Source organism: Hippopotamus amphibius, chromosome X, assembly GCF_030028045.1.
Source record: "Hippopotamus amphibius kiboko isolate mHipAmp2 chromosome X, mHipAmp2.hap2, whole genome shotgun sequence".
Lineage (NCBI taxonomy): Eukaryota > Metazoa > Chordata > Mammalia > Artiodactyla > Hippopotamidae > Hippopotamus > Hippopotamus amphibius.
The window spans coordinates 40,711,823-41,865,255 of record NC_080203.1 but is presented as its reverse complement, the minus strand read 5'-3'; the positions used below and the strand labels follow the sequence as shown (position 1 = coordinate 41,865,255).

Genomic DNA, 1,153,433 nt, shown 5'->3' with positions numbered 1-1,153,433 from the left:
TTCTTCCTCGCGTGACACAACCAGGACCCACCTGACTCAGAGGCAGAAAGTGGGGCATACCTCAATCCCGAAAGCCCTTGACACATCTTCACAGAGAAATGGCCTGGAAGGGGTGTTAGACTAGAGTGGGATCCTCGAGTAGGGTGATATTAAAAATATTATATCACCTATATGGCTGAGCAGGCAGAATAGAATGCTCAGCCCCCTACTGGGCCAGGCATTAACCCTTTAGTTGCTGGATCCGTTCGGGTGGGGACAGTTGGAGAGCATTCAGGGGTGCGAAAGGGAACGTATAGGGCCATACATCTAATTAGTGCCAGAGCTGGGATGAGCAGCAAGGTGTCCCCGCTCCCAGCCCTGGTGTATTTTCTAGGGTTTCCTTTGCTACTGTTTCAAGTCTTCATTATAGTCGAGGGAAAATGCCAGAATATCCTCAGGGCCAGCCTTACACATAGGTAAACATGAGGTGATCAAATATGTCTCCTCAATTGCCTGTCACTGTGCCTGAAATTTCACCATCGGTGATTCATTCCTTTGGATCTTGAAGCTTTCTGGTCTTTCAGGGGGATGTAGATGGGGATTTATTGACAATCACCTAGGAAAGGCTTTGCAAATTGGGCGCGGGTTATATAGCTGGGGGGAGAGCTGCGGCAGCTGGCCCAGGGAGGAAGATACAGGCTGAGGTAGGCCTGGGAGCTCAGGGTGAGACTCTAAATCCAGGGCCCAGGCCACCCTGAAGGGGCAAGGAAGGAGTATTTGATACACCCACGCCCAAAGCTTTCGTCACACCCCTGGCTTGGGCACTCAGGAAGCGTTTCCCCAGGAGACTATTGTGACCCGGGAGGCCTGAATCACTGCTGTGTGGCCCACGCTGGGGAGAAGGGTGGGAGAGTGAAGGATAACATCAGATTGTCTGGAGTGGCCGCAGGGGCACTTTATTAAGAGGAGCAGCCTGGGCAAGATGGATGTGACAAGGGAATCTGTGAAGGCATTGAGAGGCGCCTTGAGACTGCCAAAGGAGGCCGGGTGGGGAGTCTGCACCTCTCCCAGGGACCTGCTGACTGAAGGTGCCCTGGCCCAAGTCCGGGCTCCTTTCTGTCGCTGCCTCTGACTTCCATCCTGGTTTGGCTCCAGAGCTGTGCAGCGCAGCTCTGGGCTCGGCCGGCCGTGGTCCCCAGAGCCCTCCCTGTTCCGCATCAGTGCTGTATCTTTATGTGGAAGGGGCTTCGTGTTGACAGTCTGGTGGGAATGGGGAGAAGGAGGAAGGAAGGAGGCTAGCAGACTTGTCTGGAAACTGTTTGCCTGGTAAGACCCTGTATTTCCTTAGACTGTGTGTTTACTTGGGGTAGCTGGGGTATGGGAGAGTACTTCTTGGAAATTTGGGAATTTGCCTTGCAGCTGTGTTGCATACCAAGTGTAGTATTATAATTTAGACTATAGGTCTATTTGAGGTTGCTTGCAGGGGTGAACTGAGCAAACTGAAGACCCTCCCAGAGGCCCCACTAGTTCTGCTGAAGATCTCAGGCAGCTGGGCTGAACCCAGAACCCCTAGCTTCCAAAAATATACAGCATCCGCCCTCAAGGCCACCACTGCTGTCTGACATGAGCCCTATGCTTCCTGAAAGGGTGTCTCTGGTGGCCTCAAGTGGTTTCTACCCAGACACATCTGGTGGGCTCGATTTGGGGGGAGGATGCTACCGTTGCCAGGAGTTACAGACCCAGAGGCAAAACTGCCCCGCTGGTTCCACTCAAGTCCCCCAAACAATCTCCCTGGCTTAAGACCAGGTCATCACTAACCCTGGTGTCATGGGCACTGCTGACGGAAGACGATGTTTCACAGAGCAGAGACTCCTGCCTGAGTGCAGAATCAGTGATTCGGGGAAGATGGAATTCAGTGCAATCAATTTGGGAAAGTCAGCCAGGATTTCTCTTAAGCTTTACTTCCCAGCAGCCCCCTCCCACCTTGGAGACAGACTAATCCCTGACATTTGTCTAGTGGCTTTATACTTTTCAAAGCTCCTTCACATCCATGATCTCCATTGAGCCTCGAAACACCCCTGTGAAATAGGACGGGAAGGTGTTATTATCCCTGTTTGACCAACAAGAAAACTGAGGTCCCGAAAGGATACATGACTCATCCAGGGTCACACAGCTATTTAGTCAAAGAAGTAAGACTTAAAATGTGTTTCCTAACTGCCAGCCCTATGTGCCTTTCACCTCCCATGTAGACTCCCACACAGAACCATGGAGGTGCCCAGCACCTACCATGGTACCTGACGCAAAGCAGATGCTAATAAACATTTGCCAAATGAGTGACTGAGTGGATAAGCAGGGGCAAGGCAAGGAGGAATACAAGTTCTCAAACTGCTCTCTTTTTTTATGATCAGAATAGAAGGGCAGGAATACGGTGTTATTTCATCATTTTGACCAGGAAGGAAGGTGTAAGAGATCTTTCCCATTTCACAGATGTCATTGCCATGGCAGGGAGATTAGGGTAGCTCCCATAGAGAAGACATGGGGGTCAGTCTCCCAACAAGGCTGCCTTCCACTCATTCTTTAAAGAGGAGTGGGTGGTGTGGTCCCCGCCAGTGCTTCCCCAAGGTTCTTCTGTGGGTGTCTCAGGACACTCGCTACTTGCTCCTTTAGGGCCTCTGCACCTTTGACTCTTCTAGCATAACCCACACCTCACAGGCTCACTGCCTGTCTCCTGGATCACACCTGGACCAAGACTACCTCCTAGACCTTTTTGTCTTCCGCAAGGCTTGGAACCTAGCAGGTGAATTGTCTCAGGTAGAGAGGGATGACCACTTCCTGGCACTAGGCACTGCAGTCAGGATCCTACCTCCCAGGGTCCCTACCCCCACCGCCACCAGCAGACTGGCCTGGAGTTGCCACCTGTCCCTAGTCCTGTCAGGAAAATGGGGAAACAGGAGGTGGAGACACGGGTATGCAAACAGTTGCTTTGCAGTAGCCCGAAGTGGCTTTTGAGGCAGGCAGCGGCGAATTTGCGATCCCTCGGGTTTCCGATCGTGGCCAACTCACTTATTACCAGCTCCTGCATTTGGGTCTCTTTGCTTCGCTCCCCTGAGCCTCGGTTTTATTTTCTGTACAATGGGGAGGATGCTGAGATGAGAAAATGGGTGGAAAGCGCAGTGCCCGACGCTTAGTGAGTGCTCACCCAGCGGCAGCTGGATTTTCCGCACGTCACTGTACTTGGAGCCCCCCTCCCCGGCTCCCCCGCGGGGGCCTGTCCAGGGTGGAGCGTGAGTGGGGAGCCCCTCCGCGGCGGATTGCAGGCTGGCGGGAGGCAGCAGACGCCGTGTTTTCCAGCTGCCTCGCTAGTTCGCCACCCCAGCTCAGCCATGGCTCTGGGGCCGAGCCAGTCGCCTCCTTCTTTAAGATTCTGGTCACAGCAGGGGCTGGGTTTCTAAGGCAGGCGTGATCTTTCTCTTCCTACAGACGCCGCTGCCACTACCGTCGGCGCTGGGCACAGCCGGGGGCAGCGCGAGGGGGAGACGGCCGGAGGGTGGCCAGAGGGTTCCCCGGGCCGGGCAGCCGCCCAGCCTCTGCCCGCAGAGGGCCCCTACAGTAAGTACCGCACTCCGAGCAGCCGGGTTTGGGATCGCCTGGGAAAGGACCAGAAAGCGGGGCGCCCAGCTGATGAGGCCGGCGTCTGTGGGCTTGGGGGTGGGGTCGGGGTCGGCAGCCGGGTGCTGGGGTCCTCGCCGGCCCTACACACAGCGACTCCGGGCGGCGCTGGCATGGGTCGCAGGTCCTGGGTGCGCGCCCGCTGGGCTCCCGCAGTCGATGGACGATGGACAGAGTTGGCGCTTCGGGAGCCGACATCCCTCCTCCCCACCATCCGCCAGCCCCCCCACCCCGAGTCCCCAAGGAGCCGTTTGGGTCCACAGGCCACCCGCGTGCCCCTTCGCGGCACCACTCAGGAGGAAACTGGGAGACAGGATGCGCGGGGCTGAGGGTTTGGACGCCCGTGGAAAAGTAGCGGCGTGAGCGGGAAGTTTTCCGCTGGAAGTGGGGGTGGCAAGGGGGAGGGAGAGCTAGAAGCCGTGAGAGACACACGCCGGTGGGGGCAGGGGCGACCCCTGGGGGACTCGGGCCCCGCCCTCCCTGCGGGAGCCCTGTCCCGAAGCCCCGCCCCCGGGCGGGAGCTGGTGTCCGAAGTGCGGGGGGGCTTCTAGGCGCCCTCCCTGCAGCGCTTCGGCTTCCCGAGGGCCGGCGCACCCTGGCTGGCCTGCCTTCGCGTGGCCTCAGCGTTCACGAAGCATCGCGGGGCTGAGAAGCAAGACCGCCGGATGAGGTGATGCATTACTTGTAGAAAGCTTGGCAGGTGGTAATATGCAGGCGCGTATCTGTCACTTTCTTTTCTTGAGCTGTGTAAAATTCTAGGGGGGAGGGGTTGGGGGTGTCGGAGATCACAAAGGTGAGTTTATCCTAAGTCACAGTCCCATTCTTAGAGAAGACCCAGATCTCCCTTCTGCTCCTCACCACCCCTCCCAGATTCTCATCTGTACCGAAAGTGCTGATGATCATAGTAGCTACTGTGACTATGTGCCAGGCATTGTGCTGAGCTTTTTAGGTAGTAATGAGAATTCGTGTCCCGGGCACAGGTGTGCTAAGTGCTTCACATGTGTTTAATCTTCACAGCAACTCCATGAAGTTGAACCTGATATTTCCCCCATTTTACAGATGAGGAAATTGAGGTGGTGGAAACTGAGGGGTGGACAAGCCCAAGGTCCCACAGCTAGTGAGAAGCAGAGCTGGGCTTTTGACCCTCCCTGTTCCGCACCCCCACTTCTTACTTGCGCACCCCCACTGTTAACCACTAGAAATAGGATGAGAACCTGACTTTAATGAAATAATAATACAGGCTTTGTTTTCCCCACCGCAAAGCTTATTTATTCTGTAGATCTGAAGTCAGGGCCCAAGGTCCAAAGAAATTTGAACCAATATTCAAATCGTCCTCATTGCATTCTGTGGAGAGAGGCAAACCAAGTGCACCATAACAGGACAGCAGATCTTCTTAGTATCTGAACATAACAATGATAATAGTAACTGCTAATAGCCATTAGTGATTGAACACTTACTTTGTACATTTAATCTTCATGTAAGTACTTTGAAATAGGTACTATCATGAGCCCCATTTTATAGACGAGGGAACTGAGGCTCAAGAGGTTAAGTAACTTGCCACAGAGTTGGGGTTCCAGCCCAGATCCTCTGCCTCCGAAGTCCAGGTTGGAGCTGACCTTTGGCAGATTTGTGCCAGAATCCTCTGCAGCCAGTTGCCCAGAGCTCTGCACTGTTCCCTCCATTCCCCAGCCCCCTGTTTGCATTGAAGAAAGGATTGTACAGGTTGGTGGAGAAAGGGCTTCCTAAGGAACATGGAGCATTCTGCATGGATTTGGGTTTTGTTGTTGTACTAAGTGCTGTGCCTGTAACATCAATAAGTTGTTCTGCTTTATAAGTTTTATTAATTAGACAAGTGTCTGGTCTGCTGGCTTGGAGCTGTTAATCCAACATTATGGCTCTATCTGTGTACCTCTGTTAGGAATTATTATTTTCTGAAAAGTTTGTCGAACCTTATTTGCAGTGCTGGGCAAAGCCATCTTCCCCATCCTGGGGAGGGAGAGGGGGCTTCTTTTTCAGCCAGGACTTCAGTAGCAGAGACTGCAGCCAATGCCTGTGTAGAAGTCTTGCTATTCCCATTGATTTTTGTGCCTTCTTCCCCCAGGATGCCCCCTGTGAACTGAACAGAATGTGGCCAGGTTCCGAAGTGCTCTTCCTGAGGCACATCTGGCCCTGCAGTGGGGGTATTTGTCATTTCTCACCATTAGCCCTGAGCCATTCACAGCTGGCTTCCACAGACCCTCTTCAGTGTGGGCATAATGGTGTGTGGGCTTCGTGGCTTTGGTCTCCATTACTACGGCTGAATTTCAGTGCATCTGCTAGCAGTCCACCCCTCCTGCCTCCTCCCATGAGAGGGGGGTCTTCCACGTGTAACCTTTGGGTGATGCCTAGGATGTGTGGCCGGTAAGCCAGTGCTGGACTGTGTCTCTGGTTGTCTCTGGGGCCTCCCCTGAGTTCATTGCACCGTGTCAGAAAGCCACACAAAAGGGGCCACTGGGTAGCACTAGTCCTCTTCCCTCATTCCTGTAGCTAGACATTAAAGATTCACTTCAGTTTTGCCTGAATTTTTTCCATGACTTCTGTTAATGACACTGGCTTAAATACCTAGAGGTTTCCCTCTTTATTGGATCTTCTCTTTTCCTGGAATGCCCTTGTTTGGTGCTAACTCACGCTCTCTGAGATAGAAAATCAGCACCTACTCTTGCCCTTCGCTTTTATTCTTAGGTGGAGGGTTCACTAACCTTGCTCCCCCTTTTCTGATCCCAAAGGATCTTCCCTTTGCTTTAGGAAAGGCCTTCTAATTCCTTCCTCCCTCTCAGCAGGAAGACGCAATTAGGCAGAATAAAAGGCGCCTCATTGCCCCGAGGCTGTAGTTGGCATCTCTGGACACCTCCAGACAGGGTGATATGAGTTTTACCAGGCCTCTGCTCACATAACATCTTTTGTCGAGTTGCTTCTTGGCCTGGTTTCTGCCCTGCCCCCCTCCCCCCATGTACTGGATGGACAGAGCTTGGAGCCGGTGCACAGAGGGGAAGCCAGGGCTTGCTCTGGTTTGCTCCCTCATAAGAGGTTAGCCTGGGGCCTACTGGGCATTGGTGTCTGGGCTTCATATACCACCTGCATCATCTCAGGCACAGAGCGGGCAGATGGGCCACAGACAAAGCAACGGGAAGGATGTGCCTTTCTCTGTCCAGCTACAACTAGACTGGCTTGCCCCGAGGCAGCACTGGGGAGAGGACCTTATGCTCCAGCAGAGCCAGACGTGAGAGAAGGAGCAAGGAGATTACTCGCTGTCTCCCTGGGTCAGCTGCAGCTACTTGCTCCCCCAGCCCACCTCTCCCCAGCACCCCTCCCCTACTCGGGCTGTCCTCTTCGTGCCTGCAGCCCCCACCCCCCACCCCTTCTGTCACTGGGCCTGTTCTCAGTGCCCTCCCTCTCTATGGGCCCAAATCTGGCCCCTCCTGTAGTCCCCAGCTGCAGTCCTCCTCCAGAACGCCTGCCCCTGCTGCTTCTGGAAATGCGCAGAGAGTGGATAAGCACGGAAAAAAATAACTTCCCAGGTCCCTGGCAACTCTGAGATTCTCCAGCTGTTTGGCCCTTGTCAGGGGTTGGGGCCTCGCAGCCTGGCGGCCCAGGCCCTCGCTGCCTAGCAGCCTCGCAGGGAGGAGGGAGACGGCACAGCCAGCCAGCTGAGTAGGCCCTCATTTGGCTTCAGGAGGCTTTGCCTGGAACCCTGGTGCAGCCGGCGCCTGCCAAGCAGCCCCCAGAGGCCGCCGTTTGAGTCCCAGGTCTTTGGCTGCTAGAGGCAGGTACTTGCTGGGAAGTTCCCAGCAGCTCCTGTCCACACCTGCTCCCCCTATCTGGCCTCCAAGCCATGTTCACAGTTCAGCCCTGGGCCGACTAGAGGCTGGGATCCAAGAAGAGAGAAAGATCTGGGTGGCCAGGGACCCTGTTCTAGCTGAGCGTTCTGTGCCAGAGCTCTGCAGGCCAGCCTGGCCTCGGAGAGATGTGCTCACTGAGGGGAAGAATTCAGGCCTGCTGCCGCCTTCCCTGCCAGCTCCACTTTTCTCATCATGACCGTTCCCTCCCACCTTCTGGAATTCTCTCCCCTTGCTCTCTTCTCCTCTTGATCTCTTTCTCTTTCACAAGAAAAACACAGCCCCTGGTGGCTGGGGAATTGGCCCAGGTTTGGACGGTGTCCTGGGTTCTCTTCTTCAGGCTACTTCACATGTGCCCCTTGCTCGCCACGTCCCCACCTGTGAAATGGGGCGGGTGCCATCCTGCTGTCAGTGTGGCAGAAGAGCAGCGCCCTCCCCCAAAGAGCTTGATCGCCGGAAGTCCTACACCAGGAAGCTCTCATTACCGCGTGGCCCACTGCCGGAGCCTGAGGGCAGAGCCGGGGGCAGCTCAGGGGCATTTAGAGAGCAGGCCAGGCACAGGAGTGGCCGCCAAAAGCAAACAAGAGTCGACGGGCACAGTTTCTCTGCCAGGCTTGCCTTCTCCACGCCTGTCCTTTCTCCTTCACTGTCTCCAAGGCCCTCCCCTTGTCTCATTTCTCCACTTCTGTCTGGGTTTCCTCTGCTTCACCTCACCTCTCTCCTCCCTGCTGGCTCTGTCTGGCCCCTTCTCCTGCTCGGCTGTCTTCCCCTCCTCTCCTCACCTCTCCCCCTCTGGCTCGGTCAATCTCTGTCTCTGCCTCCCTTAGAGATGCTTGGTGTCGTACGTGGAGGGTGGGGGCTGGGGTGCCTGGAGCGCTTTGGAGTGACCTGACAACTCCTTCAAGCTCCCGTGAATATTTCATTGCTCTAGTTCCCCCTCACTGCCTCTGCCAGTGACAGGTGAGTGGGGGCTAAAATGCCAGGATCTCCGCACTAACTCTGCCACAGCTCAGTGGCTGCTGCTTCAGACCTTGTGACCCACAGTGCCATGTGGCATGAGCATCACATCTGGCACAGCCCTCACATCTGTCACCAGGCTGGCAGCCCCAGCAGGAAGGGTTTAGGAGCGTGTCTGGGCCTATTAGACAACATGTCTTGAGTCTACTGGATGTGTAGCCCCTGAGGGGGAGAAGTAGGGAGGGGAGGGGGCAGCTGCCCAGAGGGTTCTCTGCCGCATCCTCTCAGAAGCATCGTGGGGTCGGTCTTTTGTGAGGTGACTCCAGTCTCCCAGGTATTTGTGGAAGGACAAATGGCTTTGGTCTCTCTACTTGCTCGCCTGTGACCTGCTAGGACAGGTGACAGGTGTCTCCATTCCAGCCCTCTAGGGAAAAGCAACTGCTTGAACAACCAGAAAACGAATCCAGACACCAGCAGGTTTTCCAGAAGCTGCCTCTCCAGGCTCAGCTGAGGAGGAAGGTGCAGGGTCATGAAGACATGGAGGGAAAGCAGGAGGAAAGCCCTGGAGGCAGCCCTGGGAAAGTAACCAAATTGTCTACCCAGAGGCTCTCAGGAATGGAAAAGACTATCCAAAGTCATCCTGCCCACCCCCTGGGCCTCTGGCCATTCTGAAAGAGGAGTTGTTTGCTCTCTAAAGAAACATTCCTTCCCTGGGAAGGAACAGCCATTAGATGTCCCACCCTAGTACTCCTAAAAGGACCGGAGCCATCCTGGCTTCCAGTTCTTCTCAGATTGTAGACCTCCTTGTACTCTTCCTCGTACCCCATTCTCTCCCTATTTTTGTCTTTGGCCAGAGACGTTGAGGGGTTTCTACCATGGACCAGACTCCCCATCTAGAAACCTGTCTTTCACAGGCTGCAGCAGAACTAGTAGGCATTTGATGATGAAGTGCATGGAATGGCCAGAGGATTCTAATCCATATACCTCAAAATCACTCCTCTTGTTGCATCCATCAAGCCATTTAGAAAATATTGGACTTCCCTGGCAGTCCAGTGGTTAAGACTCTGTGCTTCCGTTGCAGGGGGCATGGGTTTGATCCCTGGTCTGGGAAGTTCCACATGCTGTGTGGTGTGGCCAAAATATATATATATATATTGGTTGATTCCTGGTCGGGGAACTAAGATCCTGCATGCTGTGCAGTGCAGCAAGGAAGGAAGGAAGGAAGAAAGAAAGAAAAAGAAAGAAAGAAAGAAAGAAAGAAAGAAAGAAAGAAAGAAAGAAAGAAAGAAAGAAAGAAAGAAAGAAAGAAAGAAAGAAAGAAAAAGAAAAAAGATATTTATTACAGCACTTATTATGTGTCAGATACATAGATACATACTAGGTGGCAGAGATACAGTGTTGAACAAAAGAGACATAGTCAATACTCTTATGGGTTTTACAGCCAAATAATCACAGGAATGAATCTTTAATTACAGATCCTGATGAGTCTCATGAAGGAAACAGATTGGGTTGCAGTGTTAGGAATATCAAGGGACAGAGTTCTCAGGGAAGACCTCTGTGAGGAGGTGATGTTTACATGGAGACCTGAAGGATGAAAGATCAGCCACGTGAGGACTGGGGAAAGAGCTTTCCAGGAAAAAGGAATATCAGGTGGGAAGGCCTCGAGGTAGCATAGAACTTGATGTGCTCAGAAACTGAAAGGAGGCCAGTGGGGCCAGATTGTTCTAGGCAAGTGTAAGCGTAGCGTTAGAGAGGTTTGGCAAGGAGGAGATCACAGCACGGCCTCGTAGGCATGGAAGAGTACTTTGGATGTTCTTTACTTGCAGTGGGAAGTGTCTACAGGGTGTTAGGCAGGGGAATGACAGGATCTGATTTTGGCTTTTGCACTATCTGTAGAGACCAGGCTTAAAAGGGGGCAGCAGTGGCTACGGGGAGACCAGGAAGGAGGCTACTGCAGCAATCCAGGGGAGAGACGATGGTGGCTTGAACTGGGTGACAGCCGTGGAGATGGAGAGAGTTCCTCAGATTCGGCAAGAACAGCTGCAAGGACTTACTGAAGGGTTAAAGGCGGGGGGTGAGGGAAAGGGAGAGACAGGACTCGAGAATGACTCTGAGGTTTCTGGCTTGAGTCACTGAAGAGATGATGGTGCCTTGTACTAAGATGAGGAGGGCTGAGGGAGGCCTAGGCTTGAGGGGAAAAAAAATCAAGGGTTCAGTGTGAGACGTGTTAAGTTTGCGATTCCTGTGAGACATGGCAGCAGAGATGTCAGAGTAGATTGCTGGAATGTAGGAGTTGGGAGCTCACAGAAGAGGTGTGGGTAGAATTGGAAATTTGGGAGTTGTCTGCACATAGATTGTATTTAAAGCCAGGGGACCGATGAGATCACCTGGGAAAGAGAGTAGAGAGAGAAGAGAAGGCCTGGGACCGAGTTAAGAAGAACTGCAGTATTCATCGATGAGGTGAAAGAGGAGAGGCCCACAAAGGAGACTAAGGAGAAGTGGACAGGCAGGTAGTTGGGCATCAGGAAACAGTCACAGAAGCCAAGGGACCAGAGTGTCCCAAGAAGGAGGGAGCGGTCAACTGTGTCCAAAGCTGGTTAGAGGCTGACTAAGGTGAGGAGTGAGAGATAACCATGAAGGCCATTGGTGACCTTAACAAGAGTGACTCGGTGGAGTTGAAAGATGTGGAAGCCAGAGTAGAGTGGATTGAGGAGCAAGTAGGAGATGAAGACACGGAGAAAATATATGTAGAAAACTCTTGAGCAATTTTGCCATGGAGGGGAGCAGGAAGTGGGGCAGTGTAAGGGGATTGTGGAGTGGAGCCAGGTGGTTTCTGTTAGTTTTCTTAAGGATGGATGGCTTCCATCAGTATGCTAGCATGATTCTGGAGAGGTGAAGAGATTGATGACTTAGGGAAGAGAGTGAATGCCCAAAGGAGCGAAATCCTTGAGAAGACGAGAGCCCCCTCTATGGTACCAGGGCATAGCTGAAGAGATCTGCCATTGATAGAAGAAAAGAAAGATCCTCCATTTTGTTCTATTTATTTATTTTTAAAGATCCTCCATGTTAGTAGGAGGGTAAAAGGAAACACGAGTATAGGTGCATACAGGGCTGTGTGTAGATTTCGTGGTAAAGATAAAGGAGCTCTCATTTGATGGCTTCTGTTTTCTCTATAACATGTGAGATAAGGTCATTAGCTGAGACTTGTTGGAACAAGTGGGGAGGTGGGGAAGATGGAAGAGAGGGGAGGAGCTATGAAATAGTCATCTTAGAGAGTGAGAAAGTGGTGGCCAGATAGCATTGAGAGCCCGTACCGAGTTTGAGACCATGGGTAGAAAGCGAAAGCCGTCTACCCAAGTGTGTGGTTTTTCTCCAGCTGCCTTTAGCTACTTGGATGCAGGCATGGAGAATGCATATGGTTGAGTTTACCGAGGAGTGGGGTTTGCAAGGCAAGAACACCAGAGGAAGAGGAAGTAAGGAAGTCGGAGGTTTTTGCAAGAGAATGATTATACTGATAGATCAGGAGCTCTGATGTGGACATGAAGGGAAGTGAGCTTGAAAAGAAGGAGCTTGAAAAAGAGTAGAAAGTGAATAGCTAGGGGCAAGTACTTAGGGAAGGCCTCTCTGAGGAGGTGACATTTAAGCTGAGGCCTGAAGAGGGAATAAAGAGTTGGCTCTGCAAAGAATGAAGGAAGAGATTTCCAGAGAGGGGAATAACAAGTGAATAGGTGATCTCGGTTAGTCCTGCAGTGGCAGTCCTCATGGAGGTACACTGACAGGCTAGATAGGAAATACAGAGTGGGATGTTGGCAAGGGAGATTGGGTAAGTGGTCGAGTATCTGATGACGACCCCAAATCTAGGTGTGATGATGGAGTGAGTGACTGAGTGAAGGAGGAGGAGGTAGTTTTTGGAGGCCTCTTCATCACACTGTGGATGTTGAATTCACCAATATGGTATCAAGAGTTGGAGTGCACACACCCATTATGGTGGCTATTATAAAAAATAAATACATAAATATCCAAAAAAATAGAAAATAACAAGTATTGTCAAAGATGTAGAGAAACTGGAATCCTTGTGCATTGCTGTTAAGAATGTAAAATGGTACAGTCACTGTGGAAAACAGTATGTCAATTCCTTAAAAAATTAAACATAGAATTGCCATATGATCCAGCAATTTCACTTCTGGGTATATACCCTAAAGAAGTGAAAACAGAGACTTGAACAGATGATTTGTACACCCGTGTTCACAGCAGCGTTATTCACAAGAGCCAGAAGTTGGAAACAACCCGTGTCCATTGACAGATGAATGAAATGTGGTACATACATACAATGGAATATTATTCAAACTTCAAAAGGAAGGGAATTCTGGCACATCTACAACATGCATGAACCTTGATGACACTAGGCTAAGTGAAATCAGCCAGTTAGAGAAGGACTAAATGTTACCTGGTCCCACTTATACAAGGTTTCTAGAGTAGTCAAGTTCATGGAGCTAGCAAGATAGAAAGGTGGTTGCCGGTGACTGTGGGGAGAGGGGAATGGGGCATCAGGGTTTAATGGGTACAGAATTTCAGTTTAGGAGGATGAAAAAGTTCCGGAGGTGGATTGTGGTGATGGTTGCACAACAATGTAAATCTATTTGATGCCACTGAACTGCAGGCTTCAAAAACTGATTAGAATGGTAAATTTGATGTTATGTAAATTTTCCCACATTAAAATTAAAGGTTAGGGAATTCCCTGGTGGTCCAGTGGGTAGGACTCAGTGCTTTCGCTGCCGGAGCTCGGATTCAGTCCCTGGTCGGGAACTGAGATCCCGCATGCTGCATGGTGCGGCCAAAAAAATAAAATAAAATACAAAATAAAAAGTTAGAGCAGAGGGGAAGAGCCCATGTGACTAGGAACTAAAGTCCTCAGTGAGGATGGAGCCAACCCACAGTGGTGAGGTGGGCGACAGGCATGTTCCTCAAGGGGGCAGGATTTCTGGCAGAGGAAGGAGGAGGGATGCCCTGGCAAGCAAGGAAGCACCTACACCCACCCCCGCCCCCCACAGGCCCTGAAGGCCTTGAGATTTGAGCGGGAAAATAAATCCAGCTTTTGCTTGAGAGGACTGGTGGGCCAGTGATGTCCTCAAGGAATAAACCAGGCTTCCATTGAGAAAGAAGGTGAAAGGGCACTTTCAGAGAGTAAACAAAAGATATAGAGGAGTCTGCTGTTGACCAAGAGGTCCCGAGGGCCCGGCCGAAGGGTTTGAAGGATCGAGAAGGGTAGCATCAGGGGATGAGCAGACCCCTGAAGGGATGAGGACCCCGGGGTTCTAAGGGATGACCAGAGTTGAGTGGATTTCTCCCTGGTGGTGACTGAAGTTAACAGGCATGTGAGGCCCACTGGGTTGAGTCTCTCATACGGGAGGATGGACTTAGAGGCAGGTAGGAAGTCAGTTCTGGGGCTGGAGTCTCCAGTAAGTCCCCTCTGCTGTGGTGGCTTCAAGGCAGGCTGCTCTGACAGACAGCACTGGCGTGGCTCTCCGTTCACTGACAGAGCAGCAGTCTGCCGACTCTCCCCCCACGTCTACTCATTGCCTGCTACTTAGGCCACAGGTTCTTGGCCAAAATCATGTGGGAAAATTGGCTCTGGAGTTGGAAGTTGGACCTGGGTTGAGCTTATAGCTCCACCACAGTGCATACAGGTGGGTGTCCCTGAGCAAGTTACTTAATCTCTCTTCCCAAATCTCAGTTTTCCACATCTGTAAAATGGCGATAATATCTCCTACTAGTAGGGTTGTTGTGAGGCTGGAGCAAGGCAATATGTGTACAGTATTTGGTGCATCGCAAGTCCTCAGCAAATGGCAGGTATTGTTTTCAGCACCGTCCTCTCTCAGCATCCTCCTCACCTTACTCCCAGATGTTGTGAGTCCTCAGGCTGTTCTTTTGCTCTCCAAACTCTTCAGTAGGCTAAACGGTGCCCCATCTCTCCAGATCTTTCTCTCCTTTCCCCTAATGCAACCCTACCTGTCTTATTTCATATCCTTTTAGAGCCCTCCCTATTCTCTTCTGGGGTAAACCTGATTCAGCCAGTGAGTCCTTTGTTTGCCTGGCTTTATGTATTCTTTCTCCAAGATAGCATTTGTGTTTTAACTGGGGCCTTCAATGCCATAACCCAACAGAATGAAAGCACCTTCTCCCTCCCACCCAATTGTGGCCCTGTCATTGTCTGAGAATAGTGTTCTAAAGTGTGGTCCGTGAACCAGCAGCCTGGGCGCCACCCTGGAATTTGCTAGAATCTTAGACCTAACTCCAGATCTATAGCATCAGAGTTATTCTAGCAATACCCCCAGGAGGTGCATATATACACTCAAGGCTGAGCTGCACTGCTAGAGTAAGGGGCCCAAGTGAGGGCTCCTTTAGCAGAAGAAGGGTTTGTGTTCAAGCTTCTTATAAGAGGATACCCAGAGCAGCTCATTCTCGGTCCTGGGGAAGGAGCTCCCATCCCTGCCACAAGGAGAAGATGGCATCTCCTGGGGTCCCAGCTGCCATGCGGCTGGAGCTTCCAGGAGAGTCAGACTCCTGTGATTGGAATCAGAGAGCTAATTGGCCCCATGTGGCTCCATGGCCTGCCAGTTGCGAGGGGAGTGACAAGACTCCCCAAGGAGCCAACCAAATGCAAAGAAAAAGGAGCCAAAGGCAAGGAGGGATGGGGAACTAAAAGCTGATGCCTGGGAGTTTAGCTGTTAGAACTGTAACAGCTTCCTGCCCAAAAGTGCAGGGGAGAGAGCAGCAGCTCAGAGTCAATCCATCTTCTTCTCAGTTCACCTGTCCTTCAGCCACATCCTGCCTAGCAACAGTTGTCAGCGTGAGCTCCAGCATGAGCTCTTTGAACAGTGATGGGGGGATCAATTTAGCCTACAGAGGAACTGGAGTCGGGGTGTGCACAGGGAGCCAGGTCGTCTGATAGTTGGGACAGGTGCCTGGAAAACAAGGGGGCAGAGCGCATCGTGGGGCTGCCACTTAGAGGCAAGGAGTTGATGGGGGAAGGGTCTGGGTTGTAGGAAGCGGGTGAAGTTTATCTTCAGCTCCCGTTCTCTGCTCCTCCGGCCTCGCTGAATGATGCTACCGGTAACATTGCCACCTCTACATCTACATGATATGTTTAACCTTCCAAAGATTGCTGTAACCATGATGTCATTTCATCCTCCCAGCAACGCTGAGTGAATGGGATCAGAGACAGATGAATTAAGATGTGGGCCAGCCGGTCAGACTCGGCCAGGATGTGGAGAGCTTTGGCAGCAGGGTTGGGCCAGCCCTGCGATGGAGACCGAATAGCCAGGAGGTCCAGGGCCCTGAGTGGGTGGGGGTGGGGGTGCTGGGATTGTGGGCCCTGTCTGAGAAATTTGGCTCTAGCTGAGGCCCTCGTTGGCCTCCACCTTGGAGTCTGGGCTGGAGGAGGAGCAGAGACCTAGCCTATTTGGCAGGACAGTTAGTGACTGTGAGGCGATAATGGATATGAAAGCACCTTTTTTTGGATGAGGTAATGAGTGTAAAAATGAAAAAAACCACATGGCTATAAAGTGTTGTTACCATTAGGCAGAAGAGAGGAGGCTAGACCTTTACCCGGGTCACTGACTAGCAAGGGCAAGCCTGGCATAGAGTGAAGGGACACCTTTGGGGGCCTTGGGTAGGAACGGGACAGATTGAAGGCACTGCGTGCTTTGGGGCAAACAGAAGAAAATAGCAGATCCCAGAAACAAAGCTGGGCGGAGGGTGGGGAGAGAGGACCATAAGCTTTGGCTGCTTCATAATTTTGTTCAGGGTTGCCCCGTTTGAAGGGATCAGAAGCCAGAAGCCAAACATCTTTCAAAGTCAAAGTGTGAATTTCCCCCAGGAGGGCAGTCACGTGACCCGTGGCCAGCTGCGCTCCTGTCATCCGTCACGCTTGCCTTCCGTGTCACTCCCAAGTCTCCAGGCACTTAGCAAATTTCAGAGGGACTGAGCCGCAGACACTGAAAGATGCAAACCCCAGGAGGGCAGGGACAGCTTCCATTTGCATTGCAAAATGGCCTTCTGGTCTGTAAAAGGAGGTGTTTCTTCCCTAACCACAGATGCTGGGAAGGCCCAGGCAGTGTGAAAAAAGGGCTGCTTGCAGAACTGGGGGAGGATCTAGTTAGGGACAGGTCGTCCAGCTCTGTTAGGAGCAACCCAGGGACGAATATGCTCCAGTCACACCTGGAGACATGCCTGTGGCTGTGGGAGAAATAGCTGGGTCCCTTGTGGGAAGATGGGGGCCATCCACGGACAGTGCTTAGCCTCTTGTCTCTCTTCCCATCACCGCTGCTTCCTGGCCATCCAGCACAGTTCCTGTCTCCTCCAGGGAGCCCTCTCCAGTCCTCCACCCTCTTCTCTGAACACACAATTTGGGCCTAAATTATGGACTTCATATACTGTTCTCAGTTGCCGGTCTAATTTTCTCATTCAGTGTACACTTGTCTCTCTGCCCTGGCCCCCACTGCCCCCCGCTAGACTGGAAGATCTTTGAAGGCAGAGATCTGTAGCTTCTTGTGCCCCCCAAAGCTCCAACAGTGTGAGTAGGCACTCGATAAATACTTGTTGATGGATTAATATAGTCAAAACAGGAAAGCAGAACACTTGGGTCACAAAAGGCTCTTAGCTTGTGTATTCCCCGGGCACCAGGAATGTCTCTTTTCATGAGGATGGGTGGTGCCTCAAGGCCCAGTGGAGACTGAAGGGTCCTCAGATTCGGAAAAAGAAAAAGGCTGCAAAACCGAGGCTGAGTGGCCAGGGAGCCCTGAGCGCAGGACAGAGTATCAAGCGCTTCCACAGGCGCCTGGATCTTCCTTGAGGTGTCCCTGCTCCCCACGCCACAGGCTGTGCAGCCCGACACGCTCTCATCATCCAGGCTGCCCTGGCTGGTGCCCATGGCGGAAATGAGCTGGTGTCATCCCGAGAAGAGGCCCCTTTAGTGCCAGTGAGATGAGGTCAGGTGACAGGAGGCAAAGGGCGCATTTGGGAAGCAGCCCTAGGGGTGAGGCAAGACGGCAGCTACAGGAAGATGTTCTCTGGCTCCATTCAAGGCCAAGTGCCTGCCTGCCACCAGGAGCAGAAATGAGAGAGGTGCCAGCCTGAGGCCACCCTCGCCGAGCCCCTGTCCTGGGAGGGTGCCTATCCAGAACACCAGCCAGCCATGTTCCAGCTTCTAAGTGACTTTCTGTTGAAGAGTGGTCATTTGTCTTACCAGCGTGAGAGGGAAGGAGCCAGTTTCTGAATTGGTCTTTAGGCGGCTTGACGTTATCCTAGCAGCTCCTTCCACCTCCCTAAGGGGCACCAGATAGAGCCCAAGCCAGCTTGGGTGCAGCCAGAGTTGATGTGGACAGATTCAAATCACCCACGGTCCGTCTTCCTTCCTGAGTTCTTCGATGAGAGAGACGAGCCCGGGACTATGAATTTCTCTTTTATACGATTACTCTAAATCTTCCCACCCTTCCCCCAGTAGTCCTAAAACTCCTCTCTAATTACCAAATGTGTGTCCTGATAAACATCCTAATTGCTTACAACCATTTGCTCCCGAGGAATTTGGTATTTTTCACTAGTCAACAATCACTCTCATAGTGTCAGAACCTTCCACTTCTTTTCCTAACCTTACACTAGTTTGATTAATTAGCTCCCGGCCCTCTGTATCTTGTTCAGAAGGACCCTGCCTGGAACCTTAATTTTTGAGAATATACACACCGAGACTCAACTCCATTTATTTGGCCAGAAAGCCTCTGCCAACTCAGGGGGCTGAGGCTCTGGGCCCCTTGGCTCTAGTCTGCTCTCTTCCACTTCCACCTGCCCTATCCTGCGCACTGGCCATTCATTCCCCTTTTTGCCTCTTTCCTTGCCCTTGCCCCCAGTGCCTTCACAAAGCCCAGGATCCGGGACTTCCCTGGTGGCACAGTGGTTAAGAATCCGCCTGCCAATGCAGGGGACATGGGTTCGATCCCTGGCCCGGAAAGAGCCCACATGCCACGAAGCAACTAAGCCCGTGCACCACAACTACTGAGCCTGCGCTCTAGAGCCCGTGAGCTACAGCTGTTGAGCCCACGAGCTGCAACTCCTGAAGCCCGCATACCTAGAGCTCATGCTCTGCAACAAGAGAAGCCACCGCAATGAGAAGTCAGTGCACCACAATGAAGTGTAACCCCCACTTGCCGTAACTAGAGAAAGCCTGCACGCGGCAACAAAGACCCAACACAGCCAATAAACAAATAAATAAATACATAAATTAATAAATAATAATAAAAAGCCCAGGGTCCCCCATGCGTTCACTCCTTAGGGCTCTTCATTCAGATACTGAGCTCAGACCCGTCCTTGCCTGCAGGATCCTTCACCCTGGCCCTTGCTTATAGACCCCCCTATAAAGTCCTAGGGTAATTTCTAAGCTTCAGTAGGGTGTGTTGTCAGCATCAGGAGTGCTGTCTACAATCTCTCCCCAGTATTGAGGCAACGATTTCTCCTCTCCCAGCTCATCTGGGTTTGGGTCTGCCGGCAGCCCCAGGAGGTAGCTCTCCTTCATGCCCACGGGAGCCGTTCTCCAGCTGTCCCATTAACTGAAATAAGCTGGCATTATGCACGGTTGTGTAAGGTGCTGGTCCTCCACACGAGCCCGTTTGTTTAGCTATGCCATCTCAATAGTTTATTTTTATATATCACCTAAGGGACATTAAAATTTAAAATTACACAGGGACTTTCGTGAAGGTGTTCCATATTCTGAAATGACTTCACATTCCTTCCCCACTTTCTTGCCTGTTTTATGGTCCCTTCCCTCAAGGTTTTGGTTTCTCTTAGGGAGTTAATAGCCACTTCAATGGGTGATAACCTTTTGAACTACCTGGCTATTAGTTCTTTTTAGGACTGACTCTCATGTCAGGCTCCATGACACCCATTTCCTCTGTTGGCCCTGGCCCTGTAGACAAGTGGCTTCTCCTTCCTAGACTCTTCTTTCCCCAGTCTGAAATATGAGGCAGTCATCACCTCTGCTGGTGCCAGAGGATGTAGGAAGCGATGTGCGTGAACTCCCGGGTGCCATGGCCAGCACCCTCATTGGCATCCCTCCCAGCTGCTCCTGAGGCTTAGTTGCCTTTGCGTCTTGTTTTGCTCCCATCTTCCCCTTCCCCTCAGTCATGTGATGCAGGAAGAGAGCGCAAATGATATGGAATGTGAGCAGCTGCCAGCAGAGACACTGCGACAAGTGACCATTCACCGGGACCCTATATATGGCTTTGGCTTCGTGGCCGGCAGTGAGAGGCCTGTGGTGGTGCGATCTGTGAGGCCAGGTAGGTGTCCCTCAGGGTGTCCCCATGGCCCTGGCTTCTACCCCCCAACTCCCACACATCGTCCCAAAGAGCAGAGCACCCGAGTGTTCTGTATTGCCAAGGAACTCATGAGAAGTGAGTGAAGACTTGCCAAGCAGGAACAGTGTGAGGGAGCTGGTCTTTTAAGACGTATCTACACACACCACTGAGGCTGCTTGGGCTCTAGACAGAGGCTGTAGTTGATGGTTTAGTACGGTCTGGGTTTCAATAAAACCTCCCTTTGCATAGAACCTTCATGGAAGAGCCATACTGCCTTGGATGAGAAATACCTGTCCAATTCAGTTCGACAAGTATGTATTGATTGCCTACTCTAAGGCCAGCAAGGTTATAGGGAAATACAAGACAGTTCCTGTCCCCAAGAATCTAACCATCAGGCTGTGGACACTAGTATAGGCTCATGACATAGGTCATCCATTAAAGACTGGAGTCAGGGTATAGGCCATAGCTGGGAGAGGAGAGTGAAATCTGAATGCCACAGTGGCAGTACAACACCTACCGTTGATGAAGCCCCCTACTGTGTGCCTTACATCATATTGTTCAATCCTTACAGCTGCGCCCACAAGGTAAGTAATACCATTCCCGTTTTACAGATGAGGAAACTGAGGCATAGAGGAAGAGAAATGACTTGTCCAGGGTCACTCTGCTAGGAAGCAGCAGAGCTAGGATTTGCACCTGAGCCTGTGTGATGCCACGCAGGGGAAGTAGGGCTTGAATGGGACCATGCGGGGTGGACCAAGCGAGATCCCCACCAGAACTGTGAAAGCCTGCTATCATGAATGAAATGGGAAAGGGCCTGAGCACTGTTTTGTTCCCAATCTTGCTAGGCATTGACAGAAAAAACAGACGGAAAGGAGCTCTATTCCTGACTTGCTGGGCCTGAGGCTTTAGATGTTTACAACAGTTTCTCGCTCAGTCAAGAGGAGCAGCCGGAGTACAAACTGGTCTAGCAGAAATTTGATGAATTTTGCAATCCTCCAAGGAAAAGAAAAAGATTTCTGTAAGCTCACTCTTCAACTAGAGGGCATAAAGTAAAAAAAAACAATTCAGTACAGGAGTGCGTGGCTGACCTCAGGCTCCCGACTCAGTCATGCAGTTTGGCGAAAGGTTTTTGAGTCTCTGATCCAAAATCAAATTTGTCCTGGGAGAGAGGGACCGGATAAAACTTAGTAGCAGACCACCAGGAGCCCCTCGTTTAACTTCAGAGGAGACAGAATTCATACGGTTGCTGCAGATGGTATGAGAATGTAGAAGAAGGGGTTGGAGGAGTGGCGAGAAGGAAAGCCACAGGGGAGACCACAGGAGGCCACGGGGCGGGCAGGCTGATGGCAGAGTTGCCTCCAGCCCAGGTGGCTCCCACATACAGAGAATTTGTTTTAGCGACAACAGGAAAAGATAAGATGCCTCCTGTAGAGGAACAGTTATAGTTGAACAAGCCAATAAGCCATTCTGTGAAAATAGTGGTAGACTGAGCTTACCACTGCCATCAGAGAGCCAAGGCCTGTGATGGAAATTGAATTCCATGAGGACCTCCTCCATTAAAAGGAAGGAAGGAGGAATGGATGAATGGAAGGGAGGGAGGGAATAGGTAGAGTGGCCTCTATCTAAAAGATTGGCATGTTTGGCAGAAATCGGAGGAATGAAATGAGTTGAAGAAATTGTCCCTTGGAGGATATAATAACTACCATTCATTGAATTCTTACCAACATCAATCAGCTGTTTTAAGTGCTATGCATTCATCATCCCATTTATCCTCCCAACATTCTTATGATGTTATTTTTCCATTTCACAGATGAGAAAAGAGAGATTCAGAGAGATTAAATGTCTCGTCCAAGGTCCCACAAGTAGTGAACTGCAGATATGAGGTTAGAGTCCGGGCCTGGCTGGCTGCAGAGAATGGACTCTTCACCACCATGCTCCCCATTTCTGAAGTCACTGTGCTGTCAGGAGACTGGGCCGAGTGGGTTGAGGGCCATCGCAGTTGGGGTGGTGAATCCTGCTGGCTGCGCCACCCTCAGCACACAGGCCCCACTCTCCAGAGCCACTGAGCTGCGCTCAAGTGACGTAGTGGCCTTGTTATTATTCATGGTTGTGGAATTTGCACAGCACACTTCTTGGTAGAGGGAGGAATAGTTGGGATCTGGCCCTCTCCAGTGGACCCCAACAAGAGCCCGGGCTGGTTTGAGAGTGACACATGTCATTAAACATCTCTTTCTGGTTTGAGTTAAGCTGGGTCCAACTTCTCATTCTCCCTGAATCTCTAAAAAGCTTTTCTCCAAGAAGATCTTTGCTAAACACCAGAGGCAGCATAGCCCGGGGCACCCCTCAAACCCACCCTTCAGCCCAACCAGGAAGGTGAAGGACAAGCCCTCAGGCGGCTCTGCCTTTAAACCTCGACAGTAGAGATGGGAAGGAGAGAAAGCAAATTTCCAATTGCCTGTGATTTATGGCCTGTGCCTTGTTCCCCGCATTTCTCAGAGAGTAGCAAGTCTCAGAGGTAAATGAAAACAAACCCTTTAGGTCTTTTAGTCCATCCCCCAGTCTCCAGGCCAGTGAATGCCAAATCCTTCCAGACCAGCAAATATGAATAATGTTCAAGTAAGACGATTCCTCGCCCCCTCCAGTAGTCTGGAAGCCATTCCTTGTGCCCAAGCAGATCCCTCCTGGTGAAACGGAAGTTCCTGCTCCTCTCTAGACCCAAGCCAGGCAGCACTCATTAACCTCCTCTGAGCACCAGACCACTCGCAGCCGAAGGAGGGCCACTCCATTCTCTTTCTCCAGTCCTCTACCCTCCATTCACCGCTGGCTGTAGCGGCCTGGGGCTCAAACAGCAGCCCTGCCACCGGCAGCACTAGGCCCGCGCCGTCTCCTGCAGGCCTCAGCGCCCACGTCAGCTCCCTCAGGCGCTGGCGACTCCCTCCCACCCAGGCCTGCACTTTCCCAACCCTCACGCCTCTCTCCTCTCCTCTGCAGGAGGCCCCTCTGAGGACAAGCTCCTGGCTGGTGACCAGATTGTGGCTATTAATGAGGAGGACGTGAGTGAAGCCCCCAGGGAGAGGTTCATAGAACTCATCAGGTAACGGGCCTCTTGGGTCTTGGCAAGAGCTGAGCACGGCCCTCTCCATCCTGCCAGTGGCGTAGCTTTGGCTGCCACAGATCTCCCTGGCCCTGAGAGAGGAGCCCTCCCAGGCAGGGCAGCCCGAGCCAGGGCTCCTGGCTTCCCAGGACTCCCGGGACCCAAGGGCCTTCACACACTCTGGCTTAGCCTCGTCCAGTGACGTGAGCAGACATCACTGCTCACGTCACAGGACAGCCTCCTGCCAGAGCTCCCCTCACCTCCCTCCACCCAACTACTCCCCTCACCCAAGTCCATTGGGTTTTGACTTACTGCGCAGTAAGTGACCAAGGAGAACAAATGAATGACCAATGAGACAGACCAAGTGAGCAATGAGAACCAGACAAGCCATTCAAAAGTCATTCTGAGATAAACACAGTGTGAGCAAGTCATTGTCTCCCATCCGCACTCCCCCCACCCCCACCCCCCCAAAAAAAAACACAAGGAGAAGAAAATCCAGATCCCCGGCCAGCAGGTTGAAGGAGGGAACCTGCCATTGCGAGTTTTGCTCACAATATGTGTGACCCCTTAGTGCCCTCCCCAGATGGGGGCAGGTGAGAGAGAGAAAGAAGTGTTAGGAGGACCACCCCTATCTGTCCGTGGAGTAATCACACTAACTTTTCCTCTCCCTTACATCTGTACACCACACACACACACACACACACACACACACTCACCACCCCCCAATGCCACCATGCACCACATACATACACACCATGCATACCGCATACCACACAATCCACGTGCACACCATACACACAGAGACACAAAACATGGCACCACGTGCCACACACACACACCACGCACCACACACACACACAATGTGCTACACATGCCTGCAGCCACACATGCCACATGCTCACACACATGCACACATGAACGATATACCCTCCCCCACCCCCACGCCCCCTTGCGGAGACGTGTTGATACGGAATGAGACGACAGCAGTGCCAGCTCTACATTCCATGGGCTAACCTCAGTTTGGAGGACCTGGGCTGTCTCCCCTCAAATGGAACCACGTGCTGGCTCTCTCACTCTCTCTCTGTGCCTGGTGTAGTCTCTCTCCCTGCCTCTGTTTCCTTCGACCCTTCTTGGTTTGAAGTGTTTTCATCCCACTTGTTTTTCTTGTTCTCCCAAAGCCCACCGGCGTCCAGATCCCTCCTTCCCCTTCAAAGGCAGAGGAGCAGCAGCCCCTCACCAGCTCTGGAGGGGTTTGCAATGCTCCCCCCTGAAGTCCAGAGCAAGTCTTCCTTGACATGCTCCCCCTCCGGCTTAATATCCTGGAATGTGTCTGGTCCCTAATGACCCTTAGTTCGTCTCTTTTCCAAGTTCATTTTATCCATTGCATTCCACCACTCTCTACCCTTCACCCTTCACTCCTCACACTCCACCACCACACGGTTATGGGGTGAGTTCTTTCAGTCCCTCGAGGACATGCTGGTGTTCTTTCAGGCCCACCCCTCGGAAGTCTTTGCTTTGCTTCTAGTGGATATCTTTGCACCCCTGAGCAAGGTAGCCCGATTTTGTGAGGGACCCCAGGGTACCTTCTGGCTCAAGACAGAGCTCACTCAGTTGATAACCTCAGGGGCTGGCAGACCATTCATTCATTCATTCATTCATTCACTGAATATTTATTATAGTGAGTGTCTGCTGTGCATCAGGCATCGTTCTAGGCACTGAACATGCAGCAGTGAATAAGAGAGATGAAAATCCTTGCCTGTTGGAGTTTACATTCTAGTGGAAGGAGACACACCATAAGCAATAAACGTGATAACTAAGTATTGCCCAGTGTACTAGAAGTTGATGGATGTTATTGGAGAATAGGAAGGGGATCAGGATAAAGAAGATCAGGAATGCTGGGCACACGAGTAAAGGGTGCAACTTGAAATAGCACAGCCAGTGCCGGCCTCAGTGAGGAGGTGACATGTGAAGAAAGACTTGGAGACTTCCTTGGTGGTCCAGTGGTTAGGACTCTGTGCTTCCACTGCAGGGGGCACAAATTCAGTCCCTGGTTGGAGAACTAAGATTCCACATGCTGCACAGCAAAGCCAAAAAAAAAAAAAAAGACTTGAAGGAAATGAGGATGTTAGAGAAAGCAAGAAGAGCCCAGTGTAAAGGCCCTAAGGCGGGAGTGTGTCTGCTGTGTTTGGGGAACAGGGGAGAATTCAGTGTGTGCAGTGGGGTAAGGATGGGGGAGAGTCGTGGCTGCAGCAGGGACTTTGGCTTGTTCTACATGAAATGGGGAGACGTGGCAGGGGATGGAGCACAGGAGTCACCTAATCCGATTTACACTAGGCACCTGCCCTGGTCAAGAGACAGGATTTTCTATGGTGTTTTCCCTGGAATACAACTCCTTCCTTCCCCTGTGAGCTTCCCAGACCCTGCAGATGATTCGTCCCTGGACTCTCCCTCATTGAATGTGGGAAATGGTCCAAGTCCTTGAGTTGGGGGGGCCTGGCCTTTCTTGAATACCCAGAATCAAGGGCATCTTGACTCTGCTTCCTGAACACCTTTGTTCCCAGAAGCATTTGAAAAAGGCCAGCAAAGAGAGGGGAAGCTCCTTCAAGGCAAACTCTTTCCACTCCTTTTAGTTCTTTTAAATGATTATGTATTCCTGGGAGAGAATTTTCATACCTCACAGCTTGTGGGATCATTGGCATAATTCTTGTCTGAAGAGTTTCTAATTCTTCATCCTTTTGAATATTCGCTATCTAGAGAGTCCTGCCTTCCATCTGTTGCTCCCTGGCTCTCATTTTTTTGGTCCTTCAATTAAAACAAATCTGCGGAGTATGAGTCATGATGACCAAATGACCTCCTTTGGGTTTTTCCTTTGAGTTTCTCCTCTTGCTTAAATACCAAATTGCCAGTAATCATGGTACACGGTTCCCAGGACTCTGACTGTGCTCCCTCTGAGTTCCATAATTTAAGTCTTTAGTTTTCCTTGAGAACTTTTTAGCCTAGAGATAAAATTGCTGCTAGGGTTTGAGGATTTCTACAGAGAGAATGGGAGAAGGAATATAAAAAAAAAAAAAGACCTGAAAAATGAGCACCCCAGAGATAATGGTAATGCCATCCTCAGATGCCTGTGTGACCCTATATGTATGGTGGTGTCAACTGCCACACATGATGGGAGGCGAGGCAGCCATGCAGATATTTAGATTGCCCTCTGTCCTAATCCATATACCTGAATGCAGCCCAGGGGAGAATTCTGGTCTTGCTCCTTGTGCTAGATGAATACCCAGTGCATGATCTCCTACTCTCCTGTTCCCTCTTCTCTCTGTAGGAGCGCTAAGGAATTCATCGTTCTTACAGTTCTGCACACTCAGCAGGTGAGTGAGCCTCTTTACCATCCGCCCTTCCTCCTGACTGAGACAAGAGCAGCCCCATGTTGGAAAGTGACAGTGATGGGAGAAGGGGAGGAGTGAGACTAGGACCAACATTGTTGGGAGCCAAGGATTTAGGAGTGAACTTAACAGCGTACCTTCTGAACATCTTGTCTACACTCACGTCCCAGACTTGAGGATTTTGAAAGGCTACACAGTGCTGTGTTCTGCCTCGTGCTCTCAGCTTTACCTCACTTAAGCTGCCCCACCACTGCCTCAGTTCCAGGCATATTTTCGACCTCTTTTTTGCTGTGCCCCATCGAAATTTAGCTTAAGTCCAATGTCCAATTGCCTTAATCCTTGCAGACGGTGGGCGCTCATCTTCTTCATTCATTCATACAGGTGTATACTAAATGACCCACAATGTATGAGACACAGCACTGTATTGGGGGATTTACTCTAAAGTTGCTGGGGAGGTATAGTTGGACAAACAGGTTCGTCTTTGTCCAGGTTCAGTCACTGACTGTCTCTGTGACCCTGGGTGAGTTAGTTCCCTTTTCTGAACCTGTTTCCTCATCTGTAAATGGAGGGATTTAGACTAGAACAGTGTTTCCCAAACTTGCCTGATCATAACAGTCACCAGGACTGTTTATTAAAAGTCAAAGTCCCCGGGCCCTTTTCCTCAAAAGTTAGAATCAGAAGACACCGTGTCCATTACTAGCTCACATCTTTATAGTAATCTTAACTCAAATTCACAAACCCAGGTGCAAAACTTCCACATTGCAATACTCAGAGCCCTCCTTCCAACCTCCCTTTTCGGTGTCCCCAACACTCCCCTGCACCCCAGCACTTATGTCCCACCCCCATCCCATAGCCACAGGGGGAGTCACATCTGTTGGGGATGGGAGATGTGAAATCAGGGGAGACTTCACAGAGCTGTACCTGAGCTCTACCTTGAAAGATGGGGCAGGATTTCCCAGGCACAGATGGAGGGAAAGATTATCCAGAGAGAGAGGACATTTCTGTGCAAAGCAAGGGGCAATGCATAGGTGCAAGGCATGGGCTCACGAGTCTGGAAGACGGGATTCAAATCAAACTCTGGCACTTACTTCCTCTCCCCACGGCCCCCAGCCCTCTTCTATGTAAGCGTGAAACACACACACACATACACACACACACACACACACACATGCGTGCGCGCTTCCTGGTATTTAGGCCTTTCTCAATTACAATTCTGTCTCTGGGCTTGCAAGCTCCGCCCCTCAATGGGTGTTACCAGTAGCCCCCTCCCTCCCCACCTTACTGCACATGATCAGTTGCGTAATGGGCAGTGGACAGTTAGTCCTCACTCCCTAATCACCTGCCATGAAAATGGCTGCCAGTTCCCCCCCCCCCCCGCCCTGCCCCCAAAATGATGCTTGTGGCGTGGTTGGAATTTACCTCTGATCAGAGACCCATTGTGGGTTACTTTGTTAGTGAGATCTCCTTAAATGTCACTTCCTTGTAGAAGCCTTTCTGGACTGTCCTTTCGAAGATAGAATCTACCTGCCACTATCTCCTGATACTGCTTAATTTTCCCAGCAGAGCTGAAATATTATATTTTTTAACTTTTTGTTTTGAAATCATTATAGATTCACAGGAAGTTGCAAAGCTAGTGTAGTGACATCCTTTTCCATGTTTCTCCCAGTGGTTACATGTTACATACCTACAGTACCATATCAGAACTGGGACACTGATATCAGTACAATGCGTGTGTAAGGTTCATTGTCACTCTGTCACATGTGTGACTTCATGTATCAACACAGTCAAGATACTGGACAGTTCTATCACTGAAAGGACCCCTCATGTTGCCCTTTTATGGCGCACCTACTCGCCACCCTCAATCCCTGTCAACCACTAGTCTGTTTTCCACTTCTGTAATTTCATCATTTCAAGAATATTATATAAATGGAAGCACAGAGTATGTAACCTTTGGTGATTGGCTTTTTTCACTCAGCACAATGCCCTTGAGATTCATCCAAGCCATTGCTTGGCTTAATAGTTTGCTCCTTTTTGTTGTTGGGTGGTATTCCGTGGTATGGATGTACCACCGTTTAGTCATCCACTCATCGAAGGACATCTGGGTTGCTTCCAGGCTTTGGCTAGCCCAATTAAAGCTGCTATAAACATTCATGTACAGGGTTTTTTGTGTGTGAGCATAAGTTTTCATTTCTTGGGACAAATGCCCAAAAGTGTGATTGTTCAGTCATATATTAAATGTATGTTTAGTTTATTAAGAAACTGCCAGACTGCTTTCCAGAGTGGCTGTACCATTTTACATTCCCATGAAATATTATACTTACAGGTGTTTATTGCCTCTCTCGCTCAATAGAATGTCAGCTCCACAAGGGTAAAGACTGTGGTTCACTACTATATCTCCAGCACCTGGAACAGCACCTGGCATGGAATAGGCACTCAATAAGTATTTGTTGGAGGAACGAAGGAAACCCAACTTGCAGGCATCACAGGAACCTAAAACTAAACTCAAGTGTTCAAACTTTGGTGCAGAATAAAGAGCCTAACACCCCCCCCCATCTCTGTTCTAACTTTCATCCCAGTGCCCCCAACACCCCTTTATCCCCCAGCCCTTAAGACCGCACTGCGCCATCCCGTGGCCTCTTTGCCATGGCCAGGCGGCTTTCCCTCTCTTCCTTGTACATTTCTTAGTACTCACCACCCTGCAGACTTCTCTCCTTGTCCTAGTCCACATCTCTTCTAACACATGGCTGTTTCCTTGAAGATCTGGCTCGAGACTCATGTCTTCCAAACACCTTTGCCTGACTATCCTCAATGAGAGTTTCTAGTTCATTCATTTGTTCATCAAACATTTACCGAATGCTTACTATTCTAGGTGCTCTTCCAGTCTGGGAATATAGCAGTGTACAGGATAGACATGGTTGCTACTCTCAGAGAGCTTACATTCTAGTTCTTGGCCTTGTGCTCTCTAAACCCTAGAAACGTAGAAAAGTGGGTGAGCATATATACACAGGAGCGATAGTCAAAACAATTAGCAACCTGTACAGGAGGGGACTTCCAATCAGAATGTAAGCCAGCAACAGGCACCGGAGCAGAGTCTTGCAGGCTGCCTAACTATGCCAGGTGTTCACCCTTCAGTTGATCTTTTATAAAGAGGTCCTGGGGGAGAGGTCAGATGGTGCCCAGGAAACTTAGGGCACTGACTACTTACCAATCAGTGGGAGAGAATCCCTCAACATTTTACAACAGGTATGGCCACACCAGTGCATCCCAACCAAATGTCAGCCTTGCATACACGGACACTCCATCTTCAGTATTTGCAGGTTCTGTATTTGCAAATTCGTCCACTCCCTAGAATTTATTTGTAACTCCAAAATCCATACTCAGTGGCACTTTCCTGGTCATTTGCTGACATGCGCAGAGAGTGAAAATGCTGTCTCCCGTTACACGTTCCCAACTGAGGTCAAACAAGACGATGCACTGTCTTCTTGTTTTAGCTGTTATGCAGAGCTGTCCGCAGGATGGAGATGGTAGGGGGCATTAGCTCAGTGTAGTGCAGGAAGCTCCGGCTCTGGGGACAGTTGGATGGGGTTTGAATGCCAACTCTGATACCTGTTAGTGGGGCAGCTTCAGGCAAGTCACTTAACACTTCAGAAAGTCATTTTCTCCTGGTGAAAGAAAGAAAATCGAATCTACCAGGATGAGTTGTTTTTAGAATGTAAGATTATAATCTATGTGAGATACACACACACATGCACACATGCACGCACGCACACACACACTTCCCCTAGGAACAACTGTTCAGTATTCATTAGTTCAATGTTCACACAACTGTGAATAACAGAAACCAACTGAGAGACTCTTCTTTCTCACGCTAAAGTGAAAGCTTTTTGAAGACCCCCCCCCCAGCACATGTTCACTGTTATAGCTCCTATATCACAGAAGATGGTAGCACTTGGCATCTCATGGGTGCGTGGAGACTGCTGCCTCTTACCAAACTCTCATGTTCAAGCTTGACAGTCTCCCAGAAGACAGTCTCCTGATAGGTCGAGGTGGTGGCCCAAGAATCTGTACTTTTAATAAGAGCCACAGGTCATTCTGATGCTGAGTAGAATTTGGGAAACATTGAACCAGACAATCTTTAAGGCTCCTGCCACCCCTACATTCTGTGGCTGGGAATCTCTAATACAGTGGTTCTCTACCCTGGCTATACATTAGAACCTCCTGAGAAGCTTTAAGCATATTGATCCTTGGGCTCTAGCCCTGACCAATTGAATTAGAAGCTCTGGGGATGGAGCTTTGATCTTTTGAAAAGGCTCCCCATATAATTCTGATATGGAGCCAAGGTACACGGTCTAATGTTTAGTCTCTTTCAGATGACATTTTCCTTTTAAAAGAGTGACTCTTACTGTGGCAGATCATTGGGGAGTGTTTTGGGCAGTCATAGGGACCTTTTCCCAGGCACCCTCAAACCATACTGTGTAGATAGCCACTTATTAAGTCTATATGTATTTAAGGGCATTCTTTAACCTTTGAGTGACCAACTATTTCCCGTGCTTGACTGGATATGTATTAATTTTGGTACCCTTAGACCTTGGCACATCGTATGTCCTCAATAAATATTCTAAAATAAAGCACAGGCTTATGACCTAGAATAGCCCTGGCAAAGCAAGCAGATAGTCCCTTCAAATGAAATCCTAGTTTTCTGGTTCTGAAAACTTAGCCTGTACCCAGAGAGTCTCAGTCCCCTCTACTGGGAACCACCTGTCCAGAAAAAAAAAAAAGGCAAAATAATGGGAACCACTGCAGAAGAATTCGTTTTCCACAGAGCTTCTTGAGTATATTGCTTGGCAGACAGTAGGTCCTCAAACTCTGCCTGCTGAATTGATGAACTCACTTGATATTAACCCTAGCAGTCAATTACTGTCTTCTATTCTGTGCCTACTCTGTACTTGATGCGAGGGGGAGACATGGGGATATAAAATGTCATCTCTTCTTTTACAAGCTGGTCGGGGAGATGGGCAATGGCGGTATGGATTCAAAAGGAGTACTACAGGAAATCCAGGGAGGAAAATGGTAAGGTTGGAGAAGGATTCAGGACCAAGGTAGAATTCTAGCTGGGTTTTAGAGGTGGCATTTAGCCGAGCCAAAGAGTCGCTGTGGGCCCTGAAGTTTGGGGATGGTGAAGAGACAGCATGAGGTAGGCACAGAAGCAGGAAGAAGCCCCGTGTGTCCAGGGAGCTGTGGACAGAACCACCCAGCTAAGCAATAGATGGGCAGTGAGGGTTATGTGTGGTTTGTGGGGGGCCTTGGAAGCCGGGGAGAGGACATGCTCCTCTCTAGGTAGTCCTGAGTGCAGGAAGGAAAGACTCCTAGGTCCTTTATCAGTGGGCCCCTGACACCAGGATGACCCTCCATTGTCCCAGGCTCCCACAGTGGTTGCTATGGGAATTGCTTACAAGTAGGCTCAGGTGTCAAAGAAAATGAGGCAGCAGAAAGGGATTTCAGGAGGCTGTCAAAGCTTCAGGAACCTGAGCTCCATGTTCTTAAAATCCTTTCACAGTTGTCATAGTGGGGCCCTCCCATACACTAAAACATTTGGTCATCTACCTGTTTTTGGCCAAGATATAAGTGAACACAACCCTGAAATCTGTACTAATAGAGCCACCGAATTAAAAAATGGTCAGAGAATCACCAGCTGCTGAATTCAGTCCTGAGGGAAAAGGCAGGCTCTCTCTTCTATTGCTTATTCCACCAAGCTGCTGGCTTCATATTTACTTCAAAGGGCTTGCGATGGCCCCAGAGGTACTTAGCAATTCTAGTCCCGTGTTTCAAGCCAAAATCCATTTTAGCCAGAAAGGGTGCCTGTTGCAAAATGAGACTCCCAGCTGCTTGGAGGGAAAATGGGGTCAGTCAAGAGCTCAGATGTCCCAGCTTTAAGGTACTCAATTAATCTATGCTTAGTGGGTTAGGACATTTTCAGCAATTCCTGGACCCTACCCTCTCAGAGATTCTGACTTTTGAAGTCTGGTGTAGGCTTAGAAATCTGTGTTTTAACAAGCATTTCCCGGTGATTCTTATCATCAGGTAAGTTTTGGAAATAGTGGGTGAGTGCATGCTAATGAGTTAGTGCAGGACTCTGTGAACTTCTTCTGTAAAAGGCCATATAGTAAATACTTTAGGCTTTGCGGGCCATATGTGGTAGCACAAAAGCACCCATAGGCAATGCGTAAATGAAGAGAATGGCTGTGTTCCAGTAAAGCTTTATTTACTAAAATAAGTGGTGGGCAGGAGCTGGCCCACACAGGCCCGTAGTCTGCTGGCCCCCGAAGTGGGTTCATTACTCCTTCCAGGTACCACATTTGAATGTTAACCAGGGCCTTCCCAATTCTCAATACTTTAATTCAAATAAGCGACTCTAGTATCAAGAACTTCAGGCCCCATAGTTGCTTTTGGAAGAGCTTGGGGACAGGGCAACCTTTGAGTCACACTGCAAGGCAGGCGTCACCTGTGTTGAAGCATAAAGCTAGACGTGACTCCGTGACATGTAGCAGAGACCAGCTGGCAATGAGTGAGTCACCGTCAGCGATCAAGGCTAAAGACTGAGAATAGGATGGAGGCTTGGAAACCAACAGGACAAGGGTCAGTGAGGAATGAGGCACAAACAAGCTGAAAATAGCTGTACAACAGACACTGGAAATGCCTATAATCCTTGAAAATACGGGCAATTCCACTTTGTCTTTCTTGATTTTGCGCCTATAAATACCTGAAATTTTTGTTGTGGTGGTGGTGTCTCTAGGACAGGATCTAATCCTGGACTTTTGGTAGGGATAGCAAGGAGGCTGTCTCCTCTCCATAGGTGAGTGCATAAGAGGGTACCAGTTAGGTTCTTCATTTGTTCAAATCCATTCACTAGGACCAAGGTAGAACCAGACCAGTGAACAAAAGACCAGGAATGGACTTGCAGCTTCAGTCCACTGTGGGGAATGAGGGCTAATTCAAGACTCAGAAAATCCGGGTTCTGGTTTTTGCTCCACTACTCAATTATTCTGATACTTTGAGTAAAGCATAACCTCTACCCGGCCTCCTTTTCTTATGCAAAAACGAAGGGTGGACTACATGGCCATTCAGGTCTCTAGAGATGCCTCATTCCACACTGTGCATGAGGGCATTGCATGACAGATGATCACAGAGAAAAGAGAGGGTGGCTGTCAGGTAGAACAAAGAGTTCACCTACCTTGTGTCTGGCACCTCCAGTGGAAATGTGACTACTGTGGAGACGGAGTCAAGCAGAGCTGCCTGAACAGAACTACAGATCTTTCTACCTTGCCTCTTCCCTTTGCTCCTGCCCAGGATTTGAGCACCAAGCTGTGCAACACAAAGGCATTTCTCGACTCTCATGAACAATCAATACTGTAATCACTTTCTGCAATGATCTCCAGCCCTGGATTTCCTTGTGCTATATTGTCTGCTGCCAACAAATTGTCCCTGTGGCTCAGGATGAGAAGTCTCAGGTTCCTTTAGCTCAGGGATTCCCAACCTTAGCTGAATTTCGAAACTGTCAGAAGCTTAAAAAGATACCAGTACCTGGGCCCCATCCCCAGGAATTTGACATCGTTGGTCTGGGGAGGGGACTGGGCATCAGGGTTTGTTTTAAAGCTCCTCCCTCAGGTGTTTCTGCCCTCTAGCCAGCTCTGAGGCCCACTGCCTGGCATTCTGCTGGATTTGGGTTGAACAGGTGGCTTTCTGCAATCTGCCCTCGGTGAGGCATGAGATTGTTGGCTTCGGAAGAGAACACAGCTGGGACCAGGGCCCAAGAGCTGATGAGGACCTTTGTTTCTGGTGTGTCTTTATCTTAGGGCCCTGCCCTACTGTGGCAGATCTGGTAAATGAATCTCGACCGCAGCGTTAATGGCAGAAAATAGCTTAATGTATTGCCTTCCCAGCTGGTGGGGACCCTTCAGGGCCTTAACACAAAGGACTGCTTGATTGTAGGGCTCACAGGCTCTATGGCAAGGCTGGTAGGGAAGGTGGTTTGAAGGAGCCACAAACCTGATTCCCCCTTCCTCATCTCAGGAAATGGCATCTCCATTCTTCCAGTTGACTCCTCTCTCTTTCTCACCTCCCACAACCAATCCGTCAACATAGCATCTTGGTTCTATCTTCAGAATCTACCCAGAATCCACTCACTTGTCATCATAGTGCCATTATTACCATCCTGGCCCAAGCCTCCATCATATTTTAATCATATTTTAACTGTATTACTGCAGTAGATTCCAAACTAGTCTCCCTCCTCTGGCTGCCACCCTCCTGTACTATTTTCCACACAGCAGACAGAGGCGTCCTTTTTTTTTTTTTTTCTTGAAGTATAGTTGACTTACAATGTTGTGTTAGTTTCTGGTGTACAGCAAAATGATTCAGTTACATATTCTTTTTCACATGAGGCGTCCTTTTTAAATGCAAGTGAGACCCTGTCTGCTCAAAACCTTTCGTCAGAGCTAAATCTGAAGTTCCTGCCATGGCTTACAAGGCGCTACGTGACCCAGCCCCCAGACTCCTCTCCAGCTGCCCACTCAGTCATTCCGTTGTGGCCACACTGGGCTTCCTGGCTGTTCCCCACACACCCCAATCCTCCTCCCACCTCAAAGACTTTCTTGTTCTTTCTGCCTGAAAGGCTCTTTTTCCAGATATCCTCATGGCTGTCTCTCCCTCACTTCCTTCAGGCCTCTGCCTCAGTGTCACCTCCTGGAAGAGGTCTTTTCCCTGACTGTCCCGTCTGAAATAACGGCCCCACCACTCCCACCCTCACGGCCTCAGTCTCCGCTGTAGTCCCTCCCTCTGCTCAATTTGTCCTCAGAGCCCTTATTTGCTACCTAAGAGATATTTCTGTGTTTATTGTCTGTCTGTCTGTCCCTGCTAGGATGGGCGCTCCTTGATGCCAGGGAATTTTGTCCATCTTGTTCACTGCTGGGCCCCTCATCTCCTAGAACAGTACTTGGCACAGAATGGGCCCTCCCTTAATTTGTCACACGAATGAATAAATGCCCCCAAAGACATGAGTGTGCCCTTCACCAGGACTCCTGCATTTCCTCGAATCCACGGCACACGCAGGGAAGAGAGTTCCCAGCATTCAACTATGCATCCTGCTGAATTTGTGGGGGTTTTCAAAAACTAGAGAGCCTCGCTGATTCTTTGAGCATCTCTTATAGAATTGGATGAGCAAAGTAGTGGAGAGCCCAGAACTAGGAAGCCAGGACACCTGGGTAAAATCCCTAATGTCTCTGCTCCCAGATAGTGTAGAAATTGTGGAGAAATCCTTTCGGAGTGCTAGGCGTCCTTTCTTCCACATCTGAAATAATATTTTCTATGAGCCTCCTTCCTAGGGCAGGGCGTATCTTTGAAATGAATAAGATTATTTCTGTAAATCCTTTGTGATGTTCACATTCAGATGTAATAAAAACCACCATTTAGGTATATCTCACATTAAGGGAACCAAATATATAAAACTTCAGTGCATGTCATTACAAAGAATTCTTGCAAACTCCCCTAGGCCTAGAGCATTAATAATGGGATTCAATTTACTCAAATTCAATTCGTGTCCAGCTTATTCAGAACATACCGGTCATCTAAGGAAGCACTTAGCACATTGCCTTACACCTAGTAGGGAATCGATACTTGTTTATTGGCTTATTGATCACCAAGGCAAAGGGTACCTGTGCTGAGACATCTTAACTCTCATGCAGCAAAGGTCAGGTTTTTCCCAGGGATGGAGAACTCACTAGCCCCCTCTGTTCTTTTTCCAGTCCCCCAAATCTGCCTTCATCAGTGCTGCGAAGAAGGCCAAGCTGAGGTCCAATCCCGTGAAGGTCCGATTTTCCGAGCAGGTGGCAGTTGGAGAAACAGAAGCAGTAAGTGCAGCCTCAGCCTCCTCCCCTCAGCCCTTGGCCAGAGTCGGCCTGGCCGTCAAGGTCTCGCTCTGGACCAGTTGCTCATCTGCTGCAGATACGAAGGGGTCGGAGTGGGGACCTCAGGACTCTGGGTGGGTATTGAGTGAGGGGTGTGTGGCATCCAGAGAAGCCCTAGGCATTGTGGGGAGAAGGAATATGTATCAATACACTCAGAATCCTCACGGTGCTTCAGGAAATTTCCATCTCTAGCACAGTGTTTCATAAACATCGTTTGGCTACTTGATAGAAGCAGGAAGTAGTGGTTTTCTGAAGTTGCAGTGAGATTGAGCTCTGTTCACGTTGAAGTGGTCCTGCAACTCCAGGTCTCAACTGGAGAAGACTGTGCAATGAAGGGTGAAGCAGCCTGGGGGAAATGATATAGACGCTCATTAAGTCACAGAGCTTTTATTAGGTACCAGCTGTGTTCCCAGTGTTACAAGGGATACAGAATAAATACCTGTTCCCTGCCTCTGTATACCTGTCAGTGATGTGGGGACAAGTGGCTCAGATTGAGACAACATAGAATCCACCGCAGGGCAGTATGGTTTCGAGGAGCAGGTGATGCTTGACCTCCCATGCCACACAGCAGCCAATCTGGGGGGTCATGGCCAGCCCACTGTCTTTCTCACTTGCTTTGTGGGGTTAACATGAACTGAGCTGTCTGCTCCAGAGAAGCAAATGAGAAGAGGTGGGTGGAGCGCAGAAAGATGTGTACTAAGCGGCCATGGATGATAAGTCCGAGTCCTCTAGGAATCCGCAGAAGTTGGTGATATCCCATGGGGGTGGAGGGGGGGGGCTGGGGAGGCCAGCTGGAGCTAACAGGCACCGTGTGCTTCTACAGGCTGTCCCAGGTTGGGCTCTCGGGAGACCCGTGGCATTTCTGTAGTGCGGCACAGCTGCAGCTGAGACAAGCTAGGAGGCCCAGCCTGAGTGGAGAAATCAGTGGGGGACCAGGCACCCCTATAGTTCTTTGAGGCAGAGTCACCCAGAGGAAGGGATGGATAGAGGAGAGAGGTGCCTTCCATCTCCGTTTCCCTGACTCTCATCCCCAAACTCCGCCTAGGCCCCCCTCCATCCCTGTTCAAGGAAGGCTGTGGAGCCGAAGGGACAACTGGGCCCCACTGGCTAAGCAGTCGGAATAATTGGTGGCTGGGCTCCATGTCAGTCACAGAAGAAGAAGTTGAAGAGAAGCCGGGGCCAGTGAACAGGGAGGAAAGGGAGCAGTGTGGAGTCCTTGTGGATCAGAGTAAAGCAGACTCTGAGGTCCAAGTCACTAAAGGGACATTTGTGTCCTGAGCCCTTGAACACCCAGAGGAAATGAGCCTCGAATTTGGAGAGTACGGATAGGTGCAGCCTATCCCATCTCAGCATCACAGAATAACCCACCAAGGCCAGGCCACCCAGTGAAGAATCCCTCCCCTCCTCCCCCTTCCCTTCTTTCCCTCCTCTTTTCTCCCCTCCTCTCCTCTCCCTTGCACTGTCTCTTCCCCACCCTCCCCTTCCTCCACCATGATTCCCCTCTCCACATGTGGCATCTAGCCACAGGCAGAAGCAAGCCCCCACTCCAGACCAATCTGAACATACATGCCCCAGAGTAGCTAGAAGCCACCCAGGGTTACTCTGTCACTCCTGGACAGGGCACCAGGCATGGTGGGAGGCTCTTGTCTGGGAGAGAGAGACACAGGCATCAACCTTTTCCCTCTAGCTGTGCTCAGGAAATGACCTGATGTCACAATACCCCCCCCCCCACCACCACTACCAGCGTCATCGGTATGGACCATAGCAGCCTCGCCATTGGTCAGGTCCTAGGAGAGTCCAGGCCCAAGTGACTCCAGACTTGGTGTTCCAGGGCTTTATTAAGCCGCTAGAGCAAAAATAAATCCTGTGGGCTTTCCTTGCCAACTCTGTTTTTAAGCAAAATCAATTAAGTAATTATCCGAGTCCAACCCAGTGTGCTAAATAAAACCAGCCACCCCTGAGCATCCTCGGCCTGGGAACCCGGGGCCTCTGGGCTTGGCGGGGGTGAGGCGTCTCAGGATCAGGGAGAGAACCGGGAGTCACTTTTTCAGCGTTAGATCCCATCACTCCCCACTGTGGCTTGACTGCATCAGGAAATGATCTGATGTCACAATAGCACCACCTCCTCCTACCTACCGCGACCCAGGAGGACTTGCTTCTGTTTTCGTGCTTTGTCTGTGACAGTCCCTAGATTTGGACTATTCTCGTCTGGGCTCTCTGATAGTCCACACCTGCCGTCTCCTTTAAAATCAAAATCCAGTTCACCTCATCTAGAAGACCTTAGCTATCTCCTCCCTGCCGGTTTGTTTTGGTTTTATTGTTGCTCTCTAGTGCATTTGTGTGTGTCTGTGCCAGATCACTGCTAGTGTAAGGCTAGACCGCGGCCCTCTGCATGTGCTGTAACCCCCATGGGCCTTCCTGTAGCGCTGGGCCTGTAGCAGAGGCTCAGTGAATTCAGGAAGCTGACCATCTTAGGCAGCTTTTCAGTTCCTGTAGAGCTGATGATGTTGGCCCAAGGAAATGGTTGGATTCTCCGAATGAGTCTAATCATTCAAGTAAGCACATACTAAGCACCTCCTGCTCCTATATTCAGCAGCCATTTATTGAGCACCAGCTGTATGCCAAGAACTCTGCTCAGTGTCGGGACTACAAAGATTGAACAGGACATAGTCGTTGTGCTCTGAGTTCACTGTTCAATTACGAGAGACAAACATTCTTCAAAAATATAAGCGCCCTTAGAAAGGGGTGTTTAAGTTGCTATAGGAACACGTGGGAACACCAGGTCCAAGTACCTGAGGATATAGGACAGGCTTTACAGAATTCATATTTAAGCCAGGTTTTGAAGTAGGAGTTTGCCAAGGAGCAAAAGAGGAAGGCAGAGGGAACGGTCTTTAATATTTATTGAGAACCTAACATGTACAACTCTGTAAATACAGAAATGCCTGGGCCAGGAAAGCTTTAAGGGGTTATTAGGTGTTCAAAAATGGGCTTTCGGGACTTCCCTGGTGGTCCAGTGGCTAGGACTCCACACTCCCAATGCAGGGGGCCCAGGTTCGAGCCCTGGTCAGGGAAGTAGATCCCATGTGCCACAACTAAAGATCCCACATGCCGCCTCTAAAGATCCCACATGCTGCAACTAAAGATCCCGCATGTGGCAGTGAGGATCCTGCATGCTGCAACCAAGACCCGGTGCAGCCAAATAAATAAATAAAATATTTAAACAAACAAACAAGAATGGGCTTTGCCAGTGGTTCTCAATCAGGGTCAGTCAGTACTGCCCACTCTCAGAAAGCTTTTGGGAACATCTGAGGGTGTTTGGGATCATCCCAACAATTTGGTGTGTTATCGGCATTTAATGTCTCAGAGTCAGAGATGCTAAATGTCCTGCAGGGAGTGAGGCAGCCCCTGAATGATGAGTTGTTAGAGGTGTGCAGGCGTGAAAGAGCATTGTGGGTACCAGAAATGGTAAGATATGACTCTGGAGAAGTAGGCAGGGGCCAGGTCACAGAAGACCTAGGATGCCTTGAGGGAGGGAGACTGGCAGAGCATAAGGCATGGACATGGAAGTGATCTCAATGTGTGACGGGCTCAGTGGAAAGGAAGGAGTCAGGAGATGGGAGCAGGTGAGTGAGGCGGGCTCCTAAGGCCTTCCATCAGCCCTTCAGAGTGCGGTGGTTTCTATGGGCCAAGCTCCCTCCGGGCTGTGGCACTCTGAGCCATCGCTTTGACTGTGGGTGTGCTGTGACATCGAATGAAGGGTGAGTTTTGGGTATGGCCCAGTGTCTTCTTGGAGAATTTGGTTCTGGTCTCCACGTAACATTACCATTGATCAATTCTTTCCTATGTCTCTCTGTCCTTCTATACCTTTGGCTCCCTGTCTCCTTCACTCACTCCTTTCTCTTCCTTTCCACGCCCCTCCTCTGGCTTCCGTCCTCCTTCTAAATGAGCCCCCCTCCTTCTCCTTTCCCTGCCCGTTCACAGGAAATGATGAAGAAAGAAGCTCTCCTCCTCATCCCCAACGTCCTGAAGGTTTTCTTAGAAAATGGGCAGATCAAGTCGTTCACGTTTGATGGCCGGACCACTGTTAAGGTATCCACAGAGCCTCCTCTCCCGGGTTGCTGTTGTCCTCTCTGGAGCCCACACACCTGCTGGTCCCCGGGTTCCTCTGAGTCTGCACAGAGCCACTCGCTGCCAGAGCAAGGTGGTCTTGGTCTTGGAACTCCTGCTGCTGGGAGCACCCGGTTGCAGAAACATACAGTCCTCAGACAATGGAAAGTTGCGCGCCCAGCTGTGTGCTAGTGGTGGTCAATGTGCGTGTGTGTGCACGCAAGCGTGTGTACACACATCTGCTAACAGACTGTCTCGTGTCTGTGTTACACTGCGTCCTTCCAGACTCTTAGGAGCTAAGGAGTGTGAAGATCATTAAACCATTTATAAAGCAAAAGTGATTTATGTTGATACAATAACACCTACGCAAGTTTACATACAGAAATCAACAAACCATCTCTCGGGAGATTAGCTTAGGCATGTCTTGCTCTTTAAATACCAACCAGCTCTTAAGCACTGAACCAGGATTTGAAAAGTCCACCAACGGTCCCTTTGGCTATTCCTTTCACAGGAAGAGCAGTTAATGAGCTCTGATTCTTAACAGTTCAGCTGGGCATCTAGAAGTTGCGCTTATTCCCTTAGTCCTGAGGAGGAGAAGCGATGTACCATTAACCCCTAGGTTCAGCTCTGCTCTGGGACAGAAATATCTCGTCCTGCCTCTCCTGGATTCTCTCCAGAAAGAGAATGCCATCCCCAGAATGAATGTTTCCATGCAATCAGTGCTCCTGAGACTGCTGGGCAGCCACAGTGCCTGCCTAGAAAACCCACCTTGCCCCATGGATGTCCTGAGATACCCCTGCTGGGGCCAAGACAGCGCTATAAGTAAAGAAAGCTCTATGCCAGGAAACTTTCCCTGAGAGGAGTTAACAGGTGTTCAGAATTGGCCTTGCTAGCGGTTCTCAGCCAGGGTTGGCACTGCCCCCTCCCAGGTAGTTTTGGGGAATGTCTGAGGGTATTTGGGGTCATCCCCATGGTTTGGCATGCTAGTGGTATCAGTCTCAGGGTCAGAAATGCTAAGTGTCCTGCAAGGAATGCGACCGTTCCCGAATGATGAATTGTCCTGTCTAAGGTGTCAGTAGTGTCCGAGTTGCAGAACCCTGGGCCTAACCCTTGTTGATTGAACAGAGAGTTTCTTTGCAAGGCTTAGGCCTGGATGGGTCCCCCAGGGGACCTAGGACCAAAACACACTCCTTCGGGCGCCCTGGGATGGCCTCTTGACTACTGAAGGCTTCCATCTACGGGAGGGACATTGAAACTAGGCCACCCAGGGGTGTCCAAGTGCCCCTCCTCCAGATGTGGGTACCTCCCTGTGGCAGAATCCTCCTTCGTGTTAAATCACGAACCCGTGTGTCCATTGTCGATCTGTCTCCACACTGGAGCATTTACTCCTCTCTTTCCCCTTGGAGGCTTCTCTGACCATCTCCCACCTCACAACATCACCGCCATTGGTGCTGCCAGGTAGCCCCAGCCTTCCAGGACAGCAGCGTCCCGTGGCTCGTGACCTTACCCTGACTTCAGGGAGGGTGCACTGGCTGTTCATTGGAACTTAGACAGGCTGCCAAGCCACTTGTCCCAGAGAGGTACCTGGGTGAATTGACAGTCTGGCACGGGCGCTGTTACACTTGTAACACCAGTTGGCAATCACCGGCTTGGCCATCCACAGTCCCAATGCAGCCGAACTGCAAAGAAAACCTCATTTGTCCCTGCCAGCACTCCAGCAACACTGGCGCCTCTGTGACTACTTGGATAATACAAAGAGATACTCTCAAGTACCCACCAATTTCCAGCCTAACATTTGAATAGCTAAACGGCTGTCAGTGTTCACTGAGGGGCTTGTTTGGCAACCCTGGCTGGAAGGGAGCTTCACATTCCCAAGCCTGCTTCTTTCCGGCCTTTTGGGGGCTGAGCGATGCCGATTCTACGAACACTCACGCTGGAGGCCAGTATATGCCGAAATCACAGCAAATAGATGGCAGAAGTCTCAAAACTGACATGTGGGCAGCCCCCACAGATCTGCTTCCAGACACCCTAGTATTAAAAGTAGGGCAGCAGAACAGACAGAGCGCAGAAGTAGTCAGATTCATGACTGTATCCAAAATACATGACATTGTTCCTCTGCGTGGACACGTTTTTCAAGTTGCTAAATTGATCGTCTCTAAAAGCCAGCTACAATCAAAGATGAACGTTTTGCCAGTAACTCCAGTCATTCGATTTAGCGTATGAATCCTGAAATCGTCCACTTTTTAATTACGTAATTGTGGCTTTGGCTTTTGTTAATTCCTAAGTAAAGAGTTGCTGGACAAACCAGAGTGAACATCCTGACTTATGTGAGAAGCTGAGGGAAGAACCAACACAGTGCCTGGCACTTAGGACACACTCAGGAGATCATTTGTTGAATGGAAGAAGAGAGAGAGAGAGCGAGGGCCATGACCTTTGGCCATATGCCTGGCCTGGCCAAGTTCAGAAATAGCTCCCTCCACCCCCTGCACCTTTGGTGTTCCCCAGGGCCCAGGCCTCTGGACAGCACTTCTGGGTCATCCTCATCCTGGAGAGCCGTGCCTGGGCTACCATGAAGGCCAGTGTCTCTGTCTGGCCCACTATCCCAGCCTCAGCCTTCTCCCCAGGACTACCTTTCTTGATGTTCAGTCCCCCTGTCCCATGTTGGGTGCTTAGAGTATCTTAGAGCTGGAACAGATCTCTTTCTCAAGGCTCTTTTGTCTTCCACAGGATGTGATGGTGACATTACAGGACCGGCTTTCCCTGAGGTACATTGAGCACTTTGCCCTTGTCCTTGAGTATGCCGGACCAGAACAGAACCACAAGTTCCTGCTTCTCCAAGACAAGCAGCCCCTGGCTTATGTAAGTAACTCCTTTGTCCTGGCCTGATAGCTTTGCAGGTAGCCTCTAGTAGAGAAGAGGCCACCACGCACTCTCTTTCTGGAAAATTAATCATGATATGCTCAGCCAGCTCCCAGAAATCCCAGTTCTCAGTCAAGGTCTATACTATCCACCTGCAGAGGCCTTTTAAAATATACCTTGGGAATTCTGTGGTGGACCAGCGGTTAGGACTCTGTGCTTTCACTGCCAAGGGCCCAGGTTCAATCCCTGGTGAGGGAACTAAGATCTTGCAAGCTGTGCAGTACGGCCAAAAAAAAAAAAAAATTCCTGAAAAATGTGTCTTGTGACCTAAAAAAGGCATGATGGTTGCTAGTCTTGGTGGTCGCTAGTGGGGAAAGCATGGGGTGGTGATTCACTGCATGGAAGACTGAGTTGAGCAGTGTTAACTCCACTCTCTCCTGGAGGCCCTGCCTGCTAGACTTTTCTGCCTCCGAGAGGAAACTTGACCTTCAGGGGAAGGCTGTAATATGGAAGGGTCAATGAGTGAAGTCTAGTGAGACCCCCTGAGGCTAGGACACATGGGCTGGGAATGGGCTGAGTGCGGCCAAGAATGGACAGCATGTCCCCCGTGTCAAGTTCCAAAACAGAGTAGGTGAAACTGTCTTATCTTCCCAGCCTATGGAAAAAGGCCAGAGAAATCCAGGATTGCTGGCTAGTGTTTCATCAGTGGTAATGCACCAGGAAGAGTAAGAGAGGCAACCAGGGCCAATCAATATTCCCAGGGAGTGGGGACTTCCCTGGAGGTGCATGGTTAAGACTCCATGCTTCCACTGCAGGGGGTGGGGGTTCAATCCCTGGTCGGGGGATCTAAGATCCCACATGCCGCAGCGCGACCAAATAAATAAATAATACTTTCTCAGTTTCTTAAAAAACATATTCCCAGGGAGGAAGGAAAGGAGTTGGAGAGGGACGGCTGGGAAGAAATGTCTAAAGGAAGTGAAACTAAAGCCAAGATCAGACACACAAAAATGAAGGGATTTAGCGAAGAAGGATTCTTCAAGTTTAGCTCTCAGCCAAATGCAGTCCAGAGACTCACAGGTTCCCACCTATGAAGGAAAGGTGGATGTCCTACCTGGAGAGAGGCCTAAGCGCCTCCCCACCCCTCAAGGGGCCTTGTGGATCCAATTGGTCTCGTGTTCCAAATGGGATAAAATTTTAAGCGTTTTTATTACCAAAAAGTCTCAGACATACACTAAAGTAGAAGGAATTGGATAATGAACCCTCATTACCCATCCCAGCTTCAGCACTGACTGGTATATTGCCAACTTGTTTTAGCTACACCTCCAAATGGGATTTGAAGTCTTTGATTTGGTTTCTCATCAGCAACTTCCTTTGCTTGAGGCTGAGCCCCTCTGCAAGGCACAGGCATTAGCCCCACAGCAAGAAGAGTCAGAGAAGTTGCCAGGAGCCCTTTCTTCCTACCGTGTGTCCTGGGCCTTAGATTGTTGATAAAGACCACATCATGGATAAGTGGTTCGAAAATCCTAGTCACTTTGGGTCAAAAGGGCAGAAAAGACCTGGCACCTTATCACTTTCCCTAAAGGTAGTTGGAGTCTGACAGGCAGAAGACAGAGTAGGAAACAGCACCCTAGCTCTGCCCCAGGCCCTGCCTTGAAGAGCTGCCGAGCTGGCTCCTGCCACCCAGCCATTGATCCCAGCTCTCTTTTCCTCCCACCCCTCACCCCTGGGAGGCAGGTAGTGCAGCGGACACACTATCATGGAATGAAATGCCTCTTCCGGATAAGCTTCTTTCCCAAAGACCCCGTGGACCTGCTGCGCCGGGATCCTGCTGCTTTCGAGTACCTGTACATCCAGGTAGAGTCTGGCTTGGGGATACACAGACAGACAGACCAATGGACAAACAAGCTGGCAGGCTGTTCTGCCATCACAATGAAGTCGCTATGTAAGTTTTTCAAACCTTCAGGTAGCTCTGAAGGCTCTTTCCTTTTCCACAACCATTGCAGGCCATGGTCAAGTTGGTTGGCCCGGCAACGTGAGCTGGCTCTGGCTCCAAGTCCTGTCTGTTTGTCTAGACAGATCTTATCAGTTTTCAGGAGGAAGCAACCCCAGTAACTCTGGCATCTTCACAGCATACCCTGGTTTAACAAGTGCATTTGAGTAACAGGCAGTCCCAATCCCCAATCCCTAGCTCCAGTAAGGAGATGGTCCCCCATTCAGTCCATCCAGAAACATTTGCTGGAAATCAAGGTGATCAAAGAAACTGTCCCAGATCGCTAGAGCTCAGAGACAGGTATGTGCACAAATAAATACAACACAGTGTGACAGGCATTATGAGAATGGCAGGGTACAATGTCAGTAGGGGCACTCAGGAAGCAATTTGCCAGCTTTCCCTGGGAGGGGCATAGGGAAGGCTTCACAGAGGGAGTGATACATGCACACTCTTAGCCTTGAAGGATGAGTGGATGTTTGCTGTGTGCAGAGATGGACGCTTGGTTCCAATATTTTGGAATTTGGTGACAAGACCTTGTCCACCCTCTCCGTCCCCTTTGTGATGATGTGTTCAGCTATATGCCTTGTTTGTGCTAAACAGTTTTAGTGAGGTCTGACACGTAGCAAACTGCACATATTTAAAATGACAATTTGATAAGTTTTGACAGATGTTTATATCCATGAAACCAACACCACAATCAAGATACTAAACACATCCAGCACCCCCAAAAGTCTCCTCAGTCTCCTTTGTAATTCGTACCCCCATCTCCAGGCAGCCACTGACCTGCTTTCTGTCACTGTAGATTAGTTTGCATTTTCTAGAGTTTTATACAAATGAAATCATGTAGTATGAACACTTATTTTGATCTCTCTGCTTTCACTCAGCATAAAGATTTTGAGGTCCACCCATGTTGTTGTGTGTATCAGGAGCTCATTCCTTTTTACTGTTGAGTAGTATTCTATGGTATGGATGTACAAACATTTGTTTACCAGTTCGCCTGCTGATGGACATGTGCGTTGTCTCCAGGTTTTGGCTACTACAAATAAAGCTTCTGTGAACATTCACGGACAAGTCTTTGTATGACATACGCTTTCTTTTCTCTTGGGTAAATACCTAAGGATGGAATGACTTGATCATATGGTAGATCTATCTTTCTTTAATTTCTTGAAGAAATTCCAATACTATTTTCCAAGGTGGCTGTACCATTTTATATCTGTACCAGCCATGAGTCCCAGTTTCTCCGCATCCTCATCAGCACTTGGTGTTGGCAGGATGTTTTAAATTTCCGTCCTTCTAATAGTGTGCAGGGTATCTCATTCTGGTTTTCATTTGCATTTCCCTAGTGACTGATGATGTTGAACCCCTTTTCATCTGCCTCCTTGTCATCACGCATCGTTTTTGGTGAAGTGTCTATTCAAATCTTTTGCCCACTTTTTAAATTGAGGTTGTTTACTTATTATTGAATTGTGAGAGTTATTTGTGTATTCTGGATACAAGTTATTTGTTGGGTATGTTATTTGCAATTATTTTCTCCCAGTCTCTAACTTTTTTTCAGTCCTAAACAGTGTTTTTCGCAGAGCAGAAGTTTGAATTTTGATGAAGTCCAGTTTGTCAGTTTGTTCTTTTGTAGATTGTGCTTGTGATGTCATATCTAAGAAGTCTTTGCCTAACCCAAGGACACAAAGATTTTGCTCTTATTTTTTTTCTAGAAGTGTTGTCATTTTAGGTTCTACCGTTAGGTCTGTGATCCATTTTGAGTTGACTTTTGTATGTGGTACAAGGTATTGATCACAGTTCTTTTTTTCCCACCTGGATATCCAATTGTTCCAGCATCATTTAATGAAAAGACCATCCTTTCTCCATTTAGTTGCCTTTGCGCCTTTGTGAAAAATCAGTTGTCTATATGTGTGTGGGTCATTTCTAAACTCTCCATTCTGTTCCATTGATCTACTTGTCTATCTTAATGCCAGCATCACACTCTTTTGATTACTGTAGCTTTATAAGTCTTAAAATCAGGTAGTGTTTGTCCTCCAACTTTGTTCTTTTCCCAAGTTGTTTTGGCCATTCTAGGTCTTTTGCATTTCTATGTGAATTTTAGAATTAGCTTGTTAATTTCTACCCAAAACCTGCTATGATTCTGATTGGAATTGTGTTGAATCTATACATTGGTTTGAGTCTTCCAACCCATGAACACAGTATATTTCTATATTTATTTAGGTCTTCTCTAATTTTTCTCAGCAGTGTTTTCTACTTTTCAGTGTACAGGTCTTTCCCATGTTTTGACAGATTTATCCTTACTTATTTCATTTTTTGATGCTATCATAAATGGTTTTGATTTTTAATTTTAATTTCTGATTGTTACAAGCATGTAGAAATACAGTTGGTTTTGTATATTGATCTTATACCCTGCAACCTTACTAACTCATCAGTTCTAGTAGGTTTTTTTTGTAGATTCCATTGGATTTTCTGCATAAATGATCATTGATGAAGCATTCTTTTTATACCCTCTCCTATGCTGTAGTGATACCACCGTGGCTTTCTAGTCTCTTGGCTCACCCTAGTTCTACCTCAACACAATGGGCAACTGGTCTAACCAAGGTTGAATCCTTGATAGCTGGGATTCTGACCTTCAGAGTTTGGGGGTTGTCACACTTTTGGCCAGTAGTTCCAGGAGACCCTTTTTAGGATAGCACAGGAAGACTGACTCATCACTGCTTTGATCTTCAGACCCCAAGGAGTAGAATATCTGCCCCATCCCTGCAATCCATCTCTCACTGTGGGCTTCTGGGCCAGAGCCCTATAGAGAATCCCTCCCAATGTCGCTCTTCCTTTGTTCCAATCTGAGCTGGTAGAGGAGCCTCTGATGGCTGGGGGTGGGGGGCGATGAGTATAGGCCCCAGAGAAAAGGCAGAAAGGTCTCTTCTAACAGGAGGAAAGAAAAGGAATGGTGCCATGTGTCACTTTTGCAGCGCCCTAGGTGTTCTCATTTGTGCCTTGCCATCGTGTGTACCTGTCACTGAGAAGGGGGCTGTCCAGTATCTGCTGAATGAAGCAGATAGTGTCTCTGAGACCTGAGGTTCCTCTGTTTCATCTTCCCCGAGGGCAGAACCTTCCTCTTTCCCTTGATCTAGGATGCTTACTTACACCACGATTTTTTTCTGGGATATGAGGGAGTCCGTGGGGGAAGGGGGGGAGGGAACGTCTCCTTTAACTGACGAGTTTGGACTGCCCTGTCTCACAGAGTCGAAATGATGTCATCCGAGAACGCTTTGGAATGGACCCCAAGCCGGAGATGCTCTTGGGCCTTGCTGCCCTCCACATCTATATCACTGTCTCAGCCACTCGACCTAGTCAGAAGATCTCGCTCAAGAATGTGGAGTGAGTTGTGCCCTCCAGGATAGGGGCAAATAGCTGTATAGGGAGAAGATGCAGTGGTTGAGCTGTGCTGTGCTTTTTAGGAATGTGGGCCCGGGATGGGAGTGGGAATTGGAATTCCTCACACCTAGACCAAGATGCCCTTGAGCTACAGCTCCTACTAGGGAACTGTGTCCCACGCTGCTTGCCTGCCTCCAGCCCCTCATCTCTCTCTCTCCTAATCTCCATTCCTCCATCTCGTCCAGGATTTCAGTTTCCACCTTGCCTTCTTCCTTTCTCTGTCTCACTTTGTCTCTCTAATTTCTCATTTTCTTCTGCTTTTAGGAAGGAGTGGGGCCTGGAACCCTTTCTTCCCCCCTCCCTCCTGCAGGGCATCAAAGAGAAGAACCTCCGAAAATCTCTCTCTCAGCAGCTGAAGGCCCACCAAACACATCCTTCCAGCGGCACCAAGGTATCCAGAGTCAGGCACCAGGCGCCCTGCTCGGGCACTAGTGGCCATGGGGGACTCCTGCGTGGTTTCCCAGCAGGTCTGGTCTTCTGGGGAGCCCTCTCCACTGTCTTTGACTTGGACACACATCCAGCTTGACCAGAAATGCCGGACAATAGTGGAGAGGGGTTTTCCCCAAGCCTGAGCTGCCCCCAGAGACCGCTCGGTGGCAAGTCACTGGGAGAGCCCAGGGTCCGGAAAGCAAAGGGACCAAGATGCAGGAGGAGAAAATTCTTGGGTCGTTTCACCCATTTAGTCAGTGCTGATGAAGCACCTGTCGTGTGGACAGCTCTAGACCCTGGGGGGACACGTTTCCCATGGGAACAACTGCTCTGTCCCTCGTTAGCTTTCTAATTCATCACTCCTGGCACAGGGCATTCTGAGAGATAAAAGCCCAGCCCTGTGGGACAAGGCCTGACCTGGAGAATGGGTCGTCACTGCTGTGCTCTCCTGCACTTTCTCAGGCCCCCTCTGAGGGACTCCCACTCCCTGCCTCCCCAGCTCCGCAGGCCCTTCTCGGGCTTGTAAGTCTCAGTCCACTTGCCTAGGAGGCAGGTGGTTAGAGGCACGAGAATCCACATGCTGCTGGAGACACAAGACAAGACACAGTTGCCCCCTTATATCCCACCCATTCCAGATTCCCAGCATTACCAACTAGCTTCTCTTTTAAGATGCACATTTCCCCAGAGAATTCAGCCATTCCTACCTCAAGCTGTGCATATTTAATCAGATGATTGTTTTCTTCCCAGTGGAGAGCTTCAGGGCTCCCAATCATCTCCTCAGCAAACCTTTTTTTTTTTGAGTTTCTGCACGCCGGCCCTAGGGCTGGAGATACAAAGATGAAGAAGGCTGGGTGGGGCTCTACCTTTGAGTAACGCACAGCCTGGTGGGGAAGCAAGAGGTAGTCACAAAACAGTGCGACTGGTGTGGGTGCTCTGGAAGCATGAAGGAGGAACAGCCAGCCCAGCCCAAAGGAGATGGAGAAGGCTAGGAATCCGTGCATTTGATGCCAGCGTTGGGTCTTAAAGGACAGATAGGAGTTTGTCTAGATGAGTTGCGGGGAGGAAGACGTTCCCAGGCAGGGAGATCCAAACAGTTCAGCATAAACCAGGGCAGAGGGTTCAAGGAACCTGCCTGAGTGGAGCCAGAGCAGGAGAGGAAGCCAGAGAGGTTGGCAGGAACCTATTCATGGAGGGCCTCATGTGTGATGGAAAGGGGTTATCCTTCATCCTGTACGCAGCGCGGAACCATTGAAGGGTTTAAGCGAGCAGGTGATGTGATTATGTTTTAGGCTGCCTCCTCTAACTGCAAATGTGGAGGAGTGAAGGGAAAGGAGTATTATACTGAAGGTAACCTGGCTGCCACCGTGATACAAGTGGGGGACGTCGAGGCAATGACCGTGGGGCTAGAGAAGAGGGATGGGTAGGGTGAAGAGGGAGTTAGGAGGTAGAATCAAGATGATTTGGTGACTGGTGGCCCTCAGGTGAGAGGCTTAGGGAGTCCAGTGTGACTCACGGGTTTCTGGCTCGAGTGCCCAGGGCATGAGAGTACCACTGATGGAGACTTTTCTGCCAGAGGAAGAGCAGGCTCGGGACTTAGAGGCGCTCAGGATGAAGATATTGAATACGACCCCCAGTTGGGGAGGGCAAGTATCTAGTGGCCATCAGGGATCTCAGGGGAGAGGTATAGGTGTTGTGGGGTGTCGGAGTTGGGGAAAGTTGTTGAAGTTAACCCAGAAACAAAATGAGTAAGCTGGATTCTTCAGGAATGAGGATCGGGGGTAAGAGGAGGGTTTAGCAAGGGAGATGGGATGCTAGAGTCTGGCAAGAGCTGTCCAAACTGGAACCTTCCTGCGGTTTTCCCAAGGGTCCCACAGTGGGGCTTGCTGACTGGTCTGACTAGTGCCTGTCCTAAGCTGTTGACTCTCCTTCCTGAGAACACGGGTTTGCTTTTCCTCCGTACCTCAGATTTCTCATATTTCTTGGTGGGTTGTTTCCACAGGGCTCTGCAATTCAGGCCAAACTCCAGTATCTTCGAATTCTGAATGAACTTCCGACGTTTACTGGCGTTTTGTTCAACACTGTGGGCCTGGTCAGTGAGGGCAGTGAGGGGAAGGGAGCCTTTCGGGGACGCTTGTCTTTGGCTGGGAGGACAGGAGGGGCTCCATTAGATCTTTTGGGTGACATTCTTTGTCAGCAAATATTTCTAAAGGCCTTCCCTCCTCTTCCTCCTTCTTCTCCCTCTTCCCTCCCATGGTGCTCTGGTCCCGCCTCTGGTAAAATGGTTAAAGTAGAAGGCAAAAAAATAAAATAAAATAAAATGTAAAAACTTTCAGGAATTCCCTGGCAGTCCAGTGGTTAGGACTCTGTGCTGTTACTGCCTGGGGCCAGGGTTCAATCCCTGGTTGGGGATCTAAGATCCCGCAAGCCACGCTGTGTGGACAAAAAAATAAATAAAATGTAAAGAAGGAGGCAATATTTGTTTTCCATATCCCCCTAGACTCTTCCATGCCCCCTTTTCTCAATTTCAAGGGCTGGCAAGCTTTTTTTTATAAAGGGCCATTTAAGTGAATAGTTTAGACTTGGCAGGCAGGCCATGAAGGTCCCTGTTACAACTACTCAGCCCTGCCATTGCAGCACAAAAGCAGAGATCAACAATGCTTAAAGAAATGGGTCTGGCTGTGTTCCAATATCTCTTTGTTTACAGACACTGCAATGTGAATTTCATGTGATTTTCACGTGTCACAAAATATGGTTCTTTTGAATTTTTTCCAATCATTTGAAAATGTACAAAACCATTCTTAGTTCATAGGCCGGACAAAAGCTGGCAGAGGGCTGGGCTTGGGCTGTGAGCCAGAGTTTGCTGACCCCTGCCCTATTTTGTTGCTTTTACCCATATACCCTCAATCTCCCAGCCCAGATGTTCCCCCCCCCACCCCCCGCCCAGGGCCTTCACTATAGCAACGCTTCTTTCAGGGAGGGGCTCAAGTGGTCCCCCTAAGACTGTGCCCAAGGCTAGTTTACCCTGGTGAGCCTCAGTGAAAGGAAATTCAGATCATCTTGCTGACTGGGTCCAGGTGCTTGTCATGCTCTGGGGAACACGCTGTCACGGGCGTGGGGCACACTGATGGAAAGCTGCTTATCAGTGTCTAGAGCAGATGGAAGAGGTTCCTCGGGGTGATGCTAATGCCAGGGAATGGGCCGGCAGAGAGCTCAGGCTTGATGGTGCCAAGGAACCTGTCAGGACCACTTAAGGGAATCCAGTCCATCAGGCGCAGAGGTGGCTATTTACATACTGGGACTTAAGGATCACGGAAAGCCCACTGCTGAAATTCTTATAGGTCATTCCTCTGGGGTAAGACTGCTGTAGTGCCTGTTAAAGGGCAGATATCTTCTTAGGGAGGGGGATCCCCCTCCAACCATTAAGCGCCCAGTCAACCTTTAACACCTTTAAGCAGAGTTACTTTGTCAGTTTAGCTTTTAGCACCAGGCGAGAAGTGCAAGTTCAAGTGGCTGTTGGTGGGGGAGGGTCAAGACCAAACACAGGATACCACCTGTTCAGACAGAGCACTGGGTGGGAGCATTGAGTGGCCGGAGGCAACAAATGGAAAATCCCTGGGGCTTGGTAGGAAGAGGGTGCTTCAAAGGCACCAAAATAAACCTCACCTAATTGACGGTTTTGCTAGAGCCAGCCCTGCTGCTGCCCACTTCCCTCTCCCTGCTGCTGAGGCTAAGGTGTCCATTTAGACCGATGATCTGGGGCCCTGTCCTGGGAACAGGGGCGTCCCAGGCCGTTTTCCCCTCGAGGTTGTCCTCTTGCCCTGGCACTGAGCTCCAGATGTTTCCAGACCTCCCAGCAGAACTGGTCCGACGCCTCTTTTCTATTTCCTCCTCCTGCCTCCTCTCCCCACTTCCTCTGCCATTCTTTCTGCGAATGCTGCCCGCCATGCTGGGACACCAGGATGAGAAGCAGTCGGCCACCACCCTCCTGGTGGGACCCCGTCACGGCATCAGCCATGTTATTGACCTCAAAACCAACCTCACCACTGTGCTGTCCGAGTTCAGCAAGATCAGCAAGATCCAGCTGTTCCGGGAGAACCAGGGCGTGGCCCGGGTGGAGACCAGCATCATGGATGCCAAGGTAAGCCCGGCTTCGAGGGGCTACTTCTTCCCTGAAGCTCTGCTCCCAAGGCCTGGAATCGGCCTTGGGAGCAGAGCTTCAGCCCGTTAGGTGAGCTTCAGTGATTCTGAAGTGGTTCAGACCCTGGGCCTTTGGGGGCTCATCTTTCTTTCTCTTCTCAACCCTCTGGGACACTGTCTTGACCCCATATTAAGGTCAGCCCATGTTAGAGAAGCCTAGAAAGTGTCTGATCAACGTGTGAGAGGTTTTTAGCAATGGGTAGGGAGATTGGGGTACTTGGAGCTACCGCCCAGGTCATTGCTTCCCAATCTTTCTTGTGTCAAAGTACACATAGAAAATTACATTCATGTGGGACACTGGGATAAATGGACCAGCCCCAGGGACTCTGGCTGCCCCCCAGGCTGAAGGGATGTGTGCACGCCAATTGGGGAGCCCCGCCTTAGGCGCACACACTTGGATTCATGGAGGAGGAGGTGTCTGAGTATGTGGACAGAACCAAGGGGGTCTGGGGAGACAGGGAGGAGGCAGAGCCTCGTCCGCATTTCATCTCCCAGAGTCCAGCTCTCCTAGAATCTTAGAATCTTTCCTATAGATCAGCTCCTTCAGACTGGCAGGCAGCTGTCGCCTGTGCAGTCTGGCAGCCATGGTCAGCCGCCCCCTCCATGGCTCTCCTGTTTGAACACCCAGGGACCAGTGTGGGTGGGGGGCAGGCCTGCCTGCCAGCTGGTGGAAGCTGTTAGAGGAGGTGCAAGTTTCCTTTCTTAAAGGATTTCCCAGGGGGAGATATTGTTAGCAGATTAAGAGGTGGAATGTTTGCTGTTTCTGAAGGAGCAAATTATTTATTTTTGTCTTTGTGAAACCCAGGAAGCTTTAATATGTTAATTTGTCCACCTGTGATTCACAGGCTTTCCATTGGTTTAGGAACCTGCCCAGAGCTGGTATTTAATTGGCTTGTGGCCACTTCCTCAACCAATGATTGCTGCCCTCCTCAGATGTTGTTGGGTAAAAAGCCAAACGGACAGGTAGGGAAGCAGGGGAGGAAAGACAAGACACGCTGGGGAGATATGGCTTCCTGAGAAATAAAAAGGGTTTAAAACTGAGAAACAGCTTTCCAACCAAGTCTCCTGTGTTCTGTGAGTGATTCTCAGTGTTGGCTACACAATAGAATTTCCTTGACAGCTTTTAAAAAATACAGATGACTGGACCCTGCTCCCAGAGATTGTGATTTAATTGGTCAGGATGCAGCCTAAGCGTCAGGGTTGATTTCTTTGTCAGTTCCCAGGTGATTCTGTAGTACAGCCGGGTTTGAGAACCACTGACCTCTGAATGCAAATCTCTGGGAGGAACCAGCCCAAGCAGGGTCCGTGCATGTTGCCTGAGTGAGGATCACTATTGTCATTTCTAGGAGTGGTCTGGCCACGGCTGTAAGCATGAATGCTGCCCAGGAAGGGTCACACTCTTACTGGGAGAGACTCACAAAGGCACATGACCTGCCTTAATCACACCACATCAGAACGTGTATGGAATTTTGGAATCAGACAGACCAGGTTCCAATCCTAGCTCTACCACTTCCTAGCTGTGTGGCCTTGAAAAGGTGTCTTAACTTCTCTGAACACTGATTTCCTCAACTGCAAAAAGGAATGCCTTCCTCCAAAGGTTGCCATTCAGGGTTAAATGAGAAAATGTAGGTAAAATGTCTTAGGACACTGCCTGACACAGAGTAGGCAGTCAACAAACGAGACCTGTTATGTTTGCCAAAGTGAAACAGCAGTGAGGGAAAGCTCATATGTAGAAAATTTTGTAGGTAAGTGCAGTGCGGAACATGGAACAAAAAAAAAGGAAGGGGTTAACCAGAACTGGCTCCCCAGAAGAGTGTTTGAAGCTGGATCTTGAAGTGATAGGCATGGATTAGCACGGAGAAGTGGGATGTGTTCACAGGCAGAGAGCAAGCACAGAAAAAAGTAAGGCATATGTGCAGGTCGATAAGCATAGTTGCTTGGCTGGAGAGGAGAATAATGAGACGAGATTGGAGAGAGATTGGGGGTGGGCAGAACAAGCTGGTGAAAAGCTTCGAAGGCCAGTCCGAGGAATTGAGATTGCATGTGACAGAATAGTGGGAATCCACCGTAGACCCTCGAACAAGGGAGTGACAGGATGAAAGCCGATTGGGACCACTGTACCAGATGGATGTTTGCAAGGCTAGTGCGAAGCCAGGGAGTCAGGGAGGGGATCACAGTGCTAGTGACAAGGGGAGGAGGTGACAAGGGCAGGGCCTGAGCTGGAGGGACAGCAGTGGTCATGGAAAAGAAAGCATGAAGGGGAAACATATAGAATCACTAAGAGTGTACATGCATACCCGCATACACATTCCTCTCTTGCACACGCAACGCACAAGTCTTATAGCTAACCCTACTGCCTGCTGCCTGTGTCCTGAGTGCACTGACCAACAGTGCTGTGCACACAGCACACGGACGGTCCACATCGTGGGTGGGTGAAGAGGTGACAGCCTCCATCACAGGATAAACAGGACATGGTGTCAGTGCATGGAGGGGGCTATGAGAAGGTCACGCTTTGCTGAGTGAGAAGCAGCGAATGGTTAGGCAGACGATACAACCATCAAGTGGTAGATGGTTCAGACACGCCCTACTTTAAGCCACTGATAAAATGCATTTGAGAAACCACAGGAGAATTCTCCATTTTATATTAGAATGTTTCTACTTTTGTAAAAAGGTTTGTCATGTGTGGTAAGCAGAATCACGCCCCCTCCAAAGATGCCCATGCCCTAACCCCAAGATCCTGTAAATATGCTATGTTCTGTGGCCAGGGGAATTATGGTTGCAGATGGAATTAATTGCTAATCAGCTAACCTTAAAATAGATTAGCGTGGATTATGCAGGTGGGGCCAGTGAATCATAAGGGTCCTTATAAGTGCGAGAGGGAGGCGGAAGAGAAGGTTGGAGTGATGCGATGTGAGAAGGACTCAGCTTGACCTGGCTGGCCTTGAAGATGGAGAAAGGGCCCATAAGCCAAAGAATGTGGGCATCCTCTATTAGCCAGAAAAGGCAAGGAAACCCATTCTCCCTTAGAGCCTCCAGAAGGTCGCCCTGCCTGCCTTGATTTTAGCCCAGTGAGACTTGTGTCAGACTTCTGATTTCCAGAACTGTAAGAGAATAGATGTTTATTGTTTAAGTCACTAAGTTTGTGTTAATTTGTTCCAGAAGCAACAGGAAACTGTTTCCTTCAAATAGGAAGCCCTCATTCACTCCATTAAAGTATAACTTGTTTGATAAACGTTCCGTCTGCAACCCAACTTCTGTGAACATAAAATCGGATGCCCCTATGATAGAAATGTCTGCTGTGTGCATCACTGTCTACAGATCAGTGTCCTATGAAATGGACAGGGCAGTATTTATCCTTTTCTCAGGTAAATTGGCAGAGGCAGGATCAATGAAATAGTGGAGGAAAAGAGGAAGATTGAGGGAGGAAAAAGAAAAAGGTTTCCATCAGACAGTCATTTACTATGAACTTACTGTTGCTAGGAAGGATGCTAAACTAATGAGAGCTACAAAGATGAAAAAAGCATGACTCCTAGCCCTCAAGAACCTTACTGTCTTGTAGGAAAGAAAGAAGTGCACATTATTTGCAGACCAAAGAGGTACCTTAGAAGAGATACCAAGAGCGTGTTAGGGTACAGAGGAGGATAAAATTAATGCTGGCTGGGGGATTAAGGAAGCTTCCTGGAGGCACTTTATATCAGCAGTATCTGTGGTTACTGAGCAGTGCCTCTCTCCATATATGTGCACAATGGGAAGCATTTGGGAGGACAGGGTCTGGGAAGCTCCACACTGAAGGATGGCTTCCCTGGGCCCAGTAGGAGTCTCTCCTTAGGGCCAGCGTCGTGCTGGAGCCAGCTCGCGCAGGCCCATAAGAGCTAATTGGGCTTATGTATCTCTCCCAGCTGCATTCAGTGACATCACGTTGATCACTTGAAAGCAGCCATGGTGGGAGAATGTACACCAGGGAAATTGGCAAGACATTACAAATCAGGACTACAGAGACTGCTCGTTAGACGTTTACCCGCACACCACGGCATGAGGCACACGGAGGAAAGACTGAATTTCCTGAACAAGGAACATGAAGTTAGAAACCAGACTTGGCCATTCTCCCCTAGGTATGCCATTCTGGTCTGGGAATATCCTGGAAGGGCCTGGTGCAACTAAGATTATTCACTTAAGGCAGTAGCGGTCAGCTCTGACTGCACATTCAAGTCATGTGTGGAGATTTAAAAACCACTGGATGCCCGGGCCCTTTTTCTCAAACCATTTAAACCAGGATGTCTGGGGGTGAGGCCAGGGGTACATAGGTTTTTAAAGCTTCCCAGGTGATTCTAATGTGTATCTGGCCTGAGAACCACTGCCTTAAAGTGATAGTCTGCCTTGCCCCCAGATCAGCTGCTTATGACCAATTAGCCTTTCCTAGTGCTGTAGAGACAAGAACTCAAAAGGACTCAAGGACCATCATCTTGTACACTTACTCCTCTGGGCCCCTGGATTCCAACCCTCCCCCCCTTTTTTCCCCTGTTTTCAGGGATGCTAGTGTGAGCTGAGGCTACCCCAAGGCCAGTCCCCTCCCTAGCTGGCATCCCAAAATGCTGGGTGTCTTCGAGCTCCCAGGGCACCCCAGGAAGGAGGTGGGGCTAGAGCAGGTCAAATTAATCCCTGCTGTACCTTCTCAGGGCTGGCCATGCCTCCAACTCCATTCTCCTTTTCTCCTTGTCTATTTGAAGACAGCCTGGGCATATTTAGTTACAGTTTTCACTCAGCTTACTTGCTCTTAGTGGGACAAACGTGAGGTAGTATGCAAATATCTTTCTCCAGGAGAGACAGCAGTCTGGGACTGAGACAGCACTGGGCCATTACCATATCCCATTACCACGGAAGCCCATAAGGGGGGAAAGGAAACCATCAAAGGAATGTCTCAAGGGATCTCTTGTGGCCCAGTGTGTCTTCTCTTCTCGTGTTTGAGCCTTATTGCTCTAGTGCTTTCTGTCAGGGCAAGCATTACATCAGACATCATGATCATTAAAATCCTATTTAAAATAAAATGTTTTTGAAGGTTTCTAAGAAAACCTACCCAATCTCTTTGCTTGCCTGCCTGTGATTTGATTTTTACCCCTGCTGGCAAAAATTGCCTCTGTGTCCGTTTTGTGAGCTGCATTTGGCCTGTGCTGGGGCCCAGTGGGCTGTGTGTGGATGCAGACGAGAGGCAGCTGATGTGCTGTGTTGAGCCAGCTCGGGCTGCGTTCGACCCTCTCTGGGCACAAGATTTTGCCTTCGTGCTTTTTTATTACCAATATTGGGCTGTATTTGAGGTAAAAGAGAAGAGGGGAAATTGAAGGCAGACAGTTAAGTCAGTCAGCCAATTAGGCACTCAGCCTTTGCTCTGTCCATCAGCCAGCTGACCAGCCAGCCAGGCAGCTAACCAGTCAGAATGTCAGGCTGTTAGGCATTCTGCCTGTCCTGCAGCCAGCTCGTCAGCCAGGGCATCAGTGAGTCAGACTGCTCTGCAGCCAGCTAGTCTGTCAGTCTGTCCATCAGTCAGTCAGCCAGTCAGCCTGTGCTTTGGTCCAGTGGTCTATCATTCTGTTTGTCAGCCAATGCCATTTCCTCAAAAAAGCTCCCTCCAGCTTCTGAAACCAAAGTACTATACACACACACATTCACATCCACCCATCCACCCACATACCAGTTCAGGACATTCTGTGTTCTGATAGGTCTCTCTGCTTTTCCTTCATAGTGCCTATCACACCTTGCAATCATATTCCTTTGTGTGATTATTTCATGTATGTCTTTTTTTTTTTGGCCACACCACGAGGCTTGTGGGATCTTAGTTCCCCGACCAGGGATTGAACCCAGGCCACCACAGTGAAAGCGCTGAGTCCTAACCACTGGACCGCCAGGAAATTCCCTTCATAGATGCCTTATGTTCTGATGGATTATAAAGTCCATGAGGGCAGGACCTGCACTGGCCCTGTTCTGGGATGAACGGCTGCATCTCTCAATGGGTCGTGTAGTCCATGAGCCATCAGGCCAGTGCGTAACAGTGCTGCGTGGACAGAGCAGGGTGCAGGAGCATTTCAGTCAGAGGGTACAACATAGGTTAAGGTAGGAGGGGGTAAAAGAACAAGGCCTTTCTAGCACCCTGTAAATGATGTGGTGTTGCTGGAGCATATGGTGAGGGACAGTGGTGGGAGGAGGACAGTTAGTGGGAAATGTGCTTGGAGCTATAGGTTGGGTCACAGGAGGCTTTGTGTGACGTTGGAAGGCAGTGGGTTTTAGGTGATGCGCTATTAAAGATTTTAAGTGAGAGCTGTGTTTTAGACACTCAGGCAGCAATATGGAGATGAAGTGGAGTGAAGTGGGTAGGGACTAGAAGCAGAAAGGCCAATCAGGAGGCTATTGAAGGTCCCGAGGTTAGTGTCTCCTCCTTTTCCATATCATGAAAATATCACAATTTGTATGATACACTGGAATAAACAGATGAGGCAGCTTGTGGCCAGAGGCAACAGGACCAAGAGGCTGAGGGGCTCAGGATCTCAGCACACTTGTGACCCATTCACATATACCTTGAGAAGTTTTGGTCTTGGAGGAAGGCGAAGAGGATCCAAAATAAAGCAGTGGCAGCAGGGACGGCCATGATGTCTGTGATTGCTCCGGAGGTCAGCCTAGCAGGTCTTGGGACCTCACGGTAATGGCGGTAAGCAGCTATCCACACCCAAACCTCTGTGTATCCTTCCGCCATTGGTGGTAGGGGGTGAGGCAGAAAGGAGGGGGATCTTATTCTCCCCCCACCCCATTCTATTTTCCTTCTGTCTCTACTTTGTTGTGCACAGAGTTGACCATTACTGTTGTGATTGAGAAGCATGCATTAACTGGGGATACAAACATCCCCTTGGCCCCTTCTAAGTAATGACCCAAAGGCAACATCTCATCCCTGGTCCCTCTCTCACTGGAGGAAGGAGCCATTGCTCTTCCAGGTACAGATGGTTCCTTTTTTTTTCCTGATGGTATTCAGTGAGTTCCATAGGAGTATCACTAACTCAGAATCCAAGTGCCTTGCCGTGACATGCTGTATCATTGGATGAACAATTACTATTAAACAACTCAAGATATGGTTCGATCCAGCACAAGATTGTGTGATATAGACCCAGCACTGTATGAGCTCTGAGATAGGAAAAGAGTTCAGGAGGGAAATAGACTAGAGATGGTGGCTTTGGGATCCGCAGCTCAAAAGTGAAAGTTGATGCCCTTGTGGAGAACTGAGGGCTGAGGGCTGAGCCTGGAATGTCAGGTGGGGAGGATGCACAATAAGAGACCCAGAGAGAGAGAGAGAGAGAGAGAGAGAGAGAGAGAGAGAGATGGAGGTGGTCAGAGATTATAGAACCAGAGCACAGTGTCATCTCTCAGAAACGGAAGCCTAGAGAAGAATTTCCAAAGGACAAGGCGATCACTGTTGACAAATGAAACAAGCTGAGAGGTGTGAAAATGAATACAGACAATTGTATTTAGCTGGAAAGAAGCTTTACTTCTAGATCAGGTGGCAAACTATGTAGCAAACCTAACCCACCACCACTTGTTTCTAGAAACAGTTTTCTTAGGACACCATCACACCCATTTGTTTAGCTCGCAGATTATCTGTGGCTTTTTTCACTTTATAATAGCAGAGTTGTTGCAACACAGCCTGTGTGGCCCACAGGCCTAAAATATTTACGATCTAACCCTTTGCAGAAAAAGTTTGCCAACCCACGGTCTATATGAACTGAAAATATTCAACTCAAGCTATGTGTCAGGATCCTGAGAGATAGCAAAGAAAACTGGTACAACTTTAGCTACAAGCTGAACTAGTTTGGATTCAGAATTGTTCCCAGTTGATGATCCAGCCAAAAAAGGCTGGTTTAGTTGGTGACCAAGTTCCATCAAGTCTTCATGATGTCCCTTTTTATGGCCGCTACCCTAGTTGGGGGCCCTAATCACCCAGACCATTGCAGTAGCCTCTTCACTAGTCAGAGAAAAGACTCATTCTCTGCTCTTAATTATTTTAGCTCTTAATGCCTGGTCCAGGGACCCTCAAAAGACGAGATGACACTTGGCCCCATGGCTCCCTCTTTAGCCAGTTTTCAGTGGTCTTTATCTGGAGGCCACTGCCCTATGGCAGGGAGAATACTCTTGTGGCTGACTTCAGTCTGACCCAAATTTATTTTCAAGTGATGCAGTGGTTAAGAATCTGCCTGCCAATGCAGGGGACACGGGTTCGATCTCTGGTCTGGGAAGATCCCACATGCCAAGGAGCAACTAAGCCTGTGTGCCGCAACTACTGAGCCTGCGCTCTAGAGCCCACGAGCCACAACTACTGAGCCCATGCTCCGCAACAAGAGAAGCCACCACAATGAGGAGCCTGCGCACCGCAACTAGAGAAAGCCCATGCACAGCAATGAAGACCCAATGCAGCCAATCCATCAATTATAAAATTTATTTATTAAAAAATAAAATTACAGTAGAGATATTGGAAAGGTTTCTTGAAAAGGTGCTGATTTTTTTGGTATATCATTGTTTTGGTATATCATTGCCAGGTCTCTGAATCAGTGAACTAGCTAACGCCAGGATTAATTTGACTGATTTAGAGTCAGAACAGAAGTCAGCAGAGTATGCTAGTATTTTCCAACGTAGGTTAAACAAAACAAAACCAAAAAAGCAACCCTACTGCCATGAGATGTTCTATGAAAATAGATTTTTTGATCAAATAATTGGGAAAAGTTGAAATACTAAAGCCCTCTTGAAATTTTGCAGTGCACATTAATATATTAAAGGATCTGAGAATTCCCATAAGTATAACTATATGCGTAGCTTTGTTTAACTCAGTGTTTCACACACATATTTGACCAAGGAACTCTTTTAAGAAGCTCCAGTTAACATCGTGAGGGCACTTTGGGAAATAGAGGCAGACGGGGGGGGGAAGCATGAAGGTCTGAGCAGGGCTGTAGAGCAGGAAGACTTTGTGCCCAGAAGACACAGTGAGGACCAGATTTCACAGAGTGTCCATGTCTGGGAGCTCTTCTGGGTATCATAGGGGGTTATAGAGATGAGCAAGAGATGATTTGTGTACTTGAGGAACTTCCTGTCAAGGATGTTCCCCAGCCTAGCCTAGACTCCCAGGTTCAGCCCTGCTCTCCCGGCAGGCCCGCACATCTGCTGAGCTCCGGCAGACCCAAACAGCCACACAGCAGTCATGTGATGTTATATAATTTTAGTCTTTTTCAGTAAAAGTGGTTCGTTAAATGTGTAATTAAAGGTTGATTTAGTTTTGATACCTGGGTAAGAGTTTACTATCAATAAATTCTCAAATCAGAAGAAATTGTCAGGCTATGTGCCTCAGTTTTGGGTTCAGAAAGTATGTTCTCATAACTATGCAAGTCATCTTGTCTTTGCTGTCGTTCGCCTGGACACGCACCTGCTCCCCTCCTTCCTGTGTCCTCACATTTCCTCCTATCTCTCCCCCAGCCTCTGGTGCTGTTGATGGAGTGGCCCGAAGCCACCAACTTTGCCTGCCTGATTGCGGGGTACTGCCGCCTCCTGCTGGATTCCAAAAAGATGATCTTCTCCAGGCCCGCTAGCCAGCCTCTTCTGCCTCCAATGATCAAGGCAGGTAGGGCTCAGCCTCGGTTTTCAGTGTATCAGACGCCCTTTGGACCCTGGAGACATGGAAGAATGCTCACCCCATTCTGCCAGTGCCTGGTTTAGCAGGGGCCCATGCTATACCACTGTGTCCTACCTGGCACAAGCCAGTGGGAAAGACAGCTGGCCTTCAGATGGGCCTGTCCCACAAAGGATGCCTGTGACAATACATTGTATCTGAGTTGGTCAATGAACATAAGGTAAAAATAGCAAACAAGCAATACATAGAATCAATTTGAGAATTGTATTGGCTCTAAGGCAAAGCTTTAGAGGTACAGTGACCTAGGAGAGAGGCACGTGTGTTCTGGCTTAGTTGAAAGTGGAGGTTAAAGATGAAGCTAAAACCTTTCTTTTGTTCATCAGGGCTGGCCTTGACAGAGCTGCCTGAAGTAAGAGGCCATGGAAGGCTGGGGTAGGAAAGGCTGTGCAGGCCCAGAGTACAGTCCAGCAGGAGGCTTGAAAATAGGAGGGAACGATGACTAATAACAAACAGGGTCAAGTGCAGCCCCCAAACAGAAGGCTTCCCAGTTAGGCAACCCAATGCAGCCACCCTTCAGAGCTGTCCTGGTGATGACACAAACGGGCCTCGGGACAAATCAGCCCAGCCCAGATGCTGCTGCCCCAAACCAGAGCAGGAAGAGAAGGAGGAGACCCAAAGAACAGGTACTCCACGTATTAGACCCGAGGCTTTCCCCATCCCAGCACCCAAACGTCACAGGAAGAAGCTGAGACTGAGCACCCAGTAGTTGCCCTCCTCACAGGCTCACGGCTCCATCCACTTGCTTTGCCACTTGACTCTTCTCTCTTCAAGGCTGTCTTCGGGTGCAGCATGGTCACGTGCTCTAGAGCGAGGCGTTTGAGAGTGGGAACATACACCTTTTTGGGGGGGGCACACTGCACAGCCTGCAGGATCTTAGTTCCCCAACCGGGGATCGAACCCGGGCCCCCCACAGTAGAAGCACGGAGTTCTAACCACTGGACCGCCAGGGAAGCCCCTAGAAACACACTCCTGATGGATGAGCCGTACCTCGTGGGCCATGTACCCACACCCACCCTCTGGCCTCGTGACCTCTCCCTCATGATCTCTTCATCACGAACATCGTGGCAAGCCCACATTTACACCTCATCACATTGTCCACAGGAATTAGAAGGCAGTCCACCAAACACAGATGTGGGAGAGGATAGGTGGCCTCAAGGCATGTGAAGGAGGCTCTACCTAGAGAAACAAAGGAACTGACTTAGAACAGAAGGAGTCCAGGGGCCGAGCTGCCGCATGGCTCCAGGGGAGTAGCTCTGAAGCCAGCGGCCATCTGTACTATCTCACCTCTGATGGCCAAAGGAAGGCAAGGCCAGTGTTAGCTTTGTCATTGTTGCCTGTGGTCTTCCTCTCTGTCATCACACCCAATGATATCTCTTATTGAGCACGATAGAGAGGGAGAAAGGGAAAAAGGAAGCCGGAAGGAAGAGTCTGGAGTCTAGCTGAGGACCAGGTGTGGAAGTGAGGGTTGTTTGGAGGATCCACTTTCAGAGGGCCCCGGGGGGGCCTTCTGCAGTCCCATCCTGCCTGCCAAAGGGTTTCTGTCATCCCACCCTAGCCATTGCTGTCCTCAGGTATTCCCCTTGCTGTGGGGATAGTGGCACCGAGTGAGGGACACGGGCTTCTTGTGTCCCAGCAGTCCCACTGAACACATTGTATGTTGCATCCCTGTTACTGTTCCAAAGGCAAATCGATTTCTCTTGGAGGTGTTGCAGCCTGGAAAGGAGGCTTCTAGAAATGCTGGACATGGCTTTAGAGCCCCTCCCTGATCCCTAAGAGCCCCCTTGGGCCTGCAGAGTGATGGGGGCTCAGGCTGCCTCTAGCACAAGAGCTCTCTGTTGATGCAGGAGCCCCATGGACCACGCTGGTGTCCCTGCTGTTTGTAGTGCTTCACCTCCCCAAGGCCCTGAGTCCACGCCGGGGCCCAGTTGTATGGCCTTTGGGACTGTTAGATGCTGGGTTCAGCAGCAGCCAACCAGTGCTCTTGGCCAGTGGGACAGGGTGAGCCTCACAGCTCTGCCTGTCGGGGGCTGGTATGCACATCTTATCCCATGGCCCCAAGGACAGGCAAGGGGGACAGCGAGTGGCACCACCAAGGAGACCTCTGCCCAGGTTACAGTGAGGGGCCATCAGACCCTGGTACGAAGTTGAGGTGGGTTTCCTCCATTGGCCGGCACTTTCATTTCAGAACAGAAGCCCCAGTGCTAACTGTTGTTTAGCAAAGGCCTACAGGGAACAGGAATCCTGCCAACCTCAGCTGGGCTTTTCCCTCGGGGGCCAAAACTCCAGCCCACTCAGGGCCTGGTCTCTCTGGCCGGCTCTCTATTCTTGTCCCTCGGCAGCTGCTGGCTGCCAGCTAGCCCAACTCATTGCTCAGCCGGCTGAGCCAAAAGGATGCTGTTAAATCCACAGTTGGAAAAGGGAAAGCATCACCTCTCCTCTGAGACGGAGAAAAAAAGGAAAATGGGGAAGTGGGAGGGAAGGGATTACCTCTTGGGCTTTTTCAGTAGTTTCCCCTCAGTAGGTATTTCATTTATTCACTCAGCTACTATTTCTCGAGTATTCATTATGTGCCAGGCACTGCGGATGGAGCCATGAGTAACAGACGTGGTCCTTGACCTCACCCAGTTTACAATCTAGTAGGGGAATACGGACAAACGATTAACTGGATAATGTCAATGCCGTAAGTGCATTTGCATTTATTTAGGGGAAATTGAGCTGACACAACAGAACAACACCTGGGCTTGAGAAAGGCTCAGACAAATGCCAGTTCTCCAGCTGTACCACTGGTGGGAAATCCAGAGGCAACTACCCTCTCTCTTCAGCCTTGAATTCCCTTGTATCCTGGGGAAATCCAGGAAAATAAGGGGGCCAGTTCAGGGGCCCCAACTGGGATCACAGTTGTAGGAACTCACTCTACATTTTCTCCCATGGCTAGAAAACAGTTTTGTGTAGTGAATCAAATATTCTGGTTAATGGCTACTACACAGCCAATGCACGGCTTACTGATTTTCATGAAGTTGAAACTCTACAACATGGACGGAGTGCTAAAGCTAGACTGAACATAACAGACTTTTTTTTTTGATGATGATGATTCAGAAAGAACATGAACTTATTCCAAAGCCTCTAGGTCATTATTGTAACCAGTAATGATCGTCAGACTGTAGAATACAACAAGGCCAAGTAGTAGAAAGCTGGTTAAGTCAACATCGTGCTGTGTGTTTGTGTGTGTGTGTGTGTGTGAGAGAGAGAGTGAGAGAGAGAGAATGAGAGAGAGAGATGGTGATCTTGTTGGATCACCGTCCTGTTTCTTTGCAAGCATTTCTTTTAAGTCAGCCTTCCGAGTGGCTGAGTACAGAGGGATAGACTAGGGCATCCCTCTTGGGGAAAGCTGATGAGCGATTACAGCAGATTCACAGTCTGAGAGGCACACTGTTCCAGCCATCAGCCTGCCGCACCTGGCTTTGCTGGCATTTCTAACCTTATGTACGGAGGAGCTTTGGGCTTTTCCAGGCACATTTTCTCCTCGGAACAGCCCCATGCTGCTCCTCGGATCTGCAAATCATAGTACCGAGTGGCGGGCTTTGCATCACCTGGCCTTGACAAGCTGGTGTTGGGAGATGCTTCCATCTTGCAGGGGAGGGAAGCCACCTTTGGACGTCCAGACCTTGTCGGAGAGAAGTCACCACCTGCTTATTGGACATGCCCCTGGGAGCCACCCCTGATGGCAGCTTATTGCCAGGCTGGCTACACTGATTGTTCAGCTGTGTCACAGGGCGTTAGCACCTGGTGCATGGCCAGGACCCATGGACAGAGCTCCTGAACTGATAGTTTGTGCTCCTGGCTCAGTGGTGCCCTAGAGCACTTTTTACCTAAGGCACAGAGATCATGACATACAATTCCCCCAGCTGACCCAGAGTTGCCTAGATGCAGCCACTAGGATCTAAACTGAACCCACTCATTGTAGTTACACTGACAGTATAGAGAGGCAACATGGTTTATGGAAAACAGCAGGGGTTGGGATGTGAAGTCAGAAAGACTTGGGTTCCAGTCCCTGCTCTGCCATATCCCAGCTGTGTGATCACAAGCAAGTTCCATAAACTGAGTCTCACTTTCGTCTTCTGCACCCTGAGGATAATAATAGTACCTACCTCGTGAGGGATTGACAGGATCATATGAGATAAACCCCATACGATCCTTTCAAGTACAGAGCACATTTTTGCTCTTTTTATAACGATTGAGAGTTCCTCATGTACCCAGGGCTATGCTTTTAAAAAAAAAAATAAACAACTTTATTTAGATATAATTTCTAAGCCATAAAATTCACCCATTTAAAGTTCACAACTCAATGTTTTTGAGTATATTTAATATATTCACGGCATTGTACAATCCTTGTCACACTTTAATTTTAGAATGTTTTCACCCTTCCTAAAACAAACTCTGTACCCATTAGCACTCATTCCCCATTCCTCCCCCAACCCCATCACCACCCAGCCCTAAGCAACCACTAGTTGACTTTTCTGTCTCTATAACTTTGCCTATTCTGGACATTTTGTATAAATGGAATCATATGATATATGGTCTTTTTGTCACTTGTTTTTTTCACTCAGCATAATGTTCTCAAGGGCCATCCATGTTGTAGCATGTATCAGTACTTCATTTCTTTTTATTGACTAATAATATTCCTTTCTTTGAATAGACCACATTTTGTTTATCCCTTCATCAGCTGATGGACATTTGGGTTGTTTCCACCTTTTGGCTATTATGAATAATGATGTTATAAACATGGATGTACAAGTTTTTATGGGGACACATTTTTTCATTCCTCTTGGGTATATATCTAGGAGTAAGATCGTTGTTCTGTGTTTAATGTTGAGAAACTGCCGAACTGTTTTCCAAAGTGATTGCACCATTACATTCCCATCAGAAATGGAAGGTTACAATTTCAGCATATCCTTGCCAACACTTGTTATTGTTCATCTTTTTTATTATATCCGTTGTAGCAGATGTGAAGCGGTATCTCACTGTAATTTTGATTTGCATATCCATAGTGATTAGTGACGTTGAGCATCTTTTCATGTGCTTGTCGGCCATTTGCATATCTTTTTTGGTGAAATATCTATTCAAATCCTTTGCCCATTTTTAAATTGGACTATTTGACCATAAAGGAGGGTTTATTTGTGGGCTCTCAATTCTGTTCCATATGATCTGTAATGTCTAAGCCTTATGCCAGTACCACAGTTTTGATTACCATTGTTTCTTAGTAAGTTTTAAAATCAGGAGGTATGAGTCCTCCTACTTTGTTCTTCTTTTTAAGATTGTTTTGGTTATTCTGGATCTCTTGTGATTCCATGTGAATTTTTGCATTAGCTTGTCAGTTTCTACAAAGTCAGCTGGGATTCTCATAGGGACTGTGTTGACTCTATAGATCAGTTTGGGAAGTATTGCCATCTTAGCAACAAGTCTTCCAGTCCATGAACATAGACTGTCTTTCCATTTATTTAAATCTTCTCTAATTTCTTTCACAAACGTTTTATAGTTTCCAGTATACAAGTCTTCTCCTTCTTTTTTTAAATTTATACCTAAGTATTTTATTCTTTTTGATGCTGTTGTTAATAGAATTGTTTCCTGATTTTATTATCAGATTGTTTATTGCTAGTGCATAAAAATACAATTGATTTTTATATAGGAAGCTTTTATCCTGTAACCTTGCTGAGATTGTTTATTAGTTCTGATAGCTTCTTAGTGGATTCCTTGGGGTTTTCTATATATAAGATCATGTCATCTACGAATAGAGATAGTTTTACTTCTTCCTTTCCAATCTGGATGACTGTATTTCATTTTACTGTCTAATTGTCCTGGCTAGAAATCCAAGTGTGATGTTGAATAGAAGTGGTGAAAATGGAAATCCTGGACTTTTTCCTTATTTTAGGGGGAAAGCTTTCAGTCTTTCACCTTCAAGTATGATGTTAGCTTTGGTTTTTTATAGTTAACCTTTATCATGTAGAGGAAGTTCCCTTTTATTTCCAGCTTGTTGAGTTTTGTCATGAAAGGTGTTGGATTTTGTCAAATGATTTTTCTGTGTCTATTGAGATGATCGTGTGGCTTTTGTCCTCTATTCTATTAACATGATGTATTACATTAATTGATTTTGGGATATTAAATCAACCTTGCATTCCTGCAATAAATCCCATTTGGTCATGGTGCATAATTCTTGGTGTATGTTTCTGGATTCAGATCGCTAGTATTTTGTTGAGAACTATATTATATTTTGCATCTAAATTCATAAGAAATATTGATCTGTAGTTTTCTTGTGATGTCTTTGTCTGGTTATGGTATCAAGGTAATATTGGCATCATAAAACGCGTTGAGAGGTATCCCTTCCTTTTCTATTTCTTGGAAGGGTTTGTGAAAAATTACTATAAAAGCTTCTTTGAGCATTTGACAGAACTCACCAGTGAAGCCATTTGGGCCTGGCCTGACTGACAGGCTGACTGACTGACATGATTGATTTGGGGAGAGTTAATTACTAATTCAATTTATCTTCCTGTTATTGGCCTATTCAGATTTTCTATCTTCTTACGTCAGTTTTGGTAATTTGTGTATTTCTAGGAATCTGTCCATTTTGTCTTAGTTTATCTAATTTGTAGGCATAAGCTTATTCAAAATCTTCACCTTATAGATGATTCCATACCTGTGGAGTCAGTAGTGATGTCCCTTCTCTCATTCCTGATTTTAGTCATTTGAATCTTCTCTCTTTTTTGCTTGGTCTGTATAGCTAAAGGTTTGTTAATATTATGGATCTTTTCAAAGAACCAACTTTTAGTTTCATTGATTTTTCTCTATTTTTCTATCCTCTATACTTTATTATTTTTTTCCTTCTCCTTGTTTTGGGTTTAGTTTGCTCTTTTTTTTTTTTTTTTTGTAGGATCTTAGTTCCCTGACCAGGGATTGAACCTAAGCCACAGCAGTGAAAGCGCCAAGTCCTAACCACTGGACCACCAAGGAATTCCCATAGTTTGCTCTTGTTTTTCAAGCTTTGTAAGGTGGAATGTCAGGTTATTGATGTGACATTTTTCTTTCTTTTTTAAATGTAGGTGTTTATAAGTTTCCCTCTAAACCCTACATTAGTTCAGTCTCATAAGATTTCATATATTGTATCTTCGTTTTCATTCATGTCAAAGTATTTTCCAATTTCCCTTATAATTTCTTTTTTGACCCATTGGGTATTTAGGAATGTTTTATTTAATTTCCATGTATATATGAATTTCCCAAACTTCCTTCTGTTATTAATTTCTAATTTAATTCTGTTGTGCTCCAAAAACATACTTTATATGATTTCATTCCTTTTAAATTCATTAAGGTTTATTTTACGACCTAACATATGGTCTGTCCTGGAGAATGTTCCAGGTATACTTAAGAAGAATGTATATTCTGCTACTGTTAGGTGACATATTCTGTAGATTTCTACTAGGTCTAGTTGGTTTATAGTGCTGGTCAGGCCCTCTCTTTCCTTGTTGATCTTCTGCCTAGTTGTTCTATCCACTATTGAAAGCACGGTATTGAAGTCTCCAGCTATTGCAGTTGAATTGTGTATTTCTCCTTCCAATTCAGTCGAGTTTTGTTTCATGTATTTTAGGGCTCCATTGTTAAGTGACAGCACTATGCTTTTGTGATGGCTGTAAGCTCTAGTAAAAAGCAACACTGACACATTGACCCTGTCAAACTGGAATTTGAAAGGCATTTGGAAGGTTTTTTCCCAGCATCTTGACAACCATGATGAACTATATAGGGTAATGGTTAAAAACGTGGGCTTTGTAGTCCCTCAAACCTGGGCTCCAATCCAGACTGCCAGGGTATTCCCTGGCAGTCCGGTGGTTAAGACTGCATGCTTTCACTGCCAAGGGCCCAGATTCAATCCCTGGTCAGGAAGCTAAGACCCCACAAGCCATGTGGCACAGCCGAAAGAATCCGGGACTGCCATTTTCAACTCATGTGACCTTGGGTTAAGTCCCAAAACAAATGGATCAGTTTCTTTCTCTGTCAAATGGGGATAATGATAGCACCTACCGCACTGGGCTGTTGTGAGGATTATTTGGGATCATGTGTATGACCTTAGCCTAAGGTAGTGCTTGCCATCTGTCTGCCTGTCTGCTGATAGCAAAGGGAATTGGGAAAGCAAGCATTTACTATGGATAATTCTCAAATACACACACTTACAGTTGTTAAAAACTGTTGACTAGAACGTTTTGCCACATGTATGTAGAGCAGGCAGGCGAGCCCTGTATGAATACAGAGAAGTGATACGATTTGAGGAATTGAAAAAATGCTCCCCCCCACCCTCCTCCCACATCGCAGCATATCTCTCATAAGCTTTACACATTCAGATGCCCTGAATTCTACTAGTAGAGCTCTATTCTTTTAGAAAATCCTCTTTGAAATACACACTCTTGGGATTGTGCTAGCCTGTTTTGCACGTTCTCACTAAAGCACTACTAACTTGTCAGATTCATTTCCTTCTGCTGGAAGAGATCCGGCATAACACAAGTGTAACAGAGCACTGGGGGTCGGACAGACTCTGAATAGAGTGGGGTTTGAGACAGGGACAGTTCAGGGGGCACATAAAACAAACCTCACCCTACAGCTGACTCTCAGACCAGACACAGCCATGTAAGTGTCACCCCCATCCCACCTCACCCCGTACCTTTTCCCGTTTCGGAGGTGATGGGGCTGTTAGCAGTCCAGGCCATTCGATTCTACTCACTCTACTTTCAGGGGCAGCAGCAGCATGGCTGCCCCTTCCTCTCATCTCTAGCATCCAGATAATGCTCTCTCCCAGTACCCACCACCCACCTGGCTACCAGAGACCCAGGCCCGAGACGCCAAGGGAACTCAGCCACACTCCTCAGCACCAGGGCTCATGTGTTGATTCTCTTTCTGGGTTTAGATTACATGCACAGCGCCCACCGCCCTGTCACTGGGGGCCACCTGGGGAAAAAGGAGAGTAGTTATGTGGGCAGCATGGGCACCAGCCCCAGGAAGTCGAGCCGCTGCACGCCCCCGCCTGCCGACTCTGAGCTTGTCAGCTTTTGCTACCTCCACATGCGGGAACAAAGGAAGGAGCAGGAAAGCCGCACGGATGTCAACGAGAACTTAATCTTCTTTGAGGAGACCAGGCCCCGGACCAAGTCCGACCCCACATCCAAGAGCTCTGGCCAAGGTTATGATGTGATCCCTGATGACTTTGATGCAGCTAGCCTAGACCACGAGCCTTGTGCCAGCAGGGCCCGGTCCTACACGTTGGACAATTCCCTTGGGGCTGAAGCCCTGAACTTCTACTGTGACTCTTGCAAAGCCAAACTCCAGGAGCAGCTGGGCCCTCGCAAAGGTGGGAGGTCTGGCTCCTCTCGTGACAATATGGTGGACTTGATGTCCCTCCCGCCCCCTGGGAGTGAGGAGGAGGAAGAGGAGGAAGATGAGAGCACTTCGCTGTTGCCTGCCATTGCTGCCCCACCTCCTGGTTTCCGAGACAACAGTTCTGATGAGGATGACCCCAAGCGCCGGGCCGTCCAGAGCCAGGAGCAAGGACGCCACCTGCATGGGCTCCTATACGATGAGATTCCAGTGACACTGATTGACAGCGTGCAGACCCGGACAGTCCGAGATCATGCCCAGGAGCTAGATGATGCCCTGGTGTCCACTCTGCAGGCTCTGGAAGCCCTGGCAGCCTCAGAGGATGGACCACATCCCCCACCCCCACAGACTGCAGGTAACAGCCCATTCCTCCTCCCTCCTGCCTCCCCTTCCTTCTCCTGGCCAGGCAGGGCCAGCAGGTGACATATCTTCTTCCCAAGGCAAGGGCAAAGTCAGCGTGGTGTCTCAGGGCAGTGGACGGGCCAGAGGCAGTTCAGATAGGGTCGGGGAAGCGCCGCTCAGCCCCCACTAGAGCACTGGCTCTCACCAATCCGTCGCTTTGGAAATGTCTTGCAGATGGACCCCAGGGACTGGGGCTGTGAAAGCTACGGAGCCAGGCCAGGATGGAGGATCAGAGCACAATTGTGAGAGATATAGAAGACAGGCAAAGAACATCCAGCATGCATGTGACTGGAAGAAAAACAAAATGACCAACTAACCACCTAGGGACCTGGGATCAGGGGAGCCAGGAGCCATCACTGCTCAGGTCTGAGGCCTTTATCCCGCCTAAGAGCATTGGCTCTCAGTCAGACGCATCCAAGTCCTGGCTTCTTCACCACTTTCAGTGTCACCTTTGCTTTGGCAAGGCATTTAACCCTCTCTGAGCCTCACTTTTATCATCTTAAAGGGATTTGAGACAATGGTCCTATCACATAGGGTTTTTGTGAGGATTAAATGAGATCATTTGTGCCAAGTACATAAGCACTTCCTAGCACATAGTAAGGACTCAGTAAGTAGTAGCTATTATTATTATTATTATTTATTATTATTATTATTATTATTCGGTGGGCAAACCGTACAACATGCATGCTATTCCCTGTGATAGACCCACATATGTCCATCTTGTAGACAGTCACGGATGTCAGACATGCACCCAGAGTCACACATACATCCTCCCATACACATACGCCTTCAAACAAAGAGGTCAGTTATACAGCGACAGGAAGGAAACAGGGAGGAATAAGGCATATGAGAAAGCACGTGAGGTGAGGGCAAGTGTGGACAGAGAGGGCGACGCGACTGGGGCCAGAGGGAGCCTCACTGACCAGGGCGAGTACCTGCCTTTTCTGTATGTGAGAGCATCCTTGGTGTCGGGCAGCCCCCATGTGTTCGGCCCCCAGGCCTGGCATTTCTCCTGGCTCAGAGTCTGGAGCTCCAAGCACTAGCTGCTCCCAAGCTAGAGGCCCATGTGGTAGCCAGAGAGAGGCCAAGCTCAGCTAAATGGCCTCAGCTGCAGGGACTGTAGACAGGCCTGGCCAGATGAGGAGGGTCAGAGAGAGAGGGGGCTCTCTTTGCCAGCTCCCTTCAGGACAATTAACAAAAATTTCCTAGCTGTTGAGTCTAAAAATAGCGATGATTAGCATGTTGTTTTGCCTGTGATTTGCATGTTAATTTGCCATCAAACTGCCCAGATCTTCTCTAGGCCTCTTTTGTTTCCCTTTCGGATGCCAGCCCTTCATCACCCCTCTCCCAGCTTGCCTTTCTTTTTCCCCTCCCCTCCCCTCCTCCCACCCTCAGCCCTGCAGGCCCCCCAGGCCTGACTGGTTTTTCCCAGCTTGAAATCCTGCTGACTAACCTTGACCCCCGTAGACTGTCTCTATATGGTTGGAAAGGACTTGACCCGAGTAAGTGCTGCAGACCCTATCCCTGTCCCTCCAGGTCTGATTGTGCTGGCCACCATCACCCCTGAATCGTCGCTGGACTCGGGCCATGAAACCAACTCTTCGGAGCTCACAGACATGTCGGAGATGATGTCGGCCATGAAGCAGCACCAGAATACCACCTACTTCCTGGCCCAGCACCTCAACAAGGACAGCCTCCTGGCCCGCAAGGACCTGCCCTTCCGGATCCAGAGCTGTGCAGCCCAGGCCGTTCTCACGGCCCCTTACTCTCTCGGGCGCCCGGATCCCAATCCGTCCCTCCAGCCAGCTGTCCCAGGCCAGAGTCCTGGCCCCCCTGGAGCTCGGAGGAAGCTGCCCCCATCAGAGGCCCAGCCACAGCGCGAGCGAACGTACGCCCTGACAGTGCATCCGGCACTGTCCCCACAGCTGAGTGAGCAGAAGAATCTGAGCCTGCTGTCCCCAGTTCCTGAGGACAAAGGGCCTGGCCACACTAGGGCGGGCCTAGAGATGTCACTGAGGGCAGCCACACCATCCCTCAGTGAAGAGCAGGTCTCTGAGCTAAGGGAGAACCTGCCCAAGGAGGTCAGGTTGAGCCCCAAGCTTATCCTGGACCCAAAGGGCAGTGTGACCCCAGCCATCATCTCGGCTGCCCTGCAGCAGGTGGTTCATACTAAGAGTCTCCCCGCCCCTGGCGGGGCCTTGGGGAACCCCCCCAACAGTGGGGAGAGAAGGCTGGAGGCCGGCATGGGGAGGTCAGAGGTCAGCATGGGAAGGCCAGAAGTTAGCATGATGAGCGGCAGTGCCAATAAGAATCTTAAGTTCAAAATGAGTCCCGGTGCTCCGGAGACCTCACGGAATTCCCAGCAGCAGCTGAACCGAGAGGACTCTTCTGGCTCCAGAGCACCCACAGGCAGCCGAGCTGAGAGCCTGCACCTCTCCTCACAAGAGGACAGGCTGCCTATTCAAAGTTTCCCTCCCAAAAACTATCTTTCTCGAGCGAGTCGAGAGTCAGTGGGCAAGCAAGGTACCGGGGAGGTGGCAGGCAAGGGCGCGCCCGAGGGTGCGAAGCCTTCACTGCACAAGCAGGGCACCATCTCTGGCCAGGGGGAGAAGAGGCAGCTGGAGAGCACCTCCCAAAGCAGCAAGCTTGAAGAGAACAGCCTGGTCCCCCGAGCCGGCTACCCCATGGTTCTGCAGAGCCCTAGCTGCCCATCGCGAGGCCACAGCCCCAGCTGCCAGCCCCGCAACCACAGCCCCAACAGCCCGTCCCAAGGCCAGAGCCCCAGCTGTCAGCAGCGAGGCCAGAGCCCACGGAGGCCTCAGGCTGCCGGCCGGCAGGTGAGCACCATGCCCTCCAGAAGGATCGAAACGACCCTGGATGGAGCCCACTCGGCCTCCGAAGGCCCCACCAAGCCCAAATCATCCCGGGGTCCTTTCCGGCTCCGCAGTTTATTCTCTGCCACCTTCCCAACCCGCCAGAAGAAGGAGACCGACGAGCGGCAGGCCCAGCTGCAGAAGGTAAAGCAGTACGAGCTGGAGTTCCTCGAGGAACTTCTCAAGCCACCGAGCCAGGGGGAGCTGCCAGGCACCGAGTACCTGCAGCCCCCGGCGCCAGGCCGCTGCAGCTGCCAGCTCCGCAGCAGCCCCGTGCAGCAGGGGCCCGGCATGTCCCGCGAGCAGCGGCGCAGCTGCGATTGCAAGCGCGTGTGCCGGGGGGCCCGGCCTCAGGCTCCCCAGACGCCGGTGCCCGGCCTCCAGGGGAGGGAGACGGACAGGGTCCCCCCTGCCCAGAGGCAGCCAGAGGCCAGCCCAGGCTTGAGCCTCAGCAGCCCCACCAGTGTCCGGCGCATCCGCTCCACCAGCCTGGAATCCCGAGAGTGCCGATCGGACCCTGAGAGCGGCGTTTCGTGCCTGACCACGTGTGCCTCGGGGGGCGAGTGTCTAGGAGCTCCCAACTACAGGAAGCTGATGCGCCGCTACAGCATCAGTGAGCTGGACCAGGGCGACAGGGCCTCGCTGACCTCAGACGTCTACCCACACCCACCCCTGGGTGTGCTGCCCAGGGAGGCCAAGGAGGTAGAGGCAGGCCTCCCCCTAGGCGTGGGTCCCAAAAGTAAGTCGCTGGAGTCCCCAACCCTGGGAGACCCCTCCTACGTCCACGTTGCCCCTGAGACCAAAGGCCCCGGACAGATGGCGGTGTTCTCACTGCCAGAAGAGGTGTACCGGAAGCCCGTGGAGCTGGACGAGGACAGTGAGAGCGGGAAGTGCTGCTCCATCCGCTACTGCTTCTACTACCGCAAGTGCGACATGGCGGACGACGCCAGTGACGGCAAGGATGAGCTCTCCTACTCCATCCCCATGAAGATCCTGCCCGGCATGAAGCTGGACGAGCAGGTGGTGCCCGTGGTGAGCAGGACCCTGCAGGTGCTGGATGCCGCCACCTGCAGCAGCAGCAGCCCCGAGGCCTCCCGCACCCAGGAGATCGATCTGCGGGTGTCCACCTTCGAGGGGAGCCTGGCCAAGATCAACGCCCTGCGGGCCCACGCCTATGGCCTGCCTGATGGCTTCCTGGCCGCCCGGCTGGACACCAACGAGCTGCTGACCGTCCTGCGGCAGTGCGTGGCCAGCCCTGAGGCCCGCGCCCCCAAGCCCTACGTCTCCCAGATCTCCGAGTATAAGCTCGAGCTGGCTCTCAAGTTCAAGGAGCTCCGGGCCTCCTGCCGCCGCGTAGCCAACGTGGACAAGAGCCCCACTCACATGCTGGCGGCCATCACGGGCAGCTTCCAGGTGCTGAGCAGCCTCATTGAGACCTTCGTGCGGCTGGTGTTCATCGTGCGCTCCGAGGCCCAGCGCCAAGAGCTGCTGGCCAAGGTGGAGGAGGTGGTGAGGAACTACACCTTCCTGCTGCGCGCCGCTGAGGAGTCCACCGCCCGGAACCTTAACCAGCAGCAGCAACAGCAACAGCAGGCGGCGGCAGCTGTGGGGACAGCCGCGGGGCACCCACCGGGCTCCCCAACTTCAGCGACTGTTATGAGCACATTCACCCGCTCCTTAAAAACCCTTATTAAGTAGGCCATCTGCCCAGGCCTGCCCCCCTTCCCCAACCTCGGCCCCAGGTTTGAGCTTTGTGGTCTTTGCATCTCGTGGTGAGTATATGTGTCCGCTGGGCCAGTCAGGGTCCCAGAGCCCTCAGTCTCCAGGGAGTGACAACTCCCTGGGTTGAGGCTGTCCCTGAGGGCTCCAGGCAGCTGCCACCCTGGGTATCCTCTCCCCTTCCCTGGCCTCTGGGCGTCACTGTGAGGGCCAAGGGCTCCCCCCCACCCCGTCACTACGCCCGCCGCAGAGCTGTATTTTCTCTCTTCTCTAGGGCTGAGACGTGACGTCAGGTCCACTTCCCGCTCCATCGCGGGAGCCGGAGGGAGGCGGGCCTGAAGCAGGAGGCCCGTGGGCCTTGAGCTCCTCTTGGCACCTGTTCCCCTCCAGGGAGCAGTGGCAGTAGCAGCAGGCCACGGCACCGAGCGAGCGGAGAGGAGAGGGCACTCGGCCCAGAAGTGCCCGCCCATCCCGGGCTCACACTCACTCGGCAGGAGCCACCCCGGAGGGCCAGTGCCCGGGTGGTGGGTCTGCAGAAAACAGCCAGCCCGACAGGCTGGCAGCCTCGGGAGCGCTCGACCCCAGGCCCAGTAGCTCCACACCAGCCACCCCCAAAGTGCCCTGCCCCTCGCTGACGGGCAGGGCGGCTCAGTACACTAGGGAGCAGGCATCTGGGATCACCCCACTCGTTCTGGGTAAGGTACCTGGTGAACACGTCTGCCCTGGGGAAACCCAGCGCAGGCCTCGGAGCCCGCCTGGCCCAGCCCGGCCCAGCGCAGGGGCTGTCGCTGCCGGCACACGGCTCCTCTCAACATCTCTCTACCAGACAGACTGTCCTTAGGAGTCGAACTTAGCTACAGATTGGGGGTGGGGGGGTGGGGGGTGGGGGGTAAGGGGGTCGGGGGTGGGGGGTGTTGATGACTATATCTTAAACTTCTGGAAGCTAGCGTGATATGTTAATCCTGAGTATATGCTTTTGGCTGTGTATTGACCCTGTGGATTTGTCTCTCTAAGAAAAGAAGCTGAGCGCCTTACCCGGTGCAGTCCTGCACCTCTCTCTCTCTCTCTCTCTCTGTGTGTGTGTGTCTCTGTCTCTCTCTCTCTGTCTCTCTCTTTGTCTCTCTGTCTCTCTCTGTTTCTCTCTCTCTGTCTCTCTGTCTGTCTCTTTGTCTCTGTCTCTCTGTCTCTCTGTCTCTCTCTGTCTCTGTCTCTCTCTCTCTGTCTCTCTGTCTCTCTCTCTCCTCCCCCGGAGTCATCTGGAAGGGAACTCACACTGTTTAGCATCCTCCTTGACACACATCTGCTGCCGTCACCGCGCCCCCACAGCGTTCCTGGGAGTGAAGACACGGAGTCCCTACTAATTGCCCATTGTAGGGAACAAAGAAAGCCAATGTTTCTTCTGTATAGATTGCTTCTCATCCACCTCTCCATACCCCCCATTTCCCACATGTTCGTGCCCGGTGTCTGCCTCTCTTTCATCATTCCATAAGAGGCTCGTGTGTAACCTCCCATTCTTACGTGAGTTTTATAAAGATGCACACTGTGCTTAACCCGCACCCATCCTTGGTACCCCCGAGTGCGACAAAGGACCCCCTGAGTGGCGATTTCCCCCAGCAAGGATTAGGGGAGCTCCTTCTGCAGAAGCCAGCCCCCCTCTTCCTTGCCTCTCCTCCCACAGGACCAAGTTGTTTAATGGGCCAGAGATGCAGCCAGTGGGGAACCCTTGCCCCTGCGACCACTGTGAGCCCACGTGCTGACGTGGTCTTCCCCTTCTCCCGACTTCTTGATCCTGCCCCTTCACCACTCAGGCCCCGCCTCTGTCATTCATTCCACCGCCATCCTTCGCCTCTCCCTCGGCCTCATGGAGAGGACACATTTTCTAATGTCTGTATATAGTATATATACTACATAAAATATATAAATTCTATATATATACTAATTTATGTCTTGTTTTTCAAACAAGAATGATTAAATCTATTCATCTTACTATCCCAATAAGTCTTTGCAGTGTCTCTGTGTGGGTGTCCTCGTGTCCTTGAATTGTTGGTTGCTGGCGGCCCTCTGGAATGCTGCCTCTGGGCCCCCGCATCCATCTACCTGGGCCCCTGTGGATAAGGAGAGCTGAGGACCCTGCTCCTCCCACCTCCCCTTTGCCCCTCTTCGAAGTCTCCTCTTGGTCACAGGAGTTGGATACTGTCTACTCCCTTCTCTTGACCCTGGGGCCTTTGGCTCACCTGACCACCATGGCTGTGACCTCAGAGCTGATGGGGTGGGCAGGGCACAGAATCACAATGTGCTCCTGAGCACAGGATGGCCTGGGAGTTGGGAGACAGGGATTCAGGTCAGCTCTCAAGTTGCTTTGGGAAATGGAGCCTCCCGCTCTGAAATGTGCCCAAGTCACTTCTGAATGTAGCCTGACTGCCTTGTAGCTCAGGCTAGTCAGTCCCCTGCAATGGCCTCTGGCGATTTCTTGGGAGAGGGGTGTTTCCATACAATAAAAGCAGAGCTGACTTCCCTGGCTTCTCAGAGAATTACGAAATGGTGGCCGATGATTCTATTTCTCCTGTTCTAGGTCCTTCTGATAGTCACAGGTCCCCCTAGCCTATGAGATGCCTTTGTGCCAACTAGAAAAAGAGTCTCCCTGCTGCACCCACCTGCCATGATGAATTAGGGGAAAAAAAGTCCTCTGGGTGATGCTAGCCCTGTGGGCACATGTCTTGGTAATTTCAGCCCCACTTACTTCATTGGTCGGGTGTACAAACTACATAACCATGTACAGTAGCCCTGATGAGTCGCTTCCTTCCAAAGCTTGGGCACAGATGCTTTTTCTCATGTTTGCAAAGGTCGTGGCTAAAGCGGCTTGGAAGCCAAACATGGAGGAGGAGCCAGAGACAGCACAGTCAGGCTGGGTGGCTCTGTGTGTGGGAGGCCACCGGGGGTGATAGGCCTAGGCCTTGTGACAGAACTCTTTTGGGAGCTGCTGCCCGCCAGGGATACTGTCCCACCACATCAAGGTTGGGACTCTGGAAGTCAGTGCCAGGGTAAAGTGAGGCCTGGCACCACTCAAAATGACCTGACTGGACAGTCCAGAAACTTGAGCTCCTGCACCACACTGGTAACTCCTTATAGTCAGAAAGCATTCTTATTCAGTTCTATACTCTGGGTACCCACCCACACAGTACCTTCCCAGCACATAGTAGGTCTTCAGTAAATATTTGTTGAATGAATGCATGTTGGATGAGATGACTGCCGTGAGAGAGTCCTCCTAGACCTCTGTACCTTATGAAAAGGACCCTCTCTCCTCTGGGAATTGCTAATCCAGGTCAGTGCAGTTGGACGAGGCCAGGCAGCCTGGCATCCTCCTATCAAAGATGAGGAGTCAGGTCCATCACCCAGCGTCCCACAGACTCAGCTGAGTTTCACCAACTACTTTCCAACTACTGCACAAACTCCCCTGAAGTGATCGATGGGCTCCTTTTCCATGGACCTAGGGCCGTTCTCTGCAGTAGCCGGGAGCCCTGGGTGGAGGGTGGCAGGGGCATCTTCCCACCAACATCTTCCTCACCATATGTGGACTGAGCCGGAGCCTGAAACTGATGTTCTCCTGCCATCCCATACCTGGCACAAGTCCCCAGAGCCTGACTCCTGCCTTTCCAACTTGAGTCCATCCAGGAAAATGGGTTCATGCTATTGGCGTGGGCTGGTACAGGATGCCCGTGGTGCTGGTACAGTCACATTTTTTCCAAGCTGTTGTCAAGGCACTGCAGATAATAGGCAATTTCATTAACAATGAACTGAAAGGACCTGCCTCAGCCAGAACTTTTACTGCCAAAGGGGCAGGGGAGGATCAGCTGCCAACACTGGGAAGGGGCATGAATTTATGTCTTAGGATCAAATTCCTCCAAACAAACAGCCACCAGGATGGGAGTAGTAACTCCATCCCATGCCCCATCCTGTAAAGCTGGAAGCCAGACTGTGGGTGTGCGTCTCATGGGAAATAACCTCTGAGGGTTCATTCTCGGGCCAGGGAAACATGTCCTAGATTCCAGGCGGGTTTCTTGGTTCCAGCATCCTGACCTGCTGGAAGCCACCATTAGGTGGAAACTATGGAGGCCTGCCTTCTCACAGGTACAGAACTGCTTGTTTCACTTCAGGTTTCTAGCAGCTGCTTCCCACCCTTGACCACATGCCCACATACCAAGTCCTCAGGTACCGCCTGCGCTCCCAGCATCACAGGCATGTCCTCTGGCGCCCCCGCTAATGTTTCCAGCTGCAAATTCTGGACCTACCACTTAGCAATGTGCTCAGTTTGAGCTTCCCTGCCCTCCCGTCTGTAATGTCCATCCTTCCCTCTGCGTCTTGACACCTCATTCCATGCTCACGGCTTTGGCTAAAAGGAATACGCATCTGAAGTAGGTTGGGAGCCTTCCACAACACAGAAAACTTGATCCCTGCCCTTAAATGTGCACAAACAACCGTGTATGAGCTCTTACTATAGGCCAGGCACTGTGTTAAGTACTTTACATGCATGATCTCATTTAATATTCCTAACAATCCTTTGAGAGATACTGTGAGCATATCCACTTTTCTTAGGAGAAAATTGAAGTCGAGAGAGGTTAAGTCACTATCCTCAGGTCACACAGCTGGTAAGCAAGGAAGCCAGTCAGTTTCCAAACTCAGCCCAAGTTTTCACCTGCTACCCTGCAGTACTCAGTCCAGCGCTACCTTTGAAGCCCTTCCCCTGAAAATAGAGGCGTGGGTGCAGCCACACTCATCAGAAGATGGCCTGTAACTGTTGCTCAGGGTACAGGCAGCGTGTGGGCAACTTGTTGCTAATGTTGGGGTGTGAGGTGTGGGATACTGCAAGCCGACCTGACCCTCTTCGCCAGGTGGCCCTAGTGCCACATGCCTCTCGGAACCAGGGGGTGGAGTGGTATCTGTGCATGAAAATTTGTAAATAGAGCAGCTGTATCCAAAAAGCCACCATCAAAATGAAGGGACCCCCCCCTTGTTTTCCTGAAATTGGGGTCTGAGCTCCCAAGGCTGTGACCCGTACTCCTTATGTATTTGCATTTTTGTCAAAGATTCTGGAGGGAAATATCACATGAATGAGATCTTCGATGTTTTTATGTAAAAATATGGAGAGGAATGCAGAAGTTGCATGCCCTGTAAAGAAAGCATATCATTTCAAAGACACTTGAGGCTCGTGCCTGATACTTCCGGCTTCGTTCCCACGTCCATCTTCCCAGCGTCCAGGTTCACTCTCCTCTACCCCTAGAGATGCTTTGGTGGAACTGCTGGACACGCACAGGGTCCATCAGATGAACTAACTAGTGGCGCAAGCCCCAAGGGAAGGACATCTAGGACTGGCCTATTTCTGACCCCCCAGGTGGGGGTCAGGCACTTCTTCAGGGATGAGAGACCTGGCATGACAGGGTGCCAGGAAGGAGATGGGGCAGTGGTATCAAAGCCTCCTTCTCAGCCCCAGTGTTGCCTCTTACACACTTTAGCACAGGATCAGCCCCGGGCATGGACTGAAGGGAGCCAGATTCCACGCCAGCCAAGATTTCCGCATCTGCAGTGAGCAAGCATAGCAGGGGCTATGGTGAGCAGTTCCCCCTAGAATCAAGGCTCGGTTCTATTTTCAGCCCAGCCGCTGATTTGCCATATGATGGGATACAAGTCATTTCACCTCTTTGGATCTCTTCTCTAAAATGAAGATGACTGAGCCTTCAGCCTCCCTCTGCAGCTCGGAGGATTAATGAGGTGGTGCTGATAAAAACAGCTATAAAAATCCCGAATCCTAGCTGTATGAGCTTAACAAGTGCAAATCGAACTGCCCCTTTTGCAGCTGGCCCACAGAAACTAATTAAGCTTGCACCAAGAGCCTGGCACTAGAAAAGTGGGTATCTGTTTCCTTCAAATATCCATTATTTTCCATCAAAGCCACCTTCCCCTCAAAAAGGCATATGTGAGGCCTCCTCCCTCTTGGACCTTTCTTTTCAAATTGGGAAGCCCACCTGCTACCTCAGTAGAGACCCACGTCCCGGGATGGACACAGTCAGGCGGACCCAAGGCTCTTCCTGGCCTTTGGCCAATATCCCAGCTTGTTTGCCTGACACCCTCTTGTCCTCTCTTCATTCCCATCCTCTTCACTAGAAGCAGCTATAATTCAAGGAAGCTTGAACTTCTCATTTTTTTTCAACATTTAGGCTTAGCTCACAGGAAACGGCTTTCAACTGCAAACTCTCAGCCAGCTTCCCAGTGACAGCTTCGAGTTCTAGCTACTGTGCCCAGTGTTTAGTTCCTGTGCATCTCACTCCCACCATAGCAGTTTGCCAACCTCTGGCAGCATGCCAAGGGCAACAGGCGAAATGATTTTTGAAGACCCATGGGGGCGGGGAGGCAGTTCAGCTCCCAGATCTTGGTAAGATGGCTTCGAAGGCAAAGCTGGCTTCGGTTCCCACCCCCTGGTTCCTTCCCTACCCCTGGTTCTTTCCAGGATATCCTGGGCCTTTAAGCATTCCTCTGGCTTCTCAATGGCCTACAGGGTAACGACCCTCTAGGCTTGTCCTCCCTTCAAAATGACCTCTTCCTCCTCTTCCTCTCCCCAAGTAAAAACTAGTTTTATGGGCATATGTTTGGTTTCAAGCCATCTGATTAACACACAAAGCAATTTATGCTGTGCCACAGGGCTTCCTACAAAGTTAGATTTAGTCATATCCAATGCACAATGCAATGAATCTATTTTAATTGGTATGCATGCCTGTGACCTTGGTAACATGGCTGTTGGAAATCCCTTCTCTCAGTTATGGGATTATGCCAGTGGGGAGAGTCTAAGCCATCAAGGTAAACAGTGTACTCTTTGCCTTCTCTAGAACCCTAATCACTGCAAACTCAGAAACCCGCCCGTCTCTCCCTACCTCATATAAAAAAATTGGGGGGGCCAACCCACAGGGCATAAGGAAACTTAGTTCCCCAACGAGGGATCATACCCATGCCCCCTGCAGTAGAAGTGCAGAGTCCTAATCACTGGACTGCCAGGAAATTCCCCTCATATAAATTTGAAGATAAATCTGCAGTATGGGCTAGCTGTTTGCAGTTTCTTGGAAGTAACTACAACTCCTGCTTCCTAGTAGGAATTTCCTGAGAGGAAAAAAGGAAAAAAAATGCTATATGGCAATGGCATGACTCTTGGCCCCCAAGGACAGGAATTGCTAGGAAAGTGAGGCAAGGACAAGCATTCCTATGCCTTTCCTAACCTGGCACAGCAGGAATGTACAATGCCTCCAAGGGACGTGGAAAAATTCAAAGAACCAAGTTGAAAACAGATAGATGTTCCCCCTGCTGAACAATGGAAGAGGCTTTGATCTGACTTGCTGTTTCTGCAGCCCTGAGCCCACGCTAGCCTGGCTCTGTAACAGAGCTGCACTAGGAGCCAGGAGATTTTGGTTCTACTTGCAGCTCTTCCAAGAACTAGCTGTGTGACCTTGGGCATTCACTTCCCTTCTCTGAGTATCAGTGTCTTGCTATATAAAAGTATCGGTGGGTTGAACTAGAGGGCCTATGAGCTTTAAAAAAAGCCCATTTGGGGGGACTTCCCTGGTGGCCCAGTGGCTAAGGCGCTCCTAATACAGGGGGCCTGGGTTCAATCTCCAGTCAGGGAACTAGATCCCGCATGCCACAACTAAAGATACTGTGTGCCGCATCTAAAGGGGCCCAGGGTTTGATCCCTGGTCAGGGAACTAGATCCCACATGCTGCAACTAAGAGTTTGTGTGCTGCAACTAAAGATCCCACATGCCGCAACTAAGACCCACTGCAGCCAAATAAATAAATAAATATTGAAAAAACACATTTTCTCTAAAATTCTGTGATTTAAGCATTTTTTAGACAAAGGCAAGTACTTCTAGCATCACCCAAACACTCCCCAGGTCAGTAATTAAACTGGGAGAATTCCCCAACTCATAAAAGTTAAGCACCAAAACAGACCACAGGGCCTGCTTGGCCCTGCTGCTTTCATCTAATCCCCTCTGTCAAGGGGGGCTGAAATCTCCCGTCTCGTAAATCCCCAAATCCCCAGATGATTCTAGCTCCCTGGGACAGTGACCTTGTACAAAAAAAGCCTACATTCACAGGAAACCAGCTCAAAGGAACCCTAGGAGAGCGAAATGCATCTAAAAGGTCCAGGCAAATCCTAAGGTAGAACAGCAAGCTTTGTTTTATGAGATAAATCTTCTAGAGCAGGGCTGGTTTTAAGATAGACTTTTGTTGGGAATTCCCTGGCGATCCAGTGGTTAGGACTCTGCGTCCTCACTGCCGAGGACCCCGTTCAGGGAACTAAAAAGCCCACAAGCTGTGCCACTCGGCACACACACACACAAAGATAGATGTTTGCTAATAAAACCATACTTTATATGTATACCCTTTGCTCTTGCAAAGGACTCTTAAAGTGAATCCTCTTGAAAAGCCATTAATACTCACCTCCTAATAGATCTTCAGTGTCAATCCAGATTTTCAGTTCAAATGTTTAAGAGCTTAAAATGCATCCAGAGACTTCCCTGCAGTCCAGTGGTTAAGACTTGGCCTTTCAATGCAGGGGGTGCAGGTTTGATCCCTGGTTAGGAAGCTAAGATTCCCACATGCTTCACGGCCAAAAAACCAAAATATAAAACAGAAGCAATATTGTAACGAATTTAATAAAGACTTTAAAAATGGTCCACATCCAAAAAATCTTTAAAAAAACACTTTTAAAAAATGAAATAAAATAAAATGCACCCACTCCAAGTGTCTGTGCTAGAGGCTATGGGATATGCATGGTCTCTGTCCTCAAAGAGCTTGCGTGATCGCTGAACGCAACAGAGAACATGAGTTTGGGAGTTCAGGGCCCAATGGAAGGGCTGACTCCTGAGAGCTGGTGTGCTCAGCACAGGCTGCAGCACACGGGGCTATCTCTATGGATGTGATGTGCTTTGTGGTGGCCTGAAAGCCCTCTGGTGTGCTTACAAAAGAGAGACACCCACCTGCCATCACTTTGGCACTAAATTAGGAACTGGCTGAAAAGGCGAAGGTGAGGATATGAACAATGACAGGCCACGCTGGCCTCAAGAGGGAAAACTCAGAACATAGGCAGGAGATAAAAAAGAGACAGGGACTTCCTAGGCGGCGCAGTGGTTAAGAATCCGTCTGCCGGAGATCAATTTGATGATGGGCGATGACTTAGAGGACCGGGATACGGAGGTTGGGAGGGAGTCGCGGGAAGGAGGGGATACGGGGATATATGTATAAATACAGCTGGTTCACTTTGTTGTACAGCAAAAACTGGCACAACAGTGTAAAGCGATTATATTCCAATAAAGAGAAAAATAAATAAATAAATAAATAAATAAATAAATAAATAAAATTTTTAAAAAAGAATCTGCCTGCCAATGCAGGGGACATGGGTTCGAGCCCTGCTCCAGGAAGATCCCACATGCCGTGGAGCAACTAAGCCTGTGCGCCACAACTATAGAGCCTGCGCTCTAGAGCCGGTGCACCACAACTACTAAAGCCCACATGCCTAGAGCCCGTGCTCCGCAACAAGAGAAGCCACGGCAATGAGAAGCCCGTGCACCACAACAAAGAGTAGCCTCTGCTCACCGCAACTAGAGAAAGCCTGTGTGCAGCAACGAAGACCCAACACAGCCAATAAATAAATTAATTAATTTAAAAAAAGAGAGAGTGACAATACCTTGAAAGAAATGCTAATACCCAGAAGGAGCAGGAAAGGTCACTTGAAGATGACAAGGAAGTCCAGCTAGTTAAAGCTGATGCTAAAAGGAGCCCTGTGTGGACTTTGCTGGTGGTCCAGTGCTTAAGACTCCACGCTTCCACCGCAGGGGGCGCCAATTCAGTCCCTGGTTGGGGAAGATCGCACAAACCCACGCAGCGTGGCTAAGGAAGAAAAAATAAGGCCCCACACTGGGACTGAAGTGGCAGGCCCAGGAAAGAGAGATTCAGCTGCAACTCTTTCCTTCTAGTCCTGCAGGGGAACTTCTTTCTCTCTGCCTGCTGTTAAAGTAGTCATTTACGGCAAGGAAAAGGTCATGTTTTATTCATTTCTGTAATCCAAAAAGGCTAAGCACTGTTATTTTGCCCCTAGTTTCTGCCCAAGAAGTACCTGCAGATGTGACTGATTAAATACATGGATGAATTTAGACCCTCCTGTAATGCCTGGAATCTCAGAAGGAAGTGAAACCAGACCTCCCCTATGGGGGGAGGGGGAGGGAGGGGACCCTGCCAAGGAAGTGGGTGTTTACAAAATTCTCCCAGTGGTCTGAGCTTTGGAGTTGGTTGGAAATATGAAATACGGGCAAGAGGGCATTCCTCAGCCTTCTCTGAAACAAAATAGTTTGGGCTCCTCCTCCTCCCTTTCTCTCTAGTTTGGGGATCAGGACTCCAGCCGTTTACCTTCAGCACCCCAAAAGTGGCATTCAAAGCCCTCCACAATCTGGTTTTGTATAGCTCAGGGTCAATCAGAGAAACAGACGCAGTGCGGGGGGGGGGGGGGGGGGGAGGTCGGGGGAGGGTGGCAGGTGTATATTACAGGATTTCTTCTAAGAAATTGGCTTATACAGTTGTGGGGGTTGGCTAGGCAAGTCTGAAATCTGTGGGCAGGCCATCAAGAAGGGTAGGCTGGAATTCCTTTTTCCTCAGAAAAACTGCAGTTCTGCTCTTAAGACCTTTCAACGGATTGAATCATACCCACCCAAATTGTCTAGGAAAATCTCCTCTACTTAAAGACAACCATGAGAAATATTAATCAAACCTACAAAATACCTTCACAGCAACCCAGATTAGTGTTGGATTCAGTAACTGGGACCACGGCCTACACAAGTTGATACATAGAATTGACCATCATAGGCTTCCAGTTGCCTTTCTTGCCTGAGCTCCCAGCACACCTTCCTCACCTCACCTCGCCCCACCTGTCCATTTACCTACCCCAAGGCCTTTGATAAACCTGAGGTGGGAAGGGGGCAGGGCACAACCTTTAAAAGAACTACATAGCCAGTTGAGAACACAACATAAACTGGTTAGAACCAACTAGGCCTAAGATGGTGGAAGGTTCGACTTCTACTAGAACTTGAACCTCATGACATGCTCACTGTAAATCCATCTCTTTCTTACACACTCTTCAGTCATTATATATTCTTATATTTTTAAAATTAAAATCTTTTGGTATAGGGATTTCCCTGGCAGTCCAGTGTCTAGGACTCTGCACTGCCATTGCAAGGGGCATGAGTTCGATCCCTGGTTCGGGAAGTAAGATCCTGAATGATTCCCGCATGCAGCACAAACAAAACAATACAAAAAAATTTAAAAAAGACACACCCACCAGCGCCATGACAGTTCCGAGGCCAACCATAAAAGACCAAAAAGTGGGCAAAATAGTTGGAATGATCTTCCCGCTCACGTTAGCCTATGAAATTACCCAGCCCATAAAAACTAACCATCCCATATTTTGGGGCCTCTCACCTTCTGAGATGGCCCACACTCTGTCTGTGAAGTATGTTTTTTCCCAAGGCCGCTCTTACTTTCTGAGACCGGCCACATTCTGTCAGCGGAATGTGTATCTCTCTAAATAAACCTGCTTTCATTTTACCATGGCTTGAATTCTTTCCTGCGCAAAGCCAAGAACCAACACTTGGCAGCTGGTCCCAGGGACTCACCTGAGACCTGGGACACCTGGGACGTGACCATCCTTTTGTGCCCCTTTTTTCCCTACAATAAACCTCTTCTCAAGGTTGCAATCCTTGGTCTTAAGAGGCCCATTTCCAACAAGACCCTTCCCCCATCCTCTCACTTTGATTGCATTTCTCATGCCCCACAGACTTAACCTTATTTATGTAAGTATCTGTCTTGCCTGCTAGGGGGAAAAGATTGTACATTCTGTATGCCCCCCCTCCAGAGGCCCTGGCATATAGAAGGATCTCAGCACATTTCTTTTGAATAATATCAAACGTACAGAACCCATCACCATTTACATATAACTCAGCACACTCTTTTCAAAACCTCACATCTCAGGACCCTTATGCCAGCCTCACACACATTGTTCCTATTCTGATGGCCTAATTTGTCCACGTTCATCCATCCCTAAAGGTCTGAGGACATTTTTTCCTAGGTGATTTTAACTCAAGTCTCCTTTAAACTCTCTCCTCAGGACTACCTTACCTTAGATATGAACTAAGACGCCCATCCCCCATGCCCTAACACTGTTTACCTTTCTAGGCAGACACAAAGGGAACAAAGATAACAGCATTTTTCCCACACAGATTTGTATTCTGGAATTCTCTGATTAGATTACTTAATTGTTGCCCTAATGGGATTATTAGTTGTAACCTAATGATCCCAGCGTTCTTTGATCATTTATCTGGAGAGACTGATCTCTCGTGTTCATAAAGTTCGCAAAGGGGTCCATAATCTCCAAAAGGTTGAGATTCACATCTCTCATCCCTCTTCTTAAACCCTACAGCTACTGGCCCAGTTAAGGACATTACTAACTCTCCCTATCCAACCTGATTTGCCTGCCTCCAGTCTCTTCTCTATTATTAACCCACACAGTTAAATTTACCAAAAGCACCATTCTGATCATGTCATTCTCTTATTCCAGAATAGTCCCTGGCTTCCCATCACCTGCAGAATAAAATCTCAACATGGTACCTGATACTGCAGCCAAAGCAGACTACTTCCCTTTCCTCAAAACCTCTTCTTCCTCACCTTTGCTTCCTGCCAGGGGAGAACTACCCCCTCCCAATCATTGCCTGTTGTCAAAAAAATCAATCGATCTAAGAAAGAAATGGAAAATTTTATTCCAGCCAACCTGAGGATTATAATGTGGGAGACAATTTTTCAGAAAGCTCTGAGGACTGTTTGGCCCGTTAGAGGTCAAAGCACAGTTATATAAGTTTTTGAGACATAGGGTTATACATCAAATCACGTATTGACAGTTTACATAATCCTGATCTGTGTGTACAAAGCAAGTAGTGGGTCATCATGACCCCTTACAAGATTGAGAAGGAAGGTTATCTCCTAGGGAGGTGTGGTTAGTGCAGATGCACAATACACATTAAAGGGGAGGGAGGAGGCCTAAACGGGAAGAGAAGAATTTTGTCTTGCCACAAAATACGAATTTTATTTCATCACTCTCAAAACCCTGCCCTATCCTTCAAGGCCTAGCTCATGTGCTTCCACTGCCAGAAATACCTCCCAGGCTATCCCAGGCAGAGGTGATATTTTTTACCTCTAAGTCTACATATCACTTTGTTTGGGTCTGATGTCTAGTTGTACCTCCAGAATCCCTTTTTCCTCTGCAGCCTGAGTACAGGGCCACCTAACAAGACATTTCTTAGTCTTTCCTGCAGGTAGGTGTGACTTACAACTATGCTCTTGCCCTGTGACTAAGCTCATTCCAAAGGGATGTGATGGAAAATGAAATGAACAAATTCCACCTGACTTGCTTAAAAAGAAATCCTTTGCCTCTTCTCTTTCCTCCTTCCCATGGGCTGGAACGTGGATGTGCTCATTACCTAGCATGGAGCAGAATGGTCCCATTGGCCTGGGAGCATGTTATGCAAGAGAGAAATAATCTCTGTTATTTGAGCCACTGTGTTTTAGGGTCTGTGTTACAGCAGCTTACCCTTTAGCCAAACACAGGCTTCTCTATGGTAGTTTATTTAACTGTACTATGTCTTATAAATATTTGTGTAAATGTCTCATCTTCTCTACTAGGAAGCCATCTCCTAATTGGTCTCTCTGCTGCTTATCTTGCTGCCTACACTCTATTCCTTTTAAGAGAGAAGTCAGATCATGTCGTTCTTTGCTAAAAACCCTTACTCAGTAATAGCAAAGATCATGAAAATGGCCTACACGGTCCTACACGGTTGGCATCCTCCAGCCAATCACTCTTATCTCACTGATCTTATTTTCTCTTACAGGTGTGTTCCACCCCCACGGTCCCAACACTCACTCTGTGCCAGACGCACCAACCTCCTTACTATTCCTTGAACAAGTTAGATGCACTCCTGCCCTAGGGTTTTTGCTGTGCCCTCTGCTTGTCCCAGATATCAACATGGCTCACTCCTTTATCTCCTTGAGATCTTTGCTCAAATGTCACCTTCCCAGATAGGCCTTCTCTGACTACCCTACTGAAATTTAGACTCCACCTCCCCTCCACCACCACCATGGCACATTTTCCCACTTCCTTGCCTGATCTTCCTCCACGTCGCTTATCATCACTTGATAGATTATACAATTTCTTCATTTATATGTTTATTACTTGAGAATGTAAACTCTATGGGAGCAGGGGTTTCTGATTGTTTACTGCTGTATTCTCAGTGCCCAGAACAGGGCCTGGTACATTAGAAATATTCAATAAATATTTCAATAAATATTGAATGAACAAATCCCTTGGAGGCAAATACTTTACAGTCCCCCCAATGCCTAGTGTACTGCCTTGTATGCAGTGAAGCACTCAGTAAATATCTGGGGAATGAAATATGATGGAAGACTACTAATATTCTGCCTTGCAGTCTACTTCCTTCTTTCAGTATTCCTATACACCCGGGCCTACATTAAATTTCCAAACTCGTAAAATTATGACAAAAGGTCAGAAGGAGAGGTCCTCCGTGGTCAATGCTGAAAATGGCAGGAAGGGAGAGCTAGGATGCTGCTTTAAATATTTTCTGCCTTTGCCACTTGGACAAATCCCTTCCCATCTCTGGTCTCAGTTTCAACTGCATGTAAAATGAAGCTAGTAGACTAGATGATTTTTGAAGTCCCTTCTATTTTTACAGCTTGTAGTTATGAGCATTATGGCACTCATAACTAAAATTGCACGATTCTAAAATGATTTTTCTCTTACTTCTAACCCATGGTTGGAATATGCTTAATGAAAAATGTGGTGACAAGAAAGGCTCTCTTTGGTCCAATTAGCCGGTATCATCATAAAAATAATAAAATAGTGGTGTAAAAGGACACAGTAGCAACACGCAGAATATGATTCTGAGGATAACATAAGGCAGATAGGACCAAAAACCAGGTTTTCTGATTCCTTCAGGGCTCTTTCTCTGAAGTCCCATAAGTATATTATATTTTCTCTCCTTTCCAAGGGTCGGATAAATCAGACCTTTATTGCCTAGATATTGTGGAAAACCCATACTCCATCACTTGTTTGAACATACTTGGTCCCAGAGCTAAAAACAAAATGAGACTTCTTGCAGTGTCCCTGCATGACTCAGGTAGCCTGCCCTCAGTCACTTTCCCCTTGGGACTTGTCTGCCAGGCAAAGGCAACACTGAAATTGCTTGTTTGCCCTTTGGATAAGCCTGTGCTATGCCGGTGATGCAAACGCGCTTTATTTCAGATCCATCCTTACAAAATAAAAATCATGTTCAGAAACATGTAGATTCATGTTCAGAAATCTCCCCTTCATTCAAACGAACTGTGGCTGCCATCCTGATAAATAGATATTTTTAAAAGAAACTGTAAACCAGAGCCAGCCTTACTTCCAGTTGCTGAATAAAAAAAAAAAAAGCGTTACTGATTTCCCGCTTGCGGGAAAGATCTGGCCCTATGCGTCACCAGCATCCCTCCACCCCCAGCCAAGCGCGCGTGCCTCGGCGCTCTTCAGCCAGTCCTCACGGACAGCCTCGCTACAGGGGGCGGGGCGATTCCTTAGCCTCGCCCCCTTCAGGGCCTCCAGTCAATCCCCGAGACAGGCGGCGGTAGGCGGAACTACCATGAGGACCCGCCCCTTGCTAGCGCTCAGCCATTCAGAGACGGCGGGGTGTAAACTTCCCCGCTGACTCCGCCCAGCCGGCGCTGGCAATTTAGAGCCGCGCGCCGGGCGGGAATGTAAGATGGCGGAGTAGCAACGCGAAGTGCTTAGTACTGAGACTCTGGGCCGACTCGGTTCGGGTCTCGGCAGCAGCAACGACCGATAAGGAAAGCGTGCCTAGGATAGTTGGCCAAGATGCCGAATATCAAAATCTTCAGCGGCAGCTCCCACCAGGACCTATCCCAGAAGATTGCCGACCGCCTGGGCCTGGAGCTGGGCAAGGTGGTGACTAAGAAATTCAGCAACCAGGAGACCTGGTGAGGATGAAGTTGGGACCCCGACCGGCCTCACCTGCCGGGGCGGCCAGGCGACACTTGGGCAGCAGAGGATAGGGGGATGGGGCCACCGCCTGAGTTCCGAAGGTCCGGGTTTTGGGGGAAGGGGCAACTCTGTGGTGAGCGTGCCCCACGGGCTGTTTCCGTTATTTTACCTCTCGCGGGAGGGTCACGCTCATTCTCACCGTGCCGTGGGGTGGAGTCAAGATGGAGCGGGAGGCAAAGCTACTGGGTTTGAAGGCAAGGGCTGGAGGACCCAGCGCGGGGATGGTGGCTGCCTAGAACGGCTAGAGGGGAAAGACGCCTAAGCTCGGCAGTGGGGACACGTGGCTTTGTCGCTTCGCTGTGGAGCCGTCCAGACCAGACTGGGTTCCCTTCAGCTCTTAGACTAGCATGCCTGGGAGATCCTACTGCGTATTGAGCCCTCGTGGTGTTTCTGCTTGAGTCTGAGAAGCAGTTTTTCAATTCGAAACGGTGTCGGTCGGATTTCCTGTTGAGAGAATTTGACATTATGTACTGAGGGCGCCAAAATTAATACTGAGGACTTCACTTAGATTGGCAAGCGTTGGCTTTTCACATCTTTAGACTCGGAGCCATACTTAAGTTAAATCTCGTCGCTCGGATAAAATGATGCATTAACTGCATCCTGATTGCCAGCATCTCGGTTTGAGCCATCCAGAAAATCTTAGGGAACCTTAATTCTGGAATCCTTGACCTTCCCAAGTGTAGCTACTGGTACAAACAATACAAAAGTATATTTTTCAGTACCAAAGTCTGTCCTCAACTTGCTCACTTCTAACGTGGTGTGGAGGGTTTAGGAAACAGTGTATCCCTGAATAGTAAGATAATCGAGGGAAGATGATGGAGTAGAAGACTGGGAATGCATAGTGCATTGCAGTGAATTTTTTTCATTGCTTTGCTAATTAAATTTGCTCCCTCCCCTGACTTCCACTGGGCTCCTTGCACTTTGGGGCCATCTTAGAGATAACTTGGTCACCTGATCCTTTCAATACCCCTTCCATCTGAACATAGCATCTTCTGGTTCTGATAGGTGTTTTTGTGTGTGTGTTTTGTTGTTACCCTGTTGATGAAATCAGAGCGGTGCCCACAGGTTTACAGATACAGTCAGTGCTCTATTAAGGGGAAAGTTTACACCAAACCTAATGAGTCAGTTAAATTATTGAGGATTGCTTTGAACATTTTTTCCTAAATGCTTCTGTTTCCTTTTCTCTTTCTTTAAACTGTTTACCAAAGTGTAACTCCCCCTATCCTTTGTAGACCCTGCTGATAAAAGCATTCATCTGTAGTGGACAGCTTCCTTCTGGATGCTTGATCATCATGCCATTGGTTGCGATGCAAATGATAGTGCAAACACAGATGCCATCTGTAACCAGGCAATACCTTAGTCGAAAGGCTAACCAAGCTGTTGTCTTTAGCTTTAACAACACCATTATGACTCATGGGCTGTAATAAAACAAAACAGGACCAGACTTTGCAAGTGGCAATATAGCTAAGGGACAAGAATGATTGTCATTTAGAGGTTCTTTTGGTTCCCCCTTAGAGAACTGTGACTATTAAGTCCTTTTCCTATGCTTCCAGGAAAAATATAAAGACTTTATTTTTCCTTGTGCACCTTCTGCCTAGTGCAACACATCAGAACCTGAGGCTGTATTGGGGGGGGGGGACGGGGGGACAATTTAGTGTTCTACTGATTGGTTTACCTAAATTATCAGAAGTCCCAATCTACTTCCCTGAGAGAAAAGGCTGATTTCATTTTTAAACAACTGGACAGTAACATGCTTGGAAACGTTGGATAAGGTTAAGCCCAATGTGGAAAATTGCTGACTGGTTAGATTGCCTTATTTCTGGCTTAATCATTAGCTTTTTGGTTCCTTAGATGTTCTGAAATCTTCATTGAACATAATTGAATATGTTGCCTATGGAGCTTCCCCTCACCTCCCTCCCCCAACCTTTGGCTTTTCTGCACTGCAGAAGTGGTAACTGCTGCCCTGTGTGACTCTTGGGATCTACAGGTCATGGACAGGGCAGCTCAGTGGTTGCTGTGGCTCATCAGATGGGGAACTGCAGAGCTCATCCTCAGATGAGACTGTTTTGCAGGAATTTGGCAGAATCTCAGGAGTTGATGCCCTCTTGAGTAGAGTAGCTTTCTTCTGAAGTCAGGATCATCCTTTGCTGTCCAGTTTTTGAGGAAACATACATACATATATGTGGGTGTATGACACACACAAATAGCCATGAGAGGTTAAAGGCTCAGGCTCTGAAATCAGAAGCTGGATTTGCATCCTAAGACTTTCTTTTGCTTCAGTAACCTCATCTGTAAAGTAGTATCTACCCAGAGTCTGTTGGGAGAATTCAACGAGATAGGAGTAAAGTTCTTAGAACATTGTCTAACAAATTCACAGTGTTGGTAAGGGATGGTGATGGTATTGCAGAAAATGTGGGAAATATAGAAGAGAACAAGGGGGAGAAAAGACATCCCAAATAATTCCACCACCCAAGATAAACTGTTCACATTTTGATTTATGACCTTCCAGATGTTTGTGTGTTTATGTACTTTTTCAAAAAAGTAAGACAGGTTGTTTATAGCTTTCTTCACTCAGCGATATATTTTGAATAGTTTCTCCTCTGAATATTTAATCTACATTTTTAAAAAAATTATTTATTTTTGGCTGTGTTGTGTCTTCGTTGCTGCACGCGGGCTTTCTCTAGTTGGGGTGAGCTTGGAAGCTACTCTTCATTGTGGTTCGTGGGCTTTTCATTGCGGTGGCTTCTCTTTTTGCAGAGCACAGGCTCTAGGTGCGAGGGCTTCAGTAGTTGCGGCTTGTGGCACTCGGGCTCTAGAGCGCTGGCTCAGTAGTTGTGATGCACGGGCTTAGTTGCTCCGAGGCATGTGGGATCTTCCCAGCCCAGGGCTTGAACATGTGTCCCCTGTATTGGTAGGCAGATTCTTCCCTGTGCCACCAGGGAAGTCCCAGTCTACATGGTTTTATTATTATTACTATTTTTTAAATAAATAAATTTATTTATTTATTGGCTACGTTGGGTCTTTGTGGGCTTTCTCTAGTTGCGGCAAGCAGGGGCTACTCTTTGTTGCTGTGCGTGGACTTCTCATTGTGGTGGCTTCTCTTGTTGTGGAGCAGGCTCTAAGCAAGGGCTTCAGTAGTTGTGTCGCACAGGCTCAGTAGTTGTCGCTCACAGGCTCTAGAGCGCAGGCTCAGTAGTTGTGGCTCACAGTCTTAGTTGCTCCGCGGCATGTGGGATCTTCCTGGACCAGGGCTCCAACCTGTAATTCTTTTACATGAAAACTCTTGAATATAAATCTTTTGACTGTTTCTGATTATTTCCGTAGGATAAATCTCTAGAAGGGGAATTACTAAGTTAAAGGGTATACATTACTTTTCAGGCTTTTTAATAATTATTGCCAATTTTGCTCTCTAGAAAAGTTGAATGAGTGCTGCTATCAACAGTGATGATATTAATAATGATAGTGAATGCTTAAAATGTGCTAGTTCCTATGCTAAGCACTTTATGCACCTCTCATATTTAATCCCCTCAAAACCGCTATGAGGGGTTACTCTTACTATCCCCATTTTATGGATGAAGGAACTAAGAGTCAGAGGTTAAGTCACTTGCCCAACTCTGAGTATTGTTCTTTAAATTTTTTGCTGATACAGTATTCATCTGGCTTTTGAAACTTCTGAATGTACTATTTTTTTTACTGAAGTATAGTTGATGAATAGTATATAAGTTTCAGGTGTACAACAAAGTGATTCATAATTTTTAAAGGTTATGTTCCATTTATAGTTATAAAATATTGGCTGTATTTCCTGTGCTGTACAGTATATCCTTATAGCTTATTTATTTCATACATAGTAGTTTGTACCTCTAAATCCCCTACCCGTATCTTCCCCTTTCCCCCTTCCCTATCACCACTGGTAACTGTTCTCTATATCTGTGAGTCTATTTCTTTCTTGTTATATGTACTGAATTTTTGGACTCAGTTCTCTCCAATATTGTTAAATAACTTTGGTTTATTTGGTTACTCTGGATAGGCTGAGAGGGGGATGACTTTAACCTTGGTTGCCAAGGATTTTCCTAAGAACTATAACCTTTGTTAGTTAATCCCATGTATTTTGCATGTGCCAACATCCATGTAAATTCTTGAGATTTTCTTAAGAATGCCGCCAATCAAAGGGCACTTTTAGATTCACTTTATTTCCTTTTTGTGTTTAACATTCTGTGCTCGTCAGACGCACTTATGTCTCATGCTAAAGGAAAGGGTAAAGGAAAAGCCGATTTTTCTCATTGGATGGACGTAGCCAGTCATTGGCCTCCCCAGAACAGCTGGGAGAATCATTATCCCACAGCCATTTGAAGGACATGCCATTAGCTAGAGGAAAAGAACCCAGGAGTGAGACCTTGTCAGTTGCTAAACCAGGTCTTTCCACCTGGTAGATGATATTAAGAGCAAACAGGTTTCAGGCACACCATCAATTCTTCTACCATCCATCACTGCCTGTCTTATCATCTCTTAAATTTAGAGGAAACCATAAGAATAATATTAAGGTTTTTTTGAGGATTCATTGAACTGTTTATTGACCGAGCTATATAATCTAAGTGTAGTTCATGGGCTTTTTAAAAGGCTTTATGAAAGTTTGTACATCATAGTACTAACTGAAGGGAAAGATTGGTCTTGATTAATGAGATTAGAATTATGTACAGTAAAATAAGGCAATGTCTTAGTTTATGTGTACCACTTTATTTTTAATATAATTAAATAACTTTTTCAAGTTATTAGATTCATGTCTGGTCATAACATCCTTCTAAGCTTGAGGGTAAGTGCTAGTCCTAAGTTGGGCTTTAGGAAACAGCTGGACTGTTGGTTGATTCTCGTTAGGTGATGTAATACAAACATGGTACTGGGGATTGTGTTAGGTGTTGAGCTGGTGATTTTTTTAATTACTTTTCAAACCTTATGTGATGTTAGAATGCACTTTTTAAAAAAAAATCACTTCTACTAAAGCTGTGTATTTAGCAAATGCTCTCTGATGTTTAAGTTGGCAGTGAACATTTAATTTTGTAATTAATACCTTACCTGCTTTCAAGAAGGGGCTTAAAGTGTTTCATGATAGTAACAGGTACAAAAAGTTTAAGTAGATACATCGGAAGCCTATTAGAACAAAGGACTATAGTAATTGTGCCAAGAATTTGGCATAAAGTGATTACTGAAGTTTACTTAGTGTTACTTTAACTGTATCCCTTGGCTTCCTGGCAGCCAAAGGGATAAAGGCATATGCAATGGATTGTGTAGTTTTCATTTTCATAAAACTCTTTAGATACTTCCAGGCACAAAATTCTAACAGTTGGGGGTGGGGGGCGGTGGGATGAATTGGGAGATCAGGCTTGACGTATATACACTATTGATATTACGTATAAAATAGATAACTAATGAGAATCTACTGTATAGCTCAGGGAGCTCTACTCAGTGCTCTGTGGTGACCTAAATGGGAAGGAAATCCAAAAAAAGAGGGGAGGGACTTCCCTGGTGGCACAGTGGTTAAGAATCTGCCTGCCAATGCAGGGGACACAGGTTCTATCCCTGGTCCAGGAAGATCTCACATGCCACGGAGCTGCTAAGCCCATGCGCCACAACTACTGAGCCTGCGCTCTAGAGCCCGTGAGCCACAACTACTGAAGCCCGCACGCCTAGAGCCCGTGCTGCGCAACAAGAGAAGCCACTGCACTGAGAGGCCCGCGCACCACAACGAAGAGTAGCCCCTGCTTGCCACAACTAGCAACAAAGACCCAACGCAGACAAATAAATAAAATTTAAAAAAAAGGGGATATATGTATACATATAGCTGATTCACTTTGCTGTACAGCAGAAACTAACACAACATTGAAAAGCAACTATAGTCCAATAAAAGTTAGTTTAAAAACGTGCATATAAAAATTCTACAGATTTTGTGGGTGGGATCCTTAAATAATGATACTGAGTAACATGAATAATGCAAGTAATTTTGTGAATATTTTTATATTGACTTTGATAGCTGAGGCATTTGTAAAAAGAGATAAGCCACCATGGTCTTAAGTATGTTGTTTTCTGGTCTTATTTGATAATAAGACAGCTTTAGAGTAGATAATTAGCCCGTCCTGTATACTGTCTTGGGTCAATTGTCAAACTACTCTTCCCTGGCTCCTAATCAAACAGTCTGACTGGTGAGTGAATGTCTGGAGCATAGATGATATTCTGTGTTCTTGACTGAAACGAGAGCCGTAGGCTTCCCATATCAGATGTAGAGGACACGATTGGCTTTTTATTGGCAATCAGTGTTCCTCACTTTCATTCTCCCCCAGGGGGCAGGATTAAAACATAGTTGAAAAATAAAGTTTCTTGAATTTTGAAGTTGCTGGATGTTTGAAATACTCGGTCAGGACCCTAGAGTTGTGCACCATAAAACATAGAGGGAACTCAGCCTGGAACCTCTCAAAGGGTGGGCAGTGTTAGTAAAGGAAGATCTGGAAGTCCCTTTACATTTCCGCAGTCTCTTGTTTGGGCCCACCACGATGAGGAACTTGCAGAGCAGGCTCACCTCCACAAGATGTTTAGTCCTGTGCATTTGAGTGGTTTTTAAAAAATTTTAACATATAATCAGTGTAAAAATCGATATATTTTTTATTTATACCCTCTTCACAGGTATGGTATTTTACACTTACTGTGCATCTCAGTTCACCTCCTCAGTCACCTGGCCACATTTCATCTGCTCAATAACCACGTGAGGCCAGTGACTCCCATACTGGACCGTGACACTCTAGGGCCTACACTTTGGACAGTATGCACGTTCCTCTTCCAAGAAGCCCTCCCTGGTGCCTCCTGCCTGTCCATTTGAATTTTTTTTATTGGGGTATAATTGTTTTACAATGTTGTGTTAGTTTCTACTGTACAGCAAGGTGAAATAGAGTTCCCTGTGCTATACAGCAGGTTCTCATTAGTTATCAATTTTATACATATTAGTGTATATATGTCAATCGTAATCTCTGAATTCATTCCACCCCGGCCCTTTCCCCCCTTGGTGTCCATATGTTTGTTCTCTACATGTTTGTCTCTATTTCTGCCTTGCAAACCAGTTCATCTGTACCATTTTTCTAGATTCTGTATATATGCATTAATATACGATATTTGTTTTTCTGACTTACTTCACCCTGTATGACAGTCTCTAGGTCCATCAATGTCTCTACAGATGACTCAGTTTCATTTCTTTTTATGGCTGAGTAATATTCCATTGTATATATGTACTGTATCTTTTTTATCAATTAATCTGTTGATGGACATTTAGGTGGCTTCCATGACCTGGCTATTGTAAGTAGTGCTGCAGTGAACATTGGGGTGCATGTGTCTTTTTGAATTATGGTTTTCTCTGGGTATATGCCCAGTAGTAAGATTGCTAGGTTATATGGTAATTCTATTTTTAGTTTTTTGAGGAACCTCCTTGCTGTTCTACATAGCAGCTGTATCAGTTTACATTCCCACCAACAGTGCAAGAGGGTTCCCTTTTCTCCACACCCTCTCCAGCTTTTATTGTTTGTAGATTGTTTTTGAATAATACTTTATTATTTATTTATTTAGGCTGTGTTGGGTCTTCATTGCTGCTCGCGGGCTTTTCTCTAGCTGTGGCAAGCAGGGGCTACTCTTCGTTGTGGTGCATGGGCTTCTCAGTGTGGTGGCTTCTCATTGCAGAGCACGGGCTCTAGTAGTTGCAGGATGAGCTTCAGTAGTTGCAGCAAGCAGGCTCAGTATTTGTGACACACAAGCCCTAGAGTTCGTGGGCTTCAGTAGTTGCACGGCATGGGCTCAGTAGTTGTGGCACATGGGCTCTAAGGCTCACGGGCTTCAGTAGTTGTAGCTTCTGGGCTCTAGAGCGCAGGGTTAGTAGTTGTGGTGCACTGGCTTAGTTGCTCCGTGGCATGTGGGATCTTCCTGGACCAGGGATCGAACCCATGCATTGGCAGGCGGATTCTTAACCACTGCACCACCAGGGAAGTCCCACCATTGGTAATTTGATAGGGATTGCATTGAATCTATAGATTGCTTTGGGTAATGTCCATTTGAATTTAGAACGATGTCTCCAGAAAGCAGTTTTGGCATTAGTGTAGTTGACATTGCTGACAGATTTAGTTGTTTCTTAAGGCTGATCTTGGTGATTAATAGATGTCTGTTCAGCTGTGTCTTGGGGTCCCCAGGGCTCGAACCTGTGTCCCCTGCATTGACAGGCGGATTCTTAACCACTGCACCACCAGGGAAGTCCCTCAAAACCTTTTGAAGAAACATGTTGGATCCACTTACCTCTAGTGTGAGGTGAGTTACTTTATGAGGGATGATAAACGTCATTCTTCTAAATTTTCACAATAGCAGGCCTGCAGAAGGTTCATAATTGAGCAGATGCAAGAGGCAGCCTAATCCTGAGTGGTATTCATTCATTCATTCATTCATTCTTCATGTTATTGGCACTGTCTGGCTGGGGATACAGATGCGCATGACAAATCTGGTCCCTTCCTTCACAGAGCTTGCATTCCAGTGGAGGAGCCAGACAAGTGCATAAAAAATAAGGTGATGAGAAATTGTGATAAGTGTTCTGAAAGGAATAACCAAGATAATGAGAGAATAACTGAGGAGGGTCGCTTTATGTGTTTAACTTAGTTACAGAGCATTTCAAATATATACAGAAGTAGAGAAAATAGTAAAACGATCTCCCTGCCGTGCACTTATCACCCAGTTCAGCAATTATCAATTCATGGCTAATCTTGTTTCATTTATTATTCCCCCTCTCCACACTCCCCCACAATTGGATTAATTTGAAGCAAACCTTGATATTATATCACCCATATACATTTCATTAGCCACAGTACCATTTTCTTGCCTAAAACAAATTAACAACAATCTCTTAATATCAAATAATTAGCCAGTATTCAAATTTGTCTCATAAATGTGGGGTTTTTTTTAACAATTTGCTTTAATTGGTATGCAAATAAGGTCCATACAGTGCAATTGGTTGATATTTTTAAAGTCATTTTTAATCTTATAGGTTCCTGGGGAAGTCACTTTTAATAAGATGGTGAGAAAAGATATTGTGATTGGAGACCTAAGAAATGAACAAGTTAGTTGCAGGAAGAGCATTCCTGGAAGTGGGAAAATGGTGCAAAGGCAGGAAAGCATATATTCAAGGAATATAAAGGAAGACAGTTTGATGCCCGGTAAATTAGGGAGAAAATATTTCTGGAAATGAGCTATTTCTCAAATTAGCTTCAAACCAGAGTTCTCCAAATTCCCTCACAGTGTTACGTAGTTTCTCAGAAAATACAACTGACTAGTTTCTTTTGGCTCATTACAGAAGTGCCTGCTTTGAGTTCTGCTTTGTGACCACGGCTTTCACTGAGGGCTGCAGTAATGGTTTACTCATGTATACACAGGGTATAATTATAATACACTTTTTTGTTAAAAGCAAATTTTGAAGTAATTGTAGATTAGCAGGAAATTGTAAGAAGTAATACAGAGAGATCTTGTGTACCCATTACCCAGTTTTCCCAAGGTTCCCAACCATAGTTTTTCCAAACTATAGTTTTCTTATAAAGCTATAGTATAATGCAACAACTAAGATACTGACATTCATGGAGTCAAGAAACAATCATTCTATCACCGTAAGGCTCTTTCCTGTTGCCCTGTTGTAACCATACCCATCTTTTTCTTCCTCCTCTGTAGTTTTCTTTTTTTATATTGCCTTTGTCTGGCATTGCTACCTGGGTAATACTGGCCTCATAAAATGAGTTGGAAAGGATTCTCTCATCTGTTTTCTGGAAAAGATTATGCAAAATTCATGTTAATTCTTTAAATATTTGGTAGACTTTTCTGGTAAAGGTATTTTAGATCAATCTTTCTAGAAGTTTATCAATTTTATTGAGTTCCCCTCCCCCCAAGAGCTAGCTTTTTGTTTCAGTGTGTTTTCTCTATTGTTTTACTGCCTTTAACCTCATTGGTTTTTGCTCTTATATGTATATTTGTTTTCCTTCTGCTTACTTTGGATTTATTTTGCCCATTTTTCATTACCTGAAGGTTTATCTCCAAATATCCTGAACTGATGTTTTCCTCTTTGTTCTGGCTACCAGGAATCTCAACTTCCCCATTCTAATTGGTTTCTAGTTTGATTTTTACCATTTGCTTTTATTTTTCTTGGTTTATAGTATAAGCTAACCCCATTTTTTAAAAAGTAGAATCCTGGAATTCTCTGGTGGTCCAGTGATTAGGACTTGGTGCTTTCACTGCCAAGAACTCGGGTTCAATCCCTGGTCAGCGAACTAAGATTCTGTAAGCCGTGGGTGGGGCGGGAAAAAAAAAAAGAGAGAAAAGTAGAATCCTTACAATTGTTACCTGGATTGGAAAGGAATAAATTTTGAATAATTATCTCATATCAGCTTCTGCCAATGGAATTATTCCCTATTGAAGAAGTTTTTCTCTTCATCAGTACAGGTTATCTACTGTTCTGGTCTACTTGTCTACACACGCTACACATGCATGTGTGCCCATGCACCCCACACCCCTCCCCCACCTCACCTAGAGAATTAATTGGAGAAATGGTATTGCTTTGAGGTGTCATTGAGGTTATTTTTTTTTAATAAGTTATTCTTGGTAAGGATCCAAGTATGAATATTAAAACTTTCATTTTTATGGTAAAATATAGCCTTACTCCATAATTAGAGTAACTTCCTAAAGAATTTTTAAAAATAAGACTTACTAATTGGACCAGAATACAGTTAGCATAGAATGAAGACAAGGACCACATCTGTTCTCCATCGTGTCCCTGGCACCTAGCAAAGTGACTGGTGTATGAACATTTAGTATTTATTCAGTGAACTGCCAATGTGGTAGATGTAGTACTATCTTTTGTAGAAGGCATCATTATAGAATGGTAGTGATTCATTCCTCACATGAGCTTTCCACTTCTTTTGTTATATATTTGGATTGTGACAGTCATAGACGCTGTATCAAATTTGCATTCACGTATATGAAATGAGATACAGCCCGCCTACTGAAATTATAGTCCAATTACTTCTAAGTGCCTTAGCCAATCTTTTTCATGTCATGTCACCTATAAAAACAGGTCATATCTGTATAGCACGCTGGAGTAAACTGAGGCAGTAAACTGTTTCTTTTACAGGGGCGTCTCCAGAGAATCTCCTAAAGTCTGAGGGGATCAAGTCCACGTGCACCTGTAACCCATTTGTAGCAAACTAGTGGGGAATCTGTGTTTTTTATTTTTTTGTTTTTTATTTTTAAAATTTTATTATTTTTAAAATATTTTATTTTCGGCTGCGTTGGGTCTTAGTTGCAGCACGTGGGATCTTCATTGCAGCATGCAGGATCCTCTGCTGTGGCACACGGGCTCCTCATTGTGGCTCACAGGCTCCAGAGCATGTGGGCTCTGTAGTTTGCAGCATGCAGGTTGTCTAGTTGTGGTTCCTGTGCTCAGTAGTTGCATTGCACGGGCTTAGTTGCCCTGAGGCATGTGGGATCTTAGTTCCCTGACCAGGATCGAACGAACCCACATCCCCTGCGTTGGAAGGCAGGGGGTTAACTACTGGACCACCAGGGAAAGTCCCAAATTTGTGTTTTTTAGATCTTACTGTCTGTAGATGTACAGTATAGTGCTTTAAAATCTATTCTTTTTGTTATCTTTCCTTTTCCTGTAGTGTGGAAATCGGCGAAAGTGTCCGTGGAGAGGATGTCTACATTGTTCAGAGTGGCTGCGGTGAAATCAATGACAATCTAATGGAACTTTTGATCATGATTAATGCCTGCAAGATTGCTTCGGCCAGTCGGGTTACTGCAGTCATCCCATGTTTCCCTTATGCCCGGCAGGATAAGAAGGATAAGGTAGCAGCAGAATCTCCTTTTTTTTTTTATAATTCTTTTTTTGTAAATCAGGGGAGGCAGGAGCACTTGCCCAAAGTAAAAAAAAAAAAAAAACACTTCCTTAATTATCAAATGTATATTTAGAGGATATTATTTTTTTTCTTAGGCATTACCTGATTTTCAAAACAATTGACGTGATTGGTTTGTATAAAACAACACATTTGCAGTCTGTCTGTTTTATTGCAATCATATGTATATGACTTTTGGCTAACTCACTGCTGTTTTTTCATTGTATAAGTAAGACTAAGCACCAGCTCCCATGGAGTAGAATATTTTTTTAAACTACGGTAGATCCTCTAGGACCCTCTTGGTTCTAATTGTGACCTCTTCATATAATTTGAAGTCTGTTACATGAATACTTGGTCTCATTACACACACACACACCCACACACACACACACACACACACACACACACACCCCTCACCTTATTTGGAGTATTAGAGGATAAAGTATATACATAAAACTTTGCAGGTCTGTTGTAATTGATGCCCAAATTTTATGTACAATGCCTGGGAGAAGGCCAGATATTTTTATTTCATTAGAAAACAGTGCTCCTACAGAGTAGAATAAAGGGCCTGGGCCTTGCTATTTTATGGTGCCCCAAGGTGTGTTTACCTGTTATTTAATGGGGTTGAGGTTATTGGAAGGTTGGCCTCCAGATGAGTAAGGGAGTGGTGTAATTTATAAAATAAAATTATAATTTCCATCCTGTGATGTGTCTGTAAATGTTGACACATTAGATGTTACACAGGTTTGAGTATGTATGTGTTAAAAAGAGATTTCAGTAAAATTCTTTCAAAAAAGATTTTTAAAGTCTACCTAATTTAAATAATAAAGCATTGGAAACACTTGAATAGGCCAAAAACATGTACATGAAGAAAATGAAAGGTAGGGAAGGTATTTTCTTTTCTGAAATACGTATCATGATTTAGAAAAATGATATTCCACTTCATATTTTTGTCAGATTGTGATCTACTCAAAGTCAGTGGCTATGTCACTTTTTATGAATTTCCTGATAGCACAGTGCCTTAAACACAGTAGATGCACAATAAATAAATGCTTCTTGAGCAAATGAATTGTTTCTCAAATTGACCTTTTTCTTTCCTCCCCTCCGTTTAGAGCCGGGCTCCAATCTCAGCCAAGCTTGTTGCAAATATGCTCTCTGTAGCAGGTGCTGATCACATTATCACCATGGACCTGCATGCTTCTCAAATTCAGGTATCAGTGGAAGCTAAATATTAGCTTAGGGATTATTAGGGATTAGACAGCAGGTAGGAGAGGACTAAATGCTGAAGACCGCATGGAAGCAAAAACTGCCCAAGTACAGCTCAAATAAACTAGACATTGATGACATTTTCAACATCCTCACCTCAAGCACAGGTCATGATCTTAGTCATGTGGGGTGGTTGGACAGGGAGGCAGTCTGGGATTCTGGGAACAGTGTAGGATTTGGCCTCATACTTAGTCTGAATAGTGGCTCTGACACTTACTAGCTTTGTAATCTTGGGCAAGTTATTTAACTTCTCCCAGCACACACTGCTTTGTTATTGTGAGTATCAAATAAGATATTAAATTCATAGTATAATGCCTGGTTCATGAAACATATGAAATAAATGGGAGCTGTTATTGCCATCATTAAATTTAGAGCTGTAGATATTGGAACCTACTTTCTAGCATAAACACAGAGTTAGGGGAGCAGAATACCACTTTATAGTTTATACTTTTTAAAGAGACTTTGAAATTATTTTCATTGGAGGCTTCTGGGAATTCAGTGAGATATAGGACAGGTGATTATACCCGTTTTATAGAAGAGGAACAGGTTAGTTGTGAAATACAACTAATCTGTAGCAACTAGTATTAGAACACAGATCTCCTGACTTCTAGTTACTGTGACCATTTATTATGAATATCTTCCACTAAGTTTATATACCATAGCGTCTCTAATTGGTTTACCAGTTAGTTTTTGGTTCTTAACAAACCAGCCCAACATTTAGTGGCATAAGGTAGTAAGCATTTATTACCTTGTCAGTCTGCATGTTGGCTGGGTAGTTCTGGTCTTGGCTGGACGTGGCTGTTTTTCCCAAGAGCTTGCTCATGTGCCTCTGGTCAGTTGTGGGTTAGCCAAGGGCTGGTTTTGCCCGTCGTGGCTGGACTCTTGCACAGCCCAGATTCGAGGAGGCTGTTTTTACAGTCTGCCACACCAGGCATGCCTTCTGATCAGTTTGTGTGTTGCGGTAAAGTATTCTTTGGGCAAGTTACTATTCTCTTTGTGTTCATTCTTTATAAATGGAAGAGAAGGAAAACAAGCAAAACTGACCCAGCTTCTTTCTTTCTACAGGGCTTTTTTGATATCCCAGTGGACAATTTGTATGCAGAGCCAGCTGTCCTCAAGTGGATAAGGGAGAATATCTCTGAGTGGAGGAACTGCACAATTGTCTCTCCCGATGCTGGAGGAGCTAAGAGGTATGGTTGAAAGTCATGTTATTCCCAACATACTGGGAAAAGCTTTCAAACAGTTGTGTCAGAAAGCGATGTTTTTCTATTGAAGTGAGTGTTTCTTTTCTTGAAGTATAGTTGATTTACAGTGTTGTATTAGCATCAGGTGTACAGCAGAGTGATCTGAAAAAGACTATCTGTATATAGTCTTTTTCAGATTCTTTTCCATTATGGGTTATTACAAGATACTGAGAAATGACAGTTTTTAAGTACTTGGGTATGCCGGTACCTGAAAGACAAGATAGCAGCAGAGGTGCATGGAATAGTCTGGCATTGTGGGCTTGACCATAACCCATCAGTGACCCAGCTCTGCAGGGCTAGCAGCAGCACTGTGACCCATCAGGAAGAGGAGGAATTTGGTTTTCTAATAAATGGCGCCTGCTATTGAAGCCTATGATAATAGTGAACAAGTAAGCTTTTATATACCTCTTAATGCTGTTGGTTAAACCGTTTTGATCCTTTGGATTAAAATATTAAGCAGGAAGGAAAAGAAAGTGTGGTGATTTTATTTAAGCCAAGCTCTGAGCATTCTAAACAAACTTATTGCCAGGGGTTGCCGGTTGCAGTGCTTCAGCTCACGTGGTGCAGACTAAGAGCTTTTCATTTCCTTAGCGGCTCACTCATTAGTAATACATTCGAAAGCGTGACACATGTTCTTCTTGTTGTGGAAATAGAATGAAGAGCTACAAAACACAGATGATTAGGAAACACGAATTCAGATCTTTGCAAAAGCCATTCAAATCTTCAATGACTGTTTCTCAACAACCTCTTTATTTCAGGAACTTCAACAGAACTGATAAGCTAAGAGCTTTGAGTTCTGTTCTCCAGCCAGATGTATGGCTTTGTGAGTCCCTTGTCGTCGCTAGTTACCATCTGTAATACTAGAGACAGAGCCTAAAACACATCCCCCTCATGGTGGTTTTCATACTTGTGAAAATCATTTTCCACACAGACTTAGAAAACAGTCACATTTGAAATAAGTCATCAAGCACGATTTTCTTTCCAAAGTTGGGTACAGAAAAACTGCCTTTAGTAGGTGGTTTATTGGTACATGATTTTGTTTGTAGTTTTCTTTTAGTGATGGAATATTTTCAAAGTGAGTAGCAATCACGTCTGTCTTGGCAGGGTTTTTGGAGTAGGTAGAGATTCCTGTGCGATTGTGACTTGCATGTAGTTCTCCCCTCAAGGATATAGGGAGTGACTTTTTTGAGCCCTTTACACTTTATTAGTCACTGAGTTTGTTGGCCATTGAGTATAGATGGTTTGGAATGCTTGAACTAAGTGATCATGCATTTGCCTCAGCTTAGTAATCGTTCCAAGCAGATTGGTAACTTTTTTTTTTTTTTTTGGCCACACTGTGCAGCATGTGGGATCCTAGTTCCCTGACCAGGGATCGAACCTGTGCTCCCCACTTTGGGTGCACAAAGTCTTAACTGGACCACTAGGGAAGTCCCAGATTGGTGACTCTTGATGTTATGTGCCCACACAGTAGAAATGGAGAGCACAGGGTATGGGTTGTTTAGATCAGGTGTAAGTGTTGCCTAGGTTGTGGTCCAAATCTTGTTTGTTCTTTATTATATGGTCACAGGTTCTCCCTTATTCAGCACAAGTTCAAGATACGTGACCATAGTCACAAGGGAAATAGAACATAATGCTCCAGTAGGATCAGTACTACATTAAAAAACAAATCCCAAAGCACGGGCCTCTTCACACATAAGAAGGATGGCATGGTGGAGCATGGCCAAACATGTCACTGGGGCACCACAGTCATAGACACTGAATGGATTACTGTTTGAGTGATTACATGGTACTTTGTCACCAGAAAGATTTGTCTTCTGTCCCACCTTCTAGTCTGATTTGTATTGCCTTATAATTTTTTTAAAAAGGAATTTTGTTTTGATTTGGAGATGCTTTGGGCTGTACAGCAAGATGCCCCATTTGCCCGGTTAATTTGTAAAACTTTCTTTCTAGCAGTCGTTAAAGGAACTCCCAAGGTTGGTGTCCAGGTACAGTTAACATTGGCAGTTGGTGAATCACTGAGGGGAGTGTGATGAGGGCACAGGCATTGGAACAGGCTGGGTACTGCTCCTCTCCCACCAGGTTCAGGTTCACTTCTCACCACATCCGCATGTCAAATTGGGATGATGTACACTCCTGGTATTAGTTAACCAAATCATCTCTCTCTCCCCTTCTGCTGCCAGTCCAGTAACCGAACGTGCCCTAGCATTCATTAAATTGCTTCCTAGGACTGGCAAGGGTGTCTGTCTATCCCCTTCTGTAACCGAGAATGCATTGTAATCTAAGTTTGACTGATACATTCAAACTACTCTCAGGATATGGAGGCATTAGTCTGAAAGCCAGTTTGTGATGCCAATCAATTACGGTTGCTTTCTGCCAGCCCTGGAAACTGTTGGGTTTCAAGAAGTATTCTTCCCCAGAAAGCAAGTCCATCCCTTAGTTCCTTTCTTTGTCCTAAGACACACACACACAAGCATGCACGCACGCACGCAGGCACATTTTAACTGTGAATACCCTGTGTTGCAGAGTGACCTCCATCGCAGACCGGTTGAATGTGGACTTTGCCTTGATTCACAAAGAACGGAAGAAGGCTAATGAAGTGGACCGCATGGTGCTAGTGGGAGATGTGAAGGACCGGGTGGCCATCCTCGTGGATGACATGGCTGACACTTGTGGTACAATCTGCCATGCAGCTGACAAGTGAGTGCCTAGTGGTGGGGCTAAGGGTTAGAAGTAAAAAGCTAACTGCTACTGAGTGCCCTAAGCCTGCGGATTCTCTTTGGAACTGAATTGAGGGGATGATAACTAGCTTTCTTATGTCACCTTAGGCTTGAATTGCAGTGCATGTAAATTGATAAGTATTCTTATTTTGTTCTCTAGATTTTCTTAGTTTTATTTTTCCTTGTTGATGTGCTAGACTTTATATAACATGAAATTTGCCATTTTAACCATTTTTTTTAAAGAATTCATTTTCATTGTTGTATTGTTTCAGACTTTTTTAGCTTCTTTGACAGCATCTTGAATTATTGGCACTTCTGAGTACTTTGTAAATTATATATAAAAATTAAAAGGGTTTCAGTCATTTTCATGTACATAGATCAAGTGTACTAAATTTTAGAGAAGTGTACTCCCCTTCATCTCTTCATAGTCTGTGGCTTCAAATTGCACAGTGTTGGTTGGACTGTGAATCCTAGTGTTTAAGAATTTTTTTAAGGTAAAATCTTGAGTCTCATACAGATATAAAATGAATGCAAGTTAAGGATTTTATTTAACTCTTTTTTTAAGCTCTTTGTTGGAATATAATTGCTTTATACTCTTGTACCAGCTTTTGAGGTACACCAAAGTGAATCAGCTGTATTTATACATATATTCCCATATCCCCTCCCTCCAGTGACTCCCTCCCACCCTCCCTGTCCCGGCCCTCTAAGGCATCATCCGTCATCGAGTTGATCTCTCTTTATTATACAGCAACTTCCCACTAGCTATCTGTTTTATAGTTGGTAGTGTATATATGTCTATGCTACTTTCTCACTTTGCCCCAGCTTCCCCTTCGCCTCCCCCCAACCCTGTGTCCATTCTCTGCATCTGCATCCTTATTCTTGCCCTGTCACTGGGTTCATCAGTACCATTTTAACCATTTTTAAGTGTGCAATTCAGTGGCATTCGTTGCATTCGCAATGTTGTGCAGCTGTCACCACTATATTTGCAAAATGATCTCATCACTCTGACTATTCCACTTTTGAGAGTTTTTAAAAACAAGTTAAGGTAAGAAATCCATATGCCTGAGCAGACAGAAATAAATTTTCATATTTATGTTTTGCCTAAGCTGGAAACCCTGGCCTTACCTCCTGACTGTTCATTTTCGCCATTACTACCTTCATTCGTATTGCTTCTCATCGTGTGCCTGCACTGTTCTGAATTTGAATTGCCTTCCCTCTCTTCTCTGCTGCCAGTCACCAGTCTCTTACCTCCCCAGTCTTTCACATTGTCGCCCCACTCGCTTATCTTCCTAAAACTAAGGCTAGATTTCCCTCATGCCTCCTTTAAAACCTTAAGTGGCTCCCCACTGCTTATAATCCAAGCCACTGTGGACAGCATTGTTTCTCATAATTTTTTAAAAGTCTCCAGATATCCGTGCCTTGCACAGTGCCTAGCATATATATATAATAGGTGCTAAAAAAAAAAAACAACTTGTGTGCTGAGTGATTTCCTGGTTTGGATCCTGGCGGCGTATACATTTATAAAACTCTTTTTATCATATTAGTAAGGTAATGCTAATTGATCTTAACAGATCAACTCCCTGAACACGGTAAAGTTTCTTTCTTGTTCATGGTATGCTCCAACGTGAGTATTCCCCTTTCAGTCTTGTGGCACTGCATCTTTAACATGTCCATTTTGGCCAGCCAAAAAAGGGAAAGGAGCATGGAGGATCATCCACGGGAGATTTTTATAAGAATCTGTTCACATTTAGATAGCCAAAAGTAAGTCACATGGCCACACCTCCAACTATGCAAGGGAGGCTGGGAAATGCCCAGCTGTGTGCTAGGAAGAAGAGACAGATTTTGTTGAGCATAGCAGTCTGTGCCACGGTCCTTTTACACTATTCCACTAATCTAAACCTATTCAGATAAGTTTATTAGTCTGTTTCTCTCTCCTTGCTATCAACTGAATTGTATCGCCCTAAAATTCAGCCCTAACCCCAGTGTGATGGTGTTTGGAGATGGGCCCTTTGGGAGGTTATTAGGCTTAGTGGAGGTCATGAGGGTGGTGCCCTCATGATGATATTGGTGCCCTTATAAGAAGAGACACCAGAGAGCTCCCTCCCAACCCCCGCCCCCCTCTCGGTCTGTGCACACAAAGAGGTCATGGAACCATATAGTGAGATGGTGGCCGCCAACAAACCAAGAGAAGAGGTCTCAGAACAAAACCTACCTCGCTGACAGCTTGATCTTTGACTTCCCAACCTTGAGAGACAAGTGAGAAATAAAATTCTGTTTAAGCCATCCAGTCTGTGGGATTTTGTTATGGCAGCCCAAGTTGATTAAGACATTCCTCTTCCCTACCTCGGATTTTATAGTGACAAGTAAGATTACTCCTAATCCACTCTGCTTTTTCCTCTAGACTTCTCTCAGCTGGAGCCACCAGGGTTTATGCTATCCTGACTCATGGGATCTTTTCTGGCCCAGCCATTTCTCGCATTAACAATGCATGCTTTGAAGCAGTAGTAGTCACCAATACCATACCTCAGGAGGATAAGATGAAGCATTGCTCCAAAATACAGGTGAGGCTGAGATTCTTGCAAAACAAGACTCCACTCAGTATTTAGGAGGCAGTGGCATGTGTTGAATTAGGTGTCTGGGTGGGCTCTAAAGATTTCCTCCTTTGCTCTCAAGGCTTAGTCATCAGGATCTGGCACCCAAAAGGAAAAAGACCACGTGTCTAAAAATTCAAACAGCTAGACCTCAGAATCTGGAGGATGGAGCCCAGGGTTCTGTATTTTAACAGGCTCTCCCAGTGATGGTGATGCACACTCCAGTTTCCAGGTCCATGCTTTACAGTGTGTGTGTGTCACTCTTACATGTTGGCCCCTACAAACATAATGTGAAACCTTTAAACCTTTAAAAGAACTTCAGTGTACTCTGGAAACCACCAAAGTTAATTACCTAGGGTTCTTGTTAAAATGCAGATTCCTTTGCTCCATCTAGTGCCTACAAAACCAGAAGTCATGGGACCGGGACTTTAATTTCCACAGGTAATTGTCAGACAGTAAAGTTTGAGTGCTGTTGCACTAAAAGAACAAGGCATTGCTTAATTAAAAATATGTACAGTAATCCATTCGCTTTCCCTTAGAAATATGGAAGTATAATCCATTAGAAATATGTGAAATTAGAGGGTTGATGTCGTGCTTAAGGATTTCCTTTTCAGCTTCAATATTCTTTTTTTCATTCCTAAGAATTTTTAAATGCCAACCCACCACCATCTTGGTGAGTCTGAGTCAGTTTTTCCTCCATTAGCATTTTGACTCTTTCCCAAGTGGTTGGTTATATTTAAAATGTGGGTACGAAGAGCATCTGGTTGTGAGCTCACTTGGGGAAACAGCACAGTGCAGGAGTCTTAGGAGGAAGGACCCCTCATCAGTGTCTGCAAACTGGCCAGTCATCTCTGTCTATGTGATACTAACTGGATGCTTTCCTTGCCCTCCTAGGTGATCGACATCTCTATGATCCTTGCAGAAGCCATCAGGAGAACTCACAATGGGGAGTCTGTCTCCTACCTGTTCAGCCATGTCCCTTTATAATAGAATAAGTTCTGAGGCTTTTAAAAAATAAAGTGAGCCCCGTCCCTTATTTTCCTTTGGTTTTTGATGAAAAAATCCAGCAGAAGACCCAGCTTGTTGCAGTGTAGCTTTCTGCATCCCACATCAGGTATATGTGTTTCTCCTACCTTAGAGAAAAACAGATTGAGATTAACTGCTGGGATTTCCTACCTGTATTGTCTCGTCCTGGCTTCTTTGATCTTGTGAGCCTTGCAGCTTTAACCTCAGCTCAGCTGCTACAAGATGTCACACTTTGGAAATAGTTGTGTGAAGGGTATCTGAATGTGTTTTGGGAAGCTCAGACTACTTTGCATGTGAATGCTTCAGCCCCCCCCCCCCCAAAGTATGACAAGTTCTCTAAAGTCTGTACTAAATTACAGCAAGAGCCTGGGGCCACCCGAACCCAGCTCTGGTTGCTGAGCCCCTCTAAGGCTGGAGCAGCTCTAGGGCAGGAGCCTGAGGGGAAGCAACCCACCATGCAGCAAATGCTTCTTGGGAGGAAAAAGCCTGATCCATCACCCTTTGCTTGGATTCTGTCGCTTGGATTCTCCTTTGTCCCTGTTCCTTTCCATTTGGCCTGACCTTTTTTTCCTGGCCAAATATCCACTTGGTCACAAGTGAACATTGTGCCATAGTCTTCTGGAAAGCAAACTCGCTTCCTACTATATAATCTATAACATTTACATGAGGTTATTTCGCTGTAGCTTAATTTTCCTTCGCCCGCTACCACTGCGGTAGTAGGTTTTAGGTGGTGTTGTAGTGCCTTTTGGTTAATTTAACTGTTTAATTGTCATATTTCTTCCTTGGATCTGTTTGACCTCTCAGATGACCTGAGATATCTGTTAAAAAGATTGATGTCACTGTCTCTTGTAGAAGAAACTAATAAAGTTTCTGTTTGATTGTGGGTCTGTATCTGTACTGGTTTCTCTGCTGAAGCTTTGGTGTAGGTGTCTCGGCTCCCCAGTGATAGCTCTTTCTTCTTTGTTTCTGAGCTATTAATTGCATTGAGTCGACACGGCAGCAGTTTTATTCAACCGTAAGACCTTAAGCTGTCTGGAGTTAACTGAGAACTAGATGTAGTGGAATTCTGTGCATTATGCCTGAATTACAGGCTGCATAATGCCTACTGGATCTCTGGTTCTTATTCCTGGTAGTAGGAATTAGGTATTTTCTTAGAGAAAGAAAGTAGTTTCTAGAATTTATTTATTTTGAGCCAATTTTGCCAAATGTGGCAAAACTTTCCTCCACCAGTAGACACACATTTAGCATTTAATTTCAGTCCTTCTAATTATAACACATTCCAAAATGTTAAGTGAGTTTCTTTGTCCATCATCAAATAAGCACACTGACTCTTTGGGATGCTAAATGCTCCTGGAGCTTTGTGAAGAGTGCTCCCTTGTCTTTGAAGCCTGGTTCTGCCTTATGGTGAATATTGGGATATTTACAATGATCTTTCGAAAAAAGTGAATTTGAAAAGGGACCGAATTGAGCTATGAAATGTGTTCCTTTGACCCTCTAGCCCTCTTTCACTTCTAGTCTTTGCTCTGGGGGAAGTTGGCATGGAGCACAGATGCTATAACTTGATTTCTGCTATTTCCTAAAATAGTGGGTCAGTTGATCAGGGCTTGCCATGTCCGAATATTTTGATATCAGACCTGTACTTTGGGCCCCTTGGGCAATCCAGTTCCTAGGATGAGGTTTTGAGGCCCTCAAGAAAGGCCCTCAGTCCCCATCTTTGATCCCTATGCCTGGGAGAAGGTCAAGATTCAATTCCCTGTGACACCCAGTAAAGTGCCCAAGTACCACCAAGGCCGTTCTTTTTTCTCTCCAGTGGAGGAGACCCAAGTGTCCTGGATGGCAAGCAATTCTTGACTGGGAACAGACCTGGAGGGGCCGTGGAGGAGGTACAAAAGCTGGAGTTGCAGGGAGAGCACAGTTGAAAGGAAATGGCTACATAATTGCTTCTGAGCAAAAGGCATCACCAGGTTCGATTTCACATGCCCTCACCTCCCCTTACCCTCAGAACCGGAGAAAAGGGGATTACTTGGACCAAGGCTGAGCTGGGCAACTCTCAAACCTAATGCCTTTACGAAGGGTTTATTTCATCTCCAGTTGGGCCTTTCCGCATTTGGAATAAAGCATTTTCTGCTGAAGAGTTTATTTAACTTGCCCATTAATAGCATGTAGCTCTTAACCTGAGGGTTATTAGAATCATGTAAAACTTGAAATTTTAGAAAAAGGAACATTTGTCTCTCCTATTGACTCACCCTCCTACCATCTCCCTCTACTGGCTCTTGGTGATGGGGGAGGGGGAAGAGCCCTCCAAAAAGGGGTCAGGTTGTTGGTGGCACCTCCCCAACAACTTTTAAGGTGAGGATGGGGGAAGAAAGCTCTGCACTGCCGCCTGGGGGCATGCCACTCGGACTGGAGACCACTGAGAGTATAAGTGCCCCATTTGCGAAAATAGCCATTACCTTCAGTCAGGAAATGGAGCCAGCCCCCTACCCTTGCTTTAGTCTGCACCTCCAGACTTGAGATGGATGCTTCTTCAGTTGATTGGCTCCTGCAGCCCTGAGCCCCAGTCTCTTCTGCTTCTGGTTTTCCCTTGCCCTGCCTTTGCCAGGGATTCACTTTCATTACTGTGATAAGGCCTTTTGCAACCAGTACATCATAGGACCAAAAGAGGTGATAGGAGGGCCCTGTGTCTTTGGAGTTCTCTAGGGATGCCAAAGCGCCCCCCTGATCACCAGGTAACTGAGGTCACCAGGGTCATCTGTGCTGCCCTCCTCTCGGAGGTACAAGTGGGAGAGGGGAGGATTGGAATTCACACTTCCATAGGGTGGGAACACACTGAAGTTAATTCACACCTCATTTCCAGGCTGAGGTTTGACCAATCATGTGCCTGTTAGTCATCTGCTGCCTTTTGCCAACAGCTGGCAACAGTAAGGCTGTTCTAAAAGGCTCAGCCTTTTGCAAAGGCTGATTATCCGAAAACACACTCAGTGGTGTCCCTCCCCTCAGAACCACTCATTGGCCCCTGGACACTGCTCCTTGAAACAGTTTCCATCTTGACGGTCATGGTTGAAAGGCAAATGGAGCTACAGCTGAAGACTCCCCCTGCTGCTTCATTCACCAGGTTTTGAGGCCTATTTTCTCTTGTAGATCTTTTTTTGGCAGGTCTCACACTCCTTGTTTAAGAATAAAGCAAATTCTCCAAATTATGACAGATAAGGCTTGATGGTCTGTAGAATCTTGCTTGGTTCAAGTATTTCTTCTAAATCACCTTTTCCAAAGTCTAGGTCTTGGCAGGACAGCTGCAGGGGAGCTAAGATGTTAACGGGCAGGTTAGGATCCATCAGGCCTTGCCGTTGGTCCTTGGGTTGCTCTTCTGGGAGGGACTTCCCTGGTGGCGCGGGATGTTTCTGCCAGCACAGGTGATGTCAGCTGCCTCTGAAGAAGACCTTTATGCTGTTAAGAAAAACCTGTGTTAGAAAAAATATTTCAGGGATAAGACTCAATGTGAGGCCAGATGTTAGTTGTCAAATCTCAAGGAAGTCCCAGTGTAAAGTCAGTTTCTGAGCGTTTGCCTTAAGTCTGATAACCAGGAGACTGAGACTGGCTTGTCACATTTGGCGCATTTGGATGGGGGTGGGCTCACTCTTTCTTTGAAGTGTGGGTTTTTTTGTTTTGTTTTGTTTCTGTTTTTTGGCCATGCCACCCGGCTTGCGACAGTTTAGTTCCCCAACGAGGAATTGAACCCAGGTCCCAGCAGTGAAACTGCCAAGTCCTAAGCACTGGACCACCAGGAATTCCCTTGAGTGTGTGTTAATGAGAAGAAATGAAACGGAAGGTGAGGAATACAGAGGGTGATACGAGGAATGGTTCTTTCCTTAAAGCTTTCAGGAAATTCAGTTGGCCCCAGAAGACCCGTGGTAATGATTGTTGAAGAGCTGCTCTACACAGCCTCTAAGATGGCAAAGGTAAAGGCCTTGTAGGGGCTGGGCAGGGCCCCACTGCCTCGCCCTTCCTGAGGCTGTTTTCCTGTCTCAGTATGGAGGCCTGGGCACCACCTTCCATTCCCCCTTCCCCCACTCCTGCCCGGATGCCCTTAGTCTCTGATGTTCCTAAGGACACTGATCTTGCCATGAAGTTCCTTAGGCCCTTTGTTCTTGAACATGTTCCCTTGGTTTTTAGCTTGCAGAGTGAAAGGGAAGGAGACACAGAGTGGCAGGGTAACTTTTTCCATCCCAACCCTTGGTAACCTTACCCGCCCCAGAGCCTCAGAAACCTGGCTGGCTCCTCTTCCAGCTGAGTCCGTGTGGTGTCTTTGCTGCTGACCTGTTATATGCCCCGTGGTGTCAGCTCACTGTCCCCACCCCATGTCCAGAGGGAGACCAAAGCCAGGCACCAGAGTCGGACTCTTCTCCATCTTTCCCTTTCCCCGAGCTCTTTTCCCCAGTACATTTCTCCGATAGCTGTGGCCAACTGTAAAATTAAAAACAGGGAGGGGAGGCCCCTTTTGAAGCAAAAATGTCTGAAGCCCTGTGGAGTGATAAGAGGCTTTTCTCCCATTCCTCTCCGTCCCACTTTTTTTCAGCTGGCTCAGTTCTGTATTCTCCAAATTCACCTCCACACTCAGTGTGTCCGCTCATCGCTGCAGCTGGGTCTTGTTGCTCCACCCATACAGTTGCCATGAGCTCACTCACATCTTGGGGTTTTGATTCAGGGTTTGAATATCCAGTAAGTCCCCTACATATGAACGAGTTCCATTTCGAGAGTGCATTCGTAAGTTCAATTTTTTTGTAAGTTCAACAAAGTTAGCCTAGGTACCCAACGAACACAATTTGCTGTATTGTACTGTACTGTAATAGGTTTATAATACTTTTCACACAAATAATACATAAAAAAACAAAAAACATTTTTAATCTTACAGTACAGCACCTTGAAAAGTACAGTAATACAGTACAACAGCTGGCACACAGGGGCTGGCATACAGGGGCTGGCATTGAGTGAACAGGCAAGAAGAGTTACTGACTGGAAGAGGGAGAGGAGGTGGGAGATGGTAGAGCTGACGGATCGTCAGCAATAGGAGATGGACGGACAGCTGCAATTTCACTCACACCTGACGATGGCACAGGTTCTGGTTCCTGGCTGGGTTCAGTTCTATCTACCCTCTTGAAAAAACATCCAGTGATGCCTGGGTAGTACTGTACCAGCTACATCACCACTGCTTTTATACTTGCTTCTGGACATCCTGGCTTGAAATAAAGATATCATAGTACTGTACTCTATACAGTAAAGTACACAAAAGCACAACCACTTGTAGAGGATGCATGCACGTGACAACGTACCCCAGATTCGTGAACTAACTTACATGATTGGACATGTGAACACATGTTCGCATCTTTGAAAGCTCTAAACTTGAAGGTTTCTATATAGGGAACTTACTGAAAAACGTAACAGGGCAGCCAGGCTTGTCCCATTTCACCCGGGCGATACATACAGCAGAGGTTCTCTATCTCCAATATGTAAGCCAGCCTGGAGTCTCTTCACCCAACTGTAGTCCTTATCCTCAAAGTTCTTAGGGTAGGGCCTCTGATGACACAGTGGGTGGGGACTTAGTGTACCGGAGGGACTGCAGTGAGGCAAGGGAGGGGCACCACGCGAGGAGGGCTGCTGCAGCCTGCCTGAGGATGCTTCCCCTTCCCATTGTTTCCCTGCTGCCACCACCAGGCCCACGGGGCCTGTCACTACTGCCCCGCTGCCACCAGGGGGAGCCAAGCAGGCTGGAGGGAAGGGAAACCTGCTCAGAGCTCTAAGCACCTGCCGGACCTCCAGGTCCCCTCTTCCCTTTTATATCCCCAGCAGTCAGGGTGACAACCCCGTGCCCAATTCCCACTCATTCAGCAGACAGGAAAGTGCACACAGTATAAGCGCATTCCCAGTGCTGTGCTAGATGCTAGGAACACAGAAAGGAAACTGACTCGGTTCTCTACCAGAGACACTCGTCTAGAGGGCGAAACAGGACAGCTTGGCGTGATAGGAACTATGATGAGGGAAGAGCAAAGTGTGGTGGGAGCACAGGAGGGGAACCTGAGCCAGTGGTGGAAGTCAGGGAAAGCTTCCTGAAGAAAATTATTTTCACTCAAAGCAGCTGATTACAAGTTGGCCAAAGGGGGATTGGGGAGAAGGATGTTTCAGGCGAACAGAATAGCATGTGCTTACTTGGACATCCAAAAGAATGCGGCTGGGGCGCGCGCGCATGCGTGTGTGTGTGTGTGTGTGTGTGTGTGTGTTTAGGAGTAAGATGGGGCGCTACGATGAGGAACAGGGCTGGTGAGACCAGACCATGAAGGATCTTGTAAGTAGAATGACCAGATGCCTACTGTCCCAGGGTACTTGTGAATAGCACCCCCCTTACACCCTGCCCTGGTTTGGATAACTGAGGCCTCTATCATATGGTACCCTACTTGTAAGACATGCTAAGGAGTGTGAACTTTATCCTAGGAACAGAGAGGAGCCACTGAAAGTTTTAAGCAGGGTACTCACAGGATAAGATCCACACAGTTGAAATAGACTGGCAGTACGTGAAGAATGGATTGGGTGCGGTAAGTGTGGAGGAAGGAGATCAGTTACAGAGTCATGCAGTTGTCCAAGGGAGAGATGCGGGCGGCCAGGGCAAGAGAAGTGCTGGTAGAGAGAAGATCAATTTGCAATATATTTGGCAGGAAAGTGCAACAGAATTTGGTGACGTTTTGATGCGTGGCTTGAGGGAGAAGGAGGGTGGTCCAGGAAAACTTCCATTTTTCTGGCCTGAGTGCCTGGTGGATGCTGGTACAGTGGAGGATGGGGCGTGATGCTGAAGTTCAGCTGAGGAACTACTAAGTTTAAGGTGCCTGGGGGACCGCACCAGGAGGACCCAATGGGCAGCCATTGCTGCCAGCAGAGAGGCTGTGGTCATCAATACATTTCTGCCCAAATGCCCTCTCCAGGTAGTCATGAGGTGGTGTGGCTGTAAACCAGGCCAGCCTTAAGTATCCTGGGTGTTGAATCCAAAGGATAAAGAAAAGTGGGGGGAGGTTGTGGAATGGGAGGAGAGCTAGGGAACAATGAAGAACGGTAAAAAGTGTTTTAAATGCACAAGATAAAAATCTGGGTTATAGCTTATCTAAAGGAGAACGATAAATAGAAGCCGACAATGAAAGCTCTAAAACAAACAAATGTGGATATTTAAAAAATTATAGACGGTTTACAGCAGCATTATAGACAATCAGGGAGACGTGTGTAAAAAGACTTAACCCGTAATCTGCCGCTCCATGACAGTGATGACTATTTTGGTGTATTTGGGAGGGACGCATGCGTGAAGCAAGAGCAGCAACAGCAGGTTAACTAAAGAAAATCTATCATAACAGTTTAACAAGGTCCAAGGCCAGATTTAGAAGGCTGCATCAGCAACCCAGCTAGGGAATGGCAATCAGAGACTCACTGAAAAGGGGAGCAAGGGCTTCAGAGCCTCGTGTCCACGCTGAATGGAATCCTTATGTTTTTCTTCTTAATTAAAATGTCTATTTTAGATAATTATATTCACATGCAGTTGTGAAAAATAATTCAAAGAGATCCCATATGCCCTTTACCCACTTTCTCCCAATAGTCACATCTTGCAGAAATGGAGTGTAATATACAACCAGAATCAATATATTGATGCAAGCAAGATACAAACAGGGCCATCACCAGCGGTAGCCCTCACAGCCACTTTCTTCCCACCCCTGCCCCCTCCTTAATCCCTGGCAACTACTAATCTGTTCTTCATTTCCATAACTATGTCATTTTAAGAATGTTATATAAATAGAATCATACAGAATGTCACCTTTTGGGATTGGCTTTTCTTTTTTTTAAACTCAGTCTAATTCTCTGGAGATTCATCCAAGTTGTGTGTTATCAATAGTTTGTTCCATGGTATGTATGTACAGTTTAACCATTCACCCATCGAAGGACATATGTGTTTCCAGTTTGGGGCTCTTAAGAATAAAACTTCTATGAACATTCATGTACAGGTTTTTGTGTGAACATAAATTTTTATTTCTTTGGGATAAATGCCCAGAAACACAGTTGCCGAGTCGTATGGTGGTTGCACGTTTGGTTTTTTTTTTAGAAACTGCCAAGCTGGTTTCCACAGTGGCTGCACCATTTCGCATTCCCAGCAGCCGTGTACGAATGGTCCAGTTTCTCCGCATCCTCGCCAGCCTTTGGTGATGTCACCATTTGGCTTTTTGGGTTTCGTTTAGCCATTCTGAGAGGGGTGTAGTGATGTCTCGTGGTTTTCATTTGCGTTTCCCTCATGGCTGATGATATTGAACATCTTTTCTTGTGCTTATTTGCCATCTTTAGATCCTCTTTGCTGTAGTGTCTGATTAAATCATTTTGGATCTCTTCTAAGCCTTCTGTCTCAGCTGCCTCCCTCTGACACGGCTCGGGCACAGGAAGAGAGGTGTTGGGATACCACCGCAGGACTGCCAGCTGGGGGTCGAAGTACAGGTCCCCACTCAGCCTCCACCGACAAGCAAGTAGGGAGCCTCCCAGTTACTGGTGGACAGGAGTGGGCGTTCTGGCCTCCACTAGGCCTCCACTGATACCTCCTGGCTGGGAGGGTAGAAGTCTCTCCTTACTGCTCCCCACATGACTTCCACTGACACCACAGGGTGGGAAGGGTGTGGCTTCATTACTGCTGGGTGACAGAGAAAGTCTTAGCTCTCTGCTAGAACTTCTGACACCACCCAGCCAGGAAGGGAAGGGTAGTCAGATTACCGCCTTGTGGGTGTGGAAGTCCTGACTCCCGACGTGGTCTCCAGGGATGCCTGAGGGGGGACCACATTATCACCCAGTGAGGATGAGAGTCCAGCTTCCTCCTCTGCCTCCTCTCGTACCCCACCTGGCAGGGGACGCGGGTGGGAGCTTGGGGGCCGGAAGTTGAGGTTTTTGCTCCCTGCTCAGGCTTTGCTGGTGGGGGTGGGGCCACAGGTTTTCCTGTGGTGTTTAAACACAGTAGAGAGATTCATATCTAAACTGTTCTGTCTTCCTAGACTGCCCCTTTCCTAGAGAGAGATGACTTTTGCTGAGGCTTTTTAATCTGCAGCCATTAGCTTTTCCAGGTTGTCAGCTTCTTCAGCTCAAAGTCTGGCAAAATGAGGCAAGAAGAAAACTCAGGGAACTCACCACCATGTCATTCCTTGAGTCCGAACACCCGTTCTCGGACTCCGTGCCTTCTCCACCTTTCAGAGTCTCCTGTGATTGTCTCATACATGCTATGCAGAGTTTCCAGTTGTACTTAGCAGAAGGAATCGGCAAAAGTACATCTATATCATCTTCCCGGACCCCCTTTTGCTTTTGAAAAAAAACACAACTTTGTATTGGCGAATAAAGTGGCAGTTCATAAGTTTACAGCTCAATGAATTTTCACACACTGAGCACACCTAGCGCCCAGATCAAAACAACAGAACACGAGCAGTGCCCCACAAGTCCCCTCAGGGCCCTTCTCAGCCACAGTTTCCACATGGGAGTAGCTGCTACCTCTGTGGCTCTTACCTGGCTGGCCCGGCAGAAGGGCAGCAACAGCTCGAGACCCACTCTGACTGGCGTGTAGCTCTCTCCTCTGTGTGTGTGTGTGTAGGCCCCCTCACGCGCAGGCTGGTGGGGTCTTGCACACAACTTCTATCCATCTGACCTCCTCGCCTAGGCACCTTACGTTTGCAAGTTCTTCACAGACCTGAGTTCAAATATGAGTTCCATCACTTACCGAAAGTTCAGTGTGGTGACTAAGAACATGGGCTGTGTGGTCTAGAAAAGGATAATAACAGCAGGCCCTTAGGTGGTGCTGTGAGGATTAAGTGAAACGACTCATGTAAAGTGTTTAGAACAGCACTTGACATGTAAGCCAACCCTGACACTCATGTTAGCTCTCCTCCTTTCTCCCTGCAGGGGAACCCTAAGGGGTCAGCACCTATTGTAATTTTGTTCTCATGGGTCAGAGGAAGAGAGGGAAGAGCTTCAGTGGGGTGAGTGGCTGTACTGTGCTCTCCTTCCCACGGCCTCCTGGGAATACGCGTCGGGGTCCCTTATGACAGATTGCCTTCCCCTGGTTGGGAGCAAGGTCAGGTCCCACTGCCTCCCTTCACGCCCCAATTCAGGACTCTTCTCAGCGAAGGCCTGGATGGAGCAGAAGGCAATGCTCGTGGGAAAGCCAGCCCCCTCTCCACAGGTCAAGGTCTGCCTGGCCCCCCAGCTCTGACACTCTTGTACTTCCTTCTTTTTTTTTTTTAAATTTTATTTATTTATTTATTTTTTGGGGGGGTACACCAAGTTCAATCATCTGTTTTTATACACGTATCCCCGTATTCGCTCCCTCCCTCGACTCCCCCCCACCCTCCCTCGAGTCCCCCCCACCCTCCCCCTCCCAGTCCTCTAAGGCATCTTCCATCCTCGAGTTGAACTCCCCTTGTTATACAACTTCCCACTGGCTATCTATTTTACAGTTGGTAGTATATATATGTCTGTGCTACTCTCCCGCTTCGTCTCATCTTCCCCTTGTACTTCCTTCTTAATATGGTGGAGTAAAGGCCCTGGAGGGTTCCCGGCCAGTACAACTCCATGTCCTAGCTTGGCCCCTGTGAGTCCTTTCCTTTCTCTGGCAAATGGTACTGGCCGCCATGCCCAGGCCTGTGTCAGTGAAGCCCCAAGGTGTCTCCCAGAACCCCAATTTGGGGGTTAAGGAGAAATCTTGTCAATAAATAACCAAGATGTAATCTGACATAACCTTCATTTTTAAACTATGTCACTACACAGTTCTGTGAGAAGGAAAAGTATCTTGAAGTGGAACAGAGCTGGGGCACTGCAACTCCCGAAAGTTTGGGGATCTGTGATAATTGAATGTAATTTATGAACTCCTGCTCTGCCCTGTTACAGTACAGAGAAATTTGCTGCAGCCTCTAGATTTATGGCATTGCCCTTCTCTGTGCAGACAGCAGAGGGCCTCATTAACACAAACTCAATGTCACTGACAAATATATGGGAAGGGATGTTTGCCAAGGTTCTAGAAGCACAGTAAAACTTGATTAACAGAAATGTGCAAGAAAGTTGGCTGTTCAGCTTAATTCCCCCCCAAAAAAAGGAGTTAATATTTCTGAGTTAACAGGGGTTAAGCAGAACCTTCTTATTGTTCCACTCCCTGTGATTGAAAATTCATCTGAAATTCACAAGTTGTCTTCACTGCCTCAGTGAGGAATAGGGATTCTTGGTAGGGTTGCCTGATTTAGAAAGTAAAAATACAGGCTGTCAAATAACAGCCCTTGACATTATGCATGTTTTTTTTTTTTAATAAGACTCTGAAAGATGGAGAGAGGAAGGCAGAGCAGCTAGGGAGCTCAGGACCTGAGGAAAAGCATAGTGGTGAGTTCCCTGGGTTTCCTTTTTGCCTCATATATCCTGGACTTGGTTCTGCAGAGGCAGGGAATCCAGAAGTGCCCATGGGACAGACAAAAGAAGCCCTTATAAAAATAATTAATTAATTTAAAAAACCTTATAAAATCCAGCTGTCCCTAGGCAAAGGAACGGGAAAGAGACAGCCTGACACAGAAGACTTTCAGATAAAAATTGCTGTACAGCAACCAAACACCATAAAGAAAGCTGGCCCTGCCTGCCCCATGCCAGAGGAGACTTAGTGAGATACCACAATTGCAGGCTGTAACGGAGGTGTCCCAACACCCCCCACCCAGGGTGGTTTCAGAAAAGGCCTAGCATGGGGCCGGGGCTTTCACTGCCACCAGACCATAACGAGGTCCTTCACCCCATGGTACCAATGGAGGTACACCCTCCCCTCCCAGTGGAGGCTTAGTGGGGAGCCTGACCCCCCACTCCTGCCTGGCTTCTGGATGTCAGTGGAGCCTGAGTGGGGACCTTGGACTTCTATCTCACATGGCTGTTATGAGACCATGTCCTCCTTCTCCCAGCAACATGGTGTCTGAGCAAGCTGGCTAAAACAGAAGGTTTAAATAAGATGCAGAATCTCATAATCCCCCAAATAGGCAAACTGCAATAAAAAATGACTCATCTTTTTAAGAGGCAGGAAGAGCTCCAACTGATTGAACAGTGACCATCAATAGATGCCAACACCAGGATGATGGCGATGTTAGAATTATCTGCTAAAGATGTTAAAGCAGTCATCATAAAAACACTTCTATGAGCAAATATGAACACGCTTGAAACAAATTAAAAAATAGTAAGTCTCAGCAAAGAAATAGAGATATAAAGAGACAACTGGAAATTTTAGAACTGAAACATTCCCAAAACTCAAAGGATAGGCTCAACAGCAGGGTGGAGGGGCCACAGGGGAAGTGTCAGCATACTCCAAGATGGAACAACAGACGTGACCCATTCTGAACATCAGAGAGAAAGTAGATGGGAATGGAAAAAAAGAACAGAACCTTAGGGGCTTGTGCAACTATAATAACAACAAAAATCTAACATTCATGACATGAGTTCTGGAAGGAAAGGAGAAAGAGGTGGGGCTAAAAAGGCACTAGAAGAAATAATGGCTGAAAACTTCCTAAATTTGGCAGAAAACACAAACTAAGAAGAAGCTGGGTGAATCCCACTCAGGATAAACCCCAATATAATCCACATCCAAACACATCATAATCACACTTCTAAAAACCAAAGCAAAGTCTTAAGAACAGGGAGGGAGAATTGGGATTGACATATATACACTACTATGTATAAAATAGATAACTAATGAGAACCTACTGTATAGCATAGGGAACTCTACTCAATGCTCTGTGCTGACCTAAATGGAAAGGAAATCCAAAAAAGAGGGGATATATGTATACGTATAAAAGTTAATTTAAAAAAAACATGGAGGGAACAACACCACTTTACCCATAGGGGAAAAACAATTCAAAGGGCAGCAGATTTCTCATCAGAAACCATGGGGACCAGGAGGAAGTGCTAAAAGAAAAGAAATGTCAATCCAGAATCCAGTGCAAATATCCTTCAGGAATCAAGGTGAAGAATCGAAAGACATTCTTAGATGAAGGAAAATTAAGGACCATTTGTCACCAGCAGGCCTACTCTGAAAGAATGAATGACTAAAGGAAGTTCTCTAAATAGAAAGGAATCAAAGAAGGAACCGAATCTTAGAACATCAGGAAAAAGAAACAACATGGTAAGCAAAAACATAGGTAAATACAATAGGCTTTCTTTCTCCTCTTGAGTTTTCTAAATTATGTTTGATGGTTGAAGCAAAACTTATAACCCTGTCTGATGTGGTTCTCAATGTATGTAGAAGTAACATGTAAGACAATTGGGGGGTGGGATGAATTGGGAGATGGGGATTGACATATATACACTATTGATATTGTGTATAAAATAGATAACTAATGAGAACCTACTGTATAGCACAAGGAACTCTACTCAATGATGTGTAGTGACTTAAATGAGAAAGAAATCCAAAAAAGAGGGGATGTATGTATACATATAGCTGATTCACTTTGCTGTACAGTAGAAACTACACAATATTATAAAGCAACTATACTCCAATTTTAAAAAATCCAACCAAAAAAACAACAAAAAGACAATTATATACTTATAGATTATACTTTAATAAAGCTAGAAAAAAATGTAAGAAAATAAGAAAACAGACCACTACATTATAAAGGACGGAGTGTAAAGGGAGATAAGATTTCTATACTTCACTCAAACTGGAAAAATGTCGACACCAGTAGGCTCTAATAAGTTATGTGCATATTATATAATGCTTAGAGCAACCACTAGAAAAGTCATGCAAAGAGATACACCCCAAAGTATTATAGATCATTAAAATAGAATTCTAAAAATGATACAAGTAACCCACAGGAAGTTAGGAAAAAGAAAACAAACAACCAAAAAACAGAACAAACAGAAAAATAAACCAATAAAATGGTGGTCTCGATCTCCAGAATATATAGCAAATAATCCTATTTGATGTATGTGGTTTAAATACACCAAATAAAAGTCTTAAGTTTACATAGTAGATAAAAAAACATGGGAAAAATACTGGATGGATTTTAACTTGATTTATTGTGGTGATCATTTGAAAATATACACATATAGCAAATCATATTGCACACTTAAAACTAATATAATGTTATCTGTTAATTATGTCTGCATTTTTTAAAAGTTAAAAAAAAATACCGGACGGCCAGCTAAATTTGAATTTCAGATAAAAATGTGTAATTTTTGTAGTGTGAGTATGTCCCATGCAACTGCTATTTTTAAGTTCCCCATAGCTGCTTGTTTTCTTCCCAATTTGCTCACCTCTCCTAAAAAAAATCAATAGTCCAAAGAAAAATAAGCAGTTTAACTCAGGTCTCTTCTCCAAGGAAACCAAGTTGATTGTCTATGAGGTAGATTTCTCTCACAGGATTATTGTGCGGATTAGGCGAGCTAATGGAAATGAAAGCCCTTAGCACTCAGGAGTTGCTCAATAAATATTAACTTTCCTCCTTTCCTTAAACATCAAGGAGAACTTCCCAACATCCTCGGCCTGTCTGTGGCTCAGAGATAAAACCCAGCTGACCCTCTGAACTCTGAATGTCATTATTATTTTAGTAACGAATGCTTTTATTGAAAAGATAAGACATGGTTAACAAAAATCCAGGCAGTACAAAATGGTATAGGATGAAAAGGAAGTCTCTCCTATCCCAGCCACAGTCCTCCACTTCCTCTCCCTAGAGGCAACCGCTGTTACCAATTTGTTCTTCCAGAGAAGCTCTATGCATATGTATGCCTATATATAACCCTCTTTTTTCCCACCAGTGTGAACATACTAGCTGCACTGTTCTGCACCTTCACACGCTATTTTTAGCATCTAATTGCCTGGCTGCAGTGGGATACAGGCGGCCGATCCTGAGGGTCCTTATGAAAAACAAGCCCTTTGAAACTTGTTGCTACCGCTGTTGTAAGGATGTCGTCAAGGATGTCGTTCATTGTATCCCACAGCATCCTCTCTGAGGACCCCCCGGGAGGAATTCCTGTCTGATCTGAGTACTGGGAACAGTTGCCCTTCTGAGCAACGAGTTTGTTTTTATCTTCTGGACATTGTGAATTGTGTAACAAGGTTTCCCCTTTCCTGTTGGCTGCTAGAAAGCTTAGAGTGAACTTTCGGGCCCACCCTTGGTGGGGGCAGAGGTTTTGATGGTATGCGTTCCTATCCTTATTCTTGGCTCCACGTTCTGCCCACTCTTGTTTTTCTTTCTATCTTTCATTTATGCCGCCTTGACTTATCTTGTGTACCTTTGTAAGCTACTGCAAATCTTTTCTGAGAAAAGGCGAAGTTGGAATAATTAAATAACCGCCTGGCTTTATTCACTCCCTCCCTCCAGTCCCCCCTCCCCCGCCTTAACCCCCATCATATCCTTTCAGCGGCTTCCAGCGCTCCCCTCTGGCCTGTTTGGCAATTACCCTCCCCTCCAACCTTTTATTTCAGCCGTCTTTCATTGCTCTTGGCCTTGGGGTGGGGGGCTCTGTTGCTTGTTATTGTCCCCCACACCCCCAGCCCTCACCATCGTCCCCACCTCCACATACGTTGTGGGCAGCCTTTCCACGCTTGATTTGATCATTCTAGGACTGAAGACTCAGGCGCCTGGCCACACAGCAGAACGATTCTCCATCCACTCCAGGTTCCAGCTTGTACCCCTGGCAGCTGGACCTGAGTTGGATAATGTCAGTGGTGCGCGCTACAAGAACAGAGCCGTCACAGGCTCAGGTTACATCTCTGGACCAATTTGGTCAAAGCTTCAAGGGAGAGTTCCATAGAGAAGATGAATTCATTTTGAAGGGAGCTGCATCCCAGGGTGCTAACTTTGCTTTCCAGGTAAAGAGTTTGCAGGGCCAGGAAGGCAGAGTGGTCTCTGGAAAAGACCACGAAGACTATCCAGAAAAATTAGGAGTCTCAAGTTCTGTTCCCAGATCTGCCACTGAGTGGCTAGGCAACGTCGGGCAAGTCCTGTCTCCTCCCTGGCCCCTGGTTTTTGAACTGATAAAGATAGAAAGATTAGATGATCTCTAAGGTCCCTTCCAGCTTTAACAGTTCATAGTTTCATGCTTCGTACTGCTCTTTTTAGAGCCTCTACACACTCCTCCTGCCCTGGGATGTTTCTGAGCCTCTGTTAGCCAGTCCACAGATCTAAGCAGCTTGGCTGGTTCTGCTCCCGCTGGAGGATGTGCTCACCTCTCTCGTCTGCTGCAGGTCTGCCTGTCCTGGCCTTGCTGCTGAGACACTCCTACTCCTTGGCCACAGAAAAGCATTCCGTCACTTGCCAATCTTCTAAACTGGCAGAGATGCTCCTATAGACTATAATAGCCCGAATTCAAATTGAAAAGCATAATAAGTTCAAGGGAAATGCAGCTGGAAGGTCTGTTGGATCCACCGCTTAGCTAGTTGTGTTTTGCTTTCGATGCCTCTGCAGTACTGTCTGTTTCACACTGCAGTGCTGCGGCGGGTAGATGGTCTGGATCATAATGAATGGTATTAACAAGCACAGTGATCATTCCCATCGGAGCTCAAAGTGCTCAGAAGTTAATCATTACTTTTTCCATGGAGTGGAAATACATATTTATTAAATTTAGAAATCCTTCAAACACAGAAAAATACAGAAACCATAATAGCTGATTTGAATAGTTCATACTTGAGTGCAGTAATATACCAGGCCTGTTCAAACTACTTTTGGTGGATTAACCCATCCTTCACAACAACCCAGGGAAGGTGGTACCGTTATAATAAACACCTGTGTAGCCACCAGCCCGATTTAACAAATGTTCACTTTTTGTCATCTTTACCTAAAATATTTTAATCAAGCAAATAAAAAAGAAATACAACATTGCAGAAACAACATTCTCCTTACCCTGTTTTTCTTCTGCCCTCCCCATTGATAGCCATTATTCTGAAGTTGGTGGTTGGTGAGGGAGCTTCTTTCCTAGTTATGTTTTATAGTTTTCATTTTGTTTTTTAAATGTATGTATGTATGTATTTTTGGCTGCACTGGGTCTTTGTTGCTGAGCGTGGGCTTTCTCTAGTTGCAGTGAGCGGGGGCTACTCTTGGTTGCGGTGCGCAGGCTTCTCATTGTGGTGCTTCTTTTGCTGCGGAGCACGGGCTCTAGGTGCACAGGCTCTAGGTGCACAGGCTTCAGTAGTTGTGGCACGAGGGCTCAGTAGTTGTGGCTTACGGGCTCTAGAGCACAGGCTTAATAGTTGTAGCACACGGGCTTAGTTGCTCCGCAGCATGTGGCACCTTCCCAGACTAGGGCTCGAACCCATGTCCCCTGCATTGGCAGGCGGATTCTTAACCACTGCGCCACCAGGGAAGTCCTGTTTTATAGTTTTACTACATGGTATATATCTATAAACATTCTGTAGTATTGATCTCTGTTTTGCTTTTTTTATGTTACATAGTGGTGTTATGATGTACATTTCCTTTTCAAACTTGAGTGGTTACTTTTGGATCTTGCTCTAGTGGATGGCCTCATTCAAGCAGTTTCCAGATCATAAAATGTCAAGAGTTAGGGCCCATCTAGACTCACCTTCACAGAGAGCTCCCAATTCCCTCATAGCCTTGGGCTTCACGAGGTCTTTCCATCTGCCTTCCATGGACCAGATTTATGTCCCTGCCAACAGAGCCAAGCTAACTATCTCCTGTCAGGCCGCCAGCCAGGAATTTCCTCAGCTTCCAAGCTGCCCCCCTGCCAAATCATCTGTATCTTTATTCACCACCTTAACTTTCTTCCTTCCAATTTCATCAATCCCCAGAGCTTCAGTGATTACCTACTGAATGACTGACTCACAAAACTGTATACAGTCCAGACTTTTCTCCCAGTTTCCAGGCCTATATCTACATCTGCTGAACTGGACACTCTCTCTGGATGTCTTAAAGGCACCTGCAATTCAACTTGCCTCAAGTTGAATTTATTTCCACCTTCCTCTCCAAAATAAAACACAACTCTTGAAAGAATTGTCTGCACACATGGTTTCAATGTCTCGCTTCCCATTCACTCTTCTTTTTTAATCCATTCATTCTTTTTCTCTTTTTTTTATAAACTTATTTATTTATTTATTGGCCATGTTGGGTCTTCGTTGCTGGACACGGGATTTCTCTAGTTGTGGCGAGCGGGGCTACTCTTTGTTGTGGTGCGCAGGATCCTCATGGCTGTGGCTTCTCTTGTTGCGGAGCACAGGCTCTAGGCACATGGGCTTCAGTAGTTGCACCACATGGGCTCAATAGTTGTGGCTCACGGGCTCTAAAGCGCAGGCTCAATAGTTGTGACGCACGGGCTTAGTTGCTCCGCGGCATGTGGGAATCTTCCTGGAGCAGGGATGGAACCCGTGTCCCCTGCATTGGCAGGTGGATTCTTAACCACTGCACCACCTAGGAAGCCCTAATCCATTCATTCTTCAACCCATTCCCATCTAGCTTCCGGCCCCACCACTTCACCAAAACCATTCTTTTCAAGGTCCCTGGTTCTCTCCAAGTTACCAACTCCAGTGATCAGTTGTCTGTCCTCAACTTCCTAGGCCTCTCAGCACCAGTTTTCCCACTGATCACTTACTCCTTCTTGATACTCTTTCTTCACTTCATTCTGGGGGCTCCTCCACACTCTCCTGGTTTCCCTACCTCACTGGTTGCTCCTTCTCCATCTGATCTGCAGGGCCCTTGTCATCTTTCTGCTCGATAAACATTGGAGCGCTCAGAGCTCAGCCCTCAGAGCCCTCCTCCTCTCTCACTGCTCTCAGTCTGATGGTGAGCTCATTCAGTCTTGTTACTGATGAACCCTGAATCTGCAGCCCCACTCCACACCTCCTCTCTGAACTCCAGACTCATACAGCCAAGCACTTACAAGGCATTTCCAGTTGGAGGCCTCACAGTCCTGACCAAGGTGGTCAAAACTGAGCTCAAGTCATGGCTCTAGTCAGACTTCCCCACTTCAGGAAATGGCCCTAAGCAGGAACCTAGAAGTCACACTTGACATCTTATTCCTGACCGCCCCCGCCCTATCCATTGCCAGGTCCTGCCAATTCCACCTCCTAAACCTAGCCCTACCCCACCACGTCTCACCACCTCTACAGCTTTCACCCCAGTCTGAGCCACCACATTCCCTTTCCTGGACTTACTGTTTTCTCTGCCTCCACTCTTGTCCTCCTATAATCCATTCTCTATACATATAGCAGATATAGCTATACCTATATCTCTATCGCTATCTATATAAATTATATTTAAAAACTGCTACTGGGGACAATGGGCAAATACTAAAAGATCTGGAGTGGACGAGTTGATATGCTTGACTTATATATATATATATATATTTGACTTATAACCTTTGATTTATCATATGTATGTGTATATATGTGAGAAAGCATATACATCAAGTCCCGTACTCCAAATCCTTTGACATCTGCCCATTGTCCTCCAATAGTTTGCAAACTTGTGTGTGAGTGGTGTTTTTTTTTTTTTTAACTGTATGTTTTTTAAAAAAAGGTTTTTATGGAAACAAATTAAAATTTGTAACGCAGGTCAAGGTGGAGATATTCTAGTTGGAAAGGGGCAAAGATCCTAGAGCCCCCTCCACCCCCTCCCCTCTGTGTCCACCTGGTGCCTTCCTCCCTCTCACCTCCCCCACCCCCGGGAGGCTCCCTGGAGGCTGCTCTGTGGAAGCTCAGCACTCCAGGAAACACAGTGGGGAAATCTGCAGGATAAAGTCCAAACTCTAACAAAACAAACAGCAACAGTAAGAAAGTACTCCTCCACACTCCGGAGCCCCCTCCCCTGCCCCTCAGCCTTTGGCAGGTACCCCCAGCAGTTTCAGCCCTTGGTGTGCAAACATCCTGTCCCCTGGGAGAGTCCCCCCCCCCCACCCTGCCTGTCTTGCCTCAGTCCAACAAGCTTCTCTTTCAAGAGTCAACGCAAAAGTCAGCACTGCCTCTGCAAAGTCTTGCCTCACTCTTCCAGGAGGACTTGAGGGGGGTGGCGGGGGCCTTCTTCCATCTCAGAGCTTCTGAGCCTTATACTTTCTTGGCCTGGGTCCCTCGAGGGCAGGCATCTTCCTCTGCTTATCTGTGTGTACCACGGCGCCTGGTTTGTAACAGGTGCCCAATCAGTGTTTGGAGAATGGCCGAGGAGACAGAAGTGATGGTCTTGACCCTATTAATAGACTCTATTAATATGTGGCTGTAACCCACAGGGCTACCTAGATAGGGCTATCTTTACCGATAAGAATGAACTCGCGGGAGCCTGGTTTCTTCTCTTCCAGCCTGGAAACCATAAACAGTGTATCCCCACTGTGGCAGGTTCCTGAGGAGGGAAGAGAGGTTTCATCAAGCCAGCTGCTCTTGGCAGCTTTCCTGAACCATATCTGCCAGTGTGGGAGCCCAACAGCAACTCCAGGTTAACGAGCACACAATGGCTACAACGTGCTTGCCTGCCGAGTGGAGAGAACAATCTCTCTAGTCTCTATATTGTTTACACTAACTTAACAAAAGCACTGAGTACAAGTGGGGGGGCCGCCAGCCTGAGAAGACGGTCAACACAGGGAAGGGGGTGGGGGATGGTAGAGAGTGGAATCTAAAAATTCAACATCAACCCTCCCCGGAAAACAGACTGGGGTGGCTTCCGCTATCTCCTGATGGCGTTTGTTGTTGCTGTTTGCTTTTGTTTTATTCTGGATTTTTTGTTTGTTTTTTTAATTTTGTCGTGTTTACATTACAGATGCAGTTCAATAGATTGGTTTTTTAAAGTAAATTTATTGGTTATTGATTATTTATTGTCTGTGTTGGGTCCTTTTGTTGCTACACACAGGCTTTCTCTAGTTGCGGTGAGTGGGGGCTACTCTTCATTGTGGTGCGTGGGCTTCTCATTGCGGTGGCTTCTCTTGTTGCGGAGCACAGGCTCTAGGTACAGGGCTTCAGTAGTTGCAGCAGGTGGGCTCAATAGTTGTGGCTCACGGGCTTAGTTGCTCTGCGGCATGTGGGATTTTCCTGGAGCAGGGATCGAACCCGTGTCCCCTGCATTGGCAGGCAGATTCTTAACCACTGCGCCACCTAGGAAGCCTGGATTTTTGTTTTTTTCAGTCAAGGAGGCACTGAGGGGGAGAAGGGGACTTAAAATAACAGCTCTCATTTATTTAGAGTATACTATGCACCAGACATGGCAACAATGGCTCTGTGTTTATTACATCATTTAATCCCTCATAACCCCTTGAGGTATAGACTATCCTTATTGTCCCCATTTTACAGATGGAGAAACTGAGGTGTGGCAAGGCCAAGCCGCTTGCCCCAAGTTACGCTAGGAGCAAGCCAGGATTCAAACCCCTGCCATCTGGCCCCAGAGCCCACGCCCTTTACCATGGCACCACACTGCCCCCCACTGGTTGCACAAAGGCCATGGTAGCTGTGGTCGTGGTCCTGGGGCGTTGACAAAGAGGGTGACTGAAACTGACATGGTCTTCAAAGGGAGCGAATATGACCATAAGTACACAGGGCAGAAATAGTAAATGAAGTCCAGAGAGGCTTACCAGTCAGAGCTGGTGTCAGGAATCTTTGGAAACAGCATGGCTGTAGGATGGAGTGAAGTGAGGAGATTTTCCTAGAGGTGCTGAAAGGTATGCTGAGACAAAGCAGAGTCAGGGCAGAAAGCTGTGACGGCAAGCGTCCTCCGAGGAGGGCCAGGCCACTAGCCTGCTGTGGGGAATGGGCTAATACCACAACATCCACCCCTAGGCAGATTTCCCAAAGTGAAAGCAGAGACTCAAACAGATTCTTGAACACCCATGTTCACAATAGCCCAAAGGTGGAAACCCAAAGGTCTATCAACAGATGAGTGGGTAAACAAAACGTGGTGTATACATACGGTGCAATATTGCTCAGCCTTGAAAACGAATGAAATGCCAGCACATGCTACAACTGGATGAACATTGATGATATTATGCTAAGTGAAGGAAGCCAGTCACGAAAGGACAAACTGTATGATTCCACTTATATGAGGTACCTAGAATAGTCAAATTCATAGAGACAAAAGTAGCATGGTGGTTGCTAGGGGCTGAGGAGAGGGAGGAGTGGGAAGTTATTTATTATTTCATGGGTACAGAGTTTCGGTTTGGGATGATGAAAAAGTCCAGAGGTGGATAGTGGTAATGGTTGTACAATATGTGAATGTACTTAATGCCACTGAATTGTACACATAAAATGGTTAAAAAAAGAAATAAAATGAAAACAAAATAGGCCCAGCAACGGCCTGGTCCACTGAGCTTGCAGCCCACAAGGAATGGTGATGGGTTCTGAGGTCCAGGGACAGAGCCTCAGATGGCAGAAGCTGGTCAGAGAGGAGCAGCAGTGCGTATGCATTTCCTGAAGAGGGTGCCAGAGAGCTCTGGGATGATGCGTTTTCTCAGCTACCTCCTTCCCCCACCCCACCCCATCTGCGCCTGTACACACACACACACACACACACACTTTCTCTCTCTCTCTCTCTCTCTCACCTACTCTCTCCAGAGAAGACACTGCCTGCCAGGCCAGCAGAAGCAGCGTTGGGTGTGGCCTGACGCCCAGGGAGTCCTGGGGAATCCCTATAACTAGGCAAAGGTCGTGCCTGCTTCTCCCAACTTCTCCAGGGAGTATGCCCTCCCCTCAGGGCCCCTAGCCAGTTTATGCTCCAGTGAAAAGATTGCCAGGAGGTGCTACCTGTCCAGTTCTCAGGATCATTCTGGGGGAAAAGGAGGCAGTCCAGTCCAAGCGGAAAGATCAGGGACTCAGACTTGGGTTCAAATCCTGATTCTGCCACTTGGTAGTGTGTGACCTTGGGCACAGTGTTTAACCTCTCTGTGCCTCAGGTTCCTTGTCTGTAAGATGTGATTGATAATAGTTCAGGGACTTCTCTTCAGCGGTTGTGAGGATTAAATGAGATATGTCAAGTGCTTACCACAGCGCCTGTGCATAGTGAGGAAAGCTATGGTTCGTGGCCTCTGGGGAAGCCAGTGAAAGCCAGTCCCCCAAGAGCACTGCCTTGCATCCCCCCTAGGTGGGTGCTGGGTGGCTCTCAGGATGCCATCCGAAAAGGCATGGGGGAGGGAAGCGAAGAACCAGCGGCAGAGAGCCGGTGACACTGCTGGGCTTCCACGCCTGGGATGCCTTCAGGGAAGGGGAAGGGGAAGGGGGCGGGTCCATCTCGGAGTCTCCAGGGCCCAGCTGTACAGTAACAGCCTCTGTTTCAATTCCTCCCCTCTTGGTGTCTAGGCTTGTTTTTGTGTCTGGAGAGGAAAGGCATGGGCGGGGCTCTGCTGCACAGCACCAAGAACCACGAACCCGCCCCCAGAGTGAGGGTACAGAATGTACCCAGACTGCAAACCACACCCTTGTGGCTTGGGGAGGCCCCTGGGGCAGGCTGTGAGCTGTCACACTACACTGTTTGAGAGCCCCGTGCCTAGCAACCGGCCTGGGGTTCCACAGCATTCAGACAATGGGATGTCCCAAGGGGGCCAGGACTGAGTTAAGGGTCCTCCTGCCAAAGGGTCTCCCGGGACCGAGGGTCCCTCTGATCTGAATAAGGGTCCACGGACCCCTGGCATCCTCCTGGGGCCAAACTAGGTCTGGAGCTGGCCTAGGAGAGCTTCCAGCCTAAGGCCACCACAAGGGAACATTCCCTGCCACAGCCGGACTCTCCTCACATCCCAACCCATTTAGGGGAACAGGTTCTGCCTCCCTCCACCTGTCTGCACCATCCCCAGGAGGCTTCACTAGGGTTCCCAGAGCAGTGAAAGGAGAGAGACAGATGGGGCATTTGGGGAGGGTGGAGGCAGTTTCCCAAAACCTGAAGTGACTTGAAAATGAAAGAAGATTGGGAGGAGGCCAAACCCACAGAAGATGAGGGAAGGACTTCTGGTCATGTGGGTTGGAGAAAGAAGGTCCTTCGAAACCAGATGAAATTCAGTGGGGACAAGTGCAAGGGCTCGTTAGCGACAAAACCTAACAACATAATTTGGCTCAACACAAATAAACAAGAAAACACCAAGTGAAGGAGGGAGTTGACCACAAGTTGAATATGAATCGGCCTCAAAACAGAGCATGGCTCACTCACGCTGGCTGCATTTTCCAAACCAAAGATCAGGATGCATGTTTGACAAGGGTAAATGTACTTAGAGGAAACAAGCTTCAGTGTTTGGAATTGAGACTCTCTCCCCAGCAAACCTAGGTCCTAGGCTTGCTGAGACCATGCTCTGTAACAGTCTAGTCTTCATCAGAGAGCTATGTCCAGAAGCTGGGGAAAAGGGAGTAGGTTCAGAAGAAGAAAAAGTTGAAAAATGGGACCTCTGGGGAAAAATTGGCAAAGGAGAGGCAGCGTGATGCGGTGGAAAGAACCCAGGCACCAAAGTTCAGGAGCTGGACACTTGGCTACTGTGCAACATCAGGGAAGTTACTTAACCTCTCTGAGCTGGTTTCCTTGTCTTTTAAAGAGGAATCATAGTATCTGCCATAAAGATTTTTGTGAAGATTTAAGTGATTCAAGAGATGTAAAGCACAAAACACATAGTTGGTCCGCAATAAATGCACAGCTGTCAGTTTGGAGAAGGGAAGAATAAGATACCAGAGGATTTTATGAGGAGGTTACGAAGTAGTTGTTCTCCCCACATCCATGAAACAAGGAGAAATGGACTGGAGTAGGAAGGACTTTGGTGGGCGTGGGTGGGTAAGAACCTGGTGACCATCAGAAGTTGCAAACTGGCAGCTGACAGGCTGAATCCAGCCCGCAGTCATGTTTTGTTTGGCTCAAACAGTGTTTTCCAAAAATTTGAATTAGTTGCCAACCTCTTAAAAAGTGGAAGATTTCACATAAAAACCCATATTTCTGGCTTGTCTTGAAAAAGCAGAAAATCCAGCCACTTTGGACCCACACCTCTGCATGACAGCGATTGCGGCAGGGGAGGGAGTGAGGGCTGCTTCTTGGTCTCTCACATCAGTGTGTCTCAAACTGTAATTCTCGGAGTAATCACCTGGGAGTTCTGTTGAAATGCACATGATAATACCCAGAATAAGCAAATCCATAGAGACAGAAAGTGTACTAGTGGCTGCCCATGGTTGGAGGGAGGAGGGAATGGCAGGGCGGGGTGATTGCTGATGAGTACCAGATTTCTTTTGGGGGTGATGAAAATTAAGCCAGATAAGAGGTGATGGTTGCACAAAATTGTGAATCTACTTCTAAAAAACTACTGAGTTGTCCTCTTTCAAAGGGTGAATTTTGTGGTATGTGAATTACATCTTAATAAAGCGGTTACTTTAAAAATGCAGATGCTGATTCAGTAGGGCCAGAGGTGGGGCTGGGAAATCGGCAGTTCAAACAAGCTCCCGGGCGTGGTCAGGGCTGCTAGTGTGGAGACCAGCTCTGCGCAGCTCTTTCCTCCGCCGGGTTTCCGCCTCTGCTGCACACTGGACCCACGTGGGGAGTTTAAAAAACTACTCACGCCCGGGTGCCACCCCCCAGGGATTCTGATAACTGTGGTCTGGGGTGAAGCCCGAGCATCAGGGTTTTTTAAAATACTCTCAGTCGATTCTACTTTGCAGCCAACTTTGAGAGCCGCTTATTTACCCCCCTGGCCGCTTTTCCCTTTCCCATTTCCTTCCTCGGGCGCGTCCTAAGGCATTTGACCCCAGCTTTGCTCCAAGCCCCTGGAGGCCATGCCAGGCCAGCCTGGCTCTGCGCACGGCCCTCCTCCCGCCGTAGTTCTGGGATTCTAAAGCCAAACATTTCCTCCCCCCCTCCTCCCAACTCCCTTTTTAGTGTAGGTTGTTCGGTTTTCTTGGGCAGCTGTGGGTGAGGACATCTGTTAGAGGCTTTTGGAACATCTCCGATCTCCCCAGGTGGCTCTGGTAGCTAAGCCGGGACCCAGGCAAGGCTCAGCGGCGGCCCGGCCTCCCCGCCCCGTCCTCGCCTGGCGGCCGCACGGCCCACACTCCCTCCCGCTTCCCGGTGGCGGCCGCCTGGGAAGCCTTGTGCTCAAAGGGGAGGGTGCGCGAGAGGCAAGGGATGCCGAGTAGCTTGGGATGCCGCCTGGGAACCAACCACAGCGACTCCTGCAGTGGGACGAGGACAGCGGGAGGGGAGGGGAGAGGGCGGGGGCGGGGGAGGAGACCGTCCACCGAGGTTTACTGGGTAATTCACGATTGCGTGAGAGCGTCTTAGAGCGGCCGCCCTGAGCAAGCTCCAGACATGGGCAAGTCATTCCAAGTGAAAAGAGCTTATAACCACAAAAAGACAGAACATTTCGTTCTGAGTGGGAGGAAGACAGCTGGGCAAAGCCAATGGAAAGGCTCCCCTAGCCAGCCTTGCTTTTACAGGACTGATACCATTTTCCTGATGTTTTAAGCATAACATCTGTATTTTTTTCCTCCACTGACTACTTATTTTCTCTGTGCTGTCGGCTTGAATACAGCTATTTGCGTCCTCTTTCTCTCAAGTGCTTGTCTCTTTTCCTAGAGATTGGGAAGGCTTCAATTAGATTCTACCTAGAAGGTGCAGTAAAAGCTGGGGAAAAGCTGGTGTTAAACCAAAGGCTAGATTGCTAAGGCGATCCTAATTGATTTAGCCCCCGGGCCATTTTCACACTTGCTCTTGATAACCCCTGGGAGGTGCAGGGACAAGGAGGTGCCTTTGGAGGCCTGGTGTACAGTTTGGCAAGCAAGCAAACACCTCTGGTGGCGGGTCACTGCCCGGCCCTCCAGGACCCCCTCTCTTTTCAAGACTAGCTTTGCCCTTTGGGATTTCGGTGTGTGGTGTGAATCCGGGCACATGGGTGCCTGCACTGCGAGATGATAGTTGAGGTGCCCCCGGAGGGCTGTGTAGGAGGTGATTTTTTGAGTCCTTTGAGCTCCTTGTTCCTTCCTTCTACCCAGGAGATGAGGGCCTGCTGGGGAGGGGGCTGTGCACCCCCCCACCCCCACGCACAACCCGGCTTTCGGCAAGAGCAGGGTTGGACATTCTCACAAAGCTCAGTCCTCGGGCGGCAGCTGCCTCCCTGCACTGAAAAAGTGCTCACCGGACAAACCCTTAGCATCTCCTGGGCCCCACCCGGTAGCCAGCTTGCCCTCTGCCCCTGACCTTTGCCCTGTGTCTCTGGCTTCTTCTCCAACAATGGCACAGGAGATAAAAGGCAAAAGGCTCAGCTACAGAGGCAAGTGGCTGTGATTTAAGATGAGAAGCCCCGGGGAAGACCACCATCTGTGGAGCAAGGACTGAGTTCCTCAGAGAAGGGTCCTTGAGGAGGGCTGTGGCCAGGCGATGGTGGCCTGAAGGGGACGCTTCTGAGCTGTGACCCTGGGGGAAAAAAATCTGACGAGGGGAGATGGGCATACAGTCAAAGAGGGGGGAGTTTCACTTCTTAAGATTTGTTGAATGCTTACTAAATGCCAGGTACAGGGCTAGACGCTTTACATGGATAATCTCATTTAATCCTCTCAACTACCCTAATTGCCACCATTGTATTGATACACATGGGTAGTAGCAATTCTGGCTCAGAGAGGTCACATAACTTGTCCAAGGTCCACAGCTAGTAAAGCAAGAGTGAGGCCTAGACCTCAGTTCCATCTGAGTTTGGAGCCATTGCCCTTAGCTAGACAGCCTCCTCACTTAGCTAATGGCCTCAGAGGATACCAAGGAAGGTGCTGGCAACTCCTGCCCAGGCCCTGAGGTACCACTGCGGCCCACAGGTCCTGGGGAAAGACAGTGGCGCTTGTGGGAAAAATCTCACCCCATCATCTGTGCCCAGCTTTGCAACCTGTGACAAGCCCCTCCTGGCTGTCAGCCATAGGTCCCTGCCCAAGCCCTTTGTGGATCCACGTGCCTGCCTCGGTGAGGATCACGGGATGGGGCGGGACCGGAGGGCGGTGCAAGTGTCTGGGCTAGTGCGAAACAGATCACGCAGAAGCAGGCTCTGATTTCTTGGTTCTTGCATCCCCAGGGAGTGCTAGGCTTGAGCTAAGAGAGTGTTCTAGATGTTCCTGGCCAGCAGGGCTCAGATGGGGCATCTCTTTCATCAGCTGTGCTAAAAATCGCCCCAGAAAAGGCCAGCACTGTTTAGACACCTGTTGTTTTTCTCGGTGTGAAACTTTCAGTAACGGTTTGCACCGGGGGCCCTTTGGAATGTTCTTCGGTATTGCCTGGTCCTTGTCCCAGCAGGCAGGCCCTTCTGGCCAGGGACAGTGAATCACCCAGAGCAGAATTCACGCATCTGCTTGGAAGAACGCTATGTGTTCTGGACCAGCGCCGGCGGCGCCGGAGCCGGAGGGGAAAGGGATGTGTGCAGGACCGAGCGGCCCCCCGAAGAAAGACTGGGAGGGGCTTCTGCTCTGGCAGCTGCTCAGGCTCCTCCCCCTAAGCTTCGCCCTCCCGCGGAGCCTCAACTCCCTCCCTTGAGTGGCAGGAGGTAGTGGGAGAAATCACCCAATACCCACACTTGGAGGCAGCTCCCTCACTGGCCCTGGGCATTGAGTCACAACCCCCATGATTTACTCTCCCAGTGTGTACTTAGCATTAATGTAGCATCATCTGATTTGAGCTGGGTTTTCCTGCACTTCACCCCTTCTCTATGCCCAGCATTTCTGCCATGACTCAGGCTTTGAGCATCTGTCTCCTGAATTACTGTCAAAGCCTCCAGCTACCACCACCGCTCCCTCAATCCATTCCCCTTGCCACTACCTGAACCATCGTTCTGAAATGTATCTGTCAGACCTGCGGTTAAAACCCTTCACTGGCTCCTCATCACACACCTCCTCCCCCCCACCCCAAGGGCACAGGGTAAACATTCTGGCGTGGCATTAAAGGTTTTGCAGGTTTGGCCCAATCATGCTCTCCACTGGCGTAAGGATGCCAGATGAAATGCAAGGGTGCTCAGGTAAATGTGAATTTCAAACACACAAAAAATAATTTTTGTTGTTTAAATATGTCCCTTGTGACGAAGTGAGAGAGTAGCATAGACATATATACACTACCAACTGAAAAATAGATAGCTAGTGGGAAGTTGCTATATAACAGAGGGAGATCAACTTGATGATGGGTGATGCCTTAGAGGGCCAGGACAGGGAGGGCAGGAGGGAGTTGCGGGAGGGAGGGGATATGGGGATATATGTATAAATACAGCTGATTCACTTTGGTGTACCTCAAAGCTGGTACAAGAGTGTAAAACAATTAAAAAACAAGAAAAAAAAAGTATGTCCCTTGCACTGTGTCCTGTATTTTTATTTGTTAAATCCGGAAACCCTAATCCAGCCTCATAGCCATTCCTATAGATATAGCTCTACTTCAGGAACTGGGCCTCACTCTCTTGGATGAAGTAGCCAGCATCCAAACTGATTCCTTCACCCCTGGGCTCTCCCTCTTCCAAATCATCCTTCTCTCCACCCCAAGATGTTTCTCAGGCCATTGTCTCGCTGTCATTGAAGAATGCTCTTTACATTTTCCCCCTCCTGTCCAAATCTTTCTCCACACTCGAGTTCTTCCTCCATTATGCTCTGTCAAAGGGTCCCAACAATGGTCACTCCACCCTCTTCTGGGCTCCTGACACACCTCACTGTCCCACCTAACATTTGGTTACGTCATGGTTTCCGTTACAACATGTTGATCTGTGAAGAGTGTATCTTCTCCACATCGCCACCATGGCCAGCATCATGTCTCATCCTTTTTATTCTCTCTCTCCTCCCACCATCGCATAGTGGGGCCTCAGTCACTGTAGGTTGGTGGATCAATGGTTTCTTTGCTCGCTTACAGGACTGTGAGCTCCTGAAGGGCGGTCTGTGGACTGAGTCCTCATGCAGTTCTATTTGGTTTAATAAATATTTCTTGAGTGTGTCTTCTGAGATGGGATCTGTTCCCAATGTGAGGATACAGAGATGGCATACAGGGGGCATAGGGGCTGCTGCCCTCTAGGAAGTCTGAGGAAGTCTGAGTTCCTCAAGGAACTCACGGTCTGTCTAGGGAGTTCTGATACCTATGGCTACTTACAAGGCAATGTGAGTTGTGCAATGAATAAAGCATATACAAGGTGTAAAGTGCTTACAGAGGTGGAAGTGATGAACAGAATTTGGGAAATGGGACATTGGAGACATTATAGCAGAGGTTGTGCCTCTTTTGGGGGAGGGTAAGGGCATTGTGGGCAAGGGAACTGCAGGCACAAAGGCGTGGAGGCAGGAAAGAGCATGATGTGTGTTAGGGAACCATAGGGTTAGGTATGAAGAACCTGAAACAGTAACATGAGGTGTTTCGATGGTTGATGGTGAGCAGCTGTTCAAGAGGTTTTTTTCCCCCAGCTTTATTGAGATATAATTGACATATAACATTGTATCAACTTAAGGTGTATGTGATGATTTAATTTACATTTATATTGGGAAATGATTCCCACAGTAAGGTTAGTTGACACATTCATCACCTGGTTATCATCTCATTCAAGGGTTTTAACTGAGCAGACTTGTGTATTAAGAGAGGCAATCAAAACTCAACCCAATGTGGAGAAAAGGGAACTCTCCTGCACTGCTGGTGGGAATGTAAGTTGGTACAGCCACTATGGAAAACAATTTGGAGGGTCCTTAAAAAACTAAAACTAGAACTACCATATGACCCGGTAATCCCACTACTGGGCATATACCCAGAGAAAGCCATGATCCAAAAAGAAACATGTACCACAATGTTCATTGTAGCACTATTTACAATAGCCAGGACATGGAAGCAACCTAAATGCCCAGCAACAGATGAATGGATAAAGAAGATGTGGCGCATATATACAATGGAATATTACTCAGCCATAAGAAGGAATGAGATGGAGCTGTATGTAATGAGGTGGATAGACCTAGAGTTTGTCATACAGAGTGAAGTAAGCCAGAAAGAGAAAGACAAATATGGTATGCTAACTCATATATATGGAATCCAAAAAAAACCCCAAAAAACAAAAAACGGTACTGATGAACCCAGTGACAGGGCAAGAGTAAGGATGCAGATGCAGAGAATGGACTGGAGGACACGGGGTTGGTGGGGTAGGGGGCGAAGGGGAAGCTGGGACGAAGTGAGAGAGTAGCATAGACATATATACACTACCAACTGTAAAATAGCTAGCTAGTGGGAAGTTGCTGTATAACAAAGGGAGATCAACTCGATGATGGGTGATGCCTTAGAGGGCCGGGACAGGGAGAGCAGGAGGGAGTCGCGGGAAGGAGGGGATATGGGGATATATGTCTAAATACAGCTGATTCACTTTGGTGTACCTCAAAAGCTGGTACAAGAGTGCAAAGCAATTATTTTCCAATAAAGAGCTTGGAACCCAAAAGACCATATATTGCATGATACCATTTATATGAAATGCCCAGAAAAGGCAAGTCCCTGGAGACAGAAAGTAGATTAGTGATTGCCTGATGCTGGGGGTGGGAACAGGAAGTGATTGCTAATGAGCACGAGGGACCATTTTGGGGTGATGGAAAGGCTCTAAAATTGGATTGTGGTGATGGTGACACGACTCTAAATATACAAAGATCACTGAATTGTACGATTAAAACAGGTGAATTGTATGGTATGTAAACTGTATCTCGATAAAGCTGTTTCAAAATAAGAGACCATCAGTGTGGACACAGTGTGGGAAACGGATCAGAGTGAGGCAAGCCTGGGTGTGGCGAGAGCAGTGAAGAAACTTCTGCAAAGGTCCAGGAAAGAGTTAGTGAGCTCAGGTGCTAAGGCAGCAGCAGAGGGGCTGGGGAAGGAAGGGTGGAGTCAACAGACATTTGGGAGGTGGAATCAGTGAAATTTGGTAAACAGATTGCTTGGGGGGTGGTGGATAAGTAAAAGAGATGGAAGGGTCTAGGATGACCCTCTGGTTTTTGGCTTTGATGGGTGGGCAGGTGGTGGCACCATCAAGCCCCACAGCACTTAGTACAGTGCCTGGCCCTCAGCGCAGGTCTGTGGAAAGAACAAATGATTGGATGAATGAATGAAGTGCATTCACATCATCTCCTCCTGCTCTACTGCTCCCTCTCACCCGTAGGCTAGGCCTTTGGACCCCGGTGTACTTGTTTCCATCACTGCCCGTTTGGAGGTATGGAGCAGCTTGGAGACTCCGCTGTTCCCAGTTCACCTCCAGGAAACCCGCCTCTTATTTCTTCCCTTCTGGCCCAGAAACCACCCGAGCACACAAGGGATCCCTGGTGTGGGGTGGGGGACACTTGGGAATGGATGGCCACCTTGGCCCTGAGGACACTGGTCATGAGCTCGGGACTCTTACACCCTTAACCCCCACCCTCACCTGGACTCTCTCCCTTATTCACCAACCCACACCCTCTCCCATCAATCAGCGATGCATCCCAAGTGCTCAGGAAGCACTGCAGTCCTAGACTTCCACTTAAGTTCCCACACGCATCAGTCACCTGCCAGACCAATGGACCAGTGCTCCTCTAAGTGTTCTGTGTGGACCACCTATCTCAAAATGATGTGGGGAGTGTTTATTAAACACACGGATAGCCGGACCCCACAGTTGACCCACTCTATCAGAATCTACAGGGCTACTTTGTTTTGGGACTTCCCTGGCAGTCCAGTGGTTAAGACTTTGTGCCTCCAGGGCAGGGGGCTCGGGTTCAATTCCTGGCTGGGTGACTAAGATCCCACATGCTACACGGTGTAACCAAAAAGATTAAAAAAAAAAAAAAGAATCTATAGGGCTGAGTAGGAGGAAGGAATGGGTTCTGCATATTTCTCCCTGTGTGGTTCTGAGACCCAATAATATGTCAGCATGGATTCGAGGTGCTTGTGGCCCTGCCACCCCAGCACACAGCTCCTGATGGCTACCTGATGGACAAAGAGTCCTCCCCAAATGCTTCTCCTGACAGGGCATCCTTCCCGGGGTGTTCACCTTTCCATCTGGAAAAGCACTCGTGCCCTGACACTAATCAGACCAGCTTCTTGCACAATCTTACGCCCCTCCTCCTTCCTCCACTAAATTTCCACAGGACAATCAGTGCTCAGTTGCTCTCTCCTCTGTACTCCTGTCACTCAGCTCAGGCTGCCATGCATGAGAATTGGCTGTTTACATGTGAGCTCTTGAAGAGCCCAGACCAAGTCTGGGAAGACATACATTTACACCAGCAGCTTCGAGGACAGGGCTGGGCATACAGTAGGTGCCCTATAGATACTAGAAGGGATTGAATCACTGAGGAAAGAGCAAGAGGACTGAATGATATAAACCAAAGTCCTTGGCATTTGGCTTTAGGAACAACCACATTTGCCTGTCAATGAGGTCAATTGGTCAACACCTCTGCGTTAGAGCCCCAGAGAGGGTGGGAACATAGTGACAAGGCTAAGGAGCTATGGGGGTGATGCTGTGGGCTACCCAGGTCCGCAAGGAATTTCATTCATTCATTCATTCATTGAACCAATTTTTAGTGAGCTCCTCCTGTGTGCCAGGCACTGCACAGGGTACCAAAGATAAAATAGGCAGCAGGACAGACAAGGCTCGTGCCCTCACAGAGCTTACAGTTTAGTGGGGAAGACAGTTGTAAGAGGGCTATGAAGGCAAAAAAACAGTGTCCAGTAAAAGCATATATGACAGGATAACTTGAATTAGCCTGTCGGGAGTGGAGGGGCAACACTGTTCAAGGAGGGTTTACCCAAGGAGGTGACCTTGAACCAAGATTGTAAGCAAGACGAGGAGGTAAATAGGCAAACCGCTGAGGAAGGGCATCTCGGGCAGAGGGTACAGCCACGTGAGGACCTGAGGCAGTTACAAGCTTGAGGTGTTTGTGGAACGTGCAGGAAGGCTGGTGCGGCTGGAACAGAGGGAATGAGGAGGCTGGGGGTGCAAGAGATGGGATTAGGCCAGATCACGTAGGGCCTTATGGGTCATGGTAAGGACTTCAAATTTTGCTTAAAGCGGGATGGGAGGGTTTGAAGATGGGAAGAGGTACAATCTAATTTGCAGTTTCCCCTGGCTGCTGTGTTGGTAATGGATTGAAGGGGGATGGGAGTGGAAGCAGAGAGACAAGTCAGGAGGTTATGAAGGTGACCTGGCCAGGGATGGTGGCTGTGGAGACCTCAGTGAAGAAGTTCAGCCTACACATTTTACAGATGAGGAAACTGAAACCCCGAGAAGGGGAATGACTCATCCACGGTCACCCGGCCCCCTGGTCCTATTTTCCCACAAGAGGGAGGTGGAGAACCAAGCAGAGAAGGGTAACTGGATTCTGATAGGATGAATTCATGGATGCCTCGTGGCACATCTGGGGTTCTGGAAGCCGATGCAGATGCTCAGAGTGGGAAGGAAAGGAAATGACTCTGGAATCCATTACTTGGGCACTCTGTAGTTCTACTGCCTGGGGGTGCAGAGAAGCCAGCACCAGCCCTCAGCTGCAATATCCCAACTCTGTTTAGGCTGGCTGTTGCCCAGCCAGGAGCTAAGTACTTACTGGCCAGTTCCTTCCTGCTTCCATAGTATAACGAAGTGCTGAGCTGGGCAGAACTCCCAGTGCTCCTGGGTCTGGGAGCTAGCAAGCAGCAACCTCATGCAAGGCCACGTGAGGTCAGGGGGCGGGGCCTGCACGCCTGAGCCTGCGTGGCATTGGCTGCTCGTTGACACACCACTTCCGTGGACGGCCAATCACAAGAGTCACAGCATTGTTGCTCTTTTTTTTTTTCCCCCTCTGCACTTGTCTTTGTGAAAACCACAGAACTTCCCACCACCAAATGAGCTGGGGAGAGAAGGCCCTTCCCTCTGCTGCCCCACCCTAGGCCCTAAAGGCCTTCAGGAGAGGCACCTTGCCAAGGAGGCACCAATGCCCAAGGAGGATGAATGCTTTGCTTCCCAAAGCGAAATGTTTCCTCTCTGGGGAGAACTCCGTTGAAGACCAATTAGGGAGAAATGACACCAGGTGGGTGGTCAACCAAGGCTTTGCTGAAACAGCCTTGGGTGTAGATAGTCACGAACCCTAGACAGGAAAATTCTCACAAGGCCTCACTTGCTAGTCAGCACTGGTGCCCACAAACACCGAACCAGCCAAAGTGGCATTTGACATCTCCCCTCCCTGGGCTCCAGCAGGTCAGACCTCTCCTCACTACCTACCCATCTGCTTTGGGAGTTCCTTTCCTTGGGCAAGAGAGGCGTTGAAAAAGTGGATTGAAAAGGGTCAGGGGGATCTTTTCTTTTTTTAATTGAATTAGAGTTGATTTACAATATTATGTAAGTTTCAGGTGTATAACATAGTGATTCAATATTTTTATAGATTATACTCTATTTAGAGTTATTATAAAATATTGATTATATTCCCTGTGCTGTACAATATATCCTTGTAGTTTATTTGTTTTATACATAATAGCTTGTACCTCTTAACCCTCTACCTCTATCTTGCCCCTCCCCCCCTCCCCACCGTAACCACTAGTTTATTCTCTATATCTGCGAGTCTGCTTCTGTTTAATCCTGGTTGTTTCATTAGCAGGTTAGATAACCTCTCCCTACGTCCATTTCCCCATGTAGAAAATAAGGGGTCCGAGTACTTGCTCTCCAAGTACCCTTGCAGTGGGGACATGTTAGGAGTCTAATAGCTGCTGTGCACCAGATACCAAGCCAAGCATTTTGCATTCCTCCTCTCGTTTAATCCCCACAATAACTCCTGTGACATAGATACTATTATGCCCCACCTCACCTGACTTTACAGATAAAGAAGATGAGGCTCAGAGAGGTGAAGTGACTTACCCAAGAACACACAGCTAGCAAAGGGCAGAGCCAAGATCTGAGTTCAGGTCTGCCTGATTCCATACCCCACCCTCATAACTGCTTCCTTAAGCCGTGACTTTACAGGCTGTACACCATCCAAACTGCCCTTGAAGCCCTGACAATCTGGGAAGGCCCAAGAGACAAAATGACCTTGCCTCCTCTTTTTACATTTTGTGTGCCAGCCTGACAGGTTGGTCGAAGCAAGTGGACACTTTGCTGCTATGAGCTGAGGGGTCAAGAGAAGGCCTCTTTCAATTACTTCTTGGCAATGGTGCGATGGTTGGGGGGTCCTGGGTGCCCAGGGAGAAGTAGGAGAGCACTGCCAGCTGGGAGAGTTGGCAGGAGGAATGCCTTATGAGGGCATCACCGGATTTATAGCTTCAGATCCCTCCCCTGGGTTCTGGGATGTCTGACAAATACTGGACAGGTTCTCAGGTCTATACCCTAATGGTATTAATGAGGGTAGGGGAGCCTAGTGAAAATTTAATAGACAAGTATAAAAAGTTTCACAGACTCTGTCTGAAGAAGTTCTTTTGAAGGTCTGCACAAAGCCGCAAGGGTTGCTTGGAACTCTTAGTCCAAGGAAATTATTAACCTTCCTCGTTTCTGGAGAACGATGCAGTCTGTTTATTAAATGCCTAAATTAAAGGGAGAGGATACAGTGCAGTTGGGGGTTTTCCATCCTAAGTCATCTGAGGCTCTCAGTCAGGGAAATTCGAGCCTGGGGCAGACTGGGCTTCCTGACCACTTCCTACTCCCAGGCTCCCTCCAACCCTGTGCCTCTAATAAGGTCAGGTTGCTGGGAGTTCAGCTCTCATTAACCCTTTGAAGTCTGGGTGGATAAATCACAATTAAAGTCCACGAACCACTTAATGTACATCAAAGATTGGCCAAGGCAATTGTTCCAGCATGGATGCTTCTATTGTAAGGATCGAATGAGATAATGTGTGTGTGAAAGTACTTTGTGATCCTCGAAGCACAATAAATTTTTATTATTATTTTTACTTTTATTATTATTTTTCCCAAGAAGATGGTTTATTTATTTACAAGATGCATGCCTGTCCTCATTAGGCGCTTATGAACAAACCAAATCAGTACTCCTTGAGCCTGGAAAAGGGCTAAACTTTCCTTGTACTTCCTCCTGTGTTCCTCAGGCGAATTGACACTTAAGAACGTTCTGATAGGCCTGGAGCCTTGTGCATGTGGGGCCAGTGTAATCTGCGGATTGTTTCTCCTTCACAAAGGATGCGAATAGCAGAAGACGCAGGAGCATTGCCAGCAATGCAGGGCGTGGGTTTGTCCATTGCTCCACCCAGGAGGTGAATTCTCAAAGGGCAGAATTGTGTGATGAGTGGCTGAGCGGCCTTCGTGGGCACTGAGATGGATCAGTGACAAAGACAAGGCAGCTAGGAAACGGAGCTGATGTCCTGAGGAAACCCTCTTCCAAAAATGCCTGAGGTGACTCTCATACATTACTGGTGGAAAAGAAAATGGATACAATCCTTTGGGGGAGTATTTGACAATATCTCACAAAATTGTAGATGCATTCACCTTTTGACTCACCAATCGCATTTCCAGGGATTTACCCTGACAATACACCTCCAACAATATGGAAATGCATATACACAAGGCTATTCATTACAGCATTGGTTTTGTTTTGTTTTGTTTTTTGTTTGTTTTATAAATTTATTTATTTATTGGCTGCATTGGTTCTTCATTGCTGTGTGCAGGCTTTCTCTAGTTGAGGCAAGCAGGGGCTACTCTTTGTTGCGATGTGTTGGTTTCTTATTGCAGTGGCTTCTCTTATTGCGGAGCACAGACTCTAGGCATGCAGGCTTCAGTAGTTGTGGCACTCAGGCTCAGTAGTTGTGGCTCGCGGGGTCTAGAGCACAGCCTCCGTAGTTGTAGCACACGGGCTTAGTAGCTCTGAGACATGTAGGGTCTTCCCAGACCAGGGATCAAACCCGTGTCCCCAGCATTGGCGGGCAGGTTCTTAACCACTGCGCCACCAGGGAAGTCCCTACAGCATTGTTTATAATTGCAAAATACTTGAAATTCCCTAAGTGTCCATACATAGGAGAGTGGTTGTATAGACTTTGGTACAGCCACAGAATGGAGTACCGAGCTGCTTTTAAAAAGGAGGAGGATGCTCTCTATGAACTGATAGGGAGTGATTTCTAGGATATGTTAGTAAGTGAAAAAGGCAAAAAGCAAACAAAAAAGAAGTTTCTGTGGTATGCTTCCTTTTGTGTAAAAAGAAGAGGAAGTAAGAAAATATAGATGCATCTGCTCATTTGTACAGAAACACAAGAAGCATAAGCCAGAAACTAATAGAATTTGTTACCTACCATGTGGGTGGGAACCGCACATAGTAGGTGCTTCATAGTAGACATTTCCTGATAATGACTGACAGGTGCTATAGAGGACACTGTGGAAGGAATGGTAGATTCAGCGTGGAGTATCAGGAAGGGTTTCTATTGCTGTCTTGAAACATGAGTATATGGTCACCTGATTGGCTGGCCATTATGGGAAATTTTTCCAGGCAGAGGGAAGAGCTATGAGCAAAGATCCAGAAAGGGGAGATATGGTATGGAAAGTGGCTGGGACATTGGGTGGGAAGCTGGATAGGGCAGGCAGCAACCAGAACGTGGACTTTCTTTTATGCAATTGTAGTGAGTTTGAATTTTATTCTACGTAACATGAGAATTTATTGGAATATTTTGAGCAGAGGAATGATATGGGTCAGTTTATGCTGCATCGATCCCTCTGGCTATAATGTGGGATGTGGACTGAAGCGGGAGAGAGTAGAAGCAGGGTGGCCAGTTTGGAGGCTACTGCAACCATCCAGGTGAGAGAGGACAGTGACTTGGACCAAGAAGGTAGTAGTAGAGGTGGAAAGGAGTGGTCATGTTCTGGATATATTTGAAGGTGCAGCTGCTGGGACAAATTGAAGGATTGGGTGCAGGGTAGGACGAAGGAGAAAGAGGAGTCTGGGGTAACTCCCAGATACCTGGCTTCAGTGACTGGGCATCTGATGGAGCCATTCAGCAAGATGGGGACCACAGTAAAAGGAGCAGAATTTGGGGGGGAAAGGTCAGGAGTCACCTTGGATGTGTCAAGTGTGAGGTGTCAGTGGATTGGGTCAGTTGGATGCGCGGGTCTGGGCTCAGGGGAGAGGTCTGGGCTGGGGCCATAGATGTGGGACCATATAGATGGAGGTTGAAAAGATGAAGCCAAAATGGGAGAGTGTATGTATTACAACGAGGAGAAGAGGTCCGAGGGCAGAGTCCTAGAGGACGCTAACAGGAAAGAGGGGCAGAAGATGAAGACCTCATGAAGGTGGCTAAAAAAAAAAAAAAATCGTAGTAGAAACCGCAGGAGGACCAGGAGAGAAGAGAGCCACAGAGGCCCAGGGGGAGGGAGTTGCAAGGGGAGGCTGCTCAGCAGCGCCCAGGGCTGCGGGGGGCTGGGGGCGGGGCAAGACAGGAGCTGCAAAGGGTCCATTGGGTCTGGCAGTCACTTCTGATATTTAAGAGATGGGGATGGGGGGCAAGTGAAGCCAAACTACAAGGACGGTGGAGTAAGCAGAAGTGCTCAGCGAGGGGGGCTCTTCTTCGAGGACACTTGACTGTGAAGGGAGGGAGTGAGGTGGGATGGCAGCTGGCGAAGGGGAGGGTGAAGGTTTGGAGGGGAGTCATTATTATAAGGAAGAAACAGGAGAGCTCATTTGAGCTCCAGAGTTAGTAGACACACAAGACCGAAAACCCAGAAGAGGAAGGAATTCGCCAGTGGAGTTTGGTGGGGGCCCAGATGGCACGGAGAGCCCAGAGATTGGCGTGAGGATTGGGTAGGAAAAGGCAGACCTCTCTCTGAAGAGTTGCTTCGCATGCTATCATTTTTAACACGAAGGAAGCAGTGAAGATCAAATTATCCATGCGTGACTTGGGGCTCTTTGCAAACTCGGAGAGTGCGGGCGTAGTCACGTGTCAGTTCAAATAAGACCGTGGGCCGTGGTCACAAGCATCTGCAGAGGACGCTGTTGACAGAGGCACTAGTCACCCGCTGGGAACTGCAGACAGTGCGCACTTCAGGTGCGTTTGTACAGACTCAAATACAGCTTCACTTACACTTGAGAGCCTAGGACATTAATCAAGGTCAAAAGTCTCCCTTAAACAAATTATGAGACTTTACAATGACTAAATAGGACCTAATGAATGGGATTGCCAATTGTTCTTTCCTGCTCTGGACTTTGGCCAGTAGCTGGAGGGCTGAGAACAGGGCAGAGGGAAAGGCCCCAGGCTCCCTTCCTGGCTCTTGCCTCTGGGGCCACCTCTAACCCTGAAGGTTCAGCAGAAGTGAGGCCTGGGTGCTGTGCTGATCTTTTGCGAAGCAGAGAGTTTGCTCTCCAAGGGTGAAGAACTAAGGGCTAAGACATTCTGTCCCTTTGCAGACAGTGGAGCTGGTAAACTAGTTCAGAGGTGCTCATGCAAATCACTGTCTAACAACAATGAAAGAAAAGCAATGTGCTCACCCTCGCCACATGGCGTGATATGTATTGGACAGAGAAGCAAAACATTTGGTTTTGGCCCAGGCTCCGCTATAAGCTTGCTGTGTGACTTTAGGCAAGTACCTTCTGCTCTCTGGACTTCAGCTGCTGCATCTGCCAAATTAGTAGAGTGGACAGATGATCTCTAAGGGAACTGCCATGCCAACATTCTGTTTGTTTTTTTTTTTTAATTAATAGACTTGATTTTTTAGAGCAGCTTTAGATTCACAGCACAACTGATTGGAAAGTACAGAGAGTTCCCATATAGCCCCTGTCCCCCCATATGCACAGCCTCCCCCACTATGGACATCCCCCACCAGAGGGGTACATTTATTACAATTGATAAACCTACACTGACATATCATTACCACTCAAAGTCCATGTTCGCGTTGCACATTTTATGTTTTGACAAATGTATCCACTATCATAGAATAGTTTCACTGCCCTAAAAAATCCTCTATACCCCAAGAATTTGTCCCTCCCTGCCCTCAATCCCTAGCAACCACTGACCTTTTTCCTATCTCCCTAGTTCTGCCTTTTCCAGAATAGCATATTATTGGAATCACACAGTATGTAGCTTTTTAAGATTGGCTTCTTTCACTTAGTAATAAGCATTGAAGATCCTTCCATGTCTTTTCTTGGCTGGATAGCTCATTTAGTTTTAGTGCTGAATAATATCCCATTGTCTGGATATACCCCAGTTTATTTATCCATTCACCTACTGAAGGACATCTTGGTTAATTCCCAGTTTTGCAAATTATGAATAAAGCTACTATAAATATCCATGTGCAGATTTTTGTGTCGACATAAGTTTTCAACTCATTTGGGTAAATACCAAGGAGCGTGATCGATGGATCATATGAAAGTGTACATTTAGTTTCATAAGATACTGCCAAACTGTCTTTCAGAGTGGCTGTCCTATTTTGCATTCCTACCAGCAAGGAATGAGAGTTCCTGTTTTCTCCACATTCTCTCCAGCACTTCATGTTGTCAGTGTTCTGGATTTTGGCCATTCTGATAGGCGTGTAGTGGTATCTCATTGCTGTTTTGATTTGCATTTCCCTAATAGTATATGATGTGGAACATCTTTTCATATGCTTACTTCCCATCTGTATGGTGTCTGTTCAGGTGAGATGTCTCGCCAGGTCTTTTGTCCATTTTTATTTTTTTATTTTTTAAAACTCTTTTGGCTGCACCACGTGGCTTCGGGGGATCCTAGTTCCTTGACTAGGGATTGAACCCAGGCCCTAGGCAGCAAAAGCGTAGAGTCCCAACCACTGGACTGCCAGGGAATTCCTGGTCTTTTGTCCATTTTTAAATAGGGCTGTTCATTTTCTTATTATCAAGTTTTGAGCTCTGTGTCTATTTTGGATATCATTCCTTTCTCAGATGTGTCTTTTGCAAATATTTTCTCCCAGTCTGTGGCTTGTCTTCTCATTCTCTTCACAGTATCTTCCACAGAGCAGAAGTTTTAATTTTAATGAAGTCTAGCGTATTGATGATTTCTTTCACGGATTGCGCCTTTGGTATTGTATCTAAAAAGTCATTGCTAAACCCAAGGTCATCTAGATTTTCTCATGTGTTACCTTCTAGAACTCAATATTGTCATAGTTTTACGTTTTACACTTACATGTAAAGTCAGAGCACTGACACTATCTGACTTGAAGACTTACTATGAAGCTACAATAATCAAGATCTGTGTCTAAGATTCATTTTCTTTTGTATGTGGGTGTCCAGTTGTTCGAGTACCATTTGTTGAAGAGACTACCTGCACTCTGATGAATTGCCTTTGCTCTTTTGTCAAAGATCAGTTGAGTATATTTATTTGGGTCTATTTATAGGGCTCTCTTTTCTGTTCCACTGATCTCTTTGTGTATTCTTTCACCAATACCATACTGCCTTGATTACTTTAGCTTTATATCAACAGTAAGTCTTAAAGTCAGATAGTGTCAGTCCTCTGACTTTGTTCTTCTTCCATCTTGAGTTGCCCTCGAGTTTGCAATATACGTTTACAACTAATCCAAGTCAACTTTCTGATAACACCATATCATCCCATGGTCAGTGCAGGTATTAGGTTGGCCAAAAAGTTCGTTTGGGCTTACAGAAAATTCCAAACGAACTTTTTGGCCAACCCAATGCCTATAATAACAAAATATCCTAATCCGCCCTCCTGTCCCTTGTAATATCACTATCAATAATTTTACTTATACATAAGCATACAGGATCAAATACATTATTGCTATTGTTATTTTGAAAAAAACTATTATTGTAAGATCAATTAAGAATAAGAAAAAAGTTTTCATTTTACCTTAATTTATTCATTCTCTGGCGCCCTTCCTTTCTTCATGCAGATCTGAGTTTCTGACCCGTATATTATTTTCCTTGTCACTGGAAAACTTCTTTTAATGTTTCTTGCAAAATAGGTCTACTGGCAACAAATTCCCTCAATTTTCATTTGTCTGAGAAAGTCTTTATTTCTCCTTCACTTTTGAAGGATAATTTTACAGGGTACAGAATTCTATGTTGGTGCCTTTTTTCTCTCAATACTTTAAATATTTCCCTCCATTCTCTTCTTGCATGCATGGTATCTGAGGAGAAGTCCGATGTAATCCTTATCTTTGCTCCTCTTTGGGTAAGGTGAGTTGTTTTTTTTTAATATTTTTGTTTTATTTATTTACTGACTTGGTTGCACTGGATCTTAATTGCAGCTGGTGGGCTCCTTAGTTGCGGCATGAGAACTCTTAGTTGTGGCACGCACGTGGGGTCTAGTTCCCTGACCAGGGACTGAACCCAGGTCCCCTGCATTGGGAGCTTGCAGTCTTAACCACTGTGCTACCAGGGAAGTCCCTAAGGTGTTTTTTCCTTCTGGCTTTTTTTCAAGATTTTTTCCTTTGTATTCAATTTTCTGCAGTTTGAATATGATATGTCCTCGTGTAGTTTCTTTAGCATTTGTCCACTTGGTGTTCTCTGAGCTTCCTGGATCTGTAGTTTGGTGTCAGACATTAATTATTGCTTCACACGTTTCTTCTTTTCTCTCTTTGTTTTCCTTCTGGTATTACCACTTCCTGTATGTCACACCTTTTGTAGTTGTCCCACAGTTCTTGGATATTCTGTTGTTTCTTTCACTCTTTCTTCTCTTTGCTTTTCACTTTTGGAAGTTTCTATTGTCATATCCTCAAGCTAATGAGCCCATCAAAGGCTTGCTTCATTTCTGTTACAGTGTGTTAGATCTCTAGTGTTTCTTTTGATTCTTTCTTAAACTTTCCATCCCTCCTCCCTCTGCTTGCATTATCCATCCATTCTTGCATGTTGTCTACTTTATCCATTAAAGCCCTTAGCATGTTATTCATAGTTTAAAAAAATTTCTGATCTGATAATTCCAACATTCCTGCCATATCTGGGTCTGGTTCTGATGCTTGTTCAATCTCTTCAAACTGTGTTTTTTGCCTTTTAAGATGTTTTGTATTTTGTTGTTGTTGTTGAAAGGGAGACATGATGCACTGGGTAAGGTTGGATGCACCTTACCCAGTGCAGGGTAAGGAACCAGGGTAAGTAGTCCTTTAGTGACGTGGTGGTAAGGCATGGGGGAGGGGAAGCATTCCATGGTCATGATTAGACCTCAGTCCTTCATGATGCTGTGTGCCTCGACTATGAATATCACCAGTGTGTCTCAGTTTTTTCCCCAACTTCAGTGGGACAGGATGGTGCGAGTCGGCTGGAGTTGAGTACTTCCTTCTCCCAGATCAGTTAGGCTCTGATAAAACTGCAGAACGTTAGGCACTGGTTAATTGCCTTCTCCGAAGGCGGATCTTTTTAAGAAGAGCAGAATGCTCTGGTGTATTTCAGAATGATTACTTTTCGCCTCCCCACTGCCTTAAGCTCAGGGAGTTTTTGTTTTGTAACCCCCTCCCCCCCAAAAAAAACATTCATTCTAAAGACCTGATTGAGCTCCTGGGGATAAAGTTTACAAAAGTATGATGGTCTCCCTATGACTGGGTTCCCTGGAGTTTTAAAATCTCAGGCTTGTCCACACTGAACCACCAGCAATTCATCAATTACACTTCAGGTTTCCCTACCCCAGTACTGGTTCCCACAGGGTTTCTGCTCTAAGTTGTGAGTCTGTATCTCCTTTTCTGTCTCTCCAGTTTGGGGGGCAGCATTTTACCCAGTGACCTGACTTCTCTTATGAATCTGACTTCTCTTATGAATCTAAGCTTTTTACTTGTTGTTGGGTGGAGTGGTGACTTAGCTCCTTACATACTGCACTAGAAACAGTAAGTCTCTACGGTTTTCTGTGTGTTTATGTATCATTTGTTTCCCTGAGTGTACTAGAGGCTCTGTAAGGACAGGAACATTGTCTGTCTTATATTATATCCTCAGTGCCTAGCACTGTGTCTGGTACATGGTAGGTACTCAATACTCAATGTATGTTCAATGTAAAAATAAGGGACCAGGAGTCAGAAGACATGGACTGTGTGATCTTGGGCAAGTCCCTTCCTCTCTTGCAACCCCAGCTTCCTCACTACCTGATGTTGCTCTTGTTTGTTTCTTTTCTTTCTTTCCTTTTTTTTTTTTTACTGTATTTGTTTGCTTGTTTGTTTATTCAGATGTTTGTTGGGGTATAGTTGCTTTAGAATGTTGTGCCAGTTTCTGCTGTACATCAAAGTGAATCAGCTGTATTTATACATATATCCCCATATCCCCTCCCTCCTGAGCCTCCCTCCCACCCTTCCTATCCCACCCCTCTAGGTCATCACCAAGCATCGAGCTGATCTCACTGTGCTATGCAGCAGCTTCCCACTAGCCATCCATTTTACATTTGGTAGTGTGTATATGTCAATGCTACTCTCTCACTTCATCCCAGCTTCCCCTTCCCCCGCTTGTGTCCTCAAGTCCATTCTCTACGTCTGCGTCTTTATTCCTGCCCTGCCATTAGGTTCATCAATACCCTTTTTGTTTTAGATTCCATATATATGCGTTAGCATACAGTATTTGTTTTTCTCTTTCTGGCTTACTTCACTCTGTATGACAGACTCTAGGTCTATCCACCTCATTACATACAGCTCCATCTCATTCCTTCTTATGGCCGAGTAATATTCCATTGTATATATGCGCCACATCTTCTTTATCCATTCATCTATTGCTGGGCATTTAGGTTGCTTCCATGTCCTGGCTATTGTAAATAGTGCTACAATTCTTGTTTGTTTCTTCATTGTTTGTCTCCCTCCACTAGAATGTAGGCTCCAGGAGATCAGGAACCCATCTGTCAGAGAGCCCGGCACACAACAGTTTCTCTATTAGTATTTATTGAACAAACAAATTGGTGACTGAATGACTGAATCTACAAAAGGAGGGGATTGGCTTCGGTAATTTGATGGCAGGGATTTCCGGGAACTTCCCCTTTCGCATACCCTAATGTTGTGCCTGTCTGGGCTAGTTTTATGTACTCCTAAGAGAGCTTAATGCCTCACTAGGAGAGGAACGGAAAAAGGTCACATGGGTTAAGATGATCAGAAGCATATGGAAAAACAACTTGCCAAAATTTGGAACTCAGCAGCTTCCCTTCGTGTCACCCAGGAGAACGCAGGCTGTGCCCTAACGTGTGTGTCTGACAACAACTTGAAGCCTGATGTTGAGCCCTTCTAAACCACACAGACTTAGATAATGTGACCCAATTCCTTGGTTTTGCAAGGAAGGCGGTGTACAACTGGGAGAAGAGAATGCAGTTATTTACCAGTTTCTTCCTAAGGGCAAAAAACAGAATGTTCAGCATTTGTGGGAGGGGCAGGAGTTTTGTTTTGCCTGAGGAATTCTTGCTTGCTGGATGGGCAGGGTCACGTGACAAACTTCCATAGCTCGGCCTGGCACCAGAATGGGCTCTGCCCAGAGGCAGGAAAAATATTTTCTTTAAGTCCTACTTTCCTCAGCATTCCCCAGCCATGCCCTGGTGTCCCATTTCATAGGCTTGATGGGGGAAATCAAGGTCATTAAGCTGTGGGACCATGAAAGGAAACTCTTGTAGAAGAATTCAATTGGTATCCCCAATGGCCAAAGTTCTAAAGAGTGCCTTGCTTTTTGCTAAAAGCAAAATAAACCCATCCCTTGACCCTTTGCAAGGCAGAAGCTGCCGAGATGATATGGATGCTTTTGCAGTGAGAAGGAGAAGGGAATTGAGGGAGTGGTCTGTATTTAGGGGACGCTGAATTGTCTATGTCATTCTCCATAAGGTTAGCAACTGCTCTTCAGCAAGTCTGAAGGCTGTTGAAACAGATCCTGTATTCCTAGGTTTGGGGAACTAGGTGTGATTGGGTAATTTTCAGCCACAAAATTCTTTTAGCTCTGTGAATAGCTACATTCCCATAGAAAATAATCCCCTCCAATGAACATCTCCACGCAGCCTGTCTGTCCTTTTTTTCGGCTGGGCCGCACAGCATGCGGAATCTTAGGTCCCTGACCAGGGCTAGAACCTGTGCCCCCCGCAGCGCCTCCACTGGACTGCCAGGGAATTTCGTGTCTTGAGTGTGAGGTTAGAGGGTGGAAGACAGTGATGACTGGTGGGATGAGGCCAAACTGGATAACTTGCATGGCCTCTTACAGCCCTAAGATCTGAAGATTCTGTGCTGACCTTTTTACATTCGCCCCAAACTAAGAGGCTCTTCTCTGGAATTCTGACTCTGGATACTGGAGTCCCAGATTTTGACCTGGGGCCGCCTATTTTAGGGATCACTGTCCTGTTTGCCTCCATAGAGACATTTAAGCGACTAGTCTCGGCACCCCGTTTCTGGAAGCTCTCTGAGGAGAGGCCTCTTGGGTCAGCTCCTAAGGCCCCTTTGGCTGGCAAATTCTGGGGAAACAGTTCTGCAGCAGCAGAGACACCCGCCCCCGCCCCCCACCGAAAAGGGTTACTCTGCTCACTCTGTTCCCAGGGCATAGACCACACCTGCCAGCCAGTTCCGCCCACTGGAGTAGGCACATCCCCTTATGCGGAAGTCGATAGCCACAGACCCTTTTATGATGCACTTTTTCTATGCTTTCTTCCTCTTTTCTTCTTCTCCCTCTTTCTCATCTCTCAATATATACAAACACCTGGAGAAGAAATGTCTACTTGTTTACTCCAGCATCTATCCTTCTCTTCCTTATACCAGTGGGAAGAGGGAAGGGAGGAGGGGCAAGATAGGGGTAGGGGATTAAGAGATACAAGCTACTATGTATAAAATAAATAAGCAGCAAGGGTATATTGTACAGCATAGGGAAATATAGCCATTATAATAACTTTAAATGGAGTATAATCTATAAAAATATTGAATCACTTTGTTTTATACCTGAAACAATATAATATTGTTACTCAACTATACTTCAATTAAAAAAAACCCACAAGGACTTCCCTGGCGGTATAGTGGTTAAGAATCCACCTGCCGGGCTTCCTAGGTGGCACAGTGGTTGAGAATCTGCCTGCCATTTCAGGGGACACGGGTTTGATCCCTGCTCCAGGAAGATACCACATGCCGTGGAGCAACTAAGCCCATGTGCCACAACTATTGAGCCTGCGCTTTAGAGCCTGTGAGCCACAACTATCGTGCCCATGTGCTGCAACTACTGACACATGCCTAGAGCCTGTGCTCCGCAACAAGAGAACAAGAGAAGCCACGGCAATGAGGAGCCCGCCCACCACAACAAAGTTGCCCCCACTCACCGCAACTAAAAAGAAAGCCCACGCACAGCAAAAAAAGACCCAACACAGCCAATAAAATTAATTAATTAAAAAAAAAAAAGAATCCACCTGCCAATGCAGGGGACACGAGTTCAATCCCTGCCCCAGGAAGATACCACATGCTGTGGAGCAACTAAGCCTGTGCTCCACAACTATTGAGCCCATGTGCTGTAACTACTGAAGCCCACACACCTAGAGCCTGTGCTCAGCAACGAGAAGCCACCACAATGAGGAGCCCATGCACCATGATGAAGAGTAGCCCCTGCTCTCTGCAACTAGAGAAAGCCCGTGTGCAGCAACAAAAACCCAGCACAGCCAATAAATAAATAAACTTATTAAAAAAAACAAAAATAAAAATAAATAATAAATAAAAAACCCCACAAAAATGCAAAAATATGTGCAAATTACACAGCAAAATAAATACACATTGGATCAAAAAATAAATCACAAGCAAAAATTTGAGATGAATGAAAAGAAACCACTATGTACCAAACTCATGGTATACAGCTTAAGTGGTGCTAAGAAGAAAATGTATAGCTGTAAACATCTATCTATATTTTAAATAAAGATTTCAAATCAATAACCTAATCTTTCATCTTAAGAACTAGAAAAGCAGCAAGTTAAATTCAAAGTAAGCAGAGAAAAAGAAAATTATAAAAGCAAACATGGAAATAAATAAAATGGAGAGTATAGAAAAATAGAAAAAAGTCAACGAAACCAAAAGCTGGTTCTAGGAAAAGATCAAGGCACATGAGTGAGCTTGGTTGAAAGGAATTGAGCCCAGTCCAAATCAGTTGAACCCTACACACTCATGAGCTAAATAAGTATTTATTGTTTTATGTTACTGATTCCAATGGTTGTTTGCAATGCAGTGTTATCGTGGCAATAGATAACTGATGCAGCTTTAAAAAAAAAACCTCACAAAACAGAAACTTAAATTTCTTTGGGGGTGGCCATGTACACAGTTAAGGAAAGCCTCCCTTAGGAGGAGTGGCCAGGCTAAGATCTGGCCAGTGAAAGGTAAGCAGAAGTGTTGTACAGTGTTTCTGGGAAGCTTCCTCAAAAGAAAGCAGTGATTTTTCTTCCTCTTCCTCCTTTTTGTTGTCTAGATTGTGGATTCAATGGCTGGAGCTTGAGCAGCCATTGTGGACAATGAGGCAACACACTATAAATCTGGTGGAGCAGCAACTTGGAAGAAATTTGGGTCTCTGGTGACTTTATAGAGTCACCCTATCAACCCTGGACTGCCTACCTTGAGATTTTTCTTATGGGAGAGATAGATGAACATCTATCCTTTTAAAGTAACTTTTTTTTTTTCTGTTATTGCAACCGTAGCTAATCCTAACTGATACTATACCCTCTCCCTAAAATGAGACTGGAGCTTGGTAAGTAGCTCCAGGTGAAGTTTTATAAGTTAAAACGTGGATGTGGAGAAAAGTGAGCATTTAGACTATCTTAAGGGATAACAGAGGAAATTTTCCTAGGCAAGAGGTATGAGATACTAGGCTGTGTGCAGTTTCCCTTCATAGTAAGTCCCATGAGAACCCACATCACACTCTCAGATTTGTCACAGTATCCTCAGTGCCTAGGCTGGTGCCTGACACATTGACAGGTTCAATTAAAAACTGTTGAAAGAATAGTTTGTTGCTTTCACAATTGACATAATCAACAGACAAATTTACTTGTGTGATTTGAAAGACTTTGGGAAAGCTCCCTCTTTGTCCCCATCCAAACATTTTCCCCTCACCTCCCATCACCTGCCACAACATCTGAAACTCCCATAAATTTCTTTTACTGATCAGCATGTGTCAGGTCCTGGGTTCAGCTCTGAGGATATAGTGGTGAGCAGAACAGGTGTGGGTCCTGCCCTCAGGGGGCTTCCAGTGCAGTGAGGCAGAAACAACAAACAAAAATATGTGAACTAGGGGACTTCCTTGGTGGTCCCGTGGTTAAAGCTCCAAGCTCCCAGTGCAGGGGGCATGGGTTTGATCCCTGGTTAGGTAACTAAGATCCCGCAGGCCACTCGGTGCGGCCAAAGAAAAAAAAAAAAAAGTAAAAAATATGTGAACTAGTCATTACCTTTTGGGATAAGTACAAGGAAAGAAACAATAATGGGGGGAGGGACTTCCCTGGTGGCGCAGGGGTTAAGAATCCACCTGCCAATGCAGGGGACAGGGGTTCGATCCCTGAGCTGGGAAGATCCCACATGCCTCGGAGCAACTAAGCCCGTATGCCACAACTATTGAGCTCATGTGCCGCAACTACTGAAGCCCGCACACCTAGAGCCTGTGCTCCACAACAAGAGAAGCCACCACAATAAAAAGTCCATGCACCACAACGAAGAGTAGCCGGGGCTCACCGTGAAAGCCCAGGTGCAACAACGAAGACCCAGGGCAGCCAATAAATAAATAAATAAATAAATAAATAAATAAATAAATGAATGAATAATTGGGGTATACTTCTGTAGACGAAGGACAGGAACAAATAGCTATGCAGAGTTGGGTGGCAGAGCTAGTGGGAACATCTGGACTGAGGGAACCACAAGCACAAAGGCTCCGAGGTGTGTTTCAGGATTGAAAGACACTTAGGCAGTTGGAGCTTGGTAAGAGCAGGGGAGTGACACATGTAGAGGCTGGAGAGGTCAGCAGAGGTCAGATCACGTAGGCATTTGTAGGCCATTGGAAGGAATTTGGACTTTATTCTAAGTGCAACGATAAGCCTCTGATAAGCTTAAAGTAAAGGAACACTAGGATCTAGTTTTGCATTAAGAAAGTCACTCTGGCTGCTGTGTGGAATTGGACAACGGCCAGTGTGCAAGTAGGGAGACCAATGCGTGAGGCTTTTGCCTCCATGTGAGAGATGAGGGTGGCTTAGACCAGGGAGTGGTGATGGGGCTGGAAAGAAGTAGAAGGATTTGGGGTGTGTTTTGGAGGTGGAGTAGCCCATGTGAGATGATGGATTAGATGTGGGAACTGAGGAGGAAGGCGGAGTCAAGCGTCTGGCTTGAGCAGCTGTGTAGATTGTGGTGCCTTACACTGAGGTCAGATACACCGGGGGAGGTGGGAGTCAAGACTTTGATTCTGATCATGTAGATAATTGATGTACTTGTGAAACATACACATGGGGCTGTCAAGGAGACAGTTGAATATTTGAGTCTGGAGCTCAGGGGAATGCTTAGGACTGCCAATATAAATTTGGGAGTCATTAGTGGGGGGATGTTACTTAGGACCTTGGGAGGATGGAACCAACCAGAGGGAGAGGGTAGGGGAGAGCCGAGCCCAGAGGCACTCCAACATTTAGAGGAGGAGAAGCCTGCAAAGGAGGATGAGAAGGGGCTGAAAGGTTATTTGTATACTGCTTGTCATCCCCAGCAGAATGTCTTAGAGTTTGAGGAGGCTGATAAATAGCATCTCTTTTCTTCCACCTGCAATCAGAATCAGTCAAGAGAGACACACATGTGAGTCAGACAGGAGATAAGAATATTGCCGTTATTAATCATAAAGCTGCCTGGAGAAAGAGTAGAGTTGCCTGTGAACAGGCCTGCTAATATGAGCAGCCTGTCTCATCTGCCTTCTCCACATGGAGACAGGAAACAAGCACCAGGATCACAGGGCCCGGGTCTGCCCTGGCCCGTGTCAAGATTGAAACCATCCTCACAGGTCATCCAGGAATCACCTGGGGAACTGACCAGTGCCGGTGTGCAGGTTACAATCCCATACTGATTTTATTAATATTTCTGGGGACGGAGTTCAAGGCATCCATATTCCATTAAACTCTTGCCAGGTGATTCCAATGTGCAGCCAAAGTTAATAACTATTGCTGTGGCCCAGTTCCTCATTTCATCAATGGGGACACTGAGGCCTAGAGCAAGAAGGTTATCTATAACTCATGGGCTCGTCCTGGCCCCGCTGCCTACTGTGCGAGTGGCTGTGACAAGCCTGTTTCTCTCTCTGGGTGTCCATGTCCTTCTTTGGGAAATGAGGAAGTTGGGACTGTTGCTCTCTAAGGCCCCATCCAGAGCTGACAGCGTATTACTCTATCCTCTGATCCCTGGTGTGGCTTAACTCACTGGGATATCACTTGTCCCTTGAGATGCTTTGGCACGACGGTTAGGTTAGTTTTACCCTTGAGATGTCTGGGTTCTTGATAGCAAAGGACAGCAAAGAAGAGATGTTTGCGACAGTTCAGGACCCACAGAGTCAGTCTTTGGTGGAGAATTTGTCCTGTTTGTTCTTAGGCAGTGGCAGCAGAAAGTTCACCAGTGGGACAGCAGAGGAGCCCCGCTGAGGACGGTCTAACAGGCTGGGGCTACCCTTTGGCCCACACTCCTCCTCTTCTAGTTCCTATCCTGCCCTGCCCACCCCCTCCGACATCACCTCTTTTTCATTCATTTCCTGCCCTCTCTATGTATCTGCACCAGTCACAAATGTTTCGAAGGCAAGCCTATTCCCTCTGCCTACCTGCGTGCAGCCTGCTCACCTCCCTCCCATGTGAGTTTGGTGACCCAGAGCTCATAAGTGTATTGTCACAATATAGGCAACCAGAAGTGATTCATGCAATGAGAAAGGCTGGGTAATAAGGCTGTAGGTGATTCCTTCCTCTGTAAAATCACATGGAGTGTTGGGGTGCTGAGTGATGTATTGGTCTTTTTTTAAAGATTTATTTGATTATTCATTTATTTTTGGCTGTGTTGGGTATTCATTGCAGCACATGGGCTTTCTCTAGTTGTGGAGAGTGGGGGCTACTCTTCGTTGTGGTGCATGGGCTTCTCAGTGCGGTGGCTTCTCTTGTTGCAGAGCACGGGCTCTAGGTGCACAGGCTCAGTAGTTGTGGCTGGCGGGCTTAGTTGCTCCGCGGCATGAGGGATCTTCCCGGACCAGGGCTTGAACCTGTGTTCCCTGCATTGGCAGACAGATTCTTAACCCCTGCACCACCAGGGAAGTCCCTATACTGGTCTTTAAAAGTGGCTGTTTCTTTAGCAACTTGATAAGAACTCAATATGAGTATGAATAGAAATCTGGAGGCTGGAAGGGAAACTGAGGCCTAGAGCCAGGAGGTAGCTGTACAAATCTCACGCCTAGAAGGCTCTTCCTGGCCCAGGTACTTCCTAGGCACCTGGCTGAGAATTGATCCTGGGTAGCTGCTTTGTTTTGTAGATTGGGAAGCTCAGGTCTGGCAAGGATGCCAGTGACTTGCCCAAGGTCCTACAGCTTGTTAGCCAAGGACTAACCGACTCCTCGTCCTAGAATATCTCAGCTGCCTCATCCTACCCCAAAATGACCTTTAAGGATTAGTTGAATTTTATAAGTGAGTGGGGCTTGTGCTAAGGACTCTGAAGAGGAAATGTCAAAAAGTATAGACAAAAAGATAAAGATGGGGAGATCACAAAACCTCAGTGTACCCTTGGGGCTTTTCTTATCTTTCTCTGGCACTTCCCAGCTGGCCCTTCCTCCTCCCTTGCCTGGCTTCACCGCGGGCGGCCTCCGAAGTGTGGCTCTGGGCTTTCTGCTCGGCCTCCTTTGCACCCACTTCCTGGGGCGCATGTCCACTCAAATCACTCCAGCCCCTGTGACACGCAGACACACCTGCATCTGGTGCTCCAGCCTCGGACTTCACATTTCTTTCCACAGCTGGTTCTGTGATATTTCCACATGTAAATATGCTTAGCTCAGCCGGAGATCAAAACCGGAATTCATCTTCCCTCTGCAAATCTGCAGCCTTTTCCTACACCCCGTCTCCTTCTCTCCTTCGGTGCTTCCATTGTTTCCCAATCCTCCCAATCTTCCGGATGTCAAACTTTCAGGTCACCTGAGGCTGGGGAGAGGGGGACATGGGGAGTTGGTGTTTAATGGGTCTAGAGTTTCAGTTTGGGAGGAGGAGAAAGTTCTGGAGATGGATGATGGCGATGGTTGCATAACCACGGGAATATACTTAATGCCACTGGACTGCCCACTTAAAAACGGCTGCAATGGCACATTTTATGCCATATGTATTTTATCACAGTGAAAAAGAAGAGAAAACATAAAACTTTCAAGTCATCCTTGACCTGTGGCTACTTTGCTTTCTCATCCCAACTCACTTTGTTACCCGGTCATGCTGATTTTTTCACTTAGTGGAGGTTCCTCAAACTTTCACATCCTCCAGCATGACCAGGGGAGCTTGTTAGAGTTATCAGTTCCCAAGCCCTGCCCGCCCCCCTCTTTAGTCTGGGGGGAGGGCCTGCAATCTGCATTTTAAACCAACTTCCCAACAAACCTGATGTGAGTGGACTGCAGACCACACTTGGAGAAACAATGCCCTTCGGTGCCTTTTGGCTTTGTCCCTCTATCTCCTTTCCACGACCCCCTCCCTGCCCCTGCTGGCCTTCGTCACCTCACACCTGGATTACTGCAGCAGCTGGCCTGCCTTCCGCTAGCCTTTCTCTGCTCCAGTCTCCCCAGCTGCTAGCACCCATCTTCTGCAAATATCTCTGGCATCACATCACTTCTCTGCTCAGAAGCTTACCATGGCTCCCTCAGACCTATTAGATCCTAGCTCGATTCAACTGGCTGGGAGCTAGCCAAGTTGGCCTCCCATTCTTCCTCTTCCCTCCTTTCCTATTCACTCCATCCAGCCACCTTCATTGGCCATTTTAAATCTTATGTTAGCCCCTCTGTTAGTTGGAGTGGTTTCCTTTCTACCTCCTCTGAGTCCACCCCCAGAACACCTCTGGTGACTTAGAGGGAATTATGAAAACTGTTGAGATTTCCCAGCCTGTTTCTCAATGCATCCATCTCCCCTCCCCCCATCACGGCTCAGCCATTCACTTGCTATAGGACTTCGGTCAAGTTACTTCACCTCTCTGTGCCTTAGTGTTCTCATTTTCTTATCTGTAAAATGGAGATCTTTTTTAAACGTTGAAAAAAATTTTTGGCCGCCTTGGGTCTTTGTTGTTGCACGCAGGCTTTCTCTACTTATGGCAAGTGGATTGCAGTGCGCGGGCCTCTTATTGAGGTGGCTTCTCTTGTTTCAGAGCACGGGCTCTAGATGTGTGGGCTTCAGTAGTTGCAGTGTGTGGGCTCAGTAGTTGTGGCACATAGGCTTAGTTGCTCCGTGGCATGTGGGATCTTCCTGGACCAGGGATTGAACCCATGTCCCCTGCATTGGCAGGCGGATTCTTAACCACGGTGCCACCAGGGAAGTCCGTAAAATGCAGATCTTTTTTTTTTTTTTGTAGCTCTTTATCGGAATATAATTGCTTTACACTCTTGTACCAGCTTTTGAGGTACAGCAAAGTGAATCAGCTGTATTCATACACATATCCCCATATTCCCTCCCTCCCACAATTCCCCCCCACCCTCCCCGTCCCAGCCCTCTAAGGCATCACCCATCATCGAGTTGATCTCCCTTTGTTGTACAGCAACTTCCCACTGGCTATCTATTTCACAGTTGGTAGTGTAAATATGTCTATGCTACTCTCTCACTTCATCCCAGCTTCCCCTTCACCCCCCGCCCCCCCAACTTCGTGTCCTCCAGTCCACTCTCTGCATCTGCATCCTTATTCTTGTCTTGTCACTGGGTTCATCAGTACCATGTAAAATGGAGATCTTAATGGTACATCCTTATAGGTTTGCGGAGAGGATTAAAAGAGGCAATAGCTGTAAAAGGGCCTAGAACATTGTCTGACACAAAGTAAGCGCCATGTAAGTGTTAGCTATTATTACTTAATTATTGTTATTATGGCTCCTTCGAGCGAGCTCTTTCCCGGAAACCACTTCTGCTTGGAATAGCTAACTGGTGGAGTTCTCTGTCAAACTTTGCCTGATCTAGCGGAGGTGGTTAACTGTTAAGTATGTGGGCTCCAATGAGCAGCTCTGCATGAGACAACCTGAGGAACTGGGCTGTCTAGAAAGCACTAAGTATGTCCATTAATTTCTAACCAACTAGGAGGAGAGGAGGTGAGATTTGAAATCAAGGTTTTTCCAGGATAGGTAGAATGATGTTAGGACACTTCAAAATACCCTAAGAGATAGTGGGTTGTACACATTATTTCCTATGGTCTTTCAAGAATCCTTTTCCCTACACCCCAGGTCCCAGTGGCCCTGCTTCCTCATCTGCTCACTCCCTGGGTTCCTTCTTGGAGCCTAACCAGAAGCACCTTCTTCTGTGGCGGTTCCCACCCTGGGAGTCCTGCACCTTGCGCCCCTGAGGTCTTTGTCTGTGAATAATCTACCACCCACATTTCCATTCTCCTTTTCAGATCCACCTCTATATTTTTGCAGCAAATACAGTTAAGTTCCTTTAAAAGCCCCACTGAATTCACAGTCACTGCTTATCATTAGGGGTTCTCTCTCTTTCTCAAAGAATACAGGCATACCTCAGAGACACTGCAAACTACAGTTCCAGACCATGGCCATAAAGTGCATATCATAATAAGGCGAGTCACATGGTTTTTTTGGTTTCCCAGCACATATCAAAGTTATGTTTACACTATACTGTAGTCTATTAAGTGTGCGATAGTGTTACGGCTTAAAAACCAGTGTACATACCTTAATTAAAAAACACTTTATTGCTGAAAAATGGTAACCATCATCAGAGCCTCCAGGGAGTCATGGTAACATCAAAGATCACTGATCACAGATCTCCATAACGAATATAACAATAGTGAAAAAGTTTAAAATATCGCGAGAATTCCCCAAATGTGACACGGGGACAGAAAGTGACCAAATGCTGTTGGAAAAATGGCACTGATAGATTTGTGCGATGCAGGGTGGCCAGGAAACTTTAATGTGTAAAAAAAAAATAAATTAAAAAAATTCAGTATCTGAGAAGCACAATGAAATGGGGTGTGACTATACTAAGAGTTCAACTACTCTCGGGTTGGGGGAGATCTGAGAAGAGTTTTGACATTTAAAAGGGGCCCTTGTTGACACAAAGGCTGGGAATCACTGCCCCATGGGATCAGTGGGAGCCGTGGCAGTAGCACCGAGCTCTCTGGCTCTCAGTTTTCTCATCTGTGAAATGGAGGTGAATCCTAAGTGCCTCTTTTTCTAAGGGCAGGAAACATGGATGTGTGGGGAGGGTGGGCGGCGTGAGGATCAGATGAGATGATAGATAGGAGGGTCCTGGGAGAGGGGGCATGTCCAAGCAGGGGAGCATTACGGCTGCTGCTCTTCTGGTTCTGGGGGTCCAGCTGGACCAGCTGAGCCTGGAACCCCAAAGCCCGTGAAGGTCTTTCCAGGAGCAGTGTGTTTCTTTTGCCTTTCCCCACCCCTACTTGGTTTTCTGTGGAACAACAACAACAAGGGCTGCTCCTCTATGTGACTAACAAACAGCCACAAAGTTCCTCTTATCTAGTCTACCAACCGCTGTGGCCTCAGAAGTTGCAGTGTTTGTCTCTGTTTAGTCACGGTTGCCTAGGAAACGAAGTTGTTCTCTCTTTCCCACTGTGTGACTGTGGGTATGTTTTTTCCCCTTTCTCATAGGGAAGGACTGGATGACCAGAGAGGGCTGTATGCTTGCTGGTTCATCTTCTGAGTTTCCTTTTTTCATCTGTTGGTTCTTGTTTGGCTGGAAATCAGGGCGTGGGAAGTCTGCAGATGAGCTCAAGAGCCGAAAAGTCCCTCAGTTCTTCTTGAGAGGGGGAGGGGATGGGAGTAAGTGGGAACTGGGGAGGGCCAGATTGGGGCAAGGGGTGGGGGGAGCTGGGGGAGTAGCTGCCTGATCCAAAGTTTGTGTCCACTCCAGCAGCTGTGAAATCTGCACAGTCCCGAAATCAATCCAATGGGCAGGTGTAGACAATGAACTTCTCAGGGTGAGTAGAGAGGTGAGGAGCAGGGACAGAAATTGGGATTTGAGAGCCCAGCAAGCAGGGGTTTGTAACATCCTGAAGAAGGGGCTTAGCGATTCAAAACGGACAGGTCAACATGTATGACCTTTACAGGGAAGGAAGCCTGACATTTGGAAGATATTTAGGCAGTGATGGGTGAAACAAAGGGAGCCAAGACCTCTTGGTCCTTGAGGGTTCTGGCTCAGGAAAATCAAGGTGTTCTTTTCAATTTCAAGTGACCAAGAGGGAGGTGCATATGCTATAGGAAGCTGAGATTGAATGGAGTCACTGACATATGGGGTGATAGCCTCTCCTGGGAACCCAGGGGGCTTGGAACACAGCTCGGGGCCCACAGTGGCTCCAGGTTAGGGTGTGGGGGAGGACACACTGAATGCCAGAATCCGAGAAATGGCGGGACTCCAGGTGCCAGAGGCATGGGGCCGGGGAAAGGATGATGGGTGAGGATGACCTGCAAAGAGAGGCAGAGGAGGGAAGTGGGACTCGGGATTCTTAGACTTGGCCATGCCCACGAGGCTGGTGGGTTTCGTGAGCGAACTTTCAGCAGCGACGAGTGGGGCAGCAAGGCTTGAAAGCATCTTTCTTTGGGGGAGAGGGATGGGGTTTGGGCCACTGCATACATTCCGTGTCCTTTCCTCACGAAGGCCCTCTTAGCTCCTCTGCCAATGTCAGGGGTCTCCTGCGGGTTGGTATTAAGGAGAATGCACGAAGTGGTCTGGATGACTGTTTCAGAAGAGGGAAGAGGCTCACTTGTGTTTATTCAGTTCCTGTCTTCTTGCTCCCTCACACGGACCCCCCTGTCCTTTTCTTCTGGCCCTTCTTGGGGTGTCCTTCCTCCGGAATCACCCCCTCGAGGTGAAGCTGTGTGTTAGTAGTCACCTCGCCAGTCACTCTGAAGCTGTCATATGAAAGCAGGAGCAGGAGAGAAGGATGTATGGAGGACTGGGTCTCAATTTGCCATAACAGCTGTGTGACTTTGGACAAGTCACTTAAACGGGCTGAGTCTCGGCCTCCTCACCATACAATGGGGGTATTTGTGACAGTTATGCAAGATCATGGCTGCAGTGAGTCAGAAGAAGTGTCCCTGACCACCTGCGGGGCCCTTACCACCCATTCTGTTTTAAACTCAGTCGGACACCAGGTTTATTTTTAGAAAAAAAAAAGAGCAAGGTTTATTGAAATTTCAAGCTACATTTGAAAAATCCAAATCCAAATCCTGGAGACATAACATCAGGATAAGGTGTCAGAAAGTGGAAAGTGTTCACTGCCACAGAACTCCCTAGAGACAAGCTCCCTGAGCACATCACCCAGGCACCGTCGGGTCAAAGCCATTCCCTTGTCCATCCCTTGTCCATCCCTTGTCCACAAGAGGACACCGGCAAGGTAATCATTCCGTTCACTTGAAAGTTTTCCACAAACGTAAAAAAACAAAAACAAAAACAAAACAACGTTTTCAAATGACAATGTGAAGTTCCAGCTGATCTTCTCTCAACCCCATTCTTTGTAGTCAGCACCAGTGAATGGTGGGTTTGGCATTCGAAAGAGGACCTCACATGTCTTCAGGGGACAGATGGGGCAAAGGTCGCAGCAGCAAGGCATTTGGAGGCTGGTCCCCCTCCCTGCCTTTACTCTTTAGTTTTACTTAACCTAAAGGACAAACTGGATCAACCTGGTAAATGAACACATTCAAAGAATTAGCCTTAAGAGATAAGGGACCAGTCAATACTCCCAAAGCTGGTTAGGCCCTTCAACACGTAGGTGTATGTGTACACGTATACATCGCTACACTAAGATACAGATCTAGCCCTACGGGTATATATACGCATGGATGGCTATATAGAAAAACTATGCCAATACTAACCAAACAGAACTTTGTAAGCGGTCATCCCAAAGCCGTAATCCCACACTGGGCTGTGCACAAAGCCATGCATTACACCATATCAACCAACAGAAGGCTGACTTGGCTCAATCTCTCCCAACTGTGGCCCTGCCTCGGTGAGGCAGGGGAGGAGAGAGAGGCTGCCTCTGCTTAAACCACAAGTGGTTTCTTCATAGGACAGTCGTCGTCAGGTGAAGCTGTTGAAGATGTCCATGGAAATGAAAAAACAGACCCCTTAGACTTTCTGGAGCAAACTGGCGGCCTGTCTCAAACTACCTTTCTCCTTTGCCAGTTGCAGCTAAGTTGCCCAGGCCCTAGGAGCCCCCGGGGCGCAGTGGCGTTAGAGGCTCGCTGGCTTGGGGTGACGAGGCCCCATGCAACTCAGCCTCCAGAGACCTGCTCTTTGTCAGGGGTCTGTCACTGGAGTGGACCCAGGTGGCCATGTCCTTGGGACATCTCTTGGCACCAGTTATGCTAGGTGTAAAGTTCTCCACGTGAGATGACGCTTGGGGAGCCAAAAAACAAACTGGAAAGAACTAGGTAGAACAAGTTTAGTGGCTCTGTCCACCCTGAGGACAGAGCCACTTACACCGCAGAACCACCGGGGGCCTCGGGTGCTTCTGGGGTTTTGGGAGCTGGCTCCTCGGGGCTCAGACGGGACTGGAACTTCTCCAGCTGCTCTGGGCTCGCCAGGGTCTTCAAGAGAGTGTTCTCACGCTCTAGCTGGGAGTTCTTCTCCACCAGCTCCCGGATCTGCTCCTTCAGGATCTCCACCTCCTCTCTCACAGCATACATCAGATGATTCTTCACCAGATCCTGTGCCAGAGGAGACCACGACAAAGCTCTCCGTTAGCCACGGCGGCCCCTCTGCAGCACTTTCTCCTGGCCGTCGGGGCACCTGCGCTGTCTCGCAGGCTGCCAACCTCCAGCCTTCCCTCAGCAGCCCCTCAGCATGCTGGCCCTGAGGCCCTGGTCCTCCTGCCCCTTTCTCCGAAGCACCTAAACCCTCGCTCAGGAGAGCTGCATGATTGGGGCCACGCCTGAGCTGGGAGCCCCGCTTTGAACTACATAGGATATCCCCCCTGTAAGTTTCTAATGACCTTCAAAGCCGGCCTCTTGGGAGCCTTTTGGGTGAGACTTCTGCTGTTGGCAGTGGTTTGCTATATATCCCCGTTTCCACATAAGGTCCCGCTGCTGGCCCAGATCCCAGGGAACACCTGCAATGCACCCCGTACTGTTTGTCTGCTTTACACATCTTTTCCAAGAGAATAAAATGGGCTACTTAGGAGTCCCCTCCTCTTCACATGACCCAGCATACTGAGCTGCAGCTGTCCTGCAGCCTGGCCCGACAGGACACTGGCCCTGGGGGAAGGACCGGGATGTCTGCATCCTCTCTGAACTCGGATGACTGCACTGGGGGCGGGGAACTGTGTCATTAGGCTCCGGGGCACAATAAAGTGGTTGCTAACTGCTGGGTGCCCCAACCCCCTGCAGCCATTTGGGTTGCTTGGTGGAGTATGACCTCTACCTGGTAAGGAGAGGGAGGAGGGGTGGGGTGCTTTGCTTCCTGTTTCCTCCCAACTCCTGACCCCAGCCCAGGCTCTGCAGAGGCACTGCAGTGCGGTTGCATCCAATGAGCTCTGGCCCCTGCCAACTGCGGGATGCAGACAAATGCAAGTGTGTGAGCTCCCTGCCCTGCCACGGGCCCAGGAGGGAGCCAGAGGCTGCTGCAAAGCCCTGGGAGGGGAGAAGGAGGAGGAAAGGAGAGGGCCCAGCAAGGGTGGACTAGAAATGCCCTAAAAGGTGCCACTCTGATGGGACTCTACTTAAGGCCTCCGAGGGGATAGGAGGCAGGCTGTCAGCTTCCTTAGGCTCTTGGCTTTTGCACCCACCCCCTCACTGCTACGCTGAGTTACATAAGCAGTAGCCGGGTCTGCGGATGGGAATGACGCAGGGATGGCACTCACCATGGCCTGCTCGATCTTGTTGTCTATGGCCACCACGCTGGCTCCGGAGGCACTGCCAAGACAAAAAGGAGCGAGACCACGTTACCCACTTGGTTCCAGTCTGAGTACCTGGCAGCGGTGGCCACAAATCCTCCATCTGCCCCAGCTCTTCCTCTCTACCGCCTCGCTGGCCCGGAGTTCCAGGGCACTTCGTCCCCAGGTCCCTCTCCGGCCCCCGAAGGAAGCTGCACCTCCCCACCCAGACCGGCTCCCCGCCGCCGCCGCCCAGGGCTCCGCGTGGAGCAGCGCGCGGGTCCGGGGACGCACGGGCCAGCGTGGCCTGCTCGGCTACATGCAAACAATGGGGGCGCGCGGCCCAGGGAGTCCCCGGCCGCCGGCCCATTCCGGCGCCGGCCCAGAAGGTCCCGGGCAAACCTACCGAGCCCCGAAGCTAGCTAGGAATTCCTCCTCTGTTCGGAAGCTTCCGGCCTGCTCCCCAGCGGCGCACGGCGCGCGGCCAGCCCCCTGCCCAGCCCTGCCCAGCCCGGCCCCGCCGCCCTTCTGCCTCTGCCTCCGGCTGCAGCAGCTTGTTCTTACGGCGCAGCGGCCGCAGGGACGCTCCGACGGCGGATTCCAGCGCGGCGGTGACCCCCCCCCCCGCCCCGCCGCGTCCCCTACCCCCGCCCCTTCCCAGGATGCTGCACCGCGGGGAACGGGGACCGGCGGCGCACGGCTCGCTCGGAGATCCCGCTCACAGCCCAGCCCCCGCCAGCGCCCGGGCTCGGGAGCTGTGGCCAGTGGTTACCTGTTATCCAGCTTAACGGAAACCACATCCCCTCCAAGCAGGGAAGAGAAGAAAGAGATGTTGAAATTGTGCAGCTGATAGACCGCCACCTCCATGGGGGTCTGATACATTTCGGTGTTCATGGCTTGGGCTGCCGGGGAGCTCTGGCCGGGCTGCGGGCTGGGCTGGGCTGGGCTGGGCGGCCGCCGGCTGCTGGCGCGCTGCACCGGGCTGGGCTCTGCGCGTTGAGCCCTGGGGCTAGGAGGGGGGCGAAAGCTGCCGAGCGGACCCAAAGCCGGTCGGGCGTTCCAGAGTTGAAGGGAAGTGACTCGAGGGGTGTCACCTAGTGTGTCACAAACTCCACGGCCGCCGGTCCAACCCAGACTCGGAGATATTTCGGCTCCTTCTTCTTTATATAGGAGGAGCCGGCTGCGTCACATGGCGTCAGGGCCATGCAAATGAGCCCTGTACCGGGCTTTGTGCCTCAGTTAAACCACATCCCCTCCCTGAACCTTAGGCTGGGACTCTAAACAGTTCAGCACTTTCCTGTGCCAACTGGCATCCCCAAAGAAGGCTCTGGAGATTGGTAAAAACCAAACTGGAGCTGATTTCTTAGAGAAATGAGAAGTACAAATGCCATTACAGGAGGTAGGAAGCGTTCAGTAGAGGGCGGCACTGGCTGTAAAAGCTCTTCTTCAGATGTCAGCCAGCACACTCCCATGGCTTTGCAGTGCTATCACAGGCCACTCTCACCATCAGAACCCTCACTCCTTCCTGCTGCCTGACTTAGCCTCTCTCCTGCACACAGACTTTGTCACCTGCCTGTCCCCTCACCCAGCCAGCTTGCCCCCATCCCCAGCACCTATCCATTCACCTCCTCCTACGGATGTACCTGTCCATGTACTGACACGCACAGATCTGTGGCATGCACGGACTAGCTAATCTGTACATGACGATGTGCATGTGTGGAGTAGAGCGTGAGGGTCCACGAACTCAGATGAGTGGGGGAACACGTACAAGGGAGCAGCTGGAGGCCAGGTGGGTGACAGAGGAGGTGGGGAGGAGATGGTAGGGGAGTGGGCCCTGCAGTGACCACAAGATGCCAGCCCTTTTCTCTTTGGTCTCAACACCCTATTCTGCAAAGAAAATACATTCAACCTCATCCAGGACCTCATGTCCCTATTTTAAAAAACAAGATTTTGTTACTTTCTTATAAACAGCAAATGACAACAAAACTACAAACCAAGGCTAAATATATAAAGAATCCCGGGAGAACACCTGCCCTGTGACGGGTCCAGCCATACACAGGGTTACAAGGTACTTCACAAACAGATTCCAAGTCACAAGGAAAGTGAGGTGGTTGTTGCCTAGTAAGAGTTACACATGTTCTCATCAAAATATATTTTCATTCTTTTTAGCCTCGAGCTTAAAAAAAAAAAAAAAGCCATCAGAGGCTTGAGGTCCTTTTATTCTGCTCTTTCCTGAGTGAGGCCACCTGGTGGACAGAAGCAGAATTGCAGCCAGATGGAGCAACCCAGAGCGAACAAGGAACAGGTGATGCAACTGGGAGTATTATGAGTATTATTTACACCAACTCAGGGCCCTACGGAGAACACTGGATTCCACCACATATATAATAGTTTCGATGAAGTTAGGGCCAGTACCCGTGAATCAGTTTGTGATTCAGGCTATGGTCCAAGGAAATACCCTAGTGCAATAACGCAATTGGAAAAGTACTGGGGCTTCTTATCAGCAAAGAAGGTGATTATTATTTGCTTCAGGATATTTCACCTAACCAGGTACCTGGCACAGACACCCTGGCCAAGGCCCCAGTTAAGCCCAGTCTGAAGGCCTTAATTTTCTTCAGGTTGCCAGTGCAGTTATGCCACGAAACAGCCAACACTTTTCACTATGATGTGGAGTTACCATTGGATCCCACTGGTGGTAACATGTGCACAAGGGCCATTTGATTTGCAAAGGACTGACAAACAGATCTCCCCAAGCAAACCTACTGCACTAGCCCAGGATGAGGATTAGCTTCACCCCAGTTTAGCTGGGAGACAATCCCATCTCAGCATATCCTGTTATCTTCAGGTCACAAACTGTCTGAACATGGTGTTCACGCTAAGCTGCGTGTAGTAGATGGAACAAAGTGCAGACTATATTTATAGGTCATCAAGAACGTTATCTGAGCAAAAGTAAAAAACAAACATTCTTAAATCCAGAGCTTGATTGATATTGGAATTCCCTGATATTAATCTGCCCTCTGCGTCACATAGAGATTTCTTGGTCCAGGAAGAGTCTGAGTTGACCTTTCATTGGCTTGTAAATCTTTCCTAAACTCACTATTGTTACCCAGCCCAACATTCCAAGGGAGATGATGAAAAGAAAAAAAAGAGAGATACATAAGCCCGGTCGGCAGGGAAAAAACACCACCAGGAAAACAGGGCATAGGACAGAAGAAAAACCGGCTCCTTCAATGGGGACTCCCTTACATGGAGACAGAGGCATAGAAATCCAGGTAGTTCTGGGAGGGAAAAGAAAACAGGTGAAGTTTGCTAGCAAGGCTGTGTTTGAATTGTACATTAATTTTACTTCAATTAGAAATAAGCTCAGTTCGAGACCCGCTGACAATAACAGCTACCATTAACTGAGCATTGGCTATGGGCCAGATGCTGTGTTGGCTGAGTCACAAAACCTGTGGTGTAGGTGCTGTCACCATCCTTTTACAGATGAAGAAACCGAGGGTCTGAGAGGCTACCTTGCCCAAGGTGGTGGCACAGCTAATAAATTATAGAGCTGGCGTCCCAGCTCCTGGTCTTCCTGACCTAGAGACCAAGTTTGTTCTTACCACACTTACTAGTGGGGCAGGGAGTAGGTGTGTTGAATGAGTCAAGGCGGTTGGGGGATGGGTTGGAGGAGCCAGGAAAGTGGTGAGGAGGAAGAAAAGGTGAGGGGCAGGGGAAGTACTCCTAGGACGCCAGCAGCATGGGGGACCGGAAGAATATCCAAAGTGTCGAAATGAGCTTTATAAGAGGGCTTTGCTCACTTGCATTATTTCAAAAGGCAGCCACGCAGTCCTCAAAGAAAGCCCTCTCTGTCTAGGAAATAGGAACTATGCATCCAACCAGGTGGCTCCCAGAATGGACTACACAGCGTTCCCAATTAGGTATGGAGTCTCAGAATAATAATCACAGTCCAGTCAAACCTCCAGTTTCTAACTGGAACCCTTAACTAACACTTCCTCACCCCCATTCCTGCTCTGCTCAGCTTTTAGGAGAATGAAACCAACAAGAAGAAAACAAGCTCATATCAGAGCTTGTTTCAAAAACAACTTTGAAAGGATTTCCCAGGTTCAGCCCACACTCAGCCAATCTCTCATCCCCTCTACACCTCTAGTTCCCCCACCAGTACTGAGCTCACCCTGAGACCTTATGATCCTCTATTTTCAAATAATGGCTGGATCCCTGGATCCCAGGGTTTACTGAAGGAAGACAACCAACCTAAATGTCCCTGTAGAAAGACTTTCAAGCAGCAGAGGTAGGGGAGATAGGGGCGGATAGCAGGGGGAGAGGGAGAAGTTAGAGGAACCCGAAAGGCTTTCTGCTTAACCCTTAGCACACTGGAAGATTCCTCTGCCCAGAACAGGTGCGCCAGACCTTGCAGTGAGTGGAAGCTTGTGCTGTATAGAGTGTCTATGATCTGATCTAACTTTTCTGAGTAAAGTCCTGATCCATGAGGCTCTCAGTATCCTTGTGTCTGTGGATGTGGGCCCCAGGCAGGAAACAGTGGCCTCAGGATTCAACAGCACAGCAACCCTAACATGTGTAAGTGTTTCCAAGTTCCCTTTCTTCCATCCCGTGAGTTACACGGTAGGCTGGACCCAGAGCCACCACGGTCACAGCACCCAGCTGACGAGCCAGGTCCTTTGCTGGCTCTGGGTTCTAGGCCTATAGCCATGGGATTCTGTGATTAACCAGACACAGCTGACCCTCCCTCTCTCAGGATGACCTTCTAGATAGAGGGTGGCACGAGGAGAATGAGGTCAACTCTTGCCATTTCAGGTGGCCCTGGAAGCCACCTTGCTCCCTTTGAACTGGAAGAAGTGTCTCAAACATTGTCACTGGTTTGTTCCACTTCAAAAGTCAGACTCTCCAGGGCAGGAGCCCTTCCTATTTTGGGTTCCCGTGGCACAGGAAGACAGAGACTGGGCAGTCTGGGCCACAGAGCCCGTGGGCAGGGTCTCAGCACGCTGCCGGGGGGTGGGGAGCAGACTTGGGGTGGGTGCGGTAGGTAGGGGGTGGCGGGGGGGGGGACATCTCACTTCCCTTTTTGTCACACTCAAAGCATTGTGTACCACGCAAGCCCAGAGGAAACTATTTATAGGCAAGTCTTCCTTATTTTCTACAGGGAATGTTCCACCCCCAAGATTCGGCACCGTTGCCAGCACAACACAGGGTCTTCTTGTGTCGGGAGAAGCGGAAAAAGAAACGATGCGAGGGGTACAGGACAAGCCACCAAGCAAACACTGAGTTAGGAGCTGGACAAGGAAATCCAAAAGGATATCGAGCACCCGAGCGTTAGCGCAGTTGTTGGGGCGGCTGCAAAACAACCCTCCCCGCTCACTCCTCCACCGCAGCCCCCTTCCGCCTGAAGCTCTGTCTACTTCCAATTACTTACTTGTCCCTTTTTCTGAAGAGGCTGGGGGAATAAGGAGGCTGAAATGCCATCATTTAATGTGTCTGGGCTTCACTCTTATCTTCTCTCTTCCCCTCGGGTTCCACTCCGGTGTGGGAGACTATAGACAGGAAGGACGCTGCCACTTACATCGTTACTTTGGCCTCATGGAAAATCCCCAAAGTCCAGAAGAAGGGAAGCACGAAGGGAAGACGGTGACAGACAAAGTGCCTTGTCCTCCGTGAGTCACGTGAACTGCCCCGCATGGCCAGGGCCCAGAACTCCAACTTCGGGGGGCAGGAAAACAGGGAGGAGGATGTGGACACAGATGCAGAAGGCGGTTGTGGGCGGCAGGGAGCCCAAGAGGAATTGTGGCAGGGAGGAACACTGTCTTGGGAAAGTGGCTCTAGCAACCGATTTGGGCCAAACCCTGGCACCCAATGATGGCAGGGGCAATGAATTGTGCCTTTCAGCTCCCTCCCGGACAGGATCCCACGTGAGCTTCACAAACAATGACACTGGGGATGACAGGCAGAACCAAACCCCATTTGGCCAAGGCATTCCACCCCACTCGCCCTCATTTAGAGAAGTCAGAAACCCCAACTTTGGTGGCTAACTATGGCGGGGAGGCAGTCTGTCCTGGCGTCTCAGCAAGACTGGAAGTATTGGCAACGTTATCCAGGAATGCAGTTTAGCTCAGTGGATCTTAAATTTCATGAACCTTGTGTCAATATTTATGCTTGTCTCCCTTCCCCTTATGCCTTGCAGCTGGGAAAATTTACCTCCATAATTCCTGTAAGCTCTCTGCTCATTTTCCACCACCCCCTTTACCCATCTACAAGTATGAAATAGATATTCCTGACAAAAAGAGAATGTCACATTAACCTTGATAAATGGAATCCCCTCCTGGTCCCCACACTAGCTGCCATTATCATGCAATTCAATTCAGTTCAACTCAACTCAATTCAGAGTTGGTTGACCGCCTGTTCAAAGTACAGGCACATTTCAGGAAAATTAAAAAGAAACAAACAAACAAACTGGTAGTGCAGGTCAACAACTGTGCTTCCTTGCAGAATATCCTGGGCCTGTGGTGAACTCTGAAGTCTCCTTACTGGTTAGATCTCAGTGAAATGTTTACTTCAGGAAAAAGCTTGGGGGTGCTCGGGAGGGTGGCCTGGGGTTTGGGAGGGCCACACCACCATCACCCCTGGGCATCACTTCATTCCTCAGAATGGGGTGTGCTTTTTTTCTCCATACCCTGTCATTTGGTCCGTGCCCATCTAGATGGGGATAACACAGCAGCCACGAAACTTGGAATTTCTGTGCAACCTAAGGCTCTTCTGACATGGTGGCCGACTGTGCCAGGGTCCCTCACTCTAATTCCCTTCCTTTGTAAACCAAGGGAACAGAGCACAGGTCCTTAAGGGTCTCTCAGTTGCCGGTCTCTTCCTTCTGAGAACTGGGTCTATGTTAACACCTCTATCTGCCAACCTCTTTGGCCTTCCCTCTTTGGCCAGCTGCTCACAGTCTTATCCTTGTTTTATATTGCCCTCCCAGACCAGTGAGCATCTTCAGGTGGGCAAATAAACCCGCTCATCAGGGCCCACCTTCCAGGAATCCTGGCCCTAGGCAGCCTTCCCAGGAGCTGGGAAAGGAAGCAGCAAGAATGTGGCCACTCTCCGTGTTTGTTCATCTGCACCAGCCCTCCACCAGCTTCTCTGGGCCAGGAAGACACTGGCAGGGCCTCGGCCCAGTCTTTCTGCTCTATGGAGCCGTCCCAAGAGCCGAAATTCCAAGCCATTTTTTTTTTCTGGCAGTTGCCAGGGTTACTCTGAGTGGTATGTGAAGGACTTGGGACTATTGGCAATGCTTGGAAGATGAGAACCAGGAGGATCTTGTTGGGGATGCTGAGCCAGCAGACGAGGGGCCTGTGAAGAGGCCAGGGGCTCTGAGGTGGAGCACCTGGCTCCACTGTGGGCCCCCGCTAGAGAATGGGTGACCTTTGAAGTGGTCCAGGTTCCCTGGGGAACAAAACGATGGTAATAATGCCGGCCTCTTCAGGCATGGGGGCTCCTGGGCCAGGATGGGCAAGCATTATGAGCCTGCCCAGGCTCTCACATTGTGCGCCTGAGGCCCTTGCTTAACTCACGGCGGAGCTATTCACCATGGGCTCACTTGAGGTAGCTCCTTGATCCTCTGTTGAGGGACTCGGTGACTTGCGAGGAGGGACTCTGCAAAGGGCCTCTGGCTCTCCAGCCCCCTCCCCCCTCCCTTGGGTTTCCTGGATGGAAAGAAGGCAGCCCAGCTGAGGGTGGGGGAGGCAGTGGCAGGAAGGGGCAGCCGACACACTACTCCCAGAACAGCAAGGAGAGAAACAAGGCAAGCTCCTCCCTAGATAGCCTGCCTCCCGCGCCCCCCCCCAGCCCCCCTCAGCCATGGGAACAGAGCTAGGGAGCTCAAAGGAGTGCTGCGAGGGGTTAAGGAAGGCCTCCCGCCTGGTTTGAGAATTGCTGACAAGGAATACACACACCTTATCAGGAAGAAAGAGCAGCACAGAAGCACACACACATATTTATGCCAACACCCTTTCAGCCTTTAACAAAGTCTAATTCACAGAGATAGGCAGGCAGAGGGCATCATTCAATATCTGTCTGTCTCTCTCTCAGCTGATGCCAGCTTCCCAGTGACCCCAAAGGGGTAGCAAAGCAACAGGACATGGCAAGGTGGCAAGGCAGGACACTAGACCCAGCCAGAGTCACAAGTCATAGCCTCTGCTCTCTCTGCATTCCAAAGCTGGCTGCGTGCTGTGCAGGGGTCACAGGTGATGGGCTCTTGGGGGGAGCTTGGAGTGGAAGTCAGGTGGGTATAGGGGGAACCAGCTTGATGTTTCACACACTGTACACCGGGCACAGGAAGTGCTGGTGCTGCCAGGTCCACAGTTTTCAAAGATGTCAATCATACATGCAAATGAAAGAGAAATAAAAACAAGCACCATGTGTGTACAATCAATCATGTGACTGCCTAAGAAATGATTCCCACAGGCTCCTCACGAGGACAGTTCTAAGGCGAGCCAGTCCTGGCATAGATGTCATATGTGACTGATGACCTGAGAAGTGTGATTTGAATGGCACTGAGCAAAAATTCTTCTCAGTCCAAGCTGTTTGCCTGAGCGGGCTACGGCAGTGCCTACAAACGTCACCCTCTGAATCATACCTTTGAGTTATAATGGAATTCTTTATGCTTTGAGGAATTAGGAAAGTTCTTTCTTCCAATGCAAAAACCCTGGGAGAGTGCCATATTCTGCCACCATCAGTTACAAATACTTAAACAAGGGTGAGCTAAGTTTTTGTATTACTTTCAACAGAGTAGTCAGTAACCGGTCAGCATCAGAAGATGACTAACCACACAGCAGGTGCGCCTTGCTGGTGGGCTGCGGAGGGAAAGAAATGGGTCCAGATGAGGAGAATACAGATGTCCTGGGCTCCAGCCCTAGAAAATCTAGTGGAATCCATCTGTGCCTTGGGAAAGGTACTTTCAGGAGAGATGGATGCAGCTTTTCTGGCCCCAGTCCGTGGAACTGCTTTTGGGAACCACTGGCCTATGGGTGAGAGCCAAGACAGGGTCTACCCGAAGAGTCCCCTAAGTCCCACGGTCACCACGGCCCACTTTGTATGACACACCATCACGGGGTTCAGCATATTCCGAGCCCAACATCTGTTCAGTCATCTCCTTCCCTACCTCTTTCCCTCTTGCTCCTGCAACTTTGATCAAAACGTGAATGAGAGCTGCTATTAGAAAGATAACCCAGGGACTTCCCTGGTTGCACAGTGGTTAAGAATCTGCCTGCTACACAGATGTAGAGAACAAACATATGGACACCAAGAGGGGAAAGCGGGGGGCGGGCTGGGGAGGGGTGTTGGGGTGGGATGAATTGGGACATTGGGATTGTCATATATACATTACTAATAAGAAAAAAAATATCAAATTGTACACTTTATATGTAGTTTATTGTGTCAATTGTATTTCAACAAAAGCTCTTAAAAAATAAATAAAAATACTGAATCAAAAAAAAAGAAAGAAAGAAAGAAAGAAAGAAAGAAAGAATCTGTCTGCTAATGCAGGGGACACGGGTTCGTTCCCTGGTCCGGGAAGATCCCACATGCCTCGGAGCAACTAAGCCTGTGTGCCACAACTACAGAGCCTGTGCTCTAGAGCCCGGGAGCCACAACTACTGAGCCCACGTGCTGCAACTATTGAAGCCCGCTTGCCTAGATCCCGTGCTCTGCAACAAGAGAAGCCACTGCAATGAAAATTTAAAAAAATAAAAATAATTTTAAAAAACAAAGAAAGATAACCCAAACCTGCTCTGATTTACAAATCAACCTTTGGCAAATTTGGATTCTTTGTCATGAGGAACAGATTGCTTCTAAGACACTTCACAGCTGTCCATGGGAACTCTTGACCTGGGAGCTTGGAGGCGTGGGGAATGGGCATCACAGGGCGGGAAGGGAGAAGAACCCAGAGAGAGGGAGAGAATGGGGAGGGGCTGATTTTTCTGCAACAGCACAGTCTGGTTAATTAACCAGCCATACCTCCCTTCAACAAAAGCCAGCTCTCCTCCAGCCCTGTGGCTGTCACTGCCCGGTCAAACATAGATCCATTCCGAGGCTGGCTGGAGGGTGATCCATTCCCCCATCAGGAGCTTGCTGAGGCTGGCTACCAAGCCTCGCCAGGATCTCTGCAAACATGCCCATCTCGACCCTGAGCCAAGCCTTGCGCTCCCCTGCTCCTACCATCCTCATCCCGTCCCATGGCATGCGAGCGCCTCCCTGGTAAGGAGGGTGTCCCTGTGGCTCACTGACTCCCCTCTCCCAAGGGAGAGCAGAAGGGGAATTCACTGCCCTCTGTGGTACACATCCGGCCTGTGTTTTGGTATTTCATTTTATTTTTATGTTTAATTTACACTGCCTGCTAGGTTTGGGGCTTAAATAAACAAAGGCTATGTTTCCCCCAAGGCCTGGACTTCCTGGTTGCCTGTCAGCAACAAAGTGACCCTTTTAACCTCTTTTCTTGCTCCTTAAGACAGGTAGTACTGGGGGTGGGGTTGGAAGAGAAAGACAGTTTGGGTCAAAAGACTGGAAATTCTTAGTGCCAGCCTGAAACATCATCTCCTTGTCCTTCTCCGTGTGAATGTTAAGTCTCGAAGCTGCCTTACCAAGTACAGACTTCGTGTAAAGTCCACTGCAAGACTGCAAGGGTAAAGCACAAAACCAGAAAATTCAAAGTATTTGCATTGATTTTTTGAAACATTTACTCACAGATGTCTTTGTACCACGAAGCAAAGACAGAAGGGCCCAGGTCTTGGTGGGCGGAGCCTTGGCAGTGAGCAGCCTTACAGACCTATAGACCGAGCAGAGAGTGCTGGGCCTGCCTGGGAAAGGCTTCCTGCCAAAGCTCATACACCTTAAAAAATAAGAGGAACACTGGCCCCTATGTCCTGGGATAGAGCTCTAATGGCAACGTAACGAATCCTGGTCAACAGTTCTGACATCCTGTTATTTGCTAAAACTAATAATACCGTGGCGTTTGTTGACAGAGTTGCAGAAGAGCTAAAGTAAACATGGAAACTGAGGAATGGCCAAGTATAGACAGTTACTAGCTCAGCAGTTGAGAAAAGGAAGTTTCACGGATACTCTTTGGACACCTTGGGGCAGCGAGGCCTGAACATAGTTGGGAGACAATCCAGAGGCATCTGTCGTGTCACTGGGTGGTTTCTCTCCAACAATAGGCTGCTGCTTGGCCCAGGGAGCTGAGTCCTCAGACAGAGAGTAATGACAAGGAGAATTGAGGGGGACTTTCCTAGTGCGTATGCTAGGGGAGGTGCTCCTGAGGAATGCAGCTCTAGCATCCATTCTAAATGAGCTCGGTCAAGTGGGAAGAAAATATGTCAGAAGGCCAGAGTTCCTTTTCTACCTCACCCACCAGGCCCCCAGGACTGCTTAGACGCCTTCTAAACCCCCTATGCTGCCAGCTCCTCGTTCATGAAATCGGAATGATGCCCCCTTGGTCCAACATATACAACACACAAGGGTACATGTGTATGGACACCCCAAAGTCTGGAAATGGAGCTAACGTATTTTTTTTGCAGACTGATGATGTCCTTGACGACAATCTATATATTTGCCTGTTTCCAGACGTGATGGCTAGCCTGTAGGCAGCATAGCTGAGTTCTTCCGGGAGTAAGAAGGGCCACGTGAATGTGATATGCGCCATGATGAGTAAGGGCCCTGGTCCCCAAACACTGTTGGCAAAATGGCTCTCCAAATGAGCAGTCCTCTCTCTGCTGTTTCAAAGTCTAGCATTTTGAGCTTCTTGTCCAGTTCCAATTTGTTGTTTCCATGGTTTCACAAGTCACAGATACTGCCTATGGGGAGGGGGATAATTTGAGGGACTGATGTTTAAATGGAATCAGCATCTAAAATTTCACCTCCTGGGGATATGTGTATAAAAACAGATGATTGAACTTGGTGTATCCCCCAAAAAATAATAAATAAATAAAATTAAAAAAAAAATAAAATAAAATTTCACCTCTTGAAGGTCTTAGCAATCCCTCCCTGCACAGAGGACTTGTAACTTGCATAAAGTTTTGGCTTTGAGAGCCTCTCCAACGGCACAGTCAGTAATCAGCGGGACTTTGAGCCTTTCAAGCAGGACCAGAGGCAGAGCCAGATAAGATCATGACCACCGGAAATGGACAGTGCACATGGTCTCAAGTGAGCAGTGACTGGCTTTCTAGACTAGAATACAAGCTCTTTGAGGGCAGGGGCTTATCTTATTCATCACGGAGCCTGGACCAGTGCCTCGCACACAGTCTCAATGCCATAAACATGTGCTTAATAAGTAAACAAAAGGTTTAGATAAGTATTAGAACTCGGCTAGCGGCCCCCACAGGGAAGGACTATAGGCAAACTCATGAATTTGCCTCCTGTTAATATTTAAATTTGGGGACAATCATTGTCAGAGAGTAACTCTGCAGTTAAAAACATGAAAGATGGGTGAAAATCAAACATGCTTGGGAAACCCAACCCAAACACAATTTAAGTGAGTAAGTGGCCACTAATGACCTGGAACCAAGGCCTGACCTCTTCAATAAAAGGGGTAATTCACCTGTGTGTGCGCTTCTGGTTCTGTACGAACGCTGGGACTTTGGTCAGTTTCCATCTTTAGCTGGAGGGGCTGGGTCAGTTGGGAACAGGGCACCCACGGGGAGCAGTAGAGGGTGATGAAGCCTGGGAGGAGGGCAGCCAAGTCTCAGCTGGCAGCAACATCAAAGAGGGATTTAAGGCTAGCAAGCCTGATTCTGAGTGAGTGACAGCCACATAACTGGAACGATGTGGGCAGGGGGTGGTGCAGACAAAAAACCCATCCTGACTAAAAGTACCCTGATGCCCAGCAACATAAAGGAAATTCTCACCATTCATGTCACTCCTGGGTTTGAAGTCTTGACGATCTCTGTTAAAATGAAAGGTCTTTCTCAGAAGGGGAACTGTTTAGTTTTTCTCAGGGAAGGGACATGATGACCTGCTCAGTGTGGTCCGAATAGTCGGGGGGCTTCTTGGAGAAATGACCCAGGCTAAGTATAGACTCGGGGGGGTGGGGGTAACTGCCTGGGGTGGGGCCTTATAGTGGGTCCTGGCTAACTGGTGGCCTTGGGCTTTCAGGGAACAGGCAAATGTGCCCAAATATTCCTGGACTCACTGTAAAGAAACCAAACTGCCTGAGCGGGCAGATATGAACAGCAGAGTTTGTGACAAAGCGGATTGTTTTCTCCTGCTCTTCTTGGTAAACACAAGCAAACTGTTCTGAAAAGGCCATGAGGAGCAGTCATATGTATGTCCAAGCCCTGCTGGGGATATTTATCTTCAGTGCTCCCTGTCCAGGGGACCTCGACTGCATGCTCATCAAAGCATCCTCCCTGGAAATCTCCTCCTCAAGTCCTACTGACTCACTGATAAATTGGCACAGGTGAGAAACTGACCCCCAGGAATGCTCTGTGACTGATAAGGGGTTGATGAGCTCCCCTTCCCCAGGGTAATTTCTTTTTACCAAGAGCCTTCTGTTAACCCAAAGGAATGAGTCCAGTGGGGGAAATGCCAGGCAGGAGGTCAGGTTGCCGGGGGAGCTTTCTTTGGCCATTTTCCGCCACTCTGTTGGCAGCTGCCTTCTCTGCCTGTGTAGCAGGCGGCCCTTGCCCCTCAGCACTCCTCCTTCTTGCCCTTATAAAACTGGCAAAATCTCAGCCCCAGAAGCCCACTCTAGCTTGACCAGGTGACGGCCAACTGTCTGATACCAAGCAGAGCTGTTCCGATGGACGGAGGCAGGGGAGTCGGGCTGGGCAGGCCCCACCCCCACCCCCCGTGGCTCTGTTGTGAGGTGCTGACAGCTGGGAGAGGACCTGAAACCAGTTAGCCTGGGGCTCCTAGCCAGCAGTGTATTTTCATCTTGTTTTGACTGGGACTGTCCTCCTCTGTGTAAACACGTCCATGTCAAGGGGAAGAAAATGTAGAACAGCTTAAAATAGGTGGGTGGAATGCATCCCACCCATGAATCACCAGCTCAGGGAATGCCCTGCAGGTGGGCCTTGCTTTAAGCAAATCTGATGTATGAAAACCTCAATTCAACAAGAGGCCAGGGATGCACAGCTGTTAGGTCTTGGCCTATCACTGGGAGATCTCAAAGCCACATCTGGTCCAAATAATAACTACAGTAGCTCCCACGTACTGACTGCTTAGCGGGCACTGTGCTATTATATTCATTAGCCTTTTGAACCTTGTCAATAGTTACTGATAGTTGATAGTAGGAACTGGGTATCGTATCATCCTTAGGTCCATTTTGTGGATGAGGAAACTGAGGCTCAGACAGGTTAAGTGCCTTGCTTAGGGTTACCCAGCTAGTAGTGGCAGAGGAGAGAGGTGACCCTCTGGCGTGTGATTCTAAAGCTCCGGGCTGTCTCTAGCTAAGCATTTCACTTTGTTTTGAGATTTCTAGGCAGGGCTGCATTCTAGGCATGAACGTCCACTCGTGCTGAACCCCCTTCATCACCGTTTGCAGGGAAAATATTAACAGGCCTTTATCAGGGTTAGGGTGGGGATGCCCCCCAGGTGGGGGCTGGTTCTTCCCACTGACTGAAGGATTCCCATGAGGGGGGCCCCCCTAGCATGCCAGGATGAGATGACTCTGCATTTAAAGGTCAGGCCTGGCAGACTGATTAAGGGCAACTGCTTGACCAGACACAGGGAAGACCCCTCCTCATTGCAAACAAGTACAAACTACTCTGACACCAGGCTGGGGTAGGGACAAAAGACTCAGTATCATCCAGTATGAGGAAAGACCAAGTGTAAACACGTATTTTGAAACAAAATGTCACCCATCACGGTGCTGGTGTTGGTGCAGGGCTGGCCCCCAGGCTAAGCTGTGAAGTAGGAGTCTGTCTTCAGGACCTTCCTGCTTCCTTTTCAGGTACCTCCTCCCCGCAGGTGACCTGTGCCCTCCTGCCGCCTAGGCTTCCATGGGGCCCTTCACTACCGTTTGGAGGCACCCTAACCTCCCTAGTCATGCCCACCCCCTTTAAGGGGGACTCTTAGTCTCCCTCCCCCAAATCATAAGCACCGGCTCATTCTAAAGGACAAATTGGGGAAATGTGTTCGTGTAGTGGTAGGTAATGCTTAACAGGCTTTCCCCAGATCATGGGGCTCTAACCCTTAGATGGCAGTCAGTGGTACAATTTTAGGCATGGGTGGGGGTGTGGGGGTGGGGAGGAACAAGATGGGGGGGCAACAGTGGGAGGGGAGACTGCTCATCAGTGATCTTCAAATCTTGCCAAGTAGGCCATGTGCTACTGTGACTATAGGTTAAGTCTGGGTCTGCATATCGGCATAAACACTCTGCCCTTACAGTCATGCTGTATTCTTTCCAGAGCACAGTGGACAGGGCACTGGGCTAATAGTCAGGAGACTGGAGTCTGGCCTGGTTTTGCCCCTGGCTACCGGAGCAAACTTGGAAAAGTCTCATAGCCACTCTGGGCCCCAGTTTCCCCTAAATGTAAAATGAGGATCGAGGCTGCACATGGAGAGTTATCTGGGTGGTTATTTGATGAAGGATACCCCCATTTAGACTGGGAGCTCTATGAAGCCATATGCCAAGGGCCTATGACAGTGTCTGGTACATAGTACGAGCTTAACAAATGGAATAACTGAATGAAGGAAGGAATGAATGGCAAAAGTGACTTCTCCGGTTGCTGCTGGTTCTAACAGTCCCAGCCCTGATGTCCTCAGATGCAGCTCTTTACAGCTGTGCCTTTGAGTGGAGAGGCCCAGGCCAAGGGGTGCCCCCAGGACCAGAGGGTACAGGGGCAGCCTGCACTACAGAGGGGCAGCCTCTGGGAGCAAAGGCAGCAGGCAAGAGCTTCTAGGAGGCCCAGGAGGCTTGCAGGATGCTGGGTTGGGGGGGAGGGGGAGGAATGTAGGAAGGGCAGGGTCGCTCAGGAGGAGTCAGGAGAGTAACTTTTACACAGTTTTCTGTAAAACGGGAAGCTGAGATAAGAGAGATTTGATGGGTGTCTGGGCTGAGGTAGGAAAAGTGCCGAGTTGCATGGTGACTCAAGGTCAGGAGCTGGAATGGGGCCCAGAGCTCTCAAGCCTCTGCTCACCCCCTTGGGACTGGCCCCTGGCACCTGGCCAGCTCCCTGAATAGCTCCCCCACCCCCACTCACCCCTCCACAATTCCAGCTTCTTACGCCAGTCTGCTTCCCTGCCGAGCCAGTGCCCTGGCTCTCCCCTCCCCCTCCCCCCGTGGCGACATGAAGTCCTCCCCCAACCTCCCTCGAGGACTCCGGTGCAGTCACCCATTAGACCTCTGGAGGCAGACTTGCCCCCCCTTCTCAGCATCGCCCGCATTCACACTCTGACGCAACTCCTCACCTTCTTACGCAAAAGGGGTATGTTTGCCAGACTGCCTCCCCTGCCCCCCCCTCCTATCATGCCCCCCTGCCCTCCCCTCCCCCACCCACTCCGTGGCCAGGGCCCTCTCCTAGGAATACTCCCAGGCATTATTCTAAGGCCCTGAGACATTCTCCCACGTCCCGGCTCTTTCCTCCAGCACCCTTTCACGTTTTAGCAGGAGCCACAGTTTCAATCCAGGAGAATGAATCTTTAAGAGTGAAATTTCACCTATTAATGAGTGGAGAGAGAGAGAGATTTACGGGGCAGGGGTCTTTCCTAGAATTTCTGACATAACGCTGTGCAGGTGGTTACCTCCATACTCTGGATGCTTGCTAGGCCAGTTCTGTCTTTTGCTGCCCTGGGAGTTGGGAGACCAAAGTCCTGGTCCCATCTCTGCCATTAATATTGTCTGTGTGACCTTGGGCAAGTCACTTAATCTCCCTGAGTCTTGGTTTCTTCATCTGTCAAATGGGAGTAATCACCCTTGCCCTACCCACCTTGATAGGGGTGCTTTGAAAATTGAAGGAGATTGGGGGGGGGGGGCGGGATAAGGAGAGGGGGGCGGGGAAGGAGAGAGCGCGCGCTAACTGCACGGCCTGGGACAAATATCAGGGATTATGTCTCCTCGCTGATGTGTTCGAAGGACTCATTCAGGTTACTTGGTAGAGCCTTCTTTACAAAAAGCCGGTGTGCCTTTGGCCTGCCCCTTTCCTCCATTTCTCCTCCAGCGCTTGGGCCTTAGCCAAATCTGCTCTCCTGTGCACCTCCGCCCAGCTGTAAGAACATCTCCCGCCCCGCCCCCATCCCCCTCACCACCCATCCTGTTGCCCTCGGGCCTTCCTTCACCATCCGAGGGCCTCTTGCCACACTCATTCCCTCTCTCGCCGCCCAGGGCCACCTGTGTGTAAGTGACCCTGCTCTCTCAGCCCTGACCTCAGCCCATCCCCATCAAAGCTTTGAAGGGGAAGGCCTCTGGGACAGGGGTGATGACCGAACTTGACGATTTGCTAGAGACCGAACACAATGCGGAACTCCAGCATGCGCTGCAGAAACACATGGCTGTTTGGTTGCGTGTGCTGAGGGAGACTTGAGGGTGGAGTCTGCTTTGGGGCCCCTGACATCACGCCAGATAGGCAGTTGCTCCACCTCTAGATCGGCCAGGCCCTGCCCGCCTGCTCTTTCCACCCATCTTCCCCTTCACCTCTCAACCCAGAGAATGGGCTGGGCTCTTTCATCTCCAGGGCCTGCATGCTAGAATGTGATTTTGGCCCTCCCTGGCCTAGTGCTACTGAGTTTCTCTGGGGACCCCACCTTTCCCCCAGGGACAAGAGGCTGAGAGCAGTTTGGGGCACCCCTGAATTTCCCAGCATAAGCAATCAGGTCTCTCTGAAGGCCGCAGCCAGGAGTCTTCTCGCCTGAGGAATTAGGGGCTCCCCTCTGCAGAATTAGGGGCTCCTGGGCTTCTCCTAGGGGCTGCAGAATGATGCCCACCCCAGCTCAGCATGGATCTAATAGCTCTGCTCCTATACTAGGCGACAGCAGTCCTCTTGGCTGGAATGTCTCTTCGTCTGGCAAATATTAGAGGAGGGTTTCTCTCAAACTGTGGGGGCAAAGCCCTTACTTTTATCCCCCAGGGCTTCATTTCAACCGTCCTCTCCCCAAAGGAGGAAATTAGAAGCAAAAGGTGACCTTGCTAGGCCTTGGCAGGGAACTGGTGACAGGGCAGCAACACATGGCCTTATTTTGTTGGCCCCTGCCACCTGTCTCCCTCCCTCTGCCCGCTGCTGGGGCCCCATGTTGGCAGGCAGGTCGAGAGGAGGTGGGACTCTTTGGAGAGGCCACCTGCGAAAGCTGGCCTCATGATGAGAGCCTCAGTCACCTGGAACTGGTGTTTCTTCACTCCATTTTTTCCCCTCAGAGGCTAACAATTCCAATTAGGGATTTAAGAGCATCCAATGAATGGAGCAAGGGTCACGCAAGAGTACTGGGCTCTGAATCAGGAGACAGAGAGCAACTTGTGCTCCTTGCCCTGCCATGACATTGTCATGTGACTCCAAGCTGGTTAAATCCCCTCTCAGGCCCTCGGTTTCCCCACCTGTCCAGACACGATCTCTGGTCCTGGGCAGGGATTAGTGATGTATAAAACGCGAGGGTGTCAAATACTTAGTGATGGGGTCCTGAACCCTCTGTCCTCTGTGGAAGAAGCCCTGCCAACCTGAAAGTGTTTCCACTCTCCACACTCCACTTGGAGCTTACCCTTTGGTGAGTCCACTGTAGCACTCACCACCCTTAACATCTGGTCCAGGACCCACTCAAGACCTCGGTGCCAGGCGGTGGCTCCTTCACCAGCATGCCCTCCAACCAAGCCCCATCTCACTGAACATGCATCCGTGTCCCTTCTAATCACTCCTTTGAGATGACCTCGCCCCGCCTCTTCCTTTCCCTTCTCCTTGCCGTCCTTTCCCCCCAGCTCACTATTGCTCTGGGAATACCGTCCTTCTTTTCTCCTGGCAAACACGTCTGATCCACCCTGGCTGGCTTCCTCCTTAAACACAATTCTCCCCTTTGGCCTACTTGGCATTGTCTGGCCTCTTTTTGTTGTGTTTTGCTTTCCCACATATTCAGAGAGATTGGAGGAACCTTGGGAATCAGCTGGTTCCAACCCCTCCTTTTATGGGCAAGGAAACTGAAATCTGAATACAGCAAATGACTTGCCCAGGGTCACATAGCCAGGTAGGGGCAAAGCCAATACCCCATCCAGGTCTACCTGATTCTGGGGCTTCTGCTCCTTTACTCTGTTCCCTTACCTTTCAGGTAAGGCCTTAGCTCACCAGCCACCATGCCCCTCTCCTTCTCCAAATGCATCTATTGCCATGTCACACCACTGAGCACTGATTCTATCCCCTAATTGTTTCCCATGTGCGTATCTAGGTTTCCCAACGAGAAAGTAGTCTGGGGGCGCCGGCGCATGTGCTAACTCATTCCTCCCACTTGAATGAGGTACCTAAGGTCATGCAGCTCTTCAGTGGTAGAATTGGGAACCGAATCTAGGTCTCTGAGTCTCCACTTGGGGCCTCTTCCCACTACACCATGATGCGGTGCACCTCTCTTTTTAGCCCATTTTCCCCCTTCTGTACTGTACTATATTGGGATGTTTCATTCTTGCTTCTCCTTTACAGTCTTATCCTCCTTCCTAACTTCTGCATTTTTCACAAACCTGCTGGATTTTAGAGCTGGACGTGACCTCAGGGATCATTAGTTTCACCTATCACTGCACAGATGAGAAAACTGAGACCGGGAGAGGGGAAGTCATTTGCTTGAAATCAGACAGTTAATTAGTGGCCCCGCTGGGACCCAAGTCCAAGTCACCAACTCTTAGTTCAGTGCTCTTTCAACCACCCTCTTCCTGTCTGCACTTTTTGTCTATAGTCCTTCTTGTTTGGAAAATCCACCCCCATCCCCTGCCGTCCAGGTCCTGCAAGATCTGAGAGTGCTTGAGTCCAGGATCATAGAGCGTCACTGGGGAAAGGTGGAAGGAGCAGAGGCCTGGAACTGCCTGTATCCTCCCACATCCCACCCTGGGAGGCCTCAGCCTGGCCTTGCCGAGAGTGGTGACTATCAAGTATGTGTTGAGATAAAGCCATAGCCTCTCGGATTCTCGGTTCATGGCCCAGACAGTGGCGTCAAAGCCTGAGCCGGCTGCAAAACGAGGTCAGTTCACTGTCCTCCCAATGGAAAAATCTTGTAAAATCAATAGCACTTATAACGTCAACAGACCCAGAGACCTTTCCTCTGTTTGTTTTTTCCTTCTGGGCCGCTCTTTCTCACCCACCCTGCTGTGAAGGCATAGACAACACAGGAATCTGGCAAGCGAAGCTGCAAAGGCCAGACCACAGCTCCCAGAGCCCCAGAACCAAATGGGGAGTAGGAGGGCATGTCAAGGTACGAGTGACTTGTGAAGACCCTGGCCAAGGCTCTCCTGGCTCCCTCGGGTCATGCTCATCGGATCTGAGGCCCTCCCCTCCCCGGTAACTGGCACCTGGTTGAGAATACTCAGAAGCTGTCCAGAGCTCCAGTAGTGATTCTGGAAGCTCAGCGCTACCCCAGTTTTGCCACACTGGGCCTTCACTAAGGAAGAGGATAACTAGAAAGCCAATGAGACAACACCATGGGGCCTTCCTGCACTGGGAAGTGTCTGAGGCCCTCAGACTGGAGTGGATGTTGGCCCTTTTCCCAGACATCCTTCCCCCAGCCCCAGTGGGTGTATCCTACCTTCCCTCCATGCACACAGAGGGTGGCTGCTCTCATGCTGTTATCTGCATGGTCACAAACAGGCTTCCTCCTCTTGCCCTGAAACTGGTTCTGAAACCAGACCACAGAGCCTGAGCCTGACATTTCTACTATTAAATGCTGTCCTTCATATGAAAGTATGGTGAATTTATTTCAATCTGGATTCATCTGATAAATATTTACTGAGCACCTACTCTGTACCAGACACTGGTAGCGTCTATCAACTGTGTTTTGTGCAATTGAAGACTGCTGTACCTCATGAGTGCCTACCGAGAATGTAGAGTCGTCAGATGAAATAGCAGATTTGTTGCTACCAGGCAGAGGAAGCTCGGGGATAAGCTATGAAGACAGGTCCTGAGAGTAAGCGGGTACCATAGTGTGGGTCTCTGCACATCGGGGATATTGAGGCATGGGTGCCTAGGGTGGTGAGCTGGGAGATGCCACTTCCACACAGACTCCTAGGACCAGGGACAAACCTCACACTCCAGAGAAGTTGTCCTGGGTAGCTGCGAGAGGCAGACGTGAGGACAATCGCAGGGCCTTCCACGGCTAAGGGGCAGCCGTGCCCTCTGTCCTCAGTCCTTGCCTCTTGGCCTCCTAAGCAAGGCAAAGGACAGGACATTTTGGAAGAAGTGGTGCTCTTTTCTGATATGTCCCCTGGGCCCTGAGACTGGTTCCTTTGCTGGTCAAGAGGTATCCAAGGCATTTAAAGGCGATTAGGTAGCTCTTCAGGGGAAAGTGTTCCCGGTTAAACCCCCACCCCCCCACCTCCCAAATGCATGAACTTGATTTTGCGGCTCATCTTCTCCTAGGCAAGGTCTTGGCCCTGTGCCTGGTCCCCCAACCTTGCCCTCTGGGTGATCTTGCTCAAGGATGCCAAGGGAGTTGGTGGCAGGGGCTGGGAGCAGAGCCCAGGTTTCCTGGATCCTGGCCTGGCACTCTGGCTACCCGATCCCACTGCCTGTCCCTCTCCTCTCTTGCTCTTCGTGCTCTGTCTGCGCCGTCTGGAGGCATGTGCCCTGCACCCCACTAGCTTTCACTGGGTGAGATATTTCTGTCCTACACCAGTCAGCGGTTCAGCCATATGGGGCATAGGGAGTCCGGCCGTTTGCGGCCCGTGGGGCAGGCCCAGGTGGGGGAGGGGCAGGGCAGGTCACTCTGCTGGGCTGGTATCTGCAGAGCTGGGTCCCTAATGCAGTCATTTTTTTTCACCAGGGGCCCTAAGTGTGGCCCCTAAGCTTGGTATCCCAGGGCTAGGGCCAGGTCGCCGTGGGCCCCCCCTCCCAGGCTTGTTGCTATGATACAGGCTTCTACAAGTGCTGAGCGGCATTGTCGGGGCCGGATGCAAACGGCACGCAGCAGGGTCTAGCTGTGAGCCAGTTGGCCAGCTGACATTTCAGGGTCCAAAGAGCTTGTGTGTACTGGACAAGCTGTTTATTGTGGTCTTGGCACTGCCCGGCTCTTCAGACAGCAACAAATGCTCCCAAACTGGGAAAGGAGAGGAAATAAGGAATCAGCCGTAGCCAAAGAAGACCTGGAATCTCTTTCCTCACACCATTTGCTCCCTGCAGCTGACGTGCTGCTGGTGCCAACCATCGGAAGTGCCCCTGTGAGGGAACCGGAGGGGGCAAGCCCCACAAACCTCCATTCGTGAAGACCTAGATTGCAAATCATGTACATGCCCATGTCAGCATCCCTCTGACTGCCCGGCTCGGAGAGGCCACTGCTGGGGGAAGGTTGAGCACTCAGAAAATACCAGGAATGAGAAATCTTGATGTCACAAAGTTTAAACACACAGAAGAACTGGTACCCCAAGGCTGCAGGTTCTAGACACACACACACACACACACACACACACACACACAATTATCTTCAGGGAGATGGTTGTCAACAGGCCATGACAGAAATGGTCGAGTCCTGGCTCGGTTTTTTCAGTTATACTCAGGGTTGACAACACGCTGGGGAAAAGGCAAGGGCATGTGTATTAGAGCCTAGGATGGGGTGGACAGGTGAGACATACGAGATCCTGAATAAGGGAAGCCGAGAAGCCAGAGTCCAGGGAAGTTGTAGGAAAGGTGGAGTTTCCCAGAAAACACTGAGCCTATCCACGCCTGGGAGTCTAGTCTGGCCTATGGCCTGAGGGGAAGCCATACTTGGGAGGAACGGAATCAGGGATAAGTGGTTGAACTGTGCCTCAGGCTCTTGACCTCCATACCTTGTTCCACCCAAGACTGTGGTTGCCAGGGCTGGACAAATAGAACTGCTAATGTGCCTTCTGAATGTCTTGGTCAGGGCCTCCAGTTTGCCTGTGGTTTAGCACACAGTCAGTCATATGAGCTCAGCTGTGATGATAGACGCCTTCTAAACACACACACACACACACACACACACACACACAGAGCAGCAGCAGCAGTAATGAACACCAGCAGTTAGCATTCATTGAGTGCCTACTTTGCACCAAACATAGTTCAAAACACTTCATATACGGTATGTATTTTATCTCAATTAACTCTCCCCAGTTTACAGACAGGGAACCTGAGGTCCAGGATTACTCAAATCCCACCAGGTAGAGTGGTTGAATAGGGATTCAACAGAGGTCTGTCTGGCTGCAAAGCCTGTGCTCCTTAAACTACAGGGCCCTTGTGTCTAAACATAGGAATGTGCCCATTTATAGAAAAAGCCTCAGGGAAGGAAGGAAGAGAGGGGTAAAAGGGAAGATTGGAGAGCTGGGTCTTGGGGGTAGAACCACAGTGGTGGAGGAGATGGTGGGCCGTGGTGTGAAAGAGGGAAGATGGGCAGCAGATGCCCAGCAGGTGCCAGAAGCTAAGATTATCTAAGTTTGCAGCCTCGCCGCTCTTGGGATCCCCCAAGGCCCCCCGTCATGGTGCCTGCCATCACACCAGCACTCACTCGGTAAAACTGCTAAGGAGCAACCTTGGGGAACACACACACACCAAGTTGCTGCCTCCCTCTTGGTGAGACTCAAGCTTTAAAGTGGTTTCCTCAGAGGCCAGGTTACCAGGCATTACTTAAGGCCCCAGCATGTGGCAGGCACTGGGGGAAAAGAGACAAACCCAACAGGGACCCTGCCCTTGAGATGTGGCCAGGCTGGCAGAGGAGATGTTAGATTGGCCTTGAGCCATCCCCAGGGGTTAACTGGGGTGAAGGGTGCAGGCTGTGCACGGTCAGGGAACAGAATGAAGCCCCGGGGCCTCCCCAGAGATGGGGTTACTGCCTTGAGCTCCACTCACAGAGCTCGGCAGCCCAGCTGGCACCATTTCCCACTGGGTTGCTCCTATAAATGCAGCTCGGAGCAGCCTTTCAGGGCTGTGCTGGCCACTTTAGCTGACACACCGGGATCCTTAAATGGGTGAGGGCTGGGAAAAGTGGTGAAGCCACAGGAGGTTACCCTCACCCTCTCTTTCCTTAGTGTCTGCCAGTGGGCCTCCCACCTCCAGGAAAGGGAGAACACTCTTCTTCAGAGCTCTCCCCCACCAGCGCATCGTCTCCTCCCTTCCTGGGAAGCCCAAAGCTTAGAGAAATGAGTCCAAGTAATTAACTAATTAATGAATATGGATGGCAAAGTTGCTGAGGTTGCTGGAAAACACCCTGTTGCCGCCAATACGCACAGCCCAGCCAGGCAGCCGCCTCCCACCGTGGGTGAAAAGGAAGCTCTGAGGGACTACTCAACTGTGTCTCCCCAAGGCTCCAGCTGCACCAGAAGCGCCCGCCACCAAGCACCCCCTTGCCTGATGCCAGGGGACCTGCTTCTGGATGGCACGTCCCCTTGGAAGGACAGCCATCCCCCCCACTCCAGCTGGGGCTACGATCTGCTCTGTTACTCAGCGTCAAGGGTACTCTCTGTGGTCCAAGGAAGTCTGTCTGCAGGCTCTCCCAATGCAAAGTGCAAGGCTGTAGGAGATGGATGGATGGAGATAGGAGAAGGGGAGAGAAAAGCAGAAGGAGCAACCAAGAGGCACACACAGCTGGCAGGAGCCCATCTCCAGCTGTTGGGCGGGCTGTTTCCTTTGATAAAGCACTTGGCAGTACTCCCAGTTCTGTAGTCTCTGGCCTGCGAAAGCACACCCGGAGCACGAGCCCGCCTGTGGGAGGACTTCAGCCTTGCTTTGTTTTCTTTCTTTCTTTTTTTCAAGCTTTAGAAAATGCCCCTCCCCCTTCCAAGGAACCTCATCCCTCCCCCACACCTGAGCAAAGTGAAGCTGTACCAACAGGTGATGTGGGCTGGGCCACCAGCTTGTTGTCATAGAAAGTCAGTGCCACAGAGGCACACGGGTGTGCAGTGAGGCCTCAGCGTGTGCGCGCACGCGCACGTACGTGTGTGTGTGTGTGTGTGTGTGTGTGTGTGTGTGTGTGTGTGAGAGAGAGAGAGAGAGAGAGAGAGAGAGTGTTTGTGCTTGCCTGAGAGGCTGCGCTTGTTTTCTGGGGCTGACACTGCCTTCTGTGTGGCACGTCGTCACTGTTCTCCCCACCTAGGCTCCTTCCAGCCCACCAATGTCTCCCCAGAAAGCACTGGGAAAGAGGGGAGTCCCAGGGTCACGTGATCACGCAGAACAACATGCCCTCCCTCAAACCCCTGGTCCTGTGGCTCTGAGGAAGCCTGTCTCCTCCATCCCGTGTGAAATGAGAGCCAGGCTTGAAGGCCTCCGGGGTCCCTTGGAGGCAGCAGAGCACGCAGCGTGGCGGAGCCCCTGCCCCTCCTTTCCCCCAGGCTCGTTTACAGCCTCACGACAAACCGCCCCCACGCCCCCACTTTGACCAGCCCCCACAGGGCCTCCCTCGGGCCTGACTGTCCCAGATTCCTGCGGGGAACTGGATCGCCCCCCACCCCCACCCCGGGAGGTCAGCACAGGCTCTTCACAGGGTCCCCAGACGTCCCCGCTCCTCGGGGGTCCCGAGCCCAGCACCCACTCCCACACCCTGCCCGGCCCCGGCGCCCGGCGGCCGGGTCTCCAACGGGACCTCTCAGGTCAGTCTGCAAGGCTGCCTCCGTGGTGGGGAGGCCCAGCCCGGCCCGGGGGAGATGGCGGTCCTGGCAGGAGACGCCGAACTTCCTCTGCGGCCAGAGGAGGAGGCCCGCGGCGGCCCTGAACCGGGGACCCACCGCTCCACCAAGTTCATGGCCCAAACCAAGCGGCCACCGGCACTCGGCGATGGGAGAAACCGGTCGGGAAGAAGCAGACACGGAAACAAACACAACCTGGGAACTTTGGACCAGCTTGCAAACTGAGAGTCCTCAAATATACCTTGTCCGGCCCCCTCACAAAAAAAGAAAAAAGCATTTACCTCATGAAAAAACTTAGGCACTTAGACTCCAGGATGGCAGAGCCAGAAGCACCTCAGGGATCATGTAGTCCAACCAGTTCATCTTACATATGGGGAAACTGAGGCCCAGAGTGAGGTGGAGACTTCTGCTGGTTAGCACAAGAGCTGGCATTAGAAGTCAGGGCACTAGCCCAAAGAGTTCTGGGTCCTGGCCATGGTTGGAAGACGAAGTACCAACCCAAGGCCCCGGCAAGAATTTTGGGAACCAGAAGCCGCGAGCTGACGTGGACATTGTAGCCAGGTGAGCTGAACGTGGCCATGAGGCTGGTGTGGGGCTGTGAGCACTTTAGATTCCTTTCCCCTGTCAAGAGATATGCCTATTGACATATGAGGCCAGGTGGGCATCACACCTGGGGCTCAATACCAAGTTGGAGTTGGGTTGGGGATCCCTGCTCTTCCCTGCTTTCACCCTTTCTAGAGTATTCTTCCTAGTAGGGCTCAAGCTCTGGAGGGGGAAGAAACTCAGCCATAGTTTTTTCCCACTGGTTGGGGAGGGCAGTGTGGGGGCAAACGTAGGTATGGGGCCTTTGCCACCCCTTTGGGACTCAGAGCCCACCTTGCTCCTTAACAGCCCAGGTATATTACTCCGACTGTGAGCAGGGAAGAAGTGGGTAGGCAGGAGTGCCTATCAGCTTCAAGAAGGGAAGAAGCCCTAGATAGCTTTCTTAACATTGAGCGAGCTCTGGGGTCAGACTGTAGGCAGATGGCAAGGCCCACAAGGCTGAGCCTGGCATGCTTACGTCAAAATTATATCGACAGGGTCTGTCTTCAAGCCATGGGCTGGGGCTGAAGCTGAGTTGACCCCACCCTCTCTGACACAGCCAACACTCCACTGCTAGATGCCGCTAACCCTTCACTGTGGCCAGTGTGGAAACAGGACATGCTGTTTTCTGTGACAGGGTGACCTGGATATCTGGAAGAAGCTCCATTAAAATGGAGCTCAGCATGGAAGACAACCATACCCCAAATTTTCAATACTTAAACACATGCTTTAGAACCTCCCCTAACCACTTCCACTCCCCTCGTTCTTGCTGAGGGCTGTGGTATTCAGGCGACAGTCAGAACAAGGTCCTTCTCGACCCCACTCATGAAGCTCTGCAATGAGATTTCAGACAGTGGCATTTGCCACTTAATTACAGCTATCATTTTATAGAGACTATCATTTTATAGGACATTTTGGTATGTGTTATTTTGTATCTGTGGGCTATCTTTACAGTTGTTCTGGAGTGATTTCTCTGCGTGTAGTCTATCTCTCCAACTTGGCCCAAAGCTCCTGAAGGGTGGGAAGGAGGCTTTTGGTGGCTTTTTCTCCCCTCCCCCCTCTCCCTGTGGCACTCAGGATAGTGGTGTGGCCAAGAGGATGGTCTCAATAGTGCTTGTTCAACTCAGTAACAACAATTGGGGAGGCCGGCATAATTTCTGAATTCATCGCAAGTGCATCCAGTGATGACGGAAATCTGCAGCTGGATGTATCTGTTGCAGCAAAGAAAGAGCTATTCTTGAAGGGAGGGTCACCCAAAGCCAGCATGTCAGTTGACTTAACCACCCCCTCCCTGTCCCATCTTGGTGAAACAACAAATAAGCTGTTGGGACAAGGGTGGGGTGCCTCACACCAAGCGGCCATTAAACTGAGGAGCTGGACGTTCCGTTTCCCAGAATCCTCTACTCTGTTTCACCCATCTCTTTGGCAACAGGGTGTTAGGCTGCTTTCTAGGTTCATCTCCACAAGTGTCGCTCTCCCTGCGTCTAGCTGTGGGACTACACTGGACCCAGAGTGAGTTACTGATAGCAAATGATTTTAAATTAGAGATCACGTTTGTTCATTAATGGTTATTAACATATATCTTGTTTATGGGTTTACCTATAGGGGAAGATGTAAGAGGACCGGCTTTGATGGTAGATACACATTTATGGATGGGAACCTTGAGTATTTAGAAATACTTTCCCCTAAAACACTCATTCCAATCAGAACTGTCTCTAGGTTTTCCTTCTCTCCTATTTCACAAGTGGCCTTACAGACTGAGTAGCTAGAAATCTTTCATTTCTAACAGGAAGAAGAATACAGAGGTAGCCTGGAGATCTATCTTATAGCTGAGATTGAGAATGTAGCTAGTAGCTCTAAAGAGTGAGCTACTTACTATTAACCGAGTCATTAATTAAGGTCATGTTTGCACTTCAATTGTCAGCCCCAAACATCTGTTTGTTTAAACTGAGGTCACTTTCGTTTATTACAGTTATAGCCACTGGTGAGATAATCTGCTTAGATTTCACAAGTATGTGTGAATTGCCTACCTCAGCCCTTATTTTCACAGAATAAGAGTTCTCTTGAAGGCACAGGGTCAGACTTAAGATAATAAATGATTTTCCTTCTAACAGAACTAAAAACAAGGCTTTAATTAAGTCACCCAAATTCTCAGATTGAATATCTATATTACATTTCTTAATGATGTTAATCTGTCCAAGGGTGACCCAGAGGATTCCCATTGATCCAAGAACAATCTTTAGGCAGACATTTCATTGGCTCAGAGATTGTTTCCCAATCATTGAGCACTGCCCTTCTCAATGGTGGAGTCACCCCCACTTTGTTGGTGGAGACTGCAGGTGGCCTGGGGGGGGCAGTGGGGAGGGATGATAGAGATCATGAAACAGAGAAAGGGGGGGAATGCACGGCAGAAACTATCTCCTGAAGGAGGAGGAAGCAGAGGCAGAGAACTTAAAGAGGTCTGTGAGTGGAGAAAAGGGAATAGGGGCCAAGATGATTGTCCCAGGGAAGCCTAAGACTTGAGGATAGTCCAGACATATACACCCTCACAAATCCTCACCACACACATACACACACACAAGCCTCTTTCACATACACCTTCCTCACCTTGACTCTCAAGTCCCAAATACAGGAATGGACTCAGATGGAGTTACACACATATGTCACACACACAAGAACACCAACCTTCCCAGATGCCACCTTTCCAGCTGCCCCTTCACAAACACAAGTATCCCCTCCCTAAAAAAAAAAAAAGAAAAAAAAAACCCACAAGTACCCCTCCCCATCCACACATAAATATATTTACCATACGTTTTCCATACCTTTTTTGCATATGATTTGAACATATTTTTATATACATCCACATTACTACCCAAACTCCCTCCACACAACCAAGTCCTCATATACGTACACAGCTACACAGCGACACGTGTACACACACTCATACACATCCTCCTTCCCAACAAAGGCCAAAAAAGTCTGTGTTCAATAAATTCTAGTGATTTCTTCCTTGGTGGATGGGATTTGAAGGAGTGACTGGATAGCTGGGTGAACTGGACAAGTACTTTTCCTAATGGTTCTTAGCATGGTGGAAAAGTCCATCAAGGACATTTGAAATCCCTCACAGAGTTCACTCCCTTGGCCTATAGACAAGACACCAGCGGTAACCTTTAGCGGCTGCCAAAAGTGTCTAAGACTCTCTTAGTCCTGCTATGCTAGCTGACCTTTGCAAGGAATCCTGGGTATTTTGAACTAAGAACATTTAGTATAAGAAACAAAACAAAACAAAACAAAACCAAAAATCTTTCCCTGACATTTAAGAACAATGCTAAAGTGTCTGTCCCAATTCACCTGGCAGGCTTGGCCTGTGGCAAGATGGTGAAGAAGGAAAAGTTGATTTTAAAGCCCACCAGCCCCGGATGTCCTCTTGGAGCCTGCCCCCATCCCCCTCACCATACATGCTCTGGGATCTCACTGGCCCCCACCAGGCTGCCTTTGTTCGGGCCAAAGAGGACTAGAACTGGGAAAAGGCTTTTGGATTCGACCAAAAGGAAGTCACAGGCAAGCTGAGAGGGTGCGGTTAGTCTATTAGATCTAAGAGCCAAGTGGTGGGCACTGTGATCTATGCAGTGCCACCTGCATAGGAAGTCTATGGTCCAGTTAGTTTCTATCCAAGTCCCACCAGCCTGCCCATTAAAAAGTTCAAATGTGGCTCGGCTGAAAAGCAATCAGATCTGTTATTGACACTGTTTCATTCTGAATGGCACAGAGGACTAAAGGCTTTCTTTACTTAGTTCATTAGTTAGCTAACAAGCATTTTCCAAGCACCTACTGTGCATGGAGCACTGTCCCAGACGCTCGCTCTTGCCGTTGCTGCTTCTGCTATTTAATTTCTGAATACAGGCTGTTGCCAGACATCCAATTTTCTGAGTGCTTGCTCTGACAGGGAACAATGACTAATGAACCAAACATCAGGGAGGGCCCTCTGATCTCCAGCACAGAACATGCCCATAAAGGCAGAGTCTAATTTGTTCAGCAAGCAGCTGCCAATTCTTCTGGGATCTTAATTACCTGGAGCAGTTTATATGGGTGAATCCCCTTGGGAGAGGAAACCCTGAACTCTGTCTTTCTCACACCCTATCATATGCCAGGCCCTACAAATGGCTTTAACCCCCAGCCATTGCACATGGGTACAAAGTCCAGGCCACGGTGGTTCACCAGACAGGCATTCGGGCACTGCACACAACCCTCCTTCACACCTCTACACACACACACACACACACACACACAATGGCAGCAATGGGTTATAGCAGAAAGCACTCTGGACTGCAAGTCAGGAGATCTTGGTATCAACCCAGCTCTGCCTCTGTTTCTCTGTGTGACCTTGGACAAGGCTTTTTCTGTCTTTGGGCTTCTGCTTCCTGTCCTGTAACGTTAGGGGTGGGACTAGATGATCTCCGTGGGCCTTTCTGGTTCTAGGGCTTGACATTATGCTTCCTGAGCCCCAAGAGAGCTGTGTGACCAGGTCAGGTTTGTAAAATGGGGATGAGACAAGATGGGGGCAGAGGTCGGCTCAAGCGGTCACCATCATGGAGAAGGGGAAATCTCTCTGCCTCCTCGGGTTGGCCCCTCCCAAAGTTCCATTCTATTTCTGAAAAGTTTCACAAACCAGGCTGGGGGATCCGGTGGCACTGTGGGCTCTGCTGTTCCCTTTGGCTTCATCTCCCTCTGCCATCATTTCTTTTATAACCCTTCTTCCAACTGTCGTTCATTTTAACCAGCCCTTCAGCTCATACTGACTAGTTCCCTTTAGCAAGCTCTTCAGAGAGACCAATGATTAAATGGTCTCGAGAGTCTCCTGAGTCTGTAAAATGTAAATAACAGCCCCTGCCCTGGCGGCCTTCACAGGCTTTCCAGAGGATCAAATAAGATAAAGTCTGTGAAAGTGCTTTGGAAATTGTCAAGTGCTATGCAAATGCGAGGGATTATTACTAATGATGGGTGGGGAGGCAGCCATGTGATGCAAGGGGGAGCAGAGTGTCAACTTGCCTGCTCTCCTCACCAGCTTCGCTGGGTGAAGGCCCTGGCATTGCCAGACAGCCTGTAGCCAGCTAGCACATCAGTAGGGGTGGTTCTTTGATTAGCGTTACCCCTCGTTGTTCCCTACTAGAGTTCAGAGCCAGAAGAAAGAGGACAAGGAAGGAGTAGGTTAATTTGGATATGGAGAGAGAAAGGCCTAGGGTAGTGATTTTTTCTTCAAAAAAGTGAACCCTTTCTTTCAAACATAGTCTCACATGGAAAACCCAATTTATAAAACGGCTGAAAGCAGAGCTACTCTAGTTGAAGTTGAGATGAGGCCCATGGAGTCCCACTGGCTGGGCTCTCTGCTTGCCCTCCAGATCACTGTGGTGGCTCCCTAGGGCTCCAAAGGAACACACTGGAAAACCGGCAGTGGAGAGCAGGAGCTCTTGCCTGGCACCCGGTGCTCCAGACATCCAGGGGGCGGCCACAGCCTGGGCACTGGAGCGATGGGGGTACAGGGCATGGGAGGGTGAGAGAATGCTATAGGAGGGCAGACAGAGTTGGGGGCAACACCTTCTGTTTGCTCAGCAGCTTTGTCTAGGGTCCCAGGCCTACATTCTCAGGTTACCCTAGAATGGGGTTGCAGTTTTGTGAACCATACTGGAAGGCCTACGGAAAAACGTAGGTCTAGAAGACAAAGGATGGGACCAAATGAACGTGAGTAGGGCTCCTGCTTTCTTACTTTGCTTTGAGGGGGAAGGAGTTGCTCCCCAGGGTGAGTCTGCTGAAGTAGCTCCTTCCAGCCTGTGGGCATCCCTGGCATGGGAGGAGGAAAAGGCCAGAAGGAACTGGCCAGACATCTTTAGATGGGCTCAGTGGTCAGGCATACAGAAATCTGCCACCAAGCTGGGGGCAGGGGGCCTGAGCAGAGGAGGAGCGGTGAACATGCGGGCAAGCACAACTGTGGAGCCGGCATTCTGAGCAGGGGGTGTTGGGCCTGGCTAGGATTGGAGTCCAGAAGCCTGAGACACAGAACAAGGAGACAGAACTGGGGAGTTGGGGGCAGGGGAAACAGAAGGCTCCCTCCTGGAGCGCTTGCTCCATCTTCCCACCCTTCCCACCCAAACAGGCTCAGCGACAGGGCACAGCTGACTGACTAGGCAGAAACCGATCAGATACTGCAGGTGCAACCTGAGGGTTCCAGGCCGGATAGGGGTATGAGTGCCCAAGACACTCACACAGCCAGGACATGGGTGGTTGCTGACTCCCGAAGGCAGATGGAACAGTGTCAGGGATTTCGTCTGAGTTGCTGTAACTGGGAGGATATATTAATAATAATAAAAAATCACCTTAGACTAAATGATGCTGGCATCCGAGAAACATCCGGTCCTGGTATTTCTATATTGTTCAGGCCCTTTGCAAAAGCCCAGCATCTTTCTCTAGGAGATTCTTATTCCACATGTGTCTTCCCCTGATTCCTTTTGCACATGTGGTGGCCTAGAGCTCCTTCTCAAATTACCCCGAGGTAGCTGCTACAGAGACACGTTTGCTGTGCCAGGGCTGAGCAGGAAATGGGTAACCCAGAGCAGAGGATCAGCAGCAAAAGCCATTTGCGCTCGAAGGAAACGAGAGCACTTGGAATTCCGGTGTGCTTGGGCGGAGGGGAAGAGGTGGTTACACCGGCCCAGACAGTCTTTGTCCCTGCTCTTCTGGAAAGGAGCAGTGGGACCATCTCGGAAAATGTGTTGGATGAGAGAATCACTTGGCTAGAGGTTACTTCCCCTGCATAAGCCTGTGTGAGCACAGACACCGGGAAGGAGGTGGAGGGGGGGCTCCTGAGGGGCCTGGGGAGAAACAGAACTCAAGGAGGAAAGAAGAGCAAATGAGCCAAAAATAGCTTTGCAACAGACCCCTTGGAAGGACTGTAACCCTTGCTCTGTAAGTGGTTAGAGCTCTTCCCTTCAAACGAGAATGGTTTTGCTATTACAAGTAATTGCCTCACTCTTGCTTTCTCAGATATTTAAAAAGTCAACTGAGTTAGGCGCGCGCGCACACACACACACACCACACACACACGCACACACATAGACACGCGCGTGCGTGAGCGCAGAGTTCCAGTTTCTTCCCAGCATCTTCCAAAAGTGCCTGCCTGGCTGGTGGGGTGAGGCAGAGGTCAAGGGTGAATTTAGGCTCAGCTGGAGCCTCACCCCTGTGTCTGGGCTTCTATGGGGGTGGGGGCAGGGCACAGCCAGGACTCTCCCAGTCCCCTCTGCTAAAGTCAATCGCCTCGCCAGGGATGGCTTTGCAACATAGATGGAAAGGGTATCTGGCTGCTTGGTATGATTTGAGGGGCTAAAGGTCAGAGGAACCTTGCCCCAAAACGTCAGCTCTGCGAGCCCCCAGCTGAGCCTGCAGTTCTCACTTTGCTTACTCTTGTCAAAGATTTAGGTCTAAACAGAGTTGTGAGGGGCAGGGGAAGCACATTCAGTTACTACCAGTTGTTTACACCTTGGCTGTATTCATTGTGTCATATTAGCAGTAGCAGAAAGCAAGCCTCCCCCAAGAGGATGGTTAAGAGGTGGGGTGATCCCTGTAGCTGAGAGCCCTGAGCAGCTGGGAGTAGTTTGAGGGAGCTTGTGCTAGAAAGGAGAATAGGGGAGAAAAGAGAGGGTCAAAACCAACTTCTACCCAGTTTGCCATTTTCTGTGGAATGTGCCTGCTTCCTCTATCCAGGCTGAGAATGTTTCAGATTTGGCAACTGAGTTTACAACAAGGGAGATAAAATCTCCTCTTCAGACAGAGGCATTTCCCCAGAATTCAGACTCATCGCCTTCCACTTAACATAGAGACCATGTGCTGGTGGGGAGGGACAAGACCTGGAGCCAGGGGTGTCATTCACCCTCCCTGCTAGGCTTCAAGGCCTCGCATGGCCCACCCCTTGCTTCCTGAGAAGAGGAGCATGACAAAAGTCACCAGTTCTTTTGTTTGTTTTTTGCTTATTTAGTTTTTTTGTTTGTTTGTTTCTTTAATTATATTTTATTTATTATTTTTTTGGGGGTACACCAAGTTCAATCATCTGTTTTTATACACATATCCTCGTATTCCCTCCCTTCCTTGACTCCCCCCCCTCAAGTCCCCCCCACTCTCCCCGCCCCAGTCCTCCAAGGTATCTTATTTAGTTCTTTTTAAACAAATTTTTATTGGAGTATAGCTGCTTCACAATATTGTGTTGGTTTCTACTGTACAGCAAAGTGAATCAGCTATACATAAACATATATCCTCCTTTTTTTGTATTTCCTTCCCATTTAGGTCACCGCAAAGCATTTAGTTCCCTGTGCTATACAGTAGGTTCTCATGAGTTATCTATATTATATATAGTATCAATAGTGTATATATGTCAATCCCTATCTCCCAATTCATCCCACCCCCACTTCCCCCCTTGGTATCCATAAGTTTGTTCTCTACATCTGTGTCTCTATTTCTGTTTTGTAAATAAGATTGTCTATACCAATTTTTTCAGATTCCATGTATATGCGTTAATATACGCTATTTGAGGAACTAATTCTTTGTCATGGCGGGGAACCTGCTCCCTTGGCCAAGCCCCTGCCCTAGAGACAAAGTATAGGAAAGGAACACACAAAGAGCTGCACCTGGAGGCCAGGAGTCTGTTTCCATCGGTGCCAGGAACAGACCTGAGTGGAGTGGGTGTTCCCAAAGGCACTGGGTTGGACTTTGCAGCTGGGGTCCCTTGGCATTGGAGAGGCTAGAAGTCATCTGGACAACTAGAGCCTGAAAGATGGAGCCCTGCCGCCCAGCTTATAGTCCCCAGAGACACCACAGGAGCCTAATGACGTTGCCAGGGGAGCGATCCTGGCAGCCACGGTGCAGGCGAAGGAACGTGGAGCAAAGACGCAGTCCCAGGCTCAACAGAGGGCCCATAGCCAAAATGCGCCCGGCAGGCAAAAATGCAAAAATCAATTCACAAAGACTGCAAAGAATTAAGTCTAGATAGAGCCAGACTGAGCGAGCCCCTCTGCATCTGTGGGCTGCGGGGACCGGAGGAACCCCATTCACCCAGGCTGCCACAGTGCCCATCATGGCGACAGGGCATCCACTGCAAGCTGCTATGACCGGCTGAAGGCTCTGGGGTCTGTCCCCTTGGCCTTTAACTACCAGGCAAAAAGCAGTAACAAGCCTCCCTCCTTCACCTAAGGCTTGGCCCCTGGTGGGATGCACCTGGCCAGCTCTGTTTTTTTAAGTCTGTGCAGAGCCAGAGAGGAGGGGGGGGGGGAAGGGAGCGAGGAGGGAGGATGGACTCAAGGCAGGGAGGAAGGGCCAGGAGCCTGGCCTCCTGAGGTAGCCCCGATTCCGATTCCGCATGAATACACTACTGACTGTGAAAGGTAGCAGTGCTGCCTCTTCCAATTCTAGCACTTCTGGGAGTCATTTCTCAGCTCACACTTCCCTCCTGTGACAGATACATAAATCCTTGGCTGAAGAGGCTGCCGTGCCCCTTCCTGTCTCAGACGTGATTTTCCTCAGATGAATTGCACCACCTCCTTCAGACTTGCACAGGTCAGGTGACCGGACCAGGCACAGTGCAACAGCCATGGCAAAGAGGGAGAAGGGAACTGTGATTTCCTGTCAACTCCCTGGCCCTGTGTCTCCCCAAGTCAAACGAGGTACCGGTAGGCAGGCCCCTTAGACCTTCCTGGACAAATCCATGGCTTAAACAACTATATGACACGTTCCAAAGACACACAGGGAAGATTTCTGAAAGCCAAGTCCCAAGTATTTCTAGGTGGCTTTTCCACTTGGTGAAATGTCTGTGGCAATGCTTGGTCTCAGCTTAGCTTCTTCCTATACCCAGGCTCTCCTCCTCATTTCTGTATACTCCAGGGATGCAAGCTCACTTTCATATTGGTCCAAATAATTATGAAGGCAGAACTACTGAAAAAAAAAAAAAAAAAAAACAACCAGACCCATAGTGCAATTTGAAAGCTAGCTATACATGATTTTTTTGTATAAATTTTATTTTGGGTTATTTGTGCCACAGGTCCAATGTTACCTCAGCCACGTGAAATTCAACTATGAATGGAATCCGTGTGTGAGCGGATAATTTATTTTTGCAAGAATCTTCTTTCTTTATGCTTGACTTGGACTGGTATCAAAGTGACCTTGCATGCCTGAGTACCCAGAGAGCAGCTTGAGGATGGAGGGTGGGCGGGGGGTGCTGGCAACCTGGGATTCAGTGACTGCTATGGATAATCCCCAAAGTGGGTAATGAATGAAAGAATAATCAAAATGTGACTCTACCCACATACACGCATGGGGCTCTGTGGGTAGGGCGGCTGAAGACAGAGGCTCCAATGACTTATAAGCACACAGTTCATTATTATTAAGGACCAAGCATGATCCTGGATGCTCTAAATAGGAAAGAACCATGAGGTCACCTTCCTTCTCTATTCCATAGCCAATCGGCCACTAACGAAACCCAACACTGTTCCAGTCTCCCACGGGACAGCCAGCTCAGGGGGTTAGGGCAGGTGATTGGGTCCTCCGAGGTCCAGTTCATCTTGCTCCTTTCCTAACTTGCAATGTTGCAAGTGTGTGTCACTGGTCAGAAGAGAGATTGGGGTGAGTGGCTAAAAGGCAGAGATGTCCTCTCAGCTGTTACGGAGGACAGAATGAAGTTTCTGGTGGAGAATTTGGAGACTGTCTAAGGGATGGAGAAATACAAGCTGGTTCAAAGTATTTTTTTTTAAAAATAGATTTTGCTAATTTGGAAAAGAGAGCTGACAAAGGATATAATAACTACCGTTTAAGCATATTAAGGGGTGTATCTGAAAGCAGGAGGACAGAACTTGGGAGGAGTAGTCTCAGAGAGCAGAGGTTGTTACACACTGGAGGGTACGACCAAAGGACATTGTGGTATTTCCTTTCTTAGAGGTGTTGGAAGCTCAGTTGTCTCTGCTTGAGCCTTGGGCTAAACACAGTTCCAGGGACAACATAGGAAAGATACACAAGGCTCCTGAGGTACAATCCAGGCGGAAGGCAGGAGACCAGACCCAAAACCTTTCTCACCTTTCCACTTCCTTCCTGGGCTCACCTCACAATCCACAAGGTGAGCCCTGGGAGGAAGCAGGACTGATACCCAAGTTCCCTATCGCAGGGCAACGAAGGGAGGAAGTGGCCCAAGCTTATTTACACAGAGCCCATCACAAATTCCCGGCAGAAGTGGGAACCCTCTTGTACAGTTTGATTTTATATCGATTTCCCACCGAATCGTGCCCGAATCTGACCGGAAATCGGCACTAGTTCGTGTGAAATGGCCGCAGTGACTTATTTCCTGTCCTTCTACTGTGGCTTTGTGCATTCAGAGAAAGATTGGAACCTCTTGGACTTGCTTCCCGGATATACTCCTTAGGTTGGAGCTGAATATGCCCGTGAACAATGCTGAGAAGAAATCAGTGGAAGCTGGTGAGGACAGCCCCACCACCTTCTCAGTGCTGTGTCCCCGTGTGTGCCGCAGCGTGGTAGAGACTGTGCCCTGTGTGGAGTCAGGGAAAGGTCTGCTGCTGATCTGGAGTGTTGAGTGTCACAGGGCAGAGCAGGACACCAGCGATATAAAAATAGCAGGGTGTTCTTACACTTGGAATCAGCCTGTCAGAGGGGGCCTTCAAGCTAGGTATACATGGACAAGACAATCTCAGATCATACTCTATGGCTCCCACTGCCTGCTCTGCTAACACAGTGTGGTAGGATAGTCCCAAATGCAATGATTTGCCTACCACTCTCAACATTCGGGCCATGTTTGAGGACCACCAGTATTCTTATTTATTTTACATTTTCTCGAAAATAACTTAAAGCAGATTCACTTTTTAAAAATGCCTCCACCTCAGAAATACTTCTGAAATCATACGGTGCATGTGTTAGACACATTCTTCCCCATACATGTTAAATAAATAAATAGCTATAAAAATAGGAAAACATAGTTAGTCCACATACCACCTACCATCATCTTGCACACCACCAGCGTATGTTTACTGCGCTTGGGGGAACAGTGCTCTCTGTATAGAGCACGCAGATGGTCTCCAGCGCCAACAAGCACGGCTTTATTTTCTCCTGCAACGTAAAGCCGGCACGGCTTTAGAGGGCCGAATGGCCGGGATGCCATCCTGAGCCGGCCTCCCTCATGCCTTCCTCTCAGAGCTAGGGCCCCGGCCCTTATTATTTTCCTCCTTTCAGGTGCCAGCCCCAGCCAAGGCTGGAGTTTGCAGCAGAACACAGGGCCCTTATTCTCGGTCAAGTGCTCCTTCCCTCGAGCTATTTCCCCTGCTGAGAATTCCTCACTAGACCTCACTTAACTCGGACAGTGCCCTCTGTGGAGTGGACTTCCTCAGCCTTGGCCCCAGGGGCTGCTTTGGCTGGAGTGCCCCAAGCCCACATCAGTAGCCTGCCTGTCCAGCCCGGCGCTCACATGGGCCCCAGCAACCTCCGGCTGGGAAGCTTGGAGCACGTGGTGCCCCTAGCTGGGAACACCGTCTTCCCTGGGAAGCCAGCAAACCCCCCTCCCCCGACCGAGCCTGCTCCCCGGGGGCTCAGGAGACAAAGGAGGCCTGCAGCAAGAACATGAGCGGTGGGGCCAAAGCATCCTGCAGGCCAGAAAGATTGTGCCAATGTTGGCTAAACACAAGGACTGTCTAACAATCAGGGCTGACCAACAAGGGAACCAGCTTGTGGGTAGATGCCTTCAAGCTGAAGCAGTATGTCTACCCCCTGGGGATGCTTTACAAGACATTCCTGTTTTGGCTGGAGAATCAAGACCCTTCAGTGGCCTACAGCCTTTTTTGCTGTTGTTAAACAGATAATCATTCCCCATCCCCATCTCCCCCAACCTAACCTGGTTGCTCTCAGGGTCTCTGGATACAAAGTCTTCAGAGGAGCAGAACTGCTCTGAGGGAGGCGGGGCTCAGGCAGGGAGCTCCGCCCACTTGGCTCCCCAGGCTCCCAGAGCCCGCTAACTTCCACCACCCAAGGGGAGATGCCTTGTAGTTCAGGGCAGCCCAGCTTGAAAATCCTCTGGTGAGGAAAATGAAGCCAGGTGAGGACCCAAACCCCTCCAACTTTAAAAGACGCATACAGATTCTTATTTGTGACCTTGTTTGTTTGGAGGTGTAACCTCTATTTGGTGAGCATGATGGCACAATCAACCTCCCGTCTTTCTTTCTGTCCTCCTCTAAACTCTCTCCTCTTCCTCTTTCCTCTCTCAAATTCACCTTCTCCCTGGCTTCTCCTCCCCTGCCCCCAACTCTCTCCTCCCTTTCTCCTTCCTTCTTTCCTTTCGGCAGCCCCTAAGGCACCAAGGAGGACCACAGGGCTCTATACGGTGCAGCACTATTTCCTGTAGGAATTCTAAGAACGCTTGCAACCATAGGAATCTATGACTAATTAACTGAGGGGCAAGAAATGATTGTTTAACAAACTGAACCAAGAAGAACGAGGGCCAGCAGTGAGGAAGGAGAGTGTTTGGCATTGAGGGAGAGGGCGCTGGTGCAGTGGACAGGTGTCTGGACAGGTTCCTGTTCTACTCACTCTCCCCCCACAGTCTCCCCAGCAGTGGAGAGCCTGGTGGGTACACGGTTGGCCGAGGACATTGGAGATGATCTACCATGTAGGGAGACCCGAGCTGTCAAGCCTCGCCTGGCAAGGAGCTCTCTGGTTAGTGAAATGTCACCTACTGCGGCTATGGACCCTCACCGTATAACCCAGGCAGAGGTGACCAAACATGAAGGAATCCAAACGCAGTGAAATGTACCAAACGCCAACACTCACCAAGCGGACTGGTTTCTGGTAGTTCAGCTGTGCATTAGTCGGGGGAGAGTAGCTATATATAGCAGCCGTCAAATTCTCAAAGGGCCCTTCATTGAGTCATGCAGCGGTGGTTCTGGTGAAAGTGGGGGTTTACCAAGAAACCAGGTTTCTAAGACAGGGGACCAATCTAGTCTTTCTTCTTAGGCAGTCTTTTAGATCTGGATGTAAACATCCAAGACCTGAAAATCCCCCTAATTCAAATGAGAATTTCCGCAAAGATACACATGAGCAACTCAAGAAACACATTCTGGGTTGAGGATCTGAGCTTTGGGGCTGAAGAGGCCACTGGGAGCCATTTGGTGGAGGGCTCATTAGCAGCTACACGTTGACCACACCCCCAAACACCCTGGTTCTCGTTACTAACTCATTCCAAGCCCATCATCCTTGAGTTTTGAAAATGGGCCCTAATGCTTTATTTAGCCTAGTCCCTCTCTTGGGTCACGACTCTACACATTTACCATCTTCTCCTTCCCTCTTCTCGCTCATATGAACCCCCTCTTCCTCACTCCCACCATTCTAATATTCAGGGTTCAATGATATATTTGCATCCCATCTACACACATCAAGATTTTAGAGTTATAGTCTTCCAGAATACCTGAACTGGAAGAAACCCTAGAGACCACCTTGTCTCTCCCCTCCCCCATTTTCTAAGGAGGGAAAGTAGCCCACAGAAGGGCAGGGAGTTACTTACTCAAGCTCAAGCATCAGATTGGTGGCAAAATCGGGATTCGAACCCAGATCTTCTGGATCCAAATCTGACCCACTTTCCACCACCTCAAGCTGTAGTTCCTCCAGGAACTGTGTCTCCTCCACGAGTTCAGGGTCCTCTACAAGCTGGGGCTCTTCTATGAGCTGGGGCTCCTCCAGCCTTTCCCCCTTCATCTCACTGCTGCCCAGGGAAACCTTGATTGCCTGGCTGGGATTGGCTCCTCTCTCTCTCTCTCTCTCTCTCTCTCTCTGCCTCCCTCTCGCTCTCTAGCTCTCCTTCTGTAGCTGCCGGGCTAGAGCGGGAGCAACTGGAAACTCTTTCCCAGGCTCAGAAGAAAAAGTGCTCAGGGAGCCTTGGGGCCAGCCTGGGATGGCTCAGTTGTGGAGGCGGGAGGAAGTTCCCGGCCCTGAGTGCCTTCGGGGGCTCCCAGGCTCCGAGGGAAGGCTGGAGCTCCTGGGGGCGAGTGCTGCCCTCTGGATCTTCTGCCGAGGCCGGGCCAGCTTCCTAAACTAACTCCCAGGCTAAAAGGGAGGGCCGGATCCTCCGGGGGAGCCCAGACGGCAGCTCTGCCAGCCAGCCCCTGTGGTTGGAACTTTCAAAAAGACCAATGTTTCAGCAACTGATTTCTTTTCCAACCTGAACAGCAGGCCTTTCTGTCCCCCTTGCATGACTGTGGCTGTGGCATGCAGCCCCAGCCTGGGCAGAAGCAAGATTCCAGGGCTGGGACTCCCTAACACCCAAGCCACTGGTCAATTCCATTAAATGAAATCAAATAAAAAAAACACCGTTTTTGGCATCAGGTAGACCCAAAGCTGGTCTCCTGGCATGGAGATGTTGTGTACCTACTGGGATGGGATGTGCACAGCCGTCTAGAGACGAGAAGTCATAAGACCATTGGATCAGAGAATCAGGAGACATGGTTTCTCTTTTCAGCTGGTCACTAATTGGCTGTTTGGTTTGTGGCAGGTACCACCCATCTCTGGGCCTCAGTTTCCTCATCTGTAAGGGATGGGGGTCAGACCAAATGCCTGCGGAAGCCCTACCAGTTCTGAGCCTCTGTGTCTCTGGCTAAGATGCATGTGGAGGCAGAAGGTGCCAGCCGCCAACTCTGGGTAGGGGGAGGCTCAAGGTCTTGAAGAGGCAGTCCCCAGCTCCACTGCCCTCTGAAATCCTTCTCCATTTGCCAGCAATGCCAGTAGAGTCCCCTGGTGTTTCTGTAGGTTTTGATCTCTGCTAAAAATTTCAAAGCTCCCAGCAGCTAGTCCCCGCAACAGGAGGGAAACCAGAAGCCTTCTCAGTCATTTACACTTGAGCGTGAATGAAGAAGGTTCAGAGAGCAAGCCTTGACGGGGTGAACGCTTGCCAGACTGGGTTGCAGGTGTTAGCTGGCTTTGGGCAGGACAGGGTGTGTGACTGATGGAGCTGGGGGGGGGGGGCGGTGAGGGGACAGGTGAGAGAGGGAGACGAGGCAAGTCTGAAAAGGTTTTGTTCCGGTTCCACATATGACTTGCCTGATGACAACGAAGGCTTCCCTCTACTGAGTGCTTCCTGGGAACATCCTCTCACTTAACCTTCCCAACCACACTTCCACCATTTTCTAGATGAGGAAACTGAGGTCCAGAGAAGTCACTTGCCAAGGTCACCGAGTCTGTCAATGGTAGTCTTATCAGATGCTGCAGGGACACACAGTGGCTAATGTCCTTCTCTACTCCTCAGTGGCCCCTCCAAGGTCTTTTGAGGGTGAAGAAGCCCACCCCAGCTCCCCACAAGGGCCAGAACCTCCCACTCCCCTGCGACAGGAATCAGGAGAAGCAGAGCACGGGCCCTGCCTCTCTAGGATCCCGGCTTCCCCAGGACTCTACAGCCCTGGGCACACCTTGCAGCTAATACTAGTAAATACCAGCAAAACCTCCGCCATGTGAATAGGAGACTGAAGACACAGCATTTTGGAGACATGGTCATTTTGGGGGGCCAGTGTTGAGTATAGTTTCAGTACGTTAGTCCTTTGTTCTCTTCACTGACCTTCACCCTGTTTATCTGGCAGGTGATGAGCTCTTTGAAGTCTTTCTGATCCTGATTTTCAGCTGACAGGCTATTATGGCCCTTAGAGAATCACTCTGCCTAAATCATGGCTGCTTGATCTTGGCAATGAGAAAATTTCCTTGGGGGTTTGCTCCTCTCTGAGGGCCCCAGTGAGCCAGAGGAACTTCAAAATCCACATCTTAGGGTATCAGCAGTGACTGGGTTCATTTTAACTTTCCTCACTACCAATTTGGAGCAAGAATCCCTCACAGAGGGACATAGGCAGTGCCCAAGGATTTAACAAGGTGACTTTTCGCAGGATTTCTAATCTTGGGGGAAGCCCCCTTAGCCTGTGTTCTCACAGCTTCCTGCATCTTTTCTTCATTACGATCAATTGTAATGATATGGTTATTTGTGTAATTATTATTTGATGTCTGTCTCCACCACTAGATTGTAAATTTCCTGCCGTGGGGATCCTGCCTGGCTTGTTGGCTGTCACTTTCTCCCGTGTCTGATTTTCATTTGTGTGTGGAAGGAGAAATCCTCCTTTTCCCCAAGCACCTGGGGTGAGCAGTCTTATCCCAATGGCCCCCACACTGACATGCTCCTCAAAATTGTTAGATGCTCCCCCAGATTGGAGGATAGGTCTCCCATTGAAGCTAATTTGGCCAGGAGATAAGAAGGAGGGGACCTAACAGCTCCTTAGTCTATTCTCCCACACGATTCCAGGCCTAGGAGAGTATATGCTAGCTTTCACAACTGATCTCCAATGGAAATTTCATACATATTTCTATTATGAAAGTATTTTCCTAAAAAAGCACTTTCATCTCGCACAAAGGCACTTTCCTTTTCTTTATAAGCACCTGCTTCTGACTCCTTTGCTACCCCCTCCCCACCCCGGGTCTGTCCCCTTCTGTCCATGGTCCTTATAACCAGCCCTCTCACACTTCTATCCAGTTCCTTATTGCTGTTACCACTTTCCCCATATTTGTAATATAACATCCCTTGGTAATTTTGCTTAGTTTCTCTGAATGCTGGTAGGCAGGAAGTTCTTTCTGCTATCTAATCGCAATTCTTCACGCTACAGTAGAGGCCTATTTCCTCTTGTTCTGTTCCTAGTGTGGTTTGGAAACAGCTAGTCACCATCTCTGAGTTGTCACTTTTCTTATATTTGAAGATCAACCTCTTTTCGTTCTCTTCACCACCCTCCAGCCCACCCTTGTATTCTTCTCCGATCAATCATCTTAGTTCCTTTAGCTTGGCCCCACAGTTCCCTGAAGTCCCAGGCTTTAGCCTGTTGGCTAAAGAAGACTCTCTTCCCTTCTGCATTCAGGCTGTTTTTCAGCCTGGACAAATTATCTGACATTTGCAGCCCAGAAAATTTACACCCCGGGCCCCAGAAAGGAGTGCAGCCTAAAGCTCTGTGCCCCACTGCCTCTGCACAATGGGAAGCATTCATAACTCAGAAGGAGGCCTGCAAAGGGCAAAGAAAACCCAGACGACCCTCCCCATTGTTTTTTTTTTTTCCTTTACAGTAAACAATTTACAAAAACAAATTTTCCTCCCTATAGGCTATACCCACTTTATCACTGGTCCCCAGGGCCAGCCTTTACGCATTTCCATACTGTCATGGACTATTTTTAGCGAAGGATGACGTTAAGTACTAGCTGCCCCGTGGGCTTCAAACTCATCTCTTCCTCTTGTCAGAATGTTGTCAGTCCTCCCCCTTTGGACCTGCTGGCTACTCATGGCCTAGAAGTATTGCCAAGAGTGTGAGCAGTTACCTAATGTTATTTATGACTTCAGGGGTTCCTGAGAAAGCCTCTGTCTAAACATGTCTCCTTTGGCTTGGGTCTGATGATTAGAATTTCAGCAATAGAGATTCATTTCTTTAGCTCAATATCACTTCCTCAGGAAGCCATGTCTGATCCTTTGTTATACTCTCTGAGACCAAGAGAAGCTTATTCCTTTTCCCTCTCGGCACTTATTTGTAATTATACACTCATTAGCACGGCTATTTTGGTTAATGTTCATCTCCCTCACTCTACTGACTATTCCATGATGGCTGTGGCCATACCTTCTGTGAGTTTCCCCACTCTACTCCCAGTGCCTAACAGTGAGCCTGTCACATGGAAGGCGTGCAAGAATTTGTTGCTGCAATATTTGTTGTTGACTGAATCTGTTCATGAACTTAAATGTGAATTCTCCAGAGCACTGATGGGGAAGGGTGTGGGCATGGATGCTCAAGACACTAGCTCGGGGACAGGGCCCCAGAAAGCGAGGTGCTGGCCATAAGCAGCCTCCTCCTTCCCCAGATGACCTGAGGCTGGTTCCTTTTCACTACTGCAGCTCCCTCTCCTCTCCTGTCAGCCTGAGGCTTCCCTCCTTCCCCAGCCCAACCCCAGGACCTTCAATTACAGGCCACTTGGAAAAGAAGGGTTTGACCGAGGTACAAACAAGGCTAAAATGACACCCTGTGGGGACTCCCAACAACTTTCTTCCAGAGAGATTTGGGCAAGAGGTATATATGTCCTCAGGGCAGCACCTTGACACACCCCTGGTTCTGTCACTCCCCCCCCCCCAAGAAGGGGCCTGGTGGAGCCAGGCCAGAGGTGCACAGATGTGAAGGCATACCCCCAGACTCCTCTGGTGCCCACCCTCGACTGCACTCCCAAGCTCAACCGTCCTGGTTGTGATGAGCTTTCTGCAGCCATCCAGCAGAGGTGCCTTCCTGCTCCTGGGCCCTGGGGGCCTCCGCCTACCCAAGTCTAGCTAGGTCTCTGAGGGGAGGCTACTAGGGGCCAGCTTGCCCCGAGCCAGAGAGGGGCCATGAGAGGAGGGCCAGCGTAGGCCTCTCATTCCTGAAGCTGGGTGACTCTGGGTTTCAGCCCAGGAAGAATGGAAAGTGTTGCTCGCTGTCCCCACCCTAGCCAGCTCCTTCTGACCCATGAGCCCCGCTGGACTGGCAAGCTTCCCCTCCCCCCTCCCGAACAGAGAGCTCCACAGCTCTTCCCACCGGGTCGGAGCCAACCCATTCTTTAAGGCCCTGCTGGAAGCCGCCGCCATAAAGAGACTCTCCCTTCCTAGTTTGCTTTGGCATCGCCTAAGCTCCGGACTTGCAGATGCAGGGGACGGTAGGCTTGAGGCCTTTCCCTCAAGGAGCAGCAGCGCCATCGCGGCCTGCGGTGGCTCCGGTGGAACTGCTTTGTTCCCCTCCGGCCTTGGGATGCAGCTATATCACTCCCAGCTCCCCTCAGCCCAGCCCGCGCCTCTGCCTCCTCCCTTCCGTGTCCTCTACAGTGCTTAGTGGGGTAGACATTCAATAAATCCGCAGTAGGCTCTGGATAAATAGCAGGCCCGCGGTCGATAAGTGATGGATTGATTAACTGAAGCGCTTGGTCGCTGAGTACAAGGCCTAACGAGGTGCTGCCTTCGTTCATTTCCCTGTGCACCTGGGGAGGCAGAGTATATTGCCTTAAGACTGGGCAGGGTTTTTCTTATTCTTTTTTCTTTGTTTCCTTTATTACTGCAACTGACTATGAACTGAAAGGGGTGGGGGGATAGGGAGAAGTGAGGGGCTCCAGGCCTGGGAGGGGCCTCAGGGAAGGGAAATTCTGCACCTCCACCTCAGCCCCTACCCCCAATTTTTACTGGATTCAGGGAACTTGGGGTCTCCAGCTCTCCTGAGCCCTGAGAGGGTGGTCTTGAGCTTGTCTGAGGCTTCATGAGTCTGAGATTTGGAATCAAGTCATACCTGCTGGTCATTCCCATGCCACCTTTTTGACTTTATCTCCCTGTTTCTTCCTCTTTTTCTCAGACAGGAGAGCAGTGTCCCCAGCTACCCTCAGCCTGTGAGCCACTTACCCACTGGCAACACAGTGTGACAGGCTGGGCAAAGACAAGGAAAGAGAAGAAAAGGATCTATTGGTTTAGTCACAAACTTCGAGCCAATGAACTATTAGATTGATGGAGCTATTCTGTGTTGTAGATATTCAAGTGAGCTTATCAGAGAAATACGTCATAGATTTCAGCAAGCCCCCGCTTCACTGGGGGCTCAGTTGCACCAAGCCAGTAATGCAATTTTCTGAACAGACTAGGAAGAGAGCTAAGTATCACTGTGAATTCAGGCCAGCCTGGGGACTTTGAGACTTTGTGGAGAATGGATTGGGAATTGGATTAGGCCTTCCTTTAAAAAGCTCCTCCAGCTTCCACTAAACCTTCTCCCTAAAGTCTCCGTAAAAGTACCTGAACCAACAAGCAGATACAAAAGGAAGAACTTCAGACACCTATTCTGGGGCCCCTCCAGGTGCACCAGGCTGACTCTTCAGCACTGTACCATCAGGTGATAGCAGGAGACGCCACCCCCCCCAAAAAAAAACCCCACCCCAAACCACACTAAGCCCACAGCAGCCCAACTGCCTGCTTACATTTGCTGCTGAGTGTAGGGGCTCAGGGGGGAATCCCCTTCACAGCCTGGCACTTGCCTCTGAGCGGACTGTTGGCCTGACACTAGGGAGAGCAGGCTTTTCCTTTGGAAGTGTAGTGAGCTCTACGTAGACCCCCAGCAGGCTTCTGAATGCCTGGCCCCAGGCAATCCTGCCACTGAGCAAGCAGAAGCTTGATGCCTCAGTAATCTGGCTCTGTTACATAAAGCGCTACGCGAGATATGAGTCAGGGACCTCAGGCTGGCCCAGGTCCAGCCTAGTCTGGGAGTGAGGCTAAAAGGGAGGTGTGTGTGTGTTGGGCAGGGGGGGGGGGTGTAAGCCAGGAAGGAGCCGCTGGAACCACTTCCCTTCCTCTCACTTCTCACCCCCTTCTTCCTCAGGGATAGCTGTAGCCAATCACTGGACTGGAAAGCTCGGAATGGGAATCCTGGCCAGACCCTAAGCTGTGAGCAGCTGCTCTCCATCTCCCCTGAAGAGAAGACAAGAGGAAGTAGGTTGAATACCCAAGGCTGTTTCGTGAGTAAATTGTTCCTTCGAGGAAGGATGGGGAAGGTCCCTGTGGGGTTTTGGCCACAGGCAGGGGCCTGATTTCAGGCTGGGTCTATTTGAGGAAAGTGGCTCCCAGGGGAGGAAGGCTGATAGCGTGCTTGGGGCATCACTGACCAAGCCTGCTTCTAGCTCTTGTTTCCCCCTGGGCTAACGTCTGCACAATGGGAAGCTTCCCAGTCAGTCTCCATGCTGGCTGGGATCTCACAACTCTTAAACTGTTTCCAAGAGAGCAATAGGTACTTTGGGGCAGGGATTTTCAGCTAGAAGGTACAAGTGAATTAGCCTTGCCTGTAGAGAAGATTCCCTCTTACCTGGATTAACACTGGAAAAAGCTTGTTTTCTATTCTCACAGACCCCATCTTATCCCCACTCTGACTCCTTAGCTAGACTGGATTTCATATGGTATATGGGGGCATCCATAAGCCATTTCCCTGCCCTGACTCCTCATCAAACCTGCGTTGAGACTGGGATCTAGCCTTTTGGCCTTCACAGAAATCCCATTAGCCCACAGGGTCCTGCTCTGCCAAAGCTGTGGCCCCACAGCGAAGCCCTAACCCTTGTCCCATTATTGCAGGCCCTGGGACAGCACGTCCTGCGCCATTACTGCCTTCTTCATCTAAAAGGAAACTTTCACCTTTTTTGACCCCTGTGGTTAAGGAATGCTCTCCCTTGAGAACACTGAACACACAGAGTGCCCCACCAAATGGGTCCAAGCCTCAGGCCCACTCAGCACGTTGGCTTCTCCAGGGCTAGAGACACTATTGCATGACACCAACCAATTTGTTATGTAAACCCAGCCAGCCATGGCACATTATGGCTTTGTAGTTATCTTGAGGGATGCCTTACATAAGAGGAGAAAGTTCAGGCAGGACCAGAATTGTGATGAGCAAACACTGTGCAATGGCTACCACCAGGTGCAGACACGGCTGACCTTATTCCTCTCAACCAGCCCACAAGGCACAGGCAAATGCTCTGCTGGGCTCCATCCCCCAGGGGATTTGGAGACCCTGGCAGCCGTGGCCAGACACATGCATCTCCATTTACCCAGACTTCCTGGCCTTCGGGACCTGTTATGGAAAGGAGCCAAAGCTCTACCTGGAATTGAGAGCTTGTTTAGTTTATCTGGAAGTGCAAATATAAGCAAGATTGTTAACCTTCTCTTCAGGCAGGGAGGGAAAATAAGGTCACCCTGGAAAGAGTTATTTTCTGAGGTGTGGGCTCACATAGGTCCATTTCTGACAAACCCAAGGAGGAGGTGAAATCTGTGTTCTGTTCTTGCCACCCTTCCTGAAGAGCATGAACCTTCCATCCAGACCTCTTGAGCTCCATGCTGCCCAGAGCCCCACACTGCAGCAGGCCTTTCAAGGACTCTAGCCCCGTCTCTCTGCTTCTCTTCTCCAAACTTGGCTTTCCCATGTTCCGTTCCCATAGAACACTACTCCCAGTGAGCTGTCACCCCAAAGAAAGTTCTGATAAACAAATCCACACAAAGCAGTCAATGATAAGTAAAGCTGTCACATGTTACTCTTTTAAAAGGGAAACCCCGGGCAGTAAACCCGAGTAGACCCTGGCCATTCATGAGAGAGACACACTCAAACTTTTGCCAGTCCCTAATTCATGAGCATCCTGAAAGCACATCATTTCCCTCAGAAAACTTCTTTTTCTGTTGTTTTGTTAAATTTCTTATCTTTCTTTTCATTGTAATCACTAGCACTAGCAGCTGACTCAGGGAGGGGGTGTTCTCCCCAAAGAAATAGACGTTCACTCATTTCATGGGCATTACTACACTTGAATGGAGTGACCAAGAGTAGAGGACCACAAAATTTGGTTGAAAAGTAGGTGCTGGGCAACTCCACTCCTAGGTAGAGACCTGAAGGAATTGAAAGAAGGGACTTAAAAGATACCTGTACACCAACATCCAAAGCAGCGTTCTTCACCAGAATCAACAGGCGGAAACAACCCAAGTGTCTGCGGGCAGATGAATGGATTAAACAAAATGTGGTGTGTCCATACAATGCAATATTATTCAGTCATAAAAAGGAATGAAGTACTGACACACGGATGGACCCTGAAAACATTATGCTAAGCGAATGAAGCCAGACACAAAAGCCTACATATTGTAGGATTCCACTTGTACAAAATATCTAGAATAGGCACATCCAATCTGTAGAGATAGAACATAGACTAAAGGTTACCAGGGACTGGGGGGAAGAGAGAATAGGGAGTTATTTAATAGGTACAGAGTTTCTGTTTGGCACGATGACTGAAGTTCTGCAAATGGATAATGGTGACGACTGCACCACTGTGACTATAGCTAATGCCACTGAATTATACACTTCAAAACGGTTAAAATGACAAATTTTATGTTATATATGTTTTACTGGTATATATGTATATGCTAATATATACATATACTTTATATATATATATAAAACACACACACATATGTAATATATATAGTAGGTGCTGATAGAGCAGTAGGGCTGCTCCCCACCTAAAGCCTCTTAGCACATGGAATTCACATCCGTGCCTCAGCAGAAAGACAATTTCTCACATATCAAGGTTCTCATGAGGCATACAAACCATGAATGTTAAGTTTGCAAATGCATTTGTGTTTTCAACAGAGAATGTGCCTTAATCCAACAGTGCCTATTCTTTGTCAGACCACTAGGCACTCAGGAAATAGTTATTTTAAATTACCTCAGGCTAGGGAAGGACTTTCAAAGCTTGATACCAAAAGCAAAAATCACAAAGGCAAAGAATGACAGACTTAACCACACAGAAACCCAAAACCTCTCTACAGCAAAGTAAGCCATCCTCAAAATCAAACAGCAAATTAGTTGACAAAGAGTTGCAATCTCTAAGTCAGGATTTCTCATGGTGTGGTCCAAATACCACTGCTCTATTGGATAGGAGTTTTAGATGGTACAAGACAGAAAACTGATCTTAGAGTGTGAATTTAGGCACTACAGCAGGCAGGTGGGAGAGTTTTGCCTCCCAAATCACACCATGTAAGTGGCTACGTCCTCAGAAATCAGGCCCAGGAATGTACATTTATGAAATAATTAGTTTGAAGATTCAGAGAAGCACAAAATTTTTACGCAAATTTTGTTGGAAGCCTGATCTCTGAATCTAGATATTTCCCTTTATACTGTATACCACATCAATAGGGAACATTAAATGAGTTAGCACACACGAAAATAATCAGAAATCTTTGCTCTTATTATTTTCTGAGTATCTAAGTGTGGGGACCAGTTGTTGCCAGCTCAGAAGCTTAAAGGGCTCTCAGAGCTGGAAGGGAACTCAGATTCAGAGTAGCTCAGATCCCACTGGCTGGTGTGCTTGGGGGCCAAAGGCAGAATAGAGCTGATTAAGTAGTTTTGGATAAAATCTTAGAAATAAATTTGAGGTTACAACAACAACGACAAAAAGAGAATATGGCAAAAGCTCCCCTTCTAGCTTGCTACACCTTACTGATTAGAGAATTAAGGTCCCTCAAATTTCTACTTTGCAAGTTTTTTAATAGGCTGCATTTCAATTGGAAATTTTAGCTGTTTGCTAAGCATATTCTATCTGCCTCTTAAGTTTTCCAATTTTAGAAGCATTTTCAAATGATACGGTATAGTCCCCTAATAATAGGGTGACCAACCATCCCAGTTTCCCTGGGACTGTCCCAGTTTGACCATTGAAACTCCTGTGTTGGTTGAAAGTCCTGGGATGGTTGGTCACCCGACCTAATAAGGACATTTTAACCATTTGGTTAGTTTCTGGGCTAATATTTACCTCTACTTAACAATTCGTCCTTCACAGACAATTCTTTAGTGTCTTACTGATCTTAGGTGGAGTCTTGCCTCTGCTCTTCATTGTAAAGCATCGGGCAAGTTACTTAATTTTCCCAAGCCTCAATTTCCTTCATTAAAAAATGAAGAATGGTGATAACAGCACCCATTTCATTGGGTTGGTGTAAATATTAAATAAAGTTATGCAGATACAGTGCTTAGTACATGCTGTAAACACTCAATAGATGTTAGCTATTAATCTATTACAGTTGTTAGTTACCTAACACAAGACTGAAGGGATGGTGTGTAAAACACATCTTCCCCCCAGTAGTTTAGAGGCACCATTTACCTACCAAAGGGGTACATGCCCATTACCACTGATTCACATGTATATACATAGCACTGTTCCTCAGGACTGTTACTAGGCTATTAGAGTTACTGCATGTGGTTCACACTGAAAAACAAATCATATTTAAACCTTAATAAGAATTTCCCAAGACTCGATTAAAGTTGTAAAATCTTTACATAGGACCACTCCAACAATTAAGCAGTCATCTAGCCCCCCCCAAAAAAGAAAAAACCCTTTACTGAGTACTGGCTGTATAACTAGAAGCCAAGGGAAAGCCAAGTAAGTGGAAAACATGCCCTACCCTCAAATTGCTTACACTCTTGTGTTCCGAGGAAACCAAGAGCTAAGCTGGGAGCCAGGGACAGGTCAAAGCAGACAAACCAGATAAAAATCAAGAATTTGCCCCACCCTTCCTCCCAAGAATATAGGAGCCCTTGTAGCACAGGAGTGGGCTGCAGGAGGAGGGGCAGGAAGAGTCCTTTCTCCAGAACAGACAGTCTTGAAGGTAGACAAATTAGAGGAAAAAGACACCTAGGCAAGAATCTGCAATATCAAATCATTAAATGGAACAGAAGTAAAAATGATGGCTGTGGCATGAAGATAGAAGACCAGGGAATAAATGAAGTAAAAAGAGGAAATTTTCACTCAGGAGAAGACTGTCCAGCTCAGATCTGACCAGCAGTAATGGTCTTCCACTTTGCTAATAAGCATGTCATTCGGGGGAAAACCTCAACCAAATTCAAAATCTCCAATCTCTATGGTCCCAGTTGTCAAGGCAAATGAGAGAATGCTTTCTCCTGCTATTGTCCTGCTAGAACTGTTAAGGCCCTCACCACAGGATACTGTCATTCTCCAGCCTCACGGAAGGCTGAGGGCTTGAGTTGCACTGTTCCCAGGAGGCAGGGTGCTCAGAGACAACTTCCCAATGATATGTCCTGCTCCTTCCACCAATGCCCTCCCTCCACCACCCCCTCCCCCCAACCTGGTAGCATTTCCAGGCTTTGCCAAGAAGCAAGAGTCAACAGACAAGGTGTCAATGGAGTAGGTGACAAAGGAGGTCTTTGCCACTCAAGAGCCCCAGACCACCAGAAAGCCTCCCAAGGTGTGGCACAAGCGAACACTTTGATTTCAGGCATTCAGTCTCACATTTAACTCACTTAGGTCTGACCACCGCCCCCACCCCCCAGGCCTCCTAACTAGGAACCAGAGCTGAGGAAGCGTCCCCTCTTATGTGTCATCAGGCCATTTCAGAGCAATTTCTCTCCCAGCTGAGAGAGTGAAAGTGCTTTGGGCACTCTTTCCAGGTATCTTGCTACCCTTCCCTCGATGCCTCCAAGCCCAGAGCCCAGCAAATTGTTAGAAGCCTGTTAGGGCTTTCGCTCAGCAGGGCTGCAGCAGCTGTGGTCTGAATACACTTGTAGTAATCTTATGAGGTCTCCCTCGAAACCTGTTCCATACACGGCCTGGTTTCTTGGAGACAGTGAGATAAATTGGTGCCTAAAGTGAAATAATAGATGAGAAAGGGCTTCGATGGCATTGGAAACGCCTGAATATACAACTTGTTATAATAATGCTAACGAAGTCGGCAGCCCTGCTTGTCCCCTCTTGGAACTTCTGGGGCTGAGGAGGCAAACCTGCGCTGAGCACTAAGTGAGGGGAGTTCTTGCCTAGCTGGATGGCTTTTAATATTTCCTATTTGTGCCTCACTGAAAAGCCATCCAATTATTCAAGTATTCTGTGGGAGCTCAAAATTTCTTATTACCTTGTCTGAGCGCATTACCTGCCCACAGCTTGGAATCTCAGAACTAGAAGGACCTTTAGAGACCAGAGAGGTCAGGCGACTTGCTCAGGCTCACACAGGGAAGTAGAACCATAACTGGTACTACAACCCAGGTCTCCCCCAGCGGGTTTCTCTTTCTCTTACATAATCTGCAATGTTGAGAAAGAAGAAAATTCACCCACACATGCACCAGTGCCCGGTCCCTATGGCTCTAAGAACACCAAACTCACAATTGGGTTTCCTGAAGTTGCCTCCCCTGCCTCAAAACTGTCAGTTGTCCCCTCAAGACTGGCTCTTATCAGAGTGTCTCAGACTGGAGGACTGCAGCCACCTTTGGTCTCCGCATTGTGTTTCTCTCCTCCCCTCTCCCTTCCATGGCCTTCAGCAGGATTTCTAGAAAGTCTGACCCGCACGCCGACACACACCTGTGATGACATGGGCTCATCCACCCTCTTGCCCTTAGGATGCTCTCTGGGGCTGCTTTGAGCCGTCATTGGAAATGGAAGGCTGTGATCCACGGAGGAGATGGGGCTCCCCCGCACCCCGCCCCTCCCCTCCCTGTCTGGAGCTTCACGAAATTCTCACAGGTCTCTAATTTTTCTTACCACCCCCCCCTCCCCCACCACCAGCACCAGCTTAATTTGTCTCGACATTTTGCTTGCCCTCGTTGTCGGTCGGAGCCACTCAGTAATTTAAAAGCCCTTGCAGTTTCCATCTGAGTTTGCATATTTAGAAATGGGCTTTTGATACGCGTGGGATTCAGATCCCAAGAACATCCCATGGCAGATTCTCTGAAGTGCCTGTAGAAAGGTAGGCATTTGTCGAGAAAGTGCCGCCAGCTACCCCCAAACCACTTAGGGCTCTGTCCACCTTCCGGGCTCCAGCATCTCCCTAAGAAAGCCTCTGCAGACACCTTCCAAAACAGGGCTCCCACCTGCCAGGCCTCCCCTCAGCCGCACAAGAATCCAGGTAGCCTCAGGGTCCGGTCGTGGCAGCCCGGGAGCCCCCCAGTTGCCCCTCTTGGCCATCCTGGTCGCCCCTTTGGTCGGAGGGGCGGGTCCCGCCGAGGCTGGTGCGAGCCGGGACCGTGTGCCCACCCGCGTGCCCCGCCACCCACCTGTGGAAGAAGAGCAGGATGGAGAGCATGGTCTGGTCGATGTTGCGGTTGCAGACACCCTCGTTGATCAGATAGCAGGGGTCCCGCAGCACGGGCTCTAGCGAATCCTGCCGCATTATGCTGTTGAGCTTGTCGGTGTTGAGGTTCTCGAGGACCAGCTTCTCCTGCAGCTGCCGAAAGTTGCTCACGGTGGGGCTGCCCGGGTTGTTGTTGTCCCCGCTGCTGTCGCGCTGGAGCCCACTCCGGTGGGCCAGGTCCAGGCAGCAGTTGCAGCAGTCGAGGCCGACAGGTGAGCGGCGGTCGGGCTTGGGCTGAGCCATCTCCTCCGCCTCGGGGGACGCCTTGGCCGCGAGGTCAGGGGCGGCCGGCAGGTGCGCGCCTGCCGGGCCAGCCCGAGGGGACTCCAGGGTGTCTGGGGAAGACAAGCTGGGAGGGGAAGAGTTGGAAATGAGCGCCGAGAGCCGGCCACCCTCGGCTCGGCCCCCTTCTGGCTGCGTCGCTCGGGGGTGCGAATAGAAACAGCTGGACAAACAGCTCTGAGCGGATCCTTCGGTCTCACTTCCTCCTCCTCTCCCCCCTCCCCCTCCTCCTCTCCGGGCCGGGGCCGCCCCCCCGAGGTGCCACACGCGGCCCCAGCGTCGTCCCAAGTTTCCCAAGTGTGAGCGGGGGCCCGGGGCGGACCTGTGGCAGCAGGAAGGGCGGGCGGCGGGGCAGAGGGAGAGCCGGGGCGCGCCCTCGCTCCCTCCCTCCCGGGCTCCCTCCCTCCCCGGCTGGCGGACTCGCCCGCTCTCGGGCTCCCCGGGGCCGCGCCGGCGGAGCGGTGGCAGGAGCCGAGCGCGAGGGAGCGAGCGAGCGGGCCAGGGAGCCGCGCGCCCGGGAGTCGGCGCGGGGCCGTGACAGCACGCAAATGACCCCCGGGGGGTCGGCGGAGCACGCGGGGCCGCCGCTTCCCCCGCACGCGTGCGCCCCGGAGCCGGCGCGGTCCTGCCCCCGCCCCCCGCCCCCCGCTCCCCGCACGGCCGCCCGCACCGTCGCCCGCGCTCCTGGGAGTCCGACCCGGCTCTCCCTCCCTCGGCGCGCCCGGCGGCGCCTCGGCTCGGGCTCTCTCGCCGCTTCTGGCGCATCTTCGGCCAGAAATCCCCGAGAGCCGCCGGCCGGGGCCGCCGCGCCACACCGGTCTCGAGCTCAGCGGGCGGGCCAGTGTGCCTGGTCCCGCCGCGGACGGGTCCCCCTACAGGAGAGACGCCGCCTTCGAGCAGCGGCGTGGGGGTGGGGTGGGGTGCCGAGGGCGCGGTGGCCCCTGCGGGGAGTCCGAGGGCGCCGGACACGCCTCGGGAGAACCCAGGACGGGCCTGGAACAAAACTCACAGAAGCACGCTCAACCGCTCCTCGGTTTCTGTCCCTTTCTTCTCCCTTGACTCATCTTCCCCTTTCCCCCCACTTGCTCTCTCCTGTCTTCCCTGAACCCCATCTGAGACGGTCTCTGTCCTGGCTTCCGGGAATGCCAGCCCCTTAGCGGGCTTCCCGTCGCCCCTGCTCCCTCTCTGGCTCAATTTGGGCCCCCTCACCCCGCCTTCCTTCTCTTTGCCCTTCTTCTCCCGTTCTTTCTCTTACGTTTCTTTTCCTTTTTTTCCTCTGCATTTACTCCTTTCTGTTCTATTCCTTTCTTTCTCGCCCCCCCCTTTTTATTCATTTTTTCCCCTTTTCTGTTAACTCCTCCTTTTCCCCTCCCCCCGCCATTCCTCTTTTTCTCCCCTCGGTTTCTGCCTTTCCTTCATTTTATTTCCCCCTCGCTTCCCTCACCTCCGCATCCCCTCTTTCTCAGTTTTGTCCCATCCTCCTCACTTCACTTAGCTTCCCCTATTTTTCCAAACTTGGTCTCCCCTCTCTTTTGTGATCTCCACCTGCCACTTTAGGTGATATCTGTCCTTGCCTTTTCAAGAGGTCCGTGGTGACTGGATGTTCATAGGCATTAGAGGGGCGGGGGTGTCCTGAAACTTTGGCCTTAGGTGTTCTTGGCTCTGAGGAGAAGGTGACTCTGGAACTGAGCTGAGGTGAAAGGGCAGATTTGTGGAGAGCATGGCAGGGTGATGACCTGGGTCAAACCCAACTTTGTGAGCTGTAGGGATGCTCCGGATGGGTAAGTGGTAGGGTTCTGGGGTGTCTCAGGACTTGGAGACTTGGAATACTTTGAATGCATAGGATTCAGTAATTATTGGTTCCTGAAAAAAAAAATTCAAAATATTCACCATGTTCAGTTTTCACTGAAAACTTAAATGGATTTCAGTTTCCGTCAGCACTCCCCAACCCCCCCTTCAGCTCGCTTCTTTCACGAGCCCGTGGCCCTCGCAGTAGAGCAGTATATACTGCCCTCTTGTGTTCAAGACGTCGAACATTTCCTGCCTGAGTCAGATCTTGCCGAGACACTAGAGGTGCCTCCTAGTGGAATTCATACTGCACTGGTCCTGAGAGCCTGGGGAAAGAGGAGGCAGACCCTCTACACTGAGGGCTCCATGGCCAGACTGACACCAGTGAGGGCAGAGCCACCCTCTTTCTAGCGGTGCTCCATTTGCCTGAGTCCCTGTAGACTGGGCTTTCATAGATTTGACATTCCCTCTGTGTGTCACAAGCATCACCCCTATGATTAGCAACAAAGGGCAGCCAACAAACTCCTGTTTCCAAGGCTCTGTGGGTCTTATAAGGGGCCAGGCAATTTTAGGAAATGGAGGGAGGGCAATACTTTCTCCGCTGTAGGGCTCAGAAAACCAAAACCAAGCTGTATCCCTGCCTTCTGACAGGATCCCAAGATAAGACATGAAAGAGGCGTTGGGTGGTCACTGACCAGTCCAGCAAAGCTGAGAGTATGCTCCCTGTGTTCTCACAGACTGCTGAAGGTTGTTTTTCTCTCAAAACCCAATTCTTTAGATGCGCTGATTTCCCCTTTTCTTCTTCTTCCCTGTCCTTTTTTTTTTTTTAATACGCTTTGGTAAAAGCCAGAGGAGGTAATAGAATATGAAATTTCATATGCATTGTGTAGACTTATAGCCTACTGCATTGTTTTTTAATTACAGTGTTTATGATTTTCCCTCTTGTTTATAATTATTTTATAAACATTATAACAAAATATATTAGCTCCATAAATGTTTATTTAAGTTGTGTTTTGAGAACTACTGAGGCCTTTTGCTTCTACACTTGCCTGTGTCCTCTTATCTTTGTGCATAACCTTGGGACAAGGCCCTGGTGGAAGTCGTTCCTTCTTGGCATTTGGCGCCATTAAACTCCAGATTTTGTCCCCTTGACATTTCCCTTGTTGTAGTCCTTGCTTGCAAGCAGTATTGTTAATAATTCAGTACAGATTTGCATACTATATCCAGGCTGATCAAGAGCAAATATCACTTAGAGGAAAATCTAGATAGTTCAGAGATAGAGTTCAGAAAGCTGTTGTGTGTTTGCATACAAGTCCAGCTGGTATTGACATATAGCATACCTCCTCAAGAAGGCCAACTGGGCAGGGCCCCCTTGGCTCCTCTCTGTGAAGCCTTGCTTTGCTCACATATATTGTATTGGATGGAGAGACTCCAAGTAGCAAAATGTTCTTACATAAACCCAGCGAGCAGAAGGGGCCCCCTCTTGCAGATAGAGCTGGTGGCTTTCTGGATGGACTAGAAAGCGGAAAAAAGGGACACATCCTTCTCAGATGAAGTCATCCAGTCACGTACTCTCCACCTGCTCCATGCCAAGTACGGGGTTAGGGGGGATTCAAAGGTGAAGAAGACACAGCCCAAGCCCCCAAAGAACTCATAGTCTAGTTGGCCAAACAGATATGTAAGCAGACAAAAACAGCACAAATGGGAAGTGACGATGGAGGCATGGTGTGGGGCGGAGGGCAGGGGGAGCACTGCTGTGGGAGTGTGGAGGAGGGCTCAGCTCTGGAAGGATGGAAGGGCAATCTACATGGAGAGAGGAAAGGACAGAGGCCTGGAGGTGAGAGCAGGGTGTATGCTGGGGGCTGGGTGGCTGGGGGGCTGGGTGTGGATTACAAAGAAAGTTGGTGTTACTGGAGAATAAGATGTGAGAGCTGAAACAATGAGAGTCAAGACTAGAAAGGGATTTCGGGACCAGGTCTCAAGGTGTGAAAAATTAAGGAAATCCTCCCGCTTCACAAGTTTGTCACACATTTAGCAATTATTAAGAAAAGGAATAGATACTACTTATTGAGGTCATGCTATGTGCTGGGCACTTTACATGTATCATCTCATTTAATACTCACAACAATCCTATGAAGTTGGTACTATGATTCCAGTGATGAGATGGGCTAAGGAAAGTTAAAGAAGCCCTCATATCACATGAGTAGTAAGCAGTGGCATTTGAATTTGAACACACCCCTTTCTGACTTCAAAGCTTATGCCTTTAACCATTAGGTGACTTTTTAGTGATGGTTTATCAAACATTTACAAAGCATGACATCTGTTTTAAGAAGATTGCATACTGCAAAAAAAGTGCAATCAATGATTTGCTAACTAATATATATATATTTATATAGAAGACCACAATCTTTTTTCAATTTTTAAAAAAATTTATACAATTTTAAAAGGTTACTTTGCATTTACAGTTTTTACAAAATATTGGCTCTATTCCCTGTGTTGTACAATACATCCTTGAGCCTATCTTGCACCCAGTACTTTGTACCTCACACCCCTCATCCCTATAGTGCCCCTTCCCCCCACTGGTAACCACTAGTTTGTTCTCTGTATCTGTGAGTCTGCTTCTTTTTTGTTATATTCACTAGTTTGTCGTATTTTTTAGAGTCCACAAATAGGCGATATCAAACAATATTTGCCTTTGTCTGTCTGACATTTCACTTAGCAAACCCCCTCCAAGTCCAACCATGTTGCTGCAAATGGCAAAATTTCTTTCTTTTTAATGGCTGAGTAGTGTGTGTGTGTGTGTGTGTGTGTGTGTTTACCACATCTTTATCCATTCACCTGTTGATGGACACTTTGTTTCCATATCTTGGCATTTGTAAATAACGCTGCTATGAACATTGGGGTACATATATCTTTTCGAATTATCGTTTTTGTTTTTTTTCAGATATATACCCAGGAGTGGAATTGCTGGATCACATGGTAGTTCTATTTTTAGTTTTTTGAGAAACCTCCATATTTTTCTCCACAGAGGCTGCGCCAATTTACATTCCCACGAACAGTGTACAAAGGTCCCCTTTTCTCCACATCCTTGTCAACATTTGTTATTTGTGTTCTTTTTGATAACAGCCGTTCTGACAAGTGTGAGGTGATCTCTCACTGTGGTTTTGATTTGCATTTCGCTGATGATTAGCGATGGTTAGCATCTTTTCATGTACCTGTTGGCCATCTGCATTTCCTCTTTGGAAAAATGTCTATACAGGTTTTCTGCCCTGACCCATATATTTAAAGACTTTTATTTGTACTGTGGAGAGCCAGGAAGGAAATTGATAAATCTGGTATAATAATTAATATTATAATAGCTGAATTTTTTTATTACTACCAGGTGCCAGGCACTGTGCCAGGTGCTTTACATGGCATTATCCAATTTAATTATCACAACAACCCTGTGAGATACTACTATCATCTCCACTTAAAAGATGAAGAAACCAAGGCACTGAGAGGTTATATAGCATATCTAGAGAATAGGAAGCTGCCGTTTAAGCACTTACAGTCTAATTAGGTTCAAGTTAAGGCATACAGTAGTTTTTAGGCAAGCCCATTTTCCTACCATCAATATTCAATTTTGTTAAACTTTCTTAACAGAAGAAAGCAGGTTATCTTTTCTGAAACTTTTCACAATTGTTCATAGATTTGTAAACTGCTATAGTTGGTAAGGGTTTAAAACCTTCTAGATCAGGGCTTATTAACCTTTTTGTGCCAAGGACCCCTTTGACAATATAATAAAGCCCATGGACCTCTTCTCAGAACAGTGTTTTTACATGCATAGAATACAATACATAGGATTACAAAGGAAATAAATTGGATTAAAATGTACTTATCAAAATATTAAAAATGGAAAATTGTCATATGGTTATATAAGTGCTTGTTATTAATGTAAATAACAAGATATGGATGCAGCTCTGATAACCATGGTAACTTCAAAGTAATGGTGAGTGGAAAAATAGACATCTGCAATAACAGTAATGTGACAAAACTGATTTCTACTGGTGACAAAGTCACAGGTACTGCTAATACTGCTGTGATCTGTTCTCTGCATTTATAATGGAAGGAAATCTAAATTTCAGTTAGAGGTTGGTGAAAATACAGATGTAATATTTTTCCCTTGAAGTTCATTTATCCCCTGATTTTTAAAGAGTTGCTGTTCTAGACCAACCACCTTATAATATTAATAACAGCTAACATGAATGAGCCTTTACTATATGCAAGACATGGTGCTAAGGGCTTTACAATCATTTTCCATTTATTCCTCATAGCAAGTCTATGAGGTAGCCTTGTTTTACAGCTTTCAGAGAGATGGAATTAATTTTCCAAGGTTACACAGTTAGCAAGCGGAAGAGAACAACAGAAAATTGTTTTCTCACAGTTCTGGAAACGAGAAGTCTGAAATCAAGTTGTTGGCAGGGTTGTTTTCTTCCGAGGCCTCTCTCCTTGCCTTGTAGATGGTCATCTTCTCCCTGTGTCTTCACATGGTCATCCCTCTGTACGTGTCTAAATCCAAAGGTCCTCCTTTTATAAGGACACCAGTCACATTGAGTTAGGGCTCACCATAATGACCTTGTTTTAACTTAATTACCTCTTTAAAGATCCCATCTCCAAATATAGTCACATTCTGAGGTATAGGGGGGATTAGGATTTCAACATGTGGATTTTGAGGGGGAACACAATATCCCATAACAGATCCCAATTACAAGGATTCGGATTCAGTTGGTTTGGGGTGAGGACCAGGGACCTATAATTTGAAAAGGTCCCCAGGTGATCAGGTGATTCTTTTTCTTTCTTTCTTTTTTTCTTCCTTGGCTGTGTTGGGTCTTCGTTGCTACTTGCCAGCTTTCTCTAGTTGTGAGTGGGGGCTACTTTTCATTGCGGTGCGTCCGCTTCTCGGTGCGGTGGCTTTTCTTGTTGTGGAGCACGGGCCCTGGAAGGTGTGGGCTTCAGTAGTTGTGCTGTATGGGCTCAGTAGTTGCGGCTCGCGGGCTCTAGAGCGCAGGCTCAGTAGTTGCGGCACACAGGCTTAATTGTTCCTCAGCATGTGGGATCTTCCTGGACCAGAGATCGAACCTGTGTCCCCTGTATTGGCAGGTGGATTCTTAACCACTGCGCCACCAGGGAAGTCCCCCCAGGTGATTCTTATAGACAGCCAGGTTTGGGTTCCCAGCCACAAACTTTGTTAGCACAGTGCTTGGACATGGTAGGTGCTCAATAAGTATTTGTTGATTGACTGACCAGGAGGAAATAAAATATGGAGATGAGCAAGTGGAGGAACTTTTAAAGTGCCCTTAGGGATCATCAGGTAGAAGTTAGTTAGTTAGAGGTCTCAAATACTGTAGACACCTCTGTTTGCAGATAGGGAGCTGGACCAGATGATCTCAATGCCCATCCCTTCTTACTTTTAGTTTTTTACATGCAAGATAACAATGTAAACGTTTATATGTTAGTATTAAGAGAGCATTAACTAAGAACTGATTTCAATGGGATAGAGTTAATAAGAAAACAAAAATGAGGGAATTCCCTGGTGGTCCAGTGGTTAGGACTCTGCACTGTCACTGTTGAGGACCAGGGTTCAATCTCTGGTCTGGGAACTAAGATTCCACAAGCTGCGCAGTGTGGCCAAAAAAAAAAAAAAAAAAAAAAAAAAAAGGGAAGAAAAAAAAGTGAGATTTTATATATGGGGGATGTTTGAGTTTTTGTGATTGGGATTATATTTCTGTATGGATATTGTGTGTGTATGTGTGTTTTGAAATAAAAGTTGTGATAGAAAGAAACACAGGGTAGTGATGGAAGGAATGCAGAGTGGGCGTACCCAACCCAGACCCAGATTGGGAGGGTCAAGGAAGGCTACCTGGAAGACGTGATGCCTGAACTTGAAGGATGAATTGGGAAGGCTGAGCCCATTTTCTAGTGCCTGGTTGAGATAGTGGATATACAATACTTAGCGCCTAGCACATAGGGAGAGCTCAATAAATGTTATATGTTATTTTACCTGGCCCTTTCAAACAAACTTGAATGACAGCTTGTGTTTGCTATGAGGCATAAATGAGATGATGCATGTCAAGTACTTAAGATAGTGCCTGGTACATAATAAATGCACAGGAAATGGTGGCAGTAGATAGTGTTGTTGCTGGTAGGTTTATTATTTTTAGGTTCTACTGGACTGAGGTGGAATCTTCTGCCTCTGATCTACTTTATTGTATGACTGCAGTTTGTCCTATTACATTATTTCATATATAATATCTCCAAGTGTGCTTATAACTTGGAGATTTCCCTTATAACAACCACTGGCCCAGCCACCACTACACCATCACCAGCCATGTGGTGTGCTCATGTTGTAATCTCCAAAAGCATATAGAAAATAGGGGAGCTGATAGTAGAAGAAGTGGAGCAGAATCCTGGTTGCCTCGGAAGATATTTTTGGGTATTACAGCAATAATCTCTGGTTTTCTGATCAGTACAGCCCCTGAAGACAGCTGGTAGAAGTGAATCAAAAGCTTTCCCCCTTTCTTGGGCACTTTTCACTGTCTGATAGAGTGTACATAGGCCGCAACTATGGTCCTCAGTGCAACCCAATCCCCCCACAAGAGCCACCTCTTCCTTCCCCACTAGCAGCTGAGGATCAGTTTCTCCCCAGCTTCCCTAACTAGCGCAACTCTTAGTGTCCTTGCAGAGCTTCATGGATATTGTAACGGGCATTTGTAAATGGTGGGTATCAGACATTGCTGCCCTATTAACCCAGAGTTTTCCTGGATATAATCAATCTTCTTGCTAAAGACTTCAGTGAGAAGGGACAAAAGTCCTTTGCTTTTTCCATGGTCCTTTGTTATTAGCTTTCCACCTCTCTCCATCCTGGGGATCCTGTTTTCACTAGTCTTCTCATTTTACCCCAAACAGTAGTCTTCTCCCTCTTTGTAAGGAAAAAGCGTGTTGTACTTTCCTGAAGCTTTGATCTCCTCTTGAAAGGAGGAGGTAAGGGCAGAAGGAAGCCAACTGAACCTGGGAGCTGGTGGTCAGGGTGTGGGGGTGAGAAGAATGGGGGTCGGGGTTGCTGTTTTCTGTCTTCTTCTCTGAACCGAGAATCCAGGCAAATTACAGAGAGCAAGGCAGGAGGAGGGTAACCACCTTGCAGAGTTCGTTGGAAGACCTCTATATTGTTTATAGATCCCAAGCTACTGATTAGGGGTCCCTGACCTAATATAGTCGAAAAATGCTTTGTGGTGGTGTTGCTGCTGTTTTTTAATATCCTTCCCGAGGTGTATCTCCCTTCCTGTATTAGCTTCCTAAATCTTGATACTGTGCACTCAGATCGATCTATTTACCCTACTTTCCACTCCTTGGAGCATTCTCATTTAGCTTTCAGCCACCTCTGGAATTCTGGACTCGGTTTATCTAGCCCTTTGTCACCACTCCATATATTGACATACAGGAGCCTCCAACTTGTACATAGACTGAGATCTCAAAGATCACTCTGAAGTCAATTGTTTGGAAGGTGACATGCATTTTTCCATAGGAGAAAAAAATTGTTACAAATGGTAGTTACATCTCCAGGCCAGCCCACAAAAGATACTTTTTTAGCTTTAAAGTACTAGAACTGTGGGCCATTTGTGATAAAAAAAAAAAAAAAAAAGTAGAAAATCTTACTAATTCAGCAAAAACAGGAAGATAGCCCAAGGGAATAAGAAATGCTTTAGACTGACTGCTGGCTGGTGCTTGAATCCAGGAGGTTGAATTGGATGAGGAGAATGGGGCTTTCTTGGAGGCTCTCAAGGGGACTTTCGGGGACTTTGGAAGGCTACACTAGTTCTTTATTATTTCCAACTTCACTTCGAAACTGATGGCTTTCAACAATAATGACTACTATAAGCTGAACACCTACTGTGTGTCAGGCCCTGTGCTAGACAGTTTACATACTTTCTCTTCATTTCACCCTCACAAAACACTATGAAGCAAATACTATAATGACCTTTATTTTACAGATGAGGGAACTGAAGCTCAGAAAGGTCCATAAGCTTGATGAAGGTTATTCACACAGTAAAATGGGAAACCAAGTCGGTGGTTTCCCACTCCCTACACTCATGCTTTACAGTATGTTACCTGGCAAATCTTTTCTTTTCTTTATCTGGGTATATCATGAGCACTACTTTTAGGGCTATTAGCCATAATTAGAGTTGTTTGTTCGCTTACAATGTAAACAAGGATCAGAGAAATCAAGAGGTGGAGGGAGGGAGAAAAGGAGGGAGGACGGGAGAGTTTTTTTTCTGTTGTCATGTCTAGTTAGTTTCTCTTTTTTTTCCTTTCAATCTTTATTGGAGTATAACAGCTTTACACTGCTGTGCCAGTTTCCACTGTACAACAAAGAGAATCAGCTGTATTTATACATATATCCCCATATCCCCTCCCTCTTAAGCCTCTCTCCCACCCTCCCAATCCCGCCCCTCTAGGTCATCACCCATCATCGAGTTGATCTCCTTGTGCTATGCAGCTGCTTCCCACTAGCTATCTATTTTACATTTGGTAGTGTATATATGTCAGTGCTATTCTCTCACTTTGTCCCACCTTCTCCTTCCCCCACTCTGAGAGAGAGAGAGTTTTGCTAGGTAAAAGTTCAACTAAGAAACCAGGCATAGCAGTGCTTCTCAAACTGTACGGTGCATACAAATCACCCGATGCTGCTTCTGTTGGTCCACAAGCAACACTTTGAATTGCAAGGCCATACAGTGCAGATGATAAACAAACAAAAATATTAAGCATCATTAATTCCTTGTTACTAATTTAATCAGAATCAGCTTCTATACTGAACAATCACTTATTATTCTCTTTTCTCCTGTAGGCTGTCCTAGGCCATTGTCTCTGCTTTGGGTTTGCCTGTCTGTTTCAGCTTATGCTCAACTGATTTTTAAAATGCAAGTGTTAAAGGCATATGAGCATCTTCTACTACTCTGAGCCCTAAGAGGCTCAATCAAGCATTACTTTCTCTTGGCACAAGCCAGATCTCTGGCCATGAGGTCCAGACCCCAACAGCTGCTCTCAGCTTTCTGTCTCCTACTAGGAACAGTCTTATAAAGGTGAGACATGTAACACTGCTGTCCCAGCTCTTTCTAATTTCCTTTCTCAGAGCCACTGCCTTCATCTGGAGCAGGAAACAGCCTGGCTTTTTTTTTTTTTTTTTTTTTTTTTCTTTTGGGCACACGGGCTTAGTTGCTCTGTGGCATGTGGGATCTTCCTGGAGCTGGGATCGAACCCGTGACCTTTGCATTGGCAGGCGGATTCTTAACCACTGCGCCACCTAGGAAGCCCCCAGCCTGGCTTTTTAAAGAGTCCAAATCTTTATTTCTTCCTCATAGTTGAAATAATACCAAGCATTAATGTAAGGCAGCCATTGAAAAGGTTCTTTGCAGAGTCCTCCTGCTAATTCCAGAAGGCCAGTAAAATTTGTTTCCTGGAAGGTTATTTGCTTTATCCTGCCACCTTCTCTCCTCCCTCCCCTCAGGATTTTCACTGTGATCATTTTGAGCCATTCTTCAAGTTTTTCTTCTATTTTTAGATGCTCTGACTCATTCTTCCCCAATAGCAAGAGCCAGGGAGGGCCTTCTATTCTAGTCAAGCTCTACTTTACAAAGTAGGAAATAGTCTCTCACAACGTCTACAAATCAACTTGATGATCTGTGGCCCGCAACGACTCCATCGGTTTTCCATCTTCTCTAACTGTGGCCTTTCTAACTCCCTTTTCAGGTAGGTATTCATCCAGCCTGCACTTGGATATACTTGGTAAGTTCACATTTCATCATTGGATAAATGAAAAAGTGTGCAGAAAAAGATTTGTAATCGTCTCCTTGTAACTTCTATCCATTAATCTTACTTTTACCATATGGAGTAGAAATAACCCTTCAAATGTATTATGACGCCTGTCCTATCCTCCTTTAAAGGTTAACTATCTCTTTGCTAGACTAAACATGCCCAATTCCTAATCAGTCCACCACAGTTTGTAAATGTTCACTTTAAAATAAGGCGCCTAGGAATGGACATACTGCTCCATGTGTGGTTTGACCAGAGCTCAGTACATAAGGACTGTTCCCTCTTGTGACCTCCTAATACGATTTTACTATTGTGTAGGCTTAAAAAAAGTCAATTCACATTTATTGAGCACCTCGTTTGGGTCAGATACTTAACATCTACTAAGCAACTTCTCCAAAGGTTCAGTGGTAGGGGTTCTCTATTCTCTCTTACCCCGTGGGGCCAGAAGATGATATAGCTACCCTCTTCCAATCCTTCTTACTGGTATCTACTGCCCTCCAGATCTCTCACTTGCTGAGGACCTCGGCACCTCACTTATAGTCTCCCCAACTCTGGCCCTTATCCTGAGTGACTTTAATGTCCTTGTAAATGACCCATCTACAAGTTTCATCCTTTCAATTTCCTGCCTTCACCCCACCTTGCCACAGAGCCGCATCCCTGCACGTCCTAACCTCCTTTCTTCTTGTCTTGCAGGACCTCCTTATGCTTTGGAGCCCATTCTCTCCCACCAGCTTGAGGACCTTTCTTCATCAATTATCCCCTCTCTCATCTGTATCTTCAGCCACTCTTTGTCTTCCACTGGCTGCTTCCCATCAGCATTTAGATATGCTCAACTTTCTCCTGCTAAAAAACAAGAAACAAACATGGACCTAGAGACTATCATACTCAGTGAAGTAAGTCAGACAAAGACAAATATCATATGACATCACTTATATATGGGATCTTAAAAATGATACAAATGAACTTATTTACAAAACAGAAACATACTCATAGACATAGAAAACAAACTTATGGGGACGTCCCTGGTTGCATAGTGGTTAAGAATCTGCCTGCCAATGCAGGGGACATGGGTTCAATCCCTAGTGCAGGAAGATCCCATATGCTGCAGAGTAACTAAGCCCGTGTGCCACAACTACTAAGCCTATGCTCTAGAGCCCACGCGCCACAACTACTGAGCCCATACAGCACAACTACTGAAGCCCACACCTTCTAGGGCCCATGCTCCACAACAACAGAAACCATCTCACTGAGGAGCCCGCGCACCGCAAAGAAGAGCAGCCCCCCATTCGCCACAACTAGAGAAAGCCCACATGCAGCAAGGAAGACCCAACGCAGCCAAAAAAAAAAAAAAAACCCAAAACAAAAACAAAAACAAAAACAAAAAACCAAAACCCCAAACTTATGGTTACCAAAGGAGAGGGCTAAACTAAGAGTTTGGGATTAACACATACAAACTACTATATATAAAATAAACAACAAGGTCCTACAGTATAGGACAGGGAACTATATTCAATATCTTGTAATAAACTATAATGGAAAAGAATTTGATAAAATATATACATATATATGAATTCACATATATATGAATCACTTTGCTGTATGTCAGAAACTAAACATTGTAATTGTAAATCAACTATACTTGAATTAAAAAAAGAGAGAAACAAACAAAATTCTCCTTTGACTCTGTCCCTAACTGATACTCTCCCTATTTCTTTCCTCCCACTATCATAGAAGCTTTTCAAAAGAGTAGTCTACACTCATTGTCTCCATTTCCTCACCTCCCATTCAAAAACCAGCCCCACCTGCCTCCACCCCCAGTCTGGCTTTTCTGACCCCAGAACACCACTGTTACTGCTCTTGTTAAGGAAACCAATGACATCCTGATTGCCAAATCCAACGAACAATTTTAAGTCTTTGTTTTACTGGACCTTTGTTTTCCTGGACGTCTTTCTGCTGCATTTAGCATCTCATTCTCGCTCCACTTCCGTCCTCATGCCTCTCTTGAAAGTGCCTACTCCTTGGCTTTGGTCATGCTGCTTCTCTTCTGATTCTCCTCATTCCTCTCTAGTTATTCCTTTATATGCTTCTTTGTGGACTCTTCCTCTGCCACCCCTTAAGTGCTGGTGTTTCCCAGGATTTTTCTCGTCCTATACCTTTCCCCTAGATCATCTCATCCATCCCATGGTTTTATTGACTGTGCCGTTGACTCTTTAATCTGCATCTATAGCCCCAGACCTCTCTTGTAAGCTTCAAGGCTGAATACTCAATTGCAACTAAACATGTGGGATGTATGTCCCACGGGTACCTCAAAACCAAACTCAGTGTGTCACAAATTCATCTTCCTTTGCATATCTGCTCCTCCTCCTCTTCCTACCCCATAACCACCATTTTGGTGACTCAGAACTTTACCCACAGTAGTCCAGGTCTGAATCTTGGGAGTCACCCTATACTCTTCTTTCAACTAGTTACCAAGACCTGTTAAGTCTATCTTCTAAGTATCTATCTGGTATGTCTTTTCTTTATGTTACTACATTGTATTAGTCCAGAGTCTCTATCATCTCTTTTTTTTTAACTACTAAAATAGTTTCTCAAATGGTCTCCCTGACTCTTGGCCTACTCCCCTTTAATCTGCTCTCCATATTGGTACTAGAATGAGTTCTCTGTAACGCAAATCAGATCATATCACTCCTCCGCTTCAAGCCCTAACATGGCTCTCCACTGCTTATCGGTAGAGTCCAAACTGTTCCCCATGCCTTACAAGGCCTTTCACAACCTGGCCCTGGCTACCCTTCTAGTCTTATCTTCTATGATCCTTTCCTTATCTTCCTGCTCAAATAGTATCACACTGAACACCCCACTATGCCTCCATGCCTTTGTTCTTTCTGCTTAGAATGACTGTTCTGTCTGCTTAGAATGACCCCCTGTTTTCCAGCCAGACCCTTATTCACCTTTTAGAATTGGACTTGGTGTGTGTCTAGGTAGATACACAAGAAACCAGTGACAGTGATTTGCCTCTGCAGAGAACGGGGTTGGAAGGCAGACTTACTCTGCCCATCTTTTTGTATGTTTTATATTTTGTACCCCAAACCTGAATCAGTTATTCAAAAACTAAATACAATGTGAGCATTTTTTAAAAGACTCAGGGATCATGTCCTCTAGAAAGTTCTCTCCCCCTCATATTCCCCCTCTGTAGTTTTCTCTCCCTTCTCTGTGCTACCTCTGGGCCTAGTATGTGTTCCTGTAAGTAGAATAAGCACATTGTGTTGTAATTTATCTTGTAAGTTCCCTATCTCCCCAGGTTGTGAGCTCCTTGAGGGCAGGGGTTGCATCTCATTTCTTGTTATTTCTCTAGAATCTAGCACAGTGCTCTGTAAATGTTTACTGAATAAATGAAGAAATGAGTGAAGAAATGAATGAACTATGCGATTATAAAATTATAAAACAGGAGCTAATCAATGAATTCGGTAAAGTTGCAGGATACAAAATTAACACACAGAAATCTCTGGCATTTCTACACACTAACAATGAAAGATCAGAAAGAGAAATTAAGGAAACAATCCCATTCACCATTGCAACAAAAAGAATAAAATACCTAGGAATAAACCTAACCAAGGATGTAAAAGACCTGTACTCAGAAAACTATAAGACACTAATGAAAGAAATCAAAGATGATACAAACAGATGGAGGGACATACCATGTTCTTGGATTGGAAGAATCAACATTGTGAAAATGACTATTCTACCCAAAGGAATTTACAGATTCAATGCAATCCCCATCAAATTACCAATGGCATTTTTCACAGAACTAGAACAAGAAATTTTACGATTGTATGGAAACACAAAAGACCCCGAATAGCCAAAGCAATCTTGAGAAGGAAAGACAGAGTTGGTGGAATTAGGCTTCCTGACTTCAGACTATATTACAAGGCTACAGTGATCATGACAGTATGGTACTGGCACAAAAACAGAAATATAGATCAATGGAACAGGATAGAAAGCCCAGAGATAAACTATGGTCAACTAATCTATGACAAAGGAGGCAAGGATATACAACGGAGAAAAGGCAGCCTCTTCAATAAGTGGTGCTGGGAAAACTGGACAGCTATATGTAAAAGAATGAGATTAGAACACTCCCTAACACCATACACAAAAATAAACTGCTAATGGATTAAAGACCTAAATGTAAGGCCGGATACTATAAAACTGCTAGAGGAAAACATAGGAAGAACACTCTTTGACGTATATAACAGCAAGATCTTTTTTGATCCACCCCCTAGAGTAATGGAAATAAAAACAAAAATAAATCAGTGGGACCTAATGAAACTTCAAAGCTTCTGCACAGCAAAGGAAACTATAAGCAAGACGAAAAAACCCTCAGAATGGGAGAAAATATTTGTAAATGAATCAACAGACAAAGGACTAATCTCCAAAATATATAAACAGTTCATCCAGCTCCATATCAAAAAAAAAACAAAAACAAGCAACCCAATCAAAAAATGGGCAGAAGACCTAAATAGGCATTTCTCCAAAGAAAACATACGGATGGCCAAGAGGCACATGAAAAGCTGCTCAACATCACTAATTATTAGAGAAATGCAAATCAAAACTACAATGAAGTATCACCTCACACCGGTCAGAATGGGCACCATCAGAAAATCTACAAACAGTAAATACTGGAGAGGGTGTGGAGAAAAGAGAACCCTCTTGCACTGTTGGTGGGAATGTAAATTGATACAGCCACTATGGAGAACAGTATGGAGGTTCCTTGCAAAACTAAAAATAGAGTTACCATATGACCCAGCAATCCCACTGTTGGGCATATACCCAGAGAAAACCGTTATTCAAAAAGACACATGCACTCCTATGTTCATTGCAGCACTATTTACAATAGCCAGGACATGGAAGCAACCTAAATGTCCATCAACAGATGAATGGATAAGGAAGGTGTGGTACATATATACAATGGAATATTACTCAGCTGTAAAAAGCAATGAAACTGGGACATTTCTAGAGATACGGATGGACTTGGAGACTGTCATACAGAGTGAAGTGAGTCAGAAAGAGAAAAACAAATACCGTGTATTAACACATATATGTGGAATATAGAAAAATGGTACAAATCAACCGGTTTGCAAGGCAGGAATAGAGACACAGATGTAGAGAACAAACATATAGACACCAAGTGAGGAAAGTGGGGGGGTTGGGGGGAATGAATTGGGAGATTGGGATACCAAATTGTACGCTCTAAATATATGCAGTTTATTGTATGTTAACTGTATCTCAGTAAAATTCTTAAAATAATTTAACCTGCACCCTTCAGTGATCCAGATGCAAGTGGTCCAAGGACCACACTTCTGAGAAACTCTTCTGAGGAAATGCATTCTCTTAACAAACTGTAATGAGCAATCTTTATTTGCCAGGCACTATGCTAAGTTCTATGAATGCAAAAATGAAAAAGATACGTGAAAGTATGATTTTCAGAAATTATTGTATCCACAGAACCTAGCATGAACAATGCCTTGCACACACAGTAGACATGCAGTAACTATCTGTTGAATGATAGAACACATGAGTTCAGCATTGACTGATGAAGCCAGACAAGTAATGCTATTTTAGCGATATACATGGGGAAAGGGAGAAGGAAACTAACATTTATTGGGTATCTATTTTGCAATGGATAATTCATGCACTTACCACTACATCACACAGGAGGAGAAACAATTACCCAGTTTGGAGGCACCAGAGAATGTGTCCAGAGGAAGGGCTGCGTGCACAGATTCTCAAACAACAAGGAGGGTGTCTCTGTGTGTGTGTGTGTGTGTGTGTGTGTGTGTGTTTGGGGGAGAGGATATAGAAATTTAAGGAAAGAGACAGACAGAGAAAACATGTGCAAGGGTACAACACAAAGGAAAATAAAAGCATAGAAAACTGAAATGAGAGCCTAAATAAAACCAGGTGCGAACAACAGTGCTATACAATTCAAAGCAATGAAAATGGGGCTTCCTGCATACTTAGATGTCTTTTCAAGAGCAGTAGGAAGCCCACTGCCCCAAAATCATCTTCCTGACAGCTTGTCAATGATGTCTGAAAGTCTGCTGCTGGAAACTCATTACTTTGAGTCATTGACAAATTGCCCCATTAAAAAACAAATATCCCTCCCAGAGTTCATTTCCGTTTTTTTTTTTTTTTTTTGATCTGGTTACTAGATTGGCAGATCATAGAATGTGATAACTATAGTGGATTTCATTTCATCCAGGCATTAGACAAAGTTTCCCATAATTTCCTTGTAGATGAGATGGCAAAATATAGGCTGGGTGCTCCAGCTGTTTGTTGAAATGAGTCTATAACTAGATGAACAAAAAAATGATTTGGTGTCAGACTAGAAGGGAAGTTCTAGGAGTGAGCCAAAAAGCTCTGTTCTTGGCTGTGTCTTGTTTAGCTCATTTATAATTTTGGCTTCCTACAAATAAGAGCTTTTAAAATGGTCAGAGCGGTCCAAAGATGGAATGGGCTGCCTTGGGGAGCAATGAGCGCTAGGCACCAAGGAGTTCAAGCCAAGCTTGGAGCACCCCTTGCCCGGAAGTCAGGCAGGGGAGACACCTCTTAACTGATGTAGAATTATGAATCAAGCAAAATTTTGAAGTCAAAAGACCTCAGTTCAAATCTCAGCTTTAGCACTTATTACCAATGTGACCCTAGGCAAAGTACTTAACCATACTGATTTCCATTTCCTCATCTGTAAACTGGAGATCAAAACACGTACCTTGAAGCAAATGCTGTGACAAATCATAGGTGAAAACAACACTAGCACAGTGCTTAACACACTGTAGGTGTTCAAAAAACAGCCGGTACTAGACAAATTATTCCAATCTTGTGATTCAGTGACCCAGAATAAGACATATAAATACATATCAAATCTGCCGATGACACAGAGCTAGGGGCGACTTTGAACAAATCCAGGCAGTCTTGGATGATTGAACTAAAACTGACAATGTAATGGATAATACTTAAGAATAAATGTGAAGTGTTACTTTTAGCTTCAACATATGGCAACAGGATAGAGTGAGGGAGATCTGGAAAGTGCACAGGCTTGAAAGTCCTGTTTTATAATTTTTTATTTTTTAGAACTTTTATTGAGATGCATTTAACATACAATAAACTGCATATATTTAGAGCGTACAATTTGGTATCCCAATCTCCCAATTCATTCCCCCCAACCCCCCCACTTTCCTCACTTGGTGTCTATATGTTTGTTCTCTACATCTGTGTCTCTATTCCTGCCTTGCAAACCGGTTGATTTGTACCATTTTTCTATATTCCACATATATGTGTTAATACACGGTATTTGTTTTTCTCTTTCTGACTCACTTCACTCTGTATGACAGTCTCCAAGTCCATCCGTATCTCTAGAAATGTCCCAGTTTCATTGCTTTTTACAGCTGAGTAATATTCCATTGTATATATGTACCACACCTTCCTTATCCATTCATCTGTTGATGGACATTTAGGTTGCTTCCATGTCCTGGCTATTGTAAATAGTGCTGCAATGAACATAGGAGTGCATGTGTCTTTTTGAATAACGGTTTTCTCTGGGTATATGCCCAACAGTGGGATTGCTGGGTCATATGGTAACTCTATTTTTAGTTTTGCAAGGAACCTCCATACTGTTCTCCATAGTGGCTGTATCAATTTACATTCCCACCAACAGTGCAAGAGGGTTCTCTTTTCTCCACACCCTCTCCTGCATTTACTGTTTGTAGATTTTCTGATGGTGCCCATTCTGACCGGTGTGAGGTGATACTTCATTGTAGTTTTGATTTGCATTTCTCTAATAATTAGTGATGTTGAGCAGCTTTTCATGTGCCTCTTGGCCATCCGTATGTTTTCTTTGGAGAAATGCCTATTTAGGTCTTCTGCCCATTTTTTGATTGGGTTGAGGTTAAATGTTAAATGTCACTTCCCAGATCTTGCTCTAGATCTACTGAGTCAGAATCTCTTAAGGGTGGGCTTCAAGAAGCTGCCTTTCAGTCTAGTTCTGCAGGTATTTATTTCTTTCACACTAAAATTTGGGGACCATTGCAAAGTAGGAGTGGGGGAGGGGGGAGTTAATGCATATTTTTGAAAAGTGTAGCTAAAACCTGTTGAATCATTTTTAATGCCTCCGACTACAGTAGGAAAATTTAGTAAAGGGGGAAGAGGGCATTTGTTAAAGTTATCTGGCAAGGTTTTTAAAATAGACTTGGAATATTAAAATAATTTAAGTTCTAAAGTCTAAGATGAGTGGAATTATTGCTAATAAAATGTAATCTTAATTTAGGTCAGATTTTTTATGCCAGAGAGTTTTCATTTTCATAGAGCTATTTGTATACTTGATAGTATGCAGGGATTCTGCCTAACCTAACAATACAATATATTGATTTCCATATTATAGACTTGCATCACAAATTTATTCTTTTAAATTATGAGAGACTATATCACAGCTGTATTTGTGCTTTGACCCTGATTATATATGTGTTTTATCTGATGCCTAGCCCTAGATCAGGAATGATAGTAGTGCCCATTCTCTATGAAAATTTGATCCATTTCACTGTTTTATGTCATATTTTCCTACAGCATACTGTTATTAAATGTGTTGTTTGGTAATAGATGAAGGATGTAAGATCCAAGTTAACCAAAGGCAGCATAACTTCCCTTTCAGGAAGACTTGCAGAATTGGATTTTATAATCATGTTCCTGGGGCTTGGAACTTCCCATTTTTGGTTTGCCTTGAAGTGAACCTCAGGGTCAAGAGCTGAGATGTCTATGCATCTGGGCACAAACCTCTTAAATATACACAGGTTTGTATTTCAGTTTCCCTCCTTGTAACTTTACTTTTTTAAAATTTAATTTAGGGTTTCTTTGGTGGTGATACTTCTGCTAAGCTGGATCGAGAACTGCTGCCCTCACAGCGCCCTCTGGGCACTCTGTCCAATGACCTGAGAATTCTGTGCAACGACTCCTCCCTGGAGCTGAGCGAGTACCGGGACCAGCACTTTAGTGGCGGCAACGATGAGCATGAAAAATTACTGATGGAAATCTCCACACTGTAAGTGGAGAATCTTTCCTTTTATACAAGCGAAGAGCAAATATTTGAGCTCTTTAGTAGATGTGGTGATGTCAAGAATGTTTTTATGGGCCTGGATAAAGTAAAGAAAACGGCCTGTGGTTTCTGTTTTGTAGAATACTATAACAGAGCTGGTGCTGAAACTGCCTTGCGGTTCCTAAATGGGACCCACCTAGATGACTGTATTATCCGCACAGATTGGGATCTAGGCTATAGAGAGGGCAGACAATATGGCCGCGGCCCATCTGGGGCCAGGTAAGAGATGAGTTTCGTGAAGACTTCGATATTGGTAGAGGAGGCTTTGGAAAACAGGCTCAGGTCCTTGGTAGGAGAGGAATCCACTAGAGAAAAACCTGCAACTCTAGCCTCTCAAATAGTCTTTTAAAGAACGATACGAGGTCAGCAAATAGCCCATTTCATAAAAAATTTAAATTATTTGCTGGGCAGAAACCCTTTTGATGTATTTTTCTCTCTGAAATGTTATTAAATGGTGCAAACAAAAATAGTTTCTTGTTCTTGTCTTAATTTTGAAGCTGGTTGTCAGATTACCAGTTTGATCATCAGGTGGTCTAGGTATGTGAGATATGAGTCATGAAAAGCCCAACTTTCCTTTCAGGAAGACTTCAGTTGGATTTTATGACCATGTTCCCAGGGCCTGAAATGATCATTTTTTAGACTTTGCATAAAATAAAGTCAAATAATTGGAAAATTTTAAAAAGTCATTAAAAGAATACAAGCACATTATTTTAAAATATTTAAAAAATCCAGAAGAGTCTATAATGGAAGCAAAAATCCTCCTGCCCCACCTCTCCTTACCCGAGGCTTATTCCCTGGGTAATAACTTTCGATTATTTTAGCAGGCTGTTTTGGTTTCTTTCCTGGTAGTTTCCTGCATATTTCTAAATAACATGACTGTTTATACTGTTTATTTTAATTTTAAAAGTCATCTACTGACTCCCTACCTTCACAGATAAGAATTTAGCTCACTTACACGCCCATTGACACTTGTCTTCTTTCAATCCTCTCAATATAGTTTACAACACTTACATTTTATATTGTTACATCATATAGGTTAGGTTATGCTGCAGTAACAAACAACCCCAAAAGCCTTAGTGGCTTAAAATCACTAAAGTCTGCTCCTCACACTGCATTTTCATTGTTGATGCCCTGGGGGCTCTGCTCCATGCCATGACCATGCTCCTTCTGGGGCCCAGAAGGCTTATCCACTATCAGTAGTGTGAATCAGTTATGGTAATTCCCTCTTTCTTGCTGGTGATTGGTTTAGGAATCCAGGCTTAAGCCAATCAGAGGTTTACAATCCTGTGAGATTAGTTTTTAATAAGGTGGAGATTAGTTTTTAATAAGGTGGACAACGACCAGTGGGGAGCCCAGTAAGACAGAAATGTAGGATTTTTAATTTATGTTTGAAAAAGTGGTTGTCTCCCTCCTTCCCGCTGGATGTGAATAAGTATGTGTACAGTGATTGCTACAAGCAGTCTTCTTACAACCACAAGAGAAACAAACCCTAGGGGAACTGAGCTCTTTAGATGGTGGGAAGAAGGACCAAAAAAACTGTCCCTCACGAAACTATCCAGCTGCTGAATCAACTAACCTTGTAGCACACACTATGTCCAGATTATGTAAGATAATACATTATTTTATCTTGTAAGCCAGCTTGTTGACATGCAGCTGAAAGTACTTTGATACCAATACTTTTTCTTAATTTCATTCTTGTATAAAGGGTTTAAATTGCACTCTCACGAGCCCAAATATAATTCTCCAGGATTCATGACCTTCCATCTGGAAAGTTAGATAAAATCTCCTTCTTACTCCTGACTCCTTCATCCTGTGACCTGAGGTTATTCTTTCCATTCGGTAACATTGTTTCCTGAGTAAGGGGGGAAAGGAATTGTCAATTTTTATGACTATTATGTGCTGGGCAATGTGCTAGAGGCTTTAAAACATAATTTCATTTACTCTTAGCAACGCTGTGCCCCTTACATAGATGAGAAAACTGAGGATCAGAGAGGTAAGGGCACCAACTAGTAAGTGGCAGAGCTGGGGTTCAAACCAAGGAGTCTATGTCAAAGGTGATGCCCTTAATCAGGGTACTCTATTATCTCTTTCCCTTATCTTCAGTCAGGCCAGGAGGTCCAAATCTCTCTTTGAGTTTCCTCTTTCTCAGGAAATTATCCCACTGACTACATCAAATCTGAGCTCTCTCTCCCTCAAGCAAGCTTCTCAAATGGATCGCCTTTCTGCCTTGACATCGAGGATCACTCAGACTCCACTGAGCCATATTTATCTTTACTCTCTGGGAGAAAGAAGAGCAGCCGACATGCACTTCTGGCCAATTTCGCTTACTCTGCATACAGCAATGGAGTTTACTAACTTTTTAGCATCCCCCTCTTTGTTACTTCCCTAAAATAGAAAAAGAGATTTTTCAAGTCATGGGATTAAAATTTTGTTTTTATCACAGGATATTTCTGGAGGAGTACCTTGGCATATCTCCCAACCACTCCTCCTAGTGGCTACCCACTTAGCCTGCTCCCAAGGATGTCTTTAAGCATTTAACATTGTCCCATGAAGCATACTGTTGGTAAAGTTAAAGAACTTTCATACTGTATGGCTAGAAGTCTCCTCTAGTAGTTCTTTTTTTTTTTTAATAAATTTACTTATTTATTTATTTATTTATTTATTTAATTGGCTGTGTTGGGTCTTTTTTGCTGTGCGCGGGCTTTCTTTAGTTGTGGTGAGTGGGGGCTACTCTTCGTTGTGGTGCACGGGCTCCTCATTGCCTTGGCTTCTCTTGTTGTGGAGCACAGGCTCTAGGCGCATGGGCTTCAGTAGTTGCAGCACATGGGCTCAATAGTTGTGGCTCATGGGCTCTAAAGCACAGGCTCAATAGTTGTGGCACTCGGGCTTAGTTGCTCCGCAGCATGTTGGATCTTCCTGGAGCAGGGATCAAACCCGTGTCCCCTGCGTTGGCAGGCGGATTCTTAACCACTGCGCCACCTAGGAAGCCCCAGTAGTTCTTATAATATAACATGTTCTTCAAAATCATGCTGAATAAATCAATAGAATAAAGGATAAAAATCACATGATCATCTCAATAGATGCAGAAAAAACATTTGAAAAAATTCAATACCCTTTTCATGATAAAAATGCTCAACAAAGTAGGAATAGAACAGGCCTTCCTCACTCTGATAAAGGGCATCTATGAAAACCCCACAGCTAACACACTCAATGGTGAAAGACTGAAAGATTTCCCCCTAAGATCAGGAACAATAGACTTTTATTCAATATTGTGCTGGAGGTTTTAAGCTAAGATAATTAGGCAAGAAAATGAAAAAAAAAAGACATTCATATTGAAAAGGAATGAGTAAATTATCTTAATTTGCAAGTTGCATGATCTTGTACAGAGAAAATCCTAAGGAGTCCACAAAAAAAGAGAACTACTAGAGCCAATAGTTCAGCAAAGTTGCAGGAGATAAAATCAATATACAAAAATCAATTGCATTTCTATGAACTAGCAATAAAAATTCCAAAATGAAATTAAGAAAGCAATTCCATTTAAAAGAGCACCAAAAAGAATAAAATACTTAGGAAAAATTTAACACAAGAAGTGCCAAATTTACACTCTTAAAACTACAAAATATTGTTGAAACAAATTGAAGGAGACTTAAATAAGTGGAAAAGTATATTCTATGTTCATGGGTTGGAAGACTTGTTAATATTGTTAAGAGGACAGCACCTCCCAAACTGATCAGTAGTTTCAGTGCAATTCCCATCAGAATCCCAGCTGGCTTTTTTTCTTTTTTTTTTTAGAAATTGACAGGCTGATCCAAGAGTTCATATGGAAATGTAATAGGATAGCCAAAACAATCTTGAAAGACAAGACCCAAATTGGAAGGCTCACACCTCTTGGTTTCAAAACATACTACAAAGCTATAGTAAGCAAGACAGTGTTGTACTGGCATAAGAATAGACATATAGATCAATGGAATAGAATTCAGAGTCCAGAAGTAAACCCTCACATTTACAGCCAAATTATTTTTGACAAGGGTACCAAGGCAATTCAGTGGGGAAAGAATAGTCTTTAAAGCAAATGGTACTGGGACAACTTTAAATGGATATCGATCCACATGCAAAAGAGTAAGGTTGGACACCTACCACGCACCACATACAAAAAGTAATTCAAAATGGATTAAATAATTAAAGATAAGAGCTAAAACTATAAAACGCAGAAGAAAACATAGACATAAATCTTTAAGACTTTGAGATAGGTGATGGTTTCTTAGATATGGCACCAAAAGCCAAATTAAAAATAGATAATTGGATATCATCGAAAATTTAAAACTTTTGTGTCTCAAAGGACACCACCAAGAAAGTAGAAAGACAATCCACAGAATGGGAGAAACATTTTGTAAATCATATATCTGATAAAGAACTTGTATCTGGAATACATAAAGAATTCTTACAATTAAACAACAACAACAAAAAAGGCAAACAACCCAAGTTAAAAATGGGCAAAGGATCTGAAAGAAGAAATAGTCATGGTCAATAAGCATGTGAAAAGATACTAAGTATCTTTAGCAATCAGAGAAATGCGAACCAAAACCACAATGAGATACTACTTCACAAACAGTAGGATGAATATAACCAAAAAGTCAGATTCTAATAATAAGTGCTGGTGACTATATAGAGAACCTGGAACCCTTATACATTGCTGTTGGGAATATAACTTGGTATGGCCGCTTTGGAAGTAGTCTGGCAGTTCCTTGAAATGTTAAACAAAGGGTTGCCAAATGACCCAGCAATTCTTCTCCTAGGTATATACCCAAGGGAAATGAAAACTTATGTCCACACAAAAACTTGTACACGAATGTTCATAGCACCATCATTTATTAGAGCCAAAAAGCGGAAGCAACTCAATCATCCATCTACTAATGAATGGATAAATAAATGTGGTATATTCATACAATGAAATATTATTTGGAAATGAAAATAAATGAAGTACTGATACATGCAATTATAAGGACGTACTTTGAAAACCTTATGTTGAGAGACACCAGTCAAAAGGACAACTTATATGAAATGTCCACAGTAGTAAAATCTATAGAAACAGAAAGCAGATTAATTGTTGCCAGGATCCAGGGAGGTGGGGGGGGATGATAACTATTGGGTATGAGATTTCTTTTGGGGGTAGTGAAAGTGTTCCAAATTGATTGTAGTGGTGGTTGCGCAACTCTGTGAATATACTAAAACCTTTAAGAAATGGATGAATTGTGTGGTATGTGACATATCTCAATAAAGCTGTTTAAAAACAATCACACTGAATAAAAAGTTTTTTGGATATGGGCAGACATAGAGGGAGGCAGGCTATTTTATCTATGTATATCCTGGTAATATGGAAGGCTTTTTCAATTAAAAATTTCTTATATAAGACTTGCCTTCCCTACAACCCTACTTTCACCCCCCAACTCATCTTTTAATTTTTGTTCCTTAATGGGTTTTTCTATGGTGCTAGTACCACCAACACTTTCCTTTGTGGGGAGGGGGGATGTATATTTAGTCAGATGTTTTGATTCGTTGCTGTATTCTCTTTGTCCTGGTAAGGATAGGGCACTGGAACCATTTCTGATCTCAATCCAGGGATAACTGGAAAGGATATATAACGCTACCTTTAAATCACCTCCTCCCTGAAAGACACTTTTCTCTGTCCTCTTGGTGCTTTTGGATTTTTTTTTTTTTGCAACTGGACAGTGAGATTTTCATCTTCTCCAATTTTCCAGAGTAAAAAATCCCCCCTTGGAACTTTAACTAGCTGTCCCCAGTGGGTGTAAATTGGGCATAAGGGACAAAATAATGAACTGAAAATGGCCTTGTAGCTTACCTCATAGGATCTCACATCTCATCTCATAGGATTCCCCCAAAACTCCCTTATTGAGATAATCCATGCTTTTCTCTAATAAAGCTCATTGTTTTTTTGTTTTGTTTTGTTTTGTTTTAATTTTTTAATTTTTTTATTTTTTGGGGGGTACACCAGGTTCAATCATCTGTTTTTATACACATATCCCCATATTCCCTCCCTTCCTTGACTCCCCCATTGTTTTATTATATATGCTCATTCGCTGGTGGGCAGATAAGACCTGCAGATAACAACTTACTCAAGGCTTACCAAGCAATCAGGGAAATGAAAAGGAGGGAAAACTAATGAGTTATAAATTCTTTAATATTCTTATAGTAGATATCTAAGTATTTCAAAATAATGTGGTTTCACTATGTTTTTTGGTTTTGCTACTTTTGAACTCATATTCATTAAATAAATAATTATTGAGTGCCTACTATATGCCAGCCACTCTGTAGGTTCTGGGAATATAGCAATGAACAAAATGGACAAAAATTCCTGCCTTCATGAGCCTGTATTCTAGAAGGAGGAGACAGATAATAAATACATACAATATATATGTTGGATGGTGATAAGTTCTGTAGTGTTAAAATAAAACACTAGGGAATGGGCAGGTGGGATTGCAACTTAATATAGAGTGGTCAGGAAAGGCCTCACTCGGAAAGTGTCACTTGAGCAAAAATCTTGAAGAGGTGAAGGAGTGAGCCATTTGGATATTTGAGTGCGGTAGATTGTATGACTGTAATAATCCCTCCCATGCAGCATGGCCTTTTTCTAATGTGACTTTGCCTCCTATCCAGAAGTGGAGTGTTCCCTCTTCTTGAACCTGGGCTGGTCCTGTGACTTGCTTTGACTAATAGAATGGGACAGGAATGATTTGTAAAACTGTCAATGCTAGGCCTTAAAGGAGGTTTTGCAACTTCTGTTTTTTACCCTCTTAGAACATGGCTGCTATTCAGAGAAGTCCAAGCTCTCCTGATGTAGAAACAGGCCACAAGGAGAATTAAAGTGCCCCAGTTGACAGCGAGCACTAAGGCTCCAGTCTTGTGAGTGGGGCCATATTGGATCCTCCAGACCTAGTCAAGCTGCCCCATCCAACACCATGTGGAGCAGAGATGAGCCACTCCCGCTGAACTCTGCCCAAAGAGGAGACAGACAGAAAAGGTAAATAAATAGAATAATTATAAATTATAGTAAGTTCTACAAAGGAAACAAACAAGAGGCTAAGAAGGAGAATAATAAAAGAGGCCTAATTTATTTAGAAGAATTGGCCAGGGAAGGCCTAAGGAGTTGGTATTTGAGTTCAGACATAAAGGATTATAATGGAATGGTGTTAAGAGTATACCAGGCAGAGGGAAGAGCAAGTGCAAAGACCCTGTCTCGAGAGAGAGCTTAGGTGTTTCAAGCACTTATTTATTTATTTATTTATTTTCGATCTTCACTGGAGTATAATAGCTTTACACTGTTGTGCCAGTTTCCGCTATGCAAGAAAGCGAATCAGCTGTGTGTATACAAATATCCCCATATCCCCTCCCTCTTGAGCCTCCCTCCCACCCTCCCTATGCCACCTCTCTAGGTCATCAGCTCAAGCACTTCTTAAAGAAGACGAGGGGGGCTAAAACAGGGAAGGTGATTCCAGGGAAACAGACAGAGATTTGATTATACAAGGTCCAACAGTTAATAAAGAATTTGTATTTTTCCCTAGGTGAACTGAAAGGTTCTAAGCTCTGTAGTGACATGATCTTTCATTTTAAAAGGGTCACTTTTGCTGCTGTGGGAGAATGGATTACAGGGGCCAAGAATGAAAGTGGAGAAATTAGGTCCTATTGCAATCCAGACTTGAGTTGAAAGTAGTCCCGTTAGAGTGACGACAGTGACGATGGAGAAGTGTGACTAGCTTTAAGATATGTTTCAAAGATACAGCCTGCTGAGGAGTGAGGACAGGATAAGGGAAAAGGAAGAATCAAAGATGACACACCGGTTTCTGGCTTAGGCAATAGGATTCATGGTGGTGCTCGCTACTGAAAGTAAGGAGGTAATTAGGGAACTCCAGAGTTCAGTTTTGAATATATAAAGTGTGATATATGTGTGAGATATCTCTATATAGATGTCAAGTGGAGAACCGGAACTCGGAGGAGAACTCTGATTGGGAGATTTAAATTTAGCAGGGTCATCAAAATAAAATACGGTATTTAAATCTATGGGAATGGCTAAGATCACCCAATGAGAGAACACAGAGTAAAAGCAGTAGAGGGTGTAAGACAGATCACTGAAGAATACCAATATTTAAAAATTAGCTAAAGCAGAAGCAGATAGCTAAGCAGAATGAGTAGTGGCTAAGCAGTTAGAAGGAAAACCATGGAAGAATGTTGTCAAGAAAGGGAAGAGAGAAGTGTATTTCCAATTGGAAGGAATGGTCAACAGTGCTGAATGCTGCTGAGAATGTGAGTAAAACGAGGACAGATAAGAGCCTATTAGATTTGGCAGCATCTCTGTCGTTGATGACAAGAGCTGTTTTGGTGGAGTGGTTGAGTGTTTTGAGGGTCTGACCGCAATGGACTGAGGACTGAACGGGAAGACAGGAAGTGGAGACAGCATATGTAGAAAGCTCTATATGTGAAAAGTTAGCTATAAAGGAAAATTGACAAATAGAATGGAAGTTAGAGGTGAATGTATGGTCAAGGGAGCGTGCCTATTTTTTAAGATCAGCAGTAGTAAAACATGCTTAAACTCTGATGGAAATGATCCAGAGGAGAGGAAGAGATCGCTATTGCAAAGGAGAAAGGCGATAACTAAAGGGAAAGAGTCCTTGAAGAAAAGAAAAGGGCACAATGAAGGGACTGAATACCCTCTTGAGGTTTTAGTTCATCAACTTAAAGTAAAACTAATCAGCTTGGTTGCGTGATACTCTCCTGCACTATTCAGCTGCTTGGTTGCAGGCTCCAAGAAGGCAGATGGCAGAATTCATTTGGCGTTGGAGTTTTGCCAGCAGGGTCAACAGAAACGGTCAAGGGAATTGAGCACATTTACAAGGATGAAACACAGATTTAGGACTGGTTAAGGAATGAAGTGAAGTCAGAATGGAGGCTAATGGATAACGAGAAGAGGGATGACCAGTGGATTGGAGGTCTTGGAGGTGTGTGTGTATGTGTGTGTGTGTGTGTGTGTACAGGCAATGAGGGTGGGGCCAGAGGAGTGGGATGTTTCAAATAAGAATGGTAGAGGTGATAGTATTTTTTTTAATGTTTTAAGAGTAATTACTTTATATATTTTATTTTATTTTATTTTATTTTATTTTATTTTATTTTATTTTATTTTATTTTATTTTATTTTATTTTAAAGCTCTTTATTGGAATATAATTGCTTTGCACTGTTGTGCCAGTTTCTGCTGTACAACAAAGTGAATCAGCCGTGTTTATACATGTATCCCCATATCCCCTCCCTCCCACGACTCCACTCCTTCCCACCTTCCCTATCCCAGCCCTCCAAGCAAGGTGATAGTATTTTTGTGATGATAAGGTTCAGGGTGTAACCATGGGAGTAGGTGGCCGAATTGGGTTGGAGGAAAAGATCATGGGAAATGTGCAAATCAAGGAACTGAGATCTGGTGGTCCATCTATGTGAATGCTGAAGTACTAACTTTGCAGAGTAGGAGGTAAAGTCATCTACGGAGTGTGAGTCAATCACTGTGTTTGCTTTTTGCAAAGAAGTCAGTTTTTGTGTTTGGATTTTAACTCCCCAAAACCTCAGCTGGGCCCTCAAAAATACTAGGTAACTCAACACTTCCCTGATTAGCTTCCTCTCCCATTCCTCAGAATAGCTATTTTGACTATACACTACGTACCCCTCTCCTCGCACTGCGTAGATGACTTTGCCTCCTACTCACAAAGAAAATAGGCCATCAGGAAGGAAATCTCTCTCACCAGCTCCTTATGTGCAAACTTACCTACATATGCACAGCCCCATGTTTTCTTCCTTCTAGAGTGGGAATCTATCCACTCTCCTATCTGAGTCTAATGCTCCATCAAAGCGGAGCTCCACCAGTTGTGCCCCATGCCAGCAATATCCCCTCTCTCCTGTATCTTTACCCTATGTCCACTTGATGTTTTCCCTGAGGCTATAAACCGGCAGGAATCTGTCCCATCTGCACAACAGTGGCAGTTGCAACCACTACCACCACTGTCCTCCTTCTGAACCTGCCTCCACAGGCAAACTTGTTGAAAGAAGTGGAAAGTAAAGTAAAACTATTGAGAAGAAGTTTCTGTCTCCACTTCTTTATCTCAGAATCACTTCTTTTTTTATTTTAGCTTTTTACTTTGACATAACTGCAGACACAGAAAACTTGCAATAAGAGTTTAAAAAAATCCCATTTTGCCCTTCACTCAGATTCCCCAAATGTTAACATTTTACCACATTTCTTCCTTCTCCTCTTCCCCTTCCTCCTCCTCCTTTTACTCATCTCCTCTTCCTCCTCCTTCTCATTCTTCTTCTACTCCTTCTCCCTCTGCTTCTCCTTCTCCCTCTCCCCATCTCACCTCCTCCTCCCGCTCTCCTCCTCCCGCTCTCCTCCTCCTCCTCCTTCTTCTTCTTCCCCTTTTCTCCCTCCCTCCCTCTCTCCCTGTCTCTCTCTCTCTCTTTCTCTTTCACACACACACACACTTTTCTTTTGGACCATTTGAGAGTAACTTGCAGACATGATGCCACCTACTCATATATTTCAGAGTGTTTTTCCTAATAATATTGTCGTACATAACTCAAGGACAATGAACAAAACCAGGAATTAACATTGACACAGTATTAATAAATCTACAGACCTAATTCCTAGTTCAGATTTCACTGACTACATTGTCCCAGATGTGTCCTCTGTAGCAGAAGAAAATCTTGGTTCGTGAGTAGCACTCAGCTTTTGTGTCTCCTTTAACCTGGAATAGTTCTACTGTCCTTGTGTTTCATGACATTGACAATTTTGAAGAGTACAGGCCAGCTGTTTTGTAGAATGTCCTTCAGTTTGAGTGTATCTGAGTTTTCCTCATGATTAGATTCAGATTATGTGCTTTTGGAGGGAGCATCACAGAAGGGCTGTGTCCTTGGTAGGCACATGATATTGATTGTCCCATTAGTGGCCATATTAACTTTGACCACTTGGTTCAGATTCTGTCTGCTGGGTTTCTCCACTGTAAAGTTACTATTTTTTCCCTCTTGAACTAATAGGGAGACACTTTGAGCCTATATGAATATCTTTTTTATTCAAACTTTCATCCACTAGTTTTATTTTTAAAATTTATTTATTTATTTATTGGCTGTATTGGGTCTTTGTTGCTGTGTGAGAGTTTTCTCTAGTTGCGGAGAGCAGGGACCACTCTTTGTTGCAGTGCACTGGCTTCTCATTGCAGTGGCTTCTCTTGTTGCAGAGCATGGGCTCTAGGGCATGCAGGCTTTAGTAGTTGTGGCACGTGGGCTCAATAGTTGTGGCTCTCGGGCTTTAGAGTGTAGGCTCAGTAGTTGTGGCACACCGGCTTAGCTGCTCCACAGCATGTGGGATCTTCCCGGACCAGGGCTTGAACCCGTGTGCCCTGCATTGGCAGGCAGATTCCCAACCACTGCGCCACTAGGGAAGTCCCCATCCACTAGATTCAGCATCCACTGATGAGTTTTTGTCAGAGGGAGGAAGGAGAGCAGTTAGAGAAGGTGATGTGACATCAGAGGCAGAGACAGTGAAGGATATGTGATAACATTACACTGCTGGCTTTGAAGATGAAGGAAGGGGCTGTGAGCCAAAGGAATGCAGGTGATCTCTAGTCCCAAGGCAAGCGAATGGATTATTCCCTAGAGCCTCCAGAAAGAACCAGTCCTGTTGACACCTTGTCTTTAGCTCAGTGAGACTGATTTTAGATTTCTGACCTCCAGAAGCATAAGAAACTAAATTTGTATTGTTCTAAGCCACTAAGCTTGTGGCACTTTGATAACAAATACAATAGAAATAGAAATACAATAGCAATAAAAAAAAAAACCACCTAATTAACTTAGCTCCTTCATACTGCACTGTCCTGCTTTTCCTACCTCTCTGGCTGCTCTTCTTCCTTCCTTCTAGGGGTCTCTTCCTCTGCCACTTCTTAAATAGTGATGATCCCCTAAAATCTGTCCTCAGCGCATCTCTCACCTTATTTTGCAGTCTCTTCCTAGGTGAACTTATCTGCTTTCATAATTCCAATGTGCACACTCATGATTTCCACATCTATGTATTGAGTCCTTAGCTCTCTTCCGAGCTCATCATCCACGTATCCATTTGTCCACTCAACAATTCCACCTAGTTATTCCCTAGACTCCTCACACTCATGTCCCAGACTGATCTCATTATCCTTCCCCCACATTTCTCCATCACTATTTCTCCCCAAAGTCTGCTTCTCCTTCTGCATTCCCTGTCCCAGATAGTGACACGACCGGCTCCAAGTACCCAACCAGAAACCTGACTCTCCTCCTTCACTTATTTTGTCACGAAGTTCTAAACCTCTTTCATTCATGTGCTCTCCTTGTTTTCTCTTACTTAACATATTTCAATGGTTTCCCAACAGCTCTTCTGCTTCACCCTCACCCCTTTGAATTACTTCAGCTACCTGAGTCATTTTTCTAAAATACAAATTTCATCATGGCATTCCTCTATCTAGGACCGTCCAAAGATTGCTCATAGCTTTTGGATAATGTCCATACTCCTTGGAATGTCACTTAGAGTCCTTCGTGATCTGTCTTTGGACTATCTCACCTGCCTCTTCTCTTCATTCTACTCCATACTCAACCTATGTGCCTACAATATTATTCATTTATTGAAGTCACTATGTTCCCTTTGGCCTCTGTGCTGCAGTGCCATCTTTCTGAAATGCTTTTCTTCCCCTAAACAACATCTACTCGGCTTTCGAAAGATAATATAGTGTTTTTTTTTAAAGTCTTTTTTTGAATTTGTTACAATATTGCTTCTGTTTTATGTTTTCGTCTTTTGGCCGGGAGGCAGGTAGGATCTTAGCTCCCCGACCAGGGATCAAACCAGCCCCTCCCTGCATTGGAAAGTGAAGTCTTAACCACTGCACCGCCAGGGAAGTACCTCTACTCTGCTTTTGAGACTCGTCTTCCCGTGGCTACCCTTCTGCCACTCCCACTGCTTAGTAAGATCTCATCCTTCATGCTCTGTAGCTGCTTGTATTTACCATATCTCAGTGCTGTATCACACTTTATTGTAATTGTCTGTTCACTTATCTTTCCCCTACTAGACTGTGGACTTTTGAGGACAGGGACTCGGCACACATTAAAAAAATTAACTCTAGTGTAATGAGTTTGATTTACACAAAGCACCAATGAAAATCAATCAAGTTGTTTTGTAGTCACAGGCTTTTATCTTATTTCATTTATCAATTACATATGTATGCATTGATCATTCCTTGAAATAAAATATAAGATTTATAGATTGTCATGTATTTTGATCTAGTTGTTAATTCTGTCATTCTGTCCATCTGGACTCCATTTTCACTCCTTAAAGCTTATATTTCCTTAGAAGAAAACGTAACGTCCCTTCTAAATGATTATCTTCAGTGAACAGGTAAGTAATTTCCCACAGTCTCACAGAACTGAATTCCTCATTTTCTCCCGCAAATTTATCAGGAGTTAGAGAATTGAAGAGTTGAAAAAGATCTTCATAGGTCTCATTTTCCAGTGCTTCCCAACCCTGATAGCTCATCTGAGGGAGCCTATAAATATACGGATTCCCATGCCCCACCCAAGAGGTACAATATAGTATAATCTGAGATCAGTATTTCTAAAATTTTGCTCAATTAGTTTGGATGAGCAACCAGAGTTTAGAACACTTGATTAGGTCTAATCATCCTGCCAGTGCTTAGCTACCCTGGATGGCATTATAGTATACACAGTTCTTCTCAAACTTTAAAGTGGAATTTCACTCAGCAGGTCTGGGTTGGGGGGCTTGAGATTATGTATTTCTAGGCAATTCTCCTGTGATATGATGCTGCTTGTCCTTAGGCCACACTTTGAATAGCAAGGGCATTAAAAGTACACAACAGTGGAGTCAGAGAAACGTGGGCTCAAATCTTACTTCTTCTTCTTAGTAGTCATGCAAACTTGGGCAACTTACTTCACTTTTCTGATCCTCAGTTTCTTCATTTATAAAATTGATATGATAATGCCTCACTGGGCTGTTGTGGAGTCTTTTTTAAGGAATACAAATTGACACAGATATATTCTTTTGAAAATTCAAGCAATTCAAACCAATCGAACTTTCTCTTCATCTTGATTATGCAGACACATCCAAAAAGAACATCTTTCAGTACTGTGCCTTCCTATACAGAAGGGTCACTTTTGTTTTGTCTTTATGTACCATGATTAAATTAAATGAGATAATGCTTTAAAAACACTTAGAGGACTTCCCTGGTGTGGTTAAGAATCCACCTGCCAATGCAGGGGACACAGGTTTGATTCCTGGTCCAGGAAGATCCCACATGCCGCAGAGCAACTAAGCCCGTGCAAAATGACTACTGAGCCTGTGCTCTAGAGCCTGCGAGCCACAACTACTGAGCCCGCGTGCTGCGACTACTGAAGCCCGCGCGCCTAGAGCCTGTGCCCCGCAACAAGAGAAGCCACTGCAATGAAAAGCCCGCGTATGGCAACAAAGAGTAGTCCCCGCCCACTGCAACTAGAGAAAGCCTGCACACAGCAATGAAGACCCAACGCAGCCAATAAATAAATAAAAAAACAAAACCAACCAAACAACCCCCTCCCCCCGAAAAAAAAAAAAACCACTTAGCGTGGTTCCCGGACATCTTCAGTGCTCAGAACATGGTAGCTGGTAGCTTTAAAAAAAAAATTGATTATGGAAAATTTCAAACACACACAGTGTAAAGAGGACAGTATAAGTGAATCTCCATGTATCCATCACGCAGTTTCAACAATTATCACCACTTGACCAATCATGTTTCATCTGTATACCAACTCATGTCTCCTTACTCTGGATTATTTTAAAGCAAATCCTAGACACCTATATCATTTGCTCAGTAAACACTTCAATGTGTATCTCTAAAAGTCCAATCCCCATCCCACCCCATCTCCCTCTCTCTCTCATTATAACCATTACCCTATTATTTTCATCTAAAAATTTAACACAAAAATCTTAATATGATCAAATATCCAATTAGCATTCAAGTATCTCCAATTATATCAAAAGCAGTTTTTTGAAGCTGCCTTGTTCAAATCCAGGTAAGAATGGAAGTTGTATTATTATTATTATCATTATTATTTCTATCACACAAATCTTCAGCCTTGACTCCAGTGGTGAGAAGCTTACCAGCTCTCAAAATAGCTCATTTTATTTTTCGATAGTGTGCCTACAGGGTTTCCATTCAACATAAAGAAGCATTGCTGTCTCCCTGTATCTTCCATCCATTGGGTCTTACATAGAACAAATCTGCTCCCTCTGCTCCTTGACAGCCTGTATTAGTTTCCCGTGGCTGCTGTAGCAAAGGGCCACAAACCAGTTGGTTTAAAACAACAGAAATTTATTGCCTCACAGTTCTGGAGACTGGGTGTCTGAAATCAAGGTGTTGACAGGGCTATGTTTCATTCAAAGGCTCTGGGGAGAATCCTTTCTTGCCCCTTCCAGCTTCTGAGGGCTCCTGTTCTTTGGCTTGTGACTGCATAATTCCAATCTGTGCCTCCTTCTTCACGTGGCCATCTTCCCTCTATGTCTGTGATGGAATTTCCTTCTCATAAGGACGCCAGTCATATTGGTTACGGGCCGACCCTATGCCACTATGCCTCATCTGAATGGATTACATCTGCAAAGACTCCATTCAAAAGTAAGGTCACATTCTGACGTTCCAGAGGTTAGGACTTCAACACATCTTGGGCGGGGGAGGGGGAGGTACACAATTCAATCCATAACACAGCTCTTCAAATATTTGAAGGAAATCATCAAATCCCTTATAGTCTTCTTTTATCCTGGTTAAATGTTCCATGTTCCTTCAACCATTCCTGAACTTTGGCTTTATTTTTTTCCAAACCACTGCCACTTACTGAATAATTCAACTGAGCCCACTGATTGAAATGTTGTTCAGGCATATTTGACCATGTGAATGGACCCGCGCTATCTCCTCCCTGGTTCCACATACTCTATTTATACCACTGCAGCTTAGGTTTGACGGACCATTTCCTCTGCCTCCCCTCATCTCAGGCTGAGTTGGGTGTCCCTCTTCTGTTCTTTTGTTTTACTTCTATCATTTCACTTACCACACTATGTACCAATTATTTGTGTGAAAAGAATTGTTATGTCAACCTAATGAGCCAACAGTATGTTGTGGCCACAAAATACTTCATTCATCAAATATTAACTGAATTCTTACTATGTGCCAAGCACTGTACATGGTGTGATGGATACAATTTTGAATAAAGCATAGTCCTTGCCCTCAGGAAGCTCACAGTCTAATGAGGGATACGGGCCTGTGAACAGGTGAGAAAAACATGGCTGGACAAGTGCTGGGATAGAAGTGGGATGCTTTGGAAGCACGGAAGAGGAAAATCTAATCCAGGCCAGGATGGGACATGTTGAAGAAGCCTTCTTGGAGGAGATGATCCCTGGGCTGAGTCTGAGAAGAAGTCTGCCAGGCAAAGGGGGAATGAGAAGCAGAGAGGGTGGGCATCGAAGCAGAGGCTGAAGCATGAGGAAAGTCATAGAAGTGTTTGGAGAATTGCAAGACGGCAAGCAGTTTGGTATTGTTGAGACAATAGCTGTGAGTGAGGCAGTAGCGTGGGAGATGAAGCTGACAAGTTTGAGGAGATTTGCACAGCCCTGATAGCTTGGACTCCATCTTGTAGGTAATGACGTGTTACAGGATCGCATTTGCAATTTAAAAAGCTAATTCTGGTGGCTGTGTGAAGAGTTGGCAGGGTCAAAACTGGAGGCAGGGAGATCAACTAAGAGTTTGTTGCAGTTACTAGGTGTGTGATGAGTTGTGAAATATTTGAGAAGGAAAATTATCAAGATTGGGTCAGGGTTTAGCTAGGGGGGAGTGAGGAGGCAAAACTGACTTTCATGTTTGTGGCGTGGGAGTGACTGGGTGATGCCATCAGTTGAGACAGAGAATATAAGAAAAGGAATAGATATGAGGAGGAGATACTGAGTTTGGTTTTGGACATGTTCAAGTCGAGGTATCTGCAGGATTTTTCAGAATTGGAGTACAGTTCTGGCCTGGAGATATAGATTTAGGTGTCATCAGAACAAAGGTAAAAATGAAAATAATAATAATGGATGGGACCATCTGGGAGAATTTGGAAAGTGGGAAGAACCAAGGACCAAGGATGAAATCCTGGTCAACACCTACGGGTTAATGGAGGAGGAGGATCACGTGAAAGAACAAGTAAGAATAGTCATAGAGGTGTGAAGGGAACAAGGAAAGTGTGGTGTCATGGAAACCACAAAAAAGAAAGAAATGTGCAGCAGTGTTAAATGACACTGAAAGGTCTAGTAAAATAAGGGTTCCAAGAAAGAACTTATTTAATGCTTTGCTAAAATCCAAAGAAATCCAAAATTCCATTTGCTTATTTTTCCTAACAATTAGCTTCATCAAAGAAGGAAATCAGGTTAATTTGACTTATTCTTGGTCAAAACGTCTCCCTTTAATAATCTGAGCATTCTAGAAGTTGTATTAAATGGACAAATATTTATTGAGCACTTAACTTACAGCAGGCGTTGCATTCGGCTCTGTTCTAGGCTCGTCATTAGTAAACCAGACAGAAAAAAATCCCTGCTCTAATGGAGCTTGTAATTGAGATACACTATAGTTATGGTTCTAACTTCAATTCCAATGAGTGTTGGGGTTTTTCCCCATACCAGCAAGCAATTCTCCCACACCAGCTGGCTGTCCTACAATTCAATTCAATGCTGACACTATCCACCTGGACATAAATGTCAGACCCCACAGGTTAAAGGCTCAGTCCTACAAGACTCCCCCCTCCCCCTTTAAATGCCAACCATAAGACCAGGTTGTTGCCTGTGCTTCTGACCCTCTGGCTATAGATTTGAGGTTCCAATGACCCCTTCCTTGAGTTCAGTTAATTTGCTAGTGTGGCTCACAGAACTCAGAGGAACATTTTACTTACTAAATTACCAGTTAGTTATTAAAAGATATGATTTTAGGAACAGCTAGGTAAAAGAGATGCATAGGGCAAGATATATGGGAAGGGACACCATATTTCCAAGCCCTTTCCAAGTGCCCAGTCTCCAAGCACCAACATGTGTTCACGAACCTGGTGGCTCTCCAAACCCTGTCCTTTTGGATTCTTATGGAGGCTTCATTACATAGGCATCATTGGTTAGATCATTGGCCATTGGCTATTGACTCAACCTCCAGCACTTCCCCTCCCTGGAGGTCCCCTGGCAACCAGCACCCTACCTTGGGTGTGGTCCAAAATTCACCTCATTAACATAACAAAAACACACTTTCTACTTTCATCACTTAGGAAATTCCAAGAGTTTTAGGAGCTCTGTGCCAGGAACAGGAACGAAAGCCAAATATGTATTTCTTATTATAAATCACAATATCACAATAGCATGATGTTTATGAGCCTGGGTCTAAATCCTGGAATCACCACCTGCTAAACTATACGACTCTGGATAAATTACTTAATCTCACAGCCCTAGTTTCTTCATCTATAAAATGGCGAGACTAAGGGTTATTGCCGGAAGGTTATTATTAACATTGAAAGAGCTAATACACACAAAATGCTTTTAACAGTGTTAGGCGCATAATACGAGCTCAATAAATGTTAGTTATTCTGTTGTGTGTGGGGGCGTGGGGACAAGCCAATAAATAGGAAAATATGCGTTAGTGCAATGGAAATAATTAACATCAAGAGATTTGAAAGCAAGTAAATGCTAGTTACTTTAGATTGGATGGTGTACTCTGAGACAAGGATGTTTGAGTTGAATTCTGAACAAAAAGGAATTAGCTATTTAACAATCCTGGCAGAGTGCACTCCAGGTAAACCAACTATGGCCCTTGGGCCAAATCTGGCCCACAGACTGTTTTTGTAAATAAAGTTTGATTCTTTACGCATTGTCTGTGGCTGCTTTTGCTCAGAGCTGAGTAGTTGCGACAGAGACCATATGGCCCAAAAGCCAAAAATATTTACTGTTTGGCTCGTTAGAGAAGAAGTTTGCCCACCCCTGCTCTATGCAGAAGGAATAGCAAATGCAAAGGCCCTAGGCAGGGATGAGCTTGGAGAGTTCAAGGAACAGAAAGAACTGAAATGGGTAAGAGGAATGAATGGTAATGAACCTTGCCTTGGATCCACAGTAAGTCCACACTGATCTGTAGTTTGCAGGATCCATCTTCTTTCCTCTTTTGAAAACCGTTCTTCTCCAGTCTTTGAGGATCACATGGTACTTCTCCCATATGTACAATTTCCCAAGGATCACTGACAGTGGTTCATTGATTGTTCTTGTAGGTTCTCATTGCCTAGGGAGTAATTCATCCGGGCCAGGAGATTTGAACTTATTTAGAGCAGCACTCTTAACATATCACAGGCCAGTCAATACTAAGAGAAATCACAATCTCCAACCACTGCTTTATTTTAAACTTGAATCCCATTCGACTTAATTTCACTGATATTTTTGAGTTGGAATTAATTGCTATGGATCTTAACTGATTAATATCCATTATATATATTTATAGACATACATATCTATATGTTTGTCTATACTTGTCTATATCTGTGATAATATTTCCCAAACTGTATTTTGAGAGATGCTAGTATCCTGTGAGATATCAATAAGTGAGTAGAACATGAAAGTTCCATGGTCAAATATATTTGGGAAATGCTAAGCAAAGCTAAAATAGGTTTTATTTCTGGCAGGACTTCTTAAAGCCTTAATATGCTAATGTGTGCTGTGAGTCTCTGAGAGAGAGATTCAGTATGCAACATTTCCTAAACTTACTTGATCAAATTCACTTTTCTCAGAACACCAGTTAGTACCCTGAGGGGCACCAGTGTTTCTTGGGTCAGTTTGAAAATGGCTGGCATTTAGGCAGTTGAGGCACTGAGAAATGTGTCTGGCCTCCCTGCCTGAATCTGCTATAAATTTCTGCCAAGGGATCCTTTCCATGTGATATTCTCATTGCAGATTGAAGATTGGGGTAAATCTGTATCAGTGTGATTAAAGTTATCTCTGGACTGCACTGTTCCCTGATTCTTGCCATCCACCCAGCAAATATTAGCACCTACTATGAGCTAGGTCCTGTTCTAGGTGTTGGAGATACACCAGTGATGGAGACAGACAAGGTTCTTGTTCTCATGGAATATATATGCGAGCGTGCAGGTGTGTGTGCATGGTGGGGAACACATAATAAACACATATGGTAATTTTAGCTAGTGATAAGTGCCCTGAAGGGTGTTATATTAGAGAGTAACGTAAAGGGGTTACTTTAGATGGGGTAGTCAGGGAAGGCTTCTGAGTAGGTGATGCATAACCTGAAAGAAGGAACTAGAACATCCGTGTAAAGAGTGGAAGGAAGAGCAGCACTCCAGCAGAGGGAGAGAACATGCAAAGTTTTGGGGGGTGGCCAAGAGCTTGTGGTTCAAGGCGTGTCAGAAGGTTAGTGTGTTTGGATTGTAGTGAGCAAGGGTGAGAGTGGAACAGGATGAAGTGGGAGAGGTAGACAGAGGCCATTTTGATGCCAAGTCTTATAGACCATGTCAAGAAAGTTGTGTTTTACTCTAATGGCCATGAGAGGAGAACGTAAAATGGTCAGATTTCCATTTTTGAAAGATCGCTTTGGCTGCAAGAGGGCAAAAGTAGAAGAGGGGAGACGAAAACAAGACTTGATGATGGATTGAACATTGGGTGTCGGGGAGAGGAGAGCATCAAGGATGGCATCCCAGTGTGTGGTTTAAACAATTGGGTGGTGCCATTTACTGAGATGGGAAGGAGCAGAAACTGAAGAGTCTCTTTTGGCCATGTTAAGTTAATGCTGTCTGTGAGGCATCCAGGTGGAGATGTGAAATAGTCAGGTGGATATGCAAGTCTAGACTCAGGGGAGAGGTCTGAGCAGGAGAGCTAAAGTGGGGATTGTACTTAAATCATGGGACTTGAAGAGGTCACCTAGGAAGTGAATGTAGGTGGAGAAGACAGCCAAGGACCGAGGCTTGGCTCTCACCAACCTTCAGAGGTTGAAGAGCAGGAGGAGGAAGAAACAGAGCCCGAGGAACAGGCAGTGAACTTGGAGAAAAACCTGGAGGATGTGGAGTCACAGAAACTAGACTCTAAGTGACCCTGTGCGCTGGTTAGGAAGTCATGGTGAGCTGGAAGTTTTAGGCTTGGGCCCGAAGACTAATTAAAGCTCTAGGAAAAATATTTACCAATGTAGTATAGATTTCAAACAGATGTGTTCATTGTAGCAAACACAATAATTCAGATAAATTACAGAATTAATAAAAGCAATACCAAAATATAGATCAAAGGTGAATGAGAAATACCAGGAACATGCCATTTCTCCACACTGGGAACGTATTTATTTTGAACATGGCCTGTTCACAACTGGTTTTAGAACAATGTCCTATTGATGAACCCATGCCAAAGTACTTTTCTTTTCACCATCCTGTTAAGAGCCCCCTGGTTAGAAAAGCCTTCAGTCAACCTCTGGATTTCAGGCAACTAGCTGCTTCTTTTGAGAGCTGTATGAAGGTTCCCTTCTGCAGAAGCAACAATGCTCTTGTGCAACAAAATCTCCCTTCTGTGATTTTTCCCCTCTGAAACAGACTGGGCTCTGTGCTTCTCTCTGTAGAAAGTATCTGGAGCGTTCCCTCGCCTACCCCGCCCCCCTATTTGTAGTTAGAAAAAAAGAGCCCATGAGCTGTCCCTTTCATACTCTCGGACTCTGGTGTCGTGAGTCTGCCTCAGATTAATTCAATTAAACACCTCAAGCTGAATCTGTCAAATGTCTTTTTTTCCCATGGGCCCGATTTATCTTGCTAATAGGATCAACACATGTTATATACAAAGGTAACCATTAAATAATTATAAACAAATAATTTCATCACATACTCCCAGCTGATTTTGCATCTCCTGCCAGATACAAAACATTTACTTTAATACATTTACAGCGATAATTTGCATAAAACCACTGAAAGTGGGGATATTTTCAAAGCAGCTGCTTATGTGATGCGATTAGCAAAATCTCCCACCCCCATCCCCACCCACCCACACTATTAGTCATTGCTTTGAGTTAATACATTGAAGGCCTCTGTTAAAATTAAAACATTATCTACAGAGACAAATGAAATTATTAACATTTAGTTCAAACGAGTTGATTGAAATCCTCCATCAGTAAGATCCTTTGTGAAAGGAGCCCAGAAGTAGTTTTAAGTTTTGAGGAGGGAAAAGGAAAGGTCCAGAATAGGGGCTGCTGCTTGGGGAGGGAAGATGGTGTCGGGATACTCTGTGTAGAGCTCTGGTAAGCCAGGGACTAGCTTGAAAGCACTGGAAGCTCAGGTGAAGGGGAGACTGCTGAAAAGTGAAGGAAAGAGTGGTTTCTAAAGGACAATAAAAGCCATTAAAAACAAGTCTCCTATAAGTGAGTTCTGCCAAGAGCCAGCTAACTTGGTTCCTGTGTGTCTGTGATGAAAGTGGTCATTTCTTCACATTTTAGAAAATTTTCCATCTCTCTGTAGGGGTCATATCGAGTGAGGTTAAAGAATTCTCAGGGATCAATTGACTTCTGACTCAACTTTGGATTTTTGGAGACATATCTTAAAACAATTTTTTTAATATTCAAACAGTTATAAAATATATAGAATCAAACCTGGGGACTTCCCTGGTGGTCTAGTGGCTAAGACTCTGCATTCCCAATGCAGGGGGCCCAGGTTCCATCCCTGGGCAGGGAACTAGATCCCACATGCCGCAACTAAGAGTTCACATGCTACAACTAAAGATCCTGCATGCCTCAACTAAGACCTGGCGCAGTCAAAGAAATGAATATTTTTTAAAAAACCTTAAAAAAACCTGAACGATCCCCTCAACATCCACCACAATTCTAGGCTCACACTATTTTACACTGTGCTTCCAGGTTTCTTTCTATGCATTTACTGGCATATGCATACATCTATTTTCTTACACAAATACAGTAATCTCTCTGTTCTGTATACCTCCTTGTTCTTTTTAAAATTTGTTTTATTGTGGTAAAATATACATAATGTAACATTTACCATTTTAACCATTTTTGAGTGTACAATTCAGTGGTATGAAGTACTTTCACAATGTTGTGGAACCATCACTGCTATTCAGTTCCAGAACTTTTCCCATCATCCCAAATAGAAACTGTGTAACCATTAAACAGTATCCCCCCCCCATTCTCCCCTCCCTTCAGTCCCTGGTAACCTCTGTTCTATTTTTTGTCTCTATCCTCCTAGTTCTTACAAAATTGTTTTTGAAAAGGTAATACACGAACATTATTAAAAAATTCAAACAATACAAAAGGGCAAATACGTTAAATACTTCTCCAATGCTTGACTCTCAGGGAACCAAGTAATCAGTTTCTTAGGTATCTTTACTGAAGAGTCTATACACATACAACCACACATAGACAGACATATTCCTACCCCCCTTTTCACATAGTAGTAGCAAACCATACACAGCTTGCTCTTCTCACTTAATATTTGCGATATATAAATATATATAATGCACATATATAATTCTTATACATACACTCTTCTGTTATGCTAGGATCATTTTATTTCTGACTCAATTTTTAAAAAATTAACTTTTTAAGTGTGGCAAGAAGCATAGAACATAAAATTCACCTTCCCAACAATTTCTAAGTGTACAATACAATACTGTCACCCACATGCACCTTGTCGTGCAACAGATTCCCCAGAACCCCTCACCCCAATCCTGCATGACTGAAACTCTAAGTCCACAAAACAACTCCTTCCCTCCCCCTCCCCCCAGTCCCTAACGTGCACCATTCTACTTTCTGTTTCTATGAGTTTGACTACTTTAGGTACCTTCTATAAGTGGCATCACACAATATTTGTCCTTCTGTGACTGCCTTATTTCACTTAGCATATTACCCTCAAGTTTTTCATCCATGTCATAGCATGTGGCAGGATTTCCCTCTTTCCTAAGGCTGAATGTATATGCCATATTCAGTGCATATACACTGAATGTATATGCCACATTTTCTTTGTACATTAACCTCTCCATGGATATTTAGGTTGCTTTCACTTCTCACTATTGTGAATAATGCTGCAATGAACATGGGGGTGCAAATATCTCTTTGAGGGTCTGCTTCCAATTCTTTCAGATATATTTCCAGAAGTGGGATTGCTGAATCATATGGTGGTTCTATTTTTAATTTTTTGAGGAACCTCCTTACTGTTTTCCATAGCAGTTGCACCATTTTACATTCCCACCAACTGTGTACAGTGTTCCAATTTCTCCACATCCTCATCAACACTATTTTCTGTTTTGTTGTTGTTGTTGTTTATTTTTTAATACCGGTCAGGCTAACAAGTGTGAGATAATATCTTATTGTGGTTTTGGTTTGCATTTCCCTTATGATTAGTGACATTGAGCATCTTTTCATATGCTTGTTGGCCATTTATATAGCTTCTTTGGAGAAACGTCTTTTCAAGTCCTTTGCCCTTTTTTTTTTTGCCCATTTTTTAATTGTGTTATTTATTTTGTTATTGGGTTGTAGGAGTCCTTTACATATTAACCTCTTATCAGATATATGGTTTGCAAATATTTTCCCTCCATTCTTGCCTTTTCACTGTTGATTCTTCTGCTGCACAGAAGTTTTTAAGTTCGATGTAGTCCCACTTGCCTATTTTTGCCTGTGCTTTTGGTGTGACTCATTAACTTTCACTTCTCTTAGGGCCAGACTTTCATCAGGATAGCCTGGTTGTGATTTTTGTCTTCCTTTCCACCTCAGTGCTCTCTAGCACATTGTTTACCAGGGGTGTTGGCTAATGACTATTGGTTCTCTGATGGGATACACCCAGAATTACCTTAATTTTTCTGGACTCATTCCCATGGAAGGTAATGGGAGGCCTATGTGAGAGGGGGCTGTTTCCTCCCATTTTCTCATTTCTTTCCCCTTCATCTCCCCTTTTTCTGCCCTTCATCTCCCCATGTTAGGTACAGAATCTCCTTTGGGGCCTCCTCCTCCTTCCCTCTCCCACCCTCCTCCTGAGGGGGGCGGTGGTCTCTGAGCCAATGACAGGTCAGCCCATGGGCTGACTCCAGGCCAATGAGCGCTTCTGGGTTCCAGATGGACCAATTAGCTTATTACGGGCACTGAATACCTGTATGGCTGGCATCGGTCCCATTGTCCTCTTATTAGTGACCCTCCTGTTTTGCCCATAAAGGATTTGAATGTGTAAATGGAGCCGTACTCTCTCCCCCCTCCTCCCCCTTTTTTTGGTTTTGTTTTTAAATTTTGGTGGCTTTAATCCATCCCCACAACTTCTGCTCAAAGCCAATAAAACACAGCCATTCTCCCTTTGTAAAAAGCAAGAGGGGTTGGGTTTCCTTCAATTGTCTGCCCTTTTCTGTCTCCTCCACTATTTTTGTTTTACTTTGTAGTTAACTTTGCATAGAGCAGCTTCGTCCGAGGACCTGTGCGGTGGACCTAGGCACTCTCTTCTCATTGCCAGCTGCAACGGCCTTTTCGTTGTTCTAACCTGGGGGGTTGTGGGACCGGGGGCTTGGCGGCTGGGAGAAGAGTTTGGCCAGAGCCTTCCTTCTGCATTTCACACACATTCTGCTCTCTCTCTCTCTTACACACACCACACACACACACACACTCGCTCACACGCCCGCTCGGGCCCCTCTGCGTGTGTCTTCCTTCAAGATGACAGGACGCTGGAGAAGAGGCTGCTGGAATCAGCTGGTAGGTACAGTAGTAACCCGAACCCCACCCACCCGCTGCCTTTGCTCGCTCAGGTTTCTCCGGTCACTCCTGCCCGGGGAGAAAACCTGTAAACGCGCCTCCAGAGGAGGGGCAGGGGGAGCTGGGAGCGGCGGGGGCGGCGGAAGGTGAGCCGGGGAAGGTGGCGGAGCACCCGTGCTGCCGGGCCCTTCCCAGCGCTCCCTCGGGGCGGCAGCCCCAGCCCGGTTCGCCCCCACCCCATCCCCCTTTTCGTCGGGATTGCCTCCCCCCCCCCCCCCGCCCGCTGCTGCGGCGGCGGAAATGACAGTGTGGTGCTGCCGCGGTGTCATGGTGCTGCCCCTGGACTGAGGAGCGAAAACTCTTAAGTTTGGCTCAGGAGACCCAGCTGCGGTGGCTTGGCGGCCGCCGTGCTGTCCCCGGCGGGGAGCGCGGGCGGGCGGATCCCGGCTGCTGCGCGGCGGCGGCGGCGAAGGCGGGCGGCGGCCTAGAGCGGCGGCAAGCAACGGCGGCGGCGGCGGCGGCGGCGGCCAGGGAGCTCGCGCCAGAGCCCGAGCCAGCTCGCGCGGGAGGCAGGCGAGCACCCGGCTCCCTCGGGCGCGCAGAGGACGTGGCCGGCAGCCGGGAATGCTCTGGGTAAAAGGCGCCCCCTCGCCGCGGCCCTGGGGGCCGAGCGCCACTGCCGGCGCAGGGCTCGGCCCCGGCTCGGGCCGTGTCTCAGGTGCGGCCGGGGCCCGGAGCCGGCCGAGGGCTGCTCCGGGGCTCGGCGGGGCGGGGTGACGGGGCCCGCGAGGCTCGAGGTGGCGGCGGCGGCGGCAGGCGCCCCGGCCCGGCCCTGGCTCCCCGTTGTGCCGCTGGGGCCCGGGCACCCATCGCTGCCTTCCCGGGACGGAGTTTGCACTCCGGGTGCGGGGCGGGGGCGGGTCCGAGGCCTCCCGCGCAGCCCGGCCCGGCCGGGCGCGGGCCCTGGAGCGGCTCTCCCGGAGCCTGGGCGCTAGTCTGGGAAAGGGCACCGCCGCCTTCCCACGCTCCCGCGGCCGGCAGCCTCCTTGGCCCGGGCGGCGCCCCTCGGCCGCCCGGCGGTGGCTGCTGCGGCAGCCGGAGATGCTACGGACAACCCTGCCCGCAGGGAGGCCCGGCGAAACTTAATCCCTTTGCTGCCGGAGGAGCGATCCTCGAGTCTCCGTCTGGGTGATTCCTTATTTCTGGCCTAGCTGTGAAACCAGCTCAGTGGAGGAGAGGGAAAACTTAGACTAGGTCCCCAGGACAGACTGCGACTGAACCCGGGAGAGGTGGGGTTTCTCCATTCCTGCTCGTAAGAATTAAGTAAATAACGGCGGAGTAGACTTACAGAAACCTTTTCGGTGTGATGGTAAGGTTTAGGTTACTTAGCATTTCGTATGCAGCGCATTTCTTGGAGGCGTTTCTTCTCAGAGCAGGAAATTGGGATCCTGGGGTCGCTGGGTTCTTCACTTTCTCTCTTCCACACTCCTTTACCCGCCTTCACGCTCACTCGCCTTCTTCCTACGTGGTCGTCACACACCTACCTGCCCACCTGAATCTCCCACCCGTCCCCTGGACTCCTCTCCATCAACCCGTGCCCTCTCGGCCTCCCAGCCGTGCCGCCTCTGGCTTCTGAACCAGTTTGCCTTTTTGAGGGTTTCTGAGTGTGGGGAGGGTGGACGGTGATCGTTGTTTGTCTCTGAAGAGGAGCCCTTGTAAAGGAATATATTAGAGGCTATGTAAATAGACAAGTGCTGTGTGTGGGTTGATTCTTATGATTCTCAAGTTGGGCCATAAGGGCTGCCTTGAACCCCATTCTGTTCCCTCCCAGTACTCTAATCAGTTCTCTGACAGTGTTCCAATAGAAGGGGAATGCTGAACAGGGAGAATCTCTCCCAACTTCTCAGCTCTACCCGGGCTGGTTACCCCTAACTCTCACATCCTCCTTTTCACTCCTCTCCACTGATCACTGCCCTGAGGGGGAAAGAGTCTTTGCTATTCTTACATATTCCTGTCCAATCACTTAACTTAATGCAGATATATAATGTGAATTAGATGTCTCCTGATGGTTCCTCACAACTTGATTGATGTGGTTGAAATACAAGTCTAGGAGCCAAGAAGATCAGAGAGCTCATCCCAAATCTGATGTTACATCGGCTTTGTGGCCTTAGGACATTCCTATGACCTTTCTTTCATAGTTGATGCACTTGTATGAAAGGCATCATATTGTATACTGGCTATTGTGAATCTTGGCTTAGTCCTTTGAAGATGAAAGCGTTCTATAAACCCTCAGCATTATATTTTTCAAAGAAAGTACTTCATTTACCTTTTATTGGGGTAATAGATTGGGTGTAAGTAGGAACCCTAGTTTACTGGGAACCCTAACTTGCCATTATTAACTCCCTTGGGAGCCAAATCTAGCACCCTACTTTGGTCCTAAGTCTTTTTTTTTTTTCTTTAGTGCACGTGCAACTGAATGAAAACATACAGAAAGCTAGGCATACAGAGTAATGGTGATTATTTTAAGCTAAGCCTTGAATCATATCTAATGTACTCTAACCTAACAATCTGAGTCAGACTCATTTGAAAACATAACCTCACTCATTTTTAGACCATATGGGGGCAGGTAGTTAATTTCTATTTGAAAACATAACCTCATTCATTTTTAGACCATATTGGGGGCAGGTAGTTAATTTCTACTGAAAAGTGGCATAAATAATTTTAGGCATGGCCATCTGAGCATGATTAGCATCTAGCAGTGGTGAGTCAACAATATTTATTAAAAGCACCTACAGTGTGCAGAATCCTCTGCCTACTGGGCTAGGGCCCCCCAGCCTTGGCCTTGTATTTTGGCCTCCTGCTCGTTTAAGGCCTGCCTTCTTACTTGCAGCTCCTGGATTAGGACAGGGAGGGGCTGTGCTGCACAGCGGTAGAGGCTGGAGACGTGAAGGAGCAACTGTTTGTCTCCCATTTCCTTTCATGACTACTAGACTCATCTAGCATGTTGTACCTTGCAAGGCCACCCTCGGGAAGGACTGCTGCAAATCAGAATGACTTGTTTGCTTCATGAACATATCATCTGAACAGTGCAAATTGATTTAGGTGAAATCGGTTTAGTTAATCCCTCCTCTAAGTGCAGGGCAACTTGCTCCAACTTGTAGATCCTAAAGCAGTGCCAGTGGAGTCTCATAATTGCGTCCAAAAAAGTGCTCTGGTAGTGAGCCTGTCCATCCCCTCATCTCTCCTCCCATAAAATCTGCTGACACCATGACAGCTGAGAAGGAAACTGCAGAAGGAGTATGTCTTTGCTACTTGGTGAAGAGGAGAGAAGGTCCTCCCTTCACTCTGTCCCTTAGCACTCAGGTTCTCTCTTTCCCAACAGGGACAGAGAGCCCTAAAAAGGAGGTGAAGACAGGGCGGAGGCACAGAATGTGTCTCAAATGGCTGTTCTCAGAGGTACCCGCTTGGCCGTGTGTGTGTGTGTGTGTGATTCAGTCTTTATGGCCCTAGCTGTTAGGCCATGGGCCTTGGCTGCTAGTGGAGGCCAGGGGGTGTTCCATTTCCAGTTAGCATTAAGTTTTTGTCTCCTCTTCTGTTCAAAAGGGGAAAATGTGGTACTGTGTTTGTGAAGCACCTCCTTACTTAGGCTGAGTGTCTTGACTTAGAGTATTGCATCACCAAAATATGACATGCAACATGTTGGTACTGTATATACCACAGTTCAGGAGAGTTCACAATTATTCACTTTTTGATGAATGAAATTTGAGTACCAAGGTGGTATTGTGCTAATGTCTGTATTTCACGTCTCTCAACAAACATTGTGTTCATCACTGAGCAGTGTAAAAAAAAAATAGACTAGAAAAGTGTTTCTCAACCTGTGTTGGATCATGCTAACAAGTGAGAAGACCAGATACAATGGTGTTGAGATAAGAAATCCCAACTCCACTGATCGCCCTGTGCAGGTTGCTAGTCTTCTTTTTATTTCCCCCCTCTTCCAAGGATCAATATATGTTTCTCCTTCCATTTTCATGAATTAAAACTCTGCTAAGAGTCTACTGTGGGCACTGGAGGTTTGTGGCTCTTTCTACAGTTTCTCTTTTTCCATCTTCCCCTTCTCCACGACCACAGACAGACATATTCTTTTTGGCAGTCAATCTCCCAGCTCCTGCTCTGCCTTTAGAAATCCTGTAAGCTGCTAAGACTACTAAATGGTTAAAATATGGGTGGTGGAGGGATTTTGAGTAATATGCCAACATCTCACCACTCCCTTCTCCATGTGGGGTTTACCTGAATATATAATAAAGGTGTTGGTTCTGCCTAAGTGGGTTAGCAGAGTATCCTTAGTAAGACTTGTCCTACTTGGATTCTTTTCTCCCTGCAGAGCTCTGACTGCCTGACCTTGGGCTTTCTCTCGGCTTCTTTCCTGCAGGTCAGACTCCTCTAGTTGATGAGCAGCATCCCCAGTCCCTGGATCTTCCTCTTACAGAGACCAAAAGATCCGATAACAAATTCATTATATGACTTAAAATCCTCCTGAAACAGAAAATGCCAGTATTTGCATTTTGCCCAGTTAGGGGTATAATCTATGGGCATGGTAGACGATGCTTATGCAGGACAGTGACGTGTCTGAATGTATACAGCCCAGAGATAGAAAAATGGTTTACGGCCCAGAATCCTCGATCGCTTTGTCTATTGCCCTTTGTTCAGTGTTGCTAAGATCCATGTGGTTCCCAGGGGAGTAGAAGCTTAATTGCAAATAGGCTTCTGTTCTCTGTCCCTTGTTTCTGACCTGAACTTGGGATCCTCTCAGCCTGACATTCAACAGCGTGCCCTACATACATATATTGCCAATTTTATTCTGTAGAAGTAGAGATGACTGACCATCCAGGTGTGCCACTGAACACTTAAAAATTGACATATATTTAATTGGGTAACAGAGATTGGGAAAAGCAGTCCTAGAATAGATGGAAAGCTGTGCTGGTAGCAGTAGGTAAATTAAGTTTGTTCTTCATTTGTTCTCCAGCCTCAAAACTGCCCGTGTGATTGGCATTAAGATAAAGGTGTTATGAATTGTACTTACGATTTCTGACAATTATCATGTGTTACCTAGGCAAATCTGTTTCTTGGTTACTTAGATTAATCTTTTGTGTTCATAGCAGATCTAGGACTTTTAGTTCTGCTATTGTGATATTTGTTTTAATGTCTATGATAACTGTATTGTAGAAAATAGCCAATGGTTGGATTTAGGAGCTAATTATTGTAAAGAAAAGATCATTAAGGGACTTCCCTGGTGGTGCAGTGGTTGAGACTTCTCCTTCCAATGCAGGGGTTCAGTCCCTGGTTGGGGACCTGGGATCCCACATGCCTTGGGACCAAAAGGCCAAGACATGGAACAGAAGCAATATTGTAACAAACTCAATAAAGACTTTAAAAATGGTCCACATCAAAAAAAGTCTTTAAAAAAAGTCTAGGTCTCAAGTCATTAAAAAAATCTTTAAATCCATGTACTGTAAAATATTAAGTAGTCTTTAATAACCTATTAGACAGGAACTGGTTCTGGTGCTGTCAGTTGGTAATCAACATCCAGTCCTGAGCTCTTCCTGTGCATGATAAAAGCTTAAGGAAAAAGAAGAGAGTTGTTTCCTTTGGGGGGATTCCAGTGTAACAGGGGAGAGATATGAGCATAATAAATGCCATAATCAGACCCATGGTCCTCCAGAAAACTTGTGGGGGAGTGTAATTGTCCTCCATTATGTCAACCATGCATTTGGGGTGAATTTCCAAACATGTGCTATTTCCTCAATAACTTGCTCTGTATCTGTCATCTGTGAATGTGTGTTGAGAATATCTGTATTTGTAAAGCAAGTTAATAATTTTATTTTATTCTCATCTGATCCTCGCAAGAGCCTGTGAGATGGGTAGGGCAGATATTTTTCATTCGACAGATGAGGAGGCTGCGGCCCAAATAGTTTAAATGTCTTACCTGGGATCACTCAGCTAATTCAGTTTAGAGCCAGGACTGCAACCAGGCTCTGTTGTGAGGATCAAATGAGATAATGCCTTTGGAACCATTTGAAAAATATAAGATTGGTACACAAATGTAAGGTGACTGTTACTATTTATTATGCTTACTGACCACTTAGCCTCTTTTTTCTGGGTTTCTATTTTCAGTCTTTATCTTTTTAGGGTGAGAGTTGTACGCATTGGTTGCCTTTTATGTTCCCAAATGATCAATTTTGAGCTTAAAGTGGTCCTTTCCTACCAATAGTATTCTAGGATTTGGTTCTTCCTTTTCTTCCAAAAGGTGTTGTCATTAGTTTGTACTCCCATAGGACTCCCCTCCCCTTTAGCTGTCCCCTGGAACACCCGTTATATCTTTGAGGTACAACAGGCAAAACCAGCCACTGTCCTTGAACACCTTGGCTCAGCCAGGGGTAAGTAATGCATTTTGTTTATTTCCAGTTCCTTTCATGATGATGCCCATCGCTTGTCAGCCTTTCCAGTCACACTAATAAATAAGATTTGTGTCTTGAGGAGCTGGTTTTCAATAATCCAAGGTGTCTTTCCTATGTGGTAACAGATAGCAAGAGCTCCGTAATAATAGGATGTCAGAGCTGGGACACATCTTAAAGAGATCGTCTGGTGATTCCAGTCCAACTTGAGTGACATTTTACAGTTAAGGGAACATCAGACTAAGCTGGGACTCATTTGCTCATCCTCCAAGGCAGAGGGACAGTTTCTAGTGTTTTAAGGAAGAGCTCATGGGACATAAATGTTAATATCCTAAATAATGTAAATCCTGCAGCCCAGCTCAATCCTCAGTCTACAGCCCAGGGTTCAGGTCGGATTTTACACGCATGGTTTTTCTTTGAAGAAAGGGAGACCATGGCTCCTCAGGGAGGTAATGAGAACCCAGAGCCATGCTCTGCAGACCTGGAAGATGAAAACTAGATGGAATATAAACTGTTGAAAAAAGTGGGCATTTAATTATGTTCAAATAACATTTGAAATAATAGCATTCTGCTAAGTGCAGATCACGGCTTCTCTCTCTGATTAGAGTTAACCAAATGTTGGATTTGAAGGGCAATGCTAAAATCAGTCTTTCATTTTGTTCGTGTAGAATGTATTATTTTTGTCCTAATCGCCTGCATTGAAACTCCTCCTTTGTACTTCTACCTACTCACACAGCCTTTTGATACCTTATTATAGTTTATTCTCATCAACTTTTTTTTCAGGAGTCTCAGCCTGAAGGGGTGGAGGGTGCAGGGTGACGATAAGCCATAGAGAAACAATTTTATACTGGAACAAGGGCAAATACATAAACATCCTTATTTGACTACACGGCGGTAACTAAATAATACGGAAGGGAACAAATCAGTGGATGTGGATGTGGGCATTTGTTTCTTAACATGGCAATTGGTCTGCTTGCCCAGGCATTTCATCAGTGCATTTTTGTGACAAACCATTGTGTTTTCTGGCAAAAGCTTCATGATTACCTGTAATTCAGTGGCACCCTATCAGGTTTACATCCTGTCTTTCTCCTTAGTATATTTTCTAATTCTGCATAGATTAGTGATTCACAAACTTTTTGAAGTTGCAGCACTGCTGTTGTTTTATTTTTTGGCATACCACTTCCTCCTATACTTCCTAAAGGTATTTTGTGATCTAGCAGTCAGATATTTTTTAGGAGCCTTATAATTTTTAAATGAATAAAAAATTGGGAGCTCATAATTCTCTGACACCCATTGATCATAAGAGATATCCCAGGTATTGCAAAACCTAGACAGTGAATCACTAACCTAGAAAAACAATTGAAAGGAGTAAGCAATTCAATACAGTTTAGAAATACTACATAATTACACAGTTGGCAGTATGGAATAGTGGTTAACTGTTCACACTCTGGATTGTGGGTTTGAATCTTTTTTTAAAAATTAAGGTAAAATTCACATACCATAATATTCACCACTTTAAAGTGTACAATTCCGTGGTTTTTAGTATATTCACAAAGTTGTGGAGTCATCACCACTAATTCCTAAACATTTTCATCATCCCCAAAAGAAAACCCATACACATTAGCAGTCACTCTTCATTCCCCTCCCCCATCCAGGCCCTTGACAAACACTAATCTAGTTTCTGTTCTTATGGGTTTGCCTGTTCTGGGCATTTCCTACAAAGGGAATCATATAATCTGTAACCTTTTGTGACTAGCTTCTTTCACTTAGCATAATGTTTTCAAAGATCATCCAGGTTGTAGCATGTAACGGTACTTCATTCCTTTTTCTTGCTGAATTATATTCCATTGTATGGATATACCACCTTTGTTTATCCATTCATAAGTTGAGGGACATTTGGGTTGTTTCCACCATTTGGTTATTGTGAATAATGCTGCTGTGAACATTTGTGTACAAGGTTTTGAGTGAGCATATCTTCAGTTCTTCTAGATCGTATGGTAACTCTACATTTAACATTTTGAGGAACTGCCAAACTGTTTCTCAAAGCAGCTGCATCAATTTACACTCCCATCAGCAATGTATGAGGGTCCCAATTTCTCTATATCCTGGCCGACATTTGCTTTGTTTTAAAATTATGGCCATCCTAGTGTGTGTGAGGTAATATTATAGGTATCCTGGTGAGTGTAAAGTGGGATCTCAGTGTGGTTTTGATTTGTATTTCCCTAATGGCTAACGATGTTGAGTACATTTTCATATGCTTACTGATCATTTGCATACTTCTTTGGAGAATTGTCTATTCAGATCCTTTGCCATTTAAAAAAATTTTGTCTTTTTATTGCTGAGTTGTAAGAGTTCTGTATATTTCTAGATACTTGACCTGTAGCATGTATATGATCTGCAAATATTTTTCCTATTCTGTGAGTTTTCTTTTCACTTTTTTGATGGTGTCTTTTATGGCACAGAAGTTTTAAATTTTGATGAAGTCCAATTTATCAGTTTTTTTCTTTAGTTACTTGTGCATTTGGTGTCATCTAAGAAACCCTTGCTCAACCTAAGTTCATGAAGATTTACACTTATGCTTCCTTCTAACAGTTTTATAGTTTCTGTGCTTACATTTAGATCATTGATCCATTTTGAGTAAATTTTTATGTATAATGTGGAGTCGGGCTGTAACTTCATCCTTTTGCATGTGAGCATCCGGTTGTCCCAGAACCACTTGTTGAAAAGATTACTATTTCCCTGTTGAATGGTTATGGAACCCTTATCAAAAGTCAGTTGACCATAAATATATGAGTTTATTTTTGGACTCTCAGTTTTATCTGGCTTTGAATCTTAGCTTTGCTACTTGCAAGCAAGAGTGACCCTGGACAAGTTACCTTTTTTGTTGTTGTAAAGTAGTACCCACCCTTTAGAGGGTTGTTGTGCCTGGCACATGGCAAATGCACAATAAATTTTAAGGGGAAGTGTGTTTAGGTAATCAGGGAAGTAGGGAAAATAGGAGATAGGTTGAAAGGATGCTGAAATATTAGGAGCGACCAGAACAAGGTGGCCTCATAAGTGAGAGATGAGATGAACAGACATTTGGAGAAGTTGAAAAAAGACTCAGTTCCCCCAAACTGTAAAATAAAACAGAATAGAAACAGTATAATAGAAAAAGTTATTTACCGTAAGCAACAGACTGTAACCATCTTGTATTATTCTTTATAGAGCTGAAATCAGTTAGGGTGATTATTTTGAAGCACTGATGTTTGACTTTTTATTCTGTCAAGGACACTTTTGAGAACATTTCGAATGCTATGGAAAACCCTCTCCCCATGAAAGTGTATATATGATATACATGCAGCATTCTTTAAACATTTCTGGAAAGTTCAGAAATCCCTGGTTAAAAATCCTATTTTGACCTTATCCAAAGAAATCCTGACCCATGGCATGCTTTCCTAAGCTTAATTTCATCGTGAGGTTCAAGTGTCACACTTAGGAACAACTTTTAGGGTTGCAGGAAAATTAGGAGAGCTTTTCCTCTGCCCAGAAGAATTAATATGGCATGCTCCAAAGATTTAGAAGAGTTGTGATACTCTAATTGTTTCTGTAAACACAGAGGCAGATCTATCCACAATGCTCTTGACCAACTATCATTTTGGCAGGAGGCCTTACGTGATTGTCCCAGGTAGCTTCCAACACAGACACTGAGGAATGCAGACCTGCAGTTCTGGAAGAGACAGTAATAGAAATGCAGAGTGAGGTAGAGATGGGCCTAGAAGAAAGAGATATGATTCAGAAAGGGACTAGGAGTGAGAGGCAGATTCGGAGAAACTCAGAGGGACACGGAGAGACACAAATAGAAGCGGAAGCATGCTGTCTAGAAACCCTATTGTAAATAGTCAAGATATTTGTCAAGTGAAGGAGGTGAGATGATGGAAATAAAGGTGTGGGGGAAAGAGCACAGGCATTGGCATTAGACTGTCCCAGTGCTCTGGGTACGTTTGTTCCTGGTTCATTTATGTAATAACGCTGAGCCCCAGTTTCCCAACCATAATATGCATATAGTGTTAGTACCTTTTGTACAGCCTTCCTGATAGAATTATTGAAATATCGTGTGTAAAGTCCTTAACATGGTACTCAGAATACAGGAGGTGCTCAATAAATGCTAGGTCCCTTCTTTAACTTCTTCTACTTTAAGGGATCCTTCATTTAACAATTTTTAAATACCCAGTGAGTGTGAGGCACTGTGCCATTAATAAAAATATAAAATAGTTGATGCCCTCAAGGAGCAAGGAGAGTTAGCTGGAGACACAGATATGTAAATAAAATAAATCAGAATGTTCTGGAAGCCACCAAGTGGTTGAAGTGATAAACATGTAAATGAGAGAACTCCTAGGTTTCTAGGCTTGGATGGTGATAGTCAACAGATAGGGAAAATTGGAAGAGGATCAGGTGTTTTATTTTGGGGAGCAGGGGAGAATAGCAAGTTCACCTATGGACATGTTGAATTTGAGCAGTGGAACTACCAAAGGCAATATTCCTGCCCTGAGTGGAAGTTGGAATCGCTCATCTCTGAAGTTTTTTCCAATTCTAAGATTTTATGATATATGTACATTTTAATTGTTTTACTTTTTCATCCCTATAGGTGAATGCTGATAGATGTTATAAGCTACAAAATACTAGCCAACAATTTTCAAGCTCCTGTAAATTGTAAAATAAGAATACCACACATCTCACTTTTTTAAAAAAGTGATTATACAGACGTCTAAACTTATCCAACCAACTTGAGAGTGACTATTTCACAAAAAGATTCTTACTCTTACTGTCCAGTTTCCTATAGATTTCTGTTAAAAAGCTAGTTAGTTCCGTGCACTTAAAAGGTTTGATTTAGAAACAGCTTTTAGGGATCCATCTACTGTATTTCTGCACAATGTGTGCTTGTACTCAGTATTTAAGTATCCTGTGAGAGGGCTATGCAGGTATCTCTGACATGACAAAATCTGAGCAAATACCAATGGCAGAGTCAAACTTTCAAGCACTGATGAGAGTCTTAGCGATAGTGAGATGATGAACAAAAGTCATTCAAAAGCAAAACATGCCTTTCTCTTCCCTATAAATAAGATGAACACTTTAAACCGACAAAATATATTTTATAATCTTTATATTTTAATACTTCTATTTGTTTCTAGTAACTCAGTTTACTAGAAACGGGATGGAACAGAAATTTCCATGTGTGGTAACAGGAAGTATTTCAAGTTCACACATCTGAAGAATGTATTATCCTGCACCGGGAATTTTCTAAAGCTCTCTCTCTCTCTCTTTTTTTTATGCAGGCTCTTAGAATGGAGTCATTTCAAGAACTAGAGAGTTAGTTTGAAATATGGCCTTGTTTTCCTTCCACTAGATGTGAAATAGGAGCAGCCTCTATATTTTAACTGGAAGTAAAATAGAGAACAGTATTGGAGAATGGAGATTGAGAATTTGGCAGGGCCTCGTAGTCCAGGACAAGAGATGTCAGTGGAGAGGGTATGTGAGAGACTGACCGGTGCTGGGGTGGTGAGCTGGAATAGGAATGTGAGTCAGTAAACCGGGATTCCGAGGCGGCCACTAGCTTCTATTTATCAGTGCAGGAAAATAAACCTAGGCATTTGTCAAAATCAAGGTTTAAAGGGAGAGAATGTCTTCTTGATTAATTCCCAACTCACTTCCCTATGGCTCCAGCATCCCTGGGGAATCCAGCCTGTAAAACCTCCATTGGTTAGTGTGTAATTATGCTGCAACCACGTTTCCTTTGGAAATGCTTAATGACTCTGGCTTTGTGTTCCTTGCAGGTGAAAGCCCAGCCTCTGCGGTTCTTGATGCCTCAGCAGGATTATTTTCACTAAAGATGGAAACACTGGAGTCTGAATTGACCTGTCCAATCTGCCTAGAGTTGTTTGAAGACCCCCTTCTGCTCCCTTGTGCTCACAGCCTCTGCTTCAGCTGTGCCCATCGCATCTTGGTCTCAAGCAGCAGCTCTGGTGAATCCATTGAACCCATTACTGCTTTCCAGTGTCCTACGTGCAGGTATGTTATCTCACTGAACCACCGGGGCCTGGATGGCCTCAAGAGGAATGTGACTCTGCAGAACATTATTGACCGCTTCCAGAAGGCTTCTGTCAGTGGACCCAATTCCCCAAGTGAGAGCCGCCGGGAGAGGACTTACAGGCCCAGCAGCGCCATGTCTAGTGAGCGAATTGCTTGCCAGTTCTGTGAGCAGGACCCACCAAGGGATGCAGTGAAAACATGCATCACCTGCGAGGTCTCCTACTGTGACCGTTGCCTGAGGGCCACGCACCCCAATAAGAAACCTTTCACCAGCCACCGCCTGGTGGAACCAGTGCCGGACACACATCTTCGAGGGATCACCTGCCTGGACCATGAGAATGAGAAAGTGAACATGTATTGTGTATCTGATGACCAATTGATCTGTGCCTTATGCAAACTGGTGGGGCGTCACCGAGACCATCAGGTCGCATCCCTGAATGATCGATTTGAGAAGCTCAAGGTAAGGGATCTGGGAGATACCCCTTACACAACTTTGTCTCTTTATACACAGTTATACAGTTAGCAAGTTCCCTAATAAAACAGGTCACTTTTTCTATACGACAAGTGAATTAACTCCAAGTTCTTCTCGTGACGAATAGCCTCCTCACCTGCAGGCTCTCACTGGAATCTGTTTCATCTGTTGCACAAACCTGCTTGCATTCATTCACCTCTGGCCAGTTCTGGGAGAATTAGCCTATGGCCCACACTGATAGTCCGTCCAGGGAAATAGCACCCTCTCTCCTCTGACAGTGACATACTGTACCCTATATATCTTTGCCATGATCTTTCCACCTCTCCTTTTAAGTATGTGAGTACTGTGTAGGTGTACTACAGTTAGCATATGTGCTGATTTGCATATGTATACGTATAGCAGTGGCAAGGTTGGGCGTGTCCCTGGTAGGTGTGGGTGGAGGTGTCTGAATGTATCTGCATTGGTGAGAGGTGTTTGTGGAGGACAGTAGCGCATGTGTCTGCACACTCAGTACACGAGGGAAACAAAGCTTTGGTACTGGCCGCTACAAATTGCAACCAAGGCCTTAACAGGGGGCTAAATCTAAATCTGCCTTAAAAAAAGAAAACAAAACAGACAGTCCAAAGGGACTTCAGGGTACCATGAAGTCAGAAGGGATGATCAAATACCTGAACTAAACATTTAAACTGAAGGCAATAAATATTTAACCCAGTATCCTATTTTGTGCCAGTGTTCATTTTGAAGTGCTTGTTTGCAGTCCCTGCCTGGGAAGTTCCTGTTCGGTGAACAAAGTTTTCTGACGTTGTTGTGCCCATATAATATTTTTATGCAAGTCAAAGTGCCCATTTTTTTTTTAAAGCACTACTACCTCACGTTGATGTTAACAACTGTCAGATCCAGCACGTTGTTTTATTGCCATTGCCTGTCTGCTTTGTGGCTTCATTTCTCTTAAGAAACTACTGCACAGAAATTCCAGAAAAATAAAATGTTTAACTGAATAATGAGATCACCACCCCAAAAGAGGGCCTGGATATATAAGTCAAGGTGAAAAGAAGACCCAGATAGGATGGATGGAGGGCAATAGGGAATGAAGATTTTCCTCTTGCCGTGCTATGGAAAAGTCATTGTAACTTATGTAAAAATTATGATGTTGTTGAGGGTAGTAATATTCAAAATAGGGTACATTTTCCCTTCTGTCATATTTTGAAATCAATATTGAGAGGCACACTGACAATGGTGTGTGCCTTTTTTGATTTTTATTTACATTTAATATTTATATATTTGTACAAAGTTTAATGTTTATCTGTTGATTTCACTCAAGGTGATATGCTCATTTATGTCAAGACTGCAGAGAGCAGTAATCTCATTGGCTTCAATTCTTAGAATGCTAAGATGGTAGGCCTTGCACTTGGTCTAGTTGAAGCCCTACGCTTTAAAGTGGTATAAATGGAGGCTTTGAGAGGTTAAGTGATTTGGTCAAAGTCACGGAATTGGAACTGGAACTCACATCTTGAGCTAAGTTGCGTTAAGTAACGTTTCTACTGTAGCCTGCTGCCACTGTGTTTTGGAGCGAAATTTTCCCTATGAAATGTGATTTGAAACTTACATTTATGCTCCAGCAACTGTACATTTCATGGGTCACAGATAAACGGTTAACAGCATCAAGGAAAAGACATATTGTATAACCTTACAGCCTTTTAATGGCAAGAGATGGGGGTGGGGTTGCAGGAAGAGTGGGGGATATGGAGAGGATAGAACAATCTCTGCCAAATATTTGCAGGTGGTGGAACTATAATAAGGCATTGGCCTTGAGAAATATTCCAAACAGAAAAATCTGTATCCATATGTACTGCTGAGATAACAAAAGACTGGATAGAATAAGCCTGTATCTACAGAGCACCAGCTTTTTGAAAACATCCGAAAACATGAAAACATTGGATGATTGATTAGATATTTGGCATCATGCAGCTATAGTACTTGTCTCCAGGGATGGATGGAACACAAAAGTATTTTACCAAAAGATACTTTACTCTGTAACTAATCAGTAATTTTTGGAGAAATAAAGGCCAGATTTTGAATCGTTCCCCTTTAAGTTTTTAGGAAATGGGCAGAAAATTCAGATTATAAATTAAGTGGAAAGTTTTTTGCTCATTTTTGGACAGCGAGTGGAAACATATGAATCATTCCCAACCGTGTGGTTTGTTATGTCGTCTGGAACATCTTGGACTTTGAGGAGGGAGAGGGAGGTGCTGCTTGTGTGAGAGGGGGATGGGGTGGGGTAGGGGTCACTTTGGTTTGGTGCCAAGTATAAAAGGATATTAGTTCTCCACATTAAGCAGAGAGGAAGTCTGACTTTGAGTGTCGCATATCCTCACTTATTTGAGTTAATTTTAATTTAGAAAAGCATTTAGGATTATCCCCTTAATCTGCTTGATTCCTCCCCATGGAGAAAGGAGAAAGCCAGCTGTCAGAAGCTATGGGGGAGATGGCCTTGAACGTACTCCCCTGGCCCTGGGGGGAGCACGGGAGTCCTACAGGAGAAGGGAAAGGGGTTTGACTTTCTGGCCAGTGACCGATACTGTGCTTATTTGTACTTTTTTGTTCTGGAGGTTCATTGTTGGTGTTTATAACTACCCTTTTTGTACTCACCTCCCTGATTAGGATTAGTGGTCTCTAATATTTATTTGTTCAATAAAGAACAAACAGATCATTACATTATAGATGAAAGGTCAGAATAACCAGAAGCCAGCCTGTCTTCTTAGCATGTACTCAAAATGGATTAGAGGGTTTGGAATACTTAGTATAGTTTATTATCCTTAGTTACTTGTCCAGTCCACCTAAACATCCTTCAGAAGCCTACCAGGTTCTTCAATTTGAAAGAATAATTGTGTTCATGAGAATTATTACAATTGTAAGGCCTATCAGAGTAACTATTTTCTCTATTACTTCTCTTTTCATTTACTACCCCCAGTATATATTTTAGTTCATGATCTGTGTTGCATTTCTATAAAAATGCTTCACATTTTAAAGATTTTCATTGTCACATGAGTTTCTCCCAGGACTTAGAAAAGATTGATATTATTGTATTAATAAATGTTGGCTTTATAAAAGAGATCAAATTTGGGTGACTCTATTGGTGACAGATCTCAACTCAATATTTCAAGTTCTGTACAACTTCGTTCTCATGCTTACCCACCTGTCTTTTCTTCCTGCCATTCTCAAACATGTTACCTTCACCTGTCCTGTCTAACCTCCTAACTGTGGGCTAAACATACTACTCTCTTTTCCGATTCGTAACTTTTACTCATACTGTTCTCTTGGCTTGCTTAGGAATACTACCTGTCCTTTAGTGCTCAGCTGAAATCCCACAAGGCCACTCCAATACACCCCAACTAGACCGTAAATTCTTTGGGGCCAGGCACAATGTCTTTTATTTCTCCAATGTTTTCCTTAGTGTCTAGCACACAAAGTATATGCTCAAGAAATCCAAATGAATTAAATCTTTGTCATGGATTTGCAGGAAGTGTACCAGCATCTATAGCTTGTTTCTGTACTCATAAGATATAAAACTGTCTTACCATGCTGAATCACCTTAGAAGTCTGGGGAAAAAAATCTCCTGTGAACTACTGATAATGTTAAAAACCAGTGTTAGCAAAAGTGTGACATGTCCTTAATTTTAGGTGCCTATCCATTTTGATTGCTGGATTTTCCAACTGCCTAACCCTATGGTGACATCTGTATAAATCAGATGTGATTATTATAATTCTCTTTGAGAGGGATGTCTTCCCATTTCCATGCCCACAGCCTGCCAAAAATATAGCTGATGAAAACCAGGGGGAATAGAGGAATTTCCTGAAAGGAATAAACAAGTACATTTTCTTTTTCTCATTACATTTCCACAAATTCATTACTACAAATAATTCTTAACTGCAGTTACATTTACCTATCAGGGATCTTGTTGTTATAAAATATTACCTGGCATTAGAGGAAGCTTTTTGTTATGGGAAAGTAAAATACACCCCCTCCCGACACACACGAAGAGAGACTGAGACAGAGAGAGCTAAAGATTGCCAGACAAAGAGAAGGGAGATATGAGACTTGGAGAATATTTGAAGGAAAACCGCAATGAGAGTTCAAAGGTTGGAAAATATGATATTCTAGAATCTTATCATAGTTGGTTACTTGTCCTTCTTCCTACACAGTCACTCTGTCATCTACCCACCCATTCTCACTCAGCCACCACCTTTTTCCAGTCATTTGTCTACTCACCCACTTGACACCCACTTCTGTCTGCCAAAACAGATACCCTCTCAACTTATCTACCAATGGACATTTGACTGTTTCTGAACCCGTATGAATATGAGTATAAAAGAAAGGAGAACTATCTTTATGAGAGACTGGGTTGAGAGAGGGCATATTTGCATACAGCTGTATGTGCCACTATATTCAAGTGTGTGTATTTCTGCATGGGTGAGTGGCCGAGAATTTACTCTGTGTGTGTCTATGTGTATCTACAAATGTGTCACTGTGTGTGAGGAGGAGAGAGTACCTGTGTTAATCTTCTGTGGGCTTATCTGTGGATAACTTGGGTAGGAGGGGGTCATGAGTGTAGGGCAAGTTTTCTGTGGTCACCCTAGGGAGAGTTAGGGCTTCAGGAGAACCAAACCTGAGACTAGGGATCTCCCTAATAGGTGAGCCTCGTGATGAGACAGATCTTCAGTGGAGGCCAGGGTGGGTTTACCATAGCTGGGGGAACAAAAAAAGCTGTTTCTCACTTTCACTCACTTAGGTACTGAATCACAGTAGCTAAATATTATAAGAGCAAAGCATTTGTGTCTAGATTTGCACTCTCTATGGTATGGTGGTGGACATGTGTGTTTGGGGTGGGCGTAATATCTGTCAGGGGTTTTTCAGCTAAACCAGCCTTCAACTCAACAATTGTAAAATCATTCTTGCTTGTAGATCTGGCTTCGCTGTGGTCTCTTAAGTGTCCGAGACTTGCTCCCTATTACTTATAATATGTATAAATCTGTACATGTTTTGTATGTGTGTGGGAGGGTAGAAAAATGCATTTTATTCCATTTCTACTCGAACATTTGAACCCCCTTCTTCCCGCCCCCCCCCAATAATTATATTGACTCTCTGGCTCTACTCTCACATAGTATTAACAGGGCTCTGTGTTGGAAGATGTTTTCTATTGTTTCTTAGGTTTGAGAGCAAGTTCAGCAAGTGGATATTCCAACTACCTGTGCTCTTATCTTTCTGTTTTCTTTTATTTCTTTTGTCCCAAGTATCCTCCTCATCAACATCTGAAAGAGCTGACAATCACCGGTCTGAGAACAGCTTCCAAAACGTTGACTCAGAGATTGTCCTTGGGTGGATGAAAATCCTGCCTGTTATTATTGGGCAAAAGAACATATTACAGAAATATAATATAGGCAAAGAAAGATTAAAGAAACAAGAATTATTGAACCCAAAGAAGTGAAGTTTAAAGGGGAAAATGTGATAATGACATTCAAGTTCATGAAGGGTTGATATGATGAGGTAATGTCTTGTTCCTTATCGCCCCGGAAGATGGACCAGACAAGAACTTAAACCGTAGGCCCAGGGATTTAGGCCAGGGGCTCATTCATTCATTTAAAAAACAATTAATGAAAAAAAAAAAACACAAAAAACAAACAAAAAAAACAATTAATGAACATGCATTTTGTTTATTAAACACTTAAATTGTTCAAGTCATTGTAGTAGGAGCTGGGGACACAGGAAATAAGGCACAGTGCCTGCCCCGAGGAGCTTTGAGCTCAGTAAGGGAGACAGATAAGGATGTCTTTGAATTCAGTATGGTGAGTGCCGTGACAGAGGTTTGCGCAGGGTTCTCTGAGGCACAGAGGAGAAGTCTGTGAAAGGAAGTCATTGAGCTCAAAGGCAGGGAATCATAAATGAATTTATTGGAGAAGAGGGCCAACTGGAGAGAGACTGTGAAGAAAGAATTGACAGGACTTGGAGAACGACTGTAGTGGTTATAAATGATGGAGAGAAAGAATTAGAAAATGATTTTTGAGGAGGAGGTGTCTTGAAGAATGGTGGTATCAGGCACAGAAGTAGAGAAATTAGGAAGGGACTAGCAGTTTTGGGGGATGACTTGACTTCAGATTTTAGTCTGAAGTTGCCAAACACTAGAAAAGGTGTTGGGATTCCAGTGATAAAGACAGCACAGTCCTGACCCTAGTGGAGCTCTCCACTTAGTGTGGGGAGGCAGACAAGCGAGGGCACAGTTACAAGACAGTGTGGTGAGTCCTGTGACAGCGGAGGTACGGGGGGTTGTGAGAGAGCATAGGAGGGGCATCAAAAGAGACTTCGGGTGGCGTTTTGGACCCCCAGTTGGGGGACAGGGATGGGGTTAGGAACAGGGAGTGTTCTAGTCCAGAGAAATAGCTTGTTCAACTATCTGGTGGAGATAGAGCATGGGCACTATCAGAACTGAAAGAACAAGTATTGCAGAAGGGGTTGAAATTCAGGCCTTTGTGGTGGCCGAAAGATCAGGGCCAGAGACATAGGTGTGAGGGTGTGTAGCGTGGAGGTAGAGCCATGAAGTAGTGAGCTGAATGAGGGCCGAGGAGGGAGCCTTGCAGCACACTCCTGCTCTAGAAGGTAGACAGAGCAAGGGCAAGTGAAGGAGAAAGGGGAGGATGTGTATGATTGGCAGGAACTGAAGAGGAATTGTGTAAGTAGAATACAACATGGAGACCTCCAGGAAAGTAGAGGGACTTCGGCTCAATATTATCAAACTAAATACTGGATTTAGGTTTTTAGTACAGATTTTCTTTTAGAAGGTCCAAATAATAATTTATACATTTAAGCTAGGGATTTAACCATGCTATACACCCGAAGAGAGGGTAAAGAAAAGAACGTGGGATTGTTTGTGTACCATTTCTGATAAGGGGACAAGGAGAGGGTGGGTCTTTGCTGGATGATTTCAGAACCTTCTGAGAAGAGGAGGGCTGGCCACCTGTTTCACCTGGCTTGGAGACTAGTCTGGTGATTCGCAAGCAGCCCTCAGGTAGAGCACACCTCATACCTCCAGTATGTCACCTGCCTCTCATTCTGGGACATGGTCCGTGTCTATACAACAGCAAATAAATGTTTGGGGAAGGAATAAACTCAGGCATAAGGGTGTGGGCTTCAGTTTGTGGACCAGATGGTGTGTTCTGCTGTTGAAAGGCCATATGTAATTGATACATAAAGTGACAGACTGCAGCAGAAGCAAAGTAAGTATTTTAAGACAAGCATTTAAAAAAAGAAGGCAGAATGTGACCCCAAAAGTGTGCTAAGATTTTGGCTACTGGCTTTTGGAAGAGCGGGGAACATTGGTGAATAGACAGGATGTCAAAAAAGAGCTTGTCAGAGAATAGTAACGGGGTCACTGGCTCCGAGTATTTTTAAAGATGAAGTTGTCTTCTGTCAATTGGGAAGGCTCAGGTTTGGCGTGGGTTGGCCTTTCTTCCCTTCATTTCTCTCCCCAACCTCCAAGGTTCAATTCCCACATCAAAACTGTCGGGATCTCGTCTAGGTTCAGGTAATGTTTGCCTTGTACCTTGTAGAAAGTAAGAGAGAATACAGGCATTCGATGGCAATAAAACATGCTTCAGTAGAACAAGCAGAAAGGCTCTGTCCCTTTTTAGGCTTTAAGACTTGCTGCGTCAGGTGGGTGTATGTAAGTGTGCTCATATATGTGTGAATACATGTGCCTTCCTGGAGCATGGCACGTGAAGATCACGGTCAAGTGTGGGCCACATGGGACTCTCTGGCTTTAATGAAGAGCTGGTGTTTGGACAGGTAGCTGTGTTTCTTGAGGGAGCCAATGAGAAACTTACCTGAAATAACCTGTATCTTAAAAAAGTGGAAAAAAAAAAACCCAGCAATTATTTGAGAGGGTTAGCGAAGCCATTTCTTTTTATGGAAAGCTGTCTAGAAGAAGAATAGCCTGTACCTGGCTTTCTCAGAAATAGCAAAACATTTTCCTCTTTGGGAAGGGTATAACAGAACACAAACAGGCCAAGTCTATATGACACAAATGAAGTGGAACTTGGGTAAAAATGGAATCAGTGTGGACTGCCAATTTAGCTAACTTGGGTCTTTTAAAAGCTCAATTATGCAAATCAGCCAAATCTTCCGCTCACTCTGTGCTGTTTAGACACATGTACAATTTTGTGAGAGCTCTAACAGTGTAGGCACCTGGAGGCGCAGAGGGTCTCACAGTTTCATAGCTGAAATGGCTTCTCTAACCCTCACACAGGGAAGCACAGAAGGTCCCAGAGGTAACCTCCTGCAGCAGGAAATGGGAGCTTCATCCTGCTCTCCCTGCCAACCTCCTGTGCAGTTTCCTCCCAGCAGATATCTCCATTCCAATCTCCCCTGCCACTTGGGCTCTCTCGTTGTCACGGTTCACATGTTCTGAGAAAGCTGCACTAATACGCTTGGGCAGAGGGAGCCTGGCCCAGTCACTAAGTGGACTGCATGAGAAAAGAGCACAAGAAACCAGTTCTTCACAGCCGAACGACAACAACAACACAACCACAAAGAGATGTATTTAGTTTTACATAAGGAGATTTTTACACACACACACATCATTTTTGTTTACTTAGCGTATAGACATGATAATTACTTGGCCAAATCAATGAAATCATTCAAACCTAGAGTGACCGAGAATTTCTAGTGCGAAATGAGTTGTCCGGGCTAGGCATGATAAGGAAGGGTGAGGAAATCAACTGCATAATTGCTTCAATTCTCTGCTTCCCTTTGCATATGTTCATTATTGAGAATCAATTCCAGCTTGAGAGGAGGCTTTAATTCCCGGTAAATGAATAGGAAGTGAGTAAGTAAATGTTCAGTGTTTCCCTCAAATTATGTCTCGTAATGTAAGAAAACAGTGGCAAAGAGCCATCAACAGATGGTGTTTTCATTAGCCAAAGATTTATTTTTCAAAGCATTTTCATATTAATGAAGTAAGGTTGAAATTAGAGTCATCTTGTCAGTTCTAGTTCTGGGTTGTTAAAATGTGCTGGCATTCTGCAAATTGCTAGGGGGCCAGAGCAAAATAACCATTTGCCATAATGTTGTGATGGTAACCCAAGGTCCATAGTCTAACCAGACCCCAAATTATGTGTTCAGCCCTAATTTTTGTTTTCAGTGGCTTTACGGAAGCTGTGAGTCTCAGTTGTGGGCCATAAATGAGGAACACACAGCAGGGATCTTTGTCCTGCTCTGCATTATGAATTATTTATAAGATATCAGTTTCATGACAAGTGTTGCAACAGGTTGCATGCACTTGTTAGAAAACATTCTCCCCTTGGAATCCCATGTTTGAAAGAAAACACATTGCAGTTGAAACACAGATTTCTAACATAGTATCTGCTCTGAGTTCATCAGTCTATACTATATTCACCTAATATGTCAATAAACTCATTTGTGATACGTGGAATTTCCATTGATCTAGGAATCTGGACCACTCTGTGGGAGGAAATCACAAACTGATTGGGTCCATTACCCATGCCCACTCTCTACCTTGAGCTGGACCTTTTCATCAACCTGCAGGTCCATCATATTCACCTTAAGGCCGAATTTTTGAAGACGAGTCCACACTTGTAGCCTCTACATCGTCACTATTGACATACTAAGCCTGTGCAGTTTGGCATTTGCTTCCAAAACTCCACTGAAACTCCTTTTTCAAAGGTCACCAGTGACCTCTAATTACCGAGTCCAGCTGCCTTTTATCAGGCCTCATATTTCCTGCACTCTCTGCATATTTGAGATGACAAATCCATTCTTGAAACACGTTTCTCTCAATTATCCTCTTAGCTTGGCCCAGATCTGCATTACCAACTGTTTTGCATATTGCAGTCTCCTCCTAACCAGTGCCCCTGCCCCCAGGCGCTCCTGTTTTAGTCTGCCCCACATGGGTTGGTCTCATAAATGCAGCCCTCATTATGTCATTAGCTTGCTCAAAAGCCTTTGGTAAGCCCCCACTGCTTTAAAAATTAGGTACAGTCTCCTCACCTAGACATTTAAGACCTTCATAACAGGGCCTCAACCTCCATTTCCAGCCTTGTGCCCCACTATTTTCTCGTACCCTCTCTTCTAGCCAAACTCAACTCTGCTCCCTGAACATGTCCTATACTTTATTCCCTTTTACTTTTTGTCAGGCTATTCCTTGTGCCTGGAACGGCCTGCCTGCCTCCTCCTCTGTCTATTAAAATCCTGCGTATACTTCAAGACCCATCTTAATTTTACTTCCTCTTTATCTCTGAAGTCAAAGCACCTTGAATAGAGTAGGTGCTCAATACCTTTCTTATTAAATACAAATGAAATACCTTTTGTATTAAATCTCTGAACTGCCATTTCTTTCCCACCCTCCTGACGTCTACTTACTTCAGAATTCACGGCCAAATTAACAATTGCGGCCCTTCGTTTTTCCTTTTTCTCTCCCTTTTTCCTTGCTAAGGAGAAGACCACAGATTGAGTTGGTGGTGGAGTTAAAGAAGGCCAGGGGAGACACAGTATCCAAGCCAAGAAAAATGGAATAAATGGTGAAAAATCACTCCCACGGGAATAAAGCCAAAGAAACCAAGAGAGATCTGGCAAGAAGCAGAGATTAAGCTGATTCTCATAATCCAGATTGAGAACAAGTGAGATCAGACTGCCTGTCCTAGAAATACGTATACCCATGGGAATCCTCCTCTGGGATAGATTCATGGGACAGTGCCAAGGATACTAAGGAGCCACAGCTACTTAGCAGAGAAGAAAGGGGGCACATGAGTCCTCTCTGCTTCTCCCCACTCTCCCTTGCCCCCTCTTCCCCCCACTGCCCAAAATGTGAACTTTGAACAGCTATAAACCACAGGAACCATGGAGACAGCAATGAAGCAATGAACATGACCAAGGGAAGGAATGCTATGCTAGCAGAGTAAGGGCCAGGAAGTTGGGGTATTACATTTGGAACAGACTTTGAGGGGATGTTGGGATGCTGAGTGAGAGAGGAGTGGATATTGGGACAAGTCCTGGAAGAGAAGCAGCCACCAGAGCTGAAGACTTGGAAATGAGGAGGAATAAAAAAGAGCTCATTATCTAAAGAGGCAGAAGTAGAGAACAGACTTGAGGATATGGGGTGGGAGGGGAAGGGGAGGCTGGGACGTAGTGAGAGAGTAGCATTGACATATATACACTACCAGTTGTAAAACAGATAGCTAGTGGGAAGCTGCTGCATAGCACAGGGAGATCAGCTTGGTGCTTTGTGACGACCTAGAGGGGTGGGATGGGAAGGGTGGGAGGGAGGCTCAACAGGGAGGGGATATGGGGATATATGTATAAATATAGCTGATTCACTGTGTTGCACAGCAGAAACTAACACAACATTGTAAAGCAGTTATATATATATATATATATATGTATTTCTTTTGAGAAAAAGCCTATTATCAATCTAGAGTGAATAACATTCTTTTTTCACATGAGGAATGGAAGAGAGTAGCTTGCTCAATTGAAAATATGCCAGGGAGTCTTAGTACTATTGTAACTACGTTATAATAAACAGATTTGCAAAGCACTTCTAATGTTTCCCTAAAAGGAGCTATGTCTCAGTAAACAGTAGTAAGCAATGGATGCCCTGTCTTGATACATACAGCCAGGCTTTGCGTTTCGAAGTCTGGCATTTCTGTAGACTGTTGCTTAGTGTCAAAGGAAGGAAGCTGTGAGATATAACACTAGATTTTGATGATACTTAAAATGCCACCTTTTTTTCTGAAGGAACTTACTGATAAATATAAAGTGTTATCAACAACGACAAAAAAAATCATGGAATACCGGGGCAAAGCTGTACCCGAAGACTAGAGACCTGGGTTCCAGTCCTAGCTTTGTCACTTGCTAATTATATGACCGTGCAGAACACTTTAATCCCACTCTTCAGCTCAGTTCTCTCATCTGTAGAAAGCTGACATCTCCTACTTCATAGCTGTCATGATTATTAAATTATATGTATGAAATTGCCTAGCATAGTGCCTGGCAAGTAGTAATTGTTCAATAAATTATAGTTTTCTTAGTCAACTCATCTGTAAAAAAGAGAGAATAAAACCTGTTCTCCCTATGTCACAGGAGAACAGGTTTTATTGTCACATTACTATGAGGGCAAAATGAGATATTAACTACGAAATGCTTTTAAAAGTTAAAAAACTATTATAGAAAACATAAAGTTGCTTTAATGTCATTAAATTCCTACATTCACAAAGTCATGAATGGCATCTTGTCCCCAGTAATGACAGTCTGGAGCAAATGTACAGCATGACTAATTGGCACCTAGAACAGTACTTGGCCCATGTGCAGTGAATCTTTGAAGTATTTGTTGACTGACTGACCTCCATATGGTACTGGGTCTCAAACTCATTGAACATTTCTTCTTTTTTCCCCCTCTTCCCTGTTTCCCTCTGGCTTCGTACTCTGCGATGGCAGCAAACTCTGGAGATGAACCTCACCAACCTGGTTAAGCGCAACAGTGAACTAGAAAATCAAATGGCCAAGCTAATACAGATCTGCCAGCAGGTTGAGGTATGTAATAGAAACGTCTGTCATTCTTTCCAAGAACCTGGATCAGGCGATCCTTTCGGGGGGACTTGTTTTGTCAGAGTATAGCTCGGCCATTTGGAGTGAAGGGCTGAATGATAATTTTAAGAAGTCTGATTCCTTTAGGATGCTTGTTCCAAGAAAAGTGGCAGAGAGCTATTGTTTAAAAAATAGTAATAAGTGGTGGTGGTGGGTTGGGGAGACATCAGTCGAAGGGGCAATCCCTTCTCCTTTTCCAATAGCGGGTGGTATGAGAATTCCAACATGAAGTGTGTTTCTTTCTTCATCAGACCGAACATCATAGCTCCTTAAGGAGATTGCTGGGGAGGAAGGGAAGCTGGGAACCCTGGGTCCTTGGGGCAGGGTGAAGTTTGTTCAATGCAATATTGTTTCTGTAAAAGTATTATTAGAACTGCTTCTCCTTTTCCTAGCCTCTCCTCCCTTCTTCCCCATGCACCTTACCTGGTCCTCACTTATCATCTTTCCACTTATTCTCGTCAGCAACACGGGATATCTATGTTAAAGCTATCTGTGAATCATCGAGTGTTATACAACATAAGGGTTCTGAAATTTGTTATCTCCGTCAAATCTCAGAGCAGAGTTTACAAGATTTGACCTCTTCATAAGTGGACATAATAAAACAAAGATGTTTTCTCTTGTTTGCAAGAGTGTGAAACTTCAGCCATAGCATTTGATTCTGTGTTGATTTTGTTGAAGAGGTGATGGTAGGGCTTAAACTGTAAACAGGGTTTGGCAAAATATTATATAGGACTCCTCATGGGCGGTGGTTGGATAAAAATGTTTCTATTTATAACCTGATAATCTAGTTCTAATCTTACTTGTATGACAGAAAATGTAATGGTTCAAGTTTATTTTATTGTAATCAATAATTTTGTTAAGATCTCATCTCTTAATCCCCTTGGGGAGTCCTATTTAAGAGAATGTGGAGAATCTTCTTGTAAGGTAAAGAATCTTCTTATGTAAGTAACCACTCCTAATTGTTTGGATGTCTTAAAGTATTGGGCTTCTTAAAGTAGGTGGTTCTTGTATGATGAGCGTACCATAGCAATTTAATCCCTGCTGGGCGCTCCATTTACGGAAGAGACTGGTGCTATATGTAGAGTACACAGGGTCCCACTTGAACTCGGGTGTGAGATTGTGGAATGGGGCAGGGACTTTAGGAAGAAGCATAAGGAATGGAAAGAAAGAATACTGGAATGTCAGTTGGAAAATTGGGTTCTAAACTTGACTCTGTCATTAACTGGTAGTATGAACTTGAATAAGTCATCTAGCCTCTCAACTTCAGTGTTCTTACCTATAAAATGAGGGATTGAACTGAATACATGACCTTCAGTGTCGCTTTCAGATTTCTCAAGTCGTGATTCTGTCAATGGTTACTTTCTTTCTTCTTTTCTTTTTCTCTTTAGTCTCATCCTTTCCAAGAGGGGAGAAGCAAAACAGAAGGCATTTTAGAGTGGTTTTCAGCTAATCAGAATCCCTTTATGTTCCACTCTATCAAAGCTTCTGATTATGCTGTTAGATTACAGTATAAGAAACCCACACTGGTGAAGAGACAAGGAAGTATTGTGAGCAGGAGACAAGATAAGGAATCCCTTGGTTTAGAATTTGCATGATTGAGGGTGGGGTAACAGCTCATAGTGAATAACACGTGGTTAGAAATTATAATCATCACTTCCTCATTCTCATCAAAGTCATTTAAGTAGAGAGCAAGTTGTAGTCAAAGTGGCAAAGTAGGCAGTTTATTTTCATTGCTTATTCACTTTAGCATCTTATCATCCCCCCCACCCCCCCACCGGGAAGCTTATCACGCTGGCCAGCCTCACCCAAACATAGCCCTGTTCCAACCTTTCCCAGCCCGTTGCACCAATCAAAGCTTTATAATTCAGGGCCTACTCTTTTCAAGTGGCAAGGAGCTAGTCTCATAAAACAGTGCATCATTGTGTTAGTGGAGGAGAACTCATTCTAACCCTCTAGGTTATAGGCGATGTTTTTCACACTGCCTTTCTGAAGTTAGTATTCCTGCTTGAGCCTTCAGGAGATGACAGTAGTGGTGCCAAATGTAAGCAGAGTAGGTGGGAAGAACAGCCCTGTGACAACCAGCAAAGGAGGGGTTTAAGAGGCTCCCTTAGGGATGCTTATTAAATCCTCGGCCACTGTCTGCTCTGGCACACAAAAGGTCACCTTTTATTAATACCTTCTTATGCATAGCACTGTACCAGGTACAAAGAAAACATCATAGACACAGTATTTACCCTCTGGAGGCTTCCATGTTACACAAATCCACCCTGATGTGGATACACATGTGCAAGAAATACAGACAATGGAATTAAAATGTTAACTGAGAATTGGGAAAGAATCTTGAGATACTGCATTACATATCAAGGGCAAGAGTGTATTTTGGGAGTTAGCTTCATGGTCTATTCAGTTTAGGATTCTGTCTTTGACAGGGGCCATACAGGATGGTTTATGGAAGGCCGTGGCTGTGCACTATGACATCATCCCTTCTGAAAGGTTAGGGATGTGCCCTAACTTCCCCATAATAACAGGGTGAATCCAGGGTACTTATTATGCTCATTCAGGACAGAGCCTGTGTGTCCAGAAGGCTTCAGGACAAGCCCCAGGTTTAGAAATGCAGTTAAAGAAGAGATGTGAGACTTCATAAATGCTTATAAATACTTTATAAAAGGAAATAAATAGTAGGATACTGTCTGTCATGAGAGCCAGACACCGAGGGATGATTTGAATTTTTTTCATTTTATCTAATCCAGATTTGTCTATCAGGAATGACTATATTCACAGTGTAAACTAGGCATTTCACATCGGGCGGGGGGGTGGGGGGGTGGAGGATACCAGCTAAGGCACTTCTGAGAAAACTGGAATAGGCTATTTTCCTGCCAGACCTGTTCCCCTTCCTGATTGTCTGCAAATGTTTTTGTCACAGATTGACTTTTCATAAAAGAGCCATAAATACTGCCTCCCTCTCCTGGTTCTTTCTCCCTGTTCTCTATTCTCCTCAGAAAGTAAACAAAGCTGCAGTCTTCCTATTATTACAGAAACAGAGATTAGGATCACCACAGATTTGTTAGCTGAATTCTTTGGTAACGCAGCCTGTTAGGGTCGCTGCCCAGCTTTCTGAATTCAGTGGATAGGCAGTTGGAAAATATTTTCTGTCGGGCCTGGAGAGCATGGGAAGGAGGGAGAGGCAGGCCCAAGACTCCTTTAATCTGGTTAAGGAAGGGCATGCTCTGACCTTGCTACTCTGGCCACTTGATCTCTATATATAGTTCTTTGTCCCCTCTCATCAGGCATCCTTTGTTTACATTTCCAAAGGAAATCTCTGTTTAATGCATAGCCAAAGGAAAATGTATACCAACAGATGAATATTTCCTCTTGGCTTCGAAGTCTGCACGGTTTTGAGAATAAATAAGCATTCCTGAAAATATTGAGGGGAAAGAAAAATGGTGAAATACCTAGTAATCAGGCAACAACATTTCTTGAGCAAACACGATGTACTTAGTGTGGTAGGTCATTTAGGGGCTACAAAAGAAACATATGTTGTTGATGACCTCCAGAAACTTTTAGTCTAGCTAGGGACAACCCAGTATCCAGTGAGAAAGAGGAGTCTTTATAAAACTGCATGTAGTACAGGGAGCATAGGTGAATGTAGCATAGCCAGAAGGTGCTTACTTATTTAGTCTTATTGTTAACTTTTAGGGCACTGACCATATTAAAGCACTTTCCTGGCTATTTTGTGTGCCATCTATTTTCCTCCCCTCCAGATAAGCTGCAGGACGATGGGTTGGTCCATCCCAGAAGCTCCATGGACAGATTTGATTTCTTTTTGGCTCTTCTCAAGCCTTTTAAGGAGCCGGGGGGCATGGCTCTTTAGTATTAAGAGAAAGAAAAAAAGAAAGGAGATGAGCTGGAAGAGAGGGAAAGGCTTCCCTTATTTTGGGGAATTTCAGCTTTTCGTCTTGCCACCAGGTCTTTGCTCCAATAACTTTCAGAAGTCTTTCTCTTAGAGTTCAAACTGTACGTGGCTCAGTGTTCTCCTGTTGCTCATTGAAACGGTATTTGGTTTGGGAAGAGCAAGAATCAATGTCTGACTACTTCTCCAAGCCTAAAAATAGGTGTCTTAACAGAAATTAATTTTGAAAATCACTGCTATGGATGATTTTAGCAGATGATCCTGAAATGTTTTAGAGTGGTCGAGCTAGAGAAATAATAGAATCTAAATCATTAAAGCACAAGTATGTTTGTTGGAGGACTCTTCTGCAAGCATGAAGGAGATGATAAAATGGAGTGATTAGACTGAAGTAAGTGTAATTAGGGAAAATTTAATGGATAAAATGCATTTTAGCCAAACATTGAAGGATGAAAAGTAAATTTTTCCCTCTGCCGAGACAGCAGAGGTATTAATGGAGGTGGAAAAGAGCGAATTGTATGGGCAAAAAACTATCAATAAAACAATGTAATAGTTACATGTAGAACTTTGTACTCTATAGAAAACACACATTCTTCTATTTATGGAACTGTTGACAATTCATCATGTACTTCACCACAAAAAACAACAGAATACCGATATACACTGGGTATATGCAGATAAACAGCAAATGGTCCCTGACCTCAAGGAACTTGCTTAACAGGTAGAATGTCCAATGTAACGAGAAGTGATAATTATTATAATGAAGGTAAGTGCCAGGTGACAAGCTAGCATCAAGGAAGGAACACCTGAGTCTGCCCGAGGGACTTAGGAAGGACTGCAGAATGGAAATAAAAACCAAATTGTCTTGAAATACGAGTAGAATTTTGCCGAAAAGAAAAAAGAAATGAGAAAAGGGAGCAAAGGGAACACCATGCGAGAACACAGAAGGGTAAACAGCATAGACGTGTTCAGGGATCCACCAGGAGTTTGGTCCAGCCAGAATGTGAGATGTGAGAATCATTGCTAGAGGTGAGTGTGGAGAAGTAGCTAGGACCTGGATAGTGAAGGGCCTTGTATGCCACGCATAGGTGTTTGGGCTTTATCCTGAAGACTCTGGGGACCCATGGAAGGATTTAAAGCAGGTGAATAACTGGATAAGGTCTTCATTTCAGGATTGCTCTGGCAGTAGTATATAGGATGGAGCAAGGGTCATGGTCAAAACTGAAGGTACAGAGACTAGTTAGGTAGCTTTTACTGACCCATGGAGAGATGAAGGCCCAACCTAAGGCAGTGGCAGTAGGGCTAGGGAGCAGGGGATAAATTCAAGACACATTTGTAGGAGGTAGAATCAATATTGTTTGGTGATCAGTTAGATGCTGTGCGAGAGAGATAAGAGAATAGTAGGGTGATCTATAGGTCTCCGGCTTGGGTAACTGAATGGATGTGTTGCCTTTAACTAGGTTAGGAAATAGACGGAGTTTTTTTTAGACATGTGAGGTTTGTTGTGCTGTGGGTCAGAGAGTCAAGTAGGAAACGCCTAGTGGACAGCTGGTTGGATCTGGAGGTCACAAGAGAGGTCTGGGAAAAGGATAAAGACTTGGGAGTCATCTGAGTAGCATCGAAAGCCACGGAGAATGTGTACAATGAGAAGAAAGCCTAGGGCACAGAAGTCCAATTGTTTGTCACTCAGAATACAACAACAAACTGACTTTCCAAAAATAAATGGAAGACTGTGGAGCTTTTTATGAGAATACTGAGGGATGGCATGTGTTTAAAAAAAAGAATTAAATATGAGGAGAAAAATTTTCATTTGTGGGAATAGTCAGCATTTAAATATTATCTCTGTAAAGACAGTAATAATAAGTGACACTTAATGAAGATTTCCTATGTTGCAGGTAAGCACTTTATATGTGTTAACTCAATCCTCACAACAACTCTAGGAGGTAAACACTGTTATTATTCTTGCTTTACTGACAAAGACCTTGAGATACAGAGAGATTGAAGTGATTTGCAGAGGTCATGCTGCTAGTAGGTAGCAGAGTGGGGATTTGAATCCAGGCACTTGAGCTCCAGAGCCTGTGCCCCTAACCACTCCATTATACTTCCTTTTGCAAGGCCAAGGTACACATCACTTGGATGTCCCTTGTTTATCACCAGTGGTTCCTGGTCCCTTGTTTATCACCAGTGGTTCCTGACCCATCATGAGGATGACTTGTAGTGAGTAAGGGGAATGATATATGGGTGTGAATTCTGGAGGAAAGCAAGAGAGAAACAGAAGGAGCAAAAGGGAGGAGGAGAACTCACAAGACAGAGGCTTAAATTAGCAAAGGAAGAGAGGCCTTCAAGGTGTGGAACTTTATTGATAGAGTCCATTGGAGCAGCTCCATTATACAGGAAGATATCATTAGTGACCTTTCAGACAGAAGGTTCAGTGGAAAGGTGAGGATAGAAGATAAGAGTCAGAGAGGTCAAAGAGAAAGTAAGGGGTAAGGAAATGCACGCTGAGAGAAGTTTGATCATGAAAGTGAAGAGAGAAATAGAGTGGTTGTTATTATCCTTTTGAAGTGCAAAATAATCAGACTCAAAAAAACTGAAAAAAACCAAAATAATCAGACTCACAAACACTTGTACAATATCCTAGTTGTTTATTTTGTTACTGGGTGGCTAACAATAGGAGTCCCTAGACCCACTGACTCTGACAACACATGCTTCATTTCCCATCCTGACTTGGTTTCTAGCTATCTTTCCAATCCTGGGCCCTCCTGCCCAGCTCCAAGCCTCAGTTTCTACAACTCACTCCTCCTACAAAGTGTAGAGGTTCTGGAATGCAGTGTGATGTGGTAGCTTTGGAGTTGGGCATGCCAGCTGTGTAACCTTGGACACACACACATAACTTCTCTGAGCCGCAGTATCATTATCTATGCAACCTAGACTAATTTTGAAGGGAAAGGTAGTACATGTAAAACACTTGCTACTGTAACTGGCAGATAGTCAAGGCTCAATAAGTGGTGGTAGCAGCAGCAGCAGCAGCAGCAGTAGTATTGATAATAGAAGCAGTTGTTAGTATTAATAGTACTAGTAGTACTAGCAGTATTTCTGGGCACCTCACCTTTGCCAGAGATTCCTAGCCCTGACCTCAGGACTTCTAGAGGATCATAGCTACCTCTGGGGGTAGGGAAAACAGTCAGTCGCCAATGTTCACAATCAGTGTTAAATTTAACACATGAACTGGAACTTTCCTTGGGAAGCAGGAGTGGTAATGAAATTGTAGCACTAAAAATGTTGGAAATCTCAGCCATATGGCCCTATTTAATCACCCATCAACAACTGTGCAAAGGTGGCACAGTAAAAAGGGTTACTATGCTCAATAAACCTCCCGTTTTCAGTTACTGAATTAAACAAATTTTATTTAGTATGGAAAATTCACTGCCCTTCTGCAAGAATAGCTAAGGGATTCTTTAGGTTGATACTTAAGTAAACTCGCCCATTATCCTGCCCAAATACCTCTTGATTACTGCCCCTAAGCAAAGGCAAAAGAAAAGTTTTGGGGAGGGACAGATGCTTTCATCTTTGGTGGCTTTAAAAACAGAGAGTTTGAGGGATTTTTTTTATTGAAGTGTAATTGACACAGAACTCTATGTTAGTTCCAGATGCACAGCATAGTGATTTGATATTTATTGGGGATTTTAAAATGTTTACCAGCCAGAATGTTCTGTGAGTATTTTTGTGGGAGATGGAAGAGCAAGAGGAGCAGACTTAATATGAAGCTCCTGAGGAGGACTTGGGCTACCAGCACCTCATGAGGATGAAATAGCTATTTTGAAACCAGCGTGGAATTATAGGTGGAGAAAATGGCTTTCATGAACAGTGGGAAGTAAGTACATAGTGACCTAGTCAGTCTATTCATTTATACTACTGAAATGACTCAATCTTATTAAGTATATGGCAATTGATATTTAATATAGATGAAAAACCTAAATCAACTGTGCAATCTGAAGTGTGGGCATAGCCTATTTTTATACTAGAAAAGAAAATGCTTTATAATTTTTCAGACACCTAATGTGTTCAGTTCTTTTTTTCAAAAATACTTTGTGACAGTTCTTGATATATTCCAGTGAAGTAAAATTTTTGAGGACATTAAAGGTTGCATTTGAAATATTTGGAGGGTATGGACACACAACAAGGTTGTTAGGATAAAATGAGTTAGGATTAACACTGTTTTCCCTCCCCTCCTCCCCCACATCTATAGGGCCTATAAGCTTTCCAGTGTGACCATGTTTTCATGGTCTAAACAGTTCATATAGATATGTTCTCTTGTTCTGTTTTTGCGCTTTTTTTTTTTTTTTTTTGGTGCAGTGAAGCTTATTTTATAGTACCATTCCCCATCTGCTGCCCTCTTCCTCCAGTTTCTGTTTCTCAGTATTTAAATTCTAGGTTATTCACTAAATGACCAGAACACTTGCCTAATTTTGGATCCTTCTGCTTGCTCCACTCTTTGCAAAATCCACCCAAGTTCCCCATTTCCACTGTGCTCTTGGAAAGTTGGTGGAATTCTAATAATTTAAGCTAACCCCCTATCAAGCCTACCCTGTACCTTTAAATGTTTCCAGTTCCACCCCTACCTCCAATCTCTCTTGCCATCAACCCATCCAAAATACCAAACAAATAAAACAAAACAAAGACCAAAAAGACCCCTAAAATGAAAACAACGACCACCACTATAACAGACATGCACACAGCCCTTGAAATTCCCTTTTTGTTTCTGCCTGTCTAGAAGAGTCCAGCTGTGTGATATGGTAAGCAGAGCTTGGGAGTGGGAGAGAATTGTATTTGAATCATATGTGCTGCGCTTTGTGCTAGAGGCTTTCTTATTTCTAATCTCAGTGTTTATGACAACCCTATGATAATGTTGGTGATATCCGCATTTTACAAATGAGGAACCTGAGAGTGAGAGAAATTAGATGACTTAATTCAAGGTCACACACAGAGTGAGCTCGGGCTCAGTCTGCGTCTTTCTGACTCCGAAGTCCATGTGCTTTCTGCTGCACTATACAGCCCACTGCAGACACTATTTGATTACTTGCCACAGATTCATTTGTGTTCAGATAGAAAGGAGACGGCTTAGGATGCCCACTGACTTTCCTCCCTTCGTTAAACAGCTGCAGAAGAATAGATGATCTATTTGGGGCCTTGGCATTCCTGACTCCATGGTAAGCCTCTTATGTACCTATATTTGATAGCCCAGAGTAGCTCTCTTGTCCTAACAGCCCTTTGTGGGGCCAGGAAGCAGAGGGAGAACGGCTACTAGAGTTGGCAGAAGAAAGCAGTAGTGCCTGCTGTTAAGGCACTTACTTCCTAAGATTATTTTTGTGCCGTGAGACCCAAGCCAGGGGTGAAAACAGAGTGGGCAGCTCCAGGTATCGATACCAACCCTGGTCATACAGTCAGTTTCCTGTGGGACTTTCATTTTCTTCCTGAGACTGCCTTGCAGGGTCCTCCTAGGGCATGACTGTCTGTGCTTCTAGGTAAACGTTGTCTCCAGGTGACACAGCTTTTCTTAACTATTACAGAAAGAGTTTGGCAGTACAGATTTACTGTCCAACGTGTCCTTAATCTTATCACACTTAGACTATAATAAATATAATATCACAGTGACTGCAAATATGTAGATTTCCTCAGAAAAAGTGCATACATTGTTACTATTTTTAAAAATTCAATGTATTTAAACTAAAAAAAAAAAAGAAAGAGTTCACCCATTTTCCCCACCCCCTTATCCCCTGCCTCTGGCAACCACCAATTTGTTTTGTATCTATGAACTTCCTTTTTTAAATTAAGGAGTTTTTTTAGATTGCATATACAAGAGAGATCATACAGTGTCTTTCTCTGTCTGACTTATTTCACTTAGCATAATGCCCTCAAGGGCCATCCGTATTGTCACAAATGGCAAATTTCATTCTTTTTTTTTTGTGACTAATATTCCATTATATAGGTATATCGCAATTTCTTTATCTGTTCATCCACTGATGGACACTTAGATTGTTTCCACATGTTAACTATTGTAAATAATGCTACAGTGGACATGGGGTGCATATTTTTCATTAGTGTTTTAATTTTCTTCAGGTAAATACTTGAAGTGGAGTTGCTGGATCATATGGTACTTCTCTTTTTAATTTCTTGAGGAACCTCCATACTGTTTTTCATAGTGGCTGCACCAATTTACATTCTCACCAAAAGTACACAAGGGTTTTCTCCACAAGGTTCTTACTGCCTATGTTTTTTTTCTATAAGTTTTATGGCTTTAGGTCTTATGTTTAAGTATTTAATCCATTTTGAGTTAATTTTTGTGTATGGTATTAGGTAGTGGTCCGGATACGTTGTTACTATTCATGGTGGGCCCATGTCCTTTGATGGAATGATTATTGAGATGTGCGTGTACATCCACGAAATCAGCTCTTTACTTCCTCAGAACAGAAAGAGAATTCCACACCTCATCCCATTCCTACTACCTCTCCTTTCAGCTACATCATATCTCGAATCTAACTTTATTGCATCTCAGGCAGTTCTAGGAGCTCTTGTTACTCCTGAGAGCTTTATATGCATTCACTCACTTAATCTTTACAATAACCCTATGAGATAAGTACTATTCTTACTCTCATTTTACACATGGGGAACCTGAGGCACAGGGAAGGTAACTAATTTGTGCAAAGTCACACAGGAAGTAAGTGGCAGAGTGGGGGTTTGTATCCAGTTAGACTCTAGAATTCATGCTCTTAACCAGTATGCTGTATTAAAAGTGAAGGGCAAAGCTAACCAGATCAGTTAGTGGCTCTACGTGCAGTGCTTTGCAGGTTGCTGAGTATTGTGCCTGTGGTCTGAGTAAGGACAGACATCTGTCTATATAACCAATCTTGGTGTGTTATGTGAATGTGTGTCCATGTGGGAAGAGCATGGTGTGTATCTGGAGCAGCATTTGAGCATGCCCTTCTTTGTGGTGATAAGCTTTCTATAGAGCATGCATCTTAGCGCCCTTGCACATGCTATGCATCCCTCTATTTCATACATGGCTGCCTGAGTGTTCATCTTGTGTGTGTGTGTGTGTGTGTGTGTGTGTGTGTGTGTGTAGGGGGTACATTGTAAAGAAGATATATGTGGAAAGAAGAATATGTCTAGTGAGAGAATTAGTGCTTAAACTGGGTCTTGAGGACTGTTTTGACATGTTTTTTTTTTTTCCCCTCAAAGGGTTCTTTCCAAACCCTTGGAATTTTCCCCATATAGGGAAAAAAACTGGGAAACAACTAGAGGAAGTTGTCTTTTGTTTCCTCTGACTAGAAACATTGTCTCTTGTGTTCAGAGCACTTTTTCCACCCTCTTCTCCTCCATATCCCAGACCTGTCCCAGCTTCTTCTAGTAACATCAAAAGCACAAGACAATCATTGGCTTTGGAATAATTTCTAAACCAATAAAACTTTAGCCAAAAGATTGCATTGTACTAATGGGAGTCCAAGTCGCAAAGAACCACACACTTCCGCCTTTAGCTTCTCCACTCCCAATCTATATACCGGTAGTCACACGCTGGCACACAATGGCAGGCTTATGAGTGCACAAAGATGTCTTCTTTGAAACATCTCACTGGAAGGGCAAGCACAGGACAGGAGGAGGATTAGAGAAGAGGGCGAGAGGCCTAGGCAGGGAAGGATCACAGTGGTACACTGTGAGAACATATGTGAAAAGGAAGGGGGAAAACAATCACAAGATGCCAGTTTACTATAAAGTGCGCATAACAATGAAATTCTTGCCAGATTTGTGGTGTGTTCTAGGATCTGAAGAGCTCTGAATCTTCTAGCCTTCTGGGGCTATTCTGGGATTCTGATTGCCACCCAGTCATCAGCCAAGAAATCCAAGCTATTTTAGGAGGATTCCATTGGCTTTTGAATGAAGTAGAATTTATATTATATTGGTAGCACAGAGAGAACATTTTATTTAAGAAGTAAGAATCTGATCTCACAGATGAGTAGGCAAATTGCATATTGTCTGCATGCCAGGAAGTAGAATTAAACATCTTCATGCTTTCACACTCCATTTCTGTCAAAAACAGGATATTGGCAGCAAACCATCTGAAAAAAAAAAAAAAAAAAACCCACTGACCTACGGTGAGTACTGCCAAGCCCCATGCTTAATGCTAACCTGCTGTGCAGATGCTAACACAGTGACACATCTTTAGCCCAGGAGGTGAAAGCAAATGGTGTTCCCAGGATATTGGTGTTTACTATTTATGGTCTTCTTTTTTAAAAAATAACTATCCTTATAGAGAGTCAGTAAAACTTCTGTCACTTTTTCCTATGTGAACCTTTATCAAAAGGTATTTATTAAACTCCACTGTGTGCTTAGCGTTGTGCTAAGTACTACCGGGACTAGAGCAGGTATGTAAGTCACTTATCCTTGTCTTCAAGGACATTATGGTCTTGTTGCGGAAACAAGAACTAACAGTATGAAACAATGGTAAACAATACAAAATAAAATGAGTCCTCAATTGTGTGATGAGGACTATAGGAGTTCAGAGGAGAGGAAGATCAAAGAAGGCTAACATTATCATCACTCTCATCAATAGCTAACATTTATTGACACTGACTATGTGCCAGGTATTGTGCTAAGTGCTTTCCACATATTATCTCATTGAATCATCTCAGCTACCTCTGAGATAGGCATTATTATTATCTCCAAAAGATGAGGAAACTCAGATAACTGACTTATCCGAGGGGAGTAATGAGACCTGAGACTTAGAGAGGCAAGGAGGGAACAGATCACAAAAGACCTTAAGAGCCATATTAAGAAGTTTGTAATTCATTCCAAGGTCAGAGGGAAGCCAGTTGAAAATTAGAATGAAGCCGTTTTAAGCATGGGAGGAGTATGTTTTTAAAAAGAATATGCTGCCTGGCTGCTGGATTAAGAACACATTTTGTATAAGATACAAGATAAAAGGTAAGATACAAGACCAGAGACAGAGGGATCACTATGCTTTGGTAGTGTAGTGCCTGGTACGTACATAATAGGCACTCAATGCCTATTTGTTGGATGGATGGATAGATTAAGGAAGAGATTCTAGTGGACAGAACTAGTGAAGTAAAAATAAAGGATAGAAAGGCATAGATTTGAATTGTATTTAGGAGGTAAAATATATGGGATTTAGTGATTAATTGGATGTGGGGGATGAGAAAGAGAAGTTAAGAACAATGCCCAGGATTTCTGAGGGGCAGGTGGTGCCATTCATTCATTTAGGGAGTGTTAGAGAAGGATCAGATTTAATGGAAAAGCGTGGGGGAAGGAGATGAGCTCAGGTTTTGGAAACAGTGATTTTGTGGTGCCTGTGATTATACAAATTAAAATGTCCAGTAAACAGTTAGGTATATGGGTCTAAATTTCAGGAGAGAGATTTAGGTTGGAAAGAAAGATAAGTGAGGCAAATACGGATCTTTTTTGGGGGGTGACAGAATTATTCTAAAATTGGATTGTCGTAATGGTTGCACAGTTCTGTAAATTAAAAAAAAATCGTTCACTTCTGTAGCAGCACTACTTACAATAGCCAAGGCATGGAAGCAACCTAAGTGTCCATCAACAGATGAATGGATAAAGAAGACGTGGTACATACATACAATGGAATATTACTCACCCATAAAAAAGAGTGAAATGATGCCATTTACAGCAACATGGATGGACCTAGAGATTATCATACTTAGTGAAGTAAGTCAGACAGAGGAAGACAAATATTACATGATGTCACCTACATGTGGAATCTAAAAACTAATACAAATGAATCTTTACACAAAACAGAAACAGACTTAGAAAACAAACTTACGGTTACCAAAGGGGAAAGGTGGGGGTGGGGAGGGATAAATTAGGAGTATGGGATTAACAGATACACACTACTATGTATAAAATAGATAAGCAACAAGGATTTACTATATAACACAGGGAACTGTATTCAATATCTTGTAATAACATATAATGGAAAATTATATATGTATATGTATATATAAAACTGAAAAAAAATTGAATTCTCCACCTAAAATAGATGAATTTTATGGTATGTAAATTGTATCTCAATAAAGCTGGTTGTTTTTGTTTTTTTTTTCTGGCCATGCCACACAGCATGTGGGATCTTAGTTCCCTGACCAGGGATCAATATATAGTCTTATTATTTCTGATACCTTTTTTAGGTCCCTGGTATTGTGGTTATACTAGATTCACTAAATGCATTTGGGATCTTTTTATCTTTCTCTGTGGTCTTCATAGTTTAAACAGCATGGGAATGATCTGTTCTCTAAAGAATTTATGGAAACCAGTTCTGAAACCATCTGAACCTGGAGTGTTTTTTTTTTTTTAATTACCCATCTTTAATCATCTTTCCAGTCTGGCCTAAAGTTATCAGTCTCTCTAGGTTTTGTTACTTGTTCTTGGGTAAAATTAGGTAATATTTAATAGATTTTTCAACTGTGTGCTATAGGTTGCACATAATATTCCCTTGTAATTACTTCTATGTCCATCTAGTGGTGTGCTGGAGTTGGCTAGCCAGTTGTGCACATTTCTGGGTTTAGTGACTACACATTGGTAGCTTAAAATCCACCATGGTTGGGAGTTTTTACACCATGAAAATCAACAAGCACTACAAATAGGGGCTTTTTCTGAGAACTGATTGTTAAGTGTTTACCAGCATACTATTGTCTGTATCCACTTTTCCATTGTGGTTTTATTGTTTGTTTGTTTTCCTTTGCTTTCTGTCTTTTTCCTTAATCAGGATTTTCAAAGAACACGCTTTTGATTTTAATTATATTTCGCATGGTAGTTTCATTTTGATTTCATTAATTTCAGCTTTTCAAAAATGAAATCCTTCCTTCTGTTTCCTTTTAGTTTATTTTATTGTCCTTTTCTAGTTTCTTATATTGAAAAATTAATTCATTTATTTTTAATCTTTATGCATTTTCCCGAGTAGAGTTCTAAGTGTATCCTGTAGATGTTATTGTATGCCTTTTCATTATTTTCTATCAAATTAAGAATTTCAGTTTTAATTTCTCCTTTGATTCCAAAATGGTTTAGGTGTGTGTTTCTTAATTTCCAAGCATTTAAGGATTTAGGAGTTCATATTTTTGTTATTTTCTTCTTATTTTACAGGATTATAATCAGAGAAGGTAGACTGTAAAATTTCTTTAAAATGTATATCAGTATTCTGTTGTTTTTTGTGGTGAAGTACATGATGAATTGTCAACAGTTCCATGAATAGAAGAATGTGTGTTTTCTATAGAGTACAAAGTTCTACATGTAACTATTACATTGTTTTATTGATAGTTTTTTTCCCCATACCCTCTATGTCCTTATTTTTTAGTCTGAAACCCACTTATTTCATCTGTGGGCTTCACACTGCAGCTGTATCTTTTCCCCTTGTCATTTCTCCTTCTATTTTTAAGCATATTTGTTTCCTAGAAGTGCAACTGACAGTTTAAGAAAAGGGATATCTTTAAGGTTATTAACACATATTGTCAACATTCTCTGTTCACCAAGGCAATTTACACTCCCACCAGAAATGTACAAGGGAGCAGATGGGGCTTCCCTGTGTTTTCCTCTACCATACTATTACAGAATGCTACTGAATTCAGTCAACTACACCTAGCCTTTTGGGTCTTCTCTCTGAGAGAAAAATCCTTCTATGCCAAGCAGTAGTTAAGAGCAGGAGCTCCCACTGGATTAGGGTTAGGGTTGACAAAACTGACATATCCAGTAGGCCTACTAACTCCTGTTGCAAGGAAGACTGTCAAGTCTTTGGGGTTTGGGTTGTTTCCATATAGAACTTGGTCAGAGAAATCAGAAGCAGTTTTGAGTAAGCAATTTAATATCCCCATGTTGGTCCTTAAGTAGTTTTCTTCACAATTCCTGCCACCCCTGCATCCCTCGGCTTTCTCACTCTCTTTTTTCTGCCCAGTGATGACTTTTTCTTCTCTTCAATATCTTCCAAAACTTGTTTTCTGGGACACTGAAATTCACAACGCTTTCTTAATGAATGAAAACGGCTGTATAGATATCTGCATTTTCAAAAAAGACATACATTTCTGAAAGTAGAATTTTAAGGGTCAGTAGAGTGGAAATAGTGCATGGTACTGATGGGGTCTTACATTTTTTTTTCACCATGAAACAGGAGTATTTAATTATTCATTAGAAATGTACATGTCCTTTGAAAAATCAATATTAAATTCCTCTTCATAAAGTATCTGATTCAAACCAATGAACTGTAAAAGCACATTTTTTACATAATTAGGAAAATTTAAATATGGAACAAGCACTAGATGAATGATATTAAGGAATTATTTTAATCATTATGATTGTGCAATAAAAATATCCTTTTATTTTTGAGATGCAAACTAAAGTATTTAGGGGGTAAAATAACATAATATCTTAGATTTGCTTTAAAATACTCCAGCAAAAAAGGGATATAAATCACACAAGTATAACAAAATATTGACAGTTTTTGAAGCTGGGGGATGGGTATGTGAGGTTTTATCTAGAGGATGTCTAGTTTTAAATATGCTCAGAAAATTTCATAATAAAAATGTTTAAAATGGTAATAGTGATGTATGTTCACTGCAACCAGTAAAACAATGCTAAAATGTATAAGGAAAAGATTTTCATTTTCCCTATCCTCTTTGCAGTCAGAATCAGAGCCTAGCTTATTTTTTGTCTGCCGAATCCATTTCTATCAAAGTCCTGTATCCCCACTCTGGGGACTAGCCCAGTTTTCTCCCATGCCCAATTTATCTTCCTTTTTTTCGTTACATTGTTTGAAGCTCCTCAGTGAGGTGAATGTGACAACAGGGGAAGATCCAGGTGCAAGAACTAAACCACATTACTATCTAAAGACAGCCCACAGGAATTTGCTGCTCATGGATACATCCTTCCTTAGAAAATGCCTTTGGAAACTAGTGCTGGAGATGTGAGATTTGAACTCTAAGAGATCTTAGACCTCAATTCCTACAGTATATTCATAACAAAGTAACTGAATAAGTTAGCTCATTATTCAAATAAGGCCAACCCAGCCCCACAGGTTCTAGATGAGATTAAGAAGACTCACCTCCTAGAATAATGGAAATAAAATCAAGAAAAAACAAATGGGACCTAATGAAACTTAAGAGCTTTTGCACAGTGAAAGAAACCGTAAACAAGAAGACAACTCTCAGAATGGGAGAAAATACTTGCCAACGAAGCAACAGACAAAGGATTAATCTCCAAAATATACAAGCAGCTCATGCAGTTTAATACCAAAAAAGCTAATAACCCAATCCACAAATGCGCAGAAGACCTAAATAGACATCTCTCCAAAGAAGACATACAGATGGCCAACAAACACGTGAAAAGATGCTCAACATCACTAATTATTAGAGAAATGCAAGTCAAAGCCACAGTGAGGTCTCACCTCACACCAATCAGAATGGCCATCATGAAAAAATCTAGAAACAATAAATGTTGGAGAGGGTGTGGAGAAAAGGGAACATTCTTGCACTGTTGGTGGGAATGTAAGTTGGTACAGCCACTATGGAAAACAGCTTGGAGGTTCCTTAAAAAACTAGAAATAGAACTACCATATGATCCAGTAATCCCACTCCTGGGCATATACCCAGAGAAAACCATAATCCAAAAAGAAACATGTACCATAATGTTCATTGCAGCACTCTTTACAATAGCCAGGACATGGAAGCAACCTAAATGCCCATGAACAGATGAATGGATAAAGAAGATGTGGCACATATATACAATGGAATATTACTCAGCCATAAAAAGGAATGAAATGGAGCTATATGTAATGAGATGGATAGACCTAGAGTCTGTCATACAGAGCAAAGTAAACCAGAAAGAGAAAAACAAAATCGTATACTAACTCATATATACGGAATCTAAAAAAAAAAAAAAAGGTACTGATGAACCCAATGACAGGGCAAGAATAAGGATGCAGATGCAGAGAATGGACTGGAGGACACGGGGTTGGGGGGGGCGAAGGGGAAGCTGGGACGAAGTGAGAGAGTAGCATAGACATATTTACACTACCAACTGTAAAATAGATAGCTAGTGGGAAGTTGCTGTATAACAAAGGGAGATCAACTCGATGATGGGTGATGCCTTAGCGGGCCAGGACAGGGAGGGTAGGAGGGAGTCACGGGAGGGAGGGGATATGGGGATATATGTCTAAATACAGCTGATTCACTTTGGTGTACCTCAAAAGCTGGTACAAGGGTGTAAAGCAATTATATTCCAATAAAGAGCTTAAAAAAAAAAAAAGAAGAATGAGAGAAGGGAAGTAATTTCTGAGTAATACGTGAAGCCTTTAAATGATTTGGAAACACATTCATATGTGCACACATATACACCTACATGTTTTAAATTCCAAAACTATCTCAATTAACCCAAAAAAGATTACAGAAATATCAGGTGTAAATGACAAACCATCAAGAGTTGAAATGCCAGTCATTCTGTTCTTACAGTAAGAAAGATCAGTACAGACATAAATCATAGACTGAATTTCAGCTTTCTGGGAAACAGGTACTGCATATTTCCAGTCTAGAGTAGCAAGTAGGGGTGTGGGAGGAGTGGGAAAGGGAATCAATATTTATTTAACTCCTACTATGTTCCGAGTTGTGTGCTAAGGCCATTATCTCTATTTTCTCATTTGGTTTTTAGAACAATCTGTGAGATAGGTGACAGTGCTTCTGTTTTACTTGCCAGAAAGATGGGCTCAGAGATGTTAAGTAACTTGTCTGAGGTCACTCAGCTTATAAGTGTTAAAGCTAGAAATCAGACTTAGGACTGCTTGGCTTCAAATTCAGAGCTTTTTGCAGTCTGCTTTGTTGCCTCCAGGGAGAAAAAAGTGCTGAGAAGAAATGGCAACTTAGCACATGAAAGTCCTCAAAAAGAAAAAAAAGAAAAAAAGAAAAAAAAAAAGGAAGGGTGCTTTTTCTCCCCCCAAAATAGTTATAGCTACAAAGAGAGTGATCAAAGAGCAGGATTTCTTTGATGGTTAGAATGAAACATGAGGAATCTGAAGGAGCCCTGGCTTTGAAATTAGAAAACCTAATTTGGGTTGTAACTCCATCACTTCGTAGTTCATATGACTTTAATAACTCACTTTACCTCTCTGGATCTCGGTTTCCTCATCCATGAAATGCAGACAGTAATGCCTGCCCTAGCAATCTGATAAGGTTGTTGTGAAGATCAGATATAGAGATCAAATATATCTGAAAGCACTCTGTAGTCTAAACCATAACAACTACACAGCTATAACTACTGGACCGTAATTAATGATTTCCTTGGTTATAGTAACATTGTATTAAGATGATCAGCTCTTTGGAATTTGCCAGCAAGTTAAGATGCCTTCTCCTTTACTTTGTATTTTCTCTAGGAGCTACTGGACTTCCCAAAGTGAGAAACTGAGTCCCAAGCCCTAGGCAGAAAGTAAAGACCCAGAGTGAATCACATTCGGTGCCCCTTTATACCGTCACTATTTATGTGTAGGTGAATCAGGTTAAGGACAACATCAAGGGCAGACTTACAAGGGAAAAGAAGCTCCCAAAAGGTAGCCTTTTGTCTGAGCAAATGTGAGGTTGGGGGACACAGACCTACCAGCTTTCTCCTAGTGAGGGTGGAGAGACACTGTGAATTACGAGCATTATATACACAAGATTACATGTGCAGACACTCACACATGTGTGAGCCTCAGGACTTTTCCCCATAAGGCAATGCCCATCAGGATAGAATCCCTAGATGTAACCTAGGGTCATCGCTGATTCCAGTAATACATGCATAATACCATACTCTCTGTTCATATTTTTGACAACTGCCTCTCATCTTTCCCTGTCACTACCACAGGCAGACTAACTGGTGAATCCTGCTCTATAGAGCAGGGATTGTATGTGGGAAGGTGCATATTTATCAATGCACTAACAAGTATTTTAATGAGCCTCCAAGGTATAGTGCTCTACTCTGCTTGGAGCTCTGAGTTCAGGACAGATGGGGGTCCTTTCCCTTAGGGAGCACCGCAGAGGAAACTGAAACAGAATGTAATTATGGTATTATATTTTTATAAGTGAGGGAATGTGTTAGCTTTCTTGCTTACACACCTATTTCTTTGAGACCCAACCTAATATCTTTTGGGCTCTGAGCCTGGGGAATTGTGTTAATTATGAAGGAGCCCAGAGCAGAGAAACAGAATAACAAGCTCGAGCCAGACAAATTCCTTCCCAGCCAAAGATGTGAAATGTAATCGGTGTTTTGTCAGAAATCAGCACTTGATCTCCCTTCTGGCATCAGCCTACTGCTCTGAATGGAGGGAGAAGGTAATAGTCTGGCTTCTGGTAGGAAAAGAGGCCATTTTATCTTCAGTGGCAGGGTGAACCCTGTCTAGCAGTGTGGAGGTAACTACATTTGGGCATGAGATCTAGATGCTTAGGTGTGGGAAGAAGAATAAGAAAAGGGATGTGGTAATCACAGGGAAAAGCAAATTGTGACCCAGTATGTTCCAGAAAGCAAAACAGCAGAAACTGAATAAAAATAAACCAGACAATGAAACAGTGCTCGTTTGTTTGTTCTGCAGAAAACCCCAGCAGATATAGTGGTTTTACCAATAGTCACAGTCATCATCACCATCAGAGCAGTAGTAGTACAAAAAAACATAACTATTTGACTACCTATTATATATCAGAAAATGTATTAGGTGCATTATTTCTGTTGTTAATAAACATGTACAAAACCCTATGAGGCTATTTACTAGTATTATCCTCATTTACAGAGGAGGAAACTTAGGCTGCTTGCCCAACACCAGACAAGTAGCAGAGCTAGGAGGCTAACCTGAGGCTGTCTGACCTCAAAGCCCATTCTTTTAACTATTTTCTTTCTAGTTGCGGCGAGTGGGGAGTTGCTCTTCATCGCGGTGCGTGAGCTTCTCAGTGCAGTGGCTTCTCTTGTGGAGCATGGACTCTAGGCACGAGGGCTTCAGTAGTTGCGGCATGTGGGCTCAGTGGTTGTGGCACATGGGTTTAGTTGCTCTGTGGCATGTGGGATCTTCCCAGACCAGGAATCAAACCTGTGTCCCCTGCATTGGCAGGCTGATTCTTAACCACTGCGCCACCAGGGAAGTCCCCCTTTTGACTATTCTCAATTTGGTTTTTGGTTCAGTAAAGATAAACCCCTACCCCAGGACACCAAGGGATCCTTCCCAGAGAGTGTCCGCATGCACGTGTGTGAGTGTGCACTCTGTCTCTCACTCTCTCTGTCTCTCTCCATCCCCAACCCCATCCCCACCAAGATAACCTGACCAAAGGCTCTCCTCAGGACCCCTTTATCTCCTTGGGCTTTCCCACATAGAAACTCCTTAGCTCTCGTCTCTGTGCTAGTTGGGACCCCTGAAAATATGTTCTCAAGGCATCTTTGTTACCTGCTCATGGAAATGGACATTTTTCTGGGGTCTCCTTTTTCACTGATGCTCTCATACAAAATTCTTCAGGTCCTTGTCCTGAGGCTCTTTCCTGGTGTTTCTTTGTCTTCTTTTCCTACCCCGCAACTCCTCCACCCTCTGCAGCTAAGAAGCAATATAGGCTCTTCTTCAGCTCTTTTCACTCTTCCACGTGGGCCCTTGCTCTTCCTAGTGACCATCTTCTTTTTTGGAACATGGAACCAGTTTTTGTTTTTTTTTTTTTTTTTTTTTTTTTTTTGGCCTTTTGTCATCTGAAGTCCCCTGTCTCATAAAGAATGACTTCTTTCTCAGAATGATGGCTTCCGTGATCTTAGCTGTCAGAGTGTGAATTTCCTTGGCTCTCACAGTAGATTCCTTGCTCTGTATGTATATAGGAAGTATGAGGATACCAAAGCCATCCCCCAGAAACAAAGGTCTTGGGGAGGGATGCTTATGTCAGACTTGTGTACAAAGAAGGGCTAAGTGCTCCCCACAGTCTAGTCTGAGGCTAAAGAAGGCATAATCTTTCATTGGCTTGCCCTGCTCTCTTTCCCTTACATAATTCTGTGGTTGTGAAAGGCAGTTAAAAGGAGGACTTGGGGAAAAGCCCCAGACTCAGAATCAGGAAACCTGGTTTCTGGCACTGGCTCTGCTGCCCACTAGCTACATGACCTTGGGCAGAGTGGCCAGTGCATCACCTCTGTTACACTGCCTGCTTTGCTGTATTATAATTACCTGATTCCATTGGTGTGGCCTTCATTGGACTGTAAGCTTCTTAAAGGCAGTGGCCATGACCATGCCATATTCATTTTGGAAACCACAATTCCTAACTGGTCTCTCTGACTCATGCTGTCCCCCCTCTAATCCATTTTCCACATTGTTGTGGGAATGAGCTTTTTAAAATGCAAAGCCCACATGTCACTCCCCTACCACAAACCCTTCAGTGGTTCTCCATCACCATTAAGATAAAGGTTTTTAAGACCCATCGTGATCTGGACCCTACCTACCTTATACTTTGTTCATTCATTCCATAGATACTTAAGCGTATTTCCACCTTGGAACAGGCATTGGAAACAGAATGTGAACATGGCCCCTGCTCTCACAGAATTTCACTCCTCCCCTTTTCTCCTGGCTGACTTGTCTCTGAAGACTCAGCTCAGGCATCCCCTCCTCTAGGAAGCCATCACACATGCTCTATGCTTTTCTCTCTCTCCTTCCTCCAGGTACCTGGGGAACCCTATGCACGCTTCTGTCATAGCACTTCTATGTACCACTCTGTCTCCCCACCAGACTGTAAACTCTGAGAGTGGGTACTGTGTCCTATTCATTTTTTATACCCAGCACATGGCTTGGTACACGATAGGTATTGAGAAAGGATACTTGAATAAACAGTACCCTCTGGTGGCTGGCTGTTGTAAGTATAATCATCATACGGGTGAGTAAAGCATAGCGAATTACCCAGGAGAGGTAACTTTTTCTTTCTTTTAACTTTGAGTGAAGAACCATTTCAGAGTATGTGGTCTCCTAGCACCTAGGTTGTTATTCCAATATCTTTCCGAATCTTCCATAATGCAGCAAACAATATGTAAATGACAGAACAAAATTACCATTTTGAGTAATTGTGTAAAAAGAAAATGTAAGGGAAATTTGTCTCATGTAAGAAAGAAACGTAACCTAGTATACAATTTTGCGTTTTACCTTTATTTCAGGGCCAACATACTCACATTCCTTCATGAATTCAACAGTACCCATGGTGTGCCAGGTATCATTCTAGCTGTTGGGAGTACAGTAGTGAACAAGACAAAGTCCTTTACTTTAAGAAGCTTACATTCTAGTTGGGGGAAACACAATAAACAGATATATTTTTATTAGGGGTTATGAACGTGATGGATAAATATAAATCAGGGTGCAAATTGGAGTATGAGGTGAGATGCCATTTGAGCAAAGGCCTGAAGACATATTAGTTATAACTTCAGAAAAATACATAAATTTTGGTTCACCAGACCTGCCTAAAACATTATGGGACTTACAGAGTTTTCTTTCTTTTTCTTTTAAGTTTAAAGAAACTTAAACTTTTAAGTTTGAAACATTTATTTCTTTTTCTGAAATAAGCTTAAACTCATATAGAAGTTGCTAAAATAATAGAGTTCCAACACACCATTCATCTACTCTTCCCCAATGTTAACATGTTTCATAACCACATAACTATCGCAATTAGGAAATTGTCATTGGTGCGGTATTCTCCTAAGCAAACTACAGACCTCATTCAAATTTCACCAGTTTTTACATGTACTCAACCTTTTTGGAGGTGGGGGAGTATGTGTATTTCCTTGAATTTTATCACATGTGTAAGATTCGTGTCATCACCACCATAGTCAGAACAATGCAGTTTCATTACCCCCAAAGACCTCATTTGTTCTACCTCTTTGTAGTCACATCTGCACCCTTGCAACCACTGATCTGTTCTTCATCACTATAATTATGTAATTTGTAAAATGTTATATAAATGGAATCATACAGTATGCAACATATTATGATTTGCTTATGTCGCTCATCATAATGCCTCTGAGATACATTCAAGTTGTGTGTATCAATAGTTTAAAAAACTTTATTGTTGATGTTCCACAATTTGTTGATCCATGCCCCCACTGAAGAGCATTTTGGTTGTTTTTGGCTAATATAAATAAAGCTGTGATAAACATTCATGCAAGTCTTTTGTGTGCTTAGATATACATGCTTATATTTGTAGGGTAAATACACAAGGGTGAGATCGAGAGAGTTTTATATCTTCAGAGAGGGTTATAAGCAAGTGCTTCACAAAACAAGCAGTAGAGTGGAAAGAACACTGGATGGGGAGTCAAAAGATCTTGTCCAGCCTCGCCCTATCATTGATCCGTAATATGATGTTGGGTAAGCCCTATCCTCTCTAGGCCTCATATTTCTATCTGTAAAGTGAGGGGCTAGAAATTGATGGTTTCTGCAGTCTTTTTAAGATCTAACAGTTCTCTGGTTCTGAAGAGATAGAAAGGAGGTTTCTGCCTCATTTCACATAGGATTTATAGCTATGTGTATAGAATCCCAGGTGCGAACCTAGATTATGCCTCTCCCACTTCTTGCATGTTCTAAACAGCTACCTTGTATGGAAAGGGGAGAAAGTAACTAACCTTAAGGCTACCAAGGCTTGGAGGTCTGATCCCTGGATAGAAAGGACTCTGAAACCAACACGGAGTTGCCACATGGCACAGGGCCATTCCTAAGGCATGTATAGGGAGCAAAATTATCCTCTCTCTCTCTGTTGCCAAAATTTTTGTTAGTTAAACTCAGGGTAAAATAAATATGGAATACGTGTATGTGTTGATACACATGTGCATTATATATTCTAAATGTTACATTATATGCATTTTATACTATATATTATTTTCAAAATCAGGAAGAAATTACACAAAATATTTGCAATATTTAACTCTAAGGAGTGTGATTATCTGGAGAGAAACTCTGAGAGGAAAAGAAGTATGTTTATGAACATGTTTTCTCTGTCTCTGTCTCTGTTTGTCTCTCTCTCTCTCTCTCTCACACACACACACACACACACACACACACACACACAAACTAGTTAAATCACAGACAACAGCCAGGCTGCTGGCGTGCAAATCCTGGCTCTGCTGTTTACTAGTTATATGTATGTATGACCTTGGGCAAATTACCTAACCTCTGTGTTTCTCAGTTTCTTTCGTAAGATGGCAAGGATAATCACAGTGCCAGCTTCATAGGGTAAATGGGAGAAGTAAATGAGTTAAAATATATGAAGCAATGAGAACAGCACCTAGCATACCATAAGCACCCACAACCTGACAGGAAACGTGTCTGTCAGTTGATATCCACGTCTGTCAGGAGGCCTCCCCCAGCATGGATCCCTAAGCCCAACATACTAGGGTTCTTACACTGCAAGAGATGGCCTGGCTGCCACCTCCCCAGCCACACGACTTTTCTAGCTTCAACACTCCCACCCTCCACCTACCTCTACCCTGCAACCCCTCATCTACTGCTCTGCCAAAAAATTCAACGTAGCCAGTGAGGCAGTAGGCTGCTTAACTATGCCTCGGGAATTTTTTTTTTTTTTTTTGTCTCCTAAGCTGCAGTTACTCCAGTACAGGGGACTCAAAATCCTATTAATAGTTTTACATGCCCCTGGGTCCGTTAAGTGATCCCCTCCTCCTCCACATCAAATAAAACAGATAAAATCCGTAAAAAAACAGCCCTACTTCATTTGGTTATTTTTCTGTAAAGCTGGCAGAATCATCTTTCAAATGTTGCACTGTTTTGCCTTAGAAAACAAAAAAGAGGTTAGTCTCGTCTTCCTCTTCCTTTTATACATATGAACGTTCCCGATAGGAAGGGCTGCAGAGGTGGTGGTGGTGGTGGTGGTGTGTGATGCCGTCCTTTGAAGCATGATCTGGATTAACTCCTTAGCCTAGATGCTGCCACAGTAGCTGCAACATCTGCATCATAAACATCAGAGTTTCTTATTTTCTTCCAGCTTTATTGAGATGTAATTGACGTATAACACTGTGGAAGTTTAAGGTGTACAGTGCAATGATTTGATATGCTAATATATCACGACAAGATTACCACAGTAAGGTTAGTTAACACATTCCTCACCTTACATAGTTCCTTTTGTGTGTGTGCCTGTGTGTGTGTGTGTGTGTGTGTGTGTGTGTGTGTGTGTGTGGCGAGACCATTTAAGATCCACTCTCTTAACAGCTTTCAGGTACACAATGTAGTCTTGTTAAGTATAATCAGGGAACCTAAAAAAAACAACTGAACTCATAGAAACAGAGAGAACATTGCATTTTCTTGACTGCATCGTTATAAGAGAGTGATGAATTCTTTGCAGCTCAGCAAGGTGACAGAGTTGTTCCTAACAATTCCTTGATAATCCGTCAGATGGCCACTTTCCCTCTCACTTTTCCTTCTCGTCTCCTTTGCACAGAAAGTGGCTGCATGTGAAACAAAGCCCTCAGCCTCTTTTCTCTGACATTTTGGAGTCTGAGGAGGTGGGGCAGTGGCCTCCGAGGTGCTCCTGGGCAAGAATGGGAAGTGAGAAATGCGTTGTGCCCTTCCACTTCTTTGAGTACTCTGCCTGCTTTTTCTCTCCACCTTGTTCTCAACTAAGGTGTTAATTAATGATGGTTAAGGTGTTACTATGGCATTAAGATCCAGCCATTTTATCCAAGTACGTTCAAAGCCTCCAAGTGACAGTGCAGCTTTCCATAATATATCTGCAGTCTCCGTTTCTAGTCTGATTTCCCTCCCTTGCGTCTGTCAGGCTGATCTGCTTTACCCCAAACACATTCTCTGCTTTCCTGCCTGTGTTTTTCCTCATGCTATTCATGTTATTCTCTCTGCCTGGAATTCTCTCCCCTTAAACCTCATTTCTGCCTGCCCAAGTCTTGTTCACCCTTCAAGACCAGTTCAGCCACATGAAACCTTCCCTAATCTCCTTACTGTCCTTTTCCACAGGCCAAATTATGTTCCCTTCTCTGTGCTCTCCTAGAGCTTTATTTGTATGCTATTATAGTTCTTGTTCTGCTATTCATTCACCTGTAATTAGCTGAATTCACACTCATCTTATGCACTAGACTTTAAGTGCCTTGAAGGCAGAAGCTGAGTCTTTTTCATCATTTTGGTCCCACTCAGGAACCCTTGAATGTGGTGTGGGCACTCACTAAGTGTTTCCTGAAATAAAAACTTTTCCAAATGATCTTTAATTCTGGCATTTCCAAATCTCCTAGGTGGAAGGGGAAGATCTATTTGGGCAGAAGATTTCAGGAAAGAAACTAAGCTGGCATTGACCTTTTAGAGCAGAGTACACTGAGATGGAGATGCCAAGGAGGAGTTCTGTTACCATGTAAATAAACTGCACTTGAGTCTGAGTAGAGGGCTTATCCACTATTTCATACATATTGTTCCACCTGAACATGAAATCTCAGTTCCTCCTGAACTCCAGTGCGGTGCTCTGCAGCACAGATGGACATGACTGAGCTGAGGGGAGGGTATGAGTGGAGAAGTTTCTCCTGGGGGTGGGTTGGAGGGAAGGCCGATGAACTTTAAACCCAGAGATAAAAGACCTGTAGAATGAGTGTGTGGGAGATCTCCCAAGAAACTATCAAATAAGCTCTCTGAAAGAAGGGAAGGGTAAAAAGGTTAGTCCATTTACATTTCAATGGGGAACAGAAACAATTACCAAAATAACTTTTTGCAGTCTCTAAGCCTTGGCAACTTGTGGCTTTCGTGAAACCCTACGTTGTGATTTCCTTGTAGTGACCAGCAAAAAAAATCCTTCAAATAGGTAGTGTGTGTGTTTGTGTCAGGGAAGGATGGAAATTGGGGAAGACTAGGTCTGACTCTGAGTTTAATCTTTGGGCTGGGAGGTAGGAGAGGACTACAGGAAATAGAGTAGGGTGGGCAGTTGGAAAGAAACATGTGAGTCAAATTCCTCCTGCCTTTGGGAAGAAAGAAGAGAGTACAGAGAAGAAAAGATCTGGAGGCTTAACAGGAAGGCCTGTGTTCCCTAGTGCTTAGGCCTTGGAAGACTGGTGCTGAGACTCAGTCTTAAACATCAGAAACTGCCCTTCTTTGCACAAGTAGGTTGCCAAGATTACTCTAATGGTATTTTCAGGGAGGATAGATTTTTTTTCCCACAGACATAAAGCCATTTAGTCAAACCCACTAATCTAAACTAAAGAACAAAGTTCAAATAAAAATCTAGAATCTTCCACAACCACCAACTAACCAATGAACCGACCGACCGACCGACCATCCAACTGACCAACCAACCAAGAATGCTTGTCAAGATAACCCCAGTTGTTTTCAGCTGAGAGTTAATAAGCAAGTGAAATACCTCGCTGTATTTTCAAAGAAAACTGCAGACAAGGAAAATACCAGGGCTTTCAAGTGCCTTCCAAGCAATTTGAGATGTTTTATTCACATCATGAAGACAGATTTTCCCTGGAGTATTTCCTGTTCATAAAACGCTTAAGGACCCTGCTCTTATGGGCTGCTTCTTGACATGGAAAGATTTTAATGTCACTGCTTTACCTTTAGTTTGGGATTTTGCCTCTTCAGCTAACTTTCTGCTCTACTAACTGCATCTGGCTGTTTTATCTTGCCTGATGCAACTGTCCAAATCCCACCCAAGCTCCCTCACTTCAACTTGCGTTTTCTCTACAAAATGCATTTACTGTAGTATATTTTCTAATGTTTGCCATTCCTATTTTGATTTTTCACTTCGCTAAATCAATCACTAAATGTTTAAGTGTTTGTTATGTTTAAGGCATTGTGCCTGTTACAGCGGGAGAAACAACGTGGCATAAAACCTTTCCTCAAGGAGCTTGCGGTCTAATTGAAGATTTTCAAGCAAGGGAGTGTTTCTCATATTTGACCTTTCCTTTCAATTCCTGTTACTGTCCTTGGCTAGGCCCTGTTCACATCACAATAGCCTCCTAAATTGTCCGCATGTTTACTATTACCTCCAATCACATTAATCCCAGTTCATCTTCTTAAAAAAATTAATTATGGTCATTCTCCCACCATCTTGCCCTCCCCCCCTCCAAATTTTCAAAGGTACCATATTGTCTAAAGAGTAGGGTTCAGTCTCATTAGCTTGGCTCAAAATTTCCCTCCTTCTCACCTTTTAAATCTGAATCCTATCCATTTTCAAGGCTCAAGTCCCGCTTCATTCAGGCATCTCTTCTTCACTTCCCCACTGAGAGTGATCTTTCTCTTCCATTTGTGTAGATTATAGCCTTCATCACTCATTGATATTTCAGGTATGCTACGTTGACTTGTTTGTTTTTTATGTAGGAGGCTTTCCCCTATAAAATTGGCCAAGGAACCAATAAGTTGAAGCCCTTATCACCCTTTGCACACATTTATTGAGGGTAGGGCCTGAGTATAATGCTTTGCACACAAGAGATGATTAATACATGGTTATAATGAAGATGGTGATGATTTTCCCTGGTTTCAGGGTATAGGGTGGTTTATGAGGCAGGTAACAAAGGAAAGGTTCTAAAGGTAAGGGGATGAATTAATGAGGCTTTTACAGTAATAGTCCAAAAAGGTGATAAGGGCTTCAATTTATTGTTTCCTTGACTCAGAGCCTCATTGTATTACCAGAAGAACTTTAGTGAGATTGAAAAGAGAAGGAGGGTAAGACTTTGGCAGGACTGCTGTGAATTTATATGGGGGATGAGGGAGAAGTAGGTAACTGAACCTGAGAAAGTGCAATAATGATAGTAGCATTAACCAGAAAGAGGAAATCAGAGGTGGAAGCTTGATTTAGAAGGAAGATAATGAGTTTGTTTTTAGACATAGTGAGTTTGGGGTAACTTGAGCAACCAAGTGGACATGTCTGGCAAGCAGTGATATACTGCCCCCCCATTCAATTCGATGCAACAAATATTTACTGAACACCGACCATATGCCAGTCACTATGCTGGAGATATAGTCAAATATGACACAGCCCCTGCCCTCCAGAACTCATGTTTGATCAGGGAAGACAAACTAATAAATTCCTATAATGTAGTAAATGGTATAATAGAATTATATATAAAGTGCTATGGGAATATAAATAGGAAACCAATTGTATCCAAGCAGGTGAGAAAAAGTTTCAGAAATGACAATCTTTGAGCAGGGTTTGGAAAGATAAGTAGAAATTTGTTCAACAAACCAATAGTGAAATAACTTTCCAGGTGAAAGGAGAGTCTTGAGCAAAGGCATAAGACATGGGTGTATGTGCATGGCCTTCTAGGGGAACAACAGGTAGTCTGAAAAGACTAAAGTGAATGGGATGACAAAATAAAGATGGATGGTGCAGAAGAGGTAACAATTGTCAGGAACTGAAGACAGGATTCTGTTACATTAGACTGGAGAGGCAGTTTAGCATGATGGTTAAAGGTGTGGACTCTTAGAGTTGGACTCCTTGGGTTCAAATCCCATCTCTGCCACTTACTAGGCATGTGGCCTTGAGCAAGTCACTTAGTCTCTCTGTGCTCAGGTTTCCTCATCTGTAAAATGGGGCTAATGGTACCTCCTTCATAGGGTTGTTTTGATGATTGAGAGAGCTAGTATATAAACTGATTAGGGCAGTGCCTGGCATATAGTGAGTGTTATGTCAAGGTTAGCCCAAGGGCTGAATTATAAGAAACAAGGCACTACACCACTGTGTACTATACTGTCAGCAGCCTCAAAAGGAAACTATAAATGGGAACTAAGCCTCCAAATAGTCTAAGCACAGATCCAGGGAGCACTAGATGAATCTCTTATTCTCACATAAGTTGGGAGTTCTTTGAGAGGGTGATATTATCTGCCTTGGAAAGGTAGATCCAATTTAGGGAGAGGATGAGGAGTCTGAGAAAAAAAAATTAAAGTGGCTTGAGTGGGACTCAGGATAAATGGAAGCTCTCATTGTGGCACCCCCACCCCCCACCCCCAGAAAGTGGAAATAAAAAGCAAGGTTGAAATTCAGCAAGCATATTTTATTTCACTTAAGTAAGAAACAGAAAATTAGCCAGCAGGGACCTTAGAGGATGAGAGAGGAGGCAGCAGCAGGGTCCAGTGATAGGTATTTTGCTTGGCTTAGAGTATGTACAGGAGCCCTCTGAAGCGGGCTATAGCAATTGGAAATGCAGTCCTACCTAGCAAATGAAGCACATCTGACCACTTGAGTTTTGATGCTCTCAAGTAACCCATTGTCTATTCCTCAGCTTTTTAGAGCTCTACTCGAGTGATCCTTGAATAGACTCTTGGAATGATTGCGCTTCCCTGTGTGACTGCTGCTGAAATGGAACTGAACGTTGTCCGCCCACCTCGCCAGCTCAGGGGTTTCTCTTGACACTTCTCGGTTTGAATTCTGGTCTCATCACTTCCCAACTGGTCACTCTTGAGCAAGTCACTGAAATTCTCTTAGCCTCAGTTTTCCCATCTGTGAAATGGAAATAAAAATAGCTCCTATATTATAACGTTTTTATGATAATTATATGAAATAATTTATCACTATAAAGTACTTGACATTAAATGCTTAAAAGATGTAAGTTCATTTCCCCATCTTTTCCCTTTACACTTTGGCAGTTCAAAGATCCTCTGCTCTCATTTTAGCCCAGCTGGGGACTTCATATCATCTAATGTCAACAGTAGTAGAGATGGGCAGAAGGAGAAGTCAGTACATGGGAAGACAGTGAAGAATGGTGGCTCTTTTTTCACCCCCCCCACCCTAACTTGGCAGTAAAAATATTTTGACATAGCCAGTATCCCCAAGTAGGAGGGGTATTCAGATACTGGACAGCCCAAAGTAAGAAATATCTACTAAGACATGATGACAACTATGTGAAAATATATCTACACAGTCATATATTTAATTTAATAGCTATGCGTTCATATATTTTAAAATGTATTTTAGAAAGGAACAAGGAAAACTGAAAACATTTTTGTTAGGATGGTAGAAGTATGTTGTTGTAATGTTATCTTGATATTCTTATGCCTTTGGAGAGGAAGCCTCTCTTCCTGACGTACTTGAATCTCCTTACCCTCTTTCCAAAAGAACTGTAGGAGGACAGGGTGCTAGAGTAAAGGGAATTGCACAGTGGGAATAATATACCCCCATCTCATCTGTCCTTCTGCCCAGCCTTCCATTAACCATCATGATCTACCAGAGGCCGGAGAGCTTCCTATCTGTGGTGCTTCAGTGCCCTTGCATCATTAATATCATCATCTCTACCCTTCTTCTAGGAGTGGATCTTATGAGGGAGGTATGGAAGAAGTTGTGCATGTTTAGCTGTCAGTCCGAACCTTTGCGAGCCAGCAGGGGACAAAGGCAGAAATCACTGTGTAACACTCTGGACTTTCTTGGCAGGTGAATACTGCTATGCATGAGGCAAAACTTATGGAAGAATGTGACGAATTGGTAGAGATCATCCAGCAGAGGAAGCAAATGATTGCTGTCAAAATCAAAGAGACAAAGGTAAAGCACAGCACTCCCGTGAGGCCAAGGCCAAGTTGACTTTACAGATGTCCAAGTTTCATCCTGATGATCCCAGTGGGAACTTGGATCATGAAAGCAAGAAGAAATGAGGTTTTAGGGAGAGAGGCAAATAAGCAATATTTGGCTTAGTGCTATGAATCCAATAAAAATGATTGCACTTCTGGGGTGTTGGAAATGTTCTATATCATCACCTGGGTGGTAGTTACATGGATGTGTGTATATGCAAAAAACCATGGAGTTGTACCCTTCAGATTTGGGTGCTTTACCGTATGTGTGGTATAACTCAATACAAAAAGAAAAAAAAAGCGGTGGTAGAAATGTGGACCAGAATTATGGAAGGATCATGATTGCCATTGTAAGGACTTCGGGCTTAATCTGAAAGGCATTAGGAAATCAGTCTAGTTTCTTCGGAAAGGAGAAGACTGATAGATGTGGCAGAAGTGTGCAGGGTACATCAGAATGGGATGATACTGAAGTCAGGGAAGCATGTTATGAGGCTTATGGAGTGATTCTCGGTGTAAGTTATGAAGGAAGTGGCACCACAGATGGAAGGGAAGAGCATAACAGGCATTGCTAGCAAGGAAACGATGGGAGTCATCGACTGATTAGATATAAAAGATGAAGGAGAGAGAGAAGACTTCCAGGCTTTTAGCATGGGAACTGAAGAATCGTGGTCAGGAAGGCCAGGTGTGAGCCTCTGTGCATCTATATGGTTTTACACTTGCTGGTCTGCTGGTCAGTATAGTGATTATGAGCTCATGTTGTGTGTACAGTGTGAGAAGTTATAAGAACCTGGAGTGATTAGCATTACTTTGTGCCATGTTGGGTGGTTCCAGATAACACAGGGATTGAAGTTTCTGAGAACACAGATCTGTGAACACATAGGTACACTTAAAGATGTTTAGAGACAAATATACATAGAAATGTGGATACTCATAAAGAAAAAGGAGGTGCTTTTTATTAAACAGGTATATGACAATATATTGACAATAAAATGTCAACAATGGTGATCTCTGGGTGGTAGGGTTTCTTTTTACACTTTTTATTTTCTAAATTTTCTATAATGACCATGCATTGCTTTTATAATCAAAATAATTAATGTGATCATAAAAAGAGGAAGTAGGTAACCTGGAGTATACGACTGAGTGTGTTGCAGGGTAAGTAAGTGGGTCGTAGGTGGGAGGAGGAGGTGGCAAAACAGACATGGCAGGTAGGGTGAGAAGGTGAGTGGTTAGTACAGGGACCACGGGATATGAATAGGTCTTATTTTTAGAATCACGGCAGCAGATCTCCTTCATGTTGTTTTATCGTTTTTAATTAACCACTGGATGCGTTATCTTATTATTCTTTTGCGAATTCTTTAAGGTTATGAAACTGAGAAAGTTGGCACAGCAGGTTGCTAATTGCCGCCAGTGTCTTGAACGGTCAACAGTACTCATCAACCAAGCAGAGCATATCCTGAAAGAAAATGACCAGGCACGGTTTCTCCAGTCCGCAAAAAATATTGCTGAGAGGTGAGTTCCTTATGTTCCTTCAGCATGCCTCTTCTTCTGAAAAGGGGCCAGCTTAAAGTCACTTAATTCTGTTCAGGCATGTATCAATGTGTAGCAGCTGCCACCTAAAGATTTTACCAGCTGGCTAGTTACTAAGCCTCAGTGTGGTAGATTGTCCTGTGGGTTTCTGGCGCCCTTCTCGCTATCTCTGTAGCCTACCAGTTCTTCTAATGCACAGCCAACCACGTGCCCTAGCGATGCCATAGCTCTCTGCTGCCCACTCAGTGCTGGAGCTTTCTATGTTGATGTTGGTGTTGGTGTAGAGGCAGAGAAACTTTTGGCCGTGTAGATTTGCATCTTACCTGGTGGCCCAGTGGCTAAGAATCCACCTGCCAATGCAGGGGACAGGAAGATCCCACATGCTACGGAGCAACTAAGACCGTGAGCCACAACTACTGAGCCTGCGCTCTAGAGCCCGCAAACCACAACTATTGAGCCCATGGGCCACAACTACTGAAGCCCACACACCTAGAGCCCGTGCTCTGCAACAAGATAAGCCACTTCAATGAGAAGCCCGCGCACTGCAATGAGGAGTAGCCGCCCACTGCCCACGCCGCAACTAGAGAAAGCCCACATGCAGCCACGTAGACCCAATGCAGCCAAAAATAAGTAAATAAATAAATAAATAAATAATAAATTTTTAAAAAAGAAATCAAGAAGTTTGCTGTGAAGAGGAGAGAGATACGGCAATAGCTAGAATGAGTATGAGGTAGAGGAAAGTTGTGGGTATTATTTTTGTAGATAGGACAGACATGAGCGAGTTTAAAAGTAGCTGTTGGTCAACTAGAGATGGGGCAAAATTGAAGCTATGGAAAAAAGAAGGTATGTGACCAAAGCATAAATGAAGGGACATCTCTTCCATTTAACCAGAGGGAAGATGGAAGTAATGGATGTAGATGTCAGTATGCCCAGCAGTTTGGTGTGAGAAATTTGAGGAATTTATCGTTTCATATCTGCCCCTCTCTCTATAAAACAGGAGGCAAAGTCACTTGCTGAGCATGAGCAGGAAGGTAGCAGGGTTCTCTAGCTTTTTGAACATATGGAATACAGTTATAATAATTGCTATCATGTCTAATTCTAATATCTGGGTCAGTTTCAACCAGTTGCTTTTTTCTCCTCATTATGGGTTTTATTTTCTTGCTTCTTTGCATGTCTGGTTATTTTTTATTGGATGCCAAACATTGTGAATTTTATCTTATTGGGTGCTGTATATTTTTGTATTCCTATAAATATTCCTAAATTTTGTTCTGGGACACAGTTTAGTTACTTGAAAATAGTTTGTTCCTTTCAGGTCTTGCTTTTAAGATTTGTTAGGTGTGATCAAAGCAGTGTTTAGTCCAGGGGAAATTTTTCTCCAGTACTGAGGCAAGACCCTTCTGAGTACGCTACCAAGTCCCCCATGAATCATGAAAATTTCTGGTCTGGCTGGTGGGAACATACACTATTCCTGGCCCTGTGTGAGCATTAGGGTTTGTTCCCTCTAATCTTTTTGGGTAGCTCTTTCTCTGGCATTCGGCAGTTTTGTCATATGCATGTGTTGATTAGTATTTTATTGAATACTAGAGGCAGACCCTCTCAAGGTCCCAGAATTCTCTCTGTGCAGCTTTCTCCTCTCTAGTGCTTTGCCCTGTGAACTCCAACCAACTTAGTTTCCTTGGCTTCACAGCTCTGTGTTCTTAATTAGGGACTCCATCGGGCTCCACCTGATTTCCCCTTCATGTACCAGTTTATTCCCTTAATTTTGCTGCAACAAATTTTCCCATAGCTTCCTAAGAAAGAGTACAAGGGAAATAAATTTTTGAGAATTTTTTGTTTAAAGAATATTTTAAATTTATTTTTTAATTTGATAGGTTGGAAATAAATTTTCCTGATAATTTTGAAGGCATGGCTCTATTGTCTCCTAACTTCCACTGCTATTTGATTCCTGATCTTTTGAATGTGACCTATATTTTAAAATCTGAAGCTTTGAAGGTCTTTTCTTTAATCAACTTTTTCTGAAATTTCACCAAGATATGCCTTGGTGTGGGTCTTTTATTATTCATTTTTATTTTTATTTTATTTTATTTTTTTATTTTTTTTGAGGTACATCAAGTTCAATCATCTGCATTTATACACACATTCCCATATTCCCTCCCTCCCTTGACCCCCCCCCCCATTTTATTATTCATTTTTGTTGGGCATTAAATGAGTCTTTCCAATTTGAAAACTACTGACTTTTAGTTCTGGGAAATTGTCTTTTATTATTTGCTAATGACTTCCTCCCCTTCTCTCTTCTCTCTTTCTGGGGCTCTGATTAGCCAGATTTTGGACGCCCTAGATTTTCCCTCTAATTTAAAAAAAATCTTCTATCTCCTATTTTCCATCACTTTATCTTCTTGGTCTAAGATGTTTCCTTAATTTTTCATCCAATCCTTGTATTCAAATTTTAATTTAAGCATTCATATTTTTATTTATAAGAGCTTTCTTGATCTTTGCTTCCTTTTTTAGCATTCTGTCCTTGCTTTATGTATACAAACTATTTATCTTCCTGATGATATTAATGATCATTAAAAGAGTTTTATTCTAAACTGCATTGTCTTGGTTTCCTCCACGTTCCTTTTCCCTGTTAGTTTCTGTCTTTCCCCAGATGTTTGGGGAGCATTTCACTGCCTGTTTGAATTTAAGACTAAAAGGTGACTGGAAGACCTGAGGGGGTGGGAACAGTTTGTTGCTTCGTGAACTTTGCTATAGGATTATAAGGCGGAATGCCAGATTTTTATTGAGTGGACCCCAAGTGTCAATTCCGTAGATGTTTTCTCTCGGGTCAGTTACCCCTGGAAGGAATCCACCAATCTCCTGCTTCTGGAGGAGAATGAAGGGTACAAGTCTGGCTGCCACTATTCCAGGAGCCAAGCAAGGAAAGGGTTCTAAGACTACTTTTAGTATGGCATCAGGATGAGAGAGGGATAGTCTCTGGTTGAGTGGATCTGGTGATCTTGCTGTTCCTCATGCAAACTTTCAACTGTCTGTGACACTAAATCAGCTTCATGTTTGTTGGCTTCCCCATTCAGCTTTCTCTGTTCTGTTGTTGGTTACCACTCATCCATCCCTTGCTAGTTTCCAAACATTTGTTGACAATATCTTACTTGCATCTCTTTTTCCATTCTCTTTGTCTTGGTGGGTTTATGATTTTTTATTTGTCATTTCAGTGGGATTTTATGAGAGCAGAGATAAAACATATATTTAAACCACTGTATGTAATCATGCCCATTCACTCTTCAACTCTCTGAAATGTCTTCTGCCACCACCATACTATTGAAAGTGTTGTTTTCAAGGTCACCAAATGAATACCTTGTTGCTAAATTATAATAGACTTTGTTTTATCTTAGTGTTTCATCTTACTTGATCTCTCAGCAGCCTTTGTCCCTTCTGACCATTTTTACTTGAAATTTCTCTGCCCTTAGCTTGAGATCACTCCTGGTTTTTCTTCCTACCTGTCTGGTTTCATTTGCTTTGTGAGCAACTCTTCCTTGACCTATTCCTTTAGCGCTGTTGTTCTCTGTGATTCTGTCTTAAGCTGTTCTCTTTTTATCACTACACATTCTCCCTGTTGCAGACTTGTAGCTCCTAGGGCTTCAGTTACCATCTAGCTGTTGATGATTCCCAACTCTCTCTATCTAAATCTTATTTTCATGGGCTCAGGTATAGCTTATGTGGTAGGAGAAATAGATGGCTAACTATGTGGTATGGCTTGAGAATCATGTATGCAATCTAAATATCTTTCTCACTGGTCTCTCATAGGGTCTGAAATTCTTCTCCACAATTATTCATTGTAATGTATTAAGAACCAAGACTTCAGTTAAAATGAAATTTTAACTGGGAGAATTATTCCGTCCCCCTTACAAATGGCACTTAATTGTAATGTCCCTAATAGAGATCAGAGCCTTGAGAGATAGCTTAACAGTGTTGTGATATCAATGTTGAGAGATAACAACAATGAGAGATAACAATGTTGTGTTTTGCTTAAAGGCAGAAACACTGACACATACACACATACACAAATACATGTACATCAATGTCGTTTTTATCTCATCCTTAACCTTCCAGCCACTGTTAACATTTGGGAGTATAAATATATTATATATATATATATATATATCTCACAAACGTAAGGTCATGCTGTGTATATATATATATATATATATATACTGCATTTTACCCTATGTTTGAAATGTAACAATATATCACAAACTTTCTCCTGTCATTGGATATTTTTTTTACAACCTGGACTTTCAGTGGCCTTATAGTGTTTCATCTTTTGATGTATAGCACATTACTTAGCTCAGTCCCCATTGTTAGACAGCTAGGTTACATACAGTGTGTTGAGTGCTCTTGCAGTTATATCTTTGCATACATCTTAGTTATTTCTGTAGTAAAAAATTTATGAAGTACTTAGAGAATGGGATGTCCAGTTTGCAAGTGGGAACCTCTGTGTAGCGTGTGATGAAAAAATTATTTTATTTTATTTTTTTACAAATTTATTTATGTTTTTATTTATTGGCTGTGTTGGGTCTTCATTGCTGTACGTGGGCTTTCTCTAGTTGCAGCGAGTGGGGGTTACTCTTCATTGCAGTGCATGGGCCTCCCACTGTGGTGGCTTCTCTTGTTGTGAAGCACAGGCTCTAGGTGTGCAGGCTTCAGTAGTTGTGGCATGTGGGCTCAGTAGTTGTGGCTCACGGGCTTAGTTGCTCCACCGCAAGTGGGATCTTCCTGGACCAGGGATTGAACCTGTGTCCCCTGCATTGGCAGGCGGATTCTTAACCACTGTGCCACCAGGGAAGCCTGAAAAAATTATTTTAAAATGATTGATGTTGAGAAGGGCAAGAAGATTTTTGTTCTGAAGTGTTCCCAGTGCCATACCATGGAACGGAGAGGCAAGCACGAGACTGGGCCAAATTTCTGTGGTCTACTTGGGTGAAAAACAGGTCAGGTCCCTGGATTCTCTTACACAGATGCCAACAAGAACAAAAGCCATCACGTAGGGAGAGGAGACATTGAATGGAGTATTTGGGGAATCCCAGGGAAGTACATCCCTGAAACAAAAATGATCCTTGCTTGTATTAGAAAAGCAGAAAGGATAGACTTGATAGCTTATCTCAAACAAAGCTACTAGTGAGTAATATTTCGCCACTGCCTTATTTAATACCAAACAGAAATAGCTCATGACTTTTTTATGTGTACCAGATTTAAATTGATCTCATACACCAGAATTCAGATCATGAATGGCTGATAGGATATTTCTGTTGGCCAGTCATGAGTTAAATAAGATTGGCTTGTGACTAAATGAATATGATCAGTTTTATGAATTTTGATAGTAATTCCAGTTCAGCAAGTGTCATCACTATTTTTCCCTTCTAAAGATATGATTGGACCTGATTAATAATGTTCAACTTTTCACAGAGGTGGTGAATGCCATCTCAAAACCTATAGGATATTGGGTTTAGATTTATATAACTGACTATATTAATATATTTAAATACTAAGGAAATTCCTTCACTGTCTCATCGAACAGAGTAAGACTCACCTGTGCTTCAAGCTGTGTTCATTAGCCTGTTAAGGCAAGGACTGAAGATAAGCTGGCAATGTCCACTTTCTCTTTTTGGTCTTAACTATGCCAATTTAATTAAAATTCTCTGTATCTAAAATTTTGCCTTCTAGTCAATGAAAGGCATTTTAGTCTGGTTTATGTATAATGCCAAATAAAGAATAGTTAATACTTACATTTTTATAAATAATCTATAAGGTCAGCTTTTTTAAAATTCAGCATGACGAGATACAGTAGCAAATTTTGCTTGTGAATTCTTCACCAAGTCAGACCAAGTTATAATTCAGGATTGACTTTTAAACAGCTATCCAAAAACACATGCAACTGTAGAAATACTGTATATGTGTGATTGATAACGGTGCTTTTGCCAACTCATTAGAAGGATTAAAATAGAGGAGATATACCATCAGCACACATTTTGTAAATTATGTGTTCATAAGGCTTAAGAATTAAAACCGAAATCACAGATCAAAAAAATTTTACGAAGTAGAACTGTGATGTCAAAGAATATTTATATTTTAAGCTATCTTGATATGTAATGCTAAATTTGGCCTCCAAAATTTAAATCATTTTGAAGAGGAAAGTTAGAAACTTACACTCAGCTAAAAATAGCTCCATGCTTGTTTTGCTTTTATGAAATATACTTGCTGCCCCGAGAAAAACAGGATGACCTAACAATCCAATGTAACTTAAAGATGTTTTGCTAAAAAAATGGAATGTTCTGCACCTGCTCTTGTAAATTTCTGTTTGGAAACTTCCATGCTCTGTAAACATGTGCACTATAAAAGTAAAGCTCACCCTGAGCTCCGGGCCCAGAACTTTGGAGTGTTAGCTCCTCTGGGGCCGCCGGCTTAATAAACCTGAGTTCTCCAACCCTCCGAGTGTGGTGCTTGGTTTCTTGACGGACTGATTTCTGCAACAATTTCAGTTCTAATAAAAATATGTAGGCATTATTTAATATAGACATAAAAACCTCCTAGAGTGTCTTTATTTATAATCATAAATGCTATCTTTTTTTAAATTAATTAATTAATTTTATTGGCTGTGTTGGGTCTTTTTTATTTTTTTTGCTGTGCACGGGCTTCTTTTAGTTGCAGTGAGTGGGGGCTACTCTTCGTTGTGGTGCGCAGGCTCCTCATTGCCGTGGCTTCTCTTGTTGCGGAGCATGGGCTCTAGGCGCATGGGCTTCAGTAGTTGCAGCACATGGGCTCAATAGTTGTGGCTCACAGGCTCTAAAGCGCAGGCTCAATAGTTGTGGTGCACGGGCTTAGTTGCTCTGCGGCACGTGGGATCTTCCTGGAGCAGGGATCGAGCCCGTGTCCCCTGCCTTGGCAGGCGGATTCTTAACCATTGTGCCACCTAGGAAGCCCTATCTTTTTTTTAAGCTCTTTATTGGAGTATAATTGCTTTACACTGTTGTGCCAGTTGCTATCTCTTTTTAATTTACATTTCTTTGATTTTTCATGTAGTTGGGCTTTTTAATATATTTGTTGGCTATTTGTTTTCATGTGTTATGAATTAACTTTCTGTTTTATTTGTCTACACGTCTCCTGTCATCACTTTACTTTCTGCTCATTCCCAGACACCTTAAAATCTGATCTGCCTCTAGTTTTGACCCCTTCCAGTCCATCCACTGCAGCTGGAGTATTGTTCTTGAGACATAAATTTGAGCACATCACTCCTCTGCCTAAAATGCTTCAGTGGCTCTCATTGTATCAGTCTTTCATTTGTTTATCCTGGCCTGAATGTTATTCCTGAAACATCTCTGTTTTCAGAAACAGCCAAAAGCTATTGTGGGTAGATGTGTAACAGAGTATCCATGCCTGAACATATGTATTTATTTACCTCCTCATCCCCTTACAACTAGTTCACTATACAAATTTCCTGTCTGGTCTTCCTACATTCAGTGCCTCTTCTCTCCACTCTAACATGCATATTGTTGCCAGGTTAATGTTTCTTTCCATCCTGTTATTTGCATGCCCAAGGATCTTCATTGGCTCTGATTCAGGTCTGGCACAGGCCCTTAACCATGTATATTTTGATCAAAGCTCAGAGATAATTCTGATGTAGAACAATAGTTTAGAATTGCTGAAGTATGTAACAGTATACCTTAATTTTTTTTTTTTAAAGCAACTGTCTACATGGTTAAGGGTATAAAGTTTAGAATCCAATGAACATGGGTTCAGCTATATTTCTTTTTTTTTTATTCTTGTGTGACCTTGAGCAAGTTCCTTAACCTTTCTATGTCTCATTTACAAAATGGAAATAACCTTTGCTACACAGTGCGATGGTAAGGAGTAACTTAGATAATGTATGTAAAGTGTATGCATGGTGTCTTATGTATACTAAATGCTCAATAAGGTTAGCACTTATGTTGATGTTAGTCATTCAGTCATTCATTTAACAATTACTCATTCATTATGTGTCCAGCACTGTGCTAGGGACCATGGAAGATTATAAGAGGTACAGAATATGGATCCTGCTCTTAAGACTCTTAGAATTAGTTGGGGAGGTAAAACTAGCATAGCATTATACAATTAGAGAATAATAAAACTAAATGTAAATGTTATAAAAGATCAAACAAAGTATGGTGTTTGGGCAAGGTTTTAACCAAGCCCCAGCATGCTGGCTTGTTGATTAGCATTAAAAAAATAGGCGGGGGAGGGGGGAGAAAAAATTTTCTCAAACTGCTCTTACCAAGCCTTCAGAGGTCTAGTTTTGATGCTGCCTGCCAGATGGAAAGTGATGCAGAGGGGAAAGAATCCTGTATTTACTTCTCCAAATTAAGACAGGATGGGGGAGTGTGTTTGAGGGGTGAACATATGTGAATAAATGTGGTATAACCCTTAATTGGTTCCTGATGATTAAAATTTAAATGGTTTCCATTGGAAAAGCACAAATATTATATTTTTCACTTAATGAATCGAGCCCTACCAGTCATTTATTTTCACCCTGTTAAACCAGAAATCAAACATTGGATAAAGGTTGCAAACCTATTTTGATGTATATTGATGTACTTTTCTCTCTTCCAGGGTCGCTATGGCAACTGCATCTTCTCAAGTTCTGATTCCAGACATCAATTTTAATGACGGCTTTGAAAACTTTGCTTTAGATTTTTCCAGAGAAAAGAAACTGCTGGAGGGGCTAGATTATTTAACAGGTGTGAAAATACTGTGCTTTCCTTTCCGTTTTAGTCCTTTTCTTTTGGTGTGCTTTTACTTTAAAATAATCTGAAAAGGGCAGTATTAATCATGAAAATGCTTTTATAATCTTTAAAATGATACATGTATCGTTTTAGATAGAATATCTTTTAGTTCATGTGACAAAAAAGAGAAATGATTTGTCAAATATTTCCAGGGACAGAATGGGTATACATACCATCCCTACTTAAAAGGGAAAAACAAGAAATTGCTGATGGTTTTCTCCTTAGGAGCCTGTCAGTAATATAATGTCTCTTGTTTTAGGGGTAGAACTCAGGTGGTAATTAAAGAGTATTACAGAATGTCTCACATGGGTACAGGTACCACCCAAATGGTTGTAAGGAAATTTAGGAATTAGCAGATTAGGAAGAAAAATGTAAGAAATATTGGACTTGCAGGGAATTTTCGAAAATGGGGGAGACAACCACTCTGTTAAAAATACTGACTACCTTCAGGATTGTTGAATGATCATTTCATGAGAAAATATACACACACAGTAACTTTGTGTTTGTAGGTATCTTTGTTACTCTAGTAAAATAGCTGTCATTTATTGAGCATCTACTTTATGCTAGACACTGTGTTAATTTTATATCATGATCCTTACAACAAATCTGTGAGGTAATTATCATCCCCATTTCACAGATGAGGGCACTCATATTAATTTGCCCAATTAACCCCTATTAATACCGCCAAAATATATATCACACAACTTATTTTGAAATAAAAAGAAATAGGTCGAAGGTCATGTAATAAGGAAACATGTGACCACTTTGCTCTAATATCTACATATGTGTTAACGCAGGCAGATGATTGATGGGCAATCATCTCAATAACTTAGGCTTAGATCTTTGCCTAAAATACCTTTACCATTGAAGCAAAAGTGGTTTGGGGGAACCTGAGGTCTCAGCGCTTGGCTTCAGGTTGCATGGTACATGCAACGTAAAGTATCTTATCAAGAAAACCTCCTTTCCATGAGATGTTGGGTTGGGCAGCAAGAGTAACGATTGTAAGATTCCAGAACAGAGAGGATGCTTTCCTTACCTTCTTTTCCATCTTTCCTTACAGCCCCAAACCCACCATCTATCCGAGAAGAACTCTGTACTGCTTCCCATGACACCATCACAGTGCACTGGATCTCGGATGACGAGTTCAGCATCAGCTCCTATGAGCTTCAGTACACCATATTCACTGGCCAGGCTAACTTCATCAGTAAGTCATGGTGTAGTTGGGGCCTGTGGCCAGAGATAAGGAAATGTAAGGAAGCAGTAAGCTGCTCAAGATTGGCCGGGGCGCCACGAGGCAAGTGTTTGTAAGACATGTGAGGTTGTTTAGCATAGCGTTTTGCAGATGGTGCAAGCTCCGCCGGGGCATTGCAAAGACCTTACTGATGGGGGACAAGCAAGTTGTGTACTTCCTTGCTGGGCAGTCCCTGGGGCCCCTCCCATTTGTTGATGTAACCCTTAGCCTTTCCTCAGTTCATCCATGTCACTCCACTGTCCCAAATCAGAACACAGCTCAGAATTCGTTCCTCAGTAGCTAAGCCACCATCATTGCTGATTCTCTGTGTGTGAACATCTCTCTCCTTGGCTCTTCTTCCACTTCATCATCGTGGTACAGTACATTACATTCAAAGACTACCACTTCCGTTACCGTGCCTATTTGTATCAGTGAATAAGTGAAGCGACAAGCCTCCTGCCTCTGTCACTCTTCCCTCTACCCCTTCTCCCTTTCCTCCAAGAATCACACCAAATATAAACTGGCCCATCAGTGGGCCACCAAGTGAAAGACGTTTGCAAAGCAGTCATTTAGCTCACGTTTTGGTTTCACCTTCCGGTGAACTGGAGCAAGACAAGGCAGTAGGATCTTAACTAGAGCTGCAAGATCCCCTCAGTGTGCTGGGGAAAATGGCAATGAGAGCAGAATTAGAGCTGGATTCAAGATTGGAACTGATTTCGCACCCTAAGGTTGCATGTGCGTAGCTGCAAATTAGTATTTTCTTCTTACCTTGTGTTTGTGCTTCTGTGTCTGACTTCACAGACCTGCATGAGAGGAATTTTTCCAACGAAATCCTCCTGGTAGGCTTCCTTTTCCCATCTTGTGACAATTTAGGGCCACGTGATGGGGTGGGGAGGTAAGAGGACATTGGGGCTCAAACTCTAAAAAAACACTTGCCTCGTGCAGCTCCAACCTAAGCCACTTGGCCCTGGTAGCTGCATTCCTGGGTGTCTCTTCAGGTTGTGAAGTTGCAAAAAGCTAAGGCCTCCCCAACATGCTTGTTCGCAGTTGTCTCCGCTGCTGTGGAAAGTCTTAAAGCCGGTGACTGTGCTTCTCTTTCCTGATACGGGGAGAGCAGTGGTCTCTCAGGAGTTGAGAATAAGTCCAAGAAGTGACAACGATCAAAAGGCTGTCACCTCTACTTTCAAGGATACATAGTCCTTTGTAAAGAAAAGCTTAAAGGATAATTCTTAATAGTGATAGGACCGTAGCATCTTAGAATTGGAAGGGACCTCAGACGTCATCTAGTCAAATCTTCCCTTCTAACAGATACCCTGTAGGTGATTGTCCTGTCCCTGCTCAAACATTTCCAGTGATGGGTAGCTGAATTCTAGAAAAAACAACCCATTCAGCTGTTGTGTAGCTATAAATAATTGTCAGTGCTTCCTTATAAAAGACCTAAGACTTCCTCCTAGTGAATAATAATAATAATTTGGATACATATTATGCTTTTCCATTTACAGACACTCCCATATATGTTATCGCATTTGGTTCTCATGACTTCTTCCTTAGCCTATGACATAAATGATATTAATTCTATTTTATAGACGTAGAAACCAAGGCTCAAGTTAAATGAGTTGTCCAAGGTCACAGAGCTACAAACTGATGGAGTCATTATTTGAACCCAAGCCTGTCAGACTTCAAGTTTCATGCTTCTTGAATTAAAGCAGCTACCAGTTAGTCCTAGTCCACTGAGAATAGCTGAATTCCTATTCTTGTGTATTAGCTGATGCCCCTTTGCCACGTACCTTTTTGCCAGCAGCCACGTTGACTGCTGTGAGCATATAGTCAGCTGAAATCCCCAGGCATTCCAAATCCTATTTCTATACCATTGAATGTCTAAACTGAAATAGAGCATCTTGAATTTATTGCTATGACATTTTGTCTGTTAGTTCTGACTCCTCATTCCAGCCTAGCAAAAAATTCTTTTGTATGTACTTTCTGCCTTCCAATATTTTTACTTCCCCTCCCAGCCTGCCTTCTATGTCTTCCCTCTTTGACCATTAATAGAAAAGTAGAATAGGACAGGGAGAAAGGCAGAGCCCTGAAGCAAAATTTTGGATGGTGATGGGCAGATAAGTTGAAACTAGTTTACTAGAAATAAATATTCATGAAAATTCCGGCCCTGTATGTCCGGTCTGGCCTGCCACTGTTGACCGAACCCTGGTTGTGAGAGCTACTTTCCCCTGAGGTTTTCCTATATTTTCTCTTTTTAAAAACCACTTTATTGAGGTATAATTAACATATAAAAAGTTGTCCATCAACAGATGAATGGATAAAGGAAATGTGGTATATACACAAAATGGAATATTATTAAGCCTTTAAAATGAAGGAAATCCTGCCACATGCAATAACATGGATGAATCTGGAGGGCATTATGCTAAGTGAAATAAGCCAGACACAGAAGGACAAATACTACGTGATACCACTTATATGAAGAATCTTAAAATAGTCAAGCTCCACATTTTCTTTAACCAGAAATTTCTTCCTTGCTGGTTAGAATTTTGTCTGGAGAAGTAGTTCTTATTTTTCTCAACTTTCCTCCTTTATTTTAAACTTTCTCCCCACTTTATGTAAGATTTGAAATGGTCACAAGCCGATAATGTTTCAGATGATGCTGTTAGCTGAATGAGAATTCCAACAGATGTTTGGGTAATGGTCTTCCCCATTACTGTATATCTTTACTTCAGTTTTGTGTTTTGCATTATGAAAGCACTGGCTATATAACCTCTACCTGGCCAGGCACTCTATAACATACTGCCACAAAGATGTAGCTTCTGTTTCCCCTCATTTTCATTCTCATACAAATGCTCTCCGTTTATACTCAGGTTCATGGATTTCCATATCATGGTCTTTCCCTTTTGAACAAGGTGTATACTTCCATTACGACAATTCAGTGGTAAACCCCATCTAAGTCTCAGTGATACCCAGGGGGTCATATATATTTACCTTTTCAAAATTTAGACATGATTTCAAAATTACAGAAGAGTTGCAAGACTAGCATAAAGACACCCATATGCTCTTAACCCAGATTCACCTACTGTTAATATTTACCCCATTTCCTTTATCATTTGCTAACATTCTCTGTTTCTATTCATCTTTTTCTGAACCATTTGAAAGTAAATTGCATACATCATGGCCTTTCACCCCTAAATTCTTCAGTGTGTGTTTCCTAAGAATAAAGAAATTCTCTCATGTATCCACAGTACAGTTATCAACTTTAAGAGACAGGACGTTGATACAGTACTTTTAACTAATTCACCATTCATATTCCAGTCTTGACAGTTGACCCAATAATACGCTTTATGACATATAAAGAACCCAATATTGTCCTATATAGTCTAGGATCAGGAATTGGACTTAATTGTCATATTTCCAGCATCCTTTAATCTGGAACATTTTCTCAGCCTTTCTTTGTCTCTAATGACATTGCTGTTTTTTAAAGTGCCTTTTTATTTGTTTATTATGCTGTTCCTTATTTTGAGTTTGTCTGATGTTTCCTCGTGATTATATTCAGATTATGCATTTACGGCTGGAAGACTATGTAAGAGATGTGTTCTCCTTAGGCTATCACATCTGGAGACACGCAATGTGTACTTGCCCTTCATTGGTGATGCTAATTTTGATCACCTGATCAAAGATGTTGCCTGATTTCTTCTCTGCATAGTTACCATTTTTACTTTTGCAACTAATAAGCAATCTCTGCAGTGATGCTTTAAGACCATGAAAATATCCTGCTTCCTCATCAAACCCATCCCACCCCCATCCCTGTTTTAGCATCAGTCAATAATTCTCCCCTGGTCCAATCTTTACTCTGATGATGGCAAAATAATGATTTTCCAACTGAGCATCCCCTTCCACATTTACAGGTTGCCACTCTGCATTCTACTGTAAGCAAATGTCTCACCCGTCATTTGTTTATTTATTTATATTTTTACTTCTCAGTATGGACTCATGAACTCTGTTTCCAATGGTTTATAATTCTTTACTGCCCTTCTTTATTTTGGTACTCAGATTACTCAAATTTAGCCAGCGGGAGCCTTTTAAGTGGACTCCTGGGTCCTTATATTCTTCCATCATTTTCTCGAGCACTTCCTTACTTTTCAGCATAACAAAATGTAGGCTCATTTTGACCATACCCTGCCCCAGCCTTGAAATCAGCCATTTTTTCCTGCTCCCTTTTAGTGGGAGAATGTTATTACAGACCAAAACCTGGGGGGTACTAGAAGTATCCACATATACCCATATACATATATATATTCACAATATACGTACACACATACTTAACATAGGGGCAATACATATGCACATACACATGCATGTACATATTTTAGAAATCATGAGTTCATACCAACATCTCCAATTCCACGCCATCCCCACAGCTTCTTTCTTACCATCCCCCATTTCATACGTTCCTACTCCCACAGTGAGAACCCTGGCTCCCAACAACATCTACACGTATACTCACTTGCTCAACCCCATAACATATCTGCACAAACAAACAATACTTGAGGATTTGTTTACAGTTCTCCTCTTGCCCTTTGCTGTGATTGTTTACATCTGAAATGCAGGTGGCTTCATTTGTTTCAGTTTGCCTTCAGTTGTAGACCCCATTGTTCCCATCCATATTGATGCCATTTAAATATTTTGAATTTGTAAAACAACAATTTTTCCAAAGGGAAGAAGTATACAAAAAAGGTATATTCCGAGACGTGTCATTCTCTCCTGTATCCTTCTAATTCTCTCCCTCCACCTCCATCCCTTATAGGTATCCAGTATCATTATTTTCTGTTTCTTCCTTTCTGTTGTTGTTATTGTTTTTTCAATCTAAGCAAATCTGTGTATGTTTTCTTACTTGCCTTTCTCGCAAAAAAAAAAAAAAAGTAGCACACTACATGTACTGTTTCGCAATATTCTTTTTTAAATTAACAGTATGTCTTAGAAATTGCTCTATTATCAGTTGATAGAGATCGTCCACCTTTTTCTACAGCTGCATAGTACTTCATTGTGAAGTTTGTTTGGCTTTTTGGTTTTTTGTTTTGTATTGTTAGAAGTATATCTGGAAGATCATATATTTCCCTCTTAGTATTAATTAATGTGCAGCTTACGATTCATACTGTGCATTGATACATAGGCAACCGAGCCCTCAAACATTTTTCCTGGCCCTCATCCTTATGTCTTTTCATGAGAATCACTTAACATTGCCACCAATTATTCTTTTTATAGCATATCTGTTTGCAGCCCATTATGCTTCTTTTTCTAGTTTTAATTTAGACTTTTGCTGCCGTCCTCCCAAATTAATAAAACCCTCCCCATCATATGTCTTTCAAATCACTTACTATTATTTCCAATTTTTAACCTCACTAAATCCTTTGCTAGAGCTGCATAGAAAGGACTAAACTCACCGCTCATTTTCCCTGCCCTTTCTTTTCCATCCTCTGCTAGAATTATGGTTAAAAAGTGGTAAACTGACTGAAAAGCAGATAACAGAAACGTCTAAAATTCACAGACTAGAATGTCGATCCCTTTCTTAGTAAAAGTTAGCCAAATACATGTTTTTAGTTATGTACACTTTCTCTGTTTAAGTCAATGTTTATGGTCTAAAGAGTTTCAAAAGCAGAAACCTAGATCTCTGATCCCTTTCTCTACTTGGGAGGGAAGAAGGTTCCAGACAACAGTGTGTTTCTGGACCACCCAACCTCAAATGAGTATTGGAATCAGAACCAGGAAAGGGTAAAACTGGATAGTGTCAGCTGAAGAGATGATATTTTGCTTTGACTGTCATGTCATCTCCTTGGCTTCCCTGTGACACCTTGGAGCCCACCAAGATTGGAAGTAAAAGTGAGGATGGTGTGGGAGAGTTGAATCATAAGCCCTGAAAGCTTCACTACCTTGCAAGGACAAAGGAACATTGTTGTTTGCTCCATGAATTGTGACGTAGTGGAGAAAGCACTGGACTAGGATTAAAGAGACCAGGGTTCTACTCTCAGCACCATCCCCAGCTTTCTGTGGCCTTGGGCAAGTCACTTTTCTTCTCTCTATCTTAGTTTCCTATTTGTAAAATGAGGGAAATCCAGTGTCTAGTTGTCCTTTTGGCTCTGAGATTCCATGTAACTGTGCTCTGCTCCACCTATTTGAGGTCAGACTCAGATCTCAGAGGGTTGGACCTTTGGGGTAAAGACCTAGAGACGCCATGAAAGAGATGATTCTGTGATTTTGTATAGAAGCTTTCCTGTATTATTTGGCAGCAAATTGAAGTAACCTGACTTTCACTAGTGGTTACATTCAATCACCAGAAGCAAGGAGCCTGGCATAAGCTTAGCTCCATGGGAGGAAAGAAGCAGAGGAGGTTCATCTCACTATGTCTTCCATGACTCAAAAGAAAACAAAATGAAATTCACTTTTGGCGGGGCTCATGATGAATTTCCAGTGTGCTTCTCATCATCCTGTCTCTGTTACCTTAACATCTTTGCTTTCCCCACGTTGCAGGCCTGTATAATTCTGTGGATAGCTGGATGATTGTGCCCAACATCAAGCAGAACCATTACACAGTTCATGGACTTCAGAGTGGGACCCGCTACATCTTCATTGTTAAAGCCATAAACCAAGCAGGCAGCCGGAACAGTGAGCCTACCCGACTCAAAACAAACAGTACGTTGTGGTGATTCCAAAAGGAGAGAGCAGTTTTGCCCTCCATGCCAGCAAGTGCACTTAACCTGACACTGGCACCCACAGCAGTGTAAGAGGGCAGTGGCACTGGGTAGAGGAGCTGTACTGTTGGAGTCTGTGCTTTGGGCAGGGGGTTTGTTTGTGCCCCTGGGAGATATGTGGACCCAGAGATATACCTAAAACGGCTGGTGGCTTGGGAGGATATTAGTGAAGAGTTTTCCTCTGCACTCTGCCTCCATGCTTTGGGGACAATTGAGTAAAAGAGTACTGTTTGTGATAATCTGGTAAAATCTTCCTGCAAAGAAGTCATACCTGCTAGGAATGCTTTTGACTGAAAGTGACAGAAAAATCCAACTAATTTAGCTTAACAAATAGTATTTTTAAGCAAATTAAACAAATAGTATTTTTTCTCTCTCTTGCACGTAGCAAGAAGCTCGAAAGTAGGTGGTTCAGGGCTGATGCAGCAGCTCTGTGATGTCAAAAGAGACCCAGGCTTCTTCTCCTTTTGTGTGTTGGCTTATTGCCACATGGTCGCAATATGTCCACTACAACCTCTAGGTGTCATATTTCCTTTCAAGATAGAAAGAAGGGGGAAAATGTTGGTACACATGATGGCTATCCCTTTTATCAAGAAAGAAGACACTTTCCTAGAAGTTTCGCCCACCCTATCTGACTTCTGCTTCCATTTTCTCAGTCACCCCTAGCAGCGAGGGGGGCTAGGAGCTTGAGTATTTAGCTTTTCTGACTTCTCTAGTAAAAGTGGATAAGAGAGGAAAAAGTAGGGGATTGGTGTTATGTTCGTCAACAGTGTCTGCCAGCCGTGTTTTGTATTATACAGCTTTTGCCGTACCCAGCTGTTGGCTCCTAGTAACTAACTGGTTTTGTCTATGACTGTAAGGAATTATTTGTTGTGAATGATCCTACACAACAAATATTTTCTCTAATTATTGATGATACAACAGTCACTCTAACAAAGTAACCTAATTATATGTTATTTACATCCCAGTAGTTAAAGGGCAAAAATTTGTCCTGTAGTTGAGTTATTCTCAGGTTTTTTTGTTCTGCCAACAAGCAGCAATTATCTCATCTATTCCTTCACCTTGTCTCACCTCACATACTCCTTCTGCTAAAATCTGTTCAAATCCCAAACCACCCACCAGAATAAAGCAAAGTATAAAACGTATTTGAGAACAGGAGACCCTGAGAGCCCCCTTTTAACTTGATAGTCTATGAAAGGGGGTGGGCAACTTATTTTTATTTTATTGAAAACTGGCTTCTGGCCTGCTTCCTTAATATAACCCAAACACCAGTCAGCTTTCACTGACTCAAGAATGATCCTCATGTCGAGAGTCCTCTGATAGCGATAGTCCTGGAGGACAAAGATAGAATTCTTAAATACTTCCTCATGCATTTTCTTATTTCTACTTTTTTCAGGCCAACCCTTTAAACTGGATCCCAAAATGACTCACAAGAAGTTGAAGATCTCCAATGATGGATTGCAGATGGAGAAGGATGAAAGCTCTCTGAAGAAGAGCCATACCCCAGAGAGGTTTAGCGGCACAGGGTGCTATGGGGCAGCAGGAAATATATTTATTGACAGTGGCTGCCACTACTGGGAGGTGGTCATGGGTTCCTCAACATGGTAAGTGGATCCCACATTTCTTCTCTCTTCTCTCCCTTGTTGTTAGGTTCCTGGGAGATTCAATTCTATAGCACAAATGTAATCCCAGTAAGGCAAGGTTAAAAGGCATGTGATGGAAACCACCCCTAGAAAAATTTGCCACTTTTATTTTTTTTTAATTTTTTTAAGAACTTTTATTGAGGTACCGTTGACATATAATAAACTGCATATATTTAAAGTGTACAATTTGATATTTTTTTTCTTATTAGTAATGTATATATGGTAATCCCAATCTCCCAATTCATTCCCCCTCAACCCCCCTCCACTTTCCCCACTTGGTGTCCACATGTTTGTTCTCTACATCCGGGTCTCTATTTCTGCCTTGCAAACTAGTTGATTTGTACCATTTTTCTATATTCCTCATATATGTGTTAATATATGATATTTGTTTTTCTCTTTTGGACTCACTTCATTCTGTATGACAGTTTCTAGGTCCATCCATGTCTCTACAAATGTCCCAATTTCATTCCTTTTTACAGCTGAGTAATATTCCATTGTATATATGTACCATATCTTCTTTATCCATTCATCTGTTGATGGACATTTAGGTTGCTTCCATGTCTTGGCTATTGTAAATATTAAATTGCCACTTTTAAAAAAATAAAATCATGGAAAATATACTGAGCTAGGAGTTGAAAAGTACAGCACTCTAATTGCTAACTTTTTTTCTTAAGATTAATTTATTTTATTTATTTGTTGATTTTTGGCTGCATTTGGGTCTTCGTTGCTGTGTGCGGGCTTTCTCTAGTTGTGGTGAGCGGGGGCTACTTTTCGTTGCAGTATGCGGGCTTCTCACTGCAGTGGCTTCTCTTGTTGCGGAGCACGGGCTCTAGGCACTCGGGCTTCAGTAGTTGTGGCTTGCAGGCTCTAGAGCACAGGCTCAGTAGTTGTGGTGCGTGGGCTTAGTTGCTCCGTGGCATGCGGGATTTTCCCCGACCAGAGCTTGAACCCATGTCCCCTGCATTGACAGGCGGATTCTTAACCACTGTGCCACCAGGGAAGTCTTAATTGCTAACTTTTTTAAAGCTCTAGTGCTATCAATATTATGCATCTAAATGTAAACTAAGAAAGAAACATGTATTCTATTTCTTAGATATCCTATATGTAGTCTAGCATAACTCAGATCATTAATAAATGTTTATTTCTCTCTCCTTCCCACTGTGTCACAGGTATGCAGTTGGCATTGCCTACAAATCAGCTCCCAAGAATGAATGGATTGGCAAGAACGCCTCGTCGTGGGTCTTCTCTCGATGTAATAGTAACTTCGTAGTGAGACATAACAACAAGGAAATGCTGGTGGATGTGCCCCCGCAGTTGAAGCGTCTGGGCGTCCTTCTGGATTATGACAACAACATGCTGTCTTTCTATGACCCAGCTAACTCTCTCCATCTTCATACTTTTGATGTGACCTTCATTCTTCCAGTGTGTCCAACATTCACAATCTGGAACAAATCCCTGATGATCCTGTCTGGCTTGCCTGCCCCAGATTTTATTGATTACCCCGAGCGGCAGGAATGCAACTGCAGGCCTCAAGAATCCCCTTATGTTTCTGGGATGAAAGCTTGCCATTAAATTTCAAGAGAGCGTATAATTCACTGGCTCTCCAGTTCAGCAGTTCTTCCCCTCCTAAACCTCAGTTAGTGTCCGATACACAAGATACAAAAATAAAGTTCATTTGAAGCATCCAAAATAACTAGACATTATAGGTTTAATTTTTTTGCATTAAAGCTTGTATTTGAATTAATGTATTGAGTTTCTCAGAACAAATTATCTGAGTAGTCTGGGTTCAAGCCATTGGAGAGGGAATTTGAAGAATGCTTCTCTTGTCATTGGAGAATTAAAAATTCCCAGTGATTTAGGAGTATAAATGATATTGGAAGGAAATAGGGTAATTCTAGGTAAATAATGTAGAAAGATGCTCTGAACAAGGGGCTAGCCAGCCAGAAAACAGGGGTGTGTCAGCCTTTCTAGTATTGGCCAATTTGGCCAAGTAGAATTTTGAAGTGTCAAATGATCCCATATTATATGTAGCTTTTTATGAAAACCTACAATCAAGGATTTATTATAAAGAAAACATGTATGTGTATATATAATATATATATAAAATGAATAAATAATATATATTATATATTCATTTTATAGTTATATATACATAATAAACTTTTTAATTTACTCATTTGAGAGAGAAATATACTGGAAGGGCAAATAAATTATACCATCCATTTTTGTCCCCTAAAGGGAACATCAAAATCAGTCAACATTTCTCCCCTCCCTCCATTCATCCCTCCCTTCCTCCCTCCTGTCACACACACACATGCACACGCAATAATGACATAGATGGTGGGAAGAGCTCTAGGTTGGATTAGGAGAGATAGGGAGACAAGATTGCACAAGAGACGCTATTGCTGGATGGAAAACTGACCCAGGAAGATGTGTTATATGTAGCACAGTTTCACCGATGCTACCTAATTGAGGAGGTTTGTCTGAATTGTTAAAAATTCTGTCACAGGATATTTCAAAGAAATACAGTTTTATTACTCTCAAGTACATACAGTTACTAGAATTAGGCTTAAAAAAAAGAGTCGCATAATGGAGGTTCTTTAGGAACCTTCTTTGTTAATCAGTAAGAATGGAGTATTGTAGATGCAACAACTATTGGCATATAAATGTACTTATATTTTCAGATACAACAATTCTGAAGTGCTTAAGAATGCCTGAGAATAGTTTGTTTTCTTAAACAGGTTAAATAACCATTCTTCTTGCAGTCTTGTTTACACTATTCATTTGCTTAGCCAGCCCTTCATGGCAAATGCAGATGTAAACTTCAGCCCAGTCCTTATCACTATCATTGAAGGGAATCAAGCTTTATGGTCTGTGCTTCTGTCAGTTCTGCTGCTGGGACTGGGAATGGTCAGCACCAGAGCTTTTTCCTTTCAGGAGCCAAGTCGGCTTCAAGGAGTCTACTTCTTGGGAGTTGTGAAAATTCTGTTGTAACGACGTGTTAGTCGTAACAAGCCCCCAGGTCGGAGCCTTGAAACAATGCCAAAGCTTCTCCCCCTCTTCCTTTCTGCAACCTTGGTGGACGTTCATTCATTAATTCATTCAACAAACTATTAGATGCCAGGTACCACATTGCAGCTGACATATTGATAATCCACAGTCCCTGCTGTCAAATGGTTTATTATTCTGTAGGAGAGACAAAGTATCTACATAAATCCCCTAAATAACAGTTTTGTATTGTCTGTACACCTCACATGGGAAGCAAGACTGATGCAGATACAGATGGCAGGCTCAAACTTACCTATCTAGTGGCAAAGTCAGTTTTTTGGTTTTAAAAACCCTTTGTACTTACTGCTAATCAGAAAATGAGCCACCTTGGTAAGATTCAGCAGTGCTGGGAAATAGCTTGCTGTGATGGAAAGCTCATCATAGCCTTCGGACTAAAATAATCTATTTCCTCTGCCATTTACTAGTTGTGTGACCCAGGGCAAGTACTTCACTTCTCTGAACTGCTGTTTCCTTTTCTGTAACAGTAACACCTACCTCACAAGGCTGCTGCAAAGATGAAAAAAGCACATGTAAACCTCTTGGCATTTAGTTAAGTGTGGCATTAGTATGGCATACTTAACTATTAAGCATGGCATTTAGTTAAGTATGCAACAAATGTTAATCTCCGCTCAGCCCCAGGCCCAGTACAGTGTAGCAGTGCTTTAAAAGGGATGTCTTTCATTTCTAAGTTACTCTTAAGTCTCTCCTCTAGGGCCTATCCCCAAATTCTTAAACAAAACAGATGACTTTAACCCCTTCATAAAATCTTTCACTGGCTCCCATACCATTTAGTAGAAAGTCCCAGTTGCTTACGGTTTGGCTTTTCAAGTCCCTATTTGCTTTGCCAGCTTCATCTTTGGCCACCTTCCCCCTCACATTGATTACTCTAGCCAAGCTTAACTATTTGTTTACACAAGTTGTCCTCTGGGCCTGGGATGCAGACATTAGTAACAATTTTGATGCCCAGAGTAAACATTAGGAATTGTTCTTAAATTAAGGGAATGGTGTGAAAATGCTGTAAGTGCAGAACACTCCACCTCCACCCTAGTCCAATTTTCTTTACCTTGGCCTTGGGAATCCCATGGCATTCATTTTTTGTGCCTTTTAGATTTTAGTGCCCTGAGACAAAGCTTCAGTTTCTCCACCCTATTTTTAACTCTAGCCTGGACTACTTTTCCCCACTGCCGCCCCGCTCTACTAGATTAACTCCTGGACACCTAGGCTGGGTTATGTTCTCGTCTTCGGAGCGCCCATGGCCACCCTGAGCATGACCCCCTCTCAGCAATAATCATATTGCATAGCAGTGTTTTTCAAAGTGTGGTCCTCAGACCACCTGTTAGAGTCATTTTGGGTGTTTGTTAAAACAATTGATTCCTAGACCTTACCCTCGATCTTCTTAATTAAAATGTCTGGGCACATAAGTGAAATTTTACAGTTTTAACAAGCTCCCCCAGGTAATTCTGATGCACACAAAGGTTTAACATGTAAGAGGCATCTTCCCCACTAGACTGTGAATACCTTCAGGGCAGGGGCTGTGTCTTTTGTTTCTGGTGTTGTATTTTTAACACCTGGCGTAGTGTGTGGAACAGAGTAGTTGCCTGGCTAATGTTAATTGCATGAATGTATGAATGAACAAATGAATAATCAAAGTTTCCCTGTTGTACTCTGACATCCATATTGGTGTTTGTTGTTTCCTGGGCGGAAATGCTTGGCTACTTCTCCATTTGTGCTCTATTGATATTATTTTGCAAATATCCCAGGACTCATACATGTAAATGAGTATTGTCTTCTCAAAAGGTCTTTTGGAAGTTGACTTGGGGAATTGTCTGGAGCATGTGGCACCATTCTTTTCAATAACTTTTCAGTCCTTTCAAATTTGTTCTTTGAATGTGGATTTAAGTTTTGGTTATAGCCAAAAATTACACAGAGCTAAATAAGCCTACTGAATAAAGTAGGAAATTAAACTGGGTTTGAGGTAAACAATGAAGTTTCTGAGCCAAATAATGAAAAGTGCTTTTCCAAGAAAAAGCATGGTGGCAAAGTATTCAGCGGGGGTGAGGTGAGCCCCAAATACTTCAGTAAACTTAAGACCTTCATAGAATACTGGCAGTGTCAGGTACCTTAAGAGAAGTCATTGACTACTTCTGGCTAAACCCAGTTGGACAAAGGGAATAGGACCTGTATTGAACATCTTCAAGGAAGGTGACTATAAGTTTTCATTGTTGCTCTCCTCAGTCTGTTCTACAATCCTTTCTGCTAGCACATTGTTCTTTCTGTCTGCAATTTATGCTTATTTTCACTTTTTATATTGTCTTATAGAAGAAAGCACAAAATAATCAACAATAAAGTTAAACATGTTTTGAGAATACGAAAGAAATTTTAATGTCACATTGGATTTCTGGCTACTCGTAAGTAAGAGTAACTGCATCTGTATGTGTTTTTATCATGTAATTCCATTGTGTAAACTTTGGATGCAGTGAATTTCAAATTGCAGCAGAATCACTTCTATGTTCTTTTCAGCTAAAAGACACTAGGTGAATTTTCTAAGCTTCCATGGTTTACATATTTATATATGACTACCTGGATGGAGCAATCCATGGATGGACTTTTTGATAAGAGCAAATATTTGATACCCTTTCTTCTACAGAATGGAGAATATGAGGCTGACAGATGAGAACTACTCCCACAGTTATTTCAATTCCTGAAGCCAATTGCAGCCTCAGAGCCATTGGACTGTAGTTGGCTGTATATTACAGGTTGGCCAGGTTGACTGCCATCAGGTCAGGTGAAACTGCCTTTTACAGTCTGGTCTGCCAGCTTCAGACATATGCTATGTTGTTGTTGTCGGCTAGAATATTTATTAGACTATTGTTGGACTATTTTTTATCAAATATTTTATCCCAGGCTTGTTTGTACTGGGAGCTCTGGACCATTAGTGTCTCTCCTAGTAACAAAAAACCTGAGCGTCTACGGATTACACAGCCTCATCCCTCTGAAATATCCCAGCCCATCCAAAATGCTATATTATGAATTAAATAAATATATATGTATTCATGAGTTCTTGACTGTCTCTCACTGGAGTTTGAATTGGGGGAAGATTAAAAGGAAGAAGGTCATGAGTTACTGGAATTGTCTAAATGACTTAGGGGAAATTAATTATCATATAATGGGTAGAGATTTGGGCAGGGAGGATCTGAAGCATCGGAAATCGAGATCCAATCATGAAGAGTTTGGTTTCAGGAGCAGGATACAGTCAGGAAGGCTAAAGAAATGAAGTTATAAGGCCCAAGGAAACATGTCCCATTCAGTTTCAGCGATTGGGCCAGAAGTTGGGAATTAAGGAAGAACAAAGAAAATCCCAGTGCTGGAACCTAGTGGTTAAAGTCAGGATAGGGCCAGATGTGAGCTGACTTGAAGACACACCCACCCCCCCTCCAAGCTGGGTGTGGACATACTTTAATCAGAGTTACTAAAAGGGGCATGCAATGTGAAGCAAAGCAGGCCAGTCAAGGGTGGCAGCTAGCAAAGTGACTTGAAACAGGTTGTCAGACCAAAGGCCTACAGGAATTTTAGCCCAAAGGCAAGAGGATTAAAATATAAAAGACAAAAATTTGGAAAATCAGGGGTTAGTGGCCCATCTGGAGAGCAGCAGCCCATGCAAAAGCTGAATATGGGGCTATTACCCATAGCTAAGAGTTTATCCATTTTAGGGGATATGATGTTTGGAAAGGCTGGCTTCATCTTAATGTGCCAGGCCAGAGCAGACGTGGAGTTCTTTATATTCCCTTTCCTAGAAATAGGGTTGGTCTTAGAGTCTCAGTGAAGCTGAGCCTGAAGGTGGGGGTGAGGTGGTCTGTTACAAAGATTAGGAGTAATGGAGGCCAAGTAGGTTGTTACAAGGATATTGGAAATGTATATAGCATGATAGCTAAAGTGTAATAGCTAATTTACCTCACTGTAAATGTCTAGGGGTTAGGGGTAGGATCAGGGTGGTCTTCCTATAATTGTTGGGTATAGTACACAAATTACAGTTGTGACAGGTCTGGCTTGGTCATTCACTGGGTGTTTGTTTATGTTCCAAGGACTCTACTCATTTCTATGGGGGCATATTAAGAAGTATTCCTGACATTTATAATCTGGTGGGGTACGCAACTCAACAATTCTTCCCAAATAATTTTTGATCTATGAATTAGAGTTACTAGTGGTAGCTGAAAAACAAAGCCTTTACTGGAGATGCAGGGATGAGAGTAGAAACTCTTACCAGACTTGTACATAAGAGATACTTAGTAAGTGCTGGTTGAATAGAATTAGAACCTGATAAGCAGAATGACAAACGGGCCACCTCATACACTGTGAGGTTTGTCTTGGGTGAGCGCCACACCACCACTCACATAATTCCTCTCAGGCATGTATCTCTGGTCTAGCATTCCCACAACTGCCTCTTGGTTAACAGGCTAGTTAGTTCTTTACGGCCAGTCTCTTTCAAAGGGAACAATCAGAAGAATTAACATATTAGCCATGAATAATGTGTTAAAGGAAGGGCATGGGCAAAATTCATATCTCTACCAACTTCTCACTCTACCTCTTCCTTTCTTCTCAGAAAACAAGAAAATGTTAACAAGGACCTTCTAGAGACAATGCTTTTGTTGTCTAGCCTGGGGGTTGCTGGGGTGGGATAAACTTCAGATTTTCAGGTTTGGAAAGGGTCAGCCAACATGCTCCGGCAAGCCTATTGGGAACATATTTTGGGCCAAGAGGAGTCTTTCAAATAACAGAATATAAACGCTCACTCTACTTGTGCATAGAAGGGAAATCTCCTCCTGCCAGATTGGAAGTCCCATAAACATGGAATTTGGGCTGATTTTCTTGATGTACAATGGCAGGAAAATGCCATTATGATGTACATATCTTTTTGTCCAGCTCAACTCCCTCAGTGATAAGGGAGGGTGCTGTGATATACCAGAAATGTGAAATTCACAGCAAGCAGCAGGTACACAAGGCAAGGCAGTCCAAGGCCTCGTTTAGCAGGTAAAGATACAATGAATCACCTTCAGATTCAAACAGTTTATTACCTACATAGTAAAAGAAAATGCAGTCAAAGATTCCTGTTCCTAGTGGTCCTTGTCCCAAGCACTAAAAAGAATGACACTGAAATAAAAGGGACCAGAGGACTGCAACAGTAGTTGTGGGATATCCAGTTGCTAGGAAGCCAGTTCTAGACTGCAACCAAATGGCTTTATAGTCTGTAGCTCTCTTCTGAGGGGGATGAGTCAGGAAGACTCTTATCTCATCAGATCTCAGCAGGTGGGAGACGATGAAAAACTCTCTTCACAGTTTCCCAGGGGAGAGGAGAGATACAGAGGTGAGTGGGAGATGTCCCTGAAGCAGCTTCTTGCAAGCCTCCTATCTTCTTGTGCTCTGGCAGGATCACAGGCATTTTGCCAAGACTCAAACTAGCCGTGGTTCAAGCCTTTGCCTGCAGGGTTTATGTGGATAATGCAGTTTCCAGGGTGCCATGGTGGAGCTGTTCTACAGCAGTTCGCGGAAGGCCCAGGTACCTTCCCTGCCGGGAACAAAATGAAGTAAAGTCAGTCTGTTGAGGAACTTCCTTTTTCCCTCCTTTCTGCTGACCTTCTATTTATGTCCTTTCATTCAGTCTCTTTGGGGTTTGGGATGGGGTGGGGCAGTAATTAAAGGAATAATGGGACACACAACAAATTCAGGCCCTGAAAGATTCAGTACCAAGGCCAGAGAATCCCAAAGCCCAAGTCCTTTGCTATCTATTCCTGGCTCTTAGTTTTTCAACTCTGAATTGAAATGTACGAGTAATTTCTAAGGTCCCTTTTAGCTCTAACAGTATTAGTTTCCATAAGTGCAAGTTTAGCGAATGTAGTGGTGGGAGCCTAATCTGCATACCTACCCCAAGAATGTTGGGACATGAGGGCAGATCATCAGGAAACCCTATCACTAGAACACAAAGGTGGATAACATTACTGTCACTTTAGGACCACCATCAGATTTCCTTTTGGGGTCACTACAGTCCTCCATACACACTTTGATTCATTCAGAGCTCACCTGCCAATCTCCCCCACTCAACAGTTGCCACCATTATTTTTGAGCTTTCCACTTCTGCCCTCTCCCCCTTCCTTTTTTACTTACTAACTGCACAAAAAGCAAATACTGATCTAGCTCGCCACAGCTCAGTTTGAAACTTCAGGTTAGCTGCCTGACAGTCGTCCATGAGTCCATGTAGGAAACTGCCAAAGACATTCCATTTTCCAAGGGCAGAGCAGGTCACTTGATACAGCAACCAACCGGGGTCCTATGTGCCACCTTTCCCAATCATAGCCCTTCTTCCTCAAACTTCCACAAATGCACCCCTTACGTGGCAGATGAGAGGGTCTTGGCATCGCCACTAGTCCAAGTTACCATTCAATCACTCATGTATTCATAAACTCAACAATTTGATAGCTTCTTTGGGTCAGGTGCTGGAGTTTAGTGATGAAGAAAATACATAGTCTGTGCCCTCACGAGACTCACAGTCTAGAGGTGAGACAGACCACCAACAAATGAACACCTTTGTAATAACAGGAGCTATCACTGATTGACTGCATACAGTGTCCCTGACACTATTCTAAGCACTTGAGATGTAGTAACTAATTTAATCCTCCCAGTAACACTGTGAGGTAAAGACTAGTATTGGCTCCAAAGGACACGAAGAGTTAATTCCTGTGCCCTTGTCCAGACCAGAAGATTCCGTGGTGCCTGGTAGTTGCTAGCAAGGGTCTTGGCTCTGGCTGCCTTTGGCGCGGGGTTAAGGAGTTAGGGTCCAGCACCTAGGAAAAGATCCAGCCTAGTGGCTCCTGCATTCCGGGTTGACCAGGCAGGATTCCCAGCACTGCGCTAGACAACCTCAAAACCGCCCCCACCGCGGTTTTCCCATCCTCTTTTTTTCCTCCTCTTTCCCTCCCGCTCCCCAATGCCACCCCCCTTTTCCAGGCCGGCCCCTCCCTCTGAGCCGCCTCCTCTCTGAGTCATTTCCCCTTCTCCGCCCCAAAGACCTTGGCTCTCCCTTCTCTCTGGTTGGAAGGAGAGGAAGGGCAAACTGGCTTTGGGAACCAGGTGAGCGCTTTTCTCAGCGAGGACAAGAAACGCCTCCCGCCGCACCCCTCTACTCCCCCTCTCCCAACCGCCCACTCCTGTCCGGAGGGACAGGAAATAGAGGGAGTTCCCTCCGGCTGAGCCGCCGGCTTCCCCGTCGTCCGGAGGCCCGGGTGGCCGAGCGTGGGAGGCGCCACACCCCGCCCGGTGTCTCCTGGGATGTGAGGAGGGAAGCGGCTGCCCAGTGTGACTGGCCTGCCACGGGCTCGGGCGGGGTGAGCTCAGCGCGCCGGGGAGGGACCTCGCTGCCCGCGAAGCTAGGGGCTAGGGAGGGCCGGGCTGCCAGCCCCCCCCCCCCCCCGAGGCCCGCCCTGGAAAGGGGAGAGGGGAGAGCCTCCCGAGGATGCGCGCGTGCAGGGGTGGTCCGAAGCGCAGGAGTGGGAGGAACACGCTTGTGCGCGGAGGGGCTCGGGGCGGGGTGTGGGGGGGGACGCGCGTGCGTGCAGCAATTTATGGGGGGGTGTGGAGAACTGTAGAGCGTGCGTGCGGCGCGTGCGTGGGGGTGCGTGCATGGGGGGGCCGGTGCGTGTGGGGTGCGTGCGTGGGGGGGGGAGGGGAGAATGGAAAGGAATGCTGAGGGACGCCGGGGGTGGGGACTCACGCGGCGAAGCGTGCGGGACCGAGGTAAAGATGGCAGAGGAACTGCGGCTGAGGGCTGTAGTCTGCATTCTTAACTTTTTTATTTTTTGAAGCGGGAAGGGCGGGGGAGGGGGGGAGGGTGGACGTGACCCGTTTGAAAATCTGAGGAAGACAACTGACCAGCTCCTTAAAAAAAAAAAACAAAACAAAAAAAACAAAAAAAACAAAAAAACACCAAACCAAAAAAAAAAAAAAAACAAAAAAAACCAAACCCAAACCCCCAAACAAAAGCACATGGTGGTTCCTGGGCCCACGGGTGGCCATCCGTAGACTCCAGACTCTGGCTGAAATCGGGGAGAAAACCCAAATAGATGACTTAGCTATTCGCCACTGGGTTTTGTGATTCTGCGACGGGAGAACGGAACAGGTGATTGAGCTGTTGCCTCCTTTCTCTGTGGGTCCGTCCTGGGCATGGTGGCTTCGAGGCCATGTTACCATGCCTTTGGGACGTGGCGCCCTCAGAGTGGGTGTATGAAACGGGGTCGCTGCCCAGGGTACGGCCGCTCCGGGGCCCAGGGCTTTCCCATCCAGCCGGGGCGCCGGGCCTCGGGCCTCGCAACCCAGCCCCGTGAGCCGGCCGGCTGGTCAGCCCGGATCTGGGCGCCGGCCTCAGACGTGCTGGTCAGCTCCCTGCTCTTGCTCAAGTCGGAGCGCAGGGCTTAGCAGCGCATCCTTGGATTCCGGCACCGGCAAAGGGTCTCCACCGCCCGGGTGTAGTGTGGGGAGGGCGGGTCTAAGGTGGCCCTTGGTTGGGTAAGTGACTAGGAGATCAGCGAATTTGGGTTCTGATTCCATCTTTACCTGTGGGATGTGAAAGCAACTTCCCTCATCTTTCTGTCTCTCACTTTCATTTGTAAAATGAAAGTAGCTCACAGCGTGGTTGGAAGTGTAAATAAGACTATAATAAATTCCCAGCACACGGAAGCACGTAATGACTGTCATCATTCCTTAAATATAAATATAAATAAGTAAGTAGATAAAGTAGAAATTGTATCTGGAAAGTATTAAACTGCTGGTTTTCTTTTTGGTCTCTTCTGGGCACACCTAGTTGTGCCATCCTCAGCCAAAGCCCACCAGATCCATCCTGTAAAGTCACACGCTTGAAGTAAGTGGGCTTTTAGGTTGAATTCTTTGCGATGTTCCGAGAGATAAGGCTTAGTCTACCATCAGCTCTCACCTGGATTGCTGCCTTGGTCTCCAAGCCTTTCCCCTTGGCCTGCTTCCCTCCCATTCATTCTCCGCGTTGCAGTCAGTTATTCCCTCTGAGCAGCAAAGTAACCTGCTAGTTTGGAGCACAGTCCTTGGTGTCAGACAGATCTCATTCAGATCCCAACTCCACCCTGCTCCATCATTTTTTGTGTGACCTTGGATAAGTTACTTCACCTCTTTAAGAATCCTTTCCCTATCTGTAGAAGGGGATTATGGTGGTCTCTACCTCATACAGGTGTTGTGAGAAGTTCCAGAAGTAATGCATGTAGACTGGCCCATAGTAACTCATAGTAGCTCAGGAAATGGCACATTAAAATGGATTAGAGCAGTTGAGAGGCTGCTGACAAGAATGTCTGAAGTGATGTACCATGGCAACTAGACTGGATAGGGAGTTAAGCAGTGAGGTGGTAGTGAGCTGAAGAATGGGAGAAGTCAGAGGATGCGAGATCTTGATGAGAGTGAGGAGTGAGTATCCTGAGAACCAAGAAGTAATAGGGGTAAGAGGCTGTAGCCAGAGACTGGGTTTGTGGAGTTCAGAAATTCTGAAGTGGAGCAGCTACATGTTTATCAGGTGGGCTAGGGCACTAATAGCTAAAAATGGCATGTGAAGTGGCATGTGGTCAGAGGTTGCAGAAGTAGAGGAGTTCGAGGGACAGTGAGGTTGGAGTGTTGCGTGAGTCATCCATAAGTATTGAGGTTGCTTATCTGATGGCATGGGTTGGGATGGAGAGGAAAATGGAGCTACTGCCGTGCTAAGGTTCACCCTGATTAACAGGGAGCAGTCATTTATTTCACAAATATTAACTGAGCTTTTACTAATGTCAGGATATAACAAGACAGACAAGAGTCCTGCTTTCATGGAGCTTACAGTCTAGTAGGAGTGATAACAGACATTAATAATCCCACCTATAAGTAGAAAACTGCAAATTGAGATAAGAGCTATGAAGGAAAAATAAGGGTTCTATAAGTACTTATAACAGGAGAACCCGACCCTGTCTGGAATGTCAGGGAAGGCTCTCCTGAAGAAGTTATGAGAATTGAAGGGTCAACTGGGTAGAAGGAGATAGAGGAGGGATGAATGGAGGAAGTGTTCCATATAGAGGAAACAAAACAACTTGTGCAGAGACCTGAAGCTAGAACATGTACAAGGGACTTGAAGTACTGAGAGATATCTCCTGTAACTAGAGCATATTAAACAAGGAGGGGAGTATTGAGAGCTGAGGCTGGATGGCAGGCCCCCTTAATTATTTTGGGCTTTATCCTAGGAGCAGTGGAAATACTCCTACTAAAGGGTTGTGATTAGGTGAATGACATAATTAGATTTATCTGTATTTGCTATGTTTCTTCCTCCCCCTCAGTTTTATTGAGATATAATTGCTATATAACATTGTACAGTTTAAGATGTACAACATAATGATTTGATGTGTATATATTGCAAAATGATTACCATAGTGTGTGGGTTTTTAAACATTTATTCATTTATTTGCTTATCTTGGCTGTGCTGGGCCCCAGTGGTGGCAAGCGGGATCTTAGTTGTGGCATGCAGACTCTTAGTTGTGGCATGCATGTGGGATCTAGTTCCCCCACCAGGGATTGAACCCGGGCGCCCTGCATTGGAAGTGCGGAGTCCTACCCACTGGACCATCAGGGAAGTCCCACCATAGTGTTTCTTAAGTAGTAGATAACCATATGCTCATTATAACAAAATAACCAAATAACATAAGTATATAAATTGTGAAAGTCCAATTTGTATTTTTGTTTCTATGCATTAGAATATATATGTACATGTATGTAATACAATAGATGTATACATTTTTCTATATATAGAATTATATATATAATATAGCAACTAGCTTTTTCCACTTAACAGTGTCTTTGACTTTTGCCGTGTCTTTATTTTTTAATTACTCAGTAATGTATAACTATACTTTCATGGTAAAAGATGGAAACAGTACACAGTTATAGAGATAGTAAATCTTGAAACTTGCCTTTCCTGCTCCCTCTATAGCTGTCACCCCCATCCCCACCCCCCAAAAAAAGGAAAACAAAGAAAAACCTGTCAATAGTTTGGTGAGTATCCTTACAATCGCCTTTCCATGCATTTATATGAATAAATAAGTCCTTCTATCATATATAATTCATTCATATCATTATGCAGCTTTTAAATTTCTTATTTATTGACTGAATTACACAATTGACCCAAGAATACATTTTTCTTATAACAGGATTAGAATGTTACAGGGAGGGCTAAAACCTCCTTTGGTCATCCTTGATTTCCTCCTTGATTCTCCCCCTCCCTACTCATTGTTTGACTTAACTTCTTCCAGACCTTCTCTCTCGCTCGCTCGCTCGCTTGCTGTCTCTCTCACACACAGAATATATAGGATTATTTAGTGCTATTTAAAAATATAAATTATATCATTCTTATATGTATTGTTCTGCCACTTGCTACTTTTCACCCAAAGCTATGTCAGTCTAACTTGTTCTTTTTCATCATTGCAGAGTATTCTACAGAATAGATATGCTGTAATTCGTGTAATACCCATAGACATGGTTATTTCCAAGTTTTTTGCTAATATAAAATATACTGCAATGTATATCCTTCTACATGCCTCCCTCTTTCCTTTCTCTACTCACTTCTAAATGCTCCCTCTAATCAACACTAGATTTTTATGCATATTTAGGTTTGTTTCAGGATTCTTTATTTGGTTCTACTGATCCATTTATTTATACTTGCATTCATATCACACTTTAAATTTATATAGTTTTATATCATTTGATATTTGACATGGAAATCCATCTTTTTTTTCTTCAATTTTGTGTTATTCTTGCATATTTACTTTTTAATGTGGATTTTAGAATCAGATTATCATACCCATATAGAGTTTTATTGGCATTTTTGTTGGCATTGCATTGTTTCCAGATTTAACTGGGGAGAATTGGCATCTTTACATTAATGTGTCTACCTTTGTATGAATAAATGTGGTATGGCTCTCCATTTATTCAGTTTTTTAAGTCCTTTAATAACGTGTCATTTTTTCCATAAATGTCTTAAACATATCTTGTTTGTGTTATTTCTAGATACTTTATAGCTTTTGTTGCTACTATTCATAGGATTTTTTCCTTTCATTTTGTAGTTAAGGGTGTATAACTGTTGGTTTTTGTTTGAAATTGTGAAATTCAACTTTATTGAATTTTTTTTTTAATTATTATTTACTGGCTGCGTTGGGTCTTTGTTGTCGTACACGAGCTTTTCTCTAGTTGTGGGGAGCAGGGGCTACTCTTCGTTGGGGTGTGCAGGCTTCTCATTGCAGTGGCGTCTCTTGTTGCGGAGCACGGGCTCTAGCCGAGTGGGCTTCAGTAGTCGTGGCTTGCAGGCTCTAGAGCACAGGCTTCAGTAGTTGTGGCACACAGGCTCAGTAGTTGTGGCTCACAGGCTCTAGAGCACAGGCTCAGTAGTTGTGGTGCACGGGCTTAGTTGCTCCACGGCATGTGGGAGCTTCCTGGACCAAGGATGGAACCCGTGTCCCCTGCACTGGCAAACGGATTCTTAACCGCTGCGCCACCAGGGAAGTCCCTTTCCTTTTTTCTAATAGTTTGTTCATTGAGTCTTTTGGATTTTCTGGGTTGGCAAAGAGATTATAGGGAAATATTGATAGTTTTCTCTCTGGCTTCAATCTTTATACCACGTGTATTTTTCTTTTCTGAATGCATTGGCTAGGACTTCCAGTATAAGCTTGAATAGTAGCAATGATATCTGACATCCTTATCTTATCCCTCCTCTTAATGGGAATGCTTCTAAAATTTCATCATGTGTGCTCCTTAGTGTGCATTTCTGGAAGTTGCCCTTTATTAAGTTAAATAAGTTTTCTTTAATTCCTGCTTTTTTGAGGCTTTTTAAAGGCAAGAATGGGTATGAAATTTTATCAGTTGCTTTTTCATCTATTAACTGGACATATAGTTTTTTCCCCTTTAACTTATTAATGCATTGAATTGCATTGGCAGCTTTTTAAAAACTTTCTATGATAATTTCCAGGCATAAATGACAGTAGAGAGTACAATAAACCTCCATGAACCCATAAGTGAGCTTTAATAGCCATCAACATTTTGCCATACTTGTTTCACCTATTCCCCTTCCCTCTTTTGTGCTGGGATATTTTAGGCTAATCATGAACATCATGTGATTTCACTCCTAAATATTTCAGTATGCCTCACCAAAAAAATTATAGAAAAAAGGACATGTCATATAATCATAATGCCATTTTTATACTAATACCCAGCATATCTTCAGATTTTTCCGATTGTCTAAAAAATGTTTTTACTTTTGGGTTTTGTTCCAATCAGGACCCAACCAACAACAACTCCTTATATTAGGTTAAATCTCTTACATTTCTTTTTAGTTTTTAAAAAGCTAAGACAGAACAACACCTCCTCCCTTTTATTTTCATGGCATTGGTTTGTTGAAGAAACCTGCCATTTGTTCTTATAGACTCTCCCACATTCTGGATTTGGTTGATTACTTCGGTGAGGTGCTGTTTTACTTGTTTCTGTATTGCTTGTATTTCCTGTAGACTGGAAGGTGGATCTAAATGCTTGATTAGATTCAGGTTCTTATTATTTGTTAAGACTATTTCATGGTTGATACTATGTACTTTCTTTTGCATAATATTTGCTTGTTTCACTCTTAATGATACTGAAAGTGGATTGAAGTGGTGTTAGTCTGATCCTGTCATTGTAAAGTTCTCCATCATCCTTTCACCTAATGAATGGCTTTACCATCCATTTGATAAGTGTTATCTGAGTCAGTTATTTCATTAAGGATTTCAAAATAATGATTTTCTAATTCTGTTATTCTTTCTGAATTTATTAGCTAGCATACCTCTGGTAAGAAGAACTATCCCTCCTCTACTAGGGCTACTTGGTCAGCCTGAAATACAATTTCTCTATGAAAGACACGGTACATGCTTAACCCTTTCCCTGTAATTGTCAGTTTTCCAAGTAAGGAGTTGGTGTCCTGTTCCACATTGACAGATCTGTAAATGTTAAACTTCCCTGCATCCCTAATATCAACGTTATCAGGTCAGGGCATGATGTGTTGTTGTTGTTGTTGTTGTTTTTTTTCCTTTTTTAACGTACCGTGGGATTTGAGGGACTAATCTTTTATTTAGCGGTTTTGTATCTGTGTTCATAAGTGAGATTGCCTATAGTCTTGGTCCTCAGCCTGGGGCTGAACCACCACTCTAGGGGACATTTGGAAATGTGTGGAGGTGCTTTTGGTTGTCACAGTTTATTGGTGTGTGTGGGGAGAAGTCCTGCTGGCATTTAGTAGATAGGGATCAGGGATACTAAATTGTTCTGGCAAAAATGCCATCAGCATTCCTGTGAAAAATAATGGCCCATAGTTTTCCTGTGCTTGATTATGGTATTAAGGTTATTCATTTTTATATCTTGTTTCATAAGTGAGATGGGCCTATAATTTCTTTCCCTTTATTTGTCAGTTTTGGTATCAAGATTATACTAGCCTATATCTGTATGGTGTCATTTGCCTTCTTTTAGTTTGCTATGAACTTTGTATAAAGTTTGATTAATCTGTTCCTTGATGGTGTGGTCAAACTCTCTCAAAAAACCTTTTGGGGCTGGTGACTTTTGAGGTAGAGTATTATCATTTCACATTCTTTTATGATTAATTGGCCTATTTAAGTTTTCTATATCTTAGGCCAATTTTGGTTGTTTATTTTCTCAGAAATTATCCATTTCACCTAGATTTTTAAAATTATTTCTATAAAAATTATACATAGTACTTTTTGGATAATTTTTTAAATCTCCCGTTTCTGTAGTTTCGTTCCCTTTCATTTTTTATGTTAATTTTTGATGGCTTTATTTTTGAAATCACACTTGCTAAAAATTCGTTCATTCTATTGTTGTTTTCAAAGAACTATCATTTCCTTTTATTGATTTATTCTGTTGTTTAATTATTGTTTGCTTTCTATTTCAATAATTATTGATTTTTAAAAAGAGGTATAATTGACATACAGTATTATATTAGTTTCAGGTGTACAAAATAACTGATTTTGTATATATTGTTAGATGATCACCACAGTAAGTCTAGTTAACATCCATCACCATACATAGTTACAGAATTTTTTTTCTTGTGATGAGAACTTTTAAAATATAATCTCTTAGCAACTTTTAAATATATAATACAGTATTACTAACTATAGTCGCCATACTGTACATTACATTCCCATGATTCCCATGACCTAGCTATTTTATAACTAGAAGTTTGTACCTTTTGACTCCCTTCACCCGCTTTGTCCACTCCCCACCCCCTGCCCCTGGCAACCACCAGTCTGTTTTCTGTGTCTTTGAATTCTGTGTGTAAATGAGATCATATGGTATTTGTCTTTCTCTGTCTGACTTATTTCACTTAGCATAATGCCCTCAAGGTCCGTGCATGTTGTCACAAATGGCAAGATTTCATGGTTTTTTTCATGGCTAAACATAGGGTATGTTTTATTTTATGTGAAACTGCTATATCTTTGTACCATTTCACTCTCCTACCAACATCCTTAGTAACATTTGGTAGTGTCCGCTTTTTAATATTAACCATTCTGGTGAGTGTTAAGTGGTACCTCACTGCAGTTTTTATTTACATTTCCCTAGTGACTAATGATGTTGAGCATCTTTTCATGTACCATTGGCCATTTGTATATATCTTCCTTTGTGAAAGATCCGTTCAAATATTTTGCCCATTTTCTTTTTTTATTGTAAAATATACATAACATAAAAATGATCACTTTAGTCACTTTTAAGTGTACAATTCAGTGGCATTGTTATCCAAGCATCACCACTAGCCATCTCCAAAATTTTTTCACCTTCCCAAACTGAAACTCTATACCCATTAAACAATAACTCCCCATTACCCTCTCTCCCGCAGACCCTGGTAACCACTGTTATGCTTTCTGACTCTGTGAATTTGACTATTATATGTACCTCATATAAATTGAATCATACAATATTTTTTCTTTTGTGTTTGGCTTATTTCACTTTGCATGATGTCTTCAAGTTTTATCCATGTAGCATGCTTCAGAATTTTCTTCCCTTTAAAGGCTGAATAATCTATTGTATGTATATACCACATTTTGTTTATCCATTCATCCGCTGATGGACATTTGGATTGTTTCTACTTTCTCATTTTCTTCTATAATTGCATTTTTAAATGATTTTTTTCCTACTTTTACAATTGATTTTTTTCTATTTATTTATTTATTTGGCTGCATTGGGTCTTCGTTGCTGCACGTGGGCTTTCTCTAGTTGAGGCGAGTGGGGACTACTCTTCGTTGTGGTGCGCGGGCTTCTCATTGTGGTGGCTTCTCTTGTTATGGAGCACGGGCTCTAGGCATGTGGGCTTCAGTAGTTGTGGCACGTGGGCTCAGTAGTTGTGGCTCTCGGGCTCTAGAGCGCAGGCTCAGTAGTTGTGGTGCACAGACTTAGTTGCTCCGAGGCATGTGGGATCTTCCCGGACCAGGGCTCAAACTGGCGTCCCCTGCATTGACAGGCAGATCCTTAACCACTGCGCCACCAGGGAAGTCCCAATTTTTTCTATTTTTTAATTAAGATATAATTGACATATAACACTTTTAGTTTTAGGTGTACAACATAATGATTTGATATATGTATATATTGCAAAATGATTACTACAAGTTTAGTTTATTAATTTTATTAAATTGATAGATTGATTTTATTCACATACCATAAAATCTACCTTTTTAAAGTGTACAATTTAGTTATTTTCAGTATATTCACAATGCTGTGTAACCAACACCACTATCTAATTCCAGAATGTTTCCAACACCTCAAACAGAAATCCCATAACCATTAGCAATTACTACCACTTCCCCTTTTCCTCGAACCCCTGTCAACCACTAATCTACTTTCCTTCTCTATGAATTCGCGTATTACCTACATTTCATATAAATAGAATCATGCAATATGTGGCATTTTGTGTCTGGCTTCCTTCACGTATCAGTACTTTCTTCCTTTTTATGGCTGGATAGTATCCCATTGCAAGTATATATCACATTTTGTTTATTCAGTTCATCAGTTGATGGACATTGGGGTTGTTTCCACCTTTTTGCTATTATGTATAGTGATGCCGTGAATATTCTTGTACAAATTTTTATTTAAATACCTGTTTTCAGTTGTTTTGGGTATATACCTAGGAGTAGAATTGCTGTGTCACATGGGAATCCTATGTTTAACTTATTGAGGAACTGCCGAACTTTTCCATAGTGGCTGCATCATTTTATATTCCCACTGGCAATGTATGAGGTTCTAATTTTTCCACATCATTGCCATTTTTCATTTTGAAAATTACAACCATTCCAGTGGATGTGAAATAGATTCTTATTCAGTCATAAAAAAGAATGAAGAACTGATACATGCTACAATATAGATGAACCTTGAAAACATTATGCTAAGTAAAAGAAGTCAGACACAAAAGGCCATGTATTGTATGATTCCATTTATATGAAATGTCCAGAATAGGCAAGTCCTTAGAGACATAAGGTAGAACTGTGGTTGCCAGGGGCTAGGGGAGGGGAGAATGGGGAGTGTCTGCTTAATGAATACAGTAATTCTTTTGGGGGTGATGAAAATGTTCTGGAAGTGGATAGTGGTGATGGTTGCAAAACTTTGTGAATGCACTACAAAGCATTGAATTGTACTTTAAAAAGGTGAATTTTATGGTATGTGAATTATATCTCAATAAAAAAAAACCCACCACAGAGTCTCATTTTAGGCCTGGAAGTGAGATTTAAATTTGTAGCATTTCCCTCCCTTATTTTTGGCAGCATGCATATCATGTCGAGTCACGATGAAAAGTTGTACAGTTTGTTGACTGAAAAGGCACACAGCCAAGGGTGTGAAGGGGGATTGAAATTAGCTCATACCCTGCTCTCTAACTTCAGCTGCCTGGAGGAGACATCTTACTTTGATTTGTCTTCTTGTACTCTAACTGGATCTAATAACCAGTTATAAAATACCCCCCTAATTCCCTAAAGGTCTGTTGACTGTAACTCACTCTCTGGTATAATCTCTTTTTTTTTACAGTTTCTTTTTTCCCCCAGTTTTATTGAGATGTAATTGACATACAGCACTGTGTAAGTTTAAGGTGTACAACATAGTGATTTGACTTACATGCATCATGAAATGATTACATTGTTTCATATAGGTACAAGATTAATGAAATAGAAAAAAAAATTTTTCCTGGTGATGAGAACTCTTAAGATCTGCTCTCTTAACTTTCATACAGCAGTGTTAATTATCTTCATCATGCTATATATTACATCCCTTGTGCTTAATTTATCTTGTAACTGGAAGTTTGTACCTTTTGACTGCCTTCATCTAATTCCCCCTTCCCCACTTCTGGTGGTCACAAATCTGATTTCTTTTTCTAGAAGTTTGTTTGTTTGTTTTTGAAGTGTAATTAACCTACAACACTATGTTAGTTCCTGGTACACAACATAGTGATTCGATATTTCTATACATTTCAAAATGTCACCATACGTCTAGTTGTCATCTGTTACCATACAAAGACATTACATAATTATTGAGTATATTCCCTACACTGTGACATTTATTTTGTAACTGAAAGCTTATACCTCTTGATCTCCCTCACTTATTTCTCTCCTCCTCCAATCCCCTCCAGTCTGGCTACCACCTGTTTATTCTCTGTATCTGTGCCTCTGTTTCTGTTTAATTATGTTTGTTAATTTGTTTTGTTTTTTAGATTCCACATATAAGTGCGATTATGTGCTATTTGTCTTTGTCTGACTTATTTTGCTTAGTATAATACACTCTAGGTCTATCCATGTTGTTTTAAGTGGCAAGGTTTCATGGCTGAGTAATATTCTATTATATATATATATATATATATATATATATATATATTCATTTATCAATGGGAACTTAGGTTCTTTCCATATCTTGGCTATTGTAAATAATGCTGCAATGCAATATCAGAAAAACAAACAACCCAATAAAAAAATGGGTGGACAATCTAAATAGACATTTCTCCAAAGAAGACATATACATGGCTAAAAAGCACATAAGAAATGCTCAACATCACTAATTATTAGAGAGATGCAAATCAAAACCACAGTGAAGTATCACCTCACACAGGTCAGAATGGCCATCATTAAAAAATCTACAAACAATAAATGCTGGAGAGGGTGTGGAGAAAAGGGAACCCTCCTGCACTGTTGGTGGGAATGTAAACTGGTACAGCCACTATGGAGAACAGTATGGAGGTTCCTTAAAAAACTAAAAACAGAGCTACCCTATGACCCAGCAATCCCACTCCTGGGATATATATCCAGAGAAAACCATAAATTGAAAAGATACATGCACCCCAATATTCATTATAGTACTATTTACAATAGCCAGGAGGTGGAAGTGGCCTAAATGTCCATCAACAGAGGAACGGACAAAGAAGATGTGGTACATATATACAATGGAATATTACTCAGCCATAAAAAAGAATGAAATAATGCCATTTACAGCAACGTGGATGGACCTAGAGATGGTCATACTGAGTGACATAAGTCAGAAAGAGAAAGACAAATATCCTATGATATCACTTGTATGTGGAATCTAAAAAAAGGGTACAAATAAACTTATCTACAAAACAAAAATAGAGGTACAGATGTAGAAAACAAACTTACAGTTACCAGAGTCGAAGGTCTGGGGGTGGGATAAATTGGAAGATTGGGATTGACACATACACACTATTATATATAAAATAGGTAACTAAGGAGGACCTACTGTATAGCACAAGGAACTCTACTCAATACTCTGTAATGGCCTATATGGGAAAAGAATCTAAAAAGGAATGTATGTATGTATATGTATAACTAATTCACTTTGCTGTACACTGGAAACTAGCACAACATTGTAAGTCACCTATACTCCAATAAAAATTTTAAAAAAATAGTGCTGCAGTGAACATTAGGAGTGTGTATATATTTTCTAATTCGTGTTTTCATTTTCTTCAGATAAATAACCATAAGTGGAAGTGTTGGATTGTATGGTAGTTCTATTTTTAATTTTTTGAGGAATCTCAATACTATTTTCCATGGTAGCTACACCAATTTACATCCCATCAACAGTGCACAAGGCTTCCCTTTTCTCTGTATCCTTGCTAACACTTGTTACTGTCTTTTTGATAATAGCCATTCTGACAGGTGTGAGGTGATATCTCAGTTTGGTTTTCATTTGCATTTCCCTAATGATTAGTGATATGAGCATATTTTCATGTTCTTGTTGGCCATCTGTATCTCTTCTTTGAAAAAAAGGCTGTTCAATTCATCTGCCTATTTTTTAATTGCGTTGCTTGTTTTTTTTGATGTTGAGTTTTATGAGTCCTTTGTATATTTTGGATATTAACCCCCTATAGGATATATCATTTGCAAATATCTTCTCCCATTCAGCAGATGGCCTTTTCGTTTTGTTGATAGTTTCCTTTGCTGTGCAAAAGCTTTTTAGTTTGATGTAGTCCCATTTGTTTATTCTTGCTCTTGTTTCTTTTGCCTGAGGAGACATATCCAAAAAAATATTGCTAAGACTGATGTCAAAGAGTGTACTGCCTATGTTTTCTTCTAGAAGTCTTATGATTTCAGTCTTACATTTAAGTCTTCAATTCATTTTGAGTTTCTTTTTGTATATGGTGTGAGAAAGTAGTCCAGCTTGATTCTTTTGTGTGTAGTTGTCCAGTTTTCCCAACACCATTTATCAAAGAGGCTGTCTTTTCCCCATTGTATATTTTTGCCTCCTTTGTTATAGATTAATTGCCCTTATAAATGTAGGTTCATTTCTGGGCTCTCTATTCTGTTCCATTGATTTATGTGTCTGTTTTTGTGCCAGTACCATACTGTTTTGATTACTGTAGCTTTGTAGTATAGTTTGAGATCAGGGAGCATGATACTTTATGTTTTGTTCTTTCTCAAGATTATCTTAGCTGTTTGGGATCTTTTGTGTTTCCATACAAATTTTTAGAATATTTGTTCTGTGAAAAATGCCATTGGTATTTTGATAGAGATTGCACTGAATCTGTAGATTACCTTGGGTAATATGGTTATTTTAACAATATTAATTCTTCCAATCCATGAGCACAATATATCTTTCCATCTCTTTGTGTCATCTTCAGTTTCTTTCATCAGTGTCTTATAGTTTTCTGAGCACACATCTTTTACCTCCTTATGTAGACTTATTCCCAGGTATTTTATTCTTGTTCATGAGACTGTGAATGGGATTGTTTTCTTAATTTCTCTTTCTGATAGTTTGTTGTTAGTGTTTCTGATATAATTTCTGTGTCAGAGTTCTTCAGTTGTAGGCAGCAGAAATTGATTCTGAATAACTTAACTTGAGCAAAAATAGAGATTTTTGGAAGGACACTGCAGTTGCTTGAAACTGCATGAAGTGCTCAAAAAACAAGGCCTCAAGGAGGTCAGGAACTACAGAAACTTGGGGCATTTGGGTGGCAGAACCTCAGTCTCAATAGTCCCCATTCAGGTTTTAAAATTCAGGCACAAGGAAATCTGATTTTTCCATTAAGAGATATGGGATATCTTATCAAAATATCAGTAGTTACTGGGAAAAGAACCTAGGATGTGGGAATATAACATGGTGCTGGGAACATTCTGTCTCAGAAGTTGTTATGTGGAGATTTTAATAGAATGCAACTTCTTCCTGTTAGTTATAAGAAATGCCAACTTATCTTTCTCTAACAATTATTATTTATATTGAACTTGGTCCTCTGCTAAGAGTTATCATGTGTGTCATCTTATTTAATCCTTGGAACAAAATAATGAAGTTATTATTATCACCATATTTTACAGATGGGTTACTGTAGTCTCAGGAGTTTAAGTAATTTTATTCAAAGTCATATTGCTAGAAAGCAATGGAAGTGGAATTTAAGTAAGGTCTGTCTGAGCTCATTTTTACTCCCTATCAAATGATACAGCAATGCCAACATTAGCTATAGTTTAGGATTATTGAGCCCTTACTGTGTTCCATGCAGTGTACTGAATACTTCATGTGCATACTTCACTTAATCCTCATAATAACTTTTTAAGAAAGGTTGTGACCAACTGTTGTTACAAACTGTTGTTATCCTTATTTAATAGTTGAGGAATCTGAGGCTTACAGATGTTAGTTCCTTGGTTGTCACATAGTAAGTGGTAGAGTCAGGACCTGAACACATCTGTTTGATTCCAGAGCCTGTGTGTTTCACCAATACACTCTATCAAAAATAACTAAATCTTAGGACAGTGGCTCTTTTCCCTGGCTCTGTATTAGAATCACCCTGGGAACTTAAAAAAATTGATGCCAAACCTCATCATCAGAGATTCTGATTTAATTGATCAGGAATGCAGACTAGGCATTGGATTTAAAAAAAATATTCATTTATTCAATTTATTCAATGAACACTTAATGAGGTCTTCTCCATGTCAAACACTTTCTAGGAATTTACTTTCTAGCAATATGTATCAGTTAGCTATTGCCACAATAATACATAACAACAACCATAAAATCTCAGTTGCATGAAAAGTTAAGAATTTATTAACTTATTCTCACTGATCTGTAGGCTAGCTGGGGATTCAGCTGATTAGGCAGGGTTCTGTTGGGCAACTCTGATTCGGGCTGGGGTGACTCTCTTTTTCTTGCTGCAGGACTATGATTAAACTGGGGTGGCTCTACTGCATGTGTTTCTCATCCTTGGACCAGTGGACTACCTGGGGCTTGTTTCTCTCATGGCTCATCTCATGCCAGTAGCAGAATTACAAGAGGGAGCACGTACAAACCGTGCAAGCACATTTCAAGCCCCTACTTCAGTCACATCTGTGTACACTCCATTACCCAAAGCAAGTTTCAAAGCTGAGTGCAAGGATAAGAGGTGGGAAAAACATTCCGCTTCTTTTGTGTGGACCTGCCAAGTTCATGCCAAAGGCTGAGAATTGGGGCCAATAATTCAAATTAGGGGGGATACACTGAATGAAAATGAACAATAAGCCTAACATATAAGAAAATCATCAAGTGTATTAGAAATTGATAAGTGATATTGCAACAAAGTAAAAAATTCTTAAAGGTGGTATGAAGGTAATTCTAATGTGCAACTGGGACTTAGGACCACTGACCTTACAAAGTCCAATCTAGAAAGAAACCTGAGCTAACATTCTCTCCACCATTTTGAAAATAGTAAAACAGATTCAGAAAGTAGAAGAATCTTACTCAAGGTCCATAGGTAGATAGTTGTAGAAATGGAACTAGGGCTTGGATGTCCTGACTCTCTAGACTATTTCTTTTATACCACAGTATTCTAATCTGTGGTCTTAGGATTCTTCCTTTACCGATGGTACCAAATTGACTGTGTTGTAGAAGGACACAGTCATTCTTTCTTATCTTGACCACAAACATTAGAGGTATATTCCCTAAATCCTATCCTTCCCTTAATAATGCATTTTAGAGCTCAATTTGACATTCCCCATATTTGTACTCTTCAAAGGTCTGTGGACATTCTATCCTCTCTTTAGTTTTTTTTTTTTCCTCTTCAAGCTGAAGACTGTTGATTTTGGTCTATCTTCTTGTGATCTCCTACTCCCACCCTAGCTCTCTACTTGGTTATTGGGCCTTCTCTCTTACCCAGCTCTGTAATGCTTTGAGTAGTCTTTCTTGAATTGCTTTTTCTGGGCTTCTACCAGGCCTTACAGTCATCATTTCTGTTTTGGGTTACAGTCTTCTTGATTTGCCAGGATGAGCGGTCAAAAGAAACGAAAAGACATGGAACCTGCTTGCACCTGGAGTTTATTGTCTGAACAGAAAGGTGAGTAACTGAATGAGGTGAGACAGGGTATAATCTAGGTAATCCTGTTCATTCTCTTTCCCCTACTTCTCATGGACTTCGGGATTTTTCTGAATCTTTAAAATTGTGTTGTATGTATATAGGTAGAAGTATATTAAGGTATTATGTGGATACAGAATTTACCCATTGATAACCTCTCCACAATTTTTGTGTTTCCCAAAATGAGGAAGAAGAAAGACAGAAAGAAGAGGCATCTGGTGTTTATACTATTTTCCCTAGTCCCCAAAGCGTTTATAATCATAAAAGACTCTTAAGTCTCTCGCTTTACTGTAACCACAGCTTTTCACAGGATACAGCACAAAAGAGTAAAGAGTGAAGATTGCTGGAGTCCTTCCTCTTGTGGCTGATTCTTGAACTCCAAGGAATGTTTAGTTATGGGGAGTAGAAACTGGTTATCTTCAATAGACCACTCACTTCTGCCCATTTCTGTGACATTCTAATATCTGCCTCTCCAGACTCTGCTTCCTCCCAGTCACCTAGTCACACCTCCAAGCTATGTCTCACTCTTGCCTAGAAAGGTGTGCAAGTTCTAAAAACCTATAGAAATGTGGAGGGGTGTGTGTGTGTGTGTGTGTGTGTATGCATTTGAATATAGGGCATTGTATATTTCTGTCGAACTAATATCAGCAATGCCTTATTCTTTCTCATTAACAAGTTAGGCTCAACAGAAGCTCCAACAGAAGCAATAAGCTAATGTTCAAAGGAAAACAAAAACAGTCACTTTCTGTATGAATGCTCCATTAAGTTCATGCCTAAATTTTTCCTTATTTGTCATATAAATGTAAATGTTTACACCCTAAATATATTTGTGTGGGAAGTTCTTAGGTTTACTTTATGTTGGACATTAGCTGTAAGATACTTTTTTGGTAAATTAGAATAGATGTGCGGTGGCTTTCTTTGTTTGTTGTATTTCTATTTGGGGAACAGCATGAATGGTCGTTAACAGTGTGGCTAAATTTTTGTGTATTTCAAGTTTTGGTATGAAGGTGTATTTGTGATACTCTTAACCCCAACTCTTCCTCCCACAGATTCTTCAAGTTCTCTGGCTTCATTTTCACGGAAGGAGCTTACAGGTAGATGTCTTTTCTGTTTTACTCTTTTTCTGTTTTGGGAACAGTGCCTCCCATGAACCCCACTCATCCCCACTCCTCTCCCATTTCTTCCCCCATATTCACTGGGCAACAATCGATGGTTTTTTGGGTAATATTCATGAAGTCCCAAACTGTCATAACAAATAGGACTTTTACATCATTTAGAATAGGTATTCAAATACTAGGAGGACCTCTGATGATGGTGGTCAAGCACCAGAGGTACAGGACTTTATGGACAGAATACACCAGTCTGCTTCTGGAATGATCTAGATTGAGGTCAGCAAATTACAGCTAGTGGGCCAAATCCAGCCAGCTGCCTGTTTTTGGACATAAAGTTTTACTGGAACCAGCCATGCCCATTCATTTACATATTGTCTTCAGCTGCTTTCACACTAAGATGGCAGAGTTGAGTAAAGGCATACCTTGTTTTATTGCACTTCACTATATAGTACTTCACAGATATTGAGGTTCTTTACAAAATGAAGATTTGTGGCAACCCTGTGTTATCAGATGATAGCATTTTTTTGCAATAAAGTACTTTGTAATTAAGGTATGAACATTGTTTTTTAGACATAATGCTATTGTACACCTAATAGACTACAGTATAGTTAGTGTAAGTGTAACTTTTATATGCACCGGAAAACCAAAAAATTTGTGTGACTTGCTTTACTGCAATATTTGCTTCACTGCAGTGGTCTGGAACTAAACCTGCAGTATCCCTGAGGTAATTTACGCCTGTAATTGCAGCAGAGATCTAAAAGCCTTATCTACTCATGGAATTTTACGGAAAAAGTTTGCAAACACTTATCTAGATCAGCATTCCCCAACCTGAATTCTACAGGACACTATTCTCCAGGAGTTAATAATTTTGTTTTCAAAAAAGGGTTCTAGAGTCATTTAAGTCCAGAAAATACTGGTTTAAACAAAGTTAAATAGCCTGTTGTTTTTTTTTTAACTGCTGATTCACTCAGAGCCTTTCATATGCTAATATGCATTGAGGAGCTACAAGATGGGATAGAAGGTGCATTCCTCTTACCTTATTTGACCACAGGACACCTTTTTCACAGCTCTTCTATTAATATCTTGCAAAAATGTTCCATGAAAAACTTATTTGGAAAACATTAGCTTAGATATTCACTTAACAGAAGTTTGAACTTGATAACTGACGCCTTCAATTATTTTTTTCTAGTTGTAGAAAATGAAAAGCTATGTGGTATAGTATTTAAGCATATAGGCCATGGCTTCAGACAAACCTCAGCCTTAATTTAAGTCTCTGCCACTTACTAGCTGTCAAACCTTGGACAAGTTAGCCAGTGCTATAAGCAGGACTGGCAACATATTTATGGGGTACAGTGCAAAATTCCTTGTTCAAAAATTATTAAAATTTCAAGATAAGAACAGTAGAGCATTACACCAGGTATGGATCCTCTGAGCACGAGGCCTAAGCACAGATTGTACACCCATGAACATATAACCCTGGTTATAAGTTTCCAGTTTCCTCAACTATAAAATGTGGATAATACCTACTTCGTGGGATTGTTATGATAATTAAATAAAATATGTATGTAAAGGGCCTAGTACAGTATCTGACACAGAATAGGTATAATAAATGGCTTGTTTTTAATTTAAAAGCAAGCATTTATAGCCATTTTTAATAAATATTGAGTGTCTACTGTGTTCCAGGCACCAGCTAGGTACTTAGGGTAGTATGATGAAGAAGACAGATAAGGTTCCTGCTTTCATGTGGATTAGTGGGAAAGACAGATAATGAAAAAAAATAAACAAGACAATTGTAAATTGTGATAAGTGCTATAAAGGGAAAACAGGGTCCTGGGAAAGGGTATAGCAGAGAGGATCTGCTTTAAATTGGGTGGCCAGGGAAGTCTTCTAGGAAGTATTGTTTAAGATCTGAAGCATGAAAAGGGGATCTCCATGGGAAGAGCAGGAAGAAGTGTGCTTAAGGAAGAGAGACTAGCTGGTGGAAAGACCCTGAAGTGGGAAAACATGGCATTTGTGAGAAACTAAAAATAAGCCAGTGTGGCTTTAGTATAGGGGCTGAGAAGGAGAGTGATATAAAACAAGGCTGAGGAGCAAAGGTAGATAGGGCCTAGATTGTAGCAGACCCTGTAGGATAAGGTAAGGATTTTGGATTTTATATCAAGTGCAATGAAAACTCTTGAAAAGTCTTGGGCCAGGTCAGTGACGTGACGTAATTGATATTTTTAGAAGATCACGTTGGCTGCTTGTGTGGAGAGGAGCCATAGATGGCAAGAGTAGATGAGTAGGAGGCTGTTTCAGCAGTCCAGGAAAGAGTGGATAGTGCCTTGTACTTGGGTGGTATTTGAGGATGTAGTGATAAATAAATGGATTGGAGGCTTATTTTGGAGATATAAATGATAGGCCTCGCTAATTGGATGTGGAGGATTGAAGGGGGAAAAAATAATGACTCCTAACATTTTTCTGAGCCCTGAGGAGGGTTTTTTTTTTTTTTTTTGGCGGGGCGGGGTGGTGCTGGGCGGGCAGTAGAATAGAAATCAAGAGCTCAGATGCATGATGTTTGAGGAGCCTTTGAAACATCTGAGTGGAGATGGGGGTGATGGTAGTATTAGTTATAGTTGTTGTTTGTACTGTTGTCTAGGATTCTGTGATTACTAACTCTTGGTGTCACCTCATTAGATTACCAGGAAGTATTTAGGAAACATCTGAAAGAAAAATACCTAAAAATAGGAGTCGATAAATGTTATCATCATGGCAAGCATATAGAGTCACGACTGCTTGTTGTAAAAGAACACTGTATATCAGAAAAGCCACCATGTGGAATTCCTCAACAAGATAATTTTATTGAGATGGAACATGTGTTTGATCCTGATGAAGAGGGTTCCAGCTTATCCCAAACTGTGGTGCTTCAGGGATGTGCTGGGATTGGGAAAACAGCTGTGGTACACAAGTTCATGTTTGACTGGGCAGCAGGAATGGTTACTCCAGGCAGATTTGACTATCTCATCTATGTAAACTGCAGAGAAATAAGCCGTTTTGTCAACCTTAGTGCTGCTGACCTGATCACTAATGCTTTTCAAGATATAGACGGACCAATCCTGGACGTTATTCTTGTATATCCAGAGAAGCTTCTGTTCATTCTTGATGGATTTCCTGAGCTTCAGTACCCTGTAGGTGACCAGGAAGAGGATCTTAGTGCCAATCCCCTGGAGAGGAAGCCAGTAGAGACCCTCTTATGTAGTTTTGTGAGGAAAAAACTGTTCCCTGAATCCTCCCTCCTGATAACTGCCCGGCCTACGACCATGAAGAAGCTTCACTCTCTGTTAAAACAACCTATCCAGGCAGAGATCCTATGGTTTACAGATGCTGAAAAGAGAGCATATTTCTTAAGCCAGTTTTCAGGTGCTAATGCTGCAATGAGAGTCTTTTATGGTCTGCGAGAAAGTGAAGGCCTTGACATTATGTCTTCTCTTCCCATCATCTCCTGGATGATCTGCAGTGTCCTGCAGTCACAGGGAGATGGTGACAGGACTCTTATGAGATCACTTCAAACCATGACTGATGTGTATCTGTTCTACTTTTCCAAGTGCCTCAAAACCCTTACAGGCATATCTGTGTGGAAGGGACAAAGTTGCTTGTGGGGCCTTTGCTCTTTGGCTGCAGAGGGACTGCAGAACCAGCAGGTCCTATTTGAAGTCAGTGACCTCAGAAGACATGGGATAGGAGTGTATGATACCAACTGCACTTTTCTCAGTCACTTTTTGAAAAAAGTTGAAGGAGGTGTCAGTGTCTACACTTTCCTTCACTTCAGTTTCCAAGAGTTCCTGACTGCTGTGTTCTGTGCCCTGAAGAATGACAGCAGCTGGATGTTTTTTGATCAAGTGGGGAAAATGTGGCAAGAAATATTCCAGCAATATGGAAAAGGGTTTTCATCATTAACAATACAGTTCTTATTTGGCCTCTTACATAAAGGAAAGGGAAAGGCTGTGGAAACTACTTTTGGGAGAAAAGTCTCTCCAAGACTTCGAGAGGAGTTATTGAAGTGGACTGAGAAGGAAATAAAGGATAAATTTTCTAGGTTACAGATTGAGCCAATGGACTTGTTTCATTGTTTGTATGAGATTCAGGAAGAAGAATATGCAAAAAGGATACTTGATGATTTAGGCTCAATTATACTGCTTCAGCCTACCTATACAAAAATGGACATTCTGGCTATGTCATTCTGTGTAAAAAGCAGTCATAGTCACCTGTCAGTGTCTCTGAAGTGTCAGCACCTACTTGGATTTGAGAAGGAAGATCGAGCCTCGGCATTCATGCCACCAACCTTAACACTTAATCAGTGAGTATATTAATGTCTTTTTAAAAAAATTGATTAATTAACTAATTGGCTGCATTGGGTCTTTGTTGCTGCGTGCGGGCTTTCTTTAGTTGTGGCGAGCGGGGGCTACTCTTCGTTGCAGTGTGCCGGCTTCTCATTGCAGTGGCTTCTCTTATTGTGAAGCAGGCTTTAGGTGTGCGGGCTTCAGTAGTTGTGGCACACGGGCTCAGTGGTTGTGGCTTGCAGGCTCTAGAGTGCAGCCTCAGTAGTTGTGGCACATGGGCTTAGTTGCTCTGTGGCATGTGGGATCTTCCTGGACCAGGGATCAAACCTGTGTCCCCTGCATTGGCAGGTGGATTCTTAGCCACTGCGCCAACAGGGAAGTCCCATATATTAATTTCTTTTCACCAGTGTTTTGGCCTATAGAAATGAGAGGCCTTCTTGTTTATTTCAAGTATTCCGGCACACGACCATTTATAGCATTGTCAATAAATAAAATGAATTATCTCTGCTTTCCATATTGTATGTCAGTCAACACAATAAGGAATTATTGAGTATCTGTCACATATTGAACACTGGACTAGGTAGACACTGAGGGAAAGCTAACATTTCTGAGCACTTACTATGTGCCAGGCACTGTGCTAGCCACTGTAGGTGTGTGTTTTGAGTGTGTGTGTATGTCTATTAGTCTTCACTGTCTCTCTGTGAAGGTGATTTATAATTATAAAAAGTTATGAGCATATATATCATTAAGATTATCGTTGAGGACTCTGCTATTTTGGTGTTGATGACTATTCTGGAAAGGTTGTAAACTTAATTGGTCCTCACTCTTCTCTACGTATATTTCATCACTGAGGCCTCAAAGAGCTCCAGGTTGGTAAAGGACAGAGCTGCACTCTTGTGTATATTGCTATAAAGCCTGGGTTCTTTCTGCCAGACTCACACCTATGTGGAGAGTTGAAAGCTGGAGTTCAAAGAGGCTTAGGCAAAACACAGCTCTAGTGACTTACTGACTAAAGCAGCCAAGAAAACTTATACGTGTATTGTCTGGAAAATGCCACTGGTCATAAGTCTGTTCTCAATACTCAAGTTAATATGGACAGTGCCAGATGAGGGGTAGGGGACCTTGAAAAGGAGACGAAAGGGGGCAGAAGGCTCGACTTGGAAAGTGAGTTAACCTGAGTCTTTTCTCTGGTAACTGTTAGCTCCTCAGTGGGCAGTAGCATAGAGGTGGAATTGAGCATGGGTTATGTGTGTCTGTGGGAGGTGATGAGGGGAAGAGAGGTGCAGCAAAAGTCTGTGTTTGGGACAAGATGGTAAGGGGTAGGAGAAGTTACATGGACTTGGAATTATGAAGGACCTTGGCTATAGTGTCTTTATGAAGCCATGACAGCTTCAATCCAACTGTATATTATAAAGTAAAATCATGGATAATATACATTGAGAGATTTTAAGCACTGATGGAAACAAAAAGTGGCTTCTGGTTCATTTTGGGTTTCCAGAAAATCAGCAGTTAGATAGAGTCCCCACCCTTCAGCCCCACTGCTTTTATCAGAGGGTTTAAATTCTTTTCAAAATTTAACCAAGACAAACAAACCAAAACAAACAAAGAACCTCCTTTCCCAAGCATGTTTGACTAAGTGAGAGTTTACTGCAGTTGATCCTTGAACAACAAAGATTTGAACTGCACAAGTCCACTTATATGGGGATTTTTTTCAATAAATGTGTACTACAGTACTACAGAATTGAGGTTGGTTGAATCCTTGGATGCAGAACCTCTGATATGGAGGGATAGGAAGGGCTCACTGTGAAGTTTTATGTGGATTTTCAGCTGCGGGGCTGTTGGTACCCCTAACCCCCACATTGTTCAAGGGTCAACTGTATTGAACTTTCCTAGTTCTCAATTGTTGCCGTTAATTCTTTTATTAGTACTGACAACCAAGAATCAGTTATAGTGTACAGATAACTTGGACAAGTCACTTGACCTCTCTGAGCATCTGCAAAATAGTGATTACAATACCTGTCATTGGTTTAAGGACCTGATAAGATAGATTCTGTGTGTAAGGTGCTTACCTCAGTGCCTGGCACACAGTACCATGGCTTTGGAGTCAGACAGACCTGAGTACTGAACTTCATTCTGTTCCTATGTAACCCTGGGCAAATTACCTTTTTGTGCCTTAATTTCCTTATCTGCAAAATGGGGTAATAACGCCTGAGGTTTTTGTAAGTTAGTACTAAGATGGCAACAGAAGCCAAAATAAGTTACGTAAAATTTTGTTTTTAATCATTTTAAGTTATTTTTGCTTTCTCATCTCTTTTAGGCCCTTCCAGCTGCGCAGTTTGCCAGTCTCTCCACTACACTTGCTCTGCCAAGCACTGTGTAATCCATACTGTAAAATCAAAGACCTGAAGTAAGTTGAACTTCGCTTCAAACTCTTAGGTATTTGCAGGTAAAGACTGGGTTGCTAAAAATTACAATCCAAGCTGATGAAAAGATGCTACAAGCCTAGAAGGGGTGGGGAGTCAGGCAGAGATCCCTACCAACCCCTCCTGCTTCTTCCCCTTTTGTATGCGTTGTTTTTGCTGTAGCAAGTGGGTGTTGGGCTGTAATACCCAGAAGTTTGTGTCTGGTGCCCCTCCTGGACCTATCCCACTCCCCTGCCTTTTCCTTTCAGACTCCCACTGATTTTCCCCTTGGTTTCCTTTTCTCTCCCTCCATTCCCCATCCCCATCTCCCTCCACAATTATTCCCCCAACTGCCATTGCTCAGAAGCCCCCACCCTGACCTTATGTCCTCACTGACTCTCAGGTGCGGTGTCTGCTTGTCTGTGCACATCATAAACACACAGACAGGAACCTGCGTGGTTTTCCACCTCCTTGCCACACAGATCATTGTCTGTTTTCCTTCCCTGCTGTCCCAAAGGAAGAGGTGGCCTTTCCAAACCCACCCAAGCCAGTAAATTCACTTACTTTTATTTTTTGTATTTTTGTGAGCATTTATTTTACTTTATAGAACACGAAAGTATATAAAGATATAAAAACCCTCCACCCTGCTGCCCCATATCCCACCCCATCCCATACCCCAACTCCTGCTTCCCATTCTCTAATCCTGATCTCACCCTCCCTAGTTAATATCTTGCTTGCTAAATGTCTTTCCAGACATCTTTCTTTTGCTTATTCAAACATAAATCTATAACATAAGGCACACATAAACCTATAATATACATAGCATACACATAACACAGAACTTATGGAGGTTTTGTTTCACAAAAAAACACAATTGGCCATCATATTCTTTTCATTGAACAATACAGTGGACGTGCCTTCAATACAGCATGCAGGATCTGAAGAAGAGTGCACCTCACTGACTGCACTTCATCACTTCTGCTTACTCCACAGTCCTTGCAGTTGGGCTTCTGCCCCGCCCCCCCCCCCCCAGATTGGCTCAAAGATCAAAAGTGACCCCCAGACCCAGTGAACACTTTTCACCTCCTATCTTAGCGCCCCACCCCCTGCAGCCCTGAGCACTGCTGAACACACTCCCCTTGCAACTTTCTTCCCCCTGTTTCGACTACTCCTAAGTACTTCATTGCCTCCATGGTTCCCAATCAGGGGCAATCTTGCCCTCCAGTGGATATGTGGCAACATGTGGAGACATTTTTCATTGTCACAGTTTTTCTTTTGGGGGGGGGGTGCTACTGGCATCTAGTGGGTAGGGGCCAAGGATTCTGCCAAACATCCTACAGTTTATTGGACAGCCCCCGCAGCAAAGAATTAGCCAGCCTCAAGTGTCAAGAGTAATGAGGTTAGGAAACCCTGCCCCAGAAGGATATAAACAAGCCCAAGGACATTTCTGACAAGTGGAGGCTAGAGATCTTGCCCCTAATTCTGATGGTTATCCACATCTGCTCCAACAGGAGACAGCCCAGAGTCACATCCAGCTGCTGCAGAGATATCCCAGGGTTAAGACAGCTTCAGTATCTATGTCCACAGTCCATAGTCCCCAGTCGATGTCTAGGGCTCCTCCATTTGTCTCAGTCTGGTCCATCCTTCCACCTGTGGGCTAAACCATACATTTAGCCCCCCTCAACACAGCTTAAAGTCATCAGAGGGGGAGATGCAGACCATTCCTCCCCCCTCTTCACCCCCTCCCTCTGCAAATTGATTTCCCATCGGGGTATGTTCTATTCCACATTTCTGAATTCACTAGGAGCTTTGTAGCCAGATTCCCCTCCCACTGTTATCCCAGTGATGGGGGAGAGAAAATCTCAGGATGGCACCATACTCTGGTCTTAGTCTAGAGCAGCAAACCCTCCAGGCACTATCAGTTGCTGACTCACCTCCTTGGCAGTGGCACGAGTTCCCTGTTCATATCTGACTGTCCCCAGTTCTGCCCACTGGGGACTGGGGAAGATTCTCCTGTCATGGGGCTGAACAACAACGTAGTCCTCATCTGCAGCTGGTGCTGGTGTCCTCTGTACGCAGCCCTGAGGGATTCCCTTGGGGTGGCAAATCTCTGCCCTGTTGTAAGCCCGGGGTTAACCCCAGGCCTGTTTTGATTGTTTCTCATGATATAACTCGCTCAGAACATGAATGAGCTTCCTGTCCAGTTCATTCCTGGAGACTTGGGATTCAGGAATCCCCACTACCCATCACTCCCTGACGCACCTCCGCAGCCAGTTCCAACATTTTCTTTGATGGTTTGTGGTTTGCAGCTGCTCTTCTGGTGTAAATTTCTGGCTTGACAATAATCTGGTTGCCCAGAACAAGAACCTGCTCAAGTTAGCTTAAAGAAAAGAGGATCTGTGTAAAGTGGATTTTCATTCAGCACAATTGCAGGAAGTGGAAAAGCGGTCCGGCTGCCACTCTCCATCTCTGGGGTCACAGGATCAACTCCTCTCTGCTTCTCTGGGCCTCTCTGCTCCCTGGGGCCTCAGACTGTCATTCTCTAAAAGACACTTTGCCTCTCTAAAGCACACAGTTCTGTTCCTGCACAGCCAGTCTGTCCACGACTCTGATCTTGGCCCCAGCTCCCAATGACCCACTGCTTCATTGCCCAACACCATCCTGACTATGGAATCTGCCTCTCTGTTCAGATTCTCTAGTGTGAGGATCTGTTTGGCTAAAGATGGGTCAAATGTCCACTCCTACAGCCTAGTTGTGTTGGCGGGGGGGAGAAGCAGAGAGGCAGGTGTTATATGCCCGGGTCCACCAGATACTAGGGTTGGGGGGAGAGACACACACAAGCAGAAGCTGCAGCAGTTTTGGGGTATGGAATGCTAATGCTCTGGAACACAAAGGGGGTCATCAAAACACATCTCTCCCTGTCAATCTACACCCTCCCCACCCCCCACCCACTCCCCTAACTTCATTTTCCCACTCTTCCCCTGCCCCTAACTCCACCCAGCCCCCCCCCACCTCCCCCCCACCACCCCGCCCCAAATTGAGTTCCCACTGGGATATGCTTCACGTTTCTGAATTCACTGAGGGCTCTGCAGCGAGATACGCCTTCCACAGCGGAAGCAAGTTTCCCTCCGTGAAAAATTCACAGCTTTACACCAAGGGCAGTCCCAATCCCCGAGTCTGCGGAATACTGGTTTTCTCTGCTGATGGGGATAAGAGTCTCTCCTATCTCTTTGTGGGTCTTGAGGGTCTATTCCCTGGGCCCCCACATCAGACCTCAAGCTAAAATCAGAGGGCCCCCACTGGCGAGACGTCTGAAATGGAGCTCCTGCTGTGAATGTTGCTGCTGGTGGGGATGTGTCTGGGGATGGTGTGGGCGCACCTGGGAAGGGGAATAAGGGGCTTGAGTATGAGTATGTGAATGAGGCAGGGAGCTGGACAATAAGAGGTTCTGGTGAGACTGTGGGCTCGGGCTTGGGGGTCCCAGGGAAATAAAGCCTGGCTATTTCCCCTGAACTGAGATCTCCCTCCCTCTGCCCGCCAGAGGTGTAATCTTCCTGGTCCACATTTGTGGGAAGCTTCATAAAGCCTCCACCCAGCTCCTGTGCTACTTCAGCAGCTTCCGCGCCCTCGGCATCCTCCTCCTGTGTTTCTCCTTCTCCTGTGGCGCCAGAAGCGGCAGCAGTAGCAGCAGCGGCCCCTGCCTCCTCTTCCTCCTCACCTGTTCCTTCTGTCCCAGCCCCACTGGCAGTGGCCAGGCTTGGCCCCTCTGCGACGGGCTGCTGGGGATACCCCAGCTCCTGGAGAGAAGTGAGCAAGAGTTGAGACCGGTTCTGGAGGCGGGGCGGGGGGTGGGGCAGGGCCTAAGTCGGGGTAAACTTACAGCGTGGAGGAGCTTGCGCCTCAGGAGGTCCCGCTCTTTCTGCACCGCCGCTAGCTCGGCCTGGAGCAGCCGCAGATGGAAGGCCGCCTCCTTGCGCTCCATCGCCTGCTGTACCGTGAGCAACTGCAGGTCTGAGGCCAAGGCCTGCGCGGCCGACCTGTGCAGCCCGGCGAAGTTACGCAGCCACTGAACCCTGTTCGCGAATAACTGGCTCTGCCTGTTGGCGAAGCGCAAGCCCAGGGCCAGGCTGCCCCAGGCACAGGCCTCTTTGGCCTCGTTGGGCACCTGACGGTCCTCCAGCATGGCCCTGAGCTTGTCCTCCACCTCTTCCCAGGACAAGGATAGATTCTCGAGGTAGAACTCAGGGCCTTTCGCGTGACTGGCCACCTTCTCGTTGATGAAGGCCATCACTGTGCCATGCAGGAACCCACTGCTGGGGTCCTCGGGGTTCAAGGCCATGATAGCTGAGGGCCTTTGGGGCTTGGCTGGTCCTGAGGGGATGAATCAACCAGTTGTCTCCTCCCCCTCCTCCCGCCTGTCCTCCTCTCCCCTCCCCCTCCGTGTCCGTCTCCTCATGTCCGTTTGCCCTGCTCCCTCCCAGCTCCCACCCTGACTGGCTTGCCCTGCCCCAGGACACCTCCCACCAAGCCTCACCTCCTGGCCAGTGGAGGAGAAGGCCAAAGACACACGTCTACCATGCCCAAAGGGAGCGTACCAAGCTCTCTCCCGGAGGGCTCTGAGGAAAGAAAGCCTCCGGCCCGCACCTCACGCTTTTTCCGTAGGACTGTTCCAACTTCCAGAAACAGCGGGGGTGGAAGGGGTGCGTGAGGAAGATTTCCCCCCTCCCTCAGGAGATAAGGGAACCCGCTACACTGTTGAAAGTCTCTGAAGGCGGAAAGAAACAGGGCTGGTCAGCAAAGATTCAGAACCAAGAACGTGAAGCACCTGTAATAAAGTACGAAAAGTCTCAACCCCCCACCACAATGGTTTGTCCCACTCAGGGGACCCACCCCTCCGAGAGATGGAATATTCTAGAACAGGGAGCAGCCCGCATCCCTCAGTGGCTTTGGCTACCTGTAGAGGAAGAAGGTGGAGCTAGAGTACAGCCTCATCCCCCACCACCCTAAGTGGTCATAAATCCTGGCCATATCCACCCCCCCAAAACCTGTCTTGAATTTTTCTAACTCCAGCCTTTCGCCGGTACTCGCGAGCAGTTTCTTCCCTGGACTTCTGCAGCCCTCTGACACAAGTTTTGTCTCCTGCCCTACCCTGTCATCAGAGAGATCTGACCATGTCCCTTTAAACTTCTAATGGCTTTTCCAGGCCTAGAAGGTAAACCAGACAGCCCTTAGGTTGAGTACTACTTTGCCACTTAGTGTATGACCTTGTGTTACAGCTAAATTTCAGTTTTTACCTGTAGGCCTAAGGTGAGGACTGAATGGCAAAGTGCGTGTAAAGTAGTAATGTTTTATATGGTCCCATTTTGTAAAATGTACAAATTGTGTGTGTGTTTGCATATGTTTCTATGATCTTGGAGAAAGGAGTGGGAGCATATACACCAGACTCTTAACGCTGGGTGTCTCTGGGTGGTGGAGTTGGAGAGGAGAAAGTTTTCATCTTTTTGAAATAAATCTGTGATTTCATTGATTACAGGGAACATGTAATACTATATGTACACATACATGAAAAATCTGGAAAGTTATATACCAAAGTTTTAACACTGGTTATCTTTGGGTGGTAGGAATATAGTACTTTCTCAAAAAAAAAAAAACACCTTTATTCTTTTTTTTTAATTAATTAATTTTATTGGCTGTGTTGGGTCTTTTTTTTTTTTTTTGCTGTGCGCGGGCTTTCTTTAGTTGCTGTGAGTGGGGGCTACTCTTCGTTGTGGTGTGCGGGCTCCTCATGGCCGTGGCTTCTCTTGTTGCGGAGCACAGGCTCTAGGCGCGTGGGCTTCAGTAGTTGCAGCACATGGGCTCAATAGTTGTGGCTCACAGGCTCTAAAGCGCAGGCTCAGTAGTTGTGGCGCACGGGCTTAGTTGCTCCGCGGCATGTGGGATCTTCCCGGAGCAGGGATTGAGCCCGTGTCCCCTGCATTGGCAGGCAGATTCTTAACCACTGTGCCACCTAGGAAGCCCCCAAAAAACCTTTATTCTTTACATTTTTCTCTATTGTAAAAATTGTTTACAATAAGCATGTATTATGTTTTTCAAATTTTTTGATACCATTTTTTTCCTGATAACTTCTGATCATTGTAAACAATTTTTAAATATCTGGGAAGTAAATGTCTCCCTGTAATCCAACCTTTCTCTCCAACCTGGAAGATAACCATTGTTAACAGTTTGATATATATCTTCCAGTGTTTTAAAGTAGTCCATAGCAAATAATTGGCAGTTTCTCAAATGAAGCATCCCCTCTCTTGCCTCCTGGCTTTTGCACAGGCTGCTACACGAGTGGATTGTCCCTCAGTGCCTCCTGCTCTCCCCACTTCCATCCTCCTCAGCCACCTAAGTCCTGATCAATTTTTATTACCCTTTCACAACAACACTCAAGTATTTGCTCTTCTTTTAAGTGTTTCTTGATCCTCAAAAGCCCACCCCAAGCTAGGCTGAATTGTGCCACCTTTTTGTGTGCTCATGATACCTTGTGCATACCACTTGCAGTACTTTTCACGCTGTATTATAATACATGATTGTCTAATTGATTTTCCCCATTAACTGGGCATTCCTTAAGGGCAGGGCCTGGGTCTTCATTATTTCTGTGTTTTCAGCATCTAGCACAGTGGTAAGCACCCAATAAATTAGTTATTGAGTGAATTGAAATAGTTCATTACATCGGTAAGGGGCAAACAGGTACCTTTAAAAGAGAGTTCTATGTTCTTTTCCAAAACGCCTTTTTCTCCACACAGGCTGATTTTCTGCCACCTCACAGCTTCTTATGGCAGAGACCTCGCCTTAGTATTTGAAACCAACCAGTATCTGACAGATTTGGAATTTGTTAAAAATACCCTGGAAGATTCTGGAATGAAGCTTCTGTGTGAAGGATTAAAACAGCCAAACTGTATCTTACAGACATTGAGGTAACTGAGAGCAGGAGCATTTGTTGTCTGTGTTCATGTAATTTTTTTGTCAATTTCTTTTGTTTTGGGGGAGAGCATGAATAAGGTAATGAGGTTATTCTTCTGTTCTTTGAAGGTTGTACCGATGCCTTATCTCTCCTGCTTCTTGTGGTGCGCTAGCAGGTGTTCTCAGCACCAATCAGTGGCTCACTGAGCTAGAATTTAGTGAAACAAAACTGGAAGCTTCAGCTTTGAAGTTGCTCTGTGAAGGCTTAAAAGATCCAAATTGCAAAGTACAGAAGCTCAAGTAAGTTGTCACTATTAGTTTCCATACTGCAAGAAAAAATTTAAAAATATGCAGCTCAAGAAGGATGTTGTGTGATCAAAACACATTTCAAGGAGTCATGGAGAGGAAGAATAAAAGTGGCAATAACATTAATGACGATAATGAAAACCCACACTTACTGAACAATTACTTTGTGCTAAGTATTGTTCTGAGTGCTTTGTATACATGATTTCCGTTAATTCGCACAACAGCTCTGAGAGATCCAGATTACTATCCCCATTTTAGCAGATGAGGAAACAGAAGCCCAAGGTCATAAGGCCAAATAACATGGCAAAGGCAAGTTAGAAACCCAGATGTGTCTGACTCCAAGTCTATGTAATGACCTTAATAAAAAATTTGCCATATATATATATTAGTCAGGGTTCTCCAGAGAAACAGAACCAGTAAGATGTGTATAAACACGTAGAGAGATTTATTTTAAGGAATTGGCTCACAGAGATTATGGCAGCTGTCAAGTTCAGTATCTGCAGGGTAGGCCAGCAGACTGGAGACACAGGGAAGAGCCAGTGTTGCAGTTCAAGTCCAAAGACTGTCTGCTGGCAGAATTCCCTCTTCTTCCTGGGAGGTCAGTCTTTTTCTATTAAACTTTTAACTGATTGGACAAGGCTCACCCACACTATGGAGGGTAATTTACTTTACTCAAAGTGTACTGATTTAAATGTTAATATCATCTAAAAAGTACCTTCACAGAAACATTTAGAATAATATTTGACCAAATATCTGGGTACCATGACCTAGCGAACTTGAAAGATAAAATTAACAATCACAGTATATATGTGGGGTTTTCTAAAGTAAAAGCTCTTTAGCATTAAAGCTTTCTAAATCCACTCTGAAACCCTTTTTTTTTTTTTTTTTTTTTTGCAAAATAGCACTATTTAAAATTTCAGAATCGGGGAACTATAGATACATGATGACCTTATAAGCCCTCTTTAAGACTGACTTTTGAGCCTGGTAACTCAAAAGAAAATTGAGGACTCAGAGGTTGTAGTGTATATGACAGAAATTCTTGAAAGTGATGGAAGAGAAAGTTGATGGGAAATAGTTCAAGGCATTGGACTACTTAATATGGAGAAACAAAGATTGAGAGGGTGGGAAGGTCAGTAAAAACCACTCTTTGTGCCAAAGAAGAAGTATTATATGGATGATGGTGACAAGCTGGGTCTCTCTAAGGATGGCAAATTAATTAGTAATGAACTTATAGATAAAAGGAAATATCTTTTGACTGTAAACTTTATTAAGGATGATTATAGCATTTTCCCCTAGGATTTGAAAGAACATAAGAGATAGAGTGCTAAAATTCATGCAGGGAAGTAAAATGAGATTTGTCATGTTGCTATTTCCTCTCAATTCTTTTCTTTTTTGGGGGCAGTCAACATTTATTGAGTTTTCACTGGGGGACACAGTGTTGTGGGAGCAACGTACAGGTCCCTCTTATGTTAAAAGGGGGCTGTGACATACTCAGAGTTGAGTGGGCCTTTATTTTCTTTGCTCAGGATGTTTTATGGGTAGGGAGTGAGTAGGATAATAAAGTGGCCAATTCTGTGTCTGTTCATCTTCCTTTTTTTCCAGGTTGTGTGCTAGCTTTCTCCCTGGAAGCTCAGAGACTATTTGCAGATACCTTGCCTCTGTTCTCATTTGCAATCCAAACCTCACTGAGCTGGACCTGAGCGAAAATCCCCTGGGGGACACAGGGGTGAAGTATCTTTGTGAGGGTCTCAGACATTCCAACTGTAAAGTGGAGAAACTAGAGTAAGTTTTTTAGAACTATCTGGCATCATCTTATAAGTATTGAACTTGTTAAATGCCTGCTGTGTGCTAGGATCTATGCTTGGTGCTCACCAGAAGTTATTTCACATAATTCACACCTTGAAATAACTATATAGGGTGGGTTTTCTTACCCCATTGTACAGATGAGGAAGCTTTGAGGATCGAGGTGAAAAGTGACTTGTCCAAGGTCACACAATTAAAAAGTGGTATAGTCAGGATGTGACTCCAAAATCTGTCTCCATATCCCATGCCCTTTCCAGCATACTACCATCCTGTGTGTTTACAGGAATGATGCTAATTAAATATTAACTCTGTAAAGAATATTGTTATATACCCAGCACTGGGCTAGATGTGAATAGAGTTGTCAGAAGGACTGCAAGTGACAGGGCTGCCCTAGAGAGCAACACAGTTCAACATGTAATCCAGTGCCCAACACTGTAGAATCATTTAGGAATGCTAGATGAACCCGGGGAAAGGAAGAAAGTCACTGTGGGCTGGAGACCTGAGGAGGGCACTCTGTGTAGGTGGTGGGCCAGGAGCTGGAATTTGAAGGATGTCTAGGACTTAGCTAAATGGGGAGGGTGGGAGAACATTCCCAGGAAGCTAAATGACAGCTGTGGCTGATTTTTATTCTTTGTCTCTGGGTAGCTTGAGCACATGTTACCTGACAGATGCTAGCTGTGTGGAGCTCTCTTCTTTCTTGCAAGTGAGTCAGACTTTAAAAGAGCTGTTTGTGTTTGCCAATGCCGTGGGGGACAAAGGAGTACAGCATCTCTGTGAAGGTCTGCAGCATGCGAATGGTATAATCGAGAATCTTGTGTAAGTGTCTGCTTGTCCTTGTCCTTCTCATGGGCATTGGCATTTGAGGTTCAGTGGGACTCCCTGCTACCTTGGTTAACAGCCACCTTGGTGTCCCCATCCTTCCAGGCTTTCTGAATGCTCCCTCTCTGCAGCTTGTTGTGAGTCCCTCGCCCAAGTCCTGAGCTCCACCCGGAGCCTAACAAGGCTGCTCCTAATTAATAACAAAATTGAAGATTTGGGACTGAAATTGCTGTGTGAAGGATTAAAGCAACCTGGCTGTCAGTTAAAGGATCTGGCGTAAGTATCGTGGGTAATAGCCACAGGCAGAGTTCCTTGATTTTTCAGCAACTCCCAAAATTAAATAATCTTTTCTGGCCTGGTGATATAATCTCCGATGAAACAATAAATGAAGGCTCAGGTTATTGAGGGAATAAATCTTCCCCTCTCCACAATCTCTGCTTGGCCCTGGCCCAAGGGATTTTTTTTTACATGGCACTCTGATTTTCTGATGTGTTTTCCTAGTGGGTAAACCCAATACCTAAAGTGACACAATGCAGATGAAATGATGGCAGCCTTATCTACCTTACTTCCTGGCAGACTGTGGACCTGTCACCTGACTGGAGAGAGTTGTCAGGATTTGTGCAATGCACTGTACACCAATAAACACCTAAGAGTCCTTGACCTCAGTGACAATGCCTTAGGGGACGAGGGCATGCAGGTGCTGTGTGAAGGGCTGAAACACCCCTCCTGCAAGCTACAGACCTTGTGGTAAGTGCATAGAGACTCTTTGTCCACTGGGCTCTTGTTCTAGGCTGTGTATGAAATGGAGGGTAATTATGGAACTTGGGGTAAAACCAGTTTCCTTCTTGAATCTCCAATCCCCCATAGGCTAGCAGAATGTCATCTCACAGATGCGTGCTGTGGAGCCCTTGCCTCTGTCCTCAAGAGAAATGAGAACCTAACATTGCTAGACTTAAGTGGAAATGACCTTAAGGATTTTGGAGTTCAAATGCTGTGTGATGCACTGATTCATCCAATATGTAAACTACAAACATTCTAGTAAGTTACTGCGGTGGGGGAAGTGGGAGAGAGGGGGTCAGGACAGGCATGTTGGGTTTGATTATAGCCACTGCAGTGAGAAAAGAGAAGAAAAACTGAGGGCAGCCCATGCCTAGGCAAAATATCAAAGTAAGTGAAATTACCAGTAGGCCTCTTCCTTGGACACAGGGGCAAGGAGAGAGGTAGAGAACAGGCAGCACTGGATCTCATTGCTAAGAAAAGCAACAGCTTATAGGAAAAAGAGCATCAGATCCACATTCTGCTAGTTCTGGCTTAAATACTAGATATAGCTTCTGCTAGCTATATGACCATGCTTACTTAACCTCCCTGAACTTTAGTATCCTTGTCTATAAAATGGGGCTAACGTGAGTAGTACGTGACTACCTGATGTTAGCAAGGGGATTGTATGAAATGAGACATTAATTATGAACATGCAACCCTTGGCACATAGAAGGTACTCCATAAATGTTAGATCCTTTTCCTTTCTTCTTCTAATACCTGCCAGAGGGCTTGAGCTTTACATTTCGAGAGTCTTCAAGACTCAGGGGGATGAAACTGTTACAGAATTACAGTTACAGAAAGTGGAGGTCTTCACCCTCTTGGGTCAGTGTCCATCTGCCAGCTCAGCAGGCTGGCATAACACACAAAGTAATTCTTAATTAGGATATAGCTGTGCTCCATTGGCAACTAACCAGTGGCCAAATGGCCATTTATTTCTGGCATTCAGAACTGGAACACATAATGGAAAATAAAGGCTGAGTGCAAAAATTCCACATTCCAAAGCCAATTTGATGGATTGAAGCGTAAATGAAAACAGCATAAAGGCCTGATTACGAGTCTAGCTGAAACAGAAGCTGGTTCTCTACTAGCAAAGTGAAGTCTGTTAGACTCGAGACTGTGGTGATTTCTGCCCAGGAAGAGGGAATTATTCAAAACGTAATAAGCCTCAGGGGTTTAGGGACCTCCATGGTGTTTTTCTCAGAAAAAAGTGACTGGAGTCTCTATTGTCAGCAGGTTGAGATAAACTCAACGATCAATCCTAATGTTTCTTTAAATATAATTTAATGTGGTAGCACTCTATAGGGTGTAAGCTTCAGCAAAGGTCCTCAATGACATCATGGAGAAATTATTTTGTGATAATACATGCCATTATTTCATTGTAAATTGTTGCACTGTTTCCTGTTTCTCTCACCCTTTGTCTTTTAACCAATGTGCTTCCATTGTGTTTTCAGGCCAACCTTCAAACCCTTATAACTTGTCAATCTACAAGTTGATAGCAGTGTGCAATAATTGCTCAAAGTACAAAATAAAGGACACACACACACACACACACAGAATAGACACCATTCACTGACCTCAAATAAACTTTGAACATGAGTGTATGTAAGACAGACAATACTGAAATCAGTCGAAATATATATTTACCTAAGTAAGGTGAGAGGAAACCATTGATCACTTAATGTGGTGGTGTGCTAGAGGGGGGATCAATCCAGGAGAGCCTCCTAAAAGGGGACTCGTGTCTGAAAATTGGAAAGGCTGAAAGAAAAAGGTTATTTCCTAAGAGCTGCTTGAGTGTGAGGTCTGAATCTTATTCCTCATTGTATTTTCACCTGTAAACTTTCTAGTTCAGTGCTTTGTGTTTAGTAAATATGTATAAGAAACTCGTTACTAATTTAAGAGCATCCGGGGGCAAGGCAAGGAGACAATTGATGATGTGTTTAGTAAAGATTAGGTATCTAGACGTTCAGGAGATTGAGGGGAAAAAGAGAGGTTTTGGCCTCAGAATGACTCAGAATGACAGTGCTCACCTTCACTCATTCTGCAAGCACTTGCTGAATATCTGCTATGTACTAGGCAGATGTGCCAGGTGCTGGGAGACAAGAATGAATAAGACATGAGACACGGTTTATACTCTTTAGGGACCAATGAACCTGGTGGTAGAAACAGGCATATAAACTGATGAATGCAATAGGGTAATCACAAGATCTTAAGGGAACCATGGCAGGATACAGCTTAGCCCAGGAGGCTCAAGGAAAGATTCTTGGAGGAAGGGCCACCTGAATTGAGTCTTGGAACTATAGCCAGGGAGATGGGGGTAAGGGTGGAGAAGGGTAGTCCCTGCTCAGGAGTTAGCATGAGCAAAGATAGACAATAAGCAGCATGTTTTATGGTACTTGATGGGGATAGAGGTGGGAAACCTCTAGAAAGTTTGTTCTTGTTGGAGCATGAAGTGCAAAGCAGAATGTATCAACAAATGAGACTGAGAGGATAGGGAAGGCCTTGTATGCCGTGTGTGATTAGTAAGGTCTGTTTGCAGAATTCTGGATACAAATTCAGTCATCACTCTTTTCTTTCATATATCTGAGTAGTAAATTTAGGGGTCTTTCCTCACCTTTCCAAAACTGGTCCCAAAGATCGAGCCAGTTTTGCTTCCAAAGCTGGTTGGAGAATCAGTCAGCTGCTATTGCTGTTTCTTACTGCCACGTGGGGCTCATCTTGAGAACTGATCCTACTCAGTCCCACAGAAGCTTGGTGACTGGACAAGGATGCCCTGGCTGATGTGGATCCCTCCCAGCCCTGCAGTGCTATTATACTTGGACTCCGAGTTTACATATATTTTCGTCCTCACCCAAATGTGTAATCGTTGTTCTCTAAAGTACCATATGTTTCAGAGTGTCTGGGTCTAGAAGAGCTCCTTGAATCAACCACAGGTACATGTGTGTAAAGCCAGTCTTTGCCCGCAAAGATGTAATCCCCTGAGTTGAGTCAGGAGCCCCACTTAAGCCTCCTTTTTTCTTTAAGATATTTTATTTTTGGTGCCTTGGTGCCTTTTGCAGGCACTGGGCCTTGGATAAAGCCCACTAGATCACCCCGGCACATGTTTCTAATTCTAAATTTGGAAAGAAGGGATTGAGAGTAGCTTGGTCTCTTAACTCCTGTAAGACCTCCAGGCTTCCTGAGCATATTGGCCTACCTCTTCTCCAGCAGTGAGTTATACATGTCAGGAGGTAAGACAGCTTTTGCTAAGTCATTCAAAAAATTCTAAAGTTCTTGTTACACTTCCATGGCATTAAATGTCTACTTACCCTACAACTGCATAACTAGGAGGGCTGCACATTTCACTTTGCTAGATAAAGATTGGCTTCTACCCATTAAAAACTAAAAACTGTTTATACCTTCTTTTGTAGTCATTAGGTTTTAATCAGGGATACACATGTGGAGTTTGAAGTGCCTGTAGGATGTTGTGGGAAATGTTCTAGTAGGTAGGCAGTTGGATATAGGAGTGTTCCCTGGAGGTGATAGCTGAAGCCATGGCAGTGGATGAGATCCTCTAGGGCGAGTGAGAAGAAAAGAACCTCTGAGGAACATCTCTGGGGAATTAGCCCTGGGCATTACCAACTTTTAAGAGGTGGGTATGGATAGGAAAACCCATGGAGGAAACCAAGAGAGAAAGGGGTCCTGGAAGCTATGGAAAAAGTGAGTTTCAAGGAAGAATTGCTCAACAGTATCAAATGCAGCAGAGAGTTCCAAAATGATGCGTACTGAAAAGTGTCCTTTGGATTTAGCAATTAGGAGGTTATAGGTGACCTTGTCAGGAGCTGTTCAGTGGTGTGATGGGGCTGGAAACCAGATTGCAGTGACTTGAGAAGATGGGAGATAAGGAAGTGGAGAAGGAGTGGAGACTACTTTTTCAAGACCTTTGTGAAAAGGAGAAGAAATGTGGGGTCATAGCTGGGGAGGAGTTCTTTTTCTTTTTTGTCTTGGTTTTTAGGTTAGTCAAATTTGTAGGCTGAGAGAAAGGAGCCCATAGAGAGGGAGAGGTTATAGATACAGGATCGGGAACTGATGGATTCATGGAGCAGGGCCTTGGACAAATGCAGGGAGGAATAGGAGTGAGGGTTCAAGAGGAAGTTAAACATTTCTCTTTTGAGATCCGAGGAAAGGAGTTAAGGCTGAGGGAGAGGGTAGATACCAGAGTGGGTGAAGTTAACTGAGTGGTGCTGTGGTTCAAGTATGAATGGGAATCTTATCCTTAAGAATAGGAAAGGTACTGAAGGCATCTGTTGGCTTGACTTGACACAAGATTCTTTTCATTTTTCATAGCATTGACACGGATCATTTACATGAAGAAACATTCAGAAAAATAGAAGCTTTAAAAATGAGCAAGCCTGGAATCACCTGGTAGTTCCCAAGGAGAGCCCCTGAATCAGCTGCATATAGACCTCTGTCTGGCACCATCTCTAACAGTTGTGCAGTATTCTTGTTCTAAATCTGTTAACCTTTGCTGAGGACGCTAGTGTGAAACAAGCAGCAGTGATTGTTATTTCTTACGTAGAACCATCCACTAAATAGGATGTAAAAGGTGGAAGCACCTTAGTTGAAATGTCTTCAGCAATAATACCTTACATTCATATTTGTGTTACAATGTTTACTATGTTTTTACAAAAACTTTCTAAGGTGGGAAGATGAGGCTCAGAGAGGTTGTGATGAGCTTCAAGTCACACAGCTCATTAGTGGGAGAGTTGGGACTAGCATCCAGCCAGGTTTCCCAATACTCAGACCAGGCAGGGAAACAGTAGAAAAAAAGACATGTGAAAGAGTCCACTTAAAGAGACAAGATACCTAAATGATTAAAGAACAAGAGGGTGTACAAACAAACACATGTTATGTCTTATGGTGCTGATTTTAAGTAAAACTGTAATTCACAAAAGAAAGAGAGAGGAATGAGTTGGGTTAATAGGGAAAGGCTTCATGGAGGTGAGATTTAATGGCCTTGAGAATGAGCAGGATTAAGATGTGGGGAGATATACTGGCCAGTGGCTATAAGACTGCAGGCAGAAGGGCTATGTCTGTGAGCAGCTCACCAAAAGCACCTAGGGAGAGAGAAATATTTGCATTAGAGTTTCTTGAGCTGCCACAATATTCATATCCTAGGCTCCTGAGGGTGCTCTCCAGTTCCCAGGCTCCACTCCCCTTCTGAACTTTTAATAGCTCCCCCATGTGTTTGTTCTTGTTCCTGGACTCTTTATGACTGACTCACTACTCATCCCTCACAGCATATTCCATAGCCTAGCGTGGATCCTGCAAAACCCCATGTTTCCATCTCTGCCTGGCTTCCACAAAACACCAGATGAGACAAGTGGAGAAAGGGAGTGCCAGGCAAGGAAAATAGCACAGAGCCTGTGGGACCGACAGAAAAGTAGGCTGACCTGATTAAGGTGTAGAGCTGTCTCTGGAAGCTACTTAGTAGCTGTGTGACCCTGAATAAGTCACTTGGATTCTTGGAGCCTCAGTTTTCTAATGTATAAAATGGGGGTAAATTTACATTAACCTTGCAGGGCTGTTGTTCCCAGCATGGTGCCTACCCCGCAGTAGGTACTGATTAAAGGTAGCTGTTTGTATGAGTGTGCACCTATAATATAGATGAGCTGTGTAGTCTTTGAGCTCCCAGATTTTCTTGCTGTGTAGTCAGTGTGAACTGTACATTTGAACTAAATGTGTGTGCTGGAGGTGGTGAATCTAGTGGGGGAAGAGACACACAGTGGAATTTTTTTTTTTTTTTTTTTTTTTTGGCACACGGGCTTAGTTGCTCCGCGGCATGTGGGATCTTCCTGGAGCTGGGATCGAACCCGTGACCTCTGCATTGGCAGGCGGATTCTTAACCACTGCGCCACCTAGGAAGCCCGCACAGTGGAATGTTATTGCAGGCGAGAGGTGCAGCTGCTCTGTGCCCTCATCTATCATCGGGTATTGTTGCCTGCTGCCCTGGGAGGTGGTAACTCTCAGTTAGGAGACCTGATCTGGCCTGAGAGGAATAGTCGTGATAGTAATTTGTTTCCAGTTTTCTCAAGTTCTTCTTTCTCTTTAGTTGTTTAACACTTATTTATTGAGGATTTATCATGTGCCAGGTTTTGTGCTAAGTGTTGGCTTTACAGAGATGAATATGCCTTTTGCAGTGCACTTTCCCTACTATGTTCTTTGACTGCCCTGGTCCCTCTGTTAGTCTGGTGAACATCTGATAAAACTCAGTCACGTTAAGAACTCCAAGATACAACGTTAAGTAAAAAATTGCAGAATTCTGTGTGTGTGCGTGTGTCCCCCGTTTGTGTACAAAAGGATAGGTATGCATGTGTCCAGAATGTATACGGAAGGATATATGCAAGAAATTGCTAACAGGAGTTGCCTCTGGCAAGAGGAAGTTGGCAAGCAGGCGCATTGGGAGAACAGGAAAGGAGCTTTTCATTTTCACCTACAGCCCTCTGTTTTACTTGATTCTTACCATGTGCATGTATTTTATAATTAATAAACTTGATGTTAAAAATAAAACTCATTCATACTGAGGAGTTATTTTTCTTCTTTTAAAACATGACAATTTAGAAAATATAGGGCAGTCATTTATAAACATGACATAAAAATCCAAAGGAAGAGAAAGATTTGACAACATCAAAATTAAAAATCTCTTTATGAAAAAAATCACCATAAATAAAATTAAAAGACTATTGATAAACTGGAGGAACATATTTGGGACAAGACTAAAGTCCATATATATAATAACAAATGTCCAAATATAAATAACAAATCAGTATAAGAACAAAACATAGAGGACTTCTACTTCTAGCAATAATGAAGTAACAGTGAGTGGATTTACCCTCTCATGTGAACAACTCAAAAAATGGGCAAAATGTGGGAAACAACAGTTTCCAGACGTTGGATAATAGGCAGAGTTGGGACAAATAAAAAATAGCAAGATAGTAGTTTTGAACAGAACTGTATCAGTAGTCATATTAAAGTCAATGGTCTCACAGCAACCCAAGTAAAAGGCTGAGATTGGTAGAATGGAAAAAGAATATTTTTAAAGACTCAACAATATGCTGCTTATAGATAATCCACTTTAAATATAAAAACACAAATAGGTTAACCATAAAAGATAGGGAAAGATACACTATGTTAACATTTTGTGAAAAGCTAGAGTGACTATATTATTATCAGAGAATGTAGATTGCAAAAGAGTATATTAACAGAGATAAAGAGAGCCATTTCATAATAAAGTGGGTCATTCATCATGAGGACATGACAATCCTAAATATATGTGCATTTTAATAACATTCAAAATACATGAAAAAAAAGCTGACTTAACAAGGAGAAATAGACAAATCCACAATTTTAGTCAGAGGGTTCAGTACCTTTCTCAATAATGGATAGACCAAAAAGACAGAAAATAAGAATATAGAAAATTTGAATAACACAGATAATATATTTGACCTAATTGACATCTATGTAACACTCAATCCAACAACAACAGAAAACATTATGAGTGCATATTGAATATTTACCATGATAGACCATATCTGGATGGTATAACGTCTCAATATTAATTTAAAGGATTCAAGTAATACAAAGTGTGTTCTCTGACCACAATCGAGTTAAATTAAAAATCAGTAAAAGACAGATATATGGGAAATCCTCCAAATATTTGGAAAAAATCACACACTTCTAAATAATCCATGGTTCAAGAGTAAGTCTCAAGGGAAATTAAAAAGTATTTTAAACAGAATGAAAATGAAAACATGAGACAAATTTGTGGGATATAGCTAATGCAGTGCTTAGAAGGAAATTTTTAGCACTAAACAGCTGTTTTAGAAAAGAAAGGTCTTGTATCTCAAAGATGGCGGCGAAGTAGAGAGACGTGGAGTGCATCCCTCCCCACAGATGCATTGGGAATGCACGGAAGGACGCAGTAATTCTCACAGAGAACCAGCAGAACACCAGCAGACGGCCTCGGACACCGGATGGGACTGCGGGGAGCCCGACATAGCCGGTAGGGAGGCATCTACGAGGGCTCAAAGAGGGTGAAGCGGCGGAGCTGTGGCAGACGGGAGGGAGTGAGAAACATTCGGAGGGTCTGCAGCACAGCTCAGCGTTCCCGGACCAAGACATCGATCCGCGGCTGAACGGAGGGTCCAGGAGCGGGAGTGTGGGAGCAGGAGAGCTGGTTCAGTGTGGGAAACACTGTTGCCGGTAGGGTGACGGACCGAGAGGACAGGAGGGAGGAGGCCCGCAGAGAGGAGTGCCCGTTCCTGAGAGCTGCCCGGCCATGATGGCGGCTGGAGGCTGCAGGCTCACTGGCGGCTGGGAGGAGCCACGCGCATAGCCTCTCTCTCTCTTTCCGCGCCTCTGCAACAGGCAGTGGAGAGACGCCCTGCGGGCCACCTAAGGTGCTCAGGGATAACAAGTACCCTCAGGCACTCGGGTGGGGCTAGATTAAAACCCCTTGCAACGCCAGCAGCAGGGAGGCTGCCGAGAGAAAAAAAAAGAAAAAAAGAAAAGAAAAAAACCCCCAAGAGAGGCCCAACTCTAAGACTTTATGTTTACGCCTGAGCCACCGGCGCCCTCTGCAACAGGCACCTCCAAGCCTGACTGAGACATCAGTGCGCCACTGCTCACTGCCTCCCAGGAGAAGGAGCCACTGTTGTACCCTCTCCCTCCCCACACACCGACACTTACAGACGAACAATAAAGGAACCTCTGCTGGTCACAGAATAACGCAAAAAACCCAAGGACAAGCAACCCCAAAAGTTTGGACAACCATGAGGAAACAAAGAAACACCATGCAGGCAAAGGAGCAAGAAAAAAACCCACAAGACCAAATAAATGAGGAGGAAATAGGAAAAATGCCTGAAAAGGAATTTAGAGTAATGATAGTAAAAATGATACAAAATCTCGATAACAAAATAGAGAAAGTACAAGAAACAGTTCATAAGAACTCAGAAAAACAAACAGCAATGGATAACAAAATAACTGAAATTAAAAATACTCTACATGCTATAACCAGCAGAATGACTGAGGCAGAAGAACGAATAAGTGAGTTGGAAGATAGAATGGGGGAAATAACTGCCACAGAGCAGGAAAAAGAAAAAATAATAAAAAGATTAGAAGACAGTCTCAGAGACCTCACTGATAACATTAAGCGTACCAACATTCGAATTATAGGCATCCCAGAAGAAGAAGAAAACAAGAAAGGGTCTGAGAAAATATTTGAAGAGGTTATAGTGGAAAACTTCCCCAACATGGGAAAGGAAATAATTCACCAAGTCCAAGAAGCACAGAGAGTCCCATACAGAATAAACCCAAGGAGAAATACACCGAGACACATATTAATCAAACTAACGACAACTAAACACAAAGAAAAAATATTAAAAGCAGCAAGAGAAAAGCAACAAACAACATATAAGGGAAAACCCATCAGGATAACAGCTGACCTTTCTGCAGAAACTCTGCAGGCCAGAAGGGAATGGCAGGATATACTGAAAGTCCTGAAAGAGAGAAACCTACAGCCAAGAATACTCTACCCAGCAAGAATCTCATTCAGATTTGAGGGAGAAATCAAAAGCTTTCCAGACAAGCAAAAGTTAAGAGAATTCAGCACCACCAAACCAGCCTTACAACAAGTGCTAAAGGAACTTCTCTAAGTAGGAAACACAAGAAAAGGAAAACACCTACAAATACAAACTCAAAACAATTAAGAAAATGGTAATTGGAACACACATGTCAATAATCACCTTAAATGTAAATGGATTAAATGCTCCAACCAAAAGACACAGACTGGCTGAATGGATACAAAAACAAGACCCTTCTATATGCTGCCTACAAGAAACCCACTTCAGACCAAGGGATACATATAGACTGAAAGTAAAGGGATGGAAAAAGATATTCCATGCAAATGGAAGTCAAAAGAAAGCTGGAGTAGCAATACTCATATCAGACAAATTAGACTTGAAAGTAAAGACTATTAAAAGAGACAAGGAAGGACACTACATAATGATCAAGGGATCCATCCAAGAAGAACATATCACAATGGTAAATATCTATGCCCCCAATATAGGAGCACCTCAATACATAAGGCAAATGCTAACAGCTATAAAAGGGGACATCGACAGGAACACAATAATAGTGGGAGACTTGAACACACCACTTACATCAATGGACAGATCATCCAAACAGAAAATAAACAAAGACACACAAGCTTTAAATGACACATTAGACCATCTCGACTTAATTGATATTTATAGGTCATTCCATCCAAAAACAACAGAATACACGTTCTTCTCAAGTGCACACGGAACATTTTCCAGGATAGATCACATCTTGGGTCACAAATCAAACCTCAGCAAATTCAAGAAAATTGAAATCATATCAAGCATCTTCTCAGACCACAACGCCATGAGACTAGATATCAATTACAGGAAAAAAACTGCAAAAAAGACAAACACATGGAGGCTAAACAATTCACTCTTAAACAACCAAGGAATCACTAAAGAAATCAAAGAGGAAATCAAAAAATATCTAGAAACAAATGACAACGAAAACACAACAACCCAAAACCTATGGGATGCAGCAAAAGCAGTTCTAAGGGGGAAGTTTATAGCAATACAGTCCTACCTTAAGAAACAAGAAAATGATCGAATAAACAACCTAACCTTACACCTAAAACAACTAGAGAAAGAAGAACAAAGAAACCCTAAAGTGAGCAGAAGAAAAGAAATCATAAAGATCAGAGCAGAAATAAATGAAAAAGAAAGGAAAGAAACCATAAGAAAAATAAATAAAACTAAAAGCTGGTTCTTTGAGAAGATTAACGAAATTGATAAACCATTAGTCAGACTCATCAAGAAAAAAAGGGAGAAGATGCAAATCAACAGAATTAGAAATGAAAAAGGAGAAGTAACAACGGACACCTCAGAAATACAAAAGATCATGAGAGACTACTACAAGCAACTATATGCCAATCAATTGGATAACCTGGAAGAAATGGATACATTCTTAGAAAAATACAATCTTCCAAGACTGAACCAGGAAGAAATAGAAACCATGAACAGACCAATCACAAGTACGGAAATCGAGGCAGTGATTAAAAATCTCCCAACACACAAAAGCCCAGGACCAGATGGGTTCACAGGCGAATTCTATCAAACATTTCGAGAAGAGTTAACACCTATCCTTCTCAAACTCTTCCAAAATATTGCAGAAGGTGGAGCACTCCCAAACTCATTCTACGAGGCTACCATCACCCTGATACCAAAACCAGGCAAAGATGTCACAAAAAAAGAAAACTATAGACCAATATCACTGATGAATATAGATGCAAAAATCCTCAACAAAATACTAGCTAACAGACTGCAACAGCACATTAAAAAAATCATACACCATGAACAAGTGGGGTTTATCCCTGGGATGCAAGGATTCTTCAATATACGCAAATCAATCAATGTGATACATCATATCAACAAACTGAAGGATAAAAACCATATGATCATTTCAATAGATGCAGAAAAAGCTTTTGACAAAGTTCAACATCCATTTATGATAAAAGCTCTCCAGAAAATGGGCATAGAAGGAAATTACCTCAACATAATAAAAGCCATATATGAAAAACCAAAAGCCAACATTGTTCTCAATGGAGAAAAACTGGAAGAATTCCCCCTAAAAACAGGAACAAGACAAGGGTGTCCACTCTCACCACTATTATTCAACATAGTTTTGGAAGTTTTAGCCACAGCAATCAGAGAAGAAAAAGAAATAAAAGGAATCCAAATTGGAAAAGAAGAAGTAAAATTGTCACTCTTTGCAGATGACATGATATTATATATAGAAAACCCTAAAGACTCTACCAGAAAACTGCTAGCACTCATTGATGAGTTTAGTAAAGTAGCAGGATACAAAATTAATGCACAGAAATCTCTTGCATTCCTATACACTAACAACGGAAGAGCAGAAAGAGAAATTAAGGAAACTCTCCCATTCACCATTGCAACCAAAAGAATAAAATACCTAGGAATAAACCTGCCTAAGGAGGCAAAAGATCTGTATGCAGAAAACTTTAAGACATTGATGAAAGAAATCAAAGACGACACAAACAGATGGAGGGACATACCATGTTCCTGGATTGGAAGAATCAACATCGTGAAAATGTCTGTACTACCCAAAGCAATTTACAGATTCAGTGCAATCCCGATCAAATTACCAATGGCATTTTTCACAGAACTAGAGCAAGAAATCTTACGATTTGTATGGAAACGCAAAAGACCCCGAATAGCCAAAGCAATCTTGAGAAGGAAAAATGGAGTTGGTGGAATCAGGCTTCCTGACTTCAAACTATACTACAAGGCCATAGTGATCAAGACAGTATGGTACTGGCACAAAAATAGAAAGGAAGATCAATGGAATAGAATAGAGAACTCAGAAGTAAGCCCAAACACATATGGGCACCTTATCTTTGACAAAGGAGGCATGAATATACAATGGAAAAAAGACAGCCTCTTCCATAAGTGGTGCTGGGAGAACTGGGCAGCAACATGCAAAAGAATGAAATTAGAACACTTCCTAACACCATACACAAAAGTAAACTCCAAATGGATTAAAGACCTACATGTAAGGCCAGACACTATCAAACTCCTAGAGGAAAACATAGGCAGAACACTATATGACATCCATCAAAGCGCCATCCTTTTTGACCCACCTCCTAGAATCATGGAAATAAAATCAAGAATAAATGAATGGGACCTCATGAAACTTAAAAGCTTTTGCACAGCAAAAGAAACCATAAACAAGACTAAAAGGCAACCCTCAGAGTGGGAAAAAATAATTGCCTATGAAACAACGGACAAAGGATTAACCTCCAAAATATACAAGCAGCTCATGAAGCTTAATACCAAAAAAGCAAATAACCCAATGCACAAATGGGCAGAAGACCTAAATAGACATTTCTCCAAAGAAGACATACAGATGGCCAACAAACACATGAAAAGATGCTCCACATCACTAATCAGCAGAGAAATGCAAGTCAAAGCCACAATGAGGTATCACCTCACACCAGTCAGAATGGCCATCATCACAAAGTCTGGAAACAACAAATGTTGGAGAGGGTGTGGAGAAAAAGGAACTCTCCTGCACTGTTGGTGGGACTGTAAATTGGTACAGCCACTATGGAAAACAATTTGGAGGTTCCTTAAAAAACTACAAATAGAACTACCATATGATCCAGTAATCCCACTCCTGGGCATATACCCAAAGAAAACCATAATCCCAAAAGAAACTTGTACCATAATGTTTATTGCAGCACTATTTACAATAGCCAGGACATGGAAGCAACCTAAATGCCCATCAACAAATGAATGGATACAGAAGATGTGGCATATATATACCATGGAATATTACTCAGCTATAAAAAGGGATGAGATGGAGCTATATGTAATGAGGTGGATAGAACTACAGTCTGTCATACAGAGTGAAGTAAGTCAGAAAGAGAAGGACAAATATTGTATGCTAACTCACATATACGGAATCTAAAAATGGTACTGTTGGACTCAGTGACCAGAACAAGGATGCAGATACAGAGAATGGACTGGAGAACTCGAGGTATGGGAGGGGGCGGGGGGTGAAGGGGAAACTGAGACGAAGCGAGAGAGTAACACAGACATATATATACTACCAACTGTAAAATAGTCAGTGGGAAGTTGTTGTATAACAAAGGGAGTCCAACTCGAGGATGGAAGATGCCTTTGAGGACTGGGGCGGGGAGGGTGGGGGGGGCTTGGGGGGAGTCAAGGAAGGGAGGGAAGATGGGGATATGTGTATAAAAACAGATGATTGAACCTGGTGTACCCCCCAAAAAAATAAATAAATAAATAAATAAATATTTAAAAAAAAAAAAAAGAGATCAGAAAAAAAAAAAAAAAGAAAGGTCTTAAATCAATGACCTCCGATTCTATAATAAAAGACTAGAAAGATCAAATTTAATCCAAAGTAAGCAGAAAAAAGGAAATAAAGAGCATAATATGTAAATACTGTCTGATTCCATTTTTTATAAAATTCTAGAAAATTCCAAGTATTCTCTAGTGACAGCAAAGCAGTGCTTACCTAGTGACAGTTGAGGAAAGGAAGGGATACATTATAAAGGTGCACGAGAAAACATTTGGGTGTGATGGATATGCTCATTATCTTGTTTGTGGTGATTATTTCAGCCAAAACTCATCAAATTGTACTCTTAAAATATATCTAGCTTGTTGTATGTGAATTGTACCTCAATAGATCTGTAAACACATACACACACAAACCTGCCTGAAAGAGTCATTTAAGAACACTAGTTTTCTAAGCCCCTTACTCTGCAGATAAGGAACCTGGGATACGAAGAGGTCAAGATCACACAGCCAATTCATGATAAGACTGGGATTAGAACTTGTGTTCTTATTCCTGGTCTTGCTCATCTTAGTATACTAAAGGCAGAGCTCAGATAACGGAACAAATTGCGCATGGCTGGTTTTCAGTCTCTTGTGGCATACCAGTGGGAAGGAGAGGTGCATAGGAAAAGGGGTGATTTCCCAGGTTTCATTCAGAGATATGCTGAAACTGGCTCATACTGGCTAGTGAAAGTTGATGGTTACATTTTCAGAAATTTTGCAAGTCAGTTGTTAAAGCCATTATTAAAAAATCACATATAAATTTGCAATTACATAAATTTTATTAAAGGTAATAAATATTCTAGACTCCTGACTTCCTAATTATTTTTATCACATTTTACTATCATCTGTGCTTTTGAGGTAATCCATATCTGTTGTATTTGTGGAGTGGAAATGTTCAACAATGGTTTTCTACTCTGCATATCTTTCCTAGCTTGAAATTGGCCATAGTGGGAGTGTTTACAACACAGAAATCAGCAAATGCTACAAATTAGGGATCCCCCCCTCCTCCCTGTCCCGCTCCCCCAGAGAGCTGGTTGTTAAAACTTTACCAGCACTCCATTGCCTTAGAGCATCACTTTCCCTGCCATTCATTTAAGGCTGGCCGGGAAGGCAACCCATCAGTACCTAAAGTCATGCTAGATAAACAGTGGGCAGTCAACAAATGTTTGAGGGTAACTAACCATCCCAGTTTATTCAGGACTCTTGATTCCTGAACATCCCAGGAACGTCCTCAGTCCTGGGAAAGCCAGAATAGTTGATCACCCTAGTGCTTGTACACTTTTTTTTTTCTTAAAGGAACCAGATGGGTAAATCAGTTGAAAGCTCTCTCCGTTCTTGGGAAAACAGCCCCAACATATCCCTTTCTTTGAGATTTCTAGTGGCACATTTGTGCATAAAGCTCCACACATTACATAATCTCAGTAGTAGCCAGGAGGAAAGATAGGCCCTTCCATGGGATAGGTGCTCAGAAATGTCCATTGGTGGTAGATGATTGCAGAGAGGCAGGCCTGCAATGGGAATGGAAGCCCGAGGATGGTGGAAAGCTGGAGTCTGACCTAACAGCTGGTGGCAAATGCAGGTGGCAACAGACTCTGGATCTGAGGCAAGCCGGGGTTGAGGAAGCCTCAAAAGAAAAAGCATCTAAAAAGATAGTGTCAATGAGAGTGACAATGAGTGTGAATACAAAAGGGGGTGGCTGCAACTTCGAGGTGTTTGTTGTGGTTGTTAGCCCTTTGAGGGCATCCAAGGAGTTTATTGGGAAGGACCTGCCTATTCCACTTTGTTTTCCTTTTCTTCTGTTCAAGACTCACTCCATTCAAGGGCTAAGTAAGCAGTTGCCTGTGCAGCATGGGAACGTTTTCTCTGCCCAAAGACTTTCCCCCTTCTGCCCCCTCCCCACCACCCGGACCTGTAATTTTTATAAGCCAGTCTCTCTCATGAGTTAAGGTGTTCAAAAGTGCTGTGCAAGGAGGAAACAAGAAACTATTAGCAGCCTGTTAACATCTCACCTCAGGTTAGTAAATTAGTTCCTGATTGGTTTTCAAAAGTCTAGAACATATAGAACATGTGAGCTTTGGTGATGAGAACAGGAGAGGGGAAGGTTCTAGAGCATTCACAGACAACATGGAAGCCTGTCTGGGCATATTGGTAAAAGTCTAATTTGGAGAGAGAGGTAATGACCTTGGTGTGAAAGGGAGTCACCACAAACAAATGTCACCCACTTCTCAGTTTTGTTTATGGTTGATTCAGTTTCTCTTGCTCACTTGTCTCTTTCTTGCTTTTCCAGTCCAGGAAATCTCCCTTGAAAAAGTGCCATTCTGGGACTTCCCTGGTGGTCCAGTGGTTAGGACCCGGTGCTTTCACTGTTGTGGCTCCGGGTTCCATCCCTGGACGGGGAACTAAGATCCCGCAAGCTGCGTGGCATGGCCAAAAAAAAAAAAACAAAGTTCCATTTCCTAGTGTGAATGTATCACACACTCTCTCATCAAGCCCCTCTCTCGCTTAATCCCCATCAGAATGGCTGGCGGGGGTGGGGGTGGGGGTGGGGAGCGAGGCATGCTGCCCTTTTCTGAAAGAAACAGACAATAATAGTAGCAGTAGTAGTAGCAGGAATTATTGCTGTTCATTTACTTCTATGAAGTAGATATTTATTTTCGTCATGTTCTGTGTGAGATGCAGAGTTGTTATGTAATTTGCCAAAGGTCACACAGGTAAGTGGCAGATCCAAAATTCAAACCTATCGCACCCCAGCATCTGTGCCCTTAGCAACCACACCTCTTCATATGGACTGTAGCTAGGGTTGGAGGAAGAAGGAGGTAGACATAAAGGCAGAATATTTTCATTCAACAAATATGTATGCACTACTTACTATGTGCTGGGTTTATGGGGTATAAAAAGATGAGTAGGCACAGTCCTTTCCCATAACAAGATCTCAGTGGAACAGAGGGGTTATATCCATTGTTCTAATAGCTCTACTGGAAGGCAGAGTTTGATTAGGACCATAACATAATAATGATAATAGCTACCAGTTATTGAGCGCATGCTATGTGTCAGGCACTATGCTAATGTAGTCTACATATATTTAATCTCCTGACAACTCTGATACAATTACTGCATTTTACAGATGAGGAGACAAGGCTAGTAGAGGCTTCATGAACTTTTGTGGCTCAGAATAACGTGTTACTGGGCTCTTCAGAGGCAGGAGAGAACTGAACTGAACATTCACTTATGCCTTCTTTTTGAGTGAACTAAATGTATACGCACCCACCTCAGAGCCTACAGACCAGAGCCGCCAGCTGCTTCAAGATCATATGTACCTCATCCAGCACCTGGTCTGAAGCATCTTGACACTAGACTTTCATTGCATTTGGAGCCTTGAGAACAGTGAAGGCCACCAGAGTTCATCACTGGCTACCACCACAAATGCGCCCCACCAGCCTTTTTTTGTTTAAAACCATTCATTCATTCATGTACTCAGTGCCACCGGACTGTACACTTTCAAATAGATAAAATAGTACATTTTATGTTATGTGTAATTTAACACAATAAAAAAACATTTGTTACACAAAATGTTAATTTTTATACAAAGTTTAATATGCATTGCAGGTTTACAGAAAGTCACTTTCCTGCAAAAAAAAATTTCAAAAGCTAAATATTATAGAGTTCACAATCAGGACAACAGAGCCTTTTTTCAAGAGACCAGCTCTGCCACCCCCTCAGCAGTTTGGGGGAGCAACCTTGATGCAATCATATCTCACGTTCTCAGTCATACCTCATTTTATTGTGCTTCTCAAATATTTCATTTTTTACTAATTGAAAACTTTGTGGAGACCCTATGTTGAGCAAGTCTATTGGTGCCCTTTTGCTAACAGCATTTGCTCACTTCATGTCTCTGTGTCACATTTTGGTAGTTCTCACAATATTTCTTACGTTTCCAATATTATTATATTTGTTATGGTGGTCTGTGATCAGTGATCTTTGATGTTACTACCATAATTGTTTTGGGGCACCATGAACTGCACCCATGTAAGACGGTAGAGTTAACCAATAAACGCTGTGTGTGTCCTGACTGCTCCACCAACCAGCTGTTTCCCCATCTCTCTTCCTCCCCTTGAGCCTCTTTATTCATTGAGACACAACAATATTGAAATTAGGCCAGTTAGTAATCCTGCAATGTCCTCTAAGTGTTCAGGTGAAAGGAAGAGTCACATGTCTTTCACTTTAAATCAAAAGCTAGAATTAGTGAGGAAGGCATGTCAAAAGCTGAGATAGGCTGGAAGCTAGGCCTCTTGCGCCGTACTGTTAGACAAGTTGTGAATACAAAGGAGATGTCCTTGAAGGGAATAAAAAGTGCTACTCCAGTGAACACACGAGTGATAAGAAAGTGAAACAGCTTTATTGCTGATGTGGAGAAAGTTTTTGTGGTCTGGATAGAAGATCAAACCAGCCACAACATTTCCTTAAGCCAAAGTCTAATCCAGAGCAAGGCCCTAACTCTCTTCAATTCTATGAAGGCTGAGAGAGGTGAGGAAGCTACAGAAGAACAGTTTGAAGCTAGCAGAGGTTGGTTTATGAGGTTTAAGGAAAGAAGCCTTCTCCATAACATAAAAGTACAAGGTGAAGCAGCAAATCCTGATGTAGAAGCTGCTGCAAGTTATCCAGAAGATCTAGCTAAGACAATAAAGGTGGCTACACTAAACAATAGATTTTCAATGTAGATGAAGTAGCTTTCTGTTGGGAGAAGAGGCCACCTAGGATTTTCATAACTAGAGAGGAGAAGTCAATACGTGGCTTCAGTTTCAAAGAACAGGCTGACTCTTGTTAGAGGCTAGTGCAGCTGGTAACTTTAAGTTGAAACCAATGCTCATTTTAGGATTCCAAAAGTCCTAGAGCCCTTAAAAATTATGCTAAATGTATTCTGCCTGTGCTCTACAAATGGAACAAGAAAGCCTGGATGACAGCACATCTGTTCACAACATGATTTACTGAATATTTTAACCCCACTGTTGGGACCTACTGCTCAGAAAAAAATTATTCCTTTCAAAATATTACTGCTATTGACAATGCACTTTGTCACCCAAGAGCTCTGATGGAGATGTGCAATGAGATTAATGTTGTTTTTCTGAATGCTAACACACCATTCATTCTGTAGCCCACAGATCTAGGAGTAATTTTGACTTTCAAGTCTTATTATTATTATTTTTAAATTTATTTTTTATTTATTTATTTTGGCTGTGTTGGGGCTTTGTTGCTGTGCGCGGACTATCTCTAGTTGTGGCGAGTGGGGGCTACTCTTCAGTGCAGTTCTCGGGCTTCTCAGTGCAGTGGCTTCTCTTGTTGTGGAGCACAGGCTCTAGGCGTGCGGGCTTCAGGAGTTGTGGCTTGCGGGCTCTAGAGCACAGGCTCAGTAGTTGTGGCGAACAGGCTTAGTTGCTCCTCTGCATGTAGGATCTTCCCGCCCCAGGGATCGAACCCATGTCCCCTGCATTGGCAGGCAGATTCTTAACCACTGTCCCACCAGAGAAGCCTGAAGTCTTATTATTTAAGAAATACATTCCATCAGGCTAAAGCTGCCATAGAGAGTGATTCCTCTGATGGATCTGGGCAAAGTCAATTGAAAACCTTCTGGAGAGGATTCACCACTCTAGATGTCATTAAGAACATTTGTGATTCATGGGAAGAGGTCAAAATATCAACTCTAACAGGAGTTTGGAAGAAGTTGATTCCAACCCTCACGGATGACTTTGAGGGGTTCAAGACTTCAGTGGAGGAAGTCACTGCAGTTGTGGTGGAAATGGCAAGAGAACTAGAATGAAACATGGAGCCTGAAGATGTGAGTGAATTGCTGCAAATCTCGTGATAAAACTTGAATGGATGAGGAGTTGCTTCTTATGGATGACCAAAGAAATTGATTTCTTAAGATGGAATCTACACCTGGGGAAGATGCTATGAGCATTGTTGAAATAACGACAAAGGATTTAGAATAGTATTGATATATAAAGTTAGTCGATAAAACAGTGTCAGGATTTGAGAAGATTGACACCTTTTCATAGAAGTTCTATTGTGCATAAAATGCTATCAAACAGCATTGCATGCTATAGGGAAATTGTTCATGAAAGGAAGAATCAATTGATGTGGCAAATTTCATCAATTGTTTTATTTTAAGACACAGCCATCCGAACTTTAGCAAACACCACCCTGGTCAGTCAGCAGTCACTGATATCGAGGAAAGCCCCTCCACCAGCAACAAGATTACAACTCGCTGAAGGCTGGGATGATTTTTCAGCAATAAAATATTTTTGAATTCAAGTATGTACATCTTTTAAAGACATAACGCTATTGCACACTCAGTAGAGTACAGTACAGTATAGTGTAAACTTAACTTTTATATGCACTGGGAAACCAAAAAAAAATAATGTGACTTGTTTTATTGCAGTATTCACTTTATTGAGGTGGTTTGGAACTGAACTTGCAATATCTCTGAGGTATGCCTGTACTGCTTTGTGCTGCTTCTCCTCAGCCCTTCTTCCCATGACTCCTTTCCCTTGCAAATATTTTACTGTGTCTCTCAGATCCCTTGTTGTGTGATAAACAAGCTCTCCGACATGCTTTTCCTAGTCACCATCACCAAATGCTACTCATTCCTCCTTGCCCTATCTGACTCTGGCATTTTGTCAAGGACACTCACTTATAAGGGCCGCAGGAGTGATTTGCAGCCTCCTGCCTTTTTGAGGCAGCTTCCAGGCCATTGTTTCTCTGCCCTGTTGGAAACACAACACTGTTACATGCTAGCCAAATCAATCACTTACCACAACCTCATTTTTGTGGTTTAGACATTGGTCATGCCCTCAAAGTAAATCAGGCCTTTTAGCTGTTAACACACAGCCTTCCTTGCCAATATCATGTTATTGTCCTGAGGGGCTTCACTGTTGACCTGCTTTATTCATCCAAAATTTTGGCCTAGCAGTTCTTGACTTCTTAAAACCTAATGACTTTGACCTGCCTCCATTTTATTTATTTATTTTTTAAAATTTTTATTTTATATTGGAGTATAGTTGATTTACAATATCATGTTAGTTTCAGGTGTACAACAAAGTGATTCAGTTATACATATACATATATCCATTCTTTTTCAGATTCTTTTCTCATATAGGTTATTACAGAGTATTGAGTAGAGTTCCCTGTGCTATACAGTAGGTCCTTTTTGATTATCTGCTTTATATATAGTAGTGTTATATATTAATCCCATACTCCTTATTTATCCCCCCCCACATATTTCCCCTTTGTTAACCATATGTTTGTTTTCTAAATCTTTGAGTCTGTTTCTGTTTTGTAAAAAAGTTCATTTGTATCATCTTTTAGATTCCACATATAAGTGATATAAAATTTGTCTTTGTCCGACTTACTTCACTTAGTATGATCGTCTCTAGGTCCATCCATGTTGCTGCAAGTGGCACAATTTCGTTTCTTTTTATGGTTGAGTAATATTCCATTGTATACATGTACCATGTATCCTTTGTCCATTCGTCTGTCGATGGACATTTAGGTTTCTTCCATGTCCTGGCTATTGTAAATGGTGCTGTAATGAACACTGGGGTGCATGTATCTTTTCAAAGTATGGTTTTCTCCACATATATGCCCAGGAGTGGGATTCCCGGATCACATAGCAGCTCTATTTATAGTTTTTTAAGAAATCTCCGTACTGTTCTCCATAGCAGCCTGCCTCCCTTTTAGTCACTCTTTTATGGCTGCTCTCTAGACTTGTACAGCCCAATACATTAGCCACTAACCACAGGTGGCTATTTAAATTTAAATTAACTGAAATTAAATAAAAAAGATCAAGTCCTCTGTTGCACTAGCCACATTTCAAGTGCTCAGTAGCCACATGTGGCTAGTGGCTGCCATGTTAGATAATACAAATAGATAAAATTTTCATCATTGAGGAAAGTTCTGTTAGACAGCCTAGCTGATATCATCCTCACCCAGAACTTCTCCACCTCAGAATGTGTATTTACAATTTTCTAGACACTGTTCAAGGAGCTGAGGATACAGTGGTGAACAAAATAGGCATCATTCATTAAGGCTTACTACATTTATTAAACTTACTACTAACCAAGATAATGTGGCATTGGAAGAGGGATAGACACACAGATCATTGAAACTGAATAGAGAACCTAAAAATAGACCCAAACAAATATGCCCAGATTTTTTTTTCTAAAGCAGTTCAGTGGAGGAAGGATAGCCTTTTCAGCAAATGGTGTTGGAGCAACTGGACATCCATAGTTGGAAAAAAAAAGACAGAAAAAGAAAAAGAAAAAATGAACCTCAGCCTAAACTTCACACCTTATACAAAAATGAAAATAAATTGCAAACTTAAAAGCAAAATATAAAACTACAGAACTTTAGAAAAAGCATACGAGAAAATCTTCAGGATCTATGGCTAGGCAAAATTTAATACAATTAAAACCTTTTTCTCTGTGAAGGGCTCTGTTAGGAGGATTGAAAGACAAGCTACAAACCAGCAGGAGTATTACAAACCACATAGCCAACAAAGAACTCAAATCTAAAATATATAAAGAAGTCTAAAAACAGTAAAAAAAAAAAAAAAAAAAACCCTGAACAGTCCAATTGGAAAAAGACATGAACAGATATTTCACTGAAGAGGATATACAGGTGTCAAATAAGCACATGAAATGATGTTGAACATCATCAGCCATTAAAGAAATTCAAATAGAATTACCAACCCCCCTCCACTATATACCTATCCAAATGGCAAAAATAAAGAACAGTGATAATACCAAATGCTGATAATGATGGAGATAAAAAAATCACTCATACATTGCTGATGGGAATAAAAAGTGGTACAATCTCTCTGGAAAACAGTTTGGCAGTTTCTTATAAAACTAAACATAGAACTACTATGACCCACTAGGCATTTATCCTAGAGAAATGGAAATTTATGTTCACACAAAAACCTACATGTGAATGTTCATTAGAGTTTTATTCATAATAGCTCCAAGCTGGAAACAACCCAAAATGTCTTTCAACAGGTGAATAGAGAACAAGTTAAACCATGGTACATCCATACCCTGGAATACTACTCAGTCATAAAAAGGAATGAACTATGCAATACATGATGACCTGGATAGATATTCAGAGAATTATGCTGAGAGCAAAAAGCCAGTGTATATGTAACATTCTTGAAATGATGAAATTTAGAAGTGAAGAACTGATCAGAGGCTAAGGGCAGCGATGGGGGAGAATAAGTATCTGGGAGAGAAGTGGGTGTGGCTATTAAGGAACACTGTGAGAGATCCTTGTTGTGATGGGGCTGTTCTGTATTTTGACTGTATCAATGTCAATATTCTGGTTAGGATATTATATTATAGTTTTGCAGGATGTAACTGTTGGGAGAAACTAGGTGAAGTATATGAGACCTCTCTGTGTTATTTCTTTTTTTTTCTTTTTTTCTTTAAAGTGTATGGATTTTTAAAAAATAAATTTATTTATTTTATGTATTTATTGGCTGCGTTGGGTCTTTGTTGCTGCACACGGGCTTTCTCTAGTTGCTGACAGTGGGGGCTACTCTTCCTTGTGGTGCGAGGGCTCATTGTAGTGGCTTCTCTTATTGTGGGGCACAGGCTCTAGGCGCATGGGCTTCAATAGTTGCGGCACATGGGCTCAATAGTTGTGGCTTACAAGCTGTAGGGCACAGGCTCAATAGTTGTGGCGCATGGGATTAGTTGCTCCGTGGCATGTGGAATCTTCCCAGAGCAGGGCTCGAACCCACGTCCACTGCATTGGCAGGAGGATTCTTAACCACTGCGCCACCTAGGAAGTCCTCTGTGTTATTTCTTATAGTTCCATGTGAATCTACAATTATCTTAAAATAGTAATTTCAACTTTTTAAAAAGCCAAGGAAGTGAACATTTCAAGAGGGAGGAAGTGATTAACTGGTCAAATGCTGCCCAAAAGTCTAGCAAGGTGAGAAATGAAAAACGCCCATTACTTTTGACAGTATGGAGTTTATTGTGACAGGAGCTGTTTTGCTGTAGTAAAAGGCTGGAAATTAGATGGAAGTGAACTAGGTGTAGACAGGAGGCAAGGAAACAATGACAACAAGAAAGACCACTCTCTCAGGAATTTGGCTGTGAAGGGAAGGTGGTAGCTTGAGTGAAGTGTGGGGTTAAGCAAATTTTTGTTTGTTTGTTTTGTTTTTAATAGAGACACTTGAATATGTTTAAAGCTGTTGGGAAGGATCCAGTGGAGAGAAAAAAAATGAACAAATAAGAAAGATAAGGGAGCCTCAAAAGTGTAAGCCTCCCAAAAGATAGACAATGGGGTCAAAAGCATGGGTAGAATGATTGCCAGTGCAGAGAAGTAACACCTTTCTTCTAATGTAATAGAAGAGAATAAGATGAAGACGAAAGGAGATAATTTTCTTTGTGATGCTGGAAGAACCGCTGAGATGAGAGGTGGATATGAAGGGAAGAAGGAGGTATGTGAGGGGGAACTGGGGTTTAAGGAGACAGAAGGTTTGAAATACCTGCATGAATTTCTCTAGCAGTGCAAGGCAAGGGAGCTTAGAAGATGATACTAAAATGATAAACCATGGCATATAAGCTAAGTAATGAGGGAAATAAAAGAGTCCTGATAGATTGGGAGGAAATAGAGGGATCCATGGACTTTAGGAGCTGAGGAAGTTTCCTAGTGCTAGTTGAAAAACTTGGAATAGGAGGTTATGGCTGGAGGAGTGAGGGCCTGGTGGATGTAGTCTCAGCAGATCTTGGAGGAGAGTGGAAACCAGGTCTGATGGCCAGAGTTCATTCAGCCTAGCATCTCTAGTCTCTGGCTATGTGGATTAACATGATGGCAAACCCAGAGGTTCTAGTTTCTGTAGTGGCATAGCCTGGAGTGGCACCCATCCCAGAAGAGGTAGCTTCAGTCTCAATTCTTGTGGCCTAGAGTTGTGGCATCCCTGGTGCCTCGAGTTCAACTTCTCTGACCCAAACCCTCGATTTCTCTAGTCTCTATTGTCACCACAGTTATTCTTCTAAGTCATTTAACCCTCTAGTCCTTTGACCCCTCCATTATTTCCCAAGCAATCTATCAGCCCTCTCTTCATTTCCACCCCAGACCACTTACCAGTATTTTCAAATTGCTTGCTGTTGGCACATCCTTTGCACTTGCATAGTAGCAGAACCCCGAACCTACATCAAACCAAAACGTCTGCCTCTTAGGCATGGGGATTGGCTTCAGTCTCAACTGGGTTTTCCACACTGGCATGGATGCTTTGTGTGCCCTTGTCAGCATTCTCTCCCATTCAGCCAAGAAGCCGGTTCAGCTCTTCACTGGTTTTCCCAAGCCGCCTTCCTCCTTTATCTCAGCAGATAACCTGAACTCCCACTTTCCCATAATTATAGAGGCCAAAAATAACCTCAACTTCCTGCCACCCAACCTGATACACCCCTCACAGACTTAAAGACATCTGTTTAACGTTAATCATGACATCTATGCCCTGTATCCTCCTTCCTTCTTCAGAACTTTGATCCATTGTTTTGAAACCCTCCCTTCCTGCCTCCCAGTTGTATCATCAACCTTTCCCTCTCTACTAGCTTCTCTTTATCTCTGACACACACACACACACACACACACACACACATGCACACTGCTAGATATAAGTATGCTCAAGTATCATTCAGCTAAACAAACCCAAATTCTCTTTTCAGACAAGTATTACTCTGATATTTTATTCATTTTCTGCAAAATTAAGTCTATTCGAAGTAATTACACTTCCACTGCATGATAGCTTGCGTTTTGGGGGTGGGGGTGGAGAGTGGGAGGGGAAAGAGTGGAAGAGACTAGAGGAAAGGAAAGGGAATGGAAGGGAGGAGAAGAGAAGGATGCTGACAGTGAGAGAAATGATGTTTCAATACGGCCCGTAAGAATAGCAGACAAATATTAGAATGATGCTTACACAGCACGTTTATTGCTCTTATCATGGAAAAGTGTCTACTCTGTATTTTAATTAACAAACAAGTTACGGGGACTTCCCTGGTGGCACAGTGGTTAAGAATCCGCCTGCCAATGCAGGGGACACGGGCTCGATCCCTGGTCCGGGAAGATCCCACATACCGCAGAGCAGCTAAGCCCGTGCGCCACAACCAATGAGCCTGCTCTCTAGAGCCCGAGAGCCACAGCTACTGAGCCCGTGTGCTGCAACTACTGAAGCCCGCGTGTGCCTAGAGCCCGTGCTCCACAACAAGAGGAGCCACTGCAATAAGAAGCCCGTGCACCACAGCAAAGAGTAGCCCCCGCTCGCCACAACTAGAGAAAGCCTGCGCAACAACGAAAACCCAACACAGCCAATAATAAATAAATAAATAAACAAATAAATTTATTAAAAAAAAATAAAGTTACGGGACTTCCCTGGTGGCGCAGTGGTTAAAATTCTGTGCGGCATGCATGCCGCAACTAAGAGTTCACATGCCACAGCTAAGATACAGCACAAGCAAATAAATAAATATTTGGGGAAAAAGGAAAGAATTTCCTTATTTAAAAAAACAGGTTATAAAACAATATGAATGGTTTTATAACATTTTTCTAAAAATGTGTGCGTGGGCCAGAAAGATAAATGCCAAAATGCTACCCGTGATTTTTTCTGGTTTGTGGTTTACCATTGATTGGCCAATGTCTTCTAAATCTTCTACATTAAACATGTAAGTTTTGTAATAAAAAAAAAAACCTCCATAGACACTAGATTATTCCCTTCCTATAGCTACCACCTTATCTCTCTTCTTTCCTTCAAATCTAAATGTTTTGATGTCTCCATTTGCCTTTCCATGTCTTTCCTCCCCAGTCCCTCCTCAACTGTCTGTGATCCAGCCTGACTTCCCCCCACCTACTGAAACTATCCTCACCAAGGTCACGTATGGCATCCTTGTTGCTCATCTGCTACACTTTTTCTGTACTTTTCTGAGCTGCCTATGTTGTTGGACTGGATTTGATGCTGTATATTGCTCTGTTCTTCTTTATATTCCGTCATTCCTTGGATCCCAGGACTACCCTCTTTCCTAGGTTTGCTGGCAGCAAAGGTAGGAACTGAAAAGGCAGACAAATCTGGGTTTGCATCCTGGCTCTGCCACTGACTAGCAGCATGCATGTGGGCAGACTTCCTTAATGTCTCTGGGCCCGTTTCTTTCTCAGGAAAGTGGGGATGATAATGCCTACTTCACAAAGTTCTGTTCGGGATTGAAGGAGATGGTGCTTGTGAAGCACTTGGCATAGTCATCGGCACATGGCAAATGGTGGGAAATAATAGGAGTAGCTTTGGTAGAATTGTTCTTCTTCCTCCTTTTCTGAATTCTGTTCTCAGGTTCCCCTTTAAATGTCAGTGCTTTCTAGGACTCTGTCCGGGGTCTTGTTCTCTTCTGATGCTATGCCCTGTCCCTATGTGATCTCATCCATGCTCATGGCTTCAACTCCCAACGTATACTGATACACTGTCAAAGCTGTACCCTCATCTAGACCTTTCTCCTGAGTTCCAGACCCTTCTAATCATCTGCCTGAGATGCATCACTTGGATGTCCCCTACCAGAATTTCAGACGTGGGAGGATTGTGTAGATCAGTGATCCCCCTTCAGGGGACATTTGGCAATGTCTAGAGTCATTTTTGGTTGTCATGACTGGTGGTTGGTGGGTGGGGAGTGTGTCCTACTGGCATCTAGGGGAAAAAGGCAAAGGATGCAGCTAAACCTCCTACAATGCACAGGACAGCCTTCCACAACAAAGAATTATTTGGCCCCAAATGTCAGTAGTGTCAAGATTGAGATACCCTTGCGGAAATAACCCCTAAAGGCCCAACTCTGACATTCTTCAAGTGATGTTGAACACGGACTGTGAGGTCTAGGGGAGGAAGTGACAGAAAGAGGTTTCAGCGGCAGAGTGATCATTGATCCCATCCTCCTCACTCCTTGTTTGCCTGCCACCACTCTTGCTGCTTCCCTCTGCTTCCTTTGTAAACTCTTCTGCTTGTAACTATTCCCTAAACAGCTGTCCCTTCAGTCTTCTGTCCTCATCTCTGCCCCTCTCAATAACTGTTGCTGAGTGAGCCCATCTCGTTCCTTGGCTTCAGCATCAGTCTTTATGCTGATGACTTCCAGGTCTATGTTTCCAAGCCAGATCTTGATCTCTAAGTTCCAGACTCGTATAGCCACCTACTCTCTATTATTCAGAATATCTTCCGAACCTAATTTCTATTCTCATATTTAAGGCTGGAGGATTTTGAAAGACTATATACGTACTACGTTCTGCCTGTACCCTCTGTGTTATTCACTTAACTGCCTAGTGTCTCATGACCAATTTTCCACTGTTTTCCACCTATCAAGATTTACCCATTTAGCCTCACACTCCCTGGAATCCTAGCAGGTGGCAAGTGCTAATCTTATAAATTCTATTCATACACGTATTTGCCAAATGACTTAGTATGTCTGAGACACAGCATTGTCTTTGGAGAATTCAGTATAAGGTTATTGTAAGAGATAAAATTGGTTAAATTTTATCCTGGTTCTGTCACTAACTGGCTACGTGACTTTGGGCCCCAGCCGGCTCTCACTGCTCAAATGCAGTTGTCTAACCCGCAGCCACTTGCCATCCAATTCCTGCTCCCCAAATACGCTTCCTGGGCAGCTGGAGTTCTGTCCTGATGCATTTGAAGCCCATCTCAGTGAGTTTGGAATTTGTCTGTAGCAACTCCAACTAAAGTAGGCAAACTCAGGTGCAAAACTCTGAGTCTCTCACCCTCAGTATCAGGTCAGGAAAAGCCCCGCAGGCCCCGTTTGCAGATGTTGCTCCTGGTCCCTCCCATGCCCCTCCCCCTCCTCTCCCTTACACCCCGCCCCCCCCCGCACCCCGCGAGCCTCTGTGTGCCTGTGCAGTGGGCTGTGGAAGGCATGTTTTCACCCTTTTGCTGATGGTGTGCCGGTGGTTATGTTGTCCCCAGAGGCTGCATGGCTGTGTTTGTGAGGGTTTCTCCTCGAATCCATCAGTATTAGTGCAAGAAGGTTTGGTGACCTTATAGTTTATTGTCCCAAGCCAGGTCGTAAAAGCAGTGCTACTAGTCTTTACACTGTGATAAGACCTTCCCGCAGGGAGGTAAGTCCCTGAACTTCCCAGGACCAGCTATGATCTATGGTCACCCTATTTATACCCTTATAAATATCAGGGTACAAAATCAGGGGTAAAAATATCTGGTTGCAAGCAGGGGTTCTAGCCCAGAAAGGCAGTTTGACCCTCTTGGTGATAAGTCTGAGTCTACCACATTGGTCCGTCGCAGTACTGGGTCGTATCTGCTTGCAGCAAAGTGGAGTGAAAAATCAGGGTGTAATGCCCAGTCTCCACTAGTCTGTCTGCCATATAGTCATAAAGTGGCAATCAATGTCTGCCAGAAGGAAAGGGCCCCTTAGGATCAATGAGACTGCCTCAGACCAGTGTTGGTGTAAACTTCAGAAAGTTTAGGAAGTTTTAATTTTGAAACCCCATTAGTTCAAATAGTCAGTTCCAGCAGAAAGCACGGTGAGACTGGAGCTCCAGCCCTGGAGACCTCCTGGCCAGGGCTGGTCTGTGCGCTGGAAGGGGGATGGTGGCCAGTGGCTTTGGTACTTCAGTGACCTGGAACCCTTGCCACTGCAACCATCCAGTCCTGGCCCTGAGGCAGTGGTGACCCCACCCACTGTGACCTGAAGGCTGTATTGGCTTCCCGGGGTCCTGACCGTACCTGCAGCTGATGGTTTCCCAGCCCACCCTGGCCAGACCACCAAGGATGTGGCACCTTTGGGCAGTGAGCTTGGTGCAGTAAGATGAATGGTGGCAGCCCAGATGCTAGATGGGCTATGAGGAGCCTTGAAGACCAGAGAAGGGGGATCAGCATGGGTGTCAGCTAGGACACCTCAACTTCAGATCATGGACCCACACAGTTCTGAGGATCTGGTGTGACTGCTGTTTCCCGGTTGAACGAGATGCTACTTGGCCCTGGCAATAATGAACAAAGGCTTTGCCAGACCAGGCACCCGCTGGAATCCTAACAGAAGACAAGTGGAGGGGTCAGCAGCCAATAGGTGGTTTCCATTCTACCAGATCTTGATAATGGAAAAAAGAAAGGGTAAAACAACATACCACGTTTGGTCAATAGGAACACTTTGGGAAGATTTTCTGTCCCTTGTTTGAAGTCCTGTGTGTTTAATTGAAAAGGCTGCTCTTAACTTTCCCCAAACCTTTTATTTTATTTTATTTTTTAAAAAGATTTATTTTGTTATTTATTTAATTTTTGGCTGCACTGGGTCTTCGTTGCTGTGAATGGGTTTTCTCCAGTTGCGGTGAGCAGGGGTTACTCTTTGTTGTGGTGCGAGAGCTTCTTCTTTTTTTTTTTTTTTTTTTTTAATTTTTTTGATTTTTTAAAATTTAAAAAAATTTTTTTAATTTTTTTAAATTTTTAAATTTTTTATTTTTCACGACAGCTTCTTATTGTGCTGGCTTCTCTTGTTGCAGAGCACAGGCTCTAGGCACGCAAGCTTCAGTAGTTGCGGCATGTGGGCTCAGTAGTTGTGGTTTGTGGGCTCAAAGTTGTGGTGCACAGGCTTGGTTGCTCCGTGGCACGTGGGATCTTCCCGGTCCAGGGATCAAACCCGTGTTCCCTGCATCGGCGGGCAGATTCTTAACCACTGTGCCACCAAGAAAGCCCTCCCTAAACCTTTTAAAAGAAAGCTTATTTTGCTATATCTACATAGGCCATTTAGAAGTAAGGACTCTTGTAGATGCTCTATTTTTTCTCTTTTTAAAAATTAAGTTTTTTGAGATAATTTTGCTATTTTAACCACTTTAAAGTGTACAGTTTAGCATGGACAGTTTTTCATATATTCAGAATGTGACTATTTTAACCACTTTAAAGTGTACAGTTTTTTTGTACATTCACAATGTTATGTGACTATCACCACTATCTAATTCCAGAGCATTTTTGTTACCCCAAAGATAAATCCTGTACCCTTTAAACAGTTGTTCCCCATTCTCCCCTTGGTAGTCACTAATTTGTTTCCTGTCTTTATGGACTTGCCTACTCTGGACATTTCATACAAATGAAATCAGACAATATATGGCCTTTTGTGTCTGGCTTGCTTCACTTAGAATAATGTTTTCAAGGGCCACATATGTTGTAGTATGTATCAAGCACTTCAGTCCTTTTTTTTTTTTTTTGAGCTAAAACAACAAAAAAGATGATTTATTGTACATGTGTTACATTCAACCACAACTGAGAACAGAGCTAGTCCAGAATGTTGCAGGTCTAGGGCAAAGGACCAAAAGGGATAGTTTTGATATGAGCAAGGTGGGTCTCTCAAAGGTAGTCGAGATGATCATAATGGCCATAGATGTTCTAGATGCATTGAGATAAGTTCTAGACCATAGGCATGCAGTCCAACAAATTGTACCGGCATCCCTGGCCTAGGGCTTCCCTTGTTTCTGCTCCGTGGCTTCCATGGATGTACAAGTTTACTTGGACATCTGCTGCATCTTTCTTCTCTTGAGCTTCAGCCTGCACCTTCACTTCTTCCTCCACTTTGTTTTCGTGGCATGGAGGTTTCTCAGAAGATGGTGCTAAGGCCGAGAAACTTCATTCCTTTTTCTATGGCTGGATAATATTCCATTGTATGAATATACCATGTTTGTGTATCCATTCATTAGTTGATGCACAATGGATTGTATCCAGTTTTCGAATCATAGCTATTACGAATAATGCTGCTGTGAACATTTGTGCATAGGTTTTTGTTTGTATGTTGGTTTTCACTTCTCTTAAGTATATACCTAGGTGTGGAATTGCTAGGTCATATCGTAACTCTATGTGTACCTTTTTGAAGAACTGCCAAACTTTTGTTCACAGAGGCAACACCATTTTATATTCACAACAGCAATATATGAGGGTTCCAATTTCTCCATATCCTCACTGACACATTGTTATTTTCCATTTCTTTAATTATAGCCACCCCAGTGTGTGTATCTCTTTGTGGTTTTGATCCGCATTTTCCAAATAACTAATGATCTTTTCATGTGTTTGTGCCTTTTGTATATTTTCTTTGGAGAAATGTCTATTCAAATCCTTTGCCCATTTTTAAACTGGGTTCTTTGTCTTTTTTTTTTTTTTTTTGAGTTTCTGAAGTTGTTAGCATTCTAATATATTCTATATATTAGACCATTATCAGCTGTATCATTTGCAAATACCTTCTCTAATCCCATGGGTTGTCTTTTTGCTTTCTTGGTAGTGTCCTTTGACATACAAAAGTTTTAATTTTGATGACATCCAGTTTGTTTTTTCATCGGTTGCTTGTCCTTTCAGTATTATGTTTAAGAAAGCACTGCCTAGTCCAAGGTACAAATATTTATTACCTATCTTCTAAGAGTTTTATAATATTAGTTATTACATTTGGGTCTTTGATTCACTTTGAGAAAATTTTTCCATGTTGTGTGAGGCGGGGTTCCAAATTATTATAATTATTGTTATTGTTATTTTACACATGGATATCCATTTGTCCCAGCACCCTTTTTTAAAAAAACTATTCTTTCTCTGTTGAGTAGCTTTGGCACCCTTGTCAAAAATCAATTGGCCATAAATTTATTTCTGGACTCTCAGTTCTATTCCATTGATCTATATGTCTGTTCTTATGATAATACCCCCACTATTTTGATTACTCTAGGTTTGTAATAAGTTTTGAAATTGGGAAGTGTTAGATCTCAGCTTTACTCTCCTTTTTCAAAGTTGTCTTTGCTACTCTGGGTCCCTTGCATTTCCATACAAATTTTAGGACCAGTTTGTCAGTTTCTCCAAAGAAGGAAGTTGAAATTTTGATAAGGACTGCTTTGAGTCTGTAGATTAATTTGGCAAGTATTGCCATCTTAATAGTATTAAGTCTTCCAATCCATGAACACAGGATGCCTTTCCATTTATTTAGGTCTTTTAAAAATTTTTTCTACAAATTTTGTAGTTTAGAGTGTACAGGTCTTGCACTTCCTTGGTTAAGATTCTTCTTAAGTATTTCATTCTTTTTGATGCTATTATAAATTGAATTGTTTACTTTTTTTTTTGGATTCTTCACTGCTAGTGTATAGAAATAATAATGATTCTTTTGTATATTGATCTTGTATCCTGCAACTTTGTTGAACTCATGTATTAGCTATCATAGTTTATTTATGAGTACTTTAGGGTTTTCTATACATAAGATCAAGCCATCAGTGATCAGTGGTACATTTAATTCTTCCTTTGTTATATGGATGCCATTTATTTCTTTTTCTTGCCTAATTGCCCTGACTAGAACCTCCCATACAATGTTAAGTAGAAGTGTCAAGAGCAGACATCCTTGCCCTGTTCCTGATCTTAGGAGAAAACATTCCTTTTTTCACCATTATGTATGATGTTACCTGTGTGTGTTTCACAGATACCCTTTATCATCTTTAGGAAGTTCCCTTCTATTCCTAGTATTTTCGGTTTTTTTTTTTAAATCATGAAAGCGTGTTGGATTTTTGTCAAATGCCTTTTCTGTGTTTATTGAGATAATTGTGTTTTTCCTCCTTTAGTCTAGTAATATGATATATTATTTTATATTAATTGACTTTTATAGGTTGAACCAATCTTGCATTATAGGGATAAACCCCACTTAGTCATGCCATATAATCCTTTAATATGCTGATGTATTTGATTTTCTAGTATTTTGTATCTAGATTCATAAGGGATATTGGTCTATAGTTTTCCTTTCTTGTGATGTCTGTGACTGGCTTTGGTAATGTTGGGGTCTTAAAAAATTAGTTGGGATGTGTTCCCTCCTTTTCTACTTTTTGGAAGAATTTGAGTATTGGTTTTAATTCTTTAATTGTTTCCTAGAATTCAGGTCTTAGATTTTTGTTGTTGTTGGAAGTTTTTTCGTTTGTTTCATTTATTTATTTATTTATTTTTTACTGCTAACTGTGTCAATGATTATACCTATGGTATTTTAATTTGTAGAGGTGACTGAATGCCAACATGGAGAAGCTAATGCTACTGAAAGATTTTTATTACTTACATTTTCCAAGAGGAGGGAGTATGCTGTACCATGTAAGGCCACATGGGGAAGCAGCGGTGTCAGTCAGTAGGCAGAAAGGAGTCAGTGGAAAGCCTAAGCCAGAGCCTTTATAGGGATTTCCAGGAAAGGCAAGGCAAGGTGGAGCAGGGTAAGTAGCTTAGGACTGGCTAGTTTGAATAATTCTAGTGGGTGATGGGGCACAGGGGGGCTGTTGCTAGTTGTCTGTTAGCTGGCCTGGGTTGACTTCATTCAGGGGAAATATTGGCTTAGTATGTGAGAGATAAGGAGGTGGCTCAAAGTACGGGCTCTGGAACAAGGGGAGATATAAACAAATTTGGCCATTAATTTGGCCCTGTAATTACTGGGTGCCAAAGAGACAGATAGTGCTCCTGAGAAAACTCAGTTTGAACATCGACTCACTTTACCTGTTATTCACATTTTCTTGTTTCTTCTTGAATCACTTTTTTATAGTGTGTGTGTTTCTAGGAATTTGTTCCATCTAGATTATCTGATTCACTGGCATACACTTTTTTGTACTATTCTTTAAATCCTTTTTTTTTTAATTTCTCTAAGGTCAGTAGTAATGTCCTCAGTTTGATTCCTGATCTTAGTAATTTGAGACTTCTTTTTTTCTTGGTCAATCTAGATAAAGGTTTGTCAATTTAGCTGTTCTTTTCAAAGAATGATTAATTGATTTTCTCCATTTTTTTCTGATCTCCAATTCATTTATTTATGCCCTCATCTTCGTTATTCCTTTTCTTCTGCTTGCTTTGGGGTTAGTTTCCTCTTGTCTTTCTAGTTACTTAAGGTGGACGTTAAGATATTGTTTGAGATCTTTCTTCTTTTTTAATGTAGGCATTTTATTGCTATAGGCTTTCCTCTGAGCACTGCTTTTGCTGCATCCCACTTGTTTTGGTATGTTATGTTTTCATTTTCATTCATTTCAAAATATTTTCTAATTTACTTTGTGATTTCTTCTTTGACTCATTGGCTATTTAACAAACGTGTTGTTTAGTTTCCACTTGTTTATGAATTTACCAGATTTCATTCTATAAACTACTAATTTCATTCCATTGTGGCAAGACAGCATACTTTGTGTAATTTCAGTCTTTTAAAAGTTACTGAAACTTGTTTTGTGGCCTAATACATGGTGTCTCCTGGAGAATGTTCCGTGTGCATTTGAGAAGAATGCTTATTCTGCTGTTGTTGGGTGGAGTATTCTCTAGATGTCTGTTAGGTTTAGTGGGTTTATAGTGTTACTCAGGTCCTCTATTTCCTTGAAAATCTTCTCTCTATTTATTCTTATTTTTTAATTTTTTTATTTTTTTTCTCTATTTATTCTATCCATTATTGATAGCAGAGTATTGAAATCTCCCACTATTATTGTAGAACCGTATTTCTCACTTCAGTTCTGTCAATTTTTGCTTCATATATTTTGGGGCTCAATTTTGGGGGGAACTTATATTTACAATTGTTATATGCTCTTGAGTGTTTGGCCCTTTTATAATTACATATTGTCCTTCTTTGTCTCTTGTAACAATTTTTGTCTTAAAGTCTATTTTGCTTGTTATTAGCATAGCTACTCCAGCTCCCTTTTGTTTATTGCTTGCATGGAATACATTTTTCCATCCTTTTATTTTCAACCTATTTGTGGTTTGGGTTATCAGTGGGTCTCTTATAGACAGCATATACCTGAATCATGTTTTTTCTTTCCATTCTGTGATTCTCTGACTTTTAATTGGGAGTTCAATCCATTTACATGTAATGTAATTACTGATAAGAAAGAACTTCCGTGCTTGCTTCGGCAGCACATATACTAAAACTGTGAACGATACAGAGAAGATTAGCATGGCCCCTGCGCAAGGATGACACGCAAATTCGTGAAGTGTTCCATATTTTTAAAGAAGACATACAGATGGCCAACAAACACATGAAAAGATGCTCAACATCACTAATCATCAGAGAAATGCAAGTCAAAGCCACAATGAGGTATCACCTCACACCAGTCAGAATGGCCATCATCACAAAATCTGGAAACAACAAATGTTGGAGAGGGTGTGGAGAAAAGGGAACTCTCCTGCACTGTTGGTGGGACTGTAAGTTGGTACAGCCACTATGGAAAACAGTTTGGAGGTTCCTTAAAAAACTACAAATAGAACTTCCATATGATCCAGTAATCCCACTCCTGGGCATATACCCAAAGAAAACCATAATCTCAAAAGAAACTTGTACCATCATGTTTATTGCAGCACTATTTACAATAGCCAGGACATGGAAGCAACCTAAATGCCCATCAACAAATGAATGGATAAAGAAGATGTGGCATATATACACAATGGAATATTACTCAGCTATAAAAAGGGATGAGATGGAGCTATATGTAATGAGGTGGATAGAACTACATTCTGTCATACAGAGTGAAGTAAGTCAGAAAGAGAAGGACAAATATTGTATGCTAACTCACATATACGGAATCTAAAAATGGTACTGATGAACTCAGTGACAAGAACAAGGAAGCAGATACAGAGAATGGACTGGAGAACTCGAGGTATGGGAGGGGGCGGGGGCTGAAGGGGAAGCTGAGACAAAGCGAGAGAGTAGCACAGACATGTATATACTACCAACTGTAAAATAGATAGCCAGTGGGAAGTTGTTGTATAACAAAGGGAGTCCAACTCGAGGATGGAAGATGCCTTAGAGGACTGGGGCGGGGAGGGTGGGGGGGACTCGGGGGGGGGAGTCAAGGAAGGGAGGGAATACGGGGATATGTGTATAAAAACAGATGATTGAACTTGGTGTACCCCCCAAAAAATAATAAAAAAAAAGAAAGAACTTCCTTCTGCCATTTTGCTAATTTGTTTTCTATATGCCTCATATCATTTTTTTGTTCCTCAGTTCCTTCATTACTGAATTCTTTTGTTTAATAGATATTTTATAGCATACCATTTTAATTCCCTAGTCATTTCTTTTAATATACATTTTCAAGTTATTTTCTTAGTGGTTGCTCTGGGGGATCACAGTTAATACTCTAATCTATAGTAATTAAGTACAAGGAAATACTTTTAGCTATCCAGAGTGAAGGCAGACAATAGTAAGTACATATTCAAATTCCTGTGATGTAGGAAGTTGTACAAAGTTCATTTATAAATGTTTAAAGTATCCCCAAGGCTATGGTTTCTGTCCATGTCCCACCTTAAGAGTCTTTCCAGGGACTTCCCTGGTGGTGCAGTGGTTAAGACTCTGAGCTTCCACCGCAGGGGGTGTGGGTTCAATCCCTGGTCTGTGAACTAAGATCCCACTGGATGTGCAACCAAAACACAAAATGTTGTCCCAGAGCAGTTTTCAAGTTTGTTTACTATGATAGGTCATAGCCTGCAAATTTTTCATCAAGTTTCATTCCAGAGAGACTGGAGAGACCAAGGGACAGTCTTGGTGTCTCCATAGCCTATTTGATGAAAGGAGCATCCAGATTTCTCCCAATATCCTTTTTTTTTTCAGAGTCTGATGCTTTAGTTGAAGTTTGCTCAAGATTTCATAGAAGTAACCTGGAGTAACCACATCATCTTTGATTTGCTGAGGCAACTGAAGTTGGGTGAGAGCACTCTGTTTAGCATACTGGTCAGCCAAGGCATTTTCTTTTGCCTCATGGGTTTGTTCCTTAGTATGAGCATGGACTTTAATTACAGTCACTTTCTTGCAGAGGAGCATGGTATCTAGTAAACTTTGAATGTGCTCACACTGCTTATTGTAAGTACCAGCAGCTATTAGGAAGCTCTGTTGTTTCATTAATATGCCAAAATAATAAACCACACCAAAGGCATATCTGCTTTCTGTGTATATGTTAGCCCTTTCATTCCTTGCTGGCTGGCAGGCTAGAGTCAATCATATAAGTTCAGCTAGTTATGTTAAGTGGACTTCAGGAAAATAATTGTATTCGATAAGCTCTTGGAAAGTGGTGACAGTATACCTAAGTTGAAAATATACTTGTTCAATCTCAAGATGTGACTTGTCTACAAAGAATTATAAGTCTGGGTTTTGTGGAGATGTTTAAAGGAGATAAGAAAGAGACTGATGGAGTTCTTAGGTTAAAGTTAAAGAATCATGAGATTCTCACTTCTTTGGAAGAGGGAATAAGATAAATAGATTAAGATTATGACAAAAAAGATACATGAATGGCCAATAAACACATGAAAAGATGCTTAACATTATTAGTCATTAGGGAAGTGCAAATCAAAACTACATTGAGATGCTAATTCATACCCTCAAGGATGGCTCTAATAAAAAAAGACGGATGATAAGTGTTGTGATGATGTAGAAAATGGAAACCCTATACATTGCTGGTGGGAATGTAAAATGGTGCAGTCACTGTCCAATAGTTTGATAGTTCCTCAAAAGGTTAAACATAGAGTTACCATATGATCCAGCAATTCTACTCCTAGGTGCATACCCAGGAGAATTAAAAACGTATGTCCACACAAAACTTGTGCACAAAGGGTCATAGTAACATTATTCATAATAGTCAAAAAGTGGAAACAACCTGAATGTCCATCAGATGATGAATGGATAAACAAAATATGGTATATGCATGCAATGGAATATTATTTAGCAACAAAAAGTGGTGAAGTACTGATGCCTGCTACAACACTGGTGACCCTTAAAACATGCTAAGTGAAAGAAGCCAGCCACAAAAGGCCACATATTGAATGATTCTACAGACATGAAAAGTCCAGAATATGAAAGTTCATACAGACAGAAAGTAGTTTAATGGTTGACTATGGCTGGCAGGGGAGGAGATGCAAAAGTGACTGCTGATGGATATGGCTTTGCTTTTGGGGATCATGAAAATATTTGGGAATTAGATAGTGGTGATGGTTGAACAACTTTGTGAATATACTAAAAATGACTGAATTGTGCACTGTAAAACATAAATTTTATGGTATATGAATTATATCTCGATTTTGAAAAAGAGTATGACTCCTATACAAGGTAATATGAGCTGAGGACAGAAGCAGCAGTTCATAGGAAATGAGCCTGAAAGCAGAAAAATGTTGAGTGCTTTTGGTGAGAAGAGTTTGAACTGCATGAGGTACCATTAGGTGGAAAGGTGACTCCAAGATCAAATGTAGCTGCAGCTATTGCTCTTAGACAAGCAGGATATGTTTAGCTACTGGATAGGGGGAAAGATTGTAATACCAAATGTCTCTGATTTCCGTTATGTTTCTAAGATAAAACACAAAGAACTTGACCATCCCTTTTATGTTTAAAGAGAAAAAAAAAAAGACTTTGTAAAATTTGGGGGTGACCCAGAATGGTAGGGTTGTGGATAGTAGCCTTGAGTTGGTCAAAAGCTAACTCTGTAGTGCCCTCTGAAGGCAGAGGTTCAGGGATGCCATTTCTAGTCATGTCATAGAAGGTCACATGTGATTCAGAAAAGTTGGGAATCCACTAACTGCAATATCCTCTAAATTTGCTAAGTTGCCTTTTAGTAATAAGGTGAGGGCAATTTTGAATGGCTGTACTTCTCTCTGCTCAGAGGGATTTGCCTCCCTAGGATGGCATTTACTACAGACCATGGCTTAGGCAGTAAATCTGAGTGTAACAAAATTGTAATTATCCTTACAAACTGTATATTCTTTTATAGCCAAAATTTCTAAGAGATGAAGAGAGCCCTCTTGAGAAGAGGTTATATCAGGTGAATATAAGAGAAGCTCACCTGCATATCGTATCAAGTTAGAGGAACAGAGAAATTGTGATTCTTGGAGATTATGATTGAGAACCTGAGATAAGTATGAAGGGGCTTCAGTGAGGACTTGTGTCATCACAGTCAAGGTGTAATGTTTTTTGAATGTTAAAGTGAAAAGGTATCGGAAATCAGGATGTAAGGGAACGCTAAAGAAGTCTGAACAGACTACGACTATGAAGTATGTTGAATTCGGAGGTATAGAAACCAGGACAGTGTTGGGTTGGGAACCATAGGGAAATGTGGGATACTATATGGTTTGTAGCCTTACATCTTGTACAAAGAGGTACCTGTGTCCATTAGGATGTTTTTACTGCATGGATAGGAGTGTTGCAGACACTAGTACAAAGAATGATTAAGCCTTAACTATGAAATCTGTCACAATGGATCATACTCTTTCTAGTGCTTCGGGTGTTAGGAGATATAGGTCAATTTAGGCACAGGCATTGTGAGGTCAACAGTGACTCGTAAGGATTCTATATCTTTTATTTTTCCCATATCTGTAGATGACTCCTCATCGGAGTTTATTGGGTAATGAAGATTAAAACAGAAAACAGGTAATTTTAGGGGGAAAGTGAATGAAGGACTCAGGAGTAGTCCTCCGATACTACTCAGGTAGTCAAGGAAAGCCAACATAAGATAGCATGCTGGGTTATCAGAGTCTAAGAGATCAAGAAAAAGTCCTTTGGATGTATACATAATAGTAGTTCCCCATTGAACCAAGAGGTCCCATCTGAATTGATTAGAGAGGGTGCAAGGATGGAAGAGAAAGGTCTGTTGAGAAGTTAAGGGTCCCAAAGATATAGGCAAAGGGCTAAGCAAGAGGGAGAGAGTGTATTCAATTGGTAAATCCTACCACGGAGATTTTTTACTATCCCAAGGGAGGGTGGTGGGAAACTATAAGGATTTAATGGTAGAGAGCGTGGCTCCAGTGTCTACTAAAAATGCGATTGAGTGACCATTTGTGAATAAATAGAGTTACTTCTCCTTGCTGATCCAAAGGCAATTGGGGATACTCTGGGATGCCTTTCTTGGAGGGGAGGAATTGCTTTGTTTCTGATTAAGCAAACTGTGTAGGGCTGCCAGGTAAAACATCACTTTTTAGTGTATGTGTGTCCCAGATATTTCATGAGACATACTCATGCTAAGATATTACTCATTGTTTATCTGAAATTCAAAATTTCCTGTATTTTATTTTGCTAACTCTGGCAACCCTAGTTGAGTCTCTTGTTTCCTGGCCAAAGAGGGACAGTCGCAGGCCCAGTGTCATTTTCTCTGCAATATCTGCAAGTACTCATGTCTATCTGTGTTGTATTTGTGGAAGGCCGTTTATTTCCTTCATCTTCCTCTCTGCTTGCCTCTTCCCTCATCACAGGTTGAGCAGGAACCCATCCTTTTTGGCCCAGGCATCCCCCACCCCCCAACGCTATCACCGCCACTGTCTCTTCTTCCTTGTCTCCTCCTCTCCCCACCCTCTCCTCTCTTCTCCCTGCCCCTTTAAATCTGCCTTGTCCAGCCTCCCCCATGATGCTGGAATGGAATCAGAATTTTTATTTTTTTCCTCTCCCAACCATAAGAAGAAGAAAATAAAAACATCCCCTCTTGATTGTCCCCTCTCTCTTGCCATCCAGCTCCCAGCTCCTCTTCCTTATCTCCATCCAAGGCAGATTTTTTTCCCTACACTATTCTCATCTCCCCCTACCTCTGCCACTACCTTGCCCCCCCCCACCACCTGCTCCTCCAGCTGGGGAGAGAGGGGGCTCTTTCCTGCGGGCTTTCCCACCTTGGCTCTCTGCAGTGTGTGGTTTTCTCTGTGTTTATTATGCTCTCCACAAAATGCTGAACAAAAAAATGCTGGACACAAAGTGTAACTCGTGAATGGGTGTAGTCTGCCAGCCTGTTTTGTGCTTCTGAATAGCATCTGATATTTCAGGCTTAAGGCCATTAACAAAGAATGTGCAGATTGCTGTTGGGGTGTTTGTTAGCATTAATGCCCAACCCTGAATACTCTTTAGAAGTGGTTTCTAATTGGTCCCTAAAATCAGGGACAGATTCATCACGCCCTTGTTGACAGGTTTGGATTATTCCTCAGTCAATGGAAGAGGGAAAACCTTCAGGGATTGCCTTGAAAAGACTTTCTCCTATCTTTATGCCTTTCATATACCTGGAGATTTCTGAAGGTAGGGATTTAAAGATGAGAGGAAGCTAAGAAAGGGAAAGAGGAGGAGAAAGAGGGCAGAACAGAGGACAGAGAGCAGGAGAGGAGGAAGGCCAGGAGTGAATTGATTTATAAAGGCCAGACACAGAGTTAGAAAGAAGAGGGTCTTTGGGAAGAGAGAAGGCTGAGGTTGTTTCAAGAGAGGACTCAATAGATTGAAATCTTTCTGTACTGTTTCTTTTCTCAGCTTCTCCCTACCATTTAAAGAAAGCTGTCATCTTATTTCCTTTTATTCCTTTTATTCTAAGGCACAAACCTCGAGGGGTCCCAAGACTCCCAAATGGACCACTGCAGTTCAAAATTGTCTTCCTCAACATACAGATGGCCCAAAACTACATGAAAAGATGCTCAACATCACTAATTATTAGATGCAAATCAAAACTACAATGAAGTATCACCTCATACCCGTCAGAATGGCCATCATCAAAAAAATCTACAAACAATAAATGCTGGAGAGGGTGTGGAGAAAAGGGAACCCTCCTACACTGTTGGTGGGAATGTAAACTGGTACAGCCACTATGGAGAACAGTATGGAGGTTCCTTAAAAAACTAAAAATAGAACTACCATTTGATCCAGCAATCACACGCCTGGGCATATATCTGGAGAAAACCATAAATCGACAAGATACATGCACCCCAATGTTCATTACAGTACTATTTACAATAGCCAGGACATGGAAGTGGCCTAAATGTCCATCAACAGAGGAATGGATGAAGAAGATGTGGTACATATATACAATGGAATATTACTCAGCCATAAGAAAGAATGAAATAATGCCATTTGCAGCAATATGGATGGACCTAGAGATTGTCACACTGAGTGAAGTAAGTCAGAAAGAGACAAATATCATATGATATCATTTATATGTGGAATCTAAAGAAAGGGTACAAATGGACTTATCTACAAAACAGAAATAGAGGTACAGATGTAGAAAAAAAAAACTATAGTTACCGGGGGATAAAGCAGGGAGGGATAAATTGGAAGACTGGGATTGACCTATACACCGTACTATATATAAAATAGGTAACTAGTAAATCAACTACATTCCAATATAAAATAACAATTAAATTTAAAAAAACCCAAAAAACCAAATTGTCTTCCTCAAAGTCACTCCATTCAGCCCATGGTAAAAGAGATCAACACAGAAGAAAAGAGGAAGGCCTTGCTCAAACTTAGGATCATCATTCCATTCTCTGCTCCCAGAGAACCTGAAAGGCCAGAGAACCTCAAAAGACAAAAAGAAAATAGAGGCAGTGACTTCAGTCAGACAACGGGTTAACCCTTTCAAAGAATCAAAGCCTGCGACATGTGTGTAACAAAAAAGAACAGGAGCACATGAGTGAGAACAGGACTTACCATTTGACCCAACAGGGGCCTCCAAGAAGGGAGGAAGAGGTTCCCCAGCTTACTCTGTCCGTAGCTGAATCTCAGTAGGTCCAAGGGTTATCCAGACCCAACCCAAGTCATAGCACCAGACCGTCAACGATAGTAAAAGTGACTCACATAGAGGTTATAGACTTTATTCAGTTGATGTGCATCCAGGAGCACCTTAACATCAGGTAACTGCCTGAGTTGAAGTAGGATTAGGATTTTTATAGGACAAGAAGAGAGGGTTATAGGACTGTGGTCTTGTCTCAGGTTGCGATTTTCTTTAACTGTTAGTGCCACACAACTTGCTGTTGGAATGGTTGGAGATTGTTCTGGTTTATGGTGACTCCCTGGGCGTTGTTGGGCAGTCTCATTTTAGTTGCTCTCAGGACAGTTCTTCGAAAAGCTGTCTTTTGTAAGCCTGTGGGTCCTCTGTTAACTCTCTAATGCCGATTAAGGTACAGAGGACAGAGGGCTAGAAAAGAAAGAAAACAAGAAGAGAAATAAAAAGAAAGGAGACAACATTCCAAGCAAGGAAAAAACTGGGATCTGTTTTACTTCTTTTACAGTTGTCTCTCAGCTTCCACCATTTATGCACTCTCCACACAGGTACACAGATTCTCAAGTTCAAGCCTCAGATTTTTCCTTCCCCCTGCAGCACAGCTTGAACCATCCCAGTGCTTCCCACAATACACCCTTGCACCCCATGTTTGTGGCCTTCATATCCTCCACCCCATAGCCACAGGACAGGTCACACCTCTTGGGTGAGAAGCATGAAATCAGGGAAGGCTTCATGGAGGAGGCTGTATCTGAGCTGGGCCTTGAGAGATGGGGCAGGATCTGCCTAGGCAGAGACAGCGGGAAAGACTTTCCAGTAGGAGACAATGGTATGAATTTGTTCATTCTTCAAATAAAGTATTATGGAGGACCTTCTTTATGCCAGGCATTAATTGTGTCCTGGGTAAGAGTGCGGGTTTTGAGGACAAAGACTCAAACCCCAAGCCTTGCCACTTCCTGGCCATACTAGGGGTTGGGGGATCAGCTATAACATAATCAGTGAAGCGGGCTAAGTGGAGGCTGACAAATTGGAGAGCAAAAGCCCTGTTTCATAGGGACAACTGCTCGGATGCTGACAGTCATAGCCATGTGGGCTAATCAGGTGTGATATTCTGACAGTTCAAGAAAAGCTAAAATGCTGGATTTTTATGTGAAAGATATTAATTTTTAAAATATTGGCTACTACATTTAAAAGAATAAGTTTGTAGGTCAAACTATATAGGTCTGTGGGCTGGCTCTCTCCATGGTTGACATTTGTCCCCTCTGACTTAAAGGCTTAACTCTGTACTTAGTACAGCAGGCAAGACTGCTTTATCCCCTGCCTTGATTCTCCCTACATCTCTCCTTCCCTGCAACTCTGTGGCCCAACACAGTAAAGCTGGTCCCCACATGAGCCTTTAGGTTCGTGCACATGTTGTTGCAATGCCCTTCTCCACATCCTCACCTCAATTTTTTTCTCCTGACTAACCTCTCCTGCTCTTCAAGAGCCGTCTCCCTTTAAGAAGCAAGCCTTCTCCAGCTCCTTCTCTGTGCTTCCAAAAACCCTGGGTAGTACCTACTGCACTGTATTGTTATTCCCTGTCTACAATGTCTTTCTTTTCCACTAGTCTGACAATACTGTGCCTGGGACGTAAGGGCATGCAATGAATATTTGTTTGGTAAACGAATAAATGGAATGAAGATGTGTTTACAATGTCGCTTGCTATACGTAACCAGGCGCCAAGAAAAATCTGAAGTCCCCTCTCTAGCCGCTCATCCATTTATCCAGCAAATATTTATTGAGCACTCATTATGTGCCAGGGGCTGTTCTAGGTGATGGAGATTCACGGATGAACATGACAGACAAAGTCCCTATCTTCACATATCTCATATTTTAGTGTGGGAAGACACTAAACAAAGTATGTAATATAATGTAAGATGGTGATAAAGGCCATGAGGAGAAAGTAAAAGCGGGTAAGGCCTTAGAGGGTGACAGTACACTGTTAGATAGGGTAGTTGGGGAAGGGATCCTTGGCAAGGTGACATTTGAGCAAAGATTTGTGGGAAGGGTGGGAGCAAACCATACAGATAGCTGGAGGAGAACAGTAAGTGCAAAGGCCCTGGAGTGGGAGCATGATTGGTATGTTTGAGGAGTAGTAAGGCCAGCGTGGCTACAGAGGAGTCAGCAAGGGGGAGAGTGTTGGGAGGTCAGAGAGTCAACGGAGGCCTAGACCATGTTATCATCACCCTCCTCGACCACCCACTGAACACAAAGCCTTAGCTGAAAAAATGGGGTAAGGAATTTCAGCCTTGCTGGGTGGTGTGGTGGTAGTGCCAGGGAGATATGCATGGGTCAAAACAGCTTTCCCCCCAAATACATGCTTCTCTTAGTTCCCTCTCTACCCCGAGTCTTACCGCAAGGCTCTCAGATGCAGGTCCCACCTGAGACCAGGCACTGTTTGCCTTGGGAGGGTCATGAAGTAGTGGAGATTGGCCAAAGTTATTTCCTGCTGGTTGGGGCTGGGACCAGGCTGCACACCTCCACCCAGTTGGAAAGAACTCCAGAGCTGTTATTCATCAGATACGTGGGTGTTTAGAATAAGTCTCAAGTTTCCCACTTCTACACCTTTTTCCTCTCCCAGGAAGTCATACCAAAAGCCAGGAGACCTATGTTCTACTCCCTGCTTGACCTCTACAATGAGTTGCGAGACCCAGGGCAAGTGTGGTGCTCCATGAAATGAGGGATTTGGACTTGGTGGTCTAGAGCTGTGACATCACGTCTGTGTCTTAACTCTTCCTGCGTGACGGGCCACCTGATTTCTAACCCTGGAAGTGGACCTCCTGTGGCCCTTCGTGTAGCTGCACGCAGGTGTAAGCATGGCTGTGCTTCTTATTCAAAGGCAGTGGCAGTGGCGGGGTTTGACTGAAGCCCCAAGATCTCTTTTCCTAAATATCTCTTCCTGCAGCTTCTCCTCTCCTGCATGGCCTGACATTCCCATCATTAATCACTCCTCACAAGCAAAGGTGGGGGGCCGTCTCCAGGGTAACACCTAGGAGCTGACAGGCCTGCGCACCCACCCCACCCAAGCAGGACTAAATTGTGTTCCTGGAAGGTGGAAAGAAAGAACATCTCCTGTGAGCGAGAGACACACAGGCTTCGAGACCGTCAGAAGACCACTGGGGGAGGCTCAGGCCAAGGTCTCCACTGAGTGGCCCTGAGCCGCTCCAGCACATGAAGAGCCAGGGACCACTAGGAAGCTGACTTCCTGGGAATGCTATATTGGGTGGCAGCTCTGAAGGAAAACTTGGTTGACCTCTCAGTGTGGTTTGGGGCTGGCTGCTATGTAAATTCTTCCTGAGTCGTGGAGCTTTCGGACCTTGAAGCACAGTTTAAGCCCCTAAATGAGCATAGGAGGAGGACATAATTTGTCAAGGCCCGGTTGCTTAGGGGAAGCCTACCCATTCCTGCTTTGCTGAGCTCAGCTTAGTGCTTCCCCCGGGGTTGCTGCTGCAAGGGGTTATGGGAGCCCTACGTCCTCCTTCCCATCAGAAGCGCTGAACTGGGCAGGAATACTTGAGTCAGTGGAGGAAGCTTTGGCGATGGGGGTGCTGGTGCCACCCCGTGGCCCAGCACCTGGGGCCAAGGAGGGACCCCAGCTGGGGGAGGACAGATACTTCCCTTAGACTCTAAGGCTTAGAGCATCCTGTGAGCTCAGCCAGGCCTGGGCTCCTGGCCCAAATTGCTTCCTTTATGAGCTCTCTTTGTAAATATAGGGGCTTATTAGGATGTTCCTTTCACTTTAAACTGGGAGTCACAAGAGCACATGAGGCAGGCCAGGTGTAAGCAGTCGGGGGTGGTGAGGACTGGGAACACTGGAAGGTTACGAGCCCCATATGAAGGCAGCAGCCACTCCTCAGCTGTCAATTGGTGCCACTGCAATCTGCCTGGATGGCCTCATCTCACAGCTGTTTTAGGAGAAAGATCTTTACACAGTGATTTTAAAAATTTCCCACGTATTTCAATGTTGATAAGAAATTTGTATTTATACAGCAAACACATCTATAGTACTTACTATATGCAGGCACTGTTCTAAGCACTTTGCAGATAATAACTTATATAATTCTTTTTTTAAAATTTTTTCATCTTTATTGGAGTATAATTGCTTTATAGTATTGTGTTAGCTTCTGCTGTGCAACAAAGTGGATCAGCTATATGTATACATATACCCCCATATCCCCTCCCTCTTGAGCTATGCTCCCACCCTCCCTATCCCTATTTTTCACTTTTGTCTGTGTTCGGTTTTTGTTGCTGCACGCAGGCTTTCTCTAGTTGTGGCGAGAGGGGGCTACTCTTTGTTTCAGTGCACCGGCTTCTCATTGCGGTGGCTTCTCTTGTTGTGGAGCATGGGCTCTAGGCGTGCGAGCTTCAGTGGTTGCAGTGCATGGGCTCAGTAGTTGTGGCTCGCGGGCTCTGAGCAGAGGCTCAGTAGTTGTGGAGCACAGGCTTAGTTGCTCTGCGGCATGTGGGATCTTCCCGGACCAGGGATCGAACCTGTGTCCCCCACATTGGCAGGCAGATTCTTAACCACTGCACCACCAGGAAGGTCCAACTTGCATAATTCTTATAGCAACAACAATCTCATGAGGTAGGTCTTTTTTTATCTCATGTTATGGGTAAGAAAAATGAGGCACAAAAAACTGAAGTAACTTACCTGCAGTCCCTCAGCTGGTAAGTGGCAGAGTCCGGGCTTAAAGCCAAGCTGCCTGACTCTGGAGACCGTGCTCTTTGTCGCTTTGCTATGCTGCCTCATTAAAACTAGCAAATGAACACACTATAAACAGCAGAAACAAAACACCATGCAGGACAAAAACTGAGCAGAGAAGCAAACACAAAAACAGGCTTTTCATTTGCTTCCCCCACTTTAAACCAAATCCAACAGAATTTGACACCTTTGCCATTTTCTCTGCTTTTGTCATCTGTCTTCTCTGTAGGCTCCTTCATGCCTGACCCCCATCTTAACGATTCTTTTTTAGATATTCCCAATGATCCCTTACCAGCCCTCCATAAAGCAACCTGGCCTCTCTGCCTTATTGTCCTTCTTGCCTTCTGAAACGCTACCTCTCTCTTTTCATTGTTCATTCTAGATCTTTACCTGCAAAAATTCTACTCAAATCTTTTCAGAATCCCTCTCTCCTGCCAGGTGGATCCCAAGGAACTCATTCTGCAAGGAAGATTTGGGGGCTTACCGCCATCCCTTGAAGGGGCCCACATTCCCCTTTCTGTACTTTTATTTCTTTGTTTTCTGAGTTGCATAATGTGGCCTTTCATAATCTCGTACTTCTTAGCATCAATCCCTGTTTGGTGTGTATTTGTCTTGTCTTCCCAGCAAGAGTGCGAGCCATGCAAGCAGGAGCTGTGTTCACTATGTATGTTACTGTCCCTTGTTCACAGCTGGGGGGGGGGTCACATCACAAAATTGGCAAGGGCTTGGGCTTTGGAGCGGTCATATTTGGGCTCGAGGCCTCGCTCTGCCACTTACAAACTGTGTGACCAATGAAGACTCATTTTGCCTCTCTGAACTTCATTTCCCTCATTTGTAAAACGAAGAGCGTAAACTAATACCTCCTCCATAGGATTAGTGTGAGACACAATGCATATTAAATGCTTAACCTGGGGCCTATCAGCTAGTAAGCCTTCAGCATTTGGCAACTCATTACTATGTCACAGTGCCATTAATCAGCTGACACAGCTGTGAAACTCTTCAATCTCTTGCCTCCAAAAGGATCTCTGATGTTTAGGGTTAACTTCATTCAGAGATGACAATTTTAGGAAGTGTTAAATAGGACTGGCTGAAAAATCCAACCAACCAACCAACCAACCAACCAACCAACCAACCAAACAAACAAAAACCAAACCAGGGCCCTGCAGTTGTACAATTAGAATGTGATTTTTCTGGATTCAAGTCAAACTTGACCTCTCCCACTTGGAAGGAACGGGGGGGTCTGAGGCCTCTTTGGGTTGAGTAGGTGTGTGCCTGTATGTGCGCACATGTACGTGTGCTTGCTCTGCACATACATGTATTTTTTTCTTTCGAAGCAGAGCCTATGACATGTGTTTGTACAATGTGTCAACACAAACTGCCTAGGAGTAGGCTTCCCCAAACACATTAATGTACACAGCAGGTTGAGTCACACTATCAGTTAACATAGGGTTCCTGGTACTAACCCTTTCCAGCCTCCCTACTATCGCTAGGTAAGCAATCCCAAGCTACTCGACACACGCTGACTCATACTTCTTGTTAAAATACGAGTTTCCAAAGGAGAACTTTCGGCATGATTCTTCCCTCCAGGACAGGAAATAAAGATTTCCCAAATTCGACGGGACAGGAGCCTCCATGGCCCTATGTAAATATATTCCTGAAGTGCCGTTGCTTCACAGCTTTACCGAAGGCTGTTGCTGGCCATTCTCTGGAGGTTTCTGGGAGGACTCTCAGCAAGGTGTCCAGAGAGTATATTTAGGGGTTGCGAGTTCACACCAGGTTGATTGCCGAGGGAAATTCCAGTCCTTCCGCACAGGGGTGGGAGAGAGAAGGAGGACTCTTTCACTGAATAACCCCATCACTGAATTCACTTGAGAGTTTCCCTTGCTGGAATCCCTAGTTTGGGACTCCCAGCCTCCTGGAGTGGAGAACTGTAGAATTACATGCCACTTCTTTTTATTGTTTTCAAGGCAACTCAGTGTTAACTTGGAATAAGAAAGTTTGCGGCTGTTGATGATGTTGATATTATTCTAGATTTGTTTATCAATATATATACCAGATCACGCACATCCAAATGAATGCTACCTTTCAAACAGTCACTTTGATGTACCATGAACTTGAAAAAGTGAATTCACCAAATATTACTAGGCCAGTTCCTTTAAGTCACAGCCTACCATAAGTTAAGAGCATGTGTCCCAGAGCCAGCTGACCTGGTGGTTTCCAGGGACTGAGGTTTTGACCAACAACAGCTTGATTTGTGAGGAGGATGACTAGTAGCCATGTCACAACAGGGAACTGGTAAAGCAAGGTACACATGGGTGCTCGGCAGATGTGTGCAGTAAAGGATGGGGAGGGGTGCGGGAGCCGATAGGTACCGCCCACTGAAGAGAGCAGAAGACCACCTAACTGTGCAAGTGAAATAGGATGCAGACTATATAACAGGAATATTTGAGGCCAGTTAAGAGGGATGAGAATATGAGTCCTGAGTCTATCTGTTGCTGTATGTGAGATTTGTGCAAATTGCTTAATTACCTGTGCTTCTATTTCTTCCCCTATAAAATGGGCATATAATACTACCTATATCATAAAGCTTTGAAGAAGATAGTGATATAATGCATATAAAGAACTTAGCACAATCCCTGGACCATAACAAGCTCAGTGTGTGTGTGTGCGCGTGTGTGTGTGAGAGTGTGTGTGCGCACGCGTGCGTGTGTGTGTGTGAGAGAGAGAGAGAGAGAGCGAGAGAGAGAGAGAAATCACCCAAACACACTCCTCATCCTCCTTCGGAGCTTGCATTCTTACACACATGAAGAAGACCACTACATGCATAGCTGCGCTATGCTCTAAGTGCTAGGCAAATAGTATTCACTAGCGCTGTGAAGATGAGATCACATCATATGGGAATCAGAAGACAATCTATGGAGGAGTTAGCATTTGTGATGAGGATCACAGGATAAGTAGCTATTTGACAATTAGACTCGGTGGAGTGGATGATCTAGAAGGAGGGGGGTGCTTTGTAGGGGCACAGGAGTTGAAAAGTGAGGCACAGCTTCAGGGAACAGATAGTATTTAGTTTTGTTTGGAGACAACTTGTAAGACTTCAGCCAGCTCTCACATTCGTTGGTATTACAAATAGCAGAAAATAGACAGGAAAGGTAGGTTGGGTACCTATTGGATGCCAGATAAAAACGTTTATGTCATGGCAAAAAGGTGATGGGGAGTCACAGAAGATTTTTGATTATAAGAATGACATGATTGCATTGGACTTTGGGAAAACTTATCTGGCAGGGTTTTAAAAGATGGATTTGAGAGGAAGATTTGAGGCCAGGAGATGGGCTAGGAGGCTACTGCAACCATCTAAATGAGAGATATCAGTGACTGAACTGGAGTATGGCAGAAATGGAAAGAAGAAGATGGACTATGGAGGTGTTCTCAATAGGATTTGGTACTGGTGGATTGGCAGGATGAATAAAAGTAGAAGTCAACGAATACCCCAACGAAGAATTATAATGGGAGCACCAGCAACAGTGGCTGGGAAGTGGCACAGGTTTCGAAACAGAGGATGACATGTGTGAGGTAAAGTTTGAAGCACCAGTGGGGCATATAAGCAGAGATGCCTGGAAAAAGCAATGAAGCTTCAATGGTGCTGTGATTGCACAAGGAATTTTTGAAACCACTTCTTTGGAACTATCCCAACAGGAATGAATTAAAATCTTTAGACTCAAAGCACTGACTAGACCGTGCCCTTCTTTATATAATTCAAAACTTTAAAAATCATACAAAACCATAAAATGTGTATAAGGAAGTCCAATAAATTCTGATTTCCCCACGTTGACTACTTCAACTATCAAAAAATATATATGAAAAGCTTTACTCCCAGATCTCTCTGTCTCTGTCTGTTTGTCTCTCTCTCTCATAATGGTGCTGTAAGAATGGCCTTGGTCTGTCTTTTGGAAACCCGAGATTGATTTCTGAGCCAGCTCCCAAGCCACACAAAGACAGCAGGCCCATTATCTTATAATTATGCCTCATTTCTTTACCACTAAACAGCATAACTGAACTTGATCACCAACCTTATTTGTTAGAATTAGACTCAAATGATCTAGCTGTTTTCAAAGAGAAAATTCCCTTATAGGGTAAGGATTTGCTCCAATTTAAGACATTAGGGCATTCAAAAAATATTTCACCCTATCTCACACAATACACAGAATTAAATTCCAAATGGATTAAATCCAGATTCACAAATTTCTTCATTTAACAAAAAAATTATTGAGTACCTGCTGTGTGTAAGGCATCGTTCTAGGCCCTTGGAAAAACGGAAATTCCTGCCCCCTTGAAACTTACTTTCTAGTTGGGTGAAAAAGTAGACAATAAGTAAGCTGTACAGTACGTTGGACGTTAATGAGTGCTGTGAAGAAAGGAAACACTAGTGGAGACTGGGAGGGCTGGAGCGGGGAAAGCTGCGGTTTCAAATTGTGTGAACAAGGGAGGCATTGGAAACTGACATTTGAGCAAAGACTTGAGGGAGTTTGCCCTGTTGCTATCTGGGGTCAGAGTGTCACAGACAGAGGCAACCACCAGTGAAAATGGGAGAAGAAGTGGGAGCATGCGTGGCTGGTTTGGAAGGTCAACAAGAAGAGCAGGTGGCTGGGGCAGAGTGAGAGAAGGAAGAATGGTAGGAAATGAAGTTGGAGAGGTGGTGGAATGGGTGACGAAGGTCCCCTCAGGGTCTTCTAAGTTTTTTTAAAGACTTTGGCTTTTTCTGCGAGAGAAACTGGGAACTATTGGAGGATCTTGAGCAAAAGTGAGACATGATCTGACTTACACAGAAAGGAATCACCCCAGTTGCTGTGAGAATAGACAAGGGGGACAAAGCGGAAGCAGGGAGACCAGTTACGGGGCTATTGCAGTGAGCCAGGCAATTGATGCTGGTGGCTTAGACTCAAATGGTAACAGTGAAGGTGGGGAAAGTGGTCAGAGCCTGGGTGTATTTTGAACACAGACCCCAAAGAATTTGCTGATGAATTAGATGTGGTATGTGGGGGAAGCAGAGGAGTCAAGGATAACACAAGGCTTTTGGCCTGAGAAAGTGGAAGGAGAGAATTGCCATGACTGAAAGGTGGGACAAAATTATAGAAACATTAGAAGAAAATATATGTTAACATTATGTAATAATATATAATAATATTTCTATTGTCTTGGATTGGAGAATGATTTCTTAAAGAAGACATGAAACTCAGAAGCTGCAAAGAAAAAAATTGCTGGATTTAACTACAACAAAATGCAAACTTCTTTATAGTAAAAGACAAAAATTTTTAAAAAGTGATGGACTGGAAGAAAATATTTATAATGTATATACCAAACTCAGATTAAGATTCATAACTGTAAAGAGTACTTCTACAATATGGAAAGATAACTCGGTAGGAAGATGGTATAAGGTCATAAAACAGGCAATTTACAGGAAAAGGAATGCCAATTAGGCCAGTAAATCTATGAAAAGAGGCTCAACCTCATTAGAGAAATACAGATTAAAACAACAATGCAGTATCAGTTTTTAGCCATGATACTAATAAAATTAAACGACTGAAAAATTTCATTGTTGACAAGGCTGCAGAGAAACAGGCACTCTCATACACTCTTAATGGAGGTGTAGATTTGTAAAGAATTTCTGGTGAGCAATTTTTCATAATTTGCCAAAGTTTAAAATGTTCATACCCTTTAAATTATCCAGCAATTCCATTTCTAGGAATCTAATCTACAGAAATAGTCACATGAATGGCAGAGATATAAGCGAAAGGGTGTTCATTTCACCATTGTTTATAATAAACAGTGAAAAACTGGAAATAACCTAAAAATTCACCAATAGGAGAATGGTAAAATAAGTTGTGGTATTGTACATTCATACTATGAAATACCATATAGCCTTGAAACAGATAAGGTAGATCTATCGATGCAGTTGTACGTGGTGATATAAAGAGATGACAAAAATGCTTTCTGGGGGAAAAAGGAAACACAGAACAATATATATGTTATGATCACCTTTACTTAAGAACAACAACACCCCACCTCATGTGTACGTGTGTAGGAAGGGCTGGGAAAAATGCAAAACTCCCATTGCTTGTTTTTTTTTTTTATTTTTTATTTTTTATTTTATTTTATTTTTTTTTTTTTCCCATTGCTTGTGAACATGGCATGCGATTACACTTGTGAGTGAGAGAATGGAGACTTTCTTTCTATCCTCTGTATGCTTCTTTGTTCTTTGCAATCCCTTTCCAATCCAAATGTATTACTTTTGTAATTTTTAAGTATAAAAAAAATGAAGGATAAGTCAGACACTGCAAATTTCTGAAAGTTCCCAAAGAAGAACCCCGAAGGCAGTAGCATGTTTGTTACCATATAGTCACACTGTGCCACTGTGTAGTGTGACGGGGGGGACAGCATCTAATGCGTGCTCTGTGGCCATGGGAAAGACACAACGTTTCTGAGCCTCTGTTTTCTAATATAGAGAATGTAGATAATACTTCCCTTATCCATTTTGTTGTCAGTTGTGAAGATAAAATGGAACAGCAGTTTAAAAATTGCAAAGCTCTGTAAAACTGCACAAGATATTTGATAATATTTCACACGCTAGTTAATGACTCTTTTCTTCTCAGCAATAACCGATGACATCAAAATTCGGTCTGAAGTGGAAACTTTATCTATTAGAGTTTCTTTTAACAGAGCTCAACCTGTCCAACTTAGTTCCCACATAGCAACAGTGTAGGCATTTTACTTAAATCTTCTAGAGTGCTTTGTGTTTGTATGTGAGATTCTGGTGCAGATGGATTTTGGCAATTGCCTTAAGCCATACCCTCCACTCCCCATTTCGGGGCCTACCACCTTGGATGTACTGAATTAATTAGTAGTCTCTTAGCTTTGTGCTTAGCACTCCCCTGTGGGCAGGAGTCCAGACGTTCAGATTTGCCTGGGACGGTCATGGTTTACCCTATCTGTCCCACGCAATTGCTAATAGCACTCCTTTCACTCTCAAAACTGTCCTACTTTTAATGAATAATTGTATGGTCACCCTACTATAAGTCACCTATGGGGCATGGAAGGAAACACAGGAAGTCTTTGGCTGATAAACACCAGAGTTAGAAATTTCTTTCCCCATTCCAGCTCCCCACCACTGGAAAAGCCAGTATTACTTCCAGAGGAGCCATTATGAAAACTATGGGTCTCTTGGAGGCTTGGTGGCTCAGAGGTAAAGGCAGAACCGAGGCTGAGAAGAGCTGGTGTGGACCTCCAGAAGGCTGCAAAACCTCCTCCCTCAGATCATTTCCCTTTATTCATTGCCTGATACTCCTGTTCAGAGATTTATTGGGGGAAAAACAAGCATTCTATTTTCAATAGTGTAAACAGGTTGGGGAATATTCATGGCAATTGATTTTTTTCCCTCCTAACATGGAGTTGATACCTGCTTATACAGAGGAGGGAGTGTTTCTTGGGGGAATAAGATTGGAAAGAAAATAGTAATTTTGGAGCACAGGATTTTGGGGGAGTGAGACCTTCCCTTAGGGAAGCCTAGGTACACAGGGGGCCAGTGGATCATGAGGGTGGGGGCAGAAGGGAAGGTGGGTGACAAAGACATGTAATAGTTATTTGGGGAAAAAAACGTTGCTTGAGCTGAATCTGTGTCTTGGGGAAGGAAAGGAATGGTCTTTCTCTGCCACCTGCTGCTCCGTCTCCTCCTCCCCTACCTTGTATTGCCCGGCACCCAGAATTCAAGCCAGTGCTAGACTCTGCTCTGCGTAGGTTTGGGAACAAGACTTTGCTTATAGCATTGCTTTAGCAGGAATGTGTACTCTTGGGTCCAAACAATGGGCTTACCAGTACATTTTGGGACACACCCTTTCTTAAGTTGGGAACTGCCTGTATAAGACCTGGTCCCTGCCCTGGAGGGGCTCACAGCCAGTGGATTTAGGGGAGACCCCATTAATAAATAGGAGACTACTGAAGAGTAATCAGGTGCAAACTGTAGGGTATTGGATCTAAGCACAATACAGATTTCATCCAAGAGGGAGTCCATCTAGGTGGTTTGTGGGCTTTTCAAAATTTTCGCATAGGACAGCATGACTAATCTGCACTAAGAATATGCTTAGATAGCAAGAGGGGGGAGGAGAAAGTTCTAAGTAGTGATGGAATTCACCTGAAGCCAAGGTTTGGCATCAGACATGAGCATGGACAGGGGAGCCTTAAAGAAGGTATCATACCTGATGAGAGCAAAAGGGCTTTCTGAGGAGCAGTGGGAAGTTGGCTTGGCTAAGGTGAGATGGTGTCAAACATTTCCTATTAATTGAAGTTCATAAAACATATCACTGCAACTTGCACATATTTCATGAGACTGAACACTTTGAGGCAATAACTTTTGACAGCATTTTTCGGGTGGACGATATAACATGACTTAAGTTCAGATGAGGTGAGGACCAGATCTTGGATGGCTGGGAATCCAGAATAAGGACTTTGGACTTCATGAAGAGTCCATAATGTTGTCATTGAGGATACTGGATCAGGATTGGAACGTTGGCATGTGGCTGGTACACAGAGTGAAGGAGGAAGGAGTCAGGGAGGCCATTTAGGGAAGCTGTTACAGTAGGCCAGAAGTGAGGAGCTGAGTACCTGGACCAAGATGGAAGCAGCAGATTGGAGAAGGGACAAATCTGAGAACCATTGTAGAGATGGAAACACCAGGATTTAGAGATTGCAGGGGAAGCCCAGGGGAGGCCCTATGTATCTCAGGGTAACTTAAGCCTGAGAGCAACTTTGTTAGAAGTTCATGTTCACTCGAAGGCTTCTCACCTCTGCAGCCTGCCATTCCCTTCTAGTGAACCCCGCTTCCAAGTTAATCTTGCAGCACCTCTTCAGTAGCCTAATTCTGCAAAAATTCAGACTCATCCAATGGAGGTCTTAAAGCATTTATTCATTCACCCGATTTTGAATAAATGCTATAGGGTTTCTAACTTAGAAGAGAAAAGCACGCAATTCATTCTACTGCTAGGGCTTCAAAAAAGTGTGACATGTCCAGAGTTTTTTCACATAGAAATGAATGCTTTCTTGCTTCATGTCCACTGTGCCCTTCCTGTGAACCCTGGCTCCTGAGAAAATCTTAGAGCACCAATTTGCAAACTTAATTTGTGAAAGGTTAGTGAATTAACGCTGTAAGACTTTTATGGAAATACTTGAAATTAAATAGCCTTGTCAACTTTTATTTATATAGGCTCTTTTCCAATTATATCGTTTCCCTCCAAGTATAACTTTTTAATAAGATTGATTTTAAACAATAAAACGTAGAGAATCTGTGTACAAAGAACTTGAAGAATTTAAATATGTGGGTTTATTATTAACACAGTAGCAAATATATCAAGGAAACACGCCCCATGAAAAGTGTTTCAAAGAAACACACATCTGCTCTGAGAAAGGTCTGTACCCAATAAGTAAGCTCGAAGAGGCTTGTTTGCTTGGTGATGCCGGCAGATAAGCCTGGCAAACCTCCGTGTGATTGAAGAAGCCAGTTTGAGACTCAGCCTAGCCCAGGCAAGCTACTGGACCCCAGCTGCACTCAAAGCGAAACTCAGCACGATGGTGCTCACGTTTTGGAAGGTCATGCTGATCCTAAGCTGCCTTGCAGGTAAGGAAAGGATCTCCAACTCACCAAAGATCATTGGGAATGGAGTTTCCTTTTAAACTGAAATCTCAAATTTTTACATAGAATATTCCCCTCCTGTGCTTAAAAGGAACTATGATTAGTATGCTGAGTAAAATAGTTTTCAGATATCTTGCTTAGCAAATATGTGCTATGCTGATATTTTGGGGGCCCAGCCTGTAAATAGAATTGTTTTATGTAGCTTCTGAATTAGAATTTTTTTTTCCCAGAAAAATGACAGTATCTTTCTTTTTTTAGTTTGGAAGTTGAACAGATGAATTTACTCAGAAGCTTCAGTTTGTGCCAAGGATACATTTTTCTCTGTTTTACGTGGGTGTTTCCTTCAAACTCATTTTGATCACCCTGCTAAGCCTGGCTGGGAGCACCTGCCGTGCTTTACTAACAGTCCTTGAGAATTCTACTTTTCCAAGCATAAGACTGTTTTTAGGAAAATATGTGAGTGATTTATCGTTGTGCACAATATGGATGTTTTTAGGGGTTTGAGCACAAAATCATTTTTAGAGTCAAAATCCTAATGTGGGTAGACCCAGGAGAGACGACTAATTCATAAAAATCCCGTGGCTAGTTTTTTCAAGTACCGCATACATTTTAAATCTGTTCTTATGATAAATTAGGTCCATAGTAGATACAACAAGATTGTTTATCCAAGAAATGACATTTTTAAGCCATCAGTAGTATTAGGCAGTTATTAGAATGAGGTTTACTAAGCATATTTAAAGACATAAGAAAATGCTCTGCATAAAATATTAAGTGAAAAACCAGGATACACCCACATGCCTAAATTACTAGAAGGTTATATACCAAACTGCTCGTGGTGATTACCTCTGGCTGATGGGAATATATATAGGTGACTTTTTATCGTATTCTCCTGCTTTTTCATATTTGTCACCCTTTCTACAAAGAATATTACACTATTTTTATAATCAGAAAAACAGTGTTACTTTTCAAAACTATATGGTATTTAGTAATAATTCTCTAAATGTTCGTTACTGTTTAAACAAACATGTTCTGTGGAGGCACCAGAAGGCAGTACTGCATTTACCCAGTGATCTAAGCAGGCTTAGAGCTGGAAAAAGCTGCCTTTCTCAATTTCCATCCTGGTGGGAACATATGTTACTATTTTCCCTTTCCCCCAGGGATATTCATTTTAAACCTTAACTTTAGACAGGGAAAGTCTTTGTCCCTTTTAAAGAGCTTCCAGTCATTAGCTAATTTGGTCGCCCCTGGGCCTTCTGCACTAGCCCACTAAAATCACACCTGTAGTCAACACCTACTTCCCTATATGAGGCCTTACACTGGCCTGTACTAGATGCTAGTTTTGGAACAGTAGCAAGAGTGGTTTTTTTTACTATAACTAACATATATATATTTAATTTTTACTGATTATAAATGTAATGTATGGTTTTTGTAGAAAGGTTGGAAATATGGAAATGTTTAAATAAGAAAATAAAAGTCACCAGAAATCTTAACAGAGATTTGGGTGAATTCCTTATTTTTTTTCCTTTGCAAGTGTATATATTACAGTACAAAATTGGGTTTATACCTTGTATACAATTTTTTTATTGCTTAAAAACTTACTTAGATGATGTCAGGATCTTACTTGATTGTAATTTTTAGGACAAAGCCCAAACAGAGTGACCAATAAATACTTCAGAGCCTTTGTTTTTAAATTAGTGTATAACTGGTTTTGTTGGTGTGTAGTGTACATGTACAATCTAGCTGGCCCAAAGCAAAATGTGGTAGCATCAGTCTAGCAGATAGAATGGAAATATGGTACAATATATTGTTGTTTGTGGTGCTTACATATGTATGGAAGTCAGAGAAAGAAAGATCTCAGTAATCTATGCCTGGCATTAGTAGTGTCCAGCAGTTGATCCAGAAATGGCTGTGAGGCAACTGGTAATGTTTCCATCAAAGTGCAATTTGATGTCCTACCTGGACTTGTTTCCTGGCCAGGAAGAATGTCACATTTTTGGTGTCAAGCATAGTGCTTAGCACATAGTGGGCACATAGGAAATGTTTACTGAAAGAATTAATTACCTTCTGAAATCCTGCCATTTGTGACATGGATGGACCTTAAGGGCCTTATGCAAAGAGAAATAAATCAGAGAGAGACAAACACTGTATGATCTCACTCATATGTGGAATCTAAAAAAAAACCAAAAAACCAACTTGAATTCATAGAAACAGAGAGTATAGCAGTGGTTACTAGAAGGGGTGGGTGTGGGGTAATGGGGACATGTTGATCAAAGGGTACAGACTTCCGGTTAGAAGGTGATTAAGTTCTGGGGATCTAATGTACAGCATGGTGACTATAATTGACAATACTGTATTATATAGTTGAAAGTTGTTAAGAGAGTAGATCTTAAATATTGTCACCACAAAAAAGAGAACGTAATTACGTGATGTGATTGGAAGTGTTAGTTAACGCTATGGTGGTAATCATTTTGCAATATATATCACATCAACACTTTGTACACCTTAAACGTACACAATGTTGTGTGTAAATCATCTGAATAAAGGTAGAAAAAGAAAAGAGTGAATTACCTTATCAAACCCCAAACATCCAGAAATGATTTTCACATACATATATAAGATGAATTTTTTGTACAGCTAAGCAAGACAGATTTTATTTTAATGAAAATCTTTCTGCTGACTTCTATGGAAGTCAGGTTAAATTCCACTTCAGGAAAATAATTTTAATAAAAAATGTCTTCTGCAAAAAGTTCAAGCATATCATTTTAGACGCTTGTAATATATATTACAAGCAGTCACATGTTGGAAAGCTATGTTAATGTTTCCATTTTCAGGAGGTACGTGCTATGCATTTTAATGCAGTGATATATTTGAACTTTGGTTTTGCAGTCACATCCATATAGTTAGTGATTATTTGGTTATATTATTCCCTAACTCAAAAATGAATCCACTTTACATGAAATTGCTTGAAATTAAATCACTTTAAATGCACCAGGTCAAATATGGCTATTTGGTATATTAGGAGAATAAGAATCCCCCTACAGGCAAAGTGCCTGCCACATTGTAGGCATTAAATAGATTAATGAACAATCATTACCAAAACATGAGGCATTTAAAATCTTTTTAGAGTGTTGATTAACTCAAGTGTATACAACTCCTTTAATAGTATGCACTGATTTTTAAAAGCAGTCACACATATTTCAATCACTTATGTGGTTTTTTTTTGGGGGGGGGAGGGTTGTTTTTTTAATTCAGCTGGGGGGGGAGGGTTGTTTTTTTAATTCAGCTAGGTCAGTGAGTGAAATTGCAACCCAGAGTTTTGTTTAAATCAGGTACTAATCTTTATTTTGCTGTTTATTCACAGTCTTGTCCATGTAGAGATTTTTTTCTGACTTTTTCGATTTTTAAATAATTTCTCAATTTAGACTAAATGAATCCAAAGGAAGGGAACATTTTTTTCCCCCGACACACAAAGAGTCCCTTTCAGTTTAAGGTTAAATTTGTACTGTTCACTATCCACATGTAGCTATTTAAATATAAATAAATTCAAATAAAATAAAATAAATTCAGTTCTTCAGCTGCGCTAGCCACATTTCAAGTGTTCTATGACTACATGTGAGTAATGGCTATTGAATTGGACTGCACAGCTGTAGTACATTTCCATCATCACAGACAGTTCTGTTGGACAGTGCTGGGCTACACAGTGATCTCAGAGGTTTAAGTAATGTGCACTAATTGAAAGATGTGACATTTTTTAAAAGTTCATCTGGAAATATATAATTCTTAGCTCTGAAGTGTATTCTTATTATACTAGAGATGGACAGTTTCTGAAAACTGTCTTTTCTTTAGAATTTAAGGACTGATTATGGTCTGAGGATTGGGAATCAGGGCAACAAAAATGGTCTGGAAATATTGCCTTGCCAAATGTTACCTATTTACAGAACAATGTGTCGGATTCTTTTTTTTTTTTCTCGGATTCTTAAAAATATATTATCTCACAGTAGATTTGGAGGTTGCCATACTTATTCTGCTGTGATATTGTTGAGATTTTACAGATATCCATTTACATATTTATATGTCTTCTATTAAAAATATGTTGAAAATGTTTAAATCAGATTTATAGTTCCAAAATCCTTGATTTTCATTTGCCTCCATTCTGGTCTGTGCTATGAATGGTTCCTGGTGCATTGACATGGCAGGCAGAGATGGTGTCTGTCTTGTTCGTTATTATTTCCCCAGTGTTAGCACTGTTTGTGGCACAAAATAGGTGCTCAACAGATATTAATTTTTTTAATAAATTTATTCATTTTATTTATTTATTGGCTGCGTTGGGTCTTCGTTGCTGTACACAGGCTTTCTCTAGTTGCTGTGAGCAGGGGCTACTCTTCATTGTGGCCTGCAGGCTCCTCATTGTAGTGGCTTCTCTTGTTGTGGAGCACGGGCCCTAGGTGCATGGGCTTCAATAGTTGCAGCACACAGGCTCAATAGTTGTGGCGCACGGGCTTAGTTGCACCATGGCATGTGGAATCTTCCCAGAGCAGGGCTCGAACCCATGTCCCCTGCACTGGCAGGCAGATTCTTAACCACTGAGCCACCTAGGAAGTCCCTCAACAGATATTAATTGATAGGCATTACGGCTTCTTCCATGGCTTAACTTGTGTGAAAATTGTATTTACTCTGCCTTCAGGCACTTTTGTCGAGAGCAGCCCTTAAAGGCTTTTTTGGGGTTTTTTTTTGTTTGTTTTTGTTTTTGTTTTTTTTTTGGCCTTACCTATCATAAGTTATTACCATTAGCCAATCGCATAATAGATATTGGGATGCAAACTAGAGGACAAAAATGATGGCCAAATAATATCTTCAAAATTCCCTTTTTAGGGGAAAGTTTATGGGAACTTTAATGGCCACCAAATCCCCATTCTATTCCTTTAATTTTGGATGCTTTAAAGACATTTGGAAGTCACTATTTGGGCATAGCTAGAGATGGATGTGGCTAACTTCCAGGAGAAATGAGATGGGCTTTTGAGGGCAGGAAAGAGTCAGTTAGCTTTCTCCAGTGAATTTTCCATCAAAAAGAGTAGCTGATTTCTGCAGGCCAATTTTGTTTTGCAGGGAGGCATTATGGGAAGCAGGAACGTATAGGGAGGGGAACTTTGGGAAGGGGAAATCTGCATGGAGTTAGAAGGTGCTGCATTGGTGTCTACCCTAAAATACTTCTCTCAATTCATCAAGACATTGGTTGCCATGTAAACAGCCAACTCTGGCAGAGAAGCAGCTGGACCAGATGGCCTGGCTGTGACAGAGAACATGGCTATTGAATCCACGAAACCAAGGGTAATCATTACAACGGTTTGTTTTTTCTTTAAAATTTTCAAAATGTTTGTTAATTCCCCGTGTTCCTTTTGCCTGACTACTGTCATTAAGAAAAATAAAATTAAAGTCGTGTTTGAGAAGGGGGCCAGGAACATGTCTTTATGTACTATCCTCTGATCTTCCCACCATCTTTGTATCCTCATCCTGTCCCAACCCGGAAATTAGCTAATGTTCTCACTCCAGCCCCTCTGCAGCATAGAGAGCACCTCTTAAACTTGACCTTTTCTAATACCTGCCTGGCAGTCTTATGTTCCATCCTGGAGAGCTTCTATGCTCTGACTTGTACACAATGGATAATAACCAGTTATTCAGATGAGCTAGTGCCTCTATAGTGTTACCCAAAGTATCGTCCCCTATAACATCCTTTGGGAAAATGCTTGCGTTTTCAAGCACAAGAATTTCAAGTACAGTGGTAGGCTGGATTTTGGGGTAGGGGGCTCTTTGGTATTCCTCCAAATCATATGGGCAGCAGACCCTTTTGTAAGGCCAACAGTTCTCTCAGGCCCCTTTTACAATCTTAAATCTTGAGGTAGATTTCTGGTTTGGACAAAATGACATAGATCTTTCTCTCCTTGCTTCTCCCTGCTAAGCAGAAGTTTCAATCCTCCCTGGAAATAATGCAAGAGAAAACCAAGGGAGAACTCTGAAAGATAGTAAGAAGAAAGCAAACTGGCTTGAACCCTGGGAACTACAGAGAGGCAGGGTGTCTTATGTCTCTTTACCTAAAGGAGGAAGGGGACCCAGTCCTGGCATTTCCTGATCCTAGCCTAGCAGCCCACAAGGAGGCTGGTTCTTCCCCCAGATTGAGTGGGAGTCCCTCTGACATTAGATGAGCTCCACACCACTGGCAAGGGGCAATCATCAGGAGACCCATCAACAACAGTAGGCAAAAGAAGCAATCTCCTTCCTCACTAGGCCTGAGACTCCGTACTTTCATCTAGCGATACTGAGGAGGGAGGGTGGAACGGACAAGAGGGATGAAGCCACAGCCAGTACCTGGTTCTAGAAGGCTCTTTGTCTCTCCTCCCCCACAAAGAGACACCAGGGCAGCTGGGGGTTCCAGTAGGAGTGTCCTGCCATAACATCCCCCACTGAGAGTTACCCAGCAGCCTGACCTGGGGGAATGCTTCCACGCACTCAGGCAACAAGATCAGGGATAAACAGAAGCCCTGGTGACCCCAGATAACCAAACAGACCAAAACAACACCACAAAGACCAAAAATCAAACTAGCATTAGAAATATAGCCCACAAAAGTAGGCCAAGAGCTGTGTGCAAAACGTAAAACAGAATAAAAGGGACTGTCTGCTAAAATAAAAGATTTCAATAGGAGTTTCCTAACAAAATAGCCAACATATATGTAGGTTTTGACGAATGTATAATCACATGTTGCACCATTATATTATTGTACAGAGTATTTTCACGTCCCTAAAAATCCTCTGTGCTCCACTTATTGATGTCTTCCTCAACACCAACCCCTGGCAACCACTCATCTTTTTACTGTCTGCATAGTTTTGCCTTTTCCAGAATGTCATATAGTTGGAATCATACAGTGGGTAGCCTTTTCAGATTGGCTTCTTTCACTTAGGAATATGCATTTAAGGCTCCTCCATGTTTTTTCATGGCTTGACAGCTCATTTCTTTTTTGCACTGAATCATATTGTCAGTGTCTGGATGTACCACAGTTTATTAATCCGTTCACCTACCGAAGGGCATCTAGGTTGTTTCCAGGTTTTGGCCGTTATAAATAAAGCTGCTGTAAACATCGGTGTGCAGATTTTTTGTGTGGACATATGTTTTCAACTTCTTTGGTTAAATATCAATGAACACAATTGCTGGATAGTATGGTAAGGGTATGTTTAGTTTTGTAAGAAACCACCAAACTGTCTCAAAGTGGCTCTACTACGTTGCATTCCCACCAGCAACAAATGAGAGTTTCTGTTGCTCCACATTATCCTCAGCATTCAGTGTGTCAGTGTTGCAAATTTTTTTTAATTAAAAAAATATTTTTGACCATGCTGCATGGCATGTGGGATATTAGTTCCCCGACCAGGAATCGAACCCGTGCCCCCCTGGGTTAGAAGTGCAGAGTTTTAATCTCCAGACCACCAGGGAAGTCCCTCCTGTAGTGTTGTTTTAATTTGCATTTCCCTGATGACACAGAATGTGGAGTATCTTTTCATATGCTCATTTGCCATCTATATATCATCTTTGGTGAGATGTCTCTTTAAGGTTTTTGGTCCTTTTTTTTAAAATTAATTAATTTATTATTTTTGGGGGGGTACACCAAGATCAATCATCTGTTTTTATATGATTGGTCCATTTTTTAATCTGGTTGTTTGCTTTCTTATTATTGAGTTTTAAGAGTTCTTTGTATATTTGGGTAATGGTCCTTTATTAGCTATGTTTTCTATAGATAGTTTCTCCCGGTCTGTGGCTTGTCTTTTCATCCTCTTGACAGCGTCTTTCACAGAGCAGTTTTAATTTCAATGAAGTTCAGCTTAACAATTTTTTCTTTCATGGATCATGTTTTTGGTGTTGTATCTAAAGTCATCTTCAAACCCAAGGTCATCTAGATTTTCTCCTATGCTATGTTCTAGGAGTTTTATAGCTTTGCTTTTCGCACTTAGATCTGTGATCCATTTTGAGATAATTTTTGTGAAATGTGTTAAGATCTATGTCTAGATTCTTTTTTTTTTTGCACATGGAGGTCCAGTTGTTCCAGCACCATTTGTTGAGAAGATTTTCTTTCCTCCATTGTATTGCCTTTGCTCCTTCATCAAAGATCAGTTGACTATATTTATGTGCATCTACTTCAGGCCTCTCTATTCTGTTCCATTGATCTATTTGACTATTCTTTCACCAATACTACACAGTCTTGATTACTATAGCTTTATAGGAAGTCTTTAATTTGGGTAGTATCAGTCCTCCAACATGGTTCTTCTCCTTCAGTATTTGTGTTGGTTATTCTGTGTCTTTTGCCTCACCATATAAACTTCGGAATAACTTTGTTGATATCCACAGAATAACTTGCTGGGATTTTGATTGGGATTACATTGAGTCTGTAGATCAAGTTGGGAAGAACTGATATCATGACAATATTGAGTCGTCCTATCTTTAAACATGGAATATCTCTCCATTTATTAATTCTTATTTGATTTCTTTCACTGGAATTTTTTAGTTTTCCTCGTACAGATCTTGTACTTATTTTATTAGACTTATACTTACGTATTTCATTTCTGGAGGTGTTAATGTAAATGGTATTGTGGTTTTTTAATTTTAATTTTATTGGAGTATAGTTGATTTACAGTGTTGTGTTATTTTCAGGTGTACATCAAAGTGATTCAGCTTTACATGTACATATATTCATTCTTTTTTTGGATTCTTTTCTCATATAGGTTATCCCAGAATGTTGAGTAGAGATCCCTGTGCTATACAGTAGGTCCTTGTTGGTTATCTACCATATATAGTAGTGTGCATCTGTTCCTCCCAAGCTCCTGATTTATCCCATTGTGTGTTTTTTTTTTTTTGTTTCAATTTGTCTTTTTATTTCAACATGAGCTAAATTTAAGAAATTACCCTATTCTTCTGACTTTATTTCCCAGAGTTGTTAGAAGAGCTAAAGGCAATATAACTCATTATGAAAATACATGGAAAAGTACAAGAGCTGATGTAAAATGGTAATCAAGGTTCCAGGCATCAAGGGATCAGAGTAACCGAAGAATAGAACCAGCCAGGCTGTAGTCCGACAAAGGGTGCAGTGCGCTGGTTTAACAAGGTGCCACCTAGGAAGGCCATCAGTGTTCATGGTGACAGCTCAGCCTGAGAGAGATTTCCATGGGGTGATTTCCTACCTTTTTTTTCTTTTGTAAATGAATTTCTTACATTTAATAACTTAGGAGTCTCTTAAATTAATACTTCAAAATTAAAATAATTCATCAAATGGAAGTCTTTTTTACGGGTAAGGTAAATTATAGGATAATATATTGAGTTAGTTTTGTCTTTTTAAATCAAAAAAGCCTTAAAATGGTCAGGAATTGATACAGTGGGCATGACAAATGCACATTTCAGACTTTCATCACAGTGAAAAAATAAAGCATTTTTATAGACTTAAAACTCATTAGTGCATTTAGATTTTGGTGAAGGAAAATTTTAAATACCTCTACAACAATACAATGTTAAAAGAAATTGGCTAGGTACTGAGGTCATTTTAGTGAGCTACCATCATTTAAATATAAGAAAAGTAATTTCTTGGTCCAAATTAATGAAACCTTAAAAAAGATTGTCTCTAGAGAACATTATTTGAGAACAATGCTTTTTCAGACATTCTGATACTCAAATTCACTTTATAACACAATTATAGATTAACCTTTTTAATTACATCTTTCTTATTAAAAAGCTGTCAGATTTCCATTTCTTCGGGAGATATTTTCAGCAGTGTGTTGTTCGATTCCACAGGTTAAGCTCTCTTCATTATTATTAAGAACTTCATACATATTAGAGAGACTGCCATTCACTGCTTTTTCGTCTTTCCGAAAAGACACAGGCAGACTTGCAAGACTAAAGCTGACGTCTTTAAAGGCATGCAACAAGAATATTCCCACAATGATTGTAAAGAAGCCACTCAGAGTACCAATGACATCATCAACAGGCATATCTTGCCACTCCTTAAAAAGAATAGCTGAACAAGTTAAAACTGACGTTGTAAAGAATACATAATATATTGGAGTAACGATGGAAGTGTTGAATATGTCCAGGGCCCTGTTCAGGTAATTAATCTGTGTGCTCACGCAGACTATAAGGCTCAGCAGCAGAATCCAGGCCAGGGGATGTCGCAGCACAGGCTTTCCAGCAAACAGCTCTTTGATAGCGATGCCCAGCCCCTTAACACAGGAGACTGAAAATGCTCCAATTACAGAGCAGATTGTGATATACACAAGAATGTTTGTCTGTCCATGGCGAGGTCCCACCACAAAGATTAATATCAAGGACACGACAACAAGCGTTGCAAAGACCACAAAACCTGGATCTCCTAGCTTGTGAGACATTTCATTTAAAGTCTCAATTTCCTCTTCTTTTGGAGCATGAATAACCATAACTGTAGATCCCAGAATACTTAGCAAACATCCAATTTTTCCATGAAGATTCAGTCTTTCATTTAGAAAGTATGAAGAAAGAATGGCACTTACTAGGACACTGAGTGCTCCTAATGGAGTCACCAGGGTGGCTGGTGCAAAGGCATACGCAGCAAAGTTGGCCACCTCGCCAGCTCCCATTGACAGCAGTCCAGCCCACCACAACCATTCTTTAAGATATGCATGGCCACCTTGACCTGCTCTCATGGAGCCTTTTCTGGCAAGTCGCAGAAGGCCTTTTTTTTTCAAAATGAAACTCCCTCCAATGAAAATGCTGGAGCTCATAGCCAAACCCAGACCAAAATAAAAGTCATATTTTCCACGCCCCTGGCTCATTTCGTTTGTTACTTAAAAAGTTACTGTGAATCACATTGATCAAGTAGGAGAAACTGCTGGTGCTGGAGGCAGGAAGATGCAGTCTTCAAATATGTAAGTTTAATATGGTCTCTCTTATGAAAAAAAGGCTGGAAAAGCTTAGAGATGACTTATTCACTCTCATTTCCTCATAAATAATACCCTTTATTCTCATTTAACGTTTTAAGCCCTGGCAGAGTAGCTCCAGCCCAGCTCGCAGGCCCGCGGCGCGGCTTCCCTCCACTCTCCGGCCCCGGTCACCTCCGCTCACACCCCCACACAGGCCGCGCGGGCCACCCCCTCCACAGCTCTCGCGGCCACCGCCTTCGTCGCCGTCCAGTGGGAGGTGCGAGCATCCGGGGCTGCAGCCGTGCGCACCTCTTCCTCCATGGGGGAGCGCCCAGGGGAACTCGTCCCGGACGACCTCCGGCCACGACGGCCGCCACCGGGACCAAGGGGCACAGCCGCCTCCCATTGTGTTTTTAATTTCAAATTTCACTTGTTCATTGCTGGTATACAGGAAAGCAATAAAGTTTTGTACATTAATCCTGTATCCTGAAACTTTGCTATAATCATTTATTAGCTCCCGGAGTTTTTTGCTGATTCTTTTGGATTTTCTACATAGGCAGTGATGCCATCTGTCTTTTCCTTCACAATCTGTATCCCTTTTATTTCCTTTTTGTGTCTTATTGCATTAGCTAGGGCTTCCAGTATGAGGTTGAAAAGGAGTAATGAAAGGGGATATCCTTACGTTGTTCCTGATCTTAGTAGGAAAGCTTCTAGTTTTTCACCATTAAGTATGATGTTAGCTGTGGTGTTTTTGTTGCTGTTTTTCATTAAGTTGAGGAAGTCCTCTACTCCTAGTTTATTGAGAGTTTTTATTATGAATGAGTGTTGGATTTTGTCAAATGCTTTATCTGCATATATTGATATGATCAGGTGATTTTTTTCTTTAGCCTATTGCTGTGATGAGTTACATTAATTGCTTTTCAAGTGTTGAACCAACCTTGTATACTTGGGATAAATCACACTTGTTCTTGGTGTAGAATTCTTTTTATTCATTGTTGGATTTGATTTGCTAATATTTTGTTGAGGATTTTTGCATCTTTGTTCATGAGAGATATTGGTCTATAGTTTTCTTGTAATGTCTTTTTCAGGTTTTAGTATTAGGGTGATGTTGGCATCGTAGGATGAGTTAGGAAACATTCCCTTTGTTCTGTTTTCTGAAAGAGATTGTAGACAATTGGTACAGTTTCTTCTTTAATATTTGGTAGAATTCACCAGTGAACCCATCTGAACCTGGTGCTTTCTGTTTTGGAAGGTTATTAATTATTGATTCAATTTCTTTAATAGCTTTAGAATAGATATAATCCTGTTTGGATCGTCTACTTTTTGTGTGAGTTCTGGCAGATTGTGTCTTTCAGGGAATTGGCCCGTTTCATCTAGGTTATCAAATTTGTGGGCATAGATTTGTTCCTAATGTTCCTTTATTATCCTTTTAATGTCCATGCAGTGATGGCTCCTCTTTTATTAGTAATTTGTGTCCTATGTATTTTTTTCTTAGCCTGGCTAGAGCCTTATCAATTTTCTTCATCTTTTCAAATAACCAGTTTTGGTTTTGTTGGTTTTCTCTACTGATTTCCTGTTTTCAGTTTCATTGATTTCTGCTCTAATTTTCATTATTTCTTTTCTTCTGCTTACTTTGGATTTAATTTACTCTTTTTAAAGCTTTTAAAAAATTTTATGGAAGTATAGTTGATTTACAATGTTGTATTAATTTCTGCTACACAACAAAGTGATTCAGTTTTTATATATATATATATTCTTTTTCGTATTCTTTTCCATTATGGTTTATTACAGGATACTGCATATAGGTCTCTGTGATATACAGTAGGACCTTGTTGTTTATTACTCTTCTTTTTCTAGTTTGCGAAGGAACAAGCTTAGATGATTGATTTTAGAGCTTTCACATTCAATGTTGTAAATTTCCCTCTAGGCACTGCTTTGGCTGCATACCACAAATTTTGAAAAGTTGTATTTTCATTTTAATCTAGTTAAAAATATTTTTAAATTTCTCCAGAGATTTGTTCTTTGATCCATGCATTATTTAGAAGTGTATTGTTTAATTGCATGTGTTTTGGGACTTCCCAGTAATCTTTTTTGTTATTGATTTATACTTTATTTTCATTGTGGTCTGAGAGCAGACACTGTGTGACTTCTATTCTTTTAAATTGGTTAAGGTTTGTTTTATGGTCCAGAATGTGGTCTATCTTGATGAATATTCATAGTGTTTTAAAAATACACCTCTTTGTATAGAACACTCTACCCCAAAAGAGCAGAATGCACTTTTTTCCCCAAGCACCCACAGAACACTTATGAAGATAGACCACGGCCGTGGTCATATAACAGATCTCAACAACTTTAAAAAATGTGAAATTATACAGTCTGTTCTCAGAGCACAATGGAATCAAACTAGAAACCAAGAACAGAAAGACAACAGGAAAGTCTCTAAATACTTGAAAATTATACAACACACTTCTAAATAATGTGTGGTTCAAAGAGAAAGTCTCAAAGGAAAATTTTTAAAATATATATAGAATTGAATGAAAATGAAAATATAACATATAGACAAATGTAACATGTAGCTAAAGCAGTGCTGACAGAGAAATTTATAACACTAAATGCTTACATTTGAAATGAAGAAAAGTCTCAAGTCAGTAATTGAAGTTCCTACATCAAGGAACTAGAAAAAGAAGACCAAAATAAACCCAAAGCAAGCAGAGGGAAGGAAATAATGAAGAGCTGAAATCAATGGAATTTAAATAGGAAAAATATAGAGAAAATTAAATGAAATGAAAATCTAGATCTTTGAAAAAAGTTGATAAACCTCTAGCAAGACTGGTAAAAATAAAAAGACATAAGGCACAAATCATCAATATCAGAAATGAAATATGGGATATCACTAGATATCCTCCAGTCATTAAAAATGTAATAAGGGAATATTATGAACAACTTTACATTCATATATTTGATGACTTAGAAGAAATGGATCAATTCCTCAAAAACAACAAACTACTAAAACTCACCCAATATAAAATGTATAATGTGAATATCTCTATACTCATTGAAGAGATTGAATTCATAATTTAAAAACCTCCTGGAAAAGAAATCTCCAGACCTAGATACTTTCACTGTATAATTCTACCAAATGTTTGAAAAATAATTAACAACAACTTTTACACAATCCTTTCCAAAAAATACAAGAGGCGGGAACATTTCAAACTCATTTTTTGACATACAATAAACTGCATATATTTAAAGTATACAATTTGATATTTTTTTCTTATTAGTAATGTATGTATGGCAATCCCAATCTCCCAATTAATCCCATCCCAACCGCCCCCCCCCACTTAGTGTCCATATGTTTGTTCTCTACATCTGTGTCTCTTTTTCTGCCTTGCAAACCAGTTGATCTGTACCATTTTTTCTATATTCTGCATATATGCGTTAATATACGATATTTGTTTTTCTCTTTCTGACTTACTTCACTCTGTATGACAGTCTTCAAACTCATTTTTGAGGCTAGTATTAACCTGATACAAAAGCCAGACAAAGACAGTACAAAAATAGAAAACTACAGACCAATATCTCTCATGAACTTAGACTCAAAAACACTCAAGAAAACATTAGCAAACTGAATCCCACGATGTTTAAAAAGAATTCCACCCAAGTGGAATTTATTTAAGGTATGCAAGGCTGGTTCAGCATTCAAAAAGCATTCAGTGTAATCTCTCATATCAACAGGCTACATTTTTAAAAAGATCATATCAATTGATACAGAAAAAGCACTTGACAAAATCCAACACCCATTCATGATAAAAAAACAAAACAAAACTCTTAGCATGTTAGGAATAGACAGTGTGTTAGTTTCCAAGAGCTGCTGTAACAAATTGCCATAAACTGGGTGGCTTAAAACAGACAAATTTATTCTCTCACAGTTCTGGAGGCCAAAATTCCAAAGTCAAGTGTTGGCAGAACTGATTCTGGAGAATCCATGCCATGCCTTTCTCGTAGCTGCCTGCTAAGCAATTCTTGGTGTTTCTTGGCTTGTATATGCATCACTCCAATTTCTGACTCCATCTTCACATGGCCTTTCCTTCTGTGTATCTGTGTGCCAAATCTCACTGTCCTTGTTCTTATAATGACAACAGTCATCGGGTTTAGGTCGCACATTAAATCTAGAGTGATCTATGTCATCATTAATTACATTGCAAATACCCTGTTTCCAAATAAGTTCACATTCACAGGCACCAAGGATCAGAACTTGTTCATATCATTTTGGGGGACTCACTTCAACCAATGACAGGAGAATTCCCTTAACCTGGTAAAGAACATCTACAAATATCCCACAGCTAACGTTGTATTTAATGGTGAAATACTGAATGCTTTTCCCCTAAGACTGGAAACAAGGCAAGGATGTCCACTCTCTCAACTCTCTTATTCAATAAAATACTGGAAGTTATTGCTGCTGTACTAAGGCAATAAAATTAATTAAAAGGCAAACAGATAGGAAAGGAAGAAATAAAGTTGGCTCTACCCAACAAAAGACTGGCATCTAGATTGTGTAGAGAACTCCCAAAGTTCAACAGTAAAAAATTAAACAATCCAATTAGAAAATGGGCAAAAGACATGAAAAACATTTTGCTGAGGAAGAAATGCAAATGGCAAATAATCGAATGGAAAGTTATTTAGCATCATTAATTTGCGTGAGGGGAATGCAAATTAAAACCACAATAATATATTACTACGCACCTATCAGAATGGCTAAAGTAGAAAGTAGTGACAACACCAAATGCTGGCAAGGATGTGGAGAGACTGAACCACTCATACACTCTGGAAAACTGTGGCTGGTTTTGTTTTTATTTTTAATAAAACGAAACGTAACTACCATCTAACCTAGCAATTGCACTCTTGGGAATTTATCCCAGAGACATGGGAATTTACGTTCACACAAAAATCTGTACATGAATGTTTGTTGGAGTTCTATTCAATTGCCAAAAACTGGAAACAACCCAGATGTCCCTAAATGGGTAAATGGTTAAACAAATCATGGTACATACATACCATCAAATGCTACTAAGCAATAAAAGACATAAAATTGTAAAATGAACTACTGATACACACAACAACTTGGATAAATTTCTAGGTAATTATGCTGAGTGAAGAAAAGCCAGTCAGAAAAAAGGTTATCATGCTTCCATTTATGTAACATTTATGAAGTGACAAAATTTTAGAAATTGAAGACAGATTAGTGGTTGCCAATGCTTAGGATCAGGGATGGGGTGCAGGAGGGAAGTGAGTGTGATTACAAAAGGGAAATAGGAGGGATCTTTGTGGCGATGGAACTGTTCAGTATCCTGACGGTAGTGGTGGATACACAAACCTACACATGTGATAAAATTGTATAGAATTAAATGCATACAAACACACAGGAGTACAAGTAAAACTGGAGAAACATGAAATGATTAAGATCAGTGGGCTGTGTCAATATCATGTCCTTGTTGTGATATTATACAGTAGTTTTACAGAATAAATTACCATGAGGGGGTGCTGAGTAAACTATGCATGGAATCTCTGTCTTATTTCTTAGAATTGTATGTGAATCTACTATCCCAATAAAATTTTCAATGAAAAATTGTTGAGGCCCCCAAAGAGTTTTTGCTATGTAGGTTATTTCTATCTGTACTTACTGTATTGGAAAGTAAAACTAAAATAAATTTAAACACAAAAATACACAAGCATGCATTCCATTGGCCGCTAGAGCAATATCATTACCTGTCATGTAACTGCTGGAACGCTCCATTGTACACTCATGAGAAGATGAGAGTGAAAAAAAATAACAACTTAGTATTATTATGAACATAATTTTGATCTTATAACCTCCCCAAGATAGTCTTATGGCTAGGATGACCAACTCATCCTAGTTTTCCTGGGACTTTCTGCTTTAAGCACTGAAAGTCCTAGCAAAAGTAGTATAGCTTGCCCGAGACTTACCTGGTTTTAAAGCTGAAAGTGCCATATCTAAGGAATCTCATCAAGGCTGGGCAAACTGAATTGGTTGTTCTCCATACTCATGGACCTTTTTGGGTCCCTGGACAACACTTTAAGAACCTCTGTGTCAGGCTATCCTTACTCAGAAGAAATTCCCAGTTCGGTATTACTACCTCACCATCACATATGAGTTGAATATCTTCACGTTGTAATTTGTTAGAAACTCCCATGCCCCATGCCAGTTGCTTGCTCGATTTTCCTATATGGTTCCTTCTACATTCTCCTCCTCACCTTGGATTCCTTAAATAAGATGTCATTGAAAGTGCTTTCTAATGAAAAAATGTCAACAAAATGTGAGTGTGTATCATTGTTCTTTTGATGCTTATCTTTTCAGGTCAAAGTAATGGAGTGCAAGTGACCATCCCAGACAGTTTTGTGAATGTGACTGTTGGATCTGATGTCACTCTCGTCTGCACCTACACCACCACCATGGCCTCACTGGACCAGCTTTCCATCCAGTGGACATTCTTCCATAAGGAGTCACAGCCAATTTCTGTAAGCACTTTTCCCCCCTAAACTATTCCCCTTTGGTAGTTCTGACATAAACTGTTGGGGTCAGTGTGAGAAGAAGGAATGGTAAGCCAGTGGCAACAGGAGCAGAACCTCAGATACAAGGAGTTTGAAGATAGCTGTTTAGGGAAATCATCATCTAAGTGACTTGGCCTTTGTTCTCTCCTCATATTCAGTTATAGCCTGTTATCTCAATTCTGTGTAGGTCAATATTAAGTATATCATGTACTCTAAAGTAGACAGGAAGGGTCTTTCTCACAGGTGAAATGAGCAGTAATTCTGAAAGGGCTTTTCTCCCCTCCCCAAATCTCTCCTTATTATTTCCAGAAAACCCCAGTTCAAATATATGTCCTAGTTGATCCACAGATCTCTGTCAAACAGTATCTGGGCTCTGCCTGTCAAGTGAGCTAGCTCGTTGTGCCAGACACAGTCCTGATGGAATGAGACTCTCCAGGTGGATGGATAAGGGCAAAGTGGTAATGAACCCTGGGTAATAAAAGGCATCTGGAGGCTAGAGCATAAGAGACAGGAAGGGAGGCTAGGGTTTGGGGAAGAGGTTGCCGGAAGAGGGTGGGTAAAAGTCAAAGGAGGAGGATGATTCTAATTGCAAGCCGCCTATTCCCAGGTTTTTTTCATCTTGCCTTAAGGGTAATTCCTTCTTTTTTTTTTAATTATTTTTTTGGGGGTACACCAAGTTCAATCATCTGTTTTTATACACATATCCCCGTATTCCCTCCCTTCCCTGACTCCCGGGTAATTCCTTCTTTAAAGTAGTCCAAGGGCTAAAATTGTATACCCAAAAGTGTGTGTGTGTGTGTATGCGTGTGTGCACACATGTACACACATTCATGCATGTGAATATTCAAGCACGTATGATTTTTCTCTTGAGAGAAAAAGTCTGTAGCTTTCATCAGATTTTCAAAAGGATGTATGATCCAAAACAAGGTGTTCAGACAAGAGACAAATCAGTGTGGTTTGGATATAGTGGAGTTGGGCCTTGAAGGAAAGCAAGGGTTCTGACTATAGAAAGACAGAGGGAGACGTGAGTTGAGTGGGCTGGAGGAGGCCCAAGGGCAGAGGTGGAGAAGAAGGAGGGCCAGTGTCTCTTCAACCACCACTGGTCTTTTAGAGATGCTGCATCCTCTCTTTACCAAAGGTCCTGAACATTTGTTTAGCAGGAAACATTGTTCAAGAGGAGACTCTATCAATGCCACCATCTAGTCAAAGTTCAACAGTTTTGCTCAGTACTGGTTACCTTAGACAAGTATCTGAGTGACTGTGCCTCTCTTCAAAATATGGTAGGATAGTAATATTCTTCTGCAGGGGAAGTATATACCATGTAGCATTCAGTGCTCAGGTCCACCCATTTCTGCTCAAACACAGCACAGCCCATGCCTCGATAGTGAGGGTATGAAGGAGAAGGCAGTCAGTCAGTGTCTAAAAATGGTGCATGCAAGAGATGCTTGGGAAAGATGTAGTTGGACCTGTCAGGGAAGAACATATTTACTACTGACCCCTTCATAGTTTGGAGTCTCTAGGGCAATGGCACTAGCTTTTAGGAGTGGGATGGGAGGGTCTGAGTTTGGTAACAATTCAGATCACAAGCCCCTGGCAAAGCTGGGACAGTCTTGAGTTTGCCTTCTTATGTCCATGTCTGTAATGCCTTTCAGCTTCCTCCCAAAGGCTTTGGGCCCTATTGAGCTGGGCAGTGGTCAACTCCTGCCATAAGTTCATCTTCTTCTCCTCTCCTAAGATGATTGTGTTAAAGTAGCAATTGACTCCAAGATTTAGTATTTCTCAACACCCAGGGGAGAATATTATCTCTTACTGACTCTCCTCTCCATGGGGCTCCTTTGTGAATGGAGGCTGCAGAAGTATTCCATAAATCTTCTGACCAGGAGCCAGTATGTTCATTAGCGTGGTCTTTCTCTTAGAGAAGCCCTCCTCTCAGAGAATATGGACAGATTCAGATAGTCCCTCAGCAGGGAGTCGCAGCTGAAGACTCTAGACCCCAGAACAGGCAGGTTAGCATGGAAGTTTTGGTTTCCTTCTGAGCACATGAATGGCCTCCTCTTCCATCCAGCTAGTCACTGGAAAAAGTACAGAGACCTCACTTGCCCATGAACGGAACAAGCATTGACCCTACTTAGCGTGAGTCTCTCAAACAACATTTACTCCTCTAGAATAGCCACAGGGGAAGAAACCCTGTGCCATCTTCACCTTTCTAACACACGTATAATGTGGACAGCTTCTTTCTAGAATCTCGTACCTTTATGTTTCATGGCTGCTCTGATGCTTCCAACTTGGCCGCTACAGATAGCATTATATCAAATGATTTTCAAAGGTTGGTGGGGTGAGGGTTGCTTCATCTCCTCAGGGACATTTGAAAATGAGGGGAGTATTGGTTTAATTGTTCTAAATGGGAGTCACTACTGCCGCTTAGTGGGTGGTGGCTAGAGAGGCTTAATGTCTTACAATATGTAGGAAACACCCACACAGGAAAGAATTGTCTTCCCCAAATACCAGTGTGACTCCCATTGAGAAATACTCCAAGTTCTTTCCTTCCCGCCACCCCCTCCCATCAAAGTTTATCTATTCTGTCCCATTCCTTCAGGTGTCTCTTCTTGCTAAATCTGATAAATTAATGCAGTGCCAAGGTGTTAAGGACTGGTGGTTGTTTACTTTGCTCACTCCCAAAGAAAATCATTTAAGCCGAAACCTTCCGTGCTTCAAAGAAGCAGTTCAGTTGGTGGGTGTCTCAGGCAAATGGCAGGCTGGGAAGGGAGTGGTTTGGAGGTAGGGAAGCCTTCCTTTTGGTGTTACAGTCCTTCCCTGTGCAATCCCAGCCCCATCTATGTAGTCTATAGAAAATTCTGGGCTTGAGACCATTGCCACTCTACACTCCTCCCCTCCCATGGCTAGCATCTTTATGAGCAGCACAGGAAAGAAAGAAGCTGGAAGGGAAAGAATGGTTTGCTGTGGACTTCTATGCCCTCCACATTTCCAAAAGGAACCCACAAAAGCAGCTTTGGAGGCTAAAGGTATTTATTAACTCCAACTCAGCCTCACACAGAAAGCAGGCTGAATTCTTTCAACCCTTCTTGTTTATACTCCAGCTTCTAGTTAGAGAGCAGTGTCACAAAGCTGAGGGGAAAACATCTTTTTGGACAAATCTGGCTCCCAGCTGCACGGCCTCATGTGAATAGGAACTTGGCACAGTAGGAAGAGAAAGGCTGTTATTGCAGCTGGCAGCCATCGAAGGCATCATGTGGTGAACCCACTCGGCATGGCAAGCATCATGGCAATGAAGAGCAGCAATTGGCAGGAGAAGGGTTGGGCTGGAGTAGCGGGTGGGATGGGCCCTGAGAGGAGAAGGTTGCCTGGGAATCATCTTCTTGGCCTAAGGCAGGACTATGAGTGCCATGCGAACATATTCAGCGGGAATTGGTAGTTCTGGATGCTAGGTCTGATTACAAATTGTGTGACCTTGGGAAGATCGCTTCCTCTATTGGGGCCTAAGTGTCCTTTTCTGTAATAGCAGAGGATGAATCAGAGGTGGCAAACGGGCAGCTTCCGGGCCTGATTTGGCCAGTGGATGCATGCTGGTTGGCCAGCCCAATATTTTGTTCATTTCCACAGTTTGAGAGCCTTGTTTGTTTTGGCTCTCCAGTTCACCACAGTCCCCACTCTCCTCCGCGATCGTACCACTGCCCACCAGCTCCTCCTAGCCATTCCCCACATGTCCAATATCCAGCTGGTTCTTGAAGGTTCCTCAGCCTTAGCAACCATGAGCTAAATTATCTCTAAGGGGGTCTTATAACTAATGTGCTATTATGTCTCCACATGTCAGCCTCTCACATCGCCAAGAGGCAGGCAGAGAGGACCTTGGGGGAATAGTGGGGCTGTCTGCCATGAACACAGCCACGAAGGGCAAGTGGGCAAAAATGCACGAGCAACACTTAAGGGAACACTTGGCTAGGTTTTCTTGAAGCAGACTTGCCACCCCCCCAATCACCACCCCCAAAGGATGTGGCCTGTTGAGCATCCATGGCTTTTCCTGGACCTCAGTTGCTTTGATCTCTAAATTGACAACATACTCTGCTTTCTTTGAAAAGTGTACAAGCCTCACAGGATCATGGGCTGGACTTTGGCCATCATTCAGCTTTGATTTCTAAAAGAGTTGTTCTTTTGTGGAAAATGGAACCAAGTTGCAGTCCTTCCTGTGTGATTAGATAAGTGGGTTCAGGGAAGCATTTCATTTTTTTTTTTTCTTTACAAGGACAGTATGACAGCATGGACTTCCCCTAACAGAAAGCCCCTCTGTCTCTGTGTCTGGCCACTGACTAGCCCTGGGGACTTTCCTTCTCACACAGCACACTGAGGCCAAGGCCTTTCCCTTTTAGGCCTCCATTGTTATACCTCCTTACCTCCATTTCTATCCCAGACACCTTCAGTGTTATTTGTGAGAGGGCAAAATATATTAGGCTACAGTGTGGCAAGCTAGGATAGAAGGGTTGGTGAAGGCCATTTTTATTGGGAAGTTACAAGTCCAGGGCCTCATGACTTATTTGCTCATCGATTCCTGCCCAGCTGTGAGACTTTTACAGTGTGGCTTCTTTTCATTTCCTAGTCCTGACCTAAAACACATTCGCTTGGCCCCCTGAACTCTGCAGAAATAAACTCCTTTCAGCTACCTCCTCTGGGACATACTGTGGGCCGTAGGCAAGACTGATGTATCTCATTGTGATGTCATCAGGCCTCAACATAAAACAGGCTGACCTACCCCCAGGCCCCCTGGGAACAGGGGAAGCGGCCAGATGTCTAAGCTGTAAAGGGCTTCCTTGATAGACCACAGGCTGCGTTCCAGGTAAGAGTCCATAGGACCTCAAATTGTTAATTAGAAAGTAAATAAGGCCAGCGCTGGCCAGTGAAATGGAAAGCCGGATATCTTGGACGTCAACTCACATGAGTAATAGGCCTTTGACAGTTGAACTTCCTCCCGGCCCACTTGAATACCTTAGGTTACACTGGCTTTCCAGTTTGTAAGTCAAAGACCCCTCTGAGGCAAACATTTGTGATTTCAGTAGGTGTGAATGGACGAATTGAATTATGAATGGCTCATTTAGGGCAGGAAAGAAAGCTAGCCGATGTCAGAGAACCAGAGGAGAGAGACAAGTTGTTTTCTTCTTAAATATACTCTTTTCTTTGAATTTTTCCATCAGAATCCCCCTTTCTGCTTGAATTTCTACCTGAAACAGAATACATTTGAGTTTATCTAGACAATATCTTTCGGTTTGCTGATTGCCTTCCCTGTCTCATTAGCCTGTTAATGTAAAGAGCATTGGACCAGGAATTAGAAGAGCTGGTTCCTAGACCCGGCCCAGCTGTTAACTTTGTGTGTCTTTTTTTAACCTCTCTGGGCTTCGATCTCTTCTGTAAAGTGAGGAGAGTGAATTAAATGAAGTCTCTTCTAGTAGATCTTATGAAATATTAATTGCCACTGGGCTAGGGCAATCCAAGTTTATTGAATAATAAAAAACAATCACTGGCATTACACACATTTATATGAAACTAACAAAGTGTGTACAGAGACTATGCATATTATGAAGGGACCTCAGGGATCACCTAGTCTAGCGATTACCACACTTTAGTCATTCATGTCTCATCTTCATGATTTGTGTCATATTTGTGTATTACCAACCCTAGTAATTATTTAATGCTGTTTTTTATATTGACTTGGGGTTTTTTGTTTGTTTTTTTCTGTTTTGTTTTTGTTTTTGGCTGCACCGCGTGGCTTGCGGGCTCTTAGTTCCCTGACCAGGGTTTGAACCTGGCAGTGAAAGCACTGAGTCCTGACCACTGGACTGCCAGGGAATTCGCTGACTTGGTTTTTAAAAGTCTTAAAAATGTCTGCCTTAGTTTCACTGTAAGCAATAATGCCCAAGAAGTCACATATTTGGTGTGTTAGATATGTCTCTAATATACATTAAATTTTTTAAGTTTTCAAATTTTTACCACCCAAAATCAACTTGTGGGCCTCTACTTGGGGAGTACATATCATACTTTAGAGAACACTATGCTGGTTCCTCCTTCAGAGGTGGAAACAAAAGTTTGGAGAGATTAAATAACTTTGTTTCTTACTGCAAAGCGGGTTGCCATGGAGACATGAGGAGAGCCTACTCCCCCACCTCACAATCAGAGGCCCAGCAGTGGCTAAAACCCAGGTCTTCTTACTCCTAGACCAGGCCTCTCTCCATCACACCATGCTGCTCCTACAGTTGCCATTAAGATCTAAATATTCATGTTCTTTAATAGAGGTGGGACTAGAATCAAGATCTTTCTTAAATCTAGTAAATTATACTACTAATAAATAAATCTTTATGGCTTTGAATGAGTCATTTAATCTCTGTGTTTGAGTGCCCTTATCTGTCTAAAAGCAGTAATTCCAGTTCTGCCTCCTGCCACATGGGGAGAATGGTAGTGGCTACCATTGACCAAGCACTTCCCAGGCCCTTGACTAAGTTACTTTGCTTCATCCTCACACCACCACTATGATGGGATGGGGCCAGATGGTTTCTCAGGAGCCTCTCTGCTCTGCAATGTTATTCTAACAATCAGGATGAAATCAATTTTGCTCATTCAAGGGAATGTGTGGGTAAGGAGCATGCGTATTCTTTTAGGGAAATCAGATATTCCAGATAATCCCACTGGGTAAAGTAAACTCAAATCAAAAAAATTTATAGAGTAGGAAAAATTATGGTTTTGGTTTTCCTGTCAGACGTTTGTGTCCTGTATAATGAGCTTCCTCCAGGTAGACTCAGCAGGCAAGCATCTCAATCTCTTAGCCTAAGCTTAGGAGTTGAATCCTGTCAGCTCCAGCTGCCTACTGTCTACAAGATAGGCACACCTCCCTGCCCTGATGACATCACAGAGCTGCTTTGAGTACAAATGAGGTCACGGCTGTGCACAGCTGTGAGAAATTAAAGTGTCCCACTGAGCTGAGAAACCTTTACCGGGGACAGGGGGGAGAGGAAGCTGCTTCTTGTCAAAGTAGGTGACATTGGATAGAGGGAACTTCCAGGTAGCTTATCTTAGCCCTGGACACTGTCCAGTTCTCATTTTTGTCATTTTCTGTCCTAGATTTACTATTCGGAAGGTGGACGAGCTACAGCCATCGGGCGATTTAAAGATCGCATTGTAGGGTCCAACGCTCCAGGTAACGCATCCATCACCATTTCACATATGCAACCAGCAGACAGTGGCATCTACGTCTGTGATGTCAACAACCCCCCTGACTTTTTCGGCAAAAATCAAGGCACCCTCAACGTCAGCGTGTTAGGTATGGACAATTTTTTTCTGCTTTTTCTCTTCTTGGATCAACGTAGGACACTGAATGAGCTAGGGCAGTGCGTTGTTGTTACCAATTAAGTCCCAGGGTAAATATCCTCCCCGCTCCTTTTATTATCAGGAAAATACACACCACAAACCCAACCCATAGAGTAACACTGAGAAATCACTCATGAAACATGTTAAAACAATTTTCAAACCAAAAGGGCTGCCAACATAACAGATAGCAAGAGATGACCAAACCTTCTGGATCCCTCTCTCTGAAGGATGCAATGAGAACAGATGCAGCAATGCACAGTCCCACTATATGATCACTAGCAACTCTTTCAGAGGGAACCTCCAATTAGAGCCAGTCCTACCTGGGAGAGACAACTGTCAACTTGTTACCTGTCCTAAGTCAGCCACGGTTCCCACCATTAAATCATTCTTTGGAATAAAGGCAGAAGGATTTCCTTCTAAAATATTGATGCTATTTGGAAAAAGGAAAGAGTTGTGAATTAATTTATTTATATACAAATATTCATTATGTGACATGGGGCAAGTCATATCCGCTTTTCAGATGAATTTGGAATGGTTCATTTATGTGGTATTTACTGAGTGTCTGCTATGTGCCAGGAGCCATGATGGAGGCGTGGTTTCTGCTCTTGGGGAAGTTCACAATTTTGGTGATTTTTAGGGCTCCTTCCAATCTCTGTCTGAGAGGACAATGGGAGTTTTGCTCCTGTCTGTATGCCTAGCAGGTCCTGTCTGCAGGTCTTCAGACACACGGAAAGGAGGGATGAAAGGGCTGTCAACTTTCACTGACTAACCAGTTGAGCTAAGGGCTCTCCCACTTCTGAGTAACCCCCCGTGGAGTTGATCTAGCCATTGCTGCTCTGAACAGCAGGAGGAACTAGATCAAACCAGGGACTTGATAACTGAGTAGCTTGGCAAAGCCGAAATTGGTATCAAGGTACACACCTAGGAGGGCTGTCCAGAATTGTCTGAGCTTGCTTCCCAGGTGATGCCTAAAAGGAACCAGCTATTTACTGTGAGGTTTACTACTGCATCTACCAACCTGGAAAAGAAGAAAAGGTAATCAAGAGCTGATTTCTAGGAGTGGGGTAACTCCATCATGTCTTTATTTTGCTGTGCCCTGTGCTAAGCTTTGGGGTACAGGGGATGACAAGAGAAGTATACACAAGCCCTTTCCTGGGAGAGTTGATGTTCCAGTGTGGAATAGATGCTAGCACATCAGGCTGGGAGTCAGAAGACCTAGTTTCTAGCTCTTACTCTGCTACTCAGTGGCCTCAGGAAAGTCAGTCTACCTTTCTCTGGCCATTTTGAGATGGGGTTGTAATTCCTGCCCTGTCATATTATTGTTAGGAGAATCAAATGATATACTGGAGATTCAATGTTCAAAGAATTCGAGGGATTAGTCCTCTAATGGTTTTCTGTTACTCCCTGGCTCTGCGCTGTCCTTCTGAGCAGAAACAACCTAAAGAAGCCAAGCCTCTTTTTCTCCGAGCTTGGAAATAGCCCTGAGGTAAAGTTAGACAGGGTGGTTAATATTCTTAAATTTAAAGTTCAGAGAATTCCTAATCAACTTCCATAAGAAGCTGAGGGTCATTTCCTCTCTAAGTTGTTCTTTCCCGCGAGTCTTTGGGTCAGTTGTTCCTACACTGTGTCATGACTTTTCCTTAAGCATCCAGTATCCAGGCAAGGTTAAGAAACAGAAGGTTCTGTGGATTTCTTTGTTTGGGAACTCTCAAAATCCCATTTTTATTAATTAGGCTAAGAACAAAGGCATTCCACAAATGTATGCTTCCTGGAAATGTTGAGACTGATAATTTCCTCTAAAAATTGCAGAGGCTGTTTGCAGTTCTCAAATTCTATTGCATATGAGTGCCTGTTCTGCCTGCCCTGACTGAGGGGTGGGGCATGGCGGGGGCAAGTGTGTAAGGGAGACCAATTGAGGAGAGAGGTATTGATTTTTCTTTAAATATTGCTCTTCCTAGCAACTCGTCTTTCAGAGACTTTTCATAACCCAGTGGTAGACACAGATCCCGTGCGTTCACTTATTCCTGCATAAATTCATTTGGCAAAGCCTGAACACATGTTCAGTTACTATGGTAGGCAATGGAGATCAGCTTCCAGCCTTAGTAAAGTTCAGAGTCTGGTGGGGAAGGCAGATATATAACATAAGCTTACAGTGGAGGGAGGAGAGGAGAGCTGGGAGATCACACGGGAAAGGGCATAAAGCTGTGCGAGGGGAACTGGAGAAGGCTTCCTGGAGAAAGTGACTTCTGCATTGAATGTTGAAAGATGTGCAAGAGTGTGTCAGGCAGCAGAGGGGCTGAGGTGGCAGGGCAAAATTTAGGTGAAGGAAACAGCAATGCACAAAGGCCCAAGCGGTCTGGACAACCATTCGTGTGAGACTTCCATTAAGCATAACAGCCTCGGCGAATGAATCTCTGAAAAACACCCAGCAGAAGTTCCAGTAATTATTTTGTATGCCTTCGGAATGAGCATCGTCTTCCTTCTGCACTTTGGCACATTTAAAGAAAATGGGGAATTCAGAGAAGGTTTGAAAACACACTGAGGCATTTTCATTTATTTTCTGAGGTGAGCCTCTTCTTCCCACCCCAATTCTGTTGAAAGCAATAAAGCTAAATGGTAGACTGGTGGCTTTGCCAGTAAAACATCCAAGTTCTACTGGGGACTTTAACTGGATGAAATGTCAATTCGATCCTGAATCAGTAGTTTTAGAAAACATATGGGTTTGGGATGTGGTTCAAAGTGATTCACTGAGTGGTTAATAAAAAAATAAAAGGAGAAAAATGTGTTCAGAAAAAAAAAGCCTATCTGGGTTTGAGTCTGGGCTCAAGAAGTGAATGCAAGCCATTCCAGGTTTTTGTCCATAATTAGTTCAAGTCCTGGGGTCTGGATTTGTGATGAAACACCCCCCCTCCATCTAATTTTCTGTTCAGATTATCCTATTCCACTGTAAAGCCTATAAAATCATCATGTTTTTAAAAGTGCAGTATCTAAATCTAGTGATAGTTGCACTGGATTCCCTGTTAAACAGCCCAGTTTATTTAGGGGAGGCAAATCCAAGGACTCATCTCCATCTGAGGAAATCAATAGTAAGAAAGAATAAAGAGATAAATAGAAAAATATTTCTTTTAATTAAAAGATACCTATTTAAAAGAAGGGACGGTACAACAGACAATTGGCTTAAGAAGATGTGGTACATATATACAATGGAATATCACTGAGCCATAAAAAAAGAATGAAATACTGCCAATGGCAACAACATGGACAGACCTAGAGAATATTATGCTTAGTGAGATAAGTCTGACAGAGAAAGACAAAAACTGTGTATCACTTACATGTGGAATCTAAAAAATAATACAAATGAATGTATACGCAAAACAGACTCACAGAAAAACTAGTGGCTATCAAAGGGAAGAGGGGAGGGGGAGGGACAGATTAGGGGTATGGGATTAACAGATACAAACTACTATATATAAAATAGATAATCAACAAAGATATATTGTATAGCACAGGGAGTTATACCCATTATCTTATAATAACCTATAATGGAGTGTAATCTGCAAAAATACTGAATCACTACGCTGTACACCTGAAACTATAACACGATATTGCAAATCAACTATACTTCAATTAAAAAACAAGAAGGGACAGTGAAATTTTCAAAGAGCTATAGCTATATCCCTCTGTTTTCCTGCTCATACGGACAGTGGGTTAGAGTCTGAGATTGGAAGATTGTCAGTTGCAAAGGTGGAAATGTGGCAACAGCAATTTCAAGTGTAAGATACTATATACATTATTTTATTTATATAAATACAATATAATTGGATTAGCTGGAGGTCAGATAATCTCTTGTTCACATTTTACAGATGAATCAGCTGAGGTTTGGCTATGTTAGGCTACTTGCCTAAAAATATCTAGCGTAAAGTTGTGGAGCTAGTGTCGGGTGTGGATTCACCGCTGCGCTCTTAACTGCTGCCTCCCAAGTAAGAGCCAGACAGCTGGGCAGTCTGGAGCATTTAAGGTCTAACTAGCCTAAGGTAGAGAATCTATGCCTTTGGAGTGTTTTATATCCAAATTAAGATAAGGAAGGTGAATTGGAAAGTATTGATTCAGATCCTTATCAGTATGTCAGACTGAGTTAGAATAAGCTGTGAGCAGTAAGATTAGTGAGGAGAATCAGATTCTCAGCTTCCCACAGGACTTCCCCATAAGCAGCTGAAACTCAGTGTGTTCCAAACTGACCTCATCATTGCCCCTTCGTCCTCCTCACTCCTTCCCCGAAAACCTGCTCCTCACCCTCACCCTGTATTGTTTATCTCAGGGGATGGCAAGATCATGTACCCAGCCGTCCAAATCAGAAACCTGGGAGGGATCGCTGAGCCCACCCTCTTCCTCATGCCGCATATCCAGCTGGTCATCAAGCCCTCTCGACTTCTTAATACCGCTTGAATCTGTCTCCTCCTCTCCCTTGGCTCAGGCACCCCTGGAATCAGAGAAATTCATCTAAAACATTAGAATGATCATTGCCCCTCCCCTACTTAAATTCCTTCTGTGGTCCTGCTGCTCTCAGTATGAAATACATGAAGCACACCCGCCCCCAAGCTATGGCCTCACTGCTCTCTAGCGTAATCTCTTACGACTCCCCCACCCCACTTCAGAACTGTGTCAGAGTCACTTTTGAATTTCTGGTGCCTAGTCCGGTGCTGGGCACACAGAAGGCACTCAATGTTTGCGGTGTGAAGGATGAATCGAGATTTCAGTGCTGTGTAGCACATCCCTCCCCGCAAATGGGCTTCCTCTCCAGACGAGGGACACGGACAGATTCACACCCTCCATCTTGTGTCACCCCTCGGAGAGTAAATGCCAAAAAATGACTCACAAAGGAAAAGAAAAATATGGCATTAATAAAACAATTTGTAAAAAGAACAAGTAACTGGTTATTTCAAAGTATTTAGGGGTTCTGTTTTCCTTTAAAACTGTGCTTCCAAAGTATAAACTAAGTTCCTAGTTGTTTAATGTTGCTTACATTTGGCTGTTTTAATAAAGGCATATTTTATATTTTAAGGCACAATACGGAAATTCATGGTTATGAATCTGGGGAGGGGGCGGAGGGAAGGGATGCTATTGGAATATTAATGGCCCAGTGTTTTTGCACCTGAAGTGCTCTACTCCCACCTGGTGGTATAACTAGAAAGCTGTCAAAATAAGTTTTAAAAGATTAAAACAAAATAAGTATACATAGTCTACAAAATGAAAGTGAGGAAGTGACTGAAATGGATACAGACTGCCTTTCATCATGAAGGACTTCTTACTCTTTGTCATTGCCTTGCAGTCAAACCTTCTAAGCCCCTTTGCAGCATCCAAGGAATACCAGAAACCGGCCATCCTGTTTCTCTCACTTGCCTCTCGGTGCTTGGAACACCTTCCCCTGTGTACTACTGGTATAAACTTGAAGGAAGAGACATCGTCCCAGTGAAAGAAAACTTCAGTAAATATAGCCCTCTGCTGTCCCTGGCAAGGCCTGGCGTGTGGGATTGGTTGAAAGCATGTGTGTGTGACTGGCTGCTCATCCTTAGGGCTCAATCTTCTATTTTTCTGGGAGGGGAACGTAAAAAGAATGTTAATCTTTCATCAAGATGATTGTCCTCTGGTCTTCTCCGCAGCTTCTAGTAGTCAAGACCGTTTTCGGCTCAGAGGTGGTGGGTATGGAGAAAATAGGCATGGTCCCAGATGGGAGTCTCCAGGGTTCGAGTTGAACCCTGGACATCTCCAGAAAGGGAGACCAATGTGAGAAAGTGGGTGGGCATTAAATGGTCTGCTACATTTGCATGATCTGTACCCACAACAGATTTCAAAATGCTATTTCCTTGTTTTGACAGACCCAGCCACTGGGATTTTGTTTATTGGAAATCTGACCAATTTTGAACAAGGTTATTACCAGTGCACCGCTATCAACATCCTTGGCAATAGTTCCTGTGAAATTGACCTAACTTCTTCACGTGAGTTGATCATATAAGTTTAACAGTTTCTCCTTAAGTTAAGTATCCTGGGGATGCCAATCAAGTAAACTAATTAGAATCCCTGGTTAGTCCTTCCTGATTTTGGTGCTTTATATATAGGTTGACATGGTAGAAGATCATCCTAATATCTAATGCTTACATAGCACTTAATCTATGCCACACGCTGCTTTAAATTGTTTACAAAAATTAATTTGTGTAACCCTCACAAAATCTCCAGGAAGTAAAACAAAAGCCTCATAGTACGAGGCTGATTTTTCTTTGTGATGCTGTTGGTAGATCCAGGTGAAGCTACACCAATCTGTGTCAAACATGGAACTTGCAAACTTTCCCATTTTTAACTAATTTGCTAAATCTGCCAAAATTTGCCTCTAATAATGAGTGATAATGACACTCGCACCTACAGTGAGAGTAGCTAATGTTGTGGAGCCCAAAATGTGTGCCAGACACTTGGCCAGGTGCTGCGAGCATTATCCCACTCAGTCCTACAATCACCCAGTCTAGGAGGCAGAATATATTGTTAAGCTTCATTTTACTGAAAAGGAAACTAAAGCTCAGGGAGGTAAGTGACTTGCTCAGGGTCTTTCAGTTTGTAACTGGCAGAGTCGCGACGCCACTAAACCTCAACCTTCCAGTTCAAAGGTACCTAGTTACTAAGCATAGACTTCAGGGCCTGAGATCGTCAAATTGGGCCAATCAAGGGGCAAGCTCTCACAAGGGATATCTTGTCACACCTCTCAAGAATCACTTGATTACACTTAGGATCCTGTCACTGATTCATTTTTTCTAACTTCCTTTGAATCTGTGGTTTTAATATATATAATACCCGAGGGACCCAGTTCCATTGGATTTTTACTCTCCTATGAAGCTGAACTTTCTTCCTTTTATTTGTCCAGAATCAGACATTTTCAAACTCCAGGTTGTCCCTTCATTCTTGTATCACTTTCAGCTATTTTCTATTCAAAGTGAAGAAACTTTATCTTTTTGGTCTGTCCTTTCCTGTGGTCCCATTCTGCCCTTACTCCCTTGATCATTTCTGTTGTTCTTCTCCAGATCTTCCCCAATCCCTTTTTGCCTTTCTAGAGGTACAGTCATATTGCAGATGCAGAGACTCCTAAGATTTGTACTTGAACATTGCTTCCTTTGGAGTCCTCCTTTCAATGACTTCTAGCATTTGGCTTCCTTCTTGCCTTTCTGCCTTCCTGCCTTCTTGATTGCCTGCCTCCCTCCTTCCCTCCCTCCAACATTCATTGACTATCTACTGTATGCCAGGGAATGTCCTAGGCGACAGAGATACAGACATTAATAAGATATACGTCTTACACTCAAAGACCTCACACATTAGCTAAAGGGACAAACACTAAAATTTGTTAAATGTTATAATAGAGATGTGCACAGGGTCTATAGGATGCCAAAGAAGAAACAACTAATTATGCTTATAGAACAAGGGCCAGCTTTTACGAATGAAGTGCTATTCGAGATGGAGCTTGCAAAGCCTGATCTTCAAAACTGGGATGAAGGTAAAAGGAGGTTGAAGGATGACAGCAGAGCAGCAGGCTTAGGAGGGCAACTAGTCCATGCTAGGGGAGGAAGGTGGGGGACTCCAGAAGGGATGTCTCCAAGGGAGGAAACAACAACAACATAAGAAACTGATAGATTGATATGTTTGAAGCTACTGAAAGGAGTTTTGTTGGAAATTTGGAGGATTAGTAATAATACCTTAAAATACCCAGAAATCCCCAAATGAGGCAATTATTAACTTTGGGGAAATCTTTAAAATGTTGTACAAGAAAGAATCATAATAGACTATGTTCTGCAGCTGTGAACAATATTTACATAGTCATAATACTGCAAACATTGATTTAACTACATGTTATGTTATATTAGGAGAATATGGTGCGATGTGAGGGGAGTGGTGTAAGAGAGTTAAATCTTCAACCTCCAGAGTAGGAAGCCAATAGAAAATGACAAAAATTGGAAAAGGCAGAACATATTAGAACAAGCATAATAGAAACGTGGGTCTAGTGAATGAAACTTAGAGATGGGAAGGAATGGAGAAAGAAACTGCTGGGGTTTTTTGTTAGAAGCCTAGTAGAACTGTTTGACTTTCTAAATGATGCGCATGGATTCCTTTAATCATAGAAAGTTAAAAGAATGGTCAGGCAACTCAACTAGCCTTTCATCTTAAAGTGTAAGATATTCATCCTTGCTCAAAGGGAGGTGGGCCCACCTGGAACCCAGACATGGTCTTGGGGACAATACTTCAGTGCTTAAAGGCCTGGCGCTCAGCTGGATCATTTCACACTCATTAAGTTTTTCCATAGACTCATCTAATAAACCAGATGCCTGTTTATGGAAATGGGCATATCCCTTCCCAATGACCAGAAGGCACGAGCCTCTTTGGTGAGCACGGAATCTGTGGAAGAGAAGGTTTTTAGGGACCTGCTTCACCCATGCTCTGGGAGAGCCTGGGGAAATGTCCCTGCCTGTAACAGAGGTCATTTCTCTGGTGACCAGATTGCAGCAAATGCACGGTGAAGACTTACTTCTCCAAACCGCATTTCTTTCTTTTCTTTTCTTTCTTTCTTTCTCTTCCTTCCTTTCTTTCTCTTTCTTCCTTCCTTCCTTCCTTCCTTCCTTCCTTCCTTCCTTCCTTCCTTCCTTCCTTCCTTTCTTTCTTTCTTTCTCTCTCTCTCTCTTTCTCCTTCCTTCCTTCCTTCCTTCCTTCTTTTTTTCCACACCACAGAATCTTAGTTCCCTGACCAGGAATCGACCCTGTGCCCCCTGTAGTGGAAGCGTGGAGTCCTAACCACTGGACCACCAGGGAAGTCCCAAACCACATTTCTAAAGCAACCCCACCTCCCCCAAGTTGGCATATTGTTTTTCTTTTTGTGTGTAAATGTGTATGGGGAGGCTGCATAGTCAAGCCAGTCACCTTTCTCCTCCCACTATGAGTCCAACTGAAAGAGTTCTAGGGGTTTCCACGCTCTCAGCCTATACAAGGCACTTTCCCATGATATGAATGTCGCAAATGTTCCCCACTGGTCACAAATGCACGTGGATGAGGCAGACACTGTGCTCCACTTCACTAACCAGCTGCTTGTATCCTGCAGATCCAGAAGTTGGAATCATTGTTGGGGCCTTGGTGGGTGCCCTGGTAGGTGCTGCCATTATCATCTCTGTGGTGTGCTTTGCAAGGAACAAGGCAAAGGCAAAGGAAAGGAAGAGAAATTCTAAGACCGCCACAGAACTCGAGTAAGACCTTACTTTGTTGTCTTTACTTGAATAGACATTTCTCAGGGCTGTCTCTTTCAGGCAGCTCTTCCTGAGCACTCCTTGTAGCATCAGATACAGAGGTATCTTTCTGCTCACTCTCACAGCTTTTGTAAAAGAATGGTGATGGCTATCATGTACTGAGCGCTGTGCACCAGACTCTATTCTAAGCATTTTACATGTATCAACTCATTTCACTGCCACGACAATCCTTTTATGGATATGAACATGTTTTAATATACAGTAAGACCTTGGATTGTGAGTAACTTGTTCTGTGAGTGCTCCGCAAGATGAGCAAACATTTCTAATAAATTGTAACGATAAACGAGCGAGGTCTTGCAATACGAGTAGTACGTGATGCCGAATGTCACGTGATCGCAACTGAGCCAATGGAGCGGACCACCAACGAACTGATGGATCTGCATTGGGATCAACAGCAAGAGGTTATGGAGGAGATCTCGTCTGCACAGGAAGAGGAGAAAAAGATGTAGGAATCCCTCATTTCAAACGAGATTAGGGAGATGTGTAAAACGTGGGAAACAGTGCAAAATTTTGTAGAAAAGCACCACCCGAAAAAGGCTGTAACAGTGCGAGCGATGAATCTGTTTAACCACAATGCAATGTCACATTTCCGCGAAGTCCTCAAAAGGAGGCAAAACCAAGTGTCATTGGATAGGTTCCTTGTTAAAGCTGCACGAAAAGAAAAAGATTCCATTGAGCCAATAGACAGCAGTGATTCCGTTAGTGATAGTGAAAGTCGTCCTACACAATAACCCTCCTCTCTCTTGTCTCCCTCACACCAGCTAGGAAGGTTTTAAAAGGTGAGTGCAGGTTAATTTGTTTTTCTTTATATTTTGTATTTTATTTATTATTTTGTATTATATTACTGTATTGTAATCATTTTTATATGAATATTTTTGGGTTGTGGAACGAATCATCTGAGTTTCCTTTATTTCCTATGGGGAAATTCACTTTGATATACAAGTGCTTTGGATTACAGGCATGTTTCTGGAATGAATTATGCTCACAAACTAAGGTTTTACTGTATTAATATACTTGTCCCTCTACCAATAGTGAAAAAATGTAATTTTTAATATGTTTTTATGGAACAAGGGGCCCATGGAAGCAAAAGTGCTCAGGGCCCAGGCTCTTGACCACTCTATTATTTCTTATCAAATGTATATTACACATGTTCATTTGTTCCTTCCTTCATTCCTGTGCTTCCCCAACTATGTATTGGGTACCAGCCAAGTGCCAAGTATTGTGCTAGATGGAGTGGGTGCTAGAGATGCACCAGAGCCATGGATTTGGCCCCCAAAGACCTTAGAACTTTAGACCCTTTCATCCTGATATCAGTTTTCTCACCTCTTAAACACTGATTTGTCTCTCTTGAACTCTCTTATACTGTTGAGACCTAAGCTTTCTGCATCCCAAATGGAGACGTGTGGTCTGACAGAGTCAGGCTATCAGAAATCACAGAGGTCCTGAACAGATTGGGACCTACGGTCACTGAGGCTACACAGCCTATGGCTCCATGCGAGATGTCAAACCCTAACTTGTTCTTCCCTGGGCCTTCTTCCTGCAGACCAATGACAAAGATAAACCAAGCTACAGAGTGCGAGGCAATGCCAAATGAAGATGTCATCCAACCAGAAGCAACTCTGCCGCTCTCCGTCCGTGATGCTGAGCCTGATACCACCCCGGGGCCAGATCATGAGCCTTTCGCCGAGCCTGAGCCTGCCCCGCAGCCTAAGGCAGCCTCAGGGCCTGAGCTCATCCCCAAGTCTGAGCTTGTGATCAAGCTGGAGCCACAGCCTGCCCCTCAACAGGAACAGGAGCCCTAGATTGTGGTTGAGCCCTTCTCTGACGAGGAGAAGGGAGTGGTTAAGACATAGGCTGGCGGCCTGGGTACAGTGTCCATCACTAAGGTACCCATTACTGGCATTTGGAATTCAGCTGACCTAACTAACCCACCACCTCCCTCCGTTCTGACCAACCCTCTTCTAACAAGGTGCTCCTACCATCAATCCAAAACAGGCAGGCCAAGATAACTACTAAATAAATGCAAGGGTTCCTGCATTACCAGTATAGAGTGCAGTACTTATAATTTGACTAACATGTAAACACAACTAATGGCAAGTGATTTTGAACTCATTTGAAGGTATTTTGCAACAACACCTGTGTCTCATTTCAGACAATCTTATTTCTCTATTTTTAGCTCCTCTTTGAGATTCCATGTGCACACATGCCGAGGTAGCATTAACTGGATTCAATACTATTTCTAGGATTTGTTGCTGTCAGAGCTTCCCTATGCATTTTCACATTGACCAGTAAGAAAAGAATTCACCAGCATTATCTCACAGATTGGAAAAAAAATTCCTTAAAATTCCAGAGGGGGATAAAGGGTACATATTTATTGGTACATAGCATTTAAAAGTAGGTCTTAAAATTAATGCTTCATTTATCATATTAGATTTCCCAAGGAACCACCCTGCTATCCAATATCTGAGCACAGCAATTTTTTTAAATAACTCAATTTTTAAATGCAAAATAATGTACAGGCAAACAATTCCAAATACAATTTTCCTTCAATGAATACGAAATATTGATATCACAGGTAATGTACAGGCAAACAATTCCAGATACAATTTTCCTTCAATGAATGCAAAATATTGACATCACGGGTGATGTACAATTTAGCTTTGAATGAGCTATTATGTTGTCGCACTGTCTGATGCTATCTACTTTGGAAGGACCAACAGACTAGCAAACTGTTCTAAATGAACACTTCATATCTATTTTAGATAATCTGAACGTATTATGCTATTTTACTGTTGGGATATTTCACATTAATAAAGAGATGTCATTCTTGTATAAAATACTTAATTTTAAATAAAATGCATTGATATCACCTCTTCTTCACCTGTTAAAAAGCTTTTCTATCGATCCTATTTCACCCACTTTCCCCTTTGTAGAAATTTACAGGTAGACTTTTTCATTGTGTAATCAATCAGATTTTAAATCTTATTTTAAGGTTCAATAAGCAATATTCAATAAAAATCTTAATGATCCTAAGGTAAATCGTTTATAATTTTATTGATACATATTTTATGTACAAGAAACTGCACCTATTTCAAGTGTACAATTTGATGAGTGTTGACAGATGCATACACCCATGAAACCACCATGGTAATCTAAATAGAGCATTTCCATCATCCTCAAGTGTTTCCTATGCCCCTTTGTGCAATCCCACCATCACCCTGGACCCAGGCAACCACTGATTTGTTTCTCATCATTAGAGATTAGCTTTGCCTTTTCTTGACCTTCATATAAATAGGACCATACAGTATGTACTTTTTTGTGTCTGACTTCCTTCTAAGTGAAGCCTTTTTAAATAAAGTAATGAATCTGTAACTTAACACATTCAGATTTTCATGCAGAGGAAACTGTGAAATCCTTTGTATATAGCGCATACCTATACACTAATTGAGGTAGAGTCTTAGAAGATTTTAGGGCAGATTGAAATTGAAATTAACATTATTACGCTTGTCCAGAGTCATGGAGAGAAGAGATAGCAAGTTTACTTATGTATTTTCTTTGATGTGTTAATTTTCAGCCAATCGCAGGGATTTTTGAAGCATCTGTAATTCCATTCAGACTAAATATAATATTATGACAGGTTCAGGAAGCAAAATGATGAAGGTCTTAAGGTCTTAAGAATGACCTAATATTTAGATCTTAAAAACCAAACACCAGCAGTGTAAAAATTTCAATTACCAGAATGCCAAAGTAGCTGGAATTCACTTTCCCTTCTCCTTTTATGATAGAGGCAAATCATTAGACATTAATAATATATAATAGTCAACAATACTACTCCCAAATTTCTGATGAACTGGTGCTAAGCAGGAAGGCAGGCATTCTTGGTGGTCTTATAGAGCTCTGCTCTTATTAGCACTGTTCTGATTAAAATGCTGATAGTTGGATCAGTGGTTTTTAACCTTTTTTGAGGCCATGGATCACTTTGTGAGAATATGCTGAAAACTCTGGACCTCTCTCCTTAGAAAAATGCTTATACACACAAGGTGTCATGTACATTTTAGATAAATTACAGAGTCCCTGAATCCAAGAATAAGAACTAGTGACTTAGATAAAAACACAGAAGGCACACAATAAATCATGCATCCTGGGGTGCATGGATACTCAAAATGATCTTGATCGTCTGGAAGCTGAGTTGAAATCAACATAGTGAATTTGCCAGGAATGGAGGGTATGGTCCAGATTTAGGGATATAGAGTACATGTTGCCGATGCAGACACCCTAGCTGGGCAAGGCTGGGAAGTAGGTGAGGTTAATCTGAAGTGGTATTTTTGGATCTCTCCTTTCAATGCCCTTCTTGGCCTTCTGGCATCTTATTTTCCAGACACCCAAGATTGTCATGCACCTACTGGCTCAGTGACCCATTCGGGTCTATGTCCCTCAGGCAGGACTCATGGCTCAACCTATCTCTACCTTTGACACCCTTTCAAAAGGTGGCTGTTCTCTGTCCTGTTCTTGTCCAGTGAACGTGATCTTTCATCATCCAGTGATGTCATTCAGGTTGATAATCAGCTAGCTCTCTTAGGAAAATTTCTCTCTTAACAGGGGACTCTTGAAGACAGCTAATTCTTTAATCCAAAGATAGTAAAAATGGTGGAATTTCAAGCACTGGAACAATCCAGAGGTGAGATATTCCTGGAAAAAGCTCTCTCAGCCCCTCTCAAATCAAAGCATGCAGGTTACCATCTATCCACTCCACGTACTTACAAGGCTACTCTGGGTCAGTGCAACTTTTATCCCAGTCTCCTTAATCTTATATTAGTACATCCATAATACACCATATATTTATGTTTGTGATGAATCCTAAGAGCATATAAAATACAGAATTATAACAAAATTGTGTTCACTAAATTTTACTTGGGCAGGAAAATGGGCTCCTATGTTAAAGACATTTCCAATAAGGGAACAAAACAAAGTTTTTCTTTTCTGCTTATTCATCAGTGGATCAGAAGATAAGGAATGAGATAGGTCATTACTCAAATATTCTGACAGTTTAAGCTCTGGCCAAATCCTTTCAGCATAATTCTCATTCATATAGGGTACTACCTGCTTTATTTTGTCACAGGTAGTTAAAAGTTAAGTGGGTAGTCCCAATCAAACCCCAAACCAGCCTTGGCTTCTTAACCATTCACATCTCACCACCCAAAAAGGTTTCCAGGAACTTCTCTCACCTCTTTGTTTTTGCATTTAGCAGCTAGGGTACGCTAAAGCCCAATTTTTATTCAGTTCATTCTGTCACCCACTGGACATTTCCTGCCTGGCTATTATGAATCAGGTACTGTGGCTGATGGTACAATGGTGAGCAGAATCAGAGCTAGCTCTTGCCTTCATGTAGTATTATAGGTTTACTAATTATGACAAGTTCTTGCATGTCATCATCAACAGTAGTCTGCTGACTGAAGGGGAAGAAGCCTGGAATTTGCACAGCACTGCAGAGGGCCTCCAAATAAGAGTGATCTATAATGAAAAACAAAAAGGACTAAAACATAGTAATTCTTGACCAACAACCAAGAAACTATGTATTTGAGATCTTCCATGTCCTTTAGAGTACCAAGTGAACTTCTCCCCCCATATTATATACTGAGAAGTTCATATTTACAGCTTTTACACTGGCCTGTAACTCAGGTTTGATAAACTTTGAGTAAGAAGAGCTAGAAAGGAGCTTTGAGATCAATAGGACTCAAACTTTTTCAGTCTCAGCACCTGGGGGTAGTAATGCACACAATGGTCCACTCCTGACAGTGATGGGGTGGAAGTGGGAGATGATGCAGAATTATATTTTTGGTGGGGGAGACAGGAAGGGGTAAATGTAGTTTAAAAAGCTGGGTCATTCCGGTAGAACCTCACCCAATCTCCAGAGGAGAATCCCTGAGTGAAGAGAGGTAAAATAATCTAAGATTTTACAAAGTCAACACCCGATCTCAAGTTCTCTGATTCCCAGTGTAATGCTCCTTCAACTGCACCAAGCTACTAATTTCAATGAAACAAACCCAAGTTTTAGTAATAAAAGGTGGCTTTACAACGTCTACATGCTGTAAAACAGGTTAGAGGGTCTCATAAAAGGTTTTAACCAATCAATAAAGACTCAACCTCACTTGTCTTTGAAGCTTTGGTTTAAGAACAAAGAAGAATTCAGAGATGAGAATGAAGGCTCTGGGAAACCAGGAAACCAACCAACTGCCTCCCCCCCGCCCCCGCCCCAAACAACCTAAAGAAAAACACAGGGTTTGGTGGGTGGGGTGTTAAAACCAATGGATTATTACCGAAATGTCACAGTACCTTCCATTTGGCCCACTGTTTTCAAGTAGAGGCAGAAAGAAAATGGATCAGGACCCAGGAAAGCTAGATTTTAGTGTTGGCTCTAGTTCTAGCTCTCAGTGTTTGCTCTTCTGTAAAGTGGAGATGATTTCTGCCTTCTTAATGGCTACGATGGAGAATGGATGTAAAAATTTATAAAGTGTGGTACTCTACTTTTGTAGAACCCACATCTACTGATAATTGAGTCAATATTCTGAATATTAATATTAACCTTTTGGGAAGTCACAGATCCCTTTGAGCATCTGATGAAAGCTACTGAACCCTCTCTTCCCAGAAAAATGCACGTAAAATTTCTCCAATTTTAGGCAGTCAAAAGAACTATGAAACTGGAGTTATACACCCCAAAGTAAGGAGCTCCCACACTATATCAAACTTGCCAACAGAAGGATTTCAGGGCTTGATAGTATAAAAGCGTACGGAAACAGAAAGCAAAAGACACTGCCATGTAATGAATTCAATGTAGCTGGCATAGTTGAACTGGGAAATCAAAACACTGGGGTCATACAGTTAAATTAAGTCAAAGATTACAAAGCAAAATGCAGAATTATCGTGAATCTCATAGAACCTCACTGAAATTGTGTATTCCCTCCCATAGATACTTAAGAATGTAATTTTTCCCACTCTTCTCTTTACCTATTTTTTTATCTTATATTCTTAGTTAAGCTCTACAACTAAAATTGTCATCTTTCCTGAGTTCATTTTGAAAGTAACTGTAAAAACTGCCGAACTTGAATCAGCTTCATTTCTTTTTTTTTATTGGAATATAATTGCTTTACACTCTTGTATCAGTTTTTGAGGTACACCAAAGTCAATCAGCTGTATTTATACACATATCCCCATATTCCCTCCCTCCCTCCCTCAACTCCCCCCCACCCTCCCCGTCCCAGCCCTCTAAGGCGTCATCCATCATCGAGTTGATCTCCCTTTGTTGTACAGTAACTTCCCACTAGCTATCTATCTATTTTACAGTTGGTAGTGTATATATGTCTCTGCTACTCTCTCACTTCGTCCCAGCTTCCCCTTCACCCCCGGCCCTCCCAACCTCGTGTCCTCCAGTCCATTCTCTGCATCTGCATCCTTATTCTTGTCTTGTCACTGGGTTTATCAGTAGCATTTTTTTTTTTTTTTAGATTCCGTATATATGAGTTAGCATACAGTATTTGTTTTTCTCTTTCTGGCTTACTTCACTCTGTTTGACAGACTCTAGGTCTATCCACCTCATTACATATAGCTCCATTTCACTCCTTTTTATAGCTGAGTAATATTCCATTGTATATATGTGCCACATCTTCTTTATCCATTCATCTGTTGATGGGCATTTAGGTTGCTTCCATGTCCTGGCTATTGTAAATAGTGCTGCAATAAACATTACAGTACATGTTTCTTTTTGGATTATGGTTTTCTTCGGGTATATGCCCAGTAGTGGGATTGCTGGGTCATATGGTAGTTCTATTTTTAGTTTTTTAAGGAACCTCCAAAGAAACCATAAACAAGACAAGAAGGCAATCCTCAGAATGGGAGAAAATACTTGCCAATGAAGCAGCGGACAAAGGATTAATCTCCAAAATATACAAGCAGCTCATGCAGCTTCATACCAAAAAAGCAAATAACCCAATCCACAAATGGGCGGAAGACCTAAATAGACATTTCTCCAAAGAAGACATACAGATGGCCAACAAACGCATGAAAAGATGCTCAACATCACTCATCATCAGAGAAATGCAAGTCAAAGCCACAATGAGGTATCACCTCACACCACTCAGAATGGTCATCATCACAAAATCTGGAAACAACAAATGTTGGAGAGGGTGTGGAGAAAAAGGAACTCTCCTGCACTGTTGGTGGGAATGTAAGTTGGTACAGCCACTATGGAAAACAGCTTCATTTTTATTGGGTTTCCTATAGGGAACAGGTAACAATCTGATCAATATCCTTAGTTTACACAAATCAGTGATTGAAATGTTAAGTCACTTCATTTAAAATGCCAATAGCCTACAAATTACCTGAGGCCTGGTTCCATCTGTATTATTTATTAAGGAACTAAGATGAGCATTCTTTTACATTCACAAAGCCTATTACCTCAGACAATAAAACTCAGTACTTATGAATACCTTCAGTCCTAACAGTCCCCATTAGATACAACTTTACTCTTTGATCACACTAAAAAACATAAGAAATTATTTCCCCTGTCATCAATTCTACTGCTGGCATTCAATAAACAAAGTTTATTTCCATAAGAATATGCTTCCCTGATTAATAATTGTAAAGCTCATCACTCAAAATACTTATGTAAAAGGGTTTGCATAGCAACAACACATTTTGTGTGTACAAAACTCATTTTAGATACTGGTCATTAAGTCTCCGACCCCAAATTAATTGAAGTTTGTGGACTCACTTCGATTACTTATTTCAAGCAACATCTGCAGCATAAAATTCAAATTAAAAAATAATTTGAAGAGTCACTTGGAGTTCATTAGATTTTATGACTAGTAATCATTTAAAATGTTTCCCTAAATTGAGATCAAGTTTACACTTATTTTCTCTTCCTCCACATTTAATTAGCAATTGAGAAGATTACTGTTTTTAGAGATTTCAGCTGCAGTTAAAGCATCACTAATTTTATTGACTTTAGAGCTACCAAAAACTAAGAAATTCTTTGTAAAGGACTTAAAGGCTTAAGTGGGTGTCTAACTGATTTGCAAAAAGAATTTGGAGATTCTCTCAGCATTTTATTTTTTTAGTTTCTGAAATACAAATCAAAATACATTTTTGTTACACATCACGGTAACAAGCTTGACATTCTTTTCAATACAGGATGACAATATAGGTATTTCAAAACTTCCTTTTTGAAAACAATACATTTTATTTTGGAGGGAAATAGCTCATTAAAAACATACATTGGTACACAAGCTATTATTTTTCAAGATTTTAGTGTTTATGAATGCCAAACTTGGAGAGCATGCCCCCCAAATTGAAAATATGGTCCTCACAATACATAAGTATTCCTCCTATAACAAAAACAAATTAAACCACACTGTTGGAAAAAACAGAAATATTTGGCATAGGTCTCTGAGTGAGCTTGAAAAACGAGTTATGATGTGTTTCAACTGCATGGAGGAACCTTCTAGAATCCACCTAGAAACATTTGGCAAAACAACTGGCCTGGTGCTATTTGGGTGGTTCTGCCTCAGAGGCGGATAGGAGGGTGCACAGCAGGGTGCTGAAGACTCACAACAGCCACAGAATCACTTACTCAAAGTTAATCAAGATTCAATACAGAACAATATACAATAGTAGAACAATCTCAACAGTTATTCAACGCCTGGAAAGCAAGTTGTAAGCTAAGAAATACCTCAGCAGAAACAGCAGTCAACATGTTTATAAGACTAGGAAGATGAAAAAACTTCCTCATTCATAGATGATGTCTTGTGTACAAGGACATTAGTTTCCAGGACATTAGGGGACAACCACAAAACATACGAAGTAACAATAAATCCAAGCTGCTTAACTTTCCACCATTCTCTTGAGTATTAAACCCAGACCACCTTTGGCCACTTGCAGGGGTGTCTTTTCTTCTTTATTCTCAATGTAAATACTTGCTCCTTGGGACACCAGCAGTTTTGCTTCTTCCACTCGCTCCTCGTCACAGGCTAAGTGTCTGAAATCAAGGACCACAAAGACCGATTAATCGTTTGCAATTCTATGTAATGGTTAAGACTTCCAGACAGGTAGTCTAAACTGCATATTATTAGGTGGTGTTATATTGGAAAGTTGTTTAATCTGGAAAGGAAAACTGATTTTCATGGAGAAGACTGTTTATAAGTTAAAATTCATTGGAATAGCATTATAATACCAAATCATAAATCACAATTCTGGTCCTGCTACAACAGAAGTGATCTAAATGCCAGCCTAAGGAACAACGTCCTTATTTTATGGAGATTAGTAGTTTACACCAAACACCACGCAATAATTCCGGGCTAGAATTTAGAAAAACCCCCATACATAATCTGCTAATAGCAATCTGTGTGCTTTAAATTTTGGAAAAGCAGTTTAAAAATTTTATATCATCTGATTATCATAGACAACTTGTAAGTTAGCATTTTACAGTTGAAATTGTGACAGACGTTAGAGTCTTTGCCTATGATGACATGGCTGAACATTAAGTGAGGGGAAACCTTGTCAGGCACTTAACGGTTTACCAGGTAGGGTATTAGGCAACATGTTATTTTATTTAACCCTCACAGTAATCTAGTGAGGAAGGAATTATTATCTTCACATTACAGATAAGGAAATTAGACTCAGGAAAGTAACTTCTCCAAGTTACTTAATACAAGTATTTAATATAGTTGTTTAGTGGCTGAGTTTCGATTGGGTAAACAGCATCTAGTTATTCCTTAATCATAGGCTCTTCCCAGGACCTGATACTGCCTGACTCCTAACTTTCCTCCAGGCCACCTTGCACTTCTTATTTGCAGAAAAGGGTTAGAATATGCATGTTGTTCTAAACATAGTCATTCCCAACTACAGAAAAAAAAATTGTAAACTAAGAATTAAGAAAACAATACTTAAAAAAAATTGAATCCTACTTTGGACTAAAAAGAAGACTCATAGAATTTCTGGTTCAAAAAAGATTCGATAAAGAAGAATAGTGGCCAAGTACTGTAGAAAAAAATATCAAGGTAGAGGACGGCTTCAGGTCATACATAAATCAATTCCAGATGGATCTGAGTTAAATGAAAAACAATAACTAAACCAAACCAATGTAATGTTTAAAAAGAGAACTACAATAAAATACAGGTAAATATTTAATTTCAGGGCAAGGAAGCACTTTCAAGTTATGAGGGAAGATTAAAAGGTTTGAATATATAGAAGTTGAAAGCTTCTCATTTCCAAAAAGATCATAAACAAAATGAAAAGACAAACTGGGAAAAATATTTTCAACTAACATGACAGAAAGTTAATATTTGTACTATGTCAAGTCAAGGGTACATAAAAAAAATCAGTATAAATAAGTTGGGACTTCCCTGGTGGCGCAGTGGTTGGGAATCCACCTGCCAATGCAGGGACATGTGTTCAATCCCTGGTCTGGGAGGATCCCGTATGCTGTGGAGCAACTGAGCCCATGCACCACACCTACTGAGCCTGTGCTCTAGAGCCCATGAGCCACAACTACTGAAGCCTGCGTGCCTAGAGCCCGTGCTCTGCAAGAGAAGCCACTGTAATGAGAAGCCCGTGCACCATAACGAAGAGTAGCCCCCGCTCACCACAACTAGAGAAAGCCCGCACAGCAACAAAGACTCAACGCAGCCAAATAAATAAATAAATAAAAATTAAAATAAAAAAAAAGCTGAAAGAAATTATAAATAAGTTAATTCTCCAAAGGAAATAGAGAAAAGGACACAAAAAGTTATAATTTAGAGAAGGAATAATTAGCCATAGGCATTAAAAATGTTTAGCTTCGTTGATAATAAAAAATGTATATCACAACTCTGAAATAGCATTTTTCCTATAAGAAAAGGATATTTTTGGTATTGGTGAGGGGGTAACAGGCACTCTCAAACAGCTATTGGGAGGGTACAATGATACAACTCCTCTGGAAGCAATTTGGGAATATACAGCAATTGTCTTAAAATATGTGGATCTGATGACCCAGCAATTCTACTTCTATCTTCCATACTAAGATAATAATCAGCAATATGGCCAAAGATTTTTGTATATAGTTGGTCAATGTAGCATTATTTATGATAGTGGAAAACTCAAAAACACTTCAATGTACAGTAATAGGGGAATTATTAAATTATTAAATTATGTCACATCCATAAGATGGAGTTGCGGATAGCCATTCAAAACCGTTTTCGAAATATTTATTAACATTGGGAAATGCTCGCAATATACTACGAGGTGAAAAGAACAAGATATAAAACTACATACACAGTATGGTCGTAATTTTACCAAAAAAAGTGTATGTAAAGTGTGCACATCTGCATATAAAAGATAGGGAGGAAATACATTAAATGTTATCAGTGGTTATTTCTGGGTGGCAAGATGACAGACATTTGGAATTTTTATCTTTATACTTTTGTGTACTTCCAATTTTTTTGCCATAAACATGTATTACATTTATAAGCAGAATAAAAAGAGAAATGACGTGTAAGAATTAGTGCAAGAGGGCTGATGTCAGGTAGAATACAAATGACTGCTACTTGTCACTTACAGAGGAGTGTTACCCTCAGTGTCTTGGATGTTTGTGGAAGCTTTGTAGTACAGAAGGATATGAATCATCTTCAAGTTACCCTTGGCTGCTGCCCGGTGCATTGCTGTAGCCTCATAATGGTCCTTAGCATCTGGATTAGCCCCGCCTTCCAGTAACATGACAGCAATCTGGGAAGATGGAGAAAAAAACAATGCGGAGATCTATTTGTGTTTGCATATAGGTTTAGAACTCAAACCAGCAGCCTAGGAATGGAACCCTACCTCATGTCTGTTCTTGGAAGCTGCATAATGTAGGGGAGTACAGCCATTTTGATTGACAGCATTCACTTGAGCACCTTTTCCCAGAAGGGCTTTTACAATCTCATCCCGGCCAGCAGAAGCAGCAATATGAAGAGGAGACCAACCTGCCTGCAAAAGAGGTGGGCAGGACAAAAACCAGGGAGAAAAGGCACAAGGATTAATGCTAACATTTAGGCAGGAATTACAGAGCTGTGTGTAAATGGTTTAAAAAAATAATATTCTTTCTCTTTCCCTCATTAAGCACTGCAGGATATTTGGAAACCAGATATATACGAAAGAAAAGAAAAGCACCCATAATCCTGTAACATGGCAATAATACGTAAGTCTAATCATAATGTGTTTAAAAATTGGGATCATAGGATGTTAAGTTCCGTGAGTTGCATTTTCCACAACGCCCACTTATCATTTTGTTGTGAGAATTTTTCTATGCCATTCTTTGGAATCATAACTTTATGGGCTACATATTATTATTATTATATTGGCTGCGCCAGGCGGCTTGCAGGATCTTAGTTCCCTGAGCAGGGAGTGAACCCGTGCCCTCAGCAGGGAAAGCGAAGAGTCCCAACCACTGGACCGCCAAGGAATTCCTTGGTTGCATATTATTTTATTATGTGGATATACATACTGTACTCAATTGTTCCTCCTTTAAACTGTTTTTATTTTTTTGCCATTATGAATATTACTTCATTTAGCATCCTTGAAAAGGAATCTGCCTACAAAAACATTTCAATCCTTGTTCTTCACAAGTCTTATCCTAATATAACCAATACCATTACACCAAATCTCTATATAACAAAAAAAAGATTTCTAGGGCCTCATTATTCAGGGAATATTCATCAAAAACAATTTCCAACATAATAAGAAGGATTTGTAGTCTCTTAAGGGGTCATCATAATAAGACTTGATCTGCACGTTTACTTTAAATTACAGGTTATGAATGGCAAAATGAATATTCTGAAATAATGCAACCACCAGTCCTGTATTTGGTCACTAGGGCCATGTTGTAACTTCCTAGTCATAAAGGTTAAAATTTGCTTGTGAGCTTCATACTTGGGCTTTAGTAAACACAGTCTGGAGTCTAAAGATAACTGGGAATTTATCAACTCTGCCTAGCACTCACATCATCTCTGTCATTCACTGGCACTCCAAGTTGCAGCAAGAATTCAACAATTTCTGTATGTCCGGCGGAGCATGCCCAATGCAGTGCAGTTCTGCTGTCCTACACGGGAAACAGAGAAGCAATAAGATCAACATTCTTGAAGAGAAATAGAAGCGCTAAGGCAAGAAAGCAGAAAAAAATTAATATTGGAGCCAGCAAACCTACGGTAAGGAAACAAGAAATGGAGGGCACTGGATCCTCAGGTAGGTAACCTTAACCCATATTACTTACGTAAGAGACCCAGGTTTTAGTAACATGAGGAGAATACATCAATGAATGTAGGTAATTCTGGGCAGAATAGAGCCATGAAAGCAACAGAGTAAAAAACTGATTTCAGTGCTTTGGCAGAAATAGAGCTTCGGCTGTTTACATTATTTCTGTACTTTTATGTCAGGTACTGTGCTAAGAGTTTTACATGTACCACCTCTGGTAATCCTATATGGTGGATATTATCCCCATTTTACAGACTTGTCAGGGTAAGCAACCTGTCAAGGTCACACAGCTAGTAAATGGTGAAGTTGGGACACAAACCCCTGTCTGTCTGCTCTGAATTTTCTAGATGCTCTAGAAAGAACAAATGTATCTTATGGGAAAGAAATGTTCATGAAACTAGTTGAGATTATAACCATTTAAAAAACATACCACACAAAGAATTAGAGCGCAACATGACTTTAAATAAAGCAATAAGCTAGGAATTAGTCATGTTTCTCAAAGGGAATCTCTTTTGTTTTTTGCAGTGACTGTTCTTAGCCCTATATAAAAGAAAATGGTATTTTAAACTTTATTACAAAAATTTCACTCATAAAAAAATACAAGGAATCTAAAATGAATCCATATGCCTAACACCTACATTTTATAAATATTTTGCCATATTTGCTTCATCTGGTTTTCCCCTTGATGAGATTTTTAAAAACAAATCTTAAATATTATCACTTTTCTTCCCTAAATTTGAGTACCTAAAAAATATTTTACTACACAGCTATTACACTGATTAAAATGAACACTAACTCCTTTCTCACATCAAATACCCAGATATCCCCAACTGTCCCCTAAATGTCTTTTTGCAGTTGGCTTGTTATAAGCTGCAGTTGTTTGTTTTATTTCTTAAGTCTTTTGATCTTGAATAGTTTCTCCCTTTTTTATGCCATTGACTTGATGAAGGATGGTAGAAAGTATCATTAAATCTTAATTTAATATTGTTAAATTAAATCTAAAGTATTAAATATTCATTAAAAAACGAAGGTAAACTAGGTAAAGGCATTTTCAGGTTGAGCAATGAAGGGAAATTCCAGAAAAAAGTCTCCGGACTTCTAATTCTCTTCCCAAAGACACAAAATGGAGATTTGTAACTTTGTGATACAGTCTTGCTAGTGCTTAGTACCGTGCCTGTCAAATAGGAAGCAATCTATAAATGTTTGTTGGCTTACTGAGGGCACCGAGAATCTTTCTAGAAACTCAGGGTGAAAGCATGAGAGCACTCACTTTTGTTCCGCCTCTGCCTAGAATGCCCATTCATCCCCCAGGGAAATCCCACTCATCCCCATCGCCAACCTTCCCTCCTTCGCAATGCCTTTTCAGTTATGACAACATTCGGGATGTGAGGGCGATCTGGCTGCGACATCTGTCACCCCATTGATCGCCAGGGTTGATTCGGCTGATCTGGCTGGCTAGGCGGGTGTCCCCTTCCTCCCTCACCGCTCCATGTGCGTCCCTCCCGAAGCTGCGCGCTCGGTCGAAGAGGACGACCTTCCCCGATAGAGGAGGACCGTTCTTCGGTCAAGGGTATACGAGTAGCTGCGCTCCCCTGCTAGAACCTCCAAACAAGCTCTCAAGGTCCAGTTATGACAACATTCGGCTTTTCTAAACGAGATTAAATGAGGTCCTTCCATGACATGTCCTTGCAAGAAGCCCCAGGTCAACTTCTCTCTCAAGTATTTACGACAATTTATAATCGGACATATGATTTGGGATTATTTTATTAGCGTCTGCTTCCATCCAACTGTATCCTCAGCTCCCAGCTGAGGCGTTCAGTTACACGTGTTCCATCGAATAAAATCATTAATAAAAGCAAAGAAACCCATTTCAAAACACCAAAAACTTTCCTTCTCACGGATGTCTCAAAGATCGGGCATTTATGAGAAACGCCCTAAACGTTCTAGAAATATCCAAAATACAGCGAGCTAAATACTGGGCCAAAAAAAACAACACTGGCGGTTTACGGGGTAGATCCGGCCGCGCGATCCCGAGTCCTGAGGTGACCCCGGGGTAAGGATGGGGCGGCGGGGGCGGGGATCTGGCCCTCTCGGAACCGGCCTCCCGGTGGGCTGGGCTGGGCTGGGCTGGGCTGGGCTGGGTCAGCCCGGGCAGCCACGTTGCTCTCCGCCGCTGCCGCCGCCTGTGGAGAAGCCCCAGCGCTGCTTTACCTGGTCAGTCCTAGTGGCCAGGGATTTATCGGCCAGGATCCTCTCCTTCAACTCCTCCAGCTTCCCGCTGTAGGCCAGGTTGCAGACCATTAGGTTAGACACAAACCCCTCCATTTCGCTTTCCCAGGACCTGGGTGAAGCCTGACCAAAGACTGCCTCACGTCGCAGGCTCTGACTGCCAATCAAAAGAGCTGTTAGAGCTCCACCAATCACCAACCTCTCTTATTCCTTTGCTTCTTTTCGCATCGCAGGACGCCACTGGGAGCTGCAGTTTAAGTGCAGTTCCGGGAGGGGAGGCGCCTTTGCTGCTCTCTCCGACTCTGCCCCTAGCAGCGCGGAACTACGAGTCCCAGGGTCCCTTGCGGCCGCCGTAGTCAAGTGGCCGGTGGAATTGGCCCAGGATGACAGCTGGAGAATGGAGTCAGGTATGGGGAGCGGCTTCGTGTAGAACCGGGCTGGGTGGTCGCTGTTGGGGCATTGAGTCGGTGATGCGAAATGGGTGTGGGGTCATGGCAAGAGAGTTTTGGGAACCAGAAAGTCCTGTCCCACCGGGGCCCTGACCTGCAGTGGTAAGCGGAAGGGAAAACGATAGCAGCTGAGTACTACCTCCTGAGCTCCTGTGGCCACCCTCCCCCTCGCTGCTGCCGCCGTCAAAGGAATGGAAAGAAGTAGGGGTTAATTATTCTGACATTTCGGCGGAGTGGCGTTAGGGCAGAATTCTGCCACAGCAGTGGTAGCATATGACACCGTAGTAAGGTGATGTGCCAGGGTGATGCCAAAGGCAGGGTGTGATGCCATGGGAGCTACTTGATATCTAAGAGATCTCAGGGAGTCCATGGCGTGGTGACATCACAACTTGATGAGGGTCATCTTGACACTGTGGTATGGTGTTGGCTCTTTAATATCACGATAATAACGATGACATCGAAGTTTTGCTAGAACTAATAAGCTAATTCGTGTTTTTATGTATGGGAATCCTCAATAGTGCCATAGCAGAAGAGATGCAAGGTTTATCCTTTATAGGGCATATCCAGACTGGCATCATACCCAAACTAGGTAATGGTAAGAATACACTTAAGAGAGAGTCTGATTATGTTTATATTTACCCTCTTATGGTGTAGAACAGGGCTTGGCACCCTCTCTGTAAAGAGTCACATAGTAAATATTTTAGACTTTGTGGGCCAAAAGGCAGAATGATAGGATCTATACTAAGGGCATTATGCCAAAACTAGGTAATGATAAGCATACACTCAAGGAGACAGATTATGTTTATATTTATCCTGTAGTGGTGTAGAACAGGGTTCTGTAAAGAGCCAGATAGTAAATATTTTAGGTTTTGTGGGCCAGAAGGCAAAATTGAAGATAATTTGTAAGTACTTATATGACAAGGGAGAAAACAAATTTCAACAAATATTTATTGATGAAATTAAAAATATAATAATAATTGAGCACTTTTTTGTAATATGGAAGTACTAATGAAAATAATGGAATTCTTTTGGGGGTGATAACATTTTGTTTATTTGGGGCTAATAGTGTTGCATATCATCAAAATTGTCTCAAATGTTCATCTGTTAATGCTGATCTGTAATGAGATTTTACACATTTCATCTTTGTGTCTTTTCACACAGATAGGTATGAATCCACAAACATATTCTTGTTATTTTTAATTTAAATACATTTTAAAATTCAGAATAGCTTTAGATTTATGGAAAAGTTGCAAAGATAATGCAGAATTCCTGTGCACCCCTCACACAGTTTCCCCTACTGTTCCTCTCCTATCTTTAACAGCTTTATTGGGATATATTTTTCATATTATAAAATTCACCCATTTTAAGTGTCTAGTTAAGTAGTTTTAGTAACTTTACTGAATGGTGCAGCCATAATCATAATCAGTTTTAGAACATTTTCACTTTCCCCAAAGGCCCCTCATGCTCATTTACTTACAGTTAATTCTCATTCCCAGATAACCGCTGATCTACTTTCTTTCTCTATTTGCCTATTCTGGGCACTTTATCTAAATTAAATCAAATGAGAAGTGATCTTTTGTGCCTGGCTTCTTGCACATAGCATAATATTTTTTGAGGTTCATCCATATTGTAGCATGTACCAGTACTTCATTAATTTTTATTGCCAAATAGTATTCCATTATATGGCTATAACACATTTTGTCTGTCTACTCACTAGGCATGTAGGTTGTTTCTACATGCTGCTAAGGACATTAGTGCGCGAGTCTTCATGTGGACAGATGGTTTCATTTCTCTTTGGTAGGAACCTAAGGGTGCAATGACTGGATGATATGGCAAATTTATCTTTAACTTTATAAGAAACTAGAAAAGTATTTTCCAAAGCGGTAGCACTATTTTGCATCGCCACTAGTAATGTATGAGGGTTTCTGTTTCTCCACTTCTTCACCAACATTTGTTATTGTGTGTCTTTTTGATATAGCTATTCTGAATGGACGGGAAATGATATCTCATTGTAGTTATAATTTGTACTTCCTTAGTGACTAATGATGATGAGCGCCTTTTCATTTACTTATTAGCCATTCACACATCTTTTCCATTTTCAAATGGAGTTATTGTCTTTATTGTCTTTTTATTGTTGAGTTGTAAGACTTATTTATATATTCTGGATACAAGTCCCTGTAGATATGATATGTGGATATTTTCTCCCACTCTGTTGCTTTCTTTTCATTTTCTTAATAATGTCTTTTCAAGTGTAAAAATTTTAAATGTTGACAAGATCTGATTTATTGTTTTTTTCTTTTATGGGCCATGCTTTTGCTGTTGTACACTTTTAAAAAGTGTACAACTTAATGTTATTAGCATTTTAGGGTTGTGTTACCATCACCACAATCTTATTTGAAACATTTCCATTACCCCAGAAAGAAACCTCATGCCTGTTTTCACTCACTCCCCGTTTCCACTCCCAGGCCTAGGCAACCACTAATTTATTTTTTGTCTCCATGGATTTTCATTTTGGTGGATTTCATATAAATAGAATCATACAATATGTGATCATCTGTGTCTGGCTTCTTTCACTTAGCATAAGGTTTTTTGAAATTTATCCAAATTTTAGTATGTATTAATACTTCATTCATTTTTTTTCACTGTATGAAAATAACATTTATTTAAAATAAATGATTCTTTTTTAACCTGACTTCAGAATTCTCTGGCCCCACAGGGACCTATAAGCAACTGACCCCTCACCCTCTTCTCACTGCTTTTTATTCTTTTTTAAAATTAATTAATTAATTTATTTATTCTTCTTTTTTCTTTTGATCTTTATGGAGTATAATAGCTTTACACTGTTGTGGCACTTTCCGCTGTACAACAAAGTGAATCAGTTGTTTTTATACATATATCCCCATATCCCCTCCCTCTTGAGTCTCCCTCCCACCCTCCCTATCCCACTCCTATAGGTCATCAGCAATCATCGAGTTGATCTCCCTGTGTTATGCAGTTGCTTCCCACTAGCTATCTATTTTACATTTGGTAGTGTAAGATCTTTTTTGACCCACCTCCTAGAGTAAAGGAAATAAAAACGAAAATAAACAAATGGGACCTAATGATACTTAAAAGTTTCTGCACAGCAAAGGAAACCATAAATATGACAAAAAGACAACCCTCAGGATGGGAGAAAATATTTGCCAATGAAGCAAGTGACAAAGGATTAATCTCCAAAATATATAAGTAGCTCATGCAGCTCAATATCAAAAAAACAAACAACCCCATCCAAAAATGGGCAGAAGATATAAACAGACATTTCTCCAGAGAAGAAGTACAGATGGCCAACAAACACATGAAAAGATGCTCAACATCACTAATCATTAGAGAAATGCAAATCAAAACCACAATGAAGTATCACCTCACACCAGTCAGATTGGCCATCATCAAAAAATCTGGGAACAATAAATGCTAGAGAGGCTGTGGAGAAAAGGGAACCCTCCTACACTGTTGGTGGGACTGTAAAGTGATACAGCCACTGTGGAAAACAGTATGGAGGTTCCTCAAAAAACTAAAAAGAGAACTACCATATGACCCAGCAATCCCACTACTGGGCATATACCCAGGTAAAACCGTAATTCAAAAAGATACATGTACCACAATATTCATTGTAGCATTATTTACAATAGCCAGGACATGGAAGCAACTTAAACGTCCATCAACAGATGAATGGATAAAGAAGATGTGGTGCATATACACAATGGGATATTACTCAGCCATAAAAAGGAATGAAATTGAGGGACTTCCCTGGTGGTGCAGTGGTTAAGAATCCACCTGCCATTGCAGGGGACACGGGTTCGATCCCTGGTCTGGGAGGATCCCACATGCCACGGAGCAGCTAAGCCTGCAAGCCCCAACTGTTGATCCTGCGCTCAGCAACTGCCGGGGTCTGAGCGCCTGGAGCCCGTGCTCTGCAACAAGAGAAGCCACTGCAGTGAGAGGCCCGCACAGCACGGCGAGGAGTGGCCTCCGCTCACCGCAACTAGGGAGGGCCCACGTGCAGCAACAAAGACCCAACGCAGCCAATAAATAAATAAATAAATAAATATATTTAAAAAAAGGAATGAAATTGAGTTATTTGTAGTGAGGTGGATGGACCTAGAGACTGTCATACAGAGTGAAGTAAGTCAGAAAGAGAAAAACAAATATTGTATGCTAATACATATATATGGAATCTAAAAAAAAATGGTACTGATGAACTCAGTGGCAGAGGAAGAGTAAAGAAGCAGATGTAGAGAACAGACTTGAGGACAGGGGGAGGAGGGGAAGGAGAAGTTGGGACAAAGTGAAAGAGTAGCATTGACATTTATACACTTCATTCATTTTAATGGCTGAATAATATTCCATTGTATGGCTATACCATATCTCACTTATCTGTTGGTTGGTTTCTGCCTTTTGGTTATTGTGAATAATGCTGTTATAAACATTCATGTACACATTTCTGTGCAGACATGTGTTTTCATTTCTCTTGGTACACGTCTAGGGGTGGAATTGCTGGGCCATATGGTAACTCGATGTTTAACTTTGTGAGGAACTGCCAGACTTTACCGAAGTGGTTGTACCATTTCCTCTCCCACCAGCAATATATGAGGGTTAGAATTTCTCCATGTCTTTACCAACACTTGTTAATGTCAAATTTTTTTATTATAGACATTCTAGTGGGTGTGAAGTGGCATCTCATTGTGATTTTGTTGTTTTGACTTGTGACAGCATGGGACGCATATAAAGCATGTTGACATTACTTATGATTCAAACAATGTTAGTTGTTGAAATGACTTTCCTACAGTATGTTTCACATATAAGTGCCTTTTTGCCTTGTAATTTTAGGTTGAATTAATTAAGAAACATTATCAAGTCTGAAGCAAAAGCTAATTTCCAGGGCCATCTGGTGTTTAGTATTAGTGGTTGAAGGCAGTTCTTTTATCAGTTAAAAAATGTAAAAATCAATCCTGCCTTCCTTACATAAGAAAAACACAATGCGGATCTAATTTGGCCTGCCAGATGTAGCTTGCGGATGGCTGGTGTATAACGAAACTGTCCTGTATTTAGTAGGTGTTCAATAAATATTGATCCAGTTGATTACAGAGGTTCAGCAGGCCTGATGTGTGGTATTCACAAAGGATTGGGTATAGTAACATTTCACCGCAATTATACGTCAAGAAATTAGATTTGATTGTCAGAAACAGCTGGAGAAGTGGCACTTGGAGTCACCCCCACTGAGTAACGTGTTTCGGTAATCTTCCTTTATAGACAGTGTGTTGTGCTTTTATTTTATTTGATATTACAGGGTGGTTAACTTTCAATTCTGAGTCCCTTAAGGCCAAGGGTGAGGTATTCCTTGACTTTTTGAAAGCTGCAAGACAAATAGATCTCTAAGGGAGAAAGTGTCTTCTTTCTTGTCACTGTTCCCAAGTATGAAGGAACAATGTGTTTACTGTTTATCAAGAGTCAAAAGGGGGCCCTGTTAGGGACTGACTCCCTTGCTGCTCGTACGATTGAATATTCCCTTTTCTACTGGTCATCTAGAGTCTAGGTCCTAGAACAAGCCAGGTTCATCTTCTGGACTTTAAGAATAGCTAACATTTACAGATCACATGTGTCAGGTATTGGGCTTATCTCATTTAATCCTCCTGTGAGGGAGGTACCATTATCCCCTAGTCCCTACCTTTGAAAAAAATGAGAATACAGGCACAGAGAAGCGAAGTAGCATGCCTGAGGTCACACAATTTGGCAAAAGTTGGAGCTAAAATTAAAATTCAGTGCTATTCTACCCCAAAGCCCTAGCACTTAACCACTGCAACATACTACTCAATATTGCTGAAGATGAAATTATGTGTAAATACAGACCTCTGATAATGCAATACTAATTCCTGTCAGAGCTCTTTGGCCTGTAAGACTACCTATGATTCTGGGGAAATGACATGTTTTTTCATGCTCTAGAGCAGCACTGTCCAATAGAGCTTTTTGTGATGATGGAAAAGTTCTATATCTGTGCTGTTCTGGTAGGGTAGCTGCTAGTCACACTGAGCACTTGAAATGTGTCGAGACTAAATTTTAAATTTAATTTTAGTTATTTTTAAATTTTAAATAGCTTCATGTGGCTAGTGGTTATCATTTCGGACAGTGCAGAGAGAGGCAGTTTTCCCTCACTTGCTCCTTTCTAATTATCACCAAACATTTTATTCAGTGCAAATATTCTTTCCATAGCACAGCTGGAAACCAATATATTCTAAAGTGAAACAAACTTGAGGACACCCTACAGAGGGTGTATGCAAATCAATTAACTATATGACAGTTGCAAGAATAGGTTCTGGCTTACCTAGAATGAAACTTCTCCATTCCTACCACTTACTAGATAAAGTTTAAACAGCTGGCCTGAAGACCCTTTGCGACTGATTTTTTTTTTTCGCTGTTTGCAAGTGTAATTTGCTTATGTGGCTAATTGCAAGCAATTCACAATAGCCAGTTGCCTGGTTTAAGATAAGGCATTTAAATCTGTGGCTCTAATATTTTTTTAAGCACATTTTGATCCTACAGATAAAAATGTCCTTGGTGTTGTGTGTCACTGGCCTATGCAAATCTTCCCCATTTAAATCTCTCTCTTCATAAAGCTGGCATATTGTTACAGGCTATTATAATAAAACATTTTATTTACTTGCTCCCTGGATTTTAGCTTCTACACTCTTGTTTTCTGAATTATTTGCTTTATAAGTGGTTTCCATATACTCTTCATCCAGTTTATCCCAACCATTACATTTTATGTAATCGTAATACAAGGTAAAAAATAGGAAACTGACATTGGAATGATGTGTGTGTACAGTTCTGTGTTATGTTATCACTTGTGTACATTTGTGCCACCATAACTGCAGTCAAGATAAGGAAATATTCCTTCACTAGAAAGCTACCCCTTCAGAGTCACACCTACCGCTTACCCCCACCATCCATAACCCCTGCCAAATACTAATTTGTTTTCCTACTCTATAATTTTGTCATTTTGAGAATTTTATATACATGAAATAATAATGTCATTTTTTCCCAATTTTTTCCACTTTGTTTAATGACCCTGAGATCCATCCAAGTTGATATGTGTATCAATAGTCTGGTCTTTTTTATTTCTGAGGAGTGTTTCATGCTATGGGTGTACTACAGTTTATTTAGCCATTTACCTATTGAAGGGGATTTTGGTTATTTCCAGTTTGGGTCTGTTACAAATAAAACTGTTTTAAACATTTGAGTATAGGATTTAGTGTAGTTGTAATTTTCACTCGTCTGAGATACATGCCCAGGAGAGTAATTGCTAGGTCATATGGTAAGTATATGTTTAGTTTTTAAAGAAGTTTTTCCAGAATGGCTATATAGCATTTTACACTCCCACTGGTAATGTATGAGAGATCCAGTTTCTCTGCATCTTTACCAGCATTGTCATTTTAATTGTTTTTTATTTAGCCATTCTGATAGGTGTATAGTGATATCTTATTGTGGTTTTATTTGCCTTTCTCTAATGGCTAATGATGGTCAGTATCTTTTTAATGTGTTTATTTTCCATCCTGTATCTTCTTCAGTGAATTGTCTCTTCATGTCCTTTGCCTATTTTCTTTAAAAGTAAAAATATATATATATAACGAGGTAACAGTGATTTATAACATTGTTTCGTGTATACAGCATTTTATTTCTGCGAACACTACAGTGTGCTCACCACCAAAAATCTAGTTTCTGTCTAGCACCATGCAGTTGACCTGCTTTGCCCATTTTGCCCTCCCTCTGCCCCTTCCCTTCTTGTGACCACTACTCTGTTCTCTGTACCTATGTGTTTGTTTATATTTGGTTTCATTTGTTCATTTATTTTGTTTTTTTATATATTTCACATATAAGTGAAATCATACAGTTTATCTTTCTCCATCTGACTTATTTCACTTAGCATAATACACTCAAATTCCATCCACGTTGTTGCAAATCTTTTGCCCATTTTATAATTGCATTGTTTGGGGTTTCTTGTTTTTGTTTTTTACCTGTTGAATTTTGAGAGTTCTTTATATATTCTAGATACAGGTGTTTTTTTTTTTTTTTTGTCATCTATATAGTTTGCAGATATTTTTCTACCAGTCTATGACTTGTCTTTTCCTTTTATTAATCTGATTTTTCATAGAGCAAGAGCTTTTAATTTTGATGATGTCCAATTCATCAATTTTTCTCTTTTATGGATTATGCTTTTGTTGCTACGTCTAATGACTCTTCACTAAGCCCTGGGTCTCAAAGATTTTCTCCTAGATTTTCTTCTAAAGATTTTTAAGGTATATTTTACATTTATGTCCATGACCCATTTTGAGGTAATTTTTGTATTTAATGTAAGGTTTAAGTTGAGGTTAATTTTTTTAACTGTGGATATCCAGTTGCTTCAGCTCTATTGAATTGCTTTTGTACAGTAGTAGAAAATGAGTATGCTGTACTTGTATAGGCCTATTTCGGAGTTCTCTGTTCTGATTCATTGATCTGTGTGTCTGTCCCTTTGCAATATCACACAGTCTTGATTACTATAGCTCTATAATGTTTTAAAATTTAAAATTCCTTTATTATTTTTCAATATTGTTTGTTTGCCTTTCCCTGTACTTTTCAGAGTAAGCTTGCCTATATCTAAAAAAAGTTTGCTAGGATGTTGATGGGAATTGTGTAAGAGCTGTATATCAGCCTGGGGAGAACTGAAATCTTTGCTATGTTGAGTCTTCCAGTTCATGTACAGGGCATATCTCTCCACTTATTCACATATTCTTTTATTTCTTTTGCTAGCATTGTGTCGTTTTTAGCATTGTGTAGTTTTCATCATACAATTCCTGTATATGTTTTGTTAGAATTATAATTATTTCATTTTTGAGTGACTATTTATGGTATTGTATTTTAAATTTTGGTTTCCATGTGTTCATTGCTAGTACATAGTGATACGATTGATTCGTGTATAATGATCTCGTACCCTGCAATATTGCTCAATTTACTGATTAAGTTCTAGGAGGTCTTTTCTGTTGTTGGTTTCTTGGGATTTTCTTTGTAGACCATCTTGTCATCTGTAAATAAGGACAGTGGTATTTCTTTCTTTCCACTTTTTATGCCTTTTATGTCTCTTTCTTCCCTTATTGTTCTGGCTCAGAATTTTAGTACTGTGTTTCATAGCTGTGGTGAGAGCTGAACCTTTGCTTTGTTTCCAATCCTAGGGGGAAAGCAGTCAATTTTTCAGCATTAAGTGTGATGTTAACTGTAGTTTTTTGGGGGTAGATACTCTTTTTGAAATTGAGGCTATTCCCCCCTAATTCCTAGTTTTCTGAGGATTTTTATCATCAATAAATGTTGAATTTTGTCAAACAGATTTTTCACTATCCATTGATATGACCGTGTGATTTTTCTTATTACACTGATTGATTTTCAAATATTGAACCTACCTTGCATCCCTGAAATATATCCACTTGGTTATAGTGTATAAATTTGTTTATATATTGCTGAATTCTGTTTGCTAATATTTTGTTAAGGATTTTTGTGTCTCTCTTCATGAGTGAAATTGGCTTGTTATTTAATTTTTTGGTCCTGTCTTTGTCTGCTTTACATATCAATGAAATATTGGCCTTATAGTAAGAGTTGGGAAGTATTTCCTCCTCTTGTGTATTCTGGAAGAGATTGCGTAATAGTGGTATTAATTTCCTTTAAGTGGTTGGTGGAATTCTCTAGTGTAACCAACTGGGCCTGGAGATTTTTTTGGAGTTTTAAAAGTACAGATTCAATTTCCTTAATAGTTACAGGACTACTAAAATTATCTATTTCATATTGGGTGTTTGTGTTTTTCAAGGAATTGATCCAGTTTTGAAAATTGTAAAATTTGTATGTGTAGATTTGTTTGTAGTATTTCCTTTATCCTTTTGGTGTTTGCAGAGTCTCTAGTGATATCCCTTGTCTCGTTCTGATATTAATAATTTGTGTTTTCTCTTTTTTTATTTGTTAGTCTCGCTAGAGGTTTGTCTATTTTATTGATCTTTTCAAAGAACCAGCTCTTTATGTCACTGATTTTTCTCTATTAATTTTCAGCTTTCAATCTCATTGATTTTTGCTCTTAAATTGGTTATTTCCTTCTCCTTGCTTTGGGTTTATTTTACTCTTATTTTTGTAGTTTTTTTTTTTAGGCGGGAAATTACATTTTTAAATTTGAGACTTCTCCTCTTTTCTGAGGTAAGCATTTAGTGCTGTAAATTTCCCACTCAGCAGTGGCTTAGCTGCATATCATGTATTTTTTTTAAATTGTGCTAAAAAAATACGTAATATGAAACCTGCCCTCTTAAAATTTCAAGTGTACATTACACAATATTGTTAACTATAGGCACAGTGTTGTTTTCATCTTGCATGAATGAAACTGTATACCCATTGAATAGCAACTCCCCATTTCCCCCTCCCCCCTAGTCCCTGGAAACCACCATTCTTTCAGTTTCTATGAGTTTGACTACTTTAGATACCGCATTTTAGTGGAACGATGCAATATTTGATCTTCTGTGACTGGCTTATTTCACTTAGCACAGTGTCTTCAAGTTCTCTCTGTGTTGTAGCATATGACAGGATTTCCTTTTTATACACTAATATTCTATTATATGTATATACCACATATACCACATTTTCTTCATTCATTGATAGACATTTAGGTTATTTCTACCTCTTGGCTACCGTGAATAATGCTGCAATGAACATGGGAGTGCAAATATCTCTTCCGAATCCTGATTGCAATTCTTGTGGATAAATACCCAGAAATGGTATTGCTGGATCATATAGTAGTTCTATTTTTAATTTTTTGAGGAGCCTCTGTACTATTTTCCATAACAGTGGCATCATTTTACAATCCCACCAACAGGGTTCCATTTTGCTACATCTTTGCCAACACTTATCTTTTTTTTTTTTTAAATAACCATCCTAAGAGGAGTAAGATGATATCTAATTGTGATTTTAATTCGTGTTTCCCTGATGATTAGTGATGGTGAGCACTTTTTTCATATATCTGTTGGCCATTTGGATGTCTTCTTTGGAGAGATGTCTGTTCAAGTCCTTTGCCCATTTAAAAATAAAGTTGTTATTATTATTATTTGCTATTGAGTTGTGGGAGTTCCTTATATATTTTGGATATAAACCCCTTATCAGAAATATGCTTTGCAAATATTTCCTCCTATACTGTAGGTTGCCTTTTCATTCTGTTGATTGTTTCCTTTGCTATGCAGAAGCTTTTTAGTTTGATGTAGTCCCAACTTTCTGTTTTTGTTTTGGTTGCATGTGCCTTTAGTGTCATATCCAAGAAGTCATTGCCAAGACCAATATCTTGAAGTTTTTTCCCTAGGTTTTCTTCTAAATGTTTAGTAGTTTTAGGTCTTCTGTTGAAGGCTTTAATTTTGAATTGGTTTTTGTGTGTGGTGTGAGATAAGGGTCCAGTTTCATTCTTTTGTTTGTGAATATCCAGTTTGCCTTACACCATTTCTTGAAGTGACTATCCTTTCCCTGTTATGTACTTTTGGCACCCTTGTTAAAGATTATTTGACCATATATGTGTGGGTTTATTTCTGGGCATTGGGTTCTGTTCCATTGGTCCATATGTCTGTCTTTGTGCCAGTGCCATTTTGTTTTGATTATTGTGACTTTGTAATATCTTTTGAAATTAGGAAGTGTGAGGTATCTAGCATTGTTCTTCTTTCTCAAGATTACTTTGGCTGTTTGGGGTTCTTTGTGGTTCTACATGAATTTTATGAGTTTTTTTTCTATTTCTATAAAAATGCTATTGGGATTTTGATAGGGATCATATTGAATATGTAGATTGATTTGGATAGTGTGGACATTTGAACAATATTGGCTTCCAGTCAATTAACATGGGATATCTTTCCATGTATTTGTACCTTTAAGTTTCTTCCAGCAGTGTTTTGTAATTTTCAGTATACAAGAGTTTTGTCTCTGTGGTTAAGTTTGTTCCTAAGCATTTTATTCTTTTTGATGCTATTTTAAATGGAATTGATTTCTAAATTTCCTCTTCAGATGGTTCATTGTTAGCATATAGAAATATAACCGATTTTTGTACATGGATTTTGTATCCTGTAAAGACAGTAATTAGAGTGTATGCTGAATTAATGTAGTCTAACAATTTTTGTGGAGTCTTTAGAGTTTTCTACATATAAGGTCATGTCATATATAAAGAGAACTAATTTTACTTGTTCCTTTCTAATTTGAATGCCTTTTGTTTATTTTTCTTGCCTAGTTGCTCTGGCTAGAACTTCCAGTACTATGTTGAATAGAAGTGGTGAGAGTGGGCATCTTTGTCTTGTTCCTGAATGACAAAATCTTTCAGTTTTTCACAATGGAGTATGATGTTAACTTTGGAATTTTTTATATATGCCTTTATCATGTAGAGGCAATTTCCTTTTATTCCTAGTTTGTTGAGTTTGGAATAACTTTTCAACATGAAAAAGTGTTGAATTTTGTCAAATCTGTTTCTGTATCTATTGAGATGATCATGTGATTTTTTTCTCCCTTCATTCTCTTAATGTGTATCACATTGATTGATTTGCATACGTTGAGTTATCCTTGCATCCCAAAGATAAATTCCACTTGGTCATGGTGTCTGATTTTTTTTAATGTGCTGTTGAATCTGGTTTGGTAACATTTTGTTGAAAATTTTTGTATCTATATTCATCAGGGATATTGGCCTATAGTTTTCTTGTAGTGTCCTTTTTCTGTTTTTTTGCATCAGGATAGTGCTGGCCTCACAAAGTAAACTGGGAAGGGCCCCCTCCTTTTCAGCTTTTTGGAAGAGTTGGAGAAAGATTGGCTTATGAAACTCTTTTTAAAAGGGAATAAAGTTAACTCTTTAAATTAAGAATTAACTTAGATATGAATTTAAAGTTACTTCTTTAAAAGAAGTTAATATCTCATTAAATGTTTTATAGAATTCACCAGTGAATCCATGTGGTCCTTGGCTTTTTATTTGTTGGAAGGTTTTTGATTACTGAGTCAATCTCCTTGCTAGTTACAGTTCTGTTTCTTCATGACTGTCTTGATTAGTTATATATTTCTAGGAATTTATCTGTTTCTTTTAGGTTATCCAGTTTGTTGGTGTATAATTGTTCATAGTAGTCTCTTATAATCCTTTTAATTTCTATGGCATTCATTATAATATCTTTTCATTAAAAATTTTTTTCCTCTCATTTTTGACTTTGAGTATTTTTTTAAACTAGTATAGTTAAAGGTTTGTTAATTTTGATGATCTTTTTAAAAAAACAACACTTAGTATCATTGATTTCTTTCTATTTTCTTTTTTTTTAATTTCTGCCCTTAATTACTTCCTTCCTTCCCCTAACTTTGGACTTAATATGTTCTTTTTTCTTCTAGTTTATTGAGATGTACTGTTAGATTGTTCATTTGAAAACTTTCTTCTTTTAATGTAGGCAGTTATCACTATAAACTTCCTTCTTAGTACTGCTATTGCTGCATTCCATAAGTTTTAGTATGATGTGCTTTTTATTTTCATTTGTCTCAAGGTATTTTCCAATTTCCCTTTTGATTTCTTTGATTTCTTCTGTGACTCACTGGTTGTTCAAGAGTGTGTTTTTAAATTTCCACATATTTGTGAATTTTCCAGTTTTCCTCTTGCCATTATTTTCCAGTTCCATTCTATTGTGGTTGGAAAATACAGTTGTTATGAGCTCAATCTTTTAAAATTTGTTAAGAATTATTTTGTTACCTAACATGAGCTCTATCCTGGAGAGTGTTCTGTGTGCACTTGAGAAAAATGTATATTATGCTGCTATTGGGTGGAATGTGCTATATATGTCTGTTAGGCTCATATAGTGTTGCTCAAGTCTTTTGTTTTCTTATTGATCACATGTCTGAGTGTTCTGTCTATTATTGAGAGTGATGTGCTGAAATCCCCTACTACTATTTTTTAATATATATATATATATATTTATATATTCCTAGAGTATGTTCTGTTTACTCCTGTGCAGGTACTTCTGTTTTATTTATTTATTTATCGGCTGCATTGGGTTTTCATTGCTGCACACGGGCTTTCTTTAGTTGTGGCGAGCAGGGGCTACTCTTCATTGTGGTGCACGGGCTCCTCATTGTGGTGGCTTCTCTTGTTGTGGAGCATGGGCTCTAGGCACATGGGCTTCAGTAGTCGTGGCACACAGGCTCAGTAGTTGTGGCTCACGGGCTCTAGAGTGCAGGCTCAGTAGTTGTGGCACACTGGCTTAGTTGCTCCGAGGCATGTGGAATCTTCCTAGAGCAGGGCTCGAACTCATGTCCCCTGCATTGGCAGGCAGATTCTTAACCACTGAGCCACCTAGGAAGTCCCCTTACTACTACTTTGTTGCTGTCTATATCTCCCTTCAGTTTTGTCAGTTTGCTTCATATGTTTGAGTCCTCTGATGTTGCATGCTTTATATTTATAATTGTTATAACTTGCTGGTGAATTGACATTTTATCATTATATAATGTCTTTCTTTGTATTTCTTGACAATTTTTTTTAACTTAAAATCGATTTTGTGTGATGTAAGTATAGCCATGCCTCCTCTCTTTTGGGTACATTTTGTATGGAATATCTTTTTCTATCCTTTCAAATTTAGCTTATGGGTGTCCTTAAATCTAAAGTGAGTCTCCTATAGTTTTCGGAGTACAAGTATTTTGCCTCCTTAGATAGGTTTATTCCTAGATATTTTATTCTTTTTGTTGCAATGGTAAATGGGATTATTTCCTGAATTTCTCTTTCTGATCTTTCGTTGTTAGTGTATAGGAATGCAAGAGATTTCTGTGTATTAATTTTGTATTCTGCAACTTTACCAAATTCGTTGTTTAGCTCTAGAAGTTTTCTGGTGGCATCTTTTTTAGGATTTTCTATGTATAGTGTCATGTAATCTGCAAACAGTGACAGTTTTACTTCTTCTTTTCCAATTTGGATTTCTTTTATTTATTTTTCTTCTCTGATTGCCATGGCTAGGACTTTCAAAACTACGTTGAATAATAGTGGTGAGAGTGGACATCCTTGTCTTGTTCCTGATCTTAGAGGAAATGATTTCAGTTTTTCACCATTAAGAATGATGTTTGCTGTGAGTTTTTCATATATAGCCTTTATTATGTTGAGGTAGAGTCCCTTTATGCCCACTTTCTGAAGAGTTTTTTTTTTTATCATAAATGGGTGTTGAATTTTGTCAAAAACTTTTTCTGCATCTATTGAGATGATCATATGGTTTTTATTCTTCAATTTGTTAATACGGTGTATCACATTGATTGAATTGCTTATATTGAAGAATCCTTGCATCCTTGGGATAAACCCTACTTGATCATGCTATGTGATCCTTTTAGTGTGTTGTTGCAGTCTGTTTGCTAGTATTTTGTTGAGGATTTTTGTATCTGTGTTCATCAGTGATACTGATGAAAGAAATCAAAGATGACACAAATAGATGGAGAGATATACCATGTTCTTTAATTGGAAGAATCAATATTGTGAAAATGACTATACTACCCGAAGCAATCTACAGATTCAGTGCAATCGTTATCAAATTACCAATGGAATTTTTCACAGAATTGGAACAAAAAATTTTACAATTTGTATGGAAACACAAAAGACCCCAAATAGCCAAAGCAATCTTGACAAAGAAAAATGGAGCTGGAGGAATCACGCTCCCTGACTTCAAACTATACTACAAAGCTACAGTAATCAAGACAGTATGGGACTGGCACAAAAACAGAAATATACATCAATGGAACAGGATAGAAAGCCCAGAGATAAACCCATGTATCTATGGCCACCTAATCTATGACAAAGGAGACAAGAATATACAATAGAGAAAAGACAACCGCTTCAATAAGTGGTTATGGGAAAACTAGACGGCTACATGCAAAAGTATGAAATTAGAACACTCCCTAACACCATATGCAAAATTAAACTCAGAATGGATTAAAGACCTAAACGTAAGGCTGGGCACTCTAAAACTCTTAGAGGAAAATGTAGGCAGAACACTCTTTGACATAAATTGCAGTGAGATCTTTTTTGACCTACCTCCTAGAGTAATGAAAATAAAAACAAAGGTAAACAAATGAGATCTGATTAAACTTAAAAGCTTTTGCACAGCAAAGGAAACCATAAACAAGACAAAAAGACAACTGGCAGAATGGGAGAAAATATTTGCAAACGAAGCAACTGACAAGGGATTAATCTCCAAAATATACAAATAGTTCATGAAGCTCACTTTCAAAAAAGTAAACATCCCAATCAAAAAATTAGCGGAAGACGTAAATAGACAGTTCTCCAAAGAAGACATACAGATGGCCAACAGACACATGAAAATATGTTCAACATCACTAATTATTAGAGAAATGCAAATCAAAACTACAATGAGAGGAAGATCAATGGAATAGAATAGAGAACTCAGAAGTAAGCCCAAAAACATATGGGCACCTTATCTTTGACAAAAGAGGCACGAATATACAATGGAAAAAAGACAGCCTCTTCAATAAGTGGTGCTGGGAAAATTGGACAGCAACATGTAAAAGAATGAAATTAGAATACTTCCTAACACCATACACAAAAATAAACTCCAAATGGATTAAAGACCTACATGTAAGGCCAGACACTATAAAACTCCTAGAGGAAAACATAGGCAGAACACTCTATGACATCCATCAAAGCAAGATCCTTTTTGACCCACCTCCTAGAATCATGGAAATAAAATCAAGAATAAACAAATGGGACCTAATGATACTTAAAAGCTTTTGCACAGCAAAAGAAACCATAAACAAGACTAAAAGGCAACCCTCAGAATGGGAAAAAATAGTTGCCTATGAAACAACGGACAAAGGATTAACCTCCAAAATATACAAGCAGCTCATGCAGCTTCATACCAAAAAAGCAAATAACCCAATCCACAAATGGGCGGAAGACCTAAATAGACATTTCTCCAAAGAAGACATACAGATGGCCAACAAACACATGAAAAGATGCTCAGCATCACTCATCATCAGAGAAATGCAAGTCAAAGCCACAATGAGGTATCACCTCACACCAGTCAGAATGGCCATCATCACAAAATCTGGAAACAACAAATGTTGGCAAGGGTGTGGAGAAAAAGGAACTCTCCTGCACTGTTGGTGGGAATGTAAGTTGGTACAGCCACTATGGAAAACAGTTTGGAGGTTCCTTAAAAAACTACAAATAGAACTCCCATATGATCCAGTAATCCCACTCCTGGGCATATACCCAAAGAAAACCATAATCCAAAAAGAAACATGTACCATAATGTTTATTGCAGCACTCTTTACAATAGCCAGGACATGGAAGCAACCGAAATGCCCATCAACAAATGAATGGATAAAGAAGATGTGGCATATATATACAATGGAATATTACTCAGCTATAAAAAGGGATGAGATGGAGCTATATGTAATGAGGTGGATAGACCTAGAGTCTGTCATACAGAATGAAGTAAGTCAGAAAGAGAAAGACAAATATTGTATGCTAACTCACATATATGGAATCTAAAAATGGTACTGATGAACTCAGTGACAAGAACAGGGACTCAGGTGCAGAGAATGGACTGGAGAACTCGAGGTTTGGGAGGGGGCGGGGGGTGAAGGGGAAGCTGAGACGAAGCGAGAGAGTAGCACAGACATATATATACTACCAACTGTAAAATAGATAGTCAGTGGGAAGTTGTTGTATAACGAAGGGAGTTCAGCTCGAGGATGGAAGACGCCTTGGAGGACTGGGACGGGGAGGGTGGGGGGGACTTGAGGGAGGGTGGGGGGGGAGTCAGGGGAGGGAGGGAATACAGGGATATGTGTATAAAAACAGATGACTGAACTTGGTGTACCCCCCCCCAAAAAAAAACAACTACAATGAGGTATCACCTTACACCAGTCAGAATGGCCATCATCAAAAAAATCTACAAACAATAAATGCTGGAGAGGGTGCAGAGGAAAGGGAACTCTCTTACACTGTTGGTGGGAATGTAAATTGATGCGGCCACTATGGAGAATAGTATGGAGGTTCCTTAAAAAAACAAAAATAGAACTACCATATGATCCAGCCATCCCACTCCTGGGCATATACCTGGATAAAACCATAATTCAAAGAGATAGATGCACCGCAGTGTTCATTGCGGCACTATTTACAATAGCCAGGACATGGAAGTGACCTAAATGTCCACCAACAGAGGAAAGGATAAAGAAGATGTGGTACATATATACAATGGAATATTACTCAGCCATAAAAAGGGATGAAATTTTGCCATTTGCAGAGACGTGGATGTACCTAGAGACTGTCATACAGAGTGAAGTGAGTCAGAAAGAAAAACAAATATTGTGTAATATCACTTATATGTGGAATGTAGAAAAATGGTCCAGATGGACTTATTTGCAAAGCAGAAATAGAGACACAGACATAGAGAACAAACATATGGATACGAAGCGGGGAAGGAGGGGGTGGGATGAATTGGGAGATTGGGATTGACATATATACCCTACTATGAATAAAGTAGATAACTAATGAGAACCTACTGTATAGCACAGGGAACTCTACTCAATGCTTTGTGGTGACCTAAATGGGTAGGAAATCCAAAAAAGGGGGGATCTGTGTATACATATAGCTGATTCACTTTGCTGTACAGCAGAAACTAACACAACATTGTAAAGCAACTATACTCTAATAACAATTAATTTAAAAAGAGTTAAAAAAAGAATACCAAAAAAAAAAGTAAGTCTCTTGTGGACAGCATGTAGTTGGATTTTGTGTCTTTGTCCGTCAGCCACTCTATGTCTTCTAATTGGGAAATTTAATTCATTTTCATTTAAAGTAATTATTGATAGGGAAGGACCTACCATTGCCACTTTATTATTTTCTGTCTGTCCTGTACCTTTTTTGTCCCTCTTTAATTCCCTTGCTCCCTTCCCTTTGTTCATTGATTTTTTTTTTAGTGACATGCTTTGATTCCTTTCTCATTTTCTTTTTGTGTATTCTATAGGTATTTTCTTTGCAGTTACCATGGGGCTTATGTAAAACATATTATAGTTATAATCATTTATTTAGACTGATAACAAGTTCAATTACATACCAATATTCTACACTTTTACTTCTCCTATGTTATCAGTGTCACAAATTACATCTTTTTATATTGTGTATCTATTAGCACATTTTTAGTTATAGTCGTTTTTTATACCTTTGTCTTTTAACCTCATACCAGAATTAAAATGATTTACACATCACTGTTACAGTACTCAGTGTTCTGTAATTGTCTGTATATTTACTTTTATTAATTAGCTTTATACTTTCATATGCCTTCATGTTTCTTTTCATTTCAATTAGGACTCTCTTCAGAATTTCTTGTAGGACAGATCTAGTAGTAATGAACTGCCTCCGCTTTTGCTTATCTGGGAATGTCTATTTCTCCTTCATTTTTGAAGAATAATTTTCTTTGGTATAGTGTTCTTGGTTGGCATTTTTTTTTCTTTCAGCATTTTGCAGGTATTATCCCACTCCCTTCTGGCCTTCAAGGTTTCTGCTGAGAAATCTATTGATAGTCTTATAGTAGTTTCTTTGTTGCGAGGAGTTGCTTTTCTCTTGTTGCTTTCAAAATTCTCTGTGTCTTTAAATTTTGACAATTTTATTATAACATGTCTTAATATCAGTCTCTTTGGGTTCTCATTGGAGTCCATTGGGCTTCTGAATCTGCATGTCCATTTTCTTTCCCAAATTTGGAAAGTTTTCAGCCATTATTTCTTCAAGTATATTGCCTATCCCTTTCTCTTCTGCTTCTGGGACTCCCAGAATGCATTTATTGGTCAATTTGATCATATCGCATAAGTCTCTTAGACTTTTTTTCAATCTTTTTCATCCTTTTTTCTTTTTGTTCCACTGACTAGATAATTTCAACTGACCTGTCTTTGAGTTACTGGTGTTTCTGCTTACTCTAGTCTGCTTTTGATCCCTTCTAGAGAAGTTTTTAGTTATTATATTCTTCAGCTATAATTTTCTGTTTGGTGCTCTTAAAAATATTTTCTGTCCCTTTGTTGATACTCTCATTTTGTACATACAGAATTTTCTTGAACTTGTGGATCATATATGATAGTTATTTTGAATTCTTTGTCAGGTAATTTATATATCTCTGTTTCTTTAGGATCAGTTTCTGGAGATTTATTTTATTCTTTTTTTTTTTTTTTTTTTTGGTCATGTTTGCCTGTTCCTTTGTGTGTCATGTAACTTTGTGTGGGGGTCTGTGTATTTGAGAAAATAGTCACTTCTCCCATTTTTCATAGACTGGCTTGATACAGTGAAAGACCTTCACCAATCAGCATGGCTAGAGATCCTGGGGTTTCTGAAACCATTTTTTGGGAGGGGGATATGACTTCTCTGGTCCTCTGCATGCAATTTCTCAATTAGAGAGGCTTTCCATTTTCTCTTTCAGGAGCTTGTAAATCCTTGTTCCTACTGGTGCCTGTCTGTGCCAACGCATGTTTTCTGGTTCTACAGGAGCAAGCTGCTCCGCTCTCTTTTGTTCTCAGTGACCACCAGGCATCCAGTGTATGCCAGCTCTCTATCAGCACTCCAATTCTGGTGAGACAGATACCAGTCCCTTGGACAACCCTCCTAAAATCCAGAGTGCTGGTGCACATTCTACTCCTCTCCTTCCCTCTTGTTGAAGCATACTTATAATGGCTGCTTTATTTTTTTTTTTGCTTGTTTGAAATTTATTTATTTATTGATTGATTGATTGATTGATTGATTGGCTGCATTGGGTCTTTGTTGCTGTGCATGGGCTTTCTCTAGTTGTGGTGAGCAGGGGCCACTCTTCATTGTGGTGCATGGGCTCCTCATTTGTGGTGGCTTCTCTTGTTGTGGAGCATGGGCTCTAGGCACATGGGCTTCAGTAGTTGTAGCACATGGGCTAAATAGTTGTAGCTCATGGACTCTAGAGCACAGGCTCAATAGTTGTGGCGCATGGGCTTAGTTGCTCTGTGGCATGTGGGATCTTCCTGGAGCAGGGATCGAACCCATGTCCCCTGAATTGGCAGGCAGATTCTCAACCACTGTGTCACCTAGGAAGTCCTATAATGGCTGCTTTAAAATCTTTCTTGGATAATTCCAGTATGTGTGTTATCTCAATGTTGGTTTCTGTTGATTGTCTTTTTCTACTCAACCTAAGATGTTCTTGGTTCTTTGTATGATGAGTGATTTTCTATTGTATCCTGGAGATTTTGGGTATTATGAGACCCTGGATCTTATATCAACCTTTTCTTTTAGTGGGTCAGCTCTGAGACTGCTCAGGTGCAAGAATGGGGGCATGGCTTCATTACTGCCAGGTAGGGGTGGGAGTCAGGGTTTTCTACTCAAAATGCATTGATACTGAGGAGTAGGGGGTCCCTCATTACTGAGCAAGGGTGAAATTTCAGGCTCCCCACTTGACTTTTGCTGACACCACCCTGGCTTAGAGAGAGAAGGACATCTTGCTATTGCCTGTGGCCTCCTTTACCATCATGTTCTAGGGGCTTCATTACTGCCTGGAAGGGGTGAGTGTCCCAGATCCCCACTTAGCCTTTTTTTTTTCTTTAAGAATTTTATTGAGATACAATTGACATACAATAAACTGCATGTATTTAAAGTGTACAATTAGATTTTTTTTTCTTATTAGTAATGTATATATGGCAATCCCAATCTCCCAATCACTTAGCCTTTTTTGAAACCACTTCAGTGAGTGGGGGAAGGGTATGTGTGACTCTTTACAGCCAAATGAAGGTAGAAGTCTAAGCTTCCCACTTGGTCTTTTGCTAATGGGTGTGGGATGAGACCAAAGTTTTTTCTCTGGTGCTTGGATAGTATATGGCAGTTATTGTCTTAAAGTTTTCTATTTTGCTAGGCTACCCCTTTCCTATTCCTTTGGCTAGAGCTTTGGGGAGGACATTTTTGTTTACTTCCATTTTTGGCATTTCTGAGTTGCTAGCTTCTCTATCACCAGATCCAGAAGATATATTACTTAGAAACAAAACCCAGGGAACTCATTGCCAGGTCATTGACTGGGTCTTGAGATCCCTAGCCAAACTGTCTTCTCTCTATCTTTCAATGTTCATATATATGTGTGTGTATATATATGTATATATATATACACACACATACACACATATATGTACTATATTAATATTACTATATCATTATATTGTGTTAATTATTATATATATTTTAATGTCCAATGTTTTTAGCTGAACTTATTGGGAAGAATAAAGAAATATATCTATTCTATCTTATCTTAGAACCAGGAATTATGTAAGTAGTTATTTAAAGAAAACATGGATGCTGTATTAGCTATACCTTTTCTCCCAGTAAAAATATAATTAGGAATAGGTAAAATCACTCTCATCCCTACCTGCACTGGTATACTTCATTTTTTAGAAAAAAATTTTTTACTGTGGTATGAAGCACATAATAACAAAACCCCATCTTAACTAATTTTAAGTGTACAGTTCACTGTTGTTAAGTATATTCACATTGTAAAATAGATCTCTAGAACTTCTTCATCTTGCAAATCTGAAACTCTGTACCCATTAAACAAAAATTTACCTTTTCCTTAGTTGCTGGTGACCACCACTCTACTTTCTGTTTCTATGAATTTGACTAGTTTAGTTAGAGATCTCATATAAGTGGAATGATACAGTATTTATCATTCTGTGACTGACATTTAACCTAACATTATTTTCTCAGGGTTCACCCATGTTGTAGCGTGTGATAGGATTCCCTTCCTTTTTAAGGCTGAATAATATTTCATTGTATGTATATACCACATTTTGTTTATTCATTCATCCATCAGTGGACATTCAGATTATTTCTACCTTTTGGCTACTGAAAATCATGCTGCTGTGAACATGAATGTTCAAATATCTTTTTGAGACCCTGATTTCAATTTGACTCTTTTAGTTTCATTGTCTATCTTTATGCTAGTATCACTGTTTTGATTACCATAGCTTTGAAACATGTTCTGAAATTAGGAAGTGTGAGTCCTCCAACTTTGTTCATCTCTTTCAAAATTGTTTTGGCTATTTGGGGTCCCTTGAGATTCCTTATGAATTTTGGGATAAATTTACCTATTTCTGCAAAAAAACTGCCATTGGGTTTTGAGGAATTGCATTGAGTCTGTAGATCACTTTCAGTTGTATGGACATCTTAACAATATCAAGTCTTTCAACCCATGAACACAGATGTCTTTCCATTTCTTTGTGTCATCTTTAATTCCTTCAGTAATGTTTTGTAGTTTCCCACTGGTGTACTTCTATATACTAAATAAAAGTTGGCTGTGAAGTAAAAATACTTTACTAAACCTTGTTTTTCCAGTAATTTCAGAGTAAAGAACCATGGATGGGGTACCATTCATTATTCCTACAGATTCTCTGCTGCTTGGCACAATTGTTGCCCACACCAGAGATTCTGCTTATTCAGGCATTGAAGCCTTAGCTAGCTCCTTTATGGTACAATAGAATGGAGCCAGGGTCTGCACCTCATCTTTCTCTTTATTTGTTATCATTAAATTTCCCTTAAGACTAGTCTCCTTTAGTGACATTCGGCCTGAGGCCCTGGCAGGTGTGCTTAAGGGTGGAAATCAATAAAGGCAGAACCAGACTTTGAATGGAAAAAGACCGCAGAGTAAACCCAACCCTGAGCCCTGCCTCCTCCATGAAGCCTTCTCTGACTAAGCTATCCCATGCTCATCTCCTTTTTCAGATCTTCTCTAACCCTTGTGCATACTGTGCAACCCAACATCCATCTTGTCTTACTGATTAGAATAAAACCTCTGTTACGTGGCTCCTTCTGGGAAAAAGACATTTTTAATAACTAGATTTTTCAAATGGCTCATGATTTCTCTAATTTAAGCACCATGAGTCTTTTTTTAAACATTTTTTATCACCCTGAATGGAATTCTCCAACAACAAACAAATAAACAAACAACCCCAAAGAAACAGTCTACTCTTTTGCCTTCTTGTACAGTGTTTATGGACACAATTTAATCCTTTTTGGTTAGGGATCATTATTATGACTGTCAGTTGTTGTATTATGTTATAATATAGTGGTATTCTAAGGCCTATTGAAATGTGATTTAATGTTTGCCCTTGCACTAAATGGTCATAGGCCATTTAGAGTGTGTGTGTATGTCTGTGTGTGTGTGTGTGTATGTCTGTGTGTGTGTGTGTATGCATATTAGTTTCTCATGATTTTCTGTCTCTTTCCTTGTCACTTGGCCCCTCTGGCTGCTGTTGATCTACTTTTGTAAAAATTCATCCCCATCCTCTAGCTCAGTAGGCTCAACAAAGACTTCTTAACTAGGACTTAATGCCTGAAGGGAATGTTTCTCAAGGATCTTGAGAGGCTCAGGATTTACCTTCTCTAGTCTGTTTTGTTTGTTTCTCTGCAGACTTGTTTTAGTTTGGGGAGCTTAGCTGTGGAACTAAGAAGAAAATCTCCAGGAACAGGAATCACTGGAGTCCTTGAAGCCAAATCACCCTAATTTTTCCTTCTGTCAAGCTCCTCTCACACTGCATGGCTTTCCAATCAGGAGTTTCCTGCTGGGTCTGCTGGAAAGAACAGATGATGAAAGGAAGCATTCTGAGGCTAGTCTGGCCTATATCACTTCCTCTCATCAGAGAAACAGACTTCCAAAGGTGACACAAAAGAGCTTCCATTTGGAGCTCTCTGACAAGGAGTATTTGGAGCTATGACAAGGATTTCAAAGTGAAGAGTGTTTTAACATTTTTTCTATAGTGGTCACAATGGATGGCAGAGGGTAGAAATGGGAGCAGCTTTCAGGGGCAGATATTGTGAAGATCACAATGGAGAGGGGGACTGTGGTGTGGGTGTTGCAGAAACAGTTTAAAGCTCTAGAAGTGTGAACTGAATTTAATGCATATTACATCACTAGAGCTACATCTAGAAGTAATAATTAAGAAAAACAAGGAAGGCAGTTATTAACTCTACTTTCCTGAATATATCTATTTTCAGTATTTATTATAATGGAATTATTTCGACTTTTCAGAGATCTTAGAAATTGATTATACGTGCTAATCCTGACTCTCTGGTGAAATGTAAGATATATGAAACTGAAATAGAAGCTTTGAAATTTAAGTACATTTTCTATTGGCCACACCCAGGCACAAGTTCTAATTAAACACAGCTCTGGGGATGTTAACACTTCTTTAAATTTTACAAAGCATTTTCACATCCATTTTCTCATTTGATCCTCACTATAGCTCTGTGAGGAGGAAAGTATTATCTGCATTTTATGGATAAGGAAAGGGAATCTTAGCTTGAAGACTGGCCCAAGGTGACTTGGCTAGTAAAAAAAAAAGCAAAAATAGAACCCAGCTCTTTTAATTCCTAGGCCAGTGTTCTCTTCAGTCTACTAATGTTTTCTTTTATTAAGATTTGGGGAACAAATTCAGTGTATTTTTCTTATGAAGTGAGCTTCAAATCAAAATGATCCTGTAAAAATAGATAGCATTTTGGAATGCTGTAAATTGAAAAGTCCAATAAATTAGCCTTATATCTAAATAATAATAATAATAATGATGATGATGATGAATAATCTGAAGCCCCAAACTACTTGCACTTGGATTTGATGTGTGTGTGTGTGTGTGTGTGTGTGTGTGTGTGTGTATACAGGGATAAATTCATAACTATATCTCTGCTCCTGATAACAAAATAATATTTTGCTGTTAGCATAATTTTGATTTATATTGTCAGTCTGTACCAGAAATTAATCCACTGTAGGGACTTACCTTTTTCTTTTTTTCTTAAATTGAGGTGTTCCTTATAGACAATAAAGTACACAAATCAAGTGTACAGCTCAGTGAAATTTTATGTAGGTGCAACCTCTGTGCATATCAAGACAGAACATTTCTGATCACCCAGAAGGTTCTCTCTTGCTTCCTGTTAGTCAGCACTAAGGGTAACAACTACTCTGACTGCTATCATCATAGATTAACTTTTCCTGATTTTAAATTTTGTATGAATATAATTGCATTGTATGTGCTGTTTTGTGTCTGGTTTCTTTTGTTTAACGTAATGTATGTGAGATCCATCCATGTTTTGTGTATATTATTAGATAGTTCTTTTTTGTTGCTGTGTACCGTTCCCATGTGTGATTCACCACAGTTTATTTATCCATTCCCTTTGCCTTAGTCAATTCAGGATGCTGTAACAAAATTCGATAGACTGGGGGGGATTAAACCACAAACATTTATTTCTTGTAGTTCTGGAGGCTGGGAGGCCCAAGATTTTGGAACCAGCAGATTAAGTGTGTGGTGAGGTCCCTCTTTCTGGATTGCAGACGGCCACCTTCTTGCTGTGTCCTCACATGGTGAAGAGAGGTCATCTCTTTGGTATCTCATTTTATAAGGACACTAATCCCATTCATGAGGGCTCCACCCACATGACCTAATTACGTCCTGAAGACCCCACCTCCAAATACCGTCACATTGGGGATTAGGGCTGCAATATATGAATTTTGGGAGGACACAAATATTCAGTCCATAGCACCTGTGTCAATAGACAGTTGGGTGTTTTTAGGTTTTGGATATTATGAATAAAACTGCTATGAATGTTTTTGACCATATCTTTTGGTTGACATGAGTACTCATTTTTCTTGGATATAAACCTAAGAGTGGAATTGCTAGGCTAGGTGCAATAAAAAGATATTTTAACTGAATTGATTTAACCTAGAATAATTTAACTTAGTGTTAATGAAAGAACTGATGGCTGAGAATAAGAAAACCTACTTTGTGAAGAGCCACTTTTAGGGATGAAAAGTGGATCTGTGTTTTGCTTAGCAGATCAAGATTCTGTGCCTGTCAGATATCAGAGAGTATTTTTGCTGTGGTTGGTGGGTTGCGTCTTTCATGCTTGTGGGTAGATAGATATTTATTTTCCTGGTGGCTGGTATATAGAGTGCACATCAGGGCTAAGGGACCATTTTAATACAAGCTGTATCTTTTTTGGATGGGGTCAAATTGTCTTTTCTTGGGTAATGCGGCTCAACTGATCATAAAATAGCATTGAAAAATCAAGTTCACTTAACAGAAATTTGCCTTAGGATTAACTTGGAGTGCATCTTTTGTTTTGAAAGTGAAGGTACACGTATAATTTTATGTAATCCAACAACTTAACTCTGGCAGTATAATTTTACATTACATTGAAGGTAAAGAATTTTTAAGCATCATATGTCTGCTAGCAACATTTACTAATGAAGTTTGATGTTCAAAGGGTGTGGGGGAAATTCCTGTGGTCTGGGAAGTGGGTGAGGTGGTTGTAAACAGAAGAGAAAACTGGAAAAGTGCTCCAAATGAAGAGTACTGTTTCTGGAAAGGATTCAAAGTTTCTCCAGTTGTGCTGTATCACTGAGCGTGCTGTAAGACAGAGACCCACCTTAACCCCTTCCTTGATAAAGATAGTTACTTCAGGCCTTTGAGGCTTTCTGTATTGTTTTGTTTCTTTACAAAATTTAATTTGATAATGAATTAAAAAAAACAACTAAATTACAGGCAATTACTTGTTGCGCTGCTTGTGTTCTGCAAATAGTGGAATACTTAGACTGCCTCTTGGATGTATTTGAAACCCTTCAGGGGCTCCATGAAGCCTGGGTTAAGTCCAGAATTTTTACTGAGGCTTCCAAGACCATCATCTCCCAGCACTGTCTGCCTCATCAGCTTCAACCTTTGACAGTCTCCATGTGGCATCACCATTCCACAGTCTCTCAGCCCTCAGTGTTTTGGTTCAAGTTTTTCCTTGGCCTGGAACGTCCTCCCCCCTGACCAGTTTGCTTAACTTTCATCAGTTAAGGCTAAGTCCTACCATCCTCTTTCTTCCCAAAGTCCTCTCTGTACTCTAGGCTGGCTTAGACAGCCCTCTGCTGCTCTGCCCTAGTCCCCTGTGCAGACACTGACCTTACTGTATCAAAATAAACTCTCCTTCTCTTTCTCTTCCCATTAGACTTGAAATTGATTAAAATATGTTGCTATCCCCAGGGCCTAGCATAGTGCCGGTCATATGATGGGCACTCAGTAAAGGATTGTTAATGTGTGGATGGACATATAAACCAGCTTTTGGACTTTACTCAATGTGCCCATTCGTTCAGCAAACATTTGATGGCCCTTAGGGGACAACTTACTGCAGGGCACTATGATCAGAACGTTATGGGATACAGAGTTGAACACTACGTGGGCTGAGAAGGGAGTTCATTCCAATAGCAGAGAGATGACATGCCTGCAAATAACAATAATATAAAGTACAAAGTGCCCAGTGCCATAAAGGAGATATAAAGAAAGGACTATAGAGGCTTAGAAGAATGAGCAAGTACTTTCTGGTGGAAAAATTGAGGAAGAAGGGTTCATACAGTAGGTAGTATTCGAGGTAGTACTTAAGTGCAAGTAGGACATGAATGAGCCAGGAGCCTCCAGTGTATCCTGTGGTTTATATTGGCTAAAAAGAGTAGATCTCATGAAGGAGTAATGAGCAGTGGGGAACAATTAGAAATGTAGGATGTGGCCGTAGTGGAGAGGGCCTTAAATACCAGGCTGATGAGTTTGTATTTGATTCCTATCAGTTGGTGCGATCTGGGAAGCCCATGGAAGTTTTTGGGCAGCTTAATGACATGGGTGGAGAAATCCTTTAAGATTAATCTGGCAATGGTGTATTTTAGTGTTTTCTTAGTAAATCATTATTAGGTAATTAACTGCTAAGCTAATATTAGTTTTACTAAATAGTGTGGAAAAACTCCAGGGCCTGTAGCTCCTTGACCTTTTTGCACTAGTCCTTTCTCACTGGAAATGTAGATGAGGTAAGAAATCATATGACAATTAGTTCTGAGAAACAAAAATTGAAATTGACAGAGGAAAGAAACACTATCAAGTCAGAAATGGCTCATAAAAATGCATAGACATATAAAGTGTTGTTTGCTTAGGAACCGTGTCCAAAACATTGCCTTCAGCTGTCTGGAAAAATCCGGACACAGTATATGAATTATATTGTTAATATTTATTCCTTTGGGGGTAGTTTAGATCATTTCCAGTTAAAAATAACTATAGTGTTCTAACCTCAGACTGTCTACTCTTACTCTCCCCTATAAACAGTGGATACTGCATTGTAAGTCTGCTTTATAGGATATTATATAACTAGAGCATCTGGTTTCTTGTCACTTTAGGCCAGGCCTTCAACACTTCATGCCTGGATTATTACAACAACTTTCTCATTGGTCTCCCTCTCTCCGGTGCCTCAAATCTAGCTTTTATCCTAACAACAGGTATAACGGGAAGAATACTGAATGGAGAATAAGATTAACTCAGTTTGAATCCTAGTTATACTGTTCATTAACTATATAACCCTGGGCAAGTCATATCACCGGAGACTCAGTTCCTCAAGTCTAAAATGAAAGTAATGATCTTTGCCCTGGCTATCTCAGGGGGTTTTTACAGAATCACGTGAAAGTGCTCTGAAAACGGTAAATGAGTTTACTGAGACTTTGGACTATACTGCCTGGCCTTCCACCCTCCACAATCCAGTCTCAAGCTACCTATCTAATCTCTTTGCTCAGTATTCTCTGGAGCCTATCCCCCTCTCTGACACACACGTGAGGTGTTCCCCTCATCTGGAATATTCTCCCCTCTTATCTTGAATATTCTCCCCTCTTATCTCTGCTCATCCATATCCAAGCAATAATTTAGGGACCAGTTCAAATCCTACATCCCCCTTGAAATCTTCCTTGATGACTCCAATGCTGACTGACTCCCTTTTCTGAATTTTGACAGCATTTAGTTATTGTCAACCCTTGCCTATATACATTACCTTTTCTTTTTAGCTCTTTCATTTACCTAAGGCTCATGTGTTTAACTAGATTATGATTTTATGATGCCTTAGCTTGTTCATTTAACATTTAGTGAATGTTCATAAGGATGTTTCCTCTGTATTCCTCACAGAACCAAGTACGGAACTTAATAAATAATTGCTGGCTCACTTATTTAGAAATTCACACACAGACTCTCTTAAGAAAGAGACAAGTGAACCTATCTACTCTTCCAAGAGCTTGGAGTACCCCTCTTAACACCCCCCCCCACAACCTCTACCTCCTATAGACCATAGAAATGCTGTTCGAATAGGACTGTCCGATAGAACTCTGATGATTGAAGTATTCTACGGCTGTGCTGTCCAATATGGTAGTCACTAGCCACATGTGGCTATTGAGTGCTTCAAATGTGGTTGATGCAACTAACTGAATTTTAGATGTATTTAATTTGAATTAATTTATATGTAGACAGCTGCATGTGGCTAGTGGCTACTGCACTGGATAGCGTAGGTCTAGACCAGTGATTTTCCTACTTTTTTGATCCAAGAATACAATGAGAAATACATTTTATATTCCAACCCAGTTTATATACACACAACCCACTGATGAGTTATGATGTACTGTTCAAAAAATATGCTTCTCATTTTATAGATGGAGAATCTGAGGCACAAAGAAGTGCAGTAAGTTCACATAGCTAGTTAGCGGCAGGATGGGACTAGAACCTACATTTTAGGATTCCTAAGCTAGAGCTATTTCCAAGAGAGGTGAGGAGTGATTCCTCCTTTTCTTCACCATGCCAAAGAAAACCACAACCCACCCCCCAAATTGTTTCTTTTTAACGTTAGAGAAAAACCATTTGATATACTCTTCATTTTGACTAAATATTGTCATGTTGTCTTGCTTCCTGCATGAAGCATGAGTTCTATGTTTGAGTATTGCTGCTTTTTTGGTTTGGATAGTGTCCAAAAATCAAAGATACAATACTACGGAGGCTTATTTTGGACCCACTGCATGACGTTACACTGTCACCAATGTGAAACAGTCTTCCTTAGGAATACAACCACACTTTCTACAAGCAGGTTGATTCTTAAGAACAGTAAAACCCATTGGTGAAGAGTCAAGGTGATTCTCATCTGAGTTTGTGGGATTTGCCTCGTCTTGAATTATAAAGCAACCAAATATTTTTTTTCTCCCTTCCTCCCTCCCTGCATCAAAAATATGCCTTATCAACAAAGATAACCTTTACAAAAGTGGCATCTTTTTATTCTTCTGAAAAATGCATCTCTTCAAAAAGAGCAGAGTTACCTTATCAAAAGCAAAAGGAGGCAGCAATCTAGAGATTCAGTGGTCTCTGTGTTAGGTGGATTCCTGACCCGTTTGTGCATGGTATCCCCTTTCTTCATGGGCATATCCAAATGCACTGCAGTCAGCAGATAGCAGGCAATAATTTGTCCCTAAGTGTAAACAACAAAATATACTTCAAAAGGCAATAAACATTTCAAAAGTACCACTTTAAAGAAAACCAGAAAGAGTCCAACTTTGTATCACATTTGATTCTTACCATCGTTGACAGTAAGATGAGTTGACTGAAAGTTTTAAGAAATGTTATATTTTGTGGGGCCAATTTTCTATGGCCCGATTGATGTTTCTAACTGAAAACCAAAGGGTCTTATCACTTAATAGTGGTCCCCTTGCCAACTGGACTGGTTATCTCTTTGCTGACTTGTCCTGAAATTTGCCAGGTGCAGACTCCTGTGTTCCACCACCACCAATACTAGTCAGTTCAATAGAATCTCATCAAGTCATAAACTCTAGCTGAATGATAACTCTTTGGTTAAGATTTTCTAGTGTGAGTCTAAAAACGACAAGGTTTTCTTAGGGTGTTAGACTTTACACGGGGCTGTAGAGAAATATTCCTGTCTTTTGCATTATTTGACAACCCAGCATCATTAAGGTGTGACTTCCTGAATAAATTCAAGAAAGCTTTGCAGTTTTGAATGTGAAAATCCCCCTTGAAATGCTAAGAATTGTTATCCAGTTCTTTATTCTCCAAATTATTCGTTGTCAGAAAAGCAGGGCACTGGGAAGAAGAGAAATGAAGGTGGGGGCAGGGCCTATGCACAGACGACCAGAGGCTGGGAAGACTGGGACACTAAGTGGACCCAGGAGAAAGGGGATGAAGGTACATTTTAGGCTGAGTTTTATTCTTCTGGATTCCTCCTGACTTCCTAGGCTCTGCTAATCAACCTGCAATCTACCATGCTCCTCTACATGATCCCTATGCAGGTAGATTTTCCTCTTCACCTTTTTTTTTAACCTCTCATTCCTTTGTCAACCAAATCCATAGATTCTGGCTGGATCAAGATTATTATCTCCCTACCCCCCCCACCATGTTTTTCTGCTACCATTTCATCACCCACACCTGAAAACTGCAAGTTATTTTTGACTCTCTCTCTCTCAGTCTTCCTGGACCCATCCCATATGTAGTTGCTGGCCAAATCCTTTTGGTGTTCCCCCATCCAGGAGTTTCTTCCCTTCCCCCATCTCACTTATATCTTATTTCCATTAAGGTTCAGCTCTGATGCCATTTTTTCAAGGTTGTTGAAGGTCCATTCATCCCCAAATTAATCATTTGTTGCCTTCTACATCATCTTCCTTTCTTTTTTTAAATTGAAGTATAGTCGATTCACAATATTAGTTTCAGGTGTACAGCATTGTGATTCAGTATTTTACAGACCATACTTTGTTAAAAGTTATTACAAGACAATAGCTATAATTCCCTGTGTTATACAATATATCCTTGTTGCTTATCATATATATAGTAGTTTTTGTCTCTTAATCCTATAACCCTAATTTCGCCTTCCCCACTTCCTTCTCCCCTTTGGTACCCATTAATTTGTTTTCTATATCTGTAAGTCTCTTTCTGTTTTACATATATATTAGCTTGTATTATTTTTTATATTCCACATATAAGTGATATATAGTATTTGTATTTGTCTGATTTATTTCACTAAGTGTAATATTCTCTAGTTCCATCCATGTTGCTGCAAATGACAGTATTTCATTCTTTTTTATGACTAATATTCCATTGTATATATACACCACATCTTCTTTATCCATTCATCTGTTGATGGGCACTTGGATTGCTTCCGTATCTTAGCTATTGTGAATAGTGTTGCTGTGAACCTTGGGGTGTGTGTATCTTTTTGAATTTGTGTTTTTGTTTTTTCCAGTTATATACCCAGGAGTAGAATTGCTGGATCTTACGGTAGTTTAATTTATTGAGGAACCTCCATACTGTTCTCCATAGTGGCTGCATCAATTTACATTCCCACCAACAGTATACAAGGGTTCCCTTTTCTTCACATCCTCTCCAACATTTGTTATTTGTAGGCTTTTTGATGAAAGCCATTCTGACAGTTGTGAGGTTGTCTCTCTTTGTTGCTTTGATTTTGCATTTCTCTGATAGTGATGTTGAGCATCTTTTCATGTACCTGTTAGTCCTCGGTATGTCTTCTTTGGAAAAATGCCTATTGAGATCTTCTGCTCATTTTTTAATTGGGTCGTCTGTTTCTTTGATATTGAGTTCTATGAGCTGTTTCTACATTTTGGATATTAACCCCTTGTTGGTCATATCATTGACAAATGCTTTCTCCCGTTTGTAGTTTATCTTTTCATTTTGTGGATGATTTACTTTGCTGCACAAAAGTGTTTAAGTTTAATTAGGTTCCGTTTGTTTATTTTTGCTTTTATTTCTTTGCCTTAGGAGACAGACCCATAAAAATATTGCTAAAATATATGTCAAAGAGTGTTCTACCTATGAACTCTTCTAGGAGTTTTATGGTTTCAGGTCTTACATTTAGATCTTTCATCCATTTTGAGTTTATTTTTGTATATGGTGTGAGGAAATGTTCTAATCTCATTGTTTTACATGTAGCTATCCAGTTTTCCCAGCACCACTTATTGAAGAGACTGTCTTTTCTCCGTTGTATATTCTTGCCTCCTTTGTTGTAGGTTAATTGACCATAGGTGCATGGGTTTATTTCTGAACTCTCTATTCTATTCTGTTTATCTATGTGTATGTTTTTGTGCCAGTACCATACTGTTTTGATTACTGTAGCTTTGTAGTATAGTATGAAGTCAGGGAGTATGATACCTCCAGCTTTGTTCATTTTTCTCAAGATTGCTTAGGCAAGTCATGGTCTTTTGTGGTTCCATATGAATTTTATTTGTTCTAGTTCTGTGAAAAAATGTCATGGGTATTTTGATAGGAATTGCATTAAATCTATAGATTGCTTTGGGTATGATGGCCATTTTAACAATATTAATTCTTCCAATCCAAGAGCACAGTGTATCTTTCTGTTTCTTTGTATCATCTTCAGTTTCATTCAGAATGCTTTACAGTTTTCAGAATATATGTCTTTCACCTCCTTGGTTAAGTTTATTTGTAGATATTTTATTCTTTTTGATGCAATTTTAAAGAAAAATTTTTTTTACTTTCTCTTTCTGATAGTTCATTATTTGTGTACAGAAAAGCAACAGATTTCTATGTGTTAATCTTGTATCCTGCAACTTTGCTGAATTCATTTATTAGTTCTAATAGTTTTTGGGTGGAGACTTTAGAGGTTTCTGTATAAAGTAGCATGTCATCTGAAAATAGTGACAGTTTTACTTCTTCCCATACAATTTGGAAACTTTTATTTCTTTTTCTTGTCTGATTGCTGTGGCTAGGACTTCCAATACTATGTTAAATAATGGAGAGAATGGGTATTCTTGTCTTGTTCTTGAATTCAGAGAAAAGGCTTTTAACTTTTTACCATTGCATATGATGTTAGCTGTGCGTTTGCCATAAATGGCCTTTATTGCATTGAGATATGTTCCTGCTATACCTACATTGATGAGAGTTTGTATCATGAATGGATGTTGAACTTTGTCAAGTGCTTTTTCTGCATCTATTGAGATGATCATGTGGTTTTTGTCCTTCCTTTTGTTAATGTGGTGTATCACATTGATTGATTTGCAAATGTTGAACTGTCTTTGTGTCCCTGGAATAAATCCAACTGGATTATGGTATATGATCCTTTTTATATATTGTTGGATTCAGTTTGCTGATAGCTTATTGAAGATTTTTGCATCTACATTCATCAAAGATAGTGGCTTGTAATTTTCTTTTTTTGTAGTGTCTTTTTGTGGTTTTGGTATTGGGGTAATGGTGGCCTCATAGAATGAATTTGGGAGTGTTACATCCTCTTAATTTTTTGGAATAGTTTGAGAAGGAGAGGTATTAGTTTTTCTTTATATGTTTGGTAGAATTTCCCCATGAAGCCATCCAGTCCTAGATTTTTATTTTCTGGGAGGTTTTTTTTTTTTTTTAATTACAAATTCAATTTCACTACTAGGGATAGGTCGATTCAAATTATCTATTTCTTCTTGATTCAGTCTTGGCAGGTTGCATGTTTTTAGAAATTGGTCCATTTCTTCTAGGTTGTCCAATTTGTTGGCATATAACTGTTCGTAGTATTCTCTTATGATTTTTTGTATCTCTGTGGTATGGATATTATTTCTCCTGTTTCATTTTTTATTTTATTTATTTGGGTCCTCTCTCTTTTGTTGGTGAGCCTGGCTAAAGGTTGATCAATTTTGTTTATCTTTTCTTGATTTCGTAGATCTTTTCTATTGTTTTTTTAATCTCCATTTTATTTATTTCCTGTCTTTATTATTTCCTTTATTCTGCTGACTTTGGGCTTTGTTTGTTATTTTTCTAATTCCTTTAAGTGGTATGATACGTTGTTTGAGATTTTTCTTATTTCTTGAGGAAGGCTTGTATTGATATAACATTCCCTCTTCAAACTGCTTCTGCTACATCCCATAGATTTTGGAATGTTGTTTTTCCATTTTCATTTGCCTCCAGGTATTTTCTGATTTCCTCTTTGATGTCTTCATTGACCTGTTGGGGTTTTAGTAGCATGTTGTTTAGTTTCCATGTGTTTGTGATTTTCCCATTTTTCTTCCTGTCATTGATTTCTAGTTTCATACTGTCGTGGTCAGAAGAAATGGCTGATATAATTTCTGTCCTCTAAGTTTTGTTGAGACTTATTTTGAGGCCTAGCATATGATCTATCCTGGAGAACATTCTATGTGCACTTGAAAAGAATGTATATTGCTGTTTTTCATTTTAATGTAGATATCTATTAAGTCCAATGGGACTGTTTTGTCATTTAAGACCCCTGTTGCCTTATTCATTTTCTGCCTGGATGATCTGTCCATTGATGTGAGGTGGTAAAGTCCCCTACTATTATTGTATTATTGTCAATATCTCCTTTTATATCTGTTAGTATTTGCTTTATATATTTAGGTGCTCCTGTATTGGGTACATATATGTTAACAAGTGTAATATCCTCTTCTTATATTTATCCCTTTATTATTATATAATATGCTTCTTTGTCTTTTGTTATAACTTTTATTTTAAAGTCTGTTTTGTCTGATGTGAGTATTGCTACTCTCGCTTTCTTTTGCATGTTTCTGTTTGCATGAAACATCTTTTTCTATCCCCCTCACTTTTATTCTGTGTGTGTCTTTATCCCTGAAGTGAGTCTTTCATAGGCAGCATATGGAAGGGTCTTATTTTTTATCTAATCAGCCACCCTATGTCTTTTGATCAGAGCATGTAGTCCATTGACATTTAAAGTATTTATTGATAAGTATGTACTTATTGCTATTTTATTACTTGTTTTCTAGTTGTTTTTATAGTTCTCTTTTCATTTCTTCTTCTTTTTGTTTCTTTCCTTGTGGTTTGAGGGTTTTCTTTAGCAGTGTGCTTGTGTTCCTTTTTAAGTTTAGTGTATTTATTGTAGGTTTTTGATTTGTGGTTACCATGGGGTTCATATATGTTGACCTATAATTATATCTGCTTGTTTTAAGGTAGTAGTCATTTAAGTTCAAACACATTCTAAAAGATCTACATTTTTTACTTCCCTGCCCTACATTTTGTGATTTTGATGTCATATTTTACATCTTCATTCTTATCCCTTTACTATTTATTGTAGTTATAGTTGCTTTTACAGTTTTTGCCTTTAATCTACATACTGGCTTATTTAAGTGTTTGATCCTCAGTCCTTACTATATATTTGCCTTTCCTAGTGGGATTTTCCCTTTCCTATAGATTTTTACTTCTTTTCCATTTAGAGAAGACCCTTCAGCATTTCTTTTATGGTAGGTTTAGTATTGATGAACTCTTAGTTTTTGCTTATCTGAGAAGTTCTTTATCTCTCCTACTAAATGATCATCTTGGTAGGTAGAGTATCCTAGCTGGCAGGTTTTTCCCTTTCAGCACTTTGAAAGGTTTCTGCAAAGAAATCAGCTGATAGCCTTATGGGGTTCCCTTGCATATGACTCTTTGTTTTTCTCTTGCTGCCTTTAGAATTCTCTCTTTATCTATAACTTTTCCCATTTTAATGCTATGTCTTGGTGTGGGTCTGTTTGGGTTCATCTTGTTTGGGACCCTCTGTGATTCCTGTACCTGGATATCTGTTTCCTTCTTCAGGTTTGGGGAATTTTCTGGCATAATTTCTTCAAGTACATTTTTTGGATCCCCTTTTCTCTCTCTTCTCCTTCTGGAACCCACATAATGCAAATGTTTGGATGCTTAATGTTGTCTCAGAGATCTCTTCAATTGCTTTAATTTTTAAAAAATTTGTTTTTCTTTCTGTTGTTCTGATTGGGTGGTTTCTACTGTTCTGTCTTCTAGATCACTTATGTGTTCCTCTGCATCACTTTGCTATTCATTCCTTCTAGTGTGTTTTTTATTTCAGCTGTTGAATTATTCATTTCTTTTAAAAAATTTTTGGCTGTGTTGGGTCTTTGTTGCTGTGTACGGGCTTTCTCTAGTTGTGGAGAGTGGGGGCTACTCTTTTTGCAGTGTGCAGGCTTCTCAGTGTGGTGGCTTCTCTTGTTGCACAGCATGGGCTCTAGGTGCATGGACTTCAGTAGTTGCAGCATGCGGGCTCAGTAATTGTGGCATGTGGGTCCTAGAGCTTGTGAGCCTCAGTGGTTATGGTGTGTGGGCTCAGTAGTTGTGGCTTGCAGGCTCTAGAGTGCAGGCTTAGTAGTTTTGGCACACAGGCTTAGTTTCTCCACAACATGTGGGATCTTCCCAGACCAGGGATCAAATCCATGTCCCCTGTGTTGGCAGGCGGATTCTTAACCACTGCGTCACCAGGGAAGTCCCTGAATTATTCATTTCTGTTTGGGTGTTTTTTATATTTTCTAGTTCCTTGTTGAAATATTCACTGTTTAGATCGTTTCTTTTCCCTAATTCAGTTAACGTTTTTATTACCAATGTTTTGAATTCTTTATCTGGTAAATTGTTTATTTTTGTTTCATTATTTATTTTTCAGGAGTTTTCTCTTGCTCTTTCAATTGAGAGTAGTTTTTCTGCTGTTTCATTTTGCTTAACTTTCTTGCCTCTATGAATTTAGGTGAAACAGTTATCTGTTGTGGTCTTGAAGGTGTATTTTTCTTTGGGACCGTCTCTATACAGACTGTGTTGTGCCTGATGTCTTTCATGGGAGAACTGGATTTGATGTGAATGCAAGTCCCATCTTTCCTCAGGGTGTGCTGGCAGCTATCACCTTGGTAGCTGGTGTGGCTAGGGATGTAAGAGCTAGAGCTAGAGGTGGGTGTGAGGTGGGACTTCCTCTCTGCCTAGTGGCGGTCACCACCCTCTCAGGGGTGGGACCTGAGCTGGCTCTGTTCCCTTTAAGTGTGTGTTTTTCCCTCTCCTCACACCAGGACCTTTGCCCCAGAGGAGAGGAGTGCTGAAGCAAGTGGGGCCCCTGTGCTAACAGAGGTCCAGTGCACTGCCTGTATAGGTGTCCGTGGCTCTGCACAGACATGGCCTCAGGTGCAGATCCCCTTTGATCCCTCGCAGCCTCCGCCACCCCCGCCCTGTTATGGAACCGCCCTAAAGGAAAGACGGTATCTGTGTGGACTCTGCATATATTGGGAGGTTGGCTGTGGTGGAGTGGCTGCTGTCAGAGATCAGAGGTGCTTCTGAGGCAGTGCTTGAGTAAAAGCTAAGAATAGCTCCACTCTGGGACTGGGTCACCTCTGTGTCCCATGTTCGAGTCTTTTTCCTTTCGTGGTCGCCCCAGATCCAGTTCAGTGCTGTGGTATGGGTTGAGTGGGGCAGGGATATATACTGGGCTTGGGCTCGCGGGCATGGCGAGGTGGTCACAGGAAACCCAGCAGCCGCTAGGGCAGACCTCTTTCTGCCCTGCCTCAGGGGCAGTTCCCCTTTGTCTCTCACAGCTGATCACTGTCCCCAGCCTCAGCTACTCCTGCCCTGTTGTGGAATTGCTCTGCAAGGCAGGTAGAGCCCTTGTGGTCACTGTATGTATATCGGGGTTCGGGGCAGGGGGCAGGCGGTAGTGAGCTATGGTGGGGTGGCTGCCATCAAAGATCTGGGCAGCTTCTGGGGCACTGCTTGAGTAAGTGTCAACAATGGCCACTGCTGTCCCACTCAGGATCCACCCTGGGACTCGGTCACCTCTGCATCTCACGGTCAAGTCTTTTCCCTGGTTGTGGTACCCCAGATCCAGTTGCGGTGCTGTGGCATGGAATGAACAGGATGGGAGTGTTGCTTGGTTCTTTGGGCTGGAGTGCATGGCTCCCTGGTCATGGGAAACCCAGCGACCTCAGGGCAGATCTCTCTTTGCCCTTCTTCAGGGATACCCAGTGCACATGCACTCCTCACGAGTGGAGTCCAGTCTTGTTTGTCCAGCTGTCCTCCGACCAGCCAAGGGGGCTTGTCTCCTCCACATAGAACCCCAGGTCTGGGACACCCAGTCTGTGACTCAACCTGATCGCTCCCTCGGGCAGGTGTCCACCCATGTGACCTCCCTGTTCCTCTCATTCCCCTCCCAGGTGCACAAGTCTCCACCTGATCACTTTTCTTCCCTTCCTATCAGATTATGTGTGGATCGTTCTTGCAACTTTGGTTGTACATGAGTGCTTCTGCCAGTTTCCAGTTAGTTTTAGTGAGAATTGTTCCACATGTAGATGTAATTTTGATGCGTTTGTTTGGGGAGGTGAGCTCCACGTCTTCTTACTCCACCATCTTGATCTCTTCTCTCTCACTTTCCTTTCTTATAGTACTTATTGTTGTTAGTTGTTTCCAGACATGTCCTCTCTACTAGATTAAAAGCTTTTGGAGGATGAGGCTATATCTTGGTGATGTCTTATCCTCTGTGCTTAGCACATAGTAGGTACTCTGTAAAAATTTATGGAATGAGTATATTAATTATATTCAGCCCTTACCACACCTGTCTCCTCTGAACATTTTCTTATGTTTTTGAAGCTGTGACCTGACAGTATGTTAAATGTGTGTGTATTAAACTAGGGGATATAACAAAAAGGAAACAGAGTGACAGATACAGAGAACAAGCGAGTGGTTACTAGTAGGGAGAGGGATGGGGGGAAGGACAAGATAAGGATTAAGAGGCACAAACTACTATGTATAAAATAAATAAGCTGTAAGTACATATAGTACCAAACAGGGAACATAGCCAACATTATATAATAATTATAAATGGAATATAACGTTTACAAATTGTGAATCACTGGGTTGTACACCTGAAACTTACATAATATTGTACATCAACTATACCTCAATTTTTAAAAAATTCAAAGAAAGGTGTGTGTATTGCTGAGAAGGCAGTTTTGGAAGCAGCAGTATCCTTTTAGAACAGGGTGATCTACAAGGAAGATATGCTGTGGTGTCTCAGGCTTTTCCTGGTCCTGAGAGTCTATGACCTTTTGATTTCATTTTAGAGTATGTTGTTTGTGGGGCACAAACCCCACAGAAACTAGGAGCCTTGATGTACAAGTTTTGGTAAGTCCTATCAGAAAAATCTGTTGTTTAAAGTGATTTTTTTTTTCATTTACTTGCAGTTTTACAAAATAATCCTTAGAAATGTTGTCAATCACTGGAAAGCAAGTTATTAAAGGAAGTCATTAGCAAAAATGGCAGAGTGAGGACTTCTGAAAATTCTACCTGTAATAGAAATGGCAAGAATTGACCAAAATGATCAGAATCAACTTTTGCAGCACTCTGGAAATGAACCAAAGGCTTGCACCAGTCTGGGGAGTATTTATTCATGAAAAATGGCTGCATTTTGGTAAAAATAGTGAGCTTTGTGGCATTTGCACTTACACTATGCCCGTCCTTTGCTCTACAGCTTTGTAGCAGCCTTGAGAATCCACAGCCTGCAACCGTAGGGAAAGCCAGCAACCTGGTAGCCCCTGGAGGGGGCAGAACAGGGTTGGAGCTCCTGTAAAGCCTCATTTCTAGAGAATTGTCATTATTTGATCTGTCTGGCAATTCCCTGGAAGACCGCACGTACAAGGCTTGTATTTATTTGTCCTGACTTGGAGGTGCAGAAAGCCTTCCCCCCAGGGCTTTTTTGGAAAATTATCAGAGGCAATTGATTAACTTCACAGCTGTTTGAGGAGTAGATAACCAAGAAGTTTAAAAGGTAAAGCTGAGGAATAATATATCCATTGGGGCTTTGAAAAGTTCAGGCATATTCCTGGGAATCTAGAGGACCACATGCACACTCAGGGCTATGTGCATTCCCAAGGCTGTGCGCACGCTCAGGAAAGACCTGGGGAGGCCCTCAGCTCTCACTCTGGCTGACCTTGAGCTCTGTATAAGCAGAAAGGGAAGACTAAGGCAGAGTTAATCAGCTGCCTGGCTGACTGCTGAAGGCATGCCCCAACGTGTACACAGAGCCCCTTGACCAAGACTGGAAGACTTTTTGGTTCCAGGAGTTTATGGAAATCTTTTTTTTTTTTTTCAATTATTAGTTGACTACTAAGCTAACCCAGCAAAGACTTCAGTACAGTGATTATTAAAGTAGAATGGAACAGAGTGAAGCCTGTTGTCCATCAGACCTTGTAGAAACTAATTCTTGGTCCACCAAGCTGCAATATTTGTAGCTTTGCCTGTATAGTCCCTATGTCTTTAAGCAGCCCGAAAGGGTAAGGAACTCATATGGGGCTGATGTCTTGTTTGTTAATTTTAAGGCAAGCCAAAAGTAGTTTATGAAATTTTTTTTCAAAAGGATTGCCGTTAGTGAGAAGTGATTTGTTTGGAAATGCCATTTCACTTCTGCAACTCAGCCACATCCCAGTTGGCTTCTTCATCTGAGTTCTTGTGGAAGACCAATTCCTCTTTCCTCCCAGACTCCCTTTTATATACTCTCCCCATGTTACTGCTCTTTGCTTCTGTTAATCTCATCTGCTATTCTGGCTTCATTTGTTTCATCCATGTAGCTTTCAACTCAGGCTGGCTGTGGCCTGACACACTGCATTCTGGGAGTCTATTTTCTAAGAGGAGAGTCAGGAAGAATAGAGACTGTAATGCCCTTTTTGCTGGCCTTGGGGGCAGGGGGTGGAAGAGCAAGAGGAAAATTCCTTGGCTACCATTTTGGTCAGTGCCATCTCAGAGGAAGCAGTGCAGTTCTCACAGGCTTTAAGGGGCTGTACTAATTTGACCAGATAGCTGGGCAATGACTCACTGAGACAGGGTTGGCGATAGAGAAATGTTTTTTTTTTTCCCAGCCAGTACTAAAAAAAGACCCAAGGCTTATATGCATACATGCTGTACATTCATCCAATGCCACCCTTCCTCATCCCTACCAGGGGGATGCCAGAGAGGTTGCCCCTTTACCACACTCCTCTCAAGCTACTTATTTTCTGACTTTTTTTTCTTTTTTCTATGCTACACTGGATGTTCATTTTAAGCTGATTTCTCTTGCCTGTGAGGGGCGGAGAGTAGGGTGGGAAGGTACACAGTGTGATTTACGCCACCTCAGTCCACCACCTCCTAGGGATGGCCTGACCTGGATGATCATTTTTAGCCTGCTATTTCCTGGGCATGGGCCAGCGGCTGAGGCCAGTGTCAGAAAGGCTAAGATGGCACAAGCTCCCTGGCAGATTTGGCAGTGATGAGTTTTCACTGGGGAATGAAATGGCTGTCTCATTTCTAACTTCTTCAGGTTTGAAGTACTGCCAAGCCTGTAATCCTAATGAGTAAAACATCTTGAGGAGAAAGGCTAGCTAAATCCCTGAAAGATTGGACTTCTGTTATGTGTTTCAAGAAAGGCAGTATTCCTGGGTAGTTGTATTTCTAAAATTTTAATTTCAAACACATTATAACTTCAATTTGTACAAATTTACAAAGTATAACTTCAGCCTCCAACCAAGTAACCTGTTTTTATGATCAGATCAGATTCATTTATACTTAAGAACATTTATTTCTATGAAAACAGCATGCTCGTGTCTTAGAAAACAAAGCCATGATGGCCAACACACACATGAAAAGATGCTCAACATCACTAATCATCAGAGAAATGGAAGTCAAAGCCACAATGAGGTATCACCTCACACCAATCAGAATGGCCATCATCACAAAATCTGGAAACCACAAATGTTGGAGAGGGTGTGGAGAAAAGGGAACTCTCCTGCACTGTTGGTGGGACTGTAAGTTGGTACAGCCACTATGGAAAACAATTTGGAGGTTCCTTAAAAAACTACAAATAGAACTCCCATATGATCCAGTAATCCCACTACTGGGCATATACCCAAAGAAAACCATAATCCCAAAAGAAACTTGTACCATAATGTTTATTGCAGCACTATTTACAATAGCCAGGACATGAAAGCAACCTAAATGCCCATCAACAAATGAATGGATAAAGAAGATGTGGCATATATATACAATGGAATATTACTCAGCTATAAAAAGGGATGAGATGGAGCTATATGTAATGAGGTGGATAGAACTACAATCTGTCATACAGAGTGAAGTAAGTCAGAAAGAGAAGGACAAATATTGTATGCTAACTCACATATACGGAATCTAAAAATGGTACTGATGAACTCAGTGACAAGAACAAGGATGCAGATACAGAGAGTGGACTGGAGAACTCGAGGTATGGGAGGGAGCGGGGGGTGAAGGGGAAACTGAGACGAAGCGAGAGAGTAGCACAGACATATATATATACTACCAACTGTAAAATAGTCAGTGGGAAGTTGTATAATAAAGGGAGTCCAACTCGAGGATGGAAGATGCCTTAGAGGACTGGGGTGGGGAGGGTGGGGGGGACTCGGGGGGGGGAGTCAAGGAAGGGAGGGAATACGGGGATATGTGTATAAAAACAGATGATTGAACCTGGTGTACCCCCCCAAAAAAAAAAAAAAAAAAGAAAGCCAAAAGAAAGCAATTTGTCCTTTCAAGTGAGCTAAACACATCCCACAATGCCATTTTTTATAGGAAATTATTCCCTTGGCGCTCTTAAGGACTCGTCTGGGAGAGTCCCTGTAAGAACTTGTAGCTGCACAAAGTGGCCCCTACTCTCTCTGAGCTCCCCTCTCCATAGGGGCTGGGGGCCTCCAAGAGCTGAGAAGAGAAGGTGTGTGTTGGGTTGTCTCAGCTTTGAACTTGAAATATGATTTGTCATAGAAATAGTACCATAAGCTATGAAATACACTAGCAATTTGATTTTTCTGGTTACAGGTTAAGATAGATTTTTCTGGGCTGGCTTGGAAGCTTATTTACTACCTACAATATTCTTTCTCTCAGAAAATTACTTAAAGGGAACTTTTGTGATAAGACCCCTTTGTAAGTCAGTCTTGACTCTTTTAGCAGACCCTTTCTCCGCAGGTGGTACAGAAGTGAATTTTAACACATCTTGTAAGTTCTGAGAGTGTGGCCGTAAGTTCTGAGAGTGTGGCCTGTGAACTTATGAGATTTAATTGTATTTTGTTCAGTTGCTTTCCCTTGAGGGAGAGTCATTTGTGAATCCTAAGAACAAGTTATATTTAGCAGCAGCTTTAAGATTCTTCTTTGCAGAAGTTATAAGTGAATAAAATGGTAAAAGAAAGTACTGTTAAAACATCTGGTCTTCCAGCTAAAATATTATGTTTTCACAGTTGTATAGTCTTTCAGGCTTATCATAGCCCCCTTCTAAGCCACTGGCTGTTAGAAACCTCACAAGATTCCCTGTGATGTGGACAGGGGTTAGGTATGCAGGTATTATTGTGTCACCTGGCTACAGTCACACTAGGAGGAGCTAGAAAGTGGCTGTTTACAAATGAAAGCCCCATTGAAAAAAAAAGGTTTGACATAACTGTGACCAAAAAATAGGTGGTCAAGCGGAAATCCCTCTACTAAAGGATTTTCAGGCCTATGTGAGTGTCTTTGTTCATCAAGGGAAAGGATTTGCTCCCATTAGATGCTAGCCGGGGACCTTCTGCCTTCAGCACAAAGGTGACAATCAGTAAACCACAGAAGCAAGCCCCCTCTATTAAATTTTGCCTAAGTTTCTTTCTTTTTCTTTCAGTTTTATCCAAGTATGAAAACCAGATTACTATTTTCGCTGACTACCTAGAAGAATTTCCAGATACAGATGAGCTGGTATGGATCTTGGGGAAACAGCATCGTCTTAAAACGGGTAAGATTTGGTAGCATTGGTCTGTGAGAACCCAGATGACGTGGGTACCTGAGGTTACGGTCCTATCCTGTTTTCCTCCTTGGGTTGATAGGGTCAGTGCTACTTCTAGGCGGATTTACCTTACAGCCAGAGGAGTTTAAGCCTCGGGCCCCTTGCTTGCACGCAAGGTCCCTTCTAAGGCCCTGAGAGGCCCTAGCCGTGTGTTCACATGGTCATAGGTATTTGTACAAACTGAAAAAGTCATGTATTTTTATTATTTTCCTTAAAGGAGAACCCCCCAAATTCTATAAGCCTCGGGTTTCAAAATACATGGACCGGCTCCTGGTATCACTAACCAGTATCTAGTCTTTGATGACTGGGCTACATACTTCTCAGTCTTCTCATGTCCTTTTCTATCTAGATGAAAAACACTGCCGCCCAAGGGACTTCTAAACAGCTCATGGCTGTCAGAGACAATATCAGACACTGAGAAGTCTTGTAGTTTTAGAGCTTTTGCTGACTGCGGCACTGTCTTAGTTTATTCTAATTTTGTATAGAACTTTTAGCCACTGCAGCTAGATGGAAAGGAGACTTGGATTTTTCTTCCTTACCCTTACATTCCTATAGATTGGGAAAGACCTTTTAACCTGAAACTGCTAACAACCCAGCACACAGATAAAGCCTGAACTCGGAGAAGGCAGCTCTGATTTTTGTATCTGAGGAGAGATCCTCTTTGGAAGCCCTAGTGTGGAGGGAGGGACAGGAAGAAGCTGATCAAAAGGCAGGAGAGGGTTACTTCCCTGGTGGTCCAGTGGTTAAGACTCCATGCTTGCAATGCAGGGGGTGCAGATTTGATCCCTGGTTGGGGAACTAGGATCCCACATGCTGTGCGGCATGGCCAAAAAAATTGGAAAAAAAAAAAAGGCAGGAGAGGAAGTTAGCATCTTCTAACCCCATCTGAGTCTGGCTTCATCCTTTTGATTGGAGAATCATGAATAATAGAGAGCACCTAGTGCTAGCAATTGGGAAACCTTTTGTATTCAGGCTCTTCTACCTGGGATGTCACTTTCCTTTTCTGAATCTTAACTCCTTTCACCAGTAATTAACAGGAGGGGACTGGAGATGATCTCTTCTGCATTCCATGGCAACAGGGATCCCCAAGTTGCCAAATATGTCCATTTTCAAATATTAAGTTGGAAAAGGCATTTCGAGGTGAAATTATTATTAAAATGTCTATACAACTTTCCCCCAGCCTTTCTATCATGTAGGCAAGCTGGAAGATGTAGAGAATATCAGAGGAAGGAGTGAGTGGTATGAGCATTTGAGAGGAGGGACTATACTATAACAGCTAACATTTATCCCAGGCTTACTGCATACTGTACCACGTAAGCTACTACTTTCCATGTAGTATTATCTTGTTGAATACTCACAGTTCTATGAAGTAGGTACAATTATTCTCCCCATTTTACAGATGAGGAAACTGAAGCTTAGAGAGGCTAAGTGACAAGCCCACACAGTTGGTAAGCAGCAGAGTCAGAGTTCAAACCCAGGCAGAAGATGATTCCAGAAGTCTTACTCTTAACCGTTTTATGTCTGCTTCCCATAATGTGCTAGGCACCGGAGACTTGAAGGTGAAGGAAAATCCAGACGGCTCAACTTTCTGATTTGTTCAAAGGAAAGGCAGGAGAAAAAATAGAGACTGTTGGCTAAAGTTGAATTTCCTTTTCTTCTTTTAAAGCGCAATGGCTCTAAGTTCTCCACAGAATACAAATATAGATGCATTGCTGAGAAGGGGGAGAGAGAAGACTAAGAAAGACAGGACCACGTCTAAGTACAGATGACTTGTGGAAGCCATATTTGTGGTCATCGAAGTAAATTTATGCCATAAAACATAAGAAAGCATGCTTTGAAAAAATACACAAAAGCATTTGTGATGTTATATATCAATTTAGATTACAAATGCCAGTTGCACTAGGTAGTATTGATAAATTGCTTACACACTTAATTTGCTTAGCAGGGACATCTTTTTAGTTAAACATTTGTGTGTGCGTGCACACACACACACAACCCATCCCTAGTTTTAGATAACAGGCAGTGGGTGCTGATAAGAGATCCAGCTAACCATCATCATTCAGGCAGGGGCTGATTGCCTTGTTAGTGGGTTGTCCAGGATCCTTGCTTTTCCTAGTCCTTGGCTTTCAGCCATGTGACCCCAGTGTTAAGTACCTGGTGGGGCTTTGGAGCTCAGTGAGAAGGAGACAGGAACCACTCAGCATCACTGTACCAGCCAGTAGCTCTGGTCAAAACATAGGTGGGAGGAAATGCTGAACTTATGTGGCTAAAATGAGATTAGGTTTCCTATGAATTTCCCTTCGTGTCATAACGATGGAATTTACTGGTTATTTGAAATTGAGTTTGCTGCTGGCTCAGAAATCAAAGACAGATATCTTTAGATGGGATACGGTGATTTAATTTTGATTTCACGTTTAATTACAGAAAAATCTAAGCTGTTGTCTGATATAAGTGCTCGTCTATGGTTTACATACAGAAGGAAATTTTCACCAATTGGTAGGTATATCATTTGTTATACTGTGCTTTCTTCCTTGTAGATAGCTTTCCTGAGGTTATCAGTGACATCATGGAAACCTCAGAACTAACAGCTCACTATGGCGAAGAATTTAATTTGGTGGAGTAGTTAAGTCTTATGCTTCATCCCGAAGTTTCATTGCAAATGTGCCTCATCGTGCATGGTTCCATGGTGTTAATGTGTAATGCCAGTATACTTTTGAGCCCATCTCCAAGTGTTCAGTTCCCTAGAAGTGTTACTTGTTTTAATTCCAAGAGCAAGGAGAAAGTCAAGCTTTTCAAGTTGAACAATATCTATTAAATTACAATCCACTACTTTGTGGAGCTATTTGATTATTAAAGATGACTGTACCTGAAAGGAAAGAGAATAATTCCTTTGGTGTTTGTTTCCTATGAGATGAAAACATCTTGCCACTGGGAGATGAATTATAATGGATTTGCTTGGAACTAATTCTAGGCAGTTAAGAGTACCAGCTGCTGTCTAGAAAAAAGCACAGTTCAATGAGCGAAGTGAATAGGATCCCTCCAGAGAAAATTTGTAAAATGTTTGCAAATAGGGTGACCTCTTTGTAGTCTTGTGGTCCTGTAGGAAAGGATCAGCAAACTCAAATGGTAGAAGCTATTCTCCTAGGAGGAAACCTGTTTGGCTGATTTTGGTTCAGGACTGGACCTAGTAACTGGAGTGAAATCAACCTTTCTGATAAGTGTGAAAAATGAAGTTCACACAGACATTTTTTTTGCTCTCCACAGGAAGTACCTGAGCAAAATACACAAAAGAACAATCTTTAGTACCCAGTGATTCTAAACTGTTAACTTTTTCTGGGTGAAGAGATCTTTGCAAGATTTGAAAACATTTGCAATTCAACCCTGACAATGTTTTGGAAGAGAGGACCTCTTCTTTATGTGGGCTTCATTGTATCTTTTCCATACAAATTTGGCCTGTAATCCCACAATTAGCAAGAGCCAAAGGACTCCCCTTCCAGTTCACAAGTTGGCTCAACCCTCCTCATCTTGCTCCTTCAGTCCCTACAACAAAAGGAAAGGAGTGGCCACCTTGACCCACTTGTCTTACATGGTTGATGTACAGCTAGTCTTGTGAGACCATGCTTATAGTATACTGTTCCACTTCCATGTTGGGAAGGGAAGCAATGGAAGCAGAATGTCTCCTCTGCCATCCAAGTTATATTTCATTGGTGCCTTGAGAAAGGATATTGAGCTCACCCTGGCCACGTATGTGGGATTTTTGTTACATCAAGTGTTCTTAAATGGAACCCGTTGTCTTATTAATTGGTTTTGTGCCTTTTAAAATGTAGTACATTCCTATTTTACTAATGGTATTTTCAATTATGACTATACATGTAACACCAAATATTTACTTGATCCTGAGTGGGTTGTAGAACACTTTTATAGATACTCTCTCTTTTAATTCTTGCAATATCCACTGATAGTAGGTAAGGTATGTGCTGTTATCCCCAGTCTATAGATGAGACCTGGATTAGGTAACTGGAGACTGGTCTTCTGATGCCTAATCTAGGACTCTTTCCTCTATTTTACATCCTCCTCCTTACTGTTCAGACCTTCATAGTGTATATTTAGAACAGTCAAGAGCCTTCCAGATTTCCTTGACCATTTTGATGATCAACTTTGGTAGCGTTTATTCCTTAACTAAGGTAAGATTACCCCTCCCGAGAAGTGAGTTGTGAAAAACCAGGGTCGGTCAGGCAGATGATGACTTGGCGTGGACTAAGTGTTAGTAGTCATACATGGTAGTCATATACCAAAATTGCATGCATCACTGGATGTCTGTGAGCAGAAAACATAAGGGGCAGGTATTGTTCATTTGTTTGTTTTGCCTTTGGCCACAGAACCTGTTTTGGTTAACCCAGCACGATCTTTACAAGTTCCACCCTGTAACAAACCCTGTTTGATGTCTGGCTATATCTCTTGCCTCTTTATTCTGAGTATGTGTGCCTGTCTGTCTTGTATGATTCCCAAATATGCTGATGTTTCAGGAAAGGGCAATATACGGAACTCATATTCATTCCCATCCGTTTTGCCAACAGGGGGAACGGGCCCTTCATCAGACGCTGGCTGGGGATGTATGCTACGTTGTGGACAGATGATGCTGGCTCAAGCCCTTATCTGCAGACACTTGGGAAGGGGTGAGTTAAATTTGTTCTGCCTTGGGGACCTCTGCAGTTGCACCTACCGCTGGTGGTTTAGCACTGGTGCTGAGGGAACAGAGCTGCAGGTCCTGAAGTGCAAGTCCAAGTGGTGGGGCTGACAAGTTGAAAAAAACCTCTCGTGAGAAGGAAACAGCCGGCATTTCCTTGCGACTCACCAAGCCAGAGAATTATTTTCCTGGGACAGGACTGAACATTGAGGCAGGTGTATCATTTAGTTTCCATCTTTGCTATTGTTTGCATGAGTCCTTAAACAGGTCAGATAACAAAGGGAGCAGGAAGAAGGGTGTGGTGGTAAGTCTGTTTTTTGACTTCATTTAAAATATCTGCCTGGTGAAGGATGTCCGTGACCTAAAGGAAGTGCCTAATGAGGGAGCCAGAGCTATTTTGGTTTGGGTTCACTGACGATGTCCATTTGATGATGAAGGAATCCTTAAATTAGCTTCCTCAGGAGGCTGCTTTATTAAGAACCTTCCAGTAATCATTGTTGGAACTCTTGAGTCTTGCTTTCTTAAGATGTGCGTGCTTCCCTGTGGTCAGCTTCTGTAGGCTGACCTTGGTTAGATGCCAGTTCAGGCACTTGGGTGAAAGTCTGGTTTGCCTTGGGGATAAAGGAGTGAAAGGACATCTGGGATGAGATTGGGCTGCTGAACTCATCCGCTGTTGCTCCTTGAGATTCAGAGGCACAAAAAACGGCACTCCCTTTCCCTGACTGCATAACCTCACACATCCTCCTGTGATTCACAGAGAAGATCGGGGAAGGGGCTGGGGAGGGTTTAGGGCATCATGCCTTCTTTTCAGGGTTTAGGATGTCCTGTGCCTGTGTCCCCTGGGTAGTATCATAATTTATGTTTTACAGATGAGGAAACTGAGGTTCAGGAAATAAGGCGACTTGCCCCAGGGCCAACAGCAAGAAGGCATCGATTTGGGAATAGAATGCAGGTCTTCTGACTCCTTGTCCAGTGATTTCTCTATTGTACACATACTTCTTGGAGCAGATCGTTCTTACTGTTTAACTTTCTCATTTATGAAACACTTCGAGATGATTCTTCTGGAAATAAATTTTGTGGAAAGCAAACTGGGGAAAAAAAATCCCCATAGTCAGCAATCTCAATATAAAAGTCTTAATATAAAACTTGCTTTTAATATAAAAGCAAGTAGCAGGAAGAATGTGGACATAGATCTGGTAGCTAAGATGAATGAGAAGATGTACTTTTATAAAGCATTTTGCAGTGTTTCCTATTTGGTTATCTTGCAGTTGAGGTGGAGTGTTCAGTTCTCACTGTCATCAGTGAATATTTAGTGGTACTTAGCCAGCTCATCAGGATGTTCCCCAGACTTGCGCAGTTCAGTAACTGATGAAAAACAGCTGGATGCCGTTCACCCTCTGAAGACCGCTGGATATGAAGTTTAAAACTTTGGTTTCAGAAATACTAGAAGCAAAGAGAACTAAAGACTCTGGAGATAATGACCTTTCGCTTCAAGAAGATTTCAGCTGTGGATTCAAATGCTCTCTAAAACCTCAGGAGAGAAATTTCTGTCTTGGGAGGAAACTAAGTCTCAGAAATCTGTCCCATTAGACAGAGTTCCTAGAGCTGAGGGAATGGGAACAGTGCATCCTGTCCACAGCAGTGATAATGAAAGTTTTCACAGTTGTCCTCAGTAAGCCATAAGCAGCCCCTATAGGATTTGGGGGGCTGCGCCTGAGGCACCGATGGGATCCCTCCAGATGTAATTATCTTAGTTTTGGTCATAAGGAAACCTTGAACACCTGATAGCAAAGGTATTTGTTTTTCCAAAGCTCAGTGTGACCTTTTCAAAGGGTTATGTAGAAATGGCAGCATGCATTTTTTAAAACAAGCTTCCTTAGTTGCAAATTGTGTATATTCCCCCGGGAACAGGTGTGCGCCGGAATAGCGCTTCCCCCCATGAGACTCTGTTGACAATGCTGCCAAAATATACAGACCAAAGCCGTTGCTGTCTGTGTGGATATGAGACATTACAGCATCTGGGTGAGACACGGATATACTGCCAGGTTTTGTGGTGATCTCCTGTTCACTGATTAGCTGACCAGAAAGCCTTGTGACACTGTTTTCATGTAATATTTCTCTAACTCCAGCTTGTGGGGTAATAAGTCAATTCCTTGGCCAACTTCTTGTTTTGCTTTTACTTTATACCCACCGAGTCTTTGAAAGAAATCAGTTTCCAGATGTCTTGGTCATCAGTATTAAAGATATTTAGGAATGTTCTGACCTGATCGCTCCCACCTTCTAGATGCAACTCCTTTGTTTTCCTTCTAACTTGGTAGTCACAGTAAGAGTGCAGAGATAATAAACAGTTATAAAAATGATTTTAACTCATTTTTTCCCTAAAAAGACTGGAACTGGGAGAAACAGAAAGAACAACCCGAAGAATACCAGCGAATCCTACAGTGCTTCCTAGATAGAAAAGACTGTTGCTACTCTATCCATCAAATGGGTAAGGTCACACGAGTAGTTTAAAGGCTGTCTCTCTGTTCTGTATTCCAATCAAGAGGAAAGGAACACTGTATGTGAAATTCAGCTTGCATTGCCTGTACTTGCTTTTCTTGTCCCCTGCTTTGTATGTGGCTCTACTAAGTCCTCCATCTACTTAATTGTTCATTCAAAAAATTAGGAGTTTGTGATTTGTTGGGAGACCTTTTGCTAATGTGTTTATTATTTTTCCACATAAAAACAGCACAGATGGGTGTAGGAGAAGGGAAATCAATTGGCGAATGGTTTGGACCAAATACAGTTGCGCAGGTGTTAAAGTAAGTAAAAGAGTCTGCCATGCACCTTATTCTGCTGTCTCCTATACCTCCCTGCACCAACTCAACATCCCATCAACCCAGCTGTTCTTGGCATCCCACTAATCCACCAGACACCTGTACCGTGTTGCTCAGATCGTTCTTTGAAATGTGTCATGTGTGTGGACAACTGTCTTGGTATATCAGAGTTGTAGTCATTGGTACCAGTCTATGTGCAGGCCCCTCGGGACTCATTCCATACCCCACCTGTAGGTTGGTGCTCACATGCCCAGCCATCAGCCTGGGGGTCACTTTGAAGCCAAAGGGTTTGTACTAAGGGGGGGAAGCCTGCGCCAGCCTAGGCAAGACACAGACTCCCACCCTGTATGGTATTAAAAAAAAAAACTTCATTGATTCATTCAGCATTTACTGGGCGCCTCTGCTGCACTAAGTACTGAGAGCACAGAAATAAAGTAGGTGTAGTTCTTGCTTCAAGGAACTCACCACCTATTGCAGGAGACAAATCCCAAGGGAGTCTTGGAATCAGTTTGTCATCCCTTAGCCGACTTGAGGTACCCCAGCATGGTACTTTTGCAGTTTTCCTGTTAAGTCCCAGAACTCACCTCCCACAACAAGAAGCAACATGGAGAGGTCAGGACCAGTGCTTTGGAAATGAACGGGGAGAGTGGCATCAGCATCTACACCTGCAGGCCACCTCACCTTATTGTCACTCTCCTTCCTGGCAACCTGTCACCAAAGGGAAACTCCGTGAGGGCAGAGATTGTATTTGCCTCGTTCACTCGTGTAATATTAGCACACGAAACTGCCTGGCACATGTAAGTGCTCAATCAATACTTGACGAATGAATGAATGGAAATGGCAGCCAGAATCTGGGGCTGGATTTAGGCATCAGAAAATTGAAACCATCTAGCTTCCTTTGGTAACTACTTCAATTCCTGGGCTCTCTGGAGCGTGACGATGGGACCTGCTCCATGCACAATACAGATGGGGCACTGTTTTAATTATGAGCCAACCTGCAGTGAACCGGGATGCTTTGTAAGTGTGCTTGTGAGGGGAGTAACCTGGACTTCCTGGGGACCCAGGTGAACCCTGTATCTTGGCATTACTCTTCGCTAAGAGCGCAGCCTCTCTGAGACCACTGTCTGACCTTAGTCCGTAGTGTTTTGGGGGGCGTTGTTGATCTGCTGAGTGAGGATCTGGCGGTATTTCAGGAACCACTGTAGGAACTCAGGGTAGAAAGTGTAGAGGATTAGAATGGCTGTGCTGAGCCCAAAACCTAGCTTGATATGGTTGGTTCATAAATGACGTCCCTCAGAATTTGCTTCTTTCTTCTAAATGTTGAGCTTCCCAACAACAAGCAAAGGGAAACATACATTTTTAAAGAATTTCGGTGGGTTCTGACTCATCGTGGCTGTTACTGTCATTAACAACAGTAGGTGGTGCTGCTGCTGATGTCATTATTATTTGGGGGAAAAGATAATATGTTTAAACAAAGGAAATTACAATGTAATGGTAATTAACCTCCTCTTGGGAGCTACTTTGGTTTGGGAGAGAATGTGTTTTTTGTTTTGTTTTGTTGGCCACTGAGACTGGGCTTTACCCCCAGAATCCCACAGTAGCCAGGGTAAACGTGTCTTCTTCAAACTGGCAAGAGGAGGAGAAAATAAGGGAGAAATAGGCAAGGTACTTTACTCAGACATCAGATAATCTCTCTCTAAAAGGGGTTTTCTTTCTAATCTCCTCTGAAGTCACGCAATTCAGCATGCTTTCTGTCTTCAGCTGCTGACCAGCAAGGCCCGGCACTGAAGCCATCTGCGGCCCAAGTCTCCTGGGACAGCATTCTTACTGCATGTGGGGAGGGACAGAAGAGATCACCTCTCCCTCTCTCCCTCTCTCTCTCTGGATTTCTCTGGAACTTATTGTTTGTATTGTCTATGCTCCTAAACAAACAAGTGTATATATCTATATATATCTATAGATATTTTTTTAATGACAGTTTTCTTTTTTTGAAAAGAGCAGTAAGTCAGAATGTCTCTTATTTAAGAAAAGAAAACAAAATTTCCTGGGAGCAGGTGCACTGGTAAGCTCTCTCTTTCGCCCAATAGAAGTACCATTATTTTGCAAGGCAGCCTTTTCCATTTGGTAAAGCAGGGCCTTCTTGTTGAGGTTCGGAAACAGTGCCTCTGGCATTCTCAAGGTCCCTGGACATGAAATGTTCCAGAGCTTGGTCAAGGGAGCCAGACCTGACCTGAATCCCAACTTCTCTGTGGCTCAGTGTTTGGTAACTTCAGGAACACTAGGCGTACATAGGTTGTACTGCTTCCTGCTGAGATGTCCGTCTTCCCTGATTGTGACTTCATTGTATGTCGCTTTGCAGAAAACTTGCTTTATTTGACGAGTGGAATTCCTTGGCTGTTTATGTTTCAATGGATAACACCGTGGTCATTGAAGATATCAGTGAGTCCCAGGCCAGTTTACCTTCTTGGGTGGTTGCCTGATAAGGTTTTTCCTCACCATTCAGAATGCGTGGGGGTGGGATGGAGGGGGAAAAAGAAAGAGAAAGAAAGCGAGGGAGAAAGAGAAAGAAGATACACACACACACACTCTGATTCTCTGGCCTGCCCCTCCAGCAGGATAGGGGAGCCCAGGGCCGTGGTTAATCATTTCCTGTGCCCTTTCTTCTCTTCCCTTTCAGCTTTCTGAAAGGGAGCAAACAATTAGAGGATCTTTGCTGCCCCTCAGTGAGGTACCAGACCCTTTCCCTGCAGGACTCCCCAAGTGTGGATAATCAGTTAAACTAGCAACGGGTTTTCCGTGGCGGCTCCCCTGTGCTCCCCACCACGGGGTTAGAGAGACCAACAGATACAGTCCCTGTTTCCAAGGCCCTTGCAGTCTAGTTGAGAAATGAGATTCTCCCAGTGAGCCCATAATATCTGACGAGAGGTGAGTGAGTGTTCAGTTGCCAGGAGGAGAAGTAAGGGCTGGAGAAGTGGCCTGAGCTTCCTGCGGGAGGTGAGGCAGCAGGGCCCTGGTGGCAGGAGAGGGTCTTCTAGGCGGGGGCTGTCACGTGAGGTCTCCCTTAGTCTTGCCCTTGGCCCATCTCCTAGGGCTGGATACCCCTTATCTTACCCAGCTCTCTGGTCCTCTGTGTCTAGAAAAAATGTGCCGCAGCCTCCCCTTGAGTGCCGACACCGCTGCCGAGAGCGCCCCCGAGTCCCTGAACGCTTCGACCCAGAGTAAGGGCCCCTCTGCCTGCTATCTGGCCTGGAAACCGCTGCTGCTCATCGTGCCGCTCCGCCTGGGCATAAACCAAATCAATCCTGTCTATGTCGACGCCTTCAAAGTAAGTCGCATCTTTCCCCAAGCCGCTGGCCGCCCGCCCATCCCACTGCCATGTGAGCGCGGAGGTCCGTGAGCAGCAGTCCGCAGGTCAGCTGAGCATCTTGCGTTCTCTTTCCCTCCAGGAGTGTTTTAAGATGCCACAGTCTTTAGGGGCATTAGGAGGAAAACCAAATAACGCCTATTATTTCATAGGATTCTTAGGTAAGAAAAGAGGAATCACAAGTAAGTCATCGTGGGCTAGGGGAGGGTGGGCAGAAGGTCTGAACGGGAGACCGGGCGATTCCAGTTTTAGGGGGCCCTCGCTTAGCCTGGAGATGCTGTGGTCTCTGGGCAGCTCATCCTGTCTCCCGCCTGGAGAGTAACACTTACCTGTGCCTGACAGAGAGCAGATCCCCCTTCAGTGCCTCTGCTTCCTTGCCTCTGGATAAGATGGTTCCGTGGCTGCTTTCCCACCGGATGGCCCCAAGGTCATAACATTGCTTCAGCACGTCTCTCTCTCTTTCCTGTGGGGCCCAGGGAGGCGGGGCTTCGCTCCCCTGGCCTTGCCAATATCCCTCTTACTGGGGCTCGGGCGTTCAGGCTAGGAGCCGTTCTCTGGCTTCCCAGGCCCGTGCTGCTCGCCCTGTTGCCTTAGTGTTCAGAGCCCTGACTGAGTGGGAAGTAGAGGAGATGAAGACAGAGGCATCCCTTTTTTGATGATGGAGCCTAAGCCTTAAAACGACTAACCTCCTCATGTAGATGCCAGCATTCCCTGCCTCAGTAGACGCCTCTGGAAACCCAGCCATCTTACTCACTAGCTGTGACCGGAGACATTTAAGGCCCTTGGCACACAAGGGGAGCTAGCCCGGTGCTTCTCAAACGTTAATGTGTACGTGCATCACCTCGAGAGCCTGTGAAAACGCAGGTTCAGCAGGTCTGGGGTGGGGCCTGAGAGCCTGCATTTCTAACTAGGTAGTGCTGCTGGTGCCACACTTTGAGTCCCAAGGGCCTCGACACTTGGTTAGTGCTGCAGAGTAAAGGTGTGATGTGGTGAGGAAAGTGGGATACAGAACTCCTCTCATAGGAGTGGGCTGTGAGGACGTTATGAGCTTAGAGTGCAAGGGAGAGCCAGAGCCGGCATGGGGAGTGGCCTGAGGGATGTGCAGGGGAGAGGGTGAGATGGGCTTGGCCACCTTCCCACTCACCTCCTCCTTGGAGATTCATAGAGGTGGGGTGGGTGGAAACAGACAGACCTGGCCCTGTGTGTGGCCAGTCTCCCACTGGCTAGCTGTGTGACAGCAGGAAAGAGTGTCAACTCTTTCAGTCTCAGGTTCGTTTTATGGAAAATAGGGCTGACCCCCATTTCACCATGTTGTCACCTCACAGTAAAGCACTCAGCAGAAAGAGCCAGCCTACCCCAGCCTACCCCAATGCCTCTTTCCTCTGCTGGCTCTTCCTCTCTTTGAGGTAGGGTTTCTCCACTGTTGCTGGGGCTCTCTCGAGTGCTGCCATCTACTGGTCGATTCTAAGAACTACAGCTTAATGGAACATTTGGAAAGTGGAGGCTTTTATTTTTCTAAGTACAAAACCCAGTATTTAGAGTTTTGTAAATTTAGATATCTTCTCTGTTTCTAAGCTTTCGGGTTCTTGTCAAAGAAAATGTATCAAAAAATCTCTTTCCTATTGCCCGTGCTTGAGGAAAAGGTGAAAACAGATTGGAAAATAATTTTGGAGGGACCTCAGTGAATTCCTGGGCACCCCGGCCTCCTTTATCCCAAGTTACCCAGAGAGAATTTGCCAAGCTGGCATAGCCCTCCTGTTTCCTGGGACCACTGGGTCGGGGAGATTTTGGTGAAGTTGGACTACTTGAAAGAGGTGTGCGCAATCTTCAGTTCCCAAGACAGAGGTTTACATAGTGCCCATTTGCACATTAATTTCCATAAATCCTTTGTTTAACCTTCACTTGAGGCTCCAAAGTCCCCTCAACTCCCCTTTTCTGACTTGCCCCCTTCCTGTATTAGGCTCAGGGGTGGGTAGGTCTGGATTGGCAGAATGTCTAGAGGGAGGGGACAGATGAGAACTGCCATTTTCTGAACCAGGGACTCTGCACGGTTCTCACTCAATCTCTCTCTTCCTCTCTCTCTCCATGTATAAAAAGATATATATTTATATTATTTATCATTATAATATATTGTCTCCTATATTATATATAAATATAGTTTATATATTATATGATATATACTTATAAATTAAAACATATGTACATGTATAGAGATATAGATTAATATCAATAGTTATGTAGAGATGTATAGCTATAGGTAGATAGATAGATTAATTGATTGATAGAGTTAGCACAACACCCCTGTGGGGTAGAGATCACCATTTCCATTTATGCCTAGTGGGAGACTTAGAGGGGCTGTTTCCTCAAGGTCACTGAGCTCAAAAGTAGCAAAGCCAGGGTTCGATCCCAATTTGGCCGTCCCTGCCCACCTCACCACATTGCTTCCCGAGTGCCCTCTTGCCTGGTGGGAAGCTGGGAGAAGCTCCTGGTGCTCAAGACTATGGCCAGGGTGGGAGACTGGCTGGGAGATTTTTTTCTTCTTAGAATGTTTGTCCCCTGAACTGTGATGAGGGCACCACCTGGAGATCCGTTGCATGAGCCCGGTGTCTGCAAGTGGTGGACCTGCCTGCCTCTGCTTCTTGGGCATCATTAGAGACCTTGATTTAGTCCCCATATGATTTCTAGGACTTTTTTTGATGTATTGTATCTCTTTTAAGCACTCTCACAAGTATGGCAGCCCACAAAGCCCCACTACACACACACACACACACACACACACACACACACACACACACACACACACACACACACACACACACACACACACACACACACACACACACACACACGGGAAGGGGCCAGAGTCAGAGAGCATACTGTTATTATTTCCAGTACCTTAACTCAAAACTGGCAGAATGCTCCATTCTGTTCCTGCTTTGGAGTCGCATTTTCTCTTGCACAACTTCCTTCTCCTCTTCCGTTTCTATGGGCTTAGGTAGGCTTTCTTCTAAACATCCTGGTTGTTGCTCTTCATTGAGCCTTGGGGCGTTTTTGATATAACTGGTCTCACCCACCTGTGGTCTGGGGGAATATGTACCTTGACTTTCCTAAAGCAAGTTATATGGGGGCATTGATGTCCATATGCTCTTTTTTGTTTTCTTTCCTTATCTCCCCTGGTTATACAGCAACTTCCCACTGGCTATCTGTTTTACAGTTGGTAGTATATATATGTCTATGCTACTTTCTCACTTCGTCCCAGCTTCCCCTTCAACCCCCGCCCCCCCCAACCCTGTGTCCTCCAGTCCATTCTCTGCATCTGCATCCTTATTCTTGTCCTGTCACTGGGTTCATCAGTACCTTTTTTTTTTAGATTCTGTATATATGAGTTAGCATACAATATTTGTTTTTTTTCTTTCTGGCTTACTTCACTCTGTATGACAGACTCTAGGTCTATCCACCTCATTACATATAGCTCAATTTCATTCCTTTTTATGGCTGAGTAATATTCCATTGTATATATGTGCCACATCTTCTTTATCCATTCATCTGTTGATGGGCATTTTGGTTGCTTCCATGTCCTGGCTATCATGAATAGTTCTGCAATAAACATTATGGTACATGTTTCTTTTTGGATTATGGTTTTCTCTGGGTATATGCCCAGAAGTGGGATTACTGGATCATATGGTAGTTCCATTTTTAGTTTTTTAAGGAACCTCCAAACTGTTTTCCATAGTGGCTGTACCAACTTATATTCCCACCAGCAGTGCAGGAGAGTTCCCTTTTCTCCACACCCTCTCCAACATTTGTTGTTTCTAGATGTTTTGATGATGGCCATTCTGAGCGGTGTGAGGTGATACCTCACTGTGGCTTTGACTTGCATTTCTCTGATGATTAGTGATGTGGAGCATCTTTTCATGTGTTTGTTAGCCATCTGTATGTCTTCTTTGGAGAAATGTCTATTTAGGTCTTCCGCCCATTTGTGGATTGGGTTATCTGCTTTTTTGCTATTAAGCTGCATGAGCTGCTTGTATATTTTGGAGACTAATCCTTTGTCTGTTGCTTCATTGGCAAGTATTTTCTCCCACTCTGAGGGTTGCCTTCTTGTCTTATTTATGGTTTCTTTCGCTGTGCAAAAGCTTTTAAGTTTCATGAGGTCCCATTTATTAATTCTTGATTTTATTTCCATGATTCTAGGAGGTGGGTCAAAAAGGATCTTGCTTTGATGGATGTCATAGAGTGTTCTGCCTATGTTTTCCTCTAGGAGCTTTATAGGGTCTGGCCTTACATTTAGGACTTTAATCCACTTTGAGTTTATTTTTGTGTATGGTGTTAGGAAGTGTTCTAATTTCATTCTTTTACATGTTGCTGTCTAATTTTCCCAGCACCACTCATTGAAGAGGCTGTCTTTTTTCCATTGTATATTCGTGCCTCCTTTGCTAAAGATAAGGTGCCCATATGTGCTTGGGTTTACCTCTGAGTTCTCTATTCTGTTCCATTGATCTTCCTTTCTATTTCTGTGCCAGTACCACATTGTCTTGATCACTGTGGCCTTGTAGTATAGTCTGAAGTCAGGAAGCCTAATTCCACCAACTCCGTTTTTCCTTCTCAAGATTGCTTTGGCTATTCGGGGTCTTTTGCATTTCCATACAAATCATAAGATTTCTTGTTCTAGTTCTGTGAAAAATGCTGTTGGTAATTTGATAGGGATTGCGTTGCATGTGTAAATTGTTTTGGGTAGTACAGTCATTTTCACAATGTTGATTCTTCCAATCCAAGAACATGGTATGTCCCTCCATCTGTTTGTGTCGTCTTTGATTTCTTTCATCAGTGTCATAGTTTTCTGCATACAGGTCTTTTGCCTCCTTAGGCAGGTTGATTCCTAGGTATTTTATTCTTTTTGTTGCAATGGTAAATGGGAGAGTTTCCTTAATTTCTCTTCCTGCTTTTTCATTGTTAGTGTATATGAATGCAAGAGATTTCTGCATGTTAATTTTGTATCCTACAACTTTACTAAATTCATTGATTAGTGCTAGCAGTTTTCTGGTAGAGTCTTTAGGGTTTTCTATGTATAATATCATGTCATCTGAAAAGAGTGACAATTTTACTTCTTTTCCAATTTGGATTCCTTTTATTTCATTTTCTTCTCTGATTGCTGTGGCTAAAACTTCCAAGACTGTGTTGAATAATAATGGTGAAAGTGGACACCCTTGTGTTGTTCCTGTTATTAGAGGGAATTCTTTCAGTTTTTCACCATTTAGAACGATGTTAGCTGTTGGTTTGTCATATATGACTTTTATTATGTTGAGGTCATTTCCTTCTATGCCCGTTTTCTGGAGAGTTTTTTTTTTTATCATAAATGGATGTTGAATTTTGTCAAAAGCTTTTTCTGCATCTATTGAGATTGTCATATGGTTTTTCTCCTTCAGTTTGTTAGTATGATGTATCACATAGATTGATTTGAGTATATTGAAGAATCCTTGCGTTCCAGGGATAAACCCCACTTGATCATGGTGTGTGATGTTTTTAATGTGCTGTTGGATTCTGTTTGCTAGTATTTTGTTGAGGATTTTTGCATCTACATTCGTCAGTGATACTGGCCTGTAATTTTCTTTTTTTGTGACATCTTTGCCTGGTTTTGGTATGAGGGTGATGGTAGCCTCATAGAATGAGTTTGGGAGTGTTCCTCCTTCTGCAATATTTTGGAAGAGTTTGAGAAGGACAGATGTTAGCTCTTCTCAAAATGTTTGATAGAATTCACCTGTGAAGCCATCTGGCCCTGGGCTTTTGTTTGTTGGGAGGTTTTTAATCACAGTCTCAATTTCAGTGCTTGTGATTGGTCTGTTCATGGTTTCTATTTCTTCCTGGTTCAGTCTTGGAAGATTGTATTTTTCTAAGAATTTATCCATTTCTTCCAGGTTATCCAATTTATTGGCATATAGTTGCTTGTAGTAGTCTCTCATGATCTTTTGTATTTCTGCAGTGTCCGTTGTTGCTTCTCCTTTTTCATTTCTAATTCTGTTGATTTGCATCTTCTCCCTTTTTTTCCTGATGAGTCTGGCTAATGGTTTATCTATTTTGTTTATCTTCTCAAAGAACCAGCTTTTAGTTTCATTAATCTTTGCTATTGTTTCCTTCCTTTCTTTTTCATTTATTTCTGCTCTGATCTTTATGATTTCTTTCCTTCTGCTCACTTTGGGGTTTCTTTGTTCTTCTTTTTCTAATTGTTTTAGGTGTAAGGTTAGGTTGTTTATTGGAGATTTTTCTTGTTTCTTAAGGTAGGACTGTATTGCTATGCACTTCCCCCTTAGAACTGCTTTTGCCATGTCCCATAGGTTTTGGGTTGTTGTGTTTTCATTGTCATTTGTTTCTAGATATGTTTTGATTTCCTCTTTGATTTCTTTAGTGATTTCTTGGTTGTTTAATAGCGTATTGTTCAGCTAGATATCAGTTACAGGAAAAAACCTGTAAAAAATACAAACACATGGAGGCTAAACAATACGCTATTAAACATCCACATGCTCTTAAACATGTATTTGTAGGAAAATCCTTTTGCATCTCAGCAAGATACATCTATGAGCACCTTGCGTTTGTATTGTGTTTTAAGCAGTTCACAGAGGTGAGATCTTCTCATTCTGATAATACCCTGTGAGGTAACTGGAACAGACCAAGTGACCCCAGTTAAAAACAAGAAATTAAGACAAAGTGAAGTGGTTTATCCTAGGTCTGTGACAGAGACAAGTTAAACTTGGCATCAGACATCAGAAACACTCTCTGCCAACAGAAGCACTTAGCTGTACCCAACACAATCCTGGATGCCATTCCAGAGAGGGTCTTCAGGGTGTCCCTCCCTACCCCATCCTTCTGCCTCAGGCAGATCTCTCTTTGCTTGACGAGCCCAGTCTAGGACACAGAGGCCCAGATGGCTCTCAGACCTGGACAGCGAGATTGGGGTACCCCCTTAGATACATCAGCCCACTCAGCATGCTGCTGATAAGCATTAGAGGGACTCTCAGCCCTTTGAATATTAGATAAAAGTAGAGATTTTACCCCAAACTCCTCCCAGATCATTATTGGGCTAGACTTTTTCAGTTTAATGAGGTATCCTTTTTCTCCCATGTGTAACGGTCGGTCCCTCTCAAGTGAGTTTTCCCAGCGAGGTGTATCTGTACTGATAGAATGTGACCAAGGCAGTGCTTTCTGGCAGGAATTACTGACTTGCTAACAATGAATAACTTGCTAGCAAATCAAGACCAGAAGTCAGCTCCCTCGTGTCTCATCCATGGCAGAGTCAGCATTGCCATTTCTTTTGGAGGCCAAGGCCTTCTTCCTTCCTAGATGTGCTCTTTGACCATAGGTCTAAGAACCAGTGGTCTAGAGCAAGATGCTTTTTTCAGTGTTGGAAGAGTCAGGAAGCTCCCTGATGGCACGTGGACTCATGGCTGGTGATTCCACCTGCCACCTCTTGGCTACTGCTGCTCACCGAGCCTGCCATGTCATCTATGGTCGCTCATTCCCTCCTTCCCCACACCGGTCCCTTTCCATTTTTGGACTCGGACTTTGAGGAGACATAAATGCTAGGGCAAGTCTTCACATTGAATGATTGGCTTTGGGTGTGGGTTGCTTCCTTCAAGCATGTTCACCCTCCTTCAGGCTTTCTGTCATCTCATTCTCATCGTCACCAAGGGAGGGGTTAGGACAACCAGAGAGCCTCCTCCCAAGGACAGCAGTGGGGCCAGGCCCGGTGGTTCTTCGAAGGTTAAGCATGTCTCATTCAAAACAGGCGATGAGCTCGTTTTCCTGGACCCTCACACAACCCAGACCTTTGTTGACACTGAAGAGAATGGAACAGTTGACGACCAGACTTTCCATTGTCTGCAGCCCCCAAAGCGAATGAACATCCTGAACTTGGATCCTTCCGTAGCATTGGTGGGTATCTGAAAGTTGGGTGGGCCAAGAGATACAACACTGCCCTATCACAGTTTGGCTCCCTGGAAGTTCTCCAGGTTGCTAGGTAGGGCGGCAAAAGAATGTTTGCTCCCCACCCCCCCGTGAGAGGTAGTGTCGTGTAGTGTAGTGGGGAAGGAATGGGCCCTGAAGCTGAGTTAGGATCCAAGCCGCTTACCAGCCATGGACTTAGGGGGAGTCCCTTAACTTTTCTGAGCTTCGGCCTTCTCATCCCTCCAATGGGCAAAACAATAGTTCCTTGCTTGGCTGTGTGAGTACACTGTGTGTAAGGCACGTAGCACAGTGCCTGGCATGTTGTAAGCGTTCTGGGAATGTTAGTTATTATTAATGTTACCATCTTTCCCCCTTTTCCTTCTTGTCCTCTAAATATTGCCACCAAGGCCCAGGGAATACGGTGAGACATCGGGAAGGGGGGTAAGGGGGCAAGACCTCCTCAGTGGACAGTGTCCATTCCTCTGGCCCACAATCCAGGAAGTTGCAGGGTTCTCCTCCGCTCCCTCCCCTGGAAATGTGACTGCTGTCCATACGTGGAAGGGACAGCTGCCTCTGAAGTAGCCAGTGGTTCTGAGGCCTGTCTGCATCCTCTCTTCCAGTGTAACCCAATTGTCAGAGTGCCAGTGACAGAGAGCTGATAGAGTTCTCCTCTCATTTTGGACTGTTCTTTTAGTACTGTAGGATGGTTCTGAGGATGGGGAAGGTAGCTGATGGTTTTATTCTAAAAGATAATTTCTTTAAGGTCAAAGCCACCTTATTAAGTAATGCTTCTAGCTAAAAGTACTATTTGGCTTTTGTTTGCTGGTTTTAATGGATTGTTTTTTATAGGTAGGTATATTTGTGCACTGAATGTAATGGAATTAACCCTGTGCTTTGGAGATTGGTCTTCACGTTACTGTATCTCACAGTGTGAAGGGAGAGGGACAGGGAGGGAGAGGGACAGGATAAAAGGGAAAGGGACAGAATAAGAGAGAGGCAGAGAGAGAGAGAAAATATGAATATGAATAAGCATATGTGTGTGTCCAAGTGAGGCACCAATCTAGGAGAGAGAGAAGCTCAATCTTCCTCCTTATTGCTGGGAGGAAACATCCAAAGGAAGTGGCCCACATCCTACATCACAGCTTTGGGCCAATGGCTCCATCTTGCAATACAAAGGGCCTGCCTGGGTGCCCCTGACCAGTTCTAAGTTGTCTTCTTTTGCTTTCCCCCAAGGGATTTTTCTGCAAAGAAGAAAAAGACTTTGATAGCTGGTGTAGCCTTGTTCAGAAGGTAAAGATGTATGCTTTTCTTAGTCTTTAAAAAACAAGTGTCATTCAATATAATTCCTTTTCAAGGCAGTTTTCCGTAGTAACATAAATCCAGCCTGATATGACTTTATTGTAAGAGAAAGAAACTAAGATGTGGGGAATTGTACATAACTTCGGGGAAACTAAAGAAAAACTTTGGTGTGAAATATGCTTAGTGTGTCAGAGGAGCGATATTTTTAGCCACTGAAGGTTCCATCTCATTGAGCCTATGAGTCAAGGAAATATCCAACTAATATTTCACCATTTTAACATAAAAATGCCAGTTTCACATAGCTAAGCCTAAATTCTTCCGTGCTTTGTTTATGACACTGAGATGGTTGAGGAACCCATACTACTTTTCTATTTGTTTCCTGTCCATTTACAGTTTAATGTATTCCATTATGATTTAAGGGGCTTGCCTTTCTATTAACTGTCTTATTTATACAAAATATAGGCACACTGTCACTTAAAGGAAACACAGTTGGCAGAAATCTGTGTAAATGCGAAAGCAAGTTATTCTTTCTTTTTGGCATTTTATGTCAAAGGGTATTTGTCGTTTTGCTGGCTCACAATCTTTGTGTCTGCCTCCCTCATCCTTTGCTTCTAACACATGCCAATTATGTGGAAGACATTGATCAATGCTTATTGAAAGAATGAAGGGAGATCATAGGGAATAGTTTAAATAGCCCTAGATGGGGTGGCAGGAGGCATAATATTCTCTTGTCTGCAAAACAGAGGGGTTGGAGAAATGGGATCCCAGAGCCTCTTGTAAGTGTAAGGAGGGAAGATTTTTCTTCACAGGTCAACAAATAATTAACACTAAAGTCCCCAGCTGAATCTGAAACCCCAGTTAATAATTGGCTGAGACATAATGGAGAATTATTTTCTAAAGGCATTACTTACATTTCAGAATGCAGCAAGCAAAATAGTATATCACATTTAACGTTAGAAAGAAAATTTTCTGATAAGACTATGCTATTTAAATTAGAACATACACCATACTTCTTGGACTAAGACTGAAACCATGCCAATATGTATCAGTATTCTTTTGGGGCAGATTTTAACTTGATTAACCAACATTTCTTTGGAGCTGACCCTTCAGGAATATGTCACCCCTCAATTGAGTTGGTCCTGTGCAACTGGCTTAAGACCTGAACCTCATGATGGAGCATGGGCAGTGAGCACTGGCCTTCCATCAGATCCTCCCTCCAGGGTCCTTCCTTCCTGGCCAACGGTTATCTAGAATTGAAGAGGACTGGGTCTTCAGATGGGTCAAGTAGAGGATGGATGTATTTGCTAGGCCTTTGCTTTCACCTTTCAACAGCGAGGCCACTCTTAGGGTTTGGAGTTATATATTGCCAGTTGGACAGAAATGTAGTGACTCTGCAGTGTTTACAACTGTTTCTATGTCTCCTCAGGAAATTCTAAAGGAAAATTTAAGGATGTTTGAATTAGTTCAGAAACATCCATCGCACTGGCCTCCCTTTGTTCCTCCAGCCAAGCCAGAAGTGACAACCACAGGGGCAGGTAAGCTGTTGTTCAGAAGCTTTCTGGCCAGCAGACCCACCGATAGCAGTTGTTTTAAGAGACAGAAGCAACTGTGAGTCTTGCTTTCCATGGAATGAAAAATTTCTACTCAGCTGGACTGATCAAGGAATAGTGCTTCTTCTGATGAACTGATACTTACCAATTTCAAAGAATGATAGTAAAAAAAAAAAAATGAGCTCCGTGCAGAAGTTCCATTCAAAATGAAAATGACTAGAATTTCTTTTTTTCATGGTCTAGTTCAGAAAACAAATCAGAGGCCTTGGGTAATTCAAAAGAGACCTCAAAGGTCTAACAGAGCCTCATCTTTTTCACTATGAATAGGACTATATAACAAGTCTGGTTAGTTTGATTTTTTTTTAAATTGAAATACAGTTGATTTACAATGTTGTGTTAGTTTCAGGTGTACAGTAAAGTGATTCAGTTACATATATACATACATATATATATATCTTTTCCATTATAGGTTAGTTTTCAGTTTCTTTTCCATTATAGGTTATTACAAGATATTAAATATAGTTCCCTGTGCTATATAGTAGGTCCTTGTTTATCTGTTTTATATATAGCAGTATGTATCTGTTAATCCCAAACTCCTAATTGTATCCCTCCCCCCTTTCCCTTTTGGTAGCCAAGTATTTGTTTTCTGTGTCTGTGAGTGTGTTTCTGTTTTGTAAATAAGTTCATTTGTATCATTTTTTTTAGATTCCACATATAAGTGATATCATATGGCATTTGTCTTTCTCTGTCTGACTTATTTCACTTAGTATGATAATCTCTAGGTCCATCCACATTGCTGCAAATGGCATTATTTCATTATTATCTTATGGCTGAGTAATATTCCATTGTACTATATGTATGTGTATATATATACACCACATCTTCTTTATCCATTCATCTGTGGATGGGCATTTAGGTTGCTTACATGTCTTGGCTATTGTAAATAGTACTTCTGTGAACATTGGGGTGCGTGTATCTTTCCAAATTAGAGTTTTCATCTTTTCTGCAATTGCTGGATCATGTGGTAACTCTATTTTTAGTTTTTTTAAGGAACCTCCATACTGTTCTCCATAGTGGCTACACCAGTTTACATTCCCAGCAACAGTGTAAGAGGGCTCCCTTTTCTCTACACCCTCTCCAGCATTTATTATTTGTAGACTTTTTGATGATGGGCATTCTGACCAGTGTGAGGTGATACCTCATTGTAGTTTTGATTTTCATTTCTCTGATAATTAGTGATGTTGAGCATCTTTTCATGTGCCTGTTGGCCATTTGTATGTCTTCTTTGGAGAAATGTCTATTTAAGTCTTCTGCCTATCTTTTTTAAAGCTCTTTATTGGAACATAATTGCTTTACACTGTTGTGCCAATTTTTGAGGTACACCAAAGTGAATCAGCTGTATTTATACATATATTCTCATATCTCCACCCTCCCACGATTCCCTCCCACCCTCCCTATTGTGGCCCTCTAAGTCATCACCCACCATCGAGTTTATCTCCTTATGATATGCAGGTACTTCCCACGAGCTGTTTTACATTTGGTAGTGTATATATGTCAGTGCTACTCTCTCACTTCAACCCAGCTTCCCCTTTGCCCCCCCCACCCTGTGTCCTCAAGTTCATTCTCTACATCTGCATCTTTATTCTTGCCCTGTCACTGGGTTCATCAGTACCATTTTTTTTTTTTTAGATTCCATATATATGGGTTAGCATATGGTATTTGTTTTTCTCTTTCTGGCTTACTTTGCTCTGTATGACAGACTCTAGGTCCATCCACCTCATTACAAATAACTCAATTTCATTCTTTTTTATGGCTGAGTAATATTCCGTTATATATATGTGCTGCATCTTCTTTATCCATTCATCTGTTGATGGGCATTTAGGTTGCTTTCACATCCTGGCTATTGTAAACAGTCCTGCAATGAACATTATGGTACATGTTTCTTTTTGGATTATGGTTTTCTCAGGGTATATGCCCAGTAGTGGGATTACTGGGTCACATGGTAGTTCCATTTTTAGTTTTTTAAGGAACCTCCAAACTGTTTTCTATAATGGCTGTACCAACTTACATTCCCACCAACAGTGCAGGAGGGTTCCCTTTTCTCCACACCCTCTCCAGCATTTATTGTTTCTAGTTTTTTGGATGATGGCCATTCTGACTGGTGTGAGGTGTGCCTATTTTTTGATTGTTTTTTTTTATATATATATTGAGCTGTATGAGCTGTTTGTATATTTGGAAATTAATCCCTTGTCAGTTGCATCATCTGCAAATATTTTCTCCCAATCCGTATAGTTTGTCTTTTCATTTTGTTTATGATTTCCTTTGCTGTGCAAATGTTTTCAAGTTTAATTAGATCCCATTTGTTTATTTTTGCTTTTGTTTCCACTACTCTAGGAGACGGATCCAAAAAAATGTTGTTGCAATTTATGTCAAAGAGTGTTCTGCCTATGTTTTCCTCTAGGAGTTTTATAGTATCCGGTCTTACATTTAGGTCTTTAATCCATTTTGAGTTTATTTTTGTATATGGTGTTAGAGAATATTCTAATTTTATTGTTTTACGTGTAGATGTCCAATTTTCCAGCACCACTTATTGAAGATACTCTCTTTTCTCCATTGTATATTCTTGCCTCCTTTGTCATATATTAATTGACCATAAGTGCATGGGCTTATTTCTGTTCTTTCTGTTCCGTTGATCTTTGCATGTGTTTCTGTGCCAGCACCATACTGTTTTGATTACTGTAGATTTTTAGTATAGTCTGAAGTCAGGGAGCCTGACTCCTCCAGCTCCATTTTTCTTTCTCAAGATTGCTTTGGCTATTCAGGGTCTTTTGTGTTTCCATCCAAATTGTAAAATTTTTTGTTCTGATTCTGTGAAAAATGCCATTGGTAATTTAATAAGGATTGCATTGAATCTGTAGATTGCCTTGGGTAGTATGGTTTTTTTAACAATATTAATTCTTCCAATCCAAGAACATGGTATATCTTTCCATCTGTTTGTGTCATCTTCAATTTCTTTCATCAGTGTCTTATAGTTTTTGGAGTACAGGTCTTTTGCCTTCTTAAGTAGGTTTATTCCTAAGTGTTTTGTTCTTTTTGATGTGATAGTAAGTGGGATTGTTTCCTTAATTTCTCTTTCTGATAGTTCATTGTTAATGTATAGAAATGCAACAGATTTCTGTATATTAATCTTGTACCCTGGAACTTCTAAATTCATTGATGAGCTTTAGTAGTTTTCTGGTGGCATCTTCTGGATTTTCTATGTATAGTATCATGTCATTTGCAAACAGTGACAGTTTTACTTCTTTTTAATTTGGATTCCTTTTATTTCTTTTTCTTCTCTGATTGCTGTGGCTTAGACTTCCAAAACTAGGTTGAATAAAAGTGGCAAGAGTGGGTATCCTTGTCTTGTTCCTCATCTTAGAAGGAATGCTTTCAGCTTCGTACCATTGAATATGATGTTTAGCTGTGGGTTTGTCATATATAGCCATTATTATATTGAGGTATGTTCCTTCTAGGCCCACTTTCTGGAGAGTTTTTATCATAAATTGGTGCCGAATTTTGTCCAAAGCTTTTTCTGCATCTGTTGAAATGATCATATGGTTTTTAGTCTTCAATTTGTTAATGTGGTGTATCACATTGATTTGCAGATATTGAAAAATCCTTACATCCCTCAGATAAACCCCACTTGATCATGGTGTATGATCCTTATAGTATATTGTTGGAGTTGGTTGGCTAGTATTTTGTTGAAGATCTTTGCATGTATATTCATCAGTGATATTGGCGTGTAATTTTTTTGTGTGTGATATCTTTGTTTGATTTTGATATCTGGGTGATAGTGGCCTCATAGAATGAGTTTGGAAGTGTTTCTTACTCTGCAATTTTTTGGAATAGTTTGAGAAGGATAGCTATTAACTATTCTCTAAATCTGTAATACTATCTGGTCCTGGTCTTTTGTTTGTGGGGAGGTTTTAAATCACTGATTCAATTTCATTACTGGTAATTTGTCTATTCATAGTTTCTGTTTCTTCCTGGTTCAGTCTTGGGAGATTGTACCTTTCTAAGAATTTGTCCATTTCTTCTAGGCTGTTCATTTTATTGCCATATAGTTGCTCATAGTAGTCTCTTATGATCCTTCATATTTCTGTGGTGTCAGTTGTAACTTCTCTTTTTTCACTTCTGATTTTATTGATTTGGGCCCTCTCCCTTTTTTTCTTGATGAGTCTGGCTAAAGGTTTATCAGTTTTGTTTATCTTTTCAAAGAACCAGCTTTTAGTTTCATTGATCATTTCTATTGTTTTTTTTTTAGTCTCTATTTCATTTCTGCTCTGATCTTAATGATTTCTTTCCTTCTACTAACTTTGGGTTTTGTTTGTTCTTCTTTCTCTAGTTGTTTTAGGTGTCAGGTTAGGTTGTTTGAGATTTTTCTTGTTTCCTGAGGTAAGCTTCTATTGTTATAAACTTCCCTCTTAGAACTGCTTTTGCTGCATTCCATAGGTTTTGGATTGTCATATTTTCATTTTCATTTGTCTCTAGGTATTTTTTAATTTCCTCTTTGAATTCTTCAGTGATCCATTGGTTGTTTAGTAGCATATTGTTTAGCCTCCACGTGTTTGTGTTTTTGCAGTTTTTTTCCTGTAATTGATTTCTCATCTCATAGTGTTGTGGTTGAAAAAGATCTTGATATGATTTCAGTTTTCTTAAATTTACCAAGGCTTGTTTTATGGCCTGGCATGTGATCTATCCTGGAGAATGTTCCATGTGCACTTGAAAAGAGTGTGTATTCTGCTGCTTTTGGATGGAATGCTCTATAAATATAGTCCATTTGGTCTAATGTGTTATTTAAAACCTTTGTTTCCTTGTTGATTTTCTATCTGGGTGATCTTTCCATTGATGTAAGTGGGGTGTTCAGCCACTGTGATTTCCATTACTCTGTCCTCCTGCACACTGGTCCATTCTTCTGCATCATTTAGTCTACTATTGCTTTCTTCTAGTGTATTTTTCATTTCAGCTGTTGTATTCTTCACCTCTGTTTGGTTGTTCTTTATATTTTCTCTTTGTTAAAAACTAACTTCTCACTCTGTGCATCCATTCTCCTCCCAATTCTCTGATCATCTTTATGACCATTACTCTGAACTCTTTCTTGGATAGATTGCCTATCACTTTGCTTAGTTCTTCTTCTGGGGTTTTATCTCGTTCCTTTGTCTGGAACAGATTCTTCTGCTGCCTCATTTTGTCTAAGCTGCTATTTGTATTTTTATGTCTGTGGTAGGTTAGTTACATTTCTCAACCTTGGAGAAGTGGCCCTCTGTAGGAGGCATCCTATGCATCCCAGCAGTGTACTCCTCTCATCACTCAAACCGTATGCTCTAGGTGTTCCCCCTAAGAGGGCTGTGTGGTTCCTTCTGTTGTGGTGGGCTGACTATATGGGTGGTCTGCTATGCTAAGTTGGCTTCTAGTCTGGTTGGCTGCCAGACCCTGCCTTGTACAGATGCTGCTGGTTGCTGTTTAGTGGGGCCTGGTCATGAGGTGGCTGGTTGTAGAATCCAAGAGGGCCTTGGGGTTAGTGCTGGCTCACTGGTGGCCAGAGTCAGGGTGCTGAAGACTCTGGGGCTGTTGCCCAACTACTGGCAGGGGTTAGTGCTAGATTAGTGGCAGGCAGAGCTGGTTTCTGGACTGTGGCTGCTGGGCCCAGGGATCCCAGAGCTCATTTCAGATCACTGGTAAGGGGGAGCTGGTTTCTGATACAGTTGGGTATGGGGTCTGGGGTGTCCCAAAGGTTGCATTGGCCTGCTAGTGGGCAGGGCCAGGGCCCAGCTGGTCCCAGGGTAGGAACTGGAACTGTGTTGTGAGATTGTATATTTCTTGCTTCTGGTGTCTGCCCCCTAGTGGGTGAGGCTTGTCTAGAGTCTTGTTCAGGCTTCCTGGTGGGAGGGGCCAGGGCCTGCCCACTGGTGGGTGGAGCTGGGTCTTGGCCCTCAAATAGGCAGGGCCATGTCTAGGGGCATGTCTAGAGGCTGTGGGCTCAGGACTTCTTTGGGCAGCCTGTCTGCTGATGGGTGGGGCTATATCCCTGCCCAATTAGTTGTTTGGCCTGAGGCATCCCAGCACTGGAGCCTATAGGCTGTTAGGTGGGGACAGGTCTTGGAACTAATGATTCAACATGTCAGCGACCAGGAGTGTTCATGCAGTTGAATGTTCCCCAGTATGTCTGACACAAGTGTCTATGTCCCCTGGCTGAGCTGCAGCCACCCCCTGCCTCTCCAGGAGAGTCTCCAAGACCAGCAGGTAGGTCTGGCCTAGGCTCCTATCAAATTATTGCCTTTGCCCTCGGACCCAGTGCACATGAGATTTTTGTGTGCACCCTTTGAGAGTGTGGTTTGTATTTCCCCCAGTCCTGTGGGGTCCTGCAATAAAGCCCCTCTGGCCTTCAAAGCCAAATGCTCTTGTTGACTTAAAATAAATGCACAATATGAGAGTTGCGAGTTGAGTTTATTTGGGGCAAAATGAGGACTGCAGCCCAGGAGACAGTATCCCAGATAGCTCTGAGAAACTGTTCCAGAGAGGCAGGGGAGAAGATTAGTACATATGTATTCTTGGTAAAGGAGGAGTACATTCAATCAAACATTTTTTGTAAGGGGTTTCTGCTAGTCACGAGGAGCAGAGGTCACCATGTAGGGATTTGGTGCTTTTCTAGATATGAGGGGATGCAAGGGTTAGGCTCATAAAATCAGCTCCTGAAAACATCTATCTAAAGACCTGTTCCGCCCATCCTCCAAAGCACAGAGTGCCTCATTCCTGGTCTCCACCCTGAATTCCCTTCAGGGGATGTGGAAGGTCAGTAGCTACAGCAGCACAAAGTGATACAGGCACTTGGCAAGTTCCAATTTATAGCTGACCCTCTGAAGCTGGGGCACCTGACATAGGGCTCAGAACTCTCACTCCTGTGGGAAAACTTCTGCGATATAATTATTTTTCAGTTTGTGGCTCGCCAACCCGTGGGTTATGGAATTTGATTATATCGCAAGTCTGCCCCTTCTACCTGTCTTGTTGCGGAACCTTCTTTATGACTTCAGTTGTAGAAGATCTTTTCTGGTATTTTCTGGTAGGTTCCAGTCTTTTTCATCAGTGGTTGTTCTGCAGATAGTTGTGATTTTGGTGTGCTCGTGAGAGGAGGTGAGCCCAGGGTCTTTCTGCTCCCACATCTTGGCCCCTAAACCTATTTTAATTCTTTATAGAGAATTGCTAATACTTGGCAGTGGTGCCACCTATAGGTCTCCTCTACACAAGCTTTTCTGTAGCAAAGCAATTAAAAAATGCATGGTCTTAACTACTGAGTACCTTATTGACCGCTTGAGCCAAAGTGTCAAGCTTTTTTCTTTCTCATTTCTGTATTTGGATAGAATTCATTGACTCTACTGAACAACTAGAGGAGTTTGACCTGGAGGAAGATTTCGAGATTCTGAGCATATAGAATAGTGGGAACTCACCTTGGAGATCTGTCTTCCATCTGGCACCAGAAGAACATGAACTCATCACATAAAACTTTTCTAGTCAGCAAGTGCCTGGTATGCCAACAGCATACAAACTTGATAGGAATCATGACTGAGCCAGTCACCGTTTCTCAGAAAAAAACCAAGCAAATGAACAATATGCCCTTCCCCCAGAAAGAACTAAAACAATCATGGAATCTAAGAGCAGAAAGATTAGGAGTCCTCTCCTGTGCTTCCCAGCTTCTTACATGGCCACAGTGTATCTTCAGCTACTGAAATGAGGAGGTGGATGTCTGGAAGACAGACAGCAAGTCCCACCTTGCTTCCAGCACCAGCAGATGAGAGATGGTTACCCTGTGCTTCTTCACCCTTTCAGGTTTGACCTCTCTGGGCTAAATACTAAGAAGCAATCTGTTCTCTTGCTCTAATAATAAAGTGATAATCATTGTATCAGGGAAAAAAGTTCTTGTTAAATTATTTGAATGTGTATTTAAATAATTATAATCGACCTCAAGAAGTGTGTCAAAGACATTACATCAAATGTATATGTATTGGTCTCCTTCCCATTTGAGAGAATCTTATTATCTGGATGGGTCACTGTCCCCATCTTTACTGATACTTTTGTCAGATGTCACCCTGTCCTTAATTATTATCACTGAAATCAGGGGTCTGCAAACTTTTTTTGTCAAGGGCCAGATAGAAAACGTTTTAGGTTCTGAAGACCACGTAGCATTTGTCACAGCTACTCATCTCTGCTGGCGAAGCCCCAAAACAGCCATAGACAATGTGCGTGCACATGAGCCTGGCTGTAATCCAATAAAACTTTATTTACAAACACAGATGGTGGGCTGGATTTAGCCCACTGGCTGTAGTTTGCTAATCACTGACTTAGTTAATTTATGCTTGGGAAATTTAAAATTGTGTTTGAATTTGACTCCATTTTGCTTGGCAGTCATAATTGGAAAGACTTATTCATGTGGTGACATTAATCTGTGCATCAAATACAATTGCAAACCATTTCAGGACTAGCAAGCAACATACTAAATTTGAAAGCATATATTCATCAGATTGGCTTTGCTAATAACCACTCTCCGTGTGGATGCACTTCACGTCCCAGCGGTATCGTCCCCTTTTCCTCTCCTGGTCTTCTTAAGCTGTATGCATTTAACCTGCTTGCTCAACCAAGTCCCCAGGAAGGCCAGCAACTGCAGTTTGAAAGCTAGCACTAAACCAAGGTGGGGTGTTTTCTTTTTGGTATACTTAAGAATATTTGAACACTTGTTTCCTTAGATTCCATTTTTTTTTTTCGAGTAGATAATATATTCCAGTGGTTCAGAATTCGAAAGGAGCAAAATGATATTCAGTGAACTGTCTCTCCCTCCCACAGGTCAGTTCTCTTCCCTGAACACTCCCAATGTTATTAATTTCTTGTTTATCCTTCCAGAGGATATATTTTATGCATATACAAATATATGCATATATATCTTAGGTTTGATTTTAATGACTTTAAAATTTCTCTACTTTTGATTTATCTGTAAATGATCCTGAGGCCCCAGAAGTATGGAACTTCCTTTCTTGAGCTCTAGCATGTGATGCGGCTAAGAACAGTTGTAGGCTTATCTTGAAATAGGTTGTGGATTTGATGCCTGTTGGAAGACATTATCAATCTTTGACTTTAATTGTATTTTTCTGTGCCTCAATATTTTGCTATAAAGCTCAGCTTGTAGTAACAGGAACCCCCATGGTTCTGAGGGGGGCTTATGAATTTCAGTGAGATGGATTTTAGAAAAGTTTTCATCAAAGAATATCAAAAGAATCAAGTGTTCATATTGAATTCCTTTTATTTGCAATGTACAAAGCTGACATCATGCTTATTACTCAGGAGGTTAAGGTAACAATAGTTCAGATTATACTGATTATGCTTTGTCTGTGTTGGCATAGCTTACATAATATTTTAGGGAACAGAATCACCTGGAAGGAATTGTCTCATGTCAGCGTGTTCTGGGGAACTGATAATTAAAGGAAATGGTTAAAACAAATCCCCCTAAACAGAATACAATATATTTTATAGTCTACTCAGGCTTGCTTTGGGTCTGCTAACTGCTAAAGAGACGCGTGTGCTAGATTTTTATGAGGCTTTAAAAACGTATCAGAATGGTTTAACAAGCTACCTGTGAAAGAGCAACTGGATGGACATTTTAGTGGAAAGTCTCTCACAGCCTCAAAACACAAAGGAAGCAACACTGCAGTGTCGATTTGCCACATTGCACACATCTGAATGGCATTTGGAATAAACGGGCTTCTGAGAAATTGGGACAAGGGATTTACGTTTTTGTTCTGGAGTCAAAAGCAAAATTCACACCTCCTTACCCATCCTCCCCTCTCCCCCTGGCCCGGGAGAAAGGGCTGTGGTTCTCATTTCCCTTTATGGGTCTGGCCACATTTGGTGTATCCTCTGCTCTTCTCTGAACCAGGCCAAGTCTGCTGCCTGTGGCTGGGGAGGGAGCCGGCAAGGAGGAAGGGATTTGTCTGTGACCATATGAAGTTAATGAGTGCCTCTCGGCTGCTGGCCTTCCAGCCTGCCTAAGCAGTCTGAGCCCCAGTCGTGCTTACTCTCCAAGGAGTCAGAGCTCACCCCGGGCTACTGGCTGGCACCTCATTCCAGCTCTGCTGCCTGCCTAGACACAGTGGGTCTCCGGGAAGAGTGAGAGCTTGCCCTGTGCAGGCTTGAGCCATCCATAATGTTTAGCCAGAGAAATTTTTTCATGTGGAAACCCTGGGTTCTAGTTTAAGCCAAATAATGTACAGTGACCTCTGGACATGAAGAAATGACTCCTTAGCTATCACGAAGAGCTTTCTGATCCAGTGAGGAAAGCTAGCATTCTAAGAAAGTGGTGGCCCAGCAGGTCTTTCTGAGGTAGCCATGAAGAGTCACACAAACGTCCAAACCAAACTGTAGCACCAAGTTGACTGAAATGGGACAGCAGAGCTCAGCAGGGTGGGCTCACCCACGGGGCCTGAGGGTGGGGCTCATCAGTGTCCAGTAATCCAGCCCAAACGGGACTCCGATGCTCAACTTGACCGATGGGCAAAAGGGCTTAGGCCTTCCTTCTTCAGACCGTTCGGGTTTGTGAGGTGACTGTTGTGTGGGAGAGGGGAGGGCAAGGGGCAGAGTGGCAGGTGCCACCCTACACGCTTTTCATACACACCTGGCAGCGGCTCACCCGGGTGTGCAGCTGCCCGGCTTTCAGCGTCTCAGATGCAGGCTCCTCCCCAAACTGCTGCCTCTCTTCCACTGTCGTCAGCCAGAAACTGTACTTGTTGGCAAAGTAGTGGCAGGTGCCCCGGGCACCATTGCACTCGATGAAAGGAGTGGCTCGGAAATCCTCTAGACAGGAGCCAGGGGAGACCAGGGACTGGCCCCCACCCTCAGCGCCGGCGGCTGTGTGCTGAAACAGACAGGGGGTGGCTGTGAGCTGGTCACCCAGGGAGGTGACGGGCTCCGCTGCTCCATCTCTCAGCTCTGGTCCCTTGGCTCAGCCAGTGGACCAAAAGCTATGTTTTAGGACTGGGGCACTCATCCTCCCTCGTCTCAGCCTCAGTGCCAGGAGCACCCCTGACAAAGAAATCTGAGAAAGGCTGAATGAAGGAAACTTCCAATGGGTTTCAGAATGCAGTTCTTCTCAGAGCCCTTTGTCTGCTCCAAGCCCTTGGTGGTGTGCTCCCGAGAAGGGAGAGAGCATGGACTAGTCCACAAGGTGGATGGACCATGGGCCCTCCCCCTCACCAGCACACCTATTAATAGAGCTTGCTCTGAAGTCACCTTCATTGGGACTTGTACGTGGAATCTGTACCACACCCTTTAGGGTGCCATTTGGTGGTGTGACCTGCTGAGAACAAGCGGGCCTCGTATTTGGCCTAATATCCTGGCCCTAGAGTCACAGGACTCCCTCAGCACTCGATTTCATAATTGCCCTCCCAGCGCTCCCTGCCCTCGGTCTTTACACTGGGGGAGGGGGTGGTGCAGGGCCTTACCATGAGGAAGGAGTACCCGATCCAGATGCTGCGCCAGCCCAGGGGGCACTGCGGGATGGTGATATCCTGGCTGTGCACAGCAATGGCTTGCGACGGCGCCTCACACACAGAACAGCGGCTGATGTACTGGGGAATCTGCGTCTGGCCAACGGGCATCATGGGGATGGGGGCGGTGGTGGAGAGCCAGTAGGATTTATCGTTGCGCCGGGCATAGTGGCACACTTCGTTGATGTTGCAGTAGATGAAGGGCATGGTGCTGAAGCGGGGCAGGCAGGAGCCTGCAAACCCTGAAAGGAGACAAGGTGGGCAGAGGCAGGGCTGGGATCGTCCCTGGAGCCACTACGTCTGGACCAGATGGTGGTTTGGGTTCATATCTAACTGCTTGTAGCAGAGCAGGGATGTCTTTCCTTCCAGTCCTGGACCACTGTACGCACACTGAAGTCTGTTGATCAAATCCTAGTTTCTCTGCACCAGGGAAGTTTGATAATGAAAAGACTCTTTTTAGAAACTGAATGATGACTCCCTAATCTGCTTTGTAACATCAACATTTAATAGAGTGAGTCTGCGTTTCAGAGTCAGCGCACCTGAAGACAAGTCAATTAATTCTTGGGTAATCACTGTTGCCCGCAGCTCATATTATTATTACTACTACTAATCGCTAATGTTTGATGGATGCTTAATATGCCTCAAACATTGTTCTAAGCATTTTACACGGCTGATTCCTGTAATGCTTACTCCACCCTGTGAGACAGGTACAGGTACTAGAATTAGGCTTGTTCCACTGAGAAGGAGGCAGAAGCTTAGACAGGTTGAATAATGTGTCCCAGAGTAAGTGGCAGAGCCAGGGTTTGAACCCAGAGCTGCCTGACTCCAGAGCTGGTGATTGTAACCCACTACCCAACATGGGCCCACCAAGGGTTGGGAGGAGCAAGGAGTGTGGCTCTTGGTCCTTGTGGGGACAGATGGCCAGGGCTGGATGTGCGAGCCGGTACCTACCCAGGTCCTGGTTGTGGGCTTTCTCCTGCCCCTCCACAAAGAGCAGGCTGTAACCCACCCACAGCTGGCTCATCCCGACGGGGCAGAGGGGCACCTGCTCCGACTGGCTGTGCTTCACCAAGGTATAGCCCACTCTCATGCTCTGCCCAGGCATTCCAGCTCTCCCGAAGGGGCCCGGCTTCCCTGGAGCTCCTGAGATGGAGAGAGCAGAAAAGGAGTGAGCCAGGTACAGCCAATAATAACAGCAGCTACTCACTTTGTGGCAAGCGTTGAGCCGGGTGCATTATGTACAAGCATTAGCTCACTTGATCCTTACAACAACCTTATCACCCCAATTTGTGGATGACAAAACTGAGGCTCAGAGGTCCCACAGCCAGTAAGTGGTGGAGCTAGAACGCCAACTCAGATGTATCCAGCTACGGAGTCTCCATTTTGAAAAGCACACGATCTGATTCCCTCCCACAGCCAGCCGACCTTGAGTTCTCTAGAAGGAGATGAGGGGGCGGAGGGGGCTACTTCTCAGACTGGCCTTGCAGGCTGTCATAGAAGATAACCAAGGACCCGCTGAATCAGAGGCAGTGAAAGCAGAGCTGGGATTAGCGATGCAAAATCACACCCCCCTCTCCTGCCCATGGCAGACGTGGCTAACAATCACGGCACTTTCCTGGAGAGCTTCAGGGCTGTTCTTTACTCAGGACAACTGATTTGCCATCTCTGATATAAAATGGGAGGTAAGTAGCAAAACAGTCATCTCATCTCAGATTTTCGTCTCCCTTGAAGTACTCCCCTTCCATCCACATCAGAATCCTTGGGTAGAAGAGGGGGTTTGCAGGGCGGGGGGGCCACGCTATAGTATAGAGTTATAGCTCTTAAGAGCTGGAAGAGAATGCAGAGAAATGTGTGGAACAATCCTTTGCCTTCTGGAATGTAGGGCTCTCATCCTTCACAGGCGTAGAATGGAGTGGGGAGTGAATGGATGAGAGCCCAGTTTTCCAGTCTCCTTAGTAGTGTCAAGCTTTACTGCCAGGTTTCCAAATTCCAAGATTTGAGATTTTGACTCCCCCCGCCCCGCCCCTGCCCCCTGCAAGCCTCAAACCCTTAGAGAAGCCCTCTGCCCTCTAGTGCCGACATGGCCAGACCTTCAAATCCTGGAGGGCCTTGCAGTCCAGGGAGACCAGGATCACCAAGCACCCCAGGTGGGCCGGGGAGTCCACTGGGGCCATCTTTGCCGGGGATGCCAGGTAAGCCTTTGGAGCCTGTAAGGAGAGAAGGCCCAAGCCGGGTACTCAATATGGAGGGTCTGGAGGAGGCTTCCTTGGAGAAAGGGGACTCATGTGTCATGACCAGGACTCACCAGGAGAGGGCGAACTGGCCATCACCCTGGAGTGCACGCTGAACTCTGGGCTGAGCCTCCTGGGTTAGTCCTTAGTTCACGTCTGGGCAGCTCAGCCCTGGGACCCCACTCTGAATCACCCTTCTGAGCCCCTTCACACCCATGTCTTTCTCCCTTGCTCTCATCCTCCCAGCAATGCTGGGAAGGACACAGGGCAACTGCTGGGGTCCCATGTCATCAATGAGGACACTGAGGCCCAGAGAGACTGCTAGCTTACTCCAGTTGGGGCAAAACTGGGATCAGAAGCCCGTTCTCTGTCCCCCAGCCCTGGGCTTCTTCTGTCGCCCTTCATCCCCATCACACTCCCTCCTTCCCGCAGCAGCACGTCAGTCAGGGTCTGGATTTAGCTGTCGTGCTCTGCCCACACGTTCTCTGAAGCCAAGTACAACCACTGGCCCTCCTTCTTGGCGAGAAGCTCGGGAACTTTGTGAAGGAGCCGAGGAAACGCTTAATGAAGGTGCCCCCTTGGAACTAGGGTTCCCAGCCAGTTGCTTCAGCGTCCCAGCCAAAGCCGTCTCAGCTCCCTGCGAAGTCCCCTTTCTCTGGTGCCCTCCTCACCTTGTAGGCCTACAGGGCCTTGGACCCCAGGGTCCCCCACGAGCCCAGGGATGCCATCGATGCCTGTAAGACCCATGGGTCCAGGAGGAGCCTGGATGGCTTCGGCAATTGGCGTTTGTCCAGGAGCACCTCGGGGGCCAGATAAGCCTGTGGGCACATGGGAGAAATAGAAATGTCAGGCGGAGGCAGAGGAGGTGGCCAGGGTGGGCCCCTGGAGGTTCAGTTGGCATCATAGCCTAGGATCCCAAACCCAGCCAGCTGGCTTACTAATAGAGGCCAAACAAGCCAAATTGCTTCTTAATTCATTGAAAAAGTATTTCTCGAGTGCCTACTACGTGCCAGGGCCTGGTAGATCAGGGGATAGAGCAGTGAGTAAGACTTTTATGAGACAATGCTCTGGTGATAAAGGGGAAAAATGCATAACCTAACAAAAATCATTATTCTTACTGTTAATTGTAAGAAGTGCTACAAAGGAAATGTACAGTGCACTGACAGTGGGAGGGAGTGGAGAGGGCTATGGGGTAGAGAACCTGCTTTAGATAGAGTGATAAGTTGCCTCTTACAAGCAGTGACAATTAAGCTGAGACCATTAAAGCACTCGAATGAACTTGGGTGGTGGGAGAGAGTATTCCAGGTAGTAGAACTAGCATGTGCAAAGGCCCTGTGGCCAGCCAGGGTGTAGTGTTTTTAGAGAACTGAAAGAGGCTAGTGTGACAAAAGCACAGTGAGCAGCAAAGGGGAAGGGCCGGTGATGAGGATGGAGAGGGAGGCATCACACAGGGCTTCATGGCCATAGTTAGTTTATTTTTATGCCATGGGATGCCAATGAATGATTTCTGTTTTTATAAGACCTCTCTGACCACTGTCTAGAGAAATAATTGTTGGGGGAGGTGCATAACGGAAGCAGGGAGAACAGTTGGCAGTCTCCGCAGAGATTCACGTGAGAAATGTTGGTGGCTTGGACCTGAGTGGTAGCGGTGGAGGTCATGAGAGGGGAGCGGATGCAAGGCACATTTAGGAGACACAGCCCTCAAGGCTTGCTAATGGATTGAATGTGTGTGAGTGAGGGGAGTGATGATAAAGGAGAGAAAGGATGGTTCTTTGTTTCTGGATTCAGCAAATGGGTGAGTGGTGACCTGAGTGCAAACCCAGTGCCCACAAATGCAGAAACAATGCAGAGAGGGGAGATCGGTGGCAGGATCCATGACAGCGAAGCAGCAATGGTCTTCAGTCCTGGGAGCTGACGGAGGCAGAGGTATCCCCAAGGTGGGGAAACTCCCTCCCTGGAGGAGCTTGAGCCAGCTGCTTCAGGCATCCAGGCTTTCTTGGCATGGTGAGCAGTGACTCCTGAAGGAATGTTAGCCCCCAACCCCTCCCTCGAGCCCAGGATCAGCCCGGCACATGCCCTCAACTCACCCCTTGGCCCTGCCTTCCCCTTCATCCCGGGAAGTCCTGGGTCTCCAGGTGGCCCAACCTTGCCTGGAGTCCCCATGAAGCCAGGCTCACCTCTCATGCCTGGCAAAGTCCAAAGGAAAGCAAGTCAGGGCCTGGCACGTTGGCGCTGGTGGGGGGCCGGGCGGGGGGAGTTGAGACGACGTAGAGGCAAGGGCAGGAAGAGCATCATCAGCTGCCGGAAGGAGGCATCGCTGACAGTGGAGTGGGGGAGGGGCCCAGTAGCTAGCCACACAGTCATACCTTTCAGTCCTAGCTCTCCAGGGAGGCCAGAGAAACCTGCAATTCCTTGGTCCCCCTTGAGGCCTTGAGGGCCAGGCAGTCCAGGGAAGCCATGGTCTCCTGGGTCACCTTGATCCGAGGATGGCCCAGGGGGCCCTGGGGGCCCTGGGGGGCCTGGGCGGCCTAGGGATAAGATCAGAAGAGGGATGAGGGCAGAGGGAAGAGGGGAAGTGGCCACTGCTGAAGGCCTCGGGACTGATAGGAAGCCAAAGCCCGTTCCCAGGCCACATAACGTTCCCTCACCTTCTGTGGGGCCCCAGTGCCCAGACCTTCCCAAATCCTTTTAGCAAAATGCAGCCCATTCCAGCCCCCTGTGTCCCTGCGTGGGGAGGGACGTGAGGCCGCACAGGCCCGTGCACGTCCAGCAGTGGGGATGGGGCTGCACTGTAGACAGACCCTCCCCAAACTCCAGACAAAAGGTGATGGCAAACCCTCTTTGGGCTTCCTGGCTTTACCTCGTTCTCCATCTAGGCCTGGTCGCCCAGGGTCACCAGGCTGTCCTGCTATGACTGAGGGCAAGGAGAGGCCTGGGGCACCAGGAAGACCAGCGGGGCCCTGGAGACCTGGGAAACCTGCAAAGAATAAATAAAAGGGGCTGCAGGGGCTTTGTGTGCCTAAGAGAGGGCCAGCCTCTCTCAGAGAAAATGGACGTTCACACAGAGGAAATGGAAGCCGTCAGGTAGGAGCCAGACCAGCGGAGGCCAGCAGAGGGCTCTTCTCCCTTTCTCCTCCCTGGGCAGCCAGCGGCCCAGCGCAGCTGACAGGGGCTCAGAGACTCCTCGCTTGCATCGGGCGCTGCATTGAATTGGGGCTGATAGAGCTTCAGAAAGTTCGAGCTCCCCAACCTCGCTGGTTACGGAACGATTTTAGACAGATTTCCCCCAAGTCAGGAAGAAGAGAAGGTATGACTGCAGCACCTGGAATTGAAGTTTCCTAAAGTGTTTTTAAACCTACTGTCCCTGTTGCACAACATTTCATCAAGTTAGCCAGTCCCGTCTGCTGCTGCTCAGAGAAGGTCACAGATCGAGGTAGGGCACAGGCCCTAACCAGTCAGAACAGACACCCACTCGCCCACTAGAGCAGAATGGAGGTGGCGAGGGTGCTGTGACCCCCAGTGTCTTCTATGGCTAACTTCTGTTTCTTCTAGGCAAGCTGGAAAACAGTTTTATAGGTAATTCATGATATTAGCTGAGTGCTTACTTAATTGCTAAATCCCTTCTCCCTGTTTGGCCAAAGAGAATGGCCATTTACTGGAGTACATACATGATACTCATTTGCTCAGATTTTAATGCTGCTTTACGTGTTTTCTGTTTGTGGAATGATTTCTATTATAATATATTCAAAACTCAAAAAAAATATATTCAAAAAAAAATTTCAACCAACTACAGAAGATTTATATAATATGCACACGTCAAAAACATAGATGGTAATCTTGCTGGGAAAACACATCAAAGCCACACAGACAAATGTAGAAATCTATTTTATTCTTGTAACGTGGAAGGAATGTACTTATTACTTTGGTATATTCTGGAAGTTATTCAAATGAAGAGGAATAGATTCAACTTGGTTGATAAACTGTTTTGGTGGTTGAGATTCTTGTTTGTGACAAGAAAATCCCAAAATATTATGTTGAATTTTATTTTTCTGACAAGAAAAGCTGAAAATATTAATGTTGAATTTTTCATATTTTGCTAAGAAATAGTAAGTCCATGAAAATCTGTAAAGAAAGATAGCAGATTGGTTAATTTGGCTGTCTTTAACAGCTCGTTGATTAATTGAATACTGAGGAAATATAAAGGAGGAAAAATAAATTTGAAGAAAAACCTTTAGAAAAATTATTAGAAGTCTGGAAAAGAAACAAAGTAAAAACAAAAAAGCAAAACTAATTGCAAAACCACATGGTGCTACTTTCAGCATTGTCAGTTATGTCTTGATGAATCTTTGAAGTATTTTTTTTTCACAAGGGTAAAAATCTGAAAAGACATTCTATTTTTGTCCTGAAAATATAACTTCATATATCCATACATATATATGTGCTGAAATTATGCAAAACCAATAAAGAAGACACCACATATAGTAGAGTAGGTGTGCGGAGCACACAGATTATAAAAAAAGTTTGTTTCCATGGCAATTTTTGTAGCCTCCTTCTCTTTTCACCTGTTTCTTGATTTTATAATTACACCAATATATCATTAAACCTAAAAGTACTACTGACCTCAAGTAGTGAAAAAAAAAGCTCAAGTATTTCTTTAAGAATGAGACACTTTAAGTGATCATATGAAAATGCAAGATGGCATATTTTCCCAACTCATTCCATTGTCAAAGCCCTAAACCCCGCCCCCCCACAAATATACAAATGCAGCCTCTCAATATTTAGTGCAAATATCAAAATGAATGGCATTAAAACAGTGAGCTATCCTTTATACTTACTTTTTAAAAAAACTTTAACAATAACAGTCAGGGTTGGAAGGGCACTTAAAACCAATGCCACATAGTTTTTCTAGAATGCAAACAACAAAAGATACCAGGAACTAAAAAATGTTTCTACTCTTTGAGAAAATAATTCCCATTGTAGGAATTCCATCTAGGGAAGTAACCAAATCCACAAAGTTTTCAGTTCAAGGATGTTTGTGAAAGCATTATTCATACTGGTGAGACACTGGAAACTAAAATACTCAATAGGTGCCCATCTGACTGAAGTATGACACATACATACAACAGAATATGACATCACTGCTAGGAGTCCAGTGATGGGAAGATGCTCAGCATATATACGATACTTTATTAACCCAACATGAAAAAAGATCTGTCTGTGTTGATAGAAGAAAACACCCTTGGGGAGTGCCCTGATGGCCTAGGGGTTAGGATTCTGGGCTTTCACTGCTGTGGCCCGGGAACTGAGAATCCACAAGTTGCACAGCCAAAAATAACAAAATAAAACAAAAAAACAAACAAAAAAACTCACACATTGATATCTAATATATTAACAGTGATTTTTAAAACGTTATTAGATTATAAATTTTTATTTTCATTATTTTTGTCAGTATTTCCTAAATGCTCTATATTGAATATATGTTAGTGTCACACTTTTTGGAAAATTTCCATTTGACTTCTTTTCGAATATTTTTGGAAAATGTACTTTATTGACTAAGAATTACTCTAATATTTTGTTCTTTTATGAAGGGGTTATTTTTCCTCGTATGCTATCCAGTTGCTATTTGAAATAAAAACTTAACTATTTGGAAAAAGAAAGAAAATGAATGGCATAATTTAATGTTATTTAGATAAAGGTATGATAGGGATGGGGACTGCTTCTAGGAAGTTTTCTTAGGAGTAAATCTTCATTGTACACTGATTTCTATAATCAAATCAGAGATTCGGTTCCTGTTGGGGGGGTATGATATTTGCTATATTCTTTTAAAACAAATTGTTTTAATTAGATATTGAGAAGAACAGAAAAATATTTATAAATCATACGTAAAAAAATCATCCAGATACAATGAACATCTGTGTTCCAACCACCCAAATTAAGGAAAAGAAGATAGCGATACCTTAGAATTTCTTTGCATGCCTTTCACAGGTTTCACCACCTTCCCTCCCTCCCAGAGGCAAGCACTCCTGAAGTTTGTGTTCATCATTCCCTTTTCATCACAGTTTGACCATTTGTATCCTTAAACAACATATTGGTTGGAGTCATACCAAAAGTATTCCTCTGCGACTTCCTTTCCCCCTCAACATTATGGGCCTGAAATGTATCCATCTTGACATGTGCTGTTTACTGCATTTGTAATTGTGACTTTATTACCTCCGATAGCCAAAGGCAATGAATAATTTAATGACCAGGAGTTCATAGTCAGGGTTTAAAAACAGAAAAGGCATCATGCCTGTGCTTCCACCTGGGACCCTTCTTCTCTATCTCCAACATGTAGGGCATGCTCAGACCCTGTTGGAGCCCTCCCTCTGGAGAAGCTGCTGGCATTCAGAAAAGTATAGTTTGGTCCAGCCAAAGGAAAGAGTACACACAGAGACAGCAGATGCCCCAATATAAAATGCAGCTGGAAATGAATTAATGCATGAATATCGTTCCCGAAAAACCTAGGCACATTATACAAACGTGCACAAAAACACATAAAATGATGTGGTGGGACATCAAGCCCCAGAACTGTAAGGAACAGAACATTCTGAAACCATGATTTCCCCGGGTAACGTGTGATGGTAGAATGGACAACGTTTCTTGACCAACTACTATGTGCTGTGCACTGTGCTAAGTGCTTCCATATATATTACCTCACTCCTCATTGATTCCTCACCAAAGCTATGGGGTAGATTCTCTTATTCACATTTTACAGAAAAGGAAACCTACGGGTTCCTTTGGGATGGAGGGGCACGTAACTTCCTTGTTCAAGGTCATGTAGCTAGTGAGAGGGAGAGCTGGAATTTGAATCCAGTGGTCTGATTTCAGAGCCCATACTCTTCGCTGTGATGCTACGTGAAATTAATTTCTTGTTCTACATTGAGTGGGAGGTACACGTGTCTCCAGAACATTTCTAAGGAGAGTTAAAAAATCAGAATTCATTCTCACTATTTGAGAAACGGGGACACGGAGGCTCAGAAAGGGACTTCAGACTATGTGATGAGTCAGGGGCCGAGATGAAGGCGAAACTGGATTTCTAGTAAACCCAGGAAATCCTAATCAAGTGCTTGCTGTGTGCCTGTCCTAGGGAGACATTTATCCTCTTAGACTTGGGCTCCTTCCAGCAGCCACACTGTCTTCCCAGGGCCCTGGGACTGCCAACCACACTGGACACCGAGGAACTTGCGGCAAATCTCTCGCTAAGTGGACAAGCCCAGTGCCTCGGGACCATTAAACCCGGGCTCTGGCAAAGTGAGAGAGAGAGGCCCTGAGGTTAATAAGGGAGAGCGGGAGGGAACCTGGAGGCTAGAGGGGACTCACTGAACTGCTCTCTGACACCCCTTCCCAGGAAAGCCCTAGGTGTGGCCTATCCTCCTTTCGTCAGTAGTTAGTTCCACTGGGTTCTGAGATTCCCAGAGATGTGAAGACACGCACACCTTGTCCCTGTGAGCTGCACGGCCCTGAAGAACCCCAACCCTGGCTGCCCAGCCAAGCCTGACTTGGGCTCGCTTACCTTGGCCACCTTTCTGTCCTCTCATGCCTGGCTTTCCTGGGGCTCCAGTGCCAATTCCTGGAGAACCTTTTTCCCCTTTGGGACCAGGCAGGCCAGCTGGCCCAGGCACACCAGCTATACTGGGTCCTAGGAGGAGATGCAGAGAGATGTGGGGACAGAAGTCAGCGGGGGTGAGGCCCTTGTGCCTAGCTCACTTGCAGGGGGCCTGCTTGACAGATGCCAAAGGCTGAGGGTTGAAAAGATAGGGAGGAGAGCTCATTCCCGTAGGACAGACCCCATCCTCCTTCCTCCCCACATCAAGGCATCCCAGACTGGGAGCTGGCAAGGAGATCTAGGAGTCTAAGGATAGGGGATACACTGTGACCAAGAACCCAAGGCCAGCCCCTGTCAGGTTTCCGGAAGAGCTAGTGCTCTCCTCTTTGCCTTTGAGGGCTTTGCTTACCTGGAGTTCCATGGGTTCCCTTGGTTCCTGGAAGCCCATTCAGTCCATGTAAACCAGGAAATCCAGGGAAACCTGAGGGAAGAGAATATCAGAAATGGCTTTAGCAACTCTGAATCATGAAGGGTCAGCGAAAGGTCCTGCCCCCAAGGGCATTACAAAGTCCTCATTTCAAAGGTCATGGTTTCTCATGAGGCATTATTTACTGCCCTAAGGGAGAATGGACCACCCCTAGTCTCCACCCTCCACCCTAAGTCTTCTTGCCTCTTATTAGAGACCAACATAGTTTTAAGAGCAGGGTGGTAGATAATGAGGTATCTTCGAGAAGAACGCAGAGTGGCAATGCCAAGACCTTGAGTTGCCAGCTCCCAGAGACTTACTGCCCAATCTCTAAGTCCAGAAAAGGCTACATATACCAGGGCAACGACCTTCCTTCCTATCTCTGCCCTCCACAGATCCCACATTCTCCTCTTCCCATTCATGCTCGCCCTCCTTTCTTCCTCTTCCTCCTCCTTTCCTGTTACCCCTCACGCAGCCCAGCCAATGACTCCCCTGGATATGGCTTAATCCCAGCTAGGGTCTCCTAAGAAAAAGCAGTTGCTACCCTTTTTTGAGGAAAGGACCCTTTTACCCACTTCCCACTCCCAACTACACATACCTTTGGTTCCTATTAGGCCAGGGGGTCCCAGGGGCCCAGCTGTCCCTGGGTGACCTGGAGAACCTAGAAGTCCTGGATTTCCTCTCATGCCTGCGACCCCGGGGAGCCCTAAAAGTGAAAACAAGGCAGAAGTTCAGAAGGGGTTGTGGCTTGCAGCTGATCCGAACTTTTTCTGAATAAAGTTATCATGTGTCATGGTACCTGGGGAGCCAGGAAGGCCAACATCTCCAGAAATACCAACTTTCCCATCTTCACCTTTGTTTCCTGGGAAACCCACATCACCAACTGGTCCATCTTTTCCTTTCACACCTATAAAATCCAGAAAAATGCCGAGTGATCAGGCCACAGTTCAGGCAGTGTGTTCCTCCAAGGGAGTGGGGGGAGCAGGAAGGTGAAGCCATTTTGAGCTGCCATGGGAGCTGGATCCAACAAAGATACTCTGAAAGGGGGACTTCCTAGGTGGCACAGTGGTTAAGAATCCGCCTGCCAATGCAGGGGACACAGGTTCGATCCCCACCCCAGGAAGATCCCACATGCCTCGGAGCAACTAAGCCCATGCGCCGCAACTATTGAGCCTGGGAGCCACAACTATTGAGCCCATGTGCCGCAACTACTGAAGCCCGTGTGCCTAGACCCCATGCTCTGCAACAAGAGAAGCCACTGCAATGAGAAGCCCGTGCACCACAATCAAGAGTAGCCCCCACTTGCCACAACTAGAGAAAGCCCATGTGCAGTAACGAAGACCCAATGCAGCCAATAACTAACTAACTAAATAAATAAATTTATATATATATATATATAAAAGATACTCTGAAAGGGATTGTGGCAGCTGTCTTCATATTTGAAAGATGCTTCCCAATGGAAAAGCAAATAAACTTGTTCTGAGTGTTCCCAGAAGTAGGAGTGATGGGTAGAAATGTTCGAGAAGTATTTAGTTTAACTAAAAACTAAGGCGGTGGACACCATTATCTTAAAGGTCTGTAAGTCTGTGAGTCTTGAAGGAAAAGTAGGCTGTTTGCTTGGGAAAATTGTTGACTGTCTCTGAGTGGATACATGTCAAGTAGGAATCTTTCTGCACTGGATAAAAGTTGCAGAACTTGGGGTTGGCCTCCAAAATTCCTTCCCACCCTCAGTTTTGAGGAGTCTGTGAGACATAGAAGACAAAAGTACAGCAGCCTTACCTTTGAAACCAGACTCCCCAGGTTGTCCCTTGGGTCCTGGGCTACCGGAAATTCCAAGTGTCTGGCCTTGATCTCCTGGGGATATCAAGACATTGTTCAAGTGGTCAGGAGAAGCTCAATTTGCAGCACATAGATCTTTTGAAGGAAAAAAATCATAGCCAGAGAAGCTCCTTGACACAATTACCCATTGGGTAAAAGGTAATGCTTTTATGCCCAAACGAAGGCCTGGGAGGCTATCAGGCTATTGCATGAAATGCTGCTACATGCAGCAATCTCCATTGGGAAACACATCACTAGGCTCAAGATTGGCAGAGAAGATGATAGGAGGGGCCCTAAAACATCACCAGAAAAGCGACAGTGTAGACCTGAGATTCTCCTCTGCTGCTGAGTCTGGAAGGCAGGTGGGTCAAACCACCGCCGCATATCTTTGAGGAACAAAGACTGCAAAGGGGGTTCAGCCAAAGGGGAAATGCAAATTGATTCATTTTCCTCTAAACACAAAATCTCCCCCAAGGAGAGCCCTGGGCCTGTTAGAAATCCACCTTGCTCTGGAAAAACACTTTAAAGGGGAAAATGCTCCTTACCTTTTAAACCTGGGAGACCAGATGCTCCTGGGAGGCCGTGAGCTCCATTGAGACCCTGTAAACCCTTCAAAGCAATATGGGAATCAGTATTTCTGCCCAGCACTCAGGGCTTCCCACCCTCTTCCCCCCCCACGCCCCTTCCTTGAGCCACTGGTGGAGAGATGTCCATCGAGTGCTCTGTGACAGGGGTAGACAGGTGGAGGGCATCCTGCAGAGGGGAAAGTGATGAGCAAGGGGTGGAAATGCATATTTATGGGTTATAGGGGAGGGATTCGATCTGTAGATTAATCCTGGTCTTTTCATTCATAACTTCGCAATGCCTATCAAAATTGGTATCTTGGGAAATCAAGATGTGAATATTCTAGCAAGTCTCTTAGAAAATACAGAACCTAACAGTAAGGCCAGGCATTTGATCTGCTGTGCATACAGTTGGCTATCACCGCCCACGCCAAAGCTCTGGAGCCATTATGCACGAGAACAAGTGTGGCCTCACCAATGTGGGGCTAGCCCTCTGCCGCAGGTTCCGCAAGGAACACGGAGTCTTTCTGCCACCATGTAGTGGGCTGTATGTATACAGGTACTGGAGTCTGAATTTGGGCTAATAGTTCCATGATTTTCACAAGAAAAAACACTGCCTTCACTGGCTAACGTCCAATACACTGAGTCTGGGAGATGGGTTTGTCAGCTGCCATTGGTACAGTTCTTCCGCTGGCATCTGGTATGGGTTTAATTCATTTGAGACATAGCCAGTAAGGACATATGCTACCTAGTGCCTTGGGTGGGAGTCCGATTTGGGTCACTCTGCTCACTGGATCACGACCCAGGACACCCCCTGTGTTCACCTGGCGTTCTCTGTGCGTTGCCGTATCTACGCATTCTGAGCCTCTGCTCATGCTGGGACCCCTCCCAGAATGCCATCCCACTTTGATTCCATCCCTCCTAGGGTGTAAGTAGCAGGTTGAGAATCGTTTCTTCTGCAGTTACTTCAGGTATGTGTGTGTGTTTTCTCTCCTTCAGCTGGACTGACACTTTTAAAGGACAGGGACTTTGCCTGCAGGGAACACAGATATCCTGTGATCCAGTTTACTTAGTCCCTTCAATACTACTCGTATCATTGCTACTATCTATTCAGAACCTGCCATGTGCCACATACAACACTAACTGCTTTATACACATCAGCTCACTTAACCCTCACTGTAGTCTGAAGAAAGTCTGAATATTATTCCCATTTTTAACAGATGAGAAAAGTGAGGCTCCGGCAAGTTAGGCGATACGCACAAAATCATGGAGCTAATGAGTAACGGAGCCGAGATTCAAGCCTATGTCTGTCTCATTGCTAAGCCTGCTCTACCACCCAGCCTTTTAAGAACCCAGAGAAACTGGCTTTCATTCTTTGCCAGTTGTTGCCTCTTGTGGAGGCAACAAAGACCCTTCTGAAATCAAAACATCAAATAGTTGGTACTGAATTCTTCTGATGTGCCCAATTCAAAGTAGGATGCTGGCAGTGGGATGCAGACGAAAAAGCATGCAAGGCAGTTCTTGTTCTCAAGTTCTAACAATCTCATTGAGGAAATCAGACACACACAGAACCAACTAGGAACAGTGTAAGCAGTGAGAAGAGTAGGGTGCCAGCAGCATGGGAGCTTAGGGACTCCCGGGCAGGTGGGTGCCTGGGCTGCGGGCTGAAGATGGGCAGGTACTCAGCAATTGCAAGGAGGACACTCTGCGTGAACAAAGGCCTGTAAGAGGGGGTGTTTGGGAAAGGGTGAGAAGACCTGGCGGACTCAAGGAGGGCCTTGTCTGGGGTGAGCTGGGGGAGGTGGCTGGGAAGTGGGCTGCGAATCAGAAAGGAAGGCAATAGGAACACACCCCACCCCCTGCTTTGGAGGCCCTACCCTGGTGGGGAGATAAAGACGTGTGCACACTTACACTTTCTCCTGGTATTCCTGGGAAACCTGTGATTCCAGGGGACCCCTTCAGGCCGGGTAAGCCCCGTGGTCCTGTAGAGCCAGGGAGGCCTGGTCTCCCACTAAGTCCCTTGATGAGGCTGGGGAAGCCAGGAGCTCCAGGTAAGCCTGGTGGCCCGGGGCGGCCAGCCTCTCCTTTGTCACCTGGGAAAGAAGCAAACGTCTTGGGGAAAGACTCTAGGCAAGAGAAATCTGCTCCCCAAGGTGCAGGTGCCCTGGGTCATAGGTGGGCAAAGTGCAAGCTTGAGAGGTGGAAGTGGGGGTAAGGGGAGGTGCCTTTGGCCTTACAGGGCTCCAGTCAGGGCCACCCCAACTTCCTCCCTGGGACAGCCGCTCAGTGCCCGCCCCCACTATCTGCCAGGCCCCTCTGGGGTACAGCTGCCTGTGGTTCAAAAACTGAGTTCTGCAGTGGCAATGAAAACTGGCAGTGTCGCAGTCCAAGCAGCCCTCAGGCCCAGGGAAGGCAGCCTCCGTGGATCCCAGCTGCCACCCACACCGCTGCCCTGGGGGTTCTTGTACTGTGGGGGCCTTTCTCAGGAAAGAAGTCGAGTTTGCTCATGAAAACTGTCTTGGGCATTTCTCCTGCCCATTCCCTGCCCCAGCACCTCTGGGCCCAGGAAATCCAATGGGTCCAACCGAGCCCTGAGAGCCTTTGTCTCCTTTGAAGTGGAGGTTCAGCATTGGAGGTCTGGGACTGGGTATCCCCACTGGCCCTGGCTCGCCTCTGTCTCCTGCAGGGATGGAAAGCATGAGACCCGTGTGAGAGGGAGCTTAGACACGGGGTCAGGCATGGGCTGACCTTTCATATCAGCTCTTCCCGCACCACCCCAGGCCCCCTTTCTGGGCTCTTCCACCTTCTTCCCCACCCCTGTTTCCCCAACTTGGCATTAATGTGCACGCCCTCTCCTTCGACAAGCTCAAGGTCCACCTGCAACTTTAGACCCTATTCAAAACCCTGAGCATCTGGGAATGTGTGTCAAGGCCTCTAACCTGCGGTGGTAACTCAGAGTGATTAGGGCTTTCGGTTTAGAAGGACTTCATTCAGAAACCTCAAATCTTAGTATCTAACACAGGGATGGTATAAGCCACATGAATGGCAAAGTTGATAAACAAAATGTACCTTGGGAAGCATGGGTGGCAATTCCAGAATTCGATTCCCCAGCTCACCTTTTTCACCAGGGCGACCAGCCCATCCAGATGGTCCCACTCTTCCCGCTGACCCAGGAAATCCCTTTAATCCGCTTGCACCAGGAATACCAGGAAGACCTGGAATCCCTGGAAAACCTATCAGTCCAACAGACCCCTTCTCACCTGTTGAGAAACAAGAACTTTTATTATTATCCCTGTTTGACATATAAGGAAATGGAAGCTCAGAGACGTTAATTAACTCACCCAAAGTCACACAGCTAGGAAGTTGTAGAGAAGGGATTCAAACCCAAGTTTCTGTAACTCCAAAGCCCAAGCTCTTAGTCAATACATGCTATGCTACTTCCCTGAACAGGACATGGTACTAAGCACCAGGAAGGAAAGAAGAGGTGGGTACCTCTCTTATGATTTGCCAAGTTAGAGCTTATGTTTGGCACAGGGGAAAAAAACCCCTAGGGCCAGGAGGCCGGGAGATGAGCTCCAGCCTGGTGTTGGTGCTAACCAGTTGTGTGACACTGGACCAGTCACTTTCTCCTCCTGCCCAACCTCTGGTGTCTAGCAGGACAATCACAGGAATTGAGAGCTATCAGGCTCCATGGTAAGGGTCGTGCAAATGAGGAACCTTGGTGTGGCTGTTCCTGTCCCGGGCTCCCTGTCCATGCTATTCAGCCCAGTGTTCCACCCAGCAGGCAGGGAGGACAACTCGCCTTGGGTGGGGTTCCTCCTTTAGCACTAGCCTTGTCCAAATATCTTGCCAAAAAAGCCACGCCCACCTCCCTCCCCGTTCTCCTCTCTCAGGCAGTTCCTTTTTGGCCCCCACGTGTGCCTTCCTGATAACTTCACTTACCCTTTCCACCTGGCAGGCCTGGCAACCCAGTGGCCCCTGGCAAGCCCGAGTTCCCCAGGAAGCCAATTAGCCCTGGAGATCCTGGAAGGCCTTTCAGCCCAGGCAGGCCTCTCTTTCCAGCTGATGCAGGGGGACCTATCTCGCCTCTTGGACCTTTCTTTCCAGGATGTCCTGAATCAGCACAGGAGAGAACACAGGATGGCTGTCAAGTGAGACTCTGTCCAGACCTGGGCCACTGCCCATTCCCATGGCTTCTGGGTGGTTGGCTTGTTGGGGTTTGTAAACGGCCCTTTTAACAATGGCCTAACTGGGCCGCTAACAGGCAGAGTTCGTAGTTGGCTGAAGCTTGGCGCCCTGGGTGGTAGCATCTACCACCCAGGGCGCCCCGCCAATGGCTACTTCTTTCAGCAGGGCGCTGTAGCTGGCAGCGAGGGCAAGCGAACCCCTTCCAATGATAACTCTTCCCCCTTTATGAATGTGGTTCACACTTAAGCCTCTGAATGGAGCTCTGGGAAGCCAGGGTGGCAACTGAACTCTAGTTTTCTGGTACTTCCAGTTTGAATCACTCCACAATGGCTGTTTCCTGAGCCAATCCGTGAAGTAGAGGTTAAAGCCGAGCCATTGTTTCGGCCTCCCAGGGAGCCATGGATACAGGACTGCCCTTTTAATCCCTCATGCAAGCAGTTAAGTCAGCCAGTTCCTTGGCATTAGGGTTGAAAGACCCCCTAGTGCCAAGTACTGTAGAAATCCCCAAGGCCCATCTGGTCTCCTAGGTATTCTGAGACTTCTTTAAGTTGCTCAATGAGATTAACCTCCTGAGCTGCTGCCAAAGTGGAATGTTCAGGTACAAAGCAAGGAAATTAAAAAACCAAAGGATTAAATCAGTGACCACAGAGGTATTTGGGCCCCCAAGGACCTAAATGAATGGCTGACTTGGCTTCCTATGGATTGAAAAGCACAAGTAGCTGCCAGCCCCAGGATTCTAATGGGAGGCTGTGAAGGGGATTCCCCAACAAGGGAAGGAAATTCAATGGGGGCCAACCCCACAGCATGAGTTCAGGGACCCCGGGCCTTGCCAGGTTGTGGTGTATAGGAAGATAATTCCCTGAGAGGCCACGCTGGTGGTGGCGGGGGGAGGGATGTTAGTTTGTGAGCCTGTGTGCTGTTTTCTCACCTGGACAGCCTATGGGAAGACCCCAGAAACACAGAAGGGCAAAGGGATAAAAAAAAGATATTAATGGCTGTGTCAAAACTCAACTTCAGTCACGTGGCCAGGAGTCAGGGGTGGGCGGCAGGGTGAGGAGGGTGGTGCGAGAGAAAGCCAAGCTGCAAACACCAGGCTGGGACCAGGGGGTGTGAGGCCCCACTGTGGAGTGAAGGACACTTTGGCCCTGGGTCCTCAGGGGCCTGCTGGCCCGAGAGGCAGGCTGCCAGGTGTCACCCTCTGCCCGAGCTCCTCCCCCACCCCAGTGAGGGAGGTGGAGAGGAGGGCGGCGGAGAGGGGTGAGGCCCACCTGCACCAGGAGGCCAGGAAGGCAGGTGGGAGGCTGAAGCCTGAAAAGGGGGCCTGCGGTCACGGGGCAGGGGCGGGGAATGGTCATATTTTGGGGTCACATTTTGGAGGCTACACTGCAGGAATCGGTTCAGCTTGGCACTGCGAGGGTGACTTGAGATGTGAAACCGGAGAGGTTAGGACAGTCCGTCTCCTTGTCAGCTCTGACCCTGTCACACTGCGGCTACTGCCCCTCAGGGCGCCAGGGTTGGGGCCTAGCTTAAGCCTGTCAAGATGGGGGTCCTCTTCCGAAGGACCTACCTGAAGTGCCTGGAAAGCCTGGTGCTCCTGGCAGGCCGGGTTTGCCCTTGAATCCGAATAGACCACCAGACCCCAGGGGGCCTGGCTGTCCCGTGCGGCCTGGTATTCCAGGGCTGCCCCGCTCGCCTTTGGGGCCGAGCAAGCCCGACTTCCCCAGAAAACCTAAGGAAAGGAAGGGGCAGATGATGACAGCCTGTACTGATAGCAGGGACCGGTCACCAAACCAACTTCCCGCAGAAGAGCCCAGTCCAGGATGCAGCTCACGTGCCACTGTCTAGTCAGCTCCAGCCTTGTTGCTAATCACAGGCTTTGCAAGAAATCGGACTATGGATTATAGGTACTTCCTGAATTACTAAGACAGGAGAATGGACTCAGGTGATTTAAGAAAAAGTTCCCAAAAGGGAGGGACACAACAAAATGGCTTTTCATTTCAAGCCTCTAATTGATCCACCACCCCAGATCCGTGCAGGTATTCACGCAAGTATAGCAGGTACTGAAAGGCTTTTTGCAGACTATCAAATAAGTGGGGCAAAGAGAATCACCCTTGGGTCCAGGAAGGCCAGAGTCTCCAGGAAATCCTCTGTCCCCTGGCAGTCCCTGTAGACCTTGCTGCCCTGGAGCCCCATTTTCAGCGCCAATGATGTCACCAGGGGCTCCCTTGGGACCTGGCAAGCCTGGACTGCCAAGTTTCCCAGGCAAGCCATCTTTTCCAGGGAGCCCAGGAAACCCAGGGAAGCCCTTCTCCCCACGAGGTCCAGGAAATCCTATAGGTAAAGAGAAAAATAAAAGGCCATGGAGGTTTAGAGGTGATAGGTTTGGGTAGAGGTTTCTGACACAGATTTTTTTTTCCTACTACAAAAGCTAATGTATTGGTACTGTGTGTCGCTTCCCTTAAAGGTCAGGAGTCTCTGGTCTTGGGAGGACTTGCCCAGTGGCAGCGACTGCCCCATGTGACATGGAGGAGGTTCTAGCTCAGTGGGCAGAGCTCAGTAACCCACTCCTGGGGATCCTACAGTGGCCAAAGAGCACAGGTTACACCCGGGACCTCCTGCCAAAGGTCTGGTCTTTTCTGGAGTTGCCTAACTCCTGCTATTATGCCTTCCTCTTCCTGGGTGGTGGAGGAAACTGAGGCACCGATAAATCCGATAAACCTGAAGGAACATGACCGAAGATGAGCCTCTTGCCGAGGAGCAGGGGTGGTTCTCAAACTGAGCATGCGTCAGAATCCCCTGGGGCAGGTGTGCTTGGAAAAACCCAGATGCTGGACCCATCCCCAAAGCTTCTGATCAGTAACTCTGCCAAGGGGCCGGGAACTGCATTACTAACGAGTTCCCAGCTGACGCTGATGCTGTTGGCTGAGGGAACACAGTTTGAGAACCACTGGTGCAGTGTAGAACAGTGAAGCTCAGGTTGGAACGACAGGGTGTGAGCAAAGAATTGAAATATGACAACTTCCCTCTCACTCATGAATCTCTTTCTCTGACCTTTAAGGAGTGGATCCAGGAAACTGCCATAGAACTTGCAGTCAGACCACCTGGCAGAGTCCCAGCTCTGTCACTAGTGACTTTGTGAACTCAGGTGAGTCACTTTCCATATGAGCCTCAGTTTCCTCTCTGAATGTGAAGGGGTTGGGCCAGCTCATCACAAATGGCCCTGATTACTCTGAGATGCTATCATTCTCTAGCTCTAAGTTCTGTCTTGCCTGAGTACGAAACCCAAACCATCCCACTTACACCGGAGTACAAACCTAACTTCCTATAGTGGGTGGATGGCTACCACAATCCAAACACATACTCACACAAAAGGAGAAGCAGGTGAGGAGAAGCTCCTTTCCTTACCTGGCATTTCAGGGAGGTGAACCAAGCCTGGATTTCCGGGCTCTCCTTTATTTCCATGCAATCCAGGCTGGCCTGGAGTCCCAGGGAGGCCACGGGCCCCTTTAGGACCTGAAAACCCAAATATGAGTGGTAAAGGAAAAGGAAAATCAGTGTGGCTAGCTATGATTTGTGATGTCCTGTCAAGAATTCTAGTCTCGGGAATTCCCTGGCGGTTCAGTGGTTAGGACTCCATGCTTCCACTGCCGAGGGTACAGGTTTGATCCCTGGTTGGGGAACTAAGAACCCCCAAGCCACGTGGTGTGGCCAGAAGAAAAAATCCTAGGTTCTTGGAGGGCCTCTCTTAGTCTCACCTTCCCACACAGCCCCTCTCTAGCAGCCGTTCTATTTCCTCCATCCTCAAGGCCACTCTCTCAGGAGGAATGTGGATCCTCAAGTGCTACCGAGCTATCCTCGGCTTCCTTCGGTGCACGGCCCTTACCAGTGTGCTCGGTGGCTTTTTCTGGCCTCATTCCATACCTGGGAATCCGGGAGCTCCTGGGAATCCTGATGGACCATATGGCCCAGGAATAATACAAGGCAAGGTGATACCTGTAAAGGGTAACATGTAAGCAGGTGGTGAACCCCTGAGTCAGGGATGACTTCCCCCTAGCATGCTCCTTTCCTCCCATTCCATCGAATGGAACAGCTAAGTTATTCTTCCCACCCGGAAGCTGGGAGCCCATGCAGAAAAATCCTAGCATCAGGAGCTCTTGGGAGTTACTCCTAGTACCATTTCTCACAGATAAGAATGCCCCTAGCGTCCAAGTGCCAGGACATTACATTCTAACACAATTTCCTGTTGTGTAGGAACAACAGCAAACGGCAGTTGCCTATTCACCCTGCCCTCAGATGCAGCCGCTCCCTAGGATGACTAGGCTGGAGGGTTTGAAGCCAACACCCCTCAAGTTCAGATGACTGCTCTTTTCTTGGAATGAGGCTTTTCCCAAACCACTGGGTTCTTTTGACACATGTTATTTGAGATCTACTGAAACCAATTGATTGTCCTTGGTCAGATGGAATCATATGTCTGTACCAGGTAAACACTGAAAGCCACTCTCTTGGCCATGACAGACAGTGACCCTGCCCTCAGCTTCTCATTTGAAACTGTCAACTCTGCTACTCAGGAAGAAGGGGTAGTCAATTTCGGTATTCAAGACATTGAAATTGACCTGCAAAGCCCTTCCCCTAGCAAATTCTTCCTTGCTCACTCATAGTGCAAATAAAAAGAGTCTAGGAGATCACAGAGGGGAGGTTTAATAAAATACTGGTGAACAAATTGTTAGCTGCCTCCTTCAAGTGCCATTTATAAACAATTGCTAATTAAAATCGGTCTTGCCTATTCATTAAAACAAGCCCTCAAGATCTACTTTAAGCCACAGAGTCCACAGCTCTAATAAACTGCTATAGCTTTTGCCTGTACTTAACATAAATCACAAATTGCACCTCTTAAGGATATATATACAACCCATGATTCAGACTGCTTACTCAACTGCCTGGCATTCCTTCCCCCGTCCTGCTTCCATTTTCCAATATAAAGGCTTGATGGCATTTTTAGCCCACCTGTTCTAGTCCTAGATCAAAATTGGGAATTGAGCAGTATAATGTATTGGTTAAGAGGTTGGGCTCTGAAGCCAGACAGAGCTGAGCTTGTATCTAGTTCTGCTACTAAGTAGTTGTGTGAGCAAGATACTTAACCTCTCTGAGCCTCGTGTGTAAACCTGGAGCTATTTACGTCATGTGGTGCTCGTGAGGACTATATGGGATAGTGCTAACAGCACTTAGCACAGTGCCTGGCACTCTGGTGTGTGCTCAGTGACTACTAGTGTTTTAGTATCTTATTTAAGGAGGAGGATTCACAAGAGCTCCCGCAAGGCCATCCCCTGGATTCTACCTCAGTCAGGTTAGTGACACTACTTTGTAGCCTGGGAAGCAACTTTCTGCCTTCTAGACCTCAGGCTCCTATAGTTACATTTTCACAGGTGGATAGATGGCCACAAGCCCGATCTTCCTCCATAGGTGGTCATACCCATCTCCATCCTGCCAGATGTTGAAATGATGGAGCTATTTTGGAGGGCTATTTCCCTACTGCGGAAATATGTTCTATGAGCAAGCATCTCATCATGGATGAGGTGCTTCACGGGGAGAAGGCTGCCAGTCCTGTGCTTGGCTTTGGACTAGGCTGAAGAACTGCCTCCCTAGGTGGTATCATGAGAGGGACTCTGCAGAAAACTCTCTTGCCCCAGCTATTGCAATAGCTGATTGACTCTTAATGTGTCAAACATTGTAGTTCCATTGCTTCATGTCTTAAAAAACAAACTGGATAAAATACAAATATCTCTGGACCGGGTCCAAACATGAAGCCATCCATCTTCAATTTATCATATCTGTTTCATAGATTCTTTTCACCTGTGATAGCCAGAGAAAAACAAAACCTTTAGAAGATGGGGCCGAGGACAGCATCTAGAAAGATTCCAGGGCAGGAAAAATAATGAGAAAAGGGAAGATGAGTAGAAACCAGAGGAAATCAAGGACATATTTCCCTTTTGCCTCAGACCAGTCCTGTACAACACACCACATTTGTGTATTGCAAACAGAGGGTCAAAATGGTGAGAAGGTAAGGACTTTAAGTCATACTGCTATCTGACTCTTTTACTTTACATCCCTTTTACTTTACATCCCTGAATTCAGAGCCTTCTCCCCAACAAAGCAGAAACCAGCTCTACCCATGTTCTGTTTTATATGTGCAACAAACGACCTAGTTATTCAGAATTTCCCCCATTAATGCCAAAATTCATCTTCAGAATAAAAAAAGCACCTCTGATTATCGAGATTCTAACATCTCAGTTAATTCTGGTTCCAATGAATAAATATCAGACGTGCATGGATCCTTCCAGGTACCTCCCAAGGCAAGTCATAGCCTCAGTTAAGTTCATAAATGAAAACGCTCAAGGTAGCGAGATCAGCCAAGCCATCAACATGCACAGTGAAGGAGACCAGCCCCTTGCAGAGACTGTGTGCCTGCTGCCTCTGTCCTCCCTCCCAGGAGAGGTGTGCTCAGGAGACTTCGTAGCGGTGTCAGCGTGAGCCTTTGCCCCCCAGCCTTAGGATCAGCCCTCCCCAACCCGAGCATCCAGTGTGGTGCTCGGCCATTGTGAATGTCTGATATAAAGTGAACAAAAAGGAAGGCGGGGTTGCCACCATTGGTGTTTGAGAGCCTCTGGACCTAGCTAGCTCTCACCTCCCTCTGTGTCTAAGTCTCCATTCCCAACCTTCTCCCTGCAGCAGCAGTCACCTAGACCAATCAAGGAAAGAAGAAAATTAAACCGGGACGGAAGTTCCTTGAGGCCCAAAGGAAGTCTTGTCTGTAGCCCACCGATCAAATTTCCTGTCTGGACCTAGGGGAGAAAGCTGGCTCCCACACAGGATCAAGGACACAGTAGCTGCTGGAGTGATAACCAGGGTGATTGATTACTGTGAGCATCTGGACCAGAGCCTGTTTGGAAACAGCCAGTTGTCTCCTTGCCCAGGGTTCTTAGTAATTCACACTATTAGGCTGAAAGGCTTCTGATGACTGCATTCCCTTTCCTGGCAATGTAGCTGCCCTAGCCTGAGCCACCATCGGTTGGAGTGAGTACATTTAGGAACAGCATCTTCATCTTTCATGACAATGATAATGGCCACAATGCAAATATTTAGGGCCCACAGGTTAAGTGTTGTTAAAATTGTGTGGAAAGAAAGCTAGGTTTGAAGAGTTATATTTGGTGGCCGTAGAGAGAAAAAGAAAGCTAATACGCTTAATTGAAGTAATTTTTTTGGAAAGTCTTGGTACTGCAACAAGAACATTTGTCTGAAAAGGCATCTCCCAGGCTATAGCTTTCCAGATCACTAGATTCCTGAGAACTTCCTGGGTCTAGAGATAGTGAAGTTTGGGACAGAAATGGTCCCCTGGGCTTCCTTCTGTTGACTCAGCCTATTTCCAAGCAGTTGGAATGTTGATAATATCCAGATTTGAGCGTATCTAAGTTTATAGGCACCATGTTAATATAACTCAGTTTAAAACCTAGTTGCCTGCAAAACGGTTTGACTTAGAATGAAGACCCAGTTGGTGGAGGGGCAGTAGAATGACCATGAATCATGTCTCTCTGGGAACAGAGCTGGAAGCAAAGCTACAGCTGACACCAGGACTTCCAAAAGGCAGAATGGTTTTGTTTGATAAAATTCCTCACAGCCTTAATAGGAATATTGACTTAGACTGAAATACCGACTTGGGTTTAAGAATCCTGAATCATCAGTTTTTAACTTGTACTATAATCCTTATTATACCAATCCACAAAAGCATATTTTAAAAGAAATAAATTTTTACAAGACCTGGTATCTGTCTTCTTTTTTGTATTCTTCAAGCTGATGAGGTGGAAAGAGGACCAATAGGTCTAAGAAAAAGCCCCTTGGTTATGGGGAAGGCCCTTTCCTCTGTGAGTGTATATTAGTCTCCTGTGGAATACTGCACTATTCTAGGCAGGTTGAGAAACACTCAAAAGGATTACTCACTTTTCTTAGCATCCAGAGGATTACAATGCAGTTGGAAAAAGTAAAAGCATTAATGGAAGGAAATATATAATCTAACTGGCCATGACATACTGTAGGGGTCAAGAGAAAGCTTAGCGGAAGAATTAGGGCTTCTATTGAATCCTTAAAGTTGCATGGGATGTAACTACATAGAGAAAAGAGGAAGAGTATTCCGGAAAAAGGCAACATGGGCAAAATCTTGTAGTTGGAAATGAATATATTATTTATGGCAACAGTGAAAGATATTGTTGTCTTGGTGTTTTGTTTTGTTTTAATCATGAAGAGTATGAGATAAAGTCAGGTTAGAAAGGTTGGTTGAGTCCATGTTTGCAGACTTTTGAATTCTAGGCTGAGGAGTTTGGACATTTACCCTCTATTCAGTAGAGCACATTTGTGGCTTTGGACTAGAGGAGTAACATGATGGAATCAGCACTTTACAAATATTAAATTGGCAGCAGTGTTCATAGTGGAGTTGAGTGGGGAAAATCTAGAGGTAGAAGATGAAAAACTAACTTAGCGAATTGTCATCCATCTAACCATCCATCCCTCCATCTATCCATCCATCCATTTATTCCAACAAGCATATACGTATTTAGCTAGGCATGAGATAATGAGAGCTTAATACCAAGAAGAGGAAGAGAAGATTATGAGGCATTGCAAATGAAGAATATGAGATGAATTTCAAGTTTTCAGACTTCCGATGATAACAAGAAGTGTGGTACCACTAAGGGGAACATAGAAGTTGTAGAAGCATAGAAGTTGGGATGAAGAACTGTTTGAGCTGTATGCAAGCAAGGTAAGTTATTAGAATAGCACCTTAATCTATAAGCAGGGCTGTCACTCATTATAATTACTAAAATTCAAGTAGAAAGAGAAGTTATATAAATGGGAGGGATTTAAGGTATGAAATGGAGATCAGGCTAGATAGAACTAGGGTCTCTTCTCAATCTGAGATCTCATGAATTAAGGAAAGGTTCTTCACTGCTGATTATATTACCATACAACTTAGAGGATACCTTCCTTGTCCAATTTCCACTCATTACTTCCATGGCACTTATAATAAACGGTCACCCAGCCTCTGCTTGAAATTTTCCAGGGATTATGAGCTCATAACCTCCCAAGGCAGTTCTGTTATACTTTCAGACTGCTCTGTTAGGAAGTTTTTCACTAAGTAGAGCTGAAATCTATATTGTTCTCTGTAACTGTACTGCAATGCAATTATGATCTTTATTCCACATGAGACCCTCGAGAGGACTGAAAGTTGTGATTCCAGTTAGACTTCTCATGACACATTTCATGCATCTGGGTCATGTCTTCCCTCAAGGAGTCAGTTTTCCAAGCCCAAAGCCATCTGATTCGGTGACTCACCTGGAATCCCAGGGGGGCCTGGTTGCCCTAGTAATCCATCTACTCCTTTATCTCCAGGAAGCCCACGAGGTCCAGGAGATCCTGGTAGCCCAGTTCCTGGGGGGCCAGTTGGACCAGTGCGGCCTTTTTCACCAGGAAGTCCTGGAAACCCCTTTTCACCTGGGAAGCCCTGTCCACCATCACCCTATACAACACATAGGAAAGATGAAAGCATGACTTAAGAGACTCATCTGGAGAGCCCTCTGACCATAGAAAAGGAACCCCTAACCAGTATGAGCAAGGCTTTATTTTTTGGTTAAAATTCTCTATCACTCTGGTTTTTCAATCAATTCCTCTGAGTTGAGTTAATGGGAATGAAGCTTGTCAACCCTGGGTGATCTGATAATGCAAAAGCTTCTAGACCCGTGGGGGTGAGGGAGCAGGAATAACAACCCTGGGGGGGGGGCGGTCACAGAAAGCAATTGGATTACTTGCAAGGGAAAGCTCCTGAGAAACTGAAGCATTTTAAGTGATATGGTCAATTGCCGCTCGCATTTATCAAGTGAGCTAATGACCCATTCTGAGAAAAAGATTCCCATTTTAGAGAAGGGAAAAGCACAGAGCTAAAAGTGTCAGTGGCAGAGGCAGGAAATACACATCACACCCCCACCCCCGCAACCTGCCTGCCAAGTCAGGTGTGAGGATTTACAGTGCTATTTACCCAGGAACAATCGACTTACCGGAAAGCCTGGCAGGCCTGGTAAACCTGGTATTCCATCCTTGCCAGGGGCTCCTGTCTCACCAGGGAGCCCCTGGGGACCAGGATCACCCTGATCTCCTGGCATCCCTGATCCTGTACTGAGAGTTGATTCCCCTTTCTTTCCTTTGGGGCCTGCCAGACCTCGAAGCCCAAATACACCCTGACAAAAAGACAGAAGGGAATGATCAGGAGACGCAGACTTCATAGGTCTGACCCACCTCGCATAGGTCTGACCCAAAAGAGGTCTTTGGGTACATTTTGGCGCAGTTCTGCACGCTGGATTATGTTGTCATCTTGGATTATAATTGCCCATTTATTTTCTTACCCTTTCTAAATTTTGAAATCTTTGAGGTTGGGAACTTTGCCTTAATTTTAATATTATCTTTAGGGCCCAGGACAGTGCTAGGCAAATGTAAATAATTTTCTGGAAGGAAGGGATGGAGGAAGGGAGGGAACATAGGTAGGTTACAGCAGAAAGGGGCTGTCGAGATATCTAGACAGACTTCTTCATATTATGGATCAAAACCCTGAAGGTTTGCTTTATCCCCATCTTTCTTTCATGTGTTTTAGGAAAGTGATTGGTAAGGAGTAAGGGGAGTTTGAAAGCTCCCATTTGCTCCCTCAGGGCCAAAGTTTGGTAAGACTTACTGCATCCCCTGATGGGCCCTGTGCTCCCCCAGAGCCTGGATCGCCTCTCGTTCCTTTAAAGCCCGGAAGCCCCAGGAGACCTGGTGGCCCAGGCAGGCCTGGCTCCCCAGGTGGTCCGATGTTGGGGACCCCACCATCACAAGCACAAAAACCTGAGTCCCCTGGAGGAAAAAAAAAGGACAACATTAAACTAAGTGGGCCATCTTTCCAAGAAGAAGGAAGACCTGCCCATGGTAATTTGTGACTGGAGCAACTCCATGGAGGGAACCAGAAGGCCTGCAGAGAACAGACTCGAATGAACTAGGTTCACTTCCCATCAAAGTACATCTGTGCTAGTGATCCGGATTTCATTCGTCTGGGGTGGAGCCCAGCCATCAGTGAATCTAACATGCAGCCAGGGCGGAGAACCACAGAGTTGAGCACCGCCTATACTAATGAACTGAGAGTCTGGAATCCAAGCCTCTCAAAGGTCCTCTTCGCCAAAATGTCTTTCCCCTGTCTTTTGTGCACAGAGACAAATGCCAAACAAATTGACGACAGAGATTTCAGCAAAGCATCTTTGAAGAGGTAGCAAGGAGCCACTAGCACGACAGCCCAGCCACTGACAGCTTCCATGCTTATGGTCTAGAACATGAGACTTTGGGTTAATATAGGTGACTCTGAGTTGCCCTAAAATCTTGAAAGGCCTCTTCCTACTTTTAGAAAATCGATAAACCCTGAAACTCTGAAAGAACAGTTGGTACTCCAAATAATCATTTCTCAAGTGTGGTTCGTGAACCTCCTGCATGAGCCACCTGGGATGCTTGTTTATAAGGCAGCTTGCGGGGCCTTACCCCAGGCCCAATCACTCAGACCCTCAGGTGGCCAGACCCAAGAATCTCATTTGTAGCCATCTCTCCTAGGTGATTCTCATGTCCAATGAACCACTTGAGAATCACCATCACTATTCCAGACTTAGAGAAGAAACCTTCTGGCCCCTTGAGAATATAGAAGGTGAAGCATTAGAGTTGGCCCTCTTTTTAAATATGAGAATGGTATCGAGAGGCACACTAGCTCTATAGTGAGTCAGGGAAGGGCCACATTTGACATCCTAGGTCAAGACTTGCAACTGAATATCCTTTGCCCTCAACAGTCTTCCCTGGATCTAAAAAGTAGAGATGGGGGCTTTCAAAAACTTCTGAACTAGCTCCTATACTTTGGTAGTGCCATTGTATGATAGGGCAATGAGAAAGGAGAAGAGTTAAAACCACTCTGTGCGAGGTTGAGGAGAGCTATAAATTCCTTGAGAGAAGAGGAGAAATCTCAGGTACCTGAAACTCCCAGGTCATCTCCAAACCTCTCTTCAGCCAGTACTTTCACCTCTTCTTCCACCCTGCCCTGGGCTGGAACTATAGTGAGTTGATTTATTTGCACTTTAGCATCTGCCCCTCAGAGTAGGAAACGAAGGAATGACCCAAAGACAGCAGGAAGATGGAGGGAGCAGGGCAGCCAAAGACTGGGGCAATCAATCACTACTTCAACATCAGTGGGGACTGGAGTTGTTTTCCTGGAGCCTGTTGGCTTTTTCAGAGTTTCAGGTCTTGACCTTTCCTTCAGGCTGAAGGTAATGATAAGTGACTTCCTGCCTTGGCCTTGCAAACTGAGAGGGGTTGCAGAATGTGTACAGTAGCTTCTGCAGGTGGAGGGGGCAGGAAGAGTAGCCTGGGGGGGCCCCTTTGTCCTGTGTGACCTCAACTGCCAGCCTCAGTCTTAGAGCTCCAAATACAGCACTTCCAACAATCCAATAATCACATCCCCAGTCAAGATCCAAGATCGCTGCTGTTCAGGGTCCCAAGGCTGTTGGTTTTCTCCTTCCCAGGGGGCCTTCTCCAAGGAGTTTGGGGAACAAATAAACCTAAGTGGACAAAATCACCTTTGATTCCTTTGAGGCCTGGGTTTCCTTTTGGACCTTGTTCTCCTCGGAGACCAGGCAACCCTGGCTCTGTGCTCTGTAGGGTTCCTGTCTCAAATGCTGGACCTTCAGGAAGAAGAAACATAAAAGACTGGCAACTTACAGGAGCCTGGGCTCATGTGATTCATCACAGCAGCTCAGTCACCAAGGGTCCTCGACCCTCAACCACCAGAACAGAGACACCCTCCGCCCAAAAAACCCAAGACAGGGACCCAAAGTCTGTAGCAAGTCCAAACTCTGTTGGCTCAACTCACTCTAATACTACCACTTACAGGATGTCTACTGCGTTCTAGGTACTGGACTAGACACTGGGGAATAACCAAGGCAACTTCAGCAACTCAGCAGTCCCTGAGTCTATCCCAGCTTCAGTGGTCAGGGGAATGTAGGTTACAAAGAAACATGAGGGGCATAATTCTAGCCTTTTTCTTAGAATCTAGAATCTCATACTCAGGTAGATGATCTACAGAGAATAAGCCCCATGGAGGCTTTTAGCAGCCACGTTGAGGATGCAGGCTTGGTTTCCCATTTCTTGGGCTCTCAGCCCATCCCACTGGAGCCCTGAGGACCAGGGAAAGCTTCAAAGAGCCCATGCTGCTCCTTCAGGAGCTACAAGACCACAGGCCTAGGGGCTGAGAACAGTGAAGAGGGACATGAAATGACTACAGAAGTCAGAAGGCACTAGGTAGTGTCTGACCATCGAGATGGCCGTCGCTTGCCTGTTCCTTGATGGACACTGATTGCTGTGGTCCCTAACCTGGGAAATGCTCCCTCCCTCAAAAATCAGGACAGTTCTGCAGTCTGAATCACACCTGAGTCTCAAGATCAAAGAGAGAAACAAACAACTTACCGGGTGGGCCTGGTAGGCCTGGCAGGCCTGGCGAACCATCTCTGCCAGGGAGGCCAGCTGCCCCGATTGTGGTGCGGCCAGGGTTTCCTTGGTCCCCTTTCAGGCCGGGAACTCCCTGGGGCCCTAGAGCACCAGGGCCACCTGGAAGGATAAACCCACACAAAAATGCTAATCACATCACCCTCTTCTTCAGGGGATTCCAATCAGTGCCCTATGTTAGACACTAACTCCAAGGAAGAATTTGGGAAAGCATCTGCCCTTCTTCTGCAGCTGAGTCAGAAGGGTCCCTAGGAATCACCTAGCCTAAGCTCTTGGGAAATGGAGGGCCAAAGATGTACAGAAACATGGTCATTAAAAAAAAAAAAAAAGAAAGAAACATGGTCAGAGGCGCAGAACTTCTAAGTGGCAAACCTGAGAGGGAAACCTGGGTCTCCAGCCTCCCATTTCTAGATGTTTTCCACCTTGGTGCTGGGATCAACTGTACCTCCTCCAAGGGGCTGTTTTAAAAGCACAGGAGCCCTTACAGGGCCCATCTCCAAGGAATTTAGAAACTGCTGTCTTTAAAAGTAATGTCTGAGGCTTTATATTTGGGACATCACTGACTTTCAGACTCTGGTATGCCCTTTCTCTGTTTACTACTATAGAGTGACATAGGGGTGTATTGCTGTAATGATTGTGTCAAGGATGTCATCCACAGGATCCTGGGGCCATTTAGTGCCTGCGTTAAGCACACAGTGAAGGTCTGGGTAAAATCTTTCATCTGGGCTTTTGTTAGCTCTTTCTGGCAAGCATCAGCCGGGAGAGCACATAAACAGAAGAGTGACAGGGCTCCGGCAGGCCAACCCAGGCCCCCTCATTGATGGTCTGGGGTTGCCTGTCTAGCTACAGTACATTACTGAGGCCAAAGGAAAGCTGCTTACCCAGGCCCTATGCTCATATACATTGGTCTTGGACTTGCAACAGGGAGCCTACTGACTATAGTCTACCTTTTATTTTTTCTTTAAGAACTTTTATTGAGATACAATTGACATACAATAAACTGCATCTATTTAAAGCATATAATTTGATATATTTTTTTCTTATTAGTAATGTATGTATGGCAATCCCAATCTCCCAATTCATTCTACCCCAACCCTCCCCGCTTTCCCCGCTTGGTGTCCATATGTTTGTTCTCTACATCTGTGTCTCTATTTCTGCCTTGCAAACCCCTAGTCTACCTTTCTTTTGACTTTGGCTGGGTATGTACTCTGACCAGAGGTATAGAAGGGGATGCTGAGTGCCAGAGTGGAGAGAGGACTGTGCGTGGGGTGGGTGAGTTTGTTTCACCTGGTAAAGCTGGTGATCCAGGGGCACCAGGAGGGCCAGGCAAACCCTGGATGCCTTCATCTCCTTTAAGGCCTGGGAGGCCTGGCATACCGGGGTCTCCAGGATAACCTGGCATTGCAACAACAACAACAACAAAAAATAGTAAGAAAACTGAAGGGAGGCCCACAGATGTCACAAAATGCCTCAAAAGAGTTGCAAAGAAATGTCCTCAGGTTAGAAGCGCCTTTCTTGCCCTTCATAGGTCTCCCGGGTGCTAAAATGCCCTCATGTGATAATGGGCCTATTTGAGCTAAGGCTCTCCTAGTGTTCAGTACTGGTCTGGCCAGGGCTCGCCTTCCATGGTAAGATCTGATAAGTACTAGGAAGATTCTTCTACTACTAGTAATCTTCTGTCATGCTTCAAACTTCTACCATTTGGGTTAAGGTGTTGAAGTCTACTCTTCATGTTATACACAGGTTTCTTGGGCGTGGAACACAGGAAGCCACTGTCAACCATTAACACCTCAGCTTTAATGAGTTCACCAGATAGGGCATGGGCCTGAGAGGATGTGAGGAGAGGGATAAGTTAGGAGACCCAGATGGAAAAGGCATTATAGTAGAAGCCTTTGGTCAAGTGAGAAGTAGCTGAGACACTGGCATCTGGATCTCTGAAAAAGCCAAAGGGAAGAGTTGGGCACACACAGTAACTAGAACAAGAAGCGGTAAAGACAAACTTCCCAAGTGTCACACTATTGAGGGCTATCGACCACTTGCTCCCCTGTGAAATTGTCAGGCTCAAGCATGCATGGGATCACATACATGAGACCCTGCGTGTCCCATCGTATCAGGCTGAAGTTAGCCTAGCTGGGAGGGTATGAATCTTTCTCTAAGCATCACTATGAGAAACATTTTTAGCAATTCCAGACCCAGGCCAATGCAAATCCTAGTCTTGGTGGACCCAGCACAAACACGGAGTATGGGGCTTGGCTTCTTTGCCTAAGACGTTGGAGTTAGATTCATTTCCCAAGTTCAGCATCTATGAGTGGCCCTTGTGGGTTTCGGGTTTAGCAGCAATCCAAAGGCTGACAGAGTATCCTTTTAACAATTACAGGGGATAGAGAATTTAACTTCCTGTCTTTTTTTTTCCACTCAGATCAATGAAAAGTTACACCTGAGATCACAGCACCATCTGTATCGATGAAAACATCTGGGCCTGGCAGGCCAATGTCACCCTTTTCACCCTGCAAAGATTAAATACATTAAACACAAATATTTCTGTGACCACATCACCTAAGATTTATGTTCCCTCAAAACCATTCCCTGGGACAATGAAAGGCTCCTCCTTCTGTAACCCCTGATTTCCAGGGCCAAATAGTCCATAGGTTAATTTCAAAGTCCAATAAATTTAAGATGAAGGTGACACAAGGCGGGCCAGAGGCCTGACACTCAATTGCAAACCTGTCAAGGACAAGGGATCCCAATTTTATTTTGCAACCTGATTTCAGGATGATCTGCTTCTGGGCCTGGGAAACATATTGCAGGCATACCTATACCCAAGAGATGCTAAAGAGGGAACAGAGTTTTAAATTTTTTTCCCACTTTCAGCAGGCTTGGGACTCTGCTACTGTCACAGCCCTTGCTAGTGGATGATGTCAGGCAGAGGAAGTCAAAAGAATCCTAATTCTCTCAAAAGAGAGACTTAGGTACAAGAATCAGATAGAGTGGTATATCCAGGGTGGGGTGGTAGGAGCTGTCTGCCCCAGGTACAGGCAATAAGGAGATGCATTGCTTGAGAGAATTTAAAAATGATAACAAATCCCAAAAGTTGGCAATTCTAAACAATGTCAATAATAAAATATTTCTCCTTGTAGGGATAGATTTGGTCCCCCACCTCCACTGCCGCCTTTTAGTCTACCACTGATCAAGTCCTATCTAAGGAATGCTCATGAGCTTTGTGTGTGCAAAGTAGCTTGTACGCATTTCGTGTGAATAGGGTGACATCTGAAATGTCAGAGTACTAAAAAACACTCCATCTCATCATACAGGCATTTGCTATGATCTGAATGTGTCCCCTGAAAATTCATGTTGAAAACCTAATGCCCAAGATGATAATGGTATTAGGAGGTGAGGCCTTTGGGAGGCGATTAGGGCATGAGGGCAGAGCTCCCACCATTGGATTAGTGCCCTGATAAAAGAGGCCCAAGAGAGCTAGCCTGTCCCTTCCACCACGTGAGGACACAGCAAGAAGTAGGTAGTTTGCAAGCCAGGAGAGGATCTTCACCAGAGCCCAACCACACTGGCACCTTGATCTCAGACTTCCAGCCTCCAGAACGATGGGACATAAATTTATCTTGTTTATAAGCCACCCATTCGGTGATATTTTGTTATAGCAACCCAAATGGACTAAATAGCATTTATATTAATTCTTCACCCTTCCATCTCCCCGATACTGGATTTTTACTTCCCAACAACATTACCTTAATTCCTAGGAATCCATTAACCCCGGGGAAACCTGAAGACCCCCTGTTGCCCTGTGACAGAAACATAGTTACAATGAAATTGAATGTCTAAGAGCATAAAAGGGGCTGGTTTGTGGATTAGGTTGAGGCAAATGGCACAGGGATTTTGGCTGGCATTCCAGGATATATATGGATTATACCTGACTCTGGAAGCAGTAAAATGTTCCGGGAGGCAATATCGCGTTTAGGTAGCCAACTTGCATGTTAGGAGGTAAAAGGGCCACAAGGCTAGAGATGAATGCAAGCAGGCTGGCCTTGGTAGGCCCTGATAACATGTTAAAGAAGCGTGACGGCATCACGGCAGGGAACTTAACACTAGACATGCATCTTCTTGGGTAAAAACAAAAGAAGTGAGTGGCTGAGATTCTATCAACCAAAGAGAGGCAGACAATTTGCATTATAAGCAGTGTTTCCCTTTGGATTGATGGTCATATTAAGTAAAGCAAGAGGGCCTTCTGACGAGGATTTTATACACTGAGGCTTTAATGATATTAACCAAAATACCTGACTCCCTGGAGGGCCTTGGACTCCTTGTAAACCCATGGGACCCTGTAAAGAGAATAGAGGTACCTTAGAAAGATTAATAGCCCACACTAGACAAAGCCACTAGACTTACATAACAAAGCTCTCCAACTGAGTTCAGGATTTAACAGCTCCTAAAATCAGGTAAGAGAATGTTCCTAGACTTGGCTTAATGACTTCTTTTTAAGCACTAATCCATCAGGCTGAATAGGCACACAGGGAATTTTTAAAGAGCTAAATAAATGGAAACATTTTAAGTACTAGGTGGAATTTGGTAGAAGGGCTGGGTGGTATTATACTTAGCCTGCATTAGTTCCAAGTCATGAGATTTTTAAATAGATTGTGGGAGGGCCTCTTGTCTCTCACCCCAAATGCATTCTTTGTTGGTGATTATGTGTTTTCAAGAGGAGGGAGTAGAAGAAAGTAGAGAAAGAAATGGCAGGGTAATGGATGAACATTGCTGAATACTCAAATACTCTTAACGAGCTTCAAGACCAAGCTAAAAACACAATTAATTCTCTGAAATGTTGCTTCTTTAAGGCTAAGGTTGGCCAATTGCTAACAACCTAAGACCTAAGTGCCTGAGGCTAGGAATCAGAGAGGCTAACAGTTATTTCTCCACCTGAAGCGAGATTATTATTGGAAACTGTTGACTCCAAACATTAGTTACTATGTTCTAGAACTTCCCAGGCTTGTTTCTGTTCTATAAAAATTGCACTTGGGCCTCTGTCTTCCATTCCTGCAAACTGCCCCTGCCCTACCTTCCCTCAGGATAGAGTGGAATGAAAGTAAGACACCTCATTCTTTAGCCCCAAAGATAATTATACATGAGGACAAGGAGAGGAAACAGGCTGAGGAGCCACCTGGTGTAGGGGGTACAGTAAGTCCCCTACATATGAATGAGTTCCATTCTGAGAGTGCGTTTGTAAGTCCAATTTGGTCGTAAGTCCAACAAAGGTAGCCTAGGTACACAACTAACACAATCGGCTATATAGTACTGTACTGTAATAGGTTTATAACACGTTCGCATCTTTGAAAGTTCGCAACTTGAAGGTTCGTATGTAAGGGGACTTATTGTACATCGTACCTTATTCAAGGGAGCCACTAACTCAAGGGAATGGGGCAGAGGGGAGAGAAAGAGGTCTTAGGGACCTGCCAGAGGGTTGAGAAAGAGAAACAAGAGGAGCTTAGGAGGGCATCAAGTTACATAACAGTGATGCAAACAGGAAAGAAAATGGACCTGTCAAAGTGAACTGACAGGTCTAGGCAAGCAATATTCCAGGTTCATACCCTAGGTCCCGGCAAACCAGGGATTCCCTTTTCTCCTTTTTCTCCAGCAATTCCAAATCCCTAAAGGAAGAAAGAAACCACAAGTTATAACATGCATTTCCTCATAGGTCTCCTGGCTCCATCCAAAGCAAGGTGGTCATTTCTAATCAGCTCCACTATCCCACTGTGGAGGCTCACCATTCTGAGTGTCTTGCCACTGCCTGAGTAGCACATAGAGCTTGAATATAATTTGAACCATTCATTCAAGGCTTCTTTTTGGTTCTAGAAGTAATGTCTTCTCCCCGGAAAACTATTGCAAGTATTTATTGAAACGCGAACTAACAGCATAGATATGATGACAGATCTAACCTCACTGATTTTACAGATGGGGAAACAAACACTCAGAAGGGCCAAGCATCTTGTATGAGAGTAGAGAGTCAGTGAGACAGGGCTTCAGCTTCCATTCCAGGGCTCTTTCCAAGAGAACAGGCTGCCTCCTGCCATCTAGGAACTTGACCCACAAATGGAGAACTGTGTTAATCCTTGGGGGTTGATAATAGAAGAACTTTTGCCCTTTGGAGACATGATGACTGCAACATCCTCTTCAGCAGGAAGGAATATTTCTACCTAGAAGTGACCCAGAACCCTGCGGGCTCCCAAAGGGACTGCAAGATGATTGCCAACCCCTCTTGCTCTCACAGGAGGTGAGCGCTTGCAGCCGTGGACGTTACTTGGGGATTCTCTAGGGACAAGCAGAAATCCAAAAAGCAGAGTGAATGAGACAGTTTCCTCCCCTCTGGGTCCAAGGCAAGCATATTCTGGGCCCCCGAGACACAGAGGAATTCATTATCAAAGTGGATAAAGTCTTTCATGGCAAATGTAATCGAGGTCACTTTGTTGTTACTGTTTAAAATGGGACTTTCTGGAGCACAGATTTTGGCAAATGGCACTTAGGCCTATTATGAGAGTAAAGGAGGCAGTGAAGTTTTCTCAAATGTAAGCTTGTGAAAGACACTAAATGTTATGGTACATCTCCTGTTGTCCTCTTGATGTGACCTGGCTCAGCTCGTAAAAGCACTGCTCCAATCCCATTTGTAGTTTTTTCTTCCTCTTTCATACTCAGAACATTCCCATGGGTACAGTTGGCTGAACAAACCTTAGTTTTCTAGGCCCAAGGTTTTTTTTTTTTTTTTTTAATGTGAGCTGTTTTTGTTGTTGTTGGGGCTGGGAGTGTATGTCTGTGAAGGGTCCAATTCAAAGCAGCCTTTGGTTTATACTTGCCTTTTCTCTTTTATACACCTACAGTTAGGAGTCAAATAGCTCAGACCTCATGCTGAATAGGATTTCTATTTGAAAGGCTGGTAGGTCAAACTGAATGCAAACATCTTTGAAATCTTAGTTCTGCAGCTCAAATTGGAAACCAAGGCATGCTGCCCCCTGGTGGCATGTGTCTATTGGCATCTGAAGTCAGACACTTCATGGAGACTTCCCTGGCCTGGGCACAGAGGCCAAGGCAGCCCACGCTGCCCCAGATTCTTCAAGCACTAAGATGTTTCTGAATGAAAGCTTGTGAGTGGAAGGTCTATATCACATTCACTTCTGTCTCGCCCAAGATATGTTACTGTAGGCTGAACACATGCAAAATGGTCCAATACATACTTGGTGAATTGAATGCAATAGTGACCCAGGGGACAAAACTGTTCAAAAGGGTGAGAAAAAGAATGTCCGGGAACCATTTCGCAGCCCCCACCTATCTTGTTCACAGTTGTAAAGCCAAGGGGGCCTTGTTCTTCTCCTCCAGAAATCAGAAAAACTGGACTCTTGCTTTCTCAGAGGGAGGGTCTGAGAGCTTGAGCTACAATGCGAACAAAAATAAATACATAGAAGGTTTAAAAAGGAAAAAAAATTTTGAAAAGCAATTTGTGTGTGAGGGTTAAAGCCAACAAAACATAAATGACTCAGCAAGATATTGGGCTGTAGGCTCAGCTTGTCTCCCAGCATAGGGAGGCCCCGTACAAGGCCCTGTTGGACAAGGTGTTCTAGCAACACGTCTTGGGCCACGGCCCTGTCCCAGTCAGTCCTCGTCATGGGCTGATCAGTACCCGCTGCTCCCACATCCCTTCTCACCCCTGGCCAGGAATGCCTCACTAGAGCACTAGCTTAGCTGTTTACAGGCCTGCTCTCTAGGGCCCTGGTCTCCTGCTATTTGGGGTTCAAGGATATTAATGGCTCTGCAAAAACTCAACTTCAGTCACGTGGCCAGGAGTCAGGGGTGGGTGACAGGGTGAGGAGGGTGGTGCGAGAGAAAGCCAAGCTGCAAACACCAGGCTGGGACCAGGGGGTGTGAGGCCCCACTGTGGAGTGAAGGACACTTTGGCCCTGGGTCCTCAGGGGCCTGCTGGCCCGAGAGGCAGGCTGCCAGGTGTCACCCTCTGCCCGAGCTCCTCCCCCACCCTAGTGAGGGAGGTGGAGAGGAGGGCGGTGGAGAGGGGCGAGGCCCACCTGCACCAGGAGGCCAGGAAGGCAGGCGGGAGGCTGAAGCCTGAAAAGAGGGCCTGAGATCACGGGGCAGGGGCAGGGAATGGTCATAGTTTGGGGTCACATTTTGGAGGCTACACTGCAGGAATCGGTTCAGCTTGGCACTGCGAGGGTGACTTGAGATGTGAAACCGGAGAGGTTAGGACAGTCCGTCTCCTTGTCAGCTCTGACCCTGTCACACTGCGGCTACTGCCCCTCAGGGCGCCAGGGTTGGGGCCTAGCTTAAACCTATCAAGATGGGGGTCCTCTTCTGAAGGACCTACCTGAAGTGCCTGGAAAGCCTGCCGCTCAGCTGAAGGAGACCTCCCGCCTGCCCAGTAGTTGCCTCAGATCTACTCAATAGGTACCTCAGGATTCACCACTTTCTTCCCTTCTCTCTCCCCTCATCCGCCATATTGCCTCACCCTGCGTTTGCTGGTGCCTTGGAGGACACAGAGGTATACGACTTTCTCTGACAATCTCCACAGGAGCATCTGTGGCCTACGTGTGAGTGTGCTGCTGGGACAATGTTGTGAACTATGTGAAGCTGGGTCTGAGCCAGAAGAGCAAGGATGCTGGGTCACTGTAGAAGGGGCCAGGGAAAGAAAGTGAGGCCTAAATCACTCAGGTTGGCCACTTGTCAGCCGCTCCTGCAAAGATCTGGGCTAGGATGGAAAGAAAACAATGATTGAAGGGACCATTCTGGATTCCCTAGAGATTTCCACCCTACGCGCTGCCTTGTTTCTCAGTGAGTGTGGATAATTGAAAGCTGATGTGAGGGCTTTGGATTTGAGAAGTGTGTTTCCTCCGAAAAGCCCGAGTATCTCAAACACATTACCACCTTTCTCCTTACAGCTTTTCTGGCAGAAGGCACAGAAGGTACCTATGCATGTTCCCATTAAGCAGATAGAGATATTAGGAGCAAAGGAGTTACAGGATTTGGCCAGGGTTGCTCGTGGAATTCACGCCAAAGTGGGCTGAGAACTCTGGTTTCGTGATTCCCCCTCTCTGAAAATACGCTGTCCCATATAAAGGCAGGTTTTTTCCAGCTTGGATGTCTTTACAGTCAGCTGGGGTTTCTATCTGTCAGGTCACACTGTGAAACAGTGGAAATGCTGAGCTCGAAACGGTATTGCAATTTATCACTGTGCATGGCCGTCAGTCAGTCTTTCTTTTACAGGGCAAAAGGGAACGGGGGGAAATTGCAGAAGGGGAAGTCCTCAGAAGTAGAACAGGGAAGGGGATGGGAAGGAGGGAGGGAACATGAGCCAGTGAGCTGCAAAGCACCAGAGATCACAGGATCCGCCACCACCATGACAAGCATGCACTGAACTGCAGGGGGCAGTATGGTATGAGGAACAAGCCTGGAATTGGCTAGTATTCAAGAAAACTGAATTTCAGTCTCCGCTCTGCTCATAACTTGCTGTGTGACTCTGGACAGGCCTCTTTACCCGTTCAGGCCATGGTTTCCTCATCAGTCAGGGATATAAACCCAGCCCACCCGGCTTACATCACAGGGATGATGTGAGGTGACTAGAATCTATATGAAATGCTCACAGAGAAAGGTGTACACTTTATTTCCCAACACACTTGCAGAGTACTCTACATCTGTGCTATGCAATAGAAAGATAATGTGAACTACTATGTTATTTTCAATTTTCTAGTAGCTTCATTAAAAAAAGTAAAACAGGTGAGATTAATGTAACATTTTTATTTAACCAAATATATCATAAATATTGTCATTTCAACACTGAAGTAAAAATTGTTAATGAGATATTTTAGACTATTTTCCTCACACCTAGGTTTGGAAATCAGGTGTGTATTTTCCACTTACAGCACATCTCATTTTGGACCAGCCACATTTCAAGGGATCAGTAGCAGTATGTGCCTAGTGGTTGTCATATTGGCCAGCACGGCTTTATGCTTCGTAAAGAAACCTGATGTGCATTGTGAGCTGGGCCTCAAAACAGTCGATATGACCATTGCCATGTGACATATATACAGAGAGGTTCAGAGACTTGGAGGCCCGGAGCTGGGGCTGGGGCTGGGGCTGAAGTCCAGGTGTCCTGTCTCCAATATCAAGATTCTCTCCCTTTATGATTCATTAGCTACTGAGCTGAGTAAAATCAAGGCCATTGAGCTCCCTGGCCTCTGTATCTCTCTGGAGTAGTAGGGATCATCATGGAAGCAACCTGTGGTACTGGCTCTACTGGCTGTGTTTTCTGGCCACCTGGAGAGACCCAAAGTGTTTCAAAGAACTGCAGGGATGCACCGGAGTCATCGCTCCTCACTTTGTCAGTAAGCCGGGGCAGGCCTAGTCATCTTTGATTCACCCATTTCCCTCCCGACCCCTATACCCAATCCATGGAAATCTCATCAGCTCCTTCAAAACACACCTTGTGGTTTAAGAGATATAGCAACCAAATGTAATGTGTGGGTCTCGTTTGGATTCTGATTCAAAACAAGGTAATTATAAGAAATGAATTATGACTTAATGGATATTGTCATTACTGATAATTAGTGGTGATGAAATCATCATTATGTTTTTAAAAAGTCCTTATCTCTTAGAAATACCGAGGTATTTGTAATGAAATGCTATGTCTGTTACTGGCTTCAGATTGGCTGTGAGTTGCTAATTATTGAAGCTAGGTGATGGGTACACGGCGGGGTCATTATGCCATTCTCTCTACTTTGTATATGTTTGAAATATTCCATAACAAAAATTTTAAACTTTTTACATTTTGAATCCATGCACTTCTCTCCATTTCTATGGCTATTACCCTAGTCCAAGCCAGCACCATTTCTCACCTGGATTGTTGCAATAGCCTGTTTGCTGCCTCCCCCTGCCCCCCATCCTCCACTACCCCCCACCTCCCACTACCACCAGAGAGATATTCTTGAAAATACTAGCCAGAGCCTTCCAGCAGCTTCCCAGTACATTGAACATAAAAGTCACATTTGACCTACGAAGGTCTCCATGATCTGGCTCCTGCCTCTCCCTCTGCTTCTTGGCCTTGCTCGCTCTTCTCCACCCACTCACCTTCTTGCTGTTCCTCTAAAGCGCTGAGTTCGTTCCAACCTCAGGCTCTCGGCACTTGTGGTTCCCTTGGCCAGAAACACTCTTCCCGAACTTTCACACGACTTGCTCCCTCATAATAAGCACTTCCTCAGAGAAACCCTTCTTGACCACTCTGTCCAAAGGTTCCCATCCATTCCCCATCCACGCACCATCACTTTTATCCTTTTTTTATCTTCTATGTATCACTTACTAATATATGAACTTGTTCTCTATTCATTTGTTTACTTGTTGATTCTCTCCCCTCCCTCACTGCCCCTCCCCCCCCACTAGACCATACTTTCCTCAAGGACAGGGACTTCTACTTATCTGACTGTTATTTACTGTTGCAGCCTCAAAGTCCAGCAGAAGGCCTGGCAAATAGGGACCCTCAAAAAGTATTTGTTCGGTAAAAGAATCTAAGATACAAGGGCATATAGGGAAAGTGAAAATAGGATCACTAACTACCATTTACTGAACAATTGATAAGTGCCAGGCATTTATTAAGCCCTTTTCATGTATATTATCTCCTTTAATTCTCATAACCACCCCATTATTATTCCTTTTTTCGTAGGTTAGGAAACTGAGGCTCAGAAAAATTAAGAAACTTGTTTAAGGTCACATAGCTAGAAACTGGTGAAATCAGAAGTCAAGTCTAGGTCTCTTTTAACTCTAGAGGTTGAGATAATAACCTCTAAGCTATATAATCTCATAAAGAACCTAATGTCCCCATGGGTTTGAGAAACAAGAACATTTCCTTAAATGCCTTCTAACAGTGAAGATGGGGAAATTCTCTACAATAACCATAGGAAGGAGGTCTTCCTGTTAGCTTTCTATTGGTATAGCTTTTGTCCAATCAGATCCTTGAATACATGTTGACCAAATAGGGAGACTTACCGGGAGACCTGGAGGACCACTTATTCCTGGGAAGCCCTGAAGCCCTGGTTCACCCTGGAAAATCAACCAAAGCTTAGTGAGTAGCAGCAGGAAGTATTGAACATAAAGGAGATGGCTCCCTTGAGTTACTTGAGCTGGGCAGTGGGAACCATAAGGTATCACAACTGGGACACCAGAGGCTGGTACGCATTACCTAGTCTCCACAAATAGGAACTACACCAGTATGTCTTAGTTTACGAAGCCCTTTGCAGTGTGGAAAGGACCAAAGTCCATGACAGGGAAAGAAAACTATCCAAAACAGAATCTCAAATGCTCAGGCGAATTGGGAGCTAGAAAAGATGATCATCTCTTTTCTTTCTAGTGGAAGAAGCTGTCCAATGCGATTTCCTCTAGCAAATTATGGGCTGCAAAGACATCAGTGGTTTTGGGAAAAGAGTAACAATTATGGTTTGCAAGGGGCCGCATAATACTCTAATCTGTCTTTTCTTGATATGCTAATTAATCTACAAGTGCCATGAAAGGGCTCCCTAAGGTTTGGGAATGATTAGGGAGGCAAGCAATTTTTCATATGCTCCCAAACTGTTCTCAAATCAATAACTACTTCCTGTAAGCCTGGAGAAGGCCTGGAGCTGTTGCTGCCATAAAGACAGAATTAAAGAAATGAGACTAAACATCTTCCCCTGCCTGGGTCCCTTGACCACAGGCGTAGGATCACAAAACTTAAGGGATCCACAGGAAGGAAGGGAAGTCAGGTTACTGAAAGATATCTGCACACCTTAACAGCAAACAGCCATTCAAATACAATCATGTGTACACTCATATCAAAATACAGATTATAAAATATCTCGGTTAAACAGGTCTACAGCTTCAGCCTTGGTAGTTCAGATCTGGCGAATTTGGGCATCTACTGCCACTTGGTGACAGTATACCCTATTTGCAGGGTGAAATTCTGAGGGCAAATAACTTCTTTAAAAAGATAACTCGAAAGCAACCATTATACCCTATTGTTCTGTCACAGTGCTTTGAGGACAACATAAGTATTGAGAGGGTTGGTAGTTAGGAGGAAAAAAACCCAAGTATTTAATGTTTGTTTTAAGTTATTCAGCATCTTGATAACTGAATCTGCAAAACTGAAACACAGAAAACAGCACTTGAACGAATATTCAGAAACCCAGGCACGCTCATATCCATATATCAAAAAAACAGACTTTTTATAAAGCTTTTCATAAGAGACAAAATAATGAAGGCCTTATCCTCACTTCCAAACAAAAAATCCATTACCCAGAACACTCTATCATTCCAGCATATTCTGGTTACTAGAGTTGAACTCTGGTATTAATAGGAAAAGGCTTATTAACATCTTGTTCTCAAATGCTCACTACCTTGGATCCTTTCTTCCCTTTGGGAAATCCCATGAATTCCAGTTCTCCAGTAGATGGTGGGGGTCCTGCAGGACCAGGCAGGCCAACATCCCCCTGTAAGATCAAAGGAAACATTAAGCAAAGCAGACACCACATAGACCATTTCTCCAGAGGGTAGCTTTGTCCTCAGGATGTAATTCACAAATCAACTGTCCATGACTTTAGCCTCTTCACCCTCACCCTTGCATCAACGAGGAGACGAAACAATCAGTCCCAAGGGGTGAAAAGAATTATAAGCCCGACCAAATGCATTTTGTAGCAGCACTACAGAGGGAGGAAGCAAGATGGATGAAAGGAAATGGCAGGTTCACGGTTGCCACGGTCATGCATGAAAAGGTGCTTAGAAGAAAGCAGAAAAAAAAAAAAAACGGTTTGAGCAAGGTGAATGGCTACCTTTTGGCAACAGTGATCAGACTCTAATTGGTCCAATCTTTGCTAAGAGCACAAGCAGAGGCAGTGAAGTCCGTGTTGGAACATTGAAGACTGGATTTGCTTTCTGACGACAGTGCAATCTACAAGAGGCAGTTACCGAGGATGGGGAGGGCAAGCTCGCAGTCTCCCTTAAGGCTCCTAAATCACTGTACAATTTGTATAGAGGGAAATAGGAGGATGAGGGAAGGGCAATAAAAGGGAATGATGAGAGAGAGAGTTATGGAGAGATAGAGGAGATAGAGAGGAGGAGGGGAGGAAGAGGAAGGATGGAGAGAAGAAAAGCAAAGAAAAGGAAAGAGTAGGCGACACGATATAATATAAATCAGCAGGGAAATAGCCAGGTGGAAGGAAGAGAAAATATATCTCAAGAGAGTATATTTGTAAGACATGTACACTTCACAGATAGGAAGCAGGAAGACTACAGTATTTTGAAGGAAAAAGACCACAGTAACCTATGTGTGCACATGCAGCCCTCACGGGACTCATGAGAGGTGGGAAATGCTTATTTCCCAAGGCAAAGGTCCAAAGCCCCTAACACAAGCAGGCACAAGAGCAAGAGACATTTCTAGGAGCATATGGAATGCAGAGTGTACGTTCCAAAATCTATTTACCTTGACTCCTTTCTCTCCTTGGAAACCTAACCCCATATTCCCCTGGGGCACAGGGGTGCAGGGAGGAAAAACAAAATCAATTACTAAACAAGCTCCAGGAACTTAAATTGGAATGCAGAATTTTTTTTTTTTGTTTACCAGAAAGCATATTTAACCAGATCAGAATATCTCTGGGCAAACTACAGTACTTAGTGGTAGGAGGCCAAATGCCCCAAGACAAAGTATACTTACATCAGGACCAGGGAAACCAGGGGGACCAGGAGGACCCTAGATTCAAAATGAAAGAGTTAGCACTTGTTAGTTTCAGCCCCAAAGAATCTAGGCATGTTGAGAGTCACTGAGGACAAGTCCCCCACCCCCTTGGTATGGCCTGGCTTTGGTGTAGCAGATTCTAGAGCCTTCTCCCCGGGTTCTTTTTTTTTTTTTTTAAATCTCCTTTGAAATTTCCCAGATTGACCTGATAACCACATTCATGCTAAGGTAGTGAAGACTTCATGTGTCATTCTTCCCATTAGGTCAGACATTTTTAAATGATGAATTTCGGTGAAAGTAAATGAAAGTGATCGGTGGTGGTGGGATTTCACACATTGGAGAGAGAACAATCTGGGGATGGGGCTTTCCCAGAACCACACAGATGACTGGCTATGCTCTTCCTATAACCAGTGATGACAAATAGGGAGATGGGAAGAGCTCTCCAAGGTGAAGTGTTGAGAAAATTTTTGAAGCTGCCTCCGTGCTCTGGGTGGGTGGTAATGGTGTGATTAATTAGCAATGTCTGTCGTGGGTGAGGGGAGTGGAAGGTCACAACAGATGTGCCAGGTGTTAGCCGCCCGTGGGCTACACTTTAGGTTGAGCTAGACTAGGAGGCTTTGGAGGCACAGAGTGGATGGTCAGAGAGACTCTGATAAATAAAGGTAACAAATAGCTCCTTATAAGAGCACGCTTCACTTTAACCTCCAAGAATGGAAGTTGCCTTTCTCCACTAGGAGGGCCTACATGAACATAGGCTTACATTTAATCCACGGCCTGGTGGGGAAAGCATTCATGTGAATACTGTGATCACATGGTAGATTTAGGTTGGTCTTACTTGCAATCCTGGTGGTCCTATGGGTCCTATAGCTCCTGGAGATCCAGGAGCTCCTTGTGGGCCCTAGAGAGGCAAGTTTTTACCACGGTCAAAAAAGTATGACAGTTTCTCAAGAAAAATGTATCCACAAGAATTGCACAAGAATGTTCATAGCAACTTTATTCATAAGAGTTAAAAACTGGTAATATCAGAGGAATGGATAAAGGAGATGTGGTATATTTATACCATGGAATACTACTCAGCCATAAAAAATAATGAAATAATGCCATTTGCAGCAACATGGATGGACCTAGAGATTATCATACTAAGTGAAGTAAGTCAGACAGAGAAAGACAAATACCATATGATAACACTTATATGTGTAATGTAAATTGCGACACAAATCAACATATCTATGAAACAAAAACAGACTCACAGACATGGAGAACAGATTTGTGGTTGTTAAGGGGGTGGGGGAGGGAAGGATTGAGAGTTTGGGATTAGCAGATGCAAACTATTATATATAGGATGAATAAACAACAAGGTCCTACTGTATAGCACAGGGAACTATATTCAATATCCCATGACAAACCATAACAGAAAAGAATATGGAAAAGAATGTGGTGTGTGTGTGTGTGTGTGTGTGTAATGGAGTCACTTTGGTATACAGTAGAAATTAATACAACATTGTAAATCAACAACACAAATAAAATTTTTTAAAAAAATGGAACTGTCCCATGTGTTCACTGATACAAAGATTGATTTAAACCAAATGTAAAATAGATAGCTAGTGGGAAGCTGCTGCATTGCACAGGGAGATCAACTCGATGATTGGTGATAACCTAGAGGGGTGGGGTGGGGAGGGTAGGAGGGAGGCTCAAGAGGGAGGCGATATGGGGATATATGTATAAATACAGCTGATACCCTTTGTTGTACAGCAAAAACTGGCACAACAGTGTAAAGCAATTATACTCCAATAAAGAGCTGAAAAAAAAATTTAAAAATCCCTAATACATCTATATACTGGAATAAATGCTCAACAATAAAAAGTAACAAATTATTGATATATGAAACAATGAGGATGAATCTCAAAAGTATTGTCCTGTGTGAAAGAAGCCAGACCCCAAGGGCTACATATTTTATTATCCCCTTTATATGAAGTTCTAGAATAGGAAACACTTATCTATGACAAAAAAAGAAATCGAACAGTGATTGCCTTTGATGTGGGGCAGGGGGCAGGGATTGACTGGGAAAGAGCAGGAGGGAACTTTCTGACATGACGGGAATGGTCTACACCTTAAGAGAGTTTGAGTTACACAGAAGTGTGCATTTGTCAAAATGCAGCAAACGCACATTTAAGATTTGTGTATTTCATTATACGTAAATTTTACATAAGAAGAAAAACTGCAAACAAAATTTGAAGTCTAGCTAATGATAGGCATGCTGTAGTATTTAGGGGTAGGAGTACTATTTCTGCAATTAACTTTGAAAGGCATCAAAAATAAGATGGATTGATGGATGGAAGTGCAAGAAAGCAAGAAGAATAAAGTATTAATGGTACAGGTGCTCATTGAAAACTTTCTTCAGCTTTGCTCTCTATTTGAAAATTTTCATATTAAAGTGATGAAAAAACCAAAAACTTAAAAAAGAAAAAAAAGTTATATTAACATCAAAGTAGACTTTGAGACAAAGAATATTACTAAAGATAAAGAGGGGGCATTTTGTAACAATAAAATAGTTTATTTCATCAAGAGGATGTAACAATCTTAAATGTGTGTGCACCTATTAGCAGAGCTCCAAAATACATGAAGCAAAGACTGATGGAACTGTAAGGAGAAATAGATAAGTCCATGATTCTAGATGGAGATTTTAACATCCCTCCCTCAGTAATTAATAGAATTAAACAACAACAACAACAACATCAGTGAAGACAAAGAAAATCCAAACCACATTATCAATTACCTTGACCAAATGGATATTTTTTAGATCACTATACCCATCCCAACCAGCTGAACACATATTCTCTTCAAGTACATATGGAACATTTACCAAGATAGTTCCATAGGTTGGGCAATAAAATAAACCTTAACAAATTTAAAAGCACTGAAATCATCCAGAGTATTCACTCTAGCTGCAATAAAATCAAACTAGAAATCAATAATGCAAAGATATCTGGAAAGTCACAAATTTTTGGAAATTAAACACGGCAAATCTCCATGGGTCAACGAAAAAATCCCAAGGGAAACTAGGAAATATTTTGAACTGAATGATGACAATATTAAAAGCTAGAGAACGAAATCTGAAGAGAAATACAGTATGGGAAAACGCACGGCCTAGTTAAAATTGGGGAGCAGCAATAAGATGATATGTGTTTAGGTAAGGGATGGAGAAGCTAAGCGAAGTCGAGACTTAGGAGGAAGAGAAAGTAGGGGTTCAAAGTTTCCCCAGGAATATATGAGAGTAGAACATTGCTCTGACAATAACTAATAACCTGTGGTCTCCTTAATGATCACAAATCTCTTATCCAGCCATGAACCCTCCCTCCCCAAATCTAAGTGGTTTATTTATCATGTCTGGATATGCAGATAAACACTGTACCTTTGTGGGAAGAGAGATGCATCTCTAAGAGAAACTAAGCAGCAAATACACTGGCTGTTATTCTATAAATTTAGTTAACATACCATCTAAGCCAATGCTGTTTCACTCTGGGAGACCTCTATGCCTTTAGTCCTCACTCATCTCTGTTTATGTGTGGGCATGCATATGCCCTGTTTACTGCCCACCTTTTCTCACACTACTCTCTCTGTTTAGAAACCTTGCTCCCATTGCGAGCCAGCCTACATGGCACCCACCCTTTTCAGAAGCTACCTTCTCTTAAAGTTTCTCATGATGTAGTCTTAGGTGGACAGTATCTCTTTCTTGATGCTGTCATGGAATTCTTACACCACATTCCTACTAGTTTTTTACATCCTGGGGTGGGAGGTGGCTGTGTGTGTGTGTGTGTGTGTGTGTGTGTGTGTGTGTGTGTGTGTGCAGAGACCGTGTCTGCATTGTCTCAGAGATCACTCACAGCTCTTTGCTGATGGTAGGAGTTCAATATCTGTTCTGGAACGGAAGAAGAAAGGAAGGAACCCTGATACAGGAAAAGGGGAAGAGAGAAGGGGGCTTTCTTAAGCCACTTCAAAGGAAAGTGAAGACAATGCGGAAAGTCAAGGGAAAACAAAGCTCTTATTGATACAACTCATGGCCTTTCACGGACTCACTCTTGTGGAGTCCCTAAAAGGAATTTCTACATGGAATACCTTTTAAAGAAGAGGGTTTTGCTTCTTTTGTTTTGCCTGCAGCACTCTGAACACACAGAAAACAGTAAATGCTTGCCAAATGAAAGGCAAAATGCTTTCATAATACATCCCAAGGAGGATGCAGGTCCCTGGCTGAGAGGTCTGAAAGCCTGCCTACCGTGTCACTGGCGATGCACAGTCCATCCTCTCAGTACTTTTTCACTTGGAAAATGTCAATAGAGTGATCTTTTCTACCTCAACTCTCTGGATTGTCCTTGAGAAGGTCTACAAAGACCTTCAAACACCATAAAGAGGAATGAAAAGGGGGCCGTTGGTAACCGTTGGCTAGACAAACATTGAGAGCTCAGCACATAGCTAACAACTTACAGCGATTCCATCCAGTCCGGGCAGCCCAGGCTCCCCCTGAGAAACAGACAAAGGTAGGACATTGAAGAGACGAATAAATTAAGCTTGTGGTATTTCACAGATAACTGGCCTAAGATGCAAGGGCATAAAAACGCACCACTGAAGCTTGGGCCTCCTCTGTCAAGGTCTTGTGTTTTAAATTATGCATGAATTGGACATATTGAACCATTTACTTTTTTTCGCTAAGAAAAATCCAGACTCTAGATGAAGAATATTATAGCCTTGGTTGAACAGGGTTTCATATTTTACTGGATTAATTAATTTTCACCTTTGCTAGGAACTTATCAATTAGAAACTGTTTCTGCAGGCTGGTGATTTTCCTGCTCTTTTTGGAGGAAAGCAAAGCTACCTTCCTGTGTGCCTTCATCCCCAGAGAATCTGTGCCCATATGTATACAATGCAAATCAGACATTTCAAGGGAGAATCAACAGAGCATACAGTCTCTGATTACATTTTAATTACTTTGCAGCATCTTAAGTCACCGTATGAATCTGTAATATAACCATCTTGTGGAAATTGCTGTGTTCCGCTGGGTTCAGGTTCTCTTTGATTTTTGGCAAAACCATTTAATCAATGTTTGCTACAACAATGGCCACATTTTGACACCTGCTAGTCTTATCCCACTTGGCTTACAGTGAAAAATCAGCTCTCTGTAACACGGGAAGAGCACTGCCTGCATTTTAGCTCTTCGGGAAGCTGGCTTGTGCCTGTGAGCAAGTCACATAGCCTCAGGCTACCTCAGTTTTTCTATCTATAAAATGAGCAACATGGATCTGACAATCATGAGGTCCTTTCCAAGTCTAACATTCCATCTTCTGCTATGGCTTCTATAGCCAAGAATCCAAACCCTGTACCTTCTTCAGTTCTCAACTACCCACACCCATCACTGCCTTCCAAAGTGATTTCCAATATTTCCAGCTCTGTGCGTGGGTGGAAGACAGAAAGGTGCCATCCTCGGCTGAGTGAGCTTGGGTGCATCTTTCCCTCAGATGTTGCACGCAGAGGTTCCTGTCTGCTCCCAGGGAAGTGATGGGCTCCCTTCCCACTCTGCAAGGGATTAGGGTCAATCATTTGGCATCAGAGTTTACTGAAGGCCCACAAGATACCAGGCAGCATACACCAAGAGTATAGCCACAAGAATACAGAAGGTTCTTGTCAATTCTAGGAAGAGATGAAAGTTTCCGGCCAGCTGCAGAGTTGATGGGCAATTTTTTCAGACAGCCAGGGGCCCTGTGAGGGTGATGGGCTGGTATGCAGGTACAGAAAAGGGTGCTGCCATGATCCTGGGCTGGTGGCCATGCTAAGATGGGCAGAGACATACATGGCTCCAAACCAAGGTATGCAGGCATCAAGGATTCTGGAGAAGACAAAAGGTATCTGCCTCCAGGAAATGTCCTGGCCTGTCAAGGAAAATGACACCCATGCAAACTGTTTGTTTGCTGATCTGTCTCCTAATTTTGGTCTAGATCCTACAGAGCAAATCTCTTTGACAGTATGGTTGCAAACATTTCTGTCAATGTTTCCACCACAGAAAGCTCCGGATCCTTTTTAAATCCAGCTTGGTCTGCTCCTTAAATAGAGACGCAGATGCTAGTTCTGGAAATGTTTGCATTGGATGTGGGGCTCCATCCCAGGGAACTCAGCGTATAGCCTACTCGGCTGTCTGCCTTAGAGGCTCTTACCTTCATTCCTTTGAAACTACCTTGGGCAAGGATAGGTTCACCTTTAGAGCCTTTCTGACCAGGAAGCCCCTGAGTAAAATAAGAAAAATTTGTGAAGAAATGCACACACCCACATACTCATACACACACACACACGGTATTGTTAATAGTATGATCTGATCAGATGGAGGGTGGAAAAGCAAGAGCCTGAAACCATATGGCTTATTCTATGGCAGAGTTGGCCATGATAAAGGGGCAAAGAACATCCCCTGAACAGGTGCTGTGTCTCAGAGCTGCATGCTTGCTCCCCCAGCCTCCAAGTCAGAAGTCTGTAAAAGGATTAGAAAGTAGACGTCGAGTCTATTCAGAGTACCGATCTGAACATACGCATATAATACGCATGTCATTTCTAAGCCTATAGCTCACCTGCTCCATATCTCACAGGTACAAGTCACTGATCGGGACTTTGTCTAGGACACAGGTTAGTGGACTTTTTCTGTAAAGAGCCAAATAGTAAATAATATAGGCTTTGTGGGCCATATCTGAGTGCTGTCCCATATTCTTCTGTTTTTCTTCACAATCTTTTAAAAATGGAAAAACAAGCCACAGGACAAGGGTCACATGGGCCAATTTGCAGACCTCTGGTCTAAGAGATAGCTATGAAACCATCTCCATCCTGTGCTTCTACCATACAACTTCAGCTTCGACACCTGTCTAAGAGGCTGGTGTGTCTCACTGTCAACATGGAAAACAGTTCAAAGTATGCCCAACCCATCTAATCAGCCAGACTTTTTAATGTCTCAGTGGCAGATGCCAGCTAATATCTGCTAGATGTTAGCCTCCTGGGGAAAATCAATGTCCCTATACCTAAGGGGAAGTAGGGATTAGTGTTTGGGGTAGGGCTAAGCTTTGGGGACTGAAGCATTGATTGAATGATGGATTCCTGAATTGAAGGTCCATGCTATAATAAAAGCACAGTGCGGTTCCAGAAGCACAAACCAGTTTCTTTCCTAACACATCCTGTTTCCCCTTATTCTTGTGGCCACTACTTTCATCAAAGAAGCTTCAAAGTATATCCATTCAGTATTTGGCAGGGTTAGTAAGGTTCAGCTTAGTAAAATACACACCCAAGTTCCTAATTAGGCTTAAGGGGAGGTTTAGGAACAGGATTAGGTTTTACCCTAGTCCTTTGGCTGTTTATTACCTCAAGATTTCTTTTCTCCCTCTTTGGGGCAGTGATTCCTTACTTTGCTGGATTTCCATTGTCTTAACACAGATGTGATTTGTTCTCCTCCCCTGTTGCCATAGCAGTGTTCGGAGGCCTTTGTGACTCAAACAGCTCATACGATGTTGGTAATACATTTTTCTCTCCCACTCCCTGCTGTATATTGGTTTGGTCCTTAGTTGTGAAGGTCCTTTACGCCAATCTGGGGCTTGTGCTTTGTTTGTCTCACCTTCTCACATATACACTCACACCCACAGCTTGGTTACTGAGGGCAATGCTCTTCCAGTAAAATGCCAATTAATTTATGTAGCTATGGGACTGTCTAACAGACAGTGCAATTTCTAGCTAAATGTATCACACCAGTACACTTATTCACTTAGGTTATTTCAAATGAGGTTCAGAATGGGCTTGAAATGTGTTATTTTTCTCTTTCCAGCCACTCATAAAAGCAGCCTTGCAAGGGCATGGTATTTATTAGAGATCTTTTAGATCCAAGTATTTGAGCTCTATTTGGATGAATGGAATAAAGTAAAAGTGATGACACCAAGATCCAATAAATGTTTTATCAATCCCAGAACTGAGGGTTATGATGTGGGGAGCGGGCAGGAAGAGGGAAAACTATGTCAGTGTAGAGCAGGATTTCTCAACTATTTCTCACTATTGATACTTTGGGATAGATGATTCCTTGATGTTGTGGTTGGGGGCTATCTTGTGCCAGTAGCACACCCCCAGTTGTGAGGACCCAAAGTGGCAATAATAACTGTCAAATGTCCCCAGGGGTGGGGACGGGGCAACATCACCACCGCTGGCTAAGAATCACTGGTAGTAAATAAAAAAAAAAAAAACAGATGATTGAACCTGGTGTACCCCGCCCCCCCAAAAAAAAAAAAAAAAAAAAAAAAAAAAAAAAAAATCACTGGTAGAGACCAAGCTTGCCAAGTCACTGTTAGTGCTTCCATGATCCCATGTAAGCCTTCCAAGTACTGCATTTCCCAATATCATCTAATGTGGGAAAATGTCAAATAGCCCAAGTGTGCACTTTGTTCTAAAATTTATTACAGTCTTTTCCCTATCTTGCCAGCTCTAAAAGTATCTTTTAAAAAAAACCAAACCCTAAGCAGTGTAGCATGTGAACACTCCCTTGCAACCGGTATTCTTCTTTAGACTTTTAATGTTGTGGTCCTGCCAGCACAGACTCCTGCACTGGACAAGGGGCTGCAGTAGTTGCCCCACTGATACTTAAAGAGACCTCCACAGAAACAGAAGACAGGGCACACTTGGAGGCAAGCAAAGCCATTCGAAATAATGTACAAAGATCTGGCAGCGTACGGGTGGTCCGAGAAGCCCAGGAGAGCCATCGGGGCCTGGAAATCCAACAGCTCCTTGAGTTCCATTACAGCCATCCAGGCCAGGTGCGCCTCTGGGCCCTGGCTGTCCAGGGTGGCCCTGTTCAAAGAGAAAAGAAGGGATCAAGTCAGCCACAGGATTCTCGGCTACTCTGATAAGGTCCACAGTGAGAGAAGCCAAGGATGCTGCCAAATTCTGGCTCCTTGTCCACTCCCATCGCCCCAGCACCTCTGCTGCCATTGCTCTTCATTACACTCAGGTGCAGGTGGCTGATGACAGCTCAGTGTGACCCCTCCCCAAAGGATCGATGCTTTAATAGGATCCAAAGGGATCAAACATGAAGAGATGGGCTACACAGGGTGCTGCAACATCACCTTCCTTCAGTACGAAGATGTATTAAGATGGGGCTTAGCTGCTTGGCAGCTGAACTGCTACCAACAGGGAATCATGCCAGGCCTTGGGATTCCTCGGAACAAACTGGAACCTGGGCAGCCTGGCACGGCTTTCTGTATTGGAAGCTCTGTATGGGAAATGATGCTGGATCTTGGTCAACAGAACAGAAGGTGTCTGCACAGCACCTCCTCTCCTGAACGCTGCTTGCTCAAAAATAAACAAGCAAGGAAGAACCACCCTTTGAACCTTATTTTGTCATTATATCATGTCACCCTATTGCTTCAGTCAGGGAAATGTATCTTCTCCTCTTCTCCATACTCACTACTCAGGTAGTTGTTTTGCTGGGGAATCAGTAATCATTCACATACAGTTGAAGTCTGAATTCAATAATTCTGTGCTTTCTTGGTGTATAGCATCTACCTTTTTGTAGGAAATCAAAATCAGGTGTGTGTTGGGTGTGGAGCAAAGAGATAACCTGGAAGGCCAAAAATCTAGGTGGGTCAATAAAAGGTAGTCTCCCACTCTCCCATACACAGTTTTTAAAGCTAAATACATACATATATATATATATATGTACATATTATATTATATATGTAATATATAATATATATTTAAAGCTAAATACATATATGTATGTATTTATATATTATATATGTAATATATAATAAATTCTATTATATATTACATTAATTATTAATTATAATATATCATATACAATATATATTACATTGTATATGTATTTGGCTTTAAATGTATATATATACACACCTATAATATATATTTAATCATTTGTGGGAAACATGCCATGTATTCAAAAAGCAACTTTTCAGATTATTAGAGGAAACAATCTTTTGTCAAATGCTTATTGCGAGAATGCACCATAGAATTCTTTCATTTTTACTGTTACTATAGTTGTAGGAGACAGACAGTCCTTTAAGGCAAGAGTGTGAGTCTAGGTTGCTGGACTCATGGAGTACAGAGTCCAGAGGAGTGGTCAATAAACTTATCTTTGCAATAAACTTGCTGTTTATCGCAAGCTGTGCCTCTCCAGACTCCGGTGATGAGTTTTAGGTGCACTGGGGAAACTGAGACAGCTTACTAGTGTCATCAACATTTTATTACCAAATGAAATGGCTATTCCTGTTTGCCCTGAACATCTACACTCTACCTTCCCCAGATCTGTGTCTTGGGAGGCTGACCTTCATGGATGGTACTGTCTAGGCTCCCTTTTCCTCTGTCTGCCAGTTGTATTTGGTCACTAGGAGGCACAAGCAGGATATGGGAGAGCATGAGAAGGAAGAGCACAGATTGTTTATTTCTCCCATGCCCTCCCTCCCTGGCTATATTTCTGGCAATGGCCAGATTTCTCTACAATCTTAGCTCCCTTTGGGCAACTGCTTTTCCATGGCTCCAGGTCTTACAGCAGGGGTCCCCAGCACCTGGGCTGCGAACCGTTAGGAATTGGGCTGCACAGTAGGAGGTGAGCAGCGGGTGAGAGAGCAAAGCTTCACCTACCACTCCCCATCACTCCCCATCGCTTGCATTACCACCTGAACCATCCTCCGTCCCCCACCCCCGAGCCCTGTCCGTCTGTGGAAAAATTGTCTTCCACGAAACTGGTCCCTGGTTTGGGGGTTGGAATCCCCCAAAGGGGGACTGCTATCTTACAGGGTTCCAGTATTACCATTCCTCCTTTCCCCTTTGGGACTAGGGGTGGTAACAGCTTTGTGTTGGTTGCTTCACCATCCATTTTCTTTTTTTTTTTAATAAATTTATTTATTTATGTATTTTATTGGCTGTGTTGGGTCTTTTTTTTTTTGCTGTGCGCAGGCTTTCTTTTTAGTTGCGGTGAGTGGGGGCTACTCTTCGTTATCGTGCACGGGCTGCTCATTGCCGTGGCTTCTCCTGTTGCAGAGCATGGGCTCTAGGTGCGTGGGCTTCAGTAGCTGCAGCACATGGGCTCAATAGTTGTGGCTCGTGAGCTCTAAAGCGCAGGCTCAATAGTTGTGGCGCACGGGCTTTGTTGCTCTGCGGCATGTGGGATCTTCCTGGAAGAGGGATTGAACCCGTGTCCCCTGCATTGGCAGGTGAATTCTCAACCACTGCATCACATAGGAAGCCCTTCACCATGCACTTTTCTTTCCCTTAACCCTGCTCGCATCCTTTAAATAAACCCTTAACTCTATCCAGTCAACCCCTTCAGGTGGAGTGTCTGTTTCTTCCTGGGATCCTAATCACCACTTTAAAATGTCCCAGCCAAATTTTCTAGGGGTTATCTCTCAACTGGGTAACAAACATGAGTTAAGACAAGGCAACAGGCTGGCTCAGTACTAGGGATCTTCCTTGGCCCTGGGACCTTGGTTCTGCCGTTTCTGGGCACAGATAATGATTTTACGTATGTGTGTGCCAGCTCTCCAAGAGAATGCAGCTCTTTGAGAGAGAAAACCATGGTTCTATATAATCACAGGGGACTGAACACACAGAATAGGTGGGTCTGCTGTATTCCAGAAAAGCAATGTACCTCACGAGCCAGCTTGCAAAGGAAAGATTTCCACTTGGTGAGTGGTACGTGGTCACTTTGAAGATATAAACCTGGTATGTTTATTTATGAGTCTCTAGGCAGAGAAATATTTGAGATCAACTCCATAGGAAAAGCTAAACATAAATTGCAAAGGACAACTTGAAAACTTCTGCTTCCAACTTATTTGAACTGAAAACATCGGATCAAGCTCCATTTCTTGTGGGTGCCAGCAGCCCAGCTCACAGCTGTGATATCATTAAAAGCCATAGCCCTACCGCCCCCCATCTCTGTTGTTTTAATGTTGAATATCTTGATGACCGCTTGTTTATTCACTCTCAACTGGTGACCGTGCCCCTTAGTGCACACACTTGGATGATCTCGCTCATTCGTGTGGAAACTGTCTACGTGACAGCAAAAATGGAATTCTGGGACCAAAACCAGTGACACAGATGTGAGCAATTGGCCAATATTAAGAGGGGAACCAGATCTGTGCAGTGATCCAGTTTAGTAAGATGGGTTGGGGAAGCTGTTGGTTTTAGCCAAATTGCTTCATAAGTGCTGCTGAAAGTTGGGCAAAATAATTAGTCTGACTGGGCCGAGGGTGTCTCTGTTTTCCTCTGCCTAAGGGAGTCCTGTCAGTCTCAGAACTTCTGCTTTTATGGGCACTAGAGGTTGGAGTCAGTAACCCCAATATTTCCTGAGTTCCTACTCTCTGCTGAATTTAGCCCTGGGGTCTCTGAGGCCTTTGAGAGGAGCAGAAGACAGACTCAGTGCTTTTGAGGAGCTAGATGAGGCTATCATACAAGACAACCAATCAATGCCATGGGTCATATGTAATAAGGAGCTAGAGTGTGTGGGACAGACACCAAAGACTCCTGGAAGATTAGAGATGGAAAGCAGAGGGAAGCTGTCAACAGATGGTGTTCATTAATACATCATTAATAGCTGGGAGAGAGGGAAGGAACAGGGGATAATAATTTCTTGGAGTAAGTGAGGCTTGGAGCCTAAACCTAAAGCAATTGAAAGTCAAAAAAAAAAATATACAACCTTAGGTGAAGGGAAGGGCCAAAGGAGTGGGGACTTCAACTGGGAGTAGAAGCACACTCATTTCCAGGAGTCTGGACAGTTGTGACGCATTCTCCCAAGTGACAAAGCCCCCAAAGAGAAGTGGTCAATTTCTAGAAGCTCTCTGGCTCTCTTGGCCACAAGTTGGAGGCAGAAGTGTCCAGCTGGACTCTGGGGCAGGTTCCAGCTGAAAATGGCAATCAGCCTCTGCTTCACAGGATTCATTTCCTTCCAGCCCCCATTAAGAAGAGACCACAGGGCTTCCCTGGTGGCGCAGTGGTTGTGAGTCCACCTGCCAATGCAGGGGACATGGGTTTGAGCCCTGGTCCTGGAAGATCCCACATGCCATGGAGCAGCTAAGCCCGTGTGCCACAACTACAGAAGCCTGTGTGCCTAGAGCCTGTGCTCCGCAATAAGAGAAGCCACCACAATGAGAAACCCACGCACCACAATGAAGAGTAGCCCCCGCTCACCACAACTAGAGAAGGCCCGCATGCAGTGATGAAGACCCAATGCAGCCAATAAATAAATAAATAAATAAATAAATAAATAAATAAATACATAAATAAATACACAGAGAGAGAGAGAGAGAGACTACAGGAGGAAGGATATAGTACAGTTGTGAGCTTTAAACTCTCCACTCATCTCTGGTGAAGCCAGCTCCACAGAATGAATGGAAGGAGTGGCCTCCAGGTTGCTAGTTTCCCTCACACATTGGTTCCCGCAAGATACACACTCTGAGTAGAGACTCTGGCTGATGCGGTCATAGAACACAGCCGTGAGGAAATGCCAGGGGATGGCGTAAGAGGGTGGCCCACCCCATCCACTTATTTCCCCACTGGCCCATTTCTGGGCACTTTGCAGACTCTGCAGTTGGATAAAAGGCAGAAATAGGATGGCCGATTTGTTGATACGTGTAACAAATACAAGGTAAGTGAGCCCTCTATTCTCCAAATCCACAAATGTATACTAGATCTGGGGATAAAGTGAATCAGGGGATAAAATCTTTGAGGGCAGAGCCACATGCCTTTTTTTTTTTTTTTGTATCCCCATAGTAGAGGGCTAGCACATAGCAGGTACTCAAGAAATACCTATAGATCAGCAAAAAGAAATTCGAACCCCCTTAGCTGACACTAGATGATTATGTAGTGTAACACAAGAAGCTGTTAAGTCAAGAGTTTACCAAACTGCTTTGATATGATTCAAAAGAACCCCTTAGAGGTTGTTGGAAAGATAAAAGCAGGCTCTACAATTTCCCTCTAATGGAGGCACTCCAATCTTTCCTGTTCTGTGTGCTGAGTTTCCACACAAGATTTGGTTTTTCTCTTAAAGTTCAAAACTACTGCTAGAGGCAAACACAGCCCAGGCTAAAGATTAAACATGTAGAGAAGTGCTGAAGGATATAAGTAAAAAGTGATAGCAGTAAGTTCCAGATACTGTATTTTAAAGGCTGGAGAAATGTTACCATCCTGCAATCTCCAGTGGCAGGATAAGTAGGGATAGTGGGTGAAAGCAGAGAAGCTAAGGGATTGGGCTGGATGGAATGGGAAAAGGAGATGTCTGCAAGCTCCAAACTCCCCAGTTATCTCCAGCAAAGCCACGTCCTCAGGATGAAGGGAAGAGGCTGTCTCCAAGTGATCTTTGGAGCAGCCACTTTGTAAAAATCATCACCAAATTGAAAGACAATCTATTGAATGGGAGAAGATATTTGCAAATGATATGACCGGTAAGGGGTTAATATCTAACATATACAAACAGCTCATACAACTCAACATCAAAAAACCAAACAACCCAATTAAAAAATGGGCAGAAGAACTGAACAGACATTTTTGCAAAGAAGAAATACAGATGGCCAACAGGCACATGAAAAGATGCTCCACATCACTAATCATGAGGAAATGCAAATCAAAACCACAATGAGGTATGACCTCACATCTATCAGAATGGCTATCCTCAAAAAGAACACAACAAATGTTGGCAAGGATGTGGAGAAAAGGGAACCCTCCTACACTGCCGGTGGGAATGTAAATTGGTATAGCCACTGTGGAAAACACTATGGAGGTTTCTCAAAAATATAAAAATAGAATTATTATATGACCCAGTAATTCTACTCCTGGGTATACATCTGAACAAAACAAAAACACTAATTCAAAAAGATACAGGCACCCCAACGTTCATAGCAGCATTATTTACAATTGCCATAGCTTGGAAGCAATCTAAGTGTCCATCAACAGATGAATGGATAAAGGAGATGCCATATATACATATATGTCATATTTATATACAAGATATATATGACAAGATGTCACATATACACACACAATGGAATAACACTCAGCCATAAAAAAGACCGAAATTTTGCCACTTAAGGTAACATGGATGGACTTGGAGGGTGTTATGCTAAGTGAAATAAGTCAGACAGAAAAAGACAAATACTGTATGATGTCAACTATCTGTGGAATCTAAAAAATACAACAAACTGGTGAATATAACAAAAAGAAGCAGACTCACAGATATAGAGAACAAATTAGTGCTTACCAGCGGGGGCAGGGAGGGGCACTATAGTAGTTGGGAGGTGGGAGGTACAAACTATTGGGTGTAAACCAGGCTCAAGGATGTATTGTAAACATGGGGAATAGAACCAATATTTTGTAATAACTGTAAATGGAAAGCAACCTCTAAACATTGTATTTAAAAAAGTAAAAAAAAAAAAACTAAAGGGAAATTCACTCTGAAATAAGGCTGAAGAGAACAAATTATTGAAATTAAATGTATTAAGGTATCACTAAATATTTTTCTACCTAATTTCATATACCTTCTTAATTTTCTTATAATGAGGAGTATGTGCTCTAATGTGGCACTGTCTTCATACTTCAGAACCAGTCTTGCATTCCCAATGAACGCTCCCCTCAAGCCGTAAGACCTAATTCATTCTGTCTAAGATATTGATGGTCTCTTATGCCTGCACATGTCCCTGAATCCCCCAACCATATGATTTAGCAATGCCCATAACGGAATCCCAAGGAAACTGTGGGTGAGCACTGCCAAACCTTATCACGCACATCTCAACACTTGACCCTGAGCACATGTACCTGAGACAGGATGTTGTTAAGGCCAAAGTGCTTGAGCTATGAGACAGAATCTAGAGGGTATGTTAATAATGGATAAACAACAAGGTCTTACTGTATAGCACAGGGAACTATATTCAATACCCTGTGATAAACCATCATGGCAAAGAATATTAAAAAATGTGTATATATGTATAACTGAATGATTTTGCTGTACACCAGAAACTAACCCAACATTGTAAATCAACTACACTTCAATAAAATAAAATATTAAAATATCTCTATGAACACACTCACCGGAATCCCATTGATGCCAAGAAAGCCAGGAACTCCCATGGGACCCTAAAAAAAAGGAGTAGGAAAAAAAAAGAGTAGGGAGAGGAATGTAAGAGATGATCTAACTGATCTCCATCAGACGCAGTAGGTTTGTTCCTGTGATTCATGACTTACGTCGTTAAGAAGTGTTTTGTACCTCCCTCCTTACATTGCATCACCGTGCTCCCTCTTCCACTTCCAAGTGCTCACTAGCCTCTACCTAAGGTCTCTGATAGTTCTGGTCTTAGATAATGTGGTGTAAGACCTAAAAATAAGGCTCAATATTACATGTTGCCTTGATATCTGGGAAAACTGGGAGGGCCTCAAATGGCCTAAGCAAAAGTTCCTTTCTCCACTCTGCTTCTGAAGATAAAGTCTCTTGGGCAAATGACCTTTCTTATCAAATAGACCAGGTGCAGTTCCTGCTTATTCCTGAGTCGTGGGTTTCGGTCCCCTGCTGGCTCACTGAATTATTCAAAGAAGCCAGTCATACCTTCCCTCGGGAACCAAGGGGCACTCTCCCTCTCGACATGCAACAAAAGTCTGCCTCCCACAGCCGCTTCTGGTTCATTCTGTTCCAGAGCGCAAGCCTCGTGTGGCCCTGCGTGGTGTGCGATGTCCTCCTCCGCTGTGCTGTGAGTATATGTAACTAATAAACCTGATCTTGATCTCTTCTGTCCAGTGTCAGGTGTCACGTCTTTGGCCATCCTCAGACCCCTAGGGTAGGAATCCCTCCCTTACCAATGGGGTGAATAGGAGGTGATTAAAATTGGCAGAGAACATAAACTGAACTGCTTCCCTGTTGACTGACCTTCTGACCCACGCCCACCTCAAACCCACATGACTTCCCACCACGGTCAGCCCACTTGTCTAGCAAATAGCTGATACGTGTACTTTCTGACTTCCTGGCTATGGGAGTCTCTCCAGAAATGGGCCGTAGCAGCACAACACCCAGCCTGTCTCTTATTAAAGTGTGTAGCCTGGCACCAAGGTATTTGGGATTAGTATTCTTTCCATAAATAAACAGAACTGAGGTTTAGAACCTTTCACCTTCACAGTCATGGCCCATGAGTCAAAGGAAAAAATCAAGCTTTGGTGCTCTTACCTTATCTCCTTTTGGTCCATACGGTCCCAGAGGGCCGGGCGAGCCCCTTTCTCCTTTCAACCCTGATAAACCACTAGGGCCAGGAAATCCTTGAGGACCTGTTGGACCTTGAATTCCAATTGGTCCTGGTCGCCCCTAAGATGGACAGAAGGAGTACGATTAGTGAACAGAGGACTTACCATCCCCACTTACCATTTTCCCATGCACAAAGAACACTGCCATCACTTCACTAAATAATTTTGGCTTAGAGACCTATGAAGCATGCCAAAGTTCCAGACATGGATCAGAACAGGCTATTTTAGGGGCTGCTAAGCTTATTTGGATAGAACATATTTTATAAGCACATTTAATAAGATTCATGTGCACCAAGATCCTTCAAGTTTGTACTTCTTAGGAGATTAGTTATTCAGGCTGGGTAATATTGTCCTCTTCCTAGTTAATGCCAGGCCATCCATCAGGTTGTCAAAAGAGTGAAAGAACAGAACTCTGGAGAGCATCAGGACGTTTTCGAACTCACATCCAAATGGCCAACTGCATGCTTGCAGTGAAGTCCAGAGATGACTGTGCCCGAAGAACACTGCCTCGGGGGGCCAGAGGGAGGAGAGCCAAGAAACCCACGGTTGACCAACCTCTCAGCTCATCTTGGCCGGCAGTTCCCAGAGCCCCAGCATTGCAACTGGAAACAGACACTCACAGAGAACACACACACACTGTTTATTTGTCTCCTCTCTCTGTCTCCCTTCTTCCCTTTTCCTCGCTTCCCACCATCTGTACAGTGTTGAATGTGTAAAATCCAAGAAGCCTGAGAACATACATTAAGTATCAATTTTGATAGCAAGAGGGAACAGTCTGAGGATTTTGAATGCCCTGGTTATGAAGTGTCTGCAACAATTAAGTCTGAGAGTTCAGGCTGACATTTTCAAGCTGAAGGAGATAGAGAATTAACCCTAATGGGTGCAACCCAGGTGGGCTGGTCTATCATTTAGAACAAATCCCAGTAGGGATCGAATTTTCTTGGCAGAAAAATGAAAACCATTAGTAAAGTGCATTAACTTTCAGAGAACACAACACCATATCAGGTAGAAAGCCTATTTTCATAGACGCTTCCAATCTCTGCCCCTCAGCCCCTTCACCGACTGTCTGCAATTTCCTACAGACCCGTGAAAAACTCTGAGAAAAGTCCATTAAACATGCCCTTTAATATTCACCTTCAAGGTTTACTTTTGAAAGGGCCGAGAAGAGGACAGATGCTTCACGCAGTGGTTAGAGTCATGTACTGGAGATACAAGTGGCTGCCAGCTGTGGGGGGCCTTTAGACTAAAATTTCCAATGTCAATCAGGCCCGTGAAGACCTGGGACTCTTGCAAAGAAGTAAAAGATGCTCTTTGCAAGGAGATGCAATTCTCTGAGGGTACCACCCACCACTCAACCTTTCCCGACCCCCAACAAGCAACCTACAGAGGGTTCTAGGCTGCAGAATGCTTAACGGGCTTATTTCTGGGAATGATGGAGTGGGAGGTGAACTTCTACTTCTTATGTTCTTACCTCCTGTTGTTGGACTTTTGTTTATAATGATTCTCTTATTTATTACTCATAAATTTTCACTATACACACTTACACAATTAAAAAGTAAAAGAACAACACTTAAAAAATAGTGCTGTGTTGTTGCTCAGGATTAACAAAGAAGTGTAAAATGTGGGCCTAGCTTTCAAGACTAATGTACACAAAACCATAGCAAACAGTTCAACTCCGGAATGGAGCACAAGTGCTACGGGAACACAAAGGCAGGGTTGGCCATGGAGGGTTTGTGGAATGCTTACATTCTGTCCACGGTGGGCCCCAACTGAAGGAGGCCTGGAAAGCAAGGAGGGAAGTTGAAGACTTGATGTGGCAGAAAATAGGGAACCCTTAGAGGTTTGGGGACAGGGGATGGATGGGAGGAGGGAAGTGTTTCAGGGCTGAAACTCAACAACTAGCATTCGGAGAACGTGTGTGTGTGTGTGTGTGTGTGTGTGTGTGTGTGTGTGTGTGTGTGAACATGAGGCCAGGGCAGCCTGCCTGAGGTTGGAACAAGGGAGACAGATAAGAACAAGCTGTTGGTGGGAGGATGAGGGGCAGGATAGACTTGCCAAGACCATGTTATTACTAGCAAAGGAGATGCAGTCAGGGCACTGAATGCTTGACCCAAATCTGAGCCTTGCCCAAAGCTTTCGCGCATCAAGGGAGGGGAGGTGAAAGCATGATAAACCACTGGATGGCTCACATCACTAGAGCCTGAGCAGTGCCTGGCGTGGGCATACGGACTGGCACACGCCAGCCCTGGTCTCTTGCCTTTGTGAGTGCCTGCTAAGCGAGAATAAGCAAAGACACACAGGAGTGAGGCAATTCTGGGGCTGGACTTAATGGGAAATCTGATTCCATCCAGAAAAGGCAGGCTTCCATGGCCCACTCCCTTTCTCTTGGCTGGGAGGACATGCTGACTTTGCCACAGTCACACAGCTGACTCCTGCATGCCAGCCAGAGAGTTCCAAGTGAGTCTCCTAAAGAGCTCATGGGTTCTTTGAATTTGAAGTCTTTTTCCAAAGGGGCATTTGAAATGGTGCACCTTGGAGGAAGGTGTACGTCTGGGCGGGTGCCGGCTAGAAACCTCTCAGACAGAAGCGGGGCCTGTGGGATGTCTTGAGGCCTCTGAGGCGCTGCTGGCCCAGAACTGCCTCTTTAGTGCGGTACCAGGCCCTTCTGGAGCCTGCAGTCCTAGGATACGAGACAAGGAGCCTTCCCATCCACTGAGGTCCCTTCTTTCATATAGTGGCACAGAGTACCGTGAACAGACGGAGATGGCAAAGAAAAAAGTAGAGACGTTTCTTCCGTGGGCTGTTCTGTCAGCCACCTCCAGCGATGCTTACTCTGTGCGTATAGCTGTATGAGCTTTTCCCTTGTCTCCAATGCATAGGCTTTCTGTCACAGTGCCCAGTGTACTGCTGGCGTTTAATACTAAATCCATGATGGAAGTGCTTCTTTTGGTTGGCTGGTTTGTTTTCCTCCAAAGAAGCTATTGGTGGCACTTTTCATAATGGCCAGCAGAGGGCAGTGTGAGAACATAGCGGCTACAGATAAGCAGGTGGGAGGCTGGGCCTCTCCCACTACAGAGAAAAAGAAATCAAACCAGTGTCAGAGAAGTCACAGAATGTTGGAGCAGGAAGGGCCCTTAGCGACCGTTCCATCCAGGCTTTATTTTATACACGGGGGAAAAAGGAGGCCGAGAACGGGAAGGACTTGTTTAGGTCACATAGCTAGTGAGGAACAGAGTGGGACTCAAACTAGACCACCTGCTGCCAGTATGGCCCTCCCCCTGTTTGCCAGTGGCAGATGTCCTAGGGGGTCCTTGAGGTTGCCCCCCCTCCCCCTGGGCCCGCCCCTGGGACTGTCCCCCTCAGTAGGCTGCAGTAGCCAGATGCTCACACATCATTTCTCTCTTCCTAACTGATCATTTCACAGAACCAATCTGAAACACCATCACTGTTTGGACCGCTAGCAGAATTTCAATGGGCTTGGACCAATGCCCTGCCATGATACATGTCATTTATTTTGGCAAATAGGCCCAGACAGGGCAGAAGGGACTCCTCCAAGTCTTTCCAACAAGCTCTCCTGCCTCCATCTGCTCAGGATTTTAAATATGCACATCAGGGTCTAATTCTCAAGAGAGTGAGCTGGTACTTATGCCTAAGGCCAGGAACTGCAGTTTTCCAACTGCAGTCCAGGCTGGTTGCCTCCTGACGACCACAGTGGGTTGGGGTCAGTGTGTAAACTTCACCTTTGATCAGACCACACCTGAGCCCCATCCCCAGATAACTGGGGTAGCCGACCCAGAAATGGGTTTGCATATAAAGTAGTACACATATGCAGAAATAGCATCCAAGAACCTTAAAAGCACATGCCTCTGACCAGTAGAAACTAAGAGGGGGATGACTTTTCATTACAAGGCCCATTTCCGCCTTTTTATCCCTCCCTCAAGGTTCCAGTGTCCTTCTCCCATAAAATTAAAATTTGTTCTTAAGGAAGAATCTGAAACTCATTCCCACTGAGGCATAAATGACAACAACTTAGAGCTTTACTTCCCCCCAGGGGATTTGTATTTTAATGGAGACCAAAGTGTTAAGCTGGGGATGCACATATATTTATGAAGCACAAAAGGGAAAAGCGGTGTGCACAGGCTTTCTTAAGGTTCTGGCTATGGTGCAGGAGGTGATGGAGTGCTGTTAGGTGGTATCATGGTGCAGGCTCTGGAGTTGGACAGACCTGGAGTCAGATATTCGTGCCATTTAATAGCTATGTGACCTTGGGCAAGTGACTTAACCACTCTGAGTCTCTAAGAGCTCCAAGAAATAATAGCTTTAGTGTAGGGTTTTGGGGAACATTTGCATCAGTGAATGTAACACATCTGGTAGATAGCATGAATGTATCTGTTTCCTTTCTTCTTTAAGTCATGTTTAGGGTAAAATGGAGAAGTTATAATTGGGTACTTAATGCTCCGCTTATGTATAAGTGGGTGATGCACAGACATCATTGAGAAACTCTCTTTGGGGCAGAGATGTGTGCCCAGGAATGAATGGGCTCTCCACATCTGGGAGAGTATTTCCCATCTTAGCACTGATGTCCTGGATCTCTTGGGCACTCAGTTCTTCAGTGTCTGCTCATTCTCCTCAAAGAGACCTCATCTACAAGCCAATGACTCCCCAGTCTGAACCTCCAGGCCAGATTTCTCTTCTCAATGTGCCAGATCCTTATAGCCAATGGCTTACCAGACCTCTCCACCTGGATATCCCAACTCAAACTCAACACGACTAAAGCTGAACCCATCATCTTTCCCGCAACCTTGTTCTCCAAACCAGCTCCTTCCTCCTGAGCTCACTGAGGCCAACTCCGTAAATAGCAGCCCATCTACAAAGTCGATAAAGCCAGAAACCCAAGGGCCCTCCATGACCTCTCTCTTTCCCTCATCTTCTACATCCAATTCACCAGCAAGGACTGTCAATTCCACCTTGAAAATATAGCTGAAATCTGTCCATTTTTCTCTACCTCCATGGTCTTAGTTTAGGACTTCCTCATCTCACCCCTGGAGTGTTGCCACAGCCTCCCAATTGGTCTGCCGTTCTCCAGTCTAGCTTTATTCTCTCCCAGCATCCTGCTTCAGGGCCTTTGTACATGCCTTTGTTCTCCTGGCTAGCTCCTATTTATCATTCAGGCTCCAACCAAGATATCAGCTCTTCCAGGAAAACGTGCATGATTATGCCTTCCACAGAATGGGCTAGATTACCTGTTTGTGTCCATATCCTTCAATAGATTGAACTCCATGAAGACAGGGCCTGTGTCTCACTTCCCACTGAATCACTTATGCCAACCACAGTGCCCCATACACAGTGAGTGTTCAGTAAATGTTTGCTGAATGGAGAATGGATGAATGAATACACACACTAAGAAGCCAGAGGTCCAGATATATCAACGTCTTCTTTGGAAGTCCGGATGGCTGCACTAGAGCACAATCAAGAACCATCTGATCGCAGAACTACAGAAAAGAGAGCTGCACCAAACTTAGGAAATCATCCAGTTCAGGATGGAGAAGTTGAAGCCCAGAAAGGGAAAGGGACTAACTCAGATTCATACAGTATCACCTCTGGACACATCATGAGTGGAACGGACTGGATGGGGCAGCATGACCAGAGACAGGGAACCCAGCAAGGAGGTTGTGATGCCTGGGAGAGAAATAATGGTGACCTGAACTAGGTGCATGGCAGTGAAGACAGGGACAAGACAGATTTAAGAGATATTTCAGAGGCTAAAAATGATAGGACTTGATGCTAGATTGGAATTGGTGGGTAAGACAGGGAGGTGTGAAGGAGGACTCCCAAGTCTCTTGATTGGGTGACTGAGTGGATCTCTTCATTGACATGAAGAAGTCTAGGGGAGGAAGAGTTTTGGGTGGAAGATGAGGAGCTCACCTCTGGAGAGGTGGGGATTGAGATACCTTTGGACCATCTTGGGAGATGTTTAGCACCTGTTTCTGCCGCTAGACTGGAAAGTCTGAGAGGGCAGGGAGGTCAATTGACTTTGCCCTGGTATCTCTGAGAGATGCAGTGTCTGGTGTGCAGTAGACCCTCAGAACATAATTGTGTGGAAAGAGCACAATTGTGGAATGAATGAAAATATAGAATTAAATATGCACTTGGCAATCTTTGAGAAGGCCACTTCCAAGTCTCATTAAGGACAAAATGAGATTAGAAGACTTTGCTGCCACCCCCCAAAATCCCTTGTGGCCTTTGGGAAAAGGGGAGCAGAAATCCCTGACTTCCAGCCTAGGGACCAGGTGGCTTGACTTCTACAATTTGTCCCTATTTTTCCACTGGAATTCCCATCTCAGTGATGAGGCCAGGGCGGAGGGGGTGTAAGAACTTAACAGACTCTGGCTTAGTAGTTGGGATCTCTCCCTAGCCATGAGATTTGTGGTGAGAAGGAAACTAACGATGATACCCCCCCAAGGGCAGATTACTTGAGAAACTTCAGAACACTATTCCTTTCGCCATTATGTTGGAGCATCACAATACACCTGTGAAGCAGGCTGAGGGCACCAAGCTGCAAAGTGGTTCGCCAATGGGGCTTGCTAATTTCACACAGCTGGTCAGTGGCAGAGTGAGTATCAGGGCCTCCCCATCAACTCTGCGCTCCTTTTTTGCAACAAACAGAAACAGCCATCCATAGAGCCCTACAATCTAGTCTCCTAGTAACAGCACAAATTGGCTAGCATTGTCTGCAGAAGTAAATAAGGGAGAAAGAACACTGGTGTGTGAAGAATAGGTCTAAAGTCAGCAGATAAAGGCTCATATTATACAGGTCCATTTGGTGGCCCAGGAAGCCCTGGTTCAGCCTGATAATGTTACCATCATCTACGATTTGCCAGCCTGGGCAGTGACCCTTCCTACCTTCCAAAAGAAAAAAAAAGTGATTGGTGTCTACCAAAGAACGAACCCCCCAAATTCTCAGTGTCTGCCACAGCTGAGAAGCAATATCAGAGTCTCGCCCTCAATACCCAAGTGAAAACACATTTATTTTCTAGTTCTTAGGCTATAATCAGTGTTTGAAGCAGCCAGCCCAGGCATGAAGACATGCATCTACATGCTTTGTTTGCAAAGACACACACACCCATCCCATTGGCTGTTGTCAGCATGTTGAAATTGTTGGAAAGACGCCTCCCAGAGTGCTAAAGTTAACTCTTGCTAGGCAATACTCTGCATCCCTCCCTTCTACCTGTTTCTTCACATTTCTCTGCTAAAACATAATAATGACCTTCTTTTTACCAAACACATACTAAGTGCCATCTCATTTAACCCGTCTCCTTTAATCCTCTAACAGCCCTAACAGATGGATATTAGCTGCGTTTTACAGATGAGGAAACTGAAATACAGAGAGGGTAAGGAATTTGCTTGAGTTCACACAGTAAGCAACTGGTGAAGCTGGTTTTGGTGATACCAAATCCTCTGCTTCTACCAAGCTTATATTGCCTCTCTGCATTGAAGAATGCTCTGAAAGTAGAAACATAAACCAACCTGAAGAGGGGCAGTGAGAGCTATTCAGGAAATATTTTTATTTTCATTGATACTGGAACGATGTATCCCAATTTGCCCAATCTTTTCACTGGAACAGGTATTATTGAATAGAAACTCGCGTCGCAGAATTAATAGATTAAATCATAAAAGGCACTTCAAGGGCTAGTATGCCCTAGACCTTAAAAAGATGGAAGATTCCTTCTTGTTCCACAAAGTGGCCTTGCAGATTGGCCTGTGGGCAATGGACAGTTTACTAGGTTCTTGTAGACAAATTCTGATATGCTACGAGTCCCTAAGGTTAGCATATTCAATTAGAGGTGGAAGGGGGGATACAGACACCATATACTAGTTTGATGATCACTGAGGTGAGCAGAAATTGGTAATTTTGTCTTTAAACATGTCATATTTTCCCTTGCCCTTGGGGAATGCTAATAATTGTTAAAATAGGATGAAGCGGAGATGTCTGCTAGATAGAGGCAAATAAGCTGATGAAGAATTTTCAGGTCTCCCTTTTCTCTATAACATGTTTCTAAACCTACATCAGAAACAAGAAAAAGCTTTTCTTTTTGGACTTCCCTGGTGGCGCAGTGGTTAAGAATCTGCCTGCCAATGCAGGGACAAAGGTTTGAGCCCTAGTCTGGGAAGATCCCACATGCCTCAGAGCAACTTAGCCCACGAGCCACAACTACTGAAGCCCGTGCACCCTAGAGCCCATGCTCCTCAACAAGAGAAGCCACCGCAATGAGAAGCCCACGCACCACAAAGAAGAGTAGCCCCCCGATTGCTGCAACTAGAGAAAGCCTGCAAAAAGCAATGAAGACCCAATGCAGCCAATAAATAAATAAATAAATAAATAAAATTTTAAAGAAGCTTTTCTTTTATGATAATAGTATGATTGGGATGGTCAAGAACTCCAAATCAAATGAAACTGGAAATATGACCAATAGTTGGCCACAAAAATAAAAACAGACAACCAAACACCTCTGTAACCATTACAAATGGTTGAATGAGTCTCCGCAGGCCTTCAAATACACATGCAGACTATACAGAGAGCTCCACTGTACTATAAAGTGTGTGCTGAATTTCCAGACTGCATGAGAAAATAAATACAGCTCTATCTACTTAGGATGAATTTAACCTAAAACTAATACATGTGTCGGAAAAACGTGAAATACTTAACTTACCGTAATTTTGTTTTCCTTCTTAGAATTTGAAGGGCAACTTGTGTGTGATTTGATGGCACAGGACTCTTAAGAAAGCCTTCTAGTAAACAGAAAATTTGCCTGTTTAAAGCAGCAGCATAAGATTTTCTGTTTCCTGCTCTCACTTTCTAACTGTATTATCTTGAGAAAGCTAATTCATCTCTCGGCCTTAGTTTTCTCATCAGCAAAATGGGGATATTACTTGTCCTACCTATTTCCTGAATTGCTTTGAGCATCAGTTGAGAGAGTGTATGTGAAAAGGGGCTGAGGGTTCATTCCATTGACTAAGCTTTGCTTTGGGGGAAAAAATCCTAGTAACCAAACTCCCAGTTTTCAAAACCTCCTGTTTGCTGGGCTCATAGGGCAGTAAGCTCTTAAATAAATAAAGGCTCATGACGAGGAGATTTCAGTAGAAAAAAAATTGAATGAAACACGCAGAAGAATGTAAAGCTGTGAAAGGTAGGAGCAAATTGACTGTCCAGCACAGGGTTATCATTATAGTTTAGAAAGGATGTGGACCTACCCTATTATCCTATTACTGTAGTTTAAAAACATGTGGTTTATCTAAAAACACATGGTTTAATTACAACCTGGAGCTGATCTTTTTCTTTTCTTTTTTTCTAGCAAAACATAGCCCTGGTTTTATAATTAAAAAATCAAACTGAAACAGGCCTTGCCAGAAATTCACTTTACAGCAATTTTTGCTGTAGTGTATCTACTCCATTAGAAAAGGGATACTTGTGGCATTTTTCTCTGACATAATAAATTACCCATCATTGATATACCGCACAACCTTTAGCCCAATACTGAGCTGGTGCGAGCTGGTTGCTTCTGATTCTATGTTGGCTTCCCCAAGTCTCTGGTGAGAAGCCCTCAGATTTTGGAAGTGGAAGGTAACAGGGAGAAACCAATTACTGCTCCTTAAACAGAAGGAGAAAAAGGAGGATAGCATCAAAGAAATCTCCTGCTAGGACCCCCTTGCCAAAGAACTCAGGGAGCTCTGAAAGGGGAGGGGAGGGCAGGGCAGGGGAAGGAGAGGAACAACTTACTCATATAGTCTCTGAGCTGTTCTCCTTGTAAGCCCACACCCCTGCATTCATTTAGAACCAGAGGAGCATTCATTTCCACACCCATGCAGATAAAGAGACAGGCATTCCAACCCCAATACACATGCCTGCAGGCACAGGAGTCTCCTAAAATGGTATGGCTTGCTGGTAGGTACTCTGGTGTAGCCTACCCTACACCTCCCAGCCAGCGGTGGATTTGAATTCAAGAAGATGAGATGACTTACAGCTCCCCCTGCTGGCGGTATGCAGTAGTCCCTATGGACAAGTCCAGTCATCCACACAGATGTGCACAGGCCAAAAAGGAGAGGGGGAAGGGGGTGTAGAGGGTGAGAAGCTCCACATTTTTGATATCTTTACCTTTTATGTGACGGACAATGGGAAGCTGAGATGAAATCAAGCTCTGTGTGCAACAGAAGAGACGGGTTGTGGTAGTGGAGGCTGCTGTGGTATAGGTGACAAGTAGAAGCTCCAGAGCCTTTAGTGGCATCAGGAACTGCAAGCTGCAAGCTTGCACTGGAGAGGCGCTTCAGATTTCAATGTATTTGTACACCCACGACTCCATGGAATGCTCAGAATAACCTCACCCTCAATGTACTAGAGAAGTAATTGAGCCCAGAGGTGAATTAACTTCTCCGTGGCCACACAGCTTCTGAGCAGCAGAGCCAGACCTTCTTAGTCCCAGTCTAGGGCTCTTTCTGCTACTCCCTTTATAAAGAGCCAGGTCAATTCTGGGTCCAAAATTCCCCCCAAAATGTCATGGAACTCCACCCAAAGCCCTGGGTCTGGAGCTTATTGAATCCTTTTCATTCTTCCCTCATCCTTCTTGCCGCCCAGTGGCATGCTTATTAACCAATTAAGTAGGTGCAAAAACGACAGAGAACTCAAGTCAGTCTACTTCATCCCTTCATAATTCATCAATTGAGAAAACATTTGTGGAGCGCCTACTGTGCGCCAGCTATGGTGCCACATGTTGGGAGCACATAGATGAAAGTAACACCGTCCTTGCCCTTGAGGCACTCTCAGTCCAGGTCAGAGAGACTAGTTATGTACATACATGAATATACCATAAGGCAGAGGAAGGCAGAAGGGATAGGATTCTGAACCCAAGGACTGTTGTTAGGTTTGTCTTGAAGATAGAGGAGCACAATTTTATCCCTCGAAACTAGAGAGTGGAGAAGGATGCGTAATGAAAAGCAGTCAGGACAAGTTTTGGTAAGTAAGAGGGAGGTGGAGAAAGTCCATTTCAACTTGACCTCAATTTTCTCAATAAATGTAGGAAGTGAGGTCGCCGATAGAGAGTGAAGGTATTTGAAGTTGAGGATGACTGGAAAAGGGTGGGGAGGAGAAGCTGTGGAGGCCATGGCAGGAAGTCAATTGTTAGAAAAATGGGAAGGGCTTCCAAGCAGCTCTGAGGGCTCTGCCGACACTAGAGAACGTACTTTTGTTGGGGAAGCTTCCTCAAACAATACTTGGCAGCCCAGGAGCGGGAGCAGGCAAAGCAGGTGGCGTGGTTTTCCAGGGCTGGACGCCAGCACATACATCGGAAGTATGGGGGGTGAGGAGGGGGGGTGAGGGAGAGGGGTGGGTCCAATAGGAGGATGTGAAATCGCTGTTGTCATAGCTGATCTTGGGACCCAGGCTAGAGAGTGAGCCAGAGGGGAGCTAGCCATTCCTCATAAACAAATGATTTCCTAGACCATTTGGGTCTTGCTGAAAGTGAGAAGTCTGACTAGCTATAGATATGAACTACACACAGCATTTAGTAGTTGAGTCAAGGTGACCAAGACAAACCTGGAGCCAGAGAGAGCAACCTGGTGATCTATATGTGGAGAAATCCACCAGACCATTAGCGATGTCATGCCACATCTACATGACCTTGGTGTAGCATCTAATTCCAAGGGAGATGGTTTAGGCGGATGCAGAGATAATGGTGCCAATGCCCAGGGCAGAGTCAATGGCATGTGTAGCTAGGCAAGTAGGTAGCTCCCGTGTTTACAGTTCACTGAAGACATGTTTTGTCCGAATTCTCAGTCCTCTGTACCTTCCCCACTGCCACGGTGTCATTTTACATTTTTGTAATCTCTCACTCTGCGCAACAATTCTCTTAGAGATAGGAGCAATGGAAGCACTTTAAACAGCTTAAAACAATGATCTGGTTCCCAGAGAAAGCAGAGCTAGGGATAAATCAGGAGGTGATTCTGAGAGGAATCCAGGTGGAAAATTAGGGAGGGAGGAAGTAGCAGCTGGAAAAGAAAGCAAAAGGAGCCAAACCCTAGGACCTGGGGAACAAAAGATATGAAAAGGGAACTGCCTTGTCCAGGGGCCTGGCCTGGAGAGGTTACCTGGGCAAGAGGCTCCATGGCCCCCCCTTACCTCTCCATCCATCTCCACTTTTTTCATTCTCTGGTTTTATGAGGATTTTAAAAGCTTCTAGATCTGGTGCTGGCAATCTTTCAGAAAAAGTTAACAGAGAATTCTGCAGAGATAAAGTCCCCAGTGAAGCCTATAGCCAAGAGTAGCAACAATTGTCTCCTAAACCTGAGTGGTAAACAAACCTTCAAGTGCTTTCCCCTTCAAGGCTTTGAGTGCTGCAAGTCCTTTGGCCTAAGAACCTAGCAGCTAATCGCTTCTCTTGACTTGCTGACTTGACAAAGAGAGGTTTCTTTGTGAGTCTAGTTTCAACCAGTCCCCAGAACCCAGGTGAAGGAAAAAAAAAAAAAGGTGAGGAGGTGTAAAAGAGGGTGTGGGAAAGCTCTAGTAAGTCTGTCTGGGAGAGGGAAAGTCTCCCAAAGGCAAAATGAAGGAGCATGATTAGGAGAAAGGTGGAAATCAAGGCACAGCAAGGGTAGCTTTCAATGAGCATGGCCAGGCAGGCCACTCCAGGACTCAGAGGAACCCTCCTATACTTTGAGACCCTACTCCCATAACTACCCTCTCTTCCCCTTCTATCTTCTGGACTGGTTGCTTTCCGTTGGTCTCCAAAATGTGCTTTGGCCTGCCGGATGCTAAAAAAATCAAGAAAAATCTTTCCTCTGCTGCTCTGACTACACCATCTCTCCACCTCCCTTCCAGAACAAACTTCTTGATAGACATCACTCATTGCCTCCACTTCCTTTCCTACCACTCTCCCCACCCCCTGGCTATCTAGGCCGGCCAACTCTTCTGACTTGAAAGTCCTCTCTGGAAAGTAACCCATGACCCCTGCTAAATTCGATTCCCATAGGCTTTCTCTGCAGCTTTTGTCATTGCTAAACACTCTTTTCCCTTCTGAAACCCTCTCCTTGGTTTCATTGCTCTATTCTATGGACTCTTTAGTCTTTTATCATGTTGCCATCTTCTTTACTGGCCTCTTCCATTCTGCCCAGGGGCTCTTGCCTGTCTCTTGGTGATTTCATCCACCACCTACAGCTTCTACCATCCCCTCTATAAAGATGAGGCATCGCTCTAATTTATTTCTCAGGTCCTGTCAATTTCTCAAGTCCATGTCCACAGCACTATTATTGGTCCCCTTAGGGACCAATAACCAAAGCTTATCTCAGTCCCTCATTAGCTCTCCCCTGGATAATGACAACAGCCTCTGGAGTTCTCTCTGTGTCCAATCAAACATTGCTGCAATCTATCTACCACTCTGGACAGTACTCTTCCTAAGTCTGATCCTATTGCTTCTCTGCTCAAAACTGTAAATCACTCCCCATTACTCTCGCAATGAAACCCTTACTCCTTAACCGGGCATTGACAGCCCTTCGCTCAGCTCCCACCTGTTTCAGCAAGCTTATTTTTCCACGAAACACCCTTACCTGCCCTAGACTCCAAGTATAACAGTCTCCTCGCTGATGCTTAAATCCACCCTGTACTCTCTCACCATTGGGCTTCCAACCAAGTGGTTTCCTTGACAAAATACCCAGAACTCTCTACCAAGGTTCTAACCATCCTTCAAAGCTCAACTCAAATCTGACCTCCTCCAAAAAGACTTCGCATATTTCCCTGGTCGGAGTAATGTCTCCCTTCCTGTAACACTTCACTTTTTTTTGGTTTGGAATTCAGCTATAGAGAGCTGCATTAATCACACCCCTCAGTTCATGGCAAAATAGCATCATTAGTCCATATAAGGCCCCTCCTTTTATTTTTAAATTTTCCTTCATCCAGATCTCCACTCTCATCCTTGTCCCCTCACAGGAACTTTCTCGAATGTATTTGATGTCAGTCCAAGATATCTATCTATATCTAGATCTACACCTGCACCTACATGTACATCACCTACATCCACATCTATATCTGTCTCCTATTGTTGGTGTGTATGTGTGTATTTAAATTCAAACATGTTACTGGGCTATACAGAGATCATTCTATTTCTCATTTTTTTTTTCATGAGAATGTTTCTAAGATCTACTTTGCTGCTCCTATTTCTTGTTAGTATGCACAGTATGCCTTCAGCTTGCTTTGTATGTATATTCTCCCACTGATGGACAACCTAGTTTGCCTCCAATCCCTTACACAAATGATTCTGTGATAAATGATTATATGATAAATATCTTCATAAGGATTCCATTTTAGAACTATGGAGAGGTTCACCAGGAAATAGACTCAGGAGTGAGGTTGCTGGGTTGTAGGAATATATACATAGTTACTATCAAAAAGTACCATCACATTGCTCTTCAAAAAGCTATTCTAGTTTACATTCCCACCGGCAATACACGAGGGTTCCTTTTTCCCTCCACCTGCTCACAAACACTTGGTGTTATCTGACTTTTTTTTTTTCTTAATTTTTATTTATTTATTTATTATTTTTTGGGGGGTACACCAAGTTCAATCATCTGTTTTTATACACATATCCCCGTATTCCCTCCCTCCCTTGACTCCCCCCCACCCCCGTCCCAGTCCTCTAAGGCATCTTCCATCCTCGAGTTCAACTCCCTTTGTTATACAGCAACTTCCCACTGGCTATCTATTTTACAGTTGGTAGTATATATATGTCTGTGCTACTCTCTCGCTTCGTCTCAGCTTCCCCTTCACCCCCCGCCCCACCAAACCTCAGTCCATTGGATGAATATAACTTGTACGGTGTACTTGCTTCATCTTTCTTTCCATTACTGTGCTTTGCCATAGTAGATGCTCACTTAATATTGGTTGAACTGAATTGAGGGGCCTGTGAAGTACTTCAGGATGTTTTGGAAATTACCATCCATGTAATTTTCTGACAAAAAGGTCAAGTGATTCTCATTTAAAAATAGCTATGTTACTTCAAATTAGGTATTGGAGGAAAAAGGGAAGGAGGAAAAAATAGATTATTAACTAACTAATGTAGAGTTTTTTAAATTAATTTTTATTGGAGTATAGTTGCCTTACAATGTTGTGTTAATTTCTACTGTACAGCAAAGTCAATCAGCTATATGTATACATATGTCCCCTCTTTTTTGGATTTCCTTCTCATTTAGGTCACCACAGAGCACTGAGTAGAGTTCCCTGAGCTATACAGTAGATTCTCATTAGTTATCTATTTTATACATAGTAACAATAGTGTATATATGTCAATCCCAATTTCCCAATTCATCCCACCACCCCACTTCCCCCCTTGGTGTCCATACCTTTGTTCTCTATGTCTGTGTCTCTCTTTCTGCTTTGCAAAAAAGATCACCTATACCAGGGGTCCCCAACCCCCAGGCCAAGGACGAGTACTACCTGTTAGGAAGCGGGCTGCACAGCAGGAGGTGAGTGATGGGAAAGCAAGTAAAGCTTCATCTGCTGCTCCCCATTGCTCCCCATCACCTGCATTACTGCCCCACCACTGGTGGAAAAATCGTCTTCCATGAAACCAGTCCCTGGTGCCAAAAATGTTGGGGACCACTGACCTATACCATTTTTTCCAGATTCCACACATATACGTTAATATATATTTGTTTTTCTTAATGTAGAGTTTGGACTTTTGAACTGTTAGTGTTTTGCCTATCCCCCAAATTATATTAAATTATGAAAGATGGAGGGGAAAGGGTCTCTGAAATTGAATAGAAACAAAAACAGATGAGTAATTGTGGTGGGTAACAATTGGGAGGGGATATATGGGAGACTTCTGGGGTGATGATGATGTTTTATACTTTGATCTGCTTGTTAACATGGGTTCATTAACTTTGTAAAAATTTTTTGTGCTGTACACTTACGATTTGGCCACACTGTATATTACATGTAATTTAAAAGTTTGTTGTATTATGTATAACATATTATTTAAAAGCTGTAAACAATAAAAATGAGACATGATACGAGGTTCACATGTATAGTATCTGCACAATATAGTATCTGCACATAAATAATAACACCCAGCATTCACTGTATATCAGGCCTGTGCTGAGCATCTCATGAGGATGGTCTCATTTAATGCTCAGAAAAGTCTTAAGAAGGAGTTACTATGATCATCCACATTTTGTATATAAGGAAAATGAGGCAAAGAGAGGTTAAATAACTAGCCACGGTCATATAGTTGGAAAGTGGCAGAAGTCCTATTCAAATTTGTGCTTCCACACTCTTTACTATGCTGACCCGACATTCAGCAAATAGTACTATTAAGAGCCACTGTGAGATACACAGAAGTAATGAATTAACTTTTTACAGCTAAGAGCCCTGAAGGAAAAGCACCCGCTAACCAAGTCATGTGCAGAGGACCATATCATGGTGAGCGGTGCTCTGTTGCCCCTCAGCTGCCATCACTTCTAAGGGGCTTGACCTGAAAGCTCTGGAGAAGAAAAGGATTCTAGCTCTTGTTGTCTTCTATCAGATTGTTCTACTGGTCTTTCCTACCTTCTTTCCAAAATGATGGGTCAGACTAGAATCAATTTTTTATTTTTAATACCTGTTTTGGGGAATAATCTTAGATTTATAGCAAAGTTGCCAGGGTAGCAGAGAGTTCTCATACTCCACACCCCCATCAACTGATTTCCTCTAATGTTCACATCTTCCCTAGCTATTGAACATTTATCAAAACGAAGAAATTCACATTGGTATGAGACTACTAACAGAACTCCATACTTCACTCAGATTTCATCAGTTTTTATCCTAATGCCCTTTTTCTGCTCCAGGATCCAAACCAGCATGCACTGCTGCATTTAGTAAAATGCATTATTTTTTTAAGTTGTAGTAAAATGCATGACATAAGATTTACCATTTCAACCAATTTTGTGTACAGTTCTGTGGCATTAAGTACATTCACATTGCTGTGAAAACATCATGACCAACCATTTCTAGAACTTTTTCATCTTCTCCAACTGAAACTAGTAAAATGCATTTTTACAACAACAAAGAAAACCTATTGCCCAGAATAGCTGGCGCCAAAGAAAAACTTACCACCATGCAATTAACAACTAGGTTGTAACAAGACCAGACAAAGACGTTGATTTATGTGGAAACCATGGAAACAGATAAGTATGAGCAATACATATAGGAAACATCTAGATTGGGTTAGTGGTAAGCCCTCTCAAAAAAACAAAAACTTTGGCGATAAGCGAAGCAAGCCAACTGGGTGAAATTTATAGCCTAAAAAAGAGGCTGCAAGCAATCAGAGAAGAAGAAGAAGAAATAAAAGGAATCCAAATTGGAAAAGAAGAAGTAAATCTGTCACTCTTTGCAGATGACATGATATTATACATAGAAAACCCTAAAGACTCTACCAGAAAACTGCTAGCACTAATCGATGAATTTAGTAAAGTAGCAGGATACAAAATTAATGTGCAGAAATCTCTTGCATTCCTATACACTAACAATGAAAAAGCAGAAAGAGAAATTAAGGAAACGCTCCCATTTACCACTGCAACAAAAAGAATAAAATAGCTAGGAATAAACCTGCCTAAGGAGGCAAAAGACCTGTATGCAGAAAACTATAAGACACTGATGAAAGAAATCAAAGATGATACAAACAGATGGAGAGACATACCATGTTCCTGGATTGGAAGAATCAACATTGTGAAAATGACTATACTACCCAAAACAATTTACAGATTCAACGCAGTCCCTATCAAATTACCAACGGCATTTTTCACAGAACTAGAACAAGAAATCTTACAATTTGTATGGAAACAAAAAGGACCCCGAATAGCCAAAGCAATCTTGAGAAGGAAAGATGGAGTTGGTGGAATTAGGCTTCCTGACTTCAAACTATACTACAAGGCCACAGTGATCAAGACAGTATGGTACTGGCACAAAAATAGAAAGGAAGATCCATGGAACAGAATAGAGAACTCAGAGGTAAACCCAAGCACATATGAGCACCTTATCCTTGGCAAAGGAGGCATGAATATACAATGGAAAAAAGACAGCCTCTTCAATAAGTGGTGCTGGGAAAATTGGACAGCAACATGTAAAAGAATGAAATTAGAACACTTCCTAACACCATACACAAAAATGAACTCAATATGGATTAAAGACCTACATGTAAGGCCAGACACTATAAAACTCCTAGAGGAAAACATAGGCAGAACACTCTATGACATACATCAAAGCAAGATCCTTTTTGACCCACCTCCTAGAGTAATGGAAATAAAATCAAGAATAAACAAATGGGACCTCATGAAACTTAAAAGCTTTTGCACAGCAAAAGAAACCATAAACAAGATAAGAAGACAACCCTCAGAATGGGAGAAAATACTTGCCAATGAAGCAACTGACAAAGGATTAACCTCCAAAATATATAAGCAGCTCATGCAGCTTAACACCAAAAAAAAGGAAATAACCCAATCCACAAATGGGCAGAAGACCTAAATAGACATTTCTCCAAAGAAGACATGCAGATGGCCAACAAACACATGAAAAGATGCTCAACATCACTAATCATTAGAGAAATGCAACTCAAAGCCACAGTGAGGTATCACCTCACACCAGTCAGAATGGCCATCATCAAAAAAATCTAGAAACAATAAATGTTGGAGAGGGTGTGGAGAAGAGGGAACTCTCCTGCACTGCTGGTGGGAATGTAAGTTGGTACAGCCACTATGGAAAACAGTTTGGAGGTTCCTTAAAAAACTAAAAATAGAACCAACATATGATCCAGTAATCCCACTCCTGGGCATATACCCAGTGAAAACCATAATCCCAAAAGAAACATGTACCATAGTGTTCACTCTAGCACTATTTACAATAGCCAGGACATGGAAGCAACCTAAATGCCCATGAACAGATGAATGGATAAAGAAGATGTGGCACATATATACAATGGAATATTACTCATCCATAAAAAGGAATGAAATGGAGCTATATGTAATGAGGTGGATAGACCTAGAGTCTGCCATACAGAGTGAAGTAAGCCAGAAAGAGAAAAACAAATACTGTATGCTAACTCATATTTACGGAATCTAAAAAAAAAAAAATGGTATTGATGAACCCAGTGACAGGGCAAGAATAAGGATGCAGATGCAGAGAATGGACTTGAGGACACGGGGTTGGGGGGCGTGCAGCGAAGGGGAATCTGGGACGAAGTGAGAGAGTAACATAGATATATATACAGCACCAACTGTAAAATAGATAGCTAGTGGGAAATTGCTGTATAACAAAGGGATATCAACTCGATGATGGGTAATGCCTTAGAGGGCCAGGACAGGGAAGGTGGGAGGGAGTCGCGGGAGGGAGGGGATATGGGGACATATGTATAAATACAGCTGGTTCACTTTGGCGTACCTCAAAAGCTGGTACAAAAGTGCAAAGCAATTATATTCCAATAAAGAGCTTAAAAAAATAAAGAGGCTGCAAATGCTTTTGAGAGAAGGTAATTCTGTGAAACCGACCCAAAAGCAAAAACATCACCAGGAAGAAAGAGGGGACTGCACCCCTGTTTTCAGAAGAGAACCTAAAACCGGTCACTTCATTCATTTTGTTGGCTGTTAACCCAACAACGCGCATGGCACCTGAGTGAGTGATCAGACCCCAGCTGACCACCTCGTACTCTGTACCATCCAGAGTACAGTCAAGCACCTGGTATGGGAGATTATCCCATAGATTGGAAAGGGCTCACATAGCTATTGTTGCAAGTATTTGACTACATAAGGAAGGAGGAAGATTCTCTAGAGTAGAAACGTGTTAGATGCTCTCAATCAGCGCTTCTCAAAATGTACTGGGCATAAGGATTACCTGGGCATCCCATTAAAATTCAGGTTCTGGTTCCGGAAGTCGGGGTGAAACACAAGATGCTGCTTTTCTAATGGGCTCCCAGGTGATGTTGATGCTTCTGATCTTCGGACTGTAGTTTGAGCAGCGAGGATCTAAATTAGTAGTTCTCAGCTTGGCTGCATATTGGAATCACCTGGAGAGCTTTAAAAACTACTGATATCTGGGTCTCATTCTCAGAGAGTTTGATCTAATTAATTGGTTTAGATTATCCAGTGGGCTGAATTGTGTTCCCCTAAAATTCATAACGAAGCCTACACCCCCACCCCCAATCACATTGGAGAAAAAGGCTTAAGAAGGTGATTAAGGTTAAACGAGGTCATAAGGGTGGAGCCCTGATCAGAAAGAACTGGTGCCCTTATAAGAAAAGACACCAGAGTTCTCCCTCTAGCATGTGAGGACACAGTGAGAAGGTGGCCATCTGTAAGCCAGGATGGGAGCTCGCACCAAAACACGACCATGCTGACACCCCGATCTTGGACTTGCAGCCTCCAGAACTGTAATCAAGTAAATTTCTGTTGTTGAAGCCACAACAGTGATATTTTGTTATGATAGCCTAAGCTAAGACAGGGTGTGGCCTGGGCACCAGGAGTTGATAAATCTCCCCACCTGATTGTAATCTGCAACCAAAGCTGGGAGCCTCTGCTTTGCCTAGCAGTTGAAGGGAATGCAACCTCAAAGTTGCATCACCCCTGCCCCTGTGTGAACACAAAAGCTACTGCATGTGTTTGGAGAAACATCAATCTACATCACCACTTCATTGCAGGATAGACACGAGCCCCCTTCCTGCTCAGACAACTTAGTCCTATCCATCAAAGACATGAATGTCCTCCCCCAAAGTTGGGAGAGCCTATGTGACATTTAATGAAATGACAGGTGTCACATTTTCTCTTTCAGTTCTCTTCAGGAGAAAGGCTGTGGACCATGTTATGATCTGTATTTTCTGTTTGAGGACTTAACTAAGACATATGATCCCCTTGTCTGAGTGGGCATATGGGAAGCCCTGTGAAGAATGCACTCTTCAGATGTGTTCATCAACATTTTTTGCTTCCTTCACGGGAGAATGAAAGGCGAGCTATCAAACCCTCTTCTCTGATTACACCAAACACGGCTCCATTTGCCACAATGTGTTATTCAGGGTTCACTTTTAAGCAAACATTCTCAGAGTTACAGTGCTCGGAATCCAACATCGAGTTTGGACAGAGAAGATTTAATTTGAAAGAATTTTACAGCAAAATCAAAGGGTTGAGAGAATCAAAGTCTCTTGTTGGTCATTGCATCATTGGTCACTGATCATAAAAACATGCAACTGTGAGTTCAGTTTGCTTAGGCTCTGCTTCTCTTTGAGCTGCCCAGTAATGCCACAATTCCCCAAGTCCCAGGCCCAGGGCACCTGGAAACACACACCTAAGCACTTGACCTACCGAACGGCACATCTGTCGACCAACTGATCTAAGGACAGCCCCTAATCGTGGAACTTGCTCTGGCTTGTTGTGAGGGTTTAAGGAGAATCTTCAATGGAAAAGGGCTTTGAAAAAGAATTTAGTACATGGTGAGTATCATCAGAGCATGGTGATTAGATCGTGTGAGTGAGTGTGCTGAAGTGGTTGGGATGAGCAACCGGCAGGCTGGTTCGACTGTCTTAACCAGCACTCCTTTCCCACATGCAGATCATCAGCAAATAATTATGAAAGTTCCTAATGGCTTCCCTGGGTTCACTCTTGTGCTGGTTAGCTCCAGGCACTCATCCAAAAAAGAGCCAGCTTGGACGGCCACGGAGCTGGGTTTTGACCCACAGCAAAGAGATGTCTGTTTTTAGACACCATATCAGGTGTCCTCTTGGCCACATTAGCAGAGAGTTAAAAAAAAAAAAGACATTCCTGGGGGACCATCACGTGCTGCAAAGTACAGGACCCTCACAAATTTCCTCCCCACCTACTTGGCAGAAGTAGGGTTTTCTTCTTTAAATTATCAGAGAGAGAAGTTTGTTGGGGGTAAAATCACTCCATCAGTACATGTGACAAGACAATAAAGAAACTCACAAATTCTCCCAACTAGCTTAAAAGAAGATTCTTTTAACAAAAGGTGTGTGTGTGTCCCCATATGCACAAACAGGTCAGTCCGATACCCAAAAAGCCTTGCTCCAAGAAGCCTCCTTCACCAGTCTGTAGTCTGCTCCTCCTACCTTCAGACTCTTCCAACAGAAGGCTTACTGCTGTGAGATGTTTACTTGTCACTAATTAGCTTAATCAAATGGTGTACTGAGCAGAGAGAACACCGTGTTATTGTAAGCTTTCACAGGAGTCCCACGGAAGGAACTCCAGGCCCAGTGGGTGAGACTGAAAAGCTGTATATGCCCGAAACTTCTCGCACCCACCCCCGAAAAGCTGTGGCTTACTGGCCATTGTCTTCTGCATTTAGCAAAGCAAAAGCTCCAGTCAGCTGAGGTCAGGGTGAAAGTGACCAAACTCACACAGAGAGGACAGAGGGTTGCCTGTGAAATCAGTTTTTGTGGTCATCTGTACGTGGGCCACTTCAAAAGAGGGCACCGACTACATATTTCAATACAGAGGTGGTATTAGTGAGCAAGCCTTGCATCCTATATGGTCAGACCACTCAAGATGGCTGATCTCTTGCTCTTTGTACATCCCCTGCTCGACCAGTTCCTACCTCACCTACAGCCTGCTCACAGGAACGTGCTTACCCCCTGCCCTAGCTAGTGACCTAATCCTTAGGCTGGAACAGCTCCACCTGCTATTTTATTAAAGGGCAACATCTGCCCTGGTGATGGTCATTAACCCGGGGCTGTGCCCCAGCTGCTGGTTTCTCTGGTAACTGATAGGCCAACTGAACCTAATTCTCCCTACAAATGGCAGCCGCCTTCTCCCCCAGGAGTGAAGATGGTTGCCACATGTTGCCTGCCGTCCACAGTGGGGGTGTCACTCCAGGCCCTTTTGCTGAGGACGTGTAAGGTCCCCTGCCCCCCAAAACCATGATGTTTCTGTCGCTGTCTCCAGGCTCTTTCTTTGGTCTCCAGGCTGAGCAACTACAAGGCTTACAGGCCTGTGGGGTGCAGCCCAACACGCTCTGTCCTCAAAAGGCACAGATTTTAGCAGAGGAAATGATATGGTACTTTGGCTTCTGTCACCTGGATCCAGCATAGGTCCCAGTGACCTGAAGAGGGAATTCAAACTCCACAGTCTAGTATACTTCTGGGCTGCAACTCAAATGTATTCTAGATTTCTCAGCAAGCAAAAGGCTGGCAGAGGAGGTAAGAATTGAGAGGTCGGTGTAACCTTTCGACAGAGGCTCAAACCAACATTTTAATAGACTGCATAGAAGCAGCTAAGAGGAAGATAAACATGTCAAACCCAAGCTGCTGCTATCTCTATTCCTTTCTCCTCTGTTTCCATGGTGCTGATCACTTTGGTGCTTCTGAACAACACGGGGAAAGAATTTTCCTTCATTTACTATCTCAAAAGAGGTCAAATAAAAAAGGAAAAAAAAAAGAGGTTTGGGACTGCTAACTGCTCCATCTCCATTTTCTTCATTGCTTTCATGTATGATAGAGTCAGATAGAACTGGGCTGGAATTTCTTCCTAGCACCTACTATCTGTGTGATCCCAGGCAGAAAACCTCCCTGTGTCTTAGTTTTCTTCTCTTCAAACTGAGGTTAATGATAGTACCTACTTGTCTGAATTGTTGTAACGATTAGATGACATAACCCATTTGTATCAAAGTTCTTGGCTGTAAGCAATAGAAATCAAGTCTGCATATATTAAGCAATAAAGGGATGTACTGGAAGGATGTAGAGCCGGAGAGGGCAAACTTCCTGGAAAGGGCCAAGTAGTAAATATTTTAGGCTTTGTGGGCTGTATGTATGGTGTTGCAACTATTCAACTCTGCCACCGCAGCCCCCAAACACCCAAAGACAATAAATATCAATAAATGCCTGGGCGTGGCTGTGTGCTAATAAAAATTTATTTGGTTAAAAAAGGTAATGGGCCAGATTTGTAGTTTGACAGTCTGTGATATAGAGACTTCCAGAATAGATGGAAGGGTGGAGAAGACTTTGGAACCTCGGTAGCAGGAACAGTCTGGTCAAGGTACCATAGCCACAGCCGCGGACTACCATTGTAGTCGAATTCTGTCTCATCATCTTAGCTTCGGTTGCTCCGGGCTGAAAGTGCAGGGAAAGTGACCCATTGGCCCGGCATAGGTCCTGTGCCCACCCCCTAGCTACCCAGGAACAGGTGAAGCCAGGCTCCCCAACAAGACTCATGCAATGCGGAATTCTTTCCAACTAGAAATGGCATTTGGGTGCTGAGTGATTTTAAAATGACATATTCTCTATGCCCCGTAAAGTGTTTGGTACAGTGCCTTGCATGTGGAAAGCTCTTGGGGGTTTAACTGTGCTGCTGCTGCTTTTATTATTAGAGCACTGGCACAATGCCTGATCTATGAGGGTGTTCCATAGGTGCTGGTCCTTTCCTCTCCTCCTCTCCCTTGTGAACTTTCCCATCACTCACTCCCCACCCCTCACTCTTGAGAGGTCACGTGGAATAGTGCTCAGGGATAGAGATTCTGGAGACGGCTTGGGTTTGAATCCTTACTGATACTTCCTAGCTGAGCGACTCTGGGGCAAGCTGCTTTATTTCCATTTCTCACTTATAAAGCGGAATGAAGAATGTAACAGCACTTTGCTCAGAGAGGTTGTCATAAGGATGAACTGAATCGATGTATGTAAAGTGCTTATAACAGTGCCTGGTACATAAATGTTTATGATTGTTATTCTGTCTGTGCTCACAGATGCTCTACTCCCATGCTTTCAACTCCCCAATCTGTGACTCCTGTCTGATTGTTTTCCCAAACTTCATCCCCCATTTCTCACTGTCCTCAGATGATTTCTGTTGGGATGCTGGGCTGTCATCTGAACCAGTTCACAGTTGCCAAGAATCATTGCCCTTCCTCCACTACCCCAAACTTGAGGCCTCAGAGTTGCCATTGGTTCTCATCCCTCCCCTTCATCTGCTATGGATCACTGCGACCTGCCCACGCTTCCTTTGAAATGTTATTTGCATTGTTCTCTTTTCCATTGTCATTACATTTGTCCTTCAGGCCCGAGGTTTTGAAATAGCCTGTTAACTCCTCTCCCTGCTTCTACCATCTGCCCTCCCCCACACCACCCTGGCCACAGCCAATTCATCTTATGCACGATGACCAAATTCAACGGAAAGATGGAAGTCTACAGGCTGTTATACTACTCAAAAGCTTCCAGTGCCTTTCTCCACCCAGGGAAGGGGTTCTTAAACTGGGGTCCAAGAGTGGGCTTCAGAGGGTTCATCACGTGACCCACCCTTGTTGAAATTAACTGTACAAAAACCTTAAGCATCTGTGCATGGATTTCTGGGGAGAGAAGAGGTTATGTAGCTTTCATTAGATCCTTAAAGGGCTCTGTGGTCCCAAAATGTTTAATTGATGCTCTAAAGTAGGGGGGCACAGGCACCCCAGGGGGAACACAAGATGATTCTTTAGGGTATGAGAAAGAAATATTAGAACTTTAAAAATTTTACTATATCATCCTTTATAATTTGTGTTCATGCTTTACTATATACTAGTGCATTAGTATAAGTATACACTTTATAAATAAATATATCTGTGTTGGGGGTATGCTAATGTGTTTCTCTGATAGGAGTATATGATCCAAAAGGTTTTGAAGATACTGCTGTAAAGGATCAAAAATCAAGATTCCTCCGCTCTTTACTCTCTGGTCTGAAGCTGTTTTTCCCTGCCCTTATCTCTTTTACACAACCCCTCCACATACATTTATTTCTAGGCTGATGCCCACCTCTGGACCCTGGTTCCTGTAATTCTCTTTGCACAGATTGCCCCTCCCTTCTTCTCTTCATAGTAAAATGATATGCATTTTTCGAGGCCCCAGGAAAAGTCTCATCTCCATCAGGAAGCCTATCCTGACTAATCCACCTGCTGCATCACCGCAAAACTCTATCTGGAGCACTAATTATGTCACGTAGCACGTGGTTCTTAAATGTATACATTGCAGATTTTATTGACTTATCTCCAACAACCAGAAAGCAAGCCTATTAAAGGAAGACTATGGAAATGTTTTCCATATCCTGTATAGGACCTAGCACAGTGCTAGAACTAGTGCTTAATGAAGATTTGCTGAAAAAAGCAACAAACTGCTTGGGATGCACTGGGATATAGAGGCCTCTGATCGTCTTACCAGTGATAATGTTGGCTGGCAGATAAGTGAACTCATATGAAGTAGGAAGCTTTAATGCTTGCTGATGATCTAGGAACCAGGTGTCAAAGGGTAAAAAGCCTAAGCAAACAAAATTCTCTCCAGTCACCCTAGAGAGCTTTATCCTTTCAATCCATTTCCCCAGGGGTCCCAATTTTCTCTTGAGACTAATTTGATAAATGCATTTGAGGGGAAAAGTATTAATGACTGATAATGTATTTAATGCCTGATCCCATCCCAGATAATGACCGCACTCAGAGACCCTTCAATGGAATGATGAATGATTGTCACTGTAGGTACTAACAGGATTGGTTAGGGAGATCTGGGCTTGGCATTTCATCATGTCCTTCACCCCAAAATGAATAGAGAGAAAAGTACAAAAATAAGGGGGCATCAGGATTTTTCACCAAAGAGGTGAAGACTAGGCACTAGAGCCCTGTTCTTTGCCTTCCTCTGCAGTGCCTTGTGTCTTCCATGACACTCTGCCGCCTCCCTTTCTGGAGCCTGCAGTGTATATATGACATGCAATTCATGATTAAAATGCCCTCCATTGCACAGTTCAATGTAGGTTGCAGTGACATGAAAGACACGGAGCTGGAAATACTTCAAAATCCAAATAACTCTAAAGTCGAGGCTACATTTATTGCAATGGGTCAACTTCCCTCAGGCTGTGGAACCGTGCACACGAAACTCCAGGAACACAGAATGGCATCCCATTCCCATCTCTGCTCAGCAGGAAGTCCAGAGGATGAGAGAGAGAGCACGCCAGCTGCCCAAGCCAGGAAACTAGATTTCCAAACAATTTACAATTAGCTTTAAAGTATCTGCTCTCTAGAGAGCACTGCCTTTTATTTCAAGTCTCTTGGGTGGTGGTAAAGGTGCTCTGACAGCTGGAGGCAAAAATTAAGACCCCCAACAACTCCCTTAGAAGCGGACAAATGAAAAAAAGTAGCCCTTGGTGTTTAAAACTTCTCTCCACTACAAAGTGGCGGATATGCAGTGGGCAAACATCCTGAGATGAGCTCTTTACCTATTTCAATTCCTCTTGGCTAAAGTCTATGAAATAATTAATTCCAGCCCCCTTGTCATCACTTACATGATCTAGAGAAGTTCATGGGCATTGATGACAAGGCTGTCAACCTCTCCCTACAGCATCATTTCTTTGTGTGCATAGGCTCCCCTTCCAGTCTGCTCAATCTCTGGAGGACAGAGGCCTTTGTCTCCCAAATCCCTCCCTCCACAATACAATCAGGGCTTCAGTGACTCCCTGGGCCTGTAGAACCAGTCACAATGCCCCACGCTTCCTGCCCTGAGAGCCCAGAATTCATGACCGTGCAGATAAATGAATTATACACTTGGCCAGAGATTAAGCCTGGTCCTTTGTACAGCAACCTCTGAGGTCTGGGGGAAGATTTGACCTGTCAGGATCTGTGTTCATTCTGCCTTGATGAGAGGCAGAGCAAAGCGGTCCTGGCTGTACAATCCCACACCCTGGGGTGTGATAATCAGCAAATTGCAGACAAGGAATTGGCTATTACCCGATTCTCATTGTCTGGGGCCCAGGCTGAACTGTTCAGTGACTGGCAGGCTGTTTTTCTGACTCCAGATGGCAGACCTGTCTCTTGCCAGACAAGCCAAGGAAGAAGAGCATCCTGAGTGGTGGTGCCAGCTCCAAAGAGGTCACAGAGGAGTTCCAAGAGACTGAATGCATGAAGCTATGTCTATCCAGAATCCCACATGAGAACTGAGGCAGGAGGGAAACTTGGGTCTGAACTCTCTTGCCTTGGCTTTAAACCCAATGATTTAGATAGAACTGGGAAACTGAGATAATCAAGAAGAACCCCCACCTACAAATTGCCACTTCAAATCCATTCCTTAACATGTCAACTGGTAGCCTGCAAATGTGAGCCACTTAAAAACCAGATATCTTCAGATTTCCAGGGGCTTTTGTATGCCAAATGGGAGCTGTTTGTTGTCTAAAGGGTAACACCCTTGTCTTGGCTGACTCTTCATGTCTCTGCTCAAATGTCTCTGGCTCAGAGAGACCCATCAAGATGCTCTTGATCTACAGCAGACACCCTTGTTATAATCTCTAACCACACGCGTTAATTTTCTTTCATGGTACTTCTCATAATTTTTAATTATCTGTATTTAATTTACTCTTCTGTTCAACAAATATTTATTATACATTTACTGCCTCAGTTCTAGGTGCTGCAGCTACAACAGTGAACGAAACAGGCAAAAATGCCTGCCTTTGCATAGCTGACATGGGAGGGAGCTAGATATACAAAAGTAATGTTATGCTATGTAGTAAAGGCCCAAATGTGAATTCTCATGCAAAAATATTTTTGCAAGAAGTTTTATGCTGGTCATCATATATTCCCATTAATGTACAGTAATGAACTAATTATGTTTTTTCTTTTTTTTTTCTAGTTCCAATAAATCTGATCTTAACCCATAAAAACAAAGTGGTCACATCAGCAAAGGAAATAATCATCCTTATAGCTATTTCTACTATCAGTTAAATAGCAAAAAGTGCTCACTGTGCATTGTGTTTATACCTCTATGATAACATGTACCTCTCTACATTTTTTTAAACATTGTTAACTTATTTATTGGCTGCATTGGGTCTTCGTTGCTGCGTGCGGGCTTTCTCCAGATGCAGAAAGTGGGGGCTGCTCTTCATTGTGGTGCGCGGGCTTCTCATTGTAGTGGCTTCTTTTGTTGTGGAGCACAGGCTCCAGGCGAGCATGGGCTTCAACAGTTGTGGCACACGGGCTCAGTAGTTATGGCTCATGGGCTCTAGACCACAGCTTCAGTAGTTGTGGCTCACGGGCTTAGTTGATCTGCAGCATGTGGGATCTTCCTGCAGCAGGGATTGAACCCTTGTCCCCTGCATTGGCAGGTGGATTCTTAACCACTGCGCCCCCAGGGAAGTCCCTACCTTTCTAAATTGTGATTGTTAATCTCTTGTTCTCCTTCTGTCGCCAGGTAGTGAGGTGCTTGAGGGTGGGGTCTATGTCTTATTCATCGTTGTTTCCCTAGAACCTAGCCACCTGGCCAAGAAGTATTTGTTGAAATGAGAATCCTGGACCCTGTCACAGGTACTGAGATCACTGAATGATTTGCATGTAAAAGCCCAGGATCCAAGTAAAAATAGAGAATGCATCTATTCCCACGGGGTCCAGGTCAGGCTGGGGCAGAACTACAACCCCAACTTCTTTCCCAGGCTGGAGAAGGCCCTGTCTGATTCCCAAGCCCTTCCTCAGCCCTTGGGGATTTTATTCTAGGATTTGTGGGTTCCTGTGGGCCCTATCTTTTAGAGAACTCATTAATTTCTTAAGGTATTTATTAGCGTTTACAGCAAATCTTTATGTAATGGGGACTCCTGGAGTACGGACTGTGATCATAAGTGAGTACCTCCTTGTCTTTGGGTCTCAGCTTCCTTATTTGAAAAGAAGAGTGACACCAATCCTCTTTCAAAGAGGGACACCCAAACCGTCAGTAGTTTGAGGTGGTACATAGCTACATTTATTTTATTCTAACAGTTTTGTATGTATTCTGTCTTAAATTTGGAAAACACTGGTTTTCCATTTCTAGTTTTATTTTAAAATAAATTTAGCCAGGTAAAACCACGAACCAACCTAAAGAAAAGCATTTAGTAAAATAATAAGTACTACATACAGCAATAATAAAGGTATTATGCAAATTTGGACTTGGATTTGGTGAGGGATGGGCTAGATTATTCTTAATGGCTCTAGCATTTTGGGTCAATTAAACAATAATAACTGACAGCTTATAGCATTTATCTTGTGCTAGGCATGTGTCAGTGTACCAAGAACTGTATATATTAAATCATGTAATCTCCACAACAACCTTATGAGGTAGGCATTATTATCTCTATTTTACAAATGAGGAAACTAAGGGACTAAGAACTTGTCTAATGTTATACAACTTAAGAGTCAGAGCCAAGATTTGAACTCAGGCAGATTGGATCCAGAAGTCACACTCTTTAACTGCTATACCAGTGCTTCTCAAAGTGTGATTCCTGGGCCAGCAGCATCCACATCACTTGGGAGCTTGTTAGAAACTCTAATTATCAGATCCCCACCCCAAACCTACTGAATCAGAATCACTGGGAAGAGAGGTCCAATAATCTGTGTTTCAACAAGCCCTGCAGGTGACCTCTGACACACACACTCACATTGGAGCATGTACTACACTGTAATGCACTCTCCTGAACCAATGGCAGCAAGTGTGGAATGACGGGAAAGTAATTTGGATGGCAAATTGAGGTAGAGTGAAGGTTTACACAAGATTGGAGAAACCAGGACACGTCTGATAGCAGAAGGGAAGAAGCCAGATTATGGAAAGATTATGGAAACAGAGGAGAAGTAGAAGAAAGCAGAGCAGCTTGGGGTCACAAAGGACGACGAGAACAACTATCTCTTGAGTACTGGAAAAGATAGAGATGGACTCAGGGAAGAAGAGGCTGACACTTTTGATTTTTTGTTCATATGACCCCAAAAGTTGATTAATAGATTTTAGTGATGGTGCAGGGGAACTGACCAGATTTTGAGGAAAGAGATGGCTGCTTCAAACTGCTGTGAACCATTGACACAGGTGAAATAGGTCAGAGTAGGAGCTGGAGATGAAGATTTTCCAATGAACCAAGCTCAGTGATTATTAGGTTTTGTGGCAGCCATGAAAATGTACCACTCAGGTCTCTTGTTTTGGGGGCATAATTGACAGGTGGCTCTAGCTGCTGACGCTCTGAATCCATCACCACACTTGAGCCGAGGTCATGCTTCCAGCAGGCAGTTGCTAGCCAATGGCTGAGCACGGCAAGAATACTAAGGTGGGTCCCTTCTGTGAGACAGAGGACTCCTCTCTGATGGGCAACATTGGCTTAAGGATTCCCTGTTGGCTTGGCTGAAACATTCTCAGAACTGCCCTGCAATCTGAGACTCTACTTGTCCAATCCTCTTTCCTTCCCTCTCTCTTTCATAGGCGTTGGCCCCGCACTGTGATCTAACAGCCCCTACTTCCTTTGGCTCCCTTCCCTTTTTTCCTCATGGGCACCCAACTCAATGAAACTCTTGTATATCTAATGCCATATTAGAGTCTGTTTTATAGAGGTCCCAAGCTAATAAAGGATTCTTCCCCAACCATGATTTGCTGTATGAGCGAAGACGTGCACTCTGCAAGTATCTCAGGGTTGGATGGTTTGAGGATAAGAGTAACACACATTCTAAGGAGGTAAAGGGGGGTATAAGTAGAGATTCCTTAACCCTAGGCCTTTACAACAGGGGATCTGCTTCATTCAAATTCCCTCCTAGAGGCAAATGTCAGGTATTTATAAATTAGCAATTGGAAAGCTCACCATTATACTGGTTTTGCTCTCTATGTGAATTCCACAGGAAAAGCTCTGATTCAAGGCCTTGAGCCTAGTAGTGTGGAAGGAGTCAATGATCTGAGTAGAATGGGTGGATCCTAGTGTGGGATGAGATACCGTCCTTCTTTATTAATTGGAAGGTATGTGATTCCAGGTGAATATGAGGCTGGTGGTGACAGCAAGATGAGAAAGAAGAATGATCTGGCAGAAGTTGAAGGAGCTAAGGTTGGCAGGGAGACTTTCCCTTTTAAAGAGTGTACACTTAAACTACGTATACTCTTTGGGAGGGGCCTCTTTGAGGCTAAATAGCCCTGGGAGAAGTAACATCTTAGGAGCCAACATCTCAGAGGACATAGTGTGTGATACAGTTGGAATAGAGCCCAGAAGGGATGAGCTACGGGGTCTCACTGAAAGAGGAGCTGAGGAAATATGGAAAAAACACAAAGTTTTACAACTTTCCCTTTTCCACTTTTGCCCTGTTGAGGACACTCACATCCTCTCCTCTGTCAAGAAACCCTGAGTGTCTGGCCTGCTTCTTCCTAGACCCAGGGTATGGCAGGAACCAAGCCAATCTTTAAAGGAAATTACAAGTCACTAGCTGAAGGCGGAGTCTTCCGATGGAAACTGGGGGATCAGGCCTCTCTTATGCCTTCAGAAAAGCTGAGAAGCTTCAGACACATTGAAATTTAGTTTATTGAAAGGATTATATGGAACTAATTGCAAAAACAAGAATGGGATCTTTAAGACACAACAGTGTTAAAAGCAAGGGGAGGGGGGAAGGAGGGTAAATGACTCTAACATAACTTGTTGCTTAATGGGAATGTTCCACAGCAGGGGAACCTTTAGGATATAAACACACCTTTTAAACAGAGGCGCCCAAGGTTTGTTCAGAAACAGATGCAACCGGCAGTTAAAGGATAATGCTGTTAACCACAATTATACCCTTCTCCTGATTGTTCATTTATAATCATGATACTACGTAACAAATAAGAAATGTGATTCTCACTTTGCAAATCATTGAACACTGCCAACCTAAAGAATCATTTAGATCGTAAAGATAATCTAAAGAACAGGTAACTCCCAAAGGGGGAAGGGGGAGGGAATAAATTAGGAGTATGGGATTAACAGATACACATCACTATATATAAAATAAACAACAAGGATTTACTGTATAGCCCAGGGAACTATATTCAATATCTTAGTAATAGAAAAGAATCTGGAAAAGAATATATAAATATATGCACATACCTATTTATATATATACATATCTATATATCTGAACCACTTTGCTGTACACCTGAAACTAACACAATACTGTGAATCAACTATACTTCAATAAAATACAAATAATAAAGAACGAGTAACCAAGACTCCCAGGTTCCTGCTACTGCCTCTGATTAGAATAGCAGGTTTCACTCCTCTCTATTTAAAATGTGAGGGCTCAACTCTTAGAAACTGCCTGACAATAATATCAATGTTATTATAACACAGTTTGGGCATAAGAACAACCCCTATTGAGGACACAGGCTGTAAGTAAGAGGGGCAAATTATTACGTGGAGAGCAACACATTAACAAAGGCAAACATCCAGGAATTTGCTAATGATAAAAATAAAGATTGTATTTGTTAATCAGAACTAAACATTCCAGCAGGTCCTGCTAAGCTAGGGTTGGTTCAATTAACAGGCTGCTATTTCTTTCTTCCAATCATGTGGCACTGGACACAGATGTCTGGAAAACATGCAAGTTTGACTCATGGGAAAATATACCAAATAATCTGTTTGGATGTGGCCACCCCACAAACCAATAGATGGGCCCACTTTAAAAGGCCTATCCAGTCTCATTTGTCCAGGAAAGTAGACATCATTTCCAGTAAACTCAAGAGCGATGATAATTCTGCCCCAAACATTCAAAGTTCAATTACCACATGGTAGGCTGGAGGCGGTGTCTTGCTGAGTCTGTCTGAGTCAGGAGGCTGGCATCTAGTCCCGTTTTTGCCACCAACTGACTTTGTAACCTTATTTAACTCCCCTTACTTCTTTCAGCCTCAGTCTTATCTATAAAATAAGAGGATTGGATTGCATGCTCTTTAGGGATCCTTTCAGCTCTAGAGATGTGTGTATTTACTGTGTTTTTGTTTCTTACAAAGCGATCATGTCCACATGGCAAAAAGTAGAGGGAAAATGTTTCATCTTAAATGTTGTCAGTTAATTGCCTTAATTGTTTGATACTGGCTGCCTAGAACACTGTGTTGAGAAGAATTCTGAGGCTAGGTCCAAGCTCAGCGGGAAAGAAAGCCAAAGACAAAGGAATGGGTGGGAAATGATAGCTTTCATGCCCTGAATTTACTAACCCCGACATGGATAATACCACTTGGGCAACTGGATCTTATTCATTAGAAGCTTCCATTCTCACCAGTTCATGGAACTGGAGTTTAGTATTTTTTCAAATAGTCTCAAGACATCATGAATGCTATTTGCTCTATAAGAACTATGATAGAAAGTCTTGACTAATAAATGCTTAATATTACTTAGTTATTACTAGTACTAGTTTTAATAATACCTAATAGTGATACTTGATATTATTTACATCAAGACAAATACTGTAAATGTAGAAGCAAGAAAGGCAAGTCCAGAAAGGCAAGTCCAGGAACAGTCATAGCTGATTTTCAACTCAATGAGTTGTATAATGAAGAGCTGCCACTATTTTTAATTCAGACAGATGAATAACTCTCTGCAGTCAATGGTATGAAATAGAGATCAGTAAACTATTAAATGGCAAAAAAAAAAACCACTTTGCGAATTAAGTAAACAAGCTCTTTCATTGGTATAAAAAATGTTTAATGTGAAATGATGAAAGTTGATTCTGTGCAATCTGCTATAATGTCTTAGAATGCCCTATACTGATACTGTTTCCCCAACTTAACATAGTGTAGCTAAAAGCATATTAACATTTCAGACAGAAAAAAAGAGGAAATTAGTTCAATGGCTTGCCACTTTTTAGTGAAATTAATAAGAACTCAGGAGTTGTACATTTTGAAAACCTCAACACATCTAAGGGTATTTGATTGTATCCCACCTTCTTTTTTACTATTATTTTTTGGGGGGTACACCAAGTTCAGTCATCTGTTTTTATACACATATCCCCATATTCCCTCCCTCCCTTGACTCCCCCCCACCCTCCCTCGAGTCCCCCCCACCCTCCCCATCCCAGTCCTCTAAGGCATCTTCCATCCTCGAGTTGAACTCCCTTTGTTATACAACAACTTCCCACTGGCTATCTATTTTACAGTTGGTAGTATATATATGTCTGTGCTACTCTCTTGCTTCGTCTCAGCTTTCCCTTCACCCCCACCTCCCCAAACCTCGAGTTCTCCAGTCCATTCTCTGCATCTGCATCCTTGTTCTTGTCACTGAGTTCATCAGTACCATTTTTAGATTCCGTATATGTGAGTTAGCATACAATATTTGTCTTTCTCTTTCTGACTTACTTCACTCTGTGTGACAGACTCTAGGTCTACCCACCTCACGACATATAGCTCCATCTCATCCCTTTTTATAGCTGAATAATATTCCATTGTATATATATGCCACATCTTCTTTATCCATTCATTTGTTGATGGGCATTTAGGTTGCTTCCATGTCCTGGCTATTGTAAATAGTGCTGCAATAAACATTATGGCACATGTTTCTTTTGGGATGATGGTTTTCTTTGGGTATATGCCCAGGAGTGGGATTACTGGATCATATGGTAGTTCTATTTGTAGTTTTTTAAGGAACCTCCAAATTGTTTTCCATAGTGGCTGTATCAACTTACATTCCCACCAACAGTGCAGGAGAGTTCCCTTTTCTCCACACCCTCGCCAACATTTGTTGTTTGCAGATTTTGTGATGATGGCCATTCTGATTGGTGTGAGGTGATACCTCATTGTGGCTTTGACTTGCATTTCTCTAATGGTTAGTGATGTTGAGCATCTTTTCATGTGTTTGTTGGCCATCTATATGTCTTCTTTGGAGAAATGTCTATTTAGGTCTTCCGCCCATTTGTGGATTGGGTTATTTGCTTTTTTGGTATGAAGCTGCATGAGCTGCTTGTATATTTTGGAGGTTAATCCTTTGTCCGTTGTTTCATAGGCAACTATTTTTTCCCATTCTGAGAGTTGCCTTCTAGTCTTGTTTATGGTTTCTTTCGCTGTGCAAAAGCTTTTAAGTTTCATGAGGTCCCATTTGTTTATTCTTGATTTTATTTCCACAATTCTAGGAGGTGGGTCAAAAAGGATCTTGCTTTGATGTATGTCATAGAGTGTTCTGCCTATGCTTTCCTCTAGGAGTTTTATAGTGTCTGGCCTTACATGTAGGTCTTTATGTATCCCACCTTTTACATCAAAGAAAGAGCATTCCGACTGAGCAGTGTTTACCAGCTACTTCTTTAATCTTCTCCAAATTAGAAACTATCGTTAGTGCAGATAATGGCCTTCTGTAAGGAGCGAGCCAATAACGTTGCTAATCATCTAGCATTATGCTGCCCTATATGGTAGCTACTAATCACATGTGGCTATTACATTTAAATTCATAAAATAAGATTTAAAATTCAGTCCCTCAGCCACAGTTCAAATGCTCCATAGCTACATGTGTATAGAGGCTACCTTATTGGACACATTTCCATCATTGCAGAAAGTTCTATCGGATGGCACTACTCCAGAGAGCCTGAGTATTACACCTGGAGTGGGTAGGGATTTCAAAATGGCTTAGAGAATGTATCCATGAGGATTCAGAGCTGGAAGAAGTTTTTTTAAAAAAATATTTATTAATTTATTTGGTTACGCTGGGTCTTAGTTGCAGCAGATGGGCACCTTAGTTGCAGCATGTGGGCTCCTTAGTTGTGGTTTGTGGGCTCCTTAGTTGTGACATGCAAACTCTTGGTTGTGGCACATATGTGGGATCTAGTTTCCTGACCAGGGACCAAACCCAGGCCCCCCTCATTGGGAGCTCAGAGTCTTAACCACTGTGCCACCAGGTTAATCCCAGAAGTTTTAAAAATTCAAATTCATCTCTTTTATTTTATAGATGAGGAAACTGAGGCCCAGTGGTCACACAGCTAATTGATAGCAGATTGGGGACTAGAATCCAGGTTTCCTGATTCTGAGGCCCTTCTTCATTCCATGATCCTGGTAACATACCTAGAGTATTTTCCCAGTTACTCTACTATCTCGGGTCAGCTCCCACCAATATCAGTAGCTCTATTCCAGTAGCCAGATGTGCCCATCATCTCCCTGCTGCTCCTTACAGAAAGAAAACATAAGGAGAACACTGAATGGGGTGGAAGGTGGGGGAAGAGTATGCAATTATACAAGTAAATACCTAGCTCCAGAATGAAGAGTAAACATTCCAAGTGATCTATAAATATTTAACCAAAGTTCTACATCTGGGCCCCAAAGAAGGGGGTCCGTTCTTGGCATTCGCAATTAAAATGGATTAATCCTCTGACACAATGTTAATACTAACCTTTCTTGAGTATAAACATGTCCTAGAATACTCCACGCTGAGTATAAATGTGTAGGAACAGATTATTCACTGGATAGCCAGCTCTTGGTGAAAACACAATGGTCTATTCTCTGAGCACATGGTTGGGGATATTGCATCAGCAAGGGGTTTGTTGGGTCCTGTTTTCCATGGGCAGGGGGAAAGGAAATGGTCTTGTTTACAGGATGATTAGGCTGTCCTCCAGAAGGTTGGCTGTTGGGACTCATTTGGCTGGGTCCAAGGCTAGATGCAAAACCTCCCATGGCAGTTCTGCAATGATACATTTTCATTGGCTGCCATTCCCCTCAACTACCCTGAACCAGGTGCTGGGGCCCCAGCACACTATTTCTCAAAGGACTCATGTTGGTTTTTAAAACAGGTTACCTCTGCAAGGAAGTCCTGAAATGGGAAGTGCAAGGAAAAACCAACTTGCATTAAAAAGAGGAGTTAGTCCTCAAAGCCTCGGACTCTCTTTATGAGGTCCTTTTAACCTCTCTTCTATGGTGTCATTTCTCCACCAAGATAGTCATGGCTCTTCCTTCCTGAGAGTATTGGAGGTATTGGGGACTTAATGTGCTAGTTCTCTTTATATTTAAAAACACAGATCTGATGAGGGAATGTTTAAATCAAATACATTAATCACTAATGATGGAAATCAAGCCTAAATGAGGAAAGAGATGGAATTTTTAAAAAACACATTTTAAGGAATAAAGGGAGGGTTCCTACTGTATTCTGCAAATCTCATTCCTGCAAAGCTGACTCTGTCTGTGGCTGTCTAGCTCTCTTACACGACTAATGTGAGGCAAACAAACATAAAGGCAAAGCTTCTTAAAAAAAGGATTATATTGCTTCCATTTGCTTCAAAAAGGACCAGCCGGGTGATGGGGTTCAGGGCATGCTACCCCCAAACATGGCACCTTGGCATATTGAATATTTTAAGCTGAAGGAGTTTGAGAAAACTGTAGAAGTAGGAAAATCACTCTGACCTTCCCCCCCCCACGCTTCTCCCCTGAAACAGATCATAAACCCCTTATGTGAGAGATGCCCCCCCCATACCCAGAGGAAAGGAGCATCCTTGCCTCTGTAGATAGAGACGCCAAGAAGAATCTGAACAAACAGGCCCTGCTAAGTGTTCCCCAGTTTACTACACTTACCTCATACTCTTTAACCTGTCATATTTCTACACAACTGCCCACTCCTCATCAAACATAGCATAAAAATATACAAGTGTAACTGTTCCTTCATGTCTCCAGTTCCTCATGAAGGTTCTTGTACCATGTAAAACTTATATTAAATTTGCATGCTTTTCCCCTGCTACTCTGTCTCTGTCAGTGTAATTTCCAGACCCAGCCAAAGACCCTAAGAGGGTCAAGGAAAACCTTTTTCTCCCCTGCAAGAGCCACTCATGGACTGGTAATTAAGCTGTCTTTTTACTCCTACTAATTCACAGTGAGGGGCCTTGAATGCCTCTTGCTTTAAATACAACTTTGTCTTTACAAAGACTCTGTCTCTTAAAAGCATCAATTGCCCTAATTTTCATTTGATTACCTAAATAAAAATTTTAAAAAACATCGTCAAAAACATTTCTTTATAGAGGTAGAAGATATTGGAATCTACATTTTATAAACACTCAGATACACTCAGTAGCTATTTGTTTAAAAAATTGAGTAAGCGATTGCAACCAATGTTTACTTAGTCCAGGAAGACCCATAAGACCACCGTAACCATAATAAATGATAGATTCTAGTGGGTAAACAAGGTTAGGGAAACAGAAGGAGTTCTACCACCTAACATCTAGCCAAAGCACTAGACCAGGTCAGGGACAAAATCCATAGCAAAAGAGAAATTAAACCTACCTGATGAGGTTCTCAAATGAGATTCCCGCATCCTACTTCTTAGAACAGCGATTCTTAGAGTTTTAGCTGCATATTAGAACCATCCAGGTTCTACCCTAGGGAGTCTGGTTTAAGTGATCTAGAGTTAGACCCAGGCACTGGTGTTCTTAAGAAGTTTCCTGGGAAATGCTGACGTGCAGTCAGGGTTGAAAACCACTGTCCTAGGTTCTGCTCAGAGCTGTCATTCACCTGAGGCATTAAGAAGAGCTTAGGGCAGTGGTTTCCAAATCTGGCTACACACAAGCTTCCTTCTGTGAGGTTTTTAAAAATACAAATTCTTGGGACCTATCCCCATACTTCCAAATTTGAAATTTTAGGAGTTGGTCCCAGGAATCCCCAATTTGACAAGCTACTCAGTCAATTCTTATGCAGCCAGCCTGGTAGGTCCTTGTTGGAGGAAGTGCATTTGAGAACTATTGAGTTAGGTTTTCTGTATATCTGTGATGGTACAGAGCAGTGGTTCTCAACCCTGGATGCTCAGATGCCTGAATCTCACCTCTAGAGAATCTAATTTAATTGGTCTGGGGTGGACTCCAGGTACCAGTATTTTTAAAAAAGTTTCCTGTGTTTTGTGTGCAATCAGGTTAAGGAACTTCTGGCTCTGAGCAAGAGTGGCAAAAAAAAAAAAAGTAGCTCATTTGCTGGCAAATTTTCATGTCCATAGCAGACATCACTAATCAATTCTGGCACTCTTTCCTGCAGAACCCATATGTGGCCTCATAATTCTTCTCACTATATTGTTCTAGGAAGCCACTCTCATGCATGGGGCGGGGGGGGGGGGCATGAAACTACTGTTTGCCATCTTTACCTTAGATCCTGTCTGGCAGAAATCTAGTAACCTCTGGAGAACCCTTCCTGGCTTTTGCACCTAGTATCGTACTTAAGTGTCCAGATTGTTGTCCACCAGGATACTCTTTTGAAGCAGGGGAAGGTGGAAGCCAGAGGTGGGTGCAATAGAGAGATCCCTCATCTAGCTACCTCTACTACCCAGTGAAACACTTTCAACCCCAGCTTCTGCTATAAGTAGAAAGCCTTATGCAGAGCAATTTATCATACCGGGTTCACGGATGGACTCTGTATGACCTGTATGTAATATCAAGTGTACAGGAAAGGCCAAGCATAAAGGGAGTTCACTCAGTATTTACCTCAAATACAAATTAGAGTTCTTGTTTGTACATCCCGATCTATTTTCCATAAACATTCCACCCATTGATGGTTGTTTTATCACAGGACTCATACGCAGCATGCTGAAACTTTGTCCCAAGCTATGGTATGTGGGAGAGCACTTGAGCTTCAGAATGAAGCTCTTCTCTTGCTCTGCTGCTTCCTGATTTGGAGGAGAAGGGCCAGGTGGGCCAGAAGTTTCAGCAGTTTCTTCTGTAGCTGATAATGTGGTATGTGAGGAGGGCAGAAAGAACATGTATTTTTTTTTTCTTCTAAAAAAGGGCCTCTTCCCCTGGTGCCTGTTGTTTCTATAAATGCAGAACAAAGAACTGTAGGAAGACAGAGCTTTTCCCCTTGGTAACATGCAATAAAGCACCTTTAAAGGCAACAGATCATAATTTTGATTAGGACTGGAGAGGTAAATGCACATTGAGCTTGCCAAGGACCCAGAAGTCTGCGAATGAGGACAGCTTTGTGGGAGACAACTAGCCTGGAATTAAAGGAAAGAGGAGGGCTTTGGAGTCAAAATGTATTGAGTGGCTCTACGACTCATTATCTGTGTAACTCTGGGCAAATTACTTAACCTCTCTTAGCCTCAGTTCTCTCACTTAGAATATGAAGGATTAAATTAATACCTTCCTCATAGACTAGTGGAAAAGTTTAAATGAGACAATGATAGCTTTCTATAAGGCCTCCTGGAACAGACCATTATCTGGCAAACAGTAACTATTAATGGATGGTAGCTAATATTACTATCCGAAAAGGTCATTACACTGCTCAGACACCCAATTCAAAATCCATATTAGCCATTCTCAAGGGATGATTTCTGGACAATCGGCTTCAGAATGACCTGGGTGTGTGGGGGGGGAGGGGTGAGCTTTAAAAACACAGATTCCTGGGCTACGTGCTAGATCTAAAGAATCAGAACTGGGCTTGGCTTTAGGAATAAGCAATTTTAGCAAACACTCTGCTTCATATTTAAGTTTGAGTCACTGATCTATCTAATAGGGCCAATCATATCTGGCTTACAAAAAATAAAATTAATTCATATGGGGAAACTTATGTAGAAGAACTTGAGGCAAACAACATTATCAACTAAGTAGTATTGACTAATATCATTTAGAATACAGGAAAGGAAATGGAGTAAACTTCAGCATTCCAGGTCCAGGGGGAATCCCAAAACATTGGGACATTTTTCTGCCTTTATTGTTTCCTTCTTTATGTATAAGTGGCCTAAGATTTAACAAAGATATGTTTTGACTGGACTCCACAAAGATGCCAACACTGTTTTTAGCTAGTATTTTTTTTTTTTGGATATACTATAAGCCAGGCCCTGGTGACATAGAAGCAGTTGATAAGATAGACAAGGTTCCTGCCTCACTAAGCTTACATTGTAATTGGAGGAGACAGATAGTAAAGAACTGTAAAAGTTGAGACTGGAAGATCATTCATTCAATTAGTTAATTTACTCACACTCTCTTTTTCAACAGACAAGGACTGTATCTAAGGGCGGATACTATCAAGGGAGGCCTAATACAGGGGTGATTTTTAGTGAGGAGGGTGGGGGCAGGAGTGGGAAAAGAGTTGATGATAAGCATTTCAGGAAGATGCAGCATGTTGAAGTCCTAGAGGCTGAAGAGAACATGGAAAATATCAGAAGTGTCTGATATTGGAAAATATCAGAATGGCTGCTGAAGATTATGCTATAGTGAATGTGTGTGTCCCTGCCAAATTAACATGTTGAAACCTACTCCCTCAATGTGACGGTGTTTGGAGGTAGGGCCTTTGGGAGGTGATTAGGTCATGAGGGTGGAGTCCTCAGGAATGGGATTAGTGCCCTTATAAAAGACACCCCAGAGAGCAACCTTGCCTCTTCCACCATGTGAGGACACCATGGAAACATGGAAATCAATGAACTTGGAAGTGAGCTCTCACCAGAAACCAAATTTGCCAGCACCTTGATCTTCGACTTCCCAGTTTCCAGGACTGTAAGTAAAACAATTCTGTTGCTTATAAGCCATCCAGTCTATGGTATTTTTGTTACAGCAGCTTGAAAAGACTAAGACAGATGGGGGGGGGGAGTGGGAGGTGGAGAATTGTACTAGAAGGTGAAGAGGAAGACAGGGCCACCAGATCATGATGACTCAGTGCTACGATGAAGAGTTTGGACTTTATTCTGAGGGCAGTGGGAAACCATTAAAGGGGTTTCCAATCAGGAAAGTAATAAAACACAGATGCCACATGTAATAGAGGACAGAATGACAAATAATAAGGGCACAAAGGCGTGACACAGAACTGTGCATGCTATAGAGGCAAAGGTGAGCTGCTATGGCTGGGGAGGGGATTGTTGAAGGCAGACATGAGCTGGACCTGATAAATGGGAGAGACTTGGGGTTCATGAGGTCCTTCATTTATTTGTTTATTTATTTATTTATTTAAGTTTATTTTTGGCTGTGTCAGGTCTTAGTTGCAGCATGCAAGATCTTCATGGAAGCACGTGAGATCTTTTGTTGTGGTGCTTGGACTTCCCTCTAGTTGTGATTTGTGGGTTTTCTCTTCTCTAGCATGTGGGCTCTGCAGTTTGTGGCATTCAGGCTCTCTAGTTGAGGCATGTGAGCTCAGTAGTTGTGGCACGTGGGCTTAGTTGACCCTTGGCATGTGGGAACTTAGTTCCCTGACAAGAGATCAAACCCGCATCCTCTGCATTGGAAGGTGGATTCTTTACCACTGGATCCCCAGGGAAGTCCCTGAGGTCTTTCATTTTGGATGGAGGAAAACACCTCAGTGGAGTGGAAAGCTTGCAATGAACATGTGGGAAGATGGAGCACGAGGAAGCCATTTTTCTCTTTCCTTGGTGGAAATATGTTTTGTTGCTGGTATTTTTATGTTGGAAGTCTATAATGATAGAATTCTGGAAAGTCACTTTGTGGAATGGGTGAATAGGTGAAAGAGGAGATAATGGAATCACAAATCGAAAACAATCTGAGAAAAAGGATTAGGCGAAGAATGGAATTCGTAATGGCCTAAACACTCTGTTTTACAAATGAGCAAAAAACTAGGTATTCTTCAGTCAAGAAACAGGAAGATGTTGAGAACCACCTTCTTGTAAAGTATATGTTTTGAAATGGGAAGAGATAATGAAAATAGACTGAGAGCTCCATGAAGACAGATCTTCTACCTATGCTGTTCATCAATGAGGCCTTAGCATTTATCATACTGTCTGGCAAACGGTAGGAACTTAGTAAATATGGTGCTTCTAAGGCCAGACCCAGATAGTAAGTGTAAATTATATGTCTAGGGTACCTGAAAGTATGAAGGTCCTAGATTTCCTATAAGCACAGTTGCGGGACCGGGAGGTAGTGGTTGTAGTGATGGTTGGGGGCTAAAATTTGTTGTTTGTCATTCACTTGGCACAATGTCTGCAATAGTTTCTAATTATTGCTATATCAAATTGCCATAATCCTGGTAGCTTAACAACACAAGTTTATTATTTTACTTTTCTGTAGGTCACAAGTCTGAAATGGGTCTCAGTGGGTTATAATCAGTGTTGCCAGAATGGCATTCCTTTCTGGAGGCTTTAGGGGATAATCGATTCCTTTACCTTTCTACCTCTATATGCTGCCCGTATTCCTTTGTTCATGGCCCCTTCATTCTATCTTTAAAGCCAGCAACGTTGGTCAAGTCTTTCTTACCTCACATCACTCTGACACTCTCTCTTCAGCCTCCATCTTTCCACTTATAAGGACCTTTCTGATTATACTGGGCCATCCCAGGTAATCCAGGATAATCTTCTCATGTCAAGATCAACTGATTAGCAACATTACGACCATATGCAACCTTCATTCGCCCCTGCCATATACCATAGCATGTTCACATGTTCCAGGGATTAGGATGTGAACATCTTTGGGAGGGTGAGGCATTATTCTGCCTGCTACAAGATCTCACCCATAAACCTGGTAAACGTACTCTACTGGGCCTTCTTTCCACCCCAGAGCATATAAATTACTTAACACAAGACATTGACCATATAGTAGAAGCTCTCTTGTATATATAATACTCTCTTGTTTAACAAGTAATTGATTGGTTAAAGTGAAGAATCATGTAAAATGATATATATGGTCCTTAAGCATTTTATTTCAACCTAAAACACACAAACGTATATTCATTCAGCAATCTGGTGATGTGATGTAAGGTCAAGGCCCTTTTTCTGAGTGTGGGTCCTTTGGCTGAAATTTTTGACTCTTTCTTGCATGAGCTACATCCCTAATGCATCCCATTTGATTTCCAGTTTCATGGGTTTTTTTTGCCCCTAACAATAGAGCAGTTTTTAAAAGTAACTTTTCTTTATCAAGTCTTTCCCAAGAATTGAACTTAGTTTATATGGAAACAGTAGCCTCCCTTTTATACTCATATTTCATAAATTTACATTGTTAATTACATTAGCAAGTACAACTGGCAAAAATAGGTTTAGCAACAAAACAACGAATTCTTCTTCAGATCAAACTAAATATATTTGTGACATTATGTGACAGAAATGACATTTAATTCAGTGGTGCCAGCTGATAATGAAAACAACTGATTCTTGATGAGCATCAACTTGACATATGGGAGCAGAAGCATAAGGGTCGACCGAAGGCTAACTTACTGCCCATGAGCTTTCTTTGTGCCCTGAGCATTGGTCAGTATATATTTCAGTAGAAAGGAAAAGCATCAACTCAATCCGCTGCCTCAGTTAAGCAGATGTCAGTGATGGGAGCTTTTACTATATTTAAGGGTTTACTAAAAAAGGAACACCCACTAGATACCACGTAGTCTCAAAGTACTCTTGTACTGAATTCCTTCCTGTAAGTCCCCCCACCCAAAATGTGCATCAGCTGTTAACAAAGGTTAATATTTACTTAGTGCTTATTCTGTGCCCAGAATTGGTTTAATCTTCATGACAACCATATGAGGTAGGATGTATCATGCCTATTTTGCAGAGGAGATAACGAAAACTTAGAGTTAAGAAACTTGCTAAACGTCGCACATCAAAAGACATTCAAGCCCAAGCAGTCTAGTTCTAGAGCCCACATTGACTACTATCATACCAAGCTGTCAACTATTAGACAAGCAAGTCAGGAATCATAGCATGTGGTGCCACCCTGCCAGCTGCCTCCTTGCTTCCTCTTCATGTTCCAGTGGTGGACTGTACCAAAGCGGGAGGCAAAACATCTATAGCAATGCTCCTAACCAGACTTCTTTGCTTCCTTATCTCCCTAGCAATGAACCAGCAAAGATAATCAGGGACCACAACTGGACACTGTTTGAATTTACTGAGGTTATTTATCAGTAGCAGAAATTTTTTTTTCCAGAAGCACTTTTTTTTTTTTTAACAAACTTGTCCTTATTTACTTTCCCTCTGTGTTTAGCTATATTCTCTGAAGGCTCAAGGACAACCATCATTCCCTCTTCGTTCTACCACTATAGAGGCTACTCGCTTACCTTTTGCCTCCAGAAATCACTGCAGGTAATCTGTCTTCCAGTCTTCCATGGAAATATGGAGAAAGAGATCAGAACTCAGCCTCCTTGCTATGGCTAAGGCACATTAGGCCTTAAACTCAAAAGAGATTAGACAGAGCCTCACTGAATGGTATAGCCAGACAGCCATATCAACCAGCTGTTGGAAGTTAGGCTACAGAAAAAAAAAAGATGAGGAGAGAAGAGATCCGTGCTAAGGAAAAGGGAGGGGCTTTCAGAGACTGGGGTCATAGAGACCTCTATCTATACAGCAAGCACGCTGTCAGTGCATGTTGGCCAGAAACCCCGAGGAGGAGAATTTAAGGTCAGATGGTACCTTCTACCTTCAGGATGCCAGAAGCCAGACTTAGCAGTGCAAGTGTATCAAAAGCCAGAGACACGGGGTTGCCATGGAGACTCACACCTGAAAAAATCTTGCAGGTTATATCAGAGATTCCAGCTCAAATCTCTTCAGGCTAGGTTTGAGAAACTTGGACTAAAATTCTACCCAGACCAGATTGGGCAGGATGGGGCAGAGTCATGATTTGAGGGCGACTAAAAACTCTACAAAGGCAGTCAGGTAAGGGCTAAGACAACACTAGCCTGGACCTGTTAACATCTAAATAAAGCTGAGAGCCAGCAATAAGCATGTTGACAGATTTCAGATGATAATAATTCTCCCATTCTTCAAAGAACCATAGTATGTTGGGGTTTAAGGTCACTCTGGTTCAACTAACGTGTGATGTTTCGACTTTTTTAAAGGTCTATTTTTATAAAAAAATGGAGAGATAGGTATGTCTGTTTCAGAGATGGGAGAATTTGTGTCTGTATGTTTCAGAAGGAGGAACTTCATCTATCCTCCACCCCCAAGCCGGTCCAAATGGAAGAGTAGATTGTGACGACTGTGAAAGAGGCAAATCCTAGGGGCATAAGAGAGAACAGAAAAGGACCAGGCCATGAGGATTCATCCCTGAAGAGAAAAGAGCCGTGGACCTTTACCTAGCTGCATATGTTATGGAATTTACTGTGGCAAAAAGCAGAGGGGATTAGAAGTCATAAGAGTTGGGTTTGCATTCCAGCCCTGCCCAAATTTTCCATGTGACCTTGAGCAAATCATTTAAGTTCTCTGAATCTCTGGTTTCTCATCTGTAAAAGAAGAAGTCATATCTGCCCTAGCTAGCTGTGGAAAATTGCATTATTGACCCCAGTTCTTTGCCCCTGCCATCTCCCATCCATTGACTCTGGGTTTGATCACAGAACTTGCTTTGGCAAATTGGATGATGTGGAAATAACAGTGAGCCAATCACAAGCCCAGGCCTTAAGAGGCCTTAGTGTTTCTACTCACTCTTGCACCTCTCTCTGCCTTACCATGCAAATAACACACTCAGCCCATGGTTCTAGTTGGAGGATGGGGAACACATGAAGTGCAGCCACTCCCAGCCTAGACCAGGTAACCCGTAGGCTTGCCACAGACTCATGACTGAGCCCAACTTAGACTGGCCTATGCCCAAGAAACCTACAGCCTGGTGAGAAATAAGAAATCTTTTAAGCCACTGAGTTTTGGAACGGTTTGTTACACAGTGACAGTTATTTGATATGTTAACTTGTAGAGGTGATATGTCTTAAATGTGATAATATATGGGAGTAATTTACAAAATAACCAAGGTTTATACAAATGCAATGGACTGTTTTAAGAGTGGTAGCAGCTTGAAGGGCTAGAATGCTAGGTAAAGTGTCATTTGGTCATGTTCTGCTACTGCAGGTTTTAATTGAAAGGGTCCCCTTTGCTACAAGTAAACTAGGGGGGCTAAGTCCCAAGGTTCCACTCCAGTGACCTCATCCTGAAGTCATCATGGCCCACGAGTCCCTGTTCAAGCACTTGAGGAAGAACAACAAAGCCCAGAGTAAAAGGAGATAGAAAGAGGGTGGCTTAATGAGAAGCCTTGCAGACTTCTTCAGACAACAGAACAGGATGCCAACAGCTCTTCACCGCGCCTCTTCAAATACTTGCTCTGTTCACTGAATCAGCCATAAAATCCATCGATGTTGGTGGAGTCTTGTGGGCTGTGGCCGGCAGGCTTGCTGGGCAATAATTCTGTCAGCTCTCTATTCCAAGCAACTGTCTCTGAGAGTTCCAAAACTAAACACAGGAAAACCACACCAGCCACAGGCCTCATTAACCAATAAACCCTTGATGGAAAGCAGGATCTCACATGGCTGTTTCTGGTACAAAACTTCCCCGAGGGAGGGGGACAGTTGTACTCAAAAATCCCACTGGGCTGACTAAAGATGCTCCCATCCTTCACAATTTACTTCAGAGCTTGGGTCAGGCCAGTATTTCTACCCATAAAATAAATACCAGAAGGGATATTTAGAAGACCTTGGCAAGAAAAGTATAAGTAAATATAAGAGCACAGGCAGGGGTATTTTGAGAAGCAATATTAACTGGGCTCAGTGGACTAGAGAGTAAATTATTTACACTCCTAAGGATTCAGGGCAGACTCAGCCATTTAAGGGAAGGAGGAACGACCATCTGCTTCTCCAGCTACAAGTGACCAGCTTACAGGTCGCACGCCAAGGCTTGAACCACAGCCAAAAATATGAATCACAATCAGATACAGCCTCAGAAAGTTCCACTTTGGGGGTCTATAAAGGGAAAAAAAATTGCGTGCTCTCTTTATTGGCAGCTGGGATTGCTGGTTCTTACTTCATGCAACTGTGCAAAGGGAGTTCTCTCCTTTATAGAGAATGTGAAAATGCGAACTACTTTAAACCAGTTTATTTCTACCATGTTTCCCTTGTGAAATCGATCCATCATCCATTCACTCTGAGCAAAGGGAAAGCCTACAGTGGCTGAATTTCCTTAGTATCCAGCTGCCTTCTGGGATACCCAAGAACACTTGAAATCTAATTAACCCGTTTACCCTTCCTTTAACCACAATGCCAAAATAGATACGTTTCAATCAAATTCCTCATTAACATCTTACCATCTTACCCAAAGCTTGGCAACCCACATCCAATAGGTCCTTCAAGTTTGCCTTTTCTTCAGCTGCATCTCTGGATCTGTCCCCCTCCTCTCCCCTTCCACTGCCTTACAATAGCCTCCGTTCCCCGGGCTTTGCTCACTGCAACAGCCTGTGAGATTCTTTGCTTTTAGGTTTTCCCTAACTTTTCTTCATATGGCACTCAGGTCATCTTCCTCAGTTACCATTTTGAAAAATCGACTCATTCCCCCCCTCCCTTTTTTTTTCAAGGAATGAGAACGACTCCTGATTTCTTACGGCATCAAAACCTCTGTGCGACAACCCTGTGACTCTACCGTCACTCAACTGTGTCAACCACCAACTTCAGGCTCATACCCGGAACACTAATTCCCTCCTTTGAAACTGCTCATGACATTTCCTTGGCTAGAATGCTCCTTGAGGCCTCCTCAACATTCCTGCCACTCCACATATGCATAAGCAGCCTCAAGTTTCTATCTTCCCAGGAAAATTCTCCTAATGATACTAATGAGATGAGTGGAAATCTAATTGGAAACAAACCAACCAAACAACAAGAAAAGCAAGATGAGCAGGAAGATTCTCAGTTTTCTTATTGCTGGGTTATTGGTGGTTTCCTCGGCAATGCCTTTTTCACCCATCCCTCCTTTTCTGTTTCCATAGGACCATTTTAATTCAAGAAAGCACACTCTACCTATACCTGCCAGTGGTTCTCAACCTTGGTTGTGTATTAGAATCACCTGGGAAGCTTTTTTTTTTTAACATTTACAAGCAAGAACTTTATTATTATTTTTAATACATCTTTATTGGAGTATAATTGCTTTACAGTGTTGTGTTAGTTTCTGCTATACGACAAAGTGACTCAGCTATATGTATACATATATCCCCTTATCTCCCCCCTCTTGAGTCTCCCTCCCTCCCACCCTCCCTATCCCACCCCTCTAGGTCATCACAAAGGACCAAGCTTATGGGGAGCTTTTAAAACACTGAATACCCAGGTTGTACCATAGACCATTAAATCAAAATCTCTGGGGGTGGTGAGTCCCAGGTATCATTACTTTAAAAATTGTTCTAGGCAAATCCAAGGTTGAAAACCACCAATCCAGATAACCAGGATAATCTCCTGCCAGGTTTCCTCTACCTCTGGATTTTCTTAAGTGTACCACATTTTACTGCTGTTTAAATTCTCACCTCCAAGTGGTTCATTCCCTTACTCAAGATCTTTTAATGGTATATCTATATATCTATTTCTACCTATTTATCTATGCATACATAAATGTATATTTGCTGTATTACATGAAAAAATATAGGTTAGAGAAGAATATAGTATATTTAAATATTAATTTTATGTGTGTATTAGTTTTCTATCATTGCAAAACAGATTTCCACAAACTCAGCAGTTTAAAACAACACAAATTTATTAAGTCACAGTTTCCATGAGCCAGGAGTCTGAGCATGGTTTAACTGCTGCTAAGGGTCTCTCACTGTTTTAAATGTTGGTTTCATTATCAGTCAAGTATGGTGAAGCCAACAGATCAGGGGATGACTGACACTGCAAAGATAATTTGTTACTAGAGGCTCCAAGAGGAGGGGCACAGCACGCCACACAGGGCCACATGGGAAGTACCAGGGTTGGCCAGGAGGCAGAAGGAGTAAGGGAAAAGCATTGGCAAGGGCTGTTATTGTAGTTTCTATGGGAAAAGCAAGGCGAGGCAGTGTAATCAGGTTTAAGACTGGCTAGTTTGAATACTTTCAGTGGACTCTGGGCTATAGGAGCTGTCACTAGTTGTCTGGTACCTGGCCCTGGGATGATTAGGGCAGAGGAATATTTGCCTTCTGGAGTGTAAGGGCCCAATAGAGGAGGTGGTTCAGATACTGGCTCTGGATTGGTTGGTTTGCATATGAAAGGCACCCTTCTGGGCCAGTCATTTGCTATCTTTTAGAACTGGCTGGCCTCAAGAGGGCCAATCTCTCCACAGATAGCAGACCCCAGGGGCCAAAGTATCAAGAAAACAGAAAAGAAGAAAATATAGTTAATATACTTAGTAGGTTGAAATCACAGCATCAGACAGGGCTGTGAGCCAAGCTCACTGCTTATTGGGTCTTAAAACCTTAGTCTTAAAACCACTGCCTTGTGGTTTTAAGACTAAGGTCCCCGATTTCCCCAGTCAGTTGCTGGCTGACTGCTGGGGGTCAGTGTCAGCGCCTAGAGGCTGCTCTCAGGTCCTAGCCACGTGGCCCTCTCACAACGCAAGGATTATTCTTCAAAGCCAGCTGGAAATTCTTATATAATGTAAGATAAGGGTGAGTCAAAAATTATCCGCATTCTGGCTGTAGACTTTATTTTAATTAACTTTTAGAAAAGACAGATACATCATTTTTTTGACACAGTCTCCTTGCTTTTCAATACACTTTGCCTATCTGTCAACAAGCTTTCATATTCCCTCATTAAAAAATGTTTTAGGTTGAGCTGCGAGCCACAAATGCACCACTGTTTTCACTTCTTCATCAGAAGTGAATCTTCGTCCTTGGAGGGCTGCTTTCAGGGGACCAAACAGGTGAATGTCTGATGGAGCAAGATCAGGACTATAGGGAGGATGCTTTAACACCTCAAAACGAAGTTTTTGCAGAGTGTCAACAGTGTAGGTAAAAGTGTGCGGATGTGCACACTCTCAGACCACAAAAAACGAATCACTGCACGCTGCTCTTCTTTTGTGCAAATCACAAGTGAGGCATCCATTTTTGCTCGCACCACAGTTACAAATGAACTGATGTAACACGTTCACACCTGCACAGCAGTGACTGGGGAGACAGTAGCCTCGAATGGAAAGCGCTGATAAGACAGTGCGGCCAACAGAAGTTTTAATATAACCGGAGTGTGGATAATTTTTGACACCCTCATAATTACATTCGTGACTATCTCACCACCTTTGCCATACAACATGACTTATCAAGGGAGCCAAAGCACATCATATTCACAGGTGTGCCCACACTCAAGAGCAGGGGATTATATAGGGCATATAGTCAGGGAGAAGGCATCTTAGAATTTTGCCTTCCACAATATGGAATTATTTATATGTACATATTTGCACGGCATAAAAGTCTGGAAATAAGTCTCTCTACAGAGAGAGAGAGAGAGACAGACAGACAGGGAGGGACAGAATGCTAACATGCATAATCTCTGTTGCGGGGCTTTCAGGTGGAATTCTTTTTGTTTTAGATATTAATTGTTAGCACATATACTACTTGGGAGGCAAGGATGGAAGGAAGGAAAAGGGGAAGAAGGAAAGAACTTTCAGTTGCTTACTGAACTAGGTGTAAATTCATCCTGTCAAAACAGGTTCCCCATAACATAATCCCAACTGTGTTTAAGGAATCATCTTCCAATACCCGCTTCAAATGACCCCATGTTCTAGCCAAACTATCTACCATGGCCCACATTTTACCCTGTGCTTTTCTATCTGTATGGCATGCTCATATTATTTCACTGCTTCGTTTCTGTCAAAATCTATCCCTCAGAGCCCATGGTTATTTTCTCAGCAAGCTCACCTTTGACTCCACCAGCCATGAGGTGCTTCCTCTTGATTTTGGAATCCCTGAGCAATAGAGCATAGGGGTTAAGCTCCTAAACTCTAAGGTCGTGTTGCCTAGGTTCTACTTCTGGTTCTTGCTACTTTCTAGCCAAGAAATCTGGAGTAAATTGCTTACTCTTTAATAAGTCATGACCACTGCTCAGAAGAGATAAAGCAAGTAGGAGAAGAGGGGCTTTTATCCATAATCCAAGGAGAACTAGCAGAGTGGGAACACTGGAATATCTAAGTCAGCAACCCAAGGGAAACCACATATGTCCTCAGAAAGAAACCAACTATGTGGGGCTGATAGCGGGATGGCGGTTCAGATGAGTGGAGCTTTGAAGTTCAAGTCCAAAATGCAACATTTGCCTTGGAAAATTCCCCAGTCAAAGTCACAGAAACTAAACAGGAAGCAAATGCTCCATGAAACCAAGCAATGCCAACAATGATGCTTTCCAGGCCATGTCTCCAAAACAGAGGGTTCTTCCTATTTAGGTCTCTTTGTAGTGATGCATAAGTATGTTAATTGCAAGTGAGGAAATTTCCTTTGTGTTTGAGAATTGAATTCATCCAAGAAAACAATCATCCTTTTTGACAATTTTCTTCTCCATTTATGCCAGTCCAATTATGAGAGGCAAAGCCAAGAACAGTATTTTCCAGATTTGTGCTTTAAAGAAATCTAGTACCACACCCTCTATTTAGCTCTCTGTCCTGGCACAGGTGGGCACACTAGGATTGCCAAACCCTGCCAGGCTCCCTGGGAAGTGAAGGATGTGCCTTGACTCTACCAAATAATATATGAAATTGGCATCCATCTGGTAAACCAATTTAGCTCACCCTGGACTTGGATTCTGATTCACAAATTCTCATTTTCTTTACCTATATAGTAATTGGGAGCCACATCACTGAAAGATACCACTTGATGTTCCAAAGAAGTAGCTATATGATTAACATTTACCATTTATTTAGCACCTATTATGTGCCAGATACTTTGCATGCATGATCTCCATTAATCCTCACAATTCTACCAGCTATATACTCTTATTGCTTTGTGAAGGATGAGGCCCATTTGGGGGAGGCAAAATGGGAGACTGAACAATATCCCTCACTGATTTCTCCTTTCTCTGATCTCGTGGAGTAACTCAGACTAAGCACTTGGTTTAGGATACCCCAAAGCCACTTCCTCCTGCTCCTGAGACAAGTGACTCTTCTTAAGATGGCAGGCAATGCTCATATTTTAGAACTGTCTGCTGCTAGGCTGCTAGGTGGTATGGGGAAGTAGATCACAGGAATCAGAAAACTGAGGGCTGCAACTTCTAATTGGCCATGGAGCCACAAGCAAATTCCCTTTACTTTCCGGGGCTCTGTTTCCTCACCTGTAACATGAGAGGGTTGGGCTAGATTCATGGCTTTTAAATTTTTGAAAGCTATGGAGCTTTAGTTATACAAGCAACATCTTATAGAAGTGCAAAGCAGTACCATTGGTTGAAAGTGATGGAGGCAAGCAGGGCAGAGAGGCAGGCTCTGAGGCTCTTTGCTGAATCTTAGGGTTTGAAGGTCCACATTTTGAAAACATGGTTGTACTAGGTGATAACTAAAGGTTATTTCCAGCTCTAACATCTGATGGTTCATAAGCTGGACACTCTACTCTTAGGTTTTATAGTATATTTCCATGCTATGCCCATCTTATTTCTACTCTGATACTTAGCTCGATGCTGTACACAGAACAGGTGTTCAGTAAACACTTGCTATGTATCTGTTGGTTCAAAGAGAATGTTTGCTCTGGGGTGTCTGTACCTTAAGATGAACAACCTCTTTTGCCCGTAGGGTTGCTCTCTGAAGTTTTGAGGGGGAAGTGAGCCTCAAAGTCTCTCATTCTTATTCCCCTTCAGTAGCTAAAAGTGACAACTGTGGGATCTGACATCCGTGATCACAGGTAATGGCATGACACAGTGCTTTGTAACTGGAACACTTTAAAAAGCCTTTAAAATCTACCATGACAAGGGCATAAAAAGTGACAAGAATGTATTAGACATGGGGTCCCATGAAAAAAGAGGTCTTGGGAGGAAGGTTGAGCCTCTTTAATAGAGGGTGCTGGGGGAGGAAGATTGTTGGATACTAATGTGCTGTTTGAAAAGATGGTCTGGTTATATAAGACAACATCTGAAGAAGGGCCACACTTGAGAAATGTGAGCAAGATGAAGAAGCCCAAAATACAGAGGCAGAGAGAAGTGTAACACATTCAATAGGTTTAGTGTTATATTTATTGATTTGCTAATACTACTCTATTGCCCTTCCTGACTGCAAGAGAACAGATAGCTCTTGTGCTTTAGGTTTAATCCACTGAAAAGAAAGATACAAAGACCTAAAGCTGAATTGTCCTTTTGTATATTATTGGGTGAAATTCTCAACACGTTTTTTTCTCAAAGACCACAAAAAAACCTCTTTGATTTGCCTCATTTGTGGCAATTCACTGCTTGGATTCAAAACACTTCACAGATCTGGAGCCAACCAGTTCAAAGAATGTTATGTTTTCCAAATCAATAAAAAAAAAGAGGGGTCAGAAAGACAGGCGCTCAGCTAGCAAATGTTTGCAATTTATAGTGTTAATAGTCATTGACAGTTCAAGCGTTCACCCCAATCTTTTGATAGCATGGTCAATGAGGGGTTAATTAGAATAAATGGAACAAAGTTCTAGTTTTTGGAGCTCAAGAAGCATCAAGCTTCAAATGTACCTCCATGCCTAACAGAGATTTCCTTCTCACCTTCACCTGGAAAACAACTTAAGCTGTTAATGTCCATTTCTTATTGGGTGAAAACATACACCCTGTCTCATGAGTTATCTTCCCTTTACATTAACTTTCTACCTCTACCCTTCATTTTATACAAACATCAAGGTCTTACTGAAAACAAAATTGTACCTGACAAACAACATTTTGCTAAGTCAAAAACCATCTGCTCTTTCCCAATTGGCCCAGATGGTTTGCTCTGGGTCTACTGGATGCCCAATGGGAGACCAAATTAGATAGGGCACAGCAGGTCAATGAGTGTGTTTACTGAATCTACTCCATCACGACTTCTGTGGATAGGTTCACAGTGGGAGAGCCCAAGAGTAGCCAGGGTGGTTGTTGCCCTGTTCCCTCAAAGATTTGGGGAAGGTTAAGGCAGGAGTGAGGACTGAAACCGAGTTTCCCTAAAGCTGAGTTCCTTTGCTGAGTTTATGATTAACCTTTCTGTCCAAAACTGTATTCTCTTTCTTGTCCTGAACTTGTTCCCCTCAAGATTGAGGAGTATCAAAGAAAAGGAGGTATTGAAACTATATGCAAGCCCCCATGTCCCTGTCCTTTGAAGTAAAAGCCTTTTGCTTTAGTCTCCCAGGCCTCCCCTGAGTCTCAAAAGGCTGGCTCAAGAGTTAATGATTAGGAAATGTGAAGATGTATAAACAAAGAATACTTGTTGGGCCAGGAAACTGGTAACAATGTGGACTATAAATCCGCCACATAGCAGAATCACTGAACTCTCTGTTCCCTGGAAGATATAGATAAAGGTCTGACACACATTCCTAAGTTGTTTTTACAGGAAGCAGACCCTCACCAGATGAAAACTGCTGACAACAAGCACATAGACTCCAGACTGGTTAAAAGAAGATTGGTGATGCTCGGAACTTAACCTTGATGCTAACCAATCTGAGAATTGTGCACGAACTGATCATGCACCCTGCAGCCCCCTCCCTCATATTGCCTTTAAAAACCCCTCCCTGAAAGCGATTGGGGAATTCAGGTCTTTGGAGCATGAGCTGCCCATTCTTCTTGCTTGGCGCCCTGCAATAAATGCTGTACTTTCTGTCACCACAACCTCGTGTCAGTATATTGGCTTTACTGCATGCAGGAGAGTGGACCCAAATTTGGTTACATAACAAGGAAGGAGTCTTCCCCTGAGGTCATGATCTGGAGTCCAAAGCCACAAATTCCATCTCAATCCTTTTCACCAAAGCATTTCTTTAGGGTGTTAGTTTGCTGTATGAAACCCCTATGTACATTATACTTCAAAAAATCACTATTATTTGGTGTAAAGAATAACGATGGTGGTGGTGCTAATAATAGAGAAGCAGTGTGATCAAAGGAGGAGAGAGCTTTTAGCGGAGAAAGTGAAAATATTACACTGCAATGTCTGAGCAGAAGGTTATTAAAATATTACCAACTGGAAAGCACCCAGGCTTGACTTCTTGCAGATTTTTTGGTCTGAGTTGCTCAAGACAGCACACAGAGCTAGTGAAAAATGCTCTGTGGGAAGACTCAGTGAGCCAGACACACACTTGGTTTATATGGCACCTTGAAAGAACTGCCATTTTTCAGCAATAGTTTCTTGCCTGACAAAAACAGATCAATTGCATGTCCACCTACCACCTCTTGTAGATGATAGAGTGTATCTATCATGTGCTAAAATTTTCTCTATCAGGAAGAAGGCCCTGGGGTTCCAGGGTATGCAATATGGATGCCCCTGTGAAAGTTAGTTTCAGCTGCAGGTGTTAGTGACTTTATTAGGAAAGAAAGAAAGTGAGCTGTTTCAGAACTAGTGCATAAACACATTGAATGACCCCACTTTCTTGGCCAGGATAAACACAGGCATAAGTCAAACAAAATGTTAAACTCCACCTCTAGCTTGGTGTCACTGATCGGGGAAATGGAGCAACTCTGGCAGTTTGTTTGAGATAAGTTCCAAATTATATGGAGGTATCGGGGCTGGAAGTCAAACAACTTCAAACCAAATTAATCAGATTAAAAATTTTTAAGTATGAAAAACACTGAGGTGCAGTCTTATTTGGATTGTTTTTAAGCCAAGAATCATAATGTTATCCAAACTGGATCAGGACCTCTACTGCACTGATAGGAGTCTGAACTTGAAAAGTGGTGGCTTGCTGTCCCCTATTTTGGTTCTCCCATTCTTCACTAAGTAGTGAAAGTCTGACATTTTAACTAGGCACATAGCCACACAGAATAAAGACTACGATTCTTGATCTCACTTTCAGATGAGTATGACCCTGAGACTAAATTCTGACCAACTGGATGTAAGGGAAAGTGATATCGTGTGGTTTCTAAGTGTCTTTAAGTGGAGGGGCATACTATTTTTCTCTAGTCTCCAAACCTGTTGGTTGGAATGCAGATATGATGGGGACTCGAGTTAGAGCAGCCATTTTGGATCACAAATTGGACACCATTTGTTGAGAATGGGAGAGCATCAAGACAGAAGGAGCCTGGGTCGCTAGGGATCATGGAGATCCCATACAAACCCTCAGCTACCTATATGGACTTTTACATCATCTCAGACATTGAATTTTTCATCTCTAGAAGATTTTGGTCTTTTTAATGGCTTCCATGTCTTTATTAACATGCTCAGTCCTTCCTCTGGCTTCTTGAACATATGGAAAACAGTTATAATAGCTGTTTAAAAGTCTTTGTATACTAGTCCCCTTATCTGGGTTATTTCTGGGTCAGTTTTAATTAATTTATTTGTCTCCTTATTATGGGTTATATTTTCCTTCTTTTGGATGCCTGGAAGTTTTTGATTGGATGTCAGATGTGAATTTTATCTTGGATGCTGGATATTTTGTATTTCTATAAATAATCTTGAGCTTTGTTCTGGAACACAGTTAAGTTACTTGGAAACAGTTTGATCCTTGTAAGGCTCTTTTTTAAAGTTCATTAGGGAGGTCTAGAGCAGCCTTAAGTCTAGGCCTAATTTGGCACCACTATTGAGGCAAGACCCTTTTGCGAACTCTGATACTCTGAATTATGAGATTTTCCATGCAGGCTGGAAGGAACAGGCACTATCTCTACTTCTGTGTGATGATATCTGAGCATTGCTCCTTCTGCTCCTTTTGGGTGGCTCTTTTCCTAGCCTCATAAACGTGTGTTGATCAGTATTCAGTTGAGGAGTCAAGGGGGACTCTGCAAATCTCCAGAGTTCTTTTTCTGTACAGCTTTCTCTTCTCTGGTATCTTGTCCTGCAAATTCTAGCTGCCCTGGTTTTCCCAACTCCCGGTTCCATATTCTCATCCACCTGGCCCTGCCTGGGTTCCCTCTGCCTGTATCACTGCCTGGAAACTCTCTCCAGGCAGTAAGCTGGGGCAATCATAGGGCTCACCTTGTTTGTTTCCTGTCTCTCAGAGATCACTGTTCTTTGTTTCCTGGTGTCCGATGTCTGAAGACTATTGTTTTCATTTTGTCTGGTTTTTCACTTGTTTCAGGCAGGAGGGTAAATCCAGTCCCTGTTGCTCCATCTTGGCCAGAACTAGGGACTTTTACAACAGAGAGAAATAAATGACTGTATTGTTTAACCCACTGTTATTTTGGGTTTTCTGTCATTTGCAGCCAAGTCTAATCCTAACAAATACAGGGCTGATCCTTGATTTATTTAGAGCAGTTTCTGACTTTAATATAGAGAAGCTAAGATTTTTAGAATAACCAGAGACTTGAATAGTGCCTGAGTAAGGTCAAATACCTGGATGAAAACTGAAAGCTCTGTCATTTCCCATGAGAAGAGTGGTGCTTAAGCAGCCAAATCAATTCCAGCTGGTGCCAGTTGACAAAATAAAGTACAGATTTTTGCTTAGTGTGATTAATTTCTCGTTCATGGAGACAGTATAACTGGAGAGACATTTATTCCATAAACTTTCCCTGAACACCTACGGTAGCCTAGACACTAGGCTACGTTCTAGGGATACATATCTGTATAGACTGGGACATAAGCCTCTACCAGCAGGTCACGATTTCGATAAGGAACCCCTTATTTAGATAAGATCTCTTGTCATGTGAATAGCTCATGAATTTGGCTAAGAGGCTTAGTGCCAGCTTTTTTTTTTTTTTAATAAATCTCATCTTCTATTTTTTTTTTCTTTTAATTAGGGAAAATGCCTTTTCAACCCATGGTTCTTCAGTGAACCATGTAATTTATACTTTCAGTAATAAGGTAATTTATACTTGTGGCATAAAGAAGCTTCTCCTGGAACAGAATATTCACACAAACTCAAAACTTTATTATATAGCATCAGCGCAATGGAGAAATACGTTGGATACCACCCTAAACAAATGATTGAATTTAACATTATCTATAATTGTAAAAATGACATGTTCCTCCTGTTGTGAGGCACTGAGAAGGATATAACATTACGGAAAACAAAAAAAGTTTAAGCTCAATGTAATCATGAGATATTAATCAGATGAATCAAATTGAGAGACATTCTGCAAAACATCTGGCCTGGACTCAAAATAATGTTGATGTGACAAAAAACAAAAGAAAAAAAAGTGGGGTGTGGGGTTCTAGATTAAAGGAGACCAAAGATACTGACAACTAAACGCAATTTTTACTATTTTATTGCATAAAAAAAGCTATATGGACATTATTGAGACAATTGGGGAAGTGTGAATATAGACTATACCTGTCTATGGTACCAGTGTTGTATTTCCTGAGTGTACTGTAGCTATATAGGATAGTGCCCTTGTTCTTAGGAAACTCTTACTCAAGTATTTAGAGGTGAAGGGTCAAGATATCTGCAAATATCTCTCAAATAGTTCATAAAAATAGAGTAATAAAGTAGATATGGGAAAATATTAAGAATTGGTAAATCTAAGTGAAGGCTATATGGGCGCTCATTGTTCTATTCTTGTAACTTTTCTGAAGGTTTGAAAATGTTCAAAATAGAAACTTGATAGGAAAATGAAAAGCTTGACAGGCAGGGAAAAAAAGTTTCTCTCATCCCTACGATAGGTGTTAGCTTTGGCTTTACTGAGAGGTTTCATGAGTGGCCAGACCTGGAATTGCAGGGAGTAACCAGAAGCTCCTCTGTTCCCCTGGGCCTTCCTGTAAATTACTCTACCTGGTGGAGCATCCTAACTCATGACCTTATACTCCCTTCCTCCTCCCTTTTTCACATACTAAAACCAAGCTCCTTGAACAATGATGCCCATATTCGAAGTCTCGCTGAGTTTATATATGCTCAGGAAAGCAACCAATTCAAAATTAGTATTCTGCTTTTAGTGGTGTGTTGGAACTGGCCTACACTGGCTTGTACTGGTTAGCACTGGTTCACAGAAGCCAATCACAGTGGTAGTTTGAAATCAGCCCTGGTGGAAATATTTACGACATGATGTCTGCACATGCTACAAATCAGGGTCCCTCTACTTCCTCTCCCAGAGCCGGTGGTTAAACATTTACCAGAACACTACTGACTTTCATCCTTACCCTGTGAGAAATGTCCTGCAGACCCTGGAATTGGTTTACAGCCTCTCTAAAGAATCCTGAAGTTCTCCGAGTCTTGCTAACAAATATCCCATAGATTGTTCCCTGCTGGCCTCTATTTGGTCTAAGAGTAGGCCTTGATTAAACTGAAGATGTATGTAGGAAGAAGGCTGTCTACAGTAAAAAGAAAAAACTGTTGTCAATGCTCTCAAAAAAAGCCAAAAGGTTTTCACTGGGTGGCAATTTAATGATGTGGAAAAAGAGTGCTGGACCAGGGGACAAATGGCGCTTTCACTTAGTGACTGTATACACTTAGGCAAGGCAATTAACCTCTATGAGCCACAATTTTCTCATCTGTAAAACGGGAGTATTAATAGAAGTACTATCTCAAGGAGTTGCTTTTAGGGGATTCCTACATCTGTCTTTTCAAATTGAGGCATATAATTAGTCACATATAATCATCAGAGCTAATGCTTAATGAGTGTTTACTAGAAGACAAGCATTGTATTAATTTATTGAGAAATATAATCTCACTAAGACTTCAATATTCTATAAATTTGGAATTATTAATACTCCCCTAATCTTAGAACTGTGCACCAAAGCTATACAGTGTGTGCCTAGTACATGTTTATTATTACTGATAATCCTTTGTATTTGTGAATAATTGAATTTAGTCTGCAGAACAAGCTGGTGAACAAACAAGGTAAGTGTTTATAGCCTTAACTAAGGCTGAAATCAAGTATCTTGCTAAGAGGCAGCAGAATAGGGATAGAATTAAGCCCTTTGAACCCCTAGTTCAGTGCTCTGCTTCCTGTGACTTTGGTTACAACACTACCCATCTCCCAGTCTCAGTTTCCTTGAGACTGGGATGGCTAAGGCATCCCAGTGTGCACAGAAATTTCCCAGTTTTAACACTTCAACTCCCACATCTTGGGAAACCCCTTAGTCCTGGATAAGCCAGGATGATTGGTCACCTGACTTGAGTTTGCCCTCTCATTCACAGAATAGACCCAGGCCTCTTCCCAAGAAAAACTATCTGGCTCTGCTACCCAGCCACCATCTCATTCCTTCAGATCTCATTGGCATCACATTTAGGAATACTTTCTCAGTCTTTTTTGTGGGCTCTTCTTCCTCTGACTGTCCAAAATTTCCTGCACAATCCTACCTCTTGGTGATAACCACTGCTAACTTTTTGGTGTATGTTCTTTCAGTATTTTTTTTTTTTAGATTTGGGTATATATTATAATTATTATCATTACAAACTTGTGATCATATTGTATAAATACTTATTTCCCATAATTCCCACTTAACATGATATCATAAGCATTTTTCCAAGTCATTAAACATTCTTCAAAGAAATATCGTGTCAATGACTGTATGTTATTCCACTGCAAGGGATATACCACATTTCTTTACTTAACCATTCCCCTATTGTATGACATTTAGGCTTTTTCCACTTTTTACTGTTATAAATAGGGTTCTGACAAATACCTTCACTCAGAGATCTTTCTGTACTGCTTTGATTATTGCCTTTAATTACATTTGTAAGAGTAGAATTACTGTGTCAAAGGCTGTGAACATTTTTAAGGCTATTGATACATATTGCCAAAATGCAAAGAGGATTAATTGGGGAGGGAAATTGGCAGTATTAATTTTAGAGACACATTTGGAAATTGTTTCAACAGTATCTGGGTGATTGGGGAACTTCATTTTATAAATGGCTCTGTGGAGAGAACTTAGATTACTTTAGAAGGCCCTTTAAAGTTAACATCTGAGAAGGTGAAAAAAATTGTTAATAAAAAGTTTAGTCAATGTATATTGTATTGTTTATTTTAAGTGACATTTTATAATTAGATGAAAAAAGATGATACAGCAGGGGTCCCTTTTATAATCATTATGTAGACTGTATCTGTGTCCATTATAAGGCACATGCCTCAATTTTATTATTTAGAATTATTATAGTCCTACTATAAGTGTATCTTTGCTAATATGACAAATTGTTGGTCATATTTTAAATTTATTGGATATAGTGTCCTTGGTTTGAAACATAGCTTCAATTATAACATTGTTCTTTAAGGAAGTAATTTTCTTTGGATGTTATTTCTAGGATTCCATTTACAGTAAAAAGTGGGCACTGCTTATACCACCATTTTTTCCTCCTTCCACTGACCACTAGAGGGGAGAAAACATTCAAAGGTAGCTCACAGCATATCTCCACCCTCCAAAAAGACCAAGGTGGTTTCCAACAGAGGCCACCCATTTACCACACTCTACAGCTCTTTCCTGCTGAGGCTATTTCTGTAGCACCCAGACTCCATCCTTGCAAAATGGGGCCAGCTCTTAGAAGAGCTGTGGTCATTTAATTTACCAGAAAGCTACAGCTCTTTAGGGGAGAAAGAACCATCTCCTCCTGCTTGTTGTATTTTCTTTATAGATCAAGGGAAGCAGATAAGAAATTTAAAGGTAGAGTGATAAGAGCTATCATTCTATTTGTGACCACTGAAAATTAGAATATACGAGGCAACAAAGACAGTGTTTCCAGGACACATCTATAGGACAAAGTGAACTTGTATACAGCAGCAAGAGAGATGAAAGCCTGAAAAATCACTGCAGTAACCCACCTCAATCCAACCCAGACTCTGTCTTGGCCCATCCCTGATATTCTCAGCCCCACCTCAGACTCTCAGAATACTCCTCCCACCGCAAAGTAGAAAAAACCATGACCCCCCCACTTCAATAATTCTCTGGCTAAGCCACAAGTCAGCTTTATTGCTGGGATCATTTTATCCTTGTGCCTAAGTCTCCAAGAGTGTGGCCTGTGGTTGCCAGCTTTACTCTACTGTTTTGAGAGGCATTCATATGATATAGTGGTTGAGGGCATGCACGTTGGACAGATGTGGGATTTAATCTCAGCTTCACCACTTCCTAGAACTATGATCCTTGGTTTCCTTAATGTTTAAAATGGGAAAATAATGCTACTTACCCTTATAAGGGTACCCTTATAAGATGGTTGTAAGGATGAAATGAGATATGAATACACAGTAAAGCCCTTCACAAAGTAAAAAATGGCAACTATGATCATGGGTCAAGTTTGGGTCGCTGGTATTTGTTTGTTTGTTTTTTATAAATTTATTTATTTATTTATTTATTTTATTGGCTATGTTGGGTCTTTTTTGCTGTGCACGGGCCTTCTTTTAGTTGCGGTGAGTGGGAGCTACTCTTCGTTGTGGTGCATGGGCTCCTCATTGCCGTGGCTTCTCTTGTTGCACAGCACAGGGTCTAGGCGCATGGGCTTCAGTAGCTGCAGCACATGGGCTCAATAGTTGTGGCTCACGGGCTCTAAAGCACAGGCTCAATAGTTGTGGCACACGGGCTTAGTTGCTCCGCGGCATGTGGGATCTTCCTGTGGTAGGGATCAAACCCATGTCCCCTGCATTGGCAGGTGGATTCTTAACCACTGCGCCACCTAGGAAGCCGTCTGGTATTTGTTTTTAGATTGTGTCAGGGCATCCTGCTGTTTGGACCTTTGCTGACTGCTCGCCCTGCTCCTGTTTGGATTGGATGTTGGAATCGACTTATACCCTAACCTGATAACCCGGCTTGAAATCTATATTCCAGATTCTTATGCTAACCCGCTAACTCTAAAATAGCCCATGGGTTATACGCTCAACTATATTTGGGCCTTTGACCTCTATCCAACCACATGGGTCTGCCAGGACTACTTGATTTCCTCAGGCAGGTTGGACCCCACTGGACACTGGGCCACTCCTGGCTAAGCTCAATATCTTCCAAGTCAAGTCAAGTTTTGCTTTCTGATGACAACAGGGAAACAGTGTAGTTTTTTAAAGAGGGAAATGCTATGACTGCTGTGAGGATTCAGAGATTTAATGCCAAAAGGGATCTTTATGCTTTTAGTTGATTAAACTGGCAAGAATGTGCAGGAACTATTTAACTTGATTGGTATACTACCTGGCAAACTATCACTCATTTCCTTGCATAATAAATGCTATTTTTTTTTTATCAAAGTTTGCCTTGTGGGCCAGCAGTCTAGGGAGATTCTAGGACATATATCTTGATGGGTACTCTCCCCATTCCCCATTCTACCCATTCACTGAAGCCACCAAAATAACTACCGCCATTTACTGAGCGTGTACTCTGTTTCAAAGCATTGCATTATACATTTAGCATGTGTAAGCCATTTAGCCCTCATTGCACGTGATGCGTGTACTATTATTATTATTATTTTTTTGGCCACACCACGTGACATGTGGGATCTTAGTTCCCGGACCAGGGGATCGAACCTTGCGTTGGAAGCGTGTAGTCCTAACCACTGGACCACCAGGGAAGTCCCGCATGTACTATTATTATTATTTGCATTTTACAGCTGAGGAAACTGAGGCTCACAGGGGTGAACTGCCCAGAGTAACACATTTATCATGAGGAAACCAGACCGGAACTTAAAATCCCCGCTTGATGCCAAAAGTTTTGTTCGTATCCCTCTGCTAAATGATGGCTCGCTGTTAAACAAAAGTAGGCCTAAGAGGGTACAACAAATTAAAGTTTTATAAGTCTTTTAGACCTTCAATGAAAATTCAGGTCACTAGCTGAGAAGAGATTTTGACAGGGGTGCTGTATATTAGTATGTATATGAAGGCTGTATGGGCAGGAGGAGGGCAGTTGCTAGGGATACCAAAGCCATTAATCCCACGAGGATAAAGGAGAAGAGGGCAAGAAGTGGAAGAGAGAAACAAGAAAGTTACAATTTTTTCCTTTGGTGTCCCTGTTAGTGGAACTGATAATGGACCATGGTACAGATAAAGGACCATCAAGGGGATAGAAAGAGATGTATGGGTTTGGGGACCAGAGAGATCTGCCTTTGACTCTCAGCTCCACCACTTACATGCTGTGGGAGCTTGGCAAATCACTTAACCTCTCTGAAGCTTTGTTTTCTCATCTGTAAAGTGGGGTTTAAAATCAATACCTACTCCCCAAGGCTACTGTGAAAATTAAATGAGACAGGGTGATGAAATGTAATGGAAGTAGACAGTTGTGATGGTTGGGCAACCTTGTGAATACACTAAAATCCACTGAATTGCACTCTTTCAAAGGGTTAGCTTTCTGGTATGATATTTATATGTCATTAAAATATGAAAGGAGACAACAAACATAAAATACCTAGTACAATGCCTGACACGGAGTAAATACTTTATAAGTGGAAACTATTATTATGTCACTGTTATGTGCTATCATTTTTATGATGACCACGATGAAAAAGATGACAGTCGTTTTCTCTGAAAGCTCTGAAAACAATTCCTATATCTTAGTAGGAAAAATATGTCTCTGTGAGCACATTAGTCAAGATGAGGAGATAAGTGGGTGGTTTCTGGATACATTTAGATCACAGATGGGATTACTAGGCTAGGAGCTCATTTGGCATCTATAGGAGGCTCAAGGGACTCGGGCAGCTGGGTTACCTTTCCAGAATGAATTACAACTTCCCCCCTTGGGCTCTATCAACACTTCTTTCAGGAGCCTTGGCTATCTGTGGGCCCAGATGGATATTGGAGGATCTTTGACAAATAATAGTAGAACTGCCAAAAGTCACCAGCAGCCCAGCCAGTTGGAAAACCATGGTGGCCTTTATGTCACTTGTGTATTAAGCACCTATTGGAAGGCTTAAAAAATAAGACTGTTCGAGAAGTTTAGAAAATTTAGAAACTAAGTTAATTTTGAGAAGATCTTTGAGTTGATGGCAAGTTCAAACTCAAAGAAAATAAATGCTGATTTGAAAATAAAGTTGTATTAACATAATTCCTTTTGAAGTCAATGGTTAGGGTTTTGTGGATTAAAAAAGAATTTTTGGTTGTTGATGTAAGCCAGGTTACAATTTTTCTCTGCACTTGGGCAGGTCCCATTTGGCAAGTTACAGATAGGCTGACCCATCTGTAAAGCAGGTTGGTTACTGCATATGGGCTATAATGCAAGTGAGCAAGAGTGTAGGTTTTGGATGGTCAGGAACTGAAAACATGAGTTTAATAGCATTTCTTAGGTACAAGATATGGACATTTTGTTTGGAGTAAGTGGTGAAGGAAAGAAAGGCTAGCTATTATTTAATGCCACAGTTGGCAGTCGTTTATGGCATGAATATTATAAAAACTAGACATTGCATTTTTAATGGAAAAAAGAATCTTAGTTCCAATAGCCTATTGGGTTTTTACCTCATTTTCACTCAAAATGCTGCCAAATTATGTTATTAGAATGATCAGCAACACCTAGTAGATGTTCTGAGTGTTCACAGATTTTCTAATAAAATTTGCGTTGTGTACTTTTTCTAATGGCTATCTCTAAGCGACCACATTCTCAGGCTAATATAAATGCCACTTGCAAATTTGTACAGATGCTAATAGGAGCTGATTAGTGTACAAAGTTGCTCAAAGTTCAAGATGACTGAAAATGAGGTTCAACCAGTACTGTGAGTCAAGCAAATTTATGTTGCTTACTCTGTCAAACTCAACAGATAAGCTCTGTTCATGCTAACATTTGGCCACAGTCCCACTTCTCCCCCATACCTGGGAGAGGAGGAATTGCGATGATTAATGGGTGAGAACTGCTACTCCCTACCTTTTATGATCCCATCATTTATGAAGAGGGGAGTGGAAATGGCTAAGAGGTGACTCCCTTCTGGATGCCTATTCCCATGAGACTCCAGCCACTCACCCCCCCACCCCCAATCAAGCTCTTCCAAACCTATTTCTCCCCTAAGGTCCTGCTCTAGGCTTATGCCTTTGTTAACTACTCTTGTCCATAGTAAACTGTTCTCTGGATATATATCCAGATTTGGATATATATTCCTCTATTGAATAAAGCTCCATATAAGAGAAGACCAAGACAAGCTAAATGTTAACCCGTGCTCGAGAGGCTCATAGCCCAGTAGGGGGGAAAGATAATAATAGCAATAACATCAGTGGTAATAGTTGTATCAGTACTGGTAACAGTGACCAGTTATTAAGTGCTTGATGTGTGCTAAGCACTTTACATACATGATCTCATTTAATCCTTACAATAAATATTATTCATTACTTCATTCATTTAACAAAACTAGACAAATCAGACCAAGTCCCTCTCCTCTTGGAGCAAAGCTTTCTACATTGAGGTAGGAGGAGAATCAAAGGAGTGGTGTCCTGGAAGCCAAACAAAGAAAGTTTTTCAAGAAAGAGGGAAAGAAAAGCGATTTCGAATGCTGATGGCAGGTCAAGTAAGATGAAGACTGAAAGATGATCATTGGAATTAACAAAGTGGATGTCACTGGTGACCTTTATAAGAAAGGAGTGGTGGCAGAGAAAGCCTGATTAGAGTGGGTTTGAGAGAGAATGTGAAAAGTGGAGATTTTGAATATATACAACTATTTCAATGAGTTACACTGTAAGGGGAACAAAGATACAGGACAGTAACTATAAGAGAAGATGGAGTTACTGGAGGGTTTGAGGAACTAATAGCTAATAATTAGTAGAGCATTTACTTTGTGCCAGGCATTATGCTAATTGTTTTACATGTTTCAGTTTATTTAATTATTATAACAACCTTGTGAGATAGGTACTATTACTCCAGGTCACAGATGAAGAAACTGAAGCTCAGAACAGTTAAGTCATTTCCCTAACACAGGGTTTTGCAACACTGACACTATTGACATGTTGGACCAGATAATTCCATGCTGTGGGGGACTGTCCTGTGCATTGTATGATGTTTACCAGCATCCCTGTCCTCTACCGACTAGATGCCAGTAGGATCCCACCAAATATGGAAACCAAAAATGTTTCCATACCTGGCCAAAGGTTCCCTGGGGGGTGACTACCCCGGGGTTGAGAATCATTGGGTAAAGACCACACATCTAGTAATTGATAGATCCAGATCTTGAAAGATGGGCTTATCTGGCTCCAAAACCCATGCTCTCAACCACTGTGCTTTCTTCTACTACCAAGATGGAAAATTTCCCCTAACCTGTTCTGAGTACCTGTGAATCCCTGGGAAGTGGGAAGAATATCTGGTCGCTGGTGTAAGGGCACTCCTGCTCACAAGTTCCAAGAATCAGGATTCCAGATCAGATTGTCTGTCTCTCTCTGTCTCTGTCACACACACACACACACTCACATACACACACCCCTGGCCTTCATAATCAAGGAAAACTCCTTAGAGTTTAAATCTCTTCCTCACTATGGACCCCCACACGTAAGATGAACTGGCTGGACTACATGATCCCTGAGGTGCTTCTGGCTCTGCCATCCTGGAGTCAAAGTGCCTAAGTTTCTTCATGAGGTAAATGCTTTTTTCTTTTTCGTGAGGGGGGCGGACAACGTTTATTTGAGGACTCTCAGTTTGCAAGCTGGTCCAAAGTTCCCAGGTTGTGTTTGTTTCCGTGTCTGCTTCTTCCCGACCGGCTTCTCCCATCGCCGAGGGCCGGTGGCCGCTTGGTTTGGGCCGTGAACTTGGTGGAGCGGCGGGTCCGCGGTTCAGGGCCGCCGCGGGCCTCCTCCTCTGGCCGCAGAGGAAGTTCGGCGTCTCCTGCCAGGACCGCCATCTCCCCCGGGCTGGGCTGGGCCTCCCCACCACGGAGGCAGCCTTGCAGACTGACCCGAGAGGTCCCGTTGGAGACCCGGCCGCCGGGCGCCGGGGCCGGGCAGGGTGTGGGAGTGGGTGCTGGGCTCGGGACCCCCGAGGAGCGGGGACGTCTGGGGACCCTGTGAAGAGCCTGTGCTGACCTCCCGGGGTGGGGGTGGGGGGCGATCCAGTTCCCCGCAGGAATCTGGGACAGTCAGGCCTGAGGGAGGCCCTGTGGGGGCTGGTCAAAGTGGGGGCGTGGGGGCGGTTTGTCGTGAGGCTGTAAAGGAGCCTGGGGGAAAGGAGGGGCAGGGGCTCCGCCACGCTGCGTGCTCTGCTGCCTCCAAGGGACCCCGGAGGCCTTCAAGCCTGGCTCTCATTTCACACGGGATGGAGGAGACAGGCTTCCATCCTGCTCTTAGAGCTAGAGCTAGGTTTGGACTTGATTTGGAAGGTAAACTCAAGGAGAGGTACGTTTGTCTTACTCTGGTGCCAGTCATTGGAGACTTGGGCCCAGGTGCCAGTACTGGATTTTATCAGGCATTGAGCTCTGTCCTGTGCCTTGAAAACCAGCCCACTGTTAGGCATGGTGGGACTCCCGGTATTTTTGTGCTGCTGAGCCTCTCTGAGTCTGTTTCTAAGGGTTGGTACCCTTGGGGTTTCTGGGGATCAATATGAAAATCTATGAGGATATACAGACTTAGGTACATTTCTAAATTCATGCAGTGTCTGAGAGGGTTTTGAGAATAATAAATGTTGCTCTATATGAACATGTGTGACTTTTCTATGTGTGCTCAGTTAATCATTCTTCAACTGAATTGCAAAAGCTGTGTTTAACCCCTGGCTCCCTTCCCTTCCTGGGCTTTGTGAAGTTTAAGGCTCTGTTCTTACAGCACAGGGGCCCTGTCTGGGAACCTGTTTAGACCTGTCTCTTCCTTTTGTTTGCTTTCTTTTTGTCTCTCTCTGGGGAAACCTGGCTCCTGAACCCTGGTTACCCCTCATTCCGTTCTGGGCCCCACAGTCTGTTTCTCCACACCTCCCTGCTTTGCTCATAGCTTTCCTGGCATCTCCCCAGCAACATGTGAAGGGGGCAGCAACCACTGATTGGTGTCAACTCCAAGAGGGAACCCAACCAAAGTAGCGGAATGGCAAGTCACTCCACTGTTACTTGAACTAGAAAAGACATGCACAGGGACAGAGACCATGGTTTCTGTGATATGGCTGATAACCTAACATATGCATTAATCTTCCTGGGGTCTAAAGGAATGAGTATTTTTTCTCCTTTGGGTTTTCAAAAATTAAGAAGTAAAACTAATCTTGTAAAAACTGTAAAAGCTGTCACAGCAAAGCCAAGTGCTTAGTTAAGTCCACAGAGCCTGCTAATGTCCTAGCTGGTAATTCAGGGTAAGGGAACCATTCTAAGGTATTCTGTAGATTTCTCCACTGATCAAGCTTTAAGATCTGTCTTCTATGAACCAATGACTTCCTTCTTTCATGACTCCTCAAACCCTACTTTTCACTCATAACTCCAGCAACAAAATGTATCAAGTAGGAAACAGATGCTCTTTCAGAGCCCACGGAGCTGGCCTTTCTCACTGGGCATTGTAGCAACTATAGGAGCTTTTAGCGTGTGATGTAGAGAAGCATCTTACCGTCCTCTCTATAATGAAAATAGGGTCACTGCAGTGCTGCTGATTCCACTTGGTTTTGGGATGAGTTTTCCTCAGTTGGAATCAGTAGGGACTAGGTAATAGAAATACTCATTTCCAAGGAGTTAGAGAAATGTGGTGGAAAGGAAGTAGTACCATCTTTCAGTTAATAACAATAATAAAAAAAGGTGATTCCTTCATCTAAAATGAAGACAAGCCCGCATCATCAAATCACAATTTGAATGTGTATGTGTCTCTCTGTGTGTGTTCAAGGTTGGAGAGGATCATTTAAAGAAAGATAGGATCTGAGCAGCAGAAAATGCAAAGTTTCCATTCTGTTGTGCTAGGGGATTTTGGACATGCCACTTAATCTCTAAAAATAGAGAGCAATTCTATCTGCCTATCATGTCTCTCACTCTAATCCACTCTGCCCAGCCCCTACCAAATTAGTCTTCCTAAAGAAACACTTTTGTCATAATATTAAAAAAAAATTTGCTTAATCACTCCAGTCCATACCAATACCTCCTTTTGAGGACTTGCGCTCTGCCACTCGGAATTTCAATCAGATGATGCAGTGCTGTGTTGTTAAGGGCTGCTGCTGGCTGCTGTGTGTGTGTGTGTGTGTGTGTGTGTGTGTGTGTGTGTGAATGGTCTCCCTAACTCTGGTGCTTGTAATATGTCTGCATTCTCCAGAGTGGCTGCACACTGCCCCAGAGTGTTTCCTTAAATATTTGTCTAGTGGGCTTAAACCTGATGCAACACAATGAGAAAAACAAAATGCAGAGCAAAGTCTAGGACCTCTACCTCTATAAGCAAAGGTGGTCATTAAATAATTGGCCATCTGCCTTATTTGTTAAAATAAAAGCTCTTTTGAAAAGATGACAGCGAGGCAAATTTCTGCAAAGCAATGCACATTTTCCCCCATCAACTTCTATAGTTTAAGAGAGATGCCATGCAATTAATTTTGTTAAACATTCTTGGAAGGCTTCCATTAATGCAAGTCTTTTTAGAACAGACACCATATTATTTCCTTGACATATACTTGGTGGTTTGATCTATACACCTTTCTAACTCCATTGCAGAGAACTTCCATACAGTGAGTAGCCTACATAAAGGGACAGACCTGTACCAGAGCTGTAAAAACTGATGTGACACCTCACAAAACTTGTAATCACAGATGAAAACCAGGTTTTCCTTATGCATGGATTTCAGTTCTTGTAACTTTTTAAAGACAGGGATATTAGGAAAACATTTTAAAACCCAGACAAGGCGATAAAGAGATGCTGTACATGTGGTCAGGGGTGACTTCTCACTGGGGCATGGGCCGGATGATTGATTTGTTGATCTCTGGTCTACATCTTCCTGGCAGCTCTTCTCTGCTACAAGTATTCCTCCATTCCCAACAATCCAACCATGATGAGCTCAGCTGATTATTGCCCTGAAATTAAGAGGCCATTTGACATGGTGGAAAGAACACTGAGCAGGGGGATAGACTACTTGGCTCAAATCTCAGCTATGTCACTTGCAAGGGACCTGGGGACAGTCTCTTAGCCTCTTTGAAGTGGCTTCTTCTAAAAGTCTTCATATTTAAAGAGAGGGAAAGAGCATTCACACGCATGCTGGAAAAGCCTTTTATAAACCGTGATATGCCACTTGGGGCTTGGATCTAACCTCCCAGCCTTGAGATTTTATGATTTTTAAATTTCTTTGCTGTCTCGCTTCTCCTAACTCCTGAAATCCCCATTGCTTTATTTTATATAAAATTGTCAAGGTGAGGCTCTAAAGCTGGTGGCATGGCTGTTCGACCGGGAAAGAGCAAGAGATTTTGGGACAGTTATTTTTTTCTTATTCAAGTTCTTTTGTCTCTTCTCATGGGTCCCATCTATTTTAAGTATGGTCTAGGCCGGTGGTCTCCCAGTCTTTCTGACTGTACACCCTTTTCAGTTAAAAAAAAAAAAAACTAGAGCACGCTTTATATATACACACACACTATATTACTAATGATTATATAAACTATATACACGTCCTACTCTGCATATATATGTACATGCATGTATATTATGAAACACACACAATAAATAGAAAATGTAAAAGGATGAGATAAAGATGGAATAAAGAGCATGTCAAAAGTCTTGTTAATTGTGATGGCTTCATTATGTTATTAGCTACTATTTCAAGGCACCCTATACACTTAGGGCAAGATCTTTCATTACTGAGAATGGGTACAAATCCGTATTTCGTTTCATCTTCTTGATTATTCTTGCATTACTTTTTTCGCTGACTTCTTGTCAGGTATGATTAGATGGTTGTGGTTTTTTACCTCACAATGAGGCTGATGGAAAAACTCATTCGAGGAGTAAGAGAAGGGTGAGCACTGCCATTTTCTTGTGCTTACATTATTAGAATTATCTTCAATACATGGTTTATTTGCAGGAAGCTTCTTAAGCCACTTGTCCATTTCATGAAGGTTAATGTAGTTAGATAATATAATCCATAAATCCACTTAACCAGGCCCAAGGAGATAGCAATATCTCTGGCATTAATAGAGGGGGGAAAAAAGGAAGGGCTCCAGGGTCAACCCTTCCACCTGTGGGCTCCCATTCTTCCCGCAGAATACCTTACAAAGCATATGCAACAGAGGGTACCAGTGACAATATGTGTATTACATATTTGAAAGGCTTAATAATAGCTAATAGTGCTAATAAGAGCTAATACTGAGATAGCACTTAGTGCACTACACACTGTTTTAAGCACTTTACATAAATTAAATCGTTTTAACCCAAACCTTAATTTCTTTCTAGACGTATTCAATTTAAATGGAAATAGAAGTCGTAATACTTTCTTTCACACTGATTTTACCATGGACTGACTTGCGTGTGCTAACCTCCCCCGCCCCCATCAATTTTGGAGACTGCTGATCCAGGCTTTGAGCTTTAGAATCTCTAGAGAAGTGCAATGCTCCTGTAAAGTACGCCTCAGCCACTCTGTCCGATCTCCTGCTGCTATAATTTCATGCCTGCTCACAGAACACCAAAAACAGGGACTGGTGACACAGGAAGCCCTCGCAGGCAACTGAAAGCAGAGGGAGGTAACTGGGTGAGGAGGTTATGGTGGGGAAAATGAAAATGAGGGATGAGAGCTAGAAATGCTAGAGCCAGAGGGAGGGAAGCCGGGAAGGAGAAAGAAGGAAGTTAGAGACCAGAGAAGAACAAGGAGAGGAGTATACATCTGGGGAGGGAAGATGAAGGCAGACTCTAAGAGGAGTGACTATGTCACACGGTGGCAGGCAAGATGCTCGCTCATGTCTTGATATCCAATGTCTCTGACATATGGATGAGCAGGGCAGGTCAAGGAAACTGAGCAGTCTCTAAAGATGTGTACACATGACTCCTCCCCGGGTATGTATTACCCAGCCTGTCTCCTCTTATCAGAGACGCCTATGTAATTTTTTCAAGCAATGCAAAGATAGGGCCATGCTTAATCTAAAGAGGGGGGTCTCTAAAGCTAGAACTGCAGGCAGGCCAGGCAGGGAAGGTATTTGGGGGGTGTGCGTGGTGAGGTGACATCCCTGTGACTCTCTTCAAATCACACCAGCCAGATGGCCAAGGAAGAGAGCACTGCACATGCCTGCAGGGGTGCAACTTCAGCTGTTAGGCGCTTTCAGCATTGGCAGTAAAAAGCCACGGCAAGTGATTTACGTCTGAGGCAGCTGCCAAGACACCACTCCAGAGGGTAGAACACTGTCAAACATGGCCCTCCGTATCTCACTGTATCACTAGAAAGCACGATAAGACACTTTAGGGGCAAGGAACTGTCACGGTACAGTAACACGGGGTCTGACTTCAATCATCAGAGCTGGTGGGTTCTTTGAGATCACCCCGCCCAAAACCCTCACTTTATTGATGGGTAAACTGGGACCCTGAGAGGGGAAAGCACCAGCCCAATGTCACGCAGTTGGCAAAGCTCCAGCACAGCACTGAGGTCTCTGGATATCCAAAGCAGTGCTCTTGACTCCACAGCTGCATATTTACCTCCTCCTCCAGCTCCTTGGCTCAATTCTAACAGAAGCCTCCCTCACTAGTACAGATAATATAGTCCATAAATCCCATACTGTCCCAATATGATCAAAGAGAGGATTAAGACAACCACAAACATCTGCTGGGCTACGACTGCATCTTGACTCACGGCAGAGACACTAACTTCTAACATTATTATCAATTATCCTTGACCTAAATAACTATATTTAAAATACACAGGGACCTTTGATTTTTTTACTTCCCTCCCCTACTGTCACCCAGTGGCTACTTCCCTGTGCAAACACTTTTCCTCCCAAGGAAGAGGAACAAGGGAAACGCAAGACCATCCAATTTGCATAAGGTTAAAAGGCTTTAAGCGAAAAGTTTGGTGGAGAGGAGGGTGAAATCAACGTCAAAAAGAAAGTCTGTAATTATCTGTCACTCACAATTATTCATGAATGTCCTCATTTTGGAAAAAGAACGAATTGCTGGTAGTAAAACAACAGCATTTTGCCAAGTCCCTTGCATTGGTAGGCACAGAGTAAGAAGCAGTGAGGCAAAAGAAGTGGTCAAGGTCAAAAACCCAGAGTTAGGTAGAGCAGAATCCCAAAACAAGCTATGGGAACCAGAGTGTGGGAAAGAGCTGGGATCCTTACAGCTAACAGGATCTAAAAAAGATATGGAAATGACTGCCCTGGCTCTTTGCCTTCTTTTAGCAGAATGGATTCCTCCCTAGACAAGAGACTCTCATCTGCTTCACAGCAACCTAAGAGCTAATCCAGGAGAGCAGGGCTGAAACCACACCCAACCAAACTGGTTGGTTGGTTGGTCAGTCCTTCATGAAACAATTTGTACTGCCTACTGCCCCTGCAGAGTCTAAGGAGACCAAGTCTCTGCCCTTTAGGAGTTGATAAGATAGTGGAGAGCAGACAAATCATTAGATTGCCATAGTTCAGCATGAGAAGAGGGATGAGAAGAGTAGCTAACCTTCTATCATGGAAAGCTTCTGAGGAGGTGAAGTCTGTGTTCAGTTTTAAAGGATGGGTAAATACAAGCAGGTCAGCAGAGAAAGGGTAGAGCTAGTGGAAGTACATATAAAGTGGAAGGACATGTAAAGGGAGTAGCGGGTGTAAAACCTGGAACATATTAAATAACATAGCAGGTTCTGTGAACTATAAATAGTTCAGTGTATGTGTATGGTTTTGTTTTGTTTCCTTTTCTGAAGAGGGAGGCTCCTAGTGATGAGAGAGAATGTCGGAGAGGTAGTCAAGGGCCCTGCCATGGAGGACTTTGTAAGCCTGCTAGAGTTAAGATTTTATCGTGAGATCTATGGGGAACCATTGAGAGATTTTAAGCAAGAGCTTTGTGATCATATTTATGTTTTGGAGAGATGATGAGAGCAGAGTGGCAAATGGATGGGAAATGGTGGGACTGGAGGTCGGGAGACCAGTCTGGAGGCTATTACAGCAATTCAGGCAAGAAGTTATACAGGCCTGGATTGGAGAAATAGGTATGGAGAAAAGTGGATGCATTTGAGCTCGACTGAAGAAGATAAACAGATGAGATGTGATGTTGAACTGGATGTGATGATGAATGGGACGTGACATAGAATGACTCCTGGGTTTCTGGCTTGAGCAATGGAGTGTTTGGTGGGGCCATTTGCTGAGATGGGGAAGACATAGGTAGGACTTAGGAAGGAACAGGTCTGGTGGGAATTCTGTGTGATACATGTTTGTGGTGCCAGTGAAACTCCAAGCATAGATATCCAGCAAGAAACTGGTAATGCTGATCTGAAGCTACAGAGAAAGGTCTGAACTAGAGACGGAGACTGACTCTTTCTCATCGTATGGATGGTAGCTGAGATTCCCTGGAATATATATAACCACCCTGGGAGAGGCCTACAGTGAGAAGAGAAGCAGGATGAGGATGGAACCCTGGGGAGTCCCAATCAGAACAGGAAAGAACCAGGAGAGAAAAGCATGATGAAATCCAAGCGAACAGAGTTTCAGGAAAGAAGGAGGTGTGTCATGCAGCAGAGAAGTCAAAGAAGATAAGAATGAAAAATGTCCATTGTTTCTGGCAACAGGCAGGTTAGTGGTGATCAGTGTTAGCAGCGAGGCCAGCCTGCAGAGGGCTGAGGAGTGAGCGGACAATGGAGGCAAGACACCTGAGAGCAGGCAGCTGGAGCAACGCCCGGCCACCCAAGAGGGTCACGTGCATTATGAGCTTTCGCTTTGGAGCTGTAGAGGCTAAGGACCGTGGGTGTGCGGTAGTGACTGGTCAGGGCACAGGTGTGGGGGAGGGCACCCAGAGAGAGGGGAAAGATGTTCACAGGAATCGCCTAATTCAGGAGAACATGGGGCAACCTCTTGGTACGCTCGGTAGCCATGGCACCGGTCAGCTGACACAGGGAACGCCAGCTGTTTGCAGGAGGAGAGTCAATTGAAGGGCTGGTGGTGAAGGCATCTGGGCTCTGGAATTCATGGGAAACACACTGTGTGACAGAGAAGCAACAGGATGCAGGCAGGACATAAGGAATTAAGAAACCTGGGCCGTTTCCCGTGAAACTCAGGCTAACCTCATAAACTCTCTAGCTAGGACATAGCTTCCCCAGTCATAAAACAGCCCTTACCTAGGGCGGGAATCCAAACATTCCCTGTGGTTTGGGATTCTCTGCAATAAGGCACCCTTAGATGGGCAGAAGATAATTAGGAGCTCTCCACGCTATATGTAAACAGCAGAACGCTGTCAAAACAGCGAAAACTCTGAAATGCTATTAAGGAATAGTAGACTCAGAACAAAACAAACAGTCCTGCCTGCTCCCAACTCAGACAAACGCACGCCGATAAGGCAGAGACAGCTTTTAAATCCAGGAGGGGAAAAAAGGGCAAGGGATGGAAATGTCAACCAACAACGATTTGATCAAGCCAGGGACAGAAGAAACACACACACACACACACACACACACACACACACACACACAGAAGAAAACAACTCAAAAGAACGGTTCTTCCAGATAATAGCACCTACCCCCTCAAAAGCAAACTGGAAGTCAAACATTAAACCCAAATTTAAATGACCAGGGGTGGGGGAGAAACACCTTTGTTTAACATTACTGGGCATGTCATTTTTAAAAGTTGCCATTCTCCTAAAGTAAGCTAAATAAGGTTTAGCCACTGACAGGCTAGTGACCTTGGGAAAGTCACTTACCAGTTTATGTGCTGCATACAAATAATGATGCAGACCCTGGGGAAAGATGCTTTGGAAAGTACAAAGTAGTGCAGCAATGCCAGGCAAGGGCTTTTTACCAGGCAGGACATACCTTCGAGAAATCAGTTTGAGATGGCTTAAGCCAAAATCCGACTGTGGTTGGATCACAGTCGCGCAGGAGTGCTAGGTGCTGTGTAAATGTCTCAGTCAGTTCAAGAGGCCTTTGGCAAAGGAAAAATACACACTGCCCAGCAAGCTATGTGCTCGATGTCTCCCCAAGGCAGGAGGCAGGCCCCGCCAAGGGCTGCAGCATATCTCAGGGGTGACCCAATGTTCTGTGCCCCTCCCAGTTCGCAGAGCTGGAGGGGAACAGCTTGAAATCCAAAAGGGGCCCTCTTCTCAGCTAAGGAAAACAGTCTCAAATCTTTCTGACATCTGCACAAAAGGGGTACTGAGGGGCTGCCCTGCAGGGTCAACAGTGCTGGGTCCAGTTTAAACAATCCTGCTTGGCCCTGGGAACGCAGGAGGGTAGGGAAGATGAGTATAAAGGACCTGGCTGTGCAGGCAGCTTCAAGCATCCATGTGCACGGGATCGGCCCCATGTGCACTGGCCTCCTGATCTACTTGGGAAATAGGACATTCCTGCTCCTGACTCATGAAATACAGCTTGGTCTGGTTCACTAACCTTGAGAAGCGTTCCCAGAAACTTCAGGCTTCACAAATAAACTTTTAGGAACATATTTGACTGTGTGGACATCGAGTCTTTTAAATATTGAAGAAAAAAATCTGTGTGGTGATATTCTATTTTTCTCCATCCCACGCCCCTTCGACCACTCATGTTTTCAAAGGAGAAGTCAGATTAGGGCTCCAGATGTTTGGAATCCAAATGAGAGCTCCGCACAGAGGAAATCCACCGCCTTCTATCTTCAAAGATCAAAATCTCAGCCAGGGGTGAAACAATGAGGTCATCGTAGGCATGTTTGCCTGGTGTAGGACTGACCTCTGTTCGGAATATATAAGAATTTCTACTTTTAAAGCTCCCCAACCCCACAAAGAGTTCAGAGTTGTTTCTCAGTTCCCTGGCTGCAGGGTCTAACCAACTTCCTGCTCCCCCCCCCCAATCCATCAGGAAACGCCCTTTTGTGTCAAACTTCAAATCTCATCTGCTTCCACTTGGGCCAGTTTTATTTGCCGTATCTTTGCAGGGGTAAAGTAAATCAATAAGAATCACCCCTTAGGAAAGTCGGGAGAGGATATGTCCAGGAAATTCACAGAGGAAATACAAACGTGCAATGAATATGTGAAAAGATGTTTAAACTTACATGTAGTCTGGGAATTGGGATAATTTTCACCCATATTAACAAAAATATCAAGTGTTGGCAAGGGTATGGAAACATGGGCATTCTTGTACAACAATGCTGATGTAAATAAATTAGAATAGATACTCTGTGGGGTAATTGATCATTAGATTTAAAAGTAAAAATGCCCATTACCTTTATAGCTGGTCACTTGAATCCTTGGTATCTATACTAGAAATAAGTACAAGGAGGCCTATTCAAGGATTTCTTCTGTAGCACTTCCATTTTTTACAATAGCCCCAAACTGGAAACAACCAAAAATTTGGAAGCCATAAACAAGTTTTCATCAAAAGGGAAATGGCTAGATCTAACTACGGGGTAGGGGAAAGGATCTTAAGGACATATTATGTGACCAAACAGACAAACCAAAAAAGGCATAGAATATGTATATGATTATATTTTGGAAAAAAACCCCAGAAAATGAAACTATTTTGTACATATTCATACATATCTTTGATTATGCAGAGGAAAAGACCAGAAAGACAATAGTGGGACCGAGAGAACATCAAGGGAGATTTTGCTGCGTCTGTGTTGCCTGCTATTGTTTAAGAACATATTCATATATTTGTTGTAGAATTATCTTTTTCTAAAGTGTGTCCCAGCTATAGATCAGAGGAAGAATGTGGGCCTGGGTGGCTACAGTGAACACGACTTCCCTGGGAGACAGGAGTGGGTAAAGTAAATAGGCGAGAAATCAAAAGACCCAAGTAATAGCCTGAATCTGTCATCAAATTTGCTGTGTGACCTCGGGAAGTCATTTTCCTTCTCAGAGTCTCTTTCCTCTGTACAATCTGTGGATCAGATGAGAAGCTCACAAAGATACCTTCCCTTTCTGATATTTTATGATTCTCTACGTCTGTGCCTTTAATGTATGATATGTCTGCTCCCTTTTGATGAGGGGATGGTTTTTTATACTTTTCCTTCAAATTCTGGCATAGTTTGACATTTCACTTCACTGCAAATGGAAGATAATGAAAGAGAAGGTGGAGCGGTCACGTTGTCCCTGTTCGGCTGTGTTTTTGAGGGTTTGGTTGACCTATTTATGCTACCTTCCTCTGACAATGCAAGTACTTAGGCTTGTTTGAATGTGATGAGAGTGCAGATACAATGCTGGAAGTCAGAAGATCTGAATTCTACACAGTGGCCATAAGTTCTGAAAATGTAGGTTGGATTTTATTTTTTTATGGATTGATCCCCCTTGAATACTTTTACTGAGTTATACCAAAGATGCAGATGTTTTCAGTGCAAATCAAAAATACACATCATCTGGGGCAACATATCACATATGCATATACCAGGATTGATAGAAATGCTGCGTCAAGGCACTGTGTTCATTATAATGTGCATGACAGTTTGTACGTGGCTATTAAAGGACAATACATTGAATAAATCACTTCATGTTTTGAAACATGTCCTATGCATTAATATAATATCTATAAATCATTGTTTATGTACAGTCACCTATATTTCTGGGCTTTATGGCTACCCTGTACCTTTGATTTTGGATGAAGCACATCCCTAGTCTGCAGGTAACAATTGGACCACTTGTTCCCCAGCATGGTAGGGAAGAACCCACCTATAAATGAGCTCTGAAAACTTACATGTAGCTACAAACATATCATAACGTGGTTCTGCACAACCTAATCGCCTTTTGGAAAAACCCCAGATGAAACCTTAAAGAAACCTTGGCATGGAGTCAATGAAAGAAACCTCTTCCGGGTCCCTCAGAGACTTTCACCAATCTAGTTCTGCCTATCGTTAGTTAGCAAAGCTCCTTCCAGCTGGTCCTCATCACTTTGCTGGTTCCATGAGGTCGTAAGAGTAAATCCTAAGCAGTTTAATTCTAAAGAAAACACACACACTTCAGATATCGGCTCCTGTGACCATTTGTCTTTTAACAATGAAGGAAGCAACTTACTCTGGCTCCTTTCTCAGGAGAGCATTTACAGCCGCCACTGCAGTCTTGGCCCCCGCACGGCTTTCCGTAGGGCTTCTTCTCTCCCTATCAAAAAAGAAAAAAGCAAAGAAAAAGTTAGTGAACCATGTGAAACAAGAAGCAATGCTGCCCGGGGAACATAACCGTTAGCCACACTCCTCCTAACCAAATAAATCAGAGCGGCTTAATCATCTCACTGGATGGTGTCATGAGTCAGACGAAATAAAAAGTCATCTTAAGCTAGCACCCTTTTAGGTCAGGTCTATACCTCCCTAAATAGCCAGTTTGGTAGCTGGTTGGGGAACTCCGACTTCAATACCCCCTCCTCGCTAGAAATTCCAGTCACAAGATACAAGAGCATTTCTTCACATGGGGCCGGAAACAGACTCGACGTATCCCTGCGCCCCCCCCCCCCCACCCACCCATGATGTAGATATTTGCAATCATTGAGGAAGCAGTAGCTGCAGCAGAGAACTTGAGAGAAATTCAAGTGCCAGAAATGTAATGATAGATGAAAACAGCCACCATCTACTCTGCCCTCAGAATTGTTCTCCTCAGGCCCCACTTTCAGCAAAGCATTCAAACCTTACAGTGACACCCCCGTGCCCAGTTAGTCAGATCCAAGTTCCTCAGGTGATATTGTACAGTATTCCCCAAACTCTCCAGCTTCCTTTTTCCTTCTGTTTTTCTTGGGGGTGGGGGTGGGTGGGGAGGGGTGCCATGCCGTGCAGCCTGTAGGATCGTAATTCCCCAACCAGGGACCAAACCCAGGCCCGGGCAGTGAAAGTGCCCAATGCTAACCACTGGACCACCAGGGAACTCCCACCTTCTCTGCTTTATGATGATGATGATTAGGAGCTGAATTTCTCCAAGTCTCCCGCATGACCTGACATGTGCTGACCCTCTCTAACCTCTTCCCCTCACTCTCTCTCTCTCTCTGACACACTCTGCTTCAATCACACTGGTATTCATTCGATTCTTTAAACACTTAAGCCAGTTCCTGCCTCAGGGCCTTTGCCCCGGCTGTTACTTCTGCCTGGAATGCTCTTCCCCTAGATGTTTTGATCGCTGGCCTCTTTTTATCATCCAACTCTCTGTTCAATTGTCTATTCTCAGAGAGGCCTTTCCTGACCACTCAACTTAAAGTGGTCCCCAGTTACTTCCAATCCTATCACTATGTTACCTTTTCAACGTTAAACATTCTGTCTCCTGCCATTAGAATGTAAGCTCCATGTAAGTAGGGACCTTATCTGTGCTGTCCAACACTGCATCCCCAATGTCTAAAACAGTGGATGGCACGTGAAAAGTGTTTGATGACCTCAGGGAGCTGGGATTTGAACACAGGTCTAACTCCAAAGCTTTGACCTTAACCCTTATGCCTTAGTGTTTTCTAAGTCTTCTGTTTCAATGCAAAGACTCAAAAATGAGGAAATTGCCATTCTGACCCTATCCACCTTGGAAAAAAAGCAAAACATAAATTCTATTATCTGTAATAAGAACTTTATCTCTGGGATGGATTTAGTATCATCCAACTTTTTTGTTTAATGCTGGCTGTTTTGTTCAAAAGAGAAAGGCATATTTACGAACCAGCCCCACACTTAATCATTCTTGCCTCTTTGTACTGTGAGCCTTTTCCTAATTCCCAGGGAGCTCTGTGAATTTCTCAGATGGTCTCTTATCTCTTTAGACATTCCCACAACCCTTTATCACCACAACACCTCGGTAATAAGGTAGTGATGGCAGAGCTATGACAAAATATTGCTATTTTAGATTCCAAACACCTTCCTGATATATTTTATCTCTCTTATATGCCTTTGACATGGTAAGTGCTATTGTACACTTTCCAGTTTGCCCTCCACTTTATGGTATACAGGACAGGCAAGTTTTCATAAAGGTGAGATCAAGAGGGGCTGTGGGAGGTGGAAGCTGAGGGCTGGAATGGAATAGAGAACAGGGAGACAGCGCAGCATTGACTTTAATCCTCACCAATGCTGTGCACCCTTTGTCTAATGTTAAGTACTATATTTCTTGGGATAATGGATAATTTCTATTTGCTTTTCCATATAGTTCTGTATTTTCCAAGCAGACTTCAATGAACACCTATAATTAGTAAGAAGAAAAGAACCAGTCTGTTTCCAGATGAGAAATTCATCACCTTCAAGGGAGAGGACTCAACAGGCATTGCTGAAGTTGAAGTGGTATCTGTTGGGAGTCATGGCCTAATTCCAAACAATGCCCTTTCGGTGTCCCATAAAATTTGTCAATCATGGACCAAAAGTTTCCAGATCTCTAGCGTGGAGCAAGGAGGCTGGAGGCAAGAGAGCTGGATAAGACAGGGTGAAAATTCCCAATAACAGGAGCTGAACAAAAATATAAGGAGCAGAAGCTAAGGTTTCTTGGGAACTTGGCAGAACAAGGAGGCAAAGACACCCAGCTAACAGACAGGAAGCCATCACTGTCTTCTGTCACTGAGGAAAGTAACCAGAGAAGCCCCACTGGCCACAAGGCAATTTCCTGTAATGCTGGCCCTGGCAGTTCCCCCAGGAGTCTTCAATTACACTGAGGAGGGGGGAGGGGTAAAAGGAGTGGCTTCCAGGGAACAAGCCAGACCAAGCACGGAGGAAGTCTCTGCCCTACCCTGGCTTGTCTGGGGACACTCCAACCCCTGTTAAACCAGGCCACAACACTGGTGTTACTTCCACCGAGGAATGCTCTCTGCTTTCCTCTTAAAATCCAACCACTTCTTATACCCACAGAAAATTAGAACCGGAAAGGCCCTGAGAGATCTTTGAATACAGTGGTTCTTAATTCTATCAGACCAGCACACCATTTTTTATTATAAGTATTGATTATTTTTTCTTGCTATCGTGGACAGAAATTCATAGGAATAAGTTACTGGGTTGGCCAAAAAAGTTCATCTGGGTTTTTCCACACCATCTTGTGGAAAAACCCGAACGAACTTTTTTGGCCAACCCAATATAATGAAGATATAAGCAATGATTTTAAAAGCACCTATTATGTCATAATTGTATTGCAAAGGAAAACACAAAAGTCATTTATAATGAAACAACATGCATTTTAATATGCAAATGCACATACATGGCTCTATTAGAAGATGTAATGAAGTCATCAGAGACTAGCAGCTTGATGCAGAAGCACCAGGAATGCTACAGTCTGCTGAAGCAGAATGATTCTGGAAAGTGGTATTGCTGACTCAAGTACCACAAATGGAGTTGCTATTAGTGCAGTGATTCTCTGAAATGGTGAATAACTCATGGAAAAGTTCTGGGAAAAAAGTTCAATCTTTGTTTACTGGGTAGTTTTTTTTATCAATAATAACAAAAACATAAAAAATTCACTTCGATATGTAAGGTGTGGTTATGTTCTAGGCTCAGACAATTATAAACAGAGTTTTCACCTCCATGAATATCCAGAGGGCTTCTAAATGTAGGGTAGGATGCAGGACAATTCTTTGTAACGTGTGGAACTTCTATCATACTTGGTGCCTACCCTAGAGCCTCCCCCAATCATTTTGACAACCAAAATTGCTCTCGAAATACCTCCTGGGAGTAGAATACTTCAATTAAGAACCATTAGTTTAATCCAAATCACCCATTGTACAGATGAGAACACTGAATGAAATTACTTTGGCCCCAGTCACACTGCTAGCGAGTAGATCGTAGCACTTCTGACCCTAATTCCATATTCTTCCCTCTACTTAATACCTCTCAAGACCAATTTCAAGTTCCATTTCTTCCATGACCACTCCAGTTCAGTGAAAAGACACAGCATGCACTATATGTCCCACTCACTGGGCAAGTATCACACACTGCTGTCAAACAGTCGTTATGATGTCCCTTAGGTTGCTTATTTGATAATCTTGTTTCTTCAATGAAACAGTCATGCGCATAAGGGAAAGGTCAACCTATTGTACCTCTTTGTATATTCCCACATGGTGAGAGAGGCAACCTACATTCTAGCCATTACCTGAGGCAGTATAACTTAATTAAGCACATAAGTTCTGGAGTCAGTCTGTATAGGCTTAAATACCAGCTCTAATATTTCTGAGTTGGGTGACCTTAGGCAAGTGACTTATTCTCTTTCATACCCAATTTTCCATCTGTAAAATGGAGATGGCAACAGTATCTACCGTATTGGAATTGGTGGGAGGACTTAATAAGATAAAGCATGCAAGGCACAGTGCCTGGCTTATGGTAAGTACTCAGTGTCAGCTATTATTATTACATTAGTATTATCTATGCCACACTACTCAGCATTTCTGTAACACTCTGGTTTCTCTCTGCAGCTGATAGTCAAGTGGTATGCATTGATACATCCATGCCAGATTGTCTGTGGCAGATGTCCACTCTGCTTGGTCAGGACATCTATTTAGATTTGATGATGTCTGTGTAAGTATTTTTAATATCACTAGTACCTCACACCTCTATCCCTTTGCTGATGCTGGTTCCTTTGTCTAAAATGACTTCCATATCCCCTTTTCCTATTTACCACAAACCAAATTTCCACTCATTCTTAAAGCCTAGCTCAAACACCATCTTCTTGATGAATGCTCCCCCAAATTCTTCCCTCTCAGCTATTTCAGGCAGAAGTTCTTACTCCCTCCTCTTTGCTAATGATGCTTTGCCAATATTTGCCTCAATCTACTTGGTTCTACCATCAGACTGGGCACAGGACTCTGTTTTATTCTTCTGTATAGCTCTGGTACAAGCAGGTACTCAGTAAGGAGCTGTGAAATAACTGCTTTCAAAACAATTGAGTTATAAGTGTTAGACCAGGTCCACTTGGGCTTCTCCCTCTTGCTCTGGGTTCCTGAAATAAAGAATTACACCGCAGTGTCGCCTCCACAAACCAATGTGCTTTTCCAGGCATCACCAGTGTTTTCTGGCATGAGTGGTGGCAGGGTTGACCATGACACAAAAGGTAACCCAGGAAGCAAGATGGAATCTAACAGCAGCTTAACTGGAGTGATTGGATGGTTGGCAAAGGTGAGTTATCCATGTGAGTAATACCTCCAGAACAGGGGTCACCAACACTTCGGGCTGTGGACCGGTACTGGTCCATGGCCTGTTATGAACCGGGCTGCACAGCAGGAGGTAAGCAGCAGGCGAGTGAGTGAAGCTGCCTCTGCTGCTCCCCATCACTCCCCATCACTCGCATTACCGCCTGAACCATCTCTTGCATTACCAGCTTGAACCATCCCCTCCCCCACCATCCATGGAAAAATTGTCTTCCACACAACTGGTCCCTGGTTCAAAAAAGGTTGGGGACCGCAGTTCCAGAAGCTTAGTTCACAGGAGGTTGGCTGTGCGACATTTTATTTTGATCATTCACTCAACACGTATTTATTCAGCACCTACTATGTACTAGGCACTGTGCTAGACTTGGGGGAAAGAGGCTGCATCGTACAGCCACAAGTGAAACCAAATCCCCCTTTGTTTATAATCCAGAGGGGAAGACAGACAGTGAACAAATAAATATTATATCCACGTTTGTCAGATGATATATGTTACGGAGGAAAATAAAGCAGGGTCAGAGGGATAGGAAGTGTTGGGGTCAGGTTGTTATTTTATATAGGCAAGTCAGGGAAGGCTTTGCCTAAAGGTGACTTCTGAGCAGAGAACAGTATTTCTCAAAGGATGGCCCCTGGGCCAGTATCATTAGCCCTAGAAACCTGTTAGCAATGCAAATTCTTGCCTCTCTTGCAGACCTACTAAATCATAAACTTTAGAGTGGGGCCCAGCAATCTGTGTTTTAAAAAGCCCTTCAGGTGATTCTGATGCGAAGTAAAGTGTGAGAACCCCTGCTGTAGACAATGAGGGAGCAAGCTCTGTAGTAATCTGGGGAAAGAGTACTCCAGGCAAAGGGAAGAGCAAGAGGAAAGGCAGAAAATGAGAGAACGTGCTTGATGTTTTGGCCAAGCAGCAATGATACCAGAGTGTTGGAATGGAGTAGGTAAGGGGAGTGGGGTAAATGATGAGGCCAGAGCTGTAGCAGGGGCCGGATTTTGATAGACCACTGTAAGAAATTTGCCTTTGGAGAAACATTGAATGGTTGTGAACATAGGGGTGACACTCTAGCTCCATGCGAACTGTGATGGGGCAAGGATGGACACAGGAAGGCCACCTAGGAGGCTGCTGGGGCAGTCCAGCAGAAGGATGTTGGTGGCTTAGACCAGAGGGGCAGTTGTAGAGACTGACAGAAGTGGGAGGATTCTGGATCAGTTTTGAAGATAGAATTACTAGGATTGGCTGATGGATTGGATGTGGGATATAACTGAAAGCGAGAAGTCAAGAATGACTCTCAGGTTTCTGTACAAGCAACTAGGAAGATGGAATATCACTTATTCAGATGGGGAAAACTGTTGTGGGGCATCAGGAATTCTGGTTTTGAGATGTCTATTAGACATCTGGCTGGAGAAATTGAATAGATAGCTGGAGTTCAAGGAAGATGGCTAGCTTGGAGATGTATATGTGGTCCCTTAGTCAGTATAGGCTCAACTATGTTGTGGTAACAAACCCCAAATCTCAATAGTTCAACACAACCAAGGTTTACTTCTTGTTCATGTCACACCCCAATGAAGAATAGGCAGCTCTCCTTAGTGGCTTTCTTTCAAAAGTGACTTGGATTTCCAAGGTACTTTTGTCAAGCAATTCTACCATCTTAGACGCTAATACTTGCTTTCAATCGCCCTGATCGTGCTCCTATTTCCCTTAATAAGAACTACACACACTGGACAACCTAATGGTATGGAAAACAGGAGATAACAGGGATTATTTGGTGAGCATCATCTCTGACCACTGGTATTGTAGTATATAAAGCTATGAGACTAGAGGAGATCACCAAGGGAATGAACATAGATTAAGGTGAGAGAAGATATCCTAGAATTTAGCACAGAGACACTTCAATGTTAAAAGGAAATGAGGAGGTACCAGAGAAGGAGTCCGAGAAGGAGTGGCCAGTGTGGTAGATTAGGGTTAGGGTTAGGTCTAACACAGGGAAAGATCCTGGAAGGCAAGTGAAGAAAGCATTTCAAGGAGGAAAGGGTGATACAATGTGCCAAATTGTTGATAAGTCAAGTAAAATGAGATGAGAACCTACCAATGGATTTAGCAATGTGGTGATCTGGACCAGAGCAATTTCAGGAAGGAGAATTAATGGAAATGTGGTAGAACTGTAATGCAGTTCTGAGGGCCCACTTGAGGTTAGTGATCATGGACTTGAAGGAACACCAGTTACCAATATTGTGAAGTTTTCTTTAGCCTTGTTAAGCCATGTGGGTACAGACGCAGATTAGTAGAAGAGTTGGATTTAACCAGGGGTTGGGTCCTGCTAGGTGAGAATAATCAAGGAAAAGGGGGGCAAGGGACTCAGAGGTGTATGGAAAGAGGTAATTGTAATGATGGACCACGGAATCTAAACTTCCTAAGGAGGGAAGTGCGCGTAGGTGGTGGGTAAGACGCATCAAAAAGGTCGTAGAATCAATGGATGATTGATCCTGGTGAGGCTGAAGAAATGTATGGGTTTGTGGCCAGGTCTCAGAAGAAAGAAGACGTGCTGCTATAAAGAGGCTAGGGCCTGTCAATACTCTACCTAGTGCCAAAAAAGGACAGCTCTAGGAATATAATAAATACTTCCTGAATTAACTTAGTAAATGGTTGTTGAAATGGCTGCTCAATCCTGCTTTCATACAACATAAAACTGTTCTAATCGTGTCAGATTTCTTCAAAACACCTTTCACACCAAATCTCATTTGATTTTCTACCACAAATCTGAAATAAGTGTTTTAGACGTATGGGTATATGCAGCGACGTACACACATATACAATATCACAATGCTTTCTTTATATCTTCACCTATCCACCTATACAGTAAGTTCCTCTGAGGTGATGTTGGTTTGTTCACTATAAAGCAAATCAGTTGAAACCCTCTAAGCCTCGATTTCCTCAATTATAAAATAGGGATAATAATATATTAATTCATTGGGTTTTGGGACGTTAGAGAAAATGCCCCTAGCAAAGTTCTTGGCACCTACAGTATGCTCAATATATGTTAGCTGGCATTATTTATAATTATAGCATCTAGTACCGTGCCTACCTACTAGGTATTTTAAAGATGAGGAAATGAAGGCTCAGCTGTTAGTGGCTTCCTCACCATAGGAAGTTAAGTATCAGTGTTGGGATAAGAAACCAGCTACCCTCACTCTCTGCCTTGTTCTTTTTTTTTTTTCCCCCACTGAACCCGCTGCCACCAATTCCACGATTTAGCTTGAAATTGGGAAGTCAGGAAAAGAAAGATGAGTGTTGGGAGATGACTTTTTATTCTTTGGCCTTTTTTACCAAGATTGGTTTACCGACTTTACAATAACTTGTATTGTTTGTACACTTTCTAGACAACCTTCAACTACTTTTGAAACAAGGAAAATTTATACATAGATTTTCTAGATTAAAAAAAAGTAAACCTGAGTCTGAGAGTTGGTATTATGTGGCAGTTAAGTGACAAAGTAAAGACTCAGAGCCGGGGCCTTTCTTTTCAGTGCACAGGTAAACTTCTAAAAAGAAAAATAATACAAGATGCTGAGGTGCCCTTTTACAATCTTCATTCCCTACCAGTTGCCTTAGGGTCCAAAAAGCAAGAGAGGCCTCTTTGGCTGGATCAGAACTAGTCCTGGGGCCACATTCATATTAATGGGTACCACTCAGGGAGCATCTGCTTTGTGCCTGGTTAAGTACTTCACTTTTGCTGTCTCACAGAACTGTCCCAGCTACACTGTGTGGTAGGCACCATTACCACCATCATTTTACAGACGAAAAAACTGAGGCTTGAAGGGGTTTAAGAGTTTGCCTACTCAAGATCATACAGCTAGGAAGTGGCACAAATTCAAACCCAGGTTTGACTCAAAATCTTAGTGTTCTTCCATTAAGCCTGGCCCCCTGTAGCATCATCCTAGGTTTCTGTACTTTGTGATAATAATACAGAGAGTCTGGCCTTACTTTGAGCAATTCTAAAACAAAACCTGTTCATTGAAATTTAAACACACACAGACACACAAACACACACACACACACACACACACACACACACACACACACACTAAACCAAGCTTAGTCTTCTCCCATGTTTAATGCGCATTTTCCTTTCTCTTCTTTTTTTTTAGATTTTATTGGAATATAACTGCTTTACACTGTTGTGCCAGTTTCTGAGGTACACCAAAGTGAATCAGCTGTATTTATACGTATATCCCCACAACCCCTCCCTCCCACGACTCCCTCCCACCCTCCCTATCCCAGCCCTCTAAGTCATCACCCATCAGCTCATTGATCTCCCTGTTATACAGCAACTTCCCACTAGCTATCTATTTTATATTTGGTGGTATATATATGTCAATGCTACTCTCTCACTTTGTCCCAGATTCCCCTTCGCTCCTCCCCCCACCCCGCGTCCTCAAGTCCATTCTCTACATCTGCATCTTTATTCTTGCCCTGTCACTGGGTTCATCACTACCATTTTTTTAGATTCCATATATATGAGTTAGCATACAGTATTTGTTTTTCTCTTTCTGGCTTGCTTCGCTCTGTATGACAGACACTAGGTCCATCCACCTCACTACAAATAACTCAATTTCATTCCTTTTTATGGCTGAGTAATATTCCATTGTATATATGTGCCACACCTTCTTTATCCATTCATCTGTTGATGGGTGTTTAGGTTGCTTCCACGTCCTGGCTATTGTAAATAGTGCTGCAACGAACATTATGGTATGTGTTTCTTTTTGGATCATGGTTTTCTCTGGGTATATGCCCAGTAGTGGGATTACTGGATCATATGGTAGTTCCATTTTTGGTTTTTTAAGGAACTTCCAAACTGTTTTCCATAGTGGCTGTACCAACTTACATTCCCACCAACAGTGCAGGAGAGTTCCCTTTTCTCCACACCCTCTCCAATATTTATTGTTTCTAGATGTTTTGATGATGGCCATTCTGACAGGTGTGAGATGATACCTTATTGTGGCTTTGACTTGCATTTCTCTGATGATGAGTGATGTTGAGCATCTTTTCATGTGTTTGTTAGCCATCTGCATGTCTTCTTGCATTTTCCTTTTAAGAACAGTTCCCTATGAGTTTATGAATGAAAAGCTCTGGGAAGAGAAGAAATGGATCTGTAGGAGCTGGCTCCCTACCAGGTGAGACTTGTCACCCACACTTTATTTTAAGGATGAAGCTGACACCAGACATTGCTGAGTAGTTCAGGAAGGCATTTCCCTCCATCTGTCCAACTATGTTCACACACATACACAAATGCAACAGATGGGGTCGGGGTGGGGAGAGGAAGAAACATTTTGGATTTCACTTGGAAAAGCCCTAGCCAGCCAGAATGAACCAGGGCCTGAGGGGATGTACAGTCCAGCTAGACCTTAAAGTGAATTCACCAAGCAAATGTTTAAGACACACGAACAGAAAAACTAAATGTTGTCCATAATGTTCTTACAACAGCATTTCCAAGGAGATGTGAGGAAAATATGTGAGAAAGAGACGGGGGAAAAGTGAGGAATCTTTGAGCTTTAAGGCTGGAAGGGGCCTGAGGACCAGAGGTCACACAGTCCACATGTAGTTAGGGTGGCCAGTTTTAACAAATAAAAATATAGGACGCTGAGTTAAATCTGAATTTGTGAAAAACAATAAGTATGTCCCAATTAGCATATTTTCTTGTAAGTATGTCCCAAATTAGCATAAATATGTTCCATGCAATATTTGGGACATACTTATACTAAAAATCTATTTGTTGTTTACCTGTAATTCAAACGTAACTGGGCATCCTATATTTTATCCGGAAATCCTACAAGTAGCATCATGACACACTTGTGTGTGAAGTTCAGTTGTGAAGAGTGTCTAAAGTAGTTGTTAGTCCTAATATTTCAAAATACAAACTCTGCAAGTTACTTTTCAAAATGTTAAGAGGGTATTCAAGTTTCTTTCTGTAATTGAGTCACTCTTATTTGCCTTCTAATATGGTTTCTAAAGCAGGAAGGAAAGGTACTGTTATCACTACCATTGGAAGGATTAGATTCATCCATTTACCCAACAAATGTGTATTGTGTGCCTGCTGTATACAAAGCACTATACTAGGTGCTGGGGATAGGCTGATAAAAAAAATTGAATATGACTTTTTCATGAATGTTCATAGCAGTTTTATTCCTAATAACCCCAAAGTGAGAAGAGCCCAAACTTCCATCCATAGATGAGTAGATAAACAAACTGGCATATTTGTACAATGGAATACTATTCAGGAATAAAAAAAATGAACAAAGTATTGATACATGTAACTGCCTGGATGAATCTCACAGATACTATGTTAAGTGAAAGAAGCCAGCTATGTAAGAGCATATTTGGTATGAATCCACTTGTACAAAGCTCTAGAATAGGCAAAGCGAATATATGATGATAGAAATCAGTGGTTACCTCTGTGGGGGTGTGAGGGTAAGGTTGACTGGGGGTATGAGTACTTCCTGGGATAACAGATATGTTCTATATCTTGTTTGGAGAGATGTTTATGAGTGTACACATTTGTCAAAACTCATGAAACTATACATTTATAATTGGCACATTTTATTGTCTGTAAAATATAATTTAATTAAAACTTAAGTATAGTCCTTGCCATTATGGAGTTAATATTCTCGTGTGGGATACAGATAAATACTTACATAAATTATTTGAAGAATATTCATTGTGCAAAGTGTGATGGAGAAAAATAGGATACTCTGAAAGCTTACAGTGTTCAAGTCTTCATTCTTCATCCAACAAAGATTGATCGAGTGCCTACTCTGTGCCAGGCACTGGATTATGCCCTGGGAGTGTCCTGTTTAACAAAATAGACTTGCTCATCTGCTCTAGGTTAGAGGAGACAGATGTTGGAAGAATAAATAATAATCTTTTCATTATAATTGTGCTATACGATACAAAGGAGACCAATGAAAGGATATGAGAACATACAACAGGGACACTTGGCCTCCTTGATGGGATCAGAGAAGGTTTATTTAAGAAAGCACCGTTAGGGGGACTTCCCTGGCAGTCCAGTGATTAAGACTCTAGCGCTCCCAATGCAGGGGGCACAAGTTCAATCCCTGGTCAGGTAAGATTCTGCATGCCAAACGGCACGGCCAAAAAAAAAAAAAAAAAAAAAGTGCAGTTAAACTGAAGTCTGAAGACTAGGAAGTATCAACTAGGTCAAGGGATGGGGGTGAGGCAGAGAATCTTCCAGACAGAGGGAACAATCGATGCACATGCCTTATGGTAAGAGAGAGAATGACATATAGGAGAAGCTAAAGAAAATGACTGAAACAGGAAAGTAAAGGGGAGAGTAACAGAAGGTTTTGCTGTCTAGGCAGGAAAAGACTTGCTCATGCAGAGTCCTGTGGGCCATGTGAAGGAGGTTTGGTTTAATTGTCAGAGCAACAGGAAGTCACTGAATAATTTTAAGCAGAGAGTATGGTCAGATTGATATTTTAGAAAAAATTTTCTAGTGGCAGTATAGCTAGTGGACAGGAGGGGTTAATAGTGAGGTGGGAGACCAATTAAGAGACTGTTGGAGAGAAGATGTGACCTGAACAAAGATTATGGTGGTTGGATGGGGAGGAGTGAATGAATCTGAGACATTTAAACAGAGGGGACATGACCAGAAAGGGACAAGACTAGAACAAGGCTTTCTCACACCAAGTCCACTTCACTGATTTGAGGGCAACCTTTAATGCACACCTGCTAGGTATTAAGGAACTGTGTTGGGCACAATGGAAGAAAGACAAATATTTAGGAAACTTTGATTACACTCAAGGAGCTTAAAGCCTAATGGCAACTATGATCAAAAGAAGAAAATGAGAAGTATTACTGGAAAAGGTAAAGAGATACCTTTCTAAAACTTAGATGCCCGTCAACAGATGAATGGATAAAGAAGATGTGGCACATATATACAATGGAATATTACTCAGCCATAAAAGGGAATGAAATTGAGTTATTTGTAGTGAGGTGGATGGATCTAGAGTCCATCATACAGAGTGAAGTAAGTCAGAAAGAGAAAAACAAATACTGTATGCTAACTCATATATATGGACTCTAAAAAAATGGTAGTGATGAACCCAGTGACAGGGCAAGAATAAAGATGCAGAGGTAGAGATTGGACTTGAGGACACGGGGTGGGGGGGAAGTGAAGGGGAATCTGGGACAAAGTGAGAGAGTAGCATTGACATATGTATACTACCAAATATAAAATAGATAGCTTGTGGGAAGCTGCTGCATAACACAGGGAGATCAATGCGCTGATGGGTGATGACTTAGAGGGCTGGGATAGGGAAGGTGGGAATGAGTCGCGGGAGGAAGGGCATATATCCCCATATAAATACAGCTGATTCACTTTGGTGTACCTCAAAAACTGGCACAACGGTGTAAAGCAATTATATTCCAATAAAGAGGCTAAAAAAATAAAACTTAGGTGTGATAATGCCCTGTCTTCTCTCAAAAACTTTTGATGCCTCTCTCTTATCTGCAAACTTCAAAATCCAAGCACATCACTTAAGAGTCTCTTTAAATCAGGCTCAACCACCACTGCAGGCCAACCTATCACCTCCAATATTCTACTCATAGATCTCTATTTATCAACTATTCCATTTTCATGGAATGCTTTTCATATCCTATCCATTTCTCTGGAAATCTTAGTTGCATCTTTTCCTTTTTTGTAATGATTTTATTGAGCTATAGTTCATATACAGTCATTCATACATACTTTCTTAAATTTTACCTTTCCTCTTTTCCAACAACAGCCCTATTTGTGTTTCACTATGGTGTTCCTTGTCTACTCTAATAGCTTCTTCTTTTGACTGTTTCAGAGAAATTGTGGTGACAGTTTCTAATAAAATATAGAAGATTATTTTGAGTGGTCAGGCTGACCCTCAGGTTCCTCAGTTGTGCAAAGCATGGTGGGGCTGCGTGTCCTACTTTCTGTGAACCTATTCTTGCTACTAGACTTTAGGCATACAGTGTCATGGGCTTCAGTGGCCTGGCCCAGAGCCTTAAGTATTATTTATAATATGATAACTTTAGGGAAATCATTCCAAGTTGAAAAAAAATCCCTTAGGGTTTCTAGTTGGTAGCCTAAATCCAGATGAAAGAGTCAATAAGTTCTCTAAGAGTTGAACCTACAGGAGTCGGAAGGATTGGGATTCCAAGACAGAGTATTCAGCTTGCTGAAAATATCCTGCCAGACTGTCTCATCTATTATTGAGTCCAAGGATCAAGGACAGTGCCATTTCTGTCTTTTGTACTTAGAAGACAGAATTTAACCAATGCCCAGTTGAAGCTGACAGCGAGTCCATGTGGAATTCACCAACAGTAGCAACTATTAGAAGGAGATAGAATGGGGAAACCAATACAGGTTGTTTCTATAAAGATAACTTTTTAGCTAAATACTTAGCTCATAATATAGAGAGTCTGTAAGGCCTACTGATATCATAGATGAGAGTATAGATATTTCGCTTGCTCAGAAATGAGGAAAGAGGACATGGGGAGGAGGATCTAAACCAGGGAAATAGAATGGTTCACAGCAAATCCATCCCTCATGACTAGAAGGAAAATGAGAGGGAACCCCTCCCCAAATTACAAAACCCGGTAAATAGCAGACTAGGATCTCTGTCTTCATGTGCCAAGAACAGCATGTTACTTTTACCTAATTTTATGGCTGCAATTTTAAGCTGTAAATCCTTTCAGAAGTTGATTTTAATTTTGCTTGTAGGGTTAGCAAGACAAACCAACTTGTCACGTATGCCTGCATTTCTAAAATTAGGAGAAACAGCCCTAATCCCTTCTCGTATGCAGAAAATAGAAACTAGTCGAGTAGTCTACTTGGTTGGTGGGAACAGACTTTAAAAAGCAACAGGCTAAAAAAAAAAAGTAAAATAAAAGCATGATATGTCATGAGCAAAGTTTAACTCCAGTTCAAACTTTTTGGCCTTAGCCAAAGCCCACAAGCAAAGGAGTGGGCCAGTATTGTCTCTGATTCTATTTCATAGCTTTGAAACATCTACTTTTCGTTTCCAGGCAAAGTGACATGCAAAACTCATTTCACAAAGCTCATCTGTAGCAAGGCCTAAACTACACCTCTGGTAATTCCTTTGCAATATACAACCTAGCAAAGCTCACTGAAGAAGAAACAGATAATCTGAGTAGTCCTACATCAATTTTAAAAATTGAATTTGTAGTTAAACCCTCCTCACAAAGAAAATTCCTAGGCCAGATGGCCTCCTTGGTGATTTCTACCAACCATTTAAGGAATAAATAATACCAACCCCACACAAACTCTGCCAGAAAGTTGAAGGTGAAGGATTACCTCCTAACTCATTCTATGAGTCAAGTATTACCATTACACACTAATATCTTTTGGAAATATAGACACAAAAATTCTTAACAAAAGTTTAGGAAATTGAATCCAACAGTTTATAAAAATAATGGTACATTATGATCAAATACATTTTACCCTAGGAATGGTAGGTTGGTTTAACATTCAAAAGTCAATCAATATAATTCATCATATTAATTGACCAAAAGGGAAAAAATATGATTATCTCAATAGATGCAGAAAAATAATTTGACAAAACTCAACATCTATTCCTGATAAAAACCCAAAGCAAACTAGAAATGGAAGAGAATTTCTTCAATCTACTAAAGAGCATCTATGAACAAGCCTAATGGTAAAAGACTGAATGCTTTCTCCACTAAGATTGGGAGCAATGCAAATATGTCCACATTTACACTTCTATTCAACATTGTGCTGGAGGTTCTAGCCAGTGTGATAAAGAATGGGCAAAAAAGGCATCTGAAAAAAAAAAGCCATCTGGATTTGAAAGGAAGAAGTAAAACTGTCTTTATTCACAGATGACAATGTAAAAAATACTATGACATCTACAAAATAAGCTACTAGAATTAACAAGTGAGTTTAGTAGTGTTTAATGATACAACTTCAATATACAAAAATCAATTGTATCTCTACATATTAACAGCAACCAACTGAAAATTGAAATTAAAATATGATTATAGTAGCATCTAATATATGAAACATTTAGGAATAAACCTGACAAAATATTTGCTAAACCTGTACATTGAAAACTTAATTACAGAGAAAATTAAAGACCTAAATAAATGGAAGGCTATTGTTAAGATATTGATTTCTACCCAATTGATCATCATAGATCCAATGCCATTTAAAAATGCATACAGAAATACTGACAGCCTAGAATATCCAAAACAGCTTTGAAACAGAAAAACAAAACTTTAAGACTTATAGGACTTGAGTTTTGAAAGTTTTATTATGAAGCTATAGCAATCAATACAGTGTGTTATTGACATCAATGAAACAGAATAGAGTCCAGAAATAGACCCACACATATATGGCAAATTGATTTTCAACAAAGTGGCAATGGCAATTCAGTAGAGAAAGGTTAGTCTTTAACAAGTGATGCTGGAACAATTGGATGTCATATGCAAAAGGAAAGAAAGAAAGAAAGAAAGAAAGAAAGAAAGAAAGAAAGAAAGAAAGAAAGAAAGAAAGAAAGGAAGAAAGAAAGAAAGGAAGAGAGAGAGAAAGGAAGAGAGAGAGAAAGAAAGAAAGAAAGAAAGAAAAGGACTTTGACCCGTACCTCACACCATATACAAATATTAACTCAAAATGGACTGTAGATCTAAATGTACGCCCAAACTTTAAAATTTTCAGTACAAACATAGAAAATCTTTATGACCTTAGGTTAGGGAAAGATTTCTTAGATACAACATCAAAAGCTTGATATAAAGAAGAAAAAAGTGAGAAATTGGACTTCATCCAAATTAAAAAGTACTTCTTGAAAGATATTCTTAAAAGAAAACTCCAGACTGAGAGAAAATATTTGCAAATCGTGTATCTCCTAAGGGACTATTAATACAGTCAATACCATGAATAAACATAAAAATAATTATGCTAAGTTAAAGAAGCCAGTAAAAAAGCATTTATATTCTACATGTGCATTTACATAGAATTCTGGAAAATAAAAATTAATTTATAGTGACAGAAAGCAGATTTGTTATTGTCCAGGGACAGGGGTGGTGGAAAAGTATGAGGGGAGAGACTACAAGAGGCATGAGGAAACATTTGGGGATGGTGAATGTATTCATTATCTTGTGTATGGTGATGGTTTTATGGTTGTATACATATGTCTAAACTTAAACTGTACACTTTAAATAAATGCAATTTACTGTATGTCAATTATACCTCAGTAAAGCTGTTAAAAATACTTTTAGGGTACTCAAAAGGACTCAAGAGCCAATCTGAATACACTTCCACTGGCCAAGTAAGTGATGATTTGTGTATCAATAATGATAACTGCAATGAATAAAATGCTTAAAATATTTAAAACTCCATGAGTTCATAATGGCACTCTCCTCCAGACCCCCAAACAAAAAACCCTCACTAGTCACCTTTGGAGATGCTAGAGAAATAACTATTTTTTTACATTGGTAAAAAAAGGGGTGAGGGAGAGGTGCTGGAATCAAGCATTTATCCTGCCTTTACTAAATGAACTATAACTCAGCATAACAATAAAAATTAATGAAGGTGTTTCCCCTAAAATAAAAGACAGAATTACAGAATCAATATTTGCAAGCCCCCAAGAGGTGACGGATTGAGGCAATGAATATCAACAACTGCTAACATCACAGAAAGAGAAACAAGCAGATATTGCAGACATTTTACGCCTCCTGATGGAAGAATAAAATACCACCTGATGAAACATCATGAAAGTCTTGGAGAGAGAGGAAGGGAGGGGCAGAAAGACAGAGACAGAGAGGGAAAACAGAGAGAGAGATGATAGAGATAGAGACAGAGATAGAGATAGAGATGAGAGGGAGGGAGGGGGAGAGAGAGAGAGAGAGAGAGAGAATCTGATCAAGTGTCTAGATCTAACTACCAATGCTTTACAATAATGCAATAGTAAATGCAGCAAACAGCAATAACACAGGGAGATCAACTCGATGATTGGTGATGACCTAGAGGGGTGGGATAGGGAGGATGGAAGTGAGGTTCAAGAGGGAGGGGATATGGGGATATATGTATAAATACAGCTGATTTGCTTTGTTGTACAGCAGAAACTCGCACAACAGTGTAAAGCAATTATACTCCAATAAATATCTGGAAAAAAAAAACTATGGGAAACTCTTATGGGAAAAAGTGACTTAAGAGACTTACTATCTAATCACAACGTAGGGGCTTTATTTCAATACTCAAATGTAGGAAAGCAAAACCATTTATAAAACAATGAGAGATATGGGGACTTCCTAGGTGGCACAGTGGTTAAGAATCTGTCTGCCAATGCAGGGGATGTGGGTTTGAGCCCTGCCCCAGGAAGATAACACATGCCATGGAGCAACTAAGCCATGCACCACAACTAGTGAGCCTGTGCTCTAGAGTCTGTGAGCCACAACTATTGAGCCCATGTGCCACAACTACTGAAGCCCATGTGCCTAGAGCCCATGCTCCACAACAAGAGAAGCCACCACAATGAGGAGCCCACACACCACAATGAAGAGTAGCCCCCGCTTGCCGCAACTAGAGAAAGCCTGTGTGCAGCAACGAAGACCCAACACAGCCAATAAAAATAAATAAATCCAATAAATAAATTAATTAATTAAAAAAATGAGAAAATATGAACACTGACTGGCTATTTGATTATATTGCAGAATTATCGTTCATTTGGTTTTGGGGTGATAATGGGATTTTGGATGTTTTCATGACTTATTTTTAAGATATACATAATGAAATGCAGATGAAATGAAATTATCTCTGGAATTTGTTTCAAAATAACTTTGAAGAAGTGGGGATAGATGAAACAGGATTGTCTGAATTGGTCAATTTGAAGCTGAGCACTTGGTACACAGGAGTTTCACTGTACTATTCTATTTTGTATATGTTTAAAGTTTTCAATAAAAATGCATTTTAGAAAATGAATTTAGGTTTCTGAATTGGTGAATGGATGCTTGAAGGTGAATGACTGAATGTGGGAGATGAAGGAGAAAGAGGAGTCGAAGGTGACTCCTTCAGCTTGAGCAACAGGGAGGATGGTGGTGCTATTTGCTGAGATGGAGAAGCATGGAATAGGACCTGTGTGTGTGTGTGTGTGTGTGTGTGTAGAGAATGAGTTCCGTCTTGGACACACTGAGTTTAAGGTAACAGAATAGCCAAGGAGACATGCCTAAGTAGTTAGATACATACGGACTTAGAGCTTGGAAGGGAGATTTGGGCTGAAACATAGAATTGTGCAGGAGTGACAACTGTGCACAGAGAGAAGAGGTCCTTCGGAAAAGGCCTGATGAACACTCACATTAAAGATCGGAGTAGAGGAAGTGGGGCCAAAATTGTGTGGATACAAAGCAGAGTGGGACAAAGATGCTGCCTTTGGGGAGCTCACACTTTAGCCAGGGAGACACATTCAATTAAGTTCTATAAGTCTGGTACTGGCTCAGATACTGGGAAGAAGACAAACTCGAAAATATCCACATGCTGCCTTGCATGGCTCTCCAAGTATTTTATGGACATTAATTAGTATTCTCTTCTCCAAGACTGTAAATGACTCCAGTGCAGGGAGTAAGAGAAGAGCTTGTGTTTTGAGGAATAAGTGGAGTTCAGCACATTTTAAGGACATAGGTCTTCCCTAAAATACCAGGCCAGCCTTTCTGATGGGTGCTGTATGCAAGTTAGGCACTGATACAGCCTGAAAACTGAAAAGGCAGTCCTGAAAACCAGGAGGTGGGAGCCTGGGGACAGCTTACTGTCCCAGTCCATAGATGTACTGTCTAATTTGGCTCAAATCAAGTTGTCAGAGAGACAAGTGCGCTGACTAGGAGCTTCTATGTGCCTGGTTTTCACTGTACAGCGACATCAAGCAACGTCTCCATCCCTAACCTGGGTTCCAGAGATTAGGACAAGATTAGGGAGAAGCTCTGACAACATTAAGGCTTCTTAGATCATCACCACTTTGTCATTACACACCAAGTAGAAAGCCAAGATTCAATACATGCTTATTGAATTAATAAATCCAATCAACAGATTTCAACAATAGCCTAAGGAGAAAAGCATAATCTGGTTTTGCCTAGTGGCAAGGTTTCTCCTTCAGAATTAAGTACACTGTCCATTTACAGATAAAATCTGAGTGCCATTAGCATTATTAGCAGGTGTTAAGGGCAGCAGGAAAGACACCTGTGTTCTCTTCTTGTGGCTTTATTTTCCTACCTTGTCCTACCTTTGCCAACGTGCCTTGTCATATTTTGCTGCATTGTACAAATCTCCGTACAGAGATCTCTTCTCTGTATTCCCAGAGCCTAGTACTGTGCCTGGTATATTAGTAGGTGGTTGTATGAAGGTTCTCCAGAGAAACAGAACTATGAGGATGTGTGTGTGTTTATTGTATGTATATATGTACATCTGTACATATGTCTGTACATATTTAAAGCAACTGGCTCATAGAATGGGGATGAGCAAGTCTGAAACACACAGGGCTGGCTGTCAGGGGGAAGACCCAGGGAAGAATTGATGTTACAGTCTCAAGTCCAAAGGCAGTCTGGAGGCAGAACTTCTTCCTTAGGAGATCTCAGTCCTTTCCTCTTAAGGCCGTCAACTGATTGGATGAGGCCCACCCACATTAGGGAGGGTAGTATGCTTTACTCGAAGTTTGATTTAAATGTTAATCATATCTCAAAAATACCTTCATAGCAATATCTAGGCTGGTGTTTGACCAAACATCTGGGCACCACAGCCTAGCCAAGTTGACACACAAAATTAACCATCACAGTGGTTAATATATGTTTATAAAGTAGAACGGAAATCACCTGTGGACTGCCCACATTTGCATATCCACTTTTTTTTTTTTTTTTTTTTGGCACACGGGCTTAGTTGCTCCGCAGCATGTGGGATCTTCCTGGAGCTGGGATTGAACCCATGACCTCTGCATTGGCAGGCGGATTCTTAACCACTGCACCACCTAGGAAGCCCTGCATATCTACTTTTGAATATCAAGTAGCAAATACAGTGGGCACACAGACATCAGGGAACACAGGTCACTGGTTCATTTCTAACTTGACAAAACAGTTTTTCAATAAAGCCTGTGAAACATGAAACGGAAGTAATTAAGGCACAGATGAAACTTATTTTCAGATTCCCTCCAATCTTTTAACCATTTTTTAACTGATGAGCCACTATATTATTCATTCATTCAGAGTCAAAAAGTAACATGGACTGGCATTCTTGGAGCTGGTTTCTAGTCCCTTCTTTACCATTAACTGGCTTAAGTGAGTTTGGGTAATTCACTTTACCTCTCTTGGTTTCTGCTTCACCAATAGCAAAACAAGATCTCAGACATTCTTTAAAGCAAGTGTGGTATAGCAAAACTGAAGCCTTCAGAGAGAGCTGGGTTCAAATCTTGGTTTATGACACTTACTACTTCTGGGCAAGCTGCCTCTAAGCTTGTTTCTGCAGCTGCAATGTGGGAATATGGATACTTACCTCATAACAGGGCTGTTATACAGACCAAATAAGACAAATTGAGTGGGCAGTGTACAATGGATGTTAATTACTTTCACTGCCCCTTTCCCTTCCAGCACAAATACTATATGATTCTGTTTTGTGTAGGTGGAACTTAATCTCTCTTAGAAAAATACAGCTTCCAACAGAGAGACTAATCACAAGCAGGAAACTCAAAAGATACATTTGAGATTATAGAGTCTTGAGCTGCTTTTGTTATGGTGTAATTTCATTTCATTTGGAAAGAATCTTTATGATCATTTGATATTCTTTCAAATCTGGCTAAAGTCCCTTGACTCTTTAACTCCCACGGGGCACATCGACGGTTTGGGGGCTGTGGGAAAGCAGGGAAGGGCAAAGTCATGGCTATCTCTGTAGCAACAGACAGAGCATTGAGACTTGCTGTGTGCCGAGCACTATGCTTGCAAGATCTCATTTAACATTCATAACAAACCAGCAAGTGTAGGTACTGTTAATATCCCCATGTTTACAGATAAGGAAACTGAGGCTCAGAGGGGTGAGGTAACTTGCCCAAGATTCACAGCTAGGAAACACAAAATTGGAATATATTCCCACATCCGTTTAATTCAGAACACATGCTCTTATCTAGTATACTGTCTCTTCTTGGAAAGCGTCTGTTACGTAAAAAGCACACAGGCTTTTGCCATTTTAAAGAAACTTTTTGAGTAGAAAAATTAATATGTATATGTAAGTGTGTATGTATGTGTGTGTGTGTGCATATCTGCACACATGAGCACACAATTTAAATAGTTAAAAATTGAGGGGTTAAGAAACCAGCGTACCTCATTTCCCTGGAAATTAAGATCGTTTCCAGAGTTCTACAAGGGGGCACAGGGGGAAGTGGCAAAGACAATAAAAAGGCTGTGCCTCTACTTATCTGTGATGTTGAATATACATCACAATTAGCATGAGACTTATATAGGGTATTCCTAGTAGCTGCCGTGTACTTAGTGCTTACTATGTCCCAGGCACTGTGCTAAGTGTTTTGTATTATATAATGCAAGTAATCCCCCAAACAATGCTATTCAGTAGATGGAAACACTGAGGCTCAGAAGTTACATCACTTGCTCAAGGCCATACAACCAGTAAATCGTACAGCTAGGATTCAACTCAAACTTCAAAACCTTTCTTTTTAACCACTGTGCTAGATTTCCATGAAAAGCATGTCATTTCCTCAATAAATTAAACATAGGTTTACCATATGACTCAGCAATTTCGCTATTATACACCCCAAAGAATTAAAAACTAGTGCTCAAACAAAAATTATATACCAACCTTCATAAAAGCTATATTCATAATAGCCAAAAGGTGTAAACAACCCAAATGTCTATCTATAGATGAATGAATAAACAAAATGTGGTACACACACACACACACACAGGAATATTATGCAGCCATGAAAAGGAGCAAAATTCTGATACACACTATAAAATGGATGAACCTTAAAAATATGCTAAGTGAAAGAAGCCACACACAAAAGGCCACATATTGTGTGATTCCCTTTATATGAAATATTCAGAATAGGCCAATCCATAGATATAAAAAGAGATTAGTCATTGCCAGGGGCTGAGGGGGGGCGGGGATGAGGAGGGACTGCTTAATGGGTATGGGGTTCCCACCTGGAACGCTGGAAATGTTCTTGAATGAGATAGTAGTGATGGTTGCACAACACTGTGAATGTACTCATGTCACTGAATTGTAGACTTTAAAGTGGTTAAAATGGTAAATTTGATGTGATGTGTATTTTATCACAATAAAAATCAATCAATTAACCAGTCCATTGGTCCCTGGTTTTCCCTGTGTCTAATTGCGTGTTTTTCCCCTTAAAGTATTTGTTTCTCTTCTCTGCTGGCCCATCAACACTCCAGGCTCATTTTCCCCTCTCTGCCATAACTCTTCCTGTCCCTTCCTGATTCTTCCTGAGACCGGGAGTCTCCTAGCTTCTCCCTAACAATTCAAATGTGACCCACCCTTTCATGAAGACTTCCTGATTATTTCTTCTCTTCTGCTTCTGATCAAGAAACCCACAGAGAATGGACTGGAGAACTCGAGGTATGGGAGGGGGCGGGGGGTGAAGAGGAAACTGAGACGAAGCGAGAGAGTAGCACAGACATATATATACTACCAACTGTAAAATAGTCAGTGGGAAGTTGTTGTATAACAAAGGGAGTCCAACTCGAGGATGGAAGATGCCTTAGAGGACTGGGGCAGGGAGGGGATATGTGTATAAAAACAGATGATTGAACCTGGTGTACCCCCAAAATAATAAAAAATTAAAAAAAAAAGAAAAAAAAAAAGAAACCCAGAATGACCCAGGTAAGCCCACTTTATTTTAAAATTAATATTAAAAGTTAGTATTACATGACTGTTTCTAAAACAACACCTTTTGGCTCTTAGGCCAGTGTCCTTTCTATTAACACCTCACTATCTCCCACGCACTTAGAGTTGTCACCCGAACTGGCGTATTATTTTTTATACATACATATGTATATGTTCTCGGAGGGGTTCCTGTGGGTTAGCCTTATTTCTCTGGTAAGACACTGACTTCTTGATGGTAATACCTGTTTCTTACACGTCTTTGAGTCACCCAACAAGTACTGGCACATAATAGATGCTTGATAAATACTTTTGATGAGTGACCTACAGATTTCCACAATCTGCCTCAAACCCATCACTGACATGTCAAATAGGACAATAAAATCCATCACTTGATCAGAAAGGAAACATCTGTTTATTCTACAGCATTTTAGTTTCTAACAAATTAAAATCAGATGAGCTCGCGCTAGCGACACAAGGAGCAGACAGATGCTTTTCAAGAAGAGACAATGTAGTGTACTAGTTAAGAGCATATGTTCTGAATCAAAACAGACATGGGAGTAAATTCCAATTCTGTGTTTACTAGCTGTGTAATCTTGTGTAAATTACCTTACCCCCCTGAGCCTCAGTTTGCTCATTTGTAAGTGCGGGATATTAATAATAGTACCTCCCCTTGTTGTGTGTTGTGAATATATCACTTATATGTGAAATCTAAGAAAATGATAGCAATGAACTTATTTACAAAACAGAAATAGACTCACAGACAAAGAAAACACACTTACGGTTACCAAAGGGGAAAGGGGAGGAGGAAGGATAAATTAGGAGTTTGGGATTAAAATATACACACTACTATAGATAAAAAAGATAATCAACAAGGACATACTATATAGCACAGGGAACTCTACTCAATATTCTGTAGTAACCTATAATGGAAGAGAATGTAAAAAAAGTATATGTGTGTGTGTGTGTGTGTGTGTGTATCTGAATCACTTTGCTATACACCTGAAACTAACACAACATTGTAAATAAACTGTATTCCAATAATTTTAAAAAACAAAGTAAAAAAAATAAATGAGATAATGCAAGCATAGTGTCAGATTATTGACTGCTTTCCCAAAACTCCTTCCTAAGGACACAGTTTATTCATAGACTTAGAGCTCAGGAAAGCATTCAGCCTAGCTGTCTATAGGCTAGTTGTCTATCACTTCAACCATTGGGTCCTAAACAGTGGCCTCAGGACCCAAAGATATACATTAGGAAGGCTCAATAATCAAATCCAGAAAAATGCAGGCTGATGCTGTGATACTGTAATTATGACCTAATAAGTCCAATTAACGGTGCCAGCCAGATTCCTTTTGGAATAACTGCAGCGTTCCTAAGCCTGAGAACAAAAGTGGGACTTGAAAGAAGGGCTAGTTTGCATCCTGGCAGATGAACAAGGGATCTGCTTGTGGTTTACCAGCTGATAATAGAGAAATCAGTGCACGGGAATGAGATGGCATTCCCAGTGTTTAACCAGAAGAATAAGCCTTTTAATTCCCTAAGCCCTATGGATCTCTTGGACACACGGTTATTCATCAATTTTCCTCAAACAGCTGATTGCCCATGCATGCCAAGACAGTTGCCCACGTTTCAGTAGAGTGGCTCATGCCTGGGCACAGGGATTTGAGGCTGAAGAGTGAAGTTACATGAGGTGGAAAGAAATAGGGGAGTCAGAACAAGAAATAGCCTTGGGAATTAAAGAGCTGTAATCTTTGTAAAGCATTAGCAATGCACACACACAGCTCTTTCAGACTGGTCTTGCTCAGGAATCCAAACCTCTGACAATATTGCTAGAGGGTATAGAAAGCCATTGGGAAAGATTTCTGGGTTTGCAAACCCAGTGTTGGGAGACAGCTGGCTGCTCTCGTAATGCATAATCTCCACTTGAACTATTAGTTTTCTAAGGTCAGATAGGTTTGTTTTCCCTTTTGGGTGAACTGTTTCCAGCTCTTCTGCCATTGGCTTTGATTCTCAAAAGCCATGGTTAGAAATGAGCTGGCAATATTGGAAGCAAGCAGATAAACAGAGCTTTGTTTCATCTGCTCCTAGAATTGGTTATATCTTTGTTTTGAAGGTAGGTACTAATCTGATTGAGCTTTGAAAATAACAATGGAAATCTGAACTGAGTTTGGACTATCTACAGCATATGAAAGGATGAGCAGTGGGCAGGAGATATAAGGTTTTTATTGTCAAGCTAAGCTTCACAAGAGTTCAGACAGCAACATGGGATACCCTGCTTGACCCATGCACTTTCAAAGGGCTGTCTCTGATTTTCCACTCAGAGCCAATTTCCCCTGTGGCCACACACCTGTCCCCTCCCAGCAGAAAATGTTGGGGACCAGAATCTTTTCATCACCATCTCTGACTTGGGGAAGTTAGTGGATTCCAGGGAGAAGCTTTTCGGAAAACCAGGAGTGGACTCCAGAGCAACTCAGAGAGCCTGGGGCTAGAACTGTACTTTCTAACTAAATCAGACCCATGGCTTCTGAATCCCACACTGCATTCCTGTGTTTTTTTTTTTTAATTTATAGAAAGAACCCTACAATTAATTGAAAACCAATATTAAGACATGTATAATGCCCTCTCTTGTTATATTCTGTCTTCATCTGACCTTTGCACCTTTCATCCCCATTTCCGTCTGCTCTTCTTTTACCACACCTGCTTCCTCCCTGTCTCTTACTCTTTCCTGAGTAATTACTGTCTCAGAATGCAGTCCTCAGCAGCCTAGTCAAGGCCCCACCCTCACACTTCCAAATGTTCACAGCTACTTGTAAGGGGACCCAAATCCTAATCTTCCTCCACAGTCTTCCAGATAACCTTCTCCTAGCCGTAGCTTCCACTAAAAGCGGACAGGCCTCCCTTCTTGTGGGTGATGGCGATCTGCTCAGGAAATAACAAGATCTTGATCTCAAAGCCAGGAGTGCGCAGGCTTCAGAGATCTTCACATTTTTTCACGGCCTCTGTCCTGAACTGGTCCCTCTGACCTGCCTTGCTCTCCACCTCTTAGCCTCCTTTTAATCTTTTTGGCTTCTGATCTCATAACTCATTTTCCCCACTCACAGTCTTGCCTTGGATCTTATTCTTGCTACAGCTTCTCTGTTTTTGAGCTATCTGATTTCCCCCACAATAATGATTCCGACTCCTTTTGCTATGTTGCACTTGACTGCCCTGGATAAACACCTTGCTCAATTCTCCTCCATACTCATGCACGGGACCCTGAAACTCTGCTCAAATCCCACCTCTTCTAAACTTGTTTAGTTATTGTTTCTGGAACTCATTTAACACTTATCATATACAGCCTTGTAACGCAATATTTTCACATTCATTCATTCTGTAGATATCAGACGCTTTTTACATTCATGATATACTGGGTATACGCAATTAAAGTCATTCTCGAAGGCAACACCGGGGAATTCAATAGAACTTTCTGCAATGATGAAAATACTCTATACTGCACTGTTAAATTTAGTAACCACTAGCCACATGTGGCTATTCAGCACCTGAAAGGTGGCTAGTTCAACTGAAGAACTGATACATGAATTAGTTAAAATTTAAATAGCCATATATGGTTCATGGCTACCATATTGGACCGTGTAGATCTAGTGTATATGTCTAGGGATGGATTTGCTTGTGTTGAAGAGCATGTGCATTTTTTTGTTTGTTTTCTTTTTCATTGCTTGAGAGTCAATACATGGGATGGTTTGGAAAAGTATATAAATTGTTTTCACTCTTTATTTTATACTGGAGTATAGTTGATTAACAATGTTGTGCTAGTTTTAGGTGTACAGCAAAGTGATTCACTTATACATATACATGTACCTATTCTTTTTAAAATTCTTTTCCCATTTAGGTTGTTACATAATATTAAGCAGAGTTCCCTGTGCTGTACAGTAGGTCCTTGTTGGTCATCCATTTTAAACATAGCAGTGTGTACATGTCAATCCCAAACTCCCAATCTATCCCTCCTCCCCACCCTTCCCCCCAGTAGTCAGAAGTTCATTCTCTAAGTCTGTGAGTCTGTTTCTGTTTTGTAAATGAGGTCATTTGTGTCATTTCTTTTCAGATTCCACATATAAGTGATATCATATGATATTTGCTGTTGTCTGACTTACTTCACTCAGAATGACAATCTCTAGGTCCATCCATTTTAATTTCACTAAATATCACCAAATTTTCCTAAAATGGTTGTCTGTTACCCCCAAAATGGGAAAATAACTTAAATATCCAACAAGATGGAATTTCCTGATGGTCCAGTGATTAGGACTTGGCGCTTCCATTGCAGGGGGCACAGGTCCGATCCCTGGTCTGGGAACTAAGATCCTGCATGCTGGATGGCATGGCCAAAAAAAAAATATCCAACAAGAGACAAAAAGATACACAAATTATGATTATATGAATATAATGGAATACTAGATAACAGTTAAAATGAAAGAAATGGAGTTAAAACATATTTGAATCTTAAAACATAATGTTGGATGAAAACAGCTGAAAATGATGTATCATTTACATAAAGTTTACAAATATGTAAAACAATATTCTGTGTTTTTGAGGAATGTAGTAAAAGCATAAGGACATGCGTAGGAATGATAAATATCTGAAATAGTTCATTAAAAATTAAAGTTCTTTCTCTTCTAGTAACTTATAATCTACTAGTAGAGGGGAGTAGACAGGAGGGCAGGTCAAACCTGTATATTTACACAAATAGCCGTGCTTTATGAAGGCCATGAGAGGAGAAAAATGGTCAGAAGCTTACAGAGGAAGGATTCTCAAGTTTATCTTTGAGATAAATAGTTAGAACAGATTTTGTTTTCTTTTTTTTTGGCCTCACCGTGCAGCACGTGGGATTTTAGTTCCTCAACCAGGGATCAAACCCTCGCCCCCTGCAGTGGAAGTGCGGAGTCTTAACCACTGGACCACCAGGGAAGTCCCTAGAACAGATTTTTTAAAGGATTTTTTTTTATTGAAGTATAGTTGATTGACAATATTAGTTTCTAGTATACAGCAAAGAGATTCAGATATATATTCATATATGTATATACATATATACATATGAACACACACACACACACACACACACACACACACAAGGAATCAGGATGGTATTCAGATTTCTCCTTGAGCAACTAGGTGGATGGTAGAGCCATTCACTGACAAAGAACAATGGAGCTGGACCGGGTTGGGGTTTTGTAGGGAGGGTAGAGGGGGAGGTCTCTTGTTGAGTCTGAGGTTCCTTTGAGACATCCAAGAAGAGCTATCAAATAGACAATTCAACTGCAATAATCTCCTAACTGGTCTTCCTCCAACTGTTCTTGCCCTCCTACAGCAGCCAGTCATCCTTTGAAAACATTAGTCTATAATGTCTGCCCTCTGCCCCAAACTCTCCAAAGGCTCCCCATTTTACCCAGAATAAGAACTAAAATCCTCACAATGGCTTGCAAGACTCTACATGATCTACCTACTCCCTTTTTAAACTCTCTAAGCTGATCTAAAACTCTACCCCCATTTATTTCATTCTAGCCACACTAGCCTCCTTGCCACACTCCTAAAGCAGGGCCTTTGCACTGGGCTGTTCCTTCTGCTTGGGACACTTTTCCTCCAGATATCCACAAGGCTAATTTTCTCATTTTTTTCAAGTGTTGGCTCAAATCTCATCTTCTCAGTGAAGGCTATCCTGTTCACCCTGTTTAAATATTGCTCCTTCGTTCCCAGAACTTTCAATCCCCCTTACCCTGCTCTACCTTTCCTTTTTACCATAGCACCTATGACCTTCTGGCACACTATGTAACTTATTTATTACATGTATTGTCTGTTTCCTCCCTTAACGTAAGTGAAATAAAAGCTGTTGTCTGTTTTGTTTCATGATGAAACCAAAGTGGCTAGAACAGTGCCTGGCACACAGCAAGCACTTGATCAATACTTGTTGAATGAGTGAATGCCAAGGTGGGTCTGGAACTCAGAGCTAAGGTCTGGACTAGAGCTATCACTTTGGAAATCATCAGCATATATGAGATCACTAGAAGCCATGAAAATGCTTAAGATTGATTAGGATACAAAGAAATGAAAAGATGGCCTGGGGCCAAGCCCTAAAGGACTACATAGTTTAGAGGTCAGAGGAAGCTGAGCCACTAAAGTAGAGTAGGAAAGCACTCCCACACAGGAAGGAAGAGAAGAGACAACTTTGTTGAGAGCTGATGAGAGGTCAATAGTAAGAGGGATAGAAGTTACCATTGGACTTGGGAGCAATTTGTTCAGTGATAGCACAGGTTCCTTATCTCTTGCCTAGATCTTTGCAGTGGTTTTGCAATATCACCTTGCTCTCTGCCTCTCCCTTTTCTTTTCTATTTAATATGCCAAAACCAGATAAATATTCCTACAAACAGATCATTCAGTATTTACTGGGCAAGTACGTTCCTGCGCAAGCCTATGAACCTCACTGTTACCCAGCTTATCCATCTAGAAAATGGGGATAAGAATGACAGCTCAGCTTCATAGGATTAGCAGGAAGAACAAACGAAATGATGAATGTGTAATGTCTGGGTCTTGCATCTGTGCAACTTGACACTACTTCTGTGGAATATAGTCAGGTTGGTCTAGGCCTGCCTTCCTTTCCTGGCATTCCTGGGGATGTCTGAAATACAAACATTTGTTTATTCCACAAAGTTGCATTAAGAGCATAAGTAACAAGATTACACGGTGCACACAAACGTTAGGAGAGGAATCTGTGTCAGGACCATGAGAATTCCCATGCTGTATTATCCTTTACGGCACCCCCCCACCCCCCCGCAGTACTCCCTTACCATCCAGCACCTGCCATGTTCCTCCCCTGTGCTGGCCTGAAAAACTGTGAGGAGGTGGCAGCTTCTCTGTTCCCAGATTCTGAGCTTAGCGAGTTGGAACTGACCTGAAGGAACTGACTTTGCCTCCCCAAGGCCCCCAAGTGGGTTTGAAGTTTGTTTTTTCCCCAGCTCCCCGCCCCCAGCTTTCCCTCCCCCCACCAAATCTTGGAAGCAGGCAGGAAATATTTATTTCCTTTCCACAGACACAGGCCAAGTGGCCTGGGGATGAGAGTGAGGGTCTGAATGGGTGAGGTTACGGGAGCTCAGGACAAGATGAGACCCACTCTGCTTCCATAGACCACACAGTGATTTGCAGCTTCCCTCTAGCCTCCTAAGCAGGCCTTCTAACTTGTTCTCAAGCTGAGACTTACAGGTCGCTAACCCTCATTGGCTTCTCCAGAGGGAGGGAAGCTCATCGTCTTTCCCTGGCACTTTTCCCTTTTCTTCTTTCCCTCATTCAAAGTGTCACAGCCTCTTCTGGGGACCACCTCTCTTCACCCCCTGACACTTCCTATAAATCTTGGCCTCGGTTTTTCAATTTATATTAACACTAGAGTTAACATACATGATAAAAATTTGGGAAGATTCACATACTCAAGAAGTGTATATCTCAGGGGAGCAAAATCTTACATATTCACTCAACGATTATTTATTTAATACCTACTGTGTATCAGGCATTGTTCTATTGGGTTGGCCAAAAAGGTTGTTCGGGACCTAAATGACCTTTTTGGCCAACCCAATAGGTCTTTTTTTTTTTTTTTGATTTAATAACATAACTAATTTATTTATTTTTTTGACAGACAATAAACTGCATATATTTAAAGTGTACAGTTTGACATTTTTTTTCTTGTAAGTAATGTATGTATGGCAATCCTAATCTCCCAATTCATTCCCTCCCAACAACCCGATAGGTCTTAGTGATAGATCAGTGAACCAAAAAGACAGATCCCTGCCGTAATTCCATTGCAGGGGGCACAGGTTCTATCCCTGATTGGGGAAATAAGATCCCTGCATGCTGTGCACCGCGGCCAAAAAAACAAAAAACAAAAAACGAAAAACAAACCTCCAATCAAAGCCAAAAAAAAAAAAATCTACCAAAAATAAAAAGATCCTTGGCCTCATGAAGTTTACATTCAGTTGAAAATAAAATGAACTATAACACATATATCAGAATACTGAGTAACACATGTTAATTGCCATAAGTAAGGTACAAAGACAACTCTGTGTGTTCAGATTTGGCAGTAACCAGAGAAATAGCAGCACAGGGCGAGGGGACAAGCACAAGTTTTAGGGCTCAAGTTCCCTTTATGCTACGTGATTACCTGTGTGCTTTGGGTGAGTAACTTAACTTTGCCAAGCCTAATATTGAACTTGAGGATGAATGCTACAAATCTTATCGGGTTTTGGGGAGATGTTTTAAATCATGCAGGGCAGGCATAGAACATTTAGGTCCTTTCTCGTTCTAGACAACTAACTCCACCCATATTTCATGCCTTTAGGATTTTCAGATTTTTGAACTAAAGGGCCGAAAAGTAAGCAAAATATTTAATATCTGTGACTTTTACTTTTTAATCTGTAAACTGGGGATTAGAATAATTATTTCCTAGGGTTATTTGGGAATTAAAAAGCCTCTAGTATAGTGTCTGGTTCATAGCAAGTAATCAATAAATGGTCATTGGCTTCCTTTATTACTCTTTCTGCCTTGTCCAGGTCACCTACGTAGACTCATATCCAATGTCCAAAAGGGACTTAGAAAACTCAACTATCAGGTATTTGTTGATAAAATCTACTTTGGCAGGGTTATTGTAAGGATTAAAGGAGATAACGCATGTGCCTGGCCCAGTATCCACACATAATACAGCTCATATTCCCCAACCCCGAGAAGTCTAACTGAAAAAATATCCAAGCCCAGGATGCCACAATGGGTGATTCAGAAGGATTGGTCATACTCCATCAAAAACCACATGAGGCTGTCTTTTCTGAGTAAGCAAAAGAGCAGAGTAGAAGGAGCAAAATAAAGGTGGACTAGGAAAGCAGCAAGAAGTACTCAGTAGGCAGAAGTTGGGAACTTTGGGTGATAGTTAAGAACATCTAACTTTTAAAATGTATGGCTGGTAATTTTTGCAGTTGTGATAATAGTGCTATAGTTGTGTTAAAAAAAAGTCTCCTTATCTTTCAGAAATACACACTGAAATATTTATGGATACATTTTTAAAAGGTATTAAAATTTTTGATTTAAATTGCACTAAACTTTAAAATTTTAGGAATATGAATACTTGAGCAGTAATCTGGTTTTCTAAGCAAAGCGTATACAGCCCAGTTGATACATCATAAACACGCACACTTATTCACAAATTACATTCTAAGCAAGGACATTCTCCAATTCCTACCCTTTTTCAATTTGAACACACATCATTAACTCAATTCCCCCAGATTTATTGAGCACCTACTATATATGTACAATGCTTGGGAATTGTCAATGGACCCATAAACTACAAGGTACACTCAATTCAATTTCACAAACATCTGCTATGTGCAAGCCACTAAAATACCATATAAACCAGGGGGACAGCAGTGTGGCAAGATCTGGGAGGGACAGATAACAATTTAGGGCAGCAAAAAATTGGTTGAGGTTCTTAAGGTTCAGTTTTGGTTGGATAGGATGTCTAATTATAGAATGAAAGCTACTGCATATAGAACAGCCCCTCTCTTTGAAGGAAAAAACCCCAACAGAAACACTATCTAACAATAAATATTCCTAGCCATAGTAGTATATAGGTTTGAGATAAACAGGATTTGGGGATTGGAAGGGATCTTTGTTTTGAGATTTGATTTCACCGATAAATTAACTCTTAGTTGAAATAGAAAACAGAACATTAATAAAAGTTTAGAGAGACTCAAAGCCAGAAGTGACTGAGGCTTCAAAAAGATTGCAGTAAAACTTTGGTTTTATCCTTCCATTCCAAAGTAGGATTAGAACAAACATAATTTACCAGTTATTTTTGGCTGCAAAGGCAAAAAGCCAAAAAAGGCAGGGGTGGGGGTGGGGAGGGCAAGGAATGGGGAGAGTTAAGTTGCTGCCTTTGAAACATATCCAGCCATTAACCAAAGGTGGTGTAATCAAACAACAATAGTGAAACTGATTAGACAACCTTAACTGGTCTATTATCAAATGGTAGGGATAAAATACAATAGCTTGATTTTTGTTTTCTTTTTCATGAATGTTCTGTCTGTAAAGATCCACTTTACTGACTGTAGCTGGTACATACTGTATCCATGTAATCAAACTCCAAGAATAAAATCAACTCTGTTCCAAAAAGTAATATTTCTTGAAACCTCAGATCGACATTAAAAGTTCCAGGATAAAATTCTGTGTTTAAAGTCAGCCCCTTGAAACACCCAAAACATTAGCTTCCACTTAGAATGTACTTAGAGGCAAAAGTTGCCTCTGCTTTTCACTTCAACGGAACAGACTAAAGATTTCAAAACCCTTCATTTGGTAAAGTAGTGAACCCAGCTAAAGAACAAAGCAGCCCAGGCCCTCTCTCCTGGCCACTGCGAATTAACAGGAAAGAGGAACAGCTTTACAAACAAAACAAACCCAACTATCGTCCCTTTCTGCTTTCTTCATCCTACTTGGCAGAATATCAGAGTTTTGGGGAAGATTTTGGAATATATAAGATTTGTGCTTAAGATAAAAGTTAAATTTTGCTGAGGCTTAGCACTAAGTCCCTTCCAGAAGGCATTCTTTTTTAACATTTCAGAAAGATACTTTAAACTTTTCTTCAGCAATTTGTCACATATTAAAAACCATATTTTCAATCATTCATGTCCAGTGAATGTTCTTTCTCATAAGAATGCTTTAAATTAATACAATATTATATGATCAACCATCATTTGTTTCTGATTCGAGATCATCTGATTTCAAATTGATAGATTTATATGCAACCGGGCTTTTTGGGGTTCAGATAGTTGTTTCATAAATCATGCCCCTGTGTAAAAACCACATCCATTTTCCTTCATCAAGAGCAATGAGACTTTTATAGGAAAGAATCCAGGCATAAATGCAAGTATTTGAGTGATGATTTATATTTCCAATTTATATAGAAATTAAGTGCACACTGAGCCTGTTACCCAGATGAACACTAACTATGGGGGGTAAGTGGGGGGTGATTGTGCCTATATTACTAATAGGCCCCACCCTGGATTAAGTGTCTACATCAAACTAGAATACATCACAGTCATATAGGGTGGAGACATGTTCCTAACTGCTGCCCTCTCAAGGTAACTTTTGGTTGCCTGGCTTTGAGCCCTCCAAGCAAGCAAAAGTTGTCCTACTTGTTTGTAATCCATACTTCACAAAAACCTCAAGTACTATGTTTCCTTCCTCATCTCCCCCATCCCATGAGACTTCATTAACCAAAAAAATCTATTTTCAGATGATTTTTAGTATGTAATAATGAAGAGTGGATTTTACCACTTATCATCCACAAATGGGCCAAAATTACCAAGAGTTGAAAGTCGGCATAATTACAGTTTATCTAAATAAAACACATGTTGTCATCTTCTGGAACCGACAGAAGGGCATGAGTTATAGCACCATCTGGAATTGTGGACAAGGCAGATACATGTTGAAGCCTAAATTAATAAGAGCTGAGCAATAGCTAGCAGCCCAAGCATAGGAGATCAGCATTAATGAGATTAACTCTTAGGCTACCGTCCTATGTTTACTTATCTTCATCACACGGCCAGGGGTGAGCTTTTTTATCCTCCTTTACGAACATTGGACACATTAAATGGAGAGGGGTACAGTATGGCTGGGGGTGACACCTGGTAAATATAGGTGGGCCAATGCAAATTTTGTGGATTGGTGATTATTTCCCTGGGTCAAGAGATTTGGGAGGAACCCGTGATGGGGGCTGTAGGGGCAGCAGCGGCGGTGGTGGTGCTCCACTGCCTGCAGTGGCATGATGCTAACGTTCATCATCTTTATCAGAGATGTGCAGCATCTGCTTAAAATCAAGTGGTTCTTGACTCTCGATGCACATGAGGACCACTTGGGGAGCTTTGAAAAATCCCATGGCCCAGGCGCCACCACAGGTGAATGAAATCAGGATTTCTGGAGGTGGGGCCCAGACATTTGTATTTTTTAAAGCTCTGCAGGTAAGTCCAATGTTGAGAACTACAGGTCTAAATGCTGTGATTCACAAGGATTCAGCGCAACACAATAGGGGAAAACGGGGAGACACCATCCTCCTACCATGGCATCAACATTTAACTGGAGGGTCAGCTGGCTCCCTGTCTGGGATAGCTACCTTACAACTAGGGCTATGAGGACACCGGCTTCCCCTTGGAGGAAACAGTCCACATTTAATGGGCACTTACTCTGTGTCAGGCACTGTGTGTAAAGCTCTTCACGTGCTCTGTCTCATTTAATCCTTGTGACATCCCTATGAGGTATATATTAGTTACTGCCTTTTACTGAGGAGGAAACGGAGGCACAGATAGATGAAGTGATTTTTCCAAGGTCACACAGCTAGTACTCTTCATTCCTCTGAAACTAAAACATAATTTGTCTTTCACAAACTGTCCAGAGGCCTGGGTTCCCTTTGGTCATATTGTTTTCCCAGCTAAAAAGGTTTCTTCTCTCTGGAGGGAGCCCGCCAGTCTACCCTCACCAATAATGATGCATTAGAACAAAAATGTCAGCATAAATCCACCAAACATCACACATTTCTATATATGCAATTTACCACAACTTTAAGCAACTCCTAATTATGAGTTACATTTCCCCCAAACATTCTGTGGTTATCCATCGTTCAACTGTGGCCTTCAGGTAGGGAATCAAACTCAGGAAACATGGTAGAAGAGGATCTGTTAAGAAAATCCTCAACTGAGATTAAGAGCCGAAAGCCAGGATTCCAGAGAGGTCAGCTACTTTACCTTACCTTTCGGCAACTCTGATTGGCTCCTATTCCCAAACTTAATAATGAGCATCTATTTCAGAATGAAACATTAATTTCCCAGAGTCAGTGATCTCGCATTGTTATCATGACTGGTAAATTTTTCTAAGGTATTGTTTCACTAAAATCAAGACTGAGTAGAGGGAATGAACAAATTCCGTTTCTAACAGCGCCCCACTGGGCTGGACATGTGTGAAGGATGGATGGCCCCAGGATACCAGATCAGACTGTTGTATGGTGAGCTGCAGTGAGGCGACCCCAAGCAGGGAGGGCAGAAGAAAACCCATTAAAGCGGCTCTGAAGCCCCACTTCAAACAATGGGGCCGAGCTGCAGGCAGCAGGAAACAAGCAGCAGGCAGGCCAGGCTGGCTACAGCAATAAGGGAGTGCAGGAGGGGGTTGTTTTCTGAGCTCCAGGATGACCTCAGGTCTCAGAGGCAGAGTCCCAATCAACCACCCTATCGGCACAGCTGCAATCGTAACTCAAAAACAGTCTTTGTGCGTACAGTGGTCTGCGAACTGGAAAGGGCTGAGACTGTCACCCTGGTCTTTTGAGCCCCATCTGTACTCACAGATAACAACCCCCATTAGTAATATTATCTTCAAATGCGTGTAGAACATCAGCATAAATATAGCTAACATACCATTTCCGTGAATACAAATAGAGTGGCAGGACCTGTACCGGGAGGATAATAATCTGTGATTGTGATATCTTTTCATTTTGTAAATGGATTTCTTCTACAGTAGAGCCATTTTTGAAAAAAAAAAATCTATCTGCATATAAGAGAAAAAATATTTGAAGTATACACACTAAAATGTTAGCCATGTTTATCTTTGGCTCTTGGAATAACAGATGAGTTTTTAACCTATTTTCTTTTGTTTGCTTGTATTTTCTAAATTTCCTAAAATAAACATGTATTCTTTAGGTTATTTTCTAAATTTTAAAAGGATTTTTGGCTGTTGCAGATTTTCTTTTTTCAAAAATAAAAACAAACAACTTATGAGTGCCTTAATTTGTCCTCAATCTCGAAGATATCATTTGAGAAAAGGGATTTGCATTTCTAAAGATAGAGCATGACACAATCTATTCCTGTACCCTTTGGGGAGGGGGGAGATTCTATAAATAAGTCACAAGAGGACCTTGGCAGGGGCTCAATATCAGTAACAGAGCCAGTCCTAAACTCTAAAAGAAGAGTTGGCCAGAATACCAATTCTATTGAATTTTAGAATCCTGGCTTATAAGAAACATTCATTTCTTTTTTTCTTGCTTATTGGAAGCTTACATTGGAAAAATACCCAGGGTTTGGTTTGTCATTCTCTACAAAGATGGAGGCAGTGGTATACTAGAGCCAGCTCACGTCAGCTCAAGACTCTAGATTGTACGCATCTCCCCCCAGTTCTGCATTGAGTGACATCACATTGATAGCTTGAAATCAGCTTTGGTGGGAGTATTTCTACCGTGGAAATTGGCAAATGCTACAAAACAGGGCTTGCCCCTCCTCCCATGGAGAGCTGGTTGTTAAATATGGGAATATGTAACGTCCCCTGCTACTTCAGCAGAGCCATTGTTTGTCCAACGCTTTAGCTGGGGAGTGAAAACTCTTACTTGTACAAAAGCAAAACTACACGGCTGTAAAAACTGCAGAGGTTGGGTTCAACCCACGTTTGAACTCTGCCATTAGTGAGCTGGAGTATCTCGCTCCCCTTTCTGTGCCTCAGTTCTTCCCTCTCTACAATGGGAGGACCAGACTATGATGTCTCAGGTCCCTTTTAGACAGGGACAGCTTATGATTCTGAGCTGAAGAGGTAGTGGTTGGAGGTTCAGACTATGGAGAGGAGACAGCCCTTGGTTTATTTTTCTCTGTCTCTTTTTTTATTGAATGACAGCCCTTGGTTTAAATCTTGGCTCTGCATTCACTAGCATCTGTGTGACCTCAGGCGAGTTACCTAACCTCTCCGAGCCTCCATTTCCTCATCTGAAATATAATGATAATAATAATAATGCCTTCATTATAGGGTTGTCGTTAGGATTAGATGAGATCATTCTCAGCAGTCCTAGCAGCCAGCATCAATAAATTCTAACTATTATTATTAAACCTGTTCCCACTTGTCCCTGGCACAAAAATGCCTTAGAACTATAGGGGAAACTTGATTTGCTAAGATATCTATGAGATATTGCCTAGGCCCTGTCAGATATTTATAATCTATTACAGAGTAATCAGCAGTGGAAACCGTGGTAGAGCATCACTTGCAGTATAAATGTAGATAATAAAAGGGGGATAGAGACCTGATATTTATTGTCCCCTATGCTAGGCCTTTCATGCACGCTTTATCTTGTCTAACTGTCACACTCCCTGGGCAAGTCAGGTGTTTTTCTGTTTCTTTGGGCTTTTTCCTTTCTACAGATGTGGATACTGAAGTTCAGAGATGTTAAGTAACTTGCACAAGGATCTACAGCTAATAATTGGCAGCACCAGAAATTTTTTCTCCCAAAAAGACTAGCCCAGATATCATCTGAAGGTATTGGAAGATCATATTTTTTTTTTCTGAAACACGAGTATCAGAGCAATTCTGTTGATTAGACGGTACAGGGGTAGAGAAAAAGGAACTCTGGAACAAAAATGCTGTTATAGATCTGAAAAATAAAATCTGTAATATGTATGGAGTGGTGGAGTGGGGTGGTAGGTGACTCCAATAATTTCCTCTAAAATTTCACCTACAACAAGAATAGTATTTTGGGTAATTTACAGTTTCATCTTCTCCCTAAATATTTTGGGATAGGATCATTCCTATACATTCTAGTGGGGCAGTGGTTCTCAAAATCTGGGCCTCAAACAAGCAGCACCAGCATCGCCTAGAAACTTGTGAAACATGCAAATTCTCAGGCCCCCACCCCAAACCTACTAAATCACAAACTTGGGAGCAAACCCCCTTTTCTTAAGTCCTCCCATGTCCCAGGTGTTTCTGAGGCACACTACACTCTGAGAGGGAAAGAATGAAAAACAGAATTCAAGTGTCTAAAGAAATCTTTAGATATGAATATATTGCCCTAACATGCTGATGGGTGGTGACAATGTATTTAAAGTGCTACAGCTTCAAGAAAGATTTAAATCATTCATCGTTTTCTATATAACAACTAAATCTTGCCGAACACTGAGCTTCATGTCTTTTTGCCACACATCCTCCTCTCCCCAGAAGCACCCATAATTGATTTGTTTTGAAAGAGTGGTTTCTGAAAAATAAATGATGTTCAAAGGAACTTGGTACTTAGTACTGACTTTTTGTTTTTAGTTTGGGGGCAGCGAAGGCCTGGAGAGCACAGACAGTTGACTGTCAAAACGAACCCTTGCCTTTTCAAGAGCTAGACCTCAAGGTTTTAGCCAGCAATGAGCAGGGAAAGTTTTGCTTACGTTACAGAGCCGGGCAGGGACAGTCAATCCCTCTGAAATGGCTTCTGTTCTGGCACTTAACTCTACATTTCCTCCACAAGGAATTCTGCTGCAGCCAAGGTTAGCCTCAGGGCGCCCAATAAGCTCTCAGGTGCACATCCTAGCACCCTGACTTTGCTTCAAGTCACATTATTGTCATCCCCCAAAGAACTGTGCCCCGTTGACAGTTTACTATTCATTACTAAGTTGAAATTAAATGAGTCTGTGTTCTGGAAAGATATAATAGCCACTGTTAGAAATGTTAACAGTGGCTATTTTGGGGGATAGGTGGTGGGATGGTCTTTTCTTCTTTATATTTATCTGCATTTTTTGAAAATAAAGTATTTTGTAACAAGTATAATTTTTAAATTTAAGGTTTAAACATAAAAAGCAGTATTCGGGAATGCCCTGGCAGTCCAGTGGTTAAGACTCAGCGCTTTCACTGCTGAGGGACTGGGTTCAATCCCTGGTCTGGGAACTAAGATCCCGCAAGCCATGCAGCGTCATGGGGGGAAAAAAACCAAAATAAGCAGTATTTTTAAAAGAAGATGACTGCATTTGTGTGTGTGCATGTGTGTGTGTGTGTGTGTGTGTGTGTGTGTAGGAAAGGTGGATGGGAAGAGCCTCACAGCCACACCCTGAGCAAATAAAAATAAAATCTGTGGCTGTGATCTGTTGCTGAAGCTCATGGCTGCATTGCCCTGGACAAATCCCAAATGATGATACTCTCACAGGACTGTACCTTGATCTTAAAGTCAAATGTTTCAAGATGGAAAAGGAAACTTTGCTTGTAGAAGGGCAGGAAGAAGGGAAAAAAAAATCAAGAACAACAAAATAATTTCCAACTGGGATAAACAGTGATGTTATGTGCAAAGACAAACCACTGAGGCTGTATTTCTTCAGGCAGCAAGAAAGAAATTAAACACACATATACAGAAGCAAGATAGTAAAACCAGCTATTTATATATAGTCACCGCACGAGTAATCAGAGATCACTTCTGCCAGAGAGCACACTGGCAGGTAAAATATCCTTTGCAAATTGCCTGCATAATTGCCATCATATTCCAAAACCTCTTCTTCCTTGATCAACGTGGCAAGGTTTTTGGTATATAAGAATCTTGGTCAGACGCTCTGGCCTGCAGTCCTTGCTTTGGACTTAGGTGAATGCAGGCATGAGGAGAAGTACTTATGAGCCTGTCACGGAGTGTGTGTGTGTGTGTGTGTGCGTGAGCACACGCGCGCACATGGCTGTCACCCCCATTTTCCTTCTTCTATCTCTAGATAGAAAGGGAGGGACACACGACCCATAAGAAACAAATTCTAAAAATATGTTAATGTGAATGCAACCCAACATTTTACTCTGGAAGCGTATGAATAGCAAAGTGCTCCCCTTAAAAGTGGACTTTTACTTTGCCAGGAAGCAAGCTTTGTACCCACGCTACACAGAATCCTTGTGACAAAACTCTGAGGAGGATAGTAATCTCTTAACGGCCAAAAAACTGTATTCTGAGAGTAATTAACCACAAACACATCCCATGTATAGAGCATTTACTGTCTCTCTGGCACTAGGCTACATGCTTTCTATGTATTATCTCATTGAACCCTTACTAATCCGATCCAGGTTGAGAATATTCTGGGATATTCAGTGGTATGCCAGGTAGTTCCTGAAAGCCACAGCAGCATAAACCTGGTACACGTCTTTGGAGTATCAACTTTAACTTCAAACATTATTTTATTTGTTTGTTTATTTTTTGGCCGTGCCACGCGGCACGTGGGATCTTAGTTCCTCAACCAGGGATAAAATCTGTGCCCTCTTCAGTGGAAGCGCAAAATCCTAACCACAGGACTGCCGGGGAAGTTCCTCAAACATTATTTTAAATATTCAAACAAACACAATTACATTATGGATGAGACTACAAAGCAGGTCTGGATTTTAAGATAAAGCATGAGCATCAAACTCATGGGAGGTGCTCTGGGCCACCATGCTAAGGTCCCTAAGGGGTAGGTGCTTACTGCCCTCCGTCACTGACATGACACTCTGCTATGCTGCTTCTAAACAACGTAGCAGGCAATTTTTGTCTATCATTTTATGCAAGTTGTTAGAACTTGGGTTCCTTGTGAGAATGTCTTAATGGAAGGAATATGTGTGATTTTCTCTCCTCATATCTATTTCCTCCCTATGGAATTCCATTATAGAGTTTCCTTGGCATCCAGGTGATAGGCCACTGGTTAAAGAGGTGATGAGTCTTCTGACAGGCACGCTAAGCTATGCAGGGTAGTGGTGGCAAGAAATAAGAAACACCAGACAAGGCCACGATCAGTGTTTCTAGGTTCCAGGGCCCTGCCCTCTAAGGCTTGTATTGTACTGCTCAGAGCAGTGAAAAGCCAGGTCTCCTGAGAAATTCCTTCTCACTGGTAGTCAAGTAAGCCTCCTTCTCTTTGCCTGATTATCACATCCCAAACAATCCCTAATTCACCTTCTCTTTTTGTTGTGGAAGGCAAGGAGAAAAGGCTTCAGTATACAGAACACCTTCTGGCCGGCCTTGCTAGACGGCGGTCACTTCTGCCTCTATGGTCCTGGGATGGATGTGAATCAACCTACAGTCCATTTATGAGTCTACAAATATTTGAATACCTGTATGGAGGCTTTGTAGTGAGCCTCAGGAGGATGAAAAGAAGATTAGGAGAAAAGACTAAAGGGACTCAGAGCACCAAAAGATCACTTCCCACTGAGGTGGCGTTTAAATGGGCTTTAAAGGATGGGAAGAATTTCATTAGCTAGAGATTATAGGGTGAGGGAGAGACATTCCAGAGGGAAGGAACAGCATAAGCAAACATTCAGTGGGGGAAGGGGTGGTGGGAAAGATTGAACCAAAAAAGCACAGGGAATAACCAGGAAATGCAAGATAAGTACTCCAGGATGTCTGAGATTAGGGTATATTTTGGAAGGGGTGGGAAAGCAAGCTAGAAAGATAGATCTTGAAAGGGTTTTAGTGTCACACTCAAGGGTTTGACTTTATTTAATTGGCAAGGAAACACCACTAAATGTTTGTAGAGAAAGCAAAGCTATCAGAGAAGTGATTCAGACAGATTAATACAAGAGAGTGGGAAAACAAGAGACACCTTGCAGATGAGACAGGGTAAGGTGCTATACAGGATGCAAAAGGAAGTTAAGATATGGCCTCTTCCCTCAAGAAGCATATACTCAGATAAAGCGAAACCAAGAAACACTATGAAATGATTCCGTGCTGCTCAGTTCAGTTCTACCATATAAGTGCTTTATTGTAGGACACGGACCATAACAACTTCTGAACACACATTTCCCCCCACAAGTGTTATTTTCTGTGACAACCACTATTATAGGCACATTGCAGCCCTGACTTTTGAACCTTGTGACCTGGAACCCTTCCTTCTTTCCTCATATCAACACATCCTCATTCATCAGAGGGGAAAAGAAAGCCTTCCCAACAATAGCCTTTTTTCAGGATGGTCTTTAGATTCTCTTTTCTCCCTTCATTTAACAAACTAGACCTTTATAGGGGAGCAAGACCTTGAGGCAGCCATAGCTACCCGCTTCCCACACTTACATCACCTGTGCTAATTTGCTGACCAGCCTTCTGAGATTACAAGCAAATATCATTTAGGAAGAAAAACATGCCATCTCTATGGCAACCTGAAAGTTTAAGAGGGAGCCCACCTTGAAACCACCAAACAATGGTCTCTTTGAAAAGTCTCCAGGGCCTGGGTTAGACAGTCACTGTTAAAAGCTTAGCTGTTAGTGTATCCACTTCTCAAAGCCACAAGCATAAGCCTTAACTCTTGAAATTCCTATGGAAGTGGCCGCTTTTCTTTCCACGCCTCATTGACACATAAAGTTGCGATGCTAAAGAAAAAAAGCAAGTTCATTCATGTAGTGGATCATTATTGAGCACCCACTGTGTGCAAATCATGTGCTAAATGCTCTAGAGATACTATAAGACACTATAATAAAAATGGCAAGGTCATACCCATTGAGATGTCAAGATCTATCCAGAGAGACCCATGGGACCAGGAGGCTGTGCCCACCATTATCAGGTACCCATTTTGCAATGACCTCCATAGGAGACACCAGCATTGCAGAGATCATACACTTGGATTTTCCAAGCCAGTGCTAATGACATTCTCTCTTCTACCCCCACCTAAACCATTGAAAATGTGCAAGAAATTTCACTATTTTAGGATCCAAAGCATATCTTCCAATGGTTTTTTTTTTATACCTGGAAGCATATAAAGGTTCTGTGACAGAAGAGGTTGCCTACATTTTGGTTCAGAACATAGAATAACCGTATTGTTTATTCATTCAGCACGTATTAATTGAACTCTGCCACGTGCTATGCACTACTATATAGACACAGCAGTGAACAGGGCAGACAAGGACCCTGGCCTCATGGAGCTTGTGTTCTAGTGAGAGTACTCAGATAACATGTAAATACGGAAACCAGATGGTTTCAGAGAGTTGATACAATGAAGGAAATCACAATGTGATGGGATAGAGCATGGCAGGGAGGGACCTCCTTTAGATTAGGTGGACAGGGGAGGTGTCTGTGAGGGAACAACATGTGAGTGGACATCTGCATGATGTAAAGAGCCAGCCATGAATATCACTTAGGGAAGAAAGTTATGGAGAGAGGAAATAGCGAATACAGAGTCTCAGAGGCAAATAATAATATTAACTCTGTGACAGGCACTGTTCAAGTGCTTTACTTGTTGAAATCATTTATTGATGATTCTCAGAACCCCCTGAGGTGAATACTATTAACAACTCCAGTATTCAGAGGTGGAAACAGAGACAAGGAGAGCTTGCAAAACTAGCTTAAAGTCAATAGCTATTATGGGGGAGTATTGGGTTGGGAGTTTGGGGTTAACAGATGCAAACTATTACATATAGAATGGATAAACAACAAGGTCCTACTGTACAGCACAGGGAACTATATTCAATATCCTGTGATAAATCACCATGGAAAAGAATATGAAAAGGAATATATATATATATAGATATATATATCTATATATATCTATATATATATATCTGAATCACTTTGCTGTACAGCAGAAATTAACACAACATTGTAAGTCAACTATACTTCCATAAATTTTTTTAAAAAAGTTAATACCTATTGGGGCTTCCTAGGTGGTGCAGTGGTTAAAAATCTGCCTGCCAATGCAGGGGACACAGGTTCGATCACTGCCCCAGGAAGATCCCACATGCCTCGGAGCAACTAAGCCCATGCGCCACAACTATTGAGCCTGTGCTTTAGAGCCCATGAGCCACAACTACTGAGCCCATATGCTGCAACTACTGAAACCCATGCGCCTGGAGCCTGTGCTCCGCAACAAGAGAAGCCACCGCAATGAGGAGCCCGTGTACCGCAATGAAGAGTAGCCCCCACTCACCACAACTAAAGAAAGCCCACGCACAGCAAAAAAGACCCAACACAGCCAATAAAATAAATAAATAAATAAATAAATAAATAAATAAATAAATAAAATTTTTTAAAACGTTAATACCTATTAAATGACATGACTAGGATTGAAATCTAGGCAATCTTGCTCCACAGTCTGTATCTAAACCATACAGCAGGGAGGTGTCTAGGCAGTATAAGAATCTATCCTTAAGAGTTTAAATTTGCATAACACACACTAAAAAGTCTTATAAAGTAACCTAGGAAGTTATGGGGCTAACCCAAGTAGCTGGGATCCTAGGAAGCAGGTAGGTTTGAACGCTGAAATAACCCACTTTATATTGAATCAGATTTGAAACAAGGGATTTTGATCTATGGAGTTGTGCCTTAGCACACAGACAAACTCTTCTGTTGATAAAAAGGGAAGGAAGTGCCAGAGTATAGGACTATTAACCCTCTTCATAAACAACAACCATAAATCCAAGTTTCCATCACCCACCTAAAGAGCTCTCCAAGATAAACAGTCTGATTAAATGAGATAAGTGTGAAGAAGCTGGCAACATGTCATCAGAATAGACAGTCAGTTCAGGGGTGTAACCATCATTCTTCATTTCCCTGGAATTTTTCATCTGCAATACTTATCTATTACAGTAATAAGATCAGAAGTAGCACCTTTCGTCTGAAAAAACTTAAAAATGCCTGCAAACATTAACTCACTGTCCTCGTGACATAAGAACAAAGTGTAGAAAATCTTTTCAATTCCTTTTAGGGAGGACAAAAAGAAGGGTTTTGAAGTCTAAATATGTTTGTCCACATCAGCTCAAACTAGACTGTCCTTTATTCCTTTTCAGTTGTATCATGCTTTTAATATTATCTTCTCAACATACATACATCTATACAAAGAGACAAGTCTAGATCATTCATTCAGCGAATGCTTACAATGATGGGTAGAAAATACATAGGACTGGGACAAGAGAAAAAGGAATGTTAGAGCTGGAAGACATCTGGTAGTTTTATCATTACATGCCCTGGAAACTAGACTATACAAGATCCAAAAACCTGCAACAGATAGTCTAGACCTCCTCTACCAGCTATTTCACAGTCCCTAGTTCAGAGCTTGGTGACTTCTCAATAAAGATAGGATAAAATGATTTTACTCCATGCCAGTTTTGGCCCTAAAATGTCACTCCAACCTGGAATTTTGTAAAAGTCCACTTGCACCCCTTGCCCCAGTTTCCCTCCCTGACAACCACTGAGATAGATCAATGACAACACATGCGGTGACTCTCACTCTTACATACAATTGTTTCTGCAGTTTCTCATTATCTTACAGGATGAAGTCCAACTCTCTTACTATGGCATGCAAGGCCCTCTCTGTCTGCTTCTCCCACCTTCTCTTGTAACTTTCACCAACCTCTTTTTTCACTAAAAATTCCCCTCTTTCATCCCCTTCCTTTTCCATACACTGTTATTTCCTCCTTGCAATGCCACACCTTCTTCCTCTCTTTGCTTCTCCCTCTCCCCTTTCTCCTGGATAATTCCAACTCACCAACTCATCTTTGGGAACTTTTGGAAGAGTAACTTTGGCCATTAAGTATACGATGGCCCAGAATAGGGTTATCTAGGAACTGGGAAGTTCCCTAGTTAAGAAGGTATTTTATAGACTTCTAACTGTCATAACACATAGACCTGTTAAAACCAGTAGTAGCCTATATCTAAATAATTTCTTACAAATAGTTGTGAAAGTACCAAAGAAGTTTGCAAATGACTGAAGCAGATTCAAGGTTATTCCTGTATAGTATCACTAGCACTCAGGTTCCCAAGAAGTCTTCCCTGATACCCCCCACACAATTTCATGTGTCCCAGATTTCTACAATACCCCTATGCATAGCACTTAGAACTCTTCCTTAGAACTATCGGTTTTCTTGTCTGTCTTCCTTACCAGACTGTGAGTTCCTCAAGAGCCAGGAGAATATATTATTCATTTCTGTATTTCCAGTGCCGGGCACAGCACGTAGTACAGTGTAGGCATTTGCTGAATGGGATCATGAACACTGACAAGTAAAGTAGCTAAGAAAACACTAAGAACTCACTTTGTTTTATCTATAACATCTGAGCAGACCTAAGCTCAATGGATAATTACTTGAAAAAATCTGTCTCTTCTCATTCTGTTGGTTACCATAGAACTCAAATTAATATTCTTTTTGACTTGGGAGGCTGCAGTTATAACAGAGCAGAAGGCTTTCCTCAGCAATCCTTTCCTGTTGAATTTGATGAGCTGACAATACAGCATAAAGTATGGGTAGAATAAAGTAGCTGAAATGGAAAGTTTGGAGTCCAGATCCTTTCCAGAGGCTGGTGTTTCTAGACCAGGCATGGGGAGAGGGTATAATATGAAGAGAACTACAGAATGCTAGGGCTTGGATCTACACTAGAGAAATATAGTTGGAACATGGTTCAAGACAGAACAGAATCCCAAGCCATTCTGGAAGCAGCTCTGTCCACAGCATTCAAAAGATATTATCTCCAAGTCCTTGCTAATTAGTGATTCCCTCCCTTTCTTGTATCAGCCTCGCATTCTCTACTGGCTCCCTCCATCCCTCCCCTCAAGTGACCAAGTGTCCTGAATCATTGCATTTGATTCTCAAACCAACCACATGCAGTATGCAATATCATTATCCTCATTTGAAAAATGAGAAAATTGAGGGCGAGAGAACGAATTACCCAAGGCCACACAGCTAGTAAGTGACCAAACCCGGAATTCTAATCCAGATCTGTCTGACACCAAAGTCCTTGTTTTAAACCACTCTGCTAATATTGTCTTCTTATCTAACTCAGGCAAGCCGCAATTGCAGGTTTTTTCCTATTATCCTATCTTCCCAGGTAATGGAGGATAACTGTCTACACTAACCATGTAATACTCTACCTTGTACCAGGAGATTCACGATTATGTCCCTCGTTAATCATTTCTTCTTAAAATTAAACACAGATGGTTTAGCCTTTAGACTTTATTTAGTAGATCTCTAATTAAATCAGCCAAACCTGGAAAAATGTATTACGTGCCTACTGGCTGCCTGTTCTCTGTTTCAGAACTCAATACAAGTTCTTGGCTTGAAGTGGAAGCAGTGTATCAATATGGAATGCAAGGTGGTGGGGAGTAGGTATGAGTGAGCAAATGTACATTATTTATTTTAAATGCTCACATGTTCAGGAAAATTAAACGACAGAGGCTGTCATCATCTGCCTTTGGGAAGTACAAGTTTTGGGGAAATACTACCTGCATAACATATTTGGAGTTAAGGAAATAAAAGAATCCCCATGTACATATCTTCCTTGTGTAGAGTGAACAGATGTGATCCAGAAGTGCTATATTCAGAGCAGCTGCTAGAAGACTGGACACAGCTGGACAAAAGTCATTAACTTCAAGAGTGAAGTATTTCTAAGCACCCCAACAGCTGTGCCAATGATATTTGGAGGCAACCAGATGTTTTGGTCTGTGTGGTGGCTACATCAAATACCCTTGCCCAACTGTTAAATGATCCCAAACTCCAGAGATCTATTCAGTTTTCTTTCATTTCAATTGCTTGGGTCCCCACATCCTTTCATTCACACCGACTGAGTCTCACTTTTCCATTCTGTTCAACTACAACTCTCCTCAACACGAAGTTCTCAACCGATTCATTTAGTGTCTCCTCTGCATGTGGTGCTGTTGGGAACACGATACATCACCGAAGGCAGCAGTACTAGGCTCTGTCTCTCAGGAGCTTACGAACTGCTAATACTTGGGAGACGAGAATGACTCATATGAGAAGATCACTAGAATTTACTACCCTAAAGTATGACGTGCCAAGTGAGAATACAGGCAGGAGTGCAGGATTTCAGAAGAGGGAACAGAAAGATCGATGTTTGGGGGTACACATAGGGCAGTTTCAAAATGGAGTTGTCACCTGAACTCTTGAAGGACCAGTGGGTTGTGACTTAGGAAGGAGGGGACTTTGTAAGCAAGGAGGGATAAGAATGATTCATGGGAGAGAGGAGGAATGAATGAGTCTGGAAAATTAGTCTGGGGCCAGATCCGGGAGGTCTTGTGATCTGACTGTCATCCTATAGGAACCTGGAAAGCCAGGGCTATCAGGATGATAGTCTACAGGATATTGCAAACATTGATTTACCATTTTTAATTTTGTGGAAACCGGTCCCCACGACCTCTCCAAGTAATATTTAATTATTTTTCTGCTATCACTTTTAATTCTGTTTTGGAGGATCTTTTCCCCTCTGGTTGATTAAAATAATATATTTACAGTATGAACCCCCAGCTTCAATGCCTTTATCCCTTAGCAGTCACAACCTGGAAAGTTGCTAATGTCTATCACATTGCATTCAGTTTAATTAACTGCACAAATAGATTGATTCTCTGACACAAAAAATTATCTAGAGAGAGAAATAAAAGGATAGGGAAGGAAGCTATGAGAAGCAGAAGCCAGAAGACAAATTTATCTCACTCAGGAAGCCATACTGGTTATCATAACAATAACAAATATTTATAGAGGGCTTTCATCCTGAAGAATCCCAGAGCCCCAGAGCAATGAACACTTGCAGTAAATAGATTAAAGGAGCTACTCAGCCATCCAAGAGAGGAAGCCCTCTCTCCCAGGACCAGTGCACTAAGTCATTCCTGGGACAGCATTCGATTTTAGCCAAGGGATCTTAAAGGAAGCTGGATGGAACTTCCAAGTCATAAAACCTGGACAGCATACATAAAGAACATCCCAGAATCTTTTCACGGGAGAGAGCCTGGGAGCAACAGGCATGCCTGTAGTTATATTGTTTTATGCATTAAGATCACAGCAGCTTCAGAGGCCAGTGAAACTTCACTGATTTGAGATAAAAGAAGTCACAAATACCATGAGATATTGTTTTATATCTTGGAAGCATAGATTTACCTTACTAACACCCAATTCTAAATAAATCAATACAATACATATTCGGCAGGAGGATATTAGAGAAGGGCTTACTATCTCTTTAGAAAGTCAAACCACACCGTTAATAAAGAAGTGCATGTTGTTTTGGTTGCATTCCTGGGTCTAACATAAGTAGCCATATGTTCTTAGACAAGTCATTTGGCATCTCGGGATTTCAATTTCATCAAATTGTGTGTGTGTGTGTGTGTGTGAGAGAGAGAGAGAGAGAGAGAGAAGGGAGGGAGATGGAAGGAAGGAGGGAGAGAGAGACAGAGAGAGACAGAATACATATTACATAATTCTAATAACTCTTTTCTCTGCCTGTATGGAGTAGTCACAGGTCATTTGGCTCAAAGCCCCCTTTGCAGGCCTGAGAAATACAGTCTACTAGAAAGCATAGACCTCCCCACTTAGAAGTTTAAGAAAAAAATTAAAAAGAGAAGCAGATTACAAGACTGTAGAACCTGAACAAATGGGTAAAATCTATAGATATACTTATGTCTGAACATGGGAATAAACTAGATTGTAAAGGTCACTTAGTCCAGTGGCTTTCCAATGATTTCTTGGCATATCAGGCTTCCTTGAGAGCTTCTCAGGGTCCACCAAGGGGGCCCAAAGGGCTGGCCTCCCAATCCAATGCTGAAATGTCCTCCACAAAATCCTCTCTGCTTTTGAAAAACATTCAGCCTATGTTCGAATAACTGAGTTACTCAGAACTCCTTCTCTCTCAAGGTGGCCTGTTTATACCTTTGGAGAGCTCAGATTACAGCTTTCCTCCATGTTGAGCTGAAATTTATTTCCTGTAGCTTCAATGTATTGATCTTAGCTCTAGTCCTTGTGGCAATATGGACCATGGTTACTCTCCTTCCCCCATGATGGCATGGCCCTTCAAATATTTAAAGACCCCCTGGAAGTCCCCTCTTCTCCAGACTCCACAGCCCGTGTTCCTTCACCAGTGCCTTCCCTTCGCAAGCCACTCTCTTCTGAACGTAAGTCAATTGCCTTACATATCTGTTAAAGCCTCATGGCCCAGGGACTTCCCTGATGGTGCAGTGGTTAAGAATCCACCTGCCAATGCAGGGGACATGGGTTCCATCCCTGGTCTAGGAAGATCCCGCATGCCGCAGAGCAACTAAGCCCCTGCACTATAACTACTGAGCCTGTGCTCTAGAGCTGGAGGGCCACAACTACTGAGCCCGAGTGCTGCAACTGCTGAAGCCCACATGCCTAGAGCCTGTGCTCCACAACAAGAGAAGCCCCCGCAATGAGAAGCTCACGCACTGCAAGGAAGAGCAGCCCCTGCTCATCGCAACTAGAGAAAGCCCGCAACACAGCCAATCAATCAATCAATCAATCAAAAGCCTCATGGCCCAGAACCATTCTTAAACTTTGAGGTATGATCTAAGAAGTCTGGAAGAATGCAGGGCAATCAAGTCTCTTGGTGCAGAGACTATGCTATGTTCACTTCTCTTTATGCATGTCATGTTCAAAATGTTCAAAACAGGAGTTCAAAATAAGGAGGAACCTCCTCAAACTTGGAGTGGCTGAAGAGAATTGTATTCAATACTAGCACAGGAGAGCATGAACTATAGCTGGAGGTGACATGGGCCTATTGGAAGAGCATAAACACGAAGCGGGATTATTATTTGGTAGGTATACTGTAGCGGGATTTTGGTGAGGCATGCAGTGTTTCCCCATTCCCTTTGAGCCTTCGAGTCTATGATTCCATGAATCAACTGACACCCTACAATCTCTCATACATCTCTACATCTGGGACAATCAGAACTTCTTCAGAGGTTCCTCAAAGTTGAGTCAATAAAGCAAGGAATCTAGTGAGCACTGACTTAGGAGAATTAAGACCCCAGCTGTGCTGGTGGTTTCATACAGGAAAACCTTTCCCAAGTAGGAAAGCAGGTGATAAAAATAAGAAATGGCCCAGGGCCTATTTTCAGCCTCCAAACACAGGCACAACTTTCCTCATACCCCACAACTAGTAAGTAGAAGAGCAAGGCTCAGATGCTGGGTGTCCAGACCCCAAACTACAAGACTTTATCTTCACAGCTGTGAGCTTATCCCAATGCCAACCCCATGTACTTCACCTTCACTTTTAAAACACCTGCAAGTCTGTTACCTGTAAAGGGGGACTTCAACAACCTAAGTGTCCATCGACAGATGAGTGGATAAAGAAGATGTGATAGATATATACAATGGAATAGTACTCAGCTGTAAAAAAAAAAGGATGAAATAATACCATCTGCAGCAACATGGGTGGACCTAGAGATTATCATACTAAGTGAAGTAAGTCAAAGATAAATAGCATGTGATATCACTTATATGTGGAATCTAAAAAAATGATACCAATGAACTAATTGACCAAACATAAACAGACTCACGGACATAGAAAACAAACTTGTGGTTGCCTACCAAAGGGGAAAGGAAAGAGGGGAGGGATAAATTAGGAGTTTGGGATTAGCAGATACAAACTACTATATATAAAATAGGTAAACAACAAGGACCTACTGTATAGCACAGGGAACTATATTCAGTATCTTGTAATAACCTATAACGGAAAAGACTATGAAAAAACGGGAGTCTTCAAGGGCTCTTCACCCACGTCATTCTGTATGGGTTTCAATGACATAATGACCCACATTTTATTCAGATCAATTTGTTCTGAGGCTTTAAGTTGTGCTTTGACTTGACTGTTCTGATAGGGAGCTCTCTTCATTCAGGCAATTTTCCTCCCCCATCATGGCAGCCTCTTGACAATGCTAATCAAGCTGGCAGAATCCAGAGCAAATTAAAGGACATTTTGTCTATACCCTTGAAGAGACTCTTCTCTCTCCTTCCACAATCAATTCAAGGAAGTTTTATTGAGCACTTGCTATGCGATGATAATATTTGAAAATCACTAAGAACTACTCATTGTATAATGAAAGGAAAAAAAAACCCATAAGTTTCTTAGTGTTATACATGTTAATAGGACCTTTTGCATTGTGACTTCCAGCCTAATTTTGAGCCTTACCTCCAGCTACCCAGCCTTCTCTGCCCTCCTCCACTCCAGCACACACACATAGCCCACGTGATGGATGCACACCTGACTACCTGCCATTTCCTAAACATACCGCATAGTGTGTGTGTGTGTGTGTGTGTGTGTGTGTGAGCGCACACATGCGCTCATGCTGTTTCCTCTGTGTGGGAAACCTCTGTCTACCTGGGGGTTCAAAGTCAACTTCCAAATTTAACCTAACTTCTTTCTGTAGCCTTTCCTACCTCCTCATCTCCGAAATCACTTAATCACTCGACTGCTCTCCCGAGGTGGCACTGTTATAGCATTAAGAAACATTTATTAAAGATACTTGTGGGGCTGGGGGAGGGATGGACTGGGAGTTTGGGGTTAGCAGATGCAAACTATTATATATAGAATGGATACACAACAAGGTCCTCCTGTATAGCACAGAGCACTATATTCAGAATCCTGTGATAAAGCATCATGGAAAAACATGAAACATAATGTATACATGTACAACTGAATCATTGCTGTACATCTGAAAGTAACACATTGTAAATCAACTATACTTCAATACAATAAATTTTTAAAAAGTTAATTGCTTATATTCATACGTATTTGCACCAGACTCAAAAGCAGAGGCTTTGTCTTGACTATCCTTATATTCTCACAACTAGTGTAGTGTTTGGAACAGAGTAATGTTTAGAAAATGTTGAGGGATGGAAAAAAGGAAGGAAGGAAGGAAGGTTGGAAGGAATCCCTTCCTTTACTAGACCTTGAGATCCTTCAGTACAGATACCACATCTTACTCATTTTTGTACCCACAGTCGCTTATATACAGGAGACCTCTGTGGAATTGAAAGCAGGTAAAAAAATGATTCCTAAATACAAAATCATTAAATAAATAGCTGCCCCCAAATGCTTACAGTTTAAAAGTTGAGAAGAATAGTTTAACTGGGAAGCCATTCAATAACAAGACAGACAACCCCAAGTGCTCTAGAACAGGGGTCCCCAACCACCAGGATCCAATGCCTGATGATCTGAGGTAGAACTGATGTAATAATAATATAAAGTGCACAATAAATGTAATGCACTTGAATCATTCTGAAATCATTCCCCCACCCCTAGTCCTTGGAAAAATTACCTTCCACGAAAACAGTGCCTGGTGCCAAAAAGGTTGGGGGCCACTGCTCTAGAAGTTCAGAGAAGAGAGAAGTAAATGAGGGCTGGAGCTGTGTAGGACAGCACTTCTCAAACTGTAATGCTCTGTGGGAATTTGTTAAAATGCAGAAGCTGCTTGTTGGGCTGCACCCCACAGGCCTATAAGGCATGTACTCGCGCAGCTTCAGGACCTTAGAGAGCCTGGAGTCAGCGACAGAGACATCAATGATTTAATGGATGAGGGAGCTTACGTGTCTGAAGCAAGGTCCTGGAGTGACACCCCACCGTGCAGGGCCGATAGAGGGCAGGACATGGTGGCAGTCTTCTCTACTGGAGGTGGGGAGGGGTGGGGGAAGGTTACTAGCTGTAGGGGCAATTGACATCAGGTTGGCTCACTGGTTACCAGGGAAACTAGCAGAGGGGCAATACACCCTTTGATAAGCCATCATGGTAGAGATGTTCTGATCTAAAGGTTAGAACAATCACTTGCTGGAGCCGGGGCCAGGTAAGTGGGCATATATTGATTAGACTCTATGATTAAGAGGGGAGGTCAGTCATACGAGTAGGGCGTAGGTGGAGCAGGGACTGGTCGAGTAGGGCATGTACAGAGAGCAAGAGAACAGCCATCTTGAGTGCCTTGATCATAAACTGGTTCAGTACGTCTGCAAGGTGCCTGGAAATCTGCATTTCTAATGGGCTTCTAAGTGATGCTGATCCTGCTGGTATGGGGACCACGCTTTGAGTAGCAGTGTGGATGTAGAAAGCCTTCTTAGAGGAAGCACTTCTTAAGTTCAGTGCATTTACAGGCTGTTTTATTCAGGTTAAATAAAAGGGGAGGGGCAAAAGGCAGGAAAAACAATATAAGTCAAATAACAGAGGCAGGAAGATAACGTTTTATTTGGAGGAGAGCAAATGGAACTCTGTAAATAGAGCAGAGAGGTCTTATAAGGGCAAGAGTGAGAAGGCTAGAGAGATGAGGATGGGCCACATTATTAGCTTTATTATGAGGATTCTGGACTTTCCATTGTACATCCTGAAGAACCTGCTGTATCATCTTCATACCTTATATTGTTACAGAAATGTTCGGTTTATAAAACACATTTCTTACATATTATTGTCACCTGATCCTCACAACAACACGGGGAGTTAGGTCAGGTGTTTTGTTTTCATTGCTGTTTTACAGGATAAGAAAACTGAGGCTCACAGAAGTGAAGTTACTTTCTGAAGTTTATTCAAACTTGGATTAGAGACAGCAAACCAAGTTTTTATGACACCCACTCCAAAGCAATTTTTCATCACATCATGCTGCAGAGTGCCACTTTACAACAGAGGGTCCTGAAAGGGGGCACTTGTGAAATTATCTCCACATTATTCCAATCTTCTCTTTAACTGCAGCTCATTATTTGGCTAAGGAAAATCTGCCTTTAGAATTATAATTCTCTGACCCAAAAGGCTATTAATTTCCTTCTATTTAGTCATTGAAAGGTTTCTCCCTGCCCCCTCCATTCTCATTGTATGTTAACGAAGAATGAAATTATTGGAGTAAGAATATGAGGAGGCACCTGCTAATCTATTTTGTTTGAGAAAATTAAATGGAACCAGTTGGAATCTCTTAATGATAGCATCAGTCTCCTCCCAGAGGCCTTCTTTTGTAGTTTCACTTGCCATGCATCTTTTGTTTGCATTTCCCAGCCTGGAGAATTGATCACTCTGTTATTGCCTATTGTAACCTTACAGGAGTCTATTGTTCATAAATTTCCCTTTAGTGACTTTTTTTTGTTTGTTTTGGAGATTTGCGGGGCTAGGGGACTGATGATGTTGCGTCAGTGTCATACTTTCTGATGCTTTCTTTTCAGTTGCAAAGAATGAGTTTTCCCATGTTGGAATTAAGTGGGTCCAAATTGCATCTAAGCAGCTCAGGAATTAAGAAACACTTTTCTAGAAAGGAGAAGAGAGATGGACTCAATTGAAAGGTCTACAGAACTTGTATCATCAAACAGGTGATAGAAACCTAACAGGTTCTCAACCAGCATTTCAAATTTGACTAATTTCTAACTTATCGGTTGAATGTTCAGACAGTACCAAATTGAGTTTGTGTTTCTCTTGTTACTATTTAGGCAAGAAACATTTACTAGCTGTATGACCATGGGCTAGTCCCTTAACGTCTCTGAACCTCAAGCATCATTACCTGAAAAGGGGATAATGAATTGTGCCTATCTATCTTGTAGGACTGCTGTGAGGATTAAATGGTATAATTTACACAAAGCACTGTCTGGCACCAAAGTAGGAATGCAGTAAATGATGGCTCACTCTCTCTAACTCACTGTCATGCTTTCTCTGAAAAGAGCACGAAAGGAAACAGACCTGAAGAACACAGCCCCCTCTGTCTTTAAGGGCAGGCAACTAAAGCTCTTATCTGATAAATTGTAACTTTTATAGAGTCAATGCAGATCCTTTGGATCAGTGACTCCCACTTTCTGGATTGACTCACAGTGAGAAATGCATTTTACATAGTTTCACAAAACAATTATTTCCAGTAATGCAATATGAAAGTTTCATTCTTTTTTTACTCCTGTCTTTTCCATTCCACTCTATTGTATTAGGAAACAAGTGCTGATCAGGATCTATACAATTGATCAAAAAAAAAAAAAGAATGGGTTTCATTCAACCTGCAATTTGAAAAATACTGATTTAGATGCCCCCAAACTCCATTTCCATCAACCAAGAAAAGAAACAGATCTCACTAGTACTGTCTAGATTCTCAATCCCACTCATCCTTCAAATTTTAGCCGAGATGCTTCCTCAGAAATCATTCTCTGACCTCTCCAGTCTACAGCATGTTCCTTTGTTATATGCTGCCTTAGGACCATGTTCCTTTTCTTCAGAGCACTTACTACAGTTGAAAATTATTTATTTGTGATTTTTTAATATATATATTTGATTAACATATGTTAATATATGTCATCCCAATGGAATGTAAGGTCAACTAGGAACTTTGTCCATGTTTTTCATTAGTATTAATGAAAAATTTTTTTCATTTTTAAAGCCTTTTTAATTTTTTTTCTGTTTTATTTAAAAAAAAATAAACCTCTACACTTTTGTACCAGTTTTTGAGGTACACCAAGGTCAATCAGCTGTATTTATACACATATCCCCATATTCCCTCCCTCCCTCGACTCCCTCCCACCCTCCCTGCCCTGGCCGTGTAAGGCATCATCCATCATCAAGTTGATCTCCCTTTGTTATACAGCAACTTCCCACTGGAATTTTAATATAAATTAATATTAGTGTATTATATATACTAATATATTATATAACTCTATTATATAATGGAATGTAAGGTCAACTAGGAACTTTGTCCATGTTTTTCATTAGTATTAATGAAATTTTAATATAAATTAATATTAGTATATTATATATTATATATACTAATATACAATTCTATTATATAATAGAATGTAAGGTCAACTAAAAACTTTGTCCATCTTTTTCATTTAGTATATTAGCATATTTCAGTATCTAGCCCAGCACCTGGCATATAGTAAGAACTCTATAAATATGTGCTGAATGAATGAGCAAACTAATAAATGAATGAATGATGTTCATAAACCCATATGTAAACCTGGGCAGTCATCAACCTACTATGAAATAATTAGTTGGCTTTGGTTTCCAAAGGGAAAGATGTGATGGGGTTCTGTTAAAAACTGTCCCTTCTAGTAGCCCATAAGCTCCCTGAGTACCAGGAGCATGTCTGGTTTTGCTCCCCATTGCACCTCAGAACCAGTAGAGTCTGTAACAAACAGCAAATGCTTCAAAAAGCATTGTTGTGTTAATAACACTTTTATAGATGGGGCCTCTGGAAAACTGCAAAGTTTTATGAAAGGTTTCCAAGAGGAACCTAACGATTGCAGAAAGGTCTCATGCCTGTCCCAGTACGGATATCACAGAATGTCAGAGGTGGAAGAGAGCTTACACGTCAATCAGCAGCCAGCTAACTTTTTGTAAAGGGTCCACTAGTAAACACGTTCAGCTTTGTATGCTGGTCTCTGTCACAACTACTCAACTGTGCCACTGGGTAACTGCAAAACCGACCACAGATAATACTACATGAATACGCGTAGCTGTGTGCCCACACAACTTTACTCATAAAAAACAGGTGGTGGACTACATTTGGCTGCACTTTGCTGACCCTAACTAACTCTAATCCAACCTAACTCAACTCCCATATTTTATAGGTGAGAACAGACAGGGACTCTTTCTGCATAGGGAAATGGCTTGTTCAAGGTCACACCACTAATAAAAGACAAAATGGGGACTTTCAACTTCCAACTCAACTCTCATGACAGCAGCCATATTTTAGGGTCTGCCTGCTTCAGTCCTGGTGTTGGTCCTACACTGCCTTGTTTACTGAAGCTAACAGACTTTGCCTTAAATTTGATTCGCAATGGTGATTTTTCATTTTTACTTTCTTTTAATTAATTAATTAATTAATAGATTTTATTGGCTGTGTTGGATCTTCATTGCTGCACCTGGGCTTTCTCTAGTTGTGGCAGGAGGGGGCTACTCTTCGTTGTGGTGCGTGGGCTCCCCATTGTGGTGGCCTCTCTTGTTGCGGAGCACGGGCTTTAGGCATGTGGGCTTCAGTAGTTGTGGCACACGGGCTCAATAGTTGTGGCTCACGGGCTCTAGAGCACAGGTTCAATAGTTGTGGCACATGGGCTTAGTTGCTCTGCAGCATGTGGTATATTCCTGGGGCAGGGATCAAACCCGTATCCCCTGCATTGGCAGGCAGATTCTTAACCACTGCACCATCTAGGGAGTCCCTCATTTTTACTTTTTTATTCTATCATCCATGCAGTCTAAAATCCTTGGGAGTAATCAGCTTCACAGAGAGATTATACAACTCCTGTTTTATTTAGGTTCCTGGAGTTCTGCCTCCTCACATATTCAGAGAGGGTACGTACTAGGTTCTCTTAGGCAAAATATTCTGACTTGTATGGTATTAAGGGCAGGATAGGAGACGAGGAGGGCTCTGTCACATCATGCCCTACCATACACCTACCTGACTCTCTCCCAAATCATGCCGTAGAAGAGATTCACTGAGTTCCTACCATATATGCAGCACTATGGTAGGTTTGGGAAGGAAGGAATGATAGGAATGAGAATATTAATAGCAGTTAACTTGTATAGGTTCTGATTATATGTCAAGCACATTATATACACCTTCATCACAACTCTTTAAGGAAGGATCAGATAGACTAAATTGCTTGGATTGGAACCAAATTTGGTTCATGTCAAAACCGTGAGCTGTCTTTAACACCATTGATGTTCTCAAGGCCATACATTCCTCAATACCCTTCTAAGGACTGGAGGTGAAAAACTTAAAGCACCTAGTCCAGTGTCCAGCACACAGTATGCACTCATCTGTTCTCATTACTCACCCAGAGACACAGTCTCTGACCACAGGGAACCTCCCAACACTCCGAGAACTAGCACTGCCCTTCCACACCACTGTGCCTTTACAGGTGCTGTCTATTTTTCTTAGAATGCTTCCCACCACATGTCCTCTGCTCTACCAAGCCTCAGCTCAAATGTCACCTCTTCTGTGACACTTTCCTGACAGCTCTGGAGATACTGAATCAGTTTCCCCTCCATGCTTCCCCCGTCCAGCACTTTGTTCAAATCTCTATTATTGGACCTAGTAAAGCATTTGTTCTCTGGTTTATCACACTTAGATCTCTACTGAGACAGGGCCTGTCTTATTGATTTCCTTTTTAAAATAACATCTATTGTGTGTTTTTAATACAGAAAAGTATAAAAAAGAGGAAAAAGAACCATAATTCATCTCTCAGAAACCTCTTTTGGTTTTTAAGAAAATAGAGCAATATAGGAACATATTAGGAAAATTCAAAATGTACAGAAAAGGTACAAAATGAAACATAAAACTCTTCTACTAGCCAACCCTCACCCCAAGAGAGATCTTTGATAACAGTTGCTTACATAGCCTACCAAAAATATATTTGTATATATATGTCAGAATATATATATATACATATATACATATAGTCTTATTAAAACAGTTTTTTTTCCACAAGGTTTTTCTAAACACGGTAGTATGTATCTTAACTTTTCCCCTTAATTATATACCTCAGGAATATTTTTGAATCATCACATATAGATCAACCTAGTTTTTAAAGTAACTGCATAGGATATTATTTGGGATGCATATAAGTTAGTTAACCAGTATTCTATCTATAGACATTTATGCTTTTCTCCATCTTACTGTTACAAGTGACACTGCAATAAAAATCTGTATGGTAAATTCTAGTGAATGTGGGGAAGTACCATATTTCATTGAACCAAAGGTATATCCTAATTGCACAAATATTAAGATATGCATAAAATGCACATCTATAACATGTGTGCATCTTAGAATTAATGAAATATGGTATATCTGTGGGATAGTCTCCAATAAGTGGAATTGATGGTTCAAAGAGTATGTGAATTTAACTTTTTGGCATGTGTTGCCAAATTATCCAACAAAAGGCTACATCAATTTCCACTCCCACCAGCAAGGTCTGAGATCTACCATTTTCCCACACCCTTGCCAACACTTGGCAAGAGCCGATGTTTTAATTGCCAAAGAAAGAGATTGTACCTAACTTACATTCATGAAGTAAAGTTTGAGAATCATTGCACTAAATGCCCTCTCAAACTTTCAACCTTGAGATACTCTGACTTCCTGTGAAATTTCAACAACTAATTGGCTCTAGCAAATTAGAAGTTTTCAAGTAAAGCCATTCAAAGAGAAAGTTTTCCATTCGAAGTAGCATCTCTGAGCCAAAGCACAGCAAGACAGACAATAAGGCCAGATGCATGGCTGGAGATTTTATGTAAGAAAAACACTCCCTCCTTCCACAGGAGCAGCTGAAATCACTCAGACTTGAAGCAAGAGTTCAGCTTTCTCTGCCCTCTCTCCTAACCTTGCTTAGCTGATTGCCTTCTTAGATTTCTGGACCACTGTTTCAGCCAGCCCCCAAATCTGCCCCCAATCGTGCATTTTCTGGGAAAAGAGCTATCTTCTCTAGGTAAATGCTGTCTCATTTTATCCATTGCTCTGGACATCTAGATAACAAAAACCTGCACTTGAGAGCAAGGCACTGTTAGCTGACTTAATAGCTTTGAGCTGTCGTTGTGGTTGTTGTCTCCTTGGTGTTGAGGTGGGTGATTTCTCATCTTCCTATAGGTACAGTTGATACCAGGAGTGAGATGGCGAGTGCGATTCCTCACTTGGGAGAAGTGAGCTCATCAGGATCTTCAGCAGAGTGTCCACATAATCCAATGACCCAGAGAAGAGAAGACAGACAAAAGCTACTTATTTTATTCAACAAATATTTATTGAGCAACTATGAAGTGCCAGGCTAGTGGTGCAGCATTGAACACCCCAAGTTCCTGCCTCTGTGGAGCCTACATTATGTATCGAGGGGTATGGGAGGTGTGGAAAGGACGCAAGAAAGAAACTAACTAAAATATATAGTATGGCAGATGGTGACTAGTGTTATGATGAAAAGTAAAGTAGGGAAAGGGGATAAGAAATACCAGGGGTTGGTTAAACTATCATTTATTTTGCCAGGTCCAGTGTCAAGTATGTTCCATACATGATGAGATGAAAGACAGGGAGAAGAACAGGATGGGAGAGGAAGGGAGCCACTCCACTTAGCTTAAGCTTGTCTTTAGAATCAGTTTGAGGGCTGACACTGTCTGGCTTCACTACAGAGTAGAGTAGTGGACACACAAAGTGGAGAGAAGGGAAAGTGAACCACTTTTCAGGTTTTCATGCTTTTAGGTCTTCCTCATAGTATATCTTCTGAATTTATTTTGATGTCTGTTTTAAGATCAGAAACACTCCTATTTTTTTTTAATTAAAAAAAATTTTCTGGCTGCATTGCACAGCATGTGGGATCTTACCCTGACCAGGGATCAAACCCACGCCCCATGCATTGGAAGCATGGAGTCTTAACCACTGGACCACCAGGGAAGTCCCAGAAACACTCCTACTCTGATGTTAAGTACAATATAGCTCCCAAAGACAAACCTATACTCTTTAGGATTATATAATTTCTTTTCTTCCAATCACACAAGTAACTAAGCATATAGAGTAGAAGAGCTTGAATGCAAGGGGTATGTACAGATAGGGGTTGCATGTGTTAAAAAAAATAAAATAAAATGGGTGAGTGCCATGGAGAGGTACAGGTTAGATCAACATAGACCATGACAGAGGTGCTATTTGGAAAAAAGACCAGCATGGGAGGCAGGGAAGAAGGGTGTGTAACTAAGTGTAAAAGATGGAAAAAAGAGAAACAACAAAAGCCGGGGTGGGGGCAGGGGGGCGGGGAGTCAGTTGAGCTGCCGCTGAGATCATGGGAAACAAGTAAAAAATGAAATCTCCACTTTGCTTACTCTGCACAGACTTAAACCCCCAGCGTCAAACAAGCATTATACAAGACAAGCTAAGGGGTTGGTTAAAGCGCTTTTCAAGTGCTTTGCAAAATCAAGGAAACTAAGTCATTTTTCTCATTGAGGAAGGCTGGGCCTCTCTTTTCTATGAGGCAGCTTCCCACAGCAGTACCTGGCTCCCTTAATCTCAGTAACTACAATAAATGCACAAGCCCCCTTTTGTGTGAAACTCCTATCTAATCAAACTAATCGCCAAACAGATCTTTGCCTAACATATCTGAGTAACAGAGCCAAAGTCTTCACCCTAGCAGAGGCCCCCAGTAAGCCCCTGTGAATGAGAGGAAGGGTGGTCGGGGCTGCCTGGCTATGGGAAATGGCTTCGTCAGTATCCTGTGAAAACTCTTTATATTGACAGGAATTCAATCAGATATCCCCACAAGCATTTGAAGGACAAGGATACGGTCCAACTCTCTACATCTAGATTGGCTGGGACCAGGCAGATCCAGATACTGACAGATTGAAAATAGCAGAGATGCCTCAAAACCTGTTTTCTGGGAGGGGAGTCGAGGAAGTCTAATAGCGCTGGGGCGGGGGGGGGGGGGGGGCTGTTGTGTAAGCTGACACGGAGGCCCTCAATTTAAAGATGATAAAAGCTCAGTCTCTAAGGAGGAGCTAAAGAGGCCCCTTGTGTAATCGAACTTGTCTAGCAAAACAGTCAAGACAAACCAGGGCTTCAGTAATTGGGAGCAATAAATGGCTCCCATTTATGGAGTGTTTATGGCAAGCCAGGTGGGTACAACGTGCTTTGCTCAGATTAACTCATTTAGTTTTCAAAACAAGCCTATTAAGTATATAGTATTAGTATTCCAATTTAACAGTTAGAAAATTTTGGCTCAGAGAGGTTATGGAACTTGCCTGAAATCACAACTAAGTAGGTAAACTGGGATTCAAACCTTGGCCAGGTCTAGTCAAATCCAAAGCTTATGTTCTTTCTACTACAGGATACGACCTCTCCTCAGATTTAATGGATTTGATACAGAAATTTGTGTCATGTATTTTTTCTCCATGACTGGTTTTTCCTTATTCTGGTCCTGAGCTTTCATGGAGGGGCCTTCATAAGGATCATTCCTCACCCCTGTAATCTTTCTCTCTTCAGCCATGAAGACCTATTGAGAACTTGAGAACTTGCCTGGATTTAAAATTTAAAACTCGCTTCTCTGAAGAAGCTTTCAGATTCTAGAATGCCCTGATTGGAAGTCCCTTATGTGGTCCCAACCCCTGCAATGTGGAGGGGTGACCCAAAGTTCTGAGAGGGGAAGTGACCAACCAAAGGGCAAGAAGGTGCAAAACGAAGTCTGCATCAGGACTAAACCCAGCTCTTCTGAATCCCAGCCCAGCCTCCTTCTCCCCATTTCCCCACCCTCTTCCTTGATTAAGCTCTCCTTCCCTGATTAAGCCTATTATATCTCCCTCCGAAGACCATCCTGCACACATCATCTTGTTCGTTACTATCCAAAGCAAGGCTCTACATCAGTCAAGGCTGTCACCTTATGCCCACTTCACTGCTCGTTTACTGGAGAGTCCCTTCACACATACGCATAATGTTTGTGGCTTACAATTTTCTATAACTGGCTTAACCTTCTCAGATCCATCAGCTCATTTTAAAATTTTTCTTTTGTATTCTTCCATATCCCGCACAGGCCTTAAAGATGCTTAGTAAACATTGGTTAAATCAACAAATATTGTCTCCTTGGAAAAAACAAATGTTTGCTAGAATAATATATCCTCCCCGGAGAGAAAATAAAACCCGGTAAAAAGACTCCTTATCAGTTCTCATTAGAATTTGACAAAGTGTACACTAGTTAATTAGCCCTTCGAAAAGCCTGAGATAAGAGCCTGAGGATGCTAATTAACCCCAAGTCCCACACAGCCGGAAGGCAGAGAAGTGGGAAAATATTTTAAGCAAATTTTGTTTTCAAGAGTGTATGGGTACGTGAAAACCAAACATGGCCTATTTACATTATATGTTTAACGGCTGTAGCAGCTGAGCCAGACTAGAAGCAAAAAGATCATGAAAACAAGGCAGTTCATCTTCGAAGCAGCTCACTAACTGCCTAATTCTCAAAACACCTTTTTGAGGTAGGAAAGTATCATTATCCCACTTGAACAACCGAGAAACTGAGACAGCCAGGCTAAGTGACTTGTGGGGTGGGTGGGGGTGGAGCTAAACTTATCTGAGGTATATATACCTAGAATAGATAATCTACACATTTGTTTACTGTTCATAAATCACTAATAGGATGGTCCCTAAAATACAGGTGTGCCTGACATTTTAGTTTTCGAAGGTAATTGTCAAAGGGGTATAAATCCTATTTTCAATATAGAGAAGGTTCCCAGTGGTGAGTGAATTCTTTAGTAAATAGCCCCTTCATTTATCCATTTGGTAAATAACCTCCTGCCTTTTTAATCACAAAGTCCCTGGATGAGCAGTCTCACCAAAGAAAAAGAGCTAGAATCCATCACTATAATTCACAAAAGAGCAGCAATTTCGGGTGTTTTTTTCGAAATGTTAATAACTACTTCCTTCATTATACTGATTAGAACCTCAAGGCTTGCTCTAAGGGTGGGAGTAAGGGTTGACCATCCATGACACAGAAGGATTGTTATTATCAGCACTTGGCAGAATTTCATTCAGCTATTTGAAATCAGGAGAGCGCTCTCGGATCCATTTTAAAAAGGCTTGCAGCCTCTTTAATAAAATTTACAAAAGTATTTTCAAAGCGTTAAGTAAGTAAACTGGAAAGAAAGTGCAATGAAGTTGTCTTTTCTGAGTTGTCTGCCCCCTGGATACCATTACCATCTATCTAAGTTAGCTCAAGGACTTAGTATCATTTTAAGTAATCAAGGGGAAGGCTCCAGGCTTTTTAATCTAATTGCCATCTCCAGGGAAGTGCCTTCTTCACTCAGCTAGGTTGAAGGGGAAGAGCATCTCTAGGGATTAAGATATGAATGATTTGGGCTGTAGATTTTTCAATCATTTTGATGGTGCTTGTCTCAGGAATTAGAGAGGTTTATTTCCCCCCCTCAAATTTGGTTTGTAATGAAAAACGCTGGCCTGTGTGGGCAGGTGTAACAGTCTCTTTGGGAAACACCACTAATCTGTGACGCCTGGTATGCTTCTCCTTAACATTTCAAGGGCTACAAACTGCTGATCACAAGAATCTGGACTAATTTGAATGGAAGATATAAGAAAATAATGTCATCCTAAAAGATTTTTTTTTTCTGAGCTGCCTGGAGAAGAGAGTTGTTCTCATCAGAATCAGTGAGAGTTTAGAAACTTAACATAATGTCTGAGATTCTAAGAAAATTCTTGCTTTTAACACCCTTATTTGTATTCTCGTATAGAGTAGGTGCCCTCACCTATTCCAATACTATATTTTCTTCAGGTATCTTACTATACCAGTCAGGCCTCTACCTGGTTTCCAGCCTTTGCAATTTCCCCTTTTGGGGCCATTTGCTTACTACCTGCAGCTTCAGCGGGACTCCAACCCCTAGGATTAATCTAAACAATAGCTGAGGAAGGAGGAGCGTTTAAAGAGGGCTTCCCTGGTTGCCCAGTGGTTAAGAATCTGCCTGCCAATGCAGCGGACACGGGTTCGATCCCTGGTCTGGGAAGGTCCCACATGCCGCAGAGCACCTAAGCCCATGAACCACAACTACTGAGCCTCTACTCTAGAGCCCGCGAGCCACAACTATTTAGCCCACGTGCCACAACTACTGAAGCCTGTGCCTAGAGTCCATATTCCGCAACAAGAGAAGTCCCCACTCGCCACAACTAGAGAAAGCCCGCGCATAGCAATGAAGACCCAAAGCAGCCAATAAATAAATAAATTTATAAAAAAAATAAAGAGCCCTAACTCGACTCTCTAGTCTATAGTCATCAGAGCATCACTGTCATTGACAGTCTGGCCCTAATTCTGTATCTCAGTCCTTATAATTTGATGGCTCTACTATTCAGTTCATTTCAGCAAGTTTTAATGAGCATCTATTACATGCCAGGTACTCTAGTTAGGCCTTGGAGATAGCTCAGCTTTGTCAGGTTTCAGACATGTAATCTTAAAATATCATAACATTTTTTTTCAGAGCTAGATTTATGGCTAGGGTGCTACGAGAGTCTAAAAGAGACCTGGTCACCACCTCATATGCTTATTAATAATAGAAAGTGGATTCCTCCATCCCTTCCTGAATTGTTCATGTTGCCTGAGTTTTGTAGTTCCCTTAGCTTAGTACCCTATTTGTAGGGTTGGAGCCATGCTCTGGGATGTGTGTGTATACACACACACACACACAGACTCCTAGTTCTCCCACAGATATGCTCCAGTCTCCTGCTTTAGAACTAGTCACTGTTAAAAATGTTCTATATCTCATGTATGTGAATTTTCATCTGATGACAAAGCTTATGAAGAAAAAAGGTTGAGAAGAATGCTCAAATCCTGGAGTTTATAAACCTAAAGAAGCATCAGAGTGACTTGAGATTCTTTTCAAATAATAAATGTTTATTTTGTCGTACAGTTTCTGTGAGTCAGGAATTTGGGAGTAGCTTATCCTGGTGGTTCAGGCCCTGTGTCTCACATTAGACTGATGTCAAGATGTTAGCTGGGGCTGCAGTCATTTGTAGGCTTACTTAGGGCTGGAGGATTCCCTTTCGAGGTGGCTCACTTACAGCACTGACCAGACAATGCTGGTTGTTGACAGATCTCAGTTCTTTCCTGTGTGGGCCTTCCCACAAGGCTGCTTGAGTGTCCTCCCGACATGGCAGCTGGCTTCCCACAGAGTGGGAAAAGAGGTCAGAGTGGAAGCTGCAATGTCTTTTATAACCTAGCCTTTGAAAATCACACACTGTCACCTTTGCCATATTCTCTTGGTCACACAGATGGATTCTGAGTCAATGTGGGAGATGCCCACACAAGGGTGTGAATGGCAGGAGCTGAGAATCACTGGGGGTCATCTTGGAGACTGGCTATCACAGGTATAGAGCAAAGCAAAAATGGGTGGAGAATAAATTGGTGGGAATGGGGAGGTGGTGAAAATCACAGAAAAAACAGCACCCTTCATTGACCACCCTACTTAAATTATTATATGCATTCTTGACATTCTACGCCCCACTACTCTGTTTTATTTGTTTTTCCATAGGACCTAATGCTACCTGACATATTACATATTTTTAAACTATTTTACTTGCTGATTCCCCTACTAGAATACAAACTCCACGAAATAAAGAACTATTTTGTTCCCTGTTGGTACTGAACAACCTTTAATTAAATATTTATGTATTTGAAGGTATAGCAATTGAGTTTTTCAAAGTTTCAGATTCCCTGATCCTATCCTTAGAAATTCTGATTCTGAAAACCTGGACATCTATATTATTCTAAATGCTTCCTGGGTGATTTTTATTATCATCCAGGTTTCTGAATCACTACTCTAAACAATAGGGAGGTTGTGTTTGATACCCTAAATGACATGTCCTAAGTGGAGGGTGCTTGGAACTGGAATAGACTATTGGATGGAGGGAGGGAGAGAGAGAGAGAGAGAGAGAGAGAGGATAGATAGCTGTGGGTACTAAGAAGAAATCTAGTCTACCAGGCAATACAAGATTTCATTTATGCAGCATTTATTAAGTGAGTACCCACTATGTGTCAAATAGTATTGTAGGCATTGGAGATACTATAGTGAGGGATGAAACAGACAAATGTCTTTGGAATCCAAATTAAAGCTGAACGTGAAAGTGGCATGAGGGACAGCATGCCAGAGGCATGAAGCAGAGCACAGCAATAGGCATATAAACATAATATACAGAAATTGAAGTAAGCAAGTAATTGGTATAGGTGGTAGGGAAGGATTAGAGGGAATCTTACTTTTATGTTTAACTATGTGCATGTATTGGCTTTACAATTAAATTTTTATTTTTTAAGAACTTTTATTGAGATACAGTTAACAGACAACAAACTGCATATATTTAGTATACATTTTGATGTATTTTTTCTTATTAGTAATGTATATATGGAAATCCCAATCTCCCAATTCATTCCCCCCCATCCCCCCCACCCCGCTTTCCCCACTTGGTGTCCATATGTTTGTTCTGTACATCTGTGTCTCTATTTCTGCCTTGCAAACAGGTTGATTTGTACCATTTTTCTATATTCCGCATATATGCGTTAATATACAATATTTGTTTTTCTCTTTCTGACTCACTTCACTCTGTATGATGGTATCTAGGTCCATCCATGTCTCTACGAATGTCCCAATTTCGTTAGTTTTTACAGCTGAGTAATATTCCATTGTATATATGTACCATATCTTCTTTATCCATTCATCTATTCATGGACATTTAGGTTGCCTCCATGACCTGGCTATTTACAATTTTTTAAAAGTTTTCATGCATGAGGAATTCCCATGAGCACACCTGGGATTGCAAATAATACCCCCAGCATTACCTGTGACCCTGCTTCCTTCATCTCCCACTCAGAATGCAGGTGAAAATCAGTGACTTTATTATAAAGCAGCATTTACCAAGGTATTTTTTCAAGTGTATATACTGAAGGACTTCTCAGAGCCTTTGGTATATTAATATCCATCACAAATCTCAATGTGGAGGGAGAATCTACTGAACATATTTCTCCACTTATATGGCCTCAGACCCATTTTTCCTCTAAGAAAGTCTCCAGTGCATGTGTTGAATATATGGAACATCCTTTGGGAAACAACGGTTTACAGCAAAGTTGGAAGTAAGAAGCAACCCATGCAATCCTCCACATACTTCCTCTCCTCTTATTTGCCCTCAGATGCAGAGAATTCTAAGAAAGACTGTGATGCCTTAGGCCAGGGTTGGCAAACTATGGTCCAGGGGTCATATCCAGCTGCCACCTATTTTTTGTGAATATATATATTAGAATACAACCACGCTCGTTCATTTGAGTATTATCCATGGCTGCTCTCATGCTACAACAGCTGTTGTAGTTGTGACAGACTATATGGCCCAGAAGCCTAAAATGTTTACTACTTGGCCCTTTACAGAAAAGTTTGTTGACCTCTGCCTTAGGCCGTCACACAAACTTGATGGAAGGAACCTGGGTCCCTGAATGACTGCGTGGAACAAAGGCTCCTATTTCCTCCATGGACCGTTATCAGACCTTTATTATGTTAGGCACTTGAAATTTTGGGTTTATTACTGTAGTTGGCTTAACATATTGTTAAAGGATGTGCTAGATATTCTTCTTGCTCTTCCAGATCGACTGTTCACCTTTTTCTACTCTGTTTTGTGCCCAGGGAGAATGCCTACACTTTTGTGAATAGTCACTTTATTAAATTCTCTTTTATTAGTCTTTTGAGTGCCATATACTTTTTGCTGAGATCCTGACTGACACAAGGAATAACCTTGAGTCTGTTTTAATCATATTAAGAAATCCATACATTTTAGTATCTTATTATTAATATATTACTTGTAGTGTACTTCAAAGCCGATGGAGACACAGTAGTAGTATTATAGCACGTACAGATAAAAAAAACCACTAGATTTGCTCCATATCACATTTAAGATAAGTTAATATTCTTAAAAAGCTCTCAAGGCTGGGTGGTACAGAAAGAAGAACTTCCCCCAAGGATTTGGCAATGAAGAGTTTTCTATTTGCTCTGCTCTGTGACTCCCTTGGTGTCTCCACTTCATTATTGCCAATGATCAGAGGTCTTCAGAGCTTGAACCTGATGGTCTGTCTTACAAATCTCTCTGCCACCAATATTTGATAATGATCCCAAGAATCCACCCACTAACTAACCCAACACACTAAGAATTCAGCATGGAATCTTCTGGGTTTTTGCATTACTGAGATTTTTTCAGCAGGAGAGTTTGTGCTCAACTCTCAGTTAAGCAGATAATGCTGTCAATCCACTATTTTAAGAACACAAGCTAATGGAGACCTTAATATATTTAATTAACATAGATTAAATTTAAGAAGGCTATTTTTTACTTCTGTGGACCAAGAATGTTGCTGATAGTCTTTCCTACATAAATTGCTCTCTACAGCTTAAGGGGATTATCACAGTTAACTAGTTCATAAATAGCTGACTTGCCATTTAAGAAAAAAAAAAGTTTAACTGAACCACCTTTTAGAAACTGGATTTCTTCAGGGCTGGAGATATAGATCACGCACTGGCCAGAGTGAATAGTGAGGTCTCCGCTGACCCACAGGTTATTTAGTGAGCTTCATAATAGACGGGGGATTGGATACACCTTGGACTTAGGAGTTTTTCCACAGGCAATAACATCAATTTCAATCCAGAACAATTTGTGGTATTGATTAACTTTTGGGATCTCTTTTACCACTACTGATCTGTCTCATCTTTTATTCAGCAGCTCTCTGAAAGAAATTTAAAGGCAACTCTGGATCACTTGAGGCACATCCTCCTTGCAGACTCTTTGCCACACTGTTTCCTCCTCAGTTCAAACTGTCCTTAGAGAATGGGAAAACTGCCCAGATTTTCAGCTCTTTCTGAAACTACTCTATAAAGGACCTGAACCAGAAATCAGGAGCTCAGGTTTCTTGAGTCACTGAGTAGCTGTGTGTCCTTAAACAAATCACCAAACTGGTAGGGACATCAGTTTCCTCATCTGTAAGAAAAGAATAATATTCATCTACTTCATAGGGTTCTTGAGAGGATTCAAAGAGATATACTCATGTAAAGCATTTATTATAATGCCTTGCACGTGGTGAACACTATTATTATTGGAGTATTATTTTTCATAAAGTAGATCAACCCCACCTATGATTCTATGTTCACCCACTCTTTAGTGTAAGCTATCTGCTGTAACAATGCCCAGTTCATAATTATACCTTTAAAATGTGTCTTCAATTGTAAGTGTATTATTAAATTATAAGTTGTATTATTTATTATTGTTTTATCTATATTTGCCTTTCTCCCCAATTCCCTGAGAAATGTAAGTATGTCTCACACCTTAAGGATTGTGACTCATATCCTTACAAGGATAGTCAGATAATGTAAATGAGTTAAGTGGGGGGTAGGCATTGAAGTCTATGAGAGCCTGTGCTCTGTCTAAAGCAGAAGCTCATTAAGTCCAGTTGAACATTGCCATGTGGGAAAACATGCCAATTGTAGCTAGATTTTATCATATATTCTAAAAGGAGCTGAAAAGTCTGTATCTTTAAAAAACTGGAAATTGTCTTTTTACATGTTCAAAACAAATTAATTAAAAAAAACATTGTATAGACCAGACAAAAGATAGCAACACCTGCAGACTAGATTTGGCTGCACTATTGCCTACTTTGCGTGACTTTGCACAGTTACTTAACCTCCTTTTACTCTAGCTTCCATAACTACAAGATGAGAATAATAGCACCTAACACATAGGCTGTTATGGGGGTTAAATGAGGTAATGTATGTAAAGAAAATAATTACAACAGTTCTGAGCACTTAGGTAGCACTTAGTAAATGTTAACTATTATCATACTCATTTAAAAAGTTATTGGTAACAAGGGTATCATTAACAACAACAACAGTGTTATTAACAACATTGTGTATGCAGTTTAACATATATATGTCATCATATGTAATTGATGATATTGTTATTAATAATTGACATGATTGCTTACTCTTTCTTCCTCAGCTTTGCACAGTAATAGGCATAAAGTAGGGGAGGGGCTTTTCATTCTTGATTTTCCTCCTTTTTCTCTCTTCTTATGGCTAATGCAATATCAGGTCATATTGATTCTAATGTATACATTTCTCCTTTTCTCTTGAATTTGAATTTCCCCTTCCACCTCCAGAATTACTGTCTAATTTTAGGACCTCATCATTTCTCACCTGGATTGTAACAATAGTGTCTTCACTGGTTTCTCAGCCCTAGTTTTGGCACCCTCCAATCCATTTCCAATACAGCAGCCAGAGTTATTTTGCTAAAATACAAGTCTGCTCACATCTCACCTCTGCTCAGAAATCTTCAAATGTACTCCAATAATAATATATAATTTCCCTTTCATCTCCACTATGTCTGCCAGCATTTTAATCCTGGATCTGCTCCTTACTTGCTATGTGACCTTTGGAAAGTTACTGAGTCTCACTTTTCTCATATCTACTCCATTAGGTGGTTGTGAGGATTAAATGATTTAGTTTAATGTGTATAAAGCAGTTATTACAGTGCCTGGTGTATAATAAGTAATTGATAAATGGAAATATTATGATTACTCTAGTCAGATTAATTGGTTATGTTAACCCCTATGTTGATCTCTGAGATCCAGGTTCAAAGAACATCTTAGTTTCCAAACATTCCAGATTATTCTCCACCTACATACCCATGAATATGTACACTGTGATTAACCGAAATTCCCCTTAATAAAAATAACCAGGAGACATAAATAAAAAGCCAATATTGTGAGGAGATAAAATGGAATGCAAAACAAAACAAAATTTAAAAACATCTCTGATTAATTCAAAGGCAGGCAAGGAAAGAAGAACAAAGGAACAAAGAAGGGGGGGGGCAAATAGAAAACAAATAGCAAGTAAGTAGACTTAAGCCCAACCATAACAATTACTACATTTAAAGCAAATGGGCTAAATGCTGCAATTTAAAGGTAAAGATTGTCAAAATGGATAAAAAGCAAGACCCATCTGGCTCAACCATAGACTCATAATTTTAGCATAAAGAGTCAGTTTAAATGAAGACAAAATTAGACAAAATGTACTTTAAAACAAAAAGCGTTACTAGAGACAAAGAGGGACATTTCATAATGATGAAAAGGTCAACTGACCAAGAAGATATAACAATTATAAGTGTATATGCACTTAACAACAGAGCACCAAAATACACGAAGCAAACCTGACAGAAATAGACAACTCAGCAATATAGTTGGACTTCAATTACTCACTTTTAATAATGAATACAAGTAGGCAGAAAAGCAACAAATGTTGAGCAACACTATAAACTAAATAGACCCAACAGACATCTTTAGAACACTCCACCAAACAACAGTAAAATATACAGTGCACATGAATCATTTTCCAGGACAGACCATAAAAGAAACTTGAATAAGTTAAAAATGATAGAAATAATACAAACTATTTCTCCAACCACAGTGGAATGAAATTAGAAATCAACAGATGGGAAATATTTGGGGCAATCACAAGTGTGTGGAAATTAAATCACATACTGCTAAATAATCAAAGGGTCAAACATGAAATCAAAGGGAAATCAGAAAACACTCTGAGATAAATAAAAATGAAGACAAAACATACCAAAACTGAAGAGCTGCAGCTCAAGCATTGCTTAAAGAGAAATTTATATATATAAGTGACAATATTAAGAAGGAAGATCTCATATGAATACTCTAACTTTACATTTAAAGGAATTCAAAAAGAAAGAGCAAATCATACAAAATAAATTAATGTAGTACACTATATAACATGATCATCTGTATAGACATATAAAAAACATTTCACAAAATCTAACATCCTTTTATGATAAAAAATTCAAGAAACTAGGAATAAAAGGTAATTTCCTAACCTGATAAGGGACATCTTCAAAAAATCCACAGCTTAACGTCATACTTAGTGGTGAAAGACTGAAACCTTTCACCCCAAGAACAGGAATAAAATAAAGATATCTGTTCTCAGCACGTTTATTCAATATTGTACTGAAAATTCTAGCTAGCGCAATTAGGCAAGAAAAAGAAATTAAAGCCATCCAAATTGTAAAAGAAGAAACAAACTAAAGCTATAATTGCAGATGACACAATCTTGTATATATAGAAAATCCTAAATAATCCATTAGAATTAGCAGAAGAGAAATTATTAGAACTAGTAAAGGAGTTCAGCAAAGCTGCAAGATTCAAGATCCATATACAAAATTCAATTGTATTTCTATGCACTGGCAATGACCAATTTGAAAATAAAGTTAAGAAAGCAATTCCATTACAAAGAATAAAACACATAAAAATTAATTTAATAAAAGAAGTCCAAATTTATACTCTGAAATTTATAAAACATTTTTGAAAGAAATTAAAGAAAACCTAAATAAATGGGAAAACATCCATTTTCATTTATCAGAAGATAATATTTTATGTGGCAATACCCCCAAAATAGGTCAACAGAGTCAATGCAATTTCCACCAGAATCCCAGCTGACTTCTTTGTAAAAATTCACAAGCTGATTCTAAAATCTAAAGAAATTGCAAGAATCCCACAATAGCCAAAACAATTTTGAATAATTAGATCATAGTTGGAGGATTCATGCTTCCTGACTTCAAAACTTACTACAAAGCAACAGTAATTGAGATGGGGTAATACTGGCATAAGGATAGACACACAGATCAACAGGATAGAATCAAAACTTTATTGAGAAATAAGCCTACACATCTTGATCAACTGATTTTTGACAAGCATGCCAAGATCAGTTAAGGGGAATGAAGTCTTTTCAACAAATGATGCTAGGATAACTAGATATCCACATGCAAAACAATGAAGTTGGATCCTTAACTCACATCAAATACAAGAATTAACTCAAAATGGATTAAGGTTCTAAATATAAAAACTAAAAGTACAAAGCTCTTAGAAGGAAACAGGGATAAATCTTTGGATTGGGCAACAGATTCTTATAAATAACTCCAAAAGAATGGGCAACATAGCAAAAAAATAGAGTGGACTTTATCAAAATTAAAAACTTTTGTGCCTCAAAGGACAGTATCAAGAAATAGAAAAGACAGTGAGAGAATGAGAGACATTCAAATATCTGATAAAGAATCTATCTAGAATATTTAAAGAACTCTTACAATTCAATAATAAAAAGACAACCAATTAAAAATGGACAAATGATCTGAATAGACACTTCAACAAAAATATACAAATGACCAATAAGCACATGAAAAGATGCTCAACATTATTGGCTATTAAGGAAAAGGAAATCAAAACCACGAGGTACTATCTCATACCTGCTAGGATGCGTATAGTCTAAAAGACAATAACAAGTGCTGACAAGGATGTGAGAAGTTGGAACCTTCATAACACTGCTGGTTGGAATGTAAAATGGTGCAGCCACTTTGGAAAACAGTCTAGCAGTTCCTTAAAAAGTTTACATAGAGTAATAATTTGACCCATCAATTCCACTCCTAGGTATATATGCAAAAGAAATGAAAACATGTCTACACAAAAATGTTCTCAGCAACATTATTCCTAATAGTCAAAAAGAGGGAAAAAATCCAAATGTTCTTAAACTGATGAATGGATAAACAAAATGTGGTATATCCATACAATGGAATATTATTCGACCATAAAAAAGAATGAAGTACAGATATATGCTACAAATTAATGAACCTTAAAAATATTATGTTAAGTGAAAGAAGCCAGTTACAAAACACCACATACTATATGACTGCATTTATAGAAAATGTCCAAAATAGGCAAACTTATAGTAAATTAGTGGTTGCTTAGGATTTCGGCAGATGAGGTTATGGGGAGTTGTAATTGCTTATGGATAGAGGGTTTCTTTTTGAGATGGTGAAAATATTCTAAACTTAATTGTGGTGATGATTGCACATATCTTTGAATATACTAAATATTACTGAACTGTACAACTTAAATAAATGAATGTAATGTGACCAAATAACTATAAAGACATAGATAGGTTGCAAGTAAAAGGATGAGAAAGGTAACCTTACAAACATTAGTCACAAGAAAGTGGGTATGGTTATATGATCATTTTTAACCTGTCCATCTTACCTTCTAAAGCTATGAGTTCCTTGAAGGCAGGGACCACATATAACCGGGCTATGGATTCCTAGCACCTAGTACAATGCCTGGTATATGAAAGGCATTTATTATCTACTTGTAGAATTACTGAATTGTTCACTAATAGTACATGCTGCTTGCAACAACATGAATAAATCTAATAGACCCGATGAGACAAAAAAGCTAGACATAAAAGAATACACACTGCATGATTCCATTTTTATGAAGTTCAAGAACAGTCAAAACTAATCTATGGTGATAGAAGTTAGATAGAAAGGAGTCTGGTGCAATTCTGGAAATGTTCTATATCTTCATCTAGGAGATTGTTTTATATATTGAATTAAACAGTTAAGGTTTGTATACTTTATTGAAAGTGCATTATTACTCAATAAAGAATTGATACTAAAAATGATCCACATACGACTAGAGGTTCTGGAGTTCTATGTTGCCATTCACCACTTTCTTTAGGAAGGTATATTTATGTAGATTATTGAATGAAGCTTGCTTTTATATTGTCATCATCCCGTCCCAACCTCAGCCAATTTACTATTGCTTGCCTTTGTCTCGATGCATTACAGACAAATAAAACAAAAAATAAGGACAAGAACACCCTTTCCCGCAAAGGTTATAAACAGCTTCCCATCAAAGGCTAAACGTGTTTTAATGCATGGCCTTCCACATGCTACCTCCGGAACATCAGATTATGATTCAGTGTTTAAAATGGGAAGAACTTGTCAGTTTTGGGGTTGAGGGACACTGTCCTCCATGACAGCAGATCCTGTGTGCACTATGAAATGTGCCCCCTCAGCAAAAGGATCATTCTTTAGGTAAAGAGCAAAAGCCCCCTAAAGATATTCATCAATTTCAAAGGAAAAGTACAATCAAAAGAAAAATCACGAGTGGATACTGTAACTGTAGGTATCTCAGATTTTTCCTTAACCCAATATTCAGAGTGCATTAAATCTGATAAAACAGAAATGACTTGACTTTGGTTTATCCTGTCAGTCTGATTAAGCTCATTCCACATTTCCTTCACCCTTTTAGGTGCCCTGAATTATATTTGATATTTGCCCTTACAGTTTGCATGGCAGTTTGAACAAACGCACTATGCTTGTGCCAGTATATGTTTTGCATTTTCTGAACTTAACTTCTGTCCCAAGAGACTCTCACCAAGGCAATCCAAAATACGTGTAACTAGCTTTTCCAAAGGATTCCATAAAAAGAGGGGCTGACCTCATTTTTTCTCCCACATAACCATCTTGCAGTTTTATGATGAATCAGAACACAGTTCGTACTCCTTATAGTCCTCATTTAAACACAGCTGATCCAGGACAGCTTTAACTAGCATCAAACCATTCATGCTGTCATTCTGGATATTCTTATAAGTGTTTCAAAAATGTTATTTGTCTCTCCTCCTTTCTCACGGTACCCCTCTCTCATTCTCCAAACTCAGGGGAAACAAAGCAGAAAATATTAATATTAATGTTAATTCTCCACAGCAAACTGCCAACTGTCTATGGAGGAATGGGAGTTGGATAAAAACTGCTTTCCCCAGGTATGTGAGAGCACTAGCCTGTACCTGTGCCTCTCGTTGTTCACACATTCCTCTGTTGTGGAATTCAGGTCAGAAACTCTGTATCCCCCACCTCCACTCCTCCTCCTCCTCTTTCCACTCTCCCTTCTCAAGGCCTCACAGGAATGAATTCACAACCTTGGAATGAAGAAGGTGAACGGAGCTTTTTCCTTACTCATCTTAACGTCTGTGCACTGGCTTGGGTTTTCTCAAATTGAGTGAATTCATCAAATATGTCTGGACAGAGGTGCTCTCTCTCATTAAGTGCACTCCAGTACAAAGGCATTCTCTTATCTAAAGTCTGTGGCCCAGTGCCTGAACTCCTGGCAGTGAGATACCTATAGAAGCTCTGTTAACTATTTCAGGACAGAAAGTTATGATCCAGCACTGCTTCCCAATGCTACACGATCATTCAACAGGCTGGTTGGGGAAATAGGCTCACAATTCAGAAACAATTCAAGGCACTATTCACTTAAGATTTATAAAATAATGTCATTCAGAAGGTAAGTCACAGGAAGAGAGTTCAATACTGACCAGGAAGTCAGAGAAGGCAAATCAATGTCATTCTATGTGGGCTCCCTCTTCTTTCTGCCTTTCTTCTTTCCAATTTCCATGTCTCTTTCAAGGTCTAACTCAAGTTTCACCTGATCCAGGAAGCCTACCCTGACCACCAAGGCAAATGTTGAGTACTCTCCCTTGATCACTTATTGCCTGAACTTGACACTTATTTTAAGATTATTTCTACTTGTAATTAAATCTGTATTTGTATTTGTACTATTTCTATGCATGTAAATCATGCCTCTGCATATAGGTTGCAACTTTCTTGAGAAGAGGTACCTTGTCTTACACATCATGTCCTCCACAAAGGCAATTAAACACAGTGGATTCTGAATCTTCAACCAAGAAGACCCTCTCTTCTTCACTAAGCCAGACCCCATCTATTCTTTTTTTTAAGCCCTTTATTGGAGTATAATTGCTTTACACTGTTGTGCCAGTTTCTGCTGTACAACAAAGTGAATCAGCTGTATTTATACATATGCATCTATTCTTTAAGATCTAACACAAATAAACATATAATGCGCAAAAGAATAATGTGTTTGCTAATGTACATGCAGCTTCAAGATAAGTCCTTCAGCCCTGCCTTCTAATCCCCTAAGCCTTTCCTATACAGAAATTCTGATTCAACCATAATGGTCACAATCTGGTTTTTTTGTTTGTTTGTTTTGTTTTGCTTTGTTTTGTTTTTTTGGCCGTGCTGTGCAGCATGCGGGATCCTAGTTCCCTGACCAGGGATCGAACCCACACCCCCGTAGAGTGGAAGCATGGAGTCCCAACAATCTGTTTTTGAGACAGTCTGTTTTTGAATCCCAACAATCCACCAGGGAAGTCCCAACAATCTGTTTTTGAGACCTCCAACCTCCCAAACGGGAGGCTGCATTCAATCATTTTTATTGTCTTTAACATTTACTATTGTTGTTTAAATATAGCCAGCCTTGCATCTTTTTTTAGCTCTCTTTCATTTTCATTATTATATCTTGTTTCTCAAACTAGGTATTAAATTACAGAATGATTTGGATCAGTGTACTGTATTTCTGTTTCATCTGCCACAGCATTTGAATGTAGTGCTATGTGCATAGTAAGCTCTCAAAAATGGCATTAAATGAACAGAAGATATTCAGGACAATAAAATGCTAGGCAAAAAGAACATAATGAGGGGTAGATCAGCCTCTGCCTATACTTGGAGGTCTGTGTAGCGTTGTTCACCCTCAGTGCAAACATAGCTCCCTAAAACGGACACCAAGCAAAAAAAATTCCATTGAAATTAGTTTAAAAACTGCCAAGTAGAAAGATGTATCTTTTTTGCAAGAATTAATTAGCTGACATTTTGTATCAAGATGGCCAACTGAAGCCCAAAATGAATAATCAGATATTCATTGAGCTTCTTTTACATGCAGGACCCTGTGCTAGCTGATGTGAGAGTTTAGTCCACAAAGCAGGTTACTATTCTTAAAATTATTTTGAAAAAGCAAAACACAAAGCCATGAGCAATGTATGATAAAACAGTTAAATAAAGCTCATTTTGCTCAGTCCAAAAGTACTCTCCCCACCCTGCCCTTGCAGCAAGAACTGACTAATGATGAATCAATCTCTGCAAACCTTGGGCACTGCCCATCTATTTTAGGCATTACCAGATTCTGAGTCACTTTACTCTTGCAATTAGTTCTGCACATTTTCCCTCATTTTGTGTGAAGAATCAGGCTCTTAGAAATCCTAGAGCTGGAAAGGCTGAAGGGGCTGTCCAGGGGTTCTGCAGCTTTGTGTGTTTGTGTATTCGGGGGGATGGTACCATGGATGTTTTGGCAGCATGGTGAAGGCTTTGGAGACAGAATAATGTCTGCAGATGCATCAAGTAAAACACATAACAGTGATTCGTACTATTTAAAGTTTAAGAACAGGTAAAACAAATCTAGGGTGTCAGAGTCATGACAGTGTTACCCTTGGAGGTTCTGATTGGAAGGGGGCCTGAGGGGCCCTTCTGGAGTGCACGTAATATGCTTATTTCCTATTCTGGGTGCTAATTATACAGTTATGTTCACCTTGTAAAAATTCATTGAGCTGTACACTATGATTTGTGTATTTTTTCTGGATGCATGTTCTATTTCAGTGAAAAATTTTAAAAATAAATAAGCTATATAGGATCACAAAGAAATCTTACAAGCAATATTATACTGAAATATGATTCTACCCACAGATTCTTAAGGGACCCATTCCTTAGGTTAATAATCCAGAAAAAAAAGAGGAAGGGTATACAAAGAGATATGAGACATTTTGAGGAGTTAAAAAATCAAATTGAGGAAAAAAGACCAATGAACCTGAAATCTGAATAAACAAATAAGCATACCTGAGAAGAGCTAAACTAGAGGGGAAGCCAAAAGAGAAAAGTGGGAATAAGTACTCTGGAGCTCGAGTGTCAGGGCAGAACAAGTAGAGGATGTGGAATCCATACTGTAAATGGAAGGATGTGAAGTGTTTGGTTAAGTTGAAGTGAGAGCATTCCTCTTGTAGTATGGGTAGTCAAGGGCTTGGGAGGCTTTGTATCTATTTGGCCATGGTGAAGGAGGAACGACAGTAGGTAGGATGAAATAAAGCTGGTGACTACTGCTGGGTACAGAATGGGAAGAAGATTTTGAACTGGGATTTCTTACTAACAGAAATCCATTGAATTTTTTTTTTTTTAGCTACAGTAAGAGAGAATGCTGTTTTATGAAACCCTTCAGTTCAATTTAACAAATGTTTACCAAATGCCTACTAGGTTCAATGTACTATGCTGCATTCTGCTCTGGTTGATGGTTTTAAATATTCTCTAAGATTCTCTGTTTTGTGTCTTTCATAAGTACTACACCTGTCTAATTTGTAAATTGCCAAATTACATTTATATTCTAGGTTGGTATAAATTAGACTGTAATTTATTTAAAACTGCAGCTCTTCAGATATTACAAATCAAGCAAAACTGGGGCAAAAAGACAATAGGATATGTTCCTATTTGGGTCAGGAACATGCCTCAAAGTTTTTAGTTGGATTGTTTCCAAGCGTACTGTTTGTCCAAGTGTTTCCCTCCAGGCAATGTTCTTTTCAACACTCAGAATGCTAGAGCTAGAAAGAAGATGAGACATCCAGGGAAGAGAGCAGATTTTAATAACCATTGAACAGCCCAATGAGTCACCCTAACATCTTTCATTATTAACCATTTTGAAAGTTTGATAATGAAAAAGAACCATGGAAAAGTTCATCCGAGTGTATAAGCCCAGATAATGGAGAAATTTCCAAACTTCCCAGCCCATTTTGTTTTCCTACTTGTCTAACGTGGAGGTCACACTAAGTTGTGAGTTATGGAAAGTCAGTTTTACATTGAGGAAGCAAATGGAGATGGCTGATTTCAGGGAGTTTACTGTGTTCCTTTTAGTGCCTGAAAGCTATTCTATCTTTGTCATCATGACTACCAGTCAAGGCATGCTTTATTATTCCTATAAGACATTCTATCCAGACTACATGGCTGCCAATAAAATATTTCTTTTCTGAAGACCAACACTAAGCCTCCTTTATCGTGAGGTAGAGGTTAATAAAGATTAGTATTTGCTAGCAAAATGTGTCTAAGACAATTCTACAAGAAATGAGTTCTCTACCACATTTACTGCTGGGCTAATATTTTGCCCTTATGACCTCTAGGAAACAGAAATCCCTAGGTTCGTAGTTTGATTCTGCTTGCTCGCTCTCTCTCTCCTCTTCCTTCTTTCCTCTCTCCTCCAGAGAGTCTTAAACTATAAGATTTCTTTACTACAATGTATAAAGACTTTATTCACACAAATCACATTCAGGTCGTAATGTCTCACTAATCATTTCACCTCTGAATAGGTTAATTTAATTATCAGCATTTTAAATAGTCACTCCCAGATTTTCATAGCCCTCATTTTTTCCCTTAGCTTAAGGCTAGAGCTGCATCCCAAAGTGATCATGGAAAGAATATACCTTCTATCTGGGCTCCAAGTATAGCAGGGTGAAACTGCTGTGGCATATGTCACCTGAACCTCAGAGTAAAAAGCTTCTTATACTTTCTATACAGTCTCAGAAAACCTGTTTTCCAGCTCTCAACCTGAAGAAGGCTAAAAGAGAAAGCTTTGACTTCTCTTTCTTGAAAAAGACCCAAGTAATTACGTGTGTGTGTGTGTTTATATTTTCATAACCATATACACGCACACATAAACCATAGATAGCCTTCAGTTCTTTACACAGTAATGAATTAAGCTTTTCTTATGCACGTGTTGTAAATGTTTTCCCAAACATGGCATTTGTCTACCAATTCTTTCCTGATATATTTTTGACACAAAAAGTTTAGGATGTGGTCCAATATATCAATATTTTTCCCTATGAGAACATTTCTCTACATTCTCTTCTAGGATTTTTGCATGTTTTATCTCTTACAGTTAAAACTTTACTGGCATGTTAAAACTTTACCTGGCATGTATTCTGATACATTATGTGCAACACAGATTTGACTTTTTCAAAATTATTAGTCAACTATCTCCAAAAACTGATTTGAAATGCTACCTTCACTATATCTTAAGACATGTACTTGGATATGTGTCTGAAGTTGGTAATTTCTTGAGTCTTTAGAAAAGGTGCATATCCTTTAACTTAGCAGTTTCGCATGTAGTTACATACCTTAAGAAAAATCATAGATAAGTATAAAGCCTCAGCTATAAGTGTTAATCACAGCATTATTTATAAGAACTTACACTGAAAGAAAGCTAAACTGCCTAGCAATAGGGGAGTAACTCAATAAACTACAGTATAGTCATTTGATATGATTCAATACAGCTATTGCATGATAGTGTATAAAGTTCTTAGCGATGTGATATGAAAAATATTTATGATATTGACAAATGGAAAAAGGAGGTTATAACAGAGTAGTATGTACAGTGTAATCACATTCATGTAAGTTATACAAATGCACACACATACACAAAACTACTGGAAGGACATGCACGAAAATGTTAGGGGTTGCGGAGTTATGGATAATCTTATTCTTTGTGCTTTTCTGTATTCTACTGTCTACAATGGAAATATATTATTTTGTAATTAAGAAAGTATAAATTTTATTGTTAAATAAAATAAAATTCACAATATGCCCATGTTAACAGGAAGTAACCAAACTGAACTATGAGACATAAAATTTATTGCTTTAAAAATGTTTCAGCCTCTATGGAGATCAAATAAATTGTCAAGGAGTTATCCATGCACTATTGTCTGAAAATCTCTCTACCTAGAGGAGCATAAGTTTTTCTTCTCCTTGAATATATTAATATGGTAAATTACATTTATACAGGCATACCTTGGAGATATTGCAGGCTTGGTTCCAGAGCAATACAATTAAGTGAATATCTCAATAAAGCGGGTCACATGAATTTTTTGGTTTCCTGGTGCATACAAAAGTTATGTTTGGGGACTTCTCTGGGGGTCCAGTGGTTGGCACTCTGTGCTTTCACCGCAGGGGGCATGGGGGTTCGATCCCTGGTCAGGGAACTAGGATCCCATGTGCCCCGTGGTATGACCAAAAAAAAAAAAAAAGTTATGTTTGCAATCTGCTGTAGTCTATTAAGTGTGCAATAGCATTGTGTCTAAAAAAACAATGTACATACCTTAATTTTTCCTTTATTTTATTTTTTTATTGAGCTATAATTGATGTAAAATATTATATAAATTTCAGGTATACAACATAGTGATTCACCATTTTTAAAGGTTATATTCCATTTATTGTTAGTTATTATGAAATATTGACTCTATTCCCTGTTTGTACATACCTTAATTTAAAAATAGTTTATTGCTAAAAAGTGCCAAGATGATTACAATAGTAACATCAAAGATAACTAATCACAGATTACCATAACAAATGTAATAATGATGAAAAAGTTTGAAATATTGTGAGAATTACCACAATATGACACAGAGACATGAAGTGAGCAAATGCTGTTGGAAAAAATGGTGCCAATAGACTTGCTTGATGCAGGGTTGCCACAAACCTTCAACTTGTAAAAAAAAAAAAAACGCAACAAAGTGAAGCGCAATAAAACAAGGTATTCCTGTTGCACTCCTGGAATTAACCCAACATGTCATGATAGATTCTTCTTTTTTATATCCTGATGAATTTACTTCTCTAATGTTTTGTTTAGGCTTTTAACATCTATATTTATGAAAGAAACTATCCAGTAATTTTCCTTTGTTGTCATTTTATCTTTTTTTTCCCTAAAAGTTATCCTTATTTCAAAAAATAAGTTATGTTGAGGCAGATTCTCCCACATTTTCTATTCTCTGGAAGAATTTGTTTAATATTAGGATAATTCATTTTATGAAATTTCGGTAAAACTTGAACTACAGAATTTATTTCTTTAATAATTATTCTCCTAGAAAATTGTCCACTATCAAAATTTATTGCCATAAAGTTGTTCATAATATCCTCATTATATTTTTAATATCTATTACATCTGTACTTATATCCTCTTTTTTAAAATAGTATTCATAGGATTATTTGAGTATTGACCTTATTTTTCTTCCCAGAGGTTTTTCAGCTTTATTATTCTTTTCAAAGAACAAACTTTTGATTTTAAAGATGCTTTCCACTGCATGTTTGTTTTCTGTCTCATTAATTGCTGCTCATATTTTAATTTTCTTCAGTCTTTTAGATTTATTCTATATCTTTCTAACTTCTTTTAAGGTAAATGCTTATACAATTAATTTTTAGTCTTTCCTTTTTATTATAAGCATTGAAAATTATATATTTTCTCCTCTATATACCTTTCACTATATCTCACAATTTTGATATGTAGAATTTTCATAATCATTCATTTCTAATGTTTGGTTTACATTATGATTTCTTTTTTTAATGTGTGCTTTTAATGTCTAAATGCATGAGGATTAAAAATTTTTTCTTTTTGTTATTGGCTAACAATTTCAATGTGGTTAGAAAACATGTTCTGTAGATATGGATTTCTTTGAATTCTGTTGTAATTTGCTTTAGGGCACAAGACATGGTCAATTTTCATGTATGTTTCCTGTGTGCTTGAGAAGAATGTGTATTCTCTAATTGTTGGGTATAGTGTTCTATATACATTCATTATATCAAGCTTGTTAATTAGGTTGTTCAAATATTCTATAGCTTTGCTAATTTTTATCTGCTTTAAGTATCAATAACTGAGGAAGGTGGTGTGAAATCTTCCTCTACGATGGTAGATTTGTGAATTTCTTCTTGCATTACTATTAAATTTTGCATTCCACTGTGAGTGGTAAGTGATCTGCTATCAGTTTAACTGTAGTTCCTTTGTAAGTGATCATTCTGCTTTTAAGATCTTTTTGTTGATGGTGTACTGAAGTTTCACTACATTTGCCTAGGCTAGGACTCTCTCTTTCTCTCTCCACCCCTATATTTCTATTTCTATCTCTGTCTCTATTTCCCTCATCCTTTTTGGTATGTGTTGTGCTTCCTGAATCTAGGGATTCATGTCTTTCATCAGTTCTGGAACATTCTCAGTGATTATGTCTACAGATAGTGCCTCTCTTCAACTCCCTTTATTCTCTCCTTCTGGGGAGCTAATTAGATATAACTTAAGTGTTCACATTCTGTACTCCATCTTGCTCTATTTTTAAAAATACACTCCAGCTCCTTGTATTTTTGTCTCTACTGTAGATAATTCTTCTAGATTTTTCTTCTAGTTTATCAATTCTCTCTTCACCTGTGGCCTGAGCTATTGTTTTAACCAGTCACTGCATTTCTTATTTCAATAAACACATTGCCTATTTCTAATAAGTAAGTTCCACTTAATTGACTAGAATACAGGTTTTCCACCAATGGAGGGGAACCTGGGAGCTTTCAGGATAATAATTCAATAAATAAGCACAATTATTTTATTTTCCAATAGACCAATTATACCTTATTTTAATAAAGAAAAAATAATGACTTGCAGAAATGATTTCATTTTTAACTTTTTAAATATGCAAACTTTATTAATCAATTCCTATCAGAGAACTCTAACACTGATCATCTTTATATGCTTAACTCCCAGGGATTTATTTCCTTTGTTGATAACTCACAAACCTGATATAAGTTTTGTTGTTTAATTGCTGGAGTGGGATGGAGGAGAGACAGAAGCTATCACTCTCACATGCAGATTATCCTTTTACCAGGTTTTCAGAAGAAACATTGACCAACGACTTACCAGAAGTTTTTGTTCGTAGAAGTTTCATTATTGAGTAATGGTAATTGTCAGCTCACCTCATGGTCATATGTGCTGAGTAAAAAGGTTGAATGGCAGGTGCCCACTGAAGAACAATGGCTTCTCATTGTTCATTTGATCACATCCAAACTCAAGAGCATGCTACTTAACAATCTACATTTTTTGGCCCTGTTTCAGTACCCAATACCTCATTTGGCAGGCATCTCCTACCAAATACGTATTCCACTTTCCCATCTATTAGCTCATGCTTAGCAATATATGATGATTTAATGATGCTGAAGTGAATGAAATAGAACTGAACGTTGGCCATATATCATTACCGATTTTTAGACATTGATCTCATTCCTTTCTTTTCACCAAAAGTAGAGTTTGAGCCATTATATTCATCCCACATATTTTGGTTTTTGATTGTATTTAAATCAGTCCTTCAGAGAAGTGGTTGCCAAATTCTCTTTTGAACGGTGAGGTTCTCACTCACCCCCATCCAAATCATTTACCCACACACAGAGTGGAAATGAAGGTGTTCTAGTTAAGCATGCTGCTAGTGAAGCATGTTCTAGCACTAGTGAAATGGTGCCCAGCCTCTTCCTTGCCTCACACAGCAGCCTCAGTGGTAGATCCTCAGAACCCTGGCACTTTGAGTAACAGTTTGAAATGTAGTATTATCTTTTTTAAAAATTATTTATTTATTTATTTATTTATTTTTATTTGGCTGTGCCGGGTCTTAGTTGAGGCATGCAAACCCTTAGTTGTGCCACGTGGGATCTAGTTCTCTGACCAGGGACTAAACCTGGGCCCCCTGCATTGGGAGCACGGAGTCTTGCCCACTGGACCACCAGGGAAGTCCAAGTATTATCTTTAAGTAGGTTGTAAAGTGTTTGAGGTCAGGGCCCTCTTATGTTTAGCATAGACACTCAGGAAGCATTTGTTAAATACTGATGTAGTACCAGGGTTCTGTTCTCAGATCTCAGCTCTTTTTATTCTACATGTTTTCCTTGAGTAAGCTCATCCATTCTCATAGTTTCAACTACCACCAATATATTCATCATTTATGTATATCTTTATATATCTCTATCTATATATCTCTCATAGATATCTATCTATCATCTATCTATCTATATCTATATATATATAGATATATATATCAAGCCCAAATCTCTACCAAGAACTAGTACTTCCAACTGTCTCATGGTTATCTCCACTTGCATGAACCAAGGAACATTGGATATCTCAAACTTAAAACATCCAAAACTGATGTCAAGTCTAATTCCTCCTAAATCTCTCCCTCTTCATGTGTTGAATCAATCATTGCCATCACTAAGCTAGACACCTAAGTGGGAGTTTTCCTGAGTAATTCATCTTTTTCTGATGAAAAACATGCACCAACTCAGAAAGTCCTACCAATTTTATTTCCTAAATATCTCTTGTGAATCTGCTTTTTCCACTCCACTTCTACAATCCTTGCCCTAGTTCCTCCTCTTATGACCTCTTACTCCCAGGACAACTTAGGAAAACTGTTACCTGATCATTCTGCTAGACTTCTAGTATCCACCCTTATGCTAGAAGCTTCTAGTAGATCACTATCACTAAGATGATACATTTCAGGCTTCTTATGTTATTCAAGATCCTTCTTGATCTGGCACCTGATTCTCCTGGCTTTGTTTTTCACTGATTTCTACCTGGCACATGGTGCTTTTCTAACACTGAGCTGCTTGGAGATTTCCAAACACACCATGCTGGTTCTTACCTTGGTTTTATGCTCAGTGCAGCAACCTCTGCTTTAGTCTTTTTTCCATCTTCACCTCCTTCCCTGGAAAACTCCTTTCTAGCCTTTAGGATGTCCCAAGGAGACTGCTTTAGGTGCTTCCCTCCTCTTTGCTTACATAATATTCTTTTCATATTTCAAGTAGAATGCTATGCAATAAATGCAATGGAAATCTGTTTGTGTGTCTGTCTCCCCTGCTAGACATTTAACTCCTTGAGGGCAAGGACTGATGGTGGTTGTGGTAATGATGGTGGTTACAGAATGTCTGTGGAAGGAAGGAAGGAGGAAGGAGAGAAGGAAGGAAGGAAGGGAGGAATGAAGGGAGCAAGGAAGGGGGGCAATAGTCCTGTAACTCTTTAAGGAATAGCAATCTAAATTTGCCTGCTGAATTTTAAGTACAGGTTGTATCAATATACAACTATCGGGGTTTTATGGCATCTGTGATTTTACTACCAGAAACCTCAACTCTAGCAGTGAATTATACATAATGAAACGGCTTTGACTATGCTATGACTGCTAAGTAACTTTTATAACCAGGAACTGTCAAGCCTAAAATCAAATGTTTCTTGCTTCTCCCAAGAGAGTTGATGCTAAAATGCAAACTCTCAGAAGGGCCCCAAACTGTGGTTTGAGAAGGAGGGGCAGTGACCTCTTAGTGACTGTTGAACAGTAGTAACTTCCTTTCCTTCTTTATTGGATATTAAGTCCTTCAAAATCTGAAGGTTCTAGCTGAGAAGCTGAGGAGTTCCTTACCTACATAAAGTTTGGGACCCTCACATCAGGAGACAATAAAAATGTATAGCAATGTTGGAGAAAATGGAGAGGAAGACTAATACGAAAATTTAATTTTATGTGGGAAGGGTTTTAGGGATGATGGGAAGTTTCATTCAAATCCAGCAAAGTGAACTTGAATACAATCCAAGAAATAGTTTTTGAACATCTGCTGTCCCAGGCACTATAAGGAATACACAAATAAATAAAATATAGCCCCTGTTCTCAAGCAGCTCATAATCTGCCAGGCAAGGACTTTGCAGAAACCTAATCAGATGTCTAGACAAGTGGTTTCCAAACTGTGTACTATAGACCCTAGAGTGAGTATTTTTGACAGAGACAGACATTTAAAAAGAAGCATTTTACAATGTTGTAAGATACATTTGAAAAAGTGTTTCCCACCAAACAGGGAAGATGCAAGAAGCTAAGGAATATATTGAGCAATTCTATTGCTGTATGATTTAAGGAATTCAAGCAGATGCTGCTGCTGGTGGTGGTGATCACGACAGTACCAGTCAACATCTGCTGATTACTTACTATGTGCCAGGCATTCTGAAAAGCCTGCAAAATTCTGCAAAGACCTTTAGGTACAGTATCTTATGTTCCTTCATAATCTTTTGAGCTGGGTACTATTATACGAACAGGGAAACCAAGGCTCAGGGAAGTGAAGTAGCTTATAGAAGTCCATGCACATTTTTTCTATTAATATTCTTTTAAGCGCTGGATCAGTTATTAAGGCAAACAAACTCTGCAGCCATTTTTGATTACTACATCTATGTGAACTTTATTTTTTTAAACTGTGTGGAAAACAAAATGCAAAAACAAACTGGATTACAATGACGAAAGACTACAACTGTCATCCTTAGCACCTAGTTTCATTTTTTGCCCTGAACATATATACAAGTATTAATACATGCACCTATGAAAAGTTTCAAACTAATAAAAATACTGCCTTTATATGTTTTCTATACTATGGCTCTTTGTATGATTTCATGTGGGTGAAAAAGAGGTAAGTCGCTGTTCAAAAAGTTTTGAAAACCACTGGACTAGACTATTCAAGGACTGTACTTTGGGAATTAAGAAGAGATGCAGCCTAATTGAAGTGTTTAGTATCTTTGGTCAACCTAGCTGGGAACCCAGTGGTTGCGATGTCTAACTTTTAAGCAGTCTATATTCACAGAAGGCATAATCACCTTAGGTAGAAGGAACTTAGCCTGAGTTTGTAACGAGAAAAATCTAGCAAACCCTTCTCCTTAAGCTGCGGCCCACAGAGCTTCCCAGAGACTTTCTATAATGGCCACAATGATAGGAAGTTATTATTTATTATATTAATAATTATAATGAAACTATGACATTTGAAGCAACTACCAGCAACAATCAAGTGATTACTACACTAAGAGAATTAAATGTACCATCTCATTTATTCCACAAAACAATCCTGATATATGGATACTATTATTATTCCTATTTTACCAGTACAAAAATTCAGGCTTGATAAAGAAGATGTGGTACATATATGCAATGGAATATTACTAGACCATAAAAAGGAATGAAACTGAGTCATTTGTAGAGACACGGATGGACCTAGAGACTGTCATACAGAGTGAAGTAAGTCAAAAAGAGAAAAACAAATGCCATATATTGACGCATATATATGGAATCTAGAAAAATGGTACTGATGAACCTAGTGGCAGGTCAGGAATAGAGACACAGACATAGAGAACAGACTTGTGGACACAGACGGGGGAAGGGGAGGCTGGGACAAATTGAGAGAGTAGCATTGACATATATACACTACCAAATGTCAAATAGGTAGCTGGTGGGAAGCTGCTGCATAGCACAGGGAGATCAGCTCGGTGCTTTGTGACGACCTAGAGGGGTGGGATGGGGAGGGTGTGAGGGAGGTTCAAGAGGGAGGGGATATATGTATACATATAGCTGATTCACTATGTTGTACAGCAGAAACTAACACAACATTCTAATTATAATCCAATGAAGATGTAAATAAATAAATAAATAATATTAAAAAAATTCAGGCTCAAGTAAACTTGAAGGGTTTAAATCATTTCAGCTAGGTCTCACTGCTAGGAAGTGGAAGAGCTACAGTGGAACTGGGGTCTAACAATACCTCCTGTGCTTTCACCTCTATGTCAAATCATGCCGCCCCCAGTCAACTCTGTAAAAACTCTGTTATGCTGCTCTCTTTAATTGAAGCCCCTTAAAAGTAGCAGGAAAGGATGGCAAGGCATCAGGCAAAAAAAAAAAAAAAGTGGGTTGGATACCAAATCTCGTGCTGGAAGCTATGACCCTTAAGGTCAATAGTGGCACTGTACGGTCAAGGGTAGAGGATGGTCTTCATTTTTCCACTGAATGGCTAATGAGACAGCCCCCAACAATGTTTTCCCTGAGCTAAGCATGACCAACCCTTCTGTGTATCTCAGGCAGCTTATTCCAGGCTTATCCCTTGAAGTCTTCTCCAGGACCCTGCTCCTATCATCCAGGAGAAAGATCCTTGGGGAACGAGAGAAATTGAGAATAAGGAAAGAGTTTCTCAGTAGCTGTCAAGCATCAGGCCTGAGGGTGTTTGGGTATTGATCAATAGGTTTTGTGAAGGTTCTGAATGCATACGTAATTAGTATAATTGATCAATAAATATCTCTTCAACGACTGATTATTATGATTTTAGGGTGAACAAAACTTGCTTTGCACTATCCCCAGCAAAAGTCCAACCATTCATGTTACTTTACTACCCCATATTTCCATTTTCTTGGTGACATCTGCAAGAAGAACTCGATTTTCATCTTGTATGAATGACAAATGAGTTGTATGTGTCTTTTAAAACTTAAACAGAGAATGTTTTCTCCTTAACAAACTACAGTGGGCCACCTAGGACAATTGTTTCCCAAACTTCTAATAACTGTTATCTGTCTAGACATCGACTCATGCTAAAAAAGCAGAAAAAAGCTGTCAAATGGTAAACAACATCTACAAAAATGAAGAATTTGGGCACAGTAGAGGTAGATTAAAAAGTAAATAAACTGCACTTCAATATGGTGATTAATGCATAAGAAAGATAAGCCCAGAGGTGGGCTAAGGCAGGCACCAGTAAATATCTTCTCTTAAAAATCTTGCCAGTAAATCATAATTACATACCAAGATCATAAAGTCTTTTTGAGAAGATACCTTTCATTTGGTAGGTGGACAGTGTCTTAAAAATATAACAAAACTACAGAAAAGATTGATGATTATAATAAGTTTATGTTTTAATTTCTTCTAGCTGCCAGTTGATAGGAAGTGTAGGCAGTTGTGGCTCCTTTGTGATAGGGAAGGGAGGTGTCTGAAATAATATAACTTTCAAGTTCTGTGGGGCCTTGTGTACACATTCACTATTATGTGGGAACTTGGCTACAGCCTTTTGAGGTGTACAGGGCAGATACTGCTATCATCATTTTGCAAATGAAGCAACTCAGGAAGAATTGAAGTGAAATGCCTAAGGCCACAGTGCTAGGGCCAGAAGTCCTCCAGTTGGTACCCAGTGAGTTTTCACTACCCCCACTCCTTTGAAACAAACAGATTAGATAAGAGTACTAGGTTATCTATGAATTTAATTTATCCAGGGTATTCTAATCTAATAGCAGGACAAATAGAGAGATGTACTTCAATTGCCTTCGAACTGTAAATACTTGAGACCTGTGAATCCAGGGTTCCTGTGCATGCCAGAGTTGATCCTTCAGAACATTAAGCTTTATTTTAAAACCTGCAGGCATTTTAAGTGCACCTCTTTAGTTTCATTTTTCTCCCTCTACCGCTGTTTGGAGGGAGGAGATGCTTATGTCGAGGGTAGGGGTGGGATCTGAGGGAAGAAGAGAGATTTATGGAAACCATGGAAGGGAGGCCATAGGGGTGCCTGTTGTGCTGGGGGCTGCATTTCACATGCTAAAACAGGCATGTTCACAAAAGCACACCTAGATCTTCATGAAGAGGAGCATGAGATAAGCCTTATCAGGGAAAAAGAAAAGACTTGCAGGAATAACATTAGTGTTTGTTTTAATAGAAAAGCAGGAAATGTGTTTTGGGACCCATCCAAAATGCCTGCCCCGTAAAAAGAGTGAGAGATGGTGTCAGTAGATTTGTAGGCTTATCTAGCTTTCCCCAAACAAGTATTGTATGTAAATACTGCTTTATGACTGCTCACTCTAATTATATTAGTTAGATGATCTGACACAATTCAGGACAAAGATTTATAGTCTCTCAGAAATATCAGGGGAAGTACAGCCCACTAGCTAGAGTTTCTACATCCCTTTCACAAGAAGTCTGAGAACAGAGGCTGTTTCTCGTCGCTTAACATGTCTTAAGCTTATTATGTGAAGGAGCATTGTACTTAATCTAGGACTTCCATAAATTCAGAGAGGATGAGGAAGCAGAGGTGAGGGATAAAGGTGCATCATTAACATAATGTGCCATTTGAAGGGCCGTTTTCAGGTTGTAGGAGATCCGTGGAGGGATCATAGCACCCCACCCCTGCCCCCTGTGAATGAAAACTGTTGCCTGCCTTATCAGGAAAGGATGCTGTAGCCATCAAGCCATCAGTCATGCCCAGCCCTGATGGTGAGCCTGAGGGAATGCAGGGTGGAGACAAATGGGCTGCCCACTGCCACGCCCTCAGCCACTGCAGCCACCCCCCCCCCCAAAAGTGCACCCTGAGGGGACTCAGGATGGGAAAGAACAGGATCCTGGCCCTAGGGAGCTAAGGTGCATATCAAAGGAATGATTTCAACGAACCCAGACTCTTGCCTCTTTCCCATACATAGAAAAGCGCTAAACTCAACTTGAGATGTCTGGTTTTCTTTAATTAATGGTAATCGGTAATTTTCCGACGTTTGGCATACCTGGTCCTTGTTGCAAAAACCCCTTTGTATCCTGGCTCCTCCCTTACCTTTTCAGAGTAGTTCCTCAGAGCTATCTGAGAGGCTGCTTCCTCAGTCAGAGTCCTCAAAAAGTCCGCCAAATAAACATAATTCTCAACTTTTAGGTCGTGCAGTTCCCTTTAGTTGACACCTGCTAATTTGATAAAAACACGAAAATGCCTTTGCCTCTCCTGTAAACTTCTGGCACCCAACCACTTCAGGCACAACTCCACTGAATGAACAGGGAGCCCAGGTGACACAGGAAAGGTTCCAGGATTCCGACAGCCAGTGTATAATGATTCCAGTGGGTACACACCTGCTAGCTGAACAAAGGCATTTCCCTGATCTGGGAAACAAAACACTGAATTTCATGTTCAGCTAATTCAACAAAATTCTGGCACAATCAAAAAGTTTGCACAGCTTGGAGTACTGTGAAATTGATTTGGTATATGCATGCCAAATAATCAAAGCTAAGGAAGTGACTTCTTCTGAAAGGTCTTGTTAGTCATTGCTGGACAGTCTATATCATTTGACCCATTTGCTGTTGTTTGGGGAAACTGAAGGCTGGTAATACCTTACTGTGGAATTTGGGAGAGTAGGTTATATACCCTGAATGTTTAGTAGCCTTAATGGTGCACAGGAGGATTGCTACAAGAGTTAAAGTAATATGAGATAAAAAGAGACGAAGCGAGAGAGTAGCACAGACATATATATACTACCAACTGTAAAATAGTCAGTGGGAAGTTGTTGTATAACAAAGGGAGTCCAACTCTAGGATGGAAGATGCCTTAGAGGACTGGGGCAGGGAGGGTGGGGGGGACTCGAGGGGGGGGAGTCAAGGAAGGGAGGGAATACGGGGATATGTGTATAAAAACAGATGATTGAACCTGGTGTACCCCCCAAAAAATAAAAAAAATAAAGACTTTATTTGGGGATCATCATGTTAAGCAGTCAGCACCACAATCCCACACAAAATTAGTGTGTGAAGATGTGAATCTCCAAATGAAAGTATGAATGTTAAAGTTCAGGTGTAAGAAGATGATAGATTTAATCTTCACACATTTTAAAAGAAAGGAAATAGTCTATATGATGGAATTGAGTCAATGCATTGCCTAGCTTACAAAGTTAATCATAACACTGGGGGCTAGGGTCAGTCTAGCCCATGTGAGCTGATTCAGTACGCTCTGCAGGACCCCGAAGAGAAGAGATAACTTGACCCTGCCACGCTTCTAGCAGCATTCAGGCAGTTCACACCGCTTCGCTGGAAACTGAATGCACTGACTTTGCCTGGCTTCTAGACAGTCTACTCAGAACGAGCTTTCCCAGCCTAGGTTCATGGCACTCTGGAGGTTCAGAAAGACTGAAGGCAATGTAGGAGTTAAACATCTATTACTACTGTTTTTCAGGGACCATGTGGATAATATCTAGTGGTTCGCATCTGTGCAAAGCCGTTCAGAACCATCACATCCTCAAGAGACACTAATTAAAGGTTTCATTCTCTCCCCATGTCATTTATTACAAAATGCCTGGGTTGAGGGTTAAGTCTATGGCCAGCACACAGGGCAAAGGGAAATTCATAGAGACACAGAAAATGCCGTGTATGACGATTTTTAATGGAACTCTCTAATCAAACCTCTCAGAGTTATGCTCAGTAGTCAGTGACTAACAGGTTGAGGAGGAAAAGATTATATTCAATCTGTCTGTTAACTACAAGACTTTAATCAATTTCAGTGGTAAATGCTCTGAGGCAGAAAGAAATATAATAGGACAGTGATCTAATCTTTTAGAAGCTTGGTGCCATTTTCTCTTTTCTCTCCAATTGGGGAGATGCATTAGCTGAGACCCTTCCTAAGTGTATTCTACATCAAAGCTGAGCAAGAAGAGGGTCATATTGCTCAATGAACCACACATATCCTTAGGTATGAACTGCTGAAACCTGGCTTTCCCAGTATAGTTGTATTTCATTGTACCAGAGCATCTGGAGGGCCTTGTTGGGGGGTTGTGGCAAGCCTGCGGGCTCAGAGTTCTGCCCTCTTATCCAAGAAAGCCAATAAAGTCCTACCTCTAGCATACAGCATGATGAAAACAAAACACATCTTTGAGCCAGATTTGGACCATGGGTCACCAGTTTGTAACCTCTAGTCTAGACTGTAATTATTAGAGGATTTTAGAGAAAAGGGAGATTAATGGAGGCCAGAATGGTCATAGCGTGCTTTGTGGAAGTAGTGCAGTTTGAATGCACCTTGGCAGGTGAGTAGGATTTCTCTTCTTCCAACCACTTCGTTTCATGTAAACATACTTTGGACAGGTCTACAAACAACACCCCCCTACCCCTACACATGCTCACCATCGATTTAGAATCAGGGAAACATACCCTTTTCCCACCTATGGGATTTATCAAATAAGGAGGGAAATTGATATATCAGCCTTAAATTTACAAGGAAACTTTCCTGATTATCCTCTTCTCAAATGGGCTCTTCCCTCAACCACCCCAGCTGACTACTCTAGGACTTAATGTCTGTACCATTTATTTGTTCACAGAAGAGGCCTGCAATAAAGTAGCAGATCTCTTCATAAGATGGGATGTATCAAGTCACAGGATGAACAGAAAAGCAAATAATGTAGGATTGTTGGAAGACCACTGAATTCAGGTTGTGGTAAATGACTTTTCTACTTATTGGCCAGAGGACCACTTAAAATCAGTTAGCTTCAGTCCCTTACATCGACAAAATGGGTATAATAATTCCTACCCTCTCATATTAACTGCTGAGCAGCTCAACTCAGATAACATATGAGAGGTCTAAACCTTTACAAGTGTAAAGGTACTGCCATCATTATTGTTCATCATTGCAGCCTGTGGGAATGGGTTGTTTAAAGTTCACTGTGGAAGAATGATCAAGCTTTCTATTTACTAGTTGCAAAAAGCAACACATTACGTATTATTCATTATTTCTAATAGCCTTGCATGACAAGAATTTATAAGGAACACATTTTGAGCTGTACACTGGAGATAAGATTTATATAAAGAACATCTGACTATATTGTTCAGGCTCCACTTGAGAAACAACAACAAAGAAGACCACAGAGAGAAAGCAAATAAGCACAAGTAAAGGCAAAATAGCCAGTAATGCTGAATGAAAGGCAAGTGATTACCTAGGGGGAGTCCAGGCCAAAATACCTGTCGTAGGACTTGAGCCCACAGATTTGAAGTCGCCATCGTGACTTAAGTAAATGTTTGGCTTGGGTATCTTCCTAGCAACAATTTATACATTCTTTTTCATTCTTTTTCCCTTCCTTTCCCTATTCCCGCTGATTAGGTAGTACAGGGTGATGGTACTCAAATGGGACATTTGAGTTTAATCAGAGCTTGATTTAAATCCCAGTTTTGCCACGTGCTTTTCTGGGTCTCAGGTATCTCATTTGTAAAATGGGGTAATAATAGTAATTAAGGCACAGAGTCTAGCACATAGTTATTCTTTTTTTTTCTTCTTTTTTCTTTATTTTTTCCTTTGGCCACACAGCTTAGGGGATCTTAGTTCCCAGACCAGGAATCGAACCCGGACTCCTAGAAGTGGAAGCGTGGAGTCCTAACCACTGGACTACCAGGGAATTCCCTGGCACATAGTTATTCTTAATAAGTATTACTTATTGTTGTTACAGTAGATGATAAACAATTTGTTCATACACTCCTTCAAAATTCTCCCTAGTAGCGATCCATGCTCCAAAATGATCTTTTACCTCTTTCAAAACTACCCTGGCCAAACACTCAGCAAAGATTAAAAAAAAAAATATTCTGTACCAATCTGTAAATGACTGGTACTTTCTAGAGATATATGTAATTAAGGATAATGTCTAGGAGTATCAGTGGTCAAAGGAATGAATCTATAATAGTTTAATTTTAGACAGTATGTGATAAATGGCAGGTTAAACACTTGGGGCCCTTCTACAGCAGGGAGTTCCTAGGAAGGTTTAGAAGACTATATAGCTTAATGAATAGCCACACACTAACGTCAAGCCTTATCTAAAATTTATTTTATTCTCTTAGCTCTTCTAGTTAAGTATAAAATCTAACAATCCAAGTCAATGCCTTGGGCATCTTCCTAGCAAGGCGTTTATCAAATGTCTGTTGTATGCCTGACATCATGTTAGGTGAAAGATATATAGCAAATGAGGATCAGTTTCTGTCTCCCTTTTAAGAAAAAAAAAGATGACTATACTTTCAACAGTTTAAGAGGAGTTAAAATTGAATATAACAGGAGCAGAAAGTGATGAGAAGTCTTGTACCTTGAGCAAGTAAGAAGTATCTGAGCCTCCATTTTTTCAGCCTAAATGAGTATAATACTGTATAATATTTTCCTTTCTTATTTCTTAGTGTTTCTGCTAGGATCAAATGAGATAGTACACATGAAAGAGATTCAGCTAACTGCATGCAAATATTAGCTGCTGATGAATTACTCATACTATGCTATGAGAATGAGCAATATAGCAGTTGCAACTGTGAATAAAAAATGCCTGCCAAATTAGCAAACAAAGGATGCCCTCAGTCACTGCAGCCACCTCCAAAGGTGCACCCTGAGGGGACTCAGGATGGGAAAGAACAGGATATAGTACTGGCTCTAGATAGCTAAGGTGCATATCAAAGGAATGATTTCAATGAGCCCAGACTCTCAGCATCTTCCCATACACAGAAAAGCACTAAATTCATTAACTTGACATATCTGGTTGTCTTTAATTAACAGTAATCCTTTGCTGTTCCAACTACCTGGTTTCAGTTGCAAAATTCATATATATCCTGGTTCCTCCCTTACTTTTTCGGAGCAGGTCCTCAGAGCTATCTGAGAGGCTGCTTCCTAGGTGTGAGTCCTCAGAAAATTTGCCAAAAAAACGTAATTCTCAACTTGTAGCTTGTGCATTGTTTTCAGTCGACACAACCCACTGTAAGATGGAGAACCTGCCCATAGGAAATATAAACAGATGAGCTCTAGGGCCTTCCACCAAAGTACACTACCTGATATCAACAGTATCGCAAGCAAACAAGGAAAGAAGATACTCTAACCCTACTATCCTTGGGTTGTTGTGAGGATGAAATAAAAATGCAAATAAGATCCTTAGTACAACAACTGGCACGTGGCCTTATCATCTTCTTTTGTTATTGTTATTGTACTATTGGTAGTAGCAGGCATTAATTTAAATACAATAGCTTAAGCTATGATCTTACCTTTCAGAGCTCTGGAGTGAAAACTGAAAGCACTAGAAGCACTAGTAAGTTTTCATCCCAAAGCCTGCTTAGAATTCTCCAAAGCCATCAAGTAACCTGTATTTCAGCAGATAGGAGTCCTCCCCCTAGCAGATCATTGTTACATGTAATATGGGTAAAATTAAAATAACGTTCAGTTCTGCATGACAAAAAGCACGAAACCCTTCATTGTTGTCAATTTCAATGCTTATTAATGGAGATGAATATAGAGAGAATATTGTTTTATTTACACAGTATTAAAACCCAGTATAGAATCCTACCTCGATTTGGAGACAGGCTTCTACACTATACATGAGAGTAGAAAATGACTTCCAAAATATTCTCCTATAGTGCCTCCCAAGTTTGCAGAATCCACATTTACAGAAGACAACATCCCCAACCTAACACAACACAATATCATATTGACAGAAGATATGAAAGTGCAGACTCCTTAATCTTATAGTAAGGTATTATGTTTTAACTTAAATAATTCAGTTTCAATACACCTTTATAATGGTGTTTTCCACTACTAAATTTTCAATCTTATATTCTTCAGAAAGCTTTTTTCTCTGCCAGAATGTCCACATTCTGTTCACTGAGGGCACAACTAGTGTAACCTTCAGGGCCTGTTTCAATGGTTAACTTGTGTGATAAAACCCTCAAATTTTCCTATGTTCTTCCCTCAGAGTGGTATTTCTCCTCCTTCAGAACTCTAAGAGCTCTAGAATGGATTCATGGATCTATTTGAGAAACACTGACATAAGAAAGTGAAATCTTATTTTATAAAAATGCCTTCTGATAATGCATTGCTGTTTTAAAAGATAAACACTGGTAAAATAATTCAACATGAGTGTAAGAGTGAACACGCAGAAGGATTATTACCAGTTTGATATTGGAAGAATGTTTCTTAAACTTAAGAACGTGTAGATCCCCAAGAATACATTTGCTGACACCCAAAAGTTGATAGACCACAATGTGAGAAGCAGTGGTCCTTCTCCAGCTGCTAAGTACTTTGAAACAATGGCTAGATCCTAATAGAAGGATGCTGGCTCCCTTGACTCTAAGAATTTCTTAGGAAATTGGTTGATAACATTTGTAATTGAGCTATTCTAGTGACATGACTATTTTGAATACTATTTTTCTGGTGGTGTGAAAAAATCCTCTTTATGTAAAAGTCATATTTATACTTACAGTTGCCATAAAAAAGTGAAAAGGCATTAAAAAATAGTTCATAGCCATGAAATGCAAATGATTATGATACTCCTCATAAAGATCTCATAGCAGATTGGCCATGAATTGATAATTGTTGAAGCTGGGTGATCGGACCATGAGGTCATGTGATACCTTTCTCTCTGCTTTTCTCATGTATGAAATTTTCTATGAGGAAAAAATTGACCTGGTAGCTAAATGACTACGGCAAAGGGCTCTGTGAGAAAATATGATGGAAGATATTCTATCATCACAGATATAACATAAGAAAAATTGGCTTTGACTTTGCACTAATGGCCAGTGTTCTCAGATATCTAGCCTTGTGCTTCTATATATAACAATAATGCTGGGTTTTAGTCTTCAAAGAGTCATCAGGATCACCTGATACCAGAGGACAAGTATTGGAACAATTCAGAATATTGTCCTAATGGTTCTGTGGGGCATTCTTTAAAAAGGTTCCTTCTTCCCAACCTACAGTTTATATTACTGAATGTGCATAAAATGGTGCATTCTTCTATTAAGCCTGGGCAGAGGTTCGTGTTATCTGCAGATACTCCGGACTCATGGAATACTTGTTCAGATCTTAACAAGAATTCTATGCCTGTGTGTTGGGCATTGTTTTTGTATTAGAGATGCCTCCTTTATTGTCTATGATTTTTAGTGATAGTCTCATTGGCTAGGGCCTCTGTTTTTTTTTTTTAATCTTTTGGCTGCACCGCGCGGCATGTGGGATCTAGGTCCCCAATCAGGGATGGAACCCGCGCCCCCTACATTGGCAGTGTGGAGTCTTAGCCACTGGACCGCCAGGGAAGTTGCTGGCTAGGGCTTTTCCTTTAATAATTATCAATAGCAAATGTGGTTAACACTAGAAGCGTTGTTGAAGAGCTTTATAGTAAACTATACCTGAGAAGAGCCCACAGCAGTTCACACAAAAACTAACTCCAAATTGAGGACAGGTTGACACAGCTTGTGCAGTAATGCTTTCACTAGGCTACTAGTACCATTTGTAATTTGAAACCTTGAACATTGTCTCACATTCTAACTACTAGGGAGAAGCAAACCTGCAAAAACATGATGCATGCAATGCCTTATTCTAGATTGAGATATGGTGAAAGTCCTTATTTGAGTCTTACAGATAGTCAGGATCATGTCATTGATTCATTCAGGGCCAGTTGTTTATTTGCTTCAAGAAAGAACACAAACTTATTGGCATCGGAATCCCAGGAATCTGATTTTATGACATGGAATTCATCAAAATACTCAAAAGGAGACATTTAAATGGAAAATTCCTTCTGTTCAAGATTAAAGACTAGATTCTGTTGTTACCAGTGATCTCTGGTAGTAAATTACAGAGCTGCCAGTTATACAACTTTCTTTGTAATAGGGCCTGGTGTAATAAAAAGAAAACAGACTCTGAGTCAGAAAACCTGAGTTCTAGTTCAGGCTCCTCCAATACCAACTAACTACACACCCTTGGGCAAGTCATTTAATCCCATCTTTATGGTCAGAGGATGGGCAGAGGATCACAGAATTATAGCTATTCTGTTTCTTACAACTGTAAACAGCGGGAGGTGAGGAAGAGTCCAAAAGACAGCATTTTATTAAACCAAAACTCTTTCAAGCTAATACCTCTGTATATCATAGCAGCATACAACTTCAGGAACACCAAAGAGACTGAAGGAATCCAAATCAAGGCGAAAAAAACCCTGGCATTAAACAGCACAGCCTACTACCGTATGTATGATAATTACCAAGCTGATAAGAAGTAGCTTGGTTTTTGCAGAAGCAAATAAACAAGAATGAGTGAAACTGAAGGGAAGTGACTTAGCAAGATCTCTCAGGGAAAGGGTAAGGGCTAGAGAGACCGGGGATGTCCTTCTACAGCGAACATTAAGTAATAAATGGTGTGACCGAATATTTCCAACTCTGCACCTTCAGAGCACATGGTAGGATTGCCCTTCTTGGCCTCCAATTGGCCTCTGATCAAGACTGACCAATGGTATATGAAAAAAGTGACATGTGTCACATGCAGAAATAAGAGTTAATTGATAGTCCAGTGTGAGACCTTCAGAGCTCTTTTTCCCTCTGCCACAGCAATCAGTAGTGTTCCAGATGGTGGCTGTTCCATCTGGGTCCTAAACTGAAGACTACATAATGTTCCCCAGGTGACCCACGATGGACATGCAGTGTGAACAAAAAATAAACCTATGTTATTTTAAGCCACTGAGATATCAGCAGTAGTTTGCTATAGCAACATAACCTATCCTATCCTGACCGAAAGGATGGCAGTTGTGAGGTCAAGCACTCAAGAGGGCAAAGATAACTTGGCTGCTTTTCTCTTAGCTGATGGGCTTCAGTAAGGGCTTTGGTGCTTCTCAGAGGTTTGTGCCCTCAGATATTTTAAGGTTCTGTTATGCATATGAACAAAACTATGTCACTGTTACTGGCAGCTAATAGAGGATGTGAAAAATAAAGAGGATAGCTCAGGACAGGGCAGAGCCAGGGGACTGGTAACTTGATATAAATCCTTCCTCTCATTCTGTTCCAAGTAAATAGTGACTGAAAGTCGTATGGCTCTTCAATGGCCTGGCCAGGATAACTGGCCCTAGGCCAGTTTGAAGCCAGCAGGTGCCCTTCGTAATAGAGTTGGCATCTACATTTGTCAGTCTGTTTAGCAGAAGAGCGAGCAACAAGCTGAGCAAACATGGAAAGGAGAACTACCTTTTGACCATGTGAGGTTCTTAAAGGTGACCAGGCTGAGAACAGTGTTACAAACTTTGGGGGATGGAATTTAAAACTATATCCCTAAGTAATTTAAGGCTAACTAGACTTCACCTAAATTATTTTCTCTTGAAGACTCAGGATCAAGGATCCTGCCCTAACCAGAACCATTTTTATGTATAGGGCTACTACTAAGCTAATGAAGAGCACTGCAGGAAGCTGAGGCAATAATTGCAGGCGGTTTTCCTGGCATGACCTCTGTCCATTCACAACACCTTAAATAGGAGGCTGGGGGGTGATGAGAGGCACTACAGTGGTATGAAAATTGACTGCCAATAACCGCTACCGTTTATTGAGCACAAACAACAGTCAGGCACTTTATGAACATGATAGCTAACCCTCACTACCATATGAGGTAGGTATTATGTTTTCAGATGAGGAGAATGAAGAATGTCAAGAGAGTGCAGAAGCCAAGGCAAGGGAAAGAGTCGATAAGAAGTGAGTCAAGAGTAAGATGCTACTGGTAGTTCAATGAGGATAGGGACTGAGAAGAAGTAATTGAATTTAGTGATTAGGAAGTGACCTTTAAGAACTCAATCGCAGTGAATTGGTTGGGGAGAAAGCCAGAATACAAAGAGCTAAGCAATAAATGAGTGGCGGAAAAGGTTATGTGCTAATTGTAGACTCTTTTTTAGTGAACTCTGGTACTTCACACACAACTTATGTTTATGCATATAAATCTCATCAAAGCTATGGACCTTTTCCCCAGAAAAATGCACACGCATATCTAATTTTACATACAATTGCCGAGCACTTATAGACCTACCTGAAACCCACTTAGAAACTCCATCTTAGGAATGAATGATATATACCAAATTCAAGGTGCTGGAGGTGGGGCTGGGAGTGATACACAGGTGGTTTCAACTGCATTTTATTTCTTAAGTTGGGTGATGGTCATGTATTCATTATATTATGTTTATTACATTGTCACATATGTTCATTATGTTATTTTACATAATATTATATATATGTAACATTCCTGTTGCCTAAAATATTTCATAATATTTTTAAGAGAAAAAATGATTACACAGTAGAATATCTTTGTTTGTAGGAAATATACACTAAAGCATTTGGGAGTGATGTCGGATCATATTGGCAACTTACTCTCAAATGGTTAAAGAAAAAATTATTGTAGCATACGTGAAGCTTTTCTGTAATTTTGAGATTGTTTCAAAATTTAAAAAAGACAGTAAAAGACATGAAAAAGAAAAAAAAACTGACAGACAAAAAATGTTAAATAAGTACATACTCTCACAGGTACACAGGAGGGCATAACCAAACTTACAGAGAAACGTACATATAGAAATGCATAGGGAGGTCCCTCAAAATAGAGAAAGGAAGTGCTGTCAATTTGGTTCTAAAGTACAATGTTTTTTATCAGAAGTCTCCTCTCCTCGCTAACTTATTCTCTGACAGGGAGAGTATAAACTGGGAGTCAGTGGACAAAGAGGCAGCCATCTCTCTCAGCACCTTTGGTTATCACAGCCAACAGGGACAGTGGGAGCCGCAAGCTAGTCTCAGGGCTTCAAGACTGGAGAATGGGCAGGCTGAGGGCTCAAAACAGGTGCTGGACCTTAAACCAGAGAAAGCTATGGATCTCTCCTAACTTGACCACACTGCCTTCAATTCTTCAGGTAGTCCAGTAGGGAGAGAGTTGGGGATGGGGGAGAAGTACAAGGTTTTCATGGAGTAGGCATCTGGGTGCTGTTACAACTTCTTGAGGAGGGGAAGGATAAAAGTGGTGATTTAAGATAATCTATAGAAGGCAAGAAAATAAAGGCAAAGGCTGTGGTTAAAGCTAGAGCGTTAGTCTTTACAATAAAAATAAAAAGAAATCAACAAAAATAAAAACAGCAGGCTCGGTATGTGTATGTGTATTTACGTCAGATATATAGGCTATGGGGGGTTATATGTACAGGTACTTGTCTGACATAAGAAGAGTGGGCAAAAGACCCACTGATCATGTCAGTATTTCCCTCAAATAGCAATCAGCACAGCGCTTTGTGGCCGAATTCTTCCCTCTGCCTGGGTTTTAAGACTTCCACGACCTAACCCTGCTCCAACTGTCCATGATCATTTCCTTCTACTCCTATGCTTTAACGAGGTAGGTCTTCTCACTGTCCTCCATTCAACCACATTCCTTCGTGCTAGGGCTGCAGTGTACGACTATTCATGGGGTTCACTGCAAAAGGAGCCCTGACTGAGGTGGCACGTGGGAGCTGAAACCCACACTGCTTGCTGCTCAGCAAGGACAGGGAGCTCTGCCTGCCTAGAGGAAAGTGTGCCTTTTTCTAATTTCCTCAAAGATGCTGTACCCGGAAACATCCTCCATGGTTTTGCTCATGGTCTGATCAGCTTGTCTCTCTGATATTTAATAGGACTACATTTAAAAACCAAAGATAAATCATCTGTCCTGACAAATACAAGTATATTTATAGAGACCTAGAGAAGAAAACTTGAAATCAGGGATGTCTGGGAAAAATCTAGAATATACAGTCTCCACATTTATCATTTATTTTAAACGAGTCCCTTAAGGCCCAGCACAAATCTTACTTCTGTGAAGGTTTCTCTAACTACAATCCATATTGATCTCTTCCTTCTTTCACCTTCTAGAACACTTCATTCTGATCTATGAAGTTCAGTGCTGGATTATCATATAATCCAGTGTTTTTAAATGGTGGCAGTATTTCACCAGTTCCACAACATCTGATTTTAATTTCAGTTAAAATTATATTTTAAACTATTTTAGGATGGTAATAAAACACAGCATGTACCATTCAAGTGGGTTCCACACCAAACATTCACACATCAGAAACCACCTCTGATTGTGCTAATGCGTGCTGCCAAGTTAACAATGTGTGTGTGTGTGTGTGTGTGTGTGTAAGAGAGAGACTGGAAGTGAGAGAAGAGAGAGAGTAGTGTGTGTACACCTAGAAATACAGATTTTCTTGCTATGTCTGTTTAACAGAAGCATATCCTGAGATGGCAAGACAAACTATGAAGCAAAAAGCCACTACTTATTTGGGCACATCGGAATTTTCTCCACATAGGAATAAACTGGAGACTAAGACTGCTATAGCTCTCAATTTGAGATTTTAGGTTTTCTTCATTCTCTTCCTTCTTACTGACTTTACAAATAAATAAATATTAAAAAAACTTGGACTTCTTAGTAAAACACTTACTTTGGTTTTTATGTTGGGGGGCCATATAAGATTTTATTTGTGGGGGGATGGGTCTACTGCTCTAAATTTTGAAAAGTGCTCTAACCATTCTTTTTCTTCTTCTTCATTGCCAGGATCACTACTGACATTACTATCTATGAACATGTTCCGGGTATCTAGAGGCTGGTAAGTATTTATGCAACTTAATCTTATCGCCAAGGCAAAGTCACATAAATCTTATAAACCTCAAGTTGATCTTCATTCTCGAGGGATCTGCTATACTCACAAACAGAATTTAGAGATTCTAGGCATTTGAGATTTTCTCTGCCAACCCTCTTCCCTCTGGGTAAGGAAAAATGGTCCTTCAAAGCTTTACAGAGCAAAGGAGAAATACCACTTAACTTTCCTTCTCTCCCCCAGAGATAATCTGTCTCCCAAAGGACAAATTCAGCCTCTTGGCCAGAAGTCCCAGACATTTCTGGGAAAGCCTGGCCTCTCTGAGGTAACTGTTAGAACTTTTGGGCCAGGGAAATTTCCACTGAAGAACACCAACTCCCCCCTCAGTAAAAAGCAACTAGATTGAGAGAGAATGGCAAACTAGCTCTATTGTTGTTAGACGAAAGGGAACTGGGACTTCAAAGATGCCTGAAGGGGCGTCTTCAGACATAATCTTTAGTTGGTACCCTGATCTCTATAGGTAGGGCAGCAGAGGTAGAAGTGGCTTTGGAGAAACTGGAACAAATATAACAACTCTAACTCTTTTTCTCCCTTTAGGAAGCTTGAAAGACAAATTCAATACATAATTAAGCAATTTTCTCTAAAATGCTACCCAAATGAGCTCACCACTCATTTTTAGTGCAAAGGTGGTCACAGTAAGTGATGGGAGTAGAATAACAACAATAGTAATAATTTTTCAGCTAATAATACATTTAATGATTTATCCTAAGGCCATAGTTAATGATGGAGTCTGTATCTGAGCTGAGGAACATTCTGCCCCAAATATGGAGCTCTATTTTTTAACCATGCTATAATCCATAAAGGGAGAAAAAAATCAGGAAATAGACCTCCAGACTTAAAACCTTGAACCCCTGAAAAGCTGAAGAAAAGACACATACCTCATGACTTAGCTAAATTTTATAAATCTGGAGGGGGTAGATATGTGCCTCCGGAGTGAGCCCTCTAGGCATAACGGTTTGCCAGTGCTGGACACAGAGTCAGTGACCAACAATAACTATAACACCTGTCACACTCCACCCAGAGAAATACACCTTAGCGCAGGCATTAGGTAAACACTCTAAGGAATCGGGAGCCAGTAAGAGTGCAGGATATGTCTGGTCCTTTCCTGTTCCTCCAGCCTCATGTTACACAGTGTTCCACCTCCCTCCCTCTACTCTCCTCTCCCTGTGTTCTAGCCACACTGGCTTGGTACTCGCCATGGTCCTTCAAACAACAGGGATGGCCACAGTGTTTGACTTATAGAAGGCACTAAATAAATATTTGTTGAAGGAAGGAAAGAAGGAGAAACAGAGGGAGAGACAGAAAGCTAGAAAGAAGGGGAGATTTCAGGAAAAAAATTCACTAAAGTGGGTCTTAAGGGAAGAGGACTAAGTCCATCTGCAGAGGCAGGAAGCAGGAAAAGGATGAGAAAAGAAGGGTGTTTCAAACAGAAGGAAAAGCAGGAGGAGTGACTATGCATGGCATATTGAGCCAACATCAAAAGCGTACTGTGGTCTAAACATCAGTATAAGAACAATAACAGGAGATGGGGTTGGATGGGCAGGCCGGGCCAGATGATGATGGATATGGGGAGCTTGGAGGGGCATGATCATATTTGTGTTTTAGAATACAGGCCCCTTGCTTGCAGAGAGGATGGATATCAGGAGAGGGGGTGGGAGGCAGGGGAAGACTGAAACCAGAACAGTCAGGTCTGTTTTGGAGTCCAGATAAGAGATGATAAAACGCCTGAATTAGAGAGACAGCACAGTCTAGTGGGTTTTAACCCAAATTCTACCATTTGCTGGATTTGTGATCTTAGAAAAATCAGTTAATCTCTCTGAGCTGAGAATATTTGCCCTATATATTTCTCAGGTTAGTCTTGAACTGCTAATAAGATAATATTGAGAAAGTGCTTTGTAAACTTAAAGCACTAGTAATTATGTCATTATTAAAGTGGTAGAAGAGGGAAAAAGAGATGAGGGGGACAATTGAGAAACATAACCATTCTTCCAGACATACAATCTACAAAACGAAAGTCTTGTCTGGCATCTCCCTTTATCAGTTGTCAAAACTGGGAAAAGACTTTAAAAATTTCCCTCAGCATTAAGAGAAATAGAGAATGAATGTAGGGGGATACAGTGGGGATTTAGCAATTATCTTGTCAATGGTAATTATACATAGGTTCTCTCTCCTAATCACCCAACACTCTCAGGAGGAAGATGTTATTATCCCATTTTTACTGATGAGAAAATTGAGTCTCAGAAAGGCAAAATGAGTCGCCCTAAGTCACAGAGAGGGCAGAGGCAGCATTCAAACATGAGTCTGATTCCAGAGTCCTTTCTCTTAAACATTATTCCATTGAACAAGATTGTTGTTTTTCCATCAAAGCAATTGTTATTAGGGTTAACATTTGTAATTCTCAAGAGAGACAAGGAAAAGGCAGTTGTTACAGGCCGTTAGGAGTAGATCTGTTTACTCACTTGAAAGTCACCTACTGATCCCTTCCTATATGCTTGGCACTACCCTGGATATTTTAAGTTTGAAGGGGGCAACATGACATACAAACATAGGAGTTTCACAACTATGTGGTAGGTGTCACCAAAGGTACCCAAAGAGCTTTGGAAGCACAGGGGAAGGAAGAATAAATTCTTTCTGAAGAGGTCTGGGACTGTTTCATAGAGGAAATGGCATTTTATCTGGGTATTAAAGATTGAGTAGGAGTTCACTAGGAAGAGAAGGTGTAAATGGTGGAGAAAGACATTCCACATGGAGGGGACAGCATATGCAAAAGGAAAAAATGTGAAAGGGCATAAAGTGCTTTGGGAATGGAGAGAAGTTCAGTCTGAATGAAGCACAATATACATTATGAGTTTGAGAAGGAGAGGTGGCAGGGAAGAAACACTCAGACATGAGGCTGGAAAGGTAGGTGGGGCCAGGTAATGAAGGCCCTTAAATGTGTCAAGCCAAGGAGTGTGTATTTCAATCCTGGAATAAAAAAGAAACCAACAAAACTTAAATCAGGAGATAACATAATTGGATTTGTTGTTAGTAAAATAATTCAGGTGGCAGAGCAGAGATTCGAATGGAGGCAGGAGGTAGAAAAACTAGTTGAGAGGTTATTTATATATGATGATGAGTTAGAATACGAATTAGAATACGAATAAAAAACTAGATTCTGCAAGTTTTTGGTAAAACTAACAGAACTTGGTGGAGATGGAGATAATGAGGTTTGGTGCCTGATTCTATAGTTTTCCGCTTGAAACTGGGTGGTGATGACATTCAACAAAGATAAAAAAAAGATAGCAGGTTGGAGTGTCATGGTAAGGACTAGAAGATAATTTCATTTTCGGATACACTCTGTTTTGGGGCAATACAACATAAGAGCTGGTATTGTTTGAGTGCGTACACTAAGCTCTAGGCATCATTTTAAGCGCTTTGTATGTATCAACCAATTGAGACATAGGTATAAGGACTTAGTAGGTAATTGGAAATGAAGATTTGGAGCGAAAAAGAGACATCTGGGCTGGAAACACAAATCTGATAGCCATCAATGTATAGGAGGCATAGTTAGAACTGTTGAGGCAAGAAGAAGGCAAAGGATAAAAATTGTGAGCAAAATGACCATTTTATGACCAGCGAGTAATGGAGACCATAAGCTCCGTGACGGCAAAGCTCATGCCTGACTTGTTCACCACTACGTCACCAGAGTCTGACATACTAATTAGAACACAGTGGCTGCTCAATAAATAATTGTTGAATGAATAAAATAATCAGAGGGAATTCCCTGGTGGTCCAGTGGTTAGGACTCCACGCATTCACTGCCCAGGGCTTGGGTTCAATCCCTGGTCCAGGAACTAAGATCCCATAAGCCACACAGCACGACCCCCCTCATCCCCCCAAAAAATCAGAGACGTGTAATGAGAAACAATGAGTCCTCGTTACTTGGAAGACAAAGGGGGAAAGGTGGTTTGAGAATGATTGGAAAGTGCCAAGCACTACAGTTATGAAATCAGATAAAATGGGGACTGCAATGAAACCACTGGGCTTGGCCATCAGGTATCCATTAGTAACTTGAAAGAGGACAATTTTGGTAGAATATCCTCCTTCTAGGCTTAAGGGTAAATGGTTGTTGAAGGAGAGTAGACAATGACCAGGAATTTGGTGGTAATGTGAATGAGGCGGTTAGAGTAAAAGAGGAAAATGAAGCCATGGTTTTTAAAAATTGCATTTGTTTTTATAATGGAGGAGACTTCAATATTGTTTGTAGAAGAAAAAAAATTCCTAGAAGAGGGATAAATTACAGATGGTAAGAGAGTGGATAATTGTTGTTAACTAATTTTCCTGTCACTGTTTTCCCTTGGGCATGCTTATCAGGTCTTCTATTTATATTTAGTTAGACTTTAAAACAAGTTAGAGCCCTATAATCTGCCTAACTGGGATATTTTGTCGGCTTAATAGGACTTGGTAGTTTAATACAGCATGGTGCTTTCCTAATATCTTCATTCTATATGTATATGTCTTGTCATCGACACAGGATAGGACAAATCTATACTCCAAGCCTGGTGATGGAATTATGGAGTTATGCATAAACTAAGGCAAGCAAACACTAATATGTATTGATAATTGAGGTCAATCTGTTTCATTATTATATTAATGGAGTAATTAGGGGAATAGCCTCCTCTGCTCCTGTGATCTGGCTTAACTATGATCTTATGGAATATAGGGGCGTATTTACTGCAGACTCCATAATATGCCTAGAATCCAAAATGTTGGCACTTGTAGTCAATACAAATGCCCTCACACCCAAAGATGCCTTAGACAGTGACAAATTGTAAAAACCAACTGCATAACTAAAGGGGTTCTTTTTCAATACCATGGCTTACTCTGGCAGTCTAGTGAAGCCTACAGACTCCCTATTTTAAAATATAGTCGATAAAATACATGGGATTACAATAGAAACCAATCATCAAAATATATAATAAAACAAATTTGCGATATAGTAATATATCTATCTGCTTCTTTAGTAAAACTTTAAATAATAGCCACTTTCCCCCCCACTCCTATCTGAAAATGTTTCTTTTGACCTGTCAATAATGTAACATTATCATCTATTGTCACCTATTTATGTAGTCATTTGATGCTTTACTTGATGATGCACTCATACATATGTATCAGTATTCCCAGTCACCCAAGATATATACTCTATGTCCATACATACACACACATATTATATATTTGAATCATTCATAGCTAGCTGATATAGGATATTTGCTAGCAGGCAAAGCAGAAGACTACTTTAAGAATTCATATTAAGAAAATGAAAACATAAGCCACAGACTGGGAGTAAATATTTGCAAATTGTATATATGGTAAAAGACATATCTAAAATATACAAAGAACTCTTACAACATAATAATAATGGCAATCCAATTTTTAAGTGGACAAAATATTTGAATAGACATTTCTCCAAAGAAGATACCCAAATGGCTAATAAGCACTTGAAAAGCACTTGGTTAGTCATTAGGGAAATGCAAATTAAAACCGCAACGAAACACCACTTCACATCCACCAGGATGGCTATAATAAAAATGACAGACAATAACAAGTGTTGGCAAGGATGTAGCAAAACAGAAATTTTCATACAACACTGATGGGAATGTAAGGTGGTACAGCCACTCTGGAAAACAGTTTTGCAGTTTCTTAAAAGGTTAAATATAAAGTTTTCATACAACCCAGCAATTCCATCTACTCAAGAGAAATAAAATATATGTCCACACAAAGATTTGTATGTTAATGTTCATAGCAGTATTGTTCACAAAAACCAAAAGTGAAAAGAGCCCAAATGTCCATTAATTGGTGAATGCATAAACAAAATGGGGTATATCATATATCCATAATGGAAGAGTAATACTAAATACCAATACTAAAAAAAGAAAAAAAAAAGTGAAATACTGATATATGCTACAACACGAATGACTTTCAAAAATATTATGCTAAGTGAAAAATGCCAAACACAAAAGATTATATATTATATGGTTCTATTGATATGAAATGTCCTGAAATGACAAATCTGTAGAGGTAGAAAAGTAGATTCATGCTTGCCTGGGCTTTCCGTTGGGAATAGGGATTGATTAAACGGATATAAAGGATCTTATCGGGGTGATGAAACTGTTCTAAAACTGGATACAGTGATGGTTGTACAACTAGGTAAATTTGTTAATCACTGAATGGTATACATAAATGGGCGAATTTATGGTATGTAAATTGTATCTTAATAAAGTTGTTTTAAAAAAGAAAAAAAAAGAAAGAAAGAAATCCTAGAGACAGCCCCAAACAAGGCAAATACTCCTCTTGATCCTTAGATTAGGAAAGGATTTTCTCCATCTCTGAAAAACCTTAACACTCCATTCATACTTTGATGACTGATTATGACGGAAAATCACATTGGAAAGGACGAACCTGAGGGATCTTTGTTGCTGTGTGTGGAATCTTTGTTGCGGCATATGGGATCTAGTTCCTTGACCAGATGTCGAACACAGGCCCCTGCATTGGGAGCACAGAGTCTTAACCACTGGACCACCAGGGAAGTCCCAAGTATCCTATCCTTTAAGGAACACAATGACAACCATTGTCTGAGAAAGTGAACTACAGAGTTGGAGACTACGTTTAAGTAAATCTTTGTGTGCGGTGCCTTAGGCACTTAATAACCAAAAATGATTATGGATATTCTGAAATTCTAGGCTCTATCTCATTCAGATAAATTGTGAAAATATTTCATATAAATGAAGATCACCACTCTTTTAAAAGAAATTTAATGAAAACTCATTATTTAATCCTGGGTTTTAACATTTAGTTTTCCATCCCTTCAGAAGCACTGCTATATAAACTCTGACAAAGAGAGAACTCAAAAGCACCTAAACGACCCTATTTTAAATGCTCACCGATATTCCATTATTGACAACATAACTCTCACAGTGAAGAGACTGTCATGGTGAAGCACAACATAGTTCCTGTCAATCTATTTATGTTATTTTTATTAATTTAAGTCAAAAAGTTACAGAGAATTCAAATGTTTAAAAGCATCTGAAAGGTGAAAAACATTACAAACCCAGAGGATAACTGGAATTGAGAGTAAAAGATGAGAACCAGCCAATATAAATGAGACTCCAGTACAAAGAGTACAAAGGAAAAAACTTCCCCTCAGAAAAGTCATCTTCTGAGAACTTATCCTGTTACTCTCCTCTTTCTCTGCAATTTGTCAAAAAATTAAAAATTAGCTTTACAATGTCAAAGATATTATGCAGAAGTAAACAATAGGTGAATGAAGCAGTTATGAACTTTAGGCAAAAATATTGTCAGTGTATCTCAAGGCTTATTTTAGTCTTACTAGGGTCAGTCACACTGACATAGCAGGTGACATTGTAAAACAATGGGACAGAGTCTAAAATCCACACACCAAAGTACTGCTTGATTTTGGAGACATGTTTCAATACTTCTAAGAAATGAAGGCAACATCCTGCAGTATCTTTTAAAGTTATCAAGTGATAGGATGCAGTATTTGGGACTTCTCCAGCTATATAGAATGATTTGTTAATGCTTTTCCCAAAAGTACACTGAATACGATCAGCCAGAGTCTGAAATAAAGGTTTTGCTGGAGGGTATTCTGCCCAAGCACGACATTTTTATAAGTGGCAAGATTCCCAGACAAATTGTTAACCAATCAAAACCGGGCATTTTCAATAAATGTAGTATTGGGCCTCAAGGTAACACATAACTAAACTTGTATACTGTAAGAATCTGAAAGAGAAGTGTGCAGAAACCTAGATCAATACCTCTGCTTACAAAATCTAGAATTTACTTACACAGAGGTTGATGTTCTGAGTTAAGACATTACAAAATGTTGAGTCAAGTTTTCTGGCATCATCTTTTCATAAGAGAACTCATTTCACTTTATTCTGATATTTTCTTAAAGACATATACCAGGACAAAGTAATTCATTTTTTCCCCATAAGAACATTAGGTAATTTTATTGGGTTGAATTAAATATGGCTCTATAAATAGCATTTTAAAATACTTAAAGTATTAAAATTAGAGCCAATCAGTGAAAATTGTCAAAACTCACAAATTAAATATTTGGAATATATATTTAGCTGTCATATATCTATACATACATATCTACACACACATAGAGTACATGCATGACTTTGGCTATTATTAAGAATTTTTAAAATAGAGCAGTGAAACAGTACTCAATAGTTAAACAACTTCATATCTGAACTCAGCAGTTAACTTTATTTCTGTGGGAATAAGTTGCTAGTGAGTCTGGAAAACTGCAGCATTTCTGATTATTCAGGTCACTCCACCTTTGGTAACTTATCCTAGTAATTCCATTGGAATGACTGCTTTCTGGGATCCATTAAACTTTTCTTGACCAAATGTCTACAGAAATTCCTTTGCCTGCAGCCCCTAGTTGATTTGATGGATGCTATCTAAACAGTCTATGAAATGTTAGCTTTTAGAATTTTTTTTCCTATTCTAACCACTTATAATTTTCTGATGGCATAGAATACCAGTAAAAGGAAAAATCAGGCAGAAACTGAACATCATCTAGTGGTATCAGTGCAGTTCAGGTAGTTAAAGAATCCAGATGTTGTCACCTGGTACTGTCAAAGGACTCACAAGAAAATACTAAAGTTTAACTTCTATAACGTTCACGGTACATCCAAGTCCCACTTCTTGTGTACTCCTCCCACTTTCAAACTTGTGTACCAATTCACGTTCTTGCAGACCAGGGAAAATTACATTTCTTCTGCCTTGGAGATCGATACAGAGAAGGGCATCAGATGTCAGTCATCTTAAGTCGACCAGGGAAGACGCTCATAAATGCGTGCCTCATGTGTCTTCTACTTTTACTTTCCCAACCCCTTACGAAGTTTTGGGAGAGAAAGATGCCTGAGTCCCAAAGGCTGACACTGTGCTATTCCTTTCTAAGAACCCCATTAACTCCCAGTAGAAACGAGAGTGATGTGAACTCCGTTTCATGGTGCAACCCTCTGCAACCCCCTAACACAAACACAAGAGGTGGGATGGGGAGGGGGTCAAAGGAGGAGGAAGATTAGGGGTCTGGAGAAGAGACTCACCGCTCCTGCCAGTTCCTCGGTCAGGCACAATGTAACCAGGAGCAGCCACAACCTGAAACGGGAGGGAGGGTGAATAACATGGGTTCTCTAGGCTCCGGGGTCCTGAGTCTGTCCATAGACCCCCGACCCCTTTTTGCTGCCTGCCCCCACTTTCTCTGCAGTGACAGAAGTATAAGTATAGTCCCGGTCCGGCAAAGTAGCCCAAAGTAGGAAAGAGGAGGGGAGCTCAGGGCAGCAACAGCTCACCCAGGGTGCATGCTTGCGGCTCCTCCGGAGCTGGGTCCCGGGAGACTGCTAAGCGGCTCCGCGGCCGCGGCTCATCGGGGCTCCGCTGATGCTTGGCGGCTGTTTCCTTATTCAAGAGGATGGGGTAGGGGGGCGAAGTGGCTCACTGCTGAAGAAACTAAACTCAGCTTCTAGACAAGGAGGTGTCCCAAAGGGAAACACGGTCAGCGGTGCCCGCTACAACTTGCCGCACTCAAAAGATAGTTCCATGCACCAGGGGAGGAAGGAATGGAGGGGAAGGGGGCGGGGCTGTGTGCTGTCAATCATCCCCCCTACCTTGGGCAGCCGGTCGTCTTTCTCACTTTCAGGCACCTCTACACATAACATTCCCACGCGTCTCCACAGCTTCATGCACAGGCCTACGGACCTACACACTAAGATGTAAGCAATTGTGCATCATACACTTCCTTAAACCACTGTTAACTGTTACACATAAACAGATTAAGGCGTACTACTCCCACATAGACAAATGGGCCCTTGCACACTTGCGCAAATGCATATCACTCATTCTAACTGTACACTAAGCTCTTGGGGCGGCGGTGGTGGTTTCTGGAGTTGTAAAACTACCCTTAGCCCTGAAAGACTGAAGTGGTAAATTCTAGGGTCTGAGATAACAACTGCTCTGAAGACTTCTTCAAGAAATCCCCGGAAGACCCTCCAAGCAGTCCACACAAAGTATTTTCTGGGCCTGTTGGTGCTTAAAAATATTTTATATATCAGAATCACCGAAGTAACGTTCAAGTCTACTTTATTGGGAGACATCAATTTAACTGCCATTAAGTCCACACAAATATTTCCAATCAAGTGTTAGTGTTAGTGTTAAGGAAAAGTGCACCGAAGTTATTTAATTCCCTTCCCGAAATCTCTGCGAAAAACAACTGCAATGAGACTCAATACCTTTTATGTTAGTCAGTATAAGAGGTACATATTAATTACAGCATTCCATGTAGCTAAATAAAAAGATATGGCCGTATTACAGCATCCAACCTCATAATAATTACTGATATCTACTGAACACTCCCAAATCTTATATGTATATAACACGCATGAAGTCTTCACACACATACACATATGTTCATTTTCTTAATTCCTCAGCCGTAAGCATATATTTAATTATATAAATATATTTATATATTTCTAATATTTGCACATTTTCTGTTCGTAGAGACTCCGTCCTGTGAGCAGGTGGAAAGCAAACAACCCCAGCAGCCCTGGGAGCAGCGACCAAAATTTGTTTCTAATCATTAACAGTAAAAAGGCCCGTTCTTCTGAGATCCCTCCGCTACGAAAAAATAGTCCCAGCCCAGGTCTATTTGTAACTGGTTTTGGTGCTCATACCAGTGAGAGTGGGACTGGGCAGGGAAAAGGAGTATCAATGGAAGGTGCAAGTGCGAATTGAAAAGCTTCCCGGTGGGACTCGGGGTGCGGAGTCCACTGGTCTGGAAGTTTCCCTCCTCCAAATAACTGAGCGTCACTCCCTCGCAGGTTGCTGGTGCAAAGCTGAGGCGGAGTGATCCTCAAATTCCCCAGGGCTGGTGGGGAGGGGGCGGTGCGGGGGAAGAGAGGGAGGAAAGTAGATCTGTGGAACTTGCACGAGGAAAAAGTTTGCAAGTCTGAACAGAAGGGAAAAGTGCTCCGGAGAGACCGGCTTTGGGGAGGGGAGGGGGGAGGGAAGAATAGTTGCTGCTGATTTTTCCCCCCCCTCCACTCTTAAAAAGCTTCTTTCTCCTCACCCAAGACGACCAGCACAATTGGGACACCCTCGCTGTCCCTCTCCGGCTCTAGCTCTGTCCCTATAAACCCTCAAGATTATGTCAGCTGGTCAGAGCCAGCCAGGGATTTCGTGCGGGTGCTGAAGGAGCTGCGGGAGCCGGAGAAGAATGAAACTGCGTGGAGTCAGCCTGGCTGCCGGCTTGTATTTACTGGCCCTGAGTCTTTGGGGGCAGCCCGCAGAGGCTGCGGTAAGTCCTTCCTTCTACCCCACCCCCACCCCATCACCTCGCTCTCACGCTGAAATCACTTTTTGTCCCTTTACCTTCCTTTCTCCCGGGCCTTGGCTAGGGAATTCAGATGTGCCTTCACTTGTTTAGGAAGAAACATTATTTACAACGCTAGTAACTCAAGCCTTCTGAAGTCCAAGGGAGAGGTTTAAGTGTTTAAAAATAGGGCTGCTTGCTTTCCTGCAGCTAGCTGCTCTGGGGGCAAGAGCAGAGCCTGGGGAGGAGGATGCATGTTAATAGATCACTAGGCTCTGGTGGGTGTTTAAAACTTTTCCTCCGCACTCTCCGCACTTGAGTGTTTTCCTACCTGCCCGCAAACCTTTTCACTAGTTGTACCCAATCCACGCATTCTTTAAACTTTGTCGATAGTTTACTGTTTTGGCTTTTCTAAAATCCACCTTCTACCCAAGTGTTAAGCGCGCCGATGAAGTTCTTCCCTTTTGCCTTTTCCTTAAGCAGCATGAACGTACCCTCGCCTCTGGTCAGTAAGGCCTCTGTAGAGACTGTTACCCTCTTGACATCCTTGTTGCAAATGCTCAGGTAACATACCAAGAAGAAAGGTGAAGACGGATGGCTTCAGGCTTTAGTTCTGCGTCTTTTTTTTTTTTTTTTTAAGTTCTGGGTTTTTGTTGTTTACTTTTTTTTTTTAGCTTACTAAGGCACCTGAAACAAATTGAGAACTTACCCATCACCTGTTTAAAGGAAAAGAATGATCTTTTCACAGGAGAATGAGTGTTCTGGTTTAAAGGAGAGTGGAGGAGGGAAGTACACGTGAAATGACAGAGCAAAAAGTTCCACTCGGTTTTAGGAATGTAGAATTAAAATCCCAATATATCTCCTAGAAGGGTTTCTAGGTAGTCCTACCCGCTATCCTTCTGGGGATGAGAGGCAGATCCAAAGGAATGAATGGCTTTGTCAGAGAAAATGTTCTCCAGACTGAAACCCATCATCCTTAATTTCACTTAACCTTTAAATAGAGAATTAAGTGTGTGACAGAGTATTTAAAAGTTATATTTGAGTGAACATAATGGGTGGTTTTAAGAACACTTTAATATGAGATCATGGCTTAGGCCTTCACATGGTTGAGTGACCATCAATTCTTTATATGCAGCTGCTGTGTTGTATAGCTTATGTGTGTCCACTTGTAAGTTATCTGTCTAGCTGCTCTATACACTCAGCATGCCTCAGGTTACATAGCCGTCCTCCCATCCTTCAGAAAGTGTGTACTCAAGGTATGAAAACTAACTTTCATATTACTCTAAGCACAACATAATAATAATGGCAACTCCGCTGAAAAACCACGCATATCAAATATTTTAAGTTACAGTTGTCATAATTTTTCATCCATCAAAGTAGGCAGATGATTTAAGATTGCTTTTTTGATGCAGAGCTTAATGGGCTAAGGGTTAGCCACTCAGTAGGGTTACAGGCCCCTGGATAAAACTACAATTGTATTGTTGAAAATAGTTACTTTTAAAAACATCATCTTGGTGCTTACCGCTTGTAACATTTGGCCCAGGGGCAAAGATTTTGCGCGTGTTTGATTAAATATTTCTCATTTTTTCTTTTGATGTTCCTATAAATAAATGTGCACCAGATACCAATCATACAGGTATGTATAGCTATACTGTACATCAATTTATATTAAATCATGTTATATTAAAATGAAATTTCTTTTTATGATTGACAAAACTTGGGAGCAAGCTTGTTTTCTTGGACTCTTTAACAGTTGAGTGTTCATAAAGAAATTACAGAAGACACCAGGCAGTTTTTTTTCTTTTTTCTCCTGTATAAGTTTTATTTACTTACTTATTCAAAAATTTTTCTCCTATATAATTTTTAAAGAACATTTTATACCCCATTTCCCTATCATTAGTATATTGTGCCTTTAATAAAACCAGGGTTTGTTTTTTCTGCTTCACATTAATATCCTAGTTAGATGAATGTTTTAATCATCTCAAAGATATGAATGGTATCTGCTCTCCATCCTAGCGCTGGTTATATTGGTGACCTTCTCCAGAGTAAACTGGATGGTAGTGGGGCTGCTTGTTGACTGAAGTAGTCTAGTATTGGGACTTTTATACCAGGAAGAGCATTGCTACTTAAATTGCTTTAATTTTTCATAGTTAAGTGATTTCTTTACCTCTGAAGTCATGCCAAATTGGGATGTCACAAATATGTGGGAGATTTTTTTCAGGTTGAGAGTTTATTAGGTGGAATAAAGTAACTCTTATTCCAAAAGGTTAGCAGTAAAGGAAGAAGGCAAATTTAGTTGGAAAGGTCAATTCTAGGGATGAGAATAACGTATTTTTATGTAAAGGTACCTGTGCTGACTCTGTTAGTAGGATATACACTTAGATTTATGGATATGGTGTGTAAAATTCTACTAGTACTATACAGTTATTAGTGACTTGTGTGTGTGTGTGTGTGTCCAGTGGAGTGGATAGATTTCTTTAAATGTCCTATCTCCCTTGTGACTAGGAACAACAACTTGTTAAGGGTAGCAGTGTGGTTTTTGGCCATGGAACAGTTTTTCATCTGAAGTATACTGCTCCATAGGGAGAATTTGTTGACACTGTTATCATAACTTAACATGTTTGCATGTTTACTGTGTGCCGGGCACTGTGCTAATATGGAAATGTACATCATCATATTTAATCTTCATAACAGACCTATGAAGTATATACTGTTGTTATTCCCACTTTACCAATCAAGGGGCTACAGATCATAGAGGTTAAGTCATGTGCCAGAAATCACATAGTTAGCAAGTTGTAGAGCTGGAAAATTGGATCCAGGCGGTTTGACTCCAAATTTGTTACCCTTAAGGACTGTCCTATACTGCCTCCGTTGTATGTGGTCTGTAGAGCTGTATTTGCTGTTCAGAGTATTTGGATCTCTGTTACTTTTTTGTGAGTAAGGGGGAGACACAGGAGGTGAAATGGAAAATATAATGGGGATTACATCTCTTCCTGCTGATGTTAGGAGAAGCATCATGGTAAAATGGATACAGCTCTGGGCTTAGAATAAAAAGGTCAGAGTTTGATCTCTATATGTATGTCTACTTATAGAGAGATAATTTAAAAGTAATCTAGAAGCAATTGCTTGTTGCAGATTGTATGATTTTATGTAATTACGTGTATAAAAAGTTAGATTTGTAGAACAAGTGTAATTTGTGATAGGTGATTATTTTGAAGAAAGATTTGCCTTATACTTTTAATCAGTTTCCATAATAATTTTAAATACACTAAAATTTTTGGGAGTGTGTCTATTGTGATAAGACAGAGTATGCATGTGGTAGCACACTTTGCTTATAATGTTCAATTCACTTTTGTTGTTTTTACCAATGTGCCTGCTCATTATATTGAATTCTGTTCACTCAACTATCTATATAACTTTAGTCTTGTGCATGTATTTATATATGTATCTGTCATGTGACTGTGTAAGAATGTGTACCTTTTTTTTCCCTGTGTTTTTACTTGGCTTTTGATGTATGTATATGCAACACATGAGACTGTACCTTGAGTTAATATTGATAGCTTGGTCAAGGTTGTGTCTGCCAGGTTTAACCCCTGTAAAGTCGCATTTTTTCCCTTTGTAATTACAAAGCGACCAGATTTCATAAGACTATATGGGGCAATATTGGGAGACAATGTACATTTCTTGTTTCTCATCATAGTTTTGCCCACTGTTTTAGCATCTATTGAGGATTGTGACCTGAATAATTACTGCTGTGATATTTGCCAAATGGTGATCTTCCGTTTTCAACATTTTCTGCATTTATGCATTGAATTGTAATGTAACAGAGAACTTTACCTTCTCTGCTATTTGTTTTTATTTATTTATTCAGTAATTTATTTATAGTGTAGTATGGACTTATGGATACTTGTTTTATTCTATGAACTATAATGCATTATGCTATTTTTCTTTTTTTTTTTTTTTTGCCGCGATTACCCCAGATTTGGCCAACAGAAGCCCTTTCCAGTTGGTTCCTGTGTCCTTTCAATGTGTCCATCATTTTTTGAGCATTCTCTTGCATTCTGGTACCACAAGGTATTCCAGACTCATTTTCTACTTTCCCTGCCCCAACCCTGGAATGAGCCATTTTTCGAAGGAGCTCTGATTCTTTTTGTTGAGTAATGGTATTTAGAGATCAAGATCTGGGTGCTTGGCATGCTCATTGCTACTGGGGATTCATTGCTTCTAGACCTTCTCAGCAGACAAAACTTGAGAGTATATGTGTATATACATAGACACATACCCACTTTTATATTTGTTACAAAACCATTAATTTGCACTTATATCTCTGATTCCAGTCCAAGATCACAGAATTAACATACCTTTTTGATGCTATGGGATCTCACTGCTTTCTGGTACCTCTCAGGCGTGTTTTGTGGTCTTATACAGAGTCTTTAAGAGATTGCCTTCTGGAATCTGACTGGAAGATGTGCGACCTTCGGACAAATAGTAACTTCTGAGCTTTAATTTCGTTAGCAAAAGGTGGCCAGTGGTACCTATGTCACACATTGTTTCGAGGACAAAATGAGAGAAGCTATGTAAAGCATTTAGAATAGCATGAGGCACATAGTAAATCCTCAATAAGATTTCAATTAGATTCCATTATTGTCATTACAACCTACTTACAGATTTGCCATTTCTTTTTGCATTAACTCTCAAATTCTCTGCCTGATTTTCAAGGTCTGTCATGATCTTTCCCTTCATTCAACCTTATTTTTCATTACATTTTACAATATTCTCCCTCCATTCTAGCCTAGGTGAACTTCCCTATAACGCCTTGAGCATTACATACACATGTCAGCTCTCCATCTTGATTAGAATCCCAGGGAACCATATCTTTCCTCAGTTTCAGCATAATGTTTACATTCATTCTGTAGATGTTTATTCAGCAACTCATAAGTACTTAAGAATTCTATTTATGTTGTTCTGTTTCCACCCTCATGCATATGTGCTGTCCACAAGATCATTTTGTGCTAGATACTATAGATAAAGCTGAATAAGATAGACAGGGTCCCTGCCTTCATGCTAGTGAGCATAGAAAATTGTTCTGTGAAACTTTCCCTTCCTATCGTATCTATGGCTGATTTTACCCTTCTTTGAACATTTGTCATATTTAGCCTCTTGTCTAGTATCTAAGTGTATTTGGTCTTACAAGCATTTTGTTTCATGGGATTTTATCTCTTCTCCCTATTAGATTATAGACTTTTTGAAGGCAAGAACTGTATACTTGTTCATTCAACAAATTTACATGTCGATTTTTTCTGATAACAGAAATAATACATGCTTAATGTTGGAAACTTGAAAAATGAGATTTATAAAGAAAATAAATATCTCTCCACAGTTCTATCAACAGCACAGAAATAACCCATATTATTGTTTTGATGATTTTCCTTCTTATGTATCTAAATTTTCTTTAAAAAATAGATTGGTTAAAATTTTTTAAAAGTTGGGATTACTCTATATACAATTTTATATGTTAATGTTTTTTTTACTTACCAAGTGTTTTCCCATGTTATTAAAATTCATAGTTTTAAAATACTATTTTTAAGTGATTGCATACAATTTATACACATCACAGTTAATTTACATGTTCACTTTTATAGACTATATATTTTTTTCTTCAAATCTTTATTGGGGCATAATTGCTTTACAGTGTTGTGCCAGTTTCTGCTGTACAACAAAGTGAATCAGCCGTCTTTATACATATTTCTCCATATCCCCTCCCTCTTGAACCTCCCTCCCACCGTCCCTATCCCACCCCTCTAGGTCATCACAAAGCAATAGATCTCCCTGTGCTATGCAGCAGCTTCCCACTAGCTATCTGTTTTCCATTTGGTAGTGTATATATGTCAGTGCTACTCTCTTACTGCGTCCCAGCTTCCCCTCGCCCCCCATCCCATGTCCTCAAGTCCATTCTCTACTGTAGACTATGTTTTTAAATTCCAAGTTTTGTTAGCCATTATGAGAAATACTGTCATAAACAATTCTTACTCCATATTTTGTATTATTTTGTTAGTACTGCCTCCTTCATGGGGAATTATTGGGTTAAAGGTCATCAGTATTTTTAACGTCTTTGATACATGCAGTAGACCATAACATTTAGAAAGGCTATATCAACAGATAATATGATAGCTAACTTCTTTTTTAGTGGTTACTATGTTATACCCTCTTAGATAGACAATATTATTCCCATTTTATGTATGAGGAATCTGAGGCACACAGGGTAGTTAAAAAACTACCAGAGGGCACACAATTAATACGTGATTGAGCAGTTTATCTCTAGAACATGCTCATGAAATTTTCCTCAGTCCCTATTTCATTCATGATAGTACAGAAAAATAAAGTCATGTAGAAAATTGGAATAATCCCCACTACCCTTTCCATGACTGGTCACTTGAATTGATTCTAAACGTAGGCTCACCCACCAGTTCATCCCTTAATAACTCTTTACTATAATTGCTTGGGCCATGCATCCTCAAGAGCCTAAATTTTAATTTTGTAAACCATGCATCCCGCTACATTTCTCCCCTATATGGAAGGTGGAACCTGTACTCCATAAATACCTCCCCCACTGTCCTCTTCCTAGCTATAGTAAGGGTGTAACATACTCCAAACTCACTGACATTCCTCCTCCTCCAGGAGAGTTTTGGAATGCATTTGAAAGGGGAGACCACACCCCCTCTCTCTGCACCCCCTACCCCATAGCTGCCTATTAGCTTTACACTTAAATGCCTGTGTCTTTGTCTAGTGTTGTCCCTTGCTTTCATCCTCCCTAAATGATACTCCAGAACTTTCCCCCCCATTAACTGCTAATCTGTTTTCCCACTTTGGGCGATACTATTCCAGCCCCCATCTCCTCTTTTTAGCAACAGACTTGGAAGTACATATGGAGTGAGAGGTCCCCCATCCATTTTGCAACACCCCTGCTTTACCTTTCCTTGTGTAGCCTCACTAGCTAAGTGCCTTTACTGCATTTATGATAGCCTTGTGGCTTCTGCAATTCAAATGTATTTCTCCACAAAATCAAAAACTGTTATGCATTATGGCTCTTCCAGGTGGCATTTGAATAGCTGAACTTTAAGCTTCTGAATGATAGGGATCTGCTCTTGCCAAATTACTTTCCAGGATGGTTTTACCAATTATATTCCTCTCAGTAGTGTAAAAGAGTACCTATGAGACAGTCTTAGTAATTTTTTTTCTATATAGTACAGTGACTATAGAGTTGATGCTCAATTGATTGCCAGTTGGTTGGCAGATTTGGTTCTATCCTCTAATGATTTTCTTTTTAAAATGTAATCATTCCATCATCTCATCTCCTTCTGACAATAGCAACCATGGAACAGAAGTGATTTTTGAAAATAAATTCTCTCTAATTAACTTTATAAATGAACCACCCAACCACTTAACTAAATCTTCATTACAAAGATAGTTTTTAATAGCAGTGATTCTTAAGGTGTTTTGGAGAGGCATCTAAAGATGTGTGATCTCTGATACATTAGCTTCTTTCATTTTAACAAGCCAGATTCTCATTTTATGCATCAATGCTTGAGTTTATTTACCTTCATAATCTGTACAGGTCAAACTGCCCTTTGTTCCTTTAGAAGCTTCTGCTGGCCTTTTACCAAAAGTGTAGTCTGTAATGGTACCTGTTATCCTGTTGAAATGAGAACCTTAAATCCCTTGCTATTTGCTAACCAAAGACAACCAAAGGCAAATGTTATAAAAGAAACAGGTTTTTGCTAAATTTAATTTTTAACTTAATTAGTTTCTAAACCATATGCTTTACTTTTTAACTTGTAGAGAGACTTAAGCACCTTTTTTGAGCAAGTGCTAGTCAGGTTAATGGAACTGATTTTATGACAGTGAGTACTAAGATAGAACTGGAAGAAATTCTGTTGGCATTTGTATCATCTTATAATGCAGTCAAATAACACTCTTTGTATATGTTAAGAGAACTGGCTGATTTGCTTCTGAAATTCCTTATAGTGTGTGTGACATTAATGGAATCCTGAAGGAGATATTGGAACTTTGGTGGGGGAAAATGGTATTAAGAGTGGGATGCTAGTGAAAAATTGTTTTGTGTATTCTGTATTTTGAGCTCTCCAGGACTTTGCTGAAGGAGGAGAGGTCCTTCTCTGTCTATAATCTCATAATCTGATGCAATAAAACATTTCTGTATGTGAAAGGCATAGTAGTGCCTGTTTATATCAGGTTGTTTTCTGTTGCAAGTGGTAGAAAACACTAATTCAACTCCCTTAACAACAGAGAAAAATTTTAGCTCACATTACAAGAAGTTTGGAGGTATAGTACCTCTAAAATTAATTAACTCAGCCAAATAGTGACTCAGTTTCTTTCCACTTTCTCCTCTGCCATACACTGCCTGTCAGCTTACTGTCTCAGATTAGTGCCCTTTATACTTGCAGGATTGCTACTGCAGTTCCAGGGATCACATGCAGACACCACAATGCCCAATAAAAGAAGAGTATGAACTGTTCATTTGTGTCCCTTTTTATCAGCAATGAAAACTTTCTCAGGAGTCCCACACCATCACCCTTACATCCAGTTGGTTAGAATTGTGTTACGTATATGTGCTTACGCCAGTACATTGGCTAGTGCAATAGGACCATAAAGGTAGAGTTACACAAGTGACTTACACTGCCACCTCCCCCCCCCCCCCACACCAAAGCACATTGCTGCCTGGAAAAGTTAAGAGGGTGGGAAAATCTGAATAAAATCAAGGTTCTTTTAGGAAGGAATAAATAGTTCCTGCTTCACAACCTCATGAGTTTGTTTTCAAGATCAGTTAACCAAAAGATTTGTAAGAATTTGATGTATTTGTTAAATGTAAGATGTATTTCTTAATAGGGAAAGTAATGTTTTATAGAGTTGTACGAATGAAAGATGTTGGCTGCTTATATAACTATAGATATTTTAGTGTTGGAGGGACATTAGGTCAGTGATTCTCAAAGTGTGGTCTGTGAACCCCTGAGAATCCTGAGATCCTATCAGGAGGAACATGAGGACTATTTGAACAATAATTTGAAGACTGTTTTGTCTTTTGCACTGTGTTGACATTTGCACTGATGACGGGTAAGACAGTGTAGTATACCAAATTGTCCTAGTAGTTGTATTCTTCACATTCTTGGAGGACAAAGAGCCAATTTTATTTAACAATATCCTCAGTGTAGCATGGATTTTATTAAATCTTGACCCTTGAGTACAGATATTTTAAAATTTCTGCATGACAAAATGGGAATTATACAGAAAACATTTCTTTATGCTGAAGTAATATTGTTTCTAGGAAAAGCACTTGTGTAGTTGTGTGAGTTGTGGGCTGAACTAGCTGATTTTTGCATGGAACACATTTTTACTTGAAAGGACAATTGAGACAAACTATGGTTATTCAGACTTGGGTATTTGGCAGGAATTTTCTTGAAAATGAGCAAAATGAGTATCATTTCAAGGAAGACAACTGGCAATGTTTGTTGCCAATGAAAACATTTGAGCTTTTCAAGTATGAGAATTTTAGAAAACTTGAATCTTGAATATGGGCTTGACAACTTTCCAAAACTTAGCCTTTTCTAATGAGACTGGTAATTATATTAATGTGTATGATTTTTTGATATTATGTAATAAAATGTGTTAACATTTGGAAGTTCTGCAAATACCAGTAAACTGATATCTTCCAAATGACTGATGCATAATGTTACAGAATCATGCATTATTAAAAGGTCTATTGAAAGACAACATAGATCAATCAGTTTTAATGTAATTGAGTACAAAAATTAAATAGATTAGGTATCATATTCTATGTTGTAACTTACCTAAAAGAGTCTACCATTTGCAGAACTTTGGCATAGTATCAGAGAATGTCTACAGTTATCTTAAAAGGGTATTAAAATACTCAGTTTTCCAAATATACAACTGCATGAAGCCAGATTTTCTTCATATATTTCAACCAAAACAACATGTTGCAAGAGAATGAATGCAGAAGCAGATATGAAGATCCAACTATTCCAACCAAGGCAACATATTGCAGCAAAGTGAATGCAAAAGCAGATATGAAGATCCAACTGTCCTTTATCAAGGCAGACATTAAAGAAATTTGCAAAAAAAATGTAAAACAATCTTTCTCATTCTTTTTTTTGTTTTAGAAAATATAATTCATTTTCATGAAAATGCATAATATATGTTAACATGTAATGAGTTCATTTTTTTTAACATTTATTTATTTATTTAGGCCACGCTGGGTTTTAGTTGCAGCACTCAGGACCTTCGCTGTGGCATGCAGGATCTTTAGTTGTGGCATGTGAGATCTTTAGTTGAAGCATTGTATTCTTAGTTGCGGCATGCAGACTCTTTAGTTGCCGCTTGCATGTGGGATCTAATTTCCCAAGCAGGGATCAAACCTGGGCCCTCTGCATTCAGGGCACAGAGTCTTACCCACTGGACCACCAGGGAAATCCCGTGGATTCAGTATTGTTGCTTTTAAAAGAATAAAGAAATAATTATTTTAATTATTACTCAGTTTTATTTTATATGGTACATATTAATAGATATACCCCACATAAACAAAAGCTTTGGGATCCTCAGTGATTTTTAAGAGAATAAAAGAGTCCTAAAAAGTTTGAAAACCACTACTGTACAGAGACCAGCTCCATCATTTTACAGGAAAGTGAAGCGATTGATGAAAGATGCAGCTCATTAGCTGCAGAGGCAGTAAAGTAATATTATTTCAGTCCTCTCTCCAGTATACCACATTGGCTTAGGGACCGGTGATATGATTTTGTAATTTTATTCATCCTAGTAGATGCAGTTAAAATACCAAATAGAAAATGTGCTAGATTGTACTTGTATCTTTCCTACCATCTTCAGTCTAATTGACAAATCAGAAAAATTCTCACTATACAAACCACAGCAGAGGAGACAACTGATGAAGAAAGACAGTAAACTAAAGTAAGAGTTATTTTTAGATACCAAGTTGGAAAACCTAGAAAACCAGAGTTCTTGGCTTACCTATCTTTGTATTCATCATAGTGTATAGACTGCTTCCTTGTATGTAGTTGATTCTCAGTAGCTAGTTGTTGAATGAATTTTGAGTTTTGTGGAAGGGTAGATTTATTTGCCAAGAGGCAAGACCTAGAATCAATGAGTTAAGTAATAGGAACGCTTGATATCACTTATTTTCTAACCATTAAGCTGTTTAGTAACAGGAATGCCCCATTACTAAAAGTGCTCAAGTAGAGGGTAGATGCTACCTTGTCAGCAATACCCACAAAGTCTCTTTCCACTCTAAAATTCTGTTGTTCGGGTTGTTAGAAGGAAATTTCATTTCTGTTGAGCTCAAATCCTTGTCTCTATAATTTTTAAGTAACTCTGAGGTATAATTGACATAAAATAAAGTACATGTATTTAAAGTGTACAATTTGAGGAGTGTGGCTTATGTATACACTTGTGAAGCCATCAGTACGTTAAAAATAATGAACATATAAATCACTCCAAAAGATTTTCATGCCTCTTTGTAGTCCCTCTTTCCCTTCCTACTCCTATCCCCTATCCCCAGGTAGCCACTGATCTGCTTTCTGTACATGAATTTTGTTCTCTGGAGTTATATAAATGGAGTCATGGTATGTGCACTTTCTTTGTTTCCGATTATTTTTCTCAGCATTTGAGATTCATCCACATTGTAGTGTGTATGCATAGTTCATTATTTTCTTGTTGAGTAGTATTCCATTGTAAGGATATACCACACTGTATTTTTCTGTTCATATGTTGATGAATATTTGGGTTGTTTACAATTTGTGGCTATTACAGGTAAAGCGTCTATGAACATTTTAATTTTTGCATTTTAACAGTTATTTTATTGAAGTGTAATTTACATAAAGTGATATACACTGATCTTAGGTGAACAGCTGAATTATTTTTAAAAATATTTATTTATTTATTATTTATTTATTTAGGCTGCACTGGGTCATAGTTGCAGCATGCAGACTCTTAGTTGCGGCATGTGTACGGGATCTAGTTACCTGACCAGGGATTGAACCTGGGCCGCCTGCATTGGGAGCACAGAGTCTTAACCACTGGACTACCAGGGAAGTCCCCCTGTTTTTTTTTTTTTAATTGTACACACTTCGGTAACCACCATCCGGGTCAAGATATATACATTTCCATTACTCCAAGCTCCGTCATGCCCCTTTCCTTTCAGTGCCTTTTGTGTCTTCTATAAAAAATTTTAAACACCAAGGTTGCAAATGTATTATCATATGTTTTCTTCCAGAATATTTACAGTTTCAGATTTTGTCTTTAGGACCATTTTTTTTTTTCTGTATATATAACCAGTCATTCCAGTACCATATATTGAAAAGAAATACCTCTTTTCATTGATTTGGTTTGATGGCTTTATTGAAAATCAGTTGAATGTATAGGTCTAGGTCAGAACTTATTGTCTGGTCTGTTGATCTGTTTGTCTTTCCTTATTCCAATATTATACTTTCTTCATTATTTTGGCATTATAATAACTCTTTAAATTTTGTAGTGTAAGTCCTTTAAATTTGTTCTTCAAGATTGTCTTGACTATTGTCTTGAATGTTTATTCCATATAAATTTTAGATTCATCTTTTATTTTTACTAAAAACTATTTGATATTTTGGTAAGGATAGCAACAATTCTGTGGATCAATCTAGGAACAAATGAAATCTTGAAATTATTGATTTTCCCAATCTATGAATACAGTATATCTCTCCATTAATTTAGATATTCTTTAGTACCTTCATCATAGAAGTCATGCTCAGCATTTGTTCAGTTTCTTCCTATACATATGCTTGTATAGTAAATGGTATAATTAAAAAAAATTATTTTTAGTTCTTTATTACTAAGATATAGACATTCATTTATATATTGATCTTTTTACCCTAAGATATTACTTTTTTTTTCTTTTTTAGGATATGGTTTATATAGTGTAGAATTCACCCATTTTATGCACCGTTCTGTGAGTTTTGACAGATGCATACAATATTAAGTGTTGTCAATCAAGATATAGAACAGCATTGCTATAAGATTATTCGTTAGGTTCTAACAGTTACTTTGTATTTTCCATGTACATAATCGTATCATCTACAAATGGAGATGTTTTGTTTTCCTTTTCAATCCATATGCCTTTTTCTGCTCTCTGCCTTATTTTACTGACTAGGACTACTGGGACAAGTTTAACAGAAGTGGTAAGAGAAAACATCCATTTTTTGCACTCTATCTTTTGGGGAATATATTCAACATTTCGCTCTTATGTTAGCTTTAAGATTGAGGAGCTCCTATTCCATTCCTGTTTGGTGACATTAAAAAAATAATGTTAAATTTCATCAAGAAACAATTCACACCTATTTAAATGATCCTATTGTCAGGAATTCAGCTGAGCTGCCCAGGGTCTTAGTAGCCAATTAAAACAAGCAAGCCAACATGAAAATAACAACCACTTAATTGCTTATTATGATTGATAAGTGAGAGACTAAATCTGGGAAGGTGCCAACTCCCCTTCCCTCCCATTTACATTTTTCTCCGTGCAGTGACTGCAGGTCTTGTGGATCAGCCCAGACTTGGGGGTCAGGTCATCTCACTGATGAAGGAGCCTCAAACAAAAAGCTGCTGCAGTTTTAGGGACCCGGAGACCTAGGGGAGGAAGAGGAGAAATGCTGTGAGTGGAAAGATACTGAGTACTGAGTCAGATGGAGAAAGTTGTCTTCAGAGTTTCCCCCCACTTCCTCTGCTATGAATGTTGTGAACAAGGCTTTGTGTGGACGTATGCTTTCATTTTTCTTGGGTAAATATCAAGAAATGGAATTGCTAGCTTGTATCATAAGTCTATTTTAAATTTTACAAGAAGCTACTAAATTGTATTTTAAAGAGGTTGTACATTCTACCAATGTATGAAAGTTCTAGTTGTCACTCATCCTAATCTGCATTTACTACTGTTACTCTTTAATTTTAGCCATTTTGATGTCTGACTATTGCTGTCTCCTTGTAGTTTTCTTATAGTTCTTTTTATTTATTTATATACAGTAAAATTTACTATCCTTGATGTACTGTCTATGAGTTTTGATAAAAGCATGCAGTCTTGTAACCACTACCACAAACAAGATTCAGGACAGTTCCATCACCTCACAGTATTTCCTAACGCTGCCCCTCTTTAATTAGCTCCTCCACTTACCCACAGTTCTTGGCTATCACCGATCTATTTTCTAATTCTATAATTTTACCTTTTTTATAATGTCATATAGATTGAATCATCCAGCCTGTAAATTATTGTCTACCTTTTTTCTGTAATGCATTTGAGATTTATCCATATGGTGTCTTATCAGTAGGTCCTTTCTTTTTTCTTTTCTTATATTTGAGTGGTAAGAGCTCTTATATATTTTGGATACAACATCTTTGATATATACAATTTTCGTAGATATGTTCTCCCATTTGGTGGCTTGACTTTTTATTTTCTTAACTGGTATTTTCAGAGAGTAAAAGTTAAATTTTGACACAGTTCAGTTTATCACCTTTTTATGGTTATGACTTTCTGTGTTCTTTATAAGAAATATTTGACTACTCCAAGGTCACCAAGATTTTCATCCATGTTTGCTTCTAATAGTTTTTTTTTTAATAGTTTTAGCTTTTGACCCATTTAGTTGTTTGTGTATGTTGTTTGGTAAGGGTACTGGTTCAGTTTTTTCCCATGTGTTTAACTAGTTCCAGCACCATTTTTTGAAATGATTGTCCCTTCCCCATTGAATTACCTTGATACCTTCGTTGAAAATCAATTAACCATGTATGTGTGGGTCTATTTTTGGACTCTTAATAAGTTTCTCAATCTATATGCCTACTCTTAAGTAAATAGACTGCCTTCATTACTGTAGTTTTATAATCAGGCTTGAAATCAGGTGGTGCAAATTCTCCAAGTTTGTTCTTTTTCAGATTTTTTGTTCTCCTCCTTCTCCTTTCCTTTTCCTTTTCTTCCTCTTTCTTTCATCCTTCTCCTCCTCCTCCTCCTTTTACTCCTTCTTTGCATTTCTATATAAATTTTACAATCACCTTGTCAATTCATACAGATAAACCTCCTATAATTTTGAATGGGATTGTGTTTAGTCTGCAGATCATTTTTGGGGAAAATTGATATCTTAATAGTATTCAATATTCTGATAAGTAAACATGGTATATCTGTTTATTAAGGTGTTCTTTAATTTCTCTCAGCAGTGTTTTCTGTTGTCTTATATACTATGATCTTGTAAGTTAATTTATTATTTCTGGTAGCTTTTTAATGAATTTCTTAGAATTATCTACATAATGCAATTATATCATCTGTGAATTAAGATATAAGATTTACTTCTTCCTTTGTAGTCTGCACACTCCATTTCCCCCCTTATTTTATTGTTAGGACCTTCAGGAGAATGGTTGATTGTTGAAACCACAGTCTTTGCTAACCTTTTCCAATGTCTGAAAACATTTGTTTCATGTATTTTGTAGAGTTTTTTGGTTGTGTATGGCAAGATGGCAAGTCCAGTAGCAATTGTTCCAACATATCCTGCTTTCATTTTTTGATAACACTGCTGTGAACATTACTGAAAAAATTATTTGCTTTTCAGATTATTTCCTTTGAATAGACTTCTAAAACTAGATATTATCATCTGTATACCTATAACTATACCTATCTATCTACCTACTTACTATCTGTCTGTCTGTCTGTCTGTCTGTCTATCTGTCTATCTATCTATCTATCTATCTATCTATCTATCTATCTATCTATCTATCTAAACTTACAGTATAAGAGTTACCTTGGAATGGAATTGCTGGGTCATATAGTAGTTCTATTTTTATGTTTTTGAGAAACCTCCATACTGTTTTCCACAGTGGCTGCGCCAGTTTACATTCCTTCCTTTTTTCTACATCCTTGCCAATATTTGTCATTTGTATTTTTTTATGATAACCATTCTGACAGGTGTGAGGTGGTATCTCATTGTGGTTTTGATTTGCATTTCCCTGATGATTAGCAGTGTTGAGCATCTTTTCATGTGCTTGTTGGCCATCTGCATTTCATCTTTGGAAAAACGTCTATTCAATTTTTCTGCTCATTTTTTATCGGGTTTTTTTTTGGATGTTGAGTTGTATGAGCTGTTTGTATATATTGGACATTAATCCCTAATTGGGCATATCACTTGCAAATATTTTCTCCCATTCCATAGGTTGTCTTTTTGCTTTGTCAGTGGTTTTCTTTGCATTGCTGTGCAAAAGCTTTTAAGTTTAGTTAGGTTCCATTTGTTTATTTTTGCTTTTATTTCCTTTATGTGACTCAGCAGTTCCACTCCTGAGTATACATCTGGAAAAAGACAGACACTAATTCGAAATGATACATGTACCCCAATATTCATAGCAGCATTATTTATAATTACCAAGGTATGGAAGCAACCTAAGTGTCCATCCACAGATGAATGGATAAAGAAGATGTGGTCTGTATATACAATGGAATATTACTCAGCCATAAAAAATGAAATAATGCCATTTGCAGTAACGTGGATGGACCTAGAGATTGTCATACTGAGTAAAGTTAGAGAAAGACAAATATCATATGGTATTGCTTACACATGGAATCTGAAAAAAGGCTACAAACGAACTTATCTACAAAACAGAAATAGAGTCACAGATATAAAAAATAAACTTATGGTTACCAGGGAGTAAGAGGGGGGAGGGATAAATTGGAAGATTGGGATTGACATATACACACTACTATATGTAAAATAGATAACTAATAAGGACCTACTGTATAGCACAGGGAACTCTACTCAATACTCTGTAATGGCCTCTATGGGAAAAGACTCTAAATAAGAGTGGGTATAAGTATATGTGTAACAGATTCAGTTTGCTGTACACCTGAAATTAACACAACATTGTAAATCAGCTATACCCCAATAAAAATTAAAAAACAAACAACAAAAAAACAAAACAGCAAAGAAAAGAAAACAGAAGACTAGGGTCCTTTGTATAGTTTTCATTTCGTATTACCTTATTTTACTTCATTTAAGTGTCTTACTTTTCTTTGATAATGTATGAAACAAAGAATTAAACTATATGTAGAACTAAGATTTGGTAACTGATAAAAATATTTTAGAAAATATATGGTTCATTTCATTTTGAGATGAGGAAGACTCTTTTTCTGACTTTCCTTTATTTTGACTTAACTTTGTAGGAGAAACGCTTAAATGATGACCATGTGGGAAATGGCCCTATCCATTCTGAGTTAATATGATTTAATTTAATTTCAAGAAGCCTTCTGAAATGTGAAGCATTTATTTAAGCTTTAGTATCCCTTCTGAGTAGTTTTCCTAGCTGGCTATAAATGAGCCAATTTTCCCTAGCTTTCAGGTCATGTTAGTTTTCATTGCTCTGTTTCAAAATGAAGGAGTCAATTCTTTTTATGTTGTGATTTTTGAAATAAGCTATACACTTTCTTCAGATATGGGTATGTTGAAAGTTTCCACTATCTGGCAAGATTCATCTCCCGAGATTCCCCCACTTCCATTTTCCTCACTCCTTAAATATACTAAATACATTTTGGGTTTTTAATTAAATTTTTTTTTTTACTTCAGAGTGAATGTACTCAATTTATAGTAATTTGGTTCATAGTGAATAAATGGATTCTAAGCTCTTACTTCTCTCAATTCTGTTGGCTTGCTTATCTTTTACAGCTTATTTAGGCATTTCATTTTTCTCTACAGTTGCAGTAAAGACTTTTCTTATTATAGCACAAGCTTATTAGACCTTATCATAGCCTTCATGCCTCCATTTGTGTATACTGTATAATGGAAAAAACCAAAGACTAATGTTGTAAAATAACAAATGAGATTAAACTGAGAAAGGTCACCTTTCTTAGAGGTGGAAAAAGAGGTTCATCTTCAGGGGCTTAGATTTGTTTTCCTGACTAATTTGAATGACACATTTGAATTTGCAGATTGACAAGCATTATATGTGAAACATAAGCTTATAAGCTTATCTGTATCCTGGTAGATTTTCACACCCATATTCTAATTTTTTCTCCACTCCATGATACCCAGATAGGGAAAGAGAAGTATCTGTTTTCTTCACATGGTTAAATTGGTATAGTTTGAAATTGACAATATGCTAAAAACCAAAGGTGAGTTCAAAATCAAGTCTTTCTGATTTCCATGAGGCATTGTAAACATGTTACTCAGGCTTTGTTTTAAAATCAGGTCCTAAGTTATTTTGAAAAACTGAAAATATTCATAGGCAAAAGGGATTAAATTATTTCAGGTTATTTTCTTAGTTTTGCCTACATGTCTACTTTTTCATCTGTATTCTTCATGGTACTTAAAAATTCTGTAAAGATTTTTATTGGATTTAAATGGTAATAAAATCATAAATTATTATGGAAGATAAGAGTATAGACATAGGTTTTTATTAAATCACAATTAATGGAAATGTATACTCATAGGAAAATTAACTTGATTCATTTTGGGTAGAATAGGGTGTAAAGTTTCATCTCCTTTCCCTACCATTGTCTTTAAAAATGCAATATCAGACTAAACATGATGTTTTTGTATTAATAAAGAACTTCTCTATAATAAATGTTTATTCAAAATTAAATGAAGGAAAACGATTTAGAGGATGATAGAGAGATTATGGGTCCTTATTTTTTTCCTTGTCTTATTTTCTCAGTTATCTATAGTAAATGTTTATTATTTTTGCAATAAACATGTTTTAAAAATATTGAATACTAGTTTGCACCTGTATATTTCAACTTTTTTTTGGATTTAAACAATTTAACTACATATTTTAGAGTTTAGCCATTTTTAAAAAACATATTTATTTAGTTGTGTGGGGTCTTAGTTGTGGCTCGCCAGCTCCATAGTTGCAGCTCATCAGCTCCTTAGTTGTGGCACACAGGCTTCTTAGTTGTGGCATGTGAACTCTGAGTTGTGGCATGCATGTGGGATCTAGTTCCCTGACCAGGGATCAAACCCAGATCCCCTGTATTGGGAGTCTTACCCACTGTGCCACCAGGGAAGTCCTGAGTGTAGCCATTTTTATGCTGTTATTCCTGTTAAAGGAAAAGAAAGCTAGGTGAATTAATAAAAAACTAAAACAGGATTTTATAATTGTAGTAAACATTTCAGGTCAGTTTCAGAGTTTTCCTTTGCTTGCCTTTTTTCAAAGTAGAACTTAAGTGGGGGGTTTTTTAAGTAAAAAATTCCAGAGGCTACCAGAATAACCTAATGCCAGTAGTAATTCTGCCTTTGAACACAATGGAGGGGAGTCCTCTTTAATTTGTATGTACTCTTTCATGTAAAGTGTAACATGTATTCTCATCTCCCCCGGACCCCCATTGAGTGCCAAACACCTTTCCACTTCTTTCTTTACCAACACTAAAAAGAGTGATATTGAATGCTGGATTCAAATTTTTAACTTATATTTGGAGCAAAATATGTAGTGTATGTATGAGACCTGTGATTTTATTTTAAGGTCTTATGAATACATCCAAAATCTTTAGATAAATTGACATAAAATTTGTGATAAAATAGAAATTCCCTCTTGGTTTAAAAAAAAGGAAGACTTTTAAACCTTATGGTTTGAGTGTTTTCTGGTTGAATTAGGAATATTCAGGATTTGTAAAATATGTAGTAACTCTCTAATAAACACTTCAAAAAGTATCTTAGTTTTTAATTGCTTACAAGTTCTGTAATTTATTCCAAAGCCTTAATAAATCCTTTTAACTAGTTTATGCTGTTTCCCAGTATTGGTTGAAAATAATTGGATAATATTACCTGTTGCTGCTCTGATCCACACCCCATTTTATAATTTCCCTGAAGAAAAAATTTGTGTCAGCCTCAGTGAGTGTCTGAGAGTTGACTTCATAGCCAAGATAGGGTGTTGTAGGGAGATATACTTTTAGGGTTTGTATTGATGAGAGGATGTACATTTTCTGAATCTGTCTAGAAGATGGTATAAATGAATGCAGCTGGAAAAAATGAGAGTGGCATCCCATTAGGCATGTTGTACCCATCTTATTTTAGGATTCTGCACAGTTCTTAGTCATTCCTTTAAGATGTAGTTGGGGCGTAGTGTGGGAGGTACATTCATCTTCTCCACACTGTTGCTTTAATGTTGCACTTTATCACAGCAAATTATTTAAGAGCGGGATTTGGAAGTTAGGTTATTCTGTGCACTGGGGTAGAGAGATGCTCAGAGTTTATCCTGAACAGCAAAGGGTTGGGAATTAGAGTGGTAGATAGCTTTAGCATTTTGGTGCTTTGCAGTAGGTAGGACAGATTCGTCTTTTTTCATATCAGTACAAAACCCCTGCAATGGCTAGTTCTAAAGTTACTATGGTAGTATAGTGTAATGGTTTAGTTTAAAGCATGGACAATGACATCAGGCTTGGTTTAAGTCAGGACTCGTCCACCTACTAATTTGGCTATTATTGGCCTAAAACGTCTCAATGCCTAGCATATAGTAAGTGTTCAATAAATGATAACCGTGATTTTCCTGCAGGATCTGTAGTCTTTCTCAATATAATTTAGTGGAATCTAGTTGCCTTTCCTTCTTCATTAGTTTTCTTCATCCCTGGTCTTTACCATGAAGTGGAAAAATGACTTAGAAACACTACTTTAGTTTATTTCTGGAGATATTGGCTAGACATTTTGTCAATTAAGTAGGCATATACCAATATTTGATATATTAAAAACAGATATAATTTCATAAATAGTGTTGTCTGACTGGAGATGAAATGGTCCAAAAGAGACAGGAAAATGGGAAAGTGGGAGTAGTTGTAAAGACCAAATTAAAGCTAGCTTGTAAATAAGAGGGCAGGTTTATCTGCAGCCATAGAGAAAAACTATTAAAACTACTTAGCTCACTCTAATTTCCTAGGAAGCTGCCTAAGGTTTTTAATTATTAAATTATGTATTTGGTTGAAACTAAATATTTAGATAGTTGTAGTATAGATGTGCATGTCTACATGCATGTATGTTACATGTATGTAAATTTGTTATTCCTAAACTAATTTAGGGGGTTCCTTCTCACCTAAAAGAAATTTAAATAAATACTTTAAATATTTTAGGAAATACATACAGCATACCATTTAGTAAATTTACAGGACCAAGTGAATAGCTTAGCTATTCTAACAATGTTTTGCCTCCGCATTCCTTGGCGCAAACAGGGACCTCAGTGAAGCATCCCTCATGGGAGTTGCCTGTGGAAATCTTACTGAAGAGGTCCAAGTCCCAATTCAGGCTCCCTCCCTTCTATTTTTCAAAAGTGAACTTTATTGAAGTATAGTTGCATGCAGTAAACTGCATTCATTTTAAGTGCACAGTTTAGTGAGTTTTGACAAATGTATACACCCTTAGCAATCAAGATATTGAATAGTTTCATCACCGCAAAAAAGTTCACTCGTGACCCTTCCAGTAAAGTCTTGCCCTGTCCCTGTACCCTGGAAACCACTGATCTGATATCTCTTGCTGTGAACATTGGTGTACAGTCATCTTGTACAAAAATTTTCATTTCTCTTAGGTAAATGCAAAGGAATGGAGTGTATACTGTATTTAACTTCACAAGAAACTGCCCAAATTATTTGTCAAAGTGATTTTACTATTTTACATTCCTACCAGCAGTATATAGGATCTTTTTAATTATTACAGAGTGAACAATTCAGTGATATTTAGTACATTCACCATGTTGTGCAACCACCACCTCTATCTAGTTCCAAATATTTTTATTACTCCAAAATAAAACCGTGTACCCAATAAGCAGTTTCTCCCCATTTCCACCCTCCCTCCGGACCCTGGAAACTACCAGTCTGTATTCTGTCTCTGGATTTACCTATTATGAATATTTCATACAAATGGAATCATACATTTTGTTTATCCACTCATCCATTGATGGACATTTGGGCAGTTTACCTTTTGGCAGTTGTGAATAATGCTGCTATGAACATGTGTGTACACGTATTTGTTTGAGAGCTGTTTTCAATACTTTGGGGTGTATACCTAAGAGTGGAATTGCTGGCCATATGGTAATTCTATCTTTAAGTTTTTGAGGAACTGTCAGACTGTTTTCCCACCAGCAGTGCACTAGCATTCCAATTTCTCCACATGCTTTCAACACTTGTTATTTTCTGTTTTATTATTATTATTGCCATTCTAGTTTATTAATGAAGTAATTCTTCATTGTGGTTTTGATTTGCATTTTCTTACTGATTAATAATGTTGGACATCTTTTTATGTGCTTGTTTGCCATTTGTGTATGTTTGGAAAAATGTCTATTTAAGGCCTTTGCCTGTTTTTAATTGGGCTGTCTTTTTGTTGTTGGGTTGTAAGAGTTCTGTATATATTCTGGATACTAGACAAATACATGACTTCAGATATTTTCTCCCATTCTGTAACTTTTCTTTTTACTTTCTTAATAATATTATTTTATGCACAATTAAAAATTTTTTTTCATGAACTCCAATTTATCTATTGTTTTGTTTTGTTACTCATACTTTTGATGTCTTATCTAAGACTCCATTGCCAAATCCAAGATCATGAGGATTTACTCCTATGTTTTCTTACAAAAGTATTATGGTTTTTGATTTTATATTTAAGTCATTGATCCATTTGGAATTAATTTTTGTAAATGACATGAGATAGAGGTCCAACTTTATTCTTTTGCATGTAGACATCCAGTTGTCCCAGCATTATTTGTTGAAGATGCTGTCCTTTCCCATTAAATGGTCTAGGCACCCTTCTTAAAAATCAGTTCACCGTATGGGTTCATTTCTGGACACTTAATTCTATTCCACGGACTATTTCCTTATTCATTATGCCGGTACCACAGTTTTGATGACTATAGTTTTGTGGTAAATTTTGAAATCAGTCAGTGTGTGTCTTCCAACTTTCTTTTAATTTGCAGATTGTGTAGCGTATTTTGGGCCCCTTGCAATTCCATATGAATCTGAGGATTCACTTTTCCACTTCTGCTCAAAGGCTGTTGGAATTTTGATAGCCATTTCATTGAATCTGTAGGTTACTTTGGATAGTATTGCCATCTTAATATTGTTGTTTTCCAGTTCAAGAGCAAAAGATGTCTATTTATTTATGTCTTTAATTTCTTTCATCATTTTTTTCTGATTTTTGATGTACATGTTTTTCACTTGCTTAAATTTATTTCTAGGTATTTTATTCTTTTGAATGATATTGTAAATGAAATTGTTTTCTTAATTTCCTTTTCAGATTGTTCATTGTGGAGGTATAGAAACAAAATTGTTTTTGTGTATTAATCTGGTAAGCTAAGACTTGTTTATTAGCTCTGGTATTTCATTTGTGGATACTTTAAATATTTATTTATTTAGCTGCATCGGGTCTTAATTGCAGCACGCAGGATCTTTAGTTGAGGCATGCAAACTCTTAGTTGCGGCATATGAGATCTAGTTCCCTGACCAGGGATTGAACCTGGGCTCCCTACATTGGGGGCACGGAGTCTTAGCCACTGGGCCACCAGGGAAGTCCCCATTTATGGATACTTTAAGACTGCCATTTGTACGTCTCAAACAGACATAGTTTTACTTCTTCCTTTCCAATTTGGATGCCTTTTATTTTTTTCCTTACCTAATTAACTTTGGCCAAGACTTCCAGACTATGTTGAATAGAAGTGGTGAAAGCAAGTATCCTTGTCTTGTCCCTGATCTTTGAGGAAAAGCTTTCAATGTTTCACCATTGAGTACTGAGTTAGCTGTGGGTTTTATATAAATACTTTTTATAACATTGAGAAAGTTCCCTTCTATTCCTAGTTTCCGAGTACATTGATCATGAAAGTGTGCTGAATTTTGTCAAATGCTTTTTCTGTATCAGTTGAGATGATCATGTGTTTTTCCCCCTTGTTCTATTAATGTGGCATATTACATTGATTGATTTTCTTGTGTTTAGCCATTCTTGAGTTTCTGGAATAAATTTTACCTGATCATGGTGCATAATCCTTTTTAGTCAGCTATTGTATTTGGCTTGCTAGCATTTTGTTGAGATATTTTGCATCTATTTTTATAGAGGATATTGGTCTAAAATTTTTTTTAGTGTCTTTGACAGGATAATACTAGCTTCATAGAATAAGTTAGGTTGTGTTACTTCCTCTTTTTATTTTTTGGAAGATTTTGAGAAGAATTAGTATTAATTTTTCTTTAAATATTTGGTAAAATCCACCAATGAAGATATCTGATTGTCGACTTTGTTGTGAGGTTTTTGATTATTGATTCGATGTCTTTCCTTGTTATAAGCCTTCTCAGATTCTCTATTTCTTCTTCAGTTAATTTTGGTAATTTGTATGTCTAAGAATTTGTCCATTTCATCTAGGTTGTCTACTTTTTTGATGTATAAGTATTTATAATATTCTCTTATAATCCTTTTTATTTCTGTAAGATTGGTAGTAATGTCCCAACTTTCATTATATATTTCAGTTATTTACATCTCTATTTTTTCAGTCTAGATAAGGTTTGGTTAATTTTGTTGATGTTTTCAAAGAACCAATTTTTGGTTTCATTGATTTTTCTCTATCTCCACTCTAATCATTATAATTTAATTCCTTCTGATAACTTTACCTTTAGTTTGATCTTCTTTTTCTAGTTTTTGTTTCTTTTTTTATGTTTATTTATTTATTGGCTGCATTGGGTCTTTGTTGCTGTGTGCGGGCTTTTCTCTAGTTATGACGAGGAGAGTCTACTCTCCCTTGTGGTTTGCGGGCTTCTCATTGTGGTGGCTTCTCTTGTTGCAGAGCATGGGCTTTAGGTGTGTGGGCTTCAACAGTTGTAGCACGTGGGCTCAGTAGTTGTGGCTCGTGGGCTCTAGAGCACCGGCTCAGTAGTTGTGGCCCACAGGCTTCGTTGCTCCATGGCATGTGGGATGAACTCGTGTCCCCTGCATCGGCAGGCGGATTCTTAACCACTGCGCCACCAGGGAAGTCCCTTTTTCTAGTTTCTCTAAGGTGCAAAGTTAAATTATTGATTTGAGATCTTTCCTTCTTTTTAATGTAGGTATATACTGTTGTGTATTTCCCTGTGAACACTCCCTTTACTGCATCTCATAAGTTTTGGTATGTTATGTTTGGTATGTCGTTTTTCATTTTTATTCTTCTGTGTTTTCTAATTTCCTTTGTGATACCTTGTTTGAGATATTGGTTGTTTGAGAATGCATTGTTTAATATCCACATATTTGTGATTTTTCTAGTTTTTCTCCTTGTATTGATTTCTAGCTTTATTCCATTGTGGTTGGAGAAGATACCTTGTATGATTTCAGTCTTTTTTTATTTATTGAGACTAGTTTTGTGGCTTAACATATGTTCTCTCTTAGATAATATTCCATGTGCACTTGAGAAGAATGTGTATTCTGCTTTTGAGTAGAGTGTTATATTTTATGTCTTTTAGGTATAAGTTTATGGTGTTGTTCAAGACCTTTATTTTCTTATTAATGTTCTGTCTAGATATTATATTATTGTAAGTTGGTTATTTAAATCTCAAACCATGATTATACAACTGTCTAGTTCTCTCTTCAATTCTGTAAATATTTACTTCATATATTTGGGGCTCTGTTGTTTGGTGAGTATGCTTATAATTGTTATAAATTATTGATGAATTTACCCTTTAAAAATATAGTGTGCTTTGTCTCTTGTAACAGGTTTTGACTTAAAGTCTAGTTTGTCTGATATTATTATAGCCAGACACCCAGCTCTCTTTTGGTCATCATTTGCATGGAATATTTTTTTCCTTACTTTAACTTTCAAACTATTTGTATCTTTGGATTTAAAATGAGTCTCTTATAGAGATCATATAATTGGATCCATGTTTTCTTATCCATCTGCTAGTCTTTGCCTTTTGATTGGAGAATTTAATCCTTTTGCATTTAAGGTAAATGGATTAATAAAAAAGATTTACCTCTGATTTTGCTATTTGTTTTCTATATGTCTTACACCCCTTTTGCCCCTCATTTTCTCCATTAATCTCTTCTTTTTTGTTTAATTTATTTTTTGTATTGTACCATTTTGATTCTTTTTTCATTTCATTTTATGTATTTATTTTTTTGGCCATGCTGCATGGCTTGTGGGAATTTAGTCCCCTCACCAGGGATTGAACCAGGGCCCTTGGCAGTAAGAGAGTGGAGTCCTAACCACTGGACAGCCAAGGAATTCCCTTATGTATTTCTTTTATATATTTTCTTAGTGGTTACCATGGGGATTAAAATCAGTGTCCTAAATTTATAACAGTCTGATTCAAATTGATATATATTGTTGTTCTCACAGATTACATCTTTATACATTATGTGTCCTTTAACATGTATTTTTAGTTATCTTTTTATGCATTTGTCTGTTAAATTATATAGGACATGCTGGGTTTTATATTTACCCATGTAGTTACCTTTACTAGAGATCTTTATCTCTTCATAAGGCTCTGAGTTACTGTCCAGTGTCCTTTCCTTCCAGCCTAAATCCCTTTAGCATGTCTTATAATACCATAGCAATGAAAACCCTCAGGTTTTGTTTATCAAAGCATGTCTTAATTTTACCTCCAATTTTGAATGTTTTTTCCCAGATACAGAATTCTTGTTTTTCAGTTTTTGTCTTTTTTTTTTTTTTTTTTTTTTACTTTCAGTACTTTAAATATGTTATCCCACTCCTTCCTGGGCTCCATGGTTTCTGATGAGAAATCAGCTGTTAATTTATTGAAAATCCCTTCTTTGTGATGAGTTGGTTCTCTCTTGCAGCTCTGCAGATTCTCTCTTTGTCTTTGTTGACAGTTTGATTATATGTCTTGGATCTCTTTGAGGTTGTCCTACCTGGAGTTAATTGAAGTTCTTGAATGTATATATTCATGTATATTGAAACTTGGGAAGTTTTCAGCTACTGTTTCTTCAGATACTCTTTCTGAGCCTTTTTCTATCTCTTTTGGTATTTCCAAAATGTGTATGTTGGTCTGCTTGATGTTATTCCACAGGTCCCTCAGGCTCTGTTATCTTTCTGTATACTTTTTCTTTCTGCCACTCAGACTTGATAATTTTGATTATCTTCGATTTCATTGATTCTTTCTTCTGCTTGCCGATATCTGATGTTGAACTCTTCTTGTGAAGTTTTCATTTCAAACACTGCTTTTTTAGCTTCAAATTTTGTATTTGGTTCATTTTTATTGTTTCTATGTCTTTGTTGATATTTTCCTTTTGTTCACATATTTTTCTGGTTTCCTTTAGTTCTTGGTCCATGGTTTTCTTTTGCTCATTGAGCATATTTAAGATGGTTGCTTTAAGTATTCGTCTAATAAGGACAAAATCTGTACTTCATTAGTGATGATTTCTGTCAGGTTTTTTTTCTTGAATGGGCTATACTTTCCTGTTTATTTGTATGCTTTATAATATTGGTTGAAAGTGGAATTTGAATTTTTTCTTCTAATTTTATTGAGATATAATTGGCATACAGTTTTGTATAAGTTTAAGATGTACAGCATAATGATTTGACTTACATACATCCTGAAATGATTATCACAGTAAGCTTAGTGAACATCCAGCATCACATATAGATACAAAATTAAAGAAGTAGAAAAACATTTTTTTTCTTGTGATGAGCACTCTTGGGATTTACTCTTTCAACAACTTTCAATATAACACACAGCAGTATTAATTATATTTATTATATTTTACATTACATCCCTAGGACTTATTTGTCTTCTAATTGGAAGTTTATACCTTTTGACTTCCTTCATCCAGTTCCCTCTCCCCTCACCCTCCACCCATGGTAGACATAAATCTGATCTATTTTTCTGTGAGTTTGTTTTTGAAGTATAATTGACTTACAACACTATGCTAGTTCTTTTGTTTTTCTAATTTAATTTGCTGTATTATGTATTTTGGCTGCCCTGTGTGGCATGCGGGATCTTAATTCCCCAACCAGGGATCAAACCCGCACCCCTTACAGTGAAAGCGCAGAGTCTTGACCACTGGATTGCCAGGGAAGTCCCAACACTATGTTAGTTCTTGTTATGCAACATAGTGATATGGTATTTCTGTATATTTCAAAGCAAAATGATCACCAGGATAAGTCTAGTTACAATATGTCACTATACAAAGATATTACATAGTTATTGACTATGTTCCCCACACTGTACATTTCATACCTTGACTCATTTATTTTGCAACTGGAAGTTTGTACTTCTTAATTTCCCACACCTATTTCTTTCTTCCCCCCCATCCCCTGCCCTCTGGCATCCACCTGTTTGTTCTTTCTATCTATGAGTCTGTTTCTGTTAAGTGATGTTTGATCATTTGTGTTTTGGATTCCACATATAAGTGAAATCCTACAGTATTTGTCTTTGACTTATTTCACCCTCTAGGTCCATCCATGTTGTTGCAAATAGCAAGATTTCATTCTTTTTCTGTGGCTGAGTAATATTGTTGTTTATCTATTCATCTTCTTTTTCCATTCCTCTGTCAGTAGGCACTTAGGTTGTTTTCTTGGGATAAGTACCCAGGAGTGGAATTGCTGGGTCATAATAGTAGTTCTATTTTTAATTTTTTGAGAAATCTCCTTAATATTTTCCATAGTGGCTGCACTAATTTACATTCCCACAACAGTGCACAAGGGTTCCTTTTCTCCACATCCTCGCCAACACTTATTGTCTTTTTGATAATGGCCATGCTGACAGTTTTGAGGTGATATCTCATTGTGGTTTTGATTTGCATTTCCCTGGTGATTAGTGATGTTGAGCATCTTTTCACGTGCTTGTTGGCAATCTGTATGCCTTCTTTGGAAAAAGGTCTATTCAAATCCTCTGCTCATTTTTTATCTTAATTTTAAAAAATTTAATTAAAAAAATTTACAATGTCATGTCCTCTGTCCATTTTTTAATTGGGTTATTTATTTATTTATTTTTGCTATTGAGTTGTATGAGTTCTTTATATATTTTGGTCATTAACCCCTTATTGGATATATTGTTTGCAATTATCTTCTCCCATTCAGTAGCTGGCCTTTTTGTTTGATTGATAGTTTACTGTACAGAAACTTTTTAATGTCCCATTTGTTTGTTTTTGCTTTTGTTTCCCTTGCATGAGGGGACATATGCAAACAAATATAACTAAGGCCAGGTGTTTGTATATTTTAAAGTGGTAACTGTAAATCAGATTCTTGCCCTTTGCCACAGTTACTACTGTTGATTGTCGACGGCAGCATTTTTCTGCTTGGTGACTTTAAAACCTATTTTTGCAGAGACCGTATCCCTTGTCATGTGTGGTACTGAAATTTGTGTTCCTTTAGCTTGTGTTTAGATACTGTTTTCATAGATATTTCTTTGAATGCCAAGAATTAATAAAAGAGATCGAGAAAAAGATTAAAGAAAAAAGGGGAAAGAGAAGAAAACTTTCCCCCCTCTCTCTAGGTGTGTCGGCTTCAGTAGTTGCAGTGCATGGGCTAAGTAGTTGTGGCTCAAGGGCTTAGTCTCTCTCTCTCTTCCTCCGTGTGTGTGTGTGTGTGTGTGTGTGTGTGTGTGTGTGTGTGTGTGTTGTAGCACTCTTTCAGCACTTAGCCAGGCCATGTGTAACTCTGCCTTAGCTTTTACTTCCTGCTTATATTGTGCCTGGAGATCAGCTAGAGTGAAAATTCAAGGTTTACTCAGGTCTTTCTTGAGCATGGGTCCTCCTCTGGTCATGGGCCTGGTTTTTAAAATTTCCTAGTATGCATGGACAATTTTCAATGCCCTAATTTTCCTAAAGAAACTCTCTCCCCTGCTTTTCCTCCCAGGTTTTTGCCACTCTCTCCACATTCCTCACCTGTAATCTTTTGCCCCAGACAGCTGGAGGTTGTTCATTCACTTTACAGTGTTTTCTCACAATGCCTATCGTTCTTCTGTCCTGAGTCTTTTCTAAGTTAGATAAAATGAAGATAAGTGACGTGCATCGGTCGTTTAGGTAGCCCCCGTAGAGAGTGGACAGACAAACAATTCTTTGTGAACAGAATCTGCTTTGTTCCCTCTGGAACCAGGGACAAGGGTTCCACAATGTGAATGTGGCTGTCCTCTTGAAGACTGCGACTAAGCTGGAGAGGCAGTTGGGTCAGAGCAAGACACAGACATTTTCTGCCAAAGACATTTTCTACCACCTTAAGTTGTGTTTTTCTTGATTCAACATTTGCTTGGTTTTTATAAACCTTATATTGTTTTCCAGAGTTCTAAAAAATTTGGTTCTGATAGTTCCTGCTTGATTTTTTGATGTTTCTCTGGAGGGACAAGGGTTTAGAGCATCCTACCTCACCATCTTCACTGATGTACAAACATAATTTTCAATATGAATATCCGGTTGTTCTTTCACTGTTTTTTGGAAAGACAATCCTTTCCCTCTTGAGTTACCTTTTCATTTTTTGTTGCAAGTCAATTGGCCATATATATGTGAATCTATTTCTGGACTTTCTACTCTGTTTTGTTGATCTACTTAACTATCCTTATGCCAGTACCACGCTGTCTTGATTACTGTAGCTTTATAGTTAGCCTTGAAATCAGACAGTGCAAGTTTGTTTTAACTATTTTAACATTATTGTGTTCCCATATACATTTTGGGAACAGCTTGTCAATTTCTGAAAAGTCTCCTGGGATTTTGGTTGGGATTGCATTTAATCTATAGTTCAGTTGACATTAATGATATTGTGTCTTCTTATACATGTCTATAGTATATTTAGTTTTTTTATAATATTTTAAGATGTTTATTTCTAATATTTTTTTTATTTATTTATTTTTGGCTGTGTTGGGTCTTTGTTGCTGCATGCGGGCTTTCTCTAGTTGCTGTGAATGGGGGCTACTCTTCATTGTGGTGCGTGGGCTTCTCAGTGTGGTGGCTTTTTTTGTTGTGGAGCATGGGCTCTAGGTGCGTGGGCTTCAGTAGTTGCAGTGCGTCGGCGCAGTAGTGGTGGCTCAAGGGCTTAGTTGCTCCGCAGCATGTGGGATCTTCCCAGACCAGGGCTCGAACCTGTGTCCCTGCATTGGCAGGTGGATTCTTGACCACTGAGCCACCGGGGAAGTCCGAGTATATTTAGTGTTTAGGTCTTCTTTAATTTGTCTTAGCAATGTCTTATATATTTCAGTGTATCAGTTTTATTATTTCTAGTAGTTCCTTTTTATAGATTCTCAAGAACGTTTTACATGCACAGTGATGATGTCTTTGAAAAGGGACAGTTTTACTTTTCCCTTTCCATTCTTTATGCCTGTCTTTTGTTTTCTTTTTCTTGCTCTCTTGGCTTGGAACTCCAATACAATGTTCAGTAGAAGCAGTGAGAGCAAAGTAGTGAGATCAGTCATCCTTGCCTTGTTTCTGTTATTAGGGGGAAAGCATTCAGTCTGATACCATTAAGTGTGCTGTTAGTTCAGTCATTCTGGATGGGTGGGGAAACTTTGCCCACAGAGGACAGTTGGCAACGTCTGGAGACATTCTTGGTTGTTATGATTGGGTGCTGTTAATTGGTGTCTAGTAGATAGAGGCCAGAGATGCTGCTAAACATCCTGTAATACATAGGACCCCCACCCACCTACTGTGCAACAAGGAATGAATCCAGGCAAAACGTCACTAGTGCCACTGCTGAGAAGCTCTCTGTTAGATCTAGGTTTTAAGGGATGTCCTTTGCTATGTTAAAGAAGTTACCTTTTTTTCCTAGTTTGGTGTGTTTTTATCAGAATTGACTACTGAATTTTGTTAAATATTTTTCTGCATCTACAGAGAAGATTACATAGTGTGTTCTCTCTTTTTCTATTAATATAGTGAATTACTGGCTTAGTCTGTTCAGGTTGCTATAACAAAATGCCATAGACTGGGTGAGAAATTTATTTTTCACAGTTCTGGAGGCCGGAAAGTTGAAAATCAAAGTGCTGGCAGAGTTGATGTCTGATGAAAGCCCCCTTCCTGGTTCATAGGCAGCTGAAACAAAATCTGGATCTAGGAATACACTTGATTTATTTGGGATTTGTGAGACTAAACTGGCTAACAGAGCTTCATATTGGGAGATGTGGAAAATAATTTTTACCCCTCTGTTGATTATCTTTTACAATTGGGCTGGAAAATATTAGGATGTTTTTAGAAACGAGCTGATGCTATTAACATTATTTAACTCTTTCGTTTTACTTAGCATTGAACATTTAATTTTCCATGTATATTAGTTTCCAAGGGCTACTCTTACAAAATACCACAAACTGAGTGGCTTAAAATAACAGAAAAATTATTGTCTCACACAGTTCTGGAGATTAGAAGTCTGAAACCAAGGTGTCAGCAGGGCCATTCTTTTTCTGAAGGCTGTACAATAGGATCCTTCCTTTCTTCTTCCTAGCTTTTGGTGATTACTTGCATTCCCTGGCTTATAGATGCATCATTCCAATCTCTACCTCTGTCATCACATGGTGATGTGATGTGTGTCTTTGTGTGTCTCTGTGTCCAAATTTGTCTCTTCTTATAAAGATATCAGTCATTGGATTAGGGCCACCCTAATCCAGTATGACCTCATTTTAGTTTGATTACATCTGCAAAGAACCTACTTCCAAATAAGGTCACATTCTAAGGTTCTGGGTGAACGTGAATTTTGGGAAGACATTATTCAAACCAGTATACCATGTGTAAGAATGTTTCTTATTAGTGCTTTCAAAGGACACCTTGGAAAATATTTTCATTTCAATGTATTTTGGTCTATATGCCAAATCTGAATAGTCTTATGCACAAATGTTCAGATAGACTAAGAATAAAATAGATTTTCTCCAAGTTTTCTAAACAAGAAAAATGTGGAAGGACATGCTATCAATGTTATTTTCTTCTGATATAAATTTATCAGAATATAGCAAATAACGATTACATGAGAGAGTGTTTTGGGGAGGAAGTTAGTAAGACGATTGTGAAACTTTCACATTGCAATATATACGTGCGAGGCTGAGTAGTGCATAATCTCCTGATACTCAAAGAGCTCACAGTTCTGTTGAGAAAGAAGTTACAACATAGCATAATGAGTGCAATACTGGAATTGTACATAAGGCATATAAAGAAAGAATTGTCTATATTGAGTTCTAAAAAAAATCTGTGTGTGTGTGAGAGAGAGAGAGACAGAGGGAGGGAAGGGAGGAGAGAGAGAGAGAGAGAGAAAAGAGGGTTAACTGATCTGAAAGGAAAATTAGGTAAACCAAACAACATTGTATACTTTGCTTACACTAATTTAAAAGTAATGACCCTCACAGTGTTCTCTTTATCAAAATGTTGATTTATTTATTCCAAAATGTTGACTCTCTGACAAAGTATTTTCTTTTGTATCTGGAGGATCTGTTAAAGGTGCAGCTCTCATATAGCTTATCAGTAAACATCAGTGGGGAAAATTTACCATAATACCATGAAACAAACATCAACCTGATTACTGACTTTGTGACTGAAATAAGTTGGTACCTTTGGTTCTTACCCTGCCCCAAGGTGTTTTTTATTTTTATTTTGCTTATTATTATTATTTTTTGGTTGCATTGGGTCTTCGTTGCTGCCCGTGGGCTTTCTCTAGTTGCGGCGAGTGGGAGGCTACTCTTCGTTGCAGGGCACGGGCATCTCATTTCGGTGGCTTCTCTTGTTGTGGAGCATGGGCTCTATGTGCGTGGGTTTCAGTAGTTGCAGCACGCAGACTCTGCAGTTGTGGCTTGCAGGCTCTAGAACGCAGGCTTAGTAGTTGTGGTGCATGGGCTTAGTTGCTCCGTGGCATGTGGGATCTTCCCAGACCAGGGATCGAACCCGTGTCCGCTGCATTGGCAGGCAGAGTCTTAACCACTGTGCCGCCAGGGAATTGCCTGCCACCCAGGTGTTTTTTAGCTGTAATAATTTCCTCTTGAAGATGAGCTGTGCTACTTTGGGTTGTTTTTCTTTTCCTTTCTTTTGTTCCCTCCTTACGTTTATTTTTGATTAGGTAATAGGTAGGTCAAATTTTGGTAGTTATAAAGGAGTATACAATTAAAGGGCACTCTTTGTGCCCAGGTACATAGTTCTGCTTCCCAGAGCAACCTGTGTTAACATTACTTGTTTTTCCTTCTAGAGCTATTTGATGCTTAAAAAGCATGGGCACTCACAAACATAAATACACTTTCTTGTTTTTCCTTATTTTTTACACACTTTTATGTAGTTTGCTTTAGATCATTCCATATTAGTACATGAAGAGCTATGGCTGCACTGTATTGTTTGATTATATGAATATGCCATACTTTATTTAATCAGTCTCCTGTTGAGGAATATGTTGATTGTTTCTTGACTTTTGCTCTTGCATTGCTTCAATGAATAACCTTGTAAGAGATCATTTCAGATATGTACTATCTGTAGGATAAATTTCTAGAAATGGAACTGCTGGGTTGGCTAGTATGCACCTTTGTCATTTTGATGGATATAGCCAAATTGTCCTCCATAGAGGTTGTACCAGTTTACACTTATACCAGCAATAGATATAAAAATGCTTGTTTCCCCAACCCTCACCAACATTTTGTGCTATCAAACATTATATCATTGCTAATATGATAGGTGAAAAATTATATCTCGTGATTTTAATTTGCATTTATGTTCTGAGTAAGGTTGAGTATCTTTTCATCTATTTAAGACCCTTTGATATTTTAAAAATAATTTCCTTTTTATGGTGGTTGGGATGCTATTGGATTGATGGCCACAACGTCTTTTCTCCTTAACTGACACCTATGGGCACGTTCTTTTGCACAAGAGAACAAGGGTAATTCCAAAGAGCGTGTTTAGGTCAAATAAACTCGAAACCAGGAACATTTTATGTGTTTAAAAGATTCACTAGCAAAAAAAAAAAAAAGATTCACTAGCTTTTTATAATTCACTCATTATACAGCTAATAGATCATGGTTGACAAACAACTGAACCGACCTCCCCTAGTAATTTTAAATTATTTAAATTATTCGCAAGAAATTTAACTCAATATACCATTACTTCTTTTTTTTTTTAAGGTACATATTGTTATTTTTTTTGGGGGGGGTACAGCAGGTTCAATCATCTGTTTTTATACACATATCCCTGTATTCCCTCCCTTCCTTGACTCCCCCCACCTCGAGTCCCCCCCACCCTCCCCGCCCCAGTCCTCTAAGGCATCTTCCATCCTTGAGTTGGACTCCCTTTGTTATACAACAACTTCCCACTGACTATCTATTTTACAGTTGGTAGAATATACCATTACTTTTTTTTTTTTTATAATTTTTTATTTTTTTGGGGGAGGTACACCAGGTTCAATCATCTGTTTTTATACACATATCCCCATATACCATTACTTCTTAACATAGATTATACTTTATAAAAATATTTTTATATCTGAAGAGAAATAAAATTATTCTTTACTTAGAAATGTTCCAATGTGTTAGAATTTACACAGAATTATTTAAAATTATGATATGTTCTCATTTGAAGTATGTGTATATAATTTTCTTTCTCAATACCTCAGCCACATTACGGGGAGGTTAGAAGTTCAGTGTATAGTGAAATGTGTTAGCTGATTCATAAATGGCTCTGGATTCTTTTGCATCATACAACCAAATTGTTCTCAGAGCTTTGTCTATGGTGCACTAGATTACTTCTGTTATAGCACTTATCAACGTCTGCCGTGTATCATCGTTAGTTATTTATGTGTCTGCCTTTCTCACTAGGTTGTGAACTTCTAGAGGATGTAATTTGTATTCCCCTTTAGGACTAGCTTAAGAGCTTTGCCTATACCCCACACACTCAAAAGATGTTTGTCGAATTGAATTGAATCACATTTACATTTAGGTTCTGAGGTTGCATTTTTAAAAACACTTTTCCACATATTGTTTGATTTTGTTTTTCGTGTAAACTCTTATTCTAATGCTGCCCAGATTTGCTTTCTGCTAGTATTATTGACTTTGTGTTGAAAAGAGTTATTCAGGATGCTCCTCTAATAATAGCACTGAAGAGGTAGGTTTTTATGTACATATTTCTTTGCTGTTTTTCATTTTTTCCATCAAAGTCCTACTTTAATTCTAGCCACAGGCAGTTCTAAGTATTAACTGGGCAATGGTGGGTAGACTGGACACTTTGGTGAGATATATTAGTTGTTTCATTTCACTAAGATTCCCAGTTTATGTATGCAATTTGAAATGTGCAATTAAAGTTCTGATCACTACTAATATTAAGTATTGATAATTTAGAAGGTATTATAGCAGAGTGAACAGCTTTTCAAATTGCTGCATTTTTAATATAAATTTTTATGGAAGTGATTGTGGATTCACATGCGATTCTAAGAAATAGTACTGAGAGACCTCATGTACACTTTGCCTATTTTCCCCAATGGTAACAACTTGCAAATGTGTTATGTAATATCACAACCAGATATTAATATTAATGCAATCCACCAGTCTATTCAGATTTCACCAGATTTACTTGTGTTTATTTGTGTTTTAATTCTATACAGTTTCATCAGGTATATAAATTCATGTAACCACCACCACAGTTAAAATACTGAACAGCTCCAGGACTTTTCTGGTAGTCCAGTGGTTAAGACTCCATGCTCCCAATGCAGGGGGCCTGGATTTGATCCCTGGTCAGGGAACTAGGTCCCGCATGCCACAACTAAAAGATGCCACATGCTGCAACCAGAGATCCTGTACACGGCAACGAAGATCTTGCGTGCCGCAACTAAGACCTGGCACAGGCAAATAAATAAATAAATACTAAAAAAAATACTGAACAGCTTCAACACCACAAAGATATCTGTATTGCCCTTTTATAATCACATACACTTTCCACTCCCACCCCCACTATCATAACCCATGGCAACCAGTAATCTTGTTTTCCATTTCTGAAATTTTGTCCTTTAAAAAATGTTATACAAATAGAATAGTATAGTATGTAACTTTTTGAGATTAGCTTTTCTGATCAGCATAATTCCCTGGAGATACATCCAAGTTCTTCTGATTATCAGTAGTTATTTCCTTTTTATTTCTGAGTAATAGTCCATCTTATGTGTGTGCTATGTAATGATTTGTTAAATAATTCACATATTGAAGGAAATCTGGGCTGGTTCCAGTTTTGGACTATTATAAATAAAGCTACTTTGAATATCACTGTACAGGTTTTTGTGTAAACATAAATTTTCATTTCTTTGTGATAAATGACCAGGGGTATAATTGTTGGGGCGTATGATAGTTGCATGTTTACTTTTATAAGATAGTGCCTGCTTACCGAGTAGCATTCTCATCCCAAATAAATGAGGGATCCAGTTTCTCCTCACCATCACCAACTTATATTGTTATCACTATTTTTTATTTTAGCTATTCTTTATAAGTGTGTAGTGATATCTCAAGGTGGTTTCAATTCGTAGTTCCCTAATGGCTGATGATACTGACTGTCTTTTGATGGGCTTGTTTGCCATCTTTGTATCCTCTTCAGTGAAATGGCTTTCTCCATTTTCTAATTGGATTGTTTGTTCTTTTTACTGTTGAGTTTTGTGAATTCTTTCTATATTCTAGTTCTAATCCTTTGTTAAAGGTATGGTTTGCAAACATTTTCTCCCAGTCTGTAGCTTGTCTTTTTGTCCTCTCAACAGGATCTTTTGCAGAGCAAATAGATTGAAAATTTGAAGTCCAATTTCTTAGTATTTCCTTGTATGGATTGTGCTTTTTGTGTCAAGTCTAAGAACTCTTCATCTAGCCCTAGATACTAAAGACTCTCTTAAAAGTTTTATAGTTTTACTTTTTACATTTAAGTCCATGATCTGTTTTTAATTAATTGCTCCACACCATTTGTTGGAAAGGCTATCCTTTCTCCATTGAAGTGCTTTTTTATTTTTGTAAAATAATCACTTGGGTTTATTTGTGTGGATCTATTTCTGGGTGCTTTATCCAGTTCGATTGATCTGTGTGTCTATTCTTCCACCGGTAACATACTATCTTGGTTACTGTAGCTATGTAGTAAGCCTTATTGGGAAGACTGATTGCTCTCACTTATTCTTTTTTTTTCTCTCTCACTTATTCTTTTTTCTTAAGATAGTTTTAGGTATTCTAGGGCCTGTGCCTTTCCATATGGATTTTATGATTAGTTTGTCTCTGTGTACAAACCCTTGCTGGATTTTTGATAGGAGCCGAATTAAATCTATAGAAAAATATGGGAGAATTGACATCTTTACTATGCTGAGTCTTTAAATTCATGAGCATAGTGTGTCACTCCATTATTTAGATTTTTCTACGCAGAATAGTCCTTATGGTGTTTTCCTTGTTTTGTTATCAGATGGGAGTGCATACATTAATCTAGATTTCAACTTCTGTAGGCTTGCTGAGAATGATCAAGCTCATTTATTAATATTCATTCACTATTTATTTATTCATTCATTCATTCACAATGCAGGCATATTTATCTTACTCCATTGCAATTGATAGATAATATTTTATGTTTGCAGTATTAATTTTGATTTTAAAGATTATAACCCTGTAAATAGGTGAGGAATTGTAATAAAGAACATTAGTGTTATAGACTAAGGAAAGTTTGTAATAATATTTACTCTAAAGATTTTTATCTCTATCATACTAAATAAATGTGATAGGCTAAGGGAGGGATTACTGGCTAAAGGAATAAGGAATTAATGAATGGAGGGTGTAATCTTTGAAAAATGTCTTATTTGGCAATTTTTGAGCCCAATATTAAAAAAATTTGAGGGTGTGGAGAGGGTCAACTCAGGAGGTGGGAGTAAGTGCTTATTATTTAGATGACAGCAGATAAATAAGGTTGGCCTGCAGTAAAGAGATCACATCATGAAATAATAAGAACATTTTGGGTGAGGTTGTAACTCCTTGAAATAGGAATATCTGAGGAGTTATTTATTCATTTAACAAGTATTATGGAGCCCCCACTATTTTCCCCACCTTTTGTTGGGACCTGTTAATACATAGCTGTTAAAAAGATAAGATCCCTGAATTCATGGAATTTATACTGTAATATGATTTATGACATACAAATAACAGCATCTGTAGGTTTTTCAGCAGATAAATGGCATGATGAACTCATTATTTGAGTTATTAGTGGCCAGAACAATAAGGAATACAAACCTAGTATATCAGTTTTTAAGTTAGGGGGCTTTATTGTGGTTTTACAGGTTTTCAAGGTTTTGGAATCTACATTTGAGGTTATCGATCCTATTGTCAAATTAATTATGACTTAAAATAAGTGTTTTTGAGCCATTTGTACACAGCATTTTAAATATTTTTGATGAATTGGTAATATATGTTAAAAGGGAAGGCGTGTACAACCTTTGCTATGAGAAATCTGGCATAAATGGCTGATGATGTTAAAAATATGAGTCACATTGTATTTCCCTCTTCATTTATAAAAGATCAAGGAGTCTGTAGAAGCTTGTGTAAAGTTTATGTTAAAATAGATACCCTGGAAAGCAAAACAAGTATGCTCCCTGTCATGTTAAACAGTGGAAACCCACTTTAAAATGTGGCTTAGAATGGCCTGTTTATTAACATTTAAGATGTGCTTTAGGACTTCCCTGGTGGTGCAGTGGTTAAGAATCTGCCTGCGAATGCAGGGAACACGGGTTTGAGCCCTGCTCTGGGAAGAGTCCACATGCCTCGGAGGAGCTAAGCCCGTGGGCAACAGCTATTGAAGCCCACGTGCCTAGAGCCTGTGCTCTGCAACAAGAGAAGCCACCTCAATGAGGAGCCTGAGCACCACAATGAAGAGTAGCCCCTGCTCGCAGCAACTAGAGAAAGCCCGTGTGCAGCAACGAAGACCCAACACAGCCAATAAATAAAATAAATAAATTTATTAAAAAATAAATACATAAAAAAATAAATAAAATGTGCTTTAAAATGTGGTTTAAAATGGCATGTTAATAGGAATATTGGGAATGATTATGTATTTAAAACCATTGATTCTTTTATGTATTTCATTTGTTAGATCACAACCGTATATTTTACAGTTTTAAAAATTCCTTTTGAATATTTTCCACTGTTAAACCTCCCATTCTTATTGGATTTCTGTTCTCTGGAATTCTTTTTGAGACATCAGTGATTTTTCACTGTTTACTTTTTTGTTGTTCTCAGTAAGCACATTTCTGGAAAATTTCCGTTAAGTCACTAGGGACAATTAAAGGAAAATCTAATTTATAGGGAATAATATTTCCAGATTTTTCTGTGAAAAGCTGAATTTTCCTGTAATAGAATTGCATAAAGCATGGTATCTTACATAGCTGCCTTTTATAAAAAGCCAAATGTGTTAAAATATTTATAATTTCTTTAAAATAAATGAATAAATGCAATATGATTTGTTTGACTCTTTATTGGAGAAGTAGTCTATTTTAGTAAAGAGTAGGGATGGTTTGGGTTCTGAGAAATAGATATCCACTCGACTCCACAATATGAGTAGTGTGGTTATTGTAGAATGGAACTGTAGTACATTCCAGAGGTGAGGCAGTGAAAAGAGGATAACTTGTTCATGAGCTCCAAGTTTCCATATTATCTATAACATTTATTTTGTTCTCTTTTTTCTCTTCCTTATACCTTTTGTTTCCTCTTTTTTATTTTTATTTTGAAAGTTTTTATTGGCGTATAGTTGATTTACAATGTTGTGTTAGTTTCTGCTGTACAGCAAAGTGAATGTTATGCATATACATATGTCCACTCTTTTTTAGATTCTTTTCCCATGTAGGTCATGACAGAGTTTTGAGAAGAGTTCCCTGTGCTATATAGTAGGTCCTTATTAGTTATCTATTTTGTGTATAGTAGTGTGTACATGTCAATCCCAATCTCCCACTCCCCCCTCCTCGTAATCATACGTTTGTTTTCTACATCTGTGACTCTATTTCTGTTTTGTAAATAAGTTCATATGTACCATTTTTTTTTAGATTCTGCATATAATCAATATCATGTATGTGTCTTTGTGTGACTTACTTCACTTAGTATGACAATCTCTAGGTCCATCCATGTTGCTGAAAATGGCATTATTTCGTTCTCTTGTATGGCTAATATTCCACTGTATATATGTACCGCATCTTTTTTTATCCATTCATCTGTTGATGGACATTTAGGTTGCTTCCATGTCCTGGCTATTGTAAACAGTGCTGCAGTGAACATTGGGGTCCATGTATATTGGCTTGCGCATGGCCAACATGCCTTTGTAGCCATTCTGTATCTTGGCCTCTTGGCTTCATTCTCATTGCTGCCTAAATTAATCTCTTGCTATTCCCTGATTCAAATTCATGGGAGGAAATCTGCTCAGTCTGATTGCTACAATTTATCTTTTCATGCTCACCACATCATAGTCCACTGGCCAGCCTATAGATTGATTTTTTTTGAGTTACCTTGCTTCTTGGTCTATAATTACCTATAGTCCTGCTCATGGGAATTCTGGGTCATGTGATCTAAAACATAATTGCCTGTGGCTGGCCTTGTGTTAGGAATTATTGACAGGACCATTTCACTTAGAAAGGATTTTAGTTGTTACTGTGATCAATAGTAGTAAAAGATAATTTATGCAAATATACCACCTTCAAGTAGGCTTATTTAGGCCTAAAAACTAGTTTTTATGAAGGATATCTCCACTGTGTTATAGTTAGCTGGGATGTAATGTTGATTCAAAATTGTCTTAGTTCTTCTTTTTAGAAAGTTGCTAGTACCCTAAAGTTTGCATTGCACATATTACTTTTGGGAAAATGGACCAATTTCAGGTCTTCATCTAACAATATTTATGTATATTGTATAAGTATAATGAAGTGTAACTTGCTTGGACAGTGTCTACCTATTGTTCATTATCCAGTTTGAACCTCACTGATGCTACAGAGATAACTAAATTGGTTTAGGCGATCTATACAAGCCTGTGTCAACATGTTTGAAGGCTGAGCCAAGAATACAAATGCAAATCTACATACCATATGTATAAAATTTTTAAAGTTTGTAACCCAGGTTAACAAACTGTTAAATAAAATAAAGTCCTGTTCTCACATTTTGACAAATACATCTTTATAATGAACTGGAAGGTCAGGTTCAAGTTTAGAATTCTCAAACTCCTCTGAGTTCAACACTGACACGTGACTGCGCTGGGAATGTTGCCTCCTAGATCTGGGCTGGCCTCCTTATCTTTAGATACCTGGCTCTGTCTTGCAGCAGAAAGGGCCTCACCTCAGTGCATGTTTCACTCCAGTCTATGTGTACAAGCTTTGTCCATGGTCCCTGTTACAGGCCTACTTTGACCACCCCTTGGGCCTAATAGTGGGCACATAGGTAGCAAGGTCCACCCTCTACAACACTTCAAAATGAGTTCCAGGAGAGAATTAAACCATTAAATTATTTAAAGAATTAAACCATTAAATGCTGTAAATTAAACCCCAACGCATCCATTAAATGAAAAAATTAAAATGCTACCAGCCTTGTGCCGTATTTGGGAGAATGGAGAAAATGGTTACATGAATAATTTTCTTTAGGTCTTGAGAAAGGTTAGTGGGTGGAGAAAGGCTGGTGAAGAGTAGACCTGAAGAAGAGGCCCATGTGGGCTCATAAAAGCGGCTTGGGGCTATTTGGGCAGGGTATTTGGAGATCTTGGGTACTCAAATTATGATCTAGAAGGGGGAGGCACAGGCTTCTGATGGTTTCTTCCCTTTGGCCCCACAGATTCTTTCCTCTAGGAACTGGGAGCAGCTGAGGAATTGCTAGAGTGGGTTCTGCTAAGTTATGAGGCATCTCTTACCCACATCAAAGTGTGGCACTTCATTCATTGTTTTTCATGTCTTAACTATTAAATGCTGTGTTAATTTTATTGTCTTGAAAATGAACGTGGCAGAGTAGGGCATCCCCCAAATCCATATTTCCATAGAATCAGCAAATAAACTAGCACTAGATACTCTCAGAATCAATTTTATTGGCATTCTGGAAACTAATCACAAGTTTACAGCAACCAGGTGAATGCTTAATCAAGACAAAAAACAGTTGTATCTCAGCAAGAGAGCTTTGTGGCATTTTAACTTACCTTGTCCGCATCCCCTGCACTCCAGATTGGCAGAAGCTTTGAAGACAACAGACCATATTCCTAGTACAAGTTCTTAGTCCTGGAGGTAGTAGAAGTGGCCTCATTCTTTAAAGAATTGTGGTTGTTCATTTTGACCAGCCTGGTGGTTCCCTGAAGACTTAGGCTTTTATTTTGCTTAACTCAGAACTTTCCAAAGGCTGAGGCAGCTACCTGGGGTGGGCGGCATTTAATAGATTTAAGGGCAAATGTATTTAGCCACTGCCTCTCAGGGCAAGGAATATCAGTTGGGCAAACAACAGACCAACCGAAAATAATAGTATTTAGGTGTAAAGTATCTCTTTGAGACCCTACTTTTAATTCTTTTGAGTACTTGGAAGAGAAATTGCTTGATCACGTGGCAATTCTATGTTTAATTTCTTGAGGAACTGCTCTACTGTTTTCCATAGCAACTGTACCATTTTACATTGCCACCAACAATGCACAGGGACTCCAGTTTCTCTACAATCATAGTAGTCACCCTAGTTGGTGTGATGTGGTCTCATTGTGTTTTTCTTTTTATATTTATTTACTTATTATTTATTTGGCTGCACCTGGTCTTAGTTGCGGCATGCGGGATCTTTGTTGTAGCATGCGGGCTCTTTTAGTTGTGGCATGCGGGATCTAGTTTCCTGACCAAGGATGGGACCCAGACCCCCTGTGTTGGGAGCGTGGAGTGTTAACCACTGGACCACCAGGGAAGTCCCTCATTGTGGTTTTGATTTGCATTTGTGTGTTGATTTGTGATGCTGAGCATCTTTTCATGTGCTTTGTGGCCAGTTCTGTATCTTCCTTGGAGAAATGTCTGTTCAAGTCCTTTGTCCATTTTTAATCTGGTTATTTTTGTTGTTGTTGTTGAGTTGTAGAAGTTCTTTATATATGCTGGATATTAACCTCTTAACAGATATGATTTGCACACATTTTCTCCCATCCTGTAGGTTGCCTTTTCACTCTATTGATTGTGTCCTTTGATGCACAGAAGTTTTTACTTTAGATGCAGTCCAGTTTATCTATTTTTACTTTTGTGATCTGTGCTTTTGGTGTCCTATCCAAGAAATTGTTGCTAAATCCATTGTAATTCATGCAGCTTTTCTCTTACGTTTTCTTCTAAGAATTTTATAACTTTAGCTACTATATTTAGGTCTTTGGTCTGCTTTGAGGATGTTTTCAATTTTAAAAATATAATGTGACATTCATCATTAAAGGTGGAAAAGAAGGATGGAAGTTGTTGAGTGGGAGAGATTTAACTTGCTATATTGTTCATTGAACAAGTGAAATGGAGGAATAAAGTATTTAACACAACTGAGGGGACTCTCATTTACTAGTAAAATATGCTTTTATGGAAATAGAGAGCTACTAAAAATTTCTGGCCTTTTTATTGCATTATAACTTATAATTAAATTTTGGTTATTGTTCTTACTGTGATATGTAGAAGCTAACCCATTTCTTGTGAACATGTAGATTGATGAGTTTTACTCAAATGTTAAAAATCATTGAGTATTTTGCAGGATTTGGTCCTTTGACTCTAGACAAAATAGTATGTATAAACCCTTTCCCAAATAGTACCTGGTTCTGCTATATTTCTCTTTTTTCCAATTCTGTAGCCCAAGTTTTAACGTTTTACTGTCTCACTTGTACCTTCTACTGGGCACTTAAATTTGCTTAATATTAAGTACAGTTGACTATCATTTTCATTTTATAAGGAAAGCATTATATAGCTATTTTAAAAATGGATCATTTAGTGTAATGCCATCTTAAACTATAGACCACTAGTACCTGTGAAGACTTAGCAAAAGGAAGAGGAATTTTTAAAAAGATATATTTATAAGCAAGGGTAGAGGGGGTGTTCAGTAAGTGAGTCTGGAATTGTGCATCTGTTTCAGGGATCTCTTTTTTTTAATTTTTATTTATTTATTTATTTATTTATTTATTTATTTACTTTTGGCTGTGTTGGGTCTTTGTTGCTGTGCATGGGCTTTATCTAGTTGCGGTGAGCAGGGGCTTCTCTTACTTGCGGCGCGTGGGCTTCTCATTGCAGTGGCTTCTCTTGTTGCAGAGCACAGGCTCTAGGTGCTCGGGCTTCAGTAGTTGTGGCACATGGGCTCAATAGTTGTGGCTCACAGGCTCTAGAGTGCAGGCTCAGTAGTTGTGGTGCATGGGCTTAGTTGCTCTGCAGCATGTGGGATCTTCCTGGACCAGGGCCCAAACCTGTGTCCCCCACATTGGCAGGAAGATTCTTAACCACTGGGCCACCAGGGAAGTCCCAGGGATCTTATTAATAGAAAATAGAGAACATTGGGGGAAAAGACTCTCAGTTTTATCAACTAAGTATACTTCATGTGTGTAAAGCAATTTGAGTAGAGTTCAAAGGGAAAATGAATGATTTCAAAAATATAAGTATCAATTTTACTTCACAAGCTGCTAACTCAAGTAGTGAGCATCTAGGAAATGTACTGGGACAGCCTAGGACAGTGAGGTAAGTTTTTTTCTTAATTAAGCCTTCATTGGAAGAGTTGAATTTAGTGATTAAGATGCTTCTTCACATGTTTTTCTTTGTTGGCTTTTATTTACATACTTTATGTAGATGAATCATGTCATCAGTAGAACTTATAAGGCAATAGATACGCTGTTGTTTAATTCCAATTCTGTTTTTCTTAAAAAAGAATGAATGTGTGTACAAAACAGTTTGTCTGTTATCCAGGGATTATAGGGACTTAATCCTTGGGTCTACATAGCCATCAAAGTACCATATTTCACTCGAGGGAGCTCCTCAGTTGCATGGGGGATTAACCAGCATTTATAGGGCTTACCTTGTATCTCCAACATAGAACTGATGCAAAGAATGGTAAATGTTCTGTGACATTTTAGTCGATTCTCACTTTTAATTGTTTTGTAAATTAGTATTTTGCCAGGAATAGGTTAAAGCTATATGTGAAGCATTTTAAAGTACAACGTTAAATTGTGACTGTGCTTTGTTTACTTTGTGGTTTATTTTTGATATCGGCCAATGCTCAGAAAATAATAAAAACTCTTCATGAGAAAGCAAATTGCAACTATTTAAGTTTATAGTACTTCTTTCTTGTTTTTATAAATTAAATTTCAAGCACAGGCTATATTAAGGCTGTTTTTGAACTAAACAATTACAATACTGAGCTCTCTGTGTAGTTTTGTAGAATTTCTCTGTAAGTCCAAACAGATCTAGCATTATGGAGACTGCAAAAAAGATGCTGCTTCAGGGTGTAACAGGACCCATAATTGAATTACTTGAAATTATTATTCTAGGAAAAATTTTCATTCCAGCACATGGGTTTTCTTATAGGTCAGCATTTTATATAAACGAGCCTTATAGCAAACGGGTGATAGGAAGGGCAAAGGAGGAGAAAAGATCCATAAGTAAAGATATAATCAGCTGCAGTTAGTACAACGGGAAGGAGGTAAGAGGACATCTGGCTCTTCTATCTTTTCATTTTGAGATGCTTAAATCTTTTATAGATAAGAAAATATTTCACATTTTAGTACATTTATGCTATTTTCTTAATTTGTATTTCAGCATTCTATAAGCATTTACTTCCGGAAGGACTTTTTCTGTTGTTACAAATTAAAGCGCTGATGTTTTTTCAGATGTGTTATTCAGTGCATTCATAGATTAGATAATGTAGAGAGAGGTTTATGTGGAAATGACCGTTTTTGTAAATAAATAATCATCCAGTGAGTCACTCACATGTTGTCAAAATGCCTTAAATATATTAAGATACAGGAGTGGCAGATTCTGTACTGCAGAAGTAATGTCAATTTTGTAACAATTAACATAAAAGTAAGCTTTTTCATCCTCCCACTCTCTCTACCCCCATGATTGAAGTTAGTGTTTTGGGGGATGAGAACTTAGATGTACACTTGATGTGTTCAGGCTCTGGGTCAGAGCAAGACGCTTTAAAACTCAGTTATGAATATTAAAAAAGAAGAATAAAGGTGGGAGGAATTACTCTACTTGATATTAAGGCCTGCTGTATAGCTACAGTTAGTCACCAGAGCTGTGGTAATGGAAGAGGGATAGACACATAGATCAATGAAACAGAAGAGAGAATCAAGAAGTAGACCTACCTAAATATGCCCAGCTAATTTGTGAGAAAGGAGCAAGAAAATTTGATGGAGGAAGGATAACTTTTTCAACAAATGATGCTGGAGCAATTGGGCATCCATAGACAAAAAGATGAACCTTGACCCAAACCTCACATCTTTAAAAGAATTAACTCAAAATGGATCATGGACTTAAATGTAAAAATGAAACTTTACAACTTTTAGGAAAAAAATGTGAGGAAATCCTCGTACCTAGGGCTAGGTGAAGAGTTCTTACATTTGATACCAAGTGCCTAATTCAAGAGAGAAAGTGCTGAAGAATTGGACTTCACCCAAATTATTTTGTTCTGTGAAAGGCTTTATTAAAAGGATGAAAATACAAGGTATAGAATGGGCAGAAATATTTGGAAAACACATATCCAATAAAGGATTAGTATTTGAAACATGTAAATAACTCTCAAAATTCATCATTAAAAAAACAAAGAATCCTATTAGAAAATGGGCAAAAGACATGAACATACATCTTACATGAAAGGATATACAGATGACAGTTAAGCATATGAAATTATGTTCAACATCATGAGCCATTAGGGACATGCAAATTAAAACCACACCCAGGTATCAATATATACTTATAAGAATGGTTAAAATAAAAAAATAGTGACAACACTGAAAGCTGACAAGGATGTAGAGAAACTGACTCATTCGTAGATGATTCCTCCTTTGTAGTGATATTTCATTATGGTTTGTTTTCATTTCGCTAATGGTTCATGATGTTGAACATCTTTTCATATGCTTATCTGTATAACTTCTTTTGTGAAGTATATGTTCAAGTCCTTTGCCTATTTTTAAATTTGACTGTTACTTACTTGCTGTTCAGTTTTTCAGCTTTCTTTATATTCTTGGGATACAAGTCTTTTGATTAGTCTGATTTACAAAATTTCTTCTAGTCTGTAGCTTTTCTTTTCATTCACTTAACAGTGTTTTTCACAGTTCAAAAATTCTTAATTTTGATGAAGTACAATTAATCCTTTTCCTCTTCTATGGAATGTGCTTTCTACGTCATGTGTCTAAGTATTTGTGTGTGTGTGTGTGTTAGACAGGTTTTATTGTTGAAAAATTTTTTTTGCCTAAGGAAAGTTTTGTCCTGTATTTTCTTATAAAAGCTTTATAGTGTTAAAGCTTACATTTAGGTGTCTCTTCCATTTTGTGTTAATTTTTGTGTAGGATGTGAAATTTCATTTATGGTTTTGTATATGGATTACCAATTGTTTGAATATCATTTCTTTAAAAGGCTACCCGTTTCCGTTGACTTGCTTTTGTACCTTTGTTAAAAATCACTTGACCATATTTGTGTGGTTTTATTTCCTGACTATTCCTTTACACTATGTGTATATCCTTTCATCTGTACCACTCTGTGTTGATTACTGTACCTTTGTTGTTAGAAGTCTTAAAATCTTTAGTGGGTTTCTTCCTAATTTATTGTACTTAAAAATGTTGTGGCTATTCTGCTTACTTTGTTTTTCCATGTAAATTTTTTTTATTAATTTTTATTGGCGTATAGGTGCTTTAGAAGTCCATATAAATTTTAATACTAGCCTTTGTCTACAAAAATTTCTGCTACAATTTTTATGGGAATTACACCAAATGTATCATTTTGGGTAGAATTGACATCTTTACTATGTTGCATCGTCCAATCAACAAACATAGTATGTGTCTCCATTTACTTACATTGTCTTTAATTTCTCTTATGAGCATTTTGTGGTAAAAATACTTAAAAAACTTATGAATCTGTTCATAATTTGTTAGATTTATACTAAAGTATTTTATTTGTTGAAGTTAATATTTCTTTCTTAGTTTCAGTTTTCAATTGCACATCGCTAGTGTATAAAATACAGTTGATATTTTCTGTCTCTTTTTTCCATTTATTGATTTGCTTTAGCTAATTAATTAATTGAAGCTGACCATTGCGGTTATCCTCTAATGGTACAATCTTGGTAGACTCAGTTATTAGATATAGGAGATGTTTTGTTGATTCCCTGGGGTTTTTTTATATAGAAATTTCTCTTGTATTTCTAGCTCATTAGGTTTTTATTATGAATAAGTATTTTATTTTCTTGAATGCTTTTACCAGATGAAGTTTTTATTCCTTAGTTGTTAATGTGTAGAATTACATTGATTTTCAAATATTGAAGTACTTCATGCATTCCTGAAACACATCCCATTTGGTCACAATATATTATTCTTTTTGTGTATTGCTGGCTTCAATCTTTTAATGTTTTATGAATAATTTTTACATTTATGTTCATGAGAGATATTGGGTTGTAATGTTATTCTTTGTGTACTGTCTAAATATGGTTTTGGTGTTAGCATAATGCTGGCCTCATAAAATAAATCAAGTGTTCCATCTTCTTCTACTTTCCAGTAGAGATTATATAGAATTGGTATTATTGCTTCTTCAGATGTTTGTAGAATTTGCTAATGAAATTATCTGGGCTTAAATTTTTTTTCAGAAGGTTTTTAACAATGAATTCAATTTCTTAATAGTTACAGGACAATTCAAGTTATCTGTTTCATTTGAGGTGAGTTTTGTAATTTGTAGATCTTTAGGAATTAGTTCATTACATCTAACTTGTCAATTTTATGAGCACAGAGTTGTTCATAGCGTTCCCTTATCATTTTAAGGACTCTTGGGTTACTAATGATGTCCCCTCTTTCCTTTCTGCTATTGATAATTTAGGTGTATTGTTTTTTTTAGTCAGCATAGCTAGAGGTTTATTAATTATACTGATGTTTTCAAAGAGCCAGCTTCTGTTTTCAGTGATTTTCTCTGTTGTTTTTCTGCTTTCAGTTTCGCTGATTTATGGTCTAGTCTTTCTGCTTCTTTTGGTTTTATTTTGCATTTTCCTTTTTGATTTCTTAAGGTATAAACGTAGATTATTGATTTGAGACCTTTTTCCCTAGTATATGCATTTAATGCCATAACTTTCCCTCTAAGAATTGTTTTAGCTATATGACACCCATTTTTTAAAATAAATTTAATTATTTATTTATTGGCTGTGTTAGGTTTTCGTTGCTGCACCCATGCTTTCTCCAGTTGTGGTGAGTGGGGGCTACTCTTCGTTATGGTGCCCAGGCTTCTTATTGTGGCTTCTCTTGTTGCAGAGCACAGGCTCTAGGCTCAAGGGCTTCAGTAGTTGCAGCGAGTGGGCTCAGTAGTTTTGGCACACAGGCTTAGTTGCTCCGTGGCATGTGGGATCTTCCTGTACCAGGGATCGAACCCATGTCCCCTGCATTGGCAGGTGGATTCTTAACCACTGTGCTGCAAGGGAAGTCCCGCCACCCATTTTTTAAATTGAAGTATAGTTGATTTACAACATTATATTAGTTTCAGGTGTACAGTGTAGTGATTCAGTATTTTTGTAGATTGTATTCCATTATAGGTTGTTACAAGATAATGGCTATAATTCCAAGTGCTCTGCAGTATATCATTGTTGCTTATCTATTTTATACATAGTACTTTGTATCTGTTAATTTTATACCCCTTAATTGTCCCCCCCCCCACTCCCCTTTGGTAACCACAGTTTGTTTTCTATATCGGTGAGTCTGTTTCTGTTTTGCATATACATTCATTCGTATTTTTTTTTAGATGCCACATGTAAGTGATATCATACAGTATTTATTTGCCTTTCTCTGTCTGACTTACTTCACTATGCATAATATTGTCTAGGTCTATCCACGTTGTTGCAGATTATATGCCACCCATTTTTGACATGTTGCTTTCTGTTTTGTTTATTCAAAATACATTTTTTGAATAATTCTACTTTGACCCATAGGTTATTTAGAATTGTTTTGTTTCATTCCAAACATTTGGGGATTTTCCCCAATATCTTTCTGCTTCTGATTTCTATTTAATCCTCTTATGGTCAGATAATATACTTTGTATGATTGTATGATAATATACTTTGTATGATTGTTATTCTAAACTTACAATTTTTTTATGGCCCAGAATATGTTCTGTCTTGGTGAATGTACCATGTACACTTGAGAAAAACATGCATCCTGCTCTTGTTAGATGAAATATTCTGTAAGTATCAAGTTGCTTAATAGTGTCGTTCAGGTCATCATGAAGAAATCCTTACTGATTTTATCATGTTTGTTCTATCAATTACTGAGAGAGGACTGATGAAGTCTCAAAATTCAATCATGAATTTGCTAGTTTTTTTTTGTAATGTTCCTCTTTATCTCTGATGATATCTCTTTTCTGGAGAATGTGACGTCAAAAATTAATATTGCTTTTACAACTTTAATTTTTTAATACTGTCATTTTTTAATATAAAAATATTTATTGAGCTGTAATCCACTCATTCAAAACATGCAAATCAATTTTTTATTGTATTCATAGATTGTTTTACAGTCATATCCACAATCTAATTTTGAAACATTTTCATTGCCCCATAAAGGAACCTCATACTACTAGAAGTAAGTCCCTATTTTCCCCTAATCTCCTAGATCCAGGCAACCACTTATGTACTTCTGTCTCCATAGATTTGACTATTCTGGATATTTCATATAAATAAAATCATATAATATGCGCTCTTTTGTGACTGTACTCTTTTACTTAGCTGAACTTTTACAAGGTTCAGCCATGTTGTAGTAAGATAAATCAGTACTTCATTACTGTTCACCACTGAATCAGATTGTAATATATGAATACACCACATATTGAATACACCACATATTCATGAGTTGATGGACATTTTGGTTGTTTCCTCATTTCGGCTATTATAAATAATGATATGAATATTTGTGCAAAAGTTTTTGTATAAATGTATGTTTTCATTTCTCTTTGATATATACCTATTAGTAAAATATTTGAGTGATATGGTAACTCTATATGTTTAATTAATTGGAAGACTAACATTCTGTTTTCTAAAGTGACTACATCATTTTACATTCCCAGCAGAGAGCCTGATGAGGTTCCTGGAAAGGGCTGTTAGAGAATGTGAGCTGTTCCATGTAGCTCCCAGAAGTTTCACACTCATGCTTGTCTATGCTTGACCTTTGGCAGTTAGTTAAAATTTCTAATTTAATCCTACTACCTGCTTCTGTGGCATTCAATATTGTCATCCTCAGATAATCAAGTGCTCTAAACTGGTTTCTCTCTAGAAGTTTGGGCATGTTGTTTGCCCTGTGATCTCTTTTATCTGTGATTGGTCCAAGAAAAGTTGTTACTCTGCAACTTGCTTAGCTTTTCCTTGTTTCACGTTTAGGAGTAACATCTTTCTAGTTATCTACATCTCTAAGCTAAAAACGCCATCTAATGTTCAGTTTTAACTGCTCTTTATATATTGTGGATACTAATCCTTTATTATATATGTTTTGCAAAGGTCTTTTTCCAGTCTGTTCCTTGTTTATTCATTTTCTTAACAGAGTTTTTTGGTGAGTAGAAGTTTTTAATTTTGATGAAATCTAATTATTTTTCGTATTTATTCTGTGTCTTGTCTAACAAATCTTTTTCTATACCAAGCTCAAAAAGGTCTTTCCTTTTTTGCCCTAGAAGCTTTAAAATATTATCTTTCATATTTACGGTCATTATTTATCTTGAATTAATTCTTTGAATGATGCAAGATAGAGATTGACATTTCTTTTTTAAAAATATGGATATCTTCTTGCTTCATCAAAATTTATTGGAGAGTTTTCTTTTCCTAGTGAAGTTTCTTGGTACCATTTTTGTAAATCATTTGATTTACAAATCCATAATGCTCCTCCTTTTCCACCGCCATCACCCTTGCCCCCTTAAACACAAGTGTGGATCATTTCTTTGATGTGGAATAGATGTCACTTATTTCAAAATTCTTTTGCTTTATCATTCCTTTTTCAGTACTGAACTAAAGGTACATTTATAGTTGTTTGTAATTTTACTGCAGTACCAAATTGAATAATGCACCTTTAGGCCAGAAAGCAGTACAGGGTAAGTCACTCATTTGTGAGTGAGCCTAGGCAACTGCCTACTGGACAGCTATATCTCCTTGTAGCTGTATTTCCTCTGCTCATTATTAGGTACACTCTAATTGTTGTGGAATTATAGGTAATATTTATGTTTGTTTGTTTATTTTTAGTCATAGTCATCCTAACCAGAAAGCTATCTGCTGATAATTGTGATGTAAGTGAAATAATGTGAGAAAGTTAACCTTTAGCCGTGACATAGTTGTGTAAATGACCTTTCAGTTACATGTTACTACAGTTTGTTTGGGATATTATATATCTTAGTGCTTTTTGTAATTGTGGAGTTGGTAGTTTGAAAATTTTTGGAAAGCATTCTACTGATGCTCTTTTTTTTTTCCCCCATTAGGCAGTCATCGAAGTCTTGTTGGGTTATTTGTGTTTCCTTATTTCCCTTTGATTATTTGAGAGGTAGAAAACCAAAGAAGAAGGAACTGGGGCTCCTATAATGGGGCAAATTGAAGAATCACATTTGTTTTTTTGCAGCCGGATGTTTGGTGAACATGGATGAAACCCAGAGAGTATAGATTAAAACCAGGATGTAGGGTAGGTTTCAGCAGTAGGCATTTTGTTAGTCCAGGTATATGTGTAGTCAGTATGGCTGAGAGTGTGGTAGGTATTGTTTACAAGTGAGTTGAGTGCAAGAACCAGAGTAGCTAGCAGTAGGCAACATGCTGAGATCCAGGTCAACGTTATATCTCTGGTTGTGGGATTGGAGCAAAGTTGAAAGAGTTTTAGAGTGGTCACTCATGTAGCCACTGCCTAGATTTTATCATTAAATTTTGCTATAGTTATTGTATCTATGTGTCAGTTTATCCATTCCATTGTCTATTCATTAATTCGTATTAAATTTTTAAAAGTAAATCATGAAAAGACATCCCATGATCATGCATCAAAAGAATTAATATTATCAGATGGCAGTACTCCCCAAATTGATGTAAGAATTCAATGCAGTCTTCATAAAAATCGCTGCTGGCTTCTTTGCAGAAATTGAGAAGCTGACGTAAAATTCATATGGAAATACAAGAGACCCAGAATAGCCAGGATAGTCTTCAAAAAGAAGAACAAATTTTGAGGACTCACACTTCCTAATTTCAAAACTTACTACTAAGTTACAGTAATCAAGACTGTGTGATACTAATATAAGGAGAGACATATAGATCAATGGAATAGAATTGAGAGTCCAGAAATACACCCTCATTTTTACAGTCAATTGATTTTTTACAAGGGTGCCAGGACAATTAGATGGAGGAAAGAATAGGCTTTTCAACAGATGGTGTTGGGTCAGCATGCAAAAGAATAAAGTTGGACGCCTGCCTCCACCATGTATGAAATTTAATTCAAAAATGGATCCTTTATATGAAAGGTAGAGAATAGGCAAATCTCTAGAGAGAGAAAATAGGTTAGTGGTTACCTAGGGCTGGGGGAGGATTGGCAGGCAATATGGAGTGACTAATAGGTATAGGGTTTCTTTTTTTTATTATTATTATTTTTTAATTAGTTAATTAATTAATTTGCTGTGTTAGGTCTTCACTGTTGCACACGGACTTTGTCTAGTTGTGGTGAGCTGGGGTTGCTCTTCGTTGTAGTGCACGCGCTCCTCATTGCCATGGCTTCTTTTGTTGCGGAGCATGGGCTCTAGGCACATGGGCTTCAGTAGTTGTGGCACATGGGCTCAATAGTTGTGGCTCATGGGCTCTAAAGCACAGGCTCAATAGTTGTAGTGCATGGGCTTAGTTGCTCTGTGGCATGTGGGATCTTCCTGGAGCAGGGATCGAACCCATGTCCCCTGCATTAGCAGGTGGATTCTTAACCACTGTGCCACCTAGGAAGCCCGGTGTAGGGTTTCTTTTGGGGATGATGAAAATGTTCTAAAATCAATTGTGATGATGGTTGCAAAACTCTATGAATGTACTAAAACCCATAGAACTGTACAGAAATCATGGCTTAATAAGCTATTAGATAAAAACAAGTAAATTGTAGAAGTCAGTACATTTTCCCCCAAGTACTTCAATATATATTATTAATATATATTCAATATTTGTTAAATATTTGTTTACAGATTTTTCTTTTGATGTCAAAATTATATAGAATGAAATGCATAAATCTCAAGGGTGCATTCACTGAGTTGTGACAAATGCATACATCTGTGTAACCCATTCTTCTGTCATGTTAATGTCACCCCCGGAAAGTTATGTCACCTTTCCAGTCAATTTTCCCTTACCCCCATTAAAGGCATCCTTTGTTCTTTGTTCTGATTTTTTACACCACCCAATCATTTTGCCTGTTTTAGTATTTTATATAAATGGCATCATATAATACGTACTGTTTTGTTTAAGACTTTCACTCAGTGTGCTGTTTCTGGAATTAATTCATGTTGCATTCCTTTAATGGCTGAGTTGTATTCCACTGTATTAATTTATCAAAGATTGTTTATTCATTATCATAATGATACACACTTAACCTCTTTCCAGTTTCTGGATATGATGAATAAAGCTGCAGTGGACATTTTTTTAAGCTCTTTATTGGAATATAATTGCTTTACACCCTTGTACCAGCTTTTGAGGTACACCAAAGTCAATCAGCTGTATTTGTACATATATCCCCATATCCCCTCCCTCCCGTGACTCCCTCCCGCTCTCCCTGTCCTGGCCCTCTAAGGCATCACCCATCATCGAGTTGATCTCCCTTTGTTATACAGCAACTTCCCACTAGCTATCTATTTTACAGTTGGTAGTGTATATATGTCTATGCTACTCTCTCACTTCGTCCCAGCTTCCTCTTCGCCCCCATCCGCCCCACCCCCGTGTCCTCCAGTCCATTCTCTACATCTGCATCTTTATTCTTGCCCTGTCACTGGGTTCATCAGTACCATTTTTTTAGATTCCTTATATATGAGTTAGCATACAGTATTTGTTTTTCTCTTTCTGGCTTACTTCACTCTGTATGACAGACTCTAGGTCTAGCCACCTCATTACATATAGCTCCATTTCATTCCTTTTCATGGCTGAGTAATAGTCCATTGTGTATGTGTGCCACATCTTCTTTATCCATTCATCTGTTGATGGGCATTTAGGTTGCTTCCATGTCCTGGCTATTGTAAATAGTGCTGCAATGAACATTATGGTATATGTGTCTTTTGGGGTTATGGTTTTCTCTGGGTATATGCCCAGGAGTGGGGTTGCTGTATCATATTCTGTTTTTAGTTTTTTAAGGAACCTCCAAACTGTTTTCCATACTGGCTGTACCAATTTACATTTGCAATGGGCATTTTATTACAAGCCTTTTTGTGATTCTATGTTTTCATTTCTCTTAAATAAGCACCTAGGAGTGGAAGTGTTGGGTCATAGGGAACGTGTATGCTTAGCTTCATAAAGAGCTGCCACAGTTTTCCAAAACTATGTATGTGAGTTCCAGTTATTCCACACCTCTTCAATATTTGATGTCTTGTCTTTTTTTTGTTTTATCTTTAGCCCTTCTGCTGATTGTATAATGGTATCTTATGGTGCTTTTAATTTGTATTTCACTGATAATTAATGATGTTGATTACTTTTTCATGTCTTTATTGATCGGCAATTTGTATATCTTCTTCCGTGAAGTGTCTGTCCAAATCTTGTTCCTGTATTTCCATTAGGTTGTTTGTATTTTTATTGTTGAGTTGTAGGAGTTCTTTTTATATCCTAGATATCAGTTCTTTGTCAGATAAATGTATTGCAAATATCTTCTTCCATTCTCTGCCTTGCTTATTCATATAATAATGATGTCATTTGATGAGTTGACATTTTGAATTTTGATGAAATCTTATTTATCAGTTTTTTTCTCTTATGGTTTTTCCTTTCGTTGTCTTGCCTGAAAATCCTGTGCCTAACTTAAAATCACAAAAATATTCTCTTATGTGTTCCTCTAGTAACTTTGTGGTTTTTAGCGTTTATATATTTTTTTTTTCTGTGATCCATTTCAAATAATTTTTGTGTTTCGTATGAAGTAGGAATTGAGGGTCGTTTTTTTTTTATCCCAGCACCATTTTTTGAATATATTTTTCCCTATTGGATTGCTTTGGCACCTTTATTAAAAATCCAATATGCTATATTCTATAGAATTTTTAAATTTATTTTTATTTTTGGCTGTGTCAGGTCTTAGTTGTGGTGCACCGGCTCTTCACTGCAGCTCATGGGCTTCTCTCTAGTTGTGGCACACAGGTTCTCTCTTCTCTAGTTGTGGTGCGTGGGCTCCAGGGCGCCTGGGCTCTATAGTTGTGGTGCACGGGCTCCAGAGCGCGTGGGCTCTGTAGTTTGTGGCACCTGGGCTCTGTAGTTGAGGCGCCTAGAGCTCAGTAGCTGTGGCATGTGGGCTTAGTTGCACTGTGGCATGCAGTATCTTAGTTCCCCCACCAGGGATCAAACCCTGGTCCCCTGCATTGCAGGTCAAGTTCTTTACCATTGGACCACCCGATAAGTCCCTAATAGGCTATATTCTGTTAAATTGATTATTTCCTAATCCTTATGAAACCATGCTGTCTTAATTACTGTACCTTTATAGTAAGTCTTGAAGTCAAGTTTATGACCACCCCCCAAGATTAAGCAAAAGATCTAATAAAGAAAAACAAGCTTTTAACTAAGTTATAATAAATACCCTCATCTTCCTAATGTGAATGATTCACTTTGTGTATTTTCAGCTTGGTTAAATGAACCATTATACTTTTCAGAAGGTCATTTCAATTTATTAGGGAAACTAATGATATATATAATTTGGGGCATAATCCTTAAGAATATGTGAATTTAGCATTAGATAACCTTTCCTGAAACTCTTAGCAGGACTCAGGATCCAAGACCACTGCGTTAGTTTTGTACTGTTTAACTCCAGGGGGCACCATTCACACAAGCATAGTTAGAAAAGTAATAAAAGCAAGAAAGAACAGAGAGGAAAGATGAGGAAAAGATAAGAGAAATAAATGTTGTGTAAATGGTAGGTCATCACATGTCTGGTATCCTTTAGATTAGGAAATTTCGTTTTAAACATTTATTTGAAATGTATCAAAAAATAAAGCAAATATAAAAGTGGAGCTTCTCTGGCTAAAGGATATGTGTGTAATATCACCAGAGCTCCTTCCATGCACACCTTTGCTTCTCCTACAGTCCCTAAAGTTGAAATACAGCATGTAAGGCTATTATATTACATATTGCAGTTTGGACTTTTAGACGTTATGGTGCTTAAAAAAAAAAAAGAGTATTGTGCTACATGCCAAAGTGAAAGCTATATAATTCTTTGAACTTTTTTTTGCCATTAAAGCAATTAACAATTATTTAATTAATTATACAGTTGTCTCTGATTATTGCATCTCTGATTGATTTTGACCATTGGGGAAACTGTGTATAAGATAGATTTATTTAAAAAAATTTTATGTATTTGAAGTTGCTAACATCTATCTAGTTAAACTCAATGTAATGAATAAAGTATAATTCTGCACATACATTTACAAATATTTTCTTTGTTCTACATCTGTTTCACTTTCTGTGTTCTAATAACTAAGAGATGCTCAAAAAGTTGATATCAGCATGATCACCTCAATCAGAACTATGACTTTCCTAACAGGTTAGAAATTCAGAACTGTCATTTGTTCCTATTATGTAAGTGGGGGAAGGTAGAGAAATTTGCTGATTTTTACTATTGTCGCTACCCAATTTTCTATTCATGGGTATTTTTTTCTGATTTTCTGATCTATAGTTTATTTACCATTTTTACTGGATAGGAGTATTTTATTTTGGTTTAGTGATTTTTCATGCTGGTTCTGGAATCAAAGATATTGGTGGGATTCTAGGCTCTACCATTTACTGTGTGAATTTGGACAAGTTACAGACATTTCTGATACCAGTTTCCTTATCTCTAAAATGAAAATAACAGTTACTACCACCCACAATTGCCGTGAAGATTGAGATAATGCGTATAAAACATTTAACACAATAGTTTTAATGGAGTAAGTGTTCAACAAAAGGTAGCTTCTAACTTTCATACCATCGTCTTCTGAAAAGGGTTTGAGGCATGTCAAAACTGAGTACTCTTCCCTAAAGTGGGATTATATTCCACCTACCTCTGTGTGGGTAGGTTATCAGTTTCTTAAGTTGTCATTTCTGTTGCCTGTTCTTTGTTATAGTGATGGAATTCTTCACTGTAAGCCTTAATTTACCCCCATTGGAAAGGGTAAGGAGGAAGGCTAACTTTTGATAAAAAATATATCCATGGCTGTTTTGACCAGTCAGCTGTACCCATGGAGGTAATACTGTAAATGTTATGTTTAGTGATAGCTTTGCAGATGATAGTATCATGTTTCTTTTAGGCATAATAGTAAGAGTTTGGCTGCTTAAATTGAATTGCAGTGAAAATGAAGACTTCACACTCTGTAATAGTAATTATCTTAATGACATAAATAACAGATGTGTTATTGAAACAATTGAAGGGAACTAGCCATCTCTTTCAGTGTCTGTTCAAGAAACTAGACTGAATTAAATGGATCAATAGCACTTTACTATTTACTCACATGTACTTAAGCTTATTTACTTCCTCTTAATCAGGAAAGTCTTTTTGAAATGGTGAATAACAATTTTTATGGATTTCATTACAGAGTTTATCTGACAGTCTTTTATCAATTTTTTTTGGTAGAATTGTCATCATTTTTTTTCTGAGCATGTGAGAGCCTTCGCTAGGCAACTCAGTTTTAATAACATGGCTTGTTCAAAGAGGTATCATAAACTGCAGAGAAGCAGTAATAGGCAGGGTGTGCCTTCAGATTGTATTGCAGGCCTGACACCTGTGACAGGACAAGTCGAAGGAAGCGTGCCAGACTGCAGTGTGGTTGTAACAATGTTTTGGCCAGGCCACTGGAGAGCCCTTGAGGCAAAGTCACCTGTTGGTGGAGTCCCTTGCACTACAAGAATGGGTCTGTAATAGCATTCCTGCTGTGCTCAGTCATTGTCTTGGAGCAGCCCGAGTGAAGCATGGCCTTGTTCTGAGCATGATGGTGGTCTAGAGTGATGGCAGCTTGGACTGTAAAGCCATCATGATCCCTGCAGTAGATCTGAGCGGCACATTTTCATAGCCCCCACGTTCCCTTGTGCTGCACACATCGACTTCCCCATGCAGATTTGAGGAGCAGTTTGTCCATGCGTGGTCCCCATGATCCCTGTCTCTTGATGGGAAACTTAGAAGAGAGAGGTTAGTTGGATGAACCATGGTCTCCCATTCTTGAAGTTAGTCTTGGGGCTTCCATCTTGACAGGGATTATTGATTCTAATAAGAAGGAGGAGGTTGGGCTGCTCTTCCACATGTGGGGACAGGGAATACAAGTGAAACCGAGGGGATTTACTTAATGTCTCCTTGCCCTGTGTAAACTGTGAATGAGCACCTGGAACAACTCTGACATGACAGATATATCATTACCAAGGGATTAATTCCCTCAGGAATGAATATTTAAGTCACACCGGGACCCATAGAGGGAATAGCTAATGATAAGAGGGATTTAGAATGGCTAGTAGAAGAGGGAGAAGATGAATACCACTGTTTCAGATACCGGGATCTACTAGTGAACAAAATAAACTCAGTTGTCTTCATTAAGTTTAAGTTCTAGCATGGAGACGGAGTATACATACATACACGCACACGCACGCACATACACACACACACCCAACCACATAATGATAAGTACTATGAAGAAAAATAAGAATTAGAGAATGATGGTTTTGCTTTTTTAGATAGAATGATCATGGCAGAACTCTTAGAAGAGATAATATTTGAGCTGAAACCTGAGTGAAATGAATGAATGAACCAAGTATGTGAATATCTGGGATTGGGTCATTCTAGCCAAAGGCAACAGCAAAAGCAAAAGCCCTAAAGCGTGAACAGTCTTTGATATGTTTGAGACAAGGTAAAAATGTTAGACAGAAGGATAGTGTGAGAAGTAAGATCTGAAAGGTAGGAGGGGAGTCAGATATTGTGGGACCCCCTAGTGGTCTATGGAAAGGACTTTAGGAAACTCACGTGACTGAATTATAATTTTATCCAGCCACATTTTGCCATTTTATCTGTAAGTATGTTGTGGTAAAGTCACTCTGGTATTCCATTTCCCTTATCTAAAAAACTATTCTCTTATTTCACCTGGTATTTATGTCATATTAACTTTTCTGTAGTTCTTCTAGTTCTTCTCTTTATAACAATACTGAAAAATTTCCAATTTGAGTAATCCAAACATCTTTACTGCTTTCCATACATTTAAAATTTTTCCTAACAGTGGTTATGAGAAAGCTTGAATTAGCTTAGTGCATAATTTATTTGAAGCTGGAAACATGAATACATTCAATAGTTATGACATTGCCTCCCCTTTAATTAGGGTCTCAACTCCTCTTCTGTCCAATTTGAAGACCACCTTTCTTGTTGGAGATGAAGGAAACCAAATGTTTCCCACATAGCATACTAACCACGTCTCTGTTTGGTGCTTTTGTTTTACTAAGCATATTTCCCCCATGAGCTTTGGTCCCTTTTATGTTTTTAGCTTTCCTGTGATTGTTCTTATAGCTTTTTGTTACTCATCTGTGCCTTTCTTCATTTCTTTTTCTCCTTTTCCTATCTTTTCACATTTTAAAAATCTAATTTAGTCAGAGTGTTCCCTGTGTTGTACCTCTGGTTTAGTCACATGGCTCTATTTTCTTTGTCATTGAATTCTCATACTTGTATGATAGAATTTTACTTCTTAGAATTGCCCATAATCACTATGCTATTAGTGTCTTTGGTCATGAAATCACAGTTATAATTTTGAACTTTCAGAAGTCTGCTTTTTAGTTTACAGGGTCTGCAGCTGACTGTGCTCAGCCTTCTCTTCCCTTACAATTAACAACCCCAGTCTGACATCACAGTTTTTCTTCCTTAGGTTCCTTTTACTGCCAAATGTCAATCAATTCAACTGTGCTCTTCAGGCTTAAAGAACAGAATGCTTTGTTGGGAAATAATCTGACTTCAACCACCTTTTGAAGACTATGAGTCTTCCCAATTTTTTAAACATATTGGTTCTCAGCCTTGGGTGCACATTAGATTTAATTGGTCTGGATTGGGGACAAGGGAGTCAGATTTAGGACTACCACTGTAACAGAAAAAGAAGCTGCACAGAAATTTTTATATTACGCAAGTGATGAGGTGTTTTTGTTTATTCATTACCATGTTTTTAATATTTCATCTTATTATAAGATAGTTTTTCCCTTCCACTCTTCATTATTCTCTTTTTCTTGGTTCTCTATCTTGTCTAAGAATCCTTTATTTTCTAGAAGAATAACTCTTTGCACTTATAGGCCAAATATATCTTGCCAGTAATGATCACAGTTGTCATTTTTGTTTCCTAAATCAGCTTTATTCAATTGAAATATAAGACATGTCATACATAATTTAAAATTTTCTACAAATGACCTTAAAAAAGCATAAAAAAAACAGGTGAAATGAACCTTAGTAGTGTGTCATTTAGCTTACTGTATCCAAAAATGTTATTTCATTATGTAATACATAATTTATTAGTGAGATATTTATACTCTTTGAAAACTGGTGTGTATTTTCCATTTATAGCACATTTCAATTTGAGCCATAATTCAAGTGTACAGTAGGCATAGGTGGCTAGTGGCTACTGTTTTGAACAGAGTAGGTCCAAATGAACAGTTGTCCATATTATTTTCCCTTAAAATCTGCTATAGAAAATGCCTGTTGATTTGTTCTTTTGTCATGATTCCTTCCTAGTTAGAATTAATCCTTTATCTTTTCTCTCATAGCACTTTATTTATACTTCTGTCATAGCATTTTTATTTCTATTGTTTTTATTATATTACAATAATTGATTTGCTGTGTGTTTCTCCAACTAATTTGCCAGGTCTGTAAAGGCAGGTTTTGTGTACCGTATTCACCTTTGTGCCATCTTTCCCCATCCTCAGCAGTTCTCATTGCTTTCCGAGAGAGTAAATCATGCAATAAATGTTTATGGAGTTCAGTTGAATACAACCCATCTCTTGGTGTGTCTACATATTACAGAGGGTTAGTAAGTAGGAATGTGGTCAGTATTCCCTCAAGAATAAGAAGACATTCCATTTTCAAATATCTAGCCTCAAGTCAAGATAACGTATGTTCTGTTCTGATTTTGTCTACTCACGTATGTGTAGCTGTTTTTCTACCAGATGTACTATTTGAATTTCCTTTTATGATTTTCTGGTATGTAGTATTTGTTTCATTCTTTTTGTTTCAAATTCAGCGTTGCCTTGAATTATACCTACAGATGACTATCTAGGTAGACTTTGATTTCTAAAATTGTTTTGCTAGTTTATGTATGGTTCTTAAAGCTTTTCACCCAGCACTACTATTTGTTCCTAAGAAATGGACTGATGATGGAAATCAGGTACAATACCATGTTAACAAGCGTGATTAAATAGCAAATTGCCAGGTTGTTGCTATTTTTATTAAAATAAAAGCTCGTAGATTGACTCTGTGTAAGGTTTATGTGGACTCTTTCTGCCTATAAAGGATTTTTCATCTTCATCTCCCAGATCTGTTTGTCAAATCATCTCTCTCACCGACAGTTCCACTGATCTCGCTTCGACAGGGCTGAGTAAAGACAGAGTTTTGTCATGACAAGAGCACAAAGTGACAATAGATTTTGAGTAATATATAAATTGAAGCTACTTTGTAAATACTCTGTTTGAGTGACAAATATTGAAGAAGTACTGCCAGCTTTAATGTTAGAGGAAGTTGTAAGTTTTCTAAATATTGACTAGACAATTACCAGCCTCTTAGATGGAGCTGAAGCTTTTGTGATTTGGGAGGGATGGTGGCGGCAGTGGTGGTGGTATACTATTTCTCACCTTTGATACATGACTTTATGTAATCAGTGTCCCATAATCAAGAACACTATTAAGAAGGCATTGATTTTTTTCCTGCTGATTTTAAGTGAAACAGCTAGAACTGAAGCATTCCTCCTTTTTTGTGATTGTACTAAACTAGGGTTTTCTGATTCTGCTTGTGTTGGAAAATACCACGGAGGCTTTCATGCAGAACACTTGTTTTACTGAAAGTGGTGACAGGGTTTCCTGCTTTGCTCCCTGTGAAATAAAGATCATATTAGCTCCTCCTACCATGAATACCAGCTGCTGAGATGATCAGCCAGTAATTCTGTTAGAAATGCACAGGAAATGTTGGTCTACTCAGTGTAAGGGCAAAAACCAATTTCTTCTTCTTACCTTCCTGCCAGCAGCCAACAGGGAGGCCTAGGGCATGTTAGTGCATTTTTACACTGGCATAGGTCCCTGGAGTTGGATGCACTGAGTCTTAAATGCACTTAGAATACAGGTTTTGACTGCTTCATACGAGACATTCCAGACATATTTATGTTCAGCAGAACTCTGAAGTTTTTATTCTTATTATGGTACTGTGGTCTTTTTGTTTGTTTCTTTTATCTGTGGTGTTAGTACTTTTCCAAGGCCAAGTTAAAACAAATAACTCAGATAAGTTCAACTTGTGCTAATCTCTTTACATTTATGGAACCGCTTTACTGCAATCCTAAGAAAGATGTTGAAACTCAGGATATGTCTGTACAGGCCTGGTAGAATGGAAAGCCGCAGTGCTTTCAATAGCCGGTCTATAAAAATCTTCTTGCCAGAAAATCAAGGTTTATCTTCTCAATTTTCTTTTCTCAGTGAACCTATAGTTGTGGTTAACTCATTTATCTGAAAGTAAATCATTTTAAATGCTGTTGGAAGTTTTCATAATATCCAGAAATAAATTATAACATAAAATCCAGTGATTTTACTATGCTACTCATGTTTATAATTCCATCATTCTGTACCACTAATTTTTAATTGGAGCTTTCAGATACTTTCTTCCAGAGTTAGTAGTGGGAGGAACATAGCATCTGGAGGCAAAAGACTGAGTTCAAGTGTTAGCCTACTATGTGGTCCTAAATCAAGCCATGTAAGCTCTCTAAACCCTCATTTCTGCTGGGTTGGCCAAAAAGTTCCTTCAGATTTTAAGTAAAAATAAAAGACACGGTTTTTCATGTTCACCAAAAACGTTATTGAACAGCATATTCACCATTTTGTTCCACTACCTTCTACCATTTTTCAGGCAACTTCATAATTCCATCTACCGGAAACTTTTCCTCTTTTTGAGCAAAGAACCATTCCAGGTGCCTTTTACAGTCTTCCAGGGAATTGAAATTTTTTCCATTAAAGGAATTTTGTAAAGACCGAAATAAATGGAAATCTGAAGGTGCAATGTCTGGTGAATACAGTGGATGAATCAGAACTTCCCAGCCAAGCTGTAACAGTTTTTGCCTGGTCATCAAAGAAACATGCAATCTTGTCTTATCTTGATAGAAGATTGAGTTTTCTGTTGACTAGTTACAGATGCTTTTCATTGAGTGCTGCTTTCAGTTGGTCTGTTGGGAGCAGTGCTTGTTGGAATTAATTGTTTGATTTTCCAGAAGAAGTTCGTAACAAAGGACTCCCTTCCAGTCCCACCATATACACAACATCACTTTATTTGGATGAAGACCGGCCTCTGGTGTGGTTGGTGGTCGTTTATTTCGCTTGCCTCACAATCTCTTTCTTTCCATATTGTACACTATCTACTTTTTATCGCCCATCACAATTTGTTTTGAAAACAGAACGTTTTCATTACCTTTCAGTAGAGAATCACATGCGGAAATGCGGTCAAGAAGGTTTTTTTTGCTTAACTTATGTGGAATCCAAACATCAAAGTGATTCACATAACCAAGCTGGTGCAAATGATTTTCAACGCTTGATTTGGATATTTTGAGTATGTTGCCTATCTTCCGTGTGCTATAACATTGATTGTTCTCAATTAATGTCTCGATTTGATTGCTGTCGACTTCAGCTGGTCTACCCCACCATGGAGCATCGTCCAGTGAGAAATTTCCAGCACGAAACTTCGCAAACCACTTTTGACATGTTCACTAAGTCACAGCACCTTCTCCATACACTGCACAAATCTGTTTTTGCATTTCAGTTGCATTTTTACCTTTCTTGAAATAATAAAGCATAATATGCCGGAAATGTTGCTTATTTTGTTCCATCTTCAATATTAAAATGGCTACACAAAAATTCACCAATTTGGTAAGTCTTTTTTAAATGCATGCTAATATGACAGTTGTTACAATACAATCTAACATAATTGTTTCAAATGAAGTTAAAGACAACTGTGCGCTCCTAGTGCTATCTTATGGGAAAAAACGAACCTCTTGGCCATTCCAATACATCTGACACCTTAGGTAAGTATAGCTGCATACATCCCAGCAATATTACTGAGAGGACCAAATATGATATATGTCATATCACTTGTATATTGTAAAGAGTTATACAAATGTTGGGAATCATTTTTATTATTTTACAAACCTTTCACCCTAAAACCTTTAATACATCTATCCCATGCTTATAATCCCTTAGTGGCAGGTTAGATATGATAGTATCATAGTATCACTTAAGAATGTATGTTTCATTTTATTGCTGAAAATGTATATATCACCAGATTTTCTTACTGTTTTCATATTAAAAATGAATAATAATCATTTCAGCAGAAACAATTTATGTGTAAGCACTGCCCATCTCCTCCTAGTTTGAGTAAGAAAATTAAATGTCTCTTCTTCTGCTTATATTGTGGCTTTATTAAGTGATTCATTGGGTTGATCTCATTTTAAAGTGATGTTAATCTGTCACTTGCTTGGGTTCCCCTTGTTGAATATTCTTTGTAAGAGACTTAAGCAGGTTAAAACTGTTACTGTGCAAATGTCTTAAAGCTTAGTACTGTGGGCTGCATTATGAGTTCATCATACCTGGAGGTGTTAACTAGGTGAAGCTGGATGGCTAGAAATCTTTTAGATGGATATCATAAATCATATAGAGCTAAGAACTGGAAAGCTTCTAATTCTGTGATGTTGTGATCCTTACTTGTGTTTATTTTCAAATTTAGATCATGAATATGCTTACATATACACTTATTTCCTTCAAATATTGCTTGTTCCACTTAAAAACTTTGGAAATTTTTGCTAGGGAAAAATCTACTAGAGTAACATATGAAAAAAATTTTATGTGTATTACCAGTTTTCTAAGCATTTAGGAAAGATTCAATGTTCATAATACTTTATGTTCATCTTGTGTCATTTATATCATTATGTCTGATAAATACTGATTTGCTTATTTCTGTAATTCTTTTTAGGTTATAACGTTTTCTAAAGAGAGAAGATATTTATAATCTCCATACACCCCATGTTAATTTGTAGAGAGCCAGACTCAATAAAAACTTTTCAAATTTAATTTATGGTTACTGGTATCTAAAATTGGGGAGAAAGTTGCTCTTGATTAAGGTAGCTTACACTTGGTTTATTTCCTATCTGCCAGTCATAGAATCTACTCTCAACAAATGCCATTCTGATTTAGGGTAATTTTCTAATGTAAAGATCCCATTTAGACAAATACCATTAAAAGCATCTAGTAATCTAATTTTTTTAAAAGCTCCCCCATTTCACGTATTTCCGAATGGTATCCAATAATACTTGGAAATAAAAAAAATTTACCTGAAATAAGTATAGCTTCTCCATCCTAAATGTAAAATCACTAAAGCTAATGTGAGTAACTTGTCTGTGGATTTTTAAGGTTAAAGTACTTCTGGTAATGAAGCATTTGGTAATTTGTCCAGACTAGATGCCAGAATAGCTCCATTGTCTGATACCTGATGTCTCTGAATATATGTGTTCACTTTGATCAACGTTAGTTTATGAGCATCCTTAAAGTCTGGCATACTTATCCCTGGTAACCTTTCTTAGGCACACATCTCCTTTCTCCAACATTCTTCCATCCCTGTTGGGAAAACAAATAGAATCTTGAAAACTAAATGAGTGTGTCTTTTTCTTTAGTTATCTTAAAAATTATAATGTTTTTTAATCAAGGAAACTTATTACCTATGTTAGTATTGGTGAATTATATGTTGTAGTCATCAAATTTTTAATGAATCTCCGTATATTTTTAGTTCTAGATTTGCAAGAAGTGGCAGGTGATGCTTTGGTTAAAAGGCTTTCAAACTGATTGATTTGTTCATCTATAATTTGATTTTTGAGAAATACTTTTATGATAGTGAAAAGAAAATGTTTCCTCTTTATAAAAATCTGGCAAAACATCTTGGCTTTTGCTCAGAATTTGTAAGTAAATGGGAATCAGTTTGGAGTATTGAAAAAGTCAAGAAACTGATTCTAGTTCTGGCTCTGTCATGGACTGGCCCTCCATTTCTTTATATTTAAAATGAAGGGGGTATATTAGGTAAAATCTAAGACCTCTTTCAACTCTGCTAACATTTTTTTATTGATAGCATTTATTCAGAAGAAATAGATCTCTTTATGGATTGTGTCAGGATATCAAATAAAGGGATGTAACAAAAGATATGTAAACTTTTTACCCTTAGACTATTAAAGAATGGTGAATCTGTGCCCCCCCACCCCCATCTTGCCAAGTGGAGCTTTTGTGTTAAGAGTAGCCAGATCAAAGATGACTTCTGTTTTGAAATCTTAAATTACTATCTTCTAAGAGTTTGAGACTCGCAAGAGCAGCCATTGATTATATGGCATAGTATTATATTGTGTGCATATGGTTTTAACAGTACACCAAATAGTAAACACAGCTTCTTTTCTCATCCTTTTGGACTTCCTAGATCAGCTCCTTAAGGACAAAATCTTACAAATAATTTTTGCTCTGTCAACACATTATCTATTTACTTTGTATTATGACAAATGAGGTGTTCTTTCTGCTACCACCCTTACCTCTCTTCTTCCATCTCCTCCCAGTGTTACTATGTTTTCAACTAAATCAATGTCATGTTTAAGTTATTTTGAATATGTGAATATTATGAACATATTGCTTATTGTAGAGCCAGGTAAAACTCTATCATTATATTACTTTTTTAAATGTTTCTTAGTTTTACAATTTTATTATTTTAATACAATTTTTATTTTACATTGGAGTAGAGTTGATTTAAAATGTTGTGTAACTTACAGGTGTAAAGCAAAGTGATTCAGTTATACATATACTACACATATTTATTCTTTTGCAGATTCTTTCCCCAAGTAGGTTATTACAGAATATTGAGTAGAGTTCCCTGTGCTATACAGTAGGTTCTTGTTGGTTGTCTATTTTAAATATAGTAGTGTGTGTATGTCAATCCCAAACTGCCAGTTTATCCCTCCTTCCTACCTTCCCCCCTTGGTAACCTTAATTTTGTTTTTGAAGTCTGTGAGTCTGTTTCTGTTTTGTAGACAAGTTCATTTGTATCATCTTTTTAGATTCCGCATATAAGTGATACATGTAATATTTGTCTTTCTCTTTCTGACTTACTTCACTGAGTATAATAATCTCTAGGTCCAGCCATGTTGCTGCAGATGGCATTATTTCATTCTTTTTATGCCAGAGTAATAGTCCATTGTATATATGTACCATATCTTCTTTATCCATTCCACTATCAATAGGCATTTACGTTGCTTCCATGTCTTGGCTGTTGTAAATACTGCTGCAGTGAACTTTGGGGTTCATGTATCTTTTTGGATTATGGTTTTCTCAGGGTATAATCCCAGTAGTAGGATTGCTGGGTCATATGGTAGTTCTATTTTTAGTTTTTTAAGGAACCTCCATACTGTTGTCCATAGTGGTTGTACAATTTACATTACCATCAAGAGTATAGGAGGGTTCCCGTTTCTCCACACCCTCTCCAGCATTTATTGTTTGTGTACTTTTTATGATGACGATTCTGACCTGTGTGAGGTGATACCTCATTGTAGTTTTGATTTGCATTTCTCTAATAATTAGCGATGTTAAGCATCTTTTCATGTGCTTTTTTGGCCATCTGTATGTCTTCTTTGGAGAAATGTCTATTTAGACCTTCTGCCCATATTTTGATTGGGTTTGTTTTTTTGATAATTGAGCTGCATGAGCCATTTGTGTATTTTGGAGATTAATCCCTTGTGAGCTGCCTCATTTGCAAATATTTTCTCCCATTCTGTGGGCTGTCTTTTTTTTTTGTTTATGGTTTCCTTTGCTGTCAAAAAGCTTTTATCAAACTATACTACAAGGCCATAGTGATCAAGACAGTATGGTACTGGCACAAAAATAGAAAGGAAGATCAATGGAATAGAATAGAGAACTCAGAAGTAAGCCCAAACACATATGGGCACCTTATCTTTGACAAAGGAGGCACGAGTATACAATGGAAAAAAGACAGCCTCTTCAATAAGTGGTGCTGGGAAAATTGGACAGCAACATGGAAAAGAATGAAATTAGAACACTTCCTAACACCATACACAAAAATAAACTCCAAATGGATTAAAGACCTACATGTAAGGCCAGACACTATCAAACTCCTAGAGGAAAACATAGGCAGAACACTCTATGACATCCATCAAAGCAACATCCTTTTTGACCCACCTCCTAGAATCATGGAAAGAAAATCAAGAATAAACAAATGGGACCTCATGAAACTTAAAAGCTTTTGCACAGTGAAAGAAACCATAAACAAGACTAAAAGGCAACCCTCAGAATGGGAAAAAATAATTGCCTATGAAACAACAGACAAAGGATTAACCTCCAAAATATACAAGCAGCTCATGCAGCTTCATACCAAAAAAGCAAATAACCCAATCCACAAATGGGCAGAAGACCTAAATAGACATTTCTCCAAAGAAGACATACAGATGGCCAACAAACACATGAAAAGATGCTCAACATCACTAATCATCAGAGAAATGCAAGTCAAAGCCACAATGAGGTATCATCTCACACAAATCAGAATGGCCATCATCACAAAATCTGGAAACCACAAATGTTGGAGAGGGTGTGGAGAAAAGGGAACTCTCCTGCACTGTTGGTGGGACTGTAAGTTGGTATAGCCACTATGGAAAACAATTTGGAGGTTCCTTAAAAAACTACAAATAGAACTACCATATGATCCAGTAATCCCACTCCTGGGCATATACCCAAAGAAAACCATAATCCCAAAAGAAACTTGTACCATAGTGTTTATTGCAGCACTATTTACAATAGCCAGGACATGGAAGCAACCAAAATGCCCATCAACAAATGAATGGATACAGAAGATGTGGCATATATATACAATGGAATATTACTCAGCTATAAAAAGGGATGAGATGGAGCTATATGTAATGAGGTGGATAGAACTACAATCTGTCATACAGAGTGAAGTAAGTCAGAAAGAGAAAGACAAATATTGTATGCTAACTCACATATATGGAATCTAAAGATGGTACTGATGAACTCAGTGACAAGAACAAGGATGCAGATACAGAGAATGGACTGGAGAACTCGGGGTATGGGAGGGGGCGGGGGGTGAAGGGGAAACTGAGATGAAGCGAGAGAGTAGCACAGACATATATGTACTACCAACTGTAAAATAGTCAGTGGGAAGTGGTTGTATAACAAAGGGAGTCCAACTCGAGGATGGAAGATGCCTTAGAGGACTGGGGCGGGGAGGGTGGGGGGGACTCGAGGTGGGGGGAGTCAAGGAAGGGAGGGAATACGGGGATATGTGTATAAAAACAGATGATTGAACCTGGTGTACCCCCAAAAAATAAAAAAAAAATAAAAAGCAAAAAAAAAAAAAAAAAAAAAAAAAAAAACCTGGTAAGCGGCAGAAAATGATTTCACTTAGATTTTTACTCATTTACTGATGTCTTCCTGCTACCCCTAATGCAGGTGGGTAGGTTTAGCACTGCCTTTTGAGCTCTTTAATGTAAACTGGTATGAAAAATAAAATGATTTGAGATTAAAAAAAAAAGCTTTTAAATTTAATTATGTCCCATTTGTTTCTTTTCGTTTTTATTTTCATTACTCTGGGAGGTGGATTCAAAAAGATATTGCTGCAGTTTATGTCAAAGAGTGTTCTGTCTATGTTTTCCTCTAAGGGTTTTATATTACCAGGTCTTATATTTAAGTCCTTAATCCATTTTGAGTTTATTTTTGTGTGTGGTGTTAGAGAATGTTCTGATTTCATTCCTTTACATGTAGCTGTCCAGTTTTCCCAGCACCACTTACTGAAGGCACTGTCTTTTCTCCATTGTATATTCTTGCCTCCTTTGTCGTAGATTACTTGACCATAAGTGCGTGGGTTTATTTCTGGGCTTTCTATCATGTTCCATTGATCTATGCATATGCTTTTATGCAGTAGCATACTGTTTTGATGACTGTAGCTTTGTAGTACAGTCTGAAGTCAGGGAGCCTGATTTCTCCAGGTCCCTTTTTTCCTCAGGATTGCTTTGGCTATTTGGGATCTTTTTTGTTTCCATACAAATTTAAAAATTTTTTATTCTACCTCTCTGAAAAATGCCATTGGTAATTTGATAGGGATTGCATAGAATCCATATATTGTCTTGGGTAATGTAGTCATTTTGATAATATTGATTCTTCCAGTCCAAGAACATGGTATATCTTTGCATCTGTTTGTTGTCATCTTTGATTTCTTTCATCAATGTCTTATAGTTTTCAAAGTACAGGTCTCATAGAATGAGCTTGGGAGTGTTCCTTCCTCTGCAGTTTTTTCGCAAGAGTCTCAGAAGGATAGGTGTTAACTCTTCTCTAAATGTTTTATAGAATTAGCCTGTGAAGCCATCTGGTCCTGGATTTTGTTTGTTGGAAGTTTTTAAATCACAGTTTCACTTTCAGTACTTGTGATCAGTCTGTTCATTTCTTCTCTTTCTGGTTCAGTGTTGAAAGATTGTACCTTTTTGAGAATTTGTCTGTTTTTTCTAGGTTGTCATTCTTATCGGCATATAGTTGCTTGCAGTAGTCTTTTATGATCCTTTGTATTTCTCTGGTGTCAATTGTAACTTTTCCTTTTTCATTTCTAATTTTATTGACTTTGAGCTATTTCCCCTTTTTGCCTTGATGAGACTGGATAAAGGTTTATCAATTTTGTTTATCTTTTCAAAGAATCAGCTTTTAAATTTCATTGATCTTTTCATTGATCTTCATCTCTATTTCATTTATCTCTGGTCTGATCTTAATTATTTTTTTCTTTCTACTAGGTTTGGATTTTCTTTGTTCTTCTTTCTCTAGTTGCTTTAGTTGTAAGGTCAGGTTGTTTGTTTGAGATTTTCCTTGTTTCCCGAGGTAAGATTTTATTGCTATAATCTTTCTTAGAACTGCTTTTGCTGCATATCAGAGGTTTTGGATTGTTGTATTTTCATTTTCATTTATCTCCAGGTATTTCTTGATTTCCTGTTTGATTTCTTCAGTGATCCATTGGTTGGTCAGTAACATGTTGTTTAGCCTCCATGTGTTCGTGTGTTTTACAGTTTTTTTCTTGTAGTTGATTTCTAATCTTGTAGCAATGTGGTCAGAAGAGATGCTTGATGTGACTTCAATTTTCTTAAGTTTACCAAGGTTTACTTTGTGGCCCAGCATGTGATTTATCCTGGAGGATGTTCCATGTGCACTTGAGAAGAATGTGTATTCTGCTGCTTTCAGATGGAATGTCCTATAAATATTAATTAAGTTCATCTGCTCTAATGTGTCATTTAAGGCCTATGTTCCCTTGTTGGTTTTCTGTCTGGATGATCTGTCCATTGATCTGACTGGGGTGTTAAAGTCCCCCACTACTGTCTTACTGTCAATTTCTCCTTTTATAGCTGTTAGCATTTGCCTTATACATTAGGTGCTCCAGTGTTGGGTGCATATATATTTACGAATGTTATATCTTCTTCTTGGATTGATTCCTTGATCATTATCATTAAAGTAGTGTCCTTCTTTGTCTCTTGTGACATCTTTATTTTAAAGTCTATTTTGTCTGACAGGAGCATTGCTACTCCAGCTTTCTTAGGATTTCCATTTGCATGGAATACATTTTTCCATCCACTCCCTTTCAGTCTGTACATGTCCCTTGATCTGAAGTGGGTCTCAGATAGACAGTATGTATAAGAGTCTTGTTTTTGTAGCCGTTCAGCCAGTCTGTGTCTTTTTGTTGGGGCATTTAATCCATTTACATTTAAGGTAATTATTGATATGTATGTTCTTATTGCCATTTTGTTAATTATTTAGGATATGTTTTTGTAGGTCTTTTTTCTTCCATTCCTCTTTTTGTTCTCTTGTGTTTTGATGACTATCTTTAGAGTTGTGTTTGGATTGCTTTTTCTTTTTTTATGTGTGTATCTATTGTATATTTTTGGTTTGTGATTACCATGAGGTTTTGATATAGCAGTCTATATATATACAAGGTTGTTTTATGTTGCTTGTCTCTTCATTTCAAATGTATTTCCAGTATCCTGCATTTGTACTTTCCTCACAATTGCTGGTTTCAATATCATATTTGTGTGTGGATGATTTCCTACATTTACTGTTTGTTTGCCTGTACCAGCAAGCTTTCCCGTTCATAATTTTCTTGTTTCTAATTGTGACCTTTCCTTTTCCACCTAGAGAAGTTCTTTTAGAATTTGTTCTAAAGCTGGTTTGGTGGTGCTGAATTCTCTTAGCTTTTGCTTCTCTGTAAAGCATTTGATTTCTCCATTGAATCTGAACGGGAGCCTTGTCAGGTAAAGTATTCTTGGTTGTAGGTGTTTCCCTTTCATCACTTTAAATATATTTTGCCACTCCATTCTGGCCTTCAGAGTTTCTGCTGAAATAACAGCTGATAACTATATGGCAACTCACTTGTATGTTATTTGTTGCTTTTCCCTTATTGCTCTTAATATTTTCTCTTTGTCTTTAATTTTTGTCATTTTGATTAATATGTGTCTTGGCATGTTATTCCTTGGGTTTATTCTATATGGAACTCTCTGTGCTTCCTGGACATGAATGAGTATTCCTTTCCCATGTTGGGAAATTTTCAGCTATTATATCTTGAAAATATTTTCTCAGGCCCTTTCTCTCTTCTCCTTCTGGGACCCCTATAATGTGAATGTTGTTGCATTTAATGTTGTCGCAGAGGTCTCTTGAGACTGTCCTCATTTTTTTCATTCTTTTTTCACTATTCTGTTCCACAGCAGTAATTTCTGACAATCTGTCTTTCAGCTCACTTATTCGTTCTTCAGCCTCATTTATTCTGCTGTTCATTCTTTGTAGTGTATTTTTCATTTCAGTTATTGAAAAGTTCATCTCTGTTTTTTCTTCAGATCTTCCAGCTCTTTGTTAAACATTTCTTGTATTTTCTCAGTCTGTGCCTCTATTCTTTTTCCAAGATCTTGGATCATCTTTACTCTCATTAGTCTGAATTCATTTTTAGGCAGATCGTCTATCTCCACTTCACTTAGCTTTTCTTCTGAGGTTTTCTCTAGTTCCTTCATCTGAACATGTTTCTCTGCCATCTCATTTTGTCTAACTTTATGTGTTTGTGGTCTCTGTATCTCAGACTTTAGGTTGGTAGTTCCTCTTGCTTCTGGTGTCTGCCCCCTGGTGGGTGAGGTTGGTCCAGGTGCTTGTGCAGGCTTCCTGGTGGGAGTGACTGGTGCCTAACCACTGGTTGCTGGAGCTGGTTCTTGTCCCTCTGTTGGACAAGACCATGTCAAGGAGAATGTTTAGAGGAGTCTGTGTTCAGGATGACTTTAGGCAGCCTGTCTCTGATCGGTGGGGTTGTGTTCCCATCCTGTTGGTTATTTGGCCTGAGGCATCCCAGAGCTGCAATTGCAGGCTGTTGGGTGGGGCCAGGTCTCAGTGCCAAAATGGCAACCTTTGGGAGAGCTCACGCAGGTGCATTCCATGGGTCCTCTGCCCCCAGTGTCCTTGCTTCCACAGCGAGCCACAGCCAACCCCTGCTTCCCCAGAAGACCTCCACGACACAAAGGTAGGTATGGCCCAGGTGCCTATGGAGTCACTGCTTTGCCCTGGGTCCCAGTGCACATGAAACCTTGTGTGCTGTCCTCCAAGAATGGAGTCTCTGTTTCCGCCCACTCCTGTGGAGCTCCTGCACTCAACCCCTGTTGACCTTCAAAGCTGAATGCTCTGGGGGCTCCTCCTCCCAATGCCAGACCCCCAGGCTGGGGAGCCTGACATGGGGCTCAGAATTCTCACTCCTATGGGAAAACCTCTGTGGTATAATTATTTTCCAGTTTGTTGGTCATGCACCTGGTGGGTATTGGATTTGATTATATTGTGAAAGTGCCCCCATACCATCTTGTGGCTTCTTCTTTGTCTGTGGATGTAGAATATCTTTTTTGGTAGGTTCTAGTCTTTTTTGTCAATGGTTGTTCAGCAGTTAGTTGTAATTTTGGTGTTTTCATGAGAGGAGGTGAGCTCAAGTCCTTCTATTCAAGTCTACTCCCAATTACCTGTATTTATTTTATTGTATTGATCTTTTCCCCAGTCTCTAATTCCATTTCTTCAGTTTTCATAATGCATTTCTCATGCACTTTGCTTTTTTCAAAAGCTGCATCACATCTCAATCCCTTTTTTCCTGGGAGACTACACTGGGGACACCATTGTAAGTGGTCTCTTTATTTTCTTTTTGTGTTGATAATATATAAAGATGTAATTCACATTTATTTATTAAATTTATACCCAGAAACTTTGCTAAACTTTATTAATTCTAACTTCTGTTTTTTGAATTTTCTAATGGCTAAGGCTGAGGTTAAATCCAACTGTCATAATTTATTTAGGATTTTTGTGTAAATATTCATTGGTTAAATTGAATTGTGGTTTTCCTTTCACATTCAGTCTCATTTAGGATTGGCATCAAGGCTGTATTAGCTTTATCCCTACTCTTCTGTTCTCTGGAAGAGTTTGGTTAGATTTAAATTATTTGTTACAGCTTAATTGCATTATGGTCAGAGATTGTGTTTTATGTGAATTCAGTCCTTTGAGAGTTGCTGAGACTAACCTTAAAGCCCAGTGTATGGTCAATTTTTATAAATATCCAGATAGAAATGTGTGTCCTGTGTTTGATGGGTACACTGTTTTACTTATGTTCATTAGAACAAGTTTGTAATCATGTTCAAATCTTTCTACATCTTTACAGATATCTATTTAAAATTTGCGACTATGATTGTGGGTTTGTCTATTTCTCCTTGTAGTTATGGTACTTCCAACTGCATATATTTTAGGATCTTATTAGTACATACAAATTTAGTTGTTTTTATTTTATTTTATTTTTTAAGAACTTTTATTAAAATACAGCTAAAAGACAATAAACAGCATATATTTAGAGTGTAAAATTTGGTATCCCAATCTCCCAATTCATTCCCCCCCAACCCTCCCCACTTTCCCCACTTGGTGTCCATGTGTTTGTTCTCTACACCTGTGTCTCTATTTCTGCCTTGCATTTCCTCTTTCATAGTTGTTAGCATTTGCCTTATGTATTGAGGTGTTCCTATATTGGGTGCATATGTATTTATAATTGTTATCTCTTCTTGTTGGATGGATCCCTTGATCTTTATGTAATGTCCTTTCTTGTCTCTTGTAACATTTTTTAAAGTCTATTTTATCTGATATGAGTATTGCTACTCCAGCTTTCTTTTGATTTCCATTTGCATGGAATATCTTTTTCCATCCCCTCACTTTCAGTCTGTATGTGTCCCTAGGTCTGAAGTGGGTCTCTTGTAGACAGCATATATATGGGTCTTGTTTTTGTATCCACTCAGCCAGTCTGTGTCTTTTGGTTGGTGCATTTAGTCCATTTACATTCAAGGTCATTATCAAAATGTATGTTCCTATTACCATTTTCTTAATTGCTTTGTTGTTGTCTCTGTAGGTCCTTTTCTTCTCTTATGTTTCCCACTTAGAGAAGTCCCTTTAGCATTTGTTGTAGGGCTGGTTTGGTGGTGCTGAATTCTCTTAGCTCTTGCTTGTCTGTAAAGCTTTTGATTTCTCCCTCGAATCTGAATGAGATCCTTGCTGGGTGGAGTATTCTTGGTTGTAGGTTCTTCCCTTTCATCACTTTAAATATATAATGCCCTTTGGGCTTGCAGTGTTTCTGCTGAGAAATCAGCTGTAAACCTTATGGGAGTTCCCTTGTATGTTATTTGTCATTTTTCCCTTGTTGCTTTTAATAACTTTTCTCTGTCTTTAATTTTTGTCATTTTGACTACTATATGTCTTGGCGTGTTTCTCCATGGGTTTATCCTGCCTGGGACTCTCTGCACTTCCTGGACTTGGGTAGCTATTTCCTTTCCCATGTTAGGGAAGTTTTCAACTATAATCTCTTGAGTATTTTCTCAGGTCCTTTCTCTCTCTCGTCTCCTTCTGGGACCCCTATAATGTGAATGTTGGTGCGTTTAATATTGTCCCAGAGGTCTCTTAGGCTGTCTTCAGTTCTTTTCATTCTTTTTTCTTTATTCTTTTCTGCATCAGTGATGATCACCATTCTGTCTTCCAGGTCACTTATTCGCCCTTCTGCCTCAGTTAATCTGCTATTGGTTCCTTCTAGTGTTTTTTTCATTTCAGTTATGGTGTTGCATATCTCTGTTTGTTTGCTCTTTAACTCTTCTAGGTCTTTGGTAAACTTTTCGATCTTTGCATCCAGTCTTTTTTCAAAGTCCTGGATCATCTTCACTATCATTATTCTGAATTCTTTTTCTGGAAGGGCGCCTATCTCCTCTTCATTTAGTCGTTTTTCTGGGGTTTTATCCTGTCCCTTCATCTGGTACAAAGTCCTCTGCTTTTTCATTTTCTCTATCTTTCTGTGGCTGTGGTTTTCAGTTCCACCAGATGAAATACTGCTGATACTGCTGTCTGCCCTCTTGTGGAGGAAGCTATCTAGGAGGCTCTTGCATGCTTCCTGATAGGAGGGACTGATGGTGGGTAGGGCTGGGTGGTTGGAGCTCAGTAAGAGTTTAATCTTTTTGTCTGCTATTGGGTGGGGCTGTGTTCACACCTTGTTTGTTGTTTGGCCTGAGGCTACCTAGCACTGGAGCTTCCAGGCTCTTTGGTGGGGCTAATGGCAGACTCTGGGAGGGCTCACACCAATGAGCACTTCCCAGAACCTTTGCTGCCAGTGCCCCTGTCTCCTCGGTTAGCCTCAGCTGCCCCCCACCTCTGCAGGCAACCCTCCAACACCAGAAGGTGGGTCTGGTTCAGTCTCCTATGGGGTCAGTGCTCCTTCCCCCTGGGTCCTGGTGAGCACATTTTTTTGTGTGCCCTCCAAGAGTGCAGTCTCTGTTTCCCCCAGTCCTGTGGAGGTCCTGCAATCAAATCCTGCTGGCTTTCAGAGTCTGATTCTCTGGGGATTTCTCCTCCTGTTGCTGGACTCCCAGGTTGGGAAGCCTGATGTGGGGCTCAGACCCCTCACTTTAGTGGGTGGAGTTCTGTGGTATAACTGTTCTCCAGTTTGTGAGTCACCCATCCAGCATTTATGGGATTTGATTTTAATGCGATTGAGCCCCTTCTACCATCTCATTGTGGCTTCTCCTTTGTCTCTGGATGTGGGGTGTCTTTTTTGGTGAGTTCCTGTGTCTTTCTGTCGATGGTTGTTCGGCATTTAGTTGTAATTCCGGTGCTCTTACAAGAGGGAGTGAGCGCACGTCCTCCTACTCCACCATCTTAATCCTATAGTTATTTTTTTTTAAAGTGTATTTCTTTTGAACAAAACCTTTTATCATTTTGAAGTGACCCTTTTATCTTTTGTAATGCTTTTTGTCTTAAAGTCCATTTTGTTTGAAAGTAGCAAGGTTTATTTATTTTTGTATGATATAACTTTTTTCATCTTTTCTTTGGATCTTTCCATGTAACCTGTGTTTTTGGTGTCTGAATAATTAGCATACATGTTGCAGTTTACCCAGTTTTTTGCAGTCTGAGTATAGTTGTCTCTTAAGTGTTTTTATCTGTGTACTTACCAACCTAACTTTTTAGTAGCAATATTTTCAAAACTCTGAAAGAAATTTTAATGAATTACAAGTGTATTTTCCCTCTAGATTCAACACTTAGCATTTTGCCATATTTGCTTATGTTTTTGTGTTTTTCTCCAGCATCTGTATGCACATGTGTCTAATGATTGTGTAAGTCATGTGTGTGTGTGTATACATTTTTTCTAAGGGATTTAAAAGTAATTTGCAGACATCATGACATGTTATATGCCTAAATACCTTAGCACGTTTCCTGTCTTACCAGAGGAAAAGGACATGATACTATGTAAACACATCCTTATCACACTTTAAAAAGTCAACATTTTAAAGTATAGTCTAATATTCAAATCATATTCAGATGTTGCTAATGGTCCTAAAAACCTTTCATAGCTGTTCGTGTATGACGTTTGCTTATTTTCTTAAGTTTTTAAAAGTATTTTTAAAATCTGGAATTAAGTTTTTAAAAATATGGAATGTGTTGGAAGAAAATTTTCCATGGATTGCTTATATCTCTGTACCTCTTAAGAGGAGAGGAACTGGCTCTTTGTTCTAGACTATCTTTTCAAGGATATTTGTATAGTGAATACCTTGGAAAATAGAGATAGTATCTCCCTTTGGAGTAAAAGCCAGATTTGTTTCCTGTCCAGTAAAATAAAGATAAAATCTCAAAGCAATGGTCAAGAAAGTTTACTGCCCATCTTAAAATATGCAGGTTCCCTAAACTTTCAGTTTATTTCTTGTGACAATAATGTGTATGTGAAGGCATTATCTTGTCTTCTTCATGTCACCCTATGGGAACTGGGGCTCAGGGAAGCCTAGGCTATTGCTGTGAGTAGAAAATCGTCTGCTGTCTCTGCTCAGAAAGTCTTGTATTTTCTGCCAGCATCCATGAAACTATGACAGGCTCACTTGTTTGCTACCAAGTAGGGACAAATATCAGACCTTTCACAGTTCTTGACAGAGTGGTTTTCTCACATTTTATTTTATGATCCTGATTTTTTAACAGCTTCCTTGAGATATAATTTACATACCATACAGTTCATTCACTTAAAGTTCACACTTCAGTGGGTTTTAGAATATTTACAGAGCTGTGCAACAATCACTCAAGTCAATTTCTGAACATTTTTATCAATCCCAAAAGAAATCCACACTCTCTGTGACCCCCAACTCCCCAGTCCTAGGCGACCACCAATCTAGTTGCTGTTTCTAGAGGTTTGTCTCTTCTGGACATTTCGTATAAACAGTATCATGCAACATGTGGTCTTTTGTGTCTGGCTTGTTTCACTTAGCATAATATTTTCAAGGTTCATTCATGTTTGTAGCATGTAGCAGTACTTCATTCCTCTTCATTGCCAAATAATATTCCATCGTATGTATATGCTTCATTTTGCTTGCCAGTCCATCAGCTGATGGACAATTTTTTTTATAGTTTTTAGGCTATTCTGGGTAGTGATACTGTGAACATTCATGTATGTGTTTGTGTGGATATATGTTTCTATTTTGCTTAGATATATACCTAGGTGTGGAATTGCTGGGTCTAAAGGTGGAAAATTAGTTTGACTTGACATCTTTTTTAAATGTAGGCATTCACTGCTATAAATTTTCTTCTAAGCACAGTTTTAAGTACATCTCATATATTGGTATTTTCTGGGTTTATTTCCTTTTGTTTCAAAAGATTATTAATATACCTTGTGATTTCTCCTTTGACCCAAAATTTAATTCAGAATAAATTGTTTTATTTTCTACATTCTTGTAAATATCCCAAATATTTTCCTGCTACTCATTTCTAATTTCATTCCATTATCATAGGAAAACATACTTTCTATGATTTCAATTCTTTTCCATTTATTAAGGTTGATTTTATGGCTTAGCATATACACTATCCTAGAGAATGTTCTATGAATTCTTGAGAAGAATGTAAATTATGCTCTTGTTGTGTAGAGTTTTGAATAGATGTCTGTTAGGTCTAGTTGGTTTATACTGTTGTTCAAGTACTCTATTTCCTCGTTGATATTCAGCTTTGCTCTTTTACCCACTATTGAAAGTGGGATATTGAAGACAATCCAACTATTGTTGAATTGTCTATTTCCCATTTGTCAGTTTTTGTTTCACGTATTTTGGGGCTCTGTTTTTAGATGCATCTGTGTTTCTACTTGTAATGTTTTCCTGGTTAATTGACTCTTTTATCATTATAAAATGTCCTTTTTTATCTCCAGTAATATTTTTTGTTTTATAAGATATTTTGCCTTTTAGCATTTCCACTACAGCTTCATCATGGTTCCTATCTTAGTTTGTGCTGCTGTCACAAAATACTGCAAACTTGGTGGCTTATAAACAACAAAAATATATTTCTCACAGTTCTGGAGGGTGGAATTTCAATATCACGCTGCCAGCATGGTCAGGTTCTGGAGAGAGCCCCCTTCTGGGTTGCAGACTGCTGACTTCTTGTATCCTCATATGACAGAAAGAGGGCTAGTATGCTTTGGCTTCTTCTTCTTCTTTTTTTTTTTTTATAAATTTATTTATTTATTTATTGGCTGCATTGGGTCTTCGTTGTTGCATGCAGGTTTTCTCTAGTTTTGGAGAGCAGAGGCTACTCTTCGTTGTGGTGCATGGGCTTCTCATTGTTGTGGCTTTTCTTGTTACGGAGCACAAGCTCTAGGTGCATGAGTTTCAGTAGTTGTGGCATGTGGGCTCAATAGTTGTGGCTCATGGGCTCTAGAGTGCAGGCTCAGTAGTTGTAGCACACGAGCTTAGTTGCTCCATGGTATGTGGGATCTTCCCGGACCAGGGCTCGAACCTGTGTCCCTTGCGTTGGCAGGTGAATTCTTAACCACTGCACCACCAGGGAAGCCCCTCTTTGGCTTCTTCTTATACGGGAACTAATCCTACTCATGAGGGCCATACCCTCATAATCTAGTTATCTCCCCAAAGCCTCACCTCTAAATACCATAACATTGGGATTGGCATTTCAATTTATGAATTTGTGGGGAAGGGGAATAAACATTCAGTCCATTTCTGTTGCTGTTTGCATGATTGTATTGTTTCCATTTTATGTTCAATGTTTTTGTATGTTTTGATCTAGTGTGTTCTCCTGTAGACATCATTGAATCTTGCTTTTTTATACAGTCTGAAAATCTCTGAATTTTGATTGGCTTGTTTAATCCATTCACATTCAATGTTATTATTGATATAGTTGGGTTTTTTCTGCCATTTTACTTTTTGTTTTTTATATTTCTCACATATTTTGTTGTTGTCTGATTCTTCTATTCCTGTTTTATGACCTTTTTTACTGAATGAATATTTTCTAGTTAAATACAATATTTTCTTTAATGATTTTCTTCACTGCTTTTTTTTAGTTTTTTTTTCGTGGTTGCTCTAGGGCTTATCGTGGACATCATAACCTATCAGAATTTACTTAAGATATAGCAACTTAATTCCAGTAAAATATAGGAATATTGGTCCTGTGGAGCCCTATTCCCTTTTCCTCCTTTGTTATACATATTACAACTATATATGTTAGAAGCTCAAAATAAATTGTTGTAATTAGAATTAGAATGTTATATAACTTTATGGCTTTAAAGAAACTGAGAAAAGCAAGGAGCAGTTATATAGTTTGTTATACTGAACTTCTTATTTAACGTTTCTGGTTCTTTTGTTCCTGTGAATTCAGATTATTATCTGTTGTAAATTTCTTATTTCAAAACTTCTCTCATAACCTTCTTAGTTATGTTATTGACAAATATGTTACATTTCTATATGTTATAGGCCCAACCATGCCATTATACCATGTGTTTTATATACAGCAAGTCCCCTATACACGAACGAGTTCCATTCCAAGAGCACGTTCATTAAGTCTGGTTTGTTTGTGAGTCCAACAAAATTAGCCTAGGTACCCAACTAACACAGTCAGCTATACTGCTGCTTTTACGCTTGGTTCCAGACATTCTAGGTGTGAAATAAAGATACTGTACTGCTGTACTCTAAACAGTACTATACAGTAAAGTACACAAAAGCACAACCACTTGTAGAGGATACATGCACGTGAAAGTGTACACCAGACATGTGAACTAACTTATGTGATTGGACATGCGAAACACGTTTGCATCTTTGAAACTTTGCAACTTTATTATTCGTATTTAGGGAACTTACTATAATCACTTTTTAAGTCAGTTAAGAGAAGAAAGAGAAATATGCATTTTTTACTGCCTTTTACAATTGCATGGTTATGCTTACCAACCCTTTTTTGTGTGTGTGGTTTCAAATTACTGTCTCTGTTCACTTGTTTCCAGCATGAACAATTTCCTGTTGTATTTTTTGTAAAGCAGGTCTGTTAGCAATAAAATCTTTTTTTTGTTTGTTTATCTAAGAATGTCTTTGTTTGATCTTTGTGTTCCAAAGATAGCTTCGCTGAATATAAGATTCTTGGTTGACAGTTTCTATTTTTGAGCACTTTTAATATGCCATCCCACTGCCTTCTGGCCTCTGTTGTATCTGAGAGGATCTTTCTGGGATTCCCTGCTAAAGGATGTCATTTTTCTCTTGGTGCTTTCAAGATTTTCTTGTTGTCTTTGTTTTTGAACATTTTTATAATGATTTTATGTATGTAGTTCTTTATTGTTTATTTTTCTTGGATGAATTGTGCCTCTTTTTTGTGTACATTAATGGTTTTCAACAAATGTTAGTTTTCAACCATTATTTCTTCTATTATTTTTTCTCCTACTTTTTCTCTCTCCTCTTCTGTTACTCCCGTTACACATATGTTGGTGCCCTTAATGATCCCCTATACTTCTCTGAGGCTCTGCTCATTTATGTTCCTTATTTTTCTTCCTGTTGTTCAGGTTGCATAATTGCTATCAATCTATCTTAAAGTTCAGTGATTATTTCTTCTGCCAGTGAAAATATAGTGTTGAGCCTCTGTAGTGAATTTTTCATTTTATTATATTTTTTCAACTCCAGAATTTCATTTGTTCTTTAAATTGTTTCTTTATTGATATTATCTACTAGATGAGATATTATCATTATACCTCCCTTCTTTAAACATTGTTTCCTTTAATTCTTTGAACATATTTATATAATGGCTGCTTTGAAGTTTTTGTATACTAATTTAATTATCTGGGCCCTGTGAAAGGCAGTTTCTATTGCTTGATTTTTTTCCCCTTTGTATAGGGCACTTTCCTGTTTCTTAATATGATTCAGAATTTTTTTATTGAAATGTGGACAGTTTAGATAATGTATTTTAGCCAGTCTAAATACTGATTCTCCTCCTCTCCAGGGCTTGTTGTTTGCTTGTCCATTTGTATAATGTGTTTGCTAGACTATTTTACTGAGGTCTATTTTCCCCACATTATGCAGCCTCTGATGTCACTCCCCAAAGGTTGCAGCCTTGGACATGTTCACAATCACCTTGGTATGACAGTGTGTATCAGCATTCTGTTTGATTGCTTTTTTCCTGCTCTTTCTATTCAGGTGGTTACCTTTGTTGGTATCTTAACCAGCTGTAAACCTTCACTAATGATTTACTGATGGCTGTATTGTGTCGTTGAGCATGAGTTTCTCCAGATTCTGACACAGTTAAGTTGGGCCTCTTTCAGAAGTAATCTTTGAAGCCAAATCTTTGAGACTTGTACCAGTCTCACAGATGCTATTCTTATCTGTCTCTTTTTCCAGTTCTCTCTGGTAATCTGTAGCTGTTCTCATGAAGCTAACTGCCTCTTCTTAATTGCTTGCCACCAAAATTTCTGTTGTTTTTGAGAGTGCCCTTAGGTTTGAATTTCCCAGTCTGTCCCAGGTAAAATCAAGTCTCTTAGGGAGACCTTCAGAGCTTTCTGTTTTTATCGTCTCCCTCCCCGTCCCCATCTGACCCACCCGGGCAAAATCTCTGTGACTGCTCCAGAACTGATGGCAGGAGCAATGACCCTCTTCTCTTGGAGTGGCACCCTGCTTTATGAGCAGGGCACTGAGAAGGACAGTAACATCTGATCTCCTCGGTTTGCTTCCATCAGCATCAAGCTTTGCACTGTGAGTGACCAAAGGTTAGAGCATTCGAGTCCAGTACTCTTAGCCTAACATGCCTGGGGTAGACCTTTTTTCTTATGAGTTGGGGCTGTGTGGAAGACAAGAATCATAGAACTCCCAACTGTTCTTGTTTGGAATATATCTTCTGTAGCTTGGAATTTGGACAAGGGGGAGAATGAGAAATGTTGACCTCTTCCTCCCAGTGAGATACTATAGTACTCAGCTGGGAGCTGGAGGGAGAAGGAGCTCTGCGTTCTTGTCTGCTCCCACCTTGTGTGGAGCTTTTGTCAAGCTTAGCAAGGCAGGGGGAGAGGAAGGGAGTGGATCATGGCTAAAATGCCATAGATTCTTGCTGTATATACTGAGATTTAGTAAATTTTGTTGAATGTATTTCTTCATTTGCTGTAGGTTTTTCAGACAATATTCAGAGACTTAAATTTTGTTTTAGTATTTTTTTCTAAATTTGATCATTTATTGTTGTTTCATTAGGGAGATGGTTCATAGAGTTCCTCAAGCTGTCATTTATAAAGTCATCTCTCCTGTGGCATGGCACTGACTTTATGAATAGTCCATGCTATTTTTCTTTTTTTAAAATAATGTACCATATTCCAAATCATCTGATTTATTTCCTCATGCTGTCATTTTACACTTAATGTAATTGTTGATATATTTTTTATTTGTATTGCCTTCTTTAAGATAGCATTTTCTTTCTCTTTCTCTTTTGTCTTCTTTTGGATTTGAGTATTGTCCTTCTCTAATAATTTGGAAAACCTTGCTTATCTTCTTTTAAGCTTTATCCTAGAAATTAGAATTGCTAGGTTGTATGCTTATCTTACCAAAGTCTAAACTAATCAATACCCATACTTGTTTTTCTATGGTTACAAGAACCTTAGAATACTTTTTCACTCATCCTCTCCTGACTTACCTTGTATTATCACTGTTTTTCTTTTTTTAATTTTTTAAATTCCATTTTTATTTGTCTGTGGTGTTTTTTAAATTTTATTATTTATTTATTCATTGGCTGCCTTGGGTCTTTGTTGGTGTGCGCAGGCTTTGTCTAGTTGCAGTGAGTGGGGGCTATTCTTCATTGCGGTGTGCAGACTTCTCACTGTGATGGCTTCTCTTGTTGCAGCGCATGGGCTCTAGGTGTGCGGGCTTCAGTAGTTGTGACACACGGGCTCAATAGTTGTGGCTCACAGGCTCTAGAGCGCAGTGCTCAGTAGTTGTGGCACACAGGCTTAGTTGCTCCATGGCATGTGGGTTCCTTCCAGACCAGGGATGAAACCCGTGTTTCCTGCATTGGCAGGTGGATTCTCAACCACCGCGCCACGAGGGAAATCCCTGTTTTTCTTTTAGTACTGTATTTTTGAACCCTGCACCTATTTTTATACTTGTGTTTTATAGTTAATATTTATTTAAATTCAACCAAAAATTTATTACTTTTTTCTCTTAATTCCTTTTTTTATTTTACTTTTTTTAAGTATTTATCTATTTATTTATTTGCTTCTGCCAGGTCTTAGTTGTGCCATGCAGGATCTTCATTGCCCAGTGCGAGATCTTCATCGCAGCATGTGGGATCTTTTAGTTGCTGCATGTGGGATCTTTAGTTGTGGCATGCAGTATCTTTTTAGTTACGCCATCCGATCTCTTAGTTGTGGTATGTGGGATCTAGTTCCCTGACCAGGGATCGGAACCCAGGCTCCCCGCATTGGGGGTGTGGATTCTTAGCCACTGGACCACCAGGGAAGTCCCCCTTTTTGTATTTTAGACCCTCCATTTCATTTACATTTCCTTTCAAATACAGGAGAAGATGATCAAAAGGTTTGAATTTCCTTTTGTGAATTCCTGCTGGGGGCATACTTTCACAGTTTTTGTTTGTCTAAAAATGTTTGTATTTTTATGTTGTTCTTGAAAGGTATTTTCACTGAGTAAAAAATGTAGGTTGACAGTTTTCTTACAGCATATTAAAGATGTAATTTCATGGTCTTCTGGCTTCCGTTGAATTTCTGAGAACTAATCTATAAATTGTCACCCCTTTGAAGGCAGTCTTTCTTGATGCTTTTAAGGCCATGTTATTTTGGTTTGGGTTTTGATTTTATGCTCTGAAGTTACACTATTTTGCCTCAAGTTTGGGGTTTTGTTTTTCTTCCATTGGATCTGCTGGACTTTTAGAATTACAGATATCATTAGTTCTTAAAAACGTTCCAGCATTATCTCTAACTATTGCCTCTGCCCCATTCCCTCTTTCATCTCTTCTTCTATAACCCAAATTACCTGTTTGCTCTACCACCTCACCCTTTCCTCCATGTTTCCTAACTATTCTCTCACATTTCCCATATGTTACATTACAGATAATTTCTTTTCACTTTACTAAGTATTTTAATTGTCTTCAGCTGTATCTAGTCTCCTGTGAAGCTCATCCATTGAATTTTAAATTTCATAGTTCTTACTTCTAGAATTTATATTTAAATTCAGCTATTATTATTATTATTATTATTTACCATTTCCTGGTCCCTTTATTTTCTTCAAGTTAAAAGTCTTCCATCATTGTAAAGATAGTCATCACATATTTTGCATCTAGTAATTCTAATATTTGAAATCTTTGCTGAGTAGTTTCTGCTGTGAGATGTTTCTCCTGGTTTTTGCTTATGGTATTTTGTTTCCTTGTGTGCTTACTGATTTTTGAATGGAATATCATATTTTCCTTCCAAAAAGGATTTATTGGAATTCTTTGAAGTTTAATATGAAGATATGCTCTTCTGTATAGGATTTATATGTATTTCTGCCCAGCCTCTGGGAGGTGAAAGCAGTTTGAGTCCACTCTAAATAAATTTACAGTTTGAGGTTAGTGGACCACCCAGTTAAATGCTGATTTGCATTGCAAATCTTTATGAGGGCCAGCTGTGGTTATAGCTTCTCAAGAATCTTTTCCCCTTGTACTTCTCTGCTGAGATCCAAGATATGTTTTTCCTGAAATTCCCTGGAGTTAGTTTGTATATGTTACTCCCTTACACTGTAAAACAAGAATCTCAAATTCTCCAAGTTTTGTAAATGCCCTTGGGGCAAAAGTAGTTTCAGTGGTCAGTTTACTGGGTTTTTTTCCCCTAGATTTTGGCCTGATAAATCCTTTTGTGCTTCTCTTTGATGTTTTTAAGGATTTTTACATTTTTTTTCAAGCATAAAAGTTTTTTTTTTTTTTTTAAGTAAGCATATCAGTCTGGATACCTAACTCCATTATTGGGGTATTATTTCTCTATGCCATTATTTTGTAGTGTATATATTAGAACACCTGAATCAGAATCACCTAGGGATGTTTATTAAAATTTCAGATTCTGATAGCCAACCTTAAGCTTACTGAAACAAAATCTTTAGGATGGGGTCCTAGTATCTGAATTTTTCTGGTTCTGTAAGTGATCCTAATGCATACAGAAGTTTGCTTTTATTTGTACTTTTAGTCCCGTATCTAGTATTTTTTTATTGTAGGAGCCTAAGATCTAAATTTATTGTTTTCTATACTTGTCCTAGCATCATATTTTGAACAATACATTATTTTCATATTTATTTCATATGCCAACTTTTATCATATAGTAGGTGTGTGTGTGTGTGTGTGTGTGTGTGTGTATGTAGATCTGTTTCTGCCCTTTGTGTTTTGGTTCATTGAGCTGGTATTCTTTGAGCAATACCATACTGTTTTAATTATTGTATCTTCATGATGTGTTTTATTACATGATAATAAAAAAGTTTCTTTTTATTTTATTATTTTCTCCCACACTAAAAATTATGCAACATTACTATAGTTGCACCAGTTTTCTTGCTTTAACAGTCTTCAATGACTTTGTAGAATTAAATAGTTTTTCCACAGTTTTTGAAAGCCTTTTTTTTGGACTTATCTCCTACTCTACTTTTTCCCTATGTACTTAAGAAGTCCTTTAGATTGAGGTACTTAGTGTTTGTTTTACCTGACTCTTTGTTCACAAAAAATTTGTTTTTTTATTTTATTGCTTAGCATGGCCATTTTTCCGTCTAGATATATTTCTGTCCATTTTTAGAAATTAAAGTGGAGTTATTTACGTTCTCTACAGAGCCATTATGAACACTCCCAAGTTCAAGGGAATGCTCTTAAGTTTGATAACAATTTTTGATTATACAACTGGTTTTCACTTGGTAAATCCCACTGAATCATAGCATGTAAAAGCTGGAAGCTACCTAAAGATATCATATTGTCTATCTCTATAATTTTACCAAAGAGAAACCTGAGCTCTAGGGTATAGGAATGACTTATCCATAGCCATCCAATGAATAAATTCCTCAGGTAAAACCAGGATGTATGTCTTGTATCTTAGAGCTCTTTCTCTTACCATTGTCTGCTATATCATTATTCAATCATATTTAAGTGTTACTTTCATTTTTTGGGTCTAGTTTGTTTTGTTTTTGCTAGATTGGAAGTTCCTTAAAGGCAGCACCCATTTTTTTGTACAACTCATAGCCCTAATATCGTGCTTGGTGCTTATTAAGCACCTCATCAGTATTAATAGATGTTGGTAAAAAAAAAAAACAAATCTTTCCATTAAACAGAAGTCAAATTGGGGCTACTTCCTTGTGGGCATCATGGTTATAACTGTATGGAAAGTGGCATCTAGTGGTTGGTTTGTGTATTACAGTTGCCTTTTTTTCTTGAACTGAGAGTACTGGAGTACTCATTATCATAACCTAGGTGGAATAAATAGAATCTAAATTAAATTTTCAAGTTGAATTTAAACATTTTTCTGTAGTTACCAAATGTTTTATGTAGTGACCACTCAAAAGTATCACTGCATGTTGTAATAAAGTGCAAAAAGATGAAATTACTAATTTTTAGAAAAACTTTGTGTAAAATCACTTCAAAAATGACATGCATGAGTATTTAAAGTTTTATTATTTGTTTGTTAATTATATTAGGAGTTGGAGGATATTATTGGATACTGAAAAGTCAGAAATGCATTTATAATGACAAGTTACATAGTATCTTCTCCATATTGATGAAATCCTATTAGGCTGTTGCTTTGCATGATTTTCAGGAACTTAATTTGTATTTTAAAAAGGTAGAACGCCTTTAAAATCTTTTTTTATTTTTTAAGTTTTTTGAATTGTGGTATAGTTGATTTACAATATTATATAAGTTTCAGGTGTACAACCTAGTGATTCACAATTTTTAAAGGTTATACTCCATTTATAGTTATTACAAAATACTGGATATGTTCCCTCTGCTGTACAATATATCCTTATAGCTTATTTTATATATAGTAGCTTGTACCTTTTAATCTCCTATCTATATATTGCCCCTCCCCCCTTCTCTCTCTCGACTGGTAACTACTAATTTGTTTTCTGAGTCTATTTTTTTGTTATATTCACTAGTTTGTTTTACTTTTTAGGTTCCACATATAAGTGATAACATATAGTGTTATATATATTATATATGATACAGTTAATGTACAATACCTACACAAAAAGATAGAACTCTTAATGAAAGATGAAAATGGAATGTTATACCACTTTTTACTTATGAAACCAAAAACTATGCAAATATATTTATGTATAAAATGCAGAGATACACTTCAAAATCAAATTTTAATTGTTTTCAGATTATTTAATGAGACACATAACCCCTTATTGTATGTAAATGCTGAGCTATCTACATATGTTAAACTAATTACTGTTTGTTTTTCTAAGCAGTTCAGCTTCATGCCAGAGAAAAGAATAGTTCTAGGTGGCAGACATCATCCATTGTCTTCTTGTCCTATAGGTTCTTATTTTGGAGGAGGATATTTTTCTGGCTCCAGGACCTCAATTCCTAATATGAGTGAATGAACTTGTTAGTAGTGTCTATTTAGGACACCTAGGCTATGGGAACAATTTGTGGTAAAGCTTGGAGCTATTAGAGACTGAGCTACTGATGATGAAAGAGTGGAAGCAAAGAAAAGAAAAGTGGTAAAAAATAGTATGTCTTCCAGGTTCCCTGATTGCTCATGAATGCAGAAAAGCAAGGGACTTCAAGTGGCAGGCATCTTTGGCTAGATGCCAAGGTCTTTGCTAATATAGATTGAGAGGTAATTTCTTATAGGTGATGTTAGGAGAAAAAAGGAGTTGTTTAGAGCTGAAAGTCATACTACAAGGAAGTTGTGTGGATTTCTTTCTAATTTTTAAAAAGACATTTTTCACTTTAAAATTATAAGTATTATATTTTCTCATTTTGAAAATTTCAAAAAAAATAAGTGTACAACAAAGGATGAAAGATTCCCCAGACAACCATTGTTTGCAATTTAGTATATATCCTTTCAGATATTTTTCTGGTGGTAGTTTTACAAGTTTGGATTGTTGGATTCATTTGAGCTGTAAGTCAGAGTGTGGTTTTCAGGTTCATATTTAATAATTTTCCTCCCTCTTCCTCTTGCTTATAGGCTTGCTATGGGTGTTCTCCAGGATCAAAGTGTGACTGTAGTGGTATAAAAGGAGAAAAGGTAAGATATGACATAAGCCTTCAAAAATTTGGAAAACCAATAAAATAATGGTTTTAATATTTTTTTAAAGAAAAACGAGGCTTCTACCTCAGCATCTAATTAAATAAATGAATTTTACTATACTGCTTATTTTAGATTGCTGTGAGGATTCAACTATATCTCAGGGATCAGCAAACACTTTCTGTAAAAGTCCATATAGTAAATGTTTTAGGCCTTGTTGGCCACAAAAGGCGTCTGTCACATATTTTTCTCCTTTTTTAAAAGTAGCCCTTTAATAGTTTTAAAAAGTTATTAGCTCTTGGACTGTACAAAGCGGGCATCTGACTGAATTTGACCTGAGAGCTGTAGTCTGCTAAGCTCTGATGAATATTGTTATAATCACTGACTTAACAGGCAAAAGAAGGTAAAAACACTTAAGGAGCCAAACATTTATCAGGCTAATAATCTGTGCTAGATACCATACAATTTCATGTATTTCGTGTATTTTTGTCTAATCCATGTAAGTTAATGATGGGTGTATCTCTATTTTCATCTCACTTTGCCCACAGCAGCATTCCTATTGTATAGATATGATGATTACAAAGTAAGTATTGGTGATGATTAAATAGCATAAATCTAGCCACTATAAATCAGTGACTGACACTGAAAATAGAAGATTAAAAAGGGATAGTGAATTGTGGCCTAAAAAGAATTGTACTAAGGGGGAGGTGATTGTGCCCTAGTCTTCACTCTGGGGCTCAATGAATACTTTGGAATCAATTATTGAGTGTTACTAATTATATATGAAAAAATTTGGGACAATATCTCAAGAGCATATTCCATCTAGGCATATAGAAGGTACACTAGCATATTAAAGGTGTTTAAAAGTCCTGGAGTAAAGATACCTATTTGTTTTGCAATGCTGTATTTCCAAGCTCTATTTAACCATTTAACCCACTTTCCTTCTAACAGAATACCTATTAATAATAATTGAAGAGTGTTATACAGAACCCTTATTTGAATAGCATTAGTTTGAAGGGATTAGTTTTATAGTAAAAGTACTTTCTGTAGTGGTAAAAAGACCAAGAGGGATTCATTTCTGATATTAGTGGAATGACTTTGGTCAGATTAACGCTTCTTAAGAAGTAAACACTCTGGACAAAATATAACAACTATTTAATAGTACAGGAGAAGGACCAAAGTAGGAAAAAAGTAGAGAGGATTCTACCTTTTAAAGAAGGGTAGTGCAGTGGACAAGTTTGCACTTACGTGCCTTTTCTCCTGGGTGTGCACTTCAGTCTGCAGGGCAAAGGATGGCAAGAACCCAGACAAAAAACCACAGTCTTAGTGGCTTGAGAAGTCGAGGACAGGATTGAGGATGCCAGAATGGCTGGAAAATGATGGGAGATATACTGGATTGGAGGGAGTCACAGAATGGAGAGCCCCCATATCTGCTTGTAAATGCCACCCAAATACTTGGTTGAACCCTGAACTTTATATGTATAGGGGAAGATTCATGCAACCCAGCAAAAAGGAACAGCTGGAAGGCTGCAGTAAGTGAATTGCAACACAATTACAGCACAACTGCAGCACAGTTAAATAAGCAATAGATTTAACTGCTGTCCATTGAAAGGAAAACCGAGTTTTAAGTGTTAGTTCAGCTGAGTTAGCTATTTCCTAAAACAAAAGTTCAATACTTTTCAGACAATATAAAAGAATTCAGGATGTGTACATGTTAATAACTACAGTGTCCAGTATGCAATTAAAACTTACTAGGCATGTGAAGTAACAAGTAAAAGTGACCCATAGTCAAGAAAAAGACCAATCAATGAAAACTAACTCTGAAATAACACAGATATTAGAAGTTTTAGAGAAAAATCTAAAGCAAATAGGATAAATATATTTGTTGATTGAAAGGGAACTCTGCTAATAATAAGTAAACAAAGAATCGCAACAGAGCACAGGAAATCGTGAAGAAGAAAAAAAAAACAGGAAAATGTAGATTTGAGAAGCACAATATAAGAAAGAACAATTTACTGGGTGGAATTTTAACAGCAGAATGAAGAAGACTGAAGAAAGGTGGACAAATAACTTGAGAAACACACATGACCTAAAACTAACTAAGTATCTGAATGAAACAAAATATGAGTAGCCCTATATCTACTAAGGACATTGAATTATCAAACTCTTCCCGCACACACATAAAAATTTCAGTCCAGAAGTTTTCACTGATGAATTATACAAAACATTTATGTAAGAGAGAATATCAATCTTGCATAAACTCAGAAAATAGAGGGATAAGGGCTGATGTCCAGCTAATTTTATGAAACAAATATGCCCTAATACCCAAACCAAAGACAAAATTTAAAAAATCATTAAACTATAGCTCATTAACATAGATGCAGAAATGAAGAATGAAATTTTAGCAAATAAGATCCAGTGGCATATAAAGTAGATAATGTGTTCTTACCAAATGGGGTTTATGCAAGGAATGCATGGTTGGTTTAACATTTGAAAATAAAAAATTGTAATTCACCATATTAAAAGACTAAATAAAAATTTTAAACATAAATAAGCCCACCATATAATTATCTCAGTAGATGCAAAAAAGGCATTTACCAAAATTCATCATCAGTTTCTTTTTTATTTTTTCCAGCAAGGCTTTATTGGGGCCCCTGCTGCAGCAGCGGTAGGGGTATGTCTAGAGGTCGGGCCCAAGGGGTGGCTTAGGTGTTTTGCCCACCCCTCTGGTGGTGGTGTGTGCAGGGAGCATGCTCAGTACCTTGCTTTTGCTCCCGACACCCTGTTTTTGCTCCAGGCTCTTCAAAAGTGGCAGTTGGGTTTTTTGGTCTTTTGTATCTTTTTGGGTCCAGAATTTGCCCCAACTGTGTATGTACCCATTTATTTTAATCCCATATAATTTCTTTGTGTTTTGTTGCTCGAAGAGACATGTGTCCAAGGTGCAAGCATTGCAGCCCTGCAGCAAAGGGTCCCAGGTCCCAGCCTGTTTCTAATAAAAACTCTCAGCAAACTAGAAATAGAATGGATTTGCTCCATCTTAAGGAACATCTACCAAACCCCTCTAGCTAAAATTATATTGAATGGAGAAAGACTACATTCCTTTCTCCTAAGTTCAGGAACATGTCTGCTCTCACCATTTCTGTTCAACATTGCCAGTGCAGTAAGACAAGAAAAAGAAAAGGAAAAGCATCCAGACTAGGAAGGAAGAGTAAAACTGTCTTTTTGTTATGGATGAACAATAGTAAAATGCTCCTAAAACTTGTGGAAAAACTTGTAGAAAGATCACAGAATAAACATAACCAATAAGATAAGATCAATAAACAAAAATAAGTTATATGTATATATTTTAACAATGAAAATTAGGAAATTGGAATTATAAAATTGCCTTTTGCAAGAGTATCAAAAATTTGAAATACATAGGAGCAAGTCAGACAAAAATGTGCAAGTCCAGTGCATTGAAAACGACAAAAATATTGTTGAGAGAAATTAAAGGACACCTGAATTAATGTAGATATGTATCATGTTCAGGAATTAGAATACTCAATATTACTAAGATGTGAATTCTCTCCAAATTTATCTACAGATTCAATAAAGATTCTTGCTTTTCTTGTAGAAATTAACAAGCTGATTCTAAAATTCAGTTGGAAATGCTAAAGCAGCTTTTTAAAAGAATGAAGCTGGAGTATTTATATTACACAATTCCAAGACTTAGTATAAAACTAGGGTAAACATGATAGTGTGCTAATAGCTAAAGGATAGACATATAGATGAATGGAACAGAAAAGAGTCCATAAGTAGACCTATAGGTGCGTGATGAATTGATTTTTTGACAAAAGTGCAAAGGAAATTCAGTGGAGAAAAGATAGTCTTTTCAGCAAATAGTACTGGAAGAATTGGATATGCATGTGCACAAAAATGAACTTTGATTCATTGCTTGCACTGTATACAGAAATTAACTCAAAATGGATCATAGACTAAATATAAAACCTAAATCTATAAATCTTTTAGAAGAAAACAGGAGAAAATCCTTGTGACCTTGGGTTAGGTATCAATACATATTTCTTAGATATGACACCAAAAACATGATCCGTCAAAGAAAAGGCAGATAAATTATATTTCATTAAAATTAAGAACGTATTCTCTTCTGAGGATATTGTTAAGAGAATGAAAAGGCAACCCACAGTCTAGGGAAAAATATTTATGAATCAATATCTGATAAGAATCTTGAAACCAGATATATAAGGAAATCTTAAAACTAAATAATAAAATATCCCCAAATGAAATTAAATTAGAAACAAATTGGCAAAAGATTTTAACACACTTCCCAAAAGAAGATATATAGATGTCAAATAAACATATGAAAAGTTACTCAACATTATTAATTAGGAAAATGCATAATAAAACCATAGTGAGATACTACTGTAAACCTATTAGAATGTATAAATATTAAAGCATAACCATACCAAATATAGACAAGGGTGTGCAGCAATTAAAACTGTCATAGATTGCTGGTACAAATCTAGAATGATGCAAACACTTTGGAAAATAGTTTGGCAGTTTCTTAAAAAGGTAAACATAAACCTGTCATATGACCTCTCTATTCCTAGGCATTTACCCATGAGAAATGAAAGCATATGTCTATACCATACTTGTACATGATGTCATGATAGCTCTATTTGTAATAGCCAGAAACAGGAATCAACGCAACTGCCTTTTAACAGGTGGATGAATTGTAGTACAGCTGATCCTTGAACAACGTGGATTTAAACTGCGTGGGTCTACTTATATGCAGATTTTTTTCAATAAATACATACTACAGTCCTATACAGTCTACAGTTGGTTGAATCCACAGATGCAGAACTGCAGGTTTGGAGTGCCGACTGTAAAGTTATATTCAGATTTTTAACTGTGCAGGGGTTGGCCCTTCTGACTCCCCCATGTTGTTCAAGGGTCAAGTATATATTTATACAATGGCGTACCACTGGGTGATAGAAAGGAGTAAACTATTGACACATCTCTAAATCTCAAAATAATTATGCTGAGTGAAAAGTTAAATAAAAAGAGTATATTCCGTGTAATTCCATTTATATAAAACTCTAGAAGATGCAAATTTATCTGTGGTGATAGAAAGCAAATCAGTTATTGCCTGGGGGTATGGGTAGAGGCATGAGGAAGATATAAAGCAGGACAAGGACATTTGTTTTTAATATTTATAATGTTTAATATCATTATTTTTTAAAGATTTTATTTTTTTTAGAGCAGTTTTAGGTTCACAGAAAAATGGAAAGAGATATAGAGTTCCTATTGCTCTGTATCCTTTTCAGCAATTGGTATTGTCAGTGTCCTGGATTTGGGCCATTTTAATGGGTGTGTAGAGGTATCTCACTGTTTTTTTTTTATTATTATTATTTGCATTTCCCTGATGCCATATGATGTGGAGCATTTTTCATATGCTTATTTGCCATCTGTATATCTTTTCTGGTGAGGTGTCTGTTAAGGTCTTTGGCTCATTCTTAAATCAGTTTATTTGTTTTCTTACTGTTGAGTTTTAAGAGTTCTTTGTCTGTTTTGGATAACAGCCCTTTATCAGGTATTTCTTTCGAAAATGTTTTCTCCCAGTTTATGACTTGTCTTCTCATTCTCTTGACATTGTCTTTTGCAGAGCAGAAGTTTTTGATTTTCATGAAGTCCAGCTTATCAATTATTTCTTTTGTGGATTGCACCTTTGTTGTGGTATCTGAAAAGTCATCACCATACCCAAGGTCATCTAGGTTTTCTCCCATGTTATTTTCTAGGAGCTTTATGGTTTTGTGTTTTACATTTAGGTTTCTGATCTATCTTAAGTAAATTTTTGTCAAGGTGTAAGGTCTGTGTCAGGAATCTTTTTTTTTTTTTTTTTGCTCGGAACGTCCAGTTGTTCTAGCACCATTTGTTGAAAAAACAAGGAAATTTTTGTGAGTGATGAATATGTTCATTATTTTGATTGTCACATATAAGACAAACATTTTCAAATTGTATACTTTAAACAAGTGAAATCTATTGTATGTTAGTTTTACTTCAATAAAACTGTTTTTAAAAAATAAGTTTAATACAGATATAATAAAGCATGTACATTCTCCCAAAGGAATGTGTCCAAGTACATACTGCTAAAAACAAACAGAATTCTCCAGACTCCTGATGAGAACAAGAAATTAATCAGTTCACAACCTGAAATTCATGTCACAGTCAAATATTATCTAAACAAAGTGTGGCCCTCTACCAGTTACATCAGCATTTACTGAGAGCTTGTTAGAAATGTAGATTCTTAGGCTCCATAGCAGACCTACTGAATCTAACTCTGGGAGATAGAGCCAAGTAATCTTCTTTTAACAAGCTGTCCAAGTGGTTCTGATGCAAGCTAAAATTTGAGATGATCTGACCTAGATTATCTCCATTTTGGCAGTTGCCAAAGATCCATATGCTTGTTCTAATTACTTCAAATATTTTTGTGCTATAAAATTACAAAAACGAAATAGAAATTACACAAAAAGACACAATTGCCCATAATTTATATAATTATGAAACCATTATAATTATATTACCTAATTAAATCATTGTTTTTATTTGTCCATTAAGGGTATTGCCTTGCCCATATGTTTATATAATTTTTACATTTTTTCCAATATTATAATCCAAAATAATCTTAATTATAATTGTCATTGTAAGTTTGTCCTAATTTTTATTTTTCCTCTCAGAAATCCAATATTTTTCCTTTTAATTTTGTATCTGCCTAGAGAAACTATTCTTTTTTTAAAATTTAAATCTGAGATTTTATTTATTAAAGAAAATATGAATTTGATGGAATTCATTTAGAAGGCATAGAAGTAAGAAGTTACTATACTTTTCTTCAGACCCTTCATTTTGCATGTGAAAGAAGAGAGTTTAAGGGCTTAAGTATTTTGGGGATTTCTGACTTTTCTTGGTTTGTGCTTTTGTTCCACTTATCTTTTCAAGAGCTAATCAGTTTTCCTGAAATAAAGTATGTTGCACATGTCTCAGGTTTACCAGCTATAGGTCACTTTTCTTCTTCTAATTTTTACACTTCCTTTTAGTACAAATTCTATAGTGAACCAAGCCTCTACCAGTTTCACTGACACAAATTAACCACATCCTCAGTACTAGGAGATTTAAGAAGGGTTTGTAATTCATGCCCACAAATCAGCCTGTCAGCTGAAGTTATTGTGTGGCATGTGCCTTATTTTTTGAGGAATTATTCTTAAAATATATTTTTATTCCCATGATTGTATAACTTTCTTATTGTGGTTATAATGTGCCCTTCCTGTAAAATTGTAACATTTTTATGTGTACCTCTTACTCATAAACTAGGTTCTACTTCTGAGTAAATCAGTCTGTTATCCTTTTTAATACTAGCTTGTGGTGTATAAGCCAGCTTTATCACAAAAAAAGTCATCTTTTGTCTAATTTCTCTTAACCCTCTTGTTTTTTTTCTGAATTTTTGAGGGAAGCATGTGCTGTAAATGTGATATAATCCATTAAGGAAGTTCATTCGTTGAATGAATGTTTATTATTTGTTCTGTTGGGCACTAAGAATACAAATGATGAGGTTAGCATAATAGATTCGATGAAGGGGTAATGGAGAGAGTGGAATCAAGGTTATTATAAATTTCCAGCTGAGGTAGCTGGGTTGTGTTATTTCCTGAAATAGGTAAGATGTTAGAAAGATAATGAATTCTATGTTGTTTACATTAAGTTTGCTTTTGGGAAAATTATTCAATTTCTCTTTGCCTTACTTGTTCATCTATAAAATGGAAATAATAGTATTTACCTAATACTGTCATTGGGAGGATTAAATACGGTAAAATGTGGAAAGAGTTTAGAATGAACTCTGACACATAGAAAGCACTCAACGCATGTTTGCTGTTATTATTGTTGTCGAGTGTTATTCAAGTGGAGATGTTGAAGGCAGTTAGTTGGCCCTGTGAGCCCTGCTTTTAGAAAAAATATGTGTTGATGTTTGAGATTTCCCAGGGAAAGAGAGAGAAAGGGTCAAAAAAGGGCATCCAAAGTAATACCAATATTTAAAGGACAGCCAGAGAGAGAAGAATATTATTCCACAAAGAAAAATAAGAATTATTTTTTATCCAAATATGGACAGGTAGCATAAACCAGGTTTTTATTTTTTTTTTAAGTTTGACCTTCAGAAATAGATGTACTGCACCATTTTCTATATTAGTGTTAGCAAATTACAGTAAAACCTAGGTAGTGGTAAGGACTAAATAATTGCCTGACAACCAGTAGCAAAGGGTAGGCACACAACAAATGTTAGCCTTCCCTACCATCTGTATTAGGAATTAGGTAGAGGACCCTCCTGGCACCCTCTCCTCATGGAAGCCTTCTATATTTTCTACTGCAGGAAACTCTACCTTTCAAAGGCTGGGGATTGCTATTGCAATTCTTTTTGCTACTTTCCAGTAGTGCCCTTCTATCTGCCGTGGTGTGATATTGCTCTGTCAGCTAGGTAGCACTACAGCATTGTTTGACTACAGTGTGAGATTTCAGGATAGGTATCTGATAGATATATGGTTTTTATTAATACCAACACAGTTAAGCTTCTTAGCACTCTCTACTTTCAGTTTCTAGTGTATTCCTCTCTCATCTATAGCCCAAGTAGCAGTTTTACTTCTGAGAAAAGAGAGCTCTCTTCAAGCATTATCCTCAGGTTTTGGCAGAGATATGCTCTGAATGCCAGCGGAGATCCCAAAATGTAGCTTTGTTTTCGACTTATGAAAATCTACTTGAACTAGATTGGTTTTTTTTTTTCCTTCTAGCTTCCTTTCTGACTGGCACTTCTGGTCATATTTCTACTACCAGCTCTGCCAGAATGGGCAATGTAATGATTTGAGGCAATCCAGCCCTAAAGTTGTTGAATCTTTTATTTCTCTTCTCTTACTCTGTTTCCTTCAAAAGAATGGCATTGAGATTGATGGATACTAAATTATTGTAATTCTATGAGTAATTAAAACAACAAAGATATATTTATAGAAAATAGAAAATGCGGTAATATGTCAATAATAATTATTGTCAAAGCTACAGGAATATTTAAGCCTACCATTAATTGGCTAACATTTGCTTCATTGGCTTTGAAGTAATAAGTCAAAACTGACCAGAAGTAGCCTTTTCAAAGTACTTATATTTATTATAGGGTGATTCAACACAGCAAGAAATTATTCAATACAAGATTATCTAAGCTATCTAGGGTAAACTTAGTACTTACTCCCTGCTGACACATACACAGAGACATAGACACACAGATATACAGATACACACATTGGGGTTATGAATGAAAGTCCACTGTACCTTAACCTCCTGGGGTTAGTGCCTCTAATGGCCCATTAGTTGCCTTGTAGATATGGATGCTTTCTCCTTCTCAGGTGCTGCCTAGGCTGTCACTGTGGATAGGATCTGGGGAGAGGGTTCCTAGAACAAGATCCAGAGCGTCTGGCCAGAGACTCAGCCTTCAAGCCTTAGGAAAGTAGAGCGACTGCTTGTAGCGCTACGGTTGGGAGCACATGCCATGGAGATATGAGCCTTTGGGGTTCTTAAACTTAATAGTGGTGAATTTGCTTTCTGTGATTGGATCCCCATAGATGTTAGAGTTCACAATCTTAATATAATTGATTGTATGCAAGTTAACTAACCCTAATGTGTCTATCTAATGGTATATTAGTACACATGGTAGCTCTGCAACCCCCACCTATCTAGTTGTATAGATGTGCACATCAGGCAACCTTTCCTGATAGATGCTGATAAGATGTGGTAGGCAGCTGGTGTTGATAAGTGCTGTAGTTAGAACTGGGATTTGCATCACAATTACTGGTGGTTTTTTCTTTTTCTTTTTTTCAACAACAAACGTATTCCTTTCTGTATTATTTTTACAGTCAAAAAATATGCAAAATTTTTGATGTCGTAGAGCCTTTTTCTAGCTCCCTTATCCCTATATCAGCAAATGAATTTCCATTCTGAATAATCTTGCAAGTCTGTACTCCACAACAAACCTGAAATCTTTTCTGATGTTTTCCTTTTACCCTCTTCTTCCCTGTACCATACTTATTTCATGTAACCCCTTCAGACCTGGTTTCCTGGATTTATTGCCATCTTGCCTGTGAAATTCTTGAAGTCAGTATGTTTGAACCTCACTTCATCTCTGATAAGCTTTTTACTTTTATGAGAAAGCAAGAGATTACATTACCAAATATGATATAAATTCAGAGTGATTTCTGTTTTTCCACTCATATCTTACAGGTTTCTCCATGTTAGTGGGTACTCTGAACTTAGCATAAATAAATGAAATTAATCTTCTCTAGATAGTCATTTGCTGTTTTTGAATCTCAACCACGCTTGTGCTTGAAAATTCACAAATGACCTTATATTTCATTCTTGTTCAATTGCAGGGGGAGAGAGGATTTCCAGGTTTGGAAGGCCATCCAGGTTTGCCTGGATTTCCAGGTCCAGAAGGGCCCCCAGGGCCTCGGGGACAAAAGGTACGCACCAAATTGCCAATCAGTAATACCAAAGGAATTAAGCCATCTTAATGTGGGACAGGTGTCAAATCAATTAAAAAACTACTGAATTATAGCAAGAAACTAATATTTAAATAAAACAATAGAACGGCCAAGAATCTATACTTCATTGTTGGTTTTTTAAAAAAGCTGAATATTACTGCTGTATTCAAATGCTTTTGGAAGATACTGTAAATTGGGATCCTTAACAAAATTAAGTCCTGTCAGGAGCTCAGCTCAGCTGGAGAGAGCTGACCTGCCAGGTGTCAGAGGACTGATTAAGACAACAAGCCAAAATGAAAGTAACAGTCAAGCCTTTAGTCACTTACTGTGACAGTGTATGTAAGCCAAACATAAACCAGAGAAAGCGTGGACTTCCCCACTGTTCCATTATTCCTCATGGAACAGTGCCAGTGAGGGTGAAATGGATCAGCTCAGACACGGGGAATTGTTTTACTGCTCAGGGAGCTTAGAGCGGAAAAACTGCTGTGTTTTAGTATACCTGAGGGTGGGATGAAAGAAGGGAGGGGGGAAGGGCTAGGAGTGGAGAACTACTGAGTCAGAATACAGAAAAAATGTCCTCAACGTCCCCCTCCCCCAATAAAGAGTTCTTCACCAAGATTCCAGATAAAGAGGCCTTTCGATGCAGATATGCATAATCCCCAGCCAGGGGGACTGACTCCTTTACTACAGTTCCCTTCAGAGACTGACACGCATTGGCTCTGCACTCATTCTAGTGTGGGATGTGCAGCTTTCCTCTATGAGGCTTACCATATGGTAAGCCTGAAAAATCACACATAGGTCTTTAGCCAGGAGCCAGACTCCTCAATTCCATTTCTTGATTTTTCAGGACCCAAATGAGAAGCGTAGGTTACTCCAGTGTGGACCTGAATGGGTCGGACTTTGAGGAGTTATTTCAAAAATAGGTAATTAGTCTGAGGCTACAATGGGTCATGGTTACCATCAAAATTATCCCAAGCAGGACGATCAGGCCTGCCTGGAGGAATAAGTGTAACCATAAGCCCCAACCTTTACCAAGCCAGGAATAGATGACCTATAAACCCATCGGATCTAATTTAGGGAGCCAGGAGACTTTTTTCTTCAGCCTGGTGATAGACTGCTCTGCCTTGCTAGTTTTAGTGGTGTAGGTACAACATGAGGTTCTGGCAATAGCAAGACCATTCCTTGGTTGGCCAGCAGGAAGTTGAAGACTAGGCTGTTATCCAACACTGGTTAGGCCAAGGAATTGAGGCTGGTCTGTTGTGCTTCCAAAGCTGAAGTGGTATGATTAATGACTTCAGGAGAGGTCAAGGACACGTTGAACCCAGCTTGTTAGAATTGAATGACCCGGACAGTGGGAAAAGTTGCCTGGAACATACACATGAGCAGGGAGTCAGTAATACTACATGACAGCCCTCCTGAGTAACTGTAGTCTACCTGGTTTTAGAGTTCCCCTCTTATTCTGTGTACTGTGATATGCTCAGTGGGAGGGGCTGTTTTGACTATTTGGAAGTCTCTTATCAATGCTCCCATAAGTACATGTTACGTTGGTAGGAAAGTCGAAGGCCTGGCTTTTACAAAAGAAATACCCAAAGCGGGGTGTGCACACAGTGCTGGGAGTATAAAAGTCTTCGATTACCATGGGGGTCAACCAGCCAGAAGTCCCTCCTGGTGGGCAGCGTCCTTGAGTGGAATTGGAAAATTTGTGTAAGATGGGGGCATGTAAGGGGGAGAAGACCACTACTATTGAGGTCAAAATAGCTCCAATGGCAGATGCCATATCCCTTTTCCCAGATAGTCCAGTTAATCCCATCTCAGACAGGAACAAGTTGACATCCGAGGAGGTGTTTTATTTCTGTAGTGTCAGAGTCCCACTGTGGCAACACATCAGTGTAATAAGGCTGGGATATCTGAGGCACTAAAAAGTTCCATGTTTAGAGACGTGTCCATTTGTTGCATTCAGTGATACAGCAGTCAGACGTTATCTGCAAGGTCTACCAGTTGGTCAAATTCAGAGTGGTGGTGGCTATCTGAGACAGGTGTATCAATGAATCAGTGAGGTGGAAGTCACACAGGCTGTTCTGTGGGAGAGAAAGAAGAAACGATAGATCCATACACTCTTCCTCTTCTGTACCTAGACTCATAGATCCAAAGGTGCTGTCATCTTATCAGTTGGGAATACTTTTCCCCATTGACTGTGCAGGCAGTCTCTCCTATACCATGAGCAAGGATAGCATCTTATATGCATGTTAAGATATGGAATGGGAAGAAATAATAGTGAATTTTAAGATTGAGAGAAGTTTCTGGGTTTTTTTAATGGCTCTTTGACTGATGAACTGATATTTGAAAGGGGCAGTTCTATTCATTTTCCTGGAAAAGAAAAGCAGTTTAAAACCCCCTTTTCCTAATTTTATTTCATGAAATAGTGGTACATCATGTCATTAGAGCATTAAGGACATCAAATGGATACTCACCAAGTAGTTCTCTGAGTAAAAGGGGAAAATTAATTTAAATGCATGAATACTTTTTAACACTTAACTATACCATAAAATAGATTGTGGGAATAAGCTTGAGCGTGTTATCTGAGGAGGTGGCAGTACACCAAGGAAGTTTTGTTAGATTCAAGAGCAGGAGGGACCTGTGCTAAATTTCCTGAGTAGAACTTTACACTGAGGAAAAAGCAAGACTCGAAATGACTATATAAAATTTAAGTAGATGGGACGTACAACAGAATTTCTTATGTCTAATGAGGTGCAAAAGAGCAGAGTGTTTCTTGTGCACCCAGGAGCGGCACAGAAATAGCAGAAAGATCTGAAAGAGGCAAGTGGGTAGAGTTGAGCACTAACTCAGCAGCAGTCCATGCAGACTGTTGGCATGGGACATCTCAATGGATTCCAGCCCGGGCTAGACTGTCCCACCCCTCAACACCTTGGAACTACTGAAGCTCTCCATAACTTAGGCACAGCCTCATGACGATGAGGTGGGAAGTCTAATTAACTGAGGCTGAATTTCAGCCATGTTAGTAAAATGGGTGCTTTGAAATAGAAATTAAATTGAACCATAGAAAAATAAAGTTACATTTCTTGTATCTGAGTTTCCTTGGGATTTGGGGCTGAGTTTCTTGCACAGTGTACTCACTGAGAGGTGGTAGTTTTAATAAAGATTTATGTCAGATTAAAAACTAACTACATCAGGTTTTTTGGAAATACTTCAGCATTAACTTGGACTATTCTACAATAGTATGATAATTTTTAAAGGTGTAGTTATATGCAGTTTAAATTTAGAAAGCAATCCAATCTTTTGCTGTGATTCCATTTCTATATCCATAAAATGAGACGCTTTGACTGCTTTCTAAACTTTGGGGATTTTGAATTGGAAGCACTTTGTGCTTCAATCTCCAGTATGACTTCATGCCTCCCAGCATAGCTGAGTTTATACTTTTTATGTGATTGAGTATTCAGGTACATGTGTGTATGTTAACATACATACCAAGTCAAAATTTTTGTAGGATTATTTTTAATCTGTATACTCTTATATATGAAAGTAAAGATGTATGAAACAACTAGATATATACATGAAACAAATATATAGGAGTGTATATATAAAAATTTCCAAAGGGTTTCTTTATTCTTAAAAATAAAATTTAATTGATTTTCAATAGATAATATATTCACTTTGTTCAAAATAAATTAAGATAAAAAGGTATACAGTGAAAAAAATCTTTCCGCTGTGTCCATTAGCCACGGAGTTCTACGTATACCTAATGGGTACTCACTTATTTTCTTGCAAATATACCCAAGAATTTTTTATGAATATGCATGCAGATACAAGTATATACATGCACATACATGCATATACACACATACACACTTTTACCACCCTTTGTTTCTAAAATGGTATCCAATACATTGTTTGACCTTTGTTTTTCACTTGATACACATTGTAGATATGCCATATCAGTATACACAGAACCTCCTCATTTTTTATAACTGCATTGTATTATATTGTGTACATAAACCATAACTTATTACGCCAATTGCCTACTGATGATCATTTAGGTAGTTTTCAATTGTTTGCTACCACAAACAGTGCTGCTAAGATGTACAATTTAAATAGATTTTCTTTCTACAATAAGGGATTATCTCTGTAAGATTCCTAGACGTGGTATTGCTGGATGAGAGCATACATGTATTTATATATTTTTGTGGATATCGCCAAGTTGCCACCCAAGAAGCTGTATGATTTATCCTTGGTTAAGCAGTGTACAAGAAGATCAATTTCCCTATAGCTTCACCCAACCCTATTATGAAACTTGGATTCTTGTCGATCTGATAGATGAGAAATGGCCTCTCAATGTATTTTTAGTTTGCATTTCTCTTATTAAGAATGAGATTGAGCATCTTTGCATTTCTGTGAACTGTCAGTTTATATCATTTGCCCATTTTTCTACTGGATTGTTGGTGTATTCATGTTTCAATGAGCTATTTATATTTTAGGGAGATTGCCCTTTATCTGTGTTGTGAGTTACAATTATTTCCCACCAGTTTGTCATTTATCTTCGCTGGGTGTGTGCATGTGTATGTGTATATTTGTGTGTCTCTGTGTATGTGTTTTTTGTGTGTTGCATGTGTGTGTGTGTGTGTTTATCAAAGGTCTTCTGTGGCATTTGGGTTTTGAATAGGAAATGCCTTCCCCACTCTAAGGTTATGATAGTTTCACTTTTTTCATGTAAATACTTTATTGACTTCTAATTCATCCTGGTATGGTTTGTGATGTAAGTTCCACTCTTTTTTCCAGATGTCCTCACAAATGTGTCCTCATGTAATTTTCCCCACTGATTTGCAATGCCACTTTCGTTATGTACCAAATTCACATGAACTTATGGACCTGTTTCTGGACTTTTAGTACTCTTCCAATGATCTGTTTATTCAAATATCAGAACCAAACTATTTTAATTATTGACATCTTATGCTATATTTTTATATCTGACAGTACTGGTGTCCCCTCATTGGTCTTTTTTTCCCTTTCTTCAGAATTTTTCTCAGTGTTCTTGCTTGTTTATTTTTTCCATATAAGCGTTAGAGTCAACTTGTCCAGTTTAAAAAATAAATTTGTGTTATTTCTGTTTTTATTGTATCAAATTTGTAACTAAATTGTTGAGAATTGACTTTTTTAATGGTGAATCCTATTATCCAGGAACATGGAATGCCTTTCCATTTGTTCGAGTTTTCCTTTTTCAACTTCAGAAGTGTTTTAAGCTTTTCTTCTCATGAATCTTATACATTTCTAGTTCAGTTCATTGCTAAATATTTTATCGTTTTCAACTATTGTAAATTGCACATTTTCTTCCATTATGTTTTCTAAGTGGTAGTTGTTGGTATATAAGAAAACTACTGATTTCTTCACATTAATTTTATATACAGTTACCTTACTGAACTATCTTATTAAAGTAGTTTTTCATTTAATTATCTTGGGTTTTCCATGCATACAATCGTATTATTTGCAAATAATACATTTTGCCTCATTCTTTCTAATTTTTATACCTCTAATTTCTCTGTCTTAATTTAGCCATGTTGGTTAGTATGACCAGTACAGTCTTAAGGCATCTTTGTCTTATTTTTGCCTTTAGTGGGAAGACACAAAAAGATTCATTGAGCAAACAATCTTCTAGTTTTAAAATAGAATTAGATTTACTTTAATTTTCTTAGAGACACATCCGTTATTAAACTTGTGTTAAAGCAAGGTGTGGTAGGCAGAATAATGCCCACCCCCTTAAGGTGTCTTATAACCTATTCCTCAGAACCTGTGAATGTGTTAGGTTACATGGGTAAGCGAAATTAAGATTGCAAGTAGAATTAAAGCTGCTAATCAGCTGGTTGTAAACTAGGGTAATTAATCTGGATGATCTGGGTGGGCCCAGTATAATCACAAGGGTCCTTTAAATGTGGAAGAGGGAGGCAGAAGAGTCAGTGTCAGAGTGATGCAGTGTTTGAAAGACTCATTCAGCCGTCACTGACTCTGAAGATAGAAGAGGGCCATGAGCAGAGGGATGCTCGTAGCTCTAGAAGCTGGAAAAAGAAAGTAAATGAATTCTCTCCATAGAATCTCCCGAAAGTAACACAGTTCTGCCACTGAGACCCCTGTCATACTTCTGACTTCCAGAACTGTAGATTATATTGTTTTAGACCTTAAGTCTGTGGTAATTTGTAAGAGGAGCATAAGAAACTAATACATCAGGTAAACTTTTCTCCAAGTAAAACTTTTCATGGAAGCCCCAGATAAACAGATAAAAACAGAGCTTCACTAATTGAAGGAGGGCTGTCCAGAGCCATAAAGGAACCTCCAGGGGAACCTCTAGGGTTTTAAGTAGAGTAGTTTGGAAACCACTTGTATAAAGCAAGATGCACCAGTTTAATAAAAACTCTGAGCCTTTAATAAGAGGCTCAGATGGTGGCCCAATAGCTGTATGTGCCACTGAAATTCCTGCCTATTGGAGTAGAATTAGGTTTTCTTTATTCCATTTTAAAAAGAACCTACTTATTAAAACTCAGTGAGGCAAGACTTTAAATTCTCAGCAATGCAGTTGTAACTAGAAGTGGGTAAATAGGTTAACATACATGTGGGGAGCCTCTTTTGCATGGAGTCTATAGCAGAAGCTTGAAAGGAAAGTCTATTGTTCTTTCTTGTTCCTTCTTACCTCTGCCAATAGAAAGCGCCTTATAAAACATAGCAAAGGTTTAAAACAGCAAACTCAAGAACAGCTCATATTTAGGCTCAGAGATGATGCTATTTATTAGCAGCATGGGAAGCAGATTGATGTAGTATAGAAACTGCCCCGATTTTCAGCTCTTATTTTGTTTGTGCATAAATGAGTTGGGGAATATCTATACTACTATTTCATCTTTCTTTTCTTGCATGATGCATAATTAACTTTACAGGTATAAAGTTTCTACATGTCAACAGTTTTCTTCTCAGTAAATAAAGACCTTTCTTACTTTGTAGCATATGACTTCCTCAGTGCTTTCAGTCTCAATAATAAATGCTTCTTCCTTGGATATGTAAGTTTCTCACTAACTTTTACAGGTTCACAAAAATTTGTCTCAGTTTACAGTCTAAAATTAGTTATTTGAGGGCTATTCTTGAGGGGAAAGTAACCAAATATGTTGTATTTTTCAGGGTGATGATGGTATTCCAGGGCCACCAGGACCAAAAGGGATCAGAGTAAGTGGTATTTGCTGTATCAAATGCTTTGCTGATCAAAACAGAGAAGAAGCAAACGAAGTGTTATGAGGCAACTGGAAAAGACTCATATTGAAATGCAGAAAGAAAAATGAAGTCTTTAAAAAGTTAAATTTAAGAGTTTGTATATGTCTACAATTAGCCTTTCTTTAGTATTTTGATAGTTATCTTAATATATCCAGATGTCTGTTTAAACTAATGAAAGAAGATTTTAAAGTAGCTTATGGTTAAGAAATATGAAAGTGTTGAATTCCAACAATTTTTCAATTTATTAAGAATATATATCATACAAATGGTTTAAAGTAAAACTTCCCAGCCAGTGTGATCATCTGAACCAGAGGACTGATTGATCACGTCACTCTGTGTACCCTCCCCAGGTACCACACACAAATATTATAATTTTATTTGTGTATCTTGAATAAGTTTGGGAAGCACTAGTTTAAACCATTATGTTAAAGAATAACTATTTTTGGAAGAATACAGTATTTCCTCAGTTCTAAGATGTATGACTTTTCCAGTTTTAATGTTCTGGAAATCGGGATGTGTCTCAAAATTGAAGTGCACATTTAGTGTGGTTTTTCTGAAGAGCTTTTAGGTTGACATATACTTTGCACTGTGTTTTAGATTTGGGAGGAAACCGTAGTTTAAAAATAGTACTGGCTTTTGGAAAATCATATTTAACTTTTCTGAGCCTCAGTTTCTTCATTTGTTAAAGAGTCAAACAACACAATATCCAAGGTCCCTTTTAGCTCTGAAATTCTGTGTTCATGGATTGACAAGGTCAATTTGAATATAAAATATATGGGTGGTAGCATAGCATATTTATGTGTGTTGCAAAGACAAATATTCTGATCCTCTGATCTCTAAAAATTTAGTAGGTGTACACATTTTATGTAAATATTTAAAACATTCTGTTTGCTATATACTTCTTAACAACACCTAGCTTTTCTTATGTGCTGCTTATGACTGGTGTGGGTAGGGCACTGGAAAAGCAGGGAAGAAACTCAAAACCCTTAGTTTATTTTAGCAGACATGTATCTGTTTTTCTATAATAACTGAATATCAATATACTATTAAAGCTCTTCATAACAATCATAACATGTCTTTTAATAGCTGTAGCTACCATTAACTATGTTCTAAGTACTGTTGAAACTAGAAAAAAATCTGTCCTCTCTATCAGTTTCCATTTTCAAGTGTCTGAGAGTGCTTAGAAATAGGTGGCCTGACAGTTCCTGCATCCGCAGGTCTCAGCTCACAGGCAACTCTTGGCCTGCAGATTTTATTTTATTTTATTAGTTAATTAGTTTATCTATTGGCTGTGTTGGGTCTTTGTTGCTGCACACGGGCTTTCTCTAGTTGCAGCAAGTGGGGGGCTACTCTTTGTTGTGTTGCACGGGCTCCTCATTGTGGTGGCTTCTCTCATTGTGGAACACGGGGTCTAGGCACGTGGGCTTCAGTAGTTGTGGTACACAGGCTCAGTAGTTGTGGCACATGGGCTTAGTTGCTCCATGGCATGTGGGATCTTCCTGGAGCAGGGATCAAACCTGTGTCCCCTGCATTGGCAGGCAGATTCTTAACCACTGCGCCACCTAGGAAGTCCCGGCATGCAGATTTTAAAAGACTTATTATTATGGTAAATTTACAGCATACACAAGTTTCCTCAGAATATAGTACAATGACCCCCCCTCCAACTTGGAGCCATCACTCAGCTTCAGAAATTATCAACATTTTGACAACTTTGTTTCATCTATACCTCATCACTGTTGTTTGGAATATTTTAAAGTAAATCCCTTACATCATTCATTCTACCAATGAATACTTCATTATGTTTCTCTAACTGATAACCACATAACCATTATACCATTATTACACCTCAAAAACTTCGCAAAAACTGTGCAATATACTTTAATCAATCCATATTCAGATTTTGTCAGTTGTCCCAAAGATCTCTTTTTGCAGTTGGTTTGTTCAAACCAGGATCCAAGCAAATTCTACATATTGCATTTGCTTGCTGTATTTCTTAAGCCTCTTTTATTAATGCCTTTGGAGAAACTGGGTCATTTGTGTTGTAATGTGTTCCACATTCTGGATCTGCCTGATTGTTTCCTTATAATGTCATTTAAGTTGTTCTTCTGTCCCCCATATTTCCTGCAAATTTGAAGTTGCTTCGGAAGAGGCACTAGAGAACTTTCTGGGAATAAAGGAAAAACTGTGCACTTAAGATGTGTGCTTTTTACTATATATAAATTACACTGCAAAAAAATTAAAGAAAATAGAAAAACAGTACTTTATAGGTGGTGCTATGTACTTACTACTGAACTACATCTTATGGCACAAATGTCTGTGTATCCCACTTTTTTGATGCCAGTTTTGATCAGTGGTCTCAGATATGTGAGCCTGATTCTGTCAACAAAAATTTTCCCCATCACCTTTCACTTAGTGGTTTAGCATCCGTTGATGATCATTGGCTAGATCTAGCTTTTTTTCATTTAGAGTTTAGAGTTGCAGGATGATGTTTTAAAAGTCTGTCAATCCTTCATTGAATAGCTTGAATTATACTTTATTAGCTTGAATTCTAATTTATCCACTAAATTCTAATAGGGTAATGAGTTGGTATACCAGGAACTTCAAGTGATGATCAAGGAAGGTTTTTTTTGAATTTATCATTATAAACACACGGAATTTCTGTGTTTCAATCAATTGTACTCATTATTCTTTTTGAAGCATAAATTATTTCATCTTTGGTCTGTGAGAGCCCCTTCAAGTTGGCCCCTGTGCTATGTTCTGTTGACAAAACTCTATTGATCTTTGGTAATTTCCTTGCTTTCTGACACAAGAAGACCCTTCAGGCTTATCTTATACATGTCCTCTCCAAATCTGGAATTGGCCATGTCTCTGATTACAGGTTCTTATCAGTGATTTAGATTCTACAGTCTGAATAGGAGGAGTTTTCATTGCTACTAGATTTTTCACTGTTTTGATGTATTTTCAGTGGACAGAGTTAAGAAATAAGTATGTTTTAAAGAGAAAAAATATCATGAGTTCATTTTATTGCTTCCAATTGAAATTTAAAATAAAAAGGTTTTTGTATACTTATTGTCTCTCCCTGCCACCTTTCTCTCCCTAACGTAAAAATCTTGATTCCTAATGACATTAATGTAATTAATTATAATTAATTATTTCCTTTGTCCTACACTATAGCTATAATAGTTTCAAAATAAGATACAAATAAACAAAGTGACCATTTCAATTTTAATAGTAATAATAGAATTCTCAAATGCCACTAATTATTTCTTTGCTATTCTTTTTTTCCCCTTCGAATTGACTAATTTCAGTCAAAATATCATGTTTTAAAGACACTTGAAGTAATTCTCTTCTGTGTATTGTTATTGTCCACAATTTGATGTACATTAGGTTCATTGGTTTCAGTTTGCTTTCAATTTTTAATGATTTCCTTTTTAGCTCTTTTTAATTTTTTTATTATTTAAAATGTGACATTGTTCTATAAAACAAAGTATAGTCAGAGATGCTACCTAACCTTCCTTGCCATCACCCCATTCTCTTTCCTTCTTCTCCCAGAGGTAATCACTTTTATTTTTTCTGCTTATCTTTTCATTGTTTAGTATCACTACCCTTGTTATAAAAAGTTGGTGTATTACATACACTACTTACATTTTGTTTCTTTTACTTAACATTATATCCTGGAGATCACTGCATATTTCAGTGTACAGAGATTTTGCTCATTCTTTTTAACAGCTGCATAGTTTTATATTATGCGGATGTACCATAATTTATTTAGTCGTGTCCCTGTTGTTTCTAACCTTTAGCTAGAGCTATGGTTATATGGCCGTTTCTAAACTTTAGTTATAATAATCCTTCAGTCAGTAACCTTGAATTTCATATTTTGTTTCATAATTTCTTGTGTGCCTTTGGGATAGATTCTTAGAAATGAATTGCTTCAAAGAGTAAATAAATACGTGTGTAATTTTGTTAGATATTTCCAAATTCCTCTCCATAATGTTTAAATCCCATTAGCAATTGTATGAGAGTACCTTTTCCCCATAGCATCACCTACAGAGAATTTTGTCAAACTTGTATTTTTGCCAATCCTAACGGGAATTTAATTAAAGAATTTTGGGGGTGATCACACTGATGTTCTTAGGAGCAGATATATTTGCCACTTACCCATACCCATCACAAACCTGGGAGAATCGCTTTGTCTTTTAGCAAAAACGTTTGATCTGCTAATTTGTCTGCTGCTACTAAGTGCAATAAAGACAATGCTCCTTTTCTGTAAAAGATATTTTTAAACACATATCGGGGTTTTTTCTACAGTGTTTAAAAGAATGAGTGGTAATAATCAATGAGACAGGGGGCTTCCTAGGTGGCATAGTGGTTGAGAATCCACCTGCCAATGCAGGGGACACGGGTTCGATCCCTGCTCCAGGAAGATCCCACGTGTCGTGGAGCAACTAACCCCTTGCGCCACAACTGTTGAGCCTTTGCTTTAGAGCCCGTGAGCCACAACTGTTGAGCCCATGTGCTGCCACTACTGAAGCCCACGTGCCTAGAGCCTGTTCTCCACAACAAGAGAAGCCACGGCAATGAGGAGACCGCGCACCACAACGAAGAGTAGCCCCCACTCACGACAACTAAAAAGAAAGCCCACGCACAGCAAAAAAGACCCAACACAGCCAATAAAATAAATAAATAAATAAACCTAAAAAAAACAATCAATGAGACACATTTTGTCCATTGCTATTCTAAATGTAATTTTCATAATTCCCTTAGATAGGATATTATTTTATTGTTATTGATTATTATTTGGTTCAAGGAATTTATTTCTTCTTATAGGGTCCTCCTGGACTTCCTGGATTTCCAGGGACACCAGGTCTTCCTGTAAGTAGGATTTGGCTTCTTATTTTAAAATCCCTTAAAAAGTAATCTAAGAAATATTATACATGTGTTATATTCCTTTTCAAAGGGAATGCCAGGCCATGATGGGGCCCCAGGACCTCAAGGTATCCCCGGATGCAATGGAACCAAGGTGAGATTTCTTTGACTTAATCTTAGGCAATATCCTTGATAATTATATACTTAAAAATTTCAAGGAATCAATATGAAGAATGTCAAAGAAGAGATATAGGTAGCTTCATGTCTAGGACAGCCATAGGGTATGTTCTGAGTTAACATTTTCAGTATATTGAAGCATCAGTAATTCTTGAAGCATGTGTAATTAGCTAGGATATTGTACTGGGTTGAAAATTACTTACCAAATCCTTTTTCTTGAGTTTAGTGTAATGGTAGGATGAGAGTTAAAAAGGAATTAGGTTATATATGTTTCAAAGATTGTATCAGTTGTTAAGAATAATACTTGTGAATGTCATTCATTAGCTTTACCTTTTTTTAAAACTAGGTACAATTTAAGTTTTCAAGTCTTTCACATTCTTAAATCTTTTTTACCATGCCTAATAACTTCCTTAAGAAAAATCTTAAAAATCTGTATGTAATACACCACATCAGTTTTTACTATAAACTATTAGTATGAAACCTTAAACTTCTCCATCAGGGAAAATAATGAATTTAACAAGTGAAAAAATAAAACATTGTTTCCTGACCCACTTTTCTTGTCTTTAGTCAAGACTAAATCCAATTATTTGGATTTAATATAAAGTGAGAGCAAGAAAAAAAAAGAGGAAAATTTGCCCTTTTTAAAAGCTTACATGTTATTGTTTCCACGTCTTATTCCCTCACTTTTCTCATTTTCCTTTAGGTTAATGAAATATATTATTATTTTCTGTATATCCTTTTGGCATTTCCATTTTGTACATAATATTCTGTGAAACTATTTATGAAATAAATACCCTAGATCTTTCTAACTAATGACATTTGTCATATTTTATATTAGGGCATATATTTAAAATACCTTGAGCAAACTATTTTGCATTATGCAGGCTACGTTTTGTGATAATCATTGTAGTGTATACTTGAAGGCAATAAAATTATTTTTACCTCCAATATTTCTCCAAGTCGTTGTGGGTCATTGTGACCCTTGCCAATAATATTGATAATAATAATAATAATGGCACTATTATTATTATGATTTTGATTTTGGATTTGTGAGGCTTACTTGTATTCATTTCTGCTTGGGGCGAGTGTGGAATTAGTTTGCATGGCATGTTACATGTTAAAGTAGGCTACATTCGTGTGCCTATTCTGGTAATTTGTTTGTTTTTTGCCAGCATGCCTTGAGCAACAAACAGACCACTAGCCAGTTTTAATTTTGAAGACCAGATATATCTGCAATGGTATGCTATGTGATTAAAGGGATCTTTTCCTTTCTTTTTGTTAAAGCAGCACCTTAGCAGATCTCATGATTAGTTTGTGTTTGAAGCCTCCAGTTATGTGAGCAGCGAAAATTTTAAAAATGGATTTATTATGTATACTTTCAGATTAAATGGTTTCTTATATTTCTAGCTACGTAACTAATAGAATGAACCCTAGAGATGGAGCCAGAATATATGGGTTGTTTTGTCTTCTGTCTTCTAAACTCGATGTACAGGCCACTTCCTTTCTCTCTGGGCCTACTTTTTCCATGTGTAAAAAGTGGTGGAGAGAGGGGTATTGGACAATAAGTCAAAGGCACACAGCTGTAATCATTTTACTCTTTTAAGCCTCTGACAAGGATGTTTCTAGGATTACTACGGCATATAGGTATTTGAAAGGAGGTTGCATTGGGGTTCTTCTACAGCAATTTTAGCTTTTGTTTTCTAAACCAAATGTCCATATTAGTACTTTACAATAGGGAGTGAGAAAAATTGGGTGCCTAGAGAACATAATGACCTGCAATTGCTAGAATTATTGCTATTATTGTCCTCTTGGTGATATTAATGGGATTCTTTCTTACCATCTTTTCCTCTTTACAAAAATAATTTGAAATAGTTTTCGATAAAGGAAAAATGCAACAGGGCAGTTAAAATAAGACTCTATATAATACATGGGCAGGAAATTGGGGCAGATCATTAACTATTAAATGTGACGATGGCCAGGAATCTGTGGTATGATTGTCTCAAAATGGATTTGTCAGGAGAAAATTACCAAGGTAGAAGATTTTTTTCTTTATTTCTGATTGGGATTGAGGAGTAGAGATAAAAGTATCTTAGAAGGTTGAATTGACATGGATAGTTGATATTGAAGTAATTGAAAAGTGAAGGCTAATGAATTTTTGGCAATCTGGCAAGTTTCAAAATGGCTTTTACAGAAATCTTTTCAATAAGTCATTGTTTGTTGGTACAGTTATGGTTTGGTTTTTGTTCCTTAAGCTCTTTATTTTTAACCCCTTCTAGGGAGAACGTGGATTTCCAGGCAGTCCCGGTTTTCCTGGTTTACAGGGTCCTCCAGTAAGTTATAAAATTTGGGATTATAATGGACACAGAAATTAACAGAAGAAGCAGAAGTGTAGAAAGTGAGCTCAGTGCATTCATGTGGAACAGAGTAGTGCATTCATGTGGAACAGAGTAGTACATTTTGAAGTAGTAAACTAGAAGAGGATTTTTTATAAAAGAAGTTAGTAATACACAGTGCTCTCTGCTTGGTAAAACTAAACATTCTGTGGTATTTAATATAAATATCATCTCTAAGTATCTTAAGATACCTTATACTCAGAATGATCTTATAGTAGTCTATTCCATTTGCGTTCTTTGGCTTGCTCCCCTCTCATATATATAAAATAATCCCTTTTCTTTTTAATAATAGGGACCTCCTGGGATCCCAGGTATGAAGGTAAGCATCTCATGTTGGAAAGGTAAACATTGTGAAGAAAATATTTGGAAAGCCTGCATCTTCAATCAGATAATGTCTCTGACTTCTGTCTTAAAATGGATACTTCTAGAAGTTGTGCAGGTGCACATTTACAAGCTCTCCCTAAGTAGTCTCCTTTGTTCTCATGGTTTTAAGTACCTTTTATGGGCTGATTCACTTGCAAATGTGTATATCAGACTCACCTTTCTTTTCTGATACCTTCCTTATTACATTTTGATACAGTTGACCACCTTCTCCCTCTAGAAATATTCTTTCCCTCTGGCTTTTGTGATGCTACCTTTTCCTGATTTTTCTTATGCATCTCTGGTCATTCTACAGTCTTCTATACAAGCTCATGTTATTCTGTCCAGCAGGTATGAGGACATAGTCCTGACTCCTTCTTCTGTTCTATGCCTAGCAATATTATTAATGCTCATGGTATTGATTGCTGTCTAGTTATGGAACACCTACATTTCTGTGTCTAAAACAGAATTTTCTTCAGAGTTAGATGCATGTATTAAACTGATTCCCTGACATCTCCACTCAGGTATCCCCCAGACATTCAAATTAACATGTTCAGAGTTAACCCAGACCCCCAAATAAACCTGGGGGCTCCTTCTGTTTTCCCCATCTCTAAAATTTGTATCACTATCATGTACACTTTTACACGTATCAAAACTTGAGAGTGAGTATTTGCATCTTCTGCTTCTTCACACATCCCCTCATTCCATTCTATTTCTAAATACTGTTAATTTTGCCTATAAAATGTATCTTAAATTCATCCACTTTTATTCATTTCCACTGCTACCGCACTAACCATAATGCCTCATCTGGACTAGTGTAGTAGCCTCTTAACTAGTTTCTTTTTTCACACCCCCTCATCTCCCAGCCTGATTTATTCTGTACAGAGCAGCCAAGAATGATCTTTTAACAATGTACATCAATAATTTAATCTCCCTTCTTGTTATGAAGCACAGAACTTTCGGAGAAACCTTGAATCCCAGAAGAGAGGTTTTTGCCGCCTCCATGGCTCCTAATGCCAGACCTGGCTCTGTTTCTGTTGTGGGACAGCAAGACAGAATATTTGTTTTGAGTGATATGTTGCCTTTCTATTGCATAATGTCATTTCATACCAAAAGATACAACAGTCTGAAAGCTGTAATCCTAAATAATGTTTAGTCAGTATCAGTCAGGATACACTAAGAATATAAGAACTTTCTGCATAATAAATGACTCTCCATATATATGAGTTAGCATACGGTATTTGTAATATATATGGAATCTAAAAAAATGGTACTGATGAACCTAGTGACGGGGCAAGAATAAAGATGCAGATGCAGAGAACGGACTTGAGGACGCAGGGTGGGGACGCGAAGGGGAAGCTGGGACGAAGTGAGAGAGTAGCATTGACATATATACACTACCAAATGTAAAATAGATAGCTAGTGGGAAGCTGCTGCATAGCACAGGGAGATCAACTTGATGATGGGTGATGACTTAGAGGGCTGGGATAGGGAGGGTGGGAGAGAGGCTTAAGAGGGAGGGGATATAGGGATATATGTATAAATACAGCTGATTCACTTTGGTGTACAGCAAAAACTAGCAAAAAAAACAATAAATGACTCTCACAAAATGAAAAAAAAATTTAATCTCCCTCCTTATAAACCTTCAAGGGCTTCCCACTGCATCCAAGATAAAGTCTACATTCTTTTTCTATGGCCTGTAAGACCTGCATATTCTGGTCCTTGCCCCACATTCCCAACCTTCTTCTTAAACCACTTTTCCTTTGGCTTACTGATCCTACCAGTCTGCGTTAAGTTATTTGAATGTGCCAAACTCTTCCCTTTCTGGGTCCTTTGTTCATGCTGCTTACACTGCCTGATGCTCTTCCCCCATCCTCACCTGGCTGACTCCTTATTTTCCTTTAGATCTCAGCCTAAATGTTAATAGATTGCCCTTCTTTACTACCCAAACTAATTTCCTCCACTATTTCTTTAAGTTGAAATATATTTGACATATAACGTGTAAATTTAAGGTGTACATGTTAATTTGATACACTTATATTTTGTAATATGATTGCCATTGTAATGATAGCCTCTCTATCACGTCACATAATTATCATTTCTTTTTAGTCCTCCACTTTTTCTTTATGATGTACCATGTAGTTTTCCTTTATACTCCGAAACATGTTATGGTCTGAATTTCCCCAGTATATTATTAGTGCAACGAGAAAAGAAGTCTCGTTTATCTTCTTTAGTACAAAGCATCCAAAGCCTGACACAATTCTTGGCAAATATTAATATTTAATGTTTTTAATGAATGAGTGGCTAAAGGTATGACAGGTTTTTAATAAATCGACTGTACTTCAGTGTACTCTGGCCACTTCCTCATTTTCCTTTAAAAGGTAAATGTATTCATGTTAATTACTAAGATCACCTAATCTTCAGGGACACTTATGTGACAAATTGAATTCTCCGATCATTTTTGTGTTCTTGCCAGTTTTCATGTATCATAACTATTACTTAAATTCCCATTGATGGTTTCTTTCAGGGAGAACCAGGTAGTATAATTATGTCATCACTGCCAGGACCAAAGGGTAATCCCGGATATCCAGGCCCTCCTGGAATACAAGTAAGTATTCGGTGATTTTCTTCTTTGCTATACTGATTAATCAGACCACAGCGTCACTTTTTTCTCCTCAGCCTTTAGTACACTCTATTTTAGTTATAGAAATTACCATCGGAGGTTTGATAGACATTGCAGGTCCCTTGTACGTCAAAATAAAAGCAATCTGGACAGGGAGAATTTTAAGAAGCACTGCTTTGTTCTTTTACCTTTCAATCCAGTTTCCATGGAAATTTTTGTTTTGGGATTTCACAGCAGAAATAGGCTTCTATATTCTTATTCCTGTGCTGTGGACATCAACAGGGTGGTAGGGGTAAATGGTCTGATTAAAAATTAAAATTGTGGGTTTCCCATTTAAGATATTAGAAGACATCATTTGTAACATTTTCAGTTACACATAACATATGAACGTATTTTGAAGGCTAAAAGAATAAAGTTTATGCATAATGAACATCAAGTATAATCTTAAGAAAAATAGTCATGTCAGTCTACATATAACATACGTGGAGACAACAATAACTTTTGTGAATTTATAAATTAGGAAATTAATTTCTTGAGGTTTATATTTCATGAAGATTGATTGCTTTGCCAAAAAAATAAAGATCAGTACATTCTAATATTTGATTACTAAGATGCAAGGTCAGGGACTTTTTTCATTAACCACCTTCTCATTCCATACTTGATATCAGCCATCCATATGTTCTTAAGTACTCCCAATTTTTTATCTCCTATAAATTTTTATGTTATATTTGAAAATATCAGAATACAAACAAAATATATGTAGGTTATGAAGCATAACAACCAAATGAGCACTTATGAACCCAACACACTGTTTAAGAACTAGAACATTACAAATAATTTTGAGTAACCTGTGGTTTCCTTGTTAGTCACATCCTTCTACATTCTCCTAGGATGTAACTACCATCCTGGGTTTTCCATTGCTTCTTAAAAATAGCTTTATTATATATGCATATATCTTTTAACAAGAGTATTTAGCTTTTAAAATAATACAAAATTTATGTGTAGTTTTCTCCAACTTCTTCTATTTGATATAAGATTCATCCATATCGTTGTATGTGGCTGTAGTTCATTCAGTTTCACTTCCATATAACAGTCCATTGTTTGCATATTACTAGAATTTGTTTCTCTGATCTCCTATTGTTGGATATTTGGATTGTTTCGAGATTTTTTTAAATTACAAAATAATCCAGGATTTATACCTAGATATAAAATTACTAGATTTCAGGGCAGTCAAATTTTCAACTTCTTAAGATGCCAAATTGTGTTCCAAAACAGTTACATCATTCCCTTATCTTTTGTCCCAGTTATTCTCACTTCCCTCTTTGTCTTTAATCTTATTTATTTTATTTTAAAATTAGAGAAGCCACCTTGAAACTGGTAGCCTTTCCCTTCCCATTTCTAGTATAAAAGCCCCACTAAATACCCATCTTTATTGCTTTATATTTTAAAACTTCCTTACTATGTGTTCGTCCCATATTTGTTATGTACCACTGTAAAGCATACGTTTTCTGAAAGCTGCATCCATTCTGTTTAGTTGAATTTCTTTATAGTTATTGAATCCTTTTGTTCTTCTACATTTTAAAATTCTGCTTATAATACTTCAAAATTATAGAATTGTAGAGCAGAATTCTGGCAACTGAAGTTTAAATTTCATCCATTTAGTTCTTTATACAATACAGTGAGAGTTTTTTTTCCTCATCCTTCTCTTCTACTTCTATAACAGGGCCCACCTGGTCCCACTGGTGTACCAGGGCCAATTGGTCCCCCAGGACCACCGGGTTTGATGGTAAGCTTGCTCCTGTAGTTTCATTTCTCCTCCTTTTATTTTGATTCCTTTCACAAATATTATTTATATTACTTGAAAGTATAACACATTTACAATGTTCACAATCTATAGTTTTCTTAAATTTTCTTATTTGTGGGAGATTTTACAGTGTTATGGTGAACAATATATATGCTAAGTAATTGCTACATTTTATAGATGGAAAAAATGAGGTACACAAAAGAAAAGTTTTAAAATATTTTGTCAGTTCTGGCCATCTTATGAAGTCTTCTAAGGCAGTTTTTTAGTCACTTGATGAAATATGTTTCTTCAAGCTGTGATTTTCTGTTAAAGAGGAACAAAAACAGGTATTCACAAAAAAATATCGGCTCTCATTTCTTAAGGGCCTGTGACAAAACAGTGGGATTAGTGAGGGTAGTGAATCACTCTGCAATGGGATAAGGATTTGTATTCCCTAGGAAAGAAGCAAAAACTTATAAAGACCCTGAATGTGCAACCAGTTCTCTTACTTTACTACCTGTATGGTCACTTATATTTTCTACTCTAATAAATTGTAAGTACTTTTACCCCTGAAATACTTAGATTTCATTCAAGTCATGTTTTAGACTTAGAGCTTTGCTGTTGCCCTCTTAAAAGGGCAAGAAAATTGTACTTCAGTCAAAGTAATTTCTCATGTGCCACTCTATCCCTCATCTTCCATATATTTAAGTGACAGTTTTCATTATACCTTTATAGATTGTAATTTTTGCTTGTGACAATTGGTCCTCTATTCGTGAATGAAGGAAATAACATTCGATAAATACTAGAAGATCTACCAGAAGAAGATTGTGATTTCTGCTTTTTTGGAAATCTTTGGGAGAGGATTAGAAAACTTCTCTGTTTAGCTTGTTTTAGTTGTAGATGTCTTGCAGAACGTGAGATTCTGGACCATGGCACTTTTTCCTAACTCTGTTATTACACCCTTGGCCTACCTTAGGTGTATTGTTACACCTTGAATTTCCTTAACTCTTGTGGCCACATGACAGATTCACTCTGAACTTCTTAATGTCCCTGCAATTAACAGGGACAGATGAAGCAAAGTCTTACAAATGCCACCAAGGTACAATATGTAAATAAATAGGTCAGTTGACATCAAGAAGTGATATACTTGGACAGACAAATGCCAATTTAACTTTTCAAACCTTGAAACATTCTCAAATATACAAAGATTTTATAAAATAAAACTGGACTGAAAACATAAACACATGCTTTTTAGAACTAGACAGTTAATTGTCTTAGGGTACCTAAATTTAACCTATAATTCTGATATGATAAATTTGATGTTTGTTGAGATTAATTTTAGTATTGATTTTTTTGGCACAAGTGCTATCCCTCTGCCTCTACCCATCCTTGCATTTCTTCCTCCGCCCAATTGTAGCCGTTATGAGAAGTCTCCACAATCATCTAGTTTCTTTAAATCAATTTAAGTGTGTGTCTCTGACCAGAAAACAATGAGAAAAAAACCCAGGAAATACTATTTTGAAGGGCTTTTTCAGTCCTCACTTTTTATGAAACCAAATAATTTTTTAATATACTCATTAATATAACACTTTTTTCCCTTTTCCGTGTCTTTTATTCTTAGGGCCCTCCTGGCCCACCAGGACTTCCAGGACCAAAGGTAGTTTTATTTAATTTTATTTTTTTACATCTTTTATTTGGTGTGGATTATTTTTGTTATTGTCAGTGAGGTTTTAAATTGAAATCTCTCTCTTCAGGGGAATATGGGCTTAAATTTCCAGGGACCCAAGGGTGAAAAAGTGAGTAAAGAAGAAAATTGATTATTTAGCCCTCAAGTTTTTCCTTTCATAGTCATTTGAACTTGTGTTTTTGCTTTTTGCAACTGACTTAGCTTACATGTTATATTATTGTCTGTTTGAACTATGAAATAATCACTTTCTTGTTTTATCTTGCAAACAGGGTGAGCAAGGTCTTCAGGGCCCCCCTGGGCCACCTGGGCAGATCAGTGAACAGAAAAGACCAATTGATGTAGAGTTTCAGAAAGGAGATCAGGTGAGTATGTAGGGAGGAAATCAGTGAATATCTTGCTATGAAAGTGGCATTCCATTAAAATGTATTATTACAAGCCAGAATAAGGTTATATGTGAAAATCTTTTTGAAATAACAAGGATTTGAGATAATTAAAATTTTAAAATAGTCTGATTGAGATATACTTTGTATACCATACAATTCACCCATTTGAAGTGCACAATTGCATTTTTTTAGTATATTCACAGGGTAGTGAAATCATCACTACAGTCTAATTTTAGAACATTCTCATGAGCCCCCTCCAACAAAACCCCATACCTATTAGTTGTCACTCCCCATTTCTCCTCAAACTCTTGAGCCCTGGGCAACCACTTATCTAATTTTTGGCTCTGTAGATTTGCCTATTTTGTACATTTTATATAAATGGAATCATATACTATATGGTCTTCTCTATCTGGTTTCTTTTACTTATCATAATGTTTTCAAGTTCATCCATGTTGTAGCATGTATTGGTGCTTTGTTCCTTTTTATGGCTGAATAATATTCCTTTGTGTGTATATTCCACATTTTGCTTATTAATTCATCAGTTGATGCACACTTGGATTTTTTTCCCCATTTTTGGCTATTATAATACCTTTATATACAAAATCAAGTCATGGTAAGATAGTCATTGTTTTAGATGACTGTGTTCTCTACATTTCACTGATAAGTGGGGAGAAAGATGGTATTACTCTATTAAACCTTGTGTTTAGAAATAATTTTCTGATACATTGCTTCTACTAGAATAGATGAGATCAACCACATCTTTTATAGAATAATGGCTCACCCTTCAATAGAGTGTATGCACTGTTTCACTTAAAGGCTAATAAGAAAGTTAAGAATAAAGGACAAATTATATGGAAACTCTACCATCAATATGTATCGGGCCATTTAAATCTCTGCCAGAATGTATGTGTGTTATATAGCTCCCAAATCTCCAAGTTTTAGGTACTCTTGCTTTTTATGAAATATTTTGTAAGAATAAAAAATCATTAATACCTGAAGTGTTTTCTTGCTATTTACCTCAAAACTTGGCTTGTACATGCACTAAAAATTAACTGAAATGAGCAAATATGGCTCTAGATTTTTTTCCTAGTAGATTTCAACTTTGAACTTGAAACATCTTGTTATCGTTGGTTATATTACATGAGCCTATAGTTCAGCTAGTTAAAAGTGTTCCTAGCTAGCTCTAATACTAACAGTATTAATATTGGTTTCCTTTTCCTCCCTACTACTGCACAGGGACTTCCTGGTGACCGAGGGCCTCCTGGACCTCCAGGGATACGTGGTCCTCCAGTAAGTAAGCTAAAATTCTTCAGCATCATTTAATGTAAATTGGTATTGACACACAGTACTCCATGAACCAATGTAAAATTGCTTTTGTATGTACAGGGTCCTCCAGGTGGTGTGAAAGGTGAGAAGGGTGAGCAAGGAGAGCCTGGCAAAAGAGTAAGTGTTATGGCTACTAATACTCTTTGCAAAAAATTTTAAACGTGTCTATGTGTATGCATGTGCACACCAGTGCACACACACACGTGTGTCGTTTTTATCCTCTTAAATTCTGCTTTCATTGCCTAAAAACGTCATGACTGACATAGTCATTTATTTATTATAACATTGACATCCAAAAAGTATGCTTAAGAGAGTTCCAGGCAGGCAAAAGCATGTAATATTCTTTAACGTTATATTTCCAAATAACAAATTTTTATTCTTACGTTTCCTTGAATCCTATAGGGTAAACCGGGCAAAGATGGAGAGAATGGCCAACCAGGAATTCCAGTGAGTATTTAAAGCCCATCCCTTCCCTCAGAAAAAAAAAATGGCAACATTTGTACATGTTGGTAAAGAAGCAGGATGGCAAAGAGGCTTGGGTTTGGAAATAGTTTAAATGAATGGAAATTATCCTTTCTTTTTCTTTTCAATATGAATTTGAAATTTCTCTGTTTTTCAAGAAAGATTTTTGTCAGATTTATTGAGATACAATTTGTATACAGTAAACTGCACCATTTGTAGTATACAGTTCTGTCTTTTGCTAAACACATACAGTTTTATAACGATCTCCATAATAAAAAATAGCTGCCTCCCCTCAAAGGTTCTCTCATAATCTTTTGTAGTTATTCCCTACCCTTCCCCCCACCTCCCCTGGAAACAACTGATCTGTTCTCCATCCCTATAATACTGTCTATTCCAGAGTGTCATATAAATGGAGTCATATTGTATATAGCTTTTTGAATCAGAACCCTTTCGTATAGCATTAACACACTGTACTGTATATCAGTAGTTCATTCACTTTTAGCTGCCGACCAGTGTGTGGTTGTATGAATGTTCCAAGGTTTGTTTATGCATTTATCCATTGAAGGATATTTTGGTTGTTTCTGATTTTGGCTGTCATAAACTGCTAAAAACATTCACATACTTTCTTTGTGTGAATGTATGTTTTTTCAGTAAAAGTTTTACCATATAATTCTAATTACTACCCAAAAAAAGAGGAAAATGAAAATATGCAAATCCAGGAACATTATTTTAGGCAGCCTTGGTATCAAGAGTATCCACCATAGATGTTAAAAGAGGTTTCCAAGGACAGATAGAAAATTTGATGAAATTTGCAGACTATTCTGAAGGAAAGGGAGTGTTCTTAACAAGACTAGAAGTTGTAAGTAATAAAGTCAGATAAATTGATTTCCAGATGATTTTCCTGCATAAGTAGTCCTCAGCTTATAAACTCTAGATTCACCAATGGCTTAAAACATATAGAATGGCATGAGGGGCATTAAATACAGGGCCTCAGTTACTGGGTTCCTTTGAAACAATGATTTAGGCAGCCATGATGTTCAGCAATTGCCTCTGATTGTTTTTGACAGATATCTCCAGGGAAAAGGCTCTTCTCTGTTTGCTCTGGGAGAACTAAAACTAGGTCAAATAAAGATAGTCTTGCAAGTGGGATCTTTGGGGGGAACCACCAGACAGGTCAAAAATGGCAGTTCTCTGGGAATGGGGCTTTGAAGAAACTTCAGCCTGGTTCCTTCCGTTCCAGTTGCTGCTGCGCTGCTGGTTTTTACCTTGATTGTGTGTGAGCTGTTGGTTTTCAAGGCTACTGCAGAACTGAGGAAAGGAGATGGAAACAGAGCCACAAACCTCTGTGTTTTTACTAAGATTCAATCTTGTATTTTTTTTTCAAGAAACACTTCCTGGATTGCTGCAAGGCTTTGGTTAATTTCTAGAGTTCTAAAAAGGTTGACTTTTACCATTTTTGCCAGTGTCCTTGTTGCTTTTATGGAGGAGAAGATATTTGGAGGTCCTTACTCCACCATTTTTGCTGATGTCACTGTCTTCTATGTTTTAAAGGGTTTGCCTGGTGATCCTGGTTACCCTGGTGAACCAGGAAGGGAAGGAGAAAAGGTAAGAATTTTAATACTTTGAAGTGACTGGTTTTATTCTAGTTAGCACAGTCCTTTTCTTGGCCAAGTTTGAGTTGTAAATGAAAAAAATCTAAATAACTAGCTTTTGTATTCAAAACATACCTTCTTTATCCATATTTTGGTGTTGCTCCCTTTTCTTTTATACCGGTTCCTCTAGATTTTCATTCACTATCCTGAATCACAGTCCATGTGATAGAAATACATGGAGAATTGTTTAACTTTAGCATTTCCATTGTTAAAAGTTGATGCCTTTCTTTGAGCATGTATCGGCGAAACTTTTGTTCTCCAGAAAGAGGATTCAGCACTATTTTAGTGAGGTCCTCATACTAAAAAGGCTTATAGCTGTGAACTTAGAATGTTGCCACTAAACATTTCCATTCTCTATGGAGTTATTGTCTAGAAGTCTGTGGCTAATTCTTTGTTGTGTTTTGTTTTTTTTTTTTCATTTGGCTATGCAGCCTGACTGAAGTCATTTATTTAGCTACCTATTTTAAAAGTGACTTTGAAAGAATGTATGAAGCACACAATTCTGTTTATAGCAAATCACAAAATATCCAGTTTTCCAATCTCTCTGATCTTTAATTGCTTTCTATGAAAACCAAAACTGAAAAGCTTTGTTTTGCAGGCAAGGAGGGAAAGGTATTACAAACTTAAATGTACCCAGAGGGCACCTGTTTTAATGGTGGTTTATCTCTAAACTCTAGCTTGGCTTTAGAGGCACAGCTAGAATAAAGGAAGATAATAAATACTCAGAGAAGAGAATTCTGTTTTTCTAGTTGTAAGTAAAGTTATAGGACAGAGTGTCTTCTTAAACTAAAAGGAGCTTATAGATGAAAGATTCCAATGAACAAGTCTAAAATGAGAATAAAGATGTGAGAGAGACATTGGGTCTTGGCTAATAGAGTAACAGTTGAATACTGTGTTCTTCAGCTATTGTAGCTACTGGTTAAGGATAAACAGTTTTGTCTGAATTTGTCTTCCATTAGATTCTAAGAGCAAAGTCACAAAAGTAATTATGATTTATTAACTGTTCCTGATGATATTTAAGTCCATCTGCTCTAAAATATGTCACAGGTGGAAATGACACTAAACTTATGCCCTTAACACGTTTTTTGAAAGGGAGCATGGCTTTATGTTAAAAAAAAAAAAAGTAATGATTTTTGCTGATTCTAGCTGATACCAGTTTTTAAATTCAGCATCTTCTTTATATAGAGTATTTACAGTTTGCTGAAAAATAGGTATCCTAAAATCAAAGGACGTTACAGCTAGACATACCTTAGAGGTCTGGTCTACATGTAAGGCAGAGAAGTTAATTGATTTGGTAAACATCATATAGCTTATAAATCTGAGCCAACATCACAGGTCTTCCTAGGCATAGCTAAGTACTGTTTCATTAACTCATTTTGTATTTCTCTTTGAGATATTTTATTATGAATTTCCGGGTCTTTATGAAACTTAGTTATCTGTTATATCTTTGAGGAAATTGATGTTTTCATGTGATTTTTTTTACTAACCTATTTTACAATTGTATTGAACAGGGCCAAAAAGGTGACATTGGCCCAACTGGGCCTCCTGGACTTGTAAGTTTTTTTTTTCTTTCAGGTTTTATTTATTAAATTTATTAGTGCATTTTAATTTTTGTCTTAATTATATACTCCGTACCTTTTCCTCATAGAACACAAAATTCCAAGATCAACCTCTCCTGGCTTAAAAGTCTTTACGTCCAAAACTTCAGTGATGTTGACCTCAAAGTCTTTGCATTGTTCTGCCTGTGTATTACTTCTGCATAATAAAGGTCCAAAATTGTGGCATTAGGTTGTTTTGCATCCTGATTGCCAAACCATTTCTCAAGTAACCAGCAGGTGGTGCAAGTGTTGCTTACAAAGGTTCAAAAAAAAAAAAAAACTGTTGGGGACCTAGGGATTGGTCCTTTCCCCTGCAGAGCTCAGGGTAAAGATGGATTTGGTCTTAATAGGTTTTCTCAATTTGTAATTGTCTGATTCACACCTCTTTCTTCCCTGGGTGTGTGGCTTCTAGGGGCTCTTAATAAGAAATGTAGGAAACTGCTCTATAGAAAAATACTTGAGGGGTTTACAAATTTTCTGTCATGTTTGCATTCACCATGAAATTCTAGTCAAATATATTTTCATTCTTCTTAAGAATAATATCACTGTTGCAGTTGACATACTGGTTTTCCTTTCACTGAAATGTGCTAAGACTCTTTAGGTTTCACTGAAGCTGCAAAGAGGCAAGTGCCATAAAACCTGTAGGTTCAGACATTTGAATAACATTCATTTAATTGTTTTTGTCCATAGTGAGTCTCAGATATTGATACTTTGTGCTTTACCAAATCTAATGAGGATGTACTTAAAGAAGATCTTAGACAATTTTTATTCACTTTCATTTTTAAATCAGTTTTACTTCTCTAAGAAGTAATTTCTCTAAAAAATGAGATGATTAAATTTTGATGAACATCAGAAGAAATGGAAATTTTGGGAGTGCAATCCTATCCAACAGCTCACTTCCCCTTTTGAACTGCTGTCCCAGTTCTAGGTCCCACAAATTTCAGTGTCCGTTTGTCTGAATATTTCTTATATCCAAAGGAGCCAGGATGAATATCTCACTTTGCCAGTAGGTGATGATTTCTATCTCAGACTGATAGTTTCTTAAATCTAAAGCTTACTTTACTTTTATAGCACTATGAAGTTAATTTCTTTATATTTAGATTATTTAATATAAAATTATTTAGGCATGAGGTTCTAAGAAGATAGAAAGGGAATGATCAGCTAGTTGATTTTAATTAACAAAGCCTTCCTGGAAGAGATGTTTTCTTTTTTTCTTTTTCTTTTAAGAAGAAGAGGAAAGAAATTTGGGTTGACAAAGAGCAAAGAGAAAGATTGGGGAAAGACATTATAGATGTTTAGAATGGCATATTCAAAGGTAAAAGCAAGAATGTGTAATATGCATGAAGTGGTTATAATCAGACCTCACTCTCCTAAAAAGTCATTGCTAGGAATAACAAGACATGAAACAGGTGAGAGAGGTATTGGGAGTGAGGAGTGACTTGACAGAGTCCAGGGTTAAAAGTGATATCAGATGTAGTAAGAAGTAGTGAGCAATTTTGAGTCCTTTAACAGGCTAACACAGAAAAATTGGTTTTTAAGGAAGCGTGTCCACATAGTAGCTTTGGATTAAAGGGAACAAGCTCAGAGTTGCTTCTCTTAGTCCAAGTGTGAGGTAACTATAGAAGCTGTTGCAGCAAGAAAGAAGGGGACACATTGGAAAGCCAATTCTTTTGTAGTAAAGAATTGTCAAGCTCAGGTGATTGGAATGAATTGAATGTGAATTATAAGATAGGAGACATCAAACATAATTCTAGTTCTGTAAGCCTGGGGCTCAGAAGGAGGGTAATATTAGTACTGGCATTGAACATTTTCTAATCTGTTGAAGCATAGAAGTGATATAGAATGTGACTCACAATCTATGTAAGTAGCCTTGATGATTTTGCATCTGAATACTTTGTGAAAATGATGCATTGTAATCATATGTAGCAGCTAGGTTATTTTCAGAAGAACAAGTCTCTTCCTCTTTGAATTCCTTTAATTTTTTCTTTCATAATAAAGGTAATTCCTAAGCCTGGAACTGGTGTAACTGTAGGAGAAAAAGGAAACATTGGGTTACCTGGCTTGCCTGGAGAAAAAGGAGAGCGAGGATTTCCTGGAATACAGGGTCCACCTGGCCTTCCTGGACCTCCAGGTAAAAGAGACTGTACTGTACTTAATACCCTTGTGTTTATAGTATCTTTACTAATCCATGTATACAGTATTATCTATCATACTAGTTCCAGGGTGCGCATGGCAGTAGAAGACATAAGTATTTCTTAATTAACAACTCCTACTGTAACCTTTCTCACCAAGTTTCTCACCTGTACTTTAAAAAAAAAGCAGAATTACTTGAATAGTGTCCTTTTACCCTAAAAAAATACTATCTCTACCTTTTGTTATTAATAAATTATACCAAACAGTAGTACGAGCCAAAAATTAATCATAACACCTTTCATGCTGTTATGGAAGGGAACATTGTGCTAATAATGCCTAGTTATGTAAGATTTACTGTATTTTTATATAGTAAAGAGCACTACCCACTTAGAATTCCAGAAACATCTATCTAGAAATCACCATGGTGGTTTTGCTAAGTTTTGCATCATTCCCTTGTTGAAGATACACAGTGTAGTAGAGCATTTCTAACTTGGCCACAAACTAAGCAGTACCCTTGTTCAGCATGTTTATTTGGATGTTCTCTGAAATGAGGTGATAGTACGGACTTATGTAAAATTTGAAAAAAACACCTGGTACAGTATCTGTTACACATACATGTTTAATAAATTGTGGTTACTTTTCCTTCAAAAATATTTGGCTAGTGGAATATTAACATGATGAGATGAGTGACACTCAGTGTTCCTCCCAAGAAGAAGGAGAATAAATCATGGGTCCCCTTTTGCTCTGTCTGCACTTTGGATTTCTAACTTTAAGATAGTGGACTAAACACATACTCTTTCCGGAAAATTGAGATAAGGAATTCTCCAAGGATTTAGCAAAAAAGTTAGTGTTAGATAATATGAACTAAAATTTAAGACACACAAAGGATAAACCTAGAAGTCCCAAAATCCAGCATGAAGGAGTTCAAGGAGAGAATAGGATGAGAAGCAATATTTGAAAAATTAATGGCTGAGAATTTCTTCCCATTAAAAACTGATTCCCTGTGAAAAGGCTTATGAATGACGAAGCAAACGTAAAATAATAATAACACAAAAATACATAACTAGACATTTTAGGGACATTTTAGAATTTAAGGATAAAAGGAAATTCTTAAAAACTGTCTGAGAGCAAAGGCAGATCACCTACAAAGCAATGAGAGTCAGAGGAAGATAATGGAGCACATTTTTAAAGTAATAAAGAAAAATAACTATGAATTTGAGATTCTATATTATATCAAACTATCATCCTAGTGTGAAGATGGGATACTTAGAAAGTTTACTACCTCCAGATCTTCTCTGAAATAGTTACTGGAGGTTTTACTCCAAGAAGAGGAAAATGAATTCAGGATGAAGGTGGGGGTGGGGTGGGTAAGATACAAGAACCAATGATTAGGAAAGATATTAACAAATATTTTAAGTCTAAATAAGTATTGATCATAAAAAATAACAGAAATATTTTAAGTAACAATATGGGAGTATAATTGTATACATTACTAACACAGGATGTGGAGGTACAGAGAGAGTGGGGACGTGAAGGATAAGGTTTTTTGTCTTGTTAGAGGGAGAGAATAGAAATATTATTAACTCTGCAAGTTTTTTGAAAAATATAGGTTTTAGTGCACAGTTAAACATTTTAATAGTAACCACTAGAAAAGAATAGAAACAATATACATTACTTACTCACTGAGGAAAGAAGATGACCAAAAACCTTGATCTATGTAATACAAACTAGGATTGGGACAAAACAGACACAGATAAACCTGAATAAACAGAAAAAAAATAAATAAAAGGACAAGAAGTTAAAAATAAAGCAGTAACTCCAACAAATGTGAGAGGACTAAACACTGATTAATAGGCAGAAACTAAAATAAAACTGGAATAAAAGTATATGCTGTGCACAGTAGACATATCTAAAGTAAAACAACATAGAAAATTTGAAAATAAAGCAATGTGAAGATATTAAGCAAATGCTACCAAAAGGAAAGCTGGTTTAGCAATTCTAATATAGTATGAAATCGAATTCAATGCAAAAATGCATTAAAAGACAGATATTTCATATGGATAAATAGACAGATTGTACCACAGTGATGTAAAAGTCATGAAACTTGCGCATCTAAAAATATAGCTTTGAATATGGAAAGTGAAAACTGATAAACTGCAAGGCATAAATTGGAACTCCCCAATTTATCAAGTAGGTGAAAAATAAATAAGGATATAAATGATTTGAGCAACACAATCAAGCTGTATTTATTGGGGTAGAGAGAAAAACTGTGTGTGTAGCAGAGAATGTACATTCTTTCAAACATACATGATGCATTTTTACAAATTGATTCTATTAGACCAGAAAAAATATTTTAAAATTATATGCAGGCCAAGCTCTGTGACCACAGTGAAATGAAATCAGAAATTAACAACAACAAGCACCAAATATTTGTATTTTAAAGTGCACATTTCTAAATAACTCTAGAGGTAGAGGATACAGAAATGGAGATGGCGAACTACTAAATGCTAAACAACCTCATATCAAAACTCATTAAATGCAGCCAAAAGTCATACCCTTAATTTGTCACAAAATTAGATATAACTAAAAATAAATGAGCTAAGTTGGAAAAATAATAAGCAATAAAACAAGCACATGCCATTTGCAGCAACGCGTGTGGACCTAGAGATTGTCATAGTGAGTGAAATAAGTCAGAAAGAGAAAGACAAATATATCGCTTATATGTGAAATCTGAAAAGAAAGGGTACAAATGAACTTGTCTATAAAGCAGAAATAGAGTTACAGATACAGAAAACAAATTTATGGTTCCCAGGGGGTAAGGGGAAGAGGGATAAATTGGGAGATGGGGATTGATATATACACGCTACTCTATATAAAATAGATAACTAATAAAGATCTACTGTGTAGCACAGGGAACTCTACTCAGTGCTCTGTAATGACCTATATGGGAAAAGAATCTGAAAAAGAATGGATATATGTATTTGTGTAACTGATTCACTTTGCTGTACACCTGAAAGTAACACAACATTGTAAATCAACTATACTCCAATACAATTAAAAAAAAAAAAAACAAGCACAAGCAAAACAGAAGGAAAAACTTGATAAAGGTAAAAATATGATCAAGATAAAGGAAAGAGAAGGCACAAATAAAATCAGTAGAGAAAAAGGATTATTACCATAAATACAATTAAAAAATTTAAATTACAAGAAAACTATAAAACTGTCAATATATTTGAAGTTCTAGATGACAGATACATTCCTCATGAAACAGAATACATAAATTAATAAAATTTGCCTGAGAAAGTAGGACACCTAAGTAGATCAATTACCGTAGATGATTTTGAAACATTAAAGGTCTCCATGAAAAAGCATTGGTTTCGTGGGTGGTTTTAGAGTTTTATGGATGAATCCTACCAAGTTCTTGAGCAGGTAATTCTCATAGTTTACAAACTGTTTCAGAACATTTTTTTTAAAAAGGAAATTCAGTTTAAAAGTATTGATACCAAACCACCAAGGAGATACACTGGAAATAACTATAGGTCAATATCATTTATGAATGTAGAAGTAACAGTCTTAAATAAAATATTATCAAGTCAGTTGAGAAGTATATTAAATAATATATTATGACCAAATAGATTTTACCCAAGATTGCAAGGATGGTTCAGCATTACTGTAATTGTACTACAATAATTTATTAAAAGAGAATAAGCCAGTAGATACAAAGAAAACAGTAAAATTCAGTACCGATTCATTTTTAAAAGGAAAAAAAAATTCTCAACCTAAGATTAAAAGGGAACTATGTTAACTTGATGAAGCTATCTACTTCATACAGGAAGTACAGGGCTGTGCAGGAAATGTCACACTTCGCAGTGAAGCAGCAGGAGCATTCTCCTTCAAGCCAAAAATAAGATAAAGATGCGGTCAGCAATACTGTTTGTTCTTATACTGAAGATCCCAGCCAATGTACTAAGTCTGGAAGAAAAAAAGAAGTATGTGGATGGAAAACAAAAACAAAAAGCAAACCAAATTTTGGTTATTCACAAGCCGTGTGACAATCTGCCCACAGAGCCTAAAAGAATCAAATGACAAATTACCAGAACTTAGAATGTTTGCAATGTAGCCAAATATGGGTTGCAAACTTAAATAATTTACCTTCCTCTAAACCAGCAGTGAAATAATTAAACATGTAAGAGGAGAAAATCCAGTTAACAGTAGTAACAGCAATAAAATTCACATTAGCAATCAAATTTACCCATGAAAAAACCAAAGATGTGTAAGATTTCTTTGCATAACTTTGTAAAATACTATTAAATGATATAAAATAAATAAATGGAAAGATATAATACTAAATTATTACTTGATGTGAGAACTCAATATTATATACAGGTGATTCTACCAAGATATAATATTTAAATTTGAATTAATTTCATTCAAACTTCCAATGGTTTTTTTAAAATGAAACTGACAAGCTGATTCTGAAATTCATTTAGAATAGTAAATTTGTAAGTGTGGTGAAGATGGTTTTAAAATGAACAAAGATGGATGTATTTTCCTTACCAGTTTTGAAAACATTATAAAGCTGTAGTAATGAAAAAGTGTGTTAATGGTGCAGGAACAGATAGTGGAACAGAAGAATGTCCAGAAACAGAGCCACATTTACATCAGAACTTTGAGATGCCTCTTTTGCTCCTGAAAATGTCTTTCTAGTATTTCTCAGATTGCGCGATCATAGTGTCAAAGGAGAGTGAGTAGATAGTCAGTTATTAGTACATTTCCAAAAGTAATAAAGCTACTTTAAATTATTCTTTTTTATACTCAAACTGGTACTTACATTATTGGAACTTTCCATCTTTTCTCTAGATGTTGATTCTCATAAAAAAAAAAGAGAACATAACCAGTATTATACATGAAAGGAAGATCTTATCATTACTTAATGTCTCATTGAGACCCAAAGTAATATGTCTAAAATAAGATGATTTTGATCACTTTAACGGGTATTGTTTTTATCTTAGGGCTTGCAGTTATAGGTCCTCCTGGACCCCCTGGCTTTCCTGGGGAAAGAGGCCAGAAAGGCGATGAAGGTCCACCTGGAATTTCCATTCCTGGATCTCCTGGACTTGATGGACAGCCTGGGGCTCCTGGCCTTCCAGGACCTCCTGGCCCTCCTGGCCCTCACATCCCTCCTAGTAAGCTATACTTGTCTCCTGTTAAGTTCTATTGTTGTTTGTTTTGTCTTTATTTATAAGTAAAGCTAGCTGAAGGTTGGCATCATTCTTTGTATTTCTGATAGCTAAATATTCTTCCACTGCTTCTACTTTTGATTTTTGGTGATTCTTTGATATTTAAATTTGTTCTTCAAATTATCACTAATATTATATCTTCCATTTGTTTATAGGTAGTTGTATTACCGCAGAGAAATAACTGAAAATAGATCCTTTTTTCCCCTAGCCTATCAGACTTTTTTTGTTGAGTCTTTAGGATATTTTACAACAATTGGCTTGCTGTTCTTGCTTTATCTTATCTCAGGTGGTGAGATATGTGAAGCAGGCCCTCCTGGCCCTCCAGGATCTCCAGGTGATAGAGGACTCCAAGGAGAACAAGGAGTGAAAGGTTTGATTCCCATATTCCTTCATTCTTTCAAATCATCAGCAAAATCCCCTATATCCTCCACTCTACCACAGCCACTCACTCCCACGGTCGTATCCCAAGACCATACCTGACCAGTAATGCATACTTCCATATTTTGGTTTCCTGAATCTTGTTTTCTGACCACTATATCCTGTCTTTCTCACTACCTCTAATAACCTGATTCCAGCGTTACTTCAAACTAACTGAAACCTACCAACTTTGACTATCCCTCAACTTTTTGATGTCTTTTCTTGTCTCTTAACCCAGCTTAAATTCCATGATCAATCATTGTAATCAATCTCACGCATAAACTCTTGACTCCTTTGCGCTCCTTTCCTGCCACTGTACTCACTTGGAACAAAAGCACAGCCCTGGTAATTCCAAATTACTACCTCTTCTGAGCCCGCACCTTCTCTTCTCTCTTCAAACGTAATACCTGCTCTTCCATTCTCATTTAGTATTTTAGACTTTGCTTCGCCCTTCACTGACCACTTGAAGCAGCAACAGGAGAACTTTCACAGATTGCTGCCACCACCACACTTACCCGCCTATTTGCATCTGTGCCCCTATATCCTGCCTTCCTGCCTATTATTGTTACTGCTCTTATCTAAAGCAATTCTGTTTGTACAGGAGATTCCATTTCCTCTTGTTTCCCCCAAAGATTTCATGCCAGAAATCCTTGTCTCTCCTATATCATTAATCCCTTTTACTGGATCATTCCCAGCAGTATACAAATATGCTTTTTTTACCCATCTAAAAAATATTTTATCAGAATCCCACTTACCCTGCCAGATACTACTCTATTCCTCTGCTTCCATTTGCAGCAGAACTCTTCAGGAATTTTCGACTCACCATCTCTAGATAACTCCTTTCATTTTCTCTTAAATATACTCCAGCCAGGACTTTACTCCTCCCCTCCCCACCCATCATTCTATAGATGCTGCTTTTCTCAAAGTCATCAGCAGCCTATTCACTGCCAATTCAAATATCAAGTCTCAGTCCATTTTTTTCCTTGATTTTCCCATTCTTTAAACACTTTCTTCACTTAGTTTTCAGTATATAACATGCTCTGTTTTCCTTCCTACCTCCCTGGCATATTGTATATATTAGATGTATAGATATGTCTGTCTATATATAGATGTGTCTCTTCTTATACTCTGTCTCTATATCTCTCTGTGTCTATCATCTCACATGTAACTACAATCTAAATCAAAATATAGAATTTTTCCAGGACTCTAGAAGACTCTCTTGTGCATCCTAGTCAACACTCCCAAAGGTAACCACTGTTTTATCCTCAGTCAGACAGTTTGCCTAACCTCGAACTTTGTAGAAATGGAATTGTACAGTGTGAGCTCTTTTATGCCTTAATATTTTATCTGGTTTATTTTGCTTAATATTGTACCTGTGAGATATATCCATGTTTTTGTTTGTAGCAGTATTTTTTCACTGCTCTTTGGTATTTCATTGAATGAATATTCCAGAACATCCATTCTAATGTTAATGGACGTTTGGTCCGGAGCTATTATGAATAAAGCTGGTATGCACATTCTTATCTATATATATTTCATAGGACATAAGCATTCATTTCTGTTGTGTAAACCCAGTAATGGAATTGCTTGGTTATAGGGTAGGCATAGATTTTGATTCCATAAATATTACCAAACCACTTTACAAAGAGGATTTAGTTTCCATTTCCCTCACAACTTATTGGTGCTGAGCCTCTTTTCTTATAGTTTGTACATTCTCTTTGTAAAATACCTATCTTTTTCTATTTTTAACTGGGTTGTTGGATATATGTATCACAAATATATTTTCCCATCTTGTGACTTGCTTTTTTACTCGTGTCTTTTCTTGAACAGAAGTTGTTAATTAAAAGAAATCAAATTATTAACGTCCTCTTTTAGGGTTAGTGCTGTTTATCTTCTATTTTAGAAATCTTTGCTTTTCCCAAGGACCTGATGATATTCCTCTACGTTTTCTTCTAAAAGCTTTATCCTTTTGCCTTTTACATTTTGATCTTTGATCTGTCTTGGAGTCATCCTTGATTTCCCTGTTCTTTTGCATTCTATATATGATCCATGAGAAAACCCCATTGGCTCTACTTGCAGATATGTCCAGAATCTAACCAGTTCTCATCATGTTCGTTGCTGTTACTCTGGAATGAGCTACCATCTCTCCTAGGTCACTTCAGCAGTAGCCACTTACATGGTTACCCTGTTTCCATCCTTGTACTTAGATTATATTATTAACATAGCAACCAGAGTCATCCTTTTAAAACTTAAGTCATATCATGTTGCTTTTCTGTTTAATTTCTTCTCGTAGATTCTCATTTCACTCACAGTAAAAGCCACAGTCTTTATGGTGGCCTATGCGATATTTTATGATATGCCACTTGTTATAACCTCTCAACAGTCTAACCTGGTTCCTCTTTCTTACTCTACTCCAGCAATCTGTTCTCCTTGATATTCTTTCTATATGCCAAATATGGCTACTCTTTTGCCTGGCTTGCTCTACAGTTGTTATGCATATGCCATGTCCTTTAAGTTTTTTTTTTTTAATCACATGCCGTCTTCTCAATGAGGTCTATCCTGACCACCCTATTTAAAATTGCAACCTGCCACCGACCCCCATCCCTAAGCATATCCAATTTCGCTTACCCGGCCACTGGTGGAATGTGAACAATGTGAAGATATGGATTTTATCTGTTTTGTTTATCAATGTGTTACAAACTCCTCGAACAGTGCTTGGCACGTAGTAAGTGCTCAGTAAATATTTATCAAGTGAATTGATTCTAAATATAGGCTTCTCTAACTACACTGTTAGGTAGGAATATTGTCCCCTTGTGCTAACTTCTTTAGAACCTATCTGAAGAAGGTATATGTACCCCTTCAAGCAAAATTTGTTTTTTCATTATGGTTTTCTCTAGGTGACAAAGGTGACACCTGCTTCAACTGTATTGGAACTGGTGTTTCAGGGCCTCCAGGTGAACCTGGTTTGCCAGGTCTTCCAGGTCCCCCAGGTAAAACGTTTGGCCTTAGGGCAACCTTTAAAAATATTTCTTGGCTAGATATTAGTGAGCTTATAGTTTTAGAATGATGCCAGTTTCTCATTTTGTAGCTATTCACTCATATCCATAAATAATTAAATATGACATGTCACTGTCTGCCATGAAATAAATTATGATCTTGTTTCCAGTACCAGCATTTGCTTTTTTTTTTGAGAACTTTTATTGAGATACAGTTAACATACAATAAACTGCATATATTTAGAGTGTACAATTTGGCATCCCAATCTCCCAATTCATTCCCCACCAACCCTCCCCACTTTCCCCACTTGGTGTCCATATGTTTGTTCTCTACATCTGTTTCTGTATTTCTGCCTTGCAAACCAGTACCAACATTTTCTATTAAAGCATTTCAACAGTATTATTCCAGGAAAACTGTCTTCCTTATTTTCCATATGATGAGGAAAATAACTTATACAGAGTCAGACTTCTTTATTCCAGAATACTGGGGAAAATGTTCATAATGCCTGGCCCCTGAGTATGGTTTCCAGTGGCAGAGATTCTAGTCACTGGGATGTATCGCATATTGTCATTAAGAAACGGGGCTTCTAATGGGAGTTTGGCAGTCAACTGCCAATATTCTTCTTTATTTTTTTAATTAAAAAATTTTTAAATGTTCCTCTTTCTTTTTTTTTTCATTTTTATTGGAGTATAGTTGATGTAAGTGTTGTGTTAGTTTCAGGTGTACAGTAAAGTGAATCAGTTATACATATACATATATCCACTTTTTTAGATTCTTTTCGCATATAGATCATTACAGAGTACTGATTATAGTTCCCTGTGCTATACAGTAGGTCCTTATTAGTTATCTATTTTGTGTATAGCAGTGTGCATATATCAATCCCCATCTCCCAATTTATCCCTCCCCCCCTTACCCCCGCTAACCATAAGTTTGTTTTCTACATCTGTGACTGTGATTTCTGTTTTGTAGATAAGTTCATTTGTATGCTTTTTTTAGATTCCACATAGAAGCGATATCATGTGATATTTGTCTTCCTCTTTCTATACATAACTCGTCTTTCCCTATTTCCAGTCAGAACCATATTTGATATCCATCAGACCCACAACTCTTTTACTCAACTGCCTCTTGGAGTATCCCAATATTATATTCTCTTGAAATCACACTTTATGTCTGAGTCAATCAGGGCTGAGAATAGACACCAGATCTCTAACCTTTCTGTCTAGTGTGTCTGCCAGAGGAACCAGTTCATTTGGTGCTTGGAAATAGATTTTCAGCAAGTCTTATAGCTGCCCCTGGAAGTTAATCATCTAGCCTTGTACTTCCAGTCTAGTGGTTTTCAAACTTGGGCGTGCGTCAGAATTACTTGGAGGGCTTGGTAAAACCCAGATTGCTGGGTCCCACCCCCAACATTTCTCATTCAGTAGACCTGGGGTGGAGGGACCAAGAATTAGCAGTTCTAACCAGTACCCATGTGATGCTGAGGTAGCTGGTCCAGGGACCCATTTTGAGAGCACTGCTTTAGTAATATTTCCTCTAGTCTTTGAGCACCAATCCTTTCTCATAAACAAAATTTTAGGGAATGACAAATTAAAGAAAGAACTGGCATGAATCTAGGAAAATTGTTTAAGTAAGAACAAAGAAAGATATGCAGACTTTGTCTTTATCTCCTTCTCCCATTGGTAATGGGGTGGTTATAAAAGCCGAGAACTTTTGTGCATAGTACTTGGTAGCTGCAAGCTCGGAGAGGCTTTGGAATTGGAAGTACTTAAGGATACAATGTTGTATATACCAGGAAATGTTAGATTTACCTACCAGAGATGATGATCTCATCTTCAGAGAAAATAGAAGAATCAAAATGTGACTTGTTCAATGGGGTTGAATGGCGTTCTTATTTTAAAACTTGACTTCCTGACTTGCTGATTTTTATATGAGCTTTGTCAGGATTTCAAGCTCAAAGCTCACATTACTCTGTGTGTGTGTGTGTGTCTCTGTATGTGTGTGTCTCTGTGTGTGTGTGTCTGTGTGTGTATGTTTATTAGGATCTCTTGGTTTCCCGGGACAGAAGGGTGAAAAAGGACACGCTGGTGCAACCGGTCCCAAAGGATTAACAGTAAGTTTTGAGTCTATTATAGAACAAAAGAAGTAAAAGAAACCCATTTACACTTTGATTTTCACTTGTGGATATATGTAAAAGAAATTTAGTTTTCCTATTATGATTTATTTGATTATTTGACTCTCCCTGACTCATATGTCTCACTTGACTCATATAGCTTTGTACACTAAATGTTATTGGGCAGGATGATGGGTTAAACTGGAGAAAGTATTAGGAAAAAAGAAACTGATTGTCTTTTTCTCTCTCTTCTTTTTCCTCTCTTTATTTCTTTCCCCCGCCCCCCCGCCCCAGGGCATACCAGGAGCTCCAGGTGCTATGGGCTTTCCTGGACCTAAAGGTGAACCTGGTGACGTCCTGACTTTTCCAGGAATGAAGGGTGACAAAGGAGATTTGGGTTCCCCTGGAGCTCCAGGGCTTCCTGGTTTACCTGGCACCCCTGGACAGGATGGATTGCCAGGGCTTCCTGGCCCCAAAGGAGAACCTGTGAGTTGGTTTGATATTCTTGGTTTTGTGATGTCAAATTATTAGTGACGTTCCCTAGGATGGACCTGGTGCTGAGATGAGCATCTAATCAACGCTTAAAAGAAAGTGATTATATATACTAATGGTACATTGTTATTGACTACATAGGGTTTCTTTACCGTTCTTTTCTCTCAGTGGTTTTATTAATTCTTTCTGCTTAACCCACTATTATATTGAGTAATATTTGCTATGAATAGGTAGGCAGGCGGTTAAGATGCTTATGGGTCGGTGTGAGGTTCACCTTTTCTTATCCCACATAGCCTTGTCTGGTTTTATTTAGCCCTGACAACAAAAGTCTAATTTGGTTTTTATATATAGTAAGCTTAGAGATTAGTCTGAGTAGATGGCCATGTTAAGTGTGCTATGGAGCCTAAAGAGTGATAATAAATGAATAGTCTTATTTTGTGCACAACACACAGCCCAGGATATTTAGGTAGAAAGTGGTATTTTATTAAATGTTACCTAGCCTGTAAACTTCTTGACTTACACTGGAATGTAAGCTTCATGAACGCAGAGATTTTTGCCTATTTTTATTCTTTGCTTTATCACCAGCACCTGGCACATAGCAGGAACTCAAAAATATTTGTTGAAAGAATGAATAAGTAGAGTGATCACACATACCATCCCATGATAACACACACAGACAGTTTTTAAGAAGAACTGTTTATGGCTGTATCATTTCTCTAGTTGTGCTTAGTAATACCAACCTACAGATAGCTGTTATATCTCTATGTTTCTGTAGTAAACTTTTCCCTTTTCAGGGTGGAATTGCTTTTAAGGGTGAAAGAGGTCCCCCTGGAAACCCAGGTTTGCCAGGTCTCCCAGGAAATAGGGGGCCTATGGGCCCTCTTGGTTTTGGCCCTCCAGGCCCAGCAGGTGAAAAAGGCGTGCAAGGTGTAGCAGGAAATCCAGGCCAGCCAGGAATACCAGGTGAGTTTACTATGGTTGTTTTGTTTTTAGTGTGGTGCTTAAAAGCAGAAATGTATTATCTTTAGGCCATTCTTGGCTTCCTTTCATGAGAGTTATGTTTCCCTGGCCATTTGTATTTGGGCTTTTCAAAGCTCCTTAGCAAGGAAACATAAATGTATGTGTGTGTGTGTGTGTGTGTGTGTGTGTGTGTGTGTGTGTGTGTTTTAAGAGGGGCTTTTCTTTAAATTTTTTCTGACTGTATTTATTGTGACTATTGTTGTTTTTAGCTACATGATATATATAATGTACATGATATATGTAATGCAAAGTTTAACAAATAATTATAATGGAAACACACACATAACTACCACACATGTCAAGAAACAGTACATTGCCAGCATCCTGGAAACCCCTGGCCTCCACTCTCTGTCCTTTCCTGATCATAATCCCGTTCCATTTCTCCAAAGGTAAACACTGTCCTGACTTTTGCGTAATTTCCTTCCATATATAGTTTTATCACCTAGATATGTATTCCTAAACAAAGTACTTCAATTATGCTTCTTTTTGAACTATATGTCAGTGGAATCATAGGGTAAGTATTCTTTCTGTTAACTTTGTGTATGGATAGAGTATATTCATTTTCACTGCTGTACAGTGTCTCACTGTGTGTGTGTGTGTGTGTGTGTGTGTGTGTGTGTGTATCACCGTTGCTTTATGCGTTCTATTGTTAATGGACAATTGAGTTATTTATAGTACAGGCCTATTATGAACAATGCCTCTGTGCATTCTTTTATATATATTCTGGTGTACATGTGCACACACTGCTCTGTTACAGGATTCAGCAAACTACAAATCTGGCTCTCCACATATTGTCATAAATGAAAATTTTATTTGAGCACATCCACACCCATTCACTATTGCTTATGCTTGCTTTTGCACTACTACTGCAGAGTTGACTTGTTGCTACCGAGACCATATGGCCCACAAAGTCTAAAGTATATACTGTCTGGTCCTTTACAGAAAAAAATTTGCCAGTCCCTGGGCTAGGGTATGTATTTAAGGTTAGCATTTTTTAGGCACAGAATAAATACATCTTCAGCTTTACTGTATAATTGCAAACTATGTCCAAAGCAGTTGCACGCATTTATACTCCCATCAGCAGTATTAGAGGTTTCTTGTTGCTCTGTATCCTCATAAATGTTTTATATTGTGAGACTTTTTCATTTTTGCCAATCTGTTGAGTGTGATATGTCTCGTGGGAGAGTTAGTGTATGTTTCTCTGATTATATTAACATTTAGCACCTTTTCATATGTTTGTTGACTATTTGAATTTCCATTTGTGAAATGTCTATTCAAGTGTTTTGACTATTTTTTCTTTTGGATTGTTTCTTTCTCTTATTGATTTGGAGGAATATATATATATATATTCAGGGTATTAGTTCTTTGTTAGCTATTTAGTTTGCAAAATGTTCATTCACTATGGCTGACCATTTTCACTCTCTGTATAGTGTCTTAATGACCAGAAACCAATTTGAGTGTAGTCAAATTTATCAATCTTTTCTCTCATGGTTAGTGCTTTTTATGTCATGTTTAAGAAATCCATCTTTATCCTGAGCCTATTTCAAATTCTTATTTCAATTAATGAGAAGTAGGTGTACTTGGACTTTGTGCATATAAAACCTTAAAGTACCACTGGTTGACCAAATAAATATTTTTCTCTTGACGTACATTTAGAAAATATTTTTATAGATGCCATCTTTATGGAAACTCTTAAAACTGTCATCTACTTTTGTCTTTGAAATTTCATCCTTCTGTTTAGTGTCTTCCTTGAAAATATATATAGGATGGTTTTTCTTGCGGATTTTTGTTAGTTTGCATTTTCAAAAGATTATAAATACTTTTTTTGTTTTAATTAATGGAGATCTTTAGTCAGGTGAACACTTCCCTTTCACTATTTTTTTTATAAATTTATGTATTTATGTATTTATTTATTGGCTGTGTTTGGTGGTCATTGTTGCGTGTGGGCTTTCTCTAGTTGCCGTGAGCGAGGGCTACTCTTCATTGTGGTGCACAGGCTCCTTGTTGCCGTAGCTTCTCTTGTTGTGGAGCATGGGCTCTAGGCGCATGGGGTTCAGTAGTTGCGGCACACGGGGTCAATAGTTGTGGCTCACGGGCTCTAGAGCACAGGCTCAGCAGTTGTGGCACACGGGCTTAGTTGCTCCACGGCATGTGGGATTTTCCTGGAGCAGGGATCGAATCTGTGTCCCCTGCATTGACAGGCAGATTCTTAACCACTGCACCACCTAGGAACCCCCCACTCACTATTAATTTGCGCTTGTTCTTAGGTCCTAAAGGTGATCCAGGTCAGACCATAACACAGCCAGGGAAGCCTGGCTTGCCTGGTAACCCAGGAAGAGATGGTGAAGTAGGTCTTCCAGGTATGTGCGGAATTTATTTGACCATGTCTTCAACACTTGATGGCTTCTTTCTTTGGCTACTTCCAAAAAAACTGCTGTTTTTCCACAGGTGAACCTGGACTCCCAGGCCAGCCAGGCTTGCCAGGAATACCTGGCAGCAAAGGAGAACCAGGTATCCCTGGAATCGGGCTTCCTGGACCACCTGGTCCCAAAGGTATGTAGGACTGGGTAGCAGGCAAGGTAGGTTAGCTGGTCGGTGTGATATTATTCTTTGGTGCAGTTCACACAACAGATAAAATATATTAGTTGCAGCTTTCTTTCTATGTGCAATAAAGAATGTAAATGAAAAGTCACAGCATGTAGGCACTGTAGTTTCATTGTCTTTGTCTAAAACATGCCAGAAAAGAAAATATCTAAATCCTAGGTATGCGAAAATGATATATAAGCTTTAAAAATCACAGTAATTATTGTCTTTTGTGTTCACCATTGTATTTTCAGGGCTCAGAAAAGTCCCTGGCACATAGTAAGCACTCAGTAGAGATTTGTTAAATGAATGGATTATATTAAACAGAGAACAGATTTATTGCACACGTATATCCAAGCAATGTTTTATCCTAAATCATATTGTCTTGATTTACTGAAATTTTTAGGGCTGTTGCTTCAGTTCTGCTTTATTCTTCATAGAATTTTTTTTGTCATGAATGGCAAGAGTGTGCATTGATCTGAGAACAGTGCTTAAACATGTCCTTACTCATTTATTCTAAATGATTTCAAAAGAGATTTGATTTTTTGTGTATATATGTGTATAATATCTGCAATTGTTTTTAGCTCCTTTCTAGAATTATGTGGTAGGTCTTTTACCATACTATATCCAGATGTAAGCAGAAGAAAAATTTCTCTGCATTTTTGTGTGGGATTCATTCCTTAAGTTTAGTTCTGTCTCATTGGTAATAGCTTTCATTTTCCTTTAGAAGAGCATATCTTCCACGCATATTAACCCTATATGAAAATAATAGGACCATAGGGTGATTGAGAGAGAATGTCAGGTATCTGTAAGGCTTCGTCTGGAGTAGTCAACTAGAATGTCATTGTGGTTTTAACATCTTACTGTAGTCACTAATTATGATTGAATAGGGTAAAAATGTGGGTTTGGGAGTTTGGGTATCTTTCTTACAGTGTCCTCTCTTTGGGGATTAACAAATGACTTCTAATTTTACAGGTTTTCCTGGAATCCCAGGACCTCCAGGAGCACCTGGGTCACCTGGAAGAATTGGTCTAGAAGGTCCTTCTGGGCCACCAGGCTTTCCAGGACCAAAGGTCTGAGACATTTTAATTTCTTCTTTCTTCTTTTTCTAGTCCCCCTGCCTTCCCCTTAGCCTTCTGTATTTTGACTTAGACATCATCCCAAGTCTTCACTATGTAAATAAAACTTAACTTATTGTATTTTTATTTTAAAATATTTAACTCCAAACACTTTTTAATAGTCCAAGAGGTCAAATTTGAGGCAAAAAAATGAAGTTTATGAATGTGTTTTAGAGTGACTGGTTATTTGATGAGATGAGATGAGATGAGATGAGAGAATATAGTCATCAGCTTCCTGTGTGCTTTTTTGTAGTACCACCATTCCATTTAATCTCTGTGCATGTCTGTGTGATGATTGGTTGAAATGGTGTTGAATATCATGTCGAGTACTTCTCATACTTTTCCCCTGTGTCCCAATTCCATGCCAGATACATAATGCAAATCATGCTGTTGACTTAGTAATACTAATAATAGTGTTTGAGTTGGTTTCCATTCCTCTTATTATATTTTAGCTAATCTAAAATGTTCCTTCGTCAGCCTCCAGCAAACTGCCGTAGTATACAGTAATCCTCACTGTTCCTGTATTTTCTCTGTGCTTAATTAATTTAAACTTCCTGTGTTTTTATGATTGTTATCAATACCTTTTTCCCATGCGAAGAAAAATTGACCATGACCACAGTTCTCATGAGAAATCACTTCTCTATTGTTTTAATTTTATTATGAACCTTTTCAAATGAAATCAAAAGTAAAAGGAATAATAGAGTGAACTTTCATATATCCATTCGTCAGATTCCAAACTATCAAGATTTTATCATATTTGCTTTATCTGCTCTTTTTTTCTTTGCTGAAGTATTTTAATCCAAATCTCAGTATTGTGTCATCTCACCTATAAATATCGATACTTCAGTATTCATCTCTAAGTAAACAGACATTATATAGAAAACCCACAATTCCATTATCATACCTAGTCAAATTTAAAATAATCATCTAATACAGTACCCAGTCTGTAATCACATTTCCTCACTTGGGTTCTTTAGTCTCATGCTCTCTCAGTTATCTCTATCTTCTCCTGAAACCAGACCAAATAATTCAATTTGTTTTACTAAGCCCAATTTCCTATTCTTCCAGATATTCTGTCCTGCATACCAATTACTTTTCATCTAATTATCCCACTCCCTTTACCATGGAGGGGAAAATATTACCTTGTATTTTCTGCTTTAAATTCTCTATAGTAAACAGTAAACACCAAGAAAGTCATAGGAGTTTTTGTTGTGTTTTATCATGTGTATGCTCAAGGGAGAACCAGGATTCGGGCTACCTGGGCCACCTGGGCCTCCAGGACTCCCAGGTTTCAAAGGAATACTTGGTCCAAAAGGGGATCGTGGTTTCCCAGGACCTCAAGGTCCTCCAGGACAAGCCGGCTTGGATGGGCTACCTGGACCAAAAGGTATGCAGACTGTTGCTACTTCTCAATTTGCTTTTAAATTTATAGAAATTGAAACTGTTGGGGAAATTTATGGGTAATAATCCCAATTAACTAGAAAGCCTATGCTGCCACCCTATCACGGCTTATTAAAAAAATCCTCCATTGGTATATTTTCTGTTTTATTTCACTGTATAGGTGATACAATCATATATGTATTGAAATAACACTTTTATAGAAGTCTTCCCTTTACCTCATCTCCATCCACTATGTTCCTCCTCATTCCATATATACCCATTTTTTTAGTTACTTATTTATCTTTCTGGTGTTCCTTCTTACAAATACAAGCCAATAAGAATATATATATTTTTATTTCCTACTTTTCTCAAAAGATAGAGTACTAACTTTTTGCACTTATTTCATTTAACTTTATATTCTAGAGACTCCTCCATATTAGTACATGGAGATCGTGATTTTTAAAAAATAGCTGCCTAGTATTGAATTACTTGGGGATACCATGGTTTATTCTACCAGTTGCTAGTTGCCAGATTGGGTTTTGGCAGTCTTTTCTTATTAGAAATAATGCCACAGTGAATAATACTGCATACGTGTTATTTCATATGTGTACAGGTATAATGTTAAAATAGAGTAATAAAATGGCTTTTCTGAATGGAAGGGCAAATACCTTTCTAGATATTGACAGATTCCTCTCCATTTGTACCCTTTTACACTCCCAGCAAAAATGTATGAGTGTGCTTGTTTCCCCACAGCCTTGCTACATGAGTATGTTGATAAGCTCTTGGATTTTTGCCAAACTGTTGGAAATAAGTAGGTATCTTGGTGTAGTTTTTTAAACATTTTATTGTGAAAAATTTCAAACACACAGAAAAATTAAACAAGAATTGTACAGTGAAAACCCATATATCTGCCACCTAGATTCTACAATGAATATTTTATTTCTCTGCCAACATTTAATTTTTTTAAATTTTATGTATATATAGCAAAGTGGAAAGAATCTTATAGTGACTACTATACACCCACCATTGATATTCTACTATCAACATTTTACTGTGCATGATTTGTCACATATCTGTTTATCCCTTTCTCCTTTCATTGACTTATTTTTAATGCATTTCAAAGTAAATTACAACAGCAGTACACTTCTCCCTAAATACTGCAGCATGGATGTCATTAACTGTAATTCTGTGGTGGTTCTTTTTCTTTTGATACAAAATTCACAGTAAATGAAATGTGCAAATCTTAAGGGTACATTATCTGGATTTTAACAGATGCATACTCCTGTGTAACCAAACCCCCATCAAGATATGATTCCAGAAATTTCCCTTTTGCCCCTTTCTGCAGTCTTTACCCCAACATCCACAGTGGCAACCGTACTGTAATGATTTTTTTCATCATAAATTTTTTTTTTATTCGGGGCATATATTTTTCTTGGGAATAGTGGAGTCTATTTATGCAGTTTGCAACAATGCCTTTGCATAAGTAAGTTATGAAAAACAACTCCATTGTAAGAAAAGTTATCAGGACTGCTCCTGTAGTAGCTTTAAGATATGAGGTTGTAAGGCCAGGGGTCTGATCACAATGTGGAGGTCCACTGTCAGTCAGCACAGGAAGTATATGGATAGTGGAGGAGAAACCAATGGAGCCAGAAACAAGTCTTAGGAAAATTCTGAATCATCATGCAAGTAATTATAGTCAGAGTATTGTAAATTAATTCTACCTATTCTAGAAATCCATTTGGAATTATATAGCATGCACTTTCTTTGTAGGGCTTCTTTCACTGAGCTTATTGTTTTTGAGATTCATTCATTTTGTTGTGCTTATCAGTAGTCCTTTATTATTTTATTGAGCATTTCATTGTATAAGTATACCAAAGTTTGTTTGTCTACTCTCTGTTGATGGACACCTGGACTGTGTCAAAGTTTTGGGCTATTACGAGTGACACTCTTAAGAACATTCTTTTACAACTTTTTTTTAATGGATATGTGCTTTCATTATGCTTGAGTAAATACCTAAGAGTAGAATTGTTGGGTCATAAGAGAGGTACATGTTAGTTATATAAAACACTACTAGACCTTTGTCAGGGAACGCTTGTACATTGTTGGTAGGAATGTAAATTGGTATAGCCACTGTGGAAAACAGTATAGAGGTTTCTCAGAAACTAAAAATAGAACTACCACATGATCCAGCAATCCCACGTCTGGGCGTATATCAAGAGAAAACTATAATTCAAAAGGTACATGCACCCCAGTGTCCATTGCAGCACTATTTACAATAGCGAAGACATGCAAGCAGCCTAAGTGCCCATCAACAGATGAATGGATAAAGAAGATGTGGTATATATACACAATGGAATACTACTCAGCCACAAAAAAGAATAAAATTTTGCCATTTGCAACAATATGAATGGACTTGGAGGGTATTATGCTTAGTGAAGTAAATCAGAGGAAGACAAATACTGTATGATAGGACTTATATGTAGAATCTAAAAAATAAAACAAACTAGTGAATATAACAAAAAGGAAAACAGTCTTACAGATATAGAGAACAAACTAGTTGTTACCAGTTGGGAGAGGAAAGGGGGGAGGGGTAAGGTGGGGTAGGGGATGAAGAGGGACAAACTACTAATTACTATAAAATAAATATGCTACAAGGATATATTGTACAGCACAGGAATATAGTGAATATTTTATAATAACTATAAATGGAGTATAACCTTTAAAATTGTGAATCACTGTGTTGTACACCTGAAACTTATATAATAGTATAAATCAACTATACCTCAATAATAAAAAAAAAAAAAAAAGAAATTACTAGACCTTTTCCCAAAATGGTTGTATCATTTCCTGACCAATACGGTATGAAAGTTTCAGTTGTTCCACATTCTCTCCAAAATTTGGTGTTATCAGTCTTTTCATTTTTGAATTTTAGTAGATTTATTTTCATTTTAGTTTGCATTTACCTGATGACTAATGATGTTGAGCTCTTTTACATGTACTGGTGGATTATTTACACATTCAGATATTTTTCCCATTTTAAAATATGGGTTGTTCCTCTTTTTATTGTTGAGTTGGAAGTGACCTTTACATATCCTGCATACTGGTTCTTTGTCAAATATATGTTTATGAGTATTTTATCCCTATCTGGCTTGCCTATTCATTTTCTTATCAGTGTATTGTGACCAGCAAAAGTTTTAATTTTATTGATTTTTCATTTATCAATTTTTCTTATATGATTTATTTTTTTCTGTGTTTCATCTAAGAAAACTTCCCGTTCCAACATTGCAAATATATTCTGTTTTGTTTTATAAATTTTATAGTTTTAGCTTTTATCTTGGAGACTATCATGCATTTCAGATAACTTTTGCTTAGCATCATTTATTTAAAATAGCTCCGTTCTCATTGGATTACTTTGGTGTCTGGGTCAAAAATCAAATGACTATGTGTGGGTCTATTTCTGTGCTGTCAGTTCTGCCTATCTATTTTACTATCCTTAAGTTAGTACCAACTGTTTATATTGTAGTAGCTTTATAGAAAGAGTTGATATCTGGTAAAGTAAGTTCTCCAAGTTTCTTCTTTTTTAAAAATTTCTTTGGATATACTAGGTCCTTTGCCTTTATTCTCAGGGTAGTTTAAATTTGTATTTCCATTATTGTGAGTGAAATTGACTGTCTTTTCATATGTTTAAAGGACATGTAAATTGCTCACGTCCTTTGCTCATTTCTTTATTGGTTTCTTCTATCCTCTTGATTTTGATTTCCCTAATTATATATATGAATAGAATTAGTCTAACTGGTTTGGCAATTGTTTTTTTTTCCTTTCTGATTTTCAAGGAACTGGACTCTCCTGGTCAACGTTTCAGCCCCCAGAGAATAATCTGAACAACCCCATGCTCTTGAAACATGTTGGATTGATTCCCATTAAAGCAATAAAACAGCATAGCCAAATTTAAACAGGCTATATTGTGCCAGCAAGAGCCCCAAACTAACCCAATACAAATTCTTCTCAGATAAGCGCTTTTAAAAATACCTTCCTGTCTTTGAGTAGACAATCATGGCCAGCTATAAACTGTAACACTGAAAGTTACAGATAGTGTTTCCCATTAATTACCTCCCCCAGCTTAGACCTGTGACCCCAAAACTTACAGATAGAAACACTTCAAATGATAAGCTATGTGGCAAACAATCTCCATATGGAAATTACTCACTCAGTATACTTTGTTTATGAAAATATCCTTGAGACAGAGGTTGGAAAGAAAAGAGTTGAAGCCTATTTTGAACATCAGCTCTTTATCAAGCATTTGCCTAACCTCTGAAAGGAAATATAGGATCCCATATCCTAATAGGAATCATTCTCAAATATTAAAACCTCAGTAGAGTTCCTAAGGTGCTAGAAAAAAAAAAGAATTTGGAGCTTTCTGCTGTATAATTCCTTTATTCCTGAAACGTCTATTATGTTCTTATTCTGTGCCTAGTACTACGTGAATCACTAGAATCACAAAGGCATAGACTCTGCTCTTGAAGATCTCTGAGATTATTCTCTACTGGAAGAAAACCTAGGTGGCATCACCCTGATAGTGCTTATCTCAACAGGAACTTTTATGAATGTGTATCACTAATGTTTTGGGCCAGTAGACCTTAGTCAACACACAGCAAGCAGATCACAATAAAAGTTCACCCACCAGATACACTTAAACCAGTGGCTCGGTACCAGAACTTCATAACTAAACTAGAGGAGAAATTGATACAACATTTTCAAGCAACATAGTGACCAATAATAAATTAATAAGGCTAATATCCATCAGGGAAGAACTATATGAGGAAGAAAATGTGCTTAAGACTGAACACTGGAATCATTAAACAAAAAGGAAAGAGAAGATGAAGCATTCAGTTTACCTCATATGTTACTTTTGTTCAGGGCCTCATTTAAGGTACCTTTGGGAAGCCTCATATCGGAGGTGACATTTGAACTGAATCTTTAGGGAAGGATGTTCCAGGTAGCAGAAATAATGTGCAAAATCTCATTGTGACAAATAGAATGGTGTGTTTGTAAATATTGAAGTAAATAAGAAATAAAGCATAATTTGCAAAAAATCTATATCATACCTATAAATTAATAAAACAAAATTGCCTAATGTATTTGTGGAAAAAAATAAAACTCTATTATTAACGACTGGAAAAAGGGTAAAATTAATTGGTTAATAAATCGTATGTGTAGATGGGAACACACAGTTAATTCCTCCCAGATTTGTCTGCAAATATACTGCATTTTCAATGAGAATTCAGGTAGGAAGTTTTTGGATGTGACATAACTGATTCTGAAACTTGATATTTAGCAAACATATGCTAAAACATACTACAAAATCATTGTAATTATAACTTTGTGAACCAGTGCTAAAGACTAGTGACTCATCTGTTGCTGTTATTTTTAATATCTAAACTATACTTATTCCTTAAAGGTGACATTGGACCAAATGGACAACCTGGGCCAATGGGACCTCCTGGGCTGCCAGGAACAGGTATTCAGGGACCACCAGGGCCACCAGGAATTCCTGGACCAGTAGGTCAACCTGGTAAGACTGGAGTAAATGTGTATTTTGTAGCACTAATTATGTAGAGGTTGGTTAGCCCCTCAATAAAGTGTAACCTATGTAAGAGTCTTCAGAAAACAGATTTGAGAGTTAACATGTCCACTTATATAATTATGTAAAAGTGAAAGAGCACAGATCACAGCATAAGAGCTACTTTAATCCCAGATATTCCCCTCCCTGTTTATTTAAAATTGATCTATTAACAGCAGTGCAATTTAACAATTGCAGTTTGTTGCCATGGCTTGTAATCACTGACCTAGTCATAGCCGTGGAATCCTAGACCTAAGAACTTATAGTGCTAATCATTTGAGACCTGAGTAGCTATATGGCGTTAATAGACCTTTGTCTGTGGAATCTCATGACATTTCCTAGCACATGAGAACTAGGATTGAAAAAGGTTCTGTTAAAAATATTTTTTAGGCATTCTCAATTTTTTAAAATAAGTGAGTTTAATTGAATTTTCTCTTCTTTTGCCCATAAATCAGCATTGACTTTGCGACTCATAAGCATCCTAAGGTTTTTTTTAATATGAGTATTCAAAAAAGTTTTGTCAGTTTGTAATCTAGTAGAGAATCAAGTGATTCTCTATCATATGTTTGTGTGAGAGCTTACTCGAGTTTGTGGCTTCTGGGCCATCTGGTGATGTGAATTATTTCTGTCTTAATCTAGGCAAGCATAGTAAGGGCCACACTTGGGCCAAGATTATGTGATTGCAAAGCACTATAATAATATATGAAATTAAAACAAATATGGAACATTTAATCATTCCATAATTCACAGGAATGCATCGGATGACAACGCACCATTCAGATATACATACATTAACTTCGAAACAATGGAATATATTTTCTGACCTTAAATGCCAATAGGTATTTTGTTAGTTATTATGCTAAAAATCTAGAAACACTGGTTAACAATATAAAAAGCCTGGAAAGTAAAGATTATTTTTGCTTATGTCCTATTTTAAACATTTATTTTATGGCACATTGTATCTTTTTTTTTTTAATGGCCCCTAACATATCACTGCTGATTTAGAAATAAGAAAACTTACAGTGTTGCTTTGAACCAGCTTGTTAAAAAGTAAGTGCCGTCCACATCCATGAGAAAACTATCTGTCCAACTAGCAGAAGGATCTTGAGAAGAAAACAATTAAATGTTAGGTTTGGGCATTATAGTCTTGGCCTGCTCTTTCACAAATTGGCAGAAATAAGTTTATCATTTCTGTTGTGTTTTATCATTTATTTTGTTTCCCAAAATGGCATGAGGTTTTGAAGCATTTTGAGTTCTTAAATCACAGTTTAGCAAGAGTAAAAAGAGACCACTGTTAATACCAATATGAACAAAATAAAAATACATTTATTTGTGCTTTATGCTTTTTCAAATTTAGCTAATACTCTACACTGTTTCATTCATCTAATGTCCTCTTTCTTTTAAACTGATGGATATATAGGTATATTTATAAAGTCGATATGGGATGGGCAAGGAGAAAAGTAATGACACTGAATTTAATGTCATCTCTTGCTTTTGTAAATATGTATTTTGCCATAAAATTGAAACTCTTAAATAATATGATTCAGCAAACAAATGAAGTTAACAGCAACTGCCATAAAAATGTATTGAATGCATTCTTATTAATATAGAAATGTTCTCAAATCATGATTTTTTTTAATCACAGGATGACCACATTTTATATTTGATAACCGCAAAATACACTCACTTTTAAAGTAAATTTTATGTCTATCACCAAAGCAGAATATTATTTTAGCCAATATCAAAAATGCTATAATGTCTGTTTGTAATCTCAGTAACAGGGTGATCAGCAGGGTTACTACTACTACCTTGATACACCTGATACACTGCATGGCTGAAATCCTAACTACCAATATTTTTTAATAAGAAGCTTATTAAACATACTTGCTGTGTTTCATTTTGCAGTAGAAAACTTAATGCAAAGTACTCTATGTTTTCATTTCTCCAGGGATATATGCTTTTGGGGCTTTTCTTTTGACTCCAGTTTTCTGCTGTTATTTAATTATATTGTCATTCTTGACTATTTGTCATTCTCTTTTCCAAAGCAGGCTGTACAGTTTAATGCATGTTTATAAGTTAAAGACCTGTTGAATATCAGTTTCTCATTTGGCAGTAGGGAAATAAAATTTCTTTTAAATGCCAAGAGACAAGAAGCAAAATGCTTTTCATCCCATGTCCTAGTAATCCAGGCAGAAATGGAAGTTGTTGGTTCTTATTATTTGGTCTGGCCAATAGCTAGAAGATAATTGCTGTAGTGAATCTTTTTAGAGGTCAGTTAAGTGTACTCAATTCCATGTCCACAGGTAATAAAACTAAGTCAAATGTGTTCCAGCACTTGCCGGGTCTCAGGAACACATGCATGACTGAATCAGTTCAGGCTTATCACCACTAATGTGAATCAAAGAAACAAGGAACTAGTCATGTCATTTGTATAGATGAAGGAGAGTACATTGCAGTTCTCTAACTTTTTTTTTGGCTTTAAAACCCTTGGGCAGTGTGTGTGTGTGTCTGTGTGTGTGTGTGTGTGTGTGTCTGTAAAGTTTTCACAGATAATGCATGTTTTTGGAATTTTCTTTTTTTCCATTAACTCATTCCATTTGGCTGCCAATAAATTTAGAGCATTATACACCTCTAATGTACTCTGCCTCTACAGATATATCCATATAATTCCTGTTACTGCATAAGGAGATTCAGCAGAGCTTTTGAATTTATATTGGCTTTTTTCATTCTGGATCTTACCAGGATGCCAATTCCTAACATAGTAATGGAAAAGATCTATGCTGTGAAAAATACAGCATATTATCTGTTACTACTACTACTAATGACAGTGAAGAGACCTTTGCCTAGTACCTGTAGTTTGCTTAATCATAGACATGCGCTAATAATTACTGAGTTCTCTGTACCTAACCTGTTACAGTATAAAATCAAGTTTATTTTTAAATTCTAACTAACTTTTAGGAGCTTAAATTCCAAAATGAGCCTTCAAAGCAATATAAAGATCAGAGATAAACAAGAGTGTAAAGCTGATCTTCATTAAAACGTATTACTTTTTGTGAATGTAAATATTTTATTGTCTCTGGCAAATACATTTATAGTATATGTTATATGAGCATCTGAGCAAATGCCTAAAATAAGTTTCTTTATTCATTACTAATATATGTTTAGTAGTGAATCAATATCTAATAAATTCTATTTGTAGACTTTTTGTTCTAATCTTTATATGATTAGTTTTGTTTGCTAACCTAATGCATCTTTTTGCAACTTGCTTCTGCTTGGGTGGTTCATCTTGCTGCTGAATGGTAACTTCCTGCCTCTTGAACTTCAGGTCTACCAGGTACTATAGTTCTCTCTCAAAAGCCATATCTTTCTCTTTTCTAATATTGAGAATTTATTATATTAGAGCAAATAGAAAAAATGATCCAGATATAATAGGATCATCGTAAAAGACGCAAGAGATATTGCGTGAAAATGGTTCTGAGAAACTGTAAATAGGATATTTCTTTTTTCCTTTGATTTATTATTTTTTGAGCTTTATTGAGGTATAATAGACAAATAGAATTGTAATATATTTCAAATGTACAATGTGATTATTTGATATATGTATACGTTATGAAAGGATTTTCACAGTCACATTAACACATCCATCACCTCACATATTTACTGCTTTTGTGTGTGAGAACCCTTAAGTTCTACTCTGTTAGCAAACTGCAGTTATACAATAGTGTTATCAGTGATATTCATCATGTTATACATTAGATGCTCAGACCTTACTCATCTTTTTTTTTTTTCCAAAAGTTGTATCTTAAAGCTTTAAACTTGGAAGACAAACAAGATTTCTCCAGATTGAAGTCTTTGGTTTCTTTTAATTATTTTGTAGAACCTCTCCTTGGAGCATATTTCAAAGGACTAACTAGTTATCTTGAAAACTCAGCTATTAAAAACCACTTGGGCTGTAATATAACAATAGACAGTGACCATATAGAGCTATAATTGTGCACATTATTAGGTATCATCGTATTTCATAAATATAATAATATAAAATATCTCTCCCCTTTTAGTAATCTTTGTACTATGAAATGGCAGCATTAGAATCATCACTACTGTGCCAACTAAATGGAATTCTCTAATCTTCAAGGTGAATTTAATCAGTTTAAAGACATGCTGCTATATGACATCAAACAGGTCTTAAAATGCCAGCATCTTGTTCTCTTATAAAAATAATTGTGAATCTTCAACAGTGATAAAATAAGATCTTATTGTTGAAGGGATGCTTGGAATGGTCACCTGTTTCATCCCCAGCTTTCAGTCAGTTATGGCACACCCTCATTTCACAGAGGAGGACCAACAACATGAAGTGACTTAAGAAGTCACGTAGCTGATAGATATCGGAGTGGGAACTGGCACCATGTTCGTAGTATAATTCTTTTCACTAAACATTCTTTTCTAACCACTCTGTTTTCTGGAGTATATTTTTGGAATGTCATATTTTTTCTGTAAACTGGCTGGTTTCTGAGAAACGGAAGTTAACAGAAAAGACTAATAGTAATGTATTATTAAAACAACATGTAAAACAAAGCCAAAATAAAATCAAAAGGGCCCATGTAACTGACTTACTCAATAATTAATCTTTTATGGATTGTAGAAATATATCTTAGTACTTCATAATACCTTAGAGCAATGCAAATCCAAGTGTGGTCAATGGACCAGTGTCAAATCGCAAACTGTTACCAGTCTGCATTGGGATGAGAAGAAACTAAGAGGAGGCATTTAGAAACTTTCATAGCAGTTTGACAGTCTAATGATATTTATTGAATATAATAACCAAAAGGTAGGATTGTACTTTATATGTCTTTGATCTTCTTATTTTAGTTTTTTAGTAATTTTTATTGTTTTATTAAAAATATAGTCCATGATGGACCAGGAATTAAAAAAAGATTGGTCATTCATGAGAAATAATTTCAGAAGCACTTTCTTAGAGAAATATACTTGACAATCCTGAAGTTTTATTGTTAGGTTATTTTCTGTGCATGATGCCAAAAGTATCTCTAACTCACTGTTAGGTTTGTTATATACAGGATTCTATCACTTGTTTGCTAGAAAAATAACCAGATACATCTCTTAAAACTGCTTCAGTACTTTTTTCATATTGGTTTGTATCAACTAGGCTTGCATGGAATACCAGGAGAGAAGGGGGATCCAGGGCCTCCTGGATTTGATGTTCCAGGACCCCCTGGTGAGAGAGGCAGTCCAGGGATCCCTGGAACACCAGGTCCTGTGGGACCCCCAGGATCACCAGGGCTCCCAGGAAAAGCAGGTGCCTCTGGCTTTCCAGGTAATTTTTTAGTCTTCCCTGGTTTTGGATTCATGAAATTAAAACTAATATGACTCTGGTATATTATCCTCTTGTACTTTTCTGGATTGACACTATCCTTTAAGGAAAAGTATTAAATGTCTTTGATTGTAGGAAATGCACTTTGCTAATTGCATTACACTTTTTCTCTCTGAGCTCTCCAGTTATATATTGCTATTTAACAAATGACCCCAAAATTTAACGGTTTAAATCAACCTTTTAATTTCGCTCAAGATTTTGCAGGTCAGGAAGTAAGGGATGGCTTGCCAGGGTTGTTTATCTCTGATCCACATGGCATTGGCTGGAGTAGTGGGGTTGAGGGATCTACTTCTCTGACACCTGAGTGTTCCTTGGCCTCTTCACACGGTATCTCATTATCCACAGAGGTACCTCACATTATGGTAGTATCAGGGTAGTTGCTCTCCTTCCAGGGCAGCAGACTTCCAAGAGAGAGAATCCCCCAAACTGAAAGTGAGTGTTTTTTAAGAGCCCCAAATGGAAGCTGCAAGACATCTTATGATCTAGCATTGGGAGTCATACAGTGTCACTTAGTCAAGGGTAAGGCACAGAGTCCTCCCAACTCAAGGGGAGAAGGGTACACTAGGCTGCGTATACTGGGAAGAGTGGTTCATTGGGGGACCATCTTTAGAGACTAACTACCACAATGATATAGGCAGTAGTGTCACTAAGGTTACAATAGTTGGAAAGGGGTAAAACTTAGTGCCTTCCCTCCAAGTCTCAGTAGGTTCCCAGTTGACGTCTTTAAACTGATCTTTTATCTTTCCAAGGTCAAGGAAAGGTAAAGATACTTATTGATATTCTTCAAAGGTACCAAAGGTGAAATGGGTATGATGGGACCTCCAGGCCCACCAGGACCTTTGGGAATTCCTGGCAGGAGTGGTGTTCCTGGTCTCAAAGGTAATATTCAGGGTTTGCTTGCAGATGCATGAAAGAAAGTTAAATATTGTACTTTATATCAATATAGAATATTTTTATTTGACTGCTTTAAAAGGAGCAATGCTTACTTGTATTTTGTTTCTAAGTGACCTGATATTTAAATAGGTCCTGTTTTAAATTCGGTGGCATGCTTAGTTTGAATGCTATGAAACATGGTAAGTGCTTAGCTGAAAACAACAAAATATAGGGATTAAATTTTTATTTTTTACAGTCTTTGTAATTGCCAAAGAATCCCAGAAGAGAGACTCTTATTTGAGTGTAAAAGTGTGAGTGAGCTCGAGTTATTTATAGACAGTAAATAAGGTGCATAAGTGTTTTGTATGGTCAGTGGCCTACCCAACTAGTAACATGTGAGTAATCTTTATATATGCATTAATCCTGGATGGATAAATCTGATCTGCTGTGTCTTCCCCACATATGTTGGGTTTAGGTGATGATGGTTTGCAGGGTCAGCCAGGACTTCCTGGCCCTGCAGGAGAGAAAGGTAGTAAAGGAGAGCGTGGCCTTCCAGGCCTTCCTGGACCAATGGATCCAGATCTGCTGGGCTCGAAAGGAGAGAAAGGGGACCCTGGCCTACCAGGTGAGTGAATGCATTTATTTCTTAATGTATTTCCTGCTATATATGAATTTTAATTTTTAATAGGATGGAAAGTGACTTGTAACCTAGGACTCACCAACAAAATGCAGTTAGGTGCATCAAATTTTGGTAATGAAAATTAATTTTCATTGATTTGTAACTGTTTCACTGATAAACTTTTGTTTGAGTATTTTCTTTGTAGTTTATCTGTCACAGACTATGAGGTTTTAAAATAGGCAGTCACTTTCAGGCCTTTCAGAAAGTAGTGTATAGGATGTGGTCAAGAGAAAAAGGATATATAGCCAGAATTACTTGGAAAACGGATTTCAGTGTTTGGGAAATTTGCTGGTCCTTTAAACTTTTTTTGCCTTGAAACCAGATGAGGATGAGTGGTACATTGTTGTCCTGCAGTGTTTTGATATCCACATCATACCTAACTTTTAAGTACAGTTCATTGTTATTCTACCCTGAAAGAATAAAGAAGTATTGGACTATGAACAGCCAAGCTTACCTCTGGGGAAGGTCGCTGAAAGTAGGTCTAGGGAACGACTGTGTTATTATAGTTTTTTTTTTTCTTTAATAAATTTTATTGAGATACAATCGGCATACAATAAACTGCATATATTTAAAGTGTACAATGTGATGTTTTTTTCTTATTAATAATGTATATATGGCAATCCCAATCTCCCAATTCATCCCCACCCCCCACTTTCCCCACTTGGTGTCCATATGTTTGTTCTCTACATCTGTGTCTCTATTTCTGCCTTGCAGACTGGTTGATTTGTACTATTTTTCTATGTTTCACATATATGTGTTAATATATGATATTTGTTTTTCTCCTTCTGACTCATTTCACTCTGTATGAAAGTCTCTAGGTCCATCCATGTCTCTACAAATGTCCCAATTTCGTTCCTTTTTACAGCTGAGTAATATTCCATTGTATATATGTACCACATCTTCTTTATACATTCATCTGTTTTTTTTTTAATTTTTTTAAATTTTTTATTGGAATATAATTGCTTTACACTCTTGTACCAGTTTTTGAGGTACACCAAGGTCAATCATCTGTATTTATACACATATCCCCGTATCCCCTCCCTCCCTCGACTCCCCCCCCCCACCCTCCCCGTCCCACTCCTCCAAGGCATCATCCATCATCGAGCTGAACTCCCTTTGTTACACAGCAACTTCCCACTGGCTATCTATTTTACAGTTGGTAGTATATATATGTCTGTGCTACTCTCTCACTTCATCTCAGCTTCCCCTTCACACCCCGCCCCCCCAATCCTCGAGGTCTCCAGTCCATTCTCTGCATCTGCATCTTTATTCTTGTCTTTTCACTGAGTTCATCAGTACCATTTTTAGATTCTGTATATATGAGTTAGCATACAATATTTGTCTTTCTCTTTCTGACTTACTTCACTCTGTATGACAGACTCGAGGTCGATCCACCTCATTACATATAGCTCCATCTCATTCCTTTTTATAGCTGAGTAATATTCCATTGTATATATATGCCACATCTTCTTTATCCATTCATTTGTTGATGGGCATTTAGGTTGCTTCCATGTCCTGGCTATTGTAAATAATGCTACAGTGAACCTTGGAGTGCTGTGTCTTTTTGAATTATGGTATTCTCTGGGTATATGCCCAGCAGTGAGATTGCTGGGTCATATGGTAACTCTATTTTTAGTTTTTCAGGGAACCTCCAAACTGTTCTCCATAGTGGCTGTATCAATTTACATTCCCACCAACAGTGCAAGAGGGTTCCCTTTTCTCCACACCCTCTCTAGCATTTACTGTTTGTTGATTTTCTGATGATGCCCATTCTAACCGGCGTGAGGTGATACGTCATTGTAGTTTTGATTTGCATTTCTCTAATAATTAGTGATGTTGAGCAGCTTTTCATGTGCTTCTTGGCCATCCGTATGTCTTCTTTGGAGAAATGCCTATTTAGGTCTTCTGCCCATTTTTTCATTGGGTTGTTTTCTTGATATTGAGCTGGATGAACTGTTTATATATTTTGGAGATTATTCCTTTGTCTGTTGATTAGTTTGCAAATATTTTCTCTCATTCTGAGGGTTGTCTTTTCATCTTGCTTATAGTTTTCTTTGCTGTGCAAAAGCTTTGAAGTTTCATTAGGTCCCAGTTATTTATTTTTGTTTTTATTTCCATTAGGAGGTGGGTCAAAAAAGATATTGCTGTGATTTATGTCAAAGAGTGTTCTTCCTATGTTTTCCTCTAGCAGTTTTATAGCGTCTGGCCTTACATTTAGGTCTTTAATCCATTTGGAGTTTATTTTTGTGTATGGTGTTAGGGAGTGTTCTAATCTCATTCTTTTACACGTAGCTGTCCAGTTTTCGCAGCACCACTTATTGAAGAGGCTGCCTTTTCTCCACTGTATATCCTTGCCTCCTTTGTCATAGATTAGTTGACCATAGTTTATCTCTGCTTTCTATCCTGTTCCATTGACCTATATTTCTGTTTTTGTGCCAGTACCTCACTGTCTTGATCACTGTAGCCTTGTAGTATAGTTTGAAGTCAGGAAGCCTGATTCCACCAACTCCGTCTTTCCTTCTCAAGATTGCTTTGGCTATTCGGGGTCTTTTGCGTTTCCATACAAATTGTAAAATTTCTTGTTCTAGTTGTGTGAAAAATGCCATTGGTAATTTGATCGGGATTGCATTGAATCTGTAAATTGCTTTGGGTAGTATAGTCATTTTCACAATGTTCATTCTCCCAGTCCAAGAACATGGTATGTCCCTCCATCTGTTTGTGTCATCTTTGATTTCTTTCATTAGTGTCTTATAGTTTTCTGAGTACTGGTCTTTTACCTCCTTGGTTAGGTTTATTTCTAGGTATTTTATTCTTTTTGTTGCAGTGGTGAATGGGATTGTTTCCTTAATTTCTCTTTCTGATCTTTCATTGTAAGTGAATAGAAATGCAAGAGATTTCTCTGTGTTAATTTTGTATCCTGCAACCTTACCGAATTCATTGATTAGCTTGTAGTTATTTTATTAGAAGCAAATAAGGTACGAAATATAACAGGTTTTTAAAATGAAAAAAATCTTTTTTCTTTTTATAAAAGTATAATATATTCATAACAAAGCATCAGAAAGTATGAATAGACACAAATCAATAAATAAAACACTTACAATGCAGTCTATATAGAATAGCCTTTCAAACAACATGGAACTTTAAAACTATGTTTATTTGCAGATTACAGTAAAGTTTGTGACTCTTTTTGTGTTGTAACCATCACTGTTGTCAGTCTACATGTGTGTGTGAGTGTGTGTGCAGGTGTGTGTGTACACAGCTGTTATAAGTTTCCCTATAGCAGAACCTGGTGGGATTTCTCCTCAAAAAAGTGTGTTAAGACGTTACTGTGATTTTGTATATAGCATGAAAGAGTCAAGGCCACCTTATTTTTTATTGCTATTAAAATGAGATACCTTTCTTGACTTACTTCTTGCAAGAAGGCTTCTCTTCTCTTTCCTTTATGCCTTCTGCAAAATAGAGGCAGTACACTGCATTTGCCTCTAATATAGGGTTATTAAAGATAGTTATAGAATCTAAGAGATAGCTTAGAGATAATCTGCCCCAATTCCTTCATTTTACAGTGTAAGAAACTGAGGCCCAAAGAGGAAAGTGACTTAATTATTGAGTGCTCTGAAATTCTTAATGGTAGCTAAATAAAAAAGTGGGGGATTTTAGTGAGTCCAGTGCTGTTGGTTCATACTATATTAGAATATCACTGGTTCGTGTATTTCACTCGTGTTTCAGAATTTGGGTAGCTTACTTCACCAGATTTATTTAATGATTAATGATATCAGCCTAACTTGTCTTTCTTTTACTCATCCTTGGAAGGGATTCCTGGAGTTGCAGGGCCAAAAGGGTACCAGGGTTTGCCTGGAGACCCAGGGCAGCCTGGACTGAGTGGACAACCTGGGTTACCAGGACCATCAGGTAAGTATGATAAACCACCTGTCGCAATTAGGTGGCTGATCCTGAACCCTGGAACAGAGTAATTATGTATTTATCGTGTGTGATGAAGTTCTGGATCTGGTCATGGCAGTATGCTTGGATAGCTACTGAGATACGAACCTCTCCTTAACAAAAATGTTGCCATTTGGCCCAAGTGTCAACAGACAAGATTTGTAGAATATTTTGCTTTACTCAGTTTCTTCTTTTTGTGGCATCAGGGTGTACATAGAATCAGAAGTACATCCAAGTAAGGTGATGTGTTTTATTTATATACGTGACAGCATATGTAAATAAGACAGTTATCTGGTAGGAGCCTAAAGAATTCACCCTTTTCAGTTCTTTGCCTTTAAACAAGTCAGTCATTAAGCCATGTAAAACAGATGGCTGCCAATTCTGTTTTTTTGTTTTGTTTTGTTTTGTTTTTTGTTTTTTTAATTTTATTTATTTATTTATTATTTTGGGGGGGGGTACACCAAGTTCAATCATCTGTTTTTATACACATATCCCCGTATTCGCCAATTCTGTTTTTAAAAGTTTTTAGGGATAAAAATTTCACAGCCTACCTTGGTAATGTGTTGTAGCATTAATCACTCTTTCATTCAACATGGACTTTTTTCTTATTTCTGATAAAACTCTTTCTTGCTGCTTCTTAAGCCATTTTCTTTTAGTTGGGCCCCTAAGGAATAGAGTAGCTTGGCCCCATCCTCGTAAGAGCCCCTTAGGTCAGTTATTCTGTTCTGGACTCTGTACTGCATTACCTTGATGTAGTGGGAAGGAGAAATTATCTCCTTTTCTATCCTTCACATATTTTGCATTTTCTTCCCCAAGTTGGAAGATAGTATGAGAGAAAAAATAAAAGAAAATAATGTTTAAGGCAACATTGTGGTCCTTGGAAAATACCTAGGTGACACCGCAGAGCTCAAGTATCTAAGCTCTGGGAAGAATGTGTAAACACAGCGGCCATGACTGTTGGTGGGGAGATAGTCCAGTACTTCTCCAGCAACTCTTATCTATCCCTGGCCTAATGTGCTGAGGGCGTATTATGACAGGTTACCACTTTCGTCTTCTGCTCTCCCATGATCAGGCTTTACGTGGGAAAGCCACTTCTGATTCTTTTAAAAAGAGTCTCTTTATGTTGGGTTTATCTGTGATAAATATAGTAAGGTAGTTATACACATACAACAAATAAGATTTCAGGTGATTGGAATAGTTTTAGGGCAATAAACAAGGTATCCTGGTGAAAGTTTTGCATTTTTAAAATGAATTTGTATTAGGAGACCTCTATTACCATGATTATATTGTAATAGGTGACTGTTACCTGTTTTATGCTGAGTTAAATCTGTGGAACTTAATCATATATTGATTTGATCCATTCAATCTCACGCTTGCATTTTAATTTTGACCCATTCCAGGAAACCAGGCCACCCTAATATTGCTGAGTTGTCTTAATTTTACCAATTTGTCTTTTCTAGGTCCCAAGGGTAACCCTGGTCTCCCTGGGAAGCCAGGACTTACAGGACCTCCTGGACTTAAAGGAAACATAGGTGATATGGGTTTTCCAGGTGAGTGATAAAAATCTCCCAAATATTTAGTTCCATTAATGGAAGATGGTTCACTATCTTTGTTATCAGAAAAGAGACTGGTGTTGATAGTGTCAAACTGAGACAATATCTAAGGCAATTGATGGGTAGAGCCTCTCTCATTACACAAATATTTGAGGTGTGAATTAAGAGACAGAGCTTTCGAAAGAATTCACAAACTTAGATTTTTTTCTCCAGCTATACCCCCTTTCACGTAAACTTTCTTAAAAAAGGCTTTCATGTAATCCTGGTTGTAAAGCTCATTATTTATACATATCAGAATTTGCAAAATTCTTTTTAAAAATCTTTTTGCTTGGTCATGTGCATCATATATATCCCACCAACAATATTTTGTAAAAGATTGCATGTTACATGTTTTTAACAGGCCCCCAGGGTGCAAAAGGGTCTCCTGGAGCTCCTGGAGTTCCTGGACAACCTGGATCCCCAGGATTACCTGGACAGAAAGGAGAAAAAGGTGATCCTGGTATTTCAGGCATTGGTCTTCCAGGTCTTCCTGGCCCAAAGGTAATCCTACTCAGGTGTATGCCTGAGCAGATATGATTTTTCTTTCACATTGTGCCTGTTCCTAATTCTTCCTTAGACAAACTATAGAATGACATGGTATAGTCTAGGCATTCTCTTCTATTGTAAGGAGATATGTTTTAGGGTAGGCAGCGAGTCCAAAAAGAGGGGGAAAATCTTTATGATTTCTTTATTTTCCCTCTGCCTTACTCTTTGAGTATGTTTCAGTAACCCAAAAGCATATTTCTGCCTAGTTTTGGTTTTCTTTTCCTTTTTAGTGATGGAGCTGTTGGTCTTTGTCCTAAAATTATTGTTAACTAATCTGAAGAGGCTTATCAGCAAAGTAACTTATAAAATTAATGAAACTGCAGTAGTATTCTTAACTGTATATCTGAGGTGGTTCTCTGGAAACAGTTTTACATATCCCTCTGTGTCCCTAGTCAGTGTGAAACTTTGGTGGTATTTCTCAAGCAATCAAATCTAGAACTTGTTTAAGAGTCATTGGACTCACAAATGTTTGCTTACTGCTTAATTCCATGTAAAAAAGTAATAATTGCTATTGATTTGCAGAAGTACTTTATAACTAGCAGAGATGCATCCATTGTCTATTGTATATATTGCAAGTATTTTCTCCCAGTGAATTGTTTGTCTTATAACAATGTTTAATCATTCAGTTACAATACAAAACTTGAGAGTATTAGAAAAGGTATTGTGCTACTCAACTTCCATGGAATTAATGAAACTTCCCACTGAGAGAAGAATTTATTGAATAGTATTTTAAAGATAATTTCTTTTTAAAAGTATACAAAAAGATTATATTTTAATTGCCCAATCAACTTATTGTAAGAAGTAATCGAGAAATTTCTGCATATTAAGTGCAGATTAACAGTGTAAAGTTTATTGAAATGAATCTTAATGTCTTCTTTTCTATTCAAATTTTATCAGTAGTACATGAACACGTATTTTACTAAAGATAATACAGACATATCAAGGGTAAAAGTGAAAATCTCCTTTATAACGTGTCTTCTTTATTCCATTCCCTTCCCCACAGAGATCAACTGTTAATAGTTGGTGTGTAAATTGAATCCCTTACACATTCTCTCTTTCCCTCTGCCTCTCTCTCCCTCTCTCTATCTCTGTATATATATATACATACATATATATGTGCACGCACACACATAAAGATGCATACACATACACACAGAATTTTGGTTTTTCTACATATTGTGCATGTATGTAGAGTCATAGAATATACACTATTCTGTATGTTGCCTTATCTTCTAATATTTCTTCTTTCAGTATATCTTAATCAGTTTTCTTTGTCAGTGTACATTATTCTTAATGGCTGCATGATATCCCACTTTGTTTGTAAATAATATCATAATGAACATTCTTACATGTATCTGTGGACACATGTATAATTATTTATACTATAGAGATTCCTAAAAATGAAATTGCTGGGTCAAAAGATAAGTACATGTAAATTTTCGTCTCTTTAAGTTTTTATATTAATAGTAACAAATTAGCTTGATTTTAAAAATCAAGTAGAACACTGTAGTGTATACAGGAATAAAAATATAAAGTTGTACACATGAAATTTTATGGATAATATTATAAATCAGTGTTACCTCAATAAAAAATAAAATCAACCAGTATGAAATGATGCAAAATGAAAAGTCTTCTTTGCACACATGTGCATATTCCAGATCCACAGTTCTTCCCCAAGGTAACCCCGTTCAGTAGCTCCTCACGTACTTGTCCAAAAACGGCTCTTTATGCATATATATGTATGATAGATATTTCATCTATTTTAAGACTCATCTTTTTACAGTTAAAAGTATCTGATATTGAGGTGCATCTTACAATGGGAAGCAGCTTACAGTTATAATCAAAAGCATTTTTCCTCAGTTATTGATACATGGAATGATGTGGCATCTTCTGAAGGTAGTTATGTTTTTATTTATATGCATGAAATCATATTCAATACTGTATTATATCTGCTCTGGACCTAGTGGGCATAATCGGTGTATCTTAGCTCACTTTCTTTATCAACCTATAAATATACACCTCATTCTTTTTCATAATTATATAGTATATTTTTGTGTAGGTTAACCATAAATAATTTAACCTATTATTAGTACTGAAGTTGCTTCTATATTTTCATGATTACAAACATATATTACACTGAAATTGTTATCTGTATCTTACATACATATCTTAAGATTATTTGGTAAATATTGCTATAGAATAAATTCTGAGTAGATTTGCTGGAATCCAGCATATCTATGCCTCTTTAATATTGATAGTTACTTGCAAATTTTCCTAATTAAATAGTTCTAGTGCTTGATACTCCCTTGATCAGTGTAAGAAAGTTTCTATTTTCTCCTCATTTTACAAGTATTAGGTATTATCAGTCTTTCTAATTTTGTCAATATAATGGGTAAAAAGTAGTGTATCATTGTTTAAATTTGAATTTTCCTGATTCCAAGTGAGATTTCTTATATGTATATCTCCTCAACAAATTGTCTATTCGTACTTTTTGCCTCATTTTTTAGGAGGGGACTTGCTTTTGTATTTCCTATTGATTTGTTAAAGTACTTTATAAACAGTGAAGATGCATCCATTGTCTATTATATATGTTGCAAAGAGTTTCTCCCAGTCAGTTATCTGTCTTACAACAGTGTTTACTGTGCATTTCATCAAGTAGAGGTTTAACATTTTAACTTAAGCAAATGTTATACTCATTCATTCATTCATTCATTCATCCCTGTTGAGTTTGTATGATGTGCCAGGAACTATTTTAGGTGCTGGAGATAAAGCATGAATGAGACAAATTCACTGCCTGCATGGAGTTTACATCTAGTCAGTGAAAAAACAAACAAAATAAATAAGTTTAGGTTAAAAGGTATAGCAAAATTAGAGTGAACCTTGGAGGTAAGAATTGCTGAGAAATGTTACATTTTTTAAAATAGGGTAGTAAATAAAATAAAATAAAATAAGGTATTAAGGAAAAGCTTCTCTGATAACAGTTGTTCAAGAGGCCTCATGCAACCAGGGGGTTAGTCATTTAAAGACCCTGGCATTTTGAGAAATATAAATGAGGCTAGTGTGAGTAAGGAACTCAGCAGGAGATGAGATCAGGTTGGTAATGGGGGATAGATTATCTAGGGCTTTTTAGATCGTAGTAAGGGCTTATACTCCTGAGTGAAATAAGGAACAACTGGAATGAATAACGTGATTGCACTTTAATTTTTTAAAAATCACCGCTCTCATTTTGGAAATAGATCATAGAGGAGTAAGAATGCAAAGAATGAGACCAATTAGGACACTATTTTAATTATTACTTTATTATTTTTACTATTATTTATAATACAGACTAGAGATGTTGACAGATTGGATCAGGATGGTGGCAGTGGAAGTGATAAGAAGCTGTCAGAATCTGCAGATATATTCCAGGTCAAGTCAGCAAGATTTGCCTGTGGAATATGAGAGAAAGAGAGACGTCAAGGATAACTGTAAAGTTTTTATCGTAAGCAACTGCAAGGATGGAGTTGCTACATACTGAGATAGGAAAGATCTGGAGAGAAGCAGATTTGGCAGGAAAGATCAGGAGCATAGTAGTCTGATGGTTATGAAGACTTCTGTATCCTAAGGTTATTAAAAGAGGCCTATATAATTGATTCCAGTATTTGCATGAGTTTGTTCTTTATGTTTACATCTTTAACCCATCTGACTTCTGTATGTTGTGTGAGGTGAGGAACTATATATTTTTTCCAGATAAATTAGCCATGCAACCCAAACCCATTTGTTATGAACTCCATTCTTTACTCATTGATTTGAAATTCCATTTTAAAAATTTTCTTAATTTGTTCATACCTATTTTTTTTCTAGACTGAGTGAATTTTAACATTCATATAATGCAGCCAAAATTACCATAGTAACTTATCTCTGAAATGATAATGGATGGCAGCAGAGAAACATGTTTCACCTGGCCAGTGTCCACAGCATATTCAACTCTTCAAGCAAGAGGCTAACTCTTAGTTTTTCTCTGCAGCCTACAAGTATAGTTCAATAAGCAAATTCTACACTAAATTTGGATACTTGCAGAGCTGATAAAGCCAGGGAATCATGTATATGAAGTATCCTGTTGTTTCTTCTTATAGTATTATTTTATCTTAAAATGATGACACATTTACAAAATAAGATTTTACCTCTCAGTTCTAATAAGCACAGGCAGTCCTTGTTTTGTACAGTTCTGATATGCACACATTTGTCACCACAGTTTAGTTAAATAACATCAGTCCACAACAATGTAGCTCAAATTTAAGTTACCATGATATATTAGCTCTTCAATCCTAAAGCACTATGTAAATAACTACCGTTCACCATGATCAGTGAGCAATCATTTCACTTCTTTCAAATTCTCTCAGTGATTAGTCACTGTGAATCTATTGTTCCCATCATGCATTGACAGCAAAGCATGTAGATGTATTTCCTCTGTCTCTCATTGATAAACCAAATTGAAATTTAACAAAAATGGATAATCAGAAAATTGACCAACAATAATGAAAGTGCAGTTAAAAAAAAAAAGAAAGAAAGAAAGGTGCTAACACTGGAAATGAAATTTAAGTCTAATGTAGAGATGAAATAGCCAGCCAAAGGAATGTTGACACTGCCGTCATTTGAGAGACTTGAGATATGCTGCCAAGAAAGCTGGTGAAGGTGAAGTGATCAACCTATGAACTTGACTTTCTATACATGTATAACTGACATGAAGAGGGATTTCATTGTTTTGAGAGAAAAACTTTTAAAGGTCATGGAATGATCATATTTTCCCACTGATTTTTAAAATCTCTTTATATGGTTTCATCTTATATTTTCATTTTTATAGTCCCATACTCTTTTTTTTTTAAAGCTCTTTATTGGAATATAATTGCTTTACACCGTTGTGTCAGTTTTTGAGGTACACCAAGGTGAATCAGCTGTATTTATGCATATGTCCCCATATCCCCTCCCTCCCATAACTCCCTCCTACCCTCCCTATCCTGGCCCTCTAAGGCATCACCCATCATCGAGTTTATCTCCCTGTGTTATGCAGCAGCTTCCCACTAGCTGTCTATTTTACATTTGGTAGTGTATATATGTCAATGCTACTTTCTCACTTCGTCCCAGCTTCCCCTTCCCCCCCCCACCCCCACCCCGTGTCCTCAAGTCCGTTCTCTACGTCTGCTTCTTTATTCTTGCCCTGTAACTGGGTTCATCAGTACCATTTTTTTAGATTCCATATATATGAGTTAGCATACGATATTTGCTTTTCTCTTTCTGGCTTACTTCGCTCTGTATGACAGACTCTAGGTCCATCCACCTCCCTATAAATATCTCAGTTTCATTCCTTTTTATGGCTGAGTAATAGTCCATTGTATATATATGCCACATCTTCTTTATCCATTCATCTGTTGATGGGCATTTAGGTTGCTTCCATGTCCTGGCTATTGTAAATAGTGCTGCAATGAACATTGTGGTACGTGTTTCTTTTTGGATGATGGTTTTCTCTGGGTATATGCCCAGTACTGTATAGTCACATACTCTTATGCAAAATGAGCACTGCCTGCCTATATTATAAAAAAAGAGTAGAATAAGAGTTTTAGGAAACATGATAGTGTGATTGGGGGATGTCAAGCATGAGAAAAATTCTATAATTAGTGAGTTTTTAAGAAGTAAGGATAGTGGTAAAAGGTCAGATGGTAGTTTGTTTTACAAATGACACAATTTATGAGAGAGTGTCCTTGTTAGTCAAAAAGCATAATTAATGTAGTTCACTGAAAACCCTGGATGGGGAATCAATAGGCAGAAATTTGAGTCCTGAGTCTGCCTACATGACCTTGTAAGTCACTTAATTCTCTTGTATCTTCATTACTTTGTCAGTAAAATAGAGATAAGAATTATATAGCCTATTGCACAGTTATTGTGAGGCTTCAATTAGATTTAAAAAAAACACTTTGTAGATCATAAAGCACTCTATACATAATATAGAGATGTGAGATGTGAGAGCTGAACTAGATAGTATCTAAGGTTTCTATAACTCTTAAACTTAATGACTGTATTCTTTTAATGTGGCATAATGTTTCTAACCTCCATTAATCCTTCTTAAAATCTAATCATTCTACAGACTCAGAGCAATCCCTGTCATAATCCCAGATAGCTTCTTTGCTGAAATTGACAAGCAGAAAATCTTAGAAGAAAACATGATATATCTTCATGACCTTGGATTAGAGTAATTATTTCTTAGATATGACACCAAAAACACAAGCAAGCAAAGAAAAAATAAATAAGTTGAACCACATTAAAATTTTGTGCTACAAATGGTAGTATCAAGAAAGTGAAAAGACAGCCCACAGAAAGGGAGAAATATTTGCAAATATATATCAGGTAAGAGATTTGTATCCAGAATACATAAAAAAAAACTCTTATAATTCAATAAGAAAGCAAATAGACCAATTTTTAAGTAGGCAAAAGTCAATTGGACCTCACAGACCTATACAGAACATTCCATCCCAGAACAGCAGAGTATACATTTTTTCAAGTGCACAAGAAACATTCTTCAGAATAAGGCATATGTTAGACCACAAAATAAGTGTTAATAAATTTTAAAAGATTGGAACCATACAAAGTATCTTTTTCAATTACAATAGAATGTAAACATCAAAAGGAAAACTGGAAAATTCACAAATGTGTAGAAATTAAAGAATATACTCTTAACAACCAGTGGGACAAAGATGAGGACACAAGGGAAATTAGAAAATATCTTGATGCAAGCAGAAAAGAAAACACAGCATACCAAAACTTATAGGATCCAGCAAAAGCAATGCTAAGAGGGAAATTTATAGTGTAAACACTTGCACTGAAGGAGAAAGATCCTAAATCAACAATTTAGCTTCACCCCTTTAGGAACTAGAAAAAGAAGAAGAAACTCAACCCAAAGCTGGCAGAAGGAAGGAAATAATAAAGATTAAAGCAGCAATAAATACAGCAGAGATTAAAAACAATAGAGAAAATCAGTAAAACCAAGAGTTGGTTCTTTTGAAAAGATGAACAGAATTGAAAAACCTTTAGCTAGGTTGGCTTAAGAGAAAAAGAGAGAAGACTCAAATTGCTAAAATTAGAAATGAAAGAGGGTGCATCACCACCAACTTTATAGAAGTAAAAAGTATTATGAGAGTATTATGAACAAGTGTACAACAACAAATTGGATAACTTTGAAATGGACAAATTCCTAAAAACACAAAATTTACCAAGACTGAATCATAGTAAATAGATTTTCTGAATAGACCCATAATTACTAAGGATAGTAGCTTCTTTGAGTGGTAAAGGATACCACAGGGCCCATTATCTTATAAACTTAGTTCATATTATTTTCCTCCAAGTTCATCACCTTACACATACTCATTGAATCCCATATACCATGTTTTGGTCTGCTCAGGCAGCTTTGAGCCATTATTTATCAATTTGTCCCTGTTAGCTTAAAATGTCAGCACCTGGGAGAGGTAAGTAGCATGCAAACTTGAAGATCTTATTTTATACTCTGTTTCCTATATCACTTAGCAAAATGTTAAATAAGAGTATCTCTGCATCCACTCTTTAAATTTCTATCATTAGTGTTTACTAACTAAAGAAGAACCTATGTATGACTTGGTTCATGGTGTCTTTAATCTCCAAATATAAATTGAACTGTTAAAAAATGTAATAATTATGTGGGAACCACAGCTTGCAACTGATTGGACTACAAATTGCAATACTCTTCTTGCCATAAATCAGGGTATGGTTTCTACCCTTTCTCACCAGATATTTTCAACTCACTGTCCTGTTTTTTTTTTTTTTTCTACTGGCAGTGCTTCTTCAGTTTTATAGTGGAACACAATAACAAACAGTGTCAGCTTTTTCACCAACTTTGATGTCTTCCATTCTGTATATCGAGGTCAGCCTGATATTTTATTCTGGGTCTTAGGTTATAGCATGGAATAGAAGTGAGATTCTATTATTAAGAGATATAGAGAATGACTATTTTCCAAATACTCTTAGATAACCAATTTGCATTTTAACAGCAAAAAAGATATCAACTTGACTCCTATTTCTCCATGGACTGCCTGTTATACAACACAGTGACCTTGGAAGCAGTTGTAGTTTCAAGCTTGTTGAAAAAGCATTCTAGCCTTACAGTGTTACTGTATTTGTTAGGTAGTTTCACAATGTTAAATTTGGCTCATTAGGGATGATATATTCCATTTTCAGTTATATCCGATCTCCCAACAAATAAAAGTCTAGAACCAGACAGCATCATTGGTGAGTTCTACCAAACATTTAAAGAATTAATACCAATCTTTCTCAAGCTCTTCCAAAAAAATTGAAGAGAAAGGAATGCTTCCAAATTCATTTTATGAGGTGACCATTACCCTGATACCAAAACCAGACGAGGATGCCACAAGAAGAGAAAATTACAGCCAATATTACTGATAAACATAAGATGAAAAAAATCCTCAATAAAATATTAGCAAACCAAACTCCAATATATTAAAAGCATCATACACCATGATCTAGGGGAATTTATTCTAGAGGTGCAAGGATGGCTCAACATCTGCAAGTCAAACAAAGTGAAGGATAAAAATCATATGATCGGCTCACTCCCTCTTGCAAGAGCACGGAATTACAAGTAACTGCTGAACAATCATCAACAGAAAGAAACTGGAACTCACCAAAAAAGACACTCCACATCCAGAGACAAAGGAGAAGCCACAATGAAACGGTAGGAGGGGCGCAATCGCGTTAAAATCAAATCCCATAAATGCTGGGTGGGTGACTCACAAACTGGAGAACAGTTATACTGCAGAAGTCCATCCACTAAAGTGAGGGTTCAGAGCCCTGCATCAGGCTTCCCAACCTGGGAGTCTAGCAACAGGAGGAGAAATCCCCAGAGAATCAGACTCTGAAAGCCAGCGGGATTTGATTGCAGGACCTCCACAGGACTGGGGGAAACAGAGACTGCACTCTTGGAGGGCATACAAAAAAATGTGCTCACCAGGACCCAGGGGGAAGGAGCAGTGACCCCATAGGAGACTGAACCAGACCTACCTGCTGGTGTTGGGGGGTTGCCTGCAGAGGTGGGGGGCAGCTGTGGCTCACGGAGGAGACAGGGGCACTGGGGGCAGGGGTTCTGGGAAGTGCTCATTGGTGTGAGCCCTCCCAGAGTCTGCCATTAGCCCCACCAAAGAGCCTGGAAGCTCCAGTGCTAGGTAGCCTCAGGCCAAACAACAAACAAGGTGTGAACACAGCCCCACCCAATAGCAGACAAAAAGATTAAAGTCTTACTGAGCTCCAACCACCCAGCCCTACCCACCATCAGTCCCTCCTATCAGGAAGCATGCAAGAGCCTCCTAGATAGCTTCCTCCACAAGAGGGCAGACAGCAGTATCAAGCAGTACCAGCAGTATTTCGTCTTGTGGAACTGAAAACCACAGCCACAGAAAGACAGAGAGAATGAAAAAGCAGAGGACTTTGTACCAGATGAAGGGACAGGATAAAACCCCAGAAAAACGACTAAATGAAGATGAGATAGGCACCCTTCCAGAAAAAGAATTCAGAATAATGTTAGTGAGGATGATCCAGGACTTTGAAAAAAGACTGGATGCAAAGATCAAAAAGTTTACCAAAGACCTAGAAGAATTAAAGAGCAAACAAACAGAGATATGCAACACCATAACTGAAATGAAAAATACACTAGAAGGAACCAATAGCAGATTAACTGAGGCAGAAGGGCGAATAAGTGACCTGGAAGACAGAATGGTGATCATCACTGATGCAGAAAAGAATAAAGAAAAAAGAATGAAAAGAACTGAAGACAGCCTAAGAGACCTCTGGGACAATGTTAAATGCACCAACATTCGCATTGTAGGGGTCCCAGAAGGAGACGAGAGAGAAAGGACCCGAGAAAATCTTGGGAGAGATTCTAGTTGAAAACTTCTCTAACATGGGAAAGGAAATAGCTACCCAAGTCCAGGAAGTGCAGAGAGTCCCAGGCAGGATAAACCCAAGGAGAAACACGCCAAGACATATAGGAGTCAAATTGACAAAAATTAAAGACAGAGAAAAGTTATTAAAAGCAACAAGGGAAAAACGACAAATAACATGCAAGGGAACTCCCATGAGGGTAGCAGCTGATTTCTCCGCAGAAACTCTGCAAGCCCGAAGGGAGTGGCATTATATATTTAAAGTGATGAAAGGGACGAACCTACAACCAAGAATACTCTACCCAGCAAGGATCTCATCCAGATTTGATGGAGAAATCAAAAGCTTTCCAGACAAGCAACAGCTAAGAGAATTCAGCCCCACCAAACCAGCCCTACAACAAACGCTAAAGGGACTTCTCTAAGCGGGAAACATAAGAGAAGAAAAGGACCTACAGAAACAAAAACAAAGCAATTAAGAAAATGGTAATAGGAACATACATCTCGATAATTACCTTGAATGTAAATGGACTAAATGCACCAACCAAAAGACACAGACTGGCTGAATGGATACAAAAACAAGACCCATATATATGCTGTCTCCAAGAGACCCACTTCAGACCTAGGGACCCATACAGACTGAAAGTGAGGGGATGGAAAAAGATATTCCATGCAAATGGAAATCAAAAGAAAGCTGGAATAGCAACATCAGATAAAATAGACTTTAAGAAATGTTACAAGAGACAAGAAAGGACATTACATAAAGATCAAGGGATCCACCCAAGAAGAAGAGATAACAATTATAAATACATATGCACCCTATATAGGAACACCTCAGTATATAAGGCAAATGCTAACAACTATGAAAGAAGAAATGCAAGGCAGAAATAGAGACACAGGTGTAGAGAACAAACACATGGACACCAAGTGGGGAAAGTGGGGAGGGTTGGGGGGGATTGAATTGGGAGATTGGGATACCAAATTGTACACTCTAAATATATGCTGTTTATTGTCTGTTAACTGTATCTCAATAAAAGTTCTTAAAACAAAACAAAATCATATAATCATCACAATAGATGCAGACAAGCATTTGACAAAATTCAACTACATATGAAAAAACCCTAAACAAAGTGGGCATAGAGGGAAAATACCTCAGCATAATAAAGGCAATACATGATAAGCCCACAGCTGACATCATACTCAGTGGTGAAAAGTTGAAAGCTTTTCTTCTAAGATTAAGAACGAGCAAGGTTGCCCACCCTCGCCACTTTTATTCAACATAGCACTGGAAGTCCTAGCCAGAGCAGTTAGGCAAGGAAAAGAAAGAAGAAGCAATCAAATCAGAAGGGAAGAAGTAAAACTGTTATTATTTGCAAATGACATGATATTATATATTTTAAAAACCCTAAAGACCACACCAAGAAACTGTTAAAACTAATAAACAAATTCAGTCAATTTGCAGGATACCAAGTCAATATTAAAAAAATCTGTTGTATTTCTATATGCCAATAACAAGCTAGCAGAAAGAAAAATTAAGAAAACCATTCCATTTACAATTGCATCAAAAAGAGTAAAATATCTAGGAATAAATTTAACCAAGGGAACTGTACACTGAAAACTGCAAGACATTGATGAAAGAAATTGAAGAAGACACAAATAAAAGGAAAGATATTCCATGCTCATGGATTGGAAGAATTAATATTTTTTAAATGTCCATACTACCAAAGCAATCTACAGATTCAATGCAATCCCTATAAAATTCCAATGTCATTTTTCACAAAATAGAACAATCTTAAAATTTGTATGGAATCATAAAAGACCCCAAGTAGCCAAAGCAACAGAAAAAAGGGCAAAGCTGGAGGCATCACACTCCCTGATTTCAAGCTATATTTCAATGCTCTAGTAATCAAAACAGTTTGAAGACTATACTTTCAGGGATCATTTCTATAGTTTGTTACTAGAGAAGTTTCTCTGAATGTGTAGAGCACCCAAAGCCACAAGGAGGAGGCACAGCGTTCTCTCCTGAGTGTGAAGTTGGCTCTTGGTGTTGCTTTTGCAGCTGCCACTAGCCATTGATGCTTGTTCTTCTCTTCCTTTGGGAGAGTAAGAGGGAGAGAATGTTGTCAGAGTTAAAAAACAGTATGGTAGTCACACAAAAACAGACACATAGATCAATAGAACAGAATAGAGATCCCAGAAATAAACCTAAGCATGTATAGTCAGTTAATGTATAACAAAGAAGCCAAGACTATACAATGGGGAAGGGACAGTCTCTTCAATAAATGGTGTTGGGAAAATTGGACAGCCATATGCAAAAAAAAAAAAAAATGAAATTGGACCACTATCTTATACCATACACTAAAATCAGCTCAAAGTGGATCAAAGATATGAACATAAGACCTGAGACCGTAAAACTTCTAAAAGAAAACACAAGTGGTAAACTCAACATTGGTCTTGGCAATAAGTTTTTGAACTGAACACCAAAGCAAAGGCAACAAAAACAAACAAAAAATAAACTAGTGGGACTACATCAAAATACTTCTGCACAGGAAAGGAAACCAACAAAATGAAAAGGCAACCTACTAAATGGGAGAAAATATTTGCAAATTATATATCTGATTAGGGGTTAATATCTAAAATATATAAAGAACTTGTATAACTCAATAACAAAAAAACAATCTAATTAAGAAATGAGCAGAGAACCTGAATAGACATTTTTCCAAAGAAGACATACATATGGCCAACAGGTACATGAAAAGGTTCTCAGTATCACTAATCATCAGGAAAATGCAAATCAAACTCATAATGAGATATCACCTTACACCTTTTTGAATGGCTATTATCAAAAAAAAACAAAAAATAACAAGTGTTGGCAAAGATGTGGACAAAAGGAACCCTAGTGCACTGTTGGTGGGACTGTAAATTGGTTCAGCCACTATGGAAAACAGTATCCAGGTGCCTCAAAAAATTAAAAATAGAAGTATTGTATGATCCAGCAGTTCCCTTTCTGGGTATTTATCCAAAGAAACGAAAACACCAGCTGGAAAAGATATATGCACCCCTATGTTCATTGCAGCATTATTTACAGTAGCCAAGCTATGGAAGCAACCTAAAGGTCCACTGATGAATGAATGAATAAAGAAGTGGTGTATAAAAAGGAATGAAATCTTGCCATTTGTGATAACATTCATGGACCTGAAGGGTATTATGCTAAGTGAAATAAGTCAGAGAATAACAAATACCATATGATGTCATTTGTATGTGGAATCTAAAAACTAAACAAAATCAAAACAAAAACCAAGCTCATGGATACAGCAAATATGTTGGTGGTTGCCAGAGGCAGGGGAGGGTGGGGGTGGGTGAAATAGATGAAGGGGGTTAAAAAGTATAAACTTCTAGCAATAAAATAAGTAAGTCATGAGGATGTACTATACTGCTTGGTGACTATAGTTAATAATATTTATTGTGTATTGAAAATTGCTTAAAATTTTCATCACTTTTCATCACAAGAACAAAATTTTTGTAACTGTGTATGGTGATGAGTATTAACTAGACTTACTATGGTGATCGTTTCATAATATATACTAATATCAAATCGTTATGTTGTATACCTGAAACTAATATATGTCAGTTATATCTAAATTAGAAAAAGAATTATATCAAGGCTTGAAATTAGAATAAATACAGATATTTGTGGTTTAAGTGGCCAGATTGTTGATTTTCTGAGTACTCTCTTCTTTTTCATATCTTCTTATCTCTTTTTTAAATATAAATTTTATTTATTTATTTATTTATTTATTTATTTATTTATTTATTTATTTATTTATATTGGCTGCGTCGGGTCTTCATTGCTCCGTGCAGGCTTTCTCTAGTTGCGGCAAGTGGGGTTACTCTTCGTTGCTGTGTGTGGGCTTCTCAGTGCGGTGGCTTCTCTTGATGCGGAGCACAGACTCTAGGTGCCTGGGCTTCACTACTTGGGGCTCGTGGGCTCTAGAGCTCAGGCTCAGTAGTTGAGGTGCGTGTGCTTAGTAGCTCCATGGCATGTGGGATCTTCCCCGACCAGGGTTTGAACCCGTGTTCCTTGCACTGGCAGGTGGATTTTTAACCACTGTGCCACGAGGGAAGTCCCTTGCTTATCTCTTTTGAAGCTCATTATTTTTTCTGCAAGTGTATGAATAATAAAAACTTAGATGAAACTAGCAAATTGTAGTACTTTTCAGAAGTCCTAGTGAAATATTTACTTTCTTTTTTACAGTTTACTTGGTTTGAAGGAATCGGGCCATAGGGTGGTAAGAGGAACTGTATCAGGGAACAAGTACTGGTCGTAATTACAATTTAGGGTTGTTTGTAGATTTTAACATACTTCATTATAAATAATCAGAAGTTTGTCTACTGCATTTCATGTTTACCATTAGCAGAATAATGGAATTTTCTTCTTTTTTTAAATTTTGATATATAAATGTCATTGGTTCATGAATAACAAGAAGAATTATTATAGTTTATTCAATGCTTTTCTGTGTAAATAACTAAGATGGAACCAGTTCAATCCAATATTTTGATTGTATACCTAGTCTGTGTGTAAAAATGTGCTAGATGTTTGATTTATAAGGGTTTGGACAAAAATACACATATTCCAAGCCCAAGATTGTTAATTGTTTTTTAAGAAAGGGGTGTAGGGAGAGAAGTTATTAGTTTAAAAAGCTTTTACCATAGTGCAGAAACACTTGAGTCACAAACAGATGATCTTATTCACCTAGACAGGCATAAGCACTAAATGAAAAAGGAAGTATTCAGCAGGTGATGTTGAACACTTTGTTGGACAGGTCACGGTCCTCATAAGCAGAGCAGTGAACACTGTGGTAGATTTAGTGTTATGACATATATGTTCATTGTTGTTGGGAAAAACTTGCTTTGATTGTGAAAATGGGTATGAATTATTCTAAGGCTTTACTAGAAGAAAACAGTGCAAAAGTCCTTTGAGCAAAAGTAGTTACATATGAGTTATCTCTGACCCCAAAGAAGTTTTCATTGTAGTTGAAGAGTCAGGACACACATATGTGAAACCATTATAAACACAATGGAATAAGAACCTACCCTAAATTTTTAGGGTAGACGCTCTGTCCTGGAAGTCTTCATAGAGGAAATCAGATTTAAGATGTCCATTGAGAAACTGATAGACTTCTTCATGTTAAGATGAAATTTCCCTTTTACAATAGAACCTACTGTAATTATTGTTTGACGTTTATTGTAAGAAGTGAATTTCATTGTAGCACGCTAGGAACGATAATCACAGGTTCTGAAATCAAATTTAGATTCCACCACTTATTAGCTGCATCACCATCAAATGGGAATAATAATAGTATCTTTCTTATAGAGTTGTTAGGATTAATGAAAGTAATGCATCTATGTATCATGGGAATAGCATGAGCTCTGGAATCTGACAGACCTTGGGTCAAATCTCAGTTCTGCTACTTACCAGAGACTTTAGGCACTTGCGTCCTTCAAGATTCAGTTTTCTTATTTATAAATGGAGATGATAAAGGCTAACCCAAAGGGCCGTTGTGATGATTAAATGAAACAATTTATGTAAAGCACTTAGTAGAGTGCCTGACATACAGTAAAAGCTCTGTGAATAATTTTATGTTGTTATACAGTCTAAGTCATGTAGAGACTTCAGTATTATCTTTTTATTCATGTTTTTAGGGTGAACCTGGTCTGCCTGGATACCCAGGGAACCCTGGTATCAAAGGTGCTACGGGAGATACTGGTTTGCCTGGATTACCAGGGACCCCTGGAACAAAAGGACAACCAGGCCTTCCTGGATTCCCTGGTAATATTAATTTTCTTAAATGCTTCCTTTTCTCCTTATCTACTCTAACCCATGTCACAAAGCAACTTCTTATTTGACAGACTTCTGTTCTATTTCTCAATCAGATACTGACCAGCAAAGCAATCTCAAACTTTTTTTTTTGCCCAGATTTCTTTCTATATAAAATGAAAATGGGCCTTACCAACACAGCAAGACAATATCCTGTGGGCAGAGAGACCATTCGGTGGAGCATTTTTGAGTCTTTGACTGCTAGCCACAAGTCAGTTAAGAGGCCTTACTATTTTTGTAGGTGATAACGTACGCTGTCAAGCCCTAACCTTCTGCTGATTCCCTTAGAATGTTGTACTCAGGCACGCAGTGGGTAGCTGTTGGTAGAACATTTATACAGTTCATTCAAATGATAAGCACTGAGTCATGCAAGCAAAGGTACTTAGCACTGTAGTCAAGTAGGTGGTCTAAACTCGATTGTTACAGTACCTTCTCTGTTTATGCTTGTATTTATTTATTTTTTGTTTGTTTTTTGGATTGCGCAGTGGCATGAATAGAGTGGGCCTTTGGTTATCTTTTCCTTAACCTTTGTTATTAAAGTATAGCATACATACAGTAAAATGTACAAGACAATAGATGAGTTTTTAACTATATATATATAACTATAACTGTAACTATATATAACTATATATATATCCACGTACCCACCACAAATATCAAGATATAAAACAGTTCCCTTACCCCATGAAGTTTACCTATGCCCCTTCACAGTGACCCCCCCCCCCCGCAGGTAACTACTACTATAACTTCTATCACTATCAGTTAATTTTACCTGTTTTTGAAATTCACATAAGTGGAATCATACAGTATATATCTTTGTGTCTAGCTTCTTTCAGTCATCATCATGTATGTTAGATTTATTTATCTTGTTGCCTGTCAGCAGTTTTTTTTTTATCATTGCTCCATAATATTCCGTTGAAGAAATAAACTGTAATCAATTACCCATTCTCTTCTTGATGGACCTTTCGGTTGTTTCCAGTTTGGGACTATTAAGAAAAAAAAATGCTATTAATATTCTTTGACATGTCTTTTGGGTGACATAAGTACTCATTTCTCTTACACAAAAACTTAGTGATAGAACTGATGAATCATAGGGTAGGTGTACATTTAACTTTAGTAGATGGTGCCAGTTTTCCAAAGTGGTTTTACACATTACGGTCCCACCTGCGATGCCTGAATGTCCGTGGATGGCTCCTGGTGGCTTGTCATGATCATACAGTGGTTAGTATTTTGTGTTGTGAAATGTCCAGTTGCCTGTATCCTCACCTCACCCAATATTGTTAGTCTTTTTAATTTTAGCAATTCTGATGGGTATATAGAGGTATCTCAATGAAGTTTTAATTTACATTTTCCTAATGAATGGCCACATTAAACACCTTTTCATATACTTATTGGCCATTTGGGTAGCATCTTTATGAAGTGCCTGTTCCATTTTGCTCTTATTTAATGAGTTGTTTGTCTTTTTTCTTATCGATTCAAAGCAGTTCTTTATATATTCTGGATACAAGTCCTTTGTCAGATACATTTATTACAGATAGATTCTTTCTGTCTCAAATTTGTTTCACTCTCTTAATGCTGTCATATAATGTTAATAAAGTGCAATTTCTTACTCTTCTTTCATAGTGCTTTTTGTGTCCTATTCAAAAAATATTTGCCTGCTCAGATGTATGGAAATGTTCTAATTTTTTCTGCAACTTCCAATGTTTAAGGTTTTATATTTAGGTTTATGATCTATCTCAAATAAAAATAGTATTATGGTGTGATTAGGGGTCAAGTTTCATTTTTTTCATGCAGATGTCCAGTTGCTCCACACTATTTTTTTTTATTTTAAAGAAACTGAGTTCTTTTCCTCTTCTGCTCATCAAAAGACAACATTAAGAAAATGAATAGGGAAACTACAGACTAGGAGAAAATACTTGCAAAACATATATCTCATAAATGACTGATATCTGGGATATATAAAGAACTTCTACAACTCAATAATAACAAGATATGCAATCCATTTTTTTAAATGGGAAAAACTTGGAACATATGTTTCACAAAAGAAGATACACAGATGTTCAATAAACACATGCAAAAGTGGTCGATATCATTAACCGTCAGAGAAATGCAAATTAAAAACACAATGAAGTAGCACATTTCTACTAGAACGTGTTTTTAAAACAACTGGTATCACCATATGTTGTACAAGCATCTGGAGCACCTGGAGTTCCCAAATATTGTAGTTTGTTTGTTTATAAATCACAGCATATACCTGTTCTCTGACTCAGCAGTTTCACTTCTAAGTATTTAGCCAAGATAAATTGACTTATGTCTACAAAAATACCAGTGCAGAGATATTCATAGCATCATTACTCATGATAGCTAAGTAGACCAGGTTTCCATAAATAAAATAGATATTCATGATAGCTAAAACCTGACATCAACCGAAATGTCCAACAGTAAATGAGTGGATTTTCAAAAATTTGGTATATCCATACAATGGAATCCTACCAATTAATTCTACCAGTATAATATGGTGGTAATTGTTTTTATTATGAATGTATAATTATGTCAGCCTCTGGATAAATCAGTTTAAAACTTAAAATTATTCTTAAATCATCAAGCAAACATCAGCATCTTTTTGGGTTTTCTTTCTATTCTTCACTGTTTCTGTGCTAACGCTCTAAATTGTAAATTTGAATTATAGCTCTCAAAGCAGTGCAGTTTTTCTTTTATCATTAAGTTGAGCTTTTTCCTCTAGGAACCCCAGGCCTTCCTGGACCAAAAGGTATTAATGGTCCTCCTGGGAACCCTGGCCTTCCAGGAGAACCTGGCCCTGTAGGTAAGAATGAAAAATAAGGGTTTGCTGTTCTGTAAAACTGAGGCTTTATTCATTTTCGGAAAGTCACATCATTTTTGGGAGCTGTGAACATTTTCAAGACAAAGTAACATGGTGATCATTCACTTAGTACTACCTGTTAGGTACGAAGTGAACAATTCTTAATAAAAGTTGCTTAAGATTATTATTATGGGACCTTAGTTTTGGGGCTCATTTTTTCCACGGAGAGTTATTTCAAATATCCTATAATAGTAGATAGAATCTCTGATTATTTTAGAATGGCAAGGTGTAGTTTTCTTTGTTTACTGAATTCTAAAGCAAATCACTTATTTTGGCCCCATACGAGGCCCATAATTCACCCTGCTTCTGCCCCCCCCCCAACCCCGAACACACACACCTTGCTTTCTTGTATATTCTAAAGGTAGATTAAAATGAGAAAGTGAAAGATTTTGAATACTGAGTGAATGATAAAGCAGTTCCTTAATCTCATTGTCCTTTATTTCTTTTCCACAAGATTTCATGATTCGAAGGAGTGTCCCAGAGACACTTTGTGTCTTTTGGGTAGAACTATTTGAAACTAAAATGGAAAGAACTGGGAATATGGAAGGAAAAGGGAATTGGGAAGGTAGGTGTAACCTGCTGTACTCTGTTCTTCAGGTGGTGGAGGTCGTCCTGGGCCTCCAGGGCCTCCAGGTGAAAAAGGCAAACCAGGTCAAGATGGTATTCCTGGACCAGCTGGACAGAAGGGTGAACCAGGTGCTATATTTTTTTATTGTCCTTAATTTTCTAATTTCTTCTTTGTCTGTTTTAACTTTTGCCCTTTTTTACCCATTGTGAAATTATATCTTCTTTCTTACCCTCTAAGCTACCACATACTTTTCCCTTCCTAATTACCTTCTTCTACTCCATCCTGAGACTATTATCTCACATTTATTGATCAAGTTGCCTTCCCCTATGAAAAACTCCTTATCCTTTCTTGCTCAATTTTTCATGTCAAGAAGTTACCTAGGTTTTTTTAACTACTCTGGATGACCTCCTTTCACTATGCAATCTCTATTCCATATATATATATACACACATATCTTCATACGATACGAGTATTTAAAGATATATTTAACACTCACCACAAATAGAAAATAAGTTTATATAATTTTCTCATGTTAGAATTGTAGTTCCATGTTGGAAATAAGTCTTCTCCATGTTTCATATAATACATATTACAGCACATACTAAAAACCTAAATGATCCAAAAATAATTTGTCCTTGTTTCAGTTATTATTATTTATTTGAGAATTTTTGGTTTATGCTCCAATAGGTCAACCAGGCTTTGGAATCCCAGGACCCCCTGGACTTCCAGGACTTTCTGGTAAACTTTAATGAAGCATGCTAAATCAGTCTGTAAAATATAATATTCTCCGGTACACTTATTTTTTAATCTCCACATACAACCCCAGACAGCTCAAAGCTAGAGTTACATCTTAAAGCATTTCTTAATTAGCAACTTAGTATAAAAAGTTGTACTATAAAAAATGCACCATTAAGAAAATTTACATATAGATATCTGTTCATTAACTTCATAAATAAATGTTGAGTAAATGATAAAGAAGGAAAGCAAAATTGTAGGAAGAGGTAGATTTCGCTAAGTTTTTTTTTTAAATTATATTTATTTATTTATTTATTTATTTTTGGCTGCATTGGGTCTTTTGTTGCTGCGTGCGGGCTTCCTCTAGTTGCTGCTAGCGAGGGCTACTCCTCATTGCGGTGCTCGGGCTTCTCATTGCGGTGGCTTCTCTTGTTGTGGATCATGGGCTTTAGGCACAAGGGCTTAGTAGTTGGGGCACACGGACATAGTTGCTCCGCAGCATGTGGGATCTTCCCGGACCAGGGATTGAACCCGTGTCCCCTGCATTGGCAGGCAGATTCTTAACCACTGTGCCACCAGGGAAGTCCTCTAACCTATTCTTGCAGATATTTTATACTTCTCTATTTTTTTCTCCTTTTTTCTCATAACTACTGGTCATGTGGTCATTGCTCTATGTCCTAATACAAAGGATATCTTTTAGGATGCAAGTTATTATTGTTTCTCTATTTCTATACATACTCTAACAAACACTTCTGATAACAGATAAATGTATTTATAGGAAGAATGGGTTTTCTGGATGGGTTGGGGATTTGGTAGGAGGTAGAAATGACCTTAGTAAATTGCATTACTTGTTCTACTAAGTGGGAGTAGCTTTAGGCTTACAGGCAAGCTTGATATTCAATATCATTTAATATGTTCTCTAACATGACTTTGCTTTCATAGGTCAGAAGGGTGATGGAGGATTGCCTGGCATTCCAGGAAACCCTGGCCTTCCAGGTCCAAAGGGTGAACCAGGCTTTCCTGGTTTCCCTGGTCTGCAGGGTCCCCCAGGCCCTCCTGGTTCTCCAGGTCCAGCTCTGGAAGGCCCTAAAGGCAGCCCTGGGCCCCAAGGTCCTCCTGGGAGACCAGGTATGTACATGAGTGGTAGGGGAATGGTCTATTTATTAGTCCATTTATTTCATTTTGCTGGCAGGTTATTCAGTCTTTAGGACTTTAGAATCTATAATCCAAAGAACTTCTTAATAAGAAATAGCATGTTTTATTCGTAGCTGCATCCATTTCCATGGCATCTAATAATTCTTTTCAGTTAATGCGTTTCATCATTTACTTAAAGTTGAACTAAAACAAACCAACTTGCAGGAAAAAAGGAAATAGTGGATTTATTAGTGTTTTTATTAAACATAAAGCTATACTGATAACCTGGCAGCAAAATGCCATCTGCATTTTTAATGTGAACTTCTCAGCATGTCATCACAGAAATCATTTTAGTAATCACCCAATAGATGCTTGTGGTCCATACCAAAAGTGTTGCTATGGTTCTGTCATATGATCAGCAAATGTCACCAAGCACAATAAAAAAATTTTATCTTCTCTAGGAGCTAGGCAATCAAATGTATCTTCAACATCACAGCATGATTAAATTGAATAGTGATCTCTTCATACCAGCTTCATGTCTATACCTCATTTGTCTTGTGTTAACTGCTCTAGTAATCTCAGTTTTGCATCCAATGTTCACTTTTCATTTTGTGTTTGTGCTGTGTCACTTCATTTTACTAAGTTTGGAAATGCTCATTTTCATCCTGAATTAATGTCGCTGAGCCCAATCACTGGAGATAGATTATTAATACATTCTTGAGACTTAATATTCAATTTTTGTATTTCTAATTATTGTTAAGTTGGCCCTCATTGATTTTTGAAAAATAAGAGAAATGTAAGATTAAAGAAACAAAACAGCTGCCTTTTCATATTTTGAAGGTCTCTGACTCATTTTTTAATGGTATTTAAAAGTGAAAATCTCCATAAACTCTGAAGTGATTGCAGTCAATTTTAATAAGATACTCTCTAAAAGCATGAATTAAATGGGATCACATACTTTGTTCAGGAAATATTTTTCAAAACTAGATTTTATCTGATCTGACTTGACTGTTTATAGAGAGTGTTATTTAAAGTTTTACTTTGATTTACTATTGAAGAAAACCAGTGAAAATCTCCTCAGCCATGTCAGTTCTCTTGCATGTAATGTAAAGAATTAACACAAATATCTTGCTTGGTTATGCATGCAATAATTCAGATAAACCAAACTATTATCATTTTTTTGTATCTTAACCAGCACTGTGGCTATTTATTCTTACCAGTAATGGAGCTCAATGTTGAACATTACTTTGAAATATGTCAACATAAAGACATCAGTCACAAAGATTCTTTAAAAATTGCTGTTTCTAAAAGAAGTAATAACAAAAGTAGTCAGAAGAAGAACACACATCTGATGAGTATTTGTGACTTCTCAATTTGTTCATAAACTACAAATTAAAATGGAATTTTAAACCCAGTTGCTCTTAGAATTGATTGCTGTTGTCTTCACTCATAGTAATGATTATTATGAAAGTGATTTTTCACCTTTCAAAATATGTCACATGTGCTGTTTTTATTTTAGTGTTGATATGAAGTGGTGATAATTTGGTTTATATACAGATGCATGAGTATGAACTTGCAAAGTAATCTTTTATTGAATTAAAGTTTAACTTGAAAGAAGTGTCATGCTTTAGTTTCTTGATATTTCTAACAATTTTGATATTTTTCCTTTTTGTTAATGATGACATTGGGCCTTGGTGAACTTTGATCCCTATCCAGGTCCTACAGGTTAGCTCCTTAACTCCAAAGTAGTATCTGCATGAAGTATGAAACTTTTCTTATATTTGTATATATATTTATATGTATGTGTATATTACTTATATACACATATATAGTGTATGTATATGTGTGTATATAGGTATATATACACCTGTACCTAATGTTTTCAAGTGTTTGAATATATTTTAAGAGCATATATGCCAATTCTGTTCTTATATGTTGGTCTGTCTCTGAAAGTTGTCAGGAACTTGTAGAGTCCAGTTTTTCCGTCTATTGGAATAACTCAAAATTACCTAATTAAGAAAACTGATTTATCATTTTAAAATTCATATATTTGTGTCTTTTAGTTGAAAATTTATAGTACTCCAAAATATATTGTATACTATTTTACATTTACCTTTAAAGTGTATTTCCTATTTTTGCCTTGTATCTGTTAATGTAAATGAAATTGAACTATTCTTCAAAAAGACATTCTTTTTTCAACAGTAATATGTATTATCAGATCCTGTAAATATGCAATTCTTGACAAGTCATACCTCTTGTAATTTTTCAAACCATCCCATATTTTTGGTTTGTCACAAAATTCTAAATTCTACTGCTATCTAAATGGACTAATAGGCACAGAGTAAAGAAAAATTCAGTGCAACCAGCACAGATTAGAAACCTCTTAATCATGTTTTCATCCTATACATATAAATAGTACACACCCAAGAACAGTTACCAAGATCTGCCCATTAGAAAACTGCTGATTCATATTAAAAGATGTTCACCTAATCAGGAGTAAAAAGAACCATAAATATCTGAATATGTTTATTATTATTCAAGATAAATAGCCCTTTTCAAATTTCTAAGGAGGAACCAAAAGGGGAAAAAGTATAATCCTGAGTTCTGGCTATTGGGAATGGCAGGAAATTTTCACTTCTTATGATTCTAAAATTCATAATTTTTCACAGTTCTTTTTAGGAAGACATCTATCTCTATCTGAATTGATTCCCTGGTTTATTACTCCCCTACAAACCCATTATTTCATATAGCCATAGAGTATCGATCTAGAAGGACCTAATTTTTACATTTATCAAAGAGGTATTCACTAGACACTTGATGATAGCAAGACAGATTTTATTCGAGACTGTTGCATTAGGGGAGAGACTATTGCAATAGGAGAGAGAGAGACTGAACTCAGCTCTGAATACAACAAGGTCAAACGGGGGTTTATAGTCAACTACCAGAGTGAAGGAGTCAGTGAATGAAAAATTACTAAAAGGAGACATCAAGGGTCAGCAGGTCCTTGCTAAACTGGCTTATTAGAGTTCTTGCTAAAGGCAGTCCAAGGACTTAGACATCAAGGATGAGGAATGAGGAACTTGATCAGATATCAGGGGTGGGGGGACTCTCCCTAAACTGACCTGGCAGGATTCTTGCTAAAACTAGACTCAACAGACCAAGGTCAGGGCCCAAGGGGTGAGGCCTAGTTGAGAAGAGGCCTTAGAGGAACCTGTCTAAAGTTTAGTCACAGAAGGGAAAACTAAGGCCCAAAGAATAAGCTTGCTCAAGGTCATATTGTTACTTACTGGCATAGCTGGGAATCTGACTTGGGGCTCTTCGGTCCTCAGTTAAGTGTCTGTTCTACTAGTAACACGTATCATCTTTCCACAAAGGCAGTTGTATAGCTTGATGCTTATGATCTGGCCTCTTATTCTAGTTGTAAATATGATAAGTGATGGAGCAAAGCTGCTTCTGCCATTTTAGGAGACTCTTATCTATAGCAGACTGGGCCTTGCCTTTGCTTTCTTGTTTTCTGTTAACTCAAAAGCTCCATCAACCCCTACTAACTGCTTCTTGTGTTTTTCCTAAATAGATGTCATCAAAAAGATTAAGACAAATGCATGCTATTTAACTATTGCCAAGATAAAGAGAAGACTGGGGTATTCTTTGAAGTAATTTTGAGTCCTCCCCTGTCTGACTTACATAGAAATCTGCTGCCTTGATCACTTCCAGACTTTACTGTCAGCTAGGAGATTGTTTTCTTCTGAGGCACTAGAATATATTCAAAGAAGAAAAAGGAAAGTAGCCACATTACTTTAAAACCGATTTGACAACTTATTTACCAGATGTACTCTAAATTATATAGTTACTGGAACCTGGTATCTGCAGTGTTCTCTCTTCTTTGCAACAGTTGAAGACTACAACCTTAACTGGAAACTGGATTTAAAATTTACCAATCAGTTCATCAGCTTATCTTTAGTTATTATGTACAAGACTTTAGATTTTTTGTTTTATTTTGTTTTTCAGTTAAATTTTGTTAGGTCATTTGAGAAGTAATGAGTTGAGAGCCTCATGTACAAAACTGACTTGGCATATAGCTCATTAAAATGTTATCTTTTAGAAATTAAAGTCTTAGAAGTTTTGCTATGATATGATCTGAACTTTTCCTTGTTACCTGCTCAGACTGAAATATCGTATATTTCAATGACAGTTTTCTAAGAGTTCTTGTGTTAGTCCTTCTACATCAAACACATATATAAAATATCTTGACTCAAACTCTGAATTACCTTTGGTAGGAATTCTAATTTATCTAGCTAATTGTGTTGCCAGACTCTGCTCAAAGTGTAGTCTTGAGTCAGTTTGCTGCATGTGATTTAGAAACCATTTAAACAAACAGAAGCTGATTTTTGACCTCCTGAATTTCATATTGTCAAATGCTTTAAATGTTTTATTACTACGTAGTAATAATAATATTATATATTTATATGATATGCCACCATTTGTATCATGTAACATACTTTCATTGTAAGCTCCTTGAAGGCAGAGTTTGGGTCTAGCTAATCTTTGTGTTCCTGTAGCATCTTTTACATGGCAGATATCAGGTCAACATTTTAAAAATGAATTTGATCTTTAAAACAATTCTGAAGGAGGTTAGGGCAGACAACACTATTCCCATTATGGGGGTGAGAAAACAAGCTCAGAGAAATTGAATTGTCCAGAATCCCGTAGATGTAAGTAGTAGAGCCAAAAATAGATCCTAGGTCTTCTAATACCTAGGATTCAGTGCTTTAGCACAATTTATTCTCTCTGCTAACATCAGTGCTTATAAATCATAGCAAGACTTGTAAGAAAAGGGAAATATGTTTATAGTCAATTAACATTAACCAAGAGTTGTCCTGTGTTTAGGCTTTTTATCTTTTTATTTAATGATTCTTTTAATAGTTAATAGCCTAATTTAATATGTGCATTGAATTATATAAAGTAAATGTGATATTTTCTGTGGTTTGGGGTGGGATACTGCATGCCAAAATATTTTAAAGCACCCCTTCACTGATGGTCTTCACATCTTTGGAAAATTCGACTCTTAGTTTTCAAGTTCAATAGTGAGAAAACATATATTAGCTTTTCCTCTTTGAGTAACTTGTTACAAGTAGTAATGCACAGAAGAAAGCCCCATGATGGATTATTTTTAAAAAAAATCACAATTTGGCTTCATGGAATGATTTTCAAAGAAGACAAACACAGGTACACTTGGTAATGGCCATTGTATATTCGTGTTTTAATTTCTCTATTTAGTCACCTATGATCTTTGTATATTTGTCTAATAAGGTTTTTAAATTTAGCTATAGCACCTTGAAGCAGCCTGCACATACCAATAAATTTGCATCTTGTGTTTTTACTGAAGAATGGCAGAAGCCAAGATAAACGTTTACCCAAAAGTTTTACCCAAAGGAATAGAAGGCTTTCAGTGAAGTGGTACTACCTTTCCAAATTTAATGTTTTGAGGTGCTAACTTTTGGAAAGCCACTGTAGCAGTGTTAACATGATGTCTTCAGTAGAATTTTGCATTTTTTGGATTAATGAAAACTAGCAGCTTATTTTCTAGAATAAGCTCTATTTTAAAATATTTGGCTCTCTATAGTCCTGTATGGTTCTGTTTGCATACTGATTACGCTGTAGGTATAAGAAATGCTGGCAAAGAGGATTATTGTTTAACTTGTGCTATAATGTGAACCACTTCTAACTCATAATCTTATTTTGTACTGTGTGATGTCTGATACTGCTAACATCGATCTTTGGGCTTTGGTGAACTCTGATCTTCCCAGGTTTTCAAGGTTAGACTCTTCACTGGTCAATTCTTTTTTTAAAAAAATGCTTTGTATGTGTGACAAGAGAAATGCACTTTTTTTGCTATAATTCAGAAGTCATTGAAGAGTGCTGTTATCCTCAAATACTACCTGCTCTGGTATTTAACATTTTGGTGAAGGTAATGTAACTTGTTTATAATCAAGTTTGAAATGTTATTAGGTCTTTGTGGTTTCAATTATTTATAATAGGTAATTCATACATAGAAACATGTTGAATTTTAAGTGGAAATATACTTATTTTTATCTTTAAGACTGCATTAGTATATTTAGGCAGGCATCTGACCCATTTGTAACCTCTGTATATTGATTTTATTGTCTTGAGTTTTTGTTGCCTGAGATTGATCAGATCTGTGTTTTCATGGCTATTTTCAGTAATGGAAGAGGGTAACTATTGAGTCTTGTTAAAAATAAATCTTATATGTCCCTGTATCATTAGCAAATCAGTAATTTAAATTTGAGAGACTCTAGAACAAGATTGAATTAATAACATGTAAATTTCCCCAAATTTCCTTTTAATTGCAAAAAGAGCAATGCCCACAACATGCCTACTTTTTTTCCCAAATGATAGCAATGTCCTGATTACTTTTCAGACTGGGGAAGAGGAGTGTAAAATGTTCCTTTTTTTCTCCTCTTAAACTTACCCTAGTCATTGTTAGGCTGATTCACAGATAGTTTAATTTTCTCTTAATAATCTGATTTGCTACCTGATTTCCAGTCCAAATTATACATTATGGATGAGACTAACAGTTTTTCTTAGAAAACCCTGTCAAGGGGTTTGAACTCAGAAGCTGTTTTTGTTTATTTAAGTTAAATGTACCCCAGCCCTTTCTTTATGATTGGGAAGGCAATTGCTGAGTGTGTCTATCTGGTTGCTGGGCTAGGGTTGACAATATGATCTAAACTGTTTAAAGATAAAATGATTGCTGTACTGTTGTGAAGCTGCTTCCTCTTTCTCATGTGACAGATAGAATAGTGTTATAGTAGGAAATCATATAAAAATAGCTGAAAGATTAAAAACAGGTTTATATTTTAGATATGTTCTTACCTTCAGTTTTACTAATAATGAAGATAATAGTAGTAATAATAATAATTGTTTAAAACTTCTTTTATAATTCTTACTATGTGCCAGGCACTGTGTTTATACATATTATCTTATTTAATTCTTGGAACAACCTGATGAAATAGGTACTATTCTTATTTCCATTTTAAAGAAGCGGAAATTGAGGCTAAGGTGATTAATAAATGTACTGAGGTCAAACAGCTAATGATTACTGGAGCTGGTATTCCAACCCACCATTCTAGCTCCACAGTCCGGCATTCGTAATCCCTATGCCATGCTGCCTTGTTAGCATGTAGCCATTGATTCTGGGTCATAAGAGTATTGGAAAGGGTAGGATCAAAAATGTGACCTTTTGTCCATATGTAAGCATGAACTCAGTATTCTAAATTCATATACCTGTTTTATTTCCTGCAAAAATAATCCCTACATATTCTCCTTTTTGTTGAAATCAATGAAAAACTAAGCTTGCTGGAGGAGAGAAGGTATAAGTGCTCACTATATGCTGTTCATTTGGGTCTTTGTGATTGTTTTCTTAAGGCAGGACTACTTAGTCTCCACCTCAGCCACTGCTTAGTACTCTGCAAGCAAGTAACAGCTATTTCCTACCTAGTGAGAAAAAATGTGGCCGTGTATAAGATTGTCTTGGTTGCTTAATAGACCTGATATCTTTCTTTAGAAAGAAAAGTTTAAAACATAGTAAAAGGAAAGAGCTTGGCAAAATCCCCTTTGAAATTATTTATTTTATTTATTCAGAAGTTATATGCCAAATTCTTTAGTTTTCTTCAGAAATATTTAAAATGTAAATAATACAAAACATTTTTAAAATAAATTCAAAAGTACTATATCGAATCAATAAATTTCTGACACTAAAATATCACTAAACTGAAATTAAACAATTAATTTGCTTAAATAACTATCTTAATTACATAGTAATACAAGCTGAATAAAAATAACTACTTACAAATAAAGCGATTTTATTTTAATCACAATGAGACAAATGGCTTGAATCCCTGATTGCCCTACAAAGTGTGGTCACGTACCAGCAGCTTTAGCTACAGGGCACTTGTTTATCTACAGGGCACTTGTTAGAATGCAAATTCTTGGGCCCCTCCCCAGCCGAACAAAATTCAAAACTCTGGGGGTAGACCCAGGAATCTATTTTAACAAGCCCTCCTGGGTATTCTGATGCATTTCCAATTTGAGAACAGTGTTCTATGGTGTCTATTTCAATTCACTTAAATCAAATGGTTAGGGATTAGAGAAGCAATCTTTATAATATTCAGAGTCCTTCATTTAGATATGCGCTTATTGGGTTTAATATATAATAAAAAACAAACTAAAAGGGTCTACAAACCAGTGTTAATAACAAAAAGAACCCAACCCAGTTTACATTAGAGAGTCAACATGGATCTGTATATTTTAATGTAGTCTGGATTTTATTCTGCAAACTAATAGTATTTAGATGAGTAATAGTATTTGGATGATTTAAAAGCCTAACTTTTATGCTATTCTTATGTTATACTAAATGTGTTTATTTGTTATGCATTATCAAGGTCTACCAGGTCCAGAAGGTCCCCGGGGTCTCCCTGGAAATGGAGGCATTAAAGGAGAGAGAGGAAACCCAGGCCAACCCGGGCAACCTGGTTTGCCTGGTTTGAAAGGAGATCAGGGACCACCAGGACTCCAGGTAGGAAATGGGAGTAGATATTTGATGAGAAAGAGGCGTGGATGTTTGCATTCAGAATAAGAAATCCAAATTGCACTATTTTAATTAGCATTTATTCATCAAGGCTCTTGACTATATACACGTGTGTGTGTGTGTGTGTGTGTGTGTGTGTGTGTGTGTATGAATGACAGCAAAATTATAGGAAGGTACATTAAGGTAATGCAAATATACTACTCCGCATCAAAATTTCTCTTAGATATAATATCTATTTACGATTTTTCCCTCAACCATTCAATAGTGCGATAGTGGCAACTGATGACTGTTCCACTCTAGCACGATCTCCACATATACCATTCTACTGTAAGCAAGAGCCTCCCTTCTCTCATATTTACTATTTGTTATCATTATAGACTTATAAATTCTCATTCTCTTCAATGATTTATCATTTTTAATCTATCATTACTTGTTTTGTTGCTCAAAGTGTCCTAGATTTGGGAGCCCCTTCAAGCTAGGTCCTCTGACTTTCTGACATGCCCCCCTTTTTAAGCTCTTTCTTACGTTTTTGGCATAAGATGTGCCAGCCTTGCCTCTTTTTCATTACTGCTATTAAGAGCTTCGGCGTTCCACACTTATTCTTCCTTTAGATCCATTCTACAGTTATTTTCGACTCTTTTTCCCATAGTTTCCCTGGCCCTCACACCCAATTAATTAATAGGCCCACTATATTTTTTGCATAGTCTTTCAGACTTTATCATTTCTTGGATTCTAATTCACACACTTACCACATCAGGCTACACGAAAAAAAGAAGCGCCTTTGTTAATGATAATACAATTATAACCACCATTTATTAAGTATACATCATATGCCAATTAGTTTCTGAAGTACTTAATAAGAATTATCTTATTTAATCCTCACAACTTCATGGAGTAGATACTGTTATTTGCTCTACGTTAGAGGTGAGAAAATGATGCGTGAAAGAGGTTAAACAATCAACTCAAGGTCACACAAGCTAATAAGAGGTGAATTGGGTTTTGAATCCTGGGAGTTTGACTCTAGAGCCAGTGATGCAAATCACTATGCAATACCACCCATGTCCTCACTTCCTTCCCTCCCCCCAGTTGTTTTCTAAAATTAATGATTTTATTTTTTCAGGGTAATCCTGGACGGCCAGGTCTCAATGGAATGAAAGGAGATCCTGGTCTCCCTGGTGTTCCAGGATTTCCAGGTATTTGAAGGGGTGTTTTGAGGTTCCCCCCTTTACATTAAACTCCTTTGGGAGAAGATACCCATTTTCTGATTTGGCTGGGTAATGGCCGTGGCCCTGTTGCTTTGCTGTGCAATTGTGTACACCTTCTTTGCAGGCATGAAAGGACCCACTGGAGTACCTGGTTCAACTGGCCCTGAGGGGGAACCAGGACTTATTGGCCCCCCAGGTAAGAGTTATTTCTGGAGCTAGTTATACCTGATACTTAAACTCATTGAAGAATTTGAAAGTTTGCATCCTGCCTTTCAACCAAAAATTTTAGTCTCTCAGTCCCCAGCAACTGAGGGGAAATAGGCAGGAGGACTCTCTCTCCCTCTATTTACTAATCTCTCAAGCTCTCTATTTCAATAATGTAATATCAAGAGCAGACCTTCTGAGTTTAAGACAGATGCAGGACCAACAAGAATGCTTCATTGAGATTTTTATTGACCTTTATACTAACTTTCCCATATTCAATTGAACAGATCACAAGAGCAAGTCACATAGGTATGCTTGTATATTTTTCATATGAAAATAGCTCTTTTTGCTGAGGGACTTACAGAGGTTTCCCATAAACTGTGAAATAGGGCATCTACTAAATTCCTCTACTAGTCAGTTCAGTGGGTCCCTTGATAAGTACAACAAACAAGAACTGCAAATGATGTTAGAATCAGAATGGACTCGTCAGAAAATAGAATTGTCTTCCCCTGACATCAGTGTTTACAGATTTGCAGTGGATTAGACTTTCTAGTAACCAAGTCATGCTTCAAGGCTTGAAAATAGGGACGGCATGCCTAATTTGTCCGTGGACCCTAAGAAAATTATTTTTTTCAATGATAATTTTCCCAGATTTCTGTTGGATGTAGCAAATTCCAATACATGTAACTTGTTTCTCAAACCAATTCTTATTCTGAGCTGAGATTACTTTGGCATCCATTCTTTCTTACCTTTCTCTTCTCTACCTTCAACTGTATGTATTTTGCCTCTTAGGTCCCCCTGGATTGCCTGGTCCTTCAGGACAGAGTATTGTAATCAAAGGAGATACTGGTCCACCAGGGGTTCCAGGCCAGCCTGGATTAAAGGGTCTACCAGGACTACCAGGACCTCAAGGTTTACCAGGTACCTTTGTAGGTCATCTTTTTAAGCCTTATGTATTTGAGAACATTTCACTCATCCTCCTTTCTCTTGTTAAAGTTTGTCTCTGACAATAGGAGTCTCAGCAACTAGTAGAATACCAGACCACCACAGGTCCCATTCCCTCTTTTTCTTGAAAATGTTCGTTTCTCATGGCCTAATTTCTTTTAGGCCCAGTCTAATTTCTTCTAGCTCCTCTGGCTATCCTAACTTGAACGATTAGATTAATGCGGTTAAAATCTCTGTAATGAAATTAATCTGCATTGGAGATCTGGTGCTTTTTCTGTCCCAACCACCAAAAGGATGGAAGGCTGATTTGGTGGGCTATCAGTCCTCCACTGTGACGCCTCATGATTTTTAAACTAAATCCTAGCTAGTTGGCCATTTAACGCTTTGCTTACAGCCAACCTTGATTATAAAAGAAAGCTAGAAACTAACTTCAGTCTTTCTGTCTTATTAAGTGACTTCATAGCAATCTTTTCATGAATAAAGTGGACCAGGCAGTAACAGCCTTGCCTATGGTGGGATATATAACAAAAGTTGGGCCTTGCTCTCTGTCTTGTTCTGAAGGCAAGAAGAACACAACTGCCATATTATGGAAATCTTCACAGAGGCAAATGAATTGTTTGAAATTAACATTAAATCCTTGTCTGCTTTTTTTGTCCTGGGCTTGAGCTCTTCCTTCATTTATCTGAATTAAAGACAAAACCAGATTATGAATTCAGTGACACTTAAGGACCTTAAGTGTCCCAGACCTATCTGGATGTGGATTTATTCTACCCACATTTGAAAACCCTACTTCTTTTTCCTGTAGGTCCAATTGGCCCTCCAGGAGATCCTGGGCGCAATGGACTCCCTGGCTTTGATGGTGCAGGAGGGCGCAAAGGAGACCCAGGTTTACCCGGCCAGCCAGGTGAGACAAGTAAAACTGCTGCTGATACTAGTTTTTAAGTCTGAAGAACCTCTGAACATACAGCCTCCGAGTGGAGCTGTGAGAGCCTCCTCTTGAGAGAGCACAGCTAGCTGGGGAGTCTGTTGCTTGGGAAAAATAGGATGACAGATTTGCCAGTGTAAGAGAAGCGCAGAAAGGTGGTTTTTATTTATGTGTTTAGAGCACTGGAAAATCCAGCTTTTCCTCAAAGTGAGGATTTTACAGGTACTCATTGTACTTAACTGTTCTAATAATTTTCAATATGTTTTAACAACTTCCGATAATAGAAATATAACTCTAAATAATATAAACATGAAGGTTCGTATTGGTGAAAAATAGCAGTAGCAACAAGGCGGATTGGTGATACCTATGTTGCTCCTAGAACCAACGCCCTGCCATTTCATTAACTGTGTTTCTAGGGAAGAAACAAGTTAGTGCCATCTTCATCACATATGGGCATTGCTGTGAAATTCCCCCAAATGAAAATCTACACACACAGTGGCCAAAGGCCTGTATATAGAGAAATGTTTAAAATAAGCTCAAGTCGAGTGGCCAAATGGAGAATGGGAACCAGCAGTAGATTGAAATTAGACATTTTGAAAAGTTTCCTTAGAGTACCCTGCCTATTCTCTAAACAAAAAGTATGCCTGAGACCAATTCCCCAGACAGAGTCAAAGGAAAATGTTTTTCCGCACTGAAGCTGGCAGACGGATGGCAACCACACCCTTCCTTTCTCGTTGATGCACAAAACAGCAGGCTGAAATTTTGTCATGGGGTTTGGACTCCTTTAGTACAGCAAGAGACTAGATAACATAAAAACTCTCCAAATAAGCATCACTTCTTCCTATCTAATGTTCCATTCCCTCGGTATTTATTTAGTGCCTAATGTCATCAACCAATTCAGAAGAAAAAAAATACATTTAAATCTCTTTCAGGGCTGGGACCGTATTTTATTTATCACCAAATCCGTGGTATCTGACAATGCCTTTGTAGACATTCTATAAATATCGACTAAATTGACTAATCAAACGAGGTCATGTTTTGTTAATAGCCATAATAGTGAATCAGAGCTTACTTAATTTTGTATACTGATGATTATTTGGAAATAGGTACTCGTGGTTTGGATGGTCCCCCCGGGCCAGATGGATTGCAAGGTCCCCCAGGTCCCCCTGGAACCTCCTCTATTGCCCATGGATTTCTCATCACACGTCACAGCCAGACAACAGATGCACCACAATGCCCACAGGGAACTATCCAGGTTTATGAAGGCTTTTCTCTCCTGTATGTACAAGGAAATAAAAGAGCTCATGGTCAAGACTTGGGTGAGATAATCAGCATCTTATTTCCTACTGTGCATTTTGTTTTTGTTTTGAAAATCTTGTTGGGTTCTAAAGTAGCCTTGGCCAAAGTGCATCTCGCCATTCTTTTGGGGCTTCCAAATTGAAGACCATGTCAAGGGCAGCTGAATATATTTACTATAAGTTTTAAATAAATAATATTTAACTTTAAACTAAAAGCATTAATTAGCTAGTGTAAGGTACAATTCTTGGCCTAAAGCAAGGCATTTGGAAAGGACCACATGTACTTTTCTTAGCTTAGTTATTAAGGAAACAGATTCCCTGGGCTCTCTGTAGTAGAGCAGCTGCTTAAGTGGGCAGTGTTCATCACTGATGGGAGATAGTTTCCTCTTTTCTGACACTGGTCTTTATCAAGTTAAAAGATAACTCCTGAAGAGACGCTTGGTTTCTAGATCAAAGAAAGGAAGGTCATTGCTTAATTTTGCTAGTCTATAGTTCATGAATAAACACCTTAGCTTTATAAAGTGTCATCGGAGTAGTTTAAAAGCTACACAAAGCACCATATTTCCATGTAAGATCCACCTCATTTAACACGTTCTCATGCATCTTCTCTATGCTAGGGTGCATAGTTTGGTTGAAGGGATGAAGCTGGACTGGATGACTCTCAAGACTTCTTCCAAATCCCTAACATTTCTTGTTCTGGAATTCTGATTTTTCATTTTGAGGCCCAATTGTTTGACCAGGGGCTACGTATTTTAGAAATCACTATCGCTCTTGCTTCCATAAAGACATTTAAGAAGGTAGTCTAGGTCTCCAGTTTCTGGGATGTCTATAGTAAGAGGCCTCCTGAAGTCTGTTTACCTGGGCCATTCTGTGGAAACAGTTCTGCAGCAACAGAGACCTCCAGAGGTCTGCTCTGCTCACTCTGTTCCAGGGTACATGGCCACACCTGCCAGGTAGTTCTTGCCCACCAGAGTAAGTGCATCTACCTGCATGGAAGCCAATAATCACAGTTCATGTGAAAGAGCCTAATGAAGTAGGAGTTTGCCCAACAACTTTCTTCTTTCTCTCCTACTTGTCGTTTTCTCCTTTTCATCTTCTCTCTGCTACTTTTCCTTCTCTCTTCTGCTTTCTTTATGTAGCATCTTTTTCTAATTTTACAATCGACAAATCTTCATTATGAAAATACTCTTATCTTTTAGATAATTTTCTCTAGTTTTTCTCCTGTAAACTTTTCCCTGTTTTAGTCTATTCTCTCTTTACTGTCAGAGTCTAGCTTATACCTGTAATCAAGCTTATAAACTTCCAATCCCTAACCTATCAAGTGAATAGGAAGCATTAGAAGTTTTTGAGCATCATGAAATTCACAAATGTAATGCAAAGAAAAAAATGGGATCTCTCATCCAGTATGTCATTATAACTCTTCAAAATGTGTGTATTTGGTCAAACAAGAGCCAGAGCCATCATAGTATGTATTCAGATGTAGAGGCTATAAACTGGCCCTGACTCAGGTACAGATTTGGCTATTCAGACGTAGAGGCTATAAACTGGCCCTGACTCAGGTACAGCTTTGGCCTTAGACATAGGAAGGCCATGAAATGGCCCAAGATCCCAAGTGTGATACTGGATTGCAGGGTCTATGCTAGAGCTCACTCAAGGATCAAACTGGAGATATCTTGATGGCTGAGCAAAGAATAAAGATAGCTGTAGGTTTGATGTTAAGGAAGCAATCACCTGATTAAATACATAGTCTGTGCTGGATTAGTGAAAGGATTATGGTGCATAAAAAAGAGGGTGGAGGGAACAGACTGGATACTAAAACTGTTCTGTCTGGGAGGGAAAAAAGCATACTAGGAACCATTAGTCTATTAAAACCTTATAGTTTTAGAATATGAGAGGCATTGAGAGTTCATGAGATCACCCTCTCTTTGAATGTTTCGAGACTGTAACCAGAATTCTGCATCATTGTGGGTAGCCTACAGCATAAATGCAGCCGGACATCCATGTTCATCATTGTGGGCCTTCCTTTGATGCACATCTTCCTTCTCTCTTTTTTCTGAGACCAGAGATATTTCCATCTCTGTCCTAATTAGTAATGTTAGTTTTATTTTTAAATTACTTTATAATTATAAAGTACTTTCATATTCATTATCCAATTTGGTTTTCACAACTATGATCAAGAATGATATAGGACAAGTATTTTTCCACTACAGACACACACACACACACACACACACACTGGCTAAGAGGTTAAGTGACTTATTCAAAGCCACACACTCAGAAAGTGATAGAGATAAGAATTGACTCCAACACCTACCAATTCTTTTTTTATTATTAAAGTATAGTTGATTTACAATGTCGTGTTAATTTCTGCTATACAGCAAAGTGATTCAGTTATACATGTATATACATTCGTTTTATATTCTTTTCCATTATGGTTTATCTCAGGATGTTGAATATAGTTCCCTGTGCTATATACAGTAGGACTTTGTTGTTTATCCATTCTCTGTGTAATAGTTTGCATCTCCTATAACCCCAGACTCCCAGTCCATCCCTCCCCCAACCCCTCCCCCTTGGCAACCACAGGTCTGTTCTATGTCTGTGATTCTGTTTCTGCTTCAAAGATAGGCTTATTTGTAACACCTACCAATTCTAAACCCATCCGTTTTTTACTTACGTCAATTTTTTTATTTGCTCTCACGTGACTGAGTCATTCACCTCTCTGAGCCATTTTTTTCTGAAAAAAGTATAAATTAGAATAAATCAATGATTTGTAACCTGGGGAACTTTTGAAAAGATTCCTAGGCCCATCCCAAGCCTGTTATATAAAAATTCCCTGTGATTCTGACAGTCCACCAGTTTTAAGAATTATTGGTCTTTTATCAGTCATCTTCAGCCTGAGATAAGCATACCCTATGGATACATGAAGAATTTCCAGTGTATAATTTTAAAGGAATTAGTTTACAAATCCTCAATTTTCATATGTGCTTTCGCCTAAAGTTGAACTGCCTGTGTATATGCTTTGGATAATCTTGTTTCCCACATTCCCTTTCACTACCACCCATCTCCCACTTTATAAAAGACTCATACTATGGTATATTGCCTTGAAACATGAAAACCTCTAGGGGACACATTCAGAGGAACAGTTCAAAATAATGGCTTTATTAAAGTGTCCATTAACTCAGGCTCCGTAATTCACTTCTAATCCATCTCATTAGGAAATGCATTTCCAATAAAAGTTTACTTTTAATGTTCAGTAATTATCAAAAGTTATAATAACCTATCTTTTTGATCAGTGTGAATTAATAATAATTATGATGATGACCATTCAAAATAAAGTATTTAATAAATAAAGCCTTAGGGTCACAGAAAGTTTTAAAAAGTTAGTTTAAATTTTTGTTTCAGAGAAATATGATTGGATAATCAGTAAAAGACTTTCAAAAATAAAAAAAATACATTAGGATAAAACTGTGTGAGAGAAGTGAAATGGAAATATAATTTCCAAATGTAAAAGGAGCATTGTATAATTTCCAGTTGTTAAAAATGAGTTTATGTACTTTTAAAAAGGTTTATTGTTAGGTTTCAAATAATTACATTGGATACATTTAAAAGAGTGATGTCAAAGTTTGTTTTTAAATATAAATATTCACAAAATGCTAGAAATGACAGCTGGCAATGTTGAAATGTGGTTTATAAAATTCCAGGCTCCAGTATTAAAAAGTATAGAAGTGTGGGTTTGAAGCCAAGAAACAATAACCAATAACGGGCACAGTATCAATTTAAACTTCTGATGAAAAATTTGAGATGTCAACTTAAAAATGTGTGAGGGGGGTAGCTCATTTTTCATCATTCTTTTGTGAGTAAATGAGAACAGAAAGGCCTGATCGCTGGTAGAGATAGCCTCTATTGGCCCTACCAGCTCAGAAATTTAAAGACTCTAGTTCCTTTCCTTTTTTTCCCTTCCATCCTTCCTTTCTCCCTTATTTACTTTTTTCCTTTGTAGTATTTACCTCCAAACCTGCCCGTGGTTGCTGTGCATATTAGTCAGCACTACAAGTGTCCCTAGGCTTAAAGAGTATAAGACACGTACTGGGGGTGTCTTTTTTTTTTTTTGGGCACACGGGCTTAGTTGCTCCGCGGCATGTGGGATCTTCCTGGAGCTGGGATCGAACCCGTGACCTCTGCATTGGCAGGCGGATTCTTAACCACTGCGCCACCTAGGAAGCCCCGTGGGGGTGTCTTGGAAGAAGAGAGGGCAGCCTGGAGAGGAAATACTGATATGATATTATAAGGACTCAGTATGTGCCCTTCACTTGTCCACAATAAATCACTCAATATTCTTCGTAAGACACCATTGTTTATAAGGTACATCACTAGTTTAAAAACAATGTTGGGAAAGCAATTATATTCCAATAAAGAGCTTAAAAAAAGAAAAAAGAAAAAAAAAACAGTGTTGGGGAATATATAATAAGCTACCATAATAAATGTCTATATAAGTTGTAAGATATATCCTGATTTTAGAAATGTTAAAATATGAGTAAATGTGAATCTTGTAACTGAAGAATTTAAGTGTATTATTTATCATCTAAGAGATGGGGGAAAGTTTCTCTTTGAAAGGTGGTTAGTACGTTAGAAGAAACTAATCATCATGACACTTTTTCCTTTTTCTCCCCATTTCTTCCCAGGAACGGCTGGCAGCTGCCTTCGTCGCTTCAGTACCATGCCTTTCATGTTCTGCAACATCAATAATGTTTGCAACTTTGCTTCAAGAAATGACTATTCTTACTGGCTGTCCACCCCAGAGCCCATGCCAATGAGCATGGAGCCCCTGAAGGGCCAGAGCATCCAGCCATTCATTAGTCGGTGAGACACTGGTATACCTTTGATTTTTATCAATCTCCAGTTAGTTTAGCTAGTTAGTTTAGCTGGTTAGAAATGAGTCCAAAGCTAATAATCTGATGATATTCCTCTCAGGTTAGGTAGAATAGAGGTGCCTTGCCTTTATAATATTCAATTCAGTATGTAGTTTGATCCATACTTATCAAGGATCTACTCTTGATGCAGACCCGTGATAGCCCAGTGTAGTATACAAAAAAACTCACAGTCTAGTCATTAGACAAATATACGTAAGTTAATATATTTCAGGTTTGGGCTAAGTGCTGCAAAAGATCTAATAAAGTGTTATGAAAGCATTGGGAAAGGGATATTTAATTCCAGCTAGAGAAATCTGAGATGACTATAGGGAAGAAATGGGTTTTGAACTGTTTATCCCTTGAAAGATGTAAAGGACTTGAGACACTGGCATTTATAAGAGAGAAGTGCATACTAGGTAGAGAACATTGGAATGGGTTGTAGATTGACATGTGTAGAATGTAGTTTCTAAACGTTGCAGAGAGAGAAGAGATTGGAAGGTTAGCTTGGACCCAGACGGTAGAAGGCTTTCAATGTTAGGTTTTAGTTTGGAATTTATTTGGTATATAATGGGGATCTCTGAAGTTTTTGAGCTACATTTCAGGGAAGATTACAGAAACATCAATGTGTAACATGGATTTCAGAGGGGATAGTCCAGAAGTAGAGAGACCAGTTAGATTGAGGGTATTGCTATAGTCTTGGTAGGAGTGGATTGGAACTCTCAGTGGGATACATGTATCACATTAATAGAATAAATATGATTTGGCATGATTAGTTATAGGAAGGAGAAGATGATAGCTGAGACTTGGAGCATGAGTAACTAAGAGGAGGAGGGTGGTACCATTAATAGAGATTTCCTAGAGTGTTGCCACATTAGAACTCTACTTTAACTCCACCTCCTAGGCATATTAGATATTGCCATTTTCATTCTGATCATGACTCAGTTGATCTGGGAGTCCAGTAACCATGAAGGACGAATCATTGGAAACTCTAGTTTCTTTGACATTGACTATAAAGGTTAAACCTACTTCAGCCTCTCTTGATAGCAAATTCATGGTGCCCTTTTCAGTATATTTGCTCCAATCCTTTGGGAATTCATTTTTGTGTGTGTGTGATTTTTTTGTGTCAATCCCAACTCTTGGAAGTAAAAGTTCCCCTAAAGGCGCTCCCTATTTTGTAGATAAACTTTGCCAAATTGGTTTAGTCATATTTCAAAAGGTCCCCCCATGCCCTTTACTAAAGATTTGGTAGACTCAGCTATATTTTACTTGATTTTATAGATTTCAGCCACATCCCCAAGTGCCTGGCTACTTGCCCAGCATTCTGGATATGTTGTGCTTCTAAAGATATGACCAAATGGTTAATAAATACCCTTTGGGCCAAAAATAATGGGTGGGGATTAAGAAAGTGTCTGTTTCTCGTCTTTTTAAGTTTACCAGACATTGTTCTTACCACAGTTTTAGCATTACTAAATGTCTGCCCTCCAGTGCTGCACTTTGACAGCAGGTAGTATGTGCAATACACTAAGCCAGACTCTTACAGCAATTATGACATTGACTATAGCAAGTAGGAATACAAATTTAGGGCAGAATAGAAAATGAAAATGCTATAGCAGTGGTTCTGTAGTTTCTTTCTTTAAAAAAAGCTTACACTTTTTCATTTATAACTTTATTGTGTATATTGGGAGACTAGGCTTATGCAAAAGCAATTCTCAAAGTACATTTTTCTCCTCTTTTTCTGGGCACTGAAGATACCTTAATGGGCTTTTATACCAGGAAGGCTTCCAGAGAAGAGGGACTGCTATTTCCCATGTGCTTACTCTGTAGATTGTGTTCCTTCTGCCTTTCCCTTACCAGATGTGCAGTATGTGAAGCTCCGGCCGTGGTGATTGCAGTTCACAGTCAGACCATCCAGATTCCCCGTTGTCCTCAGGGATGGGATTCTCTCTGGATTGGTTATTCCTTCATGATGGTATGAAACACTCTTCCTTGTTTTTGTCATCCAAGCTCACTGTCCATCATACCTGCATTTCTTCCTAATATGAGGTCATTTATGTAGTAAGAAGCTTGAACCTCATATAGCTTCTATCCAAGCAATGTGTTCCCTCTCATACATTTGCTGGAACATATATTCATAATCTGCCTGTTTCTTTTGTTGAGTACCTTTGGTGTGGATACTGTTTACGTCTGGCTCTAGTTCCTTCACTGGATTTGAATTTTTGGCCAAGCTCGGCACATATCTTTGGATATTCACTAAGGTATCATGGCACATGGGTATCGTGGCACATTTTCCCTTGTCTTTTCTAGCATACAAGTGCAGGGGCAGAGGGCTCAGGTCAGGCCCTGGCCTCCCCTGGTTCCTGCTTGGAAGAGTTTCGTTCAGCTCCCTTCATTGAGTGTCATGGGCGGGGGACCTGCAACTATTATGCCAACTCCTACAGCTTTTGGCTGGCAACTGTAGATGTGTCAGACATGTTCAGGTAAGGTGCTTATGGCTTTAGTTTAGGTCCTAAGCTTCCTTCAGAGGTGCTAGGGAAGAGGGAGGCAACTCATGGATGCTTTATACCCACCAAATGTTAGCAATTTAGAGGCCCATGTCCTTTATTCTTGCTTGTTCTCCTCATATACCAGACTCAGGTCAGGAAAGCAGACTTGGCTAATAATAGGTGTATGTGGTTTGAGATGGCTTGGTAATAATTCTTTAAAAGCAAAACAGACAGAGAAAGGAAGGGCTATGTGACCTGCTCAATAACAAGTGAGCAACTATTCAACTAAACTGAAGCCACCCCAGAAACTAAAGCTGTAGTCTGTGTTGCCTTCCCCAGTCCAGTAGTCTCCTTTCCCAGGATGTTTTCAAGGCACTCATCCAAGTGTCTGAATGAGTAAGACCACATATGATACATGTACCTCAGGATACTTTATTCTATTGCATTGGCGCGCATTGCTCAAACGTTAACCAGTAAGTCATCAGAAGAGCTGCTGAAACACAAAGAGAATGTTTAGGTATGAATTTGAACCAATAATCAAATTGAAATACCAGAAAAGGCTAATCCGATAAATTTGTTTCTTATTTCCCAGCAAACCTCAGTCAGAAACGCTGAAAGCAGGAGACTTGAGGACACGTATTAGCCGATGTCAAGTGTGCATGAAGAGGACATAACATTTTGAAGAATTCCTTGTGTGTTTTTAAATGTGATATATATATATATATATACATATATATATATAAAATTCCCAGGATGCAATGTCTCACTCTCCCCAACTTTACCACTGCTGCCACCAATGGTGCTACTATATATGACCAAGAGAACATGCTGACTGGTAATCATGAAGATTCAGATGTACCTCAGCAGTGTGCCAGAGCAAGGTCTCTATTATTTTTCTACGAACGAAATAAAGAAATGAATTTACTTTTTGGGTCCAGAATGACTTTCTCCAAGGATTATAAGATGAAGATTATATATTTTGCCCAGTAACTAAAATGGCACGTTAAAAATTCAATTAAGAGAAGAATCACACTGAGTACAATAAAAGACTGCAGTTTGGGAGAAGAATTATTTTTCATGGTGCTACTAATCCTACTGTATCCCAGTTTTTTAATATAAAAGTGTTAAGCTTATTTTGCTCTGTAAGTAAAGAATGTGTATATTGTGTAAACAGCCTTTTAGCTCAAAATGTTTGAGTCACTTAGATGTGACCTGACATGAATCACTCTTTACGGAAAACTTAGGAAAACCTAGAATACAGACAGCAAGATTTTATATCCATGTTTATCAAAGTGAGAGATTTATTTTCTTGCATCAAGTTACTACTGAGAGTAAATTTATCTTGAGTTTTATCCCCTAAGCTCTTATTTGACTTTTTTAAAAAATAGGTCATTTTTGGTCACTTTAATCAGAATTTTAAATGTGCATGTTACATACCAAATTATGATATCTAATGGAGTAATTTCTCTTTTGCTGTATTCTCCAAGACACTCTTAACACTAGATGCCCCCAGCGTTGATGTTTCTTACATCTTGTTTTTGCTCAGCCCTGATGGGGCAAAGTTCTCCGAAATAATTTTGAGAAACAAAAATATATTTTAAAAATTGACAGTTCTCTCCCCTGTGCTTTTTATGTAAGAATTATTCTCCTATGGTCTCTGCTTGTGCAAGAACTGGGAAGACAATACTTAGTCTTCTCTCTTCAATTAGAAAACCAATTGATGTTTCTTACTCTTTTTAAATTTAAACATTTTATTATAAATAGTCATAGAATACCTTATTTCCCTAGCTGTCATCTTCTCACTTAATGTTTTTTAACTCACCAATATCAATTTAATTAAAAATATCGTATGTTGTAAGTATGGTTGGTTGTGTATCTCTTCAGCCTATGTGTAAAAATCTGCTCATTTACAGATAGACTACACATCTGCACATCAACAGGTAGTCTGCCTTCTCAGAGAATCATTTAGAGCATTTCTAAAGCAAAAGAGATTTCTGCAGACTTCGATCACTCTGGTACCTGATAGGAAACATAGTAATGTACTTTTTCCAATGAAGGAAACAACTCATTGGAAAGTATTTTTGAGGTAATAAATTTATTAACAACATTCTGGTGATGGCTGAGAAAGGAAGCAGAACTACTTTCTATTTTGGGAAGAATTCATTAATAATGTTTAAAGCAGATTAGTGAGTTAATATTCCTGATGATTAAGAATGAACACAGGTAGCTCTCTAAAATAGTCGAGGACCTGCCTCTATAATAAAAAGTGTGTTACAGCTAAGATATTAAACAACAAAATGATTTTGAGAATTTTAGATCCTAATATGAACCCATGCAAAATCTAAAGCTTAGAGTCTATCGTGGCAAAATTTAGGTTCTAAACAATGGTAGATGATACTGCTGATTTCTAATAATACTGTTGATTTCACGGCTAGCCAATTGCAAATGCTAGCTTTATTTTCTCATGAGCTACGTGCACAAAAACACTAACGGGTAATTGTAAGTGAAAATGCCATATTACATCCCGTACATTTTTCTATATGCTGTACACCTGAAGGTTGCTCCTTGAGTTATAGATGCAAACACTGATTCCAAGAGATTTTGCTGTTTGTAGCTTTCTCTCTCATGTTTAGCTGGTTGAAAACCTTGGCTCAAAAAGAACCTCCTAACATTTTAATAGTTGCATATGAAGCTGGTCTCTGTGTTTCTTAAATCCCCTAACTATCCCCAGCCCCGCTTTTTTGTTTAAAGTACATGAACCGAATCCATTCCAGGACCTTAATGTTGTTGACTCACCCTTGCCACTGAATATTCAAAGATTATTCTGATGTAACTGCTCTAGTAGTTACCTATGGAGAGTTTTGCAGTCAAACACAGCCAATAGTTTTCCCACATAGTCAGGCAATGAATGAACTGTTCTGCTTAATCAGATGCGAATAGTTACTACATGTACCAACCAAGTGAGATGTGTGTGTGTGTGTGTGTGTGTGTGTACGTATGCCACATTGCTATCACACATCATTTTCAAGCTTCCAAAAATGTTTTTACTGCACACCTTGTGACTATACAGTGTCTTTTCTCACCTGGCCAAATTTGAAAAACACTTTCTTATGGTGCCAGTGAGGTTCTTTGCCTCAGGTGGCATGTTTAATTGAAAACTCACTGGTCATGCCAAACCATCAGAAGTGTATTCATATGTTAATCACAAGAGGGCACTATCGCCTATAAAAATAAATCAACATGGGAAAAAATAAATCAGCATGTATTTGTTGAACTCATTTTTGATGGTGGTGGTGGAGTCGTGTAAAGCCCTACCTCCAGATTCCTTGTTTTAGCTTCATGTATTCTTTCGTCCTCATAAAGATCAATAGCAAGTATTTTAAGAGGTAGCCCAGTTACCCAATATCTGCATCTAAAGTAAGGGAGAGCTTTGCTGTCAAAGATTTTCTAAAGAGCCTGATTGGGAGTTGGCTCTGGTAGTAATTCCTGTGCCTCTCGACACAGAAGCAAATGTCCCTTCTCCTCTATGCAATCACTTTTGTTTGGCCAGGATTTCAGTTGGCTTCTTTAGCCAAGAAGCTCTGTTCTCCAGCTGGACTATAAAACACGTTCATCCCTAGCCAGCTCCAAGAAAAATTGAATAATATTTTTAAATCATATGTCATTTCCATTTTACAGCAGTGGTTTCTAGAGTATGTTGAGGATGTTTGGAAGGTTTTTATGGTGGAAGCACTCATAAGTTGGGAGACTGAAGGAAAAAGTCAAGCTAGGCCTGTCTCCCAAGTTTCATAGCAACAAACATTCATTAGATACTTATTAGCTGTAGGGCACCATGATAGATAGCAATCCAAAATCAACTCAACCAGAAAAATAGGTAGTCACTATAATATATACTCCCAAGAAGAGGTGTGCTGTTCTATCTGTGACTACCAAATCTTTCTAATTCTAGGCCAGACTAGGACATATCATGAGACTTTTTGCCAGCAGTATCTGTCTGGAGGAAGCTGGCACCAACCCATTCTCTAACACATGGGCAGGCTAAAATCACATTTATATAACTGTAATTCTTTATTGTTTTATGAGTAGACAGCATGCCCAACACCTGACCCCAAAGGATGACGAATTGCTGATACCATACCAATTTATGCCAGATATCTTCTGTTTTCCTCCTCCAGATTCACATTGCATTCTTCACCCCGCTTTCCGCCCCTGAGGGTTCCTGTGCCCTCTAGCTTCTGCTTGGGTTCAACCAATGGGATTCCCCAAACAGGATAGCAGAGTGATGTGCAAGACCGAGATTAGGGTATTTATTTTTATGGGGCCCCTAGGGTCACCTCAGGTTGGCTTGTACTCCTCAATTGAACGTCTCTGCTCCTCTCAAGATGACCTGTACTTTTTAATTGTCTCCCCCTCTCATTCTAGTAACCTCTTTCTTCTCATCCCTTTAGGTCTATGTTTATGATGACAAGTCTGCTGCCGCTGTGCTGCTCGCCCTGGATTCCTGAATTACCTTTTGTGGTTTCCCTACAGACTACCTATATCTGTCTAATTAAACTCTCGTCAGACTTTCCGAAGTGTATTGTCTGTTGTTGATAACCTGTTGAACGCACAACTGTTTCTTGTTTCCAAAATCGGTTGTAGGTGCTTTATTCTATAGGTGGCAAAATGAGGCTGAATTGGTAAAACTGACATGCATGATTCGCATCTTCCACTTTGTAATGAGGGATAAGCCAACAGAAGTGACTTAACGTCACTTAATCTAAGACCTAGTTTACCAAGCTTTTTTGGAAGCTGTATTCCAAGGTTCTTGGGATGAAGCAAGGCAAAATATATTCAATATGATCTTAAATTATTTAACTTTTTTCAAGTATTGTCCCACTGGATCTCTAAAGGATGCATCTTGATTTCCCCCAGGGTGGTCATTCGGCTTGCTTCATCCTACTCCAAATGAAGTATCTCAGTTGGCAGACTAGATGCTAAGCACTGATAACTGATCCCTGAAATTTCCAGAAAGAAAACTCCTAGTAGTACTACCTCCACCATAGAAATTTGCCAAGTCAGGTGTACATGCCTGCAGTTAGTAAAAACCCCAGTGTTACTAGGCCAAGAAATAATACACAATTTAAACCACCTAAAACAAATGGTTTTCTAACTTCAAGAGCCTCTGTGAAAGGTGAGCCTGCAGAAGTACTTCAGATCTGCTTCCCTTGTGTTCATCAAGGGTACCAGAGTGAATACTTAGACTGGGGATTATGGAAAGATGCGACAGCCTCTAAAGCCAAAGGCAGTTTGAGACTGCTTACAAATTTCAACTAGGGCCACATGGAGCCTGCCAAGAAGTGAAGATACTTTCATTTCAAGTGAAATCGTTTTCTGGTTGATTTCCTTGGGGCCAGTAAAGTGTTTGCTATTGCCAGTCTATCACAAGCCAGAATGGAAAACCAGATGCCAGATTTTTGTGTCTTTTTCTGACACAGTAATTTGACTCTTGCTTGGGCTGTAAGGAACACTATCCCTAATGACTCAGTAGCAACAAGAATAACACTGTATATTGTTCTCATTAAAATGTTATTCTTCACACATTATTTCATCTGAGCCTCAACAACGCTGATGTATTCAAACGGTGCATTTTACAGATGCAGAAGCCGAGCCTTAGATTGGTTAAGTGACTTTCCCAAGGTCACAGAACAATCTACTAAGTTCTTTTTCACTCAAAATCTAATCATAACCATCTAGTCATTAAGATGCCTGTATCAAAAACTTCAGAATCCTATGTATTGGAGATTCTTGGTACTACAGGGGTTTCTGCCTCATGAGAAGTGATAAGTTGCGTGTTTTAGAAATCTTGGTTCCCAGTTAATGATGAGTGATTTTCCAAGCATCATTGCAGCACCTGAGACCTTTTAGAATTAGCCCTTGGACACAGGGTACTCAAGTAAATCCACTGTACCTCAGGATACTCCTGTCTATCTGGTCTAAGTCTCTGTCTCAAAAGTAAACCTTGTGAGTCTGGCCTGGTGTCTGCCTCACATGACCTTCCTTGAGGATCTTGAATCCCGGTGAGCTCCTGGAATTTGAATGCTCTGGTCCGCAAATGCTCCAGTGCTATTAGTGTCCAAGCAAGGACCAGTGTGTATTGATTGTTATATAAACCTGAGACCATGCAGATACTATTATACCTATTGTCTATTTTAGACAATGTAGAAAGTACTTATTATATTTCAGTAACACCAGTATATATAAACACACACAAAAGCAACTAAAGTTTGCTAACTATAACCTGCACTGGTCATATTTTACATGCAATAGCTTTCCTTATTTGGCTCCCTTCAGCAGAAATTTAGGCTTGGAGTCAGGTGAACAAATATCAAACCAACTGGGCCAGGCAATATGTGGTTATTTATCAGAATAGAGATGCAGGGAAGGTTAAAACCAAGTTGGAAAACGTCTAGGCTAAAATAGGGCCCCGCTTAGCTTATAGTAATCAGTACAGTAGGAAGCCAGGCTTTGAGGTTACTATGCCTAAGTATGTTATTAACTACGCACTTTAAGATGTGGCAGCACAGAAAACTGCCCACATGGAGTGGAAAGAGATAACAGCCTAAAGCCATTTTCACAAACACATCCTCTGTTCTGAGAAAGTGGTATTTTCTTTTTTTCCTTTATTCAGTTTTTTTTAATTGACGTATACTTGATTTACAACATTATATGTTTCAGGCATTCAACATAGTCACAATTTTTAAAGGTTATATTTCATTTATAGTTATAAAATTTTGACTATATTCTCTGTTATACTATGTATCCTTGTAGCTTATTTATTTTATACATAGTAGTTTGTACCTCTTAATCCTCTACTGCTATCCTGCCTCTTCCCCCTTCCCTCTCCACACTGATAACCACTAGTTTGTTCTAGATATCTGTCTGTTTCCGTTTTGTTATATTCATTCCTTTTATTTTTTAGATTTTACATATAAGTGAAAACATATAGTATTTGACTTCTCTGTCTGATTTATTTCACTTAGCATAATGCCCTCCAAAATCCACCCATGTTGTTGCAAATGGCAAAATTTCATTCTTTTTTATGGCTGAGTAGTATTCCATTGTGTGCGTGTACACACCAAAATCTTTATCCATCCATCTGTTGATGGACACTTAGGTAGCTTCCATATCTTGGCTATTGTAAATAATGTTGCTATGAACATTGCAGTGCGTGTTACCCTGTCAGATTAGTATTTTCATTTTCTTCTGATATATACCCAAGAGTGGAATTGTAGGATCATATAGTAATTTTATTTTTAGTTTTTTGAGGAACCTCCATACATTTTTCCATAGTGACTGCACCAGTTTACATTCTCACCACCAGTGTAGAAGGGTTCCCTTTTCTCCTCACTGGTATTTGTTATTTGTAGACTTTTTGATGATAGCCATTCTGACAATGTGCTAAAGCTTTTCTCCTCGCAGCTCTGTCAGGTTTTGCTTCACCTATTTTGAAGATCTCTTATTAGGTGCATAAATATTACACCAGTGGGTGTAAAGTAGTATCTAATTATAGTTTTGATTTGCATTTTCCTAATAACTAATGATGTTGAACATCTTTTGGGTGCTTGTTGGCCATTTGTGTGTCTTCTTTAGAAAAATGTCTATCCAGATGTTTTGCCCATTTTTTAAGCTCTTTATTGGAATATAATTGCTTTACACTGTTGTGCCAGTTTTTGCTGTACAACAAAGTGAATCAGCTGTATTTATACATATATCCCCATATCTCCTCCCTTCCACAACTCTCTCCCAGCCTCCCTATCCCACCCCTCTATTGCTCATTTTAAGTTGGGTTATTTTTCTGTTTACTGTTGAGTGGTAAGGTAAGAGTACTTCATATACTCTGAGCACTAATCCCTTATCAATATTCCAAATATTTTCTTCCATTCTGAGAGTCATCTTGTTACTTTCTTTATGATGTCCTTCAAAGTACAAAGGATTTTAATTTTGATGAAATCCTATTTATTTTTCCTTTTGTTGCTTTTGCTGTTGGAGTCATATCTAATCAAAGGTCATGAAGATTTGCCCCTATGTTTTCTTCTAAAAGTTTTAGAGTTTTATCTCTTACATTTAAGTCTTTGATTCATACTGAGTTAATTTTTATACATGGTGTGAGGTAAAGGTCAAACTTCATTTGTGTGTGGCTGTTCAGCTGTTCCAGCACCATTTGTTGAAAAGACTATTTTCCCCCCATTGAATTGTCTTGGCATCCTTTGAAAAATCAATGGATCACAAATGTGTGGGTTTATTTCTCAGTTCCATTCCATTGATCTATATGTCTGTCTTTATGCCAGTACCACATAGTCTTAATTACTGTAACATTTTACTAAGTTTTGAAATTGTGAAGTGTGAATCTTCCAACTTTGTACATATTTTTAAGGATTGTTTTGGCTTATTCAATCTCCCTTGTGATTCCATATAAGTTTTAGGATCAGCTTGTCACTCACTTCAAGGGAAAAAATAGCCAACTGGGGTTTTGATAAATTACATTAGATCTATACATCACATTGGGAAATATTGTATTTAATAATAAGTATTATGTAGTTCTTCAACTTCTTTAAATGTTTTGTAGTTTTCAGTGAGCAAATATTGTACTTTATTCCTAAATATTTTATTCTTTTTTACACTACTGTAAATGGAAATTTTGCCTTAATTCTCCTTTTAAATTGTTCATTGCTAGTATATAGAAATGCAATTTTATGTATGTTGATCTTGTATCCTATAACTTTGCTAAATGTATGTTAACTTGAATAGTTTTTAGTAGATTTCTTAGGATTTTGTGTATAAGGTCATGTCATCAGCAAATAGAAGTATTTTTACTTCTTCCTTTCCAAGCTTTATGCCTTTTATTCCTTTTATTTTACCAACTGATCAGGCTAGAGACTCCAGTAAAATATTAAAAAGAGATGATGAGAGTGGACATCTTTTTCTTGTTCCTAATCTAAGGGGAAAAGTTTGTCTTTCACTGTTATGATGTTAGCTGTAGCTTTTCATAGATGCCATTTTTCAGGTTGAGGGACTTCCCTTCTATTCCTAGTTGTTGAGTGTTTTTATCATGAAGTGTTGTTGAATATTGTCAGAGACTTTTATGTATCAATTGAGATAATCCTGGGTTTTTTCCTTCATTGTATTAATTAGGTGTATCATCACATTGATGGATTTTAATATGTTGAACCAACTTTGCATTCTGGTATAAATCTCACTTGATCATGGTGTGTAATCCTTTTAAGATGCTTTTAAATTTGTTTTGCTAGTATTCTGTTGAGGACTTTTTGCATCAATATTCATAAAGGATGTGAATTTGTAACTTTCCTGTAGTGCCTTATCAGCATATTGCTGCCTTCATAGAATGACTTAGGAAGTGTTCCCTCCTTCAATTTTTTGGAAGAGTTTGACCAAGGTTTTGTTAATTTTTATTTAAATGTTTAGTAGACTTCACCAGTGAAGTGTCTGGTCCTATGCTTTTTAGATGTTGCTTAATTGGATTTGCTAGTGGCTTTTATTGGTTTTTTAAAAAAGATTTTGTGTCAATATTCATAAGGAATATTGCTCTGTAGTTTTTGTTTGTTTTTGGTTTTTTGTGTGTGTGTTTTTTTTTGTGGTGTCTCTCTCATTATGTTATCAAGATTTTGGTATCTATGAGGTTTTGGCCTCATGAAATAAGTTGAGAGGTTTTACCTCCTCTTACATATAGGGGGGAAATTTCGTGAATGATTAGTATTAATTCTTCTTTAAACATTTGGTAGAATTCACCAGTTGTTCTAGAATTTTATATGTGGAAAGTTTTTTAATTATTCAATCTTTTTACATGTTATATGTATTCAGTTTTTCCATTATTTATTGTCAGTTTTGGTGTTTTGTGTCTTTCTAGAAATATGTCTATTCCATTTAATGTGTCTAATTTGTTCACATACAATTGTTTATAGTATTCTTTCATAGTCATTTTTTACCTCTGTAATGTCAATAGTAATGACCCCCCCCCTTTATATCTGATTTTAATAGTTTGAATCCTCTCTCTCTTTTGTCTTATCTATCCTGTGAATTCTATCTACACTGGCCTCCTTGGACTTAGAGGTCCATGTTTTTACTTTAAGGAATTGGCTTAGATTCCACAACCCTGCTCCATGGCCTGAAATTCTTCCCAAGGCAGTAAGACAGGGCAGATGTAGGTCTTACGAAGTTTGTTTCTCATCTCTTAAGGATCACTATTCTTTATTATTTGATATCTCATGTCTTGAAACCGCTTGTTTCATATTCTGAGGTTCTTTTATGGTTGTTCAGGTGGGAGATTAAATATGGTCTACCCTGGCCAGAAGTGGAAGTCTTATATCTCATTACTTACAATTACTTGGTGCTGGCACAGGGTAAATATTCATTACAACAGTAGGTCAAAATCTTTCTAGAGGATTTTGTTTACCATATGGCACATTGGGCTTTAAATGTAGGGTCATCAATTACCTCTTGTAATATGAATGTCTGTATTAGGATAGCCTAATCTTTTGTCTCAGCTGTGATTTGGCAATTGAAGTTTCAGATAAGATATTTTTCTCATTAAATTTAGTAATACAGGATTTTACTTTATCATAAGTGAGGAAAGTAGAAAAAAATGGTTTTAGGCTCTGAATCCACAAAGTGAAATATTGTGAGCACCATCAGTGTAATGAACACATTTCTTAGTGGGGGTAGAGCATATGAAAACAGGAAAGAAGTGAAAATTCTCCTTTCAAATCTTATATGACAAACTCTTTTTTTTTTCGTGTATCATGGGTCATAGAACTCTAGACTAAGAAGAAATATTTCCAGTCATTTCATGTGGGTTTTTTCCTTCATTGTATTAATTAGGTGTATCACATTGATGGATTTTAATATGTCAAACCAACCTTGCATTCTGGTATAAATCTCACTTGATCGTGGTGTATAATCCTTTTAAGATGCTTTTGAATTTGTTTTGCTAGTATTTTGTTGAGGATTTTTTGCATCAGTATTCATAAGGGACATGAATTTGTAGTTTTCTTGTAGTGCCTTATCAGCATATTGCTGACCTCACAGAATGATTATTTCATCCTATTCTCCCACTAGACCTCTTATCAGGACTTTAGTAGCTAGAAAATATGGTTAAAATAACTTCTCCAAGGGAAAGAAGTGGATGAATAGAGAAGTAGTTGGAAGGGTGGTAGAGCCTGGTCTATACCATGTCTCAGATCCCTTATAGTTCTAAACCCAATTCCAGAATATCAACTCTACCCAAACCAGGAGTCGACTATAGTTTTCTAAGGTGTTAAGGAACCAAACTGGAACCCTTAACAACTAAAATGTTGACCTAGTGTTATGCTCCCACAAAAAGACATGGTAGTCTTGCAAAAAAAAAAAGGTGTTTTTTTGTAGTTTCTATATCTTACATGGGTTATGTCTACTGTTTAATAATGTGAGATATTTAGCTATAATTCTGAGTATTGTCTAAGCACCACCACCAATACCACCTGTCTTCCTAGAATGAGCATAATCTTAATATAAAGAGGAAAAAACATAATAAAAAGGCAAGTTCAGAAAGGTAGTTGCTAAACTGATTCTGAAAAAGTTAAAACAATAACAAAAATCTGAGCATGGATATATTTTTAATGGCCAACATGTATTCAATTCCCTGAAAATGATGCAGAAAGTACAAAAATGTTGAAAAACTTCTTGGGAGTTACAAGTGTGGAAATATAGAATGAACTGTGACCATCACATTTTTCTGTAGACACTTACGAATCTACTTCCCATTTCAATATTTCCTTGCTCCTTTTGTTACTGAAATGATAATTGGATTACTGCCAGTGAAACACAATGCACTGCCAGTGAAACACAATGCCCTATAATGCATACTCTGAAATTAAAAAGTCAAATCGTTAACAAAATGAAAAGGCAACCTCCTGAATGGGAGAAAATATTTGTAAGTCAAATATCTGATAAGGGGTTGATATCCAAAATATATAAAGAACTCACACAACTTAATACCAAACAAAAGAAAACAAAACAAAAACCCAAACAATAGACATTTTTCCAAAAAAGCACATACAGATATTCGACAGGTACATGAAAAGATGTTCAACATGACTAATCATTGGGGAAATGCAGATCAAAACTAAAATGAGATATCACCTCACACCTGTCAAAATGGCTATTATCAAAAAGATAAGAGGTAACAAGTGTTGGCAAGGGTGTGGAGAAAAGGGAGCCCTAACACACTGTTGGTGGGAATGTAAACTGGTGCAGCCACTATGGAAAAATCTATGGAGGTTCCTCAAAAAATTAAAGATAAAACTACCATATGATCCAGCAATTCCACTTCTGAGTACCTATAAACCACCTCCCCCCACTAATTTGAAAAGATACATGTACCCTCTATGTTCATTGCAGTATTATTTACAATAGTCAAGGTATGAAAACAACTTGTGTCCGTCGATGGGTGAATAGATAAAGAAGTTGTGGTATATATGTACAATGGAATACTACTGAGCCATAAAAAGAATAAAATCTTGCCACTTGCAATAACATGGATGAACCTTGAAGGTATTATGCTAAGTAAAATAAGTCAGATAGAAAGAGACAAATACCTTATGATCTCACTTACATGTGGAATCTGAAAAACAAAACAAATGAACAAAGAAAACAAAATCCGTAGATATAGAAAAGAAAAAGGTGGTTGTCAGAGGGAAGGAGGATGGGGGATGGGTGAAATAAGTGAAGGGGGTCAGAGGTACAAATTTGCAGTTATAAAATAAATAAATCATGGGGATGTAATGTACAGCATGGTGACTATAATCAATAATGTAGTGCATATTTGAAAGTTGCTAATAGAATAAATCTTAAAAGTTCTCATGGCAAGAAAGATATTTTTGTAACTTTGTATGGTGACAGATGGTAACTAGACTTATTGTGGTGGTCATTTTGCAGTGTAAACAAGTATTGAATCATTACATTGTATACCTGAAACTAACATAATGTTGTATGTCAATTATACCTCAATTAAGAAAAAGAGAAAAACAAGAAAGGTCAAGGAGGGGATTGTTTCTATTTCAGTTCTGTGGACCCAAATGTTTAATACTAAGTTCAATCAGTGGTCTCCTCCTAAATTCTCAGGACTTTATTCTAAATAAGTTTCCCCCATTTATATAGCACAGCGCTGATGTTACTGACAAATTCCAATGTAGCATGCAACAGTGGTTCCTAATTGCTTTAGCGTTTATCATGCACAAGAGACAGGAGAGATGTTGTCTCATCTTGTACAGCTCAGTTGCATTTCTTATCTCCGAAGTACACTTAAGCAGCAAACTGGGACTTAAGGTAGCTGCCTGAAAACTAGCATCCATTAAAATGCATGTCTTGGAGGGAAAATGTATTGGTTTTTCTAAAACAGTTTCTAAAACAGAATACAGTTGAGCCTGATTCTGTGCATTAATTTTGCATAATTTCTCTTTTGCACATTTTATAAATTAGGGGCCCTGGTTTAGTTTACTCATGTTTTCATACTCACATTTTCCAGGTTCTGCCTTTGAGCATTTTTGTTTTCAAAACATTAAAAAAAAACATTTTGGTGCATTTCCAAGATGCCCTTTGGGGTCAATTAGCACCTAGTAATATTTTTCTAAGCAGTCACTGGAGGTGCTTAACTAGTGTGTACTTAGGCATGCTTTACCTGACAAGTCTTCTGAATAGGTTTTATGCTTTAAAGAAACAGTACCCCTTCACACTGCATAGTGAGCATGTGGCTGCTATGTATGTGATTAGGGGAGCGGAGAAGCTGAAGTTCTGCTCACACACTCTTCAATGTAGACCTTTCCAGCTGGCAAGTTCTGCTGATTGTCAAAGTAGCCACACTGACTATGCCTACTGTTCCAGGAATTCAAGTTCCATTAAGATGTGAATCACAGAATGAGTATACAATGATTACATAGACTGAAAATCACAGATGTGCTTATCTGCATTTGAGGGGTTGTTTGGGAGGAATAAAATGTATTTGGGCTATGTCTGACAACTACAGATTGCGTCCCTTGAAGAGAGGATTAGGGTTCATATACATCTGTACATATAGATATAGATATTAAATCTGTGTAATTAAACACCCATACACATTTTAATTACAGATTTTAAGATGATCTCTGTTGTGGACAGTTTCTAATGATGAAGGCAGTCTGACTACACCTTCCCACTGTGATATTCTTTTACACACAACTTCTCAGGTGCATCAAGTCAAGCTGTACAATGAACTCAACTGTCCGCAAACACAATCCATGTAGTTTGTGGACTATGCACATGACGTGGGAACTGCTTCCTACCCTGTGGCCCATCTGACTCCACTGATCCCTCCTGCTCCCTCCCACTGATCCTTGAGCAAGCATGGGTCCCGAAGTCTTATTACACTGTCCTTCTCTGTGGCAAGGGTGATTTGGTAAAAGAAGGAATCAGGGAGGCAATCATTTGTCTAGTGTTCCTTTAAACCATTGGCTTCTGATTAGGCTAACGATGTGATGTGCTAGTATATTCTTGACATTCAGTCCATTCATCAATGCAGGAATGTGTTCTGTCAGTTCACTGGTGTATTTTCCATGTAATCCTATTTGCCTTCCCAGTGGTTAGAAATAAGTAAATGAAAAAGGAGTCATCTAAAGGGCAAGAGTAAGTGGCAAGAGGAGGCAAAAGAAAACTGTAACTGACTACCTTAAACCTTATTGAGTAGTCCCTTCTACTCAGGATTCACACATTATCAGGATTGACATGAAATACCAAATTAAGTTCTACACCAGGGAATTCCTAGCAGCCCAGTGGTTAAGATTCCATGCTTCCACTGCAGGGGGCACGGGTTCAATCCCTGGTTGGGGAACTAAGATCCCACCTGCTGCCTGGTATCACCCCCACATTCAGAGAATCAAGACTTGAAGTATTAACTCTATTAAAAAGCCTCATTTCTAGCCATAGTAACTTTAACCCAAACCCTCAATTATCCCAACTGCTTTATTCTGAAACACTGCCGTCAATTCTACCACGGAGCAGAAAAATATATTTATAACAAAGTAGCAGAGAGAACACTATTAAGAAAAAATGAGTCTCCACACAAAAACTTTCAAGAACACATTTATTGCAAGTAGCTCTATGGAAAGGCAAGTCAGATATATATATAACACTATACAGAGTTGCAAGGTTGTCTCCCAAAACTGCAAATGAGATGTTTACAAAGAAAAAAGAATACAAGAGTATTTACAAAGGAAGACAAAGCCAAAGCAACTCAAAGTAGATCTGTGAAGCAGAAATAGCAAATGTGATGAACTGCTGGAACCGTAAAGTTTTAGTTTTTACTGACCAAGTGACTATGTCTGATACCAAATGAAATGTAGAGGTCACAAAAAATCGTTCCACCATTGGTTTTTCTTAACAGCAGCATAAACCAGTAGCTGGAAGGTAAGTGATATGTTGGTACATATATTCTAAAAAGATTCTTCCAGCACAATACTGAATAAATTAGTTGTGTCTGTAAACTAAGAAGTAGTGTCAAAAGATTGCATATTTGTTATGCTGTACCTGTGACTATTTGTACCTGTTACTATTTGTACTGTTGTGGATGAGGTTTCCCATTCATTTATTCAGCAAGTGTTACATCTGTGCTGTACCCTGTCTGCTGGCAGCCTCTGAGCCTAATATGCAAATAAAGCAATATAACATTTTCCCCCAAATAATCTTTTCTTACCACAATTCTGAACGATTATGACTTAACTTACTTGAAAATAAAATGGTGACAGAGGCTTAAGAAAAGGCTGCCTAAAGACTGCTTTGTTACCATAATGAACAAAAGCCACACTGCATTCTTTGATTAGGCTGGAAAAAAGAGTCTGAAGGAACTGATGAAATTGATGCCCTAGCAGTGCCCAGTAACTGGAGTAGTGATTGGTACTGCAGCCACATCCTCTCCTCAGCACCACTCACGAGGGGAACAAACGATAAAAGAGCACCCCCCCAACCCATTCCTTTGGTTGGTAGGCAAGGGAAAATCACAGAAGTCAACTCAGTTCTTCAGAAAAGTTAGCGTAGCAATACATGTACTATAAGCCTGCTTGAAGATAGAAGTACATGTTCAAAGACATCAAAACCGAGTGGTGAAAAACTTCAGGTAAATATTATACTACTTCAAAGTTGCACATTAAATGCGAAGCAATTTTTAAAACAGAGTTACGCCACAACAGGTACATCTACAATCACATGTACACAGGTACACAAAGGTGTGCACAGACATTAGCACTCACACAGTTATACAGACACTCACACCCACCTGTGATATGATGAGGTTTGCCAGTGATGGTACAAGTCGTGATGTGTGTGCCACCACATAACAAAGCTCTAAGCAAGTTTCAAGACCTTTGTACCTATCCTCTGTGATCACCACCTGTTAGTGTCATGTTCTCAAAGGTCCAGGTTCCTAAAATCTTAATTCAGTTTCCATCAGAGGCAAGCAAAAACAGGGGTGGGGGAAGCTTGCTCTGATTCTTTTTTTTTTTTTTTTAATTTGGCACATCTTACACAGTCTCCATTTCCAAAGGGAAACAAGACCTTATAAGAGGTTCCTTTTGGCTTCAGTTTTATCAATTGATTGATATGTACACACTAATTTCTTGAATATGGGAAACTGATCTCTTTATAGGAGCCCTGGGCATAGGAGGGAAAATGTGTGTCAAGGAAAGAGCCAGAAAGAAGGGGAGAATGGAGGGTGAAAGGGGGAGGCCCAGAGTGGCAGAGAGGGTCTTTGTGAGGAGACTTTTTGAAGAACTTTGCTTCTCTTAGGGGGAAAAATGTAGGTTTTAAAATAAAAAAATAATGTTTTTGGAAATGCTCAATTGATTTCCAAGCAGGACATCACAGTGTTGTATATGAAGAAACAGATCATCTGTTCCTCAGTCTGCCTTTACAACACTGGAAATGTTCAATCACAGTATCAGTTTAGTTAACATTTAATGTGGACAGAATGTTGCAGTTTTGTTAATGAGCAAAACTGAGATAATCTGCCCTTTGGTCCCACCTTTAAAATATTAGAAATGTCCCATCAAGATATCAGTTCAGTTGATGATTAATTCCTTGATCAAGAAAAGTTTTGTGTACATAATACTCAGAAAAAAAGATTCCAGATCATACCTACCTTCTCAGGAACATAACTTTCTTCTTCATGTCCTCTTATTTCAAGGGTTTTCAACTTTAAAACTAAATCTTAGTATTATACATTAGTAAAATTCATATTGGCCACCTTTACACATACGTAAATAACATTTTTAAAAGAGGGAAGGGGTTATGAGATGCTCACTTTTATAGTATTTGTTTCTGTTAAAAAAGACAGATTGGGGAGGGAAAATCAGAAAACAAAAACAAAGTACAGTGTGAATTTCTTAATTCAAAATCACTGGATCTATAATGCAGCAGTACGAATGATCTGTGTTAGAATCACTCAACTGCCAGCATCCATTTGTAGGCTTTTAGAAATTCAGGTTGCTTTCTATTCAGAAGCCTGTGAATTCTCTTTCTTTTAGGCAGATCTGGAGTAGACAAAGATGAAATTCCATAAGCATCACTTTTCTTCTAAAATGTGTTTTTGTGGCAATGTAATCACTCTAGGAAAAAAAAAAGATGACAGAATAAAAGTTACTTTCAGAATTAAAGTGTGAAGCGCTTTTACCCCCACCCTGTTCTTAAACAAAACAAAATCGAACTAGTAGTTTTTGAGAGCCATATTGGGGAGACTGCCTTGGCATGGACATGTGTAACTAGGCTGGCTACCTGTGACAAACGCTAGCACAAGTCCAGCAAAGGCACAAGGACAGTTACTCCTTTTGCCCGCAGGCTCCACTCTGACTTTTCTGGTGGAGCAGCTTTGTCAACGTGCATGGACTGCTCTACTTTCTCCCATTGGGGCCAGCAAGTGAGCCTGGCATTGGGCAGACGACGAGAAATTTTTTCTTCTCCTACATGCTTGATTGTGCCTTCACCAAATTATATGGCACGAGTCAAAGGATTTAAGAACAGCCTTGGTGCTAGTCTCCAGATTCAATCACTAAATTTCGTCGAAAAGAGCAAAATCATACCTGCAAAGGAGATTTGATTGAAATCTCCATCTGCCTAACAAAAAGAAGTTCTGGTATTACTCTCTTGGCCTTCTACTTATTGAGAGGGTGCATAATCGGGAGTGGGGCAGAGGAAGGGTGTCTGGTACATTGAAGAAGGTGCTGGACTGGAGAAGGGATGGGGATAAATGGTCAGCAAACTGATTATGGGATGTGAGTGTTACTTTAAGATCAGGTCACATCAAAGAGCTAAATATTCTATGTCATTATAGCGACTCTAAAGGAATCCATGGAAAGTATCCTCCAGAGGAGGCTTCAAGTACAAGATCCTGTATCAAACCAGCTGTATACATTTTAACTATTCATTCTTTCATCAGAGGTTTTAAAAATGTAACAATCTGCATCTGGATGAAGCATCAAAGCTCTGCATTCCCCTCCCACCTGCTTGTGGCTATTTGTCATGATTCATTATATAGGGCTGTTCCTCCACAGTAAAAGTTGTTTTTTTTTTAATTAACACCTTAGATAAGCAAAGATATTAAGTTTTCCCATCAGTCCTGGGCTTAGGAAATTTTAGATTCTATGTATCTATCAGGTTTACACAGGATGAAAGGTATCTGTGATAGCCAGAAATTAAACAGGACAGTACATACTAGCAACTCAGTTATCCGCTGCAAAATTAGGCTAGACGAGCATCATAGAATTTTGAAGCTACTGTCAGCTAGAGGATTTTAACAGAAAATTAAGGTTAGAAAGGTACTGCACCTAATTTAGTTTTCTACTTTGTTTTAATATAAAAATATGTTCATATATAGTATACTGAAAGTGCTTAAAAGGAAATTTCTTACTACTCTCTATAATATACGATACTTCACAGGTATTTTTTCTAAAAACATAAAAATTAAGCTCCATCTAACTACCCCATCAACATTACACTAAGCCTGAAATTAGGGGCATTTGTTGCTATTAGAGCTTGCTTTCTTCTTTACTTTTAAAACAATGACAGGGGCTCTACTAAAAATTTGATTCATATTTCAACTACTTTCCCATGACACCTACACAGCAGCACTGAGTGAATACTTGATAACACACTAAAACCTAGCAAATTGACTTTGGTGTACCTCAAAAAATGGTACAAGAGTGTAAAGCAATTATATTCCAATAAAGAGCTTTAAAAAAACAAACAAACACAACAAACAAAAAAAAAAACCTAGCAAATAATGGTGTGGTTTCAAGTTTACTTTACAAAATATATTTGTCAACTCTTGATTAGCCTTGCTGGTATAAAGGAATAATGCTATACAAAACAAGATAATCCAAAAATAATTTAATTTGCTTTTGAAATGCATTACGGGAACTTGAGCCACAGATTTACCTTTATAATCCTGTTTTACTTAGGCCAATATTAAAATGAGTTTACATTCCCAGAGCACATTCCAAAGAACAGCATAGGAAATAACCCAGAAGCTTGCTGGGTGGCAAAGGAAAGCAATTTGGGATTAAAACTCCATCAGAAACAGTCTGCAAAATGAATCAAAGGGCTGATAGTCATATCTTAGTTAGGTTTCCTGTTCATTTTGATATCATTCCACCACCAGAAAGGTAAATGTCGATGCTTTTAATAATGTGATCCGATTTTGATGTACCACTTCCACATGAGATTGACAGGTTATAAATAATTACCGTATTCTTACTTCCTGATTAATCAAAGATCTTTTTAATGACAAGTTAATTTCACCCCTTTTAATGGGAGGTATGCTTTTCAACCAGTTTTTCTCTGTAAGGGAGAAAACGTCAATGGACTCTGATGGGTCAAAACATTTTCCTACTCCTGGCCCCCCAAATCTGGCAGGTGTCATCTTCTTCCCAAAAAGAAATGCAGTAAATGCTTCTGTTTCCATTTGTATAGTGATATAAACCTAAACATTAATCTTTAATATACTAATAAAATACACATCACTTCAATATCCCTGGAAATGTGTAGGGTGAGCCAGGAAGGCAGTTCCTTCTGGGCATTCCAGGCCTCTTTCATATGAATTGCAAACATGCCTCTATTACAGCCTGAAGTCCAACACAGCAATGGTTTCCCTGCCCAGAGAAGCCCAAACGATAACAACATATCCAGTTAGTCTCTCATTCTCTTTCCACGCTCCCCAATCTTGTGGCCTCAGTTACCTTTTCAACTCCAATCTCCCTACAACTAAAAAAAAAAAAAATTAAAGTTGTTTTGAAAATTTCTCACTGTTTATCAGTCAACATGTTATCCATCTCCGTGATCAACTGGTGATCACAAACAAGCAGGGGCAAACAAGTAAAACACTGAAGACAAATGAAAGTAAATGAGGAGAAATAGAAGCATTTACCCCAAAGATGAGTGTATAATAATACGGTTACATTATTTAGCTTAGCCTTGCCTTTGGCTTATATATAGTTTCTTTTCCCCCAATAAGAATAGATCATCACACCTTTCTGTGCCCTGTAAATATATGAGAAGATGACTCTCAGGAGCTTGATAAAAATCAAAGTGCTGTCTCTCAAGGGTGAAAACTAGTAATAACTGCTGCTAGTCTTTACACCACCAATCATAGCAGACTATTGTCTCCTTCACAGATTAGAAGATCAAATATGCTTCTCCTCATGGTGGCAAGGGTTTTGTGACAGAATACTCAAAAGAATCTGTTAAGGGAAATGGATGGCGCTTGTAAACCTCCAGCTCCTCAAAGGTCAGCTCAATTGTTTCACACCTGCCCTTTGCAAGCAGGCCCTGGACCACTTATGCATGTTCATTCTGGTCTTGATTATCTGGATACAAACTATTTGGGGATCAGCTACTGGATTTTCATCACAGGTCAGCTTCTCCACTACCTCCCAACACACACTTGGGACACTTCACTCTGCTGCCTAGTTACTGCAGACTTAAAGAATGCAAGTTACTAGAATTCTAATATAGGCAGTCTCCAATTTACAAAAGAGACATATTCCAAGGCTCATTGTTTAGTTGAAACTCAGAATAAATTATCCTACAGAAACACTGTTATAAATAAATAGTGGACAGGTTCGTAGGTTCGTCCACACATGCCTGTATTAAACCTATGCAGGTCCCGAACTGAGAGAGGAACGATTTTGACTGCACCCAACGGTCACTTATGACATTATTTCTGTGGGGAGATCTTTCTGAAGTTTCAATATGAGACTCCAGGAAATGATCTCTTCTAGCCATGGCAATAAGAATAGGGTCCCCAAAATTCAAGCAGCTAGGATAACTGGGGGCACGGTGGCAGTATAAACTATGGTCAGAGCTGCAGCCACAATAAGGAGTCCTTCATAGGAGGTGGCGGGGGGGTGGGGGGGGGTTTGAATGTGAGGACAGTGTTGATGTGCCTTCAAGACCAGAGGCCCAACTTATGAAAAAGCAGGAGTTAAACACCACATTTATTGGTCAGACTTTCAAGGGCACCGTGGGTGCACGTGTGAATCATTTTCAAGGTGAATTTAGAGACAGTCTTCATTGATATTCTCTCTGAGTTTCAAGTCTAAAAGTAGCAAATTAGTAATCACAGAGAGGCAAATTATATAAATTGTGAAAACTAGCTAAAGTGACTACAATTTATGGGGAATTGGATAATCAGTAAATCCAGAAGGTCTGGCTAGCATCAAACATATTGTGGTCAACCCAACCATGAAAATAGCTTTAAATACCGGCCCAGCTGCCTCTCTGCCAACAAGTGAGAGGAGGGCAGGTAGCACAGCCCAGGGCCTGCAGAACAAGAAGCCGGCAAGGAAGGCTGTTCCTGCGAGCTAAGCGCGCAAGCAGGCTGTGAACTAGGAGTGGCAAAGTCTGGGGAAAGAAATCCTCCCTCTGGGGGCTTGAGGGACTCCCAGAGCAGCCTCACCTTTACAGCTAGAGAAAGACCAGGAAAGGCATGTCTTCCTGACATTAGGGACATGAGTTCGGCAAAGGGCACAGGATGGTAAGATTCACATAATACAATCAATGCAACCCCAATCAATAAGAAAGGGGGTGCCAGGAAGCTAGAGGGAAAATGGCAATAACTTTCTCATTTCACTAAATAAATATTTAAGTACACATTTTCCATTAATTCTAAAAGGAATTAAGCCCTCAGTCAGAAATTGTAAGGTAACCTCTAAAGAATGCAAATCTAAACTAGGATACAGGTCTACATTTTTAAAAAAATCTTTAAAATTTCTTATTTGTCAAGTGTGCAGCCTAACATTTTCAAAAGAAGATGGAAATCTAAGACCTGTCACTGCACAACCAATAAGCAATGCAGAATTGTTAGAGAATGTATTTTAATTTCATATGGTGAGCGTATTATCTTGGCAATTTTATCAATAGCTTTAAAATTAGGAATCTAATAGTTGTGGTAAAAACTGAGTATGCTGTAACGTATTCGTTTCATTATTATAAAAGGTAGCCTTTTTCATCTCTCATTTCTCACTCAAGACCAAGCAGTGTTTTCCAATAAATGATCCTTACCATCTTCAAACCTGGTAGCACCTCTTAGACAAAGCATACTTCAGGCTTTAATTAAGCATTTTACAAAAGTTATTTTCCAATACTGCCAATAAAATCTCTGAGCTATTTTTACATAATCTTAAAGCATTTTTAAAAAGGTGCTAAACAAAATGAATTTAATTTTAAACAAGGATTTTATGTCCCAAGGAGAGGATTTGATTTTTAAGGCTTCTAAAATCTACTTGCCTGATTGCCAAAAGCAAATCTGCTTTTTAAACAAATGAAGAGTGTCTCTTTCTACAGTGCTTTTTCTTCCACCTGTCTCATGTTATTCTGTTTCTCCCACCATGATGGTGCAGATTAGAATATCAGATTTTATGCATATGGAAAAAAATGGAATTGAAAGACTTTTGGAGATAACTGGCAAATGGATTATTCAGGAAACCACATAGGTGACTTCAGTTAAGGAAAGGACCATTAATGGAAGTTTACTGAATGCACCCCTTTCGTTCCTTTCAGTGTTTCCATGGGATCCAAGCAGATACACACGCTATTTGTGTTTGGGAGGTAAAGGTGAGCAAACTCTTCCTCCAACCAGATTTAAAACCTTCAATTACAGTACAGGTCAAATCCTTTTATTCTAAAACTATGGCAAACAGTTCAATGTAATGAAAATGACCCAAGCTCTGGTGGATGGCTCACAGTTGCAACCCTCTGAATGAATTAGTTACAACAAAATTGGATACTATCAAATTCAAGAAGACTTGGAGATTTCGCCAATCCTTGCCTCTATAATAATGTTTCATCAATAGGAAAATAACAGATTGAACATCTGATGAAAGGGCAGTGTGGTGTGCTGGGTGGAACACTGGACTTGAAATCAGACGTATGGGTTTGATTTTCTGCTCTGCCACTTACCACTTTGACCATGGGAAAATTCTTAACACCAGCTTCAGTTCCAGTGCCTACTGTCCCCTAGTAAAATAATGAATGTAAATATGCTTTGCAAATTATAAGGCAGTGGGCAACTGTAAAGCATTTCCTCCAGCAACAAGTTGACAATTTAACAACCATCCCCTTCAAATCACACACAATAATCCTGATTTCTCCCTACACTGGTTATCCTCATTTACTCCAACATGAAGACTTGGGGTCACTCGAAGAAGGCCGAGTTTGTTCCCCAAACAGTTCCCTGCCAATGGCTCTGAAGTGTTTTGGTTCATGTTTGGTAATTAGGGGGAGGAAAAGAAAGCTAGAAATCTTGTTTGAGTGCTGATGCTTGTGTGATATTCAAATCCTTGTACTTGTTTAAAGAAGATCTTTTGCTAGTGAGTGGCCAAAATTTTTACCATCACTCTTAAAAATGGAATGAATGCACATGAATAATGGTTGTCAATGACTCTAGTTAACCTTAATTAAATGAAATCTTCTTTAATTGTTATAGGTCAAATATCTCTACTCCAAATGACTGTCCAATGTTTTTTGGTGGAGATGAATGTTGCCTAAAATGTGTCCCATCCGTGGTGACTGAGAAATCTCTGCTATATGGAGATTTTATTCTAGTAATGTATAATAAAGTCCAATACAACAAAAATTTTTCTCTCAGCACCTATAATTTCTAACAAGAGGATTTGGCAGTAGCACACGGAAAAGAAGCTTATACCTCCTTCATGTTAATAACAGTGTCTAAAATTTCAAAAGGTAATTACTACAGGTTTTTTGTTTTTTTTTTTGCGTTATAGTACCAAGTGCTATTATAACATTACTAATTTGGCTGGCCAATTCTCTCACTTCTCTCAGAGCTGCTCTTATCTTCCTATCTCTGGAATGGAAAAATCAGTGAATTTTTTTAACCTTAAGTCATTTCAAGCTATGAATTCTATATCAGATACAGCAGTAAAAGAGGCAAAAATGCATTCATGGGTCAAGAATCACACTAAACCATATAAGAAACTGCATTCTCCTCCTAAATGCTAATACTTATAACCCATATGTTTAACATCTGAAGACTTCACACTTCTTAAACAATTTCATTTCTAAAAAAGTCAAGCCCAGGTTATATTTCTAGATGCTTCTTTCTAATTGACTTGAACAAATGGTTTTGAAGTACTTACTTATATGCAATGTGACATAGGTAAATGAGATTGTATATTAATTTTTGTGTTATATGAAAAAAGCTGTCTCACTGCCTTAAGGGCTCCTTTCATTTCACTTGTTACAAACAGATCCCAACTATAAAGATCCCAACTCTGAACAAGCATGTAAACCATTTTAAGTGAAAATAATGACCAACTGAAAAGTGGCATTTGGGAATACAGAACTTTAACTTAGCTTTGTGTTTCTAAAGGTAATAATAATAACAACAGTAACACAATGGTAACAGTTATAAAATAATTCATGTATAACATTTACTATGTGCCAGGCACTGTTCTAAGCATTTGCCACAAATTAAAATTACTCTGGGAGATACCTAGCTCCTAATGAATACTGTGCCTTTGTTCCTTTGTCAAAGCATATTTGTTATTTTCTAAGATGATCTCTTTTTTTTAATGTTACATAAGAAGGTAAAGAGAGATCAGAAATGGGTGAAAATTATTCTATAGCTTTATAGTCACAAAATGATCAGAATTAGCCAGCTTGTTCTTAACCCTTCACAGACAACATTCTACCATATCGATTTACATTAAGATGCTAGCAAAAGTAATTTCCTGCAATGAGTGCTTTGTATATATCCTTCCTTTTATATGTCTCAGCAAATTATGTGCCTTAATCAGTCTCAGGACCAATCATTTTGGCAAGAAACTAAATCATCTGTTGACACTGTTGAAACTTCAATGTTTGCTAATCCAATGACAACATTAAAATATCTCACATTTGTAAAGTGCTTTAAAGGTCCAAAGTGCTTCCGCATTCACTCTCGTTTCAACCTAACCACCTGCCTCCCTGTGAGATACAGCCTCCTTGCTGTAGTTACTCAATAAAGTCAGGAATTTATTCAATGAACAACACATTTAGAGAACATTAAACCTCCAGAATAGCTACAAAGTCATTTGAAGTTATTCAAAAATCAGTAACTTAGGCTAAAATAATGTTAATTATTTTAGAATCTAGATAATATTTGGGAAGACAGGGTGTATTTAAGGAACAAGACGTTTTCACTAATTTTCATCGTTGCTTAAACAAAGAGTAGTGGAAAGTACAGACAAACCTCTATGAAAACTTGTCCTTTCCAAAGTACCACAGGGACACGGATAGCTAAGGAATACCCACATCAACATCATAAATGGTGTCTTCAGCAGTTCGGCTCAAGCAATAGCTTAAAATCAATTTCCAGGTGTACTTTACAGAATAAAATAGATCTGTTCTGGAAAAGCTGGTTATGAGTTAAATTCTTGGAAATAGAACTGTATATTTTAAATGCATGGTTCTGGTAGTAGTGGTGATTTTGTGTGTGTGCCTGCACGTGTGTGTGTGTGTGTGTGTGTGTGTGTGTGTGTGTGTGTGTGTGTGTGTGTTGGGGGGAGCTCACAATTTAAAGGAGATCTGAATTGAATCCTGTGGCAAGCCAAAGCATCTTTTTTTTGTGTGTGTCGTTTTAATGATCTCTCTTTAATGTGTCCGTGCTGCAAACGTGAGTTTTTGTATGGCAAGTTTTCTAAAGCAGGGGGAGAAAGGGGAGGGGGCCTACACCTGCATTAAATAGGGAGCTTGTTAGGTGACTGTTGTGATCAGTCCCCGACTTGTTCTGCCTGATCAAGCACAGTGGGCAGAGATCCAGTCACAAAAGCATTCCACAAAGCAAGCAAAGCAAAAATCTTCACTAAACTGACTACTGGAATGAATACTGCTGGGGTCCATCCCTTCTCTTCCCTGGAAAAGAAGCACATTCTGGTAAAGAGGGAAGGCAGTTGAGACTATGGAGACATCATCTTCCAAATTCACTTCTTGAGAATGTCTCCCGACACACTTATAACAACACAGCACGATGTACACAGCAGATTTCCTTGAAGTCTTATTTCCAAGTCTGACAGATCCTATTCTTTCTTGTTTCTTCCCTTGGAAAAGTAACCCTTTTAAAAAAACTTCCACTGTTCCAGGGTAGGCTGCCCCTGGGGTCAGGTCTTCCTCCAGCCTTATTATCTTGCTTTACTGAATTGCCCAGAAGACGCATCAATTAGATGTTTTAAATGTTTTTTAAACCTTTCAAATAATATTCATACCCATTATCGTGTTGTCACCATACCCTCTTTGGGGGGAGTTACATCAAGAAAATGAGGCACAGCAGAGGTGACTTGCCTGTCACTATTAGTGACATAGAAAAGGGATGCTCAAGGTTTCTGGCAATTTATCCTGTGTAAAAAACAAAACAAATCAACACAAAAACACATTCCGGAGCCAAATACCCTCTTCTTTCAATCATCTGTTGTTCTGGATTATTTACCTTTTGTTCCCTCCAGACATTCACGCTAACAATTGAGATTTAACCTTCTTGGTAAATCACAGCAAACCAGCATAACAATGACTGCTTTTTTAAAAAGTAACTTTCAGAAAGAGGATGTCATCAACGCCCAAAGGTTAACAGTTGATTATTACTGCTCAATATTCGGTGCTCTTAATTCCCTGCAATTGAATACGATCATTTGTAGAAAAGCAACTTTTACTTGTTGATTTGAAAATGAGTTGATGGAGGCGCAAATAGAGACACAGATGTAGAGAACAAACATATGGACACCAAGTGGGGAAAGCCGGGAGGGTTGGGGGGGGGATGAATTGGGAGATTGGGATACCAAATTGTACACTCTAAATATATGCAGTTTATTGTATGTTAACTGTATCTCAATAAAAGTTCTAAATGAAAAGTGAATAGAAAAGAAAATGAGTTGATGGGGTTCAATTTACGACGTCCTGTTTGCATAAGTCACTAAGCATTAGAGAAGGATATCTGAACGCATCCTCAGGCTACATATCCTGAAGTTTGAACTCCTAAAAAGTAGAACCAATGTTTAAATGATAACCGGTTCTTTCCAGGTAAAGAAACATATCATTAGATTAAAACTTAAGTGTTTGCCACGATCACAAGGTATTGCGTGATCAAAACTGAATTCTACTTTCCATTCTAAATAAGCACCAGTGAATGAAATATTAACTCACACTTTCCTAACACTGTAGACAGAGTAGAGCATCGATTCATTAAGCAATAGCCACTAACTTCAAGGAAATGAATTCTAAAATCACCAACCTCTTTGGGGAGAGTCGAACTTCTCGTTGTCAGGTCTGGCAAAGTCCATTCTCACGTACGTGTCGTCGTCGTCAGAATCTTCTTGCTCCGGGGGTCTCGGCACCCGGCCGCGGCCAGGTGATGGAGGGGGAGCGGCGGCGGCAGCGGCAGCCCCGCCGGCCCCGTTGTCACCTCCGGCAAGGTCTGCCGATGGGTTTGGGGCTCTGTGGTTCGCGCCAGCCGCAGCGTCTTGGGCCCCCCTTACCGCTTCGGCACCAGCGGCATCAGCAACAGGTTGGAACCAGCGGACGGAGGCGGAGTCAAACCCAGCGGCGGCCTCGAGACCCGCGGCGGCTGCGCCGTTGCCCGGAGCCGCGACCAGGGCGGAGGCGGCGGCTAAAGCCCGGCCCACGGCTAAGGTTGGCGCGGCGGCCGCGGCTAAGGAGGCGGAGAGGTCTCTCTCGAGGCTGTCGGTCGGGAAAGCCGAGACAGCGGCTCTGGCGGCTGCAAAGAAACTTTGCGAACGGCTCTGGGGGCGTCTTCTCTCGAGCTCTTCTTCCAGCAGCAGCCTCGCTACAGGGGGTGGTTCAGAGCAGCGGCTGGGGGAGAGAGAGATGTCCATACAGCACTCAGAAAATGGATCCACCACGTAGATGCGACCTGTTTCCGCATCGTAGCGAATGGCACTGTCAGCAAAAGGCACGGCTGGTGTCATTGCTGCGTTGAAAATCACTTCAATGTAGTCACCTTCTTCCTCGTTAGCACTGTTACCTGTAGCACTGGGAGGAAGAGGCGGACATGGCCACCTAGCACCGTCCAGAGAGAAGGGGTTGGCACCTGGAATAGCTCTTAAAAGATCTGAGAGGTCGTTTGCTGGATTTGGAAATGGCACTCCGAACTCAACATTCACATAATTCGAAAAGGCGAACTGTCTGGGGTCGGCAATTATGCCCCACAAACCTGGCAGTCTTTGAATACAGGGAGCTGGCATATTGCTGCCTCTTTTAGGGAAGTCAATGTTGACGTAGTCATTAACGCTGTCGGCTTCTTTCTGCCCACGTGTGGGCTTTTGTGGTTTTGGCTTGATTTTATTTCCTTTCGTAATAAAAGAAAGTCGATTAGGTCTCTTAGCCTTGTTCTTGGGGGGCCCATCACCTGCATGCTTGGAAGATGATCCCCCATCTCTAGGCTTTGAGAACAACCCCTCAACTGAAGGCTTTGAAGTTACATCTTTGGGGCCTCTGTTAAATGAGGCTTCTTCGTCTAGGCCCTTCCCTAGGAATTTTCCAGGTAACATTGGTACATACTCACTGTGGTCACTCTGTCCCAATGGAGAGCTCCGAAAAGGATTTGGCAGAGAGAAGTAGGAACTCCAGCTTTTGGAGGAAGAACCTCCCTGAGGATTTCTGGGGTTCTTTGGAATTGCACCAGCTCCAGGAGCCATAAACATGTAGTCACTGTCACTGTCATTGTCTTTTGAGTCATCCTCTTTATTAGCATCAGGTGCTTTTGGAGGACTTGGCGCAGGTGGTGTGCTCACTCTGGGAAACATCATCATGTACCCTCTTGAATCTTCAAAAGGTGATCGAGAGTGGCGCTTTTTTGACACAGAGACATTTTGAGGTGCCATTGGCATATAATCACTGGAGCTGGCGAGAGGGGCAGCCACCCCTGGCCTCATTGGCACATATGGGTCATCCTCATCTTCATCAAAAGCTCTGGCTCTGTGGGGACCCCGAGCTGCACCTTCTGGGGTCTCTGTTTCTTTAACTTCTTTGGCTTCTCTGCCTTCTTTTGTGGCTCCTCTGTCAGCACAGAAATAAAGTCGGAACCTTCCCCCAGACTTCCCTTTTCTAGCAGCTGCTGCAGCTGGCGGGGTTGGAGGTGGAGGTGGTGGTGGTGGTACTTGCTGTTGCTTGCTGTGAGTTAATTTGCCAAAGTAGGATCTTTTCTTCAGAGATTTCCCACGATCACCATTGCCTTCGGAGCCTTTCCCACTTCCTGAGCCTTTGCCCCCACCAGAGTTCTTGCCCCCGCCTGAGCCACGGCCATCTCCGGGTCCCTGACCACGGCCTGAGCCGTGCCCACCTCCAGCTCCCTGGCCACTGCCTGAACCATGACCACCTGCAGTGCCCTGGCCATCTCCTGAGCACTGGTTTCCTCCTGCACCCTGGGCCCCGGAGCCCTGGCCACTTGAGCCCTGGCTGCCACTTGAGCCCTGGCCACCTCCAGAGCCATGCCCCCTGCCCGAGCACTGGCTTCCTCCTGAGCTCTGGCTACTGGAGCCTTGGCCACTTGAACCCTGTCCACCTCCTGAGCCCCGGCCATTTCCTGAGCCCCAATTGTTCATGGGCATATAGTCGCCTCCTCCATTTCCTTCCTGATCCTCTTTGCCCTGAGGATTGCCTTCTTCCCCAGAGTTGCCAGAGCCGGAACCAGATGCTTCAGGAGACAGGCAAGCTCCCTCCTTGGGGGCTTCTGCAGGGTGCACGGGGCTGGCTGCTATGCGGCGAAAAAAGCTGGCTGGCACTGAAATCGCTCTCCTGGATCTGCGCGCTCTGGGCAGGTGCAGTCTTCCTCGCCTGGAGAGGGGCACAGGCTCACTGGGTGTTATGTAGCGCCTGGCTAGGAGCATCTCGTCTTCCCCGTCACCGATGGCCCTGAGGTGGCAAAACTGCTCAAAGCGGGACCTTCTGAGCCAGCCGCCGGGCTCGAGCGGCAGCATGTCCAGGTGCCTCCTAGCGGACAGCAGGGTTAACAGGTGGGCGCCGATGCTGATGCTGTAGCTGCGGCAGCGGGCTCTGTATTCGTCTGCACATAAGGCTCTCATCTTCTCCAAAAACAGCTCGTGCATGTTTTGGGCCACCACACAGTCATCGACCTGCATCCAGAGTTCCCCCGGACCGATGACGGTGGACCTGCCAACTTCCAAGAAGAAATACTGCTCCGAGTGCCCGCAGCGACGGATGCTCAGGAGCTGGACGACCACGCTGGCCACTTCGGTGTTTAGCCTCACAAACACAACCTCCTCGTCGGTAAGACACAGCCGGAACACGCCGCTCAGCTCTTTTCTGTGCCCCAGCCCCCTGGGTTTGACTATTACCTGCCACACATCTTTGTAGAAGGGTGGCTCCGCCGCCGCTGCAGCCGCCAGCGCGGCCGGCTCTCCATCCGGCTGCGCGCCGGGCGTGCCGCAGCGGCGGCGCTTGCTCTCGAGGATGAGGCGGCTGAGCAGCAAGTACCAGCTCTCTTGCTCCGACTCGTTCTCGGCCACCATCGCGAAGTACTCGTCCTGGGTGAAAAGAGCGATGAGGTGTCGGTACCTTGCGTCGGCTCGCTGGCTCACCGAGAAGCACTGGTACAGGGTGATCACGCGCCGCGGTGGGATGAGCGCGGGGACCGCGGCGCCAGAGGCGGCCGCCGCTGCTGCAGCCGCCGCGGCGCGGACACTGTGCCGGAACTTCCTGGCATTTTCGTAGTATTCCAGCCGAGCTGGGGCGTCGGCGGTCTCGAGTTTGAGCACGAAGTAGCGCCTGTGCCCATGCTTCTGCTTCCGCAGGTAGCCGCGTTTGCAGACTTCGTCCCCGACGGGGAGGTCCTCCTCATCGGACTCGGAGTCTGACCGGGAGCCAGTGGCCGTGGAGAGCCACATGGCTCCCGGACAAGACGACCCGGTCCCAATGAGTGCGGTCGGGGTTCCCGAGGAAAGAAGTGGGGTGGTCGCCACCGTAGCAAGAGCTGCCGCTGTTGCCGCTGCTGTAGCTCGCAGTCTCCTCGTCGCTTGGTCGCGAGCGAAGGAGCAACTCGCCTGGTGATGCACGATGGTTTTAAGGTGAGCGAGGGGGAGGGGGGGCTCGGGGAAGGGAGGGATGGGGGAAGAGAGGGATGGGGGAAGAGGCCGTCTACCCGCCCCAGCCCCCTCCCGCCTCGGCCCGCGCCCCCGCCCACTTCACTCCAAGCGCGCGGCAGCGGGCAAAACAACACGTGACCGTTGCCTCACGCGGCGGCCGCTGCGGCTCCTGCTACCAGCGCAGTGGAGGGGCGCGAGTCGCCGCCAGCAGAGGTGTGCGAGGGAGGGGGCGGCGGGCCCGAGAGGCGGGGCCGCCTCCGATCCCGCCTAGACGCTCTCGGAGAACCTCCAGGCCTCTGGGCCTCGGGAGGACCGACGGGAGGAGGCGGGGCTCTCCGGCAACGTGGGTCCTACCGAGGAGTCCACGGAGGCACGGGCGTAGAGAGGGGCGAGAGAAGTTCGAGAGGCGCGGAGGAGACAGCGGCCCGCGACGGGGGCCGGATGGGGGCGCCACTGCCAGGCCTCGGATTGGCTGGAGGGGGCGAGAGGGGGCGGAAGCAGGAGCAGCGCCACGGTCTCAGGCGGCGCCAGGGGGAACTGGCACAGTCCCGGGATGGTTTGTTTGTTTATTTGGGAAGCCGGAGCCAGGTGAAACTGTTGCAAGGTTCTCATTGGATGGGACGGGAGCCAATGGGAGTGTCTGGCAGGGAGGCGGCCTCGAATTAATTAGTTTGGGGGGCAGAGGGGAGTTGAGGGGCGAGGAGGCGTGGCTTGGGTCGCGGAGTGGGCTGCGCTGTCTGGTTGTCGCGCGTTCGGTGGTAAACAACCCTCTGCGAGGAGCTGTTAATGAGAGTCATAAACTCGTGCAAATCCCCAAACCACGGTGACCCGGCGACCGAGCCGGGGCGCCCTCTCTTTTTCTTCCCGTCCCTCACATAAATTCTCTTTTTCTGTCACAGTCTGGTCCACTAGTTCCCGCCGCGCACGGTGAGCCGAGTGTCTCGGGAGAAAGTGTGGGCACCCCCCTGGAAACGTGTTAAGGACCAGAGCCCTAAGACCTGCCGCCCACCGCGCTGCAGGCACTCGCGAGCCCGCTCCAGCCCTGACAAAAGCCCGCGAGGTTGAGGCACACAAATAACAGCGACGTTTTCAAAATGAACCTCATCTTTCATCAGGGCGCGTTTTTAGCCCACGAGATGCAGGTTGGCTAAAGATGGTGTTTCTGGCTATTTGATTAATGCTAATTATGAAAGCGCAAATTTGGCGGCCTGCAAAGTATACAGCCATGTTGAAAAAAAAAATCGGACTCGATTCTTACTCAAATACACCAGTGTTGAGCTGTCGTGATAGTTTCCCGTGGGAGATGCTTTGAAAGGCGCCTTTAAGAGAATTTCAAAATAATATTGTTTCCCTTTCCTTGATCGAGACCGAAAAACTTTAGAAAAAGAAAAGCTCATACCTAGAACAAAGGATCATACTGAACACATATCCTTGAATATATTTCACATCCCTCGCGTCAAGAAAAGAAGATTTTTGCTGAATCTCAGTCTACAATTTGACACCACAAAAATAAGAACTACTGCCTCCTCTGTTTCTGGAAAAACTGCTGGAGTGTAAGTGCAACCTCCTGAAGTGTTTCTCAATTTCTCCCTCCCTCTCTCTCTCTCTCTCCCCTACTAGGATTTCAGCTTCCTAACTGTGAGATGGGTCGATGTTACATTACAATGTCAAAGGAGTGACCACAATTGCAAAGAGGGATTTTGCTGGGAGAGGGTGGGACGTGGTATTTCTAAAAGAATGGAATGTCAGTTCACCTTTGCCCTTGGGTAGATGCTGCAAAGCGTATTATTTATAAAATCTAACAGTAAACCAGGCAATGTATACACCATAAAAATACCTCCCACCCCTGCTCTCTTAAGAATTTGTTCTCTGTTAGAAACAGAATAAATACATTTGGATGAATGGCTCCTTTTTGATGCTCCCATTTTGGGGAAAAAATTGGTTTTGGCTGTCTCCAAAATATTAGAAACAACCATTATCATTCCCTCTGCTGCCACCGGTTTATAAGCGCAGTGTATTCACAGGTGCTAGGAGCAGCCGTGATTTCTGAAAGGGGCTAGAGGCAGGAGCGTGGATGCTGACAGAGCTCTGACTTGAGCTGCTACCCACATTTCAGCTGCTTGGTCACATATGCAGAAGATTCCCTACTCTTGTAACCATAATAGTAATGAATAAAATCATTTGAGATTTTTATGATAGGTGTTATAATATTTCATAAGCCTTTCCAAGCACTGGGTTTTGCTTTAGATAGAAATGCTTTGAAAACAAGGCAATACGTGTGAAAGTGCTTTCAGTAAAAACATGACATTTTAAAATGTATTGAAAAACTTTGAACTGCATGTTGAATAAAATTTGGAAAATACTGAGAATAATAGATTTTAAAATCCTGTCTTTATAGAATTTTATCATAGAGTGGTAGGCATACGATGTGTATATTGTATCTTGTTCTTTTCACTTAACATTACATGATAACATTTGCCTATATTATTATAGATGAACCTAAACATCATTTAAAATGCAGCAAAATATTCTAGGCAGATGTATATTAATGTACTTACTCATCCCTCTGAGATATTTAGGTTGTTTTCATTTCAATATTATAAATAATGCTGCAATGGACATCTTGGATTTATAGATTTTTTTTTTAAATAAAGATTGAGAATTATTCTCTTGGGGTAGAAACCAAGGAGTAGAATTACTGGGTTAAAATATATGAACTTCTATCCAATGCATTATTTTTCAAAAATATTATATCAGTTTACCCTGTCATCACACTAATTGCCAGAATTATATATTGTTATTTAAGAATATCACTAATAAGATGGGTGAAATGGTGCTCAACTGTTTTTTTAATTCATATTTTTTTTTACTATCGAGATGAAAGAAAACTTTTACATATATTTGCAGATGATAGATTGTCTTCTGTAAAGTGTCTGTGTTCTTTGCCTTACCTGTTGGATTCTTAGTGCTTTTTTTTCTTATTCTGTGTGACTTGTTTACATAATAAAGATATTAAAACTTTGTCATATTTGTTGCAAGTTTTTTCCCAGGCTGTTGATGAAAAACATCACTTTTAAACTAGATTCTCTTCTGTTTTGAAAGATGTACAAATTTGGCACAAGGAGGTTTGTAGTGCAGTTTATAAGGGAGATTTTGACACATACATGACACCATGAATACTTCTAACCTTCTTTTAAACGAAATCACATATCTAAGCTTATCGGCTATTTTAAAGAGAAAACTAAGTTTGTTCTCATATCAACGAATTATGAGAGCATTTATATTTGTTAAATGTTATATAACACTTTTAAACAATACTTTGTAAGACATTATTCTCTACTCTAGGGGGAGAATCCCTAGGACTAATCAAAACACAAGCATGAAAATAATTTTAAACAAGTACAGTGAAAGATTAACAGTGTTGCTTATTTGCATCCAAAGTATACTCTTTGGCTGCAACAGAATAGAATTAGAGAGAGAGTGAAATGTTTCTTAGAGGGATTTTACTTTGTGTGTTTTCTAGGATGGGAGAGGATACAGTCAATATTAGTATTTGTGAACAAGGAGAATGTGCAGCTAGAAGAACTTTATTTTCTTTACATAGGTTAACCAAATCTCCTCAGTTCTAAGAGTTGCTCCAACACTGAGGCTCTCTGGAGGGGACGATCATTACTGAATTGCACCAGATGCTGTAGCTTGCCTGACATATATTTAAACTTTCATCTTCCTGGACAACTTAATAATATAGAATAGCTGTTTAGTTTAGGTCAGGTTTCCATAGGCAAAATAAAGCAGAGGGGTGGTACAGACCTCTAGATGGTTCAGGCAAAGAGGAGGGACTTTGTATTTCGCCTGAACTCACCAGATGGTTGCTTTTAATGTTCTACTCTCCTTTGGTTGTAGATGCTTGTCTCTTAAATTTTTGTTTTTATATTTAGGACAAGTAACCCCAGAAACTCAAGTTGTCGTAATTTCTGTAAAGTTTGGATTCTGAACCAAGAATCTCAAACACAGATTTTAAAAACAGCAGATAAGAATGAAACACACAATGTAATGAAACATACAATATTTTTATTTGTTTACCAGCTTAGCTGAGGGAGGGCGGAACTCAAGCATCTCAGCTGGTATTCTATACCTAGAAACTAAGGTCAATGGATAAATACAGCCTCAATACCTTTAAAACAATTTCTATCCAATGAAGAAATATGCCTTTAATGGGGTTTGCCTTTAAAAGGAATTTCCTGTGAATCCTGTTTTAAGAAAGCAGTTGTTTGACTGAATTGAGTAGTCAGTAGTAATAAAAACTCATCTACTTTTTTCCTCATACAGGTGATCATCAGTCTTCTAAACTCCATTTGTACTGAAATCAAAATGGACAATAGAATGGTGGATTCACTTAGCTTGAAAATTGAACTGTTACATGAAATATGGACATTATTCAAGAGAATAAATCTTGAGGAAAAAATAACCAGTATAAAAACACTATTATTCTTGCCCAATATATAAATTGTCCTTTAAGTATTAACTCTCTAGTCTTTGTGAGCTAACATCCAATTATTTTGATAAAAATGTGGTGCTACTTTGATACTAAAAAATGATGCTAGTGATGATGACTGCTTTCTCTGTGTTAGGACATAAATGAAATCATGTACGATAAATGATGTTTTCTACACTATGCAGGAAAAAGGGCTGCCCTGTGATTTGCAGCTGCAGCCACCACTTGCAGATGATGGCTTTTTGTCTCAGCTTTACTTCTATGCTACTCAAAATCTCTGCTGGAGAAAACCACCGTCAAATGCCTGGCTGCTGCGCACAGAACAGGTCTGTTTGCTGCTTTTGTTTCCTAGCAGTCTGCAGCTAAAGTAATTAGAGCAAATACATGGTTTAATTAGGCTCCTAAAGCTTCCCTGTTATCTTAGGAGTCAATTGAAAATTAACTCAGTTAAAAATCAAGCATTTCTTCCCACCTTCAAAAGATAAAACTTTCATTTGGAAATGACTTTTAGTGAGTAAAGTGAACATCAATTAAATCTAGCAGATTTCACATAAATGGCAACAACTTCATACTATATGCATTTTCTATGTTAATATAAATGAACAGTAAAAAAAAATTAGCTTAATGCTGTTCCCTGTTGGTATCACACAGCAGCCTCATTCTTAGTGCCAAAAGATTATCAATTCATACTGCCTCATCGTCAAAAGTTAGGATCTTTATTTTGTAAATTAAATATGATTGCTATATGGCTAAATTTGCTATTTTAAAGGAATTAGTATTAGAGACTTATATTTGTCTTTGGGTGTTTAGAAAACCAGCTATCATATTTAAGATGTAATATATTATGCTTATCATCGATTCCTCTTTCTCCACTCCTCATATGGTCTTGCAGTATCTGTCAGATTGAACCCTTCCTTTCATTTCCATAGTCACCATACTTGTTCATACCCTAATGAACTCTACCCCAGGGTTGCTGAAGTAGCCTCTTAAACTGGCCTTACCCTTCTTCAGTCTCCATATAGTCAGCAGAATATTTTTCCTCATATGTCACTTTCATCATACTGCTTGAGGACAGAGTAGCCCCCCTTTTATTCCTGCTATGTCAGAACTAAACACACAACACTAGCATATGTTTCCCTCTTCCAAAATGACACTACAACCAACACCCCCCCCCTTGCTGCACACAACCCATTCTTCCAAATACACTTTTCATCCTATTTCAATACCTTCTCACTGCCCACACTTCCAGTTAAGTTGGTCTCTTTAATGGCATTCTATATATCATTTATCCGTTTCCACTGTTACTTGGGCTATTTCTCATGACTCAATGCCCTCCCCTTCCTAGTCACCAATTAATGCCAATCTTCTTTCATAAGAGTAAGCTCAGGACTTACTCAAGTAAGCTTCCCTCACTTGCATAATCTCACTACAACCGCTGCCTTCTTTTCCTAAGTATTGGATGTAGGTAGAGCTAAGAATTTAATTGGTACCCATTGATACATTCATATCATTGTTAAATGACAGTCATTGTTAACATGACTAATACTTTTATACCATTTGTTAAATAGTTACTACCACAACCCCTGCCGCCCCGCCACCACCAAATGCTGGTACCTACCCAAGTATCCTGGCTATTCCAACCCCTCCCTCAGGAGTCCCTCCTTTCCACTATACAGCCACTACAAGGTTAACTATTGGCACAGCAGTAGATTTCCAGGACCCTACTCTGGAACCTTGACTGGCAAATATTCTCATTGGTAGACTTGTGCTACATGGGTTGTTAAGTAGTTAAAAGTACTACCCCTGTCTATAACTAATCCCTGAGTTGGGAACACTGTTTTAGACTATAAATTGCTTGAGGACCAGGGCCAGGACTGTGTCATATTCATCTTTGAATCCCTAATGCTTAGGATGGTGCCTGGCAATGACCAATATATGTTTGCTTCAAATAAGGAAGGAGAGAAGGAAGGAAGGAAGGAAGGAAGGAAGGAAGGAAGGAAGGAAGGAAGGAAGGAAGGAAGGATAAATGGAAGCAGGGAAGGAGGGAGAGAAAGAGGAGAAAAGAAATGTCCAAGACAGGTTTGAATGGCCAATGCAAACTACCTCCTCTTCCAGATTGCTTTTAACAGTGCCCAAGCTCTCCATGACTGACGGCAAGGCTTGGTGATTTCTGTCTGATGTAACACACTTCCTCCTCAAAGGAATCATGCCCATTTTTTTCTCTCATTGATCATAGCTGAGGTAATCTTTTCCAATATACGACCCTTTCCCATCTTGTTCTTGTTACCAGAAACCTCAGGAAATGTCTATGCCCTATATTTCCCCCACCCTTCTTTAGTTACATTTGGAACAGAGACATTCCAAACCTGATCATGGAGGGTGGTCAATATAAAGTTAATATTGGTCATAAACATAGAGCAATGGTCAAGATGAAGCAAGGAAAAGCACTTATCGCTTTTTTAAAAAAATATTTATTTATTGGCTGCATTGGGTCTTCATTGCTGCATGCAGGCTTTTCTGTAATTGTGGAGAGCAGGGGCTCCTCTTCATTGCAGTGTGCAGGCTTCTTACTGTGGGAGCTTCTCCTGTTGCAGAGCACGGGCTCTAGGCGTGCGGGCTTCAGTAGTTGCGGTGCGTGAGCTCAGTAGTCGTGGCTCACAGGTTCTAGAGCGCAGGCTCAGTAGTTGTGGCGCATTGACTTAGTTGCTCTGCGGCATGTGGTATCTTCCTGGACCAGGGCTCAAACCTGTGTACCTTGCAATGGCAGGCGAATTCTTAACCACTGCGCAACCAGAGAAGTCCACTTATCCATTTTTGATACCATTGTTTTTGCCTCCCAGCCCCCACTAGAAGATAAGCTCCCTGTGTTCTTTTGTGTTCCCAATGCAGTCTCCCCATGTATTCCCAGTGCCTAGAACAGTGCCTGACGTGTAGTAGAGATCCTCAATAAATACTTGTTGAATGAGTGATGAAAATGAAAAATATATATTTTGAAGTTGAAATAGAAATATGTCATAGACCTCAAATGCTCTTGAAGGGATCTGTTTCCAAATCTCCACCAAAGTCTTCATCTACCTGCTTTAATTAAACATGCTCTTCCTCAAGCCTCAGCATTCAGAATATGTCGAGATGTATTTTATAAACCTATTTCATAATTGTTTTTGTTTTCCAGTTTTTGTCTAATAGTATTACCACACTTGCTTTCTACTGTATTTTCCTGGCAAATATACAGAGAGAATTTCCATATATTGTGAATTAAATGAGTTTCTTTTGGCAAACCTGTAAATCCAATCAGCATTTATTTATAACAGTTTTGTTGGTAAAATGTGTTCTAAGTTCAACACAACACCCTTACAAACTGCTTTTGAAATACAGCCATTTTTCATTTTGGGAGTTTCTATATTTGGTCTGTGCTTTACTCTCAGACAATTGTTTATGGATTGTAAGTACTTTTTTCAGTTGCCTCATTAGTGGATGCTTTATCTTCCCCAGTGTTTTTAAGCTCCCCTGAAGGCAGGGATTATGTTTTTCTACTTTTGTTCACCTCTTCATGGTGCTTAGTACTGCATTGAACTCAGTAACTACTTGTTGAATGAAGGATTTTACCTAAATGCAAAATACTACATAAGGTGATAAGCCCAGAAGACAAAGGATTATTTTTTTGCAAAAGAGGAAACATCAGTCATTCAGTGCACTCTTTAGTATTTAGGGCCACTGCACTTGAGAGTTATGTTAGAGACCACATTTTATTTAGGCTTGTTAATCACTCTTCCTTGTCAAACTTTTTCACATGAGGTTTTTGGGGTTTTTTTGTTTTTAAGTAGCAACAATATACGACAGTAAATCGTAAGTATAAAAACATCAGCAGCATACATTTAAAATATTTCGTTCTTCATTAATTATATGTTCCCTCTTCCCCTTAAATATATCATCAGGTAGCATCATGCACTATTATGTAAAGAATTTAATTTGAGTTCAGGAGTTAGGAAGTAAGATGTTTGTACTTGTTTACTTCAGGACCTTTTCCAAATATGGGACTAACATGTCAAAAGAGAAATGAGGAGGGAAATTTTTCATTTTTGATTAAGGAACAGCAAGGAAATTTAGATTCTGTTTTTATCATAAACTGCTCCCTTCCTTCTGTGACAATGCATTAAAAAATACCTGGGATCTTATTTCTTCACCTGAGTGATGGTTACATGGGCATTCAGTAGATAGTTATTATTTAAACTGCACATATGCATTTTGTACAGCCTTCTGTATATATGATATATTTAACAATCAAAGAAAAGATACCTTGAAGAAAAATCTGGTCCAAAGAGGGAAACATCAATATTTCACACTGATTCAAAATCAAGAACCAAGTATCCACCATTCCTTCTTTTTGTTAATTAGCATTCAGAAAGGAATAATGTTAACATTTGAATAGAGTGTTTAAGAAATAGTTACATTTGCATTTGAAAAGAGGTGTCCCTTGGAAAATAAAATTGGTGCTTTCAGAATTAAAAAACAGAACGAAACAAAACGTTTTGTCTACCTAAAAGGATTTCTTTAAAGATTGTTTCAAGGTCCACCTGAAGACTTTTGTCACATGGTTCAGCACTCCTCTGGAATCTTTGAGGTGTTACAGAATCAAAGCTGAGAGCACTCCAGAAAGTGAGACATGTAAGCTGGGAAACCCTGTTCACAGTATCTAATAGTAGAAGTTGATATTTATCAGGGAAGAGTTACTTTTCTCTTAAAATTTACTTTCTATGATTTTACCCTCTGTGTATATGTCTGTACAATACGACTGTGGTTTTTGATGTAAATTTTTTTCTCATCCACAGGATTGTAAATTTCTAGAGAACAGGGATAATCTATTGTCTTTCACGCTCCCTGAGTGTCCCAGCTCTGTGATAGTCACCTAATACTTTCACTTAATTTGCAAATGCATACATGTCATATTCTGATAGCTTGTGACTCCTTTGTCTCATCCATTTTATATGCAAAAGAATTTGTGCTGGAGAATATAAGGATCACAGTCTCCTGTCCTGTAAAGCATATGATCTGGAGGCATTATAACCATTAATTGTAACTTTTAGGATTTTTGTACAGTGAAAATGATTGAAATATGAATGTGAAAGCATGCTGTGATCTGGAAATCTTTTAAAATAGTATTAATTCTTTAAATCAATTTTGAAGATTTTTAGACATCCAGGTTAAGTTTTTGCTACTCTGACAAGTTTAAAATAAAAATCTCACTCGACTTACTAGAACTATAGAGGCTTATGCCTTTTTTTAAACTTCTATTACTTGAAGTGGAAATTGACTTACTATATACAATCTTTCTGTGAATTGAAAATCTAATATGTTAAAATTTAATCATCTGTGACATTTTGCAATGTTACAAATGACTTTTAACTGTATTGTGATACATCTCTAACTTTTAGATGTCATCATTCAGCTTTAGCTAAGTGTTAGTTTTCCATGAGGATTGAACATGTGTGATTTATTTTTGTCTTACAACTTTTTCTCACCCATAGCAGACCATATACTCATAAGTAAAACTTTCTTTAACTCATTGGTTCTCTTCATGATAGACCTACCTTTTAAGCTTTGTTATGCCGTAATAGAACAAGTATTTCATAATGACCAAAGTATTTATTTTTAGTAATAAGAAAGATGTGGAAAGAATACCACACTGGAACTCAGACTGGGTTCCAGTCTCATTTGTGCAGTTTACTATCTGTGTGATCATTTAGTCTTATGTATCTTTGTTTACTCCCCCTTGAAAAATGAGGTTAGGGACAAGTGATTTCTAATGTTTCTGAGACAGGATGGAAGAGGACAGACACATACATCCCAATTGCTATATATTTAGATTGTTCCTTATTTTGAACCATCCACGGAGAGTAAGCTTCACTCTGTGCCCTTGGAGCAACAAATCTTAACAATTGAACATCTCTTTAAATTATTAAACACGAATTTGATTCATCCTCTTCTTTCATTCATTTATTTAAAAATATTTATCACAAATCAGATATGTTTCAGATAGTGTTTTAGGAACTGCAAGATATGGCAGTGACTAAGATAATGTCTTTAATCTTGTGGAGTTTACATTCTAGTAGAGAGTAGCCAAATAAATAAATGCACAAGAAAATACCAAGTGGTGAAAAGTGCTGTTTAAAAAATGGAATTGGGTGATATGATAAGGAATGTAACTGTGATCAGAAAAGGTCTCTCTCAAAGGAGAGGACATTTGTTCTGACATGCATATATCAAGGAAGAACCAAACCATGCAAAGATCAAAGGAAGGATTCCAGGCAGAGGAACAGAAAGTACAAGGCATAAAAGCAGGCATGATCTTGGACTGTTGGAGGAACAGAAAGAATGTAGGGTGCTGGAGCTGGAGCATAGTGGTGTCAGAAAGCCAGGGGCCACATCAGGTAGGGCTTTGTAGGTTATGGTAAGGAGTCCGTAGTTCTTTCTAGATAAACTGGGCAGCCATTGGAGAGGTTTAAGCTGAAGAGTGACATTATCTCGTTTATGTTTTAAAGTGGACACCACACCACTGTCACTTGGATTGATGGTAGTCAAAAGTGGTAGCTGACAGACCAGCAAGGAGAATTTTTTAGTGTTCCAGATAAAGGTGGATCAAACAGTGGTGATAGTACTGGAGGTAGAGATGAATGGACAAAGTTGGCATATATTGATATTTTGGAGGTAAAGTCTATGGAAGTTGCAGAGGGTTTGGATCTAGAGTATGAGGCAAAGGGGTGAATAAAAGATAACTCCTAGGTGTTTGGCATGAACAAGTTTAGTGGAGTTATTATGAACTTAAATATTTTTACAGAAAGTAGAACCCAGTGAACATTAAACTCTATAGGATTTCATTTCTTTTTCCATCTTTTAGTATAATCTCATATGATTTTGCACAATTGTAATAAGTGAAGCAGGAAGTTTGAATAGTTTGATGTTATTTTTAATTTATCATTATTTTCAGCACGACTGTATCATTCTCATACATTCCCCTGCTTTTTTTCTTTTTGAGGGGGGTTGTCCTTGCTTTTAATTTTTTAAGCTCTTTATTGGAATATAATTGCTTTACACTCTTGTACCAGCTTTTGAGGTACACCAAAGTGAATCAGCTGTATTTATACATATATCCCCATATCCCCTCCCTCCCTTGACTCCCTCCCACCCTCCCCGTCCTGGCCCTCTAAGGCATCACCCATCATCGAGTTGATCTCCCTTTGTTATACAGCAACTTCCCACTAGTTTTCTCTTTTACAGTTGGTAGTGTAAATATGCCTATGCTACTCTCTCACTTCATCCCAGCTTCCCCTTCGCCTCCCACCCCACCAACCCTGTGTCCTCCAGTCCATTCTCTGCATCTGCATCCTTATTCTTGCCCTGTCACTGGGTTCGTCAGTACCATTTTTTTTTTAGATTCCATATATATGAGTTAGCATACAGTATTTGTTTTTCTCTTTCTGGCTTACTTCACTCTGTATGACAAGACTCAAGGTCTATCCACCTCATTACATATAGCTCCATTTCATTCATTTTTATGGCTGAGTAATATTCCATTGTATATATATGCCACATCTTCTTTATCCATTCATCTGTTGATGGGCATTTAGGTTGCTTCCATGTCCTGGCTATTGTAAATAGTGCTGCAATGAACATTATGGTACAGGTATCTTTTTGGATTATGGTTTTCTCTGGGTATATGCCCAGTAGTGGGATTACTGGATCATATGGTTCTATTTTTAGTTTTTTAAGGAACCTCCAAACTGTTTTCCATAGTGGCTGTACCAACTTACATTCCCACCAATAGTGCAGGAGAGTTCCCTTTTCTCCACACCCTCTCCAACATTTATTGTTTCTCATTGTGGCTTTCATTCCCCTGTTTTATAGCGACACCTTGTTTTATTGTGCTTCACTTTATTGAGTTTCACAGATACTGCGTTTTTCACAAATTGAAGATATGTGGCAACCCTGCATCAAGCAAGTCTATCAGTGCTAATTTTCCAGCAGCATTTGCTCACTTCTTGTCTCTGTATCACATCTTGGTAATTCTCACAATGTTTCCAACTTCATTATTATTATATTTGTTATGATGATCTGAGATAAGTGATCTTTGGTGTTACTATTATAATTGTTATGAGATCCACAAACCGTGCCCATATGAGATGACAAACCTAATTTATAAATGTTGTGTGTGTTCTGACTGCTCTATTGACTGGCTGTTCCCCCATCCCTCTCCTTCCTCTCAGGCCTTTCTATTCCATGAGACACAATATTGAAATTGGGCTAATTCATAACTGTACATGGGCCCCTAAATGTTCAAATTAAGGGAAGAGTTGCACATTTCTCACGTTAAATCAAAAGCTAGAAATGATTAAGCTTAGTGAGGAAGGCATGTCAAAAGCCAAGACAGACCAAAAGGTAGGCCTCTTGCACCAAGCAGTCAGCTATGTTGTGAGTGGGAAGGAAAGGTTCTTGAAGGAATTTTAAAAAGTACTAAGTCTGGTGAACATGCGAATAATAAGAAAGTGAAACAGGCTTTTTGTTGATGTGGAGAAAGTTTTACTGGTCTGGGTAGAAGATCAAGCCAGCCACAACATTTTCTTAAGCCAAAAGCTAATCCAGAGCAAGGCCCTAACTCTCTTCAATTCTATGAAGGCTGAGAGAGGTAAGGAAGCTGCAGAAGAAAAGTTTGAAGCTAGCAGAGGTTGCTTCATGTGGTTTAAGGAAAGAAGCTATCTCCATAACAAAAGTGCAGGGTGAAGCAGCAAATGCTGATGTAGAAACTGCAAGTTATCCAGATCTAGCTAAGATCATTAATGAAAGTGGCTACACTAAACAGAGTTTCATTGTAGGCAAGATAGTCTAATATTGGAAGAAGTTACTATCTAGGACTTACATAGCTAGAGAGGAGAAGTCAATACCTGGCTTCAAAGCTTCAAAGGAGAGGCTGACACTTAGGGGCTAGTGCAGCTGGTCACTTTAAGTTGAAGCCAATGCTCACTTACCATTCTGAAACTCCTGGGGCCCTTAAGAATTATGCTAAATTGACTCTGCCTGTGCTCTGTAAATGGAACAACAAAACCCAGATGACAGCACATCTGTTTATAACATGGTTTACTGAATACTTTAAGCCCACTGCTGAAACCTACTGCTCAGAAAACAAGATTCCTTTCAAAATATTACTACTCATTGACAATGTACCTGATCACCTAAGAGTTCTGATGGAGATGTGCAATGAGATTCATGCTGTTTTCATGCCTGCTAACACAACACTCATCCTGCAGCTCATGGATCAAGAAGTCATTTCAACTTTCAAGTCTTATTATTTGAGAAATACATCTACTAAGGCTATAGCTGCCATAGATAGTGATTTCCTTGATGCATCCAGGCAAAGTAAATTGAAAGCCTTCTGGGAAGGATTCACCATTCTAGATACTATTAAGAACATTTGTGATTTGTGGGAAGAGGTCAAAACATTAACATTCACATGAGTTTGGAAGAAGTTGATTTTAATCATCATGGATGACTTTGAGGGGTTCGAGACTTGAATGGAGAAAGTAACTGCAGATGTGGTGGAAATAGCAAGAGAACTAGAATTAGAAGTGGTGTTTTAAGATGTGAGTGAATTGCTGCAGTGTCATTATAAAACTTCAGTGGATGAGGAGTTGCTTCTTATGGATGTGCAAAGGAAATATTTTCATGAGACTGAAACTACTACTCATGATGAAGATGCTGTGAAGGTTGTTGAAATGACAACAAAGGATTTAGAATATTACATAAACTTAGTTGATAAAGCAGCAGCAGGTTTTGAGTGGATTGACTCCAATTTTGAGAGAAATCTGTGGGTAAAATGCTATTAAACAGCATTTCATGCTAAAGAGACACCTTTCTTGTAAGAAGAGTCAATTGATGTAGCAAAATTCATTGTCTTATTTTAAGGAATTGCCACAGCCACCCTAACCTTCAGCAACCACCACCCTGATTACTCAGCAGCCATCAACATCAAGACAAGACCCCTCATCAGCAAAAAGTTTATGACTGGCTAAAGGCTCAGAGATTATTAGCAATTTTAAACAATAAAGTATTTTTTCCTTAAGGCGTTTACATTGTTTTTTAAGACATAATACTATTACGCACTTAATGGACTACAATATAGTGTAAACATAATTTTTATATGCATTGGAAAACCAAAAAACAATTCTACGACTTGCTTTATTGCAATATTTGCTTTACAGTGGTGGTCTGGAATTGAACTTGCAATCTCTCTAAGGTACACCTGTAATCCTGTTATCACCACAGTCTTAAAATATATATTTTTAAGAACACTTCCATTTTAATTCTGGGGCCCACTGCACACTACTTTCCCAGGTCTGCTTTTCATCTTTTTTTTTTTTTAATTGGCTGTGTTGGGTCTTTTTTGCTGTGTGTGGGCTTTCTTTTTAGTTGTGGTGAGTGGGGGCTACTCTTCGTTGTGGTGCGCGGGCTGCTCATTGCTGTGGCTTCTCTTGTTGCAGAGCACAGGCTCTAGGCGCGTGGGCTTCAGTAGTTGCAGCACATGGGCTCAATAGTTGTGGCTCACAGGCTCTAAAGCACAGGCTCAATAGTTGTGGCGCACGGGCTTAGTTGCTCTGCGGCATGTGGGATTTTCCTGGAGCAGGGATGGAACCCGTGTCCCCTGCATTGGCAGGAGGATTCTCAACCACTGCGCCACCTAGGAAGCCCTCTGCTTTTCATCTTTATCAAACATTTATTGAACACCTTTACTTACTAGGTAACTAACCACATCATTTTATATTTTTTTTCTCAGATCTTTATTGGAGTATAATTGTCTTACAATGTTGTTCAGTTCCCACTGTACAACAAAGTGAATCGGCTGTATTTACACATATATCCCCATATCTCCTCCCTCTTGAGCCTCCCTCCCCTCCTCCCTATCCCACCCCCCTAGGTCGTCACCAAGGGTCCAGTTGATCTCCCTATGTTATGCAGCAGCTTCTCACTAGCTATCTATTTTACTTTTGGTAGTGTATATATGTCTATGCTACTCTCTCATTTCGTCCTAGCTTCCTTCTCACCGCCACCCACCCCCTCCCGTGTCCTGAAGTCTGTTTCCTATATCTACATCTTTATTCTTGCCCTGCCACTGGGTTCATCAGTACAATGTTTTTTTAGATTCCATATATATGTGTTAGCACATGGAATTTGCTTTTTTTTCTTTCTGGCTTACTTCACTCTGTATGACAGACTCTAGGTCCATCCACCACACTACAAATAACTCAATTTCATCCATTTTTATGGCTGAGTAATATTCCATTGTATATATGTGCCACATCTTCTTTATCCATTCATCTGTTGATGAGCATTTAGGTTGCTTCCATGTCCTGGCCATTGTAAATAGTGCTGCAATGAACATTATGGTACAGGTATCTTTTTGGATTATGGTTTTCTCTGGGTATATGCCCAGTAGTGGGATTTCTGGGTCATATGGTACTTCTATTTTTAGTTTTTTAAGGAGCCTCCATACTGTTCTCCATAGTAGCTGTATCAATTTATATTCCCAACAACAGTGAAAGAGGGTTCCCTTTCCTCCACACCCTCTCCAGCATTTATTGTTGCTAGATTTTTTGATGATGGTGTGAGGTGATACCTCACTGTGGCTTTGATTTGCATTTCTCTAATGATTAGTGATGTTGCGAATCTTTTCATGTGTTTGTTGGCAATCTGTATGTCTTCCTTGGAGGAATGTCTATTTAGGTCTTCCGCCCACTTTTGGATGGGGTTGTTTGCTTTTTTGATATTGAGCTGCATGAGCCACTTGTATATTTTGGAGATTAATCCTTTGTCTGTTGCTTCATTTACAACTATTTTCTCCCATTCTGAGGGTTGTCTTTTTGTCTTGTTTATGGTTTCTTTTGCTTTGAAAAATATTTTAAGTTTCATTAGGTCTCAATTGTTTATTTTTGTTTTTACTTCCACTATTCTAGGAGGTATGTCAAAAAAGATCTTGCTTTGATTTATGTCATAGAGTGTTCTGCCTATGTTTTCCTCTAAGAGTTTTATAGTGTATGGCCTTACATTAGGTCTTTAATCCATTTTTGAGTTTATTTTTGTGTATGATGTTAGGAAGTTTTCTAATTTCATTCTTTTATATGTAGCTATCCAATTTTCCCAGCGCCACTTATTGCAGAGGCTGTCTTTTCTCCATTGTATATTCTTGCCTCCTTTGTCAAAGATAAGTTGCCCATGTGTGCGTGGGCTTATCTCTGGGCTCTCTATTGTGTTCCATTGATCTATATTTCTGTTTCTGTGCCAGTACCATACTGTCTTGATCACTGTAGCCTTGTAGTATAGTCGGAAGTTGGGAAGCCTGATTCCTCCAGCTGTGTTTTTTCTTCTCAAGATTGCTTTGGCTCTTCAGGATCTTTTGCATTTCCATACAAATTGTCAAATTTCTTGTTCTAGTTCTGTGAAAAATGCCATTGGTAATTTGATAGGGATTGCATCGAATCTGTAGATTGCTTTGGGTAATATAGTCATTTTCACAATGTTGATTCTTCCAATCCAAGAACATGGTATGTCTCTCCATCTGTTTGTATCATCTTTGATTTCTGTCATCAGTGTCTTATAGTTTTCTGCATACAGGTCTTTTGCCTCCTTAGGTAGGTTTATTCCTAGGTATTTTATTCTTTTTCTTGCTATGGTAAATGAGAGTGTTTCCTTAATTTCTCTTTTTGATTTTTCATTGTTAGTGCCTAGGAATGCAAGAGATTTCTGTCCATTAATTTTGTATCCTGCTATTTACTAAATTCATCAAATAGCTCTAGTAGTTTTCTAGTAGCATCTTTAGGATTTTCTATGAGTAATATCATGTCATCTGCAAAGAGTGACAATTTTACTTCTTCTTTTCCAATTTGAATTCCTTTTATTTCTTGTTCTACTGTGATTGCTGCTGCTGAAACTTCCAAAACTGTTTTGAATAATAGTGGTGATAGTGGGCACCCTTGTCTTGTTCCTGTTCTTAGAGGGAATGCTTTCAGTTTTTCACCATTCAGAACAATGTTGGCTTTTGGTTTCTCATATATGGCTTTTTTAATGTTGAGGTAATTTCCTTCTATGCCCGTTTCTGGAGAGTTTTTATCATAAATGGATGTTGAATTTTGTCAAAAGCTTTTTCTGCATCTATGGAGTTGATCATATGGTTTTTATCCTTCAGTTTGTTAATATGATGTATCACATTGATTGAATTGCATATATTGAAGAATCCTTGCATCCCAGGGATAAACCCCACTTAATCTTGGTGTATGATGTTTTTATGTGCTGTTGGATTCTGTTAGCTAGTATTTTGTTGAGGAGTTTTGCATCTATATTCATCAGTGATGTTGGCCTGTAATTTTCTTCTCTTGTGACGTCTTTGTCTGGTTTTTGTATCAGGGTGATGGTGGCCTCATAGAATGAGTTTGGGAGTGTTCCTCCTTCTGCTATATTTTGGAAGAGTCTGAGAAGGATAGGTGTTAGCTCTTCTCTAAATGTTTGATAGAATTTGCCTGTGAAGCCATCTGGCTCTGGGCTTTTGTTTGTTGGAAGATTTTTTAATCACTGTTTCAATTTCAGTGCTCGTGATTGGTGTCTATTCGTATTTTCTATTTTATCCTGGTTCAGTTTTGGAAGGTTGTACTTTTCTAAGAATTTGTTCATTTCTTCCAGGTTGTCCATTTTATTGGCATATAGTTGCTTGCAGTAGTCTCTCATGGTCCTTTGTATTTCTGTGGTCTCAGTTGTTACTTCTTTTTCATTTCTAATTCTGTTGATTTGCATTTTCTCCCTTTTTTTTCCTGATGAGTCTGGCTAATCGTTTATCAATTTTGTTTATCTTCTCAAAGAATCAGCTTTTAGTTTCATTGATCTTTGCTATTATTTGTTTCATTTCTTTTTCATTTATTTCCGATCTGATCTTTATGATTTCTTTCCTTCTGCTCACTTTGGGTTTGTTTTGTTCTTCTTTCTCTAATTGTTTTAGGTGCAAGGTTAGGTTGTTTATTCGATATTTTTCTTGTTTCTTGAGGTAGGACTGTATTGCTATAAACTTGCTTCTTAGAACTGCTTTTGCTGTGTCCCATAGGTTTGGGTTTGTCATGTTTTTCATTGTTATTTGTTTCTAGTTATGTTTTGATTTCCTTTTTGATTTCTTCAGTGATCTCTTGGTTGTTTAAAAGCGTGTTGTTTAGCCTCCATATGTTTCTATTTTTTTTTCCTGTAATGGATATCTAGTCTCATGGCGTTGTGGTCAGAAAAGATGCTTGATATGATTTCAATTTTCTTAAATTTACCAAGGCTTGATTTGTGACCCAAGATGTGATCTCTCCTTGAGAATGTTCTGTGTGCACTTGAGAGGAAAGTGTATTCTGTAGTTTTCGGATGGAATGTCCTATAAATACCCATTAAGTCCATCTGCTATAATGTGTCATTTAAAGATTGTGTTTCCTTATTTATTTTCTGTTTGGATGATCTGTCCATTGGTATAAGTGGGGTGTTAAAGTTTTCTACTGTTATTGTGTTTCTGTCGATTTCCCCTTTTATGGCTGTTAGCATTTGCCTTATGTACTGAGGTGCTCCTATGTTGGGTGCATAGATATTTACAATTGTTATATCTTCTTCTTGGCTTAATCCCTTGATCATTATGTAGTGTCCTTCCTTGTCTCTTTACTTTTAAGTCTAATTTATCTGATATGAGCATTGCTACTTCAGCTTTCTTTTGACTTCCATTTGCATGGAATATCTTTTTCCATCCCCTTACTGTCAGTCTGTACGTGTCCCTAGGTCTGAAGTGGATCTCAGTTTATGTATCTGGGTATATGGGTCTCGTTTTTGTATCCATTCAGTGAGTTTGTGTCTTTTGGTTGGAGCATTTAATCCATTTACATTTAAGGTGATTATTGATATGTATATTCATATTACCATCTTCTTTATTGTTTTGGGTTTTTGTAGGTCTTTTCTTTCTCTTGTGTTTCTTTCCTAGAGAGGTTCCTTTAGCAATTGTCATATAGCTGGTTTGGTGGTGCTGAATTCTCTTAAATTTTGCTTGTCTGTAAAGCTTTTGATTTCTCCATTGAATGTGAATGAGATTCTTGCTGGGTAGAGTATTCTTGGCTGTAGGTTTTTTCCTTTCAACACTTTAAATGTATCCTGCCACACCCTTCTGGCCTGCAGAGTTTCTGCAGAAAGATCAGCTGTTAACCTTATGGGGGTTCCCTTGTATGTTATTTGTTGCTTTTCTCTTGCTGCTTTTAATATTTTTTCTTTGTGTTTAATTTTTGTTAGTTTGATTAATATGTGTCTCAGCATGTTTCTCCTTGGGTTTATTCTGTATGGGACTCTCTATGCTTCTTGGAGTTAATTGACAATTTCCTTTCTCATGTTGGGAAAGTTTTCGACTATAATCTCCTCAAATATTTTCTCAGACCCTTTCTTTTTTTCTTCTTATTTTGGGACGCCTATAATTTGAATGTTGATGCACTTAATGTTATCCCTGAGGTCTCTGAGACTGTCCTCCATTCTTTTCGTTCCTTTTTCTTTATTCTGCTCTGTGGCAGTTATTTCCACCATTCTTCCTTGGGCCTGTTCTCCAGTCACCATGCTCCAGCTCCCAGCCCCTCTGGACTCCTGTGAACACATGTCAGTCTGGGGCACACAGGGCTGCTGTACACACCATCTGTGTATTTCTCATTCTGTCCCATCTGCCACAGATTGGCTGCTTCACCCTCTTTGGACAGCCCCAAATGCCTCCCTTCTGTCTCAATCCAATTCTCTGTCAGAAAGGGGGTTTCCCCTTCAGATAGGGGGTTTCCCTGAATTCAGGAACTGTCATCTGCTTCAGCTCCCCTGCCCCAGGGTACAAGTCCTGTCCCTTTTCTTCTACTCCTCTTTCTCCCTTCTTTTTTCCCATCCTACCTAGTTATGCAAGGATCTTTATAGTTCTTTCCGGTGTCCAAGGTCTTCTGCTAGTGTTCAGCCAGTTTTCTGTGAGAATTGTTGCATCTATTGATATATTCCTGATGCACCCGTGGAGAGAGACATATTCCACGTCCTTCTACTCCACTGCCCTCTTTAAACCACGTCATTTAATTTAAAATTTTTAAAAAAATACTGTGCAACTCTGGAGGAGGTTAGGTACATGGAGCCTCTGAAAGCAATTTAGGAAGTTTTGTCCTACTTAGTTTCAAATATCGTATTAAGCCACTTTATGACTAATGCTGTCATACATGATATGAATTAACTGATGGTTGTAGTTATCTTCATGTTTGGCTAGAACTATAGGGCTCTGCTTCACAAAACCAGTACACATACAGAAATGGTTCACACCTTTATGATAATCCTTTATTCAGATTATAGTGGTGTTATTCCAGACCCTTTGGAAACAGTCGTTCATCTCTGATAGCTACACAAACCAAACTGATGTGCCTTCTGTTGCTATTATTTCTCAGCTGAACATAGAATGCTACATTGTTTAAAGTCTCTTTTTTAATTCAGAATATCCTTGAAATGTTTCTTCTGTTCTTCTTGCCTATGTCCTTTTTGAAGATTGCTATGCCTGCTTTCATTCCTTCTGCTGATTTACTTTGCAAAGCTTCTATCTCATAGAAGACATTAATGAAAAACTCCAAAAGGCTATCAGGCTCTTTATAGTAGTCTGTGATTTTTAGTCATGGAAAAGATGGAGTGACAAATTCTAGTGCTTCTGTTTAATCTGGAACTACAGTCAGCCCTCCATATACACAGGTTCTGCATCCGTGGATTCAACCAACTGCAGATTGAAAATATTCAGAGAATTCCAAAAAGTTCCAAAAAGCAAAAATTGAATTTGCCAAGCACTTGCAACTATTTACTTAGCATTTACATTGTATTTACAACTATTTACATAGCATTTACATTTCACTAGGTATTATAAGTAATCTAGAGATGATTTAAAGTATATGGGAGGATATACATAGGTTATATGCAGATACTACATCATTTTATATAAAGACTTGAGCATCCACAAATTCTGGTATCCTTGGGGCTCCTGAAATCAATCCCCTATTAATGCAGAGGGACAAGTGTATACTTAAGTTGAATTCTGGCAGGGTTATATTTTTGTTCTTGTTCTTGTTGCATTTCGGGCACATGGCTTAAAAAATAAATATCTTGGGACTTCCCTGGCAGTCCAGTGGTTGAAACTTCACCTTCCAGTGCAGGGGGTGTGGGTTCAACCACTGGTCAGAGAGCTGAGATCCCACATGCTTTGTGGGCAAGAGGCCAAGACATAAAACAGAAGCAATGTTGTAACAAATACAATACTTTTTAATAAATAACTAAATAAATAAAATCTCTACAAAGCTTGTTATAAAACAGCTGTGCTCTTCCCTCGTTTTCTCTTCTCTAGAGACAACCATATTTAATGTTTATATACTAACTTTTGCTACTTACCTTGTTATTTCTGGGCTACATGTTTATTTTGCTATGTCTGGATTTTTTCAGTTTTATGCACTTGTTGACTTTTTTACTAAAGCATATGAGAATTTTGCTCTTTTTCACATACACAATCATACCCATAGCACACATACACTCTTCCCATTCCTTCTTTTTCCCATTACAAGTATAATGTGCTTACGGTGCTTCTACTATGTAAATGCAGTTAACAGGTGAGCCAGGTAGTACAGTATGATCCTTTCAATTTCATCTACAACTTTGTATTTTCCTTGGAATTGACAATTATTTTGTTGTTGTTTAATTTTCTGTGTTATTATCACTAATTTATCCATATATTCTCCACCTATTTTCTAAATGTGCTTTCAGTTCATTTAGATACAAGAAGTCATTGCATTTTCTTTACTGTCTCATTTTCCATATTTTTTACTCCTTGTTCTTATTGAGTTTCTATTTCTGCTTTCATACTTTTAATTTTCCTAGAGATCTTTTTTTTCATTCCCTAAATCTTCCTTCTAAAATAGCATCCTTTTATTATTTCATAGTTGCAGTATCTTCTCTAATATCACTGGGGATATTGATTATAGTTATAATTATTCTCTCTGCATGTGACAGAAAATTCATTGCCTTTTAATATCTTAAAAAAATAGGAATGGCTAGGCAGCAGGTGGCAAGGGCAGATTTTTCAGATCAGAAAGACAGTGGACTTTCGTTAAAGTTGCAACAGTCACTTAGGATATCTTGGAAGTCAGACCGCATGCTGCTGACTGAACCTGCAGTGTTACAAGAAGTGATTTTTAAAATTCAGTATATTGGTATGTATTTTGCTTTGTGGTAGTGTTAGCTACTGGATTGTCTTCCAGAGCAGACAGTGCAGTCCAGTGATAGACAAAAGTAGGCATGCTCTGCTCATGGTTTATAATCTAATTTTCTAAGATTGCTATAATTTGCCTAACTTTCAGGGTTAAAAAACCAAACTACTTTTAATATTCCAAAAGAAATCAATAGTAATCAATAAGCCAACACTAGCAAGAGATAAAATTTTGACCCCAGGTATTTTTCAGGAAGCTCCACTTAAGCGTTCTCTTTCCTGACAATGGGATCTGGCAAAAATCAAAGTAAGAGAATTTCCTTCCCACTCAAATTTATTTTTAGATGACCTCCAGTTATCCACCATTGTGTTGAGGTAAAGTCAGGCAAATCAGAGAGGCAAATAAATAAATAGCGAAAGGATTAAAAACTAAGTCTAGAAAAGATCTTTTTTTGTGCTTGCTCCCTCATGGGACTGACAAGAAGTAATGAGACTAGAAGCCTATAGGCTTTCTTTGTTGTTTTTTGTTTGTTTGTTTCCCAACTTTTTTGAGATATAATTGACATATAACATTGTGTAAGTTTAAGGTGTACAATGTGTTAATTTTATACACTTGTATATGACAATATGATTACTTTTATAACATTAGCCAGCACCTCTGTCACATGACATAGTTACCATTTCTTTTTTTGTGGTGAAAAACACTTAAGATCTGCTCTCTTGGCAACTTTGAAGTCTATAATGCGATATTGTTAATTATATTCACAATGCTGTGTATTAGATCCCCAGAACTTATTTCATCTTTTAACTGGAAGTTTGTACCCTTCGACCAACATCTCCTCATTTTTCCCACCCCCAGCCGCTACTAACCATCATTCTATTCTCTGTTTTTATGAGTTTGGCTGTTTTGGATTCCACATATAAGTGAAAACATACAGTATTTGTCTTTCTCTGTCTAATTTATCTCACTTATCATAATACCTTCCGAGTCCATCTATGTTGTTGCAAATGGCAAAACTTCTTTTTTATGTCTGAGTAATATTCCATTGTGTATATATATATATATACCACTTCTTCCATATCCATCTGTTGATGGACACTTAGGTTGCTTCCATATGCTGACTATTGTAATCAGTCCTGCCATGAACTCTGGTGTGGGTGTTATCTTTTCAGATTAGTATTTTTGTTTACTTCATATATATACCAGGGAGTGGAATTGCTGGATCATATGGTAGTTCTATTTTTAGTCTTTTGAGGAACCTCCACAATGTTTTCCAAGGTGACTGTACCAATTTACATTCCCACCAACAATGTATTAGGGTTCCATTTTCTCCACATCCTTGCCAACATTTACTATTTTTTGTCTTTTTAAGGATAGTCATTCTGACAGCTGTGAAGTGATATATCATTGTGGGATTCAAATTTCTCTGAGGATTAGTGATGTCGAGCATCTTTTCATGTGCCTGTTGGCCATCTGTATGTCTTCTTTGGAAAAATGTCTCTCCAGGTCTTCTGCCCATTTTTCACTTGGGTTGTTTGCTTTTTTGATATTGAGTTGTAAGAGCTCTTTATGTATCTTAGATATTAGCCCCTTATCAGACATATCATTTGCAAATATATTCTCCCATTCAGGTTGTGTTTTCATTTTGTCAGTGGTTTCCCTTGCTATGAAAAAACTTTTAAGTTTAATTAGGTCCCATTTGCTTATTTTTGTTTTTGTTTCCCTAGCCTGAGGAGACATGTCCAAAAATATATTGCCAAGACTTAGAGTGTACAGCCTGTTTTCTTCTAGGAACTTTATGGTTTCTGGTCATAAATTTAGATCTTTAATCCATTTTGAGTTTGTTTTTATATATGGTGTGCAAAAATGTTCTAATTTCATTCTTTTACATGTAGCTGTCCAGTTTTTCCCAACACCACTTATTGAAGAGATTGTCTTTTCCCCATTGTATATTTTTGCCTCCTTTGTCATAGATTAGTTGACCATATATGTATACATTTATTTCTAGGCTCTCTATTCTGTTCCATTGATCTATGTGTCTGTTTTTGTGTCAGCACCATACTGTTTTGATTACTGTAACTTTGTAGTATAGTCTGAAGACAGGGGGTGTGATGCCTTCAGCTTTGTTCTTTTTTCTCAAGATTGCTTTGGCTATTTGGAGTTGTCTGTGGTTTCCTATAAATTTTAGGATTATTTGTTCTAGTTCTGTGAAAAAATATCATGGGTATTTTGATAGGGATTGCATTACATCTGTAGATTGCATTGGGTAGTATGGACATTTTAACTATTAATTCTCCCAATCCATGAACATGGGATATCTTTCCATTTTTTTTTGTATCGTCTTCTGTTTCCTTCATCAATGTCTTATAGTTTTCAGAGTATAGGTCTTTCACCTCCTTGGTTATGTTTATTCCTAGGTATTTTGTGCTTTTTGATGTGATTGTAAATGAGTTTGTTTTCTTACTTTCTCTTCCTGATAGTTTATTATTGATGTATAGAAAAGCAACAGACTTCTGTATATTAATCTTGTATCCTATAACTTTACTGAATTCATTTATTAGTTCCCATAGTTTTTTGGTGGAGACTGTAGGGTTTTCTATATACAGTATCATGTAATCTGCAAATAGTGACAGTTTTAGTTCTTTGTTTCCAATTTGGATGCCTTTTATTTCTTTTTCTTCTCTGATTGCTGTGGCTAGGACTGCCAATACTATATTAAATAGAATGATGAGAGTGAGCATCCTTGTTCCTGATTTTAGAGGAAAAGCTTTCAGCTTTTCACCTTTAGTATGGTGTTAGCTGTGGGTTTGTCCTAAGTGACCATTACTATATTGATATCTTCCCTCTATAGCTACTTTGATAAGAGTTTTTATCATGAATGGATGTTGAACTTTGTCAAATGCTTTTTCTGCATCTATTGAGATGATCATGTTATTTTTATCCTTCATTTTGTTAATGTGGTGTATCACATTGGTTGATTTGTTCATATTGAACCATCCGTGCATCCCTAGAATAGATCTCACTTGATCATGGTGTATGAATCTTTTTATAAATTGTTGAATTTGGTTTGCTAGTATTTTTTTGAGGATTTTTTGCATCTATATTCATCAGAGATATTGGTAATTTTCTTTTTTTTGTAGTGTCTTTGTCTGTTTTTGGTATCAGGGTAATGGTGGCCCTGTAGAATAAATTTCAGAGTATTCCCTCCTCTTTCATTTTTTCAAATAGTTTGAAAAGAATAGGTATTAGCTCTTCTTTATATGTTTGAAAAAATTGCCCTGTGAAGCCATCTGGTGCTGTACTTTTGTTTGTTGAGAGTTTTTTGGTTACTAATTCAATTTCACTACTAGTGATCAGTCTGTTCATTTTATCTATTTCTTCCTGATTCAGTTTTGGAAGATTGTATGTTTCTACAAAGTTGTTTTCTTCAAGGATGTCCAATTTGTTGGCATGTAACTGTTTGTAGTATTCTTTTATGACTTTTTGTATCTCTGTGATATCAGTTGTAATTTCTCCTCTTACATTTCTTGTTTTGTTTATTTAGGTCCTCTTTCTTTCTTCTTAATGAACCTGACTAAATGCTTATCAATTTTGTTTATCTTTTTAAAAAAACCAGCTCTTGACTTCACTGATTTTTTTGTATTATTTTTTGGTCTCAATTTATTTATTTCCTCTCTGGCCTTTGTTGTTTCCTTTCTTCTGCTGACTTTGGGCTTTGTTTGTTCTTTTTTTTTTTTCTAAATTTTTTAGATGAAAGGTCAGGTTGTTGTTTTGAAATTTTTTCTTGATTTTTGAGGTAGGCCTGCATAATTATAAACTTCCATCTTAGAACTGCTTTTGCTACATCCCATAAATTTTTGAAAGTTGTTTTTTTTTAATTTTCATTTGTCTCAAAGTATTTTCTGATTTCCTCTTTGATTTATTCCTTGACCCACTGGGTTTGTTTTTTAGTAGCATGTTGTTTTAGTGAGGATGTCTCCAGTTTTTAGTAGCATGTCTCCAGTTGTTTGTGCTCCAACTGTTTGGATGATCTGTCCATTGATGTGAGTGGGGTGTTATAGTCTCCTACTATTTTTGTATCATTCCCAATTTTTCCCTTTTTTGTCTGTTAATACTTGCTTTATATATTTAAGTGCTCCTGTATTGGGTGCATGTATGTTACCAAGTGTAATACCCTCTTCCTCTCTTGATCCCTGTATTATTATACAGTGTCCTTCTTTGTCTTTTGTTATAGACTTCGTTTTAAAGTCTACTTTGTCTGATATGAGTATCGCTACCCCAGCTTTCTTTTTGTTTCAAGATGCATGAAACACCTTTTTTCCTCTTTCAGTCTGTGTGAGTCTTTAGCTCTGATATGAATATATTGTAAGCAGCATATAGATGGGTCTTGTTTTTTATCTAATCAGCCATCCTACATTTTTTGATTGGAGCATTTAGGCAATTGAACTTAAAGTGATCATTGATAGGAACGTACTTATTATTATTTTGTTACTTGTTTTCTAGCTGTTTGTAGTTCTTCTGTGTTCTTTTCTTATTATTTTAGTTTTTATCCTTGTGGTTTGATAATTTTCTTTAGTGGTATGCTTGTGTTCCTTTCTCTCCAATTTTTGTGTATCTATTGTAACTTTTCAATTTGTTGTTACCATGGAGATCTTGACCTGTAACTATATCTTCTTATTTTAAAGTGATAATCGTTTAAATTCAAGCACATTCTAAAAGATCTACATTTTTTATCCCTTCCCCCATTTTGTGTTTTAAATGTCATATTTTACATCTTCATGTCTACCCCTTAACTGTTTAGTGTAGTTATAGTTGATCTTATAGTTTTTGTCTTTTAACCTTTATACTAGATTTAAGTGGTTGATCCACAGCCTTTGCTGTATATTTGCCTTTACCTGTGGGATTTTTCCTTTCCTATAATTTCTTATTTCTTGTTGTAGCCATTTCTTTTTCATTTAAAGAAGACTCTAACACTTCTTGTAAGGTCAATTTAGTACTGATGAACTCTTAGTTTTTGCTGGTCTGAGAAGTTCTTTATTTCCCCTTCAATTCTGAGTGGTAATCTTGCTGTGTAGGGTATTCTAGGTTGTAAGTTTTTCCCTTTCAGCACTTTAAATACATCATAACACTCCCTCTGGCCTTCAGAGTTTCTGTAGAAAATTCAGCCAATAGCCTTATGGGGGTTCACTTGTACATGACTCTTTTTGCTTTAAAATTCTCTCTTTATTTTTAACTTTTGCCATTTTAATTCTGATATGTCTTTTTGTGGATCTCTTTGGGTTCATCTTGTTTGGGGCTGTCTGTCATTCCTATACCTGAAATTTGTTTCCTTCTTCAGGTTTGGGATGTTTTCAGCCATAATGTTATTAATTACGTTTTTTACACTTTTCTCTCTCTCTTTTCCCTCTGAGCCACCTATAATATGAATATTAGTATGCGTGATGTTGTCTTAGTGGTCCCTTAAAGTATCCTTATTTTTTTAAATTTGTTTTTATTTTTGATGTTCTGATTTGGTGATTTCCATTATTCTCTCTTCCAGATCGCTTTGTGTTCTTCTCTATCACCTAATCTGCTGTTTATTCCTTCTAGTGTATTTTTCATTTCATGTATTGTATTCTTCAGGTCTGACTGGTTCTATATATATATATATATATATATATATATATATATATATATATTCATTCTAGGTCTATGATAAAATTGTCACTGTGTTCATTGATTCTTTTCCCAAGTTCAGTTAGCATTCTTATTACTATTGTTTTGAACTCTTTATCGGGTAAATTACTTATCTCTGTTTCATTAGGATTTTCTTCATGGGCTTTTCTTGTTCTTTTACTTGAAACATTCCTTTGTCTTCTCATTTTGTTTAACTTTCTCTGTCTCTATAAAATTAGGTGAAACAGTTAACTATTCCAGTTTGGAAGGTGTCCTTGTTGGGAGCATCCTTATGTAGTTTGAATGTGCCCAGTGGCTTTGGTGGGAGACCTCAATCTGAAGTGAATAGGGACCATGTCTTCTCCCAGGGTGTTCTGACAGCCACCACCATGGTGGGAGACAGGGCTGGAGTTGGAGGGGCAAGATGAAGAGCCAGGTGTGAGCTGGGGTTTCTCCTAAGTTCAGTGGCCATTAAATCCTTATTGGGGGCAGGAGCAGGGCCAGAGGGGATGGAGCAGAATCCTCAAGGGAGTTAGGTTTCTCCAGGGTGTAATTATAGTCTCTGCCTTGGTTGGGGTCATGGCTGGAGCCTGAGGGTTCAGAGTTGTACTTCTGTGTTGGTTTCATTTTTCCCTGGTGTGTGCACATTAGTTAGAAGGTGAATGCAGGCTGAGGTGGTTGTTGCCACACTACTGAGCTGGTTTTGCTTGCACTGGTGATGGCAATTTCTGCCCTGGAGCTTATTTCACTCCTCCCAAATGTGGGCAGGGACATGCGTGTTGGTTATGGCTGCCTCCACTCTGATCAGATACAGGGCCAGGGTCCAAGCTGGCTCTACTTCCTTTCAGTGTGAGCATTCTCATTGGCAATGGCAGCCTCCACTTGCCAGAGCAAGAGGCAATGGATCAGGAATGGATCAGGTCCCTGGTACAGGTGAGGGGCACACTGAGGTGATCCTGACAAGTGGGCCAGAGCTCCACGCAGTTTTGAATCTGCTGCCTCTGCACTGTGACTGGGAGTATGCAAGTCTGTGTGTGCTTTTTAGTTTCTTATAGCCCTCTGGTAAGACAAATTGGTTTTCAAACTGACTAAGGGGGCTTGTCTTCCCAGTGTTGGACCCCCAAGGCTGGGGTGCCTAATATGTCAGTCAAACTCCATATTCTCCAAGGAGGTTCCCAGAGCCTATAATTTCTCCCTCCTTTTCTGGGTCCCTTGCCAGGATTATCAGTCCTGACCAGATTGCTTCTCCTTTCTTCCTGCCAGATTCGTATGGATCTTTGTTTACAGCTTTGGTTGTAGAAGAACTGTTCTGCCAGTCTGGAGACTGGTCTTTTTCAGAGAGAGTTGTTTCACTTATAGTTTTATTTTTGAAAAGTGGAAGTGAGCTCAGTGTCCTCCTATCCACCATCTTGATTTCTCCTTCCCTCATTGTGTATTCTTGGCTCCCTTCTCACATGTTCATTGACTGTATATGTGGGGGTTTATGTCTGTAGACACCTATCAGTTTTTGAAGATATTGAATTGCCAAAGAATCCACAAACCAAGGCATCAAAAGCATGTGAAACAATGGCACCAAAAATACCATAAAATACTAGTTATAACTAATAAATTATGTGCAGGATCCATATGTTGAAAACTACAAAAGACTGGTGAAATACAGTCCTAAAGAAATGGAGAAATGCTATGCTCATGGATTGGAAGACTCTATATTTTTAATATGCCATATTCCCTAATCCTTTGATTAAATGCAATCCCAATCAAAATCCTAGCGGGATGTTTTTTAGATATCAGCTTGTCAGTTTCTTATAAAATTAAGCATACCCTTGTGATAAAATCCAGCAATCCCACTCCTAGGTATTTAGCCACCAGAATGAAGTCTTAAGAAAGCACACAAAAATTTGTATGTGAATGTTCATACCAGTTTATATTTCATGATCACCCCCAACTGGAAACAACCCAGGTGTCCTCCAGTTGGTGAGTAAAGAAACAAAAAACTTTGCTTCATCTATGTAATGGAATACATTTCAGCAATAAAAGATAATTTACTATTGATACAAGCAGCATAATGCATATATTATGCTAAGCCAAAGAAACTAGACTGAAAGTCTACATATTGTATAATTCCACTTATTTGAATCCTGGAAGAGGCAAAACAACAGATACAGAGAACAAATCAGGGGTTGCCGGGGGCTGGGGTTGGGAAGAAGAGTTGACTACAAAGGGGTAACATAAGGCTAGACTGTGGTGGTGGTTACATAGTTATATGTGTTTTTAGAACCATACATAAGTGTTCAATAAAAAGAATGAATTTTACTGTATGCAAACTATACCTCATAAAGAAGTATGAAAGAAATGGAACTAAAAATAGCCTGTGATTATTTGACATTTTAGCCTCCCTCCTGTGCTCTTAGGAAGTGAGCTGTAAAAGCTTTCCAGCCCCCAAAGTAGGTCATACTACTACTTTCCTAAGATTCACTTCCTATATACCCATGGAAGAAAAAAGGCGAGGAAAACAACACCAAAATGTAGACCTGCGGAATATGAAGGAAACACATAAGAGAATTGTCACCGTAGGACTTCCAGAAGAACTTACTTCACTACTAAGGTAAGGAAGGAATCATCACCATCATATTTAGAAGGATTCAATGATTGCTACAGGGCAGTGATTACCACATGTTCTCGTTCTTACTTTGTTTGAATGGAAATTTTTATTGCATTTTATTTTGTCCTTACTCCACCATTTTATACTGGCTGTTTTGGGTGTAGAGTAGGGAGAGTAAGGTAACATGTCATTTACACAAAGCTGAATCTATAGCTTATTTAAAACACTGCATGGTCTGTTTACTCCAAGTTAATCTCTTGTGTATGTGTATATATACATATATATATGTATATATATATATATACATATATATATGTATATATATATATATATATTTGGTTTCTGTCTTTCATAAGAGAAAGTTATCAAGTTATCATGTCTGCTCATGTTAAAGATTGTGGGACTAAAATGTTGATTGGGGACTTCTGCTTCTGGTAATTGCAGATTTGGTAAATTGGACTAAACTTCCCATTGAGGTTAACCGCAGAAAAAGAGCTAATCTTTCCCAAAATCCTCAGTGTATCAGAGAATAAACAAGGTAGTGAAGAAACACTGGACTTGGATCAAAGAAGATTGGAATCCAGAAATGTAAGCTGTCCTTTTGGAGCTGCTCTTCCCCTTGGATGTTGCCAATTCTACAAGGCATGGCAAAGATACAAAGCAGAAATGTTGAAAGACTCTTGAGTCTAGAGGGGCAAAAGAGTCTATGACCTGCTAAGAGGCAGGAGGCATGTGTAATCCCATATGTTTTGGGTTGCAGGCCTGAAGGCTTCACCATAGAAGTAAGGGTAACCTTGAAGCAGATTAACTTTTATGGGGATTGCAGCTTCAATCCAGCTTCAAAGCATATTCATTTCTGAAACTGTAGTGTAGTGATTCTATATTGTTATTTCCCACTGGTGCTTGGCAAAAAGCTAATGTAAATTTTCTTTGGATGAAGGTAACATTGGCTTAAATTTCAAATTATTTCTATAAACAAATTTTATTTAGAATATTTAATATACAGTAAAATCACACTGAGACAAAACAATATGAACAAGAACCAGCAGAGAAAATAAACAATAGCAACATATGCAGGGGGGATCCAGAAATATGAAGTATCACATACAAGATTTAAAATAACTACGTTTACTGTGCTCAAGGGGCTATAACACAAGATTGAATTTTTTGGCAGGATAATAAAAACTATTTTAAAAAAGACGAGAGATTTGAAAAATAACAAAATGGATACTTTAGAAAACTATGATAACTGAAATTAAAAATTTGGTGGATGTGTTTTAAAATCAGGTAAAACCTAGCCAAAGAGTAATTTGATGAACTGAAAGCTAGATAAGAAGAAAATTGCCCTAATAAAGCATATACAAAAGGTGAAAAATAAATAAATGAAGCTGGCACTATAGAGGATGCATGGAGAAGGTCTAACATATGTGTAGCTGCAATTTCAGAATGAGAGGAAAGAGATAATGGGGCAAAAGTAATATTTGTAGAGATAAAGTAAAGGCTTTCTTTCAACAAATAACGCAGAAACAAATGGATAGCAATTTTAAAATAAAAAATGAAATTTTATTCTTACTTTTCACATGCATAAAATTATTTTCACAGCGTGTAGATGTGCATATGAAAAGCAAGATAATAACTTTTCTAGAAGATAGTATAAAAGAATATTTTTATGATGTTAGAGGAGAGAAATATTCCTTAAACATGATAATGTACTAAAAGGAAAAAAAATGATAACATAAAATTCAGAGCATCTATTTAGCAAAACATTCAGAAAGGGAAAAATGAAGCCATGGAACATTTTTGCAAAATATCTATTTGACAAAGGACTCATATCCAGAATGCCTATGAATCTATAAAATAATGGGCATGAACGTGCTCTTCCAAAAAGAGAATATCCAATAAATGTATGAAAAATTGTTCAACCTCCTTAGTTATGAGGAAGTAAATCAAAACCACAGTGTGATAACATGATTGATCCAATAAAATGGTTAATACCAAGTGTTGGCAAGGATGTGGATTAATCAAAACTGTCAGGCAGCGCTAAGCGGAATGTATATTGGTACACTATTTTGCAAAACTACTTGACTCCATCCACTAATTTAAAAATATCCATACCCTATGATCCAGCAAAGGTATATTTGTAGTAGATATGTGTGCATATGTGCATGAAGAAACATGTACAAGCCTATTTATAGCAGCATTATCTAACTAGCCAAATTGGAAACAATTCAAATGCCCATTAATAGTAGAATGAATAAACAAATCATGGCATATTCATACAATGGAATATTATATAGCAGTGACTCTCAAAGTATGATTCCTGGACAAGTGTATCAGCATCACTGGCAAGTGAGTAGAAAAGCAAACTCTTGAGCCCTATCCTAGACCTTCTGGATCAGAAACTCTGGAGGTGTGGGCCCATACATTTGTGTTTTAAGAAGCCTTTTTTTTAAAAAAAATTATTGATTGATTGATTGATTGGCTACATTGGGTCTTTGTTGCTGTGCATGGGCTTTCTCTAGTTGCAGCAAGCTGGGGCTACTCTTCGTTGAGGTGCACAGGCTTCTCATTGTGGTGGCTTCTCTTGTTGCAGAGCACCGGCTCTAGGCGCATGGGCTTCAGTAGTTGTGGCACAAGGGCTCAGTAGTTGTGGCTCATGGGCTCTGGAGCACAGGCTCAGTAGTTATGGCACACGGGCTTAGTTGCTCTGTGGCATGTGGGATCCTCCCGGACCAAGGATCGAACCCGTGTCCCCTGTATTGGCAGGCGGATTCTTAACCACTGCGCCACCAGGGAAGTCCAAGAAGCCTTTTGGATGATTCAGATACTCCTGAGTTTGAGAACCATGGCTCTACAATAATGAAAATGAATGTACTACAGCTATAAGCAGCCACATAGATGAATCTCACAAACATAATGTTGACTGTAAGAAGCCATATATAATGTATGCTACGTGATTTTATTTATATAGAGTCTAAACAATTAGGCAAAACTAAACTATATTGTTTAGGGATGCATGCTGAGGTAGTGAAACTAGAAAGGAAAATCAAGGAAATGCTTACTATAGAATTCAACATAGTGATTTATTTCTAGGTGAGGAAAGAGCAGGTAGAGATTTGGAAGGGGCTCTGAAGAATTTTCTGGGGCTGATAGTGAGTTTCCTTCATCTGAATGGTAGTTACTCAAGTGTTGTTTGTGATCATTCATGTGTTTGCTTATCTATTATATATATTATGTCTAATAACTATATACATAAAATATTTCACAATACTTTTTTTTAAGGTGATTGTAAGTTCTAGGTCATTTTGAGGAGAAATCCCAATGTTTCTTTCTCTAAAACGTTTCTTTTAGGGAGTCAGATTTCCAAGAAGAAGCTTTAAATCTCTTGCCTGGGAGGCTTGGGCCTGACTTCCAGTGTTCTGAGAGCCAAGTCGGGAAAGACGGCTTTCCTCACAGTTGGCAGTTACCACTTGTCCATCTGCTTACCTGAGATGTTGCAGCTTTTATCTCCTCTTCCATAATTTTTTTGGTCTCTGTAGGTTTAACCTTTATACAGTTCTTACTGTTGCTTTAGTAGGGTTTCAGGAGGAAGAAAAATAAACACATGCATTCAATTTCCCATCTTTGCTTGGAAGCCCTCTATCATTAGGACTTTATTTCGCACATTGGAAGACTTCATAAGGAAGTGTTCCTTGTCTATGTTCATAACTTAAACATTAAGTACATTCCCATTGGGTAATACATTCCCATTGAGAAAAACATAAATATAAATAAGAAATTAAAAATCAGTCTTTAATCTTTTTAAAATTTTTCTTAATTAGGACCATGCTATAACTACAATTCTTTCTATGTTTTCATTTAACTTTGTATTTTCTCATGTTATTTAAACTATAGAGAGTGACATCAGCAAAATGGCAGAATAGGAGGTTCCCTGTTCTTATACCCCCACAGCAACAATAATTTGGCATCCACCCACAGACAAAAGTTTCTTTGTGAGAACTTTTAAATCCAGGTAGTAGATTGTGATACCCCAGTGGAGACCAAGTCTGAGGAGGTCCGCTTTCACAAGGCTGGCCCATGCCAGGGTGGCGGACTCACCCACTATGGTCATGGCTATAGACTGGGCAACAGCACTTTTCCCTTGTGGACTCAGATACAGCCCCATTTAGCCTTGGTTCTACTGCTAAGTGGTACCATCTGCCAGGGGACCTGTCAGGAGTCACATCTCCCCATGCTTCAGGTAACATGCCCACCAACCTTTGTCCTGGTTGTGGACCCTGAAGTGGCTAGTAAACTGACTTCAACCCCTCTTAGCTGTGGTCAGGGAGTAGTCCTGCCCACCCAGGGATCCACTTGAAACATGCCTATCTGTGCTTTGAGAGGTAAGCACACAGGCCTCAGCCCAACTGCAGATCTTGAAGTGGCACTATAAGCTAGCTCCAGCCCCTCCCAGCTATGATCCAGGAGCAGTTCTGCCTGCCCAGGGACCCCCAAGAAGACACACTTGTCAGTACTCCCAAAGACAGGCCCACCAACCTCAAGTCCGAATGCATATCCTTAAGGAGCCCAGTGAACCAACTCCAGCCCCACTTAGCCAAAGTCCAGGAGAATTCCTGCCTGTCCAGGGACCCACTGGTTCCTCTTCTGCCATGTGAGGGCATAGCAAGTCAATTGTCTGCAACTCAGAAGAGGGCTTTCACAAGAACTTCACCATGTTGGTATCCTGATCTCAGACTTCCAGCTTCCAGAACTTGAGAAATAAATTTCTGCACTCCTGTGTTCATTGCAGCGTTATTTCACAGTAGTGAAGGTATGGAAATGACCACAGTGTCTGTCTATGGATGAATGGATAAAGAACACGTGGTATATAAGCTCAATGGAATATTATTTAGCCATGAGAAAGAAGGAAGTCCTGCCATTTACCACAACGTCTATGAACCTGGAGGATGTTATGCGAAGTGAAATAAGCCAGACACAGAAAGACAAATACTGTATGATCTCACTTCTATATGGAATCTAAAAAAGTTGATCTCAGAACCAGAGGGTAGAACAGTAGTTGGCAGGGGCAGGGAGGTGGTGAAATGGAAAGTCTATATCGTTTGATGTTGATCAAACGATACAGACTTGCCATCATGAGATGAGTAATTTGGGGGGATCTGATGTACAGCCAGGTCACTACAGTTAATAATACTGTATTGTATGCTTGAAATTTGCTTAGAGAGTAGATCCTAAGTGGTCTCACCATACACACAAAAAAGTAACTATGTGAGGGAATGGAGTGTTCGTTAACTTGTGGTAATCATTTCACAACATATATGTATATCAAATCATTACATTGTACATCTTAAATAAGCACAATTTAGACTTGCCAATTATACCTTAATTAAGCTGAAAAATAAAAAAGTATCAAATAATTTTATTTTTAACAGCTACATAATATTTCATCACAGAAGCAAACCAGAAATTTACTTATATATTATCATTGTTGGGTTTGTAGAGTTACCCCCACCCCAACTTCCTTTTATTATGAGGAATGCTGCAATGAATAGCTTTGTGATCCTAATCATTCCCTTAGGAAATATTTTAAGAAATATATCAAAGAACACAAAAAATGTGTCTATTTTTCTTCCAGAAAATGGAATCATTGATTTTTTTCTGGTTATAGAGCTAACACATGCTTGTAGAAATTTTCATAAAGTAGAGAAAAATAGGACAAAGCAAGCAAAAATCACCCACAGTCCCACAAGCTAGTCCTAGAAATAAGCACTGTTAACATTTTGGAATATCCTTCCATAAATATTCACAAATACAAATATAGATTTAAACATGAATCTAGTCTTATAACTTATACTTCCTTTTAAAATTGAGATATAATTGCAGTATAACATTGTATAAGTTTAAGGGGTACAACATGTTGATTGTATTCATTTATGCATTTGCAATATGATTACCACCATAGTGTCAGCTAGCATCTTCGTCATGTCGCATAATTATCATTTTTTTGTGGTGAGAACATTTAAGATCTAGTCTGTTAGCAACTTTGAAGCATATAATACATTACTGTTAACTATAATCACAATGCTGTGCATTAGCTTTGTAGAACACCTTCTAATTGCATAACTTACACTTATTTAACAACCTGCTGCACCTATACACAACTGTCCAGCAGCTGTTTGGAATGATGGAAATGTTCTGCTGTACACTGTCCAATACAGTAGCCACTAACCACATGTGGCTAGTTCAACTGAGGGACTGGATGTTAAATTGTATTTAATTTTAATTAATTTAAATTAGATAGCCACGGAAAGCTAGTGGCTATTTTATTGGACAGCACAGGTATATAGTATCTACATATTCATTTTCATAGTTTGCAGAGTACTGCACTGTATGGAAGCACTATAACTTGTTTAGTTACTATCTGACTGTGAGACGTAAGTTTCTTGCAATTTTTGCCACTATAAACAATGGTTCAGTGAATTCTGCAAAGAAAGAATATGTTGACAGAATACTGGGCTAGTTCACCTTCCTGGTGTATTATCAGTTCATAATCTTTTGCCAGTGCTATACATAATTTATTTGATTACTCTCTTAATTCAATTATGGAAATATTTTGCTGTACCCGGATAAATGTTTCATAGCTTTAACATTCTGAGTATTTCCTTTTGGAAGATTTTCTTAGTGTTCAGATACATTTTCTAACACTAGTTCCCTAGCATGACTGAATATAATATTTTTATTCCTTACCAATTATAAAAACACTCTCTCTTTTGATGGCAAGAATGGATAATGTAGTAAATTGTCCAGCCTTAGAATATTAGTGAAATTCTCAGAGAACTAACTCTATGTGATATACTGTATTTATTTATTGTTTTATAGCCACATTAATATATATTTTTCCTTTATAGGATAGTAGTTTTGTTTTATATTTTTCTTAATTTTGAAAATTAGCACGTACACAAAAAATGTATTGAAAAGTGTACAATTGATGGAAAAAGTAAAAATCGACATCCATGTATGTACCACTCAGTCTAAAAAATAGAATATTACTGTACCCCGAAAGCCCTATACATGTCTCTCTATCATCATATAGTCTCCCATTCCCCAAGAGATTAAATACTTGACTTTTGTGTTAATCATTCCTTGTTTTCTTTAAAGTTTTTAACGTTTAAATATGTATCCTTAAAAAAACATTGTCTAGCTTTGCCTGTTTTTGAACTTTATATGCATGAAGTCATAAGTGTGACTTCTGTATGGCTTCTTTCGCTTGAATTATTTTTTGTTATTGATGATGTTATTGTTTTATATTGAAGGATAACGTGCACCCAGTAAAGTACATAACGTGCATTAATCTTTATTGTACATCTTATTAGTTTTTAAAAATTTATATTGACACCTATGTAGCCATCACCCTTATAAAAATAAAAATTTTTTGGCACCCTATAATATTCCTGTGTGAGCCTTCCCTGTTCATCACTCCCTTAGGGGAAACTACTATTCTGATTTCTATCATTGATGGTTAGTTTTGAATGTTTTTGAGGTTTATATGAATGCAGTCATACAGTATGTGATCTTTTGGAGTCTGGCTTCTTTTGCTTAAAGTTATATATTTGAGAGTCATTCGTGTTGCAATACCATTTGTGTGTCATTATTATTATTATTTTATTTTTCAATAGGATTGCATTGTATGAATATACTACAAATTTTTGGCAACTTTTTTGCTGATGAGCATTTAGGTTGTTTTCAGTTTTTTGCTGTTATAGAAAAGGTATTATGATCAGTCTTGTACATGTCTTTTTGAGGTTACATGCATGCATTACTTTGGGATATATTCCCGGGAGTGAAATCGCTAGGCCACAGAACAGGCATGTGATTGGCTTTGGTAAATACTTCCAAAGAGTCTTCCAAACTGGCTATACGGTTTTACATTTCCAGGAGGTGTGTTTGAGAGTTCCAGTTCTTCCACATATTTTCCACAATTAGTATTGTCAATATTTTTAATTAGAACCAGTCTGTTGGGGGGTATCTCATTGTGGCATTAATTTGTGTTTCACTGAGAACTAATGATGATGAGCACCTTTTCATATGCTAATTGGTCACTTTAATCCTCTATTGTAAAGTGTCTCTTCAAGTTTTTTGCCATGCTTTTATTGTTTTCTTTTTCTATTAACTTGTAGAAATTACTTACTAATTTGTAGAAATACAATTTCTTTTTATACATTTAATATGGGTCATTTGTCAGATATGTGCATTGCAAATATCTTTTGGAATCCTCTAGCTTGCTTTTTCATTTTATAAACGAAGTACTTTTAAACAGCCTTGCTGAGACATAGTTCACAGACCACACATTTAAAGAGTACAATTCAGTGGCTTTTAGAGTTGTGCAACCATCAACAAAATAAATTTTAGAACATTTTTATCACTCCGTAAAGAAATCTATTACCCATTAGCAGTCACTCTCCACTATCCCTCAATACCCCCAGCCTCTGGCAACCACTAATCTGCTTTCTGTCTCTGTGGATTTGCCTTTTCTGGATGTTTCATATAAATGGAATCATACCATATGTGGTCTTTTGTGACTGGCATCTTTTATTTAGAATAATGTTTTCAAGGTTCATCTATGTTGTAGCATTTATCAATAATTCTTTCCTTATTATGGCTGAAATAATATTGCCTTGTATGGATATACCACATTTTTTGTTATCCATTCATCTGTGTGGACATTTGGAGTGTTTCCGCTCTTTGTCTATTATGAATAATGCTCTTATGAACACTCATGTACATGACTTTGCATGGACATATGTTTTAATTTCCCTCTGGAATATATCTAGGAGTGAAATCACTGGATCATATTTTAACTTTATATTTAGGTGTTTGAGGAGCTGTCAGATCATTTTCTAAAGCGGCTGCACCATTTTTCCATCCCCAATAACAATCTATATGGGTTCCAATTTCTCTATATCCTCACTAACACTTTGTTATTGTCTGGTATTTTTTGATTATAGCCATCCTAAAGGATGTGAAATAGCATGTCACTGTGGTTTGGATACGTATATTAAGGATGGCTAATGATATTGAGCATCTTTTCACGTGCTTCTTGACCGTTTGCGTATCTTCTTTGGAGAAATGAGTATTCAAATCCTTTGCCCATATTTAGTTGGATTTTCTTTTTATAATTGTGTTGTGAGATCGATTTTATGTTCTGCATTTAAGTCCCTGTCAGATATATATGACACTAATTTCTCCAATTCTGTGAATTACCTTTTCACTTTCATCGTGGTGTCCTTTCATGCACAAAGATTTTATTTTTGATGATTTTAATGACTATTTTTTATGAACAGCACAGGACTTTTAATGTCAGTAAAGTCCAGTTTGTAATTTTTAATTATTAATGCATTTTATATCCTATTTAAGAAATCTTTGTCCATTCAAATGTCATGAAATTATTCCTTTGTGTGTTCCTATAGAGCTTTTGGGTTTCATTTTACATTTAGAAATATGATCCATTTTGAATTCATTTTCTCTATGGTGTGAGATAGTCATCAGGGTAGTCTATTTCTGAATTCTATTCTCTTTCATTGATCCATTTGTCTATCTTTTTGCCAGTATCACACTCTCTTAATACTGTAGCTTTATTGGAAGTCTTAAAAACTAATAGTATGAGTCCTTCAACTTCATTCTTCTTCAAGATTGTCTTGATTATACTAGATCCTTTACATTTTAGATTTCTAAATTAGCTTATCAATTTCCAAAAAAAATTCTTCCTGGGAGTTTGATTTGGATTAAAATGAATCTGTAGGGAATTCCCTGGTGGTCCAGTGGTTAAGACTCTATGCTTCCACTGCTGAGGGCCCAGGTTCAATCCCTGGTGGGGAATTTTGAGGGTGAGTCAAAAATTATCCGCACTGGGCTGTAGAATGTATAGAAATTTTAATAAAACCAGAGTGCGGATAATTTTTGACTCACCCTCGTAACATCCCACAAGCTGTGTAGCGTGGCCAAATATTTGTAGTTCAATTAGAAGAGAATTGATATCTTAATGTTGAGAATTCCAATACATGAACATGATACAACTCTCAACTCATTTATGTCTATTGTCAGCAATGTTTGTAGTTTTCATTGTAAAGCACTTGTACATCTTTTATTAAACTTAGCCCCCACTATTTCAAATTTTTGTTGTATACATTAGAAAAAAGCATTAAAAACCACATTTTCCAACTGTTTGCTTCCAATTTGTATAAATGCAGTTTATTTTTGTGGACTGATTTTATGTCCAGCTACCTTGCTAAACTATCTTATTTATTCTAATGATTTATCTGTAGTTGTTTTTGCATATTCTTGGTATACTATATTATCTGTGAATAATGACAGCTTTGTCTCTTTCTTTCCAATCCTTATGTAACTTATTTAAAAATTTTGGGGACTTCCCTGGTGGCACAGTGGTTAAGAATCTGCCTGCCAATGCAGGGGACACAGGTTTCATCCCTGATCTGGGAAGATCCCACATCCCTCGGAGCAACTAAGCCCCTGTGCCAAAACTACTGAGCCTGACTCTAGGGCCCACGAGCCACAACTACTGAAGCCCACGGGCCACAACTACTGAAGCCCATGGGCTGCAACTACTGAAGCCCGTGTGCCTAGAGCCCATGCTCTGCAGCAAGAGAAGCCACCCCAATGAAAAGCCAGCACACTGCAACAAAGAGTAGCCCCTGCTTGCCACAATTAGAGAAAGCCGGTGCACAGCAATGAAGACCCAACACAGCCAATAAATAAATAAATTTATTTAAAAAATTGTGATCTATAAAAGATTTTGTCTATGTATTTTGGCTAGGTTCTTCAGTACAATAGTTAATAGAAATGGTAATAATGGGCAATATCTGTCTTGTTAATGATCTTAAAGGAAATGTCTTCAATTTTTAAATAGATTAGCATCATCTTTTTAAAAGAATTTTTGCAGATACCTTTTATCCGGTTAAGAAAGTTCCTTCTACTTTCAGTTTTCTAAGAATTTTTCCTATGAATGGATGTTGAATTTTAACAAGCCTTTTCTACATCTATTAAAATGATCACTTGGTTTTTCTTTTTAAATTACTAATGTCATGGATTATATTATTTGATATCAAAATAAACAAATTTCGTTTTCTCAAATGCATTTTTATGATGATATGCTATTTTTATACTCTTTAGATTTAATTTCCTAATTTTTAAAAATGATTTTTATATCTTGGTTCTTGAATGAGACTAGCTTGGGATAGTTTACATGAGATTGGAATACACTGTCCTTTGAATGTGAGATATTACTTACTAGTAAACCTTGTGGAGCTGGAATTTTCTTTATAGACACATTTTTGAACAATGATTCACTTACTAAAAGGTTATAAAACTATTCAGATTTTCTGTTTCTTTCCAGTTCAATTTTAGTAAGTTATATTTTTTTGGCAATTTGATTTATACAGATTGCTAAAATTTATGGGCATAATTTTGTTTATAATATATTTTATATTTGTCTTCTCTGCAGTATCTATAATTAGGTACCCCACTTCATTCCTAATATTGTTTATTTCTGTCTTCTATCATATTTTTCCTCAATCAGTATTGACAGTAACTTTGTTAGTTGTATTAGTTTTTTCTTTTTTTTTTTTTTTTTTTATTATTATTTTATTTTTTTTGGGGGGTACACCAGGTTCAATCAACTGTTTTTATACACATATCCCCATATTCCCTCCCTTCCTTGACGCCCCCCCCTTGATTCCCCCCCACCCTCCCTGCCCCAGTCCTCTAAGGCATCTTCCATCCACGAGTTGGACTCCCTTTGTTATACAACAACTTCCCACTGACTATTTTACAGTTGGTAGTATATATATGTCTGTACTACTCTCCCGCTTCTTCTCAGTTTCCCCTTCACCCCCCGCCCCCTCCCATACCTCGAGTTCTCCAGTCCATTCCCTGTATCTGCTTCCCTGTTCTTGTCACTGAGTTCATCAGTACCATTTTTAGATTCCGTATATGTGAGTTAGCATACAATATTTGTCTTTCTCTTTCTGACTTACTTCACTCTGTATGACAGATTGTAGTTCTATCCACCTCATTACATATAGCTCCATCTCATCCCTTTTTATAGCTGAGTAATATTCCATTGTATATATATGCCACATCTTCTGTATCCATTCATTTGTTGATGGGCATTTAGGTTGCTTCCATGTCCTGGCTATTGTAAATAGTGCTGCAATAAACATTATGGTACAAGTTTCTTTTGGGATTATGGTTTTCTTTGGGTATATGCCCAGGAGTGGGATTACTGGATCATATGGTAGTTCTATTTGTAGTTTTTTAAGGAACCTCCAAATTGTTTTCCATAGTGGCTGTACCAACTTACAGTCCCACCAACAGTGCAGGAGAGTTCCCTTTTCTCCACACCCTCTCCAACATTTGTTGTTTCCAGACTTTGTGATGATGGCCATTCTGATTGGTGTGAGGTGATACCTCATTGTGGCTTTGACTTGCATTTCTCTGATGATGAGTGATGTTGAGCATCTTTTCATGTGTTTGTTGGCCATCTGTATGTCTTCTTTGGAGAAATGTCTATTTAGGTCTTCTGCCCATTTGTGGATTGGGTTATTTGCTTTTTTGGTATGAAGCTGCATGAGCTGCTTGTATATTTTGGAGGTTAATCCTTTGTCCGTTGTTTCATAGGCAATTATTTTTTCCCATTCTGAGGGTTGCCTTTTAGTCTTGTTTATGGTTTCTTTTGCTGTGCAAAAGCTTTTAAGTTTCATGAGGTCCCATTCGTTTATTCTTGATTTTATTTCCATGATTCTAGGAGGTGGGTCAAAAAGGATGTTGCTTTGATGTATGTCAAAGAGTGTTCTGCCTATGTTTTCCTCTAGGAGTTTGATAGTGTCTGGCCTTATATGTAGGTCTTTAATCCATTTGGAGTTTATTTTTGTGTATGGTGTTAGGAAGTGTTCTAATTTCATTCTTTTACATGTTGCTGTCCAATTTTCCCAGCACCACTTATTGAAGAGGCTGTCTTTTTTCCATTGTATACTCGTGCCTCCTTTGTCAAAGATAAGGTGCCCATATGTGTTTGGGCTTACTTCTGAGTTCTCTATTCTGTTCCATTGATCTTCCTTTCTATTTTTGTGCCAGTACCATACTGTCTTGATCACTATGGCCTTGTAGTATAGTTTGAAGTCAGGAAGCCTGATTCCACCAACTCCATTTTTCCTTCTCAAGATTGCTTTGGCTATTCGGGGTCTTTTGCGTTTCCATACAAATCGTAAGATTTCTTGCTCTAGTTCTGTGAAAAATGCCATTGGTAATCTGATCGGGATTGCATTAAATCTGTAAATTGCTTTGGGTAGTACAGTCATTTTCACGATGTTGATTCTTCCAATCCAGGAACATGGTATATCCCTCCATCTGTTTATGTCATCTTTGATTTCTTTCATCAATGTCTTAAAGTTTTCTGTATACAGATCTTTTGCCTCCTTAGGCAGGTTTATTCCTAGGTATTTTATTCTTTTGGTTGCAATGGTGAATGGGAGAGTTTCCTTAATTTCTCTTTCTGCTCTTCCATTGTTAGTGTATAGGAATGCAAGAGATTTCTGTGCATTAATTTTGTATCCTGCTACTTTACTAAACTCATCAATGAGTGCTAGCAGTTTTCTGGTAGAGTCTTTAGGGTTTTCTATATATAGTATCATGTCATCTGCAAAGAGTGATAATTTTACTTCTTCTTTTCCAATTTGGATTCCTTTAATTTCTTTTTCTTCTCTGATTGCTGTGGCTAACACTTCCAAAACTATGTTGAATAACAGTGGTGAGAGTGGACACCCTTGTCTTGTTCCTGTTCTTAGAGGGAATTCTTCCAGTTTTTCTCCATTGAGAACAGTGTTGGCTTTTGGTTTGTCATATATGGCTTTTATGATGTTGAGGTAATTTCCTTCTATGCCCATTTTCTGGAGAGCTTTTATCATAAATGGATGTTGAACTTTGTCAAAAGCTTTTTCTGCATCTATTGAAATGATCATATGGTTTTTATCCTTCAATTTGTTGATATGATGTATCACGTTGATTGATTTGCGTATATTGAAGAATCCTTGCAACCCAGGGATAAACCCCACTTGATCGTGGTGTATGATTTTTTTAATGTGCTGTTGGAGTCTGTTAGCTAGTATTTTGTTGAGGATTTTTGCATCTATATTCATCAGTGATATTGGTCTGTAGTTTTCTTTTTTTGTGACATCTTTGCCTGGTTTTGGTATCAGGGTGATGGTAGCCTCATAGAATGATTTTGGGAGTGCTCCGCCTTCTGCAATATTTTGGAAGAGTTTGAGAAGGATAGGTGTTAACTCTTCTCGAAATGTTTGATAGAATTCGCCTGTGAATCCATCTGGTCCTGGGCTTTTGTGTGTTGGGAGATTTTTAATCACTGCCTCAATTTCTGTACTTGTGATTGGTCTGTTCATGGTTTCTATTTCTTCCTGGTTCAGTCTTGGAAGATTGTATTTTTCTAAGAATGTATCCATTTCTTCCAGGTTATCCAATTGATTGGCATATAGTTGCTTGTAGTAGTCTCTCATGATGTTTTGTATTTCTGAGGTGTCCGTTGTGACTTCTCCTTTTTCATTTCTAATTCTGTTGATTTGCATCTTCTCCCTTTTTTTCTTGATGAGTCTGGCTAATGGTTTATCAATTTTGTTAATCTTCTCAAAGAACCAGCTTTTAGTTTTATTTATTTTTCTTATGGTTTCTTTCCTTTCTTTTTCATTTATTTCTGATCTGATCTTTACGATTTCTTTCCTTCTGCTCACTTTGGGGTTTCTTTGTTCTTCTTTCTCTAGTTGTTTGAGGTGTAAGGTTAGGTTGTTTATTCGATCATTTTCTTGTTTCTTAAGGTAGGACTGTATTGCTATAAAATTCCCTCTTAGAACTGCTTTTGCTGCGTCCCATAGGTTTTGGGTTGTTGTGTTTTCGTTGTCATTTGTTTCTAGATACTTTTTGATTTCCTCTTTGATTTCTGTAGTGATTCCTTGGTTGTTTAAGAGTGAATTGTTTAGCCTCCATGTGTTTGTATTTTTTGCAGTTTTTTTCCTGTAATTGATATCTAGTCTCATGGCGTTGTGGTCTGAGAAGATGCTTGATATGATTTCAATTTTCTTGAATTTGCTGAGGTTTGATTTGTGACCCAAGATGTGATCTATCCTGGAAAATGTTCCGTGTGCACTTGAGAAGAAAGTGTAGTCTGTCGTTTTTGGATGGAATGTCCTATAAATATCAATCAGGTCGAGATGGTCTAATGTGTCATTTAAAGCTTGTGTGTCTTTATTTATTTTCTGTTTGGATGATCTGTCCATTGATGTAAGTGGGGTGTTCAAGTCTCCCACTATAATTGTGTTACTGTCGATGTCCCCTTTTATAGCTGTTAGCATTTGCCTTATGTATTGAGGTGCTCCTATGTTGGGGGCATAGATATTTACCATTGTGATATGTTCTTCTTGGATGGATCCCTTGATCATTATGTAGTGCCCCTCCTTGTCTCTTGTAATAGTCTTTACTTTCAAGTCTAATTTGTCTGATATGAGTATTGCTACTCCAGCTTTCTTTTGACTTCCATTTGCATGGAATATCTTTTTCCATCCCTTCACTTTCAGTCTATATGTATCCCTTGGTCTGAAGTGGGTTTCTTGTAGGCAGCATATAGAAGGGTCTTGTTTTTGGATCCATTCAGCCAGTCTGTGTCTTTTGGTTGGAGCATTTAATCCATTTACATTTAAAGTGATTATTGACATGTGTGTTCCAATTACCATTTTCTTAATTGTTTTGGGTTTGTATTTGTAGGTGTTTTCCTTTTCTTGTGTTTCCTACTTAGAGAAGTTCCTTTAGCACTTGTTGTAAGGCTGGTTTGGTGGTGCTGAATTCTCTTAACTTTTGCTTGTCTGGAAAGCTTTTGATTTCTCCCTCAAATCTGAATGAGATTCTTGCTGGGTAGAGTATTCTTGGCTGTAGGTTTCTCTCTTTCAGGACTTTCAGTATATCCTGCCATTCCCTTCTGGCCTGCAGAGTTTCTGTAGAAAGGTCAGCTGTTATCCTGATGGGTTTTCCCTTATATGTTGTTTGTTGCTTTTCTCTTGCTGCTTTTAATATTTTTTCTTTGTGTTGAATTGTCGTTAGTTTGATTAATATGTGTCTTGGTGTATTTCTCCTTGGGTTTATTCTGTATGGGACTCTCTGTGCTTCTTGGACTTGGTGAATTATTTCCTTTCCCATGTTGGGGAAGTTTTCCACTAGAACCTCTTCAAATATTTTCACAGACCCTTTCTTGTTTTCTTCTTCTTCTGGGATGCCTATAATTCGAATGTTGGTACGTTTAAGGTTATCACTGAGGTCTCTGAGGCTGTCTTCTAGTCTTTTTATTTTTTTATCTTTTTCCTGCTCTGTGGCGTTTATTTCTTCCATTCTATCTTCCAACTCACTTATTCGTTCTTCTGCCTCAGTCATTCTGCTGGTTAGAGCATCTAGAGTATTTTTAATTTCAGTTATTTTGTTATCCATTGCTGTTTGTTTTTCTGAGTTCTTATGAACTGTTTCTTGTACTTTCTCTATTTTGTTATCGAGATTTTGTATCATTTTTACTATCATTACTCTAAATTCTTTTTCAGGCATTTTTCCTATTTCCTCCTCATTTATTTGGTCTTGTGGGTTTTTTTCCTGCTCCTTTGCCTGCATGGTGTTTCTTTGTTTCCTCATGGTTGTCCAAGCTTTTGGGGTTGCTTGTCCTGGTGATAGAGGTGTTTATAGAAGACTGTCCAAGCCTCAGACTAATGTCCAAGTATTGGATTAGATGAATATTCAGTCTAGGAAACACATACATGTATAAGACACACAATTATTGAATCCGTTAGGACATAAGGCTCTAGAAAGACCTGACAGAACCCCAGTGTGCTATCAGATATTCAGAGAGAAACCCAGCAGAAATTGACAACTGAAACAGAACAAATCAGAGACAAAAGCAAAAGCAAACAAACAACAAATAACACCCTACACATACAAACATCAATCCAGGGAGATTTTGTAAGCTAGGATCAAATATAGAAATGAGCTGGAGTACCACCAGAGAGAATGGAGATTCTCAGAATGTAATTAGACAACTGTACTAAGAATTAAGATAAAGACAAAAGCCTAATATTAATACCAAGGCAGTGCATCATCTGGAGAATAGAGCAAGGAGTCTGAGCAGACCGATAGTGTTGCTTATAAGTATGTTAAGATAAAATACACTTAAAATGGCTGGAAGAAAGGGGAACAGAAGAGCGTAATGTGGTTGGAAATATGCAAAGAAAAAGAAAGGAATAGAAGTGTATAAAAGAAAGGGATGAAAGGAAAGTATGAAAGATATTTTGTCCGTACTACCAAAAACTTAGCTAGATATAGAAGTATTTTAAAAGGCAAAAAAAAAAAAAAAAAAAAAAAAAAAAAGAGTAAAAAATATCCTTATAAAATTATGTTGTAAAACTTGTAGATCCCTTAGGGCTAAGATCGTATTTAATAAATCAAAAAAAAAAAAAATCCAGAACTGATCCCCGAATGGACCAGTTCAATAGGTATTGATACTACTATTTCTGTTTCCTTAGCGTCTCAGCTGTAAGTGTCCTTTTCCTTGCCTTGGGTTTTTTTTTTTTTGCGTTTTTCTGTGACCAGCAGAGGTTCCTTTATTGTTCGTCTGTAAGCCTCGGTGTGTGGGGAGGGAGAGGGTAAAATAGTGGCTCCTTCTCCTGGGAGGGAGTGAGCAGTGGCGCACTGTTGCTTCAGTCAGGCTTGGAGGTGCCTGTTGCAGAGGGCGCTGGTGGCTCAGGCGTACACAGAAAGTCTTAGAGTTGGGCCTCTCTCGGGGTTTTTTCTTTTTGATGCTGGTTTTTTTTTTTTTTTTTTTCTCTCGGCAGCCTCCCTGCTGCTGGCGTTGCAAGGAGTTTTAATCTAGCCCCGCCCAAGCGCCTGAGGGTGCTTGTTATCCCTGAGCGCCTTATGTGGCCCCGCAGGGCGTCTCTCCGCTGCCTGTTGCAGAGGCGCTGAAAGAGAGAGAGAGGCTATGCGCGCGGCTCCTCCCCCCCGCCCGGGAGCCTGCAGCCTCCAGCCGCCATCATGGCCGGGCAGCTCTCAGGGATCGGCACTCCTCTCCGCGGACCTCCTCCCTCCTGTCCTCTCGGTCCGTCACCCTACCGGCAACAATGTTTCTCCCCCTGAACCAGCTCTCCGGTTCCCACGCTCCCGCTCCTGGACCCTCCGTTCAGCCGCGGATCGATGTCTCGGTCCGGGAACGCTGAGCTGCGCTGCGGACCCTCCGTATGTTTCTCACTCCCTCCCGTCTGCCACAGCTCCGCCGCTTCACCCTCTTTGAGCCCTCGTAGATGCCTCCCTACCGGCTATGTCAGGTTCTCCGCAGCCCTTTCTGGTGTCCGAGGCCGTCTGCTGGTGTTCAGCTGGTTCTCTGTGGGAATGACTGTGTCCTTCCGTGTATTCCCAATGCATCTGTGGAGAGGGATGCACTCCACGTCTCTCTACTTCGCCGCCATCTTTTTCTCCCTAGTTTTTTCAAGGAATCATCTTTTGTCTTCATTCTTTCCGTCATTTGCTTTTGTCTGTTTCATTAACTTATGCTTTTATTCATTATCATTTTCTTCTTTCTATCTTATCTGGATTTATTTTACTGTCCTTTTACTAAATTTTTAAGATATGTATAGTATATGTACTTTTCAGAGCTACTTGGGTGTACATTGAAGACAGGATGACTATTTATCTCTAAATATTTCAGTATGTGTTTTCTTAAAAACTTTTTTCTTACATAACCACACTGCAATTATCAAAATCAGGAAACCTACACTAGCTCATTTCTATTATCTAATCTACAAACCTCATTCAAATTTTGCCAATTATGCTAATAATGTCATTTATATAAAAATATTTTCATTTCCTGGTCTATGTTCCAATTCAGGATCACACATTGCATTTATTTTTGATGTCTCCTTGGTCTCCTTTAGTGTAGAACAGTTCCTCATTCTTTCTTAATCTTTAATGACCTTGTTACTTCTGAAGAGTTTAGGCTAGTTATTTTTGTAAATTGCTCTCAAATTTTGTTTATTTGATGTTTTTCCATGACTACATTCAGGCCACACATTTTGGCAGGAGTACCACAGAAATAATATTATGTTCTTCTCAGAACATTATATGAGGACTCAACTATGTTGATCTGTCCCCTTCTGTTGATATTAATTTTGATGAGTTGTTTAAGGTATAATCTACTAGGTTTCTCCACCATCAAGTTCCAGTTTTTCAATTTGTAAGTAATGAATATCTTAGGGAGATATATTTTGAAATTATATAAACATCTTATTACTTCTTAAATGTTCAGCCACTTGTGTGAATATCCATTGAAAATTCTTCCCCAATTATTATTATGATGATTTGGTTGCCAAATTCTGTTTTTCTAATCCCACCATTACTTTTACTTTTGTTAGTTGGCATTCTAACGTAAGAATGAGATATTTTGCTCTTTATTTATTTGTTTGTTTACTTATGGTAGTATGGATTCCTGTATTCTTATTTTATTTAATAGGTTATAATTCGTAACCATCATTAATTATTTTGATACCCAAATAGTCCTAGATTTGGCCAGTGAAAACACTTTCATACAGACATCTGTATCCTTTTGGAGTGTGCTTATCATTCTTTGAGCCCTTCCTTACTTTCTGACTCCACAGGATACTCCAGACTCATCTTTTAATTTCTCAGCTCCAGCTCTGGAATGAGTCATATCATCAAGGAGTCCTGGGTACTATGTGTGCTTGTTGCTACTGGAGTGTCATTGCTTCTAGGCCCTCTATATCTGTATAGGCCAAGCTAGATATATTTCTGTTTATTTATATACGTAAAATGCAAATTTGTTATATTAACTATAAAGTTATAATTTTACATATATTTTATGATATATATGGTGAAAATCAAAAGTTCATACTGATACGTCTAATTCTAGTCCAATACCACATGGATGATTCTAGCCTACCCCCTTTCCACAGTTGTAGTTGCCTTTTCCAACGGTGAGAAATCTGGCTCCCATTATCCATAGTATATTTACTCGTTTGCTCAATCCTAGAATGCACAGGAAGCAGTTTTATGATTGCTAACCAATTCCACTGTGAATACAAACCTATGACTCAAGCTCAATATTTGTTTATAGATTTGTTGGTTTTTTTTTTTAGTCTGAGTACATATAGTCAAAATACTGTGTTCAAACATTACTTGGATTTATTCTGCCCCCTCCTTCAGTTTAGTTATAAATTAAGTTCATTTGTTTCTGTTTCCATTTTATGTTTTTCCGCATCCTTTTTATTTTAGTTATTTTTTTTGAGTGTGTGAAACATTAACATGGTTCCAAAAGTCAGAACTATAGGCAAAAGAATACTCAGAGAAATGTAATTACCTCCATCCTTTATATCCCATTCACATCCCCCATCCTTTCTACCCTGCCCCTCATCCCAACATATGTGTAAATCTCATTATTTCTGCTTTTTTCTTCCTATCTTTCCTTTTGCATAAATGGACATTTTTTCTTATTTTCCCTTTTTGCTTACACAAAAGATGACTTACAATAGACACTCTTTAACACTTTGCTTTTTCCACCCACTTAGTGTATCCTAGAACTAATGTTCAGAGATCTTTTTCATTCTTTTTTAAAAATTTTAATTAATAGAATTTTTTTGAACAGTTTTAGGTTTGCAGAAAAAATTTAGCCAAAAATGCAGAGAGTTACCAACCATATGCCTCTTACTTCCCAACAATTTCCTCAATTTTTAACATCTTGCATTAGTGTGGTACATTTACAAATGATGAGCCAATATTGATACACTATTATTGAAGTCCATAGTTTACATTGTTTCACTTTCTGTGTTGTACACTCTATGGTTTTTTAATAAATGTGTAATAACATGTTATCCATTATTACAGTGTCATGCAGAAAAAAACTTCATTGTCTCAAAAATCTCCTGTGTTCCATTACCATATAATTAATCCTCATCACCCACTTTGCCCAACCCCAACCCCATTTCCCCCCTGGTAACCACTAATGTGTTCTCTGTATCTATGAGTTTTTGTTTTATTTTGTGTATTCATTTGTTTTGCTCTTTTTAGATTCAACATGAGTGAAATCGTACAATATTTGTCTTTCTCTGTCTGACTTATTTCACTTAGCATGATACATTCACAGTCCGTGTTTTCAAAAATAGCAGGATTTCATTATTTTTAATGGCTGAATAGTATTTCATTGTATGTATAACCACAACTTCTTTATCCATTCATCCATTAATGGGACACTTAAGTTGTTTCCATATCTTGGCTATTGTAAATAATGCTGCAGTGAACACAGGGGTGCATATATATTTTTAAATTAGTGTTTTTGTGTTCTTCAGTTAAACACCCAGATGTGTTAGATCATATGGTGATTCTATTCTTAATTTTTTGAGGAATTTCCATACTGTTTTCCATAGTGGCTACACCAATTTATAGTTCCACAAAAGTGTACGAGGGTTCCCTTTTGTCTACATCCTCTCCAACATTTGTTATTTCTTGTCTTCTTGATAATAGCCATTGTAACAAGTGTATCTTATTGTGTCTTGATTTGCATCTCCCTAATAATTAGTAATGTTGAACATCTTTTAACATCCCATTGGCCATGTATATGTCTTCTTTGGAAAAATGTCTGTTCAGATCCTCTGCCGATTTTTAATCAGATTGTTTGTTTTGTTGTTGTTGAGTTGTATAAGTTCTTAATATATTTTAGATAGTAACCCCTTTTCAGATATAGGATTTGCAGATATTTTATCCCATTTTCAGTAGGTTGAATTTTCATTTTGATGATCATTTCCTTCACTGTGCAGAAGCTCTTTAGTTTGATGTCATCCCATTTGTTTATTTTTGCTTTTGCTTCCTTTGCCTTTGGAGTCAGATACACAAAAACATTGTTACAACTGATGCCAATGAAGTTATTACCTATGTTTTCTTCTAGTAATTTCATGATTTCAGGTCTTGCATTCAAGTCTTTAATCCATTTTGAGGGTTTTTTTGTTTGTTTTTTTGTTTTTTTGCATATGTTGTAAGATAGTGGTCTAGGTTCTTTCTCTGCGTGTGGCTGCCCAGTTCTCCCAACACCATTTATTGAAGAGTCTATCCTTTCTTCATTGAATGTTTTTTACTCCTTTGTCATAAATTAATTGTCCATATATGTGGAAGTTTATTTCTGGGGTCCATTGATCTCTGTGTTGGTTTTTGTGCCGGTACCCTACTGTTTTGAGGACTATAGCTTTGTAATATACTTTGAAATCAGGGAACATGATACTTCCAGCTTTTTATTTCTTTCTCAAGATTTTCTGGCTATTTGGGATCTTTTGTGGTTCCATACTGATTTTAGAATTACTTGTACTACTTCTGTAAAATATGCTATTGGAATTTGATAGGGATTGCATCGAATCTGTAGATGCTTTGAGTAGTATGGGCATTTTAACAATATTAATTCTTCCAATCCATGAACATGGAATATCTTTCCTTTTATTTTATTTGTGTGTGTGTCTTCTTCAGTTTCTTTCATCAGTGTCTTGTAGTTTTCAGTGTACAGGTCTTTCACCTTCTTGGTTAAATTTATTCCTAGTTATTTTATTGTTTTTATGCAATTGTAAACAGGATTGTTTTCTTAATTTCTCTTTCTGATTACTTGTTTTTAGTGTATAAAAGTACCACGGATTTCTGTATATTGATTTTGCATCCTATGACTTTACTGATTTCATTTATTAGTTCTAAGAGTGTTTTTGGATGGAGTCTTTAGGGCTTTCTATGTATAGTGTCATGTCATCTACAAATAGTGTCAGTTTCACTTCTTCCCTTCCAATTTGGATGCCTTTTATTACTTTTACTTGTCTGATTGTTGTGGCTAGGAGTTCCAATACTGTGTTAAATAGAAATGGTGAGAGTGGTCATCCTAGTCTTGTTCCCAATTTTATTTTTTAATTTATTTATTGGCTGCATTGGGTCTTCATTGCTGTGCATGGGCTTTCTCTAGTTGCGGCAAACAGGGGCTACTCTTCATTGTGATGCATGGGCTCCTCATTGCAGTGTCTTCTCTTGTTGCAGAGCACAGACTCTAGGCACGTGGGCTTCAGTAGTTGTGGCACGTGGGCTCAATAGTTGTGGCTTGCAGGCTCTAGAGCATAGGCTCAATAGTTGTGACTTATGGGCTTAGTTGCTCCACGGCATGTGGGATCTTCCTGGAGCAGGGATTGAACCTGTGTCTCCAACATTGACAGGTGGATTTTTAACCACTGCACCACCAGGGAAGTCCCTCTTGTTCTCGATTTTAGAGAAAAGCTTTTAGCTTTTCACCACTGTGTCTGTTTTTAGCTGTGAGTTTGTCATATATGGCCTTTATTATGTTGAGGTATGTTCCCTTTGTACCCAACTTTGTTGAGAGTATCTGTCATATGTGAATGTTGAATTTTGTCAGTATTTTTTCTGCAACTATTGAGATGATCATATAACTTTTATCCTTCATTTCATTAATGTGATGTGTCTGTTGATTGATTTGTGGATGTTGAACCATCCTTGTATCCCTGGAATAAATCCCACTTGATTGTGGTGCATGATCCTTTTAATTTATTGTTGGATTCAGTTCGCTAATATTTTATTGAGGATTTTTGCATCTATGGTCATCATGGATAAGGGTTTGTAATTTTCTATTTTTGTGGTGTCCTTGTCTGGTAGGTGTTAGGGTAAGGCTGGCTTTGTAAAATGTGTTTGGAAGGTTTCTCTTTTCAAGTTTTTGGAAGAGTTTGAGAAGGGTAGCTGTTAAATCTTCTTTGAATGTTTTGTAGAATTTGCCAGTGATGGTCCTGGGCTTTTGTTTGTTGGGAGAGTTTCAAATTATTATTTCAATCTCCTTACTAATAATCAGTCTATTCAGAATTTCTATTCATTCATGATTCTATTTTGCAAGATTGTATGTTTTCAGGAATTTATCCATTTCTTCTAGGTCTTCAGTTTGTTGGCATATAATTGTTCTTATAGTCAATTATAATCTTAGTAGTATTATAATACTACCAGTAGTCTCTTATAATGCTTTGTGTTTCTATGCTATCAGGTGTGACTTCTCCTGTTTAATCTATGATGTTGAGTTCTCTCTCTTGTTTTTCTTTGTTAGTCTAGTTAATATTTGCCAATTTTGTTTATCTTTACAAAGAATCAATTCTTAGTTTCATGAATCTTTTCTATTTTTTTTGTCTCTATTTCATTGATTTCCCTTCTGACCTTTATAATTTCCTTCCTTCTACTAATTTTAGACTTCCTTTGTTTTTCTTTTTCTAGTTTTTTTATGTGCAAAATTAGATTATTTGGATTTTTCTTATTTCTTGAGGTAGGTCTGTGTTGCTATGAACTTTCTTCTTAGAACCACTTTTCCAGCATCCTGTAGATTTTGGTATGCCATATTTCTGTTTTCCTTTGTCTGTAGGTATTTTTAAATTTCTCCTTTGATTTCTTTGATGACAGATTGGTTATTCAGTAGCATGTTTTTAATCTCCAAGTTTCCATGTTTTTCCCTGTTTTTTTCTTGTGTTTGATTTCTAGTTTCATACTATTTTGATTGGAGAAGATGCTTAAAATGATTTCAACCTTATTGAATTTATTAAGACTTGTTTTGTGACACAACATATGTTCTATCCTGGAGAGTGTTACATGTGGACTTGAGAAGAAAGTGTATTCTGCTGCTTTTAGATGGAATATTCTGTATATATCTAGCTATTAAGTTAATCTGATAAATGTGTCATTTATATTCATTGTTTCCTTATTGATTTTCTTTGTGGATGATGTATCCATTGACATAAGTGGCATGTTAAAGTCCCCTATTATTACCGTATTATTGTATTGTATCAATTTCTCCCTTTAAGTCTATTATATTTGCTTTATATATCTTGGTGCTCCTCTGTTGGGTGCATGTACATTTTTAGATGTTATATCTTCTTGCTGGACTGACCCCTTTATCAGTATGTAATGCCATTCTTTGTCTTTTGTTAAAGTCTTTGTTTTAAAGTCTATTTTATCTGATGTGAGTATAGCTACTCCAGCTTTCTTTTCATTTTCATTTACGTGGAATATCTTTTCCCAATCTTTCACTTTCAGTCTGTGTGTGTCCTTTCTTCTGAAATGAGTCTTTTGTAGGCAGCATATAGAAGGATCTTGTTTTTATATCCATTTAATTACTCTATATATTTTGATTGGCAACCATTTGCATTTAAAGTTATTATTGGTAGGTATGTACTTATTGCCATTTTGTTAATTATTTGCTGGCTGTTTTCCTCTATGTTCCTTTCTTCTTCTTCTCTCTCCCCTTGTATTTTGTTGGGGGGTTTTAGTGTTATTCTCATCTTCTTTTGTGTATTTATTCTAAGGTCTTTTATGGTTACCGAGGTTCACGTATGACATCCTATGTAAGTAATAACCTGTGTAAGTTGGTAGAAACTTAAATTTGAACACATTCCAAAGCTTTATCGTTTTACTCCTGTCTCTGTCATTTTATACTTTTGATGACACATTTTATATCTTTATATTGTATGCATCCCTTAGCTAATATTTTGTACTTTTAGTTATTTTTACTGCCTTTGTCTGTTAACCTTCATGCTTGTGTTATAAGTGATTGATCCATTTCCTTTATTATATATTTACCTTTTCCATTATGATTTTTTACTTTCATATGTTTTCTTGTTATTAATTAGTACCACTTCTTTTCAGCCTGAAGAAGTTATTTTAATATTTCTTGTAGGGCTGGTTTACTGTTGGTGAACTCTAGCTTTTGCTTATCTGGGAAACTCTTGATCTCTCTTTCAATTCTGTATGATAACCTTTCTGGATAGAGAATTCTTGGTTGAAAAATATTTTTCCTTTCAGCACTTTGAATATGTCATGCCTCTCTCTTCTGGCTTGTAACGTTTCTGCTGAAAAATATGGTGATAGCCTTATGGGATTTCCCTTGTACATAACAAGTTTATTTTTTCTTGCTGCTTTTAGGATTCTTTCTTTATCTTCAACTCTTACCATGTTAATTATATATCTTGATTTGTGTCTCTTGGGGTTCATCTTATTTGGAAATCTCTGGGCTTCCTGGACATGGATGTCTGTTTCCCTCTCAAGATTAGGTAAATTTTCAGCCACTATTTCTTCAAATATTTTTTCTGGTTATTTTTCTCTCTCTTCTCTTTTTGGGACCCCTCTAACGTGAATGTTATTCCACTTAATGTTGTCCCAAAGGTCCCTTAAAATGTCTTCACTTTTAAAAATTCTTTTCTTATTTTGCTGCTCTGTCTCAGTGAGTTCCATTGTTTTGTCTTCCAGCTCACTGATTAATTCTTCTACCTCATCCATTCTTCTGTTGAACCCCTCTAGTATATTTTTTTCATTTCAGTTATAACTTGTTTGGTACTTTATTATATTTTCTATCTCTTTTTTGAAGTTCTTACTGTGTTCATCCATTCTTCTCCCGAGTTTGGTGAGGATCTTTATGACCATTACTTTGAACTCTTTATCAGGTAAACAGCTTATCTCCATTTTGTTTAGTTTAGTATTTTTTTTTGCAATTTTTTTCTTAGTCTTTCAATTGAAACATATTCTTCTGTCTCCTCATTTTAATTAATCCTCTGTGTTTGTTTCTGTATATTAGGTGTCTCAGTTATTTTCCCCAGTCTTAAAAGAGTGGCCTTATTTAGGAGATGCTCTGTGGGGCTCAGAAAAGCAATCCTGTCTGGTCACCAGAGCCAGGCGCTCAATGGATGTCTCTTGTGGTGGGGCCACAGCTGCTGTGGAACACTGGTGGGTAGGGCTGTCCTCCTGGGCTGGCTGCAAGACATGGTGGTAGCTGCAATAGGACACTGATGGGTGGAGCTATTGCTTGGCTGACTCTGAGGCCTGGTTAAGGTGCAGACATGGGCAGGGCTCTCAGTGGGGCATGTACACTGGTGCCAACAGATTAGATGGAGAGTTCCAAAATGGCATCTATCAGCACCAGTATTAGCAAGGTAGCCTGAAATTGCCTAAATGGCTCCCCCCAGTGACTCAGTCCCTGGGGAGCATCTGAACTGGTTCTTGCCTCTTTGGCAAATGCTTCAAAATTAATAAGTGGGTTCCCTTCACCTGTGGTGTTTTTGCACTAGTTTTCAGGTTGAGTGTATCTGCATGTGAGCCCATTAAGAGTGAATTTTCCATTTTCTGTAGTCTTCCTGGGCATATTCCCATTGGTTTGCAAAGCCAGGTGTTTAGGGTTCTTGTTTCTTCTGTGCAGGATCTAAGGATTGTGGTGCCTGATGTGGAGCTTGAATCTCTTGTTCCTCAGGGAAGAGATTTTTACCTTTGTGATCCTCCCTAATTGTGGATTGCTACGACTGGGTTTTGGGTTTTTTCTTGGCAAGCTTGTGTCTCTGCCTCTCCTACCCATCTCAGTGCTATCATTTTACCCTTTGTTGTGAAGGCTCTGTTCATCCAATAAGTTTCCTTTCCAGGGGAAGTATTCCATATGTAGTTGTAGATTTGTTGTTTCTGTAGGAGGAGGTGAGTTCAGGATCTTCCTATGCCACCATATTAAACCCTCTTGGCAATTTTCCTGTTAATCTGTTGGAAAAGCATATTTATTTATAGATTATTCTTAAGGATCTTTTGGTTGATTCCACACCTTGAGGAAGCCCTGGGCTTTGTCTTCTATTTCCTGAAACCTTTACATTTGCAAAAATTAGTGCTTAATTCCACATAGTTTGGTGAGTATTATCCAGATGAAATCTTCAGTGTTCCACTTAACTTTCTGTGAGGTAATTTTTTTTAATACCTAGCCAAACAATTTCTCACTTTTTGTCAGACCTTAAAAAGCGTTAAAATATTTTTTAAGTGTTTTACCCATTATTTATGTTGTTTTCCTATGGAGGATCATTCTGGGCATGTAATCTGCTTTGTTGCTAAAAATGGAACAATTTGAAAGGACAGAAAAGATAGTGGTTTTATGTTTTCCTATATTTTATGTGCAACAAAAATATATTCTACTGTTTTGATGTTGGGGTGGTCTTGATTGATAATACAGTAGATTCAGAAGGACTAGAGACAACATGTCAATAATGAAAAACATAAATTTTATGATAATCATTATTATCAACTTTATTTTTTTTCCACTTGAAGACTAGATTACAAGAGATGACTTTGAAATCTTTTGGCATTATACACTGTTTAATTTTTTAAGAGATAGCCTTTAAAGGCATCTTCTCTTACCACTGTACTTAAAGATATGTTATCAAAACCTTTAGCATTATGTTTCTTCACAGCTGTGAAGGTAGTGTATTGCAGTGAGTGAATGAGCTCTGTCACTTCTTTAGTAATTCTCCTGTCTTTGTGATTAGGGAAGAACCATCTTATTTTGGCAGAGATATTGTGAAAATATGAAATGGCTTTTATTTTGCAGTTATCTTAATGGTATAATATTCTTTAGTGATATAATAATTTGAAAAGCTCTGAATTTCTGCAGAAAAGAATTAATTTGGCAAGAGCTTGTCAAACAAGGCCATAATTTGAAGTGGAAAAATTATCTTCAGTTAATCTTCACATTTTCTGAATTTATGACATTCCTTGCTTTTTGAGTTTCATAAATCTTAATAAAAGTTTTTATAATGCCTTTACACTATATAAAAGTATCTATGTACTATTACTGTCTAAAATTTCTGCCAGTTTATGCTACAGAGTCGCCATCTACAATAATTTCTTTGATATTTGCGGCTAGCTATGATATTTAACAGAAATGAAACTTATGACACTCATTTAAAAGCTATTTTAATTTTTCCTTCCAGTTTTATTGAGATATAATTGATATACAGCAATGTATAAGTTAAAGGTCTACAACATAATGGTCTAACTTACATCCTGAAATGATTATCACAATAAGTTTAGTGAACATACATCATTTCATATAGATACAAAATTAAAGAAATAGAAAAAAAGTTTTCCTGTGATGAGAACTCAGGATTTACTCTCTTAACAACTGTCATATATAACATAGCAGTGTTAATTATATTTATCACATTGTACATTACATCCCTAAGGCAGCCATATTTTTAGTCTGAGTCCAGTCACAAGTCCAGACACCAAATGCACAAAGCTGGAAACCATGTAGATATGATCAGAATTGAAATTGTTTTTGAATGCTTCTTGCAATTGCTTTGCTTATTTCTGCTCAATTTAGTAGTGTGTATAATTGTAATAAATTTCTAATCTCAATTGTCTCAGCTAGAACTTGAAGACAGAGTAGTTACAAAGAGATTTATCTTTGATGTCACCGAAATATAATCTATCACC

The 1,153,433-nt window shown here is 41.4% G+C and overlaps 13 protein-coding genes and 2 non-coding genes across 33 annotated transcripts; 9 read left to right on the top strand and 6 right to left on the bottom strand.

Moving 5' to 3' along the window:
* The first annotated feature begins 19,031 nt into the window (after positions 1–19,031).
* FRMPD3 (FERM and PDZ domain containing 3) lies at positions 19,032–77,374 on the top strand. Its single transcript, XM_057719300.1, has 15 exons — positions 19,032–19,066; positions 19,650–19,807; positions 22,817–22,919; positions 26,242–26,287; positions 36,100–36,204; positions 40,243–40,350; positions 43,096–43,227; positions 44,962–45,081; positions 48,459–48,595; positions 48,917–49,043; positions 51,081–51,170; positions 53,040–53,219; positions 62,777–62,921; positions 71,935–72,756; positions 74,340–77,374. Exons 2-15 carry the CDS (start codon positions 19,660–19,662, stop codon positions 77,372–77,374), a joined length of 5,298 nt encoding a protein of 1,765 aa, XP_057575283.1. The 5' UTR covers positions 19,032–19,066; positions 19,650–19,659.
* A 15,885-nt stretch (positions 77,375–93,259) lies between these two features.
* PRPS1 (phosphoribosyl pyrophosphate synthetase 1) lies at positions 93,260–114,391 on the top strand. The gene is made up of 7 exons (XM_057719220.1): positions 93,260–93,525; positions 105,307–105,490; positions 106,650–106,748; positions 107,869–107,993; positions 110,571–110,744; positions 113,166–113,325; positions 114,250–114,391. Exons 1-7 carry the CDS (start codon positions 93,404–93,406, stop codon positions 114,340–114,342), a joined length of 957 nt encoding a protein of 318 aa, XP_057575203.1. The 5' UTR covers positions 93,260–93,403; the 3' UTR covers positions 114,343–114,391.
* Positions 114,392–173,381: 58,990 nt separating this feature from the next.
* On the bottom strand, positions 173,382–232,539 carry TSC22D3 (TSC22 domain family member 3). 4 transcript variants are annotated; one of them, XM_057719213.1, is made up of 4 exons: positions 232,435–232,539; positions 231,067–231,492; positions 176,086–176,137; positions 173,589–174,934 (listed from the first exon to the last, which is right to left on the bottom strand). In XM_057719213.1, exons 2-4 carry the CDS (start codon positions 231,384–231,386, stop codon positions 174,704–174,706), a joined length of 603 nt encoding a protein of 200 aa, XP_057575196.1. In that variant the 5' UTR covers positions 231,387–231,492; positions 232,435–232,539; the 3' UTR covers positions 173,589–174,703. The 4 variants fall into 4 exon arrangements, with proteins under 4 accessions (XP_057575195.1, XP_057575196.1, XP_057575193.1 ...); XM_057719210.1 differs by lacking the exon at positions 232,435–232,539 and adding an exon at positions 232,096–232,244; XM_057719211.1 differs by lacking the exon at positions 232,435–232,539 and adding an exon at positions 231,748–231,809.
* Positions 232,540–259,177: 26,638 nt separating this feature from the next.
* MID2 (midline 2) lies at positions 259,178–357,737 on the top strand. Of its 7 annotated transcripts, none has more exons than XM_057718512.1 (10): positions 259,178–259,237; positions 290,282–290,997; positions 303,509–303,604; positions 335,957–336,064; positions 337,451–337,599; positions 346,255–346,382; positions 347,488–347,721; positions 354,187–354,348; positions 355,801–356,008; positions 357,217–357,737. In XM_057718512.1, the coding sequence occupies exons 2-10, from the start codon at positions 290,338–290,340 to the stop codon at positions 357,617–357,619; spliced, it is 2,148 nt and encodes a 715-aa protein (XP_057574495.1). In that variant the 5' UTR covers positions 259,178–259,237; positions 290,282–290,337; the 3' UTR covers positions 357,620–357,737. The 7 variants fall into 7 exon arrangements, with proteins under 7 accessions (XP_057574495.1, XP_057574497.1, XP_057574493.1 ...); XM_057718514.1 differs by lacking the exon at positions 259,178–259,237 and adding an exon at positions 277,814–278,016; XM_057718510.1 differs by lacking the exon at positions 259,178–259,237 and adding an exon at positions 278,109–278,162.
* Positions 357,738–366,158: 8,421 nt separating this feature from the next.
* LOC130842298 (NACHT, LRR and PYD domains-containing protein 3-like) lies at positions 366,159–408,031 on the top strand. The gene is made up of 13 exons (XM_057718933.1): positions 366,159–366,217; positions 382,898–382,985; positions 384,053–384,097; positions 386,792–388,451; positions 390,752–390,841; positions 397,625–397,795; positions 397,911–398,081; positions 399,690–399,869; positions 400,536–400,706; positions 400,815–400,985; positions 401,286–401,456; positions 401,577–401,747; positions 405,852–408,031. Exons 2-13 carry the CDS (start codon positions 382,916–382,918, stop codon positions 405,931–405,933), a joined length of 3,153 nt encoding a protein of 1,050 aa, XP_057574916.1. The 5' UTR covers positions 366,159–366,217; positions 382,898–382,915; the 3' UTR covers positions 405,934–408,031.
* TEX13B (testis expressed 13B) lies at positions 393,911–395,175 on the bottom strand. The gene is made up of 2 exons (XM_057718840.1): positions 394,717–395,175; positions 393,911–394,615 (listed from the first exon to the last, which is right to left on the bottom strand). Exons 1-2 carry the CDS (start codon positions 395,173–395,175, stop codon positions 393,911–393,913), a joined length of 1,164 nt encoding a protein of 387 aa, XP_057574823.1.
* Positions 408,032–437,377: 29,346 nt separating the features above from the next.
* Positions 437,378–437,485, top strand: LOC130842822 (U6 spliceosomal RNA). The gene has a single exon (XR_009050595.1). It is a non-coding gene; the product is annotated as a U6 spliceosomal RNA (small nuclear RNA).
* Positions 437,486–469,087: 31,602 nt separating this feature from the next.
* On the bottom strand, positions 469,088–470,706 carry LOC130842690 (magnesium transporter NIPA2-like). Its single transcript, XM_057719382.1, has one exon. It carries the CDS (start codon positions 470,224–470,226, stop codon positions 469,147–469,149), a length of 1,080 nt encoding a protein of 359 aa, XP_057575365.1. The 5' UTR covers positions 470,227–470,706; the 3' UTR covers positions 469,088–469,146.
* A 5,671-nt stretch (positions 470,707–476,377) lies between these two features.
* VSIG1 (V-set and immunoglobulin domain containing 1) lies at positions 476,378–495,617 on the top strand. Its single transcript, XM_057717588.1, has 7 exons — positions 476,378–476,453; positions 476,690–476,850; positions 484,006–484,204; positions 489,581–489,736; positions 490,128–490,247; positions 493,379–493,520; positions 495,124–495,617. The coding sequence occupies exons 1-7, from the start codon at positions 476,378–476,380 to the stop codon at positions 495,380–495,382; spliced, it is 1,113 nt and encodes a 370-aa protein (XP_057573571.1). The 3' UTR covers positions 495,383–495,617.
* A 4,822-nt stretch (positions 495,618–500,439) lies between these two features.
* Positions 500,440–510,229, bottom strand: PSMD10 (proteasome 26S subunit, non-ATPase 10). 3 transcript variants are annotated; one of them, XM_057717764.1, is made up of 7 exons: positions 510,048–510,229; positions 507,586–507,684; positions 506,427–506,573; positions 506,167–506,333; positions 503,462–503,610; positions 502,486–502,498; positions 500,440–500,697 (listed from the first exon to the last, which is right to left on the bottom strand). In XM_057717764.1, exons 1-7 carry the CDS (start codon positions 510,159–510,161, stop codon positions 500,607–500,609), a joined length of 780 nt encoding a protein of 259 aa, XP_057573747.1. In that variant the 5' UTR covers positions 510,162–510,229; the 3' UTR covers positions 500,440–500,606. The 3 variants fall into 3 exon arrangements, with proteins under 3 accessions (XP_057573747.1, XP_057573744.1, XP_057573745.1); XM_057717761.1 differs by lacking the exons at positions 500,440–500,697; positions 502,486–502,498 and having other exon boundaries at positions 502,664–503,610; positions 510,048–510,227; XM_057717762.1 differs by lacking the exons at positions 500,440–500,697; positions 502,486–502,498 and having other exon boundaries at positions 502,664–503,610; positions 506,246–506,333; positions 510,048–510,226.
* An 86-nt stretch (positions 510,230–510,315) lies between these two features.
* Positions 510,316–585,582, top strand: ATG4A (autophagy related 4A cysteine peptidase). Of its 4 annotated transcripts, none has more exons than XM_057717759.1 (13): positions 510,316–510,472; positions 555,822–555,932; positions 558,408–558,479; positions 560,561–560,659; positions 563,057–563,158; positions 563,399–563,471; positions 565,846–565,925; positions 566,624–566,811; positions 566,933–567,011; positions 574,631–574,776; positions 576,022–576,078; positions 577,514–577,622; positions 585,038–585,582. In XM_057717759.1, the coding sequence occupies exons 1-13, from the start codon at positions 510,463–510,465 to the stop codon at positions 585,106–585,108; spliced, it is 1,197 nt and encodes a 398-aa protein (XP_057573742.1). In that variant the 5' UTR covers positions 510,316–510,462; the 3' UTR covers positions 585,109–585,582. The 4 variants fall into 4 exon arrangements, with proteins under 4 accessions (XP_057573742.1, XP_057573743.1, XP_057573741.1 ...); XM_057717757.1 differs by lacking the exon at positions 510,316–510,472 and adding an exon at positions 553,769–553,959; XM_057717758.1 differs by lacking the exons at positions 510,316–510,472; positions 576,022–576,078 and adding an exon at positions 553,767–553,959.
* Positions 585,583–586,968: 1,386 nt separating this feature from the next.
* On the bottom strand, positions 586,969–850,030 carry COL4A6 (collagen type IV alpha 6 chain). 3 transcript variants are annotated; one of them, XM_057717754.1, is made up of 46 exons: positions 849,777–850,030; positions 849,531–849,582; positions 732,943–733,026; positions 651,643–651,777; positions 650,520–650,564; positions 643,158–643,274; positions 640,625–640,693; positions 638,904–638,939; positions 635,257–635,319; positions 634,401–634,436; positions 634,170–634,211; positions 633,088–633,180; positions 631,706–631,759; positions 625,258–625,317; positions 623,950–623,994; positions 623,404–623,457; positions 622,098–622,167; positions 620,948–621,055; positions 619,622–619,762; positions 618,736–618,840; positions 616,824–616,984; positions 616,156–616,335; positions 615,437–615,620; positions 612,741–612,794; positions 609,980–610,051; positions 609,464–609,571; positions 608,168–608,389; positions 607,626–607,787; positions 605,813–605,983; positions 604,987–605,130; positions 604,425–604,550; positions 603,782–603,963; positions 601,853–601,916; positions 601,269–601,343; positions 600,289–600,396; positions 600,088–600,195; positions 599,433–599,504; positions 598,991–599,116; positions 594,299–594,415; positions 593,805–593,966; positions 593,526–593,624; positions 592,110–592,256; positions 591,298–591,414; positions 590,159–590,350; positions 589,163–589,449; positions 586,969–588,576 (listed from the first exon to the last, which is right to left on the bottom strand). In XM_057717754.1, exons 1-46 carry the CDS (start codon positions 849,785–849,787, stop codon positions 588,316–588,318), a joined length of 5,121 nt encoding a protein of 1,706 aa, XP_057573737.1. In that variant the 5' UTR covers positions 849,788–850,030; the 3' UTR covers positions 586,969–588,315. The 3 variants fall into 3 exon arrangements, with proteins under 3 accessions (XP_057573737.1, XP_057573738.1, XP_057573739.1); XM_057717755.1 differs by lacking the exon at positions 612,741–612,794; XM_057717756.1 differs by lacking the exons at positions 732,943–733,026; positions 849,531–849,582; positions 849,777–850,030 and adding an exon at positions 661,495–661,573.
* A 1,336-nt stretch (positions 850,031–851,366) lies between these two features.
* Positions 851,367–1,065,877, top strand: COL4A5 (collagen type IV alpha 5 chain). 3 transcript variants are annotated; one of them, XR_009050252.1, is made up of 52 exons: positions 851,368–851,776; positions 944,269–944,328; positions 954,780–954,869; positions 962,064–962,108; positions 966,981–967,025; positions 967,111–967,173; positions 969,473–969,526; positions 969,882–969,908; positions 972,477–972,557; positions 974,296–974,358; positions 975,977–976,012; positions 976,110–976,151; positions 976,312–976,404; positions 977,662–977,715; positions 977,812–977,868; positions 978,154–978,198; positions 979,765–979,818; positions 981,377–981,418; positions 983,462–983,594; positions 988,609–988,782; positions 989,123–989,206; positions 992,151–992,243; positions 994,290–994,360; positions 994,655–994,846; positions 995,647–995,815; positions 998,140–998,232; positions 998,321–998,425; positions 999,431–999,528; positions 1,000,810–1,000,960; positions 1,006,412–1,006,525; positions 1,011,738–1,011,905; positions 1,012,752–1,012,841; positions 1,013,311–1,013,460; positions 1,017,325–1,017,423; positions 1,018,914–1,019,003; positions 1,019,407–1,019,546; positions 1,035,245–1,035,371; positions 1,038,163–1,038,243; positions 1,038,898–1,038,996; positions 1,039,556–1,039,606; positions 1,040,546–1,040,731; positions 1,049,200–1,049,333; positions 1,050,466–1,050,538; positions 1,050,675–1,050,746; positions 1,051,547–1,051,675; positions 1,052,505–1,052,603; positions 1,053,731–1,053,943; positions 1,058,605–1,058,782; positions 1,060,687–1,060,801; positions 1,061,137–1,061,309; positions 1,061,908–1,063,401; positions 1,065,764–1,065,877. XR_009050252.1 is itself a non-coding variant. In XM_057717835.1 (51 exons), exons 1-51 carry the CDS (start codon positions 851,696–851,698, stop codon positions 1,061,987–1,061,989), a joined length of 5,058 nt encoding a protein of 1,685 aa, XP_057573818.1. In that variant the 5' UTR covers positions 851,368–851,695; the 3' UTR covers positions 1,061,990–1,064,744. The 3 variants fall into 3 exon arrangements, 2 of the variants coding, with proteins under 2 accessions (XP_057573819.1, XP_057573818.1); XM_057717835.1 differs by lacking the exon at positions 1,065,764–1,065,877 and having other exon boundaries at positions 1,061,908–1,064,744; XM_057717836.1 differs by lacking the exons at positions 944,269–944,328; positions 1,065,764–1,065,877 and having other exon boundaries at positions 851,367–851,776; positions 1,061,908–1,064,748.
* LOC130842809 (small nucleolar RNA U3) lies at positions 1,031,461–1,031,671 on the top strand. The gene has a single exon (XR_009050583.1). It is a non-coding gene; the product is annotated as a small nucleolar RNA U3 (small nucleolar RNA).
* A 23,262-nt stretch (positions 1,065,878–1,089,139) lies between the features above and the next one.
* On the bottom strand, positions 1,089,140–1,092,958 carry IRS4 (insulin receptor substrate 4; the record flags this gene model as incomplete). Its single annotated transcript, XM_057717587.1, has 1 exon — positions 1,089,140–1,092,958. A coding segment is annotated over one exon (3,819 nt), but the record flags the coding sequence as incomplete, so codon positions are not given.
* Between the last annotated feature and the right edge of the window lie 60,475 nt (positions 1,092,959–1,153,433).

Bases quoted from the DNA above. Each gene is read 5' to 3' on its own strand.
- FRMPD3 (XM_057719300.1), top strand. From the start codon at position 19,660: ATGCAGGAAGAGAGCGCAAATGATATGGAATGTGAGCAGCTGCCAGCA. The intron at 26,288-36,099 runs GTGAGTGAGCCT...TTCTTTTTCCAG, and splicing joins CAGTTCTGCACACTCAGCAG to TCCCCCAAATCTGCCTTCAT. The intron at 49,044-51,080 runs GTATCCAGAGTC...TTGTTTCCACAG, and splicing joins ATCCTTCCAGCGGCACCAAG to GGCTCTGCAATTCAGGCCAA.
- PRPS1 (XM_057719220.1), top strand. From the start codon at position 93,404: ATGCCGAATATCAAAATCTTCAGCGGCAGCTCCCACCAGGACCTATCC. The intron at 107,994-110,570 runs GTATGGTTGAAA...CCTGTGTTGCAG, and splicing joins GATGCTGGAGGAGCTAAGAG to AGTGACCTCCATCGCAGACC. The intron at 113,326-114,249 runs GTGAGGCTGAGA...TTGCCCTCCTAG, and splicing joins AGCATTGCTCCAAAATACAG to GTGATCGACATCTCTATGAT.
- TSC22D3 (XM_057719210.1), bottom strand. From the start codon at position 232,190: ATGCGCCAGAAGCGGCGAGAGAGCCCGAGCCGAGGCGCCGCCGGGCGC. The intron at 231,493-232,095 runs GTGCGGGCGGCC...TTCCCCTCCCAG, and splicing joins TCCCAGGAGCGCGGGCGACG to CTTGTCTTCCCCAGACACCC. The intron at 174,935-176,085 runs GTGAGTGCCATC...CCTCTGGCACAG, and splicing joins ACAAGATCGAGCAGGCCATG to GATCTGGTGAAGAATCATCT.
- MID2 (XM_057718507.1), top strand. From the start codon at position 278,641: ATGCTCTGGGTAAAAGGCGCCCCCTCGCCGCGGCCCTGGGGGCCGAGC. The intron at 303,605-335,956 runs GTATGTAATAGA...CTTTCTTGGCAG, and splicing joins AGATCTGCCAGCAGGTTGAG to GTGAATACTGCTATGCATGA. The intron at 337,600-346,254 runs GTGAGTTCCTTA...TCTCTCTTCCAG, and splicing joins GCAAAAAATATTGCTGAGAG to GGTCGCTATGGCAACTGCAT.
- LOC130842298 (XM_057718933.1), top strand. From the start codon at position 382,916: ATGAGCGGTCAAAAGAAACGAAAAGACATGGAACCTGCTTGCACCTGG. The intron at 388,452-390,751 runs GTGAGTATATTA...CATCTCTTTTAG, and splicing joins CCAACCTTAACACTTAATCA to GCCCTTCCAGCTGCGCAGTT. The intron at 390,842-397,624 runs GTAAGTTGAACT...TTCTCCACACAG, and splicing joins TGTAAAATCAAAGACCTGAA to GCTGATTTTCTGCCACCTCA.
- TEX13B (XM_057718840.1), bottom strand. From the start codon at position 395,175: ATGGCCTTGAACCCCGAGGACCCCAGCAGTGGGTTCCTGCATGGCACA. The intron at 394,616-394,716 runs GTAAGTTTACCC...GGGTATCCCCAG, and splicing joins GGCGCAAGCTCCTCCACGCT to CAGCCCGTCGCAGAGGGGCC.
- LOC130842690 (XM_057719382.1), bottom strand. From the start codon at position 470,226: ATGAGCCAGGGGCGTGGAAAATATGACTTTTATTTTGGTCTGGGTTTG.
- VSIG1 (XM_057717588.1), top strand. From the start codon at position 476,378: ATGGACCTTTTTGGGTCCCTGGACAACACTTTAAGAACCTCTGTGTCA. The intron at 476,454-476,689 runs GTTCGGTATTAC...TTATCTTTTCAG, and splicing joins TTACTCAGAAGAAATTCCCA to GTCAAAGTAATGGAGTGCAA. The intron at 493,521-495,123 runs GTAAGACCTTAC...TTCTTCCTGCAG, and splicing joins AAGACCGCCACAGAACTCGA to ACCAATGACAAAGATAAACC.
- PSMD10 (XM_057717764.1), bottom strand. From the start codon at position 510,161: ATGGAGGGGTTTGTGTCTAACCTAATGGTCTGCAACCTGGCCTACAGC. The intron at 506,574-507,585 runs GTGAGTGCTAGG...CCTCTTTTGCAG, and splicing joins CAGTGAATGACAGAGATGAT to GCAGGTTGGTCTCCTCTTCA. The intron at 503,611-506,166 runs GTAAGTGACAAG...CCTTGATTTCAG, and splicing joins ACTGAGGGTAACACTCCTCT to ACACTTAGCCTGTGACGAGG.
- ATG4A (XM_057717757.1), top strand. From the start codon at position 553,776: ATGATGGCCAACACACACATGAAAAGATGCTCAACATCACTAATCATC. The intron at 565,926-566,623 runs GTGAGTCCCAGG...CTCTGTGTCTAG, and splicing joins CGTGGTCATTGAAGATATCA to AAAAAATGTGCCGCAGCCTC. The intron at 567,012-574,630 runs GTAAGAAAAGAG...CATTCAAAACAG, and splicing joins TTATTTCATAGGATTCTTAG to GCGATGAGCTCGTTTTCCTG.
- COL4A6 (XM_057717754.1), bottom strand. The intron at 618,841-619,621 runs GTAAGTTGTTTG...TTCTTCCTGAAG, and splicing joins AGGCCTACCAGGCCCACCCG to GTCCAGCATTTGAGACAGGA. The intron at 593,625-593,804 runs GTATGACTGTGT...GGACTTTGCCAG, and splicing joins TGGAGAGCTAGGACTGAAAG to GCATGAGAGGTGAGCCTGGC.
- COL4A5 (XM_057717835.1), top strand. From the start codon at position 851,696: ATGAAACTGCGTGGAGTCAGCCTGGCTGCCGGCTTGTATTTACTGGCC. The intron at 1,040,732-1,049,199 runs GTATGTACATGA...TGCATTATCAAG, and splicing joins AGGTCCTCCTGGGAGACCAG to GTCTACCAGGTCCAGAAGGT. The intron at 1,058,783-1,060,686 runs GTGAGACACTGG...TTCCCTTACCAG, and splicing joins ATCCAGCCATTCATTAGTCG to ATGTGCAGTATGTGAAGCTC.